At 41.8% G+C, this 1,021,830-nt stretch overlaps 9 protein-coding genes and 3 long non-coding RNA genes across 46 annotated transcripts; 8 read left to right on the top strand and 4 right to left on the bottom strand.

Moving 5' to 3' along the window:
- The first annotated feature begins 52,152 nt into the window (after positions 1 to 52,152).
- Positions 52,153 to 104,239, top strand: ABHD17C (abhydrolase domain containing 17C, depalmitoylase). 2 transcript variants are annotated; one of them, XM_048865767.2, is made up of 3 exons: positions 52,153 to 53,333; positions 96,944 to 97,123; positions 97,975 to 98,422. In XM_048865767.2, the coding sequence occupies exons 1-3, from the start codon at positions 52,777 to 52,779 to the stop codon at positions 98,054 to 98,056; spliced, it is 819 nt and encodes a 272-aa protein (XP_048721724.2). In that variant the 5' UTR covers positions 52,153 to 52,776; the 3' UTR covers positions 98,057 to 98,422. The 2 variants fall into 2 exon arrangements, with proteins under 2 accessions (XP_048721724.2, XP_048721723.2); XM_048865766.2 differs by lacking the exon at positions 97,975 to 98,422 and adding an exon at positions 102,737 to 104,239 and having other exon boundaries at positions 52,164 to 53,333.
- LOC125643340 (uncharacterized) lies at positions 98,390 to 108,609 on the bottom strand. Its single transcript, XR_007358681.2, has 2 exons — positions 108,287 to 108,609; positions 98,390 to 99,407 (listed from the first exon to the last, which is right to left on the bottom strand). It is a non-coding gene; the product is annotated as an uncharacterized LOC125643340 (long non-coding RNA).
- On the top strand, positions 107,122 to 181,378 carry LOC125643336 (cell surface hyaluronidase CEMIP2). Of its 8 annotated transcripts, XR_012670281.1 has the most exons (26): positions 107,123 to 107,483; positions 108,055 to 108,338; positions 112,124 to 112,627; positions 118,234 to 118,374; positions 118,832 to 119,387; positions 120,177 to 120,346; positions 120,621 to 120,809; positions 121,180 to 121,349; positions 122,481 to 122,690; positions 126,580 to 126,785; positions 128,446 to 128,515; positions 129,228 to 129,356; positions 130,499 to 130,584; positions 131,992 to 132,123; positions 132,246 to 132,281; positions 133,196 to 133,348; positions 135,936 to 136,113; positions 142,203 to 142,418; positions 151,839 to 152,047; positions 165,469 to 165,651; positions 169,362 to 169,581; positions 172,483 to 172,584; positions 175,555 to 175,715; positions 177,625 to 177,734; positions 178,859 to 179,173; positions 181,007 to 181,090. XR_012670281.1 is itself a non-coding variant. In XM_075133150.1 (25 exons), exons 2-25 carry the CDS (start codon positions 108,149 to 108,151, stop codon positions 181,159 to 181,161), a joined length of 4,476 nt encoding a protein of 1,491 aa, XP_074989251.1. In that variant the 5' UTR covers positions 107,125 to 107,483; positions 108,055 to 108,148; the 3' UTR covers positions 181,162 to 181,378. The 8 variants fall into 8 exon arrangements, 5 of the variants coding, with proteins under 5 accessions (XP_074989255.1, XP_074989253.1, XP_074989251.1 ...); XR_012670282.1 differs by lacking the exon at positions 178,859 to 179,173 and having other exon boundaries at positions 175,555 to 175,653; positions 181,007 to 181,096; XM_075133150.1 differs by lacking the exon at positions 178,859 to 179,173 and having other exon boundaries at positions 107,125 to 107,483; positions 181,007 to 181,378.
- Positions 117,404 to 261,567, top strand: CEMIP (cell migration inducing hyaluronidase 1). Of its 2 annotated transcripts, none has more exons than XM_048865765.2 (29): positions 117,404 to 117,540; positions 193,567 to 193,669; positions 196,752 to 196,901; positions 197,592 to 197,730; positions 199,845 to 200,081; positions 201,471 to 201,650; positions 207,299 to 207,369; positions 208,463 to 208,558; positions 209,202 to 209,323; positions 211,668 to 211,809; positions 212,888 to 213,079; positions 223,305 to 223,480; positions 224,250 to 224,459; positions 230,777 to 230,982; positions 232,697 to 232,766; positions 233,607 to 233,735; positions 235,020 to 235,105; positions 239,287 to 239,418; positions 241,493 to 241,528; positions 241,636 to 241,791; positions 243,253 to 243,433; positions 245,319 to 245,534; positions 246,235 to 246,446; positions 246,896 to 247,081; positions 248,283 to 248,487; positions 249,490 to 249,576; positions 249,905 to 250,062; positions 254,568 to 254,668; positions 256,779 to 261,567. In XM_048865765.2, the coding sequence occupies exons 2-29, from the start codon at positions 193,612 to 193,614 to the stop codon at positions 256,904 to 256,906; spliced, it is 4,062 nt and encodes a 1,353-aa protein (XP_048721722.2). In that variant the 5' UTR covers positions 117,404 to 117,540; positions 193,567 to 193,611; the 3' UTR covers positions 256,907 to 261,567. The 2 variants fall into 2 exon arrangements, with proteins under 2 accessions (XP_048721722.2, XP_048721721.2); XM_048865764.2 differs by having other exon boundaries at positions 196,749 to 196,901.
- A 26,146-nt stretch (positions 261,568 to 287,713) lies between these two features.
- LOC125644379 (uncharacterized) lies at positions 287,714 to 303,999 on the top strand. Of its 2 annotated transcripts, none has more exons than XR_007358981.2 (3): positions 287,714 to 287,767; positions 299,237 to 299,350; positions 300,104 to 303,999. It is a non-coding gene; the product is annotated as an uncharacterized LOC125644379 (long non-coding RNA). The 2 variants fall into 2 exon arrangements; XR_007358980.2 differs by lacking the exon at positions 287,714 to 287,767 and adding an exon at positions 296,607 to 296,915.
- On the bottom strand, positions 287,728 to 296,547 carry MESD (mesoderm development LRP chaperone). Its single transcript, XM_048868254.2, has 3 exons — positions 296,334 to 296,547; positions 290,636 to 290,868; positions 287,728 to 288,129 (listed from the first exon to the last, which is right to left on the bottom strand). The coding sequence occupies exons 1-3, from the start codon at positions 296,502 to 296,504 to the stop codon at positions 287,865 to 287,867; spliced, it is 669 nt and encodes a 222-aa protein (XP_048724211.1). The 5' UTR covers positions 296,505 to 296,547; the 3' UTR covers positions 287,728 to 287,864.
- A 7,497-nt stretch (positions 304,000 to 311,496) lies between the features above and the next one.
- On the top strand, positions 311,497 to 314,577 carry TLNRD1 (talin rod domain containing 1). Its single transcript, XM_048868251.2, has one exon. The coding sequence runs from the start codon at positions 312,762 to 312,764 to the stop codon at positions 313,827 to 313,829; it is 1,068 nt and encodes a 355-aa protein (XP_048724208.1). The 5' UTR covers positions 311,497 to 312,761; the 3' UTR covers positions 313,830 to 314,577.
- Positions 314,578 to 401,426: 86,849 nt separating this feature from the next.
- CFAP161 (cilia and flagella associated protein 161) lies at positions 401,427 to 415,660 on the top strand. 2 transcript variants are annotated; one of them, XM_048868252.2, is made up of 7 exons: positions 401,428 to 401,625; positions 408,460 to 408,549; positions 408,736 to 408,974; positions 410,623 to 410,707; positions 412,483 to 412,641; positions 414,079 to 414,152; positions 415,195 to 415,660. In XM_048868252.2, the coding sequence occupies exons 1-7, from the start codon at positions 401,539 to 401,541 to the stop codon at positions 415,388 to 415,390; spliced, it is 930 nt and encodes a 309-aa protein (XP_048724209.1). In that variant the 5' UTR covers positions 401,428 to 401,538; the 3' UTR covers positions 415,391 to 415,660. The 2 variants fall into 2 exon arrangements, with proteins under 2 accessions (XP_048724210.1, XP_048724209.1); XM_048868253.2 differs by lacking the exon at positions 412,483 to 412,641 and having other exon boundaries at positions 401,427 to 401,625.
- Positions 415,661 to 440,641: 24,981 nt separating this feature from the next.
- On the top strand, positions 440,642 to 504,868 carry IL16 (interleukin 16). The gene is made up of 24 exons (XM_075133149.1): positions 440,642 to 440,892; positions 448,769 to 448,822; positions 450,335 to 450,406; positions 456,904 to 457,312; positions 466,179 to 466,315; positions 467,810 to 467,942; positions 469,206 to 469,355; positions 470,365 to 470,473; positions 473,322 to 473,464; positions 476,671 to 476,781; positions 479,661 to 479,775; positions 482,476 to 482,549; positions 482,636 to 482,852; positions 486,902 to 487,019; positions 489,304 to 489,436; positions 490,393 to 490,480; positions 492,042 to 492,520; positions 495,500 to 495,638; positions 496,757 to 497,960; positions 499,545 to 499,728; positions 500,865 to 500,966; positions 502,165 to 502,417; positions 503,723 to 503,848; positions 504,401 to 504,868. The coding sequence occupies exons 4-24, from the start codon at positions 456,947 to 456,949 to the stop codon at positions 504,604 to 504,606; spliced, it is 4,587 nt and encodes a 1,528-aa protein (XP_074989250.1). The 5' UTR covers positions 440,642 to 440,892; positions 448,769 to 448,822; positions 450,335 to 450,406; positions 456,904 to 456,946; the 3' UTR covers positions 504,607 to 504,868.
- Positions 504,869 to 511,024: 6,156 nt separating this feature from the next.
- On the bottom strand, positions 511,025 to 516,331 carry STARD5 (StAR related lipid transfer domain containing 5). The gene is made up of 6 exons (XM_048868300.2): positions 516,154 to 516,331; positions 515,122 to 515,171; positions 514,852 to 514,984; positions 513,802 to 513,919; positions 512,655 to 512,748; positions 511,025 to 512,021 (listed from the first exon to the last, which is right to left on the bottom strand). The coding sequence occupies exons 1-6, from the start codon at positions 516,241 to 516,243 to the stop codon at positions 511,835 to 511,837; spliced, it is 672 nt and encodes a 223-aa protein (XP_048724257.1). The 5' UTR covers positions 516,244 to 516,331; the 3' UTR covers positions 511,025 to 511,834.
- A 902-nt stretch (positions 516,332 to 517,233) lies between these two features.
- TMC3 (transmembrane channel like 3) lies at positions 517,234 to 999,453 on the bottom strand. 24 transcript variants are annotated; one of them, XM_075133143.1, is made up of 39 exons: positions 904,897 to 907,365; positions 884,170 to 884,224; positions 638,821 to 638,941; positions 633,289 to 633,446; positions 628,089 to 628,197; positions 627,457 to 627,570; positions 611,368 to 611,449; positions 611,170 to 611,240; positions 610,887 to 611,007; positions 609,359 to 609,540; positions 607,046 to 607,095; positions 606,493 to 606,635; positions 605,239 to 605,341; positions 589,369 to 589,555; positions 585,009 to 585,286; positions 569,618 to 569,727; positions 565,311 to 565,425; positions 548,522 to 548,688; positions 547,003 to 547,146; positions 545,226 to 545,301; positions 540,850 to 540,931; positions 538,808 to 538,914; positions 537,820 to 537,918; positions 537,575 to 537,717; positions 535,444 to 535,591; positions 533,986 to 534,029; positions 533,678 to 533,825; positions 532,627 to 532,736; positions 532,383 to 532,461; positions 531,592 to 531,846; positions 526,902 to 527,030; positions 525,874 to 525,941; positions 525,501 to 525,629; positions 523,615 to 523,725; positions 522,832 to 522,957; positions 521,042 to 521,120; positions 520,799 to 520,841; positions 519,270 to 519,546; positions 517,234 to 518,561 (listed from the first exon to the last, which is right to left on the bottom strand). In XM_075133143.1, exons 18-39 carry the CDS (start codon positions 548,629 to 548,631, stop codon positions 517,697 to 517,699), a joined length of 3,372 nt encoding a protein of 1,123 aa, XP_074989244.1. In that variant the 5' UTR covers positions 548,632 to 548,688; positions 565,311 to 565,425; positions 569,618 to 569,727; positions 585,009 to 585,286; positions 589,369 to 589,555; positions 605,239 to 605,341; positions 606,493 to 606,635; positions 607,046 to 607,095; positions 609,359 to 609,540; positions 610,887 to 611,007; positions 611,170 to 611,240; positions 611,368 to 611,449; positions 627,457 to 627,570; positions 628,089 to 628,197; positions 633,289 to 633,446; positions 638,821 to 638,941; positions 884,170 to 884,224; positions 904,897 to 907,365; the 3' UTR covers positions 517,234 to 517,696. The 24 variants fall into 24 exon arrangements, with proteins under 24 accessions (XP_074989244.1, XP_048724261.1, XP_048724259.1 ...); XM_048868304.2 differs by having other exon boundaries at positions 585,226 to 585,286; positions 610,887 to 611,449; XM_048868302.2 differs by having other exon boundaries at positions 610,887 to 611,449; positions 906,305 to 907,365.
- LOC142073408 (uncharacterized) lies at positions 538,087 to 540,996 on the top strand. The gene is made up of 2 exons (XR_012670280.1): positions 538,087 to 538,171; positions 540,880 to 540,996. It is a non-coding gene; the product is annotated as an uncharacterized LOC142073408 (long non-coding RNA).
- Positions 999,454 to 1,021,830: the final 22,377 nt, after the last annotated feature.

The following is a 1,021,830-nucleotide window of genomic DNA, read 5'->3' as shown; positions in this document are numbered from 1 at the left end:
CATTTCTCCAGTTTCTCCAGATCATTTTGAATTATAATCCTATCCTCCAAAGCACTTGTAACCCCTCCCAGTTTGGTATCGTCTGCAAACTTTATAAATGTACTCTGTAAGCCAGTATCTAAATCATTGATGAAGATATTGAACAGAACCAGACCCAGAATGGATCCCTGTGGGACCCCACTCGTTATGCCCTTCCAGCATGACTGTGAACTACTGATCCGATGAAGTGATCTGTAGCTCACGAAAGCTCATGCTCAAATAAATTGGTTAGTCTCTAAGGTGCCACAAGTACTCCTTTTCTTTTTGCGAATACAGACTAACATGGCTGTTACTCTGAAACCTCTCTGGGAACAGTTTTCCAACCAGTTTTGCACCCACCTTATAGTAGCTCCATTTAGGTTGCATTTTCCTAGCTTATTTATGAGAAGGTAATGCAGGACAGTATCAAAAGCTTTACTAAAATCAAGATATACCATGCCTACCACTTCCCCACTATCCACAAGGCTTGTTAGCTTTCTTTGACAGAGTATCAGGTTGGTTTGACACTATTTGTTTTTGACAAATCCATGCTGACTCTTACTAATCACCTTATTATCTTCTTGATGTTTGCAAATTAATTGCTTAATTATTTGCTCCATTATCTTTCCAGAAGTTAACAGAAGTTAAGATGACTGGTTTGTAATTCCCTGGGTTGTCCTTATTTCCCTTTTTATAGATGGACACTATATTTGCTGTTTTCTAGTCTTCTGGAATCTCTCCCGTCTTCCATGACTTCTCAAAGATAATTGCTAATGGCTCAGATATCTCCTCAGTCAGCTCCTTGAGTATTCTAGGATGCATTTCATCAGGCCCTCGTGATTTGAAGACATCTAATTTGTCCAAGTAATTTTAGATTTCCCTATTTTAGCCTCTTCTGATCCTACCTCATTTTCACTGGCATTCACTATGTTAGATGTCCAGTCACCATCAACCTTCTTGGTGAAAACCAAAACAAAGAATTCATTAATCACTTCTGCCATGTCCACATTTTCTGTTATTTTTTCCTCCTCATTGAGCAATGGGCCTACCCTGTCCTGGTCTTCCTCTTGCTTCTAATGTGTTTGTAGAATGTTTTCTTGTCACCCTTTATGTCTCTAGCTCGTTTGATCTCGTTTTGTGCCTTGGCCTTTCTAATTTTGTCCCTGCATACTTTTGTTATTTGTTTGTATTCATCCTTTGTAATTTCACCAAGTTTCCACTTTTTGTAGGACTCTTTTTTTATTTTTAGATCATTGAAGATCTCCTGGTTAAGCCAGGGTGGTCTCTTGCCATACTTCCTATCTTTCCTACACAGTGGGATAGTTTGCTCTTGTGCCTTTAATAATGTCTCTTTGAAAAACTGCCAGCTGTCTTCTACTGTTTTTCCCTTTAGACTTGCTCCCATGGGATCTTACCTACCAACTCCCTGAATTTGCTAAAGTCTGCCTTCTTGAAATCCATTGTCTTTATTTTGCTGGTTTCCCTCCTACCATTCCTTAGAATCATGAACTCTGTCATTTCACAATCACTTTCACCCAAGCTGCCTTCCACTTTCAAATTCTCAACCAGTTCCTCCCTATTTGTCAAACTCAAATCTAGAACAGCCTCTCCCCTGGTAGCTGTCTCCACCTTCTGAAATAAAAAATTCCAAGAACTTGTTGGATAATCTGTGCCCTGCTGTGTTATTTTCCCAGCAGACGTCTGAGTAGCTGAAGTCCCCCATCACCACCAAGTCCTGGGCTTTGGATGATTTTGTTAGCTGTTTAAAAAAAGCCTCATCCACCTCTTCTTCCTGGTGAGGTGGTCTGTAGTAGACCCCCTGCCATGACATCACTCTTGTTTTTACCCTTTTTATCCTTACCCAGAGACCTGTCTCTTATTTCCATCTCAATCTCAGTCCAAGTGTGTACATTTTTAATATATAAGGCAACACCTCCTCCCTTTTTTCCCTGCCAGTCCTTCCTGAGCGAGCTGTACCCTTCCATACCAATATTCCAGTCGTGTATTATCCCACCAGGTCTTTGTGATGCCAACTATGTCATAGATGTGTTTGTTTACTAGCATTTTGAGTTCCTCCTGCTTATTCCCCATACTTCTTTCATTAGTATACAGACATCTAAGATACTGATTTGATCCCCCCCCGCACCCCCCCAGTTCTGTTTTGTCTCTCCTTTATCCCTGCTACAACAGCCCACGCAGGTACAAATACATGAAAGGATGGGGGGTTGCTTGACCAAGTGTGAGGTCAGTCTAACGAGATAAATCAATCAACAGCAGGATACCAAGGGAGGAAAAATAACTTTTGAAGTGGTAAGAGAGTGGCCCATTACAGACAGTTGACAAGAAGGTGTGAGTAACAGTTGGGAGAAATTCGTATTGCGGAAATGAAGTTTAGGTTTTGTAATGATCCAACCACTCCCAGTCTCTATCCAGGCCTAATCTAATGGTGTCCAGTTTGCAAATTAATTCCAGTTCTGCAGCTTCATGTTGGAGTCTGGTTTTTTTAAGTTTTTGTTGAAGAATTGCCACTTTTAGGTCTGTTATTGAGTGACCAGAGAGATTGAAGTGTTCTTTTACTGATTTTTGAATGTTATGATTCCTGATGTCAGGATTGTGTCCATTTATTCTTTTGCATAGAGACTGTCCAGTTTGGCCAATGTACGTGGCAGAGGGGTATTGCTGGCACATGATGTCATATATCACATTGGTAGATGTGCAGGTGAACGAGCCCTTGATGGTGTGGCTGATGTGGTTAGGTTCTATGATCGTGTCCCTTGAATAGATATGTGGACTGAGTTGGCACTGGGGTTTGTAGCAGAGTTTGGTTCCTGGGTTGGTGTTTTTGTTGTGTGGATCATGTGATGTGATGTGGTCTGGATGAAAGCTGGACGCATGTAGGTAAATATAGCGGTCCGTAGGTTTCCAGTATAGGGTGGTGTTTATGTTACCATCGTTTATTAGCACTGTAGTGTCTAGGAAGTGGACCTCTTGTGTGGACTGGTCCAGGCTGAGGTTGATGGTGGGATGGAAATTGTTGAAATCATGGTGGAATTCCTCAAGGGCCTCCTTCCCATGGGTCCAGATGATGAAGATGTCATCAATGTAGTTCAAGTAGAGTAGGGGCGTTAGGGGACGAGAGCTGAGGAAGCGTTGTTCTAAGTCAGCCATAAAAATGTTGGCATACTGAGGGGCCATGCGGGTACCCATAGCAGTCCCACTGACTTGAAGGTATAAATTGTCCCCAAATCTGAAATAGTTGTGGGTGAGGACAGTCACAAAGTTCAGCCACCAGGTTTGCCATGATAGTATCGGGGATGCTATTCCTGATGGCTTGTAGTCCATCTTTGTGTGGAATGTTGGTGTAGAGGGCTTCTACATCCATAGTGGCCAGGATCCATAGGAGGTAACCAGCTGCGTAAACATGTTGAGAGTCAAACTCGAATGCCAAACTGCTAAAGCTGTGAAGGTTGCTTCACATGAGTCACAGCCCATTTTGTTTTTAGCCAAAAATCCCTTCTCCCCCTTACACGATCATTTTGCAAATACATCCCAGGCAAAAATTAAAAAACAGAGTAGAGAAGTAAAGAAAGGAAAAACAAAAAAATACCTCTTTGGTATTCAGGGCTAACAGTGACCTCCCCAAGTTAAATTCCCTTCATCAGTGATCCACATCAGTCCTACCAGACTGAACTTTCTGGACTGGCTTTATATTCATGGATTATTTCCAGTGATGGATGAACTGATGTTAGGAAGGCAGAAAAGCAGTGCCTTTGAAAAAACAGACGGTCTCCGTCTTCTCAAAGCTTCGTGACGTATTCACTGTTGGTGTTGAGAAAACACAGCTCAGCTGACTTCAACGGAATTGTACTCACTGACTCATTCAATGGTGATCAGGGCTCATTAGTTCCATTTCAGGAAAAAAAAATCCAAGGCTAATCCATTTTTTCCTTTCTATTTTATAGTGCCTAAGAGCCCTCTGTTTCCACTTCTTTATAGGGGTTCAGGCGTGGTCAAATAAAGAAATCCCATTCATTTAAAATCGCTCACCATGAAAATTAAAGCAGTACACTTTTCGGAAGCTTTTTAAACTTCAACTTAGTGGTCAAATTTGAGTCATTCTGATATCATATTTCTGTGCTTTGCTTACACTCTAGAAATACAAAACTCTGGAACATCCACCATGTGGCAAATCCTCCAAAACAAGGGAAGTGTCCTGTTCTGAGACCCAGTGAAGGGGTGGGGGGCTCACAGCCCAGGCTTCAAACCCAATAGGAAGTCCTACTTCGCTATTTTTAGTCCTGTAGCTCAAGACTGAGTCAGCTGACCCAGGCTCTGGGACTTGCTGCCGCAAGTCTTGGGTGGTTGTTTTTGCAGTGTAGCTGTACCCTTAAGTCACCTTGTTCTGCCTATGCATTGCAAACAGCATGTCATCTTATCCATATGTATTGTATGTGGCACCCAGGTGACCCATTCCATATGTACAACAATAATCATGTATAATACAAGCCATATGTACAGTAACACCACAGCACTGGGAGGTAAACTCAGGCCAGAGTTTTAGCTTTGAATTGCATTCCTATTCTTGATTTAAATCAGACCCTAATACTATTGCAACATGGTTTTTATAATGAATTGCTGCTGTTTTCTAGTAGTAGTAATAATAATAAGAGGAAGTACAGCCAGTGTCATGAGTACAGTGCTATAATGTACACACATTACATATTATAACTGAATGGGGGAGAAATGGATATTGATATTCTTAATTTGGTGTTTTCTTGTTTTATTTGGTGCCTTTTATGAGCATTAAAGCTCATTTCTCAATTTCAAACTATTCATATATAGGGAGAGACCCTTTCATCCTCGAGGAAGGTGCAGCCACTTCTGGGGTGGGCTGTGGCTATTACAAGAGTACCAAAAGCGTTGGTTTTTAGATAAGAAATAAAAAAGAAACTTACAGCTATTTAGGGTTTACCTCTGTGTCCTTTGGGTGCTCCACTTTCCTTATTTTGGATATGATCTCTCTTCTGGCCCAGTGAATAATCCAACTCAGTGAATTTAAACGCATCAGAAAGCTGGCTCAGCTAGAGGCATGGTGAGCCCTAGCAACACGTTACAGACCTTGATTCAGCAAAGCACCTCGGCACATGCTGAAATCCATCCCTAGTCAGCAAAATACCTCTTAAGAATGTGCTTAAGTTTTCAATGAGATTTAAGCACGTTCTTCATGGTAAGTGGTTTAAAAGCAACAAAGAAAAGAGCAGCATTATTTTTGCTTTAAATTCAAATTAAAATATAATACATGAAGGCAAGCAAGTGCAGATTGACAACACGTACAAGTGCTTATGTACAAATGCTAGAAGTCTAACTACTAACTATATACTAATTATTGACTAACTATATACTAATTATTGGTTGAAACTGTAGTAAAGAACAAAATTATCAGACATGGAGATGAACACGATATGTTGGAGAAGAGTCAACATGACTTTTGTAAAGGAAAGTCGTGCTTCGCCAATCTACGAGAATTCTTTGAGGGAGTCAACAAATAGGCAGACAAGGGTAACCCAATCAATACAGTATACTTGGACTTTCAGAAAGCTTTTGCTTTCTTAAGCAAAGTAGGCAGTCATGGGATAAGAGGGAAGGTCCTCTCATGCTCAATAACGGGTTAAAAGATAGGAAACCAAGGGTAGGAATAAATGGTCAGTTTTCACACTGGAGTGACATAAAAAGAGGGACTCAGGCTGATGCCATATATTCATAAATGAGCTGCAAAAAGGGGTGAACAGTGAGGTGGCAAAATTGGCAGACAACATAAATTACTCAAGTTAGTTAAGCCCAATGCTATACCTGCAAAGATTTATAAAAGGCTCTCACAAAACTGGATGACTGGGCATCAAAGTGGCAGACAAAATTCAATGTTGATAAGTGCAAAGTAATGTATGTTGGAAAGAATAATCCCAACTATATATACAAAATGAGGGATCTAAACCAGTGGTTCTCAACCAGGGGTACGTGTACCCCTGGGACATGTGCAGAGGTCTTCCAGGGTGTACATCAGCTCATCTAGATATTTGCCTAGTTTTACAACAGACTACATAAAAAGCATTAGTGAAGTCAGTGCAAACTAAAATTTCATACAAACAATGATTTCCTTATACTGGTCTGAATACTATACCCTGAAATGTAAGTACAATATTTAAGAACATCAGAACAGCCATACTGGATCAAACCAAAGGGCAACCTAGCCCAGTATCCTATCTTCTGACAGTGACCAATGCCAGGTGCCCCAGAGGGAATGAACAGAACAGGTCATCATCAAGTGATCCATCCCGTCGCCCATTCCCAGCTTCTGGGAAACAGAATTGATTGATTTGATCCAATTGATTTTATTTTATAATTATATGGTAAAAATGAGAAAGTCAGCAATTTTTCAGTACTAGTGTGCTGTGACACCTTTCAGAGTAGCAGCCGTGTTAGTCTGTATTCGCAAAAAGAAAAGGAGTACTTGTGGCACCTTAGAGACGAACCAATTTATTTGAACCGATGAAGTGAGCTGTAGCTCACGAAAGCTCATGCTCAAATAAATTGGTTAGTCTCTAAGGTGCCACAAGTACTCCTTTTCTTTTTGTGACACCTTTGTATTTTTATGTCTGATTTTGTAAGCAAGAAGTTTTTAAGTGAGGTGAAACTTGGGGGTATGCATGACAAATTAGCCTCCTGAAAGGGGTACAGTAGTCTGCAAAGGTTGAGAACCACTGATCTAAACTAAGTGTTACCACTCAAGAAAGAGATCTTAGAATCACTGTGGATAGCTCCCTGAAAACAACAGTTCACTATACAGCAGCAGTCAAAAAAACCCATGACCCTTAACAGAATGTTAGGAACCATTAGGAAAGATATACATAATAAACAGAAACTATCATAATGCCCCTATACAAATTCATGGTATGCCCACACCTTGAATACTACGTGTAGTTCTGATTGCTTGAGCTCAAAAAAGTATATTAGAATTGGGAAAGGTGCAGGGAAAGGCAGTGCAAATGACAAGAGTGTGGAACAGCTTCTATACGAGGAGAGATGAAAAAGACAGGGACTGTTCAGCTTAGAAAAGAGACCACGAAGGGGGGATGTGATTGAAGCGTGTAAAACCATGACTGGTGTGGAGAACGTGACTTCACAGAACACTAGAACTAGGAATCAACTGACGAAATAAGCAGGCAGCAGGTTTAAACAAACAAAAGGAAGCACAGTAATCCTGTGGAACTCATTGCCAGGGGAAGTTGTGAAGCTCAAAAGTATAGCTGGGCCCAAAAAGATTAAGTTTATGAAGGATAGGTCTGTCAATGACTATTAGCCAAGATAGTCAGGAATGCGATCCCATGCTCCGGATGTCCATAAACATCTGACAGCCAGAAGCTGGGACTGGGCAATAGGGGATGGATCACTCAAAATTGCCCTGTTCTTTCCTTCTGAAGCACCTGGCACTAGCCACTTCAGAGACAGGATACTTGGCTAGATGGACCATTGGTCTGACCCAATATGGCTATTCTTATGTTCTTAGTTCATCTTTGAATGGCTTGCCCTCGGCCATACTGCAAATTAGAACCAAGGTTGCCATCTTTTGCTCCTACCAGTAGGCATTACTGTCTTGCAACGAAGTAGAATTTATAATCACTAAATGTATGGGATTCAGCATATATTATCAATGCAGTTAACAAGTAACTGAGTTTCAGTGATTGTGCTATGTGTATTCTGGCTCACCTAAGATAGGTAAGTACATTATCCACAGGAGCAGATTGCCACCGCACATTTCAGCTTTTGGATTTTGCTAGCAGTCATGTTATTTTTTATGTTGTTTATCAATGTAGCATAGTTCACCTAAATATGATGTTGAGGTCCCCCTCTACTTATGAGTGGCTTGGTTTCCATTTGTGTTCAGTTTCTATGCTGTTGATTGGAAGGTAAAAATAAGTAACAATCTTCCTCCATGAAAATTACAACTGATCAGTATTTGTCAACATGAGATTCTCAGTGCTCACTAGGGATTTTTTTTCAGTCTGCAGTCAGAGAGAGAGAAAGAACCAGGTGAAAAAGGAGTCAAGTCCAAGCAACACAAGAGTGCGAACGGTGCTGATTCATAATAAAATAAATGGTGTCCAGAATGGCAGGTGTGTAAACAAAGCAGCAAAACCTGATGCTCAAGGGAAACACATTGGGGTATAATATAGTGAAAGTAAAAATAAAAAATGCCAGACCTGAGAGCAGATTGTTTTCTCACAGAGCAAGGCACAGTTAGGGAAATCATGTGGCTAATTACTTTGTATCTGGGTTGCCTGCTTGGGTCATCCCATCACTTACTCATGGTTTACCTCCCTCATGCCCCTTTTTCTGATTTCTCATTGCCCAACTCTAATTCAAACAGGAGTTAATTCCGGGAAGTCCTGTGGTATGTGTTACACAAGAGGTCAGCCTAGATTATTACAATGGTCCCTTGCCTTATGAATCTATAAACGCAACGGATATAGAATACACCCCACTGGAGTGCTGTGAGGATTAATGAGCTAATAATCTCTGTTTACAGGGAGTTGAAAGGGGAAATGGAACTATAATGCCAAACAGTATTACCACTGAGACTGGACAAACTCTTTGCTCCCCTTACCCAGCAGAGCAGCCCAGTGGATAGCAGTAGGGTTGTTCAGCTGAGTCAGGCAAGTAGGATAGGATCCCTAGCGTATAGATACTGCACAAGTGTAGAGGGAAGTAGACAGAAGTCACAGGTGGGGGCTAAGGAAATTGCAAAGTGTTTGATTCCCAAAATGACTCCATAACAAATGGATATTTATTGATGGTTTTAGCTGTTGAATGACACTCATGCATATAACTGCCCTCCACATAGTGTATAGACTTTATTTTTAATTTGCTATAATATCTGAATAGTCGAAATAAGAGACCATATTCTGCTCTCAGTTATTCTGGTATAAATCCAGAGGAAGTGCATTGGGCCAGATCTTCAGCTGGAGCTATGCTGATTTATGCTGGCTGAGGAGCTGGTCCTCTGACGTTAGCCGAGTAACTCTGTGAAGCTCTGTGATGGGGAGTCCACCCCACACAAGCCATGAGCAGGTTGATGTGGGCCTGAAAGGGCCAGTTAACCTTAGATGGCCACCTGGAGGGGAACTAGGGCTTGATAGGATCTAATGGCAGATGAAGCGCACCGGGGGGAGGAGCTAGGCTAGGATTATGAGCCAGGAAGAAGCTATAGAGAGGGAGTTGTCAGTCACACTCTGGGAGTAGAATGGTGGTAAGGAAGGTATGGGGGGGGGATACTAAACCCTGGGCTCCTAGCCCTGAAAGAATGGTCAATTCAGAGAAGTTATGGGGGAGAAAGCCTGAGAAGGCAGATTAGGAAGAAGCCCAGGGAAACAGCAGTGATGAGTGGGACTGGGCAGACCTTAGCTCCTGGTTATAAGGTCCCTGGGTCCCTCAGTGTAGAGGGAGGGCCTGGGTACTCCTGCTAGCCCCTGGGAAAGTTGCATAGGACCTGGAGATGTGGAACAGAAGACTGTCTGAGGCAGCATTTGGACAGTTTGTCTAGGGGGACAACATAGTGATGTGACTGGAGGGCTGAGTCACAAAGAGGGAGCACCTTGAGTCACAGAGCGAGAGAGGGAGAGGGACCACAGTGCCAACAACTGATGGAAGGTAATGCCAGCTAAGGCAAAATCTAATTTCCAGACCTGGCCACAAGGAGGCGCACCTGAGGTGAGTGGACCCCTTGACAAGCTCCCATTTAACAAAGTACTTAGTGTGTGTTTAACTGCAAGCAACGCTAAAGTCCCACTGAAGTTGACTTATTGAACTTGGGCCTGAGAAGAGGAGGCTTTGGGCCAATGACTCCAGTGTGTGTTTGTTTTGAAAATGTGACTTCCTGAAGGACTAGATGGGATGGGAAAACTAAAAAAATCACAGTGCTTTTTTCAAAGCATGACGTTTAAAAAAAAAATCCCCAAACTAAAACTTGGCTACTGTAGTAGAGCAACAAATGCTACTGAGGGCTTGATTCTTGGCCCAGATCCAGTGGCAGAAAGGGGATGAAAGGCTGGCTTGAACAGCTAGCTTGGTATCCCTCAAACAGCCCCAGGCCACCCTCTTCTGGACCCCAGGCATATGGTCCTTTCTAGGGTGGAAAGAGTCAGGAAGCGAGGAGGTGATTTCCGGGTGCTGTGTGTGTTCCAATAATCTTAAGATCATTCCATTGGCCCAACATGTACGAGTTAGAGGAGCCTCAGGGCACTTCTGTAATACAAATAATAATCAGCCGTAATAGGTAATATTGTCTTTCTACAGCTTTTGAGAAAATATGTGGGCCAAGTTAGTGGAGTTCCAAGAAGGATGAGTTTGACCATCTGTTGCCTTCATGTGGTGTCACAGCCTGGGGGCTGTGCATGTTCTAGTGACAAGTGAACAAATACAAAGTCCCTGGTGTGATGTTAAAGGCTCATTTGATTTAATTAAAAACAGAAACTGGCTATAAATCATCCTCTATCCCTGTCCCTCATTAATTTTGTAGACCAGTGGCAACTTACTATGAGTATATTAAACCAGTTAGTGGAATTCCCAGTCCTATGGCTGGACTTGGACCACAGCATAGATTCTAGCCAGAACCCACTCAAAGTGACTTCAAAAGAAGCCTCCACAATCAAGCCGGTAGCAGCTATGCTGAGGCTTTCTCCAGCTGAAATGGATCCTACGTACATTAGCTTCCTCCAGCTTTGGAAAGAGTCCTTGTGAGATGCTGTGGAGCCAATCCTTGTCATCGGTGATACGGCTGGGACAACCACATGCATAGACACTAGGGAGCCACTAGATTTAAGCTTTCTTTATTACATATTTGTACAAAAGCACTTGAGTTCTAATTAGAGGAGGCTAAAATATCCACTGTGACAGACCCAGACCAGTGGGATACAGGAGTCTGGTAGAAGGCAAATATATTGGCCACTGGATGAACAATTTTCTGTTCCCTGAGTGACCAGAACAATCAGGAACTTGCCAGAACCAATTAAGACAGGCAAGCTAATCAAGACACCTGGAGCCAATTAAGAACTTTCTAGATTCAATTATGGCAGGCAGGCTAATCAGGACACCTGGTTTAAAAACGATCTCCCATCAGTTAGTAGGGGGCGCACCAGGAGCAGGAAGTGAGAAGGTGTGCTGCTGGAGGAGTGAAGAGTTCAAGCGTGATCAGGCTTCAGGAGGAAGATCCTGCAGTGAGAATAAAGAAGGTGCTGGGGGGAAGGCAATGGGGAAGTAGCCCAGAGAGTTGTAGCTGTCATGCAGCTGATACAGGGAACATTGTGGACAGCTGCTATCCACAGGGCCCTGGGCTGGAATCTGGTGTAGAGGGTGGGTCCGGGTCCCCATCCCCCCCCAACTCCTCATCAGACACCGGAGGAGTTGAACCTGGTCTGTGAGAAACACCAGAAGGGAAAGTCTAAATTGGAAAGGGATCTGCCTTGTCCCCAACCCACTAGGTGGGACACAGAGACTGCGGAGATTGTTCTCCGTTCCCCCCATGCTGGCCAGTGGTGAGGTTAGCTGAGTGAACGGCAGGTTTGAGCCACTAGCAAGAGTGGCCAAACTGAGGGCTGCGGTGAATCTCTGCGGCGAGCAAATCCTCCAATAAGCTCAGGACCCACCAAGGCAGAGGAGGGACTTTGTCACACTGGTGTGAGAAGTGGGATTGGGTGTACCGTGTGGCGGAAGAAGGAGGGTGTTTTTAAAAAAAAAAAAGAGGGAGAGGGCTTATTTTATTTTTTTCACCACAATGGAGGACGTAGTGCGGGCACTGATACAAGCCACGGCTGCCCAGCAGGAGGCTACCCGTATCCAGGCAGACGCCCAACAGGAGGCAGTGCGGCTGCAGCAGGAGACCAATCACTTGTTAATGGACCAGGCCGCTCAAGACTGGGCTATGTTGCAGGAACTGGTAAACCAGGTGAAAGCTCTTACAGAGCTAAACCACAGCCATGATGGGATGCGGGTCATACGGGCCAGCAATTGGCTGCAGAAAATGATGAGGGAGGATGACATAGAGGCATACCTCCTGGCCTTTGAGAGCACAGCCATATGGGAGTCTTGGACCCGAGAACAGTAGTCTGGCATCCTCTCCCCATTCCTGTGTGGGGAGGCCCAGAAGGCCTATTATGATATGTCTGAAGAGGCTGTGGCAGACTACCCCCAGCTGAAAACAGAGATCCTGGCCAGATCTGGGGTAATGGGCCCAATGGTATCATGAGTGGAGGTACCAGGACAACAGAACCCTGCGTTCCCAATTATATGACCTCATCCATCTCACACGAAAGTGGTTATGAACCGGGTCTCGGAGTCCAGAAGAGATACTAGAGATTTTGGTCATTGACCAGTACATGCGAGGACTACCGCCAGACCTTCGCACCTGGGTAAGCCAGAACAACCCCTCCACCTATGACGAGGTGTTGCACTGGTAGAGAGGCAAAGGACGACAAGGGAACTAACCCGAACAGTTAAGGAAGAGGTGCCCCGGGTTAAACTAGTGGCACCGACCTCCCAGATGTCAGGCAACTGAGCCCCGAGGAAGGCCCAGGTGGAAAAAGAGAGAGACTGAAGGCCCACCGGAGGCCACCAAAGTCAAAGCACTGAGGGCGAAGAGGATAGTGATGTTAGACTGACCAAACTGAGAGACCGGGGAACGCCTAGGGCCCCATGTAGATGTTACGCTTGCGGGGAGTGGGGACACATAGCTGCACAGTGCCCCAATGCTGAGGAGGCTATGCAACATAACCTAGGCAACCAGGAAAACCCATGCTCCCTAATTCACATTGTGGGGCTTGCACTAACCCCACACAAATATACCAGGCCATTGAGGTTAAATGGAGTAGAGACCACAACACTGATAGATTCGGGGAGCGCCATCACGCTCATCTCAGGAAAGCTTGTGAAACGCAGTCAGTTACTACAGGCAAAACGCACAGGGGTGACGTGCGTCCATGGGACAGTTAGTTACTACCCCACCATCCCGGTAAATATTGGAAATCCAAGGGAAAGCTACAGAGGTAGAAGCAGGTGTAGTGCTGAAACTCCCTTACCCAGTGCTCATAGGGAGGGACTTCTCAGGATTTGCTGATTTACTCCCAGTAGGGGGATTGGAGAAAGGGGAGGACCCTGAAGCTAGTGAGGCGTCCACAGTAGACTGTCAACTCCCAATTTTCTCCAAAATTTCCCCAGACATTTTCTCCACTTCCAGGTGGGGCAGAAAGACCAAAAAAAGACAGAAGGGCAGCTAAGGCCTTGGGAACCCAAATACTGACCCAAAGCCAGAGGGTCGCTCTCATAGGTAGGCAGACCTGGGCAGTTGAAAAGGAGGCCGTCCAGGAGGGAGAAGCACCTGAGCCAGACCCCAACCCTAATGCCTCCGAACCGGCAGAAGCAGAGACCCATCCCCTAGAACTCGGGCAGACCAGCCCCGGGAGGGAACGTTTCGGACGGGACCAAGCTGAAGATCCAAGATACGACAACATTAGGAAGGAGGTAACAGAGATAGATGGGGTCCCCGTGGAAGGAAAAACCCAGGGACCCAGCCCCTACTTCATTATAAAAAAAGGATCTCCTGTACCAGGTTGCACCAGTAGCAGACAGCAGCTCCTAGTGCCTCACAAACGCCACAGAAGGCCATATTAAGCCTCGCGCATAGCCATCTTTTTGGCGGGCATTTAGGGGTAGAGAAGACCCTGGCAAGGGTCCTATGAAGATTTTTCTGGCCCGGAGTACACGAAGAAGTGCGGAGATACTATGCCTCCTGCCCAGAGTGTCAGCTGCACAGTCCCCCAAGTAGATTAGATCTACTCCATATTAGTCCTTTGTGAAGAGGGGATGCCCCCAAAGACTGCCTTACCTATCAGAGGATGTTCAAAGAGTGGTGTTGCTCACATTCTTCTTCCTGGCCAGTGGCCAAGTCCCCTCTAGCAGGCCAAGTGGTGGGAGACCTCAGCATAATTAGTAATAACTCATAGACTTTAAGGTCAGAAGGGACCATGACCATCACAATCATCTAGTCTGACCTCCTGCACATTACAGGGCACAGAACCTCACCCACCCACTCCAGTAATAGACCTCTAACCCCTGGCTGCATTACTTAAGTCCTCAAATCATGATTTAAAGACTTAAAGTTACAGAGAATCCACCATTTACTCTAGTTTAAATCTGCAAGTGACCCATGCCCCATGCTTCACAGGAAGGCAAAAAACCACCACGGTCTCTGCCAATGTGACTTGGGAGAAAACTCCTTCCTGACCCCAAACATGGCAATCAGATAGACCCTGAACATGTGGCAAGAGCCACCAGCCAGTCACCTGAGAGATAATTCTGTGTAGTAACTCAGAGCCCGCCCCATCTAGTGTCCCATCACCAGCCATTGGAGATATTTTCTGCTAGCAGTTGAAGATCAGTTACGTGCCATTGTAGGCAGTTTCATCACACCATCCCATCCATACATTTATCAAGCTCAGTCTTGAAGCCAGTTGGGGTTGTTTTTTTTTTTTTTTTTGCCCCCACTGCTCCCCTGAGAAGGCTGTTCCAGAACTTCACTCCTCTGATGGTTAGAAACGTTCATCTAATTTCAAGCCTAAACTTGTTGATGGCCAGGTAATATCCATTTGTTCTGGGATTCACACTGGTGCTTAACTTAAATAACTCCTCTCCTTACCTGACCTTTATCCTTCTGATGTGTTTATACAGAGTAATCATATCTCTCTTCAGCCTTCTATTGGTTAGACTAAACAAGCCAATCTCTTTGAGTCTCTTCTCATAAAATAGGTTTTCCATTCTTGAGATCATCCTAATAGCCCTTCTCTGCATGTGTTCCAGTTTGAATTCATCTTTCTTAAACATGGTAGACCAGAATTGCATACAGTATTCCAGATGAGGTCTCACCAGTGCCTTGTATAATGGTAACAACGCTTCCCTATCTCTATTGGAAATATCTCACCTGATGCATCCTAGGACTGCATTCGCCTTTTTCATAACCATATCACATTGGCAGCTCATAGTCATCCTGTGATCAACCAATACATGCAGGTCTTTCTCCTCCTCAGTCACTTCCAACTGATAGGTCTCCAGCTTATAGCAAAAAAATCTTGTTGTTAGTCTCTAAATGCATGACTTTGCACTATTAAATTGCATCCCATTTCTATTACGCCAGTTTACAAGGTCGTCCAGCTCATCTTGTATGATATTCTGGTCTCCTCATTGGAAATACCTCCCAACTTTGTGTCACCCACAAATTTGATTTGCACACTCCCACTTTTTGTGCCACGGTGAGAAATAAAAATGTGACATAAGACTGGTCCCAAAACCAATCCCTGAGGAACTCCACTAGTAACTTCCCTCCAGCCTGACATTTCACCTTTCCATCTGACTCATTGTAGTCTCTCCTTTAACCAGTTTCTTATCTGCCTTTCAGTTATCATATTAATCCCCATCTTCTCCAATTTAATAATTTCCCATGTGAGACTGTATCAAATGCCTTACTGAAATCCAAGTAGATTAGATCTACTGCACTTCCTTTGTCTAAAAAATCAGGTATCTTCTCAAAGGAGGAGATCAGGTTGGTCTGGCATCATCTACATTTTGTAAAACCATGTTGTCTGTATGTTATCCCAATGACCATTCACCTGCATGTCCTTAACTTCTTTCTCTTTCAAAAATTTTTTCCAAGTCCTTGCATACAATTGATGTCAAACTATAAGGCCTGTAGTTTCTTGGATCAACTTCCCCCCCCACCCTTTCTTAAAAATAGGGACTATATTAGCAATTCTTCAGTCATAGGGTATGACTCCCAAGTTTACACACTCATTTAAAAATCTTTGCTATTGGGCTTGCAATTTCATGTGCCAGTTCCTTTAATATTCTTGGTTGGAGATTATCTGGGGCCCCCGATTTAGTCACATTAAGCTGTTTGAGTTTAATTTCCACCTCAGATGTGGTCATTAATTCTACCTCCATATTTTTGTTCCCATGAACCGCCCTGCCAATACCTCTAAGCTCTTCATTAGCCTTATTAAAAACTGAGGCAAAGTATTTGTTTAGGTGTTGGGCCTTGCCTATATTATCTTTAATCTGTACTCCATCCTCGGTGCTTAGCGATGCCACTTGTTTCCTTGTTTTCTTTTTATTTATATGGCTGTAGAACCTTTTACTATTGGTTTTAATTCCCTTTGCAAGGTCCAACTCTGCTTTGCTTTTGGCAGTTCTCACTTTATCCTTACACTTTCTGACATCCAACAGGGACCTCGCCTTGCTGATCCCTCCCATCTTCCATTCCTTGCAGACTTTCTGCTTTCTCTTAATCACCTGTTTGAGATGCTTGCTCATTCAATCTGGCCTGCAGCCCTTCCCTACATTTTTTCCCCCCTTGCTTGGGATGCAGGCTTCAGATAGTTTCTGCAACTTTGACTTAAAGTAATTCCAAGCCTCCCCCACATTCAGATCCTTGAGTTCTTCAGTCCAGTCCACTTCCCTAACTAAGGGTATGTCTACACTACGAAATCAGGTCGAATTTATAGAAGTCGTTTTTTTAGAAATCAGTTTTATATATTTGAGTGTGTGTGTCCCCACAGAAAATGCTCTAAGTGCCTTAAGTGCATTAACTCGGCAGAGTGCTTCCACAGTACCGAGGCTAGAGTCGACTTCCGGAGCATTGCACTGTGGGTGGCTATCCCACAGTTCCCGCAGTCTCCGCTGCCCATTGGAATTCTGGGTTGAGATCCCAATGCCTGATGGGGCTAAAACATTGTCGCGGGTGGTTCTGGGTACATATCGTCAGGCCCCCTTTCCCTCCCTCCCTCCGTGAAAGCAAGGGCAGACAATCGTTTTGCGCCTTTTTTCCTGAGTTACCTGTGCAGACGCCATACCACGGCAAGCATGGAGCCTGCTCGGGTAACCGTCACCCTATGTCTCCTGGGTGCTGGCAGACACGGTACTGCATTGCTACACAGTAGCAGCAACCCATTGCCTTCTGGCAGCAGACGGTGCAATATGACTGGTAGCCGTCCTCGTCATGTCCGAGGTGCTCCTGGCCACGTCGGCCGGGAGCACCTGGACAGACATGGGCGCAGGGACTAAGTTTGGAGTGACTTGACCAGGTCATTCTCTTTAGTCCTGCAGTCAGTCCTATTGAACCGTCTTATGGTGAGCAGGCAGGCAATACGGATTGCTAGCAGTCGTACTGTACCATCTTCTGCCGGGCAGGCAAGAGATGGGGATGGCTTGCAGTCCTTCTGCACCGTCTGCTGCCAGCCAAAGAAGTAAAAGGTAGATGGAGTGGATCAAAACAAGAAATAGACCAGATTTGTTTTGTACTCATTTGCTTCCCCCCCTCCCCTGTCTAGGGGACTCATTCCTCTAGGTCACACTGCAGTCACTCACAGAGAAGGTGCAGCAAGGTAAATCTAGCCATGTATCAATCAGAGGCAAGACTAACCTCATTGTTCCAATAAGAACAATAACTTAGGTGCACCATTTCTTATTGGAACCCTCCGTGAAGTCCTGCCTGAAATACTCCTTGATGTAAAGCCACCCCTTTGTTGATTTTAGCTCCCTGAAGCCAACCCTGTAAGTCATGTCTTCAGTTGCCCCTCCCTCCGTCAGAGCAACGGCAGACAATCGTTCCGCGCCTTTTTTCTGTGCGGACGCCATACCAAGGCAAGCGTGGAGGCCGCTCAGCTCACTTTGGCAATTAGGAGCACATTAAACACCACACGCATTATCCAGCAGTATATGCAGCACCAGAACCTGGCAAAGCGATACCGGGCGAGGAGGCGACGTCAGTGCGATCACGTGAGTGATCAGGACATGGACACAGATTTCTCTGAAAGCATGGGCCCTGCCAGTGCATGCATCATGGTGCTAATGGGGCAGGTTCATGCTGTGGAACGCCGATTCTGGGCTCGGGAAACAAGCACAGACTGGTGGGACCGCATAGTGTTGCAGGTCTGGGATGATTCCCAGTGGCTGCGAAACTTTCGCATGCGTAGGGGCACTTTCATGGAACTTTGTGACTTGCTTTCCCCTGCCCTGAAGCGCATGAATACCAAGATGAGAGCAGCCCTCACAGTTGAGAAGCGAGTGGCGATAGCCCTGTGGAAGCTTGCAACGCCAGACAGCTACCGGTCAGTTGGGAATCAATTTGGAGTGGGCAAATCTACTGTTGGAGCTGCTGTGATGCAAGTAGCCCACGCAATCAAAGATCTGCTGATATCAAGGGTAGTGACCCTGGGAAATGTGCAGGTCCTAGTGGATGGCTTTGCTGCAATGGGATTCCCTAACTGTGGTGGGGCCATAGACGGAACCCATATCCCTATCTTGGCACCGGAGCACCAAGCCGGCGAGTACATAAACCGCAAGGGGTACTTTTCAATAGTGCTGCAAGCTCTGGTGGATCACAAGAGACGTTTCACCAACATCAACGTGGGATGGCCGGGAAAGATACATGACGCTCGCATCTTCAGGAACTCTGGTCTGTTTCAAAAGCTGCAGGAAGGGACTTTATTCCCAGACCAGAAAATAACTGTTGGGGACGTTGAAATGCCTATATGTATCCTTGGGGACCCAGCCTACCCCTTAATGCCATGGCTCATGAAGCCATACACAGGCAGCCTGGACAGTAGTCAGGAGCTGTTCAACTACAGGCTGAGCAAGTGCAGAATGGTGGTAGAATGTGCATTTGGACGTTTAAAGGTGCGCTGGCGCAGTTTACTGACTCGCTTAGACCTCAGGGAAACCAATATTCCCACTGTTATTACTGCTTGCTGTGTGCTCCACAATATCTGTGAGAGTAAGGGGGAGACGTTTATGGTGGGGTGGGAGGTTGAGGCAAATTGCCTGGCTGCTGGTTATGCGCAGCCAGACACCAGGGCGGTTAGAAGAGCACAGGAGGGCGTGGTACGCATCAGAGAAGCTTTGAAAACCAGTTTCATGACTGGCCATGCTACGGTGTGAAAGTTCTCTTTGTTTCTCCTTGATGAAACCCCCCGCCCCTTGGTTCACTCTACTTCCCTGCAAGCTAACCACCCTCCCCTCCTCCCTTTAATCATTGCTTGCAGAGGCAATAAAGTCATTGTTGCTTCACATTCATGCATTCTTTATTCATTCATCACACAAATAGGGGGATGACTACAAAGGTAACCCAGGAGGGGTGGTGGAGGAGGGAAGGAAAATGCCACACAGCACTTTAAAAGTTTACAACTTTAAAATTTATTGAATGCCAGCCTTCTTTTTTTTGGGCAATCCTCTGTGGCAGAGTGGCTGGTTGGCCGGTGGCCCCCCCACCGCATTCTTGGGCGTCTGGGTGTGGAGGCTATGGAACTTGGGGAGGAGGGCAGTTGGTTACACAGGGGCTGTAGTGGCAGTCTGTGCTCCAGCTGCCTTTGCTGCAGCTCAACCATACACTGGAGCATACTGGTTTGGTCCTCCAGCAGCCTCAGCATTGAATCCTGCCTCCTCTCATCACGCTGCCACCACATTTGAGCTTCAGCCCTGTCTTCAGCCCGCCACTTACTCTCTTCAGCCCGCCACCTCTCCTCCCGGTCATTTTGTGCTTTCCTGTACTCTGACATTATTTGCCTCCACGCATTCGTCTGTGCTCTGTCAGTGTGGGAGGACAGCATGAGCTCAGAGAACATTTCATCACGAGTGCATTTTTTTTCTTTCTAATCTTCACTAGCCTCTGGGAAGGAGAAGATCCTGTGATCATTGAAACACATGCAGCTGGTGGAGAGAAAAAAAAAGGGACAGCGGTATTTAAAAAGACACATTTTATAAAACAGTGGCTACACTCTTTCAGGGTAAACCTTGCTGTTAACATTACATACATAGCACATGTGCTTTCGTTACAAGGTCGCATTTTGCCTCCCCCTACTGCGTGGCTACCCCCTCAACCCTCCCCCCTCCTCGTGGCTAACAGCGGGGAACATTTCTGTTCAGCCACAGGTAAGCAGCCCAGCAGGAACGGGCTCCTGAAGAAAAGCACTCTATTTCAACCAGGTGACCATGAATGATATCTCACTCTCCTGAGGATAAAACAGAGAGATAAAGAATGGATGTTGTTTGAATGCCAGCAAACATACACTGCAATGCTTTGTTGTACAATGATTCCCGAGTACGTGTTACTGGCCTGGAGTGGTAAAGTGTCCTACCATGGAGGACGCAATAAGGCTGCCCTCCCCAGAAACCTTTTGCAAAGGCTTTGGGAGTACATCCAGGAGAGCCGCGAATGCCAGGGCAAAGTAATCCTTTCCCATGCTTGCTTTTAAACCATGTATAGTATTTTAAAAGGTACACTCACCGGAGGTCCCTTCTCCGCCTGCCGGGTCCAGGAAGCAGCCTTGGGTGGGTTCGGGGGGTACTGGCTCCAGGTCCAGGGTGAGAAACAGTTCCTGGCTGTCGGGAAAACCGGTTTCTCCGCTTGCTTGCTGTGAGCTATCTACAACCTCCTCCTCATCATCATCTTCTCCATCTCCAAAACCTGCTTCCATGTTGCCTCCATCTCCATTGAAGGAGTCAAACAACACGGCTGGGGTAGTGGTGGCTGAACCCCCTAAAATGGCATGCAGCTCATCATAGAAGTGGCATGTTTGAGGCTCTGACCCAGAGCAGCCGTTCGCCTCTCTGGTTTTCTGGTAGGCTTGCCTCAGCTCCTTAAGTTTCACGCGGCACTGCTTTGGGTCCCTGTTATGGCCTCTGTCCTTCATGCCCTGGGAGATTTTGACAAAGGTTTTGGCATTTCGAAAACTGGAACGGAGTTCTGATAGCACGGATTCCTCTCCCCATACAGCGATCGGATCCCATACCTCCCGTTCAGTCCATGCTGGAGCTCTTTTGCGATTCTGGGACTCCATCATGGTCACCTCTGCTGATGAGCTCTGCATGGTCACCTGCAGCTTGCCACGCTGGCCAAACAGGAAATGAGATTAAAAAGTTCGCGGTTCTTTTCCTGTCTACCTGGCCAATGCATCTGAGTTGAGAGTGCTGTCCAGAGCGGTCACAATGGAGCACTCTGGGATAGCTCCCGGAGGCCAATACCGTCTAATTGTGTCCACAGTACCCCAAATTCGACCCGGCAAAGCCGATTTAAGCGCTAATCCACTTGTCAGGGGTGGAGTAAGGAAATCGATTTTAAGAGCCCTTTAAGTCGAAATAAAGGGCTTCATCGTGTGGACGGGTGCAGGTTTACATCGATTTAACACTGCTAAATTCGACCTAAAGTCCTAGTGTAGACCAGGGCTAATTCCCTTAATTTTTTTAACATTAGCCCTTTTGAAATCAAGACCCCTAGTTGCAGACTTATTTTTGTTTATCCATCCATTAGCTCATGATCATTCAAATCAAAGTTGTTCTCTACAGCCAGTTCTTCTGTGAGGTCCTCACTACTAACTAATACCAAATCTAAAATGGCATCACCTCTTGTTGGTTCAGTGACTATTTGGGGAAGAAATCTATCAGCTAATCACATGCATCAGCCAATGTATATTACGCGTGTCACTAAAACAAAAGTTGGTGACAAAGCAAATACCTCAGGATTGTGTGAAAATGGATTTCCCCTTGGGAAATGTGAATGTATTAACGCAGCTGAGGTAGAAATGGTCCTAAGCCACCATTTTGATCCAGATCTGGGTCTGGCTTTACATCTCCAAAATTCCAAGGATATTCAGAGCCATGCCATCAGTTCAGCTCCTTATGGAAGTGAGGGACAGCGGCAACATTTGGCTTCAGATCTGGATGTCCCCAAAGTTCAGGCTTATTTTGCCCTGGGATTTTGATTTGGGGCCATCTCTCACATAAATCAAGGCAGATTTGATTTCTTTCTCTCTAAGGTAAAGAGTGGGTAATGTCTGTTTATTTTACTGGTTACAACCTGTAACTGTAACTCAGGTAGGCATATAAGCAACATGTATAGTAAAGCATCTCCCATTATTTACTAAAGTCTGGATACAGTGAAGGAGAGCTGGGGACTCCTAAGAGAAAATAATACAGACATGAAGTTTTATTTCATTGAAATAATTACTATCTGCTGTCTCAGCCTCAGGAAACTAGGTGGTGACTCCATAAGAAAGGCGCACAAAAAAAAAAAAAGGATAAAATGGCATGGCCCAGGAAGGAAATTGAATACATTCCCTGAAAAGTTGTTCATTCAGACTTTGTTCAGACCTCATTACCATCTGACAGCCCCGTGCCCTGATCTTAAACTGCAGTAGCCCTAAAGTTGTCTAGTTTTGCAAAGAGCAGGTAAGTTCCAAAAAGTGTGAATGCCCCTTTTGGATCTCAAGCCATTTCTTGCTCATGAGTGAGCGATTGTTGGTAACAGACATTACAAAAGTCATCACACACTGGATGTCAAGTATAGTATAAATTATAGAGGAACCTGATGGCCCATTTATTTCGCTGCTCACTTCAGTGAGGTTGGTGGAATCTTTCCCTTAGTTGGTGTAGGAACCAGTTTGCAGATTGGCTGACGAAAGGACAGTACTTAATATCAATACACTTTTTACAGGGGTTTTTTCCCTAAAGGATATTATAATGCAGTTGCCAATGTTCACAAGGGTAGTAGAAGATGATGGCAATTATTCATGTTTATCAGGGCATATAAACCCTGGAGCCCTATTCTCCCTCCAGAGGATGCAAGCTCAATGGGAGTTTCTTGTATCCTGAGAAGGCTTGAAACTGATCAAATTCTAGGCAGCCCCGCCCCCCCCCCCCCCCCCGGCCCTTTCAGAACTTTTTGTACCAATTGATTAGTTTTCCTGAATTAAACAACCTTTTAAAAAAATGCAGCAGTAAGAGAGAAAGAGGAAGTCTGGAGGAGAGGATGAGGCTCAGAGAAGAGAAACATAAGACAAAGAAGAGCCAGGGTTGGGAGATCCAGCCAAACCAGTTGTAAATCCAAAACCGTGTTTTCTTTATTTTACTCCTCACAAACAATTAACATCATCTATTTATTTTACAAATATGTTTCTGCTGTATTGAGTCATTTCATTGGGGAGAAAAATAGGGGTTCCCCCCCCCCAGTGTTTTTATAATGAAATATCCACATTTAAAAAAAAAATTAAAAATCAAGAGATTTGCAAACTGCAAGCTTCCTCTGGATTCCCTCTTTGATCATATAAACAGGTGCCCATATTAGGTGGCCTATGCAAACTTGCAGAGAAAGTCGTAATACCCGCCAAAGCATTAAATGCTGATTGCATTTTCACTGTAGTTACACAGGCAGACTGATATGTTTTCCAGCTTCTAGACGTCACTTGTATCAGTGAGACATGCCTGTGTGCTTGCCAATGCACTGGCCTTTTGCCTCGTTTACACACAAACTGTTTGGCAGCAATTGCTAATTTACTAAGCTGCATGCAGTTACAGTGTGGTGTACTGTGGGCAATACTGGCTATCTGCCCCAATGCCTGAATGTCATTGATCTTGGGAAGGGTTCTGGTAACTAGAAGATCGGAGCTCTTTATCTCTGAGCTACAGATGAAAAGCTGAGAATAAAACATTTGAACCATGATCTTTGGTGGTAAAATTAGAAGTCTGCAATGATGCCAATTTACTAGACCTTAGTGTATAATCATAAGTAACAAAAGAAACAAGGAGCCATGTCAGAAACCGGGCCAAGAAATGTGGCGTTCAGTGCAGTAAAAATGTGCAACATGGTGTGTTAAGTGTGCTCTGCTTTTTTAGAATTATTCAAAAAACAACCACGTTAGTGGAAAAATAAATAAGACCTTTGAAAATCCCAATTCAATCATTCAAAATCATTGCATATGTTCCTCCTCCAGTGGCAAAACTTCCATTCACCTCAATGGGGCCAGCTTTTCACCCAGTGGACCTCGTTTGTTGGGAAAAAATTCACATCCTGGATCATTCTACACGTTGTTCTCCAGTGTACAAGTGTATCTTCAGGAGGAGTTTGTACGCTGTGTGGTCTGGTACTTGTAGCCCACAGTGTATGTATAGTGACAAATTTGGCTTTTGAGTACAACAGTGTACATTAGCTTAATTCCAATAGAGCGAATGGAGTTACTCTGGATTTATATGGGTTTATCTCACAACAATATTTGGCCCCAAATAACCATGCCACACAGTAATAATGATAATTAACTCAGTGGGTGGAAAAAGAAAGGAAGATCTCACTGTGTTCTAATAAATGGCCTGATGAACATCAAAAGGAAGCTACTGCCCCAGGAGACTTTTAAATGATGTGCTGTGCCATGCATGACGTATGCGTGCCCCAGTTTTCTGTATCACCTTCCTTTCTTTTGTATCCGATGTTGACTGTGCTAACAATCAAGTATACTTTGACCTATAGTCTTGTGCAAGGTCTGGTAACATCTGGAAACAAAGTATCATCACGCTAGTTAAAATCAAATAATATACTGAAATGCAGTCTGTCTTACTGTAAAGTGACTTAACATCAAAATACAAGAAGCCATTATCAACAAAGTTCTAGTGTTCTGTGTGTTACTTTTTAAAAAAATACAGTACACTGGTGAGTAATTTCCTCAAGCTATGACATCAAGTGGCTGTTTTTCTTACACATTGTTTGTTTTGATGAGTAGCCTTTAGGTGGGTATTCATGTATCAACTATTCTCTTCCTTTGTGAATTGTGGTTTTTTGCCCAGCAGTAAATCCAATTTCCAGAGGTAATCGGGAAACAACTCCTTCCAAACTACGCAAAAGATCTACTGCGTTTCCTGCACCCTTTATGTCTCTAATGCTAGTGGTTGAGTAATAGTTGGAGACATCAGTGTCTTCCATAAAGAAATGTGCTGACAATTGTTGCACAGAAGTTCATAAATTAACCTTTTTTTAAAAAAAAAATCTGTTGTGATTTGTATGAGACTGTAATGAAAATCTCTTCCACTAACAGCTTATTCTTTATAATAGCAGGATGCATTCTGTTTACGCATGTAATCATATTGTTTTCCAGCCGCAGCATATGCTGTCCTTCCTGTCAGTATTGCACATATAATAGTTCATTGTTTATTTACAGATTTCATATACAGTATAGACTTTCTGATAACTTCTGTGTAAAAGAAAAATATCTCTGCAATAATCTAGCATGATCTGTAAATTTACTGGGTACAAGCACTAGGGTGAAATTAGGGAAAAGTAAATGATAAAAGATGTATTGTTCTATTACTGTTGGCAAAGCAATGTATATTTAGGGTCACAGCATGCCCCTGATGGATGTTCAGAATGTCTCTTGACATCAAATTTTGGCACTGGTTCTGCAGTCTTTTCGCTAATAAATTCCCAGTTACCTAAAAGGTAGTCACATGGAGCAACAGCAAGATTTAGCCCACAGGATTCTGGCTGTGGGATTATGAGATTATGCCTCCTGTTAATGATCTGCTGGAATTCTGCCATCCTCCAAAATATAAATATGGCAGCATTAATGTTGATGACTGTGGCTACTTCCCTACCTAGATTAATTTGTATAGTTCATGGCTGTCTTCTTGTCTAGGTACATGGATTTCTTCACATCAGGCTGTACTAATGAATGTGGAACAGATTCTGGGCTCATTTACACCAGAGTCAAACCAAAGTAACTCTTCTGAAGTCAGTGGACTGGATTTACACCAGTGTAACTGGGATCCAAATGTTCCCCAGAATAACTACCTTTGGGTCCCCCCCAACCCCAGGTCAGGCAAATGCTGAGCTGACATCCTCCTAGAAGCAATTAGCATTTCAATCATCTTTGTGTTTCAAGAATATGTTTCCTTTAATATTTAAGCTGTAAAATATGACAGGCGGTGCCAGGTGCATAGGATCATCTCATGCCTCAGGATTTTGTGAGGCTGTCAGGAGAAGCTGATAGCCTCCCTCATGACCTAAGAATGGCATTATCTCAACACGACCTTGTTAATAAGGGACTGGCAGGGGTTGGGGGCACACAGCACTGCCAGTGATGTCATTGTGACTTGCACACATGGACCAAGAGCATGATACGGCCCAAGTAAATTCACTGTGATATCAGAGGTTTCTATTTGAAAACAGTGTGTATGGATTTTGATCTTCATTTCTGTTTCATTCAGCCACTAGAAGAAGCCTCAGTAACACACCAATAGCCACACCCTGTGAGGTTACCATACTCCATGAACTGAGCTGTCAGGCTTATTTTAGACTTTCTTGAGCGATACCCACCATCAGACACTATGGATCAAATTCTGGCCTCAGTTACACCAGTGTAAATCTGAAGTATCTCCACTTCACTCAAATGAAGTTAGTGGTAAAAGACAGATCAGAATGGGCCAAACACATTTAGGTGGAAGCCGCTATAGCTCCCATTAAAGTCTTTGGGTCAAAATTCAGAGGGGATATAACTAGTGCTGTACGGTACACATGCAGGGGTTAGGGAAAACTAGTGAGTAGCAAAGCAGCAAATCTTTTACCAATCTGGCATTCAGTGGGTATTGCAGAAAAAAACCCTGACGGGATAGGGGTATGTACAATGAAACAACCCTTCCCATCCCACTAATTTACATGCTGCTGTTGTTTTCCTGATACACCACACCTTCCTGCTTGTATATAAATCACATCCATTTTGCACACCCACTGCATATCGGATTGGTGGACATTTCATTCCTTTACCACTTACACCCATTTCCCACCTTCTTTACACTCTTGACCTGATCCTTAGCAGGTATAAATCATCAAAGCTTCACTGACTTTAATGCCGGTTGAAATTCTGGCCTCCTGTGTGTAATTTACGCACCATTTAGGTCACAGATGGGCTTGATGTTCTTCTTACACTGAGGTCAGTGGGTCTGAATCTTTCACCCCAGGTTATGGTTGACTTAAATGAGAATTACTTGCTGGAAGGATAAGGAAGGCTCAATGGAGTTACATCCATGCGAACTCCTAGTGTAAATGAAATAGGATCAGGCCCTGTGAATTTGCCCCATGCTGCTTTAACTCAGATTTTTTGTTTGAAAAGCTTTTGGAGTAGATGAAAACAGCATGTCATAGCCCTGTAAAGATGGTCACATGTTGGCTGCATCAAGCTTTCATGATACACCAATGTGGCCAAGATGCAAAAATAGTCTTGAAAATTACAAAGAACAAAACAGCTGCAGATTATGCCAAAGCGATGGAAATTTGAACTGTGTGAAATCATGGAATTCCCACCCCATAAAATTTGCCTTCCTGCCAAATTCTATTTGCTTGCTTGTTTGCTGGCTTGTGCCTCATAACCAAGTTCATGCTTTGCAAACATTTCCATTCTCAAACCACTTTCCCTTCAGAATGGCTAAAGTTTTGCTCAGAGTTGTGATCGCTGTCATGTGACTAGGTCTCAAAGTCCTGATCCAGTAAAGCGCTTGTGCAACTCTCACTCTGTAAACAATCCTCTTCACGTCAATGGAACTACTTAAATATTTACAGTTAAGCACATGCTTAAGTACTTTGCTGACTCAGAGCCAAAATCTGGCCAATTTCTGCAAGTAAAATGCCCAAATATCCCCAGTTTCAACATTGTAATGGTGTGTAAGCATATGTATAAATTGTAAGCCATTTCCTCATTTGAAGTATGGGAAGTAACAGTGATTTGTGAAGAAAGATCCTTCTGTGGAAGGGACACAGGGGACTTGAACTTGAATGATGAGGGTCAGTCACAGAAACTGAACAGAGTAAACACATACAATATTTAGTCCATTCCCTTTCCAGTGCAGGATTAATCTCTACAGTATATTCTCCAGTGCTTTGTTCAATCCAGTGTAAATGACTCAAGCAAGTGGGCTTTCTCCATTTCCGTTTGAAGACCAACCCATGTCCAGCAGAGTTTACTGGGAGGAAAACAGTGGGTTGACATGGTACACAGGGGTGTGTTCAACTGTACAGGAAGAAGCAGTCCTGAAAATGCTGGGAACGCAGTAGAGGGTTTTTTTCCCACATTGGGAAGATAATGATTATTAGAATGCAAGGAAGGAAATTTGGCTTTATCCTGCAGGCCTGTACTTTGATTTCAGTAGGCCTTTTAACACGAACATGGATTTGCGTGATAAGGACTATAATTTGTAATTTAGAATTATTTGTGTTCAAGATATATTTCACAGTTATTTTGTTTGGGCATTTGTACTATCCTAATGTACTGAATTGTTTGGGGGAGGAGTGGGGAGAGAAGTGAGGTGATAACAGGCCAGAGCATTGTGTAAATTAATATTGAAACTAGGCAGTTTTAAAATAATGGAAAGAGAATTATCTATGGTGACATTTCAAGATCTGTTCCATGGATTGATTTAATTTTATCATCACTTAGTGCAACCAATAAGTGCATTTGGAGGCATGCAGCAAATCAATTGTAGTACTGAAATTCTTTGGGTAGTGATCTTTTCTCTCTAACATATTGAATTTTGATTCTACAAGGGAGAAGATTGGTGAGCTAAAAGAAAGTGGAAATCTTAGTGGAATTAACATGTTTTCACCATCCATCCCCAGAGTTATAATATAGTATTCAAAGAAGATTACAAATTCTTCTTAAACAATATTCTGTAAAGGATCTTATTATTTTATTTAAGAAATCAGGGTGACATTGTGCTAGCTGTTCAGACATATAGCCATACAGTCCCTGCTTTAAAGAGTTTGGGGGCTCAGAAGAGTTCATTGGGACTACTCACATGTAAAGTGAAGCACTGATATGTCTGGAGCAGAATCAGGCCTCGCATATGTAAGTGTTTGCAGAGTCTTAGCCTCAGTGCACAGGCCCAATGATGTGCAGTTCAAGACCTGTACAATGTTTACATTTGTCTTCACTATTCAATGAGTGGAATCCTGCCTCTTTTATGTGTCCTCCTGATTTTGTCTGACCTCTTTTTCTCTGCTTCCCGCTTTTGTGGTACTTTCCCCTCCAGCTGGAAGGGAGGAATGTACAGTAAGTGCAGCCAAATCATAGAATCCTAGAATATCAGGGTTGGAAGGGACCTCAGAAGGTCATCTAGTCCAACGTCCTGCTCAAAGCAGGACCAATCCTCAACTAAATCATCCCACTAGGGCTTTGTCAAGCCTGACCTTAAAAACTTCTAAGGAAGGAGATTCCACCACCTCCCTAGGTAATACATTCCAGTGTTTCACCACCCTCCTAGAGAAAAAGTTTGTCCTAATATCCAATCTAAACCTCCCCCACTGCAACTTGAGACCATTAGTTCTTGTTCTGTCATCTGCTACCACTGAGAACAGTCTAGATCCATCCTCTTTGGAACCACCTTTCAGGTAGTTGAAAGCAGCTATCAAATCCCCCCTCATTCTTCTCTTCCTCAGACTAAACAATCCCAGTTCCCTCAGCCTCTCCTCATAAGTCATGTGTTATCATTTTTGTTGCCCTCCGCTGGACGTTTTCCAGTTTTTCCACATCCTTCTTGTAGTTTGGGGCCCAAAACTGGACACAGTACTCCAGATGACACCTCACCAATGTCAAATAGAGGGGAACGATCACGTCCCTTGATCTGCTGGCAATGCCCCTACTTATAAAGCCCAAAATGCCATTAGCCTTTTTAGCAACAAGAGCACACTGTTGACTCATATCCAGCTTCTTGTCCACTGTAACCCTTAGGTCCTTTTCTGCAGAACTGCTGCCTACCATTCGGTCCCTAGTCTGTAGCAGTGCATGGGATTCTTCCATCCTAAAGGCAGGACTCTGCACTTGTCCTTGTTGAACCTCATCAGATTTCTTTTGGCCCAATCCTCTAATTTGTCTAGGGTCCTCTGTATCCTATCCCTACCCTCCAACGTATTTACCTCTCCTCCCGGTTTAGTGTCATCTGCAAACTTGCTGAGGGTGCAATCCACACCATCCTCCAGATCATTAATGAAGATATTGAACAAAACCGGCCTGAGGGTACTCCACTTGATACCAGCTGCCAACTAGACATGGAGCCATTGAGCACTACCCGTTGACCCTGACAATCTAGCCAGCTTTCTATCCACCTTATAGTCCATTCATCCAGCCCATACTTCTTTAACTTACTGGCAAGAATACTGTGGGAGACGTGTCAAAAGCTTTGCTAAAGTCAAGGAACAACATGTCCACTGCTTTCCCCTCATCCACAGAGCCAGGTATCTCGTCATAGAAGGCAATTAGATTAGTCAGGCATGACTTGCCCTTGGTGAATCCATGCTGACTGTTCCTGATCACTTTTCTCTCCTCTGAGTGCTTCAGAATTGATTCCTTGAGGACCTGCTCCATGATTTTTCCAGGGACTGAGGTGAGACTGATTGGCCTGTAGTTCCAGGGTTCTCCTTCTTCCCTTTTTTAAAGATGGGCACTATATTAGCCTTTTTCCAGTCATCCAGGTCCTCCCCCGATCACCATGAATTTTCAAAGATAATGGCCAATGGCTCTGCAATCACATCCACCAACTCCTTTAGCACTCTCGGATGCAGCGCATCCGGCCCCATGGACTTGTGCTCCTCCAGCTTTTCTAAATAGTCCCGAACCACTTCTTTCTTCACAGAGGGCTGGTCACCTCCTCTCATGGGAGCTGACCTTGTTCTTGAAGACAGAGGAAAAAAAAGCATTGAGTACATTAGCTTTTTCCACATCCTCTGTCACTAGGTTGCCTCCCTCATTCAGTAAGGGGCCCACACTTTCCTTGACTTTGTTCTTGTTGCTAACATACCTGAAGAAACCCTTCTTGTTACTCTTAACATCTCTTGCTAGCTGCAACTCCAGGTGTGATTTGGCCTTCCTGATTTCACTCCTGCATGCCTGAGCAATATTTTTATACTCTTCCCTGGTCATTTGTCCAATCTTCCACTTCTTGTAAGCTACTTTTTTGTGTTTAAGATCAGCAAAGATTTCACTGTTAAGCCAAGTTGGTTGCCTGCCATATTTACTATTCTTTCTACACATCGGGATGGTTTGTTCTTGTAACCTCAATAAGGATTCTTTAAAATACAGCCAGCTCTCCTGGACTCCTTTCCCCTTCATGTTATTCTCTCAGGAGATCCTGCCCATCAGTTCCCTGAGGTTGTCAAAGTCTGCTTTTCTGAAGTCCAGGGTCCGTAGTCTGCTGCTCTCCTTTCTTCCTTGTGTCAGGATCCTGAACTCAACCATCTCATGGTCACTGCCTCCCAGGTTCCCATCCACTTTTGCTTCCCCTACTAATTCTTCCCAGTTTTTGAGCAGCAGGTCAAGAAGAGCTCTGCCCCTAGTTGGTTCCTCCAGCACTTGCACCAGGAAATTGTCCCCTACACTTTCCAAAAACTTCCTGGATTGTCTGTGCACTGCTGTATTGCTCTCCCAGCAGATATCAGGGTGATTGAAGTCTCCCATAAGAACCAGAGCCTGCGATCTAGTAACTTCCGTTAGTTGCCGGAAGAAAGCCTCGTCCACCTCATCCCCCTGGTCCGGTGGTCTATAGCAGACTCCCACCACGACATCACCATTGTTGCTCACACTTCTAAACTTAACCCAGAGACTCTCAGGTTTTTCTGCAGTCGGAGCTCTGAGCAGTCATATTGCTCTCTTACATACAATGCAACTCCCCCTCCTTTTCTGCCCTGCCTGTCCCTCCTGAACAGTTTATATCCATCCATGAAAGTACTCCAGTCATGTGAGTTAACCCACCAAGTCTCTGTTGTTCCAATCACATCATAATGCCTTGACTGTGCCAGGACTTCCAGTTTTCCCTGCTTGTTTCCCAGGCTTCTTGCATTTGTGTATAGGCACTTGAGATGACTTGCTGTTTGTCCTGCTTTCTTAGTATGAGGCAGGAGCCCTCCCCTTTTGCATTCTCCTACTCGTGCTTCCTCCTGGTATCCCACGTCCCCACTTACCTCAGGGCTTTGGTCTCCTTCCCCCGGTGAACCTAGTTTAAAGCCTTCCTCACTAGGTTAGCCAGTCTGCTTGCGAAAATGCTCTTCCCTCTCTTTGTTAGATGGAGCCTGTCTCTGCCTAGCACTCCTCCTTCTTGGAACACCATCCCATGGTCAAAAAATCCAAAGCCTTCTCTCCAACACCACCTCCGTAGCCATTCGTTGACTTCCACAATTCGACGGTCTCCACCCAGGCCTTTTCCTTTTACAGGGGGGATGGACAAGAAAACCACTTGCGTCTCAAACTCCCTTATCCTTCTTCCCAGAGCCACGTAGTCTGCAGTGATCCGCTCAAGGTCATTCTTGGCAGTGTCATTGGTGCCTACATGGAGAAGCACGAAGGGGTAGCGATCCGAGGGCTTGATGAGTCTCAGCAGTCTCTCTGTCACAACGTGAATCCTAGCTCCTGGCAAGCAGCAGATTTCTCTGTTTTCCTGGTGGGGGCGGCAGATAGATGACTCAGTCCCCCCGAGGAGAGAGTCCTTGACCACCACCACCCACCTCCTCCTCTTCGGAGCGGTGGTCATGGAACCCCCATCCCTAGGACAGTGCATCTCATGCCTTCCATTCGGCGGAGTATCCTTCTGTTCCCTTCCCTCAGATGTATCATCTAGTCCACTCTCCGCATTAGTACCTGTGGAGAGAAGATGAAAACAGTTGCTTACCTGTGTCTGCGTTGCTGGTACATGGACACTCCCCTTTCTTCTTCTGGCGGTCACATGCTGCCAAATTTCTTCACCGTCCTCCTGTCCCTGCTGCGTAGCCTGCTCTGAATCTTCAGAACATTGTGCCCGTAGAAGCATATCCTGACGTCTGTCCAGGAAATCTTCAGTTTCTCTCATGCAACGCAGGGTCAATACTTGTTTCTCCAGACCTTGAACCTTCTCTTCCAATATGGAGACCAGCTTGCACTTTGTACACACAAAGTCGCTTCTGTCCTGTGGAAGAAAGACAAACATGGCACATCCAGTGCAGGTCACAACACTCCCCATCCATATTACCTTCCTTCTACGAGCTTCTTCAGGAGTTGTAGTAACTACTCAGAGAAGCTGACAAGATGTAAGCCTCAGCGGGCTCTCCCTGGATGAACTCCCAGGCAAACTCCCTCTGTTAGCCTCTCTGCTGTTCACCGCTCAGCTGGTTCGTAGCTGACTGGCGTTTTATAACAGTCAGGCCCACTCAAGGTTCACCTGGAACAAAGCACTCCCAATTCACACTTTTCAAACAAACAACCAATCAAGCACACTGTCAAAGTGTCCCCACAACAGACATTCAGATACTCACCAACACAGCCTCCCTAATGCAGTCCTTAGAGTACCTCCTCTCAGACAGATCCCAGGCAAACTCCCTCTGTTAGCTTCTCTGCTGTTTGCCGCTCATCTCACATTAATAATGTTGTTTGGATTGACCAAGCAAAGGGTGCTCAGGGGAAAGTACCATTAGTATCCTCCAGCCTCTTTCCAGCAGTGTCTTCGCTGCCAAACTTACATCTCCCCATGATACCGCAACATATTGCCATTAGACCAGAATTCATTTTTGCCAATTACTTCAGACACCAAATGCCCAACTTGACTCAGATCAGTCAGATTACCTGTGAGAAGGAGGTAACTCATCTTGTTAACCTGACCAAAAAGAAGAATTGATCCCAGAAAGTCTGTTCTGCAAGATGCTGAGAGACCTCATCTCCCATGGAGCTTATAGGATCTGGTCTCCTGTTACCTACTGGTTGTGACTTTAAGTGCCAGTGCAATCTATCTGTTAATTGCCCTCAAACACAGTGTAATCCTCACAAAATTCTTGCAATTACTCTGGATTCATGGGTGGAGGTCAATAGCAGACAGATACATGCTTTGGATTTTATCTACTTGTACAAATCCCTAATCTCTTCTCAGTAAATTACCGAGTAGTTTATCGGTAACTTGGCATTAGTCTTAAAAACCTCAAGACTCTGAACTGAAGATGGTTATTTCTATTTGTATTTCTGTATTTGTTGTTACTCCTTTATTTAGCATGCTGGCAGGTTATCAGAATTAGTTTCATTTGGCAGAATCTGTGGGTTCTAAGTACTTGAGGAAAAAATAATCACACTCCTTATCTGATGCGTTTCAGTAAACAGTGATTTCAAAGAAGCAATAGCAAACCCTTTAATAACACCCCTCTGGCATGAAGATGCAGAATAACTATTAAGCTGATTTTTCTCTATTTCCTCTTTCACTCATTTTGCCTTGTCTGGTTATATATTTAACATTAATCCATTATCACCCCAAACTTGGATGATTTTTGTGGTTGTTTGTTATCTTCCACATTGCTGTTGTTTAATTTCATTAACGTTACTTCACCAGCAAACGACTGTGAACATCTCTGTGTTAGCATATCCACTCACATGATAATAATGTGACTCAGAACACTGAATACCACACTGTATTTCACACTTCATTCAACTGCACAAACTCCAAAAGACAATCCAACAGAGTTATACAAGGGTTAAATTTGGCCCTAACATCTTCTAGGTGAACATACTTTTCCTCCCAAGATTTTCATGTAATAACAGAAATAATGACAGACTCCCTATCCTTCCATGATTATAGCAGCCTAAATATGGCACTAGTATACCTTTGTTTTAATAGCAGAAGAGAATCAGGCTCACTCTCTGTAAGAGACACAAGTCTTACTGCAAGCTTAAGCAAGAGAAACAGTTTGCTTATGTGTTTTAGCAAGGTCTTTCGTCGTTTTCAGCCCTCAAGAGACAGTAGGTTCAGAAAATAGAAAAGCTACTGGCACCTCCTACCACTTTACACTAGATTGGGATAATTTGTTCAGCTTTTCCAGCAAGTCAACAGAACAGTCACAGTTGTACCAGGTTAGAAGTCCTTTCAAATAAGGACACAGGACTACCCAGTCAAACCAGTGGTCCACCTTGTCCAGTGTGCTGTCTCTGACAGGGACCAGTACCAAATGCTTCAGAAGAAGGTGCAAAAAAACCTTGTAATGAACAATTTATTGACTAGTTTACCCACACAGGAAGTTTCTACTAGTTTCTACCCAGACACTTTAAAAGTTCTAGAGGGTTTGTATCCTATCTGATTCAATAGTGGCAGTTTCCAATATCCCTATAAATGTCTAACTTTTTTAAAAAAATCATTCTAAGTTCCTGGCCTCACTTATATTGTTATAGGCTGGGTTAAACCTTGCTGAAAACAGTGGGTGTAACCGCCCCTTGTTACTGATAAATTTAAGAAACAGTTAAGTTTCTTTATGGACTCTGAAACAATAGCAGCCTCCACCCCAAACACATGCAAGGCACAGGGGAGCAGAGGGTTTTTTCTAGATATTGGTTTGTGAAGGTTTATGTTCCTGTAGAAGAAAGATCACACATGGAGACAGAGGCGGAAGCAACAGATACATAACAGTACTTTGGCACCTAAATCCACGTTTAGGCTCCACTGAGAACCATAAAACTCCTGCTCGGCTGCTGTCTAATTCTGTAGGCACCTAAATTCACTTAGTGCCTAAAATGTGCTGTAAAAGTTCTAAAGGGGCCTAAGTTTCTGCCCCGGGCATGCACACTGCTGCCTCACTTTAGATAGCCAGGTGACTGTCTTCCCTCAGGCCCAGAGCGATCCAGGAACCTGATAGAGGGAAGATAGAGGAGCACATAACTTGCCGATGGGGCCCAATTTGGAAGGCAAGCTCCGCGGCCCCTACTGGATCAGGTCTCATTCAAAATCTGGCTAGAGCAAAGAGTCACTGGAGTAGGATGAAGGGACCTAGGGTTACCAACTTTCTACTTGCACAAAACCAAACACCTGAGCCCCACCCCATGCCCTGCCCCTCTTCCGAGGCCCTGTCCCCGCTCAGTCCATTCTCCCCTTCCCCCCGAACGCTCGCTCTCCTCACCCTCACTCACTTACTCATTTTCATTGGGCTGGCTCAGGAGGCTGGGGTGCAGGAGGGGGTAAAGATGCTGGCTGGGGGTGTGGGCTCTGGAATGGGGACAGAAATGACAGAAATGAGGAGTTCAGAGTGAGGGAGGAGGCTCCAGGCTGAGGCAGTGGGTTGGGTGCGGGATGGGGGGGTGAGGGCTCCAGCTGGGGTGCGGGCTCTGATGTGGTGCCGAGGATGAGAGGTTTGGAGTGTATGAGGATGCTCCCAGCTGGGACCAAGGGGTTGGGAGGGCGGGAGGAGGATCAGGGCTGGGGCAGGGGGCTGGGGCGTGGCGGGGAGTGAGGGCTCCAGCTGGGGGGTGCGGGCTCTGGGATGGGGCTGGAGATGAGGGGTTTGGGGTAGGAGGGTGCTCCAGTCTGGGACTGAGGGGTTTCAAGGGTGGCAGGGGGGATGGTAGCGGGTCCTACCATTCAAGAGGCTCCTAATTTCTCAAGTGGCGCAAGGGGTTGGGGGATGGTAGGGGGTCAGGGGTGTAGATTCCTGGAGGCGCTTACTTCAGGAGGCTCCTGGCAGCAGCGGCATGTCCTCGCTCTGGCTCCTACACGGAGGTGTGGCCAGGCTGCTCTGCGCGCTGCCCTGTCTGCAGGCACCACACCTGCAGGTCCCATTGGCCGCAGTTCCCAGCCAATGGGAGCTGCGGGGGTGGTGTTTGGTGCAAGGGCAGCATGGAGAGCCCTCTGGCTGCCCCTATGCCCAGGAGCCGGAGAGGGGACATGCCAGCTGCTTCCTGGGAGCCATGCGGCACGGAGGCTAGCAGAGAGCCTGCCAGCCCCGCTGCACAGCGCCACCAACTGGACAGTCAACAGCTCGGTCAGCAGAGCTGACCAGAGCCACCATGATCTCTTTTCAACAGGGTGTTCCAGTCAAAAACCAGACACCTGGTCACCCTAATGGGACCCTGGGTCTCCAACCTTCCAGGTGAGTGCCCTAGCCACCAGGCTACAGAGTCATCCTTGCTCTTGCCTAGTGACTCTTAGTAGTTAGCCAAAGTGCAACATCTTCAACAGAAGAGACTGGTGGAGCCCCACAGCAGAATATTCCATAGCTAAATGGTTAGCGCATGCTTCTGAGTGGTGGAAGGCCCCTGTTCAAATCCTTTCTCTCCACCAGGCAGAGGGGGGAATTGAGTCTCAGTCTCCACATCCCAACCATTGGGCTACAAGTTATAAGGATGATAGAAGCAGCCCCACCTCCTCCTCTGGCCCTCTTGTGCAGAGTGATGCAGATGACTAACTCGTTCTCACAAGAAACAACTTAGAAGCCTAAGCCCCCTGGCTCTGGGAGGGGGGTTCCTGGCCGTGAAGCACAAGCAGAGCTAGGCACCTCCCAGCAACCCATACTTAGGTGACTATCTCCAAGAGAGAGGAGGTGCTGAGGACACACCCTATGCACCCTTATCTCCGATTGACTAGTTTAGGTGAAACTCTCCACCTAGTGTGCTGGTTTTTGTGGCTAACATTGTAAGGTGTCTGTCTTTCCCAGTTTATTCTGTAGGAAGCCTAGGAGCCCAACTCAGGCTTTATGAATCACATTGTTATTCCTGTGATTTTCTAGGCACCTAAAAGTTAGGAGTTGTGATGCTGACACAACACCTAAATCCCTTTGTGGAATCAGGCCACAGTCACAGAGGCACTGATAGCAAGATGCTGAAAAAGAGAGAGAGCTTTTGAGTTAAGTACTGGCTGAAAGAGGCTTGGAACAGTGAATGAAGAAACTATCTCCTGTTGTTTGATTCCTCCTTTATTCAAGGGAACCGGACTTCGTACATCCTTCATAAATAGGATTACATCAAATAAATACCTGACCTCCTCATCAATTTCTCCTAACAGAAACAACCTGCAGGTCTTTGAATTTTGGTTAATCATTCACGTCAAAAAGGGGGTAACGATATTTTGTGGAAATGAGTTTCACAGGCTAATTGTGTCCTATAGAAAGCATTCCTTCTTATCAGTTTTAAACTTGTTACTAGATGTACATAATTTGTAAAGCACTGGAGATCTTTCAGGTAAAAGGTGCTATTTAAAGGTAAAATATTATTACTCCCTTGATGTTTCATAGATCTATGGATCTATGAATTCATAGGATCCTCCTGAGCTGTGGCACAGAGAGAAAATGCCATCCGTCAGTGCTAATTCTCTGCTATAGCAGCCGCAATGCTTGAGCCAAAGAAGCTGTTATTCAACCCACTCATCCCACTCATCAGTGATCTGTGAAATTCCTAGGATGGAGGAAGCTACACTAGGGACTTAAAACTGCAGTCAAAAGCAAAAAGTGTGTTGTGGTATATTTAGCAAATGGTAATGCTAACCAGAGAAAAATATAGAGAGCGGGTAGAGAATGAGGAGGAGGAGGTGAAAAATCCATTCATTCACTGGGAAGTTGTCTAGCATTTAAAGACATAAACAATCTTCCCTGAGTGTGAGCCAACTCAGATTCTGTTATGTAACTGTATAACAAATATTGTGGCTGGAGTAGATGCAACCAAGTGTCTAATACTCACTCTGTGGCTGCCTCCACATGTAAACCCTACAGTAAGCTCTTGTGCTTTATGACAGCTCTGGGGTGCAGCTCCTCAGCCTGTTTGAACTGTCACAGCTCCACTGAAGTTATAGGATCTGCTGAAGCCAATGGAACTATGACAATTTACACTAACTGAAGATCTGCCCTCGGTCTGTTTTGCTGGTCATTTGGTGGAGGAAGAAAAAGAGAGGCAGGAGATGTTTGCACATACTTCATAGTTGTTAATTAAACTAGAAAGCCACCAAAAGCTGCAAAGTTTGTCTCCAGATACAAACATCCCCATAATTAAGGGATCTTCACATCTGGATTTTAGTTTGACCTATTATTATATAAAGATGAGAGTCAGAGGATGTTTGGATTTAGGGATTTTGGTCTAGCTCCATCTCTGAACTAAATAGCACAATACAGAACAGAATGTATGACGTTACTACTTGAAACACTGGTCTCTACCATTTGAGCTAAAGAAGAATCCCCAGTTCAGTGAAGTAATAGGGCTTATAGAGCATCCTGTTTGTAGGCCTGTTTCTAGGGTCAGCCAGCTACAAAAACTTGGGCAAGTCTCAAATTCCATCCATCCAATGAAATGTTAAATGGGGCATAAACAGACCAGCCTGGAGGCATTACACAACAGTGTAAGACATTTTCCATTTTTCTCCTCCCACATCTCAGGCAGACTCATTGAGCTAGTCAGGCTCAAGACTTATAGGGATTCTGCAGAGAAACTGTAATGCAGGTTCCCTTGTTCTATGTGTGGGTCTGCCCCTAGTGTAAATTGGGTGGTCTTGCACTAGCCAGTGCGGGTGTGTACTTGTCACCACTGTCCTCTATGTTATGTTCATGACATACACTCAGAGAAGTTAGATAAAAACGTAACATACTCTTGCTGGAAGGTTGCAACGTAACACAACTTTATTTCTTAGAATTCAGAAGAATAACACACAAGACACCGCCCCCCCCAAAAAGAGACAAAGCAGGGTACTCCCTAAAAGAGAGGCACAACTCACCCCACCTTACTTCAGACTGACTGCTGCTGGGCCCAGATCCTAACCTGCAAGCAAGGTCAGGGGAAAACCCCTGAAATTTAAAGGGACAGCCTACAATTGTAACACAGTTTTCAAAACACCACACACTACAGGATAGAATGTCAGGTGACTCAAGTTTCTGTGAAACACAGAACCCTCCGTTGCCTTATCTGCAAATGGGCTAAAAGCCATATAATTGCTGATGGCAAACGATTCTTCTTTAGTTCAATATTCCCATACAGCGCAGAACAGCATCAGAGATACACAGTGCAGATTGGAGCAAAGACTTTCACCCTAGCATGTGTTTAGTTGTGGTTTCCCCATATAAAAGAGAAAAAAAGGCTGGCACTATCATTTGAGCAAAACCCTTTAACTGTCTGTGTCATTCAAACAACAGTAGGATGAACTCCCAAGTTCCTTCACGTCAAACAATTCCATATTCTGTAACGGTTTGCAGACCTGCTGAGGACTTAGCGAATTGTATGCAAAATGCTAGGAAGGACTCAAGGCTTTCTGAGGTCTGGGGCAATTCTGTGAAATTTTTGTGCTCTTCAAAAGCCAATTCTTGTAAGTAAGCCCATTTCCCCTAAATTACCGCACATTCAATAGCAGATGTTGTACAGCATGCTCTGGAGGGGGGGAAAAAAGTAATTTTCCCACTACTTTCCCATCTGATGGTAAGTAATATTTGTTTATTTTATTTTATTTTTGTGTGTGCTGAGATGAGTCAGAAAGAAGAGAAACCTTTTATCCCTTTAGGAGAGCATCAGTATCAACTTCTGCCATTCTTTCTGTAATCAAATCAGCTCCTGAAAATTGGGGGGAGGAGTTCAGGAGGGTTGACATTTTGTTGTTCAATAGTGACACCTGCTGACTGCCTGGGAACACCTTATTGGAGGTCTCAGAAAACACAGTTCAGCCCTAGTGCGTGGCAGACAGCCATGGTGATGTGAGTTGTGTCTACAGAGGTGGGTGTGTGCATGTGTGGGAGGGTGTTGAATAATGAGCATACTAAGTGCTTGATAAAAGCACAGAGCTGATAAAAGCCCCTACAATCAGTGCTGTATCTGTTTGCAACTCTGCATGTGCTACATGTGTAAACCATATTGAGTTGCTCCTCTAGACATTAGGGAGCATAGCTGGAGGCCCTTACTCAGGCAAATCTCCCAGGACTGAGTAAGGACTTCAGGATTTAGCCCTGCACAGAATGCACTATTGCAAAGATAGCGGCTGGGAATTCAAACTTCTACAGCAAAACAAATGGTGAGACAGTGCAGCTCAGCATCCACTGTAAACTGCTCTCAGTTGTTCAGAACTCACCCAAAATCATTCCCATTACTGCCAGAACTTCCTCTCTCTCTCACCTACGGCTGCCACAACTTCTGTCACTGGGGCCAGAGGGGAATTGTTCAAATGTTCAGCAGCTCTCTGCTCCTCCCACCCCTCAGCAGCTGCTTCTCTCACTGGGGCCAGGCTGCTCTTGAGTAGCTCTCCAGTCTCTCAATCCTCCCCAAGCCTGTCTTCCCTCTGGGGATGGGGAGATTTCCTGCAGCAACTTTTCTCTCTTGGGCAGTCTGTCCCTTCCCTTCAGACTCTTTTTGCCCAAAAGAGCATTAATGGCCTTCCTTTATCTGCTCCCCTTGAGCACTAAAATGGAGACTCAACAGGAAGGACAGCAGGTCATGACTCCCACTGAGGCCCCTCTTGTAGCCTGCCACAGAAAAGGCTGAGGAGGAAGGGGGAAAGGGAGGGGAGACAGAAGCTGGGAATGGGCGATGATGACCTGTTCTGTTCATTCCCTCTGGGGCACCTGGCACTGGCCACTGTCAGAAGACAGGACTGGGCTAGATGGACCTTTGGTCTGACCCAGTATGGCCGTTCTTATGTTCTGATGAGACTGACTATCACAGGTCAGAACGAGAGTTGGTGATGGAAGTCTGTCTGGCAGCACACGTCTTTAGTGTGAATCTGGTGAATTTGCATCTCAGATTTACTTATGTTTCAATGAGTCAAGCAATTGTCTTTTTATTATTAGTAGTTGGTGATTTTCTGTTTCTTATTTGAGGAATTTCTAGTCACCAGGTTTTCAGTTATTTTGGGAAGAAAATATACACATTTTTTAGACTAGAAAACCCCCAAGTCTACTTTTTTTTTTTTTTGCACACACTTTTTAGAATAAAACTTGAGTTGATGACAGTAGATTTACACCTAGCAGAATTTGGCCTAAAGTTCAAATGTGGAGTCTAATTTTCCTTGCTTTTAAGCATCTAAATGTCAGTGTGGCTGTTTCCACAAGAGTCAGCAAAGCTTTGTTGAATCTTGATAGATGGGAGTCTGCGTAAGCCTAAATGCACACTTCTGTTTAAATTACATGACTGTAACATATGAATGGAAGCCCGAGACTCATCTCCACTGACCGTAAAAACCTCCTGGAGCTGATTTAATGATGAAATGAAACAGAGTTATTCAGCATTTTCCAAGAAGTGGGGGAAATGAAATGGTGCAAAAACAAAGTAAGCCAATTGTCTCGATTTTCTCATAAAAACAATGTGTCATATGAATGTGACTTCCACAGTTCTAAGCAATAAAACAACCCATTCTCCTAGTTTTGTGCTCTCAACAGGTAGGGTGTTGGCTGTTACATGCAGGTACAGAGATCGGAATCTGGTCATTGAGATCCACCACATATATCTAACAGAAAAAGGTTTCCCTATTTTTATGTGCGCAAGCTACACTAACAACAATTCTGGCTGTTGTTGACAAATCAGGCCATCCCCGATAACGAGCTGACAGCTAGATCTAAGAGTGCTTTTCGTTTTCACTGTGGGTTTGTATTCTCTAGGGACTTAACTCAGGACTTGTCTTCACGTACAGTGCTACAGCAGCACAGGTGCATGGGTACAGCGATGTCACTGGAACACTTTAGTGAAGACGTTATGCCATTGGGAGAACCTGAAGTCTTTAAACCATGATTCTGGGGACTTCAATAGCTCAGATATGGGTTAGGGGTTTATTACAGGAGTGGGTGGGTGAGATTCTGTGTCCTGCGTTGTGCAGGAGGTCAGACGAGACGATCATAATAGTCCCTTCTGACCTTAAAGTCTATGAGTCTAACTTCTCCCATCAGCATAGTTAATTCATCTCCCCAAGAGGCAGTAGCTATGCCAAGGGGAGGAAACCCTCCTGTTGACATAGTGCTGTCTATATGGGGGTGAGGTCGGTATAACTACATCACTCAGGGGTGTGGATTTTTCATTCTCCTAAACAACATAGTTATACTGATATAGGTCTGAGTGTAGACCTGGCCTTAGTCATAGCCACAGGTTTCCGCTTAATGTGCTCTGTGTTCACACATCCATGCGCCTCTATCAGTGTCACACTGCTTCATTGCCACCACTCCTGAGCTGTGGAGCAGGAGCAGAGGTAGCTATTAATGCTATTAACCCCATGGTAACTGAACTAAAGACTTGTAGCCACAGGCACTCACAACAATTGAGACATGATGGTCCTCCAGTTCCTTCCCCTAGGCCTTCTGATTGGACCTGGATAGGGCCCTACCAAATTCATGGTCAGCAAAATGCATCACGGACTGTGAAATCTGGTCTCTCCTCGTGAAATCTGGTCTTCTGTGTGCTTTTACCCTCTACTATTTCACGGGGGGAGACCAGCGTTTCTCAAACTGGGGGTCCTGACCCAAAAGGGAGTTGCAGGGGGGTTGTCAGATTATTTTAGGGGAGTCATGGCATTGCCACCCTTACTTCTGAGCTGCTTTCAGAGCTGGGCAGCTGGAGAGCAGCGACTGTTGGCCAGGTGCCCAGCTCTGAAGGCAGAGCCCCGTCAGCTGCAGCACAGAAGTAAGCCTGGCAGTAGGAACCATGCCATCCTTACTTCTGCGCTGCTGCCTTCAGAGCAGGGCAGCCGGAAAGTGGTGGCTGCTGACTAAGGGCCCAGCTCTGCAGGCAACAGCCTAGAAGTAAGGGTGGCAAAACCATACCAGGCCCTCTTTACTTCTGCACTGCTGCTGGCGGTGGCTCCCAGCTGGGATCCCAGCCAGCAGCTGCCTCTTTCCAGCTGCCCTGCGCTACTAGCAGCAGCAGCATAGAAGTAAGGGTATCAGTACTGCAACCCCCCCGCACAATAACTCAGCGACCCCCCACAACTCCTTTTTCGGTCAGGACCTCTGAAATTACAACCCCATGAAATTTCAGATTTAAATAGGTGAAAATAATGAAATTTACATTTTTTGAAATCCTATGACCATGAAATTGACCGAAATGGACTGTGACTCTGTTAGGGCCCTGGACATGGACTATCAATCTGCCTCCATTTAGCTCCCCCCTCCTCTCTGCTCCACTTCCTGCTTGCAGTTTTTCTTGCTTCACACATCCCCAGTGTTTGATACAGCAGAACAATATCCACTAACAAGCCACGTATCAGCATGCAGCCACCTGGCCACACGTTCAAGTGGGCAGACACATTGTCTCACGACACCCTGAGATTGAAGAATGTGTTGTGCTGCTATGAATCTTGGGATATGTGCCCGGGTAGCTGCACTGCTTGTCCCGGCCAGATACAGCACCAGTGAGGATGCAGGGCAGGACAGCACGGTAATATGGTTGTGTTATTGCAGGTTAGGCTACCATGGGTTGACGTACCCTGTGGTTGCTTAGCCCATGCTTAACATGCAGTGAAGACATAGACTGTGCATTCTCTCTCTCCTGAATCTACATTCTACATTCAGATCTATTTATTTCTCACTTCTCTTGTTCTTGAGATTTTCACAAACACTTCATCCCAATTCTTCTCAATCTAGCCTTATAGATTTGTAGTCCCTTAAGTTTCATTTCCAACAGCATTGCTTACATTCTTAGGTCTGTCCTTTGTTGCTAGGATGCACAGCCATCCTCTCTTACCACCCCTGAATTACAGTTGTGTAGAACCAGGGCATGACTCCAGACTGCTGTTCTCTTGAGCGCTAAGCCAAGAGAGCAACTGCTTTGCTAGACTGGGGCTTATTAAACTCTTAGCTCCCCTGCCTGTTACAGTATGTGGCCATAGGCTATAGGTACTAAGGCATGCTGCCCATTTTTAAAGGCGCAATAAGCTATACTGCAAGCAGAGTGCATTGCCCCAGGCCCTCCTAAGCTATCTTGTCCTGTGTCAGCAAGATGCCTTAAGAAGACCTCTCTACAGAGCTAGTCCTGCTCCTCCTACCCCCACCCTGTGCAGCTCAGTAGAGCAAGGAGAGGATTTTGCTTTAATTGAAATTCCTGTCATCAGTACAGATAACCTGAAAAAAGATATTGACATGAAAAAAGCAATCAAGAGCCCATCTTTAAAAATGCCAGTTTGCCTGTGACAAGCACGAAATGAAGTCACTGCAAATCAAGATCTAAATCCTATTGTATATCACACAGCTGGTCTTTTCCCCCCGCCCCCACCTCTCACTACAAGTTCTAATGTTTGCACATCTTTGTTTTCCTGTTGACATTCTTCTCCTACTGTATTCACAGCAAGTTTGAGGATAGCTGGGTTTTGATTAAGCTCTTGCAAACCTCAGAGAAAGCTCTTTTAAACCCTGAACAGTGTACTTTATCTTGGACTTCTACCCTTAAAAGAAAACAGTTATACAAGTTTTCTAAATAGTTTTTCTGGTATTTTTTCCTATTTAACTCATTCAGATAAAGTGTGCTATGCACTTCTTTCCAAGTAGATGCTTGACCTTAGTGTTACATGTATTTACATTGCATCTGAAGATAAATCTCTGTGATTTTTTAAGAGTCCATGAAGGAGAAGCAGGAGATGCAGATGCCCCCTCCTGCCACAATCCACCTATAGCAGGGATTCTCAAACTGGGAGTCGGAACCCCTCAGGGGGTCACGAGGTTATTACATGGGGGGTCGTGAGCTGTCAGCCTCCATCCCAAACCCTGCTTTGTTTGTTTATAATGGTGTTAAATATATTAAAAAGTGTTTTTAATTTATAAGGGAGGGTCGCACTCTGAGGCTTGCTATGTGAAAGGGGTCGGGGCACCAGTACAAAAGTTTGAGAACCACTGACCTACAGTATATACTCTAAGGACAACCACTAAAATTTCTAAAGAGTGGCTATGTTTTAAAACCACATAAAGTCAAACTCATCCCTAGGGTGATTGCATTGAAACTCATCTAGCATTACATCATGGGTGAATTTGGTTCAGAGAAATGGTGGCATCCCCCAAACTAACTAAGCATCTCTCTCTAGCGGTTGCTCAGCAATATTTCTTTTGCATTATAGGGTGATCTTGCCTCTCCAGACACATTTAAATTGCATCTCTGCATTCTATTCCCACTGACTTAGTGCATGAATATAGTACTGGTCCTGTGTTTTCTATCACTTCACTGCATCCCGGCTTTAGGTTTTTGCTCTGGCAAAATAACTTGCAGAACACTACACAGTGGGAATACTGGCATTTTTAGGCAACTGACTCAGGAGTGGTACCGAGTTGCTTGTAAGCCTGAGCCAGGAGCTCAGATGTTATGGTGATGGGAAGCACTTTAAAAGAGAACAGATTACTTAACTCATTCTTGGATGGCAGTGGAAGCTGTACAGAAGGGGATCTATTTTTAATGTCTGTCATTATTGTTTATTTTAATATGCTTGTTTTCTTTCATAATGCTTTCTTTCTTTCTCATAAGAAATCAGCAGATTCAAGAGAATCACACACCAAGGCAAACCTCCACGAGGTTTCACACGATTCTATCAGTGCAGTGCATTTCTGTCTGGTCTAACTTACATCCCTCTTTTTATCAGATGGGCTTGAATCATGAAGTTTGGGTCCAGATCTGAATTGGACACAAATGTTCATGAAGGTCCAGAGTTGGGATTATAGCTCAGATCCTTCAAGATAACTTTGCCCCATAAAGTTCTGATCCAGATTGCGCCTTTCACAGATTTTAGGGGTTCGCATCCAGCATTCTGGATGTGTCCATTTCTATTTTATAGCATAGCTTTTAAAACTGTCCAGTTCATGTCTTTCACTTTCCTTCTTCAGGGAAGATATTGACTTCCTACATTTCATTCAGATCTAGTCTATGTGGCCTACATTTCCAGAAGTGACTACATTTCAGGTGCCTCAATTTTGGGTGCCCAATTTGATACGCTTTAAAGGAAATGGATTATTAGAAAGTGTTGAGCACCCACACTGGAAAAATCAGACCCTTTTAATGGTTAACTCATTTTAGTTCTGTCTTTGTAATGTGTCCAGTACCATGGAATCTAGCAACTAAAGTTGTGTTATACACATTGATTTAACTTAAAGGTTTGAGGTTAGAAGAGTGTTTTCTTTGGTTTCAGTTTGCATGGGTTCATGCAGCCTGAGTTTTGTTTTGGGGATTAGTTGAATCCTCAAACTCTTAAAATGAAGCTCATTGGATACTTGTGCTTCCCATTTGTGTAATACAATTACAGTCTTTTCACCATAAATTGGCCAAAGTTCACGCATAAGGTTCTCAAATTTCAGAAAGCACCTAATCCGCTTTTCAAGTTCGTAATAATTGAAATCAGCTGTTTCCACTCAAAAAAGACATCTTGGAGTCACTGTGGATAGTTCTCTGAAAACATCTGCTCAATGTGCAGCAGCAGTCAAAAAATCTAACAGAATGTTAGGAGCCATTAAGATACTATAAATAAGACAATAAGTATCACAATGTCAATAGTTAAATCCATGGTAGACCCACACCTTGAATACTGCATGCAGTTCTGGCTTCCCCATCTCAAAAGAGAGAAATTAGAATTGGAAAAGGTACAGAAAAGGGCAACAAAAATGATTAGGGTTATGGAATAGCTTCCATATGAGGAGAGATTAACAAGACTGGGACTTTTCATCTTGGAAGAGAGATGACTAAGGGGGATATGATAGAGATCTATAAAGTCATGAATGGCATGGAGAAAGTGAATGAGGAAGTGTTATTTATTCCTTCACATAACACAAGAACCAAGGGTCACACAATGAAATAAATGGGCAGCAAGTTTAAAACAAACAAAAGGAAGTACTCCTTCACACAATGCACAGTCAATCAGTGGAACTTGCTGCCAGGGGATATTGTGAAGGCTAAAACTATAACTGGGTTCAAAAAAGAGTTAGATAAATTGATAAAGTATAGTTCCATCAATGGGTATTAGCTAAGATGATCAGGGATGCAACCCCATGCTCTGGGTATCCTTAGCCTTTGACAGCCAGAAGCTGGGAGAGGATAACAGAGGCTGGATCACTCAATGATTGCCCTGTTATGTTCATTCCCTTTAGGGCACCTGGCATTGGCCCCTATCGGAAGACAGGATGCTGGCTTAGATGGACCATGCATGGTCTGACCTACTCTGGCTGTTCTTATGTATGTGACACAGTTTTGGGTGTTTGATGTGAACTGTTTGCCCAGCTCTAACAATTACATTATTTTGCTGGGACAAACCAGGTGTGATTATTGTGTACGATAAATATTCTACACATTACTGCTGCCAGGCATCTTCTCTGACCTCATGTTCACTGTTTCTTTGCCCGATCTTTCTTATATCTGATGTTACAAGAAAGAGGAACGGGAATGGCAGGTATTCTGCCTTTGTAGCTGGCAGGACAGGACCAGAGGAACACAAAAGAAATAATAAATATCTAGATAAGAATGATGTGTTCTATTTGTTACTAAGGGAAGTAATGTAACTGTCCTGTTGACATCTGTTTGCGGGGGCTCACCTCCACTCTTCCTGTGGCCTTTTACTGCCACCTTCACCAGTAAATAAATCTGACAGAAGTTCTCCAGACACACATTTTCCAGTGGGCTACATCCCATCTCTAGGGGATTTAAACAGCTACCCAGTTATTAAACCCCAGCACATATCACTGCTGCAGGTCAATTATTAAAGTTCAGCAACGAAGCTGTGCTCTTTGTTCAGTGAATCTTAGTGTCGTGCTCGTTACAATGCACAGCAGTGGGAACATCTTTATTTACAGATCATTATAAAGACAAGCTCTGCAGTAACAAGCAGAAATATTTGTTTTTCTTGAGTGTTTTCCACAGTATTTGGTCAAGTAAAAATTATGCAGATGCCTGCTGGGTGGAATATGAAAGAGAAAAGAAACAAACCAGGGCAAAGGAAATGCTGAGGGAAAAAGAGAGAGAAAGCACAAGAGGCAAACTGCTGAGCTAATAGTACTAAGAGGAATACACAGAGGAAAGATCCAGTAAAGCAGCTCTTCAAATCACAATTTCAGCTTTTGAGAATTGTACATGTTAGCAGGGCACCCCCTGCCCATCACCCTTCTGCCCCTGACACCAAGGTGGAAGTGCAGGAACTGGTGTAGCCCACCCGCTGTATGCTTTCTGGGGACTCCCTTGCATGAGGGAGTCTCCAGCATGGGAGATGCAGATAGTTTCTGCTCCCTTTGCATTGCCTGAGCTCTGGTGTCATGAAGCAACTTTAACCCCAGATGGGGAATCCCAGTAGAGTCAGTTAGGGGTTTTTACAAGAGAGCTCTATATCTGTGTATCTGGAAATAGTTAATGGATAAGGTGCCGGTAGATGGTGCTCATGAATATGTAGTGTCATTTCTGGATTTTGTAGGACCAATAAAACTTTTTCTTGGGCCTGCAAATGGTTTTCTCTGTGCAGCTCTTTATGTTGGCTCTTAACAGAGGGTGTATCATAGGCATAGCTTGGGGTGAGGGAGCATGGCCACAGCACCATTGTACTCTGGCAATCCCAAACTGCTAGACTGGTCCTTTGGGTCCTGTTGCAGCCTGGCACAACTTAAAGGAGCTTTGAGACTGCTCTAAGTTGTGCTGGAGGCCTAACCAAGCCGCAGTTGGCCCTAGGATTAGGTAGGGGTATGTGTGTGAGCCTCAATTATGCAGGGTGCTGCACAACCCTCTCAGCATTGACTGCTATTCTGGGAAGATTAGGGTCATAGCCACATTTTGGCCAGGTGAACGGGTGCACAAAGGTGTGGATTAGGGTGTCCCTTGGTCTTCACACCACCATTGTACATGCATGCAAGAGAAGCTACAAGTCTCTTTTAGAAACTCAGGAATATTGGTTATTTGCCAAGTGAGTGATCAGTTTAAGTCCCAATCATTTTATTCCATTGAATGTTATATTAACTTTATCCTGTGCATACAGCTTGATGTGATATCAGCAGTATAGTATTACTGTTTGCCTTCAGAACTGCTTTCTGCTCCTTATTCTCCACCCTTCCCTTTTCAAGGTGATTTCCTTTTTTAGCTCCTTTTTACTAGTTCCTTCACTCGCCCAGCCCTATGCAATTGTTGTTTTTCTCTCGGAGACACCCACAGTGTAGGAACTACTTTTTTTTGTACAAGAGATAGAGTGGGATTATCCTAAATGGTAAAGAATTTACAAGAAGAACAATGAAGAACTACTAATTAATTCCATGTACACAGACAAGTTCAGTGGAGGAGCAAATTACATGACACTTCCCATTTAGAAGAGGACACTTGACTTTCACTTTTATAAATATGACTTAAGGAAGGACTCAGGGTGGAGTGTGGGAAATGTTAGAGAAGGTTGGTGAGGTAATATCTTTTACCGGACCAACAGAATTTGGTCCAATAAAAGACATTACTTCACTCACTTTGTCTCTCTAATTTCCTGGAATCAACATGGCTACAACAACACTGCATATGGGAAATGTTGTCTCTTTAATTTTCTTCTGTTTGCAGTAGTAATCTATTTATAATGTAAGTGCTCAGTCTTTGCTGCCTAGTTCCTCGCATGTCATAACCCCTTTTAGATGTTTTAGTGATATGACGTGGTCCAAGAAATTTTACACTGACTTATCCCATGTAGCATGCCTGCAGCTTAGTTGGAATCCAAACTTCCAACTTTTACCCTAGTTTCGGTGTCACTCTAGATGTGACACAAAAAGGCATTGCTGGACAGATTTCACCTTATTCAGAACTCAGCAGCCAGGTTACTTATCAGGGTCTGATGAGCCCACCATACCATCTCTGCACAAGAATATCTGCATTGTTTTTTTATAGGGCTTTGTATTATGAGATGCTGCTTATGGACTTCAAGGAACTGCACAGGATAGGTGCATTTAGTTATTCTGAATTTGCTAAACCCATACAGTACCAGCTATATACATTCTTCAGAGCAGGAGTTGCTTTTTATACTATCATTTAATAGCTGTCCTGAGTCTGGAGCCTGGACTCATATGCTGCTTGAATCTCTCATTGTCTGCAAGATTACACTAAAGATTATTTGGTATTTATCAGTTTCAGAGTAGCAGCTGTGTTAGTCTGTATCCGCAAAAAGAAAAGGAGGACTTGTGACACCTTAGAGACTAACAAATAAAGCTTATGCTCAAATAAATTTGTTAGTCTCTAAGGTGCCACAAGTACTCCTTTTTTTGGTATTTATCGTTTGTGGTTCTTTCATTCTAAAGGCAAGACACCTTTGTTTACATGTTTTAATTACATTTCTTAATGGAAATAAAACAAAACACCCCCCTTCCCCCAACACTGCAGACTTCCCAATAGTCCCATTTTTCACAAGACTGTCCTGCTTCGACCCACAAACCCCCATCCAGGTTGAAGCAGAACATTTCAGGTATTCAGGGTGGCCCAGAGGTTTGGCCCATCCACCTCTCCATAGATAGGTGTCTGCAGCCCAGTTAGCCACTTGAAGGGTTCAGAGGTGTATGCCATTGACTTCTGCCAGGACTCATGTACTTAAAAATTGAGCATGTGTGTAATATTTGTGGGGAGCTTTTAGAGATGATTTAAGGGCCTGTAACCTACAGTATTTTCTTTTTCTTTTCAGTGTCTCACCCTTAATTGCACGTATGCAGGGAAGCTGGAACAATTTTTATAGTGGGGGTGCTGAGAGCTATCGAACCCAACTGTATACTGTGCGTATGCTGGAAACCACTTCAAGCCAGTTCCAGCACCTATGCATGTATTTATTACTGGGCTTGTGGGCCCTGGTGAGAGAGTCCAGAGGCCGCAGCTTCATTTAGGGGGATGGGGCAAACTCTACAAGCAGGAGACCAGGCAAGAGCCCTGAGCAGGGGCAGCAGGATCCGGGCGAAGCAAGTCAGCCCTCTCCATGAAGAATCCCAGCAGAGGGAGGGGAGCCGCCGCCCGGACTGGGGCAGAGCTGCTGCCCGAAGCACCCTTTCTCCAGCCGGGGGGGTCACACGCCAGCCTTGCCGCGCATGCGCAGAACGGATGGGCCGGGGGCGCGCGCGAGAGAGAGATGGAGGGGGGGGCTCGCACGTGACGGAGGCTCTCGTGGGGTTCTCTTAAAGGGCCAGGAGGCGGGTCCGACGCTCCCCACGCGGAGGGTCCGGGTTCTCTCTAGCGCTGCGGCGGCTGCTCCCCCCCCCGCCCCGCGTCTGTGCCCTCGCGCTAGGTTAGGGGGCGGCAGCGAGCCGCGCGGCGGGGCCTGTGGGCGGCCGGGGCCGGGCGCCGTGCCCCGCTGGTGTGCGCCGCTCCGCAGGTACCGGGGCGGGCCGGGCGGCCCCTGCCTAACCCGGAAGCGGTGAGGGGAGCCGGGACATGGCCGCTGCCCGCTACTGTCTCCGCGCCGCAGCCGGCGTGGCCCTGCCCGGGGGGAGCCGAGGCTGAGCCCGCTCCACGGCCGGGCGCCGCCTCCCAGCGCGGGCCGGGGGGGCGGGCCCCTTCAGCGAGGGTCTGCCTGGGGCGGGGGGGCGGATCCGCTCGGGGCTGTGTGTGGGGGGGGGCCGGTCTGGCGACCGGTTGCAGTGGGTCGGTGTTTGGGGGTGGGGCTCCACTGAGGGGTTGCAGGATTGGGCCAGGCACTGGGTGCAGAGCTGGGCGGGTGCACTGGGCTTGGGGTGATTGTGAGGAGTTGCGTTTGGTGTCTCTATTATTATTATTGTTTTTGCGAGGGGGGGATCTTGCATTTAGTGGTGTCTGGGGGAGTTGTATGGGGGGACAGATCTTATTTCAGGGGGATTAGTTTTTAATCTTTGGTTTTGGGGCACTGAGTCAGATGTAGATTTGGGGGGCTTGCTTCTTTATTTTTTTTTTTTTAGGTGCTCCAGAGTAACCTGGGCTGTGTGAAAATGACTAAGTGATTTCAGCCCATTTGATGGGGTTGGATTTATTGTAGGATTAGTAGTAGATTTTGAAGGAGAGTTTCTTGCACTTGAGATATATTTTGTATTCCTTTCCCCACACACTAGGTGGATTTCTTAGATTTGGAGGGCTGGATTGGTTTTGGTGGCTTACAGTTTTGGGGGGACAGTTGTGTTTTGGGGGTATTGCTCTCACAAGGCTGAGAGTGGGTTGCTGTGGGTGGACTCTGAATCTCCCCCCTCCCCCAGTGTGAGTAAATTTTTATCCAGCGTCACTGATGCCAGAACAAGGCCCCAGAATGAACGGTTTCTCTCTGGGCGAGCTGTGCTGGCTGTTCTGCTGCCCACCTTGCCCTAGCCGCATTGCTGCCAAGTTGGCTTTCTTGCCCCCGGAGCCCACGTATACCGTGCTGCAGTCTGAGCAGCAGCAGCAGGAGGCTGGGGCTGCAGCAACAGGGTCTGGGACTGCAACAGGGTCTGGGACCCCAACAGGAATGGGCAGCTGTAGTCTGCATTTGAGTGAGCGGGCGGACTGGCAGTATTCACAGCGGGAGTTGGATGCCGTAGAGGTTTTCTTTTCTCGCACATCACGGGATAACAGGCTGGGGTGCATGTTTGTGCGCTGTGCCCCTGCCAGCCGGTATACGCTGCTCTTCTCGCATGGCAATGCTGTGGATCTGGGCCAGATGTGCAGCTTCTACATTGGCCTTGGCTCTCGCATCAACTGCAACGTCTTCTCCTACGACTACTCTGGCTACGGGGTGAGCTCAGGCAAACCCTCTGAGAAAAACCTGTATGCAGACATAGACGCAGCCTGGCAGGCCCTCAGGACAAGGTAAATTGGTGTTGGGGACAAGGTACCAGGGCATGGCTCTTGGCCTGCTAAGGAATATGGGTATTTCTGCATACAGCTCTCACCCTGTTAAACTCAACATCTGTATACTTAACCTGCTAAGGGGTGGGAGGAAGAAGTCTGTATACACTTCTTAATCTGCTAAGAGGTGTCTGGTTGTTTTTGATGGCCTCTTCAGGGGCACCAGTAACAGTTACATGAGGAACTGCATGGCTTGGATTGGTAATGAGATTTTGCTTATTGGGTCTTCTCTATATGTGAGATTCAGTCATCAGTAGCCAACAACCAATGTCGCCACACCACTGCCTATGTCCATTGATAAAGGAAGCTGTTATGTGCATTGGTTGAGCTTATCTCACCTTGACACCAGGTTGAGCTTAGTGGCTGCAAATCACAACTTTGTCTATGATTGGGGTTTGCATTGGTGCACTTACAACATTTGTTGGCCAGCAGTGGCTGAATTGGGGCTAATCCCACATATAGACAAAGTTTGGGTAACAAGTTTGAATGTAGATCAGGTTAGTGATGACCAAAAAAACAGTAACCATCTGATGGGAATTCGAGGTTGGGAGCCCCATGTTCCATGCAAACTCTATAACACAGGCCTTCCTCTTTAGCAGTAGGGCAGGAGAGAAGAGGAGGGGACAACTTGTAGCTGAATTCGCTGCCTGGCATCCTGAGGTCTTACAGCCTGCCAGAGCAACCTGGCCAGTGTGAAATGAGTAGGTGGTTTCAGCCTATTTCCCTGGGTGCAGGTGTCCACCTCACAAACCATCACCAGAATTGCTACTAATTGGATCTCCCTGTTTGCAATGGAGCATCCAGGGATTAAATAGGCATAGAGTCCAAACTATCCTCTGCCAGTGACCTGTCTTGGTCAAGTTTTAAGCATGCTGTTGGGTGGGAAAGTAGGTGTAGGAAAGCATACTCTTTTGCTGTATGTACTGTAGCTGTTGTTTGGTGGGTTAACTGAGTTGAGTTCTCTCGGGCAACTCTTGAGAATACTGAAACTGCTTGAAAAACTGAGTTAGTTAATTTGTAAAGAACTACTAGGGCATGTGATGTAGCCTAGTGTAATGAAAGAATGGATCAAATGTGTTGTAATACTTAGGCACATGGTGGATAAGATCTAAGGGAGGAGAAGTGCTATATAAGAGCCAAGTGTTAAGGTGACTGTGGTTTGTTTTCCCCTCTCTAGCCCCACCTTTAATATTGTCTAAATCAGACTTGAAAAATTGCCATGAAAACTTACCAATCTAGGGACACATTCTCTTCGTCCATTCTTTTAGATCGTAAGACTAAATATTTTACTTGCCGCTTAAAAATGATTTGGTTCAAGTGACTAGAATTTTACAAGACTGATCTAAACCTGTTTTGTGGCTTTATTTTACCCACAGGTAAAAGTGCTGCTTTCTTACTTTATTTCCTAAGGCAGACAGGGTGATACTTGTTGAGTGAAGGAGGACGCTCCTTGTTGTGTGTGTGTGTATGTTTCAATTCTTAACATTACATTAACAGATTCAGACTTTATAACATTTATTTTGACTTCTGAGAGCCGTGACGATTATAATCAATGAATTTGGTGCCTTATTGACATGTTGATTCTGGCCATGGAGATTTACATGATTCTGACAGAGATATGTGTGCTTAAATGTGTGTGCATGTGTGTACATTGAGCACTGCTGGTGAGGAGGAAGTTTTCTGTAGTAAATGTATGTACAGAATTGATGCCAGCTAAGGGATCAGTTGCTACAGAATGTAAGCTTTTATCTTTTTAAAAAATCTCTGGCTTCCTAGTTGTAAAGAAAATCTTTTAAATATGAACCAGCACAAAAGTGTCTTCCTGAGCCTGCAGACATTTCCTCATATATTTTCTAAGCAGCATATCAAAATTAACAAGCTTCTGGTCAGTTTCACAGCCACTATTTAGAATTTCAGGCAGCATTACAACTGAGACACACTATCTGTAAGAGCTTTCATTATAAAAATGCAAGCCTGACCCGTAATATGTTAAAATACATGTGTTATACTTGTGCACTATACCATTACAGTAATAGTTAAGGCTCATTTGGACCTGGTTTTGTATCAGTAAAACTGCTGCAATGGAGTCTGTGATTTCCACCTCAAATTCACAATACTTAGACATATTGTAATGAAGTGCAATGCTAACTTAAGTCATGTCCTGAAATATATGAAAAGTGCCTCATGCTAACGAGGCCCCGGGAAGCATTTAGGTGTCCCTATAGGTTCTTCTGAGTTCACCAAAGACACCCTTAGAATCTTCAGCTTGAAATGTTACAGATCTGGAAGAGTCATTTGTTGTCTATGACTACCAGTGTTGGTGGCATCCAAGAAAGAAGTATTCAGGATGTCTCTAATTAGCCTGAAAGGGTAGACATGAAACCCAAAGATGATTTTGATGACAAAACCAAACATTTTTGCTTAATCACTCAGGCCCCTGCTTTGCTGCAAGAGGGGAATGTTCAGAACATTTCTGAATTTTACTCCATCTTAGTTGCACAGTTACCCTGTAAAGAACTACTAATTTTAGTAAAGTTAATACTGATTTTTATCAATATATATTTAATATTACCATCAGTATTCAGGCAAGACTGGCATTAATTCTTAATTGGAGTGTGGGGGAACGGTTCTCTTTACCCCTGTGTATCTGTACCGTGTTCATTGAGCTGTTGAACGTGTATACAATGAATTTATGTTAACAAATTGTTTTTTAATATTTTGTCTGTAATAGGCAATGGATGGAAAATAAACCATATAAAAAGTAGTTTTAATATGTGTTCACTAGCTGCTATTTGTAAATATACAGGAGTTCCTATAGTGAGTGTTGCAACTCTGCCCATTGGGGTTCCCAACTATATAATAATTTGAATAATACTGGGCCTGATCTTGGGACACAAACCTGTCAATTCTGAAAGTGATAACTGGGAATTCTTAAGTAATCAATATAATTAATCTATAGATCAGGCTACATAAGCACCTCAGCTTTTATTAATTCTTTACTTCATATGTGAACTAGAACAGTGTCTCTCAAACTGGGTTCTGTGACTTCTCGGGGTCTGCAGGCCCCGCTGATCAACTCCTCCCCCTCCCTCCCAGTGCCTCCCTACCTGCCCTGGTTCCGCACCGCTCTCGGAAGCGGCTGCCACGTCCTGCAGCTCCTAGGCGCATGGGTGGCCAGGGAGCCTCCATGCGCTGCCCAAGTGCCGGCTCTGCACCTCCCATTCTGCACCCCAATCCCCTGACCCAGCCCAGAGTCCCCTTCCACACCCAAATGCTCTCCCGGAGCTTGCACCCCCCTCAACCTCCAGCCCTGAGCCCGCTCCTGCACCCCAAATCCCTCATCCCCAGCCACACCCCAGAGAACATACCCCCAGCTGGAGCCCTCAGCCCCCCTGTGCCCCAACCCCCAGCCCAGAGCCTCTTTCTGTGCCCCAAACCCCTCATCCCCAGCCCAGAGCCTGCACCCCCTGCTGGGGCCCTCACCCCCCCATACCCTAATCCCCTGCCCCAGTCCTGAGTCTCCTCCCGCACCCCAGCTCCCTTCCAGAGCCTGCACACCCTGAACTCCCTCCTATATCCCAAACCCCTCATCCTTGGCCCCACCCCAGAGCCCATATCCCCATCCGGAGCCCCCACCCCAAGCCTCTTCCCCAGCCCAGTGAAAGTGAGTGAGGGAGAGCGAGCAACAGAGGGAGGGGGGGATGGAGTGAGTGGGAGGAGGGGTCTTGGAGAATGGTAAGGGCAGGGGCGGGGCCTTGGTGAAGGGGCAGGGCAGGGGTCCCCAACATTTTTAATCAAAAATGGGGAGAGCCTCAGGTTGGTAAAGTTTGAGAACCGCTGAACTAGAAAATATATTAATCTGTCATTTTTAAAAGAAGAAAGCCAAGGAAAGTGTGGGCCCCTTAATGAATGAGGGAGGCAACCTAGTGACTGAGGATGTGGAAAAAGCTAATGTACTCAATGCTTTTTTTGCCTCTGTCTTCACGAACAAGGCCAGCTCCCAGACTGCTGCGCTGGGCATCACAACATGGGGAATAGATTGGCCAGCCCTCTGAGGAGAAAGAGGTGGTTAGGGACTATTTAGAAAAGCTGGACGTGCACAAGTCCATGGGGCCGGACGAGTTGCATCCGAGAGTGCTAAAGGAATTGGCGGCTGTGATTGCAGAGCCATTGGCCATTATCTTTGAAAACTCGTGGCGAACGGGGGAAGTCCCGGATGACTGGAAAAAGGCTAATGTAGTGCCAATCTTTAAAAAAGGGAAGGAGGAGGATCCTGGGAACTACAGGCCAGTCAGCCTCACCTCAGTCCCCGGAAAAATCATGGAGCAGGTCCTCAAAGAATCAATCCTGAAGCACTTACATGAGAGGAAAGTGATCAGGAACAGTCAGCATGGATTCACCAAGGGAAGGTCATGCCTGACTAATCTAATCGCCTTCTATGATGAGATTACTGGTTCTGTGGATGAAGGGAAAGCAGTGGATGTATTGTTTCTTGACTTTAGCAAAGCTTTTGACACGGTCTCCCACAGTATTCTTGTCATCAAGTTAAAGAAGTATGGGCTGGATGAATGCACTATAACGTGGGTAGAAAGTTGGCTAGATTGTCGGGCTCAACGGGTAGTGATCAATGGCTCCATGTCTAGTTGGCAGCCGGTGTCCAGTGGAGTGCCCCAGGGGTCGGTCCTGGGGCCGGTTTTGTTCAATATCTTCATAAATGATCTGGAGGATGGTGTGGATTGCACTCTCAGCAAATTTGCAGATGATACTAAACTGGGAGGAGTGGTAGATACGCTGGAGGGCAGAGATAGGATACAGAGGGACCTAGACAAATTGGAGAATTGGGCCAAAAGAAATCTGAGGTTCAATAAGGATAAGTGCAGGGTCCTGCACTTAGGATGGAAGAACCCAGTGCACAGCTACAGACTAGGGACTGAATGGCTAGGCAGCAGTTCTGCGGAAAAGGACCTAGGGGTGACAGTGGACGAGAAGCTGGATATGAGTCAGCAGTGTGCCCTTGTTGCCAAGAAGGCCAATGGCATTTTGGGATGTATAAGTAGGGGCATAGCGAGCAGATCGAGGGACGTGATCGTCCCCCTCTATTCGACGTTGGTGAGGCCTCATCTGGAGTACTGTGTCCAGTTTTGGGCCCCACGTTACAAGAAGGATGTGGAAAAATTGGAAAGAGTCCAGCAAAGGGCAACAAAAATTATTAGGGGTCTGGAACACATATGAGGAGAGGCTGAGGGAACTGGGATTGTTTAGTCTGCGGAAGAGAAGAATGAGGGGGGATTTGATAGCTGCTTTCAACTACCTGAGAGGTGGTTCCAGAGAGGATGGTTCTAGACTATTCTCAGTGGTAGAAGATGACAGGACAAAGAGTAATGGTCTCAAGTTGCAGTGGGGGAGGTTTAGGTTGGATATTAGGAAAAACTTTTTCACTAGGAGGGTGGTGAAACACTGGAATGCGTTACCTAGGGAGGTGGTAGAATCTCCTTCCTTAGAAGTTTTTAAGGTCAGGCTTGACAAAGCCCTGGCTGGGATGATTTAATTGGGGATTGGTCCTGCTTTGAGCAGGGGGTTGGACTAGATGACCTCCTGAGGTCCCTTCCAACCCTGATATTCTATGATTCTATGATATGAAATGGTCTGTCTCTGAGTTGGAGGTAAGCAAAATATGGTGGATAAAAATTAGGAAGTGGATTTTTTTGTTTAAATTAAATACAGGTTTTTAAAAAATAAACCTATTTAAAATTAAATTAGAAATTACAACAACCTATGTTCGTCCTAATCTTATTATAATCTATTAAAATAATTTATATTAAAATAATCATATTAAGCTGTACATGTTTGCTGAAGTTTTAAAGAAAGTGAAAGCACTGAACTTTTGGAAGTCAGTGGCTAAGCACCTCTAACTATTGTTACAATTAAAGATCTGAAAGGATTTCTATTACAAACTCATTTTAAGGGATTAATTTATTTTTAAACATCTGCAGAGGCTGAAGCATGGGGTTTGCTGTTTGTAAGTTTATAAATGGAGAAAAATTGATCAGTATTTCCAATTATTTTGCTTCAGGGCGGACTGGTTTAAATGAAAGCAATTTAAATCACTGATTTTTAATCATGATTTAAATAAGCAGACAGGAAACCTTGATTTTAATAATCAGTTTTAATCTTGTTTTGTATTTGTACTTTTTAGGTATTTTCCTAAAGAGAGGCTGTTTCCCCTGGTTGGTAACCATTAAAACATGTTGATTTGCAACTAAATATAGGCTTTACACTAAACTTGGTGCTTTTTTGCTAATAAGGATACACTATCTTGATGCACATTTATTTAATCAACTATATAGCTTAACTGAAATTTGTATAGATTCTTAATTTTTACGTTTTTTATTATGTTAAAAAATGGTGAACGATGCAATTCTTACTAGATGACTGATTTTTTTTTTACTTGTGATTTGTGTCAAGATCGTTTTGGAAATTTGAATTCAACAAATAATGCACAAAAATGGCATTTTAAGATTGTTTATTGAATAAAACTACTTCATATGTGCTGATACATAAAAAAGTTTATCAAAAAGTACTGTACATGAAAACATATTTTGCATTTTAAATTAACTGATTTATTAAACAAAGTATTATCCATACTAAGTGAATTGAACAGATTGTTTTCTGGTCTCTGTTGTCCTATTAGAACTAATGGATCTCATCCTCTCTCACCTAGTTTTTATTTATAGATTGGAGAAGAAAAACAAGTCTTCCTGCTTTTTCTACTCCCAACTCGTTTGTTAACTTTGAATAAACCAGTGATTGATCTGAACTAATTGAATAAGCTGAAATGAAGAAAATATTCTCTCTGCATCTGTAGAAAAGACTACTTCTGTCCAAAGCTAGTTCAGCACTTTAACAAACAGTTGTTTGCTAGAGCCCTTATAATTACTGTGTGCTCATAAACTGAGGAGTTGAGGCTGAGATCAATCTGCTTCTAGTTAATTAACACACACCCATCAAGCGCCTAATCATTTTCTGTTGATAATTCTTGGATTTATAGGTCTAGGTGACTTTCTGTGAGTTAGATTCTTTGTTTCAGTTTGGTCCGTCTATTTTGCTTTAATTTGTTCTACAAATAGAACTGGGCATAATAGAAAGTATTTGAGACCCTGTGTCTTTTATGTCAAGATCTAATTGGGGTCAATGCTCTTTGCGGTGATATAATTAACTTTTATCCTAATATTTGATTGACTGAGACAGTGGCTGATTTGTAGGATTCCTATAGCTCGACTCCTCCCCCCCGAACTACTTGTGCAAGATTAAAAACATTTCAACAATCCTATATTAAGGTGAATTCTGTTAGCCTTATGAATAGGATACACATTTCCAATCATCCAGTTTGCGTATTCTGTTTAAACTCTTGAGCATGACCACAAACATTTTTCCCATCATTATTCTTTGATATTTTTCCTACTTCTATGTTCCTTATACTTGAGTCAATTGCAGATTGTGTAATGCTTGGAAGACTCTGGTAATGGGTATAGTATTCTCTTACTGTCATCATGATATTTAATTAAATGTCTTTGTTAAATCTGAGTTAAATTCTACATACAGTTTCACTCAATAGAAAATAAATTAGATAAAATCGTAAACTGATCTCCTGGGCTGTGTGCAGTTATTGATTGGAGTTGATGGGAGTGAGTGATGGATAAATCAGAGCCCCTCCCCCCCCTTCATATTTTTTAGGTTACACTGGTGTGCTGATGTGCTTCAGACATGTAGGAGTGATAAAATCAACGTATGCATTCCCTAAACTCTCCAGGAAAGATTTGTGAAGTGATTTTAAAAATCCTAAATGGATGAAAGAAGGCATCACTTCACTAACTCTTTGACTCTGAAATACAGTATCAAAGTGCAACTCCCCAGTCTGCTATCTGGATGCTGTGAAGTGGATGAAGAAGTTGTAGCTGGTTATGTCTGAATCCTTGAAAGACTTGAATATCAAAAGATCTACGGAGTAATTTATTTAGGTATGACCTCTCAACGCATAACAGAGCATCAGAACAGTTCAACTTTGATTTATACTTCATAGTCAGTAGAGATCTGCTAGTTCTCTCCATTGATTCACCACCACTGAAGGAGTCAGACTTCAATATTACACAATAGGATCCAAGCGTTTCTGGTGGGAGATTATTTTCCATTGATTTAGGATTCATGATGAATCAATCCAGGAACTATTTTCCCCAAACCATGGGGATTTTAAAGATGTCTCTTCTATTCTGAATTGTCACTTTATGCAAGCTACATTAAGGGGAGGGGAAGGAATAGAGGTATCTGTTTTGTTGGTGTTTTCTTCCCATACCCCATTCCCACCCAGTACAATTTTCTTTGCCAAACTTGTCCAAAAAAAAAAAAAAAATTACAACTAGTTTTCATTAAAGTCAGAGCGCATAACTGCTTGAATTCTTGCAGGGAGGGTAACTAGTTACCTGAGGACGTCCTAGCACTTTTCTAAATCAGAGTGGTGACTGTCTGAGTAGAAAGGTATAGCCCACGTTAATTAGTATATTTTTTCAGAGATGAAAATAGTAGTTACTATTTTTATCAACATATTTAAACTGCCACTTTAATTTTCTTTGACATAATCTTGCTTGCGCAGCCCTCTAGCATAAAATCTTGTTCCAAAGCATTCAGATCAAATCATTCAGTTGAGTTGAATATTTGAACAACTGACTTGAGGTTTGTTTAATTAGCATAGTCTCTAAAAGAAAGGACTTCAAGAGCATCAGCCTTGTACTTTCATCTTTTTCAGGAACCAGTTAGTTGAGCAATTTATATTATGTACATTTGAGGTGAAGGGAGTTAAGATTCTTGAAACTCCTCAAACCTTCTCCCAAATGTATCTCTCTTTGGAATAATTTATGTCCGGAGTAAACTCCCACCCCAGATACACACACACATGCTCAAACAGTATGATCCAGGTGTGACCTACTAATTGGTATAATTTATCAGCATGTTTCCATTAATTTTTTTGTGTAATAGTTTTAGTACTCGCTACAAATCACATTGTACCTGTTTGTATCCTAGACTTAATTAGATGTGCATAATGTAAGAAAAATGGACCAGTTAATAATGTTAAGTAGCTATTGCCGATTTTGTTCGCTACCAGTGTAAATCTATTCAGTGTAATAAAAGAATGCGTTTACTGTACAGTACTTCCTCATTTTTGCTGTTTCACCTGATAGACAATTTTAGTTCTAGTTCCGTTTAAGCTGCAGATATTGTGGTTTTTCAAAATAGCATAGGAAGAGAGAGACTCAGAAAAAGATTCCATATTAGTATGATGTTCCTTCATTCCTTAATATGGTTTGCAAAAGTTCAAAAACTATTTTTTGCTGGCTCTTTTGGCATCTACCTGCTCTGCATACACTTCCTTGGAATCTGACTTCATAAACTGGAGTCTTCATAAATTTGTTTGGATTTGGAATTTTTCCCAAGCATTCTCAGCGTGACTCTTGGATTTTACTGGGTGGTATTTCCTATTTTTGGCCCTTTTAAGGAGATTATGGTATGAGGGCTGCAAGCGGTTATGTAATGTACACTCTTTATTTTTGGAGAAATGGTGGGGGGTTTTTTCCCCCTAAAATTTTGAAAGTATGCCCATATATCCTGGTGAACAGTGCAATTAGAATCACATGGAACGCAAATTTGATCAAAAATATGATTGCAAAGTAGGGTAATGTTACTTTGTGCAGGAATGTATTATACAGCTAACTGCACAACGAACATATGTTAATGCAAATGATTAGCATGCCACAGACAAATAGATAGCTGCCCCTGGTATTCTGGTAAACATTTTTAATAACTTTGTGCATCAGATTTAGGTGTCATGTTATGTAGATTGCTTTTTGTCTTTAGTAAAATTGTAACATTTAGCAAAAATTGTCACTGATGTCAGGACTGTAAGACCAAAGCAGACTTGGAAGCTAAATTTCCATATATTTCATTGCCAAGAATAGTTTTAAATTAGCTTTGTTTTTAGCTACTCTTGGTGATATGGACAACAAAATAAAATTTGATTTTTGTTTTTTAGTTGTCTTGGGTGTAAACAGTCTTAAAATTCAGTTGTCCAAACTTGGACATATCAGTTTTTTGTTTACCCTCTCATCATAAAAGGTTCTGGGGTATAGTTCTGACTTAATTACAGCACTGGATATAAAGAACTCTACAGTGGAGGCTGGGCGAATGCTCTTCTCAAGTTGGCATGGTAAAAATAGCAGTGTGGTTATTGTGGCATGGGTGATGGCATGAGCTAGCTGCCCAAGTACAAACCCAGTGGTCAGATGGGTTTATGCTAGAGCGGCTAGCCAGTGCTGCTGCTCGTGGCACAATGTCCATACTGCTATTTTTAGCATACTAGGTCGAGCGGAGCAAGTGTGTTTGTCTACTAAGGATGGGTGCTCACTTCCAGGTGCAGTGTAGACATACCCTAAGTGGTCATGAAGTGTGCCCACATCCGTGTTTAGGAACTCAAGGTATTCTTCTGCTTTCAGTGCCATGTAGTAGATTAAGTACCATGAGATATTTGAGAAAGGGAAAGGCTAAAACCATTCTTTCTTCTTTTCGGAGGTATGTGATCTCTCTGGATACTTTTCTACCTGCCCATTACCTGCCTTAAAGATGCTGGCTTGCAAGATCTGATGAGTGCATACTACGGGAAGCATTTAGATCAGTGTGAAGTAGGCACAATTGGGTGGTTTTTTTTTAAATATAAAAGTGCACCCCCCAGCACTCCAAGTTACCATGGTGTGTCTTTAAGTGCTAGGCTAAGTTTACAGTAGCTCGTTACTTGTGCACTCAAGTAAAACACAATTAGTAATGTTATCTGGGACTTCAGGGAACCAAGGGTATACATGTCATGAATAAATTATATGGGGGAAAATGTTACAACTACAACAGAAATATGGGTCAACTGTCAGCAAACTTTGTGGGCAAACTTTGACACTGTTTGAGTAAATGGACTTTAAAAGACTGAGTAGACTAAAGGAAACAAGTTTATTTTTTTCCCTAGCTAAGTCCATTTCAATTCTAAGATTCTTTTAATGACTTCCTTGCTTAAGTATACAGTAGTTTAAAGGAGATGTTGATGGCACCTGCCTTGTGGAGTCCAGCTTGCTTTAATTTTTGTTTTAAATTCTATTTTAGATTGCCACAGGAAAGCCGGGACGTGTGGTTATGGTAATTTTCACCTTAAACCCTTTTGCAAGTTTGTTTTAAGAGGATCAGCAGAAAATTAGTCTGTAAAGTTTGAGTTACACCCAGCAAAGAATGTACCTATCTCAGAACTGTGCAAACACTAATAAATGGGTGGTTAAAGAACATTGTTTTTCTCAAGCCAGTGATCCATTTAATGAGTAACCAGCACTTCCTCCACAGGTAAAGATGAATCGTTTCAAGGCAGTGTTTGGGAGAAGTTGAGAGAGCTCATGAACGAAGTGATTCTTGTGCCAGTTTAAATTAACATACCAGTGCCTATACTCAGCATTGTTTGGCCTCTGAGTCACAAAAAAAACTGCCTTTTTTTTTCTTTCTGGATGTTGAGTAACTCTTGCGATAAAAGAAAAGGAGTACTAGTGGCACCTTAGAGGCTAACCAATTTATTTGAGCATAAGCTTTCGTGAGCTACAGCTGAAAGCTTATGCTCAAATAAATTGGTTAGTCTCTAAGGTGCCACTAGTACTCCTTTTCTTTTTGCAAATACAGACTAACACGGTTGCTACTCTGAAACCTAACTCTTGCGAATATCCTGAACTGCCATTGAGTCCAGAGATGTTGAAGGCACTCATCAATTTGCAAGATTAGGCCCCATATGTTTGACAGAATCTCTTTAGTGTGGCATGTACAGCTCTCACAATTGAGTACAGTGTGTATCTGTGGCCACTTTACATTAACTTCTTGAAATATTGACTGCTGATTTTATCTTTAGGATGTTCTGAATAAGAAAGGATGGAAGATCTAGACTTATAGTATATATGTGTGTTTTATGCATTTTGGAAAAATATCCTGCTACTCCATGGGAAAAATTTTTTCCCCAAATTTGTCAATCAGTTAAAATCAAACTGCTGAATCCCTGGAGTAGCTTACAGGTATCTAATACATATCTGATACATAGCTGAGCTAAAGCTCTTCATTAGGCATTACGTGGGGAATTGTATTTAAGATAGTACAACTATCCGTCTCATGGCAACTTCAACATCCTGCTGTATGATGCAAAATATTGAATGACTGCTGTAAAAAGCTCATTAGTTGAGTGCTGTCAGTGTACAGTCCTTTGCCTATGGAGCTTGCACAGGTTGCAGAACACTAACATGATGCACAAGATGATCAGGTCCAGTGTCTGGAAAAATCTCCAATGCTAGAATTGTGGAATTTACATATTAATTAAAAGGAGGGATAGAAGGGAGCGGTAGAAAGAAACGAGAAGAATTTGGGAGGAGTTCAGGCAGAGGGAATCAATGGAGATGGAGACCAGGTGGACAAGTGCAGGGCCTTGACGTGAGGATGAGAACTTGAACTTGATGTGAGAGCGGAGGAGAGAGTAGCAAGTTTAGCATTCCAGTTGTGATTAATTGTTGTGCTGAATGGGAACTGTTTGTGAATAAGCAATTTTCAGGAGCAGATGGTGGTTCTTTCATCTTCTGTGTTAACTGTTGCTCTTTCCTTTTTAGATTAATGACCAGAGACTTTGAGGCAAATTAACAATTGTAAGTGATACAATGTGGCATCAGTTTTCTTAAGTACGTGCCTATTCTGAAAATTGCTTGTAAAAAAGGGGTATGGGGCAGGGTCTGTATGTCCTTGGATCAATTACAGCCATATCAGATTTGTTCAGTTAGCAAGAGAAATGTTTCCCCTGACTGCCAGTCTGTCCCTCTCAACCTGGCATCTGATAGTCAAACTGGGGTTTTGTTGTTCTTGCATGCAAAGAACCCAGCTTTATTTTCAGCTTCCAGGTTGTTTGCAGGGCTAGCAGTTGAAATGCAGGATTTCTGTCAAGTTTGCTCAGTTTTCAGATGTAATTTGAGGGACAAGAAAGTTGCTTTTCAATATAGAATTGCCCAGTGGGAGGAGCGGAACACAATGCAAGTTTTAGGTGCTGGGAAGGAGCGTAAAGCTTGTATTACCCTGTTCCTACTGCTGCTGTTGGCCAAGCAGGTCCCTTGGGCATTAAGTTAAGCTGCCCTAGCTTTGGCTGGCCGCAAACAATCCCAGAAAGGTGCACACAAACAGATGAGTTTGTGTAGCGCAGTGGTGTCCTGGTGATGTCCCTCTTTCACATCCAATGCTTAATTTGTAATGAAAGGTGCTGGGGCTCAAGCAATTTTTCCCTTTCATAATTGATGCGGCAAACCCAGAGGTACCAGGGCTATGAACTGCCAAGTCTAGAAGTGCTGGGGCTCAGCCCTGGCAAGCCTTGGCACAAATAAGCACTGTTCCCAGCTATGTAGGCAGTAGTATATGGTGGCGGGAAGGGGCGGGGGGTGGGAGAAGAGTGGCATAAGAGATTCTAAATTGGCTTTATAGCACCAGAAGGTCTTCCCTTTGCACTGGAGTGAGCCTCCTAGGGCTGAATATGGCTCCTAGGGCTGAATATGTGGGCTTTAAGACCAGATCATGCAAAGGCAGAAAGTAGTTGTACTAAAATGGCAAAATCTGGCCCAATAACTTTATTCCTGCCAGTACCGTAGCAGTTAGCTGAGATGAGCATTTGAATGTGGGAGAATCCTTGCAGTTCATGAAGTGTTTTTGTAACAGTTCAACAAAATAATTATTTGCAAATTAGGAAACTCCCACATGGGTTTGAGTCCACATGGGTTTGAGTCCACATGGGTTTGAGTCCAGATGAGTTCATTAATTAAGAATACCTCAGACTGCAGAGGGAAGAATTTAGAGTATCCTTAATCTCAATGCATTTTCTCTGGTAAATTCTTACTGTTCAAAAAGAAAAGGAGGACTTGTGGTACCTTAGAGACTAACCAATTTATTTGAGCATAAGCTTTCGTGAGCTACAGGCATCCGATGAAGTGAGCTGTAGCTCACGAAAGCTTATGCTCAAATAAATTGGTTAGTCTCTAAGGTGCCACAAGTCCTCCTTTTCTTCTTGCGGATATGGACTGCTACTCTGAAATCTTACTGTTCAGTTTGTTATAAGCTTGGTTTTTCACTTTCCTCTGTGAAATCCATTGGATTTTCTTCAGACACCTTGGTTTATTTGTGAGGGGGCTTCTGTTTCCAGGAAGACTTTGGGCCAGCAGAATGTTTGAGCTTTACTTGTTGAAATTCTGCATTAGAAACTTTGACCCCCTTGCTGCATGCATCTGTGTCAGGCAAGCTTCCCTTTGCAAGGCATGCATAGTCACCTAGGAACTCCCCAGTGATGACTTTTTTAACAGAAAACTACTTCAGATATTAACATGTTATGACTGTTAAATCAAATTCACTGTTACATGGTAGATCCATTTTATTTGTATTTGCAACAAAATAAAAAATAATTTGGATTGCTGTGTAATGGGACACTCAACTTGAATCTTTTGAAACTAACTTCCAAAATCTTTTTTTTCTGACAGAGCACCCTTTAAATGGCATGCTCTGAGGTTTTTTTAAAAATTCCTTTTTAATTTTAAATAGGATTGGTTGAAGGGGTTTTGCTCACATCATAAGACTTTCCTCCACCTTCCCTTTCTCTCTGCACACAACTGCCTGCTTCTGGATCAGGTTCTGTTTAGCTATTGGTGGTAAACACCTTCTTGAAGAGCCTGGGGGAGGGAGGGAGTCCGCCAGCAACAAACAGTGAAACTGTGTACAAAATCCTGTCCAGTGCACAGCCTGGAAATAGACACTTTGAAAATTCTCAAAAAGAAAAGGAGGACTTGTGGCACCTTAGAGACTAACAAATTTATTTGAGCATAAGCTTTCGTGAGCTACAGCTCACTTCATTGGATGCATTCAGTGGAAAATACAGTGGGGAGATTTATGTATATAGAGAACATGAAATAATGGGTGTTACCATACACACTGTAACAAGAGAGTGATCACTTAAGGTGAGCTATTACCAGCACGGGGGCGGGAGAAACCTTTTGTAGTGATAATCAAGGTGGGCCATTTTTAGCAGTTGACAAGAACGTCTGAGGAACAGTGGGGGTGGAGGGGGTGAATAAACATGGGGAAATAGTTTTGCTTTGTGTAATGACCCATCCACTAATTAGGGAGTTATAGTAATCTCAGGTTTCAGAGTAACAGCCGTGTTAGTCTGTATTCGCAAAAAGAAAAGGAGTACTTGTGGCACCTTAGAGACTAACCAATAACCAATTGGTTAGTCTCTAAGGTGCCACAAGTACTCCTTTTCTTTTTATAGTATCTCAGGAGTTACTTACAGAAAGAATGGGTACAAAAGTTTCAGAAAGAAATAAAACCTTCTTTCTCTCAAGTGGAGTATGTCTCTCTTGGAGTACTAGATTGTGCAATCCATTGCAGATAATGTAATATGAAGCGCAAAAAAAGCTTGAGATGAATGGCTGCTTTCTAAATTCTTTCTCTTGTTTCTCAAGCGTGACTTCAGAGGGCTTATTTGGAAAATTCTGCTTCGGCATACTCTTCATTCACTATGGCTGTGTCTTCACTGCCAAAAGTGTGGCTTTACATTGAGATAGGTAACTTGACGTAAAATCCTTGAGACTAGGCAGAGGTAGCTTTTAGCTCAGTATAACTAATAGGGGTAAACCCCAGGTAGGTGGGGATTCTGGGTTGAACTCAACTAGCTACACCATGGTAAAATCTATCTGTTCCTTGTCTGAATAACTATTTTACATCAAGTTAGTTGTCGTGATGTAAAAACTCACTTATTTTTTTGTACTGAAGTCAGAGCCTTAATGTTGCTAAACTCGTAGCAGAACTCTGCTGTTGTAGCAATCTAGGTATGAATGTTCTATTTCAAGTTTAACTTCATGAATAGCTCTCTGAGTTGTTACATGGAGAGGTCCCTTTGTTTCAACACCAGTTCTGCTATTTTTATGTACACTAGTTACGTGCATATGACCTTTGCCTCAGACTGGTTAATAATTACACTGTGACTCTTCATACGTTGCAGGAAACTACTGACACTAGAATCACCCTTTGAGATGTCAGTAAGGTAGTTAAAATAGCAAGTTGTGGCTTGTCTGGAATTTGGCCAGTATACTGTAAGGTTTACATTTACAGTAAACCTGTAGCCACTTGTTACAGTTTCTAATATGGTAACCCTCTGACCCCTTCCCTGAGCTCCCTCTGGACAATTATTTGAAAAATGTTCATTTGAAAAGCCCCTGACCTGCAAAACCAATAATATAGGAGTTCTACAGCCTCGTCTTAAGATCTCTACTAAAATGTAGTACAAATATAGAGGATCCTCACTTTGAGGGAATACAGAATCAAATACAATTGCTTCCTCTTAAATAAAATTCCTTCAGAATTGTTTCTTGGCTTGAAAGCCAAATGAGAGGTGGCTTAAAAGAAAAATGTGGCCTTCTTTCGAATGTCACTTATCTGAAGTTTTATGGTCAGTGGTAGCATTTTCACAAGCACTCAGTATTGGCCGAGCTCCTGCTCCCATTGAAGAGGGTGGGCATTTTACCATTGACTTCAGTGAGTTCAGAGTTACGCCACCACTGAGCACTTTTGAAAATGGTAAAAGAGAGACCGCCTTTAGGAGCTGAGACTGTTGTTCAGTCTCTGTGGTTCTTTACTTCTGTGCAGAAAATGCCAGCAAGGACACCAGCTTGTGCCAAATACAAATTTAATTGGGCTCCTTTCCACCAGCGCGGACCTGAGACCTCAAATCCATTTCACATAGGCCACTGAGTGCACACTACTGACCTAGATTGGAACTGTCCCACTTAATCTTTCCTCTCCTCCCAGAAAACTCTTCTTAAATATGCTTCAATTTAACAACTTTCACAATGAATAGAGGACTTTTGGGTATGCATCTGGGATGCTTTTCCTCTGGATCCAGTTCTAAATCAGTCATGGGTCAGCAGCTGCAGGGACTTAACCCAGGATGTTCTGTCTCTCTGATGGGACAGTCACAGTAATTCTCACTAATGGGTTTTATTCTGAAAACAGTGCTAATTCAGGGAAAGGAATCTGTTAAGTTAAATTTAGCTCTTTTCCTTTCCCTACTGGAATTAACCAGCTATTCTCCCCTCTTCTTTCTGAGTTTTGAGGTAAAGCATAGGCACACTGTATACATCTCTGCCACTCATGGTGTTGTCTGTACAAGGAGATGCTGTTGCAACACTTCCATTGTGCCTTTCACCCTGAAGGCGTCCATTGTGCTAAGGGAGGAAAGAAACAGTTCTTCACCCACCACTGAAATTCAGCCACCTCTGGGGTTAAATGTGTGCACAGCAACAGCTTGGCTCTAGAAGTGAGTCCATTATTTAATTGAAACCACAGAGAATATGCATAGGCAGAGTGTATTTCCCCAAGGTGGAATGTGGCTATTTTGTGGACATTAGTGCATATACTCTTTCAAAAAGTGACATGGTATATTTCACTTTTAAAAAATTATCAAGATTTCAATTTTAGTTCTTATTCAAGAGTTGGTAACTTCTAACAGCACAAGGCTGCTTAGTGACATGCTGGTGTAAATGAGTGGTACTTGAATAGAACTGCTAATGCTAGCTTCTTGTAACATCCCGTTGTTGCACAGAGATGCCCCACCCAAGTACTAGGCCTGTTTAGATTGTTAGAATCACAGCCTGCTGGGATCCTAGAAATGGGTGGGTGGAGCCCACCCACTGCTAAAGGACCTTCCCCAACCTAAGGGGAGGATCCACAAGGTCTGAGATCTCAATTAATTACGGGGGATAACTAAAGATATTACAGGGACAGGAGTGAGGTGACAGGGCTAAATGAAAGTAACCTGGCGAGGACACCGAGCATCAAGGGAGCCAGCGGACGCCGCGCAGAGGAACTCTGCCCAGATGCATGAGACCAGGGAGGAGTGGAAATAGGCCCCAAAGTTGCAGAGCACCCCTTTGTCTAACATCCTCCTTCTGGTGTTGTAGATGGCTACTTTGGCTAGGACCAGGAGGAGGTTGATGAGGAGGTCTCACGATTTAGTGGGGCCACCAATAGGGCGTGCAAATATAAACAAGTGTGGGGAGAAGTGCAGCCAGAACCTCAGCAGGAGGTTCTGGAGGAGCTAGAATAGGGGCTGCAGATACACATGCACCAGGGTCTCCCTCACGCCTCAGAAGGGGCAGGTGTCTGGGATGGGGGTGAATCGCGCCAAGAACATGCCTGTGCTCACGGCTCCGTGAAGGAGCCACCAACTGATATCCTTGGTGGGCTTTAGGACCAGGGTGGAATATAGGCTGGCCCACTGGGGTTCTCACCCTCCAGAAGTGGTAGGAGGTCCCGCCACCTTTACGAGGGTGAGGATGTGAAGGGAGTGGAGCATGAGCATGTACAGGTGTTTCCTTGGCGTGGTCCGGAAGGGTGAAGGGGTGGGATGGCTGGGTGGGTCCCCAGGGCAGGGGCCCAATGAAAAGGTCCGGAGGGCCTGGGGTGTAGGGTGGGCGGGGGGTGCCCTCTGCAGGACCCGGTTGAGGTAGGCCCAAGCAGTGGCCAGTAAAGCGGCCCTCGCCTCCTGAAGTATGCGCCAGGGAGTATGAGGGCCAGAGAGCCCCATGTGCTAAGCGAGCGTCAGGGGATCCAGCCAGTCTCCTCGGTCGTAGTCCAGGAGGTCTTTGAGTCTGGTGACTTCTGCCAGGACCAGCCTCTGTCACACGGAGCGGGACTTCGCCACCTGCACATGGAGCTGGGGGTTGTGTAGCAGGGGGTCCATGAGGAGATCCTCCCCTCGGTGGCCGCACAGGGCAGACATATAGGGCTAGAGGGAACACCAAACAACTTGAAGCTGCAGAAAACTGCTGCCATTCCTTCTGTTCCATGCTAGTGTATCTTTAAATGGAGAGCCTTTGATGTTATGCCCTCCAGCCCTCCTGACTAGTATCTGTTGGAGTGCACCACTTAAGCAAATATATTAATAATCCTTGAGCTAGAGCCAGACAGTGCTGTTGCTACTGGAGTAGCTGCATGATAATTAGTAGACATGCTATTATCAGAAATTTGACCAGTGAAACCTTTCACCAGTTGCTTTCAGAACTAAGGGCAGTCCTGTTACCTAGATACAGTAGCTGCAGGAGGAGTACATGGTAGGCAGCATAGCTACTTGACCATTTAAACCCCTTTATTTTTAAGTTATACTGGCAAAATACCTTTTACTCAGTAATAGCTCAAACAGTGAAAAGGAGCTGTAACTGGGGACAGAGAACAAATGTGCATGGATTTTGTTTTAGGACTGAATTTTCTTACCAAGAAACATAGTCGCTTTCTAAATTTATAGACCAGCATGTTCCAGCAAAACGCCCAAAACCCCGCCCCCCAAACCTGCTCCATGCCAAAAAGAAATGCTCTGTTGATCACTTCTTTTCTTAATTAAACTTATATTTCTTAGTTTAGTATCTGATATTGTAATGTAATTATATTATTAAACTTGTGGTATAAAACTTGTTTGCCCAGCAACCAAATGCAAATGCTAATCCCGTTGGCCTTTTAGTAACTGATTTGTTCTGTCCAGTGTTAAGCTGTCATGCGCCTGGAGATCACAAAGCGGTTTTCAGGAACACTTTCATTTGAGCCAAGCAACTTGATGTTAACTTCCTAATATTCACAATTCCAAATATTAACTGAAAGAAACAGATCAGTTCCTGGATATGTGAAGATAAAACATTTTGGCTGGAAAACTTGATTTAAGCTCTGAACCAGTTATCCAAAGCCTGCTGTTTGTTGCTAGAACATCTGCTAGCTGCTAGGTGCTGCTAATCCTGCTGATTCTTAATCTAATTTTTAATCTGTCTCACTTTTGTATGTGAGTGTAACTGGGGCCTAAACATTTAAGATGCCAAGAGGTCATTAAAAGAACCAGTGTAGGAAAGAATGCTGCATGGATTAGCTTAGTGGTCTAAAGCATTGGCTTCATATGCTTAGGCTCCCTGAGGCCATGGATTCATATTCTGGCACAGGCAAGATAACCCAACATCCTTCCAAGATAGTAAGAATAGAATATTTTGCAATTCCATATATGCAGGTTTTTATGTTGGTTCCCATCACTATAGTAGTTGAACATCTCCCATGAGTATATTCGAGCAACAAATATGTTTAATTTCCTGCTGGCAAGAAACAGGTTTAGATTGTTAGTATGGTCTTGTATTATAGCTGGGGCTGGTAGCATGGACTATAATAAAGGTTGTCCAACATTTTCCATTCATATTCCTTGTTTTCAGTTGCTTATAACTTGTCCAAACTTAACTGTTTGGGCTGAAATTTTCCATTCCGGTGTATGCCTGAAGCTGAATTTCTTGGAAAACTTCAACCAAAATGATTCCCACATTTCTGAGAATGAGGCTTGGGAAAATATTATATTGCCTATGTTAAATACCCATGGCATTTTTTTGTTTTAGAAGCTCTGGCACCTCCATGATTTGGAGCAGTGCCTTGATATTTTGCAGGGTTGAGAGGGCCTTTGTGTCAAGGGTGTGCCTTTTGCCATATGTAGCCAAAGAATAAGCCTTTGAAAAACTGCAGATCGCACCTGCTCAGCTAAATTCCCTGGAGACTTTATTACTCATGGGGGAATTCTGCACCAGTGCACATGCACAGAGTTTATGTCCCCCACAAATTTCTTTGCTTCCCCACAGAAAAAAGTGACTTTCTGACTGGGAAGCAAAGGGAAGCCACAAGAGTGGTTATGCGACCGTCCCCAGCAATATGTTTTGGGTGCCCAGGGCAGCTGGCAGAGGTAAATCACTGTGGGGCAGAGGGCGGAACTGGGGAAGACACAGTTTGTGACTCCTACCCTGTGCTGGGCTCAGCTGCTGGTCCCGGCTGGGCTGGGGAGGACAGGACTTCCTCTTTCCCCTGCATAGCATCCGGTGTGGGGTCAGACCCACCCCCAGATTTCTCCCGCAGCTACTCTGCAAACTCCCCTTCCCCCAGTTTCCTGCATCTATCGCTCCTCAGCTGCAGGGGGAAGGATCCCTGTACAGGGTACTGTCCCCCATCTGCCCAACCCCCGTGCATCCAGACCCCCTAATACTCAGATCCTCCCACCGAGCCTCGCCTCACCCCTCCCTCGCACTCAGAACCCCCCTGATGAGCCCCATCCCCCTACACCTGGAGCACCCTGATGAGCACCCAGATCTGCACCCTACTGACCCCCAACCAGCTGCACCTGGATCCCCATCCCACTGAGCCCCCATTCCCCCAGCATCTTGATCCCCCACTAAGTCCCCCGCACCCAGACCCTCCCTGCTGAGTCCCAACCACCTTCACCTGAGTTGAGCTTTGAAAGACACCAATGTGAGGGTCCTGGAGGTGGAGGAATGGTTTCCCAGAACAGCTTGGCTACTGTCTCTGAGAAGAAAGACCTGGAAGATTTCTGTTCATTCCTGTGCCTTGATCTTCACATTGTCAACCCCCGTACTGTCTTGTCTCTAAGTGCTATTCTCAGTTGCCTACTTTTCCTAAGCAAGCTAAGAAATTGGGTTTTTTCCCGCTGGTTGCTGTCGGGTGAGGGTTTCATTTAGTATGGCTTGGACAGTTTTAATAACAGAAATGTAGGGCCAGAAGGGATCTCAATAGGTCATCTAGTCCAGTCTCCTGCACTGAGGCAGGATGAAGTGTTATCTAGACCAGTGGTTCTCAAAGCCAGTCCGCTGCTGGTTCAAAAAAAGCCCCTGGCGGGCCGGGCCGGTTTGTTTACCTGCTGCGTCCGCAGGTTCAGCCGATCATGGCTCCCACTGGCCGTGGTTCGCCGCTCCAGGCCAGTGGGGGCTGCAGGAAGGGCAGCCAGCACATTCCTTGGCCCGCGCCACTTCCCGCAGCCCCCATTGGCCTGGAGCAGCGAACCGTGGCCAGTGGGAGCCGCAATCGGCCGAACCTGCGGATGCGGCAGGTAAACAAACTGGCTCAGCCCGCCTGGGGTTTTCCCTGAACAAGCAGCTGACCAGCTTTGAGAATCACTGATCTAGACCATCCCTCATAGATGTTTGTCTAACCTGTTCTTAAAAACCTCCCATCATGGCAGTTCCACAACCTCTCTAGGTAACTTGTTCCTGTGCTTAGCTACCCTTACAGTTAGAAAATTTTCCTAATGTCTAACCTAAATCTCCCTTGCTGCAATTTAAGCCCATACTTTCCCCCTGTCCTCAGTGGATAAGGAGAACAATATATCACTCTCCTTTTTCTAACAACCTATTACATAAGTGTAGATTTCCCACCTCAAAAGAAGTGTTGCTCATATTTGATAGAAAATGCTATAGCTGCTTACTATCAGGAGTGTTAAAGCTCTTTACAAATACTAGTGAATTAATCCTTTCAACTTCCCTGTGAGCTAGGTAAATATTGTCCCCATTTTATAGTTGGGGAAATAACCCAAACGTTAAATGACTTGCTAAAGATCATATGGTGCACTGGTGGCAGAGTTGGGACCACCACCCAGGAATCCTGACTCCAGTTCTGTGATAAACTGAGTGCTGTGTAGTTTTCATTCTATCAGATGAGAACTTAAAAACCAAAGACCTCTCTCTTTTCCATAAGAATTAAAGATCCGACTGTCCACTCCATACGAGCAAGAATTTGTCCCGGTGTCCTTTCCCAAAATTTCCCCTCCTGCTTCTGTTGTGTAGCAGGCACTTAGTTGATTGCTGCCTTCCACCATAGGTGTATGTAGAGAGAATATTAAGAATTTTGGGATGCTTAAAGATGAAATATTTTACATTTAATAATATTTTACATTGATAAAAGTGATCCAGAAGGCCTTCATGTCCCAATTTTTGCTGAAGCTATGCTTGTTACCTGCTTTGTGCTTCAGTTGTAGATAAGCACCTCACCTACAGTTAATACAAAGGAAGGGCTCTTCTGCAGTTGACCTCGTATAGGGTGGTTAAGATCTATCAGTGGTAGGTTTTGCATCAAAATATGATGAATGCTTATCTGTCCATTTGTTTGTAAAGACACTTTAATCCACTATTTGTATCACCTTTCCATTTTAATGCTTCATTTTTATTATAACATGGCTATAAAAACTCACTCTGGGTGAAATTATGTATATAAGGATTTTAGCATCGAAACAAAAGATTCCTAAGTGAGATAGCTTGGACTTAAATGTCAACATAAAAATGGAAGGAGGGAAGAGAGAGACAGAAACAAAGAAGTCACAGCCTTAGGAAACTTCCTTGCTACCATAAAGGTATAGGAAAATCCTTTCTAGTTCTCCCCAATTCTGAAAGCTTGTTTTCCCAGAGTTGTGAATTCATCTGGCTATCTTCTTCCTTTGGCAGTATCATTTACATGTTCTGTTTGAATTTAATCAATGCCCTAAAAGGAACAAGCTGGGAAAGGATAGCCAAGAAAAGGCAGGAAAGAATCATAAGGAGAGTGGCTGTGTTTCCCTGTTAGGCTCCGAATATTTTCCACCTCTTCCAAAGCAAACACTTGTGTGAACAGCTCCTCACTGTAACAAAGTTCATTGTGTTGCAGTACTTACTAAAGTTTGTTCTTTTTCACTTTTAAACCGCACGTGAGTAGTAATGTACCTGGATAGAAAAACCCAATTTACTATAAGGAGATTGTGGAGTGCCTTTCAACTAGTGATACCAAAGCACTTTAGATGCAAGTGATTATGCCTCAACCCTGGGGTGTGGTGAAACATTATTTTACGAGTGGGGAAATGGAGGCAGATGTAGGTTAAGTGAGTTGCCCATGGTTCATATGACAGATCATCACTGAGGCAGATTTGGTTCCTCACTTTAATCACGAGACGACAGTACCTTCCCACTCCAGTTCTTGGGATACCTTGCGCATTCCTTTGATTTTTTTCTATAACTTGGTTATAGATTTTAAGGTCAGAAGGCACTATTATGATTAGCAAGAATGACCTAACCCAGGTCATAACATTTCACCAAGTGGCTTCTGCATCAAGCCCCTAAACTTGTTTCAGCTCCAACGTATCTTTTAGAAAGAGATCTAATCTTATTTAGTAACTTTATTTGATCTTGTATTCATGTGTATGTATAATCTTGTGAAAACCTAATTAAAAACTTGCTTCTAGTTGGCTCACCATGTTCAACAACCAGTGTCGGCTGATTAATCAATCCCCAATATATTAATATATTAAGTGCATGCATCTCTTAACAATTAAGAGATGAATGGTTAGGCTAAATGCTGTATACATAGGCACCGATGTCACATAAGGATCCACAAGCTCAGACCCTACTGATTTATAGTATATTAAGTACCCTTAATTTTAAAGTCTTTAACTGTTGGTGAGCCACAAATCATGAGCTGACAGAGCTGCATTTTAGAGACTAACCAATTTATTTGAGCATAAGCTTTCGTGAGCTACAGCTCACTTCATCGGATGCATCCGATGCTTATGCTTATGCTCAAATAAATGTGTTAGTCTCTAAGGTGCCACAAGTACTCCTTTTCTTTTTGCGAATACAGACTAACACGGCTGTTACTCTGAAACCTGTCAGAGCTGCATTGATGCTTTTGGATGGAAGGAGGCCGTGTAGCCTATTTGTCCACCTACTTGTAGAACTTTTTCTGATTCTGGCTCTGACATAGACCCTTCTTATTCAGTTTCTCCAGCTGCATATTTATTATTACATTAGTGCATAAAGACCTACTTCACTTAGTTTATTAATGTTTATAAAGGACTTTTAAGTTAAAGTGCTGCATAAGTGCTAAATATTTCAAGTTCAATAGCCTGCGAATGTCACTGATAAAATCTTGCTAAAATAATCAGTTAGCATTATTTATCACTATTTCTTTCATTGCATCCTAAAGTTCATTATGTGATTTGTAGAACGTTTAGAAGAAACATCCCTGCCTTTAAGACTTTATAACCAAAATAAAGGCCTGACGTAACAGACAGGTAGAAAGAAAAATGAAGAGTGAAAGGAAGGAAAGCGTTCCAAACGACTGTGGTTGCTTTTGAGTTCAATGGAGACTGCTTATCTGCATAAAGTTTAGCACATGCATAAATCTGTGCAGGATCAAAGAGTAATATGCTCAACTTGATGGGTCTCAAGTTAAGTGTTTTTGGAGAATTTAAATAAAACTGGTTATTCATTACTAGAAATGACGTACCGGTTGTACACACTCATTTTACAGATTTCAGTCTACATCTTCTGTGTCCTGTGGAATGATACATTCCAGATTGTGGGCCTTATAATTGTCCTATAATAGGTGGAGATGGGAAATAAAAATAACTTTGTAATGTCAGCCCCTAAAGGGTTAGTTTCAGTTAGGCAAACCATTTAACTTCTTATGTCTGGCAGGTGGAACAGCTCTCTGCTGCTGATCTGGGCTTCTGACAGTCTTTAACATTTCACACCCTTCATTTACAGTTTTTACTGGGCAGGAGATAGTCAGTCATCCAAGGAAGGATTTTAAGTTTATTTTTGTTTCTGTCCCTTGCTCCATGAAGTGCTCATACGCTTTTAGTTCATTGAAATTTAACACACACACACTAGCTGTACAAACCTACAGGCTTGAAATTTCAAATACATTTCACAGTTTAATTGAAACTTCCGTCCACTGTGACGGTTGAATTTCACTGTTTAACTCCATATACGTTAACGTTAAAGCCTAGCACTACAGTTCACAAGGAGTAGGTGACTAGTGTGCTTTGGCTAGCTAACTTCGTGACTTGGCCACTTACGCCCCGCCTTGACTGGCAAAAAAGGTTGTTGTGGGTTTTTTTCCCAGTTGAGTCAGCATAACATATGAAAAGCCCTGTCAAAATGCAGGCTGACATGTTGGAAGTTCTGTTAGCTGTGTGTTAGGGTATGTGTTTTCTCAGGTCTAACTCAGATTATACATCTTGAGTTAGCCTTTCTTGGCTACACGGTGAAATAACACTCGAGCTGCTGTGTCCATACTGATGCTGCCTCACTCATGTGTAGCACTAAGATGGCAGAGGCCAGACCCCAGGATTCTTGGTGCTGCGGTAGGATGAGTTGCACTCTGAATTATTTTGCATTGTATTGTGGGAGAACTTGTCTGTCCTTTCCGCTCACATGCGGGGGAATTGTGAGTAGGCATTACTCTGTGTCCACACTGCAAAGTGGTCATGTTAGCTGCTGACAAGTGGTGCTCACTTGAGCACTGGCCTGTGCTCCCTCTCGGGCTGGCCAATTTGAGTAAAAAGCACAACAATGCTTTAGTTAAAGATTTTTTGTGTGTGTCAAGTTAGATACAAGGAGTCAAGTTAGAGTCAACACGCGAGTTAACTTTTCAGTGAAGAGAAGCCCTTAGGCCTGGTCTACACCTAAAACTTGGGTCAATCTAGTTATGTGGCTCAAGGGTTTGAAAAATTCACAACCCTGAGAAACAGTTAAGTCAACCTGCACCAGTGATCTCTGCAACAGGGCTTAGAAGCCTTCTCTTGACCTAACCACCTCTCAGAAGGGTGGATTAACTACAACAATGGAAAAACCTCTTCTCTTTCTATAGCTGTGCTGTTGTAACATCTGTGGTGTAGACATAGCCTAAACCTGTACCTTGGCAGGGTCTTTCTGTTGTGCTAAGCTAACTCGGTTGAGCTAATGCAGTTGAAAAACCCACAATCTTTAGGCCTACCAAGACAGGCCTAATAGTAGCCTAGATAAAAGCTTCTGAAAGCCCAGCACCTTGCCAGAGTGAATAATTAATTTAAGCACCCAATTTGAAATGTCTAAATACCCTGGGACCATAGGTTGAAATTGCAGCCAAATTTACAGGTTTCAGAGTAACAGCCGTGTTAGTCTGTATTCGCAAAAAGAAAAGGAGGACTTGTGGCACCTGTAGCTCGCGAAAGCTTATGCTCAAATAAATTGGTTAGTCTCTAAGGTGCCACAAGTACTCCTCTTCTTTTAGACAGATTTATGTAAACCTACGTTCTTCTTGAGCAATTTAAACTGCATTCAGTGCAGTTTAATGGGTGACTTTTTTCAGGTGAAAACTTAAGATTCAAAGTCCTGTCCATCTTTCCTGGACATTAAAGATGACCTACTGTGTTACGTAAGAGCAGGGGTCTAATCTGATGGCTTTGACCAAAAATTCTCTTGCTCTCTATGCAATAGGTTTGGTGATCACATTCTGATCCCAGTGGACAATGTACACAGTACAAAAACACTTCCACAATTATCACTCACTGAAGCCTTCAACAGAAATTAAGAATTCAATGAGCAAGGAGACTGAGTTACAACTCATGCCTAGATCAGAGTTGAGGTACACTGAGTAAGTGAAGCGTTCAGTGCCTGTTTTGTAGACACATCTGAAGATTATAGTCTCCAAGGCTGTTAATCTTTTTTTTGTGAGCACAAAATAAAAAAAATGCACTTAAGAAATTGACTAGAGCTGGAAATCCTAGAGAAATGACTCTCGTGCCCATGATTATTGTCTCATTAGTCGTTTCACAGCATCACGTATCTTGCAGGTCTTTAATTTTATTTCTTGGAATAGGGAGCTCTGCTTTCCTCCACCCAATCTTGCAGGTGGGCAGTGGGAGAGGAACTGAGAAAAGAAACTTGGAACGGATATAACTTTTGATGTGAATATTTCAAAATGTTATCCTTTCTTGTCATTTGCCCCTCCTCCCATATGTTCTAGCCTTAACCTTGCCTCAGGTTTCCACTCTCCTCACTGGGGAGAGGGCTGCAGCTGCTGGACTAGGTGGGACCAAGACTGTCCCAGGTGTTTCTTTCTCTGGGAGGGTCTCTGTGTTCTGTGGCATAGTTTCCTGTCTGTAGGGTAGCCCCAGGCAGCAGAAATGTAGACACAAAAAGTGATCAGGATTTCTGGAGTTGTGCACTGCTGGGACATCAATAGGATAGTGAAATGTTGGGCAAGGCCTACTTCAGTCCCCACCTAGTGATTGTACTTATAGTGAGCTGTGCAGAGTCACCCACCTGTCTGGGCCTGGCTGAGATCTTTCCACAAATGAGGAGGTAAAGGTTGGTTGTTGGCACAGAGGGGAAACCCTTGGAAGAATTTGTTGCTACAGTGCTGGCTCCACCAGCAGAGGATCTGTCTCCACACAGTAAGCCAGGCTATAGTTTAGGGGTCACTTTTTAGACCAGCGGCTCTCAAACTTTAGCAACCTGAGGACCCCCATTTTGATTTTAAAAATGTTTGCGGACCCCCCCAATCGACCCGCTCAGCCCCAGGCCCTGCCCCCGCTCCACCCTTGCCCTTCCTCTTCCCCTGCCTCTTTCCGTCCCCACGCCTCCCCTTACCTCCCAGCACCTCTTGCACACCAGGGAACAGCTGTTCCATGGTGTGCAGGAAGCACTGGGAAGGAGGGGGAGGAGTTGGTCAGTGGGGCTAGCGGCCCTGGACATGATTCTGCCCCCTCCCCTGAGTGGGCCTCATCCCCACTCCTCCCTCTTCCTTCCTCCCAACGCCTCCTGCACGCTGGGGAACAGGGGGAGGAGTTGATCAGCAGGGCCCACGGACCCCCTGGAGTAGTGTCTGGGGACCCCAGTTTGAGAAACTCTGCTTTAGACTTCTGGCTGATGCTGGATTCTCACATAGCAGTATCTGCAAGGAACCCATTTTGCTCCCTCCAAATGCTAGAAACTGCATCCCATTCTTGGCAGTGAAGACAAAAATATGCATGATCAAGGGTAGATCAACTCCAGATTGGATTATTGTAATGCAATTTACTTTGCTTTGAAACCATCAGCTGTGGGGGGGGAGAGGGGGGAATTACATGTGGTACAGAATGGTGCAGTTTGCCTCATCAGCAACACAGGTTGCTGAGTGCATACTACTGCTGTGCTCTGCCGGCTCCCTATTGAGTCTTGTCAGACTTAGCCTTGGCCTTTATTTTTCAAGCTTTTAGGCTTCCAATATAAATTCAAAATGCACTTCTGCTTTGCATTCTCTTAAAACGTGTAGTGTATCTGTATTCTTGAGAAGGAAAATGCATTGTTTTACCTTAGCAGAACAGTGAAGAGGGAAACCCCACTTGACAGATGTTAATCCCCTTGTTCAGTTAATTCTCTAAGCACCCAGATACCCTGATAATGAGAGTGGAATAAGATTACTTATTGAATAATGTAGTGCTCCTCTGTAAAGGTGCAAAGGAGCATCGGGATTTCAGGGAGAGGGGAGACCTTTATTCCTGCTGGCCTAGGAGCCTTCAATCTCCCACTACTGAGCTGAGGGTGGTATGCAAGGGGATACCCTGAATGACCAAGGCAGCCTAACTTTGAGAAACTGAGCAAGAATGTTGTAAATACCCTGGCTCAGCATAAAGACTTCCAGCCTTTGAAGTAGGGTAGGGTTCTCCCACTTTGAAGTGACTGAAATTTTAGAAATGGCTATGAAAGAGTACATCTCGGATTGCACATGCAATGTAAAGCCTTATATTTAGTTTGTTACGATTACCTTCTAATGTTGTTGGAGGGATACGGCCCACTTGCTTTTCTTGTAACAGTGTTCTGGGATGCATAGACTTGTTTTGACGTTGTCTAAAATCTGTTTTTATAATATACAGCATTTTATATCGTGGCATTAAAAGATCATTGAAATATATAAAACTCCCTTTGTTTTCCTTAATAGCCTAACAAACTTTTTATAAGAGCTAGTTTTTTGGAGACAGTAGTTCATCTCATTTTCTCTTGGTTCCTGCTGCTGAGTTTAGGATTCAGAGTATTAAAGTGAAGGCTTTCTGCAACAACAAAAGCATTGTCAGATTTCTAATTGTCTGGCATTGTAATCAGACACCTTGTGAGGCGTGTACCAGAATATTACTCAACTGTTTTGTATTACACAACGTTCAGTGCAATGTGTGCAGCTCGAATAGAAATAAAACAGGGTAAGGATAAGAGTATTAAACTGGGAATGGAAGTAATGAATTCCTCATTCCAGAAAGCACTGTAGGCTCTGTTCCCTGTGAAAGTAACATCATCTCCTCTGATGTCTCAGATTATTTAAATATACTCCAGAGACTGGGTTGTATAGATTTTGTACACTGGTTACAATAAAGCATATCTAATGGAATGTAGCTGGCTGGGTTTTTGTGAGTTATTAATATTGTGGTCAGTGAAGATAATTTTTAGCTGCCAATAAAGGCTTCCTATCTATGATAAATAAAACGTAAGATTTCTGTCATATATGCTTGTGTACTACAGAGCACCTTAATTAATTTGGAGTTACTTAAATGCAAAAAGTAACTCCAAAGCTGTAGTTTTAAACAAACCAGTACAGAACAGATAGAAGGTGGAATCTGGCTATCTCATTGTTAGTCTTCCTATATTAAGTCCAGAAAGTGTCATATTCTTCTAAAACAAATGCTAATCAAGCTTGTATTGCAAAAGACGACAAAAGGACTTTTTACTCTATAGGTTCATAAACGCAACGAGTATTCCAGAAGTAGTGTGTATTTACTGCTAGTTCAGCTTTCCACTTCTGTTGGCTTCTGAGGAGCCGTCATAGGAGCACTTCAGTTTTCTTCAGAAGCCAGTTTTCAGTTGTCTCCTTCCAGAAAATCAGTGTTCAGACCTCTTTTCCACTGAGTTGGACTCACTACTTTGTATTTCTGTGCTCATGTTCTGTAACCCTTCCCTCTCTGCCTGTACTGTACAGAATGCTTGGGAAAATGGGTGCAGATAAATGCAGTCTGAGAGAAAGCATAGTGTGCTCTCGTTTGAGAATAAATATATTATAAACTTGTTGAAAATGAATAAAACACTGGGATGGGTAGAACCTAGAGCACAAGTAATAGAAGACAGTTTTTAGAACAGAACACACTGCCTAAGGCTGCTTGGGATGGCCTATTAGCCTGGCAATAGAATGTTACTTAAAATATTTGGAAAATCATAAAAATCCCTACAGGAAAGACAAGAATGCCAGACATGCAGTCTGTATGTGATCTGAATCCCAGCGTAATGAAGTTTGCTGGGGGAGGGGAGGGAAGAGAACCACATGTATGTGAAGATAACTCAGGGTATCCATTGATGCTGGGGAAACAGGTATGTGATTGGTTTGTTTGTTTGTTGAGACCAAGAATTGGAGATTATTCTTCTCCCAGTCTGGTTTAAGGATGTTATGTTTAGAGGTGGTAAATGTTTTTTGCAGTAGCCTGATCCTGATTCTGAAAGGCAGATAAGTATAGAATAAGCCATGAATTATTTGTGAAGAACGAGCTAGAGTTTTAGTTCTGTTCCCTTCTAAGTTTTAGAAGAAGTGAATTATTTAATTTTTGCTCTTGGATCTAGAAATTTTGTGCCAGGTATTTTTAGGAATTACATATATAGCTCAGGGTACGTGCATAGAATTTATAACTTCACGTTCTTTATAGTTTGCCAAAGTGTGCGAGCACTGCCCCAGTAGTAAGTGTTTGTAGGTTGAGACCCTTAATTAAGAAAATACTTCAGTACAGTCTTAAAATGTAAGAAACCAAAAACTGTCAACTGAGAGAAGCAACCTCTCACCTACTAGCTGTGTAACAAATGAGATTTCTGTTCATGTCTCAACATCACCTCTCTCTTGAGGCTAGGAGTACTTCAAAACTCTAGCGAAGTCCAGCTTTGCAGTGCAGAAATGAAACACTTGAAATCTAGGTCATAGTTTCATCTTGCCCTGATAACACCCTTGAGCCAAGAGGAATGGCAGATGCTCAGGTACTGTGATGGTGAGACAGCATATAGGTACCTAGATGGAATTTCCACTAGGAGGACAGTGATGCCGCATTGTGAGTCCTTCAAAATTAATATTTAAAAGGACGGTTTATTTTCATCATGTGCATGCACAATTAGAATCTGGAGGGCATTTCCTCACCAGATTTCAAAATTCAGGGTACTTAATTTCATCTTAAAACAGCCGGATTTTTCTCTTTAAGAGTCTAATCCTGCAAATGTTTGTTTACTAATGAGTATAATACTTCCTAATGTGTTGTGTATGGGGATTTATCATCCTGGTATTTGAATGGAGTAGCCAACTGCACTGCTTGCAGTTGGGTTAAATTGGGGGTGGGGTACAGGCAGAGGCAACATGTGGGGTGGGCATGCAGGATCATGAGCCCCCCCAGATTTCTGCCAGGCTCTGCGTGCCCCACTCAGTCACATGGTGCAGCTGGGCCCCCTCCCTGTGTGCCAGCTGCCTGAGCCAGCGAGCTACACCCCGGGAGGAGAGGCAGGAGCAACAACTGGGAGCTGCAGGGAGGGGGCCGCTGCTTTTGGGGAGGAGAGACTGAGGGTAAGGGAGGGGCCTGTTGGGGGTGGGGGATGACTTGAGCTGTTCTGGGGGCAGCAGAACCTTTAAATTGTGCCCCCCCCCCCCATCAGCAGGTATGGGTCATCTATTGGTGGAGGTGATTCCAAGCTTCACTCACATGACTTGCCAAAATAAGACACCACTTACAGTAAATTGTGAAAACATTCATAGTATATGTGCCGCTTGTCTCTGCTGGGCTACGTGGGTACTCTCCCCATTGGTGCAGCTTTTATATGCTCATGGGTTCTGCTCATCTCTTTTGAGTTGGCTTCTCTTGTATGCAGGAAGGGAGTGAGGTGGGGAGAAAATGGTCATATCTCCCAAGCAGCACCCACTTTGCGACTCCAAAATTAGACTTCACCCAGAGTCAGTTGTATAGCGCTGTGATCCTCCCCGTCTGCTCTTAAATGAGGGATGAGATAAGTAACAATAAAATTAACTCTGCTGCCCAGTGATGGTAACATCTCCCTGACGGTTTGTCTGTCTACACAGCAGCTGGGAGGTGTGATTTCCAGCTGGGCTAAAAACAGCAGTGTGACTGCAGCAGCATGGCTAGCTGCCCAAGGACGTACCCAAGGGGTCAGGTGGAATTTTACTCAGCTAGCCTGAGCCACTGTCCTTGCTGCTGTTACTGCACTGTTATTTTTAGCCTGTTAGTTCAGTCAAGCTAGCCTGTGTATGTCTGCTCTGCCTCCAGCTGCTTTGCAGTAAGGTAATGGGCAAGTCACACCTCCATTGTTCCAGGCTGTTTGCAGACCTTTCTGCATTGGTCGTGCTCTGTTTGTTTGTATTTCTGAGGTTTTCGTCAGAACTATTAACAGCCAGAGAGTGACTCTTAAATCACAACTATGCTACCGGGATTATAGCAGCATGGCTACAGCACTGGAGTTAGGATAGCATCATCACTTAGGCCATGTCTACACTCGCGAATGTACAGCTGCACAGCTGTACTGATGCAGCTGTCCTGCAATAAGATTGTTCATGTAGCCACTCTATGCTGAGGGGAGAGAGCTCTCCCGTCAACATAATAAAACCACCTAGTGAGCAGCGGTAGCTGTGTCGGTGGGAGAAGCTCTCCTGCTGACATAGTGCTGTGCAAACAAGCGCTTATGCCAGCGAAACTTCTGTTACTCAGGATGGTTTTTTTTACACCCCTGAGCAGCATAAGTTTGCTGACATAAGTGGTAGTGTAGACGTGGCCTTTGTGTGAATGCAATCTACAGCGACAAAAGGGATTTTTCCATTGCTGTAGGAACACTATTTCCCGGAGTGACAGTAGCTAGGTCAACAGAAGCATTCTTTCATAAACGTGGCTGTGTATCTAACACAGGTTGGCATAGCTACGGAACTAGAGGGTTTGGATTTTTCACATCTCTAAGCACCATAGCTGTGTCAACCTACATTTTAAGTGTAGACCAGGCCTTAGATTTTTAAATGAAAGTTCAAATTCCGGACAGCAAGGTAGTAGCTTCAGAGAAATTCCAGGATGGTATATGGGCATGTACACGCTGTTTCCAAACCCTATTTACAGTAGTTAGCATTATGCCCAGTATTATGCTTTTGCAGGATTGGACTCTAAATTTGCAAAAATACTGGCTTCAGAAATTGACAGTCCTAATTCTTACATACATTACAAAGACCTTTCTTAATGCTGTGTGTAATCTTACCTACAGTTAGAGTGAAATATTTGATACTTGTGCATGCTTTCTCTTTATCTTTTTGCAGGGGAAGATGATGAGCAGTGAATATAGTCTTGAAATATATTACTTTCTAATGGAAATCACTGGTACATACATGCTTTTTTAGAACTAAATTTTAGACTAATATGGGATGGTCTCTGAAAATATATTTATGTAATTATAAAAACTATTGAGTACCTATGCCATAGCTGCTTCAAAGACTAAACAAGCAGATGTTGTTATTAAAAGTAGCTTTATTATTCTTAGGTCACAAATTTTGACCAGCCTTACAAAAATTAAACATTCTTATGTTAGTGTGGACTATCCACTGGATTCTGAATGTGGTTAAAAGACCTGCAAATACAAGTAAAAGTTCCATCAACTTTGGAAGAATAATACTCTCTTTTACATAAATAGGATATAAATCTAACTTTAAATGTAATGTACTGCAAGATTACACCAAAAACGCCGTAAAATGTCCTTTTCTTACCTAGCCGGGCTGGGTAGGGCAAGCTCTACACTGCTTAGTTACTCACCACTGCTTAGTTACTCACCACTCCATAGATCACCTGAAGTTCTTCATTGTTGATTTAACAAAATAAATAAGAAATAGAATCCATTGTCGCAGTTGGGATGAGATTGATGAACTCCGCCCTGAGGATCTGAGGATGTGTTGCTGTACTACCACAAGGAGTTGACTCCTCTTGTCCTGAGGAAGAGTGAGTTGCTGCAATACTGAAAAGAGTGCTCTTTTCTTCCTACCCAGTGGGCTGGTAGAGCCATGGCTCCTCCCACTTCTTGTCCATTGCCTTGTGGAGGGAAGTAACTGGGTGTATCACAGGGGACTAGTGCCATAATCCAGGCAGCCCTAACAAGACCATATGATCTGGTGTGGGGCCTCGCTCCCTTCTCTGCTATGCTGCCTAACTGCATTAGGATTGGACAAAACTAGCCCTTGGGATATAAACAGTCAGTATTTTATTCTGTTTCTCCAGCATGTAGCAAGATCTATCATATATTGTCGATTACTTAAGAATTCCCAGTTATCACTTTGAGGATTGACAAGGTCTTGACCCGAGATCAGGCCCAGTATTATTCAAATTATTATATAGTTGGGAACCCTGATGTGCACAGCTGCACACTCACACTATAGGAACTTTTCTGTATTTACAAATAGTTTATTAATACATTTAGCATAATCACAAACACCTCGACTCAGTAAGGTAGATAAAGATACTACATAATGTATATCTGCACACCCATATATTCACACCATCCCTTGTAGAACAACCTGAAATGTTAGCCGTCATCTTCCTCATCACCATCACCTTCCCCCTCCTCACCAGTGGCCATCATTCTGGCACCTCCCGAGGACTATATCTCCTTCTCCTACTGACCCGAGGCTGGGATGTAACTTTTATAATATGATATGCTGAAGCCACTACGCTTGCATACTCAGTAGAGGTATTTCCCCTTTTCCTTATTTATATAGCCTCACCTTACTAATGTTACTAAGGTTAGTAAATGTCACTTACTAAGAAGCATGTGCTTCTCCTATAGGTTAGTACATGAATGGTTTCAACTTATCATATACGTCAATTCATTACCATGACCCTCTTGTGGTTGGGTATCTGTGGGTGTAGCTCATGTACCTGTTATGTACATCATGACATTCTTGTGGCTGGACTCTTGGACACTGTGGTTGGTTGTTCCTGTGGTCAAAAATTCCCCTTAAACACTTTATTGTCAGCTCTCCAATACTTGGGGTTTGGGCTGTTTTATCTGTTCAAAGTTTATTTGCTAACTTGCTGAAGCTAACTTATGCTAACTTGGTGAAGCTAATGTCTTACAGGATACAAACCCATAGGTTCCTTGCATTACTGATGAATAGAATAGAAGTAGCTAAATATAATGAAGGGAAGGCAGTGAATATATAAAGACAAGCTAGCAGCAATTAATTATTCTCTTTTCAGGGGCATAATAAAGGGAACGACATTTATTTCCTACTCCATTGGGAACACAAGGGTAAAGATCAACTTTTCAAATGGAAGAGAATTAAAAATTTTTAAGCTTCTAAGAAATCTTAGAAATAAGAGAGCTTCCAAAATAGCATTTTGAAACGGTCTGTAAAAGGCTAGCATGTATTAACTAATACTACAGTTACAGTGTGTGTTAATGTTAATTAGCATCGGGATTTCCCAGCACCATAAGTTAATGATAAATGGCAATTTTATCAAATCATCAGAAATAATCTAGGCTTAGTGAAGTCAAACTGTGTAAGATCCCTTGATTTAAATATTTCTGGCCTCTGTTTGAATTTTTCCAAGTGTGAACACATTCACATAGCAACGTCTTGTATTTTGTTTCAACTGTTGTCTACTTTTTGTCTGCCTCTGTTTCAGTATGTTAGGCTATATGCCAAAAAAAAAACCCTAACCCAACCACCACCGTTTGGTCATTTTTCATATAACTTCATAAACCAGGCTATTGTGCAAACATTTTTTTGCTCTTACTGCAGTGGAACAGTAAAAGTGATGAATTAGTGCAGCCCTAGGTTCTATGGTAGCGTACGCTTTCCATTACAGTGAAAAAAAATAGAATAGCATAATGAGAATCAATTTCCATGTTTTACTATGCATGTTAAGGTTTTTTAAAGTGAAGTCGAGGAATCTTCCACCAGTGACTGGCAAAAAGGATATTGCTTATGTACTGCAGTTTCAGGTTTTCTGTAGTGCTCAAAATATTTTAATTTTCTCATTTGAAGATTGATACCTTTATAGTGTGGCATCCCACCCCTTCCAAGCCAGAGATTCTTTGCAGTGTCACTGTTGGCATCTAGTGAGGGACTTAAACCTGTGGTATTCTGGTCTAAATGCAAGAGAGAGATCTGCTGAGGCATGACCTGAAATGCAGTCTTTTTGTGTCCAATCCTGCAAACACTCACAGACTTCAAGGCCAGAAGGGACCATTGTGATCATCTAGTCTGACCTCCTGCATGCTGCAGGCCACAGAATCTCATCCACCCACTCCTGTAGTAGGCCCATAGCCTCTGGCTGTGTTACTGAGGTCCTCAGATCTTGTTTGGAAGATATCACGTTACAGAGAATTCACCATCTTCTCTAGTTCAAACTAGGAAGTGATCCTTGCCCCATGCTGCAGAGGAAGGCGAAACTTCTTCCCCCCCACCTGCCTCTGCCACTCTGACCTCAGGGAAAACTTCCCAACCCCAAACACACTGCCTTGCGTAGTATTTATTTAGTGGTATGAGTCCTCTTATTGAAGTTCTCTGACTTAAAAAATAAAATAAAATCAGTGGGACTAATCACGAGTCAGCCCAATTCTGAAACAGAAATCAAAGGTCTATCTCTTCCCCCATTGTAAAAATAACTGACTTCCTCTGGATTTCTATATAGACTGGTGAGGCAGTTCTATAAAGGATAACTCTAGCCACCAATTTAATTTTTTTTATAAGAAATGGAAACATTACCTAAGTACTTCCAGATTCTGAAATTTAGAGCTGATCCAAATCATCTGAGTTTTGAATTCCATGCTATCTATTGACCCTAGGTCTTTATACTAGTTTGTACTGTCTAAAGATCCTAGATGCTTCTACAAAAACTCAGAAATTTAAAAACAAATATGCAGGATAACTTTGTTCTAACTTTGTAACATGAGACATATGCTCCTGCGGGCATTCTGTTTCAAAAACTTAAAAATTCTGTGCATAATATTTTAAAATTCTGCAAAATGTATGTGTCAAATGTGGAAACTCCAGCATGGCATTGGGGAGCACAGACTACTGGCTGCACAGAGTGGAGGATCACTGTGAAGTCCCCCCTCCTTCACCCCATCCCCCACAGACTCAGTGGTGAGGCTGCAGCCACCCTGACACAGCACAAGGGCCAGCCCTGCCCCTCCATACCAGGTGCACCAAGCGTGGGCAGGCAGGCTCAGCACGGCAGGATCCAAGTGAGAGTTGAGAGGGTTTTGTGTGGGTTGAGAAGCAATCTGGGTGCAGGTGGCTCAGGGATCTGGATGCACAGGAGCTGTTTGTGGGGTTCTTGGTGCAATGGTAATGGGACTCTGCAGGGGAGTCCAGCTGAAGTTGATTTGGGATCAGCTGGTGGGGGGGTCTGGGTGTGTGTGGGATAGAGCTCAGAAGGGAGCCCGAGTGTGAGGGGCTTAATGGGGTGTTCAGATGCTGGGAGAGTAGGGTTCAGTGGGATGGGGATCCAGGTGCAGCTGGTTGGGGATTGGTGGGGTGGGGATCAGGGTGCGGGTGGCTCATCAGGGTGGTCCAGGTGCAGGGGGAGTGGGGCTCATCGGGGGGGTTCTGAGTGCGGGGGGGTGGGGCTTGGTGGGAGGGTTTGGGTATGAGGGGGTCTGGATGCATGGGGGTTGGGCGAATGTGGGAGCAGCTCCCTATACAGGGATCTCTCCCTCTGCAGCTGAGGAACGATGGATGCAGGATGCCAGGGGGATGGGAGTTTGCAGAACTTCCTGCAGCTGCAGGAGAAATCTAGGGGTGGGTCTGACCCAGCCCCAGATGCCGTGCAGGGGAAGAGGAAGTCCTATCACTCCCCAGCCCAGCCAAGACCAGCAGCTGAGCCCAGCACAGGGTAGGAGCCACCAGTCAGGTCTTCCCCAGTCCTGCCCCCTCTCCCACAGTGATTTACCTCTCTGCCAGCTGCCCTGGACACCCGAAACATACTGCTGGAGAGGATTGCATGACTGCTCTTGTGACTTCCCTTTGCTTCCCTGTCAGAAAGTTATTTTTCTGTGGGGAAGCAAAGAAATATGCAGGGGACATAAATTCTTCACATGCGCAGTGGCGCAGAATTCCACAAGGATTTTGAATAGGCATAGCAGTTACCTTGAAAAGTAGGTGCCTTGAAAGGATCCATGCCAAAGGTTTGTTTTTTATATAAAGGGGAGCAATAAAGACTTTAAAAAAGGAAGTAGGTTATGAGATGTTTCATAGGTTAGGAGATGTGCTGTAATAAAAATGTTCTAGAAATCTGTAAGCATCTCTAAATATGGCCGGTTTGTCTATTTAGTTGAAATGTGCTGGATTTATTTTACATATTTGCAGACTAAATTATTTAGTGTTACTTGAAAACGGTTTACTGGAGCTCCCTGTGAGAGATGGACACATAATGCTATCAAATTCCAAAATTGTTCCTTTTGAAAGGGACTTACTGTTCTATACTTCTGAGGCTCTGGAAAAAAAACAGGGCAGCCTCTGCTTACAATTCAGGCACTTCCATTTCAAACTATCCCTAGATATAGTAAATATGAAAGCTAAATGTTGGGTATGAGAACGGTGGGGAGGGACTAACCAAAACTGGTTTTTCAAACAGACTGACCCCACCTAAAAATAGACATGTTGAGATGGCCTGAGTCTCTGTTTCAGAGTTTGACCTATTGATGTGTCTGGGAACAAGCAGAGTAGTCACCAAGTTCAGTCTGTTTGTAGCCAGCAACTATGTCCTCTCAGTAGTGGTTCTCAACCTTGTTGGGCTCAGGACCCATTTGTAAATGTTCATGGCCTGTCATGACCCAGTAAATAGTTTGGTGGTGGAGACCCTGGGGTGGTTTCAGGTGGGTCCTTCCCCCGGGGGGTGTTGGATCCTGCACGGCATTCACCCCACAGTGGCAGCTCCTGTGCTGTGGGCCTGGCTCGGCTTGGCCCTCCACTGTGGGCATTGTGACCTAGGGGATTGCAGTGCCACTCAGTTTTGGCCCCATCCCCCAACTGGACCAAATTTGTGAGAGTGGCATTGCCACTCAGTCAAATTTGGCCTACCTGGACTCCTGGCTTCATGATGGCTGGGTCAAACCTGAGTGACGCTGGAACCCCAGAGGTTTCAGTCCCTGGAGCAGGGAGGCAAGCCCAGCCAGCCCCGTGGGACTGGAGCTGCCATGCAACCCTTTGAAAAAACTCTGACTCAATTTTGGGTCCCGACCCATGGGTTGAGAAACCATGCTCTGGTGGGTGTATTGTGATTGCAAATACTTGTGAACCTTTCCACCTATGAGTGGCATCAATAAAAAAAATAAGTGTTTGGTTATTCTCGTGCAGAAAGATGCTATGTTTTGCAGCTGTCAACCATTTTTAAAGTAAAAGATGTGGTCTCTTTTTTTGTATGTGAGGCTACATGTAGTCTTTCTTGTGCCTATGTAACTTTTGTAGATGCTTCAAGATTTGCTCCTTTCTCCAAATTGCACTGTTCTCCTGTGCCGCACTCTTCACCTCAACGGTTTTGAGACTTACAGGCAGATAAGATGACCTCCGTAGGAGCAACACAGTTGCATATCCACAAATTTTAACTTGGGTCTTCCATTCAGTTACATGGACTTCTGTTTCCACAGAGACCAAAGCTCACTTATTTCATGGAGGATATTTTTAAGAGCCATTCTTTAGGTGGTGGACTAACATTCTTCCTTTAAGAAGGAAAATGAGTGGTGACAGAATCCTGAGGAAAAGAATTAGTCTTTTCAAAATATGATTTTTTTAAGCTCCCCTCCCCCGCTGCACTCTTTCTTGCCAGGTTGTTTTCCACACTCTTCCTTTCTTCTCTTCATGACTCCAGGTTCTACTCCGTCTGCTCTCTTTCCACCCATGCATGTCCTCTCCTGTGTTTCACTTTCCACCTGACTACTCCCTTCTTATAAAATGTTTAATATTTTAAGGAGTGGAGACATCACGCTAAACCCAGGGTTGTGAGTTCAATCCTTGAGGGGGCCATTTAGGGATCTGGGGCAAAAATTGGGAATTGGTCCTGCTTTGAGCAGGGGGTTGGACTAGATGATCTCCTGAGGTCCCTTCCAACCCTGATATTCTATGATTCTATTAAATCAAAACTTAAAACTGCAGGTGTTTAGATTCTGTTTCACCTTGGACCTTGCTCTTGAATCATCAAACGCCCTTTGGCCCCGCAGTAAATGTGCAAAATATAAGCACGAGTGTTTTGTTCAGCTGTTCGGAGGTGAATTTGTCTGAGAGATGTGGCACTCTTCTGATCAAAAGGAGCAAGGGCAAAGGGAAAGATAACTTAAACTAGTTGTAGGAACTTCCACTATCTCATTGCTTGATGCTGATTAGCTAGAAGTGATGTAGAAATGACAACTACGTAACTAAAACAATCTTTAGTTGCCCTTCCTGCTTTGTGTCACTGTTAATTCTGGTACCAGTTACACCCTTGTCACTTGACTCAGTGCATGTTTCAGCACGTTTCACTGTATACCTTAAAGGACAATATTAGTCTTAATTCTTTAAAGACAAATATAGCAAAAATGCCACTTCACAGCTATGATATAGTCAGAACTAAACTTTTAATGGCTCTGATACTTAGTCAGTGAAACAGGGCTGATTGCAATGTAGGAGATCCCCAATGTTTATAGCACTTCACACGGCATCCTACTTTAACTGATTTGCTTCCTGCGAAATGCAGATTGTACCTTAACTTTTTTGTTTCTAGAGGGCCTATCACTGTGGTAGCTATGTGCTTTGCTGACAACACAAATTACATAAACCACTTACAGAAACAAAATAAAACCAAAAGTGGTGAAAATGAGCGAATGGGGAAAATCCTAGTCTCTGGGCAAAGACAGGGTTGCAAAGCTCACACTCTAGGGAGCAGATCACTGTTGCATTGTGCTTCTCCTTCATCTACCTGCTGTTGTCTTCACATATGCTTAGATTGTAAACTCTTTGGAAGAGGGACATCTCTTCACTGTGTGTTTGTACGTTGTCTAGCACAGTGGATGCCTGACTCGTGCCTCTAGGCCCTACTGTAATATTAATAATCTGTGGAATGCTCCACACACACCCTCTCACACACCCACACCACATAGTGACTGCGGCTACAACTTTTAGGTTGTGGTGGTCTCTGCTCCTACTGCACCTATCTCTGAGTAACAGGGTGAAATGGCTGGTAGATGGATCAGCATAGTTAGGTGCACTGCTCCCAAATCTCTCGGCTATACTGTACCATGAAGTGAGTGCAGATTATTTTCAAATGACTTCTGGAGAGAAATCCTGCCCTCCTTTAAGTCGGTGGGGCCAGGATTTCACTCCTCGGAGTCTCTTCCTGTGCAACAACCATACAGGGTTTCACTGCATCCAGGACCCTCTCTGCCAGCCAGGGAAAATTTGCCCTAAATGAGCTTTACATCTTGAAAGACATCAGACTCTGGCTGTGACAGACCACTAAGAGGATAGAGTTCACTCCAGGGACAAATTTTTATTATAGTTGCTTACTCATGTTTCAGTAATGTTACACTGTGTTAAGCATTGCACAAACATCTGGGAAGGCGCAGTCCCTGTCTCAAAGAGACTACAATCCAAATAAATCTTGCTCCATTATAAAATTAAATATCATACTGTAATGTGTCCTAGGATGATTAGTACTGTGTTTCCCCTTCTCAGTAACTTTTCTTCCCTATCCCTTTTGCTGCTGCCATAGGAGCAGCTGATTGCTTGCTGGTGGGTTTCTGGTAAAGCAGCCAGTCATGTGTGCACCAGGCTGCTATCCATTTCATATCCAAAGGGACTGAAAACCTGCCCCATACCACCTGGTGGAATCCCAGCTGTAGGTTCTGACTTCCAGTGTCATGGCAATTGCTGTATTAGTGACAATGGGGCCAATCATCATTGGAAAAATGCACTCTTACAAACCGATTAAAAATATTTCCTACCAGAAGCGTGCATTCCTCTGCAGTGAATTATTTCTTTGTGCCTCTTGTAATAAAGTGACATTGAAGATCTGTGGGTAATATCCTGTGACTCTCAGAACTGCAGCTGTAATTTGTATTTTCAATATTGTGGTTATCAAATATTGTTTATCCTAAAAACTTTAGATTACCCTGGAAAGTAATTTCATATTTTAAACTAACTTTTTGATATTTCTGAGTATCTAACTAAGATTGTGATATTAGTGATACTTTGTAGCAGCAGATTACTATACATCAGTCTGTAACTTGAGCTATAAGTAACGATCTGAAAACTATACAGCACACCAACTAGGATGCTAACAGAATGGATGGGAATAATTAAGATCCATCCATCTTACATTTACTAAATATGTAAATGAGGCAATTGTACTTAATTTCCAGTTCGTATGATCGTGATTATATCTCCTCTTGGGTTGAATCTGACTCTTTTTATAAAACAAAGTTTTTTTTTAAACAGGAGACTGAGGGTCAGCGTTAAGATAGCTTTTTGTCAGTGTCAAACACAGTTTACTGCACTGTGTTGTGGAAGATAACTTAGATTCCTGAACATTCACAAGTATGGTTGGGAGTAACAAGCATGCCGATAATCCTGAAAGTGTTCTAATTACTACATAATACTTCGATAATGATTTACTCTATTACATACAGACTTGATACTTTCCTATATACTGGGAGTAGATTTTGGAGAACTGCAGTGGGTAGAATGTGTGTTTTGTTTCTGTCGCTGTTCTTCATTTGATCTAGGTTGTAAAAAAAAAAAAAATTAAACGATATATTTTCTAATTCTCTTTGCAGGTATGGTGTGAGTCCCGAGAACATAATTCTCTATGGTCAGAGTATTGGAACTGTCCCAACAGTGGACCTGGCATCTCGGTATGAGTGTGCAGCTGTAATCCTTCATTCTCCTTTGATGTCTGGATTACGGGTAGCTTTTCCTGACACCAGGAAAACATATTGCTTTGATGCTTTCCCAAGGTATGTGCAAATATTGCTAGAGGGATTGCTCTATGGTCACCTTAAACCTTTCTATAGTGTGTTCTTTATTTGTATTGTGATGTGCATCTTGAGCTTTGGACAGGCATATCTTATAAATCAAAACAGATAATAAATATATTCATTTGCCACTGAGTAGCTTGTAGTCTCAAACTGGGATGCTAGTTTGCTAAATAAGCAAATAAAGAAAACCCTACAATCTTCACAGCTATTTATCATTTCAATTTTTAGTGCTTGTACACAGTCCACCGATTCTGTGTATGTTAAATTTAGACTGGTAACTGTTAGCTACGGTTGCGCTGTCAAGTGCTTTTAGCTAAAAAGTAACACTCCTTTAGAAGTGTACATTGTTTAGCCAATTCTGATTTAAAAGGTACGTGGTATCAACAAATATACGTGAAAGAATTTTAGGCTTCTTGTTAACTGCTGATACTGCTGTACAAAAACAATAGACTGAAAGTGCTGGATAATGTCTGCTACTGCATAAAGGAAGAGAGGAAGGATGGCACAGTGGTTAGGGCGCTAGCCTAGTACTCTGTGACCTGCTCTGCCACAGGCTTCCTGTGAGTGTGTCTGCCTCAGGTCCCCATCTGTAAAATACTTCCTTGTCTCACAAAGGTGTTGTGAGGATAAAGGCATTAAGATTGAGGTGCTCGGATACCACCATAATGGGGGGCACCTAAGATCAATTGATGAGATATGTGGTACACTTCAGTTGTCGTCTTTAAAATGAGCTTAAATCTTTAAAATGCCGCATTGAAAGTTTAACGTGATTAGTTTCTGGATAACGAATACGCTTGTCTATATTGTTGGGCTTTTACATTCTGTTTTAGGAGGTACGAAGATATAAAGAGAGACCAAAACATTTGGATGCTAACATCTGTTCCAGGAATCCTAAACTGTATCAAACACTGAGTTGTAAAAGCAAGTGAAATTTACATTCTAAGAGTGAAAATCAGTGACCAGAGAGCACCCTTCAGTGTTGCAGTTGTTTTTGCAACACTTACAAATGTTTGTAGGTGGGATGTCCACAAGGATTCCATGTTCAGAGCAGAAACTGCATCTTCCAGAGCACAATCATTCTTTTTTTTTTCCTGAGTGGGGGAGAAAGGTGGAGGCCCAAATTCCACACATTGGAACCTCAAAGAATCAATTTTGTGGGGCTACTGTGATAAAGAAGCCAGATGTATTTTAACTCCTACTGCTTGAATAATTAAAACTTCATACTAATGAACACACTTTATCTAATTTGCATCTGAAAATTGCTTTAATAAACCAGTACATATTACAACATTTTGATATAGTTTTACTACACTTTTAAAGATGTAAGTGTAAGAAAATATCTTAAACTAGTGGCTCTCAACCTTTCCAGACTACTGTATCCCTTTAGGAGTCTGATTTATCTTGCGTACCCCAAATTTCACCTTACTTAAAAACTACTTGCTTACAAAATCAGACATAAAAATACATGTTACTGAAAAATTGCTTGCTTTCTCATTTTTACCACATAATTATAAAATAAATGAATTGGAATATAAATATTTTACTTGTATTTCAGTGTATAGTATATAGAGCAGAATAAACAAGTCATTGTATGAAATGTTCATTTGTACTGACGTCACTAGTGCTTTTTATGTAGCCTGTTGCAAAAACTAGGCAAATATCTAGATACGTTGATGTACCCCATGGAAGACCTGTACGTACCCCGGGGTATGCTTACCCCAGGTTGAGAACTACTGTCTTAAACCCCTGCTGCTTATTGCAGTGACTGTTAAGTGAGAAGTCAAATTTGCTTTGACTAATAAGCACCAGATTCTCGTTTGACTTCTCTGGGAGGCATCTCTCCAGTACAAATAGTTCTAATCCTTGTCTAAATCTGAGCTGTACAAGGCCATGTGGTGGAAGCGGTATTGTTTAACATTTTACTACTATGACGCTATGCTGCAGAGTGTACTTTGCAGCTACAGAAGCCATCCCTGATTCTCTTGTTACTTGAGTGTTTGCTATTAAGTATTCCGTGCAACTTTCTCCAGAAAAAGGTTCCTCATTTGAGCTTAGAAGTCATATATAGTAGCATTGTCTTCTGAGACTGTCATGAAGTGCTTGTGATACTGATCTTCTGACAATGATGCATGCAAAAGTCTGAGAGGAAAAAATACCCCAAGTAGTTTCCTGCAGCCAGGGAAGGGAGAAGACGAGCAAGCTCCGTAAAGGCTTGTGCAGAGTTGAGCTCTGTGATCTGCTGCAGACTTTGGGTACATCTACACTGCAAAAAAAAAAAAAAAAAAAAAAAAAAAAAAAAAATGGCACAGTGAGTCTCAGAGCCAGGTCAAGTGACTTGGACTTGCAGGGCTCCCACTATGATGCTGAATTGGCCGTGTACACGCACATTCTCACTCAGACTCTGAGACCTGGCAAAGGGGGTGGGTCTCAGAGCTCAGGCTCCAGCCTCAACGAGAATGTCTACGCTACTGTTTTTAGGCCTGTAGTATTGACCTGGGCTCGCTGCGGGGATGGTGGGAGGAGGGTTCACCACGTAGGCAGACCTTTTGCAGCTAGGATATAGCAGTGGAATTCATTCTATTCATTATGTTTTATCTTAACTTGATTGAAAGAGCTAACATTTAAAGAGAGAGTTTTAGGAAGACCGTCTGTAGCTAGTGAGACAGCTGCTTCTTAAAATATATGATCTTCAAGCTTATAGTGCTACAATTTTTTTGTGAAGTTGTCATCCTTAGTACACTTCTCAGAAAATTAAAATACGAATTCACTGAGGGTATATTTAGTAGTTTAAAAGCTCTTGCTCTTAAACTTGTGCATCGTTCTTCTATTAGAGTTTTTAAATATCTAATATTTATGATTAAAATTAATACTTCTAGAGGAGAAAAAGCTAAGGTTTTTAATTACTTTATTTACAGGATTGTGTAGCAGTGATTAGATTGAACAAGCCAAGTCAAACAGTTTAAAAAATAAATAAGTGTGTATGGGGGAAAGGGTGTTTAAAGCTTGACAGCAGAGATGTTGTACGGTATTTTTTTATTACTCTTCTACTGATCTGTTCATTGCTCTGACTGACTTCACTTAAAACAAGGGAAATAAACATTTGTGCATTTTCATTAATGTGTACAGCACATCTGTCTGCCTTCACTGTAGGAAACAATGTTTATATACACTTTTGGAGAATGGCTGTTGTGTGTGTTTTATGTTGGGACCTCATGAGAATGTAGTCTCTGTAGATTTCCTAGATGCAGAGTGGTGTGGCTGAGAATACCAAGTAGGCTAATGTGCAGTTTAAATACTGCTTTACAAGTAGCTGAGTTGGCAATGGGATGCTGTCCAATTTTTTGCAAAATACAAATATTTTTTTCTTTAATGACAATTCTTCATCTGTATTCACAGACTATTAAGCTAGTTACCTGAATGCTGCAATGATGGGGATTTCCCAATTTTCTAAAATATATTAAAAACAGTAGCTAGCTAATAAGAGTGATATATAAAAAGACTTTTGTGTACATAACTGCACATAGCTGACATGCCTATTATGAAATCTTTACTCAGTAGCAGGCAGTCCATTGGGTTTTAAGACTTTAAACTAAATTAGTCAATATTTTGCTTATTTCACATTGCCATTAATTATGGTATTCTTCACCTGGGGATACAAATAAAAACTACAATTGTACATCTTATACTGACCGTCTCTCTTAAAGTCCTTATCTGTATTCCACATGGAAAAAGCTAAACCTGACTAGTCCATATTTAATGTTTTCCTGCCAGAATCTAATTTTAAAATCAAGTCTTAACTTTTTACTGTTTTAAGCTTGTACAGTCTGTTTTGAAGAGATACTGGGATGTAGAGAGACCAAAATGTTTGTTTAGCAATAGCTGTTACCTAGAATTCCACAGTACACCAAATGCTGAGCTTTTACACGCGTGAAATTCTTTGTTCCAGTTCACATTTAAATTTTTGAATGGAATTATCAGTATTTTCAAAATGTTGTATTTATTTGTAAATTGTCACATTGGCTTGCCTATCTTTTTGGTTTTTTTACTCATTTTGAGTGACTGGATAGATAGTTTCACTTTTGTGTTGTCACTTTCACATCTAGATGTTTCACTTCTTTCACTTCCTCTGAGAGTATCAACATCCTGACTCCCTTTAATTATTGTTCAACTTTATTTAACAAATCATAGAAATTAGAGGTGGGAAAAAGTTGTCTAGTCTATTCTGTCAGTTCAAGATTGTTCACTACAATAGATCTTCTGATGTCTTATTTCAGATGTCCAAAGCGATGGAGTTCTCACTACTTGGGGAACTGTTCCACAGTGTAATAGATATCACTGTTAAGAAAACTTGCTAACAAGCAAGCCTTTTCCTAATTTCATCTCCTTATTTCTAGTCCTATCCCCTTGTACCACCCTAAATAGTTCCTTTCTTTCCTTGGTGTTCACACCCATCAAATATTTGTAGATTGAGATGTATTTACCTATTATGAAAAGAATAGTATGTTTAGTTCATTCTAGTACTTGACGGGGAAGCAACAAATAATTCTATATGTAAACTGTTGGCTAAATATGGTATATTGGAGCTTAGAAAATAGAGTCGTGAGAACTACAGATACTGTAGTAGCTTAATCATTGTCCTTTCCTCCCACCCTACTCTCCCAAAAACAAAAAGTCCAATAGAAATACTATACTGCTAAAGGAAACTTGCATCTAAGCTGAATGTTTACTTTAAGGTCAAAATTTCCCCAAATTTAGGTGGTGAAAAATAAGCCTTTTCCAAGCCCAAGATGCACATAAATGTTTCCATGAAACAAATCCTGTGTATGTTTTTGTTGTTGTTGTTGATTTGCCGTTAAATATGTCCCTTTCGTGTTTTCAATCCTCACATTGCAATATTGTGCAAGTGCATATGAGAACCTGGAAGTGAAAATGACTGACCAAAAGTATAGTGTATTTGTAACATAACCCTATTATTTTTTTCATGGTGCGAGCAGAAATGCAAAATGAAAACAGCCAATTTAAATAGAGAAAATTATATTTTAAAATTAATCTTAAAATGAATTAATCCTTTAAAATAATCTGTATTAACCTCTGAGGTCAATAACATAGATAAGAATGCTTTCTAAATGATTTTTCAGTCAAAGGGCCATAATGAATTAGGGAACTGAATGGCTCTAGGCTACATTGGTCACTAGTTCAAATTCAGACGTGGTGACTTAAGTTTCATCCTCTGTGGGAATGCATTGGTGGGCTCAGGTTGGTTCTGAGGTAGACAGATGTCCACATCCTAGCTGGTATGATGGGCACTAATAAGCCAAAGATTTGACCAGGCAGGAGAGTGGACAGACTTCTTGCCATTGAAGAGATTGGTAGCATGATGGCAATAAAAGGGGAGCTTGCACTGACCGTTATCTTTGCCTGTTTTGTGGATAAGTCAGTGGGGCATCAAGGGGGGGGGGGCATCCATTTAAAAAAAATACAATATTCCTTAAATGTGTTTAGTAATTAATTCAACTTCGTTTTCTTTGGTACTACAAATGTAAAAACTAAAAGCCTGAGTAACTTCTTTTTCTTTTCCATCCCCCCGCCCAGCATTGACAAGATATCTAAAGTAACCTCTCCTGTGTTGGTAATTCATGGTACTGAAGACGAGGTAATAGATTTCTCCCATGGCCTGGCAATGTATGAGCGATGTCCACGAGCAGTGGAGCCCCTCTGGGTGGAAGGGGCTGGGCATAATGACATAGAGCTTTATGCACAATATCTAGAAAGACTAAAACAGTTCATATCTCATGAACTCCCCAACTCCTGAAGAAGCCTACTTGATTTTACCTCAGTTACTGTGAATGGAAGAAACTACCTGTTTTTTGCACATGCTTTAACTGGATAGCTGTAATAGCTTTATACTATGAAGAAATACCTGTCTTGAGGGTGTTCTAATCAAACATCTGATGAAACTTGTCTTTTATATCTGGAAATTATTCTACTAATGCACACAATATGGTCAACTACTGTAACTCCAATGATTTTTAGTTTCATTACTCTGGAGGACAAGGGGATACTAGCTGAATATGGGGACACTTTTAATCTAGTGCTGTATTAATATTCTAAAGTCAGTTTTCTCTACCGTCTGATCATTTATAATTCTGTCCTATGAGACTTTTTTTCAATGTTCTCAGTATTTGGAACACAACTGTTGTGAACTACAGCTTGTTCTTAACAATCGATTCATGGGTTCAATCTAAGGGAGTACTTTCTTTGTAAATTTCTAGCTGTGGTAATGTAACTGGAAAGTTGTTGTGACGAGGTCTTTCCTCTTAGTGATCTTTATTTAACTTACTAATCTTCCCAAGTAAATTTATTTAAGATGTCCTACTCTTTCCTGGAAAAAAAAAATTTACTACATGGGGCTAAATTCTGTAACAACCTCTCAGCCATCTGTATAAACATAACTGGAATATTCTTAAGGAAAAATTAACTGAATTGTTTTTGTTTAATAAAAATAAATGTGTAAATTCATTAATAGAAAACTCCTTTTAATATTCAGAGGGTCTGAATAAGAGCCATAACATTTCCTTCTGTAAAGCATTCCTGTAGACTTTTTAAAAGTACTGTACATATTTGAATTTACATTGTGCATAGATTCTTAATTGGTAGTTTTAATTTAAGTCTAATTACAATAAACTGCAGAATTCTGGTTTGTATATGATTGAATACATTTTGTTAAAATATGTTTTTATCCCTATATTATTTTGCTATTAAAATTTTATAAGATTTCCAGGACAAAAAAATTAACATTTTATGTTTTTGATGAATTTATGTAACTAAATTTTCATTGAACTAATCTTTTTAGTTTAGAAGTAATTTGATTCTTTGACACTGGAATCACACAGAATATGCATCAGAAATGCAAGACACTTACAATTGTTACACTACTACCATAGGTCTAATTTTTTCCAAATTTAAAGGCCTTAAATGTACTGTAAGCCTCAGATTGTTGTAAACATTGATTGCGGTTGATTGCAGTTTGTGTACTGTTGCTAGAATGCAACACAGTGGTTGTAATGGAATAAAGGATGCATGGATTAGAGCATATTGAATCGTGAATCTCATTTGTACTGTCGTTTTCATACAAAAGCAGCAAACATGAGGTATGGAAAAATTATATTTTGGAAGGAGGAGAAAATACCAAATAATCTGGTGGCCTAACCTTGCATTTTAATGTTAAATATTTACAAAAAGGCACAAAATAATCCTAAAGAGCAAACCTGCCATTCTGCTCAATATTTTATGTAAACGGAATGTAAACTGGTGTTGTTTGGTAAGGATTCTTGACTTACTGTTTAAATATTGAAAATCATGGCTGGGAACAATGTTTGAAAATATGGTCATCGCGAGATCTTGTGACAAGGATGCAGTTAACTAACGTGAGCACAGCAAGTGTGCATGCTATCTCGGAGATTGATTTAGAGCGGTAGTGCCCTAGGAATTAAAGTAAAATTGAAATTTTCATGTTTATCCCTGAATCCTAGAAATTAAAGCTAGAAAAGGTCAGTTAGATCATCCAGTCCCTCTCATCAGTCCAGGCTGGTTCTTTGCAATCGACCTTGTGCAGTCAGATTTTAAATAGCCCAAGCAATGGGGCTTCCAGCAGTTCGCTTGGTGACTATTCCACATGCTGTCAAGTGAGTTTTTGCTTCATTTTCATCTTAAATTACCCTTTTTGTTTCAGATGACTGAGCTTTGTAACTAAATGAGGTGTGTTCGTGTCATCTTTTCATCATATCCCTTTTATACAACCCCTAAGAATTCCTTTCCATCTCTGAGGACAGCAGCTCCCATTATTAACATCTGTGGGAGTTGTTCTGACCCTGTGATGAAAGAGTGGGGCCCCTGCTGTGCATACTCTGTTTGTAGATATAGGCCTATGCATTCAAAAGTGACTAGGGACTTTCAGTTTCTCCAGTTCTGAGTGTCCAACTTGAGACAATTTAGAGGCCTGGTTTTTCAGGAAATGCTTACCACTTTGTCACTTCTGAAAATTTAGGCCAGATTATCTCTTCCCCTCCCCTGCATAATGCAGTCACTTTTAAATATTGCTTAGACATGTTCCACTTAGCTCTTTTAATCTTTCCTTTATAAATCACTTACCCTAGCTTCCTCAATCACTTGATACAGTAGTCATTGAATTTGGTCAAATTTGTCAGTATCCTAGTAGTGAGGTGCCCATAGCTGAATATAGTTCTCCAGATGTGGTCACATCAGCCCCATATAGGGTTGGAACTACTTACTATCTCTTTGCTGCTCCTTGAAATGATGTGTACCTATTCAGCCCAACCTTGCAATAGTATTTTTCACTGATATTTGCTATTGCATTGCAGACATGTCCTGGGTACCCTCACCACTAGATTTCTTTCAGCATGACTGTTTTCCAGATCTTTGTCTAACACTTCCTTCAGATTTTTTCCATTTACCCAAACTTTCTGCCAATTTTTAATATGTATAGGTCCCTTGATATTTCTCTGTTCTGGTCAATGTCAGTAACTCCTTACAATTCCATATAATCTGAATTTCATTAACATGTTTTAAACTTTCCCTGTCATCAATGAAAACATTAAATAATGATCCTTGCCATGACCCTCTATGATGTTGCCTTCTCCCTTCAATTCAATAAATTTACCCTCAAAGAATTTTCAGTGCATTCAACAATGTTCCTATCCAAGCATGCTTGAATCAGTTCTGTGAGTTGTGTGATGCTATCAAACTCTTCGGTGAAAAAGCATATATAAAATATATTGACCTCTCTCTTCACTCCAGTAATTTTGTAATGATCATTCCCTGACTTTGGGCATTTGAATATTTCTAATTCATACATTTAAAAATCTCCCACCTGTTTAAAAAATTGATTTATGGGATGTCAGAACTAAATTTTAATTAAAAATCCATGACTGACTCATGGAACAGCTTAACCAAGCGCAAATCCAGGACACTCTATATTGAAAGAGAATAGTATTAGCATAGGACCTTTTTGTATCAAGAGGCGTAATGGAGTGAAACTATGGGAGAGGGGCTTTGAACTATTGTTTAAAATGCTCTGGGTTTGCAAAAAATATAATCAATGGGACTTTTGCTAAACTCCAGCTGATAAAACAAAAAAATTGTAATATAATTTTGTTCTTAAATTTAGATATGCCCTTACCATAGTGTAAGCATGTTTTAGAGCTATCACGATGTCTCTGAAAATTAATTGCTGTCTATATGCTGTTTTGTAAACCGTGTTGCTGGAGTACTTAGACGGTCTTTTAGGGTGTAATGTTTCCTAACTTTTTTTTTCTTAGGTGTGTATGTTGCTTCCATTTATGTTTCACTTGGGACAGCTGTGAAAGCTTTATGAAGTAGAAATTTTGGGGGTAGAAAGATGGCATGGAGCACGACTGTACATCTGCATTTTTTTTTCTTGACTTCTCAGTTATAGCTGGTATGGCAGCATTTGGGAATCTGATACACACTGTTTACATTTCTAATGTAGTCATGGTGGTTCTAATGTTGGTACCCTATCCCTTAATTTTCAGACTCTTCCCTGTATATCTGTTATGTTATACCCCTTCCACTGCTTAATTACCTACTGTGATATAGGCTAATTACTTACCTTCTGCTCTTAGGGAGATTGTTACTTTCTGCTGGAATTTGTCCAGGCCCTTCCCCTAAATCGGGGCAATCTTACATGGGGTACTGACTTGTTAGCCCCCTAAATAAGCACCAAACTCTGTTTTCAGATTAGTGCTTTGGATCTGCAACACTTTCTATTCCTTATTTTGGAGGTAGAGGTGTCTCCCTACCAGCCAGGTGTGGTGTGGGGGACGGGCCAGTCTCAGTGAGAACCTAACTCCTTCATTTTGGATTTCCCTTGAAGGCAGCTTTAGGAGCATCTTCCTTCCGCTGCTTCTTGCTGCCTCTTTTCTGAACAGCCGTAGCTTAGAAAATAACAGCTCGAGGCACCTTTGCTCTTGATCTACCTAGGCCCGGGGCTGGGGGAGGTCCTATGCTGCTGCCTGGCAACTCCACGTTCCCAAAGACTTTTGGGGGGGATGGGAATAGGACCTCCAGGGCCGGCCTGAAGTGCCTGGTGGTGCATCCTCTCTGCGCCTCGCTTCAGCCACTCTGCGCCGGCCCGCTGCATCAGGGCCGGCTCGGGGCGCAGCAGGGTCCCTGGCGGGGTGGGTGGCTTTCGGCAGGGGGTGAGTGGTTTGCATTGGCTGCTGTGCCCCGTGCGCTCTGGACGCGTTCGCAGGGAAGGCGGCTGGGGGCGGAAGGGAGTCCCCGGGAGCCGGGCTGCCAGGTAAGAAGCGCAGAGCAGCGGCCGGGGGGAAACCCGGCAAGCACCGAGCTCGCCCCGGCTCCGTGCGCTCCCAGTCCTACCCTGGGCCGCGGCGGCAAGGAACCGGGCTGCAGCCCCGTCCCCCTAGGCGCCGCCGGGAGAGGGCCCTGGCGCTTCCTGCACGGAGAGGGGAGCTAAGCGCAGCTGGGGCTGAGACGTGGCCTGGAGGTGCCAAGCGGACTGCAGGGGCCATCGTGCGCGCCCCAGCCCGGCGCTGCGGAGAGCACCTCCGCGAGCCAGGGGGCTTGGTGCAGAGCGGAGTGCCTGGCTGGGCGGAGGAGAGGAGCGAGGCTCAGCCACCCAAAGGCCCCGGGCAGTCCCGGGAGGCTGGTGGGTTGTGGGCCGGGCTGGTGCGTTGGGGGTCGTCGGAGCTCTCTGGTTCCCCCGCTCGGTGCTCGCTCGCAAACACCGCCCGGGCTTGTGCTGCGCCGAGTCCCGGCAGGGGGGGGAGCGGGGCTGCAGGGGAAGACAGCGGCTGTGCTGTGTGGGGGAGAGCGCGAACGGGTGGAGACCCATCTCCCCTTCGTTGCAGGTTTAAAATCCCAGGCCTCTGCGCCCCTCCCGCCTCCACGTCCCTTCATGCAGCAGCGCCTCCCATTAGCAGAACTGCCAGCTCGCCTGCCGCCATGGCTTCAAAGTCAGCCCCCCTGCAGCCGGAGAGCAGATCAGAGGGGCTGCGGCCATCTGAGCGTCGCCCGAAGAAGAAAGCCAGCAGCGGTGTGCGTCTCTCAGCACCCAGCCCCCGTGCCCTGGTACTTGCCAACCTGCTGCTGCTCCTGTCTCGTTGCCCAGGTTCTCAAGCGACAAGTTTAAACAGTTAGTAAAACGTTGTCTGGGGCTCCCGCAAGCGCTCCGCAGTGGGTTGGTTAATGTAGCATTTTGGTGCAGCTGACGCGTGAGGTTGGCTAGAGTGACATGAGGACCAGTAGTTTGCAGCTCAAATTACAAATGCCGTGGACGGTGCAGAAGCTTGCCAATGGGCAGTGCTAGCAGCAAAGCTGCTTGCTTTATCTGGCTTTCAAGCGGAGGCCTGCAAAAGTGCTGAATCAGCAGTTCTTGGGCATTTAAAACAAGAGAACCCAGAGTTCTGTCCATTTTGCCCCAGCATGTTGAGTACATGCTCCCATCTTTCCTGCTGTTTGGAAATTCTTCTGGACTTCCTCAGATCCACATTTCCCCTGCAATTCGGGGCCACCGGGGGTCCAAAATCAGCATCTAGATCAGAATGTTGTGGTTTGATTCCATACCACCTCCTTAACACATACTACTGTAGCCCCTGGGAGAAGGACCAATACATATAATACTATTATTTGATGTTTCTCTTGCTGGTATTGACTTACATTTATCTCCTTTATTCTCTCCAGAATCTGAGTTGCATTTCTCCCTCCCCAGCCCAAAAGTGAGCACTAGCTGGGTTCAAGCGTGTACACACAGGCCATGTGCAAGTTTCCATTACACAGCTCTGCCCCTCGATGCGCCTCTGCCCCTCCACTTCCAGTCCTGGATCTCTGTTGAGTGGAGACAGCGAACCCTGTTGGTGCTTCTTCCAGGCCCCTAATAGGATCTTTAGTTTATCTTTCAGATGATTGCTGGTAATAATTATAATATAAAGATAAAGTCACAGTTGTAAATACTTTATCTTTAACTCCGATGCTTAGACACATGACATAGTGCAAGGTTCATTTGAAAAAGATAGCAGATATATGTATTGTTTAAAACAAAATATTGCTTATTATTAGTACATATAGTTAGGAAATGTTTTGAGTTTTCCATGGGGAAAAATGACTAACATTTTCTACCAACACTTTTTGGGTTTTCATTAAAAAAACTCCAAACCAGAAATATTTTAAGTTTACAAAGTGTGATGTCATGGCTGCAGAATGCAACCTATTTAGATAGTGTCCCAGAGGTTTTGATCCAAAGCCCATTAAAGTTAATGGGAGGCTTTCCATTTACATCTGTGAGTTTTGGATCAAGGCCATACTGGTTAGAACAGGAAGCTGGATTCAGGACTCGTAGGGACTAACTGTCTAGACATTTGATTTCAGGGGGAGCTATGCACACAGTTAATAGGATAGTTAGGCCCCAGCTGAATTCTTTGTTCCTGGCTCTGTGACTGACTTTATCATCTAATCTTTGGCAAACCTCCCTGTACTTCAGTTTGCCCATCTGTAAAATGGGCATAGTAGTTATCTATGTCACAGGGGTGTAGTGAGCTTTAATTTAACAAAGTTTTTAAGTGCTTTGAGATCCTCCAGATGAAAGATTCTATAGAAATGCAAAGTATTGTTGTTTACTATTATGACATAATAATTCTGAGATAGTTATACATTCCCATCACCACCTAATAAAACAGTCATATCACAGCTATGGTGTAGTAAAGGGTTATTCAGCACAGCTATGAAATTATGGCCCTGGATATGCTTTTTTGAAGTTTAAAAAACCCAACAATTTTATAGAATTTTTACTAATAGGATTACTACATGCAAGTCAACCTTCTGATGATTGGCTGAGTTTAATGTTGCCATCCACTCATCCATCCAGCAATGAGCTGTTAACCATTATCTTCAAATCAAACACATTTGAAGCTTCTAAAACATGCAAGAGGACAGAACCATTTTGGTAAACATAAAACCCCTTAAAATCTTGTCATTTCCTTCAAAAGCATAACAGAAAGGAAACTGTGGATCAGGAAGGCTCCATGTTTATATCTTGATATTATTTAAAATCCTATTTCAAAGGCCTTTGGGGTGGCACAGCTGGTTGGTTTAGTTTTCTTATTCCTTTTAATTATTTCAGTGATCGTGTCTGAGATTTTCAGTCTGATAAGATGTATTATTTATTGTAAAGACAGAGGGAATTTAATTACATTTAATTGTTGTATTTATTATTGTTAGGGGGCTAGATTGAGCCTTTAGGCCCAGCCTGGAGTACAGGGTGGTATGTAACTTGCTCTGCCTCAGGAGCAAACCTGGAAAGTTTCAGGGAGTCATGATTCCTCCCCTGTCTCTCTATTGCTCCAGGGAGAAAGTAGTGCACAGATTCTCAAAGGTATTTATGCTCCAAACTCCCACAGATTTCAATGGGAATTGGGCACCTAAATACCATTGAGGATCTGGACCTAAGTGATTGCAGCTCTTGAAAAGGTGAAGCTGGATCCTTGCATCTGGCAAGTGGAGGATAGTGGGGTGGAGCCAGAATGCTGCCCACTTACGCACTGGGAAAACATTCTGGAGCAGAGTTGGGCAAACTATGGCCCGCGGGCCACATCCAGCCCGCGGGACCCTCCTGTCCTGCCCCTGAGCTCCTGGCCCGGGAGGCTAGCCCCCAGCCGCTCCCCCACTAATCTCCCTCCCCCGCAGCCTCAGTGTGCCACGCCACTGGCACAAGGCTCTGGGGGGCCGGGCAGCGCAGTTGCAGAGCCATGTTCTGACCCGGTGCTCCAGGCAGCGTGGTAAGGGGGCAGGGGGGGTTGGATAGAGGGCAGGGGAGCTTGGGGGTGTGGATAGGGGTCGGGGCAGTCAGAGGGCGGGGAACAAGGGGCTTGGATGGGGCAGAGGTCCGGGGGGGGGCAGTCAGGAATGAGAGTGGGGGTTGGATGGGGCGGCTGGGGACAATCAGGGGTGAGGGGTCCAGGGGTGGTCAGGGGACAGGGAACAGAGGGTGGTGGATGGGGCAGGAGTCCCGGGGGGGGGGGGGGAGCCATCAGGGGACAGAGAACAGGGGGTTTGGATGGGGCAGAAGTCCCAGGGGAGCTGTCAGGGGGCGAGAAGTGGAGGGGTCAGATAGGAGGTGGGGGCCAGGCCACGCCTGGCTGTTTGGGGAGACACAGCCTCCCCTAACTGGCCCTCCATACAATTTTGGAAACCAGATGTGGCCCTCAGGCCAAAAAGTTTGCCCACCCCTGTTCTAGAGTGCAAGGGCGAACTCTACAGCAGGGGCCCTATCCAGCTCTCATTCAAGTCTGTGTAAAGATTCCCATTTACTTGAATGAGAGTTGAATCAGGCCCCAGATCTGGGCCCAAGAGCTGAGTAGGCTAAGCAGGGGGAGTGAAAGGGGCCTTTCCCCCCTCTCAGCCAAGTCAAAAAAAGGGCCAGTCTACCACAAAGCCACTCAATGCATGTGGGGGTTGGATGGGGCAGCAGGGGACAGTCAGGGGTGAGGGGTCCGGGGTGGTCAGGGGACAGGGAACGGGGGGTGGTGGATGTGGGTCAAATTGTGGGTCTGTAGTAGATACCACGGTGTTTGCTTGCAGACATTATACAGAACGGAATGCATTGTCATGGTCACTAGTTCTTGTTCGTAAGTAAGATACTAATTTAGACCAGAAAATACCCAAAATGGGTTCTTAGATTACAATCTTTGACCAGAGTAAAGCACCAATAGCTAAAATACATGAGTCATCATTGAAGTCTGTTAATTTGGCTATTAAAACATACTGTAAGCCTAACAAAATACATTTATGGTGCAGTAAACCAAAATATATTCAGTAATACAGTGAAACATTCTTAAATGTATACTTTTATAAATCTGGTAGGAGGAAATATGTTCCTCCCTCGTTATGCCTAATAGGTTTTTACTGTATTTATGATTATTTCAGAAAATAGCCTGAATCCCAACTGTTCTTTATGGGATATGGATTATGAAGGACTATTTCACAGTAAGAAAATTCTCCCTGGGACTCCTGGTTCATATAAACTCTCCAGCCTTCTTAGAAGTAATGCTCTTGTAAGTCATGAGGAAAGAAGAAGGTTGGTAACAAATCGGAACCTGACCCAGAAATCAAAAGAAGAGCAGGTATCCTGTGACATGCTCCTTAAGCTTTACAGATATGTTTTTATGGATGCCTTTGGACGTAAACATGCTTGGAGAATCTTTCGATTTCATAACTGTGATAAGGAAGTCAACCCACCCAAAATTCAGATCAACCCTCTCAAGCTGCTGCAATCCAAACGGAAGCCACTGTTGCTATACTGTGTGCTTAAGCTCCTCAGCGACATGGGAGTACTGGCTGAAGCCCAGCAATCCAAAGCCTTCTCGCTGCTAAAGAAGCAAATGCTTAAAAGAAGGAGACTGTTGTTTAAGTCGGAAGTGAAACAAAGCGGTAGGTATATAAGGAGAATGCACGTTTCCTGTGTTCTTGACATTTTCTGCTTGCATCTATGTTTACCAGCCTCATGTGACCAATGATGTTTAATTGTTTCACCGATGAGCTTAAGGATACATGTTAGAATGGTGGCTTCTAAGTGCTGGTGCTTTCAACTTTTGCCATTGATTAGTACTTGGTTGCCCATCTTCCTCCCCTCTTTCCATTTACTCCCGCACCATAAGGCCCGATCCTGCAATGCTTACTCGCCGGCTTCAGTGGGGTTAATGGCAGGGATTATAGGATCAGCCCCTCAATGAAAGGCTTGACGTTCTGCCTCTGTTCTGGCACTGCTGCCCGCTTCTCATTCCCTTGTCTGACCTATAACCCACAGTGGAGCATGGGCTGCTGTAAACCAGCCTCCTGCAATCTGGCCTGCTGTGCTGATAGTTTGCTACAAGCAGACAGGATCATGCAGAATCCAGTAGGAGAGGGTTATAGGAGTCTCACTGCGGCCCTGCAAAGCCTTGACCCAGTGTTCATCACTAAATGCCCAAACCTGCAAAGTGCATTGCGAAGCATCTCCTGCGAAATGCTGATCACCTGAATTTCCATATTGACTTTAGAGGGAGATGAAGGTGTTCAAAATCTAGTAGGAAGAGATCCTATTAAGGTAGGTAGGAGAAAGGAGAATTTGCTGGCTGCAGAGTAAGGGATGCTAGAAAGATTCTGGATGCAGAATGTAGAGGTCAATGGCTGACAGGTTAACTGGTACAGTTGCCTGGAAAGGTTGAGTACCATTCTGTTAGAAGACCACCTCTGAAAGTCAAGAACCATTAAAGGGAATGTTTTGGCTGTGCAGTGTCCAGCACAATACCTCCCCAATTCTGTTGCGGGTCTCAGAGTGCTACTTTAATACAAATAATTAACAATAATTTGTTGTATATTATACAAAGCATTTCTGGAGGAGGTTGTACTAAAGGTTTTAAGCCATTAGAACAAATTTGAAATACTTTGATGTATTCTGATTTTCTCAAGACTGAACTGAATGTATTTGCCTACAGAGAGATGCAAGTAATATAACTTTTGTTGAGAAAACAAATATCAACACAGAATACTCAGTAGCATTTGCAGTTGGGAAGAGGCAAGTTTTATATTTAGTTATTGAAAATATGTTGTGTTTTAATGGTGGCGATAAGTTGGAGCCTCATGTTATCCATTTTCAGGATAAAGTGTCACATTATATATGAATTCATATGAAACGGATTCCTGCTTTGATCCATTCCAGCCTAAACCGGCAGTCATAGCAAGTATAGTCGTTTAAGTGATCCTTGCAAGCAGTTAATTCAGTACAAATCCTGGAATAAGACTTACTCAGTATTGTTCATGAAAAGGACCCTTGAGAGATGATCTGAAAGATATTAGGACCTGAGTATGCTAATCATGTGCAAGGGTGACCCCTGTTGGTAGAATTTAAAACCAGATGTGGACAAATCTCAATTACCATCCCTATCTGGTAAACCAGTCTATTGGCTTTTCTGTAGCTTCTAATTTTATATCTATGTAATTAAGAAATATTAAAAAAGAATCTCAAAACAACATAGAGATCAAAACACTAATTCTCTCTCTCTCCTCTCCCTCTCTCTCTGTATGTATGTGTGTCTATGTATATATGTAATGTGTATGCATAGATACATACACATATATCGCCCAAACTATTTACATAATTTATGCTAATATGTATCTGTAGTGTATGCATTTGAAAACAGTCCTGAGCATCCAGTTTTTATTTGAAGTAGACAGACTGGATTGTGTTGTAGAAGCAGGGACTGCTTTACGTAGGGTACTTTTGTTCAAACTATGCCATGGGAACTACTTAGTGAAAACTGACCCTGCTTTTCCTTCCACCCTCTGCACAGTATTAAGGAAACAGGATATCATTCACAGAGGGAGTTTACCAGGGAGGAAAGCACTTACACAGGAAGTACCATCCCTTTATTCCTGTGTGAATTTTGTGTCTACTGCCAGAAGAAAGTCAGGGTCATTGTGGGAACAAACTATTAGTCAAATTGTCTATGTCATAAATCAGCTATTTTTTGTCATTCCCTTTAAATGAGACCTCACTAGATCCCAGTCAATCCAAATAAAATTTTCATGCAAAATATTACATTTATTGCAACATGTTGGGGCTTGAAATATTAAAGTTTCCTAATATCAGGGAGTCCATTAGGAAAGAGTGGCATGACCCATTTTGTTTTTGATTAGCCTAAAAAAAAAAAAAAGTGTAACAGTAACAGCAAAATGAGGTCCTTTCGCTAGGAAAGGCTGATGAGACAGATGTGAGGATGTTCACATGGTTGGAAATGTTCTTGTGTTGAGAAAGCATCTTGAGTAGTTGAAGAGTATTGTGTAAACTTTAATTGGAGTTTATTTGAAAAAGAAAAATAATCCTGAAAATGAGGTTTGTCAAGGGTGAAATCAGCCCCATTTCACCTCTTCAGTGTCAGCTCTCGCATAGTAATAGGCCTCAGCTCATTTTCCTAAATATGCCTGAAGTGGATTCTTAGAAAAGCATAGAGATGTTTCTAGTCTAATTTGTTCCACAGTTTTGCCCATATGCCAGTTAGGACCTTTTCAATGCTGGGAGAAAATTACCTCTAAATTGCTCACCTCAAGGCAACCTTTTCCTCAGGAAAAGGATCAAATCACGATAGCTGTGCTTCTACTAACACCACAGAGAGAGAGAGAGAGAGGGAGGGCTTTTGGAAATTACTTAAATAATATAAGAATCTGGAGATCTCCGCAAGCATACGGATAAAGATTTAAAGGCTGAGCTTGCAGTTCTTCCTCTGGCAAAAGTGCCACTGAAATCCTGTTGCATAGGACCCTAAGGCAAGTACAGGCTGGGGGGGGGGGGTCTCATTTAGTGATAACCCAAGCCTTGAATACATTTAGTTCCAGTATTGATGTATTAGCATAATACATACAGCTTGAATATAATTTCTCAACCTGTTATTTTTATTTTTGTCCAGTCTATTAACCTTTATTTTCCTCTAGAATGAACATTTTAGTTGAAGGTGAATAAGACAGTCGGGGATGCAACGGACATTTGGATAAATGCCTATGGAAAATAAGTTCTAGTTCTCTTATACCTGAAATTCTGCACATTTACAACAGGTGAACTCAGACTCCAGAGATCTACAAACAATTTAATTGGCCCTGACCCCTCCCTCAGAAGAAATCTTGCCCCAGAATAAAATTGAGGCAACAGATTGAAACAGTGTGACCAGATGATGGCACATGAATGTATCTCCCTTCCCTTGCTGTTTGTGATCAGCAGCACTTATGGCTTTGCACAGTGGGCTCCCCTTTAGCCTAGGCTCTGTGTGGTATCTGTGGCTGGTATATTTGCCTCCTCACTTCCAGCTGTCCCTCTCCTCTGGAGTGAGAGTTTTTAAATGGGTAGTGTGGGATTTGATGAGGGAATGAATCAGCTCAGTGGCCACAAATCTGTGCTTTAATATATTTATCCGTCACCTGGCAGAATCTCTGGTCTTTCATGCTGCATTTAACAGCATAAGAAATACTGATAACTTTGATTCAGAAAAAAATTGGAATCTGAAATGGACTTTTTACTCCAGTCTAAAGACTACTGCAATCAATGGGAGCTGGAGCAGACCATTTAAGAGCAAGGGACCTGATCCAAAGCCCATTGGATCAGGCCCAAGGCTTGTTGGAATACCCCCTGAAGGTACTTTTATAGCATTACAGTGACTGTTGTGGGACAGATGACCTCTCCATGGGTGTCTCAGCCTCAGAGCAGTGGTATCCTACCTCCTGTGATTTTCATGCATTCTTGTTCTCAGTCCTCCCCATCAGAGTTCTTTAAACAAATACTTGTTCCCAGCTGCCCTCCGGCTACACATCCCAGAGAAAAGGGGGAGGCTGTTTAATTAGACTGATTTTGCAAGATTGACAAATGAAGAGCTTTCTGTAAGCTCCAAAACTTTTCTCTCACCAACAGAAATTGGTCCAATAAAAGATATAACCTCACCACCTTGTCTCTCTAAATTATCCTTAGGCATCCAAATCTGGTCCTAGGCATTTCCAGCTACTTTGCCCACAACCTTTGCTTAGGGTAGAAAGGGGAACACACCTCACTCCTTAAGCATGTAGTCTGGGGCACTGGGATTTCCCAGCCTTTGTGCCTGGCAGCAGCTTTCCCTTTACTGCTCACCTCCTCTACCAATTTCCCTGCAGAAAGTTTAGCTCCCTGCCGAGGATCTGGGGCCCCAGATAGCTCATGCCCCCAGTAAGGGGAAGACTGTACTTTGCAAAGGACAGAGGCAGTCCAAGTCCCCCGTTCCCTCTGTTGATCTCCAGACCTGTGTGAACCTCACAGAAGGTAGCAGAGGCTGCAGCTGCAACCCGTAGGGGACAGTCTGATGTTAACAGGGACTGTGCACCCCTCTCCCACTCCCCGGGATTTCAGGGATTTCCTTCCAGCCGCCTGACAGGTCCAGCCACGTGCGCGGCGAATGCCCGGCGCGCGCCCCCTCGAGGCCCCGGCGGGCCAGGCGGGGATGGATGCTCGCCGGCGGGAGCTCGGCTCGGCTCCTTGCATCTGGGCGCCAGCAGCTGGGGAGCCGCACGGCGGGTCCAGGAGGAGACGGCGTCACCGGGGTGGGCGGAGCCAGCGGCTCCGCGGCTGTAAACAGTGGGGGCAGCGCCGGAGGCCGGGAGATGGGCTATAAATAGGGAGGCTGGGGAGTGGAGAAGCAGCGCGGCGCTCAGGAGCAGCTTTCACCTTAGCGCCCGCGGGCTCTCCCTGGTCCGGTGCCGAGCCCCGCGTCTCCGAGGGGGACTGCCCGCGCCTTAGAGCGGCGAAGGGAGCCCTGCCTAGCCGCTGTGGCTATAGCAGCCGGGGATAGGTAAGCGGCTCGGAGCCCGTTGTTCCTCTGGCGGCTCTGCCCCGCGGCGGCCGGGCCGGCGCCGGGTTTTGCCGGGGGACGTCGCTGTGTCTGCGCCGGAGCCCACGTGCCTGCGGGGCGGGGAAGCGTTTACCCAGCGCCGCTTTACTCCGCAGGTGGCTGCAGAGGCGCGCGCCCCGCCTCGGGGGGCCGGAGAGCGGGGGCCGGTGGGAATAAAAGGCTTTGAATGACGTGTCTCGGTGTGTGTGTGTCTCTCTCTGGGGCTCGGAGCGTCCATCGCCACGTGCGGGGCCATCCCAGCCGGCGTCCCCTTCGCCTGGGGGATGCTCGGTCCTGGGCAGCAGGTGCCTCCAGCTGCTGCTGCTGCTGCGGGCTCGGGCCGGCAAAGCCCCGCCGCGAGCCGGGCAGGGCTCCAGGACCGGCCGCTGTGGCGGATGGAGCCGCTGCTCTCCCGGGGCGCACGAGTCCGAGAGCGACCAAGGAGCCTCCGGGGGCGTCTCGCCAGTGCTGCGGCATCCTGCTGCCGAGGGCTCTGCTCCCGGCCCGCCTCCTCGCCTGGGCCCGGCCCCCTCGGGAACCGGAGCCCCCTGCGAGCTCCAGCGCAACAGGTGCGTATCCTCGGGGCTGGGAGCTGGGCTGCGGGCAGAGCGCGGCGGGCCGCACTGAACCGGCGTGTGCGCCTGTGTGTTGCAGGCCGGTGTCCCGAGCGCGCCCCGCACCTGGCTCCCTGGCGTCCCGGGCACAACAGCAGCCGCTCCGTGGTCATCGGCAGCGGGGCGGCCCTGAGGCTGGAGAGCTCCGCGACTCTCCACTCGCTGCGCATTCAGGACGGAGGTAAGGAGGCCCCAGGGGCTGGGCGCCCGCCTTCCCCCCGGGCCTGGCCGGCCGCTCAGAGACCTGTCTGGGGGGAGAGCTGCAGCCGGGCATGGCCAGAGCCTGGGAAGGGAGCAGGCACCCCCAGGGAATCGCAGGGGCCTGACCCGCTGGGATGATCCCCTCCAGGAAGGGGGTGGGTCACTGGACGCTAAACCTGGGCGCCCCCCGGCTCGGAGCCTAACCCGAGGTCTCCCGTAGTCTGTATGTGGGGGGTGGGGATCAGAGCAATGTCCTGGCATGTCGGGGAGATCTGTAATGGTCCTGTCCGCTTGCAACCTCCATGATCCTGTGTGCCACGCCGGGCCTGCCGGTGGCCAAAGGGGGCTTGCGCCCTACTAGCCAGGCTGCCCTGTGGCCAGGAAGGCGGGGCACGAGTCTCTGGCGTTACGTGCGAGTCTCCCCACTTCCCTTTCAGGGGTGCTGGTGTTTGCAGATCGGCAGCAGCCCATCGCCTTAAGGGCCCGCTACATCCTCATTCAGGATGGCGGGGCGTTGCACATTGGCTCCCAGCAGTGCCCCTACGGCTCCCGGGCCACCATCTCGCTGTACGGGAAGGCCAAGGAGGGGCCGGAGGTGGAGAGCTACGGAGAGAAATTCCTCGGGGTGGACAGAGGGGGGACCCTGGAGTTACACGGCAGAAAACCTCGCTCCTGGACGCTGCTGGACAAAACCTTGTACGCGGGCGGGCTCCGTTATGGATCCTACCAGTCCGAGAAGCGCTGGAGCAGCCGAGGCCTCAACATCCGGATCATTGATGCGGACACCGCCCAGGTGGTGGCCGCTGGTCGCTTTGACACGCACCTGCTGGCCGATGAGAGCAGGCGGCTGCGGGAGTTTCTGGCCACCCAAGCTCCGGGCAAGGTGGTGGCAGCCGCAGTAGGAGACTCGGCAGCGAAGAGTTTGACTCTGGAGACCCGACTCCTCCTCAGGGAGCTTCTTCATAGCAAACACATCCTGCATCTGGGGTACAGGTGAGACGGGGGGGGGGTATTCGCGTGGGGATTTGCTCCAGTCCCGTGCAGAAATCCTGCACGAGCCCAAAACCTTCACTCCTCGCCCTCTGGGCAAAGAATATTTAATCTGCTGTAGCCTAGTCCACGTGCCCACATGGGATCACAACACAAGCTAAGCGCAAACTAGCCCCAGGTTTGCTGATTCTGCGGGCGGTCCGCACTAGTGTGTGACAGCCAAAGAGAGGGGGGACACCGGGCTAGAACTAACTTTTCTAGTGCCCGGATCAGGCTTTTCCAGTCCGGACAGACGCCGTGTTCATGTCCTTGTGGAGAGTGTATGTGTTCCAGGGCTGAGCTTTTATTATTGGACATGTGGCAGGAAGGCGTTGGAAACCTGTAGCACCACCATGGACAGCTCCTGGGCCTCTTTCCTAACAGCTGACAGCTGTCAGCTCCAGATTGTAATAGTAACTCCCTATCATCTAAAGGGGTTTTCTAATTCAACATTACTTTTAACAGGCATGATCACCAAACTATATATAAACTCATACCCATGTGCTTAGTGTACTAATAAGATCAAAGCAAGCAAACTTCTGTAAATAGGAAACATTCATATTTTTCAAGCCACTGGTGTATAAAATTAAACCATCATTAAGGGAGCATAAGAGACTATTATAGAATCCAGGCTTGCTTTATTTTAAGAATACTTTCTGTAACAGGGACTCTGCATACAAAGGATCTTTCAAGGTTGTAGGGTACAGGGTCTATTTCTGTCAATATGATCAGATGCTTCTTGATCTTACTCAGGCAGCCCTGGGCTCTGGTTGGGATCCTTGGAGGTGGTCAGTTTTCAACAACAGAAGATACAAAACCGTATCCAGGGAATGGAACAACTGAGCTAGCAACAGCAGGAAGAGATTTTCAAACTTATGAAGGAATCCATTTTAGAGTCACTGCTTTCAGTGGATGGGAAAAAGGTGTAGTGTACTCTTTTTTTTTTTCTTTTGCCATGAAAATCTGAACTAATTTAGACTAATATTATAGAACTTGGTCAGATGCATGGGGATCATAGACCAACATTGTCATGAAATAACAATTGGGGACAGTCTTTATGTCCCATAAAAGGATATAGACCTTGAATTATTTCATTAAAATTGGTTGAGTAGGTACTCTTTGCAATTATCCAAAATGCACTGGTACACAACATAAAGAACTACTGACTGTCTTAGTTTTTTTTTCTTTTCTCCCTAGGGATTCCTCATAATGGATTTAGAGTGAAAGTGTCCAAAGGCATAATTCTTAACTTAGTGGATGAGGTTACAAGTTGGTTACCTGGTGATAGGATAGTCATTGCTAGCACTGACTATTCCATGCATCAAGCTGAAGAATTTAATCTCCTTCCTTGCCCTGAATGTAAAAGTAATCAAGTGAAGATTGATGGTATGAAATATGTTCTTAAGCTATTTCTGTGCAAAAATTATTTTCACTTTTTAACTCCTCTTTAGCTGAAGTTTGCAAAATTGGGGCCAGTCCTGCAAATACTTTAGGCATATAAGTTTAAACAAAAGAGTGTTGCCCATTGAAGGCAATGAGACTACTCAACTGTGTTTGCTGGCTGGTTGCTCATTGATTTCAACAGAAGTGCTCAGCACTTGCAGAATCAGACCCTTCACAGTTGTGAAACACACAGGAAATTCATTATAAGTAAAATGACTGACTGAATCTTGTTAGAAACTTGTGTATGTGTTTAGAACTGTGTGGTGAATGAGGGTCATAAACTTAGTTACATTTAAATATTTTTTTTTCACAGGCAGCCCACTTTATCTTCATATTGGGGAAGTTGTAGATGGCATAGACATGAGGGCAGAAGTTGGTCTCCTGACTAGAAATATACTTATTCAAGGAGAAATGGAGGACTCTTGTTATGGACAAAATCAATGCCAGTTTTTCTCCTATGACACATTTGGAGGACAGATTAAAGTAAGTGGCTTGCACGCGCGCTCTCTCTCTCTCAACTTCAGATATCTATTTACTATCCAACTTTATACATGAGTAATGTAAAATGACAGTTACATATTTTCCCCAGGTACAGCAAGTATGTATTTGTGTGTAATGAGAGAGAAAATACTACAGAGGTTATTGAGCTATTTGCAAAACTTGATCCACAATGAAATTACACCCTCTTACTCACCTCTAATATAAAGGTTGAATATACACTTCTATCCTCCCCTGGGTTAGTTTGTTTTTTGTAAGTCATAGGGGTCATTATGAAGTTACACTACCCAAAAAGGAGACTTTACTCCCTCCAGAGGCACAGTTTGCTTTATTCACTGCTTTCCCCCAGGGCATCAACCCTGCTTCACAGGCCCATGTGGTGGTGAGGTGGGTCATGACCCCACCTTCATATCCCTCTTCATTTTCAGTGTCCTAATCTCTGTAGGATAGCAGGAGCAAGCATTCCCTGTGTTTCCCAGAACACAAGGCCTACTATTGTGAGCGACCCCTGGGCAGCTGTTCAAGGGAACAAGGATCATGCTAGAGCTTTACCTCTGTGCAGCCACGCAGGTCCCACTCACAGTCTGGGCCACTGTGGTTTTTGGAGAGGTTTTTCTCTTCCCCCTCCCCTAAAAATAACTGGCTGGACCCCCAGCTGATGTAAATCAGAGTAGCCTCAGTGAGGTCAGGTGGTGGAAATTAATGGGGCTAAGCAGAAAATGAAATGCTACTGGGCTAGATCGAGATGTAGCTACCAGGAAATATAGACTTTTGGTGGCACCATAAAGATGTTAAATATGACTTTTTGCTAGCTGGCAGTAGTATTTTTTTTTTCTCTATAGCTATTACATAAGTGTGTATATTGCCAGGAATAAATGCGATAAATGGTTCATTACTGTTCCTTTTGGACACCACTACCCATTCGGTATTTGGGAAGTTGAGTCATATGTAGAAAGATGCAACCTTTGGGCCTAATCCTATACTGAAGTCAATGGAGCAGATTAGCACTTTGCAGGATCAAGCACTTTGTTACTTGTTTGAAAATTTGTTTCTTTTTTGCTGTCACACTCTTGTACTGCAAATTTTTTTTCCTTAGGTCTATGTTTGTCTCAATAGATACAAAGGAATTTTACCTCCGTTCACATGGCAGGAGTGGAATTAAAAAACATGGGGCAGCAAATACTAGGCAGCTATCCTGTTCATTTTCACTTGACTGGAGACGTAGATGAGAAAGGAGGATATGAATATCCTACTTACCTTGATAATCTGGCTATACACCACTGTTTCTCTAGGTGTGTTGCCATACATGGAACACATGGCCTTCTGGTAAGAGATACATTTTACTGACAAACTACTACCTTTATTTTGCTGAATGTTAAAAAATGTGTAATATGTCCTGCGACGCTTGAACACCATACAATTAAGTATTTTGAAGCATGACTCTTTTTTCTAGTGCATCTGTTGGGTGGATACCTTGAAATAATTCAATTTTAGAATTGACATTGTAGTGGCCCTACGAGTCGAAAGAAATGTCAAGTTCTGTATATTATGTTTATAATTAAGCATGATGAGATAGCGTGGAACTTTCACCAGGTAACTGTTGTCTTCATCAAACACATGGTGAAGTTACCAACCTTGGAATTTGCAACAGAGATACAATCAAGAGCTATAGTTAAAGCCAGGAACAATGTTAGACTAATCCAAAGATATTCATAAAGCCAAGGGGAAAGACATGTGAGCAATAAGGGCCCAAATGCCCGCTGCAAAGCTTGGTAATTTTGGCTTTGGGTCAAACTCTCTGGCAGAGGTCATTGTGGAAAGGGGCTCACCAGAAAATGTGTGCCCAACAAAGAAAGTGCCAAGATTTGTTCAGGAAACCTCTCCACTGCATCTCCATGTTCTCCGTATCCCACCCATGAAATGGTATGGTGTGCTGAAGTGAGGCCCCACTGGCAGGGAAGTACTTATGGGTCATGTTACCTGTGTTTAGTCATAATCCTCCCCCACCCTGATCTATCCATGACCCATATGCACTCTTCATGAAACGTTATTCTTGCCCCTGTACATAAAGCTGCTGCCAGCTAGAACACAGGTATATATTCATACTGCTTTTGTAGTATGTGCCCGTTTGGTACTGTACTTGTAAGTGTGGAAGGGGCTGAAGGCACCCTCTGTGGGCCTGAGGATCTGTTTGCATTGTCCAGATCTCCTTCAAAAAGGGCTGATTGTCACTTCCTGATATCTTAAGTGTTTGTGTTGGCAGAACCTCCAAAAGTTGATGGAATAAGTAGTGTCTTCCTTTTCCTTCCTCACAAAATGATCACTTATTTATATTAGACCTTTTGAATCAGGTGAACAATCGGAGAATAAATTAATGTTGACCTAACTGGAACAACTTGTGCTCTTGAGACTTGTCAAAAGTGTAGTCAGACAGCTCCCTACTGACTATGAGATTCCACATATGTCAACTAAATTAGAAACTCAAATGCAAAATCTAGTCCTGCAGGGGATAGCATATGGGTTTGCAAAGGCAATGAGTCCACAAATCAATGAGTAGATAAATGTACTAGCTGAATCTGTGAATGAAATCATTTTGTTGCAGTGCAGTAATTAAAAATAAATCTGTAGCCAGTCCTCTCAGACCAATCTGAGATTTCAGCAGGGAACATATATCTCAGTGTATGAACAACTGAGTAATATGTTTATATAATATGCATGTTAATTTGGCCTTATGTTGTGATGCTTTAGAGTTCAGAGCAGAGAAACTTTGATACAGGGTTTTTCCCCAGTTTTATGCTACTGTGAATGAACAAACTGGATCACTTAACAAAATATGAGGTGGGATGCAGCATTTTGTGGCACAACTGTGTACTTGTCAATGAGATGAAAGGCACTTCAGATATCTGCCTTTGTGTGTGCCATGACTGTGCCATGTCACAAGTCAGCAGCCTTGCAGCACAGTTTTGGTTACTTATCACAGCTGAAAAGCAGGTTGTGACATGCCTGCTGCTTCACTGACATGCACGACACATGCCACCGAACCCTGTAGTCATTACTGTATAAAGTTGCAGTACATGAAGGTCACTTATATTGTAATGCTGAGCTATATATAATTCAGTGTTTGGAGGCATCCTAATTATCTGATATTGGAAACACTACTGGAGCACAAGGCTGCTGAGTGGACAGAGTTTCATTCCTAAGCATACAACAGTCTGCTACCCCTAATATCACAGTGTGATAGGTAGTACTTCTTTTCCAAACCTTTGGCTTCTCTCTGTAATATATGTTAATGGCTACACCAGGGTAATCAGTCCTGCGATCATAATTTTGGCCTATTTTCTTTTGACCCTGATTTTTTTTCAGTGCAAATATAAATGATCTTTAAACAGTGCTATTCCCAGTTAGGTGGGTGGTCAGTGTCCTTTCAGATATGAAAGTTACTAGGGAGCTCCTGTGTCTCTCTCTCTCTCTCCTTTTTTTTTTTTTTTAAAGCCAGCACCTGGATTAAAAATAAAATAAGACCCAGGGCCAGCTTTTGGCTCCTCATTCACCATGTTTCTAAAATCCAGGTTTGCAACCCTTAGCCAGATCCATGAGAATCCAAGGATGTAACTGAAATTCTGTCTTTCTGGCATGGAGAGATTTAGTGTTGATCATTATTTTCTTCCAAAGAGGAGTATTTGGTCTTATGTGTTTATTCCTTAGCCCACTGCTGATTGAAAGCATCCTCAGCACTGCTCCTGCCCATCACACTAAAGGACATATTTAGATAGAGCATTACCATTCTTAGGAGGTTGGCAAAGACATGTGACGCTGTTAGCTCAGAAATGGGTTTAGCTGTCTCTATTAGCAAGGCTGAACTGACCAGCACACTCCTCAGTGCCACTGCTTCTAGATTGGTCAGGCTTGTGGCAACTGACCCTCTCAGTCTGAGCATGTGTTCCTGAATTCTGAGTGGGAATATTTTCAGTGGACTGCAGTTTTTGGAAGCCAATAGATGAGTGGGGTTTTTTGTTGTTTGTTTGCCTGTATATTAAGTGCTCTCTAGACATCTCATTGAAACAGATACAAAAGCTGCTGATTCCAATTTAGAGAGTTATCAGGGGAAAATGAATGCCAGTGGGAATTGGCAATACGATACCCATACAGATTGTTATACGTGTGTAACATACAATTATCATATTACTTTCCAGATTCATATACTGTAAGTATACTTGTCTACAGTAGATGAATACTGAATACTTACAATGATAATCATCCTTTTTTCCCAGATTCACATACTGTATCTGGTTTAACTAGCCCTCTGTCCCTAAAGGAAACCAAGTAGGTTCATATTATTTAGTCTTGCAGTCTTTACATGGACATTACTCAAATTGATGTAAGTGGGAATTTTTGCTTGTATAAGGAGCAAGCGAATGTGCTGACATCATTTAAAGTATAGCGTTAGCTTAAGTTTTATTGAAACCTGTCAAATAAGATTTGGCAAAAAAGACTCCGTATTTTAACTGGTCTGATTTAGTATTTTCAGTTATGAAGACAAATTTTAGAAATCCTCACTAATGCTGTACATCAAAGCAGGCTTATTATGCTAAGTCCCTTCGGTCAAAGTATGTTTTAATGAAATATTTTTGTGCACGTGTCCACTTAATCTTAAGAAGGTGGAGAAGATGGATTGCAACTTCTGCAAATATTAGGAGAATTAATAACCAGAGAATATAGGCGAAACATCTTATTGAATTTAGTAGTGTAAATTATTCTGCAGTAAAACACTGAATCTCTTTTCCTCCCTCCAAATTGAGAAGTATCTCAAAGAAATCTAGAGTATCTATGAATAACACAGTCATGCTGATAAATACCACAATTCTGTATCAAATATTCTCACATAGACTCCAGTACAGTTTCAAATCAAAATTGTATTATTTTCTATTAATTATGCATGTGATCCTACTCAAATTAAAGTTTAATGGGAGTTTTGCTGTTGACTGCAATGTGAGGAAGAGCAGGCCCTGAATGTAGTAAGGGCCAAATTAGCTCACCCTTACTGAGTATACCTTACTCTGGATTTAGTTCCAGAACTACTCTCAGATGAAAGTACCGTTCAGTGTGAGTGAGGGTGGCAAAATTGGTCCTTAAGGTTTTTGAAGTTTATCAATATTAAAAACCACATCTTTGTTCGTAGTTAACATGTAACCCACATTTTGTATAATTGATTCAGGTGAAAGATACTATTGGCTATGATACTTTGGGTCACTGTTTTTTCCTTGAAGATGGGCTGGAGCAACGCAATACATTTTACCACAATTTGGGTCTCCTTACCAAGCCTGGAACAATCTTGCCTTCAGACCGCAATGAAGCCATGTGCCTCGCAATGCGTAGCAATGTCTATGGGAATTATGTACCTATACCAAGCACCGACTGCATGTAAGCCCTAAATGAGTATAATAGGTCTTCACTTTTATATAGCATCTTGCATCTGGTCTTGAAAGTACTGAATTATGATACTGAGGTGAAACTAAGGTGTTTACAAAAGAGTGGGTTTGTTTTCCCAAGTTTGACACATGCTGCTATTGGGATCGTGACAAATTTTAGCTTCTACTGTAACTTTCTATTTTTTAAATAAATATTGGCTACTAGGTAAAGTGTGTTGAGGGTGAAGGCTCATGGAGGTCTCTGCTAATAGAGACCTGAATCTCAGTCAATTAATATTTATTGAATTCCATTTCTGTCACAGTTTTCTAGTGTGAGAGAGAGAAAAACACAATATAGTATCTTGCTCGTCTCTGAATCCTTTTTAATTGGGATAATCAAGGCTCCATGAAATCTGTCTGATAAATCGGGCTCACTTCAGCCTGGCATAAGCAGACATAAATCCCATTTACTTCAAAGGGAGTTTTTTTGACTTCATGGATGACTTTGGATCATAGCGTCTAGAGTAAATTAGCCATTAGCACATGAGTACATTAGGGGATCAAATGTAAAGATTAGCATAAATTATAATTAGCCATGTTTAGTTGCACTTTGCTCAGAGGGGAAAAAATCATTATTATTGGTGGCTGGAGTACACTTCCAAACTGAAGAAACGGTCCATTATAATATGGGTACTAATATGATCCCATTGACTCAGCTAGGGTTGCTCATGAGAGTGTAGTTTAGCCCAGGAACCCGGTACTTTTCCAGGATAGAATTTAAGGGCCACATCTTGCTAATTTTTACTCACACAAGTAATCCCATTGACTTCTTTGGGATTACTCCTGTGAGTATACTCAGGCTGCTTTTGTGATTAGTACAGTTATATTGCAGGTATCTGGGCCATTCCTGCAAACCATCAGATCCAATAGGATATTCATGTTGATTTAGGATTGTTCCCATGAGCATGAATACACGACAAATGTAATAGGATGGTTCAGAAATAAATGTATGTTAGTATTTTCTGATTAAAAATTATCAAATTAGCTGCTATGAGTAAATAGGGGAAAAAATTAACAGAACTCTTACATGTGGTATATATTGTCCATCGCAAGTTATTTTCTTAAACAATAATTGCATAAATATAACTAGCTTTTGTCTGTGCCACCATAAATCCTCCTGCTTGATAGTGTCCTTAATCTGAGCAAAGGAATTCGTATCACTCTTTAATCCCATTAATAATCTGTTAGCAGCTTGCACAGGATACTTATTCTGGTATCCTTCTGATCATAAAGCTGTAGGGAGTTAGACCTTCCTCCCTCACTCCAAGTTCTATAAAGGAACAGAAGGTCATTTTTTAGACATTTTCCATAGCTATTTAATTCTGTCCCTAGCAAATTCTTGAAAAAATGTCCTCAGGTTTACTTAACTTGCTTTTAACAGAGCACAGATTTTTGTGAATAGTCTCATATAGCTTCCAGTATATAGCTCCATAAATGAACATGTCTGACATCATTGCTTTTATTTTTCATGAAAAGTACCTGTGGAGTTTTAAAATCAAAGGGAGTGTGGTGGCTAAAATGTAATGCAATGCTATAAAAGCTTAGCCCTTCCTGTTTTGTTACTCCTTAGGATCATTTTCTTTTTTAAATTTTATTTTATTTTTCATTTTCAGGGCTGTCAGCACATTCTGGATTGCTAACCCAAACAACAATTTGATAGAGAATGCAGCGGCTGGTGCTCAGGTAATATCATTAAACAGCAGGGACCATATATCACCTTCAATCCACATGCATGCACCACTTACTGATGCCATTGGTGTGGAAGGCATCACGTTTTTATGTATCATAGAATCTGGGTGCCTATTGCTGCATAAGGCCAAAGGCAATTAGGTAGTTATTGGCCTGGTACAATAAGACTGCTTGTGAACTGGAACGTTCTGTTTGTGTCCAGAGATCATCCATGTGCACAGAATTGATATGTCATACCAGAGTTTCCGCTTATGTAAAACAGGAAAAAAGTGTGTGTGTGTGTGGGGGGGGTGTTGTTGTTTTTTTCTTTGGCAAATGTTGACTCTTTAGTGGTGACCACTGTATTTAATAATAATAATGTTTAATATAAAACTGGAACCCCAGCTATACATGCAAATCATGTGTATGATTAATGGCATGTTCCCTAAGCCAAAATTTCATCTACCCTTCTCCTTCATACCCCCAATATATGTGCATGCAAAATCCACAGGTGTGTGCCCAGACGAGCACTTGTGCATGCAAGTGGAGTAAGCTTGTGTAGACAGATGTGTTGGTTTTATATGCACAAAGTGGTGCATGCTCATTTTGCAGGCTGTGTAAGAAGTTTCTTTGAAAATTTGTTGGTGCCACTGGCAAAGCTAAATACTATAGAGTCTGAGAATTTATTGAACTGCCCCATAGTCTCAACCTGTTTATTGTGTTTTAGGATGTTGGGATATGGTACATCTTCCACCGGGTTCCAACCGGGCAGTCTGAGGGACAATACCCAGAGGCACAGGCGGAGTTCACTCCCTTGGGGATATTTTACAATAACAGAGTCCATTCTAATTTCAAGGCATGTAAAAGATTTTCATACATTTGCACAAATGTAATAAGATTTAGCACTTACTGTAGGTAGCTCTCAGATTGCATGGGCTAGAAACACTTTCATAGTGCTGTTTTAACATTGACTAAACAGTTGTCTCAACATCTCTGCAATGTACATGGGTGGTATTATTCCTATTGTACAGATGGACAAACTGAGACTGTGGGCAGTATGCTGCTCTGTGCCACACAGCATGGAGGAATGCATGCAGCAGTAGATGTTGTATAGACATAGGGCACATAGCAGTAGATGTAGTGTTACTCTCTACTGCAATAGTGGGTGGGTGGGTATGGAGGGGTGTGGCCAGAGCCCTGCAAAATAGCTGGAGTAGGGCCAAATCCTGATCTGCCATTTTTTTTTTCAAAATAATTGCGATAACTTTAATCTCACTTTAAGGTAATTCCATGAAAATATTTTCCCTAAATGTAGGCATAAAGACTGAATCTACAAATAAGAATCCTTTTTTTATTATTGCTCAGGATTCCAGATGGAGAGGAGGCAAATATTACTGTATCAACTTGGGGACGTTTTTGTTTTATTAGGATATACTTTAGTAGATAAAGAGAACTTCATACAACTTTAACTTACTCTATCCACGTATGTGCTGGCTCATCTGTGCAATAACACTGCATTGCAATCTTTAAGTTCACTACACTGGATCACCTTCTGCTTTGATTGTAGAGAAATTGCAAGTCCAAGAGGAATTAAGGCCTTACCTCTCAGCAGGAGCACTGTTCCCTCTCTGCAACATTATTCTTTCAAATTGTCTCCCCGGGGCCAGCAGGAATGCTTTATTTCCTGGCATGAGGCAGTTTAAATTCTTTGCTCTGGCTCAGAAGCCAACTTAAATGACTATGTAAAGGGCATAGCACTGTAGCATTCTGCCCTGACTTTGACGTATTACACGAAGGCCACTGTAATAATATGACAACATCCAAATGTCACCGAGGCCAATACTTGGGATGGAAAGCACGGGCATGCAGAGGGCTTACAGTCCCTTAAGCATGGGCAGCCACCATGTTTGTGTTCCATTTATAATACCCTTTGATCTTCTTTAGCTTGTGCTGTGTGGTCTCCTTGTTCAAATAATTGAACTCCTACGTATTTTTCAGGCTGGCTTGTTTATAGGAAAAGGAGTAAAGACGACAAAAGCTAGTGCTGAAAATCCTCGAGAGTATCTTACTGTAGATAATGCCAGGTGAGTAAATACTGAATGGATAAAAGTGTTTTCAGAACCCTGCAGTATACTCAGCAGGTTGCTGGACCTTGTTATGGATGGAACATCCTAGGAATATAGACGCACAACCTGGGATATAAAGAGGCAAATATTTCAGAACTGTGTGCTGATCATTTGTAGGATTGCTTAACAATGCTAAACATGCACTTGGAGCTCTGAGATGTTGGCAGAGGAGTCCGTGAAAAGAATGGAATTAACTATTTTTCTCAATGACTGAGTTGAAATCTAGATGATAAAATCCATTTCACAACATAATTTGTACCCAAAATCATAGGCACTATTTCCGCCATCGGTTACATAATCTATTTGCAATAATCTTCACACGTGGGTGTCTCCTTTTGCCTATACATTTATGAGGGGAAAAAAACTTCCAGGGATTCATGTCACAGAGAGGGAAAGTGAGTACTTAATGTCATTGGCTAACCACTAGAATCCTGTGGGCTTATGCGGAGCAATGCTGCAGAGATCAGCCGTTCTCTTCTGCTGTGTCCTGGCTAGTCCCACCTCACGCGTACATTGTGAGCTACACAGAGCACTGATAGTCTCCCATGGAGTTGAAGGATAGGGACCACAATGCAGGAGAAGTGACATTTCCCCTTTCTGTGGCTTCCCTCGGCCCCCTTATTCTGGAAGCAGAAGAGACAATACAGCCCCATGAGTTTGCAGAAGGATGAAACCGAATATGAAGATGGACTGGGGAAGAATAAGGGGCTTTGTTTTGTTTCTCCCAAACTCAGCAGTGTTCAGTCATCGGCAAGTGTGGCAAGAAATATTCTGAAAGTGATTGGAAAACGTATAGATTCATGCTTAGTGAAGCTTTCAGACATGGGAGTCCCACTTTAAGACTGAAATGATAGCTCATGTATGTCACTTAATTATCTTCAGTTGGCATCTTGTTCTTGCAGGGTGGGAGTTTCAAAGTGCCAAAGTGATTTAGGAACATAAGTCCCATTGAAAGTCAATGGGGCTTGTGGGTAGGATTTCTAAAAGCAGCTAAGTGACAGGTGCTTTTGAAAATGTTACTGTGTGCTCCTAAGTCTAGAAGATCCTTCTGAAAATCCATCTTGAGAGAGAAGTCCTGGCTCCATTGAAATCAATGGGTGCTTTTCCATTGACTTCACTGGGGCCAGAATTTCACTCTTAATGTTTATTCTGTGTTAGCCTTGCAATAAGATGCAGTACCAAAATGAAGCTATTGTTTTGAATGTGATCCAGAATACATAAGTTCAGCTGAAAATAGAAACAAAATGACTTCTTTTAAACCCATCAGTTCAGTATGTGGAAACCATTAGCGGTGACTGACAGGACCTCCTGTGTTTAAGGTTATTTCCCATTGCTCTGGTATAATAACTAGATTCCTTGCTTCAGGTTCCGCCCACATCAGGATGCTGACCCTGTAAAACCACGAGTTCCTGCCTTAATTGATGGCCTCATCGCTTTTAAAAATAACGACCATGGGGCCTGGGCCAGAGGTGGTGACATTATTTTCCGCAACTGTGGGTAGGTGAATGTAATTACAGTTATATCATTGTGCTCATTACTGACATAATAAGTGGATCTGTAGGACAAATTAACATCAGACATTCCTAGTAATTTGCACATTCGTGTTTCTTCTTTTCTAGGTTTTCAGACAATGGAATTGGACTCACTCTAGCTAGGTAATTTCATTTCTCTCAATATGCTGTGTTTTTCAGGGTTCTCCACAATTTAAAATGTTAAAGAATGGAAGGTGAGGAGAGCTTCCCTGCTGATCACATTAAGATGCAAGAAAATCTCACATGTCCTTCCCAAACCACATCAGGTCTCTCCCATAATAGCTATTAATGAAAATGGCAATATGGCATTTCAATTTCTTTGCCTTATCATGTCTGGGAAATATGTCATAATGTCTGATTTCCTTTTGGGCTGTAGATTCTAAACCCTTAGACTAAACATTCTGGTGTATGCTAAGGAGATTTGTATTCATTCTAGTCAAGGCAAGACCAAAAATGTCCATACCTTTGGTATATTTTCATGCAGAAGTAGCAGGAAAAGGCCCTTGGTGTGGTTGTAGAGTGGTTCTTCTGACCACATTCCTACTACTTTCAGGTAATGGAAAGGTTTGTTCTGTTGTAAACCAGAAACCTCTCCAAGATTAAATGTGATTTAAGAGCCTAATCCAAAGCCGGTCGCAGACAATGGGAATCTTTCCATTGACTTCTGTGAGCTTTGGATCAGACCCTGGCTGTGGGGTTTTTTTTGTTTTTTTTCTTTTGTCAAAGAATTTGTAACTTTCTAATTCTGAACTAGAGTTTGGCTCATGATTTGTAAAATGTGTTAGGATGGAGGAGGCTATATAAAAATCAGACCTAACTGTAGTTGCCTGAACCACTGAATTAGCATTATTACTACTATTATTAATACTAACTTGCTGATTTCTAAAGACTATTTTTTAATTCCTGCAGATGCATCTCTTCAGATTAAAAATGACTGTTTCAGAAGTGCAATTAAAAAGTTCTTTCAAATTATTCCTTAATTATTCTTTTGAACTATGTCACATAGTTACCTTCCATTTTTCTTTGTCTGATTCTAGTGATGGAACTTTCCCAACAGATGAGGGTTCCAGCCTGGAAGTTGCACATTCCATCTTTGTCGGAGAAAGCAACAACATTGGCTCCCAGGGAGGACAAAACAGCTACTGGGGTAGAGGGGCAAATGGAGAATATAGAACACTACCCAGAAACAAGTAGGTTATTCATCTAGCATTTACCCTTGATATTAGCATAAGAAAAATGTGATAGAATAAAAGCCTTTGAAATGAATGTGGCTACTAAAGGGTGATGTAAATGGATGTTTAAATTTATTACACAGGCCATAACCAATGAATATCCAAATAAAACCCATTCTCCAGACAAATGCGGTGAAAGCTTTAACAACTGGATGTCTTTGATGTAATTTTTCTGCCTAATTTATCAGTCACTGGAGAGTGGATTAGAAAGTTTGAAAGAAACCAAGAACTATTTTTCAGGGCTACAATCACAGCCAGTGTCCGGGCTGATTGGCTCTCTTGGTGGGACACTAACTCAATTGTAAATATTGTTCTGCACCCAGACATGCCACTGTGGCATCAGAGGCAAAGCTGGATAATTTCCATTTGAAGTGAAGAGGTGGGGAGACAAGGCTGCCTGTACACCTTCGCATCCAACTCCAAAGAGACTTTAGCGCGCATATTTGATCTCCCTTAGGGTATGTGTACATTGCAATTAAACACCCGTGGCTGGCCTGTGTCAGGTAACTTGGGTTCATGGGGCTTAGACTATGGGGCTCTAAAAGTCTGGTGTAGATGTTTGGGCTCTGGGACCTCATGAGGAGGCCCAAGCCCAACCATCTATAGTGCAATTTTATAGCCCTGCAGCTTGAGCCGGAGTCAGCTGACGTGGGCCAGACGCAGGCATTTAATTGCAGTATAGACATACCCTTTCCTGAGTCAGCACCTGATTCTTCATTCCTGACACAGGCAAAGCTCCCACTGAAGTCCCCAAACAAAAGAAAAATAGTGTCCAGTTCCTTGATTTTCCTTTTCTAGTGGGTGTATGTTTACTTCCTTTCTGTCCGAACAACATATGACCCAGTTTGACAAAGAAAGCAAAAGAAAAGTCACTCAGGATCTCACTTCTCTTTCTGGGACTGTAAGTTAGCTCCCTTTACAGGCAAACAGCCCCCCCCTTCAACAGTCAGTGCACCCCCCCCCCCCGCATATTTCTACAATTTCTCACACCTTGAGCAAATAGAAACTCCAAAACAATTGTCATTCATGACAAACCTCTATTAAGGAATGTTTTAGAAAAGCAACAAGTAACAATAGATGGAGTATTTGCTGGTTGGTTATAGCATGCCTTGCATGCAATTAGCCCTTAGACCTGTATAGCCAGGAATCTCTTATTGTTATGAAATTGAATCTCTGCAGAACACCCTGAATAATTAGAGCCGCTATTATTATCAGGCAACTCTTTGGAATGCTCCATTGCATTTCAGAGTTCACCTTTTAATAACCTGTGTTTACTGGTAGGAACTGCAAAGCTGGAAAGAAGGACTATTGCTACCGGACACAATGTCTCATCTTTAAATAAAATACAATTCTAACCCTAAAGCGTATTTAGTCCCATCTGCTGAATAGCTACAGCACAGGCACTGGCATTGTAAAGGCCTGACCCAAAGCCCATTGGTTTCAGTAAGCTCTGGATCAAGGACTAGGGTTTCCCACATGGCCACCACATGTACCTCTGATTTCCCATTGCACTATATGATAGGGTGCTATTTTTTTTTATGTTTTAATTTAGTGGGTTATCCCAGGCTGTAGGTGCTTTAGACACTTACAGTCAAATTCAAAGAGAGAATCTCACTCTTGCATCTCCCTGTATATAATACAACACTGCATGCAGCTGTGGAGTCCATAATCGATAAGAGGGTACACCTGTGCGTCCTGTTTCTGATGCTTGAGCAATCCAGCTTTACCTAAGTTTCTGAACAAATTAATTGCAAACATGTATCTACTGGCCCCCTTCGTTCTCTTTTATGAAGGTACTGTAGGCCATTCATTAATCAAACAGCACCTGGGTAACACAGAATTCAGTACTGTAAACAGGAAAAAGGGGGGATCAAGACTTACTTGAGACCCCAATGGCATCTTCTAGATTTTTGACATCCTGTGCAACATGACCATATTCCACAGGCCAACCCTGAAGATGTAATCTTACAACTATAAAGTGTTATGGGCCATATTCTTGGGGATGACCATGTGATGCCTGAAGCAGCTTGTGGGGAGAGGAAAATCCAAGTTGTTCTAAGTTGAATCAGCTGGTGGCGGCCATTACAGCGGTGGGAGATCAGACTGATATAACAGTCCCCCAGCTATGCCTATGGCTGGGCTGGGCTGGAGAAGTAGCAAAGGAGACACTACACTGACCCTACAGTCCCTGGGATTTCTCTGACCGAAGCTGCTGAAGGTGTTTTGCCCCTGCTGACTGGCCGTAAGGGGCCATAAGGTGGGGTGAGGCCAGATCCTGCTCTGGACTGGGATTTTGTTTCTGTGATCACTCACTTAACCACTGCTCCTCTTCTGAGCCTTAGCTGGGGAGAGCTGGGTGCCTCTTACAAGGGGATGATGCTGTTCAGCACCTCATGGCCTAGAGCAGCATGATCTTGATTTAGGGAGCATGAAGAGGGTGTAACTGCTAGATACAAATGTAGTGTCTTTCTGTGCTTTTGGAGGAAAGCACTGATCTAGCCCACATGTCTAAAATGGATTTCTGTTCGTTTTGAAACTTCCATAGGACGTTCCCTATCCGTGGCTTCCAGATTTATGACGGGCCTGTTAGGCTGGTGAAATGCACTTTCAGAAAGTTTACTCCCACTGCGGACCGATACTCAAGCGCCATTGGCTTCTTCATGAAGAATTCCTGGCAGATAAGCCCTCAGAACAATGTGTCCCAGATCAAGATGGAGAGAAACGTAAGTGAGAAAAATAGGAGTGCGGGTTTTGGCTGAGCTTGTCTGACTTGCAAAAGTGTTTAACAGTGCTGAGAGGTTTACTCAAGAGACATCTTACTTCTGGGTGACCAGAGATGCAAAATCTACATTGGTCGTTAACATAGAGGCCCAGATCTCAGCTGACGTAAATCATTCATAGCACTATTCACCTTAACGGAGCTATGCTGATTTACTCTAGTTGAGGATCTGGCCCAGTGTTTGGGAGCCACACAAATCAAACTTCAACAAGCACGAGTGCCAGAAAGTTGTGGTACAATTCTTAGATACATAGAGAGAACCTTGGGCCTGATCCTGGGGTCTTCACTGAAAGTTCTATGGATCACAATGGTGATTGAGCCAGAGAAAGGACTGATGAATAAGTTCCAATATTTTTGTGCTGACAGGAGTTGTAAAATGGTTTACCTGTTCTAGCCTTTCTCTTGGATTCATGTGGCAGTCACGTCTCTTCGAGTTTGGCTTTTGAGGTTTTTGGTTCATCTGAGCCCGTAAAACTCAGAACCGAACTCTCACACAAAATCACTACAAGTTGCCTGGGTTGGGCTGAAACCATGAAGGAAAAATTACTGACTTCCAGGTGGCTTCCTTCCGGGGATCGTAACAAGGTCCAGGCCTGCCCGTAACAACGCCCGGGCCCTCTGTGTGATTCATGAACCTCTATAACCTTAGCTCAAGGTTTGGGTTTGTTTGTAGGGAAGTTTCCACGGCTCTAATATTGACAGACCTCATTTTTTTTGGCTTAGCAGGCAGGTTTTCTGCCTTTCCTCCATCACGCCTTATCCACACAACAGGAGTATATTTTATGTAAAGGTTGTGTTAGCACAGTCACTCCTGTGGTTGCTCTTGTGAAAATATAGTGCACTTCATCCTTGTGCATTTAAATAAATCAGACCTCTGTATTTACCCATGTATGTCACACCTGAAGCCAGAACGAGGGTAAGAGATAATTTAGTTGTACATTCTTTTCATCCCTCTGGAGAACTAGCCACAATGAGGATGCAACATTCAGCATGGAGTGAGGAGTGTGCTTAGAGGGAAACCTAAAATGCACAGGTCTGATCTTGCAGTGGATCTGAGGAGAGTGGGAATGTAACCTAAGGGCTGTCAGATGTTTTTTTTTTTTTTTTTAACTCCAAATGCATGTGTTTGCAGGCACGTTAGTGAATCATTACCTGTGGAAAAATTTGAAAATGCAGATGTGTAAAGTTGTAGCACCTTTTGAGGTCTCTGAGCCTGTTTAATGTCACTGCACCTTTTCAGGTCTGGGAGACAGTTTATTACAGGAACACCTTTAAGATCTGAGGTCTGCAAGGCAGAACCTCTCAGAGGAGTTATTAAATGCTGCTGCAATCTGAATTAAAGACAAACATGCTTAAATAACACATGCTAAGTTTATTATAAAACATTTGGTTACATTATCCAAGTAATTACTTCCTGTTTATCCATTCCCAACAAATGTCTCTTTACTATTCTAATATTTTGCCAACTCTTTGCTTTAAAAAAAATAAAATTAAATTGAAAAAGTTAACCACCTCTGCCATAGCAGTAAACAATAAAAACACCTTTCACTTCGATTCTGCTTTATCCAGATTGAATCCAGATCATCTGATCCTGAAGTAAAACTGTAAGGGCTTCTTGCATATTGCTATGTGGCCAATTGCTTTATTGGATAACATATAATTAACATAGCGCCCCTAAACTGTTTATTAATTTTCATATTTAGGCTTCTTTTTATTAATTTTGAAAAGTTCCCTAAAGGATGGCTTATTTTTACAGTCACTTCAGAAGATGCAAGTTGCATAGTGATATTAAAGCTATTAGTCATGCTGGGTGCATAATCATATTGACTGTTCAAGCTAATCAGCTCACTGATCAGATGACTAAATAATAAAACTAGTCAGGTCTTGCTTAATTACAATATAAAAACAATTGTTAAGTGGAACAGAAGAGCTAAACATTACACTCTACAAAAGTATTTTATTTACATTTCTGTTGACAAACACAAAGCTTGCATATGAGGGAAGGAAAATGTGTGCATTTACAGATAATAAAATGAATAACAAAGCCTTTTAATAGCACTTTATAAGCAGTCCTCAAAACAGTCATTGGTCCTCTGCCTACACAAGATTCAGATGGTCATGTAGTGCCATGGGTTTGTGTTAGGGTGACCAGATGTCCCGATTTTAGGGTCTTTTTCCTATTACCCCACACCCCGTGTCCTGATTTTTCACACTTGCTGTCTGGTCATCCTAGTTTGTGTGGACATATCTGTACTGCAGCTGGGACCAAGCCTCCCTGCCCAAGTAGACAGACTTGCTTTAGTGGAACTTGAACTAGTGCACTAAAAATATCCATGTGGATGTTTCAACCTGGACACTGAAGCCTGAGAGGCTGAGTTCCAGCCCAAGTTGGAACATCCATGCTGCTGTCTTTAGCACAGTAGCTTGGGTCCTGCTAGTGCAAGTGACTCCCCAGCTGGGACATTTGCTCCCAGCTGCAGTGTAGACATACCCTCCATGTCCCATAGCTAGAATCTAGACCGGTAGGAGGAAATATCATCTTTAGGTCATATGCAGAGTTTGTGCATAGTTTCCTAGGAAAGCTTTACATTGGACTATTCATAAACGAGGGAAAATTTTTTAATTAATAATAAAAATGTCAGCCCCAGACTTTGGGTCTGTCTGAGCTGTGCCAGCTCCTGGGGGAGACAGATGGTGGTATGTCACCATTTGAGCTCAAATGATCGTTCGGTAGCCCAGGACTGGTTCAGTCCCCTGAGGGTGTTCTAATTTTGACTGTTAATGGCTCCTGTGGTGGTTTTTCCAGCTCCCAGGAATAGCTGGAGTTTAGAGATGGAGCTGGGCCCATTTACAGCAGGCTGTCAGCTCTTTACCATCTATGGATTTGCCCATGCTAGGCGAATCCCCAGCTCCCTGTTCAGGGCAGCTTTATGTCTCTTTGCATTGCTGGAAGTGCACAGATGAGTCATATTTGGAGGAGGGGCCTGGATCCAGCCTAATGACTCCCCATTATTGCGCACAATTGCTGAAAGGGAGTTTACGCTGGCAAAATTCATGTAGCCATGTAGATAAGAGGGGAGCACTTCGTAATATAAGCAGTTGCCTTTATATTTAGACTATTCCATCTTACCCTGGTGTTTCCTGAGTGCCAGGCAAAACAGAAGTTTTCATGCACTTTAAAAATTGCAATTCTGATAGGGTGGATCCAAGCAGACAAATCCAGATCCAAAAAAACCAGACAAAAACCAGGAAGATAAATGTGTTGCCTCTTTACTTCAGTTGGATCTTTATGTTGACTCCAAAGGAAGCAGAACTGAGCCCTCAACTCCACTGAGTTCAATGGGCTTTGGATCAGACCCCATAGAAACTGATCCCTTATGTTGTCAGCCACATTTTTCTGTAATACGAGAGAGATTGTTCCTTCTTACCTGATTTGGGTCCCAGTCCTGCAAGCTGCTCCATGCAGGTGGACCCCCACCCTCTAAAGCTACAGTAAATTCAGGGGGCTCTGCATGGGTATCAGGGTCTGCCTGCACTGATCAGTTTGCAGAATGAGGACCTTTAATCTCTGCTTCAAAATGAGAGTTTGGAGTTGTGACTGTAAAACAGGGGTAGGTCCACACTGGTTGACAAATTTCCCTAGTACCCTGGCAACCCACTTCTGTAAAAATATTAATGATTATGACAACGATGATGATGATCGTAGTAGACAGGGATATTATTTCTAGGTGTTTTGCACCATCCCATAGAATTCTGTTGAAAAGATGCAATTCCTTTTCAATTCCACTGGTTAATTTAACAAAAATCTATAGAAAAGATACAATTTTCTGTTGAAGCCTATAGGGCTTTTCTATAAGGGTGTGTAGGTGCATGTTCGTTCATTCATGTGTGTGTATACTGTATATGTGGAGGTGATATCCATGTGATAAATTGGAGAGGCATTTGATGATTAAATTTGTCACATATCTGTGACTGCATCCTCCGCCTACTAATCCATCTCCCTATAGTTGCTATTCTAATATTCCAAACCCCTGAGTAAAGATCTCTTTACACCTATCACCCACCATGTATTCCATATAATTTATCACTCTAAATAGTAAATATGTATGTGAAGATGTTCAAAATGATGTCCAACTTCTATAGTCTTCACTTAGACAGAGTTCCCACTAAAGTCCGTAAGAGTCATGACAGCTAGAGATAAATCAGTCTTGTGCCCTTTATCCCTGTTCCCAAAACTTTATATCTGGAAGCTGATGCCTTTCTGTGTCTACATCTTTTTACAGTACAAAAGAAGGTATTTCCCAGTGTTGGGTCATAAATTAATACTGACCATTTCCCAGTTTACAAGTTTAGCAGTGATTCTTTTGTCAACATTAGTGTAACCTTTAATTTGAATTTTTAGAATAGCCATTTTATTTCTCATTCTCAAAGTTTACAGGAGAATGTAGGAGAAAGATTAGGGTTTAAACAATAAAACCTTCTGTGTTGTGTCTGGAAAAACTTAGTGTGCTAATTAAATGGAAGCTGTACACACTGTACTTTGTTTTGAGGCCTCTTTTCTCTTACCATTGGAGTGTCCATATTTAAACCCAGGAATACATTGGTGCAAGGTATTTATAGTAGAGCTTTGAACTGCAGGATAATGTTTACATTTTACTAATGTTGCCTCTTTTAGATATTACAAAAAAAGTACCCATCGGGATCCTTCTTCTTTGCCAAATAGCTCCTTTGGCAGAGGTTTCCAGCGGGGAAACAAGAAAAAAGTTGAAACTGCTCAAAAACAGAGATTAAAATTCAGTATGTTTTGATTGGTTGGTGGTGGGTTTTTTTTAAAGGACTGATTCAGTAAGAGGCTAGGAGTTAGACTAGGAGAAGGAAAGAAAAGTGGTTATAGGATCTGATTTGATTGTAAAGTAATAGGAAAAACCTAGACTAAATAAAACATAGTTTAAGGGCCCATTCCTGCAATCTTTACTCATACAAATAGTTGTTACCCCTTTGAGTAGTCCCATTTAAACAATAGGACTTCTCATGTGAGTAAGGATACTGGCAAGCTCTTATCCAGTGGGCATTATAAAATTGAGCTTTCAAAGACCATAGTAGGTTTGCTGCCTTACCTGCAAACCCTAGCTCAATGAGTAATTATTTCTTACTCATGTGAGTAGTCCCATTAAAGTCAATGGGACTAATGGAAGTAAGATTACTTCCTTGGGTCTGCATGATCAAGCCGCTATTGTCTTGTGTAGCGCACATTATTACTCAGGGATTCAGCAAAAAATACCTGACCTAAAACACTTACCTTCACTGTCGCCTTGTGACCTATTAATTTACTTTTTCTACAGACACGAAAATAGTCAACGCCTTTTTGCTTAACGTCCGCAGGTTCCCTGCTTTGTTGTATTTTTGTAACCGGCCTTACGCTCTTGCTTTGATGTTTAGCCATTTCAAAAACTGGGGTTACGCATAGGGAGCGCAATTGAGGTTTTAACTTCTGTTTTTGTTTTGTCTGCTTTCCAAAAAGATGCGTCCAAATAATATATTGGAATATCTACAAAAGGGAATTTTGAAAAGAGCTGCTATTTCACACAGTTTTATGAGATTAAGTGGGAACATTTTAAAAATGTACTTTCCTGACATTTCCATGTAGAGGATGGTTGTTCTTTAATCATTTCATAGGCTTCCAGTGCCGCTTTATCCCCTTACAGTCACATTCTTCTGTTTATTACTTCAAGGAGTAAGCAGCAGGAGCAGATGAACTTCTAAGAACCAAAGATCCTGTTTTCATGAAAACATCCCTCAGCATTAAGAAACAAGGGAAGACAAAAATCCCAGTAAATAAACTTTATACTGTCAAAATTGTTTCTAAATGCAGGATGCCTCCGTAGCTTAAGTCTTGGTGTGGTGATTTGAACCCATAGGACTTTCTAGTTTAAAAGTGTTCCTGACTGAGCTATATTAACGTATGTCCCATCTATCCCCAATAATCAGTTATGGCTACACCAGTAACTTCTTTTTTGGCTCTCTCTCTTATAGGTAGGACTCAGGGTGTTTTTTGGCAGATCAGGCCAGTGGTTTGGAGACAATGATAATGATGGTGACAAAGTTTCTATTTTCCATGACCTGGATGGTTCAGTGACGGGATATCCAGACACCTTCATAGGGAGGGCAGACAACTACCTGCTTCGTCATCCAGGATGTCTTACTGTCCCACGGTGGAATGGAATGATATGCCGTGGGAAATATGCACAGGTAACACTGGGAGATTGTAATGGATCTGGAGCGGTTGGGAGAGGGTGTTTTTACTAATGGTCTGAATCAGGGCACTAGTGGCAATGAAGCATTTTACCGTCCCCAGTGCAATATTTCAGATCAGTCTTGCTGCAAGCATTAGTACCGTGGATCTGGTTTAGGTAGCGAGAGGAGGTAGCTATGTCAGTGGGAGATTAGCTCTCCCGCTATCTACACCAGCTCTTAGGTTGGCATAAGTACGTCACTCAGGGCTGTGGATTATTCACACCCCTGAGTGATGTTGGTTATACAGTAGTAATTCTGTAATGTAGACCAGGGTTTTGTTTAATATCTGGGGAAAAAGAAAGCAGACTCTCTATCCACCTCTCCATGCCCCTCTGTCGCCTCTAGAGAATATTTTTACAGCCATACAGCAAAGTATATAACCTGCTTTAAAGTTAGTAGAAAATCTTGCCCGGGCCCTCATGCTGAGCATATACACCCTGGTATGTCCTGTGACACCCAGCTAGGGTACTAAGGGAAAGCATGGCATTAATAATGTAAAAAAACTTGTTTAGATTTGGACTGGAAGCCAGGTTGGAAGCCAGGTTTGGACTGGAAGCCAGCTGTCTAAGAGGCCTTGACTTAATCACTTAGTCTCACATGATGCCCAATCCTGGAGCCCTTGCGCCTTGTGAATGGGGCTCCAGAATTAGGCCCTTGACTTCAATTTCCCTATCTATAAACGGAGGCTTAGTAGTACTTATTTGCTTCTATAACAGGAAGATTAAAACGCTCATTTAGTTAGTATTTGTAAAGAGCCCTGAAAACAAGAAGGCCTGTCTTTGTGCTAAGTAGTAGTATTAATCATATTTGACCTAAAGAGAAAATGAGAGAATACAATTTGCTTTATATTGCCATTTCAGTGAATACAAATGTATGGGTTATGAGGGGAAATCACTAGTTTCTTGAATTCCTAGGGCCCTTTTGACTAAAAACACATTAGTCACCCCAAATGTTGTCATATTTATTATTTACATGGCAACTATTAGATGCTCTGCAATCACATGAGAAACGGAACCATGAGGCAGCAGATGTACCTGGCATGGTGTGGGTTGTGTTTATACAGCTGGTATCTGAGCCCGTAAGATGAGATGTGGCTCTCGAAAGGAGCTGTAATATTCTCCTCTGCACTTATGGGGAGATGGGCACTTCATTTCTGCAGTGGCACAGGGCAAAAGAGACATGCCATACGCAAGAAGAGTTATACTGAAAATGCCTGAGCCATTCATTAAAGTGACCTGTTCTTCAGACAGAATATCTTCATTTTGAATTATCAAATAATGTGATCAAGACTGCCTCCCCTAGTGTTCCCCTCTCCCAAAATAAACTGATGGATATAAAAGACAGGAAAGTATATTTGGGAGCTGGGAATAAGGTCTTACAGGCCACAGTATGTACTGTGAGGGGACATGTTTCTTTAAGAAGATTCTTGTATGTCTGATGGAGAATACTGCACATGCACGTCTCCTCATGCATTCATTAGTCATCACGATGACAGCCAAAGTACAGTGTAGCCCAGAACAAAATCCTGCCGAAGTTATTCAAGACTGTATAACGTTAGAGGTGCCCCCATACAGCACTGATTAATCAGGTTTGTTTTGTCAGTGGAGAGCAGAGCTATTTCAAAGGATAAGCCTGATCTTGCCCCATTGAAGTCCAGTGAGTTTTTGTTGCTGACTGCAGTGGAAATAGGATTGGGCTCATATGTATTAACCCCATAAATCAGATTTACTCTGTGTGTGTGTGTGTGTGTGTGTGTGTGTGTGTGTGTGTGTGGCATCCCCATCTCTGGTAACTCAAGGGTTAAATTAAGAACGATAAACAAGTTGGAATCTATATTTTTATTTCTATTTATACTCTTCCCATTATGACAGGTTTCAGAGTAGCAGCCGTGTTAGTCTGTATTCGCAAAAAGAAAAGGAGAACTTTTCTTCCCATTATGGCACTCTACAGGGTGAGGTGGTTTTTCCACCACAGAAACCTTCCTTGGCTGAGTTCAGGCAAGAATAAACATTTACTTCCCTGGGATCTGTCCCTTTACCAGCTCCTTTCACCCAATCAGCATCCAGTTGGGTGAATAAAGTACATACTAAAAGCTTCACTTTATGAGCCCTTAGGTGGGGAAATCGATATGAATCTGAAATGAAAGCAGCGAAGATCATTGGTTCTACATAATAGGAACTGATTTAATTTGCAGAATAGTCATTTGAGTACTTTACTGCAACACCAGAGTTGCTGGGTCTGATGATTTGTGTGTGCTAAATCTGGCACTATATATTTCAGTGCAAAAGAGTAAAAGAATGAACCCAATCATGGAGAAAGATGAGGAGGCCTTTGGTTTACTTTAATCTTAGAAACGCCATTACAAAATGTGCTTTTCTTTCCCCTCCCACGTAGCTCTCAAAGACAGGACATCCTATTCATCCATGGCATAAGCAGGTGAAAGTGCCATTTCAGTCACAGCTGAACTGAGATGAAGGTATTTAGCTTAGGGACGGGCAAGCTAGGTCATATGAAATATGAACCAAACCCTTCCTTCAGAGCTTAAGCCAAATATTTTTTGAGAAAGTTTTGATAGTTCAGTTCACTGCTTTTGTTTGGCTTTTCCCCCCTTGGCTTTGATGAGCACCCGAAGTGGAAATACTATAGAAAAGTCCATTCCTTCTGCAGTATTTCTAACTCACCCGATTTTGAGGACAACCTGGAAGCTTTTCATTCCTGAGAGTTCTCTGGTCTGATTCTCTCCCCTCTAGCCTACCTGATGCATCGCTGTGTGAATTCCAGAGCTGTCTTTGTTCCTAGATTCCCTTACTCCCACCTGTAAGCAGCCAGCATCACAACCCCTTCCTTGGCCTGGTTTCAGATTGCTGCCTAGAGAGGGCTGCCAGCAGGGGTCCCTGAGGAGCACCAGCACTTTCATTTCCAATATTGCCAACTTCACATGCTCAAAAATCATGAGATTAAAAAAAATGCTGGAGTCTTTTATTTGCTTTCTAAGTTTTGAGCCTTTCGGAGTCAATGTTTTCATGCTTTACTCTGCTGGAAACCTCCTTTCTGTTTTTAATGAAAACTAAGCTTCTCCAATAATATGATTCCATGAGCTAGGGGTTTAAGAAAACTACCAAACCTAACAAGACTCTCAATAAAATCATGAGTGTTGGCAACTCTGAGTTTCCTACAGAGTCTCTAGGACACACTCAAATTCTGTTGGTCCAAGAGTGACTTGGGCGCTTTAAAATTGTTAGACGATCTGCCTGCCCAGTGCCACGCTGACTTCAGCTGAGCAGTTTAATCCAGGTTTTTATTCTCTTCTCACATGCCTTCCAAGCAGCACCTGAGGAGTTAATCAGAAGAAGCTGGGAAACTTTTTTTTTAAACTACTAATTGGCAGAATAAGCTATTTTCTGATGTAAGCACTAAAAGATAGGGGAATGCAGCAGAGTTGAGGCAGTATAATTTATGGGTTACACTAAAATAGATGTCCTGTTATAAAAATTTAGAGCAATTATTTATTTTTAACAAATTCACCCCACTTGGTACATTTTTCTTCATTCTGTTGGGGTACTCATCTAATAGAGGCAGGAAGTCGTTCCATCTCTCTTAATGCTTTTATTTTGTCAAACACAATTCTAGAGTGGATATTTGCTATTGCATCCTCTGATTAGTTATATATATATTTTTCCACTGGCATCTGCTGACCTATTCAAAACCTAGTTATCCCGTTATGACTTTGATATTTCCATCATCATTCCTGAATGCATACACTATAAAGCAGCCAAGAAATATTGCAGGTAGCTGCTCTCAGAATTTTTCTAAACCATGCTAGGAAAGGTTGCTTTTTGAGGAGATAGAGAAGTCTGTAGAATCCATTAAGGCTCAATATGAATCATTGGGATTTGAGGAGGCTTAAAACCGCCCACGGTTGAGTCCTTAGAATGAAAAGTCAACAAGCTCTTTCTAAGCTAGTTTGTGTCTTAAGGTTCAATTAAGGGATCCCATTCTGATCTCAGTTACACACCAGTGTAAATGCAGAATAACTCTGCTGACTTCAGCAAAGCGCCTCTGGAGTCATGCTGGTGTAATAGGTATCAGAATCTGTCCCAGCATGTTTTATGGAACTAAAAAGAGATCTTCCAAAGGAATATTGAGGTCTTCAGTATCACTGGCCATTGCAAGCTGTATAACTCCCTCCGTAGACTAAAATTCTTGTCAAGGGAAATAGCCCTTCATTTGGAAGTTGCATGAGCCTGGAAAGCTGGTGTGTATGGGGTCTGAAGAAAAACTGCACCTTAGATCTGACCCAAGGTTTTGCCCTTAATTTTGAACTTTGGATTGAGGTTTGATGCCCAAACCCATCAGTCAGCACTATACCAGGAATAAAAACAGTGGCTGAATTAGATCATTAGAAAGGAAACCGATCTTGCCTCAGTCCAGAAGTCAAGAATTTAGTGTGTGTGTGTGTACACCTTGAATGTTGCTTATCTTCACACTCTTTACCCAGATGGATAATAAATAACGTGAGTTGTAAAGAGAATTTCTCAATAATTTCACAATCTACTAAGTAATCTCTCAATGTATATTGAGATGGGACTAAATCCTTCTGGATTAGACTGTTAATCACAGCTAAATGAGTCATTATAAGATTCTCTTTAGGATTCTTCTTACAAAATAGCTGCCTCTTCCCCTTGTGCTAGACCAGGCTCTCATCACTCCTCACATTTTAGAATATTTTGCCCACTTCACTTCTTGCTGTTGGATTTTTTTGGTTTTTTTTTTGGTTTTTTTTTTGTTAGCTGTAAACATATATGCTGGAGCGAAGGGAAGCTGGGTTTCTTTTATTCTAGAACAAAGTTCTCTTGCTATGTCTCTTCTTCCTCCTTGGAGAGAGATGATTAGTTCACATATACCAAAGTTCTTGCTCCAGAAATGTATGGAAATTTTTTTTTTTTCAGTTTCAAGAGTTGAGAGTAAAGATATCCTGGAATAAAGAACTGAAGAAAAGGAAAGGGACTCTGTCATGACACTATAAGAAGAGTAGGCAGATATCTGTGTCTGTGTCAAGTTTTCAGGAGACTGGCTGCATTGGGTAATGATATGCAGTCTACAGATATGTCTACACGGCAAAGAAGAACCCAGGGCTGGCCCGTGTCGGCTGACTCCGCCTCGCAGAGCTCAGGCTGTGGGGCTGTTTCCTTGCTGTCTAGGCTTCCGGGCTCAAGCTGGAACCTGGGCTCTAGAACTTTTTGAGGTGCGGCGGGGTTCCAGGGCTTGAGCTCCAACCTGAGCCCAGAAGCCTACACAGCAAGGAAACAGCCCCCCTCCAGCAGTGTGAGTCAGCTGGCACGGCCCAGCAGTGGCTGTCTAGTTGCTGTGTAGACTTTTGACTTCAGCCAGCTCAGTAGTAACCAAAAGTAGCAGTAGTTGTTGTTGGCTATTTTGGGGCTATATAAAATGGACTAAGTTCAGTCCACAGAGAGCAGGCTTCCAAATCATGAAATCACTGCTGGAACTAGTGCTCATCAGCATCCTGGATGGCAGACTCGGCAAAGTCAGGGATTGAATAGGCAGAGACTTGGGTTACGTCTACATTACAGACCTTTGAGTAGCACAGCTGTACCGCTGTAAGGTCTTCCATCTAGCCACTCTATGCTGACGGGAGAGAGCTCTCCCAGCGGTATCATTAAACCACCCCCACAAGCGGCAGTAGCTGTGTTGGCAGGAGAGCTTCTCCCACTGACATAGTACTGTCCACACCAGCACTTTTGTTGGTGAAACTTATGTCAGTCCGGGGGGGGGGGGGGGTTCACACCCTTGACCAACAAAAGTGCTAGTGTAGACATAGCCTTAGCTCCCGTCTTTTCCCTAGGTGTGATCTATCCCTCCAGGTCAGGGATGAAGTCCACAGACAGGGTGGCATGGGGATACTTACCTTGAGGCTTCTTATTCAGTCTTGTGGATAAAAAGAGGACTCGACTGTGAGTCTGAGACTTTAACTCCCGTGCTGCAATAAACTCCCCATGGGCTGTCCCCTACACCTGTGTTGAACCCCCTTGGCATCAGTGGGACTGCACATTAGTGCCAGGGTCGGTCTGCATGGATTTCATTGCTGGATGAGGACTTTCAGCGTTTGATAATTAAATAATAAAAATGAACAGGCAAGTTTCAAAGTATCCAGCATATATAAACTCTGTCCTGTGTAGCTAAAAAGTTAATTGATTACAATTCTGGAAATCCTGCATGTGTTGGCTGGAATGGGAAATGAAGTAAGTTTACAAATATTTGTAGCTAACCACAAGGCTTGCATTTTTATTTGAGAATGATACAGTGTTTATAAAGCAACTGTAATTATTATACTTTTAGTTAAGCCTATAACTTTGTCCCAAGACATTTAAGAAAATTTTACTGCCAGATAACTTATCTGACACAAGATGATAAAGAACGTATTTTGGAACATATTATAAACTCTTCTATCCTTTCTTGAACCCATTAACAGTAAGTGCAGTGGACAGCCTAGTTCACAACCCTTGACGACTTCTTTTCAGCAGTTAAAGAATTTAGGATGCTTTTCTTTTCCGTCCTGGAATGTAAGGATTTTCTGCCTATCCTTGAATGTATTTCATTGTTTGGAAGGCTTATTTTGTTACCTTAATTTTTGATTTTTCTAATATATGCACTTCAGCTACTACCTAAATATTATCTGATTGCCTGAGACATGTATTTGATAGGGGGAAAGAGCATGGAATATAAAGATTAGAATGACATGATGAATACTACTGACTTTCATGCAGAAAGAGGTCTAGACTAGTATTATTTTGCAGCGTCAGACATGATTCCAACATTCCTTTTCAGAAAAACACCATTCAGTTCAAGAATAATACACAAATTCAAAGACTCTAAGGCTAGAAGGGCCCATTATGATAATCTAATCTGACCTCCTGTGGTGTGGGTTCTACAGAATTTCAATCTGGTGGCAGTGACTGTGATCAATACTGTTTTGACCTCCTGATCTGGGGCTTGTATGTAAAGGGAAAGTGGATTTTCTTTGGTTTCATAAATTAAAAAGAAGTCTTTCATTTGAATTTAAAAACCATTCATTTTTCCTTGGGCCGTTGAGGAGTGAGCAAATGTGCTTCACTTGGGAAATTATTTTACTAAATGATACGATTTATGGTTTCAACAGTGAGGGGGAGGGAGAACGAGTTAATTCTAATATTTGGTCTGATCCTAAAAGGTGCTCGGCCCCCAGTGGTACGTCATGTACCGCCAGGACCAGGGATGTAATTACTATTACTCTGGAGCAATCCTATCCAAGTCAATGTAAGTGAGAGCAGGATTTGACAAATGTCTAAAAATTATGGATCAATTTTTTTTGAATGCTCTCTTGTGACTTTAGGCCAATTTTTTCAAACTTAGGTGCCTACAGTGAGGCTGCTAAACCCATAGTTATACACTTAACCAAATGTGGTCTTATTTTCGGGGGCACTGGGTATCCTCAGCTTCATTGAAGTCAAGAGGACCTGCAAGTGAAAATCAGGCCACTTTTTTTGTTGTTGTTGTGGAGCTCAGAGTATCTATAGACACTCAGGCATGAAATCTCAAGCTGAGACACTTCCAAAAATATCATGCCACAAAGCAGACCAGAGGTTACATAACCCCTTTGCCGGACACCCCACCACTGTCTCTTGTCAAATCAATTTTGTTGTCACCAAGAAGTTAGATTCCAAGAAGGAAGCAGCAACTGGTTGCAACATATTGAGCTGTATGTTATGCCAGACAGAAAAGTGAGGTGCAGGCCACAGCCAGTTTCTTGGCTATGGTTCTTCACGTAGCCTGTGTCATGTCCATGGAGCAACTCCTTTTAAATACACTAGGTTCTCTGTTGAAGAATTATTATTATTAGTATTATTATTGTTATTATGTTAGGACCTAGAGATAAGATAAGGACCCTGATGTGCTTGATGATGTACATATTCCTAGTAAGAGACAGTCCCTGCCTTCCTTGAAGAGCTTACAGTCTAAATAGACAAAGCAGAGAACAGATGGGAGGGGAAAAGAGGCACAGAAAGGTGAAGAACCTTGGGTCTCACAGTTGGTTAATGGCAGAGCTTTGATCAGTATCCAGGTCTCTGACTCCCAGTCCAGTGCTCTGTCTACTAGTCTTTGTTGGCTCCCTCACATTCTCCCCAGTGATAGTAAAAGCTATTGACAGAAGACTGCCTCCATTTTGCTCTTCTTAAAAGTGTGAAATCTTTGTTTTAGAAAAGGTAGTACTAAATGAATTTTCTTGTAGAAACAGAAGCGTATTCATGTGTGCTTTTTTTTTTTTAACATTTTAAAGTGCTCGTCAGCTGAAGATGGGTGCACTTTCCTTTTGACTGGTATATGAGATAGTGAAGCAAGATTGTATGTGTCCTAAGCTGCTCCCAATTTATTTTAAATCTTCCAGGGAGTGTGGCTGCACTACACAATGTTTTAAAGTGCTAACATTACATTAGCAGATCTGAATATACATCTATCCAGCTACTGCCTTGGTATTCCCGATATGGGAAGGCTGCTGTACATTAGGAGTTCCACCTAAAGGCTAAAATAGCTTTTCAACAAAAATTGGCCTTCACTTGAAGCTAGTGTCAGGGCAAAAATTCATTCTTAGGAGTTGTTTCAGAGTAGCAGCCGTGTTAGTCTGTATTTGCAAAAAGAAAAGGAGGACTTGTGGCATCTTAGAAACTAACCAATTTATTTGAGCCTAAGCTTTCGTGAGCCGATGAAGTGAGCTGTAGCTCATGAAAGCTTAGGCTCAAATAAATTTGTTAGTCTCTAAGGTATCATTCTTAGGAGTGTGCTGAGGCAATCCACATCCTGATCCCTGTGAGGGAGGGGCACACCTGTTAGGCTCAATGCAGAAGAATAGTGCTGTGGATTAACACACAATTTGAAATGTGAAAAGAGTGGAATAGAGATGTGGATTCCACAACAGATTGTGGGTCTGATCCAAAGTTCATGGAAGTCAATGAAAGACTTCCAAAGACCTCAGTGGGCTTTGGATCAGGCCTGTGGCCCTTCATTTAAAATGTAATTGTTTTGCATTTATAAGGAAATAAGCACCTAGTAATATTTTCTGAATCACCCCTTTTCGCTTAGAGTTTGAGTTGTAAACATTGCTGCTCTGGTCCTTTTGTACACCATTAAATGACATGCAGACAGCTACAAAATCTGGTTTTGATGTACTGCATTATTTGAGTCAGAAATGCTTCGGTGGCTTGCAGAAAGTGCTGATGGAACGTTCAGAAAAGCCATTTAAAGGAAATGATGATCAAACATACATGTTAAGGTGAGACCCGGATGGCTTAATGAATGAATGTTTGTTTTTTTCACCCCCAGCTTTATATTCAGGCCAGACGTCCGGAGAATCTGACCTTATCAATTGCCAGAGCGACATACCACTCTCATCCCCTGAGGCTGCAGGGAGTGAATAAAGGAGTACCATATCAACAGTACCAACCTGTAGTGATGCTGGAGCAGGCCTATACCATTCATTGGGATGGGAGAGCACCCGAGGATGTCATTCTGTACCCAATCAACTTCAACAGGTACCACCCAAGATTTCTTTTGAGAGTGTTCTGTCTCTAACATGAGTATTACTACGATGCTTTTCCAGGGTCCTGCTGATTTTCTTTTGGCACAATATAAGCAACTTCTGAGAAAGCTCCAGTAAGTTGTTTATGACGGACACAATTACAAACAAATGCCTCTGTGTTCACTTTACTGCAGCCTTTCTGATGTGCAGAGACTTTTCTCCTTCCAGTAAGTTCTGAAATAAAATCCAGTTTACAACGGGCCTGCTGTCCCTGAAATCGGATCCAAAGGAGCCCTCATGTGCTCTCTCATTTGTTCACTCTAGTTGCTGCACACCCAATTTGTTTCGCATAAATATAAAGTGTAGAAATGTATTTGAATGGAGAGTCGCATTTTCTCTGTCCTAAACACTGCAATTTCATTCTTTATTTGTATCAAGTTTAAAAATACCAGGAGTCTGCTGAAATATTTCAAAAGTGATAAAACTCTATTCTGATCCAGTTTCCATTTTTTCTTGCACTTCCTCTATATAAAACTGGGACATATGCACTTTAGACTTATTTTTCCCCTGCAGGTTGTTCCTTTTTTTTAATAGATCTTTCTTGTTTTGACTATTGGGTAAAGGGACTGATTCTTATCACATGTATATGGGTTTTACATTGGCATGCTTCCATCCACTTCAGTGCAGTTACACCTGATTGGCACTGGTGTAACTGAGAGGAGAGAGAGCCTCACAATATGTGAGGCATACCCATTATTTACATTGTCAAAATAGATATTTAAGTACTATAGTGATAAGCAGCATAGAAAACCCTATAGTTGACACACAGGTTCTTTAGCACACATGACTTCTTGAGTCCTGTTACGATGATAAGAGCAGAGTTGTGCAAACAAACCCTTGCATTATTACATGTTGCCTAATCACATAGGGCAAGAGTCCCAAAGTATTTAGGTGCCAAAGATGTAGGTAGGCATGTAGTGGGATTTTCAAAAGTCCATAAGCAGGTTAGCAGTCTTTGCATCTTTAGGGGGTGCCTAAATACCTATGCAAATCGAGCCCATAGAGAATATCTAACTCAGCTCTTCCAAGACAGTTAAATTGCAAAGTTTTAGCTGAAGGTAGCGCTTTTGGCTCCATTTTGAATGGTGTTTGGTTTCCTTTAATTTTTGTGCTGAAAATTTTGTGGGTCAAATTCTGCCCTTCGTTACACATGTGAAACCCCACTGATGTCCATGGAATTGTACGAGGGGGAGGATTATATCTTTTTTTTATTCCTGATGCAGTGGATAGCACTGGAAATGTATATGACGCTGTACAGTGGGTATTCCACCAGACAGACATTCTGAAGCAGATCTGTTTGATGCCTCTGCTTTGGTTCCTTGGAACTCCTGGGTACGGGTGAGATTTTCTTTTTTTTTCTTTGGTGGGCAATGCATATACAGCAGAGGTGTTTATCCTTTTGCCCAAACAACATCCATTTTGAATACCTGCTGGTAGCTTTGTCCAAATGGCTCATCGCTGCTGCCAGAGAAGGACGTTCCCAATCTCCAGCATGGAGATGCTGCTCATAGAGATCATGTATCCCAGCATGAACTGCTCCATTGTAATCCCAGCAGCCTCCCCCCATGACTGTGCTGAGAAGGTGAAGGTATAGGTCTTGGGGGGGTGGGGGGGTATATGCATGTCACACCTTGCACACTCTCTTGCCATGGAGGAGCTATTAATATGTCTAAGAGTTTTCAAGGTCTTGTACTTTCACAGAGAAGAAAAGTCAGTATGTCATCTGCGGACACAAGCCCTAGTTCTGTCATTTATTTTCCTATTTTAAAAGTAATTTTCCTTGCAATTATAGAGCTAAATCCTCCGCTGTTGTAACTTTTGACTCTAGGGAAGCCATGCCAGTTTTTACTCCAGCTCAGGCTCTGGCCCACAGTATTAAAACCGATTCAAATTTATAAGCAGCCCCTGGGTCTCTGACAAAACCCAGCCAGAGATCTGGGCCTTTATTCTGGCAGGACATAAATGCATCACATAATCAAAACCCTACAGAGTGTGGTTGGTTTCACAAAAGACAACAAGAAAACCACAATCAAATCATTTGAATGGGGGAAAGCTGTCTGGTTTGAAGAAATACATAGAAAGAAAACCACAATTTTGCTTCATATAAAACTTCTTACTAGCAAGAGTCTAGAAAGAAACAAGTGCAGCAAGTCCCTGTTTGTTCTGAGTAGATTAGATTCTCTAAGTAGGGCAAGAACTCAAATGATGTAATGGGAATGATGAAGAGTTTAGGCTGCACAGGAGAAGCACTGAGAAAAGAGGCTCTCATGGAAGGGCAAAGTAACTGAGGGGAAAAGAGAATTTTGATTAAAAATACTGTCTCTTAAGCATTTCCAAAGTGACCGTTACTTCAGCACAGCATTCTTATTATTTTTGGAATGGAAGAAACAACAAATTACCAAGATAGAGACAATCCAAGTTAGACCCCTTGGGAAGTTTCTACCTGCCTTAACAGGTCTTCCTGTTTGTGTGTGTTTTTTAAACACACAGCACTGTGAATAATCAACCAGAAAATGAACACTCTTGATGTAGTGAAGAATGTACAAACTGCATATTGAGCAAAACCAAGAAGAATGATTGATAAGCTTAATAGCAGTGTCTTGGGAGTAATAATTGCAGTGCAGCTTTATTAAATCATTAAATTATTTTTACCTGGCATTGGTAGAGCAGTGGATAGCTATATCAGGGATACTGATATTTCAGCTAGGCAGCACTGGTGTTTCTGGAATAACTATTTTGAGTTGGCTAAAAGAAGGTCAGGGGGGAAATAAAGAATTTGACAGTGGGATGTGTATCAGGATTTGGATTAATAGTGATGCTGAATACTTGTATTGCCACCAGAAGTTCTGTTAGATCCCAACAGCGGTAATTTAAATTTAATTCAAACATCTGTTTAAAACAGTGATACTTAGACCTCGGTGGTTCAGGAGCCAAATTAGTGATCAACACTGCCCAAAAGAGCCACAGTAGTGTGGATTCATAGTTTCATTTTGTGTGTGTGAATGAATGAATGTACTCAGAGCAAAATGACTGACCAGGTATTCTACAATTGGCTAATAATTAAATCACACAGTGAGTGGCAGGAAACACAGTAAAGAGCCACTTGCAGCTCCTGAGCCTCAGTCTAAGTATCACTGGTTTAAAAGACTGGAGCACTGAAATTCACTAGGTGGTCCAGAGGGGTAAATTGACATGCCTCAGTTGGAGTCAATGTGAATTTACTCCAGGTGAGACTCTAACCCAGTGTGTCTAGCAGCACTGCATAAGCATGTATCTAGGATGCGATTTGGAGCAAAAGCATTTAAGAGGAGCCCTTCCTTTTATCTGTGACTAACTGAAGGCATATCATGGATGTACCTATTCAGTGCTGATTTCAATGGTTACGTGAGGATTACAGTAATTGTGACCCCCACACACCCTCAAAATTCCTTCAGTTTCCACTAAAAGAAATAAAATGGGATTAAGGAAATCAAACACGAACTTGACCTCTTGAACCACCACTTGCTGCATTTATGGCTCTGCTGTGGAAACTCTTGTACGGGCATTTTGCATGAAGAAAACTGATTTCCTTTCCAGTGAGAAGTACATGTGACTTATTGGGTATGGCAGTTGATTTGATATAGAAAACCAAGTCATTAAGGTCTGCAGACTGAGCTTTAAATTAGTGGTGCGCATGTCCAGGTTGGCTCAGAAAGGAACTTGTTTGTTTGTTTTTCTAGTGCATTGGGTTGTCAGATGGATGTGAGTTTTATTATAAGGATAAGATGAAGGTGTGCTATTGAGGTCTCTTGAAACTGTTAACATAGGACCTGGTAACTTGTAAACATTTTGGCAACGAACAGAAAGAGAATACCAACTGGAATTTTAATTATAGGGAATAAAGTCCTGTAGAACCTATCAAAATATTCTGAAGCCTGTTCTTGTCAAGCATAAATTGTGTGTGAAAGTTTCATGAACGGAGACCTAAGACCCCTCCACAATGTGTCTCATCTCACTGTTGGCCGATGTTCTTCATCGAGGCTGTTTCAATGTTCCCTTGGTTTTTTTGTCCTTCATGGAGGGATGGAAATTAAAAACTAGGTTAAGGGCTCTGCTCATTATGAATATCCATTTGTGAAGCACAAAGAACCATAGAGAAGCTTGTTAGGTGAGGGAAAGGGAGGGGGAGAGAAACTGGAAAGCTAGGTGGAGATTATAGGGAACATTGTGTGTCTTTGGTAAGTGTCTCCTCTCAGACTCCGGAGAAATGGTCCAAAGATTGGCACTTCATACAGTAGTCAAAGTCCTTCAATTTAATGACCTAGCCTTTGTCTGTGTGCAGAATCTCTAATCTTGGAAGAGGCTAAAGCAAAGATGATTATCAAATGCATGGTGCAGTGCAGTAAATCAGTAGGGTTTATTTGTGTTATCAGGAAAATCTAAAGAGGGCTCAAATCACCTCAAAGTAAATGTCTAAAGCATCATGTGGTAAATTGTACTCTGGAAATAGCCTGAAAAGCAAGAGCAATTAGGCTATACGTTCAGCATTACTAATGAGCACCAGCTAATACCACTGTACTTGGTCTGTTAACGCTTAGAGAGAAACACTTTTCCCCCATCCGCTGTGATTCAGCTGACTGAGAGAAATACCAGGGTGTATCTGAATAAAAGACAGACATAATAAATTGATGAGGTCATTTATAGTCAAATCATCACAATCCCCCACAAAACCTCCCTGCAGATGCTCTGATCTGCCTTACTGCCACAGACTGTGGAAACACGCATGGCAGTCTTCATAATGCTTTATTCACTGGTACTGTCTTATGGCCTGCTGCTAAGTGCCCACTGAAATCAATAGAAGCTGATGTACTCAGCACTTCACAGGAGGTGCTCAGAACTTCGTTGCACCTCTGCAAAGGTTTTAGTGGTGGGGAAGGACTGGAGAGCTTTGGTTTTGTACTATTCTGATTGGAAGTGAATGAAATTGGATGTATTCATGTTTTCTTTGCACTCATACACTGGCATAGGGAAGGGCTGAATATTTACATTTCTATAGAAATGGGCACAGGCTGCCGTGTTAGGATTCTCATTTGTATTAGACTGGGGTCTGAAGGTCGGGTTCCAGGCTGTACCAGAGCTAGGGTTTGTGATCATATTCAATAACGTTGAAATCTTCTGAACAGAAACCAGGGAGAAAAGAGTTATTTTGAATCTGACCCAGAACTCAAACCACAGAGGTAGGTTCAAATCTCCTCTACACCTCCCCCCCCCCCCCCCCCACCATTCTCCATGCCCCAAATTTGAGGTTCTGATTTGGGCCCATTACTAACTTCTAGATGAAAAGGTGGCACTTTACCACTTTCTCCATGTTTAGCAAAGTGAGATCTGGATGAGTGTTTTGAGCTAAATGACCTCAATTATCATCATGTGCCCTTCTGTATAAGCAAACTATCTATATTCTCCAGTTCCCCAAATGAAAATCCAAGGCACTAATAATATTTGGCTTTGTATGAGCTGGTTTCAACTTTGAGGGGATTATTGTCTACAGCGGCTTTTTTTTTTTTTAATATGATTCATGCTTGTAGCTACTTATCTTGTGTACAATTAAATTCTTTACCAGTGATGCAACCTGGAGGAAAACAAAGAAAATAAGACCAGGCTAGAATGAGCCTGTTGCAAACATCCAAGCTGATGGAGACTTTTTTTAAGTTGTGGTTTTATTCTTTTATATATTAACTAGTATATGAGCAACACTTTGCTTCTACCATTATTACCTGGACTGATAAATATACAGGCAGATGAAAACAACTTTTCTGCAAATCAAATTGCTACTGGCAGCCTGAGGGCTGCAACCATCTTTTTGTTTTTATATATATATATATATACAGTAATTAGCACGATGAGTCTCTGATGGCTGGTTGGGGCCTCTAGTGCAGCCAGGATACAAATAATAAATAATAATGTGCTATTAAATGTGAGTTAGGGTATCCTAAATCTGGCCCTAAATATGCTGATTATATCCCAGCTCAAATTCAATTATCCAAATAACATAAACATTAGTAAATATATTTAAACTCCCTGTGTCTCAAAAATAATTTTTCTGACTTATCTTTGATCCATTAGGCTAATCAAATAGATTGGCACTGTAGTGAGCTGTTTTACTGTTAAGAAAGGAGCTGAGATGTTTACTGGAACTTCGGAATGCGAGTTGCTTAGCTGTAGTTACATACGACTGTAGTAGCATCTGTGAAGCTGTAGTAGCTGTGAAACAGCTTTTGTCACCCTCTGTCCCCGAACCTGTCCACTTCTATGCTCAGGGCTGGCCTGAAGATATTGGGGAAGGTTCGCGAGGTGACTCTTGACTGACTCCATTTTACATAATAACCCTATGGAAAGAATGTGTGGCTCAGGCAATCTGTAGATCCATCCCCACCCCCAGCCTTCCACTGCAGATGCAGAACCCAGCTGCTTGTTCTTTTCTATCCTAGCAAGTGATTTAGTTTGGGTTTCATTTTCAAGGCTGTCTCCAGGAGGAAAAGGGCTAGACATGTTACTTTTCTTTTCTCACCCACTGGAAACTGAGATTTTTCTTCATTTTTTTTTCTCCCCTTCCCCCAAACCAGCGGGTCTTGTGACTGTGAATTTCACAGGGCCCACAGATTAGTTCTCACCATATGTGTATGTGACATGTTCACAGAAAAAATAGTAATGCAGTACTGGATAAACCAGTTAAGGAGAGAAAATTGGGGAAAAAAATTGTTACTGTCAAGAAAGCCAGTGTGTTCAGGAAAAAATATGATGTCAGTGAAACTCCTAATATTACAGGATTTCTTTTTAGTCTGAATGTAAGGTTCTATGAGCCAAATACTGTGCTAACTCCTCCTCCATGCATACTAGCTATCACCAGTAGGGTTGGAGCTTTAATTTGTTGGACCTCAAATATAACCCCCTTTGCCTAAAGTGGCATAAATGTGAAAATGAAACTGTGTGTGTGAATATTAACGATCTCTGCATAGATAATGCACAAATTTAGGCTCTCTTAGCCTCCAGAAAGGCCATTTTAAGTTTGGTTCACACCGCTGTGGTAACGTAACATGCTCTCCCTTTGTCACTAGAACTGTAGTGAGTTGTTTTCAGAAGTGGCTAGTCTTAACAAGGCCTTGAAAAGGAAAATTGCTGGCTGTTTGCCTGGTAGCTGTCTTGTCCCTGTGAGGACTTGACTTGAATGTGCTTAATGGACTGGAACTGAAGAAAAAGCCTGAAAAAGAAATTTGAGAGGAGTGGGATGGACCGCTCTAGTGAGCCAGTGGGACTCAAGGCCAGTCTGCTGAAATGTAAGGGGTTTGAACTGGGAGAGGGGGGGAGGGGGGGCAGTGAAGATACTCTCCAGTTTGTTCTCAGCCTTTTTTCCAGTCATGAGAGTGGGGGATACATCACACTCCCCTTTCCAAGTCAAGCACTGGAGTGGAGTTAGCCTTCAGGAGATGGCTGCTGTGTTGTTAACTTGGCTGAATGTGAGCTTTTGGTGGACAGATAACGAGCCTGCAGCCAGACAGTTCACTGTATCTGAAGACTCCTAGGAGACATGAACCGGTCACTCAAACTGCCTTCTCACTGAGGTCAATGGGAAATGCAGATGCTGAGCACCTCTTGGGATTTGCTGCTAAAATGGAATGAAAACTTTGAGTATGATCATTTTTCGTCTTATTCACTTCAGAATTCTCTCTGTGAGATTGGTATTACCCATTGGGATATTAACTTTCACAGGAGTGCGTGAGGATTTATATTTGAAATTTTCCTATTGATGTGAATAGGAATCAAATTGCTAAGCCCTTCCACACGCTTTGAAAATACATTTAATTGTGCTTGTATAGGTTTGGGGGAGTGGGGAATTAGAGGGCCATTTTTAAATCAGAGTAGCAATAGTTTGGGGAAAACTGACCTAGTGAGCAAAAATCTCCCATTCTCCTAACTTTCATATTTTGGAAATCAGTTAGTCTTTATTAATTCCCAGCATGTGCTGCAGGCAGCTCTAACCATTGGATTTTTTTCCCTCTGATATTTAGGCTATGTCTACACTACAGACCCTACAGCAGTATAGCTGCAGCTGCACCGCTGTAAGATCTCCCGTGTAGCTGTTCTATGTTGCCAGGAGAGAGCCCTCCCACCAGCATAATTAAACCACCCCCAACGAGTGGTGGTAGCTATGTTGCGGAAGAGCGTCTCCTGCCGACATAGTGCTGTCAACACCGGTGCTTTTGTCGGTGAAACTTATGTCGGTCAGGGGTGTGTTTTGTGTTTTTTGTTTTTTTTTTCCACAGGCCTGACTGACAAAAGTAGTACTTTTATCAGTAAAAGTGTAGACATAGCCTAATTCTCTAGCCACATTCTGTTCTGCACTGGTGTAGAGTTACTCCAGATTTAAACCAGTGACATCAGGATTTGATTTCTAGATTTCATAGTCATCAGCCATAGAACAAGTCATGTCAACAAAATCTTCATGGTTGTGTTCAGGGGCAGAACTCTGCACCTTTAGAACCTCCAGTAGCTAGGACAGTATCAGGGCTCCTTATGTTCTCTTTAGGCCAGCAACTATGGCTATGTCTGCACTGAGCAGCTTATAGTGGCACTGCTCTGCCGCTAATGCCATGCTGCTGTAAGATATGCAGTGTAGCCACTCTTTGTTGGCAGGACAGAGCCCTCCTGCCGACAAAATAAAACCACTCCTAACGAGGGGCTGTAGCTTTGTCTGTGGGAGACGCTATCCCGCAGACAAAGCACTGTCCACACCAGTGCTTTTTGTGGGTAAAACTTTTTTTTTTGGTCAGGCGGGGCAAGGGGGTGTGCGTGTGTGTGGGTTGTTTTTTTTTTCCCCTCCCTCCCCCCACTTCCGCCACCCTTGAGCGACCAAAGCTTTCCTGATGAAAGTGCACTGTAGACATAGCGACCAAAGCTTTCCTGATGAAAGAGCACTGTAGACATAGCCCCAGGGACATGTTCAAACACATGTTGGTCAAATCTGACATTCCATCCTCTAGAGGGCAATGTTCCACCTAAACCTATATGGTGCAAGAGCTTTGTAGGAGAGGGCAGCAAGCAGATGTACGCTCCTGTTAAACTTACTTTAGCCGAACCTCTTGTCTGTACCACTCCAAGTTATACCATTCTCACTTCAGAGGCAGATTTATCACCATGCCACAAAAATCAGGCATTACTGTATTTCCTTGTTTATTCCTAAAAACTACTGGCATCAGAAATGCAAAATCTAGAAACTGTGAATATAAGATACTTTGTGTGTACTAAGGGAATATTTCAAACTTTTTCCTCTGTGTATTTCATTTGGGGCCTTAGGCAGTCCTCTGGGTCTTCTGGAGCTGTGCTTTGGACTCAGCTGTAGAGGGAGGTTCAGCTTTTGCTGGAATTACTATGGGACTCAACAGTAGTAAACTATAGATCTATCATGTGTCCAATAACAGGAAATCTCTGAATCGCTTCTCTTTCCTTCTTCCACTTCCCCCTTGTTGCTTCCTGTAAATTTGATCAAAAAATTCAGCAGCTGGCAACAGCGAAGAGAACTTTTTAAACATTTTGGTATTTTTGCTTCACTTGGGGAGTTAGAACAGCAAATGTCAATATTGCAATAAAAAAGGGTCACAAGACCGCCATTTCCAAGAGAAAATAAACAGTGCTAAGCAAACTCATTTAAAAAAAAAAAACATGAAACACACTGTGTGGACTGTTGAATGACAGTAACACAGGAGCAGAAGCTGCAGCGTTGAGATATGCCTGTGCCAGTAGACATTTTAAATATTCAGTTTAATATTTGAAAATATTTGGTAGGACTCAGTAAACCTTGACTTTGTACCAGTTCTTATTTAGCTTTGCTTCTTCAGGTGCCAAAAGTCTGGGGAAAAAACAGAGAGGAAACTGACCTCCCAAAAAGTTTTTTTTTTTTTTTTTAAATCCCCTACTATGAGAATGAATGGAATAATGTCACTAGTAAATGTTGTAAACACAGCTATTTTCTCTTTCATTAAAGCTTCTAAAATATGAATTTGATTTTAATTTCATTTTAAAGGGTCAACTCCAAAAAAATCAGACTTTCTGCTTGAAAATTGTTAACCCATTGTTACAAGTAAATCCCCATAACTGAAAGAAAAAAAAATCTGTTTACTTTCTACATTTGACAGCATTTTATCTACAGTTAGTTTCACTACTTCCTTTTGTACAGTCTGTTAATCACCATCCCCTTTTATTTTGATCTTTCATTCAACATGAGGGAGTCTAAAACTGCAGATTCTCGCAGGTGAAGTACCAAAAGATGAATTAAAATCAGTGGCATCCATTTACAGATATAAAAAGATAATATTTGTAAATGTTTCCCTTTATGATAACCAGAGCAGATCAGAAAAGTGATGGAGGAACACAAGCCCTATTGGCTTTCAGTGGTCACTTAGTGGCTTTGGAAAATCCCAGCTGATATTGCTTACATGTTAGGAAAGGTGGAACATGGCCCGTTTGGCTCAGAGATATATGCCAGTCTAAATTTATCTTGATCCATCTGTGAGTTCTAGCTGTTACTTCTCCAGCTGAAAACGAGAGTCCAAACTGAGAGGTTTAAGTTCAGAAACACTGAGGAGCCATAATTTAACTGCTTTCTCTCTCTCTCAAAAAACGAGGGGGGAGACAGTAAGGTTTCCTGCAGCTAAAGTTCCAGCCACAAGGTTCCCTACATTCAACACTCCACAGTGAGTAGGAATAGCTCCCATCTTTTCTTTTGCGTGCAGTCATCACAGCCTAAATCTTCTGCTGACCCGTTAAGCTATCTTGCCTGATTGTTTACAGCCACTGTATCAGGAGGCTGCATTTCCCTTGCAGTTCAGGCAATGGTTGCAGGGGGGCTCTGACCTTGTAAATCAGAGTGTAAATTTCTGCTCACCAAATGCAATGCAGGGTCCTACATATCCTCTTCTGATACCCTTGTTATCACTGCTTTGCTTGTCCTGGGTGCCACAGACAAGCAAAGCAAAATGTCTGGATGATAGTTGTCAATGACTCCTACAAAACAACCACCCCACCCCCTTTACAGAATAGCCCAAGTAGCTAACATGAGAATTAAAAACAAAACAAAACTAGGATTAAATAAGAGGCTGTTTTATTGCATGCTGTTTAAATGTATTTAATCAGTTGTTTTTGTTTTTATATTTGACGGACGACTCCAGACTTTTCTTCCTCTCCCTCTCCCTGTTCCAATGCTTTGTTGTGGTAATATCCTTAAGGCTTATGTATGCCTGTGAGAACATTCCAAAAGAGAGGTTTGTTTTCATGAAGATATCTCACCCTCAATAAATTTCTTCCCAAAATCCAGTCAGCCCCGTCATGTTGGCAAACGACTTTAGCAATTATATTCCAATGTGCCCGGGGACACTCAACCGTCTCAGCTGTTCTCTCATGTGTCTTCCTTCCCCCTTCGCTTTCTTGTTTGTATTTAGTGCTTTTCTTCCCCATGGGACTGTAACACTGCACAAGAGTCAGTTCCCAGCCTTTCAAGGAGGTGTCAGGATATTTCTGTGGCAGCATCTCCAGGGAACCCAATGTGCCAAAGCAATGCAACGGGGGGTGAGGGGGGGAATCACCCTTAAGAAACAGCTATGTGTCTTGGGACACTATCGTAAAAATATTCCATGAACATGGCTTTAGTGTAGCTCCTCTAGTTGGAGGCCAATATGTCTGAAAATATCTCTGGTCTCCAGTTTTGCTGAGTTGTGACAGCTGGAGTGGCTTAAAATCTAGAGGGCAGTATTTGGCTCAGGTTGATGGGGCTTGTGTATAGGAATGTGGTTTATTATTCTAGAACAGCTTGCCCTCTATTCCACCTTGCAATGTGTGGTGTGTGTTCGTTTTAAACCCATAGAGCAAGATGGAAAAACCAGAAGGAGCTTGAACAGAGCCAATGGGATTGGCTTTTGCCTTCAGTGCAGCTAATGCAGATACACTTAGCGAAAGTCTTGGCTTTTAGATTCCCAGAACTCCACAACCCAAATCCATTTGCCTCCATTTACTGTTACATTTGCATGGCTAGCTGGCAACTCTACACTGTATAAGCCATAGGGCCCTCAAAGAGCAGCTGAGTGGAATAATAAATTTGTTTCTACTCCAAAGTTGTATTTAGTGCTTGAAAAGACATTGGAGGATATGCAGAGTTTTCTCTGTCTCTGAACCACATCCCACCTTGTAAACAGGAATCCAAGTATTCTTAAAAATATTTAAAACATCAACAGACAGAAATCCCAGAATCCCATCTTCTCTTTGGGGCAATCAGTAAAGTTAACCACAGAAATGGTTCAGATGCCTATTTGTGGCACACTGAATAGGAGAACCAGAAACAATGAAAGCTACACTCTTTTTTTTTCTGTCTCCCCCGACCCCTCTTCTGTAACCTTTCTGTGACTTTCAGCTTCTTTCTCTTGTTCTACAAAAAATTCTCTAGGCTAAATGCATCTGGAAACCAAGCTTTGTTATGATTTGCTGGAAAATTCTCCCCAGTCAGTTTCTGAACTGTACTGTAACACTTTGCATGGCCCTGCTACTTGTAGCATAGGTTTACAGGTTTGAACCAGTTTTCCTCTCGGCAACAGTGGCGGTGGAAATAGCCCTGGTAGAGCCAGGGTGTAATGTCAACTTGCATTCTTCTCAATTGGCTGTCATCAGCACATTGCTGAAATTCTGGAAGACAGGAGTTAAAAGACCCTCTGACTACAGCCCTATTTATTATAAGTTTAGTATTGGAGAGAGGGATTTTAATGGAAACCACAATAATAAACTTTGCTATAAAGTGGAAGAAGCAAGTCTCTTTAAAGTATGGCTCTGGTTCAGCTCAGAGATTTCGATATAATTCCTGTATCCATGCCCTTGTTGAAATGTCTGCTTGAAACCGGCTCCTCCTGCTAGATGAACAAAACCAAGCCTAATGGCCCTTCAGGAGATGAAATTGGACATCATGAAAAGAAATTGTGTTCTCCAATAAAGCCTTGGAGAATTGCTGTCTCCAGGCCATGTTGGATGATGAGAGCAAAAAAAAAATTTTTTTAAGCAGTTCTGGAGACCAATTCAAAGCCCAGTGAAGTCAATGGGAGTCTTTCCTGTGGAGATAGCGATTTTCGGCTTGGGCCCATAGTGAAAAGAAGCAGTTGCTTCCAAACAAAGTGAATGCACAAGTTAGTTTGGCTGGGCTTTTTCAAAAGGGGAGGGGGTGTTGAAAACAAAGACACTTTCTACCCCTTGAATATCGGGCTTGCAGCAGGAGACCTTTTCTCATTTCTTTTCAAGTCCTTGAACACTTACAAGCATATATTTTATTTCTTTCCCCTCTCCCTCATACCATTTTGCCAACAGAGGAGACTGGCTGCACGTTGCATTATGTTATCCCAAGGAGGCGGTTTTCACCATTGTGGCAGACGTCTACCAGCGGCAGACGGGGAGAGTGCACAGTGTAAAACACTACCTAGCAGCCCCTTCCTGGCCAAGCGTGCTCAACAGGACGGGCGAGCGGCTCTTCTACTTTGACAGTGCATTGGGGTGAGTGGGACTGTATAACTGACTCCTAACCACAGGCCCCAAGACTTGCCAGGACAGCCATCTTAAGGAAAGAGCATCCCACATTAGGGACCCTGCTCCCTCATCTGCCTTCCCTTATCTCCCATTGCGGCCTGCTCCCTCTGTGTTCAGTGCTTCGCTCCTCACTCTAATGTCTTTCAATCATGTTTCTGAGAGTAAAGAATGTATTGGTGATGAGCAGCTGGGCATCACTAGGGTGAGGAAGTGGGAAGTTGGATCATTAATAAGAGTAGGAAACTGAAATGGGGGCGGGTGGGGAATGGCATCAGTCCTGTCAGCCATCCATCACCCTCCAAAAAAACTTCCTCAAGCTTCTGGGTGGAACTTGGCAGCACTAAGTTACTGCCGTTTGATTCTCAAAATTTGGCATTGATTCCAATAAGAACCAAATCCCAAGCCAGAAGTTTTACAAGCTTATCTGCATTCTCTGAGCTTATATCCTGCCAGCACAGTCTGTCTTGTGCTATTTTGGCTCTCCCACTTCCAGTTGGAAAAGGGAATTCTGGGTGCAGAAAATATAAATTAAGGAGAGAAGATAACCAAGCATTTACAAACTTCTAAACTAGTTAATCTTGATTAGACTTTTGGGCAAAGTTTCAGGGTGTGTGTCGATGTCTTATTTTATCTGACCTCCAATGCCCAGGTCTGCAAGTTGTATTTATTGTGGTGCTATCTGCAGAAGCAATATATTTTAGCCTTTTGCTGGAATTGACAGTCAAGTGATCTCAAAACATAAATATTATCATTGTGATTTTTAAATGGTTACTCAGACTGATACATGACAGACACTAGTAGTGTATATATCTCTGCCTGACACCATACCTGTTCCATCTTCACTCTGCAAACCTTTTGTGCTCCTTCCAAAAGAAAATTTAAGACTGGGGGTCAAGTCTCTGGTGTAAATTTGGAATAAGCTCTTGGAAGTCAAGAGTTGTTCCAGATTTACACTTGTGTCAGAGAGAGCACAGTTTGGCCCATTGTCTGTATTAAAGGTATATAAAATGCAGGGTTATCAAGAGCATCTTTGTGACAGGCTGGGAGACCTTGAACTGTCATTCATGAAAGCAAAATTAAAGGGAAAACATGAACACAAAAATTGTGCTGAAATTCTACTGCTCAATGATTTCCCTGCCCCCCCCCATTGAGAAAGTTGCTTCTTTCTCCCCTAAGCTTCAGACTCTTTGAAAGTGCTGGGGACTACATCCCCCACACTGGTGTCCACATCACTAGAGTGGTGGTCACTGTGTTGATATACATATTAAAAGCCATCACACCTCAACAAACTGACTATCTGGAGTGGGTGACCATCATAGGGTGGTGATTCCAGTGCAGTGTGTCTGAGAGACTTAGAACTACCTTTCACAGTCTGTGTGCCTGAGCTGGTTAAAAAGGGGAAGCCCTGGATAATTCTCACATTTTGATAGTGTGAGGCAAGCCTTAAAGAAGAGGCAGAGTTGCCCCTCAGGTATCTTTTTCAAAAGAAATTCTAGGGGCAGTCGAAATGTGTTCCTGAGCCCAAATCCTCCCATCTGTTTATAACCGTGTGGCTCCCATGGCTGGCAGTGGGGTTTCACAGGTATGTGAGAGGTTTCACAGATGTGTGAGAGCAGAATTAGGCCCCCAGTATTGAATTTTGCAGAGCAGTGCTTGTGGGAAACAAAAACAAAAAAAAAGTGAATTAAAAACAAAACAGTGAACAGAAACAGCATTAAGAATCACAGGGAAATGCAGGATCTCCACAAGTCCAAATGTTATAACCTCCCTTACCCTTCTCCACTTTGCTGAAACTCTTCCGAGCCGCTAAACTAATATCCTTGGGATAGACATGTCTTGTGCTTAAGACACTGGATGGGGGACTCAGATGATCTAGATTCTAAGCCCAGCTCTGCTACTGACTTCCTGTGTGACTTTGGACAAGTCATTTATGCTCTGATGCAGTTGCCCCTCTATTAAATGGGGAAAATAATCCTTTGTCTTGTCTATTTAGATCGTAAGCTCTTTCGGGCAAGACCTCTCTCTTACTGTGCAGGTATAACGACCAGCACAATGGGGCTGCGATTTTCGAGACCTGTGGGTTCTACTGTCATACAAATAATGAATAGTAGTAATATTAATAAGACCCAAATACCTTCCATTAAAGAAAAATAGAGAAACCACAGCTTAGTGTTCTGCTAAAATATTTGCAAAAAAGGTACAATGTGTGCCATACGCATCGCCCATTGTGCCTAACCTACCAATGCAACGAACACTGAAGTCAGGTCAGACATGTCAGATTTTAAAATAAAAGCAGAAAATAGTCATTCATTCAAACACTGTATGTAACCAGTCAAATCCTGGAGTGTATATTGTGCCATGTGGGACTCAGCAATGCTATAAATGTGTTCTCATGATAGGAACTGTGAAATAATTATTTGCTCATTTGTTCTCCCTTTCAATCTGTACAACATGTTACCCAAATGATGCAAACAGTTTATTTACCAGGGAAGTGCATGCTAAAATAGTTACTCATGAGGGTGTGCAGGGGACAGCCATGAGCTGCCTGCTGTTCTTTTCAACTTTGAACACGCAGATTGATGGGCCCTGACCTGACTTGGTTCTGGAACTATAGGGCTGTTCGTTTTTTATTTAGCGAAGCTTTGCTTTTTTTAGACTGACTGAAAATAGACATTGAGTTTTTGGAGGCTTTATTAGCTTTTATTTCATAATCTGTGGGATGCTCCCCCTTCTCTTTTCAGCCATGTGTGCTAGATCTCTGGAGATGAACCAAGTGTACTTATTTGTTTTCATTTGCCTAGAAGGAGTATTAAAATGAACCCTTTTCAATAAAGCTTAGGTATTTTCCTGATACTGTAGCTGAGCTGTTTGTCATTTTAATCCAGCCTAAACTACAAAATAGACAAAGTGGAAAACATACTTAGAACTGCTAGAAAAATGAGCCTAAGGGTCAGAGAATTGGTACAGTGGCTGCTCCAAGTGTTGTTTCTGCCCACTTTGAGATGAATTTTGCCTGGAAGGGACGGTCTGGGATGAGGCAATGCAAAGGCAGAGAGCCCCAGTGGGAGCTGCTGGAGTCCTCTGCCAGGCACAATACCTCCAGGACTATAGCGAGAGCATGGCTGCTACTCCATTCTCTGGCCAGATGCAGCCCAGCTCCGGTAGCCCTTTGGAAGGGTGGTGGCTGGCTCCCTCTAGGCAGTCTAGTGGTAATGCACTTGGAGTACAAATTCTACACAAGTATAAGGACAGCAGTTGTTCCAGGCCTCCACACCAAGTCCCCATGACGAGGAGCTGTTTGCACCCTCGTGCAGAACCAGGCATAGGTGCTGGAACTAGGAGTGCTTACGGTGCTACTGCACTCCCCTGGCTTGAAGTGGTTTCCATTATATGCAGGGTTTACAGTTTGGTTCAATGGCTCTCGGCGCCCCCACTAAACAAACTGTTCCAGCACCCTGGGACCAGGCAAAACCTGACTTGCTGGTTTGTCCATAGTGTGTGCTGTATTATGGGTTACTAAAGAGGATGAAGGTGTTGCTGAAGTAACTTTCCTCAGAAAAACATTACAAGGGGGAGTTTCATGCAGTACAGATCCTGTCTCTTGCCAGATACTCCTCTGATGGCTCCCCGGGTAGCTCTGATCCTTTCATTCGTTTTGTAATGGTCTCCTTTGTTAGGTACCTATTTGTCGTCCTCCAAGCTCATGAAGCTCGAAGAGGGCACAGTTATTGCTCTCAGCGAGGCTGTGAACGCATTAAAATCGTCACACGTATGTCCTCGAAGGATTCCTGGAGTTGTGCCCTTAACCCTTTTTTGGAGAATAACAGGAGACCAGCTACACAGCACTCAATGTCTCAGCGACTGACTGTGCCTTGCAGCCAGTGTGGGGCCCCACAGGTACAGAACTGACTACTTCTTTGCAATGCTAATCAGAACTTCCTCTGTAGAATGTAAGCATCTGTAGCAGGGTAGTTACCTGCTCTGGCCCTGACCCTGACAGGGATGAGGCCAGTCCTGGGAGAGGGCAGGGCTGTGGGGAAAAAGCCAGGCTGATTAAGGGAGCAGCCGCAGCTGTGGCTCAATCCAGCCCAGCTGGCCCCTATAAGAGGCTGTGAGCCAGGAGCCCACTCAGTCTCTCTCTGCCAATAGAGGGAGAAGGGCTTGGCTGCAAGGTGCTGAGCAGGACACCTAGATTAGAGCAGGGCTGGGGAAAGGCCAGAGGAGCTGGGAGCGCCGACCTGGAAAGCCTCAGGCTGAATAGGTGCAGGGTTGCAGAGGGGCAGCCCATGGGTAGGCAGAGGCAGCAGGTCCAAAACCCCCTTGCCTGCGATGAGTGATGTATATACTACAGTCTGCCCTGGATACAAGGGGCTAAGTGGGGTCTGGCAGTAGCCCAGACTGAGGCAAGGTGGGGTTAGAGGGTGGGGGTTCCCCTGGGTGGGGAGACCCAGAACCTGAGGCAGCACCCCAGAGAAAGGGGCACTGGGCCCTGGAAGGGACACGGGGGCCGGCGGTAAGGCACATCACTGGCCTGCAGAGGATGCTCTGGTAGCTGGAGGAGCTAATTCCCAATGACTACCAGCAGGAGGCACCGCAGGGGTGAGTCTGCACTATTACAGCATCTTTATAAGAAGGTAATTTACACAAGGTATGCAGAAGGCCCTTAGGCAATTCCCTCTGCTCCTGAACATGACCAGAAGGTAGGATAGCATAGTATGAGGGTCTGGTTTTCTGCAGCATTTTATAGTATGCTGCAGAGACAGACAACTTCTTTGAGGTCCGTTAACTGGAAGTAAATGAAGCATATATTTGTAGCAACTCAAGTTGTCACTGGGATTGTTGAGTTGTATTTTAGCTTTGAATTTAAATGTACAAAATATAGTTTTGCTGCTCTTCAAGCTGAGGCATGATGATCATAGTCTATCTGTATTTTAAATAAATGAATAGCCATGCAAATTCTGATCTCACTTACTTTGGATTTACACCACTGTACATCCTGTGAAGTCATCCCAGATTCACACTAGTGTAACTGAGAGCAGAATCTAGTCTATAATGCACAAACAAGGCATGTGCATCCTTAACACTAAGATGAAGACAATGTCATGTAGTCAGTTATTAGCTAATGTGACGAAAGTCTTTGAAAAATGACTATTGTCCAAGAGAAGTATACGATTCTAGTATACATGAATCAAGTATCCTGATTCAAAAATACAATGCAATTAATTTCAGAATCAGCCAAGCAGACCAGTTCATAGATTATGAAGCCAGAAGGGCCCATTGTGACAATCTAGTCTGATCACCTGTATAACCGTCCGTAGGACTTCCCTGAATTAATTAATTCAGGGGCACTCCACGCAGATCAGAGGACATTGTGGTTTTCCAGATCTTTTGGAAATATCCCTTCCAGAAGGTGGTAATTCCAGGACACTAATCACCATGTTGGCTAATCATTGTTACGTGATCTGATTCCTGGAAAAACCTCTTCTGTTCGTGAATGGTACCTGTAGAACTGACTGTTTCTAATGAAACATTCAGAGGCTCAATATGTGATCTAAACATAAGATGCAATCTGGATGGCTATGCCTTACTTAAACATTTAATAGTGTAGCCAAAAAATGTACAGTAACTCAATTCTACTTTCTGTGGCATCTTTAGGTTCACACTAAGTAGTTCCTCATACCATGACCCTGCAAACACCTATGCATGTGCTTATCTTTTTAAATGGATCTAGAATTTGCAAAATTCAAAGGCAATGACATTATCAACACTGAAAATTAACAAAGGATGACATTTTTACAATAGTGATTGAGTTGTTTTTTGCCCTTCCTTTTACCAGAGTTGCCCCCCCCCCCAATTGGCATTCAAAATGTTTGAAAATTGTCCCATTTTCCATTCAGTTCTAGTACCTTTTACTCACATAAGTAAAATTAAGCATGTGCTCTTATGCTTACTCTGCAATGAGTGCCATTGAAATCAGTGGGGCTGCTTACAGAATTGCACTAATTAATAGGTATGAGAATGGTGGAATCAGGCCTCTTGTCAATAAAAGTCAGACATATATGGTGCTGGACATAAGAGATGAATCAGAATGAAAAACAAATAAAACAGCGGAGGGTTAGATTATTGAATCAGTCCACTCCCCTTTGCATATCCTTCAGCAACAAACGATCAGTTTTCTAAATGCATTCTTATTCTGCACCAAGTTTCCATACAGGAGGATGAGAGGGTAAGAAAGAACTGGAGTTTATAGGCAAGTATAACCATGGTATCTAGGCACTGACAATCCTGTATTTGGAGGTATTTGCTCTCAATTTAGATTGATTTTGAGTAACTCTTATCATTTTTATCCTAATCTCTTCTTATCTAGCTAAATGGATAAATTCATGGAGGTTAAGTCCATTAATGGCTATTAGCCAGGATGGGTAAGGAATGGTGTCCCTAGCCTCTGTTTGTCAGAGAGTGGAGATGGATGGCAGGAGAGAAATCACTTGTTAGGTTCACTCCCTCTAGGACACCTGGCATTGGCCGCTGTGGCAGACAGGATACTGGGCTGGATGGACCTTTGGTCTGACCCAGTATGGCCATTGTTATGTCATTATGTTTAATGAGCTTTACATTGTTTGTGATTAAGGTTCATAACCTGCAAAAATATACACTTTGGAGTATTTGTAGGATGGCATTCCAGGGGTGCGTGGGGGATGGAATGGGCAGTTGATACAATTTTTTTTGTTAATGAACAATTGTTTGTGAGCCATTTTTCCCCCCCACCCCAAGCTTCTTCCCTTCATATAATTACAGGTTGCTATCACTAGTAAACCCTCAATCAAATATGTAAGAATCCAGATCCAGTCTCCCAGTAGAGCTGACATACAGAGTCACTTGAAGTCAGCTTTCATTAAGGTATGCTTTCTACCAGACTTGAATTAGTGATTTAAATAGGGAAACTCCCTTTCCTGTAAAAGTTACTGCAAAATCTTTAAGACCGTGAAAGCAATAGAAATGGGAAGCTAGACTAGAAGATTCATATGCATTGTTTCTCTTATTTATAATTATGGGGACTAGCATTTGGCTCTAAATAAAATCAGTGGGAGTTTTGACTGTAATAGGACCAGTATTGGGGGCCTTAATAAAGAAGACTTTTATTGGATTAAAATTCACCATTCTGTTTTTGAGAAAGTAAAAACAAAAACCCAGGTCACTCTTTTGTAGCTGATATAAAGCAGATTACCATTTAGAGCTGGGCAAATTTTCACACATTTTCAGTGGTTGTTTTTTCAATGCAGATTCACTTAACAAAATCATGTTTTTGCTGAATTGTTTAATTGGAAATGTTTTGACATTTCTTAACTGAAACCTTTTGATGTAGCTTGAAATTTAAAAATTAACTTTGAATTTATCTTTAAACATTTTAAAATGATTGAAAATGAAAATAAAATTGACCCAGACTGAATTCACTTTTTACTAGAAATTTTTCAAAATTTAATTTTCCATTATGACCCAAAATTATTATTGTATAACTATTATGCCCAGCTCTATTTAGTACTCTGGGGATTGAAAGATGTGCAGATATGACTGCATAGCTGTAAAGTTTTCCTCATTAGACAGTATGCTTGCGTATGTACTGTCAGAGTGTACCTGTGCATTTGAGATGCTGTTACTGCTAATGAATGCCAGCTCAGGCAGTGTGGCATTCTTATGGATTCAAAGTAGCTGGGATTTATTGTCCGCTGCATTGGTTCCTCTGTCCCCCTGCCCCAAAAAAGCAAGGATGAGTTAACTGAGGCTGCATCACCAGCTGTACTGAACTGTAAAATGCATGTATGTATGTATCAGGTGTTCCCACACAGACCTACTTAGAGATGATGGGAGAAGCCAATGGCATTTCGTAAAACTTTAGAGTTTTCCAAAGCTTTAATTCAAACCATTACTTTTCAAAGGAAATTTAATTGTGAAAACGTGTATATGGAAAGCAGTGCTGTGCAAACAGTACGGATTCCTGTTTGCCCTGCTTCTCTAAAGGCCTAGAGAATTGGGGGAAAACACCCAAAAGAACAAGCTATGCAACAGTCCAGAACTCTTGTTTTACCAAACAAAACTCAACCCTCAAGTGTGGTTCTTAATTTATAACCTGCAGTTTCCAAATTTGGCAAAATGAACTCTCCCAGGTCTAGGAAGCTGACACATTCATCTGTGATTTGTGTCAGAAAAGTCCCAGTTCATATTAGCATCCTAAACAGCTTCTCTCCACCATTCCATGACCCACAATTAATTCCTACCCTTGACCCTGTGTTATCCTTGCCTTTCCTTTTATTCTGTGACCCTGCAGTGGCCCTTTCCCAATTCTTTTTTCCTGTTGGAACTCCCTCCTCCTTCTACCCCTGAAATCTCTCTGTGCTCTTAACTTTGAATATCCTGTTGCAGGGAAAAGCAGCCCTAGCAGTCTTTGTGCTGGGTTTTGGCCAATGTATATCCAGGCGCATCCACCTTGGGCCTGTATTCCCTGGAGAGCACACATCAGAAGCATGAGATTTGAACTCATTGGTGATTAGGGTTGCCAACCCTGCAGGATTAATTCCTGGAGACTCCAGACCAAAAATTAATCTTTAATTAAATATTGTCATGTTGTTAAATCTCCGGGAATACGTCCAACCAAAACTGGCAACCCTATAATGGTGATAAGCATCCAGAAGGTTTTGAATCATCTGAGCACTAGATTCACCTCATGCCATGTTATGCCTCTTATGCAGAAATCCTAATAAAAGCTATCAGGCACTTGCTGTATTGTTTTTAAACCTGACTTTAAGAATAACATTGAAGGAGCAAAGAAATTTAGAGTTAATGCTTCCATTTCATCAGTGTGCCTAGGTATCTAATTCCATAAGGTATTAGTACCGAAGGTCACCCATAGTTAAGGTTACAATTCTGTCACTGAGGTCACAGATTCTGTGACCTTCTGCGGGAGGTGTCAGCCCTGAGGCTGTTGCAACAGCAGCCGCCAGAATAGCGGACTGGCGACCAGCCCCAGGGCCTCCAGAACAGCAGCTGGGGCTGGAGCAGCCCGTTGGGCTGGAGCAATTGCAAGCCCTGGCAGCATTCCCCCAGAGTAGTCTTAGTGAAAGTCAGACAGGTCACAGGCCTCCATGGATTGTTGTTTATTGCCTGCGACCTGTCCGTGACTTTTATTAAAAATACCCATGACGAAATCTTAGCCTTACCCACAGTTTAGACAGCTCCCTGATGGAGAACTACATGAGCTTCAATACCACGCCATGATATGGAGTAGTCTTCGTTCTGAATTTCCGTTGAGGAGAACGGGAGCATGAGATACCTGAACTACAACTCCCATGAGGCCTGGCGGCAGCATTTCCCAATCAAAATACTTCAGTTTGACAAATTTCTTAGTAATCAAATTTCCACTGAAAAAATTGCATTTGTCCGGAGAGAGAATCATTTTTTAAAGCCAGGTACTGAGACATCTAACTGACCTTAAATGCACCTGTGTGAACAGAGGCTTGATTAAAAGTAGGCTGAAAACATGACCACCAGTGGATTGTGTTTCACAACTCCTACTGTTTTAATTTAGAAACGAGGCTCTTTGAGGCACAGACCCTGACTACCTCTATTTTCATATAGCACACAGCTCACCAGACTTAAGTTAAACTATTATTCATTATCTCCAGTGATGAAAAACCTCTTCAGGAGCTGGTACCTCTTACATATTAATTATAAATGTGTTATGGAGTATAAATGCTTGATCTCGCCTGTCTGTGAGAAGGGAATTACAAAACACAGGAGATAGGCAGCTTTAAACTCTGGTCCTATTAGTCCACAGACTGTTTCAGCTAATCCTATCCTGTATTTTGGTTGCAGATAAATGATGAAATTTTCCTGTTCAATAGCCAGGGGATATTCTTCTTGGTGCTAGACGCATGTTCAGGAGCAGTCGTGAGTAGGCGGCACTTTGACACAGTGAGTGCTATAGATGCTGCCAGTGCAATAACTGATTATGTTCAAACATCTATAGAAGAGAGGTAAGCAGGGTGTTAAAGTTTAAGTTCATGTAGCAACATGTGGGTGATAGACAAAGAGGAAAACGACCTACTTTTCATAGCTGATCTTGTGCCTGGTGAAATCTGACCAATTGAGGCTTTTCCAAAAATCAGACTTTCTCCAGAAAATAAAAAAAAAACCCACTATGCTCTCTTAGAGGGTTACACAGACTGCAGACGGAGACACATTTTCTGGAAAACTGGCACTTCCATTTAAGTTAACAGTTTGTTTTCCACCCTGAGATACATAAGGCCTTTTGCAATGACATTTGCAGTTTTATTCATTTACTCTGGTGTCCAACTGAAACGGCAGCAATTTCCTGGCAGGGGATGACTCATTTTTTTTTTTCCATTGCTGAAAAGGGGGAGAGTTTGTTTATTCTTGCTGGTGGCTGGCTGTTTGCTTTTTTTGATGGAGAAGAATCAGAGGTGTGCCAGACTCTCCCGCAGGACTTTTCTTGGGCAAGCCAGTTAATTGACCTGCCGGCTCTGTTACCTTAGATGTGCTTCAGCAAGGAGCTGGACCATCTCTGTGTCTGTTCCACATTCCTTGTGGTTTTCTGTGTCACCACATAAACATGGAACAGCAGAGATTTATAGAAAAATTCTTGGCTGCTGGTAAAGGCAGGTCAAATAACCAGAAAACAGACTTTCACTCCAAGGCATTTCTGAGCAGTTCATGACCATGGATACAAACGCTGCTGAGCTATCCCATGCGTGTTGTCACAGGAGCCACTCACTGCTAGGGGTGCCACCTCCTGGTCCTTCAGGGGATTAGCTCTTTCCAGGTGCTGTGCCCTCCTCTAAAGGTCTCTGTACCATCATTCTCTCTCACCCTGCAGCCCCACTCACTCCAGCTTCCTCTTTGCGACTTGGCCCTCTGGCCAGGTCACTATGGTCCTCCCTTCTGGGATATCAAAGTCTTCCCATGCAAACTGTCCAAGGCAGTCTGTTCTCCACTGCCTGCTCTGAGCCACTTCCCCAGTGGCTGGTAGGAGAACCCTGATCCACCCTCAGGAGTAGAACAGTAGGTTCCAACTCGGACCCTCTACTCAGCAGCCAGGGTCTGGTCCCTCCTGGACCTTACTGCCTCTCCCTAAGCCTCTTCTGGCTTTCCCTCCTTTTCTGGGTTTGCCAGCCCCTCACATCTCTCTTTTCCCAGGGAGCAACTGCAGACTGCTGCTGTCAGCTATTAGGCTTTATAAATGCCCTCTTTTTCCCATCAAGCTGAGCCTATCTAATTAATCCTTGCTCCCAGGCTCCTCCTCCAATTAACTGAGGAGTTAATTGGCCCAGGTAGCCACCATAACCACTCCAGAGCTTGTGTGGGGTGGATACCTCATCATATCTATATGTGAATATATGAAATAATCTACGCACACATACCCACATAGATACATGCATGGTCTGGGTTCATATTTCACAGGCACAAACAGTTAGTCACTTGAATGCTACCAACTGTGCCGATAATTCATTGCAGGTGCAATTCATTGTGGGCTCAGAATTGCATCTGTGAGGTTAGAAGCCAGCCTCTGGCTTGACTGAGAATCAGATGCAGTATGCAGGTGGTATGAATGTGTATGAGTTTGGGACTATATTTTATTTCAAGTGAATTTTTTCCTGGGGATAATATCGACACCCTATGTAGGGTATGCTTTTTCAATCATTTTTGCTTTGTTTTGGCTCAGAATGAAATGAAGGTCACATTGACAAGGTAAAGCCTTGATTCAGGAAAGCGTTGGAGCATATGCTTAACTTTTAAGCCTTGTTATGTGAAATTGAAGTCAATGGGACTTAAGTATATGCTTAAGTGCTTTCCTGAATTGGGGCGTAAAGATCCAACAGAAACTTAGCAAGAATATTGTGCTATAATAATTGTCCTTCTTTTCAGCTCAGTTGTTCTTGTGTGCTCTAAAGACGGTTCAGAAATGATGGGAAGCTCCGAAATGTCTGTTTTTACAAGGTTAGGTTCTGCAAAGCCTATTGTCTTCCACAAAAAAGGTGACTATATTTATGTGAATTACACTGCCATGCCTTCTTTGACTAAAACTGAAAGTGCATTTGTCTAGCAAAAATGTGCAAGCACCACCTTCTGAGTTTATAAATACATACTGTGCTATAAAAGATACCAATATGATCTCAGGAAAATTGTTGAAAAGCTTGAGCCTCAGAGCTAGGCGGAAATTCGAGGAATTTTTACCCTTGTTACAAATCTAAAACTGAACCCATCTCACCAATAAATAGCCACATTTTGTCCACTTTTCACTCCAAAAAACAAAACAAAAAGAAGCCCCGTTTGTTCAGAAACAGATTCATTTCCACTGGAAAAAGGATAGACTCCAACATTAAAATTCAAACATTTTCCAAAATGTGGATCATGATGGGGGGGGGGGGGGAATCACCAGTTTTGGATGACCTTACTTATACTTGATTTTTCCTGCAAGATCATTTGCAGTAGCAAGAAATTTTACAGTGATCAACTAATCTATAATAAAGTGCCCCTTCAGTTCAGATAAAAATAAGAAGCTGAACCTTTTTCTCAAAACTGAAATGAGATCATTGGTTTTAGTGTGTTCTTGCAGCTCTGCACTTTCCAAGACTAGAAGCAGACATTCCAAAATACCATAAGAAGGGCTTTTCTCACTGTAGTCACAAACCGACTGGGAGATGAAGAAACCCAGCTCTCAGAAGTTTTTTTTTTCCAGGCTTATTTCCAGACCAAAAAACTTGAGATAATTTTGATTGAACTAGATTGCAATCTGGAGTAGGGGTTTGTCCATCATTCCCTGTAATGGTGGTTGCTAGCACTGTCTTTGCTGGGGTACCTATTCCACCCTCATTACCACTTCAGTTTCCAGTCAGTGGATTGACTTCTTCTGCAAGGAAGGTGAAGTGCCTTTTGGTTGGTTGTCCAGAGTTTGTTGCCCTCCCGGGATGGGACCTCATCCAAAGCTCACTGCAGTCAATGGATTTTTTTCCATTGGCATCTGTGGTTTAATCAGGCCCATCTACAGTTTCCTTTTTGCTCCTTTACAAAGATCTTTATTGATCTTAAAACAAGAAAGGGAGGGAATGTAGTGATACAAAACTGTGGCACAATCCTAATACCATTAATTGGTCCTTAGGCAGGCGAAACACCCGCTGTCTTCAGACTGAGAAAACATAGCAAGGTCAGAACTTCTTAAAGTGCGCTAATGCCGGACCCTGCTGCTGCTGCAGATAAAACTCCCATTGACTTCCATGGGAGCAGAACAATCAAATGAAGGGACATCCAGATTTACATCTGCACTTCCGTCCTCCAGATCAAATTCTGCCCTCAAGTGCATACAATTTCCCTTCAAAGGGAGTTGCACGTACTCACCTAAGGACGGAATTTGAAACAGAGTACCTACCAGCACTACCGAGTGCTGAGGAACTGCATAGCTCCAAGAACATCAGAGGTACTTGATTATGCTGTAGTGCCCCAGACCAACAGACTTAATCTTGAACTTCCTGTCTCTTGTTGCTTTTAGCTGAAATTCTTGTCAAAGGTTTAGTGTGAATGTAGCAGCCATGTGCACACTGTACTGGCTGTGCCATATTTCCATACAGTAATCCTGCTGGAAAATAGAAGGTTGGCCAAGTACCACTTTTGTGGAGTAATTCCTTTAGTTGATAAGAAAATCAGCCAGCCATCTGTGATTCAGTTTGATACCTCTTAAGCAGAGGTCAGAAGTGGAGTTGGCTGTATTTTCAGTCACGCTTCTTTCTTTTGGCATCTGTTTACAGCAGTGAAGTAACTTATCCAGAAAAAAAATATTTTAAACTTATTCTGCCTGGTTTAAATGGCCATGTTAGCTCACTCATATTACTCCTGAAAATGAGTGGAGAGCATACACTTCAGATCAAGGAGGGCAGGTTTGCCTTTGTGCTCATTTTAGTTACTGAGCAGCTGTGCTGTTTTTCGTTGGTGGTTTGTTTTTTTTTGACTTTGCAGAAAGTAATTTTCATTTTTTAGCCATTGAAACACTGAAAAAATCAGTCTTTGGCAGAAACCAAATGTTTTCAGTGTTTTGATGAAAACAGACATTTTTGAAGAAAGTTGAAAACTTTTTGTAGTCTTCTTAGGATCTAAAAACCCTTCCTGATCAGCTGCATTCAGCGTACTTTACATGCATGATTCTGTCCTCCACCATGGCTCTTGGCATCACTACTTTGGTGTAGAAAGAAGTGGGAAATGCCTCACACAGAATACCCCTATCTTAATGAAAATCCATGTTGCTGCAGGAAGCAGAAGGTGCTGGTAGTTTGGTTGGTAGCATTCTTTGAGCCAGTAATGAACTGATACTTTAGCATGATGCTAGGCGACAGTGTGCTGCTGCTCTCTTTTGGATGAAATAAGAAACCAAAGAACTGGCTTTTCAGAAGCACCAGGGTGTTTGACCAGATGTCCATGACAAGGTTGAATCTGGGTAATTCTATTAAAATTCCCCCGATGCTTCAGTTGTATGCAGAATTTGACTCCACAACTCTGATGTTGTCTGGTCCCTATTTTAACAGTGCACAATCCACTCCAGAGGTGGTTATATGGGAATGAGGGTTGAAACATTTCCTCTAAATGTACGTGGTTTGATCCTGATGGCACAGAAGCCACTGTCAAAACTGCCATTCACCTTAGTAGGAACCGGATTGGGACCTTGTTGCCTGGAACTGCAACTCTTACTCACATGAAAAGTGTTTACATTAATAGTCCTGTTGCATGAGTAGGATTGAGCCCAGAGTTGGCAAATAGCCTTGAGATCATTTACAACAGAAGGTATCATACAAATGTAATCTATTATTAAAATAAAAAGCCACATATGACTGTGCAGCACAGTCCTATGGGAAGTCAACACAGGGAACAACAGCTTAGGCATAGCCAAGAAAACTGATCTAACCTAATAAAATAAGGATTCAAAATTCCCTAGCCATTTTCATCCAGTCAGATATGAAAAAATAACAGCATTTAAAAACAAACAGAACAATAGTCCCACTACCTCAAACCTGGGACCTCCGTCACAGTTAATTGAAATTCCTGAGGACAGTGCAATCAAAATACTGCTTCAGTGTGGCTTATCTCAGGCATTGTTACCCTCCTTCATCCTTCCTTATGTTTTATAAAACATTATGTTACTGTAATCCAAGCAAAGAAATGGCCAGAATGTTTCCTTGATCTGTGCAATGTGTGTCATGACAATGGTTATTCCCTTAACCCAGTGATACAGATGGTCACTCTTTTTGTCTCTCCTTTTCAGGGAGTTTTGCTATGCTTGGATATAAAGGACAGGCCAGACCCTCCTGGATTAAAATCCTTAACCAAGCTGCTAATCAGAAAGCTGCTTTTCTACAGCATTATGTTCCCTTGATGTTGAGAGAATACAAATGTTCAGCTAACTCTGCAGAGTTTTAGGATTCTTTCTGTATCTGAACCACTTCCAAAACAACTCCAGAAAGGCTAGGGAAATCAGACCATTTAATCTTGCTACATTGTTGTTGGCTTAACATCAGCCAGGAAAATCCTACAACTCAGTGTAACTTTGGATGGTGGTGTTTTTGTGGGTTTGTATCGGGCTGATGTTTTTCACTTGTAAAAAATACAACTAATAAATATATTCTGATCTTACAAAGTGTGGGTAAAGCTTTGTTTTTTCAAGCAATGTGTGGATGGAATAGTTTTTCTGGGTTGGGAGATGGTTAAAGGCTACTTTTTCCCAAGGAAACCAGAACATACCTGCCATTTGGTACAATCTGGTGCATTCCAAAGGGGAAAATTTTCTCCTCAAAAGCATATAAGCCAGGAATGAAATTTGGCAAAGAAAAGTTCACAGTATCCAGGGAAGGAAGTGAACCCCATCAGAGGTAGGCAACCCTTACCCTTCATTCTGCCTTTAATTTGTACTCAAGAATCCAATGACTTCCATTCAAATCTAGGTCTGCTTTAAAAACACAACTCAAAACAAACAAGAAAAAACATCTCCCGCAGCTCCTTGGATGAACTGAAGTTAATAAAATCAACGCACATCAACAGATAAGCTCCCAATAATCTTCTAATAATATCTTCTTTCTCATCAGGCTTATTATATACAACTGTTGTGCAATTGTTTCTATCTGTAGCTAATGACTGGTAAAATCATGTCTACTCTACTGGCAAGAAAATTTGATTAAAGACTCCCAAGTATATGAATCGAGAAGTTGTCCTGGTGTGGTAAGGTAACTTCCTCAGGTGATACTCACATGGACTTTTCTCCTGCTGATGTCAATAGCAGTTTGGTTGAGTAAGGCAGAGTATCTGGGCCACTGCTGGCACATACAAGCTCTTTCTCTGTGTTTTTTCTTTAAATTGCTGCTTCTTGCAGTAATTAAGACATAATAGCATTGACTGGAAAGTGGGGAACAACTGGTATTGACAACCAGCTATTGACTTACCCTGTAGTGGCTGCACTGAAATTTTGGTTAACATTATGCTATCGATAATAACAATAAAGGAGAGGTCATTTTGAAACCATGGAGGTAAATATCTGGTTTTGACAGGTGCAGCAATCCAAAATGCTGAGAATTTTAAAAAAACATTGGACTAAAATGTGAAACATATTTAGATTTGGTTGACTGCTAATAATGACAGGATTGTCTGTAAAATGTTCTCCAAAATCCTTCAGGGTATTAGACCTCTAATTAAGGACACATTCTAGGTGCTTCACTGATCTTGGTGATGGGCCTGATTTGAACAGCAGGTGTGTGGATGCAACAAGGAAAGGATATTATTTGGGAGAAGGGGAAAAGGTAAAATCCTGCTCCCATTTGAAGTCAATGGCAAAACACCCGTTAACGTCAGGGGGCCTAGGACTTCACCTAAAGATTCCTGGGTCAGCTACTGACTAGAGTAAACATGCAGTGTAAACAAATGACATGATGATTTTGTTCGTGTTATTACTGAGGGGTTGAGGGAATGGACTTATCTGAGATTTTTACACTGTACTGGATGTCAAAAGCTGGACAAGGGCTTTTATCATTTTAAACTGAAGTTAGTGTTTCCTGTGTCTACGTACCGCAGAGTGCATGGAGAGTTAGGTGCCAGGGGACTCTTTTGATTACCTTTGCACCCCAAAAAATCAATAACTTTTATTTGATTTCTTTTTCTTTGTTTATAAAATGATTTGTTCCTCCGTGCGTTTTCTAGGAGGCAGTTGTTCGTAGAACAATCAGCAATACAACTAGCACTAATTAACAACTTTGTTAGCAGTTTTGGCTGAGGCCAAGAACAAATGGATTGTATCATCATCCAGAATATTTTCTCATCCCTGGGGGTTATCCTTCTAGTTCCAGATCATTGGCAGGTCAGTGACGGGGAAGGTTGCAATACTGTTATCTTTGCTGTATGGATAGAGAGTGCTGGTCTCCTCAGCTGTCAATCAACACTAAATTCCCAGGAAAGATAGATAAATAGATATATGGAAAAATTTCAATTACAGATAAAACTGTTCAAGTAATATGTCCTTATTGTGAATTAAAGATCCTGTGATCCTCAGCTCAGATCAGAGAACTGACATCCAGTGGCCTAAATACTGTAGTAAGAACTTAAATGCATCCTAGGTGCAAGCAGCAGAATCGCTTCTCATTCCCATTTGATCTTTTCCAAATGAAGCTCTGTCACTGCAGTTGATGGACACAATTTAGGTGTTTTCTAGAGATGTGAAGATGCACTCAGCATGGGTGGGGTTTTTTAAACGCATATGATGTGGCTCAGTGGTATGAATGAAGCACTTGATCTGTTGTGGAGCAGAATGAGTGCATTGAGTGAGAGCAGCAAGAGCTTTCCCATAATTCAGTGGGGAAAATGGGACTTGCTGTATCAGCAGGTGTTTGTCAATGAACAGTAATTTTTGTCTTATTAGTGACACACAGTTGAAGTATAGGTTGTTTATCTGTTTATATTATCTTCATCACCATGGTATACGAGCTCCTGTCCTGTTGGCCCAGATGATGCCTAGGTTGGATAGAAAGACTTAGCAAAGATGCAGCATGTTTCTCAGCCCCATTGAAACAGTTAATTGTCTGTCTAGCTGTGTGACAATTTCAGCTTCAATGAGGGGGTCTAACAGACTGAATGGAAGGGAAGATAGTTCATAATGAAAGGCCAGACCAAGGGACTTCAAAATCTTCCCTTATGTGGTGATCATGACTTCGTCTTGCTTTGGCATCTCCCTTGACTGAGACTGAAGGAGGTGAGTGAAATTCTGACTCACATGGAGTCAGTCCTATCAGAAATGTTAATGCATAGATGTTGACATCGTTTTTATACTACATGTATAAAAATTTTATACATCTATGTGAATGTAATGTCTATAAAGTGTGTGTATAAATCCATGTCAATAGATACCAATTTATCCAAAATAAATTCTATGAGGCTAAGTTTTTACTAGTCCTTCTATAGAATTAACTCCACTTCTTTCCTCAGTATATTAAGTAATGGGAGTCTTGCATATTAACGCTAAGCCTTATTTCACTGGGTAGACCCATATTCTACACTACAGCTTTGTTTCTCCTTTTTGAATTTTTGATACATGTGCACAAGTTATTTTGGCCAGGGAGGTGAGGGCTGCATTACTAATATCTCTTCTGTGCTTTGAAGACCTCACAGCTGAAACAACCAAAAAGGTTTTTACATGTTGAGGTGAGTGTTTTGTTGGCTAGATTCTTGCTCTCTGATGAATGGCTTGCCCGCTTGCTGTCCAGTAACACCATGCCACTGACGTGGGACCAAGCCATTGTGCTACAGAGCTGATGTGATTCAGAGCACTCTGAGTGACTTGATCCCTTGAGCCTATGAGGTAGGAGACCTGAGGTGATCAGAGAGAAACTGCCTGAGGAGAGGAGTGGAATGTGGATTCGTTGCCAAAACAGGTAACCGTGTTTTGTTTTGGTGGTTTTCTTTTTTTTTTTTTTCTTTCTGGATCATTAGCCAGACTGAGGAAGACCTCAGTGAGGTTCAAAAGATAATGTACAAAGTGAAGTGATGAACTTTATGGGCCACTGGAGAAAAAGGAAGCAGGATCAAGCTCTATATGACGGGGTGCTTGTTCTATAAAAACCGAAATAAGATGGGGACTGAACCCTCCAAGCAGCACTGTTAAGTCCTTTTGAACCTCCCGTTATAACATAATTCTGTTTTCTGAGGCCATAAGAGCAAGAGCTAATTGGCTATGAGTTTGAGCCCCCACACTGGAGCAAATCACTGATGGTTCATGCTCTTTATTGTCCTGGAGATGTATTTGATCATATCAGACGGGTCCAGATCCTGAATCCTAGTAGTATAACGCAGAGTCGGGGGGAGGGATAGCTCAGTGGTTTGAGCTTTGGCCTGCTAAACCCAGGGTTGTGAGTTCAATCCTTGAGGGGGCCATTTAGGGATATGGGGCCAAAACTGGTGATTGGTCCTGTTTTGAGCAGGGGGTTGGATTAGATGACCTCCTGAGGTCCCTTCTAACCCTGATATTCTATGATTTATTGAGTCCTAAACCCAGTCTGAGGCTAACAACTGGTGAAGGAGAAGCTGGGGAAAAGAGCCGTGTACCCAGCCTTCTGAAGAATACCTTTCCTCCCAAAATTAAGCCAAGTGGCAAGTGTCCAAGAGAAATGGGCGAGAAGTTAAGGTGAGCCAGACACACAGAGTAAAGTAAAGCCACAAAAGAAAAATGTGTCCCAGTGCAGAACCCTGGGTAGTGGTGTGTGACCATCCCATTGGGCTGCTGGAAACACTTTCCTTCTAGTCAGGGTAAAAGAGACCCCCAAAACAATGACCATTCAACAAAGGACAGTATTTCTACCTGGACACTCAGGATACTAGAGACCAATGTTTCAAAAGCTGCTTCTGAATGTCAGTGACGCAGGCGCTAAAAACTGCGTAGATGAGTGTGCAGGTGCAAATGGAGACACTGGCTTAGAGCTCTTCAAATCTTGGCCCCATTTGGTCCAGGGCACTTAGCAGTGTTTGCAAAAAATGCTAGGCTGCATCTTAGCAAATGGGTAAATGCACCCACCTCCAAATGCAGCCAATATGCACGTTACAGGATGCCACCCGTTGCCAGTCTGAGACAACTGGCCATCTTCCTGAGTAATCCACAAAGGCTTTTCCTTCTCCTTTACTGGCAAAGGATAACAAATTTTAAATCACCAAAGTCTCATTGACTTTTTGAGATGTAGCCTCCTTCATGCCTAAATCACTTAGGCTTCTAAATGACCTAGGTGTTTTGAAAAATGCTACCCAAAACTTTTGAGGCCTGCAGGTCTGATTCTACAAAGTGCTGAGCTCCTTCAACTTCCACTGAAATTGGTAGGAGATAAAAGCACTCAGCACCTCCCTAGGATCTGCCTGGAGGAATAAGAATGAAAATTTGCAGCAAGTATTGCATAGAGAGGAACTTGACTAAATCCCCTTCCCAGTAGAGGAAAATGTTAGATAAATTGATAGGGAATCCAGGTTCAGAGAGAGCGGTCAGGTTCTGTTTCAGGCTCCAGTATTAAAACCATTGTAAAGAATGATTACTTCAACTATTCTACTTCCAGAGCATCATCTTTCTTGGTTCCCTTTTCCCTTGCCTCACCACAAAAATCTGGCTAATGTGCAGATGGCAAAAACAACATCAAATGCACGTACAGTACCATTTAAGATTTAATGATGCATTTATGTCACTGGGGCTAAGGTTGTGCAAACATTTGAATTGGAAATCCCTGGATATCTGTTTGCATGGTGACAGGGCTGGATCAAGGCTTTTAAATAACTACAGAAATGTACTAGCAGCCAGGTGTGCAATGGTTCACCCTAGTTCAGGAACGTCAGTGTAAAGAAAGGTGGACACATCCAAGGTGAAGAAAGCCAAATGTACTTGTCAAGTCAGTTTTCCCAGCTTGAGTTAAGATGTGAAATGGCCTGTTACAGGCACAGAGCAATATTCTCTCAGCATAGGGAATGTGAACTCATCACAAGTGTGATGGGAGTAAAAAAAGGACTGCATGGGCACTAATTAAACCTCCCATTCCTTCCTCAGAAATCAGTTTCCTCATCAGCCCAGAGCGCTTTGCATAGGAACAAGAACGCTTCCAATGCACTTTTGAACTGGTCACCAACAGCACTGAAATCTAAATATGGGCTCAGACTAATCTTTCCTAAGTATAATGAAAGCTCAAGTTTTCAGAATAGCTATCTACTTTCCCATGTCCATTTTCCATTCTAGTTTATAAAGGTTCTTCCTCGACTTCAGTGTGAGAAGGCTCTGGCCCATAGGCCAACATTTCCATCAGTGACTACTAGTGACTTCAGGTGTCCCCAGCCATTTTTGGATGCCTAACTTGAGACACCCTAAAGGAGCTTCATTTTCAGAAAGTGTTGAGGGCTCACATTCTAAAGGTCAGCCCCATTCAAGGTGTATTGTATTGGCTCCCAGAATCTGAGGTATCCATAATCATGAGTCACTTTGGAAAATCTTGGCTATGGTGTCTAGGCTACTAAATAACGATCTACCTGTCTTGGTACTTCTATGGCTTCAGCACTTCAGTAATAATCTGAATATCTCATAATCAGTAATGAATACTATCCTCACAATACCCCAATGAGGAAGGGAACTGTCCTTTATCCCCATTTTACAGAGGGGAACTGAGATACAGAGAGACCAAGTGACTTGCCCAGGATCACGTAGGAAATCCGTTACTGAGTCAGAAATTTAACCCCAATCTCCTGAGTCCCAGTCCAGCGTCCTATCCCTTATACTGTGAGAGGACAGAAAAGAAATGGAGCTCTCCTGTTTAAATGCTTGCCATTTCTGCCCATTTTCCACTTTCCAGTCACTGTGGAGATTACACGCTTCTTTCAACTGAGCATGTCCCTCTACATTGTTACCCATTTAATAGCACTAAAGACCTCTAACGTGAAATGGCTTGCAATGTTCTTTGCAGTCATCAGTCAGATTGGGCTATTACCGTGACAACCACGAGATGTACCAGTGAGGAGAAGAGTAATTCTTCCCTCCCCTACCACCACCCCACTGACTGAGGAACTTTAGGGAGCCCACACTTATGATTTCATTATGAAATTTTTAAAATCTCAAGCTGTCTTTTAAATGTATGTTTACATTTTCCCCCCAGCACCATCTGTTCTCTGTCTGCTTCAGCATAAAACTATAAGGAACTAGCTAGATCAGGGGGCTGCTTTTTACGGAATCCTTTAATGCTTTCTAGTGCATTATGACCATTGACACCTGCAGTAGCAGCCGTCTAAGGACTGACTAATGGCTTCCTGTATCTACTTTTAGCATTGTCTGCTAATATTCACTCTTTTTGAAATGATTCCCGGCTGTTGGAGCCTTCCAAAGAGTGTGTCTTGCCAGACTTAGGGATATGAATCCCACTCTCAATTGCCAGGTGGCTTTTAACAGCTAAGCAAAAAAGCTTTTCTCACCCAGCAGAGAATTTGCGGATGGAGTTTGAGAAACATTAAAGATTTATTTAGGATTCTTTCACAGCCCTTACACACAGAGCATTTCAATATATATGGCCATTTGTTGACAGAAATTATTACATCATAGTTGAACTTAATAATATGGCATCTGTTCAAGTAAGATGTAGCTTGATTGCTTTATCCCCACATGACTCTAAGCTAACAAAACAACCTGTTTTGTAGCAGGCACTATTCTGAAACCCTCCCTCACGGAAGGTCATGAAAAGAGTCATTTTTCCTCCTCTTAAATTTTTTTTTTGTATTGTTTGACTCTAGCACTTGTGAAGGGTGTTGAACTGACACCCACAGAACCTGAGATCTTCTGTGTATCCCCAGAACAGGAACTGTATTTTTCCCACATGGCTCTGTCAGTATAATTCAAATCTGGCCCAGCAGAGGTACTCCTCGTAGTGGGAGCAGAATTCGTTCTCCTTGGCCTCTCTGAGACATCCAACAAGGATGCCCTTTCATACTAACCGTGATAGTGAACACAGGGACCTGAACTGAGCCCCCCCCCCCCCTCTTCCATTTAGCCAGAAAACAGGAAAGAGCTTGTTTTAACCACCACAGTTTAGATTCTGTAGAAATTATTTGGGCCCAATACAAAAGTGGCACCTTTCAAAAATATCTATGTTGGGGTTTTTTTTTTTTTTTTTTAGTCTACACCATGTTGCACAAGCTTGAGGACAAAGCCATTTGGCACTGGCTGGCAGTAACCCATAGCTGTTGTCTCCAAAGGAAGCAATGGCCACAGGAAGTGACAACTGTCCCTGCATTCTAGCAAAGAAGTTTCTTTACTACCCAATAATGAGATAGAAAGTGCACCCTATCACTGTCAAAATTCATACCTTTTTGTACCTAACCAATGTGCTATAAATGAAAGACCAAACCATTCGTTTTAGAAAGTATATGCCTTCAAACAAAACTGTGTCTGTCGTCATTACAAAACAGCTTTCCCATGTACTGCTCTACCGCGGTATCCCAGCAGCACAGTTTGTGCCTCTACTTAAAATAGAGAATAACTACCCTACTTCAAATCCGATTGTGTCATAACAGTGGGCAAATGTTGACTTTTTAATGGTCGCTGTTGTACTTCAATAACACTTACTATGACATTGTTGGCTTATAAAATGTTGACACTGTTAAATGGTCAGACACGTGCTGCTTAGTTCTGACCCCAATCCTTGAATCCTGACCCCAATCCTTGATAACACCATCCTGGCTACTATGGATGTAGAAGCCCTCTACACCAACATTCCACACAAAGATGGACTACAAGCCGTCAAGAACACTATCCCCGATAATGTCACGGCTAACCTGGTGGCTGAACTTTGTGACTTTGTCCTTACCCATAACTATTTCACATTTGGGGACAATGTATACCTTCAGATCAGCGGCACTGCTATGGGTACCCGCATGGCCCCACAGTATGCCAACATTTTTATGGCTGATTTAGAACAACGCTTCCTCAGCTCTCGTCCCCTAAAGCCCCTACTCTACTTGCGCTATATTGATGACATCTTCATCATCTGGACCCATGGAAAAGAAGCCCTTGAGGAATTCCACCACGACTTCAACAATTTCCATCCCACCACCAACCTCAGCCTGGTCCAGTCCACACAAGAGATCCACTTCCTGGACACTACAGTGCTAATAAACAATGGCCACATAAACACCACCCTATACCGGAAACCTACTGACCGCTATTCCTACCTGCATGCCTCCAGCTTTCACCCTGACCACACCACACGATCCATCGTCTACAGCCAAGCTCTGCGATACAACCGCATTTGCTCCAACCCCTCAGACAGAGACAAACACCTACAAGATCTCTGTCAAGCTTTCTTACAACTACAATACCCACCTGCAGAAGTAAAGAAACAGATTGATAGAGCCAGAAGAGTTCCCAGAAGTTACCTACTACAGGACAGGCCTAACAAAGAAAATAACAGAACGCCACTAGCGGTCACCTTCAGCCCCCAACTAAAACCCCTCCAACGCATTATTAAGGATCTACAACCTATCCTAAAGGATGACCCAACACTCTCACAAGTCTTGGGAGACAGGCCAGTCCTTGCCTACAGACAGCCCCGCAACCTGAAGCAAATACTCACCAACAACCACATACCACACAACAGAACCACTAACCCAGGAACTTATCCTTGCAACAAAGCCCGTTGCCAATTGTGCCCACATATCTATTCAGGGGACACCATCACAGGGCCTAATAACATCAGCCACACTATCAGAGGCTCGTTCACCTGCACATCCACCAATGTGATATATGCCATCATGTGCCAGCAATGCCCCTCTGCCATGTACATTGGTCAAACTGGACAGTCTCTACGTAAAAGAATAAATGGACACAAATCAGATGTCAAGAATTATAACATTCATAAACCAGTCGGAGAACACTTCAATCTCTCTGGTCACGCAATCACAGACATGAAGGTCGCTATCTTAAAACAAAAAAACTTCAAATCCAGACTCCAGCGAGAAACTGCTGAATTGGAATTCATTTGCAAATTGGATACTATTAATTTAGGCTTAAATAGAGACTGGGAGTGGCTAAGTCATTATGCAAGGTAGCCTGTTTCCTCTTGTTTTTTCCTACCCCCCCCCCCCAGATGTTCTGGTTTAACTTGGATTTAAACTTGGAGAGTGGTCAGTTTAGATGAGCTATTACCAGCAGGAGAGTGAGTTTGTGTGTGTATGCGGGTGGGGGGGATGTGAGAAAACCTTGATCTATGCAGGAAATAGCCCGACTTGATTATGCAAAGAGTTGTCACTTTGGATGGGCTAGCACCAGCAGGAGAGTGAATTTGTGTGGGGGGTGGAGGGTGAGAAAACCTGGATTTGTGCTGGAAATGGCCCACCTGTTGATCACTTTAGATAAGCTATTACCAGCAGGACAGTGGGGTGGGAGGAGGTATTGTTTCATATTCTCTGTGTGTATATAAAGTCTGCTGCAGTTTCCACGGTAAACATCTGATGAAGTGAGCTGTAGCTCACGAAAGCTCATGCTCAAATAAATTGGTTAGTCTCTAAGGTGCCACAAGTACTCCTTTTCTTTTTGCGAATCCTTGAACAGTTACTACTCGCTGAAAATGTACATCATTCAGAGATTAAGCCATTACTGAGTAGAGCTAGGCAGACAATAGATTTCCCATTTTGCAGCAAATTCCATGATTTTGAAATTTCACCAGTTCCAAAACAGAGTGAATTTTTTTTAATTTCCAGAAAAATGAAATTCTGAAAAATGTCCATGTTTTTTAGACACCTGGGGCATTGTTTTGATAAAACGGAAACATTGCACTTTAATTCTGACTATTTAACTTTCTTCAAACTGTTTTTATATAAAAACACTATTTCGTTTGGAAAAGTCATTTTGAAATGAGAAATCAAAGTGTGTGTTTGATACTGAAAATACCTAAACAGGATGTTTCAACATTATTGAAATGCTTCCTCTAATCTTTTTAACAAAATTTTGTCAAAGTTGGCATGTTCTTCAAAGCATTTTGATTTTGATGAAAATGGCATTTATTTTTTTTGGGGGGGGGCGTGGAGGAAGGTTTACTATTACTATGTATATTGCTTTTTCTCTACTATCCTGCAATATCCTTTTTAGCACTGAGTATCATGTGGCATGCTGTCTGTATTGTCACATGGATAGAATGTTGCTTTCACGCAGTGGGCATGAGCCATGTGACCAGCAATCCTAATGCCACTGTGCCCTACAACTGTACAAGCAAACGTATTTTCTGTTGATGTTTCTTGACAAATTTGGTTGTAATGCTACTTTTTAATAAAATGCCCTAAATTTCATGGCAATACATTTTGGGTAAATAGTTGTAATTAAAATTGTACCATTTACATGCACGGCGCGGACACCTCCTGTATTTATTTCCGCTGTGGAATTTGTTCCAGACTAAATCTTGGGTTTTTTTAATTATAAGAGGATAAGTACAATAATTGAAGTTTTCTTAAGTAAGAAATTGGAGCTCCCCGGAGTTTTTTTCTTTTATTGCTTTTACCTGTTTAACTCCAAACCAATGCAATTTTTCTAAACAAACATTTGACACTCCATTACTTTGCAATATGAACAGGTTCCTTGTGTCTGCATAGGGAGGTTTATTTAATTTGGAAAAGAACCTAATGGTCTTATTTGCAACCAAACATTGTGTTTGAAGAGACTGCCCTCAAGATGCTCTCACAGCTATCGGTGACTTTAAAAGCAAACATCTGTAAATACAAAGAGGAGCCTAAACTGGTAATGTGTTGACATGTAGAAGACCCTATGGATATAACAATCTGTCTCATCATATGCTGACTCCGTATTATGTTATAACCATTATATGGCCTATGGATTAAAAACAAGTTTCTTTAAAAGTCCATCACTACAGAATTGCATAATGAAATGTAACGGCTCCAAATACTGTATTGGATAAATAATACGAATTTTAAACAAATTTACAAATACATACGAGTGAACATTTTACATAAGTAGTATACACAGAAGTATATAACCCTTGACCTCCAGGGGAATATTCATATCCCTGAACTCTCACCACCATGAAGCAGAGTTGCATAATCAGACCCATTCGCATATGGGCTGTAATCACCGTAATCCTAGACACAGTGGGATTACTTAAGGACAGCGCTCCAGCCCACTCCAAATCTAAATTTCATGACACTGAAGCTAGGCCTTCAGGGGGGAAATCTCTAAAAGCAGCCTTTAGCTTTGCTCCCAGAACTGCAATTTGGAGTGGCTGAGTGACTGAGCACCCAAAAGTCCAGAAGGTGCAGATTCAAAACAGCAACTGTGAGCACAGGTCAGAATTTTGGGATGCACAGAACATGACTGCCAAAAGTTCACACCCAGAACACAGGCATACAGTTTAGGGTACTCATGTTGAGGCCACTCTGAATTTGATCCTAAGTGTTTTTATTTGGGAGGGAGGAGAGGGTTGGCTTTTTGGTTTTTTGCACATGTGAGTATTCAGCCATCCACTATCCTGATACCATATGTGTTTTATACTGCATTCCTAAGAAGTTTCCTGTCCCATGTTGTGATTTCCTTCTGTGTACATGTTTGAATATCTGAATATTAAACCTAACAAAGGGGAATATGTTGGGTGGGTGGGGGTGAGGCTGGGGGTGTGTGTGTTCTTTTCTTCTCTAACAAGTCAGGAAGGGTTACAAATGAAGGCCTGCTTAGTCAGAAAACTGGATGTAACCCTTTCTCTGTGTCATGTGTAACTTTTTGCATAAAATATACTTGAGTTGACAACGATCTAATTCCTGCCGTGGCGTTCTTTGTCACAGGTCTCCACAGAACTAAGAATATCGAAAGCAGCCTCCCTTCCCAGGATGGACCTGGTCATCAGTTTTTTTTCTCTTCTATTTGTGATCTCTTTTGTACGCACAGGTAAGTTTCCACCCAACAGACAGTATATAAATAACAGTATTTGTAACTCGGGAAAGTGCAGCTGTAGGTCAGGTGTATTTTCAGCCCTTAATCCAGTGTCTGCAGGGAGCTTATAGCACGAGCAATGTGCGGAAATACATAACAGGATCCATTTCCCAAGTTCCCCAGCCTCCCTAATTTAGAGCAGCTTCGTTAAAGGCAAAGGGGGAAACTACTAAGCAGTTGAAAATGCTATGTGAAGTGAAGAAGCTGAATAAGACAAGTTTATAAAATAGCCCAAGAGCTGTTGTTCTGAGACGTGCTTTGAGCCTTTTATTGCATTGTCCTAGCTCTGCCCTCACAGATAGAACACCAGAAATTATGGGGAGAGCGAAAAAGCCATCCTGTCCCATGATGCTTCCTCAGTCCTTCTCTGGGTCTTGCTGGTAAAAGCAAAAGCATTTCATGCATTATGTTCAGCCTCTCCAAGCTACTTCTCTCCTCACTGTACTTTTCTCTCTATTCTATGTATGGTGGATTTGTTTCTGACTTTTTTTTAGTCCTCCCCACCCCCCAATTTAACCCCCAAAGCTATCATTAAGCAACAACATGAGGTACACTGTCATTGCTGTGCTTAGGGAATTTTAGGCACAAAAGAAAACTTAGCTAATTCTGCAGAGTGCCCTGAAGGGGAGCTGGCATCTGAGTGCAAAAAGACCAGGAGATTGATAGATAAGTCTGAAATTTCATCTGTGATGCAGTAAATGGGTACTAGAGAGCCAGTTAACTCTTTAGCTGTTTCAGTCCTTCTGTGGCTGACAATGGATGTCTTGCTGGAGAACACAGACTAGGATTGGACTGTAGAGTTTCTGCACTGCTCCTGGAATGAATGGGTTAAGAAAGGAGCTTGGACCTTTAACTCTGAATGATCCTGGCTTTTGCTAATTTAAATCCAAGTCATAAGAGTAAATCCCCTCCCCCTAACTTCTGTCTACTTCTCTGCCTGTCGTTAGACTATGAATTCCTCAGGTCTGGCGTCGTCTTTTCTTGAATGTTGGAAAAACACCCACAATAAACAAATAATAATGAGCTGACTTCTACCCATCCAACTTAGCCTGTTTGGAAGTTTATACCTTTTAAATTTGACTCAAATGTCAGTGTGTGACTGATTTTTATAATCTTGATGTGAGCACACTTCCAATTCTTGTCCTTCGTAGAATCCTTGATCATTTCTTTTGACTTTTGTCTGTTCAAATTAGTGTTGTTTTCAGGCATCTGGTTACAATGCAGGTTCCATTTACCACCTGAATTATTTATCTTTTTCAGTCTACTCTTATTGATTCTACATGTCTGCCAGTAGAGATCGGGAGCCTGATTCTGATCTTTTCTTCTCCAGTGTAAATCAGGAGGAATACCATTGATATCACTCCAGTTTGAAACTGGTGCACATATCTGATTTGAGCCCTGGATATTTTTCAGTATTTGAATCACTGCTCAACAATTATTGGCATTCTTTTATAGAAATGCAGTGATCAAGTCAAAGAACTCCTGTAGATCCAGGACACATGTTGCACACATGAAATGTCACTTGCTACCCTGGGTAACTGGCCCTTTGGAATCTCAATAGAGGATGTCCTTAAGAGACACCAAACCAATGGCTGATCTACTTCTATTGTTTAAAGAGTTGGAGTTGATTTGGAATCTAACAGGAAACTGAATGCAGATGGACAGATTTTGTTCAGGATGTTACAGAATTCTAATTGTCCTTCTGGTTTTCTAGTGGCAAAAGAATACAGAATATATAGCTCCCTAATTGTGACAATATTTCTTGATGTCAGCACTAAAACATCTTGACAGTGAAAGAGTCTTAAAACTGATCCACACTGTCTGCTTTGTCCATCAGTTGGAATGTATTTGTATCCATTACAAAAACAAAGACCTTCTCATTGGTCTAGATGCCTTGCAAGAAGTCCTGAACCCCTTGAGATTTGCCATTGACTTCAGTGGGGCTAGGATTTCACCCCATACCCATTGTCCTAGATATTCTGTGGTCTTGCAGATTGACCTATTACCCCAATAGAGTTGCATTTTTTTTTTTAAAAAAGGGAAAGAACAACATGTGAATCGCACTGGGCAAAGTACCAAGAGCTGATGAGAACCTGCAACTCCCATTGATGGGAAAGGGTTCATTGTTCAAACTCCCTGTTGTCCTCAATCTTCTTTAATTAGGAAGTTTGTAACAGTCATGAAATATTCTCACACACACCCCTCTCTTGTTGAACTAGAGTAGATGTGGGGCTAATGTGTTGGGTAAGATTAAAGCAGAGAAATATTTTATCTTGTAAGATGAGATGCCCTTGGATTTGGTACATGAGCACAGTTGAGAGGTATGTGTGTGGAGACCAATGATGTGCAACTCTTGAGTGGGTGGGTCCTTCTCTTTTTTTCTGAAAGATATAATGAAGCCAACCATTCTCTCATGAGATTTCTAGCTCTTCCTGGCTTTGGCCAGACTTGAATCTCCCTGAGAACTATCTTGTTATGGTATTTAAACCACTCATGCTTCCCGTCCCAGCTGAAGAGCAAAGACTGTAGAAATGTATGGCTTTTTTCCCCTTTAAGTTTACCAGACCTCACAGGTACTGTTTTGGCATTAGCTTGTGTTTAGGTGACTGTTCAGGTTGGGTCTTTTCTCCTTTTTCATTTGCTCCCTAGAGCAGACACCTTTGTGCAGCTCGTGACAGACTGCCCACATTATAGCTGGACATTGACAGGCAGAGCTGTAACATTAAGGGCAAAATCCTCCCCTTTTCTCTACCACTGTCTTGATGCGGTGGGACCAGTGATGTTTTGCTGTGCAGGGTAGTAAGGTGTTTTTTGTGCTTTGAGTCCAGCATAGCATGTTCCCAAAGATATCGTTCATTTTCCCTTTATCATGACCCAAATACAGCCCAATCAAGGTGGAACATCTTTGCATTTCAGGGAAGAGGCATCCTCTTCGAATGTAACTTATCGAGCATGACAGTGTCAAGGGCATAGATGTGGCATTTTCTTTCTTGAGTGAAGCCAGGATAATTTTATCTCCCTTCATCTCTATCAGCAGAAGCAGCCTCAGCATGTCCTGATCAGGATCCTGAGCTGGAACCCTGGAATGCTGGTCACGATGAAGATCAACACATTGAAATCTGCAAAGGGAGGAAGCTCCTTCTCTCTTCCTCTGCAACCGTCCACTCTATCCACATTACAGATGGAGGTAAATCCTTCTGTCAGCCTGAGACCCAAGGCAGGGGATGAGGACTCTCCATTAGGTCTACTTAGATCAGCACATACTGGTACAGGGACAGCTTCCTGCAGGGTGCTCTGAGTTAGAGCAAATATTGGATAATGCCAGTTCAGTTTCATACCAGGGTGGGTGGTGGTAGGGATGATATCCACTCTGGGCAACTAAGAGTAGCTTGTTTGTCCTCTCTGGAGAATTGACAAAAGTACATGAACTTGCTTAATAGTTCTAGTCCTGCAGTTTCCTTTGTAAACCCTATCCTAGTAATTTGCTGTACAGATAATGTCCTAATGAAGCAACACTATTCTTAGGATCTCAGGACAAGTCAGATATGTGTTTACTCTTTGTCTGGAAGGACGGTATCCTATTTTGTTGCTGATGACTGCTAGCATTAACTGCTTTTATTGAGCATTAACTCATAAATCCTCATGCAGTCTCCTATTCAGTCCTTCTCCATGCAAAACTCCACTGACTTCAGTGAGTTTGCCTGAGTAAAAGCCAAATAAACACTTTAGGATCTGGCCCTAAAGCAGTTTTGGGGAATATGTTTGGCATTTCTCTCTCATGTAACTGGGAAAGCTGGCCCTGCTTTTTGCACAGTCGCACCACTAACTCTGATGACTTGCTGTGTTTTAAAACTTCATACCATTATTTTTTCCTTAGGAAAGCTGGTAATTAAGGACAATACACAGCCTATAGTTTTGCGAACTCGACATATATTGATTGAAAATGGAGGAGAACTACATATTGGCAGTGAGCTATGTCCATACCAAAGTAACGTGGTGGTCATCTTATACGGGCGGTATGTACCTAAAGAACATGAATCCCCTAATTTAGTGCTAGATCTCTATATTACATGTTCCATTTCACAATGCAGAGATACAAAATAATAATCGCAATTAAAATTTCACTGACATTAAACATAAATCACCCATGCAAACAATGCTTTATGGGAGGCTTCTTGGCCTATTGAGATGATTAACTTTACAAAACAAAAGAGAAACTTTGGGACCTGGTTTTGAGTCCTGTTTGACACATCACAAAACTGCCACATATTTCACAATCAATTGATCTCATTAGCTGTCTTGCTCAAGAGATTTTTGTAGCCTATCCATTCTTTCAAATATTTTAAAGTCCCAGGAAAAAAGGCCCCACATTTCCATTATTTTCTTGCAGTTACCTTGGTCTGAAAATGTTCATGCCTAAATGGGACGGGGGGAGAAGGGAGGGAAAGACGCAGAGACACAGACAGACACCCTGATGTAGCTCAGGAATTGCCCAGCACTCAAGTGCACACCCACTCTGGAGTGTAAACCCAAATTTGTATTGTCTTGTGCTGCACAGAAAACTGTACAGTTTAAGCTCGTGAAAGTGTCTCCCTCCCTCAGTGTGGAGGAAGATCTGCACAGCTTTTTGCCCCCAGTTATGAATTGCACAAACTGGTTTATAGAAACCAAAAACAAATTTATTAACTACAAAGGATAGATTTTAAGCGATTATAAGGCATAGCAAACCGATCAAAGCAGATTACTGAGCAAATAAAGCAAACACGCAAACTAAGCTCAATACACTAAAGAAACTCGCTTCAAGTAGTAATTTCTCACCCTAAATGTTTTAAGCAGGTTGCAGAGTTTCTTACAGACAGACTGATCTTGCTTGCAGTTTAGAACTCCAGATATTCCTTTCACAGGCCCGACACCTTCTAACCTGAGTCCAGTCCTTTCTTCCCCAGATCAGTTTTAGGAGTTTTCCAGCAGTTCTTTTAGGCAAATGTTTACTGAAGAACCAACCTAGATTAACTCACTTCCCTACCTTAAATGGGACTCACATATGGTGGGAATCCTTTGGTTTTCCCCGTTAGGTCCCCACCACTATTAGTGGAAAAATACTAGTGGGTCAAGATGGGGTCCAGTACCAGGTGACATGATCACATGACCCTGCAGTGTCAAAGCAGCATCCCAGGAAGCTTCTCAGGAAGGTGGGAGATCTTCAGAGTCCTATTGTTCTCCCTAATGGCACATCCAGGCTGATTGCCTACTGTCTGGTGGGCGTTCCCCAGGTGTAAACACAGTTGTAGTTGTTACATAGGCAATATTCTTAATTTCAGATACAGAAATGATACATGCATACAAATAGGATAATCATAGTCAGTACATCATAACCTTTCCAATGATACCTCACATGATCCATCTCGCATACAACATATCTTAGTTATGCCATATTCATGTCATATAATATCTCGATGAAGAATATGGGGCATAGTGTCACAAGAGGTAACTCGGTCAAAGAAGTACTCTTCACTTTTGTGCAAAGTGCTCTAACGTTTCAAGTTGGTCAATATTACTTTCTATTCACTCAAGCCTGGTTGATACACCACTTTTGTACTGATGTAACTACTTCAGCTAGGGATGTGGTTTGCTTTTTTTAAAAAAAAAAAAAGTTATACAGTTACAACCTCTAGTATGCATGCAGCTATACCAGCATAGCATATTCCCCTTCCCATATGGGAAAAGCTATCCTTGTGTAAGCCCATTTATACCAATATAACTGTATCCACAAGAGGTGTGTTGTACTGCTTTCCTACCAGTACAACTTTTGTGTGTCGACAAGCCTCCAAATGTAGTAGTGGAATGTAGATAGTAATCTAAAAGAACAACAAAGTAGTGATGATGAGTCAGCTGCCATGTCTGTCCTAAATTGTCTCTGACCCCTGTTGTTAGTGGTATTTCAGACAAAGAATTTATTTTCTATAGAGTCCCAGCATTTTGCATTCCTTAGGATCTCTTGAAAGAAATACATTCTAAACCATGTTGCTTCCTCTCCTGTTGGGCAGTACCAGCACTTGGTGGGAGGCTTCTTGTTGGCTTGATGGTAAAATATTCTGATTCATATATGTGTGTATTTTTTACCCTACAGAGCGGATGAAGACATCCAGCCAGATGCTGAGTTTGGCCAAAAATATATTGGGGTCAGTCGAGGTGGAACCCTTGAGATCCATGGTGAGAAAAAGTTGTCCTGGACTTTTTTAAACAAGACTCTTCACCCTGGTGGAATGGAAGAAGGTGGCTACTACTTTGAGAGAAGCTGGGGGCATCGAGGTGTCATTGTCCATGTTATTGACCCAAAGACAGGGGCAGTCATCCATTCAGATCGGTGAGTCAGTTTAGAGCCATCAGTATCTGGGAACTTTTGACATTACCTTGAAAGCAGCATCACCATCAGATCCAAGACTGGCAAAGGCAATTTCCAGTGACATATTTATGTAGGTCTCATTGTATGCCTCACTATAGCTCTTCTCAATTCCATAGGCTCCATAACCAAAGTAGGGCCCAATCCTTCAAGATGATGATTGACTTCAACTCCCTGCAAAGTCAGCAAGAGTAGATGGTGCTCAGCACCTTGCAGGATCGGGCCTTTAATGTGGTTCAAAGACTGTTATACCCAGGGCTTTGGAGCGGAGCCCGGAGCTAGAGCGCAGAGCAGCTCTGGAACAGTGGAGCTGCAGGTTTTTGCCTGGAGCTGGAATGGAGCCAGAGCACAGCTCCAAAGCCCTCAGCAGTTTACCCAGAAACTTCCTTTCTCATGGGTCATTAGCAAGTACTAGATTTATTACATACAAAATCATTGTTTATTTCTTTTTGTGGTAGTTCCTAGGAACCTTAGTCGTGAACCAGGACCCTATTGTGCTGAGAGCTGTAAAACACAGAACAAAAAGATGGATTGGAACCTAGCAAGTTTACAATCTAAGCCAACTAGTATCCAAACCAGGTCCTGAAGAACTGCCTCAGACAAACCTCTCTTTGACTTCAAAGGGGATGCAGAGTTGTTGGCTGAATTCCAACTGAAGCAGCACTGTAGTCTTACACCAAAAATAAGTGATGCATTTTTCATTGTGTTCACTTCAATCAAACTTGGGTCCCTTCTCTACGAAAATGTTACCACAAATTAAGACAATTAACAGTTTTAAGTACTTGAAGCTTTAAAAATGTTTATGAAGAACTGCTGATTGTCGGGGGTTTTGTCTGAGAGCTAGGGTTTTTTTTAAATGCAGGCGTGCATCTTATTTCTAATACAGTGTCACAAAAGGAAATGACTGCACAATAAATAATGTATTACTCAGAGTGGCACGCTTTGTTTAATTAGGATAAAAAACAATCGAGCAAACAAAAAGCACCCAACAAAAACAAAACACCATCCTAGAAATTATATCCGTAAGGAAGAAAAAATCTTTATTCTTTCTTCCTACATACTTACCTATTTTCTTACTTTTTTCACCTGCAACTATTTCTCAAACGAGACCATTATTGTTAGTTTTGCTGTTTCATTATCTAGATCTTAAGCAATTCTCTGAATTAGTTTTATGGAAAACCATAATGTATTCTTTTAAACCAAACCAGTATAATCATCATTCCATTTCACTATACTATTAAGTAGCACTTTTGCAAGGGATGATATCTTTAGCAATACAAACCTGTAGATCTTCTATAGAATACCTATAGTGTGCTGCTCCCTGGTGTAAATGCTTCTTTTCTTTCCGTTTAGGTTCGATACCTACAAACTGAAAGGGGAAAGTGCCCGTCTTGCCCAGTATTTGAGAGCAATTGACAATGGCATGATCCTGTCAGTAGCGGTGAATGATGAAGGGTCTAGAAACTTGGATGACTCGGCCAGAAAAGCAATGACCAAACTGGGCAGCAAGCATTTCCTCCATCTTGGGTTTAGGTATGTGCCTGTTCTGCCAGCACAGAGCCCTTATTATGCTTTTCATGTACCCAGATAATTCCACTCCCTCAAAGGCACAGCGTTCTTTCACGCTGTGAAAAGTTTTCCTTTTTTCTGTGCGAACTTTTAGCAGTTAATTAAATAGCCTAAGATGCATTCAGTGTCTATATTGGGCATTTTTATTAGGAGATTGAGGAGTAACACATGATTCACGTTAAAAGGCGCGTATTTTTCCATGATAACCCCATAAGTTATCCATTCTTGTTTGTTTCCATGCCATACCCTAGGGATTTAAGATGTATGTATAAAATATATCCAGTGTACTGTAGATACACTAGCCCTGAAGTTTGTTTACCCAAGAGAATGATATGTAACAGCCATATAGCCCTGGCTAAATACGTAGACATTCTGGAAAATATTTTTTTTTAACTAAGCAAATGTATATTTGGGATTTCTGCAGCACATAATTTAGTATGCATTATATTTACTCTGTAGACTGTAAAACTCCTTTGGCCACTATACAGTATATGTTGGCACACACAGTGCATATTCTCGAAATCAGTATTTGCCCAGTTGGAGTCCTAGTTTATCATGCTGCTCTGCATTTAGGCACTTTTTAAAAAAGTGGTTGTTACCCAATAGGTCATGGTCTATGTCCAGTCCGGAAGGGTCAATGTGGACCATTTTTTAAAAATCCTTCAAAAACGGAGCCAAAGGCCAATCGTTGTGAGCATGTGTGCGACAATTAGGAACCTGCAGATGGAGAACATGTTCAGTGTGGTATATAAGGAAACTTAGCCGTGAGAGTCCCTTATCTGTTATAGGGACTTGGATGCTCTGGGTTGAGAATTCCGAATGAAATAACCTCATCGGCAAAAACAGGACAAACTGAACAAACAAAAACCCCCGTATTTCCACCCAGAGTCCACGTGATGGCCCAATGGTCTGCCAGATTTCTGGTTCTGTAATTCTAGTTTTGAGACACAGAAAGAGACTTTGAAAATCCTACATCTTTTTTCCAGTCTTGCAACAGGGAGAAAAGATTTTTTTTTTTCATACTTTTGTGAAACTGCTTCTAGTATTTTTATCCAACACTGGCATTTTAATGTTCGTTTCCAGCTCCTTTACAATAGGGACTTACAATGGGAATGCCTAGAGAATCTGATTCATCGTGTTATGACTCAGCTCTGCCATGAACTAGCAGTTGCCATCAAAAAGTTAACACTTGCCATGCTGCTACTTGAGCTACTGCAGCATTCTTCTATATTTTAGAAGAGGAAACAGTGGTGCCAACCCAGATATTTCTTGGGTAAGAGGGCACCTTCTCCTTTCCCCACTCCAGCCCCCCGCCCCACTGGCTGGAACTCATTCCAGTGCCCACTTGTCCCCCGCACAGGGACCCTGGATTTCCCTTGGCTGGGGAGTCTCCCCCTCTTACCCACACATTGCATGAGTCAGTGCTGCCAGGAGTCAAGTTCTCAGCAGGCTCCCCTGCACTCCACCCCACAGGAACAGACTCCCCGTGCACCACATTGCAACATCAGTTGGCATGGATGCCCTTCCATCGGGATAAGGGGGTGGCCAAGCCAAATTTGAGTGGCGTTGTGACCCTGTGCACCCGCCTGCAATGCCACTCACTGAAATTTGGCCTGGCCACAGTTCTGTCTGTATAGAGGAGCAGCCAGGTCAAATTTCAGTGGTGGTGTGACCACACAGCCAGAGTGCTGCTCCGGACCACTCAGGCAGCAGCCTTACTGATTTAGTATAGAACCACTAAAAGTTGTCTGGCCACAGTCCCCCCCCAGTTCCATTTACATATGTAATTTTGAGCAAGTGCAAAAATCTGGAGAGTGTGTGGGGAGAATGCACCTCTTCTTCTTGACCGGAAATTAAGGTGACATCTTGGGTATTATGATGTAGTAATTTTTGGCAAATGTTGGCCCTTTTATGTACGTTACACAGTGACCACCACTGTGTAACATACAGGTTTGTAAAAATACTCGCATCCCTGTGTACTACTTAGGTGCGTCCGCCACTTTTGAAAACATCACCTCTGAAGTCCCCAATGACTTTTTTTGGTCTCCTGTGTCACTTGGGGTCAGATTTATAAAAGTATTAGGTGTCTAAAGAGGTAGACAAAACCCACTAGGCACCTGTCTACATCTTTAAAAACCTCACACTTTTTCAATGGGAGTTAAACACCTAACTTAGGCACTTTTTTGAAAATGTTATTTTAAAAATAGATCAGGATAACAAACTAGCAAAGATTCTCTGTTCCAAATTATAAACTAGCAAAGCCTGAAATCCTTACTCAGGCAAAATTCCAATTGAAGTCATTATTTACTGAGGCCACTGTTCTGAGTTTTTTGTCTGAGTTAAGGATTGCAAGGTTTGGTCCACAAATAACAAATTACCCACAAACACCCTGAAGCCTGGGGATGCCTTTGTTACAATATAATGGCCTCCCCACCCCACCCCCACCCCCGGAAAACACCTGCGTAAGCAGTTAGTATATGTAGTGGAGTGGATTGTGGGAAGGGTTAAAGGTGTGAGTGGGGAGTGCAAGGTTTTTTTTTGCAGGCCAAAGAGGCCAAAGGGGGAGGAAGGGAATGAGTTAACTTGACGCTTTATTCAGAACCAGATCCCAATCTGTGTGACTGGCTCTTTTCTTTACACCAGCCTGAACTGGAACACCCTCATTTGGTTCTGAATTCTACAACTTGGACCCATCTCTACTCTGAGCAGAAACTCAACTGCAAATATATATTTGTACCAGAATCCAATAATAACCAAGATCATCCTATCTGACCCCTTTCTCCTCTGCAGTGCAGTCGATAGTGAGGGAAAGGGACTGGATGTTGTTTTTGTTGTCCTTTTTGAACCTCTGCCTGGATACTGCATATCAACAGCTACATAATCATCAAGGAAGTCTGAATGCCACGCTGCCTTGTGTTGGGTTTTTACTCTGTAGTAGAGTTAGTGATTTTCAGTGCACTGTACACTTAAGCACATTTTTAGTACTGCTAAAGTAAGGGCCTGTCAAAGGTTAAAAAGTCCCTGCTCGTTCTGGACATTATAAAGAACTGTAGCTTTGTAAAAATTACTCTGGGCAATTTGCTAGATTATATATCCACCCTCTAAACTACACTGCAGAAGAGGAGTCAGACAATGGGCAGTGGATTGATTTGCTCTCTCTTCCTGATCACCCTAAAACATCTGTTGGCTTGATGACGGGCTGACAATACTAAATCAAACACCTGTGTGCCAGATCTGCACAGCACCATGTCCATTGCTGATGACAGCTTGCGACTGTTGCTGAGACAATAACTGGTGCAACCCCAGCTAGTAATTTTTGGGTCAGATATATTTGTTTCACATTTTTGAAAGTGCCAAATGAGTCAGGTTACTCCGTCACTGCCTGGGTAATTTTCTTGTACTGCGGGCTACACAGGGATATTGATAGATAGCAAGAAACCATCTGTCTCCCACTTCTGTCACGCTAAACCAGGTCCTGAGCTGCCATAAATCAGCATTGCTCCATTAAAGTCAAAGGAATGATGACTTACACCAGCTGAGCATCTGGCTCACAATGTCTGTTCCCGTTGCCCATTTGCTGAATCCAGAAAAGTCAGAATGAATAGAAGAGCTTCCCCTTCCTTGTCTCAATGAGAAATGAATGTGCCCTTTAAATACTGAGCTTTTTAAAAAAACAAAATATCAATCAATCAAGACAGTCTTTCAGCACTAGCTGCTGACAGTTGTTCTGATCAGAACCTCACACTGGCATCGGAGGTGCTACTCTGGGCTCATACAGGTGTAAAAGAGTGAAATTCAGTCCTCACATTTCACACCATGAGGACATGTTACGTGTGGCCACGTGCATTAGGATGAACTGGCTTAACCATGCTGTTAACCATAAACGAACGGGGGGAACCAAATACTGGAAAGAATGAAACGGGTGCAAATATTAGTTTAAGAACAAACTGAAGTGTTCTGAAATATATTTTTGAATGCTCTTGGCCTTGTTTATTTTTTTAATCATATTTTTGTCATTTGTTTTTATTTTTAACCAAAAAAAAAAAAAAAAGGAAGTGGGGAGGGGAGTCCGTCCTGCCTGCTGAGTGATCAAGTGTCATTTCTTCCACCATCCCATCCCTCTTTCTCTTTTGGATGGAGATCACAGCACTCCAATGCCTTTGGCACTCTGTGTACAGGAAAGTTTCCAGCAGGAGCATCTGGCTCCCTGGCAGATGCCTCAGGCAGTTGTGCTGGCAGCTTTGCAGCTTCCCCAGGGTCTGTCCTGTGGTCAGGCCACTGATGAGCAGCTGGAGCTGCCTTGATTTGTGAGAAGCCATTTTCTTTAGATTAACGGGGTGTATATGTCACCCCTATTCTCACCATGGGACTATGCCTACTAAGAGTCTGCTCCTGCTGAAGTTCAGGGGAATTTAGTCAGTGACTTCAATGGGAACAGGATTGAGCCCTAATAAAGGTGAGATGGCTGGTAATACCTAGTGTGTTTTTGATAATTGGCTCTTAGCGTCCATATATATTTTCCATAGAAGCCTGAGGGCTGGTTTTAAAGACACCTACATTCCAGTTACCATCAAATGCAATGTGTGAGGTACTGGCTTGGACTCCTAGCATAAAGTCCTGACTTTACTGAAATCAGTGGAAGTTTTGCCAAGAGACAGAGGATTTCTCTAACCGGGTTTTTATTTGCTAAATGTTGGGGCCTCTCAACTATAGAGAGAGTCCCACAATGCCCTGTTGTTCTGTTGTGATGCATGTGATTAATAACATTCATGGCTGATGTCTATTTAGTCACATAACACTAAATCACAGGCAGCAGTAGGACAAAACTCCCTGCTCTGACCCATTAGTGCCCTTCTCTAGAGGGTCCATCTCCAAAGGTGAGAGGGCAATTTACTCTCTATTCCCCAGACCAGTTCAGTTCACATGCTAGTGTTTCTAGCCTTGCTGATAACTCTCTAGTAGATACGGACGGATTCCACCTGTGACCATCAGATAGTAACAAACTCTACTTATTGCTGACCTGGGGCTGGAGCTGAACCAGTGATCGTGGCTCATAAACCCCCATTCCTGATCAGTTTGAAGTGAAGAAAATATATTCTCGTAGCATATCTATGCACCTTTGATAGCAGTTTTTGCCAGAAAATCAATAAAACAGAGTCCTTTATAAATCCCCACAGCTCACTACAGGCTGAAACCTGACCTACAACATTTCAGCACACATTCAATTTGCTTAACCAAATTTGGCTGTTTTAAAGTTCTTTGGGGGGGGGGGTGGGGAGCCTTTGCAGCCACCCAGAGACATTGCCAGTGTCCCATGTTGCTACCACACAAAAGCCTCTTTAGATAGTCCATAAAAAGTGAAGTCCACTGGTGACATTTATACAACGCTATGATTAATTATTTCAATGAGATATTTGTCTTTTGAACCTCATTTCTCTTGTTGCATATTTAGCAAAGAAATAGAAAGTGTTAAGATATTGTCAGTGTAAAACAAACTGCAGTGTCACATAAATCTGTCTGTTTTGAAGATGGTGCACCAGGGAGGAGAAAACAAATGATGCATACAAGTGCCAGATGAAATAATATGATCATTTCTCATTTTGATTTCTCAGGCATCCTTGGAGCTTTATTACAGTAAAAGGAAACCCTTCCTCTTCTGTTGAAGACCACATGGAATATCTAGGTAATGCAGAATCCTAGACTATCAGGGTTGGAAGAGACCTCAGGAGGTCATCTAGTCCAGTCCCCTAAATGAAACAAATACTTGCTTGGAATTGCCTGGGCAAGTTCCTCCCTGGTATAATTCCATGGAAGTCTGTGTAATTACATAAGGGATAAACTTGTTCCTTGACGTTTGTACTGTCTGACACTACACTACATTGAAGCTGTGAACAGGAGTCTTGCCCCCTTACATTATCCCCATGCTGTGATGCAGCTGGATGGGATCTGACACAGGCCACTCGTACACAGACATACAGGACCAGATTCTCAGCTAGTATATACCAGTATAGCTCCATTGAAGCCAAATTATGTATCCACCTTTTTGACATAGTTCCACTGATTTATCTCCATCTAAATCACTACAAAAGGTTCCCCCCCCCAGCCCCCGCTCTCCTGCTGGTAATAGCTCACCTTACCTGATCACTCTCCTTACAGTGTGTATGGTAACACCCATTGTTTCATGTTCTCTGTGTATTCCGCTGAATGCATCCGATGAAGTGAGCTGTAGCTCACGAAAGCTTATGCTCAAATAAATTGGTTAGTCTCTAAGGTGCCACAAGTCCTCCTGTTCTTTTTGCAGATACAGACTAACACGGCTGCTACTCTGAAACCTGATTTATCTCAGTTAACATGAGATGAAAATCTAAGACATGATATTGTACCATGATAGTCAAAACCTTTCAACCTATACTAGTTTTTGAGGCTATTTGCTGTGGAATACCATAGTACAATATTGTCTAAATAAAGATAATGACCTGGTTTGTCACAATGTAAACTAGCAAACAAAAAATGCAAAATAAAACAAAAACCATGATTTCCCTTAATTCACTTTTTTTTGAGAATTCCTCCTCGACAAAGGCAAAGTCTGAGCAGAAGGAAAGAGTCGGAAAAATCATTCCAAGAGCAGGCAGAACAATTCTGCTAGAAATTTTGCAGGCAATTACTGAATCTGCTCTGGTCTCCCAAGAGACACAACCACAGGCTTGCTCCATTGCCTATGAAGTCTTAGCTTCTATCACTTGTGAGCCATGAAATTGTTATGAATTGTTTTACAGGACACAAAGGATCAGCTGTGGCCAAAGTATTCAAACTATTCCAGGCTGAGAATGGAGAGCATTTTAATGTGTCTTCAACCAGTGAGTGGGTTCAAGGTGAGACCTCTGTTTGTGTGCTAGCAGAGTGACGGAGCTTAAACCGTGCTAATCGCTTTTTGAAATATTCCTTTTTGTCACACCAATCACCATTCCTTTGTTTAGAAAAAGACGGTCTGATATCTGTTAAGGTTGCCTTTTAATCCAAACAAGAACATAAGCAGCCTCTCTATTTCCAAGCCCTACAAGACTCTCTCTAATTTGAATCCTTTCTTTTTTGCATTGAATGTGACCGTCCACGTGTTAAGATCAAACCAACATGCGTCCTCCTTTTCTTTTGATTATGTGGTCACCGCTTGTCAGAATGGTGTTTCATTCATTGTAACAAACAGCAGCTGATTGCAAGCTGACTTGAATACATACAAAGGGCTTGAGGGAGAAGGGCACAATTCAAGTTCCATAGCTGTTAGAAATGCTCATGCTACATACTCAAACCATGTAGTTTTTAAATAACTCCATGCTCCCTTGCCTTGCTACACTTCATAGCATCAGTAAAGCAGCTGCCAGACTGGCAAGGAGAACGAGGAACTAGGCAGTTATTGAAGAAATTTGTTAATGGTATTTGAGACTAAATTCTGGTAGGTGCATTTTTGCTGCATTAAGCATGGCTTTCTATAAAATGGCCTTTCCTGTTTGTCTCCAGATATAGAATGGACAGAGTGGTTTGAGAAGCCCAAAAAGGCAAGATCCAAAGACACGGAGAAACTTTCTGACCTCAGAGCAGCAAACCCAGGCAAAATCTGTAGTCATCCCCTTGCTATCCAGGTAGGACAAACTCCCCATTTTCCCTATAGATTAGCTTGCCTGATGTGCAATAGCAGTATAGTAAGCAACCAACTGCAGCATCAAAGTCAAGAAGGTTCTAGTAGACCTTAGGCCTTCTTGGTGACAGTGTTGTGAGCTGTGAATGCATTTAGTTTCTAGACGTCTCTTCATGCTCTTGCATATAGACTGGCCACAATGCTGGCAAATGTTTAACACTAATCGGAAGCTTATAAGACCGAAAAACTATATTCCTCATTCTGAGTCTGATCTTGCAATCCTTATTCACACAACCAGTCCCAGGTCAGTCAATAGGACTACTGGTGTGAGGAAGGCTTGTAGAATTGGGCCATTTATGCTGTCCACAAAATATGTAGTTTCCTATAGGAAGATTAAGAGGGGGTTGGGGGGAAAGAGAGGGATGTAAATTTTCTAAGGGTCTAAAAGGGCCTTAGAATGGAAGCTGTCTGAAAAATTAAGCACAAAATGTGACCATAACATTAAAACCACAGGTTGCATTAGGTTATGGGGGAAAATGTCTTTGGGCTTGCAGTCATTTTTTTCAAGTCCATTGTTTTTTCTTTTGTAGAAAGAAGTCTGAATTCCATTCAGTGTGAAACATGTAATCAAATCCTCGAATGCACATGTTGAGGGGAAAACATACACCTTGTTATGACTGCAAAAGCTACTTAATGTGTGAAGGAAAAATTGCTTTTATTGGCAAATTCCTGCTGCATACTTAAATGTCCAGTGGATAAAATTCTGCAGCTCAAGTGCTGCTTAACAGAAGACCATAAAATGATTGGTACTGTAGGGTTTTTACAGGGTTGACTTGAGCATTAAGGCATCTAGGAATGGATCCAGCAAACTCTTACTCACCTGGGTAGCCCTTGCTCACAAGAATAGTTGCATTAAATTTAATTGAACTGCTCATGCAATGAGGATTGCCTGTATGAACAAGGGCTTCCAGGACTGAGTCTTCAATTTAATCTCATAGTGAACAATGAGGGGGGGAAAAACTGTTCCACAATTACTTGCCAGGTCAATGGTAAAACTGACTCCACATGCGTTTCAGCTTTTGTTGATGCGTTGGAAGAGGGATTTCAGTTCAGAACACAAGAGCCACTAGACCAGATACTAATTTAACTAATAGTTGCTTTTGTTCATGTTCATATGTATTAAAAGTGAAACAAGAAACGCAATATTTTTCTGTTACTGAAAAGTTATAAATCATGAGCTTCTAAATCCTTGGCTGATGTAAATCCATGTAGCCCATTGACTTCATCAGTTCACGCCAACTGAGGATATCGAAGAATCAAACTACCCTGCCCCAACGATGCTAAGCACAAGAAGAATCAAAATAGAACAAGAAATTTTGTAGCCGGGGCACATTTCCCATTGATTGCAGTGAGCGTGCCTATGAGTGAGTAGGAGTTGCAGGATCAGACCCCTAATTTAGATGGTGACTCCTTTAAGAGCCTAGTGCCTTTTTAAAATGAAGGTTATTTGGCTGGTCCTATGCAATGCATAGCATTTTTATGCAGTGGCAAGAAGGGTTGCAAACCTGAGGTCTAGACTGTGGTATTGAATCCCAGTCTTGCGAGGGGGATGGGATGGACTGCACTGCCCCAGGAGGAACGCATGCTGGACATGTTGAATCCACCCTTGGGGTGGTGTAACTTGATCCCCTTCCAGCATACCCAGCCAGCTCCACAGGCTGGTTTGCATGTGGGAGAGTAGAGGCCCACCTCCTCTTGCCCCCTTGGGGCAATTTGTGACCTCAGAGTGAATGGGGGTGGATTCCTCATGATCCCTGAGTATAGAGATAGCAACTATCCCGGGCCCTTGCAAGGGAGAGAGAGAAGACTCCCACCACTTTCTCCTGCAAGGAACAGACACAATCAGGCCCCAGGTAATGAAATGAGCAAAGTTAAGATGCTTGAAAGCCATGAGTTTGTTTGGGCCCATCCATCTGCATTCAGAGTTTGAATCTGACCTCAAACTAGTGAGATCTAAAATCAAGGGAAACAAGGCGGGGTTAGCAAAGCTCAGAGTACTGTTTCCAAAAAAACAACAACTCTGAGTCCTAATATAGATGTGGGAGTGACACGATTCACTTAGTGATAAATCCATGTGGTCTGCATATAAAAAGCTATTGTGCATGAACCAACTAGAATGTATAAATGGATTCTACCCATGATCATTCATCCTGTTTTATTACATGATCATTGTGCATCATCTTAATGCTAAGTGATCACCCTCATTCCATGCACAGAGAGAGTAAGAGGGTGTGAACGCCATTCATGTTTTAATGCCCACCCCATGTGCATTTCTATTCTCATCCTAGGCAGCTACACTTTCTGGAGCCAATTTAACAACTGAGGTTTTCTACAAAAGCGGACACGATTATAGGTTTATGTGCCATGGTAAGGATCAGACAGATGAAGGCTGCCAAAATTACCGAGTGCGGTTCCTGTGTGGCAAACCTGGTATGTGACTCACTTTTTAACATCTGCCATGTCCATCTGCCATGTCATTCAGAGCAGAAATCCCATTTTGAATTTTCCTCCTCCTGAGCTGGCTATTTTATAGGAAGCAGAAATCTGTTACCAAACACAATAATTCACTTGGGAAACCCTTTGATTTCTGTGTTGCATTCTTTGCTTTCTTCTGATGTCCAGGTCCCCTGAGTTTCCCTCTCTGAGCACTTAGCCACAGGTAGACAGGATGGGCCAAACCAGACCTGGTGGAGCACCTCCTACTGATGTCAATGGGAGTAACCTCTACTTACTGTCGAACTGAATTTGGTCCAGTGTAGTTCCTCAAGCTGAGGTTTGGCTGGGATATTGGGGTGAGCCCAGACAAGTCTTCAGTAGAGTATCTCAAGAGAGATTCTTGAGCACTAAGTGGAATGATGTGATGGTGTCGCCAAAACCCAGTAATACTGTACAGATACTTGGCAAGACCTGTAACAATCTCCATGCTTTCTAAAGCATTTCAAGATGGGGCAGGATTATTCCTTCAGCAAGCGAGGAGACTGTTTCCTGCTAATGCTGTTGGGAAGCAACGTGTTTTTCAAAGTAATTTTTTCTTTTACAATTATTCATTTAGCAACCTGCCCTCATACTGGTCATTACATGTGATTCTTTAACAATCATTTAGTAGGGAGATAAAGATGGAATGCAGTTATCTTCGTTGGGGGAAAAACAGTCATTATGTTAAAGACCACTTTTGGGAGGTTTATTGCTACTGTAAATAACAGTGCAGAGCAACACTAACTCCTGGAGCTAAGTGAGTGGTAAGTTTGAGCCACTAAGGGCTACATTTAAATTTAGTTAAATGGCTAGTGAAAATACACTTGCCAATAACTAATGAATAGGCCTTTTTTGTTTGTTTTTGATTTCACGAATCAAACCCAACCAAGACCATACTTGGGATAGCTGTATCATATGTGTTGGATCAGTAAACTGCTAAATTTTGTTGGTAACAAAAATGCCCAGAAAAGTTAGCGGACAATTTAAGGTTCAGTGAGCTGAATTCTCTGCCATCCCCTTTTTTGCTTCCTAGTGAGACCAAAGCTTACTGTAACCATTGATACCAATGTGAACAGCACAATCTTGAAGCTGGCAGATGATGCACGATCATGGAAGGCTGGAGATAGACTTGTTGTTGCCAGTACGGATTATTCTATGTACCAGGCGGAAGAATTCCAAGTCTTGCCATGCAGAGCCTGTGGGCCTAATGAGGTCAAAGTATCAGGTGAGGATTTATCTTGTCATTCACATGTTACTATGGGCACATTCTTCTCTCCTTCATACCCAAGCAGCTCCATTTAAATCAAAGGTGTTGCAGAGATGTGAATGAGAGCTGAATTTGGCCTTCAGTTTGTTGATGCTATTGTGAAATCTGTACCTTTTGCTATCTGAAAATCACCTGACATCTGTAAGTGATGATAGTGCCTTCTGGTTTATCTGTGGATTTTCCATCTTTCTTCCCTAGCATCCTGCTCTTGAGCTTATCTCCCAAGCACTTTGCAGGGCAGGCCTGAGTTTGTAGGATTTGAGGGATGCACATTCTCTACAAGAGGATCACCTTCTGAAAAGCATAGGATGAAGTCCTTTCTTATCAAAAGGAGAAGAGGAGCAGGTCATGAGAGAATTTTTAGGGTTCTGTATTATTGTAGAGCTGGTTATTTATGCCATGCAGATATATTTAGGCAGAAACACAGCATCACATTTATAAAATACTACTCTGTTAAAACCATCTGTTTTTAGTATCTATATATAGAGCACATGCCACAGTGGAGATGTGTTAACTATAGATCCCTACAGTCACATGACCAGCCATAGACTCTCAAACCACAATGCTTGAGTAAACCAGAGTTGCTGTAGAATGCTGAGTGAATTGATCTGAGACAGAGGAAATGGGAAGATACAAAGTTTTGTTGGTTTTTTCTCTCTTCAGGAGGACTAGCTCAAACCTAGAACAGGCTGCTGGCGGTGAAAAATCATTGCTGTCTAATTGTTCTTCAATGCTCTTTGTTCTAAATCCAGTTAAAAAAATACAGCCACCACAAAGCAACCCCTTTATTGTCCATTTCAGTAGAGAGGCAAAGATGTCAGGGAGAGATTTTCCAAAACCACAAATGGCTTTTAAATCTTCCCCTGGGTCTGTGAGGGCCTCCTTTTTTCCTTCCAGAACTTGGTTTCGGTACGTTGATGGGCAGTATGGAGAAATAGTGCATTAGCTACCCATTCTGTCAGTAGGTGGAGGACTTTCCAGTACTGTCCTTTACAACAACAAAAATTCATATAAAATATGCACCGTAGCTGATTGCTTATGGTGGTAATTCAGACATGTTACATTGCCAATGAACTGCCAGCGTTTAAATAAGAGATAAGAATGGTGAGTCAGATTAATCTGAGGAGAGATTTTTAACATACACTTAATGTAACTTCATTTTGAGAAAACATATTCCAACTTAGAACAATCAGTGCACCAGACAGTTGCTTAGCTCTGCAACATTAACTACTTCATGCACCATTATCTTTGATGCAGCCCTTTCTGAAGGATACAAGTGTTTCCTCCTGCACTGGTTTTTTGGAAGGACTCTAGTCATTCATTGTTCAACCGGGGAAAAAGAGGGATACTGGTTAAGCCAAAAAAAATATTATTGTGACTTTGAATTCATCATAGTCTTATGACTTAAGATGACAAGCACTCTCCCAGAGAACACAGCTACCAACCGAATATTATTCTCGTGAAACACTTGAGCTATTGGAAAAACTGCATCAATGGTACAAATGTACATTGTGAGAACAATCTTGGAAAATAGTCAATAAAAATGAAGACCATAGATTACTACATTTCTAAGACTCTCCTTGTATCTTCCTGGATCTCTAAAATTTTTATAATTTAGATTCATCTTCTACAACAATTTCCATTGAGTTAATATTAGGAAAGTGAACAGACAGGAAAAAAAGAAGCCATGTGATTTCAAGTAGAGATCTAAGTGGAAATACTTAAAGTATTTGTGCTCTATGTTTCCAATTAGTTGTTAGGAGAATTTGGACATCCCTTTTTATTACCACAGATGACACACACTGGGGCCAAAGTCCGCCCCCCCCACCCCCTTACATCCCTGCAACTCCATTGACGTCAATGGGATTTCACTGGTTATATAAGTCAGGGCACAATTTGACCCAATAATAACTGCATCCAACTTTCTTGTAGCAAAATCCCACACACTAAAAATAAAATGGAAGAATCCTGCATGACTGACATAGTTCAGTCTAGTTGAAGGGAATAATGTGAAAGATTGAAATCTCCTCCATCCTCACAAGAAGACAAGTAGGTCAAGGGAGTGTCCTGTATACAATCAAGTTGAGAGCTCCAAAAATCTGCCCATTGGAAATAACAAACGATTATAAAAATAGTTTTACTGATAATAGGTTTTGTCCTCTTTAACCAGTTTGGTTTGTTGGGGTTGTTTCATTTTTCTCTTCTTTTTTTAACTAAACATAAACTAAACAGGACTAAACTACTCAAGTGTCCATTTAACAATATGGCAAAAAAAAAATCCTCATGCTGTAAGGATTTTTGTGGAACATCCATTTGGCAGAGCAAAAGTCTAATTATCATCAATGTTCTAATGTTTTAACAGATACAGCTTTGGATATTTTGCCAGATAATTTAAACTAGTTAGCCAACTCATAGACTATTTGACACTTCCTGCTGAGAAATCACACTTGCTTTACTGACTAGAAGTGGCTTAAGTAGCAGTAAAAAGATGAATATTAGAGCACTAAGGCTGAGATTTTTAAAAGAGCCTAAGGGAATTAGGTAGGCACCCAAATCCTATTGAAGTCCAATGGGAGTTGGCTAACTCTTATGGTCCTTTGAAAATTCCAGCCAAAATAGCTAAAGCAGGCACCTAAGGAACCATTCTTGCAAACCCTTACTTACTCAGGTGAGTAGTTGTATTGATTTCAAAGTTGTTACTTCCATGAGGCTCAAACTCAGAGGTCACCAGTCCCAGTAAAATGGTCATTTATTGAAATGGAACTCCTTCCCCCTCCCTCCTCCATTAACTGTCTTCACTTGTCATTTTTATGTCTAGATTATTTTCTGTGAGGGCATTGATTAAAACTGTTTGATGTTTTATCTCTGGACTCTGCAAAACTGGGGGAACACAGTGCAAATCAGAGGAGGGAGAGAAGGAGGAAGGAAGGGTTGTGTTATTACAGTAGGATAGGATGAAAGATCAAGTATTTCTTGTGGTTTTCCCCAGGAAACCAGTCTTATCTGTATCTTTTTGTGGCTGTATATGAAGTTACTAACAATGCTGATAAGTTTAACCATGGATGGGATATACATAATGAAACAACCTTTTGTGCATATACTGTACTTGATAAAGCATGATTTTAAAAAAATACCCTACTTGTGGTTGGCCTAATAATTCAAATTATCCCACCCATTAGTAAATCTGTGATTACAACTGCATCACACACACATCTGGAATCCAACTGGTACAGCTGCTGAGACTGAATAATTGTGGAGTGTTACTGAGTTTGCTACCTGGTAATGCTAAAATATGTGAGAAAAGCTTTAGAATTAGGAACTTAGCTAAGAACAGATGTGGGGACAATTTCTCCATTCCAGCTCCTCCATGTGAGTTGGCTTATTGATCTCTTCTACACTAAGCTAGTAGGAAAATTCTTGATCTCTTGTCTTCTAAAATATGCCAGATTCAGCCATCTCCTCAAAAGGTGTTGAGCTGGATTCTCCACTGCAAATATTTATACCATGGCAAAGAGTGTAAAATGCTACCTTTCTTGTTTTGGTAGCACTTAGTACTAGCTTTGCCCTGTGAACGACTGCACAAAGTGCAGGGCAATGGAGAGTTGATGTCCAGGTTTATTATATGCACCCAAAAGTTTAGGTGCTGATTTTAAACTCTCGATACCTTCTACAGATGTGCACCGTTTAGCTTAGAAACCTCAGGAGACCATGTTTCTTGTAGGATTTCTGGCACGGTCTGCTTTGGGTCAGGCAGGAAACATCACAAAAAAGGCCCTTTCCAGCCATCTTTTAATGCTTCTTCCTCTAGTCCTGGCCATTGTCTGGCAGCATGTGTAAAGAAAACACCCTAAATAAATGTTAACGCAGCATTTCAAAAAGGGTGGGAAAGGTTTGATTTTTAGAAATGGGGGAGAGGGAGAAATTCTTTAATATTTCTCAATCAAAACTCTATCTTTTCCACCGCACACTCCCAATGCCAGGTGCAAGTGTCAAGGGGAATTAGAAAAACGCAGGCTGCCCTCAAGAGGGAGGCATATTGGGTCATGGACAAGTGCAGGGGAAAAAACCTAATATTTATAGGAAGAACTACCCTGTCAGATTTATTAGCTAGAGCAGAAAGTACTAATGAACAATTACAGGCAATGAGATGAGCACCTGCACACTTAACCCAACAATGGAAATTAATCCAATTTACTACAACCCTTAGGAGACTAAATTATTGTGTGCCACTGGCAGGGAATAGAAGGCTCTGAGGTGCACCAGTGCCAGAGGCCCCTGCAATGTCAGGGAATTGATTAAGTGAGAGATTCCCAGATGATCCAGGCCCCACATTGCAGAGGATGGGGGGAAAAAATGCAAGGTCACTGCCAATCTGACTAGGGGGAAAATTCCTCCCCAACGCCGAATATGATGATCAATTAGACCCTGAACAGGTTGAGGAAGAACCATCCAATCCAGAACCTGAGAGAGAGAATTCTCTGCACCACCTCACATAGCGCTTAATTGGTGCGAGGGCTTGCCACAGCTGAGCCCCAGTGTCTCTAGGCTTGACAGTTCATAGCCCCGGCACCTCTGGGCTTGCCACGTCTGTTATGAAAGTGTAAAAAAAAAAAAAATTGCTTGAGCCCAGGCACACCTCTCTCTCTCTCTCTCTCTCATTACAAATTAAGCACTGACCTCGCAGCACTGTCCCAGTGCCAGCTGTGGCCATCTCGGATGCTTCAGAGGAAGGAGATTTAAAAAACAAAACAGATACACTGGGTGTGGGGAGGGGAGGATCCCTTTCTGACCCATGCACATGGACAGCTGAAACCCAGAAGCCTGAGATTTTAGGAACATAAGACATGAACCATAAGAGACCCGCAGGGCTACTGAGCCCTGCCCCTTCCCAGCACAGGCAATTCCATCCTACAATCCCACTCACAAATTTGTCAGGCTCTCTCGTAAAACTAATTAAGTGGCTGCATTCTGGGTGTGTGGTTCAGGTGAATTCTCAGCTGGCCAGCTACAGCCAAAATAAAAATGGGAAACCCCATCAATCTATTGCAGACCAGTGAGGATTCTGTAGGAAGATGGATAGCAGGAAAGAGTGTTTGTTTGCCATTAAACATAAGCAAGATAAAGAAAATGTGGATCCAATAGGCAAGATGGTGGGCAGCATTTGCTTTATGGCTGTGTCTACCCTTGGAGCTAGGGGTGTGATTTCCCAGCTCAAGTAGACATACTCACACTGGCTCCTACTGAGCCAGCAAACTAAAAATAGTAGTGTAGCCACGGCACGGCAAGCAGCGGCCCAGGCTAGCTGCCCCGAGTACAAGTCTGCCTGAACCCCCTGGGCGCGTAATGGGGCGGCTAACAGGTGCTACTGCTCCCCACTGCCTGTGCTAACACAGCTCTGTTACTATTTGTAGCACCCTAGCTGGGTGAGCGCATGTCTGCTTGAGCTGGGAACTGCACCCCTTGCTCCAAGTGTAGGCACAGCTTAAATGACGTAGCAATCAATGGGAGCTGTTCCGCTGACTTCAGTCTGGCTTTGGATCAGGCCCAGGATATGTGCAAGATTAGACGTTTAAAAAAAAACCACATATTTCGTCTGAGAGAAGAAACGGCCAGGAGCAGCCTTGAGAAATAAAATCTCTGGGAGGGCGTAGAATGCAGATCTAGAGGAAGTCGATTTTTAATATTGTTCTGAAAGAAATGACAATCCTTTCACATCTGGATGATTATAAAACGTGATAAGTGGGGAAAGGCTTTCAGCCACATTAGAACAGACTGTAGCGAATGTTGTGGTTGTAGGTGCTTTGAATGCTAGAAAAATGGAGAATTTAAATATTCCATGGTGCCAGTGGTGGGGGGTTTTCCCCAAAAAACTGAAAACCAGGGAGACTTTAATCCCCCCCCCAAAAAACAAAATCTATGAAAATGAATTTAATTTGAATATTGGTTAATTTAAATAGCCAAAAATGGCAATATGTACATCAGTGAAGTATGGATTTTACCGATAGAGAGGTTGATGGAGAGACCCAAATGGAAAAAACAGGCAGACAGATCAGACACTGTCTGTCTGAGGCTGTGGTGTTTCTATCAGATTAGGGGTACAATTTTCAAAAGCACCTACGTGATTTAGGAGCCAAAAATGCCGTTTTCAAAAATGACTTAGGGCCAGATTGTCAATAATATCTAGGCCCCTAAAGATCCCATTGGGAGTTAGGTGCCAAGGTACTTTTGAAAATCCCACTAGGTGCCTAAAAATACATTAAAAAAATCTGATCCCCAGGTTCCTTCTGGTTTTGATTCGAACCCAGAATCAAAGCTTGAGGGTTATGTTCTGATACGAAGCTCTGAATATGAACCTCCATAGAATTTAGAGTGGTTCTGATTTGCAGTTCTACTTTGGCTTCTGTCTGGCCCTGATGCAGCAAGCCATGCCTGTTCACCAAAGCACATGTTTGCCTTTAAGAATGTGCTTAAATCCTTTAATGGAATTTAAGCACACATTTAATTTTAAGTTTGTGATTAATTGCTTTGCTGAGTAGGGATGGACTTAAGCAGCTGCTCTGCCAAACCGGGGAGGGCCTCAGTTAGATAGACACACAGACTAAAGTGATTTATTTCTGTGTGTATTTGTATTTTGTTAGTTTAATTCTCTAGCATGATGGCACATGATAAATCAAGCGAGTTTTTTATTCTGCCACACTGGCCTATTACATAGAGATGCAATGTGACTGACCACATCGCTCTGGTTATGAAAATAATACGGCTCAGCTGCTGAGTGCTATTGGTGACAGCCATCTAGCTGATACTTGACATCCCTCTGTAAGTGATGCCAGCAATACGGAGCCCATGAAAACTGATTGTAAACTGCTTTGCATCTGGCTTTGCTAATTTTTGGACAATCACAAAAACAGCCCTGGTGTTCAAACAATAAAGACTATGCTATAATATTCAAAGCAGCAAAGTTCTCTCTCTTCTTACCAAACGACAGTGGAACTGGTTTGCAAGTCACTGACACTGGGCTTTCCTATGGCAGGTGTCACACATGTCACTTGTCCACCATCTGCCTACCTCTAGCTAGCAACTCTCAGCAGGCCGGCTATAAGCAACAACTTAATTTCAAACTCAATTTACAGTGCTATAGAGGGAGACGTTCTTGTCTCCTTGTGAACTCTCGAGCAGATTTCTTTCACAGCTGTCTCTGAATGTGCCCCATGAGCTGCTTGCATACCAAGCATTTAATGGGAACCAGCAGTAAAGCCCCCATTATCATAGAATATCAGGGTTGGAAGGGACCTCAGGCGGTCATCTAGTCCAAGCCCCTGCTTAAAGCAGGACCAATCTCCAATTTTTGCCCCAGATCCCTATATGGCCCCCTCAAGGATTGAACTCACAACCCTGGGTTTAGCAGGCCAATGCTCAAACCACTGAGCTATCCCTCCCCCCCAATTACTCTGTGCCTAGCTTTGTTTTCCACATGGAATTTACAGTACATGAGGACTTTGGAGCAGTAGTCTCCTCCATGAAGCAGGCCTACCTTTCCTGCAGTATAGCCCTACTATTACATTGTTAAAGAGGAGTTTGAAGTTCTGGCTGCTGTTACAAGAAGTGGTTTGTTGTTGTTTTTCAACAGCCCATTAAAGGCACCATTTTAGAACTATTATGTGAAATACACTTACATTTTAAAAAGAGAGACTCAAGGAAATTTTCTTATCTCACATCAAGCCAAGTGAGCAAAAGCATACACCCAACAAAGTTCTATTTAGAAGCTGGTTAGTGAATATTTAACATTCTTGTCAGTGCTTAAATTTTGTGCATGTCTGTGCTGGTATTAAATACATGCAATCATGCCGTTTATTATTTGAGAGAGCGTTGAGCTCTAGAATAATAAAACTGTCTGTTTTAATTGCAGTGCTGCAAATCCAAGAGCTGCTGTTCAAAATCAGATGTTCTTATGATTATCTGAACTTCTTTGTTTCAGTGAGTAAGGGAGAGGCCAATTATGGGAGATAACTGAAAATAGAATTCAAGAAATCAAGGGGATCTATGGATTTGCAGGGTCTCAACCATCCACCATATAGTCTCCTTGTGCAGGGGACAGTGACAGTTCTGTGCATTGACTGATGTGCACAAACAAGGGCAGTAACACCCCTTTTCAGTTAGGGTGTTCCTGCTCCAGCTGAGTGATCTTGTGAGGCTAGTGGGTCCCAGACTGATCATATGCAAGAAAACACTCAGCCCATGGCCTTGTGACAACAAAAGAGAACTGAGGCTAGGGTCCAAGCTTGGGCCCTTAATCCTGGTCTATATAGTCTAGGAACACTGTAGAAGCAGCACATTCATCACAAGGGTGGAGGAATTACCTTAGTTTATTATTGAGCAACCCTTCCAGCTGACTCAAGGAGCACTACAAATGGGCTAATCTGTTCCACATGTAGGCCTACCACTATGATGCAGATTTGAAGGAGGTAATAACTGAAGGGTGAAGGTGGTTCCTTTCTTTCTTGGCTAACATCCCATCAAAGAATTAGTCCCTCTCAGTGTTCGTCTACACTTCCTTTTTCCTCTGAACAGTGTGTAGTTGGTCCCATTCTTCATTAGAAGATTAATAAAGTTACTAGACATAGTGGGTAAAAGATGCCCTTCTTCTGATAATCAGGAAGCCTGTCCTGTGTCTGTCATTCTAATGCTTCTGTGTAATAGCTTAGCACTTTTCATCCAAGGACTTCAAGGTGCTTTACAGATGGGGAAACTGGGGCAGAGAGAAATGCAAGTAATTTAGCCAGTGTCCGAGCCAGAAAAGAATGTAACTCTCCTTGCTCCCAGCACAGTGCCTTATCCCCTAAACCATGTTAACCTCCCACTGGAAGGCCAAAGGAGGATAACCTGTATCAAACTGGTGTCTATTTATCTTTACTATTGAGTGAGAACATCCTGTTTCATTTAAAAAGAGGCCATGTCAATATTTTTTAAAACTCCTCTTCCTGCATGATGGTTCTGCTCAAACAGAAAGTGCCTCTCAGAGATCTCTCAGCATCAAGCCTGCCCTTTGTTTCTACTAACTGCTGTGTAGGTCTCTGCTGAAATGAAATATATGCCAGTGTAACATTCTTTATAGCACAGTGTTTACTGAACGAGTTTATTCCCTATTTTTACTGGAATAATGTGAAATGTAGTCAGTCAAATAAGCCTTTCCCGCTTTTTCTTCAAGCGAGCTGAGCCAGGAAGAAGGAGTGCATCATGCATATGTTTTAATGAAATTACAGTGCTGAGATTATTTTGCTTTCTTGTTGTTCATGGTGGCTGGAATTCAGCCCCTTCTGGCCAGCCCACGCAAGTCTTTCTTTAATTTTTTGAACCCTCAAGGTAGTTAGGTGCAGCATGGCCTGGCAGGGGGGCCACCACACTTCTGTGTGCAGAGCTCCCCACCAGTTCGGACGAAGCTGGCACAGAAGGAAGCATTGAGTGTGGGCTGAGGGAAGGGCCAGTAGATCAGCATTTACATTGGTCAAGTGGCTTGGAAACCACATGTGGGTTCTTCTAGCCCATCCGTTGGATTAGCAGCTGGGATGCTCACACGCTGCGGTTTATTCAGGATTTCTGCACAGAGTGGCCCAGTCTGCTCCTGATGAAGGTAGCGTAAAGCACCTACTGGTTTCTGTGGAATTTGGCCAGCCGTGGCCCAGGAGCCATGTCATACACCCCGAGTCTTTCCCATGTCCCATAATTATAGATACAGCTATGAAAAACTAATTCTGTGCTGATACAGTGGAAGGATTCCCAGCATTCAATTGATACCTTGTCGCTTGCAGCTAAACTTTTCCTGATGCATCAGGCTACATACAAACCTTGCTGTGGTCCAGGCAGTGTAAAAATTTTTCTTTTTAGGTTACTGTAGAGTCTCTCTTGAAGGTGGCGAGATTGGGACACAGTTAACAGCAGCTGTTACTTTAAGGCCTAGTGAAGTGACCCAAACAAACCCCACAAACCCTACATCCTCTGTAGAGGATATCTCCATTGGCCTTTGTGACTCTTGTGCTCTGGGCTTCCCCAGCCTTGAGGTGCCTGCCGACAGCTTTTGTGGACTCAGGTGCTTAGTTCGTTACTGCCCCAGCCCCCACCAGCAGTTAGTCAGCTGGTATATGCGGTGTTTACAGAATAAACATGGAAATGTATCTTGTTCCCTTAGGGAGAGCAGCCTACCTTCACACAGGAGAAGTGATCGACGGAGTGGACATGAGGGCAGAAGTAGGGCTGCTAAGCCAAAACATAGTGGTGATGGGAGAGATGGAGAGGCAATGCTATGACTATAGCAATGGTTTATGCACCTTCTTTGATTTTGACACCTTTGGCGGACACATCAAGGTATTGTATAAGTCCTTTACTGATACCCTTCTACACAGAGCCAAACAACATTCACCTAGTAAGGGGGCCATGACATGGCAGGGCACATCCGGTGAGTCGAGGCCTGCAACATAAACAAGCCCCTCCTAGAGTAGACCATGGATTCACCTCCTGCTTCTCTTTTCTTCGCAGGGCTCCCCCACACCCTTTCAAACATTACCTTGCTAGACTGGCTGGGGCTCAGCACTCACAGGCTGCAGAGTTTAGATCCAAAATCCAGCTTCCTTAGGGTTTGGTAGTGCTCAGATCTGGGGCTTCAGTTCAAGCCCATCTTCCCACAGGATTAAATCTAGCACAATTGCTTTATGAAAAGCATTAAATGCAAACAGCTTTGCCTGAGTTTGCAAACTAGGAAGCATCTGCTGTGCAATGGTTTACCCCCTCTGTCAACCATCATAGTCTAAGACTTGCTCTGCCTGACTAATATAAAACAGAGAGACCAGAGGGGTGAGGTAATATATTTTATTGGACCAACTTCCGATGGGGAGAGTGGCAAGCTTTCGAGCTTACACAGTGCTTGAAGAAGAGGTCTGTGTAAGCTCGAAAGCTTGTCTCTCTCGCCAACAGAAGTTGGTCCAATAAATGATATTACCTCACCACCACCCCCTTGTCTCTCTAGTATCCTGGGACAGACTCAGCTACAACAACACTGCATGCCACAGTGAATAATATGAAACAAGCCACCAGATGCTCCTATGGCCACTTGACTAGTGTTTTATTTGTTCTGCAGATTGGTCTTGGTTTTAAAGCTGCCCATATTGAAGGTTTAGAATTGAAACACATGGGCCAGCAGAGAATGGGACACTATCCAATTCACTTCCACTTGGCTGGGGATGTGGATGAGAAGGGAGGCTACCACCCTCCATCCTATGTGAAGGGCGTCTCCATTCACCACACCTTCTCGCGCTGTGTCACAGTCCACGGCTCCAATGGCTTGCTGGTAAGAAACAGCGGTTTGATGACTGCCTTCCTGATCAAGATGTCTTTTGATCCAGCCCATTTGCTGTCCCTAATATCATGAAAATGATTCTGAGGCCCCTGAAACAAGTCTGATTACTGATAGAATTATAGAGTTAGACCAAATGCTCTTCTCTTTTGCCCCAGATTTATTGAGTGATATTAATATGAATATATTTCAACATGTGTCTAAAACACAAATCCAACATAAGAATGTAAAACCAGGGGCCAAATTTTATACGGGACTCGGAGCTGACAGGGCTTTCACAATGCCATTGTATTCAGAGATTCCTGCAGACAATCCCATCTATAATGGGTTGTTGAATCCATCTATAAACAAATAGTTTACTGCTAAAGAAGGTAATCACCAGAGCTAAGGTTACTTCAGTTTGCTAATAAGAATTTTTGTTTGAAATTCCCATTCACAACACAAGCAGTCAGAGACCTCTGATTTAACTGAACTGTTTGTCAGAACACTAAGGTAATCCTGTAGGTTTCCTATAGTACAACAGCTATTTATCAGGTAAATTACAATACAGGAGAGCACATAGTGACAGCAGTAAACTCCCTGCACCCCTGGGCACTCACTCTACTTCAGAATAAAGAACACAATGAAAAACTTCTCACATTTTCATAAGACTCCCTCGGTTTTGCTTTCCTGGGGGCATGAACAGTACGTGGACTGGAGCTGAGTTTAATTCAGAAAGGCTTTGATCAGCAAATGCACACATTCTGTATCATTGTTATGCTAGCTCCGATGGCTATGTCATGTTAGTCATCTTAGTGCCTTCTCAAATAGACACAGGTTCTGTTGATCACATTTTCCTTTAGTGTGTTCATCAACTTTAACATTCTGTTGTTTTTAAGAATATTTTGCAAGCCGCGCATGTTAGAAATTAGAGCTAGGACCCCATGTCCACTCCACCCAAGTGCTTGTGTACTTTTTGGCCTTGGGCCTAGATATCCAATTTGGACGTTAGTACTGAAACCATATAAGTAACCACCATATACATTCCTTTTGTGAATGTGAGAAAGAGAAACCTTGGCCCACGTTCAGAAAAGGTTCAGAAATGTGTTTTGAAAGCAAAGCTTTTAAAAGCATGTAACAAACATCAGGACTGACTTCTCAACTTTTCCCAAGCATCAATCCAAAACAGTGGCCTCAACATGCCTGTTAGCTCCTCGGAAATCCCACATTTTTCCTGTGTTGGCACCACATGTGAAAAAAAGCATTGGAGCCAACATACAAAAGTGTTTTTAACAGGTCTCTAACCAGCCAAGATCTCAACCCTGTGCATAAGAGATCAGTGTTTTAATATGAGACCACCAGCATGCCACGCCACTGGCTGTGTCAAATGATGGTAATTGAGCACTAGGAATTCTCCCAGTATATCACTGGTATTTTAAAAACACCTGCACTAACTTTTCATTGAACCATTGTAAGAGCTTGCAGTGTTCAAGCTCAACATTTTTCATCCCTTATTTTGTATTCAAAGGGATCCTAAAATCTGCTGTCAACTTGGTTTCTGAAAAATCTGTTCTTCTTTACCTTATCTAAATTGTATTAGGCATCCGGAGATGTATGACTGCTTTCCAATTTAAAGCCATCCATGTAGCAGCTCAGTGTAGCTAAGAATGTAAGTAAAAAACAGCCTGGAAGAAGAGAATTGCCAGGAGTCTTTTTGTCAAGTAATGAGAAGGTTCCTAATAATGGCACCCTAAACACATCCTCTAGCTATGAGGCGGTTGCACAGCTGTTGATTAGCGGAGGGCTGACTAAAACCTCAGCTCTGATTCTAATTTTAAACCCTGTGTCTTGATTTATTGATGCTCGCTCTTACTGCCAAACCAAATACCCAGAAAGTGGTATTTCACGGGTCAGCTGGGTGGATTTATACTGGGTATTTGGAAATTTTCAGTCCCTTGTGCCTTTTCCAAATGAAAACCATGTCATTGTGACTAGAAAATACTGTAAGGATCCCTGTTCTCAGGCTTTTCCAGCCAAGACAGCAATGATGAAATGCAGACAGGCTGATATGATTGAAGAAAACTGCTTAATTCTGGTGGTGTAACTCAACAACTGCAATTCTTTGAGGGGCCTTGGAATTTGTTCCATGGCAAGTTATTTAAAAGAAACCTCCACTAAAAGAGAAATGCAACTATAATAATAATAAAAAAAACTACATTGATAATTTAATCCGTTTATTGTTTTACTTTTAAAAATGTATAATTTACTAATCTACACTCATTACCACCAAAAAATTGATTTTGCACATTTGATTTCAGCTGCATGTTTGTTGCCCTTTGTTGAAATGAAATGCCCAGTGAAATAAATTCCATGCTGTGCAGTCTAGCTGTTTGGCCCACTGCATCAAAAAGAGGATTTCTAAAAGTTTGATAAACTACACAGATGTAGTTCATTTCAATTAAAAATGCATTCAATCTTATTACCTATAATTGGACGTATACCCCGAGCAATTCCTCCTTAGCTGATCCTGCAGCACGCTCTTCTGCTATGAAATCTAGTTTCCTTTCCCCCATGAGATACTACGTGAAGTCACAAAAACAAGCCAAATCTTCAATGAGGAAAGTACTGTTGTTATTACATGTACTTCTAAGATGGTCTTCACTGTAGTATCTGGGCACCATTTATTTAAGTTAGCTAAGTTCTCCTCACATATCATTCAATGCCTCTGTGAGCAGATAGATCCAAGGAATAACCTGCCAGAAGACCAGTTGCCTTGGTGATCTTTGAGTGAACTAGCCTCTTAGTAGAGACACACACACACACACACACACACACACACAAAATTTGCTGGAATATTAGGCCTCAAACCAGCAAAGCACTTGAACAGATGCTTATCTTTAGGTATGTGAGTGGTCCCACTGACTTCCAGTATTTCCATTGGTTTCAATGGGACAACTCACAGGCCTATAGCTAAGGGCTTGCTTAATGCTTTGGTGAATGAGGGGGGAGGCACTTGGGTATTTTGTAACAGTTAAGTAATTGTTAAAGCAGCTTAGAGGTTCTCATACAGGCTCCTCACTGGGCTCTCAGGTTACTAGTGTCACAAATTATTTTGCTTTTAGCACTCTTGGCAGCAGGCTCAGAAATGTCAACGCTATAAAATATTAGAGGTAAAAAATAAACAGATGTCACTGTTTGCTCCTGGTGGCAGAGTTGTCGTCCTGTGCATTTACACACTGATGCTGAAATCCTGTCTCTGGACAATAAATAAATAGCTATGGTTGGCTTGAACCAAACATGTTCTATGCTTGTCCACAAGCATATGTTCACTTTAAGGGCATAGATGGCCCTTCTCAAACCAAACTGCTTGAAATGGCCTTGTTGCCGTAATTATGTAATTGAAAATGTCCATGATTGCTGCAATACACTGGCCAACTTTCCCTCTCCATTATACCACTGCAACCCCATTGATCAAATTCTGCTGCTACTTACACCCTGGTCAGAGCCCCTGAACTGGCCCATAATGTGTAGGCTGAAATGGAAGTTGTTATCAAAGATGGACATTAAATGAAGGCTGATTAAACTGTCTGCCAGAACTTGAAAGAGCTGTGCTGCTGGGGATAAGCAGCAGTGTTCTCTAACTGCTATAGTGATATCTGCTCTCAGTAATCCAACTGTGCTACAGGGCAATTGCTTTATTTAAAAGGGCACTGTCAAATCTAGCCACATATTACAGTTAAAATAAGCGTATAGACTAATTGTAATGTTTCTGTGAAATTTAATTTTTCCCCCAATGCATTTTTTAACAAATAAACCCTGTCCAGCAGTTCCCAAACTTTTCAGCACTGTGATAGTGCATGAGAATCTGAAAACGAAACAGTTCCACATTTGTCCGTTTCCAGTCTGAGTAATCCCAGGGGCCAGAAATAGGAAAGATAATTAATCAAGTAAAGGGTGGAAAGTAAATCAGCTGGTGTAAATCAGTGTAGCTACTTTTTGACTTCAGTGGAGCTATTCTGACTTACACCAGCTGAGGATCTGGCCCCAGAGCCACAATCCTACATTAGGATATCTGCCAAAGGAGATGATACAGTACAGCATTCCAACCTGTGCCAATATATTGGCTTCCCTCTTACATTACTGGCAGATGTTTTCTACAATGGTACTGAATCTATACAGAGATTTGTTCCCTAGCCATTTTCTAAGTAATACCTCAATTTTTCGCTTTTCAGTCCTGATGTATTACACCAATACAGATCTAGTTCCAGAGTTCACTGGCTAATGAATTGGTGCAGCAGGTAGCTGAGGAATTGTCTGAGATGTCACTTGTCAGCTTTCAGCAGCTAACCGGTCCAGAAACAACATATATGTATCTCTAAAGAACTGCCAGTGTGCTCAGGGAAAAGAATAGATTTACACAGCTGGTCAGTTGCAGTTTTGGCATCCCTGTGACTAAAGGCCTTGCTGAGGTAAAGGTGTGGTGATGCTCTTCAGGAAAATGAACCATCTTCAAGAGATGTTCAAGTATCCAATAGGTGTTTCTAATTGCAAGGCTTGCAAATTTCATGCTTTTCAAGATGGGATTATTAAAATAGCGCAGCACACTCATTTTACACTGAAATACTGATGGTGTCAGACTTGCATGGCTATCTAATTGAATCGAGAGAGTTAGCAGCAAATTTTGGAGAAGTAATTTAATAGAATGTATTGCACTGCATGTCATTTTAACAGTTTAATTTACTGTGATGATTTGTGTTCAGAGGCTTGAATATTTACACTGGACCATGGTCTATACATAATACATGTGTTTGCAGATGGCAGTGTGAAATAGATCTGGCAGTATTCTGTCTGAGTGTATATATTTAACCATTTCAAGTTCAGCCCTGGAAATTGATTCCCCTTGGCTGTAACCTCTGAGATAAAGATCAGAGAACACTTCAAAAGTGCCTACATCCATTATCAAAAGTGACATAGGTATTTAGGAGCCCAAGTCTCATTCCAAGCCAATGGAACTTGGACTTCCAAGAGCCTAAATCAGTTCTGAAAATGGGTCTTAGGTAGAGCTGATTGCAAAGTTTTTAACAAAACTTCTTCCTACTGGAAAAACTGTTTTGTCTAAACCGAACTTTTTAGTTGAAATGTCTTGGTTTCCACACAAATCTCATCAGGAAGGTTTCTCACATCCAGGGTGGAATATCTGGCTAGAGATGGCAACCCCAGAATAATCAGTAGCCCAGGGGTTAAGGTACTCACCTGACATGTGGGAGAACTATGTTCGAATACCTGCTCTAAATCTGGCAGAACAGATACTTGAGCCTGGGTCTCCCATTCCACTCTCCAGAATTCATTTCAGTGTCTTCTGTTTGAGCTGCTCCACTTTATGTAGACAAATGAGTATTCATTGGGCCGGAGATTGAGAGCAGGGATTTGACCTTGGGTCTGCCACATCCCACGGGAGTTTTCTAATCACCTGGTTGTTGAGTGTTCTAGACATCTCTCTTGCACTGTTCACAAAGAACTTTGAAAGGTCTCAAGTTTGTTCCACATCAGAACAAAAACCATTTCTGAAACCTCAACATTTTCCATGAAACGGAAATGTTGTTTCCCACCCTGCCCTGGTTTTAGGCTCCTAAGTCATTTACTTGCTTCTGAAAATTTTACCTCAGATCTTCAACTGGGGTAAATCAGAATAGCTTTGTGAGAGACAATAAGGCTGCAATGTGAACTACATGTGAACTGCAGGGTTTTCAATGGAGCTACACTGATTAACACCAGCTGGCTTGTTTCAATTTCAAGTAAAGCTCTTGTCATCAGTTGGAAAAAGGGTCAGGTCAGACTTAAAACAATCCAGCCTGTCCAGTAAACAACTAGCAGCATCTCTGATAGCCTAGAAAAATATTTTTTTTTCACTTCAGGGGATACATTTTAGTCCATCAACTTTGCTGTTTGTGTAACTGCACAAAGATGAATAAGCCCAGATGTGGCTTAAACATCTGATGTCCCCGTCCCCCCCATTCCTGTCTCTTCGTCTTTTGTCTTTTATTATGATATTATCACTTGCTCAACATGCAGATTACAGCAGAGTGTGATTAGCATTTCATATGAAATGGCAAATTCTAATTAAATCTTAAAAGCTTACACTGTCACTTAGTATGTAAATTCATTGGGGCAAGGACCGTCTTTATGCTGAATGTGTTTGTACAGCTCCTGATACAATAGGGCCTCTGACTGAGTCTCCACAGTAAAATAATAATAATTAATAGCATTATTATTATTATCTCTAAGTGGCTAGAAAACTAAAACTGAATGCAGCTCCATTTTTGTACATGCAGATTAAGGATGTTGTGGGCTACAACACCCTGGGACACTGCTTCTTTACTGAGGATGGGCCAGAGGAACGCAACACATTTGATCACTGCCTTGGACTGCTCGTTAAACCTAGCACTCTCCTGCCATCTGACCGAGACAGTAAAATGTGCAAGATGATTACAGAAGGGGCATACCCAGGGTACATCCCCAAACCCAGGCAGGATTGCAAGTAAGTGGGAAATCTTTTTTGTTTTTTGTTTGTTTTTTTTTTCCCTTGCCTTGTAGGATTTGACTTTTTTTTTTTATCCATGAAACACAGGATTGGGTGTATATAGTTAAGTACGCTGCTTTCAGGAATATGGGCCATGTGCTCAAAAAGATAGGGTGGCTGTCTCTGCAGGATGTTTCCATGCTATTTATACATTTACACATGCAGGGTATAATTTTGCTTAGTATTTTTAGTGTAAGGTCAACTAAAGTGCTTGTTATCACAGATATTATTGCATGCATCCCTTTCAAAGTGCAATATGAAGACAAATGGCCCTGACACTGCATTGCCTTGCATCTCATTTATACCACCAATATGTGCGTATAAAATGCTATTAAATTCAGAATGGGACAGACTCTGCCATCTTTATTCATATTGAGTTGTACTTTATTCTGCAACTACTCCCATTGATTACAACAGAATTCCTTGTGGAGTAAGGGTACTACTCAACGTGAGGAAGGGTGGCAGAATCTGTCCCAACAGTTGTATTTTGCATCCACTTGGCATATACTGTACAGGGAGTAAACTCAAACCAAAGAGTTGAATTCAATGTAGTTCAGCAAGACCTTTGAACATGACTATGGAATATCAAAGATTGCCTAAGCATAGAGTCCCGACTACTAATCCGTACATAAGTGAGTGCATGAAAGTTCTTAAAGCCCGTTTCTATTTGAGGCAAACTCTAAGCCCAGCCTGGCAAACCGCTGAGTGCCAATTAGAAGGTGCTAAGCAACCTCATCTCCCATCTTGCAAGATCCAATCCTCTAATATGTCTTTTCAGATCCACAAAACCTCAACAGGGGCAGATTTATGGGATGGATCTCGGTAGTGGTTGAAATGAAAAGGATTTAGCAAGAGTTCTTTTTGCAGTTTATCTCATTACTCTGTAAAGACAGACTTAGGTGAAGTATAGGAGAAACATGAACCCCCCACAATCAATGCACACAGTCTGGAGCTAGAGTTTCTCTGGTAACTACGACTAGCTAACAGCAAGTTGTAGGCCTTGTGACATCAGAGGGCTAACTCTTTTTTTTTCTTTTTCTTTTTTTTTCCTTCCAGCTTCTTACTGGATTTTTAAAATAAAATTATAGGGCCAGATTCTGTCCACTTTTACCCATGTTTCCTTGTACCTTACTCTGTGAATAGTCCTATTGATTTCAGTGGGAATATTCAGCCTAAGGATGGATATGAGAATCTGGCCATGGATTGAGAAGCCAGTGGGGGATGGTAGTGAAGCACAGTAGCATGTGGAAAGAGCAGATGCTAGGGGGTTGCTATGAAAAGCCCATAGAAACACTTTGTCAAATCCCTGGCTAAACCAGTCTCCAGGGAACCTGGAGCCCCATTGTAGGGCTTTTCTTGTCTATGACACATTCACCTTATCATGAAATATAATTGACAGCTAACAGCTTCACACCAGGTTTGGGATTTCAGTAGAAATTCTTCATTTAATTCCTGAGGTCTTTAAAGATAAGACCATTTTGCTGCATCTGCAGATGATGGTAACAGCTGTGATATGATGAGACAAAAAGAAACCCCAGTTGCTACACCCCGTAGGGCAGGAGCTTATCTGCTCTGTGATCTGACCTGCCTGTACTGTATGCACTGGAATGCTAACTCCTTTGTGTGCGCTTCAGGTGTCATTTTCATGGTCATCTTTGTTCCCCATCTGCAGTGCTGTGTCCACCTTCTGGATGGCCAATCCACATAACAACCTTATAAACTGTGCAGCTGCAGGATCCGAAGTGAGTATAAAGGTTTCTTCTTTGGGAAAATTCAGAGCAACTGTAGTAGCCCTGCAACTTTTGGTTCTCGCTGTTTCCACTGCTCAGGCCATTGATGCAGCTAGTGTTTCAAATGCAATCTCCCTCGCCTTCACTTCCCCACTTCTGGTCATTTGCTGTAGTTCAGGCTTGCAGATCTGGATTACTTTTAACAAAATTCCCAAACCAGAGCCAGTATAAATTAAAGACCGAACCCGCCTATTCCATTAGGTCAATGGCAAAGCTCCTATTGGGGACAGGCACAGTCCTAAGCCCAGTACATGAATGGTATGTAGGGCTGTGACATTTAAATCCATCCTAATGGCAAATCTACAGAAATTCTAACTCAGCTCAATTGTCTTTTATTTTTTTCAATTACAAAATAAACAAACTAAAGTATTTGGCCCAAAGTTTCCAAATCTCCAGGCTTCAATGTAGGCATCTATCTCAATTTTGGACACCTGAATCAGTGGCCTGATTTTTCAAAGGTGCTGAGCACCTGAAGCTCTCAATGATATAAGTAGGGTTTGTGGGTGCTCAGCACATCTGAAAGTCAGGCCAGTTTACATTTAGGTGCCTCAGTATGGATGTTGGAGGCTAACTTGAGGTGCCCTGAAAATGCTGGCCCTAACTGCTTTCATATATGTGTGTGTGTGGGGAGGGGGGGTGTCTTTTGTATATAGATACAGGGCAATACCAGCTACTGTTATGTGTCCTGAAATCTGCTGGCTTTCACCTTGCATTATTTCCTGGTAAGCCCCCGTACTAATGTAGACCTGTAAAGTTCAAGTGAAGGCTCACGCTGTGTATTCCCTTTTGCAGGAAACAGGGTTTTGGTTTGTTTTTCACCATGTGCCTACAGGCCCCTCAGAAGGAATGTATTCTCCAGGCTACACTGAGCACATTCCAATGGGAAAATTCTACAACAATCGGGCACATTCCAACTACCGAGTGAGTCTGCACGCAATGAAAACTATCTTCCTGTCTAAAAACACCACTTGATCTCTCCAGCTTTCTGAGTCTGCAAGCTATTAAGTGCTGTGATTTCTGATTCACTATAAGCAATTGCAAACTAATTTTCAGCATTTGTATCTACAAACAAAGTGGCTTGTTTGCTGGGATAATAGAATTACAGATTCTGTTTACATTGGATTCACTTTACTATTCTTGAGCTAAAAGCTAAAATTTCTCATGGGACGTTGGGAGATAAGAGGATCTTACTTTCACTCCTTTCTACCAGGTCATCTGTCTGTTTTCGCTCTTCTAAAATGGTGCCCTTAGCCGCATCTTTTGGCAGCTTGCCTGATTATAGATCACTGCTGCCTGTGTTAGCCATTGATCAAATAGCATCTGGTACATAAAATAATATAAGATCAGTCTAATCACTTCCTAAATCTGTTTACTTATTCAGCCCAAACATACTACCCTGGGAAACTGTACACTGAGCTCCTGAGCCTTCATCTATTACTGAATGTCTTTAGATTGCAGCATGTATGTAATTGGCTAGTTAGATGAGCTGAACAGGTGCTGGAAAACACAAGGGGCTTTTTAAGGGGCTGCAGACAGAAGGTGGTAGAGTGGACAGTCCTCCTGTTTCTCATGCCACTTGCAGAACCAGTAACCTTGAAAGTGGTCCATGCTGAAATGATGCATTATAGGACACAACGAGTGGCTGATACTATGACACAATTTTCAGATGCACGTCTTCTAGGAGCAGCACTTCTGGGCAGGATTTCGCAGCCAGGTTTCTTGAGTATCAATGGGAATGGATTTTTACTTAGCAAGGAGCTGGTATTTCAATTCATCTTCAACTGGAGTGGTAACAACTCTAAAGAAATACAAATATTTTTCTGGAGAGCCATGTTGTTAGCTAAAGATTCTCCAAAAGCATAAGGCACCTGGATTGGTACCCAAGTCAGAGACAGCTAGTGACTTTGAAGAGAGTGACGTTTTGCTTAAATGATCAGGACAAGTTTAACAAAAATTCTGATCCATCTCAGAAATCTTTGCCACGTACTTTAAATGCTGCACCATCTTTCACTGGTGTTGGTCTAGGTAGTGTTTTAAATGTAGAAGGCTAGATCCTCAGCTGGTGTAAATCAGGATAATGCCTTTGACTTCAAAAAAAAAAAAACCTGGTGTTTTACAACAGCTGAAAATTTGGCTCAGAAACTTTAAACTACGTCATAATTTTAAAGTGCATAAATACATCACAAAGTTTCTTTTCCTCCTCAGGCTGGCATGATCATTGATAATGGAGTCAAAACTACACCAGCATCTGCTAAGGACAAAAGACCTTTCCTGACACTGATTTCTGGGAGGTAATGCACTGTCCATGGTTTTATTTGGAAAGTTATGTGTATAACGCAGTTTGAGGGCTGGATCCTGCTCCCCCTGAAGTCAATGGGAATGTCTTCATTGTTGTCAGTAGGTGTTGTATAAAGTTCTTAATGAGCAAAAGGCTCCACTTTCTCCTTGCCATTGATAGGGTGTGGCCTACCTGTACCGTTGCAGTCCGACACTCTCCATGAATCTCATTGGTGGGTTTGGTACTTAGAATCATAGAATATCAGGGTTGGAAGGGACCTCAGGAGGTCATCTAGTCCAATCCCCTGCTCAAAGCAGGACCAATCCCCAATTAAATCATCCCAGCCAGGGCTTTGTCAAGCCTGACCTTAAAAACTTCTAAGGAAGGAGATTCTACCACCTTCCTAGGTAACACATTCCAGTGTTTCGCCACCCTCCTAGTGAAAAAGTTTTTCCTAATATCCAACCTAAATCTCCCCCACTGCAACTTGAGACCATTACTCCTTGTTCTGTCCTCTTCTACCACTGAGAATAGTCTAGAACCATCCTCTTTGGAACCACCTCTCAGGTAGTTGAAAGCAGCTATCAAATCCCCCCTCATTCTTCTCTTCTGCAGACTAAACAATCCCAGTTCCCTCAGCCTCTCCTCATAACTCATGTGTTCCAGACCCCTAATCATTTTTGTTGCCCTTCGCTGGACTCTCTCCAATTTTTCCACATCCTTCTTGTAGTGTGGGGCCCAAAACTGGACACAGTACTCCAGATGAGGCCTCACCAATGTCAAATAGAGGGGAACGATCACGTCCCTCAATCTGCTGGCTATGCCCCTACTAATATATCCCAAAATGCCATTGGCCTTCTTGGCAACAAGGGCACACTGTTGACTCATATCCAGCTTCTCGTCCACTGTCACCCCTAGGTCCTTTTCCACAGAACTGCTGCCTAGCCATTTGGTCCTTAGTCTGTAGCGGTGCATTGGATTCTTCCGTCCTAAGTGCAGGACCCTGCACTTATCCTTGTTGAACCTCATCAGATTTCTTTTGGCCCAATCCTCCAATTTGTCTAGGTCCCTCTGTATCCTATCCCTACCTGCCACCGTATCTACCACTCCTCCTACTTCCCACACAGCCAGGTACAACCAGAGTAGTTGATTTTACAAGACCATTGGTGAGGAGTGTAAGCTCAACCCATTAGGATGATTGTTTTAAAACCCCTGACAATACCTCAGAATTCTACTGAGAACTGTTCTATACTAGAAAGTTAAGGTACCCGAGTTATGTCACTCAGGGATGTGAAAAAATTGAGGAGGGGGGAGAGAGAGAAGCTGACCTAAACCCCAGTGTAGACCGTGCTAGGTCTACAGAATAATTCTTGGTTGACCTAACTACTGCCTCTCAGAGAGGTGGATTTACTATAACGACAGAAGAACCCCATCCATTGCTGCAGTAAGCATCTACAGCAGAGAGTTTGATATTGCCTCTTCATATACCAGAATATGTGCCTTGGAAAACTGGCTGTGGCATATATGCACAGGAGCTGATTCCAAAAAGTTTGTGCCTTCCAATTTGGAGGCTGGAATGAGCCCTAAAAGCTGAGCAATTAAAGAGTGTTGCTGAATGACCATCAGATGTCCTGGGACAGATTCTGTGCTGCGTAGAACTGTTGTAAATTGAGAATAACTCCATTAACTTCATATTCTGCTTTCGGTTACAGAAGTATAAATCCATGCTAACTCCCACTTCCAAGAAAGTTATTCCAAAGGGTAGGAAGAAATGGTAAATTTTCAGAATGGAGAGGGGTAACTAGTGGTGTTCCCCAGGGGTCAGTCCTAGGACCAATCCTATTCAACTTGTTCATAAATGATCTGGAGAAAGGGGTAAACAGTGAGGTGGCAAAGTTTTCAGATGATATTGAACTGCTCAAGATAGTTAAGACCAAAGCAGACAGTGAAGAGTTTCAAAAAGATCTCACAAAACTAAGTGATTGGGCAGCAAAATGGCAAATGAAATTTAATGTGGATAAATGTAAAGTAATGCACATTTGGAAAAAATAACCCCAACTATACATACAATATGATGGGGGGCTAATTTAGCTACAACTAATCAGGAGAAAGATCTTGGAGTCATCGTGGATAGTTCTCTGAAGACGTCCAAGCAGTGTGCAGCAGCAGCAGTCAAAAAAGCAAACGGGATGTTAGGAATCATTAAGAAAGGGATAGAGAATAAGATGGAGAATATCTTATTGCCCTTATATAAATCCATGGTACGCCCACATCTTGAATACTGCGTACAGATGTGGTCCCCTCATCTCAAAAAAGATATACTGGCATTAGAAAAGGTTCAGAAAAGGGCAACTAAAATGATTAGGGGTTTGGAATGGGTCCGATATGAGGAGAGATTAAAGAGGCTAGGCCTTTTCAGCTTGGAAAAGAGGAGAGTAAGGAGGGATATGATAGAGGTATATAAAATCATGAGTGGTGCGGAGAAAGTGAATAAGGAAAAGTTATTTACTTGTTCCCATAATATAAGAACTAGGGGCCACCAAATGAAATTAATGGGCAGCAGGTTTAAAACAAATAAAAAGAAGTTCTTCTTCACTCAGCGCACAGTCAACCTGTGGAACTGCTTGCCTGAGGAGGTTGTGAAGGCTAGGACTATAACAGGGTTTAAAAGAGAACTGGATAAATTCATGGAGATTAAGTCCATTAATGGCTATTAGCTGGGATGGGTAAGGAATGGTATCCTTAGCCTCTGTTTGTCAGAGGGTGGAGATGGATGTCAGGAGAGAGATCATTACCTGTTAGGTTCACTCCCTCTGGGGCACCTGGCATTGGCCACTGTTGGTAGACAGGATACGGGGCTGGATGGACCTTTGGTCTGACCCAGTATGGCCGTTCTTATGTTTTTATGACATACACTGGTGTAAATGAGACCGAATCCATCCCAAAGTGAATGTTTGTTAGCGTCTCATGAATTCACCAGGATCTGTGCTTTCATCATGAATACCAAGTGACTTCATAATGATGAAGCTGGCGAAGTGATGTTCATTTGCTGGAACCTTATGATCATTATGCTCAATTTTAGGTTGATGTGATGGCTTATTAAGTGAAACAAAATGCTGTTGAATATCTGTTAATGATTTGACAGCCTGGCCTCGCTCCCCATTTCTGACCCATGAATTTTAATCTCGGTGCTGCCCATTGCTGGCACCGACGGGGATGCTAATCTGCCAGGTTTTTCTGAACTGCATTGTATTTGACAGAAGACACTTAGTAATGATAAGGAGAGTTGCCCCCGAAGAGCAGGAATAAATGACACCCCAACATGCAGTGTCGTCGTTGCCATGTCAGTCCCAAGATATTAGAAAGACAAGGTGGAGGAGGTAATATCTCTTATTGGACCAACTTGTGTTGGTGAGAGAGATGAGCTTTCCAGCTACACAGAAGTTGGTACAGTAAAAGATATTACCTGACCCACCTTGTCACCCAACTTAACATCTTTCTATCCAGGCTTGCACAGATGCTGTCACCCAAGTGCAGGCTGACAGACAGCAACTGTGGAAATGCTTTACTGCCGTTTCCATTTATCTCTGCCTTTTTCCTCCGTGCTCACCAGGCCATCATTTCATCATATGTGAGAGCTTGTGAGCTAATAAATCTCATTATTAGTGGCCTGGGTGACATATGGTAGGGGCAGCAAAGATGTCATCATGGTCTCCTCAAAATGCTTCCACACAATGTGCAGTTAGCCTGCGGAACTCGCTGCCACAATATATACATGTGGCCAAGAGTTGAGCAAGATTAAAAGAAAAGAATTGGACATTTGTATGGATAATAAGAATATTCAGAGTTATAGTAGGGAGGATTTTAAATAACCCCAAGAGTTTTAGAAAGGATACAATGTCATGCTTCAGGACATAAACGAACATTTAACTCAAGGAAGAAAACTTTTCCTGAGACAAGGCTATTTCACGACTGACTATTGGAGCATTTCTTGCACATTCCTGGTAGCTGGTACTGGCCACTGTCAGAGAGAGGCTACAGGACTGGATGGTCCATTGGTCTGATCCAGCCTGGCAATTCCTGTGTTTAGCTGAAATAATCCCACCAAATGTTTAACAAGTCAGTACAGCAGTCGAATCTCCCTGGGGTAGACTGCCTTCCACTGACAAGTTTCTGCTCTTCTTGTGTTTACAGATACAGTCCGCACAAAGACGCTGACCCTTTAAAGCCTAGGGAACCTGCGATAATTGAGCACTTTATTGCGTACAAGAACCAGGATCATGGGGCCTGGCTGAGGGGTGGAGATGTATGGCTGGATGGCTGCCAGTGAGTTTTGCCTTATTTCAACCCTAGAAGTTCAACTCCTAGTTTATGGCAAGCATAGTTGTGGTTAGACTATTTATATCGCTTTGCACCTTGCATATGGTCATGATTAAAATAAAAATGAAACATTAAGAAAACACAGGCATTATTTTACACAAACAAACCCTGTTTTGTCCAAAGCAAAGAGTCTGTTGAATTGTTTTTGAGTGTGACTTTGTCCAGATTTTCAAAGCGGCAGCAAAAATGGACTCAAATAAACCATTCTATGTGAAAAATGAAGAGCTTAAAATAAACAAAAAACCCCATAAGTTTAACCAGCCTCCATGGCTAAGCTTAGGTCATGGTTCAGTTTTATGTGGTTCAGTGTTGTGCTGAATAAGCCAGTACCAAGGAAGCAGACACAAAACTATGCATCACAGGAGGAAGGGAGAGGAATTGGGAAAATGCACATTGTATTCTCTTTGAAAGTAGTTTCCTGTGCTGCTCAGAACAGACTCTCTCTTTGCACTTGGGAACTTGGGATACTCTTCTGATCCAGTATCTTGATAGCAACCTCAATTAACCAAGGCAAAAAAGTAAAAAGCTAGTTTACAGGGTACAGTGCACTACACTAGTACAATTGTCTGCCCGTATGTGGTATCCATTTGCCTGCAAAAACTGCCTTACCTTAGAATAATCCAAGCCTTTTAAAGTGACCACTGGCTATAAACTGGCCTTAGTGACTCAGTGAGATTCGCAAGAATGAAAGTAGGTCAGAATGGACAGAAATATAATATCAAGCCTTCTTATTTGTCTTTATGGACTGTGTTAGCCAGAAATGTTTAACATTCCTGTCTTTTCAGATTAGTTGCATGTTATTTCGACATTCGCATTCATTACTGAGATACCATAGTTTCTACATACTGCACAAATTTCTCCATCTTATCAGGTTTTGGCAGTGTCCTTTTGAGTGCATCTGAGGCTGCAATCTTCAAACTGTAACTTGTTTTCATTGCCATAATCACAGAGTTAATTTTCATTTCTGTTGCTACAGTAAGACCTATGCATTACATTAACAAAACAAACGTTAATGTGGCATGCAGTACATAAACTACAATGCACGTTTCATGGGGCTGTAAGAATCATAAATGAAAAGTAGATAGCATGTAATATACTACCACCTACTGACTCAGTCAAGGAGATTGCTTTTGTTCTGTTCCTAGCTTTACATTGATTTTTGTCTTGTGCGTGACAGTTTAAATCCTAGCACCAAGTTGTAACTGTGGTGTTTGTGTCAGTATACAGTAGAGACGGGCTCAGACTATAACATTAATCTCTGCGTCTGGATTCCATCATCCTCAAAGTTTGGGAGTGTTTGGAACTGGCATTCTGGTTTGACCCGTTATAAAACTAGGAACCATTTGTAAAATTAAGATCCAGGTCCAGATTTGGAGTTTGAATATCACCGAAGCTCAGTAGCATTTTGATCCAAAGTTTTGATTCAGGTCTCTTTCTAATCTGGATCTGATCACTGATGAAACAGAAGTCAGAGCCTTCTACCCCCTTTTTAAGCTACTGCATAGAAAGGCTATATGACTTGAGTAATAAACACAGAGCTACATGAGGGGGAAATGTGTGTAAGGCAGAGGATTATTAAATAACAGAAAATAGTTTGTGAGAGACAAACAGGACCTCCTTAAATAACTTTGAAAGGATCATGGTAGACAGAGATGGGGGTGGGGGGAAAGACTGATCACTATCCAATAAGTAAATCCTTCCCCCTACAATGGCAGGATATAATCCCAGTTAAGGATCTATCAAACTACCACTACACTTGAGCTATACACCTTATGAGCCATGCTAGAAAACTTTTTTTCGCAAACTGCAATATGAACGAAATTGCTAAAGCTTTTAGTTAGCCCCACCCTCCACTTAACATAAGGGAGCTTAATTTTGTTAATTAACCCCAGCCCTCCTTTTCCGTATCCAAACCAGTAAGGATTTTAATATCTCAGTTTGGCATTGCCTACCTTTGGGAAAGCAAAGGCTCTGTATTGTTGCTTGTGAAGCATCTCCCCACTCTTTTCTGTCATTGCAGGTTTGCTGACAATGGCATTGGCCTGACCTTGGCAAGGTAAGCATTATTCATTCCTAGTTTGCCATCCTCCTACTTTTGCCTATGATTCCAAGACAGAGTTTGCCATAAGCAACCCCTTTAACATACAGTCTTGCCTCTCCTAGCGGTGGAACTTTCCCACATGACGATGGTTCAAAGCAAGAAATAAAGAACAGCCTGTTTGTCGGTGAGAGTAAAAACGTGGGGACAGAGACCATGGACAACCACATTTGGGGGCCCGGAGGCCTGGATCACAGTGGAAGGACTCTCCCCATAGGCCAGTAAGTTTTGCCCTGCACAAGTGAACAGTTCCCATCCCTTCTGTTTGTTTCATTTTACATATTTTTTCAGCACTATTTGGTGTAATTTAAACTGAAGAAATTATACACAGAGGATTTTGTTTCATGTCTCTTGTTCCCAAGGTCCTCATTGTGCAGCTGCTGCTGGCAGGCATGTGCTTGCAGGCTGCCAGGACAGCATCAATACCCGCTTCGTGAACTGGGCTGGGGGGATGGCTAAAGTAGAGGAAGAGTTTGCTAACTTGGCAGGCTTTTCAGCTGTGTACATGTAGTCAGCAAGGATCGGGCATTGCAGCAATCTCCACCCGTATCAGCTGCCAGTCACCAAGGAAATCTTTCAGGACCCCTGCCCGGGCTTTGGACCAAGCAGAGTTGCTGCTGGGTTCGCATGATCTTTGTGCCCTTGTTAAATGTTTTACAAGCTGCCTGTGAATTTTGCGGGTGACTTTGTCCGTGGTCTTAGTGCTCTGAGTTGGTTTTGCAAATGCAAATTCTTGTTGTTTTTAAAAACGTAACCACCCCAAGAGAAGCCTCCAGTGCACAAAGAGCTTGAATGCCATATCTTTCTGCATGGCATTCCCCAATTCTGCTTGTCAATGGAGGCACAGTAGGCCTATCCTCTACACCAACAGTGAAATGATGTTTTTAGTACCCCGTTCTACAGTCCTTTGTCTTCAGTGGAAGTCGTGTGTAAGAGCTCCCAAAGGCAAGGAGCACTCACTTGAATGGGAAATTCTTGTGTGAGGAAGGACCACTCATGTGAGTAAGGGATTGTGGTCTTGTTTATTATGAGCAATCTTTGACATGTTTTATCCAAGCCTGTTAAAGGGTTAAAACATCACAGTCCCTCAAATCAGAATGTGAAAAAGCATGTGTCTTCTCTACCTTTCCACTGGTATCTAAACAATCTCTGGGTTAATGTGCTCTCGAGTGTGCCAGCTACCTTAAAACTGTATCCTAGACAGTGCAACAGTATTTTGCTTCTTTAAAAGCCAGTTTTTATTTTATTTATGCCAGACGGCTTATCTCCATGCTCCTATGAAAGCTGCCTTGGGATTTCAGCCCTGCAGTGATTCAGAATGAGGAGTCCAGATCTGATCGGTTACAGGTTTTATGGCTGCTGCAGAACTTGTTTGTGACTGCAGCATGAATTTTTTCTTTTTAGGTCAATGCCTTGGCATTATCCAATGTTCCTTGCCTTTAGGAGTACAGATAAAGATGATCCGCTTAGACACGAGAGACCTTGACCGAAGAACTGAAGGATTACACAGGCTAAAACAAAAGCAGCACTAACTCAGAGTTATCCTGCTGGCTGGGCACAATAATGTCCGCTACACAGCAAGCATCATGTAGCTATCCATTATTGAAGATACAGACTGATGAGTTACCGTAGGCATATCTGACCAGATCTCCCTCTCTCTCTATTTTTCAACTATGTTTTAGGAATTTTCCAATTCGAGGGATTCAGTTCTATGATGGGCCAGTCAATGTCCAAAACTGTACATTTCGCAAGTTTGCTGCACTGGATGGTCGCCACACAAGTGCCCTGGCATTCCGGCTCAACAACGCCTGGCAGAGCTGCCCCAATAACAATGTCACAGACGTTCTATTTGAAGACGTTCCCGTGAGTTATTCCTTAAAATGGGCTCCTGGTCATTTGGTTTTGGACTTGAGTGTGATGGTGAAAAATGTGATTCAGGGAAATGGCCACTGGGAAAAACCAACATCAGAATTGGAAACCTAACAACCTAGTCCCAGTGATTGCCACCTTTTTAGCAAATTAGGTATAAATTAGGGATAAGAAAACTGGTTTGGATAAAAAAAATAAACAAGCCCAACTTTCTCACAAACTCAGAGCAAACCAGAACCAGACCTATTTCCCCAAAAGTTTGTTTCACATATAAATAAATAGCATTTCTATTTCTGTGAGCCTCTGCACTACCATAGGCCTGATTCCATTCCCATGTACAAGGAGTAATCCTACTGAAATTAATAGAATAAAACCAGTATAGGTGAAAAGAAAGTAAGGCTCCTTTGGTTCCAGCTGGGGTAAGATGTTGAAGTGCCAGCCCTGTGTGAATAGAAAGGCTGTTCTTATAAAAGTTCCAGCCCAATCAGAAGGAAGAAATACCAAGAAACATGCCTGTGAGCAGAATCAAGGTTGAATTCTGTTCTTATTTACATCTGGTAATTCCATTGACATCAGTTCCCCAAATGTAAATCAGAGCAGAATTGAGCTAAAAAGCTTCCGATCTGCTTTGAATAAGCATGTGAACTTTTGAGTGCTTGTTTGAACCTAACCAAGTAATTAGTTAGAACTAACCCTGGTGAGAGAGAGAGTGACAGGTATTTTTGCATCTGCTTTTACAAATATATGCCTGCTGCTCCTGAGAGCGTCCCTCTTTCTGATGAAATGTACCTAGCAGCTGTGTAATCCACTTAACAAGCCTTGCAACTCTATTTACCGACATCTGTGTATTGAACGAATGATTTTGATTGCCTCATGTTTACTAAATACCAGATATGCTAAAATTTCATGAGAGAAGTTGATTAAAAATCCTTGGCCAACTGTCTGGTAGGGAGAAAAAAAATCCCCCTAAGTGTCCAACCCAGCCTCAGCCACATTGCATCAGGCTGGTTTTTGACATTCAATTTATTTAACTTGGATAAGAACCACTGGTCAGAAGTCACTTAAGCAGCCACGTCCCCTGGGAGTCCGCTGATTGTTCCCAGTGTAAGTGCAACTTTATGTAACATACAAATTTAAAAAAAATGAAGAAGTAGTAGGAACACATGAACTGGGTCAGATAAAATAAAAACTTCCCTGAACCTCCCTCCAAAATGTGAACCCCACACCCCAGGATGGAGGCCAGGAGTAGCATGCTGGTGGTTTTGTCCTCTACCTTTTCCGTTCATGGTCAACAGGAAAGGACTTATGACGAAGCAGAGTTTTGCTGTGCATGATTTAGCTCTGCTTTAGCCTCAAGCACTGACCATGCATGCAGTATGTAGACAAGGAAGGGGCAACTCAAATATTCTAGCAAATGTCACTGACATTCCTGCTAGCTGACAAGACCAACACTGCCAAAAGTGGCCACGGATTTTGGGTGCTCCTTTTTGGGGGGCACCCAGCCTGACTTATTCGGAGCCTGATTTCCTTCCACAGGTGCTGAGCACCTAGAAGCTCCATTGACTTTGGCTGGAGTTGTGGGTGCTCAGAGCTTCTGAAAACCAGATCTAAGATGTCTCAAGTTGAGGACACAAAAACTGAGGCACCCAAAATCAATGGCCATTTTTTAAAAACATTGGCCCTAATGTACAATTAAGTTTCCCCATCCCTACAGTGACTAGCAAATCCAAATGCAGCTTCTTGTCCAAACTATTTTACAGTGCTTGTTAAAATCAAACAATTCAAGTCATTCCAACAACCACAGAATTGTCCTTCACTTAAAATGCTAAGCAGTGAATTGCTCCTCTGGTATGTAAATATATGTCACTGTTCTGTTTAGATTACCTCAAGAGTGTTCTTTGGTGAACCTGGACCCTGGTTCAATGACCTGAATATGGATGGTGATAAAACATCAGTTTTTCATGATGTAGATGGCTCTGTGTCAGAATATCCCGGCTCATACCTTATAAAGGAAGATAACTGGTTGATCAAACACCCAGACTGTATTGATGTGCCAGACTGGAGAGGTGCCATCTGCAGTGGGCACTATGCACAGGTACAAAGAATTTACATTACTTCACTGGCATTGCATTGGGAGTACAGGAATAGAAGGTGATCGGTTTATAGCTATTTTAAATTTCCCAGTAAGGTAGGGCTTAACGTCATCTTGAACTCGGAAATATGCACTTTTATAGGACACTCAGGGTGTCATAGCATTTGGCAGTGCATCTGCCTGAATGGTTTTACACGCAGAGATGAGTTTGCCTGTCAATATTATGGCACATTTTCAGAGGCACTTAAAAAATTTAGGCCATGAATATGAAACAATGAAAAGAACACTGCACTTCTGTAGCAACTTCCATCCAAAGATCTCCAAGCATGTCAGAAGCATTCATAAATTAAGTTTCACAGACTGACTCTAAGGTAGGGAAGTGTTATTTTCCCCATTTTTATGGAGGAAATTGTGTCACAGCTGAGTTAGGTGACTTACCCACAGTCTCATAGGAAGTCTCTTGTAGAGGCCAGATAGAATCTGGATCTCCTAACTTCCATTCCTGTGACTTAACCACAAAACTATTCTTTCTCCCACAAAAGCACCTGGTACCACTGCCTAGAACCAGTCCTTCACTCTCTATGTGCGGTGACTTTTTTTAGCTTTGTTTTAAGTACTGCAACTGTTCTCAGAGTAACATACTTAAAGCCAATTTGTAGCCATCTATCTTATTAAACCGACTGTGACTGTTTCCCTAATCTAGATATACATCCAGGCCTACAAGTCAGCCACCCTGAGAATGAAAATAATCAAAAATGACTACCACAGTCATCCACTCTACTTGGAGGGGGCTTTAAGCAAAAGTTCTCCTTACCAGCAGTATCAACCAGTTATAACGCTGCAGAAAGGTTATACCATCCATTGGGACAAGACCGCACCTGAGGAACTGGCTATATGGCTCATTAACTTCAACAAGTGAGTGATCCCTCCAAACCCTACCCCATGAAAGTAGCGTCCCAACCCAGTAAGTTAGCTGTAAATGGTTAAAGAGTGATGTTCCTGAAATAATCATGAGGCATTCTTTCCGGGTTGACATCATTATTCCATGAGGACCACTCTGAACTGCCCCATCTTTTAATTTGTCATGATTACTTATGTCCCCCCGGATACATTTTTTTTTTTAGATGCCTAGGATCAAATTAATCCCTGGTGAATAGATGCCAATGGTGTTAGATCAGGGATGAGTGTAGCCCATATTGCTTAAGTAGCACATAGATGTTCTCTTAAAGGCTAAATTATGTTGACCAGCCAGGAAAAAATTGTTACATTTCAGAGTGAACTATTTAACTTGGCTGATGACGTGCCCAGGAAAGTCATAGTCATGTGTCTATTATTTGTTATAATGTGGCTCTTTGCTATTTTAGGAATGACTGGATCCAGCTAGGGTTGTGTTATCCTAAAGGGACAACATTTTCCATTCTCTCAGACATCCACAATCGTCTCTTGAAGAAAACATACAAAACTGGGACCTTCTATAGGACCTTGCAGATGGACAAATTGGAGTACCGATATCCTAACAAGGGATACTATTACTGGGATGAGGACACTGGGTAAGGAAATAGCTCTTGGTCAACTAGACAGATATGAGAGAGCCATATGAACCAGAAAGTGGTTTGGCCCAGACCAACAAACAGATTCCTTGAGACCTGATCAACTTTTCGTTTCCTTCTGACTCATGGTGGCTGCCACTCATTCGTGTGCTCCCAGCCACAGCCACTTGCCTCCGATGGCTCCCAGTGCCAAATGAATGCACAGCAGGGTAAAAGGAGAAGCAGAAAGAGGACCCAGTTCATAGCACTGAAGTTACACTAAACAAAAAGCATAAAACCCTTCTCACTTCAAAAATTTGATCTAGGAATCTTAAACCACAATCATTTATGAGCATCAAAAATATTTGATGCATAGCTGCCTAATGGATTTGAACAGGGCGAATTTACCCCTTGGGAGATAGGACTCTTTCTTATAGGAAATTGAGGCTGCTTTTTATATATATAGAGAGAGAAAGTTATGTATATTTATAATAAATACAGGGAGGCTAGCGCTCCCTCAATGGATATGTTCGGGATATCTATGTGGATCTACGTTTCCATCCCCACAATATCTCATGGAGGAGGGACTGGAGTGGCTGTGGGGCATGAGATTGGACTGACCACTGGGGAGCAGGAAGAACTCCTTGGCCCAGTCTGGTGCCACCTTCCAGTCACCATGAGTCCCAGTGGAGACACCTGGCCTGATGGAGGGGCAGGAGAACATGCACTAATTGCCAAGGTGGGGTGGAGGATGGCACAGGGGGCAACAGCGCAGATGGCACCAAGCACCTGGTGGGGGAGTGCAGGGCACCAGACATGGAGGAACTGCTGTAGGAATGGCCGTCAGAGCTACCGCGAAGGCCCTTCCCAGCCTGGATGGGCTGCCCACCTTCCCCTGCCCCCCTACTTCCATTCTCATTACAGTAACTCCCTTTTGCTCTCCCCTCCTATCCCTCCACCCCTGATTCACAGGGAATATCCTCCCCCCTCTGAATAAAAATATATATTCACACACTGATTTATGTAAAAATTACGGACCTCTAGAGCTATATAAGTACACAAGGTGTGATGTGGTATAAATATTCTATTAGCATCAGTCTAGGATGGCTGTCTTACATATTTGTTATCACGAAGCACCGAGATGTACTCTATTATAACCTGGACCTATTTGTTTTGGTGTGTAACACCCCATGACTGGTGCATTGTCACCCCCGGTCTGCAGGCTGCTGTTTCTGAAACTCAAAGCCCAGAATGAGAAGGAGAAATTTGCCTTCTGCTCAGTCCAAGGCTGCGAGAGAATAAGGATCAAAGCTGTGATCCCAAAGAAGGCCGGAATCAGTGACTGTGAAGCCGTGGCCTATCCAAAATACACAGAAACTCCAGTGGTAGATGTGCCAATGCCTAAGAAGCTCTCTAACTCACTACTGGTAAAGTACCTTGGTTGCTACTACATTTCCGTTACCGCTGTTCTGTTTGCTTGTAAATTTACAAGCTTTATCATGCATCCTTCCACGTAGCTGTGGAGACCCTCTCTATAAGAACTACTCTACCCTGGGCATAACTTCCTGAATGGTCCAGAAGTGTAAAGCAACCTAAACCAGCCACCAGCTAGTACAGAAAACCGAGATTCATAAAAGGAAGAGAAACATAAAGCTGCAGCAGGTGTTCCCTAACCGTTACTTTTCGATACGATATGCCTTCCTCCTAGGGATAGGTGCTGGATACTCATGGGGCAATGGGGATAGCTCTGGGGTACTGAAGACTGCATTTCACAGTAAGAATTTGATCTCCTAATGGTCAAGCATGGAGTGCTGTGCACAGAAACATAACACACAAAGCGATGAGCAGGGCAACAGGTTGCTCAGGAGAACTTGATCCTGCTCTGATGAGAGTTCTGCTGCATGGCTGCCAGCCATGCCTGCCTAATAGCAGAAGCCATGCCAGAGGGGGGAATGCATAGCTAAGGGTATGCCTATTCTGCAAAGGAAAACCCATGGCACTAAGTCTCAGAGCCCAGGTCAATTGACTCAGGCTCACAGAGCTCAGGCTGCGGGGATGAAAATAGCGACGTGGACATTTGCACATCAAGGATTGTGCTGAAAGACAGATTCATGTTCTGCACCCAACCCAGCCCTTTTTGACCTTTCTCACTTGGATCAGGCATGTAGGATCAAAGCCTCAATGAACTACAGATCACTGCACAAAACAAAAATGTCCTTGTTGTGAAACTAGCAACATTTAAATGTTGACAGGATCAGCTCAGAGGTTAAGATTTTTCCCAGCTTTCTTAAACAATGTAATTTGGCAAGTGTCAACATATTAGGTACTTTTTTATTGTTGATTAAACTGCTAGGAAGCTCTTGGTTTAAAATAAATAGCATTTGGGGAACGTACAAAAGTGGTAAACACAGTTTTCTATTTTTGAGCAGAAGAATAAGGACCATTTCCTAGAGCTGAAAGTAGAAACCTTCAAGACCAGATACTTCCACCTCAGGGATGACTTTGCATACATTGAGGTAAGCGGTTCCTTCTCAACCACATTTGTTGGACTTTTAAAAATACATAGGTTAAGATTCTGGGGTTTCACCCAGAATTTACTGAGAAAACTACCACTGATGGTTATTAGGAATTAGGTTCATTCAGGCTATGTCTCTTATGGAAATGAGTAGTACTACAACATAATAGGCAAAGATTCAAGTTGATCCAAGGTAGGAGATAGGGAATCCTATTCCTTGAAGCAAAGGGCAGTTCAATGCTGCCATGCCACGATCATGAAGCTTTGTACAGTTAACTGTTATGAACTTGGATTTCTTTGGCACATCAAGAGTTTTTTCTTTTCTGCAGGTTGATAGTAAGAAGTTTTTCCTCACTGATGATGGTATCCAAGTAGTTGTGATTGATGGGAAGCATGGAAAAATTGTTGACCAAATAAGTTTCAAAAACCCTATTCTACAGGGAATCCCAACGCAGATAGACAATTATGTCACCAACATCAAAAACAAGTGAGTGAGTAATCCAGTGTGTAATAAAACTTTAGCACACAGGAGTGTTGCTGAAACACTGAGCCCTTTTCTTAGCCCAGGTCACGTGATATGGCTTAGAGTTACAAAATCTTAATTGTCCTGTTCCATGACATGGTTCAGTATCAACCTCATCAGAATCCAAATGCTGAGTTTCAAAGTAGCTCTAAGGCATGCACGGTAAACCTGTGAAAAAAATATTCATGATCAGTTCCTACACCACAGTGCTCCTAATCTGTTTTCATATTGCCGGAGTAATCTGTTATTTTATCAGTGGCATCTGATGAGAACTATATGCATGCTATGTGCATGTGTTCCATCCCTAAACACACGTGCAGTGTGTTTTGATTTCTGTAAGCATGCTAGCCAGAGATCCAGAGCAATGAAACTAGACTGAGTACCAAACACATGTTCTGAGCAGCTGTATCCTGGAGCACAGTAGTCTAGCCAGCCTGAAATACTAATAGAAACCATATCAATGCTTCTTAAATTAAGGATTGTCTTCTCTGCTCATATTGGTTTGTAGAGTATTAATACATGTAATTGTTGTCAGAGGCATTTATTCTTACCTTTTATCAAGTTACTGATCCATGAGAGAACCTTCCCTCTTATCCCATGACACCTTACTTTGCTTAAGAGCCATTGGTGAGGGATCTTGTCAAAGTAGGTCTGAAAATCTAAGTACACTGTATCCACTGGATCCCCCTTGTTTACATACTTTTTGACCCCCTCAAAGAATTCTAGTAGATTGGTGAGGCATGATTTCCCTTTACAAAAACCATGTTGTCTCTTCCCCAACAAGTTATGTTCATCTATGTGTCTGACAATTTTGTTCTTTACTATAGTTTCAACCAGTTTGCCAGTACTGAAGTCAAGCTTATTGGCCTGTAATTGCCAGGATCACCTCTGGAGCCCTTTTTAAAAATTGGTGTCACATTAGCTATCCTCCAATCATTTGGTACAGAAGCTGATTTAAATGATAGGTTACAGACTACAGTTAGTAATTCTGCAGTTTCACATTTGAGTGCCATCAGAACTCTTGGATGAATACCATCTAGTCCTGGTGACTCACTACTGTTTAGTTTATGAATCTGAGGTGTCCTTAGAGGAGGTTTTGGAACAATCTGGGACAGTTCCTCAGATCTGTCACCTAAAAAGAGTGACTCAGGTTTGGGAATTTCCCTCACATCCTCAACCATGAAGACCAATGCAAAGAATTCATTTAGTTTCTCCACAATGACCTTATTGTCCTTGAGTGCTCTTTTAGCATCTTGATTATCCAGTGGCCCCACTGGTTGTTTAGCAGGCTTCCTGCTTCTGATGTACTTAAAAATTTTTTGCTATTACTTTTTGAGTCCTTAGATAGCTGTTCTTCAAATTCTTTTGGCCTTCCTAATTATATTTTTATACTTAATTTGCCAGAGTTTATGCTCCTTTCTATTTTCCTCACTAAGATTTAACTTACACTTTTTAAAGGATGCCTTTTTGCCTCTCACTGCTTCTCTTACTTTGTTTAGCGACTGTGGCTCTTTTTTGGTTCTCTTGCTTTGTTTTTTTTAATTTGGGGTATACATTTAAGTTGAGCCTCTATTATGGTGTCTTTAAAAAGTTTCTATGCAGCTTGCAGGGATTTTACTTTTGGTGCTCTACCTTTTAATTTCTGTTTAACTAACCTCCTCGTTTTTGTGTAGTATCTGAAATTAAAGGCTACTGTTTTGGGCCACTGTGGTGTTTTCCCCACAGAGGCTCGTTTGTGGGGTTCCGGGTGCAGGGGCAATGGGACTCTTCAGAGGCTTCCAGGTGAAGGTAGTTGGGGTTCAGCAGAGGGGTCTGGGTGTGGGGGTCTCAACAGGAGTTTCTGACTTCTGGGGGAGTGGGGCTTGGTGGGATGGGGGTCTGGGTGCAGCTAGTTGGCTGTCAGTGGGGTGGGAGTCTGGATGTGGGGGCTCAGGGTAATGCAGGGGGTGGGGTATCAGTGTTGGGGTTTGAGTACAGGGAACTCAGTGGGGGTGGTCTGGGTGTGGGGGCAGGGGTCTGGGTTCAGGGGGGCTCCAGATGCAGGGGTTGAGGTTCAGTGGCGTGGGGTTCGGGTATGGAGGGCTAGGGGGGTTGTAGATGTACCGGGTGAGGCTTGGCAGGGGTCTCTCAGTATGGGAGGTTGGGTGGATGGGGGAGCAGCTCCCCTCCCCCCACAGCTGAGGAGTGATGTGGGGAGGAAGCAGGGGAGGATGCTGAGCTTCCTGCAGCTGGGGGGAGGTTTCTGGGGGTGGGTCTGACACAGCCCAAGCCACTCCTTGCAGGGGAAGAGGAAGTCCCATCCTCTCCTGCCTTCAGCCCAGCCAGGACTAGCAGCTAATTCTGGCTCAGGGTAGGAGCCACTGGCTGGAGTATCCCCAGCCCCACAGTGATTTACCTCTCCGCCAGCTGCTCTGCGTGCCTGAAATGTTGTACCTGGGTTGCTAGGGAGTTGTGTGTGACTGTTTTTGTAGCTTCCCTTTGCTTCTCTGTCAGAAAGTCATTTTTCTGCGGGGAAGCAAAGAAATCTGCAGGGGACATGAATTCTGTGCATGTGCAGTGGTGCAGAATTCCCCCAGGATTAAATTAAAGCAGTACAACTGTGGGCGGGGGGCAAGGTCTATGAACATGATCTTTGGACCTGCTGAGCCCTCAATTTCCATGGAAGTCAATAGGAGTGAAGAGCAACTAGCACCTCACAGATCCTAATTTTGCATAGGGTAGTAACCTTGGATTATTCTCCTGCTCTTCTGAAATGTTCTCTTAGCCCTTTACTCCATTCTCCTACCTGCTTTCTGGAAATGGCCAGACATTTCAGCTATAGCTGTTAAACATACCATTTATCCAGGAAAGAAAAATGGGGTCTGCTGTGATGAGTCTGTTTGAATTATACATTTTTAATAGTTTTTTTTTCCTGGAATGACAGAGCCTATTAGTTCACTCTAGGAATTTACTGCAGGTCAAGTGTCATATTTTGTGTATGTTCATACTTTTGTGATGAGTTTCCCAAAGCAAATAGATGGAACAAGTCGAAGCTATTTTTTGAAAGCTCCAAGACAGGAAAGGCTTAGCTGAAATAAATGATTTTTTAGTAAAGTGAAAGAAAAAAAATCTAATATCCGATCAAGAATGTAACTAAATACATGCTGTAAACCCAATTAGTTTTCTAACAGTGCAAGTATTAAACGTAACATCTGAGGTTTAAGCTAAAAACAGACTAAAGGTTTGTCTATACTACAATGGCACAGGTATGATGCACTGTAGTGTAGACACTTTCTACAGTGATGGAAGAGGTTTTTACATTGCTGTAATTAATCCACCCACTTGAGAGATGGTAGCTAGGTTGATGGAAGAATTCTTCCAGCAGTGTCTACACCAGGGCTTAGGTTGGCTTAACTACATCTCTCAATAGTGTGAATTTTTCAAGTTTTAGGTGGAGATCAGGCCTTAGTGACTATTAACCCTTTTGTTCCTGGTTTTTCCTTGGAATTGCTATATTGCCATTATCCCATTACAATGGATTTTAATGGAATTGTTATGTTAAGATGTAGCTAGTCCATTCAGCGGCACAGCAGTTGCATTCTATGTAGTAATATCTGGAAAACAAGGAATTCTTGGGTGGCTAATTATAGTGACAGTTTGTACTACTGTAACACAATGGGGCTGCATCTGTGCCTCATTGAAGTCACTCCCATTTTCTTCAATCGGGTCAGGATTTCTTGGTGCAATCACTGGAGAGGTCTGGGCACCTTGCAGAAGAATAGGGGTGCTAATCTCATTAACCTGCCTATACTTCAGCTTGGATGGTTCTGTCTACAGAATGCCCCTTCCAGGTTCAATGTGATAGGGGATTTTTCTTCACCTTCTGCCCTAACCTATTTTATAGTGTTGCTTAGACAGTTGCTGAATTTTGCCCCAGAGATCGCTGCAGATTTGTGATAGGTAAAATGATCTGATCCCTGAGCCATACATCATTTGTACTTCAGTCTGAGTTTATAAAGCACCCCAGGACTTTTGGAAGACACATACTATTTATAAGGACACTAATAATGCACTTTGCATCAAACGTGCAGTCAAAGAGAAGGAAAATTGTCAGACCCTCTGCACAGATTCCAGAGAGGTGAATTTATTTGAGATTTAGTCTGTTGCTGATATGAAAACAAAGAGTTAATTGAGAATTGCTTAGTGCATCCCAGATGAAGTACATTCCACTCACTGAGTGGCATGTGATAGAAATGCTGATTTTGAAAATATAAACCGCTCTAGAAACTCAGTGTAAAATGAGCAAATTAAATATGCTTCCTAATTGATTTTGCATATATGGAAAAGTGAATATGTGGCTAAGTCATTGGAGAACATCGATGACCTGGTTCGCATTGGTGTCACACTGATGGCAGACACCAATGTTTAAATCAGACAAGTGATAAAGGTTTAACTATTCATTTGTTTATAAATGGCTTTGTTTTCTTTAGTTCTATAGTGGTGATGGCATCCAAAGGCAGATTCATTTCAAAAGGACCTTGGACTAAAGTACTGGAAAAACTTGGAGTTGAGAAGGGTTTTAAGTTAAAAGGTAAGGAATTTTAAAAACGTAAATACAAACTTTTGATTTGTTTACCTGACAAGTTAAAAACCTTTAATATATCAACTCCTGCTAGTAAACTGACCTTGCACAAATGAGTGGGCACTGTGCTTCTCAACTGGACTCGTGTTGGTGAGAGAGATGCAGACCTCCCTCCTTGAGGACAGTTTGGGAAAGACCTCAGGATTCCTGTCACCCAGGCTCACTGTGATATCTATCATTGGGGGATATGGCATAAGGAGAAGCCACACTCTTACAATATCCTGGTGCTGCATGGATGCTAAGATGGCATCCACAGCAGCTATAGAGAAGGCAGTGCATTTTGGTTCCCTTCTTGGAAAAAGTGCCCAGATAGCACTCTTCCAAGCGGTGGGGAGTGAAAACACCAAATTAAAGACCATCTGAGTGTGTCCAGGGGTCTCCTAAACATCCAAACTGTTAAACCAGAGTGCCAAGTATCAGCAATACTAAACAACTATTTTAAACAAAGGCTTATTTAATCCTCCAAACTTTCCCCTGCTTTGCTTGCGCGTGCCTACTCCTTCCCTATCTACCTAACAATATTCTGTGCGTACAGTGCTACGATTAACACAGAATTGCTTTGAGTTCCCTCCTGAAAGTACATCCTTTCTAAGGCAATACGTCTCTGCACACTGTCACAGCAATGACCATTGCTAAAGGCTGTTCCCAAAAGTAATGACATAGTTTTAGAGAAAGTAGAGAACTTACTTCATGGGAGATGGAAAAGAGGTGCCAGAGCCATCTCTAACTTCTCTAGTCCTCTGATTCCACTAATGATTTCCTTTAAGAGGACCATTGGTTCAGAGAGAAATCATATTCAAACTACCACACCTAGCCCCAGCATCCAATGTGTCTGTAAGTGACTATATAATATTGTCATTGAAAAACTGTTGATCGATATCTGCTCTGGAATTGCACGTATTTACATTGCATCAAGGTGCGCACCAACCCCAGAGAGTTTACCATTGGAAGCTACTGTAACTTTAGCAAGTATTTTCTTTGAGATAAAGGAACCAGTAAGAGCTGAAAGTGGAGTCTCCAGCCAGAACCATTACATACAAGATGGTTCAAAAAGATCAGAGTGCATCTGCAGACCGAGGAAGAGTCCAATTGGTTTCGACCTAATTGTGAGGTTCCAGTTTATCAAGAACCAAATTTACCATGTTGTTTTGGCTAAAACAAGTCATTGTGAGCAGAGCTGTGTGGAGGACAGAAGTTTTGTTTTGCAAAGAATTTCAAGATTTTCAAATTTGCCTTTGTTTAAGATAGGAATGAAAACTAAAAATTTCAAAATTCTCTGCAAAGGACAATTCTGAAAAGTGATATTTTGAGCCATTCATTTTGATTCTGACTTTCAAAATGTGTATTAGATTATAACACATAATTTCATACAAAATGTGAAACAAAGGATTGTTTCAAAGCTAAATGTTGAACCATTTTATTTGGAAAATGTCAAAAACAGGACCTTTCAACACTGTGGTGTTCTTCTCTGCATTAATTAATTAACTGATAATAGCTCACATGACACACAGCAGAGTATGACCTTACAAACATCCAACAAGTACAACAGAAAATTTTAGAGCCAGAGCACCCTCTTTAACACAGGTAGAGTGCATAGTGGTTAGCTCCATGAAGTTTGCATGTGTGTGAGTGGCATGAAAACAAAGAGAAGTTTAAGGGGTGACTTGGTTACAGGCTAGAAGTATCTACATGGGGAACAAATATTTAACAATGAGCTCCTCAGTCTAGCAGAGAAAGGTATAACACTATCCAATGGCTGGAAGTTGAAACTAGACAAATGCAAATTGGAAATAAGGCATACATTTAATGAGAGTAATTAACCATTGGAACAATTTACTAAAGGTCATGGTGGATTCTCCATCACTGACATTTTTAAAATCAAGGTTGGATGTTTTTCTACAAGATCTGCTGTAGGAATTATTCTGGTGGTGTTCTATGGCCTGTGTTATAGAGGAGGCCAGACTAAATGATCTCAATTGTTTCCTCTGACCTTGGAATCTAAAGTACTTCCACTTGTTTGCAGTTAGCTGCACTACAATTTATTGCTGTTGGTTTTCAGATAAAATGGCTTTTGTCGGATTCAAAGGCAGCTTTCGACCAGTTTGGGTGAAACTGATCACCGAGGAGGATGCAGCTAAAATCTATCAAGTTGTGCCAATCCCTGTGGTGAAGAAAATGAAATTATGAGGACACCATGCTTTGCCTTCCTGCTGTTAGCACTGCCCCAATAGAAAAGGACTACTGACTGCTCACAATAGGCACCATGCCACAGCTCTCCAGAGATGTAGCATTTCTTTGTTGCTGTACATGAAGAAAGCTTTATTGCAAGTGGGTAGATGGCCACATGTGACAAACAGCATTCCTTGTGCTGCACATCTTGTTTGATCCTGCCCTATTGATCTGCTTGCTGATACCAGATTTACCTTTATTTTCTAAGCTAATATCTGGGGCAAAACTGTTTTCAAATAGTGGGTGGAAGGGTGTCAGTGCCTTTTACATGGCCTGGTCATGTTCTGCCTCTACATCTCTTGTGAGCCTCTCGAGTATGAATGTTAAATCTAATTGCCATACAAGGCTCGGAATTTTCCCATGGGACTGATTGCATCCACACTCTGCTGTTTTTGAGAGTGCAATCAGCTGCTCGCACAAAACCAGGAATGCAAATTCAGAGACTGGCTGAAAATTTGGATCAGAAATCATAAATTATAGTCAGTATCTAAAAGCTGCAAAACATGGTCAAACAATGAGAATTTATTTGAAACCTTCTGCACTATTCTGTCAAACTGCTGCAGAATCCTGAGACTAAATTGTACATGCTGAACCACAGGGGAGTTATCACATTTCAGCTGATGGTACATAGTGGGGAAAGAAATGGCATAGGAGTGATTTAACACATTGTAATGCTTTGGGGTTCACTCAGACCAAGAAGGGGTTGTCACCACCTGCCCTGTAACCCTGGGTGCTTCTGTGCTATGCAGCTGTGGCTCAGAACTCTGACACCAGCAGCCTGCACAGAGCTCAGTGATCTCACCCTGGCTTCCACCTGCTTGATTACTCCTTGCAGAGGGACACCAAGAGCCTCTTCTGTCCTGAGCCTACTCAAAACAGTCTCCCCTGCAGTGCTCAGCCCCTCTCTCTGTAGCATTCACCAAACCTTATCAAGTTTGTTACTCCTTTGGCAAAACCGTATGCAGCACCAGCCTGTTAGTGTGGTGGAGGATTTTACTCGTCAGTTTGAAACGCTGCACTGAGATGGTGGTGTACTAAAACAAGATTAAGTTTATTAACAAGGAAGTGATATTGAAGTGATACCAAGTAGACAGAACTGGGACCGAAATGGCTACAAACAAAAGGAAAAATACCCTTCTAAGACTAAAACCTAGCTTAAACTAGAGTCTCTTGTTCAAAGTAGTTTTCTCACCATGGTTGTTCTTCCAGCATGGCTGCCCAGTTCTTAGCCCCGAACCAACACAGAGCTCAAAGCACTTCATTTCTTCATCTCTTCAGATGAAGGATGCCAAAAAGACTTTTTCTCTCTGCTTATCTCCTCAAAGTTTTATCTTTGTTTTCAAAGTCAGGAAGCCCGCTTGAGGGCTCAGCTTGCTGTGTCCATGTTCAGGAGCTGAGACCATGTTCATTTTTGCAGTCTCCTCCTCCCGTCATGATAGTTAAGTGGCTATTTCCTCAACTCACTAGTTTGATGGCTTTGTTTACCTTTTTTGTAAATGTACTTCCATTGTCTCTCTTGGCTCAATTGACATTGGAGACACATTTGTGCAGGCTGGGACTATGTTCCTTTGTCAAAGGTGGGGTGACTTATGCCCTACCTGCCAAGCATGTTTTAAGAACATATTTCCAGCACACATTTATACGTTTTCATACATCGTGCATCCATGCACCAGCAATAATATTAATGGCCAACTTGTTACCAGTTTGCCCATATCATCTTACATGGCACCTTGTAGATACAGTAAATTGGGGTACACTGAACTGGTTAGGCCAGTGGAGGCTCACAACTAGAAACCAGGGCACCCCTTGTCTTCTGGCATTGGGGTGCTCTTAAGGTCACATGTGCAAACCAAATATGGTCATAATGAAACCTACTATTTCTGATCAATCCCATAACCAACAACTGGCATTCCCATGGTTATGCTTTTAAATAGCTGTTGTCATGATTCTGTGTTTTTTCCCAGGCAAGCAGCCACAGACTGGTGGAAAAGACCTGACAGCCAAGGACTACACACTTACTCAGACTTTCCCACACATTCCTTCAAATATAAATCTTCAGGGCCAGCCCAATGGACTGGTTGTGCCTACATGACACGCTACCGAGAGGATCCACACTTGGGTCTCTCGCTCCTAGGCAGGGAATGCTGGGGAGTCATCTTACTCCATCCCTAATCAAGGGTGAGGATTCAATTGTGCTTCCCAGAAGACACCCCTCCTCCCCAGATAATGTAATCTTGCACATTTTCTGCCCCCTTTCCTTCAAAACATAACATTCTAAGTTTTAAAAAATGGATGATGAGCTAAGCTGAGCATACACCAGAGCTGCTTGCCAGCACACTTCATTAAGCTGGGAAATTTATCTTAACCTTATAAAAACACTGTATATTGTTCAGAAATGCACATGATGAACTGCTGTGTGTTTCCCAAAGATGTCATGCAGGTGTCTCAAGTGGCTTCTGTTATTCGGGTAACTTTCCGAAAAAAAAGTGGCTTCTTGAAATAGGCAAATTGTCCCTATGCCAGAGCAGCTATGTTTCCCTCCCCTCCACTACCCCCCGGAAAACCATTGTTGGTTTCTTTTTAAATCGGTCGTCGTCTTTTTTTCCGAGTGTCTCTTTTTTTCACTGTATCTAAAGTGTCAGCTCTGGATTGGAATGAAGCAGCCATGAATCTGTGTGTCATTGCTCATGCTGTCACTGTGCAGCTGTTGAATTCCACAAGACCTTTCTGGCACTGTTTTCAGACCAGGTTGCTGTGTGAGTCAGTTATGAGTGATGTTCAGGCTCTGCTGTAGGTATGTGCCTCTCCAGCCCTTCCTGGGTTTTAAAACTGGAATTGCTTTTTTCTATACTGTTTTTATATACTGTTTTCCATTAGCGGAATTTCAAGTGTTGCCTTTTTTAAAAGGATCCAGGGTTACTTTCCTTTTCCCTGGCTTCTTTACAGTCTATTAATGAAGGATTTCTCATTCAAGCAAAGGAATGTCCTCTCTAAACCATTCGTGCCATTTGGGCCAATTCCACTGGATGCAATGTGAAAGGGCATAGCTCTCAAGCAATATACATTTCTCTGCCAATGTCTTATGATGATTTGGGTCCTTTCCACCCCCCAGATCACAACTATTCCTTAAAAAAGATTAGTCTCACTTACAGTTCAACCTCGATTATACAAATCTCATTTATCTGAAACTCCCTGTTAGCCAAAACAGGATCCTATCCCTTAGGTCTAGTAATTACATTTAAAAATCCTTGATTAGTCAGAACCCTGGCTATCTGAATGGATTCAGTGTCCTCCACAACATTCCCATAATCGAGGCTGTCCTGTAGGTACAACTGCATCTATTGCTCTGTATTAGCAGATCATACGTACGATACAATGAATGAAAAATACTAGAAATGGGCCAAGACCAGAAAAAAAAATCTGAAGGTTTTAGGAGAGGAACCAGGATCAAAACACCTCTGGGTTTGGATTTGGTTTTTCAAAAACATCCTGTTTTTGCCCTTTGCTATTCTAGCCGACTAGGTCTTTATATTGGAGGAGCTAAGCACCTGTAGACTCAGTACAATCAAACCCAATGGAGCAGGAGTTGAGTACTTTGTTTAACTAATACAAAAAGGCAAGTTGCATTTGTACTGAAGTGTAGCTTCTAATTTTCAAAATTTTTGGAATTCTCAGGGTGAAATCATAAGACTTGGCTCTAGGAAATATGCTTGTTTTTTAAATCACATCTTATCCAGGAAAAAAAAAGTCCATTTTGTTCTGTCATGCAAGGATTAGTCACATGAGCCTATTCTGGGGGAAGGGGATGGATCTTACTCTGTAAATACTTAGGATAGGATCACTGCAACTTGTTAAGCCTAGACAGAGAACATGGCATGGCGTAATAGGCCAGATTCTCTCCTGAAATGCAAGCAGCTCCCATTGACTCAATGGGAGTTAAGTGCATGGAACTGATGGTAGAATTTGGCCTAATATCACCAACCAATAGTTCTGATATATCATTTTTTAAATATTTGTGGATTCTAGAAGTTGTACATGTGTTCCTCTGCAAGTAGTGAGTTGACTGACTCCTTGTAGCTTGTACATTCTTTAAACTGTCCATTCACAAACTGCAAATATCCTGTCTATAAGGTTTAATTGCTGCAAATATTTTTACATTAGCCTACATATACAGTTGTCGTCATTAGAGCAATTTTGGGGTGGGGGTGCATCAGTTCAAATGCTTGTTTTACCTGTTGCCGAAATAGCTGGTCCTTTTTCGGAATTAGATGTATAGTGTTTTGTACATTTTCCTATAGACTTCAAAATGAAAAAGATATATTTTCTATTTATTTATTACAAAGGCACTATGAGAACTAAATTTGCAGAGATTTGAAGACCTGTTACTGGATTTTAGCATTGTCCAAGCTGTTAAGGAGGTTGGAAATATGTCTTTTCAGATAATCTGCTTTGCACTTGAAAGTTATGTCCACAGAATGTGGCAATGCATTGACTGTCTAGTTTATGCTGACAGAAGCTTTTGGAAGATTCATTCCAAAAGTTTTTGCTTACAACAGAATTAATATGTAGTAGTTTGGAATACAAAAAGGTTTATCAGAATAAATATTCAATGCCAAATTGTTACTGTCTCTTGTACTCTTCATTATAACTTTATGGCAGTGAACTGGTATTTGTTTACATATCTTTTTGACTGTGTGCCTGTTTGTTCACACCATGCTGTTTGCTTGTTCTAGAAGAGCTGTTAACCTGCACCTAGGGTACTTTAGGTGACAATTATTTTTTACATTCATGAAATGTGTGTGAGTATACAGCAGAAAAAAAGTCCTGGTTTTATTTTTTTCATAAGTAGCCATGTATCCCTATGAGGTTCTGATAATCAGGGCAATCATTATATTCGCTTGTTACATTTTCCATTGTGGGGTTGAGCCAAACAAACTGTCTCTCTAAAAGGCAGCATTCCTAAAATGAGATTTTGGTGGCAGGAAATCAGTATTTCCAACATCCAAGCACACATCCAAGTCTCATGATAGTAATTAGCATTTTAAAGGACATGGTATCATCCTCGTAAGCGATTCAGGCAAGGCAGCTACAAACTCACTCCTGGTTGACATCAATGATCTGTGTGAAATCTCCAAATCGGTTACATGCAACAAATTGAAGATGAGATCAAAGGCAACACTGAAGCCATAAGACTTCTGCTGAGGAAAAAAATGCAACATGTTAAGATAAACTTGATGGTGACTATTGTAATCCCCTATGTTTTTTTAAAAACTTAAAATCATCATGGAGAACGATACTGACTGCCACATGTGCCACCAGCAGGTATGGGCTTTTTTAAAGCTACAGCACTATCCTCTGCCACGTGAGCTAACTGAACAATGAGTAGCAGTAGAGGACTGTTCTCTTCTATGTGGACCTGTCACATAGAGAGAGACGGAGCCACGCAACTTGCCAGTGGGTTTCAAAGCTATTTTCTGGACAACAAAGGAACATTGAGACTTTGGAAGAATGGGTTCCATTCCAGGTGTGGCAGGTGGGGGAGAGTCTCTTGTCTGGTAGGCTACACACCCTTCTTTCCCCATCCCCCTCTCGCTGCTTGTACCACTGTCCCCAGCTTCTGCTCATGCCCCAAATCCTGCTCCTATCTTCCCCCTTCTGCAGCTCCTGTCCCCTCCCTCCCTGTCTTCTGCCCCTCTGCTCCTGTCCCTGCCCTCATATCCTCCCTCCCCCCCCGAGCATGTGCCACCATCATCCTGCATCTCATGCGGGGAAAAAAACCCAGCACTGCCTTTCAAAAAAAGCCCATTTCAGAGAGAGGGGAAGTGGGGGCTGTGATTAATTAGTAATGAAAGAGGGGCTGTGGCTCAGCTCCGGCAAGCCGTGGCACAAATGAAGCACAGGCGGGGCAGCTGGAGAGGGGCAGCTGCTAGCCGGGCCAGCAGCTCTGAAGGCAGCGTTGCTCCCAGCAGCAGTGCAAAAGTGAGAGTGGCATGGTATGGTGTGTTGCCAACACACAGACATTATCTGACAAAATTATATTTAAGAAAATTAATTCTGCCAAGCCTACATAGCAAACGGTATGTTCATCATGTGATGCTACAAAGTACATACGCATACCCTGGCGAATGAGAGGGAGGAGAATACATTCCCTCGGGCTTGGCAGCAAGTGATCGGGGAGAACCAAATATCAGAACTGGAGGAGGGCTGGAGTGGCAGTGCCTTTGCTTTCCCTTTCACATTCAGTGACTTGCATGGCACACACCAAACAGGGCAGGCACAGTGAGCGATTTTCCTCCTCGGGCTTGGAAAGGAAAAACTCAAATGGTTGCAACAGGGTTTAACCAGGGCAAAAGGGGGGTGGGAACTGACACAAACGTCTTTCCAAAGTCAACAGCCAACCCCAATGAGGCAAGATCTCTCTCGCCCTTTGGATTGCAAAGCCTGGCTGAGGACGAGCAGGGTGAACGCTAAGCTCTGCTAGCACCCAGAGGGAGAGCCGGGGAGCGAGCAAGGGGCAGAGGACAGCACTAGGATAGCCAAGGGAGGCTGGGGAGGGGGAGGCAGTGGCAGGGGTCATTTTCCGGGTGACTGAGCCCAGCCAGCAGGCCTCACCTTCTGCGGTGCAGGGGAATGGAGGAGGCTGCAGCGGGGGGCAGCACCTGTCCCAGTCGGTGGTGGCTGGAGGCAGCAGCGGCTCAGCAGGGCGGTGGGCTCATGGACCTGGAGGTGTCTGGATCCCTGTGTAATGGGTAGGAGCATTCTGGGCTGGCCGCTCTACGCTCCCTGCAGAGAGGGTGGGGTCAGGGTAAGTGCCTGGCAGGCAGCAGGGGCTCGCTGGGCCCCTGTCCCGCTTTCTGGCTAGAGCTGCTGCTCTGCCACAGGTCTCAGGGCCTATTGTGCCCTTCTGCCACTGCCCCCGCACCCCGGGGTCACCCCCTCTTCCCTGCGACCGACAGCAGTCTTCCGTGCCTGGGCGTACGCTGCACTGGGGAAAGAGCTGGTACTTCACCCTGGTGCAAGGAAGAAGCATTCACATGCTTGTGCCCCCGCCCCTGGGGCAATGCGGCCCCTTCCTCAGCTGGGTTTGTAGGACCCTCAGTAATTTGCTAACCTTTATGCATCAGTCCAGCCTAAACACTGGGCCCAGTCCTGCACTCTGGCATCTACTCCCTGAAATCAATGGGTGACTAGCCTGGGTCAGGCGCACCGGTGCCGGCTCAGTGGCCCCAGTACTACCTAACAGTTGGGTAAGTGATTTATTTTAAGTCCGTGCACAGTGCTGCTAAAATTAAGCATGTGCTTTGCTGACTCGGGGCCATTAGGCCTAGTTTTGAAACGGCTATGGAAAGCCTTACCTCTGGCAGCAGCTTTGGGGGTATATCTGCAGCTGCCCATCACTTAAGGTCACAGATGAAGCCAGCTGGGTCACCGTGCAGCACTAACTCCAAGTTAACCAACCATTGGAGAATTCCCCCAGTGCAGGCGGGTCCTCGGGTGCGGTAGCGTTGCCATATCAACACATAGGCAATCCCGCTCTCACCCGCGGTGCAGGGGCAAAGTCAGGCCAAAAGAGGTGTGGCTGGGGAATCCCTGTCCAGGATCACTGTGCCTGTCCCCGAATCATAGCCTCAGGAGGAGATGCAAAGAGGGCTTAAGGCAAGGGCACCGGAACCTTTGTAGAACCAGGGTGGATGGGGGGGCACCAGAACTGGAGGGGGCCAGGATGCCATGCCCCACAGTTTTTAACATGGGTGTGGTTTGGGGGGGCAGGGGCCAGCATTGCTCCCCCAAACTGCAGCCTTGGGTAGGCACGGAGCAGTGCCAGCAGGGGCTGTGCTTCTCGGTGATCAGCCCCTCCACCATGCAGCACGGCCCCTGCCAGCAATGCTCCGCGCCTGCCCAAGGCTTGCAGTTTGGGAGGGGCAATGCCCCCCTTCCCCCCCCCCCCCAAACTACACCCATGTTAAAAAGTGAGGGGCATGGCCATTGAGGGGCCGGTGCCATTGTCTTTAGGCCATGTTTGCCCTCTGCCTGCAGGAGTGCCAAGCCCACCTTGGCTGGCTGAGAGAACTGGGGCCTTGATTTTTAATAAAAAGTCTTTTTGGGCGCATATAAATAGGTTTTTCACTTTTAAGCAAAGCTGTTCCAGTTCAGACTCAGCTGAACTACTTGCCTGCTAATACCAACCTCACCTTGCAGTGTAAAGCGGAGGACTTCCAACGCCCCTAGCTCCTGGTGCCTGTCCTGGCATTTGAGAGCCTGGAAAGAGCCTTTTTAAAAAGTTGAAGCATAAAAAGGGCAGGGACCTCTGGAGCATGAAAGGACATTGGCTTCTAATAACAGGCAGCTGGGATGAAAACAAAGCCGCCGAAGGCAAGTGGAGAAAGAAGGAACGAGTGCCGAAACAAAACCAGAGCCAGAAAGACTAGTTGGAAATGTACAGGGAAAAACTTGAAAGCGTTTGATGAAAGCAAAAGGCAGTACAAGATCCTGTCAGCAGCTCTAAAGCAAAGAGACCAGAAATAAGTCAGCTACTAGGCGCATGACAGTGAAAAATTGAAGCCTCTGCTGGGAGAGAAGTAGACAAAGAAAGAAAATAAACCCCGGATACAATGGAGAACGGCAGGGTGCCAAATCTGAAGCAGAGCTGGAAAGAGGAGCCAGGCCCTGAGCATAATTGGAATCCAGAGAAAGGAGAAAAAAGGACAAACTGAAGCCTGGAAAAAAAAAAAACGGCCTATATAAGTCTGAGTAGAGAGAAACCACAGACAACTAACGCACCAGAGGAGAAACGCGAGGCACTCTGGGGAGTGTGGACATAGCTGAACTTTTGAACTGAAAGTAGATGAGTCTCCATTCTTCGAGGGTGGGATGGAGGAGAGATAAGTGCTACACTTAAGAAGCCTACACTCACCCAAGGAAAAATGGAGATTTTATGAGAGTGTAATTCTGAGCCAGGACTACGGCTGGTGATCCAAGCAAGCCACCTACCTTAATCCTTCAAACTGTGAACAAAGCTAGTGACTGTGTTTTGTATCACCATTGCCCCATCCTCCAGACCTCTCCTCTTGGTTGATGTCACAATTTGGCTTACACTCTGACTGTACGCTGTTCAGGCAGGGACTGTCTTTTGTCTGCCCTGTGCCTGGCAGAATAGTTGGGACTGCTGAGTGCTGCAGGATAATTCTTACTCTTCATTTTTTGTTACGTAGACAACGGAGACATGCCCATGCTAGGGATCTTTGGAAGGTGTGAACAGTCTACGCCTCTACCAGGTGGATTCTGCTGCAAAGCCCTGTATCTTCAAGGCGTTAGTTAGCTGCTGCTCCCTATGAGGAGCCGCCAGGCAAGGCATGTGGTAAAGCTAAGGGATGGGGAACACCCCTGCTTCTAAAGCCAGTGGCACTGTAGCTCAGGTGGGACAGGTAGCACCCCAAAACCTTTAGCATGATAGTTCCCCAGCAAGATCATGCGAGGCTTGATTCTGCATAATCCCCAGCATGGAGTTTCTCTGAGCCCTGGCTTTGGATTCTGTGGTGCTCCTTTGTGTGCTCACAGGGTTGTCACTGCTGTGCTCCTGCTCACCGCCAGACTCTCCGGCTGTGTCTACATGCCAAAGTTTGGCTGCCTGAAGTTATGTCCGCTTACAGCCGCTGATGTTTGTATGTCGCTGGAGTGCACGCAGGCTTGGCTGCTGTGTCAGTACTGTCCTCAGCACAAGCGGTTGTGTTGACAGGAGATGTGGTGTACAAAGGCTACATAGCCCAGTGTGCCCTGGGCTGCTTCCAAGGCAAAACCTTCTGGGACATTTTTGAAGTGCTTTGTAGGCTATCAGCAATTCGCCCAGGGCTTTCTGGGAACTAGGGGTCAAGTGCCCACAATTTCACTTTCTCATCCTATAATGTTTATTCCAGCCCATCATTTTCAGGCCTCTTTTAAAATTCCCACCGTTCTATGCACCGCTTTTAGGTCTCTGCAATCTCTCCAACAGGAACCTGCGCCCTGCACAGGGCCATGCTCACGTCCGTTGCTTATACAGGATGCAGGCTTCTCCTGTGTTAGTGGAATGTCACCAGCTACCACCACAACTGGGTGGTGCGGTGACAAAGATGAGCTACCCAAGGAGGAGGAATGGCTGAACACTGGAAAAGCAAACGGCACTTATGCTATGGAAGCTTGCAACGCAGGATTGCCATCGGTCAGTGGCAAGTTTGGAGTTGGAAAATCCACAGTGGGGGGCTGTTGTCATCCAAGTGTGCAAGGCCATCAAGTGTCTCCTGTGGCACAGGACCTTGACTCTCGGCAATGTGCAGGAAACAGGAGATGGGTCTGAAGCCATGGGGGGTCCTGCACTATGGTGGGTCATAGCCTTATTCTGGCAGCACCAGACCTTGCTAGAGAGCATGTAAACCAAAAGGGGTCCCATGGTTATGCAAGTGCTAGTGGATCATCATGGATGCTTCACTGCTGTTAATGTGGACTGGTCAGGGAAAGTGCATGATTCTCGCATCTTTAACACACAGGACTTTTCCCAAAGTTGCAAGTAGGGCCTGTCTTCTCTGACTAGCATATTACCGCTGGTGATGCTGAAATGCCCCGTGCTCCCTGAACCTGTATGCTGGAATGAGAGTGCCACTTCAACAGAACCAAGGAACGATTCAATTACCGGCTGAGCAGATGCAGGATGACAGTTGAATGTGCACTTGGTAGACTTAGAACTCACTGGCAATGTCTCATGACTAGCTTGGATCTCAGTGAGACAAACATTCCTAGCATTACTGCAGCGTGTTGTGTTTTATTTAATATTTGTGAAGCAAAGGGGAAGGGTGAGATGGACTGGCTGCCTGCTGCTTTTGAACAGCCAGACACAAGGGCAAGTAGAAAAGCCAACTGTGAAGCTATCTGGCTGACAGAGGTCTCAAGAGATCGTTTTAGCAGTTGGCCACGGTAGTGTCGTGTGATGCTTTTGAGCACTTGCTGATTCCGTGTATAGAGACATTAAATATGGGGGGGGGGGCTGATGGCTGTTATAAATCGTGTGTATGAGGGGGCGAGGGTGCTTTACAAACTAATAAATAAATGTACTTTGGCTTTCAAAAACTAAAACTTTATTGCGTGCAAATGAACAAGCAACAAACCTGAAGGGCAAATAAACAAGTTGAAAATCCATATTTGTAACAAAAACAAGTAAAAAGTACATAAGAAAACATCAGGGACCATACTAAAGAGCTTCATTCATGGTGAAAACAAATCGTGCACGGTGCTTGCTGGCTGATCCTGTGGGTATCACAGGTCAGTGTAGATGTAATCCTGGTTCTCCTTGTTCCCCCCTGCTGTGCAGGGGGGTATGGGGATCAGTGACCATGGAGTTTTCCATGGAATACAGAGGCTGCTGGGTTAGGAGTCATTTGGGTATTTAGAAAAATAGAATAATAGAAATGTAGGGCTGAAAATGTCATTGAGCGGTCATCAAATCCAGCCCCCTGCACTGAGGCAGGACCAAGTAAACCACAGATGTTTGTCCAACCTATTCTTACCTCCGTTTTGCAATAGCTGTGTTTCTTGCCTGAGCACACCCATAACATGCTGGTGCCCTCCCGGATGCCACCTCTTGGTAGCTTTGCCCTCGTCCAGCATCTGCTCCCTCTGTTCCTGCTCTGGGTCATTCAGCCCCTGTGGTCACGGTCAGTTACTGCAGAGGACTGGATGAGCTCATAGAACATTTCCTCCCTGGTCCGCTTCTTTTTTGGCCTGATCTGGCTCCGGCCTTCAGCAGGCATGGAAGGGCCACCTCTCCAGGGTGCCTCGGTGGAGGATGCTGATAAAAAAGAGACAGATACTGCTTTAGATTTACAGGTATAACAGAAAAATGTCTCAACATTTCCTGACATTTTTCCCATAAAGATTTTCAGTAAAAAAATAAAAAGCAAAGTGCCAGATTAGCTTTGGGGCAGCTCGTTACAGCACCGCTCTACAGCTTACGGCATGGTGAGTATGGTGTAGCAAGGGTGGGGACTTGTTGCAAGGGAGGTTTAGATGCTGGATTGCCCAGTGTATGCATATACGGAACGTGCACTGAATATTGCCAATATTTTCACAGGCAGCCGTGATTTTGGCTGTTATCTCACTCCAGAGGGTGATAAAGGCCCAGAGAAAGCAGCTGCTACCAATGTGCCAATGCCACCAGGGCCTGTATGCTCTTGTTCTGTTTACTGTAATGGTGCCAGTGGCCCTCATTGGAGAATGGCATGGGAATGTCTCCTACTGTGGGGGCAGAAACCAGGCCACCATTCCTACGAACATTTGGGAAAGGGTTGTAGAGTAGCTCCATGAAAGTTTCATCATGATTGTTCAAGGGGCTAAAAGGGACATCCCTGTTCATATAAATAAAGCACTCCTCCTGGGGAGACTCCCCCCGCCCCACCTAGAACAACACACGCAAAGTGACCACCGCCTCTAGCTCATGCTGAGCATCAGACAATGATCTCTATTGAACTGTGTAATTCAGACTAATCTACCCTAAGCTTTTTTAATGCATTTCCTAACATGTATAAGTCATTGCAGGGGCAGCTACACATGCCTGCCAATGTATTCATTTTAATTGTCTTTCCCCTGCTGTTTTCAAAGTGACCAATGAAAGGTCCGTACCTTTGTTCTCTGGAGAGCAGATGGGCACCATTTTTAAACAAGCGTGCAGGCAGCAGAAGGAGAAGACACTGAAAAGGGAAACAAACATGCTGATAAGAACTAGTGCCTCAATACACCTACCTCTGAGCTCCCTACCTCTTCATCCCCAGGCTCATAGACTATAGGCTCATAGATATTAAGGTCAGAAGGGACCATTATGATCGTCTAGTCTGACCTCCTGCACAACGCAGACCACGGAATCTCACCCACCCACTCCTGCGATAAACCTCTCACCTATGTCTGAGCTATTGAAGTCCTCAGATCATTGTTTAAAGACTTCAAGGAGCAGAGAATCCTCGAGCAAGTGACCCATGCTACAGAGGAAGGCAAAAAACCCCCAGGGCCTCTGCCAATCTGCCCTGGAGGAAAATTCCTTCCCAACCCCAAATATGGTGATCAGCTGAACCCTGAGCATGTGGGCAAGATTCACCAGTCAGACACCCAGGAAAGAATTCTCTGTAGTAACTCAGATCCCACCCCATCTAACATCCCATCACAGGCCGTTGGGCCTATTTACTATGAATAGTTAAAGATCAATTAATTGCCAAAATCATGTAATCCCATCATACCATCTCCTCCATAAACTTATCGAGTTTAATCTTGAAGCCAGATAGATCTTTTGCTCCCACTGCTTCCCTTGGAAGGCTATTCCAGAACTTCACTCCTCTGATGGTTAGAAACCTTCGCCCAATTTCAAGTCTAAACTTCCCGATGGCCAGTTTATATCCATTTGTTCTTGTGTCCACATTGGTACTGATCTTAAATAATTCTTCTCCCTCTCCGGTATTTATCCCTCTGATATATTTCTCAAGAACAATCATATGTCCCCTCAACCTTCTTTTGGTTAGGCTAAACAAGCCAAGCTCCTTGAGTCTCCTTTCATAAGACAAGTTTTCCATTCTTCAGATCATCCTAGTAGCCCTTCTCTGTACCAGTTCAAGTTTGAATTCATCCTTCTTAAACATGAGAGACCAGAATTGCACACAGTGTTCCAGGGGAGGGCTCACCAGTGCCTTGTATAATGGTACTAAAACCTCCTTATCTCTACTGGAAATACCTCTCCTGATGCATCCCAAGACCGCATTAGCTTTTTTCACGGCCATATCACATTGGCGACTCATAGTCATCTTGTGGTCAACCAATACTCCAAGGTCCTTCTCCTCCTCCGTTACTTCTAATTGATGTGTCCCCAGCTTATAACTAAAATTCTTGTTATTAATCCCTATACAGGATTAATAACCTGTACTCTCCTGTACTCACCTGATAGGACTGGCTCAATTCTGGCAGAATTTTGAAGCGCTGCAGGGTCGCCGCATTGTTTGTGTTCCCCACTATATCCCCTCCTCCTCCTCCTCGCTGTGCACTGGAGGGGTTTTCTCGCCCAGCTCTCACCGAGGGTCCGTGGTCACATTCAGGCATAGGAGCTGGAACGGAGGGTGCTGCCACACTCCCCTGGCTTGAAGTGGTTTCCGTTATATACAGGGTTTACAGTTTGATTCAATGGCTCTCAGCATCCCTGCATCCAGGGTGTTGGTGGGGGTCCCCACCACGTATGGCATGCAGTTCATTGTGAAGCGGCAGGTAATCAGGGTGGCCCCAGATTTGTCATTGCCCTTCCTTGTCTTCTGCTATGCCTCCCAACATTCCCTGGCTTTCATCCAGCACTGAGTCTCATCTCTGTTGTGCCCCAGGTGTAGCATCCCCTGTGCAAGTTGCACAGTTATCTGTAGTCCTTTGGTTGCTCTGCAGCTGGGCTCGTACAGCCTTGTCTCCCCACAGGCTGAGGGGATGCAGGACTTCTGTCCTGTTTCAGGCAGGAACACGTCTAGGTGTAGCTCACTGTATGCATGCAGCCAGCATGGCTGGATGCTCACCAAGGTGGGCACCCAGAAAAAGGCATTTCCAAACCATGTGGGGATTTTAAAGCATGGGAGGGTTCTGTTGACTGTGATCTCTGGGCAGTGGAGTTCAAAGTGTGACTGGAGTGGCCCCTGTTGCAGGACCAGGGCATTGTGGGACAGTTGCTGGAGGACTGTTAGGGTTGATACAGGTAATGCAGTGTCTACACTGGCCCTATTTCGATGGAAGCAGGTTGACTGTGGTTCTGTGTCCTTCGGAGAGGTGGTGTTCTTGTGTTGCGTAAGAGGGTTGCTACGTTGACAGGAGACACATTTAGGTGTGGGCGCATGCAAAAGGAAGTTGGAGCATGTAAAGTTAGGTTGCCATAACTTTGTCGTGTAGCGCAGGCCTCAGGCAGCCCAGCATTTAACAGGGCTGCACTAAAGACTCTCAGTGAAACTGCTTTACTGTTGAAGCATCATGCTCACCTACCCACAAGCACAAATCCCCACACCTCAAAGTGCATGTGCACATCCCTAAGCTGTATGTACAAACTGACCATCGCAGTGCTCATGTTTGGCAAGTGCCCTTGTGACCATTTGGGCCATTCATACAATGGAACAGAAATAGAGTCGATGTGATAAAAGATTGTCACAGGGCTAATAGCTCTTGATTCAGAAATACACCACTTGGTTTTTGCCTGCAACACATTTACTTTCCATAAATGCCTCAGCGATGCTGATCAACAGGAGACTATTATCCCGAGACAGCATTCTTCGCCTTGGGCTTTCCCTTGGAATTATAGACATGCTTTCATGTCTATAAGCGTGTTAGACCTGGTAACAGATGTTCACACTTAGTCCGCTGATTTAGCAATTGCACCTCAGAGATTCTGCCTGAAATCAGATACTGCACAGGTACCCAGCTAAAAGGCTGACAATCTTTGAAAAGTTACCAGTATTTCTGCAAAGCATTAATACAAGACAGAGATGCAGGTTTTTTTCCCTTCTGACTGGCTATGAAAGCTAATGGTTCACATAAAGCAATTCTTTAAAAGTACAGTAAACAAGGTAGGGTCCTCACAACTCATGACTGTAGAATTAGATGTCTGAGAGCCACGCATAATGAGTTCAGAGATATCTGGTACAGTAATCTGCTTTTGAAGTTTTTCCCTTATACTTGACTGCCTTCTAGTGGCTATTTAATGTTTCGTTTAGGCAGTTCCAAACATTATTTTCCAAGGGTTTGCAGGGTTACTCTATCAGGTATCAGAGAAGCAGCCATGTTAGTCTGTATCCGCAAAAAGAAAAGGAGTACTTGTGGCACCTTAGAGACTAACAAATTTATTTGAGCATAAGCTTTCGTGAGCTACAGCTCACTTCATCAGCTTATGCTCAAATAAATTTGTTAGTCTCTAAGGTGCCACAAGTACTCCTTTTCTTTCTATCAGGTGTAAATATTTGATTCCTTTAATAGATTACAGGAAGAAAGAGAAATGAATAACTATTACCTATTTTGAAATCCCTTCTGTAGCAAGAGAAAGTGCTACACTGATGTCTTTAAAAGAAACTGGAAGTAGTGGTGAGTATAGTTTTGTTATTTATTATGTTCTCAAGTGTTCCCTAAGCTTGGGATATCATTATGTATTTATTACTCCATCTGTAAAGATGAGTGAGTGGGGTGGGTTTAAAGTCGCTGACATTGGAGTCATTTTAGTATGGTCACATCCACCTATTATTTTCCTTCAGAAGGGATGCAGTCATGCATCAGTCTTGAAGAACATTCTTCATCTGCACTGGCGTTAGCCTTTAACTTCCAAAGGAAGAAAACACTCAGTGGAACCTGAAGCATCTTTGGGATTTCATTCATTGATTTGGATTGAGAGACTGATGCCTGCAACGCGTTATGAAAGTGAAGGGGACGTGGATGTGGGACAGCCATTGTGAAAAGTTCTGCAGCAAACTGTAGCCTGACTTAATCCAGTTTTGGGGAAATGAGCACTTTGTAACACTTCACTTCACACATATTTGTTGAATGTTCCTAGTCTCACATGTTGCACTGTTTTTGTTTACTGGCAGCATCTGCCTTTTTTAAAAAAATCCCACTTTCTAGGGTATTTGTTGTTCTTTGAGGTTTTTCTTATGAAATGGGAAAACAAAGGGATTGTTGGCAACTTGAAATGAAGGAAGACAAGAGACTGACTAACTGATCCTTGACAGAAAGGCAAAGAACTATGCCCTTATAGCAAGGCCTCTTTTAACCCCCTATGACAATAATGGGTTTAAAACTGCTCACAATCCAGCATCCTCTATGAAGCGTCACTTTCAGTTACTGCTCATTCGGAAGTAACTTCACTAGCAAATACAGTAAAGGTATTTTTCCTTCCTTGTAACACAAGCCAACAAAAGGTCATAACCCACTGGTTTCTCTTCAGTACGACCTGGTTATTTTGCTACTCCCTCCTGCCCAGAGTTCCTTGGGCAAAGTGTATTGCCCATGCTGCACTTTGTACTGCCTACCGTGTGTGTCATGTTTAACAAGACTGATATGCCAGTGGAATTTGTACTGGCTGCTTACAGCCCCAAGGCACCAGTCCAGCAGCTGTGGATCGCCGAAACAGAGGAAGCTCTGCTGTGCCCCCTTCCGTTAACGCCCCTGTGTTGGCTGAAGGGCTGGCAGGAGCAGTAGTGTAGAAGTGACTACAATGACTATGCCCCCGCCACCTCACCCCACGAGCTCCTCTCTACACGGGGATCTTCCAGGAGCCAGGTAAGCTGGCTTCGGGACAGCTTTGTGTCCCAGTGCAGCTCTGGATCTAACTCAGAGTGTACAGCCTAGAGCTGTACATATGCTAATGAGACTGAAATTGGTTTTATTCCATCACCTGTGTATATAGAACACATGTAGTTGTAGCTACCCCATCGAATGGATGGTAAGCTGTTCAACCAGGGCCACATCCAATCCAGAACCAAAACACTGCTGATCCAAGTCGTCGAGCTTCAGTATGCTGACAATGCTGGAGTATGTGCTCACTCGGAAACAGAGCTTCAGGTGATGATCAATGTCTTTGTGGAAGCACACCAGAAAATGGGACTGACACTCATGATTCAGAAGACAAAGTTGTGTACCAGGAGCTTGTGTACCAGGAGCTTGCTGACTAGGTGAGGTCTCGATTTTCCTTCCAGTGCTACGTTTCTATGATTCTGTAATTTCCTTCTGAATCAGGGAATTACATCTGGAACCAATTGCAGCTGCTTGCACTGCTTCCCCCTTGCCTGGTGATTTACACCAGCTGATGATCTGGCCCCATATTGTCTAAAACTCATCATCAGCGATCCCTCCAAGTCAAAGATGATTGGCTTTCATGGTTTGTCCATTTCAAGTTAACTGTGGGTCCACTGATGGCTGCTACCACATTGCAGGCATGTTTTTCCGAGCAGGATGCAATATTAGTTCAAGCCATGGTGTGCTCTTTCTGTTGCTCCTGTTTCACCCTTACATGAAGTCGTATCCGGTTCTCAGAGTGCTGAGATCCCTGCCTCAAGCACTTCCTCCAGGGTTGTTGGTTCTGGGATATACATTCCCATGAATTAATGTGGGTGATAAATGAGGTGCGGGGGCAATAGTTCCCGTTTATGGACACCCAGCTAGCCAGTTAGCTATCAAGTCCCTCTTGGTGGCCGTTCTCTGCTTGCTTTACCTGTAAAGGAGGGATCGGCAACCTTTGGCCCGTGGCCTGCCAGGGAAAGCCACTGGTGGGCCAGGATGGTTTGTTTACCTACAGCAAAGCTCCGTCAGCAAGCTCCTGGTACACAACTTCCAACACCAGCAATGCAGCTCCATGATAACCTTTTAGAGACCCTTGTGCATTTCCCATATTTTGAAGGCCACCTGTCACAAACAATTGATATTGATGAAGAAATCCAGTACCAGTTCAAATGTGCTAGCTGAGCTTCTGGTCATTTGAGAAGGAGGGTGTTTGACGATTGCGACATCAGAATTAAAACCAAACTTATGGCTTACAAAGCCCTAGTGTATGGGACTGAAACGTGGACAATAGAGAGGAGACATCTTAAGGCATTGGAGAAGTATCATAAATGCTGTGTGCATAGATGCTTTGAATTAAATGGGCTGATAAATGCATTAACCTCAGTGTCCTCTTGCAAGCCGATATCATGAGCATTGTGATGATGATTAGCTGTCATCAAATTCCCTGGACAGGTCATGTTGTCCGGATGCCTGATTTCAGACTGCCAAAACACGATCTCAATTCTCAATTCAGCCAAGGCAAATGTACTAGAGGAGGGCATGAAAAGCACTACAGAGAGGTAATGTAATATTGACATTGTCAAGGCTGATTCCCCACTCTGGCACTTCGAGTGCAGAAGGTGGGGGCCTGCAAGGATTCAAAAAATTAATACTGGCCACTACAGGCTTGTATTAAACTCCCAAGGTTCTTTCTGAGCTTGGATGGGTAGATGCTGCCACCACCCAAATGCAAACCCCTTGGAACCCAGGAAGGCGCACTTTGGAATTCTTTTCTGTGGGGTATCCTCAAGCCCTTTCACAGACCCCTCTGGGGAAGAGCTGAGAAATAACACGAAGGAAATTAGCTGTTGCCCCCAGCTAATTAAACAACATGCACAAACCTCTTAGGACACCAAAACTCCCCCATTTAAAAAAGTTCTAGCCTTCCCATTGGCTCCTTTGGATAGGTGCCCACTCCCTTTCCTTTACCTGGGGGACTTTGTTAACCCTTTACAGCAGGGATCAGCAACCATTGGCATGCAGCCCACCAGGGAAATCCGCTGGCGGGCTGGGACGGTTTGTTTACCTGCAGCGTCTGCGGGTTCGGCCGATCGCAGCTCCCACTGGTCATGGTTCACCGTGCCAGGCCAATGTGGGCTGTGGGAAGTGACGCGGGCCAAGGGATGTGCTGGTCGCCCTTCCCTTAGCCCCCATTGGCCTGGCACAGTGAACCCCGGCCAGTGGGAGCTGCGATCCCCCGAACCTACAGATGCTGTAGGTAAACAAACCATCCCGGCCCACCAGTGGCTTTCCCTGGCAGGCCACGGGCCAAAGGTTGCTGATCCCTCCTTTACAGGTAAAGCAAGCAGAGAACGGCCACCAAGAGGGACTTGATAGCTACCTGGCTAGCTGGGTGTCCATAAACGGGAACTATTGCCCCCCTACCTCATTTATCACCCACATTAATTCATGGGAATGTATATCCCAGAACCAACAACCCTGGAGGAATTGCTTGAGGCAGGGATTTCAGCACTCTGAGAACCGGATACGACTACATGTAAGGGTGAAACAGGAGCAACAGAAAGAGCACACCATGGCTCGAACTAATATTGCAGGTTCACCCATCCTGCTCGGAAAAACATGCCTGCAATGTGGTAGCAGCCATCAGTGGACCCACAGTTAACTTGAAATGGACAAACCATAAAAGCCAATCATCTTTGACTTGGAGGGATCGCTGATGATGAGTTTTAGACAATATGGGGCCAGATTATCAGCTGGTGTAAATCACCAGGCAAGGGGGAAGATGTGCAAGCAGCTGCAATTGGTTCCAGATGTAATTCCCTGATTCAGAAGGAAATTACAGAATCATAGAAACGTAGCACTGGAAGGAAAATCGAGACCTCACCTAGTCCAGCACCCTAGAACCTAGACCAGTGGTGGGCAGCCTGCAGCCCGCGGGCTGCACGTGGCCCGCAGGTTGCCCACCACTGACCTAGACCATCCTTGACTGGTGTTTGTTTAGCCTGTTCTTTAAAAAACCCCGCCAATGACAGGGATTCCACATAATCCTGCAGAAGGTCATTTTAAAACATAAATCAATAGCTTTGCTGCTTTACCAAGATGTGCAAATATAACACTGACAGACCCCGGACGTCGGCGGGTGGGATTGAATGTGGGACCTCTGGAGCTTAGTGCATGAGCCTCTATCACATGAGCTAAAAGCCAACTGGCTCTTAACTAAGGCTGTAGAACAGACTCATTTAACAAACACACTCTTCCTCCTCCCCCCCCCCCCCCCCGACTCATTTATTCTTTGTTGCTGCTGTGCAATGGAATACAACAGGGTGGGGAATTATTCTCACTCAAGAAATAAAGAGAGTCCATTTTAAACTGAAAATGATGGTACTTCATAGAAAGGAGACTTATCATTGCTCCAGCCTTTTGTTGGTAAACATTTCAATTCTCCCCTTTTAATCTCAGTGAGGTACCTCTCCAGCATTTCAATGTACAGCTAAGGTCAGAATCAGACCTGTCCTGAACACTCTTCCATGTTAGAACCCCAGGTTGACTTCCTCATCTCATTGCATGAAATAGGCTGAGTTTATCACTACTGCCATATTATAGCACCTTTCACATTGACATCTACTCCTACAGACCTAGATGCAGTTAAGGCAAAGGATTACGTGGGGTTATCTGAGGGCTGGTCAACAGGGAGAGAGACATATTTCTGTAGTTTTTATGACTTTGGACTTACTGGCGGCAGTAAGTGCCCTTCTGTGACACAGTCACATTATACAAACAAATAGTTTTACCTGCATCAGCCCATTTCCTGACGGATGCCGAACCTAGGAATAGACAATGTACAGAGGGAAACCACTTCTTCTATTTACAGTGCAGCATCATAATCTGTCCCCTGCTACACTACCTGTAACTGTAAAATGCTTAAAGGCCTTTCATTCCAGGTCTAATGATCTGGCTACAGTCCCGGTCCTAGTTAAACATTTTCCTACTGCTCTGACGAGTTCGTGTAATATTTTACCCAAAAAGGGAGAAAAAACACCCCTTACTACGTAAGAAGGTGCTATACATTTGCAAGTGGAATAGGGGAATGTCTACCTTTTCAGTGGTAAGTTGTATTCAGAATCAAACACACTTTGTAGCCAAGCTCATTTTATGGACATGGGACTCTTGGCAATCCTTCATTTCTCCTCCACAAGCTCTTTGTGTGCCCCCCCATCCCATCCCTCTCTGTTTCATGGTCTCACTGAAATGCCCCCATGCCCGCTTGGCGGGGGTTGTGTGTCACTTGTCCATAGCAGAGTCCCCCAACCCCCCTGACCCACCAGGGGTGCTGTAAGCCCCCATTCTCCCATATCATGTGTCCCCCCTCCCCCAGGCACAGCCAGGTCTCCCACTCTCCTCACTATGCCAGGGACTCTGGTCCTTTCCCAGCAGCAGGGGCTCTGTTCTCCACCAAATCCTCCTCCCCACCTTATCAGGAGATCTGTGTACCTGTCAAGTATCTTTCTTCCCTCTGGTTTGGAAAGGGTGGGCTCAGGCTGATGCCCTCTGTCTCTTCCCCAACCACCGAACAGATGTGAGGAGGCAGGTTGCGAGGAGGGAGGCAGGACAGAAGGACTGTTCCTAATGGCTGAGCTGTTTGGTTGCTGCGAGCAGGGCATGCATTTAGCTCTCTTCAGGGTGCTGGTGGTGGTATGTTTGAAGCCATTAATGGGAGACGTCAATCAGTTTATTATTTAATTTGCTCTCTAGAGAGTTGCAGAGGTGCTTCACCTGGTCTGTGCTAATCAGAAGGCAGGGGCTTGAAAGCGCCTCCCCCTTCCCCCCCCCCATGTGCCCTTCCCTCCCTCCCCCCCCGCCCCCCACCCCCCAATCACTAGGGTTCTGGCCACTGATGACGAGCATATCCTCTGAAATTTTGGACTTGATGAGATGTGGCCAGTCAAAAGTTGACCAGTACATTACTGACACATGCAGGCCGAGGCATGCTGGCGAGTTGAGTGGAAAGCCTTGCAAGCTCAGCCAACATGACTGGAGGGCATGGCATTTGACCCTGCCAACACAGGCGAAAAACATTGTGTGTTACACTTTGGCAACACCATTTTCTAGAATGTATTTAAAATACAACTGTTAGCTGGCTATAGTAAGAGTTACAGGACCGGTGTGCCATATACTTCTGTGCCCTTTAGGCACTTGATTAGTTAGGCCTGGATTGTTTGGTGCACCCAAGGTGCACGTGACATAGGCCTAGGGTGAAGTTGGCAGGAAAGCCACAAAAGTGACTTTACACTTGGCTGCTCTAAGTTGTATTCAGCTGCCCAGGGCCCTTTGGGGATTTGTTGGAGTTTAGCAGTGCTTCACATGCTGGTTTCCTCAGCCATGCCCCCTAGTGGTGGAGGACAAGGCCATTGAGCTGCTGCAGCAGCCGTATGCCACAAAAAGGTTCCCCCTGACCCCGGGGAAATCCTGAGAAGGCTGGTTAGGCAAGTTTTACAGCCCTTTCGTTCCTCGCAGGTATGCCTACCCTGCATACTTCTTTCAGCAGCGTGCGGCATACATACCCGCATAACTCCCCTCCCCACCCAGCCCAGGTATAAATAAGAAAGATGCGTGACGGGATGTATGTGAGTATATACCCTACACAGCTCTCTGCTCACCCAAGTATGCCTCCCCAGCTATCCTGCTATGCTCCCCTCCGTAGGAAAAGACTCACTTTGCAGGGAAAGGCTGCACCAGCGCCCCACTGCTGGAGCCCGTCCCAGCCACAGGGCAAAGCTGCAGCCGCAGAAGGACAGTGGGGAAAGGCTCCGCCATCCTTTCTCTGCTGCCTCCGGCCCTGGCAGAGCCTTGCTACAGTGAAAGGCTCCAGCAGCTGGGAGCTGGTGAAGCTTTTCCCCACGGTCTCTCCCCACCAGAATTTTTCACAGAAGCTAGACACAGAGTCGGCGTAAGATTCATTGGGACCTGGGAGAGAGTAAGAGAGAGAGAGAGAGAGAGGCACACTTTCTCTCTCTCTCTCTCTGCCCCCTGCTCCATCCCCCACAAGGCCCCGGCCCCTGGCCTGGCCAGAAGTTGGAGCTGGGCCATTGTAAGAGCTGCCCAGGGAGCCTGGGGCCGCTGTGGGGAGCCCTCAACCCTCCACCTGCCCTGGGTGGCAGAGACACAGGCTGGGGGCTGCTCTCAGGCTCCCCAGCCCCTCACTCAGGGCAGGTGAAGGGTCCAGGGCTCCCCACACTGGCCCAGGCTCTTAAGTGGGCCACAATCTCAGCATGTCCCCTTCTCTGGCTCTGGAGGCAGGGGTTAACTTAGTGGTTCCCTTGCTTAAAGCAGGATCAGGGCTCCATCTCATAAGAATACACAGATAGCAGAATAAAGGATGGCGCCCTCTCCAACGAGCTCCAATCATTCTTAAAAGTGAATGTGATTGATACCAGGAGGCTAGTGATGTGGAACCCTTGCACTTACCAAGCCAAATCAGGTAGTTTAAAAAAAAAATCACGTTGTTAGTGTTTGCTATAAAACCCAATCCCCTAGACTCCCGCAAGGCCACACCCGAAGAACAAGTGCCCCTGGGCTTGCTGCCTATTATTTTTAGAGCATTTATTTTCCCATTCTGTACAGATTCTCCTCAATAGGGTCCTTTAACCAATGTCATTAATTACCATTTCTTCAGCCCTCCCCTCCCCCCCTACCCCCCAACCGTGGGCCAGGCATTTGGGGTGTGTACTCCCCATCTCTTTGCTGCTACACGGGGGGGCAGGATGGGTTCATGAAGTATAGAGCATCCACTGATCAGTTATGGAATGCCTGCCTTGATGTCCCCACTTGTGAGGGTGCTAATGGGAGCCAGCCTGGTACCTAACTCCCTACTTAGGAGCCTGTCACTAGGGACTTCCTTATCAGCTACTATGGTGATGGACAGCAGGACAAAACCCTGTGGTAGCAAGCTAGACAGCTCCCCAACCCAGGCGTCAATCTCCCAATCCTACAAAGGCACTCAGAGTCTGGCCATGCTGAAACCTAAGCCGGGGCGGGGGGGGGGCTCACACTAACAGGAACCTCCATGTAGAGCTGCTGAGAGAGGATATGAGGCTACCAGGGCCCCAAAAAACCTGGCATCACAGAAAGGCGGGGCGGGGCTAGAGGTCAGCTCTGTTACCAGTTGCAGTTAGCAGCAAGAAATACATCTAGCATAACAGCCCCTTTATGCTGCACAGACTGCCCCTTGGCGGGACTAGTGACCACTCAGGGAAACAAACCCTCCTGTTAGCCGTATAGACTCAGCCCAGTGATGGGAGAGGGAACCAGAAGCTAATCTGGCTCACACATCCCCAGCAGGATGGTTAGCTGAGACAAGTGCTCTTAGTCATGAGCAAGCTAATGAAGGCAATGGAGTTAGGGCTATGTGGGGCTCACCTCAGGGCAGGACCCAAAGGTGATGGGGGGGTGGTGGCTGCACATGGATCACCTGAGGGTGTGACCTGAAGGTGACAGGACAGTTGGGGTGGGGCACTGCACAGAGCTCAGGATGTGGCCTGCTGAAGCATTCCTTCTGGTGATGCTACCAGGCTAGGAAGACCTTAGCTCCTGGGGCATTTGAGGCATTTATGTCACTGAGATGATGAGTGCAGGGCCCCGCGAGGTGAGTTTGACAGTCACACACTAGAGCAAAGCTGCGCTGTGAGTCACCATTTCATGGGGCGGCCACAAGGTCCTGCTCAGCTGGGGCACAAGGAGGGCGCTTCAGGCCCCAATAGAGAATACTGAGCAGGGAAGGAAAGCCCTTGCAAAGGTTCCGCCTGACCCCAGTGCTGCTTGTTCTCAGCCTCTGCACGAGCAGCTGGTGCCCAGATGAGGTGCCAGTACCAGGCCATGGCTGAGCACCACCACAAAGCGGCAGCCTGTGGCTGCTCATGGCGCTCACAGTTTCCAGCAAACCCAAGGTAGCAAGTTTGGGACCTTGGGGAGGGAATCTGAGCCCAGCGTCCCAAGAGGATAATGGGATGAGCCTGGGGTGGAGGGAAAGGTATCTAGGCTCAGGGGAGGGAAGCCTGGAGGGTGGGGAAGAGGGACTCGGGAGGGCTCTGCACGGAGGCAGGGGAGGTGCTGCTCAGGCCAACTTGGGGTGGGGATTTGGGTACCTACCAGAGCCATCACTGGTATCCCCTCCCCACACCAGATTTCTCCAGTATAAAAAAAGTTAAGCGGGGGGGCGGGGAGGGGTGCCCATACAGGCTGATTTGTCCCAGGCCCTGCTGCTCCCCTGGGGAAGGCCGTGAGAGACAATGTGGGTCTGCTAGTATTGTTTATTGGACTATCTTCTGGTGGTGTAAGGTACAAGCTGTCGAGCAACACAGAGCGCAACTTCAAAAGTGAAATGCCACCCATCTATAAAGAGGTGCCAAAATGGTCTATACTGCGTGCATACATTTATGTTTCTAAAACCATATTTAGCCATCTAAATATAAGGACCTCCAATTTTTTCAGGTAAGCTGAGCATGGAGAAAGTCTATTGAAATAGATGAGAACTGCATAGAATTTGTAAGCAGGAAATATTTACATGTACCATAGCTTTGAAAAACAGATTATTTGTATGTAGGTGCTGAGAGGTGGATTCAGGCACCTCACTGTAGACAAGTGGGTGTGAAAATTTGGGGGCCTTTATTTTTATAATGCAAGCAATCCTCTTTCAGGGTTAACTATCGGCAAATGGTGTTTAAAAATACATCAGGCTGAACAGCATGAATCCCACTACATTATATATATATGCAGTTGGCAGTAACTACATTCCGCTCTATACTAGAGCATGACACCCATGCTATATTTAGTTTAAGCTAAAATTCTAAATGGTGGACTCAGACAATTTAGCATCACTAGTGGTTGTAAAATTTAAGTGTCATAGTGTACTTCAGCACCCACTGATATGTCTATATGAAGCAGCTGCTTATGTTCCCAAATGCATACTGCATAAAATATTTGCTAAGCATCAATCGTTAGAAGCACACCACAACCTATTTGAAGCAAAAGAGCCAGAAATGTCCAATATAGCCTGAATTCATCACGTATTACTAAGTAAATTTGTTCAGAAAGCCTTTTATGGAATTCAGATTGCTACTGGGCCCACTTCTGATTTTACATTGATGTGACTCCATTGACTAAAATGGAGTTACTCCCAATTTATGCCCATGTTAAGGCAGAGTTAGATACAATATCTGGTAGATGAAATTCAATGGTGATAAATACAAAGTAATGCACACTGGAAAACATAAGCCCAACTATACACACAAGATGATGGAGTCTAAATTAGATGTTACCATTCATGAAAGAGCTCTTGGAGTCATTGTAGATAGCTCTCTGAAAACATCGGCTCAATGTGCAGCAGCCGTCAAAAAGTAACAATGTTAGGAACCATTAGGAAACGGATAGATAATAAAACAGAAAATAATATGTCACTATGTAAGTCTACAGTGTTCCCAAACCTCAAATAATGCATGCAGTTCTGGTTGCCCCATCTCAAAAAAGATGCATTAAAATTGGGAAAAGTACAGAGAAGGGCAACAAAAATTATTAGGGAGATGGAACAACTTCCATTTGGGGAAAGATTAAGGAATCTCTTACTGCTCAGTTTAGAAGAGACTCTTAAGAGAGGATACGTTAGAGGTCTATAAAATCATGAATGGTGTGGAGAAAGTGAGTAAAGAAGTGTTATTTCCCCCTTCACAGAACCAGGGGTCACCCAATGAAATTAATAGGCAGCAGGTTTAAAACAAACAAAAATACTTTTTCATACAACACAGTCAACCTGTGGAACTCATTCTCAGGGGATATTGTGAAGGTCAAACTATAACTGGATTTTAAAAAAGAATTAGATAAATTCATGGAACATAGGTCCACCAATAGCTGTCAGCCAAGATGGTCAAGGACACAACCCCATGCTCTGGCTGTCCCTAAGAGCTAGGACTGGATGACACGATGGGTCACTCAATAAATTACCCTGTTCTGTTAATTCCTTCTGTGGCATCTGGCACTGGCCCTCCCTAGACATTAGGATACTGAGCTAGACGAACCACTGCTTTAACCCACTATAGCCACTTTAAGTTCACAGACCATCATCATAGGGCACCATCCAAAGCCTGATGTCATTAGGCTCCTCCAAATCTTTGTGAAACATTTGAGCTTTTAAGAGTTTAATTTTGAAAGTTTAAAAATGGAAGGTAACGTTTAGAAAATATCTTTTGCATCTGCCACTGATAAAGTCTTTTTTGGGGGCAGACACCAATCTTACTCTTTGTAGAAGAGATATAAGATTCATCTGTTAAAATACAAAATATTATTGGCTGTATAATTGTAGATGTCCCATAATGGAGTTAAGTCGAGTTTTTAAAATGTTTTTATTTACACCACTAGATGGAAGTGTAAGGAAACGCATAAACAAGCTAAATAGAACTTACTGAAGAAATGGGAAGTCACCTTCCTTGTCTGCAAGTGGTTTGTAATAGTAGAGTACTGTGCAACAGCTAAGGAGAGAAGGCTAGTAATTAACAGTAGTTTTACAGTAAGTTTTATTTAAATGATTCATTACATTGTTGAAAAATTATTATACACAAATGCTGTCCTGGAAATATTATTTGTGTAAACTACCACCACCTACTTCTCCATAGGCAATGGTGTTTCAGCATTATGCTGAAGTCTTTCTCTAAAAGTTCAGCCTCTGGCATTCAATTCAACTCCTGTATTCAGCATTTCTTTTGTGTAAGGCGAAGGGCCCCAATCCTGCTCCAATTGAAGTCCATGACAAAGCTTCCATTGAAACCAATGGAAACAAGATCAAGTCCTCTGTCAATGGAAGTTGCATCATTATACTGAAACTTCCTGGTTAGAAGTCCAGTACAATGATGATGCTCACTGAAACACATAAAACAGTTCATCATTGTGTTTCTAGAAAGTACTGTAAAAATTTATTCCTATATTTATCAGAGATGCAAGTGCTGACTATACAATTAGAACTATCAATATAGCTTGCCTGTAAAGGTTCTGTAACGAATCTTTATGTAGTATAACCTCAAAGTTGGCTAACTTAGGCACGACATTTAGCTTTTGTAAAACTTGCAATTCACAGAAATAATTTATACTCGCATGTTATATCTTCCAGGAAAACTTTTTGCAGTATTACTGCTACAGCATGTCTGCTACAAAGGCAGACAGGCACCAATTTAGCTTTGATGAAAAGCACAGATTTGGTTTTATGCAACTGTGTAAACAATAAGGGGGTGGGGAAATCAGGATACAGAGTTCTCTCTAAAGTGGCTCACTGACATACATATTACATCATCCATTTGGCTGTACAGGGAATATTTCCAGACAAGCTATGCCGGTAGCCAAAACCTGCCAACCTTGTCTCAGACATCCATTTAAGCTTAAAAGCAGCATATCAAATGCAGAATTGCATGTTGGGATCCACCAGTTGGCTTGGATTCCTGCTTAGTTCACTGCTCCACAGCATCTTCACTGAGGATATTCAGCCACTGTTGTAAGTTGTCCCTTCATTACACATATTCTGCTCATTGTTCCAAGATCACATCTGATGCAAAAGTGTCATCGAAAGAAAACATACACATGAACTGTGTGCAAGAACTTAAAATGGAATTAAAGAAAATGGATGTCCAGAACACACGCAGGACTCTCACAGTCTGGCAGGACAGCATTCAAACTAAAAGTACTCCGCTCTCTCTTCTTCCTTTCCGACCCTATACTTTTGTTTTAGAGATACTAGTTAGGATACTAACAATCTTTTCTACTGCAATTCACAACAATCTAATCTTTAATTCACACAAAGACCTGCAAGGGGAAGAGTGAAGATATGCATATTAATACCTGCATGTTTCATCAACATAATGTAATCTTTATTTGTGAGTAATTACGGAAACCAGAGAGGGATTAGCCTGTGGCCCAAAGATAAGTTTACTGAAATTAACATATCATGCCCACAATTATAAAAGGTGAATTTTGAAACAAATTAAACCAGGTTCTATTTGTGTACAAATTTAGTTATATTCTTATTCTGAAACAAACACTCACTAAGTCAACCACTTACAAAATACTTCAATGTAAAAAGATTAACCATTATGGTTCAAGTTAGGACCTTTTAATTCTTCAAAACACATGAATTTTGGCACCTTAAAAATCAAAGTAACTTTATTTCAGTAATATCAAACATCTAATATTGTGCCTCTTATCCTGAAATCAATGTGTGCTCTGGGTCATTATGCATGTATTCCTCAACATATTTGAGGAAAAACTTCAAAGTCATACATATATGCGGATACAGTTAGAACAAACAACTTTTATTTAAACAAGTGTCTTTTGAAGAGGATTTAAATCCCCCACCCCCACCCACAATCAACTTTCCCAGTATTTATGGTTATTGCAAAGGGAGACTGATTTAATTATTTTAATGAGGAAGTATTCAAGTAGACTGGGCTAAGTATTAAAAACCAACAAATGCTCCCCCTAACTCATTTTAATGGGAGCTGTTAGCATGTAACTGACAGAATGGTCAGGGCTAGATGGCTAGTAGTACATCAATTTTCCTCAGCACTGCAATTAATACTTATAGAGAGAGTTATAAAAGCTCTCAAACCAATAAAAAACAAATTCAGAGTTAAGGCTGCTTTCTCTTTTAACTTACTTGTCTTTCACTCTGCAAGAACTCTGCTTGCTGAAACAAAAACTGGCAGTTTATACACCAAGGCCCAGATCCCCAAACGTATTTAGGCATCTAGCTCCCACTGAATTCAATGGCAGTTAGGCACCTAAATATGTTTGGGGATTGGCCAAAGGCCTGATTCTTCTTTCACTTAGACCATTTTCAGACTGGCATTGTAACTCCATTGATGTCCATAGGGTTACGCCTCATTTACGCAGATCCAGATGACCAGAGAATCGGGTCCTGAGAATCTCCTTGCTTTTGCCGATTCAGAGTACAAACAAAACAATTATATATTATGCATCCAGGCACCTGTTTCAATGCCAGCTGGGGTACTTTGAGGGTATACTCTGCCTGAAATCAGAGTACAATTCATTAAAATCATAGCAAATATTACTCACTGAGCAGAGTCTGTATAATGGTTGCCAGGAACATAGTGTGCTAGTTCAGTCTACTACCTAGCAGTGAATCATTGACATAACCGACTTACCTAGCCACAATGGCCAACTACTACTAAATATGAACTTTGGTGCACTGTAAGGATCGCAAGTCTTTTTCCTTTCTCATTATATGAGCAAAGTCCATAAAATTGGATGCATTGGTACCTATTTTAACCTTAAACCAACTGAGTAAAACATAAAAATGTTGCAATCTAAAGTAGGCAATCCCAAGACAGTAAACGTTAACTTTGCTGTTACTAAGTAAATGCCCAACATTAATAAGTAAATTGGTGCATTTATACATAGTCTCTTAAACCCAGTAATCCTTCCTCTTCTTATTCCCACCCCTGCCCCCCTAAAGAGCCAGAAATTGTACAGGTAAGGCTGCAAAACTTAGAGACAGTTAGTTTCCTCTGTGAACAGCATAAAAGTGTTGATTTTCTATTTACTATATTCAGTATGCTTAATTTATTTGTCATAGATCTTCTCTCTGTTTGGTAGCTCGGTTGTCTTCTTTGAGGGGTTTTGATTTCTTGTCTGCATTTTTTTTCTTGTTAGTTTTCTCTGGTTTGGTTTTATTTTTTACTTTTTCACTTTCTTCTGCTCCTTTCCCAGGATACACTTGACCTTCTAGAGTTACATCTGCACACCTCTCCTGATTTACCAGAAAGTCTTTGATCTCCCACGCATAGCTCCCATCACGTAGCATATAGATGGCACGATTTGAGCCAACAATAAACCTAGATGAAAAAATACTGTCAATTAGCATTAGGTCTTTGAAGTGCTAAAAACATGATGTTTCATTTAGAGCAATTCCGAGAGTAGGGTGCACTTAGTAGCATTAAGTGGTACATCTGCTTTTTTAAAAAAAAAGCAGATAGTGCTCAACTTAAATACACACCATGGCAGCAAGTACAATTTCTTATTAGTCTCTCCAAGAAATTTGCTGTTATACAGCTACGGCTATTAGCTACACATAAAAGTGTTGATATCTTATAATTAAGCCTGCGAGTTTGTCACAGAGGTCACGGATTCTGTGACTTTCCATGACCTCCATGACTTCTGCAGCGGCCAGTGTGCCTGGCTCAGGAAGCTCCTGTGCCAGTCGCATCAACCGCTGCTGGTGCAGTCTGGCCACCATGTGCCCAGCAGCAGAGTTTGGGTGTGGGATGGGGCAGGAGGTTGGGGCATGGGATGGGGTGAGGCAGATTCTGGGCAGCGCTTACCTGGGGGCTCCCCAGAAGTGGTGACATCCCCTTCGCTCAGCTGCTAGGTGGAGGCATGGCCAGGCAGCTTTGCGGGCTGCCTCTGCTCAGAGCGCTGGCTTTGCAGCTGTCATTAGCAGGGAACCACGGCCAATGGGATCTTCGAGGCCAGTGCCTGCAGGCTGAGGCAGCAGACAGAGCTTCCTGGACCCCCTGCTTAAGACAGGGCTGAGCGGGGGGGGGGGGGGGGGGGGGAGAGGAGGAGATGCTGGGAGGGAGGTGGGGAGAGGCGTGGAGGCAGGTAGGCAAACGCACCCCCGCAAGTTTTAGTCATGGGTATTTTTAGTAAAAGTCAGAGACTGGTCACGGGCCATGAATTTTTGTTTACTGCCCGTGACTTTTACTAAAAATATCTGTGACTAAAACATAGCCTTACTTATAATAAATACTCATTAATATGTATAAAACAAAGCAAAGAGGAAAGTGAAGAATATAAGCTCAAAAACTAAGTAAGAACCAGGACATTAAATTATCTAATGTTTGTGGCTGTATTGAGACTTGGTGCCTTCAAGGAAACCACAGAAAGACACATTTGCCTATGTTTCAAAAATGTGGTTGATGAATACTTAAGAATATATGAAAAATATTATAAAATTCCATTAAGTAGCTCATAAATAAACTGCCAACATGCATTAAATTCTTTCACATAAAAAGAAATAAACAGTATTCCATTACTGGTTGTAAGATCAATATAACAACAGAACTTTGTCTGCCTCCTCATCAGCACAGACAATCTATCATCCTTCTATTTCAAAAAGATCTCTGCACGTTTATTTTTAGTAAAAGGAATTAAAAACTTAGTGGTGACACAGACTTCCAGGTGCAATGCTTTCCCATCAAGCACATAAACAATTACAATTAAAAAGACATATGGCTGGATTGAGTTAGAAAAAGGCTAGGCCATACAGACACTATGACTAAGGGCTGGTCTACACTATACAGTTAGGTCGACATATGGCAGCTTATGTCAACCTAATTATGTCAACGTCTACATTACAGCCTTCCTCCCACTGATGAAAGTGCCCTACCACGCCAATATAATAACTCTACCTCCATGAGAGGTGTAAGGGTTAGTTGGTATAGTTAGGGCAACACAGTGTCTGTGTAAACGCTGTGTCCCTTACACTGGCTGTCTTGTCAATTTCACAGCAGGCAAAAGAAACCCCCTGCTCCCTGCAGAGCTGGGCGGCTGGACCCTGCCCCCGGCTGAGAGCCAGGGCAAGAAGCCCAGGTGGCTCCCTGCCTGCTCCTGGCACTACTGGCAGGAAGCTACCAGCGGAGCTGAGAGACTGGATTCTCAGGTCCCCACACTGCCCCTCTTAGGTTGGTGGAAGCGCTGCTGGTGAGGATGCACACCACTGACCCAAAGAGGGTAGTGTGGACATGCACCACCACAGAGATTACTTCGGTGGCTGTAAGTCGACCTCACAAAGGTTGACTCATGTTTATAGTCTAGAGCAGGGATCGGCAACGTTTGGCCTGCGGCCCGGCAGGGTAAGCCCCCCGGCAGGCCGGGTTGGTTTTCCTGCTGTGTCCGTAGGTTCAGCTGATCGCAGCTCCCATTGGTCGCGGTTCACCGTGTCAGACCAATGGGGGCTGTGGGAAGCGGCGCAGGCTGAGGGATGTGCTGGCCGTGACTTCCCGCAGCTTCCACTGGCCTGCAGCGGCGAACCGCAGCCAGTGGGAGCTGTGATTGGCCAAACCTGCAGATGCGGCAGGTAAACAAACCAGCCCGGCCCGCCAGGGTAACGCAGGACAAACGTTGCCGATCCCTGGTCTACACATACCCTAAGTCTTAAAAAGCTTTGTATAACTGACCACATTACTACCAAGGAGGCTTGAAGGAAGGTTAAAAAGGTATAAACAGTGATTTAGGAGAGCAAAGGTACTGAGAGAAACAGAACAGCTTTGAAGAACACTCTGAGAAAGAAACATCAGGGTCCTGTCAAAGCAATACAGAACTTTGAAGACAATTGTTTACCTTTGTACATCATAGTTTGCATTGAAGAGACTGCCCTGCCACAGGCTGGTAATTTCCTCAGTCTCCTTTTCAGTGGGATTTCCTGACACTGTGACAAACATCATAAGAGTCTTCCCTTTTTTGGTCATTTTCAGGATACTTTCAGGCTTGCTTGGATCAATTTCGGAGAAGTCTATTGGTGCTGATGGCCTTTTGTGTTCAGGAAGATCTCCCTCTTCTATGTCATCATCTTTCTGTTTTGAAACAAACAGATTTTAATTACACATTAAACTTAAGATGCCACCTCGATATAAACTCCAACCTATTGCAAAACTATTCTTTTGATATTTGTCACTGTTTAGCTTAGAGAATTATTAGACGCTGCTTGTGATAAAGAGAACGTTGGGTTTGATTTAATGATGAGGATTCCAAAATAAAGACAAATATAGCAAATTGCATCTCCTGAGCTCTTTACTGGGAGACTGCTCCAACTCTTAAGTTGTATTTACTGACCTTCTGTGAATCCTTCCCTTCCCTCCCCCATCACCTTATATATGCCACATGCTTAGGGAAGAATTCTGCCCTTATTCACACCCCTGAAGTCCCACTGACTTCAATAGGGATACAAGGGTAAAAAACTACAAACAAAATTTGACCCATTCATTGCATACTACATAAGAAATGTAATTTAATTGGCACCAAGACAGTTACGTCATCCACATGCTCTATATACTCATTTATGCAAGACACAAAGAAGCAATAAACACTTCAATGCATCTTGTATACTTTGTGGAACAAACAAAGGCAGTGTTGCAATGTACATGTACACACACACACACCCCCACCCTCTTAAGCGTTAGTAGCTTTTTTTTTTTTTTTTAAATTTAGGTCTCCTGTACATTTACCTTCATTTCTACACCATGCCCTATACCATCTTATGTATCAGGTATTATCCTCTGACCACAAGATGGAGACAGGAAAAGACAATGCAATGTATCTTCCCCTTTAAAGGGGCTGGTTCGGATGAATGAGTGCAGCTGTCTTCCTGTCTGGAACAAGTGGAGTTTGCTTTTATACTGATTGACCTAAGTTTTTAAATTGAATCTCTATCACAATGTTGTTCTCCAGTCTTTTACTTTGGGGAATTAGAGTGTCACTTCTTAAATAGGTATTTAAGCTTTTCCTTCTTCAGTGCTTGCAAACTAGTTTTGATTGAACTTTTGTGAGTGGTGTATACAAAGCATGGCGGGAGGGAGGAGAGAACAGTTGCCTAATGGATTGAGCTCAGAAATTCTAACTGTGTTCCCAGCTCTGCTACTGATTTATTGTGTAGCCTTGAGTAAATCATTTATGGTGGATTTTTCACAAGCAACTAAGTGATTTAATACCACAAACCCCATGGGAAAAAACAAAAAACCACACTTCAGAAAATCCCATCTTTATTCTCTCTGTCTTAGTCCCCATTCCTGCAAATTGGGAATAGCACTTTTTGGGGATGTTGAGAAAAGCCATGTTTGTAAAGTATTGTGAAAGCATAAAGCATATTATTGAGAAATAATTTTTAGGAAACAGAAAAGCAATTCTCAGTACAATTTTAAAATTAGCTTAAGCCCCACAAATGTAGCTTATTTTGTACTTGTGAAAAGGGGAGCTAGGAATACAAAGTTTCAGCTAACCCTTATACATTACACAAGCTGGCTAACACATGCCTGTTAATATCCATTAGCTGAATGGCTGTGAACATTTATTCATTTTCTCAAAGTAGTATTGCTTTGGTTTGAGTAAGTGTAACCTTCCATCAAAAGGAGTGATTGACAGCTTCTCCACATGGCACTTCAGCACTTGAAGACCTCTCAGAAAGCTTTATAAGAGATACATATTGTGAAGTCCAAAACTACTAACTGAAAGCAAGACAAATAAGTGATTTTCAAGTTTAAAATGAATATGTACGTCTGCCAGGCAAGTATGAACATGAAGTTTCACAAAGAAAGTACTAAATGGATTAAATGATACACATACATTTCTTCTTTATCTGTTTTCTCCTCACATACCCCTTCCTAAAATGAACTCTCTCTATTATTGATTTCCACATACTGTATTGTATATATTTCTATTACAGAATTAGCCAAAGAAACTACGATGATTTATGAATTTAGCTCTGAGCCAAGTCTGGGGAATGCCGAAGTTTAAAATTAGTGCAAGAATAAATGGTTTTAAAGAATACAGGTTTTAGCCATGGAAAGAATTCTGGCGCAGATTTTGGCTCCACTTCTAGCTCTCTTATGCTCTTCAGGCTATACAAAGTAGAAGGAAAGCAACCGTGGAGGGGCTGTTAGAGATTACCCTGACATTTTGGAACCCTTGGGTGGCATAAAGAAGATGTAGTGTGCTCTATGCTACTTGCCCCCCCTAGTATAATGGGAAAGGCCTGAGCACAATGCGTGCTGGCCAATCACTGCCCTCTTTAACTCCCCCTGAGCCATTAAAAGCATAAATTAAAAACCCTTAAACTCTTTTAACTGTTACATGTCTGGTTCAGTCCCATGTGCTCGCAGGTTTGAGACAGGCATAAGGGGGCTTAGTGGTAACTTTGCCTTCCTCATCTGTGTCAAGAATGAGTTCAGAACAGTTGAAGATTATGCCCTGTGTATATAAAAAGATATATGGTAGATTATTTTAGGATGAATGCAAACTTTATTTAATAATCAGGAATTAATCCTCAACATCCCGGTGAGACCGGCAAATATTCTCATTATACAAGTGGGAAAGCTGGGGGTGGGAGGGCCGTAAAATAACTTGTCCAAAGCCACCCAGTAAGTTAGGAGGAGTCAGGAAGTATTAAAATTCAAATCCTGGCTCAGCTAACACCACAACCATTCTTCCATATGGTCTCATTTTTATCAATCACATTCTCTGTTATGACAGGTTTCAGAGGTATACATCTGATGAAGTAAGCTGTAGCTCACGAAAGCTCATGCTCAAATAAATTGGTTAGTCTCTAAGGTGCCACAAGTATTCCATTCTGTGTTATAACGCTCCTTTTCTTCCCTGCCCTTTATCTGCCACTTCCAGTTTCCTCATCCCACACATTTACAACTACTTCAAATTTCCCTTCCGACACCCAGAAGGTTGGGGGAGAGGGTGACAAAGGCAGGGGGACATGAAGAGGAGGAGGAGAGTGCACATATAGCCCTCTTACAAACTCTTCAGCCTCGCAAGGCCTGTGTGCTCTTTTGGCAGCCCCCTGGGAAGGCAGGGTGTGACTCCCACTTTCCAATCCTTGCTGTTGGTTACCATAGAGATAGGAAACACTAAAAAAATAAGGCTGTTCACAAGGAAATATATTAGCTAGTCATGATTACCATCATTTTAAACCAAGGGTTAAATCATGTTTTAACATCATTTTAGTTAAAACATATTAGGTTACATAATTTCTAATGCAACGCTTTTTTCCTGTAGACAAGGCCTTAGTGCCAGTTCATAGAACGAGAAGTCCAGAAGCTGTTCAACAAAAATACTCAATTCAGCAGAATCAGGTGGCTTTTCTCTTCTCTGTAAAAATCTCCTGCGTGAAAGGCACATGCAAAAACCAGTTCCCACACTTTGACTTGGAACCCTGTGTAACTGGGTACAGACAAAAGTGATATATTTTCACCTCTGCTGTTTTCAAAAACTGAACAAAACATTCTGGATAAGAACCATAGGGGAAGGAATGGAATCCGAAGGCTCTGTGGCATTTGGGAGAGGCAAATAGAAAAGACAGCAGATGGGGAGGAAAGAAATAGAAGAGTGTGTAGCAACAGAAGGGTCCATGGAGAGACAGGGAACAGGCAATAAAGGAAAGTTAACAGAACATAAGAACCATCTGACCTAGTATGGCCAATGATCCATCTAGCCCAGTATCCTTTCTTCCTATAGTGGCCGATGTCAGATTCTTCAGAGGGAATGAACAGAACCGGCAATTACTAAGTGATCCATCCCATTATCTGGCAGTCATCATTTTGTATGTATAGCTGGGATTATGTTTTCTAGCGTGCATTACTTTGCATTTAACAGCATTGAATTTCATCTACCATTTTGTTGCCCAAAATACCAAGTTTTGTAAGAGCTGCAGTCAGCTTTGTAACTCGCTGCAGTCAGCTTTGGTCTTAACCCTAACCCTAAGTAATCTGTCTTGAGTAATTTTGTTCCATCCCCAAACTTTGCCACCTCACTGTTTACCCCATTTTCCAGATCTCGTATGAATATGTTTGAACAGCAATAGCCCCAGAACAGATCCTTGGAAGACACTGCTATTCACCTCTCTCCATTGTGAAAAATCACCATTTACTCCTTCCCATTGTTTCCTTTTAGCCAGTTACTGATCCATCCTTCTTAGCCCATAACGGCTTAGTTTGCTTAAGAGCCCTTGGTGAGGGACCTTGTCAAAGACTTTCTGAAAGTCCAAGTACACTATATCCACTGGATCCTCTCAGAGTGACTCTTCCCCAACTAACTGTGTTCATCTGTGTGTCTGATAATTCTATCCTTTAGTTTAATTTCAATCAATTTGCCTGGTACTGAAGTTAGGCTTACCAGCCTGTAATTGCCAGGAACACCTCAGAAGCCTTTTTTAAAAAAACTGGCTTTTACCAGCTGACTGATGGATAGCTAATGTAACAGGCTAATTTAAGCAATAGGTTACATACCACACTTAGTAGTTCTGCAATTTCATATTTGAGTTCCTTCAGAACTCTTGAGTGAATATCTTCTGGTCCCGGTGACTTATTACTGTTTAATAAATAAAGTTATTAACATGTATGAGTTGTACATGTCTGCAAGATTGGGGCCTCAAATAGGAACCAGTTTGAAAGTCAGTCTAGTTGGGAAGAGACAGTGGAGAACAAAGTGGGCAACAATTAGTTGAACTGAGTGATATGTGGTACCTTAATTTGTGCTCTTAACCACAACTACCTAGTAGAAGTCATTTATCTGTTCATTCAATCTCACAAAATAACAACCTACTTGCTCACTAGCGTTGACCACAGCAGAGCTATCAAGCAGGGAGGGAATCAAGTACCGGCCATAGTGAAGTGGACAGGGCTCAAACTGCTCACTCCCAGGGTTACTTGTACTCAGCCCAAACTGTAACTGGGGGTTTCAGGAAGATGAGGGAAGGGGGGTCAAGGGTGACTAGGGTCCTACCTATTCCATCAATACCCCCCCTCCAACCTTTTAACGCAACTACCTGATGGAGGTGGAACATGTCACAGCGGGGCCGAACCCCTTGATCGGCAGGGGAACCCCGACGCCACTAGCACAGTTCGCCCCCCCCCCCCTTGCCAGGGGAACCGCGGCCCGTTCTCCCCCGCCCAGCGGCGGGAACTGGCCATCGCGCTCCCCGCCCAGGCGGACACCGGCTCCAACAGCGGCTTTGCGGGAAGGGCGCCGCCGCCCGTTGGGGCAGGAGAGCGCCCTCCCATCGGTCGCGGCCGAGCTGCGCGGCGCCCCGGGGCGCGGGCGGGCAGCGAACAGCGATGGCGGGGGGAGGATCCGAGAGACCGGAGGCGGGCGAGGGGCCAGCGGGGAGCACACGTCAGTTGGTGCTAAGCGGTGGGGGGCGGGGAAGCTGAGCGGGGACGTGGACACAGGGGGAGCGGTGAGGGACTGAGGGGAGCTCAGTGACGGGGCCACCATGTGGCCTGAGCGGGGCGCCGCGGGTCCCCGGCCCAGCCCGTACCTCCCACTGCTCCAGCAGCCGCGCCATGTCCGCATCGTTATAATCCCGAATGTCCTTCTTCTTCTTGGCGGGCTGGGCCCGCCGCTTCCCCTCCGGCTCGCCGGCCCCGGCGGCCGCGACCAACAACAGCACCACCAGGCCCAGGCGGGCCCAGCTCGCGGCCGCCGCCATCTTCTCCGCGCGGAGGAGGTGCCTCCTCCGCGTCCCGCCTCCGGGGGCGGGGGCAACAGCGGCTCGGCCTCTGCCCGGGGGCCCGGCCTGAGATCCTGGAGCGGGAGGCGGCGGCCGGGCGGCGGGAGATGGCGGTAGGGCAGCAGCTGCCCCCGGCCTGCGTGGAAGCCCGAGGGAGCTGGAGCAGCGGCTGGCCGAATAGCGGTCAGGGATGGGAACCCCGAGGCGGGAGGGCCGCCCGCCCGCCCTTATCAGGAAGGGGTCACGCCTCCATTCCCAGCCGGGCGTGACACTGGGGGCCAGCCTCTGCACGCGTAGGCCCAGCTCAAGCCCTCCTGGAGGCCGAGGGACTGCCTGGGCGTAACCCAGGGCGGAATTTGGCCTGGTCGCTGTAATGAAAAGACACCCAAGGTTTGAAAAGACCGTTCAAAAAGTGATGTAAACGTTTAACGTCTTTGAGAGGTTGCTCACCGCTCTCCTTCCCTTCAGTAGCGTGAACGGCTGCCCCAAATGTTCAAAAATCATGAGTCAAGCTTGAGATTGGCTTTAAAATCATGAGACTATGTAAAAATAATAGCTGTAGTGTTTTTATTTGCTATCTGCTTTTTGAGCCTTTTAGACGCACGGGGGGGGGGGGGTGGTGTCACATTTGAAAGCTTTCTCCACAGCCACAAGGGCGAGAAATGTACTGTTTCCTTAAGAGCCAAGGCTGACATCATCACATATCCACTTGACTCCAGGAGCTGGAGCTTTAAAGAAAACAATAATTATCATGAGACTCAGGACAAAAGCATGAGAGTTGGCAATACTGCAGATGTGTTTAGTCTGTGCTGTAAGGATTGGCTCCCAGTGTTGGAGAGCTTCTGGAACTCGTCCCAGAGATCTCATGCATTTGTAGCAGAAGACTTGCTTTAACTGACATGTAGTCTCTGCACGGTGAAACAGTAATCGATGGAGGGGCCATAGCTTCTAAGGCAGCTTGGAGAGGGCCAGCACTGCTTTCAGGACCTTGGCAGGTGGACTGGAGTCCATATGACAGGAAGGGCAGCTGGATAGAGGATGTGTCTGAGTGTATGCCCAGAAGTCCAGAGTTTAAGGAAGTGACTGGCCTCTATTCCAGAGCCAGCAAATCTAAGAACCCATGGGATCCAAGGCTTGGGTCTGGTACAGCTGCCTTGGTCTGCCAAGGTGTGCTCAGCTAGGGCTGTAAAAACCATATAATATGTGATCATTTTCTTACGTTTTTACTACAAATGTGCGGAAGAAACAGGAAGCTGTTAAACCATAAGCCTATTCCTGTAGTTTGTTAAATGAACAGTAACCAAAGCAGTGTTTTAATTAGCTGCCATTTCACAAAGCTGTTCCACAAATTATTAATTTACATATTTGTTCAAGGATTTGGCACTGTATCTAATATCTGGTCTGGTATATCAGGTTGCCATAGTTAATGTTGCTTTTATTAAAGATGATTCTGGTAACATTCTTATTGCTGGAAGATGTTTACATTTACTGAAAACATTCACATTTACAGACTAAATATTCAAAGTTTAGAAAGCTGGATCTCTGTCTCTGATTTTGGTGTATGTAAATAAAAAATACAGTCCACTAAGTTTCTAATTTGAAATATTGTCTCTACTAACACATTCTTTCTCTTAAAACCAAAAAAACCCTCTTTACTTTGTCTTCTGTTGCTCCTATTCCACATTCTGCTTGCCTTACTCTCACTTTACCTAAATATAACTACTTGTATGAGTCAGGTGAGTAGGTACTTCTGAATATCCTATAGTGCACAATATTATGCATTCCTTCTAAATGTACTGAAGCTTTTGTATGTTGTATTCTACATTTCAGGGAAAGGAATGTTTCTTATACAAGGCTGAGATCTTACAACTGGCTCCGTGTGGGCAGAACCCCACTCAAATCAATCATGGCTTGCATGGAGCCATTTGCAGGATCAGGGCCTTAGCAAGGGAATGTTTCTGAGCTTTATGGTTCTTCCTACCCCAGTGATACTCATGGAAAACAAGAATAATGCAATCCTAAATATATACCATAGAAGATTGATGTGCATGTAAATAATTGATTAACTTCTAACTTCATTTATTTTTACTCAGGGATAAGTTTTTTTATTTAGTGAATTGGTTATGTTCAGCAAATCACATGGATTTACAAAGAGCACCTTTAAAAATTAGGCACACTTTAAAATCTAAAAACATTCACATTACTTGAAAAGGCTTTTTAAAAACTTTCACTTACAGTCAAGTTGCCTATGCATTTTCTCTGCAGATCACAGCAAAAAGTAAGGCATTCCATCTCCCCAACTGAAGATTCAGTGGTCTATCCAATGGCTTAGAGAGCTGTTCAGATGCAGTCGTACCAGACAACGTGTGCAACAGGTTATCTTTACAGTTAGTGTAAAGCTATGGTAGAAAGTTACTAGGACTGTAAATATACGCCCTCTTGTTAATGTAAAACAAAATTATCTACTGTGGGCTGGTCAGGAAGTGGACCTTTGAGAGAAGTCAGGATGTTCTTAAATTTATCCCTTAAGAATCCCAAATTGGGTTTTTCTTTTTACTTGATTTAAATTGGTATCTATATTTTTAACTCTCAAATTATTTCCCATGTGCAAAATGTGTTGCGTATACCGTGTTCCTTTGGAACTCGAAGATTAAAGAACCTGGTTTTTGGCTGAAGAAAGACTCTCTGTTTTTCTGTTTCCTAAATATTAGAAGGAGGAAGAGGCGGCAGCTGGAGGACATGCAACTGGAGGTCCAGCTATGCTGCAAGCCAGGACCTGTTTGAGACTCCACCACAGTCCAGTCAGTCCTGGCAGTCGAGCACAGGTGAGTTTGATGCAGGGGAAGGAAGCTCGAGCTAAGTGTATACGAGTAGTTCCCATTACAATGATGGTGTCCCCAACTTAATAGGACGCAACTATCGACATTTGATTAATTTGTACTAGAAAAGATAGCAGTACAACAGAGAGAGGTAGAGTTGTTATCTTCTTCTATTTCCCTGTAGATTTAGGCGAGTGGGGAGAGATGTGGAGCAGTTTGTTTATGTTCACAAGGATGCCCCTTGAATCCTGAGAGAGCTTGATGAAACTTTCATGTTCTCTGCAATCCTTTCACAAAGGTTCCTAGGGATGGCAGCCTTATTTTTTCCTCCGTGGTAGGATGCTCTCCCACGCCAGTCAGTGATAACTTCGGAAGGCACCATTGCAATAAACAGGCTAGCAGAATATGAGTCTGGGTGGCTTCGGGATGCCAGCAGCAGCTGTGCTCTCCATGCCTTTGTTACCCTCAGAAGTGAGATATCAGCTAAAATCACCACTGCTGGTGGAAAATGCTGCCAGTATTCAATGCCATTGCCCTATACTCATAGTATTATGCAGCTGAACAATTCCTTCCTCATTTCCCTTATCCCTGGCGGGCCATACTTACCGTCGCTGGTGTTGTGAGTGGTGTCATGCAAAGTGTCCATAGGCATGTATGGTTAAAACTTTAGGGGACCAAGGGAAGGGAGTTCTGAATCTTAACTTTCACTTTGCATTGTGACTATACTGACAATGATACCTCTCTGTGTTTTATCTGTAGCTGCTGCTGTAGTGGCCTTGAGGGGTTCCCCCTCCACACCTCCTGGAATGCCTGAGCCAGATAAGGAGGAGAAAGAAGAGGTCTTGAGATGACACGTTGAGCAAGATCCTACAAGCTGGTGCTTCATCAGATCACGAGCAGAGGGCCTGGAGGATGAATATTGCAGACTATATGGAGAAGGAAAGAGTGGACATGAGAAAGGCCCAGAAGTTCCAACAGGAAAAGGAGAGGGAGATTCGCCAGGACATAATGGGGTTTTTCCAGCAGCAAACACAGATGCTGCAGACTCTTGTGGACCTACAAGTTCAACAATCATGGGCTCGCCCCCCCTTTGCAATCCCTGGATAACTCAATTTTAGCACCTCCCTACATCCCCCTCAGTATTCCATGTGGCATCAGGGGTTGCATCCCTCTCACTCCATACTGGGAGACAGTTAGGACAACCACAGCTTCACACACGTTGACCGGTGAGAGCCATGGTTGCTATAGGGGTGTCCCCAAAATGGATGTTTCCCCTTGTTAAGTTCTGTTCCATGTGCTGCAGAATGCCTGGTGGTACTGAAAGCAACCATTTACGGGTTATTGTACAGTATGACAACTCATAGGATCAGTGACAGTGTAATAATCATAAATGTACAGTGAGCACCACAAAATGAATAGGTGCATTGACCGTGTTATATTCATAGATGCACACCAAGCACCACACAATTGCTAATAGCCCTCAAAACTGCAGGGCCAGGTAGATCACAGCCCACCATAACACATTACTGTGACTGGCTCTTAAAGTGCTTCTTCAAAGCCTCCCTGAGCCCTATAGCTTTGCATTGAGCTTTTCTAATGCCCTTGTGTCAGGCTGTTTGAACTCAGCATATAGCTGCTTCACCTGCGCCCTTCTCCCCTTTGCTTCACAAGATACTGTGCAGGACACAACTGGTAGCTATAACCATTGGGATTTTTTTTTTCACTGATATCCAGTCTTAGGAGTAAACAGTGCCAGTATCCTTTCATTCTACCAAAAGTACATTCAACTGTCATTCTGCGCCTGCTGAGCTGGTCATTGAATCTTTCTTTGGTGCTGTCGTGGCAAGTATATGGCTTTATGAGCCAGGGAAGCAAGGGTAGACTGAGTTCACCAGGATCACCATTATTTCAACATTGCCAATGGTAATACACCGGTTGGAAAAGGAAGTCCTGGCTTGCAGCTTTCTGAACAGTTCTGTGTTCTTAAAGATGCAAGTATCATGCACCTTCCCTGACCAGCCATTACTGATGTCACTGAAGCATCGCCGGTGATACACCAATGCTTGCATAATCATAGAAAAGTAGCACTTTTTGTTGACATACTCTGAGGCAAGTTGGTCCAGTGCCAAAATAGGAATACACGTGCTGCCTGTTGCTCCACTGCAGTTCAGAAAACACGTTACTGCAACTCCATTCACTATGTCCTGCATTGCCAAGAGTCACACTGCTGCATAACAGGAGACTTTTGATGGCCCCCACAATGGATTTTCCACTTCCAGAATGTTTTCCCACTGACCAGAATCAATGCAAAGTTACAAGTTTCCACAGTGCAGTCACCACTCAATTCTCTATTGTCAATGCAGCTCTCATTCTGGTGTCCCTGAACTGGAGGGCTGGGGTGAGATCCAGGAATCTTGGCCTTGTAAGTTGTGCATCTGAAAGTTTTGCAGCCACTGCTTGTCAGCCAAAACCTGCATTACAATGCAACCCCATCAGTCAGTGCTTGTTTCTGAGGGACAGAAGCGGCACGCCAACATCTGCAGCTGCTCTGTGAATGCTACCAACAACCTTGAATTGGTTTTCACTATGTTCCATAACAATGCTGGAGGATCATGCGTCCTGTGTTTGCAATGCTCATGAGCTTCTGTCAGAGATGGTGGACAACAAGCAGGGTTACATGGATGTGTGAGATTTTTTTTTTAAATGATTGGATATGGATGATATTATGGGATGGAGAAAGATGCTTGCTGGGAAGTTAACCTCTAGCTCCCAGTCCCCCCTGCACGTTTCTGCCCCACCATGCATTGCCAAAACATCCTAAAAGACAATGTGTTGAACATAGACGAGTTGCACACTGGGATACCTACCCATGGTGCATCAACAAAAGTGCTCCTGGTGAGTATGCACACCATCAACACGGGGAGCCAAGTATACATGCACACAAGCAGTAAACTAACTGTGGTTGCTTTATGCCCATATAACTTGCAGCAGCAAAAGTTTGTAGTCTAGCCATGACCTCAGTATCACTTCAGGAGCCTTGAATCCATTTCACTCATGAAGTGAGAATATACACTAAGTAGATTGGTTAAGTTTAGAGAACAGATATGTTGTTTGCCACAGCTAGCCAGAGCCCAGATATAGGCTCAAGCTGCAAAATTCAGGACTGAATCCAAACTTTTTCAAAGTTAGGGTTGGTTGGGATCTAGCTCATAGTCTGAGCCAGCCATGAAGCTCTGATTCAGCCACTGATTTCTCCAAAATTCAGGGCTATACTGATCTGGAGTTTAGACTTGGCCATATCTTTACAATTAACCATACACATACATACACAGTAATGTATTTTATGTATATAATGACACTATGAATTAACTGCATCCTGACTGACTAAGCCAAGCTTTTGGGGGAAGTGCTGTGCCAGCTTTGTTGCTGGAATCCATTGATTTCACCAGTTGGCACAAATTCCATAGATATAAATTCTGTCCAAGTGCTGCATTATTCAATCAGCTCCAGTAGGGCTAGACATTGTTACCTTTAATCTCTGCAATGCTGTAGAATATCCATGTTAATGTTAGTCTCATTGTAAAATTTGCTTTTATTTCAACTGCAAATTTTCACGGATTATACCTACATATTGATCATGTAGATTCTGATTATCATGTTAGGAAAGAATTAGGGGAAATGAATGTTGGATGAGGCTCATGCATCTCCCCTAGGGACTCCAGTTGTAGTCTAATTTCCCATTCCAAGTTAAATTAATTTTAGAGTCTCAGTTTGGTTTTAGGTTATTTACAGCCCAGTTTTGGCACCCTTACTCAGAGTAAGTAGTACCTTACTTTGCAAGGAGTCCCATTGATTTTTAGTAGGACTACTTGCAGAGTAAATTACTACTAAATGGGAGTTAAGGTGCCAGAATGAGGTACCTCTAATTATTAGCAGCTCTCCTTACAGAACACACACAAAGTGGGGAGATTGTAGGATTGGGGAATTTCTGCAATGATAACATGAAAAACATCTATTAAAGCAGGCTGATGGTATATATTAAAAAAAACCAAAAACCTTTCAGAGCTGTACAGCTGCAGGACACAACCCATTTACCAAAAGAGCAATCCAGGAAGGGTGGGCCTCTGCACATTTTGTAGCAAACACTTTGATCTTAACAAAAACAGACCTAAGGGTTTTAAGGGAAGGTCTGGGATTCCTATTTATGCTGGACCATTCTTAGCAATCTGGTATTCACAACTGTATAAAGTGCTTTGGAATTTCAAACCAGTCTGTGTCTACAAGCATGCTAGATTGTGTCTGGCTCTGTTTGGGTGTGCAAAGAGAAGAGAGAGGCCACAAGGAACCACTTTGCCCTCTGCCTACCCCTAGGTGCTAGCCTCATGAAATGGCTTATAGGGAGGGAAGATGGAAACATGAGGTGGAGGTCATTAGAGCTCTCAGATTGGGCCAGCATAGAAAATGTATGCTGCAGCCTTCCAAAGAGTGGCAGAGCAGTTTTAGAGCTACATTTTCTTTTTAATTAAATGTTTTTCTTTTCTCTGTTGCTGTGTGAAAGACCCACACTAAGAGTAGGGGGAAACTGATTATATATGGGAAACAGTGAAAACAACTTTCCACAAAGTTGTGTCACATAAAGAGCACAAAATGAAAAAGTTTTTTTTTCTTCCGATCTCTTTCAGTTTAAAGTAATCTTAGATGTCATGTGCAGCAACAGGAGCTAAACATATTTCAAACATAACTGATGTTTAAGGTGCTGGTATTTTTCTTTAATTGTATTTTTCTCATGTCACAAATAGAACTTTTGATTATACAGCGTGAAACTAAAGTTGCTCAAAATGTGAAAAATCAGGTCTTTTTTTTTTAAAGAACACTGCTACTATGCCAAAAACTAAAGACATACAATTATTTTAGAATATGAAAAATCAAACTTGTGCAAAGATATAACATTTATGTTATTTGTATTTTGCTGACTGTCACAGTTACCAGTTTAACTGGGTCCCTGACTCCTGGTGTCTCTGAGTGCACCCCCAATCCAGGTCTCAGGACTTGGGCCATCATGTCTCATGGGATGAAATCATGGGATTCTCCTGCTCTCAAACCAGGCTTTGGGTTGCAATCCCTGGTGTATCAACCATGATTACTTCAGCAGATCTGACTTGGGCTTTGACCCTGCCATTGTGTTCCCTCAGGCTCAGGGAGCAATGACAGTTGTAACCAGTGACCAGACAGCTTTCTTAAAGTATTATTTATTTAGAATCAAAGTATGTAAAAGAAAACAGATCTTAAAAACAAGAAAGTAGTCTACACACTTGCCTGTGTTTCCCTAAGGCTTACCATTTCCTGGATCTAGGAAGATCCAATTTCTTTCAGACTGCTCTGCAGACCCTCTCTCTGTGTCAGTTAGCCTGTCCTTCTGAGAATTCTCTCTCTCTCACGCACACACACACATGCTCCTGTCTTCTTCTGAAAAGGGCTTTTTAACTGTTTAATGTCATTTTAATCTCTACTTCCCAGCCTGGCAAAACAGCTGTATAATTTCAATCTGGATCCCAGTGCCATTGTCTTGTAATTGCCACCTCAAGTGTTTTGTCAGAGGTTACTTATCTGGGGAGCCATTGTGTTGCCTTCCTATTTCTTCTTCCCACAGGCCCCTATTAAACTATCTGAGTGCCTTCATTCAGGAAAATTTTATAATCTATACCCAATTTATAATACCCTCCCCTCACTGACCAGGGAACAATTTATCAAATTGTTATATCTCAATATTCTTAGATTATTAAATAGCATCTCCATATCTGTCACATTGGAAAATCAATCTTTCTTTCACATTTCTATAAAGCAATAAAAAAGTTCAAGTTTCTGCAATAGGGATAATGGTAGCATGATAAATGGGAATGAGGATATGGAGGTAGACATCACCATATCTGAGGTAGAAGCGAAACTCAAACAGCTTAATGGGACTAAATCGGGGGGCCCAGATAATCTTCATCCAAGAATATTAAAAGAATTGGCACAAGAAATTGCAAGCCCATTAGCAAGAATTTTTAATGAATCTGTAAACTCAGGGGTTGTACCGTATGATTGGAGAATTGCTAACATAGTTCCTATTTTTAAGAAAGGGAAAAAAAGTGATCCAAGTAATTATAGGCCTGTTAGTTTGACATCTGTAGTATGCAAGGTCTTGGAAAAAATTTTGAAGGAGAAGGTAGTTAAGGACATTGAAGTCAATGGTAAATGGGACAAAATACAACATGGTTTTACAAAAGGTAGATCGTGCCAAACCAACCTGATCTCCTTCTTTGAGAGAGTAACAGATTTTTTAGATAAAGGAAACGCAGTGGATCTAATTTACTTAGATTTTAGTAAGGCGTTTGATACTGTGCCACATGGGGAATTATTAGTTAAATTGGATAAGATGGGCATCAATAGGAAAATTGAAAGGTGGATAGGGAATTGGTTAAAGGGGAGACTACAACGGGTCCTACTGAAAGGTGAACTGTCAAGTTGGAGGGAGGTTACCAGTGGAGTTCCTCAAGGATCAGTTTTGGGACCAATCTTATTTAATCTTTTTATTACTGACCTGGGCACAAAAAGTGGGAGTGTGCTAATAAAGTTTGCAGATGATACAAAGCTGGGAGGTATTGTTAATTTAGAGAAGGACAGGGATACCCTACAGGAGGATCTGGATGACCTTGTAAACTGGAGTAATAGGAATAGGATGAAATTTAATAGTGAGAAGTGTAAGGTCATGCATTTAGGGATTAATAACAAGAATTTTAGTTATAAGCTAGGGACACATCAACTAGAAGTAACGGAGGAGGAAAAGGACCTTGGAGTATTGGTTGATCATAGGATGACTATGAGCTGCCAATGTGATATGGCTGTGAAAAAAGCTAATGTCATCTTGGGATGCATCAGGAGAGGTATTTCCAGTAGGGATAAGGAGGTTTTAGTACCGTTATATAAGGCACTGGTGAGACCACACCTGGAATACTGTGTGCAGTTCTGGTCTCCCATGTTTAAGAAGGATGAATTCAAACTGGAACAGGTACAGAGAAGGGCTACTGGGATGATCCGAGGAATGGAAAACTTGTCTTATGAAAGGAGACTCAGGGAGCTTGGCTTATTTAGCCTAACTAAAAGAAGGTTGAGGGGAGATATGATTGCTCTCTATAAATATATCAGAGGGATAAATACCAGAGAGGGAGAGGAATTATTTAAACTCAGTACCAATGTGGACACAAGAACAAATGGATATAAACTGGCCATCGGGAAGTTTAGACTTGAAATTGGGCGAAGGTTTCTAACCATCAGAGGAGTGAAGTTTTGGAATAGCCTTCCGAGGGAAGTAGTGGGGGCAAAAGATCTATCTTGCTTTAAGATTAAACTCGATAAGTTTATGGAGGAGATGGTATGATGGGATAACATGGTTTTGGTAATTAAATGTTCATGGTAAATAGGCCCAATGGCCTGTGATGGGTTTTTAGATGGGGTAAGATCCAAGTTACCCGGGAAAGAATTTTCTGTAGTATCTGGCTGATGAATCTTGCCCATATGCTCAGGGTTTAGCTGATCGCCATATTTGGGGTCGGGAAGGAATTTTCCTCCAGGACAGATTGGAAGGCCCTGGAGGTTTTTCGCCTTCCTCTGTAGCATGGGGCACGGGTCACTTGCTGGAGGATTCTCTGCTCCTTGAGGTCTTCAAACTACAATTTGAGGACTTCAATAGCACAGATATAGGTGTGAGGTCTTTTTTAGGAGTGGTGGGTGAAATTCTGTGGCCTGCATTGTGCAGGAGGTCAGACTAGATGATCATAATGGTCCCTTCTGGCCTAAATATCTATGAATCTATGAATCTATGAATACGGAAGCCCAAGGTGATCTAGAGAAATTAACTTTATAACATGATCGAAAGATTCAGGAAACAAAACTCCACCCAGCTAGTTAAAGCTTTTCATTTTTGTTGTTGTATTAAGCACAAGGAAAGGGAAGCATGAAAGTGGCCAAAGAGAAGAGCTCACACAAGTGAGTCAGCCTCCCACACACTGCTAATCCATATTCAAAAGCATTTTTAATCCCTTCCAGTGTAGCTATGCAAGCAATTATTAGCCTTGAGAGTCGTTTGAGCCTTGTACGCGCTCAGTGGAATCTCTCAAGCGCTGCCACCTGACTTCCATGTCTGATAATCAAGCTAGGAAGCACAAAATAGGAGGTATGACATCTTTGTTGACCAGTTTGTCAGACGGACTATTAAAAAATGTCCTAGAGTTACTCTTTGAACGCTGCAGCTGTGGAGCCCAGCAGATCTGCAGAGGCTCTCTTTGGAAGAGAGGTGCAGAGATCTTTCTAAAGAGCCCACACAGACACTATTGAGTCATTTAAAAGTTTAATCTTAAACAAGGTAGATACATCTACTGGATCCTAAAAATGTAAGGAGCAGATCTTTAGCTAGTGTAAATTGGTGTAGCCCCACTTAAGTCACTGGAGCTAATCCTATTAATACCTACTGAGAATCTGTCTTAAAATAAGACATTGTTTAAACTCAAATTATGACGTCCCCCAAAACTGCTATAATAACCCGCATTGTCACTATGAAGAGAGGGTGCATAGAGGGGTGAAGAACTGCCATATTCTGGACCCACCCAAAACACAGTGTCCACATTCCCCCACCAGCTCTGAGGCAACACTTTCTTTGTTCAGAACGGTGTGCATCCTGCTAACATAATTGCTTTCAGAATGGTTGTGCATCCTGCTAACATCACTCTCAGATAAAAATGATCAGGTGAGTCAAAAAGGCCAATAGGGCATTTTCAGTCAACTGCTGAAAATCTGAGCAAACAAATCTGTTGCAAGATCAATCGAAATCTCTGTCTACAAATGCTTGTGCTCTATCTGGCTTGTGGTGCAGAATGTATGGTGCTTACAGAGGCACTGATGCAGCACATCAATGGGAAGAACTCAGTAGCAGATGCCTCAAGAGATTTATGCATGTCCTAGTATAGAAATTAGAGGAGACACTAAACAAATACTCCCAGCTCTATGATTAGCAATAGATCAAATCAGATCATGGTCATCCACGATCATTAGGTCATGGTCATACATTTCAATTGCAGAGGAGCAGAACATCAACTGTCACTGGGGAGGAAAAATACACTGTAAAGGACAGATGGTAATTTGGAGACAGTATCAACAACACATTGAAGGGCAACATTTGCTATTTTTGCTTATCACCAATCCTGAGGCTAGTGAACAGTGGTCCAGTCTTCTGGGGCAACTTAGAGAAGCCTAAAGGTTGTCTGCTTTAAATTGTGTGGGTTTCTAATGGCCCCATGGGACATTCCAGCAGTTAGGAATCATCAGGATTATAAAGATCAGCCATGTCCCTAGTGCTGGCATCTGGGAGGAAAGGTGATATAGGAGATGGTACAGAGATTCTACCCAACCCAAGGATCTGTCTGCTTTGGCCCAGGAGGAATGGCACAAAGCAGACTTAATATAATGGAGAAGACCTAATAGGTCATCTACTAGTTCTTTCTGCCAGTGCAGAGACTAAACAGCTTCCAAGATGACCTTTCAAAGCCTTCTTCAAACTTGGCCATCCTCAACAATTAACTAAGTTCATATTTAAATAATAGGTGCCCATCTTGGTACATAAAATATATGGTTTTCCTTTAAGAGTATGGCTGGAAATATTTGAAAATATAAACTAATTCAGAATCTGGCCATTGATTCTTATTCTTCAGACTATTTTGAAATCAATTTTATAGAGCAGGGGTGGCCAAACTGTGGCTCCCAAGCCACATGCAGCTCTTTTAAAGTGTGAATCTTGTAGTCCCGCATGCCCCCCCCCAACCCCCATTCTCCACCTACTAGACTGGGGCGGGGGAGGGCACTAAGAACCTCTGTCTTGCAGCAGCATGGTGAGATAGGGGCTGCTCAGCGTGGAGGGGAGGTCTCAGGGCTTCAGCCCCACAGGGCTGAAACCCCGAGCCCCGGCAAGCGCCTCCTGAGGTCCTGAAGCCTCGACTCCTGGCAGATGTGCCCTGGCTCTCAAACTTCTCAAGATTGTTGTATGTGGCTTGACAGGTCAGTAAGTTTGGCCACCCGTTATAGAGCTTTTCAAAAAGCAGTAACTGGCAGTTGGTAAAAACTGCTGGGTCGAGAATGCAGAGGTTACAGCATGGGTCTGATTTGCCTCTAAACCAAGGATACACCACTCTGGCAGTATAAATGTAAAGGACTTCAGTCTAAATGACAATCAAGCCCTATGTATTGAGTTAGACTTATGTATCTGGTAGCCTTTGTTACATTGCGAAATAAATTATACACATATATAACAAGGAGTTTGACTTATAGGAAAGTCAAAGTGATATGAAAGAAGTCAAAAGATTAATATTATCAGTTAACCCTTGCTTTGCTGAGTTAACAGCAGCAGCAAAATATATAAAAACATAAGCTGTGATCACACTTTGGGCCTGAGTCTCCATTGCATTACACCAGTTTTATGCCGGAAATCCAGTCACTTCAACAGAATTACACTAGCATAAAAATGGTGTAATAGCTAAGAATCAGACCTATGGACTTCAAATATTTTGCATCATTCATCACCACTTCATTAAAACGTAAATTTTCTATGGAAATGTCCCATTAAATATGACAGTTGTATCTTTAAAATAAGTAATTCTCATTTCATTCTTATTTAAGACAATTCTATTGCCTCCAAAACTTTCTTGTATTGGATGAGATGTTATGCCAAGAATCTTCTTATACTGCCCTTGATAAGTTCTGGAAGGGAAATCAGCCAGAGAAAAGAGGTTTTTTTTCTCACAGCCCTTCCAAAAACCCTTAAAGTCATCAGAGGCAGGATCCTGCCTTCCCCAATGAAAAAGTTCTGACAAATATCAACAGATCTTTAAAATGTGATGTGCAAATATGTAAGGAGAACAGCAAAATTAATTTTCACACCAAACCAAAATAGGATTCAAACTTGTCCCTGCCTCAGCCAATGCACAAGGCCACTGCAAACAGTGCAGGGGAAGTTTAGATATAAACAGAAAAAGGTAATAATTGGCATTATAAATACAGTCTATTTTTTCTTTTTATATTTGGTTTTACAACACCTACCTTTTATAAAAACTACGTTTGGATCCTAAACTGACTTGACAGGGTCCAACCCATTACAACAAAATAACCCAATGAAAAGTTTTCAATAAATTATTACAATATTAACTGAACTATGAACCAGATTCTTCTACTACAATTTACTAATTCACAAATTGCATTCCATATTGCAAACCTGATATACTATTAAGCTTTAGACCATGCTTGCGCAAAGTATTTTATTTCACTGTATAATGCAGAACACATTGTGATAATGCTGGGAATTTAATGGGCATATCAAACTCCCACTAAAAACTTCCTACTCAGAGTAGCAGTACTGTAGTTGCAGATAGAATGAATCACTCCGCCATGGAAATCTGCAGCAAGGGAACTGTACATGTACCTGTGGCAGAGCCTTTGCTATATTCATCTGACACAGTCCTCTTTGTGAACTGGTCAATTTGCGTGTGGGTGTGGGAATGTTTTTTTCTATCAATTGTCTTTTTTCACCATAGTGTCTTTTCCATCTCCAACTGATATGACTGTCTTGCATGTTATGTGCTTTCACCTAAGAGGTCAGGGAGGAACCATAAGCCAATCCATACAGGCTGATCTCATGAGGCAAGCCCCCTTTCCTTGTGTATTTCATTTCCCTGCTGTTCTGCAGTCCCTTTAATCTCCTCCCTCTTGTGTTTATGTAAGCTTGATTAATAAATTAAGAACGACCACCTCCTTTTTAATCACCTTCCCTAGGGATCACGTGAACCTGCTTCTAGCCAGGAAAGCTCCTGATGCACCAGCGACAAGACCCGGGCGGGGGGGATGCTAAAAACAGCAGCGTCTGGAGCCATTGCTGTGCAGAGCGCGCCGCCGGGGCAGCAGCCGGGCGGATGAATGGGATGGGGCCGGCCACAGCAAGGCGCTGCTGCCCCCTTTCCCTGGGAGGAGCGTCAAGCAGCGGGCGGGGAGAGCGCGGAGGGGGGAGGGCAGGATTTGAACGAAGGGCGGTGACACCGCACAAAAGATTTCTATAGGCTGAAGTGAGGTTACAGCAAAGGCAACGGGGAGGGAGGCAGAGGGGGAGGAGTGGGCGCAGCAAGCAGCCTCCCTTAGAGCCATGCAGCGTCTGGCTGGCAGATCAGCAGCAGCCGCCTCTTCCCGGTAGTTTGTTTTAGGGCCCGGGCAGAGGAATCGGCGGAGAGAAGGCGGCCGAAGGGTTGTTCCCCCCGCCTCCTCCCTGGAAGTTGGTGATTCCGCCAGAAAAATGGCAGGAGGAGAGCGAGGCCGAGCGGGTCGCAGCATCTGCCGCTGCTGCAGCCCGGAGCCACCACCCTTGTTTGCGGGGAGAGTCTAAGTTCGTGCCGCGGCAGCCAGAGGCCACCGGGGAGTCGGATCGGATGCGCCCACGTCCGGAGGGCCCGCGGAGAGGAGGGGATGGAGCCAGGCGGCAGGGAGCGAGCTCGGGGCGGCTGGATGCATGAGCAAGGGAGGAAGGCGTGAGGCAAGCCACAGAGGGAAGGGGAGAGGATCCCTCTCTTCCCCGCCCGCAGCCGGATCCGGTGGCTCTTTGGCTCCCCTCCCCCGTTGCACCGAGCTTGGGTGTGTGCACTGCGAACGGTTCGAGATCCCAGCGGCGCAAACACTAAGTCTGTGCCCGGCTCCTCCTGGGCTCGTGCAGAGCGACCGGGCCACACCCGCGGCTGCGCTTCCTGATAGCAGGAGATGCGGGTCTGCAGCCGCCTGCGACTGACTTCTCGGGGGCATGTAAAGGAGGAGCACATGGTCCGCAGTCACCTCCTTTCGGACCAGTGGGGTTTTTGTTTTGAAGGAGTTAAGCGGTAGTAAGTTGGATGTTTCTTGTCTAATTCATGTAAACTGGTTTGCATCTGTAATTTATTCACCTGGAAGAGGGAACTTTGCAAAATCCCGCTGCCGGGAAGCAAACCAACCCCCACAGCACAGATCAGCGTGCAAAATAAAATTAATTTTTTTTAAAAAAATAGATCATGCCGGGAAGGGACCCGGTGGCTCCCCCAGAGCAGCAGCCCGCCGCTGGCCCGGAGGTCTAGCCAGTGCATTGCAAAGGGGAGAGGCCGGGGCTTGATCAAGTGGGGAGGATTTTGTTTTCCACCCACCCACTCCCAGCAGCCCCAGCCCCGGCGCCCAGAGGGTTTTTTTTTACTCGCGGAGATTAATGGAATGATGGTGCGGAAAAGGCAGAGCGATCCTGCCGGGCTCAGTCGGGACTGCTCGGGCGGCGGGAGAGGCGGTGGCAGTGGGGTCGCAAGCGGCATGCGAGTGCCCCCCCGGCGCGATGGCTAGCGGTGGCTCTGGCAAGTCCATTAGCGAGGTGTCCAGCAGCGCCGTCCCCAGCAGCAGCTCGCTGCAGAGGAAGAAACTCGTCTCAATCTGCGACCACTGCAAGATCAAGATGCAACTGGTGGCGGATCTGCTCCTGCTGTCCAGCGAGACCAGGCCGGTGAACACCGAGAGCCTCTCGGTCTTCGGGGAGTCCTTCGAGAAGTGCAGGGACACGATCATTGCCAGGACCAAGGGGCTCTCCATCCTGACCCACGATGTCCAGAGCCAGCTCAACATGGGGCGCTTCGGGGAAGTGGGGGACAGCCTGGTGGAGATGGGGGACCTGGTGGTCTCCCTCACTGAGTGCTCTGCCCATGCTGCCTACCTGGCTGCTGTGGAGACCCCAGGGGCTCAGCCTGCCCTGCCCGGCTTGGTGGATCGCTACAAGGTGACCAGATGCAGGCATGAGGTGGAGCATGGCTGTGGGATCTTAAAAAACACCCCTTTGGCAGACATGAGCCCTCAGCTCCTGCTGGAGGTTTCCCAGAACATGTCCAAGAACTTGAAATTCCTGACAGACGCCTGTGTCTTGGCCAGTGAGAAATCCAAGGATAGGTTTGCCAAGGAGCAGTTCAAACTCAGCGTCAAGTGCATGAGCACCAGCGCCTCTGCCCTCCTGGCATGTGTCAAGGAGGTCAAGACTTCACCCAGTGAGCTGACCAGGAACCGGTGCGTCTTGTTCAGTGGACCCTTGGTGCAATCTGTCTATGCTCTGGTGGGCTTTGCCACTGAGCCCCAGTTTTTGGGTAAAGCTGCCACCATTAATCCAGAGGGCAAAGCTGTGCAAACTGCCATTCTAGGAGGGGCCATGAGCGTGGTATCTGCTTGCGTGCTCCTGACCCAATGCCTCAGGGATATAGCCCAACACCCAGAAAGTAGCACCAAAATGACAGATTACAGGGAAAGGTTGAGGAACTCGGCTTGCGCCGTCTCAGAAGGTTGCAACCTGCTATCTCAGGCACTAAGAGAACGATCTTCACCCAGGACTTTACCGCCAGTGAACTCCAATTCTGTGAATTAACCTCCACCCCGGTTTAGATCTCAGTCATTGCTAAAGGAAAATAATATCCCACCTCCCCAAGCCCTAGTTTTTGTATACCAAAGAATTTGCTTAGATGAGCCCAATCCTTTGATTTTATGTGGTGAGGGAACACAGCGGCAACATACTTTATATATACACAAGAAGATGTGGTCAAAATAATTAGTGGCCAGTTTAGGGATTTTTGTAATTGAGTAATTATTCACAAATATATTTCCATCAATCAATAAGGTCTATATACAAACAAAAGGTAATCAAAGAAGTTTTATACCTGAGGAGGTGGGGGAATCTAAAAAGCTTTAATCGCGCTGGATGCGATTTTTAAAGTTTGTCTTGTCTTGTCTTCCAAAATTTCCCTTCTAAATTCCACTGTTCAGTTGTGCAGGAAAAAGAAGTTACCTCAGTTTTCATGTATTAAAAACAAAAACAAACCAATACCACCTAGATGATGGATGTAGCTACTTTTGGGGTGGGAGTGGGGAGAATGGGGGATCTAATTTCTTTTGAATCAAGTGTTAGGTTAGAGAAGTGCATTTGGTGTGCAGGAGTGGAGATTGTGATTATGTTTTCCTTGTGTTGATTTCCAAACTGGGGGAAAAGCTACTGTGAGTGTTTAAACAAACAAAAAATTACACTATAACTAAAATGATTTTTAATTTTTTCCAATGTCAGTTTTTATCTTGCATGTACTGGAGTATTTATTTCATTTATTAAAATATTATGTTTCTCAGATGTCTTTCTGTGAATCTCTTAAAACCTGAATAATTGAACAGCTAGGCCTGTTTGCATTGTATGTCACTTTCCCCAGGGAATGCCTGGTACAAATGCAACTGTAATTTAGACAGAGCAGCATGCAGACTTGAATTCAATTATTTTATTCTAACAAATACTTTTCTTCCTCTGTTTTCCCCACTCCTGTTCCTCCCCTCAAAAGATAATCCATTGAATTAGTCTGTTTTTTTTAAAAGCTGGTCTCTACTATGTGTAGAGATCACACACTTGTAAAGAAGTGGTTGTTGGTTCTGGGTGGCACAGGGAGGGTTTGCAAATCTATATTGTCAAGTTAAGTAAATTTCATGTAGTCTTTGAGAAGTTTTACTGTGTATTTTAGCTTTTGTTGGTATTATGGATTCTAATGTGTTAAACCTGTAAGTTTTGGTAGGAACACATATTCCTGCAAACTTTTACCTGCACATGAAGTCCCATTGATTTAATTGGGCCTGCTTTGTGCATAAAGGTTTGCAAGATCGGGCCCTATGATCCCACAAAGACTTGCATTTGTAATTCTTTGACATAGGTCATGTATAACAAGTTTGATAATGCATGTACAATTAAAGGTTTGCTGACTCAGAGACCTACGCTAGGTCTGGTCCAGCAATGGAAGTTAGACTTGGCCTATAAACAGTACTGTAGAATTTTACAGTAATTGTCTAAAACTGGACCTTAAAAATATGACTACCATGTTTTGGACCACTGCCATAGACTATTGTATTTGTTTAATAAGAAGTAAAGCTGGTGTCTGCATTAGAATATAAACCATCCTACACTACTGAAGTGTCTTCCTATTACATCACTGTTTAAAGGCTGGTGGCAGATATGATGCTTTTATTTTCCTAGCTTCAAACATAAGAAAAAGATCAATTGATTCACTAGGCCCTAACAGTTTGAGCTTTTTTTTAGATGAGATTATATGTATCTGTTTGTACAGCATTTCATTGGGTTTGGAAGGATGCTTGCTATAGTTTTCTCCTGAGTGAAATTCAGTGGATCCTGAAATTAGGATGCACATGCACATTCCCATTAGGATGGCAGGGTTTGTCTTTCTCAGGAATGGTTTTGGAGGCCCTGGGGAACCCACAGCAGGCCAGGGGCATCTATATGGTGTGCTATGCCACTGCACTGTCAGTGATTTATATGGCCCTTCCTTCCTTGTCTTCATAGTAGCCTGCCTCCATTAAAACTAAGCTACTAGGGCCTCCCCCGATTACAGCCACCCTTAGGGCAGAAGGAGAGATGGTTCAGAGGAAAAGAGAAGTCTCAGCAGCTATTATCTTTTTTGACTAACTTCCCTGAGGACGGATAGGGGATGAGAAGTGGGCGCCACCCTTTTCTTTAGCACAGACCCTTGACCAAGTGAGAGGTGACTGTAGGATCTGTAGGAATGGTGCTGGGAAGGCAGCAACCGACTCAACCTGCTTCTCCCTCCCACGAGACATCTTTCAGAGGGTCCCCTCTGTGCATGTGTCTAGGTGGTATCATCTAGCTCTAATTTATTTTAATTTGCTATGACCTAAATTTCCCAGGCCTGCTTCATGATATAAAAGCCAAGGATTCTGAAGGGCAGCTCTGTAGTGTAACTGACAGAAAAGTAATGTCCTAAAGCATCTTTTGATGTGTGAACTTAATAATTATTGGCATTGCTGTATAATTAGACTCATTTTGATGCATTTATATGTTGTTAGTGAGGTTATATGAAACACAGTAAAGCCTTCTTATTACCTCTGAATATGAAAGGCAATATATTTATTATTAATCACAATAGTGTCGATTTTGTTGTGGTAAGATTTTTTTTTTTAGTGGTTTAGTATATTACTTTAGTTTTAACAGTAATGCCGCAGAGTATTCTCCACTCTCTGTGATGTACTGATGTAACTTACTTCAGAATTTAGTTTTTCTAGACGTTCTGTAGTAAAATGTGCTGCTCTAGATTACTTTTTCTTGTGAGGCGTGAATTATGTTTCACTGTTAAATGAAACCTGGGAATAAAATCTGAGAAATACAGTTGTCAGGGTCATGATTTTCATTAGTGGAGATTTAAAAAAAATGTAATCAGTAACTTGGCAAAAATAATTTACCATAAATTTAAAAACTAATTATTTAAACACCTCTCAAAATACTCAGGATAGGCCATGTACTAATTTCGTTCCATAGCAGAACGTCCCCAGATGGCAAAGGGAACTGCATGCCTATGGATTGAGTTCAGAGTATATCCCTGAAAATGGATTCACAGACTTAGAATGTAAAAAAATTTGGGGGGGGGGGGGAAGACTTTTGATTTGAACTGATACAAACAGATATTTTTGTGTATGGAGTTAATGAGGAACCAAAAAAATAGCAGCTTTCAGCTGGAAAAAGCATGATTTAATTACAAAGCAAAAAAAAAAAAAAGATTTAGTCTCATGTTTATAAAAAAAATTAACATATATTGTGATAATTATCATGGAATAGTCAAGTGTGGTATAGGAGGAAGTATTCCAGCAATGTATTTATGTTGTTGATACCCTTTGGATTTTCCAAGTCAGAGAAAATGAGTCATAGAAGGAAGTATTTCTATATGGGTGTGTGTGTGTCTGTGTGGTGAGGGTGATTTAGTTTGGGTTTTTTTCCTTTCACCTTTGTAGGTAGAGAGCCATTATAGAGGGTCTTTGATTATCTCCTGCTTTTGTATTTCATACTTTAGGCCCCAGTCGTCCAAATACTTACTCGTGTACTTAGCTCTATGCAAACAAGTAGTGCTGTTGATTTCATCGTCAAGTCAGGTGTGTGAGAGTGTTTGCTGGATCAGGGCCTTAATGTTATTTGACAGCAGCAAACTTAATTTTTCAGGCAGTTTGTGTCCCATTTATAGCAGATCTATTCTACTAGTACGTTGAGTAAAAGGGTTAACCCATTTTTTTGAAGCTCACTGTGCAAGGAATATCATGTCAGCCAAAAAGAACGCTATCGCCACCAGATGAAGATTCAATTTATTTTAAAAAATAGAGGGTTTTTTAACGGGGGAAAAAGTGCTTTCGTATTGTCTGTAGGTTGACAATTACCTTGTTTGTTTCGCCATTATAATGCAGTTTGACTAAATAAGTAACTGAAAGGGCTTAGAAGTTAAGAGCAATTCGCTTGTTGTTTTCAACAAATGTAAAAATTGCAGGAGAACCTGTAAACTAGTCACAAAAGTATAAATGAAAAGTAAGTAAGGTTGACTATTTAAGGCTATCCTTGCTATTTGCAAAACTGGGGGGGAGGAATGGGTCTTACCATCCCCTTCACATTTTGCTACAGGAAATGATCAAAGTGGCAGAAAACCTGCTCTTATCCAGACTTCTGTCAGATGGAGAAGAAGGGGTTGAGCCGTCATGGTGTCTGGAGCTCTGTAGTGTTAGGGGGTATGCCTGATTAGAGAGGGGGTGGAGCCAAGAAAGAGGAAATGCTCCAGGGTAATATCTCTTGTAAACCACCAGGAATTTCACTATGCTAGCTAATGCTGGGACTGATCCAGTAAATGATACGGATGCCCTTTCCAAGCTATCAGATTGCTCTCTGTATGGAAGGATTGGATTAGGTACATCCTGGCTGCTGTTGGAATCTGTGCTGCCATAGGGAACAAGGGGCCTGTAGAGTAGCCATGAGGCATTTGTGGAATTTGCCTCAGGATCTCAGGATATCCACAAGTTTGTGAGGGTGGCAAACACTGTTACCTTGACAGGACGATTTGTTAGAAATTGTAGTCTTTGCTAGCCTACCTTTGGCTCTCAGTGCTTTAGAAGTGGAAGGGTATGAGAAGGGCCTGTGTCGTAGATTTCTTTAAAATTTTATGTTATCTTCATGCCTGTGAAAAATGCCAGATTTACGGCTAGGAAGCCAAAAGTCCCCTTCCACAGAACAGTGATACCAAACCATAGACCTCCTAGATTGGTCTCCGGTCCATTCAGTTAAATCCTTTGGCTCACTGCTGAGAAGCCAGCAAAGACTCTCAGTGGTGACATGGACAGCTGTCTATTGGAAACTGGACTGAGACCATCCATTCATTTTATGTAGGCCACCAAACATCTATATTTTTGGGTAACTCCCACTCTTGGACAAAAATCAAACTGGCCAACTACTAAGTGAACGGCTTTTTCTTCCGTTATAGATCCCTTAAGAAATCAGGACACCCCCCCCCCCCCAAAATTTCTATGATTTATTTGTAGGAAGTTGTTGACTCTAAATAGATTGTGTAAAGAGTTATTCTATAAGACCTTTTTGAATTTGTATAAATTGGCCTAATAATCAGCATAATTATAAATGCTTTTGAAAGGCTTCCTATGGGTATTAAGGGCCTGATCCGTAGCCCATTGAAGTCAATGTCCATTGATATTCTTAATAAAATAATGTTGTTTTCACAAACTATGTTAAAATAACATCAAGATTCTGACTTATATTGCCAACTCGGAAATGTATGGACACAGATTCAGACTCACATTAACAACATGCTGTAGTCTATCACACAATTGCAAAGTTCTCTGAGCAGTAAATAATTTTTACCATACAATACACTACATGGTACTATATTTAGGCACAGTCAAGAAAGGAGTGTCAGCATTAACTCAGAATTTCCTGGCTTTTTGGTGGTTTGCCAGCCCCTTGATACTGTTCTAATTTAATTTTTATCATTTCTCTTTTATGTTAAAGGTTTCTCCTGGCTGTAAAAGTTGTGATTGTCGTACTGTATCGAAAGCCTCACTTTTATGTAAATACCATTTAATATATTTTGAAATCCTGCTGGTTGCCAGATGCGGCTCTTTTGGTTTGTGTTGTTAAATGCTTTTGAAAGCTAAATATTTTGAAGGTTTTTTTTTCCAGACTATCAAAAGTGATTATTACTAACAACTTGCTTAGTTTTATTTTAAAATTGAATTAGTTTGAGGTGAAGTGATTGAAACCAAGGATGTCTCAAAGTAGTTGTTTTTTTCCTGGGTTTTTGTTTATGCTCAAATATTTGATAGTTGTCTTTCAGGTATGTTTGTTTGGAAGGCAGGGAAACGGCACTTCCTAACACTGGTCTAGTCAATAAATATACAGAATCCTAAAAAGCACAGATCAGGGACAGTCCTGCAACAAGATCCACATGACTGGACCCCTGTGCCCATACAGAGTTCCACTGAAGTCAATGGGACTCTGCACAGGCTCAGAGATTTCCCAGCGCAGATCCTGTTGCAGGATCAGGGCTTAAAATGGAAACTCCAGTACAGTCTGGACTATAGTGGCTGCTGGTATCGCTCTAAATAATTCATAGGGCCTGATACATTGGTATGTTAAGCTGCATGTGCAGCTCCAGCATCACAGAATAGTCCTGAATTAGCTTAATTAGCCATATTGGATGATTTAGAACCTCCATGGCAGGTCCTGTGTCTTCCACCTTCCTGGCTGAAGGTTTGGGTTATGGCCATTATAAAGAAGGCATAGCCTTGGCACCCCCATTCCCCAAGATTCCCAGGTACCAGAATCGCCCCTGGAGGCCATTTGTAGTGAGTGTAATTTACACTAGAGAACAGACCAGTGTCTAGACAGCCCTAAAATCAAGGGAATGGAAACCACCTTTACCTCCTACACTTTCAAATGCTTATTTTTTGCAATGATCAGTCATTCAGGACCACAGGGTACACTAGTGCAGTGGATCAGCAGCAATAATGTCAGACCAGTGTTAATTTGCCTTTGTTTAGCTTTTAGTGGACGGTACCTTTTTCTTTATATGGGCATTGTTAGCTTGGTTTCTGTTTGGTTAATATTCATTCATTAGTGAAGGGGTGCTGATGGTTCCTAAAGCAGCAAGACCTGAGTGGGTCTGTTGAAGGGAGTTAGATGGCTGTGGAGTGGATGTACTGTGGGACTCCCTGCCCCCAAACACTGGAACTAGGATCCCCACATAGAAACGTAGGGCTGGAAGGGACCTCGAGAGGCCATCTAGTCCATCCTCCCACGCTGAGCCAGGACCATGTATACCAAGACCATCCCTGAAAGTTGTTTAGAAGGTGCTAGGGAAAGTTATAAGAGGATGACCACTGGATCCATTATGATGTCGATCCATTGGCCATGAATCATCTCATAGGTGTTGCAGCAGGTACGTGGGTCCCTGGGATCATGTTTGTAGAGCAGCTGCAGATGCATCAAGTAAAAACCTGCCATTTCCCATAAAGACTTTTCTCAGTATGCTAGGATTTTAATTTGTCCACATTACACATGGACTCTCTCTTGAATTACTAGCCCAGTGGTTCTCAAACTGGGGGTTGGGACCCCTCAGGGGGTCGTGAACTGTCAGCCTCCACCCCAAATCCCGCTTTACCTCCAGCATTTATAATGGTGTTAAATATATAAAAAAGTGTTTTTAATGCATAAGGGGGGGTCGCCATCAGAGGCTTCCTGTGTGAAAGGGGTCACCAGTACAGAAGTCTGAGAACCACTGTACTAGCCAATGTAACCTTAATGTGTCTGGGGCTCAGTTTTGCACTCTGAACATGCACTACCGGATTGCCTTTTAGAAGAGTTGCACAGAGCTGCATGTGCAGGGTGGGAAGTTAAGATTACTATGGGAAGCTTAACTTTTGCATATACTGCCTGTTGTGTTCTTGAATCTGTAACCTTGATGTTAAAATTGATCTCATTAAAAAATTTACCACAGAATAAATATGACTTTACAATATTAGTCACAGTAGCAACTCCATAATTAAAACTGAAAGTTTTAATTTTAGGCCATACTTTTGACTCCTTTTTGCTGTCTTGAGACACCTGTAAGAATGAAACTTCTCTTGCTATGTGCCTGGCCAAAAAAAAAAAAAGTGTGAGCCCTTTTTTATTTTTAAGTTGGAAGTTAATTGGACCAATCACTTCTGAATTATGGGACACAGAAAAATAGGGGTGTGTTTTTGATGGGAAAGTGAACTATTGTTTCTTGTAGTTTTTAAAAAATTGGTTACTTTGTAAAATTGAAATTGGCCTTACGCATAAGTCCTTAAAGAAAACTTGTGCACTGGACCAGTATACTAAAGGTACACATGTTCAGAGTCCTTTAATGTTGGGGATTCTGTCAGGCACTTATACAGGGATGTATTGTAACTTCTATCAGAAACCTGGTAAATAAATCCTGTGAACGCCGTGTTAGAGGAGCTTCTCCCAACAGTCTCTGCCTGTGGAGCTTGTGACTTCGTGGGCTATGTCTACACTGCAGCTGGGAGTTAGCGTCCCAGCCTGGTCAGAAAGACTTTCACCAGCGTGGCTTGAGCTAGTACACTCAGAACAGCAGTGTGGACACTGCTGCGCTGCTAGAGTCTCAGTCTAGCCACCCGAGCTCTGACCCAGTGGGGCCGAGCTTGGGTGGCTAGACTGAGCCTCCATTGGTGCGACAGCATCCACACTGTTGGGTTTTGTGCACTAGCTCAAGCCCTGCTAGCAGGAGTCTGTCTAGCCAGGTTGGGAGGCTCACTCTCAGCTGCCGTGTAGACACACTCAGAGAGGCCTGAAGAGTGGTACAAGCTCCAGAGGATTGGCCCGTGAGGTTTTGTGAAATCACGAGAATCGCATTTGAAATGACACCAATTTAAGTTCTGTTGGCTGTGTCACTGGAGTCTGTAACATTCGTCCGCTCTCGTAATGAAAGACAGGTCTGAAAAAATCTTAACAAGCAAGATTAAGATGAAGTTGTTTGAGATCGGTGGGCATGGGAATGTGATGTGACTATTAAGGAAGAAAAACTCTGAATTCTGTGGTAAGTTTGACGGTATGTGGGTTTTAAAAACGAAAGCTAACAGACTGTTGTGGTAAAAATAAAACACTACAAGGTTGTGTTGCAAGTGCAATTAAGGTTCCATTGTAAACTACCCTTGAATTCCTGCTCCCTATCCTGGCTTTCCAATATGGGTCAGTGGCACTGCCCCTGCCTGTGCTGTGTTTCTGGCTGACTGTTCCACCTAACTTGCTTCTCATGGTTCACATGCCAGCACCTTGCATATTACATTCATTTATGAGCCGGAGGCTTTACCTCCTCCATCTTTCATGCCCAGTACAACACCCTGATGTGGAACACTGTACTCCATGCACTCTCCCTATATTGTATGCTCCAGGGTACTTCATTTCCCCTGCAAATTATGGTCTGACACTACACCATCTAGATCAGGCTGGAAATATACCTCTGCTCCATATGTACTGGTTCCAGATTCCACCTCATGCATCCTTCTACAATGCAGGATAGAAATTCTCCTTGTAGTCAGTATACCCTAGATGTGTGCTTTCCGTAGTATGTCAACAGCCAATAACAATGCAATTCCAATACACAAAGCAGACTTACATTTCTTTTATGTGGCAACTTTTTTGGTGTTGGCTCATCTGTTTTGCAGAGGAGGTAGTTTGGGATTGGCTCTCTAGCCTGCAGGTGGAGAGAAAATAGGTGTTAGTGACTAAATTAAGGTTGTTGATGTTGAAGCTTCAAGTGCAAATGTTCAAACTGTGTAGCATTTAGTTTTTTTGTTTTGTCTGTTTAACTATAACTGTACACACACAATTTTAAGTGGCTGGGTATCCCGAAAAGCTTTTTGTCTTGGCTTGATCCTGAACTTTGGATTTAGTAATAGAGAACCAGTGCCTGGATCCACACCACCTTGTAAAGTCTGAACAACAGTTTCTGTTTATTGCTGCATCTCCTAATAGATCTCTATGTTGGGCTCGAAATCTGCTTGCTTTGAGTTTGGTTTTGTTTTAAATCTTACAGGAGCAAAAATTCTTAGCTCCTGCCTTTGTCGTCATCTCATGGGATTTCTAGAGTAGTTTTTCAAGATTGTCTTCATTTTTTTCTAATTAGGAAAAAAGTGCTTTGTGTAATTATCCATTTCCCTACCAGTCTTTAAAGGACACTATCATCATAAATAGCCCCAAAACACTTCCTTTTCATTTTAATTTTCAAAAGCCCTGCGTGAAGGTTGTGTAGGGTGTTTGTTTGTTTAACATATCTATTGTTTGGATATGAAGGGGAAAAGTGCATGTTATTTACTATACAGGATTTAGTTTATTTGCATGACACAACTAAAAATCAGATGGGCTGCTTGGATTGATTTATGTGAGGCTAGTATTATAATCTGCAAAAGTGTGTTGTGACTTCAGAGGGTTTTCTGTGTGGACACAATGGGTCTTCCTGTGCAGATGCAATTGTATGTACTTGTAATACTGAGAACTTCCATCCACGGATCTGATCCTGCATGCTTTACACAGACAAAATTCTTCATTGACTTTAGTTGAAAGTTTTCCTTGAATAAGACAAGAAGGCTCAAGCCTGAATTATCTGCTAATTGTTTGATAAGATCTCGCTCATTTGATAAAGGAAATGTTTTAATTACATCTTGTATTCTGTGCTATTCTATTCTAAAACAGAGAGCACGTGCTACACTTGCTCTGTAGTGATGGAATGAAATAACCCACTCAAATATCTCTGAAATCCTTTGTCTTTTCCTTTTATTTGGAAAATGACAATGCAGTCTGTGAATGGCTCTTTGGGGGATAAATATGCTTTGCAGTGTAGCACAACATGGGGCTGAGTGGTTTGCTGAGTAGAAGTAGTTTTTTTTTAAACCAATATACCCATCTAATAAAAATATGAGTTGCCAGTAGTGGATTTTTCAAAGCCTCTCCAGGAATATTATTTTAGCGATCGCTTCTTTGTTGTGCTCATTTAACTTAAACTATGTTTGATATTTCCCTCCCCGAGAGACTGTTATAGTAAGAGTTTGTTTTACTTAAGGAAGATTTATCCATTGTAATCATTGGCTCACATTATATCCCTTTTAAATAACTCACTCAGGGCCCTACCCTGCAAGGTGCTGAATATCCTCTGCTCTCATGGGAGCCTTTGGCGTTCTGGTTGTTTGCACTGTTTTTGAATCTAATAATTCATGGTACCACGGTACAAACAAATATAGACAGGGAATAAAACATCAAAAATATTTTAGGACAAGTCTAAAAGAGACTCTTTCAGATGCCCCAGTTCAGATGTTTATTTTATTTATATAGAATACCTTTTTACTCCTACAGAATAATTAAGTTTAAAATACGGTAAGACCTGGATTCATCCAATCTTTTTAAAAAATAAATGCAGCTTTTTCCATATAGTGTGATTATGTAGGATCAGAAGCAAGAAATGAGCTGAAGGGCTGTTTCATTACCATCTCTAGTCCAGACATATTTTTAAATAAAAATTTTCATGTTTTCTCTTTATTTATTTTTTTGGTGCCAGAAGTTGGAAGAAAACCCATTGCCAGTTGTAGTGGGGAAGTATGATCAGTGAGACACTCCCTCCTGATCCCTCAGAAAGAGCAAAGGGTTCAAATGTAATTAATACCCCTTTCACATACTAGAGGCCATATACTTACAGCTTAACTCCACTTACTTGTTGCACTCAGTAAGATAATACTTCCTTAAAGTCATTTTCCATACATTCCCCCTTCACTTATATCTGTCCCCTAGTTCCAGTCTGTCTGCTGACATCAAATAGATCACCTGGCTTCATTTTCTAAAAAGTCTTACCTAGTTTAAATACTTCAGTCACATCCTATCTGAATCCTCTTTACTCACAACAAAATAACACCCTACCTAATCATTTTTATTAAGATTAATTCTGGAGGGGAAAATTGCCCAGGTCAGAAGATGAAAGGTTCAGCTTAATAATTGTAATGGTAGTTGCATTTGTAGAAGCTTGTTTTAGGATTTTTTCAAGCCTGAAGCAAATTATTTTTAAACTATTTCCTTTTGCCACAACCTCCTGAGAGTGCATCACTGTCTCATCCCCCACTCTCCAGCTATTTAGGAATTAATGTTTAGTGGAGTATATTCAGTAAAAAACAAACAAGTCATTCTGATCTAGTTTGCAGTGGTTTCTACCTAGAGTTATTCTGTTTTGGACAGATTTAGTGTGTGTAGTGTTTGTGTTTAATGTTGGATAAGGCATTCTGCATCTTATTGAGATTGATTGATTGAAAAATTCCATGTGTCCCAAAGAATTCCAGACTCCTATGCTTGTAAGAGTTCTCTCAACCTCCTTACCCTTCCCCATCTGTTTGTGGAATTATAAAATGCTCCTGGGAGCTTTTTGAGTGGGGGTGTATATTGTCAAGGCCAGTCACTTCCCCTTGTTAACCCTTGGCATTACCTAAACAAAAATTAACTCCCTTGTGCCTACATGATAGTCTTGTACCCATTGAAGTCAGTGCAAAACTTTCATTTGTTTTCAGTGAGACTGGATCTAGCCCAGATGTCCCCAAACTGTGGGGTGTGCCCCCCCCCCCCTTGAGGGGCACAGAGGACTGTTCGAGGGAGGCATGGCTGGGCCTGGGCCAGCCCCCATGGGGGACAGGGAGGGAGTGCCACCCAGCCCCGCTCTGCCCCCAGCCTCAGCCCCTGTCTGCAGCTCCATTCCTACTCCCAGCACCAGCCCCACCACCAGTTGCAGCCCCATCCTAGGCCTCTTTACCCTTGTCTGCATCCTCACTTCCAAGCCATGGCTCCGTGCGGACAGGATGAGGGGGGCGCAACCCTGAAAAGTTTGAGGACCAGTGATCTCGCCCATAGTTTTCACCACTGACCTTCAGTCCTTACTGGTGATGTTGAGATGGAGGATGAGCTTTGAAAATGATTGGCTTTGCCTACGATCCCAGCAAGCAGAGTATAGGCAGGGGTTCCACTTAACTGGCATGGGACATGGTCTGAAGATATTCCTGCAGAAGGGACATGGAGGAATCTAGTCAGGAACATTTTGGGCTGCTGGGGTGTTGTGGTCCTTCCTGTGGCGTGTGATTAAAGCTTCACTCCCCACACCTTTGTGACCCCAAAAGGGTACCTTCTCCCTGGGGAATAGCAGATCCTAGGCAGGAGGGATAGGGACCTTGGCTGGGCAGGAAGCCTGGGATTGGTCAAGTTGTCCATTGAAAATGTTTCTTAAAAAGACAGAGTAGAGAGAGCCAGGTAAAATTGGTAGGACTTTTCATAATCCCCCATTATACAATTAAATAGACCCTTGAAAATTGCTCCTGGAACGTGTGAGAAACATGTAATTTTAAGATGGATTAATGTAGACCTGGAGATCTATTTGTCAAAGGGAGTTTAACCCCTTCAGCAGTACTTAATCTAACGTGTTTTGTGATAGCCTTTCCTTTCATTCAACATACTTGGAGAGAACTGTCACTCATTCCAAAGCCCAGAAATCACGTCTCCTCCATGAGATCCAAAAGATCCAACAACTGCAAGGCAGGGTTCTGTATCAGGCAGGCAGCCCTTGTGGCAGTCTACTCAGTTACCCATGAGTGGGAGAACTGTGCTAAAGGACGCCCAGGAAGAAGGGAGACAATGGGGAAACTATGACATGCTAAAAGTATGGCTTTACATTAGCAGTAGACTGAGCACTTCTGTGCATAGGCAGAGAGTTTTGAAGAGGCAACTCTAGTAATAAAATGTATGGTCTTTCTCAACATGTCCTGCCAGAGACTTCAACCGTAACAAAGAAAGACGGTCTCTGGCTGTTAGGAGAAAGGCAACATCTATGCTAATTTCTTCATGGGCAGAATTAATTTGTGTGTTAACTCTTGTGACTCATTGTGTGATCTAGAGATGTAAATTGGAGACTCAGTGCTCTTCCAGTGTTAGCTTGGATCAAGCTGTTACGCTAAATGCTGGGATCTGGCATATGTTGAACAGGGAAATGTGGCCCACAGCTGAGCAAGGGAACTGTACTGTAGAGCTCTGTTAATGTTGGTTAACAACACTTTTAGCCAAACCTAGCTTAGAGTCAAGAAACTACCTCACTTACTGGAGTGAAAGTTTCACTGGTGAGCCACATGATAGTCTTGTACTCATTGAGGTCAATGCAAAACTTTCATTTGTTTTCAGTGAGACTGGATCTAGCCCAGATGTCCCCAAACTGTGGGGCACAGTTTGGGGACATCTGGGCTAGATCCAGTCTCACTGAAAACAAATGAAAGTTTTGCATTGACCTCAATGAGTACAAGACTATCATGTAGATTCTGTTCACCCTTAGGCCACATGTCTTATCCTTTTCAGAGGTAAAGGGTTCTGAGCATTGTTTAAAATTCAGGTAAAGAAATGTACATCTCTCTCCTACAAAATAATCGAGGCTAGGTGAAAAAACTGCATTCTTTTCATTGACTTGCTCCTGAGCATGGTAGTATGTAATACATCCCAATGACGGTGGGTTGCATTGTGTCTTGTTTTTGGTCACTAGGATGTTCGTTGGTGTGTGTTGTTAGATTAGAAGCCATTCCTCACTTCTGCTGATTTTTTTTTTTTTTTGGTTCTTTTTAATGCTTACCGTTTTGTCCAAAAATCATTCTTGCTGGCTTACAAAAACAGCAGGAACTGCAGCATCACTCCATTTTAAGTCTGATTTGTGTTAGCCATTACATTGGTTCCACATGCTGCTAGGGTGGAGACATCATTTAAATTCCCAGCACGGCCCGTCAGGCCAGGAATTGCAACCCTGTGGTAAGTGGCAGTGACTTTCTAGTTCTTGATTACGTTATGCTAGAAAAGAGGATTGTTCCCGGAGCAATTTACCCAGAAGAAATCATGGAAATAGAGTTCGAGGATGACCTTACACTCCAGTGATCTAGTTGGCTGGAGTCAGTTATTACTCAGCTTCTCCATCATGAAGACCGCAGTCGTCTCATGCTTTGTCATCACTACTATGTGGATAGATTCTGAGCACTGAGCACTTTATATGAGGGTATGCGTGTGTATGGCAGGTGAGAGAAGAGTTTATGAATGTGAGCAGAACAAAATATGCATTTTATCAGAGACAGGTTTTGGTCCTGTTGGTGCAGATTTTAAACTTGCTGTCTTTATAGCTTTCTTCCTATCTCTTTTTTCAGAGCCACTGATGCTGGGGTGTGTTTTAAAGGAGTTCATCTAGGGCAGTATAGCCTGGGATCCAGGGAAGGAGTGTTGTAGAAAAACCTCTGTAGTGAGACAGTCCTGTAAAATTCTGTTTCATTTCAGGACACAGAGCTTGAAAAGTTTTTCCTAGAAACGTGCAATGGGTCTGTCAGACAACACACCACTCCACTTCCCAGTAGTTTCCTGCTGAAGTCATTTAAGGCATTTTGCTGCTTTCATCCGTGTATATAGTGAGTAGTTGTGGGCCAAGTTTTTTTAATGGAAGACAAGTAAAAAATTTTGCTCTTAAAAATCATCAGTGAAGAGAGTTGGAAGTTGCTTTGTATGCAAAATTAGCTCAGCAACTTACCAGTTTCTCATTTCCATTCTTTCCTCAATTGCAGTGAAGTGGAGGTAGGTGTTTTTCTCCATTAGCTACTGCTAAGAGCATGGGTTTGCACTACTTTAAGGGGTTGCGCGGGAAGTTGTTCTATACATCACATCACTTCGGGGCTGTCTGTTCAGGGCACAGGAGGTGACTTGGAAAGGCGCATGAATTCCATTTACTGTGCACTCAGACCTGAAAATCATAGTAAATTCAGCCTACCCTATTTGCTCTGTAGGCCAGAGCTGTAGTGCAGTGGCCTTTTAAAAATCTTTCCTCTCCAAGAATTGGCAAGCAGCCCTTTTACAGTTACATGCGTTTAACCGAGTTTGTTCCAAGTTCAGTTCCTTATGCCGAAGGAACAGTAAACTTTTGTTATATTACTACTTTATTCACACTTCAGTCTAGACCATAAAAATAATGTAAGGATGAAATTTACATCAGCGTAGAGGGACCGCACCCCATGTAAACTCTTCATTAAGGGTTTAAGTGGGAGCTATGTGGATTTAGGGCCTTGTGCACTCCATCTGTATTGGGTGAATTGCTTTCCCTCTTCTCTCCTGATGTTCTTATTCTTGCACATGTATACTAAATAGTGCTTTTTGTCCACAGATCTCAAAGCACTTTACAAAGGTAGTTGGACATTATATATTATACACACATTTTAAAAAGTAACTGCTAATTATCTAGTATGGCAGTACTTTCCACTTTTGTTCCATTGGATTGATACGAAATTTAAAATATGTATTTGCATTTACTATTAAACTGTTCACGCCTGATGCATATTTTGCTGTGTCTGCAATGCATGGTTTAGTGGATTGGGCATAGGACTTGGAGTCTTGAGACTGGCTCAGCCAGAGACTTGCTGACACTAATCCATCTTTTATGAAGTGCTTTAAGAGCCGTCGGTGAAAAGGGCTTTATACAATGCTAAGAACGTCTGCTTGACGGTAGGGTAGAAAAAGTTCTTGTCACCTTGGAAATAGCTCTGAACTGAAGTTAAATGCCATAGGTTCAATATAGCTGTGTGATGGGGAAGGGGCTGGTGCACTTCTTGAAAGACTGACATGGGACTGTTGGAGATGGCATTCAAGGATTTGACATCTGATCTCAAGAGCTTTATGTTTTGTGTTAAGTGATCATAATCTTTTTTCAGCTAGTCCTGAATTCTTGTGGCATCTCATATCAAGGCTGCCAATCCCTGTTTACTTTTGTGGTGAGTTAGCAGTTGGAATTAGAGGTGCATGGTTTGTTTTCATTGTGATGTGGATACCTTGCAGGAGCCAAAGGACGCATTAGTGATTGGTTGCCTATGAAAAGCTCAACGGATCAGTTCAAAATAGAGGAGGGGTTTAATCCTGACTCTAATATTTGAACGGACAGGATGTCCCAAGAAGGGGAAGTATGTCAATCAAAGGTTGCTCTCTGTCATGATTTCTCTCCCCCTCCCCCCCCCCCCACTTCAGCACAGGATGTCCTAAGACTATTGCAGTAACTGACTAATTTGGCATCCGTTTCTGTGCATGCCTAGCTTTCTAAATGGCAAGCACACACAGCTGGCTGTTTAAGGCATGCAATGTACAGAGATAGCAATAAAACCAGTGAAAGCAGTAAAAGGCTTTCCCCTCTCACAATAAAACCTTCACAAAGTTGTTGACTGAGAGCGATAAGCGGGTCAGTGGCTCTTTAGGTTAGGGAAGGATTGGGTGTGACCAGCAGCAGGATACTGTTTGTTTAGGTTTTGTCCCTTGGGAGTAGTTCAATATTTCAGGCACATTGGGGAACTCCTCCTTCCCTCCTCCCACTTCCAAGAGGGCTGGGATCAGAAGTAGACATGGGAAGATTTGAGAGAACAAGACTAACAAAGCCTCAAAAGTGCTTACTTATTCCATGGTACCAGCCTTTTCTGGATAGTTATATAGAATCTAGCAGCGCTTGCTTATGGATTCTTCTTTTAATATAAAATATACAAGAAGAAGGCTGTCCCCAGTTGTAGATGCCTGACAAAATATCAGAGTTACAGCCATAACAATAAGATAGAATGGAAACTGTCCCAGTGCACACCGTCTCCTGGGGAAGAGATGGGTAGTGTTTTACACATAACTCTCCTAACAAATACTTTGCCTTCCCTAGGTGACTGTGTGTGCGCGCACCTATGCTTAGTTTGCATGTACCGTCCAGCAAATGGACCATGAACACTTGTTTCCTTTCGTTTGTTGGCTGGGGGGGGAAGGAGGGTTACTTAAAGAGGAATTGGGTGAGTGACTTTGTCAAAAGTATGATCAAAAGGTATAATTGTTATATTTAAAACTACTAAAAGCAGATGAGAAACAGCCACGAAGAAGGAAGGGGGTTATAGTTTTATAAATCAATACTTGACATCATGACGCAAAAAAAGTCTCTGACAGTAAGAGCTAGTAATGGACTAGGAGAATGGAAATTGTTAGAAGAGCAAACAGGAGCTGCCAGAGTCATTGCCACAATAATTATGCCATCTAGATGAAAAATAAGGGTGACAGCAACAGTACACGCAGAGGAGCCAAATGGCAACACCTAGAGGTAATCCATACAGTTGTCTAGCTAATAGTGCCCCTGAAGGCACTAGCTGTCCCAGAGGATCCAGGTCTCCCGGGTGGATATAGTCCATTTTCATAGTCATTCTGAGTATTGAGCCTCCCTAGGATAGTCCTTCTCAGAGGATGATAGGCAGCTCTGCACACCCCTTTATTGTGTCCATCAGGCACAACTGAGCCCTATGTGCAGCTGTTGCATGGTGCCATTTAAATAGCAAAGGCCATGAACGCCATCCCTGTGGTATGCTGCACATGCAGAGGATTCCCTCCTCTGGCCAAATGTGAGGAGGGAATCGGAAGTCAGGGACTCTCTCCTCAGGAAGCCCCTCTGAAAACTTATTACTGGCTCACGTAGCTTTCCTTGCACCATAACGTGCTGCAGAATATTATTGCAATGAATAGTTGTAGTAATATTCAAAGGATTTGACCTTTATGTGAATAAGACTAGAGGCATCTGAACATTATCACTAGCAATAATAAAATAAAGGGCTGTTGCTCCCTGTGCATCAGGGCATAAACTACTGACCAGCTGGGGTCAAGAAGAAATGGCCCATCCCTAAGGATACAATATTTCACATGCTGTAAGGCTTGGAGGGGTTGGCAAGGTACGTCTCCTTTACAGCATGTGGCATTGGTCAATATCAGAGACAGGAAATGGGAGTAGATGGAGCACTGAGCTGTTCTCATACATCAAGCTCTAGGATCTGCAGCTTTCTATCAAAAATTCTCTCCCTCAAGACAGCATTAGAAATGGAAGGCAAAGTGCCTGAAGTTTTGGCTTTGAAGTCCTCTTGTGAGATGAGACTGTCCAGGCTCACACAGGAACAGCCGCCTTTCCAGGTACAGCTCAAATAGGACTGAAAGCTAAACTAGTTATAAATGCCATTCAAGGCCTAATGTAAAGGTCAGTAGAAGAGGCCTTTTGTTTTAGGCTGCAGTTCGTCATTCTAGTTCACACTGGGATACAAACCAGCCAAAGAAATGTAGAGTTATACAAAACCAAACCCAGTTTGAGCTTAAAAGGCAGAGCAGTACATGAATGGCTAGAAAAATTTTGTTGGCTTTCTTTCACTTTTATAACAATTTTAACTTTGAGGTTATTGTACTGAAAGTCACCAAAGTGACTTTGATTTGTTTTGAACGGTGGCTATTAAAACATTAACATTTACCCACAGACACCAGAGTTTTTCTGTATGCTTATTTCCTGTTCTATGTTACCACTCTATTCTATTATTATTATCTGTTCTCAGATACCACTCTTGTGGTGACTGATGGCAAAAGCTAGGGTTTCTTTTTAATGGCACCCATTGTAGCAATCGAACCTCTCACATATCCTTGTACAATACCTCAGAACCGAAAACGTAGCATATGCCGGTTATATTATTAACATAAAGGTGGCCAGATACAGTTCTTGCTGTTCCTCCTGTTTAAGTAAACTGTTAAAAGGAACACAAATCTCCTATTCAAAATCCAAGTGACGTGACACTGAAAACAGAGTGAATCACAACATATAAATGAATGCTTTTCAGCTGAAGTCTCTCACTATTGAGCTGGAGCTGTATTGTGCTGCTGTTTAATCTCCTCAGCTACAACGAGCACGCACAAATGAAAAGGACTGATTTTAATACATTCGAAGAAAGACTATACAGCTAATGTAGCCTATTGCAATTTTACTATAATGGAGTTTAAATCAACACTAACTTTACAACATTTTTATAAAACTTATTTCCTGCCCCCCCCCCAAAAAAAAATTTAGCCCATGTGAATTTATTTTCTGCATGTGGATTTTACTTCATCTGCTCCAACTGAATAACTAAAAACCATACTCAAACACTGTATGGTTTATTCTTATACTTTTGTTGTAAAACCACACCTGTCATCTACATTGATGATCAAGTTTTACCATATTTACTAATCAATCTTTAGGAGTACTGCAATAAACATACATCAGAACAACTTTGAAATTGTCATTTTATGTACGAATACATATACAGGAATTACTTGACCTACCACTGAAATGCAACCAACCTCGACGGTGAGCAACAGAAATTAAACACCATGTAGCAACACTAAATAAGTAGCTACTTAGGACAGGAAGTGAAGCATACTGAAACCGTATGGGGACTTTCAGCAAATAGAATGTATAATAGCATGATCTGGAGTTTGGCCAGAATGTTGGATTACATTCCTGTTATTGCAGAAAATGACTTAGGAACTTTAAGGACTGCAAGTATTCAGGACCTTGAGATTTGTCTTATCCAAAATTGTCAACACCATTTTGTGCATCCACCTGTATTTTTCATGAAGATCTCTTATATGAGTATCAGACAAGTCCAGCCCTGATGCAATCAGTCTGAGATGGTACAGCACACTTGAGAGTGACTGGTTGTTTGTGGTAGCGTTGTAGCTATATTGACAGATATAAGAGAGACAAGGCAGGTGAGGTAATATCTTTTATTGGACCAGCTTCTGTTGGTAGAAGGGACAAGCTTTCAGGCTTCACAGAACTCTTCCTCAGGTCTGGAGAAGGTACTGGAGGTGGCCAAGCGAAATACAAGGAGGGGACAGATTGTTAAACATAACAGGTTCACAGTTGTAGGAGACCACTTTAAATGAAGTGGGCAAGTAACACCCTGCACTCATAGGAAAATGGAAAGGTAGTAGTGGGAGGGTTAGACAGTGGAGGTAGCAGGGTATGTTACAGATTGTTGAAATGGGCCATAAAATCAGTGTCTCAAGTCCATGGTTTTTAGTGTCCAGCAATTATGAATTTAAGGGCTTGTCTACATTTGAAATGCTATAGTGCAGTTTCGTACTGGTGACCCCTTTCACATAGCAAGCCTCTGAGTGTGACCCCCCCCCCCCAATAAATTAAAAACACTGTTGTATATACTTAACACCATTTTAGATGCTGGAGGCAAAGCAGGGTTTGGGGTGGAGGCAGACAGCTCGTGACCCCCCATGTAATAACCTCACGACCCCCTGAGGGGTCCAGACCCCCATTTTGAGAACCCCTGCTATAGTGGCATAGCTACACTGCTCTAGCACTTCAATATAGACACTACCAATGCTGACAGGAGGGATTCTCCCATCAGTATAGGTAATCCACCTGCCAGAGAGGCAGTAGCTAGGAGAATTCTTCTGTAGAGCCAGTGCTGTCTACACCTGGGAGTTAGGTCAGTTTAACTGGTCTGTTCAGGGGTGTAGATTTTTTTCACACCCCTGGGCGATGTAGTTAAGCTAACTTAATTATCTAGTGTAGATCAGGCCTAAGTTCCCATGCTCATCTCTTGAAGGTGTTGCACAGGCTTCCTGTGAGGATGAAGACTGAGAGGTCAGATAGGGAGTGATCGCTTTGTGAAAAGTGTTCTCGCATGGATGATAGACAAAACATGGCGTTTTTCATTTTTTTCTGAGAGTTCATTTGAGAGCATAGTGATTGGTTTCACCCATATAGTTGTTGTTGGGGCATTTGATGCATTGGGTGAGATACACCACTTATTGTGATAGGCATGTGTAGGACTTATGGATCTTGAAAGGTGTGTTGTAAAAAGTTATAAATGACAAAAACACCATATCACCCAGGAGCAAACACTTCTTACAAACCATTAACTTCATATCTAATCTCTCAGTCCTCATCTTCATAGGAAACCTGCACAACATCTTCAAGAGACAAGCCTGGGAATTTCAATTCATAACTCTGCTGGAAGTAAAAACAATGGACTTAACAGAGACGCCGGTTTTATGTCCCATTACAACAATTTGCAACACACCCTGTTATTTAAAACCTTCATTGTCCTATGACTGCAAAGATGTTAATTGCCCACTTCGTTTTAAGTGATCTCCGACAATGTGTATGAACCCCCTATTCTTAAACAGTCTGTCCCACCTTGTATTTAACTTGAACATTCTTGTTCCATGCTCCAAAGCTTGTCCCTTCCACCAACAGAAATTGGTCCACTAAAAGATACTACCTCACCCACCTTGTCTCTCTTATGCATAACAGTAAGCTATATATAGATGTATCACAATTAGGGCTCAGTCTATATATAAATTTATGTTCAAAATACACTCAACCAGATCAAACATTATCAGAGAAAGAAAAGGAGTACTTGTGGCACCTTAGAGACTAACATTTATTTGAGCATAAGCTTTCGTGAGCTACAGCTCACTTGATCGGATGCATCCGATGAAGCGAGTTGTTATCAGAGAGTAACTCTTGGTTATCAAAGTATAGCTGAGTGCATAAATAACATTTGAATTGAGCATCTTTTTCTGCTTGTGGATTGTCCCACAAGCACCGTAAGATTTTCTCTAGTCTATTCATTATTTGAAATTATTCACCATATAATTTGTGCAAATAATTCTGAGTCTGCAGATTGCTTGTCAGCCATTCGCTACATCTGCTGTTCAAAATTTCAGTTGTACTCTTTAATTCTATGTAGTTGCATTGATACAGTTTGGAAGTGTTTGAGATCAAAATTTGGTTTCCGTGAATATTCTTTAATATTAATGTAGAGGCAGCTGTTGATATCCTTACTTATGTTGAGTAGTGCCTTACTTCACAAAACAGCCAATTACCTTCAGTACGATTATTCATGGATTCACTATTCAATGTGAGTAAAGGTAACCTCAGATAATCTTGCCACTGAACTCACTTGTTAGAATATTTGTGAAAAGCAAACAAATTGGGGTGTGGACAAGGCTGAGTTCAGTTCAACTGTTTTATTTGACCAAATATTCATGGAAATGATTCTGAAAGTATTTACTTTGCCACTATTGAATTAATTTAAGAAATACACCTGGAGATTGTCTTATCTAAAACGTTCCTTTTTTCACTCACTGTGTAAGGGATCCTTGGAGATTTCCTTAGCAAAAAATCTCCCCACTTTCCTTTAGTGTTCATTTGCAAGTTTGGTTGATGTAAGGTTGCTCCTTAGTGCTGTAGTACTGACAGAGTACCTTTAGAAATATGTGAAAATCAACAGCTTTGATACATAGCAGACAAAACCACCAAGGGGCAATTGTTTTAGCCAGTTTCCAATTTTGTGAATCCAGCTTTGCATCTGCAACTGACTGTGTTTGGAAAAATGTAGACATGTGGCGCGGGGGGGGGGGGCGGCGCGGGGGAATGGTGTGCAGTCATTTTGCACATGCCAATTCATGTTTTCTTTAAGTATGGGGCAGTTACCTGGTACAACTGGTTGGGCATGAAAAATTTGAAACTGGGATGCTGAAAATTTGGCTTGTTATCTAAAAACTTATCTGTACAAGATTAGCAATTTAAAAAGATCTAAACACAATTCTTATTTCTAAAGATTCTAAGTTCTGTTGTCTCAGGACTGCAAACCTCAGCTCTATGGTCTTTAGAGCAGTTCCTTTTGTTTGTTTATTTTCCCTTAAAAAGAGAATGAAGTAACATTTTAAAGAGAGAGTTGTTGGATAGCAAAACACATTTGTTACTATTCAATGGCAAGAGTTCAAATGATAGCAATTTTAAATTAATATATACTCCCGCAAATTTTGAGAGAACATTTCCATACATAGTGTACAAATAAATGTCCTTAGGTGACACCAAAATGAAGGAGAGTCACTTTTGACAGGCCAAAGGCTAAATGTGGTTCTGGTTCTTGCAGGTGTGTTCTCACAAGGCTGGGAAAGTCTTTATTTTTGGGGGTTTCCATGGAAATGCTGGCAGTCTGAAATGGAAACAAAAATATTTAAAAGGAGATGTTTTTAAAAAAAGAGCATGATTCAAAGATGACTGAAGTTTGTGTTTTTTTTAGAGCAGAAAGCAGAAATGTTGTTGTACATGGATTTTGTAGATCTGTCTTTAGTAAATCCAAAAGGAAAGCGAAGGCACATTTTTACAAACTGTTGCGCGTTTGGCACCATAAAAACAAACAATACTTCTGGAAAGTTTGTTTCAGTGTCAGCAAACATGGATTCGCTTTTATAATTCATTTTAGTTCTGTGAAAGAGGCAGTTTTCTATAACTGAATTTCCACACAATCAAAATAATGCTTTCACAAGGATGAAATTTGTGACCACCAAATATGACCACCAATTATTTTATGTCAGAGAATCTGCTCACTTATTTAAAAAAAAAAGTTTTGTTTAAAGATGTACTTTGAGACAATTTTTCCTGATTTTATGTCCCTTACTCATAGTTTAATTAAAGTGCAGTCCTTTGAGAGGCCTCAGCTCTCATTCCGATAAGCAGGATTCCAATGGCTCCAGAGGGTGCTTAGCACCTTACAAGACTAGTCCCGAAAGGGAGAAATGGCCCCTATACTGAGGCTATTTTGTACTAGCTATTTTGCTGCAACAGGGTTAATAAGGCTCTGGAGTATACCCCTGACAGAGGGCGCCTCTCTGGCAGGTTCATAGCCAGCTGTGCATTCCTCCCTTCACACAGGACCCTTAGTTCAGTTCAGGAGGCTGCTGCATTGCCCATGGGGCTAGGGTACCTTAGGTAAAAGTTAGGACAGCCTTCAGAGATGCCTTAAACAAGCACTGGAGGCTGAACTAGTCCACAGTATCCCCAGTATCAGCTCCTCCCTTCTGTCCCTGTGATGAGCTCCCAAGTAGCCATCCAGAACTAGCTGATCCTAGGCAAAAGAAAGGCCATGCACAACCGCTTTCTCCAGCCTCGGAAGACAATAAGTAAGGTGATCAAGTGACGAGGGAGCAATTAGCAGTGCTAGTTATATTACAATTGGAAAATTGCATTTGCAAGTGCCTCAGTTGTAGGGTCCCACTGAAAGAAGAAAAAAATCCAGCATCTGTGGAAACTTCCAAAAATTGCCTCTGTGTGGAAACCAGATGTATATTTTGTTGAATCAGGCTCTTAATTATGGAGCATACAAAGGGATTTCTCCCACAGTATACTTCCTTTTAAACAATAGTGTCACACCTGCTTCTCTGACAAGCCTGGTAGCACTTGATGTATTGTCTGTTTCCACAGCAACGTCCTACTAATCAGCAATTGATCCTCCTCTTTTCATTTTAGTGTCTCTGCTGCCCAAATTTCTTCCAACTTACTTGTCATTAAAACAAGGATCTCCAAGTGACCCCCCATCATCTGCCCTTCCTGTCCATTCCTGGTTATGCCAAAAACTGTTAGTTCACAACAGGAAACCAATAGCTTGTGCTATCAGGAGACATTTCCTTCACAGCACAAAACGTCTGAGTAATAATTTCAAGCAAGGCTTCACCCATTTCCTGTAAAAGGAGGAAAGTTTGCCTATCCCAGTCCCTCAGAGCTCTCTGTTTCCATCCCTTCTGTGATGTAATGCCTTCTGTATAGGGAAGATGGATCATTTTCCCTTAGCAGTACTAAGTTCAATATCCTGTATAAAGATTTGGTACAGCTCTTTCAGTGATGAAATGTGTAATGTTTACAAATAATTAAGAGATCTGCCACAGTTTATTCATGTGGCATCCCCTTTTCAAAATAAGTTAAGGTTCTGGAGTCTGGGGAGAAAAGCTACGATGGAAGTAGAAGGCTTACGATTCACACATGTTCTGTTTTATGAAATGTTTTGCTTGTAAAGTGGAATGTTAGCATTACAGCTGTAACTTCTGAACATCTTTCCAGTAGATGTGAGGGCTCAGCTAGTTATCAGAACACTTGCTAAATGCCAGAACACTAAGGATTGGAGTGATAAGTACTGTACTGATTAGGTATGTTACTCAAATACATCAGAGAGAGAGAAAATACTGTCTTACTTGACTCAACAAGTCACTTTTGCACATGCTTAAGTCCCTCCGTACTTAGCAAAGCGTTTAAGTGAGTGTTTGCTTAAGTGTTTTCCTGAATTGGGATTTAATACAATGTTAAGGTGGCACAGTTAAAAAAAAAATCAAACTATCAGGAACTACAAAAGTTAAGGTTCCAGTGGCAGTAGACGTGTTTTATGATGCATGTTTTTAGACAGCAATGTATTAAGCTATTCCTTTAACAAGCAAAGTAGGGATAGAAAATACATATGTTCAATGGGGCTATGTCATTTTGATTAAACCTAATTTTGCATTTCTTGGCCTTTTTATTCTTATTAAGCAACTGCAACATTGAATTAACACATTCTTACCCACCTTATTTGCTAGAGATTTCTTTAAAGAACCAAAAGGCTCGTGAGTGGGATTTTTGTTTATCCCATATAGGCAAAACATGCCAAAGCCACTTCATAGTGGGGAAAAAAACAGTGAAATCTGTATAAGCTTTTAAGCTGGTTCAAGTCCGGAAGGCTGACTGGTGCTTAGAGACCTACAGTAATAAGTGTACACTTTGAGGAAGATGTATGCACAAAATACATATCCAAACTCAGAACAGAGTTGTATTACATACAAATCCTTATGTATTTCAAGGATTTATAACTTCTAACCAATTTTTAATCAAAACTTAATCCCTAGTGACCACATCCATACCAAGTTCCAAACTTCTGCTGCTTTTAGTTATCTGTGTAGAAGAGTGGGTGGCTATCTTCACTAAAGGAAGAAAAAGTCTCTTCCCAATTCACAATCAGCTTCAGCTATTTTGCCCAAACTTTCCCTAAAAAAAAAAAATAAATAAAACTCCACCACTCTTTGGATGGAGACCAGGCATCTCAAAAGGAGAATTTGTCAGAAAGTTTGAGGATTTGAAAATGGTCTTTATCACAATTGTTTCTCTGTTACGAACTGCAGCATTCCTTACTAAGAAAAAGCTATAATAAATAGCCGTCAATTCTTTTGAAGGCAGAAAACCTTTTATTATACTTGTGTCCTCAGTCTCTCCCTTTTATGTTATCTGAGCCAACATAAAAACACCACACTGCTGTTGTTTGAAGTCACTCATTCCAATCAAGATGCCCAGCACACTTAATCCTATATTTTATGTTTTGTTTCCTTTTCCTTTCTCTTTTACAGTCTCCATCTGTGGTTCTCTCTCTGTCTCTTCCATCAGCTGGAAAGCACACACCAAATATACCACCACATGTTCCTCAGCACAGACTCTGGTCATGTCTACAGTAGCTAAAGAAACCGTTTTAGCACCTCTTGGCAAAATGGGGCTTAAGCATAGCTTTGTGTTTCAATTAGCTCTTGCCTGAAAGGGGTGAATGTGGTTTTCCAGGTGAAAGCAGACGGGACTTTAATGCTTTACATTTCACAGTCTGCTTCTAAGCCAACACTTGCCAGTTAGTGGTACAATGCCGTGTGGAGTTAGTGCTATTTTCAGGAAATTTTGCCTAATAAAACTACAATCTTAACAGCACTCAGTGCCCAGTCTCTAGGTCAAATACAGTAGATAATAGATACATTGTCAATCTCTGAAGACAGCCAGTTTTTTCAGTGGAGCGAAGGCAGCATTTATCCCAAACTATCATCATGCAGCAAAAGAGTCACGGGGGGAAATTCCCAGAAAACACTATTCACTGCTATTTCTAATTCTAACATACAACTGAACATTGTGGATTTTTTAATTTCAGTACTTTTTCTTCTGAAACTGACAGTGCATGGCAACTTGTTATTTGTCTTTCACCATTGGGGCTTATAGAGCACCTTTCATCAGATTATCTGACAATGTTTTATTAAGGTTAGAAGAGCTGAATATTGTTAAGCTGAATGACAAGGAGGAAGAGTACGTCTTTCCAATACTTGTATGTAGACAGTTACCATCACAAGAAAAAAAAATATTATTTAGGGTGCTTACAAGGGCATAAGTGCAACAGGATGAAATTAAGGGAAAATTTAGGCTGACCATCAAGAAAAGTTTCCTGCTAATGTTCTCTATTAGTTCAGAGGATAGTCTTCTATGGGAAGTAGGAAAAGCCCAGATCAATTAGGACCTTTAAACATACACAGATTAAGCACTACGGAATAACCTGAATTGGCAGGGGATGACCTTAAAGTTCCCTCCCCCATCTCTAATTTGTGTAATATTATATATTCCTGCAGAACTGAACAGAGAATGAGAACTTTTGAAGAGAATTTGTAAATCATCCGATAGAATGTATTAGAGAATTATATCCCTCCTATAAAATTCATAGGTAAATAGTGCTTAAATTCATCTTATTACTTGATAATCAGAGGTTAGAAAGGTTAAGGATATATCTGTACTGCAATCATGGGTAGACACACCTACACTAGATTTAATCTAGCGAGTACAAGTACAATGAAGCCTCAGCAGCATGGACTTCAGAGCAAACCAGCGGCTTGGGTATGTGTCCTGGGTGGCGTCGTACAGCCTGCGCTGAAGCCCATGTTGCTGCGGCTTCATTACTATTGGCACTTAAGCTAGCTCAGGTATGTCTACGCATGCTGCAATCACTGTGATGGGCTGGATCCCCCCCTTCTGGGGCGCCACCTGATGTGCTGGGGTCCCACTGAGCCTGCCCATCTCACCAGCCTGGGTTTCCCTCCTTCTGTGTTGCTGTGACTGGCTCTCAAGCCCCTTTCCAGCACACACACACAACTAGGGACGTACCCAAGTGTAGACTCACACACAGTCTGTGATCAGCTCTCTGTGGGAGGACTCAGCTAGGGGAATAGGCCAGCACTCCTAGGCACACCCCCTCTGGAGTGTAAACCCAAAATTATAAGGTCTTACGCTGTATAGAAATCCATATAGCGTAAGCTCCTGAAAATCACCCTCTCCCTCAGTGTGGAGGGAGATATGCACAGCTTTTTGCCCCCCCAGATATGAATTGCACAAACTGGGTTTTGGAATAAACAAGAAATAAAACTTACCTTTTTGTAGTTAAACTTAAGTGATTATAAGGGATAGCTAATAGAACAAAGCTGATTACTGAGCAAATAAACCACAGAAACTAAGCTTAATACTATTTGTAATCTGTTTCTTGAGTTTAATTTCTCACCCTAAGGCTATGTCTACACTGGCAATTGAACAACAAAACATTTGTCTTTCAGAGGTGTTCACATCCCCCCTCCCTCCGGAAAACAAAAGTTTTGCCATGACAAGTGCCAGTGAGAACAGTGCGTTGTCGACAAAGCTGTCTTTGGGGGTGGACGTTTTTTGTCAGCAGGAGAGCTGACACTGCACAACTTTTAGCAGCACGGTTGTGGTGACTCAGCCATGTCGCTAAAAGCTGTGTGGTGTAGACAAAGCCTTAATGTTGTTTTAGGCAGGTTGCAGAGTTTTTGCAGCTCAGAGTTCCAGTTACGTCTCTTTACAGGCTAGACCCTTGTCTCAGCCTGCACTCAGCCCTTGCCTTTCTCCTGTTTAGTTCCTTTGTTTCTTCAGGTGTTTTTAGCAGTCTTCCTTCTTGGGTGGGGAGGCAATGGAGAAGAGCCCTGACTGACTTACATCCCAGCCTTAAATAGAATTTACATAAGGCAGGAATCCTTTGTTTCCAGTGGAAAAATACCAGCAGTGTCCAAGGTGGTATTCTGTACCAGGTGACATCATCACTTGACCCTGTCCTGTCAAAGCAACATCCCAGGGAAGTGGGAGATTAGTATCGTCAAAATTCTATTGTCCTTCTTAAATGGCCCATTCAGGCTGATTGTCTGGTGAGCGTTCCCCGAGATACACACCCAGTTGTACTTGTTACATAGTCAATATTCCTAACTTCAGATACAGAAATGATACATGCATACAAATAGGATAATTACATTCAGTAAATCATAACCTTTCCAATGATATCTCACAAGACCCATATTGCATTAAATACAACCTAGTTATGTTATATTCATATCATATTATTTCTATGAAGAATATGGGGGTGTAACATCCCACACACATCCTGATTGCAGTGTAAATGTACCCTAAGATGCTTACTCAAGAGACACAACAAATCAATGACAATGACAGGACTGATGGATCCTTTACGCTAACCACTTACAACCACACATTCTAAAATGAAGCTTCTTCTTGTATACATTGAATAATGTCAGATGGCAAGTGATTCTAGACTCACCATTGTTATACAAGTCAAAACTGGTGACGGAGGACCAGAGATCTCACTAAGGTAGCAAGATATTTTCATAGATGTGTTTGGGGGGAGGGTGGAGCTTGTGTAACGAGTCCACATGTAGTAAAAAGAAAAGGAGTACTTGTGGCACCTTAGAGACTAACCAATTTATTTGAGCATGAGCTTTCGTGAGCTACAGCTCACTTCATCGGATGCATACCGTGGAAACTGCAGAAGACATTATATACACACAGAGACCATGAAACAATACCTCCTCCCACCCCACTGTCCTGCTGGTAATAGCTTATCTAAAGTGATCATCAAGTTGGGCCATTTCCAGCACAAATCCAGGTTTTCTCACCCTCCGCCCCCTCCCCCACACAAACTCACTCTCCTGCTGGTAATAGCCCATCCAAAGTGACCACTCTCTTCACAATGTGTGTGATAATCAAGGTGGGCCATTTCCTGCACAAATCCAGGTTTTCTCACTCCCTCACCCCCCTCCAAAAACCACACACATAAACTCACTCTCCTGCTGGTAATAGCTTATCCAAAGTGACCACTCTCCCTACAATGTGCATGATAATCAAGGTGGGCCATTTCCAGCACAAATCCAGGTTTTCTCACCCCCCCACCCCCATACACACACAAACTCACTCTCCTGCTGGTAATAGCTTATCTAAAGTGATCATCAAGTTGGGCCATTTCCAGCACAAATCCAGGTTTTCTCACCCTCCGCCCCCTCCCCCACACAAAATCACTCTCCTGCTGGTAATAGCCCATCCAAAGTGACCACTCTCTTCACAATGTGTATGATAATCAAGGTGGGCCATTTCCTGCACAAATCCAGGTTCTCTCACCCCCTCACCCCCCTCCAAAAACCACACACACAAACTCACTCTCCTGCTGGTAATAGCTTATCCAAAGTGACCACTCTCCCCACAATGTGCATGATAATCAAGGTGGGCCATTTCCAGCACAAATCCAGGTTCTCTCACCCCCTCACCCCCCTCCAAAAACCACACACACAAACTCACTCTCCTGCTGGTAATAGCTTATCCAAAGTGACCACTCTCCCCACAATGTGCATGATAATCAAGGTGGGCCATTTCCAGCACAAATCCAGGCTCTCTCACCCCACCCCACCCCCGGAAACACACACACACAAACAAACACACTCTCCTGCTGGCAATAGCTCATCCAAACTGACCACTCTCTAAGTTTAAATCCAAGTTTAACCAGAACGTCTGGGGGGGAGGGAGTAGGAAAAAACAGGGGGAAATAGGCTACCTTGCATAATGACTTAGCCACTCCCAGTCTCTATTTAAGCCTAAATTAATAGTATCCAATTTGCAAATGAATTCCAATTCAGCAGTTTCTCGCTGGAGTCTGGATTTGAAGTTTTTTTGTTGTAAGATAGCGACCTTCATGTCTGTAATTGCATGACCAGAGAGATTGAAGTGTTCTCCGACTGGTTTATGAATGTTATAATTCTTGACATCTGATTTGTGTCCATTTATTCTTTTACGTAGAGACTGTCCAGTTTGACCAATGTAAACGGCAGAGGGGCATTGCTGGCACATGATGGCATATATCACATTGGTGGATGTGCAGGTGAACGAGCCTCTGATAGTGTGGCTGATGTTATTAGGCCCTGTGATGGTGTCCCCTGAATAGATATGTGGGCACAGTTGGCAACGGGCTTTGTTGCAAGGATAGGTTCCTGGGTTAGTGGTTCTGTTGTGTGGTATGTGGTTGTTGGTGAGTATTTGCTTCAGGTTGCGGGGCTGTCTGTAGGCAAGGACTGGCCTGTCTCCCAAGATTTGTGAGAGTGTTGGGTCATCCTTCAGGATAGGTTGTAGATCCTTAATAATGCGTTGGAGGGGTTTTAGTTGGGGGCTGAAGGTGACGGCTAGTGGCGTTCTGTTATTTTCTTTGTTAGGCCTGTCCTGTAGTAGGTGACTTCTGGGAACTCTTCTGGCTCTATCAATCTGTTTCTTCACTTCCGCAGGTGGGTATTGTAGTTGTAAGAAAGCTTGACAGAGATCTTGTAGGTGTTTGTCTCTGTCTGAGGGGTTGGAGCAAATGCGGTTGTATCGCAGAGCTTGGCTGTAGACGATGGATCGTGTGGTGTGGTCAGGGTGAAAATCCAAATACACTGTGGGATGCTGGGAGCAAAGAATGGCTGAGTATCCCCACTAAATTCACAGAGATAGGAAGTAGCTAATACCTGGCACTTTTTAACGATGGTCTTTTCAGGCAAGTCAAACCAGAATGATCAGAGCAATGATGTGAACAATATTGCATATATAACTCTTAGGTTGCAACACAGTTTTGGAAACTGGATGTGTTTATAACCTATATTCCTTAACGAAGAGAAATCCTTCTAACACCTTTCATGCCAATATTTCTTCTACATGTTGTTCAGACTCTCATTATGTTTGACATTTTATTTCCACTATTGCAATGTCATCTCCTTGTTTTGCTCATTCTTTCAATATATGTTGGCCAATCTACAAAAAATGTAATGATGTTTTAGACTAGACTAACATCATATTTTGACTACATCCATTCTGACACAGAGGGCTGCAATGCAACCAGCTGTTCATGATTAATATGTTAAACAAAGTCCTCAGTGAAAGCTTATATACTAACTATATGATGCAATGAAACTTTGGGTCATGTGAAAATTCCATCATCATATCACCCAACATTCCCCTGATCTGTAAAATGTCAACTAACTCATGAGAAAAGTCTCATTAACATGTTATCTGGAAGTGTAATTGGCGAAACTGATACACTGCATGTTTTATATCTATGTCCTGTGTGCTACTGTAGTAAGCTCTCATTCCCTCTGTACTATAGGAAATGGCTCTATGGCACTTGAAATAAAATTGAAGACTGTTTCTTCCCACTTCTCTCTCTCTGTGGTATATGTTTGTAAGGGCTATTTCTGATTAACTCTCTGTCTGGGTGCTCTTATTCCAGAATAAGAGTGCTTTATTCTGAATTAGTTTAATCCACTTTGGAAGTGGATTAAAATTCCTCTTTGAATTCATATCCTACTTTAATCTTTAATTAACTTCCTTGTGTAGACAGGCCCTAAGAGAAAACAGGGCAGGAGAGGCCATCAGTTACAAAACCCCCAATACAGAGTAATCCAGAATGATGACAAGGGGTTATGATAAAATTGAGAGGGGGGGAGGAGGTAAAAAAATGCAAGGGGTAGGACAGCTAAGAAAAGAAGGTGAGAGCAGTTTATTGTAAATGAAAACAACCCCATTGCCGACACAAATACCATTTCTGACAGACCTGAAGAAGAGCTCTGTGGAGTTTGAAAGCTTGTCTCTTGCACCAACACAAGTTGGTCCAATAAAAGATATTAGCTCAGCCACCTTGTCTCTCCCATCCCGGAACCAACACAACTGCAACAACACTGCAGACAATCCACGGTTGACTGTCGCACACACGGAGCCAAGTAATGGAATTGACACCCACTTCCAAACTCAGCCCTTGGGTATCACAGCGGCCAATGTTCAAATTTGGGGATTTAAGTTAGGATGCCCCGTCCTGCATTTGAAAACTCACCTGTGCTGACTTAAGGGCTTTAATATGGAACTGGCTTGGAAATTGGACCCCGGGGCCTGATTTTCAGAAGTATTGAGCACACGCAACTCCCGTGGAGGTCATTGGGAGCTGCTAGTGCCCAACACCTCTGAAAATTAGGTCCCATGTGTATATAGTGAGCTGTATCGCATGTATTTATCTCTGACATATTTGCTTAACAACATACTATGTATACCGTCTCAGTTGACTGACAGCACTGAAGTAAATATAAGTAAGCTAAGGCTGGACTCATTTATATGTTTGTCCTGACTTTCTTATACATTATGTAATGAATCTGCTGAGCAGTAATAGGTAGTAGCAGCGATGGGGTGAATCTGCTGCTACTCTCTGGCTCCTGACTGGGGGATAAGTAAGCCAGGGAGGGAAGGTCCAATGGCAGTTAGCAGCCTAGTTGGAGCCCTGGGGGCACAGCAGTGGAGGCACCTGCTCCTGGTGACTGCTCAGAGTGTCAGCTCAGACATCCAGAGCTGCTTGGGTGTGATCGGTTCTATCCTGGTTTAAGAACAACAGGGCTTGTTTACATAATATGGCTAAAAACATGTACACAGTGCAAAAAAAGTACATAATACATGGCTCTGTGACGTAGTTTCTCTCAGCAGAAACTGACTTGCTGCAAGGCCCCCCAAATCTAACACTGTACAGTTGAGGGGCACTACTTGTGTTAAAAGTGGGCTTGAGTTTCCAGGGAGAGGAATTGTGAGCTGGTATTCCTGGTGAAACAAACAGCTGAGGTGTGTGCAGAAATCAAAGTTGCCCAGGAGGCACTAAACGTGGTGAAGAACACCCAGAGCAACTAGAAGGGGGCCATAAGAGGGTCTGGAAGCTTCTCAGAAAAGACAGATGACTTGAAAACTGACAAAATCAATTCGGCTGGAAATAAAAACTTTATTGGGACAGAAGCTACAAGATGTCCAAACAGATATGAAGCCCAGCTACAAAATACTAGGGTTGGCAACAGACTGAGGAGGTGACTGGCAGGTTGGCCAGCATGGACCGTCACATTTTCCAGGAAACAGAAAAGAACCAATGAGTTTTGGTCAGCTTGGAATGTGCTAACAGAAATTAACTGCAGCAAGATCTTAAGGAACTGGAGTACTGTCTAGACAAGAAAAATCCCAGAATTGAATCAATTTCATTTCTGCATTTATACTTATGTACTGACTTACTTATGCATACACTTCTCTTCAGGCAGCAGTTAGCTCTTTGTAGGCACTACTATTATAAAAACAACTTTCATACACGTTTTGCTTCAATAGGGATTGCAGATTTGGGGCTAGATTCTCATCTGTGTTAGGACAACTTTATGCTACCTCTGCAAGTGGAAAGCTATCCTAATGCTACAGGAGGATCCCCATATAGTAGGGTCCTTGAGTGGTATAGGATGGGGCTGGGGTGTCCCTGAGTCCCAACAAACCCCAGTCTGGGCTCTAGAGACCAACGGTAGTCCACACAAGTTAGAACAACCTGGCCCAGCTGTGCTGAGTGCTCCAAGGCTGGCACCGAGAATAGAAGTCACGGTGGAGGCTGTGAGCTACAGTTTTATACACATGCTGTGCTTAGCTCTGTTATCACAGAGGAGTCATTGAAAAAAATCAATGGACAGTGATGGGGGAGGAGGGGAGGAAATATCACATGACTTATCCACGTTTACATTTCTTGACCATGATCCGAGCTCAACCTCAGGATGACCTTGAGCCTTGCAGGCTAAAAGAAATAGTGCTGGTACAGCTGGAACAGGTGGGTAGACCACATAACACAGAGAGAGCGAAATATAAATGGTCTTAAATAAAGAAAAAAAGTCTGTTCTATTAATCTGCATGTCCTGCCCTCACAACAGCACCTCATTATGATTCTGGAGGCTTTGGAAAGGCTCCAGTGCAGTATCTTCAGCATAAAGTTATCATGCATTTCAAAGGCTGAATGCAAAAACCATACACAATCCTATTGTCCAAATGCTTAAAAAAAAAAATGGTACAAGCCTACACCACTCATCAACTAGTGAAACATCCTGTGGCTCCTTGGAATGCCATATACCCGTTGCTGCAGAGTCCACAGGGTTTGAATGGGCTCCCCTCAATCTGCTTGATCTCAAGAAGAGGAGAACGGGGTGGTGGTCACAGTAAGACTGGCTGAGATGTACAAAATAGTGCATAGGGCATGAAGCAAATGGACTAGAGCCCCTATAATCCCCTCAGCAGCAAAGTGGAGGTGTGAAGGAAAGATGGTGTGAAGGCATGGTGTCAAAACGAGCCAGAAAGAGCTGCAAATGTTTTCAGCATGTATCAAAACCATTGTCTCATTCTAAGGCAAACCAGGAAGTTGAACCATGGGCTTTCAACCTTGAGTGCCCCAGACAGCTCCAGGCTATGTCATTTGGGTGAGCACTGAGTGGACACTGTATAGAGGTGTTTGTAAGAAGGGCCATTTTACTTGCAGTCTAATTTTCTGGTCTGAATGTTTGTATCTCACATAAACAACCAAGATGAATCATAAAAGGTTAGAGACAAGATGCTAGCTAGCATGTAAATACACCAAACCTAACCCAGCCCCCAAGCTCCTCCCAACACTTATTCCTGGTACATAAAGTCAAAAATAAATCTTACAAGTTTATAAAACCAGGGTTAAGACACTTATCCCTTCCCCTCCCGTTGCCCCCTCCATCATCCTCCAAGAACTGGGGCCAAATCCTAGTCTCTTGGGGAAAGCCTGAATAAATAGGCTTTGAGCTGTGGAAAGCTGCCTTCTTTCTCCCATTGCTGGCCACAAAGCACTCCTCCAATAATGGAGTCACAGACCCTCTAGTCAAGACCTTGTTCCACCATAAATTTCCCCTCCTTGCAGCTACAGAGAGAGTTGCTGAGAGGAATAGGGACTGCAGAGTCCCACTATCCAACTTCGCTTTGAGGAGCAATGTGAAGATGAGAACAGAGCAGACTCTGACTGCTGTTCAGGCCTGATATGGCAATGGTGAGGTGGGATTTCCCCCTGAGTAAGAACCACAGGAGTTGGCCCTTAATGTGGACAGACCCAAATGACATTTATAAATCTGGGGGAATGTGACTGGCTCAGTCAAGTGGGCTTTGGAATCCTGAGTCTGAACTCCGCCCCAAACTTTGGGGAGTTATTTAAACTCCGTATCTGAGCCCAGACTTGAACTTTCAGCTCAAACTCCTTTCTGTAGAAGGATCTGAAACCTCCCAACTCTTCATACCAAACATGCCCAAATTTGGGAGAAGTTCAAAATCCAGATCCCAACTCAGATTCAGATTTTGGCCCAACTCTAGTTCTATCATTCTCCTTACAAACAGGAATATTTGTTTAGCACACGACATAATTACTTTTCTCCAAGAAATACGCTCAACAGGTCACAACAGTTAATGGAATTTAATGGTGGAGTTACACTACTTTGCACAAGGTTTTGCTGTTCTTTTGTAAGGCTAAGCCTGCTTTGGGCTAGTAGTCCAGCTGAAAGAGTCTAGGCAATTAATGGAAGGGAATGCCCATAAGCAGTGGTCTTCTTCTTATTACGTAGGTAATTACACTTAATGACAGTGGCAGCAGTGACTCAAACCCAATGATAAATCTGTATTAACGTTGATTTTCAAATCCTAACACTAAGTGCAACATTTTTACTATCTTAAACACAGCATGCCCAGACATTTTTTAAGCCTTTACATTACAATATGACCTTCATTAATTTTGGGACAAATCCCCCTCCCCTCTGTTCAGTGGCTCAAATGTAGTGAGACCAGTGCAATTCTGCCGCAGGCAGGAAGAATTTATGGAGTCCATGCTGGGGTTATACATCGCTGCATGCCATGTTGTCCAATTCCAAAGGACTTCCTGTGCACTCTCATACAGGAAGCGTCTGGGGTACTGGCAGACCGGGGGAAGGAATGGAAACAGGAATGCTGTATTCTCCGATCATTGCCTCTAGCAGAGCACCAGGAACTACTGCAGCCCCAAAGTATTGGAATGGATCTCCAGGCAGCTCCATGGCTTGGGCTCCCCCTTCCTGGATGGAACCCCAGCACACTGCCTTCTTTGCAAAGGATTTATTGACACAGTGCTAACACTGCTGCCATCCTACCTGCTCTAGGTATTGCCTGCCTATTCGTGCAGCTGAACCAGTGGTAGCCCTGCTGGGAATTTTGTACTACAACTCCCTAGAGTAGTAAAGTTCTTGGACTACATTCTGTTGTCCAGGATCTGGGCCATTACCTTTAGAAGTTTTCTTTCTTTTCTTTCTTTTTTTTTTTTTTGGAATAATTAGCTGTATAAATGAATCAATGAGAACAATTTTTCACAGGGAAAAATAAAAAAAGCAACAATGAAGAAGTTTTTAATTCCAAATGTATCCTCAGAGATAGCCTATCTATGAAATAAATGTCCTAGACCATCTTAATTTCAGTTCACTTCACTTTTAAATAGAGAACTGAAGATGGATAACACTTGATGGAGTATTTTGGCAGAAAACGCAGATTATTGTATTTATTGGCAACATCGTTGTTCACTGAAGTAGAGAAGAAAAAAAAAATCAAAGTTATTAAAAGGGGTCAAATTCCAACCTTCTCCCAGGAGTTAATCTCAGGTTTAAAGTAATTTTTCAAAAGAGGTTTTACACTTATAAGGTTAATAGGAAACGGACTCAGATAATCATTGGTTTGATACCCTGCCACAGCACATCACTTCTCTCTTAGTGTTAGTTTTTCTTAACATCCTTCCCTTACCACACTAGTAAAAGAACAATTTTAGCATTTTACAGCCTGATGCCCTGATTTTCTATGGCTAGGATGCAGCAGCACTCAGCAGTCCTAAAACCAGTGTAACCAATCCCAGGAGGATCAGCCAAGGTAGGGAGAGCCTCAGGCAGCACAGAGCCTTTGTAATGCTTATGCTTGTTTTAAGGAGTGTGGCTGAAAAGAAGGGGGACTCGACTGAACCCCAGTGGTCCCTGGCTGCTGTAATGACATTTTGGAACCTTTGGCAGCTGGCACAAGTTACAGAGAAGCCTTGAGGTGGGTTTGGATTTTGAATATTCTCTTAATTTGGGGCTGTTTGCATCTCAGATTGGGGAATACACTTATGATACACACTATGGAAAGCAGGCCAAGTCAACAAAAATAGCGTGAATTCTTTCAGCTTTAGGTCACTGGTCTGTGCGTGACTAAAAGTTGGGACTGTTTGAGAACCGTTCGGTGGCTTATGTGAATGGGTTTGGTGTTTTCAATGTCGATAGGCATCAGCCTCACAAAGCTCTCTTTCCCAACTGATACTCGCTGAGGAGAACTGAATGGATGGGGCAACTGAACTCCTCTCTCACACAGAGCGTTGTTTACTGTTCACTTCAACAAACACCTGTGATTTATACTAGGTCAGTATTATTCATCTGTACATTTTCTACAGAGTGTGAAACAACACACAAAGTTATTTCATTTTCAATGAATGAAAGCATAAATACAAAGCAGCCACCCACACGCCCTGCCCCTATTCAAAAATTACAAGAATGAAACGCAATACAATCAGTGCACTTCTTTCTACCAAGCTCCCTCCAGCACATATTCAAATACTACCCCTTGTACGTTGGATAATATCCTTGGCAAAGCCCCGGTGAAACAAATGGAGTAACTGCTTTGTAGTTGTGTAAATAATTTTCTGGATCACAGCGTTTCAAGCTGCTGCCTCTTAAAATGTGAGAAAATAGTTAATTTAATACAATGAATATCCCCACCCTAGAGTCTTGTGGTTTTTCAAAACCACAAAATATGACTAGACATCAGCCAGGTTCTTTGGCTACATTTTTTTTTTCTACACTAAAATACATACAGGCTTCTTCGATGTATAATGAATGAAATGATTAATTATACCTTTTACTCAAGGCTAAGAAATTAATACAAGCACATTTTATACACTCAGGATGTCTACAGAAAGCCAAGAACTTTGCAGAGAAAAATACCCTCAGAAAAGATCTTTGCTAAAATGGTTAAATATACTCATTATGAAACCATGCTTAATAGAGGACTTCTGCACGTTAGCTTGAAGCTACAGCTGTAAGCTGTGCAGAGGAAATGATGACAGGATATAAAGGACCAGGGAATATTTAATATTTACTAAACAAAGGTCTTAGTTTAATCATATATCCAGTCATACTGTAAGAATTTGACAGGAACTGCCCCCCATGCTTAGACATTTAGGAGCATCTAATGCTTTCACTTTGACTTGCATGTGCACAAAATCACACAGCACTAATATTCTTGTAATAGCAAAGTAGTTTTTTCTCCCCTCTTTCTCTTTTTTCAAATGCAAATTCAATCCTAGAAAGGCACAAGCTAAAAAAAAAGGTGCAGCTAAACACCCAAACGGAGCCTAGAACAGCATTTTCTACATCTTTGATAGTTTTTTTCCCCTTAGACCTAGAATTATTTTGAGAAATTACTTCCAAATCCCAGTTGTTTGAGGAAACTCACTTTGGGAAGTTCTTTTTCTATCTCAAGTAGGCCTAAACTGGTGTTTAAAATTCCAGCAAGACAGTGAAAGGGTATTTTGCAAACTCATCTGACTCCAAATGGGCATTATATGATCTGCATTTTTATATTACTGGGGGTGGGAGAATGGGCCAAAAAGCATTGGGTTTTCCTGAAACACACATATTATGTACTTTGCCTGGAAACCAAAGGAAAGTAGGACTGGACAATCATTATTTATAATCTATATTATGGTATTTACATTATGATAGCACTGAGAGGCCCCATCAGAGGTTGGGTCACATTGTTCTAGGCACTGTATAAACATATAATAAGAGAAGTCACTCTTTAGAGCTTAAGCTCTAAACAAACAAGACAAAGCGCTAGAGAAAGAAATTATTATTGCTATTTTAGAGGTAAGAAATTGAGGCACAGAGAGGCTAGGTGACTTGTCTAAGGTCACACAGAAAGTCTGTGGCAGAACAGAGAATTAAGGCCAAATTTCCCAAGTCCCAGTTCAGTGCCTTAACAACGATTCTCTGAATCAGCTACAACTCCTTGTCCACTAATAAGTTTGAATTTTAATTAATGTATTTCACCCATTCTCTTGCTCCATTTGTATTATTTTTCTGAGAGCATTCAAGTGATCAAATTTTACTGGCACAAACATCTGGGGCAAATTAATTTCAAAGTCATATAATAGAATCATAGAATATCAGGGTTGGAAGGGACCTCAGGAGGTCATCTAGTCCAACCCCCTGCTCAAAGCAGGACCAATCCCCAACTAAATCATCCCAGCCAGGGCTTTGTCAAGCCTGACCTTGAAAACCTCTAAGGAAGGAGATTCCACCATCTCCCTAGGTAACCCAGTCCAGTGCTTCAACACCTTCCTAGTGAAAAAGTTTTTCCTAACATCCAACCTAAACCTCCCACACTGCAACTTGAGACCACTCTTTGTTCTGTCATCTGGTACCACTGAAAACAGTCTAGATCCATCCTCTTTGGAACCCCTCTTCAGGTAGTTGAAAGCAGCTATCAAATCCCTCCTCATTCTTCTCTTCTGCAGACTAAACAATCCCAGTTCCCTCAGCCTCTCCTCATAAGTAATGTGCTCCAGCCCCCTAATAATTTTTGTTGCCCTCTGCTGGACTCTTTCCAATTTTTCCACATCCTTCTTGTAGCGTGGGGCCCAAAATTGGACACAGTACTCCATATACATAAACATTTACAGAAACCTTCTTCACTTGTCTAATAAAATAACATATAATTCTATGCGACTCATCTGACCAATCACAGCTCAAATTCCAAAGAGTCAAATTGGAAAAGGTATGTATTGGTTAGTTAATAAATTCAGGGAATTGTGATCTTTCAGTTATTCCAGGAAAGAATAAGAAGCTAACTTTGTCTAGTAAATTATTAGTTGCAACTTATTTGTTCAACTGCCCGGATAACTTTTTCCTCACTTTCAAAAGTGTAACCAAGCAAGGGGGCAAGTGTGGACAAAGTTCAGTTGATTGGCATTGCCTCTTCTTGTGCCTGTTTCTTCTCCTTGCCTCCCGGGGTCTTTGTTACATTTTGTCCCCTCCTCCCCCCAAAAGTGCTTTTCCATTACTTGGATGCAAACCATCAGAGGTGAAAGTAAGCCAGGCCAGTCCAGCGTATCGGCAAGAGCCGGTACGCCAGACCGGACCGGCTTCCCCAGGCGGCAATTTAAAGGGTCTGGGGCTCCCAGCAGCAGCTGGAGACCTGGGCCCTTTAAAAATCGCCACCCGAGCCACACTGCCGGAGCCCTGGGGTAGCAGCAGCGGGGCTCTGGCAGTGATCTAAAAGGGCCTGGGGCTCCCGGCCGCCACTACCGCAGCAGAGCCTGGGCCCTTTAAATCAGCATCCGAGCCCCGAGGTAGTGGCAGCAGCTAGGAGCCTCCAGAGCTCCGTGGGTGATTTAAAGGGCCTGGGGCTCCACTGCAGTAGCGGAGGCCGGAGCCCCAGGCCCTCTGAATGGCCCCTGAGACCCTGAGTTCCCAGCCGCCATCGCAGCTGGTAGCTCCATTGGTGATTTAAAGGGTCTAGTGCTCCCAGCTGCCACCACCGCAGCCGAAGCCCCAGGCCCTTAAAATTTAGACTTAAAGGGCCCGGGGCTCTGAAGGCCCCACCTCTTCTGATTGAGGCCCCGCCCCTTCTGGTCGAGGCCCTACCCCCCTGCTCAGGACTCCAGCATACTGGTAAATCCTTTAAGTTACTTTCACCCCTGCATCCTAATGTAGAAATCAGTCAGATATGATCAACTCTCTCAGTCTCCTACCAACAGTCAGACTTGCTACATTTCTCCACAGCAGGCTGAGGATATTTTTTCTCTCGATCAGGAGCTACAGGAACAAAGGGTTGCAAGGTTTAATTTCTCTGTAAGTGGTTAGTTCTAGCTCTCTCTGCAAAAGGGCGTGATCTCTTCCTGGTTTGATTAACGGAGAAGACAGATGGGGGAGTGGACCTACTTGTACCGTTCAGCAATATCCCTAATTTTCCCAGGCTGACAACTAGCACTGACTATATTATTTGTAGGAGGGTATTTACTTGGTAGTACCAATTCAGATACACAAGTTACAACAGCAGTAGCAGCCTTGTATTAACAATGCTTTCTATTCCAGATGTACTTACTGTTGCAAAGTGAGAATCATAGTCACTTCTGTGGTTATTAACTTCCTCTTTTATAACCTTATCTTTTCCTTATATCTGAAGCACCAGCTGAGCATTGTTCAAAACTGTTCCAAAGCCCAGTGAAGCCAATGGGAATTTTTCAATAGGCTTCAATGGGCTTTGGATCAGACCCCCTAAATGCTCAACTTGCAATAGGATGAAGATTTGAGATTACACTGAGGTAGGATATCACACCCCTCCAGCCCCACACAACGTGTTAGGAAAAATAAAATGAAACAATACGTTTAGCTTTTGAATAAATGGGATGTGCTGAACATCCTCAGACAAAACCCACTTAGGTATTGGGCTTGCTGCAACCAGCTTGTAGGGTTTTTGAAAAGTGGCTGTTCTGTTCCACGGCAGGCTAACTAAAATAAATTCCTAGCTTCAAAGTTGATGTAAAGCAATGTATATTTTAAACGGTGAGTCTACAAACACTCCACACAGAAAATACTCCCTTTTCTCAGAATCAAATTCCTAATCTAGATAAGATTGAAGAAGAAGTCTTTTAAACAGAACCTTCTAGAACAGTAAAGAACATTGGCCATAATTTTATGTAGTTCTAAAATTTTTCCTTATGCTCTAATTCATCTTGAATCAGAACTAAATGAACAAACCCAAATAAAAGGAGAATTCAACAAACTAAGTGCCTGTTCCAGGTGACCTCATATGTTGGAGAGACAGTTCAGGGTTTGTGGGTTACTGGAAGAGTGGGTGGATCTATATGTGAGATTTTTTTTATATTTTTCCAGAATTAGCATGTCTCTCACTTCCACAAAGTTGATTTCAGGTCAAGCCATATGGTTTAGATCCTTAAAATCCCTCTTCAAAGAAATTTCAGGTCATTACCATTTTGTAAACTCTTTTCCAGGGAGTTTTTCATGTGCAAAATCTGCTTTTTCCATCTCTGACCTACCCACTTTCCAGTGAGTTTCTCTCAGTATCTAACTGCTGTCAAATGGGAGGCAGTATTTTCTGTAAATAGCAGTCTTGTTCATAAACACCAAAACTGTCACAATGTCCAATTGAAGCGCAGCAAATTAAGCATGAAGCAGCAGCTTTCAGGATCAGCTTTAAGGGAACAGCCTCACAGGCTCCTTGGGGGAGGGGAAAAAAAAAAGTTTAAAGATCGTAAACTTTTTTAAAATGCAGGCAACAATTCTTAAGTTTTCATTCACAATTACTCAAACATTAAGTTAATTATACGAATAAAAAAAAAGTTTGGTTCAAGAACTATATTCCAAACCCTATCAACACAGTTTATTCATTTTATTCATTGTAATCGCTGTAGCCCCACCCAGTCTCAGGGTCTTTCAGGCCGCACTGGTGTCAGATGTTTTTTTTACTAACTAGACTGTGGAACTGGTAAGCAGAAAGCCTTCCCACCCTTCCCTTCTCCTAAGCATCTGTTAGTTTTAGAGTGGCCACACCCAGCTTGTTATTGTTGAAATTTTAAAGGTGGGTACTTTCTATATTTTTCTTAGTCTTTCACTCCGATTTATAATACAGTGTATTCGAGTGACATCTATGTACTGGCAACAACATCACACGAAGGAGCTTTCTGTAAATAACATCACTATCTTGAGTTGCCAACTTTACTGGACTTCCTGCGTGACAATGGCAAAGTCAGTTGCACCCAAACTTTAAAAAAGTGGCCTCTAACTTTGTTAATTAATGTTCATTTTTGAAGATGTGGGTTTTAATCTCTTGGTACCTCCATTTTTCATCTGTAAAGTGGGGATAATAATACTTAACCAGCTCACAGGTGCATTATGATTAGTAATGCATTAGTGTTTGTAAAGCCTGTTAAGGTCCTCTGATGGAATGTATCATAACAAAACAAAAATTATTAAAGCTTGGCATTTTTGGCAAGTGTCGGAGTAAAGTAAATATTTTATCATGTTCCTCTGTTTTGACAATTGGAGAAATATGAATATTGCACAACCAGGGGCCAAACTTTGAAAGAGCTACAGAAAATGTACCCATGTATGCACTAATTTGGGCAAAAACATGATATACATGGAGAGTGTGGATAGGAACAAAGAACAGAGAGAGTTATGGGTAGTGGTAATGGAAGCAAGTGCTTTGTTAATAATGGCCCAGAAGTGACATTGAACTCCTATGGAAAAGTCTGAGAGAATTTATTAGGAGATTATATTCTCTTGCTTTTTTGAACCACCCTGAAGAACTAAAAAAACAATGAAAATTATACCCTTTCTATATAAAGGGTTAGAAGAGACTACAGAAAGGGTACTCTAAAAACCTTTGCAATGTAATATAAGGTAATTTCTATAGAATCCTATTCAATTTCTAGTTAACCCTGTTGGTTTCACAAACCAGTTCTCTCTCTGCTTCAGGGAAAGTCTCCTTTAAAAACGGCAAGAGTGTCTGCATACTCCGAAATAGGCCACTATGTCTTTTTCGTCACATCCCTTTTCCCAGAAACTGTCACTTTTTGACTGCTGATTGTTCGGTGCTCTGTTAGCTCACAAAACAGCTGTGCAACTTCAGGCTGGAGTTTATGGGCCATTGTCTTGTAATTGCTTCCAAGTGTTTGTTCCGAGGTTACTTATTTAGATCCACTGTGTTGCTTTCCTATTTGTTTTTCCAATGGTCCACTGTTACACTAAATCAATATGTTCATATAAGAATGTCTAATAAACCCATATAGTTAAACAGTAACAATCTCACTGACCAAGTCACATGCAGTATTAATATAATTATTATAGCAGTATTCTTAGATTATTACATAGCAGCATCACATCTGCCAGTCACAGTGTTGCTCTAATTAAATGTGTCACGTAACAGCTACAGAGATCAAACAAAACACATTTACTTACTCATGCAAGCCCCTGTTTGTGTCCAAAATGTCATAAAAGAACATGCTTCCTTTTTTAAAAGCACAACATTGGAAATGAAGATGTTGAAATGCTTTAGTCAGATGCATCATATTTGAGTAGGCTAAAGCTACAGTTCTGTTTACTTAATAGGTCAAAAGAGGTCATCATATTTCTTGACAGATTAAATGGTAAAAATGTAGCCATCCAAATCACATGGAAAAAACCAGGTATGCAGAGACATTGGAATAAAAACACAAACCTACCAGCATTCTAACCTTAAAGCAGATGGCTTTATCCATTAAATTGCACATTCTTTGGTTGAGGGTTATGGGATTTCGAGGTGTTTCAGGAGCTGTTGGTATAACTGCAATAGAAACAAAGATATACAAAACTGTTAAAATTATACGTCAAAGTTTTGCAAATGTCTCGAACTACATTCTGAGTTCATAGAAATAGTGAAGCTTCAGAATCTGGTTATTCCGTAATTTAAATCTATATTTCTTTTAAAAAGTGATTAGATTTTTTTTAGAAATACATTTTTTCTATTAACTGTGATGTCAATTAAGGGCACAAGCCACCCCCTAAAATCTAGGCTGGCGCATGTATTTTTTTGCATTAAAGTTTTTCATTCTCCCTCTTTTCTCCTTTATACAGACCTCACTGGATTTGTTTTCCACTCTGCACTTTCTTGGCTCCATTTTCCACCCTTTTTCATTGATTTTTTCCTCTTTTCTCCCTACTGCCCACTTTCACAGTCTCTCCTAAGGAGAATGCAAAGCCACAATGTTCAAGCAATGGCAAAATGAATTTGCCCATCCTAAATGTAAACACATTCAATTCCCTGCTGTTATCTGCCACTCTTCCCTTCTGAAGATACCATTTAAAAGAAACAACAATACACACAAAACTACCCTATCCCAGAGTAACGTTTACAACAGTCCAGTAACATTACTGTAAATTGTAGAGTTTGGCACCTTTATTGTACAATTCTGTAGAATTGTTTTTAAAATAAGGGGCTAAATAGAGGTTGGACACTTGCTGATATAAACCCCATGCTGATGAAAAGCCTGAATAAAGCAGAAGTTGGTAAACTCAGAGTCTCCACACTGATTGCTTAGGATTAAACCCCTATTGTTGGTTGAGGGATTATTACAGAACACGGGTGCCTGCAACCAGCACTTCATTATGGGTAATGGCTCTTCTGAACTGTATAGACCCAAGATACTTTCCAAACCACTCCTGTGGATTAAGCACACAGAAAAGTTTTACTATTACAGTTTCTTATTATGTAAGGAAAAAGAGCACATAAAATTTAAATAAATAGATAATACTGTAGGACAACTAAGCACTTATTAGTCCCCTATCACTGTAATATTTGAGTTGCTAGACAGCTTTGTTTAAAAATAGTTATTCTGTGATTGTGTGCGCGAATATTTAGTTTACCTAGAAGTGTATTGAGAGAACATTGATGATAATAGCATTTCTTGGAGCACTCCTTAGAAATCTGATCATATAAGCTATGCCTATTGCCTTATCAGACTGTACTCGACAGCACTGTGTTTTCTGTACTAGAAGGCAGTGGAAAAAAAATCTATAATAACAAGACCAAAAAAAAATGAATAAAGCATGTTGTTAAGTAAAAGCAATTATATAAACACATTTTGGGTACTCATCTAAAACTATTTTAAAAATAGCCTTCATCCTATTGCAATGGCAATTCATACTGCTACATGCCAAAGATGCATCCACAATTTTACATCTAAAATTATTTGTGCTACTGATAGATGAGCTGAATTTAAGTGAAAAAGTTTTGGATGTCTCGTACTCATCTGTCTCAATACATGGAAGGTATTTGATTTCTTTTGCAATATTCAATTGCCTTTGATGGGTCAAGTCAGAACGTTTGGATTATCCGCCAAAATTGGCACAGGAAGAAGTCTGTTAATGACAAAATTATGGTCTGGATGAGCTTCTTTGGCATTTGTAAACTCAGATAAAGCAAAAGGGAATTGTAAACTACTGTCTAATCACTCCAGGCTGGATTCAGGCCTGGTATAAATAGTTACTGGAGTTGCATCTTTTTACACCAGGTCTCAGTTCAACCTTCTGTTCTGGGTAGACAGCGATTTTGCATTTCACTCATTATTGATACCCGACATTAGTGATCTAGGTTGGAATACGACACCCATCTCCTTAGAATGAGAGTGCCTCTACTCCACAAGGTCAGTACACATCCTAAAACACAATCAAGAACTGTTCTTTGTTCTTGTCTAAGTATTGACATTTCCACAGTCTAGTGCCCGGACAAAAAGCATAAAGATTTCACTTTACTGCATCACAACACACATACGATCAAGCTACATCTCAGCATCAAACTAGCAACACACATTTTTTCTTATATAGTCTACCTGTTGGGGAAGTCTCACCTTCCATCTCCTCTATGCTGAGGGGTCTTCCAGAGGCTGGCTGTGCTAGCTCTCAGGCTGTTTTGTATCTCTGGAGCACAAGCAGATCTAACTCAGCCAAGAATCAGACCCATCGTGTCCTTTCCAAATCAATGGGAGTTTGGGATGCTCAGAGAATGCAAGATCAGACCCATAGACAAGGCAAATTGTCTCCCCCAAAGAGCGTGCAGACTACATAAGAAAATCACTGAAGAGGAAATGGGCTGCTACATTCACAGTAGTAATATTTAAAACTCCAGGGGAGAATTAGAAACAGGATGGAGTTTTATTAAGAAATGTACTTCTGGCTCATGGTTTAAACTGCATGAGCAAGCAAGGAGGGATGAATATTAGTTCCTTTTGTTTCCACAAACTCCAAGCACCTCCATAGGATACAAGTTACATGTATAGGATCATCAAAATAAGTTGTCACTGATTAATCGTATACTCAGGAAAACACTCTTACAAGCTTCTGGTGAAAGTTTTAACACCATACAGATGAACACTTTCTACGGAAATAAGTGGCTACCTTTTATCCCGATCTTACAGGTTCTGGTTGTTCTTTGGATTTCTCAAACAAATCAAAGGGGCATACACACACACTCCCTCAGTTGTTGCTCATCATTCTACCAATCAGGCAGAGTATTCAAAACAAAAGGAACTTTCTGAAGAACAACAAAATACTAATACCGGCTCCTGAAAAAAACAACGAACAATCAGAATATTGGGTACCATCAAGAGCTTATCATTGCTCCCTCTCCACTTCTACTGAATGAACTGGTAAAAGGCCAGACCCAAAAATAAAGATCTCAAGCGATTATAAACTCCTTCTCTATCTAAATCCTTCACTAACAGTCTGCTGCTTAGTTACCAAGTAGGGTCGGGTTTTTGGACAGTGAGTCGAAGTCAAGGAGGTGAGTAGGGAGGAAGTGAAACAGTAGCTCCAGCACATGTACCGAGCTTGTTATGGAGAAGGACAAGGACCACTTTCTGTTAAACATGTTGAGCCCCTCCAAATGTTTGGCTGCTTGATGATTAGCTAGCAGATGCCAAGTTAAACACCTGTATGCCAGACAAAAACAGTTGTATGTGTATCACTGCCAGTCCATCAGCACAGCATGCCTCATGCTAGTGAGTTGGGATCTTTTAGAAAATTCACAGTTCAGTCATAAGAAGCTTTTTCTACTCATTGCTCTCCTTTATCTCCTCCGTCTCTTTTCAACCCATCTCCTTAATTATATCAGTACTAGTGGGACCTTACTGCCATCATTATTTAGACATCTGCACAGTTGTCATTGGCTAGACGTTGTCATAGAGCTCTAAAAAGTCTGAACAATGTACGCGTATGAGCAGGCTTTGTCTACCACCCACCAGCATACAAATGCTCTGTTGTTCAAACTTTTACTAATGTAGTTAGAAATGCAGGACAAGATTATCCTTCCAGGGCTACAATCATTTATGCATATTCTCACCAGCAACAACACTGTTCCTCTGAACACTGCACCATAGTAACTCTAACTCAGGAACCAATCCATGCAACAAACCTTGATGCCAACTCTGCCCACATATCTACACCAGCGACACCATCACAGGACCTAACCAGATCAGCCACACCATCACTGGTTCATTCACCTGCACGTCCACCAATGTAACATATGCCATCATGTGCCAGCAATGCCTCTCTGCTATGTACATCGGCCAAACTAGACAGTCCCTACATAAAAGGATAAATGGACACATATCAGATATTAGGAATGGCAGTATACAAAAATCGGTAGGAGAACACTTCAACCTCCCTGGACACACAACAGCAGATTTAAAGGTCGCCATCCTGCAGCAAAAAAAACTTCAGGACCAGACTTCAAAGAGAAACTGCTGAGCTTCAGTTCATTTGCAAATTTGACACCATCAGCTCAGGATTAAACAAACAAAGCCTGTTAATGGCTCGCCAACTACAAAAGCAGTTTCTCCTCCTTTGGTGTTCACACCTCAACTGCTAGAAGGGGGCCTCATCCTCCCTGACTGAACTAACCTCGTTATCCTGAGCCTGATTTTTTCTTGCATATTTATACCTGCCTCTGGAAATTTCCACTACATGCATCTGAAGAAGTGGGTATTCACCCACGAAAGCTTATGCTCCAATACGTCTGTTATTCTATAAGGTGCCACAGGACTCTTTGCCGCAATCATTTATGCAGGAAATGTAGGGCTTAAGGACAGAGATCTTAGCAACAGGGATACCAACAGAGACCTCTTTTGGCTGTGTCCAGTCACTCAACCAACAGCTTTAGGCCGTCCACAAAATGAAAATAAAACCTATTTAACACCCTACAATACTCTGCATATATTTCAGAAGGGATTGCACAGGTACTGTATTCAGGAAGGGAGAGCAAGGGGGGAAGGAATACTGAAGTTGCCTTTCATACTCCCTACAGACACTCAATATTCCCATACACAGCTTATTGACACTATTGGAAATTATGTGCATATATGTGCAGACCCTTCTCTATGCAGAGATTTTCAGTTCACCCTTATGAATAATCCATTTCTGTTTCAGCAAAGGAAAGAAATGTGTGATTTACCTTCTAGTGTGATATGTTATATCACTAACACAAGAAACAGTAGTCCCAGAGAATGAACAACAGAGTCCCATAGAAATAAACCTTGTGAAGAGCATTCCAGTGACAGAGGACTGAAAATGGCATATCATTTGTAGGCTGGTTCCCGGTATACAATAAAATATTTTCCCCCTGTTGTCAAAGGGCCTGTCTTTTCCACCACAACTAGGTGAATTTCCCCATCTGTCTTAGGAAGGCTCTCACCTTTCTGTCTGTGTTGTAAAAGACCATTCATAATAGTGCCTGGCATTATCAGCTACCATGTTTTCTTTTAATGGGGTATATCATAGTTAGACAGATTTGACCACAGTTCTAGTCTGACTAAGAATGACCACGTAGTCATCTTCCAAGGATGTTCCTAAGATTGCTGCAAAGAAATTTCTTGCCACAATGAACTCTCTGCCTGTCTATTTTCAAACTGGTAAATCTTACCCAGTGCTACATAGGATGTGTCTGACCAGGGAAGCTAATACAAACCAGCAGGACACTTTCTGCACTGTGTACATTCTCTCTCTATGATGTCATTCTTATTGCTGACTAGGGGGAAAATACTTTTATATGATTTACTTTTCTAAAAACGTATAAAATATATAGTCAAACTAGAGAAACTATTTGAAAGTTGTTAGTTTCGGTATATTTCAGCACCATTCACGTACAAAATAATTTGGATGAGGTGGGTTAGATTTTATGCAACTCTGATTAAAACTTAAGTTCTTTTTCAGTGAGGAAACATTTGCAGTAAAGTTTATGGCTATCCATAAACTGTAATATAAATATGGAACTTTATCTTTTACTTTTAAATACAGTGGTGCCAAAAATATTTGGAAGTGCATCAATGTATTACTTAAATCCACAGTCTCTTTTAAAATACGGCTATATTACTTAGTTTCAGTGTAAGTCTAGAGAGTAAAGATCATGTTTTTCTTTAGCAGGAGCGCAGTCTAGAACAATAAGCATGGTAGTGGAAGCCAGGAACTTCTCAGTTCTATTTCCTCCTCTGCTACTTTTATGCAAATCATTTAACCTGCCTGTCTCAGTTTCCCGGACTGTACCACGGGGATGCAGATACTTATTTACCTGCCAAAGGAATAATTGTTTGTACCCTGCTTTGAAAATGTGAAGTGCTTCTATTTGATTATTTCTGCCAAGCATAAGAGTCAAAGAGGGTATCATGATATTAACAATAACTAGCATTTGTAATTTATATAGTTCCATACACGTGCATGGAGTTTTCAAACATGTGAGAAGACAGATCCCTGCCACAAAGATCTTACAGTCTCAGGAGGCAATCCTGAAAATGATTACTCACACAACTGGTCCTTATCCTATTCTGTTTGCTTAGGTTTTATACTGCACCTATCACCCTCATATTTCAGTACCTATGCAAATATGAGTGTACCAGTATAATTTATTTGTATTACAGCAGTAGTAGTGCCTTGAGGCTCTAATAAGGAAGGAGACCCCCCCCACCCTTGTGCTAGGCACCATACAGCCATGAAGCACAAAGACAGTCGCTGCCCTAAGGAGCTTAAAATTTTGGTTTACAACAAAACGGAACAGGTGGACAAATGGGGTGGAGACAGGAGGACAAGGTGTCAGCAAAATGCTTACTGCACAGCAAAGCGGTAGTCACAGTGCATTTATGATCAGATGTCAAGTTTCCTAGGCATAGTGGCAGAAGCAACGTTTAAAGAGGGTTAGGAGTGAGGATAAGGTAGTGACTTTATGGATATTTGGAGCGGGTGGGAATTCCTTTATGCATACAGGTATGACCTGGGAGAAGGCAATGAAAGGAGAAACTGATTGGTGGGTGGTAAAACTTGGGAAGGTTGATGGAGCAAAGGTGGCAGTCTACTTCAGGACAGATTAATAGTCCCATCCACCCTAATGGCCCTAAGTCATGAACGGCCAGAAAGGTAGAAGGAGGGAAGGTTGTATTTGATACAGTGGAGAGTGGGTAGCTGGTGAAGTAATGGAAAGAGAGTTGTTGAAGCAGTCAGAGTGATGAACCAGGAAGATGATCTTACCAGAAGCATTTTGCACAGTCAAGGTTGAAGAGAAGGAGATTGGAATAGACATGTAGAGATTTTGCCTCAGTGGAATTACTCATGTTAGCAAGAGCTTGCACAAGCAAAGGTTTGCTGAGTTGGGCCCCAAACAGACAAATACAAATAGAGAAGACAGGGGACTGAGATTGGTATTTATGGGGGGTTTTTGTTTTCTCATCCTCATCTGACTTCTTCTCTTTTTCCTTGTTCTTAGCCCTTTTCTTTATTCCCATTTTTTTTTCCATTTCTAATCTTTATCTATTTTCTTTAAAAGCCCTGTTTGCAATAATTAAAAGAAATCTCTTATTTATGACAGGTTTCAGAGTAACAGCCGTGTTAGTCTGTATTCGCAAAAAGAAAAGGAGTACTTGTGGCACCTTAGAGACTAACCAATTTATTTGAGCATGAGCTTTCGTGAGCTACAGCTCACTTCATCGGATGCATATGCATCCGATGAAGTGAGCTGTAGCTCACGAAAGCTCATGCTCAAATAAATTGGTTAGTCTCTAAGGTGCCACAAGTACTCCTTTTCTTTTTATTTATGTTTTATAGAAAAATTACACTTTTTCTTAACAGTACAGTATTTTAGTACTTGTTAATTAGGGGTGTAATTAAACTTGAATGGCAGAAGGTTCAGGCGCTCAGGTGTTCTCAAGAATTTTTGTCATCTTGGGCTGCGTCCGAACCAGACACAGAAAATAAGTCCCTTCCAATTTTGGATCTAATTTATACCCCAAACTGTAGAGCTGAGCTCAGAGCCAGAGATTTGGAGCCGACTCTCTCCCATCCACCACTCATATATGGGGCTGAGGTGGTTTCAGACTGGAGGATCCAAGTGAGGTCCGAGTTTTTAACTAAATCCTTAAACTACATGATAGTGTAATTGGAGAGGTTAGGGATCAAATGATGTATTTGTATCCAGTTCACCCCACTTTGTTCATCTTTCCTCAGATAATTCAGTTGTTAATCTAACCCAGGCAGTAAAATTGTTCCATTTCCCTTAATTATTTTATTCTCGTCAACTACAGTTCTTTGGTTGGTGTTTGTTTTTGCAACCATAGTGATGAAATACATTTGTTGGCCACAGTCACAATAATTCTGAACAGTTATCTACTGGTATTGTTTTATTTCAGTAAATTCAGACAGTTGCTTGATTTACACCTTAAAAGTAGGAATTTGGAGGCTATATTCCTAAAATAACTCTTGGATTATTTTTCTAACATCAGACCAGAAGTTTTTCATTTTGGGACATTTACACAAGAACTAAAGATGGCTCCCCACACTATTTCCTCCAGCACTTTGCTGTGAGTTTTGGATCTAGTCTGTCTTGTGAAATATTCTTTTTATAATTGTCTTGTTATTCTCTCCCCGAGGAAAAATTTGATACTATTTAAATCTATTTGCACATTCAACTGCTCTGAATGAAAGACTGATCATTTTCATCTTGAAAGGGCAAACTTTTAGAAAACTTTGTAGGGATCACGTGCTTTACACACACACACACACACACACACTCACAAAGCTCTGCTACTAGTTCCTTTGGTGTCAGATAAACTCCAAGATGTGATTTAACAATCTGATGACAAAACCAAAATGAGTGCGAAAGACATAACTATCAAACACTTACAGAAAAAATTTGACTTATACTTTTTATAGTTTCGTATTGCTGTCTGCTTCTTAAAGCCTTGTTCCTTGCTAGGGCTCAATCCTATGTGAGCAGTCTTCCTCATGCACATAGTCTTGACTCACACAGCCTTACCCTTAAATTTGTTTGATATCGCTCAGAATGTTTTGTGTTATTGATACGTATTCTGCTTTCCATTTTAATAGGACATATCTCAGATCCTTGGCCCCACTACCGCAACACAAAGAGACTAGAAACATGGTGTAAACAGGCAGTTAATGAGTGTCCTAGTGAGGAGGAGTTCCTGAGTGGTATGGAACTGGCTATACTCTCCCCGGTGTAGGTCATGTGGCAGTTAACATACTGGCCCCTGGGGGCCAAAGGCAACTGGTAGAGTTTAGATTAGCCCCGCTCAAGTTCTAAATTATACCAGGGCCTGAGCCAGTGTGGAAGTAAACCCAGGCTCATAATGCTGAAAAGAGCTTTTAGCAAATCTCCCACACCCCACCCTTGTCACCTGCTCTAAGCATTTATTGAAGCAGGATTCAAGGCTTAGTTTGAAGTCAGAAGACAAAAGAGTTCAGCTGCTAGAACTAAATTACGGCACAATCCCGCTCTCAGAAACTGAACACACTAAAACACTTGCCTTTTGTCTCTGGGACTCAGTTTGAGTCCAGTGTGGGAATGGAAATGATTTCTGGAGGTTTCAGCCTGTCCCCTGATTGATGAATTTCCAACTCATTCACTTTCCAGAACAGCATCATGAAGAATGTATTGTCACAACAACTGGAAGGAACGCTTTGCGTGGGGTAGACCTTAACAATACAGCATTGTAGAGCAATTTGTTCCCCTTTCATTAATTAAAATGTACGGGCTATTACATATTAGTCTCTGACTTTCATCATTTACAGGCCTGTTTCACTTCAGTTAGAAGGGATGGCATGGTAATTGCTAATTTATGCAAAAGTTGGGATTACTGTAAGAACAGGCCATGTCCTTCAGGATGGGTGTTGCTACTGAGTATTATTGTTTAAAAATAAAAATAGTTTCTAAACAAAATGGTGTGGGAGGATAAAGATTCAGTTCAAGTTGGGCAGTGGCCAGTTCGGGTTTATGGAGTAATTGCTAATTGTGAAAAGCTCTGCCCAATGGTCTGTTTACCAAGGATGTTTTGCCCATTTTAGCTGAGGTGGGGCTCACTTCCTTAACAGACACAGAACAGAGCTGCAGTCTGCTCTGTATCCTGCTCCAACAGAGCATGCTCAGATCTTGAGGCATTCAAAAAAAGTAAAAGTAAACCCCCTGCTTCTCTGTTGCATAGCAGGCGTAGATTAAAGAATCAGGATGCTGTTCATCTTCAGTGTTTACCTGCTCTTACACGTACGTTTTAGTAACATTCTTGGTCAAGGATAATTCACCATAGTTAATTAATTATACAGTTAATCCTTCCTGTTGTACTTATTTATATATGCAGCATTCTGTGTATTGTATTTTGATCATTAATGTGGGTGAGCACAGACAGCAATTGAGTAAATTGTCTCAGCCTTTGTTTGATAATTCCTGTTCGCAATTAACAGCTAAATAATGTATGAGGTACATTAATGTTAGCAAAACGCAGTCCTGACTACAGTCAGATGAATAACAAAACATTATTTCAGGCAAAATCACAATTCAATGTAATAGCGTAAAATAAAATAACTGATAAAAAAATCACTCTTCTTATTTAGATATGTATAACGGTGCCCCTTATCTAGGTCCCTTGGTGGTCTGTCCAATCAGCTGAAAAGGAGCAGAACATAAAAGCATGTACTGGCTTGTTAATAAGCCTTCCCTCTTCCCTTATTAAAATTAACCCAAAGTTTTATTCAGTACCTTAAGTTCCTCAAACGTGGACTCTGAAGATCATCACAGAAAGGTTCAATCCTTGGACCAACAGCAAGAATAGACCAGGCGATGTTAAATCTTGTGCCGGAAATATTTGTAAGGATGGTCCGTGAGCTGCACCATCTACACGAATAAGAGCTGAGGGTCACATCATATTAGCGCAGTAATTCTTTCCCTGATGTGAAATATTCTTATAACCCCACATTCAACAAGGGCACTCCGAACTAGGGCTACCATTGCACCCCATTATGGCTGCAGGAATTGCAGAAGTTGGAGATCACTGTATGATTCTATGTGTCACATGTGCTCTCATACCTAACAACAGTGGAATGCGTTAAGGCTGTAGTGGCAGCTCTAACTCTGAATGTTTTTGCCTTTGCCAATGTAGATCGAAAACAGTGGTCCCCAAACTGTGGGGCACGCTTCCCTAATGGGGGTGCAAAGGAACACCCAGGTGGTCCAGGGGGGCCGGGTCAGCCCTCCTGAAAGGGTGGGAAGATAACACCACCCAGCCCCGCTCGGCCCCCCAGCTCCACTCCAGCCCAGCCCCTGGCTGCGTCCCCAGCTTAGCCCCCAGGCCTAGCTGCGTCCCTGCTCCCAGCCATGGCTCAGCTGCCAGCCACCACTCTCGGCTCCCGGCCCACACTCCCAGCTGCAGCTCTGCTCCTGGTCCTGGCTCCACTCCCAGCTTGGGGAAGGGGTGGAGTGTGGACCCATTATATTACTGGAAGGGGTGGGGGGTGAGAGGAAAAGTTTGGGGACCACTGATCTAAAATGTGGCAATGGCTTTTGGTCACATTTGCATTTGATCTCCAGGGACTTAATGGGAGTACGATCTAAACCTCCCGCACTTTTCAAAAATTAAGCATTAAAGGAATCAATTTCCCACTTTCTAACATGACACGGTGCTTGAGATGCCAATGGCTCTTTACACTAAGTGATTCTTTATACTGTATGCTGAGCACACAAGTCACATCATTCCCTTCTACAGAAAAATGCTCCAAAAGGAAAAAGTTTCAACAAAATATCAGCATGTTCAATGCAGCAGCAAGTATGACACATTTTCTCACTCAGGAAGGAGGATTAAAGGTGGCAAGGAAGGGAAGGAGTCATGGCCTTGTAACAGTTCAGAACCCCAAGATCTGTGAAGGACTCTGCATACCTATCCCTCTGCACGTTGTCCTGGGCCCCCTTATTCCACCCATCTGCTTTAAGATTCCTGCTGTGGTTACGTCCAACAATGAGGCTGTGGTTGGACAGGAAAGGGAGCTGTAGTGCAAAAGTTAATGCTGCTTAAAGCAGCATTATATTTCCCTGGGTTTACAGGCACTACAATCTGCATCAGTTCTCCCGTGCCGGGGAGCGGATAATGTTGAGATAAATGGAACATGCCAGCTGTGTTAAATTTAAATGAAGCGAGAAAGAAAAGACTTCTGGAAAAATGAGTTTTGCTGATTTTAGAAGATTCCTTTGTTGATGTTCACTGTCTTCAACACACCCATGGCTAGGGATCTTTACTTTATTAGAGGGTTGCATATGTTGGGTGTGTCTACATTGCAGCTGGAAGCGTCGCCTCCAGCCCAGGAAGAGAGACTCATGCTAGTTCTACTTGAATTAGCATGCTAAAAATAGCAATGTGGACATTGTGGCATGGGCAGTGATTTGGGCTAGCCACCCTGAGCTCACACCCAGGGGATAAGACATGAGCAGCTAGCCCAAGCAGCCATGCATGCTGCAACATCCGCATCTACTTGGGCTATGAAGGATGCTCCCAGCTGCAATGCAGACATACTCTTAGTTGCTACTATAGACCAAACTCATTGCACACACGAAGGCCTCCTGCCATTTCCCCTACAATCTCCTGGTGTGCCACCTCCCAGTTCTCTCTATTTCAGAGAGTCCCTACACACCACTCCACCTTCTCCCTGATGCCAGGGGTTCTGTGTCCCCCACAACCTCATTCTCTCCTGCCACATGCCAGGAACCTGATGCCCAAAACATTCCATAAGAATGGCTGCACTGGACAGACCAATGGTCCATATAGTCTTATGGGACTGGCCACTGTCAGACACAGATGTTTCTGGCAGTTGGAGGCTTAGGGATACCCAGAGCATGTGGTTGCATCCCTGACCATCTTGGCTAATAGCCATAGATGGACCTCTTCTCCATGAATTCATCTAATTCTTTTTTGAACCCACTTATACTTTTGGCCTTCACAACATCCCACGGAAAAAAAGTTCCACAGTTGACTGTGTGTTGTGTAAAGAAATACTTCCTATTGTTTGTTTTAAACCTGCTGCCTGTTAATTTTAACAGGTGACCCCTGGTTCTTGTGTTACATGAAGGGGTAAATAACATCTCCCTATTCACTTTCTCCATGATTATATAGACCTCGATCATATCCCCTCCTAGTCCTCTCTTTTCTAAGGTGGACAGGCCCAGTCTTTTTAATCTCTCCTCATATGGAAGCTGTTCCATAGCCCTAATCATTTTTGTTGCCTTTCTCTGTACTTTTTCCAATTCTTTTTTTTTTTTTTTAGATGAAATCCCTAACATTTTTGAATTGATCAGATGCAGCATTCAAAAGCCATCATGTTGCATACAGATAAATAGAAACGTCATCAAGTAAGGCCTTTGGTAGCTTGGCCAACTATCCAAAAAATAATGTTTGTAAATGTACCTTAAACTATGTAAACAAGGAGCATAAATATGGAAATAGAAATAAAATTACCCATAAAACAGAGAACTGAGGGAGCAAATTCACCTTTTGAGCACCTCTTTGCAGCTGAGTGCAGTACTGCAGTCCTTTTCCTGCTCCTGGCGCCCCCTGCGGTTCTCAGCTAATCTTGGTGGGGTCTTCAATGATTTAACCCTCAGCCCAGGTCACAAAGTCCAAATGAACCCCTTCTGGGATAATATAAGCCCAACAAAACTATCTGCCCTCACCAGGGTCTTCAGCCCCAGCTTTGGGCCCTTTAAATTCAGCCTTTTGCTCAGGCATTCAAGTGAGTCTGGTCCCCTTTTCAGGGTTTACATCACTTCACCAGTGGCTAGCGGGTAAAGTCAGCCCGCCCACCCACTCCTCTGGGTTCCAAACCAGGGATCCTATAAACAGAAGCCACATAGTGCTCACTTCAATTTGTTGCTGCTTCGTACCTGGGCCTTTTCTCACTTGGCCCCTTTATCTTCACCCCTTACCTCAGGGTTAAAGCTCTCAGGTCCGGTCTGTCCCAGCTTACGCAGATGCAGCAGAACCGAACTCAAGCTTCTCTGGCCAAAGAGTAGCATTGCACCACACCGCACCCTACCCCATCCCATGGTCCCAGCCAGGAACTGACCTGCTAAAGCCCTGCAGTTCCTTTTACCTGGGCCCTGGGAGCCCTCTCCAGGCAGGCCTGGAGGACCCACCTTTGCTGCTCCTTTTCTGGGGCAGGGTGTAGTAAGACTGTAGGGCCTCCTGCAGGGAGCAGCAAAGTCCAGGTACACCCCATCACACCATGAAAATACAGAATAAGTCAACAGAGTTACTAAAAGAGCTTTACTATACAATGAAACCTTTGTTATAACCTTAAACTTTTCTAATATCACTTTTGGTGCCCATGAATTATACAGAATTACACAGTGCACTATCCTAGTACACAAGAATAACTGCCATGTTCCTAAAGCTTATAACATATAAAGTTACATTCCATAATTACACTAAATAATAGGTTTCAGAGTAGCAGCCGTGTTAGTCTGTATTCGCAAAAAGAAAAGGAGTACTTGTGGCACCTTAGAGACTAACAAATTTATTTGAGCATAAGCTTTCGTGAGCTACAGCACTTCAGCTGTAGCTCATGAAAGCTTATGCTCAAATAAATTTGTTAGTCTAAGGTGCCACAAGTACTCCTTTTCTTTTTACTAAATAATACTTTCACATGAGTATTAATTTTAATGAAAACCAGTGATGTAACAGTATTTTGCTTTATTCAGACTTCACAGACCACTGGAATAAAAGGATTAAGTATTACAAATCCTGGTGGTACTCAACATTAACAAGCAACTTATAATAATTTATTCCACATGTCTGATACCAATGAAAAACGCTGGAGAACACAAAGCTAGTTGATGTCTCCAGGAAGTGAACTGCTCACTCTGTTCTAATATTAGAAGCAGACTACAGCAATGCAGCAAGAATCATTCCTTCCATACCCCCAAACGTTTTGAGCCTTTGTCCACACAAGTACAAAACAAATGTGAGTCACTGTCAGTGATTGGGTTAAAATGTCTGTCACAAGAATACTGAATGACCTAAGAATGCCGAGAACTGAAACAGCAGTTTTTAAAATAAATTGTTTCTACTTTCATAGTCTAATTTAAAATATTAAAAATATTTTCCTGCCTTGATTAAGTTGTTCATTTCTTCTTCTCTATATATACACACAACATATGTTCCCCATGTCTTTTGTTTGTTTTTTAAGCTAGGTAGACATTCAGGTTAGACAGAAACAAGCAGGGTTCAGACAACCGAGACCATGTCCAGACCATAATGCTCTCAGACATATTAGAACAAAGTGTGGAGTGGAAAACACCTCTTGCAATAAATTCTATAGATTTCCAGAAGGCCTTTGACAGCATACATAGAGAGTGTTTGGAAAATTATGGCATACTACAGAATGCCAGCAAAAATAATAGAATAATCAAGGATTTATAGCAGTATGACCCAAAGTGTGGTATGCGTACCCCTGGTGGTACGTGAAAGGGTTTCAAAGGGTACGCGGCAGAATTTTTTATTTTACTTTATCATAGTTTTTTTTTTTTAGCAGCAGAAAATAATTCACTAAAATTTAATATATAAGAATAGTGTGCACTTGTACAGTAGAAATACACACAGGTTTACATTGTAAACTAATATGATGACGTGTTCAGTAACATCTAATAGCACAGCAGAGCTGATGCAAACCACATGTGCGTGTTACCACCACTCGGGCAATACACTTGCCTTTGTGGCATGCGCAGAAGTCATACTGACAAATAAAAGTGAATAAACTACTTGTAGTAATCTAAAGATCATAGCAAGTACATACAAAATTTATACAAAATTTCTCTTTGTTAAACCCATTTACAATGGATCGCTGGCTAAAAACGGGAAGTTTGAAACGTACAAAAGAAAATTATGAAGGAAATACGAATGTTAGTGATAATTATGCCAAAAAATGCAGTGATATGGCTACATCAGACAATTGTGACAATAAAATTAGTGAACCGTGTGAACCATCTGTAACTTTATTGAACGTATCAGCTGCAAAGAAAAAGAAAAAAGCCTGCAACTATGTTGAAGAATATCTTAAACCTGGATTTTCGTGGACTGGCGATGAGGTGGAGCCTGTTCCACTATGTGTGATTTGTTACAAGACTCTCACAAATGAAAGTATGAAACCATCCAGCCTAAAACGCCATCTCAATAGCAAACAAAGAATATGAGGGAAAACCTGTAGACTTCTTCAAAAATAGGTCAAAGATCTCCAAAAGTCCCAGAAAACAATTTGTAATGTGATGGGAGGTGAAAATATGAAAGCTTTGGAAGCTTCATATAGTGTGGTGTACTTAATTGCACAGTCTGGAGCTGCTGAAGTGATTGGTGACACATTAGTAAAACCTGCAGCCAAAGTAATGGTGCAAGTGATGATTGGAGACAAGGCTAGCAAAGCTATAGATTGTGCTATTTTTAAAGTTATTGATGACTTTATCAAAAACAGTGACTTGGATTGAAGTCATTGTGTTGGAATAAGCACAGATGGCACCAGAGCAATGATTGGTTCGAAGAAAGGAGTTGTTGCACGTATTCAAGCTGTTGCGCCAGAAGCAAAATTGACTTATTGTTGCATTCACAGGGAAGCACTCGCCACCCAGAACATGCAGGCAGATCTACAGCAAGTACTACATGAAGCTGTGAAAATAATCAATTTTGTGAAAGGCCGCCCTCTGAATGCCTGGCTGTTTTCTCAGCTCTGTGATTAGATGGGCAGCGATTACATACAACTCCTATTTCTCACTGAAGTGCATTGGCTTTCACGTGGAAAAGTTCTGAATCGCCTGTTTGAGCTGCGAGAAGAACTGAAAGTTTTTTTAGATGAAACCTTTAACCTGCGAGACCGTATAGACAACCGGAAATGGCTATGCAAACTAGCATATATTGTATATATCTTTGCACATTTAAACAACCTCAATCTATCCTTGCAAGGGAAACTCATATCCATATTCCATGTTCAAGACAGAGTGAGCGCCATGGTGGCAAAATTGAAACTGTGGCATAAACGTCTTAGTCGTCGTGAACTGGATTCCTTTCCGTCTCTTCATGACTTAGTAATAAACTTGACTAACGAACTTGATAGTGATGTGTTGCAAACCATGAAGCGGCATTTGGAAAGCTTGCAGAAAGATCTTGGTAAGTATTTCTCTGAACCGGACGGCACCTTTGAATGGATAAGGAACCCTTTTATCATCAATGTTCAAACATTGCCAAATAACCTCTCTGCTTCAGAAGAAGAACAGCTCTTGGAGCTGGCTTCAGATAGCTTTCTGAAAACAAAATTTGAGCAAAATACACTGACGTCATTTTGGTTGGGGGTTAGCTCCGAATATCCAGCTCTATCGGACAAAGCTGTCAAGTATCTTCTGCCTTTTCCCACCTCGTATTTGTGCAAGATTGGATTCTCTGCACTGCTTGGCATCAAAACAAAATAACCAAATAGTCTTATTGATGTGGAGCCCCATCTTCGTCTTAAGATCACAAACATCGAGCCAGATGTCCCTATGATAGTGTCTGGTCAAAAGCAGTTCCATCCCTCACACTGAATAGTTTGGTTTGTACTGAAAATTTTTCAATACCGAAATAGTAAGTATAAAACTAGTGCTTTCTTCACTAACCTAACCAAACCAGCGTATTTTAAATTTCAGAATGATACGAATTCACCATATATATATATATATACACATACACACACACACACCACACACACACACGCTGTTCTGCCAGACTGTTGATTCGCTTCTATTATTTTAATTATTTCTTGTACTATTTCTATACATAAAAACTTATTCCTATTAAAATTTTTGTTTCAACTGTATGTAATATAATTTTGTATTTATTTCTAATAAACGTTTAATCCAGAATGAAATGAATTAGGAGTGTGTTATAAAAATGTGGCTACCACCCCCACCCCCGAATTATCTTCACTGGAGAAGGGGTACGCCGGTAAGACAAATGTCTCAAAAGGGGTACACAACTGTTGTAAGTTTGGGAAACATTAATCTATAGGATAATGCTGAATGTTCAGTCAAAGATTGTGACAACATCAGCCAATTGTTTGCAGTGACAACTGGAGTAAGGCAAGAGCGTGTTCTGTCCCCACTATTGTTTGCATTCATTACTGACTATGTCATGAAGAAAGTAACTGCAGAAGCAACCAAGGAATTTTACGGACAAATGATAAAGCACAATTGGATTACCTTGTTTTTGCTGATGACATTGTCCAATTTAGTTCAACACATTGCTTAATGGAAGAAAAGACACAGCTTTTGGCAGATACAGCAAAACAAATTGATTCGTTCATCAACAAGGGGAAGAGAAAATATATCACTATCACTGTCCCTAAAGGAACCATTAGAATGGATGAAGAAACACTAGAAGAAATAAGTCATTTTACCGACCTAGGGAGTGAGATGTGCAATGATGGTGACACCATGACAGATGTCAAAAAATGATCATCAAAAGCAGCAAACAACTTACATAAACTTGAAAAGATTTGGCAAAGTAGCATGATTGGCACGGACAAAAATATGAATTTTTAACACTGGCATCACGTCTGTCCTTTGTGGAACCGAATCATAGAATATCAGGGTTGGAAGGGACCTTAGGAGGTCATCCAGTCCAACCCCCTGCTCAAAGCAGGACCGATCCCCAACTAAATCATCCCAAGCAGGGCTTTGTCAAGCCTGACCTTAAAAACTTCTAGGGAAGAAGATTCCACCACCTCCCTAGGTAACGCATTCCAGTGTTTCACCACCCTCCTAGTGAAAAAGTTTTTCCTAATATGCAACCTAAATCTCCCCCACTGCAACTTGAGACCATTACTCCTTATTCTGTCATCTGGTACCACTGAGAACAGTCTAGAGCCATCCTCTTTGGAACCCCCTTTCAGGTAGTTGAAAGCAGCTATCAAATCCCCCCTCATTCTTCTCTTCTGAAGACTAAACATCCCCAGTTCCCTCAGTCTCTCCTCATAAGTCATGTGTTCCAGTCTCCTAATCATTTATGTTGCCCTCCGCTGGACTCTTTCCAATTTTTCCACATCCTTCTTGTAGTGTGGGGCCCAAAACTGGACACAGTACTCCAGATGAGGCCTCACCAATGTCGAATAGAGGGGAACGATCACGTCCCTCGATCTGCTGGCAATGCCCCTACTTATACAGCCCAAAATGCCATTGACCTTCTTGGCAACAACGGCATATCCAACTTCTCGTCCACTGTAACCCCTAGGTCCTTTTCTGCAGAACTGCTGCCGAGCCATTTGGTCCCTAGTCTGTAGCGGTGCATTGGATTCTTCCGTCCTAAGTGCAGGACTCTAAACTTGTCCTTGTTGAACCTCATCAGATTTCTTTTGGCCCAATCCTCCAATTTGTCTAGGTCCCTCTGTATCCTATCCCTACCCTCCAGCGTATCAACCACTCCTCCCAGTTTAGTGTCATCTGCAAACTTGCTGAGGGTGCAATCCACACCATCCTCCAGATCATTAATGAAGATATTGAACAAAACCAGCCCCAGGACCGACCCCTGGGGCACTCCACTTGATATCGGCTGCCAACTAGACATGGAGCCATTGATCACTACCCGTTGAGCCCGACAATCTAGCCAGCTTTCTATCCACCTTATAGTCCATTCATCCAGCCTATACTTCTTTAACTTGCTGGCAAGAATACTGTGGGAGATCGTGTCAAAAGCTTTGCTAAAGTCAAGGAACAACATATCCACTGCTTTCCTTTCATCCACAGAGCCATATATCTCGTCATAGAAGGCAATTAGATTAGTCAGGCATGACTTGCCCTTGGTGAATCCATGCTGACTGTTCCTGATCACTTTCCTCTCCTCTAAGTGCTTCAGAATTGATTCCTTGAGGACCTGCTCCATGATTTTTCCAGGGACTGAGGTGAGGCTGACTGGCCTGTAATTCCCAGGATCCTCCTTCTTCCCTTTTTTAATGATGGGCACTACATTAGCCTTTTTCCAGTTATCTGGGACCTCCCCCGATCGTTATGAGTTTTGAAAGATAATGGCCAATGGCTCTGCAATCACATCCGCCAACTCCTTCAGCACTCTCGGATGCAACGCATCCGGCCCCATGGACTTGTGCTCGTCCAGCTTTTCTAAATAGTCCCGAACCACTTCTTTCTCCACAGAGGGCTGGTCACCTCCTCCCCATGCTGTGCTGCCCAGTGCAGTAGTCTGGGAGCTGACCTTGTTCGTGAAGACAGAGGCAAAAAAAAACATTGAGTACATTAGCTTTTTCCACATCCTCTGTCACGAGGTTTCCTCCCTCATGCAGTAAGGGGCCCACACTTTCCTTGATTTTCTTCTTGTTGCTAACATACCTGAAGAAACCCTTCTTGTTACTCTTAACATCTCTTGCTAGCTGCAACTCCAGGTGTGATTTGGCCTTCCTGGTTTCATTCCTGCAAGCCCGAGCAATATTTTTATACTCTTCCCTGGTATTTGTCCAATCTTCCACTTCTTGTAAGCTTCTTTTTTATATTTAAGAGCAGCAAGGATTTCACTGTTAAGCCAAGCTGGTCGCCTGCCATATTTACTATTCTTTCTACACATCGGGATGGTTTGTCCCTGTAACCTCAATAAGGATTCTTTAAAATACAGCCAGCTCTCCTGGACGCCTTTCCCCCTCATGTGATTCTCCCAGGGGACCTTGCCCATCAGTTCCCTGAGGGAATCAAAGTCTGCTTTTCTGAAGTCCAGGGTCTGTATTCTGCTGCTCTCCTTTCTTCCTTGTGTTAGGATCCTGAACTCGACCATTTCATGGTCACTGCCTCCCAGGTTCCCATCCACTTTTGCTTCCCCTACTAATTCTTCCTGGTTTGTGAGCAGTAGGTCAAGAAGAGCTCTGCCCCTAGTTGGTTCCTCCAGCACTTGCACCAGGAAATTGTCCCCTACATTTTCCAAAAACTTCCTGGATTGCCTGTGCATCGCTGTATTGCTCTCCCAGCAGATATCAGGGTGATTGAAGTCTCCCATGAGAACCAGGGCCTGCGATCTAGTAACTTCTGCGAGTTGCCAGAAGAAAGCCTCGTCCACCTCATCCTCCTGGTCTGGTGGTCTATAGCAGACTCCCACCACGACATCACCCTTGTTGCTCACACTTCTAAACTTAATCCAGAGACTCTCAGGTTTTTCTGCAGTTTCATACTTTTTTGAACTCTGAGCAGTCATACTGCTCCCTTACATACAGTGCAACTCCCCCACCTTTTCTGCCCTTCCTGAACAGCTTATATCCATCCATGACAGTACTCCAGTCATGTGAGTTATCCCACCAAGTCTCTGTTATTCCAATCACATCATAATTCCTTGACTGTGCCAGGACTTCCAGTTCTCCCTGCTTGTTTCCCAGGCTTCGTGCATTTGTATATAGGCACTTAAGGTAACCTGCTGATCGCCCATCTTTCTCAGTATGAGGCAGGAGCCCTCCCCTCTCACGCGCTCCTGCTCGTGCCTCCTCCCGGTATCCCACTTCCCCACTTACCTCAGGGCTTTGGTCTCCTTCCCCCGGTGAACCTAGTTTAAAGCCCTCCTCACTAGGTTAGCCAGCCTGCTTGCGAAGATGCTCTTCCCTCTCTTCATTAGGTGGAGCCTGTCTCTGCCTAGCACTCCTTCTTGGAACACCATCCCATGGTCAAAGAATCCAAAGCCTTCTCTCCGACACACCTGCGTAGCCATTCGTTGACTTCCACGATTCGACGGTCTCTACCCAGGCCTTTTCCTTCCACGGGGAGGATGGACGAGAACACCACTTGCACCTCAAATTCCTTTATCCTTCTTCCCAGAGCCACGCAGTCCGCAGTGATCCGCCCAAGGTCATTCTTGGCAGTATCATTGGTGCTCACGTGGAGAAGCAGGAAGGGGTAGCGATCTGAGGACTTGATGAGTCTCGGCAGTCTCTCCATCACATCGCGAATCTTAGCTCCTGGCAAGCAGCAGACTTCTCGGTTTTCCCAGTCGGGGCGGCAGATAGATGACTCAGTCCCCCTGAGGAGAGAGTCCCCAACCACCACCACCCGCCTCCTTCTCTTGGGAGTGGTGGTCGTGGAACCCCCATCCCTAGAACAGTACATCTCATACCTTCCAATCAGCGGAGTCTCCTTCTGTTCCCTTCCCTCAGACGTATCATCTGGTCCACTCTCCGCATTAGTACCTGTGGAGAGAACATGAAAATGGTTACTTACCTGTATCTGTGCTGCTGGTACATGGATGTTCCCCATTTTTCTTCTGGAGGTCACATGATGCCAAATTTCTTCACCATCCTTCTGTCCCCAATGTGCAGCCTGCTCTGAATCTTCAGAACCTTGTGCCCGTAGAAGCCTATCCTGACATCCGTCCAGGAAATCTTCAGTTTCTCTTATGCAACGCAGGGTCGAATCATGGAAATCTTCAATAGAAATTGATACGAAGATCAACTCATTTCAAAGTAAATGCCTGTCAGAGATCTTCAGAGTCCATTGGAAAAATTTCTTGCAACATCAGAAATTCTAAGTAGAACAAACCAATCTAAAGCATCAAATATGGTAGGATGACGATTATGGACATACTTAGGATATGCTTTAAAGACGCCTCCAATATGACTTCCATTACAAGTGATAATATGGACAGCACCTGGAAACAGAAAAAGAGGGCAACTAGAGAAGCATGATGTAGAATAATAGAGAAAGAAGCCAAATCCATTGACAAGACAGTCAGAAGCCAGAACAGATCAGCACAAGACCAATATAAATGGCCCAATCTGGTGAATGCTGGGTGTGGGAGGATAACGAAATAAAAGATAAAAAATCTTGCAAACAATTATTTTCTTTTTAAATACTGATGCTTTAATTAAACAATGCAAAGCCTGGGTCTGACCTGCCCCTCTTCCTCAGGCAAGCAGCCTTTACTCAGCCTGTATAGGCCTTTTGAAAACAGTCTACAGCCCTGCTGAATTACACCCTGCCTTGAGAGTATAAATAAATTGTAATGCTATGGTATAAATTTTACCAGGTGATTTTTTCCTGCATGTGTAAACATACCTGGGAGGTGGGGGAGGGACTGTTTGGTAACTTTCATGTTCGCTTAGTTGGTTGTGCAACAAAATACAGCCAAGGGTCTTTTAAAGCTCAGAAAGAAGAAGGGAAAAAAGCAACAGAGACCAGGCTGACATCTATTTTTAGAAATATATGACTCCATACTTATTCTTTCCTTGGTAATATTTTAAAAGAGAAGCATGTGCCCCCCACCCCCGTGCTTGAAGTTGCCTCGTTCTCGTCACTTGTTCTCTACCTTCCTGTCTATACCCCTTCCCTCAAGGCTGCAAGTCCACCTAATAATGACAGGATTAAAAGATGGTTGTTGAATTTCTATCTAATGCCATGTCCCTAGTGACCGTATGCCCAATATGACTCACTAACATGGAGGTCTGTCTTGTTGAACTGTTTCATCATTGAACCTTATATCAACCACTAGAGGGCAACAGTCAGTTTTTTTAGCCATGTATACACAATACCAGGCTCCAACAGGTGTCCCTGCACAAAACTCAATACTAGCTTGAAAAATGGATTACTAATTCATGTCAAGTATTTGCTGCTAGGGTAATTTCTCAGAAATTATACTGTTGGGGTGGAACAGGGCGCAGACCTGGCCAACATAAAGGAAAATACAAGTTATATATCTGTTCAAGCACTAAGCACGGTGCCATTATGGAACAGTCTTCAAACCAAAAAGCAAATGCTGAAAATATAAATGAACACCACACCATGCCACGGTGTAACAAAACATAAAAGATCCAAAGGTCCAAGTTAAAGTGGAGTTTTCCTGTTATAAATATGAATTTTTTTTTTACAAATATGAAACATTACAAAAATGTGAAGATGACAAACGCAGAAAAAGCTTAGCTAGTCATGGAGATTTTTGGTTGTTAATAGTAATGCGCACTATCATAAGCCTTTTTACAAAAATGTCTGCAAGAACCCAGTTTTCAAACAGGGCATCTAAGTAGGACTCTGTCCTGCATCTGGATCAGCAGATAAGTACACAAATGGTTGTTTCATGCATACCTAAGTGTCATTTTGTGCAGGAACATCCCCACTAAGGTGCTAGCATTTAGACATCTCCTCTTTTCTGTGTTGTCTTCTACTATCAGGATGCCACTTCCTCAGCATGCTACCAGCAAAAAGGGTTCAGTCAGTTAATAACTTTTGCAATGGTAGACGAGAGGAGGTGTAAATGAAAAATCATGTAGAGGCTCTAAAGCGGGCTTGTGATCTGCAGATTTGAGGGCAAATTGGGAGAGAATTGTAATGAGAGGTCAGATAGAGATTTTATATGAAAAGACATGGCACATTTTAGACATTTTTAATTAACAGAGTAGAGAAGTTCAGTGTTATTGATCTCCACTTGTAGGGATAATTTGGGACTATCGATCAAAAATTATTTTCCAGTAAGAGTTCCTTTTCATTCCAATGTGTTTGCCCTCATTTACACTGATCACTGGGTTTTCTGGGGTGCAAAGACCAGATTACAAGTCATTTATTTAATTTCTTTTCAGTTCTTAGAAGCCAGAAAGAATGACATCCCTTGCTTACTGCCAGTACATACAGGTAAGGAGCCAATTGTAACCTAGCTGACCTACCTTAGTATAATCCATTCAGTCTCGTAAAACAGAGATTTTGCTGCAATACATACATCTGATTTGGGAAGTCCTGTGTTTGTACTCTGCGTGTATTGATCATTTGGACATAAAATGAAGATTGCCTTAATGATCAGGTAAATGCAAATGGCATACAAATGAATCCTTATAATAGTTTTTACATTATATTTACATTACATTATAAAAATAAAGTCTATGCTTTTTTTCAACATTAGTGGACAGATTCTCAGTCAGTGCCAATCGTCACAGTTGCACTGACTTCAGTGGAGCTCTGATGATTTACACCAAGTGAGGAGATGCCCCCAGATATTTTCAATATTATTTATGTCATACATATGGGCTCCTATAAATATTAACTTCCTTCCCCCACATTCAGAAACTTTATCTGAAAATTGCTTTTCTCCAGCTTTGCACATCATTTCCAGTTATAAGTTTGTGCCTTTGGTGTTAATTTGTAAGCACTAATTTGTGATGTTTCATTTTATGATTTAGAATGACAACACTATGATCATTTTAGCAACTGGTAGATCATATGGAACTAATATTCCCTCTGAACTCTAAAGCACACTAAAGGAGTTACACATGCACAAACACAATGTTGTGCCATGGGAATGATGATCTTGAACAAGTTTCAGGAAAAAAGTGTGGGCTATTCTAAACACAGTTTTAAAAATAGCTTCTGCACAGATTGATTGATTCCTGCATTAGTGAAATTTTGCTCTCTTCTTCCTATTTAAAAGAATAACCTTTGCACCATAAAACAGGGAGGAGAGGCGGAATGATGAGAATGGCAATGAGTGATGAATATGGGAATTTTGGAGGATGAGACAGTTCCATTGTGTCTTTGTGATGTTTATCTTTCCAAATTGTGAACTTTCAACATACTTGAGTCCAGGGGTTTTGGATAGGTCGGGTGTGTCCCTTCCCGACTTTATGACTGGGTGGGAGACTCCCCTTACAGGGGACTTCCTGCTAAAGAGGAAATTCATAGCCAAAATGGGTTTGCAAAGACAGATGTAGCTGTTGCTCTTCTATCAGGAGACAACAAAACTGACTTTTAGTAATTATTTGAAGAAGGATTCAAAAACAGAATCGACTAATTGCCTGTTTGTGAACATGACAGTTTTCAAATGTCCATCTGTTCAAATACTACATACACACTAGACAGATATAGCTGTGGGTGCTCAGCACGTTTGAAAAATCATACCAGTTATTTATCTACCCAACATTATGCACGCAGGGTAAAATCCTGGTCCCACTGACAGTCCCCTGTAATATTTTGTCAATGGCAAAACTCTGATTGACTTCAATGGGGGCCAGAAGTTTCTCCCCTAATCTTGAAAATTGTGGGCTTGCTGCTTGCCCATAAAGGAAAAATCATAAAGAAGAGGTTCAAGGTCAATGTTTAAATCCAAACTGCCCACACTATCATGATTTTACTTTGTATTAGAAGGAGAATAGCTGTGCTCCCTGAATTAACTCCTGTCTTTTCTTTCCTACTCTCCACCACTTTGAGTGCTTATCTCACTAATGCACCTTAATGTGGCACTACAATGAATACAAAAACATGGATCATAGAATTCCTATTTTGCTTTCTTCAAGCACAAAAGCCACATGACGGTACCTTGTTCCCTAGTTAAACTGTGCAAAGGTCCATCTATAACATAAAGAGACAATGTCAAAATTAAAAATATAAAAAACAGATCTACCAAGAAGGTGTTCATTTTACAACTACAATTATTTAAAAAAATAATCTTTTCAGTAGCTAAAAATAGTGCTTCAGAAAGGACACTCATATTACTGCCCGATCCAGTATAAATAAATCAGTGGATGCGCATCATCTGCTTTCATAACATGTGTGTACCCTGGGTTTGTTTACATTGGATCACACAGTAAATTGGGTGTTTGGATTTTCTCAGTCTAAGCTATAGCCCAAAATAATAATTAAAAAAAAAATAAAAAACCTGACTTGCTGTGCAGCTTGAGGTAAACAAACCTGCAGATTCATGATGTGATCAGAGATGGAGGGTAAACAGAGGTTTCTTTAAATTGGGCTGCTCAGTGTCTGGAGTTTAATGTTTCTGCGTGAATTAAGTGCTGATGAAAGATGTTGGCAATATAGCATTAGGGCCCAAGTTCTCCTTTAACATATGTAGCAAGGCAGTGGTCGTGTACACTTCTCCCACACCAGCACCTTTGCGTCTTAGTTAATGCTCGCCTCTCTACTGAGACTGCTAGTAAGAGTGCTAATTTTGATGATGTTTGTTGCGATGGAGAAAATCTGTCCTATGGGAGCTGGACAGTGCCCATTTTACAAAGGGCCAAAGAACAACATCAGATATTCATGTCTTTTGTCATTGGACTTGGCCCAAATCTGAACCAGTGACCAAGATGTGAAAACTCTGTAAAAAATATCACAGGGGACTGAACGACACATGGGATTGATATTTGGAGCATGTAGTCCGTTGTCAATCCCATAAATCAGGCAGTTTTCAGCACTATCAGATGATATGGCTGACTAGTGCAACTTGCCTTCCCATTCATCGCCCTTAGATCTGCTCTGGCCTGACAGACTAGAATTGAAAATACAGGGGACCAATAGATAATGGCCCCATTGTCAATCCCATAAATCAGTCAGTCACCTGAGGGGTTTTTATTCCATAATAAAGCAGGATAAAAAAAAAACATAGGGGGGATAAGTGGGGCTGCAAGTGGTAGAAACATATCATACAGCTAGTGGGTGAACTGTATCTAAATAGCCAGACAATAAGGAAAAAAGCAATAAGCAGTATTCCAGAAACGTTTCACAAAAATTACTGGCACTAAACACAGTCTACTATAATTAACCACAGTTTATAAGATGCCAACCAGTCTTTCAGTGACGTGCATTGCACCACCGAAGGACCTGTTACCTGTAAATAACTCCAGGGCAAACTAGGCAATTTATGATAGACTTGTAAAAAAAAACCACTAGTTAATTAATTCTCAAAACCAGTAATTAATTCCCCGCCCAGGACTCTTAAAGGAGTAATCACCGAAACCAGCAGCTGATAAATTTTAACCGTAGAAAAACTGATGGGATGGATTAGAGACTTTTACAATTTTTCCTCAGTATTGGGAATATGTGGTTTTCATGTTTCAAGTGAAGGTTAAAAGAAGGGTTTAATACAATTGACAGACTCTGTTTTTCAATTTCCTGAACTCACAGCCCTGATACTTTCTCACAAAATCCTTTGTTGATACAGCAAACGATCAAAATATGAAAAGACTCAAGACTTGTCATTACTATAGTGATCGGCACAAGTGTAATGTCAATAAATAAATAGCTAAATAGAACAAATAAAGAGAGATATACATATATATCAAAAGTTCACAAATTAGCTCTGTCCTGTTGTTTTATGATGAAAATCAGCATGTTCTCTATAAACAAGTAAATTCTTTGATGATATGGATTGTCTTTTTGTTTTGTGTGTCTACACTATCTATTCCACAACAGAGCTCTAATCCCAAATTGAGGTGTCTAGGTGCTATTGTAATATAAATAAATAAATAAATATTTTTTCAAGCAATACACCTATTCAGGAACATACAGACTTACATACTGTCAGAACTTCCAAGCAGTCAGGAAACTTTGGACTCGAGGAAATCGCTATTTCCTGTTTGGGAGAGAAATAGAGACACACTGGATTAATAAATTATTCTGGTCCCACTTTATTTACACTATATGCAGTGTCTGCCACATAATAGCTTTGATTAGAGATGTTAAATAGAAAAAACAGCACATATTAGGTCTATTTCATAAACAGCTTTTCAAAGCTTCTCAGGAACATGCCAGCCACAGTGGCATTCCTTGCTACGTCAACCTCCATCAGAGCAGTTTGGACAGATGCGGGATTGCACAGTTGCAGATTCTTTCCCAGCTCAGTGCAGGTCTAAATGACAGTGCTAAAAATACTGGCAGCCACAGGAGCTTTGTCTACGCTAGAGCTCTCACTGTTTACTACCACTGGTGGAGCTACATTAATGTTAACAATGGTGGGCAATTTTTGCAAACAACAATCACCACCAAGCAAACTAACACAGCTCCATTGAAGACAACAATGTGTTGAATATCTTTGTTGCTTGCTAGCGGAGTCAACTTGTTTTTTCCTTGGATATTACCCAACAAAAAATGCAAACCACTGGAGATAGCTTCCTCTTTTGCGTAGAACTTTTACACAACTGTTCTATTCTTTTTGTCACATTATTGAGGATGGAAGTATTATTGATATAGTTTAACCACAGTGCTCAGTTAAAATGTGTCTAACTAGGGTGATGTGTTATTTTGCTCACTGAGAATGGTCTGTAGACATCCGTTATAAATTCCTTCCAATGACTAAAGCATGATGACACATTTGGCATGAATTACACTTCAGTACTAAAACACTAGTTTGCAGTACCGGCCATCACGAGTAAATATTTTCCACTCATACCTCAACAAATCTCTAGGAATAATTAGTGTGACCAGCTATATAAATTGATTCCCAAGCTAAAGAATATTTTGGCAAATTTAATTTTATAAAGATCACCTGAAGGATAAGCTTTCACAATGGCTTCTCCCTCGCACCACAATGAGCATTTATTCTCTCCTCTCTCCCCTCCTCCTCTTTCTTCCTGGTGTCCCTGCCTCTCATCCTCTTCTTCAGTGCATGCAAAATGCTGCTGTGAATATCAGCTTCCTTGCATGACACTTAATACATGTCACTCCCTCTTTAAGCCCATCCACTGGTTTCCCCTTGTCTCTGGCAGCATGTAAAAACTCCCTGTCTTCACCTTCCAGGTTCTGTACACCATCACTTTCTACTCCCCAACCCTTGTTGCCTTTGTCTTTATACTGTGTAGGCTACAAGATGTGTGTAATAATGACAACATGGACTCTTGGTAGTGAATAAACCATGCTAGACTGGCATAATGTACAGTAGTAGCAGAAGTTATGAAAACAGTACAGATGTCCATTGGCATTTTGATTTAAAATGGCATCCTACAGGCATTTTATAAGCATGAAATGCAACATTTTTGCAAAAGTTTCTGAGATCTCAAATGGGGCCATCCTTCCTGGCTATTTTCATCTTGCTGATTGCAGAATCATCCTATTCTACCTCATGATTTTACAGAATGAGGTTCCTAATCACACCAATTAGCTTGCATGAAAAGTTTTATTACATCTAGAAGTACTCGTAACATATATTTTCAGGGGTCTCGATTTTGCATTTTTTATTTCTCTCTGTGTATTTAGGATCACACACATGCTGTGTTGCAATCATTTTGGATTTTTTCCTTGGCACTTGAAGAACACAAGAGGTGTTGGTATTTCTTACCACCTAGGCCTTCCTTTGTTTAAGGTTCTTTTGAATAGTAATTAGGCTTTCACTATCCTTGGATAAAGTATTAGCTAGAAAGCGACTCATATTCAGTCACAGTCTTGAAATTACCATATTTTTTAGTAAATCTCCTAATTCAACCAATATCAGATACACTTTCTTATGGACTGTGTCCAAGCATAGGTCCTGCACTGAATTTCACCTCTTGTTCATCTGCTTTCTCCTAAACAATGACAGTGGACACAGCACAGCGCGAGACTATACTTGTATCAGCGTCTTCTAAGTCAAATCTGTCTACTTTATTGACAACACTTACTACTGTCAGAGTCATTGGTGGTGGTGGAGGAGAAGCTGTATTCTGTTACACTTAAGCAACACCAATCGTTTTTATTTTGTTTTCATGCACTTTATTCCTAAATGAAACTTATAAGTCCAAAGTTCGCTGTGCAGTTATGCAACAGAAATCAAATACCCTATGTTGCTCCTTTCAGACTTTCAGTGTTTGTTCCTGTTCACAAGGGTGTATAGACACCCTCTTGTGGAAGCTGCCCATTTTACATGAGAACAGTATGCACACAAACCCACATACCAGCACTTGTTTGTTTTAGGACTATGAAATGCTCATCCTGCAGAATGGTATCCTGACATCTAACAAACCAAACCCCATAACTCAGCCATTCTACAGTTAGAATCCGTCCTCCAGTTATGGGGCAGAGAGAAAACAGTTTCAGACTTCCACTGGAAAGAGCAAATCAGAGGACATGTGACCAATATATTTTAAAGGCTATTTTATCAAGAATGATATTTTTCCCAAAAACAGACATTCAAAGGAATAAATGCCAGAAAGTGGATTTTCTCATCCCTAGTCCAAAGAGATTATTTTTCCCTTCCTCAGTGCAGTAACTGCAGGAGTTTAGCTGGTTCCAGTGGGCTGTTATAAGGCTTTTATTCTTTTTATTACGGACAGGTAATTTAAATATCTTTCTTAATACACTCTTTGTGTCAGCCATAATTCATAGCTAAGAAAATAAGATCTCCAACTTATACATGTGTAACTCTTCTGCCGGGGGGGCTGGCTGCAACCAGGGCCAGGTCCAACATCTAGGGGTTTGTTTTCAACGATACAATACAGAACCAGGTCAAGACCCCACCCAGTAACCTGGGAAAATTACACACCACCCCTTGGCACCTTTGCCAGGCAATACTTCCCCACTTGCAGCAGAGTCTGAATGTAGAAGAAATTTTTAATGAAAGGAGGGAAGTCACCCGCCATTAATTAGGGGAAAGGCCAGAAGCAGGATTCATAAACATAAAACTGTGAGCCAGACACCCACCCCAGAGTGCATGGGGCAGAGTCTTCTGCCTCATGTTCGGGAGTTCTACAACCGAAAGTTCTTTTACTGTGCTGTTACCAGATGTGCCCATTACTTTGGGGTATGCTCATTTATTAGGGTTACTCTTCTGGGGGGGTGTTCTGTAATTCTATTAATGTACTGCTTATGTCACTTGTGTGTTCATATGGAGCTCTACTCCTTCCTTCTGCAAGTCCCCTCCCAATAGAGCTATATTGCAGGACCTAGGTTCCCCAGGATTGGGTTCCTCCAGCCCTAGAACCAGATGAACACACACACACACACTCTAACAAAGCAAGTCTGAGCGGACCGTGTCAATCAGCACTCTCAAGCTGACCCCCTTATATGTCCCTGTACTCAATGGGCTGGGTCAAACAGCACTCTCAAGCTGACCCCCTTATATGCCCCTGGTCTCAATAGGCTGGGCCAAGCAGCACTTTCAGCTGCCACCCTTATGTGCTACAGGTTTAACACGTCTCTATCCCCACTTTCACGTCACAATTGTACTGGTAGTAACCCACTTGATGAGCAAACCCCACAGTATTTTTGGGCACTACAGGGATCTTTAGCTTAAGTGAAAGAAGCATTGCTGCAGAGTAAATGGGGGAAGCTAAAAACACAAAAGAGTAAAGTTCAGAGAGAGAGACAACCAGCTTAACCATAAAAGTTATAACTACACCAAGAGGGCTAAACAAACATACAAGATACTTTATTAAAGATTAATACCTGAGGTAAAAAACACACAGAGAGAGAGACAGAGATCTCACCCACTCTATGGAGCTTGAACTGGTCAGGGTTCCCAAGTGATGGTGGCAGCTCAGGGTCCTGAGTGCTAGGGACAGGCAGAGCCCCCAGCACGATCAGTGAGGAGATGGAGTTCCAATAGAACTGATTCAGTGCATCAGAACACTTACTTGAACATAGGTAGGGGTTTTTGTAGAGAAACAACAATGGTTCAAGGGAGAACACTAGATTTGTTTATGGGTAAACTGATGACTCAAGGGTTTTCTTTAGGCAAGACAATAGGAGCTGATCACTCTTGGCTCTGGGTGGTGTTTTCCTCCAGGGAGCTCACAATGCAACTAGGCTGCTTCAGTATTTTGGATATCAGCCAAGGATTCATTACTAGAATTGGTCTGATAACTGCTGAGCTGGATGTGTGCAGGCATAGGTTCATTAATATCTGGAGCAGAGATCCCCCATGATGCAGTGCTTCCCTGCTTTTCTGGTCCCAGAGTTCAGTGCGGTTCTCTGTTCTCCATTCTGTATGCAAATAGAGATGTCTCCCTGTCCCATCTTTCATGCAGATGAGGCTAGGGGAGTTGTCTCTGTTCTTCATTTTGTAAGCTAATGGAGAGGTCTTAATCTTGTTACCCTTGTCGGGGGGGGGGGGGGTAGGTGTGTTTCCCAATGCCCTTCACTGCTCTCTGCAAGCCTTTTCTCTGATCGGTTTTGGTTCAAGGAGAGACTGGTGGTGGTGCGGGGTGTCTTTCATGAGTCGGACAGGCTAGATACTGCGTCCTGGTTCCCCAAAAACACAGAGCTGACTGGTATCAGTGTCCCCCTCTGATTCCTCACCATACCCCACTCACAGTGGTTATCCTTGGTCAGCGAGGAACAGGGTTCAGAGGTGCATCTGTGGAAGTTCATTTCCAACCCAGGGAAGAAGGCACTTTGCTTGTTCTGCCATCTGAGCACTTGTTTGGCCTGGCCACCCCGCCAGCCGCCGCTTTGCTACTTTTGCCAGCCACTCCTGCCGGCCGCCCATCACTTACAGTCTGCTGCCACCTACCTCTCTCCTGCGACTTCTGGAGGTCAGTCTTTTAGCTCTCAGCAGGCTGGGCAGAAACACTGCCCCACCACAACTGATTTCAGTTCTTATTGAGTACTTAAAATAACAAAAGGCTCCCAATGAAGTCTATTTAGCTCTATCTTTGAACAGTGAGGTGGGACAGATTAAACCAGACTGGGGACCTCTTGGCTGGGACAACTGTCCCCAACTCCCCACCCCTCCTACTTTCGCAGGGGTCTGGCATTCGAGCCCCAGACTTAGCGAGTTCCTTTCAGCTGAGGGTGACCCCTTCAATCAGGACAAGCTCAGCACAGTTCTGCTCCCCTTTAGTCAAACAATGAAGATAACATTTCATTACTCCTGTGTTCAGTACTAAAGTGATTAATAAATTGGTTAGTCTCTAAGGTGCCACAAGTAATAAATTGGTTAGTCTCTAAGGTGCCACAAGTACTCCTTTTCTTTTTGCGAATACAGACTAACACGGCTGTTACTCTGAAACCTACTAAAGTGATTGTAACCCAACACCAACCAAAGCTGATCACTTGGAGCTACTACACAGCTCCTGCCTGCTAGATACCTATGCAGAGTAGTTGTGTGCATGTAAATACAGTTTGCTCCTGAAGTCTCTCCCGCTCCCCAACTAGCTGTCAGGGGAGAGTTCTTTCAGACCCTGCTTACACATGCTTTCAATGAGCACTGAAGAGCAATAACACTGTACAACCTCAATCACCTTCCCCCATGCTGATCCTCTTTCTTCTCTAGAGAAACTTATTTAAAAAAATAATTAATTAATTAAGGCCTGGATTTTTTTCCCCCAACAGTCAGAATACTCTACCAATTTTCACAATCCTAGAATAACTAGATGTTTTGCTAAAATGAAAAGCAATGAGCTAAAAATGTTAATCTTTAAATTGTCATCATTAGGTTTCAGAGTTATTGTCCAAATGAGATGAACTGGGGCAAGTCACACCAGCTAGAGTTGTTCTTTCAGGTCTTCTCTCTGATAACACTGCAGTGGTTTAACATTCTAATGGCTTTCTTCATAAGCCTAAGGGTAAAGAATTTTTCTTTAATTAAAGCTAAGATTCTGTAAAAACTGATAGTGTTCTACAGAAGAGCACTGCTTCTGCACAACACTTTGTATTCACACTGCATGGAGATCTCTGGTTTCTTCTTTCCAAGTATACTGTACTATGACCATTTGGGGCTTTTGTATAGAGATCATTTATCGCTATATTTATCTCCAGACTGTTCCTGGATTCCCTACATTATACTGAAATACCATCTTCCTCTCACAAGTCAAACAGAAACTATCAACTGAGAAGAGTTTGTTTACTAATCAATAGGGACAGGGAAATATTGAAATGTTCAGAGTCTCAAGTTAGAACTGTTGCCAGAATTTTCAGACATATAAAATACTTTCTGTAGCCTGTTATGTCTGATATAGATAGACTGCCAGAGAAAGGTCATCCAAATCTAAATCATCAATAGTACAATGGTGACAGAAGATGTGAAAAACAATTACAGTACTGTCATAAATATAAAGGGAAGGGTAAACCCCTTTAAAATCCCTCCTGGCCAGAGGAAAAATCCTCTCACCTGTAAAGGGTTAAGAAGCTAAAGGTAACCTCGCTGGCACCTGACCAAAATGACCAATGAGGAGACAAGATACTTTCAAAAGCTGGGAGGAGGGAGAGAAACAAAGCGTCTGTGTCTGTCTGTATGCTGCTTTTGCTGGGGATAGACCAGGAATGGAGTCTTAGAACTTTAGTAAGTAATCTAGCTAGGTATGTGTTAGATTATGATTTCTTTAAATGGCTGAGAAAAGAACTGTGCTGAATAGAATGACTATTCTTGTCTGTGTGTCTTTTTTGTAACTTAAGGTTTTGCCTAGAGGGATTCTCTATGTTTTGAATCTAATTACCCTGTAAGGTATCTACCATCCTGATTTTACAGAGGGGATTTCTTTACTTCTATTAAAAGTCTTCTTGTAAGAAAACTGAATGCTTTTTCATTGTTCTCAGATCCAAGGGTTGGGTCTGTGGTCACCTATGCAAATTGGTGAGGATTTTTACCAAACCTTTCCCAGGAAGTGGGGTGCAAGGGTTGGGAGGATTTGGGGGGGAAAGACGTGTCCAAACTAAGTTTCCCAGTAAACCCAGTTAGAGTATGGTGGTGGCAGTGGAGATCCAGGGACAAAGGATAAAATTAATTTGTACCTTGGGGAAGTTTTAACCTAAGCTGCTGAAAGTAAGCTTAGGAGGTTTTCATGCAGGTCCCCACATCTGTACCCTAGAGTTCAGAGTGGGGGAGGAACCTTGACAAGTACACATGCTCTTTTCCCCTTAGGACAAAGAGTCTGATGCTATTCCTTTTTCTTATACTAAAAAGATGTAACTGATTCATGTTCTATAGCATAAATACACAGCTTGGTTTCTGTTCCTTTATAATAGTTTTTAAATTGTTCCATTTATGTAGAATAGGTAAAGTAGTTAAAGTATTTGGTTTCAGAACATTTCCTTAGCCCGAAAGCAGGATCACCACAAGTAAACCTCTGATACAGGCCCTCTTCAATACATAGATTCTACATGAGTGAACTTTGTAAAGATTTGAGGATGCACTAACATGCACCTCTACTGTTATTTAAAACCACCATTACTCTGCTTCAAAACAGTCAGGTGTATATTCCCCGAAGGGAACAAATGAATTTTGTCTTTGGAGTGAAGTTTATAAGCCCTGTCATTGGAGGCACATGATAGCTGAAAATGGGCAGGCATCATTGCCATGCTGAGACTCAGGCTCAGAGCCAATTTACAATAGCAAGTAAAGATGTGATTCTGAAAAGGACAAGCAAAGGTAACCCTAAGTGCTTCTGTTGTTAAGCACTGAAATGGGAAGAAACTCAGTAGTTTTGGTTCATACGGGGCCATGCAAAAATATCATTCTTCGGTTTCAAGAGATGCAGTTCAGATTCCGAGAATTTCACTTTTGAACAAACCCAAAAAGTTAAAGCAAGAATAGTTGAAATTATAGTTTAGTGCTTGCTTTCTGCAAACATTCAAATGATTGCTTTTTACTTGCACAACTGCTAGCGAAAAGCATATTTCAAACTCTCATGCACAAGTGTTTATGGTAACCAAAGTGAATGTCTAACTCCCGAGCATGAGAATTTATGGAAATCAAAGGTTAAACATATCAGTAAACAATACAGACAATGACCTGACTTCCACCCTTCATAAATAGGGCCACACCCATACTCACACATGGTTATGTTGTGTCAGATTGTGCACTATGACAGAAATGTATAGTTCATCAAATGCAACACACTTGGTAAATTTTAAATGGGGTGGAACACTACCTAAAAAAATCCTTTGATAGAGATCTGGCAAAGAGTCATTTCAATAAGACATTTCTAATCACACCCTTTGCAATTACAAATGAAAATTAAATGTAAACTCCCCACTTAACTAGTAAAATGGCCAGCTTAGTATTTTTAGGAAGGATGCCTTGGACAAGCCCGGTAGGGCCCAGAAATAAAAAGGTTTTCAATTGTCTAAAATGCCCTAATCTTGTTTATATGCTACCCCCTCCTAATCTACCAACTTTCCCTGAGAGATTTAACACCATGGGCTCTTCTTTAAGTTCTCCTGAGTTATGTTCATCCAGTCAAGTAGCAGAAATTGACCCATCACAACTAAGCAACACAACTTGAATTTCAAATACTGAATAGCAAGTATTCCCATTTTAAACACTGAGTATGTCTACACTGCATAGAAGGTGTGATTGCAGTTTGGCTAGGCACACCTGCACTATCTTTAATTTAGCAAGCTCAGCTAAATGTAGCACTGAAGACATGACAGCATGCATCCTCAGCATGGGCTAATAACATTAATACATTCCCAGGATTCTGGGAAGGCTTGTACAGCCTGCACTTAAACCCATGCTGTTAGTTTTAGCCATGATAGCTCAATTGAAGCTAGTGTGCAGGTATGCTTACCCGAGCTATAACCACTTACTTGACTGCAGCGTGGATATACCCACTGTGACGGGTTCAGTCACAGAGACCCCCTTGGGACTGCCCCTGATATGCTAAGATGACCTCTGAGCCCATTTTCCCTGCCAGCTTGGGACTCCAGAACCCTTCCTTGTTGAGCCAGACACGCTAGCCTGCTGCAACCCAGACTCAAGGACTGGTCTATGCCCCCAAAGCTGCAGACATTAACCAAAAACTGCTCAGTAGGTCACCTATCTCCAGCACCCAGACATCCAATTCCCAATAAGTAACCCCAAATAAATCCATTTTACTCTGTATAAAGCTTATACAAAGTAAACTTATAAATTGTCTGCCCTCTATAACACTGATAGAGATATGCACAGCTGTTTGCTCCCCAGGTATTAATCACTTACTCTGAGTTTATCAATAAACATAAGTGATTTTTATTAAGTATAAAAAGTAGGATTTAAGTGGTTCCAAGTAATAACAGACAGAACAAAGTAAGTCACCAAGCAAAATAAAACAAAACACGCAAGTCTAAGCCTAATACATTAAGAAACTGATTACAGACAAATCTCACCCTCAGAGATGTTCCAATACGCTTCTTTCACAGACTTGACTCCTTCCTAGTCTAGGCCCAATCCTTTCCCCTGGTACAATTCTTGTTAGTTCCAGCAGACATCTTACGTGGAAACTAGGGGTTTTCTCATGACTGGGACCCCCCCTTTTTCCTGTTCCACCCCCTTTTATATCTTTGGCACAAGGCAGGAATCTTTTGTCTCTCTGGGTTCCCACCCCTCCTTCTAAATGGAAAAGCACCAGGTTTAAGATGGATTCCAGTTCAGGTGACATGATCACATGTCACTGTAAGACTTCATTACCCACTGGCTGGCACACACCTATACAGGAAGGCTTACAAGTAAACAGAACCATTTACAACCAATTGTCCTAGTCAATGGGAACCATCAAGATTCTAAACCACCATTAATGGCCCACACTTTGCATAATTACAGTAGGACCTCAGAGTTATACTTCATATTTTCAGTTTTAGATCCAAGAATGATACATACATACAAATATGATGAACACACTCGGTAGATTATAAGCTTTGTAATGATACCTTACAAGAGACCTTTTGCATAAAGCATATCCCAGTTACATCATATTTTTACACTTATAAGCATATTTCCATAAAATATTATGGAGTGCAACGTCACACCCACTGTCTCAGATAGACATGTTCTGAGGAGGTTTAAATGAGAGATTAGCTAGAATGAAAATATAAATGAGGACTGGGTAACCTGACCCACCTGGAGCTCTAGGATTGGAGCATAGGTGGCAGTAGAGCATACCACTAGAATGTTCAAATTGCCCTCTTTTTCTCTAAGTAGGTTCTTTCAATTCCAAAGAAAGACTTAAAAACACCAGCTGGGTAACCAGCGCAGCAATGCATGTTTTAGTCCAGATCTACACTAAGGAAATTCCCACGCTTATATTTAGATCAGTAGACTTATAGCACTGCAAACTCCTAACACAGAAAAAGAAAAGGAGTACTTGTGGCACCTTAGAGACTAACAAATTTATTTGAGCATAAGCTTTCGTGAGCTATAGCTCACTTCATCGGCTTATGCTCAAATAAATTTGTTAGTCTCTAAGGTGCCACAAGTACTCCTTTTCTTTTTCTGTGTTAGGAGTTTGCATTGCTGTAAATCTACTGATGTAAATACAGACTAACACGGCTGCTACTCTGAAACCTGTCCTAACACAGAGATGCTCACCAGACTTGAAGTGTGTCAACAATGCAATCACAAAGCAGCTAGAAATATCTGAGGTAGCTTTAATCTAGTTAGAAGAAGAAAAGGAGTACTTGTGGCACCTTAGAGACTAACCAATTTATTTGAGCATGAGCTTTCGTGAGCTACAGCTCACTGTAGCTCACGAAAGCTCATGCTCAAATAAATTGGTTAGTCTCTAAGGTGCCACAAGTACTCCTTTTCTTTTTGCGAATACAGACTAACACGGCTGTTCCTCTGAAACCTTTAATCTAGTTAGTTCAAGTACCACAGCAATGATGCTGTGGCAGCAGGGTCTCAGCATGGGCCCTACAAGTCCCGCTGGAATCCTGGGTAATTATGCAGGTGGGCTAGTCCAACTCTTGATGGAGTTTAGACTCCTAAGTGTCTAAACCCCTGTTGAAAATAAGATTTGGGGTCCTAAATTAGTTAGCTGTTGCAGTGCTGACTGTAGCAATGCCTAAATAGCTTTAAATGTGGGCCTTCTTCATGCCTATTGAAGCTGGGCTGTAGTTGTACTAACGGCCTACAGATACGATAGAAAGCTCTATAGGTCATACCAAAACCCCATAACCATCTAGCTCTCCTTTAAGTTTTTTCTTCACTAACAAAAAGATAAGGATGAGGAAAAGGATTGACTTTGTGACAGCAGGGGAAAGCTGGAGTGGCATCCCTCTTATGATAATACAGTTTGCTCTTTCTTCTCTAGCACATTTTAAATAGTGAGTACTTTTTACTAAAGAAAGATTATTACCTGTAAAACTAAGAATGAGAAACAGTCATGCTCCCCTAAATCAACACACCTCCCCAAGTCTGATTGATTATGTTGATAAATTAATCAATCTGGCAAATCCTTCTGCAAATATAGGGTGGAACCCTGGCTCTATAAAAGTCAATGGGAGTTCTGCCACTGACTTCAACAGGAGGGGGCAAGATTTCACAAAAAGTATTTAATAATTCATAAACTATTTTTCATTAGATGCATTTTGTTTAACATATAACAAGAAAATCAAAGTAATTTGCATTACATGCCCTTAGCCATGCTTTTAAGAAAGATTCATTTTATGAACTTAATTTTCAATAAGCTCTTTTTATTTATTTTCAGAAGATATTATGAAATTAGAAGTGAAAAATTTCCAAGTGACAAGACTCATACTGGTTAGAGAGTAATTTTGCTCTGTACAGCAATACATTTACTCTGTTTTTTGTGTGTAATTTACCCATACATATATGTATGCAAATTACAACATTTGTATAAGAGAAACATAATCCATGAGAAACCACATAACATTCCAAAACTGACACGTATTAAAACTATGACAGCTTGCTGAATTCCCAATATATTCTTCCATGTCTCGCAAAAACATTGTATGGTTTTATAATAGTCAATAATGCATATAATTAAATACAGAGTTAATTCTGAGAAGAAAAAAAGACAAAACAAAAGATTTCAAATTTCATAGCACTGCACATTAAAGAGATGAGAAAAATTAAGTCTAAATGCTACTATGTTACATGCTTATAACTAAAACGCTCTATATACCTACATAAGCATGTAAGTAAAACTATGATAAACAAACCTAATTAAACCTTTGGTTCTGTGAAAACAGCTCAGCAAAATACATGTTGCATTAAGTGCTTACAACAAATTATTAGTGAAGCAGGAGTTTAATCAAAGCTGTATGAATCCAAATACTTTAGGCAGCACACCACATGTGATGCTTCTAAAATCCATGTTGGTCATTGGTCCTGAGCCAAAATGAATGACATTTTCCTGCCTATTTAAACTAAACAATAGAAAAAAGGACAGTGTTCTAACTTCAGGGTCATTACAACACAGCAGTTACGTATGAAAATTTCATTGATCAGAAATGGCCACAGAGGGGAGCTATTTCTACAAAAATGGGTTTTACTTTGTCTTGTTAGGCCTTGGTTTATGCTAAATAAGAAAGCAAGCAATAAGGAAGGAAGTTAGTTTTGGCTTAGAGGCAGCAAAATAAATAAAAAAATTAAAAAAGAGATCCACTTTTCCTATAAAACTATTATCAATCCTATAGCTGACATTAACATGAAGGCCAGCGGTCCATATGAAGAGAAATATTCTTTTCTTTAACCTTTGTCCAGCTTAAAATCTGTTTATATTCTTTCACTATAAAATCAATTTCACAGCTGTCTGGTAATAGTTTAGACTACAAATACCCAGATTTATATCACTTTTCCTATTCTTTCCTCTGTTTCATTTTGTTTCAAATCTCAGGTCATCACAAACCTAAACATTTTTTAAAAGAAAGCCAGTCACCTAAAACTTCTGAACTCTTAGATCTCCTTATATAGTATTAGTGTTCTATAATTGTTTTACATATTAACATTTCCCCTTAATTAATAAACAGATTACATCATACAGAATTTACCTTAAAGCTTTACTTTAAAACTATTTTACTAAGGGTCATTATAATGGGAGTATCAACTGAGAATAGTACAGAAAAATGTCAGATATAAAGCTGTGAAATCCATCAACAAAATTTGACACAAAGTCCCCCACAAATCAATCCATGCTCTCTATATGTGCAGCAATTCTTTGGCACACTTGAGTAAAAGAGGAAGACGCAGTCCTAATTCTGAACGTTCACATTTATCTGGGTTTATAAGGGATTCTGAAAGTTACATGAACATTTTCCCTAACTTAATATAAACATAGACAGATGAAGAAGAAAAACTTTAAAGAACACTGAGGATAGAGATGGAAAGACAATGTGATCAGTGGAAGAAAGGATAGAGGAATCTAGCTAAAGCATATCCAACGAGCTCATCACGAGCATCTATAGTCTTTTCAGTAGTAAGGAGAACTTGATTGCCACAAGTCAATGGCATAATACCATAATACCTGTAGCTGATTGAAAAGCCAACACTTTCATTAAAATCTCTCTGAACCTGTCTTTACCACTGGGGGGGGGGGGGGGGGAACAATATTTTGCAAGAAAAAATGCTCCAAGCAACTTCAGTAACAGCCCTCAGAAATGAGTGAAAATACAGGGTGACCAACGCAGCTCAACAGTACCTTGGTGCAGAGAAGGGGCTGCTCCGGCTGCAGCGTGGGGGTGTTTTGCAGGCCAGTGTCTTGGAGCAGTGCAGGGGGCAGCTCACGCTGCAGCGTGGGGGTGTTTTGCAGACGCTGGGGGGCAGGTACAGGCCAGGGGCAGCTCACCAGAGTTCTGTGCCTGGGCACTTTTGGCGACAACTCATTTTCTTTTGGCCACACCAGCTAAACAAGCCTGCCTGGGATATGCCTCCAGCCAGATCCATGGGGAGCAGGCGTGATAGCGCTGCAGTGAGCCCCCACCGCCCCTGGTCTGAGATGAGGGCTGCAGTGGGGGGCCGGACACCCCTTTCCCGGCCTCAGGGAGGGAGGGCAGGGAGGCTCCACCCCAGCACCAGCCCACTTTCTCTCCAGCGGCACTGGGAAGCTGTTGGAGCGCTGGGAAAACAGAGGAAACCCCCGCCCCTCACCCCTCATTGGCGGACTCGTCCCTCGAGAACATCCAATCCCCAGCTAAGACCGTTCCCTTGGCAACCAGTAAACTCTCCGCGGCCTAGCGGGCTCGCGTGCCGGGAGAAGCCTGCCTGGAGCCGACTCCACTATTGACCCCCCCAAACGGAGCCCCCCCAACATGAACGGCCGGGCTAGCTTGAGCGGCAAGCCCTACAGCGCGGGGGTGCGCATCGCCAACTGGAACGAGGACACGTACTTAGAGGAGGTACCGGAGCCGCTGCCAGTCCCTAGGATGCTCCCCCCCCCCCACCTCCGGCGGGCTAGGGGCGGTCCCGCCTTTCTTCCGTCCCCATCCCCCGCCCCGCCGCATTTTGACCAGCACCCTCTACCGCCCTCCCCCCCCCCAGCCCCTTGGGTTAGGCAGCAGCAACCCTAAAGCCGGGTGGCGTCCTGCGCGGAGGGGGCATCCCGGTTGTTAATCCGGGGTGGGGGGTGGGAAGGAGACCGGGTAGCAGGTGCCCAGCTCCTTAATCCCTAGAGCGGCAGGGCGCTGGGTGCCCATGGCGGCTGGGACTAGCGGGTTCAGCCCGGTCTGTGACTCCGGCTCTGGGAAGGGGCCAGCGGGTCCCATGCAGGCGCTGCTGCCAGTTCAGGGGGGAACCTTCTCCCGTGAACCCCGGAGACTCACTCCCATCTCATTGTGGCTTGGGGCCTGACTACACACACTACAATATTAAATCGACCTCATTTACCTCCGCATACAGCCAGTGATTACATCGCTTGGGCACGTCGACTCTTGGCTCCTTGGGTCGGCGGTGCACGTGCTCACCAGGAGCTTGTACCGCCCGTACTCCGTGTGGGGCACTGTGGGACGGCTTTTGAAAGCCAGTTGTTCCGCGCTGGAAGTTTTTCCCTCAGCAGTATCCGTAGGGCGCCGGCTCTGGCGCCCCCTGGAGTGGCGCCCTCATGGTGTGGTATAAGGGGCACCACCAGCTCCCTCCACCCTCAGTTCGTTCTTGCCGCCAGTGACGGTGCTAGAACATCTGCTGCTTCGGCTGGCATTGTTTCGTTTTCTGTTCTTGTGAACTTTGAAAACCTGTAGTAGAGTTGTATGTAGTTAGTAGTTTCTTAGTTACCTTTAGTAGTAGTTCTCAACTTTTCGTTAGTCCCAAACGGGACTGAGCCAGGGGACCGGGCATGCCCTGGTCCCCAGGCTTTAAGCCCTGCGATAGCTGCAAAAGGCCTATGCCTGTCAGCGATCCACATACCAGCTGCCTAAGGTGCTTAGGCGAAGGGCACATAAGTGACAAGTGCTGTATCTGCAAGTTCTTTAAACCTAAGACGAAGAGTGCTGAAAGCACTCCTAATGGAGTAGGCACTCACTCCGGCACAGGAGCAGCGATCCGATTCCACACCAAGTACTGCGGCCTCCGTGCATAGTGCTCCACCAGCGCCGTCCGTAAGCTAGCACTGGTCCCCTTCCATGGCTCTGGGGAAGAAGACGAAAAAGACTGGGAGGGGAAGATCTCCTACCTCCTGTAAGGGAAAGGAGAGAGCTGAGGGTGAGCCATGACCTGTGCTGGGCAGCTCAACACCCCCTTTGGGAAGGCGGGCCCCAGTTGAAGTTGAGCGGTGCAGCCCATCCCATGCTTTGCCTGCAACCCCAGGTAACGGTGCAGGCCCTAGGCAGCTTCAGGTGCCGTCAATGCTCAAAGCTCTTCGAGCAGCTCAAGAGATCCAGATGCTCCCAGTGCTACCCACACCAGCTCCCATGTTACCCGGTCTCGGGGAAAACCCACGTTGGGACCTATGTGTGACTCTTTACCTTAGCGGTACCGATCCCCATCGAGAAGGATGTCCCGCCAGCATTTGTCCACCCAAAGCTGTCACGCTTCAGGACTGGAGAGGCAGGCTCAGCGGAGCCCTCTTCGGTCCCCACACCAGGGGCATTGATCGAGGGACTTGAGGCATACCTCGCTGGTAGATTGGTGCAGACCCTCTGAGGCATGCACCACCCAGCAAGAACTCTGGGACCGGCCCCAACCGTCTCCAAGGGCCAGGGACTGATCCCGGGACTGATCGGACACAAGAGACCGCCGATCACCGGGCCGTCATCACCTGTCTCCAAGATGGAGGTTACCCTACTCAGAATGATCCTCCCAGCAACTGGCCCATAGTAGCTCTCAGTCCCGTTCAACGTCCTGGTACCGGTCGAGTAGCGTGAGGCATGCTCACCAGGTATCTGATGCAGATCCACCGAACGCTGTAGGTCCCCAAGAGCCCGATCAAGACAGTCTCACTTGGGCAGGTCAGCTTTGGGACGCAGCAACCAGCACCGGTTGGACAAGAGCCACAGCTCAGCCCAATCCTGGTCGCCCAGTAGTGACCACTCTGCTGGTAGCTCCGGCTTGGAACAAGGTTCCTTGACTGTGGGACAAGCCCTGGTACTGGCAGTTCTGACTACATTATTAGCACAGAAACCTGTCCCATGGCCCCAAGCGCAGTGGCCAGCGCCATGGTATTCGTGGAACCCTTGGGGGTTTTCCCAGGCTGCCCAATCAGCGTTGGGAGCCTCGGAGAGGCCAGCAGCCTCGGTATCCCATCCCCCTCTGGTGCACGAGGCTTCAGGAGGTAAGACCCCGCAGGTCCAGGAGGACCCAGGGGAGCAAGCTGCTGGACCACCAATGGACGTGGAGGTTCCCGCTGCACTGGCATCGTCCTCGTTCTCACCGGACGAAGCTATCAGAGGGTCTCCTCACCCAGTTCCTCAGGATGATGCCAAAGCGCACCAGGAATTTTTGAAGAGGGTCACTTCTAACCCGGGGTTTCAGGCAGAGGAATTGGAAGAGCCCTCGGAGTGGGTGGCTCTACCCCTTCATGAAGGGGTTTCCAAAATCCAAAATGCCCTGTGGCAGACCCCTCTTCTCTGCCCCCATCTCTAAAAGGGCTGAACACAAGTACTTTATGCCAACCAAAGGGCATGAGTACTTATACTCCCACCCAGCCCCTAATTCCCTTGTGGTTGAGGAGGTTAACAACAAGGAGAGGCAAGGACAACCCGGGGCCACCCCCAAAAATAAAGACTTGAGGAGGCTGGATCTCTTTGGACGTAAGGTTTATTCATCTTCCAGCCTTCAGCTGAGAGTGGCCAACCACCAAGCCCTCCTTGGCCAATATGAATTTAATATGTGGCAAGCCATGACCAAGTCGAAGGGTTACTCCCCGAGGCTTCCAAGAAGGAGTTCCGAGCAATCCTCAATGGAGGCACGACTGCGGCCAGGGTGGCCCTCCAAGTGGCATCCGATGCTGCTGATGCTGCTGCCCACACTATTGCTTCCGCTATCTCCATGCGGCAGGTCTCTTGGCTGCTCCTCTCTGGGTTGTCCACCAAGGCCCAGCAGTCAGGACCTGCCCTTCAATGGCGGGGCCCTATTTGCAGAGCAAACAGACACAAGTTGCGTGGCCTGAAGTACTCCCGCACCACCCTGAAAACCCTGGGTCTCTACGTCTCAGCCCCGGCGCATAAGCGCTTCAAACAGCACCAGCCTCAGGGCCAGGGGAGCCAGCCTCAGCAGGACCAGCCCCATAAATGAGCCAAAGGTTACAAGTGCCGCCTGAGCCACTCGCCTCCACTCGTCAGGCTCAACCCTACAATAAGCAGGGGTCCAAATGGTCGTTTTGATGATGCGCCCAAGGGCGACCTACCAGCCTATTCCCCGGATCCATCTTTCCCAGTGTTGTCCGACCGCCTTTCCACTTTCCTCCCGGTGTGAACCGCTATAACTTCGGACCACTGGGTCCTCAACACAGTGGAATGGGGTTATACCCTCCAGTTCCTTTCTACCCTCCCTTCTCACCCGCCTTCCCCGTCCCTCTTCAGGGAGCCCTCTCATGAGAGTCTCCTTGCACAGAAGGTAAAGAGGTTACTACAGCTGGATGCAGTGGAAGAAGTTCCTCTGAAGTACAGGAACAAGGGGTTCTATTCCCGGTACTTTTTAATCCCAAAGGCCAAGGGCGGTCTATGGCCCATTCCGGACCTGTGAGACCTCAACAAGTACCCACAGAAGCTAAAGTTCCTCATGGTCTCTCTGGCTTCTATTTTAGAAGATGGGGGCAGATCTGGGAGACTGGTATGCGGCCCTCGACTTGAAGGACGCATACTTCCACATAGCGATCTTTCAAGGACACAGACACTTCCTCCAGTTTGCGGTGGAGCCCCACCATTACCAGTTTATAGTCCTCCCATTTGGCCTGGTGACAGCACTGAAGGTGTTTACCAAAATGCATGTTGGTAGTAGCGGCTTACCTCAGGCGCCGGGGTATCCAAATCTACCTGTACCTCGATGACTGGCTTGTCAAGAGCAGCTCCAGGTCTCAAGTCCGAAGGGACTTCTCCTTGCACCACAAGTGGTCACTCCATCCAGAGGTAGCCTGCATGATCTTCGAAAGGTGGGGAACTCCCCAGGTGGACCTGTTCACTACCAGACAGAACAGGAAATGCCACCAATTTTGTTCTCGAGAGGGTCTGAGCAAGGATTCCCTCTCCAATGCCTTCCTCCTGATGTGGTCAGGGATCCTGATGTACACGTTCCCTCTGATTCCACTCATCAGCAGGGCCCTGGCAAAGATCAAGAGAGACCAGGCGCAGATTATCATGATCGCCCTGGCATGGCCTCACCAGCATTGGTTCAGCACGCTCATGATCCTTTCAGCAGCCCTTCCCTGGCCCCTGCCCAACCGACCAGATCTGTTATCGCAGGACCATGGTCACCTCTTACACCCCAACCTTGGGTCCCTCCTCCTCTTTGCATGGATGCTGTGTGGCTGCACCTGGAGAAATGGACCTATTTGGAAGGAGTCCAACAGGTCCTCCTGGAAAGTAGGAAGCCCTCAACTAGACTGATTTACCTGGCCAAGTAGAGGAGGTTTTCCCTCTGGGCATCTGAACGGTTCATCTCTCCCTTGCATTCCTCCATATAGGCTGTCCTGGACTACCTGCTCCGTTTGAGGAACCAGGGCCTAGCACACACTTCCATTAGAGTGCATCTTGCAGTCATCTCTGCTTTTCATCCACCAATCCAAGAACAGATGGTGTTCTCCCTTGACATGACAGTCAGATTCTTGAGAGGGCTGGAGCGACTCTTCCCGCAGGTATGGGCTTCTGTCCCACAGTGGGATCTTAACTTGGTCTTCTCTAGGCTGACTGTCCCGCCCTTTGAACCTCTGGGTTCCTGCTCCCTTTCCCATCTGTCATGGAAGGTCACGTTCCTGGTGGCGGTGGTATCGGCAAGACAGGTCTCGGAAATTAAAGCCTTGACCTCAGAACTGCTGTACATGGTCTTCTACAAAGATAAGGTTTGGTTGTGGCCCCACCCGGTTTTCCTGCCAAAGGTGGTCTCCACCCTCCATATGAACCAGGACATCTTCCTCCCGGTGTTCTTTCCCAAACCGCACAAGACCAGTGAAGAGAGGCGTCTTCATGTACTGAACATCTGGAGGGCCTTGGTTTTTATTTATAAAGTTCCAAGCCTTTCCGTAAATTGACTCAACTCTTCATCGCTACAGAGGATAGGATGAAGGGTCATCCAGTGTCCTGGCAGAGGATTTCCAATTTGATCACCCTGTTATGACCTGGCGGGGGTTCTGCCACCGCCGATTGTCAGAGCCCACTTGACGAGAGCTCAGGCGTCTTCGGCGACCTTCCTGGCGCACATCCCTATCCAGGACATCTGTAGAGCTTCAGCATGATCCTCTGCCCACATATTTACTACTCATTATGCCATCACTCAGCGGGCCAGGGACTACGCTGGGTTCAGCAGAGCTGTGTTGCAATCTACACATCAGTGAACTCCTACCACCTCCAGGGCTACTGCTTTGGAGTCACCTAATATGGAATGGACATGAGCAAGCACTTGAAGAAGGAAAGACAGTTACCTGTTTCGTAACTGGTGTTCTTCGAGATGTGTTGCTCATGTCCATTCCATGACCCACCTCCTTCCCCACTGTCGGAGTTTCTGGCAAGAAGGAACTGAAGGTGGGGGGAGCCGGCAGCGCCCCTTATACCGCGCCATGCGAGTGCCACTCCAAGGGGTATCAGAGCCAGTCCCTTACGGATACTGCTGAGGGAAAAACTTCTGGCACCGGTGCATGTGGCGAGCACACACACCTAATATGGAATGGACATGAGCAACACATCTTGAAGAACACCAGTTACGGAAAAGGTAACTGTCTTATGTAAGCAATGCAGTATCTACACCAGTGGTTTTCAACCTATTTACCATTATGGGCTGGTGCACCTCTCTATGTGTTATATGGGCCACATCAACACAATATATATATACTACCTGTAATGGCCCGATGGATGTCATATGGGCCACAGTTGTGTGCTATTTGGTCTGCAAGCGGGCTGCAGGTTGAGAACCACTGGTCTACACTAACACCATGTTGACCTAACTACATCGACATTGACTCTATCCTTCTCATGGAGGTGGAGTTATTAAGTCTGCGTAGCTGGGCAGTTATGGCAGTGTGAACGAAATTTTTGTGAAGACACTTACACAGGGCAGGTCTATACTACGGGGTTAAGTCGACCTAAGTTATGCAACTCCAGCTACATGAATGTACCTTAGGTCGACTTATAGAGGTGTCAACTTACCTTATGCTTCTTCTTCCGGTGAAATACCGGAGTTGACAGGAGAACGATTGGTGGTTGATTTAGTGGGTCTTCACTAGACCCGCTAAATTCACCCCCAGTGGATCGATCACCGCACGTCGATACCCCGGTAAGTGGAGTCAAGCCCATAGATAGGTTGACGTAAGCTGCCTTAAGTCCACCTTACACTGTAGAGTAGACCAGGCCTTGGTGTAAATGGGAAGTAACTCCATTGAAGTTAATGGGTTTACCCTCAGTGTAAAACTAGTGTGAGATCAGACTCAGGTTCCTGGAATATTTGTGAGCCACCTGCCACAGAGGCACCTATACGTTGATTTCCACCTAAATGGGGCCCTTTTAAAAAAATATTTAAATTGCATTTAAAGCCGAGATGATTTTAAAAAGGCTGGATACTATGTTTAATTTCTCACTTTTGTTTTTGAACAGGACCTCTTGAAAGATTTTTTGTATAAAAGAGAAAAAGGTGAACTTCTAATACAGAAATCAAGGAGACTTAAAAATAATCTTTTAAAGCAGGTAATGAGTTCTTAGCCTTTCATCCATTCCGCTTCACCGCTTATAAAATGTTGTTGCAGTGAATCGTTAGCATCTGTGTAGTGAGAATACGATGTTTTAGCATTCTGTATGATACAGTACAATAATTTAAATAATTTTAAAACAAATTGAAACACTCTATACAAATCTATGTATATTTTAACTTAGATGCAACTATCAGTTTCGAAAGATGGATTTATTCACTTTGGAGACACTGTGATGCTTTTGAGCCCTGAAAACAAGAAATCACCTACGGAGAATTACTCTGCAGCGTGTGGCAATCTAACTTTGGCTGTTAATCCAGATGATATAACAGTACATACGTCTGAGTCATTGCAAGTCCCCTGTGGAGTGAGTGCAGTGAAAAGTGTGAACCCTGTTGGTCGAAATGCATTTCATATCCTAAGGTGTGGAGTCTTGCATTCAGTAGATTCAGTAGTAGTTAAACCCTTGTTTTAAGGTTTGATCTTATTTTGTGAAATAGACAATGAACTTCCTTAAAAATGAAAATCAATGTGTCGCGGAACATTTTATTGATTTCAGACTAATGGCTTAATTTTTATTACACATTAGGCCCGATTCTGTTCTCATGCCAGTGTGCATCCAGTAATTCCAATGAAATCAAAGAAATTACATCAATATAAATCTGGTGCAAAAGCAGAATCAGTCTCACTGTATTTATTTTTCATAAACTAACAAATATTTTAAAGTTGAATAAATTCTACAGCTTATTTTTGACATAGAGCAATATTTTTAGTTAACAAAGCATTTACAAACATAACTAGTTACCTTGCATGGATGTTATGAGAATTAGTTAAATCTTACATACTTCCTTCTTCTGTGCAAGAACATAAAAGAGCAAAGAGTGGCTCTCTGCCCTGACATGCTAAAAGTTGAGCAGTATCTCTGGATAGTTCTTCAGAATGTTAGAAAAGATGCCATACTTAAATTGTAAACTGTTTGGGGTAGAGGCTGTCTTTCTATTATATGTGTACATAGAGCCTACCACTTCTATGTAGATAGGAATGTTTTCATGAACTAAAAAGAAATTCCAAAAATAATTTTTTATTTATTTAAACATTCTCTGCTGTGGGTTTAAAAGCCAAATGTTGTATCATTGTGCTAATGGAAGGGAACTAGATGCTGACATTGACTGGAAACAAAAAACCTGGATCTGTAAACTCACCAAAATCTAAAAAAGTAAATAAACGGCATAAATTTTGTAAAGTTAAGTTTATTTTTAAAATTATTTCAGAATTGGTAATATAGATAAGGGAAAAGATGATGTAATTTTAATCTGATGGCCTAGTTATAACCACTGAAGTGGATGAGGGGGACATGTTGTTGCCCTGATAAATGTAACTACAGGACTAAAGCATTTTCAGTTTCCTATCTTTTTATGAGGTTGTTCCACTGCCTAGCAGTGCCCCTTTAACAAAATATATCAGTGTTATGGAATAATACTTATGATCAAAGGAAATGAGTTAACGTTACTGTGGCAACTTGACTTGTGAATATAAATTCTCAACTTTGACATTTCATTAGCAGAGTTTATTTTAATTTTTTGCATTGAAATGGATGATAAATCGATATGAAAACTAAACAACATGATAAATTACAGGGAAACACTCCTTTTGCTTTTTGGCAGGGCTTTTTCAGATACATGAATTAAACATATAGATTGGGATTTTCAATGGAGTCTAAGGGAATTAAGTGCTGAACTCCCTCTGAATTTCAACAATATTTATGCACCAATCTCCTTTGAAAATCCCAGCCTATGTGTTTAATGTATGCAGCTGAAAAATAGCATTGAGAGCCTAATTTTCCACTCTGAGGATTACATATTTATGTAGTAAATTATTTAAATTCCAACTTTTTCTATAATGTATTTTCTAATAGCAACCTTAATAATAAGCAGTGACACCAGCCTCTTCTATAATAAATAATTCTGAACACACACACACATAAATATATATACACACACACACACACACACACACACATCAATGCATATGGCATATTTCAATTTATATGGTTCTTTTCCTATGTTAACAGTGTTGAAGGAAATTCTATGGGTGAACCCATTAGATTTGGGCAGAATTTTGGTCTTGGGGCAACAGGCGGTTTTACCGATCAAATGGTAAGTCAACACAGGTGTAAACTGAAATTGTAGTACATATTGATACTATAAATTAGGTTACTGTACATATTTTGCATGCTATTTTTGTGCAATAAAATATGCAATAGTTATTACTAAGCAAAGAATGAATCTGGAGCACTTCATGTGAGGAGAGGGGATTAGCTATATACTGTAGAGCAGTGGTTCTCAAACTATGGGCGCCGCTTGTTCAGGGAAAGCCCCTGGCGGTCTGGGCCGGTTTGTTTACCTGCCGTGTCCGAAGGTTCGGCCGATCGCTGCTCCCACTGGCCACGGTTCGCCTCTCTAGGCCAATGGGGGCTCCAGGAAGGGCGGCTAGCACATCCCTCAGCCCGCGTCACTTCCCACGGCCTCCATTGGCCTGGAGCGAAGAACCGCGGCCAGTGGGAGCAACTGCACTGACTGTCAATTGAGTTAATCTGCACTTACACCAGTGTAATTGAGATAAGACTCTGGTCCCCTGTCTCCTGGCCAGTAATAGTGTGACTGTCATTTGGTCATATTCCTAGCATATATGTTTAGCTATCAATATATTAAAATCTACAGTTAACATTTGCATAGAAGGTACCCTATAGCCAAATCACCATCCTGTATGAATAAACTATTTGAGGCTTTCAGAAAAAAATCCCCCTAAAAACAAATATTTACTTGCATTTCCTTATCATGGCTTGTCTCAAATGCAACACCTATTCAGAGAGCTGTACCAAATTTCTAGGGATCAGGAATGCAGTCCAGGACTATGAAACTCAGGTGATTTGAGTGAGGGACATTTTAAATATCTCATGAAACACACCACAAAATGCAGGAAGGCTGATGTTTTAAACTCTGCCTTTAAATGAATTGAGAACAAGAGACTCTCTCCTGCAAATGGAAGAGACTTGGCAAATCTGGAACCTGTGAATGAAAGTCTGTATTTTTTAAAGTAAGTAAAATGTTAGTGTCTCAGTCTGAGTCAGGCAGCAGGATTCTAGTAAATGTTAATATTGTGTCTGTTCAGAAGACAGGAAGAATGCAGAATCAGAGGACAATGTACAAAGCCACTATAAGTACCACTTATAAATTTTTTTTGGCCGAGCAACCTTGCCTGTATCTTTGTAATCACAGTGACCTTTTGGAATGCAGATCTCATTTATATATCAGTGCTTAACTTCTATAATCTCACTCTTTTTGAAGTCACTTGTTCAATTTGAATGCGGCACACTATTCATAAGCTCATCAGTCATGTAGTGTCTGTTATAGTTAAGAGTTTTGAATTCAGGAGAATTGACTGACTGACTTTTCACAAAGAATCTGCTCCTAGTGTTGAAAAAACAGTTGTTTTTTATAACTGCTATATGTTTGGGGTCCAATCCAATGCTCATTTAAATCAGTGAGCATTGGATCAGCCCTAACAGTAGAAGTACATATTTCAACATCAGAAATACAATACTACTTCTCAAGTAAAAAGGTAACCCCATGTTTTTACAGGTATTTTTTGTATACTCTTTCATGTTGGTCTTACACTTCTTTGCTTGCACAGATATACAACTCTTCTTCACCAATTTTTTTTTTTTTTTTGATTCTGGAATAAAACAGACTCTGTGCTCAAAAAGAATCATTTTTGTAAACAATTGTTAAAAACTAGTTGAGTGTTTTAAAATTATTTTATATAAATTTGTGACATTGCTAAATGCAAACAATTGTTCTTTTTTCTGTAGTAACTTAATAGTTTAATCATTTAAACTTATATTGCCATTCATGTATGTTTCCATTTACAGTTATATCTTGCAAGTGACCATAAATCATTTGTGAGATTTGCTAAAAAATCATACCTTCAGCAAGTGTTTTTGACAGATGAGCTCTCCTATCTGACTTGCTGGCAAGCTACCTTTTTGGATCCACAGCTGCGTCTTGAATATGAAGGATTTCCAGTTCCTGTAAGCAATTATATAGAAAGTAAAACAATAGTAAATATTAAGAGTATTTAATTAATGCTATCGATAAACCATTTAAAAGAAAGTTGCACCCATTTTATTGTCTGCAGTATTCTGAAAGTCATGGTGAAAAGCAAATTTTTCCATATATAAAATGTTAACTGTTATTACGAGGGGAAACAGCCTGACAATGATAGCTAATTGTTAGAGCAGGAGGCTAGCATTCAGCACTCTTGGGTTCCAATGCTAACTTTGGGATTGACTTGCTGTGCAATTAAGATAAATATTTTGGCCAAAATTTTAAAAAGTGGCCATTGATTTTGGGTGCCTCAGAATCTGGAGCTGAATTTGTAACCCCCTCCCCCCCTTCTGAATTTCAGAAGCACCGAGTATCTGCAATTCCACTTCTAACAGTAGGAGCTGTGACTGCTATGTACTTCTGAAAATGAGGCCCACAAAGCTCCCAAAAATGGAGGTACCCAAAATCAGTGGCCACTTTTGAAAATGTGGCTGCTAACCTCAGTATGTATCTGTAACTTGGATGTAATACCTACCTCACAGAGGTGCTGGAAGCTTAATTAATGCTTCTAAAATGCTTAGAGATCCCTCAGGTAAGACCTTTATAGTTCAAGGGAAATGTGAAGTAATGATATTATATTATAAATATAACTGTTCCTCCACTGCCAGCCACTACTTCTGTTGTAATATATTTCTATTAAGTTTCTGACTCTCAAAACCTGGTTAAAATTATGTAATTGATTTAAGATTATATTCTCTTTTCATGGCAGTTTTAAAAATATTTTTAAACAGGTTAATTTAAGATCAATCCTGTTGCACTTTAAAAATAAATTAAAAGCGCTCTTTGCAAAAATGTAACAATGCAGTAAAAATCTATTTTTAAAAATGCAGAGGCCCCAATTCTAGACTGTGCTCCAGCACATTTTATTGTGGAAACCAGAAGGATCTCTCCACCAGGAAACACCCAGTGAAACTGGGATTCCTCTGGTGGCATAGGACCATTCCGTGGCTTTACACAGCACTGGAGCATGCCCACGAAGGGAAGAAGTGTAGTGGAGGAGAGAGCTTTGAGCAGGGGGGTTGGACTAGGTGACCTCCTGAAGTGTCTTCCATCCCTAATCTTCTATGATTCTATGAGTGGGAATAGCCAGAATGCTATACATTCAGCTACTGTGGGCTGCTGGATGGTCCCTTGGGGATCGTTGCAGTTAAGTTGTAAAAACAGTTTATTTACACTGGGGGCTGGACCAGCCCAGACAGTCCAGTATCAATGAGGTACAAAGCGGCCCAGAATCAGAGCTTGTGTTTTTAACATGTTATATTCACTAACTCAAAACATTTCACTTGCACAGCAAAAAGACTATTTAACAGCAGTCTTTAAAATGTCTGTGAAAAAGATTCTTTTGTTTATTCTTTCTCTAGGCAAACACTAAAGTCCTTATCACTCATTGTCATACAAATCGGGGTTTAGCAGTTCCTAGGAACTATTGTCTAAGGTAAGTGTAATTTATGACAATAAAAATATCAGGGATGTTTTTCATTAATCATGATATAATGATGTACAAGTTCAGTATAGCAAGAATATAAGCAATGAGACAAGTCACACATTTAGTGAGAAAACAAAAAGAGTGCAGAACACTCTCACTCACTCTCAATTTCTTGTCAGGCTGTAATTCTACCCTGGGTCTGCAATCAATCAGCTCAACCTTTTTCACATTTTCCCCTCAGATTTCCAGACTTCTCTCTTTCTTAGATGGTTCAGGTCCTCCTTTGGATATGCTGACCAATTGTAGTCCTTTATTTGGAGAGAAAGTTGGGTATGAGGAAAAATATATTTTAAAACAATGCAGGAAATTGCATGTAGGATACATAGAACTCTCACAAAAAACAAGTAAATATATTGGTGTGAGTGTAACTTCTGCATTGAATTAGTATTTTGACTCTACATTGTTCATGAGTGTAACAATTCTTTCTCATTTAATTCCAAACAAAATTCAGCTCAGAATCTATATCAGACCCTCATGGAGGCCTTTGAGGCAGAAAGTTTGCTGGGGTGAGGTTGAAATGGTGATAGCCAGGGAGCCTGTAGTACAGCCCCCAAAATCGGTAGAGTTGGCTGGGGAACTGGGTGTTTTCAGTGCAAGCCTATATCAATCAGGCACCTGTAGCACCCCAACTAAAAAGAGCTGCCATTCACCAGTGGAAATTCTTAAGGAAGGCAGGCAGCAGCAACACCTGCTCTTCCTCAGGATGAATGAATACTCCCTGGAGAGCTTTGGGATTTAGCTGGATGAATCTGGACCAGTGCTACCTTTTCCTCTTGGCTTTTGATTTCTAAAATTATAGTTGACAAATAAAGTTTTTTAAAATGCATGAATAATATGGCTTAATAAACCAAAAACGATATGAGAAAAGGTATTTGCAAATTGGTTAGAGGAGTAATTTACAGTTTATAGTGACTCACCATTAACTTTGGAGACAGAGAGAATGGAGTGTATAATCATTATATCTAGCTGTGCTACTATTTTCTCTTGACAGGTCATACTTTGGAAAGGAATATGAAGTCATCTGTCACACCTATCTGGATTCCCATAAAGCTGAAGAAGATAAGAATTACTGGTTAATAGTAACTGCGAATCCCAGTGATGATGGAATTACTATGTTTGACAGACCTAAACCTCCCTCAGAGGAGACCAGAGAGAGAGAGAAGAATGAACTTTATGCAGGAACATAGAATGTAATAGTCCAAGGTCAAAGAGTTTCATTTTATTTATGCTTTCACAAAGTGAAAATTTTAATTTTGATGACGATAATTAGAGCTTTGAGTGCACTTAACACTTTCTCTATTCACATTCCATTTTTAACCCTAGATTCATTTATTTTATAAGTAGTTATGAAAATCTGCCATTAATTACACTGGGAAACCTCACTGAAGTCAGTGGGATTTCGCTTAAATGTAACTGAGGACAGAATTTGGTCAATAAAATTGGTGATCCATATACAAGCAAGGCTTGATTTTGCCATTTTGACATTCACTGATGGTAACAGATGTGTCAGAAATTAGTAACACTAATGGAATTTCCTTAACTTAACAGTCCTAAGAACTTATTTAACAATTTCTTTCAAAATAACCCACTGTCTTCTTTTTAAGGATAATGGATATGTGGTAGTTCCCAAAACATTAAAAGCCAACGGCATGCCAGCTTATCATTGGAATCTTCGGCTCTTAAAGACCAACTCAGAGGAACCTTAAGTCAATTGAACTCATTCTTTTCTGTGGTTAGCACAGCATTGCCAAGTGTTCAAAAATCATAAATCAGGCCTCAAAAAATTGGCTTACAAATCATGACTTTTAAAAAAAATAGTAATGTTTACTAGTAATAGTAAAATTCTTTACATTTGCCTTTTGGATTTCGAGCCTTTAGGAATCACGTATTCAAGCTTTTCTCCACAACTGCAAGGCCTACAGGAATCGTGCAGCTGTCTCTGGGATGGAAGAGCAGCAACACTCAGAAAAGCTATTGGTGCACAACAAGGGGAGGAAAGGGAATTTTTGGCCAAAGGTACTAAGAAAAACCTCTATTCTTATAAAAATGGCGAGGAATCTTTAATGTCCGTGCAATTCAGACAAGACCTTGGTTTTTAAAGTTTTACCAAAATAAGTTTCAAGTAACTCTGCAAGGGCTGATTTGACCCTGTCATGGTTCCGAGCTCTATTTCTAGAGTCTGTCTGATTCAAACCCAGTGCCTAGGACTTTTGAACCACTGCCTGCATCCAATATAAATTATCAAATTCTTCTTCCTGGAGAACAAGAAATAAAGACAAAATATTATGAAACTAAGAAAAACTGATCATCCATTTGCGTGCTGTAAGCTGAAAAGCTACTGATGTTTGTGTACAAATCTATACATTTCATATTGGTCTACAGTACCCAGTGAGTTTTTCTGTCATATACATTAGTTAATTTCAGTCCTTGTAGGTGCAGTGATAACTTTAAAAAGAAAGTAAACAAAAATAAGCACTTGGTTTGCAACTGACTGAATGGGTTGTCCTCTGTGTAACTTTTTTGGATGGTCTCTTGCTGCCACAATAAGCCAAATATATTGTTCATAGAATTGTCCTTTTCCCTTTTCCCATGATCATGCCAAATGGCAGATGATAAACAAACAGATCTGGCTACTGTGATGGTTTAGTGGTAACAATGTGCCTGGTTAATGGTCCTCTAAATTTTCCTGCCTCCTTAATCAATCTACAGTTGTTGCTTGCAGTGCTTACAAATGCTAAAAATAAAAGTATCTTACTGTTTGCAGTTATAATCCAAAACCGTAACCTATTTTAACATAGTATATTGTTAGACAAAGAAAAACAAGTGCTTTATAACAGGGAAGAATTTGAATTTCACAAGATATAAACTAGTCGCATACATTTTTTACCTTGGCTATTTCTCTAACAGATGACTCCACTACAATCTAACTCCGTATTTTTATAATGTAATAGCATCATGATATGTTATAGTATACAAAATTAATCTCTTTTTTAAAATCTGAATTTCTTTTTAAAATTGAGTTTCTCTAAGATTTTAGGTTTCAGAGTAGCAGCTGTGTTAGTCTGTATTTCTAAGATTTTAGTATAATCATACAGTTCTCAACACTGGCCACACGATGGCAACCTTTTTAAAAAAACCAGTCCATCTGAACTGCTTTAAACATTTTAATCCAAATCATCCCTGATATATATCTCAACAAAACTTAATCAAGTTACAACAGGTTTGAATTAAGGCCATTAGGTGTTTCCTGTTTTTAGAAGATGAAATTTAATTTTTCGGAAGCAAAACTAGGCATAAGGACACATGAAGTCAGTTTCTGAAAGACAGCTAACAGGAATGGAAAACAAGAACTAAGACAAGTTTATAGGAAAGAGTATCTTTAGAACCTGTTTCCTTTATTTTCTAAACATAGAAGCAAGTACTCCTAGGTGCAATATGTGATAGACAGCATAAACTGTTTTAGTGCCACTGTACCTACCTACTCTGTATACAGCAATCTTAGTTCTAGAGAGATATTTGGGGATTATTAAAAATCTGCAGATTTTTGCAATAAAACTCTATAATCCTACTTAGAATAGGTATTTTTGTATCTGATACACTGGGAAAACTCAGCGTTCAATAACATGCACACTTGTATTTTGACCACTGTGGTGGTGAATATATAGGGCTTTAATATAAAATGTTATATGGCTCAATATCGACTCAAAATCTGAACAAGCTTGATTTAGACTTCTTTGCATGATGGTGGCTTGTTTCTTCGTGCACACTTGGCATATATACCTAACATTCTGGCTTCTTTTTGTGCAGAGGGAGGGAAGGAGAGTTACCTGCTGGCCCTATGCTGCAGAAAGCCCCCTGCTTAGATTCTTTTTTCCAAGGAGAAGGTTATTTATTTACTTCAGAGGATTGGGTCTTTTAACTGCACCCAGGGCCAATCAGAAGGGGGGGGGCAGGAGGGCCATTTGGCCTGGGCCTCAAGCTCAAAGGGAGCCTCAAATTTAGACACTTGTTGGCATTTGATAAGTTTCACAACTTGTTTTTATGCGCATCCCTATCAGACCAAAATGTGACACACTCTCTCAGCTTAGAGCTGCAAATTTAAGCAAATAAGAGATATGATTTGGTAAAAGACATAACTTTTTTGTTGACTGATAAAGATTTTGTCATATTAAAGAGTTAAAATGTTCATAAATATTAATAAAAATATATCAGTTCTGATGGTACAAGTTTAGACCATGATGAACGTGTCCTCTCAGATCAACTGATTATATAAACAAACCACCACTAGTGGCTGGTGCTGGATCAAGTGCGTGTTGAAAGATTGGGAATAATTACATTTTAGTGTCTTTATAGTTTTATATCTAGTTGACTAAGGAATTATTTATGTATGTGAATTCCTCATTATTATCTTCATATGGTAGCTAAAAAAGGTGACTGGTTGGTTGGTTGAGCCCTAGCTTGGTAGCTTGGCCATCATCATCAGCTTTCATAGTCTATAGGCCCAGATTCAAGGTGAAAATTTGTGAGGACAATCTTGTACAGTGAGTTTTGTGAGGACACACATTTGAAACGTTTGGACATTATCCCTCTGTCTGTATCCATGTCTGTGTTTACAATATATATGTCATCCCTTTGTCTTCAGCTCAGTCTGTTATATTATACCTTGAGTGCTTGAGTTTTGATTCAATGGTAAGGATAATAACCTGTCTGACTGTTTCATTTTGTGTCCCTTAATTAGTGTTCCTTCGTTTTAAGTCTTTTCAGCATTTCTGTACCATTCAGCATTTGTGTACATGTTTAAAGTAGAATATTTCAAGTGTGGATAGGCTACATATTTACGTTAGAACATTTCAGGTGTAAATAGATCAGATGATCACTATGAAGAGGAGATTTGAAAGTGGTGTAAGCAAGAGACAGCAAAAATAAGTTAGCGAAGCAGCAGCTAAGAGCTCAAAATGAATAACTTCATTTCTTAAACACACCTTACCCAACAAAACAATGCTACAGATAATGAAAACTCTGCAACTGCAAATGGTGGTATTTCAATGCCAATACCGGAACATGAGGACAGTAGTCAAGAAGGAAATCTGCCAACAGAACAGATGCAGCAGAAGATCCTGTGTGCGATCAAGAAACTCAACAGCAACAGGAAGATGTAGATCTTACACAGCAAGAGCAATTCATGAGTACTACAGGTTTGACTACAATTGACATTGGAATCATTGACAAGAGCAATTCTGCCTAAATGCAATCTTTTCTTCAAATTAGTTGTTTTGAGATTCCAAGTAACATTCCATGAGATGCTGATAATCATGCTTTCCCTACTCATCTGCTGACAAAAACTCTTCCAAATGGTGAGACCTGTACAAGAGACTGGTTATGCTGGAGTACAGAGAAACAATCTTCGTACTGTGCACCATGCTTCATTTTGATCAAAAGTGCTGCAAATGCATCAGTTCTCTCTGATCAATCAGCATCAACTGAGCATCAACAGAGGTTGGAGGAAATTGAAAGACTCAGAAGCACATGAGAGTTCAACATCACACAGAGAAAACCGTGTTGCATGGTTTCATGCATGCATCAGCCAGTAGGACAGCATCAACTGAAAGTTCAGTTGAGAATTTACTCTCGACTGAACTCTCTACAGAAACTAATAACTGGAAAAAACTTCTTGAGCGCATCCTGAATGTCATTCTTTTTCTTTCTGAGCGGGGATTGGCTTTCTTTGGTTCCAGTCAACGTATTGATGATCGTGCAAATGAAAAGTTTCTAGGCATAGTAGAGCTCCTCAGCAAATATGACCCACTTTTATCAGAGCAAGTTTGAGAATCGTGTTTGAGAAGTTTAACGTGTTTGAGAATCGCAAGAGAGTCAAAAGTGCATGCAAGTCCATTATCTCTCCACATGCATACAAAATGAGTTTTTTGAGCTATGTGGGTCATTCATACAAACAACAATTTTTGATGAGATTCAAAATGCCAATTATTTTTCAGTCATTGTTGATGCCAGTCCAGATTGTTCTCACAAGGAACAGACTGCTATAGTTATTCGATATGTTAAGATTGTAGACAGCTCAAAATTTTCAATTGAAGAAAGTTTTATTTTGTTCGATAATTTCATGAGAAAAACTGGGAAAGAAATTGCTGCTTGAGTACTAGCAATTCTAGGTTTTAAGTTAGATTTTCAAGTCTCGATTGGTCAAGCCTATGACAGTGGATCTAATATGGCTGGGAAATACAAAGGTGTACAAGCAGTTCTGCTTGAGCATAATTCAAACTGTATTTTTTCCAGATTTGGAAATCACACACTAAACCTTGTAGGTGTTGACTGTGCTGAATCATGCAAGGAGGCAATTACTTACTTTGGAACTGTTCAGCAAATGTACAATCTCTTCAGTTGCAGTTCACAAAGGTGGGAAATTCTGAAGCAATATCTTCCTGTTTCCCTGCATGAGATGTCCAAAACTAGATGGTCTGCATGGATTGATGGTGTTCAACCAGTTGCGCAGCATCTGAATTCAGTGAGAAAGGCTTTAAACGAGCTTGAATCTCTCAATCTCACTGCACAGGCTCAAACTGAACTTCAGTCTATTCAGAAGCACATGTCCAAATTTGAATGCATTCTGATGTCATCTTTGTGGATGAAGTTACTTTCAATGATCCACCAAACTAATCTGGTAATTGAAGCATGCAATGCTATACTTGATGTTGAGAGCGATAACACGGAAAGTCTTATCAATGACATTCAACAGATTCATGAACAATGGGATGCGATCCTGACTGAGTCCAAATTAGCACAGAATATTGGCATTTCATCTACTGAATCTGATGCGAGCAGCATTTTAGGGTACAGTGTCTTCCTTGTCATCATTGACTCTATTCAGTTAGGTCTTACACATTGATTTGAGTCACTGCAACTAATTTGTATCCTTTTTGGGTTTCTTTGGCAATTCAACAGATTGAGGAATGAAGATCTACTTTCTGCAGCTGAACAATTTCAGCAGCAGTACAACAAAGAAATCTCAAAAGATCTCAGTGACAAGGTCATCTTCCTCAAATGAATATATTCCACGAACTTTAAATTGGATTGCAAGCCAAAGGAATTCAAGAAATACTCAAACTTGGACTCCATGGTATGTTTCCTCATATCAAAATTGCATTGTGTATTTTTGTCAGTTTGCCTGCATCAGTGGCTTCAGGTGAATGCACCTTCAATGCGTTGAAGCAGGTAAAGAACTATCACCATTCAACTATGGGACAAGAGTGTTTGAATGGGCTTGCCATGCTTAATATCAACTGTGACATTGCACGAAAGCTAGATTTTTCCTCAATAATTAGTGCATTTGCACAGAAAAAGGTTAGAAAAGCATTTGTTAAATAAAAAAATATTCAAATTATAACTCACTCTTTTTTTGGTGCCTTATTTTGTTTTCATGTGTCATCATTTTTTATTTTTATTATGGCTAGGGGCCTCAAAAGCTGGAAGTGGCGCGGGCCTCTCTGGACTTCTGAGAGGGCGCGACTGCACCCATTGCTTTAGAATCTTGACACAGAGCCAGCCACACCAAACAGACAGAGCAGGCCTCTGGCTAGGATGGCAAAAATGTAATCCACCAAGTCTTTTCTCCCCATTATAGGCAGCCCTGTTACCATCTCCATCCCTTTCCTCTCACATCAGGGGGTAACTTCCTTTATAATTGTAGCAAAATGATTCAGGAGGTTTTTGCCTCCCACTCTCAGATTAAGGTGGGGTACTTCTGGATGCATGAGCCATGGCTGATAGGGTCTCTGGGTGGCTTAGACCAGTTATGGGGTCCAACAGTATTGGTACCTCATGGTTCCAGCAGTAGCAGAGCTGAATAATAGAGACTGGGGAACAAAATCATTCCGATTAAATTTTTCTGCACTATATTAAGGAATTGAATCCTATAACTGGAGATGGGAAAGAGAGATGATTGATTAGGGCTTAAGCAAAAGATGCAAGAGTGGCCTTAATGCACCGGAGGAAGGGAGAATGTCACTTTCTTACTGGACAGTACTCTTACATTGGGACTGGAGGGGGAGGATAAGCAACACGCTATATCTGTTGTATATTTTCAACAGATAAAACTTCATTTTTCATGTTTTAAATTTTTTAATCTTTTGATATAGAACAATTTTAACTTAGGTAGAAATACACTATTTTTAAATCAGAAATAATTATTGTGTTTAATTATTTTTTCCTCTGTGCCATTTTATAATCACAGCAGGACAGGACAGTCCATGAAGCTTGGATAGCAGCCCTTTTGAACTGGTTGAGACATGCAACCTTTAGTTTTATGTCCAACAACCCATCCAATATTTGGCAACATATTTATTCACCAACTGATTGGATAATGAAGATGGAGCAGAGTAGGGCACAGATATTCCAGGTCATCTGTAGCAGCAGAATGCCTATGGGCTGGCTTGACTGGGTACACCACTTACATTAAAAACAAGCAGAACATTGATTTGAACTGTCCGGCCATTGAATGGGATTGTCCATATTAGAACAAGCAGCTCCCTCTTTTTATCCGTCCAATCCATCATAAGAAACCCCCACCTCCTCAGTCACTATCCATAACCAAATAAATGCTTGACCAAAAAGACATCCCTTTTACCACAAGAAAACATAGGCTCTGGCAGACTGCCAAAGACCGTGAGTTTCCACAACTAAAGCTCCTCCACCGAAAATGCCTTTCAGATTTCTTTTCCGTGAACATTCATAATGCATGATTTTTATCTCTGGAGAAGTCTGGCACAAATATAAACATGCTGAAAATGTTCATGCCACCATCTTGAAATCTCTCTGAACCTTTCCCAAGTTTCAGTCATCCAGTCATTGCGGGGAATCATCACCATGTGACTTGCGTAGCCAATCACACACCACGAATAGTGAATAGCCAAAGGCAATGAAGCAAACAGTTCCTGAGCAACTCACAAGTATATTGGCATAAGGTTTTTGAATGACAAACTCATCAATAAAAATGAATCTGTCTGCAGATAATTCACAAATGGAAATAAAGGTCAAATTCATCAAATAAGTCATTTGCTATGAATAGTTTTCAACCATAACCTTGATGTAGATAGAAAAGGAGTACTTGTAGCACCTTAGAGACTAACCAATTTATTTGAGCATGAGCTTTCGTGAGCTACAGCTCACTTCATCAGATGTATACCGTGGAAACTGCAGCAGACTTTATATACACACAGAGATCATGAAACAATACCTCCTCCCACCCCACTGTCCTGCTGGTAATAGCTTATCTAAAGTGATCATCAGGTGGGCCATTTCCAGCACAAATCCAGGTTTTCTCACCCTCCACCCCCCCACACAAATTCACTCTCCTGCTGGTGCTAGCCCATCCAAAGTGACAACTCTTTACATAATCAAGTCGGGCTATTTCCTGCATAGATCCAGGTTTTCTCACATCCCCCCCACCCCCATACACACACAAACTCACTCTCCTGCTGGTAATAGCTCATCTAAGTCTCCCAAGACTTGTGAGAGTGTTGGGTCATCCTTTAGGATAGGTTGTAGATCCTTAATAATGCGTTGGAGGGGTTTTAGAGTTCCCAGAAGTTACCTACTACAGGACAGGCCTAACAAAGAAAATAACAGAACGCCACTAGCGGTCACCTTCAGCCCCCAACTAAAACCCCTCCAACGCATTATTAAGGATCTACAACCTATCCTAAAGGATGACCCAACACTCTCACAAGTCTTGGGAGACAGGCCAGTCCTTGCCTACAGACAGCCCCGCAACCTGAAGCAAATACTCACCAACAACCACATACCACACAACAGAACCACTAACCCAGGAACTTATCCTTGCAACAAAGCCCGTTGCCAATTGTGCCCACATATCTATTCAGGGGACACCATCACAGGGCCTAATAACATCAGCCACACTATCAGAGGCTCGTTCACCTGCACATCCACCAATGTGATATATGCCATCATGTGCCAGCAATGCCCCTCTGCCATGTACATTGGTCAAACTGGACAGTCTCTACGTAAAAGAATAAATGGACACAAATCAGATGTCAAGAATTATAACATTCATAAACCAGTCGGAGAACACTTCAATCTCTCTGGTCACGCAATCACAGACATGAAGGTCGCTATCTTAAAACAAAAAAACTTCAAATCCAGACTCCAGCGAGAAACTGCTGAATTGGAATTCATTTGCAAATTGGATACTATTAATTTAGGCTTAAATAGAGACTGGGAGTGGCTAAGTCATTATGCAAGGTAGCCTGTTTCCTCTTGTTTTTTCCTACCCTCCCCCCCCCCAGATGTTCTGGTTTAACTTGGATTTAAACTTGGAGAGTGGTCAGTTTAGATGAGCTATTACCAGCAGGAGAGTGAGTTTGTGTGTGTATGGGGGTGGGGGGGATGTGAGAAAACCTGGATTTATGCAGGAAATAGCCCAACTTGATTATGTAAAGAGTTGTCACTTTGGATGGGCTAGCACCAGCAGGAGAGTGAATTTGTGTGTGGGGGTGGAGGGTGAGAAAACCTGGATTTGTGCTGGAAATGGCCCACCTGATGATCACTTTAGATAAGCTATTACCAGCAGGACAGTGGGGTGGGAGGAGGTATTGTTTCATGATCTCTGTGTGTATATAAAGTCTGCTGCAGTTTCCACGGTATACATCTGATGAAGTGAGCTGTAGCTCACGAAAGCTCATGCTCAAATAAATTGGTTAGTCTCTAAGGTGCTACAAGTACTCCTTTTCTTTTTGCGAATACAGACTAACACGGCTGTTACTCTGAAACTTGATGTAGATGTGAGGCCAATGCAGTTCAGGGCCGAGGAGTGATACGAGTCACTAAACCAGCGGATCACCATAGTCTAGTGGGTAAAGCACTGGAATGGGGCTTGAAATCTTGGTTCTGTTCCAGACTTGACCACTGACCTGCTAGGTAACCTAGGACAAGTCACTTCACCTATATGCCTCAGCTTCCCCACCCGTAAAATGGAGACAGTGATGCTTACTTCCTTTGTAAAGTGGTTTGAGAGCTACTGATGAAAAGCACTGTAGGAGGGCTAGATATTATTGTTGTTATGAAAGATTTCAAGCTCTGCAGCAGCAGAGAAAGGCCTTATCCTCCTAGCTAACTGCAGAGGTACAAGCTACCACAGCAAGCTGGAAATCCAAACAAGGCTTTTTCTATTTCCATCTGTCTTTTCACTTTTTGTCTTTCTATTCTCTCCCTTTGCCTTCCTAACCCACATCTCCCTTCACATCATGTCTCCTCCACCTGGCCTCCTGGTCCAAACTTTATACGTTTTCAATGATTATAAAGTGTTCTTAGTGCATTTACTGCTAGTCTCTGGGTCCCTAACTCAATCCCACCAGGCTCTCTAGAGGCTACCTTTCCTTAGAGTGATGGACATGATGTAGTGGTTCTGGCCAAGCTAGTGGCTCAGAGGAGGAGACTAACAGAAGGATCAGTAACTGGTGTAAGGAATTTTAAAATAGTGTCACCCTATGAATCTTCCACACAATAGTGGTGGAAAATATCCAAGCACTATACTGGAAAATTTGGTAGGGTCCACCTTCTGTCCCCTTACCTGCCTTACCAGCAGAGCACTGGGAGCAGCTTGCAGCAGCCATCTACCTCCTCCTCTTCATTGTGCCATGCTGGCTTGGATCCAGCTTTGAGAGTAAAGAGCAGAAGCTTGCTTCTGCCACCACATCTCCTAGCAGCAAGGAGGAGAAACTGGAATACCTGCTGCCCTGTTGGAAGTGTAATATCCAGCATGGCTGTGAGGAGCCATAGTAGGAATGCTAAATACATGATATCCAAGATACTTGACACCTGAACATTATTTACAGTAGAGCCTCAGAGTTATGAACACCTCGGGAATGGAGGTTGTTCGTAACGCTGAAATGTTCGTAACTCTGAACAAAGCATTATGGACATTCGTTCAAAAGTTTACAACTGAACATTGACTTAATAAAGCTCTGCAGAAGAAAAATGATGTTTTTAATCAACTTAATTTAAATGAAACAAGCACAGAAACAGTTTCCTGACCTTGTCAAGTCTTTTGTTAAAACTTTCCCTTTATTTTTTTAGTAGTTTACATAACACCGTACTGTACAGTATTTGCTTTTTTGTTTTTCTTCTTTTTTTGGTCTCTGCTGCCTGATTGCGTACTTCCTGTTCCAAATGAGGTGTGTGGTTGACTGGTTGGTTCATGTCTCTGATGTTCGTCACTCTGAGGTTCTACTGCAACTAGGAAATGCACATGTCAATAGTGCATTTGAGTTACTTGTGCTTTTTTACCTTATGGTAGCACACAAGACCGCCTCCTTCTTCTGTGCACAAGAACAGAGTTCTCAGTATTAGAAAACATCTGTCAACAATTCACAACTCTTCTCTCTAAGTTTCTAAATTTTGTTGCCAACAGAGGGCTCATAAAAGTAAGTACTAGGTTATAGGCATGAACATGAAAAGAGTCTGATGCAACCATCACTGGGATTTTCTGTTGAAGGATAATTTATGCACGGGCATTTCTGCTATTTGTTTACATATGCATCTCAGAATCCCTGGTCTCTGACATCTATTAAGCACTGCTGCATAGGGTATATCAAAGCAAAGCTCAGCAGACCATCCAGTTATAGGTCATGTAGGGTATATGGTTCTCAGTGGTATTGTCCAGTTTCAGCTGTAAGGTCTGGGAGCAGCTTACAGCAGCCATCTACATCCTCCTCTTCATTGCCCCATGCTGGCTTGGATTCAGCTTTGAGACCATATTTTCCTCTGAGTTTGAACAAATACACCCACAGTGCTCAGTAAACAATAGCTTAAAGGCTAGGGTTGCCAGGTGTCTGGTTTTTGACTGGAACACGCAGTCAAAAAGGGACTCTGCTGACCAGCCATTAAAAGTCCGGTCGGCGGCATAGCAGGTCTAAGGCAGGTTCCTTGCCTGCTGTGGCTCCATGCGGCTCCCTAAAGCAGCAGCATATCCCCACTCTCCTCCTATGCATAGGAGCAGCCAGAAGGCTCTGCATGCTGCCCCCATCCCAAGCGTCAGCTCTGCAGCTCCCATTGGCCAGGAACCACGGCCAATGGGAGCTGCGGGGACAATGCCTGTGGACAGGGCAGCATGCAGAGCCACCTGCACACCTCCACATAGGAGCTGGTGGGGGTACATGCCGCTGCTTCCGGGAACTGCTTGAGGTAAGCGCCACCCGGAGCTTGCACCCCTGACCCCCTCCCACACCCCTGCTCTTGCCCTAATCTCCCTCCTACCCTCAGACCCTCTCAGTCCCAGCCCAGAGCACCCTCCTACACCCCAACCCCTCATCCCCAGCCCCACCCCAGAGCTCACACCCCCAGCTGGAGCTCTCACCCCCTCCCACACCCCAACCCCCTGAGCCAGCCCGGTGAAAATGAGCGAGTGAGTGAGAGTGGGGAGAGCAAGCGACAGAGGGAGGGGGAGAATTAGGTGAGTGGGGGCGGGGCCTCAGAGAAGGGACAGGGCAAGGGTGTTCAGTTTTGTGCGAGTAGAAAGTTGGCAAAACTGGTAATAGGACATGTCAGGCGAGAGACAATCACAGTTGTTAGATACAGAAATTTATAATAAATATTAATTATTATAAGTGATCACATATAAATAAATAAATAAAGCTACACATAAAACACTTACCTTAGTCCATCCCATGCTTTGCTGCACATTGGGCTACCCACATTTGCCATCCTTGCCTGTCAACTGCCCTTCTCTCTATATCTTCCCATTTCATTTTGAGGTGCTTGATGTTGTTCAGAACTGTTCATTTCCATGTTAGTCGCAGTCTTCCTTTCTTTTTTCTTGCGTTTTCTGGCTTCCATTCAAGGGCGGTATTTGGTAAGCGTTCTTTTTCCATTCTCAGCACATGTCCCAGCCACTGAGGTCAGATAGCACAGTAAGGGGAGGAGATGACCAGCCCTCTGTGGAGAAAGAAGTGGTTCAGGACTATTTAGAAAAGCTGGAGGAGCACAAGTCCATGGGGCTGGATGCCCTGCATCCGAGGGTGCTAAATGAGTTGGCGGATGTGATTGCAGAGCCATTGGCCATTATCTTTCAAAACTGATGGCGGGGAACTACAGGCCAGTCAGCCTCACCTCAGTCCCTGGAAAAATCATGGAGCAGGTCCTCAAGGAATCAATTCTGAAGCACTTAGAGGAGAGGAAAGTGATCAGGAACAGTCAGCATGGATTCACAAAGGGCAAGTCATGCCTGACTAATCTAATTGCCTTCTATGATGAGATAACTGGCTCTGTGGATGAAGGGAAAGCAGTGGACGTGTTGTTCCTTGACTTTAGCAAAGCTTTTGAAATGGTCTCCAACAGTATTCTTGCCAGCAAGTTAAAGTAGTATGGGCTGGATGAATGGACTATAAGATGGATAGAAAGCTGGCTAGATTGTCGGGCTCAACGGGTAGTGATCAATGGCTCCATGTCTGGTTGGCAGCCGGTATCAAGTGGAGTGCCCCAGGGGTCGGTCCTGGGGCCGGTTTTGTTCAATATCTTCATTAATGATCTGGAGGATGGTGTGGATTGCACCCTCAGCAAGTTTGCAGATGACACTAAACTGGGAGGAGAGGTAGATTCGCTGGAGGGTAGGGATAGGATACAGAGGGACATAAACAAATTAGAGGATTGGGCCAAAAGAAATCTGATGAGGTTCAACAAACTTAGGACTGAAGAATCCCATGCACTGCTACAGACTAGGGACCGAATGGCTAGGCAGCAGTTCTGCAGAAAAGGACTTAGGGGTTACAGGTGACGAGAAGCTGGATATGAATCAACAGCGTGCCCTTGTTGCCAAGAAGGCTAACGGCATTTTGGGCTGTATAAGTAGGAGCATTTCCAGCAGATCGAGGGACATGATCATTCCCCTCTATTCGGCATTGGTGAGGCCTCATCTGGAGTACTGTGTCCAGTTTTGGGCCCCACACTACAAGAAGGATGTGGAAAAATTGGAAAGAGTCCAGTGGAGGGCAACAAAAATGATTAGGGGGCTGGAACACATGATTTACGAGGAGAGGCTGAGGGAACTGGGATTATTTAGTCTGCAGAAGAGAAGAGTAAGGAGGGATTTGATAGCTGCTTTCAACTACCTGAAAGATGATTCCAAAGAGGATGGCTCTAGACTGTTCTCAGTGGTACCAGATGACAGAATGGTAATGGTAATGGTCTCAAGTTGTAATGGTAATGGTCTCAAGTTGCAGCGGGGGAGGTTTAGGTTGGATATTAGGAAAAACTTTTTCACTAGAAGGGTGGTGAAGCACTGGAATGGGTTACCTAGGGAGGTGGTGGAATCTCCTTCCTTACAAGTTTTTACGGTCAGGCTTGACAAAGCCCTGGCTGGGATGATTTAGTTGGGGATTGGTCCTGCTTTGAGCAGGGGGTTGGACTAGATGACCTCTTGAGATCCCTTCCAACCCTGATGTTCTATGATTGATAGGTCTTCTTTTGTACATTATTTGAGAGAGGGTGCCGTGTCCAGTCATTTTTCTGACTTCTTCATTCGTCTTCCTATCTCTACATGTTATTCCCAATATTCTTCTCAGACATATGTGATGAAATGCATCCAGCTTTTGCGTATCTTTCTTGGTAAGTTGCCATGTCTCACTGCTATATGTTGTGATGGTGATAACAATTGCTTTCTACACGTTCAGTTTTGTCTTGAGGGAGATGTTTTTGAGTTGTCAGATGTTTATGAATCTTACAAATGCAGCGTTTGCCTTCCCGATTCTTCTTCTTTCCTCAGAATTAGTACCATCTTGGCTGATGGTACTTCCAAGATATGTAAGAGTGTCCACCTTCTACAGTTTCTCTTCTTCAGTTTTGATTTCTGTCCCTGTAGTCCCCATTAACATGACTTTACATTTCTTAGCTTTGTATCTCAAATCTATCTTCTCCATTACTTCTTTTACTTGGTTTGTGCATTTTTATAGTCCGTTGGCACCTTCACTGATAAGAGCGATGTTGTCAGCAATGTCTAGTCAAATAGCCTTGAATTGTTCCATTTTAGGCCATATATATCACTAAATCCAGATTGTTGTTCACATAGGTTGGTATCCATCTTTCCTTTCATTCTGTTCAGGAGGACTGCTGCTAATACTTTTCCTCTGACAGATAGAAGTGTTGCTCCCCTCCAATTTGAACAATTGTTTAGATCCCCTTTCTTTGGTAACTTGATTGATACCGAAGGTCCATTCTTCCGGCACTTTCTCCTCTGTCTATATTTTGTTGCACAGTGAACAGATGGCTGATTCTTCGCCTCCATTTTTAAGCATCTCAGGATGAATGCCGTCCAACCCCGGTGCCTTGCTGTTCCAGTGTAGACAAAGCCTGACATAAAGCCCTACCAGCTGGTAAATTCTCAGTGTGATGTACTGAGATTTGGCTACACAGGTTCCACTGACATTAATGGGAATTGCTAGGCTAAAAACCCCATGGGTGTCCCTGTGGGTGTGACAATGCCACCAAAGGGAATAAGAGTCACATATGGTTATATATGTGTATAGTCATAGGTACAATTTTCAGAAATTTCTAAGAAACTTAGGAACATAAGTCCCATTTTCAAAATGTCTTAGGAACCTAAGCGTGTGAGGTATGTCTACACTATGCAGCTTTTAGTGACACAGCTGTGTCGCTACAGCCGTGCCGCTAAAACGCACATGGTGTAGCCACTGTTTGTCGGCAGGTGAGAGCCCACACTTCCATCCCCAACAAGAAGCATTTGCTTTGTCAACAGGAGAGCGCTCCTGCCGACAAAGCACTGTTCGAATTGGCGTTTGTCGTTGGCAAAACGTTGGGGTTTTTTTTTTGGGGGGGGGGTGTTGTTTTTTTAACACCTCTGAAAGACAAAAGTTTTGTCGTTCAGTTGCCAGTGTAGACAAAGCCTGACTTTCAATGAAGGTTAGGCTCCTGAGTGCTTTTGAAAATGACACTTCAGTGTTTTTGAAAATTTCACCCATAGTTCTTATAGAGCCCTCCAACACAATAGAGGCAACATCAAAGTAGCTAAGAAATGAGGTGCATCAAGACTTCAGTGGCTTTTGTTTTCTTGGCAACAGTTGCCAAGCCTTTAAACTTTTAGAACAATATTCAGCATGTAAGTTATTATTATAGGATCTCTAAAAGACTTAAACATGACAATTCGTGAAATCCACAGCAGACAGCATTCTCTATCCTTTCTTCCTGGTTTCTTGCTACCTCTCCTGGTTGGGTTGTCTAGGTCTTCCTCGTCTTGCAGCCACAGCTTTCAGTAGTGGGTGAAAGATTAAAAACTCTTGTATTCCAGTTCAAGTTTTTCTGTCTCTTCCTGTCTTTTTGCTGACAATTTTGGCAGTGTCAGCCTTGGCCAGAACACCCAAGATGTACTGTAGCCTTGCAAGTAGTGAGTGAAATTGACCACAAGAAAGCAAGCATATTTTGGGACTTGTGGATAGTTTGGGAGAGTAGGTACTTTAACACTGACACAACAAAAACCTGGGCTTTAGACATGTGTGTGGGTGCATGTGTGCAAGACTCTCTCTCCCTCCCTTGAGTGTAATACCCTTCTCTCGTTTGAAAACACTAATAAATCTCCTTTTGGAAACCTTAGGAGTCAGTGTGTCAGAGAGAGAGAGAGAGAGATCCTGATTCTAGACTGTGCTTAAGTCTGGTGTGCCTGTAGGAGGATGGCCGGGGGTGGGGGGTGGGGGGGGGTGCAGAAATGTGGCTTTAGGCCATCATTACACTTTCTAGATTTGACACTGCCATGGGCTAATTTAGGCTCCCAATGTCAGCTTGAGCAGCCCTGGGGCTACTCTAATTTATGCCCAGGCTGTAACTGTCCCCAAAGGAATATATGGCAGTGAAGAATAGTCCAAGCACAGGGCACTCTAGCTTCAGCCTCTCCTTCCCCAGTACCGATATGCTCCAGGGTCTGCTTCTTCCCCTAGCACGCTCCTGCTCCATGGTCTGCAAGCGGGGAGCATAGGGTCGTTCTGTCAGTCCTACACTATTGAGGGAATCCTCCTTATGTCAGATGTATTCGCCAGTGGAGAGAGATCCAGCTGCTCAACAGAGCATCATGAAGGAGCTGAGGAGTAGCCCAGAACTGGGACCAGCATATGAATTGCCTTCTTTTTTTCCTTCTAAACTATTCAGTATGATAAGTCTCCTCAGGACATGCTTAGGAGGGGGGCATCACTATTGTTAATAATCCACACCTAAGAGAGAAGTGACTGTTAAATGGCATTTGCGTTTAGGTGGGCTACTGCTGGGATAGCATTCCTGCTTTCCCTCCCTAAAGATTTGTGTTGCTCATGAGACTCTTCTGCCAATGAGACAGAGCTGTTCAAAACCTTCCTAATGACACACTGGTGTGTATCAAACCTGAAATGTGGGCCAAGGCTGCCAAATTTCTGGCCAATTTGTGGCCAGTTAAGTGGTTTTGACCTGAAATCAGGTAAACCTTGATGATTTAGGCTGATTTTTTATAGTGACAAAAATGTCACCCTTCTCTGGATCTTTTCTATTTTTGTCCGTGTGTTCCTCCTTTTTCAGATCCATGCTAACATCTTTAAATGGGCTCCATGCTGTCAGCTGAATAACTATTATAAATTAGACCTTTGTCAGAACATGGTTTTTTGTTCTCACTGCTACAGGGAAACTTGTGCAGCATTCTGAAAGTGTTTGCAGTTAAGCATTTTCCTCTTCCCTGTGCTAAGTGAACAGATGGTACCAGATTAGGCAGCTATGGAATTTGTCCTGAAGTGCTACTGATTTTAAACAGTGAGACGCTTTGGAACTAGTGAATGGCTTCTACAGAGGACTGGACTTTACATAACATACTGAAACACCAACACAAATTCCTGCTCTCTATGAAATTAGCTTACAAGGATTTGGGGACCAGCTGTTTGCACTGCAGAGGGTATGTATGGAACCTTTCCCTGTAGGCAATTATTTTTTCAGAACAGAGCATTCATTCATCACAAAAAGAATTCAGGAAAAGTTGATTTATATTGAACATTAGGTCCCTTACACAACACTACTGTAAGCTGTTTAGCTTCAGAAGTTAAGCATTATATAAGGCCAACTAGCAGTGAAGGGTTTTTTTTGTTCAGTCCATGTAACCTGCAATGACACTTGGATTTTCTGCAATAACACAAGGCTCATACTGTAAATAAAGATGTTAATTCAGAATTGGTATAATGAACAATAACAAGTTATCTGCAACCATAGGAGACTAGAGACATTTTTTAAAGCTGCTGTATGAAACACAGAGCACGCTTACATGCTGGGTGAGAGCAATTTTTAAAAATTAACTGAGTAACTCACTAATGGTGACACTCCTGTGTCACTTCCATTAAGTGAGTATTCATCAGCCGGGGTTATTTTGCCTGACATTCAAGAGGATGTTTGGCTGGGTGAGATGAAGGAGTCCAAAACTTGACAGAGTCATGAAAAGCGGGGAGGAGCCATTCTGAAGGAGGAGTGAACACAAAATGTTTGAACGTAGGTGCACAAATTAAACCTGCTCAGAAAACTTAAACTTGCAGTCCCATCAGCTACATGGACATAAAGATGACACTGATGATCAGAGCTTAATGAAGGTAAGGTAACTTTCCCTGTGGGAATGAATGATGATCATTTCACCAATGTATGAGATACAAATCCATTCTCCTTCAAAACCAGACCAGGATGCCTTCTTGTTTTAATTCCTTTATCTCCTTGAACAAAATAAAAATGTTCACCTTAATAATTGTGTTTCAGGCATAAAAAGGGAGCAGCAAGACAGTTAATAATAGCCTGAAGTCATCTAGCTCCTACCATCCCAAAGAATCCCAGTATGATAAACCATAGGTAACTGAATAAAAATTAAATCTTGTTTACCTCCATATTTAATGCCCAACACTATGTAATGCCTGCAAACTAAAGGATAATCAGACCCACACCTAACAAAGGACAATCAATGGCTTCAGCTGGGCAGAGAAAACAAGTCCTTAGCCAGGTAAATCAGCCAGGTAAATATTGCTCGGGCATGTAGGAATGATATCAGGAGGGCCAAATCGCACCTGGAGCTGCAGCTAACCAGAGATGTCAAGAGTAACAAGAAGGGTTTCTTCAGGTATGTTGGCAACAAGAAGAAAGCCAAGGAAAGTGTGGGCCCCTTACTGAATGAGGGAGGCAACCTAGTGACAGAGGATGTGGAAAAAGCTAATATACTCAATGCTTTTTTTGCCTCTGTTTTCACTAACAAGGTCAGCTCCCAGACTGCTGCGCTGGGCATCGCAAAATGGGGAAGAGATGGCCAGCCCTCTGTGGAGATAGAGGTGGTTCGGGACTATTTAGAAAAGCTGGACGTGCACAAGTCCATGGGGCCGGACGAGTTTCATCCGAGAGTGCTGAAGGAATTGGCGGCTGTGATTGCAGAGCCATTGGCCATTATCTTTGAAAACTCGTGGCGAACGGGGGAAGTCCCGGATGACTGGAAAAAGGCTAATGTAGTGCCAATCTTTAAAAAAGGAAGAAGGAGGATCCTGGGAACTACAGGCCAGTCAGCCTCACCTCAGTCCCTGGAAAAATCATGGAGCAGGTCCTCAAAGAATCAATCCTGAAGCACTTGCATGAGAGGAAAGTGATCAGGAACAGCCAGCATGGATTCACCAAGGGAAGGTCATGCCTGACTAATCTAATCGACTTTTATGATGAGATTACTGGTTCTGTGGATGAAGGGAAAGCAGTGGATGTATTGTTTCTTGACTTTAGCAAAGCTTTTGACACGGTCTCCCACAGTATTCTTGTCAGCAAGTTAAGGAAGTATGGGCTGGATGAATGCACTATAAGGTGGGTAGAAAGCTGGCTAGATTGTCGGGCTCAACGGGTAGTGATCAATGGCTCCATGTCTAGTTGGCAGCCGGTATCAAGTGGAGTGCCCCAAGGGTCGGTCCTGGGGCAGGTTTTGTTCAATATCTTCATAAATGATCTGGAGGATGGTGTGGATTGCACTCTCAGCAAATTTGCGGATGATACTAAACTGGGAGGAGTGGTAGATACGCTGGAGGGGACGGATAGGATACAGAAGGACCTAGACAAATTGGAGGATTGGGCCAAAAGAAATCTGATGAGGTTCAATAAGGATAAGTGCAGGGTCCTGCACTTAGGATGGAAGAACCCAATGCACAGCTACAGACTAGGGACCGAATGGCTAGGCAGCAGTTCTGCGGAAAAGGACCTAGGGGTGACAGTGGACGAGAAGCTGGATATGAGTCAGCAGTGTGCCCTTGTTGCCAAGAAGGCCAATGGCATTTTGGGATGTATAAGTAGGGGCATAGCGAGCAGATCGAGGGACGTGATCGTTCCCCTCTATTCGACATTGGTGAGGCCTCATCTGGAGTACTGTGTCCAGTTTTGGGCCCCACACTTCAAGAAGGATGTGGATAAATTGGAGAGAGTCCAGCGAAGGGCAACAAAAATGATTAGGGGTCTGGAACACATGAGTTATGAGGAGAGGCTGAGGGAGCTGGGATTGTTTAGCCTGCAGAAGAGAAGAATGAGGGGGGATTTAATAGCTGCTTTCAACTACCTGAAAGGGGGTTCCAAAGAGGATGGCTCTAGACTGTTCTCAATGGTAGCGGATGACAGAACGAGGAGTAATGGTCTCAAGTTGCAGAGGGGGAGGTTTAGATTGGATATTAGGAAAAACTTTTTCACTAAGAGGGTGGTGAAACCCTGGAATGCGTTACCTAGGGAGGTGGTAGAATCTCCTTCCTTAGAGGTTTTTAAGGTCAGGCTTGACAAAGCCCTGGCTGGGATGATTTAACTGGGAATTGGTCCTGCTTTGAGCAGGGGGTTGGACTAGATGACCTTCTGGGGTCCCTTCCAACCCTGATATTCTATGATTCTATGATTCTATGTTCCCCGCAAAAGATTAAGAGCGTTGCCCAATTTGACCAGCTTCTCAGTTCCATTGTCCGAATAACTCAGAGTATCAACGGAAAACAGCATCTCCCCCCACACTTCCAATCCCAAAGCTGCCGGGTTTTGAAGGAAGTGAATCCTCTTAGTAGAGAATCAAACTGAAATATGTTCCAACTCAAATGGCTGTAAGAGCTTTAACCATTTAACAATACAGTGGAATCATCTGCCATAAAACCACACGCATACAGGTACTGTGGCAAATTGCACAGAGTCCAGGCAATAAATGTCCAGACAAGCTCTTTAGGGCTGAGATCATAATTTATAATATGTTTGTAAAGTGACCGGGGTTCAGTCTAGTTGCGGCCTTTCAGCGCTACCTCAGCAGAAATGTTAAATAACTAATAATCGTAGTAGTATCAGCCTGAGATAACTATTGTACAGCTGGGCCAGAGAATCTCTTGTACTGCTTGGGGCCCAGGGTCAGTTTTAAAAGAGGTATGAGCAGGGCTGCTCAGGAGGCAATTTTGTCATAGTTTGACCCAAAGGCTGTTACCAAATCTGAGGAGTTTTAACCCTGTAGAATAGAGTGGTTTCTTGGGGACGACAGGAGTCACTCTGCCAGGGAGGAAACTGAAACTGTCATAACCTGAGCATTAAAATCAGCTGCTGCATCAGAGGCACTGAGAAACACTGGCACCTATCGTTAAAAGAGGTGCTAGAAGCGAACCTGGGAATTACAGATCAGTGAACCTCACCTCAGTACGAAGCAAATGAGTTGAAACAGGAATTCAAGATGTAGGTATAAAATGCCTACATGAATACAATACGATAGGGAGAAACCAGCACAGCTCATAGCACTTTATGGTCTAAATGGACCATTTATGATCATCTAGTCTGACTTCTTGCATAACATAGGCCATAGAATTTCACGCAGGAATTCCTGCAACAAGCCCTGTTCAGGCTCAAGCATATTTTTTCTAAAGTCATTTTGTCTTGATTTCATGAGTTCAAGCGATGGAGAATCCACCACATCCTTAGGTAAGTTGTTCCAATGGTTAATTACCCTAATTGTTACAAATTTGGACCATATTTCTAATCTGAATTTGTCACGATTCAGCCTCCAGCCATTGAAACTTTTATATTTTTCTGCTAATTAAAGCGACCTTTACAATCAGAAATCTTCTCCCCATATAGGTACTTACAGACTGGGATCAAGTTACCTCTTAACCAGCTCTTGTATAAACTAAATAGACTGAGTTTCTTTAATCCTTTATGGCAAGCCATGTTTTCCAGACCTCAGATAATTTTGATAGCTCTTTTCTGAACCCTTTCCAATTTCTTAACTTTTTTGAAGGGTGAACGTCAGAAATGGATACAGTATGGTCTAACTAATGCCTTGTAGAGTGATAATGACACTTCCCTATTTCTACGCAATATTCTCCTGCTTATAATAAACACCTATCCCTCTACTTATACGTGTAAAGGAAAGTTGTGCCTCTCCAGTTTACTGGAGTTCCTTGAATGAGTCAACAGATTAGTGGCAAAATAATTCTCCCTACTGGTTCTTTGATCTGTACTTTCTAAAAGCCTTTGATAAAGTCCTTCACAAGAGGCAGTTTAGGAAATGAAGTTACCATAGGGTGAGATAACTTACTACTATAGATTAGAAAATGGTTAAGAATTAGAAAACAATGAGTATGGCTATACAGTCATTTAAAAAATGGAAGTGTATTAATAAGGGGATGCCCCAAAGATCTGTACTACGATTGGGGTTATTTAATGTGTTCACCAGTTATCTGGAATGTGCGCCTGTAAGTGTGGGGGGTGGGGGAGGGTGGGTAGTGAAGGGGAAGCTGTCAGACAGCAACATTTGTAGATGATCGAAAATTGTTTTGGAAAGGCAAACCTAGAAAAGTTTTAAAGGGACGACTGGGCAACAAGATGGCAGTTGAAATTCAGTGTAGGTAAGCATGAGGTAATGCATATTGAGATGAATGATTTGAACTACTTATGTACACTGATGGTTTCTAAATTAACCACTCAAGAAAAAGACTTAGGCGTTACTGTGGACAGTTTAATGGAAACTTCTGCTCAGTGCACAGCAGTGGTCAAAAAAAGCAAATCAGATGTTAGGCTGTTTTAAAAACTGGATAGAGAAGAATACTGAAAATAGTAGAACACCATAAAGTAAATCAATAGTTCGTTCTTTTTTTAAAAAAAAATGAGTTCAATTCTGGTCACATTATCTATGAAAAGAAATAGGAATGGCCTGGAAGAGGGCAATGAAAATTATTAAAGGCATGGACAAACTTCTATAAAGGGCCAGGTTTTAAAAGGATGCCAAAATCTGAGGCACTCAACATTAAGGTACTTTTGTAAATATGGCTTGTAATCTCTTTATACCTCTAGTTACCAATTTTTTAAACAGGAATAATGGTATTTACTCACCTGTGTGAGGCACTTAGAGATCTATGGATGAAAAGTGAAGCGTATTGTCATTATTATTAATAAATATTATTAATGGTAAGTTAGAAAAACTGAAAGAAAAGACCATTTTACCTGGGGGAAAATGAAAAGCTTGGGGCTTCAGTTTGTGTCTATGTACAGGGCCTTATGTTAATATTAGGTGTTAATTCACGTAGTCAGCTTCTAGGCCAATGACCACACATGCCTGGTTGAAAAATTGTCCTTTGGCTTATAGCCAGCGATATCCACCCACCTCCTTGGTTGCTGCAGTAGATATGTTTGCTATAAATAGCTGTCAGATTTGTAAATTTAACGTTGTTTAGACTGAGCATAAGTGAGGAAACTGGGAAATCCATCTGTCCGGCACTGGGGTGGGTGTAGTTTGAGACAGCATTGTTTTCTGCCAAGGATTTTTATTTTTATTACCAAGCCCTGGAGTGCCCGGAGGATGTCACAAGGTCCTTTCGCCACCCCAGGCTATGAAACTGTGAGGGGAAAATATGAATCAACGTAGTTTTATATAACTTACATATGTGTTTAGCATTTTCTGTGACAGAGGGAAGCCAGTCAGAATGTTTAACTGTTTCTTTTGTGAACTTTATTTTGTTGATCTGGAGGTTTACTGTATTCCAGGCTTGTTTCAGATCACGGACAGGCTGTGTCCTTGACACAGAACTAACACATCCTAAACCCAATAAAATGGAAAAGAAAAATTAAAGTTATGCAGTGAAATGGCATTATTTCCCTTCTCTAGAGAAGCATATGGAATAGTGGTTTGAGCATAGGACTGAGAGCCAGGAATGACTTAATTCTAGTCCAGACACACTGAATTTGTCTGTGGCCTTAAGTCATTTAAGGCTAGATTTTGACTTGTTTAACGTGACTACATAGGGGAGTAGGGTAGAGAAAAGGCCCTCTCCGTGCAGCTGTTTTAGAATTAACTGGATTGAGTCTGGGACACGGGGAGGAAAGGAGGGCTCAATGCCTGATTCTCCTCCAAGCAAGTGGGTGGGAAGAGGGCATGTTGTGGGTGGAGCCATAGCTGGCAAAAGAGGGTAGTAAGCTGCACCCTCAAGGAGGGTGAAATATCTTGCTGGCCCATCTCCCCAGAGCCAGAAGAGAGCAGGGCAGGAATTGTGACTCAGTCCTATATACCACTCCTTACTCAGGGCTGAGCATAAAGGCCCTTTGTTTTTTTGTCTTGCTTTTCCCTTGGGAGTTATGATGGGGATTGATTAGTTAATAACTGTGAAATGCTCTGAAGATGAAAAGCCGGAAGTATTATCTATCTGGGGGGGAATAATTATTTTTTTCACACAAAAGCGCATCTGAATAAAAATTGACCAACTGTGTAACCATTAAAATGACAGGAGAATTTGCAATTGTCTCAAACAAACAAACAACCCCCTCAGTAGGGACATGATAAAAATGACATTTGCACCTCTTTTATCATGATCAGTTTTTCTCTCTTCTCACACAAAGGGAAGTCTCAGCTCCCTTTGTTTGCTTTAGGCTGATGTCGGCTTCCCCTTGAGCCAAACTCTGCTATCCACTATACAGACTTTATTTCCCAAAGAACAGCCTCCTGAAGCCCTTTCAGACCTTATGAAAGGAGTTTTCACTCAGGGTAAAAGAGAACTATGTGTTCTCTCTCTGTCTCTCTTTCTCTATATGTGTGTTTTGTAAAAAGAGTAATAAATTAATCATTTCAACTTTGGGCAATGAGTCTAGGTGTTGTATTTGTACCCTGCACTTACATAAACACAGCAAGGGTCAGTTAACTAATGAGTGGCTGGAGTGAGTAGCTGAAGCTCTAAGATGATCTAAAACATGTTAACACATTTTCCATATAGGAGACCTTGGAATAGTTGCATTTGCTTTCTTACAACAGAGACAAGTCAGTTAAAGTCCAAAGGAAAGATTGAGGTTTTACATTTCTGTTTGTGGTACAGGAAAAGGGTTACGATCTCAGTGGTTGATTCAGTGAAATAACATCTCCTTTATACACATCTGCCTAGCAAGTAGGGCGGTAGTTGGAAATACCCAGTCTAAAGCATTAAAGATTTGCTGGCAAATAGCAAAGGCATTTTCTGCCGAGGAAAAATTGTTATATTGAGTAGTCATTTTGCATGCTTAGGACTTACAAATATCCAAACACCCTGGACTTACAGTGTATTTTTTATTTTTTAAAGTATTTAACATACTGTGAAGTGACTCAGCTGCATATTTTATATCCAAGGTGTTACAATAATGATCCTAAATAAGAAGATATTTTTGATATTTGACAATGGTAAGTGATATATTTATCCCAAACTGTTTGGGTCTCAGTAGTGTTTATTCTGCTGTTTGAAGATGCAAATATGTTTCATTTTCAATGTGTTTTTCTTTGACAATTTAAATGAGAAGAATAAATAGATAAAACATAAAGCCAGGGGCAATTCTTCCTGTATGAGTTTTGTGCTTTTGCTTTTCTGTTCACTGTAATGAATATCTTATTTTAAAGCGATAGGGGGAATTTGGAGTGATATAGCTTCTCATCTTTGCTTGTTGTTTGATTAGTAGTCTCATGATAAAAAAGGAACATGTGTATTTAGCCAGTCAGTAACTGCAAAATAGGATATTCTTACCTTGCTGGACAATATTTTCCCAGGTAAGCGTATTTAAAAGTAGGGACTTTCCCGCAACGGAAGCTTTCCTTAGCTGTCAAGTCCTCTTCAAGCTTATAATACTATGAGAAATAGAATAGAAACAAAACAAAAAAATATATCATCCACTATGTAAATGGGTTTGTAAATCTATAAATCATCTTTCTCACTGGTACTTAACCCTAGTGAGCAGGATTTAGAGGAAAGGTTAGGGGGTTTTCTGTTAAGCTTCTGTTAAGACCCAGTGCCTTTTTCTGAATCATTTCTGAATCTTATTTCATTTCAACTATGTCTAGTCTACATTTTTAAAGATTTTTATTTTCCTTTAAAGAAACTGCTGAAGAATACAAGCATATTTTAGCCTCAGTGAGAACCGGACAAAGCTAGTATCTGATCCTGTCTAAAACAGCCACATATTTGCAACCCCTTTTAAAATTAAACTTTAATGTGCTTATCCATCACATTCTCAGAGAATACTTCCAAGCAAGAAGTCCAAATGTACGATTTACTTGAATCAGAGTGCAATGTTATCTGATGCAGGAAATCGGTAAATTGGTCCAGAATCTCAGCCTCAAATCAGAGACATATTTGTTTAGCCATATGCTATAAATAAAATCCCTAGACTTGGAATCTTGCCAATGTTATTAATACAATGTTCACTTGATAGTTCCTTTTATTATGAGTCTTATTAGTAAGTGCTTCATACACTATGAGAAAAAGCGTACGGGATAGTATATTAACTATATCCTGGTGGAACTGCCAGTGGAGTCTGGTTGCAGAGCTGGGATAGCCAGTGCTAGGAGGATCACCCCAGTGTAAAAGAAACCCTCTGGTGGTACAAAGTCAATGTAGAGGATCCTCTGGTATCTCTCCTGGCTGCCAGTGAAGAGGTTATGACTGTTGGAAAAGACAGCTGGGGGGCAGAATGCCCTTATGCTGTACCAATCCCTGGCTGCTGCTTTGGCCTTGTGGGGCTGTTAGCACTCCACACAGCTTTGAGCAGCTGCTCTATTTACACTGGGGCACTGTCACTGCACACCATGGTCTCTTTACACCAGTTTCTCCCTTCCCCCTCACCTCTAGCAAAGGATCTGAACCAATGTTTTTCCTCCTGCTGCATTTCCCACGCATATATTACAGTATATATGCTTTCTACTTTTTGGAGTGATACTATATGTCCATTTACACCTTACAAGAAGATATTTTTAGAATACGGTTGGTAATCTTGGGCTGTCACTTAGTACCAATTTGTCAAAATTGGCCTCTGTTTTGACTGTCCAGCTTAAGATAACATTACTAACTCCTGATTTTTCAGAGATGTCAAGCATCTATAGCTCCATTTGACTTCCCCTGAACTTATGGGTGCTCCCTAACTCAGACCATAGGTGTCTCAAAGTGGATATCCAAAAATTAGGTATGCAAAATTAGAGGACACTTTAGTAAAGTGTGGCCTTAAATTCTCTATGCCTTCTCTGTTAAAAGGGATTTATCACACCTACTTTGTTTTTGATCCTCAGATGAAAGATGATGTAGAAGTACACAGCATTATTGTTTAGTTTTCAATGTTTAAACTGCTGTCATCATAGCAACACACAATTAGTAAAATATTTACCATGTAGGCTCATGCAGTAAAGGAAGTATAATGATATCACTTCCCACTCTCCAAGTCTGTGTAAGCTGATGATGGGCTTTCTACTGTGCCCCAAAATTTATGCTCAGGATCTGTTGGACCAAGGGGGAAAACAATTCCCAAAGTCAAGAACCCCCAACTCAGAACTCCTTGCCAATAGCTTTGATATATTTAAATCTCAGTACTGCTAGCACGAATGCATCAGCTGATCTCAAATGTCATGGTGGCACATGGGAGAGAGCCAATCACTCAAAGGCTAGGACAAAGTATGCAGGGCTTTAAAGATCAGCATAGTCAATTGCACCCAGGAGCAGATCAGAAGCCAATGGAATCTCAGGAGCGCTGTTGTAATCCAGTCCCTGTAGCCAGTACTACCACTAAGCAACCGTGTCACAATATTCTGCACCTTATTATGCAGTTGTTTATCTGATAGCCAATATTGTTAACTATAATGTAAGTGTGTTATGTATGTGTTATGTATTCTGATACCAGTTGGCGTTAGAGCCTCTGGACTGAATAAGTTAGCTGGTAAGAAAAGCCGCCTCTGAAATCTTTGACACCATAAATAAAAATCGTACAAGTTGAGTCTCTTTATGGCTATCATGGTGTCGGAGAGAAAGGAAAGCAATGTAAACATGAAGGGGTTTCAAAACTCATTTAATGCAGAGAAGAAGAAGCTGAATTAAATAGCTTTACCTTTGCCAAGCACACAGGATGACAGAGACTCAAAAGGTGGCTGCTGCTAAGCCCTTGCAGCTGAAATAACAACTGCTCCCACAGATACAGTAAATTCATCTTACCTAGCCACGGACACTTAAGGGGCAGGGGATTACATAATTCTTCACCAAAGGGTGGAAATAATTGATAATGCTAATTTTTTTTTAAAAAAATCCTCCAGTCAAAATACAGTAGTACGTACTACTTGTGTTTGGGTCTGATCCAAGCCCATTGAAGCCAATGGAAATCTTTCCATTGATATCAGTGCGCTCTGGCGCAGGACAGATTCCAGAACCTTCACTCATGTGGAATAGTTCTTCAGTTCTTGAGTACTCCCAGACATTCCAGTGGGGTTGCTTGAGGAGTAGGGACTAACTCCATATCAGTAAAGGTGCCAGAAGCCAGCTCAGAACCTACAATAAAATGTAATAATAGCTGGTCCTAAATGCAACTTTTATACTGAAGCCTTAAAAAATACTGAGACCATTTTCATATGATTTTGCAGATAGAGAAAGTTCATTTTTCTTTCACACTATAATTTTTCCTGATAAATCACATTTGTTGGCAATTGATAATCCCCCTTTCATTCCACCTCAAGGGCCCTTTATTTTGGTATGCCGTTCAGGAGTGCATAAATCAAAAGGAAAGCAACGTCAGATGAAAAAGCAACATTATATGACTGGAAATGTGGAATAAAGAGGCAAAGTCATAAAAAAAAAATCAAAAAATCCCCGAACAGGAGAACTCACATAAATTATTACTGTTCTGGAGTTGCAGTAATATATATACTCTATGACACTAGCCAATTACTTGCAAAATAGTTGGACGCTACATTCAGCACCAACTATTTACTAGTGACTAGAACTGTGTCATATAGGAGGCCAGACCAGATGATCACAATGGTCCCTTCTGGACTTGGAATCAATTAATCGAAATGAAACGAATGACTTTGCGTGATTTCAAGCATTAAGCCATACTTACATGCAAGCATTCTTTACTCCACCTCCACGCTCTTACACATGATCTATAAATAAATACAAATATTCCTTTAAAAAACACCCGTCACTGTGTTAAAAGGATAACATTCCTGCCATACCCCACATGCCATGGTTCTCAACATCCCACACAGTCAGTGTTCTCCAAACACTCACTGCAGTATTTCTCAGTCACATGCACAGCCAGTGCATCATTCATGTAGTTCATGTGCATCAAATGTGTGGTATTTTTTTTAAACCAGCGCATTTTGCCTACACAATGATTTACCCATTCGCCCAGGGCTGCATAATCAGGCCTGGAGGTGAGGCAGCAGGGATGAGCTGTGTGGGATGAGCTCTTTTGGTAGCAACTGTCTTCTCCAGTGACAATGTTATGCTCCATAAAAACAGCATTGTAGATAGCATATCTAAAACACAAGCGACATTGGCCACCAGCGAAAGACCTAACAATCAGATACAGCACCGTAAGTATACATGGTGCATTGCACAAACACACAGAAAGACAAGATCCATACTCTAAGGATCTTACAACCTAACTCAGGCAAAGACAACACGTGGTCAACACCGAGCAACAGTTCAATAACAAGAGGGCCTGGATGCAATTGGTAAGGCTAAAGGTAGTAAGGTTTCACAAAAGAGGTGGTTTTAAGGATCTGAGGAAGAAGGAGGGTGCTCCAACCATACAAGATGATCTGAAGGGTGAAGCTCAGAGTAAGAGAAGGAGGCAAAAGGAGAAAGTTAAAGGAGCAAGTGGGGATACATGGTGAAGTGATTACAAAGATAAGTGGAAGCAAAATTCCACAAAGACTTGGAGGTGAGGACAATACTTTTGACAATACAAGAACTGAACGAGCTGGAAAGGCAGAGATTTTAAAACTATTACAGGGAAATACATTTCTACCCAATGCATTATTACCTTGTAGAACTCATTGCCACTGGATCTCATTGACGTCAAGACCTTAGCAGGATTCAAAAAAAGGGCAAATTATAGTTCCAGTACACAGGATTCATTGTGTGTTTGGAAGAGATAGCTCTCCTCATCCTTCACTGCATAATCAAACCACCAAGTGACAGGTATTAGGAAGGAATTTGCCTGATGGGCAGGCTAAACAATAATTGTTCACCCATGGGGATTTTGCACTTTCCTCTGATAAAAAGAGTATCCCGTCACAATAATAAATGTTAACAACAAAGAAGCGCTTTGGAAGGGATATATGCCCTCATATTTCAGCCAGCCCCTAACTAAGGGGGGACTAGGAAACTTCTTGGAGGCATGTGATCCCAGAATTGCTTAGTGCAGCTTACGTGTTCTGATGCTAGTGACGGTCAGCAACAGGCTATTGAACTGGTCTGATTCAGGCTGGCAATTTTTATATCGCTACGTTTTAGATGGACCGAGGGGGCAGCAGTGGGATATGGGGAAGCTAGTGCAGAAAAGACTGCAATAATCAAGGCAGAAGTGACTAATTCAGGCCTGTAGCAATAGCAATGAAGAGGAAATTGCTCTTTGTCATTTAAAAGTTGTTTGGGAGAAAGAAACACATGCCAGATTCTTCACAGAAAGGTGGCTAATCTCCATAATGAGACAAATATGAAATAACATGCCCAGGGGGGAATGTCTTCCCATCCCAGCAGACAAGGCTTGCTTTTGTTCCAAGGCAAGGGGGTTGTTATACCTTATATATTCTATATCAGTGTAACTGGCTAGTTCTGATCATATGAACAGCTAATTAAAAAAGTCCACTACACTCATAGGGTGTTATCCTGGCCCCATTGAAATCAGTGGCAAACTCCCCACTGACTTCAAAGCGGCTAAAATTTCACCCTTGGCATTGACGTCATCTTGTAGCAATGAGTTCCACATATTAATTATGCTTTGTATAAAAAAAATCTGTTTCCTTTTATTGGTTTTAAATTTGTCGCCTTTTCATTCCATTTCTCTTGTATTTCAGGAAAGGGTAAATAGGATCTAATGAGCAGCCTTTTTATACACTTAATTATTTTTATACTACTTATCATGTCACTTCTTATTCATACCTTCTCCATACTGAACGATTTCCCATCCGACAGAATTCATGTCTCTGATCATTTTCAGGGCCGTTCTCCCACTATAATCTTTTTAAAGATAGTGTAACGAGACCCACGCACAGGATTCAATATCAGGGAATACCGTGAAGATATACAATGGCATTATAACTCTGGCATTATTTTCTATCCTTGTACCTTCTAACAGCTCACTTTTCCGATCACCACTGTGCACTGAACAAACGTGATATTAAAAAGGGATGGAAAGAAGTAGCATGATCAGCAGCCTCGCTCAAGATATTTATGTTTCTGCTGCCTGGCCGTAGGCCAGATTCTGCCATTCTTAACTAAGCAAAATTCCGATTGACTTAGGGACCTCAGAATTTGGCCTATGGTCAGGAAGCGCACTGGTGTGTGAAAATGAAAAGGGAAGGAAAAAACGATTGCTAATGTTTTGGAGAAGAAAAGATTCCAGTTTGGTCTGTGTTTGGAGAAAAACTTTGAGACTGTTCAGATTTTGTACGAATGAGTTCTGCATCCCTTACCAATAGCACATGTGCGCCACTGTAAAAATGCATGAGAAACTGTGTGTAACTTGTTAGTTTCTTCACTGATTTTTCACATCTATAATACTGCTGCTGCTATCCCTCTATTCAAACACACTTTGCCCATGCCGCAGCAAGGATTTAGGTATTATAGGGCATCATGTTTTTTTAGTTAAATAATAGGAAAGATAAGTTCCCTAATTCTACTTTTTTACAGGAGAGAAATTTGATATCCGGTGTCCACTAGACAGTTTAAAACATGGGTCTTCTCCAAAATGAGACTTTAAAGCAGCATTGTGGCATTCCATATTTGCTGACCTTCAGTGACTCTAGATCATATTTGCTCTGTTTACAAGTGAATAGATGTTTTAGCTAATTGGTGCCCTGCCAACTTACTCTGGTACATGAAAGCAAAGCTGGGTGCTTTTCTTCTCATGATGAACACCTCAACAATGAATTAGCACCACCTATAAAGTTGGGCCAGGGTTACTGGGGCTGTTGCACAGACAGGAAAGAACTCAGCTTGACTTTCATGTTCCACCGTGTGAACCCAGCAAGGGTGGAAGTTAAAGAAACCCTTTTTCCTACCTACATGGAGCAGCTTTGATCTAGAAGTCATTGACAGACAATAAACATGATTCCATTTCACAGTAACTTTTTAAACGCAAATCACACCTCTCTTTGGTGAAGGCATTTAAGTGTTAAGCTTAAGTGGAGTCCTCTCCAGTAGGTATCCACAGAATAAGTCATGGGCAGTGACAGTGTGAGCTTGAGGGACCACACTGAAGGGTGAGAGGGTAATTCAGGCTTCTGGTTAAGTTTTTCTGGATCTGATATTATGTACATTCTATAGGGTCAAGAAGAAAAATGAGGCCTCTAAATAAGCTTTTCTATTTAAAATCTGTATCAAATAAACAATAACTGTTTAAAAATCAGTTCTCGCAACCATTGGGTATTTTTATTGGGACAGCATGTACAGGGAAAGCTGGCTTAGGTGGGCAAGGACTTGGCTTCTCCCCCAGCGCTGGCCAATGCATCTGAGCCAGCATGAAGGCAAAAGGAACATACTAGTCATATGGACCATTCAGTTTACATCCCCTTTGGAGTAAGAGAGGGAATTGGGACTTAGACTCACCGTGGCTTCTGTTAATCAATATTTGGAGGGTCCCATGTTATTTTTGCTTCTGGAAAGGAAGTGGCCTATAAAATTCCTATTGACTTAACATGTAACATAACTGTTGAAAATTACGAGAAGTGTGTTGGCTGAGCTGGCCAGCAACAGGAAATCCTGCATTCAATTAGCTTGGTTCCACTCCTCCTCAAGAGGTGTAACATGCTCAAAGCCCCAATATATCCAGGGACTATTCAAAATAAAGGGTAGAGGGAATGACAAAATCCTGGAAAGCCTGTCTTCATTGAACAGCTGCAAGAGAGTCAGGAACAGTCTTCCTGGATGTGTATCTCATTGGTTTTGTTTTTCTATCTCTGCTGACATTTTGGTCAATTCGGAAACAATAGTCTCATTCCAATATACTGACCCAAATTACTAAAACTAAGTCATGTGACAGTGAGGGTGTGTTTTCAATTATTCACTCTGTTTTTTTGCCAGGCCTATGAAGAAAAACAGCCTTCTGCAGGAGTCAGGTTTTTCTGCCTCTCTGTTGTAAGTTCTCTTTATTATTTTTTTATTTTATAATTACTACAGGCTTTGCACAGTAAATCCAGTACTCCAAAATGCCTTTGCTCTTTACCAAAACAAAAAGGTAGCTCTCCTTCTTGGCTGGAAGCCCTAGACTTCTGTGCTTATTCAATGTTTATGGTAAAGCTGAGTAACAAGACTGATAAAGCTCACAGGATCGAGATTTAAAATGTGATGCAAGAGTTTATGCTGTTAGTACTAAGTAACGTAAAGCCTTCGTGTTCTTGCTAATAAAGAATAGATCTAACTTTTCCACTGTTTCATTAACAGCAGAGGATTCCCATTCAGTCCGGGAACGACTCCAAATTATTTATGTTTGTAAATGCTTGGTTTAATATCCAACCAAAAATGTGAACCAAATGGATGCTACTCAAAAATTATGCATATTGTTTACAGAAGACAAACAGAGAGCTTTTTAACACAAAGCTGAGGGGTGTGGGGGGAACCCTTGAAAAAAGAAGTAACATTTGGTTTGAGTTACAAACCACAGACAGCTTCCATCAGGAGGGCTGGAGGTACCGGAATGGCCAGAGAATATGACAAGCAGCAAGCGCACCAGGGGAAAGATAAATGGTTTTGGGAGCTGGCTTTGAAATAATTGGCCTTTCCCACAAAAAACTGAATTAAATTTGGTGGAAGATGGCGATGATTCATAAGGATCTTCTGGCACTTGCATTGCTGCTTTCTGGACATTTGTATTAGAGAGCTTATAGAGTGTGTGTTTTGGTGCTTCCTACCGTTGTTGTATTACTTATGCAGCAGCTCTACAGAGAACATTGCATTGGTAAAAGCTGGGAGTAGGGGCATGATCTAGTGCTTAGAGCAAGGGACTGGAAGTCATCAGGACTCCAGGGTTTTATCCTCAGCTCAGCCGCTAACTTGCTGTGTGATATTGGGTAAGTCTTGTAGGGTTCAATTTGGTCTCGAGACGCAAAGGAGCACTGGGGATGGAGGGGCTTGCAGTTGTACTGTCCGTGCAGTGAAGAAGGGAAATGTTATCTCTGCATAAGGCATAACTCCTTAAGAAGTGATGGGGGAGTGGGGCTTATGCAACATGTCCTGCCCCTTTCAGTAGGTGTACTATACACTTCTCCCCAGTTTCAGCTTCGTAGAGAGAGGCCCCTTTCAGGGCATTTAGTATGGCATGTGCTCAGGGGCATGGCTGCTTGCTGTATGGGTGTGCTGGAGCAGAGAAGGGGCTCCTGCTGTCCACTCCATCTTCACTCATGGTGGACCCTACTCTGGTGCACCACAGTTTGGCCATTAATCTTGCTCAGTTTACGCAGTTGTAGAAAGGCTCGGTTTAATTAACTACTTCCTGGGGGGAGGGGAAGTTTAGTAAATACTTGTAAAACACTGAAACCCTGTAACAAGAGGTGTTGTCTGCCTCTGAACTGTCCCCTAGTGCAGAGCTGTTCAGATCTCAGTTTTTAGTTCAGACCTATCCCTAATGTTATTATTGTTGATATACCGTAGGAGTTCCTGGAAGCACTGATTCCACATTATAAGGGCAACCAATCTCATCTGAAAGGCCTTGAACATCTGGAGGTAAGTTGTGATGCATATTCCGTGGTCTCATTCTAAAAATGCAGCAGGTTCAGTGGTGCAAGTAGAAATAATTTTTTGGTGGTACTGCACTCATGGGAGGGACACAAGGGGGGGTCACGTGACCTCCCTCCATGACCCTCCATGTGACTCCTCTCTGCCCTGCCCCCAGCCCAGGACACCCACGCACTCCCCGTCCCCTCTGACACTCCCCTTACTTGTCTAAAATTTTACAACTGCATCTGTTAAACAGATGCAGTTGTAAAATGATGCTTTGGACCCCTGGTGCCACCTGTACTCTCAGGTGTCATTGAGGATCCAGCAGCACCCTCAAATTGAAAACTTCTTAAATAGAAGAAGGATAGGAAGGACCATCACCCCACTTTCCCTTAACACACTATCAGTGCCTCCTTTATGTCCAAACTAAGGGCATGGCTACACTTGCAGATGTAGGGCTTGGCTACACTTGCAAGTTAGAGCACATTAAAGCAGCCCTGGGTGCCCTAACTCCAGACCCATCCACACTGGCAAGACACTTAGAGCCCCTGGACTCTGCAGCTGGAGCACTCCTGGTAATCCATCTCCACCAGAAGCATAACGCTTGGTCCGTCTCGGCTGAAACTCCCCAGCGTCAGTGTGAACAAGGTGTTGCATTACTGCGCTCTGATTGGCCTCCAGAAACGTCCCATTATCCCCTTAAGTCAAGTGGCCACTCTTGTCATTGCTTGGAATTGGCTGTAGGAATGCGGAGATGCCGTTTCAAAGCTCCATTTCTGACAGCTGGCTGCTTATCTGCTCTGGGACAAAGCAACCATTACTGTGGAATGTTGCTTGAGAGGCGGGGAAAGGGGATCTGCTGCTGTCTGAACTTACAAGACAGCATGCTGATATGCTCTCAGGCTCCCAAAAACCCACTCTTTCTCCCCCCACATATACACAACACACTCCCTGTCACACTCTGCCCACCCCCCCACCCCCCATTTGAAAAGCATATTGCAGCCACTTGAATGCTGGGATAGCTACCACAATGCCCAGCTCTCTGTGGCCATTGCAAGAGTTACTAATGAGGCCACGCCAGTACGCTTGTAGCTGTCAGTGTGCACAGATTGCAGTGCTTTCCGTACTGCACTCTACAAAGGTGGGTTTAACTCAAAGTGCCCTACATCTACAAGTGTAGCCATGCCCGTAGAGCGCTCTGAGTTAAACCAGCCCTCGGAAAGGCCAGTATGGAAAGCGCTGTAGTGCGTCCACACTGTCACTCGGGGTGGGGGGGGGTTCACACCCCTCAGCGAGAAAGTTTCAGCGCTCTAAATTGGCAGTGTAGACAAGGCCTAAGTATTGCTCTCCACCAGACACTAGGAAAACAAAGATGCTGCGCCATCTGGGTTTGATGGAAAAGAGGAATAGAACGGTGTGTGTGCCATGTGCATCTTCATAGAACTGCAGCCCAAATTGTTTGATTATTTTCCTCAGCATGACCTACAGGAAGGGCAATCAAAACCAGCCTGGCAGAACATGCATGAGAACTGTCTCTGGACAGATAAGCAATTGATCAAAATCACATTCTCTGATCTCTTGGGGCCAAATCCTGATCCCATTGAAATCAAAAGAAGTTTTTCTTTTGAGTTCAATGGGAACAGGCTTTGACATTTGGAGAGGAAAGAACAAAACCAATCAAGCAAGGGCTATGTTGCTTATACCACAGGTATCAAAGGCTGCTGACTCATGTGAGAAAGCCAGCAGACATCTGAACTTTGTCCATTGCAAGGAAGAAATCAGCAATCAATGAGGCTAGAACAGTCTTTGTACCATATCCAACTCATAAGTCCATCTGCAAAGGATCAAGGAAATATGAAGGCTCCAGATTATTTTAAAGTCCTCAATCCCTTGGTTAGAATGCTCCTATCAGTATATGTTCATAATCCAGAGGCTGGATCAGGAATCAAAAACACTGTTTGAACACCTTCTGTCCTCCCCTCCCCTCCCCTCTTGAGGACTCCTGACCAACTTAACAGCACAGTATATATGCTAACAAACTTAAACAAAGCCTTTGTTTAAGTTAGTTGGCATATGTATTGTGCTGTTAGATCCAAGTAAAGAATAAATGCCTTTCCTAGCTGTGTTCTGCTCCTTTAATGAGCAGAGTGCAATTCCACCCCCCCTCCAGAGTGGGGTTCTATCCTCCCCAATTCTTTCCGGTACCCCGTACCCACTAAAAATCTCATGCCGGTACTGCGTACTAGAGCGTACCATCTTACTTGCACTCCTGAGCAGGTTAGACACACTGCTTCCTATGCCGATGTTATGGGGATGCACTTGGACTAACTGCATCTTTACTTGAGCAGTATTTGAGATACCTGTAGCCCTATCAATCATACTGTTCATCCAAGCCCACTTTCTGTCTTTCATCTGTTATAAAAGGTCTGTCCCTCCTTCCATCTAAACACCCTCAAGCATACAGGAAATGTAACCTCTATCATGAGCTTTTCAAGATTAATTTCTTAACATACTGAGGTCCTAATGGGGATTTGTTATGTCAAAAAGTAGCAACTGGACTGATTTCTACACCGGGGCAGCAATGAAAGAGTCTTATTTAACCAAAAACCAACAAAACTAAAACAACCCCCAAAAGACGTTACACAATAATATGGGTGGGTGTCATTTACCGTTAACTAATGCAAATTATTCCATGTAAAAAGTGTAATACAAACTGCAGATGTGATACTTAATTAGATCAATGTGCATATTTTCTTGTTATTTGGATATGATTAGGCTGTTAAAGTTATGACTAACAATAGTACATTGCACTTTAAATCCGTGTATCTCAAAGTGCTTTACAAATAGAGGATTCTGGTGAGTATCATTGGCCTCATTTTACTGATTGGGAAACAGAGGCACAGAGAGGTGAAGTGACTTGCCCAATGTCATCCAGCAAGTCAGCATCAGAGCTGAGAACAGAACACAGGTTACTGATCCATTCAACCATCATGCCTCCCCATGTCTATCTAGCTATGCCTAAATACCCTCTTTTATTCTGACGTAGGTGGATTAACTGAGTTCCACGTTTTACTGTTTGTCCGGATTTTTAGGCAGGAAAGCATCCCGTTAAAAAACAAAACAAAACAATTACATATGTACTTAACTTTAAGCATGTGTTTGGGACTTGTGTACATGCTTACATGCTTTCCTAAATCAAGGCCTTTTTTCCTTTGTCATGTGTTATAAGAGTCAGAGCTTGTCCTGGGGCTTTTTTGCTTTAAAAAAACAACAACCAGATCTATGAATTTTTTCACAGCAAAAAAATCCATATTGGAAGAACAGAAATGGATTTTTTTCAAAGATTTCCAGGCCCAGCTCCCCATGCTCCTTGGTATCTCAGAGCTTGGGGAAGCCTTCTCTATGAATAACCCCAGTACCTCCCTCTGCCTGGCTTCTAGTTTTCCCAAGAAGCTGCTAACTGAAATGATCATGATTCTTGCCAGTTTCATTAGTGTCCACCTCAGAATAGCAGCCCTGAAACTGACCAGACCCTTATTAACTTCACTCAGCTGATCCTTTTGGACAAAACTATGAGCAATAAGAGGAGACAGGTACTTGGATTATTCATAGAGAAGGATTCCATTCAACAATAAATGGAAACTAGGGGAGGTAAAGCATTGCATGATTACAGAGCTGGGAGGTACAGCTCTACATTAGGATTAGATGTTGAAAGATTCCTTCAAAACTGAAACCGGAGAGTTTGGAAGCCCAGGGAGCCCAGTCTCTGTGCCAGCACACCAGGAGAGCTGCCAAAGAGCTGGGAGGTGGGCAGAAGAGTTGGCAGATTTCCATAAAAATTTTCATTGAAATTGACACGTTCCAACACAACATTTTGATTTCAATGAATCGGCATTTTCTGACGGAAGAACCTTCCTTTGGAAAATCTCACATAGTGCTAGTATGTAATTTGTGAAGTATTCTGGGATCCTGTTGGATGAAAGACACTGTGAAGCAGAAGGATATTATTATTACTATGATAGAAAATAAATTATCCTAAACTCTTATAAAAGAGTATCACCTATCAAAATGCCTGAATCTCTTCAAGGCACCATATGTATTAGCATACTTCTCAATGATGGATAAAGGAACCTCTTTGCTTCTCATGAAAAGGCTATGTGCAGTGTTTGTTTTTCTTTTACAAAATTAAACAAACTTTGATGCAGACTGGATCTTGTACTCCTCTAGAAGCTACATATTTCCCAGCATATAGCTCTTTTGCTCAGGTTCTCTATTACACATTATTCATTTTTCCTTCTTTTCCTCAGTGTTTGGTTTGGTTTCTATGGGTATTTGTCTGAGGGGTAGAGGAGAGGAATGTGATCTGAGGCTGTCTTGTAGGGTTCTATTATACAGTGGAGCTGGCTTGGTGTAAAATCTACAAGCCTACATTTTCAGGTGGCTGGTCTCCCTTTTGCAGCTGCAATTTGCCTGTGCAAAATTTGCACCCACATTTTTGCATCACCAGCAGAGCCGTGGGTAGAAATCTCAGTTGTAACATGCAACTTATGACTTACACCCATAATTCATTTGCTGACACAAAAAACATAGGTGCAAATTTTGCACCTTTTTTCAAGTGCAATTTGTGCTTGTAAACAGTGAAGCTGAGCCCACTGAGAAGCATTCCTACAGTATCATCTCCCTGTGCATACATTTTCTGTGCTTTATTGCACTGTCCGTGATCTTTGTGCTATTAAACATTCATAATAAGAACATTTCATTATTTTTAAAAATGTCCAACAAAATCCTCAACTCATTACATCGTAATTAGCATTACCTGGCACCTTTGCTAGCACTCGCAGAGATACTAAGGACTGAATGGAACATGGAGATTGAACCACCCTCTCAGAGCTTTCCTTCCTGGCCAGGGTGGACCTGTTCGGAGCCAAATAGATGTTCCAGCCAGTTTTACAACTTTAACCAGCACTAGAGTCACTAAAAGAGAGAGAAAGAAATAAATCCCAGTCTAAAACATATTGTGCAAATTCCATGGATCAAAGCTACAGACTTTAAAAGATTTATTTTAAATATGCTTTTCAATTTAATGTAAACTACATTCCATAACCTTCCTGGACCTGTGCATTTTAATAAACAGATCAAAAGGAAGATAAAAACAGGAGAAATCAACCCTGTATAATTGCGTAAGTTTATTACTAGAGCTGGCCAGAAAACAGAATTTCTGTTCTGTAGGAAATTCCAACATTTCAAAATTTGTTTACATTCAGAATTGGAATGAAAAGTCAAAATTTTCTGTGAAATGGGAAATTCCAAAAGATTAACGATCAGCAACATTTTATTTCACTAATGTAAAATCATTTAGTTTCAGTAAGGTCAAAACATTTCATTTAGATAACGTCAAACATAATGATATATAACAATAAACATATAATTTTAAATATACGATTCAAATTAATACTTTGATATACTATAAAAGTATAAATGAAATTACTTGAGATGATAAAGTTAAAACAAAATGTTTCAATATTATCAAAATGAAATGAGAAAGTCAGAATGATTCATTTAAACTTTCACCCATCAAAAATCAATATGCTCCTGAAAACCATAATAATTTCAACTAACTTGCATTTTATGATGGAAAAAGGTTATGCTGAAAATTTATTGACCAGTTTTTCTTAATTTTTCTAATATGCTTATTCCTTTACTTAATATTCATTTTATAAAGTACCAATTTTTATGTCACATTGCTACTCCGTGGCATTTCTGCTCTATTTTATTTTGATTTGGTATGCAGAAACATACAGTGGAAAAATAATTCCTTTAATGGGTTATTTTTGCATTAATATGCTGGAGTTGTATTCTTTTCTGAGGTTCAATCCTTAATCAGGTATTCACATCTAAATGGCTTCAATGGATCTCTTTTTTGCAATTACACACAGATTCTTTTAAGTGGGCTTAGCTGTCCAAAGGTACGTGTTTCACTCCAGCCTGGCATTCCTTCCTTATTCATGGCCAAGATCTACTTTAGCTAAACCACTTACAAATCAGATGTGCCAGGCAGAGAATTTAACCTCAACAATTTGATTAATCCTATTTGAATTACAACGCTGTCATAAATCAGGCTCCAAGCAGAGCCTCTCCTTCTATGTGAGTTTGAAGGATAGAATAGTGCTTTTGTGTATCTTCTTTTCAATTTGGGATTTCATCCTGCAAATTCAGCAGAAACCAGGAAGAAGCAACACAACAGAAGCCTCAAAAACATTTGTTTAAAGCACTCCTCTGTGCTTGGAGAGCATAGGAAGAGAATGAAATGGTGAAGGAGAATTTAATACAGCACTGCACAGAAATAAATGTTGCAAGTCATAAGACATCACATGGTTGTTAGTGGACTGAAAGGCTCTGTTGACTCAATTTGTTCATCACAACTTTTCAGTAGTGTAGGTTACTGGGAGGGGAAATAGGACGAGGCCAATTATAACTCACTTTTTATATTTCTCTTCTGGGAGGATATTTAGCTGCTGAGGACTAGAGAAAGTTTTTGGCACTGTCATGCCACACAAATGGGAACATGAGAGGAAAAAGGGCAGCATCACCAGCTCACTGAAGGTGGATCGACAGAGCAGAGTTGGGAGCAGGAAATCAAAAAAGTTTCGCTCCATTTCAAGATCACTTATACTCTGTAATACCAAGGATACTGATGATGGGTCGAGTCCAGATGAGAAATGCCCTGATCCCATTGAGATTTCTACCAGTTGGGATCAAGAGAAAATTGACAGTTGCCCTAGACTACAAGTGCTATGCACTTCAGAACCGGATGACAGCACTCCTTATCCTCTTGTGATCACCAGCGTGATCCAGTCCAAAGATGATGGAAGTGAAAGCTGCAAGAATATGAGAAGGAAGTTCTTCATCCAGGTAGGCAATTCACTGACTATTGTTTATTTCATGTTTCAATGGTTTCATGAATCTCAGGGCACAGAAGACACCCCATGATTCTCAGAGATCATGAGCCAGCAGCGGTCCAACTCGGCATAAATAGCACAGAAAGTGTATTACACTCCATCTTGGGCTGCAGGGTCTCTCCACTGCACTCTGCTGACTGACATGCCATTGAAGTCAGTGGAATGTTAAGCCATGCTCAGTGCATTCAGGAGCTGCACTCTAACTGGAATGCAGCAGACCAGCGGCCATAATAGAAAGCGGGGTCATTACAGCACAGACCCTTTTTAAACAGTGCTCTTGTCAGAGCTTATAAGCTAAGTGAGGTGCAGCTGGGTTAGTACTAGGGGAAACTCAGGTGATCCAGTAGGCAAATGATCTGTCTGAATTTGAAGGATGTAGACTCTATGTTGCTAGAGATGTCACCTTCTTAACAGATATAAAAGTGAGACCCTAAGTGCCTCTGGTTGTTAAAAAACTGACATTGCTTTTATCAAGAGGAAATGTAGTAATCCCACCATTCTGGCCATTTTTCAAATTGACTGATTACATTCTGGATACCTATAATAAATTCCCCCTACAATTTCAGTTGGATGCTGCATATTTTGTCACTTTCTGTCCTAAGGTGTTGTATATTGTTGCTGTGTGCTGTTAAGCAGCTACATTGTTTCATCCCAGAGGTGGCTGCATTACAGGCATAAGTGAAGTGTCTGCTAATACACAGTACATAGTCTGTCCACTCAGCTAGTAAAGACTAAAGCACTTTGAGAACCTTCTTGGTGACAGGAACTAAATATACATTATATACCTAGGTAGTTTATAGCTGGTCACCTCCATGGTATCCTAATGCCTATTACATCATATGCATTTTAGCGATACAAATATTGACCTGTATGAGGGAACTGATTCCTTTGTATTAAATATTCCTTCCATTCATTTTTGCATATCTTCTTTAGCAATGGGCTCAAATCAGAACTTCATATCCAAACACCAAGTAATGCTTATGGTGTTCAAACTCTGAATCCAAATCTCCATTGTGCCACTTGAGCTTCTCTCTAATGATCACAGCACATAGCCCAAACTTGACAAAAAGGGAATCAGGAGAATATAGTGCACATTTCAGTCTCAAAACAGAGCCCCCCTGCCCCCCCATTCCCCCCCGGGGAATATTCTACTGCATTCCAATGGAAAGAAAAAAATGACTTAAATTGAGCCAGCCCCAAAAGACGCCCAATCACAATGGAGCTCTGCAAAACCACACCCTTCCTCCAGCATGGAAACATTCCACATTTTGGCTGGTGAGCTCACTCTGCAAATGAAAGGAGGCTGCTGGCCTCTGCCAGCCAAAGGATTCCACTCTACCTTCCTTGCACAGTGCATTCTCATGTGCTTGTCAGCTGTTGCACCTTGTCCATCCACAAACCCAAAGCACCCTGAGTTCCAATAACTGCCACCAGGTTTCCCAGCATCTGACTTCTCACCATTTTACCAAAGATAGTCAAGTCAGAGAATCCAGGTGCCTTGAATTTATGGTAGTCAAGTTAGCTGCTGCCGCTGGAGAACAGTTATACATTAATTCATCTTTAGCAATGTAAGTGTTCCCTGGTGGCACTTGTTAACCTTCTGTATACTGTGTGGACTCATGGTGATGCCATCAAGTCTTCATTTTTCCTCCTACGGGAGCAGAGATGCTGGCATCATCTACCTTGTTCTCCCGTCTGTGTCATCTTGCTGAGGCTCTGCAATATGCAGTGAGGTGATTGATACATCCCCTCTATGTTGCACTGGTCTGTCATAACCTGCTCCTTAGTGCAGTATGCATTAGAGAGCACTTGGCCCTCTCTTAAAACCCCTATCCTCAAATATCCAGAAGAAGAGAGTCAGTGATTTTCTTCAGGTCCCAAGGCGTCAGGCTCTCTGTTGCTCTCTATAATCAGCTGCAGAAATTCACTGGTCAATGCATGGCCCATTCTCATTTCAAGGAATCAGAATCCATTTTTCTGTTACATTACTGGGGCACACAGCTGTGCCAGACTATTGTGTTAGTCCATCAGTTTTCTGCCTTACACTACCTGCAGCCGTGTGCCTGGTGCCCATGACCCTGAAGGTGTGAACACCCTCCACAAAAATCCAGAGCACTGAACTCTCAAACAGCAGTTCCTTCCAGGCCCCGCAGTGGAAGAATTTATGTTCCTGTCTGAGCCTTACACTGTTGTTCGTGTATGATTCACTAGTGTTCTCACTTTGATTAAATTACACAGTGTTTCCAGCATCACTTTATTTCAGGCAACCAGTTTCAGGTACATACTCTTGTCGCAAATACTTGGCAAGTTCTATGTATCGACACAGTACAGTAAGTATAATAGGAAGTGCCATGATCTGATTACAGCTATCATTTATATTACATAAAAATAATTTTGATAACCAGTGACCATAACAAGAATAATAAAAGTACTACAAGGGTCTTTGTCATTTGTCAAAACAGAGCAGTTGTGAGTAGGCGGAAGTGTGGAAACTAAGGCAACACTTGTTATCCCTGGAAGACATGTTTTATTTTGTTTATTGTGGTCTCGAGGGCCACACTGACAGCTTACTAAGACCCTGACAATTGTATGTAACTTGCATCATAATCATAGAATCATAGGACTGAAAGGGACCTTGAGAGGTTATCTAGTCCAGTCCCCTGTGCTCATGGCAGGACTAAGGGCTTGTCTTCATGACTGGGGTAAGTTGATCTAAGTTACACTACTCCAGCTGCATGAATAAAGTAACTGGAGTCGACGTAGCTTAGGTCAACTTACCCCGGTGTCTTCACTGCACTGCATCGACGGGAGACGCTCTCCGGTCAACTTCCCTTAGTCTTCTCGAAGAGCTGGAGTATCAGGGTTGACCGGAGAGTGGTCTGCAGTCGATTTAGAGGGTGTTCACTTGACCCAATCAATCCCTGCTGTATCGATTGCAGCAGCACCCATCTCTCTGTAGTGAAGACCAGTCCTAAGTATTATCTAAACCATCCTTACAGGTGTTTGTCTAACTTGGTCTTAAAAATCTCTAGTGATGGAGATTCTACAACCTCCCTAGGCAATTTATTCCAGTGCTTAACCACCCAGACAGTTAGGAAGTTTTGCCTAATGTCCAACCTAAAGTGCACTTATTGCGATTTAAGCCCATTGCGTCTTGTCCTATCCTCAGAGCTTACAGAGAATACTACTACTACTTTGCTCTTCTAAAATGGTTTTCATTTGAGAATCTTACTTAACAAACAGAAATTGAGCACAATGCAAATCAGGACCTTCTGGTGCAGACAGCAGGCGCTAGTGTAACAAGTGACTTGTGCCATTGCAGATTATCCCAGCTCCATCTTAGTGATTTGTACCATTAAAGCAACAATAGTGCAGAAAACACAGCATTTAGGTGTGTGGTTACATACAGTTTTCACCACGCTGATATGTGTATTATTATAAAGTAGCAGACAGTGTTGTGTATTAGGTTTGCTTCATAACTGATTTCTAGGCAAAGTCACAACATTTTCAGTCTACTGTGCCAATTCTGATAACTGATACCGGGTGGCTGAGTTTCAAATGAATCCCGGGAACTGTAATTTGTGTAACGGTCTCACTATGGGGCACTTATTCCGCTTATGAAAATAAACAAACACTTTGATGTAAATTCAAATGGAAAACATCATGGAAAGGTTCTTCTGACGTTCTGATTACATTATGGTTCTAAACCATTTGCCTTTGCTTTCAAGGAGGAATATTCAAAGCACGGTTAGTCCCCAGTATGCATTTTGGGGATTATTTTAACCCAGCAACTAAAGCGTTAATAATTTCAGAATGTATACTCAGCGATTAAACTGGGGTGTATGCAATTCTATGTTCCCAATGGGTAGATGGGCCTGGGGTGAAACAAAGGTCCCTCATTGATTACTCTGTAGTTGGCATGAAGCTATGTTCTAAGTGAGTTTGATATTGTCTGAGACAAACTTCCCTATATCTCTATAAAAATATACATCCATACAAAAGGTTGTCTGGAAACTGAAAATTGGTCCATTTGGAAATGCCATGGAATGAAAATGTTTTCCAAATCTTCTAGATGCCTACATAATCTTTTTATTTTTGATCAACTCTCATGGCAAGAATAGTATTCAGAGTTTTCTTAATAGTATTCACCAAGCGAGGAAGGCACCTCGATCTTCATCCGGATGGGTCCTATGAGAAATCCTATGGCCTGTGTTATGCAGGAAGTCAGACTAGACAATCGCAAGGGGCCCTTCTGGCCTTAAAGTCTAGCATTGGTGAATCTCTGATGTCAGACAAGGGAATCCTAAGATCATTAAATATTGTGCTGGTCGGTAGCTGTCTGAAAATGCAGCTTTGGGAGGCTAGTGATATGGGCTATTTTGACCTCTCTCACTCATTGGAATTCTCTTTCTATGTGTTACAAATGTTAAGGATTTTGTTAAGTAAGTTCTACTGGGTGTGCTGTGATCTTTCAACACATCCAGTACTTAAAAGTGCAGACAACTCAAACTACTATGACCTTGGCTAAAAAAGCAACAAAGAAAATGGAATGGCAAGCCAAAGGCTGGTAGTCTATAACATCGCTGAGTGGGATGGTCACTGGGAAAGAATGCTCCTTTCTGAATGTGTTCGCCTGTCGTGTGCTGCTCAAAGTAACTTCCTGGCTTTCCGTGTGTGCACCAAATGGTAAGGATACTGGTGTGTAAATACGAAGATCTGCTTTACAGCCTCTCTGCTCTTGATGACACTTGGTGCCCTGACACTCAGGCAAAAGCTGTGGAAGGAGGGTATATCTGATAGGGCTACTGAGAAATCAGAGACAAAGTCAGTCATGGTGAGGAATGGGTGGGACGAGGGACATTCACCCGAGCTGGAATGGTCCTTTGAGCACCCAAGCAATTTCAAGCAGTAATCTCTTTCTAGTTTATTACTGCTTCTGGCAGCACTACATTATGATATGTGGCTTCTTCTGCACATGCCACCATCACCCATGTTGGGCAGTGGCATGTAACACCCAATCACTGTAATAGTAGCCATGGCAATAGGGCTACTGAGGGAGAGGGGGTATCCAGGACAGCGGGCAATGTTGAGGGGAAGGTTTTCTGCGTGAATGCCCAACAGCCAAAAGACTGGAGTCAGGATTTCAGTGGATCGTAGGGCTCTGTGTGGTTCCAGAACCAGACCCCGGCCTTTTCCATGTGGCCCTCAATCTCTCATGCCTGAGAGAAAAAAACAACTCACTATTTTTGCATCATCATCCAGGCATATTTTTTGTTAATTTCCCACTTTCCAGGAGAGGATGATTTGACCCATTCTTTGTGATGGGATGATTTCCATGGCAGAAGACTGTGATGTCTCAGAAACAGGGTTATGGCATGACAGCTGGACAAGCTTGGTTGGGAGGGAGGCTGTATTTGTTCCTTCACTTTCTTCATTTGTGCTCTCTCTCTCTTTCCGTCCTCTCCCTTCTGCCCTTCCCAGAAATGGGACTGTGAGATCAGACACAGGTTATCTCTTAAACTTGTTGAGTGAGGTGACATGTAGTAAGTGGGTGACGCAACAGGTAGGGCAGGTTCCCAGAAAAAACATGGCTAAGGATAGCTGATGAATAGACAGATCTATTTATACTGCGTGATCTGTTTACCCATCTCTCTATCCATCAACTAGCCATAGCCAGGGTTTTGTGGGAACCTGAATCCCAAGCCCCACCTGTTGCATCAGCCGATTAATTCATGTACCACTGATCTCATAATCTCACTACTGAGAAGGAGGGCAACTGGTGAAAAGAAGGTAAAACAGAGAGGGCAGGAGGGGGTGGCTACCTCCAATGGCACAGTTCCACTATCCCATGGATTTTTCACAGGTACCAGCTGGTACCTTTATTAATTTCAAAGGGAATTCCCAGACAGATGCTAGGAAAATAAATGGAATTTTGTCTAAAAGTTTTTAAAGGACCAGTTCCTCAGCTGAACATATCAAAATCAATGGAGCTCTGCTGATTTACACCAGTGAGGCCTCTGGCCCTATTTTTCAAAACTGACATAATACAATTTCTCTGGAAGAAAATTCAAAAAGGCTCTATTCTCTTAATCGGTCATTGACTCAGAAATCACAGCTCTTTAGTATTCAGCGGGCTATAGAAGCTTAAGCACTCACTGCTATATTGTTATTACTGTTTTTTAAACAGAGTCAATCAGGTTATCATCATATGCCTGGTTAAGTGATTACCAGATCTTCCTTGAACCACCCATGTGCAGCCATGTATTTCATTTCAGACAATCTAACTATTGTGAGTTACATTCAGAGTGCACGAAAGTGTTTCAGTTTTCCAGCGAAGGCCTGGTTACGCTTATTTCAAAACAGCATCTGGAAGGAGATGTTTCAAGACAGGACTCTCAGCTAGAAACGTCTAATGAGAAAGTGATGGAAAAGGAAATCTCTGAAATGGCAGAGATAAAAATATCCTGAGATTTGGCCTTTGGTATGATAAGAATGAAGAAAATTGGTTGCAAAATGAAAAGCATGAAAGATCAGCTGAATCTATACACAAAAGTTTCCAAAAAAATCCTGCGATATTCCTTTGATTTAGATTTTTCTTTCAGCCTGAGATTTTTTGCTTAAATGTAATCTTACTAACAGTGCACTATTGAAAGGCCTTCATTTTATTTGCATGCTTGGGGTCAATAAAATTTGAACAGATGTGAAATACATGTTTCACCAGCTTCATTAAGCTCTGTATGGCAAAGCTGCCTATAAGTGAAAGATTTTTTTATTCATTGGCAACCGACATGCATTAAACATACATTCCAGTAATGACTAGGTCTGGTGCCCTAGGAGGAACCCACCTGCCCACCCACCAAACCTGCCAACTTTATTTTAACATGTTCTCTACGTTTGCAAGGCCTGGAGCTATGAGTCACCGGACAAAACCAACAGGACACATTAAAAAAAGGGGCAAAACTAATATCTGCTCTGCTCCTGGAAGTACCAGCAGAGCATTTTTACATATAAAATAATAAATGAGACAGGAAATAAAAGACATTAAAGAGCAAAGCCCAAACAAATTGGCTGCTGTAACATTGGCCAGTCTAATATTTATTTTTTAAAGCTTTTATGTCATGTTGCTAGAACTTGGATTTTAATATAATGATCTATATCCGGGACTCCAAACTGCAAATGCGGACAACACATACGAATTGCTACACCTCCCTCCAACAAAAATTAATTTCTAATGTATTTGACAGATAGAGCTAAACTGAAAATTAACCAAACCTGATGGTAAAAAAGGGATTTAAAACAAAAATTATAGCTGTTCTCTAGTTTTTGTGAGACACACAACAGAACTTGCTTCCAGTTTTGCATTCTCACTAATTTAATGCATACAAATGATTGGGCCCAGGAAAATATCCAAATCACCTCTTATTATTATTATTATTTGACATTTAAATAACCGTAGCACCTGCCTCGAAATCCAAGTCAGGATAGTGTCCCCATTGCGTATATGGACAACATATATTGAGATAGTCCCTGCCCCCAAAGAATTTACAATCTAAGCCTCTGATCTTGCAAAGAAAACCATGCGGCCACCTGCATGGAGCTCCACTAACTCAACTCGAAATCAAGTAGTTCTCTTTGCAGGATGGGAATCTAAGTCCTGTACACAAGCTGGGGAACGGAGCATGACCGCATGTGGGTTTCAATGGGGGGCGGTGTCTCTGAATAGAGTGGAGCTTGAGACTGGCTGAAAATTTGCCCTGAGGAGTCAAAAAATAAAATCCTCCAAATGTAAGCGCTCAGTGCTGCAAGCCCTGACACGTATGAAGAATCACTCACTGCTCATGTGAGCACTTCCATTCATTTCAAAGGGGCTAGTCATGGGACTAAGTATTTTTGTGATAAAAGGTTTGCAAGATCCAAGCCTGAATTCGGAATATAAAATGAAACACACATTGTTCGGGCACCTCCTCGGACCATACGGCCACTACTGCTTTTATCCTTAGCTGTCCCAGCCCATGGCACTGCCAACTGCACAGGCTTTACCAGGTTGTAGGTATTTGGCCATGAACCTAGTGCAAGAATCTCACCAGACCCTATGATCCCACATTAGTTTTTGGAAGCATGAGTGACTCCTAGTGAATTTCATGTATGCTTCTATAAGCAAAATTTGCCCTTGTATTCACATGAGTTTCTCAGCAGTGCATAAAGCCAAATTAACAAAATAAAAATGGCAGTTTAATGCCACTAGGGGCTGATTATTCTTAACGTATTACTGGAATTCAGTCTCTCACTCTTTCTCTTTTTGTTCCCCTGGGGTGGGCTGATACTTCTTTCAGGACCATTAATCACTTGTAGTGTAGTAAGGAGAAAACACTTAACTGTATCAATAAAACAGAGGGAAAAATACTCCATGGACTTCAAGTATAAATGTGTCCCAGCATACTTAACTTAGTATTTTTGTCTCTCCCTTTCCTTCCAGTTGGCATGGTCAAAAAATCTCACACATCCCTATTGTCAAAATCTGTCAGCTGCTCTCTTGCCTCTTCATGGCAAAACACATCATACTATAATCTTTTCCTATGGTAATCAGAAGTCATTGCAGTCCCATGGAGAAGAATTGTTTGAGATGTTTGTCTTACACAACAGCATCTACCCAGAAGTGAGCTGCATTCAGCTTCTACTTTTCTTGTGTTTAGAAATAATCTGGATCTAGGAACAAGAAAATTGATGCTTTAAAAAATCAAACTGTAAATAACTTAAATATTCTCTGCATATTTACTTTGATGCAATAAAGAGTTTTTGTCTTCATCTTCCTGAACCAGGATGGCTGCATCTGGAGGCTTTGTATAGCCACGGGAAATGATGGCCTGGGGATCCAAGTCTCGAGAACCCCCAACTGCACTTCTCTTGGGAAAGGGTTCACAGTCAGCCAAGTGATCAATGGGGGCGCTGCCCACAGGTACTTCATTTATAATTTTTATTATGGACTAACTTGATGGTTTTTGAAGGACCCATCGTCTGACACCAGCTGCACTTTAAGATCTTAAATCCAAAGGAACGCAGTGATGCACAGGAAACATCTTACATTGCACTGAGCTGAAGAAATGGATAAACATATTAGAAATAAAACATGCAGCCATGCTCAGCTCTAACTCTTCTCAATGTTAATTGCAAATAAGGATTATAGAATCATAGAGGTGCAGGACCTCGAGAGATCATCTAGTCCAATACCCTGCACTCAAGGCAGGACTACATAATAGCTCGACCATCCCTGACAGGTGTTTGTCTACCATTTCTTAAAATTTCTGATGACAGAGATTCCACAACCTCCCTAGGTAATTTGTTCCAGTGCTTAACCACCCTGACTGTTAGAAAGTTTTTCCTAATGTCCAACCTAAACTGACCTTTCTGCAATTTAAATCCATTGCTTCTTGTCCTATCCTCAGAGGTTAACAAGAACAATGTCTCCTAGTAACAACCTTTTATGTCCTTAAAAACTGTTCTCGTCCGCCCAACCCCCACCTCCTCTTCTCCAGACTAAACAAACCCAATTTTTTCAATCTTTCCTTGTAGGTCATGTTTTCTATACCTTTAATCATCCTTGTTACTATCCTTTGGATTTTTTCCAGTTTGCCACATTTTTCCTGAAATGTGGCACCTAGAAACCGGACACAGTACTCCAGCTGAGGCCTTATCAGTGCTGAGTAGAGTGGAGAAATTACTTCTTGTATCTTGCTTAAAACATTACAGCATAGTATTCACTTGTTTTGTAACAGCGTTACACTCTTCACTCATATTTAGCTTGCAATCCACTATGACCCCCAGATCCCTTTCTGCAGTACTCCTTGCTAGGCAGTCATTTTCCATTTTGTATGTATGCAATTGATTATTCCTTCCTAAATGGAGTACTTTGCATTTGTCCTTATTGAATTTCATCTTATTTACTTCAGACCATTTCTCCAGTTTGTCCAGATCATTTTGAATTTTAATCCTACCCTCCAAAGCCCTTGCAATCCCTCCCAGCTTGGTATCGTCCACAAACTTTATAAGTGTACTCTCTATGCATTATCTAATCATTGATTAGAAAGAGGCTAACTTGTGCATTGTAAAAGATTTATGGTGTCCCCTCTTTAATAGCCCTTGGTAAAGGCCACCATGCTACCAGATGTACTGGAAGGCATTATGGCCCTGGGTTCTCTTTAGAGAGCACAGTATACAGTCCTCTCCACAGCTTAGAATGGTGGGGGAAGAGGGAGCTCTTTGGGATGTTTTGTGCACTAAGGAGTGCTTGCAGGGAGCCATCTGTGATTGTAGCCAGCCCCTGCATGAGAGTGTTCAAGTCGGCAGGGGAAAGGAGAGATTTCATGTGCCTTTGTGGGCGAGACACCAAGAACAATCTCAATTATGCTGTATTGTTCTTGGATCTGTAATACTGTGTGTGTGTGTTTTAAAGGGATGGTCGTCTAAGCCCAGGGGATGAACTGTTAACACTAAATGGACAATCACTTAATGAGCTCACCAACAAAGAGGCTGAATCTCTCATTCAATCAGCAACAGGACTGGTGAATTTGGTGATTGCTAACAAGGTAAGTAGGAGGGCTGTGGTCCACTCCACATCTCCTTGGCATTTCAAAAGTGTTTACCTGAAAGGCAAGAGGAATCAGTGCACTGAATATCTGGAACATTTGTTTTTTCTCCCCCAAACCTCACGTGGTCTAAGTCTGCTAACCTTCAGTGTAGCTCTTCCAGGACAAACAGAGACTATGGGGAGCCATCAGCCCTTAGAAATTCTAGCTGGGATTATACAGTCACTCCTTTCATAAGCACATACCCCACCACTGTGTGTTTTCTATGTACAGACTGACCAAAGCTGGGGTGGATGAATGGAAGATCCATGAATCCAGGACCTGGGCTGGGAAAGGGCCAAGGACCCACCAAGTTTGGATCCAAGGCTCTATAGCTGTGGGACCCACTGCTACAGAGTGCTAGGGTTTGCCATCGGGATCAGAGAGCACGAGGTAGCATTAACAGGACAGTGAGGCAGGAGTATTACAAACAAGCCCTTTTCCAGTGGAAGCCCTTTGATCTTTTGTGGGTAGACCATTTGGATGCAGATCTCACAGTTTACACCTACCCTCAAGCACACATCTGAGTGGTGCTGGTTGTATTTCCCTAATTTAGTTATTGCTGCTCTCCCAATAATCTGTCATATAGTAAAGGCATTAAAAAAGGCATTATACCACGCTAGTACAGACTGAAGCACTGTGTAGACAAGCCCTAAGGCACCACTCCTGCAGTGAGTTCCAGGGGGGTGCTTCCCTGCCTTACATCTGCATGGAGCCCCTTTGACGTCAATGGTGTTTGTGCAGGTGTTCATTGCAGGATTGGGACCTAAACGTTAACGAAAAAAACATTCAGTTATCTAGAGCCCAGGAAACTCATGTAGCTAGTACAGGCTTAGTTAGAGAAATGAGAACTGAAGTCTGCAGTCCTGCCTAGAGTGTGCCTCTTTTTAGCATCTTCATACTGTACATTGTCTATCACCGTGAGGTCTGTTAGACTCTAACCAGGGGTTTATTTCTTTTTCCTTTCAAAATCAAAGAGGACTTATGTTTTATAAGGCAGGCTATATTTAACATTTATACTGTGGTAGCAGCCAACAGCTTCAGCCTGGTTAGGTCCCACTGTGCACTTTAAAACATACATTATGTTGGCTGAAAAATAAAACTAAAAGTGAACAGAAAACATTTTGGAAATGAGATTCTGGAACCGGCTGCTTAGCCAAAACCTATAAAAATCAGTTTCACAACGCACCCTTCAGACTCTTCTTTGTGCTTCTTATTCTAAAGAATTCACTAGGGGAAGCAGGCCGGAAAGAGGATGTATTTTTTTATGATTTGGCAATGGTGCCACTTGCTGCTGAAGAGGAGCGTTACCATTCAGTGGCTCACTGTGACAGGATACTTCCAAACAGCTCTACTAAAACTAGACTTCAAGAAGTAAGTTACATCTTGTTGTTGGCCCTCAACATCTTATGACATATAGACCCTGCTCCTATACCATTTTGTGGCCTCCTCAGCCCCTGCAAGATTCCCTTGAGTAAAACTGGCTTGGCTTTTTATGCAAAGTGATAGTTTGTCACATACATGGGATTTTGTCATAGCTATTTCCCCAATGATTTAACTGAGAGAGGTTTTTCCATGCAATTTTAGTGCCCTTTTATCATTCTTTTAGAACTGATAAGGCTCAATAATCCTATTAATTGCAATAAATTGCATTCCCTAGATCCATAGATGGACGAAACTTCTTATTTTTAAAGTATGCTTAGAGTCGAGGTTCCTAGTTGGGTGTAATCATTTACTTTTCCCATTGAACTCCCAAGCTATTTTGGACAAATTTGTTTAATTGAAAGCTTATAAATGCTGAACACAGTGGCCACTGTTTTCAAAGTAATCTTGGGTGCCTATCTTGGAACTCCTTGAAAGGGACCGATTCTCAGAAAGTGCTAATCATCTACCCTCCAAAAATCAGGCCCCTTTAAAATCAAACCACTAGTCACATCTGATATTTAGAGCAGCATATCTGGAGTTACCAAGAAATGAAAATATTCTTGTAGGTTTGTTGCGGGTGGGGGAAGAAGAGGGAGATAGACTCATTTTTACCTAGCATCCTGAATGTAACTTCTAAACTGCATGTATTTCCATACTAGTCCTCAGGTAAGTTACAGTTACTTCTGATATTTTGAAAGAAATACGATCAAACAAATAATTTAGAATCACCATCCCTTATCATTCCATTTATGTCAGATAAACTGCTTTCCTGCCCAAGTTCTGGGGTATAAGTTAAAATCCAGGCTGAAGTCTGTGCAAACTGAATTGTGAGAATTTTTTTTAAAAATTGAGATTAACTTCCATGTTTTTGTTGTTGCACTTGGTGAAGTGATTAGCACTCTCAGTAAAAACATAGCAGGTCAGATTTGTATTTAAAATATTCTGGGTCTCTTTTCAGGAATCCTCAACAGGTGTCTGTAATGAAAGGCCTGTTAAAATGGAAATACAAACTAATTGTTTTCTGCACTCTAAAGCCAGCTGCCAAAGGACTCGCAGTAATTCAACCAGTAAGTTTCTAAGAGGAAATATATTCTCTTGGGAAATTTAAATGCATGAAACTTTCTCAGGTTACGATATCATGATGTTGAAAGAAACAGCTTTTTTTTGCCAAGCTTTACTCTGGAGGGTTTTAGCTAGTTTCTTCTGTAAGACTCATGCTGCATGACAAGCTAGTATTAAAGAATGGATTCAGATATCCATGCATACTTATCAGTCATGATCCCTGTACATAAAAATTATGTATCAACTTACATATGCACACCATTTTGCATATTTTAAAGGTACCCTGAACTGGTTCAGACTATTTTTTTGTGGGGGAAAGCTTTGGTTGATTTTTACTAAAATTAACATTAACAAAAACACTTCTGTAATTTTAAAAAAACATTTTTAATTTAAACATTCCTCTTAAGTGTTATCATTCCCAAAGGCAACATATACCAATACTTGAGAAGCAGGTATTGCAATTGACTATAAACAAGTTTTTAATACGGGTAACATTTACAAGTGTGCCTCCCGGATTTGTAGTCACAAATATGGGCACACCTATTTCATTGTGTAGCTATTTGCACACACACATACGCACAGTGTATCTGACGTTTTGATGTATGCTGGTACACAAGTGAAATCCTGGCTCCACTGAAGATAATGCCAAAACTCCCATTAACTTCTGTAGGACTGGGATTTCACCCACTGTGTTTGTGTGCAAAGATGTACATGAGCTTGATTTGTAGGTTCAATTTTGAAGGTCCCTTTGAGAGAATGAGTGAAAATGCAAAAAGGAAACAAGCAGCATAAATGCTGAGAAATATATTAGATCTTTAAAATTATTTATATTTCCATACTCTCGAGTGTTGTTAGTAATAGGGGCAGTGACATTTTAAAATGTATCAGTTTTATGTTGGAAATGTCACTTTAACTCAGTGTTAACTTCTGTGCTGTAGTTTTAGTGTTAGGCTGTGTTAAATGTTTGCATTAAATGAGACATCTGGACATAAAGTTTATGAACTACATTATGATGTTCTCTCCCTTTCTGGTTGTAATTCCTGGAAACAAAAGTAATAGTGTTCCGGGATACTCAGATGGGCTGAGGACAGTATCTATTCTCTAATCAAATGTACAGACTAGTGATACATGTTCCCCAAATAATGAACCCTTTCAGTTTACTTTGTGCTTTGTTGGTAAAATATTTGTCAGATGGAGATGATTATTCACAATGCTATTGTCTGTTTTCCATTGAATGTAATCAACATGGCCTTTCGAGTGAAATAGTTAAAACTAACAACTTAGCTGAGTCTCTAGGAGACGTTTCACTTTTGCCCAGATACCATGGCAATGAGCACACTGGAAATGCAAAGATAGATATAAACAGACAGAAAAGAAACTTTATGGGGATGTGCAGTAGCTGAAATAGCTTGTAATAAAATAAAATCCAGATGTGCCTGTACACAGCATAGGTGAAAGCATAGAAACAATACAGCAAGGGTAGCAGTAGTGAAACAGGGCACAGCCAGAAAACCCAATCCTATACTCTGTATGTCAGCATGTTAAAATTTTAAACAGGTGAATTACCTGCCCAGTCCCCCTGCACTGCATATTCCTTCTACTAGACATGGCATAGGCCAGAGGGTGGTCATTGATGCAGCAGTTTATTATAGCCAGAAAGGCTGGATCAGGTTCTGGCCTCCTATGATTGTTTGGCATAGGTGACATGAACAGAAGCACACTCCAGTGATTCAAACTGTGAAAGCCTGTAACAGATAGAAATGCCACCGTTATCCAGGTACAAGCTGCCTGATCTCCTCCTCATGGCTTATGCCAGCAGAACCCCTTTGTGGACACATAGTCTAGCATTAGGTGGTTGGGCCTGATTACCCCCTTCTAAGACAGCTGGGGTTGCTGTGTCCTAGAGGGTCTCACCCCTGGGGAAGTGTAGGTAGTGTCTGCACCGCTGTCCTTCTCAGCTGCTTCTCCCAAGGATGGAGCTTGAATTTGCAGTCAGGGCTTCATAGGATCCCACACTGGCAGAGGCTGCCCTGGGGAGATGCGGAGTCAGCACATCCCCTCCTTTCTCTCCCTCCCCCCACAACTTGGCCAGCACCACTGTGGTAGCACAGGCTGGGTGCAAGTCCCTCTGTGGAGCAGAGCCGTGTAGACACAGTGCACCAGTGGGCAGATTTTCCACAATCTTGCGCCCAGGGTTTTGCTGTGGAAAAAAATACACATCCAGCCTACTGTCTTTTGAAAACCTGTATCTACTAAAAAAAGTCTGCCGAACAGTGAAGTCTGTTAGGTTGTGGAATAGTCTTTCAAGGAAAGTGGGGAAATGCATATAATAGTCTCACCCTGCATTGGCAGAAGGAGGAATTGGCTCAGCTAACAGGTCTTTTCATCTGTATCATCTTTGATTCTGTGATAACTGTATCTGTCTTCTTTACTTCGGGGTAATGTGATTTTGCTCTCAGTGCATCATGTGATGCAATTAAGATGCTCCCTTGTAACGAGCCCCTGATATGGAGAGAGAGGGTTATGGATGCAGAAGCTTGTGCATAAAAGTGAATGGAATGTATGTGCAGCAGGCAGTCTTTGAACAAGGCCCTGTGTGTCTGCCATGCAGAACTCTCTCTATTAGCTGAGTGTGCCCAGCAGTTGATCGTGTGAAGTCACTGGGTGCAACTGAAGCTTGTGAGGTTTGGTTCTTAATGGTGGCTCAGGGAATCCCATCACTGCCTGGTACAGTTATATTTACAACTTGAAAAATCTTTCTAAACGGAATTTATTGAGTCAAGTGTTTGATGCAGAAGTGTTTGAAGCTAATGCTCATGAAAAATACGGTGTCATGCCTTCTGTCTCCTGTAGGTGTAAATCCTTACTGGATGGGGGAAATTGACTATCCAGTGACAAAGAAATCAACAGCATATAGAGACAGACAGCCCCATTCTCTTTACAGTAACCGGAAGTCACTCTCTCAGCAGCTAGACTGTTTGGTAGGAAGAGGTCCGGTAAGTGCAACAGGAAATCACACACCACTAGAAAGTTACATTCATCAGGCTCAACAAGAACACTCCAGCTAAGTTGCACTTAGTTTCCTTGCCAAAACTTTCCCGCCTTAGGGGCCCTGCCATTGGGGACTGCACTAGGGATACAGTGAATCAGTGCATCCCTCAGTCGCTCCAGCCATGCTCCCTGCCAGCGGGCCATCCCAAGTGAAAGGGATGCCCTCCCCATGGTGAAATTTCTGCCTACTCCCCCCTCCCCCCCCCCACACACTGAATTGACTGTGTGAGGTGCAGGTCCAGAGATGGAGGAAAGGCTCTATGACAGCACAGCCCCTCCGTTGTCCTTTCTCCAGCAGCTGCTGCTCCTGATCATCCCCTATGCATGTTTTCCAGCTACAATGGATCCACAGGAGAGTAGATGCTGTTGTCCCTTCCCTTGGTCACCCCCATAGCCCTCTCACCTATTTGGAGCTAGGAGAGAGCACTGCCACCGTGACAGCAGAAGAGGCCCCCTGAATGGCTGATCCACCCTGCTGGCCACATATAGAAATTGCAATGCTTCTGCACCTTGAAGAGCTTTACACAGGCCCTTCCTCAGGGGCATGAATTTCAACAAACTGTGTATAAACTTGCACATATCTCAGGTCCCTAGTGGAAGATGGGCTACCGCCCAGGGTTTTGACGGAGATGTAGCTTTCACTGAGTATATTTTTGGCATTACACAGCCATCTCCCAGATATTCACATTCATAACTCTCTCTATGGTACTGTACGAATAAGCTTCTTCTCATGTACTCGTCAAGCCTCATTTCCTGACATATGCAGAAGCTGAATGCTTGATGGGTGTTCCATACATTAGATCCTCATGCAGCTGTTAGTTTCACATCGCTGCATAAACAAATTTGTAGAAAATCAGAACTCTCACAGCTTCTCTGCACATGCTTCTGGCCCGGCTGAACTTCATGCATACTTAGCATTAGATAATAACTTGATTCAGTGCTTAAATAAGCTTCGTGTTAATGTTCATATAGGACGTCTTCATTATGTATGTAACCTTTCTGCCAGCTGGAGTTGGCAGCAACAAGGTTCAATATCTAGGGGTTCCTCTGAACAATACAAAACAGAAGTGGCTTAAGTCCGCACTCAGTAACCAGAGAAAACTAAACACCATCCCTGGGCACCGCTAAGAGGCAATACCTCCCCAGTTGCAAGCACTGAGTCTGTGTATAACAAAAGAAAAACTTGTATTAAAAAGGAAAGGGAACCAAGCATTCATATGAGAAAACACCACAACCACCGCTCAAAAGCATGTAGCCATAAACAAACACCCACCCCCAGTACTTTGGGCGGTGTCCTTTGCCTCAGTTTCCCATCACGTGGTGTGAAACTCCCAACGAATGATCGTCCCTTCAACACGCCCTTCCCCTCTCCCTCCACTGCTCCCCACTCACAGTTGGTTGACCTTAGTCAGCAAAGACCCGGAGTTCAGAGGTGCGTTCACATGGGTCTATCCACCACCCATGGTGGGAATGGGGGGGGCAGGGCATCAAGCCATGCCCTAGCTGCTGCTGCTGCCTCTCCAGCTGGCTCACTACCGCTGCTATCTCTGCCACAGCTTGCCGCCGCTGTTATCTCTGCCATCGCTGGCCGCTTGCTGCCACCTCTACCACCCTCATCTCTGCCACTGTTATCACTGCCACTGCGGCTTGCCGTGGTCTGGGGTCCCCCAACGTAGTCCTGCGCTCAGTGATTTCACTGGGTACCTGGGAACCTCGGTGCTGCTCCCTCTTCATTGTCTTTCACTGCAGCACTGTCCCCACCCCACGTCCAAAGCTTAGCTCCTAGACCTGCTCATCAGTAGTTTCAGCTCTAGTAATCACTGAACAGAAACAAGGCCTCTCAGTCAAGTCCAATCTGCTCTGTCTTTAAACACTGGAGAGGGGAGGGTCAAATGGAGCCTAGGACTCTTTAGGCAGAGCGCACACCGCCGGGTAGGAACACCAGTCCCCATCCGCTCTCATCGTTACTGGGATTTGGCATCCCTACTCCCTGCTTAGCAAGGGAGGTTCAGTCAAGGCATACAGTACTAAGTTCTGCTGCCCTTTACTCATGCAATAAGGATACCCCTGCATTCAGAGTGGGTTGTAACCCCAAACCTGCCAAAATTGATCACTTTGGCAAAGCAGCTCTGTCTAGGGCAAGTATGGTCTGCCCCTGACGTCTTGCTCCCCAGTTCATCGCTGGGTGTCAGGGTAGAGCTCATTCAGACCCTGCTTACATGTATATCACTACAGATACAGACTCATATTAAAACTGGTCATGCCTGATGGGCTGGAAACAAATTAAGAAATCCACCATCTATTAAACTGAGGGAAGCAGACTACTTGCAGATTGGTTATCAGCTTCTCACTGAATAGATCCAAGCAAAACGGAACTACTTCTTTCACTGGAAGAATTCTGTACTGGTACTTAATCTCAGGATGTGGCTGTTTACATCTTTGAAGCACTTATAAAGGCATTAATTAATAGTGTACAACAACAAGATGCTATGGGTAAAAGTTTATATTATTTTCACCCTTCGATGGCAAAGGAAATGGGCAGAAAAATGGTGACAAGGATACAGAGCTAGTCAATGGCAAAGTCAGGATTGCACAGCTTTGACTAGACTAGAGCTTTGAGTAATAGCTGTAAATAATAAGAATAGAAATCTGGAGATGATCTGGATTCACAGTGCTGTACTCAGGCCCTTACATAACAGTGCTTGTTGTGACCCAAATGTGCAACCACATAATTTTGGCATGGGCATATCAAATGCCAACACAAATAATATGACTCAAGTATGAGAGAGTACTTCTAGGGTCTAGATTCTAAATCTGGTTGGATCACAGTAGCTAGACAAGCATAGAAATGATTTAAGCAATTTCAAAATGAAGCCCATAGTCTATAAGGAGCTCAGGGTTTTAGCTGAATATCCTATGCATCTGAAAAAAGACTAAAGTACCAGGACATGTTCCAGATAATTCTGTAGCCCATTGGGTCCTGGAGAAACGAGCTGTCTGAATCATGCAAACAAACATTTTAAAACCCAGCATGTTCTGCCTGTGGAATCTTTGTTGTTCCATGAAGACTGTACTCTCACAGAGCAATTGCACACATTCATCTGGTATGTAAATGCCTGGCACTGCATTAAAACTATTTTTCTCTTTGCAGGCTGTTTCAAGACCCTCTAGATCACTGAGCACTGCTCAGTTAACGCATACGTCTTGTGGCTCACAGGCTTCCGTAATATCAAACATTGTTTTGATGAAAGGCCAAGGGAAGGTGAGATGCTTGTGTATATTACCATAAACAGAATGCTAGTCACCTTCCCCGGTATAAAGGTACATATCAAATTGGGAGCGAATGGTGCAGGGAGGCTGGTAACGGGACAGGGAGCCTTTCGCCTCTGGGTTGCCAGTTCCAATCTGGGCCTGGGCAGCCAGTGACTAAAAATCACCATCCTCTGCTGACTGTTTGGTGGTCTGTGCCGTGTGTTGGTGGTCACAGGCCAGTTCCTAATGGACACAATCACCACCAACAGCTGACATTCACTGGCATCCTTCTTAACAGCCGGGGCACTGACTGAATGGGGTCTGGAGACTGAATTAGCCTCTCCCTTCTCGAGATGCTCCCTCCAAGTCAGAGCTGACAGACAGTGGTGGACTGGCAGTGTGGGGAAGAATGCACTGCTTGTTCCATATCTGACCTCCAGGTAAATAAAGGACTGCAGCCTCCAGAAGCTTTTGATTTGTCACCTTTCACAAACACCAAACATTCACACAGCAAGATTACAGCTGAACTCTATCCTGTTAGGTGCTGACTTAACAGGAATTGAGGGAATTCAGCACCTTGCAGGATTGGCTCTTTAGTGCAATTTGTCTTCAGCTCGATTCGGATTTTGCAGTATTTCATAGCACATCTACTGTAATCTACGTGAGGGCTCACTCTCCATGCACGTGCATATCTGCCATTGAGGCTAATGGGAATCACATGTGTGCACAGTAGCTAGAGCATGTTCTCCATGGCAACGTATTACCAGCTTTGTTTATATCATCTAGTGCTTTGCAGCTTGCATCATCCTGATTTGTTAAGCCAGGAAACTCCACAAGATGCAGTCGGTGATAAAGCATAGTTACATAAGCAAGACCCTCAGTAAAATCATGTACACATGCACAAAAACAAAACTTAGATTTACACAGACCATATCTAGCAAGACAGAGAGAGGCAATTGCTATCACTCTTACAAATAAAAATGCCAAAGGGGTGTTCTTGCTCTCTGTCTGCCACACATTTGCATTATTTGTGATTATTTTTTGACTGACTTTCATTTGTAACTGGGATGCATAAAATATGGAAGCTAGAACTTAAACAGAGGCCTTTTAGGCCTGTAAATTCTCTAATTAAGATCTCTTTCTAAATAACAATGTCCATTACAGATGTAGTGACTACTATCAGAAAGTCCTTCTGTGGAATTCAATAAAATAAATTATTATGATCATCATCTGTATTGTGTACGGTAGCACCTAGGGGCCCTAGTCATGTATCAGGGCCTCATTGTGTGTAATACTTTGCACTTCTATAGCACTTTTCATCCATGGATTTCCAGTTGGTTTACAAATAGTAATTAAGTACAATCTCTACTCCTGGGGGAATTCTGTGCCAAAAAATTAAAAATTCCTGGCACAACATTTTAAAATTCTGCTTATTGTTTTGGTCAAAATAACACAATATTATACACCAATTTCAATTTATTTCAAAATGCCTGTCAAGTATGTCTATAACAACAAAGATAACAAAAAAGATTCAGAAATTCAATTTTTTTGACAAATAGTTTTCTTACTAGGCATATTAATATAAAACTTTGAGTAATAATTCGTTTAAACTACAATAAGGAAACATATTTCCCTCCCTCCTCAGAAGCAGTACAAAGGGTTTGGGAAACTCAGGGGTAATGGAGGAGCTGAGGGAGAGGGAAGTAATTGCTGGGAAGGAGCCTGGAGTGAACCTGAAGGGTTGTTGGATGTGAGTGGGAGAAGTATGGAACAGGGTTTTTTTGGGGAGGGAGGAGATTGTTAGGGAGTTGGGGCGCTTCCCCCATGCAGATCCTGTCTGACCCCTAGCCTCTCCCATTCAGTCAAGCACATCTTCCCCCATCACCTTGTGTCCCTGCACCCCCCACTCAACCACCCCTTCTCCACATCTCCATGTGGCCCTGCATCCTCCTCCCCCTGTCACCATGTGTCCCTCCACCCCCACTTAGCCACGCTCTGCCCCCACACAACCCCTGCCCCCCACTCCCCGATCCCCATGCTTCCCTCCCCCATCTTTATGTGTCCCTACACCACCACTCAACCACCTACCGCCTCCATTGTCCCTGCACCCACACTCAGCCACCCCCATGCGCTCATGGCCCTGCACTCCTATTCACATTCAGCCCCTGCCCCAGTATGTCCCCCCACAGCTAGCCCTTCAGAATACCAGAACCCCAGCAGCCCCATCTGCCCTGTTCTGTCTGTTCCCACCATATCCTGCGCCTCCTCACCTGGTCCCACAGGCAGAGCACTGTGAGAAAGGCAGCTTCTTGTCCTCCCTATTGGCAGCCTCCCTGTGGCTGGTGAACTGGCTTCCCTCTGTTCTGGTGCCACGGCAACCCCTGGCAGAATGTATTTTCTGTGGAGAAAAAAAACCTGTGGGGGACATGAATTCTGCGTGTGAGCAGCGTTGCAGAATTCCCCCAGAAGTAAGTCTCAGAATATCCCTCTGAGGTGAATATTAGTTCCATTTTATGGGTCGGGAAATTGAGGCAAAAGAGGTTAAGTGACTCACCTAAGGCCACACATTATGTTAGTGGCAGAGTCAGGAGTATGGAACTTAAACCTATGCTCTAATCATCAGAAGTTACTATTGCAGTGCATATATAGTATCAAATTAATGGTTTGTGACTTTTATAAAGAAGAACTTAGAAGATATTTAACTGAAATTTTAAGTTGGGGATCACTATATCCACCTTTGTTTTAAATCTTGTAATGAACATATTAATGTCCATCATACAATTTTGCTAATTGTTATTGCCCATGTAGCATCTTAGTACAGAAGGGAAAATAATGTAACCATTATGAGAAATAAACATGATCTCTCTCTCTCTCTCTTTCATAATTTAGGGGTTGGGCTTCAGTATTGTTGGAGGGAAGGACAGCATTTATGGGCCCATTGGTATCTATGTAAAGACCATCTTTCCAAGTGGAGCTGCTGCTGATGATGGAAGGTTACAAGAAGGTAGGACATTTAAAATGTAGGACAAAAGAGGATCGGATTGCTTGTGGGATTGGTGACATAAGGGTCAAAGCCAGCTCAGGTTGATTGTGAATGAAAGTTGTTTTCCCCTGAAGATTGTTTGGTGACTGCTGTGAAATGAGGTGGTAGTTTAATTTCATTGCTTGCATGGCAAATATCCACATTCTAATTGGCATGGCTCCTCTATTTACAATCTCAGAAGAGAGGCTAGTGACTCAGTTACCTTTTTGGCCACTGTAATAGAACTAAGCAGAAAACTGGAGTGGGGAAATCAAATATTTTCATTTTCAATGAAATTTCAAAGTTTTTAGCCATTCAGCTGCAGTATTGCCAACCTCAAGAGATCAAAAATCATCAGCCAGACCCCACAAAATCAGGAGGGTGGGTTTTTTAAAAAAAATCTGATCATGTTGTTTAGCGTGTCTTTTGACTTCCCTCTACTCCTCTTCCAGTGTGGATATGTGATCATTTCAAGCTGAAAAAGGCAAGCTTTAATGACCACAGAAATGCATGCCTCTCCCAAGCTGCTCAGATGGAGACACCACTTACCCAAGCCTCACCCCAAAGATAGGGGAACTGCCATCCATTTCCTCTTAGTGCCCTGACCCCAGAGCAACACATCTGTGCCTGGGACCCAGCAGCACCACTTCCCCAACTCCCCCTCCCCTAGGACACTCTCTCTGCTCTAGGGCTATACATGAAGGCAGGGCTCAGTGACAGGGCAGGTCTGTGTCCTCAGCTCCAAGGCTCTTGCATAGAACTCTACCCACGTGCCCTCTCTGAAAATTATGGGATTGGAGGAGCTCCTGGCATCATCGCAACAGCTCTTCCTACAGGCGCCAAAATCCTGCGACTCATGATCAGTTCATGAGAGTTGGCAACACTGTGACACTGCCTTCCCCTGGCTGCTTGGAGAGGACTCCCCTTAACCATCATTACCCCAAGCTAGGGAAGCTGCTATTCCATCTCTCCATCTCCCACCCCGTTACTGTCCTTTGCACCCCCACATCCCCCCGAACACCTAAATCTGCTGCCTGCTGTCACCAATGCCCTGCTTCCCCTCCCCCATCCACTTTTTACAGAGTCTTTGCTGCCCCTTGCAATCCATATGTCCTGACTAGTACCCTGAGCCATAAAGTGGTAGCCATTTTGCCTGTAGGAATGGCCTTAGTCTCATTCAAAACAGGAGGTGGCAGCCAACTTTATAAATGGCAGCCTGATTGCCACAAGCTGATAGACTCTATCTATTTTGCTGGCTTCAGGCCTATGAGTGGCACAAGGAGATGGTGGCCATTTTGACAAAGGGAAAAATTGCGAGTGGGCAGTCCAGTGGCGCAGCGGGGCTAAGGCAGGGCCCCTACCTGCCCTGGCTCCGCACTGCTCCCTGAAGTGGCCGGCACATTCCTGCGGCCCCTGGGGAGGGGGGCAGGGGTCTCTGCACACTGCCCATGCCCCGAGCACCGACTCCACAGCTCCCATTGGCCGCAGTTCCCGGCCACTTGGAGCTGCAGGGGTGGTGCCTGCAGGCGGGGCAGCTTGCAGAGCCTCCTCTCTTCCCCTCCAGGGGCTGCAGGGACATGCTTACCACTTCCTGGAGTGGCCAGTGCATGGAGCCCCCTGGCCCCACTTATCTCGGGCAGCTCCTGTCCCGGTCAGCAGTGCAGCGGGATTAAGGTAGGCTCTGCTCCCACAGGGCCCATTGGCCGCATTTCCCAGCCAATGGGAGCTGCAGAGTCGGCACTCAGGGAGCATGTGGAGACCTCTGCCCCCTGCCTCAGGGGCTGCAGGGATGTGCTGGCTGCTTCCAGGAGTGGCATGGGGCCAGGGCAGGCAGGGAGCCTGCCTTAGCCCTGCTGCACCACCGACTGGGAGCTGCCCAAGGTAAGTGCCACCCAGCCAGAGCCTGCACCCCTCACTCTCTCCCACACCCCAATCCCCTGCCCCAGCCCGGAGCCCCCTCCTGCACCCAAACTCCCTCCAAGAGCCTGCACCCCTCATCCCCTCCCACACCCCAATCCCCTGCCCTAGCCTTGAGCCCCCTCCAGCACTCAAACTCCCTCCCAGAGCTTGCACCCTGCATCCTCTCCTGCATCCCAATTCCCTGCCCCAGGCTCAGGCCAGAGCCCCCTCCCACACTCCGAATCCCTTGGCCCCAGCCCAGAGCCTGCACCTCCTCCTGCACCCCAACCCCCTGCCTGAGCCCAGTGAAAATGAGCGAGGGTGGGGAATAAAGTGAGCAGGGCAGGGCCTCAGAGAAGGGTTGGAGTAGGAGCGATGCCTCTGGGAAGGGGCAGGGACAAAGGTGTTTGGATTTGTGTGATTAGACAGTTGGCAACTGTATCTTTTCATGAATCAGGGAAAAAAGTCCCAATCCAAAATGTCTAGTCAGGATAAAATTGCGAGAGTTGGCAATACTGAAAATGTAAAAATCCAATCATTTCCTGTATCGGGGAGGAGTCTAACATTAACTTAATTTTCACACATTTGATTTAGAGCACAAAATATTTATAGCAGCATTTTAATCTCACCGAAGGGCTCTATCTGGTCCCACTGAAATCAGTGCTATAAGTGGTATATTTTCGTCTCCATGCATTACTGCATGATCATTCTTGGCTATTTGTCTCTCACACAATTCGGGAATAGCAATTAGTAACACAGTTTAATTATTCCTTTTTAAAACAGGTGATGAAATTCTGGAACTGAATGGAGAATCAATGTACGGATTAACACATTATGATGCTTTACAAAAATTCAAGGTTACACACTCTCCTCACAGCACAATTTCTATCTTTACCCAAAAGGTGCACGTGAGCTCAGCCCACTCATTGTTTTTATTTTCTAGCAGGCCAAAAAGGGTCTCCTCACCCTTACAGTCAGGACAAGCCTTAGCACCCCGTATTCTGCCTCTAGCTACCTATCGCCACACTTATGTCGGTCTCTGAGCTCCAGCACTCGGATAACCAAGGAAAACAGCTCTTTCAGTTCAGATGGTGCTGCCGTCTCATTAAGCACCACAAAGCCCAATGACAGGGTCATAATGGAAGTTTCCTTAAACAAAGGTAAGTGCTAAAATAAACTGAACAAGGAATATATGGAACAAGACATTGATTCACAAACTGATGGCTCATTTACTTTCTGCATGTTTGTCCTCACTCTATCCTAATTCCTCCCCTGCTTGCACAGATTATTTTTTTCAACTCACCTAATACAGACTCAGTGCCTACCATGATATCCTGCCAAGCTATCTATCAATTGTGTCTTTCGCCTACCATATTTCCACCCACTGTTCCACTCAGGCACTAGATTGACACTTTCAGTTCTCCTCACCCCCCTTACAAGGCAAAATCCCTCTGAGACACCACTCACTGAGTGTTCAAACTCAGTTAATTAAGTACATTACACAACTCTAATTCTTAATTATACAAACTCTCTATTTCAGTGTGAAAATTCATGGCTTTGTAAAACAGCCATTTCTTTTGTCTCTTCCCCCCAACTGCTGTGTTTTTCCATACACAAAAAGAAAGCACAGACATTGAAAGAATGACTTAGTTTAGAAGACAGGATGCACCAAAACAAAGAACAAAAGTAAATAAGTGACAGGTTTCAGAGGAACAGCCGTGTTAGTCTGTATTCGCAAAAAGAAAAGGAGTACTTGTGGCACCTTAGAGACTAACCAATTTATTTGAGCATGAGCTTTCGTGAGCTACAGCTCACTTCATCAGATGTTTACCGTGGAAACTGCAGCAGACTTTATATACACACAGAGAATATGAAACAATACCTCCTCCCACCCCACTGTCCTGCTGGTAATAGCTTATCTAAAGTGATCAACAGGTGGGCCATTTCCAGCACAAATCCAGGTTTTCTCACCCTCCACCCCCCACACAAATTCACTCTCCTGCTGGTGCTAGCCCATCCAAAGTGACAACTCTTTGCATAATCAAGTCGGGCTATTTCCTGCATAGATCAAGGTTTTCTCACATCCCCCCCACCCCCATACACACACAAACTCACTCTCCTGCTGGTAATAGCTCATCTAAACTGACCACTCTCCAAGTTTAAATCCAAGTTAAACCAGAACATCTGGGGGGAGGGGGGGGGGGTAGGAAAAAACAAGAAGAAACAGGCTACCTTGCATAATGACTTAGCCACTCCCAGTCTCTATTTAAGCCTAAATTAATAGTATCCAATTTGCAAATGAATTCCAATTCAGCAGTTTCTCGCTGGAGTCTGGATTTGAAGTTTTTTTGTTTTAAGATAGCGACCTTCATGTCTGTGATTGCGTGACCAGAGAGATTGAAGTGTTCTCCGACTGGTTTATGAATGTTATAATTCTTGACATCTGATTTGTGTCCATTTATTCTTTTACGTAGAGACTGTCCAGTTTGACCAATGTACATGGCAGAGGGGCATTGCTGGCACATGATTGCATATATCACATTGGTGGATGTGCAGGTGAACGAGCCTCTGATAGTGTGGCTGATGTTATTAGGCCCTGTGATGGTGTCCCCTGAATAGATATGTGGGCACAATTGGCAACGGGCTTTGTTGCAAGGATAAGTTCCTGGGTTAGTGGTTCTGTTGTGTGGTATGTGGTTGTTGGTGAGTATTTGCTTCAGGTTGCGGGGCTGTCTGTAGGCAAGGACTGGCCTGTCTCCCAAGACTTGTGAGAGTGTTGGGTCATCCTTTAGGATAGGTTGTAGATCCTTAATAATGCGTTGGAGGGGTTTTAGTTGGGGGCTGAAGGTGACCGCTAGTGGCGTTCTGTTATTTTCTTTGTTAGGCCTGTCCTGTAGTAGGTAACTTCTGGGAACTCTTCTGGCTCTATCAATCTGTTTCTTTACTTCTGCAGGTGGGTATTGTAGTTGTAAGAAAGCTTGACAGAGATCTTGTAGGTGTTTGTCTCTGTCTGAGGGGTTGGAGCAAATGCGGTTGTATCGCAGAGCTTGGCTGTAGACGATGGATCGTGTGGTGTGGTCAGGGTGAAAGCTGGAGGCATGCAGGTAGGAATAGCGGTCAGTAGGTTTCCGGTATAGGGTGGTGTTTATGTGGCCATTGTTTATTAGCACTGTAGTGTCCAGGAAGTGGATCTCTTGTGTGGACTGGACCAGGCTGAGGTTGGTGGTGGGATGGAAATTGTTGAAGTCGTGGTGGAATTCCTCAAGGGCTTCTTTTCCATGGGTCCAGATGATGAAGATGTCATCAATATAGCGCAAGTAGAGTAGGGGCTTTAGGGGACGAGAGCTGAGGAAGCGTTGTTCTAAATCAGCCATAAAAATGTTGGCATACTGTGGGGCCATGCGGGTACCCATAGCAGTGCCGCTGATCAGACAGAGACAAACACCTACAAGATCTCTGTCAAGCTTTCTTACAACTACAATACCCACCTGCAGAAGTAAAGAAACAGATTGATAGAGCCAGAAGAGTTCCCAGAAGTTACCTACTACAGGACAGGCCTAACAAAGAAAATAACAGAACGCCACTAGCGGTCACCTTCAGCCCCCAACTAAAACCCCTCCAACGCATTATTAAGGATCTACAACCTATCCTAAAGGATGACCCAACACTCTCACAAGTCTTGGGAGACAGGCCAGTCCTTGCCTACAGACAGCCCCGCAACCTGAAGCAAATACTCACCAACAACCACATACCACACAACAGAACCACTAACCCAGGAACTTATCCTTGCAACAAAGCCCGTTGCCAATTGTGCCCACATATCTATTCAGGGGACACCATCACAGGGCCTAATAACATCAGCCACACTATCAGAGGCTCGTTCACCTGCACATCCACCAATGTGATATATGCAATCATGTGCCAGCAATGCCCCTCTGCCATGTACATTGGTCAAACTGGACAGTCTCTACGTAAAAGAATAAATGGACACAAATCAGATGTCAAGAATTATAACATTCATAAACCAGTCGGAGAACACTTCAATCTCTCTGGTCACGCAATCACAGACATGAAGGTCGCTATCTTAAAACAAAAAAACTTCAAATCCAGACTCCAGCGAGAAACTGCTGAATTGGAATTCATTTGCAAATTGGATACTATTAATTTAGGCTTAAATAGAGACTGGGAGTGGCTAAGTCATTATGCAAGGTAGCCTGTTTCTTCTTGTTTTTTCCTACCCCCCCCCCTCCCCCCAGATGTTCTGGTTTAACTTGGATTTAAACTTGGAGAGTGGTCAGTTTAGATGAGCTATTACCAGCAGGAGAGTGAGTTTGTGTGTGTATGGGGGTGGGGGGGATGTGAGAAAACCTTGATCTATGCAGGAAATAGCCCGACTTGATTATGCAAAGAGTTGTCACTTTGGATGGGCTAGCACCAGCAGGAGAGTGAATTTGTGTGGGGGGTGGAGGGTGAGAAAACCTGGATTTGTGCTGGAAATGGCCCACCTGTTGATCACTTTAGATAAGCTATTACCAGCAGGACAGTGGGGTGGGAGGAGGTATTGTTTCATATTCTCTGTGTGTATATAAAGTCTGCTGCAGTTTCCACGGTAAACATCTGATGAAGTGAGCTGTAGCTCACGAAAGCTCATGCTCAAATAAATTGGTTAGTCTCTAAGGTGCCACAAGTACTCCTTTTCTTTTTAAGTAAATAAGTGTGACTCGTCTCTTGCATAGGTTGCATCAACTCTGTATCAACTCAATGGCTGCTGTCTCTGTAAAGAGGAAGAGCTCTTACAAATCTAAAGGTGTTTTGCACAGAAAACAAAAAAGAGTACAATTTCAGGCTACACACAACCACATTTCCTTCTTATTTTTTCTCCCTCTCTCTGTTATTATTTCTCATTGTAAAATGATCTGGGATCCAGTTTGCATGACAGAGCCTTTGCAAAGTAAAGCTGCATTGCACTGTATCTGTAAGATGCTAACAATGAATGTGTGAATTAAATTTTCAAATGTGGCTAGAAACATTTGTGTGCATCCTCCTTACACATACAAAAAAACCTGCATTTGCCTGTGGAGAATGCATAACTGCAAGGATATGGCTCTGTTTTCAACAAGCATGTTTTGCGGCCACCGTTTAGAAACAGTACTCCCCAATTATTTTGGTGTTCACATTTCTTATGCATCTTTTTGATGAACCCTTTCAGAAGCTGGCGTTGGCCTAGGAATTGGCTTGTGCAGTGTCCCTTACACCCAGTGCATTTCCGGGATATTTATCCATACCCTCTCACCAGGCTCCGTGGCTCATATGGATGGGAGGCTCAGGTATGTTGAATGTTTTTTTTATCAAAGAACCTTTCAGAATGAAAGTTTCACATTCCCCTGCCAGATAAGCTCTGTCATCTCAGATGGAGCTCTCATCTCTCCAAGCAGGAGTCTAAGTATTGCAATATACAGGAATGGGGATGAGCTGGCAAGAAATGGGATTATAATCCAGGAAAACAGGAACTGAGAATGAAAAGAGATACATGAGAAAACTGAGGATCAAACTCAGACTGACTTAAATATTGACAGTGTCTGTCATGGGGCCAAATGCTGCCCTTTCTCCCACACAAAGTTCAAGTAAATGGGCTTTGCAGTACATGGGCCTTTAGATGGGATGCATGGAAGGAATCATTTCTGGGACCAGTTTATTCCCCTGCTCCAGGCAGGGGTGAAAATAACTTAAAGGACTTACCGGTACGCCGGAGTCCTCAGCAGGGGGGGCGTGGCCTCAACCAGAAAGCGAGTGGCCTCAACCGGAAGAGGCGGGGCCTTTGGAGCCCCGGGCCCTGTAAATCGAGATTTAAAGGGCCCCGGGCTCTGGCTGTGGTAATGGTAGCAGTGGTGGCCGGGGGCTCCGGCGGTGATTTAAAGGGCCAGGGCCTCCCAGCCGCTGCTACCACAGTGGAGCCCTGGGCCCTTTAAATTGCCGATGGAGTCTCGGGGGTCCCGGCTGCTGCCACTACCCCAGGGCTCCAGCAGCGGGGCTTGGGCGGTGATTTAAAGGGCCCAGGGCTCCGGCCGCTGCTACCGCCCCAGGCCCTTTAAACTGCTGCCAGAACCCCGCTGCCAGAGCTGGCGGAGATTTAAAGGGCCCAGGGCGGTAGCGGCAGCTGGAACCCCAGGCCCTTTAAATCGCCGCCTGAGCCCTGCTGCCGAAGCCCTGGGGTAGCAGTGGCGGGGCTCTGGTGGGGATTTAAAGGGCCAGGGGCTCCCAGCCACCGCTACCTCAGTGGAGCCCCAGGCCCTTTAAATCGCCGCTGGAGTCCTGGGGGTCCCGGCCGCCGCCACTACCCCGGGACTCCGGAAGTGGGGCTCTGGTGGCACTTTAAAGGGTCCGGGGCTCCAGCCGCTTCTGGGAGCCCTGGGCCCTTTAAATTGCCGCCTGGGGAAGCTCTTGCCGGTACGCTGTACCAGGGTGTACCAGCTTACTTTCACCTCTGGCTCCAGGAGAAATGACTAGAGGATCTGTATAGTCACTGAGCCACTGGCCTTGCCCCTTCCTTCCCAATACTTGTGTGCACCCAGAGTGTTCCCGGGTGCAGATGGCATTGCAGAGGTCTTGCACACGTTCCCCAAATTCTATCCCCGACTGTATGATAGAAATACAGCTTTATTGCGTCTGGGACCTTCCACACCAACAGAAATTTATCCCATCAGATTTAAGAGCTTCGTCGCCAGAGGATAATGTTAGGAGGACCTGGTACACTGTGTGTTTTTAGAGTTGTGTTAAAACAAAAATCCTTTGAGTTCTGCACCTGTTCTGCACCCTGAATGTACCTGGAAACTCAGCTGAAAATGCGGCAAGTTCTGCAACATTTGGATTGAAACTTTGAAACCCTCAGCACCCATGTGCGTGTTTGGGAAAGAGGGGAGAGAGGGCATGATAGTACCCAGCTGTGCCATGCTGGAATTTCATTAGGAAAGACAGAGTTCAACAGTGGACAGAGCTTCCAATAATTAATATCTAAAAGCTGATTATTAATAAATTACTCTTCTGCATTTAACATAAAGGACAGACACTGTATTACGTGGCAGTGTTGTCGGTCCTAGGATATTAGAGAGACAAAGTGGGTGAGGTCGTATTGTTCATTGGAAGTAGGTCCAATAAAAGATATTACTTCACCCAGCTTGTCTCAAGCACTGTTACTGTCCTTTCTGCCCTTTCAGTAGAAGTTGTAGACTTGTCACAAACAAGAAGTGAAATGCTACATTATAGGTGGGAAGGAAGTTGTGGGTGCAGACAGTACACAACAGGCTAGCCTTCTGTGTCATTTTCTGTCTGTCCTGCCATTATAATACAAAACGTGCACAGTGGAAAATGCAGAGAATTCAGATTCGTGGAGAATGCACAAATGAGGAAACGTCATGTCTCAGTGCTGATTCCCTTTCCATTTTCAGGGAAGGAACCCAATGAAACACACTAATTTAATCTGGGACCATAACAAAGCTCAACCACATGAATGTATGTTTCTTGCACAGTCACGGTCATGAGGGAACAATACGCTAGAAATAACAATGTAAAGTCTGCTCCTCTTGCTGGATTTTTTTTTTTATCCCTTTGTAGGTGTGGAGATGAAATCATAGAAATTAATGAAGCACCAGTCCAAAATATGACACTTAATGAAGTTTATGCTGTTTTAAGCCACTGCAGTCCTGGTGCTGTGCAGATTATTATTAGCAGACACCCTGATCCACAGGTAGCATTCCACATTTTTCTGATTTTGAATAAAGCAAATATTGACAAACTAACACTAATACTGGAAGCAGAATTGGTATAAATCAGTTTGGCAAATAATGTGCCGATGTCCATGCAGTACCTCTGGTTTTACCTAAGATACAGGATAAGGTGCAAACCCAAGATATTTAAATTCAAAATAGTGTGTTGTCTTATGTATAGAGATATATGAGGTGCAAGGATCAGTGGAGAGGGTGTCTTACATGAAAGTTCATGTGCTTTGAATAAACAAGGTAAAGAAACAAGTTTTCAGGAACAATGCTATACAACATGTGCTTCTGAGAAAACAAGAGTTTCTGAAACTCATTCAAATGAAACTTCTCACTGAGGAGTAAGAACCGGGAAAGATGAAATAGAGACCAAGAATTGAATGTGAAACTCAATATTATTGATTTTAAGCCACTCTCCCAGAAGGTAATTAAAAGTCAGCGTTTTGGTTTGATTGAATTTTACTCAGCCAATTCTTGCTATTATATTGAGTGATATGAAAGAAATGTTTTGTTCTTATGGGAATGTCTTTTCAGAAATGTTTTCTAATAGTCTGTTAGACCTATTTACTGGGTTAATTTGTGCACCAAAAAAATACACCATCCAGATACCTTATAATGGCAAGCCCGGAATTGTGCATCTTGTACAATGGATAAGCTACCCTTTATTCTTGAAAAATGTCCCGTTTATCTAGCGTGTCAACACAGAGGTTTCAACTGTACTGAATATATATTACTAATTAAAGGCCTGCAAGCCCTTCCTCATGCACGTAATCCTGGCTCACATGCTTAGGCCTATTAAATTCATTGAGACCACTTGCCTGAGTAAGGGCTCTTTTTGTGAGAAAGGGTTTGCAGGAATGGAGCGTTGTGCGGCGAGCCAATCTTTTGGTGAGCTTGGCAAGACCCAGAATGACACGGCGTTTTATAGGTATCTGAACAGCAGCTGAAGGAAGCTGTTTCACAAGCTGTGGAAAACGACAGATTCGGAAGGGAGAGGCCACGATGGAGTACGGAAGGTAAGGGAATCCATTCAGCTGGCTGAGACATTATGACTTAGCCTGGAGAGAGATACCAGACTAGTTAAGTAACCTGGAGCTTAAGGAAAAGAAGGAGGAAAGATCATAGAGCTGTACTACTGAAGTCCATCCTGAGACATACGGCCAGAGACTGGTGTAAAAAGCTCAAGACACCTGGTTGACCTCCGACGGTATGTCTACACTGCAGCGCATGTAGACAGGCTTGCTTTATGGGGGCTTGAAGCTAGCACACTAAAACCAGCACTGTGGATGGTGCAGCTTGAGCAGAGACTGGGCTCAGTGTGGTAGTGTTGAGCACGGGTTGTTAGTCGGAGTCTCTGTCTGAGACACAATGTCCGCACTGCTATTTTTAGCATGCTAGCTTGAGCCGGGCTAAGAGTGGGAGGCTTGTTCCCAGCTGTAGTGTAGACATACTCCAAACATTCTGAGACTCAACCCCAGGGAAGCTGATGCTTTGTGGCACCCCTCGGATTCCCTCCCTCTTCTTGCCCTCTTCTTCCCTCAGTAGTTCACACCCTGCCCTTTGTTCTCTCACGACTGAAAACAGCCTTTAACGTGCTTCACAAGAATTTTCTGTTTATCTGATAAGAACAGCCAGAGCAATACTCTGCCATTTGGGAGGACTGAATTTGGGTTTGATCCCCACACTGGGACTACTGCAGAGGCAACAGCTTTGGCTCTGGGGGTGAACAGTGTCCAGCCCTATCAACCTCATGGCTGAGTAACACTCTCTGTTCAATTGATGGAGCAACACTGAGGGGCTCCTGGAAGAGCTGCATCCTTGACTTAAAGGGATAGACTCAGATGCTGGGCCCAAGGTATGGCATAGGTGACAAGGGGTAAAAGTTTCAAAAAGGTGGCATGGTTGCAAACTTTAGTGGGATTGCACTACTGAAAATTTTTCACTGTGATTTCACTTTCTGTTTCTGACTTACTTCCTGTCAGAAACAGACTAGATGATGTTCATTTCACACTTTTCTTAACCATTACATTTTCTTGTGCTTACTTCCTCTGGGGCTTGTTCAGACTTTCTAACTCCCTGTCACTGGCTGAAGCTATCTGACCCAATGTCAGCAGATAAATAATGTGGTGTTCATATAACATGCAGCCTATCTATGGATGGGACGAGCATCCCATTTCCCTTGTTGGCAAAGGAACACTAGGTTCCCCTTAGGGCTACTTGCCACATTCCAACGTGGAGTACTATTATCACAATGCTTTATAATATGAGATACGTTTTGCCTTCGTTTTCTTTCTTTCTTTCTTTGAACCAACAGCAAACTATACGGGAGAACAGTATATCTGAGGGGGTAGTACTGTTTGTGTTCAACAATTAAATGATTCCTTGATCTAAAATGCCTCCACAAATGCTTTCCCCCCTTTTCGCTATGGTACACTGATCAGATAGCTATACTCAACTGGTTTAGTTTTACCGTGGATTTGATTTACAACCCTAGAAGTAAATGCTTTGAATGTATCTGAGTGTTTTCATCAGGCTATATGCTGCATTTTATATATTTTAATCATGTTGCTGATACAGGTGTTAAAAGACTGGAAACTAGCTGGCATGGCAGATACCAGCATGAAAAACATATTGAGAAGAACACTGCTTATTGCAACCGCAGATCTCAGAAGCTAATGACCCGTTCCAGCAGTGACAGTAGTTACAACCCCAGGTCATCTTGCAGTAATGGCACCCCATACCAGCTTGCTGACATGAAGGCAAAAGTACACAGCATTGATGTACCAATTACCAGACCGCCTGGCTTGCTGGATTCATTGTCCAGAACCAGTTTGGAGAACCATTCCCCTCCCACTGGCAACGAAGCAGGCCATCCCTCTCAGAACATAAAAAAATCGATGGAGATTCTTGTTAGAAAACCTAAATCGTCAAAGCCCAAACCTCCACCAAGAAAGTATTTTAAACAAGACTGTACAGACACTGACGAGTGTAACACAGACATGAAAGAGAAGCCTATGCTACAAGACGATGGAAGCCCATCTTCTGCCAATGTTCAGGTGAGGCAAATCCTGCATAGTTCTCAGGGTTTTTAGGAAAAACAGCGGGGGTATTTTTCTTTTAGAATTTTCTTATATTTGGAAGGTAAAGTGATATGTTATCTGTTTAGTGAGGTTTGAACCTCAGTTCTAAATAGGACCCCCCAAAATGAGGGGTGTTAGGCAGAGGAGTGCTGTAATGCATTTGTCCTTCAGGTCTGGAAAACTGTGTTCAAATCCAAATGCAGATAGGAATGAGAATGAATGTGAAGTTCTCACTGGAGTCCCCTAGTGAACGTGCCGCATCAGTACAAAACAATTTAGAGCATTTGGCAGTCTTTGGTCAAACGGGACGGGAACAGCAGTGGACTGCAAGCCAGGACTGGGAAAGCTTGCACTACTTCTACTGTCAAGTCGCTATAGTTACTCCCTAACACCAAATTCAGAGCCAAGCCATTCCATAAATAGTGAGATCAGTAAACTACAAGAACAATAATATGAAACAGTCACCGCACTAGCATGCTCACTGGAGGAAATGCACTGGTATTAGTAACACTGGGAAGAGTTTGCCCAAAATTCCTAATGTAGACAAAGCCTAAATGCTTTAGATATAAGGTTAAACTAACCATGAACTCTCCTATTTGTTGATTAATTTAGCTCTTTTGAAGTCTTTTAAAATGAAGTGAATTACTCTACACAATCAGATATACATCCCTCCTACCCCCAAAAGAATTAACAGAAACAGAGAAGCAAATTTGCATAAGTGTGAACAGTTCTGTGATGTGTGTGTGGAAACTGAGTTGTGGTTTGTTTAAAAAAGGAACCCATTTACCCAGGGTTTAGTAATAGGCTAGTAGAAATTAACAGAATTTAGTGCCAGGTGAAACAAGCAAAACTGAGCAACAATTAGCTCAAGGCTTATCAATTAAAATAAACCTACACAACAGTAAAGGCCTTGGTTAAAGTATAGCATAAAGCTAACTAATAGGACATTTCTGCTTAGCATCTAAAATAAGACTTCTTTCCTATCATCTAAGATGGAGTGCAGTAGAAATACATGCATGCACATCCACAGCTACTATAAAATCAGCTTTGTTGGAGAACACAGCTAAGACAAGGAAAAACAGTTTCTCTGAGGTCCCATTTAAAGCAAGTAATTATTTGAGCCGAGAAACAATGCAATTCTTGGTTATTAAGCTGCAAGTGTGATTCTGCAGTGCTAAGGGGAACAAAAGAAATCCTGAGATCAATATGCACTAAGCAAAATTTAATGCACTCAAAGAAGGATTCCTTGGAAAGACTTTTGATGTCTCTTAGGCAGGTGGCTGCATGGAAAACAAGGTTACTACTTTTCAGAATGTATTTCAGATAATTAAGTGAAAGATTTATTAGTGCCCTTCTCTATTTTCCTTTATTCCTCAAACATGTCATATTACTCAATTTGAGAAGTACTGGTCACAGCTGTGTGTGTGGTGTCTGCAGATTGTGAGCTTACTTTTTTCAAGCCAAAATTATTTGATTTAAAATGTTGACTTTAAACTGTGATATTTTACAGATCACAACAATTATTTGTAAAGCCCTGGCAGTGTACTTAGCACTGTGTCAATACGCAAGTAGATACAGTCCCTACCAGCCAGGAGCACACAGTCACTTGGAGCCAATCGTGTGTTTCAGAATTCCCACTTCATTTCAACTGAAGATCTGGGTGTGCAGTGTTACACAAGATCAGGCTCCTAACTGGAAGAAAGATGCAAAGCTACTAAAATTCAAAGCTAGTTGCATTGGAATGCTTAAAATGAATTTGAATCAGGATAATTTACTTTCTGTCCCTATGAAAATCATTCATTATTACTCTAACCATTTGCACTATTATGATGTGGTCTCAAGTGAGGGATAAGCTCACACTGAGATGCGAGTTTAGGTAACGCCATATTAAAAAGATAGAAGTCATTCTTGGTGACTGAACACAAGGTGCTGCCATTCAGAAGGTGATTAGAAAGTGAGCCCAGATTGAGACTACCAAGACCAGCAATGATCAGGGACTTGACAGAGGTAAACTCTTTACTGGAATAGTGAGGGGTAAGTGCAAACCATATCACTGTCAGAATGCTCAAGAGTTGCCAGGTAGTTGGATGTTTACAGGATAATCTCACTTTTGTTTCAGAATTTCTCTCTCTTGCTTGTTTACGATTCCTGTGAGTAACCCTGTAGCTCTGGCAGATGGTAACTTTGTGACATTAGTTACATAAACAACGAGGAGTCCTTGTGTCACCTTAGAGATGAACAAATTTATTTGGACATAAGCTTTTGTGTGCTAGAACCCACTTCATCAGATGCATGGAGTGGAAAATACAGAAGCAGGTACATTTATACATAGTGCATGAAAAGATGGGAGTTGCCTTACCAAGTGGGGGTCAGTCTAATGCGTTACATAGTAATCTGGTAATTCTAGAGCATCTGCTAATGGCTGCCTCGAGTAGCATGTACTGTGACCTCGAACAGAACCTCTCATTCTGCATTTCCAACCAAGAACAAAAGGGGAAAAGGTCTTGAAGTTCCAGCCACGAATTGGGCTCATTACCCCCAAACACAAAATTGTAAAGGACCCACAAAGAAAAGCACTGTGTAAAATAAAGACAGAAGCTAGACAGTTCATTTTCTGTCTTTGCTTAACTGATTTGCAAGAGATTACTGTGTGGCTGGTTTTAGAAGTCTAAAATTGTAGCAGCCAATATCTTGCTTTGTTGTGGTACACAACACACACACACAATTGATCAAAATTTGAGATGTTAACAAAAAAATTTTCCAGTGTGTTTACAGGCATACATAAAATATTTTGCTCCCTTTCCTGGAGCACAGAACAAATCAGTCTTTCTGCAGTTTAATATTTATTCTCAGATTAAAAACAAGAAAATGAAGAGCATTTTTCTACATGCTCATCTATAATGTGGTTTGTGCAATTACGTTTTGACATGGTTCTATTTCCTGTTTATTCCACAGGAAGCAGGAGACCTGCTGCTACAGGGAAATAAAACAGTTATAACCCACAGTCTCTCTGCAACTTCTATAACACCAAGAGGTACTGAACACTCAGCTGCAGTGTCAGCAGACAGAGACCAAGAGAGGAAAGCAAACCCAGGTAGGTGTTTCATTCCATTTGCTTCAAAAGCAACCTCTATGAGTGCATAAAATATTTAGCAGGGTTAATGAGTTTTGCATTCATTTTAATTCAATTTTTAAAAAACAGACTGCAGCAAAACGGTAAATTACTGGGTGAACAGACAAATTTCTACACAATTGTGTATTAACTACCTCTGACTCGAAGTGTGAATGACACCAAAAGAAGATGAATGGATTGTCTCTTATTAAAGAGAATAAATGGTAATAGGCGTACAAGAATCACTAGTTGTTTTCAGATGATACTTTGTTTATTTGTTTATATTAAAAACTGAGTGTTACTGAATTTTATTTTTAGCATGGACCACAGGACATTTTTGATTTTTTGTTTCAAAACTGAACAGCATGTAATATAGATAATTGATGTGAAGTAGATGCACTGTTGATTCTGTTAGTGAAAAGGTAGCTAGTAGTATTTAAAATGGCAACCGTTCCTGAACATTTATTCTTTTCATTGTACTGAAATAAATCATCATAAAAAACCCCCAAACCTTCACCACTGTCCTCTCTGCACCAATAGTCAGTAAGAGGTTTAATAAGCCTGTGATATATAAAACATCCTACATCAAAGAGAAAATGGTATACACTAGAAAAGTGCAAAGAACCATTTGGAGAGACATGCAGACAATCAATCAAAGAGAGGTCTCTGAGAGATAATATTTAAAGACCATGCTTTAAAATGCAGGAAGAGAAGAATAACTTTTTTTTATCTGCTGCGATACCAGCTAGTGCAATCTGCTGTAATTGGGATGACATAAATTTAGTCTTATATTTTAACATGACAGTGCTGAGCATGCAAAACGATTTCAGTGTCCCATTATGTCAGGAGAGAGCATGTCCCTTTAGGGAAGTGGCCAGCCCCAAAGAGCCTGGGTTTGCAGCTAAATCCAGTATCAGCACAAGATGGCTTTTGCCACAATGAAGCAGAACTTTAGATTAAGAGTTGTAACCTTAAATAACCTGTTGGAGGCTTGAGTGTAGAGAAGCCCACAGGCAGTGAAGCATCAGCGATGCATGGAAAGGGATATATGGAGGGAATGAAAAGAAAGCTTATGTATAATAATTGTTTCTACAACACAGGAAATCCTATCTCATCAATACAAAGGCCTGTACTTAGAAGACAACCACGGGTAGATTACAGTCTTGATACTACAGCAGAAGACCCTTGGGTTAGAATTTCTGATTGCATCAAAAGCTTGTTTAATCCTACTATGAGTGAAGAAAGCAGTCACTTAGACTTAAATCCCAAGAACAACACAAATGAAGAAAATCAAAGTCCGAGCTGTCCAGACATAGTGCTGCAGAAATCAGAAGCAGAAGCAGATGGTTCAAAAGCACACAATTCAGATGAAAGTGACACTGGGAAAAGGGGCCCTCCAGTAGCACCTAAACCAGCCTGGTTTCGTCAAAGTCTAAAAGGTCTGAAGAAAGGAAATTCAGATGTCAACACACAGGCAGATCAAAGTTCCATTGACCTCCAGAGTGTTTCTGGCAAAGAACGGGGCTCCAATATGTCCCGGGCCTCACCCAGAGGATCATCAATAAAACAGAGAATAAACTCCTTTGAAACTTTCAGTGCTCCTCAGTCACCTGAAAAAGGAAACAGAAAACCCGGCCCAAAGCCATCAGTCTGGAAAGAAAATTCTCCTAGCCCAAAGCCATCAGTCTGGAGAGAAAATTCTCCCAGCTCAAAGCCATCAGTCTGGAGAGAAAATTCTCCCAGCCCAAAGCCATCAGTCTGGAGAGAAAACTCTCCCAGTCCAAAAGAGCCAGAATCACCTGCAGTTCATTTAAACCAAGCCACTTATAATGAAGGTTCTGATAACAGCCAACTACAATCAACTCCATCTGTGGTTACAGTCGAGACTCTGAGCATACATAGGTCCTGCTCTCCCAAAGAGGCACTCGCTCCTAGTCCAAAGAGAAGCAACAGCACAAGTACTGAAATTTCCTTGGATTTACTAACTTCACAAGCCACTGAACTTCACTGTCCAGTAGCAAAAGCACAGAGCCAAAGAACACGAAGCTTCCCCCTTACTGCTAACCAGTCTTGTGAGATGATGAAGACAAATGATGAAAAATACAGCAAAATCTATTCCATCAGCAATCAAGTGTCATCTGCTTTAATGAAATCTTTGCTTTGCCTTCCTCAGTCGCCGCTCTTTTCTGGGAACAATCCATGGAGCACATTGGAAGCATCATCTCAGCCCTCCATGGAAGAGAATGGGACCCCTCCCTCATCTACAAGCGAGAGTCATCATTCAGACACTGGATTTTCCCTTAAGTAAGATACCATATTAAAGTTAATTTTTGCAAAGCAGTGCTGGTAAATAGACTAGCTCCTTCCCCTCACCACACACTGCAGAAAACAATTTGTCTGTACCTCAGGCAATTTAGATAGGAATATAGGTTGCTTAGAGTGTAGACAGAGTTAACAACTCCTCAGAGGAATGTAAAGGATCAGTCGAATGCATGCTGCCGTTAATAAAAACAGATTTTTAAGCTTTTATGCTGCCAGCTTCTTTGAGCCACAGAACAATATCCCTAGGTTCTCCATGGTTTGGAGCCAGAAGAATGGACCCAATACTGCTAATCCCAACATTGAGGCAGTTTCAAGAATAAGTCCATACAGCTGCTCCTGCCCCTTTATTTCAATGCTACCAATTTGCCAACATTTCAGGCCAAGTTCTGCTATTATATTAGCGCATTGGTGCATTGATGGTCTTTTTGGATCAGTAAAGGAGAAGGTCTGACTGCTGCTACACCAGATGAAGTAGCCAGCATGGGTTCCATGCGTTCCCCCAAAACAATGCATTGCACCAGAGATGTATTGCCTCTTATAAGGATTTGCCCTGCTCAGGTTATCAACATTAGATTTTTTTAATAACTGTTTTTTCATAATATTTTATAAATATCTAACCAGGTGAGGAATCTAGAAAAGACTAGCTAAATAAACTAGAATTAAAAAGTTGGGGAAGTTATTTTAAAAGCAGGACATGAACCTCCCAAACTTTGCCTCATGTTCTCCAAGGGTGATCCAGTATGTAATTCAAAATATATTGTACAGAAAATTTTTTAGTCTAGTCTCTGTTTTGCAGACATGCCTTCTGTGCTGCTAGTTTGATATGACAGTGTCATTAAATAAAGAGTGGGAGGCTATGTGCTTAACGGCTTTTGCAAAGATTATAGTTTGTGATGAATTAATGTCATGGGCCTTGGGGTTATGGTTTGGATAAGCATTTGCACTCTCAGGTACTTATCTGAACCTTTTGTAACTGCAAAAGTGGAAAGGGTATTTCCTAGTTCAAATTTGAAACACAGTGAAAACAACCTCTCTCACAAGAGTGTGGTACTTTTGATACCCGTTTCCAATCCCAGGTATAACTGGGAAGTTCAGAGTCACGTTAAAAAAGAAAAAAAAAGTTATCTGAACTTTTTTCCAATGCTCAGGGAAGGTTCAATTTGGTTGGGGGCAAAGATTCAAGAGGGTTCTTATTCCTTCACGAGAATGCTCACACAGGCGTGTCATCACTGAGGCATGGGGTGACCAGACAGCAAGTGTGAAAAATCGGGACAGGGAGTGGGGGATAATAGGTGCCTATATAAGACAAAGCCCCAAATATCGGGACTGTTCCTATAAAATCAGGACATCTGGTCACCCTACTGAGACAGCCCTGCCACCTCTTGGTATGTTACAGTAGGTATTACTGGGAACAAATAAATAGAGATCTGAACCACTTGGCCAATTACCAGGTAAACTCTAGTATGATCAAAAGATGAAGATTCCAGAATTGCCTGTTCTGTGCCATGGTGTGGAAGCCGCTATCACAAATTAATATTTCTTTTTTCCCTTTTCAAAATGGGAAAGCCTTTCTGAACTGAGAGACTATACTGTGAGTTTAACAGACAGTGGGAAAGAGGAAGAGAAACAGGAACACTGTTCATCTCAAGCATCTGGTGTGTCCGGGCAATCAGTCATCTCTCTGCTTTCCCCTGAAGAATTAAAGAAGCTTATAGAAGAAGTAAAATCACTAGATGAGGCTACCTTAAAGGTAAGTCCACTTTTCTGTACACACTATGCTCAAAGACAGCCTAACTGAGGAGCGGATGCTACTGTTTAATCTTTGCTATGTGAAATTTTTACAAACACACCAGTATCAATATGTAATAGTAATGCTCAGTTCTTTCAGCCATAAATCTCAAAGCACTTTACAAAGATGGCTTAGAATTATCAGCCCGATTTTACAGATGGGATAACTGAGGTACAGAGAGGGCAAAGCCAACATTTTCAAAAGTGTGCACCAATTTTAGGTACCCAATTAGAGATACCTTAAAGAGGCCTGATTTTCAGAGGCAGCGAACACCCATTTGACTCAAAAGGAGTTGTGGGAGCTCAGAAGAGCAGAAAATCAGGCCTTAATTGTCTCCAGTTTGGGCAATCAATAGCAGTGGACATTTTTGAAGACTTTGGTCTAAATGGCTTGGTCAAGATCATCATAAACAGAGGAAGAGTGGCGAATAAAATCCAGGCATTCTCACTCTTAGTTCAGTGGCCTGTCAACCAAACTATGCATCCAGCTACTGAAAAGCACATTGTTATGAGACAAGAAAAGATCAGTGAATCAGTTTCTCTTAAGAAAAAGTGTTATACTTGAATCCTTAAGAACACTGTAGTATATGCTACTAAAAAGAGATATTTTCCCTCATATTAACTGTAATCTAAAAGGGTAACAGACTGAAACAGCTCATTTCAGGCTACTGTTACAATTAAAACGTTAGCAAATGTACATTAAAAATAGCAACCAGGCTTAGAAGTAATTTTTTGAGCCACAGACCATTATTCATTGAGTAGGACGAGTTGTAGATAACAAAAGTTTTTCCTCTCAGAGTTAGAAGACCATGTACTCAGTTCTCACCACTGAGCCAATAATATTTTCTATTTCTATTTCAGTAGTGATCAGTGATCTTTAATATATTGTAATTTACAGCACATTCACTGAAGCAGCAAAACTTTTAGACACAAACTCATTCATAAGTTATGATAGCAAGGTGAAGTTAGCCCATTAAATAAAAACAAAGACAGAGTTTGCAGAATACACAGTGGATACAGGAGAAAATATACAGTTTTTCTAGTAATCTTGAATTATAGTAGGATGTATCTGAAATTATTTTATTTTTCTGTGTTTAGCAATTTGATGATATTCAGGTTACAATTTTGCATAAAGAAGAAGATGCTGGTCTTGGATTCAGCCTGGCAGGAGGAATCGATCTAGAAAACAAAGTTGTTACTGTAAGTAGCATCACTCTCATAAAATACTCCCACAATAAGCATTCAGTCCAAAAAAAGGTGGCAGAAAAAATGGAATGGGTTGAAAAGAGAACGTCAAAAATGGAAAAGGTTTGGAAGCTAAGACCTATGAGGACAGATTAAAGAAACTAGGCAAGTTCAAGGCTAGAGAAAATAAGAATATGGTGGGAATGGTAACAGTCTATACACAAGGAAACATTAGAAAATTAGAGCCAGCCAATGTAGTTTCAACTGCAAAATCTTCTCTCTCTCTCTCTCTCTCAAAAAAAAAAAAAAAAAAGGGGGGGGGGTTTAATCAAAAATGAACACTTTCTGCAGAAAAATATTTCAAATGGAAAATTTTGAAACAAAATTTGAATTTTGAATTGGGGTTATGTCATTTCATTTTGGTTTTCAAATTTTTTTTTTCAGAGTTTTGGGTTGTCCCCTTTTTGTCACCTTATGCAAACAAACAAATAAACAATATCTAAGTTTCCCCTCATGTTTTACTTTCTGGAACTTTTTGAACTTTGAAAAAGTTACAGTGACAAAAAGAAAAATGGAATTAATTTTGCCACTCCAATTTTTCAGAACTTCTTTTTAAAAAAATGTAGCTCCTTAACAGTACCCAGCAACCCTACATAAGCAGCATAGGACAGGAAATGGAAAAGAATATGAATATCTAAATGGGAATTTATGGTTGCAGAAGATAATTAGCAAATTGGAATGGAATGTTGCCAGAAAACTGGGATTAACATGCCTATTTTAAGTGCAATGGGATATTTAATCATCAGTAGTGATCAAGGCCTTCAGGAGCACAATACCTACTGCAGCATAGATTCAGCATGGACTCAGAGGAAGATGGTCACCTACTAAATAACCAGTCCCTCTTTTCAGATTCCTGACTCTTTCTCTCTCTCTCTCTCTCTTTAAGTCAATGGTGCAGGTTCAGGACAAGATGACTGACCTGGTTAGACTCTGTGAAATCTGATGGTTGATAGCATAAGCTGGTACCAGCTACAAGCCATCCAGTATCTCCTGCATCTTAATAGGCTTCTACCACAACAATTACAATACATGATCCTTAAAAATCAGCTTTCTTTCTTGCTAAGAAATGAAAATGTGTCACATTTAAACTTTACTAACTGTGAGATTTAGTCACATCTTCTCTTTTTTTTATGGTGGTTGGGGTCTCTAATAGGTTCACAGAGTATTTCCTAATGGACTAGCATCTCAGGAAGGAACTATCCAGAAAGGAGATGAAGTCTTATCCATTAATGGAAAGTCTCTTAAAGGTGCCACTCACAACGATGCCTTGGCGATCATGCGCCAGGCTCGACTGCCAAGGCAAGCTGTCGTAGTGACTAAAAGAGCTAAAGAGGAAGAAAAAAGTCTTAATGTTTCCGTTGACTCTACTACGTATTCTACAGAAAGTGAAACCACAACAGAAGCTAGTGAGTACTTTACTCCTGCATTAAATCACATCCGCTACCTATCTAGATATTTATATACCTCCCTGTTCTCACCACTACAGAATCCTTGCCCTTTACAAAGGGTTGCATGGGATTTAGCTAGACAAATATTGGAGTTGTGATTAAAAGTTGTACAACTGTTTAAAAATCCAGGAAGTCGGCTTTAAACAACCTGTTACTCAATTGATACTGCTCTCTGCTGTCCTAAGTCCCAGTCCTGCAAAATCTATCAGCCGGATCAGGATTCTAGGTGTATATATAAATAATCATTATGAAATTACAGATTGAAATCTATGCAGTCTTCAATATAAATCAGAGTTGCAATTTTGTAACATAAAATATTGACAATTTCATGCAAAACAACATATGCTATTTTATTCTGTATAATTATGTGGTAGGTGCTGATTTGGGGCTCAGCTGTGTACGAACAAAAAATCAATTAATATTGGTGGGGGAAAGGTATGCTGGAAAAATGCAATAAATAAAGATATTATAAATCTGTTAGTTTTACTAAGAAGTTATATATACACCTTACATAATTCACTAAACTGCACCAAAAAGCAAGATTCCTCAAAATGGAGTTCTGAAAAAATTCAGATAATGTCAAGCAAGTGAACAGGACTAACTGTATGTATAATGGCTACTCATGTGAGCAGTAATGAACTTTCATTTCAAGCCCCTAAAAGTTCCTGTGTTTTGAAAAATATTTTATTTGAAAGGATACTTTCTCCAGATTACCTAAATCATACTCTGGCCTCTAACACACCAGCTGGCTATATTCAAAACATATGGAGGACATACAGTTTTGTAGAATGATCTTTGTTCTTAGGATTTCTTTTTCAGAAGTCAGAGTTTTGTAATCCTATTTACATACCCCAAATAAACATTACTGGCTGTTTAGGTAATATTTGTTTTAATATCACCATCAGGTCACTTGTACTGAACACTTAATTTTGGAATATATACAGTATATCGAAATGTTAATGTGGCCCTAGCATGTTTATGTAATTCAAGCAAATGCCGTTTATATTAAATCCAACCTTTTCATTTGGCTCAGATTTCAACACATAAAAAATACATCCCCCTCCCCTGCCATAACCTTCTGTAGGAGCAATTAACTTTACGGTGACCAAAAAGATGAAGCAAATGGTCATTTTCTGCCTTGTTTTGCTCTATCATTTACATGCCTACACAAAATTGAACAAACAAAAACTCATTCTTTGTTCAGATGTTCTCACTTTTCAGAATATTTTGTACCCCTCCTGATACCATTCTATTTCTTTCCAGCAACCGAAGAGACAATCTGCACTGTAACTCTGGAAAAGACACCTGCTGGCTTAGGATTCAGTCTGGAAGGAGGGAAAGGCTCCATCCATGGAGATAAACCCATCATCATCAACAGGATTTTTAAAGGTAGAGGTGTTTAAACACTCTCTCTCTCTTTTATATGTATATTATACACACACACACACCCACGGTCAGATCCTCAGCTGCGGTAAACTGGAGTAGTTCCATTGACTGATCTCTACCAGATGAGGATCCGGCCCATGATAATTTTTATTGAAACTGCAGCATGACATTTTGTTGTGCGGGATGAACTCCTTGCTCTGGAATTAGACCAGACGCATTTTATACCATTTATACAGAAACACACTTCTTCTTTTGCATGGAAATGGCAACATTTACAAGTTAGCAGAAAGGTTTGAAATCCATTTGAGGCCTTCCAAAGATGCAGAGTGTGCTTTTGCGATAGCTCCTGGAAATGAAAAGAGGGGGCACTTGTCCACAATGTGTTCAGTGGTTTGGAGGTCTCTGCATTTGCACTGTGGCAAATACTTGATTCTCCCATTTGTGCATCAGATGTGCACATCTTCCATGTAACATCCTAGTACAGCTATCCATAATTACAACAACAAAGATTTCCCCACACAGAAAAACTTAAGTAAATTCATTGTCTCCTCACAGGAATTGCATCAGAACAGAGCAATACTGTTCAGCCTGGTGATGAGCTACTGCAAGTGCACACAACTGTTATGCAAGGACTCACCCGTTTTGAAGCTTGGAATATCATCAAGGCATTACCTGATGGGCCCATAACTGCTACCATCAAGAGGAAAAATCCAAGTTCTGTTACCACCACATCATCTGAAACTTTGCAAGGAGAAGTATGAAACTGCTGCCAGGATTAAAACAAACACACCCATAACATTTCATTACTTAAAGCCATTTACCAACACAGCACCAATATTGTGAAAGTGCAGATGATCATATAGCAAGTTTTACAGGTCTCTTTGCAACCTCAAAGCAAGTTGTCCAGAATAAGAGAAGGTTATACAATTTCTTTTACAATATTCATAAGCAGCTGTTGCAAATTCTAGAATGCTAAAAAAAGGTCTTAATATGATGAGTGTAATAAAATGTGTGAAAATTGCAGTACTCTCTATCTTATATAAATCCATTTGATGGTGTCACAGACTAGTGTGCAAAGTTAATTTAACCACCAAATTTAAGGAAAATTAGAAACAGGCCAAAACCGTAGGGCAGATTCTCAGTCCTGCTCCAGAGACTAACCACAAACCCTAGCTGGGGACTGCGTAACAGTGGGTGCAGAATAGAAATGGTTGGCTCCTAAATCTCCCTCCCCACAGCTTCCAGCACATGGGGAAGGGAGGAAGGCAGGGAAAGCAGCCAAAGAAGGATGGGCTCTATCCAGCACAAAGGAGCCAGGGCCGCCCAGTACAGAATATCTCTTATAAAGAGGAATTCTTTGCTAGCATAAAGCTGGCTCTGCTGCCTCCTACGCCAGTTGCCCCACACCCCCATTGTAAGGGGGGAAAAAGAGGCTGTTTGGGGATATTCTGGGGTCAGAAGAGGGAGAAGAGAGGACGGGACAGGACATAGTAGAGCTCCAGTTTATCCTCCACTGGCATAACAGCCCTGACACGTAAGTTAGAGTTGCACTGAACAGCAATCATTTGCTCAGTGGCCAAGCAGCTCTGAATCCAGGAGTTGTGACTGGTTTCCTGCAGCGCTCCCACCCCTAAATCGGACAGAGTAGAGAATCAAGCTAATATAGATGCAAATCTCATTTGTCTGAGTGGGAAATTAAGCACATGCATCTGAAGAACATTGTACCGCAGCACAGTATTTACTGTGAAACAAGAATCTGAAAAGCCCTCACAATGCCCAGGCGTTGCGTTGTGAATTAAAAATATCTTAAGTACAGGGTTGAGAATTTTGAAAGGCATTCAGGGATTTCTCTGCTCAGCGCTGCAATGCCTAAATGATGCAGGGGCCTAAGTCATCAAAAGTCACTTAGCAGCCTACATTTCATTACAAGTCAATGGGTCCCTAAGTGTCGAAGTCACCTCTGAAAATGAGACTTGGGCTCCTAAGTCACTTAGGCCTTGCAACACTGAGCAAAGCAATACCTAAATGCTTTTAAAAATCTGGGCCAGAGTAACAAGGACATTTAGAACTGAACCTGGTTATATAGTTTGTGTAATTTTTAACATCACTGCATTAGTATTTAAAACGAAAATACCAATGATTGCTTATGGGATTTAAGGCTCGTTGAGCCAGTTGGTGACTGGAAATACTAAATACCTTGGGGACAGATCTGGCATTGATGGTTACACAAGGCATGCCATTGCTTCAAAGGGAGAGTGCTGTGTAAACATTGATAGCGTACTACAGCATCTTTGTCAGGGTACACCCAAGAATTGACCAGTCTTCAATACCTACTAGTACAGTGCCCTGGAAGATATTACCTCCTTGACCTCCTCTATATATTTCTAGCACTTACAATAGAATTTAAAGTAACAAAAAGTTAATGCAACCGTAACTTATTTACTTAATTTATTATTGTGCTAAAACTAAAAGACAAGAGGGGAACAAATTTTGTGATTCATGCTAGTTCATATACAGTAAATGAATGTATGACCAATACGAATGACAAAAAAAAAAAAAAAGCCCTAAGAGCATCAGAATCTATGGTTCAACAGTCCAATTATTTCCCCCCGTTTGTTTAAAGAGATGTTGCTGAAAGCAGCACCAACCACGGATTGTTCCACTGTTACCACTGCTAGTAGAATTTTAAGAGGTTTTGTTATTTTCAAAATATGCAGTGGACTTAAACACGGAGACAAGTTTTTACATATTTTTATTGGCCCCAAGTTTTCAAAATAAGTCTCTTGTGTACATGCACCTAACACTGCATTATCACTAGGATTTGTATTAGAGCACCCAGGAGCCCCAGTCATAGACCAGGGGCTTATCGGAAAGATGCTGTATAAACAGAACAAAAGGCCAGTCCTTGCTCCAAAGAGTTGTCTTATGAGAGATTAAAGTTGCTACTTAGTTTGGTCAAGACAGTGCCTCTTTGCCCTGTGGTCCTTTTGGTCTCCTCAGACCTGCCTTGTTAATATAGGGACATAACATTAAGATCGCTGATTATTACATACCACAGTGTTAATCCTAAAGGGCAAAAGCAATTGTTATTCTTTAATCAACAGCCAAAAAAAATATTGTAGTAATAGGCCATGCGAAGATAAGCAATACAAGAGTCTAGTCAAGCCATGATTTCCTTTTTTTGCACAGTACATAATTTTACAATTTCCTGTTTAGCTCCCTCTCTTTCTCTCCCCACATGTGAAATCTCATCTGGTTAGCCACTTCTAAGTAAATATCATTTCCGCAGTGTGTATACAGGAGGATCAACATTTTTAAAGCAGCTGTCTATACAGATCAGTGGTTCTCAACCAGGAATATGCGTATTCCTAGGGGAATGCAGAGGTCTTCTAGGGCAGGGGTGGGCAAACTTTTTGGCCTAATGGCCACATCGGGGTTGCAAAACAGTATGGATGGCTGGGAAGGGAAGTCTGTGCCTTCCCAAACAGACTGGCCCCCGCCCCCTGACTGCTCCCCTCAGAACCCCTGACCCATCCAACGCCCCCTGCTCCTTGTCCCCTGACCACTCCCCCGGGACCCCGCCCCAACCACACACCCCCTGCTCCCTGTCTCCTGACCCCCGCAACCTCCACCCCATCCAACCGCCCTCTGTCCCCTGACTGCCCCCCAGGACCTCCCGCCCCTTTCCAACCCCCCCGCCCTTACCATGCCGCTCAGAGCAGCAGGACAGGCTTCTTAGAAAGACTGGGAGGTGGGTGGGCGCAAGCCGCACTGCCTGTGTGGCTGTGTAGCTGCGGGGGAGGGGGGACAGCAGGGGAAGGACCTCCCCGGCCAGGAGCTCAGGGGCCGGGTAGGACAGTCCCGCGGGCCGGATGTGGCCTGTGGGCTGTAGTTTGCCCACCTCTGTTCTAGGGGCTACATCAACTTATCTAGATATTTGCCTAATTTTACAACAGGCTACATAAAAAGCACTAGCAAAGTCAGTACAAACTAAAATTTCATACAATGACTTGTTTATACTGCTCTAGATACTATACACTGAAATGTAAGTACAATATTTATATTCCAATTGATTTATTTTACAATTATATGGTAAAAATGAAAAAGCCGTTTTTCAGTAATCGTGAGCTGTGACACTTTTGTATTTTTATGTTCGTTTTGTAAACAAGTAGTTTTTAAGTGAGGTAAAACTCAGGGGTACGTAAGACAAATCAGACTCCTGTACAGGAGTCTGGAAAGGTTGAGAGCCACTGACACAGGTAACATGAAAAATCTGAATCAGTGGTCACTTTAGCGGCTGTACAGCGAAGCAGGCCCTGAGCTCTTCAGTTCTGTTCTGGCTCAAGTCTGCAAAAGCCAGGTCAAACTCTTTTTGTGGGTTTTCACAGCCTTGCTCAGAAAGCCTGAGAGATTGTATTAGATAACAGACCTTGTACAGGGCAGAAAGAAAGATTGTATTAGATAATAGCCCTTGTATAGGGCGGCCTGCGCTGGCATCAGCTTTAGTCATTAACAAAAAAATCATCCAAAACTTGAACCAAGCTTTACAAAGGTTGTAATAATTTCAGATCACCCGTGTGCTCCTCCCTCTCCTGGCTACCAGTCTTTTAGGTTTCTGAACCTCTGCATTTCCCGGTTCTGGCAGAGACCAAAAGCAGGAATGCCAATGTCCCATGTAAAACAGAAGTGTCTCCCAATATTCCAGTTTCCCCCAAAAGCAGGAAGTCCCAGCAATCTTACAAGACAGCCAGTACTTACAAATTTCCAGCCTACTTTGGCAGAGTAGAGGGCTCACAGAGCAGTCCTGTGATGGGCTGAACACCCTCAGATTCTATTGAACCAAGTGTGCTCAGCACCTCACAGAACCGATCCTTTAAATTATTCAGATTCTGGTTCTGCCCTTCTGAGTAATATTTACTCATGGGTAATGCCATTGACCTCAAAAGGACTACAGGCATGAGTGAAGGTGGTTGGATCAGGCCTAAGGTTTAGATAAACCCTTGATCTTTTGGGTACTTAAAAAACACAAGGCCCTCATCCTGCAAAGACTACACACATGCTTAACTTCATGCACAGTGAGTGGTCAGTAGGACAACTCACGGTGTGTTAAGCATGAACATAAGCCTTTGCAGGACAGGGGCCCAAACCTCTCCCTCACAGAAGCACTTGTCATTCTTCATAGTTGCACTATGCAGCAGTCTAAGTTAAAAACAAAAAAAAAACCAGGACTAGACAACAGCTGAAGGGCTCAATCCTGCAAGATGCTGAGTACCCACCCCCATCACTAAAATATCTACCTCATCCTGCAGCCATCTCCAGAGTGTCTGAGCAGCTAAGGGCATTTCCAACCTCACAGGATTGGCCTAAAGCCCCAAGATAGCACAGAGCGATCTTGAAAGGTGCAGAGCTCCTTTAAGTCTCATTGGCAATGGGAGTTGAGGGGACACTATGACAGAGTTAAAGGATAATTCAGAAGAACAAAAATGTGAAACAGAAAATAGTTTATTTAATTTGCTACTCCCACTGGCAAGTTTTAAAAGCCTCAGTCACAAAAGAAACTAAATTTAACCCCCCTTCCCTAAAATTCTATTACATACATTAAAAACTACAGTGGAAATATTTGTACATAAATGTCCCACAAACCACAACACATGAACAGAAATTTAAATGTATTAACATAATTAAATACATAATAAAGTAAAAGCACTACAATTGCAACCTGATTAACATGTTTCCAACTCAATCACAAATGATCATTTTTTCTTTTGTAAAAGGATAAATGAATAGTATGCTGTTTATAATAACTTCTGACATTACCTAAGTAACCAGATATATAAATACCTTTGAAGACTGCACACATCACTGTATTTTACATAAATAGCTGATTTCCTAAGATATACCCTGAGGTGTGTCCGTCTTGGAGACGGAAACAAGAATGTCTTACTTTTATGAACAAGTCAGTCAAGATTAGTCCACAATACTTTACAGAAAGGACGATTCACAAGTTCACAACACTGTCAACAACATATTGGAAAATTGTTCAAATGCATGATCATTTCTAATGCAGTTAGAAAAATGACAAGTAAAGTACTTTAATACATCTCTTTATTTATTGCCATCATGTCAGTGCAGTTTGATTTATGACATTTTGTAAATCAGAATTTTTTGGTAGAAAGGGGATGATGGGAGAGGACAAGGCCCAGGGATCTGTGAATTGGTTGAGGATATTAGGCCCTGATTCAGCAAAACACTTAAGTATATGCTTAACATTAGCACTGAACTCAGTCGAACTTCAGTGCATGCTGAATCAGGCCCTTATAGTCTAGAATGAGTGGGTCCATAGGTTCTCACCTACCCAATTCATTGTGGTCTATCCCATTTTTGGGGTTGGTCCCAATCTAATATCTCAAACTATATTGATGTCAGCAGCAAAGGAGCTAGCTTCCCCCTTCAGAAAGGAACATTGTTTCATATGGGTCATTAGGTAGAATCTGAGATATAACAGGGCTCCCTCGGATCTCACTTATACTGATGGAACTATATTGACTTCAGCAGAGCTGCTCCTGGTTTCACTCCTGGGAGAATTCTGCACCACTGCGCACAATTCATGTCCCCCGCAGATTTCTTTGCTTCCCCGCAGAAAAATGATTTTCTGACAGGGAAGCAAAGGGAAGCTGCAAGAGTGGTCACGCACCCTTCCCTAGCAGTGCAGGCACATCATTTCAGGCACCTGGAGCAGTTCATGGAGAGGTAAATCACTATAGTGGCTCTTACCCTGACCTGGGATCAGCTGCTAGACCCACCCCCAGAAACCTTCCCTGGCTGTAGGAAGCTCAGCATCCTCTCCTGCTTCCTGCCAGCATCGCTCCTCAGCCACAGGGGAGGGGTCGCTGTACGGGGAGCTGCTCCCCTGTCCGCCCAACCCCCTGTATTGAACCCCCCATACTCAGACCCCCCCAAGCCTCACCCCGTACACCCAGATGCCCCAGAGCCCTCCATACCTGAACCTCACCCCGCTGAATCTAAACCCCTGCACCCAGACCCCCACCTCTGCACCCAGACCACCCCCTGCAACTGCATCCCCTGACGAGCCCCCCCACAGACCTCCACCCCACTGAACCCCAGCTAGCTGTACCTGGATCCCCAAGCCCCACTCCTCCAGCACCCAGACTCCCCCCCCCACTGAGTCCCCCACACCCAGACCCGCTGCTGAGCCCCAACCACCTGCACCTGGAACCGCCCCTCCAAAGAGCCTCTGTGCATCCAGATTGTTCAATACAGAACCCTCTCACCCCACACCGAGCCCCTCCACACTTGGATCCTGCCTGGTTGAGCCTGCTTGCCCCACACCTGGTACATCTGGCATGGAGGATCAGGGCCCTGGGGTGTTTCTGAGGCCGGCCCTGCCCTGGTGCTGTGTCAGGATTGGGTGCAACCTCACCACGAGTCAGTGTCCTGGGAGTGGGGAGGGAGGCTGGACAGCAAGTGACCTGTGCTCCCCACTGCCATGCTGGAGCCTCCACATTTGTCTGACAAATAAAACTTGCAGAATTTTAAAATATTGTGTGCAGAAATTTTTTAGCGCAGAATTTTAAATTTTTGGGGCAGAATTCCCTCAGGAGTAACCTGGTTTACACAGATGAAGTATGATCATAAACAGGCCTGAAGTGTGGCTTCTCCTCCAGGAGGGGGCAGCAGAATTTCCTCTGGAATACTGCTGGAATAATGTCACTTATTTTAATAGTTACAAAAATACAGTATCACAAGGTAGTGCATTTTTAAACAGAAAAGCAGGTACAAAAATTATAAATCCTATATTAAAAATGGACTTTGAGACAAGGAACTGTTCCCACTTCAACTTTCCTACCTATCTCTATTGTTAGAAAGGCATTGTAGGTCGGTTTCTGATCCCATCGTTTCTTCCATTTTTATCTTAATCTAATCTGTAATGCCACCAATCATAGCTTTTCGAACCCTCCCTTCTAAGTTTCAGCAACGAGACTCGTATTTCCTTTGAGAAAATGCCGGTCGAGTTTTCACTGTCTTTACCGCTTTGGACAGATTGCTGTAAAATCCAGCCATGCTGCTCGGAAAGAATGAGTCCACTACAGTCTGGGGAAGATAGCCACCAAGATCAGTCTGAAAGAAAGTGAGGACTTGGGTCTTGTCTGGTACCCTGGAAAAACAACACATCAGTGCAACTCATCTTACAAACAGAAGTGTAAAACTTTATAAGATTTCTTATATTTCAGTTACGTGTTATCTGTGGACAAATATTTCTATGCCTGTTCCATAGAATGGGCACAAAGCAAACGTCCCAATTACTCTCCCATCAATTTGCCTTTACCTACCCCTACAAGGAAAGGATAGTAAATTTCCCAGTTAATTTAGGCTGATTCAGCAGAGCACTTAAGTATGTGCTGAACTTTAAGTCAGTGAAATTGCCTCATTGAAGTCAGTGGGACTACCCATATACCTAAAGTTAAGCACATGTTTATTTGCTCTACTGGGTCAGATTCTTAATCCTTGGCTTCTCAGCTGAGAATGCCAATGAGGATACCCACTGTGATGATAGTTTCTGTAATGTTAACAGATGTCCGCTAGGAAATGGAAAAAAGAGACTAACTCATTTCATGTAGGGCACTGAACATCACTAAGTTTAAATGACAATGTCTACCCAGCCACAACCAGATATAAACCAGTAACTGGCAGAGGGTTCTCTGTTGAATGGTGCACATTAACACACACACGATAGCTATGGATAGGACTTTCAAGTACAGCATATGTAATATTCAAATAGACTTCTTACCCTGGAACAGGTATACAGAAACAGCCACAGGGATAATTAAACCCTCTAACGTATGTGGGTTGGGGAGGACTGAGTGGATGTTCCACATTGGTTGCTATAAGAAAAAAAATCACTAACAGTAAAAGTTTTCTACCACAGTAAACACCGCCAGCTGACAAGCATTTACGATGAAAGCTAATCAAAGATTCTTGAGGTTGAGGTTCTTTGGCCTGTGTTATGCATGGTGATCATAATATTCCTTTCTGGTCATCAAATCTATAAATCAAAGTACTGCATGCATTATAGGAATGATTTCTGCTGGTATGGACTGTACATCAAGGCACTTCAAGACATTTACTGGGCTTGTACAGTATTATGGCACCACAGTGTTTTAATAGTAACTTGAGTTGCTTGCACTCTAATCTAAAAGTAAAGATAAACGCATTTCACAAAGATGATCCTCTCTTGGTCTTTTGAGAAGGCCTAGGCTCACTGCCCTATCTATCTATAGAGAGCGCGTGCGCGAGAGAGTCCTGCCTGGTGATCCAAAGAGGCACTGTGGGGCACTGAGACTCTTGACTTACGACTTAATAAAAGATGTAAATGAATGTGAGGAAAGAAAGAGGAATATATGCACATAGTACCAGCAGCTTGAAATAGTTGCTCTCTGCAGGAAAACTAATCACTAGTGGGGTACTCTATGGGCACATCTCTTCACTGGCTTTAGTTAAGCAAAATTTAACAGCTTTCAGTACATCTTATGAAGTGATCAGAGGCAATGCCTCCAAAGGAACTTTCTTAGGCACTTCTACAAGCTCTAAAAAAATGTACACAGCTGAATACTAACTGAAATATCTGTTCCTTCCCAGAAGAACGCTATGAAAAAGAACAATAAGCAAACGGTATAATCACTGACTGAAGAGTGTAAATATTGCTGATATTCTATATGGCGATAATGATGTAATTAAGCACTAATATAAGCTAATAACTATTGACTAAGCATCTTCTGACCAAGATTTTTATTGTATATCTAACAAACATATATATTTTGAAAAACAAAAAGAATATATCCTGGAAGATTTTCAGTTATATTCACTAACTTACTGTTAATATAAAATATAATACAATACAATATAATATAAATGGATTGGAAATTTAACTATTTTACCAGCAGATGCTATAGTCCCGTCTTCATACTGCTTAATTAGCACCACATCTACAAAATCTCTTGGAGAAATAATCTTCATGAAGGCTGATGGGGTAATAGTTCTGCATATAGAGATAGTCTACAAAATACAAACAGCATTAAATCACACTGTATATGTACATATAAATGCAGTGATGTGCTTCTAACATAATAAGTGAGAGATTGTGATATCTGTTATCATGCTTACTTGACAAGCAGTGCCATTTATTTCAATTACACAAATTTGTAGAATAACTTACTATTCAGCGTGAATAAATGTATCCACTAAGTCTTGACTCAAGGGCATTTTTATGGGACAATGCAGTGATGCGAGGTGGATCCAATGCCATAAGAACAAGCAACACAATGCTCTTTAAGCAGAGAGTCACCCACAGATATACTCATAGATGTAGTAATTTACAAACTCCAATTTCAGGGAGATAATAACTTTGTTGCATCAAACTTGGTGTATAGCCCTATTATCCCACAGGAAATTTAACACAGTTCCCTTGTATCTAAACATCTGGTCCACCATAATGGTGAATGTTATATAAGCTGGACAAGTCTGTACATACAGAATGGAAGACTCTCTCATAAGTAGTTTACAAATGTATCTTTTTGTATTTAATTCTAAGTAACGTGAAGATTCTCACAAGCTGATAAAAATGAAAGGCTCTGAAATTCAATTGAATGTTCCCTGCACTCATGTTGGTGTGCTTAGGTACTGAAGAAAGGCAGGATGAGTTCAATGCAGTATGTGTTGTGGTGGCAAAATGCCTTAAACTCCAAGCTCAGAGTTAAATATATAAATGACTTTGCATTTGTTGGGTGGTGAGAAACCTCTTCATTAGTTAAACACAGATGTGTATATTTTATTTTTTTAAGTTTACCTTATTTTACCAATAACTATTGTTTAAAATATTATGAATGAACACTTATGAGAGTAAGCATGATAAAACAATATAACTCTGGAGTTATGTGATGTGATGGGAATTTAACCACAATGCTCCGTAACATTTTCATGGAACTTACATCACTAATAGTTTCAATCAGCTCAAAGTCCTTCACATTTTGGTCCCATTTTGTTCTAAGTCCACCAGCTTCTGGTTTTAAGCACTCCCAGACAGCCTCAGGACTTGCAGAGACTATTCCATCTCCTTTGTATCTGTAAGAAAACAAACATGAAACTAAAATTAACTTTGCATTTTTCTCCTGCTCCTTTACCCCAACAGGTAAGAGTTATTCACTCACACACAGACAGACACCGCCCTCACCCCTGTAATTTTTGAATACCTTACTTACATGTTGCCAGAAAACTCAGTTGATGGTCTCCAATAAATTGAAACTTCATTCTATCAAAAGTGAAATAAGTGAAGACAGCCTTCAGACTTCATGTAGCAATTAACAGGCTAATCTCTTTGCCACAGCTAGCTAGTCGACATGCCAAACCCATGGAAAAAAAAACAGAAATTGGGCTTATTTTTGGTTTAATTGTCTTGTGAGTTGTTTGTTGGCTAGTTTTTGGCTTATAGATTGTTTTGCTTGTAGCTTGTTGCAACTTGTTCCTTTTTTTTTTTTTGATTGGCTCCTGGCAGCAGGGGCAGGGTGAGGGGGTGGGGAAGCAGGGGTGCACAGCGCGCCCACCACACTCCCAGACTGCATGCTGGGGGGAATCTAGTCACATAGAGTGTTGGGGTTCTTAGGGATTTGCTTGTTTTGAAATGGGATTAGCTTGATTTTTGGCATATTGTGAAAGTCGGGGTGCTTATTTATCGCGTGAAAGTTGGCAACTGTGCTAGCTAGTTTTCTTTGTCAGTGATTACTGACCCATCTAAAGGGCTGGCAAATAAAATAACTTCCTAGGATTTTAATTACAAATCCTACCTCAGAGCTAACCGTTAGCAGAATTGTATAAAGGTCTGAACTGTCACAACAAAGTCCTGATCATTGTTAGCTGCCAATACTTTGCCAGGAGAGTCACAAATCTGGGAAATAACTTCCGGCCTTAGTCTGCAGGGGGCTGAGCGCCTCCTACTAAGTCCCCCGGCCACCGACCCTTGTTTGTCATTGGCGCCCAGACACGAGGGTGATGGGCATCCAGGAAGACCAGAGAGAGAGCAGCAGCGGGACCCAGAACCCCGCAGGGGCGGCCACGGTTTGAATGCTCCCCCAGGGGATCCAACACCCTCCTGCGGCAGCGCCCAGATGAACCAGTGACCGGTTTTGCCCTGCCCCGAGGGAGGAACGGGAACCGGAGGCAGAAATGGAAGCGGGGCGGCAGAGCTGCCATGTCCCCAGTGGACTCGCTCCGGAGCCCGGGCCCTGCCTGCTCACCGTGCGCTTACAGCTCTGCCAGCCACTCGGGTCCTTCCGGTAGAGCTGCACGGTGTCCGCCAGCGAGCGGACCCGCTCCTGGTAAGCCATGGCGAGCGCCGGGCCCGGGTGCGGCGATGCGCCGGGCCGGCCGGAGGAGCCCCTGCCCACAGGGGGCCGGGCTCTCGCCGATAGGCGCTGCCAGCCTGGGCCGAGCCCAGCGCCTCCCACTCACCTGATGGCGCTGCCCGTGCCTTTGTGGGAGGGGCGCCGGGGCTCCTGGGCGGGCCTCCCCAGGCCGCCAGCGCCAGCCTCTGCTCCCGGCGGCGGGGGGTTAGCAGCGCCCCAGCGTGGCGGGCGCGACGCGGCTCGGTCCCTGGGGGCTGCTCCACCCGCTCGGCCCGCCCCCAGCAGCGCGCCCTACCCCCTCTTCCCGAGCTGGCCGGGGCTGAGAGGGAGGGGCGGGCGCATGTGAGAGGAAGGGGCGGGGTGTGGGAGGGAGGGAGAGAGAGGAAAAGAGGGTGGGTGTGAGGGAGGGAGAGGAAGAGAGGGGGTGTGTGAGAAAGGGGGGGGGGTGTGTGAGGGAGGGAGGGAGGGGGGAGAGGGGGTGTGAGAGAGAGGGGTGTGTGTGAGGGAGGGAGGGAGGGAGGGGAGAGAGGGGGTGTGAGAGAGAGGGGTGTGTGTGAGGAAGGGAGGGAGGGAAGAGAGGGGGTGTGAGAGTGTGTGTGTGTGTGTGTGAGGGAGAGAGAGGGAGGGAGAGGAAAAGAGGGTGTGTATGTGGGGGGGAAGGAGGGAAGGTGTGAGAGGAATGGAGGGGTGTGTGTGTGTGGAAGAGGGAGAGAGGAGTGTGTGGAAGAGGGAGAGAAGAGTGAGGAATGGAGGGGTGTGAGAGAGAGGGAGAGAGGTTGTGTGTGTGACAGAGAGAGAGGAAGAGAGGGTGTGTGAGAGGGATGGATGGGTGTGTGTGTGTGTGTGTGTGTGAGAGCGCGCGCGCATAAAGCAAGCGATGGAACCTCACCCAGTAACCTCTGAATCAAGCCCATACCTTCTGTTCCAGCTACAACATAGCTTTCTACTAGACTGACACACAACTATAAAATGTACTGTAAGCAAGAAGCCTTTATTTTCAGAGAGATGGACTGGATATCCTTTTCCTAGGATAACACAGACCTCTTCAAACTATGGCATTTTCAGTTGGGACTGGGAAAATTATGCACATATTTGAGAGCTTGAAGAAGGTAAAATAAACCTCCCTGACATACTTTTGCATGGGTTTAATTATTCCTGGAGCCCCATGTACATATTTTATTTTTACTGTATAGTAATGAGCAATAATGCAGAAATACTTCTCTCTCCAGATTTTTGTAATGCATCTGTGATGCGTACTGTACTTGGGTACAATTAAAATTAAACAGAACGCTAAATACTGCTTTCTCCACATCAAGCAGTTGCATATACTGTTGTTCAGAAGACTATATTTCAACGGTTCTCTGTGGTTCAAATGGCAGCCAAAAGGTCTCCACAAATACATATGTTCATAACACAAAACAAAGGGAGCATTTTCCTAGACATTTGAACATATCAGTTCATTAGATTCAGACATGTTTAGGTCAATGCTGGTCTTTGATTTCTTTCTGGTAAGCTTTGCCCCAGATTTCAGGTATTTCTCCTTATTATGAATGACTTGGATGTATTGGTCGTTGCTGCTGGTTTGCTGATCACTGCTGGATCCAATGGAAATGGAATCCGACTCTGTTAGAGATTGTTCAAGTTTATGCTTGGATTTAGGTTTCACTTGATGCTCTGGATAGTGCTGATCGACATCCACATGTTTCATGTGTGACTTTTTGTGGGAATGTGGGTGCCTCTCTCGTTCTAGCTCAAAGCCATCGTCCCAGGATTTGTAGTGCAGTTTAGCTAGATTCTTGCCAGTAAGGATTTGACTGTCCACACGTTCACCAATGTAAAATCGGGGAGCTGGGCGAAGATCTGAGAGTGAGCGTGGACGGTAGGATCTGCTTATCAAGTCTCTCCTTAATTCCTCCTCCTCCTCCTCTTCCTCTTCACTGAAGTGAGGGAAGTATGTCCTGTGTGGTGTTCGAACCACATATCTTCTGACGTTCCTTGGATATAATTCAACTATGTCTCCTGACTCCTCCATTCTGAAATGCCTTGGGAGCCGGGAAGTGGAACGGAGAAGCTTTTTGCGGGATTCATGTTCATTAACAATAAAATACCGTGTGGTGGGCACTTTGCGTCCCTCAAAAGCTGGAGCTTCTGCCCCAAGAGTGTCTGGATTTACTTGTTGGATACCTTTCCTAAAAAGAGGCTCAGAATGAACATCTTCAACACGCTTTTTGAAAGTCACAGGAGTGTAGGGCTTTGTTTTACAGAGCTCACTTGCACTTCCATGTACAACACTTGAGTACCTTTAAAAAAAGGAAGTAACATATTTATCCCCAAAATAGTCTTGCAGTGAAGGTAAATAATCAATTTTTTAAATAGCTGCGGAAACTAAGGCACAGAGGTTTGGGGACAGATTGTGAATCCCTTACTTACACAAGTCCTACTGGAGTCAAATAGGCTACTCATGTGAGCAAGTGATCTACACTGTGAGTTTCATTCATAATCTGGCCTTAAGTGACTTGCCCAAGGTCACAGAAGAAAATTGTGGCAGAGCAAGAAATCCAGCTCAGACATCCTAAGCAACAAGCAAATGCCTTAATCACAAAGCCATCCAAAATATGTAACAATTAATTTTCATTAAGGCTTAGAGAATCCTCTGACATATTGCTTTACCTTTACTATATTTGTCAATTTCATGAAAAGAATATGCTATTTGAATTGCTTTTTAATGTAGTGTAATTTGGAGGGTTTTATCTTTACTTTAAACAAGTTTAGGAACTTTATAAACTATATCCGCACAAAAGTACTATAATCCACTCTAACAATCAAAGGTGATTGCTCCCATTCCATAGTAGCCAAGTGCCTGTGAGCAAAGCTGTTTTTAAAAACTATTCTGCCAATGTTTTGTTCGTGACAGAGTTAATTTGGTTACACAGATTTTGTAAATAAAAACAAGTATTTCATGGACATATTGAAATACATTTCATTTCAGAACTAGGAGACAGCCTCACCTGTTTGCAACCTGCTCAATTCTACGCCTCTGTATGCTAGGAACAGTGGGAGTTGGTATTAAGGGGGTTGGAGTTATATTCACTGGCCTAGAAATATCAGCTTGCGGTATAGATTGTGAGATTGTTTGTATTCTGTTGCCTTTGGTCATTGGAGATTCAAAATTCAAGACGCTGCCATTCTTTCGGGGTGTTGATGACCGAGCTGAGGACTCCTGACTGGTGAGGTCATTCTCCTGCTCTGGTCTTTTGTCATTTCCCTCTAAATTCTGGATTCTGGCTAGAAAAAGCAAAGAGTGATTGTAACTTGAGCTGTCAGACCTTTAAGAAGGAAAACAAATTGGTTCAACTTCAGCCTGCAGTAAATGGATGGCGTTCCCATAGAATCCTCTGGGCAAATTCAGTGGAGACAAGCACTGAGCACCGAGATGGTGTGGTGATCGGAGTCAGTATAAGAACCCAGCTGGATAGATGATGCCCAATGCATGTCAGGTGCTTGTTGATCAGAAAATTGTTGCAAGTGGCAAAAGTATTGTAAATTGCACTGATTTGGCATTTAGTACGTATGCAAAATTAGTGTAATTTACACACCAAATCCATGAAATGAGGATTATAGGAAAAGAAACCAACTGGAGGATATAAAGATAAGGCCTTCTCTTCCCAAGAGCATCAGTTGAGCTTATGTTCCACCATTACTAACAGCAGCTGGGCCAAATTAAACTCTAATGTAAGTGGGCGAAGCTTCCATCGACTTCAGTGGCATTTGCACCCACCAATGCCAAGAGCTGAATTTGAGCCCCCCCAAACCATACTGGTCTAATTTACTGTATACTACCAATTGTAAAATATTACTGTATACTATATTCTCTATTACAAATAGTATACTATTGCTGCATACTACATTCCTACTTCTTGACCCAACAAATAACATATACCACCATTTAATGTGTCTGTTGGATTTGGCCCAGTAAGAAACGTTTATTTTTGAATGAGGGGTTTCATGAATGTATAAGTTTGAACGCTACCAGCATTGTTACACAGTAATTAGTAGATAAAGGTGAAACTGAACATTCCATCTAGATTTAAATTCTTTTGCTAGTCTATTGCTAATAATTCAAACTAGTTTACACTATATAGGCCAGATTCTGCTCTCATTACATCAATGTCAATCCACAGAAATTCCGTTTAAGCCAATGAGTTACTACAGCTTGACACTAGTATGAATGAGAGCAGAATCTGGCCCCATGCTTTTAATTTGATTAGGCAACCTAAAGCCTTTAGAAGGTCTTTAGAGAGATCCACATTTCACTTATTATCAGTTGTAAAATGTATAATAATTTCCTCATCGCATAATCACCTCATAGGATAAAAACAATTACAGTGAATGCTAGGCTTATGCTAAAACTGACACTAGAAGTATCAGGTTTATACTGCACCCAATATATTTTTTATTTGTACTTACTGTGCATACAAGAGATAAAAATGGCCAAATGCTTTATTTACAGATGTATTTATAAAAGCTCCCAACTTACCTACTGCTATGTGAACCACCTTTTTCTTGTCTTCGGTTCTTTCCTAAAAAAATATAAATATATGGATGATTAATTAATAGTTTGGATGTTAGAAGGCAAACAAGTTAGCAAATAAGAGGTATGAATACAGGATTAGTTTTATGATACAAAACACTTAAATCAACTTTAGAATTTTAGTTAAGATTAGTGCTTTGTGAAAAGCCACCAAGAAGCGTGTAATAAATGTTTTCAATCAGTACTTACACTTTGGATCTGCATCCTCAGTTGCCTGTTGGTGAATTTTAATGACCTTGCAATACTCTGCAGGTAATAAATTAGCATGCTAGAAGAGAGGAACACAGGGCTATCTGTGAATCACATCTGAAACATTCCTAGCAATGTTCTTTCAGAAAGGCTCACATGGCACAGAAATGGAATATGATTTCTGTTCCTCTCCAGCTTTGTCCGTTGCATTGGGACAGGGATGCAAAAGACAAACAAGCTTTTTGAAGGTCTGGCAGTTAACTCTTTGGAGTTTCACAGCTTAACAGATAGGTGACATTAAAAACTAAATTTTCAACAGACATTCCCAATTGTGCATGCATTATTTTCACGTGCAAAAATCCCACCTTCTTGTTTAACATATTTAGGACCAGATGGATCTGCTCTGATTCACACTAGCTGAGAATCTAGACCTTCATTCTGAGTACTGCACACAGAAACAAAATAATACATATTGTGGCATTCACTCCCTCCCCCTGCTCTTTTAGCTTTCAAAACTAAGTTCTTTTTGTGGAGATGGGCAGAATATAGGAGCAGCTTTGAGGACACCATACAAAATATAGTAGGTTTGCATATTCAATACACAATGCAACTTAGTATAATATAATGCTTCTGCACATTGTGAAGTGTTTGCTATGCAATGGCTATTTCTCTTAACATCTTTCTCATCCTCTGTGGAGAATGTGTGCATGAGGTTTTTTTTTATGAATATCATATACACCTCGGTTTACCTGCTTGTTGTTATCCTGCCTGACTGCATAGAGTTAAATCAAACGAGGATGTTAGGTGGAAACTAATAGGAAACAAAACAATAACAGAGATAAGGTACAAAAGATCTTTAAGGGAACAGTGGAGGAGTTATTAATTAGGAAATGCCCATCTGCCTGGCTCAAATGAAGTGACCAGGTTAATTTTTTCCAGGCCTGATCATAGGAAATTAACATATCCAATGAATATGAAGGAGAAAATATGGGCTGAATGATATTTTGTGAAAGTGATGTATCTTTCAAACAGCTCAAAATAAATATCAACTCCCAGATGTGATTATTTAAGGAGTGGGGTGGAAAGGACTGGAGAGACTGCAGAAAGCTATATTAAATTAACATTTGAGAGCAGGCCTTGATAATTAATTTATCCTGTCAGTAATCAGGATGACTGAGTAGCTTCTATAGATGACAGATTAAGCCCTGTGTGCAGTCATATACTGAACTACTGACCAATAATAAACAGAAGATTGGTTTCTGAGACACTCCTGAAAGAGAAACAGAGGTCTGGAAAGCTCATAGAACTACTATTAGGCCAAGCCTTGACAGCAAGTAACCTTACTGAACACTGGGAGAGCAAACCCAGTATTCCACGTCGTTGGCAATGGTTGTTAACTGTGTCTCAACACTTTACCACTACTGGCCTTTGCTGGACCCATAAAGGGCTGTTGTGCTAGGTTTTGTTGTTTAAATTAAAGACTAACATAGATTGGCTCATATGAATCTGAAAATCAAATGGCCATATCATGCCATCAAATATTTAAGAGCACTCACTCCAGTGAAACTAATTGAAGGAGGAAGTGTTTATCTTAAACATTTGATGTTATGCTTTAAGCATGTTCCCACTCCCGACTGATCCCTAATCCATAAATTCAACAAGACTTTTCCAATTGGTTTTATAAAATTACTGTCACGCAATATTTTCCCCCAACTATTAAGATTTAACTATTTACAGATAGATACAGTACTGATACAGAGTAATATCACTATGAAATGTAAAATACTTACAATAGAAGTAATAATGCAGGGAGGACAACTACAGGGCTGCTGATATAATTAATCACTGTGTTGAACCATACAGGAAAATCTGCTTTAATTGTTTCAGACACAATATCATATATTTTCTCTTGTCCACTAAGGGGGAAAAAGTTGAATTGAACTCTAAGAAAATTGTCAGCATTTATCATTTGAAAGTAATATTGCATTGAATAAAACATATTTTTATGCAAGACCATTATGACTAATCCAGCTCCCATTGAAATCAATGGAAAAATTGAATGGAATCAATCTATTTTTAAAATATGGCCAGAATTTCCATGTGTTCACCAATTTTGGGTGCCTCAGTTTGAGGGTGTCTGACATGAGATACTTTGTTCTAGCCCACGAAAGCTTATGCCCAAATAAATTTGTTAGTCTCTAAGGTGCCCCTAAGGTGCTCGTTGTTTTTGTTCTTGATGTTCAGAGATGATATGACTTGTAGTAAATTCCATTACATCATGCAAACATATTACAACTGAACTATGCAGATAATGGCAAAATGTCTGCAGCTGATAAAATAGATTAAAAGACTTGGGTCAGATACCATTGTATATATTCAGGTAGTTTAACACCATTTTATGTCTGAACTAGACATTTTTGGCATAAGTAGGACACCATATATTAATTATAAGTAGGACATCAAATTAACTTTTATTTATCAGTAATCCAGCAATATTTCCATTGAAAACTGTTTAATTTATTGAGATAAGGGAACTAACAACTCACTACAGTTATTATTTCAGTACAACTTACCTAAATGGACCGCAGCTTAAAGATGGTTTATATCGGGCAATAGCAAAAATAGTTGGTAACATGCACAAGAATAACATAAAGAGCAACATAGCCAAGTAGAAGTTATTAGATCTGCAAGAAAACATAACATTTTTCATGTTGTATTAACGATACAGACAACCAGAGCCAATGTGCAGGATACAAATCTACATCAACCTGACAAGTGCAAGAGCTGCACTTCTGAAACTTCAATATTGTTTTCCGTTGTGGTCAGGAAATAAATCTGGGCAGTCCGTACACACTGGCCTTGCGCAGATTCTTAATGATCAAAATTCTATTTGCTGTGTTCTCTAGATATCACTTATACATCCAGATAACTATTTATAGTATCCACACTGCAAAAACTCAGGTTGCTTCAAAGTTCTGTTTAAAAAATATTTATGAAGGTTTGGGTATTCATTTATTTTTAGATCTTAAGAACATGTTATTTTTGATATGTTTTAAAGTCTTGAAAAAAAGTCCTTAATTATTTACCTTTTGGCAAGAAATTGAGGTATTGAGGAAAAAAATGTAACAAAGGTAACACTGTTGTGTAACGTAAGGTACAGTAGTTGATACTTCATAGTACATATATAGGGCCCTAACAAATTCATGGCCATGAAAAATGTACTGTGAAATCTGGCCTTTTGTGCGCTTTTACCCTATACGATACAGATTTCACAGGGGAAACCAGCATTTCTCAAATGGTGGGTCCTGACCCAAAAGGCAATTGGAGTGGGGGTCGCAAAGTCATTTTAGGGGTGTCACAGGATTGCCACCCTTACTTCTGCACTGCCTTCAGAGCTGGGTGACTGGAGAGTGGTGGCTGTTGGCCGGACGCCCAGCTCTAAGGGCAGAGCCCTGTCAGCCGCAGCGCAGAAGGAAGGGTGGCAGTACCAGACCAGGCCATCCTTACTTCTGTGCTGCTGCTGGTGGCAGCTCTGCCTTCAGAGCTGGGCTCCCGGCCAGCAGCCGCCGCTGCTCTGCAGCTGCCCAACTCTGAAGGCAACACCGCTGCCAGCAGCAACACAGAAGTAAGGGTAGCAGTACCACAACACCCCCTACAATAACGCCGTGGCCCCCCACCCCACAACTCCTTTTTGGATCAGGTCCCTACAATTACAACCCGGTGACATTTCAGATTTAAATGGCTGAAATCATGAAATTTACGATTTTTTAAAATCCTATAACCATGAAATTGATCAAAATGGACCGTGAATTTGGTAGGGCCCTATACATAAAGAAACACTAGGCACCGATCTTGCAAACACTTACTTAAATGGTTGAATTCAATGACAGTTTGGAGTATGATTTCTTTTTGCAATGTTTCTATGCCCACAAAAGCTCTAGTTGTAGATACAGTTATATTGATGTAAAAAATGCTTTTGCTTGTGTAGCTTATTTTACTGTGGAAACCAGTATAAGCTATACAGCAAAAACATTTTTTTGATAGTATAAGCTGCATCTACTGTACTCTATAAATTGGATACTCCATATGATTTACTCTTAAAGGGCCAGATTCAAACCCCAACAGGCATCCAGTAATAACTTACAGTCACTACTGACTTTGACCCTGTGACGTAGATGTGAAAGGTTCTGTGTATAATCACAAATCCCAAGCTACACAGGTCCCTTTATGCCCTTGTGATGCACTTTCATTTGATAATTCTCTCCAATACAATGCTGCTTTCTACCTCCCTCTCTTCACTTACTATATTTTCCTTTACAGATTTTTGCTGAAGGCCTCAAAGTTAATATATTAAATCTAATTTTACTTTTTATTTCCAGCATTCAAGACTACTCATTTCATTTAGTCAGATAATACATTTCTTCTCCTTACATTGAATATTGTCTTTATTTTAACTAACCTTGAAGCTCTGAAAACCTGCTGATGTGGTACGTTACATGTTAACACAGCCCAGCTCCTCAGGTACATAAGCCCAATCAACTTCAGAACATTGAATGCTGGGAGGCAGGGTGAAAAGAAGGCTCCCATCCTAGAAAGAAATATATAATTTCAAAGTAATCAACATGCCTCCAGTCAATTTTAGTTATGTTACAGTAAGGTATATGAGTAGTTCTAAATAACCTCTCATGTTGTATCAGTGTGAAAATGTTAATAATCATGCAATGCTCCCTTACTAAACTCCTATTTGGATATATCGTGAGTTTGAGGTTTAGGTAATAAATTATCTTGGTAACCAATCAAGGACAGGAAAAATGCTTATATATATTACATACCAAATCATTCCTTGGTTGTAGACCAAATGTAGCACATTCTCTGCAATTTTGAATTCTCCATATTCCGGCTACAAGAAATACAATGAATGGTGAATAACTTGTTTCAATATTTTTAATATCTACTATCTAAAATATGAGCCTATATAAATTCATGGAATAGATTGCAGTCTGAAATCTCCAGTGTAAGTATCGCTTCTTCGACATGCAGCAGGCATGTAGTCAAACCTGCACTTGGGGGGTTGGGACACTCAAGCTAATTGCACTCCACTCCACTTTTTAAATTAGCTACTAAAGACAAGACTGTATATCAGGATTTCATGGCAACAGCTGCTCCCTAGCCAAGCATTACTTCCTGTGATCTTTATTTTTCAGGACTGTGTGCTTATAATTATTGTGTCTTGCATCACTTGATATCTCATGGGGCATTGTCATAGCTGGAGAGGAAGTTAGAAGCCACCCACTCTCTCCATTTTCAAAAGGTCCATCTATTAGTCATCTTTGACTGTGGGACTGATCCATGATCTCATTATGAGAATGATGTGGGAGTCAGTGCGTTGGCCACAGCTGGCAGCGAGCTTGAAGTAATCTCACTGTTTGCTCTGTGCCCTCCAGTTTAAATTCAGCCTACCTATGCCCTTAGGACAAGTCTACACTTCGAGCTCAGGGTGTGATTCCTAGCTCAAGAAGACATGCTCGAGCTAGCTCAGGGTGTAGCCATGACAGTGTGAGTGGCTAGCCCCCCTGAGTACCTAACCTAGCATGCTCTGACAGGCACACGCTCGGAGTGGCTAGCCCCTGCCGCTGCTTGTTCTATTTTTAGTGCACTAGCTTGAGCAGTGACTAGTGCAAGTATCACACCCCCAGCTTGAAGTGTACATATATCCTTAGGCTTGCTGTGCCCATATGGATAACCTAATTGTTGCCAGAGAAACTACTGATGAACTCCAGGGCCTTAAGGGACAGACCTAGCCTGTCCAATTTTCATCATATTACAGAATGATTTTACTAAAATAAAAGTCTGTACTTACAAACTTGCTTTCCAGATCCCAGCACCAGCAATCACTTAAGTATCGGACAAATAGTCCACGGAAAAAGTCTATTAGCAGGATGCTTGCCACTGTGAAAATCATGTCAATAATTGACAGCTTCAGCATTTCCTGAAACACAGTTTGTACCAAGCTACTGAGTCATGTTCAAAGCAAAGGATTTGCATAAAGCTCTAGACATATTTGCACTTGACTCATGCTTACAATCCTGATGTAACATACCCTGAATCTATAATGTACCCTTCAATTAGTTTTTCCTGCTTTAATGTTTCTTTACATGTTTCTGTTCCAGGAAGGGCAAACATCTGGTGCCAGCGTTCATCATGCTGTTTATTGCTTGCATCAGATAAAGTACTGGTTATAGTGGATTAGAATGTTCTTTTTAATGACTCAATCTGTCTGTTTTGAAAAGTTATCTTTGTTAACTAACAAAGTTTTTCACTTCTGCTATAGCAGTCATGCTTCTGGATTTATTGTACATGGTTGTTTTAAACGCATTTTTGATTAGTGCTAAGAAGTACTGCCTCTTAACACCAAGAGCATAACCAGTTAAAGATGAGATCACAGTGCTCTGAAAGAGACACACTGGATCTGTTTATTATTACAACTTGTATCTGTGCGTGGCTATCCAAGGTTAAAAAATACACAATTCAAACACATAATTAAACAAGAAAACTCCAGCCCCAAACAATTTTGGCCCATACTTTTTTTAAAAAGTCAACCAATTATAAATAACTACCTCATTCCTCTAAGAACTCCAATCATCCAAATCTTTCAACTGCCCCAAACACAAGACAATAAATAGAACCTACAGGATGTAGTTACACTAAACTAGCTGAGTGACCACTATGATATCAATATTCTCTTCACCCTACAAGTGTGCAGTTCCTAATGATTTCACTGGGAGCTGCATACATATAGGGCAAGGAGAATATCAGAATAGAGATCTGCGAGACAAATCCGGAAGGAGAATTTTGCCCCAGATGATCAAACCAGACTAAAGAACCCAATATTTTTGTTATTTTTTAAATAAAGAGTTCTTGCTTGATGAACATGATTTGTTGGGGAAAAGTCAACATGGCTTTTGTAAAGGGAAATCATGCCTCACCGATATATTAGAATCCTTTGAGGGGGTCAACAAGCATATGGACAAGAGTGATCCAGTGGATATAGTGTACTTGGACTTTCAGAAAGCTTTTGACAAGGTCCCTCACCAAAGGCCCTTATGCAAACAAAGCAGTCATGGGATAAGAGGGAAGGTCCTCTCATGGATCAGTAACTGGTTAAAGGCTAGGAAACAAAAGGGAGGAATAAATGGTCAGTTTTCAGAATGGAGAGAGGTAAATAGCTGCATCCCCCAGGGAAATTGTACTGGGACTACTGCTATTCAACATATTCATAAATGATCTGGAGAAAGGGTTGAACAGTGAGGTGGCAAAGATTGCAAATTTACTCAAGATATTTAAGTCCAAAGTAAAGAGTGAAGAGTTACAAAGGGACCTCACAAAACTGGGTGTCTGGACAAGAAAATGGCAGATGAAATTCAATGTTGTTAAATGAAAAGTAATGCACATTGGAAAACATAATCCCAACTATACATACAAAATGATGGGGTCTAATTAGCTGTTACCACTCAAAAAAGATATCTTGGAATCATTGTGGATAATTCTCTGAAAACGTCTGCTCAATGTGCAGCAGCAGTCAAAGAAACGAACAGAATGTTAGGAACCATTAGGAAAGCAAGAGATAAGGAGACAGAAAATATCATAATGTTGCTATATAAATCCATGGTATGCCCGCACTTGGAATACTGTATGCAGTTCTGGTCCCCATCTCAAAAAAAGATATAATAGAATAGGAAAAAGTACAGAGAAGGGCAACAAAAATGATTAGGGTATGGAACAGCGTTCATCTGAGGAGAAATTTAAAAGACCTGGCCTGTTCAGCTTAGAAAAAAGAAGACAAAGAGGGAAATGATAGAGGTCTATAAAATCATGACTGGTGTGGAGAAAGTGAATAGGGAAATGTTATTTACCCCCTCAGATAACACAAGAACCAGGTGTCACCCAATGAAATTAATAGCAGCAGGTTTAAAACAAACATAAGGAAATACTTCTTCACACAACGCACAGTCAACCCATGGAACTCGTTGCCAGGGGTTGTTGTGAAGGACAAAACTGTAACTGGGTTCAAAAAATAATTCTATAAATTAATGGAGGATAAATTATTAGCTAAGATGTTCAGGGATGCAACCTGGTGCTCTGGGTGTCCCTAAGCCTCTAACTGCCAGAAGTTGGGACTGGATGACAGGGCATGGATCACTTGATAATTGCCCTGTTCCGTTCATTCCCTTTGGAGCATCTGGCACCAGCCTCTGTCGGAAGACAGAATACTGGGCTACATGGACCATTGCTCTGACCCAGTATGGCCATTCTTATGTTGTTTTTGAACAAGGGACTAAACAATGCAGAGGCCCATTAATCCAATGAGGTTCAGGCCACCAGACTGGAAGTGTGGCACTGATAAATGAAGCCCTTTGAGACCAAAACACATTGAGATATAATGGAGTTAAATTACCTTTTGGGGGGTGGGTGGAGTAGAGTTAGTTCAAATGTCCCCGTAGTATTTTTGTTCTATCATCAGCAATCCAAAATAAGGGCTACAAACAAATCCCAACCTCTCATAGGGGCAATCTACCAACAACCATTATCCCAGGACAGATAGTTTTCTGCAATAACAAGCACATCTGCACACTGTACATCTCTTTCTCCCCCACATGCATCCATACTGATGAACTGGCAGGGTTTTGAAAACAAGTTTCCTATTGTGTAAAGTACTGGGAGAACATCTAATTCCCTTCTGGCTTAAAGAACAGAATGAATAGATCATGCAGAGACATGGGACAATGTGCATGTGCACAATCACCTGATTGGTTTAGGTTTCAATCCTGCATTCAGATCTGTCCGGGTGGATCTCTGAGTCTGTGCACAGTTGCAGAGGTCTTCCAGTGCAGATGTGAATGCAAGATCAGGGCTTTAGAGTATAAGCTCTGAAAGAAAAGGACATTTCACAACACAGAAACACTGTCAAAGCATAATGAATAATAACGTCCACATCCATCCCTGCAAAGTGGACAGAGAAAGTGATGGAGAGCTCAGATCCTCCCCTTGGTCCATCCCCTAACCAACCTGGGCCCCGGGACAGACTTTCACAGCACTGCCACTGATATGTGGAACTCCCCCCCGCCACACCCTTCCAAATGTGAAAATATGCAACTTTTGCCCATTGGGCAATTCATTGCAAAATTTTCACACAGTTCTAGTTGCAATGTGCTCTCAGTATCCTGAGTATGTGCTGGTTGGTTGCTCAGTCTAAGGCCTTGTCTACACTACAGGGGAAATTCGATCCAAGCTATGCAATTTGAGTTATGTTAATAGCATAACTCAAATTGATGTAGCTTAGATCTACTTACCGCGGGGTCCACACTACACAATGTCGATGGCAGATGCTCTCCCGTCGACTCCCCCTACTCTTCTCGATTCAGTGGAGTACAGGAGTCGATGGGAGAGCAATCTGCGGTCGATTTAGCGGGTTGGACTTCACTAGACCCGCCAAATTGACCGCCGATGCATTGATCGTCGATCCCTTGGTAAGTGTAGACAAGCCCTAAGAGACAAGATATGAACAGTAGTACACCCCTATGGGCTTGATGCACCAGGTCTAGCTGAGCTATGTTCAATGCAGGATCTATAACTGGAGCAGGAAGAAGGACTCCAAGCCATCTTTCCACTGATTTGACCCTCAGTCTGACTAGAGGCCACCCCCTGTCAAATGTAGAATCTCCTAATGTCTGAAACAAATATCTAAGTTACATCATCTACAGAGGTTCCCTAGGGACTGTTCTTCCGGCTGGCCATCACCAGATCAGTGTGCTGTGCTGTGCTCTGCCTCTTTCCAGTCCTGGACTGTCCAAAAGTGCCCTCTATGCCACCCAGGAATTCCTTTTACCCCCAGGGAAATGCCAGTTGCCCGAGTAGGGTAGGGATACGAGGCCTGAACAAGGACTGGTGGGGTCTGGCACTCATCTTACTTTTTAAATTTAAAATCTTGAAAGTAAGTGGCAATAGTTACCTGGGGTTTTCTATGAGATTTCCTTATTCATTCCAGCTCCCACTTATGTATCTCTGTCAGGCACCCAGCAGGACTGCAAATACCAGAGGGGAATTCCCTGCAGGGACTCCACCCAGCCACCCTGGGACTGCTGTGGTGATGACTCTGAGTGCAGGGGGATTCATGCTCCTCTGCGTTCTTAGAGATGCCCTGCTTGGATGAGAGATCCCCCATTCTGTGCCCCCACAATTGCTGGCTAAATCAAGTCTGATTCAACAGCTGGATTTTCTGTCTTTGAATCTGGCATATAAATAGTAAATCAGGTGGGTTGTCATTGTATAAGGGCAGAAGTTCTACCAGGTGAATTGAATGGGAGGGTTGGTCAGAGAGAGACAACAGGTACTACTTATTTTAGATCCATGTCACTCTGTATATTCTTAGGTCTGGCCTTGATAAGGTCTCTGGAAAGAAATATAACACCTCCATGTGATTTTTTAATTTGTTAGTAAAGCAAAGCAATGTATTTAGTCTATTTTTCTTAATAGGGAAAAAAGGGACTTACCTGACCAACGTATGTTTCCCAGCACTGATCCTTCTGACTTTGCATGTTGTAGGGATGGGAAGTTGTCTGGTTAACCAGCACGAGAGGTATTGTGTAGTTCTGAGTATGACTCTTTTCCAGAGTCAATGTACTGTTTCTCCTAATTCTTATATCAGGGATAGTTGTAGATAAGTTGTCTTCTTCGGGAAGGGTTCTGGTTGCTAAGAAGGTGGTAGAATCTATCCAGTTACTTACACTGCTGTTAGCTTCAGCTTCCTGAAAGAATGGAACAGAAGTTTAATCTAAGTGTCTAAGTGCTACATTTTCAGCTGTGGTCTCCATTTGTCTGAAAAACTGTGCAGATGTCCATGTGTCCAAAATTGCAAAGGCACCCATTTATGTGCTCAGCCATGTAATATCATGGACTAGTTAGGTGGCTAGGCACCTAATTTCCTGATTTGTATGTGCAAATGATCTACTAGTTTTGTAGGCACAAAACAGGAAGTTGATTTTAGACCAGGTTGAAATATTTGGTCTAAAATGGTGACCTAGTTTACCAAAGTAGTTAAACGATGCACAGAATGGCTATCTGTGTTATTTATCAGCATCCCTATGGATCTGAATTTCTAGATGACTGAAAAGATTTATAAATGAATACCACAACTGATCTTCTAATCAGAGTTCCACTATATTTCAATAGATATATTTGGGTTTCAAACAAATTTATTTTGGACTTTAAATATGCTACAATAATAGTTCTATGTGTAAAGTTAGCTAGTTTTAAGACTTACAATAATAGCAGCTATACTTACAGCGATACTCATGCTGTCCACTTTATCCAACAGAGCAATAATTAAACTGTAGAGGTTTCCCAGATATAAAACGAGAACCCTGAAAACAACAAGCATAGTATATGGGGGAGAGTCATCCAGCAGGGTTATTCTGAAGACTTCTATTCATGTTCTACGCTGGCTGAAGTAAAATGTGTCATCAGTACATTTCTTCCCTCCCACCAAACAAACCAAAAATTGCTTTGATACTGAATATGCCTATTACCTGGCAAGCTGAAAGCGAAGAGTGGTTCTAGGGTGGTACATCTCTAGCGCTGCTACAAGTTCAAATGCAGAGGGTGCAATCATAGTAATTAGTGAAACAACAACACTCACCTACAGAATAGAAAGACAGTCTTTATGATGCTTTTTCATAGCCTTCTTTGGTACGTTAAGAATTCTTTGCTTGCTGATTGAAATCTTGACGATGCAGTAGAAATACTTAGTGGTGATTGCGATAACTCAGCAAATTCTACTTTTAAATGTGTCATTGACAAGAGTAAGGACATTTGTGACCCAGAATTTTTGATCTGGAATATTGCTAAGAAGCCTCTCACCTTAGTAATTAATTATAGTTTATGTTATTATAGTTTATGTTATTATAGAAGTATTACCTTTATATTAACAATAAGAAATCTGAAGAGTGTTCTTCTCTGATCTGACTCATCAGTTGCTATCCTCAAGCTAATATGTTTGAAATAGTTGTTATTGCCCATGGACCAGCATCTGCTTGGCTCTTAACGTGGATGCACAGAGAGCTTCCTCCTTCTGCGGCCCATGTAAGGGCCAAGTAGAATTGCAGGCCCTGTGTCCTGAGGAACTGCTGCATCCCCATTCCCACTGTGGCCACTAAGAACCCCTCGCTGTGCAGTGGAGGTGGTAATTGTGCAGGGGATCCATATAGCAGAAGCTCCACCTCCATGTCTCCCCTGACCTATTCTCGCAGCCCTAAAACGCCAGTGCAATCGACCCTTGGAGAATTGTGCTCCATGATGCATAGGAAGTGTACACTTCCTTCATAGGTTTAAGGCCCTGACTCTGAAAACAATTACGCATGTGTTTAACTTTACTACCTGGAGTAATCCCATGGCTCATCTATACCCATTGAGGGGCTGCTGGGCAGAGTTTTTCCCCATACTATGGACAGATATCAGCAAAATCAACAGTAATTTGTAACCAGCCAAGAGGCTTGTGAAGACTTTGCAGAACACAGCACTCTAACCAGAATGCACAGTTACAGACTAACAAAGAGATCAAATACCTCTGACATACTGTACCTCATTTTTCTCCCAAAGCGTCAGTTCCTTTTTGGTGCGCTCTAATTTTTGGGATCGATCCACAACAAAGTAAATGATGTAAATACTTCCAGCAAGCGAGAGAAGCACAAGGATGTTTGCAATAATCCTTAAGCATATTGTCACAGCCCTGGAAAAGAGTCACACAACAAATGCTACAGATAGGCCACCTTGCACAAGTAGGTGTTTCCTGCATTTTTTTTTTAGGTCATAAAACAAATAGGTCAACATTATGTTATATCTGCATTTAAACAGTGGTTTTGAAAATAGCCTCAGCCATGTATACATACAGGTTTTTGCTTTTCTTCTTTTCCTGCTCTTCCAATATAGCTTCCTTGAAAGAAACACAGAATTACCATTTTAGCAGCATTCAGTAAAATCAATAAACATTTCCTCTACCCATTACAAACCACAGAAGTTAAAATGGCCAGATCCTGCACTGCATTAGGGAACAGCTGACATACGGCTCTGTGCTTCTTTACTTAATAAGAGTACTGCATGCTGTGGGTTTAAGCAGTAAAGGAGATTTTGGGGGAACAAAGACATTAAGAACTTTATCACCCTCTCTTTCCTGGTGTATGCTATATTCACTCCTTTCTAATATGTTCACTGTTTAGATCCCAGTCCTGTTCTAGGATTCACTAATGTGGATCTGTGGGTTGTGTTGTCTCATTTGCTTCAATAGGACTGCACCTGAGGTCCCCACTAGCAGTTATTAATGTAGGATGGGACCCTTAGATTATGAGTTGTTCAGAGAAAGGACACATCACCCGTGTGAGACAAGGTGGCTGAGGTAATATCTTTTATTGGACCAACTTCTGTTGGTGAGAGTGACAAACTTTTGAGCTTGCATTTCAGAACAGCTCGGTGTAGTTCAAAAGCCTGTCTCTCACAGCAACAGAAATTGGCCCATTAAAAGATATTACCTTACCCACCCTGGTCTCTCTAATATCCCGGGACCAACACAGCTACAACAACACTGCATACATCACTTGCATGTTTCCCATGAGGCACGTTACACCCACATGTAGATGTTACAAAATAATATCAGCATAAATCATCCCAGTGTTTGAGATACAAATCAAAGTGTTTATTGGTTTGTCCTAGACAATTTGGAGTCATTTGGACAAAGGGCTTTTAGTGATGATGTGCCAAGGTTATGGAATCAATTACTTCTGGATATTAGGAAAGCTGTGTCTGTTTTTAAAAATCTAAATGGAAAAGGTTCATGTTTAATGCAGCTTTTAATGTTGATCTAGTTATAAAATGCCCCTGAACTGTTTTGGCGAAAGTACAATATAAATGCATATTATCAGGATATTAAAAGGATCCTGATTCAAAGATTCATGAGAGTTGTAGCAAGGAAGAATTTGTCTCAAGGTTTTAATTCTAAAGAACACATGTAATAATGGGGATTAAGATGTTGCTGTCGGAACATCACACAATAAATGAAACTGAATGACACTGTTGACAAAAATGTCACATGACAAAGTGACCGGAAGCTCTAATTTACATATCATGCCTGTTGACCATAACTCATGTCATCAGTGAAAGTTGGGCGCACAGATCAAGTGCATGAAGCAGCAATAAGATATTTGATACTAGCCCTCTGCTAGGTAATCAGAGTCAGAAATAAACAATGCACAACAGGAAAGAAATAGTATGGAATGGAACGGATGAAAAACCACTCTGCTATTTACAAAGCAATAGACCTAAACTATGCTTTTGTTCAGAGTCTAATTGCTTACCCTGATACTATTAACTATTGCAGCAGCTTTGCTTTCTGCAGCCTCTGGATTTCCTATTAAATAGTCCCAAGCACAGAACACTCTCCAGCAGAAAGTATAATTTTCATCAGAGGCACTTGCTAGACTCATTCTTGAGTTCTTTGCCATTCTGGAAAATAATAATAATAATAATAAATGTTAATTGTTGTAAATGTGTGACAGTTTATGTGATGTGAATTGGTTCACAGGTGTCTATACCACAAAAATGACCAAAATTGGAATTAACTGGTATCTTTGTTGGCAATCTCAATAGAGAACCTAAGAACAGAGAAAGATACAGAGACTGAACTATTCCTTGTCCCCAAGAATGCATACTTCAATTCAGAGTTGAAGCACATTGGTTGGATTGTATGGGAAAATGTGCACTGCTGCCTGTGTCTGACAGAAGACTTCAGTCTCAAGGGCTGTCCATCTTACACCTTTCACCAGACTAAATTCACTTTTAAAACCCCTGTGTAGGATCTGACTGGAGGAAAGATGTCATAGCAATGTCAGAGCATTATCACTATGATCAAGAGATAGCCTGGCAAAAATGTGATAATCTTACACAGGATCGATGGTTATCCTGTATTATGAATGCAGATAACAATAGTGATGGCACAGTAAAAAGACAACAGATAGATGAAAAAACTAGTGATACTTTACTCAGCTATTGTTTTAAAAAATAGCCCACCCTTCTTGAGTAGACCTTCTTAAGGATGTAATAAATCAATTTAAGGTCTTTAAAGAAGTTAGGTGATCATTACAAAAAAACTACCCCAACAATATGAAAATAAATTATATTGTTTTAATCAAAGATATTTGTGCTCTGTTTTCTTCAGAATATTAAATATGAGTTTGTGCTGTAGAATACATTAAATGAGACCATGTTTCTCTCTAAGTATCATAGAAAATAATTAAATAGGTAGAATTTTACTGTACAGCAAATAGTTGGTTCAACTGTCTTCATTGGATCAGCATAGCAGTCAGAAATTCAGTCACCTCCTCCTTTTCTCTGGACATTTGGCCCATCTGGGTACATAATAGCCATATGGGCCTACCAGCGTATGCCATTGCCATATGACTATGTATTATTCCGCAGATGTTTCACATAACAGAATACAATGTGCATCTGGTGTGGCTTACCAGAGGCTAATAAGAACTGTTTCACCTCAGATAGGAAATGGTAGAAGGGTCACAACAGATGGGCAAACAAAGAGTCAATGACCTAAGGCAGCACCCTTTGCAGGTAGAGAAAAGCAAACTTCATCCAGAACCTGAATGTGTAATCACTGTGTGAACCAGTGTCCAAAACACTGACCATCCTGACCTAAAATAACACATCTAATGAAAAAAAGAGTGATAATTTTTGTGTCTGACACAGCTATTACAGCTCATATTAAAAATCCTCCTGGGCTGCAACTTATCAGACAATTAGTTACCCTGAGAGGAAGGGAAAGTGAATGGAGAGAGGATAAAGTGACCTTGCCCCACTAAGTACTGCACATTTCTAGATTTATGGTCAGCACTGGCAGGCTCTCTTGCCTGTGTTATTTCCAGTCCTTCTACCTAAATAACAAAGGAAATAAATAGGCCCACATTTGAGTACTGTGCAGTGTTCCCAGTGCAAGCAATACCAAGAGTTTTATGACAGCATTCTTATATTTGTATTTAACTGGATGGGAATCATAGTACAGAAAATGTACAGGTAGCAGTTTAAGTTTCTTGTCATAATACTTGCCACATAAAGCCCTCAGTGAAAATCAGGCCCCACATCTTCAGTGCACTGTACAGACATTAACTACATAACGCCCACAACACCCTGAGCGTCTGCTAAACATTGCCCTCATTTTGTAGACAGGGAAGCTGAAGGAGAGAGGGTAAGTGACAGCAAAAGAACATGCTACAGTTAGAGCTCAGGAGTTCCTGGATCCCGGTCCTGTCCTTAATCTACCAGTAAAGATGCCTCTCTGATATTAGCAGGCTTGAATACGATACAGGAATTACAGAATTAAATACAGGAGGAACTCTTTGAGGGAAGGGGAAAGAATATATCATTCATACAGCCTGAATATATATCTCTGGGCAAACATCAATAAAAGGGAAACATTACTTTTTTAAGAGGATGATGAAGCTATAAGCAAACACTGCCATTCCAACAAGGAAGTAAGCCAGGGGCAGCCGATACCCAGCTTTCCCAATCTTCCGATCTCGGCCATAGTAGCCGTAAAATAAAACAGAGTACTGGAGATAACCCTGTAAAGACAACATACAGTCTACATCAGCACCCACACCTGACTAAATTAACACATGAAGAATTCATGCAACAAAGCAATGAAGTGTGCTTTTAAGCCTTGCCCCCAGTGACCAGATGGTGTCCAGGTCCTGTGCTGATGCAAACTGCTCCTTTGGGATGGTCTTGCTGATAGTGCTTCCAAATGGCGCTCCTGCCAGGAGCTGATAAGAGAGGAAAGGTCTTAAAAACTGTGTAAAGCAGACAGTTCTATCACATGGTCTGTCAAGCACAGCCTGAAACAAGCTGCAACAAACTGCCTACCTGAGGGGAAGTATCAGAAATACTATTACTGTCATTCACTCTCCTAAACTAGAAGCATAGTGACAAATTCTGCATTCAACTCCTGCTGAGGTCAATGGGTGTTGGCCATGTATATCCGATGGCAGAATTTAGCCCCTGAAGTCTAATTTTTAGGTAAGTTATTACTGTATAGACATTAAGAGCTATTAAAGCACAGTCTCAATGTATGGGGAAGATCAATTTTTAAATAATTTATACTGATGTACATTAACACCTGGTTCCTATTATATTAGATTGGTGTGCTAGACTTTTTCTCTTTATAAATAAGAAAATATAGACTCTAAAGGCCTGGTTTGCACAGACAATCACACAGAGACAATCACAGACAATCACACAGAGCTCCAGCTGAAGTGTCAGAGTTGTGGATGCTCAGAACATCTGAAAATCAGGCTCTAAGGGCCAAAAACGGAGAGATGCTGAGCTCCGATTTGTCCAGATGAAGTGAAGAGAAGCTTTGGGTGTTTAACACATGCTCTGCACCTTGCAGGATTGGGTCCTTTATATCAGCAATCAGAAACATCTACATTACATTGCTCAGTTGGTATAATGTCATGTCATCTGAGACATTAATGGCAAGTTTCTCTTCTCCTCCGGCAGAAATAACGCTCAACAGAGGAAGGTATTTTAAATAATTTAAATTGTACACTCAAAAAAAATCATTTATGCCTTTGAGCAGAACATTTATTTAATTTAGGAAGGGAAATGCTACACTCAGTGTTTTTCCTGTAGATATTGGAGTTATGTCCTAACCTCTGGTAAGACCACAAATGCTCCTGTCATTATGGTAAGCACAATATTGATTCCAAATAGCCATCTCAAAAAGATGAAATAAGAGGCAACTCCGGATCCAAAATGACCTGAAACCACAGGAAACACTTATATCAGCTGGGAAGTCTGTCAGAAGCTGTATCACTTATTAATGAAGTATTAGTTGATCATTAAAAAAAACTTTTCCTTCTCTGCAATGCACAGATCAAGACGGAGAAAATGCTATAACATCAATATACAGCACTGTAATATAAACTGCTATTCATAGGTTTAAAAATCACAACAAATATTTACAGTGAAGTAGTTATGATCACAGGAATCTTCTTGGTTCAGGCTATACATATCTTCTTATTTGCTGTTTATACAGAAACTTGTGTCAAAATGCATGTGTAGCTATTAGTAGTAGTTAATCTCACCTGTTTAGTTCAGCATCTGAGAATTCTCATCTTAAGTTTATGCAAACCATTTTGGTCTGTAAACCAGGCTGGAAATTTAATAAGATCAGTCTTTTTTTAAAATGTGATATTTCCAGTATCTCCTGATTTTGTCTGGACTGAAAATAGTGGTTCCAATTCTGATTTTCACAGTGCATCTTCACTGGCTACAGCAGAACTATTCATAAGTCATAACACCATTAAGGAGTAGAGAATCAGGCCCTCTTTGTTTACAATTTTATTACACAAAAATTCTGATTTCCACCACTGTCCACATGATCACAATTGGTCCTAAGTATTGCACGCTTTGTGCAAAGCAAGTCACATGGGGCCTCAGACTGACATCCACAATCTCCATTATATAGGTGGGAGTAGGGACCCCAGCACACGACTGGTTGGGTCAACAATGTTGGTTATTAAGGTGATGCAGAAGCGGATAAATGGGCAGTCCGGGTGCTTGTAATTTCAAGAAGGTCAGAAGGGTTTTAACAACGAGGTGTGTGGGGTGGGGGCAGATTGTATTAGGCCCTCACTGCATTTTGGGAGGGAATACTCCACCATGTAGACAGGGAGAATGTTTGCCTGTCACCTGGAAGGAGCAGGAAGAGCCCACTGGTACGTACACTGCTGGCTCCCTTAGTTGCTACAAACAGGGAGCAGTGTAAAGAGTCTGAATGGTCTGATCTGAACATTCATTTTACAACTAAATAAATACAGTAGTTGCCAATAAATTGTCATAATTGTGGAGCAGTTTTTATCCACGTGAAAATATCTGCAATACAGAAAAATCCCTTCCACTTAGAACAAGATTAGAGCTAGATGTGAACATTGTCAGGAAAATACATTTTCCATTTTTTACCACCTTTAATATAGTTATTACAGGTGGTCAATCACAATACTTAGCTCTTATATGATGCTTTTCATCCATAGATCTCAAAGCACTTTACACTGCAGGGAAAGTTTAATTTTTAAATATAGACTATATGTGAGGTCTTGACTCCCAGCTCCATTCCCTTTGCTTCTGACAGGGCAAGTGGAGATTCTCTGATTTAGGGAATTTCCCTTACAAAGCTGGCTCTGTGACATCTGCTCCCAGCTTGCTGATGTAAGAGGCAGGTCAGGGATGGACAAGAGTCAGAAGCAAATGTGGCCTGAACTGCCACTGTCTAAATTATACCAGAGGCCAAATGGCTGGATAGATGGCTTTGATCCAGTTTTTCCACTCCATGTCCTGTGCTGAGCACATCTTGGGCCAGACCCAGTACAGACATCTGGCCCTATGTCTGTATTGCAAAAATACTTCAGCAGTTTATAGCACTACAGGGCCTTTTAAACTGTAGTCGCCACACTGTAGTAACATCATACTAGTATTGCTAAAGACTATGACTGACAAACGAATGTGGTATCTAACACACCAAGAGTAATAATTGTGTTGACTTTTAATGACAACCACATGACTTTGATGAAACTTTGAATGTGTTTATAATATGGTTGTATTTTTCACTAATTCAGTGAGTTCAAACATAACCCTTAAGCCTAGTATTTCAGCTTGGTTTGCATTGCACAATCCCACTAAATCTCCATACTTACTTTCTATTTTCTTTATTCTCATTTCCCAAGGAATGAAGATTACCACAAAGTTATATGCAAGCCGAACAAACTTCTTCCAGAGCTAAGAAAAGGGCACAGAAAGAAGAGATTTGTAACTTTTGCACATAAAGCAATAATTGTCAAAAAGGTGTCAGAGTATTTTGTCCAGTTGTAGCATCTTTCATCTAGCATCAGAAAGCATGTTATAAAAACCAACTAAAAAGTTTCACAGCTCTCCTGTGAGGTACGTAAGATGCATAAACTGAGTCATGGTGGGGGGACGGACAGTTCAGAAACTTTCCAGAAGTCAGAGAGCCAGGTACAGAACCCAGGAGTTCAACTTCCAAGTGCATGCTCTAACCACTAAACCACACATGCATATATAAGAGAGACGTTTTAAAGATCTTAAGAGAATACATACAAAGAGTATTTTCCTCCACTCTTGTTATATCTGGAACCACCAATAAGGGTACCCACACAAAAATACAATATATTTTAAATTTAGACCCATTTGAAATATACCTGAGATATATTTTCATATATCAGCACATTATTTGTCTGAAGCGGTATATATTAACAGCGGCAAAGGAACCTTCAATGCTTTGCATAAGAGTTACATTCTAAGTTGAAAGGAATTCCTCAAGTAACATACCTCTAAAGTCTATGTCCACACTGAGGATAACACCCTACCTCTGCTTTCAGCTAATGCAGTTACTCCTTTAACTCAAATGGTAGAGGCCTGGGCTTCAGTGCTCAAGATTCCAAGTTCACTGCGGGTGAGAATTGTTACACTTACATATCCTACATGGTAAGCGCTTTGCTGTGGAACATGTAGGTCAACAGAACAAGAAGATTTATTTTGCTTTGATGTAGGGGATCATGCCTTATTTGCCCCCTCTGCCTACTCTGTAGAGACTCTTCTTCTGGAGAGATGCAAACATTGCTCTTTCTCAAGCTCAAATTCCATCTACAGAACATCATCAGGGATAAACTCAAGGAGAGTTGCACAAAAGTGACTGAGGGCACCCTGTGGCCCTTAGACAAGAAATAAGAAAGATAAGAATAAACTAAACCTGTGACAAGGAAAATGAACATTTAAGTGAAGTAAAATATGCATCAGAAAGAGAATGCAAGAATAGATTAATTTATGAGCACAAAGAATTTTAAACAGATTCAGAAATTACCACCAGACTAAGGCAGCATCACAGTGTTTATGTAATCTATTAAGGAATCCTACTGAATAAGAAACCAGATTTCTTATTGGATGAATGAATACAACACCTAATTTTAAATGTATAAGAGCAAGTAACTCTGAGCTAAGTCCTAATTCTTCTTAGAGACAGCGATCATTAATATTGAACTGCGGCATAATCACACGGTCTCAACTCTATGTATGAGGATTTACTTTGAACCCATTGGACACATTTTCAAAGGGATCTCAATTCAGCCTCTAATTTGTGTGTGGCTAATTATTTTCATAGACAATAGGTAGATTTCTCACACACACTGGCATTTGCATGTGCAAATGAGACTGCACAAGTCACTGTGTGAGCAACTGAGGACAAATTTTGAAAGTCCTTGAAATAAAAATATAACCTTAAATATGCACTCAGATTATTTCATGCCAGTAACCTCTACTCACAAAACATTATAATAACTTTTCTTATTTAATTCAGAAATGAATGATAACTTTACTATCTATTGTAAATTGACTATATGCAAGTGCAGTATTTTATCAGGTAATTCAAGATAATTTCATAGACATTTTCTTATGCTATCTGCTTCTGTTTAGTCAAAAGTAGAGAAATATTGTATATTCTGTTCATTACTGAATTTCAGGATGGCAACAACATTTATGTACATTAGTCATTTTTAACCACAAATTTACAGTAGATCTTGTTATTTTGAATGAATATATATATATATATATATATATAAGCAAATGGCAATGTCAACATATTACAAATAGTCTAATCTGCTAAAGCCAAAGCAGAAGCAAACTTTTAATTAACAAATGCATCACATGGTCAAAGTTAATTAATTTTTATGATGCTATTAAGGTGTTATTGCAAGAATTAATAGATGCTATGAACTGCACCAAAGTTGCTACTTTAATTGGAAGGCAGTGTTCATAAGGCTGAGAAAGGGATCAAGCAACTTGTACAGGTTTAAATATAATTTAAATTATATATATCTGGATGTCAATGTGAAAAAACCTCAAGCAGCAGTGATTAAAAAAAATGACTTCTAGTCCTGCATACTGATCACCTGAATAAAAAAATAATAATTTTCACCTTCATAGTCATGTTTCTGTATAATTTTTAGATGAACAAACATTGATCTATTAGTTTTAATCATAAGGAACAATACTTTAGAAGTGATTTTATCTAATTGCTAGAAAATACTACTACATACATTTGCCAGCTCTTTTTTAAAAAATACGGCTACAGTGATGGGTGCAAAACCTATGGAAGGGTTGGTAAACTCTTACAAGTTGCTAATTAAGTATCCTTCTCTCAGGATATTCAACCAGTGAATGCTTAGTTTGGTGGTGTAACGCTCCTATTGTGTATTTCATGGTTTGCCAAATGGGCCATCGGTCAATATTCTTCTGGAAAAAAAAACTGTCTAAACCTGTCTCCCTAGTTTAAGGAACAATTCAGCTCTCTTGCTTCTGCTGTTGAATTTAACCCTTTTTTAAAAAAAAAGTCTTTCTAGTTTCCCTAATTCATAGCCGGCAAAGCCAAACACAATAATTACTGGTAACTAACTTCTGAAATATATAGATGTATTCAGAACAGAAACAAGTAAAAACACACAACATGGATAATTAGATGAGATACCCACAGACTTTGAGGGCATTGTGAAGTATAAAGTGAAAGCCAAAAATTTGTTACAATATAGCAAGTATTAACTAATGATGAGTCCAACCTGTGCATTTTAGCAGTTGTCTGCATGCTCAGAGTCCTTAGGCACTCAAATCTTTCAAACCGAATGAAATTTTGGCCCCAGTGAAGTCAATGGCAAAACTTCACTCATAATGCCTAATGTGTGTGTGCGTGCACACATGTGCCCGACCCCACAGACAGATAAATAGAACACAATCTCCACTATCCAGGAAGGTTGTATTTTTTATCAACTGTTTCTGATGACATAAGAGCAAAGCTAAAGTACTGTTGTGTCGATAGAAAAAAAGATAAATATTTAGCTTTAGAAATTTTAGTTGGCTGCACTGCATTTTATATTCTATTTCACGCACACTCCGCCCCAAAGTACAAGCACATTATTAACTTTGTAAATGCAAGCCCTCAGAAGTTAGGAAGTACCAGAACAGAGGTTGCTTAATCAGTCTCCTTGTGCGTATGCATTATGATACAGTCTTTAATTACACAATCACATTAGGGTTGCCTGCCACCTGTCTGGTTTTCACCCGGACAGTCCAGGTTTCTGCTTGTGTCCCTGGATGCCATTTGACAAGGCCTGATGTCTGTTTTTTTTTTGATCTGTGGAAAAGGCGGCAATCCTAAGTGGAAGGAAGGAGGCAATGCAGCATCAGTTGCTCATGCAGCTGGTGGTGGTGCGTGGCCCTGTGCAGCCCATAGGTGGCAGACAAAGCAGCCTCGGCCGTGTTGGTGAAGACCCTGTGAGTGACAGGTGCAGGACCTCGGGGGAAGAGGCGGAGCAGGGGTGGGGCCTGGGGGAAGAGACAGGGCAAAGGCTGGGCCTCGAGGGTTGGGTTACCAGTCGTTAGAAAGGTGGCAACCCTAGATCGCATACTATCTTTCCAATAAAGTCTGCTGCAGTTTCCACGGTAAACATCTGATGAAGTGAGCTGTAGCTCACGAAAGCTCATGCTCAAATAAATTCGTTAGTCTCTAAGGTGCCACAAGTACTCCTTTTCTTTTTGCGAATACAGACTAACACGGCTGTTCCTCTGAAACCTATCTTTCCACAGGATCTCTACCATAAGCGTTCATAACATTACCTTGAAAACAAAAAGGCAGAAACACTCTTCATACTAAACGACTGTACTCAGTCTCCTACTTCAGCACAACAACTCTTTATAGAATACAAATTGTTTGGCTCCTGTTCCCATCACCAACCTTCTGGCAGACCCTCATTATTTGCTGGAGTATTTGAAAAGAAAAAATACTCATGTTACTGGAACGAGGCCCATCCCTCATACATTAAATTAATTTGCAAAAATGTAATTACTAAATTCTTAATAGAAAAAAGAAGCGTATAACTGGATTTTTCTTCCACACAATTCTTGAACTGGGGAGCAGTGTTTCACAGAAAATAGGTACTTCTGTAAATGAGAATTCCAGATAATTGTTATAGGAAAGAGCTGTAGTTTTAATGAAAAGCAGACATACCTCTGCACCAGCTGCCTGGTAACCTCTTGTTCTAGTGAGCCTGCCTTCATATTTCAACACAATCTCCTTAGCTTGTCTGCAGAGGAAGACAGAATCTTCATTTCATGTAACCAAAAATCTTATTACACTTTGAACATGGGCCATACCACACATAAATGAAAGTTGCCAAGTAATGGGAAATATTGTCACAACAGACTACCTGCCCAATCCTGAAGTCCTTACTCAGGCAAAACTTCATTTCCTTAAAATAAGAGTATTGCTAGCCATTTAAAATCAATGGGAATTTTGTCTGAGAAAGAACCACAGGATCAGATCCCAATAGTTTGCAAAACAAATGTAAGATTTTCACTTTAGGGAGAGCTTCAGTAAAATTTTTTCCTGTGCCCTGCTCCCTGGTTTCTAGAATTTTTCTGTAATAATGTAACCAAAATCATCTCAAAGTAAAAGCATTATAATACCTCATTCAGTTCAGTTTATGTGGATACCAACACTTCTTCTGAAAGTATAGTCTAAAGCCTGGGGTTTATCAATATAGCAATTGATTAATATTAAACTACTGGTTACATTTTAATCAGAGGTATTGGACAAGATATGCATACAGGCCTAATCCTACTTCCACTGAAGTTAATGGGAATTTTTTACTTTTGTGGGAGCTGAATAGGGACCATAGATAATCAGACAGGACAGGAACAGAGCATTTGCTCATCCATGAAGGCAGCTCGGGTTTAGCTGCAAATTACGGACTCTCACTCCAGGGATATGAGAAAATTCTCCCTTTGCTTCCTAAGACAAGGCAAAGGTGGGCAGAAAAATGAACCTACCTTGTTAGTAAAGTGCCATTCCAGCACACAGTGAGGAGACAAGGGAGAGATTTCATAGAAGGGGAAACAAAAGTCAAATGGAATGCACAGTGAAAGAACTGATGCAGTTTAGATAAGATATTGGAGAAAGTTATGAACTTTTATACTGTGTTTCAAATTTGGAACCATTAACACTTATGGCTTTAAACTCTGTTGTCATGATGATACTACATTGCATGCTGTCAACAGTCTACATGTACCTCATTAATTTGCAAACATGGGTACTAGTCTCTGGTATTTGAAACATAATTTAAAATCGGAAGTGCCAAATTCTGTCCCCTCATCCACCAACGCCTCATTACTTTCAAACACAGCCTTCCTGAATAGTGGGAAGTTGTGCTGTTTTTGACAGTGTTTCACAGAGCACGAGGACAAAATTTGGCTGATAACATATTGCTGAGTATCTTTGACAGAATGTACAATACATATGGTGACATCTCAGTGATCCTTCCTGAGCATTCTAATGCAGAATCATTGAACAGTTTTAATATTCCAAATGGCTCAGGAAAATCTCTCATCACCACTAACCAGCAATACAAAGATTATGAATTTGGAGCCAGAAACAAGGCTGAAATGGTAAAGAATGAAGAGCTGTGTGATACCTACGGCACCCTGTAGATGCTGGGCAAAGATAAAGACAAAGCTCTTCTGGCCTGATCCAAAGTTCAATGAACACATACAAAAATGAGCTGTAATCAACTTTTAGAAGCTTTTTAATTTTCAAAATCCTATGATTCCCAACCTTGGGATGATGATGATACTCTATGATGGAGTAGTAGAAAGATAGCTGCTGCATGATTTTCTGGCAATTCTAAACCATTCCCATGCTCACACCTAATTTAGGTTAACAAATTTGTGAGAACTAGAAAAGCAGCAATAAATGGTGGGATTGAAAGTGTCCATGAAAACTCCATTACCTGAGTGCCCTCAGCTTGTGTCTCATAGGCCATGGTCTGCAACGGATGTTTGCCATGATCTCTTTTTGAAATTGTATATTCTGGAAGATCTGCTCCGGGTCATTGCTGTCAGTATTTAAATCACCATTATCATCAGCTGAGTTACTGAAGAGACCCAGACCCATGGGAGACAAACACAAAACAAGTTATTGCCATTCAGAACTATTGCAAAGAATAGACACATATACAATCCAGTCTATAACAACAGCATAACAACAGGAGCCCACCAGACTGGAGGGAGGATTGGGCTGACTTCTCTGCTGTAGATGGAGTCACCGCTTTCCTTGGCTACTCTTAGACTATCAACGCCAGAGATGACATTTATCCCTGTAGCTCAGAAAAATACTTCTGAAGAGCAATTTTTTTGCCTTTGGAATGCACCAGCTTGCACTCAGTATCAAGCATTTTGGGGTACCCCTGTATCCCTCAACAGGAATTCAAACCTTCTAGCTCCCCACATTTCAAACCATACAGCTGAAACACCATGCTGTCCTGTCCTCAGTATATTTTTCAGGAACTAAGTGCTATGTAAACATTTCCAGCAAATGCACTTAATACAAATGTATTTGCCAGAAGCAGCACTACCTTCTACTTTGATTGTGATTAGGATACAGTGTCTCTTTGTTAAAATGGGGACAACAAATGCCTAGAGTGCTTTAGCTCTTCAATCCTCCACACTGCGAGTACTGGGGATTAACTGTGGGACCCCCTGTTACAGGGGTACTGTAAGAGTAGCACATCCCTGAAAATGAAACATGTACCCATACACTGGCTTCTGCAGATAATTATCTTTTTCTGATGTTGTTAGTGTATATGTTGAGCTAAACAGTGCTTAATTTGTTCTAGGGCTTGCCAAGACTGAGCCCCGGCACCTCTAGGCTTGGCTGTTCGTAGCCCTGGCACCTCTGGGCTTGCTGCATCTGTTATGAATGTTAAAAAAAAATTACTTGAACCCTGACACCTCTTTCATTACAAATTAAACAGTGGAGCTAAGGCTCTCAGTCCCTGTCTGTAACGCATACTGTGTACTGTAAGTGAAGAACAAACAATGTTCATGCTTACAGGGGAGCTCCGGCAATTAAGATTTTCCTTTATATAAACAAAATTGCAATGCTACATGAAACAAAACCAAAAATTTCGTATCAGCTTCCTACATTTGTTGGGAATGACACCCACTAAAACTTCCCTGCAGCTTTGCTGAAAAATATGATACCTTTGGAATCACTCAAATAAATCCTCACTGGAAATCATCTCACTGGAGATGATTTTGGTCCTATAAGGAACACGATTTAAAAAAAAAAAAAAAAGGATTTAAGGAAAAATATAATGAAAGGTTTCCTCTCTCTCTTCATGTTCTTACTCATCATTTGGATAGATTATAGCAGAAAAAAACATTAGAGGGGTGATGCCTCTTTTCACTCAGATCAATAATAATTTTATCCAATTTGCATTACAAGTGGAACAGAAGAAAATCTCTCACCTGTGGGGTGGCTCCTTGTATGCGTACATGCTGGCATGCTGCCTCACACTTTTTTGCCTTTTGCAGGACTTTGTAGTTTTCACTGTAGCAGACCCACGTACTGTTGTCATTCTGGCAATACCTGAAGCTATGTTAGCCCCAGTTGCAGCAGATGGAATTCTGGAAGGCTAGAAGGAAGACTTAGGCTCACAGGTGAGTACCTTAAACAGCAAACCTTATTATCTGGAACTAGAGAGCAAAAAATGACTCCCGAGCTCTGCAGAAGCAGAACGCTACTCGCCTGCATCTGGTGCTCCTAAGAGTGGGAAAGACCTGAAACCTGGCAACGCATAGATAGTCTTAAAGTGGCAGTACACAAGATGCTCAGTCTGGTATCCTTGAGGCATTCTGCCTAGTTTCCCAGAGTGTGTCTGGGCATCCTGCAGTCCAAAATCCAGAGCACAGATGCCATTGACACGTATGATAGTGACTAATCTCTAGGATATGTCTGCACTGCAGTGTAAGCCCAGGGTTCAAACTCAGGTTGAAGTCTAACCACTTCCACCCCATTTGTTTACACACAAATTGTGGTAACCCTAGGCTCAGACCCCAGGGTTCCAGGAGCCCCCAGTGGTAGAGGGTCCGAGCTTGAGTCAAGCTGGGACCCAGTGTTCAAGCCCTGTTGCTTTGCAGTGTAGATGCAGCCCCACTGGATTCATGCTCTGGGGGTCCACTAAAAGTATTCTACAATCCCACAGGCCGACTTTCTATGTCCTCTGGACAGTCCAGTTTGGTGGACAGTCAAGTTTTTCCACTCTGGATCATGAACAAAGGGCTCCTTTTGGGAAGGTGCAAGGAAGTCTGGCATACGGGTAGTTGGATGCAGGCCTGCATAATGCAGTGAAGATGCTGAACCCTCAGGTTGGGACCCAGGGTTCAACAATTCCTAACCTGGGGTTACAACTGAGTGTAGACTCACAAGTCCAAGGTTAACAAATCCAGGGTCTGCTAAGGGTGAGGGTGCTCCAGTGGCTCAATTGGCTACCCCCTAGTACTTATAGAGCAGTGCTGAGTAGAGACATGCTGAAGTTGTGACTTCAAACCTCACCTGGAGCCCTGGTTTTCATTAACCAAATGGCTTCTACTAACCCTGGGCTTACATTGCAGTGCAGACATACCCTTAAAGGGCCAGAACCCACACCACTGCACTGAGGTGAAAGCACAAGTTCATATTAACATCTGAGTAAGACAATCAAATGCACTGGCCAGGCTGCCAGAGTCTCTGCCTCACCACCTTGCAAGAGGGCCTCGGGCAAAGTAGAGCTGTCAACATTTTTTCTTTGTCTTTACTAACAGCTGAAAATATGATCTCCTTTTCCCACATAACTTATGGATCTTGAACTTTCCCCATTGGGGAAGACTCAGGCAAAATGGAAATAGACTCTGATTTACTGAAGAATCCTCCCTCTCTTCTGGACTTCAGGCTGCAAAAACCTATCATGTTCACACAGCCATTGGGTGTAGGAGTTAGAACTGCCAAAGCACGAAAGTCGGTAGGGCATTTGATAGAAACAGCTGAGAGAGGAGTACCTAGTTCACCAGCCTGACAAGCCTTAGGTAATGACTAAACTGACTCCTAAAGCAGGTAATTCCAGCAGATCAAGGCACCTATAAACAGCAGGCACTCTTCCTGCCCCCTTACGATTTCAGAAAAGGTTTGGGAGAAAACTACCAAACATGGCCCAGGGCTAATGTCATCACAGTAGCAGTGGTTGTGGGATGGACCTAGACAGTTATGTGGCTCCATTGGCCAAAATCCCTGCACCTGGGATGTGCATTGGGCGTGGCTGTTACAGCAGGCTGTGTGCTGTAGCAGTGGCTGCAGAAGAATGCCCTGAAGTTCCCAACTAGGGAAGGAGGGAGGATTCTGTCCCACCCTACCCTTACGGAATCATGACTAGGGCTTTACTCAAAAATCTAGGATCACACCTTTTATTTAGCCTATTTGTTAAAAAGTAAACTCTGATATTTATCATCCGGAATCACATCAATCATGGACCCCATGGATTCAATTCCATATCAGCGCAGACCTGGGATACAGTAGCAAGCCTAACAAAATACATACATTAATATAAGCACCTTGTGCAAAACATATATGTAAATATATCATACAAACATGACATGGCATTTGTGATGCTTCCTAGGGGTAGCCACAGTTATGAGGCACCTCGCTACTATCTGACCTTACCATGTGAAAGCCCTGTCTGTGCGTGCTGCATGTCAGTCCTCCAACACCATCAGGCTGTGGCAACATCAAGCCCTGCCTCCCAGGTCTCGCTTTTGCTTTACAAGTTAATGATAGGAACACATCAACCCCAAGTCCTCCAACCATCCCTCTATAGTGCCCAGCCCCAATCCACTGGACACACACGGACTTCCTAGATCCCCTGTTTCCAAAAAGGACCAGCACACCACAAAACACAGCTCTGCTTAACACACAGCATTTAGATTTGTTTGTAGAGGAAGCAAGTATAAATTTATTTAACAAAAAATAGAAATTCAAATGGTAGTAAGCAGAAATACTGGCAAAAAAGGGTGACAAATAAAACAAAATCATAGGATGCATTCTAGACTCTAAACTTAACTAATAAGACATTGTCATGTCACAGGGAGCAAAAGCTCACCCTAAATTCTGCCAGTGTATTACAACCAGGTTTGGCTGTGGTCTTCTGTTCATGAAACAAGCACGCTGCCCTCTTGCCTCCTCAGTTCTGCTCTGTCCCTCCTGTTATAGTCCAAAAATCCATTGTCTGCATTTGCAACCAGGATCTCCATCCTCATTTGTGTTTTTCTGTCAAGAATCAACCCTGGAGACTGTGCAATTACTTGTTAGCATTTTGCTCAGACTGTAAATGGGTACCCATTGTGAACCATACAATACTCAATTTATATGTTGACAGATACATAAACATCTCTTGTCTGAAAGAAACCCGTTTCTCACCTTTTGGTCACAGACCTTAAGAACATAATTTTCAGTACACACACATAACTTATTCCTACATATATTTTACCCTGAGTATGAAGACCAGTGTGACTCAGGCTTTCATTAGACACCTTTCATGATACTCTTTGGTGAACTTCTCTGTGGATACCAGACCCAGGAGAATCCCTGATGCACTCTGGTGCCCTTTACCATGTGGCACCAAGAGATCCCTGGGTTACAGCATTAACAGCCACAGGACACAATTCTCTAGAAAAGTGCCTGAGTTTACAGGGGTATAGTCCTCCAGTACCATCCGTGAAAGCCATCTACACGTATCTGGAGAGAATTCAGTGCTTGAAGATTGTACTGAAGATAAATCTCAGCTCCTCTTTACCTTAATTCCTTTGGGTCAAGGCACCATGAAGAACGTAAATATAGAGGGGCTGTCTACAGTGTCTTTGCTTTGCCAACTTAGAAATCATTTTTCTCTCAGCACAAATCAAGAGTGTGAAGAGGAGCACTTAAAGAGATGGAAGGCATCGCAAGTGATGCATTGCAACAAATGTAGCACAGTCAAACTGATTTCTTATAACTGTGATAAACTGAAAATATGGGGCTAGATTTTCAGCCTCTGATCCAGCTGCTTTGCAGTGCCACAGCGTAGCACTGTTCCAGAACTTCAGCTGACCTAGACATCTCTATGACCTCTAAGTCTTTTTCAGAGTAACTGTTGAACAGGATACAGCTCCCCATCCTGTAAAGGTGACCTACATTCTTTGTTCCTAGATGTATGACTTTGCAGCTGGATGTATTAAAGCACATGTTATTTGAATGAGCACAGTTTACCAAGTAATTCAGTTTGTTCTGTGTAACTGAGCTGTCGTCATTTACAGCTTCACCAATCTCATCATAGAATCACAGGACTGGAAGTTATCTCGAGAGGTCATCGAGTCCAGTCCCCTGCACTTGTGGCAGGACTAAGTATTATCTAGACCATCCTTGACAGGTGTTTGTCTAACCTGCTCTTAAAAATCTCCAATGATGGAGATTCCACAATTTCCCTAGGCAATTCATTCCAGTTCTTAACCACCCTGACAGACAGGAAGTTTTTCCTAATGTCCAACCTAAACCTCCCTTGCTGCAATTTAAGCCCACTGCTTCTTGTCCTATCTCACAGGTTAACAACATTTTTTTCTCCCTCCTCCTTGTAACTACCTTTTATGTACTTGAAAACTGTTATGTCCCCTGTCAGCCTTCTCTTTTCCAGACTAAATAAACCCAGTTTTTTCAATCTTTCCTCATAGGTCATGTTTTCTAGACCTTTAATTATTTTTGTTGCTCTTCTTTGGACTTTCCCCAATTTGTCCACATCTTTCCTGAAATGTGGCACCCAGAACTGGACACAATACTCCAATTGAGGCCTACTCAGCACAGAGTAGAGAGGAAGAATTTCTTCTTGTGTCTTACTTACAACACTCCTGCAATGCAGCCCAGAATTATGTTCATTTTTTTGCAAAAGTGTCACACTGTTGACCCATATTTAGCTTGTGGTCCACTATGACCCCCAGATCCCTTTCCTCAATATTCTTTCCTAGGCAGTCATTTCCCATTTTCTATGTGTGCAACTGATTGTTCCTTCCTAAACGGAGTACTTTGCATTTGTCCTTATTGAATTTCATCCTATTTACTTCAGACCGTTTCTCCAGTTTGTCCAGATCTTTTTGAAATTTAATACTATCCTCCAAAGCACTTGCCACCCCTCGCAGCTTGGTATCATCCGCAAACTTTATAAGTGCACTCTCTATGCATTATCTAAATCATTGATGAAGATATTGAATAGAACCAGATCCAGAACTGATCCCTGTGGGACCCCACTTGTTATGCCCTTCCAGCATGACTGTGAACCACTGATAACTACTCTCTGGGAACGATTTTCCAACCAGTTTTGCACCCACCTTATAGTAGCTCTATCGAGGTTGCATTTCCCTAGTTTGTTTATGGGAAGGTCATGCGAGACAGTATCAAAAGTTGTACTAAAGTCAAGATATATCAATCTTTGTGTCATCTTCAGACTTTACAAGCAACATCTTCCAAATCATTACTAAAGATATTGATTATCACAGGGCTGAGAAGGTCCCACAACAGAAAAAACTGCCATTTGATGAAGATTCTCCATTCACAATTACTTGTTGAGATCTATCAGTGAGCCAGTTTTTAAATACATTTAATCGGCATGATACTGATTTTGTCTATATGATATGTAGACAATGTATGTCTGCTTTAAAAGAAATGATCCTATGGTACAGGCACTAGCCTAGGACTTGTGAAACCTGGGTTCAAGTCCCTGATCCTCCACAGACTTCATGTATGACTTTGCAAGTCTCTGTGCTTTGGTTCCCCATCTGTAAAATGGGGGAAACAGTACTGCCCGGCCCCACAAGGGTGTTGCGAGGATAAATCCATTAAAAAGAGTGCGAAGTGCTTAAATACTACCATAATGGGGGCTATATAAGAACCACATGGAATTTACATTTAGGCAGAAATCAGTATAATTTTTTCAAGAAATAAATGATTTCCCCTTCTCCCCATGGTGTCATGTTTTTCCAAGGGTGGAATGTTAAATGTTTCTTCCAAGGGTGGCAGGCTACCACAGATAGGCCTGAGGCACAAAGCTTAACTCTGGGGCCACACTTTCCCCAGCGTTCAGGGCCGTTCACATGTATGATTTTGTTTTGGACTTCCCTATGTGCTACAATGTTTTATGTAATATATTCCTGTATGATAAACTGAATCTAAAATGGCCTCTGAAAACCCACCCATTCAACTGAATGAACCATCATGTTTTAAGTCATATTCCCAGAGCATAAATAATTGCGGGGGGTGGGGGGTAGATGGGGATGTTGCTGTTGCTTTAAGAACTTCAAGACCTTATAAACCCCAGGCTTTAGGAAAGGCAGATATCAAAACCAAACATCCATAGCCACAGCCTTTATCCATTTTACATTTTATTTAAAAAGCAGTTCATCTATATATGGCACTCAGCTCTTATAGTGCACTTTTCATGTACAAATACATTGTGCTTTACCCGATTTACATTTTTTTTTGTGTTGGCATAGTTTTCATAACAGTGATGATCAGTTCATTTATTGTCACAGACAGTCATGCACTTGGAAGAGGAGTGATATTCATTATACTGATAGATTTACAACTTTTACAAAATTATTTAAAATGATTTTAAAGTGACTTTAACACGAACAGGTGGGGGCCTATTATTTATACCCGGATACAATTTAGCCTTATATTGGGGGAAGTAGGGACCAAATGCTGGCACTTTGTGCCAATCCCGTTGTGCTGGTCCAGCAGTGCAATAGGAGCAGGAGTTAGTTGCATTTCCCCTGATGGGAACTCCTCTGACACAGAAGAGCCACCAGCTTGAGCAGAACTTTCATAGCTGATGCCTTTGTCGCCTCTCCTTTAGCATCTTAGGAATTTCTACCAGTGGTGGAATGTAGAACAGGCCTCAGGCCAAACTCTGCTGGGACTAAGGCTGAGGAAAAAACTAGTCACAGGATCCGAGAGCTGTGAATAGCTCCTTGATAGTCTTTGCCTTGAATTGCACTCAGATGAGGCTTGGCGGAGGATCTGGATCAAATTATAAAAAGAGAACAAAACTACAACCCACAGGCCCTGAAATCAATAGATTTTACTGACACAATTTGGCCCTTCCACTTAAAAAAAAAAAACAAAACCCAGCAGGAAAAGCTACTGCTGGTTCATAACTCGGTATTTTCTCTCCATAAAAGCTCTGTACGAGATGGGGTGTAAGGCTTCAAGTTGCATAAATCAATGTTCCATGGTGCTTACGTTTTATTTGCATCCTCTGACAAGACAGAACATTAAGTTCTCTCCACTAGATTTGCTGCAGAGTACAGCATGGAGCCTGCTTTCATTCATACCCTCGACTAATCTACAGTGTTGAGGCTTGCAGAGAAATGTAACTTTTTGATGGTCATTGTTACAAACATAACACAGCACACAGCTAAGTAAGCCAAATGCTAAGTTGTCACAGGCTTCATAATTTATTGTCTGTAACTGGGTTACTCAGCAGGTTTTATGGTTTAATTTAAATGAATTTGGTTTAATTCACTGTACACTCTTTACCAGAGAGGGAAGGACCAGGTTTGATAAAGAATTGCCTGTGCTCTAAAAACTTCCACAACGAGGCCCAATTCCACAGTTGCTTCTTGTGTGGAGCTCCCATGAAAATCAGCGACACACACATACACACACACAAACTGGATCCCCACCATGGGGTAAATAAATGTCCACATTCAGGATCCAGTCTTGTAAAATCACTCCATTACATGCCACTCTATCCCCTTTAATCCTCCTTTTATGATGCATGTTAGGTGTCCACAACACCTGAGTGCACCAATGTGCAGTAAAAACCAGTAGTGCAGAAACCACTTTGAGTAAGCTATAAAGGAAAGTAGCTGTTTTCTACTTTTGCATAAGGTGAATTTATTGGGGCCAGTACTGCCCTGAGCGTCTTTGATACACACCTCCTCTAAGCCCTCTGGAGGACTAGGATTTTGCTTGCTAGTTTCCCATAATCTCCTCTACCACTGCACCCCCAACAAGAGGTCTATATTGACTTTCTTTATGTTACACTTTAATATTCTCAATAATGAAATCTATAAAACAGAGACTGCTAGAACTCTGACACATCAAGCCATGTGTACTTCATGTAAATCCACCAGCCTGGGGACAGCTTGCTTGTTTGGCTACTAATTCACGACACACCAAAATCTCCTGACTACATAGCTATGTATCAGAACATAAATCAGGTTAAAGCAAGCAGCCAAGAGTCACAGGTATATCAGGACAGAAACACACACTTCCTTTTTCTGCCATTAGAAGGATTATCACCTCCTTCCAGCTGGAATGAACAACAAGAGGACTGTTTTGAATGCCAGAAAAGCCCATGAAATCCTTTATGCTCATAAACATTATTGTAAATGAGCCCGAGCCACAACTTGTTTGTAGTGCTGCTCGATAAACCTGTAATTTTATGATTTAAGGGCAATAAGAAGTCAGTTCAAGTATATTTCCTATGTTATATTTAGTCATTTGCCTGCCCATCTTGGTCAGTGACTAGTTATTAGGAGCCAGATTCTGCCATTTTCATTCATGCTGAATAGCCCCCCTTCCTCCACAAGCTGAGCCTTTGAAAACCATTAGTATTATTTATTCCAGCTATATTCTGATATTTATCTGTTGCTCTCATTTTGAAAATTAAAATATTTGCACATATATGTCTCTGAAAGCACATTACCAACATAATTCAATTAAGCCTCCACAAAACTCCATGCCGCATATTATAGATTTCAAGCTGTTCACCTTAGATAACTACATGAAAAAGAAATTAATATGCTTGATTTCATGTCACATGTGATTCAGTTCTCTGCGAAGTATGCTGGTATAGCCAACTGCTGTCACACGACCTCTGATGAATAGGATTTTGAAATTCATGACCTAATTGTTTTGTTTGTTTCACATTAACTTAAAGTAAAGGTGCTTTCAAAAAGGTATGCAAAAGACAGAGCACAATTTGAACAACACAATAAAACCTACCTTCTGAAATGAGAGAAATTTCAAATGTGTGTCCACATATAGTCACATTAATGATTAAAATGTCCAAAAACGCCAATCAGGTTTAACTTCAAACCACATAAGCAAAGATTTCAAACAAACAAACTCTGTTAAACATTTGTGGGAACTTTACTGCATAAAACTATCAAGAAATACTGACATTAGGTTTATTTTGTATTTACATATGTTGCCATTTGTACACTGCTTTAGCCAGTAAGCTCCTTTCAGGCACAATCTAAAGGCCATCCACTTAATGGGAGTCCTTCCATTTACTTGGCACTTGATCCAGAGCCCACAGAAGAACATATCCTCAGATGATTTTACTGATTTATATAGCTAAGATGGGTTCTTAACTTTGACAGTCAGTGTGATAGAACAGGCCTCACAAGGCGAGTGGAGGCCCAGACTGCTGGTTTGTGTAAAGGTAAATGGGTGTTTTTTACAATTTAAATCTTCAGTGCGGCCCAAACAGGAATAGGAAAATAGAAACCAACTGCAGGATTTGTGCTACAGGGTGGGTATCTCCTTTCCTCTTTCTGATTCCCCTTATTCAGAAATAATAGCCTTTTAGACACCTTTACAGTGGAGTAGTGTGCCAGTGGCATTTTCCTGGAGTTGGGTAACACTGATTTTTGCTGCTAGCTGCTTGGGAGACTCCTTTTTGGGTTAGGTGGAAGGAGCTGATTGGCCAAAACCCATTAATGGGTAGGATTAAGATTAGAAAAGCTTGTTTTAGCCTAGAGAAACTCCCGGCAGTTTGGAACAATGGTTTACCGGTATTGCCAACCTCAAGACATCAAAAAGACATGAGTCCCCTCACCAAATCATGTGATTGGCCCCCCTAAAATCACTATATATATATATATATATATATATATATTTTAAAATTGTATTGTGTTTTCAATCTGTCTTTTGATTTTTGAACTTCGTGTATGTGTGTGTGTGTGTGAGAAAATTAGTGTAACCCGCTCTCTAACATCTACTGGGTAAAGGTGATTTTGGCTCTTGCTGCAGGAACTCTTACCCCCACATCTGCTTGTCCCCTGCCCAACAATTAATCAGGTCCCCAGTCCTCCCATCAGTTTTGTCCCCACACAGCGCCTGTCCCAGCTTCACTTCTGGTCCTTCTGGGATTCTTCAACTCCTCCCCCCACTTCCCAGACCCGGGGGACTGCAGCACACTCCCCTCTCCTCCTTCCCAGAATGGGGGGACAGCTCCGGGGCTCTTCAACTGCCCTCCCACCCCGTGCCTTCCCAGACCGGGTGCTGCAAGAGGGAGGAGCAGAGGTGCTATCCCATCACCATTGCTCACAGGAGGAGAGGAACTTCCCTAAGACAGCCAGCCCCCACTCGTGAGAATGGCAAGTGGTGAAGAGATATTCTGTTGGCTTCTGGCAGGGCTGAACTTCACAATAGGGCTGGTGATTCTCACATCTTCATGAGACAGGTGCCAGCCCAGTTTGAAATCTCATCACTTGTGAAAAATTGTGAGAGTTGGCAACATTGGTTTAACCAGGAACCTGCTCTCACCCTGAGAGTGTCAAGACTGTTTGGAAGCTCAGAATAGCCAGGGTCTTGCTCTAGCTTTGAGGCGCTAACTCAAGTCTGGGAGTTTAGTACAGCTGAGGAGTTTACTTCAGCAGGAGTGTGGTATAGCCTGGAGCTGCCCTAGTTGTTTTCCCAGTCAGTGCAGAAAGTGACAGTCCCCCGAGTGGCTCAGCAAAAAACAAAACAGCCAGTGAATCAGTGGAGCAAAGGGGTGGGGAAGGTGGGGGGTGGGAAAGCTCAGCAGCACAGCAATATGGCAGCGCCCAATGGAAGCTGGTGCCCAGGATAACCACCGTGCTCAACCGCTCCTAAAACTGGCCCTGGGTGTGGCTCAGACTCATAAAGCTAACTCTACTTTTAAAGGTTTCAGAGTAGCAGCCGTGTTAGTCTGTATTCGCAAAAAGAAAAGGAGGACTTGTGGCACCTTAGAGACTAACCCATTTATTTGAGCATGAGCTTTCGTGAGCTCCAGCTCTAGACGCTAAGGTGCCACAAGTACTCCTTTTCTTTCTACTTTTAAAGCATCTCTCAAATATTGACACTGGTAGGATGGAGCAAAGAAGCTAGTGGCAGAGTAATGGTGAATAGATGCCAAGCTCTCTATTCATATCCCTGTGCTCAGCCCATTAGCCCATTGCAGCAAACAGCATCTGGCAGAGAACTGTTGGTTAACAGCGTGCTGTAGGGTAAATCTTCCAAGAAACAGAGATCATAGAATCTCAGGGTTGGAAGGGACCTCAGGAGGTCATCTAGTCCAATCCCCTGCTCAAAGCAGGACCAATCCCCAATTTTTGCCCCAGATCCCTAAATGGCCCCCTCAAGGATTGAACTCACAACCCTGGGTTTAAGCAGGCTAATGCTCAAACCACTGAGCTATCCCTCCTACACTTCCTGCTGGGGAGCAAAAACAAAGGTGCCCAGGACAGGGCAGTCACAGGCTACAGCCAGAGAACAGAAGGAAGTTTTGTTACCGTATTGCTGTACTTAGTTTCTGTTCCCAATAAAGGATTTATCTTGAAATTGGCTTGCTCCTCAGTAAGATACTACATGGCACCAGTGGTGGAAGGCACAGTATAATGCTGACAGACCCCGGTAGGCGGGATCGAAAGTGGGACCTCTGAAGCCTAGTGTCTGAGTCGCTACTGCATGAACTAAAAGCCACATGGCCTTAGCTAAGCCTGTAGCAGACTCGTCAATCTCTAGCTGGGCTAGGTGCCACTAGAGGGGGACAGAGCACCACATCAAGCAGGCAGGAGTTACACCAGAATACTAGAAGCCCCAGTGGGAGGGGCAATATTGAAGTGGCTCCTACAGAGCCCGTGCAACTGCAAGTAACTCCCCGACCAGGCCTCAGAATCAACGGAAATGTGGAATGTGTCTGGAAATGCTTCAAACAGCAATTTGAGCGGTTTATGAAAGCCACGGGTGCAAACAGGAGGATGAGCAAAATATTGCTCTGCTGCTAGTGGCAAGGACAAAAGTGCGAGGTGTATGCAATGCATCCCATAAAGGCAGTGGTGAGGAAAGAAGGGAAAGCTTTGCAAAAACAATGAAAAGGTTTGCGGATCATTGTGTCCTCTGTAGAGGTGTTTGTCACAGGGTTATAAGTAAAATATCGATCCTGTGAATATAGAATATTAAATCAGACTCACTTGTTAAAGACCAGACTGATCTGGGGTGTAACAATAAGAATGTCCATGAACGACTAAGGGAGATGAATCAGACTTTAGAAAGGTCAATATGTGTATGCTAAGCAGTGAACAAACAGAAAGCCTAGAGAAAGGCACAGAGCATGAGACTTTTTGTACAACAGTTAAAGCAGCCAGGGACAAGTTCACAGAAATTAAAATGGACAAGGACAGAAACATGGAAAGCAGGAAACAATGCCAGTGATGTGGCAACTTGCATGAGGACAGGAAATGCCCAGCACGGGGGCTAATATGCATGAACTGCAATAAACCCAACCATTAAACTAAAATGTGCTGAGAAAGCAGGACATTTAGAAAGGGATCTAAAAGAGGAAAGTGTGCTATAGAGTAGCAGGTGCCACACTTCTTGTACAACGTCATGTGGTCTTTGAGTTTCCTGAGACACACTTGCTGCTGGGGAGCCAACGCAAAGAACCCTGGACAGAGAAGTTGCAGGCTACAGCCAGAGGGTAGTAGAAAGTTTTGTGACCTTATTGCTGAATGTAACCTTCATTCTCAAGAAAGAGTTTATAACTTGAAACCAATCTGCTCATTGGTAAGATACCACAATAGAACCTAACATAGGCACCTCAGAGAAGGACATGTTCTCTGCCTCAATGAGCTATTAGTCTAACTAGTCCAAGTGACACAATAAATCAGGCTGACAGAGAGTAGGGAGGGGACAGGGAAGGAAAGATGCGGATTACCATGATACATCGACTTTGTTTCTCAGTAGTAGACATAGAGCAGTGATGCTGAGTGATGTAGTTTTGAGCAATCTCAGGAAGCTACATGCCATGACCATACTAGCAGCTGAAAAGCAAGCCCAATGGCTGCAAACTTAAGGCTAAGATAAAACATTAACACTCCCACCAGGGCATGTTCAGTCAATAGAGGTGAAATTTTGCTGGATCTCTCCTCTGTCCAGAAGCTACCCTTCTCCACAAAAGGATTCTGCTATCCCACTTAATTTACCGCAGTTTTAGTTGAAGACCTGGTGCCTTTTATATCTCCACACCTTCAGATGTCACTGGAGAAGTTTGATTGAAAGGGCTGCTGTTTTATTCATAGTACCTAGCTGCCTCACAACCTTCTAGTCCAGACAAGTGATGACTAACAGGTAGCAGAGAAACGGCCCGAACCCTCATTCTGTGCTGCTGTTCCTGGCAAGACTTCCAACGTTCACCTTAAACTGGGCTCCCAGAAGCCCAAGATTATACTTTAGGGAATTACACAAGAAAGATTAAGGTTTAATATTAGTTCATTAGGGTTTTTTCATTCCATGAATAAAACTGTGTCCTTTTATATGCCAGCAACAGTATGCTTCTGAGCTAATGAAAAACAGAGCTTGAGAGAATGCTAGCACTAATGATGCAGGGGAGTTTTATAAATAGATTTAATTGGCTAATGTTTCCTAACTTGTCAAAAGGGAGGATATTAGTTTCCCTTTCATTAAAAAAAAATAAAAAAAAAAAAATCCTTGAAGTCTAATCTTAAAACAAGGAGACAATTTAGCATAGCATAGCTCTAATGCTGCCAGTGCTGGAGTTAGATTACTGACATTCATTTGAAGTTACTACTCAATGCTAAAAGCACAAACAAAAATGAACAATAAGAGTCATGAATTGTGGAATTGTCTTATACCCTGGGATGCAAAGTGCGCTCTCTGAGAGACTGGAAAGCAGGTGCAGAGCACTCACTGGACAAATTGGTGGCACTCTACCATTATCCGTCATTCCTGTCATTCTTGTGATTCTATTTTTAAGAACAGAACTATTAATTGAGAGCTCGGTACAGAATCCTTTGCTAACTTTTTTACCCAGCAGGTTAACAGCCAGAAAATCCAACTGCCGATTCCCACAAACTGTATTTCAGCCAAAAATGCATTTTGACTCATTCTCTTTCTTGTGATTATTACAGTGATTATATACTTCATTCTAATTGGTGTTTTCATATTTTATAATCCTCAGGGTTCAAAGAGAACTTTAAACCTTTAACATATGCACATAATTGCTGCTATCTGTGCATGACAGGGAGATTTATTTGTCATGCAGCAACTTGCATATACTTAAAAATACATACAGCACAACCTTGATTTTCTGAACTCTGATTAGCTGAAATTCCAGGTTAACAAAAGATTATGTTCCTTGAGTTTGCATATTCCTGTGGAGCTTCAGTGTTAGGGAGATCCATGGAACTGAAATTAAGCCCTTAACTCCCTGTGAAGTTTCTTTGCTTAGGAGAACCTGAAATTTTACAAAGGTTACAGATGTCCTCTAAGAGCACCATAAAATCAGGATTTGCATCCATCTAGCCTTCTAAGTTCTTATATGGCTCTGTCCCTGTGGTATCTCCACACTTTTCTATATATTTCAAAAACTTGGAAAATGAGCACCTTGTGCATTTTTATTGAACAGCATTCTGAGACATGCTAAGCACTTTATGCTCTGCAGAACCCAGGTTACGCTCAAAGCAAATTTTATTTATTTACTGTGGCCAATATCCAAACTCACTGAAAAACTCAGAGACACAGTTTGGGGGCCCTTCACTTTCACGGCAGGTTGAGGCTAAGATTAGAAGACAATACAGTTGATTGTGAAAGAAAGAAAGAAAGAAAGAAAGAAAGTTTGCTCTTAGGTACAAACATTATAGGGTGATCTTATGTGTTATAAATATGACACAGGAATTCTGGTATGAAATTGGGAGCAGATTCTCAGCAGGTGTAAATTGTCATTGGTTCATCTTCTTTATATCTTGGTCCACTTATCTGAGATGGGTCTGGGTTGATATGATGGGGCCAGTTTGCAGCTGGTAGAAATTTCGAAGAATGGGAAATGTCAACGAAATTTTGTATTGAAATTTTTAAATTCAACAAAAAGATGAGAAAATGGTTTTGAAAAAATTCTTACGAATTTTACCTGCTAGTTTTTGATTGCTCTAGTCAGTATCCATCAACTTTAGTAGGCCAATGTTTTCTTATTTTAGGCAAGGTTAATTTCTCCAAGGAAGACCGCAAAATATGTTACAGGATTTATAGAAATAAAATTAACCTTTTGAACTGACAATATGACAACTTTTAGAGGAATGTCTTTTCATTCTTTCCGTTGTTTTTGATGTATTTAATCAAATTAGTTCTGGAACGAATTAACCTAGGAATATTCGGACGCTCTGATTCTTAAGAAAAATGAATATTGCAGCATCCTATATTCAATAAGCTCAGTGGGACAAATTCTTTTCTCATTTACACCTGGGCAACCCCAAAAAAGTCAGTAGAGTTTCATGGATGGAAATGAGAACAGCAATGAGGTTTCTAAATCTACTAACTTTGCACTGAGATGGTAAACTGAGCTTTTGGACCAAAATCTGACTGAATTATCCTCATACAAATTATCTGAATAGAGCTTTAATAATAATGGTTTCATTTTCCCATTGCCATATGCGCATACTTCCTGCTGATATTAATGAGAGATATGGGCTTGGATCACGGGGAAATAATCCCATCAATTTACCATATTGCATTCAGATCATGCATAAAATCTGAACTTCAGTTTAAAAGGCTCCTGGTTAGTTAAATGAATTTCCAAGATCACCAACACATAATCAGAAGGGGATTATTTTTATAAATTGCATGACTGTCATTGTACATAATTCTGTGGTGTCACACGCCATAACGAGAATTTAGAAGTGTATCAGATTTAGAAAAACACCACAAGCTAAGTCATGACCCCACTTATGTGAGCATTTTTGAGCCTATTATCAAAGGCAAAGCTCTGTGTACACAAGTAGGAAGGGAGCCAATGCACATGTGCCTCACGCCGGAGAAACTGGGCAGCAGTACATCTAGCCCTGCTGATGGCATGCACTGTCACTCAGACAGAACTGCAAACGGAGATACAGGCCTGCACCAAACGGGACTGCTACTGCAAATACTCCCTCTCTATCGATTGTGTGACACCAGCAAGCAGTAGCCAGTGCCGCCATCCCTAACAAACTGTGCTGACTGGGACAGCTGTACCAAATTACCCGGATGTAACGCAGGGCCTCGAGTGAGGTGTGTTGGCTGACCACAGACGGCCCTTTGCAATCAGCACAGCTATGCACCATAAATAACCAGTGCGGTGAGGTTACTACTTCTGCTGAAGTAGGGGTGCCCCACCCACTCCTCATACATGCGGGTGTACTGCTGATCTGTCATGAGGGCACAGCCTGCCTGACTACTGGAGCCAGGCTTTGATGTTAGGCCAGGGTCTAGCCCTATATGAATTTATGCCATAAATACATCAAGTCCCTCATTTAAGAAGGTTGCAGTTTTCAAGCACTCCCTCTCAATCACAAAGCCACTTACTTAAAAAGAAGTAATGCAGGTGATTTATTTCTCTGGGGCATGCAACTGTGCCCATTCCACAATGTAGCTGTGAGGAGAAGGCATGCAGAAAGAGTGGAGTCTTGCATCTTGTGCTAAAAATGAAGAGACTTTGACGTGGCCTGGGTTTCAGTGGAAGTGAGTACCTTTCTCTGAATATGCCCTAGTTTTGGCCCCACGGGTTAGAATCTGGGCTCTGTGACTTACAGCACCATCTGCTATGGTGGGAAGAGGAGCAACTATGACCTATAAGAAAGCTTGATTCATTATTGCCAGAAGCAGTCTACTGTTGCCATTAGAGAAGCGGTACTTAGTATAAGATTCCACTCTGCCTGATTCCAGTCTGACTGTCCTTCAGAGCACATCAATGTGTTAAGTATATTACAAACATATTAATTTCACCAGGGACTTCATTGAAAGCATGTTAACTAAATTATTTCCTAGCTAACATGAATCAATTACAAGGCAGACATAGGATGCAGTGAAAAAAAAAATAATTAGCGTATTCGTGAGGGGAAAAACCTTAAGAAATTCAGCGGTTGGGAAAAACAGCCAAACATTTAGATGTTTTCTTACCCTTTGAATATCTTGACTTGCAGACTTTCCCTAGAAAGCTTGTGAGAACAGACTCTCGTGAAATTAGCAATGTTGTCTTTTCCCATTTCTGGCCAGCTCCAGGAAGTGTAGAGACCTGCAGAAATGAAAAGGATAACGTGGGAGGGGGGTGAAGTTAACCCAGACCTGTTTGAGCATCAGAAAGTTTGGTTGTGGTTCAGTTCAAGGTTCAGTTTTTATCCTATCTGTGCTGTAGTTGTACCAACCTAACCTCGGATGTAGACATGACTAGCTCAGCGGAAGAACGTTTCCGTCGACCTGGCCACTGCAGCTCAGGGAGGTAGGTTACCTACAGGGTTGAAAAAAACCCCTTCTGTTGGTGTTAGATGCATCTACAGTCATAGCTGTGCTACTATACTGCTAATAATATAAACATTGGCTGACTATCTGCTTCCTCAAAAATACAGTGGGGTGGACCCCTGCACGGTGTGAAGCCCCATTAACTTCAATTGGCCTCTGCACAGACTTAGGGGGTTTATTCATATGGTACATCATGCTAGATTAGGGGCTTGGTTTCTAACCCATGTTGTACCACCGCTTTATTGTTGAACTATGGGCAAATCATTTCACTTCATCGGTAAAATGGGCATAATACTTTATCCCACACAGGGCTGTTATGAGATTTAGGGTTTAATTCATTGAATATTTGTAAGCCACTTTGAGATCCTTGTCTGAGAGGCCCCATAGAGAAATTCAGTTTATCGGAGTCAGAGCTATCCCCCTTTTACTCTGCAGTGCTTTGGATTTCAAAATGTTTTCCAATATTATATTTTTGTGAAGCCCTAAGCCACCACGTGCATAATGGGGATGATGGAAATCATCCAATACTGAGAGCAAGTACAGTCAGCTGCCTCGGCTGCAATGTAATAAATGACATAATGACAGCACAATCAAATGCAACAAAATGAAAGTGGTAAATCGCAACAGAAAGTCTGGCAGGCCCATAAATGATGATGATCATCTAGGTTAATTCAATAGAGGATGCTCTCTGCTCTGCAATAAATCTGAAATACTGTGTTGGGGGAGTGTGTCTTTATACGGTTCAAAAATAACATGTGCAGAATCAACTTCAGCTCCGAAATGAAATGATATAATTTGCATTCCAATTATTTCAATTGCAAAATGACTTGTTAGAATCCTAGTGTCCTGGAATATCGATAAGAAACATTAAATATGAAGCACAAAAGCTTAATTTTAAAGGGTCTGTAGTGAATATTTTGGGAAAAGGTTTTTGAGAAGAACATTCCATATGCCTGGCTAATCAAGTGAAAACCTGTTTCCTTGGTAAGTATTACTGAAGGAGACATTGGGTGTCTTAAAAAGGAAACTAAGAAAAATAGATGCACTGAAAAAACTAATAAAATAATTCTTGCAGATTTTACCAGCTTTCTCCTTTAGTAACATTTTAAATAGAGATGGGCCCAACCCACAACATTTAGATTCAAGCTTCATTCATCTCAAAGTTCTGAGGTGTTCAGACCTATGCCTTTGGATGAAATTACTATAAACATAGTGGGCTTTTTCAAATTCTAGTTCCAGATTTCAAACACTACAAATCTGGGGGTATTCAGACCTGGGGGAGGAGGGTTGATTCAATCATGTCTCTAATTTCTAACATGATGGGCAGTATTCTATCATATCGTGTTGGAAATTATTCACACCTGATGTAGCACAACGTCTTAACAAGGAATTGCGTCAAACTCATACAACATTTTGGCTTGACTGAGAAATTTAGATCTGGACATGCTAAGGAAGCGTCTTTCAGGTCAGGAGCCATGGGCTTGAGCAGATACGCAGAAGGGACATTACGCAATACGCACAGCCAGTGGTCCTTGATTTTAGCAGCAAGTCAGTTCATTTTCACAGCATTAAAATTCAGTATATGCAAAGTGCACCACAATTTAAAAAGGCCTTCAACAATGAATTAAGTGATTTAGTGATTAAATGATTTCTCTACAAATGAGGTGTTATCCAGCCCTAGCAATTCAGAAAGGGAAATCTAGCCCAGCATTATTTATCGTATACAGTGCTATTATTATTATTCATTATGTACATTGTGGGTAAAGCCTAGGAGTCCAGTTGTGGATCAGGGCTAGATGCTCTCCAAACACACATCATGAATACATATTGCAGATTGCCTTCCTTTACTATTCATACGCCATTATGGAAATCAACAGCAATGTCATTAGTAGACAGAACTTATATTTTCTGACAAAAAACACTGAACAATTTTTAAAGCACCCGCTGAAGAGAGGTTTGTTTTTTTCCTGGAGAAATGAACCCAGCTTATTATCTCGAGACTGTAACAGCTTATACCTGAGTGGTGCTGAGAGAAGCTTGAAGGATGAAGATTTAGGAAGAAAAAATTCCTAAAAAGAAACCCAGCCGATAATCATTTGGTACAAAAATACTTGTTAATTTCTTAAAAATAGCTAGCCCTATCAAGAAACAGCCAAAAACAATTATGAGAGGTTAATAAAACAATGTAACAAAATGTTAAACTCTGGAACGAAAAACATTTTAATCACTCTACACGTTGAGTATCCTAATCTCTAAATGTCCTGGTAACTAGACATAACAAAATTAATAATCTCTAATTACTCTCCCCATAAGACACACCTTCATTTCTGAGAAGAATGACAGAAGATCAATGTTTATAGAAGTAGCAAAACATTTTTAGCTTTCACAGTCACAACACTGCTGCATTGCTTGAGCTCTGTCTATGCCGGATGACCTTGAAATTGCTTGAGTCATGGCCAACTTCTATCTTCGGTTCCAAACAACCACCTTAAATCTTACACAGTGTCATGTTCTCAATGTCTGGGCTTTGTACTTCCCTGCCATTGAAGGATTTTTCACATAAATTATACAGGAAATGAAGCAAAATGTAATTACAATCTCCAGCAGCACCAAGGCAGATGGATAGCAACCGACATGGAAAGCAGTCCAACAGTCAGTTTTCAATAAATGTCACTTGGTAGAATGGGTATAAATGAAGCATATATCACTATACCACCCAGCTCCAGAATTATATTATTATCGCATCATACAGCCAAAAAGTTATAAGGTTATGGCTATTTCCAACGATCACTGTTAGCAGACTGCTCCAAAGGGACTTTCATTCTTTGCTTTTAAACCTCATTATATGGACTTCAAAATGTTTCATCAAATAATATTATGCTGCATTAAATTGAGTTATCCCAATGAAAACATTTCCACTAAGGTTGAATGAGGCATTTGATAATCCATTAGCACACCTTTAACTTTTCAGCATAACAAATTTTCTCATAATTTTTTTTTATAATTCTCAAAAGGAAAAGACACAATTATATCTCACTTTGGAGTAGTCCAAATGGATGTGATTTGATTGATCTGAACAGAAGGCACATTACAGTGATGTATAACAACATTTTTGTCCTTGGAAGAGCTCCAAATTAATTCATTCCCATTTTACCTTTCAAGGTACAGCAAAATATTTAACCCTATCTTAACATAGTATTTATTTAAAAGAAGTTATTAGGGGAGATCTGTGCTACAAACAACAGCATTAACAAGGGTTAGCAATAAATTTCATATCTCCAAAATAGATTTTGCATGGTGAAAATTTGCGGTGATATAACTTCAATATAAGAGTCTGCATTTATGATTAAATAACCATGGAATTCATTAAGCAAGACCTTTAAAATGAAGAGGACACATTTTAAAAGGGATACATATGTAATGCAAATGTTTTTTCTAGTCTTGTGTTAAAGATAGGTGCTTTCTTTTCCTGGTTTCCAGGTATTTAAGAGCTCACTAAGTTCTCCCCATTCCCCTTGCAAAAGTCTCCCAATGAAGGATACAGCAGATAATAAACTGATAATATACATGATCTTAGCCAGAAAGCCAAGATGGCTGAAATGGGGATGAATTCCATTTGCTACAAAACCCTGCAATAGGATAAATGAGAGTGCAGGTCAGATTTGGGCAGGAGAAAATAAACATGTAATTTTGCATGGACTATTGTCTTCTTATGTCAGGTATAAATTTTCAAAGCAGTGTATTAAAATCAATGCGAGTCTCATAAATTAAATCTTGTGCATCTCTGTTATTTTAACCTCAGAATGTCTTTCATCAGTAAAAGCCTCCTAAAGTACAATGGGCACACTTACTAACTTCTCTTTTACTGTTTATTATGTTTACTGTATTTGTGATATTTCCCTATTTTAGAATGATATATCAGTAAGTGAAACATCTGTAATGGTCCTCGATCTAGGTGCTTTAGTTACCATTTTGCTCTTCACGTATGTTGAGATGAGCTGTGCAGAGGACAAAAGTTCTATTTCGCAAAGGATTTTGAAATGTCGAAATCTGGCTTCATTCCAAATCAGAGCAAAAACTAAAAAAAAGAAAAAAGAAAAAAGAAAAAACCCTCAAAACTTTAAAATTCTCCACAAAGGAAAATTTAAAATAATAATAATTTTGGGTTATTCAAAATGTTTTACTTTGATTAAATTGATTTAGACTTTATTTTATGTTGTATTATGGCATAATGCAAAATAAAAATTCAAAACAAGAAATCAAAATATTTCATTCCCAAAATATTGAAACTGAACATGTGGATGTTGTCAGAACATTAAAAAATATTAAACCAAAATTCCAGCAAAATTGACCTGATTTTCTGAAGCTTTTTGATTTGGACAGAACTGTATATTCTTATGCAATATGACTCCTTCAAAGTTTCTCTGACCAGCTCTAATACTGAGTTATAAAACTAGACTGGTCAGTTTCATTTTTTGTTTATGGTTATCATTTCCTGCTTCTGCTACCCTCATGCAATTCTGTTGTTCTTGGCTTCCAACATCATGGTAACTTCCATATACATTGTTTAAAACAGCTTCACTATTCTTGTTAAGATTTAGAAGACATCTCCCCCTCTGGAGCCTACTTTTTAAATAAAACCTAGATCTAATCTACACACAAACTGTACTGATTTAATTAAATCAAATTCTAACTTCATTTAGTTAAATCGGTGCAACGCTCTTGTGTTGATACCCTTCAATTGATTTAAGAGTAGCTAATATTGATGTAGGTTAATTTGGTAAGCAGTTTAAGGTGCCCACATAATTTAACTGTGAATCAGTTTAGAAACTGATTTAATTCAATCAGTGCAATTTGTGTGTGTGGACAAGCCCTGAAATTTGCATTCTAAACTAGAATACATTGTTCCCTTAAACAAAGAAGCTAAAAGATGGACTACAACTGTAACACGTGCAATGTTGTGTGTGTAATTAGTTCCCTTGTGACTAGCACTCATTGCCCAGCAGGAATGCCACCCATAGCACTAAGGCAGTAGTTCTCAAACCTTTGTATTGGTGACCCCTTTCACACAGCAAGCCTCTGAGTGTGACCCCCCCATATAAATTAAAAATACATTTTTTATACTTTTAACCCTATTATAAATGCTGGAGGAGAAGTGGGGTTTAGGGATGGAAGCTGACACTTGTGACCCCCATGTAATAACCTCACAACCCCCTAAGTGGTCATGACCCTCAGTTTGAGAACCCCTGCACTAAAGTGATGAGATTATGTCAATGAGCAAATCTACCAAAAAAAAAAATAGTGAAAGTTGGCCCTCTGGTCTTATTTTTGCCAGTTAAACGATTTTCCTTAGCTCCATGATCATGCAATGAATCTTCTGTCATTACAAACACAGATATTTCCTAAATCTGTGCAAATGCCACATACTCTGTTTGCCTCTGCATCCACTTTGGAAGGACTTCTTTGTTAATGAAGATGAATTAGCAATTTATTTTTCAATGTATCTGCATCTGTGGCAGTGACCTTAGCCTTTCCCCGCAATGTGATATGAGTCAGGTGCTGTGCAAATTGAGTCGGGAAGAAGAGGAGGCTGTTCTTAAGGTGTGATTTTGTGTGCTATATTTCAAGGAGCTACCGCGGTGAAAGATATATGTAACTTTTATTTTTAAAAATTAATGTATATGTATGAATGGGTTGGATGGCTGAGAGAACAGGTAATATTTTATAGAGCCTTCCCTCTCTATGCCAGAGTATCAGATTTGATCCAACTGCTTGAAAGATCCAACTGCATTGGAATACGCTAATTTATATGAAATAATTGGCAGTCAGATTCTTTGTCACAGGATGCAAATGTCCATAGCATAAATGTGGCCTGGTTATCAGTATCAACAGAAAAGCTAAGGAATTATTGGAGGTGGTCTCTCCTGATCAGAGTTAAGACACCCTACTCAGAGAAAGTGAGCTAGTTATTTAAGACATGGTACATGCCACAATTGGGTCACATTTTTTTAAAAAAGCAATCTTTTTTTTGCAGAATCTTCTGTTAAATCTACCATAGTAAAGACATCAATGATCTGCAGTAGTAGAAATCAACCACCTCTGCTTGGGGCATGGTTTTTGGTTTTTTAGATTTTTATTAATTTTTCTACATAGCTGTCAGTGCTTGGGTCTGATGTCAGGGCTATGTACAGGAGGTAGAACAGTGTGAATACTGCAGTTCTGAAAACTCAAAAAATCGTTTTGGCTTGACTCAAAAGAAAACATTGAAATTTTAAAAAAAGTTAAATTTTTAAACTTAAATTTTAAAAAAATCAGTTCACAAAATATTTCATTATGTTTTGACCTTTTAAATTTAATGTTTTTTTTTTAATTTTTCAAGGACATTTCAAAATGAAAAGTCATTTTGACTCAAATATTCAAAACAAACAGTTAAGATATTTTCAGAATTCTTTGTGACTTTTTTGTTTACAATTAAACGGTTTAGTGACTTTGAATTTTTTGCAATAAAAAAAGGGTTGGCTAAAAATGTTGCCCCAGCCAAGTGTGGGCTGATTAGTCATTTCACAATGAGAAACAGCTCTGGCTATGCTTCTACTCCATTGATTGTGAAGGATTGGCACTTAGATATTACTGTGATGGGCAGCTGTAATTCATAAATAAATACACAGATAGATTTTCTAAAGAACATTTTATCCATGTAAATATTTGCTGGTGTAAAAGCCACCAAGACTTCTCATTAAGGCACAGATGCATATGTCTCCATAGTCAATTCTACATTTTTATCAGGTCCTGACTTTTCTCTTTTTACTGGAGGATTTGGGGAAGGTCCTTAGAGTACAAATCTGTCAGCTACATAAACAATTCTGAGAAATAATCAACTTGCAGCCGATGAAGTGAGCTGTAGCTCACGAAAGCTTATGCTCAAATAAGTTGGTTAGTCTCTAAGGTGCCACAAGTCCTCCTTTTCTTTTTGCGAATACAGACTAACACGGCTGCTGCTCTGCAACTTGTTTTGCTATCTGACAGTCTCTGATCCTGTAGAGTAAGCAGAAAGCTCCACCATGTGGTAAAATTATTTCTTTGTACATAAAATACCTGCTATGATGTATGATTAATTCAAACACCAATAAACCTGAGTTTAGTTTTTTAAAATATAGCTATTTCCCCTCGTTACTCATTTTCTGTAAGTTACTGGCAGCAAGCAGCCTGACTCCAACTATGATTTTACAGATCCAATATAATTCTACAGTACAAAATGCACTGCTAGGCTGACAAGAGGATAAAAATATTAACTGTACAAAAAAATTCATGTGACCGTCCAGTAACTTTTAAATGTCAGACAAGCATTTAAAACTTGCCATCTAAAGAGAATGGGCAGTTAGTTCAAAGGAAAACTACCAGAACTAGAGCTTATGTTCAATATGAAGCGAACAAACAAAACAAAAGCAAACACACACCCCATATCATTTTATTGGCCTTTTCTGTTATTTTATGAGGTATACAGGCGCCTCATTTTCTCTTCAAAAAGTTTTTCTTAGTGAAATATTAAGAATATCAGATCCTGACTTCCCTCTCTTTTGATGGAGGACATTGGTAAGCTCTTTGGAGTACAGATCTATAAAATATATAAATTATAATAATATATACTCAGTGTAGAAAAGGTGTGTGATGTAGAGGTGGCAGGGCCAAACCAGGCTACAACCTGGTACCTGCTTCCTCCCCCATTTCTGTCATAACCACTGAACCGTCAGCAGGCTTGTTGTACCACCCCCCGCAGATTTTCTGGGGGAACATTTCTTCTTGGTTGAAAACCTCTGTTCTAGGGGTGAGTGAGAGTGGTGAAGGGCATAATGAAGTTTTGCCTATGATGGCAGATTGTCGTGAGTGATGACGAGGAGTATAAAGCAGGGCTGGAGTGCAAACTGTACATTATACAAAATATTTATGGCAGTGTGCTCAGAAGGTGAATGAAACTTTTAGCTTCTTTAGATGTTGTTATAGTGGCAGAGCATTTTGAACCCCTCTCTCCCAGACTGTGACTTTAATCCACTATCCATTTGATACAGAAAATCTACTCTACTAAAATTTTGTACAGGGATACATGCAATGTTGAATGCCTGTTTTCTCTTGGGTAGAGAAAGCAGACAAGAGCTGTAACACAACAAATTCAGAAATACACACATTCAGCTCCTTTGTTTAAAAACCAGAAACTAATCTGATTTTCTGGCGTAATCTGATTTAGAATCTGTAACATGATCTAATATGAAGCAACTATATCAGTGAGATTAGCAACATCCATTTCCCACAGAAGGAAACACATTAGCTTAATCCAGACATACACAGTGAGAAAGCAGTTGGAATCTGGAAGGCATTTAGCCTCTCTTATTTGGGATGGCATCCCATAATTGCAATATTTTTCTAAAGTATTTAAAATGAACATGATTAATTACAGATCAGTTATGAATCAAATGACTTTGAAAGGTAAAGTTTCCTTTCCTACCCATAATGCTCTGAAGCGGGTGCTTTCTGGTGCTTTCTGGTCCATTTTAACTAGGTTCTCTTTTTCCAGCTTCTCAGTGAAATGCCAGCAAGGATGCTGTTCAGAATACTGATTACATCTCCAGCTCTCAGTCAATGACCATGGCCCAGAAGACAAAACTATATATTCTGATAAATAGTCATGGTTAATATTTTACAAATCTCCAGGCATTCTATTTTACCTTGATTAGCCAAAGAAAAGGTGGTGGTGATGGAAAGAGATGAAGGATGTAGCATTAGATGCATAATGATGCATTAGATTTTCTTTTGTTTAGTGGCTGGTAAAATAGCTGTGCTGAATGGAATGTATATTCTTGTTTTTTGTGTCTTTTTGTAACTTAAGGTTTTGCCTAGAGGGATTCTCTATGTTTTGAATCTGATTACCCTGTAAGGTATTTACCATCCTCATTTTACAGAGGTGATTCTTTTACTTTTTCTTTCATTAAAATTCTTCTTTTAAGAACCTGATTGCTTTTTCATTGTTCTTAAGATCCAAGGGTTTGGGTCTGTGTTCACCTATGCAAACTGGTGAGGATTTTTATCAAACCTTCCCCAGGAAAGGGGGTGTAGGGCTTGGGGGGATATTTGGGGGGCGGGGGGAAGAAGACATCTCCAAGTGGGCTCTTTCCCTGTTCTTTGTTTAATACGCTTGGTGGTGGCAGCATAGGATTCAAGGACAAGGCAAAATTGTACCTTGAGGAAGTTTTTAACCTAAGCTGGTAAGAATAAGCTTGGGGGGTCTTTCATGCAGGTCCTCACATCTGTACCCTAGAGTTCAGAGTGGGGAAGGAACCTTGACAAGCTCTCTGTAGTAACCACACTTAAGGAGGGTACACCCCTCAGGTTCCATGCCGAGAGCTTCAGGTGCTCAACGCGTGAGTGCTTGAGAGGGCCCTGGCGTAGAAGCTCCCACTGGAAAGAGTTGAACTGACATCTGTAGGAATCTGGAAAACCATGAGTGACAGGGTCTTTACATTTCTGATAACTACTCAATAACTCACTAATTTAGATCTCATTCTCCTGTATCCAACCATCAGCTGCTTAGTCAGTCAACCAGTCTTGCTCTTTTGCCTAAATGTAATTGGTTTGGTCATTAGATTCTTTTTGTTGTGAGATGCTTTTAACAGGGATCATACTTGTTGAGTGTTTAGAAAGTGACACACAATAAATAAAGGAAGGAAGTAACACAGTTTCTTGATCCAGGAGATCCTGGCTTCAATTAGGATTTTTGGGGCGCTTTTTTGTTCATCGCTGGCATTACCACTATGCCATAGAAGTTCTGTTGTCACTTTCAATGGTGACCAGAGCCAAAGGGAATCTTAGGAGGAGAGAGAAAAATCCTTTGTTTAACTGCTTGCCACTACAGGAAGTTGTTGTGATGAGATTCTTGAGACAGCTATTTGCCTTGAGCTCCCTGGATGGTGCAGACTATAATCTGTTTCTTGATTCAGAACATTCCTTTGATAAACCAAAAAAGTGTATAGAGTGCGGGGGCCCTACATCATCATGGAACAGTTTCCACAGAGGTCACCATCTGACCAGTGGCCTACAGGGAGGAGACACCTGAAGAGTTCCCTAATGAGCAAGATTTGTGAAATCTTTTCTTGAGCAACTAAATTATTTCCAGAGGTGTGTTAGGGGGCTTATTCCTTCACCCACTTACTTCCCTGGTCCTTCTCGCATGAACAGAGAGCAACAATACCCGAAGTCCAAAGGTGCAAACAATTTGATGTTTATTGGGGTGAACTTCCAGCAAGCATGATTCCAGTTTCGTTCCTTAGTATCCTCCTTCCCAGCTCTGACACCTCAAAGCCTTACACCTGTGTCCCTGTTCCCATTCCTGCCCTTAGCCAAACATGATTCCAACTTCCTTACTCCCATTCCCTGTTCCCATTTCCCCCTTTAGCAAAACATGATTCCAATTTTCTTACCCCCATTCCCTGTTCCCATCTCACACACCCACATGCCCACCCCCACCCACACCCAGTCACTTCCTCATTGACTACAGATTATATAGTAAAACTTGAGTTCTGCTTAGCTATACCTTAACCAATCATTTTCCTGAAATTTAACTAACCAATCCTAACATATTGTAACATGATTATGTAACCAATTATATCCCACCACCTTAATTAGTTTACACCCAGCAAAATTAATTATACAGCAGACAGGAACAATCACAGAACCAGACAGAGATTATACAGACAAACAACAGCAAAGTGGGAACTATAATGACAAAACAATACAGAAGTGAGGATTTCACATCCCAGCTATTGATAAGTGAGTTCTTGCCAGACAGGATGCTATCAAACTAAGTTTCCTTTTACATTTTCTAGGCACTTCCCTTTCTCTGGAGGTGATAGGAATACAATCCTGTCCTGATAGTGCCTAACAGCCCAATAGCACCTTATTTCAATGTGACTAGTTTGGAATGTGAGGATGTGACCGTTCGCTTCCCAGCTTATGGCTGCCTCTGCTGCTTAGCCAAAGGCCTGAGCCTAAGCACAGGGCCACAAACTGTCACAGTAAGAGAAGGCCCTTACACCGGCAGACAGTGATTTCTTTCTTTTATACCTCTATCACTAGCCAAGTGATAAGAATACACCTAAATTCTTAGAGTATAGGCCTTTACAGACAGGCCTGAATATCTATATCCTAACAAGGTGTCCAACACAATGCTTGTAGGGGAGCCAGTTCCTCAGAGGGAAATAGAGAACTTCTTTGAAAATGGCTGAAAAAGCAGTGGGGCTTGCATTTTAGATGCCCCATCAGTGTTTTACAGATCCTATCTAGTATGACTGGGCTATAAGATGAATAAAAACTATCTATCTAAATAGTGGTAATTTGAGTGCCTTGCAGACTTGTACTGGGAGTGAAAAACTGAAGATACACTGAAAGGAGTCATCTGGTCTTGGTAATGGGTCACATTTTTGCAAAATGCAGACAAGTAGAGTGCACGTGAGCTCATGCTGTGCAGAGGATGGCATTCTCCATGGGGGCCGGACAGAACTTTCCAGCTGGACAATGTACAGCCATGTAGGGCACGCAATGCATTCCTTGCATACCTAGATTATGCACCACTGGGTTAGCCAATAAGCGTTTTTCTCCTACCATGGTCCAGTCTGGAAACCCAGAGTCACGGGATCCCCGGCGTGCAGTCTGGGACTGTGGAACCGCTGTGCCCCCTGAACTCTCTCCAGCCTGGGATGTCTCTAACAATACCTTGCTAGTGACGAGCAAACAAAGAGACTCATCAAGCCATCAGATCTATCCCTTCCTGCTTCTCCACATGGGCACCAATGATACTGCCAAGAATGACCTTGAGCGGATCACTGTGGACTACGTGGCTCTGGGAAGAAGGATAAAGGAGTTTGAGGCACAAGTGGTGTTCTCGTCCACCCTCCCCGTGGAAGGAAAAGGCCGGGGTAGGGACCGTCGAATCGTGGAAGTCAACGAATGGCTACGCAGGTGGTGTCGGAGAGAAGGCTTTGGATTCTTTGACCATGGGATGGTGTTCCATGAAGGAGAAGTGCTGAGCAGAGACGGGCTCCACCTAACGAAGAGAGGGAAGAGCATCTTTGCGAGCAGGCTGGCTAACCTAGTGAGGAGGGCTTTAAACTAGGTTCATCGGGGGAAGGCGACCAAAGACCTGAGGTAAGTGGGCAAGCAGGATACCGGGAGGAAGCACAGGCAGGAACGTCTGTGAGGGGAGGGCTCCTACCTCATACTGAGAATGAGGGGCGATCAGCAGCTTATCTCAAGTGCCTATATACAAATGCACAAAGCCTTGGAAACAAGCAGGGAGAACTGGAGGTCTTGGTGAAGGCAAGGAATTATGACGTGATTGGAATAACAGAGACTTGGTGGGATAACTCACATGACTGGAGTACTGTCATGGATGGTTATAAACTGTTCAGGAAGGACAGGCTGGGCAGAAAAGGTGGGGGAGTAGCACGGTATGTAAGGGAACAGTATGACTGCTCAGAGCTCCGGTATGAAACTGCAGAAAAACCTGAGTGTCTCTGGATTAAGTTTAGAAGTGTGAGCAACAAGAGTGATGTAGTGGTGGGAGTCTGCTATAGACCACCGGACCAGGGGGATGAGGTGGATGAGGCTTTCTTCCGGCAACTCACAGAAGCTACTAGATCGCACGCCCTGGTTCTCATGGGCGACTTTAATCATCCTGATATCTGCTGGGAGAGCACTACAGCGGCACACAGACAATCCAGGAAGTTTTTGGAAAATGTAGGGGACAATTTCCTGGTGCAAATGCTGGAGGAGCCAACTGGGGGAGAGATTTTCTTGACCTGCTGCTCACAAACCACGAAGAATTAGTAGGGGAAGCAAAAGTGGATGGGAATCTGGGAGGCAGTGACCATGAGTTGGTCGAGTTCAGGATCGTGACACAGGGAAGAAAGGTAAGCAGCAGAATACAGACCCTGGACTTCAGGAAAGCAGACTTCGACTCCCTCAGGGAACTGATGGGTAGGATCCCCTGGGGGAATAACATGAGGGGGAAAGGAGTCCAGGAGAGCTGGCTGTATTTCAAAGAATCCCCATTGAGGTTACAGGGACAAACCATCCCGATATGTTGAAAGAATAGTAAATATGGCAGGTGACCAGCTTGGCTTAACAGTGAAATCCTTGCAGATCTTAAACATAAAAAAGAAGCTTACAAGAAGTGGAAGATTGGACAAATGACCAGGGAAGAGTATAAAAATGCTGCTCGGGCATGTAGGAATGAAATCAGGAGGGCCAAATCGCACCTGGAGCTGCAGCTAGCAAGAGATGTTAAGAGTAACAAGAAGGGTTTCTTCAGGTATGTTGGCAACAAGAAGAAACCCAAGGAAAGTGTGGGCCCCTTACTGAATGAGGGAGGCAACCTAGTGACAGAGGATATGGAAAAAGCTAATGTACTCAATGCTTTTTTTGCCTCTGTCTTCATGAACAAGATCAGCTCTCAGACTGCTGCGCAACACAGCATGGGGAGTAGGTGGCCAGCCCTCTGTGGAGAAAGAAGTGGTTAGGGACTATTTAGAAAAGCTGGACGTGCACAAGTCCATGGGGCCGGATGCGTTGCATCCGAGAGTGCTAAAGGAGTTGGCGGCTGTGATTGCAGAGCCATTGGCCATTATCTTTGAAAACTCATGGCGATCGGGGGAAGTCCCGGACGACTGGAAAAAAGCTAATGTAGTGCCCATCTTTAAAAAAGGGAAGAAGGAGGATCCTGGGAACTACAGGCCAGTCAGCCTCACCTCAGTCCCTGGAAAAATCATGGAGCAGGTCCTCAAGGAATCAATCCTGAAGCACTTACACGAGAGGAAAGTGATCAGGAACAGTCAGCATGGATTCACCAAGGGAAGGTCATGCCTGACTAATCTAATCGCCTTCTATGATGAGATTACTGGTTCTGTGGATGAAGGGAAAGCAGTGGATGTATTGTTTCTTGACTTTAGCAAAGCTTTTGACACGGTCTCCCACAGTATTCTTGTCAGCAAGTTAAAGAAGTATGGGCTGAATGAATGCACTATAAGGTGGGTAGAAAGTTGGCTAGATTGTCAGGCTCAATGGGTAGTGATCAATGGCTCCATGTCTAGATGGCAGCCGGTATCAAGTGGAGTGCCCCAAGGGTCGGTCCTGGGGCCGGTTTTGTTCAATATCTTCATAAATGATCTGGAGGATGGTGTGGATTGCACTCTCAGCAAATTTGTGTATGATACTAAACTAGGAGGAGCGGTAGATACGGTGGCAGGTAGGGATAGGATACAGAGGGACCTAGACAAATTGGAGGATTGGGCCAAAAGAAATCTGATGAGGTTCAACAAGGACAAGTGCAGGGTCCTGCACTTAGGACGGAAGAATCCAATGCACCGTTACAGACTAGGGACCGAGTGGCTAGGCAGCAGTTCTGCAGAAAAGGACCTGGGGGTGAGAGTGGACGAGAAGCTGGATATGAGTCAGCAGTGTGCCCTTGTTGCCAAGAAGGCCAATGGCATTTTGGGATGTATAAGTAGGGGCATAGCCAGCAGATCGAGGGACGTGATTGTCCCCCTCTATTCGACATTGGTGAGGCCTCATCTGGAGTACTGTGTCCAGTTTTGGGCCCCACACTACAAGAAGGATGTGGAAAAATTGGAGAGAATCCAGCGAAGGGCAACAAAAATGATTAGGGGTCTGGAACACATGACTTATGAGGAGAGGCTGAGGGAACTGGGATTGTTTAGTCTACAGAGGAGAAGAATGAGGGGGGATTTGATAGCTGCTTTCAACTACCTGAGAGGTGGTTCCAAAGAGGATGGTTCTAGACTATTCTCAGTGGTAGAAGAGGACAGGACAAGGAGTAATGGTCTCAAGTTGCAGTGGGGGAGGTTTAGGTTGGATATTAGGAAAAACTTTTTCACTAGGAGGGTGGTGAAACACTGGAATGCGTTACCTAGGGAGGTGGTAGAATCTCCTTCCTTAGAAGTTTTTAAGGTCAGGCTTGACAAAGCCCTGGCTGGGATGATTTAATTGGGGATTGGTCCTGCTTTGAGCAGGGGGTTGGAGTAGATGACCTCCTGAGGTCCCTTCCAACCTTGATATTCTATGATTCTATGAAATCCCTCCAGGTGTTATCACTCAGCACAGCAGCATGTGGAAACCTCACACCCAGCTAGATTGCATGAATGCTTCCAGAGCCACTCATAAATCACACAGAGAAAGGCAACAGAGCCAAATCCCCCCTGCTCCCAGCCTTGTACCTCAGCAATATACTGTCTTGCACTGCTCAAGATGAGCAGAGCATATTTATTAATTGGTTTACCACTTCAACAGTGGAAAATGGACACACACCAGCCTTTGCAAAACCTGAGCAGATTTGCCACACACTTCATAGAATCATAGAATATCAGGGTTGGAAGGGACCTCAGGAGGTCATCTAGTCCAACTACCTGCTCAGAGCAGGACCAATCCCCAACTAAATCATCCCAGCCAGGGCTTTGTCAAGCCTGACCTTAAAAACCTCTAAGGAAGGAGATTCCACCACCTCCCTAAGTAACCCATTCCAGTGCTTCACCACCCTCCTAGTGAAAAAGTTTTTCCTAATATCCAACCTAAACCTCCCCCACTGCAATTTGAGACCATTACTCCTAATTCTGTCATCTGGTACAACTGAGAACAGTCTAGATCCATCCACTTTGGAACCCCCTTTCAGGTAGTTGAAAGCAGCTATCAAATCCCTCCTCACTCTTCTCTTCTGCAGACTAAATAATCCCAGCTCCCTCAGCTTCTCCTCATAAATCGTGTGCTCCAGCCCCCTAATCATTTTTGTTGCCCTCCGCTGGACTCTTTCCAATTTTTCCACATCCTTCTTGTAGTGTGGGGCCCAAAACTGGACACAGTACTCCAGATGAGGCCTCACCAATTCCGAATAGAGGGGAATGATCACGTCCTTCAATCTGCTGGCAATGCTCCTACTTATACAGCCCAAAATGATGCTAGTCTTCTTGGCAACAAGGGCACACTGCTGGCTCATATCCAGCTTTTCGTCCACTGTAACCCCTAGGTCCTTTTCTGCAGAACTGCTGCCTAGCTGCTCAGTCCCTAGTCTGTAGCAATGCATGGGATTCTTCCATCCTAAATTTCTTCATACAAATACAAATTTCTGGGTGCATTGCTGAGTCTCCAGGCAAGGCTAAGCAATTCCTCTGGTGTGGCCTCATGCAGGTGAGTCATTGAATTGCAGCTCCCTTGCTGGACAATGGTTGTTGATAGGTTGTTTAACACCCCGCCTGGGTGTTGGCTATTTTCCTTGCTGTTGCCTCTGGGGAGCTAATATCTGGCTGATTCCCCAATTTACAGCATGTTTTAGTGACCACCATACAACATAATTCTCATAACTTCATATGCATTAATGATAGACATATATGGATAGAGAAATGACTTTCAGCAGATCATAACCTTTCCCCTGATACCTCACATGGCATGCTTTATATATAAGATCACAGTCATGTATAAATGAGGAATATGGGGGTTACAGGGCGCTCCCCTGAGGTACAGAATGTCCCACCCACTACACTTGGGCAGCTGTCAACACTCATTCTCCATGCTGCCCTGCTTCTCTGCTTCCCAGGACCACTTACTAGAGTGCCCCACTTGCGATCATTCTATGTTTTCTCCCCAGCCCTCTCTCAACTTCTGGTCACAGCCCAGCTCCCTGGCTCCTTTTTAGGATAGACAAAACAGCCAGAGCTCTTTCCCTTCAGGTGTCTCTGGGCCTTTACCTACACTTAGCAACAAGCAGCTATTTTACAGGCTGGTCCCTTTTCCCTGCAGACTTTTTTGTAGGCTGTAGTTGTATGATCCTCTGGGGGACTACAAATTCCAGAATGCCTGTTTTTGTAAGGCAGCACTTGGAGAAGGGATAAGTTGGACCCAGGCCTTATCTTAAACCTATCCTGTAACAGAGGGTTAGGAGAGAAATTATGAGCATGGTTTGCTGGAGGTTGGGATGGGGAGCAGCAGTTAGAAGAAAGAGAAGGTCGGATATATGAATCAAAGCAAACTGACTGAACTGGAAGGAAGGAAGGAAGGAAGGAAGGAAGAAAGAAAGAATGTGTCAGAGAAAGGGAAGGAGATGAAAATTTATAACTCAGGTTAGTTTGGATCAATTTAAAAGAAATAGATAAGCTTTACAAGGCCTGTCAAAGATTTAGCTCAAGAGTAATGACTGAGTTTCAAGAGTCAATGTGCTGCTATGGAAGAAATTGGTATTAGAAGTTTATGGTAACAGTAGTTACAACAGTCAGTAAATACTGACCCATCTGACAAGGGTATTCACCTTTGTGATCCTGATCAAAGTCAGGTGACTGTGGCAAGGAAATAAAGTTAGGTGTTTTGGTTTGGTTCTGCCAATATTTCTGTCACTGTGTGTCAAGCTTATTACAGAAAGAAAGGTCCCCACTCCTTCTCCCTTGTACGATCCTCAGTGAATATGTCTGGACTGTCCACTAGGTGGCTGCAGAGACTATACGATTACAACCAAAGACATTGTAAAATCAAAATATTAGATGCTACCGGGGCTGTGGGGAGAAGAAAGCTCTTCCAGGAGATGGGAATTGGATCAGACAGCCAATCAGAGGGCTCACATGTGCTAGAGGGCCGAAACTTCTCTCCCATCATAAGACTGGCTCCAGCCCCAGCCCCAGCCCAAATCACATCACTTGTGTAAAAACTGTGAGAGTTGGCAACATTGCCTTGAACTGTGTAAGTACATTAAAAAGATCTGATTTTGAAACCATCTCTGAAGCTATTATGAGAATCTGAATGTAGGCATGTCTCATTGGTCTTTTAAAGACATGCTCAGATATGAATTCACTGAAATTCACTTGCCCCCACCTGCTTCATTGTCACCCATTAGGGACATTGCAGCAAATTCTGCAGTGGAATTTCTAAAAGTGTGTAAATTATATCAATCTGTATTAGTCGTGCAAAAATAGACAGCTGCAGAACATTCAGTGTAAGCCAAATCCAGTTCCCAGGCACGTGGGTGGCTGTACAACAGTGCTGTGATTAACATGTGAGGGATACAGCTGGTTTAGATTGAAAAATTCTAAATTTTCATGTCAAAAAAGGTAAATTGAACTTGAAAATTTCCACTTCCATGAGAAAATATCTATGCTGATGACATTTTTCAATTTTCCAATTGGGAGAATATAAACACATTGTTTTTTATTTGCATTCTGAAATTAAATAAATTTGTTGATTTGAAAACAAAATTCACTTAGTTTCAATTTAAAATTTCATTTCATTTTGGACTCCTCCTAATCATCCCCCCTCCCATCCCTGTGCCCAGCAGCAAGAGCTCAGAACATTGGAGTAGACCTTAGCCAGCCTCATAGGACAGGAGCTGCCACTGCAGGATGAGTGCAAGGCAGGCTTGCTCTACAACTCACTGCTGCAACCCGGATCTCCCACTCCCCTGGGGCAGCAGCCAGTACCAGCTCCCTGATGGGTAGGACCTGTCCTGCTTTAGCCACTGGGAACGTTAGAAGGTCTATTGGGAAGAGAAATATATTTTACTACATGTCAAGAAATAAGCAACAAACATTGTCCACAATAAAAACACACTTAAAATTGGAACCTTTTTATGTTGTGGAGACTGATTAAAGTCAATGTACCACTTTCAATGTGGGAAGAACGCTTTTATGTGTTAAATTATTATTACAGAATTTACTGAGAACATATAAATCCTATTGATAGTTATTTATTTTATAAATTCATAAACAATGTATGTGTGTATCAAAGTGATGGTGAAGATAACTGATACAGGCACCATTTGATGACATATTTCATTATATCAAATTTAGAAAAATACAGAAGTAATATGTTATTACATCATATATAGATATTTGCAAAAATGTACCTCTCTTGTCTAATCAGACTGTACATTATACGGGTTAGAGATTGTCTCTTTACTATGGGTTGATCCAAAGCTATTTGAAATCAATGGAAATTCTTCCATTTATTTCAATGGGTTTTGGATCAGGGCATGTGTGTTTGCACAAACGGCACAAAAGGCCACTAATGTTGGCTGGGCACTACTGTAATACAAATAATGAATAAATAATTATTATCAACATCTTAAAATTTCTATACACTTTTATGGTTGACTAGCTTTCAAAATTTGAAGAAAGTACTGCTAAAAAACAGCAGATTGTCCAAAACTAGTTTGTGAAATCCCTAGCTCAACAGGAACACCATTTTAATCACTCTGCCTGCAGGAAGCATTTTTTAAAAACAAGACACAGCATAATATTAGATCAAAAAATACAGAAGGTATACCTTGAAAGTAACCTAAAGAATGTTGATGTCTTTGGTACAGCTCAACAACGGTCTACCAGCACTTTTCCAGACTCAAATCCGCTATCAAGGACAGATTAGGTGCTTAAGACTTTCTTTTTATGTGAGCAAGCAACTGATGCCAAGGACAGGTATATTTTAAATGTCATTGCAGTATCTAGTGTTGATTCCAGCCAATCCTCACAGGAGTCTGTTTTACCTGATGGTGCAATTCTTGAGTCGTCTGTGTCATCTGGCGCAAGTATTCCAGAGCCGAGCCCCTGTATTAAGAAAATTTCAGTTTTTCAAAAAAATTGTGATTTTCTGTTGGGTAAAATAAAAATAACGGCTCACTGGCTGCCCCCAGGGAGGCTCATCAATTTAACTTTCTGCCAGTAACACTGAAAAAATCTTTTGTGGAGGGGTTTGAAGGCTGAGTGCTCGGGCTCTCTGCCTTTCCAGCCCCAGAGCGGGGAAGGGAGGCCAAGCACCTGGGTTCTCTAGCTCCCAGAGCTGCAGGGGAAGCTGAGCGTCCAGGCTCTCTGCCTCTCTGGCAGCCAGGCTCTTACCCTTTTCCTAAATGACAGCAGCTGTCCCGGTGGGCAGCCGAGAAGCTGAAAAATTGCATTTTAGTTCTTCCAGAATAGAATTTTTCTTTAAAACCCTCTCTGCGAAATATTTCACATTGGAACATTTCATCCTGGTTCAGGATGACATTTGTCAACCACACATTTTTCATGGAAACAGATTCCTTTTTCTAGTCAGCTCTACCCTGCACTGGCTGCCTGCTTCCCTCTCCCAAACTCTCAGAATAGCGGGTGTGTCAGGAGTGAGAAGGGATGTGCTGGGACCATGTTTGTGCTGCATTCCGTGACACCGCACCCAGCTCTTCCCTGGCATGGCTTTCTGTGGAATCTAGTGCAGAGAGCGCTGCCTGCTGGCCTATTCATTTTGATCAGGGCTGAGGGGGGATGGTATCTGCATGTGGATTTCGGAAGGCACAGTCCAGCCCTTATTTGATTAAACCTCCACCAAGCAGAACACCAATGTTAGCAGCTATGAGAAAATCCAAGACAAATTGGAGCATCTGGTATTTTCAGCTCTTCTTTTAAGGAACTTGGGCTACACAGAATGAGCTGTTTTCTGGCAACTTTCCATTAAAAGCAGAGCTTTTATATTGTAGGAGAAGTCAGCAGGAGCCCTCATTTTCCCACCACCCACTCCCACTCCCCTACTGAAAAAAAGTGATAAGGTCAGCAATCTCTTAGACTATCCCAGGCATAGTGGGACATCTGATTATCTTCTCAAGAATTTAGGCGCATATATAGTTACAGAATGTGGATTAGAAGCTATTTTCTGGCAGACTTCCATAAATACCAGACAGTATGAGGAGGTTCTTTTGGCAACATCCTTTTCTCTCCTTTCTATAGAAGATATATTGTCTTCCCTGACATACATAATTGTGCTAATGAAAGACAACCAAGATTGTCAATGAATCTACTGATCAGAGAAACATCTAACCCTCATTCTCCTCAAATGTTTTCCACGTGTTTGCATTTTATTACAACAATTTCACACATTTGGAAGTGGGCTGTGAACATCACTGAAAACAGGAAGATTTTATGGTACCAGATATTAGAATGATGGCACTGTGCAGTCTGCCTGACAAGACCATGTAGGTTCAACCCCCTGGGCCCACTGTTACAAACATAGCTGTCCCCCAAAATAATTAAACCACGTTTCTATCACATTGTATACAGGGGACCTCATCACATCCCCAAAACTGCTGCAGCTTTGGTCACATCAAAACTATAGTAATGGGTCAAAATTAAAATAGGATGGGAGGGAGGAGACTATCCATAACACAAGACTGAGTTCTGATATAAACATGAATTGCAATTTGGTTCCCCAGCATAGTGGTTTTATAGGTCCTGATTCAGTTAAGCATTTAAGCAAATGTTTAAATCCCACTGATTTCTGGGTCCATGGTGCAGATGGCCCCTTAGAACAAGGAAGGTTATGTAGGCTTATTTAGAGTTCAGATGTCTAATTAGAAAACTGTGACTGCAAACCTATGTGAGATAATGCAGAAGGGGCCAACGGCTGCTTGGCTATCAGAACATTCAGGTGACTGGGTTCACTTTAGGATACTGCAATTTATCAATATGGGATAGATTTATTTTCTTTAGTAATTTATAAGATGTAGATGCATTATTCTTGTGTCTCCATTACATAATTCAACTATTTACTATGAATATTAATTTCTTCTACTGCCAAATTTCTACATTCTTCTCATTTATTCCTTCTCCAAATCATCCCTCCCACCTCTACCTCTATCCTCCTGAATAAAGGGTAGGAAAGAGAGACACAATGCTTGCTGTCTGTCAGTCAGCTTTTACTGACAGATGGAAAAAAGAGCTAAGAACACCAAGTACGTCTTCTTGCAAGGGCAAGATGTGGTGCTCCCAATAGGAGTCATATTGGACTAATACTTATATTTGATCTTAGCTAAAAGGAATTCCAATGAAATTTTATGAGATCATTTTTCCTCTGGTGTCCCAGAGATTTATAAAAACTTTGTTTAGTCTATATATAATTTCCTAAATATTGTAGCTGCCATAAAGAATCATATTGCTTAAGCAATTAATGCTAATTATTTCCTTATTTTTTTTCTTGGCAACAAATATGTATACATTGTTTAATGTCATTGACATTACTGAAAATAGTCTCGTTAGTTCTGTTTATCTGAATGGGTAGGTATTAGCTGTTGGGGAAGAAAAAAATGCTTGCTGTCAGCTGTGATGAAGTCCTTTTTTCGAAAATATCCTGGTTTTGCAATAAGAATTATTTAACCCTACATCCAAAAAAGTTACTAGCAATTCCCTCCTATATTTTACAGAAGGGTCTAAAAACCTTAAATCTCAATCTGAACACTCCCAAACTTTGGAAAGCTACAAATCTGGACCTGAATCTTATGATTCAATCTTCTCTCTATATTTTGTTTAAACAAACATAGTACAGAAGGCAGCAGTATAGTATTAAATTCCATTCTTAAAAACAACAATATAATTTTTTGTATGATAACTTGAAAAGATAGACAGTGGGAAGAAAAATTACTAGAATTGGAGAGAAAATAATTTCCACCCTTTAAGAAATGCCAACATTTCAAAATCTGTAATTTTATCATGGAATGAAAATTCTGAAAATTTTGAATTCGGAAATATTGAAACATTGTATTTCAATTATTTCAAAATATTTCATTACAATGAGATAAAAATGTTTAATTTTAATGTCTAAACATTATAACAATATTTAACATAATATAATATGATGTTAAAATAAATATTGTAATATAAATGCCAAAATGAAACAAAACAATAAGGTAAAAATGGAATGGTTACCTTATAAAAACAAAACATAACATTATCAAAACAAATTCAGAAAGTTGAAATGATTTCAACACTTTGTTGACATTTTTCTCAAAATTTGCACATTCCTGTAGAACATTTCCATTCTGAACCCCCCGCCCCGCATTTTCTGATGAAAAACGATTCCTTGAAAATGTTCCAACCAGCTCTAATAATCACATTAATTAATACAATATGGTGTCATCGAATAAATTGGTACAAAGAAATAAAGCTCAGTGACTTATCTTATGAATTCCTTAGAGTGTGAGCTTCCAGGGTCAGGGACCAGGTTTTCTCAAATGCACCCCAAAGGTTTAGAGAACACTCAGCAGGGACTACTGTAAATAATAATTGTGAAAAGATGGAGGCCTATACAATGTACACCGGACAGGTAAATGGATCCTCTTTAAGAATAAAAGTTACCTTACAGGAGAATAGAAAATGGCCCATGTGGTAACAGAGAAATTTCCCTATGCCACTCTAGTTTTTCATCATCTGAGTTATTACCTGGTTTTAAATGGTGTAGAAAAACAAAATAAGATTTCTAAGTGGCTCAGCAGGCTTGATGGCATTATCAGTATTGTGCTATGTACATTTGTAATCTTATTGTGTACCCATTTGTGACTGTTTCAGGGAATATGCTACCAAAACAATAATCATATTAGTAGCTTGCAAGATTCGATTAATGGAGAATGATATCAATACATTTCTGCTAGGTCATTTCTTTGGTTTTCATAACATCTGTAGAACAGCTGCCAGGCATTTTTTGTTAAAAGAAATATTTGTAATTTGACAATCTTTTATACTGCCCAGTGAAAAGAAACAAACATTAGAGGACCTTTAATAGCTACTGCATTGAGAGAAAATAGGTCAGCGTGCTTTCCCTTCTTCTTGGGGCCACATCCAATGCCCATTGAAGTCAATGGGAACCTTCCAGAGAAGCTAGATCTGCTTACCTCTTTCTATTGCTACCATGGCACTTGTCTATTCACTCACATCTTCGTGCTGACCACAGTCTCCTGATCGATCATCTCATCTTCTTCCAGAGATCTAAGGAATATTTGGAACCTGAAAATCTTTTAAACAATTCAATAGCCCAAAAGAAATGTGGTCAGCTCTTAAACCACTGGTAGATTCAGCAACCTGGGACAGAAGAGAGAGAGAACTCACACTGGTCAGAAGGATTAATATGCTACATCTGTTGAAGAGTAGGCTGTGTTTTCCCCACCAAAGGCTAAAAGACTATTCCTTTGGCTCTCTGCTCAAGCACCATGCTGCAGGTTTGCTACATCTCCTCCTGTCACTTCCCTTTTTAACGATCTGTTATTCCTAATGTTATCACTTGAGTTGTTTCATTTAGTGGCTTAATTGTTGGAGGAGGAGGAGGTCTACCAAAGCATGCTTTCCTTTTCGTGCGCATCTCTTCTCTAGTTGTCAAACTCTAAATATACGGCTTTGCACTGTTGTTCCCCCAGAAAGAATGCAGACTGGTGGGTAGCCCAAAATTAAACACCAGCTTTCATATTGACCATATCATGTTCCCAGATAAAACACTTGCTATAGCCCTACCTTGAAAATGTACCCCATAACTAGGGCTGTATCAAACAAGGTTACAATGGCTATCCTTATTAATTCAGTTAATAGCACTCTTGTAGCCTTGCAATGTTATTAATTATTTATATTGCAGTAGCAACCAGTGGCCCCAAATGAGACAAAGGCCCCAGTGCATTAGGCACTGAACAAATACCTAGTAAAAAAAAACTCCCTGCCCTGAAGAGCTTATAATTTAAATAGGCGAGACAGGCATTCTGCTTTTCTCATCCTTTATCTATCTCCAGTTCACAGGTGGGAAACGGAAGTGATTTGCCGAAGATCCCAGAGAAGATATGTGCCACAGCCAGGAACTGAGCTTAGATTTCTTAAATCGCAGCTCAGTGCCTTAGTATAAAGCCATTCTTCAATCTGTGGAAAATATACCAGTCCAAGCACAATGCCTACTAGCCTGCATTCATCACAATGAAAATATGCTTTACTCACCCAATCAAAAATACAACCACCCTCCCTCTGAATCAGTGCACAAGTAAAATTTTGCGAGACTGTTCTGTTTGTATGAAAATTGACTTTTCCATCCTGTCCTGTGTTTTTATTTACAATTATTAGGCAAGGATACTATGAAATATTAATTAGAATATTGAACTTTTCTTGTGTGTACGTGTGCAGGGAGACACACATGACCTTGGACAAACAAACATTTGTTCCAACTTGTCCCCAGCTGCATGGGTCAGGATTGCACTAATTTCATTACGCAGAATTATGTCAGGTTTTTCAGTACTATTAGCCCCAGCATGAGGCTCAGGACCCAACAGTCTCTGAACTGAGGCCAAATGCGTTTGTAGTGATTAGCTGATAAATTAGCAAAGTAGTCAGCCTGTTAAAGCAAACGCTTTTGGAATGTAATTGGATAGTGAATGATTTCATTTACCACCGATTGAAACAGTACTGTGGTATGATTGCTTGTGATCTCATAAGGTATATACCTAACATTTCACACCTTGTGGCAGAAAGAAACGGAAGAGTAATTAAATTATAATAATGCCATTCACATCAATACAGGGGTGGTCAATGTTTCCACTGTAAATTCCTATTCTCTGGGTAGTATGATAGGGCTGTAAAAATTAGCTTTGGATAAAACTTGGTTAACAAGGTCTTACACTAGGAGCAAGTTTTTAAAATTGATTGCGAGAGACCATTAAAATTGGGCTATGGCCATGTCAAAAAATAAATTTATACCACATTTTTTCCATGCTTGTATAATAAGAGTATAACAGTAGGACAAGGGGTCTCAAACTGCGGGTCGTGACCCCTCAGGGTGTGTGGGGGGGTCGTGAGCTGTCAGCCGCCAAACTCCCCTTCGCCTCTAGCATTTATAATGGTGTTAAATGTAAAAAAGTGTTTTTCATTTATAAGGGGGGGGGGTGTCACACTCAGAGGCTTGCTGTGTGAAAGGGGTCACCAGTACAAAAGTTTGAGAACCACTGCAGAGGAATATACTACCAATCACAAGGGGTGCTGGAACACTTTTTATAGTGGAGGTGCTGAGAGCCATTGAACCAAACTGTAACCCCTGGATATGATGGAAACCACTTCAAGTCAGGAGGTGCTGCAGCACCCCTGCACTCCTAGCTCTAGCACCTATGCTAGCCACCTGACTAACTAAGATGGTGATCATGATGGTGAAATGCTCTGGGAGATTAGAGGGGCTATAACAAATAGAAAACTCAATAAAAATGGGGGATTTCAACTATTCCCATATTGACTGGGTACATGTCACCTCAGGATGGGATGCAGAGATAAAGTTTCTAGACACCATTAATGACTGCTTCTTGGGGTGGCTAGTCCTGGAATTCACAAGAGGAGAGGCAATTCTTGATTTAGTCCTAAGTGAAGCACAGGATCTGGTGCAAGAGGTGAATATAGCTGAACCGCTTGGTAATAGGGACTACAATGTAACTAAATTTAACATTCTTGTTGGAGGGAAAATACCAGAGAAGCCCACCACAATAGCATTTAACTTCAGAAAGGGGAACTACACAAAAATGAAGAAGCTATTTAAATGGAAATTAAAAGGTAGCCACAAAAGTGAAATGCCTACAAGCCGCAGGGAAACTTTTGAAAAAGAACATAATAGAGGCTCAAATTAAACGTATACTCCAAATTAAAAAAAGCACAGTTAGAGGACCAGAAAACATGGCTAAACAACAGGCAAAAAGGCATTCTTTAACAAGTGGAAGTCAAATCCTAGTGAGGAAAATAGAAAGGAGCATAAACTCTGGCAAGTGAAATGTAAAAGTACAATTAGGTAGGCCAAAAAAGAATTTGAAAAGCAAAAGACACAAAACCTAACAGCAATTAAGTACATCAGAAGAAACAAGCCTGCCAAAAAAATCAGTAGGGCCACTGGACGATCGAGATGCAAAAGGGAGCACTCAAGGAGGACAAGGCCATTGCAGAGAAGCTAAATGAGTTCTTTGCAAGGCAGGGGATGTGATTCCCACACTTGAGCCATTCTTTTTAGGTGACAAATCTAAGGCCCTGTCCCCTATTCAGGTGTCAATAGAAGAGGTTTTGGAACAAATTGATAAATTAAACAGTAATAAATCATGAGGACCAGATGACATTCACCCAAGAGTTGTGAAGGCACTTAAATATGAAATTGCAGCACTACTAATTGTGGTATATAACCTGTCATTCAAATCAGCTTCTGTACCAGATGACTGGAGGATAGCTAATGTGATGCCAATGTTTAAAAAAGGCTCTAGAGGAGATCCTGGCAATCATAGACCAGTAAGCCTAACTTCAGTACCAGGCAAATTGGTTGAAATTATAGTAAAGAATAGAATTATTGGACACATAGATGAACACGATTTGTTGGGGGAAGAGTCAACACAGCTTTTGTAAAGGGAAATCATGCCTCATCAATTTATTAGAATTCTTTGAGGGGGTCAACAAACACATGGACAAGGGTGATCCAGAGGATACAGTGTACTTGGACTTTCAGAAAGTCTTTGACATAGTTCTTCATCAAAGGCTCTTAAGCAAAATAAGCAGTCATGGGTTAAGAGGGAAGGATCAGTTAGCTGATTAAAGGACAGGAAACAAAAGGTAGAAATAAAGGATCAGTTTTCAGAATGGAGAGAGGTAAATAGCCCCTACTTCACACCATGCACTCAACCTGTGTAACTCATGCCACAGGATTTTGAGAAGGCCAAAAGAATAACGGTTCAAAAAAGAATTAGATAAGTTCATGGAGGACAGGTACACCAATGGCTATTAACCAAGATGGTCCGTGACACAACCCTATGCTCTGGGTGTCCTAAACCTCTAACTTCCAGAAGCTGGGAGTGGACGACCAGGGGTGGATCACTTGATAATTTCCCTGTTCTGTTCATTCCCTCTGACGCATCTGGCACTGGTCGCTGTCAGAAGTCAGGATACTGTGCTAGATGGACCATTGGTCTGACCCAGTATGGCCGTTCTTATGTACATCTATATGAATTCTAAAGATGGGTCTTTTAAAGACAGTAGTGGATGTCCCACTTGGCCTAGGGAATATACTTTAGGGAATAATCCTGAATTGGCAAGGAGTGGCCTAAAACATGTAATGGGTCTTTCCTCATTCCTAATTTCTATGAGCTAAAGGATCTGAGGGTCTGAGTGGATTACAAATTGAATATGAGCCAACAGTATGATGCAGTTGCAAAAAAGCCAAATATCATTCTGAGGCAGGTTAACCAGAAGTATCATATGTAAGACACAGGAAGTACCAGGTAATTGGTCCATTCTACTTGGCATTGGCGAGACCTCAGCTGGAGTATTTCCACATCTGGAGGTTTTTAAGAACAGGTTCGAGAAACTCCCATCAGGTATGGAGCAGGTTTACTTTGTCCTGCCTCAATGCAGGGGGTGGACTAGATGACCTCTCGAGGTCCCTCACCACCCTATATTTTATGATTCCATGATCCCTCACATAGGAAAAAAAAAATGAGAGCGGAAAGTGATTTGGTAAACTTGATGTGGTGAACTACACAGAGTCATCATCCCTTCAAAAAGAAACAAGTTTGCAGGCCTACAGAAGAGATGGGGGTTGTGGATTTTCCAACCATACAATGTCCTGAAATTCCAGGGAAATCCTGCAGATCTCCTTGTACCTTCGAGCCAGAACAGCCCCTTCACACTACTCCTCATACATCTCTAACTCTCGCAGTTTGACTTCTATTAACTGTTGCCTCACCTTTGCCCTGCCCACTTGCTGGCAATGACACAGTTAACATTAACTGCCACTGGAAAATGGCCAGGAAATGGTGCACAGAAAGTGTGTCTCTCCTTTTGCTCCATCTTTCTAGGTTGTCCCAGACAATACAATGATGCCTGTTTGGCTGTCTTCACCCCCTTATTTGCTCAGCTAGATTTGGATAGTATTTGCCTGTTCCATCCTCTCTACACTGTACAGTTTAAATAGTGCAATGGTTCTTTGATACACATACGTTTGCAATAACAAGCAACCTACACACTAGCTGGAAAGGATTTATAGTATCCATATGAATGTCTGCTAATAGTTATTGGGGAATGTAAACCATGTAAAAACAAACTGGCCCCAACTGTAATACCAAAGTAATCTTTAAAATCGCTCAACATTTTTTTGGAACGAAGCAAAAACCCATTGCTCCAGGCACACAAATTGGCACCACGAACAGAGGATGAGATTAAATAAACTTGTCCGACAAACTGTGTTATGCTCAGAGATTGGTATGTATGTGGAAAGGTTACTATTGCAAATTGGGGGGTGGGGGAGGGAGCAGCACCATGGCATTTCCAAAAGAATTCCCCTGCCCCCAGATGTGACACTGTCTGGAATTACATATGAAAGGCAGTGCTGTGATCTCAAACCCCGATAGACCACCTTCCAGAGATGACCACTTCTGAGAACGTCCTTTGAAAGGGTCACCTCCACCAATTCTGAAAGCGGATTTAATGGGCACCTCCAGTGCATTTCTATGGCTAGATCATTTCTCACCAACAGTCAGATGAGCTAACAGACTCCAGTGTATTATAAAATTAACATCTTCGTTTGGAGAAGCTCATCTCAGGCTAGAAAGTGATCAGCCCCTCTGGGGATGTGCAGAGGTGGGGGAGACAACATTAGCCCCGAGATGAGCCTTTACAGCACAGGGCTAGTGCCACAAACCACTCCAAAAGATGTGGGGAGGGAGCTAGTTGGTCAGCCATGGATGGGAGCACACGCTGCACGCATGTGCACCATTAAGTGTAGTAGGTACATTCTTCCTTTGCGCTGGTAGTTCTGGGAGGTAATGTTCCTGCCTGAGGTACAATGCCTTTGAAGGCTGATGCAGTGCAGTTGCGCTGCCCTCAACATAGGGTGGTGTCTGTATGCCAGAGCACCCACACCAGACTCATTCCAACACATCCCCTGCACGGGGGGAGAGGCAGGGAAGACAGGGGGTGTAGGAACTGAGCACAGTGGCTCTACATCAAGCCCTGTGGATTCCTCCACATCAGGGAGGTATTCTTGTTGTGGGAAGGGAAGCAGCAGTCCCATTCCATCCTCTTTTTGCCACCAGAGAAGCACAAAAAAGACAAAGCAAGGCAAAGAATCTGGACCAGATGTGTCCACTACTGTGTCATCTAGCTCTCTGGTGGATCTGTGCTGGTGGTGAATTACTGCTATGTGCAGAGAGTGTAAATGGAGCCTAAAAGAGTTAGCCTGTAGGTGGGGGTGGGGAGGGGAAAGAGAAGCACGAGAAGTTGCCATTATTTTACACACAAATACGGGAAGATAGCATAAGCATGCATTCCATATTGTACTTTGCTTCTTTAGTGGAGATTCCCGTAATATCAAGTGTGTTTCAGATTGAGAATTTTTATTAGAGGCACAGAACTCAGTAAGATCTTTGTAGTATATCTCCGGCAGTGAAGGATAGGGGAAGATACCATTGATTATTTTAGTGGTAATGATGGCCTTATAATCATATTACTGCTGCCCAGGGAACTGATTACTTACAAAATCTATTGAGCAGTGAATAATGACTGAACATTTCTGTAAGCGAGTATGAAATAAGACAATGGAAAAGACAAGGAAGAGAGAACAATTCTAAGCTAAAAAATCTATAAACAGAAATATGGAAAATTTGGGGGAGAAGGAGGATGTTTTAAAACTACTCATATAAGCTTCAGCTTAAATACTGAATGCATGGTTGTAATACATCAGGCACCATACTTTCCATAGTCCTATTCCACAAATGTCTTTGAAATGCATGGATTTTATTTAATAAATAGTTAGGAGCATAGGAACTGCAATGCCTGATCAGTCCAATGATCTACTTTTTTCTCCAACAGTGGTTAGTACCAGTTGCTTCAGAGGAAGGGGTAAAAGCTCCATAAAGGACATTTATGCAATCACATGGCATCAATTTATTTGTATAATGGAATTATGGTATTTTCAACGTATTAGCCTTTTTTCATGTATCCTAAAATCTTGTTTGCTTTTGGGACCATCACTGCCAATGTAGCAGATGTTTTCACTGATCAGTCCAGAGTTACCGATTGTTACATTTTATTTAGAACTCATTATTGTGTGCCAGGAGTTCAAGTTGCTCACACGCACTACACTGTACTGGCCTACAACATATTTAATCTAACATCCTGTTGCCCAATCAACACCTTCTAAAGTTCTTTGCAGTTTGTGTAGTCTTGATTAGGCTAAGTAATTGTGTTTCTCCTCAGCTTGCCAGCAAGAAAGGACTATCTTTCCATTGCTTGTGTACGCGTTATGCTGCAACTAGTGAAAATTTGCTACTGGAATATTCTGTTAAATAGAACAAACTCAAGATGGCGCTAGAGAGCTGGAAAAGAGAGTGGGCCTCAAAATTACTATAAATAGCCTTTGTTAGTGTGTTGATAATCCCATCACTGCAGAGATGCATCTAAAATTAACAACAAATACTTTTGTCAGTATAGAATGTTTCTTTGTAGTTGCACATCTCTTGGTCTGCAGGATATACAGTATTCAATGTTTAAAACATAAGCGTGAAGACTCTATTAAGCAGGCACTAATCTGGGCCAGTTACCAGAAAAGTTAGTACCGGAGTGAAAACTTTTATCCCCATTTTTGTTGTGCATTAAACATGATAAAAATAAGGATCATTCTAGATGCTTTGGGCTACATCAATAGACAAGGTCAAAGATGTGCAAGATTTTATTAATACAATCATTTTTATTAATTAAACTATACTACTTTTATTTCAGATGACTTTCGAAAACCTAAGTACTGTACATTTTTAAAAAGGGAAGTATATTTCTGCTTATGAACAGCTTCCTTTTAGTTCAGACTAGATACAGAAGTCTTCAACAATGCCTTAAACTGTTGTGTAGCTCTGGTACGTGTTGTTTAACAGCAGTTGCTTTCCATCCCAGAGGGGGCAGCATTTAAATGAGTGAACTTATCCACATTCTCTGCAGCTCTTTCTCTGCATGTAATAAACACATCCAGGATGTATTACACACCTACCCACTGTAGATATCTGTGTATCTGTAAACATGCACAAATTAAATTTGATTTACTAAATTTTTGAGGTGATTTGAGATCCTCTCAAATGAAAGGCCTTATATAAACATAATTTAATACTCAATATGTCCCGTCGGTAGCTTTTTCTCAACAGTTCATTTTTAACTGATATATCTAGACCTTATAGCTCTTAAGACCAGGCAGCATCTTACAGAATTCTCTCTGCTTCAATGTAAGCTGTCTAAATTCTGTTGGCCAAAGAACATGCTAACTTAAATGTTCATCCAAAGCCTCTTGAACATCGGTGCTGGAACTAAGGGTGCGGGGGGTGCTGCTGAACCCCCAGGCTTGAAGTGATTTCCATTATATCCAGGGTTTACAGTTTGGTTCAATGGCTCTCAGCACCCCAACTATAAAAACTGTTCCAGCACGCCTGCTCTTGAAGTCAGTGAGAGTCTTTCCCATTGGATCAGACTCTCAGTTCCAGCAGTGGAGGAAAAGCTGGGGTTTTCTAAACAAAAAAAGAGACCGTTTTTCCATATAAGATACTGTTTTCTGATCAGAGCAGGTGCTGAAGACTTTAAAGCTTTAATGCTGATTAGAAGAAAAAGGCCTCTGTCCTCAAATGGTTTTGCATAGCTTCAAATAATCTGCTATCAGAGTATGTAGAGTTTGGGCTGAAGCGACAGGCAGGCTGAGAGATGGTACCTGTTTTAAGATCAGAGAGGGCACTAGAATATTTAGTATATTCAAAATAATTAAAGCCAAAGTAAAAAAAAGCAGCAAAAATGTTAGAGATATTCTCCATTATTTCACTTATACATGGATATAAAGTGTTAGAACTTAGCTGCCAGGACTGGAGCCTAGTGGGGCAGGACACTCTGATGTGTTCTTCTATCATAAGAGATACCTGATCTCCTTCTTAAGTTTTCAGGACCCATCCCTGACACAGTTCTAACCTGACATGCAGGGTATGAAGCAGAGTAATGTAACGAAGTGGTTCTGGACTGTCTGGCTAGACATTTACACTGTTGCCTTAGAACTACTATCCAACACCCCCTTCCCTCCACCCCCAGATTTCTCCCTCAGTCCTGCCCATTATGTGCAACTACTTGCTCATCATTTGGCTGTTAGGCTAGTTCTGAGTGTCATTGTGCCAGAGGGGGTGAGGGATGACACCCGAATAATGGGTATTAGCGGAGAGACTGAGATGCACAGTCCATTGAGCTTAAAAATGCAGTCAGAAGGGTCAAGAGATGACCAGAGGGCTTGAGACACTCAGGCAGAGAGCTCGAGAGATGCAGTGAAACTCACCTAATAGTAAAAAGAAAAGGAGTACTTGTGGTACTTTAGAGACTAACAAATTTATTTGAGCATAAATCTCCCCACTGTATTTTCCACTGAATGAATCCGATGAAGTGAGCTGTAGCTCACAAAAGCTGATGCTCAAATAAATTTGTTAGTCTCTAAGGTGACACAAATACTCCTTTTCTTTTTGCGGATACAGACTAACACGGCTGCTACTCTGTCACTTAATAGTGTAACTCCTGCAACTCCAAGTATGCTGTTTTAATACTCCCAGTAGTTATGAAGAAAAGAATGCATTAAAAACAGTTCTCAGATCTGGTACAGTTTTTTGATACACAATATAACTTTTATATATGTTTATTAATGAGGCCTGCTCACTTGCTTTGGCTGCCATGTGTTAAAAGAACAATCCAAACCAAACTCAGAAGTGATGGATAAATAGGGTTAACTATGTGTCAGTAAGTGGATGGTTTGTACTGTTGTTGGTTCCAGGGTAGGAGACAGACAAGGTAGGTGATGTAATATCTTTTACTGCACCAGTTTCTGGTGGTGGAAGGGACAAGCTTTTGTGAGCTCCACAAAGCACTTTCTCACGTTGGCAAAAGTAACCACAGTAAGTGGATGTTTAATCTGAATGTAAAGCAGTCTAAGATGGCCTAACTCTCACGCCGAGGGACCCGTATAAGGTGGCACACCCCTATTTAGATTCCTTTAAATTCAGAGAATATGGCACTGAAACACAATCCCACATTTTGCCCTATACAAGACTTCCCTGTCCAACGCTACTATAGAAAAATCTATCAGCTACCAACACTAGGATTAGATCAGAAGTGCAGGTCCATGCATTCAAACTATACTTCCTTTCCACTCACGCTGTTGGTTCCATTCCTATGATCCAGTAGCAATGGCAAATAAACACACCTCCTAAAATCCCACATTTCAGCCTAACTAGTCTTCATCCACAGCAAAGTGCCCTTGTAAATTATTTTATATGGACTAGAGCCCTAGGAGGAACCAAAGGTGAGGCAACCCTCATGGGCTCACCTAAATGCAATCAGAAATATAAACCTTTAAATAATGGAGTTTAAAACAGAAATAGCAGCTACAATTCTGGGAAACTACATTTGTAAAGCCAGAGGGAATACACAAAATACTTCACAGTATGGAGTTCACATATCTTACATAGCTAAACCACTACTCCACAGCACAACATTAATTATACTCTACGCTAAAACAGATATATAATCAGAGCCCTGCACGGAGAAAAATTTATATCCATGGATATAAATCAGTATCTGTGGAACCGCAGGGCTCTCCCGGGAACCACAGCGGTGAAAGGAGGAGAACGTGGGGCACTGCTCCCAGGAGCCAGCGCCCCGCACTGGCAGCTCCTCCCGTGCAGCTGTACTGCCCCCAGCCCCACCCCCATCCCTTTCACGCAGCTGTCTGCATCTCCTGTCTGGGGTCTGTACAGCCGCACCAGAGGACAGGGCTCGGGCGGGGGGCTGGCTCCTGGGAGCGGCGGCCCCATGTTCTGTTCCTTTCACCGCTGCGGTTCCCGGGAGAGCTCTGCGGTTCCGCAGATACCGATTTATATCCGTGGATATCCGAATCGGGGGATATAAATTTGTATCCCTGCAGAGCTCTCTAAATAATGTCAATAAATGAGAGTCAGACCTAGTGAAATGTAAAGGTTGATGCTGTTGTTAAGGAAGATTCTCTTAATATTTCTCTCAATTGCAAAAGTTATCATTTGCTTAGCTCTGTACACTAAAAATGGCTCAAGAATCTGTTTGTATATTAAATCTATCCACAAACTACAGGAGTTTAGCTGATGTAGCTGGTAATAAAGATTCTGAATATGAGTTTTCAACATGTATATTTAATAGGTCTCACAGTTTAAGATAAAGTGCATCTTAATCATAGGCACCGACTCTCTGGGTGCTCAGTGGTGGGCAGGAGGCCCTGGGAGGGGGCAGGGGAAGGAAGAGGAGGAGCGAGGGTGGGACATACTTGAGGGAGGGAGTGGAACAAGGTAGGAAGAGGTGCGGGAGGGGGCAGAATGGGGGTGCGAAGAGGCAAAGTGGGGGTGGAGCTTTGGGGGAAGGGGTGGAGTGAGGGCGGGGTTGGGGCAGAGCAGGGGTCGAGACCCCTGGGGAAATTAGAAAGTCAGTGCCCTTGATCTTAACTAATGTATATATTTCTGTACGCTACAGAAAATATAGTTTTGGCTTATGCCTTGAGCAAAATACCTGCAAGCCATCTGAGAAAAATTATTTAAATAGCATTAAAATGGGAAAGAATTTTAAGTAACATCTATCATTCTTTAAATTTTAAATGTTGAACATAAGAACAGCTATACTGGACCAAACCAATGGTCCAGTATCATGTACATTCCCTAGGCCAAGTGGGACATCCATGACCTCCTTTAAAAGACTCATCTGTAGAAGTCATAGAGATATACATAAAAATGGCCAGGATGGACAAGACCAATGGTCCATCTAGCCTAGTATCCTCTCTTCCTACAGAGACCAGTACCAGAAGGAATGAACAGAACAGGGCAATTTAATTGAGTGATCCATTCCACACCATCCAGTCCCAGCTTCTGGCAATCAGAGGATTAGGGACACCCAGAGCATGGGGTTGAATTCCAGACCATCATGGCCAATAGCTATTGAACTTATACTCCAATATCCTCCATGAACTTATCTAAATTCTTTTTTGAACCCAGTTATCCTTTTGGCCTTCACAACATCCACTGGCAATGAGTTCCACAGGTTGACTGTTCACTGTGTGAAGAAATATTCTCTTATGTTTGTTTTAAACCTACTGCCCATTAATTCCATTGCATGACCTGTGCTTCTTGTGTTTTAGGAAGGAGTAAATAACACTTCTTTATTCACTTTCTCCACAACATTCATGACGTTATAGATGTCTATCATATCGCCCATTAGTTGTCTCTTCTCCAAGCTGAACTCTCTCAGTCTTTTTAATCTCTCCTCATATGGAAGCTGTTCCATACCCCTAATCATTTTTGTTGCCCTTCTCTGTACATTTTCCAATTCTACAGCAAAAGCTGTTTAATCCAGCATGTTGGGAGAATTGGGGGTGCTGGTAAGTGAAAAATGCTGGTTAACTGAGAGGGAGGGAGTTTGGGTGCAGGAGCAGGCTTGGGGCAAGGGGTTGGGGCACAGGAGGAGACTCAGGGTGCTGGATCCGGGGGGGTGTGTGCTCACCTTGGGTGGCTCTCCACAAGCAGTGACCTGTCCTGGCTGTTCCTAGGCGGAGGCGCGGCAGACGGCTCTGTGCGCTGCCCCCGCCCTGCCCCGAGCACTGCCTCCACCCACAGGGCGCCGCCCCTGCAGCTCCCATTGGCTGCAGTTCCCTGCCAATGGGAGCTGTGGCACTAGCGCTCGGGGCGGGGGCAGCGCGCAGAGCCACCTGCCGCGCCTCCGCCTAGGAGCAGCCGGGACAGGTTGCTGCTTGTGGGGATCCCCCAACTGAGGTGAGCGCCTCCCGGATCCGGCACCCCAGAATCCCAACCCCCTGCCCTGAGCCCCCTCCCACACCCAAGCTCCCTCCCAGAGCCCGCGCCCCACACCCCTTCTCATGCCCCAGCCCTGCATCCTCTCCTGAACCCAAACTCCCTTCCTCTTAATTAACCAGCATTTTTCACTTACCAGCACCCCAAATTCCCCCAACATGCTGGATAAAACAGCTTTGACTGTATTATAACTGAGAACTAGTAGTGGAGATACACAAATGGATAATAGCCTGATGTTGTCTTCTAAAAAGCTGAAATTCTGTTCAGTTACACTGGTGTAACTTTGGAGTACAATTGGAGTTATTCCAGATTTTATACAGGTGTAACTGAGAAATGAATTAGGTTCTAACTATTTACATTTATGTATAATAACAGTAGCTAAGCTGCATTATTTACCATCTTTGAAATAAAAAGCGTTTAACAAGAAAACTTGGTGGTCAAGCAGTTCACATAGGTAAGAGTCAGGAATGTCTCAGTAAAGCTTCAAGAAGATAGACAGCAAAGATCAAAATCATGTTTAATGCAAATGTGGAGTAAGAAACAACTGCAGCAAATGGAAAAAAAAATTAGAGTGTAGTCCGACTGATCTGTTATTCCAAAACACAAAGCTAAGTTGAAGACATGAATAAAGCTTTGATGGAGAGCCTTTGAAAGATTAGACACTGTCATGAAGAGGAAAATTGCCTCTCCTTAAAAATACATTTTTTGCACCAACGTTCTAACAGCAATGGCATAAGGAAGCAAAGTTGAAATTTGGGAGGCACAGATTGTGAAAATATTCAGTACTCTGAGTGAAATGGAAAGGAAGGAGAACATACAAATTGACTAGAAACCAACAATGGAGAATAATTTCAAGTTGAGCCACTGTAGAAAACTAACATACATTATAGGGGATCACCCTATTTTCTGGGGAAGTTGGTTTACACAGCATGTGTCATTTTGCAGATCTAAGTTTAAATTAGATATCTGATGTTTTCATGTATTGTATATACCACCAGGAAGGAGACTGGTGTAGTATCCCAACCTCACTGATCTTATCCCATTCTAATTGCCTTGTTCAGTGTAGACTGCATATAGAGGGTAGACAGCCCAGATAAAGTAGGTAGAGAGGCCAGCTTTGTGTGGACATAAAGTCAAGTATGGAGCCACGACTAATATGAGAAGAGCAACATAAAAAAGAAAAGCACAGAATACCTACTATAATCTATTGCTTTCATAGATCAGTACCATTCTAGAAGAATGAATAGATAGAAAAGCTGTTGCTATTAAGTGAAAGAGCTATGTTCCCCTACATTTCTCCCCATAAAATCATCCTCCAAAACCATATGAGAGATTCGCACTTCAGGTTTAGTCCCTTGAGGTGCTCAACTCCCACCGCAGTTGGAAAGGGTGATCGGTATCTCACATGGTTGGGCCCTTCTGTTTTTTAAACATTCCCTTCTGAACGTTTATGTAAAAAAAATCAGGAAGAAAACAATTTACTAAAATAAAAATAAGAGCAGATGCTTATTAACAGGAGATCAATGTTCTGGTCTTTAATGTTTCCATATTTCACCACAACATAATATTTGCTACACTTTGATTTCACTTTGAGCATTGCATTTTCATCATCAGAACTGCCTGCTGTGTGCTGAGATCCAAAGAGAATTTAGAAAGATGCCCATTATTACGGTTTTACACGTAACATGTTGAATTCTATTTTTGTGACTAGAGCGGTGGATTAATTTGAAGGGTAGCTATTAGGATAGTCCAAAAGTATATTCTTAAATTTTCAGAGGCATTTATGATCAGTGCCTCAATGATAAAGGGCCAACTATTATTCCATTTCACAAATCTCAGGCTTGACATCATGTTAATTTCAGGCAACAGTCAGAAATGTACAACCTTAGGGAAACTTCCAGCATTAGAATCATGATGTTCCAAGGCCTCAAAAAATGATGTTTCTTCCAGTCTAATTGCATTACTTATAGTCCACAGTCTCAGGGAATAGTAAATAAAAAGTTGGCCATGGTTAAAATGGCTGAGGAAACTTAAAATGTTTTTCTTGGCTATACATCACTACTAAACAATATAGGCTAAGATTTGTAAAATTTTGCATCCTCATCATTTGTACTGCAGTTACGTACACAACTGCAATAAGTGTACGTGCATCTTTATCAGTTAGCTGTATTTGCATGACATTTCCTATAATTGCATGCATGGTCATGGTAATTATTCACATGCACATTTGTAAGCGAAGAGTTCAAACAGTCAATCCATTGTCCTCAGCGGGGTTGCATAGGTGTAACATAGGGCAGGGGACTGGCCACATGTGTTCTGCATTTCTATTTTTGCAAAAATCCAGCCATTTGTAATTGAGCAACTTATCTGTGATGTGTTTTTAGATAAGAAAAAGGAACATTGTTTTATTATACACAAACACGCAGATATATTCCTCATTCATAATATTGTACTGGGAAAAAAATAGAACCATGTTTACACATAGGCCTGTGGTTAAATTAGCCTACCTAATTTTAAAGAGAGGCTTAACGATGAGCTCAATTAACCAGCAACCCACCCTTAGGAAAAACAGGTATTCATAGAGTGTTGCTGAACGCCAGTGCATACATTTTAAATGTCAACACATTTTTTTAAAACACGGTTAATGCAAAACTCAGGCCAAGAATTCAATGGCAGTAAGGCAGTTTACAACAAGTGAGGCTCTGGCTCTCACACTAGAATCTGAATTTTTCCACAGTGCAGAGAGTGGGGAGGAGGGTTATTGGCTGTTAAGTAACGGCTCATCCCTAACCAACAGGTTTGCTGAGGTTTGTGAACCTTTGGGTGAGCCTGGATTGAGTTTAAAGTCAACCTTGGCCCGATGTATGGCTTCAGGAGGAAATCATGTGATACCTGGGACTTGGTACTGCAGAGTACAGGTATGGGATGTCATGCATATGTCTATCCATGTCATTGGCAAGGCTCCCATTGGCTTCTGTTGGCACTGGATCAAAGCCTTGAAGTACAAGATAAATAGTGACAGAGACCTTAGGGGAAACTCAGTTCCATACAGATAAACAGGCTATTGTGTACCCACATAATTACTCCTGCCTATTTACAGCTCTTAAGGCCAAAGAGGACAGTGTATCCATCTACTTGGAGTACCGAGGGTTGCACATAAGACCACATCTCCCACACATTTACTTACCACATCCTTTTTCCTATGCACCCTTCAGAATAAGGGAATAGGTGTCTATGGGTATGTCTACACTGCAATTAGACACCCACAGCTGGACCATGCCAGCTGACTTGGACTAAGGGGCTGTTTAATTGCAGTGTAGACATTTAGGCTCAGGCTTCAGCCCAGGTTCTAGGACGCTGCAAGGGGGGGGGGGGGGAGGGGAGGGTCGCAGGGCTTGGGCTGCAGCCCAAGCCCGAACAACTACATTACACTTAATCAGCCCCTTAGCCTGAGCCCCACAAGCCTGAGTCAGCTGGCTCGGGCCAGCTGTGGGTTTTTAATTGGAGCGTAGACATACCCACTGGGGCTTCAGATTCACTGAGCTCAGTTTGGGGACTATGCCTAAGCCCTTACCTTACTTGCACCCCCACACTTGCCCTTTGACTTTCTGCTTCATATGAATCCTGAGCCCAAAGCAAAGCAAAAAAGAAAAGGCTCATAAGCATTGCACACTGGCCCCACCAAGTTTCATAACTACAGTGGACACCACTGAAAATTCAACATTCCCTATCACACAGACTCCTGCAATAGCCTTGGTATCTTAGGCTTAGAAGATACTACAAGAGGAGGTTATTTACAGTAATGTTATGGCCTGAATTAATGTAACATGAATAAATTACATACACCTTACTAAATGTTAAGCCTATTTTGCAGTCACATACAATACTGGTAAAGTATGCATAAGTTGCATCTCAGACTTAGAGGGGGAAAATCACATTGCAAACATACAAAAATTATAATTTTTCCCTATTTCTTTACTAGTGTAGGTTTCTTTGATGCTAATAAACAGAAAATTAGAATGTTCCAGCAATGTGAACCTCCTGAAAGTTAAATCATTGCTATAATAAACCTCATGTTGCTTACATGCTACTTTGTTTTATGCTTGTAATGAGACACTGTGAAAATGCAAGTGAACTTGACCTCACCCTAATCTTTGGACTTGCAGAATGATCTGTGCTTGAAACTTCCTCACATTTCCTTTCATGTGCCAAATCAAGACTGAGACCAATCAAACAAAGCAGCGTGTCCTGATGGCTTGACTCTCAGCTGTCCAGACAGTTAACACTACCTATGGAAAAATTAGACAATCTGTTTTCTTTGCAGACTTACAACTGCTATAGTACTTTATAGGACACTAATTTCCCAACAGTGTATATTTTGAAGCTGACAAGTGTTAAGCTATGATTAAAAAATTCAAAATGAATCCACGTATCTGTCACTTAGTTAACCCCGGTTGCACGGGTGACCACAACTGGAACCCATCTGTCAACAATTTATATAGAAGGTAGGTGCTGCTGAGACCTCATAATGAGGTGAATTGGTTAATTTTCTCATTGCTAGAAGATCAAATGAAGAATTTGACTCAAATAATGTAAAACGGAGATGAGTCTAAAGTAAAGTAGAAGATTCAATTACACTTATCTCAAGGAAAGATCCACAGAGCAATACAGTAAATATGAAAACAAAATCAATGAGTACCTTCAGTTGATGGTGTCCAAGAAGTCATGAGTATTCTGTAGTCCACTCTACTGTTTGAGAAAAATTATTTTATCAATTGCATAAAATATTTACCAATACTTAAGAACACACTAACATGCAAAATTCAAAACATTTTCAATAATCACTAGTTACATCAAAAATCTGAAACAGTTGCTTAGTTCAATCTAGATTAAATCCTTATTTGGGATTCCTTTGACCAAAAAAACGTCCATTTGATGTTTGTGTATAAAAGCTTTCAGCATGCTCTCTTTTTGTTTATTTATCTATGTATTTGTTGGGGCTAGGAGGGAAAGGCCACTTATGATTTGCTCAAAAAACACTTACATGTATGTGTGTAACTTTCCCACATTCAGAGTTCCACAGGACTACTCACATGCATAATTATGTACCTCAATGTTTGCAGGATTGGGGCTTTAAAGGTTATCACAATACCTGACTTTTTGTAACATGCTATTTTTAATTTTTTTCCAAGAACAGAGTAAGTCATTCAGATAAAGTAAGGAATAGGTTTTACTGGACAACACAAAACACCACTGTATAATCAACCAACAGTACTCCACTACTTGGCTAGTTATTTCATACGGCCAATAATGTCAGAAATGTACTGAATTTAAGCAAATGCAGAAGTATGGGAATCAACTTCAGACTGAGGAAGCATTATTTTTTACCCCAAGAAACAAAAAAGCAGAGCAAAACCCAACAACAACACAGTGAACACCCTGTAATTCATTTCCTAATTTAATTATATTTTAGAAGCCACCATTGCATTGCGTTTTCTCTCTCCCCCAGCAGTAGCAAGAAAAGGGACAAACTGCAAAACAGAATCCTTTATCTGTGGTTTTGTCTCATAAAAGCCCATGTTAATTTCAATGAAAGCACAAGTGGAGAAGTATAGCAGCTGGCCCTTAAATATATGGAAAAATAGCAGCAGTTTTACTGCCATAAGATTTTTTTTTTCCAAGACTTGTAATGCCCATGGTAACATGTGCAAGTTTCTTTAAGGAGGTGCTCTGTATGTATATGTGCAATGCCCAAGTAAATGCTAGGGTTTTTATAAAGCAGCAGAAAAAATGGGTTTGTAAAGTCATTGTATCTTAAATAGAAAAGGAGTACTTGTGGCACCTTAGAGACTAACCAATTTATTTGAGAATAAGCATGCATCGGTATGCATCTGATGACGTGAGCTGTAGCTCACGAAAGCTTATGCTCAAATAAATTGGTTAGTCTCTAAGGTGCCACAAGTACTCCTTTTCTTTTTGCGAATACAGACTAACACGGCTGTTACTCTGAAACCTGTATCTTAAATGTCTACTAAGTTACCCACATTGATTACAATATCTTACACATTTATCCTCCCCTTTTGAAAAAAATTGGAAATTTAGTTATTTATTTTAGACTAGGGAAGGCAATGGGAGAGATTTTTTTTTTTGAAGTTGGGTAGCCATATGCATTCAAATTTGTATATGAAATTATCATGATGTGCAAAAATTGGGTAACAATTGCACACAAATCAGTAATTAGGTGAATTTGCACACACAGCTGATTTGCACATATATGTACAAGAATTTTTATATCCTTTGCACATTTTTCCTCTGCAGAGTGCGCGATACATGTTTAGGGTATGCCTACACAGCAAAAGATGACTGGTGGCAGCACGTCTCAGAGTTGGTTCCACTGGCTTTGGCTCGCGGGACTCACACTGCAGGGCTAAAAATAGCAGTATAGACATTTAGCCTCAGGATGGAGAAGGAGGGTCTCAGAAACTGGACTCCACCCTTAGTACTAATATTTACACTGCTATTTTTAACTCTGCAGACCCTGACTCTGAGACTTTCTGCCATTTTTTCCCTGTGCAGATGTATCCTTAGATACACAGAGTTGTACTAATTTGGAAGTTACTTAAAATGAGAAATTAAATCCCTTGTTAGAAGTATGACACCAAAATTATGGTGTTAAAAGTTGCTAAAAAAAGATAAAAGTAAATGAGATTACAGTCATTTATATATATTAATTAGAACAAATTTTCCAGATGAATTTGTTGCAGTGTTTATTTATGAAAGAAAATGATACCTTTAGATTTAGTAACAAAGTTGTGAAATGTATTTGGATGTTGTCCCATGTTTTGGTTCTTTTCCATTTACTTGTACTAGTTATAATAAAACACAATTGTGTATATTCTATATAGTACCAACCTATCAAGTTGCCTGGTTGCAATCAGAATATGAGCACATTTTTCCAGATCCTGTGAGAGAAGAATCTTGGAATAACATGAAAAATATTTTAAATTGTCACCTTATGAACTGAAGTGGCTGTTGTTCTTTTACTTCTGATTTTTATAAGTGAAAGACAGACACATGCCATTTCTTCAGGTGCTCTTTATCCATATTGATATATGCCAAGTTAGTTTTTTGTTCTTTTGACATTCAGATCCATTCAAACTCCACAGACTTCAAGACAGAGAGGATCTCTGAATACTACATATCATACAGGCATAGAAAGAAGTGTTTACAATAAAGTCCTTAGGGGTCAATAGTAAATAAAGTAAAATAATATCTTAGTACTTTATGTGTTCTAAGCACTTTACAGACATTAATTAATTCTCAATTGTGGAGCAGCTAGATACATGTAAGTATTAACCCTATTTTACAGATGGGGAAACTGAGGCAAAGGGGAGTTAATAGACTCAAATCCATACTTTGAGTAAGTGGAAGATACTGGAAAGATCATAAAGCAACAAAACCAAGAGGGCAAATGGAAGAAGGTAGGATGTATAAAGAGGCAATACAACAAAAATTTGGGAGCATGCAGGAAGCATGCACAAAGAGAAAGTAAACAGTGAATTTTTCAAAAGATGACACAAAGTCAGCACAACATTGCCCTCTACCTCCTCTCAACTCTGCCAGTAATGTCGGAGATTCACTAGCTCACTCCTCCCACACAGAGTGTCTGAAAGCTTGGGGAGGTGGGTGTTGAACAAGGGACATCCTTACTCTAACACTCACTCATTAAATGGCAACAAACCTTTGTTAACACAGAGTTAAGACTGCCCAGTGAAAGCCTGTGCCCTTCAGAACATCGAGTTCTGAAGTGACTTGTCCAAGGTCACTCAGTAGCCCAATGGCAGAGCTAGGAATAGTCCTAGTCTAGTGGTCTTTCCAGTTGGCCACAGGGTTGCTATGTACTCAGTGATCATCCCCATTCCAGTACATTTTGTTATAATGCAATGGGGTTGATGGTCATGCTTTGAAATATTTGCAATATGTAGTTGCTAACAGGGCTGGTGAGAGAAATCTCATCCATGGCCTAGGTCCCAAAATCTTGACAGTTTTACTACATGGTTGTTACAGTAACCTTAAGTGTGAGAGAAGACTGCAGTATTTCTCTTTCTCCACTCCTCCCCCACAACATGTAGTTCCCCCTCCCCCACCATTTCCAGCTCCCCTCCCCTTTCCAGTTCATTAAGCCACTAGTTGGCACTGTGGAAGCTATTAACATGTAAGAAGTTGCTCCTTGTTGTCTCCTGTCCTATACTGCTGCAAATAAATATCACAAGCAGCAGCTTACTGGAGGGCCACAAACTACCTTGCTTATGTAGCCCAAGCTGCACGCTGAGCTGGGCCCCTTGCTCCTACTACCCACCCCCAACTGGGACTTCTGCCCCTGCTTCAGCCAGGTTTCCCCAGCCATGCTCCAGGCCCACTCACTCCTCCCCTCCAACAAACTAGCCCCCCCCACTCTGGCCAGTCCCCCACCTGACACAGGGGTGTTGTATATCTTCACTATTTATTTTCTGGATTTCAGATGTTTAAATTTGCATTACCTTCAGTTCACCCAGATCCAGGCTCACGTGGAGGAACAGGGAGAGGGGCTCAGACACTCCAGAGAAGCAGGGACCCTGACAGAGAGGGCGGAGTGGAAGAGGGCCTTGGACCCCCCAGATCCTGCACACACAGAAGGGGGAAAACATGAGGCTGACAGACAGGCACCCATGTCTTATTGTCCCCCAGTCCACCTGACAATCACCCCTATGTGTACTCATTACCCCCTCATCTGAGCTCCCCAACCCTCTCATCTTCCCTACCACCAGCCATCCTCGTTCATACCCCTCCTGTCAATGAAGTCTCAGTTTGGAGAGCTGGGGTAAGGAAGGAAGATGATGGGCAAACCCTGGAAGCTGGAGAGATAAAGAGAACATGAGCCAAAACACATGTCATAGTAAAAGGTGTGGGGCGGAAAAGGGGAAATTTCAACTCTTCCAGTCCTTGTTTGGAACCTAACAGCTCTGGTTAATGCTACTTTACCTGTCGCTTGCTTTTCTTCATGCAGCATGAGCCAAATTCTGCCTTCAGTTGCTCACGTGCAACCACACTGACTTGGATGACCCTGGTTAATGGAAGAAACCCTGTTTTAAGGGTTTTGTTAGATGGTAAGAATAAAGCAAGATCCTTTTGCTGTCTGAGATTTAACTTAAATAATACATATCACTAAGGGCCTCTTACAGAGTTGGATTCTGCTCCCACTGAAGTCAAAAGCAAATCTTCCAGTTAGCTTCCAGAAGGAGAAGCATCAGGTCATTTGTCTATAAATGGTGCACAGAGAACAAAGCAAACTAGCAAAAGTGTCCTCCATCACCTGATGAGCACTGGCTGACCCAGTTGTGGGTCAGGGACATATACATTTTTAATTTAAAAAGCTATGTCAGAAGGATTACTTGATTCTTGATATAGCATTTAAATAAATCTACATATCTGTCAAAACCAACTCCAGAGACTAAGTGGGAGGATGGAATTAATACAGTGGCAAAAGTTAATTTTACATTAACATTGATCACAAATTGGGTTCTGGTATTTTTTTTTTAAACTCAATGTATACTAAAATTATTCTTTTGTTAATCAAAAAAAGTATCCTTTTTGGAAATAATATATTCCTGCTGGATCTTAAATTTCTTTTGCTACGATTACATTTTGTACTTCATCCAAGGAAGCTCAAAAAACTGTACAAACTGTGTTATTTGGAATATTATCTCACTCTTAAAGGGACTGAAAAGTAAAACCAAACGAGAGCCATAAGGTTATTTCACTATAACCATACTTACTCATTGCACGCCTTCCTCATGCAGCAGATGTTTCTTGGAAAGATAGGCTTGTTGCTTTCCAGAATGCTACTTGATGCTTAATGTCATTCACTGATGCAAAAGCCATCTCTTTTGTAGCAAATGATTAATGTGCTACACGATTTTTGCAGGAGAACAGGAGCCATGTATCTTACAGAAACTTTTTAAAAAATAGTTCTGCTGGCTTTGAAGTTTAGATGCAAGTATGCGCCTGGGTGGTGACTGATAACCCCATCTAAAAGCACGCTTTGACCATCTGCTCTTTGGGTCAGATGTTTTTCCTATTAAATGGTCTCTACAGAATGCCCCAGAATTCAAGCACTGAAGACATACAGGAAGAGTGTGTATGGCCTAAATAAGTCCTTTTTAAAATTAACTGACTCTTGCTGTTCAATTTATTCTCACACCACAGTCTAGGGCTACAGAAACTCTCTCTCACAAAGCCACTTTGCTGTCTCTCCAGGATGATTTTTGAAATGGTGACAAATGTTGTTAGGAAAATATCTCTATCTTCATGTTTCAAGAAAATTACAGCATGCAGAGTAGGGAAGCTGGTCAAAAAATAGGTCTGTTACTGTTTTTGTTGGGGGAAAATGTTGCAAAATGTAAACTGTAAAGCATGTGTTAAATAGAGTGGGCCTGGTATATCATATACAAGTGAAAGATGTGCACAGGCCAGTGGATTTGGATCTGGGAGAACTGAAGATACTGGAGAAACTGATGGCAGCTCACAGTAATGGGTCATATTTTGCCTCTTGGTCTTCCCCATTGTGTCAACAGTGATTATATAATGATCCTGCAAGCCGATTTTTAAATCTATTATACACCAATAGTACACCAAATCAGCATATAAGTGTAGGTGTGTGCAAATAAGCTGGAAGAACAGAATCCTATCCCGACCCATAAGCACACCATGGAGCAGCCGTGCAACTCTTCTGTAGCTGCTGCCTCTTCCCATCACTTATGTTTGGGTGCGGGGTTTGTTTTCGTTTCTTTTGTTTACAGCCACTGGTTCTAGTTAAGAGTATATCCAGGGGGGCCCTCCCCTATGTTCCTCTCCGCACTACTTTATACAGAGTCAATTTGAAGCCAGCTTCCATGGCATGCAAAGTATACAGAATGTCAACTCCATGCCTAACGATTCAGAGTGCTCTTGCTTATAAGTGTTTCATACCTTAAAAAAAAAAATAGCAACAGACATGGTGGATTTCCATATAATCCTATCAGGGCCATATTGTGAACCCCTTACTCCCGTTGGTAAGCAGGTAATTACATGAGCAGAGTAACTCAAGTTAATGGGACTCATCATGCTAGTGGTTGTAAGAGGTTTGCAATCTGGCCCTAAATGACTAATTAAATAATGAATCAGAAAGGGACTGAAAAACTTCCATTATATTAGCTCCATTTTCTACAAAAGAGCCACAAATCTGATTTTAAGAAAGGAAAGAAAAAATGAAACCCTTTTAATATAGAAAATATATTAGCATGTATTTAAATTAAAAATTGATTCTAGACATAATGTATCTGTGGTTAGGAAATGAAGCATTTAAATGAAGTAAATTTCAAAAGAGATGAAATGTGGCATATAATAGAGTTGCTGGAGGCAGCATTCTTAAGCTGACCAGACTTAAGTGTGGTTATTTCGGTGTCCTACTGATAGGATTTTATTTATTTATTTATTTTAAAGATTTTTTTCAAGAAACTTAATTTCATAAGTTGTATTTGAAATCTAATTTCAGGATCAATTACTTTCTGTATCACTGGGTGGTTTCATGAAAAAAATATATTCATAGTAATGCAAATTTCATGTGTTTAGATTTTATTTGAATGCCTAATGAGGAATATGTGCAAACACAACAGACTAAAAGTGTTAGTGTTTCTCTGGGTTGAATGAACAGGGATCAGCTAATACAGTAGTATCAAAATAGACTATGTCTTGCTTGATAGACTGACTAGGTGTGTCTAATATTTTTGTGACTTCAGGGGGTGGAAATGGAAACAGGCATCCAAGATGTAAGGGCAGTTTTCTATGCACTTTAGCTGTGGGCAATATTTTTTGAAGGTGGGTGTGTCACTCCCAATTATGCCACTAAAATAAAGCACTTCTCTTTTTTCAGTGATATATTCAAACTGTACAAATATCCTTTGTAAAAACATGTACGACAAAATCTAAGTATTTAATTTTTATAAGACAATTTTTTTCACACATTTCCAAAAAAAATCTACTATTCTTAGATGTTTTTAGGCAGTAGAAATGCACTACAATGTTCTCCAGCAGATGAATATATATGCAACATGAATATATATGCAACACTTAGATCAGTGCTGAAGAAGGGAAAGGTACAACAACAAAGATTCAAACACTACACAGTTTGGATATGAAAAGCAAAATATGACTTGATATGCAGAGCACTTGGCACATGATTTGAGAGGACAGTCCCACAGCTATTTAAAATAAATAATGAAAGGGTTACATGAAATAGAAAATCTTAGCTTGTACTGCTGGATTGATGTTATATTAAAATAAACTGAGTGAGTCAAAGTCTTCTACATACCTATATCCTGTTTTTCCCCCTCCAAAAATATTTTCTCTTCTGGATCTATTATAAATATTTATTATGATTCTATTGTTAGCTACCATGGAATTATAGATTTAATAAAATATCTTAGAAATTTAACTAAATATTATGAGGGCTGTTGATTAATCACAGTTAACTCAGGATTAACTAAAAAAAGTAATCACAATTAAAAAAATTAATTGCACTGTTAAAAAATAGAATACCAATTGAAATTTATTAAATATTTTTGGATGTTTTTCTACATTTTCAAATATATTGATTTCTATTACAACACAGAATACAAAGTGTACAGTGCTCACTTAATATTATTTTTATTTCAAATATTGCTCTGGAAAAATGTATAAAAGAAATAGTAGTTTTCAATTCACCTCATACAAATATTGTAGTACAATCTCTTTATCGTGACAGTGTAACTTACAAATGTAGATTTTTTTTGTTACATAACTGCACTCAGATATGAAACAATGTAAAACTTTAAGGACTTCAAGTCCACTCGGTCCTACTTCTTGTTCAGCCAATCGCAAAGACAAACAAGTTTCTTTATGTTTACGGGAGATACTGCCGCCTGCTTCTTATTTATAATGTCACCAGAAAGAGAGAATAGGCATTCACATGGCACTTTTGTAGCTGGCATTGCAAGATATTTACATGCCAGATATGCTAAACATTCGTATGCCCCTTCATGCTTTGGCCACCATTCCAGAGAACATGATTCCATGCAGATGATGCTAGTTAAAAAAATAATGAATTAATTAAATTTGTGACTGAACTCCTTGGGGGAGAACTGTATGTTCCCCGCTTTGTTTTACCCACATTCTGCCATATATTTCATTTTATAGTAGTCTCGGATGATGGCCCAGCACATTTGTTTTAAGAACACTTTCACAGCAGATTTGACAAAATGCAAAGAAGGTACCAATGTGAGATTTCTAAAAATACCTACACCACTTGACCCAAGGTTTAAGAATCTGAAGTGTCATTCAAAATCTGAAAGGGATTAGGTGCGAGCATGCTTTCAGTAGTCTTAAAAGAGCAACACACTGACACGGAAACTACAGAACCCGAACCATTAAAAAAGAAATCAACCTTCTGCCAGTGGGATCTGACTCAGATGATGAAAATGAACATGCGTCAGTCCGCATTGCTTTGGATCATTATCAAGCAGAATCCATCATCAGCATGGAAGCATGTCCTCTGGAATGGTGGTTGAAGCATGAAGAGACATATGAATCTTTAGCGTATCTGGCCCGTAAATATCTTGTGATGCCAGCTACAACAGTGCCATGCGAAGGCACCTGTTCTCATTTTCAGGTGACACTGTAAACAAGAAGCGGGCAGCATTATCTCCTGCAAATTGTAACCAAACTTGTTTTGTCTGAGCGATTGGCTGAAGTAGAACTGAGTGAACTTGTAGACTCTAACATTTTCCATTGTTTTATTTTTGAATGCAGTTATTTTTTTACATAATTCTACATTTGTAAGTTCAACTTTCATGATAAAGAGATTGCACTACGGGACTTGTATGAGGTGAATTGAAAAATACTGTTTCTTTTGTTTTTTACAGTGCAAATATTTGAAATAAAAATAATACTAAAAAGTGAGAACTGTACACTTTGTATTCCGTGTTGTAATTGAAATCAATATATTTCAAAATGTAGAAAACATCCAAAATGTTTAAATAAACGGTATTCTATTATCGTTTAACAGTGCGATTAATCTCACAATTAAAATTTTTTTAATCGCTTGACAGCCCTAAATATTATATAAGAAAAAATGCTCAAGGAAATCCCAAAGAGGCTAAGGAAAACTATAATGCAAAAGAGAGAGAAAGAAAAAAACCAAAACCTTTATTTAAAAAAACAAGCAAACTATGGGGAAGTTTGCTATTAAACCATTATATGATACAAATAAATACTGCAACAGTATAAGGAAGCTGATCATACATCTCCCTTCTAAAACCTTTAGAGGCTGTTGTTGGTTTAGTACCTACAGCCTTGAAAGAACTAGCATAGCTGGGGAATATGAGACTTGAAGAGGAAACTACATCGCAGAGTGTAGAGGTGAAACAGAAGAACTTATGACACCCACACACAGACACAAATTCCACAGTCACTTCCTTCAATATTGTCCCAGTGGGACCATTCACATGTGTAGAGTTACTTATGTGCATTTGTGTTTGCAAGGATGGGGGCTGGGATGTCTGGGGCCTTTATATCTTATTAACTATCTGAATCTGTAGGGGGGGAAAAAAGGTCACTTAATTTTCTAGACTTAAGAGTACAAAGGGGGAACAAAAGCAAAGTAGTACCAGAGGCCCCGATGCAGCAAATACTAATGTACATGCTTGACTTTTTCTGAAGTCAATCAGAAAAAAAAAATCACCCAAACTTGCAATTGAAGTCAATTAGACTCCGCACATATTTAAAGTTAAGCCTGTGTACAAGTGTTTGCATGATAAGGACCATATATTTTAAAGACTTCTATGATTTTTTATGGTACTTATTCATGTTTTTCTTAATGACATGCTAAAAAGGTAAAAACAGTAATAATGTGACTACAATTACTGAGATAATTACATATTGCCGCCACCACCACCACATCAGCGGCTGGGGGAAATTGATGGGGCAGGTGGTGAAAGGGTGACAGTCCCAGCAGCAAGGGAGGGAGACTCTTGCCAAGGGATATAGGTAGCTTGTCCCACTGGGAGTCTTTGGCACCTATTGGCTAGCTTGGGGAGACGGGTGATGATTGGCCAGCATTCCCCAGCTCCCAGGAGTTAGCCTGAAACAGGGGCCATGCAGAGCCTCTTTTGGCTCCGTTCCAGCAGGTTGATAACTGGCAAGATTGTGATCATCATGCAGTTTTTTTTTTTTTTGAAGTAAAGGCCAACATGAGCCGGGTCACATTTAGGCTTGGGTCAAACCACTACTGAGTCTTTGCTCAGGTGTAAAGAAACAAAAGGGAGTGGGGGGAGATTGGCGGTCACCCCCTTCATGCAGGGCACCACCTTTAACCACATGTCTCCACAGCCAAGTCACTGGTTGCAAATCAAAAGGTAGTCAAGTGTCAGACCTACCTTCCTTCAGAGAGCCTCTGACTGGCAGCAGTCTCTCAAGCAGTTCCTGGCCCCAGCCAAGCATCTCACGGAGTGACAGCAAGAGATCTGCTTTCCTTTCCAAACAGCCCCAGCTGAGCTGTGCTCTTTCCTTGTAACCCCTCCCTCCAAGCCTGACACCTATTGCAGGTGTAGCAGGGCAGGGCTGACTGAGCTCATAGCAGCTCATTATCCCTTTCCGGCCCAGTGTGGAGTTTGTATACTGCATCACAGTCATAGAAAGCTTAATCTCCTGAGCTGTTTTAACAGTCCTGCCTGAAATAAGGACACGAAGGAAGGTTTCTCCCTATAAGAATAATTTTGCACCAAACTCTGGAGAAGCAGAATAATTGTGAGCACTAGTATTTTCAGCTGAGCCGAGAGAACTTATTATTTTCCATGTAAATAAAACGTTCTCCAAATTAGTCAGGTCCAGGAACCTCATGAATATGTAATGAAAGTCAATAGGGAAGAAAATGTAAGCATCAACAAAATATTTTTGGATTCCGGAAACTTGAACAAGTCATACTGTATATATTTGATTGTAAACACTTTTCCTCTCCTCCCTTCTTTTCCTGTGACTCAGCCTGAGGATCACTCCATACTCCAGACACTGTTGGAAGAAAAGACCAACCACACAAATGCTGCCTGCAGTATTCTGCTGTTCAATGAATTCCAGACACACTCAAGAAATTATATTTTCTCATTTCCTTTCACTAACTTGAACAAGTGCAGCATCAATCTAGTCAGAAAGATCAGGAAAGGGACCCTGTTCCTAGTGAGCTCATGATGTCTCAGCAGTTCCCATGGCTACGTGATTTCGATTTCAGTGGCTCAACCAGTAACATTGTGTGGGCAAGGTTTATTATGGATTATTATGAATATTTCGCCTCTCTGTAACAAACCAAAGGGCTATGCATAAAGTTTACAACAAAGGGGCAGTCTACAGGGGACCTTCTGGAACCTTGTGAACCTTGGATGCCTTATTCAACCAAGCTTAATGCAGCATTAACCTTTTGCTAAGCTTATACCAGCACAGCAGTGATAGGAGCTGTTCTGTATAATCTTATGATACCAAACACAAAGGCAAAAGTGTCTGGAAACGGAGACCTTTGCAGTCAATTTATAGTGACCGGACACCTGTGGAATAAGGTGATCGCTCTTTTTTCATTATGGTGAAGAGTCTTGATGCTGGTCCTGTATATTATTTTGCCCAGCCTAAGAAAAACCATTCCACAACATGACTGAAAATTTTTGTTTGTCTGCAACTACAAGAAGGTTCAGCTTTGGTTAAACTCCAGTTACTACTAATAGTAATTATAATGGGGACAAAAAAGAAATAAAACACAAGGTAGTAAAATAGGCTTACGTTCCATAAAACAGGAGATGTACATGTTTTATTGCTATTTCCTCTTTAGAAATGACTGTCTTCTGTCTTTTTAATAAAAACTCAGAATTGCTATAAAGTACATTAAAAATAATCATTGCCAGATGAAAAGGTTGGTGTGTAAGTAGCACTCCCAATTTTCACAGGTTATAAAAGCATGGAGTTGTTTGAAGTTGGAGACCCAGACAGAGGATGAATTTGCTTTCATCATTGGCCTCCTTCCTCACCCCCAAGTTGCCCTTCTTGGGACTATCTTTATAAATGCGACAAGATGTTACACTGCCAAGATTTGAATGTTTCTATGATATTTTGACCCTTAAGTCACGAGTATCATCATCATCCCAGGATTCCTATTTATAGCTGTTCAGTTTCTCCATACGGTCTCAAATTAAAGATAAAATGTCTTCGGTTTTTATATGCAGAAGAAAATCTGATGAAAAAGTCAATTTAGATGAATTTTAGAGCAGCTATGGAATCAGCATTCAGGATGCAACATTTCAGTCAAACACTGAAAGAAGTTTTTATTCTTTTATAAATACTTGCTTTGTAAAAGGTGTGAATATAGTTACAAAATTAACAACATTTGCATGAATCTCTCATTTAGAGTATATTTACCCAGTTGATTTGTAATAAATTTCAGATCCCTCCTATCAATTTTGGATTCTGTCATGCATTTTTGACCATATTATAAATTATATCCTTAGTTCCTACACTGGCATGCAGAGGAGAGGCAATTGTGATTTAGTCCTACGTGAAGCACAGGATCTGGTGCAAGAGGTGAATATAGCTGAACCGCTTGGTAATAGGGACTATAATGTAACTAAATTTAACATTCTTGTTGGAGGGAAAATACCAAAGAAGCCCACCACAATAGCATTTAACTTCAGAAAGGGGAACTACACAAAAATGAAGAAGCTACTTAAATGGAAATTAAAAGGTAGCCACAAGAGTGAAATGCCTACAAGCCACAGGGAAACTTTTAAAAAAGAACATAATAGAGGCTCAAATTAAATGTATATTCCACATTAAAAAAAAGCACAGTGAGAGGACCAGAAAACATGGCTAAACAGCAGAATAAAAGGAGTGGTTAGAGGCAAAAAGGCATTCTTTAAAAATTGGAAGTCAAATCCTAGTGAGGAAAATAGAAAGGAGCATAAACTTTGGCAAGTGAAATGTAAAAGTATAATTAGGCAGGCCAAAAAAGAATTTGAAGATGATATTGCTGGACCAGTACATGCTTGTGCATGTTCCCAATATCTGTGCCAAGTGTCCACATATGTTGTGCTGGACGTTGGTATAATGCTGTGTACATGTGTATACCCACACCCACACTGCTGCTCTTATTATGCAATATTAGCTCTCAGGCGTGGTATCCTTGGATTCTCTGCATCACAGGGAGGCCTTCTAGGAATCTGGGGGATGGGGGTGGTACTGTCTCCCGCCTTCAGACATCTGCGGATGGCAGTTCCTGATCATATTTCCCCCTCCAAACTGGGTGGAGCAATGGGATGATGATGTGGTTCTGCTCCTGATCATGGGGCAGATGGTTACGCAGTGTTGCTAAGTGGAATATGGGGAGAACTTTCTGATATGTCAAAGACAGCTACTCTAGCCTCTCTGAAACATTTCAGCACAGGTGAATGTTCCTGCTGTTCCAGGCAAAGTCATGAAGGACAGAATATATGCCCAATGGCCTGCGATGGGACACTAGATAGTGGGATCTGAGTTACTACAGAGAATTCTTTCCTGGGTGTCTGGCTGGTGAGTCTTGCTCACATGCTCAGGGTTTAGCTGTTCGCCATATTTGGGGTCGGGAAGGAATTTTCCTCCGGGGTAGATTGGCAGAGGCTCTGGGGGTTTTTCGCCTTCTCTGCAGTGTGGGGCATGGGTCACTTGCTGGAGGATTCTCTGTACCTTGAAGTCTTTAAACCACAAGTTGAGGACTTCAATAGTTCAGACATAGGTCAGCGGTTTGTTACAGGAGTGGGTGGGTGAGATTCTGAGGCCTGCATTGTGCAGGTCAGACTAGATGATCATAATGGTCCCTTCTGACCTTAAAGTCTATGAGTCTATGAATACTCTGACCACACACTGATCAGCAGCTGCAGGTGGTGGGGGGACCTGGTGACTGGTCTTGGAACAGGAGCCATGTTCGTTTGTATTGATCAAAAGAGTGCAACAGAAAGCTGTTCTGATGTGGTCAGCATAGCTCACTACTGCAGAGTTGCCAACTTTCTAATCATACAAAACAGAACACCCTGCCCCACCCTTCTCCGAGGCCCTGCCCCTGCTTGCTCCCTCCATCTCCCGCTCCCCATCGCTCACTCTTCCCCACCCTCACTCACTTTCATCAGGCTGGGGCAGGGGTTTGGGGTGTGTGAGGGGGTATGGGCTCTGGTCTGGGGCTGGGGATGAGGGGGTTTGGGTGGAGAAGGGGGCTCCAGGCTGGGCCAGGTGGTTGGGGTGCAGAGGGGCTGAGGGCTCCTGCTGGGGCCGGGGATGAGGGGCTTGGGGTGTGGGAGGGGACTCCAGGCTGGGCCAGGGGGTTGGGGTATGGGGTGTGTGTGCGGGGGCCCAGCGGTGCTTACCGCGGTTCTGAGGAAGCAGCTGCCAGGTCACTGCAGCCACTAGGTGGAGGTGCGGTCAGGCGGCTCTGCGCAGCGTGCATTACCTTTGCAAGCACAGGCACGGCCCCCCGCAGCTCCCAATGGTCATGGTTCCCAGCCAACAGGAGCTATGGAGCCGGTACTTGGGGGGGGGGGCAGTGCACGGAACCTCCTATTCTCTAGCCACCCCAGCACCTAGGGGCTACAGAGACCTGGTAGCTGTTTCCAGGAGCAGTGCGGAGCCAGGGCAGGTAGGGAGCCTGCCTTAGCCCCAGGTCCCCTTTCCCCCACTGACCGGGCTTTTAACAGCCCAGTTGGCAGTGCTGACTGGAGCTGCCAGGGTCCCTTTTCGACCAGGTTGAAAACTGAATGCCTGGCAACTCTACACTACTACCAATGAAAATAGGTGGACAGAGACCTTTATAGATTGGGTAAGGCTCAGGAAGAAGAGGGTCAGTACACTGTGGGAATGAGGGTGGAGGACTATTGAAATGCAAGACCAAGTACATTCTTCTTATCCCTGGACACACCACACACTGGTACTTATTCACACCACGCAGGCACGCTAGTTTCCTTGTCCTCTACTCACCTTCAGGCACATGCTCGTGAGGTGTAGATGTGGACAACAGGAGGGTTATGACACAGCCACGGACATGGACATACGTATAATCGCTAGTCTAGATGTAGCTTTAGTAGCAGTTGATCTGGTTTGTCATATTTTTTACATTTTACTGTTACCTGTTGTATATCCCGCCAGTCTATGCCCTCTATAGTACAGTATTTTGGGTCTTTTGGGTTTTTGTTGTGTTTTCTTTTAATCACAGATCCATTGCTAAGATCTATAAACCAATTTTCTCTTTATCCAGATTTAAGGATGCAGTAGTGAGAGGTCACAAGAAGTCTGCATTTTTTTATGCTCCAAAGAATGGTGTTATCCAAAGCTCACTGAAGCAAAATGAAGTTTTTCCACGGATTTCAAAGGGGTTTGGATCGGGCCTCAAGTTGATGAGGTGCTATAAACTTGTAGTGTGTTGTTATTTTGCTATTATTATTTAGAAAAAAAAGAACCAAAATCAGAATATGAGAAGAGATTACAACCCGCTTATTATACAAAAAAAATCCCTCTGCTAAGAGGCCAACAAACCCAGCAGCATTTTATACCTGCTCATGAAAACCTTGAATTAAAATAGGATCCAAAAAGCCGATTGCTGATTCTGAAGGGGTAACTCCAGATTTATTAACTTGAAGTACCCCAGCTATTAGGTAATATTTTTATAAAAACACTTTCTCCTTCCATAAATAAATGTCTACTTGTAAAAAATGTGCTTAAACAGCACCCACTAGATTTCACAATAGTGCAGCTGAAGGGTAGATATTAAAGTTTGTGTCATATCAGCATTCTGCACCACCTTTTACATCCGTATAGGGGGAAACAAACAAATGAGCAATAGCAGATGAAATTTAGGGGAAAATAATTAAGACTAGAATGTAGGGGGGGGGAAAAACACTGTCATGCCTTATGGTCCCATTTAAAAAAATAAGATTGTAGTACTAAAAGATTGTAGGAGTTCACATTGTACATTTACAGCCACGGCTTTTGTGCTATACTACAATATATATATTTTTGAATCACAATTCTACCCAAAGGTGTGAGTCTTGCTTATGCACCAATTTTACGTATCACTTCTGGATCCCATAGTTCCAGCTTAATATTTTTAGGTACATGTTTGCAGGTGGCACGATTACTACAGAACAATAGTGTCTGTACATAATGCTTTTAGAATAGTAGACATAATTGTTTTAAAACCAAGGGCAATTTTTTCAATAGTGTCTAAGTGACTTTGATGTCTAGTCCTATCAGTTTTCAATGGGACTCAGAGGTCCCTTGCACACGTTTGAAAATTTTGCCTCAAAGCCTCCTGGCTCTGACTTTCCACAACATTTAAATCCCATTGGAAAAAATGAAACTCCTGACCAATAATTGAAAAATGAATCTGTTGACCCATGAGCACATGAGACAGAACTTTCTCAGGAGCTGGATGGAGGCTGTGGAATTAAATATCACAAGAGAGAAAAATGACCCCAGACCGTATCACTTTCAGAACTAAAAAGCAAGATTAATTTCTTCATTTATATCTCCCTCAAAATGTGCTTAATTTAAAGCAAAACAAAAAGCCAAAACCTTTCTCTAAATAATCCAAAGAATCTATTTACTCCTACTATGGGGGAAGAAAGAGAGAAAGTTTACGTTTATTTTGATGTTTAAAAGCTAATGAGGCCCTCAGATACTGTGATGGTGGAAGCAGTTTAAGAACCTAGATCAAGGGATAGAGAGAGGTCCTTTATAAAGTTATTTCCAAAAATTTGTTCTACTTAAGTTATTGTCCTTCTTGTCTGTTTTTCTCAACCTATTGTCTCTGTCACACGTATAGATGGCAAGCTCTTTGGGGCAAATGCTGTCTTTTTTACTATATGTGTCCATAGTATCTAGTAAAACAGTGGCCTCATTGAGGCCTTTGGATGCTACTGCAAGACAATACAAAAATATATGATATTTTTGATGCTCAAGATCAAGTTATCAGCCCTGACCTTGGATTTTGTACACCTACTTTATTCAGGCAACCAACTGCATCCAGAAAGAGGGCAATGCAGCCATTGTATATGCACAGACATCGATTTCGTTACTCAACTCAAGCAGCTGAATGCCCACTACTCTTGGGGGAATTCTGCGCCACTGCATGCATGCATAATTAATGAGCCTCACATATTTTTTTATTTTTTTCGCAGAAGAAAGCTTCTGCTGAAAAGTTGCTGCAGGCCCACCAGAGGGCACTGTGGTGATAGAACACAGCAGCAGCTCCCAGACAGCTAGGGAAGAGAAAGAGCCTGCAGAGCCTTCTTTGCATTGGGTCAGGTCAGGAGACACGGGCTATGGGGAGACAGACAGTGTAGAGTGCTGGGGAGGACAGACTAGGGCAGGGGCTGAATGGGAGTGGAGGTACAAGGCCACATAGTGATGGGGGAGGGGGTGCAGCGCTACATAGGGACAGAGGGTGTCTGAGGGGGGGCACAGAGACATATGGGGATGGGTAGGGGGTGCAGGGCCACATGGGGATGGGGGAAGTGGATGTCTGAGTGGGGGGTGGAGGGACACATGTGCCTGACTGAATGGGAGAGGCTGGGGTCAGCCAGGGTCTGCATGGGGGAAGCTCCCTAACAGTCCCTCCCCGCTTCCCAAAAAAAACCTCTTCCATACTTCTCCCACGCATACCCAACAACCTTCCAAGTTCACACCCAGGCTCCTTCCCAGCAATTATTTTCCTCTCCCTCAGCTTCAAGTGACTCCCCACAGCCTTTGAACTGCTTCTAGTAGGTGCGAGAAATATGGTTCTGTATTGTAGCTTAAATGAATTATTACTCAGAGTTCTGTATTAATATGCCAAGTAAGGAATCTATTTGTCAAAAAACATTTTCTGCATCTTTTTTGTTGTCTGTATTGTTATAGACCTACTTGCTGACAGGTATTTTGAAATAAATGACCAAAAATAATTGAAACTGGAGTGACTGTATTGTACTATTTTGACAAATAAAATATGCAGAATTTTGCAGAATCTGAAAATATTGTGAGCAGAATTTTGAATGTTTTTGGTGCAGAATTCTCCCAGGAGTAGTGCCAACAATCCTGGCATGCATATACAAAGCCAGGCTATGCACACAAAAAACGTGTTGGTACCATCAACTATGCACACAACATAGGAAGAAAACTTGAGTCTTGCTTAAAAAATTAACATCAAATAATATCCAACAGAAAATACTGGCCAGAGCAAGACAGAAAGTATTAACAGCAGAACACTTCTCATTCAATGGTAGTTGCAAAAGGGGAGGAACAGATCCCTAAACAAACTACTGACATTTTTCCAACTCCAGTTAGAAAACTGTCAGATTTTAGGTGGTTGTCTCGCTCAACATTTTGCTTTCTTCAATAAGAGAAGTTCTGGTTGATTCAGTGTCAAACCGTACTGCTTTTCTATAGGCCTAAGTATGGTTATCAATGATCATCATAAAGCCTAAGGCCCTAGTCATAGACCAGACCCCATTGTATTAGGCACTGTACAAACAAAAAGATGGTCCCTGCCCCAAGTTGCTTAAAAACCAAGTATAAGACGAGACAACGGATGGATACAGACAGATAGATGAGTACAACTAACAATGAGACAATACTGGTCAGCATGGTAGACAGCGGTCTCTTCACATGAACAGCCTGCCAGCTGTCAAGTCATGTCAGGCAACAGCACCTGCCAGTCCATATGTCAGCTATCACTGCCACAACGTTATAGTCTATCATTTGGTCTCTTAGGGGAAGTATGGAAAAGTATTGTATGGGGTTAATTTTCACTTTCACCTTCTTGTCTCATTGAAAAGGAATAGGCTAAGGCATCTCTTTGTTAAACAGAACTTTGAGGCAGTAGTTGAAATGTCACAACAAAAAATCCTGAAAATGAAAGAGATGCAACAAAGCCTAGTAGTTTTAGAAGATGACGGTTTAGATCATTCTTTTAAGATGTTCTTTTACATTGTATTTCTGATTACTTTACAAACCGTGTAAAACACTGGGGGGTGCAATTTTGCCCCCAAACACAACCGTGTAACCCCACTGACTTCAATGGTTTTCAAATTAAGAAAATTGGAAAGCTTTTCATTATCACTGGGTTTGTAAGGCTACCACTGAGGGGACCGAGGGTGTCTGAGTGGCGGCACAGAGACACATGGGGATGGGGAGGTTGTTCAATTGTGGTGTAGACATTCAGGGTCGGGATGGAGCCCAGACTCTAGGACCCTGTGACACGGGAGGGTCCCAGAGCTCAGGCTGCAGCACGATCCTGAACATCCATAATCAGCCCCTTAGTCCAAGTCCAACTCAGTTGGTACAGGCCAGCCACGGGTGTCTAATTGCATGCAGTGCAGACATACCCTAACAGGCCAGCCAGAGCCCTACGCTGCTGTATTACCACTGGCTGTGAGCCAGGTACTTGTGAGAGATGGATGGCCATTGCTCAAAAGCAAGAATGCCAGCAGTTGAGTCATTCTGCCTCCATCTTTGTGTGCATGCGCTTTTATGTTACAAAAGCACAGGGCCCCTTCCAAAGTTATTCAGCTACTAAACCAAAAGGAAGAAGCTGGGCAATGGAAGAGGGAGTGGAATGCTGTAAAACCAAACGCTCAATGGAGTTTTAAACCTGGGGTTATTAACTTTATTTCAGAATCTTGTAACTGAATACCTAGATACCAACCATGTGGCTCATATAAAACGTCTGAATCCATCTGAACAGGGACTAGCTGTTAGTCTGTGAGACAAAATAATTAATGGAATAACCTGATCCTCTTCTACCACTCATTTCATTTCTTTCAGAATGTCAGTTATAGTGACTCAAGAGCGCAGTGTCAAACTACCGTGGCAGTGTATTATTATGGAAACATCCACCTAATTGTTTTAAGATCAAACCTTCCTGAAAATGGCTATTGTTTAAACAGTGATTTATAAATGGACCTGGAGTAATCAGCAACTCCAGGCAACACCAAGTCATTGATCACCCCGAATCCATTCACATACCTTTGACACACACTGATGTGCTGCTGGATGGGTTTTGTGTACAAATTCCTTCCCTCCTGAATGGAAATTCAGACCTGTTCAAGTGTATGATAGTCTTTCATCGTAGTGGCTGACCTACAAAGATATTGTGATGATGAAAAACATTCACATAGAACCTAAAGCAACCTGGAATCAGGATTTTTAATGAATGTGAGGATCCACTCAGACATGCAATGGTGAATTCTGTTTGACTTGCACTCACCAGTCCTTTCTCTTGGCAAATACTCCACCGACCTTTAGGCTCAAACTCTGACACTTATCAGTAGATATCTTTGGGAGGCTGGGATCCCTGTTTCCACTCCCTGCTAAGAACAGATGACACCCACCTGCTTGGGTTCTTCAGGAGATGCTGGGTGGCTCAGTCAACTCTTGGGAGGGCCAGGAGGAAGGACCACCCAATCATCACAAAGGGCTTTCAGGGAGACAAGAGCACCTTAATTTGCTCCCAATGGGCAGTGGGAGTGAAAAACTAGTCAAGCTCAAATGGTGTCAATAATCACAGGAAGGTAGAATCTCATCCTTTGCATTGGATAGGTAGCAAAGTAGGGTTTCCTTGCTAACACATATTAGCGAGAATAATCCTAGACTCTTACCTCCTTGAAGACTCTTAACGACTGAAAGAGACAGTTGCAGTAGCCTATCTGGAAGCCTCATTAAAAGTCTGCTGAGACATGGAGCAAGTAGCAGGGGCCACCTCAGTACCTAAAGAGAGCCATAGAGAAGGCAATCCAGCCAGAACAGGGAGCTGAATCCTGCTACAAAGCTTGAAAGTTAAGGAGCAGGAGGAGAGGTTTAGGTAAAATGAGATGTGCTGGAAGGCTGATTTCCCGGTGAACCTGGAGAGCCTGGCCTGGTACTAATGCCTGCAAACAGACCTTGCTAGGGTCAGTACGTGTACCTCCCAGAAACCAAGCCATGCGGGCCTTGCTCAGTCCTGTAAGTGATTTAACCTAATGCCTATAACAGTTATTGGAGATTCTTCTAGAGCGCTAACATGGTGGGCTTTTCTATTTATTGTTATTTTAACAGTGAGCTTGCAATTGACAGCACTGCCTTTGAAATTCTAAATAGTACATTATTGTGCACAAACCTATGAATGGGTTTCTTCACATGGGTTCACGCAAACAACCTCACCATTTATCAGTAAGATTAAGCTGGGCATCTTGCTGATGTAATATGTAATAAGATGGAAAACACATACTCGTTTAGGTTGCAATTTAGAGCTATCCTCCATTAGCTGATGGGAAGAAGGAATGAGAGAGGTTTAGCTGCAAGTGACTAGAAGGCATCAGTCAAAAAGAAGGCAAATTTAGTAGAGCTACACAAAGATGAATGCACAACCACTGAGCACTCATGAACAGTCCTGGATTGACAGCTCTGCAGGCTGTGATTTGCATTTATACACAGAACAGACCGAGCAGGCAGCAGTGCCATGCCCTACACTGGCCCTGATTGGGATAGATCACTTGGAGGAGTAAGAGGTTCAGGCCTTGTCTGCAGACAAAACTTTAACTAAAATCAGGTTTCAAAAGCAATTAAGCTAAGCCGGAGCAAACCCTTGCATGTGTTTACATCTGGCTTATATTCATTTAGCTTTTGTCATTGTTACCAAAATAACAGTAAACCAAGGGATGATTTAATCTCAAAGTGTGCGTCGACCTTCCTTCAGTGTACAACTGGTTTATATCAATTTAGCTTAATTTGGTAATTGACTGATTTAAACTAAATCAAGATCAACCAGATTTAAGATATAACTCTAAAAGTAAAGAGATTTAAGTATATCTATGGTGCACTGGTTTAACTAAGTAGATTTAAAACCTGATTTTAGTTGAAGTGGTGCAACTTTTGCATACACACAAGACCTAAGTGTCTGCGGTTCTTCTAGCCCAAAAGTAGCTTGGTTCAAGGGGTGGGCCAAATGGTCAGACGGTCACTGCACCAGTTTGCCTTCTAGTTTCCCACTGTTACCAGAACTTAGAGAATTCAAACAGCAGTCTAAAAAAAACAAAACACAACAAAAAACCCACCCAAAACAACCCACATGGACAACTCCTCCATAACTTATTTCATATATTGGTTTTGTAAGCCTACACATAGGATCAAGCTACATCAAGCAAAGCTGGCGAGTCACACACTACATTCATTTCATCAATGATATGTGGCCCACTTGTCCGATGGAAGATTAAATGGGTATAAATATACATCAGGCAATTTTTCAGTCTGACACCTCTGCCATGACTTAACCCAAAACATAGAATATCAGCTATCAGGAAATATATGCCCTTTAATAATATAAATCCTTTGAAAAGTCTTCAGTGTACTCCAGATACAGCAGGAATTTCAGCAATAATTTCATGTTTGGCTTGGTCCTCATTCTCACAGTCCCTGGACTTATATTATCAGAGAATGGTGTCAAAGTTGAACATGCTGTAGAAGATAGTGCCTGACTGCATACATATACTGTGATTTGTACTCTGCTTATATGTGCTCTGCACAGTTAATCATCTGTATGTTAGATAGCGAGAAAAATAGAGGTAAGCTTAATGCCTGCAGATTCTTCAGTCTGCAGTAGAAAGAAAATATCTTGCCAAGACATCTGAAACAGGGGATGTTAGTTCACTAGAATTCTATTATTATATCCTTAAGTGATTCCCGGAGCAGCAGAGCACCATGAAAAATTATAATAGGCAAAGCAGATGTTGCCCTGACATCCACTCACTGATATCTTGAGAGCCAGTTTTGTTACAGCCCACCTATTTGCAGTGGTTTCTCAGGAGATGGGTTCTGATAAGCCATTTTTATGCCAGGAGTGGGTGTTTATCAGGTATCTGAACTGTCCACTTGAACTGGATATTAAATCAAAGTAGGTTCTGCTAAAGAGCTTGAGTCAGTGAAATGTTTCATTAATATGAATAGGAGTTGTTGACAAGCTTGAGTGTATGTTTTAAGGGTGGAACTGATCAAGCTCTCCTTTGCCTCATAATATTTTGATGTGCCTTTACACAGGAGAAAGACCTGAGAAAAGAGAAAACTCTGAATCCTAAGGGACATCTGCCTCTAGCAATTTCTTTCTTTCCTTCCCTCTGGGGAAAAGCAGAAGAGTGCCAGTAATTACTTAGGTAACTGGCCCCTGCTGGCTATTTTTATACACCACCCTCTCCACCATTCCCCCCGAAAAGTAGCACTTGTCAGCACTCAAATTATCATGAATAGCACTGACCGTTAATATATGTGTGTGGCAGCAGTGTGGTGGGAATGCCATTGCTCTTAGAAGGGGACTAGCAGCTGAACCTGGAGTTTACCATACCATTTTTTAAAAGCTAACCCGCTAGGATTTAAAAACAAAAACCTATTGCCCCATCTTGCTGGCCATTATTAAATTACTGTTCTCAGCAGAAAGCTGCACTGATGGATGGATGGCATAAGCATGATCACACCTATTACTTCTGCAGTACCAACCTCAGTCCTACCAGTGTCAGAGCACAGTGCATCATGCAAGCAGACATTTCTGCAGCATGGTCTTTGGTGGTGAAATCAATGAACAGTGAAACTGACGTACTAGGCATACTTGACAAGCCTCCCTGCAAAGCCATGGGACACCACCTATGTTTTAATGACAGGCCATTGCCCAAAATCCCACAACTAGAAAGAACATGATAAGGGCTTGTCAGCGATAGTGTTTAGATGTTTAAAAAGATTAGGGTTCCTAATGTTGGTTGTGTAGCAGCCAAAGACCAATCATTTTTATTTCAAGGACTGACCAAAAGAATGGAGAATGAAGAGTGGGAAGCCCAGAATGCAATATGCAGAGGTGAAATGGTGACACAGAATTACCTGCTCAGACACACAGCAAAAAATATCTAGATTTATAGATTATATAGATGTAAGTGGGGTCACGGGGATGAGGATGGACCCCCAATCTAAAGCCCTGGGCAGAACTGCAGACCAGACTCCACACAACTACTTTGTGCTATTGCCCACGCTATAGTAATAGATTATGAGGAATTCTTCCCCTAACCATTTCCACTGTCACTCTCTGGCCAGCTGGCACAGAGAAACCCTCCACAGTGCACAGCTGATGCAGAGAAATCCCTCCATAGCCCACTGTAGAACTTAAGTGATGCAATGGGCTTCACCCCAAGAATAAAATACTGTACAAAACCCCTGTGTTAAGAGAACATTAAATTTGCCTGGATAAAGCACTTGAAAGACAAGAAATGCATGTGCAACCTTAACTTTGCCCCAAAGAACCTTTGGCTCACTATACACACCTACAGTACCGTTTTCAGTCTGTTACTGAGCTAGGAAGGCATAGTGCAGCTTTCCTAGTTGTGCACTTTACAACCTTAGCAGAAAACCCTGCAAAATATATTTCACATGTGCAACATGCAGTTTTCAAAGTGCAAATCAAAACCAATTTTCACTAATCACTCAAAGACACTACTTCACAATGAGGGCTATTTCCAGGCCAAACGTCTTGCTGTTTTAGTTGTCAAGCTGATCATAATGAAGTCAAATAGTTTGTTGTTATTTTTTTTCTTTTTAAACAACATTGGTGTGTTTCGCCTTTCCACCCTCGCTCCTATACTCAAAAATAGCTGGGCTGTTTTTGCTCAAACTTTCAAAATAAAATTTATTTTCAGACAGAAAATAAAGCTGGTTAATTTTAACTCAAAAGGCCCAAATTACAGAAAGTTGAAATCTGGGACTAGCATGAAAACTGTCGTGACACCTTAATTATACTGGGTGCTGCCATTTATGTTCTAGTCCGTACTCAGTGTTCTCATTTACAAACCACTTAGGGACGAGTCCAGCAAGAAGATGAGTGCTTCCAACTTGGTGTTGAATGCCCTCAAAGCTCATTTGTATCTGAAAGGTATTTTTAAGTTGGAGGATTGTGGCTTGTACAAGACGCAAACAAAATATTTGTATTTAACAGTAATATTCTGGTTTTGTTGGAGTTCAAATAAATTTGACCACCAATTTAAAAGTGTATAATTTGCTGTTTGATATTATATGAAATATTTCATTGGTTCCAAAAAATTAATCCTACTCTGAACAAAGCTTTTACACTGGTTTTGCAGGAGCATGTGACATGCTCCCATCAAACACACGAACAAACAGGAAAGCACAGATTTATTTTGAACTGTGTTTTTCTTCTATAAATTAAAAGGCCATTCCCCTCTTACATGTCATGTGTATTTAATTTCATGCTATAGGGTAATCCAGTGAGAATATGGAGAGTGCCAAAAAATACTTTTCCCATTCCTTTTATTTCCTTAGGCAAATATAAAGAATTAGAGGCAGAGAAAAGATGAAAAAGGGGAAGGCCAAGGGAAATACTGAGGTCCAAGAAAGTAAGACAGACCAGTCTAAACAAGGATTTTTCCTGGCATATGCAAGAAGCAATGATTATTTATAACAGGGAAAGGCATCTGTCTTTGATTATGATTTCATGTATACTGTTGACTGTGGTGAATTTAATGTGTGCCAGAGAAGACTGTCATCCGACAGTATGAAATTCCAGTGAAACAAATTAATCTCTCTCAGGGAGAGCATTCTGCCTTCCACTAACTGAAGGACATTACAGAAGGAATTTTGTGCCAGGAAAAACAAAAGTATAGGCTATTATGAAATACAGAAAAATCAGATTTAACTTATGAACAAAGGATAGCAATCAAAGCATATTTTAAACGTGTATTGGGATTCTTGGAAGTATACAGTTTCATCGTCTTATCTTTTAACTCAAGACTAAGCTTTGCAAGAAATAATTTAAAAATAGTGAATTCTTACCTCCATTTTTGTGTCGCCTTAAGGAAGTAGCCTTTCAGTTTGTGTTACATGAGAAACATATAGCTGTTAAGCCATTGGCAACAGAAGAATATTTATGAACTCATGAAGACACCAGATAAGAAAAGCACATGGAAGTGTGCGAGATACCATATACAAGTCTGTGGAGCAAACAGACAGAATTTCTTTTAACCCTGTTTTATCTTGTAACAAGATATTTCAGCCTAACAACCTATTAAACTGGCATGCAAAATATTAAACCAATTGAATCCGGTGACTCCATGTATTATCTTCCCCTTCAGTGCAAACCAGAAACACCTGACTCTACCCAGCCAAGCCAGCTCACGAGAACCAAAGATAATGGCAACTAAAGTTACCTCATGAGCAAAGGATTTTTTCATAATACAGAATCTGTGGCATTGCAATGCTGTGCCTCTTGAAAAACTAGAACATTATATGCTATAATGAGAGCAGGAAGAACCAACAAGATCAGTGATGTACAGCACAACTGCTCCAAAGCATCTGAAGAAGAACTCAGTGTAAGCTCAAAAGATTGTCTCCCTCACCAACAGAAGTTGGTCCAGTAAAAGATATTACCTCACCCACCTTGTCTCTCTAAAGCATTTGTCTCTGTTCCCAGGGCTGGGGAAGAGAAACAGTTTTCAATTAGCCATTCTGGACACTTCATCCCTATCTGAATTCAAATTAATAAAGTGTGACTGTCTACAGGGTTTCCTTCTATTGCAAGAATGCTACTGCTTTCATTCCCTGCATGAAGTTTCACTTGCTCATCTCTGCACCCTACACTGACAGCAGACCTTAAACATTAGCTACAATTACTGTCTAGTTCTGGCCTTTTAAAAAATAACAATCAATTGCCCCACAAAAGACATTTTCTGATTTGATGGACAAGCTACAGCTCAGAATGTTCTGAAGTCTGCACAGCCTGTCAGGAGGCAAGGAGCTGACAGCATCTGTTGACACATTTCTTCACAGTAGTGTGCAGGCTTGCAGATTTGATTTTAAAATATTCTGCATTTGAATGTTGCTGAGTGATAGCATGTCAGAGGCATTGAAACTCCAGCCTATCAGTTTCCCATCAACTTGAACAAATTAGAAATCAAGGAATCTAGATGAGTTGGGTTGTTTTTTTTTTTTAGTGTGGTGGTAGAGTAATTATTTAAGTTTATCCACTGGATCAGAATACTGTCCAAGAAAAGCTATTATGCTGATGGAGTGGCTCCATCTGGTAATGAATAATATCAATACTCCAAAATCACATCAAACTCATTTTCTCAGCGTAAAAGCAGCTACTATTTTACCCTCTCATACACTTCATTAACAAATCAGAGCCTAAATCCCAACCCCCACAATATAAATATGGCCACAGACAGCCACTTGTCCTTCTTTAAACAGCAATTGGGAGCATCCGACCTGAGCTTGTATTGTTGAAGGCAGTGGGATTTTTGCCATTCCACTTCAATGGGAGCAGGCTCAGGCTCATAGTTAGTTAAAATAATAATAATGAACGAATGATAAAAATGTCTCGCAGGCAGTCCAAGTTAGCAGAGAGGGCTATCACACTTTTTTATGTACCTGACACTCTGCTGAGAAATTACTATTACGGCATGAACTCACTGAGGGCAAGAGTCGTAAAAGAAAATGTCAAACTGAATTCCAACTACTCTCTACCTCCCACCTTGCCCCCCTCTTTATCTGGATCCTTAACTCCTTTGAATTGATTTACCAATCACATTCCTTCACCGTTGCCAACATTTCTGTCTTTCAGAAACTGCACGTGGAGAAAGGATTTTCTTACAATGTTCCTAAGTGAGAGTCCCCACGGTTTGTAAATACCAAGATGCCAAGATTTTCAAAAGTGACTAGTGCTTTCGGGTGAACTACAGGAGACATTTTAAAGAGGCCTGATTTTTAGAGAGCAGGAACTCAGCACTTTCTGAAACATCAGGTCCACTTAATTCTCAGTGTGAACACACAAAAGCTGAGTCACTTTTGAAAATCTTGGCCATATTCTTTAAAATATTAACTGCATCTGTTTAGCTTTTCATATTTTCCAGATCTCTTGGTTCCCATTCTCACTTCCTCCTTGGTTTTTTGGTGAAAGAAGGCACTAAGCTAATCATTCTTCTACTTCCCTCCTCAGCATGAAATCCTTAGAATGGGACCCTATACTAATTTTTTGGAAGACCCCACTCTGAACAATTTTGTCCATTTCAGAATCTGAGTGGATGCATACTCCCAGAGGACACTGGTTTGAGTGCAAAGGCAGCAAGCCCTGGCATCTTGTACAGCAACGAACTAAAACACAGCTCCAGTTGTCCCATGAGTCAGTAGATTGTTACATATTTGTACATGTGGGAAAGCCAAACACATAGCTTCCAGATCTAAAGCCTGGAGCTATCATTGACTGAGCAAATTAGAGACGAGATGCTTAGGCTCTAAGGAAAGAGAAGGGTTTAGCAGTGCAAGAATATCTTTCTAGATGCCAAATTACAATGGCTGTTGAAAAAGGGGAAAATAGTAACATTATCAAGGGCAACCCAGTGTAACAGATCTGCTATGAAAGATTTCTTTTGCATTTTCTTTGGCTCATTTATTCCTTTATTCCATTTGTAATGTATTAAATACAAAAGCATCTAAATCTCATTAAGGTAATGACAAAACCTAGGAAGTTAAAAGTTAAGAGTTGGGGAGGATGGGTTACGCCTAAGCCTTTTCACCTTTAGAGTCCTGGATTCAATCTTGTCTTAGGTCACTGAGGGAAACAAGCTAGGTGGTCTCACTCCTAAAACTCTAGTGAACGTCTGTCCTTATTCCAGAACCACACGACTTAGGAAGAATAGTAGTCTTTGCTGGAGAAAGATCCAAGCCTGGAATAATGAGGGCATTGCAGGTCAGGACTATGAGGACGACGGAAAAAAACTAAATGCCTTTCACAAACACTTTCCTGCAACACACCCAGCAATGGATGGTGCCATTAGGCACTCACTTACATGAGCACTGAAACTGCTTACACAGCTTGAACATAGTAAAAGTTACAAGAGATGTGCCACACTTCATACCTGTTCAGTTTTCATCACACAGCATTTTCTAGGTGTCGCCAAGATATTTTAGTAAATAACCTGATTGGGAAAGGTTGATACCTCTGGAAACCAAGGTCCTCTCTTTATGCTTCCTCACGCTACCCTGCTAATGAACCCTAACCTTGACATGAAGGGAACATGCCAAGGGCTAAGAAGTATTTCGGTCTCAACTCCCTGCTTGGCCTCTGGACTAAGACCATCAACACGGTGCTGATTAATGGCAACTGTAATGGCAGGTTTATTTTGTGACTATGACACCTACTCAACAGTAGATTCTAAGGCCAGAAGGGACCACTGTGATCATCTAGTCCAACTTTCTATATAACACAGACCATAGAACTTCCCCAAAATAATTCCTAGAGCAGATCTTTCAGAGAAACAGCCAATCCTAACATAAAAAGTGGTCAGTGATGGAGAATCCACCGAGACCAACTGAAAACAAATCACAAACTCATTTCTCATACATCACATCCGTAAGATGGCTATGCTTGCAGTCACTACTAACCTATCCTATGTTAGAGCTTACGACCTAGAGGTAACTTGTCTCCAAAGAAATTCAATGCCTTCAACTGCTTGTCCTCCATGCAACTTTTCATAAACAGAAAAGGAGTACTTGTGGCACCTTAGAGACTAACCAATTTATTTGAGCATGAGCTTTCGTGAGCCACAGCAGTGAGCTGTGGCTCACGAAAGCTCATGCTCAAATAAATTGGTTAGTCTCTAAGGTGCCACAAGTACTCCTTTTCTTTTTGCGAATACAGACTAACACGGCTGTTCCTCTGAAACTTTTCATAAACAGAGACCATCGTCGCAGTCCATCTCTCACAACCAGAGATCATGCTGTTGGTTCACACCAATATTATCGACTTCACGCCAAAAAAGAAGGGGGCAATGTTCTCTCCTTATTAACTGTTAAATGTAATTAATTGTAGCAGTCCCTTTCAGTTTTCTTCAACATAATGTGTATCATTCAGCGTGAGGCATGATTGAATTTCCAAGTAGAATTTCCCAGATTCAAAGGTTCTAATCACTTGGAGTCATTCCAATACTGAAGGAAATATGGTTTGAATGTGATCTTTAGTTAAAAACTGATGTACATTCTTCATCACGTGAACTCAATCATCCAATGTATTATACATCTATTTTAATACAGGTATTTATCAAATGGACTAGATTGTAACACCTCTGATCAATTGTTAAACTACAATCTGTTTACTCAATCATTTGCATTTCAGCCCATCCATTGTGCTTAAAAAAAAAACTACTTTCAAAATGTTGTTTGCAAAACTATTTCTAAATCCTGATCCCATTCAAAACAAAAGATAAAACTTCAGTTATCTTTTATTATAGCAGGAACTGGTCCTTTGGTCCAGAGGAACTCAAAAATATCTCTGTCATTTTTCATTTGGTTTAAGGCAGACTTTGCACAAGGTACATGCAAGGGACATAAGATCTCAGCACCAAAACCAAAGCTGGTTTCAGGTGTAGAAACATAAAATAAGCATCTGAAGCCACACATACCCCTTTTTTCTTTAAACATGCACAAATTTAAAATGACCAAATGGGTTTTTAGAAAAAATATTCCAGACAGGCTTTATATGGTAAATTTTGAGCTTGTGTGAATTTTTATGACTGATTTATAAACCCCTACAAATTAGGGCTTGTAATGGAAAGAGTGACATAACTTCAGCAACATTTCAGTTTCATCAATACCATAATGAGCTTTAATTATGTAGTTATTTCACACTTCGACTGATTTGCAGATTCTAGATTTGCACATGTTTTTCATGACTCTAGTTGCGTTCATAAAGACAAATACATGTTAGGAATTACTAAATTTTCAGAATTCTTGTCTGAGTCAAAAAGTTATTTTCCTGCAAGATTATGACTGCTCTTGCCAGCAAATTATGACAGATGCGAACAGGTTCAGTCCTGGAGTTTCTGGAACTCTTCTTTTAACAGGAAGGGCCCCCTGAGACCTGATGTAGTTTTCCACTAAGACCAAGAATCGCTGAGACTGCTAGGATTGCAATTGATATTACTGCAAATTGGAAATAAATAGCTGATTTCTGAACCTAAACTTTGGGTTTCTAGTAAATGAAGAATAAGGAGGCAATGCTATTAGGTAGGTCTAGGACATGCAAGGCCTAAAGACTGCAGATTTAATATCTAGTTATAAACTTTCTTTGGAAATCGTTAGTTATTTTGCTTCGATTAAAATTTGCTGTAGTTTTTGCAAAGTAAATAATTAGATTTGAACACAATCATGTTGTGTAGCCACATGAAAATAAATTATATTTTCTGCTTGCATTTCAGTTGCAGATTTAATTGATGTAACAGTGCAGAAAACGGAGACAAAATTTTATTTCTTCTGCCTTTTAATTGCCATCTGCTAACATAAGATTACGTTTCTTAAAGTGACTGGGTCTACCTGCCAGCTGAATTTTTCGCCCGACTTCCTCGAGCTCTGGCAGCTGCCTTCGTTATTGGTGAAAATGGCATGGCAAAGCTAGCATGAAAAAATGAGGGTAAGCACCTGTCACTTCATTTTTCTGCAAAGAAACAAAGAAAACACATTAAACTCAATGCTCTGTGCAGTCTATACTCAGTGACAATTTGCTGCGAAATAGACTAAAGCATCAGTTTGTTCCTGAATACAATAACAAGCCTGACATATAAAAGCACTTCTAGCAACCTGCATATTTATTTATGATAAACAGAAAAGATAAATCTTGAGTAAACAATGTGAAAGAAGGACAAAATTACACGAGCGATCTCACCCAAGATCGCTAACTTTCTTTTGCACCCAGGATCAGCTCCTAACATGGACCTTTTTGGAAAAAGAGAGTCATCAGCAAATTTCACCTAGAAGCCAGTATTAGAGACAAGCCTCTTAACTAATTATTGTTTGTGAATTATTGTTCGTGAGGCTTCCTTTTGGGCCTCCACTCAGAAAGGTTCTAAACACATGCCTAATTTTAATCATGTAAGTAGTCTCACTGAAGTAATGGGATTATTCATGTGCTTAAGCACCTTGTTGAATTGAGGCCTTGATCTCTATAATGGGGAGCCAAGAGTTGGTGCATTTTAAGCAGAAAGATGGTGTAAAGGTGACCACCTCACTGGAATCAGATGGTTCTCCTGGAGCTTAGTGTGCATCTTTGAAATCTGCCAGGTATAGTGTGAAGACAGGGAGAACATGTCCCTAAGAGGTCAGAGAGTGGAGAACCAGGGGAGAGAGAGAGCAAGAAGAAGGACCAAGCAAATAATAATCATTTCTCTCCCCACACATATTCTGATATAGTTCAAAAATAAAAATGGTGAAGTACCTTAGTGTATCCTCAAGGTGTTTAAAACTATCAGCTGCCTAAAACTATGTTATTGCAGTGCTAATGTTGCACACAGAGTAAAACAAAGACAGAAGAAATGCAAAAAGAAAAGCAGTACTAGTGGCACCTTAGAGACTAACCAATTTATTTGAACATAAGCTTTCGTGAGCTACAGCTCACTTCATCGGATGCAACTTCAGAGGAAATGCGAACATCAAGCCTCCGACAGTGACCTCACCTGGACCACATGTGTGGTATTTTCTATTAAAGTCTTTCCGGCTAAGTGTTAAATCTAGAGGTGTGTGTTCAGAAAAGTCCTGCTGATCCATAATGTGCACAGGAGAATAGCTTTGTCTACACTGGGGAATTTATTAAAAAAAGCCCACTGGTTTTAAAACCACTAGGAACTATAGGGTATGTAGGCTAATGTAGTGCCCATCTTTAAAAAAGGGAAGGAGGAGGATCCTGGGAACTACAGGCCAGTCAGCCTCACCTCAGTCCCTGGAAAAATCATGGAGCAGGTCCTCAAAGAATCAATCCTGAAGCACTTGCATGAGAGGAAAGTGATCAGGAACAGCCAGCATGGATTCACCAAGGGAAGGTCATGCCTGACTAATCTAATCGCCTTCTATGATGAGATTACTGGTTCTGTGGATGAAGGGAAAGCAGTGGATGTATTGTTTCTTGACTTTAGCAAAGCTTTTGACACGGTCTCCCACGGTATTCTTGACAGCAAGTTAAGGAAGTATGGGCTGAATGAATGCACTATAAGGTGGGTAGAAAGCTGGCTAGATTGTCGGGCTCAACGGGTAGTGATCAATGGCTCCATGTCTAGATGGCAGCCAGTATCAAGTGGAGTGCCCCAAGGGTCGGTCCTGGGGCCGGTTTTGTTCAATATCTTCATAAATGATCTGGAGGATGGTGTGGATTGCACTCTCAGCAAATTTGCGGACGATACTAAACTGGGAGGAGTGGTAGATACGCTGGAGGGGAGGGATAGGATACAGAAGGACCTAGACAAATTGGAGGATTGGGTCAAAAGAAATCTGATGAGGTTCAATAAGGATAAGTGCAGGGTCCTGCACTTAGGATGGAAGAATCCAATGCACCGCTACAGACTAGGGACCGAATGGCTAGGCAGCAGTTCTGCGGAAAAGGACCTAGGGGTGACAGTGGACGAGAAGCTGGATATGAGTCAGCAGTGTGCCCTTGTTGCCAAGAAGGCCAATGGCATTTTGGGATGTATAAGTAGGGGCATAGCGAGCAGATCGAGGGACGTGATCGTTCCCCTCTATTCGACATTGGTGAGGCCTCATCTGGAGTACTGTGTCCAGTTTTGGGCTCCACACTACAAGAAGGATGTGGATAAATTGGAGAGAGTCCAGCGAAGGGCAACAAAAATGATTAGGGGTCTAGAACACATGACTTATGAGGAGAGGCTGAGGGAGCTGGGATTGTTTAGCCTGCAGAAGAGAAGAATGAGGGGGGATTTGATAGCTGCTTTCAACTACCTGAAAGGGGGTTCCAAAGAGGATGGCTCTAGACTGTTCTCAATGGTAGCAGATGACAGAATGAGGAGTAATGGTCTCAAGTTGCAGTGGGGGAGGTTTAGATTGGATATTAGGAAAAACTTTTTCACTAAGAGGGTGGTGAAACACTGGAATGCGTTACCTAGGGAGGTGGTAGAATCTCCTTCCTTAGAGGTTTTTAAGGCCAGGCTTGACAAAGCCCTGGCTGGGATGATTTAACTGGGAATTGGTCCTGCTTCGAGCAGGGGGTTGGACTAGATGACCTTCTGGGGTCCCTTCCAACCCTGATATTCTATGATTCTATGTCTTCACTGCAGAGTTAACTCAATTTATTTACATTTTTTGAGTTACCCATCATGAGAGAAAGAGCCCAAGTTGTTAGGCCAGGCAGGGAGACTGTGTCAAAGTCCTGCCCCATTTCTGTCATTAGTCAGGATGCGGAAAAATCTAAGTAGTTCTCTACTAAGAATATGCTAAGTTATTTTTCAGTCAGTAAGTAAATGTGTGTGTTCATACTGTAATCATCATTTCAATAATCCTTTTGCCATGTGCTGTTCGTACAGTACAGGGTCAAGTATTCTCAAAATTCTTGGTTTAATTCTATGCAGTTAATACACCCATTGTATCAGCCAGGTGATCAATGAAAAAATCAAACCTATATATTTTGAACATATATTCAGAGGTTCTAATGGAGGTTCAACCAGTGTGTTCATGGTATGAGATTTATTTAACTTTATTGCAAAATTAAAGGTCCAATTTTGGTTTTGGGGTGGGCAAGCACACGGCAAAGGCTGGAGGGTTTTTTTCATACTATGTCAGATAAAGTTGTCAGAAGAGGATCCATAAAGAAAGACCTGATTTTTAGTCATGCTGGAATGAATAGAAGAGTTTATAGGACAAATGTATCTGAGGTTTTTTTAATTTCATCCATATTTATGGGCAGATATTTAAATATTTTGCAGGAGAGACTCTGATGAAATACACTAGAGTATTTACCCAGAAGCATGAAAAGTTTTATTGCTTTAATTTTTTAAAAGACATTTCTAATTTTTGTGATAACAGAAGTAAAATATTACATCAATTATTAGTATGTCTATGAAGAAACCATTAGTAGCAATGTATTTGAACATGTATAGGAACGAAAGGTTCAAATTCAGGGCAGATAACACTACTGCTCCACGGGGAGTTATTCATTTTACTTTTATTGCAGTCTATTATAATTAGCATTTTTTAATTACTAGTTCCAACACCCACACTAATAAAGGATTCCTACCTCTTTAAATGGACATCTGTGTGCCATGGTACGGTAACCTGAGCTTATTTTGCATCAATACATGCAGCCATACACCCAGGACTTTGATCTCTTCAAATCTCATACACGAAGCAGTTCTGGTATATATCAGTACTACGTATTTGGATGAGACAGTGCTATGGAAAACCTCGGTGCTACAGGAAGTGGTACTGGTGATTCAGTAGGTGTCACTCTTCCCTTTGAGATGGTACTGAACCAATGCAAGAGCACATTGTAAGGAACTATTGCTGCTGGAGATGCTGTCTGAAATTAGATGTACAACTAAGGTCCTTTGCCACTTGAAGTGAGAGATCTCATAGCACTTTCCCCACCCCACCCCCCCCTCAAGAGTAGAGGTGCTAACCTCAGTGTCCTGGTCAAATATTACTTTGAGTAATCACAGTTGGTCATATTTCCCTCTACAGTTTCAATACAATAAAATATTCTTCACTTCATAAGACAAAGCGGTTTTATGCGATTACTGTGAATAATAAGAGTTGCTACTTTCCACCCCAGAGATGAACATAAGAATGGCCACAGTGGGTCATACCTATGGTCCATCTAGTTGGATGGCTGCAGTTCAGTGGTACCTGAAATGATTGCGACAACAGAATATGCTACATTGTTTATTGTAATCTATTGCTAAAGAATAGAGAGACTTTGGATGAAACCTTCAAAAAGACCGAGCCAATCTCATTTTTTTAATTCGTGGAATAAATGTGTAACAAATGAGAGAGTGATCTTTTAAAACTGTCGTGAAAACTTTCAGCACCCTTTTTAGATAGAGCCAGAGTCTCCAGCCAGGAGGGATCACTGGATTTTCTAGTCTGACCTCCTGTATATCAGAGGCCACTAATATCACCCAGCACTCACACACGAAACCCAACCACCAAATTAGACCAAAGAAAGCACAACAACCCACCAGAAACTAAGGCTATTTTGTGCCACAGGAAGAGAATAGGAGGGACCAATGTGCACCAGTGCTTGAGGCCCCTACAATGGTAGGGAAAAGATTAAGTGAGATATACTCACATAATCCTGGCAACTGATATGCACCCACATGCTGGAGAGGAAGGTGAACCTCCCCTCCCAATGGTCATTTGTTTTAGGATTAAAACATTCAAGTATGTAACCATGTTACAGACACACTAGTTTGTGATGATGTACATGATGGTTTTACCATTTCAGTAAATTACACAACATAGACTTCTTAATTACCACATATGGACTCTGCCAATGCTTAAATCTCTTAAATTACGCCAAAATGGCATTTCATAAAATATGTCGTCAGCATCTCACTCAACCAGTTTAATCCCACGAAGCAATGAGTTCGAGTAGTTATTTAGACCATGAAATGAGTCTTTTAGGAAGGAGGCTACATTGCAAAAAACAGCATCACTGTTCCATAATTTAGGAGTGAAATAATCACACTGTGGTGTTATTTGTACGGTATCAGGCATAGGTGTATTATCAGATTCTATTTCAATGGATCAGTGCACCCAAGCCGAACCTTCACTGCAAGAAACAGAAACATTCCAGCATCACCGTCAACATTACCAGGTTCTATTTCCCCTTCTTGGTATGTGATAAGGCTCACTACAATTGGTCAACACTGGCACCAGAAAGACAGGGGGATAGGTTTGTTTTTTTTAAATTAAAAGAGCAATATGGGGGGATTTTGGTTACACTAGAATAAATTGCTGGATGGGAAACACTTAGGATTTTTTCAGCCTCAGCTCCAAGCTTTTCAAAAAAGGCCATGACAGAATTTTGGGCCACTTAAACATTTTGATTTGGCATTTTAAAGCCTCTTCTACATATATTCATTCTTAAACACAAATCAGACACAGAAAATCACCAGACCACTTCAAGTTTATTAAACATGTTTATTTCTAAATTCATAGATTTTAAGGTTAGAAGGGACAATGATGATCAGCTAGTCTGACTTCCTCCAGAACATAGGCCAAAGATCCTCATCCAATAATTTCTGCATCATGCCCATAACTTCTGTAAGAGTTATAACATCTTCTAGAAAGATGCCCAGTTTTTTTCCCCTTCAAATCAAAAGACTTCAACTGATGGAGAATCCATCACATCCCCAGATAAGCTGTTTCAATGGTTAATTTACCCTCTCTGTTAAAAATGCATGCTTTGTTCTAGTCTGAATGTGTCTAACTTCAGCTTCCAACCATGGGATCTCATTTTCTGCTAGATTAAAGTGCAGTGTACTGTCAGAAATCTGTTCTACGTGTATGTACTTGTAGACCATGATCAAGACACCTCTTTACTTTCTCTTCGTTAAACTAAATAGACTTGGTTTCTGTAGTCTCACACCATTATGCAGGTTTTCCAGATCTCTAATCATTCATGTAACTCTTTTCTGAACCCTTTCCAATACGTCAGCACATTTTTGAAGTGTGGATATGAGAATTGGACACAGTATTCCAGTAATGATTTCACTAATGCTGTATACAGAGGTAATACTGTGACCCAGGAACCTCTTAGTGCCAACTGGTGGAGGGCACAAGGAGTGCATTGACAAGGATCCCCTCAGTCAGAGAGATGCATAATAATTCACTGAAGGGTGGAATGTGAGGTCTCTATCGAGAGTCAGTAGCCCACTGGTCATAATGACTGCAACATATATGCACACATAATATTTAAGGAGTTGTGAGTCTACACTGAAAATTATGTTCTTAAGGCAGGGAATCAGGAGGTAATATGGTAACCAGACAGTTCCTTTTAGACAGGAGGTAACAGACTCAGCTCTCTGTGTCTGGTGATGTGTGTATTGGGCCTTTCATGCCTCACAATGGATGCCTGTTTGCATACTGAGCCAAATGCTCGTCAAGAGATTGTGAAATCATCAAGAGAGAAAATTTATAGGAAGAAATAAACATCATGAGAGGATCTGGTTTATGAGTAATGACAATACTTTGTTGGGGTATGTCTTGAAGAGCAGAGGTACACCCAGGATCCTTCATCAAGGTGGTAAGCTAAATGCACATTTGTCTTATGAACGGAGGGTCACAGCCAGCCCTGGCATTGCTCTATAAAACATGAAAGTATCTAGTTAAATAAGTCTAGGTTCTAGAATGAGTTATGATTATTATTTTATATGTAATCATGTATTTCCAATACTTCTACTTGCTACCACTATAACCATACCTAAGTGCTGTGTGATCAGCAGAGCAGTGATCTGAGGTGTAACTGATAAGGCGAGGTGTCCTGCTTCTTTGGAAGCAATGAGACTGTGCAAACTCAGTGTCCAGTGGAACAGCTGCTGGACATTCCAGGGAGATGCTCAGAGGGCTCAGGAGTTAGAGTGTGCTTATCACGAACCTAAAGAGAGGAGATTCCGTTGGTCTACTGAGCAGTGCATGTGTTGCCTGTGGCTAGGGGAGTCAGGGAGCTGATCCCTGGCAGGGCACAGAGAAGGTTTCCTCACATTAAGGGCAAGTGGTAGCCAGGCGTCACAGCCCTTGGTGCCCCCAGGAAGCGTCACAAGTACCGCCTCCTTACTCCTATTTGATTTGCTCTGCATATATATCCCAGGATTGCGCTGAACCTCAACTACAGCATCAGACTAGGAACTCGTATTCAGTGGGTTACCTACCATGACTCCCCTTAAGTTCTTTCCAGAGAGTTGTTGCTTTCCATGATACAGCCCCCATCTCATAAGTGTGACCTACATTCTTTGTTCCTAAATGTATGAACTTGCATTTGGCTGTGTTAAAAACACATTGTTCAAATGAGCTCACTTTACCAAATGATCTAGATTAGTCTATTTAGCTTCCCTGATCCCCTCCATTACTTACCACTCCACAGTTTTTGGGTCAGTTGCAAACTTTACCAACAATTATTTTATATTTTCTTCCAGATCATTTATAAAGATACTGAATAGCACTGGGCCAAGACAGATCCCTGAAAGAGCCCACAAGAACCACCGCCATTGGATGGCAATTCCCCATTTACGGTTTGGGATTTATCAGTTAACCAGCTTTTAATCCATTTAATGTGGGCTGGATTGATTTTGCATAATGCTATGAATAAATTACTTGGATAGTCTGAAATAAACATCATTTTACGCCACAAAATACAAGAATGTTTTACATACTTGTTAGCAATTACATTGGTTTTGGTTTGAGTTAATTGCAGCAGTTAGGGCACAAGGGATTTTCCCACCCCCTCAAGTGAGGAAGTGTGAACTGGTAGTGCCTTCCTGTCCTCATAAGCTAGAGGAAGTCTTTTGTGTGTTGGAGGGGGTGGGAATCATCTAGAAGATGGTTACAGTGCATGGAGATCTGGTGACAGCACTCATTAGAATTAAGGACTTAGTAAGAATGGGGAAGGAGAAGAAGTTGGCACTTGAAATGATGGTGATTCATATGGAGAGGCTGGGCTGACACTTGACCTCTGTGAAATTACCAGTCAATTCATGTTTATTCACATGTAAAAACTCAGATTTCCACAGCTTGTTGTGAATTTGACTCGTGAAAGGCCACCATTTTTGCAGAAAGACAAATTCTGGGCAGTACAATGTCAATTTATACCTGGGGAAATGTGCATTTTATTTTCTTCACAAAAGCTAGCCCAAAATATGAAGCAAAGCTGCAAAAATATTTTGCATTCCCAAGAAACCATACAAACATGATTTTTTGCTTACAGTGGGAATGTTTATTACATGGCCCTAGCTGCCACTTATGACTCATGCTCATGGAAAGTTAACAGTGAAACAGAATTCTTTTTCCACAGGATTCTGAACGAGTGGTAGCAGGGTGCAGAAAGGCTAGGACTTCTTGTACCATGGTGAATGGCTAAGGCACGTTCTAACCCCCTTTTCAGAAGAGCTCATTTGCAGTGCTTCTTAGATCATTAAAGCATGACTTTATTATTTCAAGGTACATAAGGAATCTTTTTGATTTTGACTATCAGAGGCTACATCACTGCTTTTTTGAACTAAGCCTCTCACCCCTAAGTCACACAAGTTGACCTCTATTATCTCAGTGAGACATCAAGAGAAAGTCAACCTACTTTTCAAAATTGGAGAGAGTCAGACACAATACAGACATAGCACAACTGATCAGATAGGGAACCTACAGATATATCTGGAGAACTTATTGAAAGTACAGTGTGAAGATCAAAGAGCTAAGGGGTCTTTTAAGTCATCCATTGTCCATATGCACCATCATTATCTAATAGCAACAGAGTCCTTTCCAGGGAAATCAATATTAGCGTGTGTGCTAAGTTCATATTTTATTAATTACCCATAGAGCAAGAGTCCAACTTAGCTCAAACATTTAGTGTAGTTTTAGGGTGATAAAATCTTTCTGATCATGGTGCACTGTTTCTGTAGCTGTGGCAAAGCCATTTGATAAAAGGATAAAGGAAAGATCCAGGATTCACAGATAAATTACAGGTTTAGCATTTCAAAAGTATTCTCTACTTTCAGAAAGTGGATGACATTACGAAGAGAAGCAGAAAGTAGGGCTTATTTATACACCATTATGTCCACAATCTGCATTATAGCACAGTTGTGTTCATAAAAGAACAATTTGTCTCAAGCAGCTTGACTATAAGCAGAGTGGCACATTGCACTTAACAGACTGGTGGGAGGTCTGTATAAACAATAATAATTTATGTCGAGTCTTACATGTTGAGGGTCGTGTTTTTTAGTGTAACAATATTAATAGTTTGATTTTTTATGACTAGGTAATATATTAGCATTTCCAGTTATCTTCCTAATTATACTATAGTGCTACATCAAACTCAGATGCATCCATGAAAAAAATACAAGTGTGGCATATAAAGATTTCCAGCTAGTTAATTTATATGAAGGCATGTTAGGAATACAATGCCTTTTGCTGTAATTAGATACTGTAAAATTTTATTCTCAACGTTAAAGTAAGTATTCAAAATACTTCTGCATGTTTTAGGATGTGTAGTAAAGGCAATGTGTGGTGAACATGTTACACATCTCACCAGAACTACATAAAGGCACTCTTGAAACCCAAGTCTGAACAGATAACAGGACAAAGCAACATATACCCATTTTTTGGAAAGGGATTTCCATATTCTTCCTTTGCTTGCACAGACATCCAGGCCTGAGAGAGCCATGTATTATAACTTGACTGATTTTCCTCTCCTACTTGTGCACTTACTGAGAATTGCTGCATCTTTCCTGGATAGCTTTTGAACAGAGATTACATGAAATTGCATTACTTGACATCTGCTTTTTATCCAAAATCAACAGCTGAATAAATCTCCTGGCACACCATCTCTGAAGCACCTCAAACTATCATCTGCATGGAATCACTACCACTGTCTATGAAAACTGCTGATGCAACCATGGCGGACAATGGAGTGTTGGTCACTTAGTGGGGTAACTTATGTGCATTACCTGCATGTCTTGTTTTGTCTAACAATTTGATTGGACAAGTGCAGAGATCCCAAAATTACATTTTACAGAGCTTTGGTAGTAGTCCATAGAGACCTTTCTGGTCATGTGGTGCTGGGTCTGTTTCCAGTTGAGAGAAACAGAACAGATATGAGAGGGGAATGAAGAGCAAAACTAGAGAATCTTCCTCCCTCCTCCTGAGAAAGGATAAAATATGCATCAAATTAAAGACACTTAAAATACATTAAAGACACAAATGATTCTGGTTGCTTCAAATTTTGGGTATCCAACTGGACACTCTTAAAGGTCCTAATTTTCAGTAAGGGTGGAATATCCACCCCCCTGAACATCAGGCCCCCTTAAGGTGTCTTGAGTTTGGTACCCAAAAAAGGGGGCACCCAACCTCACCTTTGAATATGTAGCCACAGTTATTTTCCTGATATTATTCTCCATAAGAGCAATTGCTGTCATGGCTAAAAATATATTATGCATGCTTACATCTATGGCTTGGTCTGCACTTAAAAGTTTTATTGGCACAGCTATATCAGTCAGGGATGTGATTTTTCATTGGCAGAAAGATGCTGGTAAAAGCTTTAGTGTAGATGGAGTTTTATCAGTATAACTGGGCTTATACCAGTATAGCACATGCCAGTCAGAGGAACCAATATCAAAACCTATTAATTTTCACAGCCACTTCTCATTGCAGTGTGATAAATGTGATACATACAGGAGAGAAGAGTGGCTGAGCAAAGGTTGTTATGAAGACATCCTTAGCCAGACCCTCTCTGCTGGGTGAAATCCACCTCACTGCCCAGCAATGAGGTATAACTGATGCTTAGTGGCTGAATGATTTCACAGATACCCATGGGCAGCTTCAAAAAGCCCCAAATGAAGAAAGGCAGACTTATCTCTTGCTTATGTGAAATACTGAAGGATGTCCTCCCTGGAGAGACTTGATGAGCAAATCAAAGTGCTTAACTGAAAGAAAATAAAGATTATGGGGCAGGAAGCAAAAATGAGTGTGTGTCAGGACAACATTCTGCAGTACCTTTGGGAGACCATATTGTATTAAGTATATGAATGGTTTATGTATCATTCTGAGCCAGGGATTGTATGCACTTCACAGCTGAGATGGATTTATCGAGTCAGAGTTTAAGGGCAGAAGGGACCACCAGATCATCTAGTCTGACCTCTGGATACCACAGTGCATCCACACCACCCAGCACCTGCACACTAAACCCAACAACCAAAATTAGATCAATGGTATTACAGCCCACAAGAGGCTAGACTACTACATGCCACAGGCAGAGAATATGAAGGACCAAGGTGCACCAATACTCAAAGCCCTTGCCCCCGACAATGACAAGGAAATGATTTAGTGAAATATGCCCAGATAATACTGGCAAGTATTCCACACCCACACACTGCAGAGGAAAGTAATCCCCAGCCCAAGGTCACTGCCAATATGACTTGGGGGAAAATTCCTTCCCAACCCCACATATGACGATCAATTAGATCCTGAGCATGTGAGCAAGAACCAGACAACCAAGCACCCAAGAGAGAAAATGGTCCATATCACCTCACAGCCTCAGCCCACCCCTCCAAATATTCCATGGCCATCACTGATGCTTCAGTGGAAGGAGATTAAAAAAACATTCCCAGAATACATGGTGAGGGGAGAGTCCCTTCCTGACCTCTGCCAGTGGTTGGATGAAACCCTGAAGCATGAGCTTTAGGAACATAAGACATAAACCAGGGCTGTTGAGCCTTGCCCACCACCATCACAAGCATCCCTGTTATACAACCACACTCATACATTTGTCCAGCTGTCTCTTAAAATGAATTAAGTTGTTTGCCCGCACAGCTCCAATTGTGAGGCTGCTCCAGAACCTCTCCCCTCTGATAGCTAGAAACCTTCTTCTAATTTCTGGTCTGAATTTGTTCATGGCCAATTCATATCCATTTGTTCTTGTGCCAACATTGTCCTTTAGCTTAAATAGCTCTTTGTCCTACCTGGTATTTACTCCCCTAATAAATTTATAGAAAGCAATAATATCTGCCTCAGTCTCTCTTTTGCTAGACTAAACAAGCAAAGCTCTTCCAGTCTCCTCTCATAAGGCAGGCCCTCTATTCCCCTGATCATCCTAGTAGCTCTTCTCTGCACCTGTTCCCATTTGAATTCATCTTTTTTGAACATGGGTAACCAGAACGGTACACAGTATTGCAAACGAGGTCTGACCAGTGCCTTGTACAATGGCATTAATACTGCTCTATCTGTACCAGAAATGCCTTGCCTAATACAGCCTAGTATCACATTTGCCTTTTTCACAGCTGCATCACATTGGCAGCTCAAAGTTATCTCGTGATTGATGCACATACCCAGGTGTCTCTTCTCCTCTGTTGCTTCCAACTGAGGAGCCCTAAGTTTGTAGCATAAGTTCTTATTATTAGACCCTAAGTGTACTTTGCACTATTGAATTTTATCTCATTTATGTCACTCTTGTCTTCAAGGTCACTTGCATTTTCCTGTGTAATGTTCTGATCCTCCTCCGTACTGACAATGCCTCCCAACTTTAGGTCAGCAAATTTCGCTAGCCCACTCCGGCTTTTTGTGCCAAGGTCATTCATAAAAAGTTAAACAATAAATAATTACCATAACTCCTCCAGGAAGTAAAAACAGTAGGGGATGATTAAGGCAAATCACTCAGGTTATGACACCTCCAGAGAGGTACCATCTCCTCAGGAGGCTCACCATATTCTCATTCAAACTGCATTTTCCAGAGATCAACAGACAAAAAAAGGACTTTTGGATAAATAGCTTGAGCTTAAACTGACTCGGAGCCTTCATTCTGGTTCCTGATCTGAAGCCTAATATTAACTTGTAAGCACAGAAAAAACCCAGTTGTGGGGTTTGAAGGACAGACACCCACCAAACCCGTATGTGGAAGTTGGGGGTGAACTTCGGAGAGCTTTTTAGCATGTGTAGGTTATTTTATTGTTTTTACATGTTTCTCTGTAGTACTTTTAGCTGAAGAATAAACGTGCTTGCTTAGAAGGAGCTGTGTGGTAACTTAACTGCTGGCATTATACTGGTCGTAGACCTGAGACAGAAAACAAAGCACAGGCTCGGTCTTTTACGCCTCATCTACACAGGGGTGGCGTGTAGGTTATGTGGAGCTACTTCCCACAGTGAAAAACAGACTGCATCTACAGTGCAGTGCATAGTTACACATGGCACCTACTGCCAGAGCCTTTCCCTGCTGCAACCCCGCTACCAGGGTCTTTCATTGCAGCACGGAAAGGCTCCGGGAGAGAGAGTTGTGTAGGGTATATACTCTAAGATTCTGGGATATCTTTACTCTACTCACCTAAGCAATGTGTCACCATCTAGACTGGTATTTATACCCATGCTAGGGGGGCATGCAGTGTACATATTCTGCACACTACCGTAAATGTAGATATAGCCTTCAGCAGTCTGGCTTGCTGGGGCTATCACAGTGTAGATCAGAGAGCTGTGCAGCCTTAAGAACCCTAGTTAAGAGGAAGCAAGACATGAGTCTCCACCCAGGACAGGTGACAGCTAGGAGCTGGAAGCCTTTAAGTGCGTATCCTCGTGGGACCACAGAGGGGGAAATACAGGTGCAGTTACTCTGAAACTATGGCAGAGCATTTTAATGTAAGTGTGTCAAATCACAAAACCTTAACAGTGAATTGTTCTTTTCTGCCAGACACTAAGATTTTTTTGCAAGAATTTGTGAAAATCCAAGCAGGTCCAAATGACATGCTTGCAGTGAAGCCTATTCTACCATTTGGCTCTCACTGTTCATTGTTGCCACCGACAGAGTTGTTCTAGTGACAGCAGTGGTGGCAAAATTCTGCCAAAAAACAAACACACAATACACACTAGTGTAGACAGAACCTGAGAGTCAACTGACAAAGTGAAAGGGGAACCATCATTATCCTTCATGGATAGAGAGACGGTATGAATCTTAATGGCTAGAAGGAGAAGACGACTTCCTAGTTTATCAATTGCACCCATTAGGATATAATCTTCCAGTAGAAGATACATCAAATATTCAACTGTGCTACATTAGAAGAGAAACAATTTTACTTTCCTGCTTTAGGCCAAATAAGATGCGACGTCACCAGTATAAAACGTACAGACCTTGGATCATTCATTAAAGAAATTAATGGAGTTACAGCAGGGATGAATTTAGCACATTAAGGATTTTGGGGGGCAGTGTTTGATTTTTTTTTTCATTTTCACACCTTAAGGTATTAAGAATTGTCACTATCGTTTTGAACTGATTCCTTCCCCCACTTACTGCTACCACAGGTCTGACCTTCTCATTAAACTCCCCTCCTCAATCTCATGGGTCATTTCCTGCTTCCCTAACTTTGTTTCTTACATTACTGCCCTAGTCAGCTCCATGTGATGAGGAGAAAAATCACAACCACCTGAAAACACCCCTCTTTGGTTGCTACTCACCATCTCCTCTCTCAGTGATTATTCCTTGGTATGGTCTAGGGAAGGTGGACTCTCAAGCTTTCTGACTCTCTCCCCTAGCTCAGCCTCTCTGACTGCTCTCACATGAGCTTTTGACTCTTTCACATTTCTGCTCTCCTTCAGGTGATCAAGGACCTGCTTTTTTACACTGGTCTTGGATCATTCTCTCTTCGGCTATTTTAGCTGTATGACAATTTTGATTATTTATTCTGTCCTTCTTGAACACTGCACGCACGGAGACAGCTTCTTTGGTGATCTCCTCTCCCAGCTAAAGCCTTTTTCATACCTTTCAGGCTTTATATCTTCTCTGCTCCCCACAGCTTAAGACTCTGTGCCCTTGACTTTATTTGGCTTTATTTTCTTCTCCATCTATCTTCTTCCTCTAGGACATCTTCTCACTATTACTGTGGTTGCAACCTTGCTTGTTACTTTTATGCAGTTAACATACAGCTTTGCAGTTCTCTGACTCACTATCTTATCTCTCGATTCCCTGTATATTTCACTGTCTTTACTCTGTTGGCACCTGGGTACAGAATATTGGTTTTACTACAGACTGGTTCAAAGACTGAAGGTTTTTTGTTTTTTTCTGGGTGAAAAGTTCTCTGCCCCAACTCTTCAATTCTGTTGTCACTCTCCTCAATTAAGACCTCAATTTTACACCTCCAGATACCAGAAGCCTAAGACACCTTTAACCCTGTATTTCCCTTTCCCCTCCCTTGTCTGAAAGTTGGCTTACCACTCTCTCCAGAACATTACAGAAATTCTTATTCATGCTTCTATCTGTTTCCAAGTTGGCTACTGAAATTCCCTTTACCCGCTCCCATCCCCTTTTGTACCTTCTTTTATTTCCCCATTCCTTCAAGCTACTTACTCAACCTCTCTCTCTGAAGCCCACCTTTAATAATATTCTTTGATTTAGCCCATGACTGATAATAAACCAATATACCATTCTCACATTTTCTCTTCTCTTTCTTGCATAATTATGTAAATAGTTTGCAAGAATGCTTACTTGTGTTACTGCTGCTTTTAAGTTACAGTTCTGTCTTATTTTGCTCAAGTCCATCTCTGCCTTTCTCATTCTGCCTTGCTATCTGTATGCAAGTCACTTTCCACAATTCTGTAAAGCATCATCTCATTATTCTATCTCTCGCTGTTGAGCATTTCAGAAACTGTGTGTGAAAAATGAGATATAAAAATAAATTGAATTGGAATACATGATGCTAAGATCTTCAGAAAGATGCAGTCCTACACTTAAACTGACTACATTCATAGTGCATATATAATCTGACAGCTACTGGCAGTATTTGCCAGTGTTGCTCATGTCATACATCAAAAAGATTAATATAAGGGAATTAAAGTTTTAGCCATTCCTGATAATCAGACTCATGGTCACAGAGTTGCTGGGCTATTAGTAACAAAACTGACAAAGAAACCCTTGAATGATTGGGAATTATACTTTGGGGCCTGTTCAACCTTCAGAGTAAGTTCAACGGGTCTGGAGTAACAGTCTCATTACCAGCCAGCATTTATGAAACATAGAAAGAAGTTTGTAAAAGCTGTAGGAGATTACCTGCATGACAGTAACACCAAAATAGACTTTCAGTGTATTATGGAGCATTTTTAAACAGGTGTGTTCTGGACTATATTAGGTCTTTTAAGTAAAAAGACTTCACTGATCAGCCCATCAGTACTATGGGAAATAAGATGGCAGAGATCTACGTTCTCCAGTGATTACAGTGGAAAGGATGAAAAGTTTGACTACTTGATAACTCACAACTGTAAGCATATAATGATCTATAATTGTGATATCATGAAAAGAAAGGACATTCAAAAGATCATCGTATATCCTTGAGAAGAATTGTTGCATATGGCCCTTCTGACATGCTGAATGTTACCTGTCTTGAAACTTCTCCATCACATCATGGAGATAAATGATCATGGTTTTGAAAGATAGATTTTAAAATACAGAAACATTTACGCAGAAAAAACAGATTACTACTTTCAACTTCCTCTACCCAATATTGAGTTGGAAGGAAAAGGGTTTTTGTTAAGGCTATCGATTAATCGCAATTAACTCATGACATTAACTCAAAAAAATTAATCGCAATTAAAAAATAAATCATAATTAATCACACTGTTAAACAAGAGAATACCAATCAAAATTTATTAAATATTTTCGATGTTTTTCTACATTTTCAAATATATCTATTTCAATTACAACACAGAATACAAAGTGTACAGTGCTCACTTTATATTATTTTTGATTACAAATATTTGCACTGTAAAAATGATAAAAGAAATAGTATTTTTCAATTCACCTCATACAAGTACAGTAGTGCAATCTCTTTATCGTGAAAGTGCAATTTACAAATGTAGGGTTTTTTTTTGTTACATCACTGCACTCAAAAACAAAGTAATGTAAGACTTTAGAGCCTAAAACCCACTCAGTCCTATTTCTTGTTCAGCCAATCGCTAAGAGAAACAAGTTTGTTTACATTTACAGGAGATAATGCTGTCCACTTCTTAATTACAATGTCACCTGAAAGTGAGAACAGGAGTTTGCATGGCACTGCTGTAGCTGACGTCACAAGATATTTATGCACCAGATGCGCTAAAGATTCATTTGCCTCTTCATGCTTTGGCCATCATTCCAGAGGACATGCTTCCATGCTGAAGATGCTCATTAAAAAAATAAAAGGAGTACTGGTGGCACCTTAGAGACTAACCAATTTATTTGAGCATAAGCTTTCGTGAGCTACAGCTTATGCTCACATATATTTGTTAGTCCCTAAGGTGCCACAAGTACTCCTTTTCTTTTTGCGAATACAGACTAACAAGGCTGCTACTTTGAAACCTGCCATTAAAAAAATAATGCATTAATTAAATTTGTGACTGAACTCCTTGGAGGAAAATTGTGTCCTGCTCTGTTTTACCCGCATTCTGCCATATATTTCCTGTTACAGCAGTCTCAGATGATGACCCAGCACATGTTGTTCACTTTAAGAACACTTTCATTGCAAATTTGACAGAATGCAAAGATGATATCAATGTGAAATTTCTAAAGATAGCTACAGCACTCAACCCAAGATTTAAGAGTCTGAAGTGCCATCCAAAATCTGAGAGGAATGAGGTGTGGAGCATGCTTTCAGAAATCTTAAAAGAGCAACACTCTGATGTGGAAACTACATAATCCAAACCACTAAAAAAGAAAATCAACCTTCTGCTGGTGGGATCTGACTCAGACGATGAAAATGAACACATGTCAATTTGCACTGCTTTGGATAGTTATTGAGCAAACCCCTCATCAGCACGGACGCTTGTCCTTTGGAATGGTGGTTGCAGCATGAAGGGACATGAATCTTTAGCGCACCTGGCATGTAAATATCTTGCGACGCCGGCTACAACAGTGCCAATGAAACGCCTGTTCTCACTTTCAGGTGACATTGTAAACCAGAAGTGGGCAGCATTATCTTCTGCAAATGTAAACAAACTTGTTGGTCTGAGCGATTGGCTGAACAAGAAGTAGGACTGATTGCACTTGTAGGCTCTAAAGTTTTACATTGTTTTATTTTTGAATGCAGAGGTTTTTTTGTACATAATTCTACATTTGTAAGTTCAACTTTCATGATAAAAAAATTGCACTACAGTACTTGTATTAGGTGAAATGAAAAATACGATTTCTTTTGTTTTTCTACAGTGCAAATATTTGTAATAAAAATATAAAGTGAGCACTGTATACTCTTTATTCTGTGTTATAATTTAAATCAATATATTTGAAAATGTAGAAAACATCCAAAAATATTTAAAGTGGTATTCTATTATTGTTTAACAGCGCAAATAATCGCACAATTAATTGAGATTAATTTTTTTAATCGCTTGATAACCCTAGTTTTCTTTTAAGCCTGAAGTAATGAAACATCTGTAAAACTGTCTAATAATGTATCAGGAATTCAGCAATAAGCAACAGCAACACTGAAATGGATTCAATCCTTCCACTGAATCTCCGCTTACAATAGTCTGTCTCTTGCCAACTTTGGCAGTCTAGATCGAATCTCCATTTAGAAACCATTTCGCCATGAAATGTGAACTTTAAATCATCATTTGACATGATGAAAGATTCCAAACAGACAAATTCTTTTTTTTTTAAAGAAAGATTATGTGCGTGCTGGAGAATACAAGCATTTTATCAATGTTTATTGTAATTACCAACCAGTTTTGTACATTAATGTTCTAGCTTTAAATTATAGAGAAGCTGACAACACATGGTAGAAGCACCAGTTTCATTTATTCCACTAATAACTTGCAACCTGTTACCATTCTATGAGTGTGCACATAAAGGTATTAGTATGAATTCTGTATGCATGCCTGAACGTGCATAAATCCTTCTTAATGTCTCCAGGTTATTACAGATCTGATATTCCCCAAATACATTATCCAGAAGTATGCATGGAAGCAGCAGAACTTAATCCTGCAGCACCCTGGTCTATCTCTACTTAAGTCTGCTGTGGAAAAGCAATTTTGAGTCTTCATTTTTGCTGCGGCAAATGTGTGGCCTTTTAGCTTGCCTCAGGTTGCCGATAAGCAAGGTGAGAGCCTATCTGCAGAGTCATGAGTGCCACTAAAAGACTCTCCAACTCTCCAACACGAGTTTCTACAAGCCATTACCCTATGATCCCACTGAGAGTTATCAAAAGCAACTACAGCATTTGCTCAAGAAACTTCCTGAAAAAGCACAAGATCAAATCCGCACAGACACACCCCTGGAACCCCGACCTGGGATATTCTATCTACTACCCAAGATCCATAAACCTGGAAATCCTGGGCGCCCCATCATCTCAGGCATTGGCACCCTGACAGCAGGATTGTCTGGCTATGTAGACTCCCTCCTCAGGCCCTACGCTATCAGCACTCCCAGCTACCTTCGAGACACCACTGACTTCCTGAGGAAACTTCAATCCATCGGTGATCTTCCTGATAACACCATCCTGGCTACTATGGATGTAGAAGCCCTCTACACCAACATTCCACACAAAGATGGACTACAAGCCGTCAAGAACACTATCCCCGATAATGTCACGGCTAACCTGGTGGCTGAACTTTGTGACTTTGTCCTTACCCATAACTATTTCACATTTGGGGACAATGTATACCTTCAGATCAGCGGCACTGCTATGGGTACCCGCATGGCCCCACAGTATGCCAACATTTTTATGGCTGATTTAGAACAACGCTTCCTCAGCTCTCGTCCCCTAAAGCCCCTACTCTACTTGCGCTATATTGATGACATCTTCATCATCTGGACCCATGGAAAAGAAGCCCTTGAGGAATTCCACCATGATTTCAACAATTTCCATCCCACCACCAACCTCAGCCTGGTCCAGTCCACACAAGAGATCCACTTCCTGGACACTACAGTGCTAATTAACAATGGCCACATAAACACCACCCTATACCGGAAACCTACTGACCGCTATTCCTACCTGCATGCCTCCAGCTTTCACCCTGACCACACCACACGATCCATCGTCTACAGCCAAGCTCTGCGATACAACCGCATTTGCTCCAACCCCTCAGACAGAGACAAACACCTACAAGATCTCTGTCAAGCTTTCTTACAACTACAATACCCACCTGCAGAAGTAAAGAAACAGATTGATAGAGCCAGAAGAGTTCCCAGAAGTTACCTACTACAGGACAGGCCTAACAAAGAAAATAACAGAACGCCACTAGCGGTCACCTTCAGCCCCCAACTAAAACCCCTCCAACGCATTATTAAGGATCTACAACCTATCCTAAAGGATGACCCAACACTCTCACAAGTCTTGGGAGACAGGCCAGTCCTTGCCTACAGACAGCCCCGCAACCTGAAGCAAATACTCACCAACAACCACATACCACACAACAGAACCACTAACCCAGGAACTTATCCTTGCAACAAAGCCCGTTGCCAATTGTGCCCACATATCTATTCAGGGGACACCATCACAGGGCCTAATAACATCAGCCACACTATCAGAGGCTCGTTCACCTGCACATCCACCAATGTGATATATGCCATCATGTGCCAGCAATGCCCCTCTGCCATGTACATTGGTCAAACTGGACAGTCTCTACGTAAAAGAATAAATGGACACAAATCAGATGTCAAGAATTATAACATTCATAAACCAGTCGGAGAACACTTCAATCTCTCTGGTCACGCAATCACAGACATGAAGGTCGCTATCTTAAAACAAAAAAACTTCAAATCCAGACTCCAGCGAGAAACTGCTGAATTGGAATTCATTTGCAAATTGGATACTATTAATTTAGGCTTAAATAGAGACTGGGAGTGGCTAAGTCATTATGCAAGGTAGCCTGTTTCCTCTTGTTTTTTCCTACCCCCCCCCCCCCAGATGTTCTGGTTTAACTTGGATTTAAACCTGAAGAGTGGTCAGTTTAGATGAGCTATTACCAGCAGGAGAGTGAGTTTGTGTGTGTATGGGGGTGGGGGGGATGTGAGAAAACCTTGATCTATGCAGGAAATAGCCCGACTTGATTATGTAAAGAGTTGTCACTTTGGATGGGCTAGCACCAGCAGGAGAGTGAATTTGTGTGGGGGGGTGGAGGGTGAGAAAACCTGGATTTGTGCTGGAAATGGCCCACCTGTTGATCACTTTAGATAAGCTATTACCAGCAGGACAGTGGGGTGGGAGGAGGTATTGTTTCATATTCTCTGTGTGTATATAAAGTCTGCTGCAGTTTCCACGGTAAACATCTGATGAAGTGAGCTGTAGCTCACGAAAGCTCATGCTCAAATAAATTGGTTAGTCTCTAAAGTGCCACAAGTACTCCTTTTCTTTTTGCGAATACAGACTAACACGGCTGTTCCTCTGAAACTAAAAGACTTGTTCTACCTACTGGAGTTTACATAACCATTTGACAGCTTGCCATACAGAGATGAATGAATTTTAGGACATAAGTTAATGAGGGAAGATAGCCCAGGGGACACAAAAATCCACACAATGCTGTTTGCAGAAATTATATTAAAATAGGTTTGGTATTCATAAACAATGAATGGCAACTTAAATTCTTTACCTGTTAGAAACACAATTTTTTGAACCTTTAAAACTTCTGTCCTGTTTATTTCATGGGCTAGAGTATGCTGAAACTGATATATTTATTTTAAACAACCATTTATTCATTGAAATAAGTATGCAAGTAGCACTATACAGGTTTCCTTTTCTTCTAAAACAGTGGTTCTCAAACATTTGTCCTGGTGACCCCTTTCACACAGCAAGCCTCTGAGTGCAACCCCTCTTATAAATGAAAAACACTTTTTTACATTTAACACTATTATAAATGCTGGAGGCAAAGTGGAGTTTGGAGGCGGAAGCTGACAGCTCGCAACCCCCCTACCTAATATCCTTACGACCCCCTGAGGGATCACAACCCCTAGTTTGAGAACCCCTGTTCTAAAATGACTTGCATTTTACAAATACAGGGTCAGATTCTGCTGCCTTTTCTCCTGTTGTGTAGCATACTTTACTCCCAGTTCGTTCCAATGATTCCAAGCTACTCATGGGGTAGGGTATCACTCAATGTGGATAAGGATGGAAGGATTTGCCCTGAGCTAGGACACCAAAGGAACATTATTTTATATTCGTGTCTAGCTAAGGATTTACTTTTTATTAACTTAAGAGAAACTAATTTTCATACTGCTATATAGAAACTGCACCTGAATACACTACATACAGGAATAACTAAGAAGCAGCTTTGATTTAGACTGATATTTGGCCAATGCACCACTATGAGGGAGTAAGAATCCTGCCCCCGCCCCCTCATATCTCCTAAGTGAGTTACGCAGCCATTGGGTCCTGGCGCATAAGAGTAATACTCCCTCCCCACAGCAGATGGGAGGGGTAGGGGAATTATTATTCCTCAGAAGCAAGGAAGAAGCTGGGGAGAAATTGTGTCAGGGTGTATCTGTGAGTCATATAATCTCCTGCTTATCATTTCACTGCCCAGTGGAATGAACAACAAAATTTGTGTCAAATCGAAGGGAACCCCCGTCCCCCAGAATAAATGAAGATTACAAATGTGAAGATAAGAGGGAAATGAATCGATACTTTCCATTCCAAACTCGTCCTTCAAGTCACAGAGAATATACTGAAGGATAGTGCTCCACTTCTAAGCATTCTCATACAGAAGAGTTCTGTTTTCTTAGGGATTGTCCATAGAATACAGAAGAGTTCTGTTTTCTTAGGGATTGTCCACAGAATGAGCAAGGCACATTTCACCACAGTATGAAAAGAGGAATATGGCTACAATATTTTTGGGAAAACTTTGCACTACTCTCTTTAATAAAATAGTCACCATGGGAATTGCATGACCTCACATTTTTGGATGCTATGAAAAATAAGGCAGAGAATACCAGACTATACCACTTTTTGTTCCTTTATTCCCAAGAAACAGTAAAATCACCAGTTATGAAAGTAACTCTGCAGACTGATAACCCATTATCCCTGGCATTAAATAACTAACTTTACTGAGATGATGATCCATGCTGGTATGCAGGAGATAGAACCTATAAAAGGATTAGAAATGTCTGCACATCTGTTAGGTACATTGGTCTCAGTATTAAAGTATCTTATGTTCAAGGCCAGCAGGAGTTTTAAGTCTACATCACTCTACCAACCAAGTATCCCATCATGTTTGATATAATTCAAATATTTAAAAGCTTGATTTTCTTTTTTTCAAGATAGTAGGGGCTGGGTAGGAATAGAAGCAGCAAGCGTACCTCAAGGAATAACCTGTGATACCTTTTGAGTAACATGGTGAGTTGGGCATCCACTGCTCTGAATTTAAATCCTCACACAACCTGAAAAACACACCAAAACAAAAGGGTATGGATTCTCCCTAACTAGTCATTTCTTATGCTTCAACTAATTGACAAAATTGGTATTCTGTTGCAAAATGTCTCTCACCAACTGATTAATATGTTTTTAGACACTGCACACATCTATATTAACAAAAAATGAACTAAACTAAACAGTAACAAGTAATTAGTGACAAGTTACCATCAAATTTGTCCATTTCCTGGAGAAAGACTGGTTCTTCACATTTCCAGGCAAACATATTAGCAAATTCCTTAATATTATCATCAGGAGTGACAGCTTTGTCCAGCACATGGCAATTTGCATGGCCATCCTGGGTTAGACCCAAGATGCATCTAACTCAGTAACCTGTCTCTGACAGTGGTCAATATCAGATACTTCAGTGGAAGATAAGAAATCCTCAGTAGGTTGATGTGGAATAATTCCTCCCCCCACACACATTTGGTCTCATCCTGGTCTTTATTAGTTAAATATTGATTAATTGAGGAGCTTCTGGAGTTGAGATGCTTATGGGACCACGCATTACCCATGTCTGCATCTAGCCAGGGCCCTGCTTCTTGTTCTTTTCAACTTCAGTGCAGTTATGCTAAAACAATGTAGGATGCCACAAATGCCCTTAGACCCTCATGTTTCCCTTCCGTTTCTTGGCTTCACTGTTCTCTTTCAGTTCTGTTTATTGTACATATATGGCACCAAATTTTCTGCTGCTTTAAATGGTGAAACCCCACTGACATCTATGGAAATGTGCCCATTTACACTAGCAGATTATTGGTCCATAATCTGTTTTATGACCTACTTGGTTACAGGAAGTTGCTCTGGCTCCCTGACTTTTGGAGAAGCAGCGAGGAAGAGGAAAATGAGTAAGGGCAATATATGCCTAGGGCTGCAGCAACTAAAATGGTTTCAGCTAATGCAGTTACCGACACTTCCAGCCGTTCAATACACTCTTCCCTAGGGAGAAAAAAGCTAAAGGAAACTGCTTACTATGAAACCTCACTGGATGTCCATTGAAAATCATTCTAGTGGTGAAGATGAAGGGGCTTATTGGTAAAATACTGCTGGTATAAATCTAAAAACAACATTTAAAGCTCTCCAAGAAATGGACAGTCTAATAGATTCTTTCACACTGAGAACCAGCAGTACAAGAGCTAAAATGGATTCTGTAGGAGCAAGTTAAACAAGAATGTACCTTTGATTTAAACCATTGCTAAAATGGATTGCCCAGCTAAAGTCCGTATTATGCTGGAGAGAAGGGATTTTTGCACAAAAACTACAGAGATGCTAAAAAACATCATTAAAAAACTTTTGATTTTGGATTTCAAGAATATATTATAAAGAGAGCAGAGAAGCAAAGGCTAGATCATTCACTGAAGTCATTGCCTGTCATATCAGCTAACAAACTGGAAAAGGAACCTGATAATTGTGAAAGGAGAGTTGTGAATAGTTTGGTTAAGAGTCAGACAAACACAAAAATTATGGAGTCAGATCCTCAGCTGATGTAAATAGGCCTAGCCCACCTGAAGTAAATGAAGCCATGCTGATTTACACCAGTTGAGAATCAGGCTATAGTTGATATTTCCTTAAAGCTTTTCTGAAAACTAATGAATCTGCATAGTTTGGAGAATAATTTCAAGAAAGGAAGCGTCCTCGAGATTTTTGGTGCTTTCTGATTCCTGGAAATTCCACATGGAATATTTTGGCATTTCTCTTTCTCTAAGAGCATAGCAGCAGCATCTCATAACACCTCTTAACACTTCCATAGCCCTTTATCATTGAGTCAACTTCACACTACTTCTGTGAGTCAAGCCCCCACCAAGGAACTCCAGTCAAGGATCAGGACCCGCACTGTGCTAGAAGCTGCATGGACAACTAACAAATAAGACAATTCCTGCCCCAAAGACTTCACAGTTTTCATGCCAAATCTAAATATTATCCTCATTTCACAGATATTTTGAGTTTGGTTTTAGAAATGGGCAGACTCTTGGTACTTCATCAGCACTCATTTGCACCGAACCAGATGATCCAATCTGTTTTTTAATGATGGGTTATTCCACAATTCCATACGTGTATGCGGGACTTTATAAACAAATACAAGATGATAAACTCCCTGCCTAAAAAGCTTCATAAAGGCCTGTTTCTGTGAGATACTGAGTTCCCTCAACTTCCCTTGCCTTCACTGGACATAATACAAAGTTACACAAATTAGATTATTTAGGTTTGGCACCTGTCTTGTCGGTTCCTCTCCCTCACTCCCTACCTCCTCTTGGACCTCACAAGAAAATGAATAACAACAACTATTATTATTAATACCTATAGCTGAAGGCCACCAGGGGGGAAAAGAGAATGACCAGGAAGGGAGAATTTCTCTCTCTCTTTCTTTGTCGATTTTAGGATGAACGCTGCCCTGGACAAGTGGCAAATGCATTGATTCTCCGCCATTTAAACAAGCCCATTAGAAATTTGAAGGACACAGAGTATGGAGAGAAGGGAATCCCCACCACTCCTTTTCCAGCTGCTTTTCTATTTTTCTGTTGAAAAGAAAGTGGAAGCAGCAGCAGCTGCTACATGCTTATGCCTGTTACTGCCTTCTAAATAATCAAGTGCTCTTTCAGTCAGGCTAGACAGCAGGAAAGACAACAAACTGCCAACTGGTGAGACTTGTTATCAGACTGGAAACAGAGTAAGGGTTGTTTGCTGCTGTTAGTTGGCGGACTTTGGCAAAACAGTTATTTGAAACAAACTTTTTTTTGCTACAGTCCTTGAAGTTGCTCCACTGGGAGAATAATATTTAACCATTGCAATATTGTAGGAGATCAAGAATAGCACACCATTCTTATTTTTGTATGTATTTTCACCTCTGTAATAAAGGCAGCATGCTCCCAGATCTATCAATGGCTTGCCCTTTTTTTTAAAACATTGGGAAGTCACTTAATCTTTCTGTGCTTCAATTTCCCCATCTTCAAAACTGGGGTGATATTACCCGCCTTTGTAAAACACTACAAAGTCAATGGTGATGTAAGTGGGGATGTGGGATACCGGGAAGAAGCACGAGCAGGAGAGCACGAGAGGGGCGGGCTCCTGCCTCATACTGAGAAACCGGGACGATCAGCGAGTTATCTCAAGTGCCTATATACAAATTCAAGAAGCTTGGGAAACAAGCAAGGAGAACTGGAAGTCCTGGCACAGTCAAGGAATTATGATGTGATTGGAATAACAGAGACTTGGTGGGATAACTCACATAACTGGAGTACTGTCATGGATGGATATAAACTGTTCAGGAAGGACAGGCAGGGCAGAAAAGGAGGGGGAGTTGCATTGTATGTAAGAGAGCAGTATGACTGCTCAGAGCTCCGGTATGAAACTGCAGAAAAACCTGAGAGTCTCTGGGCTAAGTTTAGAAGTGTGAGCAACAAAGGTGATGCCGTGATAGGAGTCTACTATAGACCACCGGACCAGGGGGATGAGGTGGACGAGGCTTTCTTCCGGCAACTAACGGAAGTTACTAGATCGCAGGCCCTGGTTCTCATGTGAGACTTCAATCACCCTGATATTTGCTGGGAGAGCAATACAGCGGTGCACAGACAATCCAGGAAGTTTTTGGAAAGTGTAGGGGACAATTTCCTGCTGCAAGTAGGAGCAGAGCTCTTCTTGACCTGCTGCTCACAAACCGTGAAGAATTAGTAGGGGAAGCAAAAGTGGATGGGAACCTGGGAGGCAGTGTCCATGAGATGGTCGAGTTCTGGATCCTGACACAGGGAAGAAAGGAGAGCAGCAGAATACAGACCCTGGACTTCAGAAAAACAGACTTTGACAACCTCAGGGAACTGATGGCCAGGATCCCCATGGAGAATAACGTGAGGGGAAAGGAGTCAGGAGAGCTGGCTGTATTTTAAAGAATCCTTATTGAGGTTACAGGGACAAACCATCCCGATGTGTAGAAAGAATAGTAAATATGGCAGGCGACCAGCTTGGCTTAACAGTGAAATCCTTGCTGATCTTAAACACAAAAAAGAAGCTTACAAGAAGTGGAAGACTGGACAAATACCAGGGAAGAGTATAAAAATATTGCTCGGGCATGCAGGAGTGAAATCAGGAAGGCCAAATCACACCTGGAGGTGCAGCTAGCAAGAGATGTTAAGAGTAGCAAGAAGGGTTTCTTCAGGTATGTTAGCAACAAGAAGAAAGTCACGGAAAGCGTGGGCCTCTTACTGAATGAGGGAGGCAACCTAGTGACAGAGGACGTGGAAAAAACTAATGTACTCAGTGCTTTTTTTGCCTCTGTCTTCACGAACAAGGTCAGCTCCCAGACTACTGCACTGGGCAGCACAGCATGGGGAGGAGGTGACCAGCCCTCTGTGGAGAAAGAAGTGGTTTGGGATTATTTAGAAAAGCTGGACGTGCACAAGTCCATGGGGCCGGATGCGCTGCATCCGAGAGTGCTAAAGGAGTTGGTGGATGTGATTGCAGAGCCATTGACCATTATCTTTGAAAACTCATGGCGATCGGGGGAAGTCCCAGACGACTGGAAAAAGGCTAATGTAGTGCCCATCTTTAAAAAAGGGAAGGAGGAGGATCCTGGGAACTACAGGCCAGTCAGCCTCACCTCAGTCCCTGGAAAAATCATGGAGCAGGTCCTCAAGGAATCACTTCTGAAGCACTTAGAGGAGAGGAAAGTGATCAGGAACAGTCAGCATGGATTCACCAAGGGCAAGTCATGCCTGACTAATCTAATTGCCTTCTGTGATGAGATAACTGGCTCTGTGGATGAGGGGAAAGCAATGGACGTGTTGTTCCTTGACTTTAGCAAAGCTTTTGACATGATCTCCCACAGTATTCTTGCCAGCAAGTTAAAGAAGTATGGGCTGGATAAATGGACTATAAGGTGGATAGAAAGCAGGCTCAATGGGTAGTGATCAATGGCTCCATGTCTAGTTGGCAACCAGTATCAAGTGGAGTGCCCTCGGGCCGGTTTTGTTCAATATCTTCATTAATGATCTGGAGGATGGTGTGGATTGCACCCTCAGCAAGTTTGCGGATGACACTAAACTGGAAGGAGAGGTAGATACACTGGAGGGGAGGGATAGGATACAGAGGGACCTAGAAAAATCAGAGGATTGGGCCAAAAGAAATCTGATGAGGTTCAACAAGGACAAGTGCAGAGTCCTGTACTTAGGATGGAAGAATCCCATGCACCGCTACAGACTAGGGACCGAATGGATAGGCAGCAATTCTGCAGAAAAGGACCTTTGGGTTACAGTGCACAAGAAGCTGGATATGAGTCAACAGTGTGCCGTTGTTGCCAAGAAGGCCAATGGCATTTTGGGATGTATTAGTAGGGGCTGCTTTCAACTACCTGAAAGGGGGTTCCAAAGAGGATGGATCTAAACTGTTCTCAGTGGTAGCAGATGACAGAATGAGGAGTAATTGTCTCAAGTTGCAGTGGGGGAGGTTTAGGTTGGATATTAGGAAAAACTTTTTCAATAGGAGCGTGGTGAAACACTGGAATGCGTTACCTAGGGAGGTGGTGGAATCTCCTTCTGTCATAAATATAAAGGGAAGGGTAAACCCCTTTGAAATCCCTCCTGGCCAGGGGAAAACTCCTCTCATCTGTAAAGGGTTAAGAAGCTAAAGGTAACCTCACTGGCACCTGACCAAAATGACCAATGAGGAGACAAGATACTTTGAAAAGCTGGGAGGAGGGAGAGAAACAAAGGGTCTCTGTCTGTCTATATGCTGTCTTTGCCGGGGATAGACCAGGAATGGAGTCTTAGAACTTTTAGTAAGTAATCTAGCTAGGTATGTGTTAGATTATGATTTCTTTAAATGGCTGAGAAAAGAATTGTGCTGAATAGAATAACTATTTCTGTCTGTGTATCTTTTTTGTAACTTAAGGTTTTACCTAGAGGGGTTCTCTATGTTTTGAATCTAATTACCCTGTAAGGTATCTACCATCCTGATTTTACAGAGGTGATTTCTTTATTTCTATTTACTTCTATTTCTATTAAAAGTCTTCTTGTAAGAAAACTGAATGCTTTTTCATTGTTCTCAGATCCAAGGGTTTGGGTCTGTAGTCACCTATGCAAATTGGTGAGGCTTTTTATCCAACATTTCCCAGAAAAGGGGGGATGCAAGTGTTGGGAGGATTGTTCATTGTTCTTAAGATCCAAGGGTCTGGGTCTGTAGTCACCTAGGCAAATTGGTGAGGCTTTTTACCAAACCTTGTCCAGGAAGTGGGGTGCAAGGATTTGGGAAGTATTTTGGGGGGAAAGACGTTTCCAAACAGCTCTTCCCCAGTAACCAGTATTTGTTTGGTGGTGGTAGCAGCCAATCCAAGGACAAAGGGTGGAATATTTTGTACCTTGGGGAAGTTTTGACCTAAGCTGGTAAAGATAAGCTTAGGAGGTTTTTCATGCAGGTCCCCACATCTGTACCCTAGAGTTCAGAGTGGGGGAGAAACCTTGACACCTTCCTTTGAAGTTTTTAAGGTCAGGCTTGACAAAGCCCTGGCTGGGATGATTTAGTTGGGGATTGGTCCTGCTTTGAGCAGGGGGTTGGACTAGATGACCTCCTGAGGTCCCTTCCAACCCTGATATTCTATGATTCTATGTCTAGATAGACACACGATAATTTGCACTGAATAGGAATTCAAATAATTTGACATATATTTAGCCACAAAAAGGAAAATTAATTTGATATGTGGCAAAATCTGGTGTTTTCCTGCACCTCCAAAAGTATCCTCCTCTGGCCAGAAACCATTTTCCCATTCCCACCTTAACCCTACACTTCTCTAGCAACACTCTTTAGGTGTCTCTTTCATAGGTCATCCGTCTCTATAGCTGGCCATACAGAAATAAATGAATGTGTTATTTGACATCTGTTACCACTTTTCTTCTAATAACTTATTTATAGTATTCCATTAGCACTATAGCTTGTTGAATCCCATTTGCCATATGCATTAAAACTTGTTCTAAAGTCTCTCTTGATCCTTTGTATTCGATCCTGTCCAAATAGGTATTTGCTACGCCTCCCAGTTTAATGTATTTTGTGAAATTCCATTACTGTGCTGTTTATTTTTCTTCTAGATTACTAATTAAGATGTTAAATAAAACCAGTCTATAGGACTGGTATTTGTAGTGCTGCCTGACTGAAAAGCTGCTGCAGGGTTTTCCTCCATGCCCAGTGAAAATACTACAAGAAAGCAGTTTGTTTTGAGTTGGAAGCCTGCCAGATTTTTTTATGCTGAAAAAGTTGAGTGTGTATATTAACTAATATTCAGGTGAGATTCTTTTAGAATTATTCACCTCAAGAGAGTGCTGAAGAAAAGATAATTTCTCCCATGAGGGCCAGATCCTACAAAACACATCTGCCTGAGAGGGCCCTTCACCAAGCCCCCTTTCTTCATCAATCAGAATGTAAGAAACAGCATAGAAACAGTCAGGAAATAGAATTTGGTGAAAAGCCCAACCACAATCAAGGTTCAATGTAGTAATCCACTTAGTCACTTTTTTTTATTGAATCCCTAGAAGTCACTGGCAATTCCTTCTAAAGGATAAGGACAGAGACTTATGGCAGAGATATCAGCATCAATGTACCCTTTAGCATCATCATTTCACATCACTTCCTTTCAGAGGAAAGAGGTTAAAGAGAAAAAGCCATTGGGTAAGAGAAGACAGAAGGAGGTGGTGACAGCCCCATTTTGAAAAGCATGTGAACTCACTGATATCTAAAGTGCTTGTCAGGAAAAAACAAAACCTATTAAACTTAGACATGCCGTAGGCTTTGGAGGATTTACCTGTATAACTGCAGGTCTGGCTGAACAATTCTCCCAAATGATTCACAAGGGCTGCCAGTAATAATATAGACCATGAAAGGTACTGACTGGTCTAATTTATTTTTACATTAGTGGGGCATTCTAAACACTCGGTATGTAAGAGCAGGAAATCCCAGAGAAAAAAATCTTCAAGGGAAATACCATCCCTTACCCCCTGGTAAAGGTCAGACTGCATCCCGAATGCTAAACAAACATTTCTTGCCATGTTAGTAACTGACACATCTGTATGGAAACATTCTTAGTGAAAACCCTTAACAGAAGATGTAGAGTTGACCCATCGTGTTTACCACTTAGTCCTGGATCTTACAGCAGTACTGCAGCAGGGGCCTACAAATATTGCTACTGCAGAGAAGTTAAAGTGATGGGATATGAGAGGACAAAAAGGATTTTTAAAAATTTATTTTAAATGATATGACTCATAATTCCAACGGAGTAGTAGCATTTGTAAATTATATTTCATTTCTTATTTAGTAATAGGAGTTGCATATTGTGTAATGATTTTACAGACTAAAGCCCTGTGATATACATTAATGCTAACAATAAGCATTATAGATAATTGGATGTAATCAACATAGGTTGATAGGCCTAGTAACATTAATGTAGCTGGAGTGGAAAAGAGAAAGATGATTTGTATGGAGAAGTCTCAACATGTGTATAGCTGGTAGGAGGGTTCCAAATAAGAGACAGACTGTAGAAAAAAGTGTAACTGTATCAGTGGACTTAGTCTGACAGGTTTTTGTTGCATGTGATTAATCAATATTGTAAATGAAATAAGAATATCATTCAATAAGAAATGTGAATTGTAAGAGCAAGGTTTTCTCCAGACTGCACTGCAGAGCTTTACTTCACAGTCTGAATTCATTCCACATGTAGAAAGGATGTAGCCCTTTTACTCATGCTATATATTTCTTCCATGCCTTCTCTCCCTTGCCTTCACATGCTCCCCTTCCCTATGCTCCTGGGACCGCCAACAACCTTTGTAAACCCTCCATCAGTGCTCCACCACTGTCACAAATCCCGCCACATGCCTCAGAATGAGGGAGAGATCTGCAAACAACAGAAAACACAGATCCATAAATCCCCCAGTTCATGTTTTCTTCTCCATACCCAACCCACGTGCCCATTCCTAGACTCACCTGCTCCATCACATTTCTCCCTGTCCTCTTATCTCCTCCCCTTTCCAGCACGTGGCTCATCCTACCAGCTGAAGTTAGAAGTAGTTCAGTTTATAGTTTATAAATATTTCTACTGTAAAATCTACTCTTTATACAGTTAAAACACTTTTTATATACCATTTTATCCCTCCCCCAAACACTACAAGGCACTTCTCCCTCGGTGAAGACAGCTATGCAAAATACACTTAGTGTTTCGAGGCCAAGCCATTTTAGGGTATGTCTACACTACGGAATAAGGTCGAATTTATAGAAGTCATTTTTTTAGAAATTGGTTTTATATATTCGAGTGTGTGTGTCCCCACAGAAAATGCTCTAAGTGCATTAAGTGCATTAACTCGGCGGAGCGCTTCCACAGTACCGAGGCTAGAGTCGACTTCCGGAGCGTTGCACTGTGGGTAGCTATCCCACAGTTCCCACAGTCTCCGCTGCCCATTGGAATTCTGGGTTGAGATCCCAATGCCTGATGGGGCTAAAACATTGTCGCGGGTGGTTCTGGGTACATATCGTCAGGCCCCTGTTCCCTCCCTCCCTCCGTGAAAGCAAGGGCAGACAATCGTTTCACGCCTTTTTTCCTGAGTTACCTGTGCAGACGCCATACCACGGCAAGCATGGAGCCCGCTCAGGTAACCGTCACCCTATGTCTCCTGGGTGCTGGCAGATGCGGTACGGCATTGCTACACAGTAGCAGCAACCCCTTGCCTTGTGGCAGCAGACGGTACAGTACAACTGGTAGCTGTCATCGTCATGTCCGAGGTGCTCCTGGCCACGTCGGCTGGGAGCGCCTGGGCAGACATGGGCGCAGGGACTAAATTTGGAGTGACTTGACCAGGTCATTCTCTTTAGTCCTGCACTCAGTCCTATTGAACCGTCTTATGGTGAGCGGGCAGGCGATACGGACTGCTAGCAGTCGTACTGTACCATCTTCTGCCGAGCAGCCATGAGATGTGGATGGCATGCAGTCCTTCTGCACCGTCTGCTGCCAGCCAAAGATGTAAAAGATAGATGGAGTGGATCAAAACAAGAAATAGACCAGATTTGTTTTGTACTCATTTGCTTCCCCCCATCCCCTGTCTAGGGGACTCATTCTTCTAGGTCACACTGCAGTCACTCACAGAGAGGGTGCAGCGAGGTAAATCTAGCCATGTATCAATCAGAGGCCAGGCTAACCTTCTTGTTCCAATAAGAACGATAACTTAGGTGCACCATTTCTTATTGGAACCCTCCGTGAAGTCCTGCCTGAAATACTCCTTGATGTAAAGACACCCCCTTTGTTGATTTTAGCTCCCTGAAGCCAACCCTGTAAGCCGTGTCCTCAGTCGCCCCTCCCAGCCTCAGAGCAACGGCAAACAATCGGGCATCTGAGAGTGCTGTCCAGAGCAGTCACAATGGAGCATTCTGATGGGGCTAAAACATTGTCGCGGGTGGTTCTGGGTACATATCGTCAGGCCCCCGTTCCCTCCCTCCCTCCCTCCGTGAAAGCAAGGGCAGACAATCATTTCGCGCCTTTTTTCCTGAGTTACCTGTGCAGACGCCATACCACGGCAAGCATGGAGCCCGCTCAGGTAACCGTCACCCTATGTCTCCTGGGTGCTGGCAGACACGGTACGGCTTTGCTGCACAGTAGCAGCAACCCATTGCCTTCTGGCAGCAGATGGTGCAATACGACTGGTAGTCGTCCTCGTCGTGTCCGAGGTGCTCCTGGCCACGTCGGCTGGGAGCGCCTGGGCAGACATGGGCGCAGGGACTAAATTTGGAGTGACTTGACCAGGTCATTCTCTTTAGTCCTGCAGTCAGTCCTATGAACCGTCTTATGGTGAGCGGGCAGGCGATACGGACTGCTAGCAGTTGTACTGTACCATCTTCTGCCAGGCAGGCAAGAGATGAGGATGGCTAGCAGTCGTACTGTACCATCTTCTGCCGAGCAGCCATGAGATGTGGATGGCATGCAGTCCTTCTGCACCGTCTGCTGCCAGCCAAAGATATAAAAGATAGATGGAGTGGGTCAAAACAAGAAATAGACCAGATTTGTTTTGTACTCATTTGCCTCCTCCCCTGTCTAGGGGACTCATTCCTCTAGGTCACACTGCAGTCACTCACAGAGAAGGTGCAGCGAGGTAAATCTAGCCATGTATCAATCAGAGGCCAGGCTAACCTCCTTGTTCCAATAAGAACGATAACTTAGGTGCACCATTTCTTATTGGAACCCTCCGTGAAGTCCTGCCTGAAATACTCCTTGATGTAAAGACACCCCCTTTGTTGATTTTAGCTCCCTGAAGCCAACCCTGTAAGCCGTGTCGTCAGTCGCCCCTCCCTCCGTCAGAGCAACGGCAGACAATCGTTCCGCGCCTTTTATCTGTGCGGACGCCATACCAAGGCAAGCATGGAGGCCGCTCAGCTCACTTTGGCAATTAGGAGCACATTAAACACCACACGCATTATCCAGCAGTATATGCAGCACCAGAACCTGGCAAAGCGATACCGGGCGAGGAGGCGACGTCAGCGCGGTCATGTGAGTGATCAGGACATGGACACAGATTTCTCTGAAAGCATGGGCCCTGCCAATGCATGCATCATGGTGCTAATGGGGCAGGTTCATGCTGTGGAACGCCGATTCTGAGCTCGGGAAACAAGCACAGACTGGTGGGAACGCATAGTGTTGCAGGTCTGGGATGATTCCCAGTGGCTGCGAAACTTTCGCATGCGTAAGGGCACTTTCATGGAACTTTGTGACTTGCTTTCCCCTGCCCTGAGGCGCATGAATACCAAGATGAGAGCAGCCCTCACAGTTGAGAAGCGAGTGGCGATAGCCCTGTGGAAGCTTGCAACGCCAGACAGCTACCGGTCAGTTGGGAATCAATTTGGAGTGGGCAAATCTACTGTGGGGGCTGCTGTGATGCAAGTAGCCCACGCAATCAAAGATCTGCTGATATCAAGGGTAGTGACCCTGGGAAATGTGCAGGTCATAGTGGATGGCTTTGCTGCAATGGGATTCCCTAACTGTGTTTTGGTGGGGCTATAGACGGAACCCATATCCCTATCTTGGCACCGGAGCACCAAGCTGCCGAGTACATAAACCGCAAGGGGTACTTTTCGATAGTGCTGCAAGCTCTGGTGGATCACAAGGGACGTTTCACCAACATCAACGTGGGATGGCCGGGAAAGGTGCATGATGCTCGCATCTTCAGGAACTCTGCTCTGTTTCAAAAGCTGGTCTGTTTCAAAAGCAGGAAGGGACTTTATTCCCAGACCAGAAAATAACTGTTGGGGATGTTGAAATGCCTATATGTATCCTTGGGGACCCAGCCTACCCCTTAATGCCATGGCTCATGAAGCCGTACACAGGCAGCCTGGACAGTAGTCAGGAGCTGTTCAACTACAGGCTGAGCAAGTGCAGAATGGTGGTAGAATGTGCATTTGGACGTTTAAAGGCGCGCTGGCGCAGTTTACTGACTCGCTTAGACCTCAGCGAAACCAATATTCCCACTGTTATTACTGCTTGCTGTGTGCTCCACAATATCTGTGAGAGTAAGGGGGAGACGTTTATGGCGGGGTGGGAGGTTGAGGCAAATCGCCTGGCTGCTGGTTACGCTCAGCCAGACACCAGGGCGGTTAGAAGAGCACAGGAGGGCGCGGTACGCATCAGAGAAGCTTTGAAAACCAGTTTCATGACTGGCCAGGCTACGGTGTGAAAGTTCTGTTTGTTTCTCCTTGATGAAACCCCCCGCCCCTTGGTTCACTCTACTTCCCTGTAAGCTAACCACCCACCCCTCCTCCCTTCAATCACCGCTTGCAGAGGCAATAAAGTCATTGTTGCTTCACATTCATGCATTCTTTATTCATTCATCACACAAATAGGGGGATGACTACCAAGGTAGCCTAGGAGGGGTGGTGGAGGAGGGAAGGAAAATGCCACACAGCACTTTAAGCACAGCACTTTAAAAGTTTACAACTTTAAAATTTATTGAATGACAGCCTTCTTTTTTTGGGGCAATCCTCTGTGGTGGAGTGGCTGGTTGGCCGGAGGCCCCCCCACCGCGTTCTTGGGCGTCTGGGTGTGGAGGCTATGGAACTTGGGGAGGAGGGCGGTTGGTTACAGAGGGGCTGCAATGGCAGTCTGTGCTTCAGCTGCCTTTGCTGCAGCTCAACCATACACTGGAGCATACTGGTTTGGTCCTGCAGCAGCCTCAGCATTGAATCCTGCCTCCTCTCATCACGCTGCCGCCACATTTGAGCTTCAGCCCTGTCTTCAGCCCGCCACTTACTCTCTTCAGCCCGCCACTTACTCTCTTCAGCCCGCCACCTCTCCTCCCGGTCACTTTGTGCTTTCCTGCACTCTGACATTATTTGCCTCCACGCATTCGTCTGTGCTCTGTCAGTGTGGGAGGACAGCATGAGCTCGGAGAACATTTCATCGCGAGTGCGTTTTTTTTTCTTTCTAAGCTTCACTAGCCTCTGGGAAGGAGAAGATCCTGTGATCATTGAAACACATGCAGCTGGTAGAGAAAAAAAAAGGGACAGCGGTATTTAAAAAGACACATTTTATAAAACAGTGGCTACACTCTTTCAGGGTAAACCTTGCTGTTAACATTACATACATAGCACATGTGCTTTCGTTACAAGGTCGCATTTTGCCTCCTCCCACCGCGTGACTACCCCCTCAACCTTCCCCCCTCCCTGTGGCTAACAGCGGGGAACATTTCTGTTTAGCCACAGGCAAACAGCCCAGCAGGAATGGGCTCCTCTGAGTGTCCCCTGAAGAAAAGCACTCTATTTCAACCAGGTGACCATGAATTATATCTCACTCTCCTGAGGATAACACAGAGAGATAAAGAACGGATGTTGTTTGAATGCCAGCAAACATACACTGCAATGCTTTGTTCTACAATGATTCCCGAGTACGTGTTACTGGCCTGGAGTGGTAAAGTGTCCTACCATGAAGGACGCAATAAGGCTGCCCTCCCCAGAAACCTTTTGCAAAGGCTTTGGGACTACATCTAGGAGAACCGCAAATGCCAGGGCAAAGTAATCCTTTCACATGCTTGCTTTTAAACCATATATAGTATCTTAAAAGGTACACTCACCAGAGGTCCCTTCTCCGCCTGCTGGGTCCAGGAGGCAGCCTTGGGTGGGTTCGGGGGGTACTGGCTCCAGGTCTAGGGTGAGAAACAGTTCCTGGCTGTCGGGAAAACCAGTTTCTCCGCTTGCTTGCTGTGAGCTATCTACAACCTCCTCCTCCTCATCATCTTCTTCGTCCCCAAAACCTGCTTCCGTATTGCCTCCATCTCCATTGAAGGAGTCAAACAACACGGCTGGGGTAGTGGTGGCTGAACCCCCTAAAATGGCATGCAGCTCATCATAGAAGCGGCATGTTTGGGGCTCTGACCCAGAGCGGCTGTTCGCCTCTCTGGTTTTCTGGTAGGCTTGCCTCAGCTCCTTCAGTTTCATGCGGCACTGCTTCGGGTCCCTGTTATGGCCTCTGTCCTTCATGCCCTGGGAGATTTTGACAAAGGTTTTGGCATTTCGAAAACTGGAACGGAGTTCTGATAGCACGGATTCCTCTCCCCAAACAGCGATCAGATCCCGTACCTCCCGTTCGGTCCATGCTGGAGCTCTTTTGCGATTCTGGGACTCCATCATGGTCACCTGTGCTGATGAGCTCTGCATGGTCACCTGCAGCTTTCCACGCTGGCCAAACAGGAAATGAGATTCAAAAGTTCGCGGTTCTTTTCCTGTCTCCCTGGCCAGTGCATCTGAGTTGAGAGTGCTGTCCAGAGTGGTCATAATGGAGCACTCTGGGATAGCTCCCGGAGGCCAATACCATCGAATTGTGTCCACACTACCCCAAATTCGAGCCAGCAACGTCGATTTAACCGCTAATCCACTTGTCAGGGGTGGAGTAAGGAAATCGATTTTAAGAGCCCTTTAAGTCGAAATAAAGGGCTTCATTGTGTGGACGGGTGCAGGTTTACATCGATTTAACGCTGCTAAATTCGACCTAAAGTCCTAGTGTAGACCAGGGCTTAGAGATACAAAGAGGAGCCATGAAAGTGTTTTTAAACTAACTACAGCTAATGCTGAAAACAGTATAACAAAATCTGGTTCTGGGAAGTTTGGTCAAATTCATATAAACTCAGCACTAGATAAGAACTACCAGTAAAATTTCAGGGAGATTTTTTTCGTTTGGGAAAAAGCTACCAGCAGGGGAGATTACAAATTGGCTTTATAATGAAAAACTAGTTTCAGCCTCAACTATGAAGCTTCTCCAGCCACTCCACAAGGCTGCAAGAATTGTGTGTGTGAAAATTAGCAAATAAGTACCAAGAACTTTCCTCCACTGTAACTACTTCCTTGTAGTGATAGAGTTTGACCTAAGGGGAAAAAACACATTGTAGCCACCAGCGTCAGAAATTCTGCTTTCTTTTTGGTGTGTTTTGCAACTCTTGCATTTGAATCATATTCCTTTTCTTGCTTTGTCAAAAGTCTCCTAATGTTATTTTAATGCAGCTGTTTATATGTTAGCAGAACACCCATTGCCAACTAATCTCATGCTTCAAATTGTCACAGTAAAACACAAAAACCTCAAAACACTCTCACACACACAAATATGTGCATACCAATTGGGTCTGGTTAATGCTTTCTTTTTTTAAAAAAAATACTGACTGTAAACCAAAATAAACCAAACAAAGGGAACTAAACCACAAACTAATGTTCTGTAAGGCTCTGACTTAAATCTGGAAAACCAATGAAATTCAGATTTACTGGGCAGGGAGACCAGCAGTCCCTCATTTCTTTGTTTCTCAAATTGAGGGATTTGCTAACAGGAATTTTCAGAAGGTTCTCAAGAGCTGTAACTCCTAAAATGACCTGGGAAGGGTCTACCTTCACGCTGGGTTATTTCACATTTGCTGTGGATAACAAGATAGCACAGGGGTGGCCAACCTGAGCCTGAGAAGGAGGCAGAATTTACCAATGTACATTGCCAAAGAGCCACAGTAATACGTCAGCAGCCCCCCATCAGCTGCCGCATCCTGCTCCCAGCGCCTCCCACCCACCGGAAGCCCCACTGATCAGAGCCTCTCCCTCCATCCCTGCACCTCCCAATCAGCTGTTTCATGGCCTTTGGGGTTGGGGAGAGGGGGAGGAGCAAGGGCACAGCAGGCTCAGGAAAGGGGGGGAAGGAGGGGGAGTGGGGGTAGGGCCTGTGGCAGAACCAGGGGTTGAAGAGCGAGCACCCCCCAGCACATTGGAAAGTTACCACCTGTAGCTCCAGCCCTGGAGTTGGTGCCTATGCAAGGAGCCGCATATTAACTTCTGAAGAGCTGCAGGTGGCTCTGGAGCCACAGGTTGGCCACCCCGAGATAGCATGTTTGTTAAAACCTACTACATAGAGATGGGCCTAAACCGAAGCCCCAGATCATAACACCCACAAATGTTCAGGAAGTTTAGCTGCAGACCAAAATTTTGTTGTGTGGCCCATCTCTAGTTAGAAGATAGAAGAAAACACAGCTGTATTGGAAAAAGTTTCTCAAAAGTCTATGGAGTTATTGTGATTGTATATTCTGGTGCAAAGCATGATTCCAAGCTGACCCAAACTGGCTTAGCGCAACTCAAAATGGATCCTAGTTTGAGTCTCAGCTGTGTAATATGCAGGAAATGTACATCTAGAGGGAAGAACTACAGGATTAGAAATGCTGTTAACTGCTTAAATCTGCTTTAATATTTGGCCAGTCACCACTCGATGGCTTTCTTGAATATGCAGCCAATACCTGGTAACCCGCTGTAGTGTGGCTCAATTCCCAAAAGTAATAAGTACCATGACACTTTTCATCAGAGGATCTCAAAGCTCTTTTCAAGCATTAAACGAATTTCAGTCAGAACACTCCTGTGAGACTGGGTAAGGGATATACAAGCAGAGTCTACTTCACACACCAGTGGGATGAAACATGAGAACAGTTTAACACTAACTACACAATGGTTTAGGTTTCAGAGTAGCAGCGATGTTAGTCTGTATCCACAAAAAGAAAAGGAGTACTTGAATAAAGACTGGGAGTGAATGTGTCATTACACAAAGTAAAACTATTTCCCCATGTTTATTCTTCCCCTCCTACTGTTCCTCACTCGTTCTTGTCAACTGCTGGAAATGGCCCACCTTGATTATCACTACAAAAGGTTTTTTTTCTCTCCTGATGGTAATAGCTCACCTTACCTGATCACTCTCATTACAGTGTGTATGGTAACACCCATTGTTTCATGTTCTCTGTGTATATAAAATCTCCCCACTGTATTTTCCACTGCATGCATCTGATGCAGTGAGCTGTAGCTCACAAAAGCTTATGCTCAAATAAATTTGTTAGTCTCTAAGATGACAAGTCCTCCTGTTCTTTTAGCTAATATGGACTAACACGGCTGCTACTCTAAAGCCTTTGAGGTTACTCTGATCATCTCTATTTCTGTGCATGAGCAAAACCTAGTTAAAGATTTAGAAATTTGCATGGAAACTTAAGCTGCACTATCATGCTCATCATCATGATCACCTTTTGTCAGTGCACCACTAAACAAACGCCACCTCCATTATTTAGAAAAACATAAGATTTTTTACTCTTTCAACATTGTAACGAGGGTGCATCTTCCAATTTTTTCACATCCACTCTAGAACTATCGTCCATCTGTTACTTGGCTGTTTGGCAGGTTTTCTTGTCGTTGCCATGTGTTTCGCTTGATTTGCTCAAAGGCACTTAATATCCACTATGACATTCCGGGGTGCAATCCAGACCAATGAGGGGCTGTGTCACCCTTGTCCTGTAACCTGGGGTGCATCACAATGCTTTGCTGCTGTAGCTCCCAACCTGGGCATGCAGGTCAAACCCTAAGTGTTTGTCTTTAGCCATAGCCTGCCAGCACATTCCAGTCATGTTCTGGTTTTCCCCAGCCTGGGTTACCACTTTCAGGGTAACCCCAATACACTCCCAGTCCCGAATTTTCCCCCCAAACATGTGTTCTGCACTTTCCAGCCCTCTCCTGGACAGTTCAGATATTTTAGGTCCATGGCCCCTATAAGGGAACAATAGACACCAGTATTCTACTTTAAATTGAGTTACCACACAGCCCAGTTTAACCACAACACTGTATTAAAGAATAAAACAAGTTTATTTAACTACAAAGAGATAGATTTTAAGTGAGGACAAGCAAGTACAATGCATTAAAGTCAGAAATGGTTACAGAAGGAATAAAGATACAATGCTTTCTAGTGCTCAAACTTAAAGTGGATTTGCTTCAAGATAAAAACCTTACAACAGGCTCCCAACAACAGGGCTGACCAAATTTCAAGTCAGGATCTCTCCCAAAATCTAATGGCTGCTTTCTTTTGTTGTCTTAGGTGGGTGTGAGAGAGATAGAGATACACCTTGGGGTGCTTTTGCCCCTCACTTTATATCTAATTCCCCTTTTGAAATGCATTTTCTTAAGGGTTACCCCAAGATAAAGTTCATTCCCACTGTGAGGATGGAGCCAAGGAGTCTCATGATGAAAGAGGTTGCATGCTGTTAGCTAAAATCTGTTTGTTCCTGCCCCCCTTCCTTGCCAACGAATGGTCACTTGATAGGTGATGGCCCATCAACTTTGATGACACCTGGCTAAATGCATCAGCCTGTCCTTTGTCTTTGAGAAACTGGTTTACCCCGACTTGTCTGGGAAACATATTTCAGCCCTAATTTCAGCTTATGTTTATAACTTTACTTACAATGTTGCTATATATATTTCACCATCATATTATTGACCAGTGAGTTATTAATTTTCAAATGATACCTCACAAGGCATAGTTTGTACAAAAGTTATTACAATAGCGTGTATGGTGTGAATACAGGGGTGCATTTGGTCACATCCATCCTGAAACTTCATTCAGAAAAAGGATAGCCAGAAAAAACCAGGAAGCTGTGGTACGAGGTTGTGAGTTCCTACCCTTGCCCCTCAGAAGCTCGAACTAAATTTAGACATGTTTAAACATAGTTTAATGTTTTCCCACATCCCTTCCCCAAATGGATGTAATCAGTTTTGTTCTCAATTATTGTTTCTTGCGAACATAAATTAAGTACTAGAAATGTGCCAACTTGACAGTCCTGGAGACTGAATTCCTCTGGTTATCCTCAGAACAGGCAACAGCAGTGCAAACATTCCAATGGTGACTCAGTCCAGATGAGAAGGGACTTCCCTGAAGGGTGAAGAGTGGGCTCTACCAGAGCTCATTCAATCCTCTGCCCCCCTGTTGTAACTGCAAATAATAGTTCTAGTGATGTGAACGGGGTGGTTGTGATTATTGGGCCTACAAAGTGCACCCTAAATGTAAAAGGTCTGTACAAGTTCATAGGATGTTACAATAACCATGAAAAATAGCTCATGTTATTTACAACACTGAATGTTGCAACAAGTACAAAAGAACCAGACAAAAAAGCTGGATTAGTTTAAACAAAAAAGGCCATGTTGATAGAATCCAAAAAATGGTTCAAATTATGCTTGGTTAAAAACAAAAAAATGTGGAACCAGAAGTTGATAGTCCTAATATCCATCACACCAATTTTGGTCTAACTGGTGGACAAAACAATTAGGGAGATGAACTATGATGCCTGGTTTTTCCCTTTTTGGGTTCCTTAAAGAGACTTTTTAAAAAAACAAAAGTGAAGTTCAGATCTCAGCTCTCTCTCTCTCTCATCTCCCATCCCACTTTGAATACCTGCTCCTCTCCCGAAATGCCAGCACTGCAACTCATCTCTTGACTCATTTCTTCCTAAGAGGAAGGCCAGCTGACCACCTTCTTGTTCAAGGAAATTTGTTTTCACCTGTGAGTGCTGAAAGTCATCACGTTATCATGACAGCCTACTCTCGGCCCATCAGTGGAAATATCTAATTGGCAGTTGTGTTATTTTCTGCCTCCCTTCCTTTCCTCCTAGCCTCTCTCATATCCTCTTGGCTTTTTATCAAATCTTGCACTGAACTATGCTGTATTCACCCAACCCTGCCTTGTCGAAAAAGACTAGATCCAGTTAGATGACCTCCCTGACCAGATTGTAAACGAGGGTCCAAGCAGCAGGTGTCCTGGTTAACTTGGCAGCCAAAGCATTCACTCATAACTAACCAGCAGTCCGGGGTTCCAAAAACATCAATAAAAGCCATATTTCACCCATCTTTTCTACCCTGTCTCTCCTCCACCTTGTCTGTCTGTTTACAGGATAAGTAAATGCCCCCTATGCATTAGGATAGAGTAAAATGAGCTCTTTCCTTTTCATCAAAGAAAGCTTGTTCTGAAGATAAGACACTCTGGTATTTTGCCTCCAAAAGGAGAAAGTCAAAGCATTTAAAGCCTAAGTTTGTTTTGCATAATCACTCAACCAACTTTCAATATAAATGCCTGTTTTGATTTCTTGTTCTTTCTTGTGTTTAATCAATAAACTTTTAATTGAATGAATGCTTTTGGGTGTTTGCCAAGCAACTGAGGAAAACCAAGGGCTCTGTTTAAAAATAACCCCAAATCTGTTTATCACTGTTTGATTTTGGACAGTGAGAAAGTTTACAAACACCTTTAACAGTTTGGGTCTTTGAGATCAATATCCATATAACAGAGTCCGCTAGAATTTAATCCAAATAGCTAATTCAAGTCATATAGGTGACCAAAAAACTGCTTGCCATTAACGCTATTTGCTTCTATCAAATGAGGGCCAGATTCATACAAGTGATGTATAAGTGAAGGGCTCTGTATTCTTTTATCAAAACCCCAAGAGATCAGGCCTTCCATAAAAATGTTTTGCTTAAATATCAGAGTGTTTTGCAATGTCTATGTGTAAGCGTTTCCACCCTGATTTCTTGGATCTTAGATACCATGTGATGGACATGGTGTAAAAACTGGATTAGAATATAATCTAGTCTACTGAGTTCCTACTGTATACCAGAGAATTCTCTTTGGGACATTTCATTTGGGAGTGTTCGCATCATTTAGCCTCAGTGCCTCCTCTCCTTTCACAAGGGAATTGTTCAGGGTATTAACATTTTCAGCCAAGACTTATTTATACAGCCCAGTGATATTCTTGCATGAACTTCCAATATTCCAAAGTGGAGCTTTTAGCACGGATGTGACAAGACTGAGACCATGTCAATTACATAACACTGCTGGAAAATGGAAAGGTTTTATATCTAAGAGGTTGGACAGACCAAAAGTATATCGTATTAGTAATTGTGCATCATCAAATATTAAAGAGGATGCATTATTCATCACTTTCAACAGTGTACTTGGTTTGCTAAGCACACCACTATCCTCTCTGTATTTATTTTAGAATAGCAAAGATGACCGGAAAAGAGGGCCAATGCCAGACGAATTCTGCATTTGTGCGCATGGTGAACAGACTAACAACTAAAGAATCAAACATACAAGGGCTTATATAAAGTACAGTAAAAGTATACTGCTGAATATGAAGTTATCGCTTTATCACAGAACTCAAAATGTGGTTCACAAGTCTGAGATTTTACAGTCAACCTTCTGGACCTTCTTACAGGAAACTGTAAAGCCAACTTTTTCACCTGGAGAGAGAGCGATTAAAAGAAACGGGTAGGCATTTTCATAACAGTTTTCCAGTAAAATGTTATGACATCTTGGAAAGATATATCAGAATCCTCTTTTGTGGCCAAATCCTAGTCCCTTTTCCAAATCTGAGTAACACAGACAGAGGAAATCTGCAGGAGTTGGGAGACAGATCATATTCCACAGCCATGAAAAAGAAGCTGAGCTCTCCTACAAAGACTGCTACAGCCTGGAGGCCGAAGTAGCTCTCAGATGAGGTACAATCCTCTTCTATAGGAGAGTACTAAATGATTTGCCCACAAATTGACAGCCCACTCTCATTCTTCTATTGCAGTAACTCTGCAAATGAGTTCACTAAGGGAATTCCCATGTAGGTTCCTGGTACTCAGCCTTCACAATGTGCAGTGGGACTGCCCTGGATCTGTTACCTTCAGGCCTATTGATAAGCAGGCATGGTCTGCCCCTTTCTGAATTGTTTAATAATTCATCTTAATGAGTAAAGATGAAAAAAGAGAAAAAACCCTCCAGAATCATAACCCCTTTTATTCCAACCTAAAAAGCTCTATCAGACTTGGTAGAGTTATCCAAAATATTACGTTGTGTATGCATCCTCTCATATTGTATGGTCAGTGATGGTCCCTTTTCTTTTAACCTCTTTTCCTCTCTCTCCCTCCTCCTGCAGAATATCTGTAGCCCGAGATCCCCTGTTCCTGCCATTACTTGCTATCGCCAGGCTTCCCCTGTTCCCTGTACACTAACACCTTGGGAATAGACATCCTTCTGCCCCAACACCTTCTTGATCAAGTGCTCCAAACTGGATACTTTTTAACTCCATGTGCCTCTTCAGAAACAGGAACTCTTTTTCCTTGTCATATTTATTTGGGAATGGAAGAAGATTTCCTTGAGTTTAGCAAGTGGCTGCTGTATGGCCATGGTTATGGGAGGCTCCTCATCTTTTATGGACTTCACACAGCTCCTCTGGCTAAACAGATGTGTATATGGCTCCCTCAGGATCATGTCATTGCAGCTTTGGAACCACCCAGACCCACAGGATGCACACCCTCCCCTCCAGGAGGCCAGCAAACTGTCTTCACGGGGCTCCCAGTCCCTGCTGGGCCAGGAACAAAGGATTTAGTTGGCTTCAATATGCTGCAGGAGGATGTATTGTTCTACCATTACTCAGTCCTCTCTCATCAACATACAGCACTAGATAAAAAAGTTAGAAAGACTCTTGGCTCAAAATAGAGAAGCATATTTCCAACTCCCTCATCATATTCAACTCATTCTGTATTAGCCCAAACTATCCAAATATAGATTTTAGAAAGCATCCTGAAAGGGAATTGATGAATAATACAGGACTCTTACATAATCTATTAATTTGCACTCTTTTTATTAAGAGGATGTTTTAGGGCTGATTGTGGCTAAATCCCAAGTAAGAAATATAAAATCACATGCAAGATGTGTTGATCATTTTATTGTATGCAGGAAGTTTATAATTTGGAAGGTAAATGTGGCAATTTACTGAACAGGCCAGCTTGCAGATGAAGAGGTATGTTAAAATAATTGACATTGTAACAAGTATGATGGGGTTTGGAACAGAGCACTGGGTGAACACTCGCTGCAGTGATTATAGTCATGGAACTCTGCCCATCACAATAATAAGTGAAGTCAGTTGAGAGATCCATGTAGACAAGCTTGCTTGTACAGTCTGGCTCTTGCATACTGAACTTGATTTTCATTCTGATCTCAGCAGGAAAGCATGTGTTTGCAGAGCTGGCTTGAGCTGCATAAAGTTAAACTCTTTATTAAATCTTCTAGTTGGCACTAGTCAGCCTCAACTTAAGTGTGCTAAAAAAATTGCGTATGAAATCCAGATTTCTACAGTGGAGCACAGCACATGTTTTCTAAATCAATGTTTCCCCTAATTTACCTGTGGTGACTGGGATTGCAAGTTTGTCTGAGTCACATGGATTAAGACCCTGGGTTCCCTCCACCTCCCACCCCCCAAACCTAGAGATTTAAATTTTTAACTGACTAGGGTTCCTGGGGTGTAACAATTTACACTACTGGCATCACTTTTAATTCAAGTTTTAGTTTTAAATCAGTCCATAGCTGAATGACGCATCAAGTGCTGGATTAAGAGATGTAATTTCAACAAGTGAAGATGCATCCCCATATCTGAGCCTATGATTACCAAAGTGTAGCCTAGTATAGTTAATTATGCCTACATAAGTCTTATTTACTTCATGCGTCAAGCAGTTTTACATCAGACGGTAGCGTCCAACTGAGCATCTCAGGAGTATACGAATATTTAACAAGAGCGCCAGATATTCTCAAACCATAGCCTTTCAATCCAGATGCTTTTTGCAACTGCAGTGCTGAGTAAGGAATTCTGTCTATGAAACAAGAACGCCTGCTTTATTTAGTAGCTTTGCTTTCCCTCTGCCAGTTATTGATTTTGAGATCATTTCAGCACGAATTCAATGTAGTTAAGAAACTTATGATTTAGCTAGTATTTTATCACTGCACCTATTTGCTTTAACAATGCTATGTTTCAAATGGGGCATCACACACAGCAACAAAAGGCAGGAAACACTCACAAGCATACAGAACCCTCAAACTGTCAAACAGACAAGCAGAGAGGAAAGTTAAGAATGGAGGGTCACATCTTCAGGTATTGTAAATCAGCACAGCTCCACAGATTTCAGTGGAACGACGCCAGTTGACATTAGCTAAGTAGCTGCCCCTGAAGAGACTTTGCTTGGCTCATCTTGTGTGCTATCACATTATTTAAAAGTCACAGATTTTGCATTTAAATTCACTTCAAATTTACATTAAAAAGTTTATAAGAAGTTTTCCCCTTTTTAGAAATAATTGAAGTTTTAAAGAAGATTATTTTGCATATCCTTGGAGCATTATTTCTACTTCATACGTATGAAAATCTGTTAATCTGAAGTTAAATGACAGACTAAATGTGTATGTGTAATATGCTTTAATTGCACCGTAATTAGCAGTAAGTATTATAAGAACTAATGCATGTGGAAGAAACTGCCCTAAGAAGTGCTTGCAAGAAGCATCCCTACTAGTTAGGTTAATGGCAGAAGCACAAACTAGTTCTTAAGTACATAAAATCCAGAAAAACATATATGATTTTGAAAAAATGACTGTCGGCTAGAAGTTTAGCAGATCAGATTTAGTTGGGTATTCCATAACTGTAACACATACAATACTGATAAAGCTAACCTAATTTTGCCATAAACAGTACCCACATGCACAAATTAACATTGAAGTTCTTGATGACACTGAATCCAAAAAGGACTGCTGTACATTTTTTTCAAATAGATCATGATTAATCAAAAATGAATTTCGAAATATGTAGCCCCATATAAAAGGAGAAAATAACAAACGGTCCAACAGAAGAAATGACACCTCTTCCTGTAAAAGTCTCTCTCACATACATGTTCATGCACACAACCAACTTTCAGATTTAACTGCCAGTTCCATGTTTGGGAATTTCTATCAGTAACCAAACATCCATTTTAGGCACCAAAGTTGGGGTCTGGGTGTTCAAATGCAGAATAGTAGCTGTCTAATGTAGTGTCAACATTTGAAAGTTAAGTCTATACTGTCAAAAGAACATACTCAACTATATACGGCAATCAAATCCATTTTTAAAGTGAAGCCTGTGCATTAAGCTGAATAAGGTCGGAAATTTGGGGACGGGGGCTTCATAAAACTACTAAATGGAAACAGTGGACTTTTGCTGAAATAGCTTGGAGAGCACATGGATCAACAAAGTAGTATATTTAATTTCAACATTATACTTTAGTGACAAAAGCTTTGTCTTAAAATGCACAGCATACGTTTGTGGCTCACTGCATCATGAAATAGCAAAATCACCAAAAAATGATTTTAACAAAACAATGATTTTTCATATTTATGCCCTACTGGATTACATAATGTAGTGACACATGATGCAGAAGTATAAATTTCACAACTCTTCAGGTTGCGTGCTGTCTGCCAAGTCTAATAGTGACTGCTCGCTCTGATAGATTAGAGAACAGAAAAAAGTATTTTCTCTACTGCTTGCAAAGTGCTGGACTCCCTCTCCAAAAGCATGAAACTGCTCAATTTTTTCTTCACTAGGAGTGTGATTTAGATTAGTATTATGTGCACTCATGTACCTAAAAACTCAAATCTCACATTCATGGTCTCCAAAGGGCAAGTTTATTGCTAGCCTACGTATACTATGCTCCTTCCTCTTGTGGAAGCTACTTCATGCAAGTATACAGAATTTACTGATAGGCTGAAAAACAAACAGTTGGCCAGTGAAGAACAGGTGAGACCCTGGGGGACAGCCCTCTGCCAATAGATTCACCATGCCTAAAGAAGCAGCTTTAGCTGTCTACAGATATTTGAAAATCTGTCCCAAAATGTCCACCTCTGAAGAATCTTTAGAGATTAAAACGTGCAGCGAACTCCGAGTGCAACCCGTGCCTGCTTAGTGCGGAGCTCTATTCCCCTCTCGTGGCACCTTGCCCAGCTAGAGAGTGATGAGTCTACTACAGCCTTCGCTTTTAGCTCATGCATTAGAGGCTCATACGCTAAGTTTCACAGGTCCCAGATTCGATCCCATCCATCCATGACCGGGGTTTGTCAGCATTACAATAGCAGTTATTGTTCATAGCTAAATATGCTACAAAATTCACTTACACTCTCCTGAGATTCAGATACAATATATGCACAAAGACAGTTATGAGGTCTACTCAAATTCTTAAGGGGCTTTTGTTGTGAATTGAGTTTTTGGGGACAAGACAGGCTTCTGGCTTTACAGAGGAACATCTCTAAGGTCTGCTCAGCTTGGCAGCTAGCTCCAGATTTTCTCTGCTCTCGGAGAACTTCTTGGCTGCTCCTCACTCAACAGAGCTACAATAAATGTCTGGAGTTTACATTCTAGAAATATATCCTCCAACAGGAGCGACGCAACAGAGGGTGACAGGGGGCCATGGCCCTCCCACTTTCTACAGACTATAAGGGTGGGGGGAGAAGGGCAAAGGGGGACGGGGCCTCAGGGGGAAGGGGCGGCACGAGGACAGGTGTGGTCACAGTTCGAGCACCAGTGGTCCCTCCACTTTTAAGAAGTTTCAGCTACTCTTGCCCACCAAGATAGTATTAGCAATGGGATAGCTATTATAGAAAAAAAAAAACAGGTCAACTAATCCAGTCTTTTGCCAGGTACATATTGGAGTTAAGTTTCCCCCCTTCTTCAAGGGCAATGCACCAGCTTCTTTCTCTGCAACACTATTTTAAGCACTGCCCATGAGTAAATCTACATCATTTAGGAGAAACTTTACTTTGCAGCAACAGCAATGACACTCACACAGGGCTAAGTTACAATTAAAATCAAAGCATCAACTGCGGAAGTGTCTGCCTATGGAATCATTTCTGTGCAGTTTCCTACATAACTTTAGCAAAGAAATCAATGTATGTTGCTCCCCACACTTACATGGCCTTTTGCTAAACAGAATAAGATGCATTTCTTGCCTTCAACAGCTGACATCTAACTGCCTCAGTAGGAACCATTCTGACCTGATTTCAGTGGGACAACAGGTGCTGGAAGTAGGGATGCTGGGGTGCTATCCTCCCCCCCAAACACACACACACACACCCCCAGCTTGAAGCGGTTTCCATCATATACAGCGTTTACAGTTTGGTTCAATGGGTCTCAGCATCACCAGTATACAAATTGTTCCAGCACCCCTGAACGGGGCTGCACTGGTGTAACTGAGGGCAACACTTGGATCAGGGCTTTTGATTAAGCACACTTCATCGTGTTTGTTCACAAGGACATACAACTCAGGTTAGAATACATGATTAACCTTATTGAGTGATTTTATAAATAAATGAAATATGGCTTTATGCTAGTAATAGGAGCATATAGCAAAAACAACCCAACAACTGTGAAATGCTTGGGTTAATGAAATGCATTTGAAGCATGAATATCAAATGGGAAACCTTTTCCAAATCATTTTAAACTGTACACATTTTGGACCCCAATGTGAAAAATGCAGCAGGAAATAATTTTGCAGAGACTTCCGAAAGAAATCCACATAGTAAAATAAAAAATTATCTACAGAGAAGTAGACACAATTGTCATAATGAATCATAAAAAAAAAAAAAAAAAAGCATCTGGTTTTATATCACAATATTTGCTCGGTTAAAATGCTGTGAATTGCTGCAAAGCTCATGTAGATACATTAGAGTATTACACGTGTAACTCCCACTGGATTGGCATTGCAAAAACTTGTGTGAATGGATACAACAAAATAGGAAGGATTCTTGGACTGAATTTATGTCTTTTCATTTAAAGAGATGAGAGTGTGTTTACATTGCTGTTGCCCGTAAAACCCAAGATACTGAAAAGTAGAAAGGCTAACAAACATAGAAGGAAAATATGCAGCTGGATCTATTATTCTCACACCGATCATCAATAAAATTTAATTTCTAGCCACAGAGAGAAGAATTGAGTCATTTATGATAATTTCCATAAAAAGGGAAAGGGGTTAGTGTAGATACAGGGACCAAAGTCTGGCATCCATTGGCTTCAGTGGAGTTATTGCATATCTACACCAATGTAACAGAGCAGAATCCATTCTAGAACATTTAATGTGCATATTGGTAAGTATATGGTGCTTATTGTAATATTTAATCTATAACTGGGGCAGATTTTTGATAGACTATTTAAGTAACAAGAAATTACATATTATAAACAAAGTACTGAGACTGCTGTAATATAGCCGGTCACCATATTAATTATACAACTCAAAAAATAAGTTGAAGATACAAAAATTGCACTTCAAGCATGAATCAAAGTACCAATGTGGTCTAGTCCCAGATGCTTGACTGGAATTCTGCTGCTCTGATGCGCAAAGTGCTTTAAAGCCAGCATAGCTGTCCCTGGGAGGATCATGCCAGCGTAGGTTGGTCTTTTGGTGGCACAGAGATAAACGTAACAGCTCCTATGCCACCTTCGCTGTGGGCCATGGCTGGCATAAGGATATGGATGGTGTTTCCTTGTGCTCTAGTGATCACCAGTTACCTTACCGGCCTTTGGGGATGCTGGCAGCCTACACAAATATGGAACAGCTCTCAAGTTTCTCTAACCTACACCAGAGGACGGAAGACATTGGGGGGTGCAAAGATGGCTGGCTGCTTCTCCTCCCCCCATCATGTTCTGATGTGCACTCCTTGGCCAAAGCTGGGGGTCTGGCCCTTCTGTTAGAATACAAGCCTGCTGCAAAGAGAGAGGGAAGCAACCATATTTCTATCCTAGGAAAGGGAACCAGCTATTTCTTTATAGCTTATGAAGCTGGACAATGAACTAATTTCCTGCAAGACAGATCAATGAAAGGAGGTGTCCCATTGCTCTGTGGTTACAACTATCTAGCAGAAAAGAAGAAAAAGAGAGAGGGGAAGGGGTATAGAAGTCATTCCTTGGTGTAAAATAGGCACGACAAAACAGGGAGATCTCAAACAGAAATAGAATTTGATTTTCTTAATTCTTTCCTAGCTCTGTGGTTGCTGACTGTATATTTTGCTTTGATGAACACCAGTGACATGTTGACTCACAGTTTATAGACCTCTTGTTGCACTTTTGAAAGACTGAAATCATCCACCTGCATTGTCTACACGAGATCACCCTTTTGTGTTGGAATCTCTCTTACACAACTACCTCCAACCCTGACCAGCAGTCTTTGTGTAACACCAACAGACCCCGGTCATCAGTGGGCAGGATTAAACCAGGACCTCTGGAGCTAAATGCACAAGCCTCTACTGCATGAGCTAAAAGCCATATGGCTGTTAGCTATGGCTGTAGAGCAGACTCATTTCTTTCTCCCTCTCGTGGCCACTAGATGGGACAGAACGCCGCAGCCAGAAAGCGTGTGGGTTACATTTGCAGCCAATTTCTTTCCTTCTCTCTCTGAATTTATGCTATACAACCACTGGTTGAATAAAAAGGGAAAGTTGGGTGCTGTTTCCAAATATTTTAATATACTTTATATATGTAACTCACTTTAATATGAGTTATTAATCAATTTCTGAAATGCATCTTTATCACCATCTACTCTGGTCTCATGTGTAATTACTAAAAAAAAACAAAGAGTATGTTATTTAACCAATGTTAACCAAAATACTCTTCAGCCCACAAACTGGCGGTAAACTTACCGCCAATAAAAATCCTCTACCCTTCAACCCCTCAGGCACTGACCAAACAGATGACCTTTACTCTCTCCCATGAAGTGCAACAAAACTCAGGCTCTGTTCCACCAACAGAGAGCTTGAAGACCTTTCACTGAACATCCCTTCCCACCAATCCCCAGACATTTCAAACTAGACCCATAAGTCCAGCTTACATGCATCATCTTATTTGAAGTGACACAGTAGAACACAGGTAGAGATGCCATCACTTTAATAGTTATGACCCAAACTAACATTGCTCTTTACAGATCAATGGCATCATCTGGAATGGTAACCCCTAATGAATAAGGAGCCCAGCCAGTCTTCGGAGTGGTGGTATAACGTGCTTCGTTCAGCAAAACCCACTAACCAGATGTTCTGCCCAAGCTGTAATTCCTGAAGAGTCCTCAAGTGACATGTTCTTATAGAGATTATTCATCAAAGCACCCACCCCCCAAAATAAGTTGGCTCCTAGCATTTTTTTAGGATACACTACATCTCATCCTCACAAATAATTTAGCCAAGATGTAAAGTTCATGAAAAAAAGCCACACTGCATAATGCAGAGCGTGCTTGTGATTAAACCAATATGTGTAAACCAAGGCAGCAAGCAATTGGTGACGAAAAATACAAGCACTGAGCTGGTATTTACCACAAGTGGGGTATTTTCAAAGAGAATCACACATACATGCAAACAGCTACTCAAATATACCTGTCATCTGTCCCGTTCCTCTTCTGCAGCCGAATATTCAAGTAGACAAATACCTTTATATTTAGGCACATTCTCTTACATAGCACAGATGGGTGTTTGAAACTGATCTAGCAATAAAACGTTTCAAGTTCTGCTGTGATTTTGGTTAATTAATTCTAATTTTCTGTATAAAACAAAACTTGGTCAGGCATTTTGAAATAAACACATTTCTGTGAAGCAGAATCTAGCCTTAACGTCATGAGTAAATCACTGAAATTATCCCTGCTAAACGAGTCCTGTGCAGTTCATGCTACTTGGGGAACAAAACAAAAAAAGATTGTACTTATTTATATTTGTTAATACCCAAGGATGTGCTACTCACTTTCCAAAGACAGCTCTTGACAAAGATTTTGATCCTGCCTGCTCTCCTACTTTGACAGATCCCTGTACCCATGGGTGCCCACGGACCCCAATTCAAGGCTCTGCACAGACTCAGTGATCTGCCCATATGGAACAATTTGTGGATTGAGACCAAAGACCGATGAAGGGTAGGGAAAAGAAATACAACATACAGGTAAGAAGGAGAGAGAGAGAGTTGATAGGCACATCTTACATTAGTTACAAATTGAATGACCAGACTGCAATCTACCGTCAGGAATAAATCAATGCAGCACCAATGTTTCAGAATCACAGTTCAGGTGTGCAACACATACTGCCACGGAACATACTTCCTATCACATGTATTAAATCAACGTTAACAGCATTACAGAGAATGTTAGAACTATTTATGAGTAGGGAAGAGTAGTTTGCAGAAGTAGGCACTGTGCTTTGGTTTGGAGAAGGATCCAGATAATCATCCCAAATCTTCCAAACGTCTTCAGTTTGCAAAAGTAGACTAGAACTGTTGCTAAAACAAGCTTTCTTGAAAGCTTTCCAGTGACTTTGTTTTCAGGTGGCCTCTCTTTAAATGCTCAGATAGCATGGTGATGAATATGGTATAAAAACCTAGATAAAATTTGACAGAACTTGCATGACTGAGACAAGGGAGTTTTGTCAGTTTCAGAGAGACAGAATCAAGGAACCATCATAACCAGAAATATTGTGAGAAATACTTATTTCCTATACCATTACAGCTCTTCTTGTTCTGGTTTGGAAATTGAACTGGAGAAGTATCAGAATACTATTCTCTTTAAGAGTAAACAGGAGCTGCAGGTTCTCATTTGCTGGAGAATAATACTTTTAAGTTCGTTATCTCCTTGATCCTTTGGACACCCAGATAAACTAAGCAGGTCTGACTGCATTGGAATCTTGGCATGTAGTCACTTAAAATACAGACACTTCCTAACTTGGTGTAATATAGAAACATTTGCTTGAGAACAATGAGTACCTTAGCCCAACAAGGCTTGGCAGACTTTCCTAATTAGTTAAGAAAATGATTGAGGCAGGCAGGCAAGCAGATTTTATAAGGCATTCTGCTAAAATACTTTGAACCATATACTTGGCTGCAGAAGCCAGATAATATATGTCATTTTTTGCTATCATAACAGGTATGATGAAAAAAAAGACCGTATGGTACAGGAGATCTGAATTCAGAAGATTTCTGACAACCTTTAATGTAGCTCTTCTACACTCACTGTCTGAAGTCTTATGATTAAGTCATATTCTGTTAGGCTCTAGCAAATAACTAAATTTCTTTTTTGTTTCCTATTGTATAGTGAGAGCCAGAGCTGAAAATATTCATTGTGAGTCATAGGCTGAGCGAGTTCCAGAACAATATTTGCAAAGCACTCATGCTGGGATAGCCAACTGTGCTTTCCTTCTCCAGAGATATTTTAATATGAGAAGCATGCTCGATGGCAAACTGTGAGATCAGGACAATCTCAGATCACAGCATGTTTTGATAGGCTATACAACTTCCAGCCATATTTCCTTTCTGAGATCCTTCCAGAAATCAGACTACTGGCCATGGATGGAAAAGATAGTTCTGCCATGTAACTTCTGATCCCAAGCCAGATTTCACAGAATTCTGTTTAATAAATGTATTAGTGCATAACTCTGTTTTTGTGTTTTTAGTTAAACAATAAGACGTTACTGTAATTAAATTAGGCACATTAAATAGCTAAAGATGTTAGACATACAGGCTTAATCTGGAACTCTCTGCCCATAACTATATTAAATTATTTTCAGGTTAAGGAGCAACCCTGGAGAAGGTAAAGACAAACAATGCTTAAAACGCAGGCTTGAAATGAAATTGGTAAAATATCAGCCAGACAAACCACCAAATTAAAATTGGTCTAATTATTTCTCAGATATTTAAAGGGTATACTATAATTCAAAAAGTTAAACTTACAAAACGGTTATGTTTGCCAGCAACATTTTACTTATTTCCCATGTCTACAGCTTTTATAGGTAGTCATATAGTCTTTTACACTTAGATAAAAACCTGGAAGTCCTTCCTGGGAAAGTTCCCAAATCTAGACACCAGAAAACACATGTGTTTCCAATTATAAGAAACTATTACTATAGGGTTCACATGAATCTCCTACATCAGCGAGAAGTTGCCAATTATATCACATTCCACAATAATCCCTCTTACTATAACTAATTTATGGAATGCTTGGCTTTGAAAACCAGTAAAATTAGGAGAAGGGGAGAGTAAAAATCTTAGACCCTGACATTACAGTTTCATTTACAGTGAATATTGCAGTGAATATTACAATTCATTTACAGTGAATTTACAATATTAGTTTGGTAAGGGAAACAAACTATAATGAACTGGGCCAAGCAGAACTATAAATTGTACAAAATAAAGAGCTCAATTGTGCAAACATTTGTGCTGATTTCAGTCACAATAGTACTACATTGAGCAGCGTGTGTAGGTTTGGGCCCTGTATCATTCAATTGCGTACACTGTGAAAGCCTTCACAAACAAGTCATTAATGAATTAATTCTTCTCTTACTAAAATTACCCAAGAGTCTGATGATATTTCAACAAGATTTTGCTAGAACTGGGCAAAAGGTGGTGTGATATAAAATACTAGAAGTTGTGTGTTTTATTTTTTAATTCTTTTTTTTAACCAATTTGATTTGATTTAGCAATCCTAAACTTTCAGTTTTCATGACATTTTGAGATGGGATAGAGGCTGAAAATTATTCAAAAGGAGGCCTATAAATAAAAAGGAAACATACACTTCTGTGGGAAAATTTGCATGCATGAACATTTCAAGATTCATTTTTGTTCAAAAAGTCACACTGTGAAAGGATTCATGATGATATCTAAAAGACATACTCTAGAGAATTAAGCAAGAGGCTAGGAACTAGGAAGACAGAGTTTTCCCCCTCCTCTGCCATTGACTGGTATGAATTGTATAGTGGTTATGCTTAAAAAACTCAGTTACTTAGGATAACCAAACAACATTAGCTTAACATTTATAGTATTCTATACACTAAGTAAAGTGAGAAAGTTGACTCTGGCAAAACTGAAGAATGCATAAGTGTGACCCCTGTACTTTTCAGATCTGAATCATTAGTAAGTTTTGGAAAGTCATTACGAGACCCATTTTACAGGTGGGAAACAGACTCAGTGAGGTGAAGTGATACATCCAAAATCGCATGGCACTTCACTTCCAGTGTCAGCATTAAACCTCACATCTCATGGCACCAATGCCAAAGTCTATGCAAGAATACCCTAATGCCACCCAGGAAGGACACAAGCTTTCCGAGCCTCAATTGCCTAATCTTTGAAATAGGGACAATACTAAGTACTTGGCTACAGACATATTAAGTGCTATATAACTTCAGATTTTGCCTATAGTAAATATCATTGCTCCAATGATGAAACAAGACAGAGCAATCCCCCTTTGTATCTTCCTTATTCTCTTTTGTTGGGGACACTCACAAAAGAAAGAAAATCTCAAAAGAGAAACAAAATTCAAAACAAAATTCTCCCCATTTTTCACTTTTTACATTATGTTTTGAGTAGTAATAACCAATTTGGCATATTTTGGCAAATCCTGTGTACCGTAATTTATGACTAATCATATTGTTTGATGATAAAGTACATTATCCTAGAATTACTTCTACAGTATAATTATAATGTTATATAGCAGGGAGTGAGGAGGCCTCTAACTGGGTAGGATTTTAATCTGTGTCACCCTTTCTTTCAGAGGTCTGAAATGTGACTAATGAGACTCACTACCTCTATATTCTTACACTACACTCATCCCATAGTACCTTAGGCCCTTCCATAGGATATATGTTATCTTCTGTTACTTCTATAAGAAACAAATGAAAAGGGGGAAAACTTTATGTTGGCATTTTTGTTAAACCTCAAGAGAAATTTAATAGGTGAATTCTTAAAAAGCTTAACTAAGGAACTTTTATTCCTACAGTTAAATAAATGTCTGAAACACTCAAGTAAGTGTCTGTTTCCTTAAAGGATTTCTTCCGAGTCTCACGTATAGAAATTAAGGATGGTCTTAACTTTAATTCCAGAAAGAGTTCAGAAGCAAATGGTTTGCTGACTAGATGGAAAAAGTATTGCTATGGCTGAGTTTTCCTTCTCAGTTACTGAAGGAAACTTGGTCATTGAGACAAAGGAGTTCAGCTCAGTGGTAACAGGGGTGGGGCAGAAATTTCCTTCTGAATTAGCTGGCACTAGAATGAAGAGGCCCATTTATCCCAGAAGATCTCAAAGCTATTCTCAAGCTAGAACATCCACCTAAACCAGCACAGCAGCCATGCCATGCACAGCACTCTACACAGTGGACGGAGGAAAGGGAAATTGTGGTCAATGAGAATAGGGCAAAGCTCTACCCTTACAAACTGTTGCTTGATCTACTGATTGTGTATGATTTATACAGATTACTTAAGAATTTCCCATTAACACTGAGGTTTCAAAAATTTTTCTCCAGTATTATTAGAATTACAGCTGGGAACCCCAATGTGCATAGCTGCAACACATATTAAAAACCTTAGTATTAGTAACACAGATATAGTAATAGTTTTATAACATAGTTAGCAAAGTTACAAACACTCCAACCCAGCAAAGGTAGATAAAGATAATACAGAATGAGCATCTATATACCCATACCATCCCCTGCAGAACAACCTGAAGTGTTAGACATCTCTCTCTTCACTGTCACCAATGGTCATTGTGGTATCTCCTAAGAGTTACAGCTCCCAAGGTCAGGATACAACTTTTACAAAGTGTTATACTAATGCCACTATGTCTAGTGTATATTCAGTAATGGTTTAAGCCTCTCTTCTTTACACACCACTATTGTTGGGATGCCCTTCTACCAAACGTTATTAGATCTTTTAACTCAAGCTTATTAGCATATACAGCAGTTAATTACCATGGCACTCTTGTGGTCACACATCTGCTGATGTTCCTAACTTAAAATATCCCAAGCTGGTATAAACTAGCATCTTGTGGCTACCAATCAGCAGTTTAGTTATTACAATATTCTATCTTGTGATATCTTATGATTTAGGGTTACTCCTGGCTAGCTGCTTATGCTAAGGCCTTTTGGGCTTTATGCCTTGTTTTGCTTAGCCATTGTCCTACAGGCCTGAGGCTTCTAGGCTCATTGCATTACTGACCTAACTTATACCCATGCCTTACCTAGCAAATACCTATACCTATTGGCTACAGAACTGTTCTCTGGGCTCTTTAATGTTCAGGTAGAGGAGATAGGACCTCAGCTTACACAGTCTCATCTGAAAGGCCCACAAACAGTAAATGCAGAGAGCTACTTTCTATTTTAGAAGGAAGGACTGAGCTAGCCAGAATTTGAACCTGTAGCTCAAAGAAAGAGCTCTAGGAAATTAAAATGTTGCTTAAACCTCTAAGCTATCCCATTTGGTATTTTACACAATCAAAAATTGTGGAGTAGCCCATTGTAACACCCTGGTACCCCCATATTCACCACCAGTTATATAATTAGGATATGTTTTGTACAAAGTATGCCTTGTAAGCTGTTCTAAAAGTCTTGATCTGCTAGACATTAATATCTCATTGGATTTTATGGGCTATCATTGTATGTGAAATTATGAATTTGGCTATGTGCTATGGAAACATGTTATGAGGTTGAGAACACCCACAAACAGCCTTTCAGGTACAAAAATAAAAAGGCCAAACAATGTTAATGGCTTATTGAGGAAATGCACACAAGCACAAGGATTACCCCAGGAACTGTGTACAATAAAACCTCTCAGAGATAGCACTACACAATGGGAACTGTTTGACCCAGGTCACAGCAAAAGAGCTTTCCAGCAAGTTTGAAGAACATATAACAGGGAGAAATGACATCATGACTGAACCTCCCTCCCTACAACAACACACCTGAAGGTACCAGAGCAAAAAGACTGAACTGGGGGGGCGGAGGGGGGCAGTGCTGGCCCCAGGCAGGGAAGAAGGAAGCCTAAACTTGTATTATCTAACTGGGTGAGACACTGCTTGATTCAAATACTGACTAGTACATTAGGCTTAGATTGTGGTTTTGTTTTATTTCTTATGGTAATCTACTTTGATCTGTTTGCTATCACTTATAATCACTTAAAAGCTATCTTTCTGTAGTTAATTGATTTTATATTTTACCCAAAACACAGCGTGTTGTTTGAAGTACAGAGGGGATAAATCTCAGCTCATGAACAAGAGTCAGTGCACATCCACTTTCCTTTGTAGAAGTAGCAGACCAGGTAATAAATTCATACTGGTCGGGTTCTGACTAGGGCAGGATAGTACAGCCCTGGGGTCATAGGCTGGGGATGGGAGTATTTTGGCTTTAGCGTCTCTATTGTAAGTTCATGAGTGGCTGCCCACAGCATTCATGAACACAGCTGGGTGTGGTCCCTGCCTGTGGATGTTGGTGAGAGTGACAGTGCAAGAGGGAACCCAGATTGGTGAGACAAAGCACTTAGCTGTACCTCAGTTCCAGGTGGCACCCGGAGGTGAGGGGAACCCATGACACCCATGTAAAATTCTTTTAAATTTCTTTTCATAATTCTTCACTATGCTGCAGAGTACAGTACCTTCTAGTTTCTGCAAGCACTCAAGTCACTCAAACACTTACCAAACTAAAGTAGAAAAACATAGATGGAAATGCATTATGTCAGCAAGCAATAAATCACAGATTTTCTTGATACCAGCTGCAGATTAAATACCTACAACTTTTCACTGTTAATTTCAGACTAAATTGGATGTAAATTCATACCCCATAATTATGAGTGTGATCATTTTGGTGACAGCACATTAGTCTATTTTTTTTCCACTTTCTTAATTACTTATCTTGTAGCACAGTTGTATTATTGTACAACCTCAGCCTTCAGCAACTTCTAGAAATAACATTTTGTGTGAAGAACACAGTGCTACTTAAGACTTTTTTTATTAAATCTATCAAGTGTGAAGACAACTTTGTTCACTATCAAAGAATGAGGGAAGTTCACACTATGCTGAGAAAATTGTAGCATTAGATTTAGACTAATCATACTCTCTCTGGGTCATCTACAAAAGTGGAAGGGACTTGCTTTTTGATACACTTGGGAGTTATGCACAATTACACCCTGATCCTGCAAAAATCTATACAGATGCTTACACTTTACAAACGTCAAAGTGGGACTTTGCAGAATTGGGGTCTTAGAGAGGAGGCCTCTACCTCTGTACAGAGAACACAGTCGTGAGTAGTGGTCACAGTAATGATTCTTTAATTATTTCTTGATATTATACATCCTCTTTTACCATCCTGGCCACAGACTCCATCCATGCTGTGCACTGAATAAGGCAAGCATACCCTATAAAATAGCATGTGATCATATAATTAAAGACGATATCACAACGTACCAGGGGAGCAAATTAAAGTTTCATAGCCATCCTTAATTCTGGCATTTCCTAACTTTTGAATGCTAGACTTTGCAACTCCAGTTCTTTTAACATATTCTCTGTGTGTAAAATTTTAATATATATTAGTCCATTGTGCCTTTGAGTAAGTTTATTTACTTTTAAAAATGTAAATTAAAGAGGCTACAGTACTGAGGTTTAAACACTAGCTGTTGAACATGAGAAGTAGTTTGCACACACAGTAGCATGCACATAATACAGCAAATCCTCCCAAGCAACCACTGATATGACAGAAAGAGCCATTAAAGTCAATCAAGCCAATAATGCTCACAATAAAATTTCTGAGCAGGGCGTAACACAATAAACAGCATCAGCCGAAGAAACAAGTCGTGTGAAATATTCCCGGGATTATGGGTCCCTAAGCAGCATGCATTCCAATAACAGACAGAAGCAGTTTAACACATAACCATTATTGTATCAACATTTTCAGACTCCTCACATTATCCAACCAGTTGCTTTAAGAGGACACATTTTTCTGCATTTCAGAGTCAGGTTGGATTAGTAATCTCAACCCACATCAAAAGATATTTGCAAAAACAACCAAGGATGAAGACAACTTGAAACAGAGTATTTAAGAGTGAAACACTAGTAAAAGAATTAGATAGGATTTGAAGGTCACAGTTTCTCAAATGTCTAAATATTTAATATGGCATGTACGGTAATTAGTAATTTAACCGAAATCAAGTATCTTGATAGGATGCTATGAAGAATGGTCAGTGGCATAGTAATTTAATTTTTGAGAGGCAGGTGTGATGAAGATGACCACTGTGATTCAACAACAGTTTCAGAGAAAGAATGAATGCTATTGAGGGTTCATTTTTGGTGACTGAAGGATGTCAACTACTTCCAAATATGGTGAGTTGTGTAGACTCATTTTCCAACCCCAGATTCCACTGGAGGAAATGAAAAAGAGAAAATAAATTGACTACCACAAACTACGATGTCGGGGCTGCACAGTATTTGTGAAGAGTCATTGGTGGGCCAGGGGAGATGTGGTCCCATGATCAAGAGGTGAAATTGTTCAGAGAAAGGGACTGGATGAATAGACTTGAAGAAAGGTTGTTGTTGAAACACAGGGATATTTTTCTTCTGCTAAACTAGCCTTCTCTTCCCCCCTCCATCACAGTTATTACTGAACTGTTTTATTTCTCTCTTGCTCTTAAGAGTAACACCTGTAATCTTATTGAAAAATCAATACAAAAACCCTCTAAAAAAGAAAAAGTAAAAAAAGAAAGTCAATTGTTTTACATACTCAGTATTCAGAGGGCCAGGAGCTGACAGTATCCCCAGCAGAACAGTGAATGCCTTCTAAGCCAGTGCTGGGAAGAGGACAGTAATCGACAACAGTTAAGGCAGGCCATAAGCCATGGAAATCAAGCATACATGGGAATGGTCCCATACTTCTTCCATCTCATGGTCATTTAAATGATACAAGAAGCTGGCAGCACTATCGTAGAAAAAATTTTCAATCTGGTGTTCGGTGACAACATCATTTCCTTATTCTCTGCCCCAAGCCACAGTTAAAGGAGGAGCTGGAAGAGATACTGGAGGCCATCCATCTCTGTCCCGCATCCAATGTTATGCAGGACACCACAAACTCTGATGCGTTTGATAGAGGTGGTGCAACTCACCTACCTCACCATCTCTGGGCTGTTTCTTTGACCCTTCCATAGCCAGCTGCCTGTTCTGCATGCATATTACGAGCTGTAGGGCTCAAGCAGCTACATGTGCACTTTCCAGGTTGGTGCATGCAGGGCCAACTCAGCACACTTCCCCCACTACTGTATCCCTAACCCTTCTTGCTACTATATTCCCCCATCCTACACCCATTAGTGGGTCTGAGCTATATCTAGTCACACACCTATTTTTTTTTTCCTTGTGTCCTCTTTTCCCTATGTTCCTGCCAGGAACTGAGCTAGGCCCAAAATAAATCTCCATGCCTGTTCCCATACTGGCTGAGACACAAAAATTGTCCACTGTGGCTCTGCCACTTGGCAAACCAGAACGTAAGGACAGGCAATGGATTTGGAGGAGGGGAAAGGAGGACTCAGTGGAGAGAAGGAACACAGAAGAGGATGAGGGAGAGGCACAGCCATTGGCAACAGAAACAAAAAACTGCAGGGAAATTATGTCCTCTCATTTCCAGGGTTACATCGCTCGCTGCAGCATGGGGACATATACTTGAAGGAGGACAGGTGCGAAAATGAGGAATAAGCCCATCCAGTTGTCCCTCCCCACCCCCCGCACCAAATTCAGCTACCAGATGCCACCTCAAAGTAAGTGTGGCTTGACTGTTATTTTACTGAAGCAAGTGTGGTATGTAATATAACAGAACTATCTCACATTAGAAATTTTTAAGTAAGAGTCAGAGATACTGCAGAACACCTCCTCCATAGGCCAAGATACACTGTCAAGTTTAAAATCTTGGGCCAAATTCTCTTTCCACTTACACTGGTGTAAATTTGGAGTCACATCACTGAAATCAGTGGACTTACTCTGGATTTACACCACTGCAACTGAGTAGAATTTGGCCCTTGTGGTTTTTAAAAAGAATAATCGCATTTACTCAATTTTCTTTTTTGCTACATATAAAGTATGTTTGAAAACATAGGGGAGGATGTTTCATGTTTTTTAAATGTTGCTGTTGGTGGTGGTTTCCTTTGTTTGTTTTTGTTTTGCTGCTTTTTACTCATGGGCAGAGATAGCTGTGAAATATCTACAGAAGTAGGAAGCCATTCAAGAGTCTCAAAGCTGCAACCAAGGTAAACCCCAGAGAAGTGGATAAACACATTCTGTGGCTGGGATGTTAGAGACATTTAGAAGCTGGAGTATTATAAGGGTCAGTGTTTGGAAAGGCATTCTGAAGCTGAAAAGTACTATGGGAGTGCAAAGAGTGGGTCCAATCCCGCAAAGAGTTATGACCATGCAACTAGCTTCTGCCTTGTGAAGTGGTAACTTTTTGCTGGCTCAGACCCTTTCAGTGTATCTATTCCTGAAGATTTATGGATGACTTTTGCTCCCACTGTATTGTGACACCATGTGTTAAGCTGCAGAACTGTGGCAGCGAGAAGGCAATCAGCAGCATTGTTATATCTTACTAGTGGGGATTTGGTGGGGAGGGGGTTAAACTTTTGACCCACTGGAAGTGCAGTATTTGGAAATGAGAGCTGGTAATACAATGTGACAACTGCCCTAACAGTGCTCCAAAAACCTGCAAAACCACCAGAACCTCACCCCACCCATGTAACATCTGCAATGCTCAGATGCATTTCCCCCCTAAAAAGGTGGGGAAGATGCAGGCTAAAAAGAGGAAACTTTGTGGTGCGATCCAGCTCCCATCGACGTCTATGTAAGCTTTGCCATGGACTTTAAAGGGAATACAGCTAAGCTTTTATTTGGGTTGCCTGCAACACAGAGGATTTGCTAAGAGCAATAAAAGTGGAACGGCTCTGATACAACAGGGGACATAATATAAGCAGGGATAATTTGTGACCTAAAATGAGGAACAAAATGGGATAAATGTTCAATGGGTTGCATGGCACATTAGATGTGCCCCTCATTAATGGTAATGGGATCTGTGTCTCTAATTTGCCCTGAAGTGCACGGAAAGAGCTATCCCAATGCATTTCAGCAAAGTACATTTTTCAAGTTTGTGGGCAAGAGAAGAGAAGCAGTGGCTGAATGGCCTAAGGTTATATGTGCCATCCATCTATAAATACAGCAGGAAGAGGAAGAGGGGTAATTGGAAAAGGAATAAGGCATAAGTATGAGGTAGAAGACAAATGTGATATAAAGGGGACAGTGCAGTTTATAGAATTAACTTGAGACAGGAAGAATGGTAAATAAGGAGAGGCAGAGAGTGAAACAGAGAAGGCTGCCATGCCACAGGAATGACACTCAGTTTTTCAGCAGTTAAGGAATAAAGGGTCAGTTGAGGCAGTAAGAGAAAGCACAGGTAGGCTACTGACAGAACAGAGAGACATTCCAGACAAGATAAATGAATTATTTGTCCCAATCGTAACAAGGAAGGATAACTTACTGAATCTGAAAACAGAGATAGATCCTCCAAAAGGGAGGAAAGTGAAATGGGACTGTGCTCAAGCTCTCGTGTAATAACAACTGATGCTTTACTAAAGAGAGGTGTGGCATCCTGACCAGAAAGGAATCACCTTCCAAAGTTGTTTGATTGGGGCTGGAGAAGTAAAGCCAGTATTTGCAACGCTGTTTGGATCTGGGCCTAAGGAAGGTCAGACCTATAGTGAAGTATGCAGGTCTCAGCTTCTCCATGCCTGGATTGAAAAGGACAGAGATAACTTAAAGATAGAGGGTGATCAACTCTGTGAATGACTAGTTTAGCTTCTGGCTAAACCAAAACTCTCCTCCCCTTCCTACATAAGTCAAGTCTCAATGAAAAATACAAAATCTTCACCCCTCTGTGCAGGGGTTCACCCTCTACCTTTACTTCTAAGCTTCTGATGAAATAGGGCAGAATGGGGAAGCAGTTTTTCAATGTACAAAAGCACTATACAAGTTTAGGACAAAGAGAAGAATACTGTGTCCAACAGAAAAATCCAAGGAGAATTTAAGTAGGAAGATCTTAATTTACCTGAGTTGGAATTTAACCAGGACCCTAGGTTAACACCCCATCTCTCATGAAAAGGATCTTAAACTATACATTGTGGAAACCATAATCTGAAATGCTGCCTCTTAGCACCTTGCCAGGGCACAAATTCAATACTAATTCAGGGAGGAGAGTATCACTTAGTGAACCACCAGCATTGCTTACCACAGCAGCAAGATGTGCTTTGGGAATCTCTCATTTAAAGTACTGATCCATCTTGAGCCTGCTTAAACGGTGTGGTCCTAAAGGATCATTGCACAAGATAGTATGACTACAAGATTGAGGGGAAGAGGAGTGAAAAGCTAAGGGCAACAGCAGATATACCAGAGAGAATGTGTGAATTAAGAATCAGACAAACCAAGCTAAAGAGATGAAATTATTTCAATCTAGATTCCTAAAACACAGAGTAGAATGAATTACAGGTAGAACAACAATGGTTCTTAACGGTATTGTGGACAGGAAAGAGGTACCAAGGAGGAGGGAAGCAAACATAGCTCTAATTACTGAGAAAAAGAATCTAGGAAATTGCAGACTAGTAAATCTGACCTTGGTGATAGGCAAGGTCATAGACATATTAATAAGGGATGAGCTCACAAACCATCTGGAGAAATATGAGCTGATAAAATTAGCTTCAAGCTGTTTAAGAAAAAAAATCTTCCCACAAATGTGATGGAATTTTTAACGAGATAACTCAGAAGAGGCATGAGTAAAGCAGTGAGAACATAATCTTCTTGGATTACAAAACGGCATTTGAAACATTACTGTAAAGAGATTAATACAGTTCAGAATGCTAGGAAGACATGGAAGATGCCATCCTTGAATGGCTAATGGTCAAGCTGGAAGACAGAAAGCAGTTTGCAAGTAGGGAGAAAAATGAAACATAAGAATACATCAGTGAGAGGAGAATCTTCAGGACACCAGGCTTCATGCCATCCTACAAGCACCACAACGGACACCACACAGAGCAAGAGTCCCCCTTTTGGGGGATAAAGCCAGTATACAGGCTTCCCCCCACACTTAAGACACCAGCAGGAAAGCTACTGAGGGCACCAGGCTGCAGACCTCCCCCACCCCCAACTCCCTAGATATCACATGGAGAAAGAGTTCGCCTCTCCAGGGGCAGAGCCAGAACCAGGAAGAGAAAGACTGGACATGTGGCTATTGGAGTAGCAGGCAACCCTGAGAGTGTTTCTGGGGTCAGGAATGACATGGGTGAGCTTGCTTGTTGAAGGAAGAGTAATTGGTCTGGGCAGGGAGGTGTTTAGCAGAAGAGAGGTTTAGGGTGGCAGATGGCATGGAGATGAATCAGTTTGACTAAGATTTGTGGGTTAAAACTTGAGAGAAAAATGTACACATAGATAGTTAAAACGTGTGTGTACATTTAATAGATGTGTGGTATAAAATACCATACATATATTGCTAAAACATCAAGAAGGCACATAAAGCTGAGTAACTACATTACCTTATTATTGTAACCTGTGTCCTCCCTTCCAGCTTTTCCCTCTCATTGCTTGCTGCTGCCCATTATTTATATAACAGTAGTGCCTATGGGTGTCAACTGAGATTGAAGGAATTATTGGGTATGTCTACACAGTAAATAAAAACCCACAGCTGGCCCATGCCAGCCAGCTCAGGCTGCGGTGTGGTTTCATTGCTGTGTAGACTTCCAGGTGGAGTGGGAGGGTCCCAGAGCTCTGCTCCAGCCTGAGCCCGGAAGTCTACAGAGCAATGAAACAGTCCCACAACCAGAGCCCCACGAGCCTCAGTCAGCTGGCGTGGATCAGCTACAGGCTCTTCTTTGCTGTGTAGACATACCCATTCTGTTCTTACAAATACATAGTAAGGCCCTGCCCCAAACCGCTAAATAGACCAGACATTCAAAACAGACACAAAGAAGAAAAGTGACATACCCAAGGGCACACAACAGGTCAGTGGCAGAGCTAGGAACAGAAGTCAGGTCACCAAAATCTCAATCCAGTGCCCTATCTATTAGACAGCGCTGCCTCTCCTCTACCTACCCGTACATCATGTCACAATTAGATTAGAAGCTCTTCAAGGCAGGGACATATCTATGTTATGTTTCTGTGACCTGCCTAGCTAAGTTAGGATACTGAATAAACACTGCTACTCTTCAGCGTGTACATCGTTAAACACTGGTTTCAGAGTGTTTTCTGTATTCACAAAAAGAAAAGGAGGACTTGTGGCACCTTAGAGACTAACCAATTTATTTGAGCATAAGCTTTTGTGAGTTACAGCTCACTTCATCATTAAACACTGGTATGCAAGTTTGTAGAGGGTGCTAAACTGGGTGGAACAGCATATTATGTGGAGAAAAAAAGGATCAATTTCAAATGTACCTGGCGGGTTAAGACTGGAAGATAGATTCATGCATTTGAACAGACATGGGTGTAAACAGTTTTTGTAAAACGTAATGGGCCCAACTCACTTGTGTGATGCATCTTCTTTGCACTGCTCCAGTAGAGCAAAGCGATCTCAAAATCAGCTTTGCTGTTCTGAGAATTCCCCATGTGCGGGGGAGTCAGAGTGGCATGTGGCTGCATTAGAGCTCCTACATTAGAGCCTCCACCTGGCTACTGGCACAGGGAACATGACTGGGTGAAGAGAGGTGTGGCAGGGCACTCCAGTCCCCAGCTGATCCCCAGGTGCTGGAAGCAACCCAAGTAGCCAGACATATGCTGGAGCAACTTTTAGGCTTCTCTATCTTATACTGCAGACTGGACTGGCCCTGGGTTTGAAGGAGCATAAAACTGGTTTAAAGTCAGTTTTTCGCTCTGCCCTCATTTGATGAGAGAATCTGGACTATGGAGAGAGAAAGTATACTAAACAGGCAGAGTATGGTACGGAGCTTCATAAAACAGTCTGGTTGCCATCAAGAACTGCAACTAGAATGTTGGAAGTGCTTCAACTTATGGACACACAACACAAATGAGGCAATAATACTTTATTACTCTCCAAGGGATTTATCATCATAGGTCAACTTCAGACTAATACACCCAGTTACACAGAGGAGAAAAGATGCAGCAAGGGTAACAATAATAATGAAAGGGCAAAGAATATTAACTCTTGTGGAAAGAGGAGTTTTACTGCACGTGGAAAAGAAGTTTAGTCATCTCCCAGGTGTTAATTCAAAACTTCTGGAAACAAAGAAAATGATCTGAACCAATGACAAGTTCCAGGACTTGTAATTGTGGAGTAAAAATAAGGAAATATTTTCTACAGAGGTGAAACATCCTCAAGATTACTAAAAAAGGCTCCAGAGGTGATCCCATCAATTACAGGCCAGTAAGTCTAACTTCAGTACCAGGCAAATGGGTTGAAACTATAATAAAGAAGAGAATTATCAGACACCTAGATGAACATGATTTATTGGGGAAGAGTCAACATGATTTTTGTAAAGGAAAATCATGCCTCACCAATCTACTAGAATTCTTTGAGGGGGTCAACAAGCATATGGACAAGGGTGATCCAGTGGATACAGTGTACTTAGATTTTCAGAAAGCCTTTGACAAGGTCCCTCACCAAAGGCTCTTAAGCAAAATAAGCTGTCATGGGATAAGAAGGGAAGATCCTTTCATGGATCAGTAACCGGTTAAGAGATAGGAAACAAAGGGGAGGAATAAATGGTCAGTTTTCTGGAGTGGGAGAGGTAACTAGTGTTGTCCCCCACGGGTCTGTATTGGGACCAGTACGTCCAACATATTCATAAATGATCTGGAAAAAGGGGTCAACAGTGAGGTGGCAAAATTTGCAGATGATACAAAACTACTTAAGATAGTTAAGTCCAAAGCAGACTGTGAAGAGTTACAAAGGGATTTCACAAAACTGGGTGTTGGGCATCAAAATGGCAGATGAAATTGCAATGTTGATAAATGCAAAGTAATGTACATTGGAAAACATAATTCCAACTATACGTATAAAATGATGGGATCCAAATTAGCTGTTACCACTCAAGAAAGAGATCTTGGAGTCACTGTGGATAGTTCTCTGAAAACATCCACTCAATGTACAGTGGCAGTCAAAAAAGCTAACAGAACGTTGGGAGTCACTAGGAAAGTGATAGATAAGACAGAAAATATCATATTGCCTCTATATAAATCCATGGTACATCCACATCTTGAATTCTGCGTGCAGATCTGATCACCCCATCTAAAAAAAAAAGATATATTGGAATGGAAATGGTACAGAAAAGGGCAACAAAAATTATTAGGGCTATGGAAAAGGTTCCATATGAGGCGAGATTAATAAAACTGGGACATTTCAGCTTGGAAAAGAGATGACTAAAGGGGATCTGATAGAGGTCTATAAAATCATGACTGGTGTGGAGAAAATAAATAAGGAAGTGTTATTTAGTCCATCTCATAATACAAGAGCAAGGGCTCACAAAATGAAATTAATAGGCAGCAGGTTTAAAACAAACAAAAGGAAGTATTTCTTCATACAACACACAGTCAACCTGTGGAACACTTTGCCAGAGGATGTGGTAAAGTTCAAGACTATAACAGGGTTCAAAAAAGAACTAGATACGTTCATGGAAGATAGCCACTGATGGACCTATTAGCCAGGATGGGCAGGGATGCAAAACCATGCTCTGAAGTGTCCCTAGCCTCTGTTTGCCAGAAAGTGGGAATGGGTGACAGGATGGATCATTTGATGATTATCTGTTCTGTTCATTTCCTCTGAAACACCTGGCACTGGCCACTGTTGTTAGACCAGGATACTGGGCTAGTTGGACCATTGGTTGACCCAGTATGGCTGATCTTATATTCTTAAGTAAGCAGTTCTTAAAGAGCATGTGCAGGGGAGTTTTCAAAGGAGGTTAATTTTGGATGCTCAAGTTATGGATACTCTGGAATTTGGGGGAAGTTTCAAAGCTCAGGGTGGACAGTGCAAGAATTCTGAAAATTTGGACCTGTCTGGGTGCCCTGACTGCAACTGAGCACTCATCCACTGGGATTTTCAAAAGACAGTTGTCCCACCAGCTACTGATAGAGCTGGTCAACATTTTTCAACTAACATTTTTTCAGTCATTTTTTATGACAACATTTACTGGTTTTTGGCCAATTCATAGAGTGGTCAAAGTTTTTCAAAAATTTCAAATTTTGATTTGAGATTTTTCATAATTTTTTAAAAATGTATTTACATCCCTCAGTCAGTTCTAGTTGCTAAACGCCTAGGCTTCCTTACCTTGTCCTGGGCCCCACGCCAGGCAAAGTCTGTACACTGCAAACTGCAGAATAGACACAACCCACACAAACGTGGGAAATAGTCAAGATATCAGATATTCAGGTCAGGAGCAGTAATGCCGCACATCATTCATATTATGCCTGTTTGGGCTAGCTGCAGGAGAGAGGATAGGTTTTAGAAAATACCTGTGAGATCGAGGAAGATGTAGCATACTTTTCTCCAATAATACAGTGCAGGAAGCAGAAGACCAGAGAGTAGTAGGAGCTGCCAAATTAGGGACTGCTACACTGTGCGGGGAGGGAATAAAAGAAGGCCTAGCTGGGACCATCACCATCATCAGTACCCAGGACTGTGTAGGGAAGAACCACCTCTGCCCATTCCCCAAGGGGCACTAGGACTCAAGTGCCTCCCTCCCTGCGACATGTAGTCTTGGGAAAAACTGCAGACAGGAATCAGCCAGAGAGGAGTGGCTGGAAGTAGCCCAAGCAGGTACCCTTGGACATTGACAACTTTCTACTGTTTTGGCTGGACTTTCTCTGCTCTGTGCTGATTGGCTGTTTGAAAGTCCAACCCTCTTCTTCACAGCCTCTACTCCACTCCACACCTGTCCCACTTCTCTTCTCCCTTGCCCTGTCCTCTCCCCCTCTTTCCATTCAACCCCACTTTTCTTTCCATTTAGATTATCCTCTCCTAACTAAACCCAGCTTCCTCCCACCGCAAAAGAAAAGAATTGTTCACACTGCTTGTGTGTTGTACCCCTCTCTCCCACCCTGTGGGTGTCTTGTCTATTTAACTAGAAAGCTCTTCAGAGCAAGGAATGCCTGCTTTCTGTACGGCGCCTACCACAGTGGGGCCCCATTCTTGGTTGGTCTTTAGGCACCTCATAATAAATAGTAATAATACTGGTACAGTAATTCTAACCCAGATTAAACCAGCTAATACCTGGTGACAGCCTGATCTGGCAAGATTTTAGCTTACATACCATACTAGATAACTATAGATAAGCTTCTGAACAGACACTCCGGAGATTTTGCTCATCACTAATGAAGAGTGCTTACCTTTTCCTTGTTGCAGATTGAAGAGTACCATATAGGATTTGAATTTTATGAAACTCTGGTTCCCTGTGGTGAGTATTTAGTTTTACCAAAGATTAATTTGGCATCTAGAATTTAACAATATGGATTTAATCGCCTGGAAAAGAGCCAGAGGCTTTTTTAAGGTCCCCAAACTCCCTCGTTTCCAATAAACAGAGATTAGATTTAATAGCTCACCTTTCAGTCAGGCAACATGTTTAGCACTTAGGGATACTCTGATTGTGCTTAGCACAGCAAAAGATGGAGTACATCTTCACAACGTGTACCGCATTTAGGAAAAGACTTATCCACAGTAGCAACATCAAGGGAGAGAAAACTCCATGACTGCAGTGAGTTTCCAGCTTGTATGAAGCAGGATATTTCATAAAGAGAAAGAAATTCTGCAAAGTCAAAAACAACAAAACCAGACAAGGAAATGTCCCACCTTGATTATCACTACAAAAAGTTTCCGCCCCGCCCTCCCCCCCCCCCCCCCACCCCGCTCTCCTGCTGGTAATAGCTCACCTTACCTGATCACTGTTGTTACAGTGTGTATGGTAACACCCATTGTTTCATGTTCTCTGTGTATATAAATCTCCCCACTGTATTTTCCACTGAATGCATCCGATGAAGTGAGCTGTAGCTCACGAAAGCTTATGCTCAAATAAATTTGTTAGTCTCTAAGGTGCCCCAAGTCCTCCTTTTCTTAAAACCAGACTAGCTGCACCAGGAGTAAAGATGCAGTCATTTGCGTACTATAATAAGCTTAACAGCAGCCGTCCAGGCATCCTTTTAGAATATGGAGGAACAGCCTTTGATATTTGCTATATCACACATCTCAATTGAAGCAGGAATAAAATAAGTGATCCCATTTTAGGGCTATATGGCAATAAAATGTGATAAACATTTTCATAGTACCCTCCCCTCCCCCCCCCCCCCCACACACCTTTTTTTAAGCAGAACCAAGAAAAACATCAACAGGAGTTGAAATTAAAAATCAAATTATTTTGGATCAAGAATTCTGATGTTATGGAATTAAATTCTGTTTCCTTGCACTGCTTGCATGCACAGACTGTACTTCTAATGCTGACATGTCCACCAATCTCTGTTTAATCATTGACATTACAAGCACTTCTGCTTTTTTAATTACAAGGCATTTGAAAACTGGTGGCAGGGAACCTGACACTTTCATTTACCCATGAATTTGTCTACAATGCAAAGTAATTTATTTCCAGATCATTCCTGGAAATAAAAAAAGAGAGAAGACAAAACAGAAGTCCTGATTACTGAGCTGGTGAACTAGCACCAAACTTTAATTACAGTTTGAAACTAAGTCTGTAAAAGACCTTAACTACAGACAAGCTTCTGTCAGGCATTAGGAGTTTTAAAGAAACGTTCAAGATGTAAGTTAAATTATCTGTGATAAGCTATGAAAAGTCTGTCAGAAGAAACCTTGTGGTAGAAAAGAAAAAAAATTGGGTACAATAGGAGAAATTACTTTGTCAGTCTTGGCTGAACCTCCCTTCATTTTCTGCATTACCTAAGATTAAAACAATTTATTCTAATTTTTGCATTAATACATTCACACCAGTCTTCTGAACATTAGTTTCCCGGGCTACAAAGCACGGATACATAAAAGATTTCTTATCAGTATCTGTGGTTTCTTATTTTGAGAAGGAGAGAGAGAGAGACACTTTCACACTGTATAAAATATTCAAATGTGTCTTAACTTGAGCAGTAACAAGTGGATATTTCCTGGTATTGATCAGAGCAAGGAGTTATATTCAATGTATACAACACCTTTTAACAGAGGATCTCAAAGCAGGCAAAAAACCTCAAACCTTTCCACCCCTTTCTGGGGCAGGCAAGCACTACCCCTATTTCACAAATTGGGAACTAGGTCAAAGTGGAATTGATTTGCCTCATATTACACGGTTAATCAGTGACAGGACTGGGAATAAATCTCAGAATTGCTGGGCCCATGCTGTTATCAACAGATGACACTGCCTCCTTGAGTTCAGTGCCAAATTAACTCACTTAAGAATCAAATGTTCAAAGATTACCACTGATTTTTGGATACCTTAATTATGAAGGTGTTCAACTTGAGATACACAGTCCTGATATTTTTTTCAGAGTAGCAGCCGTGTCAGCCTGTATTCGCAAAAAGAAAAGGAGGACTTGTGGCACCTTAGAGACTAACCAATTTAGTTGAGCATGAGCTTTCGTGAGCTACAGCTCACTTCAGAGGTGCTGAGCACCCACAGCTCCTTCGACCCTCAAGTGAAGTTCTGGGCATTCAGGACCTCAGAAAAAACAGGTTCCATGTATCTTGAGTTGAGCACCCAAAATCAGTAGCCACTTCTGAAAATTTTGGTTCAAAGCCATATTGACACAAGGATTTAATTCACTGTCGTAGCTGAATCAGTGCGAGCCCCTAGCACAGAAATTATTTGTATCAGTGCAGTTTACTAGAGTTTTGAATCTCAAAATGAAGGCATCCAAAAACAGCAGCAGTGCTTGAAAGTTGTGGGACATCTGCTGGGTTTGAAAACAGTGTAAATGGCACTGATATGAAATGTTCTGTATTAGCATAAACTGTGTCGACAGTAGCGGTTTGCATGGGTGTAGCTACACTGGAGGCTGAAACCCCAATGGAAACAAAGCCCACAGGACATGAAAGGGCCCACTTGATTATTTTTTCCTGATAAACTGAAAATATGAAAACAAAGGCAAAACCACCATTTCGCTAATTACATGTTATGGAGTTAAAAATTAACTTCATGTTGCCTCAGATATGGTGCTATGATCACATTTAAAGATCATTATAGCAGATCTGGACAGACCACGGTTTTCCCATCCCATAGAAATTTGAGATTTTGAAATATTTTCCCATCCCAAATCAGGGCAAAAAGCCAAAAATCTTAAAAATTTCTGAGAACCAAAAATCTGAAAAAAATTGCTTGAGTCAATGGAAACTTTTGTTTGAAGCCTTTTGTTTTGATTTTGACAATTTTTTTAAATAAAATATAATTAGCTTAGATATTTGAACAAAAAGTTGTTTTGAGGTGGAAATCTGAAAATATGAAACTTTTTTTTCCAATTTTTAGTTGAATAATTTGTTGAAAAAACAGACCCTGAACTGCAAAAAGTTTCGGTTTAAGTGAATCAGCATTTTCTGGCACAAAATATTTTGTCAAAAACTTTCTGACTAGTTCTACATTACAGTGATCAGCTCTGCATTACAGGAAAGCAAGACAACTTTCTTTGCAAGTTTGTGTGTTTAGAACCTGCTGGAATTAGTGGCAAAGAATTAAAAGATCAATACTCAGGAATACATGGTAGCCTTGTTCTGCATGTAGGATTTAGAGATTAATCTAATCCACATCTGGGGTTGTCCAGGTCCTGTTTGTGATTTGTTGTTGTATTGGGCTTGCTTTGTTTTTGGCAGACTAGAGAAATACAGTCAACATTTGAAATGGAATCCAGACTGTTCCAAAATTTGAGGGCAGGACTCAGGTCTAGGGTTTGGTTCCCATCTATATCGAGTAGCTCCCTTGTTTAAATAAAAGTGCAACATTAATTAAAATAAAAAAAAAGATAATTTACCAATATGCAGTGTGACAATGTCAATCACTCCTGTTACTTTGCTACCACTGGCTAAACTATGTTGGACTGTACATCTCAGGTTTGTTTTTGTTTGTTTGTTTTGTGTTGGTTTTTTTTAAATACAGGTTTCTCTTTAAAATGTAATCTGACTAGGACAGTTCAAGAGTGCTAGAAAGGTACAGTAAAAGATAGAACAAACTGTTAATCATGCAGCGTTACAGTAGTTTAATCACATTGCAAGATGCAGACAACGAATGTCATAACAATCTTCGGAGTCAGTTTATCAAAATACCATTCCATTTCACATACATTAAACATCAGCCACGGAGCATAAGTTCATGCTAATTTCAGTTTAATTGGAATCACAAAGCAAATGCCAGCTCCTCTAGCTTGCTATAGCCTTTTAAGCTCTGGAATGAAAACTGCAGATAAGTATTTGTTTGATTAAATAAATGTGAAAAAATACTATAGGAGATGAACAAATATGTATAGGCCACAATCTGCCCAGAGCGATGCATGGGTCTGCTGAGGACAAAAAAAGAGTGTAATCACCTGGCAGATGACAGATTTTGGGTAAAATGATTTGTATTCTAGGATTTCATATATATATGGATAGACACCTTTTCCTGAACACATAGCCAGAGAATTGGGGTTGATACAAACTGGGACATCCTGATTTGAGACAAAGTGTCCCATTTACTTAGTTTTGATATGCATATGCAGAAATAGGCTGTTTCTCAATCAAAAGCCTTAAGCATCATCTCTGTAGTTATTAAATTCAATGTGTGTGCAAGCAAGACGTCTGAAGTCAAAGGGAAGCACATAAATCTATGAAGGAAATATAGAAACAGTGAACGTGCAAGTAAAGAAAGATGCATGCCCCTGTGAGGAATCAATGTTAAATTTTCTTAATACTGGAATTTCTCACCAATGATTAGATATGAACCAATACATCCTGAAGAGGATGTGCTCATCAAGAGGCTTGATTCAAATGTGCACAGGGTATTACTGCAGGATATGTAGTCTCAGTGTATTTAGGAGTCACGGTGAACTGGATTAGTAGCCAGACATAGCCATGCTGTATTTATCACATACAGGGAACTTCTTGTTTAATTAAATAAATTCCCTTGCTTCACCCTGACACTTTTTTCATGACTGGCACATGATTTCTTTTATCCATCTCCCCATTTTGGCTGACCTTTGGTTGCCCACTATGACTGTTTCACTGTAGAAAGACAACCCTGTGTCTACGTACAGTTGCAAAACACAGCCCAGGCTGACCCTCTAAACCAGTTTTCAACAAAAATTGGCCACCAGTATGGACAATGTTCCAAACTGTTTTTGAAAACCGTGCTCAAGCTGGTAAAATGACGACACTGACATCAAGAGAAAAGAAATATAGTGAAATACTTGTTCAATATATATCATGGGTTTATAAAGAGAAGTTGTGTCATTCATATCCCTTTGATCCAATTACAGCATTAACGAATGGAGTAGCCACAATAGGTATATCTAGGTTTTAATAATACATTTGCTGGAATCTCTAAAAATCTCCCTCCAAGAAACAATTGAGAATATTTTAGATAAAGGCATGAACAAATGGATTAAAAAGTGACTGAAGGACTGTAGTAAACAAATGTTATTGAAGTATCAGATATAGTGGTATATAGAAGGGGTAAACAATACATTAAATCACCATATATTATGACGTTGGGATACATCGTACACACCAGCAAGGACAAAAAAAATCATCCAAAAAGACCTATAGAGATCAAAAATTGAGATTCACCCTGGAAAAATGTCACCCAGGGAAAAGTAATCCAAAACAGCCTATCATTAATACCTCAGGTCATAGCAACTTATGAATTCTCTGAGCAGTTTCATATGCAAAGTGAACCACAACAATGATAGAACTGACCTCGTGCAAGAATTTCTATGACAGGGCCCTGTTCTGATGAATAATTACCCAGCATGGCTGCCTAGTACCTACCCAAAAAGAATAAACATACATTCCAAAGTATTTCCATCCACTTTAGTTAGCTTATGAAGTCAGACATGCTTAGACTTTTGTTTTTTTAATGACAGACACCAATTTAAATTGTGAATTTTGCAAATTAGCAAAAAATGGACCTGATCAATTCCCATTAGAGTCCATTGACTTCCATGGGACCTGGTTCAGCTCCTAAGTGAAGAGCAAGAATGTGAAGAGAACGCATTATAAAATGTACTTTTTGTGTTTTAATAATGGTAGCTCAGTCTTCATTATTTATAATACTGTAAATCATATACTTGTAACCACATTGTTGTATATTTTGCAACAGAAATGGAGCCTTAATAATCGGAGATCTCACTACAGCGTCTGTCATTCAGTTATTCCTGGGAAGCAGGGAGAAGCCTCATTTTTTTAATTATTGAAATGCAAAGTAGTGAGGTTCTACTCGGCTTAGCTTACATACATTTAAATCCTATTTTATTCAGTCTTAATTAAATGCATATTAGGAGCCTCAGTCTGAAGAAGTACCATGTTCTCCTAATCCCTTCATTCATTTTCTTCTTATGATTTTTTTTCTGACCCCTCATTTCCCATTGTCTCTTTTCTTTGCATTTTAAAGCCCTGGTTTCTTTTCTATTTCTACTTAGCCCACGTATAGGGTTTTTCCCCTGTAAATTCTTTCAAAACATGAATTTATCCTCACAACCTCCCTACTAGATAAGTATTATTTTCAAATATAGGGAAACTAAGGTTAAATGACTCAGGTCACTAGCCAATGATTAAACCAATGTTCAAAACAGAAGAAAAATCATATAACCTTCTACTGCAACATGATCTCTTCTTCACAGCTTAGTTTGGAAGGTCATATGGTCTAATGTTTTTTATATAGTATACTTTTTTACAGGACTGGTTCTGAAGCAGGACAAACTATAGCAATAACTTATTTGATAAATGCAGCTCTTCTTTCTGTTCCTAAGTTATCCACAGACTAATTTTTACAATGCATGTATTATTCAGAATTGTTTGCAAAATGCTTTATTCAAACATATTTCATCCTATTGCCTGTTTGCTTTCTATTTGCTTGAATTATGTCAACTATTTGTGCAATGTACAATTGTAAGTCACCTGGTATTGTCTGTGCTCCCTGGATGGATGAATGAAACTTTTATGAAAAAGGAAAATTAGAGTTTCCAAGAAGACAACGTGAACACTTCCCAGAATAAATCTTCAGGCTAATAAATATTCACTCAAGACCTCACAAGACTTTTGCTTTCTATGAACAGTCTTGGAATTATAAATATCACTCATGAATGTTCTTGCAAAAGGACTAACAGTCATGAGTTCCATCGAAGTGATTTGGGGGTTTATGAGTACTTCTGAAATATTCACTTTATAAAACTTTATTCCCAGGATCTGGAATTTAAATCCCTTATAAGCAAAAACAAAACAAAGGAGACAGAAATGGCAAAACTGCAATCTGCTCCTGGTTTGCAGAAGCCTCTGTTCAATTCATTTACTGAACGGTACATCTTCTCCATTACAGTATTAATGAGAATGGATGAAAAGCTTTTAAACATAAACAAAGAAGAGGCTGCTACTTTAGGGTATTTTCAAGCATTTTCCAGAGATTAATATATTAATGAAGCAGAGGCTGGGAATGAGAATGCAAGCACATAGTACTTAAATCTGGTTCAGCATCTCTGCAGGCTGTAGCTTCTCTGTTATAGCTGGTTCCCAAATTACTGCAGAATAATATTTCAGAGAAGTTTTAGATTGAAATCCAGAAAATAAACTGTTAGATTTCACACAAACCAGTGTTTTGTAAGAACCGTACAGCAGATTTGGCTTTAGAATCATAGAATATCAGGGTTGGAAGGGACCTCAGAAGGTCATCTAGTCCAACCCCCTGCTCGAAGGAGGACCAATTCCCAGTTAAATCATCCCAGCCAGGGCTTTGTCAAGCCTGGCCTTAAAAACCTCTAAGGAAGGAGATTCTACCACTTCCCTAGGTAACGCATTCCAGTGTTTCACCACCCTCCTAGTGAAGAAGTTATTCCTAATATCCAACCTAAACCTCCCCCACTGCAACTTGAGACCATTACTCCTTGTCCTGTCATCTTCTACCACTGAGAATAGTCTAGAACCATCCTCTTTGGAACCCCCTTTCAGGTAGTTGAAAGCAGCTATCAAATCCCCCCTCATTCTTCTCTTCTGCAGGCTAAACAATCCCAGCTCCCTCAGCCTCTCCTCATAACTCATGTGTTCCAGACCCCTAATCATTTTTGTTGCCCTTCGCTGGACTCTCTCCAATTTATCCACATCCTTCTTGAAGTGTGGGGCCCAAAACTGGACACAGTACTCCAGATGAGGCCTCACCAATGTCGAATAGAGGGGAACGATCACGTCCCTCGATCTGCTGGCTATGCCCCTACTTATACATCCCAAAATGCCATTGGCCTTCTTGGCAACAAGGGCACACTGCTGACTCATATCCAGCTTCTCGTCCACTGTCACCCCTAGGTCCTTTTCCGCAGAACTGCTGCCTAGCCATTCGGTCCCTAGTCTGTAGCTGTGCATTGGGTTCTTCCGTCCTAAGTGCAGGACCCTGCACTTATCCTTATTGAACCTCATCAGATTTCTTTTGGCCCAATCCTCCAATTTGTCTAGGTCCTTCTGTATCCTATCCCTCCCCTCCAGCGTATCTACCACTCCTCCCAGTTTAGTATCATCCGCAAATTTGCTGAGAGTGCAATCCACACCATCCTCCAGATCATTTATGAAGGTATTGAACAAAACCGGCCCCAGGACCGACCCTTGGGGCACTCCACTTGATACTGGCTGCCAGCTAGACATGGAGCCATTGATCACTACCCGTTGAGCCCGACAATCTAGCCAGCTTTCTACCCACCTTATAGTGCATTCATCCAGCCCATACTTCTTTAACTTGCTGACAAGAATACTGTGGGAGACCGTGTCAAAAGCTTTGCTAAAGTCAAGAAACAATACATCCACTGCTTTCCCTTCATCCACAGAACCAGTAATCTCATCATAAAAGGCGATTAGATTAGTCAGGCATGACCTTCCCTTGGTGAATCCATGCTGGCTGTTCCTGATCACTTTCCTCTCATGCAAGTGCTTCAGGATTGATTCTTTGAGGACCTGCTCCATGATTTTTCCAGGGACTGAGGTGAGGCTGACTGGCCTGTAGTTCCCAGGATCCTCCTTCTTCCCTTTTTTAAAGATTGGCACTACATTAGCCTTTTTCCAGTCATCCGGGACTTCCCCCGTTCGCCACGAGTTTTCAAAGATAATGGCCAATGGCTCTGCAATCACAGCCGCTAATTCCTTCAGCACTCTCGGATGCAACTCGTCCGGCCCCATGGACTTGTGCACGTCCAGCTTTTCTAAATAGTCCCTAACCACCTCTATCTCCACAGAGGGCTGGCCATCTCTTCCCCATTTTGCGATGCCCAGCGCAGCAGTCTGTTTACTTTCATTTATAAACAAATGTTAATTATTATACAACAATACTATTTTTAAAGGATACCTTTGAAAGGATTAGAAAGCAATTCAATTAACTATAAAATAGGGACACATACTTAGGGAAGAATATCAGCAATTCCATTGTTAAGATTGTTTACTCAGTGTGAAGTAATTAATTTCGGAAGTTAAAATAATTAATAATAAATTCAGAACCATTAAATAACCAAGAAAAACTCTCTCCACTTCAAAAACAGACTTGCCAGCAAGGAGGGGGGGGGGAACTGAGAAAATTATAAAACTAGAATATGTATAAATATTAAATAATTTGTGGACAATGGATATTTTATATAAGGTAGGTAGAATAAGACATGCTTGAGCAACAATTTGCCCTGATCCACAAGGTTTACTCTGATTCCAAACTTTACAGAAATTGGAGGCTGGCTGGATTCAGAGTCTGTTTCAGCCCATCTCATTCTGGACAGTAAAAGATCCACAGTTCGTTTTATATGGGCATAGGTTCTAGACATTGTGCATTTACACAGCCAAGGGGGGATGTTCGCAGACATAGTGAATGAAAAATAAAACTTAGTGCTGCATTATTAAATACTGCGTTTAACATGGGGAGCATCACCCTGAGATGCCATTAATACTAATGCAGCATATATTTGTAACAAACCTAACCTGCACTTATATGGGTCAAACCCAGGACCTTGAATTCAAGCCACAGGCACATCTTGCTTCAGCTAAAGAAGTAACACTATTAGCTTTAAGTAGCAGGTTCTTCGTCTCACTGGGGCCAGCCATTAGAACAAGACATGATCCCTTGCATTCGGCTTGTGTACTACATACTATTTAATATTTCACCTTTTGAGTGGACTTGGCTGTCAATTAGACCTGGTCTGAACATTTTCAATGGAAAGTGAAGCTGAAAAGTTTCATGGAGACATTAACTTCAGGAATTTTTTGGTCAAAAATGTCGCTGAGGTCCCAGGTGGACTATTTGGTCAATTTGAGAGAGAAAGAGACTTTTACTCCAAAAAATAGATGTTTCAATGAAAGTCCATTTAGCAAAAACTTTCAAAAGGGTTATTTTTCATTCCGCATCAGACTGAAAACAAATTTTGAAACCTTGAAAGATGTTGCAAAACGGAATTTCAGTCTCCAACCAGCACTACTGTCAGTGCTGTTGCCTGGAGTTCACTTGTTCACCTTAAACAACTCCCTGAGCTAAATCAGATAAACAGAACTGGGGACCTCAGAGTACCGAATTACTTCTAACCATAGATGTACTATCCAATATGTAAGAAATTAACATTTGTAACTCATTGGACAATTGACCTTTTGGCAACCTGATGGAGTGGTCTGGATTCCATTATGGGATTTTTCTATACCTACAATCCATAGTAAACAAACATAGGTTTTAGCTCACATGAGAACATGGAAATAAGTTCTCTCTATGCTGTAATGGAAAAGGACTATAATCTTGTATTAATTCTGCTCGTCCCCTCCCCTCTCAGAACTGCCATAAGACATGGATCCCCTCTCCTCTCTCTGTGTTGGCTCTTCTCCCTAAATACCCAATCTGTTCTCACTCAGAATCAAATGGTAAACCTCTTCTTCCTCCTTTGAGATTCTCTCCAAAATGCCCATGCATATCTTTCTTCCTACTCTGGCTGTTATCCTGGATCCAATCTTCAGTAAGAACAGCAGGAAAGTCATCTCACTCTTTAAATAAATAAAACTGGAACTGAGTTGATTCATCACCTCCCTCTAACTGGATAAAATTAAGAATGGACTATTGCTCTTGGCCATTTTTGAGCATTTTGCTAGCTTCTGCAGTCTCAGCTCCTCTTCATTGAACTCTGCTATCCATATTTCTTTGCTGTGCTGTGGTTCTCGTCTCTCCCCAGGTTATTTTCATATTTCCCATATAAAGTACTAAATCTTTTCTGGTTGCCTTTGTCAGGTCTTGCAGTCATTCCTCTTTGCTCTCTCTGATCCCCTCCAAAGCCACATTCATTGGTTATTTTGTGTTGTTATAGTCTCTCTTCTATTCTTAATATCTGGTCTATAACCATACCACCTTGAGCTGTGATCTAGTCAGATCTCACAAGCAAAGTAGTACTTCATTGTACTCAGATGGGGTATCTCTAGAGAAAGTCAGGTGATGCAGGAACTGATGTTAGTTGCCTACTGAATCAATCACTTCCTTTTAATTCATTGAAGAACCAATGTCCCAGCAAGATGTTAGAAGACACCATACTGCCAGGACAGTCATTTAAATTAGATTTAAAATGGAGATCCTGGTTTCTTGTGGTTATTTTAAAATCCAGAGGTCCTCTGTTTGTTAATAAGTTTCTTGGCCTTTCACCCTGCTGCAGAATTGCCACAGAATTCAGCCCCAGTGTGCTGCACAAAATTCTGAGGTGCTGTTTCATAGTGCAGACAAGGTCTAAAAGTCCCCAGCTAAACTAGGACTGGACACAAACGACAAATGGTTCTGCAGGAGCCATGATGCACCCCAATGGTCCGTTGTGTTGATGATAAAACAGTTTAAAGAATTTCCGAAATAACTGTAAAAAGAAAAGGAGGACTTGTGGCACCTTAGAGACTAACCAAATTTATTTGAGCATAAGCTGAAGTGAGCTGTAGCTCACGAAAGCTTATGCTCAAATAAATTGGCTAGTTTCTAAGGTGCCACAAGTCCTCCTTTTCTTTTTGCGAATACAGACTAACACGGCTGTTACTCTGAAACCTGAAATAACTGTAGAATTCATGTTTAAACAACAGAATGGCAGCTCCCGAAGTGTCATCAAGGCCTTTTACAACATTGAGGACTCCGGTGCTGCTCCATTGACCGCGTGTGTGACAGGTTCCCCTTGGGGTGCCACCTGGAACTGGGGTACTGCTGAGCCCTCTGACTCACCAGCCTGGGCTCCCTCTCACACTGTGCTTCTGCAACAAGCTGCAGACCCGCTTCCGGTCCTATACTTCCACTGGCATTCACATAAGTACAGACACACCTAGCTACAGTTACATGCAGGCTCTCTGACCAGCCACTGCATGAGCCAACCATAGAGTGGCTCCAGCCAAGATAACCACTAGCTCCCCAGGCACTCACTCCCCGTCCCCCTCCCCACTGGAGTATAAACCCAAAATTATACCACCTTGAGCTGCACAGGGAAATGTACAGCGTAAGCTCATAGAGTTCGCTCCCTCCCTCAATGTGGAGAGGAAATGCAACAGCCCGGTGAGCTAAGATTCCAAAGCTCTTCACTCCAAATTTACTGGTTTAGATTAAAACATAAAATAAGTTTTTTAACTACAAAAGATCAATTTTAAGTGATAAGTGATAGCAAACAGATCAAAGCAGATTACCTAGTAAATAAACAAAAACACAAATTAAGCCTAAGATACTAGAAAGATAGGATATGAATTAGCAAATTCTCACTTTGGCTGATGATACAGACAGGCTGGCAGATTCTCAAGGTACGAGCTGCACTTGCTTTGCAGCTTGGAATCCCCAGGTTTTTCATACACAGACTAGAAATCCCTTTAACCTGGGTCCAGCACTTCCCCCAGTTCCGTCTTTATTCCTTAATCCCTCGGCTGTTTTCAGGAGTCCTCTTGTGTGGGGAGTGAAGAACAACCAATGATGTTACTCCCTGCCTTATATAGCTTCCTCAAATGGAGGGAAACCTTTGTTTACAAACTTGGTTCCCAGACCAATGTGTGGAAAAATACAAGAGTCCCAAGACGGAGTCCAGAGTCATGTGGCCTGGTCACATGCTCTTGCCAAGTCATAGCAGCCATAACTTACAGGCTGTCTGGAGTGTTCTCAGGAAGGCTCACCCAGTGTGGGATAAACTTCTTCTAAGGCCTATTGTTCTTCCTAATGGCCCGTTACCTTGAATATGCCCTTCACAACCAGCTACTCAGACTGGAAGCATTTTGCCTAGTGGGTGTTACCCAGGTGTAACTACACTTGAAATACAGGTGTATAGTCAATATTTATAACTTTAGATACAAAAATGATAAATGCATACAGATAGGATAATCATATTCAGCAAATCATAACTTTTCTAATGACACCTTACGTGACCCAACTTGTACAAAATGTATCATAATTATGCCATAATCATATCATATAATGTCACTATGAAGAATATAGGGTGCAGTGTCACAGTGTGTATGGCTCCAAATTCTCTTTTAGATTAAAGCCCTGATATCGCAATACTATTGACTAAGGCAACTCCCCCACCCCGCAATGAAATCAATGGTGATCTGCCTGAGCAGAGGGCTCTGTACTGGCAGATCCCAATGCAAGTTTGGAGCCTAAGCTTGTACTGATCTCCATGCAGAAACTTAGACTCACACTCCACCCACAAAACATGAACATGATTAGCTCAGCTCCTTAGTTTAGGGTCTGTACTAAAGAAGACCAAAAAAATAAAAATAAAACCCAATCCTAAATACAACACCTTACGTATTGGAAATGGAGGTGAGGAGACTTACAACAGCATATAGAATTTGGTCCCTATTTACTTCAGCAAGCAGAGAGCTACAGCATAGAATCATAGAATCACAGAATATCAGGGTTGGAAGGGACCTCAGGAGGTCATCTAGTCCAACCCCTGCTCAAAGCAGGACCAATCCCCAACTAAAGCATCCAGCCAGCTGGGACTTCTGCCACCACAGGGGAATCCCAGGGTGGTTTGGAGAAGATGTAGCCACCCTTATACCCTCCCCCTCCATTCCCAGCCAATAAGGTAGGGGGCATGGCTGGAATGCTGTTGTGCTCCAGCAATCCCCAACAGACAGAATATATCCAGGGGGGCTTTTGCAGCCATGTGCCAGTTTAAAGCAGTCCTGAGATTGCTCTAAGTTTTTCTGGAGCCTGAACTGGACCAGTGACACCGAGAAGGGAGTCATGGAGTGTGGAAAAGTGGCTATGTGCTCTCCCCCAAACTGGGCCAAAGCGTTACAGAGGTTCTACACTTATCTCCATCTTGACAGTCCTATTTTATTCAGACTTTCTTTGCTTTGGAGGCTTAGCCAGCCCTTTAATAATTCTTTGATTTGGGGTTTTAGATCAATCCCTTAACATTTCTTTCCATCTCCCAGATTTGGGGGATTCACCTCATTTATCTTTCCCATGAGATCACTGAGGTGAAAATAAATGGCAGTGTATTGTGCTTTATCAAAGACTCAGAGGTATCCCTACTTGTGTTCAACACTATTTTAGGAAGTAAACTGAAATGAGAGTCTATGCAAGTACTTTGGCAATCAGCCATCACCCTCTTCCCCCTTTTTAAAAAAAATACAATACAGGAATCCTTTTGCAGCTCTGTATGAGGAAAAGTGATATAGAACAGCTTTGGTCCATTTTATATATTTTTCTGTTAAGTGAGTTAGTGCTATGGAAAAAAATGGTCAGTAGGATTGAATGTTTATGCAGGACGTCATGCAGCTTCAGCGTGCCAACTCTCCATGAGTCTACAAGGAAGCGAGCCAGACGAGTTCTGAAGCCTGCACCCTGACCCCAGTGACCTTTCAATTTTTCAAAGTTTATCTAGCACCATCCTAGCCACATTTGCATGGAAATTGATCTCCCTGCTCCTGGATTTTGGCAGAAGGGGACTTCCTTCATATGGAAAAGTGTTTAGTACCAATTTAATGGCCTGTCTAGCCACTGTATGCTCCCAAACCCCTCCCTAAGTCACCCTCTTGCAAGAAGCACTGCAACAATACTCTTGAAATAGCCCTAATTCTTCTCAGTGATAGCTGCTTTTGTAATAAGGGCTTGTTTTGTTTTGTTTTAAACAAAAAAAATCCTGTAATATAAAACGTAGTAGTTATAAACAGAAATGATGTCTTTAATCAGTCAGCATTTCCTCTTACAATCTTATGTCCTCATCACACCAAGTATGCATTTATGGTGGTTGTGGATACGCACTAGAGGAACCCAAAATGGTTCCATTTGAAGTCTTCACACTTGACACCCAAAGAACAATTCACAATCGGGTGGAAAGAGCCAGACAAATGCATGAGCTAATTCTTGGTTGTTGGGAGACAGGGCATCTTGGCATGATACCCACAAAAGTCACTGGTGCAAAGGGGCTAACAAGGAGGAAATTGCCACCACAAGTCACTCAGAGCAGTAGTTTTGCATGCTGGCATAGGAATGGTCCAGGTTCAAGGCTAGCTGCAGCTCTCTTCTGAGACTAGCAGAAGGTGTGCATATTGCACCAGGAATGCTCTCAGTCTCTTGAGGCACAGAGCAGCAGTCTCGTGCATCCCTTAGTAGCAGGATGTGCAGAATTACAGCAGCTCCAAAGGAACGGAACATGATGAAGAAATAAAATGATATGTCAGAATAAAGCAATAGGTGAAATCCAAACAAGCTGGCTCAGCACACTAGAAGTCATTGACTGAGCGAGGGCAAGAGCTGGCAGATACCTGTGATCAAGACTTAGGGAGGCTACCTTCATATGCTCTGCGGCTACAGTTACAAAAAATAATTATCTTTAGTTATAAATAATGTTTGGTTTGCTTTTCATTTTTAACAGTCCCTGTAGCCAAATTCTATACCTCTCTCCAAATGGGAAAACTGTACATTTCTCAGGATCTAAGCCAAATCTTCCAGAGAGGATACAATATACATTATAGTCTGGAGCTATTTAAATGAATACCTATCCCCATCTGGGCCCAACCCAGTTAATTTTCTAGGGAGAGAGAAGCATATTTAGATAGGACCATTGAACCAAAAACTGTAGCTTAATGACAACAAGATGCACTATGTTGTGATCGAATGCCACAAGATAAAATTTTGCACAGAGCCAAAAGAGGCTCAGTCTCTTTCACAACTTTGATATGCAGTCTTCTCTTACTCCACAGCATTCATACAGTGTGAAGAAGGGAATAGGAAGAGGAGCGAGAATGTTCGTATGCCCTCTGTTGAAAGCACTGTAAGATCTTAATAGACATTTAAGTAATTGAAAATATTTTCTAAGCAAATTAGAAAAATAATAACAGCAAAGTCTAATCCAGAGGGTCATTATTGATTTTTTTCTTAGTGTTTTGAATACATTCTTACTAATCTAGAAAGTAAGAGAGATTGGTACTGCCAAACAAACAGTAGTGAGTGAAGCAAGCATGCATCCAAGTTACGGTAGCACATTTGGGGCTTTAAGGAATTTAGGAAACTGGTAGCAAAAAACAAACATTGTACTATTGCTACTCACACCAGACCTCTCTTTCACAGTCAACTCCTATCCTCTTCCTTTTACCATTTTTCTCTCTACCTAATTTAACCATTTGTATTTTTAAAAAGAGTCTTTTAACTAGAATAAATGTTGTTCCACTGTAACACTTTTTACCCTTTAAAAAGTGCAAAGTTCATGTAGTGCCTGTATATCAATAAGTATAGGTTTCAGGAAGGAACCCAAAATTACTTTGACAGTGAACAGTAAGTTTCCCCCCATTTCCTCTGCAACATACCACATGGTGGCATGTTCCCTCGTATTATGTTGGTCTGTCACACCAACTACTAGGCCATGATACAGGATATGGGTCGGGTGACACAATCTATTGTTGCAAAGGATCTAAAAGCATAAAAGAAATGGAGGTTTTCTGAAAAATGTGTTGAAATTACTCCAAATGCTTTGGCAGAGGGTGGGCTGTATCTTTTAATGAGGGAATTATGTAGGGCAGTGAAAATTCACCTTAATAACCCAGCTTGGTTGTGTAACTGAGTTTTTATTTTTTTTTATTTTTAAGTTCTCCAAATTCATCACACTTAAGGTAGCTAATGAAAGTGGAGAGGAGAAATACGACTGACAAGTGCTCCTTTGGAGGCTTATAAAACAAAGTGTGGTAAGTCAATAGTAAAAATAATTTATATTTGCACAACACTTGGAAAATGTATGTTCCTAGGTAACCAAAACCACTACATTTGAAAGAGTTGGTTATTTGGGATTATAAGATTTAGCAGTTGTTCTCCCCACCTTGCACTCTCATGAGAAGTGCTCTTTCCCCACCCCTCCAGATCAAAGGGATTTTTTCAGTGGTTTGATGTTCAGTGCATGTTCCTTCCCCCCACCCTCCCTTCCTCAGTCTCCCCTCAGTGACGCATGTCATCCAGCCAGCCCCAGGCTTGAATCACACACACACAAAACCCAAAGTTATGTTTAGGATGAGATCATGAAGCTAGGCTCCTGTTTTGAACACTACCTTTCATTCCAGCAGCTCCCTGGCTCTCACACTGGGTGCACTTTAAATTTACTACTAACGTGGCCGTGTGTGCTTTTGGGGTGTTTTCATATTATTTAATTTTAACGCTTACTTTTAACTCTGAGCCAAACAAGCACATCCAAGTATTGGATAAAGAATGAGCCTAGCAGGCAAATGGCAATCAGTATACAGAAACATAGAATTCCCCACTCTTTTTGCTTACTGGACTCTGTAGGCACCTCAGTTCCATGTTGCCTGTTCTGATTTAGAGCAGAGACTTGAAACCAAGTCTTCCATACCCCAAGTGAATGCCTTAACCCTCAGGGCAGATCTCTCTCTCTCTCTCTCAACCCCCACCTCCCAAATCCTGGACATGAGGAAAGTTTAGTTAAAACTGGACTCAGACTTTCCCAACAAAAAACGTTTCATTGAAAAATTCATGACCAGCTCTAATCCTAAGTGAGTCAGGACTGCAGCAATCATGGACTGGAGCGGGGGAGAAGAGAAGAGTGGGTTTATGTGTCACCAGTTCAGTTTTCCAAAACAGGGAATTCTGGGACAGCTTAGTCCAAAACATAAGGGAACAGCAGGCCAGAGCCTTCCTTTTAGCAGATATGACTCAACAGGAGAAATGCAAGTAGTTTTCCAGGAAATATATTCCTTGCCCTACGGTAAATTGGACGGAGTTATATACTTTGTTCTGAACGCAATGAGATCTGGGGCTTTTGCCTGTCCTTTTACCAGATAAGATCAGAATGTCCCCAAAGTTGGAGCTGTGTGTTTGAGTCCAGGTTGTTGGTTCAAGACTACATACAGCAGTTCGTGACAGTTCCCAACTTCCACTTCATCATATAAAATTCCATACAAGATTCCTTCCACCTCACCATACAAAATATGCCCATGAATTTTGAGGCATCTGTTCACAAGTGTTTGTAACCATTTCCAGTAACTAGCCTCACGTAGACCTCTCCTGTTATCTGCAAGTGCAGAGCTTCTATGCCTATTGGAAAGCTAAACAAAAGTTACACATATTTCTAGGGTGAAGCGAAAATGTGATGAGTTTTCCTCTCTCTGTTTAGAGAATTTGCTAAGAGGTTGGATTGGTTCTCAAAATGTAGTACTCAAAATTAGTTGCTGAACCATTCCGCAAATAAGCCTTGATCTGCATCTTTGCAGATAGTTCACTGCAAGTATTCAATATTCAAAACTGAGCTGCTCTGATTGGACTCATACGTCACATGGTGCGTTTCTGGTCCATGCATGGATGAGCATAACTTTAGTTTTCCACTATGTATACTCACCATTACACATCTGAAATTCACTTTCAATGAATATTCTCCAGTGTGTATTTTAAACTTGCCGTTTCTGTGAACATTCCTATCAATATATTCTTTCGCTAAAATATTCATGGAAAATAAACTCCAAAAGGAGTGGGAACAGGAACAAAGGAACAGAGTTTGAAAATTCAAACAAATATTCAATTTTTTAAAACCCCTTTTCTCCAGATCTACTTTAAACACATCTTTAGGGCAAATGCTGCAAAATTATATCCTACATGAAGATTAGGAACAAAATGACTGACTCGTATGGACTGAGATGATAAACGTTGCCAGTTGAGCACTCAAATACAGAAATTCCCTAGGTACACAATCTCATGTACATACCTGATGCGTAGAGGTAGACTGGAAACATATCAATATTCTCAAGGGAAATTCCCTAAAATTCCCCAATTGGTAGCCCATATTTTTTTCATTCTTCAACATATGTAGATGGCCCAATCACACACTTTAACCTCTTTGCAACTGTTTGCAGTACTTCATTATTATATTGCTGACAAAGTACATAGAGCAAGAGCGCTGCCAAAACAATATTTTTGGTGGAGAGTAACAGGCCTGGACTGCAAACACGTGAGTGAAAAATTCTTGAATAAGGAAAAGCAAAAACATTGTCAAGAAATGGGTCATTTTGGATAGCTGGGGGCAAGATTTTTCTTGCCTGTTTTCTCAAACGCACATCTGTTAATGCACCTTATGAAAATAAATATGTTAAATTATACTCCCAATATAGAATCTGCCTTCCACCACTGCTCAATAAGTATCTACTGTCCCTAGAAAACCACTTTAAAATCGCCAGCACCCATAGGCTTGAATGGAATAATTTCCTCTGCACACAGTGCAGCTCTTTACAACTCCAGCCATTTGGCACTGAGCGAGCAAAGCCACAAAAGGAAGGGAATTAGCCATGTCAGCATCTTCCCTGGCTGCACAGAGTAACACAGTCCCTCACTCTGCCAGAAATCAGTTGTAAAAGCCTACATGACAGCCTGAAGGAAGGTAATCCTCGCCAGCTGTTTCCGTCTGAAGCCAGACACATCAGTATCTCAGCAAGCAATAACATGTAGCAACTGAGAAGCTACCTGAGAAGCTGTAAAGATGAATTCTGATTCTAAGGTTAGCAAAGCACCTACAGGATACTGAGAATATTTAGTTAATTGTGGCGAGCAGATTCAAAAGCAATTTTGCAACGTGCTGCTCACAGACAACAGGATAGTGATTTGTTGCAGGCTTAAATATCTGGAATAGTCAGTCACACAGGGAATGACGTTCATTTTAGTGTCTGAATTCTAATCAATGAAATACCTTTTTGTGATTAAATAAAAATCTAGATTTTTCTGATAAAACACTGTCAATTATACTGCAGTGTAGTTCAAAAATATTTAAAAACTTAATCAACAGCCAGATTTGGTTGCTAACTAAAGCAAGGAAGATACGTTTTCTACCTCCTAATCATACCTCAGATGATTCCTTCCCCCCGACCCACGCAGTTAGTTCCGCTTTGTAGAAATGAATGCTGACTGAGGTGCAGTGAAGCCCTAATTCACATTTCATAGTTAAATTTAAAAGAAAAAAAAAGTGTCCTGTATTTCAAGAGCTTTTGCTGACAGAAACTTTAAAAGATTTCAGATCTGTTCTTACTTGTTCATCTTAACTTTTTCCTTTATACATACTGAAACAACAAAAGAATTCTGTAATATATTATGCATAGAAATGATGAATGCTTACAGCTGTCATCTAAATATTTTTATTGAACCTATAATTAACTATTTCTAAGAGCTTGGCTTTACTACAAAGATAGTGAGCCAAAAGCTGGGAATATTAAATTTCCTCTGTTATCAATCAGCAATTTTTGTTCAAACTATCCAAAATGTACTTCTGAGACACTCTCTCTTTTTGTTGCTGTTTTGCTCGGGGGAGGAGAGAGGGGTTCTTTATGCTATACTCCTTTGCACAGCATAGACCAAATGACATATTTATGCTGGGCTAACTACACCATTTTGCTAATCCACTGAGTTTAATTACATTAAGTGTTGTGGTTTAGTATGGTGCCAAGATTTACCTCTTAGTTTGCTAGAAAAACAATTTAATTCATAGCAGTGAAGACAATTTTAAAATTAGAGATATTGTCTAAACAAACATTTCAGATTTTTAGATTTCTGTACCACCTAAACAAATTGTGCTATACACCCAATTGTGCTATACACCCATTTGGCCCGCCTTGATTATCATACACATTGTAAGGAGAGAGATCACTTTAGATAAGCTATTACCAGCAGGAGAGTGGGGTGGGGGGAGAGAAAACCTTTTGTAGTGATAAACACCCATTTTTTCATGATTTGTGTGTATAAAAACAAACATCTTCTGTATTTTCCACAGTATGCATCCGATGAAGAGAGCTGTAGCTCACGAAAGCTTATGCTCAGATAAATTGGTTAGTCTCTAAGGTGCCACAAGTACTCCTTTTCTTTTTGCAAATACAGACTAACATGGCTGTTACTCTGAAACCTGTTGATACCACAGTATATATGAAATGTGTGCTCAGGTAGTGAGTGGAATAAATGTTTACTAAATAGAAGAGGCAAAATTGGTATGGAAAGAGTTGTGTTTTCTGTGTTCAAGTGTGTTTAAAAATACAAATGCTAGGAAAAAACAACCACCCTACTTTGAAACCCTGCTTTTTTACTGTTACCTGATGTTTAAATTATAGATACCTGAATCATATCACTAATGTCTTCCCTGTATATGTGCTTGTTTTATTCCTGGGTAAGTTCTTACTGTTTCTTAAACTCAGACTTAATAAAGAACTATGATGAAGCATGAAAAGAGCTTTTTTTCAAACAGAATATTTGCTAAGTCTAACAACTCTAAGATCACATTAGCGAATATTACTCCAAGTGGCCTTTTATTCTTCAGTAAAAATTAAAAAAGAAACAAAACACCACACACCCAGTCACATGGCATATATCCTTCCACCAAAGCCAAAAGGAACATGTTCTCCAAGTTAATATTTTGCTCCACATTGTCTGTAAGTGAAACTTACTTTCTGGGGTTATTTTAAATGCACAGAAACCAGTTACATTGCGATGGGATACTGCAGCTATTACTCTTTTACATCATGTCCGACTAGTGCCAGCCTAACAAAACAATCTGGAGAGTTTAATAAAATACAATTAAAATGATATGCAACATCTGGAAGACTGCAAGCTGGCAGAGAGTTGACCTAATTTACATGTAAACATTAAGACCTGCAATTTTATGTACTCTCTTGTGACCATTACCTAATTACTAAATACAGACCGAGAAAACATGCCTTCACCCAGCATGTCTCTTCAAATGCGATTACAAGGAAAACTCGTTAAGATTTTACAACCAAGATCATAATTTACTTGGCGAATAATTACAAGAAAAAATGCCTCAGCATATTCATATTTTAATTGAATATGTTCTATGTAATTGAACATATATGTTATATGCAATGGCCAGTACCTTCAAACATGACAAGTACTTTTGGGTGCCTTGCCAAACTCAAAAGGAGCTCGATTTACAGAAGATGAATGCTCAATATTTTCTGAAATCAGGCTCCTTTCAGGCATCTCAATCTGTGCACCCACAGCACCAGGTGCTTTCAAAAAAATCTCTCTCCAATATTATAATCGCATTGCTGTTCTGCACAGTAAATCATGTCCAACAATTTGTAAACAAAATATGTTCCCTATTAAGTGCCTAAAAATCCCTCCTGTTTAGGCCAAAATAGGCCAAATTCATCTCTGGTGATGAATTTGTCGCTGTTTCACACACAATTGTGGCATTGCAATTGGTGGCCAACCTGAATAAGCCTGAGGCAGTTTATAATTTTGCATCAAATCATGTAAAATGTTATGATTTTGAACAAAGCCAGGTGAAATTTGGCAGGTCTGACCAGCTTTCCATTTTGGATGTTGGAATTTGTTTGAATCTGATGCTCAAAGTAAAACTTGAAGGAATGAGAGTCCACAAAGATCACAACCACAAGAAAAGATCCACACAAGCTTTTGAAAAGCAAAATGGGTGAGTTTAACGTAGGGCAATGTAGTTTAGATTCATGCATTTTTCAGTTTAGTATAATGAATCACTTCCCCACTGAAGGCAGGGCAAGAGGTATTGGACGAATCATTAAATTTAACTTCAACATAAATTCAGTAAACATTGTCCACTGCTGACAACGTTGTTGAAAAGGAAGGCAGGCAGTCTGATGATGATATTCATCATCATACAATATCTCATGGGCTTACTCTGGGATGCAGGCTCTGAGCGGATCATGCTTGCCACAGAATGAACAGTATCTAAGCACATATCTGGCAGGTTTCCAACCTGTGTGTACAAGCCATGACAACTGATGAGCTCTAATCAAACTCTGATTTGAACACCATCAAGTCTTGTGGGATACAGAAAATTCAAACCAAGCAGTGTATTTGATTCTCACAATGGCTTCTCTCTTTCTAGTGAACTGAATCAAAACCCATATCTGAACATTCCTTAATCCAGGTCCAAATTTTCCACCTTGAGCCTCTCTCTAGCCTCAATTCTATTTGCCTATGAACTGAACAATACATAGATTTCTCCCAGGTTCTTATATCAGTGAACAGCTTTAATCTCTTAAATACCATGGGACAACATACTAAATTCAGTAATGGTTAAGGAGATGCAACTCATTTCACTGAATGGGAGTTTCATCTGCTTATGCTAAATTTGGTCATTTAAGTGAGTTAAGGTGCTACCATCACCCAGAAAGGTGTATTGTTTGTGTAGATTTTCAGGTTAGGCAGATCCTATTTAAATAACAGGCCTGCATTATTTCTGCCTTATCTAGATTGAAAGTAAAGCAACAAAAAAGTTAACTAGTGAGTATCATCATCTACTGTAACCCTGATCCGTTGATTTTGGCAGATGCTAGGATTTTCTGTTATCTATATAACACTAACTTGCAGCAAATACTGTACATACAGGTAACACGTACCAGACAGTATCCAAGCATTATTACAGGACAGAAAATTGATATTCATATGTTTCTCAAGGCAGAATAAAGATTTTTCAACTGCATGCTGTTTAATTAGAAGTGGCTCTCCCAAGAGAAAGCACAATCACTGGCATTTCACCTGAAGGCAAATTCCAGGATTCTGTACAGCAAAGCTTATCAAGGGGAAATGAGGCACATCCTGTTGACTTTTCTGCTCACTTAGATCATTAACAGCCACACACAGTCACATCACTATGTTTTGTGTGTGTGTGTGTGTGTGTGTCTTTACAAAAGATTTTTGTGGTCATATTAATTAAAATCAAAAATTTGCAATTTGACTGCCTGTGTCTTTCAAATAAGCCATCTTGTGAGTTTCCTGTCAAGTGGATTTTTTCGTTGTTGTTAAAAAAGTTTAAAGACAAAAGATGAAATCAAGAGCTTAAAGGAATAATCTTGATGTGGTTATGACAGTCCTCCTTCTACTGCCCTTCCTAGATACTTAAGGACAATGAATGCCTTTTTTGTAGCAAGGATTCAAGCTTTGTTTTTTAAAAGGACCATTCACATCTTTGACAATATTTTTGTAACTGAACCTAGCAAAGCTCAAACCAGATTGCAACACCCAGTCCTCCTTTCCCTAATTTTGCAGCTCTGTTGATTCAGGTCCAAGGTCACGTCACTTAGCCAAGGTCTTACACAGAACCCACCAGGATAGTTGCTTCTTATCCCTTTGTTCCAATCAACAGAGGATGCAGTCTTATTTTTCAGGGCATGACCTTCCCAGTCCACACACATTCTCTTTCTGAGCCTAATGTTGGATTATTTAACCCAGGCCTGTTGCCCCATTAAAGGGAAATCAGAACATCTTTAACAAGAGGAAATCTATCTAGAGATGCCAAATTCAGATCCAGATTATAGCACCACAAATTCTGAGGGGGCTCATACCTAGACTTTGATTCAGGCCCATCTCTATTTCTAACTAACTTCACAGAGCCCTTCCTATCATCTTCTCGCAGCCCTAAAGCTCTGGTGAAACACATACAATTACAGCAACAAGTGTGTTCATTGGTTTTGCTTTTGCCTGACAAATATGAAATATGATACTGGAATCAGTGCTCCTACTTCATCAGTACACGTGATATATGCCACTGCATTAAAACCAGATAAGGTATTAGGGCACTGGGGTATGTGTCGTCGGCATACAGGTCAAAGGAGACTACAGACAATGATGTGCAATGCAGTGTTATTCCTGGGGGAATTCTGCACCACTGCGTGCATGCAGAATTCACATCCTCTGCAGATTTATTTGCTGCCCTACAGAAAAATGACTTCTGACAGGGAAGCAAAGGGAAGCCGCACGAGCAGTCACGGGCCCCTCCCCAGAAGCGTCAGTGTGTTGTGTCGGGTGCCCAGAGCAACTGGCAGAGAGGTAAATCACCCAGGGGCTGAAACCCCATGCTGAGTTAGGGCGGACAGTGGCTCCTACCCTGCTCCAGGCTCAGCTGCTAGCCCCATCTGAGCTGTGGAGGAACAGACTGTCTTCCCCTGCAAGGAGTGGCCAGGGCCAGATCAGACCCACCCCCAGAAACTTCCCCTGGCTGCGAACCCCTCACCTGGCTTCCTCGGCCACAGAGGGAGGGGTCACTGTGTGGAAAGCTGCTCCCCAGCCACCCAACCCCCCTGCATCTGGACCCCCCATTACCCAGATTTCCCTGCTGAGCCTCACCCCCTGCACCCAGAAACTCCCCCTCCCTGCACCAAATGTCCCACACTCAAATCCCCACCCTGCCAAGCCTCATCCCGTGTCTGAAACCCCTTCCACACCCAGACCCTCCTACCGAGGCCCAATACCCCCATGCCTGCACTCAGACTACCCTCCACTGAGCCCCCTACACTTGAACCCTCACAATGATGAGCCCCACCCATCTGCACCTGGACTTCCACCCCACTGAGCACCAATCAGCTACACCCGGACCCCGCATTGAGCCCTCCTTCCACACCCAGATCCTCCCTGCCGGGGCCCATCCACCCGCACCCAGATCCCCTCTGCAGTGTCCCATTTCTCCCCCCCACCAAACACACACACTTGGAACCCCCACACACAACGAGCCCCTGTGCATCCAGATCCTCCCCCCCACCCCAGTCGGGTTGCCAGTTTTGGTTGTATGTATTCCTGGAGATTGCATCACATGACAATCTTTAATTAAAGATTAATCTTTAATTCTTGGAGACTCTAGGCCAATCCTGGAGGGTTGGCAACCCTACCCCCAAGACCCTGTGCATCCAGATCCTTCTGCACCCAGAACCCCCCCCCCCAATAAGCCTCAGTGCATCCAGAATCCACACACACACAGACACACCCCTGAGCTGCCTACACCCAGATTGCCCCATGCAGAACCCTCTCACCCCACATCTGGATCCCCCCCACAATAAGCCCCTCCACACTTGGATCCTGCCAGGCTGGAGCTTGCCTGCCACTATCTGGATTGGAGGCCAGGGCAGGGTGTGCATGCGAGATTCTGTCCCTCTTGCTCACTATCTTGGTGCACCTGGCGCTGAGGGGCAGGGCCCCAGGGTGTTTCTGGGGCAGACCTGGCCCTTGTGCTGTGTCAGGGTCAGATGCAGCCTCATCACTGAGTCCATGTCTGGGGGGAGGGGGCTGCAGAGTGAGCTCCCACCTCCATGCAGCCAGTGGCCTGTGCTCCCCAATGCCATGCTGGAGCCTCCACATTTATTTATTGACAAATAAAAGATGCAGAATTTTAAAATATTGTGCGCAGAAATTTTTTTTTGGCGCAGAATTCCAAAGAAACATGTTATGAACAGGAGGCTTTACAAAATCATAAATAAATCCATTCCTTATCTGTGACCATGTACATGTCTCTCAGCATTGAATTAAGGGATGTTTTACTTTCTTTTTCCATCAGGTTTTGTTTTCCTGAGTCCCACACCATGGTCACTGGAATTGCACTACCATATGTTTTTTCTTTTAAGGTTGCACATTGCCTTAAGTACTGCGTTTTTGTTGTTACTATGTCAAACAGATGTGGTAAAGTTATGATAGTTGAAAAACTGGTCCACCTAGCAAAAGCTGATTTCAGGTAGGCTTTTCCTCAGTCACAGAAATGTACATTGTATTTATATCCATCCTGGATCATTCAAGGAGAGTTGTCAGACAAACCACTTTCATTTTAATTTGAGTTTTTCTGATAACTGGGAACTCCCAGCAAGTAGCTCATAGTGAGACTGAAACAAGCAGTTCCACTTCTAACCTTCAGAACGCTATTTGAAAAGCTATCAGCAATATCTAGACTACGCTACAGTAGCACGAGCAAAGAATAACTGCTAAAAATTAAACTCATTTTCTTTAGAAACTTCTCAACTGGGAATTCATGAAGCTCAACTGGTGAGAAAGTCAGGATGCAACCATGGGACCAGATGCATTACACAGCTTGTTCTCATTTACAGACAACCAGTTAAGAAAACATCTAGGATTTGAAGCCTGGTGGGCAAGTTGGATCAGGAATGCAGGCTGAGCACCATGTTAGTGAGTATTTCTGATCTTCTCTCCGCAGACACAAGTGGCATTTGACATAAATTTTTGGGGTCTGGAAGTCTTGACCAACAGCATTCTTAAAACAAAGTATTTTTATTTGGCAGCTGAATAAAACACTAGAGAAAAAGAACTTTAAAATGACAGAGAGCCTACACGCATAGTCAGGGCCGGCTCCAGGCACCATCGTTCCAAGCAGGTGCTTGGGGCGGCAGTAAGAAAGGGGTGGCAGTGGCAATTCGGCGGGAGCGCCTCTGTCCCGCCGGCCGTGGTGGCAATTTGGTGGCACCCTATCTGTTCTGCGGCAAATCAGCGGCAGCTTCTCCCTTTTGCTGTCCACGGCGGCAGTTTTTTTCACTGCTTGGGGCGGCAAAAACTGTAGAGCCAGCCCTGCGCATAGGTAGTCTCCCCTAATCTTAGGACTTGTTCACACAGACTTAGTGCACAGCAAGCTAGGGTGTGAATCGAGAGCACACTAGTCTTCTACTCAGTAAATGGCCATGTGGACCCTGCTACTGCGCACTAGAAGTTCCATAGTGCACTTGGATGTGGTTCTGTAGATCAAAGTGCACTATGGAACTTTTAGTGCGCAGTAGCAGGGTCCATGGAACAAGCTAGTGCACTGTAAATTGACCCCCTGGCATGCTATGAACTAATTGAGTGAAATGTAATGACTCCTCTGCACAATAACAGCTAAGTTAGACAAGCTTTCCTCTTCGGTTACAGGAACAGAACTGAACAAAGGGAAAGCAGAGATCGTTCTGTGACCCACTGTTCTTTTAGCCCACCTGCCTTCCTTCTGTGAGTTTATGTCTGAGTTTCTATAAGTAGAAGAGAAGCCCTGCTGTTCCAGAATACATCCATTACCATACTGCTCAGCAGTTCATTTTGTATCAGGGTCCAGGTCCTGGTGTGTGGTTTTCCTGGGATTTACCAGAGAATCCACACGCCCTATTCCAAAAGGAAGCCCCCAGGATGGGTACAACACATTGTGAACACTGGTCAAAATATGCAATTAATACAGGCATACTTATGGTCATATGTTATGACAGCGTCCATGGAAATACACAGATAGATGAGATCAAATGGTACACAAGGATTTGCAACAGTTGAGGAAGAACCAAATGAGCTATAGCACGTGAGCCCCAGTACACGGTGGTCATTGCTAGATATCAATTTTAGAGCTAAGTAATTATGAAGTAATTATGGTTAAAATGTCCTAATTTCTCTGAAACAAGCTACTACAATAAGAAGTCCCAAGTACAATAAAGACCAATTCCTCTGACATTAAAATCCTCTTCAAATTAGTGCAGACAGACTTCCTCGATTAACACATTTGGATCAAGCCAGTTTTTTCAAGAGTAAACACTTTGAAAGTGGATCACACGTTATCTGTCTCTAGAGTATGATAGGGGATACCTCATTATTGAGAGATCAAGGTGCCATGATAGGTCTCTTTCCATGCCAAGAAAGCACTGGAATGTAGTTTTTATATACACAGTACTGGGGGGAAAAAGCAGATTTTCAGATCTTATCTTATCTTGCTCATGATTCATATTCCCGCCCTGGTTCTCCAGTCACTTTATCTGGATACTGAATACCGTTCTATTACGAAGAATGATATGGGATGTGTTACTAATATTTATCCTGAAATAGTGAAACATACAAAGCAGTTTTTAAAATACTGCCATGAATAATAAAGGAAACAAAACATATAAAGCAAAACAGTTGTTACAACCACATTCATACATTCCAAAACAATTACCATAATAAATGTTTCAGAAGAAACATTGAAAATATCCAGCAATCTATTTTGGACATTGCAAGGCTGAGTTTGCCCCTGAAATAAATTACAATACGCCAGAGGTTCTCAAACTGTGGTTCGTGGACCACCAGTGGTCTGCGAGCTCTATTCAGGTGGTCCGCAGATAGTTCCCTCTAAGGTGCGTGCGTGGGCGGCTGCACACAAAAGAATGAAGGGCCACCCACCTAATTAGTGGAGCCACGCAGGTGTGGCTCCACTAATTAGGTGCCTGGACCCTGGAGAAGATGCACATGTAAGTTGAGGTGATGGCCTTGGGGGGAATACGGGGTAGCTGAGAGGGGGCAGTGGGGTGAGAAGAGACGGGGGGGGGGGGGAATTTGGAACGTGCAGGGCTGCAGTGGCCAGGGAAAGAGGTGACTTTCCCCAACTCCAGGGCTGGGGCTGCAGCTGCCAGGGAGAGACGGTCCTCCTTCCCAGCTCCAGCTCAAGGGCTGCTGCAGTGGGGAAGAGAGGGAGAGACCCCCCTCCTTCCCAGCCCCAGCTGGGGGGCTGCTGTGGCAGGGGAGAGAGGGCACATGGGTCGCATTAGAAAGGTAAGACTACTGATATTAAAATATGAGTTGTGTGCTTTTATTTGTAGAACAAAAAAACCAATTATTATTAAGGTTTTTTTTATATAGCGCTTTTATCCAAAGTGCTTTACAATAGCTAGCTAATGGTACAAACAACATTTGGAAAGATCATTAAGTGGTCCACCGAGACCCTCAGCAATTTTCAAGTGGTCCATAAAAAAAAAAAAGGTTTGAGAACCACTGCAATATATTAAAGGTACAAAGTCTTAGGAATTAATTTTCCTCCTTAGGTGTGGCAGATATCTCAACATCCAGTATAACAAGTGAATCTAGCTGGTACAGTAATCAGTGCAGTCATCCTTAATCGCTGTAGGTTTCGCCATTTCTAACATATTTTATATCTGTGCAGACCACTTCTATAGAGATCAAGCACAATATTTTCTCCACTAAGCAGATAAATTGATTCTCAGTGCCAGAAAAAAAAATATCCTGCCAGTTTCTCTCCTCCCCTCCTTCCCAGAAAGCAAGCTACAACAGACACCATCCACAGGGACAACTTCCTTAGCCATTTTATAAATTATTTCCTTAACACAGTTTAATGTGGGGCCAGTTTCACTAGCCGTGAGTCGCATCTGTTACTCCTCTGCAGGTTTAAGATCGACAACTATTACATGTGCAACTTGTTTCAAACAGTGTAGAGTAAGACTTACACCAAGTTTTTATATAGCGCCTCCATAGGCGTGTTAGGTCGTGGGTTCAGTTCTCAGGGGCCTGCCAATTAGAAGTTGAGATTAAAACAAGTTTGGAGTTCATTTTCAGGGTGGCTACAGAAATCCTTATGACAGCATTTGTAGGGAGCCCGATGCAGACTTTAAGATGGCCCTGCCCAACCTTCCCTTTTCTATTGATGATGCTAATTCATTCCTGACATCGCACCAGTGACTTGAATGTCAACAGTGTTATATTGGGCTAAATGAATCCCTAGTGTAACTAAACCAGAAGATTCACAATTATATCAATTTAGTTTTTTAAATAAGAAGTGAAAGTTAAAATCAAAGGCCCCAGATCCTCCAATGAGCTCCATGCACGCAGACATCCATGCCTGCATTGAGACTCTTTCACTTTAATGAGGCTCAGCATCGCTCCTGGAGTGAGCCTGTACAGAGCTGATTGTAGGATGGGGGCCTAAGACAAGCTGTTGGAACCAGCAGTTTGCTCAGGCTTGCAGTGCTTTCCGCTTTCACTTTTTTTAAATTGCAAAAATCAAAAGCAACTGTTAAAAATCTTTTTGCTTTGAAATTTTGTGGATGAATTTAATCTTCATGAATATGAGAGTAAGAGCAGTGACGGGAGCCAGGCGTAGCACGGGAAGATGCTGAGCAAACTTCCACTACATACAGTTCTGCCAATGTATCTGGCCTGAGGTACCCTTGCTATTACAGTCCTGGCTATCTCTTGAGCAGAGACTGCCAAATGCACTATACTATGCCAATTTTTGTGCTGGTTTGGTGGTGTGAACAAATGAGTTCTTGGATGGGTCCCAACTCATTGTCACTTGGGACTTTAGCCTGGCTTTAAATTCTGAGGTCTGAAGGTGAAAGGATTGAGCACATGTAACTCTGCCAGCTGGCCCCCAGTGTGGATTCATTCCCTGGTTTTTAAAATAAAAGGTAAAATTTAAAGTGATAGAGCAGTGGCTGATATTGCTGATATTAATTGCTGTTGAAGGTCATAACAGTGCTTTGGAGAGGGACTTGTGAGCAGGCAGAGAGTTCATTAATAGTCATCTAGACACACAGGGCACATTGAAAAGTACACTGAGTTGCATCATAATCATTTGCGTAACATCTTTAATGCCAACGTCCTAGTAGCCGTGGGGTCTTACCAAGGACTGATAAAAACAGAGCTGGAACAAAGCTGAAAAATTCAGATCCGGGTCCCAAATACCCTAAGTTTATAACTGCACAGCCCCAGGGTCCTGGTTCAGTAAAATGGTCCTACCTCTAGATAATATTCAATACCTTACACTTATGTGTTGGACTCTTAGCTCCTAAATCATCTCTTAAAACCTTTTTCTTCTGTTTGTCTATTAATGACTGGTTACAAATCTGCCTATTTTCACTCTTTGGCTGCAGCTAGCTTCCACTTTCTGTATTTCCTTTCATTCAATTTTTTATTCATCTAAATTAGATGATAAAACTCCTCAATACGGGGATTATGTCGGAGTATGTATTTGCAAACATCCATGCACCCCTGTGGCACTTCTTACAAAATCCACACACAACCATTCATCTCAGGACCTCACATCCATCCTTAAACATTAACGAACTCCCAACTGCTCTATCAGGCGGATGATATAACAATTTGAGAGACTGGTAATAGAGGGTGTAAAGCGCCAGCCAGCCAGATTGTCACCTTACACTCCCAGGAGCTTTGACATGTACAATGCATGTGAGAATGAGTATCAGCTGTCTGAATATCATTTTGCAAGTGTAATTGGTTTAAAATTGGAAGTGCTGACTTTCAAATGTACCTGAATATTTGCTAAAGAATTTGTTCCTCCAGAACTTGCTGCATGATATAAAAAGATGATCACACACGTACATGCATCCTTTTGTGCTTATTTAAACAAAGACTCAAAACTCAGTTGAAAGGGAAACAATCTGATCATAGGACTTGGAGCCAGAAATTCCAGATATTTGTCTCTGATATCAAAACATCCTGTAAATTGGAGTGGATCATAACCATAGCCTACACTTTGAGCTGGGGGTGTATCTCTCAGCTTAACACTAGGGCCTCAGATGGGATTGCACTCGGGGCAGCTAGCCCCTCCCATCACTCATGCCGCCACAGACCAAGCTAGTGCGGGTATGTCTCTGTGGGCGGGGAATTATACCCCCAGTTGGAAGAAAGAACATAAGAACCTCCATACCAAGTCAGACCAATGGTCCATGTAGTCCAGTATCCTGTCTTCTGACAGTGGCCAGTGCCAAATGTTTCAGAGGGAATGAACAGAACAGGGCAATTATCAAGTGATCCATCCCTTCCCCCAATCCAAGCTTCTGGCAGTCAGAAGGTTAGAGACACCCAGAGCAAGTGCAGACACACTTTTAGTTTCTGTATCTGTAACTAGATAATTGTACATTTTTACCAACCTTACGGGTCATCTCTTAGTTATCTCTGTAAAGTGATTTGGATTTAAGAGCTAAGGATTACAGTAAAAATCTTTAAAATCAAAGACAAAATAAACAGCATTACTCAGCAGATCTCTCTCTGCATTCTTGTTTATCCGTCTTCAGAAGTACAGGTGCTTAGCTCCAATATTAACTCTCAAGATAGTGGGAAGAAGCAGCAGTCCTCCTTCACTACAGCTCTTAATTCCCCCTCTGGTCTTCTTTCCCCCGTTTGGGGTGGGTGGGTTCAAGAGGAGAGGTGCTGCACTTCTTCTATTCGTAGAAGCCACTAGGTGATTAATAACTTCCCCCAAAACAAATACCAGTGCTTCTTTGGGAATTGTCCAGGATCATTATATCACTAAGAAGATCGGCACCCACCTGAATTAGGCCATGTCTACACTAGAGAACATACAGCAGCACAGCTGTACCAATGCAGCTGCACCACTGTAAGGTCTCTCGTGTAGCCACTCTATGCCGACAGGAGAGAGCTCTCCCATCGACATAATTAAACCACCCCCAAGGAGTGGCAGTAGTGATGACGGGGAGAGAAGCTCTCCTGCCAACATAGCGCTGTGCACACTACCACTTATGCCGGTGTAACTTATGTCACTTACGTTTTTTCACACTCCTGAGCAACATAAGCTTTGCAGACATAAGAGGTAGTGCAGAAATGGCCTTATTTCTCCTGAACCCTAACTATCTGAGTATCATGCACTGTCCAGTGCTACGTACCAATCCCGGCTGATTTAAAGTATAACAACACAAGTCAGCAGAAGTAGAAATATCATTATCAAAGTGCAACAGTGTCAAAACAGTTATCGAGAAATCCTATCAGTTTCCACAGAACCTCCGAAGTCATCACAGATTTCCAGATGACAATCTCATACAGTTTAACTGATAGTACAATAATTGATTAGGGATAACATTTTCAAAGCCTAAGTGACTTAAGAGCCCCATGTTCAAAAATGATTAGGAGACATGGAACTTAGGCAATTTTAAATCTATGAATCTCTGAATTTCAATTGTATCATTAACTGTTTTGTTAAGCATTTTAGCAGAAACATCCAGCTAATATGCCCCAAACTTTCCCTAACCAGCTGCCCAAATGTCCTGCTTACTCCCCAACATCTTGTACAATGCAGTTATATGCTGTATTTCTGTACACTTTTCAAAACATCAAAGTCCACATCACAGCAATCTTGCAGCCTAGATACACTATAACAGATACAGTATAGTATTTGAGCACAGTAGAAATAGAGGACAGTGGAGTTGCATGTGGTTTTAGCACATACAGGCCTGAAAGAACAAGCAGGCTTTAGGAGTGGTTTGGAGGAAGAATGGGAAAGATCTTCCATTGGAGAAAGAATGGGAAAGATTCTACTATTACTATAGTTAGATTGTTGTCCTTTGTCTTAAGTGGCAATGGTAGCTTGCTTGTGTTTTCAGAGAAGAGGTCTTGGTTACTGCATGTGTGAGCAGCTTAGTAGTCATGAATACAGCCATAGATTTGTTTTGTTGTGAAAAAAAAAAAGATTGCAAAAGCTATGCTATTAAATATAGAATGGGAGGGAGCACTTAATTCATTCAAAATGTTAACATGATCTTACTTACATAATCCCTCTCACAAGACATTTGGAAGGCTGTCTGCACAGCATCTATGTGTCTATGATCAAGGCGTTAGAAAGCTGTTGTCATATATCCTATCTATCTATCTATCTATCTATCTATCTATCTCTCTCTCACACACACACACACACACACACACACACACACACACACAGCACACCTATTAAAATTTCACTGAACAATAAACCTGATAAATCTAACTGGTCATTTAAATATGAGTATAGAAAGTTAGCAAAGATTTTCCTTCATTACACATATCCACTGGTAAAGTTATAAGAGCAAGTTCTCCTGGATCTAGCAGAAATGTGTAGCAAATAGATTTTTAAGAGGGTTTTGCAGCCAGAGAACTCTCACCTGCTCATCATGTCAGAATGCAGTTACAGATCATTCAAATGTTAACATGTTGGAGGACTGACACTTCTGTACTTGTACTGACTATCAAGAACCACTTAATTTTGTCAGTGTTAGAACTGAACATGTCACAAAGGTAGCAAGGTAAGAAAAGGCTATGAATTGTTCAGTATTATTTCCACTTCGGCACCAATAAATATGGTGATCTTCAAGGACATTTACTCTGAAATACTCATTGCATACACCTTCCTGATGTTCCATTGTAACATTCTCTGCCAATAGCATTGAAATGCTAAATATAATTCAGTCTTTATAAAATATTATTCATAGAGTATGCAGCAGACTTGCAGCTAGGTTAGCTTGTCTGTAAACACAAGAAACTAATCAGGTTAAAACAAGTCCTTGCTATTCTATCTCCTATAGATGTGGGAGAGGAGTGGGGGAATTAGGGGCAGAATGACAATGAGTCTGGTAGAATATTGATCATAAGGAAACTGAAATTAGAATACACAAGGCAGGCAGAAATGGGAGATCTAGGCCAAAGAGAAGAGATGGGACCTAAAGAGAGCGCAGGAGATAAGAAGGCTGAGAAACAGTTCAAGATATTGATAGGGAAGATATTTTTACATAAGGTAGAGTTCTTGGTCCAAATTGTCCTCAGTGCAGTTAAGCCTAGGCCTGGTGCAAACAGCCACACTTCAAAGCCATACCCAAGTTAGTGTCCTCACTGATGCTGCACTCACCCATGTGTGTCATTAGGACTTCTAGGAGTTTATCACAGGGTTCTTTGCTGCTGCAGTAAGTTGAGCTGCTGTATGATTCTTTCCAGTGAACTGTGGGAGAACATGTCTGTCCTTCTTTAGGGGGAACATTGGAGGACTGCCTATACCCAAGTGATTTTGCAGTGAGCACACAGGTTAAGTGGGTAGGTTACCAGCCCAAGATAAGCAAAACTCAGGCTCAGTCCACACCCCCTGAAAGGCCAGGTAGCATGGGTTGAAAAGTGCCATTAAAGTTGGGTGAGAATTTTGTATGTGTGCCTGTGGGGGGAGAGGGATTTGGGGCAATGCCTAAGTAACAGACCAGGCTAGCTCCACAATGAAGATCCAGTCAGTGCAGACTAGCTTGGCTGGTGCTCATGCACATAAATTCTAGCCATAAGTTGGCTGTATATTTTAATGATTTACAGTTACATATATTATATTTGACTAAGGCATGTATTTTCTCAGTATGCCAGCACAAAAACTCTGACTTAGCTTATTACCTTTCACTCCATAAATACAAGCCTGGACTTGCTGAATTAGAGGAGTACCTTCACTAGATCAATCAAGAAAAGGAACAGACACTATCCAGAGTTGGCCAGAGCTATTAGCAAATTAGTGCTGTCCAGAATATATCCTAAGAGAAGGTGGTACTTCTCAAGCACTTTGCTGAAATATACTCCCACCTCTATTGCACATGTGTCAGCAAACACCATTCTCCCCCATTTCCTTTTTGTGAAACACTACCCTTCATTCTTTGCTACTATAAATGATCATGACGACAAAAATAATTCAGTCTGATATGGTCGAATCTCAGCTAAGCACAGTGCCCCCACTTTAGAAGAACACACAATAAAATTCTGATGTAATGAATACAAGAATTGCAGCATAGATGTCGCAAAAAGAAAAGGAGTACTTGTGGCACCTTAGAGACGAACAAACTTATTTGAGCATAAGCTTTCATGAGCATCCGATGAAGTGAGCTGTAGCTCACGAAAGCTTATGCTCAAATAAATCGGTTAGTCTCTAAGGTGCCACAAGTACTCCTTTTCTTTTTGCAAATACAGACTAACACGGCTGCTACTCTGAAACCTGTCATTAGCAAAGATGTCAAATATCCTAGGACTAAAATATGTATATCCTTGAAAATCTAATTGCTTTTCTTGTGGCTCTGTGACCTAGACAAGTCAGGACCTGCTTTGTAGCCCTGATCAGTGAGTTGACAGCAGGAAGAGTGATGAATCAGAAAGTCTCCCACTTGCTCTGGCTGAGCAGGTTCTACTGTCCCATCCATCCATCAATGTGACAGCTCCAGAAATTCTGTACACATTTATCTACAGGGCACTAAACAGGCAGAAGGCAAAGCATATATCCCACAAGCTGAAGGGGAAGATAACCATAGAAGAACATTAGGCCATTTACTTTTCCAGAAGTAAATCAGTAAATCCCATTTGGCTCAACTGGCTATGCAAGTGAGAAAATATATTCAAAATAAAAAGCAATAGAATTACAACTGGGAAAATGACAGCAATTTAGTAATGTTCCCAGAACAATTCTTTCTTTATTTTATTTTTGGGGAGGAACCATAAGGCAAAGAATAAGGAAAGAATGTTTTGTTTGTTTAAAAAGTGTCTAGGCATTGTGTGTATATAAAGAAGAAAAGGATAAAAAGTCTTAATACAAGTTGGCTCCAGAATACTGAAGACTGAAGCTTTTAAATTAGCTTGATTAACAATAAGATTTAACTGTCTCCTCCAATTTTTCAACCCCATAAATAAAAAGATATGCTTCATTTATCATACATAGAATCATAGAAGTGTAGGACTGGAAGGGACCTCAATAGATCATCTAGTCCAGTCTCCTGCACTCAAGGAGGACTAAGTAATAACTAGACCTGATAGGTGTTTGTCTAACCTGTTCTTAAAACCCTCCAATGACGGAGATTGCACAGTGTTCTTTAGGCAATTTGTTCCAGTGCTTCACTACCTTTATAGTTATGAAGTTTTTCCTTATGTCCAATCTAAACCTCCCTTGCTGCAATTTAATCCCATTGCATCTTGTCCTATCATTAGAGGTTAACGAGAACAATTTTTCACCCTCCTCCTTGTACCAAACTTTTATGGAATTGAAAACTGATATCCCCCCCCCAAAACTTCTAAAATAAACAAACCATTTTTTAAAATGTCCTCATAGGACATGTCTTTATGGACCTTTAATACACTCAGCGTACATCTACACAACCAAGCAGCTGTGAGTCTGAGAGCCCAGTCAACAGACTTGGGCTCGTGGTGCTTGGACTACCGTGCTGATAACAGCCATGTAGCTGTTGTGGCTCGGGCTGGAGCTCAGGCTCTGAGACCCACCTGTTCCCTAGTCTTCAGAGCATGTACTCCTATTCGAAATGAAACCCTCCCTCTACATATCATACATTTTAAGCACAGACAGGATCATTTCAACTGAACACCTTAGGGTGAACAAACAGGAGTCAACTTTATGTTTTGTTTTCTCCCATACTTTCAAGAGTTTTCTTACTCCAGAGAGATCAAGAATGCAACTGCGGAAATTGCTTTATTAACTTTGCTTTATAACTGAACATCTTGCTTTCCTTAAAATCAACATCCTTTAATTAATAGAATTTTAATCTGAACAAAATCTCTCATATCATTTTAATAACTCACCTGTAGGGTTTGGTAGCATATTCACATGCTTTGTTATGGAAACACCATAAAAATATCACCAGAAATGTCAGATCAACATTGACTTCCTGAATTAGCCTCTCTGGAAATAAATATTACAATTTATTTTTAAGTGTCTTGCTTCCAATTTAACTCTTCACAAAAAATCTTCTGTTGCTCTATTTTCTTGTTTCTCTCTGGTTTTGCTTCACAGAGACACCAGGCATCTGAACACAGATTTTCCTTCACCCTTTTGTCCAAGCAAGGATGCAGACCAAGATATCCTTCATCTCCCATAGACAATGAATCATGCCTCTAGCTGCAAAACTCCCATTGACTTCAATGGTAGCAGTACCAGGTCCTGAGACACTGGTCATTCCATCATTTTCCATCAGTACAGTAACTGTAATGACTTTATGAACACCTAAAAATCAAGGGACCAGTGTCATGTGGTTGGCATGGATAGGGAGGAGAACCATGAATAGCCCAGGCATTTTAGGGGCGGGGGGGGGGGGGAGGAAACAGTGACAAATTTGAATCCTAGTGGTTGGTTTACATTTCCCTGGATATCTTTGTAAAGAAAATTATTTTTTAAAAATAAGTGAGGGCATAGTTTCACCTACACAGATGAGGAAGTAGAGCTGTAGAGAATATAAGAATATAATATTGCCTTCTTCAGAAAGGTTTCAGAGTAACAGCCGTGTTAGTCTGTATTCGCAAAAAGAAAAGGGGTACTTGTGGCACCTTAGAGACTAACCAATTTATTTGAGCATGAGCTTTCGTGAGCTACAGCTCACTTCATCAGATGTATACCGTGGAAACTGCAGCAGACTTTATATACACACAGAGATCATGAAACAATACCTCCTCCCACCCCACTGTCCTGCTGGTAATAGCTTATCTAAAGTGATCAACAGGTGGGCCATTTCCAGCACAAATCCAGGTTTTCTCACCCTCCACCCCCCAACACAAATTCACTCTCCTGCTGGTGCTAGCCCATCCAAAGTGACAACTCTTTACATAATCAAGTCGGGCTATTTCCTGCATAGATCCAGGTTTTCTCACATCCCCCCCACCCCCATACACACACAAACTCACTCTCCTGCTGGTAATAGCTCATCTAAACTGACCACTCTCCAAGTTTAAATCCAAGTTAAACCAGAACATCTGGGGGGGGGGGTAGGAAAAAACAAGAGGAAACAGGCTACCTTGCATAATGACTTAGCCACTCCCAGTCTCTATTTAAGCCTAAATTAATAGTATCCAATTTGCAAATGAATTCCAATTCAGCAGTTTCTCGCTGGAGTCTGGATTTGAAGTTTTTTTGTTTTAAGATAGCGACCTTCATGTCTGTGATTGCGTGACCAGAGAGATTGAAGTGTTCTCCAACTGGTTTATGAATGTTATAATTCTTGACATCTGATTTGTGTCCATTTATTCTTTTACGTAGAGACTGTCCAGTTTGACCAATGTACATGGCAGAGGGGCATTGCTGGCACATGATGGCATATATCACATTGGTGGATGTGCAGGTGAACGAGCCTCTGATAGTGTGGCTGATGTTATTAGGCCCTGTGATGGTGTCCCCTGAATAGATATGTGGGCACAATTGGCAACGGGCTTTGTTGCAAGGATAAGTTCCTGGGTTAGTGGTTCTGTTGTGTGGTATGTGGTTGTTGGTGAGTATTTGCTTCAGGTTGCGGGGCTGTCTGTAGGCAAGGACTGGCCTGTCTCCCAAGACTTGTGAGAGTGTTGGGTCATCCTTTAGGATAGGTTGTAGATCCTTAATAATGCGTTGGAGGGGTTTTAGTTGGGGGCTGAAGGTGACCGCTAGTGGCGTTCTGTTATTTTCTTTGTTAGGCCTGTCCTGTAGTAGGTAACTTCTGGGAACTCTTCTGGCTCTATCAATCTGTTTCTTTACTTCTGCAGGTGGGTATTGTAGTTGTAAGAAAGCTTGACAGAGATCTTGTAGGTGTTTGTCTCTGGGAGACAAACACCTACAAGAGACTGGGAGTGGCTAAGTCATTATGCAAGGTAGCCTGTTTCCTCTTGTTTTTTCCTACGCCGCCCCTCAGATGTTCTGGTTTAACTTGGATTTAAACTTGGAGAGTGGTCAGTTTAGATGAGCTATTACCAGCAGGAGAGTGAGTTTGTGTGTGTATGGGGGTGGGGGGGATGTGAGAAAACCTGGATCTATGCAGGAAATAGCCCGACTTGATTATGTAAAGAGTTGTCACTTTGGATGGGCTAGCACCAGCAGGAGAGTGAATTTGTGTTGGGGGGTGGAGGGTGAGAAAACCTGGATTTGTGCTGGAAATGGCCCACCTGTTGATCACTTTAGATAAGCTATTACCAGCAGGACAGTGGGGTGGGAGGAGGTATTGTTTCATGATCTCTGTGTGTATATAAAGTCTGCTGCAGTTTCCACGGTATACATCTGATGAAGTGAGCTGTAGCTCACGAAAGCTCATGCTCAAATAAATTGGTTAGTCTCTAAGGTGCCACAAGTACTCCTTTTCTTTCTTCAGAAAGGCTATTATTGCCCTCCACGCCCGAATCCCTCTAAAATACCCAAACATCACTGACCTCATTTACCTTCATAATTTGCTCTGAAAAAGGGAAGTTGTAAATCAGAATGTTGTGAAGGTAACCCATTAAAATGTCCTAAGCTTTTCTGGGTCAAACTTCGGTGAATTAAACTGACTAATTTCCGTCCTCAGCATTACTATTGAAAATAAGGGTTACTATGTATTAGGAATTAATAATAAAATATTTATTAAGGCGAAGAACTAATGCCATGTAAAAACATTCGGGTTAAGGAAAGGGTTTGACCAGGAAGAAGGGTAATCAAAAAGTGCAATGGCATTTGATAGACAATGTAAAGAATAGACATCTCTTTAATACTGCTTAAACTGTCTATTCCAGGGCACAATGCTGGCGTTGTTCTTGCTTGGCTGACCATATGGAAATTAAGCTTTCCCCTGCTCTTCGCGGCTGTTTTCCTAATGTTGCCTTCTGAGCCATTTAATTACATTCTGTCATAAACCTTGGGGCTCAGCCTGACAGGAACAATGATCACCTAACTGCTATTGTGATCACCACTGCACTTGTATAGGCAATGGAGGTGAAAACCTTTAGACTTCAGAAAGAGAAGAAGAAATGCATTTCATCTGTCACATTACAGTGCCTCTTCTAAGCCCAAACAATTACAAATTTACAGGCCCTCTGATGCTGCCATATTCACAATAAGGCCCATTCATGCAAACTTTGCTGAGGCAAGTAAGGGCAAAAGGGTTAGAGGGCTATGAACTTTGATCTATGGTTTCAAATTTGGCAGGCCTTAAAAAACCTCCTGCTTCAGTAAGTTTCTTGATTAACCTAATAAGAATTACACAAGAAGTGCTGTGATCTTAGCACTGCATCGGATTAGCTGCCTAGACGGCGTTCTGTGAAGCCTAAAAATCTCATCAAGAAGTATAATGAGAAATAGACAATGGAAGTGTTGAAGAAAAAGGTCTCAAGTCTGTGTTTTAATTATGCAGGGAAGGATTTGAAATTAAAGTTACCTGGGAAGCTGCCTCTTTTGCACAATCAGACCATTGTCTGTGGAAACATTTATAACTTTGAGGAAAGGAAAGGAAAAATTCAAAAGTGTTTTTATTATTAATCCACAGTAATCCAGAAAGAATTCCCCCTTCTGCCATCTCTCAGCCAAAGCAGATACTAATATTGTGACGCTGCACCTCAGAGTCTTCATGGAAATATGGTTATGCTATGGATATGACATAACTGAAATGTCCTTTATGCAAGATGGCTCATGAAAGGTATCCTTGGAAAGGTTATAATTTACTGAATGTGTTTATCCAATTTGTATGCATGTATCATTTTTATATCTGAAGCTGGGAATATTGACCATGTCTCTGTATTTCAAATGTGCTATGCTGGATGAGGGCAAACAGTGTTAGTGGCTTGTTGAAGAAATGCACACAAGCGGAAGTATTACCCCAGGAACTGTGTGCAATAGAAACCTCTCATAGATAGATCTATACAATGGGAACTGTTTAACCCAGATCACAGCAAAAAAAGCTTTCCAACAAGTGTGGGGGAAGATATAAAAGAAGGACAATGACAGCATGAGGGGTCCTCACTATCCCTACAACAACACACCTGAAAACACCGGAGAAACAAAGACTGAACCGTGAGACGTGATGGTCCCAAGCTAAGATCTTTAGCATGCGTAAGAAAACCTGGGAAAGCCAAGGCAACTTGTGCTGTCAGAATCTGCCAGCCTGTTTATCACTCAGGGTGAGAATTTGTTAATTTGTATCCTACCCATCTAGTCTGTTAAGCTCAGTCTGCAGCTTTTGTTTATTTACTAAGGTAATCTGCGTTGTTCCATTTGCTCCTCCTTTTACCATTTAAAATCTGCCTTTTATTGTTAATACATAGAATCATAGAATCATAGAATATCAAGGTTGGAAGGGACCCCTGAAGGTCATCTAGTCCAACCCCCTGCTCAAAGCAGGACCAATCCCCAATTAAATCATCCCAGCCAGGGCTTTGTCAAGCCTGACCTTAAAAACTTCTAAGGAAGGAGATTCTACCACCTCCCTAGGTAACGCATTCCAGTGTTTCACCACCCTCCTAGTGAAAAAGTTTTTCCTAATATCCAACCTAAACCTCCCCCACTGCAACTTGAGACCATTACTCCTTGTCCTGTCATCTTCTACCACTGAGAATAGTCTAGAACCATCCTCTTTGGAACCCCCTTTCAGGTAGTTGAAAGCAGCTATCAAATCCCCCCTCATTCTTCTCTTCTGCAGATTAAACAATCCCAGTTCCCTCAGCCTCTCCTCATAAGTCATGTGTTCCAGACCCCTAATCATTTTTGTTGCCCTTCGCTGGACTCTCCCCAATTTTTCCACATCCTTCTTGTAGTGTGGGGCCCAAAACTGGACACAGTACTCCAGATGAGGCCTCACCAATGTCGAATAGAGGGGAACGATCACGTCCCTCGATCTGCTCGCTATGCCCCTACTTATACATCCCAAAATGCCATTGGCCTTCTTGGCAACAAGGGCACACTGCTGGCTCATATCCAGCTTCTCGTCTACTGTAACCCCTAGGTCCTTTTCCGCAGAACTGCTGCCTAGCTGCTCAGTCCCTAGTCTGTAGCAGTGCATTGGATTCTTCCGTCCTAAGTGCAGGACCCTGCACTTATCCTTGTTGAACCTCTTCAGATTTCTTTTGGCCCAATCCTCCAATTTGTCTAGGTCCCTCTGTATCCTATCCCTACTTGCCACCGTATCTACCACTCCTCCTGGTTTAGTATCATCCGCAAATTTGCTGAGAGTGCAATCCACACCATCCTCCAGATCATTTATGAAGGTATTGAACAAAACCGGCCCCAGGACCGACCCTTGGGGCACTCCACTTGATACTGGCTGCTATCTAGACATGGAGCCATTGATCACTACCCGTTGGGCCCGACAATCTAGCCAACTTTCTACCCACCTTATAGTGCATTCATCCAGCCCATACTTCTTTAACTTGCTGACAAGAATACTGTGGGAGACCGTGTCAAAAGCTTTGCTAAAGTCAAGAAACAACAGGGATGCTTTCCCTTCATCCACAGAACCAGTAATCTCATCATAGAAAGTGATTAGATTAGTCAGGCATGACCTTCCCTTGGTGAATCCATGCTGACTGTTCCTGATCACTTTCCTCTCGTGTAAGTGCTTCAGGATTGATTCCTTGAGGACCTGCTCCATGATTTTTCCAGGGACTGAGGTGAGGCTGACTGGCCTGTAGTTCCCAGGATCCTCCTTCTTCCCTTTTTTAAAGATGGGCACTACATTAGCCCTTTTCCAGTCGTCCGGGACTTCCCCGGATTGCCATGAGTTTTCAAAGATAACGGCCAATGGCTCTGCAATCACAGCCGCCAACTCCTTTAGCACTCTAGGATGCAACGCATCCAGCCCCCTGGACTTGTGCACGTCCAGCTTTTCTAAATAGTCCCTAACCACTTCTTTCTCCACAGAGGGCAGGCCATCTACCTCCCATGCTGTGGGTTTAATAATAAACAAAACAATACAATTTGTTTTGTTTATTATTAAACCCAGTTTCTGTCATTTCTAACTGGGGTGAGGGGCAGGGGGAAGAGAAGTTGTGCATATTTTCCTCCACATTGAGGGAGGAGGCAGATTTCATAATATATCTTTGGGTCTGCACTCCAAGGGAAGTGGACACCTCTGTGCTGGGCCAAGTCCCTTAAGCTGTGTCTTCCCAGAGCTGAACTGCAGCTGTGTGTGGCCCTGCCTGTGCGTGTGCTGGAGAAGGCTTTAATAGCCTGGCTCAGCAAGACAGGTTAAAGGGGACCCATGCTGGCAGAACAGGTAGACTCAGTGGTATCTCAGCACATCAGGTGGCATCCCAAGGGGTCCAACCCATCACAAATACTGATATTCATATTAATCACAAACGACATGAAGTTTTTGCTCAACATGGAATGCAACCATAAAATTGACTAGACATGAAAAAAATATCTGAAACTATGTTGTTAAAAATGGGTAATGGGGGGTAGGGTGGGAAATATCTGAAATATTTTAAATGCAAAGACTTACTGTATTAATTACCATTTGGGGCCATTAGCTTATCAAGAACACTGGCCATTTTATTAAAAGGTTACTGTGTTACAGCATTAGTGTATCACATCACAAGATAGGGTTCATTTACAAGACTAATCAAAGATAGTTCTTCGGATTATCAGGATTATTCTTTTAACAGGGATGTGTTTTGAAGGGCTTCCCTATTTATATAACCAGAGAACTGAGGAGCCATAGCAAATCCATTCTTTGAAAAGGATTTATTACAGCAGGTATTCATTTCAATAAACTAGACTTTTCTATAATGAAATGATTCACACAAACAGGAAGTGTGTGTTGTTTTCTTCTTCTGTAGCAGATTTTCAGACTAAGAATGGGACAAGTGATCAGTTTGGGTCTCTTGCATAGCAATCGACACTATTCACCCAACAAGCCATGCTAATGAAAGGCAAAAGAGTCTCATACAACTCATCACCTGCACTGTGGATCTCGGAATGAGGGGGCACTAAATGGAAGTCCACTGAAAACAGTGTGAATCCTCCTGCCTACTTAGGCTCCAATAAAGCACTAATGAAGTTGAAAGGTACAATGCCAAAAAAGGCAATGGGAACAGAAGCAGGCCTCACTACATGCATAGGGTATGTCTACACTTAAAATGCTACAGCTGAGCAGATGTGCTGCTGAAGCACTTCAGTGTAGACACCACCTACGCCAATGGGAGAGGTTCTCCATTGGCGTAAGTAATCCACCTCCTCGAGGGGTGGTAGCTAAGTAAACAGGAGAATTCCTCTGTTGACCTAGTACTGTCTGCACTGGGGGTTAGGTCATTGTAACTATGTCCCTGAGGGGTGTGGACTTATCACACTCCTGAGAGACTTAGTAATTCCAATATAAATTCCTAGGATAGACCAGGCCTTAGTGGGGAAAAAACCCCACATATGAATGTAAACCTTTACAATAGTCAAGTCTATGGCCCCAAATCTGCAAGGTGCTGTGCTCCTTCAGTGGGAGGCAATGATATGCAGCACCTTCCAGGAGACACTCTGCAGCTTATAAGATCAGGCCCAATGACTGCATACAAGTTAGTGCTAGTAAAATCTCTGAGCACTGCACAGGTGCAGTCATGGACAGAGGGTGTTTGTGTAAAGTCTGCGTGATACACCCATTGCAAAATCACGGCACAGCCAGGACCACGGCAGCCATGTTAATCATCATGCTAACCCCTAGCTACAAGTGATGATAGACCTTTAATATATTGCATTTAATTTTATAGCATCAATGGCAAAATACTTCCCAGGATACAGTCCAAATTTTTTTGTTTGAAAAGCAAAGGTCATTCATAGGTGAACGGCATAGCTATGGCTCGTGCTACTCCCACCGGACAGAGAGCTTCGCTCCAGCAACACTGAGAATTACACATTTTAACTCCACTCCTTCCTATGAGCCTGTAGCTATCAAATCTTCCTGTGCTACATGAAAAAAGGGCCTGGCCTTTTTTTGTATTAACAGAAATTCAGTATTATTTATTAGGATTCATGCTGAAAGGTATAAATATCCCCCGTAAGAAAAGTGGAATTTTAAGGTTCCAGCACTGTAGCTCTCACTATCTTTATTATTTGTATTGCCATAGCACATAGAAGTCCTAGTCATCGACCAAAACCCCATTGTGCTAAGTGCGGTACAAACAGAACAAAAAGACAATCCCTGGCTGAAAGAGTTTACAGTCTAGACATAAGACAACAAATGGATACAGACCGACAGGATTATGATGTTTTGGGGTATCCGATGAATTCTGGTTAATACTACAAAGATGCTGTATTATGAATACCCCTTTGTGTACATGGATTTCACTTTTGCAGGCAAGGCTGTGTCACATCTTACTCAGATGGAGAATAATGGGGAGTACTTAATGACGGTGTCTTGACCGTACTGTAGTTATACTAAGGAGGGTTGGGAAACCAGTTTGCCCGAGCTGGTTTGCAGGGAGTGCATATGAAAAGTGGGGAAATCCCCAAAATGTAGAACAAAGACACCATAGTGTCAATACTAATCTTTTGAAAACACAAAGGCTGGAGGGGTCAGGGAATAGTCCCAGAGAAACATACAGGAAGTTCTGGGCAGGAGAGAGGAAGGAAATGGACAGGCCAGAAGCCGCAGCCTGACCTAGGGAGGCTCCATGATTTGGAAGAGGAGTCATGCAGCAGAAGGGGCAGGATCCTGCATTTCACAGAGGAACCTGACTCCCAGCCCAAAGAATGTTCTGGAGTGGTGAGGAAACAGGGAAGGAAGTGTGTAGTGGTTTATTAGTTTTGTACAGATCTGTGTATTCATGATGAATGATGAAGTAAAGAGTAATGCTGTGTTAGAATTCTGTGTGAAGTGTCTGTGTGTTATTTGCTACCCCTACTGCATGGCCCCTTAAAGGGGTAAACCAGAAGGCTCACACCTTTGGGTGCACTTCGGGTGCACTTTGGGTGCTCACACCTTTGGGTGTGTTAAGCTACCAAGGTATCTTGGGGGTCAGCACTGGTTCTAGGGGCCCAAGGCAATTGGGCTGCGGGGCTCCATTTCCACGAAGGGGCAACAGACTGAGGGTCAGTACCTAGGTCCGTCAGTACCTAGCTTTTTAGGTACTGTGCCAGGGAAGTCAAGGGAGGAAACAGTGTTGCAGCCTGTTGAGACCCAAGAGAAACTTAAAATACACCAGGGATTCAGCTCTGGATCCCCCTTGTGGCAACCTGGTGAGCTGCCATTAGGGGGAGCCCTAACAGATCGGTGACAAAGGAATCCAAGGAATCAATATTTAGCAGCATGGTAGGTAGTGGTCCTAACACAATAGCAGCCTAGCGATTGCCAGGATTTTTGTAGACATCATGAAAAAGGAGTGTTTTGAAGGAGGATAATGAGATCACGTTGCAGATGTTTACAGGGAGCTCCTCCCAAGCACGGGGTGCAGCATGGGAGAAACCACAAAAGTGCTTGTTCAAAAATGTAATAAATGAGTGATGGAGGCTGGCACCACTGGCCAATCAGAGGTTGGAAATAACCTCTCAGTAGTGTATGACAGATGATAGATAGGGTGAGGATAGGCTGGGAAGGTGAAGACAAGTAGTTTATGTTTAATGTGATCCAGAAAGGGAGTCAGTGAAGGGAAGCAGAGTGGGGTGACATGGCCAAAGCAGCAGGCTAGGAAAAATGATCTTTTCAGCAGCATTTGGAATGGATATGAGCGGAGCAAGGTGACATTTGTCAAGGCCAGAGAGAAGGATGTTGTCATAATTGAGATGTGAGATTATGAGAGCCTGGATGCGAGTTTTAGTTGTGTGGATGGATAGGAAAGGCTTTATCTTATGCAAAAGGGATCTGCAAGACTTAGACATCTGCAAGATTTAGGCTGATATTCTGTGGTGTATTAACAGGAGTGTCATATGTCAGACACAGAAGGTAATTTCCCCCCACTTGGCAGTGGTGAGGCTTCGGCTGGAGTAGTGTGTCCAGTTCTGGATCCCACACTCTACGAAAGACGTATGCAAATTGGAGAGATTTCTGAGGAGAGCTATAAAAGTGATTAAAGGTTTAGAAAACCTGAGCTCTGAGGAAAGGCTAAAAAACTGGACATGTTTACTCTGGAGAAAAGACGACTGAGTGGGGACCCAATAACAGCCTTCAAATATGTTAATGGCTGTTATAAAGAAGATAGTGATCAATTGTTCTCCATGTCCACTGGTGATGGGACAAATAGTAATAAGATTTAGGTTAGATATCAGAAAACATCTCTTACTACAAAGATAGTTAAGTCCTGGAATAGGCTTCCAAGGGAGGCTGTGGAATCCCTGTCACTGGATTTTTAAAGAACAGGTAACACAAACACCTTTCAGGGATGTTCTAGGTATAATTAGTCCCACCATAGCACAGGGGGCTCAACTAGATGACCTCTCAAGGTCCATTCCAGCCCTACAGTTCTATGATTCTACGACATAGGCTGCATGTGAGGAGCTAGAGAGAAATCAGATTTGAAGAGGACAACCAGATTTAGGCAGACTGATGGCGTTATCAGAAGTGATTGATGAAAGTAGGCAGCAGGGAGGGCCTGAGTGGGGAAGGAAGGGAGAGAGACCATGAGCTCTGGTTTAGCTATGTTGAGCTGATGGCTAGACATCCATGAGGAGATATCAGAGAAACAGGCTAAGATTTCAATTTGGACAGAAGGAGACAGGTCTGGAGCAGAGAGGTAGGTGACTCCCTCAAAACAGGAGTCACCCCAATGTTCCCTCTAGTTTTTTACATCCATGTACGGAATGAATTTTGTTATGTGCATCAATATGGAAGTGACGTGTGGTGGGGGTGGGGCTCAGGGTTGGGGAGCAGGGGGTGAGGGCTCTGGCTGGGTGGGTGGGCTCTGGGGTGGGGCCGAGAATGAGGGGTTTGGGGTGCAGGCTGCCCCGGGGCTGCAGCAGGGAGAGAAAACTCCCCCCAGCCCTCTCTCACAGCAGCAGACCGGGGCTGGGGGAGAGATGCTTCTCCCCACTGCGTGCCTGCGCGGCCGTGCAGCTTAGCGGGAACTTTAGTCACCCCTCAGTTCTCCTCTTTGAAACCAGATCATGAGTTAACCAGTTCCCATCTATCCTTATGGCAGAAGCCCTAGCCCTCCTCCTGGAGCTGGGTATACATCAATGAAACAGACACTCTGTCTCTCTTTATGGCAGGCGCTCCCAGCCGTCTTCCCTGGGACTGGGCTATAATTTCGCCAGTTGTAAATCCTTAGCCACTTCTCCCTCAGGTGGCCCCTTTGCCCTCAATTAATCCTCAGGCTAGGAGGATCCAACAGGCAACCTTTTACTGGTGGTGTTTGCCCTGTATGAGGGAGGGAGCAGCATTTATGTTAATCTTCTCTCAGCTCAGTTGGCTGGGAGAGAGGGGAGCCTTGCCCTCCCCTCTCTGAAATGCTCCCAGCCCAGGGCTCTTAAAGATACATGGTCAGGCTTTTCCCTCAAGCACCACTTATTCCAAGGACCACACTGTCCCTATCAATAACCCCTAGTGTACACGCACACACACGCACACACACACACACACACACACACACACACAGAACTTCTTTCAAACCTTAAACGGCCAAGCCCCATGATGGGGTGGGCTGACCACAAGGCGCCACTGCCCTTCAGAGGGCAGACTACCCTGTCACATCACAAACCTCCAGAGAAAGTTGGAAGAAGGATGGAGAGGCATACTAAGGAGTGATTAGAGGATTAAGGAGACACAGGAGATGAGAGTCATGGGAGCCATAGGAGGAAAAGTTTTCAAAAAGAGGAGAAAGATCAGTGGTGTCAAAGGTGACCAACAGGTCAAGAAGGATGAGGATGGAGTACTGGTTCTGAGGTTTGGCTAAGAAGAGATCATTAGAGATTCTGGCAAGAGTGGTTTCATGGAGGCCAAGGAGTGGAAGCTGGATTGGAAAGGGTCTCGGATGGAACTGGAGGAAAACAACTTCAGAACATTATTTTAACGGTGTTCAACAAGCTAAGCCATGACAGGAAGAAGAGATATGGCTGTTGGATAGGCAAGTGAGGCAAGGGTGGGGGTTTTTTCAGGTGGGAGAGACTGAAATATGCTTGTAGTTTGAGGGGAAGAGCCAGATGATATTGAAAGTTTGGGAAGAGTAATGGAGGTGGAGAGAGTTGGCTCATGGGAAATCTGGAGGTAGGATGGGATGGGGTCACTGGGGCAAGTAGAAGGGAGAGAGAAGAGCAGAGCATGATGACCTACTTCTGCATCTGTAACCAGGAACAAGGAAGACAGAGTTGTAGGAGGGGAAAGGGAAGCCAAGAGAGATGGAGAAGGTCACATCAAATTTTATCAGTTTCTCTAGGAAGAAACTGCTAATACAATATATGTAGACAAAGATTTTCCAACTTCAGTGTTTGAAGTTAGGCTGCTAAGGTAAATAAGTGGCCTAATTTTCAGAGGCGTAGAGTCAGTTGGAACTGCAGGTACTCAGCACCTTTCAAAATCAGGTCATATATTAAGATGCTTAATTATAGATTTAGATACACTTTTAGGTACCAATATCTGAAAATTCTGCTGTGACCTTTATCTGATTACAATATGACCATTGTTGCAACCACTGTTATATATATGCAGCAAATATTGTACAAAGGGTTGTCAAGTAAGGTGTCTATGAAAACGTTATGATTTGCTGGTTATGATTATGCTATCTGTATGCATATATCATTTTTGTATTTGAAGTACTGGCTCTATACTTGGATTTCAAAGGTTGGCATCTGGGGTACCACCCACAAGGTAGCTAGCCAGCACATCTTGGAGGGACTATTCAAATTAAGTGGCTCATCAAAAAACACTTGGTTGACAATGGACCATGGGAGATGCCCATCTATACTGAGTGGACTGTCTTGTAAACATGCTGTCTGGAGTGTAGGTAATGGCTTCCTGCAATGACTGAGTGAAATTGGACATGAACTTGTGACTTGCCCATGTGACTCCAAACACCATCTTGTTGCTGTAATTTTCCACAGTAAGAACAATGGGATGCCCTCCATATGGCAAAAGCTATACAAGGCCTTGGAAACACCGCCATTTTGTCTTCAATCCTGCTTCTTACCTCTGGAGGAACTTTGCTACGAACTGAAGCTCTGATCAAATGACTGAATGACCCATCCAAGCTATAGATGTACTCCAGAGACTTGGCTTAAGCCAGCAGTTTATTCCATCACTGCTACAAGCCTGAACAAAGAACTTTGCTATTACTATATGTAATTGATTCCTTTAACCAATTTTAACTCTCACCTTTCTTTCTCTTTTATGAATAAGCCTTTAGCTTTTAGATAAGGGATTGGCATCAGTGTGATTTTTCAGTAAGATCTAAGTTATATATTGACCTGGGTGCGTGGTTCGTCTTTTGGGATCAGAAGAACCTTTTATTTGATGAGACTGGTTGTAAAGAACCATGCATCTCTGAATCCAATGTTTTTGGTGGGAATATAAAAACTGGAATGCCTGAGGAAACTGCCTTTATGTTTTCTTGTTATCTAGTGTGGTGAAACAGGAGCTTACTTTTGTTGCTGGTTTGGTATATCCTATGGGGGATTAGTCACCAGTCTTGGGGTGTATCTGCCCTATTTCTCAGCAGTTCATCCTGAATTTGGCATCCTCAGTTGCGACCCACTGAGGCATAGTTACATCTGCCCATATGTTTTTCTGCATTATTCTGTCATATCCCCTAACGGTTTAAAGCAGGGGGAGAAAAGCACTGTCAAGAGATATTTAAAGCAGAGTAAATTGAAACATATCAAGGGAAGCAGATTGACTCAACTTGATGAACTTGCTAGGAATCTATTTAAATATACAAGTTGCACTAATTGCAAGATAATAAATGTGTTTATCTTCAGTTAACCAAATATGGAATAAGCTTACCCGTCATTAGTGCTCTTTATCTTACACGTTTTTATTACTGTTACAAGAACATTTTCCAATCAAACATGTTAACTGCAAAATTAAAATGTAACATGAGCAAACTATACTTTGGAGTCACTAGAGGAGAAAGCCCTAGTAGAAAGTGAGTGCTAATGAAACCAAAAAGGCACTTGGAAAGGAAATGAGATATCTGGGCAATGTAATAGATGCAGTTGTGATTCCAGCCCTCCCCTTGCTGTGTATGGTAATAGAAAGCAGAGGGTTGAGCTAACAGAGTTACAAACAAGATAGTCTGAGTCAGGGCCTGGATGACAGTAATAGAATATATGTCTAGTCATTTGTGACAAGGAACAAGACCTAAGACATTTAAAGGAGGAGCATAGGCAGACTCAGATGTTCAGCTGCCAATGCTAGGATCACAAAAGCTTTAAAAAATTCTAAAAATGTTGCCATTGCCGTGAAAGAAATGAAAAGTAGTTCTTTAAAGAGCTTCCCCCTCTCTTTGCCTTTTTGGAACGCTAGTGCTTCTATTCCCCGCAGAGAAGTAAACTGTGATTACTTCTCTCTGGCCATGGAAGGCTTAGACGCAGCGAGGGCTATGCAACTCCACTACCCGGACTTGGGGAACTGACAGGACTTGGAAGTCATGCAGGTAGTGTACACAGCTGCATGTTGCAGAGAATTGCTGCCTACTAGCATATAAGAGCCAAGCAGAGGTAAAGAAAAAGGGATTTTGCTTTAAGTGCTAAAGGTCCAGAGTTAAATTCTTGCGGATGGCCATGATCCTACAATGAGAATTGCACAGATGCAGCCTGCGAGAGTAGGTAGGCATGTTTCATGACAAAATGTCACCTTAGATGGGATCTGAACTTGTGCTGACCTCATACACATGAGACACACTTCTCTAATGGGGTAGTATGTAATAGAACTTGACTGACTGTGTTTGATCATGACTCCCTCTAGTGGTTGGTGCTACACAGCCTATTTTCTCTGCGCTAAGGGACTAGGTAGGGACATGTACTTCTGGAGCGAAATGGTCCACAGTTTGAGCCTCACTGATTATCATGGTGTCAGTATGCTCTGTGGCTAGTGTGTGTTACTTTTGTGCAGCCAGTTTGAGGAATTCAAGTGATAGCATTTGCTAAGAGTTTGGCAGCCTAATGAGGTGCTACCCACTACTTGAGTATTCTCCCTACTCAAGCTGCACATACATAAGCTGCTGCTTTCCCTTATAGCAAAGGAAGGTCAGGGGCTCTAGCTCTCAGATTGTTTTTGGGACAATTAACATGAGGGAAATTGTTTCAATATGATATTTACACACCCAGCAGAATCATCTTTCCCCAAACCCCCAGTGTAGACTTAACACTAGAGAGAACAGGAAAATTATGAGTGCAATAAAACTGCACTGAGTCAGCTCTTTACTGCAGTTTTGCCAAATCCTACAATAATCTGCAAATGTTATGATCTCAACCTTTTAAAAGAATTGAAGTTCTTTTTCCAATGCAAAGATACAGTCACAGTGTAAACTGACTGACCACTATCTCCACCCAAACAGGAACAGAACAAAATGTGTAAACTTAACCCATAGCCTAACTGGGAACATTTAAATGCTAGCAATAAAGCACAGGATTTTTTAAAAAATCTTTTGTTTTTACATAAACAAGAACATTAAATATAAAAAACTAAGGCCCCAATTCCCACATGGCTCTTATTGAAGGATTGGGTCCTATGACAACTTGATTTTAAGGTAGCATAGAGCTGTGCAAAACTTTTAATGAAACTGGAAAGACAGACAAGAAGGTGAGGGAGCCCTGCCACAACCGGGAATGGTCTAAAACAGTGGTTCCTAAACTTGTTCCACCTCTTGTGCAGGGAAAGCCCCTGGCGGGCCGGGCCGGTTTGTTTACCTGCCGCGTCCACAGGTTCGGCCGATCGCGGCTCCCAGTGGCCACGGTTCGCTGCTCCAAGCCAATGGGAGCTGCTGGAAGAGGCACGGGCCAAGGGACATACTGGCCGCCACTTCCAGCAGCTCCCATTGGTCTGCTTTCCCTGTACAAGCGGCGGAACAAGTTTGGGAACCTTGGTCTAAAAGTTGGCAACAGTTGGGGATGAGAGAGACAGAGAGGCCCTTTGACGTCACAGAAACCTAGTCCCCAGGCTTTGCTAGCTTCTTTTGGCAATGATTAAATAATCATCTGGTGGGTGATGATTGTTTTGCATGATGACTACATGATACACTAAATTTTGCATGGGCTCTTAAGAAATTTTTCTAAGAAAAGGCTACGCTCAGACACCTTTATCATGCAATATTCAACTTCCAGGAAGGAGCATATACATCTATCAAGCACTCAGTTTCATTAGAACATATTCCCCTTCAGGAAAAGAATATTTCTCTGTCATTTGCGCGCACAACCTATTTTTGACCACATCAAGATTTTACTCTGTCCATTATTATTTATTTGTATTCCTGTAGCACCAAAGAGCCTTAATCATGGACCAGGCCTCCATTGTGCTATACACCATACACAGTATGAAGACATGGTTACTGTCCCAAAGAGATGACAATTAAAGTATAAGAAAAGAAACAGATGTATGGACAGACAGATGGCGGCATCCAAGGAAACAATATCGGTTAGCATGACAGACAGTGGTCTCAGCACATCAGTAGCCTAGCCATTGTCAGGTTTTTTGTAGGCAACACGGAAAAGAAGAAGTCTTTCAAGTAGAGCTGGGCAAAAAAAAATTGGACAAATAAACTATTTGCCAAAAATGCATTTGGGGATAGATTCGCAAGGGGACTTAAGCACCATTCACAAAAATGGAGGTGATGGCGGCGCCCTTCTGCCTGCTTTACATCCAATAACCCAGTGGTTGGGGCACTCACCTGGACTGGGGGAGACCGAAGAGCACATCCTCACTCTGGAGCAGGGACTTGAACCCAGGACTTTTCCCTCTTATTTGAAGATTTACTATTGGACTGCTTTGTTTGATTTTGCTAAAGGTTGGGAGATGTAACTCATAGATTTTAACTGCTCCACTATGGAGGAAGATCAACATACAAGGAATCAGTGCATATGTTTTAAGATAAATGTGCCAACAACTTACTTGGATTTATAATTATAAAACAACTATTGCTGAGCTCAGTAAACTATTAGCTTCCAAGGCAACTATTGAAATACAGAGCAAGCTGTTAAAAAAAAAGAGACAAGAATCTGAAAGAGACAAAGGAAAAAACAAATTTATTCACTGGAGAATATGTGCATTCTCTGTCTTGTCATGCTGTGATATACCACTTTGAGAAGACCCTTAGGGAAGAGCTGTAATGGGCCTGGACCTGAGCGGTTAGCCAATTTTCGGGGTCTAGTGGGTTGTTTTCATTAGAAGGAGAAATTGATGATAGCATAGAGATATTTCTTTGATGCAATTCTGTTTACAAAGAATGTACAAAATCCAGTATCCCTGAACACTGGAGGAATCAAAACAACAGGAAGTAGTTTCTTTGCTCACAGTTCCTAGCCTCGTTCAGCCAGCACTTTACCCAAAAACTCTCTCTCAGCCTTTTTTTAAAATCAGGGTCACACTACTTCTCTGGATGTGTCTTTCTTTGCTCCTTCTGTGCATTTCTGTTGCTTCCCTCAAACCAATCAATGCCTCAGCCCCTGTGTTTGCTATACATGTCTCCAGGGAAACCCCTTTGGAACACATGGTTCAGTTTCTACTCAAGCCTTGCCACGTACCTGTTTTGGATGGCTCCTATTGTTTCAGCTATCTGATTCCATTATTTCTTACATTTATCCTAAATGAACGGCATTGTTTATGCCCCTCAGCTTCAGTGAGGTTTCTCCCAAACACCCAACATAATGGGCCACTGCTTTATTACTCCCATGATATTTGCAGACACAACCATATGCATATGGAAAATTACACAGCTTGTATGAACAGGGTCACACTGGAAGGAAGGATGAAACAAAGTAGGGGCAAGAGATAACAGTGGAACAGAAGGGAACCTATGGAGATTACTGGACGAATATAGGAACAGCACAGTGAGGCAGGCCTCTTGAACCAAATCGCTTAATAAAAGGTTAGGCTTAGGTTCAGTTCAAAGGAAGAGGTTGAGGTTCAAGTTAGTTATCTTAAGACAAGTAGTTCCTCCATCTGAAATAGTAACATTTTGTAACATGAATCCAGGATTCTCTCTCTGCGTGTCATTCTAAAACATAGGCAGTCTGTTGAGTCAATATGAAGTGACAAAAGCCGCTACAAACTTTGTTGAGAGCTCTTTTTGTTTAGAATATCAGCAGGTTCAATCACCACTGGGATTCGCGTGGTCTGTTACCACCCAGGTTTTTAGTTGTCAGCCATTTTGACTTTACAAATTACATCCATGCAGTGTATAGCTACAATAAGGCAACTATCTATGCCATGCCAAGAGTCCTAGACCATTGTGATAATCAGAGGTAACCCAGTCAATCACTACTCTTAGTCTACAGTTATTTATAATGCAACAATTTAATTGGCTGTTTGAGGGAGGCTGTACAGATGGTGGATTTCTTGGCCCAACTGCCACACCTGTGCAACAGCATGGGTCGTCAGCTACGAGTTATAACATAAAAGGTCTGTTACCAGAGATTCCTGAAAGCAGCTACAGCATAAACTAGCCTCAATCCCAGCTCCATGACTGGTAGAAAGTTACATGTTGTAGCATATTTAGGCATAAATACCACACTGAAAAATACAGTGGCAGACCCCTAAACCCATTCAGTGAGCCTCTGATTTCAGTGCAGTCCCATAGAATCCAAATGCAAGACTGGGACCATAGTTAGCAATGGCTAGTGATGTGCCTAGACCTGAATGCTCATGGGTTTCAAAATGTGGGGCCAGTCACAATATGCCTCAACAGCACGGAGAACAATTCCTCTCTGAACACAACCCCTCACTGCCCCCCAACATTCTCCACTATTCCAGGATATAAACAAGTCCAAATAAAAAGTCCTTCTATACAGGCCCTCTCAAACGTCCAGAGAGGCCCGGGCCACTTCCAGCTTTTGAGGCCCTTAGCCGTAATAAAAATTTAAAATGATGACAGGTGAAAACAAAATAAGGCACCAAAAAAAAAAAAAAAAGAGTAAGACAATTTGAATATTTCTCTTATTTGCTTAAATTTGAAGCTCTAAGCTGAGAGTGTGTGTCACATTTTGGTCCGATAGGCAGACACATAAAAACAAGTTATGAAACTTATCAAATGCCAAAAAATTAACAAGTGTCTAAATTTGAGTCCTCCTTTGAGCTTGAGGCCCAGGCCAAATGGCCCTCCTGGCCCCTCCTCTGATTGGCCCTGCTTCCATATCTGGACACAGTCTCATTTCAGCTTCAACCACCGCTTTCCTCCACTCTACCTATTCCTTTCCTTTCCTTTCCCTCCTTTTATGCCGGTTGATTAGATTGGTAGGTACACAAGCCACAGCTGCATCTGATCCCCCATCCACTTAACTCCTCTCTGCCTGGTTTCCTACTCCTAACAGGGAAAACAGGGCTTATGGCCTTGGTTCTATCTCTGCGGTTTTCTGCGTCTGAGACAAGTAATATCCCTCTTCACAGAAATATCCCCCAGAATAGCTGCTGTTTCAAAATAGTGTGGGAATTTTGGAAAAGGGAGCCCCTCTCTAGTACCACCCCACCCCACCAAGTAATTAGCTAGCAAATAATGGAGTAATATACAGTAAGGGCCAGCAAGGGGACTGCTGGAGTTTTATCCACTGTAACTGAGGGCCCACATCTCACATTGTGGTCACTATGGAGAAACTCTTTCAGAGTATGATTTTACAGCCTTGTTAACAGGTGACTGGTAATCAGATCATCAACACCACACATTTCACTATTCTTCTTAATAGGATTGCTAATCCATTGACACACATTGACTGGAATGCTATTGGCTGTTACTCATGTTTAAATGCACCTCACTACCCTTATCATCACATAGTCTCCTTTAAACTATTGCCTGTTTGAGATGTTACAGTATGGAGCCCCCAAATGTTCAACCTAGGGATAGGATACCTAAGTCACCATGTCACAAACCCACATTTCCCATCACTTCCTGTATGGAAGGAATTGGGGTGGATGGAGTGGGGAAAGAGCAGAAAAGAGGGGGTAGTGTGGTGTTCAGCATTGCTGGACACCTTCTGTCTCAAAAACAGTTCCATTAGTTTGCAGATATGAGGTTTGGGGGCTCAAGACCCAATTAGTTCAGTGGATTACTTAACTGTTGTCAATGCTGACTTCTCCAAAGCCTTATGCACAGCTATTTATTTATTCACATTTTCTTAACAAGAATTTAAAAAGTTTCCACTCAAAATTATGAGTCACTGTTAAACAGACATATCAAGCTTGAGTTAACCTTGCAATACAGGGGATGTATACACTCCTGTGCCAATGGGAGCAACTGCTCTGAGGAGACATTCATTCCCAAGGCAAGTATGTATGTAATGCAGAAGTTCTAAGTTCTAGTTAGGGCATCATCATACGAGACTGGCCAGCAGAAGCTGCCTGGGGGAGATGCTGAATCAGTACATATTCTGAGTTCCCTGGCTGGCTTCCCCGCTTCCTGCTATGCCTCATCCACCTTCAAGCCTCACCCAGATAGTGGGGTCTACGGGTGGTTTGCACTACCTAACCCAAGTACCTAACCTACTATGGGCCCCACAGTCTGTATTCCACCAATGGCGCAAAATCTATCATATTTAGCATATATACATTTTAGGTCATAAGTCATGTATAAATATATTTCAGAATGGAAGAAAAGAAGAAACCAAAGGAGGAAACCATACTTTGAGGTTTATCTTTTAAGGAGTTTGTTTTTCCTGATTAAGTAAAATTTGACCACATTTTAAATTATTTTCTATTATCTTTCACGGTCTTTATATATTGTTCCCCATAGCCATATTACATAAAACCACTCATTATTCTTCCCAAATTTTAACCTCAAGGTTTCCCAGACTTGGCTAAGAGCTGAAATCTATAAATCATCTGAGGTTCCCTGGCTAATTTTGTAACAGAAATATCATTTATAATACAGTATATAGGAAACAGTAACTTGTCACAAACTTTTCAACACTGAATGACTCTAATGGTTAAGGTCCATGAGGGGGAGTCAGGGATCTGGGTTCTCTGCTACTAATTTGCTGTGTGAATCTGTGCTTCAATTTCTCAAAAGGGAAAAGAGATATTTACCTACCTCAGAGGGGTATCATGAAGCTTAATTCATTAATGTATGTAAACTACTTTGAGATACTCAGATGAAAGGTATTATTGAAGAGTGTGGGTGTATGTTATATATATCTCCTACTGTATGGAAGCTGTATATATATTGATAGATACACTTTGAAGGGAATAAGGCGTAGCTTTAAATGAAGATTCAAATATTTGTTGGTCAGCAGATCATACAGCTCACACAGACCTTGGAGATAATAATAATAAAAAGACTAAAATTAAAAGGCAGCCCCAACAGCTCAGACCCATGGGCTACTTAATTAAGTCTTTATACCAAACTCAGTTTTGGATGACTCAAAACAACTTCTCATTGAGGGCCTAATCTAGTAAAGGTCTGAGGATCAGATCACCCATTGATAACAGTGATACAGGATCAGGCCTTGAGTGTCTTCTGACTCACTGACAAACTGAACAAAGGAGGTGGAGGTGCACAGCACCTTGCTAGAGTGGGGCATTAGGAGCATTTCTGCCTGGAATACAGGTCTCCTCAGACAATTTAGTCCTCCTTGTCTGAAAGAAAAAATAAAACACACACATTTCTTAGCTGTATATGTTCTAGAAGGAATGGCTTTCCAGATGGTAAATTAAATAGTGCTTTGGGTTAGGGGTGTGGTGATTGGGGCACTTCTGAATACAGACTGTCCAGCAGACAGCGCTAGTAGAGACAAATGAATTGGCCATCTAATTATCTAAATCCTTCCCATTACTACGTGGCCCCCAACAAAACAATCCCTTTTCAGCGGCAGCCAGTATTCTGATTTGAATTATTGCCTGTTTTCTTAGCAGAACAGTTTTTTAAAAATAAAATTTTTACAACACTATATATTGTCAATTAAGATTAATGTTTGTAAAGCATGTCTAAAACAAAATATGCTAAGTATTATGATGCATACTCCCATCCCACCACAGGAGTGACATATTATTGAGTTGATGTATCATATCCAGTAACATTTCATTTTATTACACATTGTAATGTGCCAATATACTTGGTTCTAACAGGCCAAGAAAATTCAAAATGATGCTACGTACAAATATTATGCCATAAAAAACACTTCAGAAGCACTAAAATGTAAAGGAATACACTTGGGTGGGTGTTCAGATCTTTCTTTAACATCTTTAAAGTGGTTTGCAAAATCCTTTTGCAAATACTTCAGTGAAGCTGCAAAGGTTCTTCAAAGATCTTTGCAGAAGGGATTACATATATGTTGCAGCTGTCTATGGCAGAGATCAGCAACCTTTGGCACATGGCCCACCAGGGTCAGCCCCGTGGTGGGCCGGGCCAGTTTGTTTACCTGCCGCGTCCGCAGGTTCAGCCAATTTCAGCTCCCACTGGCCATGGTTCACCGCTTCAAGCCAATGGGGGCTGCGGGAAGTGGCATGGGCAGAGGGATGTGCTGGCCACTGCTTCCCACAGCCCCATTGGCCTGGAGCAGCCGCGGCCAGTGGGAGCTGCAATCGGCCAAACCTGCAGTTGCTGCAGGTAAACAAACCGCCTCGGCCCGCCAGGGGGCTTACCCTGGCGGGCCTTGTGCCAAAGATTGCCGATCCCTGGTCTGTGGTTACAAAAAACATCCTAAATGCTACCAAATATGTATCCTAACATCTCCAAACTAAGCCTCCAAATAATCTTGAGCCAAACTGAGGCTGCTGCTTCTTATGCATACATGCAGGGGGAAAACTAGACAAAGTACAACCAGAACCCTACATCTCCAAAGCCAGTGTCCATCCTCTACTGGTCTTCCATGGCTCAGGAATGTTCCAGCACCAGATCTGTTAGCTCAATGTCTTCTGATGAACCTACACACCTTTCCCAGATGGGATTTACTTATGCTTCTGGTATGAGTAATTTCCAGGGCAACTGTGTGAGAGTTATGTGCCCACTCCTGCACCAGTCAAAATACAGGCCCATATTAATGTGTCTTTGGCCACTAACATATTTTTGTACTCATTTAGGGTCTAAACTTGGCTTTAAGAGCACAGAATTTATTACTTAAGAAACATTAGCATTCAAATGTCCATATAAAAGGCCCAGCATATCAGCCATTGCATGGCAGAGTCTATTTTGGCTGCCAGCCTTAGAGACCCCCACTGCATCCTTCAGTGCACATCTTTGAAAATGCTAATTATTCCTCTGGCATCCACCTATTTGATACGGTCAATTCAATATCTCTAATAATGAAACTGGCCCACTCCGCTACTTCTGAGGAACTTTTCTAGAATCTCCCCTGATTACAGATACAAACCACAGGGGCAATAACAGCATGAAACATAAACGAGCCTCTTGAAAGACTCCAGGCACTGTGGTCAGAAGCTACTACTGAACAAGGCCCACTTTCCAAAGTGTGAGAGATGTAAAATTGAGGCCCTTACCACTTGTGATCGGTAAAACTCCACTGGATTTTTACAAGGCTAGAGGTGTAAAATCCAGTGTCCTGACTACATTCCACGTTTATGGAATTGTATTCTGCCCTCCTAAAAACATTCCCTTCAAATTTTACTAGAATAATGTCTTTTTCACTGTAATATATACTAGACAATATATCCCAGGTTGCTGTAGTATTGATGTATGTTCTTAAACAGCTGCTGTGCTTCACTCCAGAGGTAGCTGCAATTAAGTGTTATTTACAAAGGTCTGAATCTTGGACTGTGCGTAAGTGAATTTCACAGTGTTTTGCTGGGTGGGAAGAAATGGAATCATCCCACTCTAGTTTATAAAGCCTTGGAAGATATGACATCCTGTCCTTCAAAAATGGAGTCAGCTGGTATAATCACTGATCCACTGACAACCTATTTGTCCCAAAGATTCCCACATACTAAATGTAAAGAGCCCCTATAAGGAAAGAACAGTAAGTGACAGTAAGGGGATATCTGGGCTTCATACAACTGCTATCCCCCAGCCTTCTATCTTCCCCCCAGTACAGAGATGTAGCAAACAGGTTCTCATGCTTGGCAGGCCTAACATGGTTACAGATAAGCAAGAGGGAGGATTTACCCATGATGCTTGCACGGTAATGTGGGATTCTTGAGATTATCAAGCCACAATAGTTAAGCTAATGCCCAGGAGCTGTTTGATTCTTTTTAAATTATGCATAAATCTTATTTCATTATTTTAGTGTAATACAGTTTAGATTTACCATCTGCCTTTGACTGTAATGCAACTACCAAACAAAATATTTAAGAGGTACAATATGTGGGGACAAATGCACATATTTTGGACATACAAAAGATATGTTTACACACCACTTAAAGCAGGTCTAAGAGACGTGTTCCTAAAAAAATTTTCCCCCATTATTTCATTGAGCCTCGCTGTCCTTGTTTATCTCTCTCCATATACTATTCACTTGTGATTAACATACTGAAAGGAGAAGGTTCAGGTAAATGCAAAAAATTCATCCTTTATTTAAACCATATTGCATTTAAGATATAGCAACTATCTATGCACCAGTCAAATAAAAAAAGAACGTGTCACCTCACAGTAGGTGATGGTCCGTATGAAAGCAGACTCGGCTCCAAGGAACTAACCCAAAGCCCACTAAAGTCAACAGAAGACTAACTGCCATAGAAAAACAAACACTCCATTATTGCAATTATAAAAAGAAGATGTCATACTAAAAAATAAAAGGGGGAAAACTGGGACAAAGGTGTGTGTTCAGGAACAGAAAACTTAAGCTGAAAATTCTGGGGTCTGACTTTCTCCAATAAGGAGCACTCTTCATATTGTGAGCCTGCTAAATGTGTGAGTTTGCATAGGAAGTAAGGTGTGTTTTCAAAACCACTTGGGACCTTCCAACGTGCTGGGCTTCATTCCATAATGTATTGTTTCAAAAACAGTTTGCTTCTTCATCTGTGTACCATACTGTACTACCATAATATCAATATTTACCTCCTTCGGGAAATGAATCCAGAACACCACTGTCTCACTTATGAACGGTCTGAAAACCATTTCTGAGGCCCCTTCTTACACCCTGCTAATAGGATTTTGTTTTGGGCAGGACACACACAGTGAGAACTAGGATGAGACAAAAGTTATCAGAGTCAAGTACCAAAGCTGGGATATGGGCCCATCATCTAGTGAAGAAACTTCTGACGTTTGGCGATTCCACGTGCCTTCCCCTTACAAATAGGACAATTTGCATTTCAAATTCAGTTCTTGTAGGTAATCATGAATCGGATTTTGAAATTTGCTTTCCATTAACATTCATGCCAGTTCATATGGCCCAAGTTTATTCATTTAAAAATGCAAGCATATAATCAGCCCATTTTAAAAATTCTCACCTACCTCTACCTTTCAGCCCACAAAAGTGTACAGTTTAAAGTGTATACTTTTGTTCTTCTTAAACATTACTACAGGTTTGAAAGTTTGTACTGGCTTTACTGGTATTACCCTTTCTGTTAAGAAATGGAGATTTATGTTGCAATAATGAAATCTTAAACATATTCAGGTATAGCTGGGAAGCTCCCAGAAGACCAAAACCAGCACAGTAGACTCTACAGTAGAACCTCAGAGTTAGGAACACCAGAGTTACAAACTGACCAGTCAGCCACACACCATTCATTTGGAACCAGAAGAATGCAATCAGTCAGCAACAGAGACAAAAAACCCACAGTACAGTACTGTGTTAAGTGTAAAATACTAAAAAAAGGGAAAGTTTAAAAAAGATTTGACAAGATAAGGAAATCGTTTCTGTGCTTGTTTCATTTAAATGAAGATAATTAAAAGAAGCATTTTTCTTCTTCATAGTAAAATTTCAAAAAGTTGTATTAAGTCAATGTTCAGTTGCAAACTTTTGAAAGAACAACCATAATATTTTTGTTCAGAGTTACGAACCACCTCCATTTCCAAGGTGTTCGTATCTCTGAGATTCTATTGTATAATCATAGCCAAATAAGCTTTAAACAGTTTGAAAAATAGATGCCTGGAGATTCAAAACTAGTTTAATGACAAAAGAAATGGGAGGAGAAAATCTTATCTGACTTGACAATACAAAGTTCGACATCGTATAAAGAAACAGGTTACTACCTAAGATTTCAAGTAGCCTTTTATTTTTACAATCTATTCTCACTCTCTCCAAACTCTAGTAGCTCAATACATTTCTGTCACATTCTATCTCAATGCCTGTCTGCCTAACTGGGACATTAGATGGAGTGGACAAAAGTAAGGAGCACAGATGTGTCCGTTCTAAGCAGTATGCATTGTATTGTAAACTAGGGAATCTATACTCCCAAAGAGTCTTTTGAACTAACTTTTCTAAACGTACTTTTGAGAAAAGCTCATCTGGAAATGAGCTTGACATAATAGATTCGTCAGCAATTAATGTAACAAAGAGCCCTTGAAAAACATTCCTGTAAGAGACATATACACCAAATGTTATTGTCTGTCAGCTGTTTGATTTAAACAAAAGCCTGTTTAACTCAACAATTTCCTTCCCCTTGAAGTAAGGAATATTCACAACTAGCTTGATTTTAAATCATCTTGGAACAGATGAGTCCCATGTTTAGAATAAAAGTAGCTATTGAAAATACAACCTCTGTGGCTGTCTCTATACTAGAGCGTAGAGCCTGGCTCTCCCATTCTAGAGAGAGCAGTTCTAAACCCTGCCCACCATAGGCCCCGAGTTTTTCTTTTCCCCCGGAGGTGCGCCATCCCCCACTTTGCCCTGAGGCCCACCTACCCCAGGCCCCACCACCACCCGCCCCCTCCCTGAGGCCCTGCCCACTCACTGTTCTCCACCCTCCCCCAGCCACCAAACAGCGGATGGGGGGGCGCCACCACCAAACAGCTGCAGCTGGTGGGTGCAGAGCACACACTATTTTTTTCCTGTGGGTGCTCCAGCTCCGGAGCGTAGTCAGCATCTGTGCTGCCCACTCCCTGATGTCATCTCCTGGTGAGGTCCTTGGCTTGGTTCTAACTCCCGCACCTATTCTGTGACATCATCTGAAGAAGCAGGGGGTGTGACAGAGTCCTTCCCAAGCAGCAAGTGGTCCCCACTGGGTACAGAAAGGATATCAATTCCCCACTCTTCCTGATGTTTGCCTGCTCAGTAGCTATGAGGACCTGTGAAGAGAGGTAGCTGGTCTGGTGTTGCGGAGGGGAAGACTACAACCCCAACCCACTCCTTAATCTCACTTCTTGGGGCTCATGCAGGGGCCCCTGCTGACCCTTGCGTAATGGGTGCAAACATAACTATGCCAGCATAAATTGTGTTAGTCTGGTTTTAATTGTTTGGCATTGCGTGAATTTTAGTGCTCGTGAAAGATGTCACAGCGACAGCCTGGAAACGGAAGTCTTCTATCTTTCCTCATGCAACAAACCCAGCAAAGCTAAAAGCAATGCAAACTTCCACAGAAGATGGCCCACCTCTAGGGGATAAAGGGGGTATCTTATTCCACAAGCCCATTTAAGTCCTTGTCCTCCCTGCTTATTAGCAGGCTTGCCAATCAGTTCCAGCCACAGTGGTTTTTGTTATGGCAATATCTGCCCACCAGAACCTAAGTCTTAGGCCACCAGAAAGTGATCAAAAGATAATCAGCACGTCCACTTATCACTTTCAAACTAGTGACCTATTACTATAAAGGGTTATGTTTCTATAGGAAGTTTAAAGTTGCTACTAACCATGACTGAGAACAAAATAAAATGTCAGTAGATTTTTTTGCCAAAAAATGTGGGGGGAGGGGGATTTCAGTCAAAATTTGAAATTTCTATTAAAAAAGTCATTAAAATTTTACATTTAAAAGTTTTCTACCATCTGTAGTTGCCGCATATTTTGCGGTGCCATAGTTTCTATGGACTCTCAGAGATTCTCTTACACAGAGGTAAAAACTAGCTTCAGAGACTGAGGATAGATGTAGGCTAAATTATAGCAGCATCAACAGACTTACACTTTATACACTGGTTCTGGTTATTAGTCAAATTATCCTAAAATCTGCCAGTCATTCCTGAAATACTACTTCCTAGATGTAAAAATCTTTGCATCAAAATCATCCCTGGTGTAACTCCAATGAAATGCCTAAAAGGAATTCGGCCTTCTGTATCAATTACCAATCAAGAGCCATCCAGTCCCCATTCACTATGTTATTTTCTTAAGGCAACCAAGAATCATTTAAAGAACCACATTCATATATTCATACTAATCTGTCATGCAAACTTTCAGATTTTATTTTACAATCTTTAGAAAGGAATGTGTATCGTAACAGCTTATTTCCTGGTCTCAGATTTCATCTCACCCCCCGCCTTAACTAATGTTTTTCTTGTCGTTCAATTTATTTTACAGTTTTTAATATATTCTAGGAAGTTTTTTAAAAACTACAAAGACTCTACATGTTGGAGGGATAAAGAGCTGGATGCAAGAAAGAGAAAGTGTGGAAGAAGAGGCAGAGAAAAATGAGGTGACTTGTCCAAGGTCACACTGCAGGTCAGGGACAGAGACGGGAATAAAGGAGCCCACAGGTGAAATCTTGGCTCCACTAAAGTCAATGGGAGGTCTGACATTTACTTCAATGGAGCGGCATTTCACTCCTGTCTGTAGCCACTAGATCATGCTGTTTCTCAAGGAGGTAGAGTGTTTGGAGGAGGTAGAGGGCCTAGTAGGTCCACAAGATCAAAGCCTCATATTTCTTTTCAAATTCTGATTTGCATTCAGATTTCCATGTGTGTCTGGATCCAATGTACGATACAAGCAAGTGGAGAGCTCTCTACAGTCAGGATTTCATAACTAAAAGAATCTCTTCTCTCAAACACTCAAAAAACCAATAAGTCATAACAGGCACATTTTAAAAGAGTTGCTTAGAATTTTAGCTGATATAAAGCATAAACCAGGTTCACTTGAAATATTCAATCAGGTTGGTGAACCTTTTGACTAACTTTCTCTGAGTTTTGAAATTGTAATGAAATCCAAACCCAGATGAATTGTGTGTGGTTAGAGATTTTCAATTCTTAATACACTACATACAGTTTATTAAAACAAATAATGCTCCATAGATCACCTTCAGTAAGGGAAGTTCCCTTTGTACCCCCTCATAAAGGCCTGTATTGAACAAGACTACAGAAATCAGAATATATAGATGAGGGTATAAAGGACTAACCCAAGATGTACAAAGCTTGTTTGAAAATTTCCACACATTGTAGATGAAAATAGTCTGCTTGCACATGAAAATTAGGAGAGAGATGTGTTTACTTGATCTATGTCAGAGACTCCTTTAGCTGATACATGAAACTTTGATCAGAAGACACCCACCAAGTGCCTGAAAGATCCTTGAAGTCTGATCTTTGCATTTATGAGAAAAGGAGTTAGTGGATGACAACATGCCCCTGCCCTAATAAATGTTTTGTTAGTCTTTATATAGACTGTACTTTCATAGCTTGATGACAAAGATAGTAATGTCAACAAGCATCGCTTTCTCATAATGGACCCACTCCTGCTCCCTCTGAAGTCTGTGTGAATTTTTGTACTGACTTCAATGGGATGAGCAATTGGCCAAATAACTGGGAGATAGTCAAACTAGTAAAATAAATTAAAAGACAGTGATCACATAAAAGGTTATTTTAACATCCTAACCAAAATTACAATGGCTTAACTCTATACCTTGTAAAATAAACCTGCATATATCTTTTCTAATTTATTACATTCATGATATCAGGCAACTGTTTTCATACCACAGTTAGTAGTTCTGCAATTTCATATTTGAGAACTCTTGGGTGAATACCATCTGGTATTCCAAAACCACCGCTAGTGACACCTCGGTCTGGGACAGTTCCTTAGATTTGTCACCTAAAAAGAATAACTCGGGAATCTCTTTCACATCGTCTGCAATGAACACGGATTCAAAGAATTCATTTAGCTTCTCCACAACAGCCTTTACTCCCTTGAGTGCTCCTTTAGCACCTTGATTGTCCAGTGGCCCTACTGATTCTGATTTACTTACTTTTTTTGCTATTAGTTTGTGTCTTTTTCTAGTTGCTCTTCGATTTCTTTTTTGGCCTGCCCAATTCTGCTTTTACACTTGACTTGCCAGAGTTTATGTCCCTTTTATTGTCCTCAGTAGGATCTGACTTCCCATTTTTAAAGGATGCCTTTTTGCCTCTAACCACCTCCTTTACTCTGTTTGGTCTTGGTGACACTATTTTGGTCCTCTGTGTTTTTTAATTTGAGCTTCTATTATGGTGTTTTTAAAGAGTTTCCATGCAGCTTGTAAGCATTTCACTCTTGTGACTGTACCTTTCAATTTCCATTTAACCAGCTCTCTCATTTTGTATAGTTCCCCTTTCTGAAAGCTAATGCTTTTGTGGTAGGCTTCTTTGGTATTTTCCCCGCCCACAAAAATGTTAAATTAATCATAGAATCATAGAATATCAGGGTTGGAAGGGACCTCAAGAGGTCATCTAGTCCAACCCTCTGCTCAAAGCAGGACCAATCCCCTATTAAATAATCCCAGCCAGGGCTTTGTCAAGCCTGACCTTAAAAACTTCTAAGGAAGGAGATTCTACCACCTCCCTAGGTAATGCATTCCAGTGTTTCACCACCCTCCTAGTGAAAAAGTTTTTCCTAATATCCAACCTAAACCTCCCCCACTGCAACTTGAGACCATTACTCCTTGTCCTGTCCTCTTCTACCACTGAGAATAGTCTAGAACCATCCTCTCTGGAACCACCTCTCAGGTAGTTGAAAGCAGCTATCAAATCCCCCCTCATTCTTCTCTTCTGCAGACTAAACAATCCCAGTTCCCTCAGCCTCTCCTCATAAGTCATGTGTTCCAGACCCCTAATCATTTTTGTTGCCCTTCGCTGGACTCTCTCCAATTTATCCACATCTTTCTTGTAGTGTGGGGCCCAAAACTGGACACAGTACTCCAGATGAGGCCTCACCAATGTCGAATAGAGGGGGACGATCACGTCCCTTGATCTGCTCGCTATGCCCCTACTTATACATCCCAAAATGCCATTGGCCTTCTTGGCAACAAGGGCATACTGCTGGCTCATATCCAGCTTCTCGTCCACTGTCACCCCTGGGTCCTTTTCCGCAGAACTGCTGCCTAGCCATTCGGTCCCTAGTCTGTAGCTGTGCATTGGGTTCTTCCGTCCTAAGTGCAGGACCCTGCACTTATCCTTATTGAACCTCATCAGATTTCTTTTGGCCCAATCCTCCAATTTGTCTAGGTCCCTCTGTATCCTATCCCTGCCCTCCTGCGTATCTACCACTCCTCCTAGTTTAGTATCATCCGCAAATTTGCTGAGAGTGCAATCCACACCATCCTCCAGATCATTTATGAAGATATTGAACAAAACCGGGCCCAGGACCGACCCCTGGGGCACTCCATTTGACACCGGCCGCCAACTAGACATGGAGCCATTGATCACTACCTGTTGAGCCCGACAATCTAGCCACCTTTCTACCCACCTTATAGTGCATTCATCCAGCCCATACTTCTTTAACTTGCTGACAAGAATACTGTGGGAGACCGTGTCAAAAGCTTTGCTAAAGTCAAGAAACTATACATCCACTGCTTTCCCTTCATCCACAGAACCAATAAATTAAATGTAAATTAATTACATTATAGTCGCTATTACCAAGCAGTTCAGCTATATTCACCTCTTGGACCAGATCCTGTGCTCCATTTTGGACTAAATCAAGAATTGCTTCTCTTAATGACTTCAAGAAGCAGTCACTAATGCGGTCTTAAAACTTTATCTCAGCATCCCATCCTGAAGTGACATGTACCCAGTTAATATGGAGATAGTTGAAAACCCCCATTATTACTGAGTTTTCTATTCTGATAGCCTCTCTAATCTCCTGGAGCATTTCACAATCATGAGCACCATCTTGGTCAGGTGGGTCAGTCATATACTCCTACTATTATACTCATGGGCAGCGGGTTTAATTTGCTTTTTATTATGGCCCATGCAGGTTCCGGGGCAGCTGAGGAGATGGTATGTGCTATTAAGCTTCCTGTATTCACCAGTAATCTCCCTGGACTCCAGGGAGATTATTGATGAACCTGGGATGCTGAGTAACACATATCAGCTCCTCAGCCGCCCCGGAACCTGCATGGGGCATAGCAAGAGCTCAGGTTCTTCTTTCGGACGAGAGACAAAGAGAAGAGCTTTGGAATTTTTGCGGGGCGGCTGGGTGTCTGTGGAGGGAAGGTGTGGCTGTGGGGTCTCTGGCCAGCCTGGGGCCCCTCCAATCAGGTCAGGGGGAGGGGGACTCATGTGGGGAGGGAAGGGAGTGTCAGAGCTCCGGCCACAGGTGGAAGGGGCAGAGCCATGGGCTAGCTTCCCCGAAGTAGGGCTCCTCCCACGATTATACTCTTATTATTCAAGCATGGAATTTTTATCCATAGAGATTCTATGGTACAGTTTGATTCCTTTAAGATTTTTACTGTATTTGATTCTATGCTTTCTTTCACATATAGAGCCACTCCCTCCACCATTTATTTAAAGAGCTAATTTACATTTTGGAAAATAAATTTGCGTGTAGCCATAAATTTCAGCTTCTGGCCAACACTCCCTGCACCCACCATGGGAAAGGGTAGAGCACAGAACTGCATAAATCTTGGCAGCTGCAGCTGAGAGGGTGTGGGATGGAAAATGTCTGGGGTACTAGGTAGATGGGAAGATGCTGGAGCGTATTTGGAAGGTGCTCTGGACTGTTAAGGGGGAACCCAGAGACCCCCAACCTCAGCTTCTGTCCATACTACCTCAGCTTGCTGCTGTCACCACTTGTTCTTCCTCCCGTTTGGATCCAGCAGGAGGCACAGCAAGACAGGAGTCAGAGGGGCCATCATCCTTCCAGGTCTGCTGACTCCACAGTGGCCCCTGATGGCCAGAAACAGCAACTGCAGGCCATTCCTACACGATCCATTTCTTATGTGGGCTGCTGGAACACGCGTTACATGAGATGTTTGACACTTGACAGCTCTGAGCTTGCCTCCTGCTCCTGCATATATGTGCTGAGAGAAAGGCACTTCCTCCTCTCTCCGCTTCTTTTAGGGAACCCGTACTTACCTGGTATAATTTGACCCCAGGAGTTCACATTGCACTTGGATCAGACAAAAAGACTGGCAAATTATTATGGGCTTAATATTGGGAGTTCTGCCATTGATTTCAGTGTGAGGAGGGTCAGGCCCTATATCAGCTATAATTCTGGCAGCCATCAGAAAATCCAAAATAATACATTTCTTCCAATCTCCCATCAATTGCCCTACAGCACAATGACTACCATCCTATCGTCTATATTGCATTATTCTTTTTTATTTTTGTAAAGCAGTTAGAAACATTAGAAATAAATTTCTGAGCCCTCTAGAAAAGACACGAAGTAGAAAAGTGCATTTAGTTGGAGCACTTTCACAGGCTGTATATGACAAATAAGTCATGTTTCAAGCTCAAGCACAAAGACTGATTTAAAGTAATTTTTCCTTTGATATCAAACTGGAATAGGAAAATGGTTATATAGGAAAGAGGTTGACTCACTTAAATCTTCTTGTGACAATTCATAAGAGTGAAACTTCATGAGCTCCTTTTCCACAAAATGACCATGGCATTATTTAAAAAAAGTTATATGGGCAAGATTAGCAAATGGAAAATTTAAATCTGCCACAAATATTCCAAAATTAAATGACGACGTTAAACCACTATAGTTTGGGTTACATAGATTCATAGATTCCAAGGCCAGAAGGTTCCATGGTGATCATCTAGTCTGACCTCCTGTACAACGCAGGCCACAGAACATCCCCAAAATAATTCCTAGAGCAGATCTTTTAGAAAAATATCCCCCCTTGATTTAAAAATAGTCAGTGATGGAGAATCCACCACGACCCTTGGTAAATTGTTCTAATGGTTAATTATCCTCACTGTTAAAAAATTTATACCTTATTTCCATTCTGAATTTGTCTAACTTCCAACCATTGGAGCTCTTATATGACATTGAGCAAAATTTTAGTGGACTTAATTATAAATTGCTGCCAATTAATATGGACATTAACATGGTGATTTTTAGTCATTTAAAAATTAATTTCACTAAGTCTTTCAAAAAAGTGGGAAGTAGTGTGTCCTCCATAATAGCATGTGACAGTCAAAATATTTTTAAATGTTCATTCAGTGTCAAATCTGGGGAAATACATGGGCTGACATAGGGAAGACTCCAACAGTGCAGGATTGAGGAATGGAATTCTGAATCCCAACTTGTAATAGCAGCTTCCAGCTCAGAGCAACTACTACATCATAGGAGTTCATTCTAGTCAGGTAAAACACTGCAGTACCATTGCCTGGTTTATCAGTAACCTGCTGAGAGATTTAAGACTGAAAGCAGGTCTCATTTGTTTATGCTTAATGGGGCATTCCATAGGTCTCCATAACCTACTTACTTTGATAACTAAAGTAGGTTTTGACACATTCATCACTGGGATTTCTAGAATAAGCCTACAGAGGAGCAATATGCAAATAGGCTGAAGTTTCTTCACGATCTGATGAGGTCTAGCAAGCTGGCCTTCCATGGTAGATGCTTGCTTTCCAATTGGTTACAGGATTTCTTTCAGCAAGTAAAGCTTTAGGATCCCCTTGTGACAGAGTACAGCCATTGGAAAGACAGACAGCAGACTCTAGCCAGTAGCCTAGCTAAATTCCTTTGTCACCACCTGGCATTTGTTATGGATTTCCGCCTTAGAGCTGATGCATCTACACTGAATTCCAGAAAATTTAAACTGGAAGATGAAATTAGAAAGGATTTACCAAAAAAATCCTCAGGCCTTTAACAGATGAACTATGGCAGAGATATACAGCTTTCAGTGCCTTTCTGGCTTTGCTGCAATATGATACCATCTAAGGAAAAGATTTCTTACTCCCTTCCTTATGTCAGGAAATGAATGGCAGGACTCATGAATATGGCAATGGCCCAAAACCTGCGATAGGGGGACAGCTTTGCCATGTCCAGCAATGCTCAGCCCACCCTGACACCAGTGATCCAGCAAAGCATTTGACTCATCACCAGGGGAGAGATTCTTGCACCCTTTGCAATATGCTGCCTTGAAGCAGGGATTCAGTAAGGGTATCTCTCAGTCATACATATTCTGTTCAAGCAACAAGCAATTCAACAAAAGCAGGTGGTGCCCAACCACCTTTCACTGGACTATGAAAAATATCCAGTCCTTGGCAGTCCCAAGTCTCTCATTTCTGCCACCTTTCTCATCACTAGATACAGGACAAATGCCTATGTGGAGCTGAGGATATCAAATTTGGGGTTGTCATTATACCAACCTACCACCTCCGCCCCCAGTTTCCTGTGATGCTCAAGCAAAAGGTTGTAGTCAGAAAACTGAAACCTGGTTTATTGGCTCTCCACCATCATGTGAGAGTGCCACTTGTTTAGATAGCAGAGACAGAGGTCACCCTCAAAAGGGGTAAATGCTAAGAACCAGTTTTTCACCTCTTATAAAACAGGCTCCAAAATAGTGTAGTTTGTAACCATATTATAGTGGCAGTTGTGAGGCACCACAAAGTCAGAGCCATGATTAGCAGGTAAGATAGAGGGCTTTAAGTCAAGGTGCTTCTCAAATAATGATTGAAAGCATGAGACTCTGGAATCACCAACACCCCTCAATTGTTTTTCCAGTATGAGTTTCCAAATCCAGAGTACTGATGCAATTTTGTAGCGCGACTTCCTCCTGCTTTCCAATTAACTCAATGCTATTTTTCCATGCTGCCTTTTCATCCCTGTTCACCAAGATATTGCCTCTATCTCTTTAGTCAATATGCACTTTTTCCATAATGCCCAAGAGGTGAGTTTATAGCTTGTAAAAACTAATATATGTGTGGCCTCCCCACCTCTGGATTTCCCAGCACATCTTGTCTTCAATGCACTTATCTTTTGGGCCACAATCCTTCAAGCTGCTCTGTACAGGCAAAGCCCTGCACCTGTGCAGCAGCCAATTAAGATATTAAATTGAAATATCCTCAGAGTGGGGACAGCCTTATTTGTGTATTATACAGCATTAACTACATTGCCAGTGATAAATGAAGGAATCAAAATTCATATGACTAACAATAACCACATAAGATTTCTAAAAGTGGAGCACAGAAGAGGGTCGGGGGGGGCAGGCTCCAGGTGGTGCTTACCTCAAGCAGCTCCCAGAAACACCAGCATGTCCCATCTCTGGCTCCTACATGGAGGCACAGCCAGGCGGCTCTACATGCTGCCCTGTCCACAGGCGCCGCCCCTGCACCTCCCATTGGCTGTGGTTCCTGGCCAATGGGAGCTGCAGGGGTGGCTCTTGGGGTGGGGACAGCATGCAGAGCCCCCTGGTTACTCCTACGTGTAGGAGCTGGAGGGGGGACATGCCGCTGCTTCTGGGAGCCCTGCAGAGTGGGGAAAGACCCTGACCCCATTGTCCAGCTGGAGAGCCAGAGCTGGGCAAGACCCAGACTCCACTTCCTGGTGGGAGCTCAAGGGTCAGATTAAAATGTCTGGAAGGCTGGATGGAGCTGTAGTTTGCCCGCTTCTGCTTTATAGCAAAGCACTATTACTACTTTGAATTGTCCTTTCAGCATAGTACAGTAAGAATCATAAGAACAAAAGTAGCAGTCACCAAAGAGATGACATGGTTTACTCACTGACCCCCAGCAATTTGCAGAACTACTTCTTTACACCACTGCCACTTGTGTCTTATCTAACCTGTTCTTTAATAACTGAATTGATAATACCTCAGCCATCTCTCTTGATAAGCTCTTCAACTCCTTGTAAGCCAGAAGGACTCTCTAATGAAGGACACTTAACAGTTTAATTAAAGAAAACTGGAATTTTTCTAAGTTAAAATTTCTTCGTGTACTTAAATTGCTGATTGACACTATGTATATTTAAGCTATCTTCACATTTTTCAAGATAAAAATTGCAACTAAAGACACAAGACTTCGGCTGCATGTCAACTGTCTGAGTTCTGAGGGCAAGGTAACTCAGTTACACTATATTGTATTATCTCTTTCAACATAATTAAAAGTGAACTGCCCATATCTTTCTACTATGATGAAACAGGTCTACAAATCTGACTCTAGGCCGATTGTTGATTGGGAAACTGCAGTGGCATAGATAGCACCTTTGAAATGAAAGACAACATGGAGGACTGAAAGCTGCTATAAATAAATTAATTTCAGGTTACTGAGCAATCCTGGCACCTTGCTGGTTTTAAAGCCACTAATTGCTCATTAGACTCCCTTAAGTCACTGTGAAAAGCATGTCTAAAGTAAAAAAAAAAATGCAGAAAACAAAAAGGTAGCTCTTTGCTTTAACTATGACTTTTACACAGGAAAGAAAAATGCCTCGAATAAAAGAAAAAGATGGGACTCAGTTCAATTGACGCATGTGCATAGGAATCCCAAACTAATGCCTCGTACTCCAGTGAATTGAAATCTAAATTATGTGACTGGATTTTGCTATGGTCCCCTGTATTTTGCTATTACTACAGTGTCTATTCATGCCCCCGACTTCAAAGCCATTAATTTTAAGACCCAAGAGCAAAAGAAAACATTTTATACCATGTACATACTACATCAGGAAATACTTATAACAAACCTTAGCTTGATATTTCAAAATAATAAAGTAGACAGCAGGTTTTTTTCTGACAAATTTACTGCACTACAACTTGCAGTGATAGAAGCCTAATGCATTTCCTAGAAATGGACCATTAATGTTTTGATAGTAATTAAATATTTATAGATACTGAAAACGTGATACCTCTAGTGTTTACAGAATCAAAGAAAGATTTCAAAAGGCCTATACATAAAATTGTCCAGACTCTCAATTTTCATACTCTTGCCTTTTATTTGTCCCCTTGCTCCTCACTGGTAGATATCTGATCTCCATTTTCTAAGCTGCTGTTTAACAGTACACTACTTATGTCTGATGGCATCAAGTAATAAAAGTAACCTGCAAAGGGAGAAAAACTTAGGGTTGTGCTTCGCTTTTCTTTCTTTTTTTTTTTTTTTAATACACATTAGAAATTCAGGACTTGTCTATTCTGCAATACTCCACGACGACTGGTGAACTACTAAAACTCTGACATCACAAAAGTCAAGATGCTGAACAGTGAACAACCAAGACGAGAGTTGTACTCAAATAGTTTCAAACCCTGATTATTTTTTGTTAATGCCTATGCAACTCCAATGGATAATCAACATTTCAGAGAATGGATGTCGTTTCATCCCCTGTTTCGTCAGTTAAGACAGGAGAGCTTATCATATTGTGCCAGGCACTGTACAGGCATTGAAACAAAAGAGACAGACTCTGTCCCAAAGAGCTTACAATCTAAATATAAGACAAGACACAACAGGTGGATACAGAATGGGTTGGGCACAAAGTAATGAGACAATATTGGACATACTACAACTGTGGTCTGAGCACAGCCATAGCTTAAACATTATCAGTTTTTTGTAGACATCATTGCCTTCTCTCCCCACAAAGAGTCATCAACAAGCTCAGGAAAGATCAAACTTCATATTCTTAATTTTTCAAAGGTAAAATAGGCTTTTCTTTTCTTTCAAGCCTTCTTTATACATGATAAAGACACACAAAAAGACTTAGATTGCTAAACTCTCAGCACTATGACCCATAGTAGAACTAACCTACATGTGGATACAAAATATTTATTGTAACAATTTGCACCTGACACTGGCCTATGTGATAAAGCAACATTCTGACATGCAGAGGTAGAGGCGAGTCCAAAAAAAACCATCTGATGACTAAAAGTCTAATCTACACATTAGCTTATTATTATTTATTGAGGGCTATCTGGGATTCATGATCTTTTTTTTTATTATTAACATGTCAGTTTTAAACAAATGCTACTGAGCTTGATGCAATAATGTACAGGAATGTAAAGGTAGTATTATAAATAAAATGACGGAGGATATCTTTCAAAGGCCAGGTCTACACTAGCAAGCTTACAGCAGCACTGCTGTAAGATCACTTGCATACCCTCTCCCGTTGGCCAAGAGTGAGCTTTCCCAACAACATAATAAAACCACCTCCAAGAGTGGCAGTAGCTATGTCGGTGGGAGAAGCTCTCCTGCCGACATAGCAATGTGCACACTATCACTTATGCCAACCAAACTTATGTCACCCATAGGGGGTGTTTTTTTTCACACCCCCGAGCGACATAAATTTTGCTGACATAAGTGGTAGTGTAGACATGGCCTTAATGGTTTCAATTTCTAAACTGACACCAGTGCAGTTACTCTACACAGTGTTTTTCTGTAGTGTACATTCAGTGAAGATATTTTAAATATGCTTAGCGCTTTCCACAGCACAAGTCATTCCCCTGTCTTTGTCGCTGACAAGAGTAAGAGTACAGTCAAATGGCCCAAATCTGTGGAAATTATCACTATCATTCATTGGACAGAGGGCCATGTTGCTACAAATTATGAGGTTAATTTCTCTGAATTTCTTTCGAGTTCATTTTAAGTTAAAACAAGAAAAAGATGCAGAAAACTGCTTTGAATAAAGATTTACTGAAGTGTAGGGTCCTGGCTGTCCTACAGTAACTGAGCCGATGGACACATCTCCTCTTTTAAATATCATTTACATGGAACAAAAGGAAAGTCTTTACTAGATCCTGAATTATTTAATCTGTTATTTAATGTAAAGCAACCATGAATTTATGTTAATGTTTTTATACCTGATGAACAAAAATCTCTAGTCACGTTCATAATTTCTCTTGCGTTAGCAGACAAAAGAGATGCTTTTCTTTTCTTGAAGACATATGCTGCTCCCTTCCCCCACTCCCATGCAAACAGCTGACCTCATGGGTGTAACTCTTATAAAATATCAGACAACTGCCAACCAAAACTAATTGGCCCCGAATGGAAAAAAAGCCTTAAAAATCACTGCCCAGGGTGAATACAGAGACCAGGCATATAACTGTTTTAGGAGAGAAATAGACAACCAAAGGAATTTAAATGTTCAGTACCCTCTTTATGAGCCTGATCCAAAGCCCACTGAAGTCAGTGAGAGCCTAGATCAGGCCCTAATACAGAGCTTCAAGATCTAAATTAAAAGTGTAAAGTCTGCCAGTTTCTTTTGGTCATAGACTGATGTAAAATTAAAGACAATGAGAAAATAGCAATAAATAATTTCTATTTGGGGTTCAAAAACCTGACCAAGTCTAACAATTATTATTTGTTCCTGTTACAGGATCTGTCATATGAGCCAATTTTTAAACAGTCCCGTGGATGAGCCCTTTCTGTGTGGCAGACCCCCAAGGGTTCCCACTCTTTCTTCAGGCCACACAGCCTCACCACTTCCAAGACTGAGCCTCTGAGCTCCAGCACTCCTGCTTCAGACCATGAGGTCTAGCTGAGACACTCCGGGTTAGAAACTTTCACACTTTTCAGGGATCAATGCACCTCAGCCAGCATTTGCTGTGACACCTTGCAGCCTTTTCAAAACAGAATAGGGTTTATTAGTCATGTGGAACACAACATCAGGAAGTCCTTAGGTTAGCATAGAGAAAGAAAGGTTAAGACAGTTCATTCCCATCATTCCTGCCATGGACTCCTTTTCTGGATCTGGCTCTTTGTAAGTCCAGGGTGAGAGCCTCTCTCCCCCCAAAGGCCAGCACTTAACTCCATCACCTGACACCTGCCCCCCCCCCCCTTTGTTCTGAGCTAGGGACTCTCCTCTGCATCCCTGATGAGAGGTGGGGGAAATCTCTAACTTGGATGTTGGTTTCTAGGTGTAAATGTCCTGGACATTGGGGTTCCCATTGTCTTTCTGGGTCTTCTGTTTACACGAGTCAGTTTTAATTAGCTCTTTAGCAATGCATTCATTCTACCCTAGACAGCTAGGTGACACACTCCTCGTCTCCTGGGCTGCCCCAAGAGCACTGTAGCCCTTAGTCTCCTACTACTTAGGAAAGTACAGAGGGACACCAAGGCACACATTGGAATAAAAAATATTACAGATGATTCCCACTTCATCACAGTTCCTGCTTAGTTTCCTGAATATATTATTGGTAAAGGAAGTTATCTTATGCATAATGAAGAACTGATGACCACAAGAGGCCAACTCATAATTTTTGAAGGCAACCACATGCCTGAGAGTTAAAACTGACAAAGGCAAAATCTTTGAATAGTTATAGTATATTATTTGCCTCTTTTGCTACCCACACACCAATCCCTAAAATTATATTGAACAACAGTTCAGCTACTTTCTGATCCCAGAAATTACACATGGCAAAGACTTGTTAGGACATATCATTTATCTTCTTAACAATGCTGGATTGTTGCCTCCAATACATTTTCTAGTATTTTCTCATGTCTACTTTTAACTGTCTCACCACTTCCCTTGTCAAGAAGCTTTTCCTGATATTCAGTATAAATCGTCCCTTTAAATTTAAATCCTATTGCTCTTAATTATACCCCAATGTACCACTTTAAATAATTCCTCGCTGTAGCAGACACAGCTATGAATTGATCATGATTTTTAATGTTTGTGTAGCTGCATCTATGCCATGTGTCTACCCTCCTGGGCACAGGGGACACACCAGAGATATGCATTCCACCAGATTCTCAGCCACTGGCTACAGGCAACATAACTCTAAATTATGGTAGGAACAGTTTTGGTCTCCAGTTGATTCAGGACTAGGGGAGTGGAAAGGAGACATTTTGACCCTTCCCCTCACCATCTGAACTGAGCGCAGCTAAAGACAGATCGGCTCCGAGTGCCTAAATCTTGTTTCAGAAAAATCAAATACACTGTAGTCCTGAAGTAACTGCAATCTACATTTGTGCTCTTAGACAACATTTTAGAAGGCAGAGCTCAGCTTAGTGGAGACCATTTGCATTGACTCTAGGGTATATCTTAATAGTGTTGAAATTGTTGGGGAAATGATTGTAGGGAAAAAGAATGTTACCTCAGCAGTGGAGAGGAGAGTCAATAGATTCTAATAATGTTCCTTGTTTCCAACTGCTGGATAAATTTTGCAGCTGAAAGTGATTGCATTGGGACTGACGATAGACCATATAAATGGACGCTTTTATCAGCTGGGTTGCATAATTACTGCAACTGTCTGCACTGTGTTTGCATCTGCTGGTTGAGTCTAGTAAGGAACAGAGTGCAAGGAAATAGGCTGGTTTATTGACAGTTCATATGGATTCTTTTTCATATGCTGCAAACAAAGTGATAAGTGTTGCTGGGCTGTTACTTATATTTAAGTGCTCAGATATTAAATATAAGTTATAAGCCAAATAATAGTGTAAAAGTAGGATAAAATATTTCCATCACAGGAACTCTTAGAAAGAGGAAATAAATTTGAGTTGCACACTAAATTTATGGTCCAACTGGACTACCTGCAGGTACATGCAGAGACAATATTTGCATGCACTCTTTATGGTATATGTGGTCTTCTTTTGTTCATCTCTTTCTCTTCTTTTAAACCTTTGGGGCTGGATGTAGTTCAAAATACCCACTTTTCATCTAAGCTGCTCAAGTTGCAAAAAGGCTAAGAATGCTGACTGCACCAGAGCAGCCACATCCGAGGTATATTTGACCTGCTTCAGGTGCCCCAAAGAAAATAAAACAGATCTTGTCTTTACCAAAGGCTTGTGGTAATGCCTGGCAGGAGGAGAACTCCTGCAAATGAGATATCTAGTTCCCAAGCAGTTCAAGTCTCCTTGTAATTTTACATATACTCACACCAGCGCTGGGAGTTACTACAGTCATGGTGTTGGGCTAACAATCATATTTATGTAACACCAATAGCACCCTATTTGTTTAGTAATTCCATGATGTGACTAGGAATTTAGGAAATAATTTGCCCATAACCTTGCCTAAAAAAATGGTGCTAGTTGCTTATTTTAAAACTCTCCCCCTTCATCACTGAAGACTTGAGAGCAGGTTAGAGAGTGTGATCACTCTTTCCTCCTCTTACCTGCACTGCTTGCTTATACATTAATTAGCCTGTCTTCATTTTTTTTTTCAAATCTTCAAATTACATGCTGCTTTCTTCCTCTGGCCTAACTCTAGCATGGCTCTGTCAGCCAAGGAAGAGCTCAATACCTATAGGTTCCTTTACAATTCTCTCTGGTCTGACTGATATTCAGGCAGCTGTTGAAGAATCTGCCCCTGCATTCATCTTCCTCTGCTCCCTCCCCCCCACAAAGCATTACCAAGAGCATGACTGCTATATATGCCCACTGGGTTGGGTGGAGTGATTTGGCCAGGAGTAGCCATATAATAGTTCTTCTAACATTCCATCAGTGGAGTCCCAAAGGGCCAGGGAACTAAAAGTCCTTATCTTCAAAGCTCATTTTTGTTGGATTGGGCCCTTGCCTTTTTAACTGTTAGATACTTTTTTATTCTTACACTTTAAAAACAGTGTGGCATTTTAAGGTGTATTTATTGCTCAGGGAAATGCAGATTTTCCCTTCACCACTCTGTCATGGCCTCAGCTGGAGCTCTATGGCCCATTCAGTTGTTGGCCTCGTGAGACTGCTATCAAGGGTGACTGGAGGAGCGCTCCCATCACTTGTGTCTCAGGGTCACAGTTTGGAGGATTTCATTATGGGCCCTACTGGATGCATGGCATTAGGGGGCAGCTGCATCTGATTTTTAGGGGAAGCCCTGGAGCTTCTTTGTGGGGCTGAGGGGCCTGTCCCACACACCAGCAGTCATGGGGGATGAAAGGTTGCAACACTGACAGTTTCAGATCAGTCTGTCCAGGCTCTCCCTCCCCATTCTTCTCCTGCCAGCTGGGATATTGCCGACTCTCAGTTGATCAACGAGCAGCAGTGACCATGTCCTATATGGTTTGAGACCTGTCTTACAGAGATGTCTCTCTTCTCATGTGATTCTGCCTCAATTACAATCAGCAAAGGCACTCAAGCTGTCAACAACCTGGCCTGAAAGGGAAAGAACAATTTAGAGAGCATTTCCCAAAAGGGGTCCTGAAACTCACTTTCTCACATGGTCCAAAATAGGCATATGTGTTGACCTTTAGGGCATGCTGCATTGTTCCTCTATGTTAAGTTTGTGTGGTGTGGAGGAAATAGAAGTTTGTACTCCAGATGGTTCTTTAATTTATACTTTGTGGGCTGGAGTCACTTTGGACAGATCAATAATGATTTTAATATTTGCATTGAGGACCCACAAAAGGTATATTTTTGCCTTAAATGTGAATGGGTCCTAATGCCTGAGTTATCCAGCCTTCCCAAGCTTTTATCTAATTTTTAAATATAATTAAGGCCTTGATTTTGAAATGACATATATGCTTAACTTTAAGCATGTAAGTAAAATTAACCACATGAGAAAGTGTTTGAAGGCTGGGGTCATAAATTTGGATTAGAATTGTAGTCTTTATTATAGGTCAAAAGATTTTCTTCAAGCATTTGTCTAAAAACATTCCACTTACTGTTGTCTTCCAACTAAATAAATGCTGTTACAGTTTTGAATTTATATTCTCATATGCCTCCAACCTTTATGGTATACCTAATTCCTGAAAAAAATGGCCTTGCTTTTACGCTGACAACTTCTGAAGACTCAAAAATATTACAAGTGTTCTGGATAATTCGATGAAGCAGTACACTGGTTAATAATTTATGGCACCAATCCTGCAAAAACTTGCACACAACTTCACATGTGTGAGTAGTTCAATTAACCTCACATGCATTACATTTAGTTGTGTGTCAAAGTGTTTGCAAAACTGAGGTCAAGTTAGTTTCTCAACTAATGAAAATATTTGTTCCCATCTCCACTGACTAATAGGTACAGTAGGCTATACAACTGAATACCTTTACTGACAAACATACAAAAAGTTACCCTAATTTAGGCCTGATTCTGGTTTCACACTAGGTATATGCACTGATATCAGGGTATATGCACTGATTTCAATGAATTTACTTCAGTGTACATTTACTCAGAATCAGGCCTTCATTTAGTCAATTACCTAATGTTTTACACTTCCAAAATACCTTTCTCAAGTTCTACAAAAATTAAAGTCCTCTTTGAAAGACACTAAAATGGGAGTCAGATGTGTCAAGCTTCAAAAAACAGAGGAGAGAAAAAGGAATTTTTTAAAATCTATTTTGCATGATAAGTGGATCCATGATATATATTCTACTGAAGTTGATTATATAATAGGTCCCTACAAGTGACACTAAAAAAACTGCACAGTTCCTTTTCCTAAGCAATTTAAAACAATATATAATCTTTCAAGAATGCTGAGATGGATTTCTAAATTCCCAGAGTGAAATTCTGATTGATGTACTAACGGAGCTGCAAGTTGAATTTCACACCAGACTTTAAACAGGTGAAGTCTGCTTTTTTGCCTGATGTTCTTTACAGCTTTCATATGTGGTGAAAATAAATTTTCATTAGGAAGGGGGGAAACCCATTTGTGATCAAATAAGGAAGTCTTCCCTCCCTCATCCTACAAATAAAGCCCTCACCATCTTTAGAACCAAGCTTAGAAGGAACATTTAGAGTTGTGAAAGGTCCACATAAGTAGCCTTCTGGTGTCCATGTTTTCACCTCCAGTTTCTGATTAGGACCAACAGCAGAAGCTATGGAAATACCCCAAGGAAAGTTTGTTCTAAATGAGATTTCTAACCCAATTTTGCAAACCTAAGAGGGTAAAATAACTCAGACTTCCACTGAAAAAGGCAAATATAGAGCCCATCTTTAAAAAAGGGAAGAAGGAGAATCTGGGGAACTACAGACCAGTCAGCCTCACCTCAGTCCCCGGAAAAATCATGGAGCAGGTCCTCAAGGAATTCATTCTGAAGCACTTGGAGGAGAGGAAGATGATTAGGAACAGTCAGCATGGATTTACCAAGGGCAAGTCATGTCTGAACAACCTGATTGCCTTCTATGAGGAGATAATTGGCTCTGTGGATATGGGGAAAGCGGTGGATGTGATATACTTTTACTTTAGTAAAGCTTTTGATACAGTCTCCCACAGTATTCTTGCCAGCAAGTATGGACTGGGTGAATGGACTGTAAGGTGGATAGAAAGCTGGCTAGATCATCAGGCTTAATGGGTAGTGATCAATGCCGCGATGTCTAGTTGGCAGCCGGTATCAAGCGGAGTGCCCCAGGGGTTGGTCCTGGAGCTGGTTTTGTTCGACATCCTCATTAAAGATCTGGATGATGAGATGGATTGCACCCTCAGCAAGTTCACAAATGACACTAAGCTAGGGGGAGAGGTAGATAAACTGCAGGGTAGGGTAGGGTCCAGAATGACCTAGACAAATTGGAAGATTGGGCCAAAAGAAATCTGATGAAGATTAACAAGGACAAGTGTAGAGTCCTGCACTTAGGATGGAAGAATCCCATGCACTGCTACAGGCTGGGGACTGACTGGCTAAGCGGCAGTTCTGCAGAAAAGGACCTGGGCATTACAGTGGACAAGAAGCTGGATATGAGTCAACAGTTGCCAAGATGGCTAACAGCATATTGGGCTGCATTAGTAGGAGCATTGCTAGCAGATCAAGGGAAGTTATTATTCCCCTCTATTTGGCACTGGTGAGGCCACATCTGGATTACTGCATCCAGTTTTGGGCCCCCCACTACAGAAGGGATGTGGACATATTGGAGAGAGCCCAGTGGAAGGCAACAAAAATTATTAGGGGGCTGGAGCTTATTGACTTATGAGGAGAGGCTGAGGGGACTGGTCTTATTTAGTCTGCAGAAGAGAAGAGTGGGGTTGGGGGGATTTGATAGCAGCCTTCAACTGCCTGAAGGGGGGTTCCAAAGAGGATGGAGCTTGGCTGTTCTCAGTGGTGGCAGATGACAGAACAAGGAGCAATCGTCTCAAGTTGCAGTGGGGAAGGTCTAGGATGGATATTAGGAAACACTATTTCACTAGGAGGGTTGTGAAGCACTGGAATGGGTTATCTAGGGAGGTGGTGGAATCTCCACCCTTAGAGGTTTTTAAGGCCCAGCTTGACAAAGCCCTGGCTGGGATGATTTAGTTGGGGTCGGTCCTGCTTTCAGCAGGGGGTTGGACTAGATGACCTCCTGAGGTCTCCTCCAACCCTAATCTTCTATGATTCTGAGGTATGCTCAGCCATAGTTGTCACTTGCAAAAGCTCTCTTAACTTGGGCCCAAATTCTGAGCCAGTTTCTGACCCAACAATCTAGACTGGTTGCTGGGCTAATGAATGGGCAGGGTGGGAATCCCATTGCCTAGACCTCAGAGCAGCTTTCCCTCTTCCAGGAGTCTCCACAGACTCTTTCCTGGTTTCCCCTGTGTGTGAGAGAGAGTGGAAAGAAGACTCTACATACCAACAAGTTCTCCAGCCCCACACCTTCCTGCACAGATTAGGAATCCCCGCCACACAGCATTTCCCTCAACATCTACCGCCATCCCACTGCAGAACAGCAGCTCCATTCCTAGGGGACTAGCCAGATCTACAGATAAGGCAGCTCTGTGGCTAAAGAGAGAGAATCATCCTTTTAGCTCCTCCATGCATCTACTCAGCTATAAGAATTTCAGCCTTACTTGTGTATGTAGATTTGGTCCGTAAACTGGTACAAACCATGCATGCATATCAAAAAATCATAGAATCATAGAAAATCAGGGTTGGAAGGGACCTCAGGAGGTCATCTAGTCCAACCCCCTGCTCAAAGCAGGACCAATCCCCTATTAAATCATCCCAGCCAGGGCTTTGTCAAGCCTGACCTTAAAAACTTCTAAGGAAGGAGATTCTACCACCTCCCTAGGTAATGCATTCCAGTGTTTCACCACCCTCCTAGTGAAAAAGTTTTTCCTAATATCCAACCTAAACCTCCTCCGCTGAAACTTGAGACCATTACTCCTTGTCCTGTCCTCTTCTACCACTGAGAATAGTCTAGAACCATCCTCTCTGGAACCACCTCTCAGGTAATTGAAAGCAGCTATCAAATCCCCTCTCATTCTTCTCTTCTGCAGACTAAACAATCCCAGTTCCCTCAGCCTCTCCTCATAAGTCATGTGTTCCAGACCCCTAATCATTTTTGTTGCCCTTCGCTGGACTCTCTCCAATTTATCCACATCCTTCTTGTAGTGTGGGGCCCAAAACTGGACACAGTACTCCAGATGAGGCCTCACCAATGTCGAATGGAGGGGAACGATCACGTCCCTCGATCTGCTCGCTATGCCCCTACTTATACATCCCAAAATGCCATTGGCCTTCTTGGCAACAAGGGCACACTGCTGGCTCATATCCAGCTTCTCGTCCACTGTCACCCCTAGGTCCTTTTCCACAGAACTGCTGCCTAGCCATTCGGTCCCTAGTCTGTAGCTGTGCATTGGGTTCTTCCGTCCTAAGTGCAGGACCCTGCACTTATCCTTATTGAACCTCATCAGATTTCTTTTGGCCCAATCCTCCAATTTGTCTAGGTCCCTCTGTATCCTATCCCTGCCCTCCAGCGTATCTACCACTCCTCCCAGTTTAGTATCATCCGCAAATTTGCTGAGAGTGCAATCCACACCATCCTCCAGATCATTTATGAAGATATTGAACAAAACCAGGCCCAGGACCGACCCCTGGGGCATTCCACTTGACACCGGCCGCCAACTAGACATGGAGCCATTGATCACTACCCGTTGAGCCCGACAATCTAGCCACCTTTCTACCCACCTTATAGTGCATTCATCCAGCCCATACTTCTTTAACTTGCTGACAAGAATACTGTGGGAGACCGTGTCAAAAGCTTTGCTAAAGTCAAGAAACAATACATCCACTGCTTTCCCTTCATCCACAGAACCAGTAATCTCATCATAGAAGGCGATTAGATTAGTCAGGCATGACCTTCCCTTGGTGAATCCATGCTGACTGTTCCTGATCACTTTCCTCTCGTGTAAGTGCTTCAGAATTGATTCCTTGAGGACCTGCTCCATGATTTTTCCGGGGACTGAGGTGAGGCTGACTGGCCTGTAGTTCCCAGGGTCCTCCTCCTTCCCTTTTTTAAAGATTGGCACTACATTAGCCTTTTTCCAGTCATCTGGGACTTCCCCCGTTCGCCACGAGTTTTCAAAGATAATGGCCAATGGCTCTGCAATCACAGCCGCCAATTCCTTTAGCACTCTCGGATGCAACTCTTCTGGCCCCATGGATTTGTGCACGTCCAGCTTTTCTAAATAGTCCCTAACCACCTCTTTCTCCACAGAGGGCTGGCCATCTACTCCCCATGTTGTGATGCCCAGCGCAGCAGTCTGGGAGCTGACCTTGTTAGTGAAGACAGAGGCAAAAAAAGCATTGAGCACATTAGCTTTTTCCACATCCTCTGTCACTAGGTTGCCTCCCTCATTCAGTAAGGGGCCCACACTTTCCTTGGCTTTCTTCTTGTTTTCAACATACCTGAAGAAACCCTTCTTGTTACTCTTGACATCTCTTGCTAGCTGCAGCTCCAGGTGCGATTTGGCCCTCCTGATTTCATTCCTACACGCCCGAGCAATATTTTTATACTCTTCCCTGGTCATATGTCCAACCTTCCACTTCTTGTGAGCTTCTTTTTTATGTTTAAGATCCGCTAGGATTTCACCGTTAAGCCAAGCTGGTCGCCTGCCATATTTACTATTCTTTCGACTCATCTGGATGGTTTGTCCCTGTAACCTCAACTTTAGACCTCAATATACAACAAGCAGAAAGTTTTAAACTGCAACAAGGAGGAACAGGCAATGAACAAGGCATGATCTTGGACATGGAAATAACGTCATGTAGAAATGCATATAGTAATAGGAACTAGCTGCTGGTGTACAAAAAACCAGGATATGTCACATTATTGGATTTTAAAATAATTCTGAATTATTCCCTGATTCTCAATTACTCTGTTCCAGCATGTGGGGGACTCATCTTTCAACCATCTTTGTACTTCCTATATTTTGGGGCCATTTGGGGATGTGTCCAGGCTCTGTTGTAAATTAGAGCAGCTTTGAGGCTGCTCTAATGTAAAGTCTTCTTCCTACAGCCCCCTATGGGTCAGAGGAAGCAGCAAATAGCATAGTTCAGTGCACAGCAATCCCACTCATCTCATCTTTGGCCCACCCATACATCCCCAGCTTGACATTCCAGGGTGCAATCCAGACCAGCGAAGGGCTGTCTCGCCACCTGCCCTGCAATCTTGAGTACTTCACAATGCTTTGCTGCTGTAACTCTCAATTTGGGACCCTCAAACAGCATGCAGGTCACGTCTTGCCAGCCCACACTGGCTTCCACCAGCCTTGGTTACCACTTGCAGGGTGACCCCAACAAACTCCCAGTCCCAAGTCCCCCCCCGCCCCCCAAATATATGTTTTCTACACTGTCCAGCCCTCTCCTGGACCGTTCAGCTATCTGGAGGTCTGTGGCCCCCATAGGGGTCAAGGTACAAGAGTCTTCTATGTTAAATGGAGTTACTCACACTGTTGAGTTTAAAGACACACTGGATTCGTTTTGATTAAATAATAAAACAAGATTATTTAACTACAAAGAAATAGATTTTAAGTAAATACAAGGAATTAAAATTAGAAATATTTACAAGAGAAATAACAGTGCAAAGAGCCCTTACTGTAACTGAGAAGCAAGCCCAGTTCAGTTTTAAAGCTCACCTTGGAAAATAAAAACAAACAAACAATACTAAAGCAAAAATACCAAGACTCTGATTATATTGTGAGACGGGAATGTTTTTCTTTGTCATTTTATGAGATTTTCCCCAATTTGTGGCAATTCACTGAAGTCATAAAATGGCTGTAAACCAAGAATATGTTAAGAGCGCCGAAGAATGCTAAAGTCAACATTACGAAAAACTAGATGCCCAGCAGTCACTTGTAAACTGGAAAGAGATGCAGACTATTTAAAGTGTCTAATGTGAAATTGAGAGAGAGCCAAACATGGAAGACCCCCTGCAGTCAATGGGATTTGGCAGACTTACTGTATAAACTGTATTGTTTAAGATTCTATCATGTTTTATAGCAGCACCGCCATGCTATTATACTTAAGGTAGCATTAGCGTTTCCATTCCATACCCATATTTTCCAGACTTTATAACTACCATAAAATAATTCAGGTTGGAACTTGGCTCAAAGTTTTTATGGTTTTTATTTTTAAAACACTTAATTAACATTGGTTTGGCTAGCTTTACGTTGGAGCAGTGTAAAATGAACCCATTTAAACTTTGGGTTTTTTTTGTTTCTTTTAACTCTCAAATACAGTGTTTTCAGAAGTGACATTTGAGAATTGATTGGATCGTATTATGGTTCAGCCTATTTTTCTATTTTATCAAAATGGAGTCCCCATAAGTAAATTGGGCCAAATGGTTTTGGCTTTTTACATAACTCATTGTTTGATATTCTCTAATAACCAAGCCCTCTTGTTTTATCTCATATTTATAGACTTACATTTTCTAACATTTGTTCCCCCAATTGCTCAGATCTCCGCAAATCAGGCCATTTTCACTGAGGTATCTAAATATAGATTTAGTGACCTAACTTTAGGCCTCTAAGTGAGATCAGAATTAATAAAATAGGTCTAATTTAATTTATATGACATGTAGAATTAAATATAAAGAAAACAATTGGTTAAAACTATGTTCAGCTCCCTACTAATAAAATTCAGCATTTGATTATTTTAATTTCTCTCACACATCACTGTTTTGTTTGCACAACCTGAACAGATTGCCCTGCATTAGGTTGTTTGTCCTTTTCCCTGTCACCCCAAGAACTAAAACCAAAAGCATAACTTCCAACTGAAGCCTCAATTTATTCCCGATCCCAGCAATACAAAAGATACTATACCATAGTTTGAGAGTCGAGTGGCAAAACAGCTGGAGATTCGTGACTGTAGAGTTTACAGAATGTACGAAAGAAAACTGCAGCGATTCCAAGTCCTTTGAATCCCATAGCAATTTCTGTCCCAACCCTTCACCCCCAATCACCACACCCATTATTAGCATGATCCCACAGAAGGACCACTGTATCTGAAAATTCAGTGGGTACAGAAAGCAGTTCAAAAGTCCCATAGAGTTATCTGTAAAATGGGACACTTACAGCACAAGGGAAAATTTGCATTTCCCCCCTCTATTTTGGGCCTAACTGTGGTCAGTCTGAAAGACTCAACCAATTGTTTCTGACATTACTCTGCAATTAAGTGTTTGTATTAATAGTTTTTATCTTTTAGATCTTCAGCCATACATTTTGGTCATGTCTGTGGAATGTGTGATGTAATCTCACTAGATGTGTGTAATTAGAGAGACATAATCAAAAACCATAACCCAGAGGAGGATCCTTTTTCCAGATTTTTAACTTCATAAGCAAATGTTGAATATAGTTTTGTAATATGATCTCTCCCTCTCTCTCCAGAAGCTCACTGAAATGCACAATGCATCAACAGAACGGTCCAGTGACTATATGTTTGCTGGAGACTAATACTAAAAGGCAAGCAAAAAAGACTTCTATAGTGCCACATGGTAGAGAATAATTATACATGAACAGCTCCTGTAGATTGCTGTTGCCCTTAGGCACTTGCAGGACCTGCAGGAATGGACGTTCACGGCTGCCACTCAAGTCCAAAATGTTCAAATCCACTTAGTTTTATATTATTGTGTTCAGCTGGAAAAGTAAACACAAAAGTACTTTCTCACTTTAATAACAAAATGGAAAAGATCATTAAAATATGCAGCCATCTTAATGCAACTGCTATAACTATTAATAAAGAGATTAAATTAAACAAAAGACAAAAAAAGAAAGATGTCGTAAGGGTGAGATCTGTGGTGTCCACCTTCACAGCACTGAGGGCTACATTGGCACCTTGTCAGGAGCTATAACTACTTTGCATATACTTTTATATTGGGCTTTCATCAGAGATAAATGTGCAGAACTTTTTATTTAGAATGCTTTAAAAAATACACAGGAAGTCAAAATATGCCTTAAGAGTTACAAGGGAAGGCTCATCAATGGGAAAACTGGTACTACTTCTCTGAAACCAGCTTCTTAATGTCCAGCTTTATCTTTGAGGCCACATAGATGATGCAGGTTGGAATATTCTGTGAGTTCAATATTTTGCACTAATGCAAATTCATAAGTATTTCTAAGGAGGCACGCACAAATAGCAGCCTTCTGTAAGAGGCTCGGATGGATCTGATCATGATTCAACCTCTGCCTCTTCAAATGTTTTGTTTAAAATTTCTATTAAAAAATGAAAAATAGCTTTTTTCCCCCCAAAGTGAATGTTTTCATATAAATTATTCATTTTCTTCAATATTTTCTGTTTCAGCAAAAACATTTAAACAAACATTTGCAGCCTTTGGAAACTGAACATGAAAAGAATGAAAAGGTTTCATTTCTTTCAAAAATGTTCACGGAAAATACTTGCCATTTCTGACCACCTCTGCTGATGAGAAAAAAAAAAGTTGCCAATCTGAAGAAGCGCTATAAGATGTGATGCAGATATGTATTTCAGGTAAACGTACACATCGCATACACCCGAGCTGAAGAACTTTGCCTAGCAGTACCCATAGGAGTGATGCTGAAGCCCTGTGACCATAGCCCCTCCCTGGCTGTGTGAGGGTGGCACTGCCCTGACCAGTTCAGTTCCTTTGCACCAAACAGCAGAAATACAGACTGATGCACAGGGGATGGAGAGCAGGTATGGTATACACAACTGCATCACCTCTCGACAAACAACAGTTACATGTAGGTAACCCTTTTTTCCCCTTCTTTGAGAAGATGCAGCCATGTATTCCATGTGGGTGACTCGCAAGCAGTACTCGCAGCAGATGGGGTTCGGAGTCTATTTAAAGAAGAACTGCTGGATGGCCTTCCTGAAATTTGCATCCAATCTGGATGCAGTGTAATGGCACAGTGATTTGCAAAGGTACGCACAATGTGGCAGCCCTGCAAATGTGAAAGACCAGAAGACTGATGGTGTAACAGGTACTCCAAGATGTCCTTGATACAAGCTAGTTGAACTCCCTGGGCTAACAACTATACCAAGAATCACTTCCCCTTGGCCAAATAGGCCAGCCTCGTGGAGGGCTTCCTACTATTGAGCAAGACTTGCTGGACCACCACTGATCATCATTCTTCCACCTCATCTAACCATGGCAGCTCCACACTGTGAGATGCAGAAAACTGAGTGTTGGATGCAAAACCTAATTGTGATGTGAAGTCAGGAGTTCAGGATGAAGAGGAAGGGATATGAGAGACCAATCTAATAATCTGAGGAGGTCAGAGAACCAACCTTGCTCCAGAGTGTCTGGGACAATAATAATGAGCTTGATGCAGTCCAGTTTCAGCTTTAGAATGACCTGAAGGATGATCGGAATTTGGACAAAAGGCATACAGGAGTGCCAATTCCCAGCTAAGGTGGAAAACATCAGCCAAGGAACCTGGACTGAAACCCCCTGCCTCCGCCCCACCCGTGGGAGCAGAACAGCTGGGACGTCTTGTTTTATTTCATGGGAAACAGTTCAATCATTGGGATGTCCCAAATTGCAACGATGGCTCACAGAATGTTGGGCTTCAGAAACCACTCATGATTGAGGGAGAAATTCCTGCAGAGGTCATCTTCCAGGTGTTTGTGGATCCAAAGTAAGTGATCAGCCACGGAGTAACGTTTGCCCTGATGTAAAACTGCTGGAGCCTGATTGCCTCCTGACAAAGCAGCCTGATTGCCTCCTGACAAAGCATGTCACAGCGTGCTCCCCCATTACTGTTCACATAATACATCATGGTGGTATTGTTGGCAAGTATGAGATCTGCTGAGCCCCGATGTGATCCTGAAAGGTGTGACAGGCATTGTAGGTGGCCCAAAGCTCCTGAACATCAATATGCAGAGAAACTTCTCATTCAAACCACAGACCTGGACTTTTCAGTTAGTCCAGATGTGCTCCCCAATCTATGAAGGAGTCATTGGCAACTATAGGTCAGTGGAGGCTGCATGAAAGGAATGCCTTGGCACACACTGTCCATCACTGTAAGGAGCCCAGGGTTGGGGAAGTCTTATCAACATTTCCAAGGTATAGTGATTTAGATGATAGACCAACTTCAGCCACAGCCTGGCATATTGGATGTGCAGCCATGTGGCCCAGCAACCTTGGACTGTGGTTGAGGGTTGAGACTGCAGTTCTAGACACAGTTGGCAGATCACCTGGAATCACTTGGTCAGTACAAGTGCTCTTAAATTCAGAGTCTATCAAGGCTCCAGTGAACACTATTCTTTGAGCTGGAACCAGCATTGACTTGCAGTTGCTTAGGATGAGACTTAGACAATTGAATAGGAGTAGTGTGAAGTGAACATGACAGGACACTCTCTCTGGGCTTTCCCCTCAGTAACCAGTCATTCAGGTACAGGAAGATATGAATTCCCTTCTTTCTGAGATACATTGTTACGACACACACACACTTAGTGAAAACCCAGGGACTGGAAGATAGGCCAAAAGGCAGCACTGTGTACTGGTAGTGCCTGCCAGCCGTGACAACTCTGAGGAACCTCCTGTGGCTCGGGAGGATTGCTATGTAGAAATAAGGATCCTGCAGGTCGAGGGCAGCAAACCAGCTGTTTTGATTCAAGGTAGGGAGAATAGTTGCCAGGGTAACCATATGGAATCTCACATATCTGATGTATTTGTTGAAATCATGGAGGCCAAGGGTAGGTCTCATCCCTCCCTTAGGTTTGGGGACCAGGAAATATTGCAAATAGAACCCATGCCACCAGTGCTGCGGAGGGACCTCTCGGGCCCCCAAAGCCAGTGAAGACTGAACTTGCTCAAGGAGCAGTGTCTCAGGAGAGGGATTCCTGAAAAGGGATGGGGTAAGAGCATTGGCACCAAGGCTGTGACTGAACTAGATGATGGATCTGCCACCAAGATAGTGATGGTGGCAAAGGATGCTGAGGGGTCCTTCGGTGCTGGGCCTAGCCTCGACGTCAGTCTGCAGCCCAGGCAGCATAAACTGAGGTGTTGATGGACCAAGTGGCTCTGTGACATGGCTAGAAGGTGCCAATGACAACAAAGGACAAGTCAGTAGAAGCTATAGCACTGGAGAACCAACAGAGAATCTGGGATTGAGAGGCAAACCAGGTCTGATGACGCCTAGTATGCTGTTGGTATGAAAGACGGTCAGCACTGGTGCTGATGTCATTGGTACCTGATTCAACAGGTGCCCCACGGCTGGAACTAGAGTTGACAGTATGGGCCCTCGCTGCTCTTGGTGGAGTATCGGACTTGCTCTATCCCATGTGCCAGAGGGGGTATGGTGCCAGTCAGCATGACTCCTAGAATAGGAGTCATCTCCCTGAGCCCTGGAATAGTCCTGACTCCTTTTATTGGACCTCCTCCTCATTGCACCAGTGGAGAGAGTGTCACTTGGGGGAAATGACAGAGCCCAAGCACAGAGCAGCATCATTTTCCAGATCTAAAGGAGACTGATGATCAGACGAAGGACTCAGCGCCGAAGCAGGCCCCAGGGCCTGCTCAAGACACCCAGCACCAGAGTCCTCTTTGTGAATGATTTGTAGATGGCACACCTCTCATTCATGTGTTCTTCGCACAGACGCAATGAGCACCTTTGTGTGTGGGTAGCTTTTGGGGATGGCCCCTCCATGACAATGCTTAACTATAGTGAGGGCATCACACATGGTAGCTAACTACTCTGCCAACAGTAAACTAACCCTAATGGTAATACTACTATATACAAGTTCTCAGAAAATAGAGTGAAAGTATGAGGTGATGACCCCATAAAGAGCTCTGACTCTCGCCAAGGGCAGTGAGAAGGAACTGAGACAATACGAGCAGCGCCACTTTCATACAGCTAGGGACGGGGCTATGGCCTCAGGGCATGAGCGCCACTCCTATGGGTACTGCTAGGCAAAGTTCTTTGGCTCCAGCATACAGGACATACACACCCACCCACACGGAGTACACAGCTGCATCTACTCTAAGAAGGAAGCAAATGAAGGATAATCTCTATATGAATTATAGATTAATAGAGATATAAACACACATCATAGTCTGAACATAAACAAACCTTACCCATCAGAGCTTCACAGAACACTTGCATTTACCACGTGAAGATACACAGCAAAATCCTCAGCTGATGGAAACTGGTGTAGCTTCATTGACTCCAATGGAGCTATGCCAGTTTCTACAATCTATAGACCGAGCCCACAGTGGCTTCTGAAACGTGCTTCGGGAGTTTCTGCCAGTTCTTTCACAATCTAGCGCTATCACAAAAAGTTGCACTTTTAGCTGTGCACCACATTGGTGATAAGATTTGGTACAATCTTTAAGCAGTGATGTATATCCACATCCTGTGTGACACAAGGAAACAGGCAAACGCATTCTTGAGCTATTTGAAAGTCTGCCATATATAACACCATGTGGTTCTTTATTTTTAAAACACCTGAAGGAGGAAAATGCAGGTCCATTTTCTAATGAGCTGACTTCACAAACTTCATTTTGACAGTGGCAGGTGGTATATAGGAAAGCCTTCCATTGTCACAAAGGGAAGAGATAGTCTTTTTATGATTGACATAGTTACTTATTAAAAATAAGTCAGACAACAGTGCTTCATAATACATTAATATCTGCTCCCCGAACCATCTGTCTTACTATTTAAATTCTCAGTACATTCTCAATTTGGACTCACCCAAACACCACATTCAGCAATATTAACAGTGATCAAGATACTATTAGATATGTCATATCTAATTAACAGTGATCTCAGTGGGGCAAGGCAAGAGCAGAAGAGGACGACTGAAAAAAGTCATGACGTTATTCACATTATTGCAAAATATAAATACCAAAAGCAGTAATCATTAAAATTAAAAGTAGGAGATGATTCAAATTTGCTAAAATCTGACACAGAAGTAATGGCATTGAAAGAGTTTGAAAATGAGCAGAAATTCTGTAGCCCATTTCTTTTTTTCCCCTATGCTGTTAAATATTTCTATTTATGGGTATGTCTACACTACGGAATAAGGTCGAATTTATAGAAGTCGGTTTTTTAGAAATCGGTTTTATATATTCAAGTGTGTGTGTCCCCACAGAAAATGCTCTAAGTGCATTAACTCGGCAGAGTGCTTCCACAGTACCGAGGCTAGAGTCGACTTCCGGAGTGTTGCACTGTGAGTAGCTATCCCACAGTTCCCGCAGTCTCCGCCGCCCATTGGAATGGAATTGATGGGTTGGAATTAATGGAATTCTGGGTTGAGATCCCAATGCCTGATGGGGCTAAAACATTGTCGTGGGTGGTTCTGGGTACATATTGTCAGGCCCCCGTTCCCTCCCTCCCTCCGTGAAAGCAGCAGCAAACAATCGTTTCACGCCCTTTTTTCTTGAGTTACCTGTGCAGACGCCATACCACAGCAAGCATGGAGCCCGCTCAGGTAACCGTCACCGTATGTCTCCTGGGTGCTGGCAGACGCGGTACTGCATTGCTACACAGCAGCATCAACCCATTGCCTTGTGGCAGCAGATGGTACAGTACGACTGGTAGCCGTCATCGTCATGTCCGAGGTGCTCCTGGTCGCCTCTTTGAGGTTGATCAGAAGTGCCTGGGCAGACATGGGCGCAGGGACTAAATTTGGAGTGATTTGACCAGGTCATTCTCTTTAGTCCTGCAGTCAGGCCTATTGAACCATCTTATGGTGAGCAGGCAGGCGATATGGATTGCTAGCAGTCCTACTGTACCATCTTCTGCTGAGCAGCCATGAGGTGTGGATGGCTTGCAGTTCTTCTGCACCATCTGCTGCCAGCTAAAGATGTAAAAGATAGATGGAGTGGATCAAAACAAGAAATAGACCAGATTTGTTTTGTACTCATTTGCTTCTCCCCCACCCCTGTCTAGGGGACTCATTCCTCTAGGTCACACTGCAGTCGCTCACAGAGAAGGTGCAGCGAGGTAAATCTAGCCATGTATCAATCAGAGGCCAGACCAACCTGCTTGTTCCAATAAGAACAATTACTTAGGTGCACCATTTCTTATTGGAACCCTCTGTGAAGTCCTGCCTGAAATACTCATTGATGTAAAGCCACCCCCTTTGTTGATTTTAATTCCCTGTAAGCCAACCCTGTAAGCCATGTCGTCAGTCGCCCCTCCCGGCGTCAGAGCAATGGCAGACAATCGCTCCGCGCCTTTTTTCTGTGCGGACGCCATACCAAGGCAAGCATGGAGGCCGCTCAGCTCACTTTGTCAATTAGGAGCACATTAAACACCACACGCATTATCCAGCAGCATATGCAGCACCAGAACCTGGCAGAGCGATACCGGGTCAGGAGGCGACGTCAGCGCGGTCACATGAGTGATCAGGACATGGACACAGATTTCTCTCAAAGCATGGGCCCTGCCAATGCATGCATCATGGTGCTAATGGGGCAGGTTCATGCTGTGGAACGCCGATTCTGGGCTCAGGAAACAAGCACAGACTGGTCAGACCGCATAGTGTTGCGGGTCTGGGATGATTCCCGGTGGCTGCAAAACTTTCGCATGCGTAAGGGCACTTTCATGGAACTTTGTGACTTGCTTTCCCCTGCCCTGAAGTGCATGAACACCAAGATGAGAGCAGCCCTCACAGTTGAGAAGCGAGTGGCGATAGCCCTGTGGATGCTTGCAACGCCAGATAGCTACCGGTCAGTCAGGAATCAATTTGGAGTGGGCAAATCTACTGTGGGGGCTGCTGTGATGCAAGTAGCCCATGTAATCAAAGATCTGCTGATATCAAGGGTAGTGACCCTGGGACATATGCAGGTCATAGCGGATGGCTTTGCTGCAATGGGATTCCCTAACTGTGGTGGGGCCATAGACAGAACCCATATCCCTATCTTGGCACCGGAGCACCAAGCCGGCAAGTACATAAACCGCAAGGGGTACTTTTCAATAGTGCTGCAAGCTCTGGTGGATCACAAGGGACGTTTCACCAACATCAACGTGGGATGGCCGGGAAAGGTACATGACGCTCGCATCTTCAGGAACTCTGGTCTGTTTCAAAAGCTGCAGGAAGGGACTTTATTCCCAGACCAGAAAATAACCGTTGGGGATGTTGAAATGCCTATAGTTATCCTTGGGGACCCAGCCTACCCCTTAATGCCATGGCTCATGAAGCCATATCAGGCAGCCTGGACAGTAGTCAGGAGCTGTTCAACTACAGGCTGAGCAAGTGCCGAATGGTGGTAGAATGTGCATTTGGACGTTTAAAGGTGCGCTGGCGCAGTTTACTGACTCGCTTAGACCTCAGCGAAACCAATATTCCCACTGTTATTACTGCTTGCTGTGAGCTCCACAATATCTGTGAGAGTAAGGGGGAGACGTTTATGGTGGGGTGGGAGGTTGAGGCAAATTGCCTGGCTGCTGGTTATGCGCAGCCAGACACCAGGGCGGTTAGAAGAGCACAGGAGGGCACGGTACGCATCAGAGAAGCTTTGAAAACCAGTTTCATGACTGGCCAGGCTACGGTGTGAAAGTTCTGTTTGTTTCTCCTTGATGAAACCCCCCGCCCCTTGGTTCACTCTACTTCCCTGTAAGCTAACCACCCGCCCCTCCTCCCTTCAATCACCGCTTGCAGAGGCAATAAAGTCATTGTTGCTTCACATTCATGCATTCTTTATTCATTCATCACACAAACAGGGGGATGACTACCAAGGTAGCCCAGGAGGGGTGGTGGAGGAGGGAAGGAAAATGCCACACAGCACTTTAAAAGTTTACAACTTTAAAATTTATTGAATGCCAGCCTTCTGTTGCTTGGGCAATCCTCTGTGGTGGAGTGGCTGGTTGGCCACAGGCCCCCTCACCGTGTTCTTGGGCGTCTGGGTGTGGAGGCTATGGAACTTGGGGAGGAGGGCGGTTGGTTACACAGGGGCTGTAGTGGCAGTCTGTGCTCCAGATGCCTTTGCTGCAGCTCAACCATACACTGGAGCATACTGGTTTGATCCTCCAGCAGCCTCAGCATTGAATCCTGCCTCCTCTCATCACGCTGCCGCCACATTTGAGCTTCGGCCCGTCTTCAGCCCGCCACCTACTCTCTTCAGCCCGCCACCTACTGTCTTCAGCCCGCCACCTCTCCTCCAGGTCATTTTGTGCTTTCCTGCACTCTGACATTATTTGCCTCCACGCATTCGTCTGTCTCTGTCAGTGTGGGAGGACAGCATGAGCTCAGAGAACATTTCATCATGAGTGCGTTTTTTTTTCTTTCTAATCTTCACTAGCCTCTGGGAAGGAGAAGATCCTGTGATCATTGAAACACATGCAGCTTGTGGAGGAAAAAAAAGGGACAGCGGTATTTAAAAAGACACATTTTATAAAACAGTGGCTACACTCTTTCAGGATAAACCTTGCTGTTAACATTACATACATAGCACATGTGCTTTCGTTACAAGGTCGCATTTTGCCTCCCCCCACTGCGTGGCTACCCCCTCAAACCTCCCCGTGGCTAACAGCGGGGAACATTTCTGTTCAGCCACAGGCAAACAGCCCAGCAGGAACGGGCACCTCTGAGTGTCCCCTGAAGAAAAGCACCCTATTTCAACCAGGTGACCATGAATGATATCTCTCTCTCCTGAGGATAACACAGAGAGATAAAGAACAGATGTTGTTTGAATGCCAGCAAACATACACTGCAATGCTTTGTTGTACAATGATTCCCGAGTACATGTTACTGGCCTGGAGTGGTAAAGTGTCCTACCATGGAGGACGTAATAAGGCTGCCCTCCCCAGAAACCTTTTGCAAAGGCTTTGGGAGTACATCCAGGAGACCCGCGAGTGCCAGGGCAAATTAATCCTTTCACATGCTTGCTTTTAAACCAGGTATAGTATTTTAAAAGGTACACTCACTGGAGGTCCCTTCTCCGCCTGCCGGGTCCAGGAGGCAGCCTTGGGTGGGTTCTGGGGGTACTGGCTCCAGGTCCAGGGTGAGAAACTGTTCCTGGCTGTCGGGAAAACCGGTTTCTCCGCTTGCTTGCTGTGAGCTATCATCATCTTCTTCTTCGTCCCCAAAACCTGCTTCCATGTTGCCTCCATCTCCATTGAAGGAGTCAAACAACACGGCTGGGGTAGTGGTGGCTGAACCCCCTAAAATGGCATGCAGCTCATCATAGAAGGGGCATGTTTGAGGCTCTGACCCGGAGCGGCTGTTCGCCTCTCTGGGTTTTCTGGTAGGCTTGCCTCAGCTCCTTAAGTTACACGTGGCACTGCTTCAGGTCCTTGTTATGGCCTCTGTCCTTCATGCCCTGGAAGACTTTGACAAAGGTTTTGGCATTTCGAAAACTAGAATGGAGTTCTGATAGCACGGATTCCTCTTCCCATACAGCAATCAGATCCCGTACCTCCCGTTCAGTCCATGCTGGAGCTCTTTTGCGATTCTGGGACTCCATCATGGTCACCTCTGCTGATGAGCTCTGCATGGTCACCTGCAGCTTGCCACGCTGGCCAAACAGGAAATGAGATTCAGAAGTTCGCCGTTCTTTTCCTGTCTCCCTGGCCAGTGCATCTGAGTTGAGAGTGCTGTCCAGAGCGGTCACAATGGAGCACTCTGGGATAGCTCCCGGAGGCCAATACCGTTGAATTGTGTCCACAGTACCCCAAATTTGACCCAGCAAGGCCGATTTAAGCGCTAATCCACTTGTCAGGGGTGGAGTAAGGAAATTGATTTTAAGAGCCCTTTAAGTCGAAAAAAAGGGCTTCATCGTGTGGACGGGTGCAGGTTTACATCGATTTAACGCTGCTAAATTCGACCTAAAGTCCTAGTGTAGACCAGGGCTATGTGTATATTTTTAAGTTCACTAATACTACACAAATTCCAGTAGAATCAACATCCCTTCCCCTCAGAGGGGCAGACCCAAGACCCTGGGTTCAGGACTGCAAGACAGGCACTCCTGAGCTCTAACACTAGATCTTACACTGACTCCCCACCAGGCATTAGGTCAATTGCTACCTCTCTACCATATTTTCCCCATCAATGGGGATAAAACCTACCTACCTGCCATGGCTGTTTGTTTGAAAAGTATGGAGTATTATTATTATTAAGAACCAACAGCATTAAGTTCTAGGACTGGCAGATGCACTTAATATGACAAGATTTTCAGAAAAACTTTGGTGCATAATCCAAAATGGAGTCAAAAGAACCCGTTCTGTTAAATTATACTTCAATTTTAATATTCTGTTCCTTTCAATTCCAAAACAATGCTCTTATTCTAACCCTGCAATACAAGACAGTTTGTTTCTCAGTTTCCTATAAACTACCACAGGGGTACTTTCTGTAAACTCCGTCACTTGTTTCTCCCCTGATTTGCGTAATATTTACAATGGCATAGAGGACTGTTTTCTGCATTACTGACTCCCACCTCCCCCAATGGCTCACAAAAGTTTCCCCAGTTGTATGTGCTGACTTGCTTTCACTAAGCTTTCCTCTAGCTAGAGTACATTTGTGCTCTCAAATTAGATTATGATTGAATTATCATGGATACAAATTATTTTGCTCTGTTCTAAACAAGATGAGATTTTTTTTTCTTTCAAGGACCTAGTTTCTTCTGAGCTTGTGACCCATTTTAGGTTATGATGTCTCACTTTCATGCAATGTTCAGCTCTAATGTTCCTATTTAATGAATGATCCAGCTATCTTGAACATTTTTTTCTCCTGCCTGTTATTTTTGATTAGTTTAGCATCTTCTCATGAAGCAAGTCCCTTTACAGTTTGCATCAAGATAATGCCTTAGCCATATGTGTATTAAAGTCTTCACCCTCCGTGACCCAGTCAATCCAAACATAAAGAACTGTTCCCAGGAAGCCAGTAGTAATAACAGTTTTTTTAAAATTCATCTTCCTGAACAGGGTATTGAAAGGTTTCTGAACTCTGTGCAACGTCAGTTACATTAACAGACAATGAATTCTTCCTTTGGCCTCGTTAAGACATTTCCTTGCTTTTCACAAGTTCAAACAGTTTAAATTCTGTAGTTAATTAAGAGCTGAGACCTTTTCCCCAGAATATTCTTCCCAGTTTCTTTATAAATCTACATTTCCAAGCTGCCACTTGTAAATAATGTGTCTGGAAACACACCATTATTGGTTCCATTATCCTTTACTACTTTTAGCACCTGTTTATTTCTTGATTCCTCAGAGTCCCCTACCTTATCCCAGTTTTCTCTCTCAACCCACACAGCTACACCGCTGCACTGTGCAGAGACAAAATTCACACAGTGCTGTCTGGTCAAGTCAATCACACACCATTAAATATGACACTAGCAGTACCAGTTAGAAATTCATCTTCCTTGTTCATTCAGTGTACACCCCACCAAAGGCTTTAAGAAAGAATGTCTATTTATTAAGGTGTCATATTAAAGAAAATATGAAGGTATAAACATTTTAAATTATTTCTTATGCACTGTTTATAACTTTTCCTTAGAAGTTTGAAATCTGATTTTTCCTCCCTGATATGTGCACACTTGTTGGTTTGTTATTGTAGGGCTTTTCATAAGAGCCTGGGTTGCCAGCGTATAAGGTTGAGTGTTTTCAGGGAGCATCTCCTCCCCCACTGCCTCACGCCTCCAAACACATGGTAGAATAATGTGTGCGCGTATGCACACACAATTTTCTTAAAAACAACGAGGAGTCCTTGTGGCACCTTAGAGACGAACAAATGTATTTGGGCATAAGCTTTCATGGGCTATAACCCACTTCATCAGATGCATGGAGTGAAAAAAAAGTAGACAGGTATAAATATACAGCACATGAAAAGATGGGAGTTGCCTTACCAAGTGGTGGGGGTCAGTGCTAACGAGGCCAATTCAATTAGGGTGGATGTGGCCCATTTCCAGCAGTTGACAAGAAAGTGTGGGAATCAATAACAATTTTCTTAAGTGACTGGTGATTTTGGGTGCCTAGCTTAATACATCTTAGAAAGGTTCTGGTTTTCAGACGATGACTACTTAACCCTTTCTGAAAAATCAGACCCTTTTTAAGGCATCTCAGACACCCAAAAAATCTTTAGTCACCTCTGAAAATTTAGACCATTTAAGAATTCAATTCAACGTCCTTGAGGATTAAAGAGAAAGATTTTTTCAGACAATGCAGTAACTATGAAACTTTCTAATCAAGCAGAATTAGTGTTTATTTGAAAAAGTTGTGGGGGGATTAGGGTACGATGAAAAAATCATGACGACTTCTGCCATGACACACCACTAACATGGTGAAATCCTGGGATATAAATTGAGATCAGGCTAGAGGGATTTTTTAAACCAGATTGTTCAACTCACCTCTCCCCAAGATGTAATAACTGGGCACAAAAGACCTTCTGTGAACCATGCATGAGTAACTGTGCCATCTAGGAGAGTATCCATACCTTTTCAACAATACTGGATTTTAATGATTACTTAATTCAGGGATGAGATCCTCGCCCCTCTATGCCAGGTAAAAGGGTCCCAGCCCCAAAAGGGGGCTCTAAAAGTCCTTGATCTGAGCACAAGACCACAGTACAATGTGCTGCAGAGATTCCAGGCAGCATGGCTACCCATAGAGCAGCTTAGAGAGGCTGCCATAACTTAGACATATCCCCAGGGCTGTCAAAATTACACGAGAAGCCATGTGCCCAGGGTTGGGAGGGCACAAAGGGGGTTATAAGCCACTTTAGAGCTGTGCCTTAGGTGTCTGCCCACCCAGAGGAAATTGACCGGCATAGCTATTCTAGAATAGCTACTCTGGGGCAATTGTCATGTGTGGGCACACTATTCCAGAATAAAAGTGATTTATTCCAGAATACAGCGTCTACCTGGGTAGCTATTCCATAACAGCAATTTCCCTGTGTCAGCAAGGCCTTTGAAGTGCAGCACAGAAACTCATCTAACAGGTAATCCACCTCTCTGAGCAGCTGTAGCCAAGTCAATGGAAGAACTCTGCCATTGACCTAGCCACAGATACACCTGGGTTTCAAATGACATATCTAGAATGCTTAGGCACCACTGGACTTAAGTGTAGACCAGGCCTAACATTTCAAGACCACTGTGCAAGACAAATCTTAAAAAATAATCTGTGCTGCCAAACAGATTTTTTGTTGTTTATTTTATCAAGCATATGGGGTTTGATTGTCCCTGCTTCGCATCGTGTGTAATTTTTGACTTGTACAAAGTGGGTATAAAATGTTCCCATATCAGAGCAGTAGCACCTTACCTGACTTTGTGCTGATGTAAAAGCTGCAAAAGTACGGAATAATCAGGTCCCTTATTTGCTAGAACAAGGCATTTGCCTGCATCTCTTACCCCAGCACTGACAGCAATGGCGACATCTATATTTTTGTATGAATTAAGTAGTAATGAATTAATTATGATTTTTAATAAAATCCTATCTACAGATTATTGTGGGCATAAATCATTAAATGTTTCATTTTATGTCTAAACCAAGCTTCCTTTCTTTAAAAAATGCTTTACAAGAAAAGTGATCGTTATTTAGAATTCTTCCTGGCACAGTTTAATGTATTCCAACTACAACAGAAGAAAGGATACAAACATCGAAAATTTATTTGGAGAAAAAAACCTTGCTTAATTAAATTTATTCACAAAAGTATGTCAGTGTTTTTGCCTCCTCTTTAATAACCTCGGTTATGGAAAAATTCAGCCAAAAGTGATCTAAGATATATTTAAGAGAGATATTTTTCTAACACTCCAGCAATGCCTGAGACTTGAGAAAGCCACAATAAACAGTGGCACTGGATCCCAATGCTGCCCCCGCTGAAGCCTTTTTAATAGCGTGAATGCCACAAATGAGAGTTGGAGGATGGAGCGTGCTGGTGTTTGTCACACATTAATTGAGAGGCTGTTACGAGAACAAGGTGGAATGTCAAGCAGCGCAAAAAATGGGCGTGGGACGGGATCAGTAGGATGAAGCAGTAAGGAGAGAATTTTGGGTGGACTATTCAGGAAATGTCCCTTTTAAAGTGATATCTAATCTCTCCAACTACCTCTAAAAAACACAAATTATGCCAAGTAATATATTATCTCTCTGTCTGGCTAATATCACATGCTACTACTACTAAATTAAACTTCCAGCATTCCTCAACTAAAATGAGAGCTAGGATCATCAATTTCCATCTCATAATCCCTTATGACATTCATAATAATGAGCCTTCATGATCCAGCCATGTAAAAATGTGTTCAGTCTTGTTTCAGCATTGTATAATATAATCCCAAATATCACCATGGGATTTTCTAAAACGTCCAACCTAAAGCAACATTTGTTCTTCTTTGCCAACTGCCCCTTTTTAAAGCAACACAAATCTGGTTAGAAGTGCATATCTAAATTTAAATCTCTCTTCTGTCAATTTACAAAGAATACAGAAGCCTACTTCCTTATACAGCTGTGGCCTATCTTCCACCATTGTTTGTAACTCAGCTGTTTAACTGTAGTGTTATTTCAGACACAGGGATGGAGATTGGCAGGGGGCACATGGTGGGGCATTTCTCCCCCAAATCAGAGGCAACGCAGGGCGATGGGCCATGGGAGTCATATCTCCCCCTCTCACCCCACCCCCCGGATTTCTGCTTTTCATTTAGCACAGGAGGGGACAGTGTTCAAACCTCATGCTAAATGGAAGGCAGAAATCTGGGGAGGTACTTGATCCCACATGCTTTCCCACACACATCACCTCTGTGAGGCACGTGACCCCCAAGTGCCGCCCCCCACATTGCCTCTGGGGGCACATGACCTCATGTGTCACCCCCCACACGTCACCTTCCTCTGTCCCCCCAAATATAGAAGTCAAACTATGTCTATGTTCAGACCTCATGGTCCAACCACATCTGCATAATTGCTCTAGTAGTGTCCAATGGTAGGCTCATAGCTAAATTGTTATAAAGCTAAGGTGGGAAAGGAGACACAAAAGGAGTCAGGAAACACAGAGGAAAGCGGCTACAGCGTTCTGTACATATTGCTAGTAACACGGTTCTTGTACTATGCAGAACTAAGTGCACTCCGCCCCCCCCCCCCCCCGCACCTAGCGCCTCTAACTTACTAACTCAAATGCAAAAACTGCCCTCTTCCCCACTCTTTAGTACCTCTGAATACTACTCAAAAATGGCTCAGGCACAGGGCTGTTAATAAAATGAAATCACAGTAAATGAATGAGAACTCATTTCTGAACTGAGATGCTGAGAATATAAATTCTGGTTCATAAAACCATCAAATACATAATTAATCTAGGTATGTGCTGCTCACGTGTATTAGATAACATTTTAAAAGCTGCAGTCTTGTGTAGTGGAGATCATTTTAACTGACTCTAGGGTATATCTCAATGGTCCCAAAATTGTTAGGAAAATGCATTGCAGGGGAAGAATGTTTCCTCAGCAGTAAGGAGTAGAATCAATGGATTCTAAGAATGCTTTGGGTTTTCAATTGCTACATGTATTTTGTGGCTGGACATGATTGCATCAAGGCTGTAGACAGACCACGTAAATGGAAGCTTTTATTGGCTGGTTAGCATAATTACTGCAGCCCTCTGAACTGTGGTTGCATCTGCTGGAAGTTGTCTAAGGTTTCTGAGAGTTACATAATGGGAGGACAGTTACTTTTCACGGGTAATTTACATGAAATGCTAAATTTCACCTTTTTTTAAGCAGACAGAATAAAAATCGTGAGGTGTGTAACATCTCTTTAACATGTGAACAGTACCAAATAATCATTGTAAATCACTTATGGAACAGAGAGTTGAACAACACTTGTACAGTATTCCAGGATGTCTCCCAGATCATAGTCTGGGATTCTAGTTAAATACCAAAAGTAACATTTTAACATGTATATATATTTTCTCTCTGCTCCTTACTGATTACTGGTTTTTCTTTTGTTATGTTTAGGTCAAGATTTTCAAAGGTGGTTATGATTTCAGGTGCCTCACTTGTAGGTGCTCAGCACTTCTGACTTTAAGATGTCTCAAGTTGGGAACCCAAAATTGGAAGCACACACAAATCGCTAGCCATTTTTCAAAAAGTTGATCTAAAATTTTAATCAATTATTACCCTTTTGCTTTGTTTATTTTGACCTTCAGAGGAACCTGGATTTTAAATAAATCTGTGTTGGTGCTCTACTCTTCTTTACCTTTCCTATTAATTTTATTGGTAGTAAAGGAATTTTCTTCAAGAATTTCCTTACAAGTGATTTGGAATAAATACTGTCTGGCCATCGTATACCCTTGATTCATTCCTATGTTACTCCATATACCCCACTGATTGGGTAGAGAGGCTCTGGGTCCCTAACGTTCTGTGGCTGAACCATTTTGGCTGCCCATGGTGTTTAAAGGGAACACTTTAAAGGTGATGACAGAGGAATGGTTCTTCAAAAAATTACCTGTTTTGTCTACTCATAGGTATGTGGGAGCAGGTCCCAGTGAAGAAAAGGGCACCAAGACAGAGCTAGACTTTGGGTAGAAGACTTGCTCCTAGTGATCTTGGTTAAGACCAGGATTGATCAAAAGTCTTCTCTTATGAATCACCTCCAGGTTTTTGAAACCCTTGTTAAGAAAAACAAATGTTAATAAAAATGATAGTAAAAGTATGGGGAGAGGGAAGCACCCAACTGTGGAATGGAGGTAGGTGAAAATGAAAGAGGCCATGAAAAAGTAGGGATTCAGACTTGCCAATAGTGTTCAGCAGCAGGAGTGGGTGGGCAGCTATGACAGGCCAGGAAACTAAGCTCCATCCTATCAGATTTGGACTCTGCCACAGTGACCAGGCATGCGTGGCCTCTAGGCTTGATTATTGCGACACATTCTACCTAGAAATTAACACACCAACTCTGACAAAGCTCCAGTTGGTTCTGAATGACGTAGTCTGCCTACTTAGCAAACAGGTAACCATGCATGGCACTGAAATCTTTCCACGGAAGATTAGAACTGAAACTCTGAATTCGATTCAATCTTCAAAGCCTTCCATCCTAAACCACCTGAAAGACTGCCCTTCTCCCTGCAACAATGGCCTCCCCTGATAGTTACATTCCTCAGGAACAATCAAGCAGTCAATCACAAGGCTGATATTCGTGAGCATGGTAAACAGTGCTTTTCTCAGCAGCTGGTCTACAACTGTGGCATTCACGTCTGCAAGGGGTTAGATTGGACCATGAATTTCATCACCTTCAGAACAAACAGTAAAACTAATTTCTTCATTTTAGCTTTCCTTGTTGTTTTTTTTAAAAAATATTCCTATAAATAAGGGGTAGGAGAGAAAGTACAAGAAGCTGGAATCCTTAACTGAGAATGTGCGAGGTATATACATACCACAGTAATGCGTGCTAAAGAGAGCTCTATCTCAGCATATTCGACACTTTCCTGTTGGGAGATGAATATTGGAGTCTATCCTGCTAGTTTTGTGTCTGCCAAACAGAGTGAACTTAAACAATTATTAGAAACAGACCCTAACCAGACATCATCATTCACAGTTGAGATCTTTATAATCCTTAAGAGGCAGCTTTACCAGTTGAGCCAAATGGGAATTTCCTTTCAGCCAAGTCAGTACTGGAACAGGAACTAAGCTAAGCTTATTTAAGGCTACACATCCAATTCACTTCTACAGTACCACGCAAGGAAAGATTTTTAGTTTAACCATTCCACCATTACTGCAGCTAATGATTTAATCTATCTGGAAATAGCAAATTATCACAAGCCAGAATGCAGCAATTCCATATTAGTCTCAGGGAACACAACTACTACGTGTGCAACAGCAAGTGAAGCAAGTTGTGAGACTTTGATTAAATTTGTGTGGAAAGTTTTCTCAAGTGAAACAAATATTCCAGTAACCCTGAAGGTTTGGACACAGGTATGCTAGAGCCAGTGCAGTGCCATCTTCTTTGGTACAAACCAGTGACCCATATATTTTTTTATTCACCCTAACAGATATGTATCTCTTTTTAAAAAAAAGTTTAAATTGGATTTTTAAACATGAATTTAATATATTTTTCTTTAAGAAAATAAACCTAATTAAAATTACATTAAATAATGACAATTTATGTTCGGTATAATCTAAAGGCATGTCTACACTTACCTCCAGAGAGATCGATCCAGCAAGGGTCGATTTATCATGTCTAGTGAAGATGCGATAAATCGACCACCAAGTGCTCTCCCATTGACTCCAGTACTCCACTGGAGCAAGAAGTGTAGGTGGAGTCAATGGGGGAGCATCAGCAGTTGACCTACTGCAGTGAAGACACCGCAGTAAGTAGAACTAAGTAAGTCTACTTCAGCTACGTTATTCACGTAGCTGAAGTTGTGTAACTTAGATCGATTTGCCCCCATCCCCCAGTGTAGACCAGGCCTAATACTACATTAAATAAAAATAGTAATTTTAAGCAGTACATTTGCTCCCAAAGTTTCAATGAAAGTCAAACCACTGAACGGGTAGAAGTGACTGGCTAAGTTCCTGAAACCCAAGTTTGAAGTGCTAAACCAGCTTTTGACAGTGGTTGTCTCTTCTGCATGTACGTATAGAATTTTTTCTTCATTTCCTTTTATTTAACTAGTTCAGTTCAATGACTAGTTCATTCAAAGGAGAAAAACCAATTGGGAATAGAAAAAACAGGAAAGCTTATTTCCCACTTCCAATTTAAGAATAAAAACTTCATGGGAACGAACAAGATCTACTAGTTCTAAAAATCTTGAAGATCAAGGGAACCAGAAACAAGCTACAGATAATAATACTTCCTTTGTTTAATAAAATCAGTTTTAAATGCAAAAACATGTTTTAATAAACTATCTTTCCTTATGTATCCAGAACATTTAAGGTAGTTTTTGTTAACTGTAGTAAAGTCTATTTTGTGCATTTTAATTGAATTCCAATTTCCATCCAAATATAGCTCAATACAAGTCATGGATAAAAATTAGTCATTGTCAAGTTGCAAAAAAGATGTGCATCATTCACCATTTTCTAACAAAATAAAACATAAAATATAAAAATTAAAAATATGAATAAATTTATGTTAAGCTCTTTTAATTGTTTCAGTACGTGTACAGCTATAGTATAGTCCCCTGATTAGCAAAAAAGTCAAATATTGTATAAAGACTATATTTATTGTAAACCAACATGTTTTAATGGTACCTACCATTGAGAATCAACTCTTCTTTAGAAAACAAAACAAAAACAACATAAACATTACAAATGCAAAACAAAATTAAAATCAATTATTTAAAACCATTCCATTCTGATATCTGTTTTTTGGGCCAACGGATCTACTACATAAAAGACATGTTTTTTTATGACAACCACTGCAGTGGAGATTCATTCAGAATCAAACCAATTCTCCTCACTCATGATGCAACCTCAGGCTCTTTCCTGGAGTTTAGTTCTCCTGAAGTAACCTATGCTTCATTATTATTCCTGCCTAAAAACAGATCAAATTCTACACTCAGAGACATGTACTCAACTCTTGATTTCAATTCACTAATGAGCATATCTGAAAGAAGTATATGGCTGAAGAATTTGACCTCTAATTTGGAGGTGGGGGGGAACACACCACAGAAATGTATCTTGGAGTTACAATGAACATAGGCACAGGCAAAGGAAACTGCTTCCCAACACAGGAGAGCAATGAGAGTTTGTTCCTAGTCCTAAAATGACCAGACCAACAGCATGCTTGGCAACAGGACAAACAGTTCCACATAAATGAGCATAATAGGGATAATCTGGGGTTTTAATCTCCATTACCTGAAAACCTTGAGAGATGTGACATTTATAGCCTAAGAATAGGCCTACAAACTAGGATCTTTGAATTTAACCCCACTTTCTCCTTGAGTTTCTTTGCACGCACCACTTAGAACAAGATTTTCAAGCTTTATTATATAATGTTAAGCACCTAAATTCATAACAGGGCACTGTAAGACGGAAGAGTTGTCACCCTGCTCTGAACAAAGTATACACACTCTGTAAAGTCCAAACTTGCTCCCTTTTTAGGGTTTAGTTTTATGGGTAATTTACAGAACAATAAAAGAAACTTTAGCCAAAGCTTCTTTTCCCCTAAGCTTGTCCATTCCTAGAATTTCCCTGTAGGATTTTTTTTTTTGGTCCCTTCCCCCGAGTTCCCTCTACTTTGAGATACAATCCAGTTCCCTCCTAAAACTCCTAAATTGGAGCCAACTAGACAGACTTGGCTGAATATCAGTCATGCAGCAAAAAAATACCTCAGCATCTGTATGCCGGGTTCAAGCACTAAATGTCAGACTGACTCAACTGAAGAACCTTACATCCTCCAGCAGGGCCCTAGAATCTGACACCCCGTTATAGCATTGAAGCAATGGAGGGAGGGGAACTGGAGTGAGCAAGGATTGTGCTAGAGGATCAAGTCTGATGCATTCTTGTTTTTCTGTCCAAGTAGCCAATGTATAACATCCTTAAACCTGATGTTGGAGATACAGGGTGCGGCCAGTGCTTCATGATATACAGGCCAAAACAAGAAGGAACGATTTTGTCTAAAAATGTGTAGCAAACCTCAGCCCTTAACTGACCACAGGAAAATGGGTCCTGAAAGACTATAAACTGGAAGAAAAACAAAATCTATAATGTATTGATTTCTCATATGAAATGAAGAGGTGGGAGGTAAAGTAAAAAATAAACAGACACCACACTGTACCTGGAACTATAATATTCCAATAAGACATGGACTGTTGTACACAATCACATTAGAGCAATTTCCTTTGCCAGACACAAAGGGTGTGATTCTGAAAAGTTCCAAAAGGCATAGGAGCCTGAGAATTAATTCTATCTACGCCTTGATCTTAGGTCCCTGTACGAAGCACAGTATGAAGAGACACACTGCAGTTGAAGAGTTATTAGGATATACATGTAGCATGCATAATAAAAATGAACTTCAATCAAACTCTTCTTCCATCACTATAGTATTTCCAAATCTTTATTCAGGCCACCAGTAGCAAAAGGGCATGGCGGGATCTATCAGTTCAATCCATTTCTAATAGCTTCTTCATCCTTGGATATTTTGTTATCATTAAATACATCTCTGAACGGAATACAAGATCAGTTTCACAAAATGTAACAAGATCCAACTCATGTAGCTTGGTAAATCTGTCAACATTATTACACTCTACTTTCCCCCTGTAGAGGCAACTCTACAATGGTGGCTGTCATAAAATTAATTGTTCCTTTAATGAAGACCAATTTAATGCAATCAAACATGAAAAAGGTCTCAATTGATTTTTTTCTCCTAGCAACCTGGACCATAATCCCTGTCACTTGATGAAAGTGCAGACTCTTCAAAAATAATTGTTCCATGCCCAATTTAAAAGCTTCTGCACGACCCTAATTTGATCTTCTTTCTCCCAATTAGAAGAAACTCATACTAAAGCAAATGACTATTTCAAGACAACCTTGACAGCAGTGACATTAAAACATCTTTTAAAGCAATAAAAAAATGTCTTGGATACTCATAGCAACATTTTAAAATCAAAGAACAAAATGTTTGAATTTCAGGCTTTATGCAGAAAACTGCCCTCAGAACAACTGCTAAATGAATTGATATTATCCTGCATTGCTCTGCATAATTACATGTTAACATTTATTTCATACACTGGAAGCATTTAGTACAAAGTAATCACCTTTATAGTAACAAATCTATAATCTCCAATTATTTTCCCTTTTTTAATTTGGTTAAATTAAATATCCAAGACTACCTAATTATTTGTAGTTTTGCAGTGTTGAATCTTAAGTGATCATTATAGACCTGCAACGATATTAACCACACACATGCACTCACACACAGGACCTACAGGTACAGATGTATGTGATCACATTCTAACAATTAGTCCAAGGGTTGAATGGCATGCAGCCTTATTGTTAAATAGAACCTCCCCACCCCTTTTTTTTTCTTTTGGTTTAAGATAAATCTTTGCATTACAGGAATTATTTATGAAAAAAGTAAAGCAATTGATGTTAAAAAAAATCAATGTTTCATTTATGATGCATGTAATACTTCAGTAGATAATGACTTAATGGAAGGAAATGGATCACACCAGGATAGTCTAAAGTCAAATGATGTAATAAATAATAGATTTTTTTATAAGGTAATCATAGAATATACGTGGGTGACTCTTTAGGTCATATTGTGCATCTACATTTAAGACAAGATTGTGCCCAGTCACTTCATGGGAGCACAAAATAGTAAAGATTCACTTTCTTGCACTCCCAGGTTGGGAGCAGCCCTTGGATTCAGGGTCCACTAGGGAATTTTACAAAAAAAAGTTTCCCACTGGCAACTGGTGCACCAGCAACTGGTGCACCAGTTATAGACCTGTGTAAAATTTTGTAGAATTGACAAGACTTTTGAGTGCAGAGACTATTGGAGATTAGTGTTGTAGTTGGTACTAACCCCTGGGTGGGGTGCCTAGCACGCTCTACCTCTTCACACTGTATCCCTCACTTAGCCAAGCACAAAGGTGTTTAGACTCTGCACCCTTGGTAAAAGTGACATTAGCTACCTTCATCCTATACTCCCCAAGGCTCCTGTGGAGGCAACATGCCTCCACACAGCACTCTTTGATGGGGCTGTGCAGCAGAATAGCTTGCACATGAGGGCACATTCAGTGCTATCATATTTCTGAAACATTCTTTTAAATTTAAGTAGAGATAGACGGGTTTTTGTCCATATTGTTCATGGCATACTACTTTATCAAAACGCTGTGTGGGTGCATCAGAGGCAGCATGCACCAGCATGCACCATGATCAGTTATACTGAGATTCTATTGTGTGTTTTGAGATTGCCAGATTTTACATTTCTAGGTTGTGGCTTTTGGGCTCTGCTCTTTGCCTCTAAAAGGGATTGTTTGGAAGTTGCTGCCTCTCTTTTTGCCATAAGTTGACACACTTCCAGTTACCTACTCATTTCACACGGTTTTGATCCAGCTACAGTTTGTTGAGAACATTTTCTATGTTTAAGTGTTTTTATTTACCAGTTTTTACAGCTTTAGGGCACAAGCTAGCACCCATTGAAATCAATGGAAAGACTCCCACTGGGTTCAATGGCTAGTGAGTGTGAGCTGGCGTGTGGTTGGCCATGGTGGATTCACCAATGTGTGTAATATTTACCAAGGGTATCTGCTGATGCAGGGAAGGTTCTATCCAATTTGGAGTTTCACAGCTCATGAGAGGGAGGTCCAGCTGTCCTACTGGACAGCCTGCCAAGAAGCAGGTTGGTTGGTTTCCAAAACAGACTGCCAGGTCAGGAATGTGAACTCTCATATTTGCACTTGTTAAGGGTAGCTAATGATTCCTTTGGCTACACAAATTTCTCAGTGTGCTAAAGCTCTAACAGAATTTTGGTACTGTTTCATGTCAATTTGTGGGGTGCATTGAAAAAAACAATTGAAAAATCAATAACATTTTCCAAACGGGAAATTGTGTTTGCCAAATAGCTTCCGTTTATAAATCTAGAAGATCAAGTTCAAACACATTAGCTATTAGCAGTGAATGACAAAACTTATAATCAAATCCTTAGTTTGTTTTCATAGTTTCCTTTTCCTGCTTACTACTTAGAAAGCCACCAATTATTTCCTGTTACGTTGTGTTCGTGTTTTCATTTATAGTCTTTCAAGCTGTTGTGTGATTGTAGCATAGCTTGTAACTTTTTAAGGGAAGATTTACAGTAATTCCCCTTGGCTTAAATAAAAGTACTTAAAATTATCCAGGAGTTAAAAGGTCTGTCAGACAAAATTGCCCTGACATGTTTATACTACAATCCACTGTAGCATATTTTGACATTAGAATGAGATATAGCATTATCTGCCAGCTGATGTTCCTGCAGTAGTATCAATCTTACCACAGAAAACACAAGGGAAAGGACTTTGACGGTACACTGACTCAGCTCTTTTGAAATTGGCTATCTAAAGAGTTTGGCTGGCAATGACCATTATTCGTTCGCATGACATCAACAGGTTGCCTGCAATGTTCAGACAAACCTAAAGCTTTGTTTGTTGATGACACTGTATTTTTATATTTAAAGAAATCTTCAGAACACTCCAAGAAGTGTCAGGTAACATAAGGGGGGAAAAAGCTCAAAAAAGGTAAGTGATTTCTTTTATATTATCCATACTAAATTAGTCACAATTTGCATTTATCATATGGGGATGTCATTATTATTCCTCAAACAAAACCATACACGTTGTGCTCATTTGGACTTTGGGGAAACATTATAAAGGATCACAGTTGGAACAGCTGGATAATGAAAAACTAGCCTTTCCTAACAGTGCAGTTTAACTGAGAAACTAAACTATAAATTGGCTAAATATTATTAAAAGGAATAAAAGACCATTTGCAATATTGATTTTTCCAACAAAAAGTTTTGCTAGGAATTCAATACATCCACATCGACACAGGAGATAGCAAAAGGAAATCTGCATGTTCACAAAACCTTCACTCTATGACAGATTTTTTTTCTAGCAATGAAGTCGAGTGACACAATTCAAAGTCTTCAGCTATATATTTGTGATTCCATGGTATGCTGGAGGGGCCTGTGGGGAAAGTATTTGATGACTAGTACTTCTCTAAACAAACTGCAGCACATCAGAAACAAACATACTTTCCCCTCCCCCCCGGAATGTACTATTATAGTCTGGGAGGAGTGCTCCAGTTAAATTCAGACATGGAATATTTTCATAAATACTGCATTTCCATTAACTTCAAATCACTGCAGCCAAAGGGGGAAACCAATCCAAACCAAAAAAGCCAGCTAGAAGTTACAATAGGGAACACTTTAGAACGTTTCCTGAAAGCAGTTATAAAAATGAATACATTGGTCCACAGTCCACAAGCACAGATATTTGTCAGTTTTGACTTTATTATGATGATTTCAAAAAAGACAAACTATTTTACAAATCATTGTTATGGTATGACAATAGCTTCTCATAGAAACCGTTCAGCCTGTATTTCTTGCAGGCTGTCTAGTTCAAGTGTTTTGAAACACACTACTCCCCTCTTGCCTCCAGAGCCGTACATTCAACTTTAGCTTAGGTCAAAAGTGAGAGAGGCTTATTAGTTTCAATGTAGTTCCCAAAAGACATTTGAATACAATCTAGTCCAGTTTGGCTGTCTTTTCTCAAGAAAGGACCGTGATTGGAGTAATATGCCTGCAGCTAAGGACAGTCTAATTTGCATGAGATTAGTTTAAAAATCATGGGATTTTGAAAATAAATAGGGATTCTTATATTGCCTTCTGTTTTTTGAACACTTGGGGTTCACATTTTCAGCCTTTTCCTGATAAGCATAAGGCCTAAAGAAACAAAAAAACCAAAACAAAAACAACAACAACAAAAAAACTTACTTTTAACAAAATGAAAACCAAGATTCTGACAATCTTATGACTCCAGGATCTGGATCCTTAAGGAAAACACCAAATATCATGAGACTCGCAATACAACTGCAAGATTCAGCAACTCTGGAGAAGACCTATATGAACATCTTTGTGAAAGAGATGTTCTTGTTTCCTTCATTTTCTTTCATTTAAAATTAAGACATTTCAGACAAAGTACATGGGTGCTCTTTGTGATGGGAAAATGTAGCAAGCCCCTTTCAAAAACTACATAATCTTGGAACTCAGTTTAAATTAGAATTCAAGATCCATTCATACCAAAGTGGTGACAACTTAGAAAACTCTTCATATAAGAGGGCCAGCTCTCCAAGATCGTTCATCAACCTAGAGACCATGTTGCTGAACTCATTTGCAAAAGAATACAGCTCAGTAATTGTGAAACACTCCCAAGACACACTAAATACTGCATTCTCAAAACTTTACATCTCATAAAGAAAAGCCAATCGTCCAAATATTGATTTTACAACTTAAGTTTGGAAAACTCTGCTTTATTAATAGTATGCATCACAACTTTATATTAAACTTGTCTCACAGTCACACACACACTCCCTTTTGTAATTCCATAACATTCCTGAGCAATGACCACAGCAATTGCTTACATGAAAAAGTAATACATTGCATTATAGAAATAACTGTGTGTGTTTTTAAATTGCCTTTAAAGCAATGTACCTTCTGAACAAACAGTGGGCAAGCAACCAAGTCTCCACCAGCATGTGCTCTATGGACCTCTAATAATCCATGCACCTCTGTCTTAAAACATTCCAGAAAGTAAATAAGGATAGGGTTTGTTCCACTAAGATCTCCGAGTAGTACCTTCTGCACCCAACTCTCCATGTTCCTGTGTTGAAGGAGGGGGTCAAACATGGTTACCCAGCATGTTCCCAAGCTTTTCCAGGTGAACCAAAACCTGATGGCTTGTCGAGAGCTTGATTTCCCAATGAACCAGAGTCCTGAGTAAAACAAGATTAAAACAAAGATGTTTTGGTCCTGTACAGTGGCAACTGAAAAAGTAAGTTGAGAGGAAGGAGACAGAGGGCTCAGATTTGTGCTTTAACACAGCTCTCTTATTGCTTCCCCAAGGAAAGAGTTTGAGAGACTCTAAAGGTCAAAGCCACCATGGTCTTCATTTTGGCAGAATAAGGCTAGCATGGTCCTGTTTAGTGGGTGTAGCTACACAATGCAAAATGACACACAAGTTAAAGGGAAGGGAAAAGGAAAGAATTTTAGGTCAAACAGCATCCCATTTACTTGATGTAATATACTTTTAAAAGGGTGTGGGGGGTTGCATGAAGTTCTATACAAATAACAGCTTTTAAGCACAAAGTTCTCACTGCTTGACCATAAAACAGATTCCCGGGGGGGGGGGGGGGGGGGACAAAAACCAGCACAGCAGCAAATGAGGTTTCCCAGTTTATGTTAGAAAACCTTTGCATCATCAAGTCAAGTCTCACTCATCGGGTGTGAGACTCACTCATTAGCATGCTACCTCACTCACACATATTCCTAAATTTATCTCACTCATTTTGAGTAAATATATAAAGGTTTAAAATATTTTTACTCAGGCACTGAAAGGTGACCAAACCTACAAATACTGTTTGCCCAAAACAGGTTGTATAGAAATTGGAAGAGCAAGGGGATGTTAGTCCTGTTGCAAAAGGGAAGTTCCTTTGTGCCACCTGAGTATTCTACATTGGCGTAGCCAAGTATGCATGTCCGAGACAACCTCTGAACGATGAAATGTTAAAGATGGCAGCATTGTGAACTTTGATATTAGGGAAAACGGCACGACTGAACAGGTTGAGCACTTTGTTGACAAATACCAGCACGTATTCAGTCTCTACCTAAGATAGAGAAGCTGCAAGAGGAGTTGATTACCAGTTGGTGTAGAAATCAGACATCCCACAGTGTGTATGGGATGAGACAGCAATACAAACTGACACAGGTAACACTACTGTGCAATACAGGATGGACACTGTGTGGGCATATCTTAGCAATGTCAAAAGCCCTAGTGGTCTTCTCAAGTTCCAGTCAGGGTTGCCAGGCTTGTCTTAGTTTTACCCAACTCACATGCAGAAGAAGAGAGAGAGAGTGTTCAGTCTTGTTCAAAAGACTAAGACACCATTCAGACCAAAACCTGGACTAGACGGGACAGTCTTCTATTATTCAAGGGAAGCTGGCAAATCCTCAGCTATGTTTCAAGTTTGAGCCACCAAAAGAAGTTAAAAAAAAAGCAGGGAAAGGGGCCACATGGCAATATAATAAAGTGTATGAATAAAACATGAAACCAAATTAGATATTTTAATTACTTTATTTTTACATCCATTTAATGTATTGTTTGGTTGTGTTTTATTTTTTAATTTAAATTATTTTATTTTGCATTTATTTTGGAATTTAATTACTTTATTTTGGTTTGCTGTAAATGTAATATGAACAATAATATGTAAACCAAATAATTTGTCCTGTAAATTGTTTTTCAAATTGATCACTATGACAATATGATATGCAAAATAAACATGGTTGTATTGATAAAAGAGTTTTCTTTTTTATTAGGTTTACATAAACAGTTTATTTTTGAACATTTGTTTTGTTCCATCCACTGATTGTGTGTCTACACCAGGAGTAAACAACTCTGGTCCTCAGCGATCTCCAACCATCCAGGTTTTTGATCGCACCAGCAAATAATTGTTTTTATTAAAATCCACTGGTTTGCATTGCATATAGAATTATCACATGCCCTAGACTTTAGTACAAATTAGGACATTTAAGTGTTTCATATGCAATATTAAGCACTGGACATTTTAAAACAAACTATTCAGTGCTGATTGGATTAAAAACTTGGACTAAAGGACCAAAGATGAGAGCCCCTGACTTAATCAGAGAGACCTCAGGATATCATCTCGTCCAATCCCCTGCTCACAGCAGGACCAACACCAACTAAATCATCCTTAAGCAATGACCTAACCACCACTTAGAAAGTCTTTGGCCTTGAATCTCACTTGTTGGGGCTGTAAATTTCACGGTTAAGGACAGCCAACCCTTGGCATCTCTGCATCACTTACAAACCTTGTAAGACATCATTCTCAAGTCCAAGGACCAGTTAACTGTCAATTCCAAGTACATCAGTTCCATTCAAAGTGGGACAATGAACCCGAAGAAATCTAGTTAAGATGCTCCTGAAGACCATAAGCCAAATTATGGTCCCAAGTACACCAGTGAAAGTCTACTAGAGTTACTTCAAATTTATATTAAGAGCAGAATCTGGCCCCTATAGCTGCATAATCACAGCTAAGAATATGCTAGAACTAACAAGCAGATAAGTGGTTTGTTTCAATAGTTTCAGTAGGAGTTGGCACTGATGGTCTTTTCAGCATTAGGAGTTGATAATGGTTGCAGTTCTTTTCATTGCTGCTGCCAGTCAGCCAAAGCAGTAAGGTGATCTCAGCTGATTGATTTTTCATGCCTACAGCAAAAAAGCTCTTAATAGAGGTAGCCAAGTTGTCAGACTGTATGATATTTCCCTTACAGACCCTTGTATGCAGTGGAACACTAGAAGCATACATTGGCCTGAGCAAAAAGTTACATAAGAAGAAATAATATCGCATATTTTACCTTTCAGAACTCTCATAAAGCAAAAAAAAAAAAAAAAATAGTTAACCCCTTACTGCTGTTAGTCCTTGCTACCATTTAATGTAAGTCCTGATATTTTTAAGCAGCTGAATGACCTACAGGAGTACTCATAGTCCTCAAAACTAAACTCCAATGTGAAATTATCCACTAATATGTGAAAGGGAAGAAACATTTTAATTCTAGAACAGCCACTGAAAAAATATTTCACCAAATGAACTCCACATATGTGTTTCTAAATTGCTTCAGTAAAGAACTGGAAGAATATATCCCACACTGTTCCAGGTTTCTCAGTGCTTGTCTACACAGTATCTGGAACCAAAATAAGTTACTTTTTTTAAAATCAACTTAAATTATATCAAAGTAGGGTGCACTTTTTCCTGTTAAAAAAAAGTGCCCATGCACAGATTTGCACCATAATACCAAGTGTGAATTGCAACCAATTTACTTATTTCCATTCCAGTTACCATGTAGACAAGTCCTTAGAGAGGAATAAGAATGAATGCCCCTTTCAACATGGATGCCGGTTAATAGTGAGGTGCCCCAATGTTCTGTACTGGGGCAAGTGTTCAATTATATTTACATTACTAATAAACAGTGATATTAGCAAAGTATGCAGATTATACAACATTTAAATTAGTCAGAACTACAGTAGACTGAGAAAATTCAGGAGAACCTAAATATTCTAGGTGACTGGGCAGCATAACAGATAAAATTCAGTGTAGACAAGTGAAAGGAACAATTTAAATTACTCACTAGCATTGCTGGGTTCTAGGTTAACCAGAGCTACTCAGGATAAAGACCTTAGCATCAGTGTGGACACATCATTGAAAACATCTGCTCAGTGCACAGCAGTGGTCAAAAAAGAGGACAAATTTCTTCCTCTACCCAAATGATCATTTTTCCCCCTGGAGCATGGGAACAGACTGTGACTGCAGGGCCAGATTTTAATATTCACGTCTGGGTATAGCTCAGACAACCAGTTCAATGTCTTTGATGTTCCTCAATATCCAGCCTTTCCTCCTGCAGACACTACGTATATTGCAAAACTAGCACATAATATTATACAATTGGTACAGGAGAAGGTCCAAGGTAGAGATGAGAGCTGTAACCTGTGGTGTACATAGTTTAAAAGAGCAATAACTTGATATTTTTAAATTCCTACTTCGTGCCTGATTTAGAAACAGCTGCTATTTTGTTCTCAGATTGCAACTGCTTACACAGAGGAGAGACACACACTATGTTCCTCAATTTCCCTATTTGTAAAGTAGAAGTCATGAAACTTACTCTGCTTTGATCTGTGGATGAACTAGCCAAGCATAAATCTCTCTTGAAGCCTTTACTTTTTTCCCCTTCATTGTTTTTTTCCTTACACTGAATGTACTTACCATAGTGATACCTACTCAGTCCCCTTTGCACCAAGTCAGCATCTGGGCATAGTCCTAGCATAGAGACCACCCTAGGGGGAAAGCAACCAGTATAGCCACTTCCTACACCACCTTTACTTATACTCTGGTGGCCACAGGGACTCTAAGAATGGAGAGGAATGTGGCCAGAACATGGTGTGCTGTGGCTATCCTCAACTGGCATTCAGCCCTTGGGGAACCACTGCCAGATGGAGCAGATTAGCTTTTCTAACCTGTGCCAGGGATGGATAGAGAGTGTGGCAGCTTTATCAGCTCCCTTTCACCCCTCTCTCCCGACTGTGGTGAGCAGAGATCACAGCCTAAGATATTAACATAAAACAAAAGTAATTCAGACTGAAAGCAGATAGTTGAGTACAGAAAAATGACAGTCTAGAAGGGGGCGCACGGATATAGCTATGCCCTGGGAAGCTTTGTTCACTGTGCCCGCCTGTACTATACCTGGCTATAGCCCATGCAATAAAGGTCCTCAGCTGCATAAACAAAAACATTTTTTAAAAGGCTGAATCTCGTTCCTGATTTCAAGGTTCATTGACCATTGCAATGTGTACCATGCAAATAGAAGGTGTGGATAACTGAGGATCAGAACATAGGAGACTAAGTTTTAAATGGAACCATTAAAACAGATTGCAGTTTAAATGGCTTGTCAACATATTTTAAGTCAATTTGAAATTCCCACACACAAAATATATCTGGAGAAGAAAGAGATATTTTAGACCAACAATAGGACAAACCACCTCAAGTAATTGCTGTGGGTGATTCAAAAGTAATGTAATGTAGACATTTTGGCACTCACCCCACTCCTCCAATCTTGTTTCTAGCTTATTAAAAAGTCTGGGTGCCAGATGCTAACTGCCTCCAGAAATACTTAACCCTGTTGGTATTAGGATAGAAAGGACAAAGGAAAGTGTCCACGTTCCTTAAAATACCAACTGGAGATTAAGCCCCCAGACACCTATACATAATAAGCTTCGTTTTTCACTAGACTGCTTTTTATGAAATATCTCATAAAGGGAATAACATTTTCCAGTTTATTACATGACAAGGTTGTCTTTGATAGCAGAAGAATGGACTCAGTGACCCAGGAGATCTCTTCCAAATCTAGGTCCCGAAGTAGTTAAAAAAAACAACAAACACACACACCACTCTATACTCAGATATTAGAAAAGGAGATCTCACCAATCAATCCCCTGATTATTTGTAACCCTTCTTGAGTCAATGCAGAGCCATTGGCCATTATCTTTGAAAACTCGTGGCGAACGGGGGAAGTCCCAGATGACTGGAAAAAGGCTAATGTAGTGCCCATCTTTGAAAAAGGGAAGAAGGAGGATCCTGGGAACTACAGGCCAGTAAGCCTCACTTCAGTCCCTGGAAAAATCATGGAGCAGGTCCTCAAAGAATCAATCCTGAAGCACTTAGAGGAGAGGAAAGTGATCAGGAACAGTCAGCATGGATTCACCAAGGGAACGTCATGCCTGACTAATCTAATCGCCTTCTATGATGAGATTACTGGTTCTGTGGATGAAGGGAAAGCAGTGGATGTATTGTATCTTGACTTTAGCAAAGCTTTTGACACGGTCTCCCACAGTATTCTTGTCAGCAAGTTAAAGAAGTATGGGCTGGATGAATACACTATAAGGTGGGTAGAAAGTTGGCTAGATTGTCGGGCTCAATGGGTAGTGATCAATGGCTCCATGTCTAGTTGGGAGCCGGTGTCAAGTGGAGTGCCCCAGGGGTCAGTCCTGGGGCCGGTTTTGTTCAATGTCTTCATAAACGATCTGGAGGATGGTGTGGATTGCACTCTCAGCAAATTTGCGGATGATACTAAACTGGGAGGAGTGGTTGATACGCTGGAGGGCAGGGATAGGATACAGAGGGACCTAGACAAATTGGAGGATTGGGCCAAAAGAAATCTGATGAGGTTCAATAAGGATAAGTGCAGGGTCCTGCACTTAGGACGGAAGAACCCAATGCACAGCTACAGACTAGGGACCGAATGGCTAGGCAGCAGTTCTGCAGAAAAGGACCTAGGGGTGACAGTGGACGAGAAGCTGGATATGAGCCAGCAGTGTGCCCTTGTTGCCAAGAAGGCCAATGGCATTTTGGGATGTATAAGTAGGGGCATAGCGAGCAGATCGAGGGACGTGATCGTCCCCCTCTATTCGACATTGGTGAGGCCTCATCTGGAGTACTGTGTCCAGTTTTGGGCCCCACACTACAAGGAGGATGTGGATAAATTGGAGAGAGTCCAGCGAAGGGCAACAAAAATGATTAGGGGTCTGGAACACATGACTTATGAGGAGAGGCTGAGGGAACTGGGATTGTTTAGTCTACAGAAGAGAAGAATGAGGGGGGATTTGATAGCTGCTTTCAATTACCTGAGAGGTAGTTCTAGAGAGGATGGTTCTAGACTATTCTCAGTGGTGGAAGAGGACAGGACAAGGAGTAATGGTCTCAAGTTGCAGTGGGGGAGGTTTAGGTTGGATATTAGGAAAAACTTTTTCACTAAGAGGGTGGTGAAACACTGGAATGCGTTGCCTAGGGAGGTGGTAGAATCTCCTTCCTTAGAAGTTTTTAAGGTCAGGCTTGACAAAGCCCTGGCTGGGATGATTTAATTGGGTATGGGTCCTGCTTTTGAGCAGGGGGTTGGACTAGATGACCTCCTGAGGTCCCTTCCAACCCTGATATTCTATGATAAGGAGGGTAGGGTTGCCAACTTTCTAATCGCACAAACCCGAACACACTTGCCCCGTCCCGTACCCCACTTCCCAGAAGCCATGCCTCTGCTCTGACCCTTCTCCAAGGCCCCACCCCCTGCTCACTCCATCCCCTCTCCCTCCATCACTCACTCTCCCCCACACTCACTCACTCACTGGGGCAGGGAGTTAGGGTGCAGGAGTGGGTGCGGGCTCGGGCTGGGGGTGCAGGCTCCAGGGTGGGGCCAAAATTGAGGGGTTCAAGGTGTGGGAGGAGGTTATGGGCTGGGGCAGGGGACTGGGGTGTGGGAGGAGGTGAGGGCTCCAGCTGGGGGCATGGGCTCTGGGGTGGGGCTAGGGCCGAGGGGTTCGGCATGCAGGAGGGGGCTCAGGGTGCCAGCTCTGGGAGGGAGTTTGGGTGCGGAAGGGGGATCAGGGCTGGGGCAGTGGGTTGGGGTGCGGGAGGGGGGTCCAGGGGCTGGGAGGAAGTTTGGGTATGGGAGTGGGCTCAGGGCTGAGGCAGGGGGTTGGGGTGAGGGATGTGGGCTCCGGCCAGGTAGTGCTTACCTCAAGCGGCTCCCGGAAGTGACCAGCATGTCCCTCTGGCTCCTAGGCTCAGGGGTGGCCAGATGGCTTTGAGTGCTGCCCCTGCCTGCAAGTACTGCCCTGCAGCTCCCATTGGCCTGGGTTCCTGGCCAATGGGAGCTGCGGAGTCGGCACTCAGGGCAGGGGCAGCACCCAGAGACTCCCTGGCCACCCCTAAGCCTAGGAGCCAGACATGGCGGCTGCTTTCGGGAGCCACGCAGAGCCAGGGCGGGTAGGGAGCCTGACTTAGCCCTGCTGCGCTGCCAACCAGACTTTTAATGGCCTATTAAAATCTCCCAGATTACTTTCAATAGCCACCGGGAGATCAGTGCTGATTCCAGTAGACTCACAGCCAATCCGGGAGGGTTGGCAACCCTAAGAGGGAGCTGTGTTGAAGAGTTAACTGTGATATAATTTTAAACAACAACTGAGGTAGTCAAATGATATATATTGTTCACTTTGGGTTAGTATTGTCTGACCCACCAAAATCAAACCCATAGCTTTAGCCCCCTTCCAGCCTGTTTTTTTAAGTCCCTGATTTCAGACACTAGACAAGGTACTAAACACATTTTGGTTGGAATGATTAATGTGAAAAATTTACACCTCACCTAGTGAGACAGAGAACTTTACAGGCTGCTTTGCATTAGAGCTGCGTGGACAGGTTGGCATTTTCTGCTCTTGGATTTGCTCAGCATCAGTGCATGGAAAATCTACCTTGTCTTTCAAAAATCCACCTTGTCTTTCAAAATCTGAAACCCTCCTGTTAATACCACTTAATATTAAGCAATGAGAGGTTGGAGAAAGGAGGAAGTGCTATATTCTTCAACCTTTTGATAAGAATCATAGAAAAGCGATGTAATATTTTGATGGTTTGGTGGGTCCTTGACATTTGGAAAAAGACAAGCAACGTTATTTCCAGAGAGTCCATCTGCTCTTTAAATATCATGCGGCTTCCTTCCTCATAAATACAGTGAATAGAAGCACAAGACATTTTGTTCTTTATCTAAATAGCCTCATGCTGGATGTTCAATCCAAGGGAACATTTAGTGCTACAGGTCCATTGTCACTCAGCTTCATTGCCTCACTCTCCTAATAAAGACGCAGTCCAATGTATTGAGCATTGTACTAGCATCATTGAGTTCTAAACCTGCCACTTGGGCAAGTCACTTAGCTTGGAGGTTGTTGAGACACCAGTTATCACAGACTTGATTAGGAAATGCATGTGGATTTGCGTATGTCATTATCTAGTCACCTCTTCCAGAGCTGCACCTCTTTGTGCAAAGTGTTCGAGATCAGATTTTGGCTGCACAACTCAGCAGTGCACGACTACTGTGCTTTGTTTTTCAGGATGTACCCCATCATCCACAACAGCAATTGAGAGGCTTCAGGAGGCCAGCATGAGAAAAACACAGAAATGGTGTGAAGATGTGTCAGAAGCCAAAGCCAAAGCTAAAGCACCCTCTGGAAATTCATGTTTGGTGCAATTCTGAAAGGATGTGGTTGTAACGTTTAGTTTTGATAGCACTCAGTCTGCTTTAGGTACAAGAAAAGCAAGCAGCTAATTTGAGTTCTATTCTTCTGGGGGCTTTGCATTTCACACATGCTTTGCAATTCAGAAACCTGACCTATCCTCCTCTCCAGCAAAAGGATCAGAGAGGAGGAAAACAAGTCCTCTCCATGCCCACTCCACTAAATGGAGTGGGCATGTAATGGAAGAGAAAGCAACTCATACTCTGATGATCTCTCCAAGGGATTGGAGCACTGTAAATTTTGTAAGACCATTTCTAAATAGCACTGTAATGTAAAGTAGAAATGGAAGCACTTGTATCTACAATTAGAGTCCTCTGGAATACCTGAAGCTCTTCTCTTCCTTGAAATGCATACAGTACATATCTTGTGTAATGATTTTCTCACCTATGTTAATCTATTATAGCACAGAAATCATGATCTGTGCCTTCATTCAGGCGCATGAGTCCCTCCTTTGCAATATCTCTTCTTTCTGTTCCCTTCAGAGTCTTATTCTACATCCACCACTGTGGTATCTGAGTACAAATTCTTCAAAATAGATGCAAGTTTTAAAAATACTGTAAGCACAAATGTGTTACCAGAATGCCACAGTATTTCACTATTAACAATTGTAGTCTATATATAATTCCCCCACCACCCTTTTTTTGCTTACATAGTAGTGACCCAAATCAAACTGCTATTGGGTTCAAAGCTGAAGAAATAAACTGGATAAAAAACTGAACAAACAATGTCCCCTAGCCTTAAGTAGGAAGCATTTTTATTCAGTAAAATGTATTATATAAGTACGTACTGTCCATATGGCTCAGGTATTTCCTTATGGTTCTGCTTGATAAGATGATGTGTTTTCTTGTTACAGACCTCTGGATTTGGACCCAATGGAAATGGTTTGGCACGGCTCTGAAACCCTGGAATACAGATACAGCAGGGGCTGTGCTGGGTCAAATTTTGGAACCGTGTCACCACACACACTCAACATACTCTTAAACTGGTCACAATTTGCATATAAACTCAATGACACTTCAGATAGCATGTTTTTGAGCTTGAATTATAGATAGACTGGGAAAAACTTTAATCACTAATCGACTTCTCACTCCACCCAAAAACAGATGGTAGAAAATTCTATTGACAAAAATGTGTGAAGGAAAAGCTTTAGAAAAAGTGGTGTTTGAGAGTAATAAGAGTCCTAAACAATGGCCAAACCGTGAGCTCACTAGCTGTGCAAAAATGACATTGATTTCAGTGGGACCAGGATTTGGCCCAAAAGTCACTGGAGTCAAATGTAAGGACTATAGGCCCATACTTTGATTATGCTAGGGCTGGGGCAGTGGTGCACACATGGGTGTTGGCTTTCTTTCAGTGCATGAGTCAAGATGCTTTAACACAAAATATTAAGAAATATGAAATGTTTCTCTGAATCCCTTTCATTAAACTGGCAATAAAGAATTAACACCCAAGGTTATTTTTCTACTAAAAATTGAAAATAGTCATGATCTGTAGAAATACATTAAAAATAAAATCTTTCCAAGCCTAATAAAAATGAAATTCTGATAAAACCTACAGGTCCTATGAAAATTAAGTACAGGGTGCAGTACTGCTATACATAATCCATTTAAATGCTGTGGGCTGTAAAATGGAAGCTATATAATCACCCACAACTCTTCCCCAGGGCCCAGTTGAGTGAAGACAATAGTAAAAATAATAAATAATTTATACATCACCATCCTTCTGAGGATCTTTAAGCACATTACTAACATTCATTAATTTAGCCATGGGAGGCAGGAAAATCTCATCCCCCTTTTTTACAGGGTTTGATTTCATAGAATCATAGAATATCAGGGTTGGAAGGGACCCCTGAAGGTCATCTAGTCCAACCCCCTGCTCGAAGCAGGACCAATTCCCAGTTAAATCATCCCAGCCAGGGCTTTGTCAAGCCTGGCCTTAAAAACCTCTAAGGAAGGAGATTCTACCACCTCCCTAGGTAACGCATTCCAGTGTTTCACCACCCTCTTAGTGAAAAAGTTTTTCCTAATATCCAATCTAAACCTCCCCCACTGCAACTTGAGACCATTACTCCTCGTTCTGTCATCTGCTACCATTGAGAACAGTCTAGAGCCATCCTCTTTGGAACCCCCTTTCAGGTAGTTGAAAGCAGCTATCAAATCCCCCCTCATTCTTCTCTTCTGCAGGCTAAACAATCCCAGCTCCCTCAGCCTCTCCTCATAAGTCATGTGTTCTAGACCCCTAATCATTTTTGTTGCCCTTCGCTGGACTCTCTCCAATTTATCCACATCCTTCTTGTAGTGTGGGGATTTTCAGAGATGTTGAGGGCTTGCAGCTTCCATTGACGTCAGTGGGAATACTCAGCCCTCAAAACTACTAACCATCATGCCATCAGTTTGTGACTGCCAAGCTTGAGATCTCTTTCAGGTTTCAAGCGTGACACCTAAAGATTGAGGCATCCAAAATTACTTTGGAAAATTTTGGGCTTAATGACTGGCACAAGGCCTTCCAGGAAGGCAGGAAGGAATAGTACCCCAGGCTCCTGATCCTCAATCCTGTGCTTCAGCCACAAGATCATCATTCCCCCTTGCACTCCTGAGTATCATGTGCACATTTGGTAAAGTGCAGATTCTGTATTGTAATTGCAGTTTGTGGCAAAGTTGATCAAAAACATCTGAACAAATAATAAAACTCTATTATCTGCTTACTGACGTATCCACAACAGGACTGCAATCTTAAAAGGGCATTTTTCATTCACTAACAGAGGTGGCCTCCCGATGATACGACAGTTCTCATATGAACTAGTCATGTTCCTGATACTATGCATACTGCGCAGGGTATCACTCACACAAACACATTAAAAGAACATTAAGGTTGAAAAGTCAAACACTCAAAAACAAAACAAAAAAAAGTGAGGAAATGCCAGAATTAAGATGGTCTGTGCAACCCTAATTTGGTCCCCTTGTGCACATGTATTATGATACAAACTTAAATTACATGACCATAGAATCACAGGACTGGAAGAGACCTCAAGAGGTCATCTAGTTCAGTCCCCTGCACTCATGGCAGGACTAAGTATTATCTAGAACACATACTGTTTTTTCCCACAGGACGCTTGCCTCATCCAGTGCACAAGATGGATGCTGCTCACTCAGTGAACACTATTCAACAGTGTTTTCTCTCCTCATTGTTCAGAAGGTAATGCCCATCCCTTAGTTAGCAGTCAAAGAAATCAGCTGCTAAAATCTAAGGTCTCTACTGAGCATGTGCAAAATGCAATTTTTCAAAGGCTAAAATAGCTTGGCCAAATTTGGGCAGATTTTCACAGGGTCAACAAAAGGCACATTCCTGCCACAAAGGCCACCCGCCCTGCCAAATTTCAAGCCCCTTCTCCAAAGCATGGGGCTGTGAGAGCTTTTCAAAGAAAACATCACCAGAATGTTTTAACATGGGCAAAACAATATATTTTCCCTAGCCTCTTTCTTGGAAACGGCTGAACCGTTTTAGCTGAAATTTTCCAAACTCATTCATTGATCACAGGAGGGCATGACATTTCCATGAAGGTGGCACTATGGAACAAAGCCAATGCTTTGGGGCCACACAAAGACGACCCTGTTTCCCAGGGTCAGGGTCAGAGTTAGGTCAGTAGCTGTATTATGAATCTACAAAAGGACCTTTTGCCAAATGCTTTTAGTTTCTCTTAAGATGTTTTCAAGAGATTGGAGGTTTCAGTCCAAGTTTTATTTGCCTTTTATTCAGTATTTATGGCATTAAAAATGAACTACTGTATGAAGCACTGAAAGTCCACAGCTTTACCAAAATTACTGTATTGTGTGGTCTAGTTCAGTGGTTCTCAACAAGGGGTACACATACCCCTGGGGGTACACAGGTCTTCAACTCGTCTACATATTTGCCTAGTTTTACAACAAGCTACATAAAAAGCACTAGCAAAGTCAGTACAAGCAAATTTCTTATGGATAATGACCTTTTTATATTGCTCTATATACTATACATTTCAGTGAAAGTACAATATTTATATTCCAGTTGATTTATTTTATAATTGTATGGTAAAAATGAGAAAGTAAGCAATTTTTCAGTAATAGCGAGCTGTGACACTTTTGTCTTTTTATGTCTGATTTTGTAAGCAAGTAGTTTAAGTGAGGTAAAACTTGGGGTATGCCAGACGAATCAGATTCCTGAAAGGGGCACAATAGTCTGGAAAGGTTGAGAGCCACTGGTCTAGTTCATGCAATTACTATATCCCACTACTCAGCAGGAATGCTGCCTATGACAAGAAGAGACTGAAATTAGACCTTCTACTACCTTATGCCTTCGGCTCTGAACTTCCAAACTATGTCACATGGGTGGAGCTTTGCACCTGTAGGACACAGTTGGAAAGTCAGAATTAATTCTGTCTGTAGCTATTTCCTTGTACCATATTATTGTGCACGTGGATTAATTTTCCATCTAGAAAATAACTGTGTGAGATGGCCAAAAAAAATAATTCAAATGTGTTGTTACAAAAGGACAGCTCTGGATTTTTAAATCAACCCTGCATAATCTGGGCAATCTGAATGTATTTTGATGGTCAGAGAGGGAGAGACAGATTGTCTAGAGCACTGAGAGTGCAGAAGCTGAAGAAAGGGACACACATGCTGGGGTCCAAAACTAGATTTCCTTGTGCTATACGTCAAGTAAGTTAGGCCAGAATTTCCAAAATTGGCCATTGAGATACCCCCAACTCTGTACCCTCAACTCTGAAGAGAGTCAATAAAAGCTGCCGGTGATCATATCTGAAAATAGGCCCCATTTCAATATTTCAAGTTTGGCATCCACAAATTGATACACCCAAAGTAAAATTGCTCCTTCTGAAAAATCAGGCCAGTAAGGTCCAAATTGTCAAAGACGGTGAGCGACCAAAACTCCAGTTGAGGTCAGTGGGAGCAGCAGATGCTCCGCACCTCTGAGAAGCAGGTCATTGGTTGTTTTTCACTTTCAGAGCATTTCAGAAGCATTCATTGATGAATACACATGGCATCCCACTGAAATAGATTACATGAATGTGTACACATGGGGAAATGAAGTCATTTGAATTTCTCATGAATTCCTACCAGTTAAGGTCACAACATATGTGATTTAATAAGCAATTTTCCTTCGATCTGAACTATAATCTTGACACTGAGGCATGGTACTAATAATCTCTACACAAGTAATGTGCTGGCAAACAAAACTACACCTATTTTGTAGAACTAGAGTATTAATTTATAGGAGTAAATTCAATAGAAAAAAAAACTCATTAATTTTTGACATTTCACAATCCCATCGACAGTACTGACTACATGGCCGGCTAATACTATTAGTATTCTAATGTTTCATTTAAATGCCTATTTCCCAACCCTTTGGGGAACCTTTATCCCTGTGCTAATAATAGCCCATATGGCAAGAGTGCTTCCCTACAGGGAGGGTTGAGTATGTTAAAAACAACAGAGCTGGAGGTTTTGTCTGCTCCAATATGTGACCCTTTGCATTCTGAAACTGCTTCACCTATGACTTTGTGCACATGCAGCATGTGTTTGTAGCCATTTTACTAGAAAAATCCATTATTTAACACACAGAGCATTGTTTCCAAACCACAACTATGGCATGTAATCACTTCTCTCTTTTTATGAGCAGTTGCTCAGTAGGTAAATATTAGAAGGAAAGTCAGGAACAGAAAATTACATTGGAACGGAGAAATATATTAGTAGTAAAAGAAATGGTACCATTAAAACACAGCTTTATTATCCAAAGGCCAGATGAGAGGGATGCTGGTATAGTACGGTTACCTAGTGCAAAACACTTTGCAAGTATATCAAAAAAGACTGAAATAAGAAACATAATTCATTATTTTCCTAAGCCTTATTCCTCTTCATCTTTTCTATTTTAATGTATTCCTGCTCCTGTTAAAGTCAACTGCAAATCTATTGAAATCACTGGGAGTAGAATCAGCGCCCGCCCCTTTTCTTTTTAATCCATAGACTAAAATCCAGCAGGGCTCACAGTTTGCTGATTATCATGGAGAAGAACGACATTTGTTTCTGTCACAGCTGTAGGCAATGATAGGGGCCAGGGGCCACTGCTCCTCCCTGAGAACCAGACACCACACTGGACTGAATAGGACCCTCAGTTCCTTGCTGTATGACTGTACAAGGGACTCAAAAGCCCTCATAATGAATGGCATGACAAACTAGTAGGAGCTCTACTAGAGTGACCATGAACATTTTACTCTGGCTCCTCAGAGGAGATCAGACCCCATCATCAATGCATTCTCAGTTGCAAACCCAAGGACTGACAAAGATCAAAGAAATCTAAGTGTAGCTAGAGATGGCCTATGCACCCTTTAAATAACCTTCCCCAAAGAAGGGAGGCTTGAGGTAGAAGTATTTGCACACACAGTCAATCCCCAAAAATGGGTTTTTGTGTCTAATCACCACTCCTTTATCCATAGTCCATATCTTGCCTTCATAAAGACAAGCACGAAACATTTCTTATCAATAATGGGACTAATATATTTTTGCTGGTCTTGTCATCTATAAGGGGCATTGCTTTTACCCTAGCCAGTCAGTCTGTGTGTGCATGGCCTGATATCACAATTTGCTGACTCATTTAATTTAATCCAATAGGATTATTGTATGTAAATAATGTAAGCAGGTTGATGGGGGCGTATAGGGGGAAGAAAAACAGAGGGTGAAAGGTTATTGGCCACTGTCTGAAGACAGGATAGTGGGCTAGGTGGACCTTTGGTCTGACCCAGCCTGGCCATTCTTATGTCACCTCTGATGTGCTAGTCCCACTACCTAAAAGCGAGATTTTCACCGAGAGTAGCAGAGAGATGGAAGGTGGCTGCCAGGATGGAATGGAGTGGGGGGGAAAGGGCTAACTTCAGTGAAGTGACTCGGTGAGCTCAGTGCAAGGAGAGTCCAAGAGGCATGGAATGCCTCTGGGGATAACATGGTGACCTGTGTATTTTTCATGGACAGAACTATTCTTAACAGAAATGGGTATAACAACATTTGAATAAAAGTCTTAATTCAATGTTTAAGATACTGGTTCCAATGGTTTTCATCTGAACTTTAGTCCACTGGAAGAGGGTAAACACAGTTCAACCATGTTCAATTTCTGAGACTGTCACTCCACCCCCCGCCTTCATCTCCCACCCTCTCCACAAAGCTCATCTTTCCATCATCTATCCTCACTCCTTCAATATCCCTTTCTTAGCCACTGGTACCTTTGTCTGCTGTCCAAGCTTGCCTCTCTCCCCCCACCCCCAAGCCCTTCCTCTCATCCTCGGTTTCAGAATCCAGGTCAGACCTCTCCCCACAATTAAAGTATCCTTTCCATTCTTAACATCTGCTCCATGCTCCCTTGTTTTGCTTTGTGTCCCCCCAGCTCCTGACAGTCATTTCCCTCTCCTCCTCCTCCTGTCACTCTCACAGCTGCCTTCTGAGTGCTCTAGTGTGACTGGTGCTAAACTCACTTGCCCTTAACTTCCCGCTCTTCTTCTGGCATGGTTCAGCTCACCTGACTGCTTAGCTTGGGTAGTAACTGCCATTCATATGCTCTTAGATCCCCCCAAAGATAATGTCAGCCATTAAAGAACAGTTTTAAATACAATAAAATGTTTGGTCCTGTCCAGGAATATTTCAAACCTACAAGATTTAAAATGTCCTGAAGCCCACTGCTAGCAGAGTCAGTCACATTACATGTAAATTACCAAATATTCTACTTGAGCGCAGCTCCTAGACTTCTCATTTCTTTTCATTGAGCAGTGAGTGTGCCTCTCGTGCATGGACAACAAAGCGTACACATGTTTAATGATTCATATTATACATGAAGGTAACATACAGTTTTAGCTATCAAATCATTAAATAGGTCTTTGCAGCCTGATCTGCAGAATGTGAAGGGGAGAATTCTTCCCAGTTCCATCTTAAAATCATTATTTCAGAAGGATCTGCTACACTGTATGCTCTGAAAGGTGCGCTTGAATAAAACAGCCTTTAATAAGCCATGCAGAAGGATCATTAATTACAAGTGTGACTGTTATCAGGAATTGCTGTGCGCTTCAGAGTGGGCAGACATCTGTTACATCTGTGTTTCAGTGAAAACCCCCAAGGAATATTCTGTAGTTTGGCACTGTATTTGCGTGTTATAATGTCAAATATGGAGAACATAACACAGCAGGGTGTCCAGGGACATGGAAAGGCAATCTAAAGGACTGCCCTAGTTTCTGTTAAAAATAGGTCAAAGAGCTGGTGTAATCAAAGTCTGGCAATGCATACTAATTAATGACAGTGTCTTACACTTACATTGACTGGAAGAAATTCATACACTACCTTATTAATGCTATACACAAGAAACCTTTTTAGATACCTAATATTTAAAATGAAAATGTAGATCTCTTACCACAGTAAAATAAGTCTCATTTTGAATGAACAATCAGATGATTTTTGCAGTTAAATCAATAACTAATGGAGACATACGTTCAAGTTAACATTCATTACTGCATGGTATTTGCTGAACTAATATGCAAATATTACATTATGAATCTAAATGGCTTTTAGATGCAGTTGATTACAGGACACATCTTTTGATATGGTACCAAACCAACCAAGATATTCCAGAAACAGACAAATTGTAAATGGACTGAAGATCGCAACAGGGTAGCTTGCATTTCTACAGGCAAATTTCTGCCATTCTAAGTGAGGGGGTTCCTCCTACCTACAGTATGAATACATGGCCTTGACATCAACTTTCTCCAGAAAGTGAAAAAGGTTATAGGATAGTAAAGAAGCAGAGAACTACTATTTACAGAGATAAAACTAGTTGGGCTTTAGAGTACCTGTGTGTTTTTAAATTGAGAAGGTTATCAGAAAAGGCAAAAACATGGGGAGAATTGAATACAAGCTGTGAAATGAAAATGCTAAAAGAACTAACCTGTTAAATGCATTCTGCATAGATATTCAAATCAAACAGTCACACAAAATCCTTTTAAACAAATAAAAGTAATAAGTGAATATATAGTTTGCATCCCAAACGGTCTAATATATATAGACCATTTAATCTGTTAAATGAATAACTTCTGGCTATCAGCAAGGGTACAGTCTTAGTGGCATGACCTCTCCAGAGGTGAAAGTAAGCCGGACTGAAAGTAAGCAGTTCCCCAGGCTGGCGATTTAAAGGGCCCAGGGCTCCCTGCGGCGGCCAGAGCCTCGGGCCCTTTAAATTGCCTCCCAAGCTCCGCTGCTGGAGCCCTGGGGCTCCCAGCCGCCTCTGCAGCTGGGAGCTCCAGGGGTGATTTAAAGGTCCCGCCTCTTCTGTTTGAGGCCACACCCCCGCTCAGGACTCCAGCATGCCAGTAAGTCCTTTAAGTTACTATCACCCCTGGACCTCTCTCCGTCCTTTAACAAATGTTCACCCGAGTAGCAAATCTGCAATGGGAATTCTGTATTTACTATGCAGTAAGACTATGGGTTTACTAGGCCCCTGATGCATTGGTAAGGCTTGCAGAGAGAATCACTTATGTTAATTTATTTTCTGCATGGACTCATGCTCGATTTTCTAGTGCAAGCATTTCCCATTGATAGAATTTGCAAAAATGTTGCTAATAACAATTTTGTAACTTATACAATACAGTAAATGTAAAAGATACAAAGTGAGTTCTACAAATGGTTTTCCCAAGTATGACAAAAATTGCACACAGCAATACAAACAGAAGAGATCTACTGATATTGTCAAATTCTGGGGCGGGGAGGGGTGTCTAAAATGAAGAGAAAAAATAAAACATTTAAAATCTTTTATAGTTTTTCCAACTGAATAGCTTTATCACTTAAAATGAAACAAACTCCTGTCTCAGCAAAGTTCCTGTGGTGAACACAACTGTTGATTGTATTCTATAATTAGAAATGAAGAGGTGGTGCTATATGTAATACCAATTGCTTAAAGGTATATATCTTGGTGTCAGATTTACTAATGTTAGTGCAGTCAATTTAGATTCCACTAAAATCATAGCATTATTCTTATGGTGATAAATGTTCGCTAGTTGGATATTAAAATATTCTGTCATTTCCAAAATTTACGATGACATCCAACAAGAAATTTTGTAAATCTATCAGTTTAAGTAAGCAAACCCACAAGAAAATTCTGTGGACTTTGATGTAGTGTATATAGGCAGGCAAAGTGATAGGAAATCCATGATAGTGTGGGATATAAAGGGGCTTTTTTAAATCAGCGGGTGTTTGGAATTATTTTATTGTACTGTATTATAAGACAAGTATTGGGGGTAACCATGTTAGTCTGCATCATAAGACAGTTATACAAGTTACCAAAAGGAGTGTTGAAAAACGGTGTAATTTTGATGAGAAAATTCTACCTTTGAGAAGGAGACGGGAAACATTTTAAGCCAGGTGATTTTGTTGTGTTAATAATGGTAGCTTTTTAAATTTCCTCACACATCGAATCCTGCTGCCCCAGCATTTATTTGTAGGAGAGAAAGACAGTGCGGTGTACGATAAATATGCATTTCACATAGCTTTGCAATTTGTCACTGATATAGATACATGTATAACCCATAATATGTATCTACCTACCTAGCTCCACATTAAGATATGAATTAATAGCATGTGCTGCCCTTATTGAAATGTATCTACTTCATTACTACATATTCTCATTTTTTTAAAAAAAAAGTTAATCAGAATATATTTACATTCCTGGCAGCGGGATCAAAACTGGATTATTTTGTTCTCTGGGGTACCACAGTAGGAGAGTAAACACTGAAGTCACAAGCACAATGTGGAGGTGTATTTATACGCACATGTATTCCATACCCACTCATTGTAGTGCTCTGCCCCTTGTAATGGTGGCTGGGGCCCATATAGAGGTTGATGAGCCAACTGCAGCGATGACCTAGAGACCTAGGTCTCTTAACTCAGGTAATAAAATCTCATGCTTAAGATTCAGATGTTCGGTCCCTTATGCTGACAACTCACCCAGAGGCATTGTGCTGCACCCAAATCTATTTATCGACAAAATCACTTGGCTGATTTTACTTGGCTCTCTCTTTTCAAAATAAAGGCATTAGGCTGCACTCAGGCCTAGTTGCTGATGAGCAAGTGCAATACAGAAGAGTAACTAAAAAACCCACAATAATTCTGTGGGTGCTTTTTCCATTTTCACACCTTGGCCATTCAAAAACAGAAACTGTGCCCCAGGCTAAGCTTATGGAAGGAGAGTTTCTGCTCTGATGAACACGTGTAACACATATTTAATCCTAATGGCAGTTTTACACACACACACACACACACACTGAAAGAACATATTACACCCCTTACGTGAAAAGCTTCTGTGCAAAGCAGATTACAGTCAAGTTCTAAACTAAGACAGGGGTTTACACAAATGCGGACACCTACACATAGAGCCTCTGTAACAAACCATGCTGAACTTGAAACAAAATACCTCTTAAATAGTAAACATGTTTAATAAACATTCACAGATTCAAATCCAAGCCAGGTCAGAAGAGATTGAAAGTTATTCTTTTACCATGGCTGTTCAGTGGCTTGTGTACCACGAGGAGGTCTACATTCAGCATCGCTTCACACAGCTGCAAAATCTGCAGTGGCAAGGGCATCCAGATTTGCAAGGACTCCCCCTCTATCTGGGCCCCAGCCACCATTAGAAGGGACAGGCAGGAAGGCTGGGAACAAGTGCAAGTAACAGGAAGAGACAGGAGAGGGAGCAGAGCAGCTCAAGCACTATTAGGAGACGTGGAAAGTTAAAGAGTGAAGGGCTCAGACATAACCAGTTTTTCATGAGAGGTGGGGACTGGAAAGTGATGGAGCAGAATGGCTGGAGCCACTGCTGTTTTCACAGGAGCAGAATAAGGAGTAGCGTGAAGCAGGGCCCAGATACAGGAATAGGTGCTGGAACTAGGGGTGCAGGGTGCACTCCCTGGCTTGAAGTGGTTTCCATTATATGCAGGGTTTACAGATTGGTTCAATGGCTCCCACATTCCAAACCCCTTGGCCCCTCCTGCATCCCAAACCGCCCGGCCCCACCCTGGAGCTTGCACCCCCAGCCAGAGCCCTCACCTCCTTCCGTACCCCAACCCCAGCCCAGTGAAAGCGAGGGTGGGTGGGGGAGAGCAAGTGACCAAGGGAGGGGGGATAGAGTGAGTGGGAGGCCGGGCCTCGGAGAAGGGGCAAAGCAAGGTGAAGGGGAGAATCTTATTATTACTACTAATTATTCTTTAGAAGACAGGATTGGCTTGTTAGAGGGCAGAAATGATTGGGGGCATGGGGCAGGCATAAGCTTTATTCAGCAGCATGGGTATTTTTCACCTTGACTAGTAGGGTTAGCTCTTGGGAGAAAGAGGTGCTGCTGAAAACTTTCAAAAGCTCATAATTCTTCCTTCAAACCTCTGAAGAGAGAGTGAGCTAACTGTGCCACATGAACAGTGGAGACCCGAGCAACATACACACCTACCTCACTCCCTCACTCCCATTGTACTTTCTGTAGTGTTCTGCTGAGACAAAGGAAGGGGAAGTAGTGATATCTGATGCGAAGGTTGGGGGATCAAGGTTTGTAACTAGCCATTTAGGTTCTGGAACCAAGACACCAAAAAACACTTGTCACTTTCAATATCATAGACATAAAATCTTATATTTTTTTTAATTTGACTTTAAAAAAATGTAACATACAGATTTTGAACCCTCTTAAAAGTTCGGGGATATTCAAATCAGGGAGCAGGGGCAAATAACTGGAACGGAGTTCAGCTCAATGTTTTAAATGTATTTTCACAACTCTCAAATACATCTTTCTATTTCCTGTGCTTCAGTATACTGGTTTATTTTGCACCCTCTTATATTAGTATTTGGATTCTGTTGGGATTTTGTTATATTTGTTTTAGGTGGCGCAGTTTCTCGTTTGAAGAACATTTTCTTTGAATAATAAATGCAGAAGTGAGGCTTCAGTGCAACATTTGTAAAAATTCAAACCTGGTCTTCAAGGAGAATAGGGTAAAATAATAAGCAACTAGGGCATGGCCTTAAGAAAACAGCGAAATTTCCATATAAAATATTGAAATTATGAGAACTCAAGTTTTAAAATAAAACTCCCATGTCTTATGATTAAACCATGAGCTTTCACCAGCTTGCTAGTACAATAGTATAGATGCCTTCCCCTAAAAGCCAGGCAGTCTCAGGGGAGCTGTCTTGCTAATATGTCTCAGTAGAATGTAGTCTGTTCACAATTGCCACTAATTTTACTTACCTCATTTTCTTGGCATCTCAAGGAATTTTATAATGGCTGGCATTTTGATGCATTTTAACACTGTTTAAAAAGGCATCCGCCTGAACGAAGAGAAGAAAAAGCTGCTATTGTGTCTTTCTGAAGTCTACTTGTGAGCACCTCGCCATTTTGCTGGCAGAGCTACACCTGTTTCTCACATAGGCTAAATTTCTAAAGCCTCATATGGCAATTGGGTATAAAACATTAAGCTGTTTCAGTAATGCAAGGATTACAGGGGATGGTGTCAATGAACAATGAAAAATGATAAAGGCTATAAGCTGGGGGTTTATCAGCTGGAAGTGACAGAAAAGGAGAAAGACGGGTGTATTGTTTGATCACAGGAGGACTATGAACTGCCAATGTGATGTGAAAAAGGCTAATGCAAACCTAGGATCAGGTAAGGTATTTCCAGTAGAGATAGGGGAGTGTTAGTACCCTTATATAAGGCACTAGTGAGACCTCATCTAGAATGCTGTGTGCACTTCTGGTCTTCCATGATTAAAAAAGATAAATTCACACTGAAACTGGTGCAGATGTAATGCCAACAGACCCCCATCGTCAACGGGCAGGATTGAACCAGGGACCTCGGGAGCTTAGTGCATGAGCCTCTACTGCATGAGCTAAAAGCCAACTACTTCTTAGGTAAGGCTGTAGAGCAGACTCATTTAACTCGCTAAGTGCTCTCAGTGCCACTAGATGGGACAGAACACCACACCCAGGAGGTGTGTGGGTTACACAGAGAAGGGCTACTAGGATGATCAGAAGAATGGAAAACCTACCTCATGAGAGGCGACAAAGAGCTTGGCTTGTTTAGCCCAACCAAATGAAAGCTGAGCAGAGATATGACTGCTCTCTCTATACATACACCAGAGGGATAAATACCAGGGAGGGAAAGGAATTATTTATGTTAAGTGCCATGGCAAATCGCGGCCACTGGGAGCTGTGGGGGGCCGTGCCTGCGGACAGTGAACGTAAACAAAATGTCTTGTGGCCCGCCAGTGGATTACCCTGATGGGCTGCATGCCGAAGGTTGCCAATCCCGGACTAGATGATCATGATACTCCCTTCTGGCCTTAAAGTCTATATAGTTGATATTGGGCAGAAGCAGCTTCAGATAAACTGACCTTCACAGCAGGTTACCTCAGATGTGACAGAGAATGAAGTGGGTTGTCATGCATGTGAAATCTAAAATTAAAGTAAGAAGAACCAAAAGGCTACTCCCACCAACCAATGCAAGAAAAATATTTTTATGTATAATGCAGAATTAGAAATTAACTGTCATTCCCACTATTTGAGTCACAAGGCGGGTGAGGTAATCCCCTGAGACTGACATTGTTACAACTACACTATTCCAGCTCCTTGAAAGCTAGAAATGAGAAGCAGAAAGGTGGTTTTGGTTTTAGATTCATTGCCTCCAGGAATATGGAATATTTCACACTTTCTAAATTTACCTTGTTTAACCTTGATTCCCAAACTGAATAATCTCCTTTTCCCCTTTAAATAATTATTCACTTACTTCTAGGGCTACAAGGACAATTTTAAAAATGCAAACCTCAGCAACCCCAAAGCAATACTATATAGCTGTAAAAAAACCCAAACCACCTAATAAAACAGCCTCAACACTGCAAAAATATAGGACAGAGAAAAGCATGGAGTAAACCAGCCTCAGCATTGGAAAAATACATACGAAACTAGCGAACAACTCATGTTTCAGAGCTCATTTTATATAAGCATCCAAAAGCCTAAATGTTTAACCAACCTAACCAATGAGCAGGTCTGCAGCAAGTTCCATGGATTTCTATCCCAACACAATCATTTCCACCAATTGGCTTCGCAGGAGACCCTTCCTCTGACAATCTCCATCCCATTCTGTCTAGTTTCACCATCTTTTGTCAGGGTATGGGAAAGATCACTGGACTATTAAACCACATCAATATCTTTGGTGGGTAGGTCTGCTCCCCACTGGTATTGTCTGGGAGAATACCTCCTCTTCCTTTCCCACACAGGCCTGAGAGGAAATATCAAAATGGCTTCTGTTAACTCTCCTGAGAGTATTGTAGGCACAGCAAATCAGGGAACCTAAAGGAAATGACGCACGATTTCAACATGAGACAAAACCTAACCTGAATAACCTAGCTTTGAAACAGAAAAATGCATGAAACATGAAGGCTGCATTAGAATGTTTGTCTAAAAATGAAAAAGAAAAAAAATGCAACTGCCATGAAAACTTTCATTGAGGCAATTAAAAAACAAAAATGAAAAGATGGCCCCACAAACATCAATCTCGAGTGTTTTCAATTTTGGAATGAATAATTTACAAAGCTAAAGTAGCTGGTTTACAAAGATGACGTAAGTTCTAATACTACTGATATCTGATGAATAGAGGTATATAGCTTTTGTAGAAAATAATGAATTCCGCTCCCCAAGCTTGATCTAGACAATGTGTATGGTTTCCATATGCATACAGCCAAGGATCATTACTAATTATAATAATGCCTGTATGTTTTTAGATGACCACAGTGCCACCATTTTGAATGCAGGCTCTTTGACATCTCTGTAGGAGAGCGGAAAATCCATCTCTATGCCTCACGTAATGGGACTGTCTCACTCGTAAGGTGACGGAACACAGACATCTACTCACTAGGGAGTAGGCCAATCTCATTTTGCTGCTAATTTACCTGGTACATCTGAGCAACACAATTTCTATCCGCTAGACATCTACGTCGTCCTTTTTCAGTACGACTTTGAATTAAGTAAAATCACAACAGCAGCACTCCAGCAATCCTGGGGATAGTGAATCAGCACTTTGCCAATCTCATTTTACTCCAAACATATTCATAGCACTGCCAGGTCTGTTTCTAAAGCAGTTGTGCAATACCACTGAAGAACAAAGAAGTGTTGTTTCAATTCCTTAGCTGATTCTTCCACAGGACTCAACTCAGAAGGGCAATTTTGTAGATAAAGTGCTGGTGTGGGGAGAGAAATAAGGTGATGAAAATGGTGTGTCCACTTTTTTTTTTAAGAAAACTCCTACCATGATCTTTTCTCTAGGCACGCTCTTTACTGGTAAGAAATGGAAGATAACACCTTCTTTGTATTTGGAAATAGTATGTCATCAAGACAGCCACACTAGAAGCCTGCATGCATGCTGCAGTCCTTCGTACACCCTGATTTTTGTTGCAAATTCACATTCAAAACCGTGTCTATATAGCCTGTCAAAACATGCAGCCTTCTTTCCTTCAGCATATGTACAAAGATAAGCCATTTATTTGAGAACGAGGTCCTTCGTATGTATGTAATTAAGAAAATGCCTATTTTACAGCAGGACTGCGCCCTGCAGGTTGTACATTTAAATGCCTGCACTGCACAGCTGGTAGCTGAGTAGGCTTCTTTTAATGAAACTAACTTAGCTTTTAGCCTTCCTGTAACTGTAGTATTTACCTTATGTTAACCATCTCCCAGCAATGATGATAAATGCCCTGCATACAAAAACAAATACAATTCTATACAATTGTGTCCCTACAAGTAAAAGCCGCATCTGCCAAGCCTGATAGCAACTGCAAGAAAATGTACATTATTTTTTTGTAATGTAAAAATAATGATCAACATAAAGGTAAGAGACCATTCAAATGTGCCTGGACAAAAGCCTGAATGAGGAAATGTTCTAGAATTAAATCCTTGGATGTTATTTACTTATCTGTCTTGCAGTAGGCATGGTATCTCTCAGAATGCAGTGTCTGGCTCTTTGAAAAATCAAACACAGAAAATGCTTCCTAAATCTAAAACTGTGAACAGCCTTCCATTTGAGAAAATAAATTGCTATTCATCAGCAACACATTTGTATGTAAATATTTTCCATACAGGAGATGGTCATGTACTGTATTTTGCTATTAACATTAAAAATCTACAGCCTATAATCAGTCGTGTAGTTAGAGTGGCAGTAAGAGTTCCATTGTGGACAACAGGAAACACCCTTTTTGTCCACAAAACAACTCTGATTAAATCCTCCAAAGTGGATTATGTAAAGAGTCCTAATCATTAAGAAGGAAATGTATGCCATTGTACCACACTTGCCAAAAGTGGAGGGGCACTTGTTTAGACAGGAAGATGAAAATATTCACACACTGTAGGAAAAATGTATTCTCGCCTCTTTGCCAACTGGTAGCAGGTTTGGGTTCTTGCAGGTCAGTTTCACATTGGAGGGGACCTTGGTGAGGCAAAGTCTGGTATTTACCAAGTGTAATTTACAAAATAAACACAAGTTCCATTTCCTTGAACAGAAATGGCTACAAATTGCACACCCGCAATGATCTCTTGCTGAAATCTCAACAATGGCACCGCTACCCTGGCACCAAAAAGTGGCTGTCTTGGGGCTCTGTCTCTTTGATATCTCCTGAAGTTTCACTGCTTAAAAACACACTGTTCCTTGTTCCAGCTCAGCCCCGGGGCTTTTCACCTAGGAAATCCTTACGTTGAAAACTGTACATCCCAGGACCACATGGCCTTGAAAGTTGTGCCTAGGAATGAGCCCTCCTTTTGTTGCTGCTTTGCAATAACAAAGGAACCTCAGAAAAGGTTTCACTGCCCAGACAAAGAGTGCTTTACCCTGCCGCTATCCCCTTACCAACTATCTATCTGCAGTGAGTTTCATCCTCAATCTTTATAAATCAACAACTCATAACATGCATGACATTAACACCTTAACCGTACTATCACGGGGCTCAACCTTAATACACTCATTGCCAAAGCGTACTTGGACGACTCACAGCAGTGAGCACTACAACCAGTAGTGATTGCAGCAATATTGCGGGCGGGGAAAGAGGGGTTCCACTTAAGAGTCTCATGAATTTTTCATTTCTACATTCCAACTCAGGTTTGCCCTTTTTCCAAAATGGCCACCATCCTCAGCAAGATGGCCACTATATCCAGTTTGCCTTTGTTGGTGAAAAGCAGGCTGCCCCAGCAAAGATGGATGCCATTTCCCATTGTTTTCAGTGGGGCTGACACCATGCTGCCTTCAGACAAGATGGTAGCTCCTCAGTAGGCTGGTGAGACCAGGCATAGGATAGGAGAACATGGAGGTACAGTAAATGGGACCATGAGTCAGCAGGGAGGGAGGATGTATTGGGGAACAAAACTGGAAACTATGAGGTGCTAAGGGAATATAGGGAACAAGCGGTAGACTGGGGGCAGTACAGGGAGTAAGAGGCAGAGAAGAGAATGTGATGGCTAGGAGACTGAGGGGAAAGAGGGAAATATGGGGAGCAATTCTGTGAGAATGTGAGTGGGCCAGTTATCTATTGTATTGGTAGGGAGGGGGAAGGAGGTTAGACTGGCAGGTCCACACCAGTTAGTGAACAGGGAGGCTACATTTTAATGCATGTAATTAAGGTGGAATTTTGACTCTGAGATGATTACACACAAATGCACATTGATGGTGGGCAGCTTTCACTAAAGGTGAAAAAAAAAAAGACGGGGAAAATAAACATTTGGGGTTGGCAAGACTGTTATCTTTATTCCTAAACCACGTCTATCATTGTAGTAGCTAATCACCTCCTGCATCCTGTGTGCTAATTATGGGCTCAATCTTGCCTTTTGCAATTTAATTTCACTGTGATTGCAGATTATAATACCACCTTTCGTTACTAATGTAAAATACAGACTGAATCTTTTAAAATAAACAATGGGGACCCATTTTTCGAAGTCTGGTGTACACAACCGCTGATACTTTGTGTATTGCGAAAGGATATGCATAAACATCCAATGTGTACATGCATATTGGTTACTTACACAGGCAAACAGCCAGCTAGGCTCCTAGTTGGCTATGTGCACTTAGATACCTGGTTTGCAAACATTCATAGGCTACTTGCACACAAACTGGGGAAACAGAAGCATGCATGCAATTGCATATGCCCAGCTTTGAATATCTGACCTTGGATCTAGAAGCAAAGAATATTTGTTTTAAAATTACGGTAGAGAGATATCTTTTCACAAATATTTAAAATGAGTTATGATTTGGGGGATATATTTATGAAAATATTACACTAGAAAGATCTTAATAAAATGCACAAACTATGATGATTGCACATTTACTGGACATGTTTAACAGGTAGTGAACAAGGCTACTAATTTTACATTTTTAAAAATGTGAGTTGACACAAACAGTTCCTCTATGCTGTGTAGAAGTCAATTATTGTCAAACAACCTGTTCTACACAAAAAAACATCAAAGCTGGTAGAATGGTTGAATCTCAACGAAACCAAAAGCATTCAAGTGAATGTTCAACTTTGGTGAGGTTAACTCTACTCTCTAGGGTATTACCTTTGAAAGGCCTACACATGCTTTCCACTCATTCATCTTTTGCAGTCCATGTTCAAGCCTTTCAGAAGTTCCCGTTTTAATATGTAGGACATAAACACAAGAGACTTCAGATGAGCTAGCCATTTTTAGATTTTTCTTTTTGTACATCAAAAAGCACGTCACCAGTTGCGAGCACATCACTGGTAATACTGCTACTGCTTCCTTATCCACCTCATCATTAGGTGGCCGTGTAGCAGTACATATCATTTAGGCATGATTGGTGTACAGTCCCCTATCATGGTGAACAATTTGTTGCCCATCAGATGACTGAATTTATAGGAGCTCTGCATTTTAAAAAATCATCTGTCTGAGAACTCCCATCCTTGTTGTTTTGGTTTTGTGTTCTTAATACAAGGATTTAAAAAAATCCATTTTACTGTCATTCCGAATCTGGAAATCAGTGTTCTAGAATTATTTCCTCATAAAGGGCATTCTACCAGAGAGACATTTTTAATGTATTTTTATTTTTAAGCAGAAGGAAAAACCTGATGCTAAGTTGTTTGTAGTAGTGGATAGCAAGTGTAAGGGGACTGTTGCCCCCTTACTAACATTCAGTGGAGGTGTTTTGGTTGGCTAGCTCCCAGTACTAAAAGGGGAAGGGTCTATGGGAAACCAGGACCCTGAGAGTGACAGTCCCCAGGAACAATGGGAAGAGGCCAATGTTCCAGGTCAGCCTGAATGACAGGGCGGGCAGGCTAATCAGAGAGAGTCAGGAGGCCGGGGAGGTCCCGTCCTCGGTGTGAGCTGGATTTGCCTGGGTCAGACAGAGTGGGGCTGAGCTAAGGAGAAAGCAGGGGCCCAGGCTAAGCTGCAGAGCAGAGTTGGGCCAGATCCAGAGGGGCCAGAAAAGCAGCCCAGGGAGAGCAGACCCTGTCCTGGGAGCAGAGCTGCAGCAACCAGAGCCAGAGGGGCCAGAAAAGCAGCCCAGGAAGCAGGTCAGTGCTGGGAGCAGAGTCACAGAAGCAGCCTGCAGAGCAGACCTGTCCTGGGAGCAGAGCTGTAGCAACCAGAGGCAGAGGGGCCAAAGCAGCAGCCCGGGAAGAAGGGTCCTACCACTTAGAGCCTGAGAGCGTGTGGCCACCACCAGAGCAAGTGTCCAACCCACAGCATCCCTGCAGCGCAGCCCAAGCCTGAGAAGGCGGCCTGGGACTTACAAGGAACAGACTGTGAACTGCCCTGACATTCCAGAGACACTGTTTGTGATGTTCCCTGCCACAGAGCGGGTTGATGCGTTTCCTTTAACCTTTCCCATTTTTCCTTATTTTTTTTAAAATTGATTGTTGATTAAATAACTTGCATTTGCTTTAACTTGTATGTAACGGTCAGTGGGTCATAGAATATCAGGGTTGGAAGGGACCTCAGAAGGTCATCCAGTCCAACCCCCTGCTCAAAGCAGGACCGATCCCCAATGAAATCATCCCAGCCAGGGCTTTGTCAAGCCTGACCTTAAAAACTTCTAAGGAAGGAGATTCCACCACCTCCCTAGGTAACGCATTCCAGTGTTTCACCACCTTCCTAGTGAAAAAGTTTTTCCTAATATCCAACCTAAACCTCCCCCACTGCAACTTGAGACCATTACTCCTTGTTCTATCATCTGCTACCACTGAGAACAGTCTAGAGCAATCCTCTTTGGAACCCCCTTTCAGCTAGTTGAAAGCAGCTATCAAATCCCCCCTCATTCTTCTCTTCCGTAGACTAAACTTCCCCACTTCCCTCAGCCTCTCCTCATAACTCATGTGTTCCAGTCCCCTAATCATTTTTGTTGCCCTCCGCTGGACTCTTTCCAATTTTTCCACATCCTTCTTGTAGTGTGGAGCCCAAAACTGGACACAGTACTCCAGATGAGGCCTCACCAATGTCGAACAGAGGGGAACGATCACGTCCCTCAATCTGCTGGCTATGCCCCTACTTATACATCCCAAAATGCCATTGGCCTTCTTGGCAACAAGGGCACACTGTTGACTCATATCCAGCTTCTCGCCCACTGTCACCCCTAGGTCCTTTTCTGCAGAACTGCTGCCGAGCCATTCGGTCCCTAGTCTGTAGCAGTGCATGGGATTCTTCCATCCTAAGTGCAGGACTCTGCACTTGTCCTTGTTGAACCTCATCAGATTTCTTTTGGCCCAATCCTCCAATTTGTCTAGGTCCCTCTGTATCCTATCCCTCCCCTCCAGCGTATCTACCTCTCTTCCCAGTTTAGTGTCATCTGCAAGATTGCTGAGGGCACAATCCACACCATCCTCTGGATCATTTATGAAGATATTGAACAAAACCGGCCCCAGGACTGACCCTTGGGGCACTCCACTTGATACCAGCTGCCAACTAGACATGGAGCCATTGATCACTACCCGTTGAGCCCGACAATCTAGCCAGCTTTCTATCCACCTTATAGTTCATTCATCCAGCCCATACTACTTCAACTTGCTGGCAAGAATACTGTGGGAGACCGTGTCAAAAGCTTTGCTAAAGTCAAGGAACAACACGTCCACTGCTTTCCCTTCATCCACAAAGCCAGTTATCTCGTCATAGAAGGCAATTAGATTAGTCAGGCATGACTTGCCCTTGGTGAATCCATGCTGACTGTTCCTGATCACTTTCCTCTCCTCTAAGTGCTTCAGAAGTGATTCCTTGAAGACCTGCTCCATGGTTTTTCCAGGGACGGAGGTGAGGCTGACTGGCCTGTAGTTCCCAGGATCCCCCTTCTTCCCTTTTTTAAAGATGGGCACTACTTTAGCCTTTTTCCAGTCGTCCGGGACTTCCCCCGATTGCCATGAGTTTTCAAAGATAATGGCCAATGGCTCTGCAATCACAGCCGCCAACTCCTTTAGCACTCTCGGATGCAACGCATCCGGCCCCATGGACTTGTGCACGTCCAGCTTTTCTAAATAGTCCCAAACCACTTCTTTCTCCACAGAGGGCTGGTCACCTCCTCCCCATGCTGTGCTGCCCAGTGCAGTAGCCTGGGAGCTGACCATGAAGACAGAGGCAAAAAAAGCATTGAGTACATTACATTAGGTCAGAGAAGTGCCCAGCGCAGAGAGAGTACCCCGGAGTGGGGACACCCTAGCCCCTGTCCTAGGTGACCACAGCAGGGATGGGGGTCGAACCCCCAGGAATCCTGGGCCCAGCCTTGTTGGGGTTACAAGGACTCTGGCAGACAGGAGAGTGGAAGGGGAGTCCTCAAGGGCAGGGAGGCCACTGTGTAAAGGAAGTGGGAGCGAGGACTCAGATCCTTTCGCTCGCCCACTTCACCAGGGTAGTGCAGAAGCCCTATCACCCAACTACTCTACTCAGCCCAGTAATTTGATCTCCCAAGGCTCAGATTCAGTAAAATAGATTTCAGGGCTGGCATTTAAATTGTCACAAAATTAGCATCCCATGGAGAAGTGGGGAAATGGTTGTTCACAAGCCTAGACCTACTGGGCCCAATTTGCTTCCCATCTACCGTGGTGTAATTCACTGAAGTCAGTGGAGTTGCAGCAGTGTAAAACTGGTGTAAAATGATACAATAATCAACGCTATTGTCTCTCTTCACAATCCATAAGAAAGTCCTGCATCATACACATGGAAAGGGATTTTCTGAAACTAACAGAAGTAGAAGAATAACTAAAGTATGCCAGAGCCTCAGCTGGTATACGTTGGCCTAGCTCCATTGCTGGCCCACTGTACTTATCTGAAGAAGCAGATGGTGCCATCATATGAGGATCAGTCCAGTGCACCACCAGTCTTCGGTTAGACAGGAGCAGCAGCTCAGGTTGGTAGTTTTGTTCACTTCAAATCCACTTAAAATTGATGTTCAGGGTAAAATATAAGGCTCGGATGTTCAGGGTTGTTCGGAGCATATTTTGCACCAACCTTGAAATAAGGTCTTTCTAAAGAAAGATTAGAGATTCCCTTTAGCTCAGGTCTGCTGTGGTTTAGCAGAACAAAAGTGGATGCTATTTGTTAGATACTTTGTGAATAAAGAGTTTGTACAAGTGAAGGAACATGCCCTTCTGTTCTGCCCTGCCACCGTAGACCTGAGCTAAAGTCAAGCACTATGCTTTCTTTAAAGTCCTTTATTTTAATATGTCTGAAAAACACCCCCCTCAACAATGCCAAACTTTTTAAGCTTTAAAAACAATGGATGCAAGTTATGGTGCCTGTCCTGCAGTCCTCCTCAAGCAAAACTCCGATTGATTTCAATAGAAGCATATATTCTGACTGAGGGGAGTGTATTCAAGCCTAAATTTGTCAGGCTGAGTTTGGAAGGCTTAATCTCAGTTCCTATAGAAAGTGTTCTGATGTGTTCGCACTGAAGCTTTTATAAAAAAGCACATTGGGAAATATTGTATTTCAGTTTGCAGATTTACTAAAAAATTATCTTTCAACTGAAATTAACTACAATAGTGTTTTTTTGATTTTTTTGACTTATGGATTTCTTGCCTTTTTTTTTTTTTAAACAAGTGTTTCCAGTACCAGAAAAGTAGCTTTCAACTAAGCAACAGCTGGATTGAAACTCTGGGAATTCTTTGTGTTTTTGTCTCTGTTTGGTCTGACTGCTAGCCAGACCATTTCCTGTAGAGGGAAGTCTTATGTCACAAGGTCACCAGCTACTATATATAAAGTGCTCTGCAGGCATTTATTTTTCCAAAAAAATTTTAGAAACTAAAAGTGTGAAATAAAAGTTCTCATCTTAGGCTAATTGAATAAATCTTTAAAATTCTTGCACACAAATTATATGGTCCAGTTCTTTATCTATGGACATATTCCTTCAAATTCAAATTCTGTTTTAATCTTCACTAGCATGGTGGACATGAGGGTGACCCTGAAGAGGCAGTGAAGCAAATATGCCCTCAGTGAAAAGGTTCACCTCATTCCCCCTTCAGGAACATTCTACAGAAAAAAATGGAATAAAAACAACCCGAAGTAGCAGAAACTGAAAACATTGGCACTTTGGGTAATTAGATTTTAATGAAAGAGCACCAGGAAAACCTAGGGTTTCCAGCTTCTACAAAGGTCCTCCCATGCTCTAGACTATAATAAAAATATCCTACAACTTGTCTTTGTAAAGAATTTCATGGCTACATATATGTAGACAACGGGTTCATACTTGACACTGGAGAATACAGTCTATAACCTTCAGTTCCTAAAGCACCTCCATCATTTGAACAATAGGTAAGTGCCTTTGAGCTCTCAGTACCAATAGGTCTTATCACCTGTAGGCCTCCAGGAGGAAGTGGAGCTAGGTATTATCATACCCCAAACTCTATTTCAAGTATGACATGTTAGGAAACTGGGACAAAGAAGAATGATGTTTTGATTCACTCCCCATCCCACTGACCTAGATGTAAATTACAATTTGCATTCACACTCATCAGGAAGGGGTGGGGCAGCTACACTTCGAGAGGAATTCACTTTGGAGAAGGGTCGGTGATATCTGTACTTTTTATCCATGGGTATTCTGCAAGGGAAAAGCACTGTTAACTTATAGCTGGGTCTCCACTGGAGAGGTTTCCAGGAGGATATACTGAATCCGTGCATTTTCCAGATTTGTTCAATGGTCTTTCTCTCAGATCCACTATAAAAATTGTTCCAATACCGCTGCCTAAGCCGTCATAGCATGGCAGAATTCGAAAATAATAATTGGGGAAAGCAAAGTTAAAAATGTGACATGAGAGAGTTATTAATTGTCTGCGTAAGGAACAAAGTTCTCAACATGAAGTTGAAAATTAGAAAATAAGAAATACCTTCCACAGGAGTCTTCAATTATACTTTAAAGTGGCTAAATTTTACAAGCATTATTTTTTAAAAAAAGTAATACTTCTGCTGAAGGCAATGTCGTAGGTTAATTCTCTTGCCGGTAACTTTCTTTTGCTTAGCACAAGTTTGTGTGTTATTGATATATTTTTTATCCTTCCTACTCTTTACTTGAGTTAAAAGATTTAGGAGCCAATATGAAGCACTTGAAAGCTAGGAGATGCCAAATTTAAGGTTGCTTGTGCAACCGTTCTTCTGCCCCCTTGTGCATCTCCCCCTCCCCCCGTACTGAATGAGGCAAGGATCCTGTGGAAAAAACTGTACATCATGTAATTAAAGACTGCCACGGTGCATACACAATGGGGCTGAAGAATCCAATCTTACAGCCTAGCATTTCCTAATTGTCAAGTGCTTGACTTTGCAACTGAAATATTCTTGTATCAGGCTTTTTGTATTTAACATCTAGATTTTTTTTAAAAGGAAAAAATTTTAAATTATATGCAACTGTACCAACCCTTACATCATACACAGTCATCAACCCTGAACCCTCAGCACTGCAATACAGACCTCTGCCCTTTGAGCTACAGGACTAACTCTACAGTAAAGCCTCAAAGTTACGAACTTCAGAGTTACAAGCTCACCAGTCAACCACACCCCTCATTTGGAACTGGAAATACACAATCAGGCACCGGCAGAGACCAGAAAAAAAAGAAGCAAATGCAGTATCATGTTAAACAAACTACTAAAAATAAAATAAAGGGAAAGCACTATTTTTCTTCTGCATAGTAAAGTTTCAAAGCTGTATTTAGTCAATGTTTAGTTGTAAACTTTCAAAAGAACAGCCATAACGTTTTGTTCAAAGTTACGAACAAACCTCCATTCCCAAGGTGTTCATAACCCGGGTTCTACTGGATTAGCGGGCAGCAGAAGCAAGCTGTTATTCCAGAGTAGGGGATAGGCCACTAGGGTCAGGTGCTGGATTTGGGGGATGGTTGAGCAGATGCCCCAGGAGGGTGACTGGGGGTACTACTTCTTTCCCCTCAACTACTCTGCTACTGCTAGCAGTTCCCAGGCATGCTATGCTGTCGCAGCTGCTTTGACCATGGCATGGGCCTGGCCTTTTCACAATTTCGTGCTCATTTATATTGGCATACTGCCAGTATCCTCTTGTGCAACAGAAATGACAGAAGGGAAATTATGGTTTTCAACAACTAATAGCTCAGCCAAACTTGTACCGAAGTTCAATGGCCAAAGAAAAAGGCACTTCCCTAGCCTGAGGGCTTTTGCCCATGCTGAATTTCAAAGGCCAGCTGCACACAACAAAGGTGGAATGGAAAGTGTTAGGAAACCTAAAAAAAGGGGCTACCATCTGCTCCTCCTGTAATTGGATTAGCCCATAAAAAGATCCAGTGCTTCCTCATTCTCTTGTGTAAAAATAGAGGGCACCGAGACAGCAGTTAAGGACAGAGGGAACTTCAGTTTCTTTGTTTAAGCCTGATTTTTATCATAAAAAGATGGACAGATAAGATACCCCATAGGAAGTATAACAATGGCAGACTTATTTCCCTCCAGGCTTCTCAGTGGAGCAGTTTCTGATTTATTCATTTACGTAGTGCAATCCATTTATTTAACAGCAAGGTAAGTAGGTGGAATGGGGGAAAGGCACTTCCATGAAACGGAGAAATAACCAGAGGTGCTGCAGCTATCTTGTACCTGCATAATGATGCGGATGCCAATCTCTAGGTAACTGTGCCATTAGCTGTTGGCACCACTGATATGTGGCCTTGTTATCACAAACAGAATGCTAACACACACAAAAAGCAAATCAACTAACTGCAGACAAGTTACACCATTTTATTTTTCACATTTATAAAAGCAGGTCATTCCCAAACAGAGCGCTGATATTTGTGAAGAATTAGACAGCCATTTGGGTACATGTTGAGGATGGCACAGAATTTCACCACCTCAGGTTGCAAGCAGGATAGCATGCCCTATGCATCACCCTTCCAGATGGTGCTGCCCTCTCCATATAGAACACTCGCCCATCCCTGCAGGCCAGTGCAAAGTGGGATGGGAAAGAGGAGACATGATCCCATTGCTTTTCCATTCATTTTGATGTGGTATACCTCTGGAGATGCTAGGAAACAGTCTCTGCACTTCTACCCATTGTACGAGAGATTCAAGAGAGCAGACGTTTCCTTTAACTTTCTTCTTCAGACCCCATACACCCACAATGGGGCCAGGCAAAATCTGGCCCCTACACACCTCTCTCTCTCTCTCTTGCTCTCAAGAGAGGACATTCTTTTATCCTTCTCACCAATTGGTTTCAAATACAGCTTTCAACTTCACCTTTAGAATCTGATCTGCAAGGTAATAGGTCAGTCTTGTGCCTCAGGCCTGGGTGCAGAATAGGCAGAGTGTCCTCAAAATGGTACTCAAATGCACTGGGCACTTTTTTTTTTTTAATTTACTTCCTGTGAGAGTCCTTTTATCAAGGCTAACATGCTATCCACCAAATGAGCTGTAAGGACCATGCTGATCATTACACAGCTGGCAAAATGATCATCATCATCATTATTGCTCATCCCCAGCAGGTGTACAGGGTTTCCTTTGAGATTCTGAATAGGTGTTGGATATAGCATGCTGCCCCTCATACAGTAACTCTGCAACATTGAAAAACAATGAACAACAAACTAGTTTTAGCATAGAAAGGGAGGCATTCTACTTGGTCCACCCCTCCTGGTTCTGTTAACACAGGAGCAAGCTGCTGTGCATCTTGAAAGATGTGGCAAATAAAAAGTGATACCGGAAGTGACAAGCAGCATCGGCATGTTCCTAGGTTTTCAGCCATCCTGGAGAGTAACAGTAAGGCAATGTGCAAAATACTGCACACAAACAACTTCCCATACTTATTGGCCCAATTCTTCCTCCTCATTAAAGCCTATAAAGCCCATGAGAGAGAGAGAGACAGACTCCTGGTAACTGTGTACATATACCTTTTCTAACACATTTATTCAATGTGGGCTTCTTCAAAGTTTCTTTTTAAAAAAAAAGAGTTCATTTGACTATGAACACTGGTTAATTCATGAAGAATTTGGGCACTTCTAATGAGGTAAGTTGGAAACATCACAAGATATCACCAAAACCAATGCACAGCTCTGAGCTGCTGCTGACTAGAAATCTTTGTACAGCTTTGGGATAGTTTGCCCTCTCTGGTGGAAGAGTAGGTTCTTTTAGGTGTCTATTCTCCTTCGCTGTTAAATCCCACAAAACCATCAGCCCTCAGGAAACCCCAACTAGAATAGGATCCTGCAGCACGCCTCTTCAGTAGGGTTGCCAGTGCTCCAAGATTGGCCTGGAGTCTCTGGGAAGTAAAGATTAATCTTTAATTAGAGATTACATCATGATGAAATCTCCAGGAACACATCCAACCAAAATTGGCAACCCTACTCTTCAGCCACACAGTCTGCCGTGCACACACATATCAAAGCTGTCCTTCGCTAGCATCCCCTAGAATATCAAGTCAAGCTCAAGATGCTCAGTTGCCTGGGGCCAGCATACCTAGAAGACCACCTAAAGCTCTGGGATGAAGACAGTGGTCAGCTCCACTCATCTGGTACAATGGAACTCTCTTCCCACAAAGGTCATGCCCATCTGTATAGGAGACAGCTCCCTCTCTCTCTCTCTCAGGGGCTCATCTTTGAGTGTGGAACAAACTCCCATAGAAACTGAGGACCTCACCACCGACTGCTCAAAGTGAGGTACGTTTATTTGACCTGCTGTCATAAATATAAAGGGAAGGGTAAACCCCTTTGAAATCCCTCCTGGCCAGGGGAAAGCTCCTCTCACCTGTAAAGGGTTAAGAAGCTAAAGGTAACCTCACTGGCACCTGACCAAAATGACCAATGAGGAGACAAGATACTTTCAAAAGCTGGGAGGAGGGAGAGAAACAAAGGGTCTGTGTGTCTGTCTGTGTGTCTGTCTTTACCGGGGATAGAACAGGAATGGAGTCTTAGAACTTTTAGTAAGTAATCTAGCTAGGTATGTGTTAGATTATGATTTCTTTAAATGGCTGAGAAAAGAATTGTGCTGAATAGAATAACTATTTCTGTCTGTGTATCTTTTTTGTAACTTAAGGTTTTGCCTAGAGGGGTTCTCTATGTTTTTTGAATCTAATTACCCTGTAAGATATCTACCATCCTGATTTTACAGGGGGGATTTCTTTATTTCTATTTACTTCTATTTTTATTAAAAGTCTTCTTGTAAGAAAACTGAATGCTTTTTCATTGTTCTCAGATCCAAGGGTTTGGGTCTGTGGTCACCTATGCAAATTGGTGAGGCTTTTTATCCAACATTTCCCAGGGAAGGGGGGGTGCAAGTGTTGGGAGGATTGTTCATTGTTCTTAAGATCCAAGGGTCTGGGTCTGTAGTCACCTGGGCAAATTGGTGAGGCTTTTACCAAACTTTGTCCAGGAAGTGGGGTGCAAGGTTTTGGGAAGTATTTTGGGGGGAAGGACGCGTCCAAACAGCTCTTCCCCAGTAACCAGTATTAGTTTGGTGGTGGTAGCGGCCAGTCCAAGGACAACGGGTGGAATATTTTGTACCTTGGGGAAGTTTTGACCTAAGCTGGTAAAGATAAGCTTAGGAGGTTTTTCATGCAGGTCCCCACATCTGTACCCTAGAGTTCAGAGTGGGGGAGGAACCTTGACACCTGCCTTCTCTAATACCTACACATCACAACACGAACATTTAAAATAAATTAAAAAATTTTAAAAAAAAACCCAACTGTACCAGGGCCTCCTAGCACCTGCTTCTGTCATGGTCTGCAAACTACTCAGAGACCCTTACGCTGGTTCAACACCTTGTGCAGTTTATTTTACAAATGGAATCCTACAACCTTCATAACATATACAGCTCCTGTAACAAGCAGGAGAGAGCAATCTCTCCCCCCGTGCTGCCTGCTTCCCCCTTTTCCACTTCCTTCCTGTGCCTATTTGTGGGCTCTGGCTAATGCCTTAATTCGCTTTTCTGCCCTGCCCCACCGACAAATCAGGCACAGCTCTGCTTAGTCAGCTTCATTCTGCCTTGTTTGATTGGAGCTGCTGTGAACAGAGTGCAGACTCAGCCTTCCTTGCCTAGCACTCTGTCACACCAACCAAAACAAAAATATTATACTGCACAGAAGTTTCCCCAAGGAGAGGATGAGCAAAAGAATGAATCACACACAACACATTAGTCATTTCACTTAATGCACTGCTGAAAGGCTCTAGAAACAACAGCAATAAGAGGGGTATAAGGCCTAAATGGAACATATCATGGATAAACAAGGTTCAAAGTTTTGGTCTCAAAAAATACATGTTTACCTGAATCTCCAAACCTATTGTGGCTCTTCCCACCCACCAGTTCTATTCACTAAAATTCCCCCCCACCCTGCCTTCAGCCCTAGGTCTGCACCACCTTTCCCATTTCTGAAAATCTATTAGTTGGCACACCATTGCTGGACCCCAACTGTGGCTCCTACATACCCTGGATCCTCCCACCCCATTCTCTTATTATGACCCTCTTTCTGAGCTCCATATCTCATTCAGGAGTCAAGGCATGTGCTATCTCAGGATTCCCACTTTCAGTCACTTCAATGCATAGTGTAACATGGGGTACACCAAATACCAGGGCACATCAGATTTCAAAGCATGGGCACCATGCCCTAACAGATTCAGCTTGGTCCAGCATCTCTTCTTTAAAGATAAAAGCTCTAATCATGGATAAGAGTGGGAGGGGAAGTTGTGGAAACACTAGTGGGAGCTCAGGAGAAAAGACAGGCTGGCAACAAAAGTGGCAAAAAGGTTAATTTCACCAGATTTTTTGGTTAGGTGCAAATTTTTATGCTCCATTGTTTTCTCTAAGTTTTATCAGGGCAAAACAGTATTTGTGATTCAAACTTTTAATTTTATTTTGCAACAGCAAAAAACAAACAAAACTGACACCCTTCCCCCCAGAATCGAAGGTGACGGTCTGCAGAAATAATAAATCGTCACTTTTTTGGCCGTCCCTCTCAAGTTAAAGTTCATTGCAGATTTTTTGCAGCTGTGTTTTAAATCCTCAAAACATCAAAGTTCATATTGCAAACTAACAGACCTTTAAGTACTACATAGTGGTGTAAAGAGCAGAGACCAATCTATGTTTGCAACAAACAATAGATATTTTGGCAAAAGACAATCTTCCACGGAATGCTTTTGCTGTATAATTCAACACTGTGGGCTCTAGTTTCCCTGCTGGCAAATGAATTCTTCACTTCACCTATATTTTCTCAACTACTTGCTAAAGCGATGAACCAGATTAAACTGGTTTGCACTGCCTATGACAGGATATTAGCTATTGAGAGGCTGCATATATTAACTGCCAGAACAGATGAGTGCTTTAACACTTACAAATCACAGAAAGAGAAGAATAGAGCTGGAGGAGTTCATTCATGTGTTCCTCGTTTAGATATGCTGATACCTTATCAGCTCACTACAGAGGACAACAGATGTGTAGGTGAGCAGAATTTGTCTACATTACAACTGTGGGCAGAAAATACTGTTGGAGAATTAAACAGGGCTTTCAGAAGTGCTTAAGGAGAGGACTACAGAAATTCCAACTGACAAAAACCTCTCTCACATATAGAAACTCAAATCTCAATGCCCTAATTAAAAAACAACAACACACATACACCACACAGAAGGGTCAAAGCAGGCAGACCCCACTCAATTCAGTGTAGGAAGAGAGGTATCGTTGTCTCAGGGTATATTGTATGCATTATTTACAGGAAAGCCTGTCATTGGGAAGATGACATGACAAATACTGCTTAATCCACATTTTGCTGCATGTCAAACATATTACAGAGACAAGGTGGGTGAGGTAATATCTTTTATTGGACCAACTTTGTTGTGAGACAAGCTTTCAAGCGTACACAGAGCTCTTCTTCTGCATAAAACATATTAAAGTTCAGTTCATATAGGCAATTTCCATTTGTTTCCGCATTCTACAAGGTTAGTGTTTTGTCCTGCCCCTTGAATAAAGAACATAAGAACATAAAAATGGCCATACTGGGTCAGACCAAAGGTCCATTCAGCCCAGTATCCTGTCTGCCGACTGTGGCCAATACCAGGTGCCCCAGAGGGAGTGAGCCTAACAGGTAATGATCAAGTGATCTCTCTCCTGCCATCCATCTCCACCCTCTGACAGACAGAGGCTAGGGACACCATTCCTTACCCATCCTGGCTAATAGCCATTAATGGACTTAACCTCCATGAATTTATCCAGTTCTCTTTTAAACCCTGTTATAGTCCTAGCCTTCACAACCTCCTCGGGCAAGGAGTTCCACAGGTTGACTGTGTGCAGAGTGAAGAACTTCCTTTTATTTGTTTTAAACCTGCTCCCCATTAATTTCATTTGGTGGCCCCTAGTTCTTATATTATGGGAACAAGTAAATAACTTTTCCTTATTCACTTTCTCCGCACCACTCATGATTTTATATACCTCTATCATATCCCCCTTTAGTCTCCTCTTTTCCAAGCTGAAAAGTCCTAGTCTCTTTAATCTCTCCTCATATGGGACCCGTTCCAAACACCTAATCATTTTAGTTGCTTTTTTCTGAACCTCTTCTAATGCGAGTATAATCTTTTTTGAGATGAGGGTACCACATCTGTATGCAGTATTCAAGATGTGTGCATACCATGGATTTATGTAAGGGCAATAAGATATTCTCCATCCCTTTTTTAATTATTCCTAACATCCAGTTTGCTTTTTTGACTGTCGCTGCACACTGCGTGGATGTCTTCAGAGAACTATCCACGATGACTACAAGATCTTTCTCCTGATTAGTTGTAGCTAAATTAGCCCCCATCATATTGTATGTATAGTTGGGGTTATTTTTTCCAAATGTGTATTACTTTACATTTATCCACATTAAATTTCACTTGCCATTTTGTTGCCCAATCACTTAGTTTTGTGAAATCTTTTTGAAGTTCTTCACAGTCTGCTTTGTTCTTCACTATCTTGAGCAGTTTAGTATCAAAGAAGGGTGAAGAATTTTTTTCCAGAAGCTCAAGTGAGCTAAGAAAATAAAATCCTTGGCTCCTTTCAGGATAATACTCCAGGAAACAGGAGGCTGAGGTACTGTACAATATGCAAAGTTTGCTTTAGCAGGTCCAGTAACAGAATCTGAGCAAACTCATTCATCTTTACATATAAACAGAAGTATGAACAATTAAGGACAGAGGCTTGTCTGTTTATCCACAATATATACACTATTATCTGATGGCTGAGGGGAAAAAACCAGACATTTTAATCTCAATCAGCATCAGATGTACTGTGCCTTTCATGCTCACATGTTTCCCTTTTACTGTTAACAGACTTTAGAAATCTTATGAGTGACCATGCTACTGGCAGAAATCGGATTGCATGCACGTTACAGATGTGCATCCATTGAAAAGGCACCTGGTGTACCCCCTTATATTCTCAAAGCAGCCTTTCTATACCTGTCTGTTCCTTCTGCTGGGCAAAGTGAGTTTTTGATAAGGACCTCACAGAGCTGCAAATTCTAAGAACAGAGAAAAAACCCTTGGAAAGCTAACAAAAGGAGGCAATGATTGGGAGTTTGCTAGGAGCAGGGTGACCCCGCACTGGCATGATCTCATTCTCGTTTAAAAAGTCATCCTTGATTTTGGGGCAGTGTGTTTTTTGTTTGGGGCCAGAGTCTGATACCTTTACTCACAATGAATAGTACATTATTCATAGTACATAAAACAACCTTTTGTGGGGAGGGGCGACAATGGGGCCAGTAGGAAGGGATGCACCCAGAAAGAGCAGGCAGCCAGGGACCCCTGCCTCCCCTTCTGACACCTTGTGATGATCCCCAGGGTTAAAACTACCTGCTGTTAGCATGAAAGAATCTGATCTGTGCCTGCTCTGGATCAGCTCCCTGAAGCCAACAGCCTCTGGCAGCACAAGCCCTGCCTTCCCCGGTGTCCGGAGACCTTGCTTTCTCAGTACAGGAAGCAACAGGTACACATCAACCCCCAAATACTCAGCGCGTTCCCTGCAGTGTCTACCCCCTTATCCACTGAGCACTCGCAGAATTAACAGGTCTGCTAGTCCTTTAGGAACAGGACACCAGCTTGTCATAACCAGCCCTTTGCTTAACACCACTGCACTGAGATATTTATATTGAAAACAGAAATAAGGTTATCAGACTAGAGATTCAGGAGATTGTGAGTAAAGATATCGGAAACAAATGGTTACATATCACACAATCACAGATTTAGTCTCTAAAAAGCATATTAACAGGTTAAACCCGTCAAAAGAAGTTTATCTCATCCAAAGTCCTCTTCTGCATTTTCAGCCAAGACGGGTTGATATCCCGCTTTCATGGGTGCAAATGCACTGTCTCTGCTTACTTCCTCTGTGCAGAATGATAGGGTGTCTTCTTTGCCTTCTAGAAATACCCCCAAAATTCATGGTCTTTGCTCATAATCCTTTGTGGATTGTTTTTTCCCCCTGCATGCTCCTTTCCTTTTGATTTCACCATCTTTGCATTAACATTTGACTTAGTATGTGAACAAACATCAATTGCATTAGCTTACAATGCTTAGTTTATGTCCCAACACAGAGATACATGTTTCTTACCTCCTGTCTGGAGGAACTGGTCTAAGGCAGGTTGCCCTTTCGGTGACCTGCTTTTAATTTATATGCTTAAAAACACAATTTTCTGCTATAGATACACAACTCCTCGCCCAATACATGTACACTAATACCGATGACCAATGTGACAATGGTTTTCATTTGAGACCTCGCATGATGTTCTTTGGTGAACCAGGGTGTACACATCAGAATCAGGAGACTCCCGTACCCCCACAGCACACCTTGTCAGTTGACATTAAGAGGTTCTTGGGTCACACATCTTCATAATCCCTGGCTGCCAGTGATGTCAGCAGACTGCTTTTTGCAGTTTAATCCCAGAATTTTTTTTTCTGTCTGCTAATTGGTGATTTGCCCCAGAGTTCTTCCGCCCTACCCTGCCCCGCCCCACCCCCCTGCAATCATAGTCCCTCTTACATCCACTCTTCCCTCCCTCTCCTCCAATGCCCCTCTTTCCCTTTCCTGCTCCCTAGCTGCAGAATACAGACACCCTCCTACCATTCCTGCTTACTCAAACCTTCCCCATAAAAATAAAGAAATGAATAAAAGAAGTGAAACTAACACAATATGCCCATCATCACCCTGATCACTTTGCTCCTGTCAGTTGTGCCTTTTCCTCCATCCTTTGTCGGCTTTGGGGGGTGGGGGGGGGAAGTGTCTTTTAAATTGTACGTACTTTGTGGCAAAGGGTTACATCTTGTGTGCGTACAGCACCTAACATAATGAGGCCCCAACCCTGATTGGGGCTTTGGGTGCTACAGCAACGTAATTAATACCCTTATGAAGTTGAACTAGAAACCAGTATACATTGCCTTTGAACTGAGCCAAAAATCTAACTGAGACTTATACCACTTTAATAAAAAGGATCAAAATCAAAAAATGGTTTTGCCAGGTAGATTTAGCCTTCTCTTGCTTCACCACCTGACTGACTGTCTTCCTTTCAGGGAGATATGACCATGCAGACCTAGGCTCGGTTTTCAACTTGGCTTGGTTTATTAACAGCTCCAGCTAGGTAGCACTATTACATGTGTTAAGCTCTGTCACTGAGGTCTTGCACAGTTGAGAGTCCTGCCCAATTATTAATTCATAAAACCCTTCAGACATGGGAAATAATTGGAATCAATGATACAGACAACCTCCAAATACAGTGGCACCATTATAATAGTGTATAGAGAGTGTCGCACCATTAATTTTATCCACCTATCTTCTGGATAACTTTACACTTCTTTAACAATTAATAGTAATACTGGCAATTAAACATATTAAGTCATACTTCTCTAAAAGCATAACTGCATCTTCTGCACTTGGTTTATGCAAGTTAACAAGCATTTGTGCAGTGAACCCTGGTATTCAACGTTGTAATTACTGAACCCCGAGTTAAAATATAGATAAGATAAACAAACAGTCCAGGTAAATATTTGAGCAATGGAGTTTATCACTGTATCATAAAGTTATTTTCTTCCTCTGCCTGGGAACGTACCATTGTTTAGTATTCATATGACAGCACAGTCCCATCCCATGTGATTTAAAGCCTTCATTATAACTGCTAATGATTACTCATAAAAGAGAGACTATTATATGTAAAAACTGCAATCAGGGCTAATCTATTCACCTATCCATTTTCTACTGATACATTTTCTAAACAAAGCTCTGCCTGAATTGTTCATAATTAGCTTCTATTCTTACATTTTTAATTACTGCCCTCCCCCACCACTACTATCCTCAAACACAGCATTCTAGATATCGCCAGACTTCTTTTTTCCAAGACTTGGATTGAATTTTTATGTTATGAGTGAGTGAAAACCTGACACTGTACAATTCAGTGTTTAAAAGAAAATGTACATATTGTCAAATGCTAAATGCCAAAGCAGAAAATCAAAAAGTAAATAGCTTAAAATAAGACTAAGTCTTCTAAGTACATCAATGGTCTATATTCGGAGTGCAATCCTAAGTAGTAGGAGTTTGCTTTAAAAAAAAATTTAAGTGAAAGCAAAGCAGAGTGCCTCCATACCCAGGCAAGAGAGGGCTTGGTAACTGTGATTCTTAGGGACCCCAGTGCTAGTTGGCACACTGTTGTCATATTTACCCAAAAAGGTGGCATGTAATATATCATTGGAAAACTAATGACTCCCTGATTGTGAATATTCCTGTGTGATGTATGTACGATAAACCCACAAAGGACTGTATAGATATATTTGGAAATATAGCTGTACAATGTGTTTAAACCAGGCATATCAGCGGGAATTCATGAACAGTTTTCTCCAGTCAAAGCGAAGAGGCCAGCACCTCAAACTAGCTGTGGCGAAATTCAGTGGGCTATTCATTTGTATTGGAGGTTGCAGGAAGAGAGCATTTGCATTGTGAAAATCACCAGCAGGGGAGAAGACAGCATGGACTCTATACCAGACAACATGGCATCTACGCCCAGCAGGGAAATGAAACTTTATCTGGGGATACAATTCAGAAGAATACATTTCAAAGGTTGACTGGACTGTAAAGAGGGGGCACGAACCCCTGAGTTATCCTCCACCTGAGGCGTCAAAGAAGCCCTGTGCTTTAAGCCCCATATGTTGGGTCCTGTCCTGGTCAGCCATGCTGAAAAGATCATGTGAGAAACACTTCTTTGAACAAGACACTAATTTGTTAAAGCAGCTTTTAGTCTTAGAAGAATATTTTTACTTTGGTTGCCTTGCAACCCTTTCTATCTTTACTCCTTATACTTGGTATCACTTAAACCTATGACTTGTTTAGCAAACTTGTTTTTCTTTTACTATAAACCAATTCACTGCAGTGATTGAAATAAGAGTGTTTGTCAAACCCCAATTAAATGAATGAGCTGCAGTGTATTGTCTCTTTAAATGAGCAATGAACTGAACTGCTATAAGTATTGAGTTGGGGGGCTGGACACGGCAGGGATACAGTTTTGGAGAAATTCCGGAGCGGGAGGGTGTTGGGGGTCACTTTGCAAAACAAACCCACACACACTGCGTGGTGGAAGCCAGAGTTACCTGTATGCTTGTATGCGGTCTGTTGGCGTCAGGGCCGTGAGCCACTGCAACACAGCATTTAGGACACCCAGAGTTGCAGGGCAGGTAGTGACACAACCCTTTACTGGTCTGAGCTGAACCCCAAAGAGTCAGATTAACTGAAAGGCATTTGGCACTTATTTGTAGAAACCACCACATTTAGGGCTCTCTCTTCAGAGCCTTTGGTGTGACTGTAGAGATGCCCACCTCTGGGATATGTTAGACTCTGCCCACGCTGGTGTCCTTTTCGTACCTGAGCTGCCATTCCACATTATCCATTTTAAAAACTGCACTTGTAGAACATCCAAATCTCACATCTCAGAATAATTTTTTTTTAAAAAAAATCACACCATTTTACTCTCAAACCCCTCCCCCGCCCCCAACCAAATCCATCCCATATGGTGGATACTTTAACTTCACATAGATATTTGACTGTGTATGTTGCTTAGAAATATCCCCCGAGCAAAAAACCACGTTTTTGTAAAATGCAATTCAGGCAGTAATCACCACTCCAGCACCTTCCCTTCCACTCCCAATCTTTCTATGAGAACTGACTCTCCCCATCCCCAGGAATATTATCTTCTCTTGTCTTCAGAGTAAGAATGAGTAAGTTTAGCTTTAGCCTTAGGCAAAGAGTTTGAGATTAATTCTGGCCGTTCTATACCAAACTTCTCACACAAAAAGTTATGTAACAAACCGACAAAAATGGTCCCGTTTTTACCCACTGTTGGATTGATTTATGGATGAGCTAGACTTTAATGAGTCACTATCTAAAATCACAAAGCTTATAAATGGCACCAGCAAACTGGTAGAGCCAATAGGAGTCTTTCCATTGCATTCAGTGGGCTTCATAACAGACCCATGATCTCCAGGATGGTTCACAGCATTTACAAATTCTTTTAGTCATTAGTAGGTGCTTTAATCTCCATCAATGTAAGCAAAGGCACTCACACACCAAAGTGATGGGCTGTCAAGGTTCCTCCCCCACTCTGAACTCTAGGGTACAGATGTGGGGACCTGCATGAAAAAACCTCCTAAGCTTATCTTTACCAGCTTAGGTCAAAACTTCCCCAAGGTACAAAATATTACACCCGTTATCCTTGGAATGGCCGCTACCACCACCAAACAATTACTGGTTACTGGGGAAGAGCTGTTTGGACGCGTCTGTCCCCCCAAAATACTTCCCAAAACCTTGCACCCCACTTCCTGGACAAGGTTTGGTAAAAAGCCTCACCAATTTGCCTAGGTGACTACAGACCCAGACCCTTGGATCTTAAGAACAATGAACAATCCTCCCAACACTTGCACCCCCCCTTTCCTGGGAAATGTTGGATAAAAAGCCTCACCAATTTGCATAGGTGACCACAGACCCAAACCCTTGGATCTGAGAACAATGAAAAAGCATTCAGTTTTTACAAGAAGACTTTTAATAAAAAAATAGAAGTAAATAGAAATAAAGAAATCCCCCCTGTAAAATCAGGATGGTAGATATCTTACAGGGTAATTAGATTCAAAAACATAGAGAACCCCTCTAGGCAAAACCTTAAGTTACAAAAAAGATGCACAGACAGAAATAGTTATTCTATTCAGCACAATGCTTTTCTCAGCCATTTAAAGGAATCATAATCTAACACATACCTAGCTAGATTACTTACTAAAAGTTCTAAGACTCCATTCCTGTTCTGTCTCTGGCAAGAGCAGCACACAGACAGACACAAAAACTTTGTTTGTCTCCCTCCTCCCAGCTTTTGAAAGTATCTTGTCTCCTCATTGGTCATTTTGGTCAGGTGCCAGCAAGGTTACCTTTAGCTTCTTAACCCTTTACAGGTGAGAGGAGCTTTCCCCTGGCCAGGAGGGATTTCAAAGGGGTTTACCCTTCCCTTTATATTTATGACATGGGCACTGTAGAAACTCATGCCATAATAATTCATTCATTTCAGAAGCTCTGACTTTTCAGCCTGAACCAAGAAGATAGCAGAGTTCATAATTCATAGGAGTCTGATACATGAAGGACTCGGAGCTAGAGACAGCTACAGTCCATGGCAGTGACCACATCCACGGGCACAGCTAATGGGTGCCTTAACTTACACGCTCTTGGGCCACAAGCACCTCTGGCTTCCCAGCAAGTCTTGTAAATTGTGAGCCCTGAAATAAAAGCTGCATGAAGATGATAAAACCTGCTCTGTGGTGTGGTATTAGCCCAGCTGGTAAGCACTGTGAGCCACCTCTCTCTCATACTCCAGACTTACAAGCGGTCACAAATTGTGCCAGAGGTGCTCATAGGTAAGTATCATGAACCCGTGGCTATTTCTTTTACAGGACACAACTGTACATTAATTTTTCCAAATGGTTATACATACATACATACATACACACACACACACACACACCCCACCTCATTTCAGATTACAGTATTCATCAAAATACCTAAATAGAGGACTAGATCCTCAGCCTTCACCAGTCCTGTGCTTAGTACAGCCGAGGGGGTGATCAAAAGTGGCATTAGGGCCACCTTTGCAGCTCCCTGATCCTGGAGTCAGTCAGCTTAAGCCCAAGGCACAACTTCAGCAGCCTCAGGGCTGCTCTAATTCGTGCTTCCCTGCAACAGACCCGCAAGCATCTAGCTGAAGTGAAGGTGCATTCTGGTTTCTGAATACACCCCTTTGCCTTGGTCATTCCCCCACCACTCCCACTCTGCCTACAGCGATGAGGAGGATGACATACTAGGAGAATCCACAGATAGCTGGTAATTCTAGTTTTCCAACTGCTTTGAAAAGCAGCTGGAGGCTAAGGACGAAGAGGATCTATATCTATTTAGCAGGATATGTCAGACATTCTATTTTACATATTTTCTTTGGTTATAACATCATGTCTGCAACTATCCTTGATCATGCAAAGACCTATATTATTTCACACTTCTAAATAATGTTTATATTTTACTTTTGAATTTAGTCAGCTTTGTATTCAAGATGCATTATACTTATGTATCAGAGAGTTAATGTTAACATACTTACAGTCATTGCATTTATAATCCGGTAGTTCAGTACATGATATAAGTTTTCATTTTTAATCTTATGATCCAGGTATTTAGAATGTGTCCAGTAATTCAAGTATGATAGAAGTCTGAACAATCCAGGTATTTAGAACTACCACATCATATATTTGCTGACATACAAACCCCTCAACTACTGGAACTTCGCTCTAAGGATTTAAATCCCCCTATAGAGATAACACAAAGACTAGAGAGCTCATCTGTATTTCCAGCCACCTGGGCAGTGACCTTCTCCAGTTAAAGCCTTTCTCCTCCCTCAGTCCACCTATCCAACCCAGGTGTTTTCCTCAGCTTCTGGAAGGGAGGGAGAGGTTTGTAACTGCCTCATATCCCAAGTAGGGCTGTCAAGCAATTAAAAAAAAATTAGTCACGATTAATCACACTGTTAAACAAACAAGAGCAACAGAATAGCATTAACAACAGAATAGCATTTAAATATTTTGGATGTTTTCTACATTTTCAAATATATTGATTTCAATTATAACAGAATACAAAGTGTACAATGCTCACTTTATTTTATTACAAATATTTGCACTGTAAAAAACAAAAGAAATAGTATTTTTCAATTCACTTAATAAAAGTACTGTAGTGCAATCTTTTTATCATGAGAGTTGAACTTACAAATGCAGAATTATATACAAAAAATAACTGCTCTCAAAAACAAAACAATGCAAAACTTTAGAGCCTACCAGTCCACTCAGTCCTATTTCTTGTTCAGCCAATTGCTCAGACAAACAAGTTTGTTTATATTTGCAGGAGAAAATACTGCCCGCTTCTTGTTCACATCATCACCTGAAAGTGAAAACAGGCATTCGCAAGGCACTGTTGTAGCCGGCATCGCAAGATATTTACATGCCAGATGCGTTAAAGATTCAGATGTCCCTTCATGCTTCAACCACCATTCCGGAGGACAATGCTGTTGACGGGTTCTGCTCAATAACAATCCAAAGTAGTGCGGGCTGACGCATGTTCATTTTCATCATCTGAGTCAGATGCCACCAGCAGAAAGGTTGATTTTCTTTTTTGGTGGTTCGGGTTCTGTAGTTTCTGCATCAGAGTGTTGCTCTTTTTAAAATTCTGAAAGCATGCTCCATACCTGAACCCTCTCAGACTTCGGAAGGCACTCCAGATTCTGTCGAGTGCTGTAGCTATCTGTAGAAATCTCACATTAGCACGTTCTTTGCGTTTTGTCAAATCTGCAGCAAAAGTGTTCTTAAAACGAACAACATGTACTGGGTCATCATCCAAGGCTGCTACAACATGAAATATATGGCAGAATGTGAGTAAAACAGAGCCAGAGACATACAATTCTCCCCCAAGAAGTTCAGTCACAAATTTAAGTCACGCATTTTTTAATGAGTGTCATCAGCATGGAAGCACGTCCTCTGGAATGGTGGCCGAAGCATGAAGGGGCATACAAATATTTAGCATATCTGGCATGTAAATACCTTGCAATGCTGGCTACAAAAGTGCCATTGTAAATAAGAAAGAGGGCAGCATTATGTCCCATAAATGCAAACAAACTTGTTTGTCTTAGCGATTAGCTGAACAAGAAGTAGGACTCAGTGGACTTGTAGGCTCTAAAGTTTTGCATTGTTTTGTTTTTGAGTGCAGTTATGTAACAAAAAAAATCAATCATGAAAAGTTGCCCTTTTCATGATAAAGAGATCGCACTACAGTACTTGTGTAAGATGAATTGAAAAATACTATTTCTTTTATCATTTTTACAGTGCAAATATTTGTAATAAAAAATATAAAGTGAGCAGTGTACACTTTGTATTCTGTATTGTAATTGAAATCAATATATTTGAAAATGTAGAAAAACATACAAAAATATTTAATAAATGTCAGTTGGCATTCTATTGTTTAACAGTCCAATTAAATTTTTTTAATCATGATTAATCGTGAATCATTTTTTTTAGTTAATCACATGAGTTAACTGCAATTAATCGACAGCCCTAATCCCAAGCAAAAAATTTCATGCTGTTGTCTTTTATTCCTGTGCTGAGAACGTGACCTGCCTTTTGCAAGACTTAAATATGATTGACAACTCTGGTAAAAACTTAGCTGTCTTATAATTAAATTAATACTCATACAAGCCTCTTCTGAGAGCTCTCGTGAAAAAAAAGAAAATCAATAGTAATACAGATCCTTTGTGGGCTCCACATGAGTTACACAGAGTAGAAACTTTCCTTACAAACATGCCCCAAAGGTGAAAATATAACAATGTCTTCTTGGGAGCTAAGAGAGCAAAGTTGTTATTGCTACTGTGATATTGCCTTAACGTAGGATACATCTCCAGTACTAGGGATGAGCAAACCCCCAAAGGTTCAGAGGTTTGGATAAGTCTCCATACAAAACTTCAGAAGTCTTCTCCAAATCCAATCCTTCTCCTTTCCAAGCTGAGGAAATGAAGTTAAATTTATCCCATACTTACACATTTTGGAAGGTGGGGGGGAGATCCTCTTCTGTGCATAGATATATCATGTGTGAGGGGATAGAGTGGGGAGTATCAGATATGCACATGCTCTGTAGCTATAGGGAGGGCCTGGGGAAGCACATTATCCCCACTGGACCCAGTAAGAACTTGGCAAAAAGGTAACAGACCCTTGCTGTGTTACCTCTTCAGTGCCCCCCTCTGCACCATGCTACCCTCATTTCTATGGGTCCTGAAAGCAGCCAGAAGTGCAAGGCTCCCACAGAGCTATACTACCAAGGGACAGAAAACAGCCACAAGAAATCTTGGAGCCAGCACAAAGGCACAGGGCATCAGCCTGGATGGCCCTAGCTTCGCAGTATCTCGAAATATGCATGAGGTCTGGGGGCCAGAGTCACTGTTTCTTACTTGGGAGGAAGAGCGGGTAAGACCCTCCACATTTGCAGGAAACTTCAGAAGGTTTCCCTATCTATTGCAGAATTTTCCTCCTTCCACAAGCTTTACCACATTCTTCCCCTAACCTCACTCTTTCGTGTCCCAACTTCCATGAACTAATCCTCTGCTTTCTCCGTGACTGATCCCCATCTTACATCCAGTTGTTTTCATCCCACTTTCATTTTTCCCCTCCTGATCCCCAAAACACCCCCCTCTTTAATCTTCAGAAAGGCCCCTTTTCTCTGCTTTTGTTGATATTACAAAGGGTGCATTGCAGACTTGCAGCAGGTCTGGCAGTCTCTGCTAGGCCAGCCGCTGTCTATATACTCATGTTCCAGGGTTTCCCTGACTCTAATAGCAGAGAAGCTCTTGCATCTAAAAGATCTAAAGGCAGCAGTGAGTGAAAGTCTGCTAGACCTGGTCAGACCTTACAGTGGATTTTACAGACACATCTGTCTTAGGTTCTCAGGGACATGTCTGCATGGGGAAGTTTACCTGCAAATCAGTATACCACTGTAGTTATACCAGTGTAACTCCCTGTGTAAACACATTTATTTGGAATTGCAGTGGCCCTTATTCATTTTAGTTTATGCCCCTTTGAAGTTTCAAGCTGGTGTTTAGGCTTTTAGTTAGGCTGGGTCCTTTTCCCCCCAGATAGTTAACCCTTATTAGCTGGATTGGGCATAAAATTATTTGGTCGTTGCTGATATGTTCATCTGTAATCCCTGGAAAGGGCTAATGCCAGCATTGCCTGCCTTATAGATGTAGAGCTAAAACGTATAAGCATGCTGTGCTTCTTCCCATTATTTCCCACATGCAGTTTCATTTTTGGTTCAGAAAGACTATCAACTGACCCGTTTCTGCTGCAGTTGGTCCATCAGTGTAGAACAAAGCAATCCCCAGGAGGATGGGAATTGGAACTAGAAGATAATTGTTAATTGGCATTAGATGGGTCATTTGATAACCACCAACATTAATAAAAGCCATCCATACTTGCCAATTGTGCCTTTCAGTATGCCTTGCCAGAATATTGTGCAATACCCACTGTTAATTATTGGTTTGGATATGTTTCCCTAAAGCCTTTTTGAGGCTATTGATTGACTATCATGTTATTTTTATTTGCTAACAATAAATAAAGCAGCATATATTTTGCCTTGCAGAGATTTTATACATGCCTGCTATGAAGAATAAGGATGTTACAGTTACATGAAATACCTGCAAAAAAATTCTACAATGCCTGCATAAATTAAGCCTATAGTACATCTGCTAAATACTGATTAGGACATGATCTTCAGTGTACTGACATGTCTGGGTGGGAAAACAAGTTGGCACAAATACAAGCTTCTCTGCTGTTGGTGCCTGCCTATGCCAAAACCTGCTTCTAAATCAAGCAGTGAGCTGGGAATCTTAAATAAAGAAGAGATACCAAGGCTCCTACTTCTCTTACAGTACATGGGACAGTTGCAAAGTTTCATTACAATCATAAAAAGTTCTGTCTTGCAAACACAGGAGCATAACAAGAAGTTAAGCGGTATTCAATCAACTTATTTGCTACCTTTGTTCGAGTGATTTGTCAGATAAGAAGGCTCCCTTTCCTGTCTGATGCTAAAGCATTTGTTAACAAAAGCCATTCATCTGTGGGAAAAATAAGTCGCTCTGGGCTGCATTTGTTACCATTATATCAGGGGGGTGTTCCTATGATTTTGAATCACCACAACTTTTTATACCAATATAAACAAAAATCTCTGGTTTCATTTTTGTGACTTTCATAAAAAATTTTACTGAGTAAAAGTATGTTCTGTTGATTAAATGTAAAGCATACACAAATATCCCCAGCGTTACCTTTATTTTTTCACATGGTGACTGTAGCATAAACATTATGTATTCAGTGTACTAGCTGCACAATCTTAAAACCAAGAGTAAACTGAATTGTGAGTGAGGAGGTGTAAAATAGTTCTTACCTAAATTTGTATAACCCCATGCCCTTTGCATCTTCAGATTTTATCCATTATAAACCTGGTAAGAGAGAATATAAATGAAGTCATCATATAAATAGTTACCATCTCCATTGTGTCTTGTATCAATCTCTGTAAATAAGAGACAGAATTTCAGGCTGCAAACAACTGAAAATTTTTAGAGAACTCACTCAAGTACCTATTTGCTATGCATAATGTGAACTAGACAGTACTTTTAAAGCACAGTTGATAAACTATTTGCCATAATTTCATAATCTCACTGATGTGACACTTGCATACTAAATGATTTTATAGAAGTCAAAGCATAAGTGCCAACCAACATGATAAATGATTTGGCTGAAAGAGAAAAGGACTAAACCCCACACAGTAAGTATACTTGTAAAAATAAGTTTTCATCCTTCAAAGTATAATATAAAATACAAACCTCTGAAAGCAAAATTGTATCTACAGTATGTACACATGGAAGTGGCCTGGCTAGTTGTATGTGTGCCACTCCCTCTACTGGATAGAATAAGAATTGCATGAATGTGTGTCATAGGCCCTATACTACGAAGGCCTATGAATTTGGAGCAGGAAAATATGAGTTCTGTTTCCCACCATTGCCAAGTGATACTTAATGGCAATGGCATGCAACATTTTAGCCATATACAACTAAATATTTGTTAAGATTGTTACAATATTTATTCAGGGCACATAGGCAACAAATTGCTATTTGTGAAGAAAATTTATCAGCTTTTGGTGGAAGATTTTTTAAATACCTTTTAAGCTACTTTGAATGTACACCACGTGGAGGTTAGATAGAAAGTTTAAACCCACTCCTGCCTGAAACTCTTGTAGTGATTTATCACAACTGACTTATACACCTTTTTTCTGTTTTCCAGCCCTTATTCAATCTTATATTGAATGCTGTATATCTAATCATAATCCTGCTGTTATCACAGCTGTTATATGCATTATTTTTGATGACTCAGACAGATGTCCCAAAATTGCCCTAGATCCCTGCCAGCCTTTTCAATTGCATTATACAATCAATTAAACTTTCCCGACCCTATTTCTCTCTAGATAAAATTCAGACGTTGACACTTCAAGAAGCAAATCATGTGTGTAAATTGGTTCTAATGACAGCTATAGTCATATGCAAATGGAACATTATCAGACATTAAAATGTCCAGGAGCACTAGCTTGATGGATGCAGTAAAGAAAGATTAACTAGAGAACGCATACTCCAGATACTTCCCATAGTATGTAATGCAATTAGAAGAAGGCAAAGGGAAACTCACACTAGAAACTGACTCTCTCCTGCCGTGCCTATTTATTTCCCATCATCTGTTATTATTGTTGAGAATCTTCACATTGTATTGCAATTAAGCAAATCTCTCAGAATTAATAAGGGTTCGCCTTCTTTATCATCACATCTTTAATGTTTGGAATTGAAAACATTGGCACCTCATGCTGTACACGAGTGAGAGTCGTTAGCGTCATAATAAAATGTGCTTGCCAAAAAATGACGACAAGTGAAGCTTTATTGCAAGGATGTCTCGTTTAGAGGATTTAGCCCAATTCGATGCAATGACAACAGTTGTCAGCCACTGATACTGAACATAATCTATTAAAATGACAACATATTGACTTTTCAGAGCACTTAGCCATTATTTGGCATGTTTGGAATACAGATGATTTTGCCACTGTTTGGTGGCCTCAAATAATGAACGTTTAAAAATGCTCATTTTCTTTGATGTTCTTGACCAAGTAATTTGCATCAATTTTCAGTCCATTGGCAACAGGGCGATTGTTTAAATTTTCATAAATCTCCATGACCAAACTACCAAATTCCAAGTCCTTGCAAACCGACTCTTAAGTCACTTGGGGAGAAAGCGCAAACATTCCATGATTCGGTATGTTCTAGTTCCGGAAGTCTTAACATAAGTTCACCATTAAACCACATGTTTTCAGGACATCTAATAGCCACATGCTCTTCTGCTTCATAACACACACAGAGAGACTAATTTATCTGGGAAAAATCTTATTTGTGTTTCCTGGCCCACAGACCAGCTGGGTAAAGGGGCAGGGGAACTTGACCTAATAGTCATGACTGAAAATCTACCGCAAAGAGTAATGGACACAACCTGGATCTCAGGTTAAACATGGGGATCCCCTCTGCCTCCACAAACCACCCAGGATACCAGACTTCCATGGCTCACCAACAACTATATGCATATCCCCCTTTTAGAGGGCATCATCAAGCATGCTGGAGAAGTTGTGGCTTTTGCAGCCATCACTGATAAATCAGAAAGAGTACATGCCACATAGGGAATCTCTCACACTCCACAATTTTAGCATCATAGAATGTACAGTGGGCTACATGTCCTCCCTCCCATGGTAAAAGCTTTGGGGGCATTTAGGGTGAATTTTTTTTGTTTAGGAATTACTGTGGTCATGTGCATCTGTTCCAGCTTTGTCTCCACCTTGCCCACTCTCCGGCCATCCCCTTTCCTACCCCTACAAACATGGATCCCTGGACCAGCAGAGAAGTCTCCACAGGGTCTAGGGAAAGGAGGACAACAGCCTAGAGATGGCCGACCCCATTCCACTTGAGATGGAATCTGTGAATTTATTTGAAGGCCACTCACACAGTGTAATAATAAAAATTTATCTGGGACCAAAGATGTGGAGTAGGTGAAAAAAGTCCATCATCTCTTTCCTTTTACCCCCTTTAGTATAGAACACCACTTGCACATGCTTACTACAGAGAAGATGGTGGCACCTATGAGTCTGTGAGGAAACTTACTGCTTATCTGCTGCAGGCAGCATCTCGTCAGATTGGTTCCCCTATAGAAGGAGAGGAGCAAAAGACTCCATATACCATTAACTCCGCAGGTCACTCTTACTCCCACTTTTCAATTTATGAGGGGGATTTTAGCATTTAAAGCTATTTTCTCTTTTCTTCTTAAGTGAAGAAACTTAAGAATCACACACTTAAGAAGAATCCCTGCCATTTTGTTATTTATATCATCACCACCCTGTTGGCAATATTACAATTGAACTGGAAGTTGCACAAATATTTCTTCAGGCTTTCCCCCATTTCCTGAGAAATTGATCTTTTATAATACAGACAGAGGCCATTTTAATTTCAGGCCAGTTCCTTGTGTTCAGTGAAGAAGTTCCAGTGGCTGGACCCATTACAAAGTTATCCCAGAAGCCTTAGTAAGCTCTTCAAGTTGAATGAATGTTCAATAAAAAAATAAGACTTCAGTCCCTTCTTGTAAACAACTAAAATTGAAAGGCAATGGCAGACATGAACTATATTATAGTTTCAGTGAATGCCGTGTGTTCTCTGGTTGACTGTACTGTATTTTTTGGTGTAGCTGTATGAAACACACACACACTGCTTATTTGATAGATAAATTGTTTCTGTAGACTACTTGAAACTGTAACTTTGGTTAAACTGAAAAAAAATAAAGAGACCTTTCTCAGTAACCTCCATCTGTATAAAATACAGCATTGTCAATTGACCCAAAATTCTCTGTGCCACAGGCAGGATTATAATAATAAAGAACACAACCAAACAGAATAAGATGTATGGGGAAAATCTTTCCTAGTACACAAGTATCAAACATATACAACATGTGCAATTGTGGTATGAGTTTAGCTAAACTAAAAACAAAGAAGCGTCCCCTTCCCACCAACAAACAGCGGTTTTGGTGTGTATTCAGTCAAATAGTAATCCTGTCCCTATTTGCTATGTTTATTGTACTTGGCAACAACAACATGGTGTCCTAGATGAAGACAGACATAACCAAACAAGCACTGGCAACTTACGCTCACTTTCATTTTTTAAATGAGTAAAAATGGTTTAGAGAGAGTTCAGCAATAATTCAAAAATGATGCCAGTTATGGCTTGTCTTCACTACTGGATAAATTGGGGCCACTGCAACTGATGCAGCCGCATTGATTTAGTGGGTCTGGTGAAGACTGGATAAGTCAGTGTCGACATAGCATGCTGTAGACAAGGTGCATCAACTTAATTTACGTAACATAACGAGTGTAACTTAGATCGACTTACGAATTAGCGTAGACCTGGCCTTAGATTCCCTTGTGCTCACTTCAACCTCAATCTACCTAGTGCTTGAGCATGTGCTCAACATCTTAGTCCTCTCAACACATGGGCAAGGCAGATGAAGGTAGGGTCTAAATAAATTTAAGAAGATTTGTCTACATTAGCCCAAGTGGAGTTTAACTTAAGCTACTTTATGCATTACTTATGAATTTGGTCATTGCTATTAATATAATTGATTCTAAATGTGAACTAGAAACAGAAATCCTATTTGTTTATTTCACTGAAATAATTGTAATTTTAACACTCTCCTTTTTCATTTTGGTAACCCATCAAAGGCTCCACATTGGGCCAAAATGTCCTCCACAAAGCTCTGCTCTCTAGGAGCAAGGACTAGCTAAAAAACCCCTTGTGATTGCAGGCAGCTGTGGGTAAAATGGATCTGCTTTTGGGCTGCTCTAACTTATGATGGGTACCAGACTGGACCAGTCCCCAGTCAGTCTCAGAGTCTGGGGGCCAAAAAATTGGCATCCAGCCACCTTTACCATTATCACTTTTGTCACGCACACAGATCAGAATCTGGGTCATTGGCCTATTGGATGCCAGTGGACGTCTTTTCTTTGACTTCAGCAAGCTTTAGTTTCAACTCTTGGTAAACAACATATAGAAAAGTATTTTCTGCTGAAATTCAGCACACTCAGTCATCCCCTATCTGCTAATGGCAGCATTGTATTTGACCAGAGCTGGATTAATAATTTATATAAATTGTTGCACGATTTACGCAAAAATATCACAAAATTAAGCAAATAAATTATCCAATGAAGGTTATTCAACCAGCTTTATCTTTGCCCTAGGATTACTATTACTTAAATATGTGATTAGGCAGCGGAAGAATATTTTTGCCAGCACATACATACTTTATTACACATCAACCACAAGAGAGGGATCACCAGAATGTGTAGGTTGCAATGAATCTTAGAATCGGTACATTGTAGTGAAGGAGAATATTTAAGACATAAACACGTTTAAAGTGTATAAATAAAAATAACCAAACATGGTTGTCATTTGGCTACATTAAATCTTTTCATTTTTAAACTAAAATATCTTTACTATCAGTGTCACATGTTGCATGCATGAAGAATGAGTAAAAGGTCGTTAATTACTAAAATTAGAACAGTTTATTACATAAGAGTATTTACCTTCAACTCTACCTGTCTGAGACTTATCTCATTCCCTGTAATTTGCATAGATAAAAGCAACACTAAAAATGGCAACAGCAACACAGGAAAATAAGGGAGGTTGAGTCTTCACTTGACAAGTATATGAAAATCTCAGCCAGATTCAAAATTACAAGTAAATAATTCCTACAATTTATAAGTGGGCAAAATAAGTTTCTTTTTTCCCCGATTCATGCACACTTCCTTACATGAGCACAACCTGCAATCTAAATATTATATTGTAAGAATTCAAGACAAAAGGTAACTATTTCTGTGTTTAATGTCATATATAAATTTATCATTATCTGTTTATTGCATCATTCACTAGGTATATTACTCTAAATAAGAATCTCATCTAAATCAGACAGGCATTTGCAAACACTTAACACTGTACATTGAGATCATTCAAAAGCTCTTTCAATGAGCAATCAAATCTGCTCTACTGTTCCTTTAGGACAGGCTTTATCCCACTTCTGTTTGATCACAATTCTTTTAGAGTCTCCAAAAAGGTAGCATGCCTTGCTGAATGTAAAAAAAAAAAAAAAATCATCTCATTAAAATGTGAACTTCAGGCACACTTCTCTCTCAGAAGGGCTTTAATTTCTCCCTGCATGACCACTGCTCCACATGTCATCTCATTCCAAATCAAAACCTTTCCTAATTATTTTTTTTTTGTCAGCTAGGGGATGAAAATCCTCCAGACAGTGCTTCTCCCTGGAGATTTTTTTTCTGGCAGGGAGACTTTGCTAACGTGTAGTCTGATTTTACCTTACCTTTTAGTCTGAGAGTCTAATCCCATTCTCATGCCACAAACAGGCAGACTGAGTGGTTGAAAAAATAAAGAATGGACATTCTTTTTAGATATTTACATTTTAGTTTTCACTATATGTTTTTCTTATACTACTGCCCTCCACCTTTAACAGGAGTGCCCAAACTTATATTTGTGCATGTCAAACACATGGTGTAGTTGCTACTATCTGTTTCACTATCTTGAGCAGGGAAATGATACAGCATAAAAACATAAGACAAGAATATTAAATACACTCAAGTTATTAGAGATAATGATGCATCAGTAAACTTAATACTCCATGTAGCTTTACCTTGTTTGTCAGTAATCAAAATCGGGACAAATGGATGATTGAGCCAATGAAAATTAAATTCCGTCTTCCCTCTTTGTTCTTCTACCTTAATTTCCATAATTTAAGTTTTCTTCAGCAATCTGGTCAAATGATGACAGTTTAAGTGCCAAGGAATAAGAGATAGTCTCCCGTCTCTCAGCGCTCTCTGAAATTGTTTTTTTAGTTGTTACCAAAGCAAGGATAACACTAAAAATAGGGGAGGGAATTTCAACAGCACTCAGCATTGGCTCATCTCTGCTCTCATGGAAGCGTCAATGAAAACAATGTCAGGCCAATGTTGAGTGCTTTCTAAACACTCCACTTTGTGTCCAGGGTCATTAGTGAAATTTCTTGGTCCGGGCACTGCCACTGTCCACATAACAATTATGTTTTACATTAAAACAAATGCTACTCAATGGAATAGAGTCACTCATAGATCCTTACAGATGATGTAGGTTGTTGACATTTGCCAGGATTAACGGTTGCCCTCAGTACCCATCCCTACATTCCAGTGCTATTTTTGCCCTCATTTGTAAATGGTTTGCCTTCATTGGAAGAAACTTCAGAGCTAAACCCTTCTTGGGCCTTCCTTACCTGCCTTCAGTCATTGACCTGCTTGTTGACTGTGCCCTGGTTTAGGCTATCTTAGTTCTCTTCTATGTCCGATTTCTACTAAACAAGTCTAACAGGAATGTCAGTTATGAGACAATACTGCATTATTGCCCTGCTCTAATGGCTTTTTCTGGAGCAATGAAGCACCACAATGCACTGCTTCCAGGACTAGCCATAAACTACTTGTGCTCAAAGTGATGCTGCATTCCTATTCCTCCTCTTTCACGAGACATCCATGAGCAGGTGCCTTTCCCAATTTGCTGTCAAAACAATCCATGCACTATGCAGAAACCAAAACCAAACTCAATGCATTCCTGGAGTTTGGTTTCAGGCTAAGTATGTCCAGACAGATGTATATTATATCTGATCAAACTCTATAGTGCTGTAGTGGACCTGTTGTCTTCATACTGCCAAATGATTCAGCAAAAACTTGTTTTTAAAAGTAAATGAGAATGAAGAACAGTTGATTTTTAAATCATAGATCCTTCCCACTCAGCTATCAGATAAAACCCAGCCCCTACCAGTCACAATCACAGACTGACAACAAGGCACTAACCAAAGTTACATACTAAAAAACACATAAAACAGAAGAAACCTAAAATATAAACTTCACTGAATCGGCAACATTCTTTTTTTGATCTCTCCTGCAATTGGCAGCACACCACAGGGTTTAATACAGGGAAAATGTACTACACTCATTAGCATATTGCAATTCATCTGTAATATTGTAGGTATGTCTCCAATTCTCAGAGTTACTACTGTAGCCATCTGTGAGCTCATTAATACTGTATTTCAGGTGGCTGTACCTTCAGTGTCTTCCCTCTCCTGCCACTCCCCTCAGCAAGATTGACTGGAATAATATGGTCCCAGTTTCTCCTGAACATACGAGAGTACATATAGTATAATTTGGTGTGGGTAGCAAAAAATTAGTCCAGAGGTGTTTTCTTTATGCAATATTTGCACATGGTCTTCATTTTTATTCGCTGAATTCTGCAAAACCTTCTTTCACTAAAACTTTATGAATAGTGATGCAACCCAAACCAGAAAAGCTCAAAGTCCTCCCGCTCTTGCTATATTGAAAATAAAGCTATACATTTCTTGTCTCTATATAGCAAAAAATGCAGAACTCTTTTCCGATAAAGACGTACCTCCAAATCTGTGTTTCAAGTTATATAAATTGCTGGCTTTTCTTTCATTTTCTATTCCTTCTGTTCTAAAATTTTATTTGAGCTGCTCATTGGATAGTCTTATTCCTGGATTTCCCAAAGGCCTTCATGGAATTTGGCTGCTAAAGACTAAAGCTTGTAAAAGAAATTGGCAATGTTTGGATGAAAAAGACAGAACTAAATTTTCATGCAATTTTTTTGCAAAAATTCTGTTCACTATCTGACCAGCTCTCCTGAAAACTTTGTCTCCCACTTTCACTTGCTCCAAACAATGATCCCCCTCAACAGCATTAAAAAGAAAAAGAAAAAAAAACTCCTTCCACAATTCGTTCTCTTGTTGGAATTCTTAGTAAAGAGGCAAAAGATTGAGTGAACATAGAAACTGAACTACCTTCTAATCTCTGGAGATGGCTGTTCCGGGTCAGGGATAAATTGCATCAGTGGGGCAGTGTGGAGAATCTTTCCTTGCCACTGACTTTGCTGTATCTGTTTCCATGAAGAAAGGCCTTCAGTCTCCAGGGCTGCCAGTCCAACAGCAGCCTGTTCTGCAGTAGCGGGCGGGGAGTGCCTAGTGCATGCCTGCCTCTAGAGTGGCAGGCTGTAGTATCTCTCTATGAAAACCTATTTGGGTTCTGGCTTCACTTCTCCCTGCTTCGGTTTGTCTCTACATTCCCCTTCCAGGTCCTTACAAAGTCCCAAGACCTTTACATCAACATCTTCATGGCACTGGCCAGTCATCAGACCAGGAAAAGAAAGCTGGACACGGGATACTCTGTGATTGTGGGGTCTTGTCCGTTCACACATACATGCAAAGTTCCTCTGGGCAGCAGCCACCGACTCAGACTCCTCAGAGCGGTGGACATTGTCCCAGGCGTCTCTGCTTGTGCCTTTCTGGATCCCCCCCATTTCACCCATCCCTCTCTCTTTGTGTGTGTCCTGTAAACTGTTCATTCCTGGGCTCTGTGGCCCCTCCTTTAGCTGAGAAGAGGGCCTTCCATTGCTCTAGTGGGCTCTTCCCACCAATCCCAGTCATCAAATAAGCTGAAACCTCCCTTTCCTTGCAACTAGTTTTATAACTTTATAACTTTCATGCATAAATTAATTTTTAAAAGTCAGCCTAACACCACAATAGAATTTTTTCTATCAGGCTGACCTGGCTAAGGTTCAGCTTATTCATTCTGTGCCTTGAATACCATAGAGTGATTTAGATCATGCCTACTAAACTTGATCTTCCAGTCTGGAGAAAAAAAAACAAAAACAAAAAAACTACTGTCTAATCCAATTTTAGACTTGAGAATGACGGTCCGAAACAAAAACAAAAAAACCCAGTTCTCCTGCTACTTTCATTCTAGGGAGTGCCATGTGTTCGACAGAAACTAGAAAAAAAATTCAGGATCTTTCATTTGGTTCAGACAATTTCAAGGTGAACATGTAACACCTGTCTTTAAAACTATAAACTACCTCTGTTTATTCAGCAATAATCAGCATGGAACGCCACATATCTTCTAGTTGACGTTAAACTGGAAGAGGTGATGAATTAGCTTTGTGGGCTGCCATAAAGGAGTTACACCCAGGAGCACTGGTAAAAGACTGCTCTTATTTCCTGGCCTCTATCAGATGGCATGGCTGGAGGTTTACAAAAGGTTAAAACCAATCACACGGTGAGGTCAGTGTCCACCAGGTCTCGCAGCTAATATTACAGGGGCCACAACAATTATACCATAAGAGTCAGATGTAATGTAATAGTTCTATTAGTCAGACAACTCATTTTACATGGCTGGGTGTTTTTAAAAGATTCCACGAGGATTCCAAATGTAACATCTTAATGAAAATGGAAACGATAGAAGTACCTCAAAGATTTATTTTTACTTTACACTCAGCACAGTAAGCACAAGTTAGAACAAGTCCATTCATTCATTGTTGCAGATGTTTTACACATCTTGTGCAAATGTGTGTATTAATATGGGATGTGGGTTTTGCTTTTGCTCTTGAAAAGTGTTAGGATAATTCTTCTCTGATTTGGGTATTTGAAATAGATACATATGACTTTCAAGTTCTGATCATGGTTATCACTCTGTCTTCAGCTGTGTCATACTCAAATTGAGTGTTGTCAGCCATTGAAAAGGTTGAGATACTGTACAGTTCACAATTATACATTTCCCTGCACACAGATTGTATAGGCACCCAGAGCCAGGGTTGCCAACTTTCTACTCGCACAAAACCAAACACCCTTGCCCCACCCCCTGCCCCACCCCTCCTCTGAGGCCCCAACTCCTGCTCACTCCATCCCTCCCGCCATCCCCCACTGGCTCATTTTCACCGGGCTGGCTGGCTCAGGGGGTTGGAATGCGGGAGGGGGTGAGGGCTTCGTGATGGGGCCAGAAATGAGGAATTCATGGTATGGGAGGGGGCTCCAGGCTGAGGCAGTGGATTGGGATGCGAGGGGGGGGTGAGGGCTCCGGCTGGGGGTATGGACTTTGGGGTAGGCCCGGGCATAAGGGGCTTTGGGTGCAGCGGGGGCTCTGGGCTAGGGGGTGGAGCTGAGAGGTTTGAAGTGTGGGAAGGGGCTCTGGGCTGAGGCAGGGGGTTGGGGTATGGGGTGGTGCAGGCTCTGGGGTGAGGCCAGGGATGAGGAATTTGGGGTGCAGGAGGGTGCTCTGGGCTGGGGCCGAGGGGTTCAGAGGGCAGGAAGGGGATCAGGGCTGGGTCAGGCAGTTGGAGCATGGAGGGGAGTGAGGGCTCCGCCTGGAGGTGCAGGTTCTGAGATGGGGCTGGAGTATAGGAGGGTGCTCTGGGCTGGGACTGAGGGGTTCGGAGGGTGGGAGGGGGAATCAGGATTGGGGCAGGGGGTTGGGGTACGGGAGCAGGTCAGGGATGCAGGCTCCAGGTGATGCTTACCTCAGGCAGCTCCTGGAAGCAATAGCATGTCCCCCCTCCAGCTCCTACAGGAGGTGCAGCCAGGAAGCTCTGCGCGCTGCCCTGTCCACAGATGCTTCCCCCAAAGCTCCCATTGGCTGCAGTTCCTGGCCAATAGGAGCTGCGGAGCTAGCATTTAGAGCGGGGGCAGCACACGGAGCCCCCTGGCTGCCCCTATGCGTCAGAGCCTCAGGGGGGACATGCTGCTGCTTCCGGGAGCTGTGTGGAGCCATGGTAGGCAGGGAGCCTGCCATAGCCTCACTGTGCTGCCAACCGGACTTTTAACAGCCCGGTCAGCAGTGCTGACTGGAACCACCAGGGTCCCTTTTTGACCGGCTATTCCAGTTGAAAACCAGACACATGGCAACCCTAGTGCCTAATTTACAGAAATACTCCTTAGTTATTTTATTATTTTTTTAAATAAACTACAACATCAATCCCTGTACTCAGATTAGCTAATAACGGCTTTCATTCAGATTACGTATATTTGTATTAGCTTTGTATGGTTATTTCAGAATCAATTTGCAAATATCCATACTCTGACTCCTGAACAAAGAATTTTCAGGTTGCTCAAAGCCATTCAAAAAATGTAATCTCAGCATCTTCCTCCCTTCAGCCCAAGCAGGAAAATACACCAAAACACAAAGGACTGGGACTTTGAAACAGATAAAAGGAAAATTGTGAAGAACAAAAAATAATCCAACATTGAAACCCTTGTACTCATTTTCCTCCATCCCACACATTGCTTCTCCCCTGTTTCCTCCTGTCCTTCTCTTTACCTCCCTTCAAGTCATCAAGGCTTTTGTCTGTAGAAGAAAATATGTTATACCTGTTTTATAATATGCCCTCTATGGCCCACAAAATACTTCCAAAGTATCCGTTCTGTTTATTACCACATTCTCCCAAGAGCCTTCTTTACACACTGCACTGTGCTCTGCTGACTTTTCTGAAACTCCCAATACCTGTCCTCAGGCTCAAGTTTCCTAACTAAAGCCGATTTACTGATGTGCTGCTTTTTTCAGAGCAACAATAGTTATACATTTCAGATTGCCCTAATCCCTTGGAATTGCTTAGACTAAACAGAGCAAAAACTCAGGCCAAATATTTTACACTAGTGTGCCTACCCTTAAATTCACATTTAGGCATCTGAGTGAGTGGCCTATTTGTCAGAGGTGCTGCGCACCTGCAGCCTCTGTTTACTTTTGGGGGGAGGTATTTTGCATGCTCAGCAGCTTTGAAAACAGAACCTTCTATTTAGGGTACAAATAGGGATTTAAGCTCCTACTTTTAGAGATTCACGGTTGAAAAATTTGGCCTTACCTCTTAAGGCTTGGCTACACAGTTTAAGTACTACTTAACTCCATTGGTTTGAAACCAATGTTGTTAAAAGCTATGCAATTCCCTAGCATGGACACCATTACATCAGTACAGAAGTGCTTATACCTACAGACCTTATTCTCATACATTTACATTGTAGTGGTTTAACCGCTCCCTCACTAGGGGTTGTACAGCTTTCATAGAATCATAGAATATCAGGGTTGGAAGGGACCCCAGAAGGTCATCTAGTCCAACCCCCTGCTCGAAGCAGGACCAATTCCCAGTTAAATCAACCCAGCCAGGGCTTTGTCAAGCCTGACCTTAAAAACCTCTAAGGAAGGAGATTCTACCACCTCCCTAGGTAACGCATTCCAGTGTTTCACCACCCTCTTAGTGAAAAAGTTTTTCCTAATATCCAATCTAAACCTCCCCCACTGCAACTTGAGACCATTACTCCTCGTTCTGTCATCCGCTACCATTGAGAACAGTCTAGAGCCATCCTCTTTGGAACCCCCTTTCAGGTAGTTGAAAGCAGCTATCAAATCCCCCCTCATTCTTCTCTTCTGCAGGCTAAACAATCCCAGCTCCCTCAGCCTCTCCTCATAAGTCATGTGTTCCAGACCCCTAATCATTTTTGTTGCCCTTCGCTGGACTCTCTCCAATTTATCCACATCCTTCTTGTAGTGTGGGGCCCAAAACTGGACACAGTACTCCAGATGAGGCCTCACCAATGTCGAATAGAGGGGAACGATCATGTCCCTCGATCTGCTCGCTATGCCCCTACTTATACATCCCAAAATGCCATTGGCCTTCTTGGCAACAAGGGCACACTGCTGACTCATATCCAGCTTCTCGTTCACTGTCACCCCTAGGTCCTTTTCCGCAGAACTACTGCCTAGCCATTCGGTCCCTAGTCTGTAGCGGTGCATTGGATTCTTCTGTCCTAAGTGCAGGACCCTGCACTTATCCTTATTGAACCTCATCAGATTTCTTTTGGCCCAATCCTCCAATTTGTCTAGGTCCTTCTGTATCCTATCCCTCCCCTCCAGCGTATCTACCACTCCTCCCAGTTTAGTATCATCCGCAAATTTGCTGAGAGTGCAATCCACACCATCCTCCAGATCATTTATGAAGATATTGAACTAAACCGGCCCCAGGACCGACCCTTGGGGCACTCCACTTGATACCGGCTGCCAACTAGACATGGAGCCATTGATCACTATCCGTTGAGCCCGACGATCGAGCCAGCTTTCTACCCACCTTATAGTGCATTCATCCAGCCCATACTTCCTTAACTTGCTGACAAGAATACTGTGGGAGACCGTGTCAAAAGCTTTGCTAAAGTCAAGAAACAATACATCCACTGCTTTCCCTTCATCCACAGAACCAGTAATCTCATCATAAAAGGCGATTAGATTAGTCAGGCATGACCTTCCCTTGGTGAATCCATGCTGGCTGTTCCTGATCACTTTCCTCTCATGCAAGTGCATCAGGATTGATTCTTTGAGGACCTGCTCCATGATTTTTCCAGGGACTGAGGTGAGGCTGACTGGCCTGTAGTTCCTAGGATCCTCCTTCTTCCTTTTTTAAAGATTGGCACTACATTAGCCTTTTTCCAGTCATCCGGGACTTCCCCGGTTCGCCACGAGTTTTCAAAGATAATGGCCAATGGCTCTGCAATCACAGCCGCCAATTCCTTCAGCACTCTCGGATGCAACTCGTCCGGCCCCATGGACTTGTGCAGGTCCAGCTTTTCTAAATAGTCCCTAACCACCTCTATCTCCACCGAGGGCTGGCCATCTCTTCCCCATTTTGTGATGCCCAGCGCAGCAGTCTGGGAGCTGACCTTGTTAGTGAAGACAGAGGCAAAAAAAGCATTGAGTACATTAGCTTTTTCCACATCCTCTGTCACTAGGTTGCCTCCCTCATTCAGTAAGGGGCCCACACTTTCCTTGGCTTTCTTCTTGTTGCCAACATACCTGAAGAAACCCTTCTTGTTACTCTTGACATCTCTTGCTAGCTGCAGCTCCAGGTGCGATTTGGCCCTCCTGATATCTTTCCTACATGCCCGAGCAATATTTTTATACTCTTCCCTGGTCATATGTCCAACCTTACACTTCTTGTAAGCTTCTTTTTTATGTTTAAGATCCGCTAGGATTTCACCATTAAGCCAAGCTGGTCGCCTGCCATATTTACTATTCTTTCGACTCATTGGGATGGTTTGTCCCTGTAACCTCAACAGGGATTCCTTGAAATACAGCCAGCTCTCCTGGACTCCTTTCCCCTTCAATTTAGTCCCCCAGGGGATCCTGGCCATCCGTTCCCTGAGGGAGTCGAAGTCTGCTTTAACATTGGTACAATAATCATGCCTCTAACTGAAGTAGTTAAACTGGTACAAAAAGCCTGCGTAGAACAGTCCTGAATGTAGAAGAGCTCAACATACAGGTAAACCCTTTGTTAGCCAAATAAAGGCTCCAAATCCTCAAAGAAGCTCCATGAGGGGAGACACCTGCACCCACACAGGAGTTCCATGCACAGGTCAAGGCCTAAACACTTTCTCCTCTCACCATTGTAACTATGGGAGCTAAGCTATCAGTCACCATAAAGTGAAGTTCAGGACTATTTTATTTGATGGGCATGTTAGTTCAGCTGTCAGCTGACTAGAAGCCCTCCTCTAAGGGCATGACATCACCATTTTTTCCTGTTATGTAGCACCGTAACCGTATAATAAAAAAAGTCTGGCACATGAAAGCACAAGCAGGCTGGTAGTTTGGGAAGTTTGCCATAAACTCACTTTAGAAATGAATAGTGCAACGTATTCCATCCACTTTAATCACATTAGAGCACCATAATCAGCACTGTCACAAAAAACTGCCCAGAAATGCAAAAAATGTCCATCGTGAAGTATCAGAACCAGACAGACAGCCTGACATCAACATGTATCACACAACGGCACGATGAATATGGTTTTATTCCTGAACCTGATTTAATGAAAGCGGACTGTAGTTTGAAGTATTTTGGGATCAATATTTCAGGCATTTTCCAGGAGAAGCTCCACCTAGATTTTGGGTTTCACAATCTCCACACAAAATCAGCTTCCTTCTCTTCAGCCCACACCTCCAATCTGAGTGAGAATTAGTTATAATATATTGCCAGTGCCTACCTACAAGCCCCAGCGCTGCGTTTGAGTCCCCTGTGCACCTGCATTTCCACAGCTAGAAGGTGAATGTGTGTGTACACAGAATGGAATGTGTCCGTTCTCCTTACAATGCTTGCAGGTCTAATGATTAATTCCCATGAATTCTGATGGAAGTGATTGTATTTGTGCAGCTTACCTTCAGTTCAGCAGGAGGGCAGACATGAAAGTGTGCATTGAAATATGACAGAGTTCTTATATGTTACTAAAGCGTTTGTAATGTCAGAACAGAGAAAATACAAAGGTGTGCTATCAAAGATTTTGTTGCATGAATTGCAGCTAACATCACTTTTTTTAGGGATAATGGAACATTTCTTTCTGCTTACTGTACATTCAATTTCCACATGATAAAACAGCTTTTGGACTATACTACATTTATGTGCTGCTACGAATAGGACCAGATCTTCACATTCTCTCTTTGCTTTATATTATATATATAATATATAGATATATAGACACACACACACACACACACGCAAACCAAACCTCATACATTGTGTCTGGAAACCCTGAATAAACTGGACTCTTGATTCTAATCGTTTTAAACTCTAGGTCCGCTGATCTCGGAAATCAATTAAAAAGTTATAGTTCTACTCATGTCATCTACGGTACTAAATGTTCAGAAGACACACAGCACTCAAATCAAACATTACCTATAAGAGGACAGAAAATACATGTTTCAAATTAGTACTAAAAAGGTACAAAAAGAAAATCAATTCGTACTCTGAGGTCTCAAAAGAAAGATAAAAAGTAACTTCTCAATCCTCTAGTCTACTTTTATGCCTAGATATATAGCCCAGACTGATGCTGAAGCATAGCATAGCTCTTCTGAGCTTTAAGTATTTCTTGGGGGCAGTATGTTCCTATCTGCAGTTTGGCACTATATAAAAACCACACATTAAAACACTTCCCATATTAAACACAGAAGAGGATACTTATTTAACGTTGGGCATTGGCTGTAATTCTCATTCATGGATGTGACATTTTTATTTGCTAGAACAGAGGCTAAATTTTATTTTTAACATAAATTTTCTACCTAGTCAGAATGAGTTAGACACTCTCTCTCAACTAAGCAAAATTTTGATGCTTACCTGAACCCTTATACAAACTACATGAATCATAAGATCTGGGCTGGAAGTATCAAAAGATCACGCTTTCTTGCAAGATTTCTAGCACATCCTGCTTCTATTAAAGCTGGAAATATCAGGAGGGGAAAAAAGTTATTCTCTTGGGAGTTTGGCATGTCAGCTCTCAGTCATTTCTGAAATTAAAAGTGCAGAATAATGCACAAATGGAAAGTGATGACATTTTGGAATGTCAAAAAAATTCTGGGGCAAATTCTCTACTGAAGTCAATTCCAATGACTTCAATTGAGTTAGGCCAACAGGGAATTTGGAACTTGGTTCAATTTTGGGTAAGAAGATAGGTGGAGAAACCAATTTATATTAAACAAGAACCAACACAGGAGAGAGAGACTATATTTTTCTTCATCCATCTTCTTGATCTTCTTGATGGGAGTTCCATCATGGAACAAAGGCCATATACAGCCCCTTATAGTAGGGCTCATTATTTAGACACTGTTACCAAACTAGTAAAGCAATGAACTGCAAGTTCTAGACTTTCTAGATGATTGTAGCTACTCATATGGCTAGAGCTGAGAAAAAATACCAGTTGAAGCAATGAAAAAATAAATTCACAGGTTTATGAAAAAAGCAGAAAATGTTCTTTTTTCCATCTTGAATTTTGCATGACTAAAGGTTGTCATTTTTGCAGAAGGAAAACAAACGCTCCATGAAAAGCTGCTTTTTCCTGTGAAAGTGCCAAATTTTCTTAATATGGCAATTTAACAAAAACAAAAAACTATTTTTCCTAGAGGGCACAATTCCTTCATTTCGTCATGAAATCAGTGTCTTTTAGGGTAATGGCAGGCTGTCTCTCTAAGGATAATTTTCCTTAGACCCTACCTGGAAAAATGTTAATGCTAAAAATAAATAAATATATATTATACACGTACACACACACACTTTCACTGAACAATGACAACATGAAAACTGGTAGCTTTGCACAGCTCTGTATCCATTACTTTGTGCAATTTATATTGTTTACTAAATTTAAAATATCAGTCCATCTAAAATGTAAACCATTCTGAACGCTGCATTGCATCAGTCAGGCTTTGAATGATGTTTGCCATGAATACTGAAAGCTTTCATGTTGTGGACACTAATGTAATGAAACAAAAATCTCCAGAAGAAAATGGAATTATATAGCCTTAAGCATTATAATATGTGGAGTCTGCATGCTGCTCCTTGTTAAACAAGCATCATGCCCCCTTTCTGTCTGCTAGAGCTCCCACTTCCAGCAACAGTTCAGCAGTACCTCCCTAAATGATACACAAAGGAAAATAAGGATTTCAATGAAGCCATACACAATTAAACTGGCAAATATTTCACATGCTATTCTAGTGCCTGCAGGACACCAAGCTTCCTACAGTGCTAACTTACCCTCCATAACCAAGGGAAATGAAGCAGTTTCAGTCTTCAGATGGCATACTTAAATATGGGTTCCAAAAACATTTCAAGCGTTTAAAAAAAAAAAAAGCCAAGTTAGAAAAAGAACCGTTCAGCCTTGTAATAGATGTAATATCTATGGCCCATATTGTGCCATCAATTTTTCAACAGAACTCCTCATTGCTTTCCATAGAGATTTCTGCTTAAAAATTGATGAGACAATATGACCTATGAAAGTGTTACCTGTCTAAGGGCTCAGTTCTGCCCCCATTGATTTCAATGGCAAAACTCCCATTGATATCAAATAGCACAGGATTGCACCTTAGGGCCCCAAGTCAGCAAAGCTTTTAGGCATGTACTTAACTTCAAGCATGAGAATAAATGGGACTATTCATGATTGAAGTTAAACATGTGTTTAGGCACTTTGCTGGATAGGGCCTGAATTATTAAGCAGGGTTAATTTGCTGTGCCTTGATTCCAATTTAGCACTGCCACCCATGGGTTTATTGAAACAAAAAGGAGAGGGAATGAATCAATGAAGTGTTAATTTTGTCTTGTTTAACAAACCTTTCCCTAATGTTTAATACTTTGGATTAAAGATCTGTTATCTGTGTAAAAAAGTGTTAAGTGTATTTTTTCTATTTACCTTAATGGAAAATATTTGAGATTTAAAAGACATTTTCTGAAAACTACTAGGATTTGAACTCGCAACCTTTGAAAAATCCTGCAGAGGTTTGGCCTACTAAGCAAATACAAAGTCATACCTCTGTGGGAACGTGCAGGTGTCAAAGTGGCCACAAGAGGGCTCCATTTTCCCTGAATGCCATAAAACACATGAAAATTCTATCAAGAAAAAGTAGTTAATTAAAATAAACAACCCTATTACAGAGGCTGCACTATTTGATCTTAAAAATACGCCTCTCCATTACACAAGGGTGAAGGAGTTCAAAGAGAGTCTGTCATAGTTAATACACAGAACTACTTACTGTACATGAATTTCAAATCTTAAGTGCAGTGTCTTTTGCTTCTTTAACAAAAAAAGAGAAACAAGATGAAGATGAAGATGAAGCACCATAATTTTCTTACAATTGTCCTATAAAAGTCTTCAAAAATAAGAGTCATTCACATTTTGTATGTGACCAGAGAGATTTGGTCTGTTCAGCACAAAGACTAATGTTGGTGAAGGCAAGTGGATTTTGCACAGTTATTAGAATACCTACTTGTATCACAGCCTGGAGCCCCTGTCAGGATACGAGCCCCGTAGGAGGTCTACAGTGGAGTCATGAGTGAGCCTTCCAGCACAGGCAGGCAGACTCAGGCTAGTGGGGTTTGAGCTAACATGCTAAAAATAGCAGCATGGACATGAAAAATGTCAGCCCAAACAGTGAAACTTTCATAAAGTTTGAGTAACTAAAAAGGGCGTTCTCGTGGAAGTGGCTTGCAACCTTAAGTACAGATAACGAGCACAGTACTAATTTAAAACAGTGGCTCAGATGATTGAGCCCGCTGGTTTCTGCAAGGCTGGCACTGTTGGTAAGACTTCAGCTAAAGGGCAGGAGAACTTCAACCCCCATCACCTGTGGAATGCAGGGAAGGGTAGTGATCAAGCCTGAATATTAGCTGACAGTTGTACGTATTAGATAGGTCTGTAAAGTGCTTTGAATATAAAAAAAGCCCATCATCATCATCAACAATGCAACGTAATCCTACCTACCAATACGAAGCTTCTCAGGAACCTCTGTTGTTCTACTGACCTATCATAATGCAGACCAGCTATAACCAGGTTCCTTGTAGATCACAAAAGCATAGCTTTTGTTTGAAGAGGTAAATTTATCACTTGAATATTTAGCTATACTATTTTCTTTATTCCATAAGGAAATCTCTTTAGTTATTTTCAAACAACTGATCTGTGCAGACAGATTGCTGAATTAATCTACTATTCATTCAGATCAATAAAACAATGTAATTCCTAATCCTTAGTAGCTGAACAATTCACTGGTACAATGTGGGAAAAACAAGCAGTGGCAGTGATTTTAATAAGCAAACAATTAACATATTCCTTCAACTTTATAACATTTTGTATACAAATATTGTAAACCCCAAAATGTTCCAAGGAGATGAGCAGATATTGTGGTTTAAAATGAGACTTTTCAACCCCACTATTTAGAGGGCTCTGTTTTCCATAAAAGCCAAAAGCAGGAGAGAGAGAGAGAGAGAGAGAGAGAGAGCGCGACACCCCTTTTACTCTTCCATTGTTGTTCAGACAACAGCACCGCAGCAATGGAGTCCTCAGACTTCAATTAACTCTTGATAAAGGAGCTTTCACTTGAAGGGGTGAGTGGCGCAGGACATAACATGTCTCTGCACATGCAGAGACAATGTAAAGGAGCGGTCAAAATCCATTGTGTAGAAAATGAATGCATGTTCTCCCCTCATCAAAAAGGGAGAGGGTATCGTCTTCAGCTTCCATGCTTCTCCTAACTGAATTTCCAAGAGAACACGGGCATAAGAGGCTAGATAAATGCATAAACCCAGCTCAGAAACAAAAAAGTCTCAGTCTACAGACAAATACAATAACAGAAATATTAACAGAGGGTATATGTCCTTACTTAATATTCTGAGGGACTGATGAAGTTCTCATACTTGTAAGGTCTGTATTCACTCCATATTCTGCTGAGAAATCAGGCTGCATTCTGAAGCCCGTGAAAGCTTCTACCAAAACATATAGTCTCTTCTTAATCCTTGTTTTATTAGAGTCCATAAGATTAAATGCTAAAATCCTGGATAAGTATATCTTTAAGGACATTTTGATACTTAGTTATTTGTTAGCCCTTTATATCTATTTATCTCCATCTAAACTTGTTCTATTCATAAAGCATCTGGGGAAGATATATACAAATTAATGGTTCTGTGAAAATCCAGCCTACTTAATGAACTTACCAGAAAGCTCCTGTGAAACCCCAAAGTCTTCAATAGTCAAAAACACAGGGCAAAATTTATACTTGTCTCCTTTGACCATATACAACTTAGATAGATTTGCTAGGTCTATCTACAGTGTTACACACCACATGTGATAGCAAGTACAGTAGATGGCTTTTTAGTATGGTTTAGCATTTTCTACAGCATGGAAAACTCCCCCCAAAAAACTTGTATCAGCAAATATTGTTGTCTCGATACAGCACTACAGCCTCTGTAAAAACAACAATGAAGAGAGAACACTGGGACAGTCCAGTACAGAAAGATTAATTCCAGATTATTTTATTTATATATTGGAGAAGTAGTGTCCACCTTTCTCCCCTCAAAGCCCAGACTGTCTAAAAGCAGAGGTACTTTTTGACCCCAGAATGGGATGGTGGTTTGGAATAACTGTACTGAGTTACACCAATGTAAGACTACAGTGAGACCTAAATCAGGTCTTTCATGCTAAACTAACATCTCAGGATGGCCACAATAAAAAATGACTCATTGAACCTTCCCCCACAAAAAACTGATCGAGCTCAAACACTCAGTGACATCCTACCTTCTCACCCCTCCTCACTACAGTTTCCCTTTCTCCAGTTTAACTATTTTATTTATTCAGCCCTCAGAATAACATACATGAAAAGCAAAATAAATCAGCAACACCACCACCCCAATCCTCCCTCATTAAAAAAAAGAGAAAGGCATGCATTTTATGAAAGAATAGGAAACAGAAGTAGGAATGCATTAGGACACTGAGAATGTCTAAAAAGAGGCACCACAATTAAATACACTACATCTATACAGCCCTTCTTTTGATTAAAGCTTTAAATCAAGACCCTCTTATCTTGTCTTCCTCTGGAGAAAATTGCCTACAAGTATCCAGAGCCACCTTCATTCTTCCATCACAAGGACAGAATATTACCACCAGTGTCTCATAACACAAATCCTAACAGCGGACACCCTAGGATTTCATTTTGCATCTACCCAGAGATTTCTCAGACGAACCGTGAGGCAAATGGATTTGAGGATGTTTTAAATTACGACTCTCCAAGATACCTTCAAGAAATTCTTCAGCCAATGAACTTTGTGACAATCCCACAAGATGTGCCAGAGATTCCTTGTTGAAGTCTCACTGATGCTGCCTTTTCTAAAGGCGCTTCACCCTGTTGTTTCACTCACATTTGAGTTGAGGGAACATTTGAGCAAAATGGCAGTTTCCTTTAATTCCATTTCTGTGAGGGTAGGAAGGTCAGTGCAGTGCTGGCCTAAAGTATACTGACTGATTAAGTTTTCAAATATCAGAAAGTCTCAGAGTGAAATGATTCTGACTGGCAAAAGCTTGAATCTTCTGCTAAACCTGGTGGGTCTTGTTTCAGAATTCAGGAGGAGCTGTTCACTGGAACATTAGCGGTTTGGTTGTTTTGCTGTTTAGAGTAAATTACTTTCTTGCAGTCCCACACCACCACTGTTCAGTGTAGTTCTCTGTATGTAAAAGAACAATATGATCTCACTCCACACAGAAAGAGAACGTGCATTTCAATAAAAACTTGTGTGATCTCTTTATGTAAATCCATCAGTTTCTTAAAGACTAAACACCCTCTATGCCAGAAAGCAAGCAAACACAAACTACAGCTTTAAAGGTACTGTGAGCTGCAGAGAGAAAGAAATGTAGAGAGGAGATGGAGAAAATAAAGCAGATCATCCAAAGGTGTAATTAGACACAAATACTGTCTAGCTTGGCAAACTGAACATTTCTAGGATGTTCTAATATGCACCTCTACTGCTGAAAAAAAAAGTACAGTCTGTGTAGGAGGCAGTCAGTTCCAGTTCTCTTACAACTTACAATGCTTGTTCAAGACGATATTGTAATGCCTGTTGGTTATAGAATTTCTGCATATAAATTTTGCCAGGGAGACAGACTAAACGTTTTTTTTCCATCTCTCATTTCAGTGAAAAAGCTGAGTGATTAGAAAGTAATGGCTCTTTGCTTGTCCAGTCTGCATTTATACTCCTATTCCCTGTCAAACTAGCAGCATTGGTGCTAGCACCGTATGAAGACTCTCCATAATTCCAGGTTTATTTTGGAAACTCCCTCCCCTCCCTCTTGGTTAGATTGAAACTGTAATGTGAAAATCTGAAATAGGCTCTGGCTATGGGGAGTAAGGAGACACCCTAGTTAACGGAGGCAGCTAACCAAATGGCAAAAAAAAGATTGGTTTTGCATCATAGAACCATTGAGCCTACCAATGTTATTGGAGTTGCATCCGTGAGCAGGGCTCTGCTTTGAGTTCACAAGTGTTGCTAAGCAATGGAAAGAGAGGGAGGAGGAGGAGAGTGCAAGAGAGAGAGTCTGACACTAGGAGTACAAGAATAAATGGAAGATAATACTAATGCTCCTACATAGCCTCATTTACAGTGAATGTTAAAAGTACAAAATATTTCCTGTCATCCTTGTAAACTACTTGCAGCCCGTGCAAAGACTGCTAAAACGAGGTTCTATGTCTAAATCAATGCACATCCTGCAAGTACAAAGTAGTGTTGCATCCTGGAGCACTGACAAAAGCAGTGAGGCACCAGAACTGTTCACATCTGCCTCTTGACTAAAAAGGTAAGGACAAGAGAAACTATTATAACAATCTCTCTACATAGTTTATGTGGATCTAGAAAACAGTCACTTTTAAGTAGCTTATTGTTTAACTTTTGCACTGTAAAGAGATCAGATGCTTGTCATAGCCACACTATTTTTTTTTTAATTCTAATGTTATACCGGTAGTTACAATGTTTTTGATTATAGCAGACAAGGTAGATAAATGTGGTACCTTTAATTGGCTTAACAATGTTTCATCTGTCTGCTTTTCATCAACATAATTTTTTGTTCTGGTGTTATTAGAATCACCACCTGCCATGAATGTACTTACACATTTTTATGGCTATAAACAAATACATTGCTTTTATGGTTTAATTTCAAGGCTTACACAAAATGTTTGTTGCCTTGTTCTGTCAGACATCTCAGTAAACACTAGCGTGCATATTTGCAAAGCATGTATTGCTAGGACTGTAAATTGAATTTCATGTTTCATTTTTTACACAGAGTTTGGATTTTTTTTTCCAATAATCAAATTCTCTGCAGTGCTTATCTTTTTATTACTCTGAATTATAAACCATATGTTGGGGCATTTGGAGCCTTCCAGGTCATTTCATAGGCATTACTCTTTTACTGTGTAGCTATCTTTTTAACATTTGCTAATAGCTCATCTGGAAAGAGAATGACATTTGTGGCTATGCAGCAGATGTGTTCATACACAGTATGAACTGCTAGCATTCCCTAGCCTGAAATCACATCTGCTGATGAACCAGATTTTCACATTTATAAATAGGTGAGATTTTGAAAGCCCTCCCTCTCGCCCCCCCCCCATACAAGACTATATATAATCCCTTCTTTAGCATCTTAATACTGTTTTCTACCAGCATGACAGGCATTTCCCTGACAGATAAATGACATATGATAGTGGGTTAGTCTCATCTGTTTCTGTCTAAGATTTTGTCCTATATGCTTTATATTTTTTGTATTTTCAATCCTTATTTAAAAATAATTCTTAAAAAATAACCCACACATATTACAATGCCTCTTTGAGCCACATATTAAAGGGAACATACTACAAGCTAGTCACTGAAACATGACAAAATAAAATTATGAGAGCTAAAAGTTCCCCTAGCCTATTACATAAAGCAAGTCACCTGTTGTACTATATTTCTCAGCATCACACCACCAGGCACTTTCTTCTCGTGGCTGAACAGACACATGGTCAAAGCATCCAAGAAATTATGCCGGAGTACACCATCATGTGGAAATATAAAATAAGATGGAAAAAATGTCCATAAAAACCTCCCATAAAATAACCATTATCAATTTGTATAACAAATCTCTTGAAATGGAAAGCAAATGTAGAATGTTTTGTCTAAAGATATATGTTATATATTGGTTTGCTTAACTGACCTATTTTTGCTTTTCTTTTGTATTGAGAAAAAAAATTCTTTCCTATCAGCAGTAACAGCGGTTACTGCAGGAGGATAACTCCCTCCTGTTACTCCGCTGACAGCCAACAGAGCTAGACAGGAGGAGCAAATCAGAAGCCACTACATTTTAATCACAGAATTGAAAAACATGGTTTGCTGAAGCTTCCTCTCACCTAGAATGATTTACATGGGTTTAGAATGAACTGGCCTATTCTGGGATTATGTTACCCAGTAGAGATAATATGGGGGGAAAAAACCACTGTCATTTCTAGCTTGTTTGATAAGCTGTGTGTGTTTGAACAATTTCAAAGTGCTGTGGGGAAGCAATCACTACAATATATCTAAACACACAGCAATTCACATAGTCTTGCATTCTGAATTTTAAGTTGTCTGCATACATTAAAATATTTTAATTACATTTGGTTTAAATATTGCTATTTTTGTCTAATTGGATCAGATCTTAAATTTTTCCAAAGTCCATTGAAGTCAGTGGAAAGACCCGCACTAATGCCACTGGATGTTGGGTCAGAACTTTCTGCCAGTTTATAGTTACAATAGAATACCCCCTAAAACAGACAATAAATGAGATCTGAAAGGAGAGCATATATCCCCCACCCCCAAAAAATTAACAATTTGAGCACATGTTGGTTTACAGACAGCAGCTTTGGGCATGTTGCACAACATCTGTTACAGAAACACAAGAAAGCAGACCTAAGGCAAGCTGGGCTACTGCCAACTGACTCAAGATTTTTTCCCCCCCTCTGACAAGGCTGTCAATAAATGGACAGATGGCATCCGATGTGCTGGCAGGATAGTTCAGTTAACAATCAAGTAAGTTAAATGATTTCAAATTCATTGTATGCCAGGCATTGTATTCTGTATTGTATCATATCATGCTGTTTCCTAAGAGAAATACAACCTGCTGTTCGGTAGATACTCTATTTTACAATAGGGGTAGCTGGAACAATTTTTCAGGGACTACTGGGTGAATACAGTCTGAATCTGGTAAGTTTACCAGACTGGCTCGTTCTTAATTTTAATTCCATGCCATTTGGAGTAGGGGAGTAGAAATGAATACTAAACTGTAGGTCAGTTGACAGTACGAGCAGCTCCGACATGTACCCTCAACCTCAAGAATATATTTAGACGTAAACAACACGTATGCACGATTATGGTAGCTGATCGTCCCTGTCCTCTACATTTGCATGCCTGTTTTTGCAGAACATTGATTGCCCCTGAAGATGTCCCCCTCATCCCATTCAGCTCATGCAAACAACCATTTTGGTGACCAGCGGCTCAGAGAGTACAAAGGTGGGTTGTGTCTGAAAAATAGGTGTGCATCTGGTATATGCAGTTGTATAGATATAGCTGCATGTGCAAATATTGAGACCAGCTTGAGGCTAGCTGAAAATCTGGCCCAGGAGGCCCATGTGCAAATACTAAACTTGAATATTGGCCAGCTTTAGGAGTTAAAAAATACATAGTGTACCCCTGGAATGCACCATAAATATGAAATATCAAACATTTAATTTAAATATGAGAATTCTTCTTCCTCCCAAACTTAGCTAACTCCCGACGACAAATCAAACTGCTGTGAAAACAGAGAAGCGGTTTTAGAAGATGAGGTGAGTTAGTGAGTCCCAGAGTTAACCAGCTCATGTTATATAAAGGTAGGGAATTCTTCTACTGCAGGAGAAGTGGAATTGATTGGCTCATGCTAGGGATCTAGATACTGGGCCAGATTTTCAAGTGTGCTCAGCACACACCAGTGGAGTCCAGAATTTCAAACACCTCAGTATGTGAGGTCTCAGTTGGCACAATAGGAGCAGTTGGAAGCTAAGCACTTTTTAAAATCCGGCCGTTAGGTGTTTCAATAGAAGCAGAGCTCTTTTGACACTCTGACCATTAGTATGAGTGCTGAACAATTGAAATGGCCCTGAGCTCTTCTGAAAATCTGGCCCATTGATGCCAACATATAAGAAATAACTTGCAACCCTATTGTGCTCAGTTTTATTTTCCAACATGGTTGTTACTTTGCACGTCCACAAAGCTGGCCCAGATGCCAAGACTCATTTAGTCCCTTTTAAATGGTCTATTTTTAAAGTATATGTAACAACTGATTGCATTTGTATAAGCCTACGCTTACGGGGCCTGTGTCCACTCTAAAAAGCCATTGAAAATGGTGTACTTTTTTTGTACAAGTAACATCTATTTCTATTGTAACTGCAAGATTCGAGAAAAATACTATTTTCCTCTTTTTCCATTTTACTTAGCATTTGACAGCACATTGTGTGTAGTCAGCTTCACCCTCTCCTTTGTTATTTGTATGGGACTTCCACACAACAGAGGTGAGGAAGTTTTTGAAAAGTAAGTAGACGTCATAGCAAAGCCTCAGAAATTGGCGGGGGCAAGTTCAATATCTCCAATTATTTTTTACCCTAAATTTGATTGGTTTGTAAGTTATCAGTTTCCCTTTGAAATTAGAGACGGGTCAGGTGTGAAATATCTGCCTCACCTTCCCAAAAACTTTAGTAGTAAATAATTAGTATGGTAATTTACTAGAATCCACATAGTTAAGAATCAGATGTTTGGTTCCCAATCACATGGTTTTCCACTACTACACACAGTGACTACAGGATGTATTAATTTATCTAAAGTCATTTAGTAAGAGGCCCAGGAAAGAAAAAAATGCACGAGGCAGAGGAGAAAAAAGAATAAAAGGAAAAGAAAATCATACTAGGTGAAATCTTGGCTCCCTTGAAGTCAGTCAATGGGAGTTTTGCCATTGTCTCAAGTCTAAGCCAGGATTTCACACCCCTGATTTCTTAACTTAGCTGTAAAGAGTAATATTAAGAACTGGGACTTGGCCTGTTTATCTCTAGGTATCTGAACATTGTCCTTGGGATCTCTGCCTTTTGGGAAGTATTCTAATAAGTGTTCAGCGTTCCATTATTATGCAAGATATTTCTGATGGGAAATCTACTAACTGATTATGTGTGTGTCTAGATTACTTGTTAATGTACATTGTCTGACACAAGGTCTTCAATTATATCATGAACTTACCACGGAGAACTTCCCCTTCCAGCTCACTACCAGAGCTCCACAACAAAATATTTCATTAAGTGTTGGAACAAGAACCAGGGAGAGTTGACACTCTCCATATTGTGATAATCTGAAAAAACCTCTCAAATTCAGATGGCAATAATAATTCTGCCTATAATCAGGTAAATATATCAAATAAAACCTTTTTCTGCTCTCACTTGTAGTGGATGTTGTTCTTCAGGAGGTGTTAATAGACATCATCATAGTTACACTAGAATGACCAGCAGTAGCAGCAGGAGCTGGTAGCATGCTCCTCTAATTGAAATGTAAAAGGTGCATGGCAAGGACTTGCGAGAGTGAGTTTTGGAACGTTGGCTGAGGTCATTAACCAGCCTCTCTGGTGGCTCTCCTTCGTTCATTCTGTTTGAAAAGGAATGTTTCAATTATTCGGCTACGATTGTCAGAGTGGGGATATCAGGCTTCAGAGACGCAACGAAGAACACGGATTACGTGAAAAATGGAAATGGCGAGGCTATCCGTGTCTTGGTGAAGTCAGCGAAGTAGCGGTTCATGACATAGTGAAATTAAATCCCTGCCTTGTGTACGTAGTGAATGCAGGCCGGATCCTCAGCTGCTCTACATCAGTAGAGCAACTGGCCGTAAAGGACAAGATTGTTATACTTGGCAGGCAACCCCTTGTTAAGCCCCCAAAAGGGACATGTCAAAAAAAGTGAAATGGATGCCAAACGTGCATAGAGGAGGAGTGGTACACAACCTTTTACAGTCCAAGAATCAAAGATGGAGTCAAAAAATGAAAAAAAGACATGCAACAAATTAGTTACAAGGTCACAGGGCAATCACGGGAACAGCTAATGTGTTACTCAAACACAGAAGATTTGGCTCCCAGTTCTCATAGCATTAACGGTTCACCCATTTGTCTTCATCTTTTTAGCTCCTACTAATGATCAAAGATGCCGGAACAATTTTTATGGTGGGGGGTGCTGAGAGCCATTGAATCAAACTGTAAACCCTGCATATGATGGAAACCACTTCAAACCAGGGGATGTGACAGCACCCCCCAGTTCCAGGCTAATGACTGGAACAAAGATAGACACTACAGCACAAACCACAAACAGATGTAAATATATGTAGTGTCAGAACTTCACCAATATAGCTGTGCTGAAAACCTCCAGTTAGGCTGCAGATAGACCCCAAAACTCCAGCCTCCCAGTCTTGTGCTTCAGCCACAGTTTATCCTTCCCTCTTACCAATGTTCAAATGTTATGTCTCTCCCAGTTTCTCCCTGTGATCACACTCACACACACACACACTATTTTGCTTTCTTAAAAATAAAAAATAAAAAGCTTTCCAGGCAGGTAAACATAAGATGTAGTATGTCAGTCCAACAGAGTTAGTAACTAAAGAATAAAATACTAATAACAATTAGTAAATAAAAAATGAAAATACCTCTTTCTATTACCATTAGCCATTCTTGGCTATAGAGGAGTTCTAATTTTGAATACTTTCACTTTTTAAAAAATAAATAGTAAATATTTTATATTAATATAGGTTTTGATAATGTATAAACACATGCCCGTATCTCTTTGACCATTGCAATACTCTAACAACCAGCTAATCTTATATAGTTTGCCGCTTTGGGGAAAGAAGGCAAGGTTTGCTAATTAAAAAATACATCTTACTGGGAAAAAAGAAAAGATAACTCAAAAAAGTGTGCAGGCAGTAAAACCCATGCTTTTCTGTGGTCATCTGACCTACTGTTCCAGACTAATACCTCCTTTACCACATACAGTACAGGACAATATGAAAAAGTATTTAGCAAACAAAGAAAGTACACTTTTTTGGCTATAGTTCTAATTATGTATGTGTAGTTTTATGTAATAACTGCATATGGTGTTGAGATTTTAAATAAACTCAACTACATAATTAAACACATCAATATGTGCTTGATTTAATTTTGAGCTACACCTTTTTTCATATTTTTAAATGAACTTTTTGTGCATAACCTTCTGTATGATCATAGAATAAAAATGCCATTGTAATGCAAGATGGTAGGACTAAGTTTGTGATATTAATCATAATCGGAATTTTCACATTTCTGTGTCATTAAGAACTCAACAGTAATATTGCACTAACAGGACACTTTGCATACATCTGCCATTTTATAGGCACACGTGTATAAATATACATTTGTATCTATCTACGTATAACATACAAAGCAAAAGAAAGTTGGAGTTGACATAGCTTGAACTTCTGTTGCATGCGTGTGTGATTAAACTTAATCTGTACCTGTCTAGACAGGTAAGGTGGTGTCCTATTCAACAGTATTAATAGCAAGGAGGAGATGTGTTTCTTGTGAATGATGTCATGTCTAGTAATACACATTAATTAACTGATGTCAGTATTGACTAGGCAGTGTCCTGGTTCTTAGGGTCTGGTTGTACACTAATTACTTATCTCTTACATTAAGGTAGTGGTAAATTGCCTGAGGATTTAAGAATCTCTGTAGAGAAGGATGATGTAGTTTAATTTAATAAAATATTGCACAATATACAAGCCTCTTCTCTATTTTCATCTCCTGAAAACCAGTTAACTATACATTGTGGAACAGTAGACCATGAATAGATTATATTTTGTGATACCACCTGTAACACAGAAGAACAGAACAATTATTCTAAAGGCCTGAATAGCAGCTACCTGTTCTCAAGCATATTGCCTGAAGGAAATGCCTCCATGTCTCTGATTTGACACCAAAAGAGCTTTGCATTAAACATGCAAAATTCAAAAGGGTCTTAGCTTTGAGTGTCCTTTGATCTATGGTAAGAAAAAAGAAGCGTAAACCAAGACCAGGTCTATCATCTACAGATCAAAGTACAGCCTCGCTTCTTCTTCCAACAGCAATTAAAGATTAGGAGTTATATTTTTGGTGAGAACTATTTTGACATTTGCAGATCTTTCACAAACTAAAATCATATAGTGCAGTGGTTAGGCAGCATGAGAGATATACAAAAAACAATTATGGTGGCAGAAAAGCTCTCTCTATGGAGACAATCTGATTTATGTTACTTGTAACCAGTTGATGTAAGTGTTTCCCTACCTGGGTATAAAATGATGGTTATAGTTGAAGTATGGACAGGCCCCACTGAGGGAAAAAAAGAAAAAAAAAGGGAAGACCCGAGTTTGTTGTATCCGAAACCTCAGGATGCTGGGGAGCAAAGAGTTGTTCTGTTATTCAGTAAACAGTGGGGAGTGGTTCCTGGCAAAAAGTCTTAAACATCAATGGAGGCCCTATTTATGTTGATTTCTTGTGTGAAATCCTCTCCCGGACTGGACAGGCATAGACTGACATAGGTGGAACACTGATTGCAACACTCTTGGATTGCAGACAGCGTATTCTTAAATCTGGCCCAGAAGTGAGTTATCTGAAAGCAAGATCATAGATATTTGTTCTGACCTGAATCTGCTGCTTAAGACCAGGAGGAGAGTGTTAACTTGTTTAAAAAGAATTTTCAAGAAGTTAAGTTATTTTTTCCCTTCACTTCCTCCCCACCAAACTGCAGGTCATCTATGCAGAAACCCGTACATTTTCTGGAACAACAACTGTGCACAGCAGCTACTAGGGGAAAAGCCTGGATTCACTCCCGTAAGTGCATATGAGAGCAAGCTGCAGCACTTTGTACCCTGAGAGCAGCTCTGATCCAAGGGTGATTCATCAGAGGGGAGAACAGGTGACAGTACCACACAGTCCCCGCCTACAGACTATGTAATCTTTTGGACAGCTTTAAATTCCAGCCAGAGCTCCCTGGGAGCCACCTGGCAAAAACTGCCTGGTAGAGATGCTGCATAAAGATTTCTGAGGCTGCTCTGGTCCTAACTGGCTGAAATGGCAACGGGGGAGGGATTGCATGCAGCTTGTACAGCTGTGCTTCACTGCTAGTGGAACTTCCACTGGGGTGTCTCAGCCTAGGTTCTGCCAATAAAACTTCAGCACTGAATCAGGCACTGCATGTAGGAGCTTGAATGACAATTTTGGTGTTGATAACTTCAACGTGCTTCCTGCTAAACTCTGGAATCATGTTGTAATGGAGCTGGAAGATTAATATTCTATGCAAAGACTGATTCTGGACTAAAATAGGGTCTAAACATATTTCCCTTTTTTGTACTTAATGTACAACTCTTTCTACAGTCATAATGGATGCATGGGCCTATGCTAGTAGGGACCTCGGATGCATGTTAAAGCTTAATCCTAGCTAGTTGTTTCTCACATTAACGAGCATGACTCTAGTTGTACTTAGAGTGTTGTAAGAGGAGACACTGGCATTATTATATACTATAATATAATAATCATATGTTTCTTCTCCCAAAGTAAATAGGGGACAGACTTGTCTTGTAGTAAGTCAGGTTGACAATCATCATTTTAACTGTACTGTAAACTCTGGGTTACTGAGAATATGTATTCTTAAAGTATTGAAAAAGAAAAGTAGAATTCAATAGTCAGAATGTATGTTCACTTGTTAGGGTCTGTCTATTTTTGATACCACTGTACTGGTATATGTTAAAAATGCCAATTAATTAAAAAATCCTAAGTCTGCTGTAAAAGCATGAGGATTTTTTTAAACTTTGAATACGCAAGTCGAATGACCTCATTAGCCCTCACTGGAAATATAAGACAATGACAAAAAACTAAACACTGATGCTCATCTAGATTGCAACACTTCTCATTTGACGGTGTGTTACCGTTTTCTCATTTTACATGAGACCTATCCAGCCCAATGCTACAGGCAAGTAATCTCATTAGCATCACTATTTGTCATTAGTAAAAACGGGTCACATCTGGAAGAGTCGATACACAGAATACATATAACCTATGTCCTTCCATAACAGATACTATTTGTGCACACCTGTTATTTTCATGTCGCCTTGGAGCGCTCATGGTGACTTCTGCAGAGCATGTAACACCAGTACTCTAAGTAAAGACTATGCATTAGACCTTTGAGGCATTTAAAAATATTTATCCCAGTTTTAGCATTTTCTTGACTTTGCAGTGGTTCTACATTGTGCAAAGTAGACAAATGCAAGCACCATTCCTTTGTCCGTGAGCTTCTCTCCCCGAAGACTAGCCTCAGGATACTGAATTGAAAAACTATCACCAAAAGAGGGTGTTTCAACCAGTTAGTCTAGAAAGCTGAAGGATAGTGTATGGAGGCAGTGGGAGCATGTCCATGGACAGTTTGTGGGCACAGTATATAATGTAAGTGTGTATGTGTTATGTATACTAGGCCCAAAAGGAGCAGCTGAGATTTGCAACAACAACAAAAAAAAAATTCATCCCAGCTCCACTGAACTGTCGTGAATCTGAGCTGCTAACTGTAGGTTCGGCTAAAACCCAGTCTCAGCCTGGCTTTAGATGGGTGCTTGACTGAGCCAAATATTTTGCACTGCCCTAAGGAGCAAATACATAAAACACATATGGGGCATGATAGGTCACCTTTTACCTATAAATAGGTACGTGATAATGATCATAAAAAGGTAAAAAGAAATCAATAAGAGCCATTAATTCATTCAAAATAAGACTATGTTAAGGCTCATACGATTACTATCCAACTGTGGGAGAAAAAAAAAGTGAAATTTTTCCAGTACAGTTCTCTCCAATTCCAAACAAAAACCAAATAAAACTAGGAAAGAAATGAAAAGTACTTAGTCTTTTTTCCATATATTTGCATGTACAGATGAAAATTTTAGGGCTTAAGCTGATTTACCCTCATGTAAGTGAGAAGTAAATCCACTGAAGCCAGTGGAGTTATACCAGTGTAAACACAGATATGAAATCAGCTAATTGGTCACATTAAAAAGAGGTGAATGTGACACATTAATGGATTTCACCATAGTGTACTTCATATTCTGTCCTCTACATGAATGGTTACCAACTAAGCTTTACCATGCAGCAGGCAGATCTCAATTAAACCAGCACTAGCTTCATTGGAAAGAAAGGAGATACGACTAGCAATAGCTCTCACCCAGGATTTTCAAAAGGTGACGAGTGATTTTGGAAGCCTCAATCTTGGGGTCTTCACCTTATGACATTTTAAAGGGCCCTGAATTTTGGAAATCAGATCCCTTGAAGGCATCTCAAGTTGGGATCCCAAAAATCACTAGCCACTCTAAATTCTGATTCTAGTTTTCAGAGATTCCAGAAGAGGAGAAATGTTTCTCAAAGAAAAAATGAGCCAGTAGAAGATGGATACTTCTCATTTAAGACTTTCCATGTGAAAGTTGCTTACACAATAGGGGTCTTGTAATAATATTGCCTTCTAGTTCTTATAGATCTTATGCTAAATAAATAGATCACAATATGCTGTTATTTGTGGGTAAGATCTTGCACACTTTACTTGTGCAATACTCCCTAGAATAGTTTTGTAAAGCTAAGGGCTCTGTGCATGTGTGTCCATGTGTATTTATAGGATTTAGTTGCAGGCAATATAGGCAGCTCTGTATTGGTACAAAATCTAAGGGGAGAGAGGTGTTTTGGAGAAAAGCTTCCCCTGACAAAGTTCTTTTAATGCAAAATTAAAACATCAAGTAGAGTCTTGCTCCTGTTAGTGAACTCTGCATCTCTTCCTATGAGCTCTAGGATCCTTTAATCTTCTGCTTCCGCTGCCGTTGCTCCTACTTCAAAGCGCTGCTGCAGGCAGTGGAAAGGATTCTGACACTCATTTGGGAAAAGTCTGGGACATTAAATCACCTTGGGCATCCATCTATGTACGGACAGCCCTGTATGTTCACTTCAACCACCTGGGAAAATGCAGCCACTTCTAGAGCAGAATGCGGTGCATCTTTACGCAGGACTGCATAACTGTTCAGGACCAGCAGTGAAATGTGTATCCATTTGTTGTCTTTCAAAATGTGTAAACCGTGTTTCTACAAAGATCCACTTGAAAAAGAATCTAAAGAAAATAGCAAAATATGCAAGCATGATAGCTGGGTGCATGTCTGAATGTCATACTCCTGTGGATTTGGAGAGCCAACAAGTCTGACATTGTACAGGGTTCCATCAATGTGTACAGCTTTTTTGCAAGTCTGGTTGTATTGGAATGTAGCGGAGGACCTGGGAACTGTGCACAACAGAAAAAAAGCTGGAGGAGAGAGAAGGGAGAGTCTGGAGACAGAGAGATGGTTCAGGAAGCCTAAATAAAGAGGATAGCATTTTTTAACCAGCATCTCAAATGCCTCATCCAATTTGCTTTTTTGGGGAAAAAAAAAATCTATTCTAGCATAAGATCCCATGTAAAATTTCAGCTGAAATTGTTTAGTTTGGTCAAAACTGGGAAGGGTATTGAATTGGCTTTATAAAGACTTCAATGAAAGCAAAACTTCCTATTGACTTCAGCGAAAGTGATCAGACTCAATTAAAATCTAATCTCACTCTTCTATCAAGTCCTGTATAATAAATCAGGAAATTCACAAAGCCTTTATATCAATTTTTTATATTCGCTCCTATGATGAAGAAAGGCCTAGCTCCTTGGATGGTGTCCACTTACAGTATTTTGGTTTGTTTTTTTAAAGTATGAAGCCACTTGTTTGACTCCCAAAATTATGCATGCTTTACTGTATCTTGCGGAAATAATTTGTGAATGAAGCTTCAAGAGTTTATGGTACTTAGATTATGTTAATCTTATCATCCTATATTTTAAGGACGATGTTAGGAACATTGTACAATTAAGCCTCCTAAGAATTAGACATTTTATGTATTCAAGAATTACAATCACTAGAGTATTAAAAATAGCTAAACTGCTCCTAAAAAGCATTACGTAAAATTCAAATATACCATGGTTGTTCTACATCAGGATGTGCTTAGATTGTAAATGCACATGGTGCTTGGGGCTGAAACAAGACATGAATACTTCTGAACTGGGTAGAAGTTTTGTCCTGGATTCACTTTTAAACTAAACCATTCCACCCACCTCTACATCTAACTGTACCAGGAGAGGCTGGATCAATTGCAGGCATGCGTTATATGGATCTACAAAATATACTTTTGAATAAGGCTCAGTTTTGAAAGTTTTGCCATGTTAACACAAACTTAATCTCCTTATCTCCTCTCTCCCCACTACCAACCTTACAGGTCCACACTCAGATTTCACTATATAGTGTGGACCATTTCCATTTCACCAAAATGGAAAGTAAAGTGCTATTTCTAAGCTCTGGTCCATACAGAGATATGGAGTTTCCTAACCACGATTTGTATCAAGTATTCTGGAAAATCTGCAGTTACCCCATAGTGCAGGGGACAAAATCCTGGGAAGATGCACACAGAGAACAGTGCCAGAAGTACTGTGCTACCACACAGAGAACGGGCTAAGTTGACACACTAACTGTAGCTGCCACTGTTAATGAGTTTTAACCGTATGGTGTGGCACAAACCATATTTAAATTTGACTATACCAGTAACTCAGTTAAAAATTATAGTGTGAAGAGGAATTTGGTGTAACAGTTCCCATATCTGTAAATCTACATACCCCACTCTCTCTCTCTCTCACACACACACACACACACATATTATCACACCCTCACCCTTATCAAAATCCACATTCACCCAAATAATTTATGTCTCCTATTCCATGTAGAGGAGCAAAGTAATTAAGATGTTTGCATTAAAACTAGCAAACACACAACGCTCAATACACAGTTTCATTATAAAACGCAGAGCACGTTCACTGAAGGTTTGTTTAGTTTTATGTATCCTTCACCCACACATATAACTTGCATAAAAATCAGATGAAAAGCACAGCTTTGAAGTTACAATGTGAAACAAAATGAAATTCTAGGTTAAGTTGTGTTTCAGTTTGAATTTTGGAACTCAACTCAAAACTCAGATGCAAAATTCCAGAGTGCAATACCCACCTGACTAGAAGCAAAAAAAGAAATTGCATTAACTCCTGGGGAGAGAAACAGGTTAGCACAGTTTCATGGATTAACTGGCTTCTCCTGTATTGTCTGACTTCCTACGACTGCCCCTACAGCATGTTTTATTTAATCTCAGACTGTTACTCAGCAAATTTGACTATTTTTTCATTCCCATTCTTAGGGCTTCTCTGTACATGAAAATTATTTCAGAATAGGACAGCCTATGAATTTAAAGTGGAACAACTATTCCAGAAAAACCTCCATGTGTAGGCTAGCTCTCACTCTTCAGAGCAGTGATAAGAGAATTTCTTCCAGCAATTTTTTGGTGGGATCCTTTTCGACTGCCGTGAACCATAACTTTTCTGAGGTCCCTGTATCAAAAGAAATTATGGATGTTGTGGTCAAACAAGTCCAGTCACTGTAGACATGACCATCCTAAATGAAGGACAATACATACACCTCAAAAGATGACCCATTATTAAATAGAATATATTTCTCCTCTTCGGCAATGGATGTGAAAGACATTTGACCATGCTAGTTCATTGGATAGTGAAAAAAGCTCTGGGGCTTAAAGAAGGGAAAAGCAACACACTAGAGCACACAGCTCAAAGGAAAGCAGAGTGAGTACTTCAAGTATTCATAACTAACCTTTGAACTTGAATGCCTGAGCCAAATTCTGAGCTGTGCTTCTCAGGAGATGTAACTTGGAGTAGCTGTAAGCCATTTTTGCATATCCAAAATTCTGGGCTGTGCTCAGTGGTCTGTCCAACCCCTATGATAAATTAGAGCAGCCTCAGGGACTGCTCTAACTTATGCTGAGGGTTAGCAGGTCTTCTGCCCTGAGGCAGCTTTGACTTCTAGTGGCTTTTCACAACCACTTATGGGCCTGTCCATTCTGCACTTGTTCCCTTAAAGAAGCTGTTGTCTCACCCTGACTGACAATGGGCTGTGAAGGTTTTCACGAGCTACAATTGTTTGTTTTTTTAAAAATAAAATCTACCTTATTCTTTTTGTGGGTGGCAGAAGCAGGAATAACTAAGATATCTCCTGCATGCCTTCCTATCTGGCAGGCCCCAAATTGGAGAGCTCAGGTAGAGACCGTGTTTGTCATATGTTTATCTTTCAGCAGCATCCCACCCCATTAAATTACTCTGTAGAAGTCCAGTATTTGAACAAGAGGAAGCATCACATCAGGAATTTTTATACCACTCACCCCTGCTTGAATGTTGCTTAATTATAAACTACAGTCTGAAAATCCCTTGCATGTCTGCCTGCACTGCAGAGTAAAGATATTAAACAGCTATATGGTATAATCTTTAGAAATATATCCAGCTAGGACAGCTATTACACTGCAGGAAAAAAACTTCTGTTGTCATTTTCAACGGAAACTGGATGAGGATGATTCTGTACAGCCTCAAAAATGCTTATTATCCCCAAAAGATACAGAAAACATGTTTGGGGGAAGTGAAATCCAAAGTACAAACTCATGTCACTGAGTACAGCTGTGCAAAATAAAATTAGTAATGCTTTCACTGGTCAGCGCACATGCTGAAATAGCTAAAGAACCCAGCCAGAAATAATTATGCTTTTGTTGTAAGACCTCATCAGACTTCACTTAGCTGGAGAGGGCTCTACAGTTCAGTCCTTCACTCGGCTCCTATAACCAAGTGTCGCTTAGTCACATTTATCCCTTCAAGCATGGCATTTAAGAAGGTATCATTGCATTCAGGACATAACAGTCTTTGTTTTCTAAAAAGTGTCCATCTAATTGTACAATTGAGTCTATACAGTAACTAAGGCATCTCACTATCAATTCATTGATTTAATCAACCAGACACGGTCTGTGTTTAGAAACAATAATGAAGTCACCACACTGACAAGGAAGAAAAAAATATTAATTTAGCCTATTTGCCACTTTAATGGGCCAGTTTTCTAGCATATTTTGTCTTGCTTATGTCCTGGAAATGTATTCCTTACTGGGTTTGGTCTTTCTATGCGATATTAATTTTAAATTGATTTTTTTAAACGTATTTTGCTTGGGTACACACAAACAGTATTTTAAGCAAGTCTGTTCCCTCAACAGATTGTCTTAAATTGGCTCTGCTGTGTAGCACTATTACTTTTTATCATCCACAGCTGCCTCCCAATGGATTTCACACAGGGGATGTAACAGCCGTCTCTTGAGTCCAGCAGACCTGACAAACTACCTATTTAGTTTACCGAGGCTCCATGCAGAGTGGCCCCCAGAACCTCCTAATCTTTACAACCAGCATCTCTTCTGAAAAGGTGTAGAGTTTGTTTCCATATGCCCATGATTCCTGGATACTGCTGTTCTTACCAACTAGTAAATGAATGCCTCCAGCTAGCAGTAACATTTCTATCAATGTAACAGCCCAGCCCACAGGGATCTAATTTACTGAAACTGGTTAAGTGCTACACAAACATCATCTAGAGAGATTAATTGGCTGTTAAAGTTTGATTGCTTTGCAATCCCTTGGTGACAGTTTGAAAATGAAAAAAGTGATCTTTTGTCATTACGTAAATACCTTAAGGTATAGCATATGCATGGGCTTTGTGTACATTTTCTAAACACAGCAAGTCTTCTGTGGGGAGGAAGCCATGACCTATTTATTTAGACTGAAATTTAGTTAGTTATATTCATTATGGATTTCATTTTCCTGCAGTTTATTTAGGAGTAAAGTCTTCCCAGGCTGCAATTAATCCAAATTAAAATACATTTATGCTGATCATTAAAACAATTTGTTGCAGACAAGTTTCCATTTGATCACTTCCCAACATCGGCAGTCAAGATAACTGCCAATTATCCCTCCTAATAAATACTTTAAAACAGGTACACCAACTCTTGGAAGCTTTCCACTCCATGCAGGCTCCTTGACATTATTTGTGGTAATCCAAGTGCTCGGGAGGAGAGGGAGGATTTGTAGCTTCTTATAGGCCTATTCTGCCCTTCCTTTCCACCCTGAAATCCATCTCAAGTCTGTAGAGAGGTGGTATGTTCTGGCCTTTGCCACTCTGCACCCTGAAACCTACACTAGGCTCTCCTCGTATGAGGTCTCTAGGACTATTCCCTTCCTGATCTGAAGGTAGACCTGGGAAGAAGAATAGCTTCTCATACAATACTATATTATCTCCCACTTGAACAGAAAGCTTAAGCATCTCACTACCTAGCTCTACAAAAAGAGAGGCCTTCCCTTCACCCCTTTAACTGAAGTAAAAATCAGCATCAATCTGACACTTATTTTATATTGAATATATTTCAGTATGGTGGAATTGAAAGGTATTAAACAACTTTCACTTATATAGTTTCTTTTTTTAAGATTGACAAAAGAACAGCAAATTAGAATTCTTCAATATGTAACGAGCCCTCTCTGCCTGCTACAACAACCAGAGTCAATAATATGCCAGGCTCGGCTGGGACCACAGGATCCATGGGATTAAGGAGTGAAAATATTGGAAGAAAAAGTAATATAGGGCATGAAGAGATCTATTTAGAAGAAAAATATTCATAGACTTTTGTGATGTGTGTTCTAAAAAAAAATTTCCCCTCAAGAGATTAAACATTTGTTCCTTACTGTAATGGCAAAAATCCAGTCTGATTTCCATTCAGCTAGCACAAATACAAATTAATGGATTTCAGTGGATTGAGAGAGATTAAGGGAGTCCTCCATGTGGCTGACACAGGGATAATTTTCTCTTACCTCTTTGGGTTTAAATCCCAAAGTGAAGTATACTCTTCTCCCTCCACGCCCCCATGCTTGGCCAGGTCTCCACCCTAGTCAGGAAAGGGTTTGACCTTCTCCAGGTGCAATCAACCTCAACTCAGTGCACCTGCATGGTTTGTCAAGCCTGAAGATGGGTGGGTCCTTAAAAGGGAGGATCCTTGCTCAGAGCAGAGTAGTGCTCTGAAGGAGTAGGACTGCATCTTAGAGCTCCCTGGCTTCTGGAAGCTGGGGTTGCTGACCAGGGGCATCATTTGAGAGCCTTGGCCTCCCACACCCTCTGAGAAAGGAGAAGGCTAGTACTTTTCCTTCCTCTCCTGCCTTCGGTTCCCCAAAGGCATAGGACTCTGCTTTTTGTGGGCTATAGAAGCATACTGACTTTTTGTTGGACTACTTTAAACTTCCCCCGCGAGACTACTGATACCCTGAACAGCACAGCTGCTTGGCTATGCCCTAGGCTCAGATAGAAACCGCACCCACCCTCTCTCAAGGGGGCATTCGAGAGCTACACCCTAGTATACCTCCTGCCAGTTGACTCTAGCAACTCCTTTGATGGGATACCAGGGACTGAGAAACAAGAATAAGGGACACACTCTCTTGCCAAAGAACTTGTTGGTACAGCAACTATATATTAAAGGTGGAAATTTCTTCCAATAATCCATCAATTTTATTTTCCAGAACAGCAAATGAGGAACTCGCATATAACAGAAATAGTTATAAAAATATGGCCAGCCTGACACATCCCCCAATGTTACAAGAAGAAATGGGGATAGAAGGCTTTTTGAAGCTTTAATCAGACTCTTAAAAAAATTAATTATATATATATATATATATAAACAAACACACACACAGAGATTCCTGAGGTCTAGGACGTGACTAACATAACACCTTCATTTAAAAGTGTCAAGTAACATCCTGGAAAACTTTAGACTACACTGTTTGATGTCATTCCTCTGGAAAGTCTTAGAAGCTGTTTTAAAGTTTAAGTGGATTTTAATGGACCAAACGAGGAAACATTTGGAAAAATAGTCTGATTAACTCTTTACCTGCTGCAGTCTCAGTAAATCCCATTGGCAGGCTTCAAAGGAAAGCCAGCATGGTTCCCCAAGTTTATTGAAACTTCTAACATTAAACTTTTGAAAAGGTAAACTGAGATGAAGAGATGGTATTACAGAGTATTATGTAGGGCGTTTGCAGTGCAAGTCCCATGGCTTTTAATAGAAGCTAAACAAGCAAAATCTGTGAGTACTCCCTTGAAGATGCCTAACTTTTGTAAAGCAGTTAACCAAATGCTGTATTACTTTCATTTTGAACATGCAAACTATCATGGAAAACTTGGCCCAGGGTTTAGATTCAGGAAACAAATCAGAGCCCTAAATGAGCCTTACAAGTTGGAAAGAGGAATTAGTTAGAGCTCCTGGGATCACCGTTAGAACCATAGCATTTATTTATGTACTGTAATTGTCTTTGACAACACTATAGAATGCAAGGGTTTCAATGCTGGAGATCAATGAAAAGGCACAGCAAATAATGAGGCCTCCCCCATTGCAATTAGATACAGGAGATTCAGATCATTTAAATTCCGGCTTGTAAATTGCAAGATGCAGTTCACTTAAGGTGCTATAAATAGGAAGAAAGGCTTAACAGGAGACAGTCAGGCAACATATATAAAGGGAAAGATCCTAGAGCATGCTGTCCAGGAAAGATATTTTCAAATGAACATAAAAACGTTCCCAAAATGCTGAACCCGACATGCATAGTTGCAGTAGAGGCAGCAGACAGCTACAGTTCTCGAGACCTATAGAATAAAAAAGTATTGGCACTCTCAGATCTGCTGGTTAGATTACAAAGCACAGTTTGGCCCTGATCAAATATCTTGACAGGAAATAGCCGCTATTAAAGGGATACAGGGGAGATCCATCCAACTGATACCCAAGCCTTTTAAGATTTAGAATAAACTGAGGAAATTGAGATCCTTTTCACCAGCGGAAGGAAAGACTTCTATTGCTCCCTTTAAATTTTTTAAAATTAAACTACTCCAGTTAGGCACAGGAGAGACTGAAAGAGTGTAACCTTAATGTGAAAAAATTTGACCATGCTGAGAAAGGTGAGCAAACATAGCTATACTAGTTTTTAAAATGATCCAATAGGCACTGGCTGTATTTACCTGTGGTTGTGCTCTCCAGCTAGTGTCTTCTTAACTCAAGATTTTTCTGAAATTGTAAGCTCCATGTACAGCTGTGTGGCATAGTCAGTGGCTGCAATGCTATCTGGCCACCACATGGCACAGTACCCATTCTGTAGAAGAATACAGCAAATGCCACCTATCTTCTTTTTCTTTATCCACAATACCAAAGGCACTAACTTTTATCTGCGGGGACCCCAAAACACCATATTCCAAGAATCCTTTGTTCACCATATTCCCTACAGGGGCAGGTTGTTGAGCCGACCTGCTGCTGCATTGAGGACTGCCACACTAACATCAAAGCAGGATGGGCAATGATATTTGTGTGGAGGGTGCAAGCTCATTTGGACCATTTTAAGATAAAATTTTAGATGCATCTTGGGCAGTTATGAGTTCTCTACCCCCATCCCCAATTTCTATATGCAAACTAAAGGAGGGGCCAATTTCATAACTAGTACTGTTCATAACATGCAGCTCAGCAAATCTGGGTGGGGAATCACTGCTATGTGAGATGCCTTCCCGTTTCTTTGGAATGGGAGTCTGTCCTCCCCTGTCCATTGATGGCGAGTCCTTAAGGAGATTTCACTTGTGTGTGAGCACACTTGCCCTCTCTTGGTTTTTTATGTCATGCTCATAACAACCATGGTATCCAATTACTTTATGTTGCAGTGGTGACTCTGGAAAACATACCAAACAATGGTTGAAGTTCCAGGAACCTTCACAATAGGCCACCTCATTACAGATGCAGAGGCAGGGGAGTAGTTTTCTTCAACAGATGTGTATGGCTGCATGATGAATGGACTGGTTGTGGTGTAATGAGAGTGCAAAACTATTGTTCTTGCATGCGGGAAAACAAACTCCTCACCTCCCATAAATTAACATCTTTTGAAAGCATATTGTACAATGGGTTTTTATATGAAATTTGCAGTGTTGGTTAGTGTGCCCCACCTTTGCCTTGGAACACAAATGCCAAACTGTGCTGCCAAAATATCCATAAATCAGCCTTTAAAGCCACTCTCTCACTACAAAGAGTTTGTAATGTGGCATTCTGAGCATTTTGTATTTAATGTGTTTCAGTGATTCCTGATCAATTTTTCTCCCTTTATGAGTTGATACTGCACCCCATATTCTTCATAGTGATATTAGGATATGATTATGGCATAATTATGGTGCATATATACAAGACAGGTCATGTAAGATGTCATTGGAAAAGTTATGATTTGCTGATTATCCTATTTGCATGCATGTATAATTTTTGTATCTGAAGTTATAAATACGACTATGGATCTGTACTTCAAATGTAGTTACACCTTGGTAACACCCACTAGACAAGATGCTTTCATTCTAGATACTGGGTGGAGAAGGGCCTATGCAGGGTAATGGGCCATTAGGAAAAACAATAGGCCTTAGGAGAAGTTTATCCTGCATTTGGTGAGCCTTCCTGAGAATGTTACAGATAGCCTGTAAGTAATGGCTTCTATGACTCTACAAGGACATGTGACCAGGTCACATGATGCTGGACTCCATCTTGGGACATCAGTATTTTTCCACAAACTGGTCTGGGAAACAAGCTTTGAAACAGAGACTTTCCGCCCTACGCTAAAGCTATATAAGGCAGAGCGTGACATCATCTGTGGTTCTTCACTCCCCACACAAGACAACTCCTAGAAACATCTGAGGAACAAAGGCTGAACTGGGGGAAGTGCTAGACCCAGGCTAAAGGGATTCCAAGCTGAAAAGCAAGTGTAGCTTGTGCCTTAAGAATCTACAAGTCTGCCTGTACCATCAATTAGGGTGAGAATCTGCTATTCATATCCAATTTAGTATATTAAGCTTAGGTTGTTGTTTTGTTTATTCGCTAGGTAATCTAGTTTGATATCACTAATAATCACTTCAAATCTATCTTTTGGAGTTAATACATTTATTTTAATGTTTGAATCCAAACCCATGAGTTTTGACTGGAGTGCTTTTGGGTGTGGGGGGGAGAATAATCACTGTTTGGTTACCACAAGTGTGCATTGTTGTCTTCACTTTGAGGGAGAGGTGGACCAGGTATTAAATCCATATACTGGCCAGATTTGATCAGGGCAGGATGGTACTGCTCTGTGGTCCTAGGCTGGGAATCTGGTGGTTAGAGAGCCTGTGTGTAACTGCAGTTGGACATGTCCTTACCTCTGTGAATGCTAGTGAAAGTGCAGGCCAGCGGGCTTTGCAGCTTGTCACAGCGGTACAGTGTAGGTAGGAGCCTAGGTTGGTAGGTCAGAGGGCTCAGTGGTACCCCAGTTCCAGGTGGCACTCCTGTGGGGAACCAGTCACACAAATAAAAATGTTTGTCTAAGTGCCAATGCTACAAACTACATTAATCTGAAAGTCAAGGTGAAGTCTTTTCTCCTGCTTCATCAGCAATCAAGTTTCTGTAAATTTAGTTTTGCCCTCACTAACACATGTATCACTCCATTATCTTCAGATGTTGCCAATCCTGACTGGGGCATTTAAGTGATGCAATACAATTAATATTAATAATGCCCCCGCTTATGCATCCCCATTGTGTTCAGTGGGGACACTGTGTAAATAATTTGTCAGTGAGTTTGCATATTTGCTAATGAGGACAGAAACTGCATTTTCTTGACCATCTACCCCATGTCTATGTGATTGCAGTTGTATAAAATCATAGATTTGTATTTTATGGTGTATTATGAAAGGAGCATATTGACAAGTTACTAGGAGGGGTCTCCAACGCTAATTTTGAACACTTTTTCAGAGCAGGATCACTCAGTAGGGTGTTGGGTTCTGAGCAATTCTACAAGCCAATTCTACCTCCCATGTTTGACTTCAAGAGAAAATTAGGTTTATAAAACCTCTGAGAAAAAATAAGTATTAAAGAAAATTTCCCCTGGATTTCCACTGCAGGATCCAGATGACTTTGGGTTTGCTTGTTTTATGTTCCCATACCATAGAAAACAAGGGGTAGCATTCAGCATTTATCCAGAGACTATTCTGTGCAGTATTTTGCAGGACATATACTCGGTCTTAAAGTACTTCAGGAATTAAGGGGAAAAGAATGAGTTTTTCCAAATTAAAACTCAAATATATATATATGGAAATTTCCACTCATTTCCCACCAGGATTTGTAATATAAAAGAGCACTGATCTCATTCACACACCTGAGGACAAGCACAGAAAGTCTTAGAACCACCAATTTCATTCAACACTGTCAATAGTATGGACACTGAAGGAATGAGCTCTGCTCCGTTCGTACCAACTCTAAGTCTAGGCAATTCTTATTTTATCTGAACTATCTCACCCATTCTGAAGTGAGTATTCAAGGAACCTGGCATTTGTTATGAAAATGGATTCAAGCCCTTCTAGGAACATTTCAGAAGAAGCTTTCCAGAAATAACCCTGAGAGCATTAGGGTTATATTTCTACTGACCACTTCTAGATGTAAGAGATTGGTCCTTGTAGCACCAACAGAGCAGGTGAAATATTTCATGCCAGACAGCAAGGTATTCATCTCTTACCACATATAGCATTTATTGTAGTTAAAGGAACAGCTGTAATACATTCAACACTATTTATGCAGCATGTTTGGAAGTACAGAGAGCAATAATGCAGGCTTCCGGGTAATTGATCTTTGCTTTTATTATCTTGTTTTCTCTAGACAGCTGTAAAAGACTGACTGATATTGTACTTAGCATAGTGTCTAATTTATTCATATTGATTCTACTGAATATTGCAACACTTCTAATATGTCTCACTGAAGATTTCAAGGGCCTAATATTCTTTATCCCTGGGTACATTTGAACTGTCTACTTACATTTTCACGGTTTAAAAAAAAAAACTAAAAAAAAAAAAACCAGGAACTCTCGGGAAGTTGGTTAATGAGATCATAAGGTCTACAATTGCTGTTAAATTCAATATAGGCACCTCAAGTGATTGCTGTGATTTCTTCAAGGACATGAATAGTATTTAAATCTACTTAACATAAGATTTATTTCATCAGAATGTTTGATTAAAACCAGGGCCTTGCCATGCCCTTTCCCTTAACTACTAAAAAGTTTTAAAAGGAACCAACAGTTCTGAAGAACAATACAGGACATTCACTCAGATGACTCAGTTCATGAAAAAAATTATTCAGTATATCTTGGACCATCATTATACAATTTAAGGATGTATTAGTGTTCCCATTATAAATCTGAATATTCAAAGTTTAATATTGTAGCCAAATTATATCCAAGTACAATTTGGCACAAAAAACATGAATACGAGTTAGATCTTTTTAAACAACCATTTGAAAACATTTCAAACAGTTTTTTCTTTAGTTGCCATACACGAAAAACTAAGGCATTGCAGTCAAGCTTTTTAAAAATCCATTTGCCTAATAAGTAGTTAACATTTTGAGAGACAAGGTGGGTGAGGTAAAATCTTTTGTTCGACCAGCTTCTGTTGAGAGACAAGCTTTCACGCTTACAAAAAGAGAACTTTTCTTTGGGTCTGGGAAAAACTTAACACTTTGAAGGAATTTAAACTGCACTCTATGCAAGTACCATTATTATACAAGCTCGTCTTGACTACAGTGATTCTGCATAGCTCAAAAGCTTGTCTCTTTCATAAGAAGTTGGTCCAATAAAAGATATTACCTCATCCACCTTGTTTTCTAGAGTACACGGTCCCAAATATCATGGTCTTGATTCACCACTTCATTAGTCCAGTTTTACACCAGATGTAATGCACAGAGTATAAGTCTTACCACTTTTTTTTGTTGATCTCCTGAAGGGTTGCTTCAGGTAGGTACAACTGTATGCTAGCCAACTGTAAACAGAACTCATTCATTTCCCCATAGATGACATTAACAGAAAATTCTCAAACATGTTTTATACTGTATATATGATTCCAGTTCCAAATGTTTGAAATCATAATATTTTATGGCAGGTTTCAGAGTGGCAGCCATGTTAGTCTGTATCCGCAAAAAGAAAAGGAGGACTTGTGGCACCTTAGAGACTAACAAATTTATTTGAGCATAAGCTTTCGTGAGCTGCAGCTCACTTCATCGGATGCATTCAGTGGAAAATACAGTGGGGAGATTTATATACACAGAGAACATGAAACAATGGGTGTTACCATACACACTGTAAGGAGAGTGATCAGGTAAGGTGAACTATCCTTTGTAGTGATAATCAAGGATAGCTCACCTTACCTGATCACTCTCCTTACAGTGTGTATAGTAACACCCATTGTTTCATGTTCTCTGTGTATATAAATCTCCCCACTGTATTTTCCACTGAATGCATCCGATGAAGTGAGCTGCAGCTCACGAAAGCTTATGCTCAAATAAATTTGTTAGTCTCTAAGGTGCCACAAGTCCTCCTTTTCTTTTTGCATAATAATATTTTATGGATGCATTCAAGATCCCTCACCCCACATACAAAACTTGTTGGAGTACAGGCAGATGGAAAACCTATAAAGAGACACCGCACACACAGAAATGACAGTATCTTACTAATAGCTCTCAACTTTCAAAAATATTTAAGTTCAGAAATTTTCCCCACCAGTACTAAAACACAAGGACACAGGCGTGGATGTAAGAGAGAAAACTGGCATCTGGCACAAAAGCCAGCCATTAGAGAACACAGAACACTGCCAATTTACCTCCATCTGCCTTCTTCATTCCCCTTCACTGCTCCCATCCTATCCTCAACCACACTCTGTTCACTATCCTAGTGAAGATTTGTGTTCTCATGCTGTCAGGAGCTTCACCTATGCATGCGATACTTAGGGGCATGAGAAAGAAAAGATACACTTGGGGCCTGATCCAAAGCCTATTGAGGTCAATGGGCTTGGGTCACATCGCTGGCGGTACTAAGTTTGAAGACTGACAGCCAAAAGGCATTCCTACAGTCAGACTACCCATGGATATTCATAGTTAAAGGAGCACATGTTAAAGAACGTAGACTGCAGAACAGAAAATACAAGGTGAGGACATGTGTAGATCACAGTGAAATTCTAGTACATGGATCTGGGGCCGTGGATAATGATTCAGATGTCCATTTACTGCACCTCTCAATGCTCAGCTGAGCACAAATTCTGAACCTTGTGAAATGTGTTCATCATTCTTCTGAACCCTATGTACCCATCCATCATTAGTAAAGACAAGCAAGTTGTGCCTGGGAAGGAAGCAACCTGCCCTTTCATGACCATACAAGTATATTCAGCTTCAGTGCTAAGTAAAGTTTGTAGAATTGTTCTAGCCCCAAACCACCAGTGAAAAAGAATTAGAATTTTTGTAAATGGATTTGTCATGACAAAAAAAACCCACCACATGGATTAGTGAGCTTTTTTCCAGCTTGAAGAAGTTTTATTAATTAAAATAGGCAGAGTCACCCAATCAGTGACATATGTCTGGAAGTTTATGTACTGTTGCAAATAGCCCTGTGTGCAATTTAGGGGAAGGAGAAAAACGGATAGACAGGTCTCCAAAGCGTAGCCAGTTTGAAGACTGAGTAACATTTAGTCTGTTTAGTTTTAACAAGGGATATGAAGGTTTTTAAATCAGTATTTCTCTTCCTGGGTTTAGGAATAGGGGTCAAAAGCAAAAAAAAATGTGTGCCTATTCTGAGTAATAATAGTATATGATTGCTCAGATCTTTCCTGGGAAATACTGTATCTCCATGGCCTGTCCAATTTTTTCTGTTTACCATTTTTAGTTTTTAATATTTGTACAAAACCAAAAATAAGTTTCTCTTAGGTGTTTGCCTGATGGTGCTGCTTCATCTCCATCTGAACTCAGTCGTTTCCAGAGCAGTTTGTTCTGATATCACAAAGAGGGTTGGTGGCAGCCCAGCTCACGCAGAAGAGTTAGCAGTGAAAGAGTTGATTTATACAGGTTAAATGCCTGCCATCGGCATTTGCCACAGAACTTCAGTGGTTTGCTTTTGTTTGCATTATTACTTGTGGCAGAAGGTGCCCAGAGGCCCAGATTGGAGGGTTTTTTTAATATATGTTTTGTGTAACTGCAAAAACAAAAACAAAAATCAATTAGAGTGATGAGAAAAAGAGGAAGAGTTACTTATGTTGGCTGGAAGTGAATGAGTAATATATCCTTTCATTGGAGAGAAAAGAAAAAAGGTACTGTGGTTTCTTGTAGCAACATCAGGCTTCAAAAAGGTTTGGAGATTTGGTTCAGGAGAGGAACCCAAAAGTTCAGCTGATTATTCAGTCTTCTGCAAAACAGGGTTGGGAAATCTCACGAGAAGAGGCTTGATAGATTTCTGGTATTTCCTGTTTCTACTCAGGCCTGAACATTTCATATTTAAAAAGCAACCTCTTTGCTTTTCAGGAAACTGGCTATTTTCTGGTGCCAGCCAGACCCCATAAAATGATGAAAAGAAGAGAGTTAGCCAAACTCAAAGGTAAAAGAGAGTTGAATCCAAGAGTAACCCACACACCTTTCTGGTTGTGGTGCTTGGTCCCCTGTAGTGGCACTGAGCCCTCTTAGAGATTAATGAGTCTGCTCTATAGTCTTAGCTAAGGGCCATGTGGCTTTTAGCTCATGCACTAAAAACTCCAGAGATCCCAAGTTTGATCGCACACCACAACAACCTACATCTGTCGGTGTTACACAAGCTTTGGTGAAAAAAAAAAATCTAGCTTTAGAACCAAGAGAATATTTTAAATATATTTCCATTAATATTGGCTTCAATTAAAAAAATGAATTCACTTACCTTGTTGTCAAACAGTGTTCCCTTTCCAGGACTACTCTAGTGAATGAGTTTATTGGCAGGCATATTAGCAGGAACAAATAGATTTTAGCCAAAAATTAGAAGACATGTGACCTTTGTGTTTAATCAAAATTAAAGTGTTCTGTTTCAAATATAGGTAGTGGGCTGCTTGCAAAAGATACAGCTCAAGATTTATCTGTAGACATTTGGAAAATAATTTCAAATGACAAATAAGTTGAAAGAAAATTGTACATTGTTTGTAAACAATCTAATCCCAAAAAGAGGCTAAGTAATAAATAATTTAGCGATTATTCCTCAGCTCTTGTAATTTTATCCAAACTACTTTTCCATCATTTATCTGTGGCATTACATTTTTCTAGCAGCAAAGTAAAAAATAAAAGCAATTTGTGCAGGTCTGAGAGCAATATTTCTTTCTCCAAGATTCCAGCTTGTGTGACTCTGGCAATCAAAGCAAGTCAAACCAGTATGCCAACATGAATGTTCCTCCCCAGTCATCTGCTGAGCAGTCAGTAATAATATCGGACCATCTTTGCAGAGTAAACTAATACCGGAGATGATGATAAAAAAAATCAAATGATAAATCTCTGATGCTAGAGACCAACATGGCCTCTAAGGCCCCGACCAGTAATTCCAATGAAATCAATGAAATGACAGGGAGCTCCTAGATAAGCGTGCGAGCAGGCACAGGTCAGGGCCTAATTCTTGTGCATGTTGTGTGTGGTTGCAATGGACAAAACTCCCAGAACTCAAGTTGTGGGAAGAAGCCTTCCTTTCCCACCTCAGCCAGTGGCCCAGAAAGTAGTCAGGAAAAGTGAGTCCCTGAGCTCTGTGGCCAGATCCCCCCTACATATCTATCCATATTATGTAACTGCCAAAAGGGACTGTGGTCTCACATGTTCCTGACTTGTGGGGGACCCTAGCTGACAGTTTTCTGGGGGTTTTTTGTTTGTTTTTAAAAAGAGAAAAGTACAGAATAAAGTTAAACACCAGTTTACAACAGCTTCCTCAGCATTTGTACATAACACACTCCTCATAGTCTGCTTGCAGTGCTATTTGCCTGCCATAATTTAAAGGCAGATAACAGAGATAGGATGGGTAGTGGATTTTAGTTGTATTGCCCAAAATATAGCTATCATCTCTAGGAGATCAGACAAGTCATATGGGCTTAACTAAGAGCAGCCTTAGAATGAGGCTAATCGAAGTGTTCTTGGTCTTGTAAAAATTAAAGATACTTTATTTGCATGTACCAATAAGAGACATTCTCTCATACAGACAAGACCAGGCTAGGCTGTCCCTGACCTTTATTAAGCTTTTCCTGATCTGATTTGTTTAAATCCCCTGTGCGGTGCTATTAAAATCAAGTGCCAGCACTAGCCAACGCCTACGACCTTGGCTAACAAATGAAACTCATAGCTGGAAACCCAGCCAGCTCACCTATGTTAGTTTTGTTCAAAATAGGTATTAGTCTTATAAGAATGTGTTTAGACTACGAAAAACTGCTAATTTGCTGCATGCCTTACTGTCACTTGTAATGCCTATATTCCACGCTATAAAAGAAATATGTAAGTTTTGCTTTACAACTTTGAAAATGTTTGATCTGAACTTGTGAACTCAGGTACAGGAATTATCCCCGTCCCCAGTCCATTCAGGAGGCCCATCAAGTTTAAGTGAGCCATTAAGGAACATCACAATACAAAGGACTGGTGAATGCCCCTATGGCACCATGGAAATGCTACATGTGAGGGACTCATGGATTAGAAGGCACAATATAAAAGAAAAGCCTTCATCGCTTTGCTGTTTGAAAGCTCAGGGACAGAGATACTAAACTAAAGCAGAGATCCCCAGGGTCAACCTGGGTCTGCCCTGAAAGACATTTTGAATAGGCAGATTACTACATTGGTTGCCTGTTGGACCCATTGATGGTAACTCATTTGTGTGAGTATGTTTGCTTGCTTTAACCTGTAAATAACACATTTATTTTTCCCAGTTAAAAAAAATCTTTAGCTAGTTTATTACAGTATTGGCTACAGGTGTTGTCCTTAGTGTAAGATATAGAGTACCAACTGATCTGAGGCAAGTGACTGGTCTCTTGGGACTTGAAGCAACCTGAATATTGTGTGTTTTTTGGTGTAAGTAAACATTTATCACTAAGTCCAGCTTGCCTGGGTGGCAAGATAGACTGGAGAGCCTAAGGGGACTGTCTGATGTCATAGTAAGACTGATACAGCGATCCAGGAGTTCACATTTGTTACTGGCTTGGTGAAATCTAATTACAGATCATACTGCCCTATTTTTGACAGCTTGCCTTGAGGTTGGCACTCAGTCATGAGCCACTCCAGACGGCATGACACCCTGTCCCAAGAATTAGAGCTGAGCAAAGTCAAACCATTTAATAATTTATACATTTCTGATTTTACATTTTAACCAATAAACACAAAAAAATAAAATAAGCGTTTATTCAATACGTTCCTGAAAAATACTGGAAATAGTTATTTGCATTTAAGGGCTTGTCTACACAGAGCAGTTACGCAGTCTGTGGCGGGGGTGATTTCTAAAGTGCACTAACGTGTTGCGCATTAATTGGTCTGCGTAGACCCTGCTGGTGTGCTCTAAAGTATCCCTAATGTGCTTTTAAATGTAATGCTGTTTGAAACAGTACTACATTAAAATCACACTAGGAAACATTAAAAAGATTACTTGTTACAGTATATGCTACTGTAGTGAGTAATATAGAATATAAATTACAGTATATGCAAAGAGAAAGCCTGAAGCCCCCTGATTTTTGGGCAACTACTAAGTGTTAGCAATAAAGCTCAAAAATTGCTACAAATAAACCCCAAAAATGAAATTAATAAACCCTGAAAAACAGAAGTCTGTTTACAGATCACCTTTAATTCTGAAGGAACCCAAAGCACGCTACAGGCTGCATATACTTATATATGGCATATATTGCATACACACTAGTAAAGTGTAGTCAACACTGCAGTAGAAAGCAATTACCTAATCTGCACCAACTGGTGAGGATTTGCAGGAATTTTTTTTAAAGTAGGTTCCTTCTTCCAGCCAGAGAGCCATCAGAAGCCAAATGATACGAGTTTCCCCATTTGGGGATCAGCTCATTATTATTTCATTTTGCCAGTTCATGTGAATCAGAGGGAAAAGAATGAAGTAAAGCAGGTAAGTATCAGTTCCTTGTCGTGTACCCAGTAATCAAATACAGTAACTTAAATGACTCATTTAATTCATTAAAAAAAGTGATTGATTAGTTTTATTTTCAGCAAGTAGCATGGAAGTGCCAGTAGTATTTGTAATTATGCCTCATCTACTATCAAAATGCTGACTCCCGACTCCAACCGGCCAATGATGCCAGGTTCTATCACCCCCTTGTTACATTGTCAAATATGCACTTTTTGTAAGGGGCAGTATGGGAGAAGCACGTTTGGGAGGGGCTCCCTGTAAATATCCACAAAGCTACGCTGACAGATGTTGGAAACAAATTCGGTATTTTCAGGAACACAGTATTAGCTTTGTGAATGTTTCCTGTATCTTTGTGATCCTACTGTATCACTGTCTGACAAATTCGGTATTTTCAGGAACACAGTATTAGCTTTGTGAATGTTTCCTGTATCTTTGTGATCCTACTGTATCACTGTCTGCAAGAACGAGTAACTAAAATCAGTTGGAAATTATTACTATGAATAGTGGGGTGAGTAAACTCCTCCAGAGAATTACTATCCCTAGAAAAAATTGGTTCAGAATCTGGTTCAGACTGGGTTGCAGACAAAGAAAGGGCTTTTGGTCTAAGAGGCTGCGTTTACACTGACCGAGGGGCCTTCATTCTGATCCAAGAAATGGACATTACCCTTTGACCAAGGGGATGAGGGGCACACCTTGTTGAAGGGTTGGAAGGATTGGGACCTGCCACCCCCCCATGTGGAAGTACAGTGACTTCTTGTCTTTCATGTGAGTTTAGACCTGTTATTTTAGGTCTTCTCTGCAAGGCTTTTATTCTTTAGTAGCTGAAAGCTCGTGCTATCACATGGCTGATGTCTAAAGCCATGTGTGTAAGGAATGCTGAAAATAGCTGAGAATTTGAAAAAAATGGATGGTGACAGACTGCAAGTCTCAGCAACGCTTGAATAGGGTGATATTCTCAACAAAAAGGAGCTCTCCACCATTTTGTAGCAGTTTCTGTCACTTCACACCGATTCAGACATTCTAGGCTTCAGAGTGACGTTCAGGGTTACTGTGCATGCTGGTTGTGTTGTATGGGCAGTTGTGCTGCAGTGAGAGAGTTGTGTAGATTTGTGCATGCAGTGAAAGAGGGGTGTATCCTGCAATAATGGGCTATGCATAGGGTAACTGTGTTTGTGCTGGGGGCAGGGGGAGGGGGAGGAGTTGCACTGGAAGATGTGTTGATTTGTGCAGTTGGAGGCATGCTGTAGTAGTTAGGCCAAGTAATATACAATCTGTGCAGTCTCATACAATCAAATTGTTGCACTACAGCTAATTTGCATGCAAGGGTGGTGCATTGGTTGATTAACCTCTAATTATCACAGTAGTCTAGGACTCTTGGCATGGCCTAGGGACATTCCATATTTTAGTTGTATACACAGGTATCATTTATAAAGTCAAGATGGCTGTTAACTGAAAAAGTGGACGATAAACTGCAAAGTCCAGTGATGACTGAACCTGGTGATACTCTGAACAAAAGGTTTTTTAAAAAGCTCTCAATCATGCTTTATAGCTCTTTTCCTTGCTTCACACTGACTCAGACATTCTATACTTCTGATTATAAAATTCAAGGACTATACAGATTAATGTACTTGACTTTGACAGACTTGTTTGGCTACTTGTAACCAGTAGCCTACACTGTTCACAGCCTTTTCAGAGAAAGCTAAGTGCAGGTCTTCAGTCAGACAAGCAGAGATAATCACAGAGAATTGCAAGTCTGCAGCCTAAAACCCCAGCCAGGAGGGAGAGAGATGTGGGTCCCTGCCCAGAAAGAGATGGCTATAGGCTTAAGACCCAAGAGGGAATTCCATCAGCAGACTACAGAAGGGATCAGAAGTGCAGCGACCCTGAAAGCTACCTCATTATCCTCCTAAAAAATTCTCTGCTATGATGCCTACGCAAAAAAGTTGACAATTGTTAGACTGCTGGTGCTCAGATACCGGTGTCTTAAGTTGACTAATATTGTCCCATTGTTTCCTTGTACTTCTGCATCCATCTAGTGTCTTATAAATATAAGCTTTTTGGAGTAGGAACTTTTATGTAGTGCTTGTACAGCATCTAGCACAATGGAGTCCTGGTCCAGGAGCAGGGCTCCTAGGCACTATGATGATGTTAGGATGAATTGTTTGTAACGTGTAATTCTGGGGGCAACTAACTACTTCTGGACTTGTCTACACAGGGCTTTAATCCATACCAGATGGGTATAAATTTTGTCTGCACTAGCATGTTGCACATTAAGTGGTCTCTGTAGGTTCTGCTGGCCCACACTAAAAGTTCCCTAGTGCATGTTAATTTAGTACTATTTGAAACTAGATTACATTAACTGACCCATGTGTACCCTTATGGCATGCCCTAATAGTTCCAATTAATGTGCAACATTTGAGTGCAGACTAAATGTTACACCTATAGCACAATGTAGACAAGACCTCTGATGGGTGTCGGTGGAGTTAGTACACACAAGTTTCATTGTGTGGCAAGCAGAATAGTAATATCGTCGGCCTTTAAAGTGCACATTTATTTTAATCATCCATATACAGAATACAAATTATAGAATAAAGAGCTTTTGAAAAAATGGGAAACATATTGAGAAAGACTAAGGCAAAGCTGAGCCCCAACCCATTGTCAGGTTCTGGGGTGCAGTCCACACCAGTGAGGGTTGTATCACTGTCCTGTAACCCTGAGGACCTCAAAACATTCTGCTGTTGTAGCTCCTTTGTCTGGATGCTCCAGCCAGCCTATGAGCATGCACTGAGTGTCCCTGTGTTAAACTGCTCTGATTCAGCATCCTGCTCATCACACCACTGCCCTACTCTGGCCTGCACCAACTTTGGTTAAACCTGGCAAGATGAACCCTTCCCCCAACATCCTCCAGTCCTGAATTTTCCACAAACTAAGTGCTCTGCAATGCCCAGCCCTCTTTTGGGCCATTCAGAGATATTAAGGTTTGTTTGTTCCTTTAAAGATACAGTACCCTGCAGCTTGCACATTTACTGGAGTTAACATTCACTTAAAACAGCACTGTTTAAAAATAAAACCAGTTTATCAACAAAACTGCTTTTAATCTAATCTAAAGGAGAAACTATCAACAAATGACGACAAGCAAAGAAAAGCAAAAAAAATGCTTTTTTAGAGGCTATGATCTAACAAAACAAGCGACAGGGTAGTTTCCTTACCAATCTACCTTCCAGCAAGATGGCGGACCACCCCCATGATCAGGATCCCCCCCAAAGTGCTCAGGTCCCTTGTCTTCTTAGGGGAAAGAGCATTTGGGGTTCTTTGCCCTTGTCTTTTAAATGGATTCTTTTGAAGATTACCCCCCAAAGTAAAGTTCATTCAAGCTTGAGGAAAGCAGCTAAGAGTCTGTTAGTGAAGAAAGTTTAATGCTGGTTTCTTCCTCCACTGGTGTTTGCTAAAATACAAATGGATCTGTTTTCTGCCATCCCCTCCCCCTGCTGGCTTGATAGTCCTGTTTACCTGCTGTGGAAATTGTATTCCTGTTGTCTCTTAACATACCTTGGAAATAACTTCCAGGTACCACACATTTGTCTAGAGTGGGTTAACTGTAGAGCTCCACGGCAGACACATTTTGATAGCAATTTCCAATATGTTTGTAATTTTGAGTTTGTCCTCTGTATGTACACCACACAGTATTAATGATCTGTATATTAGCTTTTTATTAATACTTTACATGACACCTTTTGGATACAGATTAGGACATCAGTGAGTTGGGGTACAGAGAACTGGTCAAGTCAGCTGAAACGCACTACTGGATACCATCGAGCCCCTTGCTCTCTTACATTGTCAGGGTCACATCCGTGTATTGATTTTCATGAACTCTCATACAGACTTGTTTCCAAAGACAGACCAGACAGCCACAAGTGGAGTATTAGCATTGAGATAAGAGTATTACAGAGAAAGACAGATGCAAACCACTGCTGCTTCTGGATCTAGTAAGTGACCTCTGTCTTAGCCAATTAGTTGAACAAAGCTTTTTGAACCAGAGTGGCCAGCATAGCAGGACTCCTTTCCTAGATGTATTTCCCCAGAAACAGATCCTAAATTAATTTTCTATGAGAACCTCAGTATCTAGAACAAATAACCCTGTGCTTTATCCCATCGGTACTCCTTTCATCCCAAGGGATACTGCACATATAACTTAAATCAAAAGTCTGATCTTTTTAACCCTCTGTGACTCCTGTCTCTGCAAATATTTTGAGTCAGACAACTCCACAGTATTCTATTTTGAGCAGTACATTGACATAGGAGCAGGATGGATAACGTGGATATGGGTGGGTCCCACTTCAGGAGATCTGTGCTTTAAATCCATCAACATTCAAGTGGTTGAAGTATATGTCATAATGCCTGTTTAATCAGAGAAAAACAGCACATTCCAGTACTGTAGGAAGAACATTCCAAGCCACATACAAGCATTTTACTTGTGGAAATTTGTGTGTGGTTAAGCTTGCAAAGCTAGCAGAGAGTTTAAATTATACACGTGCAATAACAAACATGCAAAAGTTTCTTTACATTGCATCTTAAAGCCTAAAATTCTAACTGTTTGATTTCACTAGTTATTCTGGATACTGAAACTGAAAGTAATGCCTGGCTGGAATGGTCCTCCATCAACTCTATTTAAAAACAAAGTAAGTGCAATTCCTGGACAATTCTAAACTTGAAAAAAATCTCAAGTCCCAAGCAGCATGACCTTTAGAAAGTGGCGTTCTGTGTCCAAACGAAAGCAAAGGAGAAGAGTCCATACAAAAGAACACTGACAGAATTTGCCTTTCTTGAAGTGTTGGAATTGTGACTAAAGTATTTTGCTGTAATTTTAACATCAGCCAAACTGAAAAGTTGAGAATCACAGAAGGGAGCAGGAAGCTGAAGGTCAAAGTTCAAATTTGCCTTGCTGAGTCTGTGGTCTCACTCAATAATACAATACCTGGGCTTTCTTCGTCATGAAGAACCCCCAAAGTGCTTTACTACTTTTATATAAAACTTAATTCCTCCACTGCTAAAAAGCAACCATCTCTAGGATGGAATATGGTAGCTGTTTAACAGCATATATCAACACTTCATAATTTAGGGCAAGTTGTGAATCCCATATGCAGCTGAACCCACAGGGGGATTTTAGTAGAAAGGATATAGCTGCCCAAATTAGAATCTGGGCAAGACACTTGGGCTAATTTTATGCCATTACTCTAGAAGAAAATGCCATGAGATTTTGAATGAGCGGAATTGAGAGTACTTCAGTTTCATCTGTAAGATGCCGATAAGATACAGTCCTCACTAACAATACTGAGACATGGGTTCACTAATGATTCAGAGACCACCACCACCACCTTCTGAAAATCACCAGTACCTGTGTTTCCCTTAGCAGTGTGTCCTGAGCTGGGGGAGGTGTGCCTAAAGAAAGTCTGGTGGTGGCAACAATTTTATTAAGAGTAAGGTGCAGGCAGTTCAGCTGAGCTGAACTAAGATTGCACATACAAGCTGGAGAGGAACCATTCCAGTTCTGCCTGGTTCCATGGAAACTCTGGCTCCAAAGATGTGAGGCAGGATATTGCATTACAAACAAACATGATACATCATCAGGTTGATCATACCTTGAGAGTCTGACAGGTAAGCTTACAGTGTTGCAAGCTGTTAGTGGATGGAGTAGCTTTACACATGACCCTATTCTCCACTGTCTTGCACCTTGTGTAGTTATTTTCACCTGTGCAAAGGGAGCACATTATGCTAACAAAGTCACAATGGTAGCCTTTTACATAATCACTATAAAGGTGTAGAGGACTACACAAAATGTAAAGTAGTAGAAAATTAGGGCCATAAGTATATAGTCACAAGAATCACATACATCAGCCTCCCACCAAAATACTGACCTTCCACAAAGCCGCTTAGGTTGTGGGATCAGAGCAGATCACAACACCAAAAGCAGGAGGGCTCCATGACCAACAACCACCTCCACCAAAAATGTAATGGTGAATTTACTGAGAAAGGGATGTAAATATCATAGCATTTATATTCCACATGCAGAACCAGCAGAAGCTTTTCTACTTTTAATCACTTCTGCTAGGTTTTAAAATTTAATATTTCAAGGGCAACACAAAGTGCCGGTCCAAATTTCAAATGCTACACAGTTTTGGGATGTGAGATGGGTGGTCCACTCACCACTAAAATAGCACCTCCTCCTGGTCACTCTGGGGAATAGCTTACAAGGGCTACACCCTTTCTTGTGGTTGCATGCCAGCCTCCACCTTTCTCTGGGCCTGCAGCTCCTCTCTCTCTCTCTCCCCACACAAGGTCACCAAATAGTTCCTCTTTCTAGGGTTGAACATCTCTTCTCCACAAACAGGCTCAGTGCCACTTCTCCAGTAGCTGGTTGGGGAATCCAAGACCACCCTCCACTCCAGGTTCTAGCTCAAGGACTCTCTAGTCAGCTGTCAAGGTCTGTTCAACCCCATAGCTTTCTGCCTTTTCCTAAGCCCTTTCCTAACCTTCTCTCTCTCTCTCCTCTAGCTCTGCCAGCTCCACCACTCCCTCCTTCCAGGGAGCAACTGCAGGCTACAGGTCTGCAACCTCCAAGTACTCCTTCCAGGGAGCAACTGTAGCCTTTCCCAGCAGCCCCACCTTCTGCTGCCTATTTCCTGCCTGTATAAACCCAACCCAGCTCATTCCTCCCCAGCTGGGCTCCCTCACTCAGTCTGGGGATTACTTAGCCACCTAATGCCTCTCAGCTGTAGCCTGTTGGGTTAATTAACCCCCTTCATCTTCATTAACCCTTTCAGGGCAAGCATGGGCTGAACACCCCATCACAGGGTGTACAGAATCAGGTCAGCCTTGCCTCCTTACAAGTTTACCTTTTAGGATTTACTAGGAACATGCAGTCAGATTTTCAAAAAAAGAGTTCAGGCTCCCATCCTGACACTTCTGGCCAGATTTTCAAAAGTGCTCAGCCAACAACATGCTGCACTCTTTTAAAAATCTGGCCACTAATCTTGGTGCCTCAAGGGGAACTAAACAGTTATGAAATTATGGCCTGATTGTGGGTGCTGAGCACTTAGAAAATTCTGCCCATATTGCCTTATCTTCCAAATAAAAAGGAAGTTTAAAACCGATGAATGCTTGCACAGATGAATGGTGAAGCAAGTTAAGAGAAGGGCTATGCACGGTTCTGGACATTCTTTTACTAATTTTGCTTTGCACTTGGCTCAACTTGTGGATGTGTTTTGATTTGCTTCATAGGACCAAACATCAAAAAGTGGCTCTACAGGTAAATAAATATGAATAAAGTCTGAGGAAAGAGGGCTGGGTTTTTGGGTTGTTTGTGTTTTGCTTCTTCCTTGTCCCAACTGTATATCCTCCTCAAGTTTAAACAAAAGACTAAATTGTACAGCAAGAACAGGAGGAAGGTAGACGAAAACAATACAATAGACTTAGATATCTGAAATCTTCGCTTCCTGTGCTAAAGGTAAGAGTGGCCCCGGAAGCAGAGTTTCTCCTTTGAAACATTTTGCAGTAGTAACAAAAAGCAGATAAGTAATGGAGATAGCTAGTGGCAAGCATATTTCCTCTATAGCCTCAAACCTCACTTCTTAATTACCAACCAATTAGTGAAAATAGAGAAGAGTGAGAGGCAGGAATTATACACCCTCCCCCCAATACAGATTTAAGAGCAACCTACCTAAATAAATGTTACTTCACTTGGGAAACAATTAGAGTCCTGCCAGTCACTCTGGTCTATTCCCACTGCAATGACTACTTTCAGCAACAATTGTTTTAAAACTGTTCAGCAGGTACTCTCCCTCGTTGACCTCTCAAATTCCACACATAAGGGATTTACTTCTTCCTGTCCAGCACTGTATTCCCAAACTTCCTTAAATAGTCTCCCCAAGCTTTCATTCCTGTCCCCACTTACACTAAATATAAAGAGCTGCCAAAACATTACTCAGAGGAAATGATGCACTCTCTCCATTGTTCCATATGCATCCCAAAATTTAAGCACCTATGAATTAAAATGAATGGATGGATCATATTTGAAGCCAGATGGAAGGAGGCAGCTCAGGCAGAGTGTGGTGGGGGAAAACTCTTCAACAATCCCCCTGCAGAGGATTCCCCTCACATCAGTTTGTCAGGAGTGGGGGAAAGTAGTTGGGATTTGACCACTGCCAAGAACAGAATGCATGAGCCCCCCCCCCCCCCCCCCCGAAATCCTAGGGAAATCAGCAGGAAGCCACCTGAAAATGGCTGGCATACCATAGCATTCCAGAGACCTGATGGCAGGGGAATAACACCATTAGTGTGATGGTGGGACCCTGTTTTCCCAGGGGAGTGGAGGAGACCACAACTGGCAATGTTTTCTGACAGAAGTAGGGGTGCAGAAACGAGAAAGGTGACGGAAGTTTAGTTGATAAAGAAGTTTTCTTCCTGCAGAACCTTAAGTTTCCAATAGTAATCCCTAACTTGAGAGGTCAGTGCTGTGTCAATACAGGTTCCCTATGGCTCATCTTTTGCAAAACAGTTTACTCAATACCAACATCCTTTGCCATGTCAGTATGAGTTCAGCCTTTCCTCTTGGTTCATAACCCCAACTCTGATGAAAGGGTATCCAATGGATTGTTCCATTTTTAGGCTACCAGATGTGTCATTTTGTACCATTTTGCCCATTCAGTTCCAAACCAAAGCCACATCAGCTGTTGTCCAAAGGTCAAATCAACCCCTCAAGTATGCTTTTTAAAAGGCATTAAGTAGGAATCAATACTAGTTGGAAGAGAATTACTCTAATCATAAAAACAGTGAAAACAGAGTCCATTTACTTTGTTTCATGATAAAGTAAGTAATTAAAATTAATGCTCTTCTGGACCATTTGCCTCAGGATGCTATCAAATTCCTCTCTCAGTGTAATTCTATAGAATGAGCAGAGTTCTTAGATGGACTACAACTCCAGGGTTTGCACCTTGAAGAACACAACAACTGGGCAGGATACCCATAAAAAAAATGCTGCCAGAAAGTACAGGCACTTATCAAAACTGTTTGATCTTGAGTAGGAACTGCCATGACACTTCAAGAGAAGTGATTTAGTGATCTTCAGACATGGAATTTGCAACTCCGTACATGTTCCAGTCTCAGAAACCCACAGATGCTATCACATATAATAATTTTCTAACAGATCACAGAATAGAGCCCTGACAAACTGTGATAGACATAATGATCTTCAGTTATCTGGGAATTTTGGAAGCCCCATCATCTCAGGCATTGGCACCCTGACAGCAGGATTGTCTGGCTATATGGACTCTCTCCTCAGGCCCTACACTACCAGCACTGCCAGCTATCTTCGAGACACCACTGACTTCCTGAGGAAACTACAATCCATCGGTGATCTTCCAGAAAACACCATCCTGGCCACTATGGATGTAGAAGCCCTCTACACCAACATTCCACACAAAGATGGACTGCAAGCCGTCAGGAACAGTATCCCCGATAATGTCACAGCAAACCTGGTGGCTGAACTTTGACTTTGTCCTCACCCACAACTATTTCACATTTGGAGACAATATATACCTTCAAGTCAGCGGCACTGCTATGGGTACCCGCATGGCCCCACAGTATGCCAACATTTTTATGGCTGACTTAGAACGCTTCCTTAGCTCTCGTCCCTTAACGCCCCTACTCTACTTGTGCTACATTGAGGACATCATCATCTGGACCCATGGAAAAGCCGCCCTTGAGGAATTCCACCAGGATTTCAACAATTTCCATCCCTCCATCAACCTCAGCCTAGACCAATCCACAAAAGCCGTCCATTTCCTGGACACTACTGTGCTAATAAGCGATGGTCACAAACACCACCCTATACCAGAAACCTACTGACCACTATACTTACCTACATGCCTCCAGCTTCCATCCAGGACACACCACACGATCTATTGTCTACAGCCAAGCTCTAAGATACAACCGCATTTGCTCCAATCCCTCAGACAGAGACAAACACCTACAAGATTCTATCAAGCATTCTTAAAACAACAATACCCACCTGCTGAAGTGAAAAAACAGATTGACAGAGCCAGCAGAGTACCCAGAAGGCACCTACTACAGGACAAGCCCAACAAAGAAAACAGAACACCATTAGCTGTCACCCTCAGCCCCCAAATAAAACCTCTCCAGCGCATCAAAGATTTACAACCTATCCTGAAAAATGATCCCTTACTCTCACGGATCTTGGGAGACAGACCAGTCCTTGCTTACAGACAGTGCCCCAAACTGAAGCAAATTCTCTCCAGCAACCACACACCACACAACAAAAACAGTAACCCAGGAACCTGTCCTTGCAACAAAGCCCGATGCCAACTCTGTTCACATATTTATTCAAATGACACCATCATAGGACCTAATCACATTAGCCACGCCATCAGGGGCTCGTTCACCTGCACATCTACCAATGTGATATATGCCATCATGTGCCAGCAATGCCCCTCTGCCATGTACATTGGCCAAACCGGACAGTCTCTACGCAAAAGAATAAATGGACACAAATCTGACATCAGGAATCAGAACATTAAAAAACCGGTAGGAGAACACTTCAACCTCTCTGGCCACTCAGTAAAAGATTTAAGGGTGGCAATTTTACAACAGAAAAGCTTCAAAAACAGACTCCAATGAGAAACTGCTGAGCTTGAATTAATATGCAAACTAGATACCATTAACTTGGTTTGACTAGGGACTGGGAGTGCCTGGGTCATTACACATATTGAATCTATTTCCTTAACTTAAGTATCCTCACACCTTATCGTCAACTGTCTAAATGGGCCATCTTGATTATCACTGCAAAAGATTTTCTCTCCCGCTGATAATAGCTCATCTTAACTAATTAGCTTCTCAGTTTGTATGGTAACTGCCAACTGATCTGTATGTGTATGTATATATCTTACTATATGTTCCATTCTATGCATCCGATGAAGCGGGCTGTAGCCCACAAAAGCTTATGGTCTAATAAATTTGTTAGTTTCTAAGGTGCCACAAGTACTCCTGTTCTTTTTTCAGTCTATAGAGTATCTGCTTCACTATTTTCAATGTCTTCTTTGCCCCAAAATACTCAAATTCAATTACAGTCCAATACAAATATATTGGGCCTGACTTCCAGAGCACCTACATTTCCCATTGACATGTGTCTGAAAACAAGAGCTGCTAAAATCAGAATCCTGGTTATCTGTGTCATTAAAATAAAGTGAAGGATAACCACCTTTCTGTATATAGTGCTATAAAATCTCTCCTGGCCAGAGGTAAAACCCTTTCACCTGTAAAGGGTTAAGAAGCTAAGAGAACCTCACTGGCACCTGACCAAGATGACCAATGAGGAGACAAGATACTTTCAAATCAGGAGCGGGCGGGGGGGAAAAAGGGTCTGTCTAATGCTTTTGCCGGGAACAGATCAGGAATACAGTCTCAGAAACTCTGTTAATTTAGTAAGTAATCTAGCTAGAAATGCATTATTTTACCAGCCATTTAACAAATGGAAATCTAAGCTGTGCTGTATGGAATGTATATTCCTGTTTTTGTGTCTTTTTGTAACTTAAGGTTTTGCCTAGAGAGATTCTCTACGTTTTGAATCTGATTACCCTGTAAGGCATTTACCATCCTGATTTTACAGAGGTGATTCTTTTACTTTTTCTTTAATTAAAATTCTTCTTTTAAGAACCTGATTGCTTTTTCATTGTTCTTAAGATCCAAGGGTTTGGGTCTGTGTTCACCTGTACAAATTGGTGAGGATTTTTATCAAGCCTTCCTCAGGAAAGGGGGTGTAGGCCTTGGGGGGATATTTTGGGGGAAGACATCTCCAAGTGCGCTCTTTCCCTGTTTTGTTTAACATGCTTGGTGGTGGCAGCATAGGGTTCAAGGACAAGGCAAAGTTTGTACCTTGGGGAAGTTTTTAACCTAAGCTGGTAAGAAAAAGCTTTGGGGGTCTTTCATGCAGGTCTCCACATCTGTACCCTAAAGTTCAGAGTGGGGAAGGAATCTTGACAATCTGTAATAGGTATTTCAGTTCAAGTAGAATTTCCTCACCTCCTGTAGTTCAACTGTACTTTACAACATGGTCACCTTCTTTCAGACATCTGCCCTCCTAGCCTAAATCTGCTCCCTTTGGCCAGCCATATCTTCCTCCCTAGCTAAAATCCTCATGTTAAACCAATCTCTCATCTCAGATCCATGATATTTCTGAAACAGCCTAGATAAGGCTTTGGCACTTTAATCTAATATTTAGATTGGTTTCGTAGAATCCTAGAATATCAGGGTTGGAAGGGACCTCAGGAGGTCATCTAGTCCAACCCCCTGCTCAAAGCAGGGCCAATCCCTCAACTAAATCAAAGGTTTGCATCCTTCTTTCCCCACAATTTTTTAAAATGTTATCCTACCAGTAGTATATCAGTATTTCTGTTTCAACCCCCTGCACAAGGCTGATCAAATACAAAAAACAATTAGCAAATATTTTCAGAAATAAATGGGGTGAGAGTTGGGTTGGCTGCTATTTGTTGCTCATTATTTGGCTGGCAGATAGGTATGCATGAAAAATGTTTGGAAACCCTTAAAAGCTTCATAAATTTCAGCATTTCGCAAAATTCAACATTTATCTGGCATTTGCGCCAGAAATACTTTACTACCTCTTTGATTAGCAGCTTAGAATTTGCTATTTTGCTGTTTTAAAAGGGTTCAGGCATCCATTCACAGAACAGAACCTATGCCCTGTGAACTGAGACTCAGAACTGCAAGGCCTAACCAATTTAGGTGGCCTAGGTCTCTACTCAAATGGATTTAGGCACTTAGGAGCCAAAAACCAAATTGAGACTCAATGGGATTTAGGCACGTTAAATGTTTATATTCTTTTTGAAAGTGAGACTTTGGCTAGTCACTTCAGCCCAGATTTTTAAAAATTTATTTAAGCATTGTAGTAATCAGCTTGCAATGCCGATTGCTACAATGCTTAAATAAATTTTAAAAATCTGGGTTTAAGTGACTAGCCATACACAGCAAGTGATGAACAGTTGAAATGAACAGTTCACAAAACATGCCTTGATAAAAATCTGGATAAAATGCGTTTCCAGGAACTATTCAGGAAATATCAAACATATTAGCAGAATTCAGGATCTGTTTGCAAACAGAAAACGCAGTGAAGAATTCACCCAGATCTAGCCCTGGGCATAGTATCATCTTTGATTGGAAGCTGACCAAAGCGTGATCCAAGTCTCCTTGAATCCAAGTGCGCCAGTCCATCATCCCTAACAAAACAGCATCCCAACAGTCAACTTCACAACAGGCCCACTTCAAAGCCCAGGATTTTTACTTAAAAGAACTATAAATTGGCACAAAATTTTCCTGCTGGGCTTAAATTTTAACATCAAAAGCTCAAATACTCTTTTAGCTTGTATAGATGCAAGGCCAGTGCTGCTCCCAACTAGGCCAGGACAGAAGCTTGTAATAACTCAGTCTTTCACTGGATTTAGGCTATTTCCTGCGACTCTATCCAAGTGCAAGGAGGCAGGCCTGTGTTTGAATGTAACAGAGCAGTCACCTTGGCAAATCCTCGAGTGAATCAGCAGCGGAAGCCCATCATCCCAAATAAATGTCTTAACTGCTAGACATTGATTAATGCCTCCCTCTCATCCACAGGCCCAATTTTTCCAAGATATAGTCCAATATCTCTTTCCAAGATCACTTGAGTTTTCCAAGGCGATCACATTTCATTCCAAAATAAGACACTGAGCTTCAAGCCATGCCTCTGACTGGCTGAAAGCAGTCAAGACGCCGATTGTGGGCATAAAAATCAGGAGGTAAAAATATCATCTCCAAAGCAGAACAGCAATAGCTCAATTACAGCTCCCAGATGTTGTCAACAAGGGACTGAAAAGAATGGAGGCATTAGACCGTTCAAAGGGTGTCTGGTTAACTCCGATAGCCTAGCTGAGCACATTATGCTTCGCTACTGTGCCCAGTTAATCAGACAATCAAAAATATTGTTAACTTTTTTTATTTTCACTGTAGGCTTTCCCCCATAAATATATCAATCAGTATTACATAAAAAAGTGGTTCTCTTTTCCCATCAGCACCAAAACTACAAACCTTACTCTCTTTTTTAAGACGGCAGTCCAACATATTAGTGCAGTAGAAAGCAGTGGAGGCAGGACAGGCAAGACAGAAGATTTGCACTGCAGGCAAAAACCAGTGAACGGCAGCACACTTGCCAGCTTTGCAATGAAAGTTACACCTTGAATTCACCACATTCCCATAACACCATCCATTTTGTCACCAAAATGGGCAACATCTTTCTATGAAAATGGTGAATTTGAACTTTGGAGCAAAACATGTAATCATCATAATTTATTCAAGAATAGCATATTTTGCCTTTTTTCAAACATACAGTCCAGTTGCTGCTGGTGAAATTTCATCCATGACCAAAGTAGGAAATTTGTTAGGTGACAAACAGATAGACTTGCACAACTCCTATTACAGCCAACTGGACACCTGCCTTTTAAACAAGAGTTCTCAGAATAGAGGTGGGAAGATTCAAGGACATTTTTGATAGCAGCATCAAGAGGCACATAACCACAGCTTTGAGCACTCAGTCTCTCAGATCCCATGTGTAGCTTTACAATTTAAACCAAATTGGTACAAACTGGGAAGCAAATAGAGTTCTTGTACAGAACTTAAATCTGCGCTGCTTGACTTCAAACAGTAAATATAATAGTTTCGCTATTTGTTCCTGTCTGTTCCCATATCAGATGATTATTAATAACCATCACCATTCTGCTCTTACTTAGCACCCTTAGCTGAAGATCTCAGTGTTTGAAAACAATTTGAAAAGCCACACAGCCCCCTTGGGATGTATGTAAATGTTAATTTACCTTCTGTGTAAAGTAGAGGTAAGCCAGAAATAAGTTAAGTTGAAACCCATTTCTGTGCAGAGAGCCAGCACAAGTGGCTCAGTGGAATTTAAATGGGGCATAGGCCTGGAGCTGACCTTCTTCAGAGTTGAATGGCACATAGTCATACAGCCAAGTGTGCTTTAACACAGGTATTGAAGTACGGTCTGCATGCTCAATACTATTATGAATAAAGTATACATTACACAGGTACAGAAGTATTGGCAGCTTTTATTACATCAGTGTACAAACTCTCCTGTACACATATAAAAAGAAAACAAATCTGGAAATACTATTTTATATTGATGTAGCAAATTTCAGTCCAAAGCACCTCACAAACTATAGGTACCATCCTGTGATATGCTGAGCCCTTTCCATCCTCCATTGAGGCCATAAAAGGAGTTCAAGGGGGGAAAAATACTTCTTCTCAGGATTGATTTTACACACACATACAGCTGTAGCCACCTTTGGGGTGCAGAGCAGCAGTAAGATGTATAGCAAATTACATACTAGGAAGGAGTACAACTAGTAGAGCTGAATGAAATGTATTTGAAACCTTTTTTCCTCTGAAGATACAGATGCAAAACAATTTATGAATTTGTGTTGATTTTGCCAAATTGTTGCGGGGAGGGGGGGGAACCACACGCAAATTGGAAGTGTCAAAACTGTTTGGCATTTCCAAAAAGAAAGGTGGCAACATAGTATTTTGGAAAGTCTTGTCTTTGTGGAATTTCCTTCAATTTTACTGTAAAACCCCAAGTTTTCAAAAGCTTCAAATTGAAATTGAATATTTTGTTTCAGGTCAAATGAAATGTTTTGGTCAACACAGGACAAAAACTTTTGATTTTTTCTTTCACCAAAAAAAAAAAAAAAAAAAAAAGGAAATATTTTCCTTTCTAATCAAACCGAAAGTATTTTCCCCCCAGTTCAGCCACTGAACCAAATAATAAATAAATTAGTTAATCACACAGCTCTAATAACTATTGCAGATTGCATTGCATAACAGTGGGTGGCAAGTAGTACATTTGGTTAAAGATCCTTACAAAAAGTTTTATCAAGGGAGCTTTAAGTCCACAGAGAACAGAAAGGAGTCCTCATTATTCACTCGGCCAAGCCAGTGTTATGCTGGTGTAACTCCACACAACTTCAATCAGTGAGAAGAAATGTTCTTTGTTTTCAGAGAGCTTATACTTACCAGACACCAAGACCTGGTTAAACTTAAAAACATCTCAAATGCAATTGACAGCCCAGTTGGTGTAATATAGAGTACTCTATCGTATTTGATATAATTTCAGTGCAACTGCCTCATGAAAAACAAAAACTAAAATACTGAAAAGCATAAAAATGCTTTAAAAGAAATGAATGCATCCTCAATCTTCGGTAAAAGTGTCTTAGATTAAAGGTCAAAATAAACATTTAAAAGATTGAATTTTGCTACAGCCCTCAGCCAAATAGAAGAATTACAATCAAGTCAGTTGCGGAATTATTACTATTAAACAGGAAAAAAACTGGTTTGTCTCATTTGCTAAGCACTCAGTCTTGCTAGAAAGGTAGAAAACTCAGCTTGGATAAAACATTAGATCATGTATTCAGAATGCAGATCTACTTAGGACATGGAGTTTATAGTATGATCTGGTTACTGTGACTATCTGCCAAAGCTAAATTGAAGCTCAAGTTTCAGAAGGAAAATGCACAGTAGAGAACACATTTAAACTTGAAAAGATGAAAAATGTTTTAATACTAGAAATTGAATTGTATGTGATGTGATAACAGGTCTTCATGAACAGACTAAAAGTAAATAAAAAAAATCAACTGACTGTAGATGGTTGATGAAGTGTGGCATAGACCATTTGTGAAACTCAGTCATGTCATATTGATACTTCACATATTTGACAGGATATCAAGTTAGTACACTCTGCCACCTTCATGTAAATAACCTACTGCTGCAATTTGTCCCTATTAGATCAACAGGCAACTTGATGCCTGACAGCTATACAAAGCAAAGCAGAGTGTCAAAAACTAACACGGCTGCTACTCTGAAACCTGTCAAAAATGGTAGTCTAACAATATGAAAGGGAGGTAAATATTTATTGTTTTACTACCATAGCATCTAGAAACCTTAGTCAAGGTCCAGGACCTCATTGTTCTAGGTGGAAATATAACCAACATTTATGTACCAGACATGTTATTCCTTGAAGAAAGTATGTGCTGTCATGTAATTGCAGCACTAAAGCAGCAGTATTTTAGAAGGTGAAAAACGTGCAAGTTTTCTATGCTTCTTTTGTTATTAAAAGAAGCACGGTTATCTTGGCAACTGCTGTATCACATGAGATTTGTTAAAGAAACCAAAACGTTACTTAGACTTGCACTTTTGCAATCAATTTAGAGCAACCTGTTGTGTGTTTTTTAAAAAAAATCAGACTTTCCCCCCTATGACTATAAGCCTACAACTTTCAACCATTTTTCTAAACGGTTGTTTAGGATCGTATTTTTAAATGCAGGTGGTGTCTGACTTATGCCCATAAAAATCTGCACATTCAGCCACTGTGCACCCAGATCTTGTGTTTAAATGCACGATTTAAGCACCCACCTTCGAAAACTTTGGCGTCATTCTTCTTCTTCTATCCTTTAAAAAACAAAAAAGTGTTAAACTTGTTTTAAGGGAAAGAATTGGATGTGGAAGGATAAGGAAGAGCCAGCGGATGAGCCAATGGGAAGCAGATTGTGTGGTATGTTTGTTTTCTTTCTATTTTTCAATCAACGTTTTGCCTCTGCTCATGGAGTGATGCTGGCAGTGTCAACTAACCAAACTACCTGACAAATCTCAGTACTTGTGTTGCAAAATCCTGGTGAAACTCAGTTAGGCATTATGAAGAAGAGGGATAATTGTGAATGTATTCAATTTTTAAAGTTCAGAAGCGGCCCATTTAGGGGATGTTCTCTGTGTATAAGAGACAGTCTGGATTGTGTGGGGGTTGTGGTTGTTTAGCTTTAGGAACACTAAGCAATGTATTGAAAAAACAGCCCAACATTTCAAAAAGGGAGTATTTTAAAATTGTTTCCCAGAGCAAAAGTTAAATCTTTTTCTAAAGAAAAAATTAAGTTTCCTCCAAGGGGTATATTGTGCTACATTTGGAGACTTGATCCAATAATTTAAATGTGAACTAGAAGGATTTTAGTCCTGCTTTAAGTGCCAATCTCAACAAAACCTTAACTATGGAGTTACCACTGATGCTTCCATCATGAAAGAAGAGTTGAGATGCGTATGGCAAAAAGGAAGGTTGCCATTTGGGGGGGCTACGCTAAAGATATATTGTTTTACTTGTATTTAAATACTGGAAATAAAACACTAAACATTAATTTGAACTAGTTGAAAAATCCTTACGATAGCTGTTACATTAACAAAATTAAGAAAGGATAAGCAAATTTAACTATATAATTGAGAGCTGTATGCATTTCCATCCTAGGCCCCCATTATTAGAGTTTAGCTAAACTCATGGCCTAATATCTATTTCCAGGAATGCCAGCAATTGACTAGAGTGGACAGATAAAGAGCTAGATTGAACAAGGCCTGGAGTATACCTGGACTATGCCTTTTTAAAATAGGTCATCCTTATTTCATTAGGTACATCCATGAAGAATAGGTCCATCGATGGCTATTAGCCAAGATATTCAAGGATGCAACCCCATGCCCCAGGGGTCCGTGAACCTCCAATTGCCAGAAGCTGGGACTGGATAGCAGGGGATGCATCACTCAAAACTAAGCTGTTCTGTTATTTCCCTCTGAAGTATCTGGTATTGGCCACTGCTAGAAGACAGGATACTGGCCTAGATGGACACTTGGTCTGACTCAGTATGGATGTTCTTATCCTTAACTCATTACTGCCTATTTGTTTGTTTACAGATGCACAGGTGAAGGACTATGAGTCAGCTGAAACTTGCACCCTTAACTCGGAATTTCTTTCCTTTTATATTTGTAGCTCAAGCCCTCTAATGATGCTGTAAAATGGATGTTATTGTGCAGTATTTTACACATTGGCGTTAGACTTTAATCATAGCAATTGAAAGCCTTTTCCCTGTATTTGTTTCTTTAGGGCTGTTTGTGGTCGTACAAGTTTCTCGGTGGTATGTTGTAACAACTGAAAAACTCCAGGGCAGGATTCATCTCCTAGATGAGAAATAGTTTCAGATAGGGATGCCTGGATGTTTAACATGTTTCTTTTGTAAACTGATCATATTAACAAGAAATAGCATAGAGCAAACTAATTTGATCAACATGCTCACATTTCTAATATGTTAGAGATGTCTTTCTCTGTATGTAAGCTCAGCTCAGACAGCAGCCTGGTTCCAGGGTGCTATGCAGGGGTCAGCACATTCAAACCCTTACATCTGTAAAATACCTAGCCCAACAGGATCCTCATCTGTACGGGGCCTCTGGGTGCTACCAGATCATCAATAGATGATATTAATAGTGAGGAAGGTTTTCAAATTGATTTTCCTATCTGAATTACAGATTACAGAAGGAAGAGTGGCAAGTTCATGGCAGTGTGAAGAAGTGCCTTTTTAAAAAAAAAAATTGTCCTCTGTCAGAGAGCGAGAGAGACTGGCAAGGTGAAAGAGAAGAGGGCATGGAGACAATTGCACCACAGTTTACATGGGAGTAGAGAAGACGACGACAGAAACAGCAGCCAAGCCCCCACCAATTAAAATTCACCTCAGAGGCCCCCTCAAGCCAAAAAGTTGCAAGGAACAGCTCAAGACAAAAGCAGAATTCTGTACGCCTAAGACACTGGTAACATCCACAAAACAGAAAGAAAGGACAGCAAGTGTTGCTCTTAACACTTATGTTTTAGGAGTGTTTGCACTAGTAACAACCCCCTTAAACCCTTGTCCACCTAAGAATCCCAAACTGGCTCTCTCCAGACAGGAGTCTGTGTTAAGAAAGAAAGGGGAGGCTTGAAACAGATTTGATAAGTCTAAAGCATGTCATTGCCTAAGGAGCAGCATCCTCAGCTCTGTCTATTTGGAGACTTGGGATATACAATAAGAAGAGCTTGTCACTGGCTATTTGAAAGACAGAATCATGCTTATTAAATTCTCTACTGGAAGAAATCATATTCCAGCTATAGCATCAGAGTAACTCCAATTATGCGGATGTTTTGGGGTCTAGATGGTGTGGCTAAGAGGGCTGTCATTTTACCTTTATAATACACTGTACAGTGAATGACAGTGTAGATTGCTAAGACAAAATGACTCATCTACACCATCCCAAGAGGCCACCTATTACGAAACAGTGCCAAGCATAAAGAGAAAGAAAGAAAGACTGAGCCCATGTATTAGAAATCTGTCATGGCTTTTCTTGCTTGTGTATTAATTTTTCATGTTAACCTCAAGTTCTGTTAAGCTAGTTATGTTTACACTCATTTCACATGGTACCAAAATAACCCAAGGCAATTACCTTTGTTTCCAGGAGCTAATGAAAAAAAAAAAGTTTTCAATGTCCGTTTTGCCTGGCCTCAAAGCTTCTTTGCACTTGAACACCACCTCCAACAACTGCCAAGTTGTGCTTCTGAGTTTGGTTTACATTACACAGGGATAAATCCATTGTCTCCATCACATGGGATTAAAAGAGTTTAATCTTTACCCAAGAGATAAAAGAGAGCATTTTATTCTTAGTCTATCACTGTTGACTCTCTCTCCCTATTTCTTTTTTTATATATAAAGAGAAGGGCCCAACATGAACTGAGAGCCACTAGTGGTCCATGACCTCATGAAACTACTGTGCAATATGTAATGTACTGCATTTCCTCTTGTAAAATTGTTACTATATCTCCATCTCTTTTCTGTGCAATATTACCAAAGGGCTACAGAGTAGCATCTCAGTTTCCTTCTTCAGGTGCGATGGCTCTCCCTGTTTTTTTGAGTTTGGGATTTGGAAGATACCACTGCATACTGTGTTGCTTCCCCTTTCATTATAAGCACCCCATAGAAAAGCTTGTCATCCAGCAGTCTCAGACAGATATCCCAAGTAACAAAATCCATTTAAACACACCACTGTTGTACATTTACTGAAGAATTTCTATTAGTATTGATACAATCATTTGTAAACCAAATCACAAGATGAAAGCAGAATTCATCCGGCAGAACAGAAGCTTCTTCATCAGGAAGCAGAACAAAATTTCACCTTGTGCTTTAAACACATGCAAAGTCTGTAAAGCGTTCTACATCTCTTTGCTGTTTTACAATACTGAGCTGAGGTTGTCTATTGCCTAACTGTCTCTCTAGCTCTACTTCAGATGAAGCCAGAAGAAGAATACCAGAACAACATTACCAACTAGGAACAAAAAGAAAAGCACATTCTGAGAACATTTTAGATCTTTTTAAAATGGTTTCTGCAGCCAATAAAAACAGACCAATTTTTGAATAGTTTTGATAAGATTTGGACATCATGAGAGAATGATTCATCATAGCAAGAGTCCTTTCCATCTTTCTTTTGCAGAGAAGATCTACCAGTAAATATGAATAGATCTTCTGGGATTAGTTGAGAACAGAGTGTAAGCAGTTCACCCTTCTCCTCCATGTACCTGAGTCTCTTCTGAACTGTGACTGTGTCATCCTCCTTCACAAAAAAAAGCCAGTAGTTATTTGGCAACATCTGCATTTAGAAAAGGGGAATTTTAAGCACAGTCACTGTCTAAACAGTTCAAAGAGGCAGATCACAGGAACTGGATGGCTCAAGACTGTCATTCAAAATATAAGTAAGGTGCCACAAGTACTCCTTTTGAGACCAACAAATTTATTTGAGCATAAGCTTTCGTGAGCTACAGCTCACTTTAGCTCACGAAAGCTTATGCTCAAATAAATGTGTTAGTCTCTAAGGTGCCACAAGTACTCCTTGTCTTTTTGTGGATACAGACTAACACAGCTGCTACTCTGAAACCATTCAAAATATAGACATTTTCACTTTTAGCTAACCTGTATAAACTTGCCTCCATCAGAAGTGACCAAAAGTTGATCACAGCTGATTGATATTCAGTAACTTACATGAAATGCTTTGGTAGTCTCAGTCCAGTTTCTAAATTCACAGGTATCCATATCACAAACATGCTAGTCTCAGTTGGCATCCTTGTTGGCTGTCTCAGCAGTGAAGTCAAGGACGGAATGGATATGGAGACTGAACTTCTCAGACATAGAACGGATTTCTCCCAGATCAAGGCTGAGATGCAGCATGGAGCAATTTGCCACTTGCACTGTCATACCTGTTTTGTGGATAGATCAGCCTCCAGGGCTGTCAGTCTTCCACTTTTCAGGAGCACTAAAATATACTTTAAAGGAAAGAGGACAGGAAAGAGACAGGTCCTTTTGCTCCCAGGTATAGAATATTAATAGCAAGTCTTCCCCCCATGTATTGAAAAATCACCTCATTCTAGCACTTACTTTGAATTCTGCTAAGCAAGTAAAAATATGTATCACACATACTGTTACTGTTTTAATCCTCTTTTTGAAAATTTGCCAGACATATAGCCTGTTTCTTTCAGCATATGCAGTCATTGGGTTACTAACTGGAGTCTAGGAATACGCAAAGAGGTCACCTGGTGACATGTGCTGTCATTGTTTAGAGCCAGTTGTCCGGGTCTTTGAAAATGCACTCAGCCAAACAGAGTTGAGAGCTTCGGAGCCTGTGGAACTGTAAAGGAATTAAAATGGCAAGAGATGATGCTTATTCTCAAGGTTCAGAAAGGTGGAGCATTTATTTAAATTCAGATTGTGAAATCATGTATGGAGATTGAGTTTTGCCTCTTTCCATGTTCAAGAATGTGCCAAACATGCCATAGGATCACAATGCTTTACAGCTATCTCTGCACTCTTGCAGTGTTGTATGCTTCAGACACCTGTTCAGTCCCTTTACGATGCACTTTAGTCTATTTGTATGATCAATAGGGTTTTCTTAGAAGATTTAAGACCTTTGGATTCAGTCACATTTAATAGAGGGTGTTTAAGGGTCAAGCTGATTCACACTAGTCTACATTGGGAATAGGGAGATAAGCACTCTGTTTAAGATACTCTGCTTAGTTTCTCAATTACTGCTGATGTAATTCACACTAAAATGATTATATACTAGTTTTCTAAATGAGGGACTTGATCTGTCTGATTTTCCCAGAAGCCTAGGCTGGGCAGTCAACAGTACAGACCTACTAGTAGAATTTGTAATAATAATCCCACCAAGCAAAGGTTATATGAACCACTTCTTCCTGAAACATATCCTACTTTTAAACCAGTGGTTCTCTGTATTTCTCTTACAAAGAGAAAACAAAACCACAGTCATGAATCACCTCCCATTCCCCTGCTTTCCTAGGTCTCGGAGACAATAAAAAGGTGCTCTACAGACTGTAGTATAGAAAGTGTCTAAACAATGGTAGTAAAAGTAAAAGTTTTAAAGTTATAATGGTAGTTCACCAGAAGCTTAGTCTGCAGCCATATCAGAATATATGGTCTGTGGCGTGGTAGGGAAAGCTATCCGGAAAGGAGAAAATCAGATTTTTAAAACATTTCTGGTCAACCATTGCCTTGTGTCGTGCTTAAATGATGTCGGATTTTTTAATCTCTTATAAAATATTTTTCTAATCCACCAGGTATGGTCATTTTTCGTTATAAAGCTGCACACATTCCAGTTTTGCCATCAGGAAGACCCTCATATCTTTAGGTCAGGGTGAATATTCAGGTTATTTTTTAACTACTCCTTGATGCACAGGGGTCATTGCTTCCATGTAGCACAGCAGACAACATCTCTTTAAGTCTCTGCTGTTGTCAGTTCCTCTCTGCCATATGTTATGCTGTTTTTAACTTGGTTGGTCTACCATTTTTACCTGTCCATAGACTCTTAGAAGCATAGGACTGGAAGGGACCTGGAGAGGTCTTCTAGTCTAGTCCCCTGCACTCAAGGCAGGACGAAGTATTATCCAGTCCAGGAGTAGCTATTTCTAACCATAAAATATTGAGGTGCTGTGAGTCCACCTCTGCCCTGCCTCAATGACCCAATTCAACCCATTTGACAGAATCTTAATCTGCACACTAATTATATTTCTATTGTCCTCTGGTTTAATAGTTATAAGCTATGGGACCATGGGTCTGAGGGGGGGAAAAAAAAGAGTGCAAGCTTTGCTCATGCTGCTGTTTTTTCCCCCATTCTCTCCACAACATCCCCAAAACTAAAGATAAACCCAACTATAATAACTTCTCCCCCATTTTTCCTCCAAGTTATTGAAATTTTCTGACCAACTTCACTTTAAGGTCCCGATCCCTCACCAAGTGAGCAATGAGAACTTTGCAAACAAAGTATCCCAAATACTAGATAATTAAATTAGAACAGAATCACTCTATTCTGATTGACTGACAACTAAGACAAAAGCCAATGCCCCATGTCTATTATTATTTAAAACCAGTAGTATACATTACAAAGACAAAACACGAGAGAATGAAAAAACATGGTCACAGAAAACTGCTCTGGCCAATACTACTACGGACACAGAACAATAGATCATAGGAAAGGGGCGGGGTGGGGGGGAAGCTTTCAGAGTTTTGGTGCTAGGGTGAAAATGGGTTGCATTTATTTTTATATCTGGCTGTAATAGATCAACAAAAATTGTACACAAACACTTCAAGTAGAAAAGGAGTACTTGTGGTACCTTAGAGACATGCTCAAATAAAATTGGCTAAAGCTTTCGTGAGCTACAGCTCAATGCATCCGATGAAGTGAGCTGTAGCTCATGAAAGCTTATGCTCAAAGAAATTGGCTAGTCTAAGGTGCCACAAGTACTCCTTTTCTTTTTGAGAATTCAGACCAACAGAGCTGCTACTCTGAAACTTCTCAAGTAAAAAGCCAAGGAGAGTAGTTGTAAAAATAATGTAAATAGATCATATATAGAAAAAAAATCACTTAGTAATATTAAAAAAAAGCATTGACAGTGAAAAATAAAAAAACCTCATTTTTCTTTTACTTCTTCCAAGTTTCAGATATATAAAACAGTGTAATGGATGACCAACATAATACATAAACCCAAAACATTTACATGGCTATCAATAAATAATTTTCTGCATTTGTACTTGAATAGTGGAAACATAAAATTGCAGTTATCTTACAAGAATGTTATTCCAAGGAAAAACTATTCAGTTCTTCTAAAGTTTTCTTAAAAATACTCTGTCTCAAGTTTCAAGCTAAAAAAAAAAAGTTACAAAAACATTACCTGAACTCTCAAAGTGCCAAACAAAGCATAGGCCTACAATTTTTTTAAAATATGGTGCAATTTAGAAATGTGCTTTTGGGGCAAATGCATTTTGTCATTTATCGTAGTTTCTTGTATTTCTGCCTTTTAATAGTTAATAGGTTCTAGACATATGGTCCAGCTTTCACAGGGGCCCATTAGAAATTTTCATCACTGTTTTCAGACATTTTCACTGAACCATCATCGCACTGGTTCGTGATAGATCTTTAAAAGCAGGATTACAAAAGTGCTTTCCCAGAATCTGCGCTAAAAGCCAGAGTAGCACCAAACCTACAGAATAACTTAAAAGGGGCCTCTTATGGAGGTGAATTCTCCAATGCAGTCTGTTGAAATATAGTCGGTCTGGTCGAGTCAGGCCCTCTGATACAATGAGCCACTACTGCAGCTTATCCTCTGAATTCTCCTGTCAACCCATCACAGCAGCGATTAGGCAAAAATCTTACTGCTTGTCCTAGTATTCGCAATGGATGCGCTAGCAGGGTCTACTTTTGTTCAAAACAAATGGAAACCGTTTTTGCTTTCTAAGTGCTTACATCTTCACTGCATGTAGGGTTTTGAAGATGCATGTGTTTGTTACTTTATCTCCTGGCTTAAAAGGTTCTCTCTATATTAAGACTTTAAAGCTTGCCGTTTCCTTTGTGATCCTGCTTTGATGTTTGTGGGGTTTAAGAATTCCTATTTGCCAACAATATATGTCTTACATGCACATAAATATAAAGAACCTGCCATATGTACTATTTGAGCTCTGGCTACTATTGGATATCTTGTTAATCCACGTGATTTCAAAATAACTAACTTTAAAGAGTGTTTGAGAAGGGAGTGAAGTGTGACTGATTTATTTGCAATCTAGGTAATCAAAAGGAACTTCTAATCCAACCAACACTTTATTCTGACAACTCTTTACACTCCCTCATCCCAATCATTTACTCCTCCTGGAGAGCCCTTATTTTACAGCAGGGTCATGCTCTCATCCTTGGAGGGATTTTATGCCAAATCTGTATCAAGTATCTGTCTTCAAATATCAACTGTAGGCACCTCTCCATACAAAAATAATGCCTAAGCACTGATTCTGCTCTCATTTACAAGAGTATACGTGAGGAGTAACTCAAAGTCAGTGGAATGAAACCAGCGAGATAGCAGGATTTGGGTTTATTACACTGAAATTCAAGGTATGCTGTAATTCACCCCAAACCACTGGCATAGTCCTCCAGAATAAAAGGCTTGAGTAGCACACTGCATGTGAAAAGTAGAACTGGAAAATGCAAGAGGATGAAGAAATGCCAAGAGAAAACAGTGGAATTTACCCTTCACATTTGCACATCAAAATTTACAGCAATCCTCTTCTGCAATATACATTCAAACAAGGCATTTGAAAGCCAAAAAAATCTGACACCTTTCCCATTCTTTTTCCAGAGGGAATCTCTCTCTCTCTCTCTCACACACACACACTCCCCCCCTCCCCCGCACCACCACACTGAGGTGATTTGGTCCGATTCCCCTGGTGCCTAGAATCAGCTGTTTCGAGAAGAATGGATTTCTCTCTCTCTCGGTCTTACTACAGCTCCTCCTCAGTTTTCTGTTATTCTCTCAATTGTGTTTTTTGTCAGGGTTGCAACTTTTCCTTAGTGAATTCAGCAGTCCTGAAAGGTTTTGTTATTCAGGCAGCCCTGGAGAAAGAAAAGCTTTATTTGACCAAAGAACTAGGATAGCCCTGCAAGTTTCCCCATATTAATCCACCTACAGGGCTCACCTCTTACTGAAAAGGGGAGGGAGTGGGAGAGAGTGTTCCTTTCTGATGATCCTGGTCAGGGGAGGACAGCTCCCTCTGTCTCTATGTTGGTCTCTCTACTGAGAGTATTAAATAGTGCCAGTTACGATGGGGGTTGTGAAGCAAACACCCATTCATCAGAAACTGGGTTGAGATGCAACAGAGAGACTTATTTCATGTATGCTCCAAACTACTATCAAGTTGTTAGTTACCACTGCCCCATTCCAAACCAGTGATCTAGACATCTAGTCCGGTTTCTTTCTTAGCAGTTTAACAGCCAGGCCTTCTTTAAAAGAATTAAGTTCTAATCTCAACCTATGCAGACAAAACAGTTATAAGAAACACCATTCCCCTGTCAAAGGAATCCTGGCATCCCCACTCTCAGCTATGCACCATATAGAAAGGCTCTTGGGCATCATGATTATTATGGGACATGCTGCTCTGATGCCATTGATGCAGGCTCATGGACTTGGCTTGATCTCAGGGGTCTGTCTAATCTTGCTGCGGGCCAACTAATTAGCCAAAAGAACCAGAAAGGTGAGCATAAGCAGCTCCTTCCCTCCATATGTCCACATAAAGGGCTTGTTTCCAAGCAGGAAACTAAGCCAGAACCTTTAAAACAATGACTAAGTCAGATCCCACACCCATTGAGGTCAATTTGAACTGAACTGCAGGATCAAGTACTAGATCACAATAATGCAAACAAAAATAAAAATCCAATAAATATGCATTACACCTGAGCTTTATACCAATAAGTAGTGATTATCTTGGCACTGCCTAACTAAATTTTAGATTTTCAGTGTGGCTGGGAAAGGAATGATTGTGCAGCTTTATCTTCCATCTTCTGAACTTGAACAGGACTAATAGCGATACAGTAGCCGAAGCATTCGGTGAACTCATTTAATTAGTGCTCAGTTAAATTAGATCATGTTTGAGCACTGACTAGTTAGATGGTAACTTCACTCAGCACTGAAAATTTGTTTACCCGACTTGTTTTACTGAACAACATTGGATTTAGCATACAGACACTTGTGAAATCATAGGACAATTAGACCGCAGAATGTTAGGATCCGACAGACTGTTGCTGAATAAAAATTTCCATATCCACAGCAGAGCATAGGAAAGACAGTTCAAAACTCAAGTCCCTGTTTTGCGGAGAGAATCAAAGGCACGAACCCTCTAGTTTTTCTTTGAGAACTGGATAGAGGCCTGAAAGTTGATGTTCTTTCTTGCATGAAACTGGTGTAGAGAAATTCTGACCTGGATCTATAGTTACTGCCTAGGTTTCTGACAGGGGGGACTGGAATAGGGTCCTTCTAATTTAGTAGTTAGGAAGGTCGTGTATGATGTCCAGTGGGGTTTTCCCCCCTTCCTCCCATTCTTTCCACCAAATACAGTGAAGTGCAAGACTTATTATTTGGTAATGAAAGATCAAGATGACTATAGCTCTGCTCAGCCAAGCTTCACATCAGCTGAACTCCATATGTTATTCATTTTGAAATGTACTATTTGAGCAGGGAAACTTAGTGCATGAACTCTGAAATTTCTTTCATTTGATTTGGATTCTTCAGCTGAAGCTGAAGAATATGCAAGTGGAATACAACTCACTTGGTTGATCTTTATTTTTGATTTGCTTTCATTTCTTTACTAATCAGAAATTGATTTATTCTTGTAGTTAATGATTCTTACACAATCCAACGTACAGCCCGGCTCCTTTGCTCACAGCGTTAAATCTATATCACTTCATTTAATCAGACATGCTGGAAATTGCAAAGTGGAATTTAAGGAAGTTTTTCATAGCAATGGAGTTTGAAGTGTTTTCCTTTGGATTTAATGTCTCCCCATGGTCTCTGGAGTAACAGAGGACAGACAAAAGCCTAAACTACTATAGTATTTTGTGTTGATTAAATGCTGTCAATTTTTTTTAAGAAAAGAATCATACCTTGTTCCTTAGGGGCATAAAAGTTGTTCAGAACATTTAAGATTTCTCTCATCCAGCCACCTTCACCAGCTAAAAACAAAAATCCCAACCTTGGGAAAGATTGGGCTGCAACATAATTATCTTGTCCTCAATCTGCTCCCCACCAGGAAAGCATAAAAATTATAGCGAGCTTACACTGATATCGCTCACCACTTACCTTTGCAGCCTTCCTACCTCTAAAAGAGTTCCATTACCCCCATTTTTAAAACACTGAGGTCCTGAGATAAGCATAACAGCGCAGAAATGTATTATACATATTATATTCATCTCTAGGGACCCTGTAATATGTTCAATAGTAATCAGTACACTACATAAAGGACAGGAAATGAAGAATATTGTATCCAATGACAATTGCAAGGGGGAGGGAGGGGGATTTATTTAGGCAGACAGTCCTGTAATTTTCTACACTAGAATTTATGCCAGGATATGAAGAATTAGCACCACTACTCCTGGAAAAAAAAAATGGAATCTTTAATAATCACCAGGAGCCAGGTATTTCATCTCCTATGAAAGCAGCACTTGCTGCAGCATTGTCCCTTAACATGCTGTTTCAGGCGTGAATCAGAGAAAAAACACTATTTAAGTTATTGGCACTACTTCCTGTAGCAACTGGGTTTATCCTTGGAGATTTCCTATCCAAGAATTGAGTTAACCTGAGCCTCCCACTATTTAGCTTGCAATCATAGCTTGAAATGATATGACTGGGCTATTGTCAGTGGTTTTTCAGTCCATTACTGTAAAAACAAGAAGTGGGTTTTCATCCATTTTCCCAAAAAGGACCTCTTTTCCTTTTCTGCCCTCCTGAGCTGCATTTATCAGGTAATTACTTAAGGCCATTTTCATTTCCTCCTTCGCAGCCTTTCACCAGTCCTATGCATATACACAGACATTTGGTAGCATGCTGTGCCTCATTCCCATACAGCATCAAGGGGTACATGATCAGTGGGAGGAAATAATGTGCCTAATCTTCCTGCTGCTGAGGCTTGCCTTCACAATTTGTATTTTGTGTGGGTGTGCGTCTCTCTCTGTGGCTGCCCTGTATTTTTTTATATTGAACAACAGGCAGCTGGGCAACTGGATTCTGGGTGCTGTGTCACCGCTTTTGTTTGAGATTTATTTCACTTTCCTTCTTTTATTCTTGTGCATCAGTGTTCGAGGCAGGACACCCAAATTCCAGCCACTCCCAATCTTAAGATATTCCTCCAGATACCCTTTTAAAAATGTTTACTTTGGAGAAGCAGCACCTATGTCTCACCCTTGATTACGAACCTCCAAATGACAGGGTCTTTGACATAGGCACTACTGCTGCCCTTCCTCTCTGCTGCCTACACTACAGTGAAGAATGCTTTTTTCCCCCCTTTTGTTAATTTAAGTGAATTCATTCAGGCCAGTTTTACAGACTCAGTCAGTTCTCTGTGCTGAAATTCCCACAGAATTCTGTGGGGGGTTAGTTTTCTGTAAAAGTTTCCAGATTAACTGCAAGAATTAAGTGAAAAGGAAATTGTCATTTTTACACAGCAGCATGTACAGTTAGTATGAACAGGATTCGTTTCAGCCCAAACAGAGAGCACAAATTATACTTTCTTCCTTTCGAGAAGGCCCAAACATGGTTTCACACCAACTGACAGTGGTAGTCATTAATGTAAAGGTTCCCTGGGGTCTTTTAACATCCTTTCTTAGCTTTTGATGGCTTAGACAGCCACAACCTGTGTTCCCTTTGACTATCGATGAAACTAAGTGTGGGGGGCGGGGGGGAGAAAGGAGGGGGGAGGAGCATTTAAACACAGCATTGGGTTTTCTTTAAACTCTCTAATGAGCTCTAGATAAAGCAGAGAAGCTTTTACGGAGGATTTTAAGAAGCACTTCCCCCCCCCCCATTGTTTTCCCAAGGGCAAAGTATTTCTGTCTCTTCATAGACATATGAATTCTAAGAACAGCTTTAACAAAGCCCAAGAGCACTGTTTGTGTCAAAATGGGATCACAGATGTGTGATGGACCATTTTTACCCCTATCAACAGCTTGGTGCAGTTTGCTCCATTTTTATTCACAAGTAAAATTAGAAAAAGGATTTTTTCCTAGTTTAATTTTATTTAAAATATTGATTTATTTTAATCACAGATGACATGTCAACTGCTCAATAATAAGTCAGAATTACTAGCCCATGCAAATAGTGCACCCATATGCCATTTCACTCCTGGGGGGAAGGGGGATAACTTGATCTATTGATTAGAGCAGGGGACTGGAAAATGGTTTGCCACTGATTTGTTTTGTGATATTGGACAAGTCACTTAACCTCTCTGTGGCTCAGTTTCTACTTATGCTAAATTGGGAAACAGTCACACACCTTGGCTAGGCACTTTAAGACTCCCCAACGAATGGTGCTGTGTAAGTATATCATATTGTTGAAGAACGTGGCTGAATGTGCTTCCAGCTTCAATTTGATGTCGTTAGCATAGGAGTGTCAAACGCCCAGTATGGAAGCAAGATCCATCCTAACTGATTTGTATAGATCTAATCCCATTTAAAAACCCTATGTTTAAAAAGCATCATTAAGATTGCAAAGTTAAGTACTCAAGAGTTAGGAGATGTCACAGTTAAGATTGCCTGTGCATCCTTAACTTGGCCTCCTTGTGCCTTTGCATTAGGATACATTTTAATTACACAGTCACAGGATTTCCCCCCCACACACACCCACCCTACCTCAGTTGTTAACTGCAACACTATTTTTGTAAACCAAGACCCGGATTCTGCAGTGAATGGTACGTAGTTGAACACACCTATCCCATAACGAGCAATGGCAGGACTGGGGCCTAAAAGTTTAGCTACTAAGATTGAGAGTAGGTTATGGCCTTTGTGCAAACCTCTCATTGTTATAAGTGGAATACCCTGCTGGTGCATTGTGGGTGATCATGTCCCTGACTTTGTAGCCCTGTCTGGCCCATGGACTGCAATTAAAACAAAAAACCCCAAACAAATGTAACTTTGCCCTCTCTGCAGGCGTTTGACAGCCTAGCTCTTTCGAATTAAGACTGCATTGCATTATATTCGACTGTGTCATTCTGTATAAAAATGTAATGCAGTGTAACAGCTTACGTTCCAAGGCCACCAGTCATATTTCTGATCGGATTCTGAATGCTCAGTTTAGAAGAGTTATCCAAAAGGCAAGGAAAATATGTATACCAGATTATCTCATTGCCAGTAGGGAAAAGTGAACTGGTTCAGATAAAGCAAAAATGGACTCCAAACTTGAATCAGATCTTTGAGGTTTGATTTTCAGAAAACTTTTCTCTTTTGTTCTATACTTGAACTTCTTGGTTTGGGCTGGGACCAAAAGCAGAGCACTGAAATATGAAAATATAGTACAGTATATGGACCAAATTCTGTTCTCATAACTACAGATGTAAATGGAATTTCTACATATTATTTATAAAGTGCCATAAGTGTACCAGGTGCCTCACCTAAAAATTAAAGACAGGGTCTCCCACCAGAAAAGGCCACAGTCATGCAACCAATAAATACACCCATGAATTGTCTGACTGACAACAACACGACTACTCAAGTTATTCATGTGTTTCATGGTTGCAGGATCAGGGCCTATCATTCAGATACTATAAAGTGTAGGCCATAAAGTGACTAGTGGTTTTGGGTGCCCAACTTGAGACACCTTAAAAAAGGCCTGATTTTCCGAAAGGAGTACCTGTCCTCTGAAAATCAGGCCCCTTAAAAATGTCTCAAGTTGGGTACCCTAACATTCAGGTACCTAATACCACTAGCCACTTTTGAAAACAGAAGCCAATAAAACAGATGAGAGCAAGTAACAACGTGAATTAAGGGAAAAGGAAGGATGAGAGTTAAAACACTAAGATCATGAGGTTGTTTAGATTATGTTGCCCTCACAGTGGTTTTCTTGGTCGGAGTTTAGATGTTCCATCTAAAAAAGAAGAATTTGGCATCATGTTTATATACACATGCGCACAGGAAGACACAATATCAAATGGACTTCAAAACACTCAGTTCAGCCGGATTCTGCAGGTTTCACAGAAAAATAAACCACCAAACTTCAGTAGGATTTTTGCTTGCACAGACAGTGAAGATCAAACACTACATAGGCAGCCAGCATTTCAATGGTAAAATACCAAAGTATGTTCTAATTCATTTTCCATATATGCTATCCTATAAAACACTAACTGTAAATTCAACTTAGTATTTTTTAAATATGACTTCACATTATAGTAGGTTGGCTTGGAAAAGATTGTGACATCATACCTAAAACTATTCATTCTACGTCTGCTAATTGAAAGAAGTTTCTAAAACCTTTCAGAGCCATATTATAGCAATATCAATATTTCTCTAACCAATTAAGGATAAAGATGAAAGTTGCCGCCATTTTCAACAGGGTTTCACTATACATCCAAACATTAATATAAAAAAGCCTCCCTGAGACACTAATGAAATTGTAGAAGGCAGAAAAGCTGGCTGATAACGTATGCAGAATTGTTGTAGCCACATTGGTCCCCAGCATGAGAAAGACAAGGTGGGTGAGGTAATATCTTTTATTGGACCAACTTTTGTTGGTGAGACACAAACTTTCAAGCTTACACAGAGACCAGAAGAAGAGCTCTGGAAGCATGAAAGCTTGCTTGTCTCTCTCACCAACAAAAGTTGGTCCAATAAAAGATGTTCCCTGAGAACATGGTAACTTTAGCTGTGAGATCATATGAAGTAAGTGATACCACAGAAGTCTCTGCTGCATCCAAATTTTGCCATACTGTAACTGCATGAAGGTTGTGCCATACTGTAACTGCATGAAGTCTGGGCCACAGTCCTGCACCGTGATCTATGCATACAGATTACTGCACCCACATGGCCACCTATTGACGTCAGTGTGGTTCTGCACAAGGCACAGCAGTCAGCCCATATGGAGCACTCATTTCCAAATTCATCCAAGAAGCATGGTTAGGGTACACAATACAAACTCTGAAGAGCCTGATGCTGATAAAATGGATTTCTAAAACAGTTGTTTATGCAACAACTAAAAACTCATAAGAAGGGAGAAGGCACAACAAAGTTACAATTTGAAAGTGTTTTGCTGTACTTTTTCCAGCAAATAAAAGTTAAAACACAGACATTAAAGCCATGCTGCAACAGAAGGTCTATAGCAATTCATCTGCTTTGCTTTTAATACTCTGACCTTCTCTTTGGTGGTGGTCACAGCCACAAACTTCAGCACTGCTGCTAGAAATTGCCTCCAATTTTCAGTTTTGTTTTTGCAGGATTAAATGAGGAGCGTTTCATTCTCACAAACCAAGTTGTGTGTGTGAGCGCGCAAGTGAGAGAGAGAGAAGTAAAAAGTCAGATATATTGCCTCGCTCCTGCTGGAGCCCCAGTGAACAAACAGCATCCACTTTGGCATTCGTTTTCGTTTCTAAACCTGAATGGAGCTTGGTCTACCAGGAGACACCCAGATGTTTGTAGATGGCCCAGCATTTCAACTTTTTTCCTCATTAAAAAATTAAATTGGGAATACTTAAAGTATGTTACAATCTTCTTGCAGCTCTTTTCAGCAGAACCTTAGTGTTTTTTATTAGAAAGCTGATGAATGTTGCTGTACAGTGAGATCCAGAGCTGTTCAAATGCTAAAGGAATGATCTGAGGGGAGATGTTAGGTAGGGAAAAACCAAGCACCTGATGCCACAGGGTGAAATTCACCCAGTACAGAGCGTAGTATAAGGCCTGGGCACCACTTATGACCTATTTTGAGGTCTTCACTGCTGGTCTTCTGCACAGCTAAGTTTTCCCCAGTACCTTTAAGCTCTTTCAGACTCCAAATCATAGAGCAGGTTAGGTTCTTCGGGGTTTTTTTTAAGTGAAAAATATTTACTATTCATGTTTTGTCTGCTTTTACTCACTATGGGGCAGTGAGGCCTATTGTAAAAATGGCATAATGAGGATTGTAAGCTGATGGAGAAAAATACCATTGATGCATGTCAGCAAGATCTTTTCCTCAAGAGATGTTTATAAAGCAAAATAAGTCAACATACGCAGAAAAGGTAACAGAAACCTCCCCAACTTGGTGTTCAATTCAGTCCTGAATGTGAAGCCCAACCCTCCTGCACTCAGACTCAAAAAGCAGTCAATCAATAGCCTTTCCCCAGCCACTTCTTCACTGGAGACCAGAAAGCACTCCCTGACCTGGCAACACAGGCCTGTGCCATGACCATACAATTGCTTGACCATAATCAAATCATTTGTACATTGACTTTTATAGTTTCTTTATGCTGTTTTAAGTAGTGATAGTGTTTCTTCCTGACATGCCTTATAAAACATGAAAAAAATTGAACTGTCTCTACCCAGCCAGCCAAATAGGTCTACAGAAATAGTAAATGAAAACAGATATCCCAGCAGGAATAAGAAAAAAGGTAAATCTAATGACTTTTTCAGTCCTGGGATTGCAGGGCCAGAATATTTTATGGTTTCCTGGGGAGTGTTATGTCACATTCCAAAAATCCCATAATTCTCTCAGTGCACACTGGAAGAAAATTTTGTCTGGTCCAGCCAGAAATGAACATTTTACTTAGCGCTTATACTAGTTTCGGGTACGTTTTTATGAAAACATGAGCAAGTGTTCAAGACTATTCCGAGCTCAAGTTTGTTTATTTTGCTGGTTAGAATTAAAACGTGCAGAGAACGGATCTTGAATTATTTGGGTGAGCGTATAGCCTTTATAAAAACAGAACAGCTTTTCAGAGTTTCCAGATCAAATAAGGGCTGAAGAAGATTCCAAAGAATGGAATTTGTTGGATCTCCACACATCAAATCTTCAACTCACTCTCTCACTTTAAACCAATTGATTAATAACCAATGAAATTTTGGATTATAAAAATAGGCTTCATTCTTGACAAAATGTAATGGATTATTCAAGGATTAAAGGCTTTTCCTACTATAAAAGGGTATAGTAAATTGTTGAGATTTCAGGGCTTAGTCCCATAACTAGATATCAAGGGGCAAACCAGATTTTGCGGCTGAGCTATGTAGTCAGTTATACCTGTGCTAGGTGCTCTTTTTTGTAGGCATCTGAACACTTAGCACATTTTATGGGACTGTATAAATAGTTACTGGTAATATATAGATGAGAGATGGAGCTAAGAAGTGACTAGTAGATAAGAGAAACTCTTTGATCAGGAAGACCTTGCATGACTTAATACGAAGTTTACAACAAAAAATAAAAAATATAGAAGCTGATGAAACTTCCAAGGACTTAAAACAGACCTTTAATCATTAGGCAAAGCAAGAAGCATGGACTAAAAGTTTGACCATAGAGCTGAGATTCAGGAATTTCTGAGTTTTAATCCCCATTTGCAGCCTTGGGAAAAACTACTTATCTTCCTTGGTTTTCCTCATGTTCAGAATGGCAACATTCCCAAAACCATCTTTCATGAGAATTAATGAGATTGTAACATACTTTAATACCAATAATATGTAATTGCTTATAGTGCTATTCATATTTAGAGTGCTAATTATAGGCTGTACATGTACATAGCAGACACTTATGAAACGTACATATGTATCACTTGAGCTATTTCTACTGCAGTTCATTAAAACTATAAGTGCTGCTAATGAACAGGAGAAAGCTCTGAGTAGAGGAACCTAATTGGTTCAAATACAGTAATCTACTATGTGGGTTGGTTGTGTGGTGTTTACCTCTGGGAAAAAAGGAGACAATTTTGTTGCAGGAGTCTACTAGAAAAGTTGTGTGCCTCACTAAAGAGAGGATCAAGAGAGAGCATTCTGATCTTAATATAAAGCCAGAAAAAAATCTGACCCTGAAACCATGGAGCTTTTCAGATCAAGTGGACCTGAGGAGTGTCTTCTCTTATGATACTCCATGCCCAGAACATTAAGAACAGCATAGTAGGGTTCATCAGTAGCTATTAGCCAGGATGGTCAGGGATGGTGTCCATAGCCTCCGTTTGCCAGAAGCTGGGAAATGGGCGACAGGGGATGGATCACTTGAGGATTACCTGTTCTGTTTGTTCCCTCTGGGTCACCTAGCATTGGCTACTGTCAGAAGACAGGATACTGGGCTAGATGGACCTTTGGTCTGACCCAGTATGGCAACTCTTCTGTTTAGGGATCATACATTCTTGATTCAGGAATAAGTGTGCTAGAAGACCATTAGAATTGGGAGGAAGGGCATAATATTTGATTAACTTTTGTTTGGGGATGCTGGATATGGATAGAGTCACAGCTCTGGAAAAACTGAACACAGTTGTATTTATCATTATGTACAGCAATAACAATGGAAGTTTAGCCATGCTGCTCTCTGCTCTGCCCTCAAGGGACCACCTGTAGGGGTAGGCGAGTTTGAACAGACGCATAAGTGACCAACAGATGAGAGCCAGATTGTCAGAAGTACTGAGCACATTCAACTCCCATTGCCTTCAATTGGGGTTATGGGTGTCCAGCATTTCTGAAAGTCATGCCCTTGGTCTGCATGACCTTTCATATTTGAATTATAGGTTTTAAGTTGTCTTTATGAATTTTTACAAAGGTCAAGGAATAAGGAAAAAACAGAACCAAATAAGTTGTGCTATAGATATCAAATATTTGATAACCTAGGGGAAAATACACCATTTTCCTGTATTGGGATGACTGCCTTACAAATTTGGAAAAATACAAATTTCATACAATGCATCAGTCAGTTACTTTAAGAAGGCGCTTTGTGTTCCAGAGGTAGCATGAATAAATTATTACGTGCAGTTGCTATGGTAGCTACTAATTTGTTGTTGAATAATAGAGTTGTGTTTAAATAGCTATAAAACTTGCCCTGGGAGCAGTGTTAGAAACACACTATTGTCATTCCCTTTTTACTTTTTAAAATTAATATATAGTTTGACTAAGAATAGCACTTTCCATCTTGTGTCCACCTTTCTTGCAGTTACATGTCCTCAGGCTGTCATCAAGCAAAGCATCTTCTCTACGCAAAAGAGGAGGCTTATTAAAAAAAAAAAAAACACCCCACAAACACACCCACACACACACCACTCCATGCTGTCCCTGAGCAGAGTACCAGCACAAATCTTTTAGTATTGCAAGTATCCATTTTGATTATCAACATTCTACCACAAAGGATTTTAAAACAAATTTTCACTGGTCTAAAATAAACCATTACGAAGAAAATAGCAGCCAAATATGGAATTCCTGCCAAAACTGTATCCCAATTCCAATTAAAAAGCCCAAACAATTCAAAACATTAAAGAAAGGTCTCTGAGTTACCATTCACTAAAACTTAATAAAAAATTTTTGGAACTTTTGCTCCACGGTTTAACAAAACAGTTGTAGATTAATCTTATTTCAAACCACACACAAACTCTTTAAAGTTGTTTCGTTCAATGCTCAACAGAAAAACCTCAACTGAAAAAGGTTTTCATCAAATTTAATAAAAAAAGAACCTAGTTCTAAACCAGTGACAATCCTAGAGTTTAACAATGAAGTAAAGTATCTATAATTCTCTTTAACTTGTCTTGATGTGAAGGCTTTATTTTGTGATCGTTTTATTGCATAAACCGGGATGAATAATGGAATTTTAGAAAGAGAACCCCTATTGAGTCAGGCTTCATTGACATCTGACTGGTAGTCTAAAAGCCTGCCGAGAGGGTCCAAAGCAATGCATCACAGCCTCCCAGCAGGTCATTAAGGCATTAGCCAATTAGAAAGCAGGGCTACTGAGTGACATTGTTCACAGCAGAGCAAACATAATTGATTTTTATTTCAACAGGAGAGAGAACCTCCTTACTAAAGAGCTTTAGCATAATATCTTCTTTAGGAGAGGTTTAAAGAGATTTGTATTAGAGCATTTAATTCCAAACCCTGAGACAGTCTCTGGCAATGTGTATAAATTAAGGGACAGTTGACTTCACTCATTGATATTCAAAATAGAGACTCACTGTTGCTCAAAAGTAGCATGAAGTTTTCTGAGTGATGGCATCCAACACCAGCTGTGCGGAGGTACAGATCTTGTACTCTCACAACCTTTAAATAGTTTATGTAGCTATTAGCAAGCTGGATTCCAGTTTAAGGGTTACTTTCCTGTGCATTTTAACCACTCTGTATAAACAACCACTCCTTAAAAGCACCATGAAGATGGTATCGCCCTCTTTCTGATTTCATTGTCTATCAATTGGTTATTTTCAGTCTTACTGCATATTAGCACCACTTGGTGGGAATACTTTTCAGTGACAGCAAGCCTGCAGCAATAAACTCCAAGAATGAATAGTAGCTTCAGTCGTCCTAATTTTCAGTATGTTAAGAGCATCTGCCACCAAGTCATTAGACTACACTTTTTAAGGAAGCCTCATTTCCCTTCACATAAGATGTGAACACTTTTCATTGCAACCTGAAAAAGGTTAAAGGACTTTGAAGAGATATGTAATAACACTAGTGTCTTTACAAGCACAACACCCAAGTTGCACACAAGTAAAAATAAGCATTCTTAATATAATTTACAAAACCATAAAATGTTGGATTGTAACAGGATACTTTTTCAGACAAGACCTTTTCTGTACTGTTTGCATTTATGGTCTGCAGGAGAAAAAAAACTGGAAAATGCTATAAAATCCTAACTTCTCATGACCCAAAGCACCACAACCAAAAAAAATTTATTGGAAATATTTGCAGATTACTATTCACAGAGTACATATACTGTAGACTTGGAAAATACATGTATTCCACACACAGTTCAGCCAGCCAACTGAATCACTCCTTAAAAAAGAAAAAAAAAAATTCTCAGCTGCAAAGGCTGCAATCCAAGGATTGAACATTATGTATTGGGACGATATTTAAGTCATCTGTCTCTAATTTTCAGATTTTTCCATCAGGTTTCAAAAATATTTTCGTTATTTTCAGCGTGGTTTTGTGCTTCACCAAAAACTCAGGGCATGTCTACACTACAGCCCTAAGTCGACTTATGTTAGGTTGACTTACAACCACCACCACAATTACTGCGGTGGCTGAGGACCACACGACCCTCCTTATGTCAGTGGTGCACATCCTCACTGAAGACAGATAGTGCAAGTGGCTGAGAGCCAGGGCACTCAGGTCCATGCAGCTCCCACCAGGAGCCCAGCTGCCCCCCTGGGCTCTTGGCTCCCAGCGGGGGAGGGAGGCAGCCACCTGGGCTTCTCAGCACCCTGAGCAGGGAGACTCCAGGCAGCAGCCCAGCTAGGAGTGGGGAGCTGGGGGCAGCTGGGCTCTAGCTGCCCAGCTTTCTTGTCAATTTCACAAGAGCTGTGAAATTGACAAGACAGGACAGCCAACAGCCAAAGTAAAGCAGAGTCTACACAGACACTGCATCACCCTAATTATACTATCAGCCCTATGCCTCTCCTGAAGGTGGAGTTATGTTTGTGTAATAGGACACTTACATTAGCAGGAGCAAGGCTGTAGAGAGAGCGTGTATGCGGACATAATTAGGTTGACCTAAAACAGCTTACGTCAACCTAACTGTAGTGTAGGCCAGGCCTCAGACTTTAACTACTAAAGTATGGGGGAGGGGGGATTGTAAAGAAACAGAACTTTCTTTCTAAAGCCTTTGCCAGCTATACATTAAAGCCAGATTATTTTCCCTCTTTGGGGAGTGTGTTTCCAGGCCTAGCCCTCTGCCTTGGCTAAGGCTGTGTCTACACTATGGGCTTGTCTTCACTGTGGGGGTAAGTCAACCTGAGTTATGCTACTCCACCTACATGAATAACGTAGCTGGAATCGATGTAGTTTAGGTTGACTTACCCGGGGTCTTCATGGCACTGAGTCAACGGGAGAGTCCCTTACTCTTCCTGGAGAGCTGGAGTACTGGGGGTGGGGAGGGGGTCGACTGGAGAGCGCTCTGCTGTTGATTTAGTCGGTCTTCATTAGACCCACTAAAAATCTACCTCTGCTGCATCGATTTCAGTGACCTTGATCTCCCTGGTACTGGAGACCAGCCTTATGGAGGCATAGCTCAGAGTAGCTATGCTAATATAACCCCATAGCATATACACGGCCTGCACCAACAAAAGAAGTATTGCCTGTCAGGAGAGGAACTACACCTCCCAGAATGGTGTTCGCCCTGTTGATGGAAGCACTCTGTCACCATAGCTGCATCTATGCTGGGGGTGAGGTAGGCATACCCATGTCCATCTGGGATGTGGGTTCCCCCCCAACACCCTTGAATGACATAGCTCTGTCAACTAACTTTTAAGAGTAGGCCAAGCCTAAGTGGTGTCCCTGATTTCTGTGTGTTCAAAAGTGTTTGTTTTTAAAAAAGCACACTGACATCCCAGTCAAGCTGTAATACTAGCAGTAGACCTGACAGCTGTAACTAGTAGAAGATGTGCCTAATTCTTGCTACCAATGATTTATGTTCATATGATCTTAATAGAATTTAAGAGATTATACAAAATCAGGAACAATGTTAACATCAATTTGTTGTATAGATGAATAGAAGAAATTCCGTATAAAGAGCAGCATATTGTGTTGCTACCGCCAAGTCAATTTACAATGCCCTTTATAAAGTGATCTTTTGACTAATAAATGCAGAGCAGAGGTTCAATATCTACAAAGGTTAGCCATCTCTCTCTGTTGAAGCAAGCACATTTAGGACTGGATTCTACAAATGCTTTAGCACATGCATAGCTTTACCTTCAACTGAAGTCAACAGGATTACTCACATGAGGAAAGCATCACACATGCTTGAGTGTTGACAGGATTAGGCCCTTCGGGCATGTCCACATTCACAAACTAAACCATTTTTTAACCAAAAGCAGTTTAAGCATCAATGGTTTATGTCCAGCCACATTAGCCATTGCAAGTTCACAAAGCATCCACATTATCAGTTCTAAACTGATTCAGTTGCAATGGCTTGAGTACCTATCTCAGTTCCCAACCACAGTGCATTATAGGAGATTCTGCAAACCCCGTCATGCACAACGTAACAGTACTGAGAATATTTGAACCCTTTCAGCTTGTTGGTGTCCACAGGGATGCTAAAGTCATTCAGGCTTAAACTGGCATTTAGCCTTAAAAAAGAAGAAGATAGGCATGCTACCAGCAGTGCTACCCAGACTATAAGCTGCCTGGAGTACAAGTATACGAGGAGAAAGTGTGTTGCAAACAGCATAGGAGGTTAAATTTCTCAGCCTGGTGAATTTCTTGCCTAGACGTCTTCAGCCTGCATACAACTACACACGAACAGCAGCAGTACTGCATGGATGCACGAATGTGGGTGCAGTGAAAGTGGGGGGGGGAGGGGGCGGCAAGAAGAGTGATTCTCTATTAAATCAGATCCAGGCACAGGAAAACACTTTCTTGTTTCTAGACGAGTTAACTGCATGGTTTACATCTGGAATTAATAGGGATTTCGCTTAATAAAAATAGCCACTACTTTGTGTTGTGCTCTAGGCGAGCGTGTGGGGATTTGGAATGTGAGTGAAAGGGCCAGATGTGGGCATCTCCTAGCATAGGTAATTGTGTTAGCTGAAGAAAATATTTAGGTGAATAGGCTAATTTTAGCTCATGAAATAACCTTCATATTGTTATGGTGAGTAATATTAAAGGTTTCTGGCACTTGATTTCTTAGTATAATAGAAGACACATTGGTGAAGAAATGTTTAAGTACTGTAACACCAATAAAAAACAGGTTTCAGAGGAACAGCCGTGTTAGTCTGTATTCGCAAAAAGAAAAGGAGTACTTGTGGCACCTTAGAGACTAACCAATTTATTTGAGCATGAGCTTTCGTGAGCTACAGCTCACTTCATCAGATGTTTACCGTGGAAACTGCAGCAGACTTTATATACACACAGAGAATATGAAACAATACCTCCTCCCACCCCACTGTCCTGCTGGTAATAGCTTATCTAAAGTGATCAACAGGTGGGCCATTTCCAGCACAAACCCAGGTTTTCTCACCCTCCACCCCCCCACACAAATTCACTCTCCTGCTGGTGCTAGCTCATCCAAAGTGACAACTCTTTACATAGTCAAGTCGGGCTATTTCCTGCATAGATCCAGGTTTTCTCACATCCCCCCCACCCCCATACACACACAAACTCACTCTCCTGCTGGTAATAGCTCATCTAAACTGACCACTCTCCAAGTTTAAATCCAAGTTTAAATCCTAAAGCCCCTACTCTACTTGCGCTATATTGATGACATCTTCATCATCTGGACCCATGGAAAAGAAGCCCTTGAGGAATTCCACCATGATTTCAACAATTTCCATCCCACCACCAACCTCAGCCTGGTCCAGTCCACACAAGAGATCCACTTCCTGGACACTACAGTGCTAATAAACAATGGCCACATAAACACCACCCTATACCGGAAACCTACTGACCGCTATTCCTACCTGCATGCCTCCAGCTTTCACCCTGACCACACCACACGATCCATCGTCTACAGCCAAGCTTTGCGATACAACCGCATTTGCTCCAACCCCTCAGACAGAGACAAACACCTACAAGATCTCTGTCAAGCTTTCTTACAACTACAATACCCACCTGCAGAAGTAAAGAAACAGATTGATAGAGCCAGAAGAGTTCCCAGAAGTTACCTACTACAGGACAGGCGTAACAAAGAAAATAACAGAACGCCACTAGCCGACACCTTCAGCCCCCAACTAAAACCCCTCCAACGCATTATTAAGGATCTACAACCTATCCTAAAGGATGACCCAACACTCTCACAAGTCTTGGGAGACAGGCCAGTCCTTGCCTACAGACAGCCCCGCAACCTGAAGCAAATACTCACCAACAACCACATACCACACAACAGAACCGCTAACCCAGGAACTTATCCTTGCAACAAAGCCCGTTGCCAATTGTGCCCACATATCTATTCAGGGGACACCATCACAGGGCCTAATAACATCAGCCACACTATCAGAGGCTCGTTCACCTGCACATCCACCAATGTGATATATGCCATCATGTGCCAGCAATGCCCCTCTGCCATGTACATTGGTCAAACTGGACAGTCTCTACGTAAAAGAATAAATGGACACAAATCAGATGTCAAGAATTATAACATTCATAAACCAGTCGGAGAACACTTCAATCTCTCTGGTCACGCAATCACAGACATGAAGGTCGCTATCTTAAAACAAAAAAACTTCAAATCCAGACTCCAGCGAGAAACTGCTGAATTGGAATTCATTTGCAAATTGGATACTATTAATTTAGGCTTAAATAGAGACTGGGAGTGGCTAAGTCATTATGCAAGGTAGCCTGTTTCCTCTTGTTTTTTCCTACCCCCCCCCCCCCCCCAGATGTTCTGGTTTAACTTGGATTTAAACTTGGAGAGTGGTCAGTTTAGATGAGCTATTACCAGCAGGAGAGTGAGTTTGTGTGTGTATGGGGGTGGGGGGGATGTGAGAAAACCTGGATCTATGCAGGAAATAGCCCGACTTGACTATGTAAAGAGTTGTCACTTTGGATGGGCTAGCACCAGCAGGAGAGTGAATTTGTGTGGGGGGGTGGAGGGTGAGAAAACCTGGGTTTGTGCTGGAAATGGCCCACCTGTTGATCACTTTAGATAAGCTATTACCAGCAGGACAGTGGGGTGGGAGGAGGTATTGTTTCATATTCTCTGTGTGTATATAAAGTCTGCTGCAGTTTCCACGGTAAACATCTGATGAAGTGAGCTGTAGCTCACGAAAGCTCATGCTCAAATAAATTGGTTAGTCTCTAAGGTGCCACAAGTACTCCTTTTCTTTTTGCCAATAAAAAACAGAAGATGGTTTTAGAATTTATCAAATGCTTCAGTGAAGGAGTACAAAGTTTTGCTATACCCCCAATTATCTTTAAAATATTTGCTTTACTAAAGAACGTATGACATAGCTGTTTGTTTCTCTTGGAAGGAATAATCAAATGCCTTGATTGTTATACTTAATAGTAAATCCATACTTTGGCACCAAATTGAAAGAGTAACACTATTACTACACAATAATTTCTAATGCTCTCCTGGGAGGCCACAACCATACTATACACTCCTATACTGCCCGCAGTGCTCTGCGAATACTCAGCCAGGCTTCACAACAACCCCTTGAAATGGACAAAGATCACTGCTCCAATTCACAGGTGTGGAAATGGAGGTTCAGAGAAGTTCATTGACTTGCCTAAGAGGCATAGAGATCTGATAGAACAAACAATGACCTAGTAGTCAGAAGACCTAAATTCCAGCCCTAGTTCTGATGATGCCTGAATATTTATATTGCCATTGTGCATGGGAGCCCAAGTCACAGACCAGGACCCCATTGAGCTGGGCACTGTACAAACATAATAAGATGGTCCCTGCCCAAGACAGCTTATAATCAACATAATGAGAGTGTGGCCAAATCCCTTAATTGGAGCCCGTTTCCCCACCTGTTAGGTAGACCTAACTGTGAAATGCTGGCCAGTCAGTGTCAGAGCTGCGACTAGAACTGAAGCACTCCTGGCTCAAAGCCACATGCTTAAACTACTAGACCATGTGGGTTTTGAGGAGGTTCTGTCACTTCCTCTTCCAGTATTTCCTCCCCAAAATACTATAAAAAAAGTGTATTTTTGGATAAATTTGCCCTTTTGAGTTTTTGCAGCCATTTTAAAAGCAAAAAACAGCTGCATGAAAGCTTTGGTTTATTTGATTATTTCAAAACTCCATAAAATTGCCTTAAGTAAATGAAATCAGAAGCAGGCAAATTTTACTGGGCAAAAACACATTATTTGTTAACCCACCTCTGTAGCTCACTGCACCCTTTTCAGATACCTAGTTTAGAAACTTTCATATAAAGAAGATGAATTTAATCAAATGTAAATAAAAAGCCACATTAGATGGAGGAAAAAATATACACATTCTGCTCCTGAAGTGAAATAGGATAAAAACTGGGAGAACTAAGCCACATTATTTTCCTAATCCCACTCCATTAGTGAAGGTAAACCCAATATCTTGATTGTGATAATTCACAGGTGAGAGAGAGAGAGAGAGAGAGAGAGAGAGAGAGAATGAATGAATCCACATACAAAGACACAATACAATACAATACAGCAGATTCTTCAACACATATAGTAGCTTTGGTAAGCAACCAATTTATTCCTAGAATAAGCTTTCCACCACCACCACTCTTCCCCCTTTTTTTGGCTTGGCAAGTATTTAAGGAGGTTTCTGAAGCATTGCTAGCAGTGATAAAAATTGGTCCACAGCAGATTCATTCATTATAACAGGTCAAAAGTATATTTTCAGTATATTTTACCAACTATGCCTTTGTATTTTGTTATTCTTTTATCAAATATTCATACAAGCTCATTTCTCTGCTCTTGTGGTGCACATAAAGATGGATGCAAATAAAAATATTCTTTTAACGGGTTAATTCATCTGTGCAATGTGTATTTAAGTATGCTTTATTTTATGGCTAGAACCTCTGTGTTGTAAGCTTCTTAAACAGTACTGTTTTAGCAGATAAACATTGTCAAATAGCTTTATACCAGACAAAAATACACAAATTATGTTGGCCTATTGAACTCTACATGAAGAGAGGCTACCAAGACAGCAGGTCTGGAAACAAGTGCTAACAGCAACAATCTGAAATAATGTGCATTATAGCTTTTTCTTCAACTTTAGTGTAATACTTTAAGAAATATTTCTTCTTGATTTCATGTACAAAACACAGAGCTCAGGATAGCTCCCTTTGAAGTTAATGGGAGTCTTCCCCGTAACTTCACAGAGCCCAATCATACACACACTTGCGTACGGAGCCTGGTTCAAAGCCTATTGATGGCAATGGTAGTCTCTCTTGTCTTCAGTGGATTTTGGATTAGGCCCATAAGTACCTCTATTCATGCAAGTACTCAAAAAAAAGGATTAGATTGGGCTACTCATATGAGAAAGAGTATTTGTGTGTGTCCAGTGCTTGCAAGGTCAAGCCCAAATAATTTCAGGCAAACCCACCCAAGATTTTTACAGAACATAAATGTTGCACAATAATAATAAACCTTAGCCTATATGCAGTGCATTCACTAAATAATGGACTTTTGGAACAGCCGGATTATGCCAATATTTCTCTAAAATGTGAGGAGGAAAAAGTGGGTGGGGGGGATTAAATTCAGTGTCACTGTTGCCAAGAAATGGACCCCTAAAGGTTTCCAAGTCTTGCCTCATTATTTTGTAATTGTAAACCTAAAGCACTTACATGAATGGTTAGAAAAATTTAATCTTTATCACCACTAGGACCAGGTGACAACATCAGAGAGGATTCCCCTTCCACATGAATATTCATCCTTTCTAGACTGTTCGTGCCCCTGGTGCTTCCTCTCCCACAAACAGTCTCATGAACAACTGGAAGGAATGTTTTGTGGAAGCAATGAGATTTAAACAAGCCAAGAAGAGTTTTTTTGAACACAAGTATCCACATCATCATCTTCATCAATTGTTTGTATTAGCATGGCAACTAGGAGTCATCCTGGACCATGACCCTATTGTACTATGGGCTGTACCAACAGAACAAAAAGACAGTCCCTGCCCCAAAGAGCTTACAATCAGATGTCTGATTCTAAGGGCTATGCTCATCCAATCAGAATCATACCTTGTAACTAGCACATCCATTAATTTACAGACCAAGAATTACAGTATTCGGCAAATACTTTCAAACAATGAATACATTCATGAAAATTCTTACGGGCTCCCAGACAATTTGTGATCAGAAAAGAGGTACAATGCTGATGAATTATTCATTATGATTTATTTTATCATCTCTAATTATCACACATGAATTAGATAATTGCCAGTAAAATCTGACAGCTGAAAACAGATCTGTCCTCCCATGCTTATACATCTTAATTTTGCCTCCTTCAGCAACTATTTCTCAAAATTATTAACTCTGCCAAATAGTTTAAGATACAGCTTTTATGAAAGATGTTATTCAAAATAAATTTGCACTGTATAGTGCAGTACTTTAAGAGCTCACCTTTACAAATTATATAAAAATATAGTCCCCACACCTCAAACTCCCTCAGTAAGAACACGAGCTCTTTATGTCTAGGACTAATCAATCTATCTTTTCGGCTAGGGGTTCCCTAATTAAAACCGTGTTTCTATGTAAGCATCTAACAAGAACATCTGAAGGCCTTATTTAAAATTGGAAGAGAACAGTATAAACCTGTATGGCTTTTAAAGCTAACTACTTCCAGGTGCAAAGAGAATAGAACTTTAGTGCTGGACAGCACTGCTTCCAACTTAATGCTTGGATGCCTTTGTTCCTGAAAGTGTAAGGTTTCCCCCAGTTTTATGACTGCAGATTTGTGTGTTGCATCACACCCTATAACAGATCACCAATGGGCTTAGTTTTATTGTTTTGTTTTATTTTATTGACTGCATGTTTTATTCAAGCTAATATACACCATGGTGGTAGGCAATAACATCTCAATTACAACCCCAGTACTCTTCCTTTCCTGTAAGTTGCCAGCTCTGATCTTCACTTTATTATATCCACATGCTAATTTTGTAAAGGAAGAAGGGAGAGGGAAAAAAAGTCAAATCTGAAACAGTCCTTTTAAAGTGTTAAACTGGAAAGATTCCTTTCCCAGGTAATCCTCAAAGCTAAATAGAAGCTTTCCCATACACCATACTTATTTATAGCATGGGCAAACAATCAAATCACCAGATAACTATTGTGTAGAAATGGGTGAGAGCCACAAACTTCACCAAAGGTTGATGGCAGTTGGATCTGGTACTCTGCTTCTGACCCATTTCTATATTGTGTCCTCCTGTTGAAGAGTAAATAGGTGTTAGTAATAAGACAACAGTGCAAGCAAATAACTGGAAACCATGGTGGATTCTGCTATAGCTCATTCAGTTCCTTGGACATTAGAGCTTATTTTACTGAGAGAGGGAATGTTGGACAGGACACAGTTGGAATTTTTAACCTCTTAAAAAAATGCCATTGATCTTTAGTTTCCACCAGGACAGCCAAAAGAAACAGGCAGATTGGCTGTAGTCTAACATCTCCTCTGAAGGATGGCAACTCTAATAATATGGCACTGCAGCATCAATATTGGGTGCGAGCTCAAGTCCTGCTAAAGGACTTGACAGTGAAATATGACTTCTGCAAGGTGCTATATGCCCTCAGCTCCCATTGATAACAGGAATCAGCATGACTGCTTGCACTTTGCCAAATACGTGTATTTCATGATCTTCTGTTAGCCTGACAATATGAGGGTTGAGGTTGGGAAACTCCTGAAACTTGGTAGTAGTTCAATTGTGTGATATTTGGCTTGAAGACTTTTTCGCATGACCTTCAAATACCTCTGTAGTCACTTATATAACGTATATCGACAACCGCTTGTGACAGCAGTGCTCATCAAGTACAATCTTCTGTGCTACTTAAGTCATCCGTTAAGACCAAGAAACATTCTGTTCCATAGGCCTATGGGAGATGAGTGGGGGAGGGTAGGAATATTCCTGACCTAGGATATTCCTACCGTCCCCCACTCAACACCCAATGGCTCAGAACATACATTTTTACACCTTGAGTTTAATCGTAGGCAGCAACTTTAGCCTAGAAGAGATTATTAATTTAATGTTGTTGTTTTTTTTTGGTGGTAATGGAAAGCCTAAACTGTATTACTCTGTTCAGCCACTAGGTGGCAGAGTGTATAACAATTTAAATGCACCTCAGCCATACCTGGCAGAGGATTAAAGGATCTTATGATGACCACATCTGGTGTATAAGCAAACTCTGTAGCCAGTCTACATCTGATAGAGAAGAACATGCCATGGTATCAGGAGTAAAACGAAGACCAGAAACAGAAGGAAAAAAAAATATTGCAGGATCTCCTCAACATGTCACTCTTCAACACCCCAGAGGGCTTCAGCTTCGGCAACCCTTCAGAATCAGACTGGAAGCAGTATTTTTCAAGATTTTGAATTGCAAACAAACTCCACAAAGGAACTGGAGATATACAGGCATCTTCATATATAGTATGGGGAAGCAAGCAGAGCACATCTTTAAATCCTTTGACATTGCTGAAGAAGTCACAAAGAGGACAAAGGGTTCTGGCTATGTTCAATATAAACTTTACACAGTTTATGAAAGAGCATGTTTTCACCAGAAAATTAAAGAACTAAGGCAAAATGTTGAATGTTTTGTAAGAGCTCTGCATACACTTGCATTCCCAAAATCATTTTTTCAGCCAAACATGAACATATCGGAAACAGGCTGGTTACTAGGTTAACCTTCCACAGTTTTTTTCCCAATCCTACAATTGACAGGATATTTAACCCTAGCGACAGTTACTGAAATAGCAAAACATGCTGAACGACTGAAATAGCAAAGTCTAGAGAAACGAGAAAAACCTGAAATTAGCTTAGAAAAACTGTAAACAGACACTTGAGTGTTAAAAATCATAAAACCCCTGAGGCAAAGAGAGAAAACTCTCAGGCTTAGAGGGACAAATTTCAGCCTACATGCACAATGTATGGAAAAGTCATACCCCAAGAGATGATACATGTCCAGTTGGGGTGCACAGTGTAACAAATGCATGAAATATGGACATTTTACAGCTGTTTGCAGCACTAAAGCAGTCAGGTAGTTGACTTGTATTACAGATAATCACGAATAATTGTTTCTAGGATCTGTCACTTGTGATGATAGAGCCCTCAGAGTATGAAAAGGAACATTCATGGCAAGACTATTGACTTTAAAATTGACTCAGGCGCTGATATCAATCACCTTTAAACTCCGCAAAGATGAATTCACTTGACAACTCTGACTAGCCCTGGCGGTATTTTGAACTGCATGGGTCCTGTTCACCACAGAAAAACTTACAAAGCCAAAAGCCATGCATTCAGAGTGCATGTGATCAAAGGACCACAGACCAAAAGTCTTCTCAGCTGCATTGACAGCCACGATGAGCCTACTGAGAACTGTGGAAGAACGGGATGGAATATTTGGTGGTATTGTACTAGATCTGCTTTGAAAAGTCCAAGTAACCTGAAGAGACAATGCTGAACAATACAGTGTACATACACCTCACAGGATTCCTGTCCCATTACTACATAATGTGGAAACTGAGTTAAAGAGGATGGAGTTGATTGGCATAATCAAGAAAATCTGAGCCAACAGCATGGTGTGCCCCACTGGTATCACTTGTATAGAAAATGGAATACAAATGTGAGAATTTTTAAAAGACTTAATGAAACAGTTGTGTGTGTGTGGGGGGGGAGAATATATCACCCCAATAGGACTTTCTGCCCAAAGTGAAAAGAGAGTATTCCCTAAGATGGATGCCTCAAATGGATTCTGGAAAATTCTTTTAGCCAAAGAAAGTGCTAAACTGACTACATTTATTATACCCTTTGGACGATTTTGCTTTTGAAGATTACCTGTGCACCTAAAATTTTGCAAAGAAAGATGGCAAAATTGTTTATCAACACAAATGGAGTTGTGGTTTTCATGGATGATATCCTGATATATGGATCTTCAATAGAAGAACAATCAGAGCAAAAACCTCTACAAATGGCAGATAAAGAAAAAGAGAGAGAACTCAAAGATTCCAAACCAACCACAGCCCAGAGTTGCAATTAATAGACAGCCAGATGACCAAGCTATTACATGTTTAGGTCATGTAATTAGAAATCCAGTATGTTCCAGAGACACTTAACAGATTGATATATACTGAACTTCAAAGACAGCATGGTAGTGTAAATATTGTAGGAATGTAGAACTTAAAAGGGAGAGATGTAACAGAATGCTAAACTATTATAGTTTTCAGCCATTAAGTGGCACAGTGTGTAAAATATCTTATTTAAACTAAACTCAGCCATACCTGGCAAAGCATTAAAGGATCTTACAATTAATACATCTGGTGTATAAGCAAGCTCTGTAGTCAGTCCACATCTGGTATAGAAGAACATGACATTTGGTAGCAGGGAAAAGTGGTTTTGACATCATTCCAACGAACAGGTAATAGGAAGTTTTGAAATTGAAAGATTAGAGACTAGAATTTAAGAAGGTGTTTGAATTAAATTGTCAAGAAAATTCAAAAAGATTTAAGTTATGAAATAAAAGCTCTAAATATTTTAGCACAGAGAGAGAAAGTGGAGTTCACATAGAGCTGGTAGAATAAAATAATCTCATCCCTACTTGAAATTTCACTAGATTCAACAATAAAACACATAACTACTGCTTTTGAGTCAGTTAAAAAAATACCCAGATTTATCATGACAATAGCATAATTTTTTTAATGAGAAGATATGCAGAAAGGTGATTAAAACATAAGTCCTCTGATATAAGTTAAGAAAATTGAACCCTAACATGGAAAATTAGCTGAAACCAGCAAGACATGGCACACAAGTCTAGTTTCTGCAACACATTGACCTCGAGATCAGGTTTACCACTGGCAGTAACTAATAAAACATGAGTTGAGGGAATATCTCTATCCATTAACAAAAGGAATTTTATGAATGCTTGGGGGTGGGGAAATAAGTCTAGTGGTCTTGTTCCAGTTACCAATGGGCAGGTGTCCACATGACAAAAACCACCACAATTGGGACTAATATTGGCAATCTCAAACTGTCTCCAGGGATTGACCTCATCCAGGGAGGTGACCCCTCCCTGCCAGCATTCAGGCAAATTGGCAGGGCAGGGCAAGGAAACTTGTATCTGTTCCATACATTACTGGCAAAATTCACCCCTTTGTGAAGGGTCCAGGTAAATCTCTCAGCACCACAGAATCCCCATAATAGCTCTAGGCAGAAGGAGGCACAAGCAAAGCAGCTGTGTAAGGGAGCCCCTGCATCCACTTATATGCATGGGAAGTGGCTTCTGAACGGACTCCAATAGGCTAGCACAGAGGTGAGAACTGGGTCAGGTCAGGCACCCCTAAATTAGTGCAAAAGGACAGCAACTGCTACGGTCTTCCACAGGTTGGTGCAGCAGGCATGGACAAGGGGGCTGTGCTTGGGGAACCCAGCCCTAGGAGGTGTATTTCATACTCTCAACCCCATGCAGGAGAACTTCATAAAGTCAGGTTATTCTTACTTTATTATTTATAATAGTTTGTTAAGCTCTGCCAACATGCACAGCACTGTGCAAGAGACAGTAGAAAGTCACTTCCAAACAAAACAAAACCAGCCTTTGTGCAGGAAACCTGAAATTGACCCAAATAAAGGGCTTCTGTCTCCAGGACCTTTAATACAGCATTCATCGTGAAGACAGTCACTCACAAGAAGTTTTAGAGCCAAAAAAATAAACTGATCTATATCAGAAGTCTGGGACTGCAAATTAACAAAGATTTTCCTCTAAACCACGGATAGCTTCTTTTTAAATTTAAGTCTTTTAAATTAAAAAAAAATGCTTCCATTAAAATAGGATTCATACTTTTAATAGTGCAATACCACAACATGTACAATTCCTCACTTGGGCCATACAAAAATGTTATCTTAGAGAGTTATGTGCCAGATTCTCAGCTGCTCTAGACTGATGTATCTCTACTCAAACCAATAAATCTATGCACAGTTATGTCAGCTGAGGACATGGTGTATATATATGATACACACACACCTTTCCGAGTCATGAACAAAGTCACAAATTTAAGATCCAAATTTATTCCCGGTTGATAGAAAGAAAAAAAACTATAATTCTTAATGGTTCATAGTACATATTAAATTGTTTTTAAATTCTAAACGTTAAATCCCAAGTAATTTGATTTCTGCCCTATGGAGAATACTGTACGGTACTGCTACAGAGGACATCATAAACACAATATTAAACTAGTTAAAGTTATCCTCTTATGACATGGCAAATAAAAAATATGAATAAAGACTGAAAAAGTCTTATTCCATACCAAGTCTTGTTGTGTGAACATTTTTTCAAACAGTTTGACTTTTTAATCTGTTTGTAAAAATGTCACTGATCCTTTATTTCTGAGCTCAGTGCACTCAAATTGTGTACTTTAGCACTATACTAATTGAAAATCCTTACTGTAAATCCTACCTTTTGTACATAGAAATTCCATGAACAGCTTCAGTACTCACTTTAAAGTAATCTTCTACCTATGGTATAATTTGCGCACAAAAATGCCTTTGTTAAAGCAGTCACTGTTTCAAGGGTAATATGAGAGTTTCAGGATACAAATCTACCATTAAACAATAAAGGCAACAGCGCAAGTTCAGGACTCTATTGGCATAGATTCTTTGTGCGTTCAACAGTTACAAAAGCCACACATCCAAGTCCCTCACATGATCGAGGCCCACACAGGGCTGGGGGTAAGGGGGTATAAAACCAATATTCCTCTAACAGTTTCTCTCAAGAAGTCAATGGAAAAACTCCCATTGGACTTCATTTTACAGGATCAGTCCCTATGTGCACAATGGGCCTCACTCTCCTCTCCACATGGTAACTCGACTGATTTCAATAAGACTCCCGATTTACACTGGTGTGAGATGAGAATTGGGTCCAAAGTTTCCAGGCTACAGGGGGTCAAATTCTGACCTGGTGTAAATGGGATGCTGTTGATTTCATTGAATCAGTGGAATTGCATCCATTTATACCAGGGCTAAATTTGGCCCATTGCCTGTCCTATTTAAAGAGTCAAGGAGAGCGATGTTACCAGAGGACTTTCAAGTTTAGGACAGTAAATTGAAACAGAAGGGCAGGGATGGGGACATACAATTGTAAGAAGTTCTAAAAGAAACCAAAAGCTAAAGTGTTACCTGCTTAAGATTGTTATATAAAATCCTCTTTGCTAGGAGAATATTGGCTGATGTACATAGGTCAGCAGTTAACAGATATACACATCCAACTACAAAGTGTTTGGCTTATTTAGCTAGATCAAGCAGAAGCTGCCTTTTTTCTTCTGTTAGAAGTGAACCACTACTGAGGATGATTATTCTTTATAAACAAACTATGTGTGAGGGATGCATCCATAATGCCCTTGTAGAGAAATCTGGGTAAGCATCCTCAGTACACTTAATATCTTTCTAGTAGCTGAGATTGTGGAGGGATAGGGATTATTTTACATTTTTGTGGATGAAGTTGATGTTGTGCTCCATCTTACTGCTTTGTGCAGGGGGTGTTGTCATTCCTCTTTGACGATACACTGCTATCCCTGTCTTGCACCAAACCACATCTTTAGAGAAGGACCAGCAAAACACCCATTCCTTCCAGAGTTTTGGGAGCACATAGTTGATCTGCTCCTCCTATATGACTATTTTCAGAGCTGGTCGATAGATATTCTCCCATAAATCTTGATGAAGTCTTATTGCCATCATCCTGAGGTCTCCCAAGAGATCTGAAGCCAATAGCAATGGAGAGGGACGTGAGTAGTGTAAAAAGGGAGGAGCAGGTGTTGCAGCCCCTTTCAGCCCCAGTGGCAGATAAGGAGGCCAAAGTTTAATAGAGTTTTCAGCTCTTCGGCAGCAGTTTGTTTCACATCCCGGTTTTAGCTAAACTGATCCACTTATCCCCATTCCAGGTTGGGATCTTGCCCCTCATTTCTTCCTTCCCTACCTTTTTTGAGAAAGGCTGTTTTATTTCAGTGCTGGCCCTCTGCTTTTGAAGACCATTGTCCCTTTTGGACTGGTTTTCCTAGAGCCTTGACAAAAAATAAAGGGGGGGGGAGGGTGAAGGAGCCTCTTGATTGGATAGGACCATTTCTGATAAATTGATATGACAATAGTTGGTAGGCTATGAGGGATGTAATGTGGTCCAGTGTTTAGAGTTCTGGACAGGGAGTCAGGAGACATGGTGTTTAGTCCCAACTCTGTATGGCCAAGTCATAGCAAATCAAAATGTAAGATAGTCAAAGGAAAAGTGACTAAGAGTGATGTAATCAAATGCCAAACTAACAAGAGGTACAGGGAGGACAAGTCTTAGACCTGAAGAGAGAGGATTAAAAGAGTAGGAAGAGTTTATTCTCTTTTAGTGACCTCCTCCCAAAGGACAATTCAAAATTCATTTGTTAGTATTCATTCGTTGTTCATCCACCATACTCTTACCTTGCTCAATCATTCACTGCTTACTCCAGTCTTGACTTGCCTGTGTCTCTCCATTGCCCCAACCACAATTAGCCCAATCAAAGTTTCAAATTTAGGCACCTAAATAGCAGTCCAATTTTCAGGATGTGCTGAGCATTGTCAATAGGACATTGGGAGCTCTCAGATCAATGAGAACTACGGATCTTTAGTGGCCTAGCTTTAGGCTTTTTCCGTGTTTTCTCCACTCAGTGGCCACTAACAAGAATAATTCTCTGTATTCAAAAAAGATTACACTTGTCCAAAATACCTCTAGTACTATTGTAATCTGTAGTTTTCTGGACCACAACTGCAGAATGCCACATATGTTTAATAAGACATCAAGCCTACAGACAGTTGAGACGTATTGCAAAGCAGACAGAAGTGAGTGTGAGTGTGCCCCAAATGAAACTGCAGTGCCTGTGATGTGAACTTACACATGGTCTGTACATTAGCGACAAGGAACAAAAGGCACTAGAAATACAACTTGAGTTGACAGAGGGATTTGGTAGCAGCAACAGAAAACAGAATATGTTGAGAGATATTGCCAGAATTCAAAGCATAGAAATCTACTTCAGAGCCTCATCATTTCACATGAATTAACAGACTGATGGAGTCTCCTGACCTATTTCAAACCTGTACAGTAAGATCTAAGATTTCATGTCAGGTTGAAGTTTTATAGCCACTTGAACTGATGTGATGGCTTAAGAAACTACAGCTCATTGTGACACTCTTGTAGGATGTTTAAAAGCAGTAGCCCTCCTCTCTGGCCCAACCATAGACTAGAAGTAATGAAACCATACTGCATTTATAATTTAATTTTGGGCTTTATTATTCAACCATGGATTTGAAAAATGTTCTGCTTCTCTAGATGATGAAAGAGTGCTACAGTAGCCAGCTGGCAGAATTAGAAAGTTACATTTATGTTTCATTACCAATAGCTATTGAATTAACTCTGATTCTATAAGAATGCTCGCAAGATTTATTCAGTCTGGTATATTTCTAAAAGTAGTTTTAGTATGAGTCTACAAGGTGTGAGTGTGTATGTATGTAAATTGGACATACATCAAAAGAAAAAAAAAATCTGAGGGATATATGCACTTTCCTCCTATTCAGAATTCAGTCCTTCATCTGACACATAACTAAGGGCACTCCTACCTGTAATTCATTTCCTACATGAATCTGCTTTTAAAAAAAGCTAGGTATACACAGTTACAGTGATGATAGCCACAAATGATCCCCAATCTACTTTGATCCACAAACTGTGGGTACTGAAGCCTCCCTTAACTGCTTCTTTCTACCCATTTCTGGGGAAGGCCGCCCAAATTTCTTGTCAAATGCCAACATAAAATTCTACACGCCAAATATTAATCAAAGTACAGTGGGCATTCAGCATAATTGTTCACACTGTACCAATCTCTTTTCCCCTCATAGTAGCTTGGAGCTGGAAGCCATTCTAAATGGGAGTTAAGTGATAAGACTGGCTGGATGGTAGCATCAGGAAATAGGAAACATCTGGGATGTCCAAAATACCTTTCAAATGATAGGACTCATGTTAAATCTTGACGGTAAAATATTGGCCCATCATAGGGTGCTTCACTCACCATTGGAGCGCCTCCTTCCGGCCACATCTGGGGATTAGCTCTGCCAGGTCAATGCGCCCTCCTGAGGTTGCACTCCATCACTCTTGCTCTCTCAGTACTCAACCGCACCTGCTTTGTACCTCGACCCTCTGGCCAGGTCACTGTGGTTTTCCCTTTGGAGGTAGGGGTTGTATACCCCCAAAGTCTTTTGGGACCCACTTCCCCTTAAGAATAGGGCAACCCAATGACTGGTAAGGGAACCCAGGCCTGCCCTCTACACTGGGTTCCAGCCCAGAGCCCCTACAGCAAGCAATCATGGTCTGCACAGTCCCAAACCTTGCTACTATATCCCTAGGCTACTTCCTACATTGCCTTCTTTCACCCTGATAGTGACTGCAGTTTCTCTACTTACAGCCGCCTCCTGCTCTCAGCCACAGGGGGTTATACAAACCCCTCCTGTTCCTGTCCAGCTGAGACTCATCTCTAATTAGTCCTTGCTCCCTGGCTCCTCCTCCAGGTACAGCCTAGAAGGTTAATTGCCTCACCTGGACACCTTCACCTCCCCAGGCTGTGTGTGTGGTGGTCACCCACTACAACCCCATTAAAGTCAATGTCAAAACTCCTACTGACCTCAGTGGATCCATGATTTCACCCCTAGGGTTTGGACAGGGATCTAGCGAATGTGTCCAGGATTATTTAAGTCTCTCTGAAAAGGTAGGGGTTGGACATCCTTATAGAAATAGGCTAGGGAGACCCTAGAGACTGCATTTGTTTATATATTATGTTTATCTTTTTTAAAAAAAGACTATACATTTTAGTAAATATGTATATTATTCATAGTTATTCAGTGAATTGCTTACATGAACATATTTCACTCTAAGGAAAGTCCACAGATTCTCACTGTGACTATTACTTCAATTTGCCACTAATCATAGTTCACTATTCATATGTTTTCATTGATCACCTGGCATTCTTCTTTTCCTTAACTGAATGACTCCCAAACCTACAGAGAGCTTTGACAAAAGACTGGTATATAGTTGTACAAGTACTGTGTGAAAACATATTTACACAAATATTCATACCTGCCCTTCCTGCCAAGATCCTTACAAACACAGTTTGCTCAAAATCTAGCTCTGTTAGGGGTTTCTAGAAACCTCTATTACTATAGAATTTCAATTTGAAAAGCAAATAAGGACTGGAAATACCATCCAGACAGACCTACCTTTTCTATTTGAAGGCCTGACTGATAATACTTATTTCCAGTATTTGCTCAGCTTTACCCCAAAAGATTTTAGTTTATTACACACACACACACACACACACACACACACCCCTTGAGTCTATGGTTTATGATAATAAGAAACAATAATTAAGGAAAGAGGGAAGTCAACTAATAGGATTGTCCTCAAAGTGCTGTAATATTACATTATAAAAGGATCAGTGACACAACCCTTAGCTAAAAAGGCCTGAATGCAAACAAAAGAGATTATTTGAGGACTGTATAATACACAGCATTTTCCCTTTAAAGGTCCACCATATTTCTTTGTGACAGGCAGCAGGGGCCAGCTGAGAGAGGCCTCTCGATCACTGAATACTGCCACTGGTTTCTGCAGCTCTGAATCTGACCTAGCGTTCATACATTGGCCTGTGGAGCTGCAGCCCTGCCACAAAGCTTCATGAGTTATGTTGACGGACCAATTTTCAGGGTATTTTTGGCTGCCGACAGCAGTGGTGCTCTGCCTACCAACTGGTGGCCAGACAACGCAGTTTTAGAACCCCCCATCCGGCAGCTGAACTCTACATGCAATATGCATATTACCGCGGCCAAGGCTCAAACTGGGACCTTTGTGATGCGTTGGCAGTATTGCTACCAGCTAAGTCAAAAATGAGCCAAACCAAAACCAAGCTAGGGCAGTGCCAAACCCATCTCCCCAGGAAGCGACTGCACATGAGGGTAGCACTAAGAGTGACAAGAATATAGATCTAAAAGAAGTAGATATCCATGGCCTCTTTGAAAAACTAGCCCTGAAAAGCTGCCCAGACACAGGAAACCCACAGACCTGGCAACACTTCTGGTACTTTTCTGCACTTAATACTGAGTGCTAGAACTAAAATCTTGCTTGAAATACAAGGTTATTTTAATAAGCACCGATTGACAGTTTGTTACAAAATGCCGGTAATAACCAGTCATTACAGTATATTTAAATGATCCACTAAGCCTAAGAAGAATAGCAAGCGGCTTCCACATCTCCGCTGCTGGTTTGAATCCAGCCCAAGTCCATAATGACCCAAAGGAGCTACCCCTGGAAGGCTGTTCACTGACGTATATGAAGTCAGTTCGCAGTTCCTGTTAACAATGAACAACTTGCCACAAGACAAAGGATAGTGCCTCCTGCCTTGCAGGCTGTCATTCCTACAACCACACCATTCCTCTGCACCAGTCCTTGCATTAGGCCCAAACTGGCCTCCCTTGCACATCTGTTATTGTGATGTCACTTTCATTACTGTAAACTGAAGCCTGAAATGGTGGATCAGGAAGCTGGAGTTACAGCTGCTTTTATGCTAAAGAAATGGATTCCACATTTTTTAAAACTTCATATTATATTATTATTTTCCATTTCTCCTCTTTTGCAACCTTGTTTCACACGCATTTGGGCCAATGCAAGCTGAGAGATACCAGCACTTAATTCAAACAAAAATACCCCATGGCTTTGCAGTATTCCTGGGGCCAATTTCCACATATTCTTATGGCCTGCACTACATGCTTCCCTGGTAGGAAATTGAAATTGCTTTTAAATCCAAATTTGTACTATTACCTCCACTAAAATTATTACATGAACCACAGTGCAGTACCTGCATTACCTCTGACAATGCTAGCTCCCCGCCCCCAAATCTCATTTCCTTTGTATCAATTCTTGCATTTTGGTTTTGATCTTTGCAACAAATTGAAAATTCATATAATGCTTTTTTAGCATGAACATTGCAATGCTAGTTTCCTAGTCCTTGACAGGTGGCCCAAGCACCTACCAATATGCTTTACCCTTGGCATGTATTTTAACCTCAGCTGTAGTTTCTGATAATTGGTACTGCTTCTCTGGTTTATGTCAGACAGCAAGATGCAGAGATTTCTTATCTGAGCAACATCTTTTCCCAATAGCTTATTATCCGTACATTCAGAGCTCATTAGAAATTATATGTAAATTGTTCACACATGCGCGCACACACAAGCCTGGTTAAGAAGAAAAGAATTATAGATCTTCTGATTTCATTCCCTTGAATTCCATATCTTTAAGTCAATGAATACATTATTTTCTTTACGCAATTTATTATGGATACATTTCACCTGGATACAAAATCAGCGTAGGTATAATTACACAAAATCCCTCCATCCTCACTAATCAGGATAATGATATGCACAGACATGGTCACATACTATTGGAAGACAATGTTGAAAGCTTCGGCTGCATACAATAGCAGTCTGAAACCCTCTTTGATCTTCAGGGTCTCCTTCAGAGCAGATGACAGCCTGAGGTCTAAACACATCCGCAGAGACAAGTCATTAGCAGCTTCGGTGTCTGAAGGACTCGATTACCACAATCCAGCAGCTCAGTTCCATGTCAAAATGCTCAATGGATACATTTAACCCTTTCCCACCCTGCACTCTTTTAAAAAGTTATCCTTTAAAAGATAACTGATATTTGCTAATTAAAATAAAATCTTACAGGTCCTGTTTTTCTAGCACAGGGAATCAGTTTCCCTACTAAATAAAAGGCAGGTTGATCAGGGCAGTGTTTACACAATCCCTAGCTTAACTTCAAGTGAGGTTCTCCCACTGCGAGACAGCAGACCTGCAGTATCTTTGCGCTCTCCCAATTCCTAAACACCGCTGGGAGCGCGTTGTCATTAGCACAGCCACCAGCTATTGTGCCAAGTACTAAAACCTTTTGTACAATTTTATTCTATCTGCTGTAGCTGTGTCATAAAACCAAGCCCAACAAACCTTCAGGAGCAGGAGTGTTATCACTAAAATTGGTACTTGTTCTAATCCCTAATTAACCACAGGATGATGGGTGTCCAATCTCTAATGATTCTCCTCATTAATATCTCCAGGTCTTAGCAGACTTTGTATGTCTGCTATGCCTGTACAGTTTCAGACTCAACAACAAATTCCAGGTATAAAAAAAAATGGTGCAGATTTCATAGTAATAAGAGTGGAAAAATAAAGTGGCTAATATTCTATTTATAGAGTCAGCACTTGTTTCTTCATATTAAATCATTAAATATTTAAAATATGCATGCACACACAGGCTTTGTATACACACACACACGTATTATTTAGACCATCTGAATTCTCAAGATCCACAAATACTCTTTGAATTATTCTGTTATTTACATTTCCCATTTGCGACTATGCCTCCACTACAAGATTTGACTTTTAATTAAAATTCATTATTATCTTAGTAGGCCAAACAGATTGATGAAATAATGGATTCTTTTCATTCACCTCTGATGTGACCCTAAGCAAGTGTATTTGCATAATAACCCACCATGGAGCTATGATTTTAGCTATGAAATACCTACTGTACATAAAACTTCCAGGGTTGCTTAGCTATGGCAGCCAGACAGGAATGGTTCTTTTATTAACATGGCTGCAATCATATGCAGCATTGCACAGTTTGGTGGCAGTAGGCTGTGAAGCCATGGATTTATAAGCACTATGAATATTTAAACAACCAGTAGATGGGTCACTTTATTCCTAATTCAGAGGTGCTAGATTCTTCCTTAAACAGGACTAGTGAAAGAAAAAAAAAATTATGAAGTAAAAGATTACCAGAAAAGTTGCCCAAAAATTAGAAAAGAAATTGAGATAAAATAAAAATCTGCATTTTTATATTAGAAATTCAAGTCTCATCTACATGGGAGACTGACGACTGGAGAATTACTGAAATTATGACACCACAAGAAAGTGAAAATTGAGCAATTGTGAGGGGAAGCCTGTCTGTTTCAAATTTTTGTATCTGATTTGCTTTGTTAACACCTGTTTAGTTCCAATGCCCAGCAAACTCTTAGGAGAAAGGGTATGGGGTGTTGAAACTTTGCAACGAAGACAACCTATCAAACATGCCTTGTTTTCACATCTCTGAAATCCCTAAGGTGTTATCCAGCATAAACAGGGAAGACCATTGACATTCCTGTTATTTCTAAGGTTAAAAAGCAAACAGAAAAACATTGTTAAAAAGCCTTTCAGACAGTTGTACATTATTTTAAAAAAGTAAAGGGCAGAAGCCAAATTTTAAATTTCCTTTGCAGGTCACATTCTAGCTACTTTTGTGCAATTCAGTTAAGGATTTCCTCCTTAATAATAAGGCCTGGGAACATGCTGCTATGATGATGTTTATTATTTCTGAATCAAAATAGCAATGCTGATATTTGAACTGTATGGCTCTAGTCCTCAGCCTAACTGTGATGAAGAAGAACTCAGTCTGAAATCTTATTTTCTTGTAAAAAAAAAAATAAAAAAAAATATGACTAGAATAAAAATCTCTATATTGGATATAAATACAGCTAACTGTTTTCCATGCTAGAATGTCAGTAAATCCCTGAATTTATGCTTTATTGAATCCATCCACTTTGAGACCCTACCAAACAATACAGGTTTAATTCTACCATAGCTTCAGTAGTGACTATAGGTGCCTGTCAGAATCTGGATCCTTACCCTAGTAAGTATCAGAGGGGTAGCCGTGTTAGTCTGGATCTATAAAAGCGGCAAAGAGTCCTGTGGCACTTTATAGACTAACAGACGTATTGGAGCATAAGCTTTCGTGGGTGAATACCCACTTCTACTAGATCTTACTCTAGTAAGTAATCCAATTTATTTTGTGTTCAGGATTGATACAGGCAAATGAACCTGTATATCTAATGCAAATCAGCATTAGGGAAAATAGATCCTGCCAAACTAACTTGATTTTTTTATGAGATTACAAATTTGGTTGATAAAGGGAATAGTGTGGTACAAAGTCAAAGTATATTACATCCACACAACGTTTTGATTTAAAATATATATATAAGTTAAAATGGCACACATTAAATAGATTCAAAATTGGCTAACGGATAGGTCTCAAAATGTAATTGTAAAATGGGGAATTGTCATTGAGTGGGTGTGTTTCCAGTGCAGTCCTACAGGGATCGGTTCTTGGTCCTATGCTATTTAATATTTTTATCAATGACCTGGAAGAAAACATAAAATCATTGATAAATTTTGAAGATGACACAAAAAGTCGGGTAGTGGTAAATGATGAAGAAGACAGGTCACTGATGTAGAGACATCTGAATAACTTGGCCAACTGTGCACAAACAAAAAACATGCTTTTAATATGGTTACAGGAACAAAGAATATTGGCCATATTTCCAGGATGGGGGATTTTGTCCTGGGAAGCAGTGACTCTGAAAAAGATTTGGGAGTTGTGGTGGATAACCAGCTGAACACAAGATCCCAGTGTGATGCTGTGGCCAAAAGAGCTAATGAGATCCTGGGGGGTGTAAGCAGGAGAATTTTGAATAGGTATAGAGCGGTTATTTCACCTCTATATTTGGCACTCGTGCAATTGATGCTGGGATGCTATGTCCAGTTCTGGTGGCCACAATTCAAGAAGGAGGTTGACAGATGGGAGAGGGTTCAGAGAAGAGTCATGAGAAAGATTAAAGGATTAGAAAGCATGCCTTATAGTGAAAGATTCAAGGAGCTCATTCTATTTAGCTTAACAAAGAGAAGGTTAAGGGGTGACTTGATCACCTACATGGGGAACAAATATTTAATAATGGGCTATGGGCTCTTCAGTCTAACAGAGAAAGTATAACACAATCCAATGGCTGGAAGCTGAAGCTAGACAAATTCAGACTGGAAATAAGGTGCACATTTTTACCAGTGAGGGTAATTAACCATTGGAAATATTTACCAAGGGTCATGGTGGATTCTCCAAAACTGACAATTTTTAAATCAAGACTGGATATTTTTCACTCATGGCAGGACTAAGTATTATCTAGACCAGGGGTGGCCAACCTGTGGCTCCGGAGTATAGGCACCGAATCCAGGGCTGGAGCTACAGGCGCCAACTTTCCACTGTGCCGGGGGTGCTCACTGCTCAACCCCTGGCTCTGCCACAGGCCTTGCCCCCAATCTACCCCTTCCCACCCCCTCTCCTGAGCCAGCCATGCCCTCGCTCCCCTTCCACCACAACCTCAGCCTCCTGCATGCCACAAAACAGCTGATTCTGAGGTGCGGGGAGGGAGGGGGAAGTGCTGATCAGCAGAGCTGCTGGTGGGTGGGAGGCACTTCGAGCGGGATGGCGGAACTGATGGGGGGCTGCTGACTTATTACTGTGGCTCTCTGGCAATGTACATTGGTAAATTCTGGCTTCTTCTCAGGCTCAGGTTGGCTACCGCTGATCTAGACCATGCCTGACAGGTGTTTGTCTAACCTGCTTTTAAAAATTTCCAATGATGCAGATTCCACAGCCACCTTAGGAAGATACTAGGAATTATTTTATCTGCTCTAAAAATTATTTTGGGGAAGTTCTATGGCCTGTATTACACAGGAGGGCAGATTGGTCCCTTCTGGCCTTGGAATCTATGACTCTAGAGCAACATGTAACTCTATTATTCTCAAGTATTCCTCCTGAATTTGGCCCTTAATTCAGCATGGTTCTTAAACACATGCTGAGTTTGTGTTTAAGAACCATGCTGAATCAAGCATAGGAGTAGTCCCATTGATGTCAAACACTTTGATGACAAGGGCTTTGGCTTGGGTCTCAGGTTCACTTGGATCCAAGAAGCTTAGTAAAACAATCAAGTTGTACCTGGTTTGGAGTCAAAGCCTTGTTGAACAACTGGGATTTTACATGGTTTCCACCTGAAACCACAAACCTGGCCGGGTTTGCCCACAAATGGGCAGGGCCACCATGCCCATCTTTCAGGTTTCTAACAAAACCCAAGCCCAGATAAAATTATAAACCTGTTTCATCTACGAAGGAAAAACACGGCACCAAAATATCACCTATGAAACCACAGAGCATGGTGTTTCCCTTGGAAGTGCATATTAATGAGAGGTATGAGTAAGTTCCACCCCACTAAAACTGCATTCCACTCTTAAATATTAGAAGGGCCAGCAAAAAGGCAGATAACTGATTTCTCTGCATTTATGTATAGTTCATAGGACTAGTTTCCCAATGCATTAGGACAGCAGACATCCAAAAAAGCACCCACTGGCCTCGATTCTCAGGTCCACTATAGCTTTTTTGTGCCACTCTACTGGCTCAAAGGGGTAGTAAAACCACTGTAGAAGGAATCCCCAGATGCCATATACATCACCCCTCTTGCAGTCCCTCAGTGTAGGGGTATGATCAGGAGAAAACATGTATGACCAGTTCACCTCTGCAAATCAGCCATTCCCAGCTCTTGGTACAACCCCGTAAGGGCTCACACAGCCAGGCATAAGTCAGACCCACTGTTGCCCCTCCTTACGCTCCTGAGGTCCTTCACTGAGCCCAGCACAGCCAGACCCAAGAATAAAGGGCTGCAGTATCTTCAGGTGCATTTGTGGTGTGTTCTCAAATATGCATTTGGGCAGTCAGGTATCTAGCTGTACTTTGCACGTGCCAATGTGGATTTTGCCAACAAATCCATAATTAAACCCACTTTTCATGAAGTACTTCGGCAGTATTTGGCCTTGTTATGGGGCCATGCCTACAAGGTGCTAACAGTCTCCAATGCCAACAAAATCAGTGACCGTTGAGGGTGCTTAGCAACTTGCTGAGTCAGGCCCCATGTCTGAGGAAGGGTTTGGATCAGAGAGCTAAAAACTGTACTTTTCCTTAAACAAAGGATTTGGAATCTTTAACAGAATACAGTATTTGAAGGGTCATCCTCGACTACAAAAACCATCTATGAAGAAAATCACGCAGATGGACTGCTTCCCGGGATATCATAAACAAGTTAAATCCTCTATTTCCTCTCTGAAGGTTTCTATATCTGTCCCCTATCCTTCCTTAGAAAATGCCTTGGGTGAATGCAGTAACCTGATTGGCTGAAGACGGTTCTGCCTCCCAACAAGGACACTGAATATTCAACCAATCAGATAATTCAACAACAAAAATATTCCCCTCTGTTGATTTTATTCTTCTATCCTTTCTCCCGTCAGATATGGAGCTGTGTCAGAGAAAAGGACTGGGAAGTCCCTTTCAAAACAAAATTCACAGTCTGCATAAAATCCTTTTTATTTGTGTGCTACTCCCCAGGACTGGCAAGGCCACCCATCGATCACATATGATCTCTGTAAATCTCCACCTTCACCTAGTACTGCTTTGTCTGAGGGAGCTCTCTAAATTAATTCCACAGGTTTCTCTGAGCTTAGACTATCCCCTTTTGATCTCCTCTGCTGCTTCCTAGCTGTTTGAACCTAGTCAGAGCAGCCTGCCTCTCCCACACGAGTGGCAATTTTCAAAACACTGTCCCTATTGCTATGGCTGCTGGGTTCCTTGTGGAGGACAAGAATCCCTGAAATTGATACAACTTCACTGCACAGTCAGAGCAAGCAACATTAAAAATCACAGCTCTCATGTGTTTGAAACTTTGCTAGATTATGTACAATTAAACAAGGGAGAGCTTTTTTGCTTTATGATGCTTCCTGACTTTGCAATGGAGCTGAATCCTTTTCAAAGGCTTCCTGTTCAGAAATTAATGGCTGCAGCAATGGAACATTGCCTTGAAGAGGTAACTCCACAAAGTAGGCAGCAAAACCCAAGCTCCATCCACCCTGACAGTGTTTGGAGAAGAGGGGTCGGGACTCAGCCAGCCCTCCTCCACAAAATTACAGAGCAGAAGCAGTGGGGCCAGACTTTCACAGCTCACATGGGATGAGAAGACCCTGGGAGTCGAGGACACTCAGCATCAACTCAGCCTCTTGCTGTGTCCAGCCCTTAAACCTTGTCCATAGCCTACACCTGAGAAATTTGGCATTCTAAGAACCAGTAATGCAAGACTACCAGCATGGCAAGCATGGATGCACTGAACTCTTTATACTTAAAGCTGATTCAACTACAAATGGTTCCATTCTCTAGCATAGACACAGACTGACAGTACAAATCTCCACCTCAAATATTTTAAAAGAAAAATAGTGGTTTCATCAGACAATAACATCCCAGTCAATATATGCCCTTAGTCAATATATGCCCTCTTTGACGGGCGAAGGTTTGAGTCTCAGTCTGTTCAATGTTTTTAATTATTTCCTTTTGGAGCCCTTCAGCACCACTTGTCCTCTTTCCCCTGGGGATGATTTTGATGGAGGGGTGAGAAGAGGCATATTATATCTGAAAGCAAAGCATTTTCCTGCAATGGCTAATTACAAGTGTTTCCAAACTTCACCCAGCCAGATTGCAGTGGGTGATTACAGTAAATTCATGACATGCAAGAGCAGGAGCTGAAGAAGTTCAGTTTAGCAGAATTTCACACCATGTCAGAGCCCTATTTGCAGCTTCGAAGATGAATTTACTAAAGCTTTGCTGCTGTAACTCGGAGCGTCAGTGAGCAGATTCTCTGACACCTGCTGCTCTTTGAATCTTCTACCATATTGCAGCATAATGCGTTCTAAAAATAGACTTCACACAACCAGGCAGGTTTCAATCTTTCAGAAAATAATTCTGTTTAGCACCCTGGTTTCCCCAAAACTGTTTTGGGACACCTGTACTCTCTGATCTGCCCCTCCTGGATTAACACCTAGAATTTTTAAACAAGGTTTCAAAACAGTAATAAAAGAATCTGAAATAGTTTCATTACATCAACTTGATTGCATATTATGCCAGGAAGAGCTACACATGCCAATTTATGCAGTTGCTTCCCACCTGCACCCCCACAAAATATACATAAATCTGGGAACATTTTCAAATTTGGATGCATGGAATCATTGTTTAAGGAGGAAGAAATATCCAAAGTCTGAATTACACTTGTGTGTTTGAATTTCTATTTGAAGACTGAGAACCAACTAGAGGAAGCTGATGACAGTTCCACAAGCTAATGCAATTTTTCTGTATACATGTCACTCATTATCCAAGAAAAGAAATTAGCCTGATCTGTTTCTCTCTCTAATCAAGATCCATTTTTGTATTATGCATTTAAATGCAATTAAGCAATGCTTTATTCTTTTTATAGACGACCAACTACAATTAATGCTACAGTTTATTCTAAATAGTAATTAGATTTTTTTAAAAGGTACATAGCCTTTAAAAACTAACTTGCATCTCAAGCCCTGCTCTTTGCCTCCAACTCAGCTGAGTTTACATTGTAAGAACACGGTATGGTTTCATTCACAAGACAAACACCTGTCAAATCTGTCAGTCATGCACAAATCCTTTCAGAAAATATAGGGCTATGGTACACAGCCAGTGAATATTTTCTGTTTTTAGGGAACCCAACAGTTGTTGCAGTCTGACACACATGATCAATGTCTTTACAAGAATTTACAATTCAATGTAATTTTAAAACTAAAGGTATACGTGCATTGAATTCATGCAGCAAAGAAGGTAGCACCCTCTTCAATAGAAAAAAACAAAACCCATAGTTCTGGAGCATCCAATAGAATTCTTAATCATGTCCCCCATCTACTTTTATTGCTCAAAATCAAAGATTTTCCAAATTCACTACACAAATCTTGTTCCAGCTTGCAAACGAGCTAGATTAGTTAAGTAAACAGATCAAGAACACTAAACTGTAAAAATGTAAACCTCATGCAAATTGAAGCAAATAAGATGACTAGTTAAAAAAAAAAAAAAAGACTCTCCCCTGACTATAACCAAGTGTATTTCCAGCATATCTTTGTTATGATATACAAGATAACACAAGCAAAAGTAAAACAGCATTTGGCTGACTGTGTTAGACAATTCATAAAGCACTGACTCTCAATGTGTATTAAGGCTGCTGAATATCTTTCCCTTATCACAAAATGGGGAAGTTAACAATGGGGTATGCAGCAACAAAGCTTGCTGAGTAAGTAAGTAAAAGGACCCCAGAAATTGCAGATGCAAATGCAGGTTTTGCACCCACAGATTGCATGGGCAGTGTCACAGGGTGGTTTGTATATGTAGCCCATTGCATAGAAGATGATAACATTTAATCCAAAGGTTACTAAGATTTACAAACACTTAATATTTGGAGTATCAAGTGCAAGCTGATTTCTTCTCTACCCAGTGGTAGAAGGTTTCAGCTCAGACTATCAAAAACCTTACACTTTAGCTTTATATTGACCAACATACAACAGTTTCCATTCAAAAACATCCTTCCTTTAGAATATTGTTGATTCTCTATGTAAACATTAACCTAGATTGAAATAGATTTCAGTATCATATATACTATAATTCCTATTACCAACAATCTTCATGAAAATTAGAAAGGCCTGAACAGAAGCTGAAGATAAAGGGAAACATTAAAGCAACCCACAAACATATCTGTACATCTGATTTTGCTTAAACCAGCTTTGCATCTTATAGAAAATGCAATCTACATATCAAAACATCTCAATGGGCACATTACAACAAACTGCAATCAATCTCCATTTACACCCTTCCATATGTTTTTTTTTATATATATATGGTAATCTGAACAAATAGGAAGAAAAATCCTCAAGAATTCCCCTACTATGCTCACACTATTCGCCACATCAGTTTTATATCTAAGAACATTCTCATGTCCCATTTTAGAGGTTCTACTAATTAAACTCAAAGCTTAGTTTCACTTGTACACAAAATGTATATTTATATCTGAATTAAACATTTTTTACCCAATAACTCTAAACTGCATAATAGAACAATGATGACAAATCTCAGACATTCTAGAACTTCTGAACATGCTGTAGCCAAAAATCCCTAGGTACTGCATATAACAAGCCATCCTTCCTATTATAGCAGAAGTCTATGAGTTTTATAACTTAAATTCTAACCATGCCGCTGATTCTTGTTGTGGCATTAAGCAAACCATTTCCCTCTCTATGCCGGAGTATACCTCTGTATAAAATAAGGATACTACTGTCCTTACAGGAGACTTGGGGAGGCTTAAATAGTTAAAATCAGTATTTGTAAAGCACTGTGAGCCCCAGATGAAAGGAGCTGCATAAATTATTCTAAAAATATATAGACCACAAACAAAAAAAGTACAGACTAAAAGTGTGAAAGGTCTTCCATGAGCCTCATGTACATAGCATGCTGCAAGCTGAAACATCTCTAGGGCTGATGTCACTATGGCTTAGGAAAAATCCTCCTTCAATTAAAAGATATACATTGCGGCAACTGGATACATGAATTTTAGAAGACAATATGGATGATCAGTATGCTTCTTCTCATACCATATGATATGCTAACATTTATATACAGTCCTCTTACACCAGGGCATTAGAGTAGGCATTGGGACAGTTGTAGAACTGTAAGACAATAAACTAAGCATACTGAGATGTAATAATTTTATGAACACGGTATGTGACCTGGTCAGTGAGGAAGTTATTGTACATAAGGCTTAAAAGACCTTCCTGTATGAATACATTGCTCTAGCTTATTAGATGGTCTGTTGCCAGAAAGGAGACAAGGCCCCAGATAAGGGAACCCCAGCACACACCTGAAAGACAGTGGGTAAAACTATCAGCTTTGAAGATCTTCCATCTTGTCTTCAACAAGTTGCAAGCCTTGTTCTGCCAAGGCTGGGAACTAATAGATCACAGGGCTATTCACAGTTAAAAAATGATTTGGTCTTGAGGAAAGAGAAGAGGAGTGATCAAAAGGACTAAGCAGCTTTTAAAGGGGACTGTCTTCTGAGGCTGGAGAAAGAAATGTTTTTTTAATGTTAATTTAAGTCAAAGGAATGGACTATGCCAGCCAGATCCTAGAGTTCTCAGCAGAGTCTATACCTACCTGGCATTAACAGGGCTAGTGGAGGAAGGGGAGAGTCACAGCTGTGCAAAGACCCAACGATTTTTCCCTTTTAAAATCATCTGAAAAATGTAGATTCTAAATTCAATTACCATCTAAAGTTTCCTAGATAACCATACTAAGCACAGTATAAACCATTTTTGATTATATCTACAGTATACTGGATGCAGTTATACTAGGATATCCTATCAGGAACAAGCTAAAGTCACATAACTAATCCAAACTGAGTGAGGGGCAGAGGGATGGGAAGGGTATACCACTTTAACTATACTGAAATAGTTAAAGAGTACAACTTGTGCATGTGGATAAGGCCTCAGAGCAAAAGACAGCATGACCAGAATCCTGCATTCAGATCCAGAATGAGCCACTGACTCATCTCATAAACTTGAGCAAGTCATTGGACTTCCTTACCTCTCACTCAACAGGGTATATAGAAAAAGGACCTCAGTAATTTATAGTAATCATTCGGTTAAAACAAAATTTAATGCATCAAAAATTTAAAAAAAAATAAGTGGTCCCATTCATCCAGACCACTTTAGGAGCTTTGGACACATTTTAAATTTCTGTCACCAAGGTCCTCTTCCTTAGCTACTTTCATTAATAATCAGGAATTTATCCCTACAAAATCTTACAGCTAAAAAACTACCCACTATCTGTTGTGGGTAAGAACTGAGGAGACTGGATTTGGACATTTTTTCTGGGTCTTGATTTGAAATCATACCAAGAGATATGTAATAATGAAGATAATATAAAATCCTGTATTGATCAATATTTAAAAGTCAAACATTGTTTGAAATATGGATACAAGACAACTCTAGCTAGACCTTTAACCACATCTGGGGAGTTGACCCAGGAGAAAGCTAGAAATTAAACCTCTTGTTCCAAGATATATGCAATTTTGACTGAAAAAAAAGACGTTGATAAGAAAACAGCCCCGATTAAAATATGGGAGAAGAATTTGGACAAAGAAGTTGATCTAGATGAGTGGCTCTCTATATGGAAAAGGAGATATATATCTTCAATTTGTAAAGAAAATGTTTATAAATTATTGTATATAGGTGGCATTTACCTCCAGTTAAGATCCATCATATTTTTGTTACTAGGCTGGTATTCTGTTGGAGGGATTATAAGGAAAGGAGAACATGCTTGCACATGTTGTGGTTGTGTCCAGGAATTAGATGGTTTGGGGGAATTCATTTTATGACAAAATGCCAGCTTCCTAGAGATCCTGTGACTGCTTATTTAATACAGAATCTACATTTTAAACAGAACAAATTAATTAATTTTTTTACTGTTAGCTGCAAGACTCTGTGGCACATTCTTAGAAAAATTTGACTTCTCCTCCTATTGAATTGAGGTATAGTAAAATACAGACTGTCCTTGTAATGGAAAAGCTTTCCCACCAAGTACATAACCAAGAGAATCACCAAAGAGAGGACAGATATTTAGGAATTTGGTCACTCTTTGTAGCATACTCAGAGGAAGAGGGCTCCCCATCTAGCAAGCCATAATCTTTAGCCAGGTTCTTTGAATATTAACCTGATTGTGCATAAATCATAAGCAATGTACAATGCAGTATGTTCTGTAAAAGCAGCAAAGAGTATGCAATATGTTCTGTAACTTTGCCTTAATAAAAAGATTTTTACAAAAAAGTTTGCAGTAAAAAAATAGATTAGGCCTTCAAACTTGAACTTACTTACTGGCTTTTTGTGGCCACTCATCTCTTAGATCCGATTGGTTTGCACAGTTTAGGGCCCCTCATTGGCAAATCTCTCTACAAAATTATTTACTAGATACTAGAGTGGGGATAGGAAGGCAAACTTGGCATTATGCTACTTTAACACTACCTTGATCTTGGGGCTGGCTGGGCCTAGTCTAGTTCCTGGAGTATGTCTGAACAGCCTTCAGATTGTTCTACCTTATGCCTAACTACCCGGAGCACCAAGAGGCAATTCTAGTACATACAGTCCTGTGTGCACCACCAACATGTGGACATCCATGCTGAGAATTTTTGAAGGATGGAATAAACCATTTGTTTTTACAAAATAGGGATGACTAACTCCTGAGTGGTGAAGCAAAGCCAAGAGTAAGTTATGCAAGATCCTCCCCAAGGAGAGAAGAGAAATGGTTTATTTAGTGCCTCATGTGGTGTGCTATATTTATACCAAAAGCATCCCTGTGCAATTTTTTAGATGTTATTAGTCCTGTGTTGCAGCTGCAATATCCTCTATTTACACTGTAAGTTAGAAATCAAGACCTACATGGCCCGTCTGTATCATTGTACACCACCCATCTGACAAGTCACTCCTCCAGTAGACAGCAAAAGGCAGAAGAGGATCACATCCCTCTAACAGACTACCCCAAAAACGCAGCTCTTTACTCAGTGCAGAGAGCTGCTTAAGATAAGAACCACATGACCACCAGAGTAAGTGCATCACCACTTTCTCCAGGTTAGGACAGTGTTAAATTATCAAAGATTTCACAGTGTTCTGTCACCAGAAAAAAAAAAATCCAGATTGGCCACCAGGTTTACTTTACTGATAGCGAACTCTAAGGCTGCTTAAAAGAGCTGAAAGAAAAGGAGTACTTGTGGCACCTTAGAGACTAATCAATTTATTTGAGCATAAGCTTTCGTCAGCTACGTGAGCTGTAGCTCACGAAAGCTTATGCTCAAATAAATTGATTAGTCTCTAAGGTGCCACAAGTACTCCTTTTCTTTTTGCGAATACAGACTAACACAGCTGTTACTCTGAAACCTGTTAAAAGAGCTGCTTTGCTACAGTACCTGTGGCAAAGGGGGAAAAATTCTCTGCTGCAAGCCTTTGGCTTTGCCACGGGTACCACAGCCAGACAAAGTCATTTAATCCGCACAGTGATACAAATTGCACAATTAGTTTAATTCTCATTTTAGAAATATGTTTAGAACGACTGTCGTACTGGGGCTTGAGTCATTTCTTATGTAACAAGCTGACTTTTAAAAAATTGCCATTTCAGGCTTCCTGAATTCTTTTTGCATCTTTCAGCAGGACCTGAATGGGGAAAATTGTTCAATATTATACTGGTGTGTAGGACATAGCTTGCATCTATTATGACTTGTTCTGTGCAGTATTGTTGAATCTAACAATACTTTGTGTTTTGTCTTAAAGCCCTAGCTTCTGGGATCATGTGAGGATCCCATCTTTCATTTTTAGAAACATCACCTTTCTAAAACCTCACGGTTTCAGAGAAAAGATAGAAAACATGACCCAAGTACATCCTAAAGGCTCAAAAAAAAAAATTAAAGAAACCCTCAAGGTAAATTAAGGAAAGAAAATGTTTAAATGCGTGGATTTTTAAGCCAGGCTCAGGATTTTTGAGCACTTAGGGTTTGAAATACTATATCTGTGACTACTGAGAAAGAAAGGTTTACCTCACTGCTACAGAGACAGTTGCCATTTTGTGTTCAGGTGCAGGCCGCGACAGAAAGGAGACACAGCCAATGAACTGTGCTCCCTCTCAGAGAATTTATTGTGGATTAAGAGACCAAAACAATAAGAACAAAAGCAAAGGTCATTCTGACTGAAAGTCGAGGATTGCTCTTATATAGAGAAACACAGTAGTTGGAATCAAGTTTATTGATAAGGTTTCAAAGGAAGAGCTTATGGGCCAGACAGTAAGGGGATGTAAGTCATCGTAGCTCCATTTACTTTAAGGAAACTACAGTGCTGTATGTCAGCTGAGGATCTGGTTCACAGAGTGGGCCTGATACATTTTTACCTTTTCCCATACAAAATATATATCACAAAATGTAAGCTAGCTATAGGGTCTACGTCTGACTTGGCTTACATCTCAGTATAGTTAAATTTATTCAGCAACCTACTCCATATAACTACAACTATTCAGTGGCGTAATCTCTCTTACAAAATTAATAAACTGTAAAGACCACAGGAAAAATTCTGGAGCCGCCTCTTGACCCTTTAATAAGTTCTTACCTGCCAACACAAAGAATTTCTGAAAACTCTGCAGCTCTGAATTCCTGTCTGTCTCGCGTAATAAGCAAATGTGGTCAAATGAGGATTTGTAACATGATGAAAGTTACGATGACAGGTCTTTCTGTGCCAGCTCTTTTAAAAAAAAATCCACACAGGCTAGCAATGAATTGAAGCTTTTATTTAATAAGTTCTCCTTCTGACAGAAAAACACGTGAAGAACATATCAAAGTCAATAATAGCAATAAACCCACTGAAGTGCTGCTTTTGATCCAACAAATCTGTGTTTCACAAACATTCTCAGTTTGAGTTTATACATTAAATATTGGTCTTAGCCAAGGGACATAGAGCACTCACATGTCTCTCACCACCCCCAAAAGAAGCTTGTTACTTATTGAAGATCTTTGAGGTGATCAAGTATTGGAATAACTGATTGGCTTTCCTCCACAAACCAGGGCTCAGTGCTGGTCTGGGTGCTGGCAGCACTGTAAAGGGGAGAATAACCCTCCCTCCCCAGGCAGCAAAGCAATGGAAAGTTGCTCCACAATTGTTACTGCAGCCTGAAGTTGTAGTAACCCCCCCCACACACACATACACACACTGGCCACCCCTGCTACACTGAACTGTGCATGACACAGAGTGTGCAAAATCTTTACACAGACCCCATCCTGTCTTCCTCCCTAGTGCACCAGAACCGCTGATAGGGGAATCTGCACAGCTATGGCGACAGGCTCAGGATTGATTAGAATTGTAACTAGATTACACATTGCAAGTGATTACTTGGAAAAGGTCAAGTATTCAGTACTGGATGTTACTACTCCAAGAAATATCGCTTCATCCTCACTCAGCACCACTACAACGGGAGGAATCAAAAAACAAAGAATGAAAGAGCCGTGAAGGAAAACTTCTTGTTGCTTTGATCTTGGTGGAACAGAGTGGATAGCAGAGCCCCCAGTTCTCTGTACTCTTCCAGTAATCCACGGCTGGCCTGCCATGATTTGCAAGGCAATTGTTTCATCTAGAGCTTCTGGTGCCATCATAAAGCACAGTGCTGTCTGTGTACTTAGGATATGCACTTTGTAGATGATGCATGAAACAATGAGACTGATGGAAGGCTGGATAGCTCAGGCAAATGCTAACAGAATAAGAAACCTTTCAACTCTACGTGGCTAGTTCAGATCTGGCCCATCTTGGTAGTCACTACTAAGAGCTCTGTGGGGCTCGAAAGCTGGTCTCTCTCACCCTCAGAAGTCAGTCTAATAAAAGATATTACCTCACCCACCTTGTCTCTCTATGGAACTAACATGTCATTTACAAACCATCATATTCACTCTGCCTATGTTATCCCTTAACCCTTTGTCTGTCTTGTCTTTTAGATGGTAAGCTCTTCAGGGTGTGAAAAATCCACACCCCTGAGCAATGTAGTTATACTGACCTATCCCACTGTGTAGACAGCATTATGCCGACAGGAAAGCTTCTCCAACATAGCTACCACCTCTCAGGGAGATGGATTAATTATGCCACAGGGAGAAGGTCTGCTGTCCGTGGAGTAGTGTCTTCACTAACGCCCTACAGTAGTGCATTTGAATTCAGGACCACAGAGGAAAAGGTCCTGTTTCTTATCCACTTAAAACTGTGCCACAGGACAACCAGCAGTCACAATATTTGGATACGTGGCCACACTTTCTTTCCCTTCTACAGTGTATTTTGGCTGCCTGGGCTTCTGAGCCCAAAAGAAAGAATCATTAAGAAAGACTGTCTTCAGCCGTGAGTGGGGCACTTACAAATCCATCACATCAGGATTTCTCTAGCTTTCCCTTTCTTCCCTCAGTCATGCCATAACCTTCGCTAGAAATACATAGAGCAGGCTTTTAGCTTCTATCTGCTTTTAACTTCACAGATACTACAGTTAATTGTACAGCACTTCATAAAAATAAGCTTTAACCTAGCACTATACTTGACCTGCCTCTAGCAGAGAAGTAAGCACACTGATATCTTTAAAAAAACCCACCTGTTTTCAGTGTTAATGTCCCCAGTTCTATAAGATTAACAGAGAACGGTGACCTTGGCTATAGAATTGGTCAAAGCATTTAGAAAAGGGATGTAATTTTCTATTGAATTCAGTAGAATTTTAGAACTATAGAACCCCATTGGTTTCCCCTCTGCTACATTCCATAGGATATTTTCATAAGGGTTTCCCCTACAAAATCCATCTCTACCCTGAATTACTTCTTCAGGCTTAATGACATAACAAATCTCAGCCTCATCTAACCCCATCCCATACATACAAAAGATAAGATTGAAGAAAAAAAAAACCATTCACAATTAAACAATTCATTCTTATTCAAGAAGTTTCCTTCGCTAACTCACTTGCCTGTAGGGAATACAGTTAGTTACATCTCTAGGCTGAGAAAAACCCTGAAGATGTCCTTAGAATGAATGGGTACATTCATTTCAGTGGGAATGTATTCTGATTTTATCATCTGAATGTCATACCTCTCGCCTTCAAAGAGCCTCCCTGTTTCTGGGGGTGGTGTTGCTTTTTCCGGTGTAGCACCCCCTGTAGTCAGTCATTCTAGTGTCACAACTGTCTATCACTGTACAAAGCCTGGCCCTCTAGCCAGGTCACTGTTCAGTACATAAAATAGAAAACTCAAAATCTAATGGCCTTCAAGCCTGTCTCACACTCTATCTGGCACTCACTGTTCTTGGCTTCTTTATTCTTGACACCTGTGCTTCCCCTCTTTGTCTGGGAGAGAGGCAGCAGAATCCATGCCCACCCCGCCCCCTCTGGGATCCAGCCCACGGACCCTGTTTAGGCAGCTGAGGGCTATTCCTTCAATCCCTCCACATTTTTCCTGGGTTGCTCCTACCTTTACCATGCTCACTGGTGTCTTCACAAGATCTGCAGGCTCTGCTTTCCCCACCTTCACTTTGCTGGGTTGCTCACAGCTTCTCCTGGGGCATTTCCAAAAAGCCAGTCTCAGCTCTTCCCTACAGCAGGAGGATTGTGCTACTAGCAGTTTTCTCTGCCCCTTGCCTAAGGCAGTGAGTTTCTCTCTCCTTTGAATAGAAGCTCTGGAGATGGGGTTCATGTCTCAGGTCTTGTGCCTTAAGCTTAGTCAGTTGCAAAGCTCTTGCCAGCTCCCTTCAGCTGAGCACCCTTCCCAATTAGGCTTCCAATCCAGAAGGTTCTGAGCAGGCCAACCTTCTCCTGTCAGGATCTGTCTGCTATAGGGAGGAGGCAGCCTTTTTACTGAGCCCCTTCTCCCAGCTCATCTTCTGTTGGTTGGGGGTGGAAAAGGAGCCTTGTCTGCAAGGGTTCAAGCCCTTAAAAAAGGTACAGTCTCCAGATTCCTTCCCTGGTCAACATTCATTTCCAGGACACTTACGTCTTTATACGTACTTATTGGACCCTTCCAAACTCTTAAAGGGTAAAGCCAGGTGGAAGGGTAGCCTGACCACTAGGTGCTGCTGTCCTTGATGGCAGACTACCCGGTTGCACTGACCCACAGAATCCACAGGGCAAGTAAGTAAAATATTTGGTGTCTGGCTTCCCATTACATTACTTTTAACATGATTTTTCACATGTTTTTAATTCAATAAGCTAGAAAAGAACAATATTTCCCTACTACCTTTTGAAAACACAGCATTCAGATTTCTTTGGAATGATTCAGTGCTTCTGTGCCCTTTCAGATTTTTCTTTCAACAATTAAAAAAGGCGGATTCATTCAAGGAGAGAAAGTAAATTAAGATACTCCCTGTACAAATTGTTAAAGGGAAAAAATTCTTCTAAAAGGAGCTGAATTGGAGATAGTTGTAATCAATGGGAGTCTTTCCATTGAATTCAGAGGACCTTCGATCAGGTGCAGACAGCAGTAATTGCCTCAATGCTCATTTCATCTCTAAGGAAGATAATGGATACACAATGGCATTGAATGATAGAGGCTGTCTCTGTAGAAGATTTTTAAATTTTCTTAACATTTCCCACCATTACTACTGTTGTTGCATCTCTACTGGTATTTGTACTAAGCAGACCAACTGCCAATGTTTTTACAGCCATCTTTAGGTAAGCCAGACAACCTTCACTAGCACGCTCACCCTTGCTATTACTGGTGGCAGCATCTGTACAAAATTTAAGGAACAAAACCTAGGGCGTGCAAAGCCAGAGATGGCCATGGTAGGATATTTCCCCCCTTTATGGAATAACAGAGTCAATGAAAGAGGAAAGTGGTCCTTGATTGTGAATTTCTTGTACTTCCCCCCCACACCCTGAGTCATTTGGACAGAACAATGAGGGACTTCCGGAGTCTTACTTCTTCTCCGAGACTTTTTCAGATTAAGATTAACATCCATTTACAAAAATACCACAGATAACAGACAAGTCCACACAGTGGTAAAAATACCTGAACCAGACCCACCCTTTATCTTCTAACATGGTTACCATCAGCAGGACTGCCCCTACTGGGGTGAATCCCAACTAAAACATTGCCTAGTCTAGATGCAGCCCATTCCAGCAATTGCTGGCAATCATGCCGCTGAACTGCTGGCGTAGACTGGTCACAGGCATTTTTACTACCTACTCAGAGCAGGTTCTCATGACATGGTGATAAAAATGCCTGAGTCCTGTTTACACAAGCAGTTGTGCAGCTGCACTATTGATGGCAGTTGCTGAAATATAGGTACTAAGTTTTCCAATGTAGACAACACCTATAACCTGCAGAACTGAAGGGATTAAATTGGCCAGCTCAAATTATTTCATAGACAAAAGTCATTTCTCTCTCGCCTGTACCCTGTCGAGCAAGTCCAGAGACTAAGCATGTATTGGGTTTAACTCTTCAGACATTTCATAGGGCTCAGGTCTAGAAAATGCTGAGCACCCTCAACTGCCAAAGAGAAAAAGGGGTGCTCAGCACTTCACATCTGTACTTGGCACCTTGCAGGGCTGAGCAGGCTGGAAATCTGCCCAAAAGGACTAGATTCATACTAAAACACCCTGGCCCCTATGTCCTCAGAACATTCGCACTTGCCTTCTAGAAAGCTCGGATTTAGTTAATATATTTATTTAGCAACACTGCTGTAGATACAACCTAGAGAAGGGTAAAGTCTAATGGGGGAGGGGGAAGAAACAGGAATGACAGAGAAAAAACATGGAGGAAGATGAAGAATTAGAGGACAAGAGAAAGTATATTGGAGGAAATAGAAATGGAAGGAAGATGATTGGAAAAACGAGGGGGGGGTGGAGGGAAGACAGAAAATTCTGAGATGTTTGGAAAGCTTCGGCCTCTCTCTCCCCCACTTCAAAGATATGAAACAAACAAATATTTGGCATATTCAAATGGTCTGTGTTCCCACAAGCACGTTCTTGGTAGGGCTCGGCTGAACACTGTGCTCCAGGAAAAATTAAAACCTCCTACAAGTACACGGAAGAATCATTTTTTGTTTCTCTTTCTCAAATGCTCCTCCAATAGCCAGAATTTTTCAGGGTGAGTAGCCCCTCACATTCTCGCTGTCTCTCTCAAATCCCTCCTTACTCTAAGTAGCTGTAGTTGCAGGCTCCCCAAAGATAGAAGCAACTGCTCATATATTTTCTCTCTGACATGCAAATATCAGAATTTGTCTTTACTGTTATCAATCTCTGTAAATCTATAAGATATATTTATCTAACTGTTTTCATGGAGCTGAGCAATTATTTCTGAACCCTGCTATGAGGAATAATAGCTCACTTCACAGAGCCAGCTGTAAAGGTCCCATAATACTTGGGGAAAGCCCAGGCTGAAGCGTTCTATGGCTTAATGGTATGTTATGCAGGAAAAAATGTATTTGTCAGGAAATATCATTAAAATAAGTAAGAGTTTTCTTTTAAACATGAGCCCTAAAAGGAAGGGGGGGAGGGAAAACACTGCACAGTAAATTGCTTATAAAGGAAAAATATCTAACTAGTGTTTTCAAAAGGATTTCAGAGCTTGTGTATCTGGTATATGGTGAGGAAATGAAGGGAAAATCCAGGTTCTGGAGAGAAATATCAGTGCCCATACTAGATTTTTTGGTTCCGGAAGACCAACTGAAGAAGGTTTAACACATGCAATTGTTAAAAAATAAAATAAAATGAGACATTCAGCTTTAGGGTGATTAAGATTCTTCAAGCTGTAAAAAATGCAGTTAGGAAAATCTGCTCATTTAAAACTTGCCGTGGTAGTGACTTCTATTAATAGTATAGGAGCATGTTCTGGCATTCAAATAATGAGGAATGCTAATTTCAGACCCCTTCCAATTCCATCTCTCTTTTTGTTTTTTAAAGCCATTCTGTTTATTTCCAGTGTTTTGATTGATTTTATTTTCATAGAATCATAGGACTGGAAGGGACCTCGAGAGGTCATCTAGTCCAGTCCCCTGCACTCGTGGCAGGACTAATTTTGTGGACAACTGTTCCTGGAAATATATTCCAGCAAAAATTGTTTAAGATGCTATTTTGTATTTAGCAACCATCTGCCCTAGAGTGACCTCCCCGCCTCAAGCTATCTACAAACAATTTATAATGTTAAAAGAAAAGCTCACTGGTGCCACAAGTCCTCCTGTTCTTTTTGCGAATACAGACTAACACGGCTGCTACTCTGAAACCTGTTATAATGTTAAGTTACCTGTATTAAGTGGCCCTCTCCAGTGGAATAAGAAAAACAAAACCAGACACCTCCAAGAAATGGTCTCAGACACAACAGCATCCTCTTTTAGGAAGCCAGCTGAAATGTTGTGGATTTCAGTGTCCATAAAGCATGCACTGTATACTCCATATACACAGTTTGTGTACAGTAACAGGAGACTCTACACTTTGTATAGGTCTGGGATTTTCAGAGGAATCTAAGGAAATTAGGTGCCCAATTCTCACCTACAACTCAATATGAGTTGTGCACCTATCCCTGGACCCAGCTTTTTTAAAATCACAGCCTTGCACTTTTATAGGAAGCCACCAGACAGCAGTTACATAGACCTGCTTTTGTATTTCACCTGTGATTGGGGTCACACAAAATCAATGTTTCAGCTCTAAGTGATCTTTCAGAAAATTGAAAATAAATTTTGATTAGGTATTTGTATTTCAAGTATCTTATTTTAAAAAGAGGAATTCAATAAATTTGTCTTTGTATTGTTATATTGCAACGGTGCCTAGATGCCTCAATCAGTGACTGGGGCCCTATTGTGCTAGACACTATACAAATGAGTGAAATAAAGACAGTTGCAGCCCTAGAAAGCTCAGAGTCTAGATTATGACAAAATGCAACAGGTATTACTTCGATTGTAAATCATTTAGGGGCAGGGACCATCTCTTTTATCAATGTTTGTACAGCACCTCGCACAATGGGAGTCCAGTTCACAACTAGGGCTCTCAGGCACTACCATAATACGTATAGCAGGCAGATTGAATAGACAAATGGGGATGAAGTGGAATAAGGGAGAAGGTAACAGTAAAACTGGATATGTTTGCATAAATAAGTAATCTCAATGGTTAGAGTACTGGGTATCTGTTAGGTGTGATTTAGTCAAATATGTATGAATTAACGGTTAATGGGATTTTCTTCAGCTTCTTTCACCCTCAACCCCGCTTATGAAGAGGAAAATGAAAGATGACAGCCAAACTCTTGCCAACCAACACAAGGCAAGGAAGAGCCACTCATTGGGTGGTAATTCTCTTCCAATCTCAGCATCATCAAAGTACTAAGCAAAGCATGGGCTGACACACAACTGTTCTCTTCAGGCTGTTATCAGGATCAATCTATATGACTGTGACCACGAATAATGAATGCTAAAGGAACAGCATGTGCTCCTGTGTCAAGGGTGGCGTGTCTTATTTTGTGACTTTGTCTATAAGTGTTATTGATACAGCAACACTAACCTAAATACCACTGCACAATAGCTAGGTAAATGGTGCCACACAAGCAACAGGTGCCTACTCCAAGGAGTTTACAATCCAAAGGTGCATTAGGTACAGAACACAGCATGGCACATTATGGCCAGATTGCTTCATGGAGCAGGTGGGTGCTCAGACGATTTTCTGAAAGCAGCGGTGGAAGGAAGCTTGGTGTACACCATGCAAAAGTCTCTTCCCAAAATACAAACCCCATAAGAGGCAGAATATCGGCAGTGGACAAAACAGTGAAAAGGTTCAGAAAAGAAGCCTGGGCAGAAAAAATGGAGTACGAGAGGGATAGAAGAGAGAACAGGGCCAGTTCAGAAAC

The sequence above is a fragment of the Caretta caretta genome, chromosome 10 (assembly GCF_965140235.1).
Source record: "Caretta caretta isolate rCarCar2 chromosome 10, rCarCar1.hap1, whole genome shotgun sequence".
In the NCBI taxonomy this organism is placed as follows: domain Eukaryota; kingdom Metazoa; phylum Chordata; order Testudines; family Cheloniidae; genus Caretta; species Caretta caretta.
The sequence above is the reverse complement of the archived record's forward strand: the minus strand, read 5'-3'. Positions and strand labels throughout refer to the sequence as shown.

Excerpts from the sequence above, each read along its gene's own strand:
- ABHD17C (XM_048865766.2), top strand. The coding sequence starts at position 52,777 with ATGCCAGAACAAGGCCCCAGAATGAACGGTTTCTCTCTGGGCGAGCTG. Across the intron at positions 53,334-96,943 it reads TGGCAGGCCCTCAGGACAAG|GTATGGTGTGAGTCCCGAGA; the intron begins GTAAATTGGTGT and ends TTCTCTTTGCAG. Across the intron at positions 97,124-102,736 it reads TGCTTTGATGCTTTCCCAAG|CATTGACAAGATATCTAAAG; the intron begins GTATGTGCAAAT and ends CCCCCCGCCCAG.
- LOC125643336 (XM_075133150.1), top strand. The coding sequence starts at position 108,149 with ATGGCTTCAAAGTCAGCCCCCCTGCAGCCGGAGAGCAGATCAGAGGGG. Across the intron at positions 108,339-112,123 it reads TCAAGCGACAAGTTTAAACA|AAAATAGCCTGAATCCCAAC; the intron begins GTTAGTAAAACG and ends TGATTATTTCAG. Across the intron at positions 128,516-129,227 it reads ATGCAGCGGCTGGTGCTCAG|GATGTTGGGATATGGTACAT; the intron begins GTAATATCATTA and ends ATTGTGTTTTAG.
- CEMIP (XM_048865764.2), top strand. The coding sequence starts at position 193,612 with ATGGACCTGGTCATCAGTTTTTTTTCTCTTCTATTTGTGATCTCTTTT. Across the intron at positions 208,559-209,201 it reads AACCAGTGAGTGGGTTCAAG|ATATAGAATGGACAGAGTGG; the intron begins GTGAGACCTCTG and ends GTTTGTCTCCAG. Across the intron at positions 250,063-254,567 it reads GTCACCAACATCAAAAACAA|TTCTATAGTGGTGATGGCAT; the intron begins GTGAGTGAGTAA and ends TGTTTTCTTTAG.
- MESD (XM_048868254.2), bottom strand. The coding sequence starts at position 296,504 with ATGGCGGCGGCCGCGAGCTGGGCCCGCCTGGGCCTGGTGGTGCTGTTG. Across the intron at positions 290,869-296,333 it reads GGCTGCTGGAGCAGTGGGAG|AAAGATGATGACATAGAAGA; the intron begins GTACGGGCTGGG and ends GTTTCAAAACAG. Across the intron at positions 288,130-290,635 it reads GCAAACTATGATGTACAAAG|GTTTATTGTTGGCTCAAATC; the intron begins GTAAACAATTGT and ends TTTTTCATCTAG.
- TLNRD1 (XM_048868251.2), top strand. The coding sequence starts at position 312,762 with ATGGCTAGCGGTGGCTCTGGCAAGTCCATTAGCGAGGTGTCCAGCAGC.
- CFAP161 (XM_048868252.2), top strand. The coding sequence starts at position 401,539 with ATGAACGGCCGGGCTAGCTTGAGCGGCAAGCCCTACAGCGCGGGGGTG. Across the intron at positions 401,626-408,459 it reads AGGACACGTACTTAGAGGAG|GACCTCTTGAAAGATTTTTT; the intron begins GTACCGGAGCCG and ends GTTTTTGAACAG. Across the intron at positions 408,550-408,735 it reads AAAATAATCTTTTAAAGCAG|ATGCAACTATCAGTTTCGAA; the intron begins GTAATGAGTTCT and ends ATTTTAACTTAG.
- IL16 (XM_075133149.1), top strand. The coding sequence starts at position 456,947 with ATGCCACACAAATGGGAACATGAGAGGAAAAAGGGCAGCATCACCAGC. Across the intron at positions 476,782-479,660 it reads TGATGAAAGGCCAAGGGAAG|GGGTTGGGCTTCAGTATTGT; the intron begins GTGAGATGCTTG and ends TTCATAATTTAG. Across the intron at positions 503,849-504,400 it reads CATCAACAGGATTTTTAAAG|GAATTGCATCAGAACAGAGC; the intron begins GTAGAGGTGTTT and ends GTCTCCTCACAG.
- STARD5 (XM_048868300.2), bottom strand. The coding sequence starts at position 516,243 with ATGGCTTACCAGGAGCGGGTCCGCTCGCTGGCGGACACCGTGCAGCTC. Across the intron at positions 515,172-516,153 it reads GGCAGAGCTGTAAGCGCACG|AATGAAGTTTCAATTTATTG; the intron begins GTGAGCAGGCAG and ends CACTTTTGATAG. Across the intron at positions 514,985-515,121 it reads ACTGAGTTTTCTGGCAACAT|ATACAAAGGAGATGGAATAG; the intron begins GTAAGTAAGGTA and ends GTTTTCTTACAG.
- TMC3 (XM_048868309.2), bottom strand. The coding sequence starts at position 548,631 with ATGACAACAGTACGTGGGTCTGCTACAGTGAAAACTACAAAGTCCTGC. Across the intron at positions 538,915-540,849 it reads GAGAATAAAGAAAATAGAAA|GTCATTTTGGATCCGGAGTT; the intron begins GTAAGTATGGAG and ends CTGTGGTTTCAG. Across the intron at positions 525,942-526,901 it reads GGGATCTGGAAAGCAAGTTT|CCGGAATATGGAGAATTCAA; the intron begins GTAAGTACAGAC and ends TATTTCTTGTAG.